Source organism: Opisthocomus hoazin, chromosome 12 (assembly GCF_030867145.1).
Source record: "Opisthocomus hoazin isolate bOpiHoa1 chromosome 12, bOpiHoa1.hap1, whole genome shotgun sequence".
In the NCBI taxonomy this organism is placed as follows: domain Eukaryota; kingdom Metazoa; phylum Chordata; class Aves; order Opisthocomiformes; family Opisthocomidae; genus Opisthocomus; species Opisthocomus hoazin.
Genome location: NC_134425.1, coordinates 6,330,589 through 7,469,640, shown reverse-complemented (window position 1 = coordinate 7,469,640; position 1,139,052 = coordinate 6,330,589). Strand labels below are relative to the sequence as shown.

The following is a 1,139,052-nucleotide window of genomic DNA, read 5'->3' as shown; positions in this document are numbered from 1 at the left end:
TTAGAAAATTGAAAATCATTATGTTCTGGGCTTTAAGCATAATGTGCTTTTTTCCTGTTCTTTCTGAACAAATCCTAGTCTTCTGTCATAATCCTGCTCATGTGACATACTCTTGCAGTCAGCTGAACAAAATAATGATTTAATTTGCATCTGTATTATTTCTCCTCCTGCATCTTTTACGTTAATGCAAGACTTCTGTAAATGTGCAGAGGCAGCTCGGCAGGTTTGGCCCACTTTTAATTTGTGCCCCAGTGTGGAAATCCTTCTGTCCTGTACATATTGTTGTGTTTACTGCTTTTGTTACTGAGGCTTATCTCTGTGGGTTTATATCGGTCCCCTGATCACAGACTTACGCTTTCCTTCAAGAAAGTGTGACTAAAATGTTTTTCACTCAAAAAAAATCTGGGACTATTTCTGTCTCTCTGCCCATTTCTTCCTGTATCTGTTTCCCAAATTTTTTATTTGTCAGCGAATTGCATAATAAAGAAAAAGAACATTTAGTAACTGGATTGTTGTGACTTCTTCTGTCTCATCTGATGCTTTGTGCTTTTTTGGGGACTGGTGCTACAGTCCCTCCCTTCCCGGGCTGCCCTTGTTCCCACAGTGGGAGAGCACCAAGGAGGAAGGTGGTGGGACCTTCTCCAGGGAAAAGGGGCAGGAGGGCAGCCGGTGCCTTGCTTTGGACAGGACATGATCCCAAATGGCCCAGACAGATGGTGAGCCAGAAGGAATGGCGGTGCTGTGGGATGCAGAGCTGGCGGCATGTTGGGTGGCAACGGAATTTTAGCTACCTTTAGGGTAGAGGGAACTTGCTGCCAGTCAGCTTATCTCCGTCTCTATCTTGTATGGACTTGCTTGTTTTTCTCTTAACACCCAATTTAGGCGTAACTTAGATGGGCTGGAATTTTGCCTTCAGGCACATTACGTATTCTACAATGAAAACTCCTCTCCGTAGCCAGATAGCTGTTTTGCATAGCAATCTTCATAACAATCTTTAATTGTTGCTTTGTTATTTGGCTGTGGTTATAAAATATAATTTTTTTTCCTCCCTTTCGTTTTCTTCAGAGGAATATTATCTTGCACGTTGCAGACCTATTAAATTGGGCATCCACATGGAAGACGTGATTTTTTTTTTTTTTTTTTTTTTTTTACTTTTATCTCCCAGGAAATTTGTGTTCTAAATAGTCATTTTACATCTCTTTGCCTAACTACAAAGATGTTTTAGCAAGTGTCAAATAATTGCGGTATCAAAGATTGTTATTGTTTTGTTCCTACAGGGATCTTTGTTTTAAAGATAATTCTGTTTAACGCGTTACTGAATTATGTGTCACTTAATGGGCTGTAGTATTGGAGGTAAATTTCTTCTGCTAATGGCTTGCATTGCAAATTCCCCAAACTGTGAGGCTGGGAGAACAGCAGAATAAATTGTGGGTGTCTGTGGCCAGCACGCCCTTGTGGATGTTAATGCCGATGCTAGCTTGTGCTTTCAAGGACCAATGTCTAGGTGCTACGCTCCCTCACTTACTATAAAGGCTGAACTAATACGAAGGTATTTTAGTGGTGGGAAAAGAGGATACTTGGTTTTAGCAGCAGAAACTGATGTATTAAAAAACCCAAATTAACCACCATGATTTGACTCTATTTTCAGAGACAATATTTCTAAAAAAAAAGCATATGGCATGAAAGAAGACACCCGACAAATTGAAGAAATTGGCTGTAGTGCTAAAAAAGGGCTAATAAATAATACTATAAGATGTCACTTAATGCCCCACACTAATCAGATGTGTATATACTAAAAACATAAACATGTATAGTTTAAAATGGGTTGTATGCTGCAGAAATCATGATTAAAGAGTAGGTTTTATACACATGCCTCTGAAATGCAGGTCATGACCAAGAAGTAAATGCTGTCGGATGCTTTTTACCAGGCAGATCCCTGGCTTGTGTCCTGGGGCTCCCACTCTCCTACTCTGCATTTATTACTCTGGCTGACATCTGTTCTTGCTTCATGTGAACAATTGATCTTCAGATATGTAGCTTTCATGAGGCAAAAAGTGATTATAAAGTCATGCAGTTTTATAACTCCTTTTATTCTGGATCTATTTGCTCTCTTCATGGGGCCCATGATGACAGCCATATCTAATGCATGCTTCTAGCATTGCAAGCTGTGGGATAGAAGTAAGATACCAGGTGTTTTTGTGGTTATGCCACTGGCTGGCCGTGGCGGAAAGCCATGGTGGGGAAGTTTTGTTGGCTACCTGCTGAAGGACCATCTCTGCATTTCAAGAGGTCTTCACGTGTGGGACTGTCCATGCGGCTGGAGGTAAGGAAAAGGGCTGTGAAAGCTTAGTGTGTTCAAATGAGAGCTCTGACACTGAGTTTTGGGTTGGATAAAACCAGTGGTGTAGAAGAATGGGGAGTTCAGTCTTACTGAAGGTTGTGGAATCATGTGGGGACAGGGATTAATCCTAAAACTGCTTTTAAGCTCTGTAGAAGGTTGGGCAGACCCTCCTGCATCGGGCCGTTTTATGCTGGCTCTCTTGGTAATGTTTATGCAACTCTGTTTCTCAAGCCAAAGCTACCACTATAGCATCAAATACATGTCGTGATCTTAAAGCCCATTTTTCACTAATAGAGGCCAAAACAGCGGTGGGGACAAAGGGAATAGTCACTTTTTCTAATTTAATGAGCACTTAGGAGATACACACGAATATTAGAGAATCTCCAGATTTTGCCCGTTTGAGTCCCTGCTATCCTGAGAAGCAAGGGAATAAATTCCTTGTTCCTATGAGTGTATGCCCTGGTGTGTATGAGGGTTTTTTTGTTGTTTATAGTTGCATAAGAAAAGTTGTTATCATTTTGTATGTGTTGTTTTCATCACGATGATGCTTTCAGGGAACATTCAGATCTTGGTGATGCCCAAACACATTGGTTTTGCTGTGAACTAACCAGTCTGGGCACAGCATCGCACACATACAACTAAAATGGTTCACATCTCATTTGCCTGAATCACAGTGCACGTATTTACAGCGTATGTAATGTCTATATTTACAGAATATTTACAGCATAGTTGGGACGAATATGTGATTGGTCATTTTTCCTAAAGAGACTGCCTCTGGGATCCTTGCTGGGACAAAATGTTGCCTGGTTTAGCCTTTTTTTGGCTGTGTTTCAGAAGCCAGCTGGATTCCCAAAATGATGCAACACCCAAGTGTATCATGCATCATAGAGTTGTCACATTTCTAGGAACGCTCAGAGAAAATCCCTTTGAAATGAAATTCATGCAGGCAGGTTTTAAGGGCAAAACATTCAAACAGAAGATCTTGGCTCTTGCAAGGAAATTACCAGCAGAGTTAGGTGTTTTAAAATTTAAATTGCAGTAGAGTAAGGTGGGGTTTTTTTGTTTCTTAAAAGTGTTAGGATACATAAACAGAAAGTATCGCCCCTGCCAGGAAACACCCAGCGCATCAGATCCAGAGACGCCTGAGGTGCAGTCGCTCCTGCTGAAACTTGTCAGCTGCCGTGGTGCTCCCTGCCGCGCAGACTCCGTCACAGGCAGTATTTTAATAGCCGCTGCTTTCGTCACCCCAGCTGAAGGTTAGAGCTGTTGCTGTCTGATTACAGATGCATTGTGGCAACCTTGAGGCAGTGGGCTTTTACCATAGTAAGAGAGGTAATTGCTTTTATTTTTAAAGCATGACCAAATCATAAATCAAGAATCACTGGCATTTCATGAAAGGAGGCAAGTTTTAAATCTCTTTAATAGGATAAATGGGTTTTAAGCATGTTGTATAGGTCACTGTAACCTAATTAATCTGGCTTCAACAACCTATGTGAACGTAATTACGGTTATTTAAACAGTCTCCACAAGTTTAATGCCTGGAATATGTAGGTTAAACAATCCAAGTTTATATGCCTGTTCATCTTGTTGCATTCAGCTTTAGAAAGAGCACTTTCAACAAGCTTTTTCAACTTTCCAACAAGCTGTACAGTAATCCTGTGAGCTAAAAATTTGGATCTTGCCAACTGCCGTGAGTGAGAAAAGTGATGATGACTCCATGGTCAAGGCACAGCGCTCTCAGCCTAGTGGAGCCAGCTCAGCCTTTTCTACTACTCTGATAGATAAGGACAGCTCTGGAAGGTGCAGAGTGGGTAGCTCTTTCTACAGAGCCTTCCAGAAGTGACCTCTTCATTACACTGTTTTTCTTTGAAGGGTTTCACATTTCAGCCATGTTTCCTCCCAGCTGGATTTGGGACCTTCTCCTTATGGCATAAAAGGACGTGTTTCAAACTTCAAAATAAAAGCTGAAAGATGAAGCAAAGATCAAGTGGGATGAGAATGAAAGATTGAAAGACAACAAACAAACAGTGATTGGTATAAATGGCAGACAGTGAAGGAGGTGGAGGAAGTTAGGAAGCACAGTCATGCTCAGGAAATGGGTTTGAGCGGGTTCAGCTCTGTTGGCATGTCACGCTCACATCATATTAACCTACCCGCTGTCTTCCATATCTCCTCCACCACCCCCTTCAACACCTGACATTAAAAAGTCCTATTTAAGAGACTGTGAACTGTGATAAAATTACCTACTTCGAAGCCCTACTCGTGTTACTTAGTTTTATAGCATCCCATCCCACGAAACACGTGGATGGGTGACCTGCTCTGACGTGGGGGGTTGCAGCAAGGACAGGGGTGGATGCTCCAAGCTTGACCTGCTCTCAGTGGCTGTGGTGGTAATGGGAGAACCTCATCTCTTATTTTTGCATCCCTAGGAGTGAGGAGATGTTGGCAGTGGGACAACGCACATCAGCGCTCCCACGCTAAGCCTGCACAAGTCACACAGTGCTTACTTCTTTAGGGGAAAGAATAGCACACTGTAGTTTCATAATGGAAAAAAAAGAGTATTGCCCTTTAGCCATAGTAATTTCCATAGCAGCAATCTGTGAGAGCGGGCATCACTGTCTGTCCCGGGTTTCCTGTGGGCACGCGCTGTCAGCAAACAAGTGCTGACACCGACCCAGCAGTGTGTGTGGAAATCTCTGATGCGTGTATGACACAGCGAACAAAGCAAACAAGATGAAGAAGATGATGTGCGTTGAGAGTGGCCCGAGGGTGATTTATTCCCCTGCCATGTAGGTGAATCCTACCTTTGCAGAAAAAGGGTTGGAAATCACTGTTATGGCTTCTGCGTATCTCGGGAAGCATCTTAATGCCTTTAATTTCTCAAACAAACTCAATTCGCTGAAGGACAAAATCCTAAAGGGCTAATTTAATGGAAAAGATGAACGGGGGAAAACAGAGCAAACATCATACAATTATTGTGTTTTAATGTATATACAGCAATGTAATCATATTGCATGCTTGGCATAGATGAATAAGGGAATATGAGGCTTAAAACCTTTGCATTTTTGAAAATGTTGTATCATGAGGAATTGTGTTAAAAGTTCATGTTGGGAGTTGGCTGTTTCATAGTCTCATTTGAGATTTGAGTTACATGTTCACGCAATAATATAGTGTTATTTTAATCCCTTCACCCCAAATGTTGCCACTATGATGGTAAACATGTTGCCTTAGATGTTAGACTGGGAAAGCACTGTTCTTACAAGAAAAAAAAAAAGAACAACCATAAAAACATCCCCCAAAAGGCACCCGAACTCACCAGCAGTGACCCGAGAACATGACTTTGGGCCATGCCATTGCTCCCTCCTCATTTTGCAAGTGTTATCAAGGATAGGAGAAGACTAATAGTAATAATAAAAAAGAATAGATGCTAAAACCAAGAAGATAAATGATTCTGCTCAGGCTACTGGTTTAACATATGGTGTAGAGAAGCAAATGGGAGGTGGTGACAAACCCACGCGGGCTGTAATGGATAGCTGTGTCCAAGGGGTAGCGGCGCAGCAGCCCAACTCTGGTGGTGTCAGCTGAATTTGAGCGTCAGGCAGCAAAGGGTGCCTGAGCATGAACTAGGGCAATGTGATGGATATGACACATACCAGTTAGAGCTTAAAGCTGAAATCCAGCAAACTGGCTTTACGCAATGGAGATGAAGGTTGCTCCTGGTCTGGGAGAGGTTGTGTCCTCGCCGGTGCTGAGGTGCAGTGGGGAGTGCTGTATCGAGGGGCAGGGGGCTGCCCGAGGTGGATTTTTTTGGTTTTATTTCCGTGGTTGGTTGGTTTGAAGTCTCTTGAAAGCCTTGCTGAGCATCAGAGATTTCCTCTGTGGGAAAGGGACCCTAAAGTTATCTGAGACTTCTAATCGCAACGTGCGGTGCCTGCACCCTGCTGTCTGTCTTTAGGGGATTACCGACTTAAGAGATGAGTCTTTATGAGGAAAAGATTATGGGGATGTTTTCTGACTGTGTGAGCTGGGAGGCAGCTCTTGTGACCTTTTGTGTATCTTACTGCAATAAAAATACCCAGTGTCTGCAGAAAATATTCAGTCCCAACCATTTTGAGGGAATTGGCTTAGAAGTGCCAGATGCCTCTGGAAAAATTCATCTTCCATGTAAATATTTGCACAACCTTCTGGTATCCACTGAAAGTATGCATTGCTTTTGGTTTTCACTTCTTACTCCCTAGTGCTTGATCACCTCAGGACGACACCCTGTTCTGGCAGTGTGTGTCTCCAGGCAAGCAGGGAAAACAGGGCTCGAGAAATAAGGTTTGCCTGTGGTTGTCCCTCTATTGAGGTCTGATGGTCTCGTATTCTTGGGGTCACACATGCCACCATGGAAACCGGTTCCCCAGAGCCTTGGCTTGTTCTTGGTTTGGGCTGATCCTGAGAAGCCCTTGCTCCTTTGCTGTTTGGCGTGCAGCACTACATCTAGCATAAGTAGTGTTGCTGTGGCTGACATGAAGGGACAGCCACTGTGAGACTGGCCCTGGCTCTGCTACAGCTTGTGGCAGCTGTGAGGTGCCTGGCAGGGTCCAGCCTGAACATGTGATATACCTGCGCAGGCATTTTTCTTTCCAGAGTGACATTACTGCTGTTTGCTCGAGCAGGACAACACTTGCACATGGGAGCTATGATACAGCTGCCTCCGTCTGACAGCTCCCGAGTGTATTTATCTCGAGGAGCAGAGTCACTGGGAGCACAGATAAATGTTGGCTCTCCTGCACAGAACGGACAGTTCGATGATGTCCGTCAGCACATCACTGGCCTGCGTGCCGCTTGGCAGGAACGCTGCCTGGGCACCAGCAACGCCTGCGGGGTCCCTGGGCATCTGGAGCAGGACGGCCAAGGGCAGCACCCAGTGCGTGCCGCTGTTGCGGGAGCCCCCGGAGATAGAGCAAATACTGCCATGCAGAAATGAGAGCTCGTCAGGCTTGGTTTCTTTAACCTTTTGAAGTCCTGTTGTAACCTGAGTTGTTCCTAGTCCTTAAGGTATGTTTCTACATGTAACAAATTTGTGGTGCAGTAATTAAGTTTTCAATACTGAAGCATTTAAGTGTCTTAATTTTTACGCTAATGAACTGGGATTTCCCATGGGTTGCCACACAAGCTGTTTCAGCATCACAGACATCTCCCCATGCCAAATATCACTGGTATCTTTTGGGAAGCAATAGTGACAGCAGTTTGTTTCTCCTGTGACATCTCCATGCCATGGAGCTCTTTGCTCTCCGCTTGTGTCAAGGGTGACTTTGACAATCCTATTCCCTTTAGGCAGTGGAGCTGGTTACTAACTTTTCCTATAAGCCGCTTTCTAACCACTTCTAACCTAAACCAGCCAAAGCTCCTCTTTCTCCCCAATCTGATTTATTCAGAGACTGCAGTATGACCTGGGACCAGCGGTAAAAGAGAACAGTAGGTGTTGCTGGGGCACAACCCATCTCTTGCATGTGCTGTATGGAGGAATGTTGCTGGCACCTCTGTGCTGGTGCTCACAGGGACCTGGGGTAGGACCTTGCTGGCAACATTCACGGGTAAAAATCCCTCTTCCGCAAACATGCTGCTGCCTGCTCGGCTGCAACCACTCCGATTACTCTGTTTAGACAGCAATCAGGGCCAGCATATTAGCTAGACAATTTACTACACTTTGCTAAACATTTACAGCATATTTACACCTGAATTTTGGCAACAAATCCTCTTGCATACAGAGATGCTTTGGGTTATCAGGAAAGATGCAACATGCTGAAAAAAAAAAACTCCAAGGATCCCTAAAAGTCACGCTAGTTTTACCCAACATAAACATCTCCTCTGCAGTTGAGCAATGGTCTCTTTAACTCCAATAATCTAACTGTAAGATTTATCGGGGAGACAAGCAGATGATTTAGCTGTTTTTCTGTTGTAGTGGTAGAAGAAGGGGAAAAATGGGCTGGAATGGAGGTAACCACCTGGAGACTATGAAGACAAGCAGGGATTTCCATGGCTGAGCTGCACCTGGGGACACCGGTGTTTTGGGGATGTGTGACCTCGAGGTGTGGTGCCAAGAAAGACAGGCAAAATGGTTCCCATCTCCAAATGACAGAGGTGAAAATGATGAGAAGCAAGGGAACTCGTCCTGGTGTGCTGCAAGGAGCTGCCAGGAGGGAGCTAATGAGGCATCCCAGATGCCATGTGCAGTAAATTCAGAGTTAGCTGCAGGACATCTCCCATCAAACCTAACGCTGCCTATCCAAGGTGCCCGGAGATGGCCTTGGCTCCAGGAGGACAACCCACATGGGCTGGGGATTACCTAAGGCTTAACTTGGTAATCCTGAACGGCACCCAGCCCCCAGACCAGACTAGTTCTTACTGGTGCAATGATCTTACAGCTCTGGAGAGCAGACGGAGGTGTCTGTCTTGGCAGCTTCAGGGTCATGCATTTTGTTGAGAGATTTTGCTATTTTTATAAAAGCAGGATTGTTGCCCTCATACACATTTTTGGGACTGGACATGTGTCCAGTTGCTGATAGTTGCAGACCTGCAGCAGGTAATTCTCACTGTCTGCATGGATCTATAGGTAGCCATTTGCAATGAGCAAGGCTGGACTTGCAAGTCAAGACATTGCAAGTCTTTTCTTTAAAAAGAAAAAACTCCATGAATGTAAACCTAGTGATAGAAACAGCAGGAGCCAATCTGAATGACCCACAGAGGTGGTTTGCAATCAGGTGGGCAGTGCACACTGTCCCAACTTACAGCTTTAATTAGTTTGAACAGAAATTATCTCTGCAAATTTTCTTTCTGGGCTAAGGAAAGACACAAGCACCGACCATTCAGCCTCCTTGCAGTCACACAACCTCCCCTCCTTTAGCTAAACTTACTGAGCTGAGGCATCTGATATTCTCATCCTGAGTAAATGCTTACTGCCAGAAATACTTTGAATGGGATTCACATGATGTTCTGATTAAAATCTGGATCCTTGCAAACAGCAAAAGCCAAGGGGAAAAAAATACATGGTTTGAATTTGCAAACGAAATCATATTTCATGCACAATTCAGAAGAAATTGTGAAATCTTCCCAGGCATGACAACCACTGCAGTTTCACACACACAAAGCTGGCTGTCCAGAGTCTTACTGGGGCTCCCCATTTGTTCATTCTAAGCAAAAAGCATTTTAAATAGAGGAAGCCAAACCTCAACACCAGCAGCCTCTTGTCTTGTGGTCATCTAATGTTCACCTGAGAAACACAAAATGTTCAAAGCCCGTCAACCCCTCGGCAGGACTTCATTCTTTGTTCACCTCTGAATAGCTAACATAGGTATGACTTAAATAAAACTAAACCAAAACATGAAGAAATGAGAAAAACTGCCTCAGCTTACTGACACGAAGGTTAAACTGGAGAGAGGTCTTTCCTCCTTCTCAACTACTCCTTTCCTGACAGTGGTTTATTTCTTTGTGCCCAGTATACGCCTCGAGCTGTGTCTGGGTAGATGCCCCCATCAGACAGCATTAATTAAAGTGCGTCTTTCTCTCTGGAGACCTTACAGCCCTCTCTTAACTTCATCTAGGCAGATTTAATTTTTCACCTTGAAACTTCATTTGCTGCTTCTTTATCTAGGTGACTGGCTGGCCGTGCTTCTTAATTAGATGACTGACTTATTCTTTCAACTCTTCTCTAGTTTTTATCAATTCTGCAGAAATTCAGAGATATATGAATGACAGCCTCTTAATGTTCCATGATTTCGCAGCAGATGCCACCGAGGGTTTGTATGGTGATGGAGTTTATGCAGCCGGAAGGGCAAGTTGTTCTGCAGTTAAGCAGGAGATGCTATAGTTGTGTCGCAGTCTGCCATCTGTCAGGAAAATACAGCTGAAAAGGCAGAATGGGTGGAATTTACAGCATGACTGCATCCTTGCACTGCCTGGTGTCCTCTTTGTCCTGCAGAAATACTGCTCAGCTTCAACGAGATAAAGTTGTGTTGGCCAAAAGTGATGGATGTCTGTGAAGATGGGTCATATGGTGGTCAGTGATGGACAGTTGCCTGTATGTGTGCTAATAAACGATATGGGCTCTTCCTGAGGTTACTCCCCAGATGGCAGTGGGTGAGGCTCAGCCTTTCTGTGTCTGGATGTACGTGATGCTGTTGTAGGTCAAAGGTTGCAAAGGGAAGGGAGGATTGAAGATAGCACCAAGACAATCTCATCAGACACAGTAATTCCCATAAAGCCAGCCTGGCTGCTAGTTTGTGGAAGTGTCTTGGATTTCAGAGCAAAGTAAGCTTTGCTTTACCTCATACAGAGACCCTCAGCTGGATCAGGAGAGTGAATTAGGTGTAAATTTTGGGTGCCAATAGACACTGCCGAAACACTTACTTAGAAAAACCAGAAATACAAAAGCTTCTAGATGTCCTGGCAGAGCTAGGCTACGTCCCCTATCCTGCCTGTGAGCTTCAGAAACGCGAATAGCAGCTCCAGTGTCTCCACTACAAGGTGCTGAGAGTGAGGTTTATTTTCTTTCTGGGCCTTTGAATCTGAGGCAGCTGAAGGGATGATCTGACCATGCCACAGACATTAAGGCTTCGTAGTGTGCACTATTTGCACCAGGGCACACCAGGCTCTTTCTACCTGGTCTTCTAAAGAGGTCTTCTAATTAAATTAAAGATCCAGTTAATTTGAAGGTGTGTACATGCCAAAATTTTGAAATACGTTAATGTGACTTGAGAACATGCAGTTCGGCTCTTCAGAGCGGCAAATGCCCAGTTCCTGCCCATGAGTCCCTCAGGGTGCTGATCTGCATCGCCAGGCACACGATTGCTGCTAAAAGCTTGGCTATATGAGATGTAGCTGAGCTCACACAATACATGACCTGGGACTGGGTGCACTTCTTCAAAGTCCCATGCTAATGTCTCTACCACCAGACTGTTCTCACCTCCAGCACAGCAATAACACTGTTCTTTTAGCAGTTAGGCTTGCCTGCATTTTCAAGCATGAAGCCAGAAGAAAGCTGGATAATGCAGTTGATTTAAACGGAGCGGTTCACTTAAGAAACCCTCTGCTAATTCCTGCTGTTCTCCAAGCTGCTAAAAATTTTTAAAAGACAATAATTTATGGCATTGTTGGCAAGTAAAATAGCACAATTAATTGCATTTTACATTCTTTTAAATAATTGATAAGAGGCAGCATTTGCCTCAGAATGCATTTATTGTTCTAGTGGGACGTATCAGACATCTCCGTGTAGGAACATATATGCCATTTCCTTCTTGCTTTTCCTGGATCTGTAGAAAGTGAAGCCGGCTTGGCAAAAAGGGGGTAAGAAAACAAAGTTATCCTCAGCTGCACAATTTATTCTGCTCAGGGCTGTTACAGCTTTTGCCAGCTGGGAATCGAATTTACCACTCTGGGAAGGCATGAGAAGTTCCTCGTGCTCCTGCAAACCACGACATGAGCTCCAGGAAAGGAGATGGCACCTTCTTAAGGGAGCGCGCTTGCCTTCCCCATCCCTTGGTGTTCTTCAGACAATAGCGTTGCCTGCTTTTGGCCATGTGGACTGCAGCTCCAGCAGAAAGCAGCTGGAGAAGAGGGCTGTGACCTATTATTTCCTCTGTTTGCACTCTTTCTTACCTCCAGCTGTACAGCTGTTTGTATAAAATGCGAGCATTCCCACCTCAGAAGGACACGGATGCTTACAGAGAGCAAGCACAAACACATTTTGCTGCTGGGCTCGGGATCCCTGCGAGGTAGGGGAACTGCTGACAGTCTTTGGGACTGGGTTTGTACAAGGGTGCACTCAGCCAAGTGTCTCTCTGGTACACACCAGTGCTGCGTTTATACCAGACATGAACAAGTCACTTAAATTCTGTCACTTTTTGTAATTTTCTATAAATCCATAGATGCTTAAGCTTACTACAGATCACTAAGTAATGTAATGTATCCTGCTGGCAGTGGCATTCATCAGTTCCTTTTTGTTGAGCCAAATGATTTATGCGTGACTAAAACACATCCACAGCTCCTGACGTGAAGATGTCACGAGATGGAGCCTACTCTGCTGCACTCCGCAGCCCGAGCTGTCCCCAGCCTCTGTCCCCCTGTCCCCAGCCTTCGCCTCCGGGTACAGCACCCGGGCACTGCCTGTGTTCTGTACAGCCAGCCCCAGCAGCGATGTGCAGGGAAAAGGAAAATACTGTTTCACCTGGACATGGCTGCCCCAGTAAATCTGTCTATGGGATGTAAGTGGAAATCTGATGACGTGCTTTAATTATTCAGCTAATTGTGAGATGAGTTAATTTTTGTGTCAAGCTGTGCGAACTAGTCAATGGGTTTCGAATCATCCAAGCCCAGTACCAGTCTGTTTGACATGCCTCTGATAGCCTTTTCTTTTTCATTTTTCCTCTACACTATCAAAGAGGTTAATACTATTTATTCTTTCCAGAAAGAAAAAACAATATCAAGTGTTCTAAAAGCTGTGACCTGAAGGCTTTCATTGTGTTGTGCAGTCAAGGGCAAGGTTTGTATTCAGAATTGTGGAGCGGTAGATGACAATGTGGATCAACATTATAAAACATTTATAAAAATCGCTCAGCTGAAGGAAAAAAAAAACCACACCAAAAACCCAGAAACTAAATATTTGCTGGTAAATGCAGTCAAAAAGGTATAAAGAGATGGTTGTATTCAGAGTTGTAAAGACCAAATTACCTTCCCAGCAAAAGGGCTGCTGAGTGAGGTTTCCATCCCACCAGCAGCTGCTTCCTGCTGACATTGGTGGCTTTTCTGTGAAATCACGGGGCAATCATGCCTTGTTGACCTCAGGAGTGTCTGAGAGAACAAGCGGAGAATCTCGAGTCGGTCAGGGCACACTGGCATGGCGGCAGAGCATCACCCACCGGCAGGAGCTCCAGGGTGTCTCTAGGACAGGAAATCTGAATTTTATTTATTTTTATTTTTAGTTTGTCCTTGCAAATAGTGCCCCTCCGCTGCTCTGACTCTGGCTGTTGAAACATGCTCACTCCCACACAATAGCTTGGACTTGCACAAAGCGCGTGAGCAGGTCCTCAGGCTGGGATGGAGGCAGTTGTTGTCGTCGCCCGGCGCTGAGGAGCTGGGTGCTGCCAAATCTCCCTTTCCCGGCTGCGAAGGGCCACGCGAAGTGGGCGCACTGCAGCAGCGCAGATGGGCTGAGCTGCAGAAGGGAGCAGAGCACTGTCCCAGATTTTCCCTCCCATGCCTTAGCTTCTGAGGCTAATGAAGCTTTGAGGGATAATGTGAATTGCTGCGTAAATTGATATCCTTTGCTAATTGCATCAGCATTTTGCTTTGATGAAAGCCTAGTGTAATGTGCCAAGAAACTAATAACATACAACATCAATTGCTACTTTACAAAAAACGAAAGTTGATGATTGATTGAACGTCCGATGATTCATGGAGCTGCGAGTCAGCTCACCAGGAGCTGTTTTTTAAAGGTTCATTGGAAGACTATTTCAACATTGTAAAGGACCATCCCTTAAAAAAAACCCCAAACATTGTCAGAACATCATTCAGGCTACTAAGATGAAGGTCACCTTGTTCTGCTTGCTGAGACGAGACTCATCACCACTCACGAGTTGCTTCAACCCTCTCTAGCTTTTTCCCCTCCTTGACTGCCAGTCGTCTTACCCCAGTTGCAGAAAATCAGGTGGCCAGAAACACTGTTGAAGGTCTTCAGAGCCAAATCACTCACAGGCCAAGGCTGCTGTGGACGCCTCGCAAGCATTTCCATGGCCAAACTGGATTGAGGCAGATCATCTCATTTTAACTCGGGGTCTGACAGAAGGGAAAGCCCTGGTGTTCTTGTCCAGGGCTGCCAAGCACCTCTGTGTCAGATGGTTGATAGTAAATAAATTGTTATTACCCGGCAGTTGGTTGGAAATGGAAACTCATTCACTCACGTTTTCTAAGGACAGAGGAAAGCCCTGCAAAACGGTGCCATTCACAGGGAGCCAGGGGCCACATCCTGCACGGCCGCGACTGTTCCTGCCAGCTGCAGCAGCCTCCCTTGCTGCTCGCTGCCAGCTTGTTACACCTATTTTGGACACGTTTACACTTTTATCTTGACCTTGTTGCAACCTCCTGTTACTGCTGTGTTGTTGACAAACACATTTCATATCTACAACTTCTGTGCTTCAGCGAGACCCCTCTCCATCACCGGCTACATGAACCAGAAATGTTTGCACAGGCAGCGGGGTCATGCAGAGTTGCAATGGAGACATGGAAGCTGAGAGCTGGTTTTGCTTCCTCACCGAGGGAAAGCCCGACAAAAATTCAATGCCCTTATTTTCTTAGGCGTAATTTGTTACGAAACCTTTTCATGATGTCTGTGAGGAAATGGTTCATTCTCCGTCAGTGCGAGAGTCAGAGTGGGTGCTGGCTCCGCTGGCAGCGCAGGAACAAAAACAAACACCCCGACAGATGCTGCAAATGCGTAACTCCCTGTTAACCACAGCCAAAATCGCTGCTGCCTCATGTAAATATTTAGCGATGCTGATGAAGCATGAGAAAGTTTGAACGAGTGAAGAGTAGAAATGAGCCCAAAGGTGGAGCACCGTGGGACCGCGCTTCGGGGACGTATACACACCCACCTGCCTGCTGGTGCCAAAGGTTCAAATACATGTGAGTGCTCTAGAAAAATGCACTCCAGGTGCATAAAAGCATTGCTTGTGTTTGAACGAAGCAAGAACTGAAGAACGCCACTGAAACCACACAGGGAACAACAGAGGGTTGTCCACCACGTTTCCTCACCCTTCAGCTCCTGGCTCCGCTGGTTCACCTGCATGACTTTTATTGCCATGTATGCTTGCTTTCTTCCTCACCAGTACCAAGCATGTTACTGGAAAGCCTTATTGCACAATATATAAATGTCTACAGGAAAATACATTGCTAAACAGATTTCTGAGAACCAACAATTTCAAGGCAATCCAATTTATTTCTAAGAGGGAGCTGCAGTATGTGTTGATCTGTTTTTATCTTCACAGGACTTGACTCCATGCCTGTGACATTCCTTTAAACCAGTAGAGGAAATACAAGCTAAAAAAATCTGCAACAAGGTGAATGTATGAAAACAGAAAGACTGTTTACAAAGAGCAGCACATAATGGTCCGAGCACTGCAGTGATTTAGAGGTAAGGAAGTGTCCAGTTCTGTTGCACATCACGAAGGAGGGGGTGCATTGAGGGGGAGAAAAGACCCCAGAGGAAAAACAACAAAAATAATTCAAGCTTTCTAAATAAAAAGTCCCTTATTAGAAACTGTGGCTAGAACAGGGTTTGTTTAAATCACAAGGGAGACAGCTGAGGAGGGATACCAAACTTTTTTGTCTGAGGAGGGATACCAGACTTTTTTTGTCTGCGATGACTGGCGGTGAGTGGTGAGCCGACGGGGAGCGGGAGGGAGATGGTGTGGCAGCAGCTGGCGCTGATGGGGTGGGGAGTATAGGACTGAGACAGCTCACCGGCTGCTGGTGCCAAACCTGGGATCTGGCATTGCAGTGCAAAGGATTCCTTTCATTCTCCTGCACAGTGAGAATCTGCCCTCGTGCAGGAGGTGCGACTCCAGCAGCTCTTGCTGTTCCTTCATGTCCTGGGACTCTCATGACCTCAGATCTGAATCTCTGAATACCACCTGAGGTAAACTTCTGGATGTTTTGTCCAGGTGCTCAGGCCATAATTCTGTGGGAAGAAGTCAGCTCTCACTTGCATGAAGTATGAGATGATTAAAGGAAGTGTATTTGAAGTTTCTGTGATCCTGGGCAGTAGTGTCTAAAGCACATGGAGAATCCCCTTTCAGTCCCGACATGAAGAACCTTCACTTGCTTAACCTGATTTCACCTGTCACGTTAATTTCGTTAAATGAGTGCAAGTCGCAGTGTATTGAAAGATGAGGAACAACTCACCAAAACTGATGTAAGTGTGTCTCTATAGGGGTTTCCCTATTTAACTAAACACTTTTAACTCCTGCTTTTATCTGAAGTTGTGCAACTTTTACATGCAAGAGACGTGGATCATCTAAGCAATTTTAAAAAATTTACTCTAAAACCTTACAAATGAAAAAAAATCATAGAAGTCAGCAGAAAAGACATATGCGAGTGATCCAGGATATTATTTTCACTATCCATTGGTTTAGTCGTTGGGTTTCTCTGTCCCTGTCAGCCCTGCAAGCTGGGGCACTGTAGCTGCACAAGGGCAGTACGAGGGAGCTGAAATCTGGTCTTCAGCTTCTGTTTTCCTCTATGTGTCTGAAAAATAACGGCTTTCTTGCTCTTTAAAACAGCATGATGAAAGCAGTGGCTTTGCATGCACTTGCCCGATCAGAATTTGGTCCAGCTGGGGGGATGATACTGATGTAAGTACAGAACATTTAGGTATCGTTTATTGACACAGCACAGGTGACTCCGTGCCACAGGGGTGCAATTCCCAAATGCGTGGATCCCAGCCCTTTTTTCCCCACAGCTAATTATACAACTCAGTAATTTTATGTGGGTTTTTTTAACATCCAGCCCAAAGGAGGTATGTATGTATGGATGATAATTGGTAACAGTATTATTCATAACTCTTCTACTGCTTCCTCCATCTTTGTCCTGGTTTCAGCTGGGATAGAGTTAATGTTCACGAGAAGCTGGTTGGGCTGACCCAAAGCAGCCAATCAGATGGGATATTCTATACCATGTGACATCATGCTCAGTACTTAAGTGGGGAGCTGACTGAAGGAGGGGATTTTGCTACTCAGGAGCAAGATGAGCATCACCTGGTGAGAATACTGCATGGTGTATATGCTTTTATCAGTATTATTGATTGTTGGTTTTTTTTCCTTTGCCATTCTGTTAAACTGTTCTCATCCCAGCCCTCGAGTTTTTGCCTTTTTTCCTTCTGATTCTCCTCCCCGTGCCACCGGGGAGGGGGAAGGAGTGAGAGAGTAACTGCGTGGTTCTTTGTTGCGAGTTGAGGCAAAACCACAACAGTCTTCTAGTTTATGCCTCAATGCCTGATGTTGCCCATTATGCAGAGATCAGTGTATCAAAATGAGGTAGATTTATAGTGAAGACAATTTTGCTTCTGAGTTTAAAAAAAAGTGAGATATTTTCACTGCGTTAATCAAAGGAATTCAAAGGGAGTTTAAATTTTTAAATTTTCTTTGGCTATGGAGAAGATGAAAAGTGTTTGACCTTTAGTAAACCAATTGAATTTATATGGTGGCTCTGTAGATAAATAAAATGTCCACCCAGACAGAATATTTATTACTTAGGTACTATTTGCTGAATCACAAATAGGACCATCAAAAGCAACAGCAAGAAAGTATCATAAAATATATCAGGGCATCCTAAGTGTTGGGCTTAATGCAAATAGACAAGTTAAATAAGTGATATTAAACTAACAAGCTGAGAAATAGCAAGATGCCATTGCTCCATTGCATTATTCACAGCAGTGCTAGGTCTGCTACACCAGCTACCTTCCCATCACCCGTCACTAACTTTGGCACTTGCTTTTGGGGGGCCAAACTGGTAAACCAGCTGGGGCTCTTGTGGGAAGTTAGGCCCCCAAATGCTTTTATCCTCTACCTGGCACTGAGATGCTAGGCTTTTGACTGGGTGATTTAGAGAAGGAATTACTCATCTGTGGCCATCACAGTTGTATTTTTCTGAAGTGTTGGTTGTGAATCAGAGTTCATAGCAGATTGCTGAGGTGACCAGCTCCTGGGGCTTCTGGTGATGCTGGCAGCGTCATTGCTTGAGGCAGAGGTTACCTCAACAGGAGCCACTCACCTGATGGTGTGATCAACATATAGTGGGCATCCATCACCTCTTGTTAGAGATAAGGAATAAAATCGCTGTTTTATTCCCACTTCTTAAGAAACCATGGCCCTGGAAGGCACATCTGCCTGGTCAAAGAAAGAGACAAATCTCCATATCCAAATCGGGGGATTTTGAGGAACATCTGATTTCTGAGCAGAGACCTTGTGACTCTGTTTCTGTGAGGGGTTTTCGCGGGTGGGAGCTGTGCCTCTGGGTGGGCAGGCATAGGGTATAGGACCACCTTCCCCACCTGTCAGGTGGTTCTTCTATATGTTGAGCAGGGTGGTGTTGGAAGAAAGAAAAGAGAGGATTATGGGAAATGAGGCATGGAAGATAGACATGCACTTCTTTTTGACTTTCTAAAGGAAGCGAGATCTGGCCAGTCCCACTGGGTGTTACAGACATTTTACTACCAGAGAGAGCAGAAGATATTTTGTCATAAAAGGTAATCTGAATTTTAAATTAATTTCTTAATCCTAAAAGTGGGATACTTACTTCCTAAGGAAAACTGAAACAAGAGACAACCTACACCAACTTCATAACCAGTAACAGGCTACAAAGTGACAAAGTTACAGATATACATGCATGAAAAAAATTAAAATAGGCAACCTTTGCTCTTTTTATATTTGTGCAAGTAGTAGTGATAAAATGCATACTCTGTTTCATCTTCTTTTCTGCAGAAATTACACAAGCTGCAATTAATTCCAAGGGTAGCAGTACTGCTGGAAGAAGTGATCATAAACCAAACCTAAGACTAATAATCCGGGTAGTAATATTTCTAAGCTGAGATAATTTTGGACTTGTCATCTTTGGCTGAAGTTCTGAGCCAGGCATGTTTTCTTTTGTATTAAATGTATTAGTTGTCATGAAGCAAAAATGAAAATAACCATGGACTGAAGTTCAAAAGCTGTCTTCAGGCAGAGCTGTAAACTCTGTTTTGTTTGACTTTTCTTGGAAGACAGCAGACTTCAGATTGAAATAATATGTCTGTAGGACACCCAGAAAAATCCTTTAAGCAAACACAGGCATCTCCAGTGGTTATTGTGGTGGGATGTATACCTTTAGCTCTGAAAGGAGAAATGGGATGTAACCAGGGCAGATGGGGGGATGGACACTTTCATTCCTGCTAAGGGTTGACTACGGAAATCCTGAAGGAAATGTATTCAGAAAGGGACCCCTATTTACAGTAATTTGTGCCATTCAGGTCTTATCCAAAGCCAAACAGTCTCACAGGGATCTGCTGAATTACTGCACAATTTAGGAAATAAGTTACTGACCTCAATTCCTTTTGAAGGACTTCTATGTTGCCGGGGTTTCAGGTAAGTGAGGGGGATGAACTTGCTCGAACATCTTCTTGAACCCAAAGAAGCAGAACAACAGGACAAGGATGGTCTGATTAAAGACATGAGCTGGACTGGAGACTTCAACAGCCAAAGAGGAAAAGCCAGGCGTTAGGGCTAGTGCTTGGTATAGGCCTGGGGTAGGACTATGAAAATATCTGTGGTAAAAAACCCAGCAGTTGGAGACCAAGAATTCTAAGAAAAAGCAAAGAATTCTGCTCAATTCAGTATCTAAATATATTAAAAGCCAGACCCTAAGTTCATCTTCTAATGGAAAGACACAGAAACTAGCACCAGTTCTTTAGAGAGAGAGAGAGAGAGAGAGAGAATCACCAAAAGCAAAGATCGAGGTCAACAAGGCATGGTGATGGCGTGGGCTGTGCCACTGCCATGGGAGGCTTCAGCACGTACCTGGTAGGAGTTGCACATACAACTTGCTTTGTGCATCACGTGTTTCAGCATTTATCTAGGGAGGTTTCCTGCATTTTGTGCTGACACAGGTGTAGAAGTTGGGACATGGTGACCTGGCTCCAGCGCTCACCAAGCCTGCAGTGGACTGTCAAAATCCCACCTCTGCCCGGGGCTGTGTTTACTTGACTTTGTGTCTGTGAGGTGAGAGATAAAGTGGAACCTCGTGGGATGGTTACAGGTTAATAATTAACCACTGAAGGTTAATGAAAATAAATGTGTCAGCAGCCCTGGTCAGCGAAGCCCTTTGCTTTCCTACGGTTTCACATGTTTTGGAGACAGGTGTTCCCAGAAATGGCTTTGCTGATTTGTTTGCATGGGGACCGATTTGGTTGATCTCATCCCCAAATCCTTCCTTGTCCTTGTTACGGCCCAGGTGATGCTGCTTTCTGTTAGCTGCTTCTCTCTGGCGGGATTACCAAGTGTCAGGGGGCTAGTTTTAAAGCTAGCAAGGCTGGAAAATTGAATAGGTGTCTGATAAATGCATTAGCAAAAGTAAGTTTTACCCTGATGCCTAGCTGGAGAAACTTGATCATTAAAATATCGAACTATCCTCCTGCCATCAAGAGACAAAAATTGTATCCATGCATGCAGGTGCTCTGTCTAAATCCCCTCCGAGATGGCATGCACAAAAGCAGGAGTCTGGGTCACTTTTCCCCCTTGTCTAAGCTCTGTGCTCGTTGTAATAGGTGAATATTTTTTTTGATTAATGATTAATTCTATTCCTGTGCTCTTACTGTCCCGGTTGGGTACCACCTAGAGAGCCAATACGGTCGCGGTGACATCTAGTGGCTGCTGGGAATTCGCAGGGATGTTGGAGCTGAGAACACCTTGTGTCCTGACGTTTGAGCAGGCTGTGTACCAAGCAGAGATGGAAGTACTGAGCCTCTCAAGACCAACAGATGCACACAACCTGAACTGAGAGACCTCTCCATCTTGCTCAAGGACAGTATTGCTGGAGTTTCTTTCAATAGCGCAGTTGTCTAAGCAGCCCCATCATGCTCCCCGGCTGTCCCCATATTCCTGGTCATACCCAGCACCTGGGATGCTTTGTAGAGACCAAAAATAGGCAACGTCACCAAAGCAGCCTTTTATGCCCCAAATCCTGCTTTCCTTTAGGACAGCTTCCCGTGTCCCATCGTCAGCGATGCACTCACCAGCACCCACAGGCTGGCTACTTGCTGAAACGTAACACAGCAAGATTAGTTTGCAGATGTCTAATGAGAGACATTTTATGTCAACTACAGAAATATTTTGAAAAGCCAATTGCAAGGAAAGTAATATGGTGTTACATGTTAATTAGCAAATACAAAAAGAAATATTCTGTGAAGCTGGAAGGTTTGCTGCCAGGTGCTAGAATACAGACTGATTTCATGCCAAGTAGAACTGGTACTTCGACAAGAAACATTGATGTGATTTGAGTTTAAACACCTAGGTTGTGCAGCCTGCAAGAACGGGCTATCTCTATATATCAGAGGTACGTAGAGAAGTATGGCTGAGGAAATGTTTGGAAAAAACAAAGGCAGAAAGGAAGCAACATCTGCGTATTGGAGGGCTCTTGGCAGCTGTTTCCCCCAGGGTGGGCTTGGGGAAGGGTTACCCGGGCTGGAAGGCTGAGCACAGATGCCAGGTTGGTCTTTTCCTATTGCTCTCCGCTATGTGCCTTGAATGCGGGATTTTTGTGGCTACGAACGAGTGAAATTCTGTTTGGGTTCTGCTCAAATAAATCAGCAATAATTTCAGAGTGACTAATCTGGGGACAAGGCTGGCACGCGTGGCAGTGATGGTGTGCTCTCCTTACTTCAGCATGCAGCCACAACCTTTCATTAATGGGGCACTGCCTCACCCAGCCAGTATTTCTTAGATTAAAAGATAGAATAAGCACACACACACAAAAGAGCCAGCATCAATTAAATGTGGTAAAATAAACAGATATCAGAGGTGTGTCCACAGGCAGGCCGTTCCTCCCCATGCACCATCATTCTCTGCAGTCACGCATCTCCACGTGCTCCTGTGGTGACCTAGCACGCTTGGCTGCAGGTCGCTGGCAGCTGGGCAGCAGCTTGCATGCATCCTGCACTCACAATTTGCTGGGGCAGTTTGGAAGTGAGAACTTTTGGGAAATTACATGGGAAACTGAGGCTTGTGGTGATGTGGTTGGCAGGTTTCACCATGGCCAGTCAATGCAACGCGTGGTCCTGTGAGTAATGTGGGTGGCCCATTATGTATAATTCATAAGGAAATGAGTTGCATTTATAATGTGTGGCAGGGATGGCACCTCTCAACAGCAACTTGTCTCCTTCCTCTGCTGCAAAGCATGTGCAGACTGAGACCGCTGGAGGTGAGCGGCATGCCCCTCCGCACCGAGTGTGAGCCCACTCTGTGCAAAACTCTTTGAGAAGTGAGATGCTCTGTTTATGGGGAGTAGCGTTTCATGCAGGGCTGCTTGCATAAAGTGCTAGTCAGAGTGAATTAAGGAGGCAAGGTCTGACCATGAATAAAGGTTTTAAGACTGGGGACTCACTTTCATTTATAAGCACCTAATGTTATTTTTGCATTTAAGTCCAATTTTCAAAATAGAGTTGAGAGCAAGGAAAGCAGCAGTTCCCTGAAAGCCCTAACCTGAGGGCTTGTCTGCATGAGGAACTTCACCAGGATTTCTCCTGTAGTCAAAGTATAAGTGAATTAAAATAAATCCAATTATGGGCACATTTTCTCCGACAGAGCGCATCCACACAGGCTCGCCATCTGCTTTAACTAATCTGTGCTACGAATTGATAGCCCTGGATTGTTCAAGCTAGTCTTCTGGGGTGTTTCTGGATAAACAAACATTAAATCCTTTTAAAAATATGATTTACGGTAATTTTTGTGTAAGGGTGTTCAACATAACTTCAGTCTCGTTTTGAACAGTTTACCATGTAATATTAATCTGTTTTTCAACCAATGAAATGAAATGTGTGCTAACTCTTCATATGTAATCCCTCACTTTGGATTGACAGTGGTTTAGGTTGGCTTTTGTTGAAAGGGTTCATGACTGAGTAGAATTACGTTGAAAGAAGTCAATGACCTGGAGACAGATTCTATATATAAGGAGTTGCCCGTGTTTAAATGGGGCTTAAAGTTGTCACACCTGTCATTGAACTGTTTCAACACTTTTTATGCATGCACCGTCAGGCTCCTACGTAATTTATAACCCTTCAAAACAAATAAGAAAATTCATACAATTCCTTAAGAAGAGTTTGCTGTATATATGAAAATAGATCCAGGATGTCTTTTTCATTAGTTAGTCGCTTCAGTCCTTTGGTTTCTCTGTCTCTCCTTACCTTTTTTACCAGTTATCTTGATGAAAGACTTTTCAGTTCTGTTCCTGGCCTGACCATGAGCGTCCATCATGGAGCCTCGAGCTTGACAAGTGGGTGCATGCAAAGCTGGGGTGCCGCACCCAAAACACCCCAAACCTGCTTCTCCTGCCCCAGGCAAAGCACCAGTGGCTCTATATCAGCTTTAACCCAGGACTAATGGGTCTCCAATTACCAACAAGATACTTCTGTTTACTGGCCACTAATCTAACAGAGACGTGGTTGTACTAACAAGGTTCCCAGACATTTTTTAGGATTAGCAGCGTAGCCCTAACATTTGTCTAAATTTTAAAAAGTCCGTTTATCTTCTGATTTGTGTGTTGCTGCTGCTCATTAGGCAAAATGTGTTGTGTCCTGTTGGGTGAGATGTGGAGGAGAGTTTCTATAGAGAAGACTGTGTCGCTTCAGCTAATCAACAGAGCTCAAAGGAAATTTAGGACTTTCTAGGCCATGGCTGGCACAGAAGATGAAAGGTGTTTGACCTCATGGGAACCAAGAAAGCTCCTCTGGTGGCTTCACAGAGAATGACAATGCTTGTCCAGAAAGATTATTGCTCATTTAGGCTCTTTTCAATGAACCCTGAACAGGAAGACTCGTCAAAAGAGATGGTGTTGATACCAGTAAGTAAGGTATTAGAGCTGCCGAGACGTTAGGATTAATAGAGGCGGACAGGCCATATAATTTGGGTAGCAAGCCAGAAGGTGCCTTTCATTTGTGGCATTACCCCCTGCCTAGACAGCCCACATCTTACTATGGCTTGCAGCAGCGGCAGGCACCCGTGAGCCTTTAAAAACCTGCTGCTGCCAGACTAGACCACTACAAAGACAGTGTGGACTAGCTCAAAGGGAAATACACTGCTGCAGACATTGCAATTAGCTTCTACCCAGCGCACATCACCCCAGCATCCCTCGTGGCTGCCTGTAACCTCTTCACAGCAGACCTTATTTTCCGCAGCTGCGAAGGTCCCTTGGACGTGGCCAGGCTGTGCCATCCATCCCTCGCCACCACAGGGACTTGGAGACAGCCGTGGCCCTCGGTCCTTTCTCCTTGCTCACCAAAAGATGCCAGCAAAGAGCTTCAGTTCCTCGGACTCAGCTGCCAGCGCTGCATTGGGAGCCTCCGCGCTGCACAGCCGATAACTGATTTTTCTTGAAAGACCTGCTTTCGGCATATTCCCCAGCGGGACCCGGTGTACAGAGTGAAGACATATTCTGCTGATCTGGATAATGTCGTCAGACAGAGACAAATGATTTTTAAGCAGGCATTTCCACTAATTTCAGTGGTGAATTTTTTCCAATTAAAAAACAATTAAATCTCATGTGTGCCTCTGCGGGAGTGTGGTCTATAATATTTAAATTGTCATATCCCAAAGGCAGAGTCCAATGGAGAAATCAACAGTTCAGGAAACAGGGAGTGTGGATTCGAGTTGGCCTTGAAGAAACATATTCTGTAAAATCTCTTAAGCCAAGTAAAACAGGCAAGACGATTCTGCAGAAATTTCTGGAGTCCTAAAACCTGTGTGATTAACCGAAGTCACAGTAGGAGTGGGGTGATCAGTCTAGAAGTAAGGAGATGGGAGCGCTCAGACGACAGTGAAGGAATTAGGGCCGTATGTTTGGGAGAGAAGTTGGGGCATTATTAAAGAACAACAACAAAATTTTAAGGGCATTTGGTCATCTAAAGCTACAGGGAAATCTACAGTCAAGCGGTGAGCTAATAGGTGTGCCAGCCCTGTCAACCGCACACAGCCCAGGGCAGGTCGTGCCTGCAGACACACGTTTTGCTGCATGCATGCACCAGAGGGATTTAATAACTCAGCATAAAAATAACAGGATTTTCATGTGTCGAGCAGAAACCTGTGTGTGCGGCTGTGGGTGATATGTGTATGCACACACGTGTGAGTGTCTGGCTCTGAAGTCGCATGGTTTTGCATTATTCACACCACCACAGCCGAATAACTGCCCACAAAAGCTCAGCCAAAGCCCGCAGCGAGGCTGGCTCTCCCTTCCTGTCCCAGGAAACCCTCTATCAAGACAGCAGCTGGGTATTTTTCTGATCACTAATAAATTCTTCAAAAGGATTTTAAAGCGAGCTCACTCCAGCCCAGGAATCACGTTGGTTCAGTAGGGCTGGAGACAGAGTAAAATTACAGTGACATCTAGTGATCATAAATATTTCACAAAGGTGCTACCAGTGAAAAAATCAAACATTTATTGTTAGACAGCATTTTAAACACATAACACACAAAAATCAGATCATTAACCGAGGCCAGGGAATGAGGTATGTTACAAATGAGGGTAGATTATGTGAATTAAAGTGCTGCAGGGAGGATACAGAGCAAAGTGCTGGCACCGGGGAAGAGCTGTGGGTGGGTTTCCGCGGGGATCTTTGCTAGCTCTGTATTTCTCATTGTTTCAGCAGAGTTTGCTGATGGTACTAAATTGCAGCACATTCATATAAAGGAAACTCGACATCTTGCAGACTGGGAATCGAACTAATAAAATGGTGTGCAGCTTGAAAAAGTACGTGCTAATCCCCAGGGACAGGAGAAACAAAATGAACCCTCTTCTATGCTAGGAATATGCGGTGCTTACAGCATCTCTGCCTCAGTGCCGGACCAGAACTGAAGGAAAAAACAAATAAAGAGAGAACACCAATTGGGCATCAGTGCTAGAATTCACGTTTGCATCTGGAATCAAAGCAGGATTTGAGTTTGCATTCGGCAGCGGTAGGAACTCACTGGTTTTGTGACATTTAGATTGAGTATTTTCTACACCAGGTTACTGATTGAGTAATGACATAGGTTTTTTTAAAAAAGGATTTTTCTTCTAGTTTTGAATACCTGATGGGCAGTCTGACCACAGTCATGCCCACTTGGTCAGACTGGGCTTAAATTCTGCTGTACTGCTGAAGTAATCTGCCGTAGCTGAAGCCTTAGGTATGACCAAATGGTAAGTTACTGAGCAAATGATGAAGAGAAAGCCTTTCTCTGATGAGGATGGGGCAAGGCATAGCCTATTCACGTCTTTGCTGTGCAAAATGATGAAAACCAAGTCAGCTGGGTTAGCTGGAGTAACAGCAGAGATAACTGATGTAGTTGGTGAATTGATTTTGCGATTTTAAACTGGGCATCTTTGTGGCCATATAAATATGCAGTCAAATTTTCTTATGATGAAACATTCAGGAGCTGCTTCGATAAAAGTTGAGAAGGAAGCTCCCAGCCAATTTCCGAGCCCTTCCCTTGAGTCTTTTGCAGCCAGGCAGGTTTAGTCTCTCAATTATTAGCTGAAAGCAGAATATACATTCACACTGTCTGATTTCCGATGCCGCTGGAGAATACGCCTCAGATACACGCATAAGGGAGAGGCAGATTCAGGCACACTGGATGCTCTGGCTGCCTCTGACAGTTGTGAGCAATAACAACAGAACGGGAGTTCATTCAAAACGGTAGCCCAAATTAACTACTGGGTTTCTATGATTGGGTAAGTCATTTTCTAAAAGGAAGAGCTGTGCAGTGGGACTTCAGGTGCTGTATTTCAGTAAAGCTTTCCCTACAACACTATTTGGAAAATCACAAGGTACGCTGGCATAGACAGGAATTAGAAGAATAACTGCGAAGTGGGTAAGGACCTGGCAAAAGACAGCTGAGAGAGGACCAGCAATTGCTTCTGGTGAGGTTGCTTAGTGCTTTCACAGGTGGTAGAGGGGACGGGGTTTGCTCACTGAAGGGTTTACAGACCTGCTCACCCTGCCTTCCCTGCAGGGCTGGGGAGGACCTGGTGCCTCTCATGGAAGTTGGAAATCTGGACAAAAAGGGCATTCAGCTGCTTTGCATGCCCAGCCATCCGCTGAGTCCTGCCATGCCTCAGAAATTTCCCAAAGGGTTTGCACAGCTCTGATATTTTGGCAGAAAGCTCTCCAGAGTTGAAGGCACTTTCCCCCATCACCTGCCTGGGTTTGGAGTCCCAGCCTCCAGCCCCAGTGGCAACACCATATTTGTCAATGTTATATTTGTCTCCGTTTACCCTGGCCTCGGGGGATGGCGAGCTGTGTCAGGCAGGAGCTGCGATGAAACGCGAGCCGCAGCACCCAGCGTGAGGCAGGCTCTGAGCACCACTGCCGAGAAAGCAATTAAAAATAATGTTACTGTGAATTGACAAATTTAGCACTGGGTTTGGTCTCAGTGGGACTTCATGGTGTGTGGCTGAACTGTAGGCTTTTCTCCATGCTAGGTCTATTTGTTTTAAATAGGGGACCAGCAGAGATGTGCCTCCAGCTGCTTAAAAATCAGGTGGTTACTTTTCAAGGACTATTTCACCAGAATTTCATACCATAGCTCCTATTAAATAAAGGTTTGGAAAGGTGGATGACAATCTTCCAGCAGGACGGCATCCTCAGCCTCCGCCTGAGAGGAAACAGTGGCCTGGATATAGCATAAATTTGCAATGGTGGGATGAGGAAAAGAAAGTACCATCGCTATTGCATGGAAGTTATCTGCATTTTACCTTATGGGATGAAAATGCACAGAGTCGATGTCACTTTAACCAGGTTGATCATCCCACAGCAAAGACCATTCACCAGTTCAGATGATTAAGGATGAAACTGGTCCTTGTTGGGCAAAAAAAATAAACGTCGTGGGTCCCAGCCCTGGAGCAGCTTGGTAGGGTGGAGACAGTTTTTGGGAAAGGGCTGCTCCTTGGCACAGCTTCATTCTGGAAGACAATTTGATGTGGTAGCTTGAAATTTTTTTTAACGAGATTCACTCAGTTCCCAGCTGAGCAATGCAGAGTGGATGTGGTTTTAGATCCCACCAGCTATGACAATTTACCTTGTCAACCGTGCATTTCTTTCCCCACTCTGCTCTCCAGAGTACAACTCCCTGCACTGACCGTACCTAAAATCTGCTTCCCAGCTTTCAGTCCCTCCTAAACCCCTGGAGAGCCGCGTTCCTTCTTCCATCCCTCCTCAGGTACGGCAGCGCGCAGGGTGGCAGCCAGCAAAACCATGGGCAATTCCTCCCAGCTCCATTTGCTCCCCTCCTGCTCCAGGTGTGAATGTTTTGTCTCCTGTTCCATGTACCTATACGTGGTGCACATTACTCTGTGCTGTATATACCAGCTGTGGGTGCATGGGGAGGCAGAAAAACCATGTGCCCACAAGTTGCTGCAGTGCCACTCAGAAGACACACCAGTGTCCCCGACGAGTGAGTAGCAGGGAGGAAAGCCAAGAGCTCCAGAACCTGGGTTGCCACTGTAACCCTCACTCTACAGACTTTACTGGGAAAAACCCTTCACTCTGTAATCACCCAGCTCCATGGACATGCCTGAGACTGATAATGTTTGTGGTGGGTTTATTTATTGCCAAGAACCAATGATGAGCCCCGCACAACCATCTTCTTGCTTCTGAATCTTCCCACAACTTCCAGACTCTCCTCAACACAAAAAACCCCAATAAATGTAAGTTGGGGGGAGCACTTTGAACGCAGCTCATCTCTCCTTTCTTTTCCCCAGTTGCACTCTTGATTCAGGAATGGAGTGGAGGGAACACATTGTCATCGAAAAACATACTATTTCTGTGATGCATGTTAGTGCATTGTAATGAATATGTCTTTTCCGAAGGCACAGTTGTTTTTTTTCCCCCTTTGCTGTCACTGTAACTCTCCATTTCCTACTCTTCACCAAGATAAAAGGTTTCCCTCCCACCTACCTCCAAAGAAAAATCCCAAACTGAGTAATGGGAATGACAGAACTCATGTAATTGTTCATGCTTTGCATGTTTCCAGGCTGACTGCCTGAATTAGGACTGATCCAAATTCCCACTGAAGTAAATGAGAGCCTTTTCACTGAAACAGCAGCTTGCTTTTGGAGGAGGTCTTTGGAGGAGCAGGCTCAAAGCCAGGCAAGGACGAGTAGCATTGCTCCATCGCTTCGGTGGAATAAGGATGATTTAACCCTCCTGAGGATGGGTCTTGGTAGTTTCACTGCTCGTAAATGGTGACTGCTGCTGCGTTTAGGCAGGTGTACAAAGTTTTTTTTTTCTGAGCCAATATATGTGTGTATATATAAATATATAAATTCTCCAGTAATGTAAATTAGATTTCTATATGGAGAACATATGAATTATAAAGCCAAGATATTTTCCATTTAGGAAAATTAAGGAATATTTCCCTTTGAGATATTCTTTCTGTTGCTTCATATCCCAGTCTCAGAAATATTGCAAGTGCTTCATTAGTACCTCTCTGCTGTCCCAAATGTGAGCTCACCAAAGGAATTTCAAAGGGCTGAGTGAACTTTCATTTTCCACCCCTGTATTCGTACACCTCTACAACCCTCCTTTAGTCAGTGCACCTGTTGATTAGCTGGGAATAATTTCCTCTTAAAATATCTTGCAACAATATTTTTTTTGCTTATGGTACACAGGTTTGAGTACCCAGGCATTAACGTGCCTGATAATGATAGAGACTGTTGAATTGTGAATCCTCTTTGTGCAGGCAGGTCACACCTAAATGGGTGGAATTACATGTGCCCAGGTCACAGGCTATTTGATGTATTTGTTTAGCAGCTGTACAGAATTTTTGCAGATGCTCAGCTAATTAATTTTAACGGGATGTCTTATGTTGACTTTTGGAGTAGACCAACATAACACCTTGATTTTAAAATGAGGCCTTTCTGTCCCCACACAGGAAAATGCATTGCCCTGCAATTACCCAGCAGCTACCAATAATGGTTGAAATGTGGTGAAATTTAAGAGAATTATAAACCAGTCTTCAGCAACTGAGTATTTCCCCATATGCCATCACCTGTTTTGTTTGCAGGCTCTGCTGTGGGTGCCCATTTTGCCCTGCTGCACCTCTGTAACAGCACTTCAGCCCCCAATTTTTCCAAATTTCTAAATCTTCCCATTTGGAAAATGTCCAAAGTAGGCTTTTGACAGCATGATGGACAGCTCTCATTAGAAAGTGTGAAATGAAACTGTCTCAGGGCCCAGCCAGCAATGCTGATGCCCCATTACATATTACACTGTCGTACTTCCCTTCGGCAATGACAGCGTAGCATGATGGCAATTATTAACTGGTTAATCGTGGAAGCGTTTATCTGCATAAAAAGCCAGTAGAACGGAATATATCCAATTTCTAGATAGGACATTGAAATGAAGGGAGAAAGATTAACGTCCTGAGTCTCCAAAGGTGCTCTGGGTGCATATTACATACCGATTTGGGAAGCCCGGGAATATTTTTACGGCAGCGTGTGCAAGGGCCAGATGCAGAGAGAAGGAGGGAGGGAGGTCGTGCACTTCTTGCAAAGTTAAGCTGCAGCAGTAAAATCTCAGGCCCAAGTGAATGCTGAGTGTCTGAGCTCCCTGGGAGCCTGTGGAGAGGCAGTCCCTATCTCCCCGATGATTCTGGGAGGGACCCGAAGCCCTGTGCCCCACGGCGAGACGGACCCGCTCTGCCAAGCGTTGCAGGCAGCAGTGTTGCTGCGTGATAACGCCGTGGTTTGAACTTTCAGGAAGGGGGGAAAAAAACCCTCACCGTTCACTGACATTCATGGTGGGGGTGAATCACGCAGCCACCTCCTGCTCTCCAGGAAGGTGCCTTGACCCGGGGGCAGCCCTATGGCTGCCGGGGGGTGGCTGCAGACTGGGTCGGACAGGAGCTGCTGGGTCTGCCACCGGGCCCTGGGGAGGAGGGTTGGCTTCTGATCCTGTGTCTGCTGAGCCAAATTTCTCGTCTGAAATCATTTACATGTGACCCCGCTGGTGCTGTCTCTGCTGCAGTCTGGTAAGGAGCATTTTGGGCAGTGCCTGTGAGACCTGGGGAGGGGGGGAATCAGATGTGGAAGAAGGGAGTGGAAACTGCAGCTGCCTCTTGCAGATGTGTGTTGCTCCAAACACCCAGTGTGGAAAGGGCTGAGGTCTGCTGACCTTTGCCACGAGCTCCCTTCCCTGCCTAGGACGGAGGGACATCTCTCCTCGCCCACCCGCACACGCTGGCCCCATGGTGCTGCCTTATCAGCATGTCTGCGTGCTGCATAAGAAGAATGTGTCCAAGAATGGCAGAGTGAGTTTTGGTTTATTTTGCTTCCAGGATCAGTACTGGCACACCCCAGACCCTGAAGGAGACGGGTGCTAACTGCTGATCAGATCGCCCTGAACTGGACCCTTCAGCAGGAAAACCCAGAGCAGTCTGTGGCCATGGGCACTGTGGACATACCAGGTGAGCAACAGGAAAAGTATGTGAGCCCAGGTAGGACAGCATCTCTCTCATGAAAGAGCTAGTAGGGATGGGGCAAAGCTGTCCGAAGAGCTGCTTACAAAATCTGAGTTATCTAAACTGCCTGGTAAAAAGTTTACTGGCCGCAGCAGCCCTGAGCAAGGCAGGCAATGCAGGATCAGGTACAGAAAGCTCCCAGGCTGTTGTCTGTTCCTCCAGCCCCTTCTCCAGCTACCAGGATAAGCAGCATTTGTGCACAAACACCATCTCGCTCTCCTTGTCTTCTTCATCCACCACTCCTCATCTCCAGATGCCAGCAAACCCACTGCTACTGTGGCTTGTGGCCTCCCCAGCCACTTGCCAGCCCTCGCAGACCCAGCTACCAGCCCTTGGAAGTCAGGCATGTGCGGAGGACCCATCACGACTCCCTGCTCTGCAGTCTGCAAGACTTTCTTCTCAACATTTTCATAGTCTGACAGTGCTGTTGGCATCTCTCAGAGAGGTGGCCCATGAGATGGAGACAGTAACAGCGCGCTGAGGGTGTGATTATTGCTTGTGAAATGGAGGACAACTTCTCCTTTCTAATATGCACACTGGTGCATCGCACTGGGGTGGCAGAAGCAGGTATAGAGTGTCCCCATGGTACTGTGACCACACTTCAACAAGGATCCCAGATGGACATGTCCCACTACAGCTGTCACAATTCATGGGATAATAACAGCCAGATGTATGGGCGTGTTTTTCATCAAAGCACTTACTTAAAATATTTTTTTGCTTCAAAACCTCTATGAGATAAAGCTATTCATGTAGAAAAGCTGATTGTTCCCCTTGTAATGGAATTTAACTGAATTACCAACACTTACATGTAAGAGATTTATGCTGAAACCCTCAGGACTGGAGGGCCCTACAGACCAAAGTGGTCTCCTTGGTCTGCATTAACACCCTAGGTGTTGGCTTGTGTGAAAAGCCTCATATTGGCAGGATAAAGATAAGCAGAGGAGATAATTTTTGACACTCACCAGGCCTCAGAAAGATTCCTCAGATAGTGGAAACACTCAAATTGCGATTTGGTCTCTTCCTCACTGAGAAAAAGCCAAGCAGAGTCCAGCACAGCTACTCCCTTCTGTAACCCCACGTGCAGAAGTTACTGCGTAGTCTCAGGCTCATCCTTTGGCCGGTGGGGTGGACGCCACCAAAACTACACGGGATGGATGCTGCGGATAAAATCGGAAAGATATGTAGCCACAGCTACTTGATATCTATTACTTAAGGAAGGCAATGAATATAAAGCATGAAAGAGTTCTGCCATTATGCATATGTTTATAGGCCGTGAATATTATTTACCACTCTTGTATTAGAGCAGCCTATGTTTATTAAAATCCCTTTGGAAATGATGGGCTAGAGCCAGCCACTCTGCTCGGGGTGTGCAGCGCTTCCTTTTCCAGTGACTCAGACCTCAGCAGGAGGGGAGAATCTAACCTTGTGTAAGAAATTAAGATTTTATACTAATGCCGTTTAAAATACCTCGATTGTTTTATTACTTTAAAAGTCTCTCTTCTCTCCCCCCCACCAAAACCAGACAGTTAAGTAGAATACCATATAGTTTGTATATTAAGCATCCAGTTAATCATAGAATCATAGAATGGTTTGGGTTGGAAGGGACCTTAAAGATCATCTGTTTCCAACCCCCCTGCCATGAGCAGGGACATCTTCCACCAGCCCAGGTTGTTCAGAGCTCCATCCAACCTGGCCTTGAACGCTGCCAGGGAGGGGGCATCCACAGCTGCTCTGGGCAACCCGTTCCAGTGTTTCACCACCCTCATGGTAAAGAATTTCTTCCTAATATCTAATCTAAATCTGCCCTCTTTTAGTTTAGAGCCGTTTCCCCTTGTCCTATCACTACACCCCCTTGTGAAAAGCCCCTCTCCATCCTTCCTGTCGGCCCCTTCAGGTACTGGAAGGCTGCTTTAAGGTCACCCTGGATCCTTCTATTTGCTTCCTATGTTGGGGACCCCACAGCTGGACGCAGTACACCAGGTGGGGTCTCACGAGAGTGGAGTAAAGGGGCAGAATCACCTCCCTCACCCTGCTGGCCACGCTGCTCTTGATGTAGCCCAGGGTACGGTTGGCTTTCTGGGCTGCAAGCGCACATTGCCAGCTCATGTTGAGCTTCTCATCCACCAGTACCCCCAAGCCCTTCTCCTCAGGGCTGCTCTCAAGCCACTCAACACAACACAACACAACATAACATAACATAACACATAATTGATATGAGATATGATATGGTATTCTGTGATAAACTTTGCTTCGTTATCGTAGCCCATCATAGAGGTCATTACAGTTTCTTGTTTAACAATGAGAAGACACTTGACTATTACCCAAAGCAGGGCACCCTACGCTGTTATTTCCCCAAGCAAATAATGCAGCATATAATACTCTGTTAAAGCGGGGAGGGAGGGACATTTGATGCAGTCTCTCAGGAGAGTTACGATGAGAGAAGGATTTCAGTAATAAATTAAATGCTGTTGGCAGTTTATAAATAAATAAAATCAAGTGCAATTACGTTGCGGGCCTTCTGGAAAAAGCTCAGTCAGCTTCAGCTCCTGCTGCATTACAGCGTCCAGGTGGACAGCAATATCCCTTCCAGGGATATTCCTGTTTGCACCTTAACCCTGCAGAAGCTCTCCCCGCAATCCAGCCGGCCCGAGCTGGACTTTGCCCTTTGCTGGTTTTGAGGACGAGTGCAGGCACATGGTGGCCACATTTCCCAGCAGCCGTGATTGCGGTTTATTGCCCCACCAAGCCTGAAATTAGCCCCAGTGATCTGGCACAGAGCTCAAATGCAAACAAGACTCTGGGAAGGCTCCTGGGTAAAGATCAGCCTTTCCTTACCTGTAGCACTCATGGAGTGAGCTTTGCCCACTGATGGCCTTGGGCACCCCTGGGGAGGATCAGAACTTGTGGCTTTGATGGCTTGAGGAGCAAAACGTGCAGGATGGGAAGAAAAAGCAGAGTGATGCAGGAATAACAGCATGGGATGTAGTCAGTTGGGATGAGAATTTGAAAGACACAGGAAGAAAATGCTCCGTACCAGAGCTACGTTATAGGGAGAGCAGCTGAAAAGAGCTGAGTACCAAAGTCCCAGGAGAAATGGGGTTTGCTCCTACTTGGTTGGAAAACACTTGTGTCTTAACGGGACCTCAAAGTTAGCTGGAACAGATCCCCAACCACTTCACATGTTTGCCCGAGGGAGCATGGCAAGTGTCCACTTCCGGCACCATCTATGGTCCCAAATGACTCCAGGCAAGGAGCATGGCCGGGTCTGCTCGCACATCACACTGCGATGGGTCCACAGGCTTCTTATCAGGATGGTTCCCACCAGGACTGAGGGTCTGCCTGCTCAGCTTTTGGCTTCTGCTTGTCAAAATGAAGGGCTCTTAGCCTGTGGGAAGAGAAAGGATTATTCCATATACAGCAAGATCCACACAGGAATATGAACTTTCTCTCTGTACCGAATTGGATCTGCCCAGAGGAGCCTGATGAGGGCAGGTAATCCATTCCCTACAGCACCTTTTGGCTTGGGCATTGGTTCTTGCTTGCGGGGTCTAACCCCAGCCACTGATGGGATGATTAAGAGCCAAATTTTGATATGGGAGTAGAGCTGTGTAATGAGTCACCACAGACATCTCTGTTTGGTCTCATTTATTATCTCTGCTAATTATTCCAATAAATCAGTGTTTGAATGAAACTTGCTGTTGATACTAAATAGGAAGGACTGGAACTACTTTTGGGGCACTAACAGGGAAGAATCCAGCTGTATATATGAGAGAATTAATAAGACTTCGCTGGGCAAAATGCAAGCAAAATCTGCAGATACAAAAGTGGTATGAAATGCACTGAAAGGATTGAGCTCTCCATGTGTTAGCACTCCATAGCCGTCCTTTGCCAACAGCATCTCCACCACCATGGCATCCTCAGGTGCCACTTGTGGGCAAAGACAACACATTGCTGTCCCAGTGTTTTCTTACATTCTGCGAAATATAATGTAATGAAAAAAATGCACATAAATCAGAGAGAGCAAATTAAGCAAAGGCAGTGCTGAAGTTCTTGTGCATGCTGATTGGGGCACAGGCAGTTGCAGGTGCAAATTACAGTGCCAAAATCTTGCTGCTCTTCAGCAATAGTGCAAAAACATTCTCAGACTGAATGCAGGCAAGATTTCTTCCCTACGTTTCCAAACAACCTAATACCTAGGGGGAAAAAAACCATTACCTAAGTGCATTCAGCCAGCTATTGAAACAGAAAAATACCCTTTTCGTCACAGCCCAAGCTAGTCCCTGCAAAAGCACGAAAGGAGTGAAAATGCGAAGCAGCCTCTGCTCTAACAATAATCAGGTTTTGCATGCGTGTTGAGTCGGGGCTGTTGGTTTTGCTTGCTCACTACAGCTCTCGTGCTCCACCCTTCTGCTTTTTTCTTCTTTTTTTTTTTTCAGCTTTTGCAATCTGATAGAGGCGGGTGAAAGCAAGTTGAGGGAAAAGACATTCCCTTGAAGAGGAGGAGGAGAACAGTCCTCGAGCCCTGTCTGCGCTAGGTAAAGGACAGCCAGCCACACCACTTGCTTTAGCCTAAAACCACCCCCCCCAACTCTGGAGATACACTGGCAATTGAACTGATTTTCCAGGTAAGCTTTTTTTTTCCACCCTGAATCTTGGTAGCTGAGAGCTCCCTAACCAGGAAGTTGAATCTGTTTGAAGACAAAACACAGCAGAAAATGGTGTAATGGCAGAGCGGGGAAGGCTCAGCCGCTTGCAGAGGCCCCCGTGTGCGATGCTGTAATAGATACGCTGGTTTATTTACTCAGTTATCAGCCTCAAGCAGATCGGGCATTCGTGCCATCTGACTTATTTCAGATACCACTGTTGAAAGGGCCTTATAAACACCCACAAGAGATGGACAGACAGATAGAAAAAACCCCACACCAATGCTTTCCCTTTAAGTAAAACTTAACTATACATGTTAAGCCTGCGGTGGCAAAGTGAAAGAAAGGAAAAAGGAAAGGGGAAAAAGCTCATTACTGGTGATGTTGGTTTTAAGTTCACGCGGCAAGAGCTAAGTTTCTGCCAGTCTTCAACAATGAATAGGGCTGTAGTTTCAGGGCTTTGGGGAAAGGGTTGGGAACAAGCCAAAAGCTGAACAAAGCGAATGCCCCGAATAATAACCTGATGCTCTTCACCCAGTGGTGGATCATTCAGGCCTGCTTGTTGGATGTCAGTGACGTGGTGGTGGCCACGATACAATAGTTACAGATTTCTGTAACGCTTCTATCCAAAATGTGGGAAGCCAAACTGGGGACACCCTCTGCTTCTGGCACATGGAAATTTTTCATTTTTGTTGCTTTGTTTATATACTCAAAGCATCTTTCCAAAATTGCCATACAATTTGGGGTGTGCCATTTTTCCTTAGACTGAGAATTTAATCCTGTTGGAATAGTTGGACTTTTTCTTATGATTTTTACTTAAGAATTGTGCACAGGAAATTGAGAACATTTTGGGACCTCTCGGGTCAGAAATCTCAACAACATTGCTCCGTACTCAGAGACGTCTGAAATTTGGCAGTGCCTGGGGATGAATAAAAATATTTGGCTACATCAAAAATCCCTTTCTCGTTTCCTTCCCGCCAAGGGCTGGGAGGGCTCGAGCCAGTTTCCACCCCCGTGCTCGTGAGACACAGCCTCTCGCTGAGCCCTTCTGCTGTGGCTGGGACAGGGAGGGCGATGCCTGCTCCCCTACCCACGGGCAGCCACCCACTGCTGGGGAGACTCTGAGTGGAAAGAGCAAATGCCTCCCAAAAATGATGACAGAAAACGGGAGGCCCCCTGAAAACTTGTAGTTTTGGCCCAAACTTTGGTTTCCTCCTGCTGCTGGTGCAGGGCTGTGATTAGCAGAGCCAGGAAACTGAGCTGTGCCATGGGGAATTGGGTCACGGCAGGTGCAGCAAAAAACCAAAAAACCTCCCACAGATTTTTCTGCCCTAAAAAACCTGTGCTCCAGGTCACATCTGCTACCAACAGCATGGAGCGCAGGAGCAGGTGAGACCAGCTCGCACCAGGCTGCCTAAAAAAATTCAGGAAATACTGCAGCAGGGCAGATTTATTTCAGATTTGGTTGCAGAGGAGGCTCTGGATTGCTCTGCAAGAGTGGGAGGGTTTGTTTTCTGCTTCGCTGAGTCAAACCATGAGTAAAGCAGTTCAGATCTGGAGAGTCTCAGTTCCTATAATTTCTAGCAGGGAAACAGTGCTGCAACTGCTTTTGTTCCTTCCTACAGAGATTTGTAGCTTTGCTGGGCAGGAACTCTCTGCTGAAATGTGCTTAGCACAGCTGGAGCTTCTTGTCACAGCTGTAAAAGAAACAATTAAAAATAACATTTGTGCTCATCAGCAGTGTCCCATTGGCTTCCCTCAGCACTAATACTCACACTCAGCTGCCTTGGAGAGGGCCATTAGTCAAATCCCGCTCCTCTTCCAAGCAGGCTGCCCATACTGATGAGCACCCCATTATAAGAGATGGGGAAGATCCTTACGTCACTTCTGACACAACCTGCTATTTTTATTTTTTTTTACCCTTCTTGCAGAGGCAGTATGGACATCAAGGAGTATTTTGCCAGAATTTCTTACCGGGGCTCCTATGACAAGCCAGACCTGGCTACCTTGACGGATGTATTCCAGCACCACATCCGAGCGGTCCCTTTTGAAAACCTCAGCATCCACTGTGGGGAAAGCATTGAGCTGGACCTGGAAGCGACTTACAACAAGATAGTAACGAAGAAACGTGGGGGCTGGTGCATGGAAAACAACTACCTTTTATCTTGGGTCCTGAAAACCCTCGGCTACGACGTCACCCTTCTGGGATCAAAAGTTTATGTCCCGGAGTACGACGCGTATGCAGATGAAATCGATCATCTGCTGCTAAAAGTGGTGCTTGACAACAAATCCTACATCGTGGATGGCGGGTTTGGGATGGTCTACCAGATATGGCAGCCGATGGAGCTGATTTCGGGGACAGACCAGCCACAGACTCCTGGGGTCTTCCGCTTCCTGGAGGAGAACGGGGTCTGGTACCTCGAGAAGGTGAAAAGGAAGCAGTGGGTTCCCAACCAAAGCATCTCCACTTCCCATAACGTGGAAAAAGAAGTTTGCCGCCGGGTTTTTCTCTTTACCCTTCAGCCACGAGACATCGAGGAGTTCAGAGGCTGCAATGCCCACCTGCAGACAGCGCCGGACTCGCTGTTCGTGACAAAGTCTATGTGCAGCCTGCAGACTGCCGATGGTGTCCGGGCTCTCGTGGGGTGGAAACTCACCGAGATAAAGTACAATTACAAGGATAATACAGATCTGGTGGAAATCAGAATCATTGCAGATGAAGAAATGGAGAAAACATTGAAAGAGAAATTCAATATAACACTAGACAAGAAATTTGTACCCATCAATATAAGCAGGTTGTCTCTGTTTTAACTCACTGCCTGAATTATAATTCAATTCAGCGGCATTACATGCAATCCTTCCCCTTATTTCTGACAAGCATCTAAAGGTTAAGCTTTCTCTTTTCATCTACACCAGTGTAAAGCAGAACATATTAGCATGAATCTGGAAAAGAAATTGATTTTCACAACTGCTCCTGCATCTCTCTTTGGTTTGGGTACAAATAATTTCTTCCTAGCTCAGTCAAACCACTCCCCTTGTGTTTGTGCTTAGCTGGAAGCAGACTCTGCCCATTCCCTAGTCCTTTCATCTCTTAAAAGCTTTTCCAGATACACCCAGAGTAACAGGGCAGAGCGATGGAGCTGTACGTCACTTTCTTTATTACTTTATGCTGCCACCTGGGGAAAATCATACCCACTTCTTAAATGAATACCATATTATTTTGGGAATTTAATAGCCAGAAAAACAAAGACATCCAGTGCCAAGTTTGCTACAGTTAAGCCCGAAGCTTGTCCCTTTTCCTCTTGCATTCAGAACACTCTCTCACCTGGCAGTTGGATAGTCCCAAGCTTGTGCCGCACTGTGCAAATACTTAGGGACGGGCTTTTTATAGCCTAAAATTGGTGATGAGAAATATTAACGGACAATTCTGTCATTTCAGACTTTACATAACTCCTGTGCTCTCACTGACCTAACCAAACAGCAGTATTTCTCTGAACTGAAAGCACCGCCCGTGCATTTTGTTTTTTCCCAGCCAGCAGCAGACTGCTGGGAATACACGCTCCTCTCCTAAGACTCTACTCTGAGTGTTATTGCACATTACTTGCCGTGGCTGAACTCAAGCACACGCGCAGAGCTGTTTTTCTGAAACATACCTGTTCTACTGAGGATGTGTTTGCAATGATACTAATTATATTGATATAAGGAGAAACGATGAATCTTAATCAGACACCTAAAGGCTAAGGTTTTTAGTATGAGAAATTACTCAAATGTAATCACTTTGCCCTTTGAGATGATGCCTGATGTTCCTTTATGTACAAATCATGGAAGCATTACAACTATGCACTTATAATTAAGAAATCATGTACGTGAATTACAATTAAATAAAAAAGAAATCAAGGCTTGTAAAGTTCAGCTGGTTTTTTTTTCCTCAAATTACAACTTGTATTCCCAAAGTAAAAAAAAAATCATTAATCACTGCAGTTGTCCTGATTATTTGTATGGACTAATATTTCGCAGCTAAGGCTTTTAAAAATACAATAACTCACTGACCCTTTTTTATTTGTTATGTAATATGTGCAGCTTTCTGTAACTAGCAATTTACAGTTAATAAAAGCTGCTGCTGTTCTGCACCTTCCAAATGTATTTCATAGAGACACAGAGAGTTCCCCTAATCCCCGTCTTCCCAGAGTTGAACGCAGCCACAGGTGCTTGGCTGCATGTGTGCAATAGTCCCTTATAGCACATGAGGCTCCCCCATCCTATGGGGAAACAAAACGCCAGTGACTGACCGTGTAGTGGATTGAAGACAAAAAAGTGGCTTCTTATAGAGTCGACCAGCAGCTTGCAACACAGATGGTCAGAAGAAACTGTCCCAGGATCTGGCTTGTTTGCAAGCTGTATCCTTCTTTGGTTCCCACGTTAGTGGAAGAGCTAAAGGAGCTAAACGTGATGCATTTATCCTTGTAGCAGCCTGGCAGCTGGGGCAGAGCATCGCGTGGGGTGTAAAAGTCCAGCCAGGTCTCGCAGCAGTGTGGGGCAGGTGGAGGTCCACACAGAGCCCAGAAGCTCCACCATCTGTGGGAACAGGCATGGGAAACACCTACAAAGGGCTGCGCCCTTTGTCTCCCCGTGCCTGTGTGTTTCTCGTGCTTTGGGCTGTTTCGCAGGCTCAGGGGAAAGAGCAGGGTGTTATGTCCATTGCCCTAGAGATTCAGCATGTGAAGGGCAAACAATAGCAGGAAAATCCGCTTGCCTTTTGGCTCACTCGAGCGTGTGCTCCAGCCCCGGCTCCGGCTGCTGCCCGCCCCGTGGCACAGCTCAGTGCTTCTGGCCCTCCTGCTCAGCCCACCCATGGAAGCAGATTTTATTGCTGAGCAATCAAAATGAATGAAACTCTCTGTTGGAAGGGGGGAAAAAAAAGAGGCTCTTCATCTCAGATTGCACTAGTTTGCTTTCTTCCTTATCACTGACTTTGGAGGCAAAATCCTTACAGACATAGCAGGGAGCACAGTGCTGTCCGGGAGAAGCATCCTTGCTGCCGAAGGACAGGTCTTCTCTTTGAACCCAAGGGTATTTAGACAGCTAAATGACTTGGCAAATCCAACCTTGTTGCTTTGGGGGTCTGTTATCAGTCACAAAGAATAGCTCAGTGTGGTGTGATATTGGTGGGAGTTGCCATCCCCCACCAATAAACCAGTGACTTCTTGGCCTGGGTTGCTCTCTCTCTATCGTAAGTCCAGTTCTGGGCTCCCTAGTTCAACAAAGATGAGGAGCTACTGGAGAGAGTCCAGCAGAGGGCTATGAGGATGATGAGGGGACTGGAGCATCTCTCCTACAAGGAGAGGCTGAGGGAGCTGGGCTTGTTTATCCTGGAGAAGAGAAGGCTGAGAGGGGACCTAATAAATGCTTATAAATACCTGAAGGGTGGGTGTCAGGAGGATGGGGCCAGACTCTTTTCAGTGGTGCCCAGTGACAGGACAAGGGGCAATGGGCACAAACTGAAGCAGAGGAAGTTCCGTCTGAACATGAGGAAGAACTTCTTCCCTCTGAGGGTGACAGAGCCCTGGAACAGGCTGCCCAGGGAGGTTGTGGAGTCTCCTTCTCTGGAGATATTCAAGACCTGCCTGGACAAGGTCCTGTGCAGCCTGCTGTAGGTGACCCTGCTTCGGCGGGGGGGTTGGACTAGATGGCCCACAGAGGTCCCTTCCAACCCCGAAAATTCTGTGATTCTGTGATTCCTACAGGGATCCAGGCCACATAAGTGTCGGCAATGTAAAATCTGTATCAAAATGGATGCTATTGATTTGCTGCTTCAGCATGGGTGCAGCCACCAAGGTGCCCCAGAGACTGAAGCAGCTGGGTGACCTGCGGGGTTGAGGACAGGGTTATAAACACTTACTAAAGTTGCTTGCGTTACCCATACTGTATTTCTCCCTTGCATTCCTGGAGGGCTTCAGTTCTCAATCAGTAACGCAGGAGGTTAAAATCCATGCATTATTGTAAGCAATCTGGGGACTCGATCATTTTCAGGCTCTCCGTACAGCACCTAACACAATGACTTGAATGACAGGGCTTTCTACGCATACGTCAATACAAATAAACCAGTAAAACAATCAGAATATAAAACATTATAAGAGAAGAAACTCTCTCCCCTCTTTTCCGGTCCTGCTGGAGGGTTACGCCGCCCCTGCCAGGCAGCAAAGGCAGCCTGTACCTTTAAGAGCAGCAGTTCCCTGTACAAGCTTCCTGGGAACTTTGGAGCAAACCAGGGCGGAAGGCTGAGCTCGCTGGCGGAGAGGTAAGTGCCGAGTGTCTGATCTTTAACTTCATCCCGCGGCTGCGGGTCAGGCTGTTCGGAAAAGCCCCCCCGATGGGCCTGCACACCATGCGCTTAGCCCTGTGGGCATATTAGAAAAGTATAAATGACAGCGACCCCGGGACCGACAGCACGCGTTGCGTTGCAAGGGCGTTGTCCAAGTGCAAAGATCAAGTGCTGGAGACTTAAACTAACCCCTTCATGCTGAGTCAGAGTGCGCGAAAGACCCACCTACTAACTCATGGTGTAGATGAACACCAAACAAATGGTATAGGCATGTGCCAGAGGATCCAACCTTGGATGCCTCTCATGAATTTTAGCAGAGAAGAACTGTTCCTAATATTCAGCCTAATTATGGAAGGACGCAGTGATCCCCAGGGATGCTTGCAGACCGGCAGAACAACGTCTGAATCTCGCCACTCATCGAACTGGTCCTGCAAACGTGCAGGAATGCTGAACGGAGCCTGGCTGCTGCAGGAGAACAAGTAAACAAGGCTGAGATCTGGGCTGAGGCTTAAGATATTTGGCAACCTTGTTTTGGAACCCTATCTGTTCCTGGGCGAGGGCGTGCTCGCTGCTCCAGCCCTGTCGCTAGCGTGGTGGGAACCATTGTGCCAAGATGAAAAGCTGCCTCCGGGAAGGCAAGAGGGTAAAAGCTGGTTTACATGAATGCAACCTGTCTGTGTTGCCCAACGCCCATGATTTTGTACTGCGGCTTCACTGTACTTAAGCCTCTTTAAGTATTCGTTGAGATCAGAGTTCATTTTGTCAGCCAGCATGAGGCTGTCGCTACTATAGAGACTTCCAGCTGACGAGGCCGGAGAAGGGCCAGCTGGGGAAACTGAGGCACGGGCTGTGAACTTCCCAAAATGTTTTCCCGAAGGCTCATTGCCAGCACCCCACGGCTGCTGAGAGGGCGGCTCTTGAGGTTACTCATGGCTGGAAGAGGGAGGCTGCTTACATACTGCACCCTTGCCGGGGCGATGGGGCCACCCAGACCCAGGAGACAGGTTATGGGGAGGGCAGCAGGTCTTCTGCCGCTGGCTCAGAGCAGGAACTGATCGGTTGCTGCTTGAAAGCAAATTTGGAACATATCAGACCCACCAGGCTAACGGACTCTCTTGGTCCACTTCTGGTCACAGAGGTTCAGCTGGACACCATCACAGGGAAAAGACGTTTTTATCTGGCCACACAGAATGGCTAAAAGTGGGAATAGAAGGAAAAATGAGGCAGAGGACATGAATGGCTGAAAGTGGGAACAGAAGGAAAAATGAGGCAGAGGACCACAGGATGAGCTTGCCAGTGTATACATGTGCTGTCTGTTGGGGAGGCAATGGCTTTCTGCAGCCAGCGTTTCCAAGGAGATGCTGCCAGAGATGAGTGCCCTTGTCCTAAAAAAGGGATGGTAAAAAACATAAAATGCAGTATCAAAGAGACATTACTGCTTTTTTACGTAGCCTCTTTGGGTCCTTTTGAAATGAAAATGTTTATTTCGTATTCCCTTATTGGGATAGTCCTCTATCTTGTTACATTGTCCTGTGGTTTTGCATCAGCCAGTCTGAATGCTGGTACCAGTGCAGATCAGGAGCAATACAACTAAGTCAAGTGAGTTGTGCTACTGGCATCAAAACTGCGGTTGAAGTCTAGAGATTAGGTCATCTGGCGTGCTCATCTGCTGGGGCAGGGGTATTTCCACCTACGAATTTGAAGCGGGATTTTTAAAAGCTCCCAGCACTCGCTTGAGCACTGGCACAGACATTGGGTCAAACGGCTGGTCGCTCCTCGGGGAGCAGTTGGACCAAAGCTGAGAATAGTGGCTGGAAGGTAACCTCTCCCATCTCATCTACATAAAATGATTTTTGGAAAAATCCTCCCAGGGAATGAGCGACCAATTTCAAGGAACAAGAAATCCTCAGACCTTTTGGAAATTAATACAGTACTTAGCAGATTGTGAATCGTTCTGCAAAACAAATATCCTTGCATGGAAAAAAGCCAAATTAAATCTAAATTAAAGGCAGAAGAAATCCTTGCAGATACCAGATGAGTCAGTGGATTAGAAGTGTTATGGGGAACCTTTTGCATCTTGGCCATGCAGCCAGTACCAATGACAGTCTCTTTCTGCGAGTGAAAGCAAAGGGGATCAGAGACATGAAGACACAAAATATATCCAATAATCTGAGCTGAAACTAAGGCCTTTCGTTTGTAAAAAATGGTAAAAGAAACCAAACGCCACTGAATATGCCTTGAATGTATTCTTAGTAATTATCAATTCCTCTGACCCTTAGGTTAGAAAAATTAGTAGTTCCTTTCTTTCAACAGCCAGGGTCAAAGCTGTGTCTGAACTCCACAGGGAAACTAAAGAGATTAAGTAAACAACAATCTGCTTCACATGGATGCTTGTCTAAAGTGGTGACACACTGAGATGTTAATCCCAGTTAGCTAAAGCCATGAATGTAAAACCTTCCAGTTAAATTACCTCTGGGATAAAAAAAGAATTGCTTACTTGTTATGGTAAAAGAAACAGGAAGAAATTGCTGTGACTTTTATGCTGGTATGGTCTAGCAGCTTTTCTGCAAACCTGTTGTTTGTCAGTTTTATGAATTTTTTGTCACCTGGGACCCTCATCTGGGGCCAGAGACTCTGTTGTGCCATGTGCGGTGTCTTCCCATAGGAAAGACATCCACCTGGGTTGAAAGCAACATCTGAGAGAGAGAAAGCGTTATTGTCACCTGCTCCTATCCCCATCTCTTTTTTAAGAAATACAGATGACACAGGCAGGTCTAGCCTGCATTCATCTCTTATCAAGGGCACAGGTGTCTTTGAAATCCTCAATAAAACAGCTTAGGGTACATTTGCAGGCTGGTTAACCTGTGCTACAGGAGTGAACCCCTTGAGAGCCACACAATAGTAACTGGCTGTTTTTCTGCTCACACAGGCAAAATGAACATTCAAGAGTATTTTGCAAGAATTTCTTACAACGAGTCTCATAAGGATGCAGACTTACAAACCTTAATAGTCATCTTCCAGCATCACATCCGGGCAATTCCTTTTGAAAACCTTAGCATGCATTGCAGTGAGACCATCGAACTGGATTTACCATCTATTTATAATAAAATTGTGAGAAAGAAACGTGGTGGATGGTGCCTGGAAAGCAACCACCTTTTATTTTGGGCCTTGCAAGAATTAGGGTATGATGTCTATATTCTTGGAGGAAATAGTTATGACCCAGCAGAGAGGGCATACACTACTGAGATAAATCACATCCTGCTGAAGGTGGTGATCAAGGGAAATTCCTACATAGCAGATGCTGGTTTTGGTGGTGTCTATCAGATGTGGCAGCCATTGATGTTGATTTCTGGGAAAGATCAACCCCAGATGCCCGGTATCTTCCGCTTCACGGAAGACAATGGCACCTGGTACTTCGAGAAAGTCAAAAGGAAGCATTATGTTCCCGAGCAAAGTGTCCCTTTCGCTGATACTCCAGAACTGGGGAATATCAGAAAAATATATGCATTCACACTCGAGCCACGACATATAAATGACTTTCAGGAGCTAAACACATACCTGCAAGTGTCTCCAGATAACATACTTCACAAGAAGTCAATCTGCAGTCTCCAGACCACTGAAGGACTTTATGCCTTAGTTGGATGGACCTTCTCCGAGGTAAAGTATAACCACATGGAGGACATGGACCTGCTGCAGATAACAACTCTTACAGATGAAGAGGTTGAGAAGACACTGAAAGACAAATTCAGTATAGTATTGGAGAACAAACTCGTACCTGTAAACGTTCGTGGCTTGCCACCTAATTTAGTGGATACGATCTAATTCTAACGCTGTGCTGGATGGATCTTTAAATATCAATATAAGAAGTTCTAAAATTAACATTAATTTCATTAATCTGATTCTAAATTTGGGCAAGTCAGCCGAACACAAAGCTTGGTAAATTCAAGTACATTGCTAATTAACTGCATATATCGATTGCATATTTTTTCTTAAGCTTCTCCTTCTTTAGAAACCGAGACATCTTACTACATCTAATTTGCTCATATGGAAATTGCGTTTTGACTCCATAACATTTTGTTTCACCTCTCTGGATCTAATTTTATTTCAGATATATTTTGTGGCAAAGGAGACCAAAAGCATACAGAAGGAGAAGCTGCGTTACCATTTTACACAAAAGACCTCTAACCTTTCTTGGTATTATTTCCAATTTTCTTCTCAGCAGAATTTTACAAATTATTCACTTCCTTTAACAGTCTGAAGTAGAAAGCTGAGCTGAATTTGGCTTTCAAAGACTTTATAATAAAAAGAAAGGTTAAGACTTTCTCAAAACAAGCCACTATTCGGTGCTGATTAGCTCATGATGAAATAAGTTGAAAGATTTGAGTCCTATTCCCTTACCAGAAATTGACTTGAAGTAAGCTGTTTATGCAAGGGCACTTAAATAACCCCAAAAAGCTCTCTAATTTTGCGTGTCCAGTTTTTCTGAGTCTGATTTTTCTGTGTCTCTGAAATTGAAACAAAGTCAATAGAAGCTGAGACGGATTCGACGGTTCTTAAAAATCTTTTTTTGTATCAAAAATGGAAACAATCCAAGTTAGATTTACCTTTGCAAACTATACTAAATTTTTGGGACCAAACCTTCCTGCGATGTCAAGCGGGCTTGACAGTAATATAGATAAAACTCTTCATCTTTATGACAAGCTGTATTCAGCACAAAAGCTACCTTAAATAAGTAATACTACAGATGTGAAAGAAAACATTGGGAAGTTAGGACACCCACTGGTGTGGTTTCACAGCATGCTGTAAGTAACAAAATCCTTTTACCTTTATGATACCTGTGGCAGGTCCTGTACAGGATGTGTCATGAAAGAGGGCAACAGAAGAACATCGGTCCTCAGCCAAGGAAAAGACTTTTGACACTTGTGTTAGTCCACCACAGACTCACAGGGCACCTGATGTGCCTAAAACTCGGGTGCTTTCCCAGATGCAGACCGATGTGCTCTTTGCCTTCCCAAAAGGGACCTCCAACTTTCCACCTCCATCAAATGAAGAGGAGACATGCTTGACAGGGAGCGAATTAAACAAACAGCCTTGCAACACTTTGAAGACACAGAGGCCAAGTTTTAGAGAGGAAATGCATTACTTTGCGCAAATAAGTATTTGTCATGGTATTCGTTAGGTGTCGCAGCTCCAAAATAACGACCCGCTGCAGTGGAAGCCCTGAACAGATCGAAAAAGTTCCTTTGTGGGCAAAGAAGGGTCATTTTGTGCATCCGCAGAGCCTGGGAAAACGCAGCCTGCAATACCTTGGCACATCTGTGCACCCACAAGGAAGCAGATGACTATCCTCCACCACAAAGTGCTGGCTTGCAAAATAAGAATAATTTAATGAAAACAAGTTATGGAGCCATTTGCAGCTGTCTGCTGTAATTATTTTACATGGAAAACAAGTTCAGTCTGGTCTTAACCAGAGGAAGACATAAACATCTACTAATAGAGAAGAAACAAAGTTTAATTTGCTCATGGATCAGTGAAGTCCAGAAACGTGCATTCATTTTGCGTGGACTCTGCCCTTTCTCAGCATTTAAGCTTCAGGATTGAGGGCCAGTGGAGCCTAGAGAGGAAGCCAGCCCTCGCAATTTGTATCCGCTCCTGGCTTTACTGACCGCTGTCCCAGTAATAAACAACCCAGAAGCTGAATATATCAATAAACAAATAAGGCTATTTTAAGAGGTAAGTTTGTTTTCTTAAAAAATCTCCCCCAAACCCCAAACAACAAACCTGGTTTATTTATGATGGTAAAGGTCATGGGCAATAACATAAGCAGTATTCTCTTTATGAAAAATGCTATAAAAATGTGTGGATGTAGAGCTAAAATGTCACCTGCTAAACATGGGCTCTTAAAGAGGGCAAAACAACGATACTGCAATTTCAGTTCTGCTGTCTTTCTGCTCCTCAGAAGGAGATTCACTTGACTGTGAGAGATGCTTTTGTTTAGATACAATGGTAGATATGAATTTAGAAATATAGCCTCTTGTTGCAAGCTATTCTTTTAGATTTTTAACTTTATTTTAAAATATTGCAAAGGCAGAGGAAGAAAAAAAGCAATCTAATAATCAATAGATTCTGCCGTATTGGAATAAAATTACAGTCCTTTAAAAACAACTTAAAAAAATGAAATTACAAACTGTGGTTTGCGCACCCCAAAAAGCCCACGTGCTGGCATATTAGGATAAAAGTAGACAGATAATGTATTATAACAATGGAATTGCAGATAGTGAGTATAGGCCTGGTAGGGAATATTTCTGTATGAGCACCTTCCTTTGCACCTTTAGATACAGTTCTTCTGCTGATGTTTTTCTCTGCATAAATCATAGCTACATTTGTGGGACTACCTTTTCGGTATCTAGCTTTTCATCTGATCTGCTCACAATTCAAAAGAATGGTAGCTTTCATCTTCTACAGTCAAGATCTAAAGCTGATCAATCATATTACAGAGCTGCAGAGAGATTACAAATAATATGAACTCGAGAACCAGCTTTATGCTGGTGTGAGCTATTTAGCATTCACAATTTGAGCGGGTAGGATCGGATAGACTTGGATTCTGCAAATCAAAAGAGAAAACTGCCCTAAGTCTTATGTTCTAGTTAACAAATATTACATTGAGAATATCCTCCAACAATACATTTAAATCTCAGTGGAAGCTAAATCCCTTTCTGCAGAAGATAACATGCGATTTTTGATGGGGCTCTTCCTTCGCTTGGGACAGCTGCTTCTATACCATGCATATGCACATCACGAACCTGTCACTGAAAATCATCTTGAGAAACTCTAGTTTGCAGTAAACATTCAATGGTTCACTGCTGAATTTATCTGAATACAATCGGCTTCCTGAGTCGCTAATATTGTCTAAACCTCAGCTTACTGTATGCACGAAAGATTTCTAAGTAGCTTTGTGGGTTGTCAAGAAGCTAAATATTTGCAGTTACTCTAGACTGCTGGAACGCTTAGTGCTTTCTTTGAAAAGGTTCAAGCCTTCAGAACATCCTGTGCCCAGCCCCTTAGCCAAGCAGAGAATCTACACTATATTTTACATACGGTACCTACCAGGTACCTACAGACTGTCCAGCTCACAATGGTCGCCAGCAGACTGTGATGGGCCACTGCCGAAGCTGGATGACTGTGCGTGACTTTCCATGGTATTAGAAGGCAGAAAATTCCTCATCCATCAATCTTGCTGATGAGGAGTCCTCCGAGGCAGGCCAGGAGGTGGGCACTGCTGGAGGCAGGACAGAGCACTGTACGAAGCTTCAGTAATTCTCAGTTGTGCCTCCTCTGAAAGGAATAAAGTGAGTTTTGAGAAAGGCCGGGACTAGAGAGATGTAAAGCAGCCCCTGTCCATTTTCAGGGCACCCTGCGAGACAAGGGGCACAGCAGGGAACAGAGATGTGCTCTTTGTCTTTTAGGTCACTCGCCTCCATTCAGATTCATTATTCCAACACCAAAATCAGTTTTTGCAACAGTCAGAGCAGATAAGAGACTCAGTGGTCTGCGACTCTTGCAAAGGTCAGAGGTTTTCTTCAGTTACAATTATCTGGATAAAACTTGACACTTTACAAAATGTGCAGGGAGTATCATTTTATCTTTTTGCAAGTGGTGGAAGAACAACGTCTACCGAACGAGCAATTCATTTACTGTCACAAAGATCAGTGGCAGGCTCATGAAAAGAACGTGTGAATCTTGGCTCAACTTACCCTCCCTCCAACTGGCAGACAACACTGCTTCCCCACCGACACTCCTTTGGCTGAACAGTGGATTTAGAGCGGTTTTCATGAATGCTCCCTAGCGTGCTCTTACATTTTGTCTTAACCCTGCTGTTACAATGCAAATACAGCAAATCCCCGTTTTGTAGCCATCGCAGAGCAGGCTGAAATTGCATCAGCTGTTTGCTATAGGGACGACTCTAAGAGAAAAAGCAAACCCTCACGTGCAGTGCTCTCCTCTCCTCTGGGAACTGTTTGCCGTGAATACTTGTTACCTTTAAAAACCGCCCTGACGAGGTTCAGTAGATTAAAGCATCTTTGCTGGCAGCAGCCTGGGCAGTTTTTCACAGCATCGTAAATCATTGATGTAAAGCAACAAAACCAAAATGCAATTCCTTCCTTTACAGGTGACATGAACCTTGAAGAGTATTTTGCAAGAACTGGCTATAAAGGTTCCCTTGAAAAACAAGACCTGGAAACCTTAACCAGTATATTCCAGCACCACATCCGTGCTGTTCCCTTTGAAAACCTCAGCATCCACTGTGGCGAGAAAATTACTTTGGAGTTGGAGCACGTTTATAACAAAATCGTGCGGAGGAAGCGGGGTGGCTGGTGCATGGAAAACAACCAGCTGTTGGGCTGGGTCCTGAAACGCCTGGGGTACGATGCCAGCTTCCTGGGAGCATATGTGTTCAATCCACATCAAAATGCATATGCCACCACCATGACACATCTCCTTGTAAAGGTCATTATTGATGGCAATGCCTACATTGTCGATGGAGGCTTTGGTGTATCCTATCAGATGTGGCAACCAATGGAGCTTGTGTCGGGGAAAGACCAGCCCCAGGCTCCCGGCATCTTTCGCTTCACAGAAAAAAACGCCATCTGGTACCTTGAGAAAATGAGACGAAAACAATATATCCCAAATCAAAATTTCTCTAATTCTGATCTTCTGGAGAAAAAAGAGTGTCGGAAAGTTTATATGTTCAGCCTTGAGCCACAGACCATGGAAGATTTCAGTTCCCAATGCACATACCTTCAGACCTCTCCAGATTCCCTCTTCATAAAGAAGTCCATCTGCACCCTCCAGACCAGTGATGGCTTTCGTGCGCTAATTGGGTGGACCCTCACAGAGACCACATACAACTACAAGGAAAATATGGATCTGGTGGAATTTGTAACTCTTGAAGATGAAGACGTGGAAAAAACCCTCAAAGAGAAATTCAACATAACCCTAGATAGAAAACTTGTCCCAATTAACATCAAAGGATTTTACACAATCTAGATGACCAGAAAAACCTACAATAATGCTATGTATGTACAGTACTTTCCACTGTCTGCACAACCACGACTGCAAGATTATGGGATTCTTGTGTAGGTGATTGAAGGAAAAATACATTAATACCAGATTAAAGTGAATTTCACTCTGGAAAAACTCAGGAATTTAAGACTCTTCCATCAGCTAGATAGAATTATTTGCTGTGAGATGACTGCAGTTCAGTTTTTGGCACAAATGGGGGATCTGATTTGAATCTGGTTATAAACTTGGGTAATAAAAATGTCCAGGGAATTTTGGAGTGTCTACAGCACATAAATTGGAGTATGGATTATTACTTGTGGTACGCTGCAAACACATTTTCTATGGTTATTATAGAGAGAAAAGTAATCTGTGAGCATTTGGACAATGAAGTATACATTTAAAACTTAATTCTTCCGTAAGATCTAACCACTCCCAGCTCACCTCATTTCTCTACCTTTAATATGAGCAAAACAATGTCACCTTTGAAAGGAGCATTAGGAGGCACAGTTCTTTCACTGTCGTCTTTAGACAAAACATAGTACAAAATGAAGATTATCATCACATGCATCCCTTTTGTCATTGCTGCAGTAAACTGCCCAAAGTAATTTTTGGTACGTACCTTTTTTCTGGTGATGTAAATTGTATGTATTGCAGCATTACTGTGGCTGGTGGGCTCTAAGGAGATACCTAGAAGCGTTGCTTCTGATGAGTAATCAACCTATAAAGGGTGAATGGTGCTTAAACATCACAACTGGCTTAGATGTACTTCTATCCCAAAAGGGGTGGCATTTTTGTATTTTTGGTCCTGCAAGTTATTTGTATAACAAAAGAACAATAAAGCTAACCCCACTATACCCTTCATTTTGCCCTTTTTGTGTATAGCAAATAGGGGAGTCCATACGGCAATCCTGAACCAGTGCCAGCCAGCATATGAGTTTTAGTGTCACAAGTGACTTCGTAATCTGTATCAAAATGAAAAAAATCAAGGAGCCAACTAAATCTAAAGGAATCCCTTCCTTGAGAATTATTTCACAATCACATTTCCCCATTTTTTTAATATGTTGATTCCTCCCACTGAGAGTGTATCTTTTTGCTCAAAAACATCATCTGATCGTAAATCTCACAAATGCTGTAAGTGTATACCTGAAAATAAATAAAGGAGAATAAAAACATAAAGGGTCGCTGTACATACAGCCTCCCTCCCCCCTCAAGTGCATGACTCCTGCACACAGCATTTGCAAAGTAAGTGAGGTCTGTTCAATCACGCCATCGATCTGCTGGCCCACCCTCCTCACCACAAAACTTCTTAAACCAGACAGGCCAATATCAAACAAAATCTACAGCAGTGCAGAAGATGGCAAGTTCCTACAGGTTCCTGGAAAAAGATCTCGTAGGCTGGGGAAGACGATGGTTACTGAAGAGGAGGCCCAGCAGTCCCCTCCTCCGCTGGGCTCAGCACTGGCTGTGGTGTGTGGTGGCCTGGGTGCACGTGTACTTGCATGGGGACAAGGAACCGAGGGCCAAGCAGGCAGCGACAGGGGACACTGAAAGATCTTACTGAGGTGGGAAAACAGTTTTTCTATGAACAAAGGAACTAAGGACTTTGCTCTCTAATTTATGTTCATACTACTCTCTCATACTAATGTCTCGTTAAGGGTTTTTCTCCTTTCTAAATGACTGATCAAACCGAGGCGTTCCCTGAGACCCCAAGAAACATTACAAGCTTCAGAACACTCACCACCTCCATTCTAGCTGACAGAAATTCCCCTCTGCATTCACCCAGGTCACCAAACCATGTTTCTCTATGCAATGAACTGGTTGTTTTCTGGCACTGCTGCCTCGTCTTGAGGACAACCACTAACAGACTGGTTATTTTGCCTCCATACTTCTCTAGAGATGTTCGTGCTGTTGCTCCCAGGTAATTGCTCAGGTTATGGTGTGCAAAGGTTTCTTGGGCAGAAGTCTATGGACTCATACTGGCGTTTTTAACTGTGCCTGCAGTGATGGGACTCAACCCAGATACCCCTTCTACTATTCAGTTCTCACTAAAGACCTACAGGGCTGCCAGTGACCGAAGCTTCAACCCTCTCCCTGGCTCCATCTGTTGATAACCACTCTCTAAGTGGGATTTCTCCTCTCTGTCACAATTATAACCAGGTCCTCACTGTGCAACATCAGATCACACGAAGACACGTCAACACGTACAGCTGAAGAAGTTTCACAGTTGAACTAAAGCTCCCCAAAAGCTGATGAAAGCAGGTTATTGAAGTGTGAATGCCAGACTCAAGAAATCTCAAAGGTCTGAGATGAGAATGGTGTAAAAACAAACAAACCAGAAGCCTCACGCTGGGGTTCCATTAGCAAGGCATTATTGTAGAAGGCAGATACTTTCACAGACTCAAAGAAACAACCAAGCCCTTAAAGCGTCAGCTCTCAGAGAAACTTGCATTCATGTGCAGAAGGGAAATATGGGATGTCTGACATCCTTCACCACTCTGCTTTATTATAAACACTCTCTCAGAAAGCTTTAATGAGAGCCTATGCTATTGTGCCATTTTATTTGTTGACTGTTGTTGAAATGAAGCAGATCAAATGCTTAGAACCTCCCACCCAGGACCTGTCCAAGTCCAAATACAATTTAAAAGTATGGTATCCCAATCAGCAGAAAGCTGAGACAATTTCTTTCTAAGCCTGAATGCTGGATTAAGTCCCAGAATCCCAGCCCAGCTGCCCATTACACACACACACGCAGTGCCCAATGGCAACGACAACCATCCGCGACTGAAGAACTGTCTAATGGAATGTCTTATTAGAAAACAAGACATGCAACAGAATAAACACAGTTCAAACGTGGCACCACTGAATATCCTCCCCCCTCCCCAAAGAATCAAAGTTTAATCAGCTCATACATTACTAAAGGGAGGATACAGGATGGCTCGCTTAGTTGGGACTCTGGTCCTGGACTTTTTAAGATCTAACACTCTGCAGAGTAAAAGTAACAAAATGAGAAACATCAGCAACAAAGATGAAGTTGTTCAGTACTTCCATGTTTCCAACATCAGCAGTTATTACAGAAATAAACACTGTCAGCCTGTCAAAGGGAGGGACAAAGCTTCACCCAACAGGAGACATGCTTAAACTTAACACTGTGAGCTGTCAGCGAGCACGAACTACAATGCACACTCTGCTTTGTTCGCTTTAATAGGTACCTTGGAGTAACAGGCACAAACGCTTCTGGTGTCTGATAACTCTTCACCCATTAAATTTTGTGGGTAGCCATCTTCTGTAACAAAAATGCTTACTACTTACCCAACCTGCTTTTGTTCTCAGAGAAGAAATGCTTTTCATTTAGAAACATGACCACATGGGAAAGTTGTTCAGCTCTGGAAGTTGTGCATGAAAATGCATCTGCATTTGAGACTGTGTCAGCGCCAAGAAAGCCTGAATTAATGTAAGTTTGCATTATGAATATTTCACTGCTACACTTACATCTCTGTCAAGAGTAGTCCAAGCACAGATTTTATATAGCAGAATGTTTCTACCCTGGCTAGAAAGCTAAAGCCAAACTTAAAATAAATACATATATATATGTATTTATAAGGTTGGAAATATAGATGGGTATTTCAGAAGATCCCGTCATAAAATGCCTGCTTCTAACTTTGGGCATTTAAAGTACTTTTTAAAAGTCATGTAGGGTTGATGTTTTTGGTTTGTCTTGCTCGTAACAGTGCAGTATGAATGGTGCTTTTAAAGGTGCATTTTACAAACTCCCAATGAGTAACGGTTGTGCCTAAAATTAGTAGTTGGTCTTATTGTAGCATTTCAGTAGCTCACCTAGCCACCAGCTAAATGCAAACAGCAGAGCACCCAGATTTGAAGACAATAAACCAAAAATCTATAATTTCTTCAGTTGGTGTTGGGCATGTTTAGGAAACGGAAGAACCACTCTCCTCCCCTTCCCTCCCCTCCCCCCCCTCTAAATTAAAAAATCCTGGATTTTCTAGCAAGCTGTTGAGAGTCCACTCCTGCTCTTACCCATGCTCCATGCCGCTCACATTTCCAGCCATCCCTCAGGAAACGACATGAAATTAAGGACCAACATATGGCAGAACACCCTTTAGCTGTGCAAAATTACCCCTCATTGGACCAAACAGAACTCTGCAATGCATGAGAGCTCTCTGCATAAAGCCTTGGCAAAGAAAGACTTCACACAGTGTTCATCTGAGCCACTAATCGTTATCAACGTTACCCGAAAGCTCCTTTAAATGACATCACTGGAACCTTCTTCAATTCACCATCTCTCAGGGTGTGCAATCACTGTGACATCTCCTGGTTGCTGGTGGTTCACTAGAACACACTTTCCCCCTCAACCATCCAGCACAGCTATGCAGAAATTCTCTCTCCATTGAAGAAATGTGTTCAGAGAGAGGGAAATCATTTTCCTACTAAGCAGCAAGAAAGAATAATGGGATATACTCTGAGTTTTTCTTGTGATGACCAACAATAAATCATTTCTTAGCTCAGGACACATCTTCCATAGGAAGAAAAATGTCTTGCCATCATTAACTTCTTTTCAGCTAGCAATAATATATTATCAGGTTTTAAGTAATTGTACCAGTAGCATTTAATTAGCCCTGAAAAACTATCTCAGATCATGAATCACAGACTTTCCACGTGTATGAGGTCCCCTTACTAGGTTAAAAGTGTATTTCTCTTTCCATGTGTGATCCATCTTGAATATCTAATGAAGTGCTCTTGACATATGGAGTATAGTTCGTACATCACATGCAAAATACAGCAGACACACAGTCTCTTTTTTATATAATTGAGTTGCATGTCTTGCTTCACTGAGTTAAAAAAAAAAAAAAAGCCTTTTGTGTCCATGACGGAATGGCCACTACTTGCTTCAGTTTAACAAAATCCTCTTTCTCTGGAGAGTCAGCATTAAGGATGAGTAACTCAGACATCTAGCTGGGGAAATGAAGTAATAGAAAGAAATATTTCTTGTTGAAAGCCAGGATACAGAGAACTGCTATGATTTTAGACAAGACCACAGTGACATTTTTCCATAGGCCCAGAGCACTGCCTGACCAAAGAGCATGATGTTTCCGTCCTAACATTACTTCTCTGAAGTAACTGCGTCAATGCACACTAAGCAGAAAAAGTCAGTGCAGTCAACTAATATTTGGGGGCATCTGTGGCCAGTGCAAAACAGGATCACTTCTTATACCAGATTGTATTAAGCATAATTTTTTTTACATTAAATTAGCTAAACCACAATCATTAACCACAAAAAAATCAGGTTTTATTCAGCTTTCAAATACGTTTCTGAAACCGTTATTATGCTTTTACGACAAGACCTAGATAATTATAAGATGGATTTTTTTGCTGAAAAAGAGACAAGATTAGCAAACTTGGAAGACAGAAATTAATACTCACAATCTGCTCAAGTGTCAAACTGTAAACATGGCCCAATATTAGTCTTGCTCTGTAAAAACCCCTCTATTTTTAAATAGGCTTTATAAAAAATAAAATTCAACAAAATGGACTTTATCTCTCTGTTCTTTTCCCATCTTATTTTTAGCACAGTAAAAAAAAAAAGATACATGTTTCTGCTGACTGGGTGTTTTCAATTTGAAGACAGCAAACGCTTCCATTTTCGTAACAAAAAAAGCAGTGAAAGCTGAACTGCCTCACTGGATTGGACAAAGCTCGTCTTTACTCCAAATACTTCTTTCAGATGTTATCATAAATTGTAAATAATGTTGCTCTGAATTGCGTGTGACACTCAATCTAGTTATGCACAACATTTAAAAAGGCTGATGGGATTAGTGCCCCACACATTAAAAGCTGCTGAGAGAGGAAAGGATGTATGACATCCACTATATATACCTCCACTTTGAAAAATGTTTGTCATGTGGATGGTAGAAATTTCGATGAGAACAGACACAGATTTACAAATCTATGCTTCACATGAAATATCAGAAACTCCAAACAATCTCCAGTTCGTGGTAGGCATTTGGTAGGTAACATTTTGGTAGGTAACATTTCTATTAGCTCCAGTTGTGCAGCTGACATTAATCCTGCGGTTTTAAGAACTTTTTCTTAGCTTTTTTGCTAGGTCTTGTGTTACTATTCCCATCTTCATCTTCATCCTGGAGTACACGCTGGTCTCTTTTTCTCAAGAATTTCTTCCCTACTGTTCCCACTAATGTTTCATATCTGTAAAGATAATAAAAAGTTTACAGCTTTTACTAAAACCAGAGAAAACTTCAATGGCGCAAATCATAAATCTAATCAACAATTTCAGTGGCGTAAAAAAGCCGGTCATCAGAAGCTGAAGAAACACAAGTACTATATGATCACTTATTAGGTTACTATTCATTCTGATAGTTTGGGTTTGTTAGCAAACTGGAACACGGAGGGAATTAGCACGGAATACCTGGATACCAAAGGGCAGAAAACCCCTACAAGACATGTTACCCCCAAAAGTGATGGGGCTTCCACTGAACACACACCAGAATTCCTGGAAAATCAGTTCTGCAAAGTACCATATTCTGTTGGGGTTCTTTTTGGTTTTTTTTTTTTGTTTGCTTTTTGGGTTTATTTTCCCCACACATAATGAAGGAACATATCATACTCCCAGCTAATATTGATTGTGTCATAAAATATAAATCACCTTCTGGCCATTTCTTCATCTGATACATCAGCCTCCATTTTATCATCCACTTCAATTTCTTCTTGCTTGCACCTAGAGTTCATTTGGATCATTAACTTCTGAAAATGAAGTAAGAGATATCTTAAACATGTAACCCTGACATAATGACAACTATGCTGAAATTCACTGGTAGGAGAAATGCATAAAAGGTAAGAATCAAATTTAGTAATTATTTGCTGTTCCCTGGTCAGGCTAGAGCATACTGTTATGAAAACTCATGAAGAAAAGGCAACATGCCTGCTTGTTGCTAAGCTGAGCTTTAAGTTTGCCTTTGGGAAAAGACGCAACACAGAGACAAGAGTTTTCAGTGAATTGTACTATTCAAACAGCCCCAAGGACATGCCAGACATGTTCAGGAGACCAAAGAATTAGATCATTAATTTTTCACTGTGATGTTAGCACATAGTCCTTGAAACGGTTTTGTTAAGAAGGAAAAATATCTGCAAGGATTTACAATAAACTACTAGTAAAAACCACAAAGCAATAATATGCTAAGTCACAGTGACAGCAAGTTCAAAATAACTAAAAGAATCCCCTAGTAAATCACCTTGCATAGCCTTTTGCATACCTCTTAGTCTTCACACCTTCATCCTCTTGCTTCAGTTCAGTGGTAGAATTTTTATTACTGTCTCAGTGTAGTTGTATCAGCACGAATCATGCCAGAAAGAAATGACTCTTGCCCAGAATTTTTACTTTGGAACTTTAAGCCCTTACTTACACAAGTAAGTACTGAATAAATAGAGTTGAATGTTTGTAAGATTGGACTCTTAAATTAAATGGCAGGAGGAAAAGTGAGCTATTGTTTTGGTGAGCAGCATGTGGACAGTTTCCTCACTTCAGGGAAGAAAAATCTCCAGGAGTCATGCAATTAGTGACCATCAACACAAGGAGATAAAAAGCTTCTATTTGCCAGATGTTGCACTGATCAATATTTGGGTTTGAATCAGGGATTTCCTATACATGTGAGGATTTATGGAAAGTGCTGCAAAGGCCAGACCGCATGCAGTGTGAACACTCAAATCCCCATCCCCAACGGCTTCAATCCTAATGCAAGACCACCTCAAAACAGAATATTTAAACAGTACCTCAATTTCTGGATTGAATCCTTTGAAGGACATTCTGCCATAAAGTAGATCCTCACACAGCTTAAAGCTCCTCTCTTCTATTATAAAGCTCCTGCATGAAACCCCAAACCCAGCATTTGTCAAACAGTGTGCTTTAAAATAATCAAATTAAACAAATGCAAAAAGCATTTGCTGTCTTCCCCCTGCACAAATAAACAAAACCACAATGTATTTTAAACCATCAGCTACTTTCTGAAGCTTAATTGCTCTGATAAATCTTTCAGTACAAGAAGCTTGGAGTGCAAAGGCATACTTTCTGCCAGTAAAGCTGTGCCAGTTCCACAAGCAAAATTAACTCTCCTGACAAAAAGCACTCTTTGCTGGTATGATTCCACCTACATTAATGCTTTTGCCAGAATAAAAATACCACATAAATATCACTCTCCAGGTGGCATTACTATACCAGCAAAAGCTTCTAATTAATTTTTCATTGTGATGTTAGACCTGGCATTAGTTGAGTCTGTCAGGATATAAAACACTGTGTAATTCTCTGTTCAGCAGAGAAAGATTTCCCCTTTCTCCCTCGTTTTTTCCTCTTTTAATGAGCATGGAGCGAGAAAAGAAACATGACCCTGAGGTGTTCATAATACATGCGTTAGATAAAAGTACTTCCGTGAATTGTTCCATCGTTCTTTTCCTCACACGCATATGCACCTCTTCCCTCATCCTCTTCATCTCCCATGTAAAACAAACGCCTACAATCATAGGAAGTTAGGCTGAAGAGATCAAACTCATTCTCCTACCTCACGGCAGGATCAGTTAAACAGGTACCATGAACAGCAGAGGTCTACCTAACCTGTCCGCAAAAGATTTCCAATGATGAAGAATCCAGTGTCTCCTTAGGCAATCTATTCCAGTGCTTCAATAGACCCATTGTTAGAAAAATTCTCCCAACATCCAGCTTGAACCTTCCTTGCTGCAACTGAAGCTCAAATACCTTTTTGTCATATCCACCAACAGTCATGGAAAATAGTTTATCAATGACCTTATTCAACTACAGTTAATTCCCTGGATCCCAGCTTTTAAAAAATTATGCAAGTTCTCCCTCAATGGAATTTCTGTCCTCCTTTGAAAGGACAAAAATCAAGCAATTTTAAAAGTAGTTCTCCTGCTATTTAAAGCACCTTTCTAAATAGCAGGAATGGACATTTTCTTCCCTATTAGCTAAGCCTTCCTTTACTTTTGCCCTTATCTATCCTATTTCAGAAACAGCATTTGGTGTGAGCTGGACTCAAGAAGACAGAACTGTCCTGAATGGACCTAACCGTGTGACTGGAGCTGAATTTACCAACACAAGGTTTCAAACTTCTTTTTTCAAACGAAGGAAAAAAGCAGCATGAATGAATTGGTCCCTGCCTGGAAGAAACTAATTACATGCATCTAGAAGAAACTGTGAGTGAAAGAAAACAACACACACAAGAAATGAAAGTAGGTCAAACTGCACTAGGCAACCTTGAGAATGTCCCTGAAATAAATAAGCAAGCTGTAATGCCAGCCTGTCACTATTTTTGCTTCTGTTAATTAGTTATTAATAATACTTCTTTTACAGGAAAAAAAAAAAGTATATTCTATTCCCAACCCATTATAAGAAGCATGAAAGGGTACAAGCTTACTCTTTCTCCTTTAGATCCGGTAAATCAAGATACCAGTGTTCGTCATTAATTATCTTCTTTTCTTCCTCTTCCAGTTCTTTCTTACTTTGTGAATCCAAACCCCTTTGCATGAACTAAAAAGAAAGACACATAAACACACAGTTTCAGTTTTTGGCATCATTCATATGTGCTGAACATGCAATGAGTATATGATGACAATTATCCGTTACATAATACTTAACAGTAGATAACGTAGATGCTTTTTGTGATTTTTCTATGGGTTTGGGCTAAGTTTAGGCAAAGAGGCAATGGAAAAGTAAACAACTGCTGATCACAACCATCTACTGGAAGTCAACAGTCAGACACATCTGTACTTCATCCAAAGAAACAGACCTTTCCTGATTAGTTTTGATGGATCTGAGTTGTTGCAACTCTGCAACTTTGCTTTTCTAATGTTTCAGCAAAGGCCAGAGAGAACCTCATGGTGTTGAAATTATTGCTGCATATCAGAAACCAACATCACCCACACATCAGCACTGGAGCTCAGACCTAGAGCTAGGTCATACCAGCTTGACCATTTTTTGAAACTTCTATACTTTCAACCATCTTCTTTTCTCAGATTTCATTTAATGAACTGGCTTGTGTTTGTAGCTCTGAAGGCTGGAACCTGCTTTTGGAAGTGGAAAAAAGTAACTGAGGCTATGAAAAGCAGACTTTTGTATCCCACTGTGCTAGAAGAAGATGTTACCAGCTCTAACTTCTCATCGATGACCAACCAAAGTACCAGTCAAGCAGTATGCATAAGCACCTGTTAACTCCCTGCAGGAACAGTCTGCCAAGTTAGCTGAAACCAATTAATTTAGTTCAGGGTCAGACTGCTAATTTTGCCTAATCCAAAGACATTCCTGTAAATGGCTTCCTCGGTGACCACCTTTCGCAGAGGATGGGAACCGACAGATAGGAACAGTAACCTCTCTCACAGCTGGGAGTAACAGAGGACATCTTTCATGCCCTACGACAAACTGCTGGAAGCACAAAACTACAGCCCAGATACATGTGAAACATCCCTTTTCCTCCCATGTGTCTCAAGTCAGGTGCCTGAACCGAGATTAAACTACACTTTAAGTATAAACAGTGTTAACCTATTTCACCGAACATGCTGGATAAACCGCAACTGTTCACAATTTTACAGTAATAATCCTTTTATTCTCTCATCCCTAGGAGCTGGGACCTCCCTTACGGACTACAGAAAGTGTTTGAATAACTGTATCTGTCGGAGGCGTACATTTACACCAATGTAATTCCCAGCTAGAGGCAAGTCTACCACTACAGTTACTCCTGTATGAAAACTGCTTTATGGCTATCAAAGCATACCTGTATGTGCAACACTGCAGAGGGATTTTATACCGACTAGTTTTACCCCTCATTTAACGCAGCACCATTTTTGTGTTTAGATAAGCATGCAGGCTGACAGGTGATGTGCCAGTGGTGCACATCTGTCTCTTGAACACTAGCACAGACTTGGACACTGTTTAGGTCCCAGTGAAAAGGGGCTTGGTTGGGAATAGTGCCCAAGAAGGCATCACAAAGCACTTCCTTCCCACAAAAATCCTGCATTGCTGAGCTTATTTAAAATATACAGGTAATATATATCCATAATATATGTATTCTATACAACCCCCTACCACCTTTTCAGTCTTTACAAAATGCCCAAGCGAAACAAAGGAAACCCTGAAGTAAAAGCCAATATGGTGCTAGTGTCTCATTTTCCATTTATATTTCTATTTGTATCCATTTGTACAAGATCTTTAATGAAAGAAAAAATTGACTTTTGTTATCCGAGTCGATCCAAAATATGTCAAAGCTTTCCAATTAAAATTACAGTATCTTCTTGAGGAAAATAAGGGAATCTATCATGTGGAAAACCATATTGCTCAAGGAAATTGGTTAGCCAGTCAGAAATCTCAACAGGAAAAATTCTGCTACAAGCACCCAATTAAATAATAATTTCACATTACATTTTAAAGATTATGTTCCCAAAGCTTACTACATGAATAACTAGATAAAAAAATATGTGATCACATTTATCTAAATGTAAATACACATGGATGAATTAAAAATAAACCCCTTGTGGTAGACACAGAGTATTTAAGTCAGTAAACTGAGTGGTTATTTTGATCAGTTTCCCCAAGCAATGGGACCTGGATCACATGCTACAAGATCTAAAAGCATGAGCCATCCTTCAACATCAAGAGTGGTCCCGTACTTGGCGCAAAGGGTCTTCACAATGCTACCACTGACTGTGCGTCACCTTTGGGTGCCATTTTACCCATCCGTTGAATCGTGATAATACATCTTATCAGTACCTCTGGAAGCAGCTGCTAAAGGATTAATTAAAGCATTTGTAAACAAGAAGATCTGCAGAAGGAAAGTGCTAAACACAAGATCTGTGTATGACCTTTTCAGAAACTACTCATCTCTTCAAACCTGGTTACTACTGCCCGGACTGTAAACCTGTAAATGTCATGGCAGCACATTCACAGGCTGGGTCTCCACAGCCTTCCAAGGAAGAAAATCTAAAAACTGGCTTTTGAAATCTCCAAGGGGTTAATAAACTGGCAAAAAACAGGAGCAGAAATTTCACTTTAAAAGAGAGTATTACATTAAAATAAGAGAAAATAATGATGCTGCAATTCAGGTTATGGGAGTCTTACTCTGTCATACACTGTTGCCTAACGAAACTCAACATCCACTCCCTTCTGAGAGCAATGCAAGACGCGTTCCATTCCCTCTGTGCATGAGTTTTAGTCTCTCATTAGCAGCATCTGTTAATTGGCGTAAATATTCCACCATCCTCCTGTAGCAGAGTACACTTTATGTGAAAGATTGAACTGAAGTCAGCTGAACTCCTTTCAGCCAGTGTTTGAAATATAGTCCCATATAAATATATGGGGGAAAAATAGTTAAATAAAACACCACAAGCAAGAAGCCACAGGGGCCCTGTCATACTCAGTTATAAAAAATTTAATGGATATTAACATTAAAAAAAAAAAAAGGCAACTCAACTTTTACTGGTTGTTTTCCAGCAATAAAGAACCATCAATCACAGGACAATGTACTCTACTGAAACAGGTGTTGTAGTACACTAGGTGAAGCAGAATCCATTAGCCAGTAAGTGGAGACTAATTACACATCGGACTTAGAGATGAGATTCACAGTTCCAAGGGTAAAGGGCATGTCACGATGCTACTAACAGCCCCGGCACTTCTGGGTTGGGAAAGGCGGTTAATGCTGCCATTCGGGTTGGGTATTTCTATCAGCCACCAGTGTAAACAGCCAAAAAAATAGACACAAGAAAAGAAAAAAAAAAAGGACTTTTTTTTTTTTTCCAAGATTAAGAGCCTCCCCCCAAGTAAGGCCAGCAACATTAATATTTTAATTTCAACGTGTGTGTGCGGTGGGGGAAGAAGCCTTGTCACTTTTCCTCAGGGTAGGCAACCCGACTGCAGGGAAACCAGGCGGAGCGAAAAGGCTCCCGAATGGCGCCCAGAAATTGGCTCTCTCGCTGCAATCGTGAAGCTGCTGTCCGAGATCGAACCCTCCGGCACCCCACAGTCTGTGACCCCTCGAGACCCCTCGCCGGCCCTCCGGCAGCTCGGTGTTCGGCGACAGCTCGCCGAGACCGTCTCTTGCCGGCCAGCCCGGGAGGGAGAAGCCCAGCAAGCTGCAGGCCGGAGCGCAAGGGCCCGCCAAGCTGAGGAGCTGCGCAGCCTGGGTTCGGGCAGCAGGAGACAGCCATGGCCGCGGGTCACACCGGGGCTGGCCAGCACGGAGAAGTGCCCCGGGGCAGGGAAGGGCCTCCCGGAGGGCCGGGTAGGCGGGAGAACCCCCCACCTCCCGCCTCACGGAAGAGCTCGGCCCCTCACGGCACACGCCCCAGCTGCCGGCCCCAGCCTCCCGCCCCCGGCGCCGCCTCACGGGCAGCCCCCCGGCAGCAGCCGGGCGCGGCCGCCCGCTCCTCCCCCCACGGCGGACCGGGCCTCAGGCCTCCCCCCGCTTCCCTGCGCCGCTCCCGGGGCCCCCCCCGGCTCACCTTCATGCGCAGCAGGTTCTTGGACAGCTTCGTCTTCACCTCCTCGGCCATGGCGGCCGGCGCTGCCCGCAGGCCGCACTCGATCCCCGCGCTCGCGTAGCGGCGCGGCCGCGCACGCCGGAGGAGGAGCGGGGGGAGGCGGCGGCGCGGCTCCACCCCCTCCGCGTCCGGGGCGCGGCCGCAGGGCCAGGCCCCTGCCCGCAGCGCGGGGGAGTGGCGGGGCGAGTGGGGGCCAGGGGTGCGAAAGCAGCGTTAAAAAAGCGTGGGGAGCGGGTCAGGCGGGGTGAGGGGGTCGGGTGGGAAATGAATTGGATGGGGAACCTGAGATTTCTTATCAGCGCTGTGCGTTCTGTGGTGCTGCCGGCTTACGGTTCCTTCCATAGTTTTCTGATGCTTCAAAGAGGCAAGGAAAGCGAGTATAAAATCCATCTTACATTGGCATTTGGAGACTGCCGGACTTGTTTAGCTTTCATTTTTTAAAATGAGCACTGACTTTTACTTGCAAAAAAAAAAAAAAAATCACAAAATGGTCAAATGTGATTAAAACTGGAAAGCTCATAAATTCAAAGATATTACGAAAAGCCTCAAAGCTTTGTTAGTCCTGAATCATGCTCTTTGAATTCAATCTTGGCAGGGCTGTCTGTGGGCTGCCAGGCTGGGCCCGGGCAGCCGAGGAGCAAATCCTGGTAGGAAATTGTCAACCGACTCCTAATCACCAGCAGGTACCACAATTTCTGTATATATCCTCATAAATCAGGTTTCTGATGCCTGTTTTGACATTCGGCGCATAAACCAGGCGATAAAGTAATAAGAGTGAGGGCTCAGTGTTCAAAGCTGTAATGAGCTGGTGCTCTCTGAAAGACAATCTAGTGAGAAACGTTCCCCTATATGCAAGATGTAGGTCAAAGCTTGAAGAACTCTGTAGAGATTTATGCTCTGATAGAGTCCACAAAAACATATAATGAAGGGCAAAACCTGATTGCAGTGGGGAAGGAGGAGGAAGAATTTTCCACATCCAGGCATCCTTATTACACAGTTAAGCACAGTGGGTTAAAATGGCCACAAATGTGAATGAAAACACAGAGCTGCAACTGCTTCAAGGCAAAGTCGTAACACCGACTGGAAGTATTTAATTTTCTTATAGGCAAGGCACCTTCATTTCCAGGCTCCATAAATGAGTCGAAACTGCTCTGAGATTCAAGGCCCCAGCAAGAAAGTCTCGCTGAGAGTGTGGGAGCCGTCCTGCTTCGTTTGGCCCCGTCGTGTGTAGCTCCTTCTCTGTTCCCTTTCTCATTAACAGCTATCAACCCTTCCCAACAAAAGAAAGCTAGAAAGAAATTTGCAGTTTTATGAATACAAATATGCATCAAAGAATTAATGTGTTTGAATCTTAGGGAACAAACCGATAGGGGAAAGCCGTTAATTAATATAATGGCACAGGACAGCCATAATCTCACCATTTTTAGTGTTATTTTCTATTTGCTGTGCATTCTAATAATGTGTGTGCTTTTTGTTGGTAATTGCGAATCAGAGCCCTGCGTTTAATTGCATGGCCTTCAATGTCACTCAGGGCTTTTTCTGAGCAGTTTTGGTTAATTCACAGTCCAGGAACGTACTTCAAATGATTCCTTCTAAATACATTACTGCGCGCCCCTCAGCACTGCTCCGGCCACGCAGCTAGGGCAGTGCCTGGCTTTGCTCGGTGCCCTTTGTGAGAGCTGTTCCCGTGCCCCCATCCTGCCTGCGGAGCACCCCGGCTCATCGATCCCTGCAGCCCCCTACTTCAGCAGCCTCTGCCTGCAGCCTGCTCTGGATGCAGCCGCTGCACCCACCAGCTGCCCGATGCCTCTGATGTGAAGGAGTGTGACACCACCAACTCTTTAATCTTTGGGAGCGGAGTCGAATAATTTACGCCACGCAACGTCTAACTGGGAGGGGGACAGTGCGAGGGGTTTTTAACTCATCTAAACACGAGGATTATTCCCAGTGCTCCCTGCTGAGGGAGAGCTGGGCATCCCCAGCCGCCGCCCCGTTGCACCCTGTGTCTTGGTGCCGCGCCGCGGGCTCGCACAGAGATGCTGCCACTGTTTGTATTGCATGTTGGCACGTCAGGTAACAACCTGCCTCGATATGGGCAGGGAGAAGTGATTTGCAGTAAAGGCACTACAGGCTGTGTGATGCTTATTTAGAAAAGTGGAGATTGTAAAAAGGCTGCCACAGAATTTGATCTATTTTGGCAGTAAAAAAGTCCAAAGGAAATTTTTGGATTGCATCTCCCATCGCTTGAATGGGATGGGGAGGTTATAGATAACAATCAGCTGTCTCGTGGACCGGATTATACTGTCTGGTAAGTCTGAAGACACTCCATTGATTATAGGAGGAGTTTTCATGATTTATTGGTAGTGATGGAGGTAGCTCAGAGAAGAATCCAGCCCTGTAAATATGCCTGCTTGTGAGGCGGAGCGCGGGTGAGGAGATGAGGTAGGAGAGATGTTCCATTTAGAGAAGAATCAAGGGTCATTGTAAATGACAATTAGACACCTCTCCCACAGCTCTGACAGCGGTACAGCAGCTCTGCTTTCGACCTGGAAATCCATTTCTTTTTCAAAACAAAAATGCTCAGGGAAATAAGTCAGGGGAAAGGAGCTCCATCTCATCAAAGACTGTACATTAAACAAACAGATAAAAGATTTTTCTTCCTAGGAAATGCGGTCCCTTCTCCCTCTAGTAATTACAGAAGTCAAATCAAAGTTGTCATTAACATTATTTAAGAAGTAATCTCTCTTGGAGCAACACAAGTGACAGCTGTGAACTAATTTCACGCCAATGGGATCTAATTTGAGGGAACTCATGGGTTACATTTCCCATAACCTTTTATTTATTCATATTCTCACAGTGTTGTGATCTGAGCATGAAACGGGTATCTCAAACCTTATAGCAACCTATCAGTTGACCTGATTTTTTATGAGCTGTCTTTGAATACTGTAGCAGCTTTTTCCATCTCTCGAAATACTTGAAGCCTTTTTTTTCCCCCTCCAAATATAAAAATTCTTATGGTATGACAGGTGAGTCACTAATTTGTGTCAAACTCCTCCACTGTGTTTTAAGTAAGGATATTATGTGTTTTTCTCTATGAATGAGGGGAAGAAAATGAGAAGTAGAGCTGGCGGAGGTCTGTTTGCAAACCTGAAAGGAAGGTGTGAAGTGCTGTGCAGGACTGGGTAGGATCAGAAAAGCAGTTTTGTACCCTGTGCTCCTTACAGAAACAGTGTGAAATTCTCCAAGTGGTGAAGAGGCGCGGTTTTGAAGTGGAGGACTCGGTTTTTATCTCTCTTGCTCCCACCAAGCTCTGAGCCGCTAATGCATGCAGCATATTGACAACTGCTAAGGTCCTAGGTGACCGGGGATTTGTTACAATATTCATTACCCTTTGATGCATGCATGTATAACCCGCCGGCCCGCGCGCGCTGCTCAGCCCGCTTTGTACCTAATCCGTGGAGGATATGGGTTAGCTAGAGCTCTCGGCTTCAGCGTGCGGCGTGTCAGCTCCGGCTGCACCGACTCATCCTCTTAGCTTTTGAAGTCCCCTTTCCTGGTGTTGGCACTGGTTTAGGTGGCAGCTGCCGTGTGCAGAGTGTTTTAAATCCCTGCCCCGTGTTCCTCAGTTGACCCCAAGGTTTCCCGTGGCTGGGGAACGATACAGAAAGAATGAAGCAGAAGCCTAACTCCTATATTTTGGGTAACATGGATCCATAAGCACCGTTCATGTTGCTGATGCTTTCCTTTTAATAGCCTTATGTGGTTCACAATTTATGCAGCGTGAAAAGGTGCACCTTAAAAATGTGCTTGTAGCAAAATAGAGTTACAAAATCTCCAGAAGAACCGAGACGTGTCTTTGTCTGGAGGAAGTGCCTGTTGTCAGTCTGGGAGAAGACAATTCATTCGGAGTGCTCCTGGCTGTCCCAGTGGCAGGCTGACCTTTATGTGAATAAATACAATAATTCCTTTTTGATTACAGAAAGAAGCAGCTTCATAATGGTAGCTCCCTATCTTCTGCCGTCACCTAACGTGGCGGGGGGAACACACACCAGTCTGTCATTCTGCTGGCATGCGGATAAGCCTAAAAATTTGATCCTGTGTTGGGATGTTTTGATATATCCCAGTGCCAGGAGTCAGAACAAAGAGAATGACTGAGGAACGGTGTGGAGCATCCTCTGCTTTGGTTTCCCTTAAAAACCAAGAGGCTTTTAACTTTGTGGGTTTGATGGAATCACAATTAAAAGAGAAAAGGAAAATAATCACCTTCCATTTGTTAACTATAAAAATGCAATCCAGCAGTGCTGCTGGTGCTTCGCTGTTTCCCAGGTCAATAAACGGCTCCCCTGACTTTAATAAACATTGATGCTGCAGGCTTGTTCTACAGTGATTGAACCTTTTTATAGTTTCAACCACTCACATTGCATGAAAGCTTGAAGATATTTTTTTCCTTTTTTTTTTTCCCCTCTTTCAGGAGGGTTGGTTCTGATTGATTAAATTGTCATTTTCTGAGTTAGTTGCTGAATTATAACTTGGTACTTTTAACTGTGTGATTTGTTTAAAGAGACAGCTTTTTGATATAGCAAACCAGCTGAGAATTTTTAAGCAGTAAAAGGAAATTTTGCTCACTTTGTTCTCAGCCTTTCATCACTGCCTGATGAAAATGCTCCTGAAAACAATGTAGAGGCTATGATATGAAAAGAAGGTATTTAGATTCACGCTCACTTCTTTATTCCATCATGGAGCTGATCTGTGCAGTATTATATTGCTTTCCATTAGTAGTTGGACACCTCATTGTTGTTAACATGTTTATCTTTCCAAGGAGCAGGGAAGGGAGGGGGAATTAGAGACGTGAATGTGAGTGCTGCCCAGGGTGATATTAAGAGTAAATGGCAGAACTGTACTTTGGACCGACGGATTTACCCCTTAATACACACAATGGATTTCTTTGCACCAAAATGATGGGCTCTGAACGCACCTAAGTCAAATAACTTCAAGGTTTTCACCTAAATCCAGACTGAGCCTGGTTCAAAGGCACAAAGACCTTGTAATTCTTTAGAAACTGTGAAAATCACATCCATGTGATGAATTCATTTTTTTATTTAACCGGCTGCCACATTCCTTCTCTGTGGATAGCAGCATGGCTTCAAGGCCTGATGCTTTTTCTTTCTTTCTTTCTTTCTCTCCCCCCAACTTAAATCTGTATTCGAGACAGTAAAGTTGAAGTGAATGAGACTCACATAACAACCATGTGTGTTCAGAATGTGTTTGGAAAGAAAGGCCAACAAAACTGTCTGGTAGCACATAACAGGGTGTCTTTTGCTTTTGATTTACAGCACCCGCAGGGGAAATGGGATAACCTAATGGTCTGAATATGGGAGATCTTACGCCTGTTCACTGCAGTGTTACCCTGGCTGGACTCTGAAACAGTGCTTAGTAGTGGAAGTCTCAGGGTATCAATATGAAATACTGAAGTCCAGTTATGCTTCTGCTTGTACACTTTCCCCTCTCTGGCCATTTCAGCTTCTGCTCTGAAATAATAACTTATGACAGTGCAAAGCTGAATTTCAGCAGTGAATTATATCGCTGGCCTCTAAATTTAATTGCATGATTCTGCAACTAACCCACTATCCATCTTCGTCCCTCAAATTCTTTTTATGCCTGTTTTCCTCTGTTTCTATACGATTCACTCAAAACCTTAAAAAAGTGAAAAATATGTGCCTAGGAAGAGGGTGAATTGTGAAACAAACGTTTAAACTTCTTACCCGCCACCAGTTCCTGAAGGTCTTTCACGAAAAAGATGGGGGTAGAGTTCACCAACACTGGGGGTCAGGATAAAGGGCTGCAGGCTCTGGCTGTTTTCCTGCAGTGCTGCAAGTGCTGGTTAGCCGAAGAAGGGGTCAGAAGGACCCTTTGCAGGTACCGGTTTAGATGTGGTCCAGCCGGCCAGGTGCTTTACGGGATGTCCGTTTCCCCCACGTAGAGCCAAACCAAAGGTGACTGCTGGAAACGGAGCCGGGGTAGATGACAGATTAGAGCTCTGATTCAGCATGGCAAATGTGGTTTTCCTAACACCTTTGTTTTAATCAGCTGAAGATTTCACAGCAAGGTGTTGATGCGTGAGAAAACTTTTAATGACAACAGCAATAAGTAAGGTATTCTGCAATTATTAGTAAACACAATATGAGAAGATTTTTAGGAGAGTTGCTCATGTTCATTTCAAAATCATCTTGCTGCCATTTTATAGGGTGGGAAATAAGCTGTAACATGAAAAAGAGTAAAATGTTCATTAAGGCCATAATGATTTATATCATAACATTGTAAGGTAGCATGCTTTACCTCAGTACAGTTCCTCAACGAATGTTTTTCTAATTTCCATAAGTAATTGACCTCTCATTAGCAACTCATTAGAAAAATTGAGGTGATGTGACAAACGCAAACCCACTGCGACAGAAACTCTGCATGTGAATAAATTTTTGAAAACTCTAATAGATTCAAAATAAAGGTCCACAAGAACTTAGCTTTCTCTGACTGAAAAAGAAAAATGTTACATTTACACCTCTAAAGTGAAACACTTTAAATATATCCTGCTGCACACTCAACAGTCCTTAAATCTGTACTTCGACTCATGGCTGATTTTCAAACACAGTGAATATTCACATTTTCTTCTTGCAAGTAACTGCATAGGAAAAGGAATTAGCCAAATAATATGTGGGAATGACTATAGACACCGTAGTTGGAAAAACTGAGTACAGATTTTGGAATGTGGACGAAGTATGGCTTAATTTTTGAACGAACTAAACATCGACTGACACATCTCAGTGACTCCAGCCTAGATGTGGCTATTTACAAAAAAAGACATAATGCTGAATTCTTTGTCCACGAGCAGTTGCTTCAGGAGGGAGGAGTCTGCGTTGTCCTTTTTATAGCCGCTGTTAACCGACACATGAATGTTAACAAACTGAAAGAATAGATTTTGCACGTATTGAAGTGTTATCTTTAATAAACTTATATGTCTGTCTTTTTAGGGATCAATAAATCAATTCTGAGCTAGTTCTTCACCACATCAATATTGTGAAAAATGAGGCTGATATTTAACGTAAAGTTTTATGAGTCCTTGATGCTCCTGAACAAACCCAGGAAAAGGAAAACATTTCTTTTTTAATATTTTCCTTAAAGTTCCGAAGCCTACCTGAAACTTATTTGATAGTAACTGGATTTATGTGTTCCAAGTTAGCATTTCATTACAAAGCTACATGAGGATGAGAAAGGAATAAAATCTGTCTGAAAGTCTTGTACAACAGAGAAGAGATGAACTGATGAACCTCCCTGACCCTTTGTAGTACCAGCTAAGAAACTGCAGGGTCTAAAAGGAGAACAGAAGCGATGAAGTAACAACGTCAAACAATGGGAAAAGCTGCTGGCTTAGGGCTGCCCTGGGAAAAAGGCCAGGGAGAATCTCACTTTTCCTCGTTTGGGAAGTGTATCTGTTATCTGGTTGCTCTTCGTACAAGTTGAGGGTTTTTTTCCTTTCCTTCCTGAATTCTCCTGCAATGGGCCATTGCGTAGCCCTAGTTTCAATACAGGTGACTGTCTTTTTGCTTTGCCAGCTAAACTGTGGAAGAAAGAAAGCACAGAAGTGATCGTGAGGAATTTCCTGTTGTGGAAGAAAAATGTATTATTAAAAGCTCACCCAGTAAAATCAGACTGCTTAGCTTTCCATGACATTTCCAAGGAAAAGATTGAAGAGAAAAAGAGAGAGCAGGTAAACAGTGACGTTTCATGGTCTGTGGATTGCGTCATGCCACGAGACTGGACCGAGTGACTAGTTCTGTGACATTGCTCCTGTCATTTTTTCTGCATGATTGCAGAAACCATGGTTGCATGGGTAAACCCTGATGGTTTCAGTCCAAATTTAGAGTACAATCTGCTCTCTAATGGCTTTTAACACCAGAGAGCACTGCTTCCTAGAGCCGGGACTGAGCTGAGCTGCAGGGCTAGTTACGAAACGAAACACAGTACAAAACCAGAAAGCTGAGACTATGTTACCCAAACATCTTTTATATTCAACATCTCCTCTAGGATTTAAGGACTTCTATGGAAACTAAGCTTTTTAAAGTCCTGGACAACCATTAGATTGGTGTAAATAATCATAATTGAGTTTATTACCAAATCTCTCTGCATAATGCTATATGCTCTTCATTAGAGCCCACCCTTTCCCACACAGTTACACGCTCCTACTCTGCAATACCGGGATGACTCACTGGCAGAATTTCTTTAGGATTTAGGAATACATTTGGATTTCAGCCAGTTATGGAAAATATACCTACTTCCTCTTATACCCACGCACATACTCAATATATTTCTTTGCATATGGGATCTGAATCAGTAATACTAAAAGACTGAAGTTGAAGGAAGAAAAAAATGCATCTATAACCATGTTCCTTGAGAAGGGTTCTTTTAAAAATCATTTATTCAGTCATTTTGTGAGAGCGAAAGACCTGCTACATTGCAAGGTGCAAATAGCACACCCCAAAAGAGATATTTCTCTTTACATAGGTTGACTTTAAAGAAGTCATAGTGCCAAGCATAAAATTATTAATTTAACTGAAGTAATTAAGAACACTTCCCTTCCTTCCCTCAAAATGGAAGGAATAAGCTCACCAGTAGCAAATGTGTATTTTTGCAAGACTTTGGGGGTATGCCTGTACTGCCCTTAGGTTACCCTAACACTGGCTATGTCTTGCTGCTTTATGCTGAAACTGCTAACGGGAAACTCAGAGTGTTATGATTATGGGTCCAAACACAATTTCCAAACCTGCAATATCATATCAGTATCCCACGGGCCTAGCAGAACTGTAGATATTCAGGAACCCACCAAAATAGCTAGGAAGGGCGAGGTTAATGACACCGACAAAAGAAAACAGCTAGGTTTTTGTTGCAGCATGCTTTTAGTTGTTTTATGCAAAACGGTTTAATATCACCTTAATCCCAGTTTGCCATGTGAAAAATGACCCTGTCAATTTGATACAGAAGTAGAATATTGAGAAGTGGAACATTTTGTCTAATAGGGAAGAGCTGACAAAGACAGACTGAATAATGTTTAAATGGATAAAACTGACTTGATTGTGAATTCCAAACAAAATTAAAAATATTGCACTAAGATTTATAGAGTTTGTTTTCTGACTTTTTTTTCTGTCTATGTGTGCTGGGCTGTGTTTGTGTCATCAATATTTCAGCTTAGCAGCAGCATTATTTTCTTTATTGATAAAAGCCAAAGGCTAAATATTGCAAGACATTTGGCAATGCCAATATAAATGGGAACTCTCAGTTGCATGCAGTCCAGTTATTGATGTTTTTATTAGCAATCCTTATAAGGGCACATTCTATCTTCCTTCTCACTGCCATAATGTGGAAATAAGGGAAATGGTAAAATGCCTGTTGCACTTAGCTAACTATAACACAGTTTTGACTGAACTCATCTCTGTCCTGCAACTAGCCACGAGCACCATGGAAATGAATGTGGGCACTGTGGCAGGGTGTCTCAGCAATGGGGCTTTCTGCAGCTTTGCTCATCGATGCTTCTTCTCCTGCCCTGGCTATGGGAACGGAGCAGACTCATCTTCACTGAAGCAGCCTCAGTGAACAAAATTTGATGTAGGAGCTACCATCCCTTATTTCTCCTGCTGCTTAAAATAGCTCTCCAGTTCTCCAAGTGCGTGAACCACAACCCCGCCGAGTTCCTGCAATATGTATTATCATATCTGTTCAGGGCAGGGCTTGTGCATGAGGACACTTCAGGGAAATTCTTTGAGAAAATTATTTTCTTTGAATTTTCAGTAGCCACTATCAAAAGTCTGAACTTTTATCGGTGTTATCTTTTATCCCACTCTGCTTTATAAACAAACATGACACTCTATTCTACAAAGTGATTTCTTTGTGAGTTATGGAACCACAGAAAAGCATATAAAACCCACAAACCTTATTATTTTTGGATTCTTGAAACTTAAAATTGATTTAAACCAAGTTCAGCCAGCAATATTTCCTCCCCGTCTAAGAAACTATATCCTGGGTTTCAGACTAAAGTAAATTTTTATAGGCACATTGTAATTATAAACCCTTGAGAAACGGATTTTGTAACAGGGACACTGGCACAAAGCTTCACTGTAGTTACTCTGCTGAGCACTGATGCGAAGAGGCTGAAAATCCATTCTCTCAAGAAGGAGCTTATTAAAAGACTGCAGTAGCTTTAATGACATTTCTTGTGACATCAAAATTATTTCATTTGGAATCACAGAGCATCTCTACTTCTGCATTTGTGAAGGTCCAAGGAGAAAATACCACTGCAACCTCACAGCTATGAGGAGTGACTGAGGGAAGCAATCCAGAGAGAGATATCTGCGCTGGTACTCCCATCCTCTCATGATGGAAGATGTAAATTAATCTGTTTAATTAGAGCAGCATACAATAATCATCACCAGGAAGGCAGCAGAAATGTTTGGAAATACCTTACAGTTTTTGCAAACGGTCTGGGTTCAGCTTTTCCTCCTAAATCGATAAAGAATAGCTGAAATGTCGGTGATAACCAAACTCATCAAAGGATGAGGAGGTTTGGTTCACATCAGATCTGTTTGGTGACTTATGTTCTTCTTCAGTTCTGAAGAGATTCTGGATTGATTTTCTTGCAATATTTCAAGCCAAATGGGTATTTTCAAGGAATATACATTTCTGGTTGGACTGATCTTTGTGCTATTTATCTCATGTCATTTGTAGAGATGAATTCAAATTAAGTGATGGCAAGGTGCTTGGCCCAGATATATCGCACCCTAAGAGATTCAGTCCTGCTCACTTGATCACACTGAAATTACACTTCTCAGCTGTACAGGTATGCAGATACTTTACAAAGACGGGTAAACAGCTTTATCCTCGTTTTAGAGCTGTTCAAAGACAACAGTTAGCCCCAAAGCACGTACTAGCTCAGAGGCAGAGGTCCAGACTGCAGCCTTCCTGCACTGTAATTTGTAGCCTCATCCTACATCCACTGAAGCCAAGAGCAAAATTTTCACCTACATCAAAGCAGAATATCCAGCCTCTGGCAGCAAGTTTGCTTGGCTTTCTTCTGATCTCCCTGGGTATGCTCACAGGAGGAAGAGGCTAAAATCTTCCATGGTTTCAAATGAGATGCGCAAGACAACAAGTGGTGGCAACAGCATCCAGGAAAGGGAGGAGAGTTTGGTAAAGCAGACAGACTGTTGCAGGCAGTTGGATGTGAAATAGCACAGTTTGTATTACAGCCTTTGATTTTTTAGGGAGTTTTGGCACTGGTTATTTAATCAGTCAGACAATAGAGTGGGAAATGGAAATCAACAGAAAACCCAACCTCTCCCGCAGGGCACATGGGCAGCCAAAAATAGCTGCACGAATTGAATAGTGGGGCTGGGCAAGTTTTCCAAAGTTTTTCAGAATCTCTGAGGAATTCTTGGCCCATATTCTAAAAGAAAAAGCATGTTGGTCTCCCTTTCTCTGAGCCAGTTCACTCATACATGCAGAGCTAACACGGGCACCTGGGGCTGAAACCAGCTCCTTCTGAAGTCAGTGGCAAAGCTCCTACTGGCTTCAGTGGAGGCAGGATTTGTCCCTTTGTGAGACGATCATATTTATATTCAATACCCTGCAACTTAAAGTGAGGATTAGCAGAATTAAACTCTCCTAATTTGTATATCTCAGACTGCCAAACCACAATTAACTTTTGTGCATTTGAATTAACAGGGAAAATTATTAACCACCGTTTCCCCATGCAATTATAATTTTACACTTCTGGAAAATTTCTGCTAAATACAAAAAGTAGCTCACACCCCTCTGAACATATTCCTCTTAATATCATTTAGTTATTAGAGTAGGAAACAATTTTTCACCCCGTTGCTTCCATATGCAAGTGATGCTTGCCCAGCACCACTGCTGTGCTGTGTACTGTACCGATTCACTTTGCTTTGGCCTAAGGCTGCACAGACCATGCAGGTCACTTTTCACAGGGGCACAGGGGTCAAAGCTTTAAATTCACCCAAGAATAACACCTGTGTGCATAGCCCTTGGCAAATATTACAGCCAGGTGCTATTTTGTGCTGGTTTTAACCATGCAACATACAGGATCAAAATTCCCCCCTTTCCTTCTCCTGGGCAAAGCAAAGGAGGACACTCCGGTCTTCCCTGGGCACAGAGCTACAGGTTGGTACAGCAGGATAAAGGCAGTGTAAAGCAACTGAAGGTTTCTGCCTTATTTTCTGCTTTTCTCTTGCGTGTGCTGGCCAGACTTGGCCCTTGCATAGGGCTAGCGAGGGTCCAGTCGGTGCCAAAAGCTCACAGAGCATCCGCTTTCCCACGACAGTTTTCCTTGCACGGTAGCACACCCTCTCCACCATATGAAAAGTGACAGCCATTTTTTCTTAAGACTTCGGGTTCATGGGAAAAGTACAATCTGAAGCCTGTTTGTTTTTTTTTTTAATGGGGGCTGGGGAGAGATATGTAAGAACAGATAGCTTTTGATTTCTGTGTCAACCTTTTATAATAAAAACATTTGTAACAACATAATTAAACTGTTGAACAAAAGTTCTTTTCTAGAAGAATAATCTTTAACTGGTGCAAAATGCCTCACTGGGATTTTGTCAGGTTTTAATTTCAGTTTGAATAAATAGTGTGAGACACCAGGCTGGGGAAGATAAAGGTGAATTTCATCTGCTTCCAGCTTGTCATAATGGAAATAATAACTACTTTAGCCAAAAACAAGTTTCCAATTAGTTTCTCTAAAATAATATTATCCCCTTTTTTAATAGATACTGCAGCTCATTTTAGAACCTAATTTTGATAATATATAAACATTTCTAAAACAGCTATTCCCACTGAAAGAATGACAAGTACAGACTTTGGCAGCACATGTTGGGAGCCTGCCTGTACTGAAAAGCAGTCTTTGCTTTTCTTGAACTGAATCTTAAACAACAAAAAATAGAAAAATCAATTTAAAATCTTCTTTAGGATGAAGACATCTTTCCTGAAAGACTTTATTTAAATGGCCAGATAATGATCATTAAACAAGACATTCTGAAGTTATAAAATGCATTACTTCTGGAAAACAGATAGGCTATTTTTTATTTTTATTTTAAGAAAAATTAGTGTGCTTTATGGGGGGCTTCAAGACACAGGAAAAGTGAAATAATGCTGTCTCTTAAATGCAGCTAAAATTGTCTGATTTATAGCTCACATTAAACTCAGAAACCAATGCTAATGTGGTTCAGAAAAAAATAGTCTCAAGACTTTTTAAATGTATTTGAAAGGATCCTTTGAAGGGATGCAAGAGGACTATATTCTGTTCAGCCCCACCCAATGATCTCTTCTATGACAACTGTTGACTAATCTGACTATACAGTATACAAAAAATGGACTTTTACTGTCTAAGAAGATGCCTTTTTACATGAGAAGAAAAAGCCAAGCTCTGGTATCCTATGCAACATACTATACTCACTGCAATAATGTCCATGCAATGGCACAATTTGTTCCAGGTCTGATCCAGCACTCCTTCCAAGCCCCTCCAGGGCCTCCAGCTCATAGGTTAGCTGGTCAGATGTGTCCCTGCAAAGGCCAAGTCAGGGCTGAACATAGCTCCAATACTTGTCCTGAATCCTTCCTGACTTCCCATACCTCACAACTCCTAACCTCCACACTACAACTTGCCAAGACAAGTTTTTAAAGGCCCTGAAAAGAGGAGCAGTTTGGTCAAAAGCACCGCAGGTGTGAGGCACACCAAGGGCTTTCAGCTGCTTAAAGCAATGGGGCCTGAGGCACATGCCATGGCATTAGATATTGAAGTGAGCCTAGCATCATAGTACAGCATTACTTTGTTAGCTGTTCTGACTAACGCGAAGCCAGTGTGGTTGTTTCTGCCCCCACAGTAGTCTATAATGGCAACAGCACTTGTGGTGTCACAAGCATGGCTTGAGCTCTGACCCTGTGTGGAGGAAGCTGAGATGTGTAGCCCTGTTGCTTTATCCATTGCTGTGTAAGCAAAAAAAAAAAAAAAAATTACACAGAATTTCAAAGACTCAGTGCAACAAGACAGCAAGAATTAAAACAGAGGTGTTAAATGCTCCATGTTTAATTTAAAACTGAGATTTCATAATGTATAAATCTCTCATCATCACACATGTGTGCATGCAAAACTATGGGGGAACAGGTCTTCTGGGAGACACTGACAGTTCCAGTGATGTTTTCTAAATGTTGACATTCTACAGTGTACTCTAGCTGTACTGAAGGAGCTACATGTAGATAATAATGGAAAATTATCTCATGATGAAAGACTGGACAGTAGCCAGTATCTATTTTTTATGAATGTGGATCACGTTGGCTGTCATACTGGCTTGGATGTGAGGTCCTTCTAATGCAGTATGTTGTCTCTGCCAGCAGCCAACATGAAATACTGCAGATGAAAGGGTAAAAGTCAGGCAGGAAGCAATTGTAAAATAATTCACCCTTTGCACTAGGTCTCATCCTTCTTTTTTTTGGTAAATTCTTGCTACCTGAGTTTTATATGAGTAAATGATTACAGCAAGTAAACTTCAAGCTTATGGTTTGGCATGGTGTTAACAAACATGATGTTAACAAGAGACCCTTTCAACTTCTGTGATGATACAAAAAAAATCTGCCATAAACTGCTGCAAAAGAGCTGCTTTGCAACAACCAGGCTGGCGTTGGCCTATAAAGCCATTCAAACCAGTCTGAAGTAAAACATTTGCAAATATCACGTGCTATTTGCAGGTGCAGAACTCCAGAAAAAACCTCACCACCACACAAATTACAGTAGATAATTAGACCAGCTCAGGTAGCTTTTCATGAATAAAGAAGAAAACAGCAGCAAAGCAGGGCAGAAGTTGGAAGCAGCAATTGCTCTTTGTATAACGTGCCAAGTGTACCAGTTAACCTAGAGCAGAAACCACATTTGCACTTGCTTCATCTTCTGTTGTAAGAGGAAAAGATGTCGCATGTGTCATTTGCAGAAGTGTGGTTTTACACAAATGAAAGTACTGCACTAATTTGGCCAACCTAAGCATGGTAATTTTTGCAATAAAGAAGAAAAGGTGGAGCAGACCATACTTACAGTGCATAGGATTTTGTGAAGCCTCCTCAGCGTACCCCGTCATTCATGGTTAAGCCAGACCTTGACCTTGTTGTAGCTGTTTTGATTTTTACTACCTGGGTAAGTGGACATTATAGGGGAATAATGTAATGCAGTTAGCAGAAGCTGATGGAAAGCGGCCTTGCAAGGCACATGCAGGAGGACTGTAGGGAGGCTTTTGACACCTAATCAGCTCTTTAATCACAGACCTGAACGCCTTCCCTGGAAGTACAATGGGAACAAACTCAGCAAGAGCAGCAGCATTCTGCAGATGAGATTAGCTCATAGGTGTGCTATGTTGAAGCCTCACCATCCCCAGAAGAAAAAGAAGGGACTTTTTACAGACCTGTGTGTTGCTCAGTGGAAGGTAAAAGGAATCTTTTATTCCAGAGCTGGAATATGAAGTTTATATTCCATGAAAACTGTCTCATGAAACCGTGCATTAAATGGGTTCTTAGAAATGTGCAGCCCAATAAATAAACCAGTAATTGTACCCACACGATAAGGAAATGAGCCAGTGACAGTACAAAAAAATAAAGGGATGACAGGGAAGCTTTATCACACATATGCTGAGGGTCATCCCCACTTCGGGCAGGGAAGGGGGCCTGTCACTTTGTCAAGCTTGCGAGTAGAAATCATTGCCTGGAGATACAGTAAAACTTGCACTTGATGAAATGGAAACTTAAAACCAGCATAAACAGAACCACTCAAAAATAATGAAATGAAGATTTAAAAGGCTTTATCACATTCCAGGTTCAGCGTCAGCAGCTGAATTTACGTACTGCAGAAAAGTAGATGCAGAGGTGGAAACTAAGAAAATGCTGTTAGAGACGGGAGTGCAGAGCCAAAGGAGTCCCAGGAGAGTGATAGCAAATTCAGAGATGCTGAATGTTTCAGAGTAATCCTTGAGGACTTCGTGTTTCTCTCAGTCCCTTCCATGCAGAAAGAAAAGAGTTAATAAATATTGTTAGTGCCTGGGGAATTGTTCACAGGGGATCTTTTTGGAAGAGTAATCTTCATATTTAGACGTATTTTCTCATTATGGGTAATAGAATGATGAACTGAGAAATGATCTCAGCCACTTATGATTCTAAAAGCCCCCAGCCTGAATAATCTATGCTGATTTAGAGATAATAGCATCAAAGACATAACTCATTCAGCACAATGTCCATTTACTTACTCTGAAGATTTTTACTATCCTGCACCTATTTTATAGAAGCTTATAAAAAGTTGATAATGATATAAAAAGAATAACATAATAATAATAAAAAAAAGACAAGTCTGCAGTGAGAACTACCCTGTCCAGGACTGTATCACAGACATACCAAACCTGCTGCTAATGAAGTGCAATACAAATGCTAAGACAGAAAAAATGGAGCACGCTCTCGTTCTGCACTTATTAACGTAAAACTGACAGAGAGGATGGTTTTGTGTGCAAGACACTGCAGCAGCACTTAGAAGGTGAGAGTTGCAAACTCCCTGTGCCAACGAGAGGGCTTGCTGCTTCTCTGCTGGGTTTCTCTTTGGTAAAGAAGCGATGTTAAGCCTTGATTTCACTGCTGCACCTGCTTAGACTCTACGCTTCTGGAGGCAGGAGTCATCTTTTATCACATCTCTGTGCAGGGTCCAGAAGAACTGCATCTCTGCTGTGGACTACTTTCTCCCATGACACACATGCTAGCATACTAGCAGAGGCAGCTGTCCCTAATTGCTCAGGATCACAGCCAACAGTTTCCCCATTTTGCTTCCAAGTCCTCATGACCGTAACATCTTATTTTCAGCAAGAGTGTTTTCCGACCCAAGGGACAACAAACGTCAGGCTGACCTGAGAAGCACTCTTTTCCTACATTTCCCTTGGGCTCTCTCTTCTTCAAAAGGTGATGATGAGCTCTTTCAAATGCCAGTTAGATGATCATAAATAATCTTTACTTTTTTTCATGTCATAGAGATTGTGCGTCCATGTGTCCCATTGGTTTTGAATCACAGAAAGTTTTGGAATGTTTTAAGCAGTTTTTGTATCTCCTGAGATGATCACTGCAAGGGTTACTCATACACTGTGTCATCCTGGGTGACTTGGGACTGGGCATATGGACAATGCAGTCAACACTTGCGGCACTGCAGTAACCAGGGACAGATGTTTGACAACTGTTAGGCTTATGAAAGGAGGGACATAATGAAAGAAGACTGTGATTTAACCTTGCCTCTTTGCATTTTTGGGATAGAGCTGATGATGCAGCTGAGCCAGTACAATGCTTGTTGCCTCTCAAAAGGGACAGTCCTCATCCCTTCTCTCCTCCACTTCCAAATGCATATTCCCAGTGGAAATACTAAATTACGACATCATGCTTGAGAAATGTTGGTCTCCCTTCTAACGGATTATTTCAATGTGGATTTTTTGGCATATTTCTTTCCTCTAACCAGCTCTTCTGTCTCATCAACACAGCTTTCCCCTCACAGATCAGAGTTGAAGAGCAGGCTGGTGGTGCGATCTCTCTACAAGCAGCTGTTGATCTCCCCCTCACTTAATACCTTGAGGTTTTGCATTCTTCCACTTAATATTTTTCCTGTGCTGTTTCCTCCTGTGCTGAGGCCTTCTGCAGTTAGATTCCTGTTTGATTATGTAATAAACCCATGAATTATTAAGAGTATATAAAATATTGACAAGCTGTTCTCTGAGATAGAACAGCTTTAAAGTATTGATTATGAATCCAGAGAATTATAATTAGTTTCTATGTAAGAGATAATTAAGTTATTATTGTTTCTCTTACTTCTAATACGATGACGGATAGAAAGTATTTATACCAAACTCTATGAAATCTTATTAAAATTAAGGCAACAGGTTTATGAGCACTCAAGATAATGGGAAAATAAAGCTTGATGGGGAAGTGTTCACATTTTCAAAGAGCTCAGCTGGCAACGTCCCCTCGTTGTGGAAAGAAATAATTTCAGGTTTGCTCTGAGGAAACTCCTGGGCACAGAGATGTGATTGACTTCAGCAGTCAGAATGTCGTTTCAGTTTGATTTTACCAGAAACCTGACTGACATCACTGTGCTTTGTGTACTTGAGCACATTTTGAACCTAGGGGCTGACTTCAGTCAGATTTGGCTGGGGGGGACAGTCTTAGAGTTATTTAGTTTCTACAGGTTTTATACAAGCTTGCTGGAAAAGCCATTGCAGTGTTAGTTTAGCTCTCATCAAGCATCAGACAATTCATTCCAGAGCTCAATTTCAAGACAGCATGACACTGGTAACTCGTTTTCATGAGTTCTGCTGCTCCAAAGTGATTTGTGCATCCTTAAAGTTAGATGTTTTTCCCATGAGGCCATGCCTTGTGAAAACCAAATTTTATTCATTGGAACTTACCATACGAGCAGAGTGTTTCCCAGGCAGAACTGGGCAGCAGGGACTCATCCTGCCTGACTTGGTCTGTCTTCCAGTGCTCTACCGCGGAGCCCTTTGCTATACTCCCTCCACAGTAAACAGGGGAGGGTTTTCTTTCTAAGGTATAACACATCTGAGCAACTTCGGGAAGAGACAAATCGCTGTAGGCATTTACAATTAGGCAAGGTGAATCCCATCCTTTGAGTGCGGTGTTGCAGTGGAGCTAATATAAATGTCAGGTAGGAGAAGAAACAGGCTCTGACGGAGGAATGTCAGGCGCTCAGCTGATCCAGCTCTGCTCACCTGCCTGTGGCTACTCTCTCTGCCCTCTCCTCTGCTGTTTGTAAGGAAAGAACAAGCTCCAACTGACATGTAGTAGGCCAAATCCAAGAACTGGATGAGAACAAATACAACAGTTCCTGGGACATACTGTCTTTAGTGAGGATCTTCTGTTGCTTTTTAAATATGTTACCTATTCCTGGAAAGTCCACTCTCAGGCTGGTTCATGGTTGGCCACCAAGAGAAAACAGGGTAGAAAGAGAATTCAGGAAGATGACTCCTCCACCCCTGTGCACCAGGGCAGGATCAGTGATGCCGAAAACCTTCCTCATTAGAGCGCTTGTTCCTGAGACCCTCAGAGATGGAGGTTCCCCGATCTTCCGTAAATCATGAATTTGATGAGTTTTCCTTATGATTACATTTCCTAATGTATAACCTTTTATAGCCAGGAACCTGAAGCAAAGAGGAATTAAGGATAAGTTGAATTCACAGGGTGAATTAGTGCTACAATTTATCTTATGAGGAAGCACGAAGGGTTGTGTAACATACCGGTGTACCTGCTGCTTCACTTGAGACAACACTTGAAAATTCTGGACCTTTTGTACAGTTTCAGTTGCTTTTCATCATTGGAGGTCATGAGCTAGTTGGCATTTCTATATTCTTGCATAACATAGTTGGACCATTCCCGTCACCCAAGAAGGCCTGAAGGCAGAGCTGAAGCCACTTCCTTCAAAGCGCAGCTTTTTCTCCAGAAACAAGAGAGACATCTCAGGAGAGCAACAGGCAGGCAGCGCTGCCCTGACCCTGGCATGGCGCTGGGTGCAGAGACTGGAACTGGGGCTTGGTTTGCTGAACAGCCACTTTCCAACACCCTCACCCACCAGCCCTTCCAGCTCCCTCCAGCAGCTGCCTGACCTTCTCCACTGCTGGGCTGGCTGGAACTCTGAACTGTGCCCAAAGAGCTACTTTTAACAGCTCATCATCTCCAAGCCTTTCCCCGTGGCATCTCATGGGGGGAAATTGCCGTATTAGACTTCTGTGGTCCGGAAAGAGATGCACTACCAAAGCAATGTGAGTGACAAACCCATAGTATACCCCAACAAACCATTCAATCACGGTGTCCATGGACATCCTATGGTGGAAATTTAATCCGAAGAAATTCTGTATTAAAGAAACTGTGAACAGAAGCGCATAAGGGATACATTTGCAGGTCTCAAGAGCTTCTTCAGCAACTCAGAAAATACATGAGTTCTGTGAGGGAACATGCTATTACACCAAGTTTGTAAGAACAAACTCTTAAATCCCACCCTCTAGGCCAAATCCATTCTAAATCTCTGAAAAGTAACCGCTAATGGCAAACAAGCCTCGGATCCAGGTCTTGCTAATGTAAGAGGAGTCTGGGGGAATGGCTGAGCTGCGCACACGATGAACGTCTGCTGTATTGTGAAATGAAGTTGAAAGTGCAGCTATCTGTCAGGAAAGCGGATGCGACGGCGCTCTGTCAGCCGTTAATAGGCATGTGTGGCTGCTTTCATTATTTAACATTTGTTTGAAAGTACCTCTCTCTTTTGCTTTCGTGAGGAGATATGAGCATCCTCACAGAGGGCACTGGTCCTGTGCAATCACTGTCTGCCTACAAAACAGTTTAGATTAAAATGTCTCCCCACCCCCGCCAACAAAATAGGACACCTAATTGAAAGCCAAGCTACGAGTGCTTCTCCATCCCCTCCCTCCCCAGCACTACATCTTCATCGCATCTTTTGTCGGCTCTACATCAGATGTGCCTTTCTTTCTTGCTCTGAATAAAAACAATCCCTGCTTCCCCACAGTGAGCATGAAAACCTCTTCACAGAGCATGAGCACTAAATGAGAGCCATGCTCACTCTGTGTGCTTTGGAAGGCAGGAATATTTCAAGGGACTGAATTAATCCCTCACATTTTCAAAGTGCATGGCACAGGTTTGAACTTCAGCTCTCACGGCAGTTAAAGCAAGGGAGAGGAGATGGGGTCCCCCGGGTTTAACTCCCACCGAGCCCTGGTGCGATGCACAGCACAGCTCGGCTCTGCCGTGCCCGGTGCCGCGGGCAGGGGCTGGCAGACAGCCATCCTGCGGGATCTGCCCCCCAGCTATCGCTTTGGGGAAAGTGTTTTTCCCGGTCCCCCAAGTGGAAACATCCGAGCTGTTGTGAGAAAGGGTTAGAGGGCTAAAAAAAACACAACCCTGTGCAATGTGATGTTTTGGGAGTACACACCGCCTCTTGCTCCTCCAAAATGTGTCGCGTGGGCAAAGACCGCAGCTGTGCTTGGTTGAAAATTGCCTCTCGGTGCTCTTGCGTTTGAGCCAGCGGCGTTTATGGGCTCAAAGGACCGAAGAGGGAGGGTCTGCTGTGGCTCTGGGAGAGCGGCGGCCAAGAGATAGAGACATGACTGCGAAGAGCAGCTGTGTCCCGGCTTTGCCAGGCAGTAGGTGCCCTTGCGGAGGACGGGAGCGAGCTGGAAAGCCACCGGTTCTGCGGAGTGGGGCTTGCCAGGCTGCCTCTTACACAGACGCTGTTTGCAGGTGTGCCAGCCTGGCTCCCACCCTCCCGGCCATGAGCGGAGCCAGCATTCCTCACCCGCAGCTCGGTGCCATCTGGGTCTGCGTGACGACCGGTCTTGTGCCCAGCTCGAACACGCAGCCCCAAGGAGAACTGCTGTTTAGGGTTTCTCCTTGGCTTTGCTTTCTCCAGCAACTTTATCTTACATGATATTCCCTGCCCCTTCTTTCACAGCAGAGAAATGTCAAACCTCTGGCCATGTAATTAGAATGAGAAATTCCAGCTCCCCACTCCCAAACAGGTTGAGGGTAATGAATCTATTGAAAATCAATGCCACCTATCAGCAGCAAAATTGTTGTTGCAGGAAGAAAGTCACTCACAGCTGCTCGGTTTGATGAGTCCCTCTTCCCTGGCCATTCACCTGCGGGGCTCAGCCTCTCATGAAGGGGTAACAGTTTTATCTGAAATGCAGGTGAGAGCACAAAGTGATGGTTCAGAGAAGGTTACCTTGAAAAAGAGAGGGAGAACCTTCTCCTCCAAAGACAAAGAGGGAGTTTTTGATCCAAAGCAGACTTCTCCCTGGGCTGTCACAACAAGCTGCTTCTAACCGAGGTTGCCCTCGCGGAGTGCAATGTCTCTTGATAGCAAAAAGGCAGAGATGCGCTGCTTCAGAACAGCTGTTGTTTGAAGGCAACAAGTCACTACGTGTCTTGCTGCATTTTTCCCAGTTTGGATACAAGAACAGTATCTTCTGCCTCTATAGGCAGAGGACACATGAATAGAAAACCCTACACCCCACAGTGCTGCACGATACACTTGACATCATTGTGTCTCTCATACTGTTTGCAATTGTCTGTCTGGGTGTTAATGATGAAGATGGGATCAGCAAACATACACATTAGTAGTACTTTCGGAAGGTTACAATGTGCAAGTAAGGGGGTACACGTACTCTCTTTCACTTCAGAATTGAAATTCCAGTATGCCACTCGCACTTTGGACCAGAAAAAATATTGTCCCTGTTGTGGAGGGGGTGGACATTTGTGATGGGCTGATTTTTATTAATTACTTACCTTGTAGAGCTTCACCATATCTAAATTCTTCAAAAAAATCCCACCTGTACTCATCATTAAAGCAGGATTCAACAGCAACAGTTGCGCACCTGTTTTTTACCATGCAGTCTTTTTCCTCTCTTCTTTTCAAATGCTTGACACAACTGGGCAGAGTCGACTTTCCATTTTCTCCATGTGTGACATTGCTCAGTGGCAGCTGCTAAAAGAAAAGCCCCATCATAATCAGTGTGTTTTGCCTGTAGCATAAGGCATTTCAGAAACATTGAAAAGCTGAAAGGAAATAGAAGATAAGTTGGAAATCATGAGCTGAAATGTGCATTTCCATTTTACAGATTAAATTAGAAAAATATATTATCGTGAATTTAAAACAGTGTCATCAGGCAGCTTGACAGCTCATCTGGGCTCATGCTGGGCTTTTATTGAGGGAACTTGGGCTAGCGTCCAGCCTTAGGATCCTCATATCTCTGATATTCAAAGGCTGGATCAAGCTTTGGGGCAGTGCTGCTTGGTGGGGAGCAGAGGAGGTTGCTGCTGGAGAAACCTGCTGACTGCAACACTTTGTAAACTCTGTGACAGACCAGCATTACCCTGTTAAAGTGCTGCCAACCCATCAAGAGCGAGGAGATGGAACATAATGGTGAAAAATTTGCACAGTGGAAAAACTCAGATCAAATAAAACAGTCCCACTGAGAATATAATGGGCAGGTAGGTGTAAACAAGCAACCTTTTCCTGGTCATCAGGAGCACTTCAGTCCCATTGCATAAGCGACATGGCTGCAGCATCATAGCTTTAGATGGCATTCGGACAATCCCCAAGTGACAGCGTACAAGAAGACATGTGGAGGGTATCTTAGATATCTCAGTAGATGTATCCTCAGAGTTAAACCAGGGATCAAACCCAAGACTCCCTGGGGAACACACTCATCCCCACAGCAGGTTTGGACCTCTCTCTGTGATATGTGGCTCCTAGCTTGGTTCCTTTGGTGGCCCCATGGAAGGCAGGGACTATCAAAGCACCTTTGCAGAAAACATAATAAAATTTGGGAAACCTTTTGTGTTCCCTCGTGCTAGTGGTAAAGATTGAGGAGTGAAGCTATTTCTTCTTGTCACTGTAGGCTATTCCACTTCCCATGCTATGTCAGGAATTCGTCTGTGAATTATCTTTTCAACGTTTTCCCCCTTTTGATGATTTTCTCCACGTAGACAACCGAATAGGTGAAGATACTGCTGTATGATACCAAGCTCAACCCTGCTTTGTGAGAAGGAAGGAAACAATGTACACAGACATCTCTTTCATGAGCCAGATGAGGGACACGTCTTCATTTCATCATCGCTAAAATGTGAAAAAAGGTCTGGCCTTGACTGACAGGGCATCTCATCTATGCATAGCTGTTTCGCTGGAGCTTTCCAAATGCCCAGTGTTCATGTGGAGAGCTGAAAGTCCTCAGGAAAAGTGCACTTATACATTGATGAAAAAATCAAGCTTCAAGGCTGTGCAAAGAAGGAAGACTGCCGCTTCAAAGGCCGTTGAAGCACCAGATTGAGAGGTTAGAAACACAATTAATATACCATGGCTCAACAGGTTGCTACTGTGCACCAGCAAAAAGAGCTGGTCCAACCATACTCTTTGGCTACTGGAAGTGTAAGGTAAAATATGTAAGCTTAAACTTCTTCATTTCTCGGAGTCTTTTCCTCCGAGTAGAGAATTAGCACATGCAGGATATGAAAATAACTGCTAGAAGTTAAGCCAGACCAAAGAAGTGTTACTCGGGGAAGATGCTGCTTCACAGCTTTCTTGGAATGAGACAGATGCTGCTCAAGATGGTTTAATGAAGAGAAAAAAAGAGGGGAGATGTCAGCAGGCCGTGCATATGGAATAGGGTTAGTTGTCCTGAGAAAAATCAAAAATAGGTAGCTTATTGTGCCAAATTTTCCTGTCTTCTGTTGTAAATGATCTCAATATCTAGCTAGGAAACCACTGTGAAGACACAGAAACCAGGGGAGCAAAGCAGCACAAAATTATAAACAAGGTCACTGAGTGAAGGCCATACTGAAGATCCGAACCTCTGACTACTGGTAGGGACCGGAGCCTGGTTGGAGAACAGCCAGGACTCAGACGTTATTTCTTTCTTCAAACACAGCTGAAGGAAATCCTTTCTCCTTTAGTAGTATGACTTTTGGCACTGTGTCCACAGTGCAAAACAGTGAGAGAGATGTTGTCCCTGTCCCAGCAGGACTGCAGGAATGGTGGTACACAGGGCCAGCATTCTTGGGGATGGTGACATGTCATGGAGGGATCTTGGCATCTGCAAGTTGCACAGTGCTGAAACAGGTACCAATGCTGAAGTGAGGTGTCTGTGTGCAGGATGTGGGCTCAGATAGCAGCTCCTGGATAATAAATTGAGATTCAGCTCTCACAGAAGAAGCAAGTGAGAGTGTAAGATTCATATATCATGTGAAAAAAGAGACGCTTCTGCCTGAATGGCAATCTGCAGTGCTAGAAGGTCATTGCCACAGCCAGAGAGGGAGACATATTCCTACGGATTTATCCTTTGAGAGTTCATTCTACGTTTTTTTTATGGAGCTCACCAAAAACAGTTTCAAGGTTTTCTATGATGATAGTTGCAAAAAAAATTGTCATGACATATTAGCACAAACAGATGAATTTTGGCTTTTCACAACCATTTGGAAAAGTCACCGAAGGTATTTCCTTCTCAATAAAAGCCATGGAAAGTCTGGCAAGCGTTCAGTCAGTAGCAAGACCCACAAAAAGTAATCCCTAGGGAGAAGACCAAGCTTGCCAGTCCTTCAGTCAAGAGCCTGTGTTGACTGGCTCCATCACTAAACATGATGACAGACTGCTGGGGGTCATGAGTTTACATCTGGAAAACAGTGCCAATTCTTGCCCGTTGTACTCTGTCTGGGAAACATGCTTTTGGGCACAGCTGAAAACAAGATGACGAGGGAGGAGGAGTTTACATGAACTTTCCTCCTGTGTCAGAATAAAGACACAGTTTGCATTAATATGTGCTGATCTCTGCATGTCTCCATTATATGGTTGTATACGTCTGTAATTATTTCTGATATAAATGAATGAAGGGACATTTATTTCAGAATTGCATATTGCTTGCCATCAAGACGAGCTTGGCTGGAACCACCCACAGAGCCCAGAAATGAAGCATTTTCTGCTGTCAGCTGTCTCCTAAGTAAAACCAAAACAATGTCTTTGGACATACTGATCCAAGCTGGGGCTCTGTCCTTCAAAAGAGAAAAGATTAAAGCAGTGGATTTGCTATAGGCTTGATTTTACCAATTTTATTCCTCTAGAATGAGGAAGCCAGTCCTTGTGGTCCTCCCTGATGGGCTGCCGAGCGAGGCAGCACAAGGAAAGTGAGCAGAGCTGGCGCCAGCTCAGTACTGTAGATAACCAAGAGTACAGCACAGTCCTTGCAAGGAGCTCACACAGCCTAATTACAGATTTCATCTGATTGATTTTTTCTCTGTCCATTTTGTATTTTTACAGTAAGGCTTTTAATATTATAAAGCCTGCTGGCTCTTCCACTTTCCCATTTCAGATGCATCCTGGGCTCCGTTCAAAATTATGATACAATCCCCAAACCTTGAACATAAGCCAGGCTCTCTCTGTCCCAAACTGGCAGGCTGCATGGGAAGCAATGAACATATTTTTCACAGTTATGCATCTTGCATCTGACTCAGGTTGTTGTTATTATGCAGTAAGTGTTTCAGTCTGAACGTTAAAGAAAAGGAAAAAATGTTCAGGTCCTAAGGGGGGAATAAAATCCACTAATCCAACGTAGGCTTTATTTGCTTGTTGACTACCAACTAGTGCTGAGAATGGCGCGACTCCCAGAGCTTCAAACAAGATTAGAGAGTAGGAAATAGGACATTTATTTCAACTCAGATTCTTATTTAAGTCTTCATTCTAGCTACACAGCTAGGTATTTGGACATCTGGTGAAAACTCTTGGCCGTACACAAGCTCTGAAAATGTTGTTCATCTTTAAAATCAATATTGCATTTAGGAAATTGCTCACCTATCTGTGTGTTTGTGACTGCTAATTCATCCATATGCCATTTCAGGAGTCATTAACTAGGTAGGAAAAGGCATTACTTTCTCTTTATCACTCTTGGACAACTTACACGACCCCTATATTCCTTGATGTGTAAAATACATTATTACTATTTACTAGTGTCAACTGGAAGGTTTAAAAAAATTTGGTGATTGCTGTAACTGGGACCCAAGTGCTGGGTAAAAAGTACTTGAACGCACCTGACATTATATGAGAGTATGCTGGTCATCAACAAGTTCCACTGTAGTCCCTCTGACCTCCAGAGACCAGTTGTCCCACCCATAATCAATGCTCTGAATCTCGTACTGCTAAAATACTAAGCTGAATCTTGCTTTGCTTAAGAATCGGAAGGCTTGAAATAGAGATTGTGGAAGTCAAACAATGGGGCAGTTGCTGTAATTTCCTAAAGCTGCTGTATTTGGTTTGCCTTCAACTCAGCCAAGTGTCTTGGCAAACCTTTAATTTGAAATCTGTAGAGGCTGAGCATTGCACCCTGCTAGGCCTGTCAACAGATGGAGGAATTACTAGAGACAAAATGTATATCTTTATGCTACTTTTTTTTTTTCATTATTATACTAATCATGCATTGAAATTATTAGTAACCTCAGAGACTGACAGATTGATTTGCAGCAGAGAGTGACCTTGGAAAAGCCTGGGATTTACAGACACAGGTGGTAGGGGTTTTCCCAGCATGGGCTGAATTTTGTTGCAGGAAACTTAAAAGCTGATGATAAACAAGGAAATCAGGATTGTATCCCAGAGAGCAGAGAGTCTGGAAAATATGATAGTGTTTGGATTGCAAATATTTGTTGTGCATATTTGTTGTGCCCATGTGATGAAGCCTGTCATTATCCTTGTGATGCTCTGACACTGAGCCCTCCAAGCCTGGACCACTGTGGCAGCCCTTCTCGCTCACACTATTGCACTTAGTGCTTCAAGGAGATCCTGAATACACCAGGTTCAAGGTATGGCAAAGCCAGAGGAAAGAAAACCCTTAAATTCAGTCTCCTTGCCTCCAGCGTGCATATACTGCCCAAATGAACTGTAACTTAAAGAAATCCATGCATTTTCTCTTTACTTGGCTTGCTAACCTTTTCTTCGATAGTCACTAATCTTGGAGCTAAACAAGTCACTGTGGGAGTGAGCTGGTATTATTTCTCCCCCCCAGATAATGCTGTTTTATGCAGGTGCTCACACATTGCTGGACCATCCAGCGATGGCACGAGCTGAGGTTCACAGGTAAGCTGTCAGGATTGCAAGATAACTTACATCCCACAGCAAACTTCTCTGGCTTCCCTCTCACATGGCACATTGCACCCATCCTCCCCAAAAGGCCATCTCTCTTTACAAGCAAAGCTCTTTAACAGGAGGCACATCCCAGAGAACTATTTGCTCCAGTTGCCCTCAGTGCTGATACTGTTTTATTTTTAAAAAACTTTCCCAAATAGTCTGTGGACTACAAAAAAACCCATATAAGCACAGGTGAACCTTAATATAAAACATAGATGTGAAATGAAATTCAATCACGCAGAAAGCACCAATGACTTATTATAGATGAATAGGATGGGAAGTACATTTTGTCTAATCCCCAGGCATTTTAAAATAACTGTTCAGCATCTTCTCACCTGAAATGTATCATCTTATTGATTTTGAGCTGACTTCTGCAGATTGACTTCATCTCCCTATTTGGTTGTCATGCTTTGGAGTCCTCAACTGCCCAGAAAATGGTGCCACTGCCATTCTTGAAGATCTTTTTAGTGTAACTGGTTTAAGGTGAACTAGAACAATAGCCCGGAATGAGAACAGCTGAATAATAGTGCCAGCCAGCTGGGAATAATGAGTGTACAGCTACAGTTGAGCTCTTCTGCTATGGGATGGAAAATCTGTGTCTTTCTGAGGATTAACCAGCTACACAACCAGGAGAACATATTTTCATCTGGAACAGGATTTTGTCGATTTTCATGGTGCAACATGGTCAAACACGAAAGAAATGTCAGGTCAGTTATTACAACGATTTATCTGCCAGCTAAATTGTTCCTCCTCAGGCCTTCTGGCAACATTCAAGGCTACCTAAGATATCTTTTAGACTGCCCTCAGATTTTCTTTTATTGGGTATATAATTCTTTGCAATGAAGAACAAGTCCCACCAGGGCAAAACACCGGGGCAGGGGGAAGAAAAAAAAAAAAGAAGTAAAACTGTGTAGATATCAGAGAGCATCTCTCTCTTTCAGGAACGGAATTGCATTTCAGGGTTGATTCACTGAATCATGAACTTGGGCTGAAAGGGCTCCTTGTCTGTGCACTTAGCAAGTCTGTTCGTGTGTGCATGGGGGAGGGAAGGCTGGCTGCGTGGTTTCCCTGTGCGAGTTTATGTTTAATATAATCTTCAGTCCTGACAAATTTATGCAGAGTGAGAACATTTCAAACATAGCAAACTCAAATGCTATCCAAATACCTCGCTGTTCGACAAACATCATGGACAGAGTTCAAATATATCTTGGAGAAACATAGAAGTCTGAGCATCACAGATACCTGGGGTCCCTGGTGCATGCCTGCACCGGCGTGGGAAGCTTTGGGGCAGGGCTTGTTCTGTGACTGACTGGGGTGCCCAAGTACCACGAAAATGTTGAAGAGCAGCATGCAAAAGCTCACGCTCCTTCCAGCACCCGCCCTTCGCTGAGGCACTTGCTGAGGTGCCTGTGTGAGAGCGTTCTCAGCAAAAGGCCAGATTTCCTTTTCTGCCTGAAAGGTGCACATTGACCACAGATGAGTGCTCACCTGGAAACATCCAGAGCAGGATTTAACACTCAAAAAGCTAGGTCATGGCAAGGTCTCTACAAAATATGGTGTGTCTGGGATTAGAATTGATATTCCAGCCTTATGGGCCAAAGATGCCAGGGGTTCAGATTTGTGACTCCAATATGCTGCAAATACTTGGGCATAAAGACACAAGAAGTGGCAGTTCAGATTTGTAAACAAGTGCTGACAGCTCCCCCACATTGTTTTTTTTAGATTTCTTTTTTTCTAGTTAGGCAGAAAAATATCTGAAAATCTTTACAATTTTTCCTCCACTCGGTAAATAATTTCTGAATTTCCAGGGGGGGCATTACAAACTGCGAGTACGTGGGCTGGAGGGAGGACACTTCTCAGTGTAGCTGATTGGAAGGGTTTCAAAGCTGAATGAAGGGCTCAACGTCCAGCTACTATGGTTTGGGCTGTTTTTAGTTATTTCTTCTACTCTTATTCTAGAAGTCCTGATACCAGTGGAAATTCACATCTCCCCATCCAGCACAAGGATGCCTTCCACGTGCTGCCATGCTATTGCAGTCACCTATTTCTGTGGTGCGCGCTCGTGACCTGCACACAGGGTGCGGATGGAGCCTTTTGCTCTGAGCACAGCCCCATGTCAGCCCTCAGCCACCCTCCTGGTCACCGAGTTGGTGGGTGAAGGGAAGAAAGATGGGTTCAGCAGCCCGTTAGGACAGACCAGGTCTCGGGGTGACCACGAGGGTGAGCTGATTTTGGCTGACCTGGCCATTCCTTCTCATCTGTAAGCTCTCAGCAAATGCCTTCACAATAGAGGACGAGGCAGAAAGGATCCTAGCGCTTGGCGAAACGAAGCAGGTGAGTCTAAGAGCTTCAGCGGCAAAATCTCAAGCACAGATTCCCCAATTCTAGCTTGCCCGATACTTCCTTTCATCTCTGTTGAAAACGAGCCAGCGCTGCCCAGCAGCTCCTGTAGCTCAGCGAAACGAGCAGAACAGCATGCCAGTAATTCTGACATAACAAGAATGACACGTTAATCTCACAGCTGGGCATAACGAGCGATGGCCAAAATGCTGTGCAGACAAAAATCAAAGGAGCGTTGTGCCATTTATAGGTCGCGCCGTTCAAGGCAACCCAGGGTACCAGTCCCCCAAAGGGGATCGGTGGTTTTGAACACAACATGGTTCGTGTGATGCAGAGATAAAAACCGGAGCATTTCTTTAGTCTAAATTGTAGCTTTGGTTTTTGAAAATTAATCACAGCAGGTTAGAGGGCCCAACACATTTTTAGAAAGATAAAAAAGCATGGTAATCTTTCTAAAAAAAAAAAGCAAATAGCGTGTGGTAACAGTAACACTGCCAGCATTACGTCTAATGTGGAACAACAGGGGCTCTGCTAAGCAGGCATCACTTCACCTTAAGTATTAAGCTAATTCCCCTGTACCATCAGGAGACAGCTTCCCTGTCAATCACGTCTGGGTGCATGACAGCTTATGGCTTAACTGCTCCTATCTTGTATCATTTAACCAGATAGTATCTGTTTTGACATTCATGACTGAGATACTTGGCTTGTAATTGGGAATGAGTACAACAGAGCAGAACAGAGTGATTTCCTTCCCCCAGGACGGTTGTTAGGGTGACATGGCACTCTGGTGCTTAACTCACTGCATGACAGAAACCCTCCTAGTAACACTCCAGAATAGGGCAAGAGAGGACTCATGCATGACTGTAAACTCCTTGGAAAAAAGGGACATGCCCTGAAGGTACACAAGCAAGGCAATACTGACCGGGGTGCCAGCGGCCTCATCCATGCTCATTTGTTGGGCTCTGTGTCAGCAGGATCCAGAAGTTTGCACGGCCCTTGCACAAAGCCGGGAAGCACACGGCTGCTGTGGGGCAGGCAGGGTGCCCTGCTGCCGAGATAAAGCCCTAAGCATCAGCACACTGCAGGCCTGAGCTGCATCCTCTGCTTGCACAGTGTGTATTGGATTTACAATATTTAGGAGAATTTCCAGATTATGAAAGTATTTTACTATCTGCGTTGGTTGTTATTTGACCTCCTCCATTTACTTAATGGAGGATAACATGCAGAAACCATGATGAAGTCTGCCGCAGTGGTTTCTGCTTTCATCTGAAGAGGAAAAGTGGCTGGTGTCCGAACAATGTGAGCCAACACTGCCTGGTTTCACACCAACCAGACCTCTGGATTTTTCCGTAATTCAAATAAGCCATCACATAAACCTGATGTTGAATACTTGATTATCACTTAGATCAGAACCAAGATGGAGAAAGAGAGGATTTTACACTTGCATGTCAGAACAACACTATTATTCTTCCTGAATATGTATAATGTGAGAAAACTGATAAAGCTATTGACAGCACAAACCAGAAAGTATTATGAGACCAGAGGAGGAGCTTGAGTTCCTTGAGCTGTCTGATGTAACCATTACTGTCAGGTGAGCATCCTGGTTAGTACAGGTATCTCATTCTAATTGCATGGATCAGGCCGCTTTGTCTTTTCAATAATCTATAGAGCTGTACCTGGCATTAATCTTATTAATGGAACTATTACACTGCTTACAAATTAATTTCCAGCACGAGATTATCCACTGGATGTGTTTGTGTGCAGAGGCATTTCTTTCCTCTGAACTGTAAGAATGAGAATCCCCCTAAAGATCTCCAGATTTGAAGATTGGGTTTTGAATGTAGATTTTGAATGTCCAGACACTAGAATTGTAGTCTTTAATTTCTGTTCTTTAATACAGTGCAGCTGCTCATATCTCTACTCACAAGCCTGCAAGATGAATAACAAAACAGGCATTAGGATATATACTTACTCAGCAACATGCTCACAGCTTAGCCTTGCTGACAGCAGTGGTCTTGGCTGGGATGCACAAGGGCACACAGCTACAGCTACACAGCTACAGAGCTGCCACCAGCTGAGTATTCACCCCTAAACAAAAAAACAATTCATCCTTCCCTCCCTGGAGATAATCTGCCCAGTGAATGGGAGACCCCTCTCACCCAGGGAGAGACAAATAAAGTCGTATAACCCAACAGCTGAAAGAAAGTCCCCTCTCAAAAAACGCCATTTCGAGTGCTAGACCTTAATATAAGCAGTTGTATTTTTGTCTGACTCACATTGATGGAGCATGAAAGTTAAACACCTAATCATTTAGATTTCTATTAGAAACACAAGGAAAAATTGAAGTGACAATAATATAATAGTGCTAAGTTTCAGCCACTGTTGCCACCGATGTCTGAAGCTTGGAGCTGTCAGAAAGTCTAATAAAATGAAATTGAAGTGACAAAAAGAAACAATTCCTTGTTTAAAGCTTTAATTTCTGCACACCTCCTTGGCTGTAGCTGCTGCATGTCAAAATGAGCGGAGATGGGAAATACACCGTCCCAGCAGTGCTGAGACCCTTGCTCTTGGGGCAACTCCTGCCTCTGCTTGAGCGAAAGATGTTGAGCCTGGCTGCAGTACAACCCTCAGAGCTAACCCATATGTCTCCATGCCACGAAGCGGAGGTGGACACAGCCTGAGTAAGTGAAGGCACTTAATTTCAGCCTGAAAGTCACCGTGCGTTTAGGACATGTATTGATTTCCGTACTGTGTGAGTACTTTATGAGTGATTTCTTATGTAAGTGTCAGGTAACAGACATGAATGGAGACCTAATTAAAGTGTATACAAAGTACACGCACTAAATCTCTTTGGCAATGTCAGCCTGCTTTAGAGCAGCCCAGGAGAGCAAACAAGATGGCATAAATGAAAGAGAAAGAAATACTAATAGTCTGCGATGTTCCCAGAACAGCAGCTTAGCTTGTGAGACACTAACGTGAAGCAGCTGGGGATAACAAAGGAGAAAAAGTGCTATTCCTGGGACATGTTCCACAGCCCTAAAACACCAAACAATAATAATTTGTCTCTTAACTTCAACAACAGCCCTGTGATTCTCCCCTAAGTCGTAGCCATTGTTCCATCCATCACTGTTTTAAATTAATGCTGTCTCTCCATCTGTGATTCATCCCAGCAGATTTTTATACCTGCAAGAATATCGCAGAGAGAATGCAGAAAATACTAGGGAAGTGAAAAAACAATTATTATTTTAGTGTTAGAGATCTGTCAGTATTAGGACGATGAGCTATTGTTTGTTTTCTGACACTCCCCAGCAAAGCCGTTGCTACGATCCTTCGAGAAGGAGAGGACCCTGCTTGCCGTGAGCTGGGTGAGACTCCAGGATCCTCACATTCAGCTTTTGGATGGGTTGAAAGGCTCACGACTACAATGAATTAACAGCTTTATGGCAACATTTTCAAAAGGAGAATGATTTTGGATGTGTCTATCAGGATGGATGAAAACAGATACAAGTCTTCTTTGCCTTCAGTCCCTGCTACTTGGAAATTCTGGTGTGGAAGTTACACACAGCTGCTTTCTGCTTTTGGGAAATACCACGGCCAAGGTAATAAATACTAGTGGAAATAAATACCACAGTGTATTGGCTTGGGCATAGCACTGCACTAACTTATCTCTACAGCTTTTTGGACTGGAGCCGGCTTCTCTTTCTGCACAAAGGAGCTCAGGTCCAGGTCAAGGTATTAAACACCTGACTGCCCCAAATGACTATCCAGAGCTGAATTACAGCGGGGTTTGGGTTGCTGGTTTCCTTAGCTTCTCCTGAAAATGGGACTCGAGAGTTCTTCAAAATGGTACCACTTCTCTCTTATGAAAGACTGGTCCAGAATCTGCACCGTATTCCCTCTAAACTCCTGCAGTGGTCCTTGGACAAGGAGAAAGCTATTCCCAACCTTTTATCTTTGCTGTGTGGCCTGGGACCTATTTAAATTTTGCTCATACATTCTCTTCATTAAGTCTGCATTGGGTTGAAAGTCTTCTCTTTTAACCTCTGGGTTTCCTTACATTTTGCCTGTGCCCCTCCTGGATAATGTGATGGAGCGGTGCATGCTTAGAAAATCTGCTCATTTGCAAAGCCAGTCATTAATAAGAAGCAAGATGGCTTTACCACAGGGATGCCAGCATTACTTGGCTGACAGTGTCCCTTACGATCCTGGAGAGATTTTAATGGATCGAACAGGTTGATGTTGTCATTTTCAATTTGCCGAACCATCTGACAGTGTTCCCAACAATTAGCACGTACAAAATATGGAAATATGTTACCTTTTACATTAAAAAAAGAATATGGGAAGCTGCCTGGTCTCTGGACTTGTATAACAACTTGTTATTCCGAAGTGCTTGCGTTGATTTTAAATAGAATTCAGTACAGCAGAGTCGCCCTAACCTTGGGATAAATTTAGCTGTCACCTGAGTCAGTGGAGGGGTTTGGGATCATTAAAAGCCGATCAGGAATTACCACGTGCCTCCTGCGGTCGGGGCTGCAGGATGCGGTGGTTGCGCTTGTGCAGCCCAGTGGTGGGCAGCGCTGGCAGACACGAGAGGACAGGGGCCTGGAGGCATCACTGCCGAGACCCCCGTGCGCAGTGCCCATCACTTCATCTCCTCCACCTCTGCGCCTCCCAGCCCACTGTTACACAGCAAAGCATGGGAGGGAGCAAAGTGATTCCCCAAGGTCACACAGAGGGACTGACCCAAGCGCTGGTCACCTTGTCCCAGGCTGAGAGAGAAGAGGAAAATCAGGATGAATTAACACTCATGAATCAGGAGGTGCTGCAAGAGAGGTCGTTCACCCTGGCTTGCTGGGATGAAAAGATTGCTTTTGTTTCTGGAGTGGACATGAGACCATGAAATGCAGCTGTCGGCTGAGGAGAGACTGAAAGGAACACCTCATGTCAAAAACCTGAAGGCAGCAGACATTATTTTTTAATGCTATGGCAGCTGCAGTCATTTTAGACCCTCTACGTCTTATATTAAAAAGAAATACGTCTTCAGGCTCCTGACAGTGGGGCTGTTGCTCGCACTGCCTGTGACAGGGGGTGACCTTCTCTGAGAGTGGGGTGGGTTGAGGAGGCATCTGAGCTCTCGAACAAGCCTAGGGGTTTGCGTTGAATTTCTAGTGGAAAGGGGCTGGAGAATGCACTTATAAGAGGCAAGGTTCAGCCTCAGGCTTTTCCTTCCCGACCCTCAGTGAGCACCTTGCGCAGCCGTGTCTTGGGATGCATCTGTAATTTTGGGCACAGCCTCTGCTTCCACCCTGCTTTTTTCTTTGCCACACCAGCTGAGGAGGAGAAGGGATTTGGGGAGCGACAGGGACTCATTCAGAGTGTGTGTGGCTTTTGTGGGAGCTACAGACAGAAGTCTTGCTTCAAATAAAGCAGCCAGGTCGTGCTGGGTGACGTGTCCCCACCTAGGATGAGGGCAGGAGCAAGGCCTCCTCTCGCAATACCCTGTCATCAGGGATTTGACCCCTATTTTTCACTGTCTAACAACAGATGATGAATAATGGCTCAGGTTTTGCTACCTGTGGTAAGGCAGGTCCTGTAACCTGGGAGGTCGAAGCTGTGCTTGGCAGGCTGCATCCGTCTCGGTGCTGAAAGCGGCACTCAGAAACCACTAGCCAAATAAATACCTCTTCTCCCAGCTCTGCACAGCCAGCCTGGCTTGCAACCAGGAGAGGGGGGCAGAAAGGGCAGAGGGGATCCCCAAAACTGGTACCTGACCTCCGTGGGCGGATTCAGAGATGCTCTGGTGGCTGCAGCTTTCCACGCTTCAGATTTCGGTGTTTTTAACCTCTGGGGACTCCTCCAGGGCTGTGGTGCAACCACCCATTCCTCATAGGAAAGATTAGCCTAGCCAGGAGGGCTGCGCGGCGGCAGCCAAATGTTTGAGCCTTCGAGCATCAGCCTCGTGTGCACGTAGGAAATAAACATCTCCTCCTGAAGCATCCAGACCCTGAGCCAGAAGTGTAGGAAGCTTTTTGTTTCTTTGCGGGTTTTCATGCTGCTTTTCCTAGAGACAGTTTTGAAAAAGACTGTCAGAATATCTTCAACAAAATACCAAAGAAACACACTAGGAACTGTGAAAGCTCAGATTTGAATATAAATATGAACTGACAAGCAGCTTCGTGTGGTACCATTAAACTTCACAGTTAGACTTTTTTTTGAAAACCAAATTACCGTGTAAAAATATGCCTGTAATGTTAAACTTGAGATGAAAACTGCTTATTTTTGTGTTTAGTGTGGTAACTAGCAGAAGGAAAAGTTTCTGTGATTTAATGTTTAATAGAGTTTTGATTTATTTTTACACTTATAGTAGCTTAATTGTGAATAATATTTGTGATGGCTCAAACGCATGGGGGTTCGACAGTTGAGGAAAACCAGGGTGATTTTCAGATTATTTTATACTCGGAGGTTTCATGAAGGCGCACTGGGGGGCAGCTGTCGGTCCGCAGGCAGCTGAGCTGACCGCGGGGCATCCCGAGCCCCAGGTCAGCCGCCGCCGCTGCTGCACAAATACCCCTGCGTTTAGGTGAGGAGAGGACCTCGGGGGTTTTCCCGGGCAGGCCGGCGTCGGCGGGAGCGGTGACCGCTGGATGTCACTGTTCAGTCACACAAAGCCCCCGGGCCGTGCCCCGAGCGCTGCTCCCCCCGCAGGGGCTGCCCCGGCTCGGGGACCGGGAGCCGGCCCCGCTGCTGCTCGTCCTGCCTCGCTGTTTTAGGAGTTCTGCAAAGTGCCAAGCGCTGAGGCGAAGCTGTGCAAAGGCGGGGTGAAATTTAGGACAGCAGGAAAACAAAGCCAGATTTTGGCTTCATCCTTTCTTTCAGACGAATCTCCGTACCCAAATCACGGTAGCGGAGCAACGCCCAGGACGCAGGGCGTGCTTGGATGTACAAGGTGTGGGGATTTGGAGGCGACTTGATTTTGCTGCTGTTAATGCCGCGGGAGTGAAAAAGAAAAGCGCCCTAATTCATTGGCACAAACAAAAGGGCTTAACACCACATTGGAGAGAAGAATCCTGCTGCGCCCTGGGTGCACCCCTCGGGACTGTTCTTCCCCAGCGCACGGATATGCGGATAAGTCCCTTCCACGCTTTACACACACACTCGATGTTAAGCAGATGTTTCAGTAGTGTTCTCCTAAAGGAGGACAGAAATGCCTTTCTCCAGGTGTCTGCTACTTCCCTGCGTTCACAGCTTTGACAACAGGTCTGTTTTCTGTGCAAACATTGGACAGTGTGCACTTCTCTGTATTTTTGATGCCAAAGCCGTGGAAAACAGGCTGATATTATCAAAGCCTCACTCAGGAGCAGGCCTGCTTGCTGGCCATTTTTACTAGAAAGTGGCCTGTTTTTCCTTAATATGCCATCACAGAAATCTCCTTTGAAAGAAGACCGGTTCTTGAATTCACAATGGGCTGTGACAAACTGTGAATTTCAAACGGTTTCACATTTCATTGCAAGAATTTCTCGCTTCTATTCACATGAGCAAGTCAGTGTAGATGTTTGCTCCAGCCCCTTTACAACTCCACATCTGCACTGGGGGACGCCTCCTGTGCCATTCCCACTGTTGCCGACCCAGGGAAGCTCTCTGGATGAGAGGGGCTTTCCTGCCAGTAACCGAGTTCAGCTTCCAACCCATCACATCTTGCTCGAAAAATCCCCTGCCTGGTGATACCTTGACGGCTGAGAGTTGGTGTGCCCTGACCCCATTGTGGCTGTCCATCAAGGTCAATCACCCATGCCTTGTAGTGTTTTCCTCTTGCTTAATGCCCCACAAGGATATTCAGAGGTGATTTAGAGTTGTAGGAGCTGTGATTGGAGCCACGGAAAGGCCATGGGTTTCTCTTACCTGTGGATAACATCTTTGTGGCAGCTTCCTTTCGTTGGTAATACAGGGGGGTAATGCCTCACTGTGGACCATAGATGCCACCTCAAAAAAACATACAATAATTCAGTCCTTTTGGGACCAGACTCATGAGTGCTCAGTCTTTTATGATGGTCACTGTTTCTTTTTCTTTTCACCCCCCCCTAACACCAGTTTCCCATGACCTTGTCTGCGGCATGAAAGCTCAGGAGCAGAGATGGTACCAAGCACTCATCCTGACACAACAGCTTTGCCGAGGCTGCAGAATCCCTTGTAAAAAAGTCCATTCCTCCCAAAGCACAAGGTGTTGGTAGATAAACCTTTTCCTGGGACTTACTTACCCCGTCCTTTGAACTGTGAGTCCAAATTTGCTTCACTTATTCCCTTCGTTTCATGGAGATCTGTTTGCCCTGATTGGTGTCAGCTGTAATAAAACATTGCTGTGCTTCAACCAAAGGAGAACTTAGCAAGGTGTTTGAGGCTAACCAAAGTGTTTCATTCTCCCCAACGGCTGTCAGCTAAAGTAATGACAAAATAGATCTCCAGAAAGGAGAATATACTCTCAAGCCCTGAAATATGCTTTGAGTGAATGTATAAAAACACAAGGTATGAGGAGGGCTTAGATCACAGCTCATCTCGCTGTCATCTCACCAATTTCTTTTATTGCCAAACCTCCTTCCCACTGCCTTGGCTCTGCTCCCCCTTTGCCTCTGATCTCTGACATTGCCATGAATAGTTCAGTCCATCATGCCGAGTAAAAAAAATAAAACCATTTCATGCTACTCAGATACTGAAAGCAGCGGAGTTAATAACGTACTGAGAAATGGCTCATTTTAAGTGTAGGGTGGGAGTATCTGATCCAGTACGTTTTCCAGATTTGTGTGAGAAACTGGGGAGACATCAGCTGCAGTAATTGTTTCTGACTTGATCTGAATTTTACTCCATTAAACCAAACTGAATGTGAGATGAACCGGGGAGTGAGTGAAGTTAATTGCACTGGCTGGGCTGCCTTGAAAACCAGGACGAAGTGGGAAAGCAGGGCAGTTTGCTTGGGAGATGTCAGGCAGGGAGCAGGCAAAGCCCCATGCTCCATGGGTTGGAGGAGCGGGCAGTCAGTCCAGGAGAGCTGAGTGGAAGGAGCGGTTTCCTGCTGAAAGAGCAGGCGTATGTGGTAAGCAAGGGTGTCAAAGCTTCCCAACAGGTGAAGAGGAGATGGAGAACAGAAACAGCGCTGTGTTTGTGAATGACTGGAAGCTGCACTGTGATGAGAAAGGAGAAGATGTAGGTAGTTGTGGTCACTAGCAGGAGATATTCAAGGGGAAGTCTGGGTCCCACCATACGGAGAAAGCAATGGAAGAACGGAAAAGCACCATCAATGGGAACCAGGCACAGAAGAAAAGGTACTCAGAATAGCCTAGCGATGGTGAAACATAAGCAAATCAAACTGCGACAGTGCAGAAACACAAGAGTAGGAGAGATCAGAGCAATCATCCAGTCCAGTTTGCCACCACTGCAGATGATAGTGAGCTCTGTGTTTGATTCAGAGGAGTCCACACAAAATGTACCCTGTATCTCCAGCTGAGTTTCCCCTTACCGTGTAACACATGCGTACTTGCAGAGAAAGATGAAAAGACACGACTGTAAAGTACCACAGAAAGAGCAGGAAGGATCACTTGTCTGGATGCTAAGACCATGCAACGTCAGAAAGAGATTGCATGGTTTCCTTAAGGAGCAGGCAAGAAAATAAACCAGAACAAAATCCTGCCACCCTGGTCTGGGGGGAAGCTTTCCTATTGGCTCCAAATCTTGCACTCAGCTTGCTCCTGAGTGCCCAAAGACACACCACCCAGGGACCAGCTCACCCATCCCCTGTGCTGAATGAAAACACTAAGAAAGATAAAGAGATCCTTCAAGGGAGGGTTTTGTAGACTGATATAATTCAAAGGGGCTACAGAGCTGACTCTGGGGTGCCAAGATGCAAGTTACTGAGATTGTTAGAAACATTCAGCATAGGAATAACATTGTGAAAGACAACCTAATAGTAGTAATTTTTATGAAGATTGCAGATTAACACTGGAGAGGAAATCAGATGCGGGAGCCCGCATAGATGGAGACTATTCAGAGGTCGTGCTGCTGCTGTAAAGGCTTGCGGAGGGACCTGCTGCCAGATAGGTTTGTGCGTATACCCCTGGGGAGGGGGGGGGAAGAGCTCTGGATCCTTTAAGCACTCGAATGCTTTCAGCCATATAATGTTTGGATTAGGATCCACTTGAAGGTGCAGCGTGCACACTTGCTGCGTTCAAAACCGTCAGAGCTTTGCTGGTGCTTATTATCAGGTAAGAAGGAAAGAGGGAATGTCCTTATCGCTCAATCAGTTATGCACAGGTAGAAAATAAGAGGAGATTCTGCATGGGGAAATGAAAATTATTATTACCTGGACAAAATCTTTCCTCCCAAAATTATAGTAATGGGGATGAGGTATGTAGGGCTGCCAGCAGAAGGAAAGCTGACCTTAATTTTGCATTAGGAGGTGGCAGGGGGGCAGCATACGGAAAACATGACACCCCGGGGTCGGGTGTTAAGGATCCCTCCTGGCACGATGCTGTGCCACCTGCGAGGCTGCCGGCACTTGGTCCTGCTCGTTAGCAGCACATGGACTGGAGGGAGCTCCCAGCAGCACTGCTGCGCTGCACTGATTAGGGGGCAGGAGAGATTGATTTATGATGAATGAAGAAATAGGTAAGATTAAAGCGTGGCTAAATGGCAAAGAAGGGGGAAGAGTCTAGAAGTATTTGAAGGTTGTTAACGGAGTGAAGGGATAAATTAAGGCGGAACAAGGAGTTTCAGCTAAGAGCAATAGGATGAAATTAAAACAATATTCAGACTTTATATACATGGGCTTACCTAAATAAGGAGGCAGCCCAGAACAGCTGCTCCTCATTTTCTTCGCAGAGGCTACCTTGTGCTGCACAAAGACTGCTCAGAGCACTCTGGATGTGATGCTAGCCGCTTGAAATAAGAGGCATTTCTACAGAACAGACAGTGCCCTTCACACTCACTTCAGCTCATTCGTCACTAGCCTCCCCGTGTAGACAACAAGTATTTATCAGCATAGCTTTCTTTTTTTAGTAGTGAGATTTAAGCCTGTGAAATAATCCCCTCATTGGACATGCAGAAGGAGTCACAATACTTGGCAAATGTGAAAACAAGTCAGACGACAGAGAAAGGGTTTAAGCAAGAGATCCTAAGGAAGGTCGGCTCCTGGGGTGGCAGCCCCAGATTTACCACCCTGGAGCAGACCATCCTCCAAAGCAGCCCCGCGCCCACACACGTGTGGGCACTGCCTACACAACTGCCCACCAGGCTGGGCAGCTGCCCCAGCCGAATTTCGTGGCATTTCCCCCAGAGTTCTTCCACCCCAGTGAGGTCTTCCCATGAGAGGGCAGTATACTTTTACAGGAGTCGCAGAGAACAATCTTCTTATGAATACATGGACTTAACTCCAACTCATCCATCTTAATAGGACTTATATAATTTTCCTTGATGGTTCTGATTTTCTATCCCATTAATAATAAAAAAGCTCCTTTGCTTATATATAATGCAATTCAACAGTAAGTCTCAAAGGAGGATCAAGATCACTTTGGCTTTCCATCAATTTGATACTGATGTCTCTCCAGTTAAATAACTCCAGTACGAGAACAGTGAAAGGGACTGGAGATTCATCCCGGCTCACACAACTTTGAACCTGAATTTCTCTGAAGACAATCTGAATCTTCTGAACGACGTTGGTAGACTTTACGTCACCTCCCAAATGGTGTATCAGGGAGATTAAAGCCTCTGTTTTCACCTGATGTAAATCAGTTTGCCACACTGACTTCGGTGGAGTGAGACTGATCTTGACTACCTGAGAACTGGGGCCAGAAGACACCACATGAAGGGTCTGTGATCATTTTTCTGATGCACAGGTTTCAAACTGGTGTCTGGAAAAGGGCTTGTTAGTCAGCGTTTGCTGAATGGAATACTTCATGACAGCGCTAATTAAAATAAATGAAACTTGACTTTTCAAGATGACGGGTTTTTATAGCAAAGTACAGTAGTTTGGAAACATCTTTAATTTAATTGCAAAATACTTTCTCTGGTTATTTACTTAAAATTGTCTCCCATTGCAGAGCTGCACCAGTATTTCTGGATGCACACCCTTGATTTCAACATTTTACATTACATTATCAAGTTAATCTACCCAAATCATTAACCCCCAGCAGGAAAGATTTTTAATTATGCAGATTCACCAAGTGTTTTTCAAGAACTGTTTTATTTCTGAGTTCAACCATAACATACTGTGGGGAGAGGGAGGGCACTGTCCTACACTTGATTTCATGAACCAGCATCTTGTAAGAGGCCTCTGAACATGCGGCAAGTTTCAGTAAATATATCTTAACCACAACAGAAAACAGCTAATGCACTGGAGAATCCCTGCCCTCCTGGAAATGAGTACTGGTGGGCGCTTCAGCAAGCAGGAAGGTAATTTAGACCAAACTGAGACATTTTTTCCCTCTAACATAAGTCAGTTTTATTTCAGTGTATCTCAGATCTCATTACATCTCAGGATGTGGTATCTGAATCAGGATAAAGCTAACAAAAAAGTGGTCATGAGCTTATAGTCATGGTTAGTCCTGCTTTTAAGTAGGTTAGAAATCACATCAAAGTTGAAAACAACGTCAAGTCCCATTTCTTAACATCACGGGGAAACCAAAGCTTTGGGAAGAGGATGGAGGGAGGACACTGCACATTAGCTTTTAATAATTAACACTATTAATAGGTGTTGGCTTGAGCCCATATCCTGCGCCTTACCTTTCTCGTATGAACCCCCATGATGGGCATGTGTCTTGGTTTAACCTGGCAGCCAGCAGCTAAGCACCAGACAGCCGCTCGCTCATCTCCAGCAGGATGGGGAGGAGTAATGGACAAACTCATGGATTGAGATAAAGACAGTCTAATAAGACAGCACAGGAAATACTACTACTACTGAGTATGGAAACAAGCTATACAGGATACAATTTTTCTTACCACCCAATAACCGATTGCACAGCCAGTCCCTGAGCAGCAATCGTGGAACCTGCGGGTTTCCTGGAGCTCACAAATTTTGCGGATTTCACCAAACTTGCAAATTTCGTAGAACTCGCCAAACTCATGGAAAAAAGACCGAACTCCTGGAAAAATTCGAACTCCTGGGAGGTGGAAAAAAAGAAAAGTTGAACACTCGGAAAAGAGAATTCCTGCCCTGCTGGTCAAATCCATTTGTAAACTGAGCCTGATGCCTACGGTATGGAATATCTCCGTTGGTCAGTTTGGGCCACCTGCCTGGCTGTGCTCCCACCCAGCTCCTGTACACCTGCTCATTAGCTGCACGTGGAAAACTAGAAAAAGTCCTTGATTTCTCAGCAATGACTAAAAACTTCGGTGTTATCAATGTTCTTCTTGTACTAAATCCAAAACACCACAGCTACTGGGAGGAAAATTAACTCTATCCCAGCTGAAACCAGGACAGCATGGCAGGGTGGGGAGCCTTGCTCGGGGTGTCAACAGGGACTCAGCTGCTCTCTGCCGGGTTGGAGTGATGCTGGGAAAGGCTGCTCACTGGAGGACAAAAACATCGATGTCATAAGTGCTGGAAGAATCAGTGAGTCACAACAAGCAGAACTCCATTAAATTGTGCTGATTTACTCATCCAAATCACTATCAAAAGCTGAGCAGCAGTGAGAGGAAAGAATTTCACAAAAGTGTGGTGCTCTCTCTGTTAATGTCATTGGTGGGGTCAGGAGCAAGGATTCGTACCATCAAATGTACATACACAAGATAATAAATGATGACAATAATCCTACAGGAAGGGAAACATTCAAAATGCCAGCGCTTGTCCTCCAAAAAAGATGACACCATATTCTTCTGACTTGTGCAGCCAAGCCCCAAACACAAAGCAGAAATAAAGCGCTTCAGAGAGCTGAGTGCATTTTAATTGAGTCTGGGAGACATGTTCTGTTCCTGGAGGTTCGGAATGATGAAGACATCAAAGCATGACTGGGAGGAGCGAAGGATTTTGTGGGCAACTGGCTTTACAACTTTGAGAGTGCCAGAGTACTGAAGTGGTTCCCTCTATGGGAGATCATTGTGCGGCAGTCCCAGCTGGCAGGCGTCTTCGCATTTTATGCAGTGTAATACGTCACGGAGGCTTATGCAAACACTCCTCTAGTTTTCTGGTACCTGCCTTACCGTGTCTCTCCCGCTTCTGTCCTTGCAAAGAGGCACTCCTTGGGAAGGGACACGAGGAAGGACTGAACACCTGATAGTTCAGAACTGAATTAACAAGTCTGACTCTTTTTTCAGGTACATACGGCCAGTACAATATGGATCACCAGTTACGCCCTGGATGCAGAGAGTCCGCACAAAACCAACGATTGGGCACTTTCCCTCTGAAACAGCTTGGGTGCTCTGTATTCTGTAGTGTTCCAGATCCATAAAACCCCAAGTTTTTAAAAAGTTTATAGAAGAACTGCAGGTCAGTTGCTACAGTTCATATTTCTACATTGAAGTACTGGGTGCAGTCATCAGTAGGAACCACATAGTGGCTTTACAGGTGTTTGGAAGCCTCTTCACTGGCTACTTTTATCAAGGAATGTTCAAGTTTTATTTTCTTTATTCTTGCACCTGAAGCCTATGAAATCTCTAATCTGTTAGCCTGTGTGATGTTTCAGCCAGTGTTTCGCATTGCTGTATCAAAGTTAGTAACAGCATCTCTATCTACTGCTACAGACATCATTATTTATTTGCTCTGTGCTGCACTCGGAAGTCCCAGGTGCAATCAGAGTTATTGCCGAGTCTGTACCTAATTTAAACGTCAGTCTAATATCAGACAAGCCACTGTACTGCCAGTATAAATATGTGCTTTCTGATCATGGGAATGGACTTGGACCAGCAGCCCTTCAACACATTTCTTTCTGGGTTCACATCTTTCTTGCATTTCAAATTGTCCAGGATCTTACCAAAGACAAATCTGACACCACTGAGAAGAAACATGCTGACTCTGTCCTCTTTGCTTTCGTTACCTGCCTGTTGCTATTTCCAGAGCTGTGGATGCTGGCTACCGCCAGCAGACATAAGACTGTTGAACACAGGAATGAAAGAAGGGGGAGAGAAGAACAAAACACAACTATTTCTTTGCAGGACCCACTAAGTGCAATGGCCAAGGACATGTTGTCTCTGCTGGGTTGTGGCAGAGATGTGCTGAAGCATCCATGAGCTTTCCTCCTGGAAGATCTCTGGAGACAGCATAGTCTGGCCATGGCAGTATGTTATCTCATGTCTGCATATGGGAAGAAAACATCTAATTTAGAGAACACAAAAAAATGTGATGTATGTAGTGGTACAAGGCAACTTTCCCTGATAGTTTGGCCTGACCCTCCTGCGGGCCTTCAGGGAGATCGGTGGATGTTTTCAGGAGCTGTTGGGTGTGTGAGTTTTACAATGGGGTCAGCAGGAATGGAGGGGGATCAAGACCGCAGGAAACAAGCAGTTGCTTGAATGTACTTTGTGTATTGCTTGACGTAAATGAGGTAAAGAGTGTGGATCTAGCAGGAAAAAAAAAAAAAGAAAAAAACCTTGAAGCCATTATCTTTTCGAACTGGCATAAATCAGGAATATCTTGGAAATCAGCAGCCCAGATCTTCAGCTATTACCAACCTTCCTGGGGTTTAAATGAAGCCGAAAGAGCTCTGCCAGTTTACAGGAGCTGAGGATACGGCCTGATGGAATTACACAAGCATGAATATGCTGTAAGCCAAAAGAGAATTAGACCCATTATTTTCAAAAAAGCAAAGCTTGATTAAGGATGTTCAGTATAGGTTTAGAAAAAAGAGCACTGTCACGCCTCACTAACTTCGCTGTTCTGTTGAAACATGACTACCAGGGAGATATTATACTGCACTGGGATTTTCTAAAAAACCAATCAAGGAAGTGCGGTTTCGGCAAGTGAGGGGAACAGCACTTTTGTCAGTGCTAATTGCAGGCGTTAATAGGAGCCCTAGCACAGCTAACTGTCTGGTACTCTGCGGAAGTTGGAAGCACAAGTGCACTTCACTTTATGGGTGCAGACATACAGAGATAATTTCACTTGCAGAATGGAGAGGCAGGATCTGAACTCGAGAGGAGACGTGCTGATCACTCCCGACATGATCAGTCACAAGTTCAAGAGCAGCAATGATGGAGGGGGAAGTTTGGAAGGCAGTTCTTAAGATTTAAACATAATTAATGTGATGCCTTCAAGGCTTGGTTCTAACAATTTTGAAATATTGGATAAAACACGAAGCCTAAGTTCTCAGCAGAGGCGCATCAGCAGATGTTTAACAGCAAATCCGAATGTTGGCATTGCAAATTGGACATGTATTGGGAAAAAGGTTGGGTCTGGCCACATAAAAAACTACATTAAGAACTATAGAAGATGGCAGCCAGCTGAGACTTGGGTGTGGACCTGCCAGCAGCCACCACCACCACGTACATGCAGAGACTCTTACAGGAGAGTCACGGGGATGGGCTGGAGCAGATGAAGGTTCACTGTTAGCGCTTATGTTGCTATCAGAGAGGAGGTACCAAACATGTCCTGCACCAGCCCTTTAATTCAAAAGCCTTTGAGGTATTTTCTTAGTTGTACCCCACATCAGAGAGCTTGACAGATCAACTTTACACCATCCAAAGTACTGTTGTCTTATCAAAGATATTTTGCCAGTCGAAGCTGATTTCTTTTTTTGGGAGGGGTGGGATGGGGGGGTCTTTTTGTCTTTTGTTTCAGTGACAGTTCCCACACTAAATATCGGACAAATGAGACTGATGTAGAATTTGACCACTGACATTAGCAGGACCTCTATTTCAATTTCCTTTTTTTCAGCAGTATAATGCAAACAGATCAAACAGTCTTTTAGATATGGTATTTTCTGTTACTTACCACATCTCCTCTTATTCTTGTTCCTATCAAATAATCTTGAATATTGAAAGATTCTCCTACGATAGAAAAGTTTATCAGAGGCCAATGCCTCATTGCACCCTTGCATCCACCTTCCCCTCTGCTGACGCAGCTCCTCCGGGTGCTGCGTGCTCTGTCTCTCTTCATCATTTCTAGATATAGAAAACACAGTCAGAATATCACAGATCCCCGTCTCGGGGAAGTCAGGCACTGCAGCTGCCAGGGATTTCAGCTAACACCACGGAGCTCCTGAAAAGTCAAGTGTCTTCAGGAGGGGCAGATATCTTCTGCCATCCCTACTGCAATGCACCCATATTTTTCCCTTCTATTCAGATTAACTGTCTCTGTCCCTCTGTACAACTTGTTCGCTAGAGAGAAAGCCAGGGCTTAAAGGTGTTTATTCCTCCCACTCTTTCAAAGGAGGGGGAAAAAAAGGCTTAATATAGCCTGAGAAACAAAGACAACAGCATGGGTAAGTAAGAAAGCACAGGTGTAATTTCTGGGCACAGTAAGAAGTCTTTTAAAAGCTCTTAAATGAGTAGTGTGTACATGTTTACCACTACTGCAGCTGACATATAACCACAGGAGCACTGCACTACAGGGATAAAATGAGAACTTGTGGAGGGCTATTGAACACCAGGAATTTTCACAGTGAGGCAGAACAAAATTATTTAGCACAAGGGGGTTCTCTAATTTTGGTACACTGGGAGAATAAAGCAGTGCCTTTGTCCAGGAATAATATCTGCTAACCAATGGCTAAACTCATCTGCCGCCTTTCTCAGATGTGACCTGGAATATGAAGGCTAGCATTTGTCACTTGGGCTGTTCAAGAAAATATGCAGAGATATACACCCAAGACTTACTAAAGGCCTTTTTTGGTTCTATTTTGTTTGCATTGCCTACCTCACTTCTCTTAATTGTCCCAGGGCTTACACTTTGGCATAGATTTAAAAATGTAAACAGATTTTCAAGGCTAGCTTTGAGCCTCAGGGAGTCTCCAGTATTATAAACAACTGAGCTGGTGAAACACTTGAAACATTTGCTGTGAGAGCAGATGAAAACCCTCCTGAGACGCAAGCAGCTTCGGCCGTGATAGCAAGGCCATCGTGCCTTGCAGCTGGGTTTCACTGCGCTCCCTTGTAAAATGGGGTCATGCAAAGACTTTGCAGCCAAGCACAGATTGCGTGGTGGACAAAGCCCCCGTTGCTCATCCAAGTGGTCCAGATGGCTAAAAGTTGCGGACGCACCATGTGTGTTTTGGAGTGGGTTAGGAGTTTTGCCTGATGCCTTGTAGGGCTTCACCCTGAGGCTGCTGCCAGTGGTACTGCTGATTTGAAAGGCCGCAGCAAGGTGATCCAATTTTTATGGCTGAAATTACACTATCTACAGCCATTAGGTACCTTTTTCTCCTCATTAAATTTTGATAATTTTCTCGGATAAAATATGGCTTTGGAAGATTGCTGTTCCAGGTTCCAGCATTTGCCTTGCTCCTGAGGCTAAGGTTTTAAAGGTGCAATCCTGAAAATTACTCCCCGAGTAAGGATTTTTATGCAAATAGTCCTGCTAACTTTACACAAGAAAGAGTTTGCTGGATCACGCCATTATCCCTAGGCTTACAATGGAAACACAACTGACCTTTAGCTGTAACGAGCACCAGTAAAAAAATAAGTGTGACAAAATTGCCTGGATCTTTGCAAGCTGATACAAGCTGTGTGGTGTACTGGTAAGGGACAGATCTCTGAACAGGCTGAAGGAGTTAAGTCATTTCATGGTGTTAGATAACAGCTAATTGACAGCAGATATAATGCATGTTGATAACCAAATGTAATTCGGCAGTGAAGAATGAAAGAGCCCAAATATCTGCTAAACCAAGCTGTATAGGAGTTATTATAGGAATGTTCCCAAAGCTTTTGCAGCTGCAGGGGAAAGGAAAAAAAAAATATGGAAGAAGAAAACGCGACACTGCGATGTAATACAAAAGAAAGAGGAATCAAAACAGATGGTGCAGTTGGTATGGAAGGCGCCAGTGTGATTGCACCTAAAGTGTGGCACGTTGAGTGCTGCGATCGCTGTGCAATGTAAATATGCAGCAGGCTATGAGAAATGCAGCTGAGCACAAGTGTTATCATAGAATTGTAGAATCATTTAGGTTGGAGGAGACCTTCAAGATCATGGAGTCCAGCCATTAACCTAACACTGTCAATTCCACCACTAAACCACGTCCCTAAGCTCCACATCTATATGTCTTTTAAATACCTCCAGGGATAGTGCCTGTTAGGACACTATGCTTACGAGATGATAGGCAGGATGAACTACCTGGAGTGAACTTGTGTATGAAAACAGGGCAGAAAGAGCTCTGATATTATATCAAATTAAATCCAGCTATCCAGAGGTGAAGGGCAGTGAGCCAAATGCCCTGCAGCAGGTGGGCAGGTTACCAGCACTGAAGGAAAATGTGCAATCTATAGGTGGGTTGTCAGACCAACGGGTCTTAGCCCATACCTCGGCATTGTTTACCTCTTAGTACTTTTCCTCCCCTTTTGGTCCAAGGAGGCTGTGAAAAAGGCTCAGGATAGCTCAACCCGTAGCACTGACCAAACGGCGTCCCTGAGCCCAGCTAGCCACGGCTCCCTCTCCCCTTGGCTAACCAAGCATTAGCATTATTAATGCAAGCACTCTGCAGCTAAAAGAAAAACAGGTCAGCAGCATCACCGCCACTCCACATTTCCCTTTGCTTCATTTCCACTCCATTTCTCCTCCTGCTTGTGCTGGCCCTTGGATTTGCTCCATCATTCACCGAGTGTGTCTTCTTCATTTTTCTTGCACTGCTCTCGCTCTGCCTTCCCTTCATCTCCTCTTTGTCCTTTGCCACCCCATTATACAAGTGGCTTTTTTTCTTCATTTCCTTGCTTTTACCTTTTTCCCCTGTCTTCTTTCTTTCCTTCCACTCTTTGCTGGTATTTTTGATGCCTTCCCCTTGCTTCTCTTTTTATTGCCCAGCTGCATTGTCTATTGTATTATGTGCCATTATCTCCAAATATGTTTTGATATATTTTCCCCCTTTTTCCAGTCCAGTGTTTTGTTCCCTTTAAGGCACCAGAAAGCGCCAAAGGTTAGAGAGGGAAACTGAAAAGCGTTCCAGTAGTTTTCCATCAGCCTGTGTATAAAGCACTTCTTTTTCCACTTGATGAGAAAGCAGTAATCAGTTTCCCCCTGCATCAAGCTCTTTTACACAAAGAGGTTGCTGCAAAAAGAAACCAAATAGATTTCTAACTGGCCTCCCCCTTATCTCTGCCTTGGAGCCCAGTGAACCCTCAGCCTTTTCGTTTGCTGCGGCTGCTGCTGCCACGTGAAGCAGACACAAGGTCGAGGGGGATGAGCAGCGTCACGGCTCGTTGGTGAGGGTGCCCAGCTGATCATGGCTTGGGTACTGTGATTTGTTTCCCACCTGGAAAATGTAAAGCCTTGGTGTGATAGCAGGGAAAGGAGATCTCTAACTTTGCAACACCTGAAGTGGTGGCAAAATGGACGGTGAAGGAGGAAATGCTTCAGTACTAAAATTAAGCTTTGATCTTCAGACTAAACATCACCCTGTCCCTTAGGTACCCGCCCTACTGCCTGTGACCATGGGGGTCCAAAAATGGCAATATGTGTGCAGAGACTGGGTCCACTTCAAGGTGGTATGGACTGAAATGGAGTTTTCAATCTGTTACATACAACGTGCTCCCCTCCTCAGCGTTGCCTTTACCAGAAGAAATCAGAGCACCATCCGAAGACCACTTGCCACTCATAACACGCATGCTATCAGCTCCCTTATCCTTCTGCATCAGCAGCCACGGACCCAGCAGACCCCTTCCCTGCACTACAGAGCCCCTACTCTGGTGAGGCTGGGTCTGTCAGAGCCCACCAGCTTTGCCCCAGACCAGCATGTCCCACAGGTGAGGGGCCAGGACTGGAGACTGCCCTGGAATGGGTCTTCCTAGCCCCTATAATACATGGACCAGAGCCCCAGGACTGAGGAGTCACATGATTCCCCTGCCCCACAAGCCATCCCATGCGACGAGGAGGTGTGTGGGCTGCAGTGGCCTTCAGCATTTCTGCAAGTTTAGCAGGAGATGAAACAAAATACAATTCTGAAATTACACCTAATAAGAGGAAGGGAAAATGAGAACATACAGCCAGAAGGTGAAAGCCCCATTATGAAAAATTTGGTTCCCTGTTTTTCTTTAAAATATAATTTCAGTCAAATGGATCTTATTTGCACAGTTGCATTTGTCATTCTGTCTTTTTTCTGCAACCACACAATACTTTTATCTCTGATGAGGAAATATTATAACTGCTTTTGTCTCATTCTCTACCTTTGCTACGGTTCTCTGCTTTCTTCCCCATCACAAAAAAAAAAAAAAAAAGAATATGAGTCCCTCATCTAAGGCACAGTACCAGAGGTTTAACGTTGACAGTGTGCTTTGTCACTTTGGCTCTGGAAAAGGCTTACAAAAGCTTTATTAACAGGCTCATTAGCACGGCCTGATTTACTTCTGCAGACTTTACTCTTTTACTAGTTTGCAGGAGCATCAGCATCAGTTGCAGGGCTAATGAATTCACTCAGATTTGCATGCTAATGAAGCTCCCATGACTCTCTGTGCTCTCTACTTCAAATCGATCTTTGCTGTTGCTTGAGGAATATTAATAGAAATAAAAGTAAAGGGGAGCACCAGCCATTTCAGTTGGACTTGCTGTAATCCAAGGCTGCAGTGCAATTCATATTTCATACATTACAGTGTTTCAAATCTAATTTCTTTCATGCCTTATTGACTCTAACTGTACAGAAGACATCACCTTTAGGAAATTCCTAGTATAGCAGTTGGCCAGAGACTCAAGGGACTACTTACCTAAAATCGTACTTGAGCTCTCAATAAATAGCTCAGTCACCCAGAAGTGCTTCCATGCAGCAATGTAGTTCCAGGTATTTTTCCCCAAACATATGAATTTCATTTCCCTTTGACAGAAAAAGAAAACCTTTTAACTTCAGTTGCCTATGCTGCTTGTGCACAAACACAAAACTGGGGTGAGGAACCTCCCCTTAGCTAGACCTTAACCTGAGCCGGGGTGAGGGACCCGATCCAGGGGTGCTCTCTGGCTCTGCAGGGGGGCTGCAGCTGTGCAGGGAGCAGAGACTTCTCCAGGGATGTGACAACAGGCTACCCTGCTTGAAGAAACCATGGACCCAGTACCAAGCTTACTCCTCAGCTTCTGGAAACCATCAGGAGCCGTCTCCCCTGAGCTATCAATTCCTTGCAGTGCTGCTGCCAATACAGAAGTTAATACATTTATATCATCTTGGAGCACAATGATTGCCATTTCATAGGCTGAAAAGTCAATTCGTGCCTGAATGCCTTTTTAATGGGGACTGCTTTGTTTTGGGCTGTTGTAAGAAAAGCAAAAAGAATTTGGACATGCAAGTAAGGATTCAGAGCCTCAAATCCTCTGCTTTGGTAGCTCTGTAAGTTACCTACCTCATAGGATCAAACTAACAGACCCAACAAAAACAAACAGATATGTGATGCACCTCTGTTAATTGGAGATGTTACTCTTTCAGCCCCTGTTTAATTTTAGTAATGATGAATGCTGGTAGATGACTGAAGCCCTAGAAAGAAATCCCATTGTGCAATCTTGTTTTTACAAGAATATTTTTGGCTTCTGAAAATGCTCTTAACACATCCAAATTAATGGAAAAGAGAATTCTTCACTGAGCAGTCTCCTGTGCCTGCTCTTCTTAATTTGATACAATAGCACAGCATACATTGAGATTAAAATGCTCTTTTGGATGCTCAATTGCAAAAAATCATTCAGCAAAAGACAGGGCACCATTTTCATGATATGTCTTGCAAGTGAGGGTAAATCAAACAGCTCCATTTTGTTTGCTGCAAAAATAGCACAATCCCTACATACTTTTTGTTTTTTCTTTTTTTTTTCCCCCAAACAGAAGTAAAGAAAATTAAATAAAATGAAAAGCAAGCTGTGGACTAATTATCCTTTTCTAAATGACTTCATATTGTAAAATAGCCTATTGAATGCATAATGAACATCATTACCACCAACTGCTTGCAAGTGGAGGAAAGCAGAGCGGTCATCCCATCATTATCAGCACTTGTTTCATGAGTGATGCAGAGTGCCAAGGTGAAACGGATGCTTCATGCCCCAGCCGCTGAAAAAGCAAGCCAAGCTGACAGCCTCAAACTTCAATTTATGTTCAGTAGCACCTCGCCCTGCCTGCAACTCCAATCCCTGGCTGTCCTCTAACGAGCTTTGAGGGCCTCGGATGGTGGTTGCAGCATAGACACGCATTTTGGGGACTGGCAGCTCTTCCACCAGCTTCCCAGCTGGAAACAAAGGGCTGGGCTGTATCTTCTGCTCTGGGAGGTTTGAAGGGGCAATGTGCGTTAGGGCACTCACCAGGGTGGAGGTAAGCATTCCCACCCATGACCCGTTGAGCATTTTTTAGTATTTATAGCAGCATTCCATGCAAAGTGGAATGATTTCCCGGGAGAGGCTGGAGGAGCCCAGCTGAAAGCTGTTTTCTCTGCCCAAGCCCCAAACCGGGCATCTCCTACAGGTTGTGAGGGACCATCCCCACTTTCAGTGAGACCCCCCGCTCCTCAACACACACGCTGCTGCCCTGACCTCACTGCCAGCCTGGGGGATGCTGCAGACAGAATTCCCATTTCCCCTCCCTTCCCATTTTTCCAGCCAAATGTAAATGAATGCCAAGCACAAAGCACTTTCACAGTGATGAAAATACTCAGAGACATTAAAATACTCCTCCTAAGTTAGGAATGTTCCTAAATTGTAGACGCTGGATAGTTTCCCTGCTTTCAAATATTCGTAAGTGCCAGTTGCACTGCCATGGTAGGTGCTGTGCAACAGAGGCACATGGCCATGATAGACGGACACTCCTGTTCTCTTCCTTCCAGTCTCACCCTCGATTGAGCAAATCTGTTTTATGCTCTGAGGCTAAGAGGTCATTTGTAACAGTTTGGCCTGGATCACCCTCAATGAAAACATCCAATCAAGCCCTAATTGTGACAAATTATATTAGTCTGTATTTGTGCAACTTGCATTGCAGCAACTTAATACAGGCTTTGCTTAGGTCGTGGAAACTAGGCAAGGCTACAGCGGTCCCTTCCACACACGGGGAGGTGTGTGTAGGAGACCTGAGCTTCCTCGCTGGCTCCATCCTGCTCCACCTCCCTGGCTTAACCATGAGCATCCTCTCGTCCCAAAGCACTTATGTACTGTCACCCAGTAGTGCCTAAGGTTTTAAATAAATTAAGCAGGTTAATCCCACTCTGTGTTCAATACTGGCTCAAAGTCCTGAGAAGAAAGAACATCTGGCCTATGATACAAAAAAATGTTAAAATGAGGTGCAAGAAAGAGGGACGTGATGAGATTGCATATTGTTGCCCCACTATTCCCTGTCCCTATGAGGAAGGTTCACTGAACCTTCAAATGCTTCTCTCTAGCCCAAGAAGTGACAGTGAAACTAAGGAAAAAAAAAGGAAAGATATCCTAAAATTAATTTTCCTACATGACATATTTTAAAGGGCACTGTCAATTGGCTTTATAATTACATTTCTAAATCACTGGAAGATTACACTGAAGGGTGAACTTTACAAAACCTGAATGTTTGCATTTTTTTAAAATTGGAAACCTTTTTTGGGATTTAAATACAATCCTTTGGTGCTGTAACCCCATGTAACAGCAACAGGAAGGAAACGGCTACAATATGCTACCCTTGTTCCTGCTCATTTGTACCTCTGATTTCCCACTGAGGCCGCTAAACCTCGTGGGATTCAACAGCTCCTTCTCCAGGGATGAGCAGCATGGTTAATCGCAAATGTGCAGGTCTCCCCAAAATTGACACTGCCCTCATTCCTCAGCATCGTGAGAAAAGGCTTGAAGTGTTAATGTTTGAGGCAAGAGGTTTATTTTGCTATCCGGCTTTTGAGCCTCCCAGATATCCCCACTTCATGCCTTCAGGCTTTTCCGTGCAATGAGGAAAGCGCCAAGTATCTTAACTGAATGCTGAGCTTCTCACCTTATCAAATTGCTCCAGGTTTGAGAGAGAAACTGGGTGTCAAGAGACTCAACAGAGTTATCTCCAGGTCTGCTGCCTTTGGGGAAAAATTTGTTCTGGAAACATTGAAATGAGCCAAAGGGATGAGATCCTGCAGGGGTGGGCGCCCTCCCAGTGCCCCCAGCCCAAATTCCACCTTGTTTCCCACGCCCTGTGAAAATGCAGCAAACCTTGGCTGAATTTGTGCCCTAGCTGTTCAGGGGACACTCAGGAACTGCATCTGGGTTAAACAGAAATGTGATTTAAAAATGCCCTGGCTAAACCACATTAAATTTTAACATCACTGCTCTACGCTGAATTCAGGCTGCTTTCACTTGAGCTCCCTTCACTGCAAGATGAATTCCGGTTTAACCAGTTAGCTTTTCCATGTGAGCGAACTCCCTGCCTAGTCTTAACAAGGCAGAAAAACAAAAGCACAAAGCAGCTTGACTTCGTAGTGGTCAGGCTTGCCAAACGCACATAGGAAATGACGGATCTCCCTGTGCTCATCCACTACAAGAATCTATATTAGGTTTTTCAAAGTCTTACAAGCACAATAAGCTAATGCAGTCTCCCAGCGCAGGTAAGACTTATTTCTCTCTTTCTCTAATATATATGGAGCCAGATTCTCTGCTTGTATAATCCATTGGCTTACATGGATTTACACCAGGTATTGACATGTGATCTATGACTGGTCTTGGTCTTTTGGCTCTAGTTTGAGTGAAAGAATAAAGTTCAGAAGACAATTAATAGAGAAAAACTCGCTTTATGTGTATTGAACAGAGCAAAATTGTAGTCTGGTCTCAGGTAGTCATCTAAATGAATAACCTTGAGAAAACCAATTACTTACATAGGGGAAAGCTATTGGCAGAGGTGTGACTATGCTCCTGCCGCATCAGACCAAAAAGCCAATATTTATGTATACAATAGATATCTGGTTACTGAAACAGTATTGCCATTCACCGATTATAATTGAAAAAATAACAATCAAAATTCAAGATAATCCTTCAGGTAATGAAAAGCTGCATCAGTAGCACATGCTCGTAAGGAGCCGTGCCTTTGCTGGCCGGCTCCCGAAGCAGGCAGGTAACACAAAGCTCTGGCTGCTGGAGATGGGAGATGACAGTGTGATGACTGACAAGGTAGGTTACCCTAAAGGAGTATGAGGTAATAACTTGGAAAATTTAGGGAGAAAAAAAAATAGCAGCCCTCCACTTACGACAAAGCACCTCACATAAACTCTGCAAATATATATGTGTGTACAGCACATTTAGATGAACTTTTAGGTTACATTGAAAATGTAGGTTTCATGGCTCTGAACAGACAAAGAGCATCAAATGATTTTGCTTCCAATATGAGCACGTTGGTGATTTCAACAGCGTTTGGTCTACTGAAACAAGATACGGCCTGGAATAACAAGCAGCAGTTCAAAGATTTATCTAAATATGTTAGGCAGTTCCCCTGCCCTTTGCCTTGCAATATGTACACACCACAATTGAGACTATACCCTGTAAATTACTACCCTCCATGGGTTCTCGTGTTAAATTATTTCAAATAAGCAAGGCCAAATGCTCTCAACTTAGCCAGAGATAATCAACTAATGTAAAGCAATTTCCAACAGTTATATTTTTCTGCTTCGGGCTCTTAAAAAAAACCAAACAACACACAGAAAATTGGGGTGGAAAGAAATAAGAAATGTCATCTATTGCTTGCTGGTGCTGGACCAGCTATCGCATGTGTTCCTAAACATTAAAGTTAGCAGTGCTGGATACTGAGCCCAAGTCATCCTCTCGGATTCAACGGCAGCAAGATGAGGCTCAAAGCCCCCCTGTACTTGACATCGCTATGGAGACTGTGTGGATGAGATCTTTCTCATTAGTCGGGCGATCCATCTCCTAGTATGAAGCCGCAGGAATTAGTTTCACTTCCAGGGCTTTTTAATTACGCTCAAATATAAGTGCACCAGTCAGACAAAGGAGCTGCATTACCTCCGAAATTTCAGATCGTGACAATCTTTCCTTAAGGCATTATGTTTGCTGTTTGCATTGACTTTCAATTTACAGTAGCCATTTCTTGTTGTAGCATAACAACAAATTTCACTGTATATTCAGAAACTCAGTGCAATAGAGATGAAATTTCATAATTTACATAATCAGGCTCTGAGCTGAAAGTTCTGATTTTAGACATATTCCCAAAATAGAAGGGGGTTTTCTTTTTGCTTGTGTTTTGTAAGATATGACCCATCATTTTTTAAATAATTGTGTAATTCTGCCTTGCTATTGCCAGTATGTCCCATTATCAGTCAAACTAATAGGCCTGGAGAATGAAACCCCCAAAAGAAATCCTCCAAATTAGGGAAATAAATACAGTTAATGATGATAATTAAGTCACTGGGGATAATTGAGAGATTATCCAATTACTATCTATAATTCTTTGGCTTGCAAATAAGAGTGTGTAGAGCTACACCGTTCTAATAATAATAATTATTATCATTAAAAAAAGTAGTGGAAAAAAAGCACAATAAGCCCCCAACACAGGAATTATTAGATTTCTTCACGACTGGAGGTATTTTGCCAGTGTAATTGCCTAATTTGATGTTTTTCTAGTCTGGAATATTTTTTTAGGCAGCTGTTGCAACACCAGGCTCTTGAGGAGCTGGAGGTGTTCTAAGTCAAGACTGAATTCTGTGCCGCAGGTCCTGAGGAAACCCTGCTGTCCCCTGGACCCAGACTAAGATGGGTACAAGCGCCCCTAGCAAAGGTCTTAGAGTAACTACAGGTGGACTAAAAAATAAGAGTTATGCTCTGAATTCTGAGAATAAATTTAGGACAGAAGCACTGTAGAAAAAGACCCCAAATCCCCTTGAATCCCCCATCAACTTCAATGGCACTCTTCTGCAGTTAATTTTGCAGACATTCACTGCCATGCAGCCACATTGTCACTGTGCTAAGGAGAGGTGATTGACTTCCCCTGACCAGGACAGGTCCCAAATATTTCTCAGTCTGAGACAGCCTGTATCATGGTGGCTAGAGTTTTCTAATTTAGCAAGTGGGTTAGGGACATGAGCCAAATCCTAGGAAGACACAGCAATGCGTTGGGTAAGTTTATACATTCAGGGATAGGCACCATTTTTGGGGAAGTCTCTATGATTTGGTTCTCACTTTTGTTATAAGTATTTGTAGGGTCCTGTTTGGCACAGGTGATTTATGGAGATCTAAATATGGCCCCAAGCAAGTCAATTAAGGATGTGTTTAATTATAACATGTGCAGAGTTCCTTTGGATCTCATCCATGGAAATCAATGGCAAAGCTGCTGATGGTTTGATTGGCTTCGGATCAGAGCCAGCAATTTTGATTGTAGAGATCAAATGCTTAAAATTAAGCATATGACTAATGCTTCAGTGGATAAGGGAATTAATTAAAGGAAGTGGGGTGCTTGTTATAAGATTTCCATTAACTTTCATGCAGATCTTTTTCCTGAACACAAACAGTATATTCATTGCCCTTGACGGCATCTAGGTAACTTGGAAAAAAAAGAAGAGTGTTGATAGAACCAGAATCTTCTAATGAAACTTTTGTAAAGAGTATATGATTCTGTACAGGAAATTAAATCCTTGACAGACCTCATGCCAAGACCTCATACAAAAAAGCTAAGTACCAGAAAGCTGCTCCAATCCTTTTTATGCCAAAAGCTCTTCAGGACAATCTGGGATTGACAGAGCTGGAAGGTGGTGACCTTCACAAGCAAATCAAAAGGATCAGAAATGATGTAACAGAGTGCAACCCCTTCTCCACATATCTTTTCTCATCTTTGAGTAACTGCTGGAAGTAAAGCATCCCTCAGAAGATCAGCTCCTCCTTAACACAGGCCTCTACAAAAGCATCCCTGTTCCCATCCCTATTCAGCCCTACCAGCCCAGTAAAACTCCATTTCAGGCTCAAGGTTCCCTATGCACTCAGAAAAAAATCACTGAAATCAGGTGGTGACAGGGTTAAACACGCTGTGCTGAGGCCCAGAAGCTGCTGTAGGAAGAGATGGCTCCTAGAGAAGGTCTCAGCCTACCCAGCTAGCACAGGCTTTGGTGGGTTGCACTTCATACCAGTATGTTTTTATTCCTTCACCACAAAGGGAGCCCTGGGCAGCCAGCTCAGCTCTAGAGAAACTCCACTCCTAATGGTCCCCAGATACCAGTCTGGAGCCGTGGAAGGGGAGCTGCCTTTGGCCAGCAGAGCTGGTGTGCGTGTCCGGATGCATGCAGATGGCTGTAACGTCAGAGCAGCATATTAAGCCACAAAATGTTTCTGTAAATATTGTTTCACACTTGGGTGAGCAAAGCATGCTTTTATCTGAGAGACAGCGCAGGGTGTAAATTACATTTTAATTGAGAAATTGCAAATGCCAGCTTTTTCTTTTTGTTTTTTTTTTTTTGTTTTTATTTCGTTGCTAAAAAGGCCTGATTGTTAGTGGGAATAGCTCTGAGTGAAGCTCCCTGCAATGAGCCTACTCTTATTTTCACAGACTTTCCCTCCCTCCTTCTGGCTTTGCTTGCCTGGATTCTCCTCCTCCTTCCTAATAAAGATGTCTCCAGGCCTGTGAGCATTCCCAAGCCTTGCTCGCTCACAGCTTGGCAGTCTTCCCCTGCAACATCTGCCGACTGAGAGCGGGTGCTCTGGCTCTCCCTTTGCCCTGCTGCCCCTTCCCTCCTCGCCATTAGGCAAGAGCAAGTGAGGCTGACAGTCTGCTGAGACCCAGCCTTGTCGCCCGGGGGTGGAAATCAGAAAAAAAGGCTCTGTTGAGAGCCTTGGCATGAAGTGTTGTTTGCTGTGCAATCTGTGAGCATGATTTCCCCCTCCCCAGAGAAGCTGGCAGTGTTGCATCCATCGAGGGGCTCACAGGAACATCTCTCAGGTTCGACACCCGGCTGCTGCCATCCATTTGGGCCATGATGTGGTGCAGATGTTCTTTCTCTCCCATCTTAAAATACCATTCCTGGAAAGCTGCAGTTGCACCTGGGTGAACAAGGAACGTCTTAAGACTTTGTGCGTCCTCGCAGGTGTTTGTATTACCCTCATTTCTTGCGTGTCACCACTGTACCCCAAAGGACCACCATTCATCTAAGACGTGTCAGAGTATGAGATCCTGTGGGATCTCTCTTTTCAATGCCGATGGAAAAGGCAAATAATTTGTATCCCAAGCAGAAAGCATCCTGATTTGTAGAGTCTTAGTGTTATGGGTTTGCATGGCAAGGTTTTGGTAGCTGGGGGGGCTATAGAGGTGGCTTCTGTGAGAAGCTGCGAGAAGCTTCCCCCATGTCTGATAAAACCAGTGCCTGTCGGCTCTAAGGCAGACCCGCCACTGGCCAAGGCGGAGTGTCAGAGACAATGTGTGATGAACTGACCATAACCCCCATTCCCTGTCCCCCTGCGCCGCTCAGGGGGAGGAGGGAGAGAAACAGGAGTGAAGCTGAGCGCAGGAAGAAGGGAGGGGTAGGGGGAAGGTGTTTTAAGATCTGGTTTTGTTTCTCACTATCCTCCTCTGATTTGATTGGTGATGAATTAAATTCCTTTTTCTCCCTAAGTTCAGTCTGTTTTGTCCATGACAGTAATTGGTGACTGATCTCTCCCTGTCCTTGTCTTGACCCTCGAGCCTTTCATCATATTTCCTCTCCCCTGTCCAGCTGAGGAGGGGGAGCGATAGAGCGTTTTGGTGGGCATCTGGCATTTATCCAGGCCAAACCAAAACGCTTAGACATCACTGTTTGCTGGGAAGCTTACCTTTAGGAAGGGGAGCTGAATACAAGCTCATTCCTCAAGGTAGTCAATGAGCCGGCAAGCACAGGAGTTGGACGTGGTCAGACAGGAGGTGAGGGCAGGAAAGGGAGAGGAGGATGGAGCCAGCTGTACTAAATCACTGTTTCTCGTGGGCAGTTTTTGCTGGCAGGGCTCCGAGAGAGGCCAGGCTGGAGGTGCAGAGCTGTGCTCCCCGCTGGGAGATGCAATGGGAGCATGAAGCGCTTCCAGCTGGGAGCTCAAAACTGCAATTGCAAATTGCACCCTCGTTGCTCAGGGGGGTGAGTCAAGCCCATTAGCCAGCTAATCCTCACAACAGGCTTTTGTGAGGCTACTATTTTGTTCTGGGGAAATGTATGATCTACTGATTACACAGTGTCCCAACATGCCAAATATATGCTTGAAACCAGTAAACAATAAATATTTAATTAGCCGGTCATTTTGACAATAACAACAGGCAACAATTAAACTGGCTTTTCATTTCCCGTTCATTTAGTTGTCAGTCTTGTATAGTTACAGTTAAAAGCCCGCTCCTGCCTTGACCGCAACATTTATTAAGATTGTGAAGAGAATATTTGGGTTTGATCTGAGCTTTTGATCTATGTCTCTGATTTCTCCTGCCGTTGCGCAAATTGTGGGCATGACTCAAATAACCATTAATATAATGTGGGTTGAATATGAAACTTGGAATCTTATTCTTTTTAGTCTAACAGTGCCAACCAAGATTTCAGAGCAGTCAGTCTTGGCAATACAGTTATGATTCAGCCTGAAACTGATGATCTAGTCCATTCCCATCAGGACTTTGCTCACCTTACCTGTCTGGGTATGCTCTACTTTTCCGCCTTGAGCCCTTCGTCCATCCTTACCCCTCTGTTGTATCCCTCTTTACTCTTCCACTTCTGCTTGTCCACAGCTCTCTGCTGAATCCCAAAGACACTTGCCAATAGGATGTCAGATTTCTAAATGGAAAACAGAAAAAGAAAATAATTTTCAAGCACCCAGTTGAATTTCCATGCCACCTATGTTTGCATCTACAGCCTCTATACAGAATCATAGAATCACAGAATACTTTAGGTTGGAAGGCACCTTTAAAGGCCCTCTGGTCGACCCCTCCTGCAATGTGCATGGCAGTCTACCACTAGATCAGAGCCCCGTCCAACCTGACCTTGAATGTTTCCAGGGATGGGGCATCTACCACCTCTCTGGGCAATTCATCTCAATATCCCAATTCATCTCTTCATTCTTTGTCTTTGTGTGGATCACTAGGCTTTGCAGGTGGACTGTCTTCTTTCCAGGTTTACTGGAGAAGCCTAGGGCTGGAAACCAAACTATTCTTACATATCAAACCTACCTCCTCCCACGTTAAACACCTAGCTCCAGAGCGGACGCTTAGTGGTGTGGGAGCAGGATTAGGTGGGACCCTCTCCCACTGCAGATGAAGCCCCTCCTGCCACTGACAATGATGCATCTAACTCTTACAAATTCATCAGGGCTTCTCTTACACAGCAGTCAGCCAGGGTGCGCAGGTATGGTAAGGAAAGAAATTGGGATTTCGGCCTGTTGCATTCAGAGCACCAGACTGTAAATGAGGAGACTTGGTTGTAATCACAGTTCTCCTGCTGAATGGCTGTCTGACTGCAGACAAGTCATTTCACATCTGCTTCCCTTTCCATCCTTTTCTGTCTTGTCTGTATGAATGCGAGATCTTTACAGCACATTAATGTCTCCCTGATGTACCGAAATGGCATTTAACACTGTGCAGCCGTGACACTGTTTGAGGCGTGGAAGTGCTATTGCAATGGATCACATATACACTAGACATGCGATCACTTATAAAAATTGCCCTTTTTTACGTATTTCCCTTTCACTACCACGATGCCACATCCTGCTGAAAGTTTGCATATAATGGCAAACTTTTAATTCAACAGAGTTGCCAAGTCTTGTTAGATTTCAGTGAATGTCAGAGTTGGTTCCAATTTAATCTTGCCTTTGATGAGAAATGAAAATGGAGCCCTGAGTACCCCGTACAATAGAGGTAACGTCCAGCCAAGCAAATAGAATTAATTGTAGAAGTCAGCTTTGAATCAAGTCTGCTGTGTTTAGACCTACTAATCAGATATCATTTACAGAGTCACGAGGAGCTGATAAAAAACATGTACACAGTTTTAAATGTCCCATTGTAATGCATTGTAAACCTTAATTTAGAACACGACAGCTTAAAAGCTTTATGGATTTGATTGATGATATACCCTCTATATTGATGACTGAACCCAGTATACTGTTATTTCTGCTTTGTCTTGCTAACGACAAAGTTCAGAATGATAATATATTTTATAAAAAGCTTTACTATTACGCAGTTGCAAAAGTAACATTAAATAATGATAACAGGCCTGAGCCGCAACTTCACATAAACAGTTCTGGAGACGACAGTTTTACATACCGCAGGCGCAGAGGCCACTGGCAGCACTCGGATAATGCTCCAGCTCTCCAAAATGTTAGCATGAGAACTTCCCACAAAGCAAAGGGTGAAAGAAGGGCAAATTTTGGAAGCTGAGTGGTTCAAACCCTCCTGCTCCAGCAGTGCTGGCAGGGAGCTCGTCGGTTCGTGGCTCTCCAGCCGGGCTGGCAGAGGCCACATCCCAGGAGACCAAACTGCCCACGGGGCACCTCCAAAAACCCTGCTAGAAATGCAGACTCGTCTCCCTGTGAAGAATTCCAGTTCTACAGGGGGCAGAGCAAACCCAGCAGTTTGCTTGAATAATGCAGCATTAGTGCTTCATTTTCCTGCATACTTGAGGGCACCCAAACTGCTTTGAGATCATCTCAAGAAAGGCTATCTAAAACAGGAAATCTTTGGTTTCTAGCAACAAACTCTGTCCGACTCTCACAAATATATGAAATATGCACAAGGAAGAACAGGGACCTCGCAGATTTGAAAGGTAACTGCTTTCCCAGCTCCATGAACTCATGGGTTTCACTCCCACAGTGGTGAAGAGCAGGTAGGGCAGTCATCTTCACAGATCTGAGCAGAATCACATTTGTGTTGCCACATGATTCAGGGGTGCACAAATCCTCATGCCTCTGTTGCACCGAATCGTCAAATGCAGCCTCATCAGACAGATCACCAATGAAAAATTTAAAAGTTGTACTGATGGGCAGCCTCTCCAGTGAAAAGCAGAGTGGCAGCTAATCATAATTATTTCAATCAGAAATAATTATGGCAGGAGAAAAAATTCACGCTGAGAAATAACCAGGTTAAACAAGAAGTTGCAATGGAGCACTGACAGCAAAAAGCATTTTTACATTTAAAAACCTGTGTAATTTATTCAAGCAGAGCTGAATGGTGAATTGCAAATTTGGAAATGACACTAGTTTACAGTTTTTATAAATTAATATTATGATCCCACAAGGCAATATAGTTCAAAAGTCGACAACGATTCTGGAAATACTGTTCAAAGACTTAAATTAAACAAAAAAAAGCATCTACAGTCAAAAAGACTTGTTCTAAGCTTTACGTGAAATACTGTCCAACAATAAAATATTGTGTGCAGCTTCCTGAACAGCCAACAATTTTAAATTCTATCTTCAGTCTTACATTTACAGTAGATCAAATTTATGCCTATCACGTTATCACCAGCAAATACAATATGTAGCAAAAATACATTATGTCAACAGCAGCTCAAATAGTTAGGCAGCCTCAAAAGTGGGACTTTCCAAATCTACCCCTTGAGTAAGGGGTAAGAATTAACTGGCTATCTTTAAAGACTATGTAATTAATATTTACATGTCTTTACTTTTAAAATGTAAGCAAGCATCTACGTTCAAATTTACCTTAGAAAACCCATAATTACAATACATGCATGTGTGAAGGGACTAGTTGGTAGCCTCACTGTCTGGGCACAATTTTAGAACTCAGATTTTATGATCTCATGAACTTCCATATCATAGCACAGATTCTCTGCTTGAAATGAAATCAAAAGTATTCAGAACTGTAAAATTATGCAGTTTCATGGAACTAATAACAAGATTGAGAGTTGAAAGGAATCTACATTTCCTATTTCATATACACACAAAGAAATGGAGATTTTTTTTCAATAGATATACATGTATACATGTATGTATAAAGAGCTGGAAGGCTACCAATACCAAAAACGTATTTGCGTGCAAGGATGTAGAAGGCTTCCATTGCACGGAAACAGGGCTGATGGAGACCTTGCTCTTCCCTAGAAAATAGAAGATTTGGGGTTCAGGCATTGGGGAGCTAAAATCTTACCTCTTTCATACAGGAGGGGTGCTGTATTATAGAAAAGCATATATAAATGTGGTGAAGGGAAGCAAGAACAGATGCTGGGGTGGGTTTGAACCCAAAAGGGGAGGCTCTGAGGAATTTTATAGAGTTGAGTCTCAGTAGAGAAATGCCAAGTTTCTGGCTTCTGATGTGGGTTCGGTGTTGGATAAGCAATGACTATTCCCAGGACCTTTAAGGTTAAAAATTACCCCCAGGACTTCTTGTAGGGTCTTCAAGATCTAAAGTGTGGATTGAAGCAGCTAAGACCTACTTTAGGCACCAAAGTCATTTTATGCCTGGAGAATATATTTCAGAAGTGTGATTGTTATCATTACTGTGCTAAAAACGTGCCAGGCAGTTCATGAAACAGAAGAGATGCCTCCTGTCCTGACAAGCTTACAATCAAAGGTGCCAATCTTGCAATTTTGTGTACACAGGCAGACCGCGATGGGAATACAGCAGTGCCTTCGGAGGGTGCAGTGGGCTGTGAGAGCCCGGAAAAATGTGAAATCCGAGTGTAGGGATAAAACTGTAGGGATGGGAAAGGCACAGCAGGACCCCTGTATGGAAATAAGCTCCCTACAGATACTGCTCCAAGTCAGAAAAAATGATCATAATAGTCTCTTCTTGTATTAAAATCTATGAATTTGGGAGAGAGGAAAGATGAGGGAGATAAGAATTTATGATTCAGGCTTTTGATTTTACGCAGGCATGCAGACTGCAGGAAAGCTGTACTGCTGCTTTGTAACTCTCCCTCAAATGGACACTAAATATTTCACTCCCAGTCGTTTGTTGTTATTTTCCATCTTAAGAGAAATGCTATTACCACCTTTTGCATAAATGTCCCTTACTGAGCCATGCAATTTGGGGAAGATTATTTTTTTCTTACTCCTCTCTGGCTTTTTCATTTATGAATCCTGACAGTTTTGGGTTTTGCTCCATTCCCCCAAGTGTCCCTTCAGTTTGTGTGCATCTGCTGTCGCAGGACACACCACACTGAGAAAAATGATCATTAGAAAGTGTTTTTTTCCCCCCTTTCCTTGTGGAGAATAGAAAGTCATTTTTCAGGTAGCAGCTGACAGATCTGTAGGCACCTCCGGATCGCTCCATTTTGCTAGATTCAATGAACCACTTGACAAAAGTTAATTAGAGTGTTGCTGTCTGGGATGGGAAGGCCCACTGAGAGATGGTGGAAGCATCCTGTTTCTCACAGCAGTTCAGCCAGAAAGCTACCTACCATGACTTTTATTATTAATAAACACACCATACAATAATTATACCTTTTACAAGCAACATGGATTTGAATCCCATGTTGTTAAGCCTCCTGCATCGTTCTGAAAACAAGTTGCACCATGCTCCAAATGCTCAGCCAGGAGGTGTTGTATACATAAAATTATATCGGTGTCAATAATAACACCAGCAATAAATAGAGATGCAAGTCCACTGCAAAAAGTCCCTCATGCTGGGACAACCTAGTGTGCTCTTACATGCACAGCTTCGTAACACGTCAGTTGTTTAATTTGGTAAGCAAAGAGGACTGTGAGGAGAAGCGGGACTGGTTCACCATCTCACACGTTTTGTGTTTTTTCTGATATTTACACTTTTCCTATCCACTGTGCCAACAGGCCTATGAGTCGACAGATCAGAAGAACAGGAAAATAAACTTTGGCCTAAAAATCTTAACAAAACCAGTACATAAACAACTCAGAACTGCCCAAATAAATAAAACCTAATTCTGGTATATGTTAGGTGGTCATTTTCTCTGGGGAGTTGGTCTCAGGTAATGGGAGACAGGTCCATCTTCCAGGCTGGCCCAGTGTGTCATTAAACAAAGCAAAAACAATCCTGACACCAAGTTCCTGGTAAACAATTTATGTAGATGCATCTTACTAAGTATGCTTAGTAATTCACTTCGATGAGGAACTGCAGGTTGGATTACAGTGTCTACTGATGACAGATTAGTTTTCATTAGTATCGCTGCTCTGACTTTACTAAAGCTCCAGGTTTCTGCCCAGACCTTTAACAGACGGTCGCTAGAAGATCTGATTTCTCCCACACTGCAGAAACCTATTTGCAACTCCAACATGCCACCAAAGGCTTGATCAGGAGTTGCAGTCTCAGGGGTTTGCCATGCACGGGGGAAGGAGGAGGTATAGCTGCACAGTTGCAATGTCATCAGTGCAAATGATCTTCACCCTTATTCTGCCCTGGTTCCAGCTCTCTGTTTCTTGACCATGAAAGAGGTGTCCATGCTTCAACATGTATTTTTAAAAAACGCCAGGGAAGCCTGTCTTATTATCATCTTGCACAGGTAAAATCTAGTCCCTTCACTGATCCTTTTCTTTCGGAGGAATAGTATTTAGCTCCACAAGCTTGGAGTCCTCTTAGCTGTAGAGTTCAACGGGAACAGAAATAGGGCCTCAGTCCAGAGGAGAATATTTTGCAGAGGCAGCTAAAATTAGGATCTGGCCCTGGGAGTGCGTTTGCAGACATCTGGATATGATGCACAGCAGCAATACTTCTGTGGATCAGCAGCATAATTGCAATAAATAATTCAAGCAGCAGCAAATGATGCTAAAACTGAGCCCTCCAGCCCTGTGAAACAGCTGATTGCACTCTCGCCTGCAGAGAGGATGCCTGCCATGGCAGGTCACTGGGGCTGGGGAGAGCAGCAGGTCCCCATGGGTCTGACAGTGATCGAATGGGGCTGCAGATGGACAGCCAGTCCCTCTGACAGCCTGGCTTTAGCCCATAAATATGTGACTGTAGTCTTTGGGTCCCACATGGACTCTTCAGTTCCCTTAAAACCCATGATTTTCCCCAAACTGAGGAACATCTAGAAATTCAGAGGTGCTCCTGCACTACCTCTACCGCCAGCCCCTTCCTGTTAAGGCCCCTAAAATACCACCAGTCCTAACTCCTAGCAGCACTCCAGGCCAGTGAAGATGAACTGTGAGATCAGAAAATGTTTAACATAACTTAGCAGAATGGAAGGTTGTTTGTCCCCTTTTGTTTGTTTTTCTGTTCCTCCCAACAGTTTCTGACTCTCTTCCACTGATGCTTCATGGCAAACATCACCTTGCAGGTGCCTATAACCAGCTCTCAGGTACCTTCTGACATTTTACACAATTCAGCATTTGATACTATGCATTACTATGTGAAAACACAGAACTATTCTGTAAACCAGCAGCGAGGGTGCTACACTGGCTATCAGCAGGTTTCAAGTTTTGACACTATTAGTTGTGTGACCTTGGCAAATCACCTCCCCTTTCCCTTCCTGCTAGATCTGTCTCATTTATAGAAGACTTCAGGGCATGAATGGCCCATGACCAGTATCTGTGGTGTGGAGCCCAGATCTCAGGAGGGGCTGTTAGGTCCGATGGTGACACAAGTGACAGAAAGGGTAATTACACTCGGAGAGGATTGGAAAGAGTAAGGTGGCTTCACTGGCTTCACGGCCTCGCAGAATTGCACCATATGCGATTAAGAGGTGAATTTATGTAGTGAATTAAGCCTTATGTTCAGTTCTATCGCGCACAGCCTGGGTGGATGTTTTGAAATAGCCACCTTCCAGAATCCAGGGTGAAGCCAGATAGGAATTTTCCCTTATGCCCATTACTCTTTTCTTAGGCAATCAAGACCTTGGCCAGGAAAATATGCAATAACTCACACATACAAGGTATAAATACAGAGGGAGTGGAAAGCAGAATTTCTCTCTGTACAGGTGACACTCTGCTATACATCACAAACCCCGACACTTCAGCACCTCTGGTCTAGCAGTGGAACTCGGCTTTGTGTCTGATTATAAAATAAGTCTGAACACAGTGCTGTGAGGAGGAGATTCCTTCCTCTGAGAATGCAAGACCTTCGAGTCATGTAAGTGGAGTGGTAACATCTCTTGTTTGCTTAGAATTCAAACAAGCAGGCAGTTCTTTATTTAATTTATTTAATCAACTAAGAAAAAGAAAAAAAAGAAGATATAAGCAGGTGGAGATGGCACTACCAGAATAAACATACAATAAAGATCCTCTGACCTCCCCCCACCCAACACAGCCACCTTCCATTGAGGGGGGCTTAGAAAAAATGAGGTCTTGGGGTCCCCCCCTTTTCCATCTCCTTACCAGTGGCAGAGCAGAACACGCCTTTGTAACAAAGTGTGAGCTGAATCCACCATCCCAGACTCTGGCCTTTTGAAACGATTAACAGATTAGCATAAAATCGTTTGTCCCACTGATGCATTACAATCTTAGTTTCATACTAGTCTGTAATAGTAGTTTGTTCCTTGGAGCACTCAAAATTCTGACTCATATTTGAATTACAGTTTTGCAAAGACTCCTGATACATATAATGGGCAAAACCAAATCTGTCTCCTTGCTCCCTTGCCTCACAACCTAAATGATTAAAAATCTATATACAAAATGCGGCAGGTGAAGCACAGTTGCAGTGAAGTGTAATTATATCCAGAATAATGAATATATGCAAAAGATTCCTTCTTGATCCAGTGCCTACATTTTATGAATCTCTGAGTCATGCTGGCCTCACTTTCTTCAGAGCGTATTTTTTTTTCAGTTATTACTATTGCTGTTAGGCAACATAACTGTAGAAACAAGGTTAGGTTTTACTTTGCATCCCGTTATCATCAGTGACATCATCAGCTAGTCTGCTCTTGGCAACAACCTACTTGAAGCAGCAGAAGGAACACTAGATGTTCTCAGATTTTGAGTTGAAATTGTTACGATTTGCTCTTGGAAATACCATATGTGCCTTGTAAAAGAATATATTTCCATCCACAAACCATTGAGAGACACTAGAAATGGGAGCTCATAGAGTTTGTAGAATACCTTCTCCATGCCTTGAAGAGGAAAGCAGCAGAGACAGCTCGAAAGACCAGAAATTGGGATTAAATTGAAATTTTTTTCCCCATCTAGAAAAAAATACTGCAGTACAAATGTGTGAAACATTTGATAAATTGTTACTGGTCCTAACCTTTCTCCTCAAACTTTTTGCTCATTCCACTAACTGCGATCTTCTCCTGAAGCGCTACCCCTGTTATGACACTTCCTCCACAAAAACATAGAGGGGACATAGTGGCAATTTCAGCAAAGGAATCACAGAGAAGCAGCGGACAGGAATATTACTGATCAATGGCAGAAAAGATTAAAGGTAGTAACATCCTTATGGCACTCTGTCGAGCAATGAGTGAAGAAGATGAAAGGGATTATCAAGTGCAAAGAAAGAGCTGTTGGCTATTAAGCTGACAAAAAAAAATCCTGTGGGAAATAGGAACAAAACTCTTAGCAAAAGATAAGAATCAGATTTTCTTGTTTCACAAAAGTGAAGATGTTGGAGGGACAGGTATCAGAAACCGTAGTCTTCTAACAGTGCTTTAAGGGCAGGAAGCTAGTCCTTGAAAAGCGAAGAGAAAGAGATGTAAATCATGGAGGAGACGTCACAGGGAATGGACAGAAGATGTTCTGCAGACACTGGACCACAAAGGCCTCCGTGAGGTGCACAGTTCAGGTCCAGCAAAGGAGAAGGAGAACAACCATGATGCAGACAGGTTTTAATGCTGAAATCGTATTTTATGCATTTAGACCTGATCTGGCTAAAAAAGGGCTTAACAACACCTACCTAAATTTAAGGTCTTTTTGCTGAAGAGGATTTAGCAGGTTTAAAGTTCAACATATTGTAAGTGTTTTTGTGGATAACTTGAAGCAGGAAGAAAGGATGAGCTGGATTATGAATCTTCTTATACCCTTTTACAGCGTTTATAATTGACTCTAAGTCTATTTTTTTTCCTACTGGGAAGCAGTCTTGCTCTAATCTGCTAATTAATAAATGGCTCCATAAATCACGAGATCTTTTGTCCATGAAGAAACTTACACATAGTGTCAGAAATATTACACTCTAAAATTGGTCGTAGACAACCAACCATTTTTTCTTCCTTTTTCACTTTTTTTTTTTTTTTAATTTATACTTGATTTGAAACTGTTAAATGACTAAATTAGTCAAAGAAATTATCCAGTGAGGGCTGGATATAGTGCCAGTTAAAATCTGTGTGAAAACTGTCATGGGCACCAAAGGGCTTTGGTGATCCAAAGTCCCAAGAATGGTTCAGATGCCGGGACGATGCAGTAGCACAGTGGTGTCCATTGCAGACTCCGTCCCTAAGGGCAGGTGGACTGGGAGGACATTATCACAGCACACACTTGTGTGGTGCTGCTTGGGCTGCATGCCCACCAGAAATCCAAGAAAAAACAATCCTTAGATGAAAATCCAAGACTTGCAGTAGGGTTTTGCTGCACCCTATCACAGGCAGTCCATTTTACACATTATCCCCAAAGCATTGACAAGGGCTGTCCCACATGACATGTCTCTGGTCATTGCTTCATTCACATGTGTTTCTAGGGAAGAACCTGGTCCAACGCACAGAGCGGTGGAGAAGAGCGCAGGAGATGTGGGCTTTGCCCCTTGCCTTCTTTTTCTCCTTGGAGTTTTCATCTCTTGCTCAGTTAAAGTGAAAGGTCTCTCAGACATGGGTCATCATTGATGGCTGCACTTGATCTTAGAGGTCTTTTCCAATCTTATTGATTCTATGATCCCTTACTCTGTGCTCAGATTACTGGAACATGAAATAAAAGAGCAATAAAGACTTGCTGTGGAGCAGCAGTGGCTGACAGGGACCTGGACTTTGTTATTCAGTAGCCAGAATTTCCTCTTGTCACCCCCTCAAGTCTGCTCCCTTCCTCCAGAACAACATTTAAAATAAACATTTGCCATTCTGTGTTTCCTAGTATTCGACACACATAAATAAACACCTTCCACTGTCCTCTCAAGAGGGAATCGAGGATCCTTATCTTCATTTTCTGAGTGGGGATGTGAAAGCAAAGACAGACAGGGCAAGACTTTTCTGCTAAAAACATGCATCCCACATTTATCTAGGCAATAGCTGTGATTTGACAGCTCAGGAGTGCATCAGTGCATGTAAAGCAGTCCAGCACTTAGCTGGCATGGAGACTAACCTGCTCGTGGCCACAAGATGTGGGGAAGAACAGCATGATGCAAAGCTTGGTGCTCTGAACCAGCTGAAAAGACTCATAACTGGAGTAAGACCGTGAGACCAACAGGAAAGAGCAACTTCTTGGAGATGTGCTACAGGAGCTCACATCTGGAGGGCTCTTGGCTTCATCTGGTGATGGCCACTGCCAGAGCAGATTCAATGGACCCCTGAGCTGTTCCTTATGTTTTACCATCCACAAAAAGAGGAATCTTTATTATGAACTGTTCAGACTGGATACTCTCTCACAGCTGTGTCTGAGAGCTGCAGCCAGCTCTGACTCCTGGGGAAGGGTGGTCACAGTACCTATGGAGATGGCAGGGTACACAAAGCAAAGCAAAAAAAACCATTTTTGTTGTGTAAAGCAAAAAATCTCTCTGGAAAGTTGCTATATTGAGAAAATGATAGCACTGCATTGAAGATAGCCCCTAAATGTCAGCAGAGTGTCAATCATTCTCTTTATTTACACTGCTAAAAGACATAACCTCCTATATACACGTTGATTAAAAAAAAAGGATGTATGCAACTATTTTTGAGTTCTTAATTATTCCAGAAATTTTTCAAAAACAGCTCATCTACTGGATAAAACCTGTTTCCTAGCTGCAAGCGTAGGTGTGAAAAAGGAAGAATTCCCATAATCAAAGTAATCTACAGCTTTGAAGACTACCATTTCCTGCACCAGATAATTTCTAACTGTGTCTCCTCACTGATAGTGGTAATAGTTTAGGAAAGTGAAGGAGTTCCTAATGCAGGATGTAAGGTATTCGTTAAAGACCAGGTAAAAGAACATTAATTTACCTTTTAAAATGTATCAGGAGACAAATAAGGCAATGAATGCATTAGTATGCACGCATTGCCTCTGCTGGATCATGTCAGACAAGCTCAGCTATGCCTCTTAAAGCTTGCACTGCAAAACACTGCTTAATAGTCCTAACATTTTAATAATAATAATGATGATAGTAATAATATTTACCGATAGGCAAAGGCAGGATGTGACTTACTGTAAGCAGAATTCTTGGGTTTTCTCTCTAGCTTGCACACAGACTCACACTGCCTGGAAAACAAAGAACTAAGAATAAAGCACTTAACTCCTTTTGCCTACTATGGCCAGCAGCAAAACAGGTAAACCAACTGCAACCTGCCGAAAAAGACTAAAAACAGCCCAGGGAGTCTTAACAAGTCAGTCTTGCAAATACCCTGCATGAACCAGGAATGCAGCAGAGAAGAGATGAAAAATAAAAAGGAAACAAACTCTTTTGTACAGGGTATACAAGAAGTGAATAAACTCCCTTCTGCTCCAAATAAAAATGAGTACACTTCCTACCATTTGTATTTTACTGCAGTCCTCCCTCCAGTTGAAATTCCTGTTGGGACACCCTTCCCTTGTCACTCAATGACCCATAGGCAGTGAGAAATCACCACTTCAAATGCTGAATTATGCTCTGTTTTGGGGTCTTCAAACAAGGGGTGAGATCTTCCTTCATATGTTGGCTCAATGCAGCATTAGTGCAAAAGATAAAACAATACTTCAGTGCTCTTTGATCTGGGTATTGTCATGTGAGAAGCTATGTCCTGTGTCAGAAAAGCTGCTGTGGGAAGGGCTGGGTACTAATTACCTGAAGATACTTTAAAGTCAAGTTGCCTGCTGAGATTAAGCAAGGAAATGCAACAATATCTGCATATATTTATTCTGAAAAGGATAATCAGGAGATGCAAGGAGTTTCAGAAGCGTGATCCTAGTCCACTGAGCCGAAGCATGCAGAATATGAGTTTCCAAACAAGCTACTTCAAAGGCAAAATTCTGGAGATCAGAATGTAAAGACATCAGTGTGAACCGGACAATATTGGGGAACCAGGCTCTAACAGCTAATTAATTAAGTGCATTTCTTCACAATATTTCCAGTATAGCAGCTCACGACGACACAGGGTAGCCCGCTGCAAGTCAGAGGATGGAGTCATTCCTGTGGCTGGCTGCTCTCAAGCCTCTCCCCAGTCTGGCAGCTACTCTTACACATCGTTAAGAGCCAAGCTCCCCACGGGGAGCACCACCAATCTCATCAACATGGGTAGCAGCCCTCTCGCTTTGCATCACCGAAGTCTTGAATATTCCCACACAGCCACTATCTGAAACACCGCAGCTTTTTAAGGCAGCTCTGGGATTTGCATGACCCAAATAATACATCCATAGAGGATCAAATCAAGGAGATTCCTGATGTTCAGGGCAGCCTGTAAGCCAGGTGAAAGCACGGTCCGGTCCATTCAGCACTGGTTCATCAAGGATTCGTCATAAATGGTTGCGGGGTGCTCTGAGGGAGCCCTACACATATGAGTTTTAATTGAAAAGGGATTGCAGAGGATATAAACCAACATAAATGTCAGGGCACTGTTGCTTCCCCTAAAGGTCAGAACAAGCATACTGAAACTGTGCCTGAAAATGATACCTCTGACAGTGCTGTTCCAGCCATCAGCGGTTATGCAGCAATGCTCATCTATTCCATCCTGGAAACTGGCAGGGAAGGATGGGAAAACAGCCTCACTGAGAACAGCATCAGAGGGCTGGGGACTGGAGAGACCGTTTTGGATACAGCTGCAATAAAAGAGTGTTCAGATGCCTTCCAAAGGCACAGCCCAAGTTATTACAATAACATTAATTTCCCATTAGGGCTTGCCAGAATCAGAGAGGAAGATTTTGATTTTTAAAAAGAGTCAAAGGAAAGCATAAGTGAAAAAAATATATTCAGTCCTTTTAAAGTCTGACCTAAAAAACCTTGCAGTGTAAAATATGCACTAAAATATTTATGTCAGGTTTCTATGGTTATATGTGTGTACGCAGATGATATAGAGCAAACTCAACCGTGCTCCTATTGGCCTTACACACCATGAAACTCCAAGAGCTCTTCCCAGTGGAAGGGTAAAGCCTGCCTGCAGTCAGCAGAGACGGCTGCGTTAGCTGTGCCGAGGAGCCGAATGGGACAGCACAGCTACCAGGTCATCGCCCCCTGCCTCGGCACCATTTTGCTAGCATGGAGAAGAGAACCCAGGGCACCTCTTCTGCTTTCCAGCAGACTCTGGGGATGCTGAGAGGCTCTAGCACAGGCTGCCTGAGGCGTTGCACACCAGCACCTCTCGGGGTGGGGTGGTTCTGTGCCTTCCATTCCCCTACAACAGCCCGGGCTTCCAGAGGCACGTGCTAATGTTACGAACCTGGTGATATGGGCTTAACTCCACAACAGATGTACGGGTTACTGGTCGAGCGTTAACTCCTCTCCTCTGGGTCCTGATGAAAATAGTCCCACGGACCTCCATGAGCAGCCCCTTATTCCCGCGTGCAAAGGGCCTTGTGCACAGCGTGTCAACCAGAACAGTCGGTGTGACAAGGATGGATCTATTGGGTGCAACTGCAACAGAGGCAAGAAAGTTTCTTTGCTTTATACCAGGAGAATATACCAGTCGTCCCCCCACCCCATCCCAGAGAAAGGATTCAAATCTCCAGAAAAACAACAAATGCTTAGTTCTACATGGAAACAAAGGGCCAGACTCAGACCTCATCCATGCAAAAAAAAGCCGGAGTAAAGCCTCAGCGTTAATGAGTTGATTCACATTTCAAGCAGCGTAACGGAGCTGAGCCACTATATGAGTGTGCCTCTTGGTTTCTAAGGAGCCGGCTGTTATTTATGCAGTCTATTTACAAGTTCTCTTGGCTCTTTACGCAGAGGAAACATTTTATAGTGTAAACTCCCGCTCTCCCCCCCCCCCCCCCCCCATATACACACAGGCATGCACTACGAATGGAGAATGTAGGACAAAGATGTCTACAGGAACCACACATAGGTATGTTTTAAAGAAAGAAGATGTTTCAGGTTGTCAGGATGAGATTGTCATAGCACATAAATTATTGTTATCTGCGCATTTCTCCCTCCTAAGAGGATTGTGCTAATTAAACAAGAAGAGATTATCAAACTTTGTCTACAGCTGATAAAATCCAACTACAAATTAAAATGCATGTTAAAGCTAATCCATCACAAACGGAAAAATTAAGCTAGTGCATTTGTAATGTTTTTAGCATCCTTTGTCCTTCAGACAGTGTCCAAATAGTAGAATTTTGTTGAGTTTAATGTTTCACACTTTCATAGAGATTTAGAATTGTACATTCCATACAGTTTCTAAAAATCTCATCTTCTTTGCATGTTTAAGATTATGTCAGTAATTTCCATTCCCTTTTACAAATGGTATTGTAAAAGAGAGGGGGAAATGTAAGCAAGCTGGATTAAAATAAACACTTGCCTCCTTCCAGTGCCAATAAGTTTTGAAAAGTTTCCTCTTGTTGTTACATACCTCTTGATGATTCACAGCAGCAGAAATGCCAAAATGCCACCAGAGAAAGGCTTTTCCTTTTTTATTAGCGGAACAAACAAGAACAAGAAGTTCTAGAAATTCAGAGGGAGACACTTACTCCTTGTGTCCCAGCCCTGCTTGAATGTATGTGCCTGAGTCATTTTAGCCATGACTAACCAAATCAAAATGGTAAGGGAGTGGGTCCCAAGTGGCACACCCAAACACAAACACTGCTGAAGTAAGAATTTAGAGCTTGGGGGTGCTAAACCAAAGCACTCAGTCTTCAGATATCCGCCTGACACTTGGTAAGTAAAGGGCAGTTTTCTTCTGGCATAAGTCTGCTGCAGTCCAAAACGGTGCTGGGTTTGAGTGTGACAGTCACTAAAGGGTGAAGAAACAGATCTGAGTAGAAAAGATAACTGAGAGGCCATGTAATCTGGAAGAAAAATCACAGCTATCAGCCACAGGCCCTGAGGTCTGTTCCTCGGTCTGCTGCCTGCTTGCCTCGTAACCCTGGGACAGCTCACATCACCTTTTTCCTTCTAATTCTTTTTTCATTCTCATCACTTGACATTTCCGACCCCTTTTGAGCAGGGTCTTTGTTTCACCAGCGTTTGGTGATACTGAATACTAATCTTGGTAGTGACCTTTAGGTTCTATGATGATTCAAATAATAATAGTGCAGTGAAGAAAAAATAAAATATATGTGGTGTCTTTCAACATAACAATCTCGTACCTTTTAAAGTAACTGTTTAAATGGCTTACTCATTGCTGAAGTATTTATTATGTTAGTTTTTGTTCTGGCAGTCACAATTATGAATAGCAGAGGCTTGTCCTCCTTGCAAAATTTGAGTTTGAGAGGAAAAGGAGGACATGGGTGAAATTATTTTGCCCACAAGTCACCATCTTCATTTGCCAGATGACATTTAAGCACTGCTTTTATATTTGCCTACCTCTCATCTCCTTGACTGAACACATATGCTGTGATCACATCCTCGCCAGCAGGTGAGAAACCAGCCTGAGAAACCTGCCTTCAATCTGCAGCTCAGCTCCTGGAGTCCCCTCACCTCTACCTCCAAGACCTCGGACCCTCCTGTGGCTTCTCAAAAGCACCAGCAAATCCATGCATCTAACAAACCTGCCTAGGCCCTGAGAGCTCGGGCTTAGTTTATGCTGCTTTTACATAAAAACCTTTATAAACCACCACTGTTCATCCTGTGTCATGGGGAATTATCCAGTTAGCTGTACAAAGGAAGCCAACCTCTCCACGCTGGTTGTGTTCTCACCTGGACCCCATGGTGACCCAGCATGGCCAAGATACAGGTTAGCCCTAGCTGCTAGCTGCCTTCTCTCAAAAGCTCATGCCTTCAGGTCAGTTGATTTGTTAAGACCTGCTCCAGCTTCTCATGTCATGTCCCTCCAGGCAGAAATTAAGATCCTTCTCTACATGGAAAAGAATAGTTGCAGATCTCTGGCTTTTCTCCAGTTTAAAGTAGAGTTAATTTCTCATAGTTCTAGGAATCAGAATGACATATTCCACATGTCCCTGCAATTGCTATGACCTTGCACTATGATTTGTGCTGGAGTAATGTCCATTTAGACTACAAAACACAAGGGTAGTATTTATTTAACTGATTATGCTGCATTCTTGTCTTATGAATCACTCTCCACAGATGGTACTTATGCCACGTCCTACTTTCTCATTTGACAAACGATTGCTCTAAGACTCTCTTACACAGGCTTTCGCACAAATATAACTGCATTGAACGCAACGGATTTATTTTTTATTTATATTTGTGTCAACAAAGTTGGACACAGGGCCTGTAAAAGTAAAAAAGTGCCCCAAATACCTGTAGAATTCAATATGGAACATTCATTATTTATAAAATGATTGTTTCTGTTGTAGAACGTTATTGATATTGTTATTTTGTGAGCTTTCCACATGTACAACTGGTACATACAACTGTACGTAGTCAATACAGCTTGAGATTAATAAGACTGGTAGAAGGTTTTTCAATCAATATATTCTCTCCAAAGAATATGCAACAGTGTGTATGGGGGAATTGATTCTGTTTTCACAGAGGTGTAAATAAAAAACAATTCTTAGAAGTGAAAGGAATTGTAGAAGCAGGAAACAAGAAGGCCATATGTGATGTAAACATTAATATACATTTTAAATACAACTTTGTGGCACTTTGGAGACCATTTCAGGGATTACAGTAATTTTATATCCAGTAAAAAGCTTTCAAATATAGAGCCACAAATTACTTCTCGTGGGGAAAAAAAGAAAAAAATATTTTTTTTCCCACTGAAAGGGTTTGTCAACTTATTCTTGCAAACCCTTACTCTCTTACAGAGCATCTTCTTACATGGATAGTACTGTCAGAAGCAGAAATCAGTGAGAACGAGCTGTGTAAAGACTATTTGCATGAAAACCAGCCTACAATGTTCAAGCAATAATTTCTTACTGCAGAAGCCTTTCCATTGTCTAAGGGAAAAATGGAGGCGCAACTGCCCTGTGACCCCGGGGAGAGATGAGAAAGGCTTTGGACCTACCGTAGGTTGCCCTTGCAGGTTTGGTATGATGAAAGGAATGCGAAATGTCTGTAAAGACCTGAAATTTACTACCTTCCTTTACTTTTTTTTTCCCTGGTGATTTCCTTTACTCATTCTGCTCTGATTACAGTTCATGGCTTCAGGACTGGTTCTTTGACTGAAGCAAGACCTCCTAACTAGCCCCCATATAGATGAGTTCCTCTGCACCAGCATGGCTGGGGGGAGAAGCAAGCCTAGGCACCACCCGTGAGGCACTTCTTAAAATTAATACATGCACATCACTACCACTCACCTCTTCTGTCTAATCCATCCAAGGAGTATGTTTCCAGCCCATGGAACAAGTAAGGATTTAAACCCCGTATCTGTGAAATGAATTAAAGGATGTCATGGATCCCTGCAGCCACACTGTTTTGGGCAGCTCTTGCAAGCTAATTGGTTTGGGTTTAGATAGCTTTGGAAAAGGAGTCTGTTAAACAAAACAGAAAGTATTGCACGAAATGGGCTGAGCAATTGAGTTGATCATACTTGTCCTTCGATGGAGAATTAGCCATGCTGGGGGAGGTGGCATCTCTGGAGGAGCTGTTAGAAACATGTCCTGGACACTGAAAAGAATCGACAACCTGGTGGCATTTTATACTAAATATTTTTGGTGTCTTGGCCAAACTACAATTTGAGTAATTATATCCTGCCCACCTCTGCTGCTGTTATACTTTCAATCAGATGTAATATTCTTCATATCCTGTCCAAAACAACTGTGTGCTCTAAAAATAGCTATTTCATTTTTTCACAGAAGGGACTTTTTCAACTGTGGCTTAGGGCTTCTTGCAGTCGTAAAAAATAAATAAATAGGACTTCTGGATAGAAATATTCTATGCAGGCTGTATTCTCTTTTCACATCAACTGTAGTACCTGATCTTCATGCATTAACCCCAGACCTTATTAGTTATTTTCTACCAAGTGCCCAGAAATGCAGAATCACTCAGGACCTTTCCTACTTGGCACTGTGTGAATCCAGAGTGACAGTCCCACCTGGGAAGAGTTTGCAGCCTGAATACCTAAGACAGTCCACATAAAACATAAGCCTAGCAAAAGCAAAGAGATTTGGCCAAGGTCATCCATGTCTCTGTGGCAGCCTGGGGACCTCGCCTGCTGTTCAGATTCCTGCAGCTTTTGAACAAAGTCTCTGTTCAGGGTCTCTGTTCAGTTACCTTTCCCCCTCGATTGGTTTATGTCTTTATAAGTTGAATTTGGTTTTGCCTGTTAATGATTTTTAATGACCTCTCACCTTCCTCAAACAAAAGCATGGAGTCACTGAAGTCTGTTTGTCACTTATTGGATATATTTTTAAAGTATGCTTTACTTGACCCGATGCACAGAGTGGCTGCTTTAATAGCATTGCTGTTTAAATCAGGATCGCTCTGAGACTTGTCCTGGTGCCTGTCTGGAACAAGCCCCTTTGCTAGGAATTAAGGCTGCAGCTAGTTTAGCAACAAACCGACAGGCCTTGGAATTCCCTCTGGAGGCAGGATGCCACCTGGAATCTGCATTGCTCCTCACTGCAAGGGTGCCCAGTGGGATGGACCAGGGAGGGAGACCAAGACCCTGCCCAAAGCTGCTTCAGCACAGGAAGACAAACATCGCAAACCAGAGGCAAAATGCCCCAGGGCTCCCAAAGATGATTTGATACAGAGCTTGGCCAGCATTCAAGTTGGGATCGGCTATGGCAATAAAGCATAAGCTTCACTTTTAGGCCTGAAAGTAGTTTTTTAAACTTTATTATTTTTGTTATTATATTTCAGTGGAAACAGCCAAATGGTTGAATTCAAATATATGCTAATATCTTGCTGAATCAGAACCTGTAAAAACAAAGGAGAGAAACCTGAAGGACAGTCGGGATTAGTAATTTAACTCTGAACTAACTCCAGTTAGCAAATGGGAGAGCACAGCTTGTGTAACCCACAGCTCCAGATGGGAACACTAATGGGTTGGAGGGAAGGTATTACAGGCTTGAGGACCTGGCCCAAAAACTGTCCCAAGACAATTTTTTGATACATCTCAAAAACCTACAGACCATCCCTAGGCAAGCAGAATTGCCACTCAAAACCTACCGGCTGCAGCACAGCTGTGGACCAGTCCTAACTCTGCGATAACCATGCTACAATGACTGGTGTTCCAAATAAATTGTCATCTCCTTTCTCCAGTCTGTATTACCATTTCTGTGCATGAAAAGTAAATGGATGTTTCATTTCATCTGCTACTTGTGGAAGTGAAGTGCTCTTGTACATGCCATAATCCCAGTCTGAGGAGTAATGGTAAAGTACAACTTGCATTCTTAAGCTTGGTCTATATTTGAGTTTTTGCTAGCCCAGCTCTGACACATAGGAGCATGAAGTTAATTAAAAAAAAAAAAATCACACCCTCTAACTGATGTAACAGCAATGTGCAAAATCCTCGTATATCTTTTGCCAAAATCTCTTGGAAATCTGGTTTAATTTATCAGTAAAGAATGTTTTTTTTTTTTCTCTGTGCAATCTATTTCTTGCGATGGAAGATTGCTAGGTTGGCACTGACTCCGTCAATATGGCTGTGAAGACAAACTTAAATTCTGAAGTAGTCAGCAGCTCTTAGAGTTTTTGGACCCAACGTCTGCCAAATGCCGGACTGGTTTTCACCTCCATTCAGCCTACAAAGGCCAGTGCCACACAACAACGGCTGCCACTGAAGTGAGGTGGGGACACAGCATTTCAGCAGCGCTAACACCTGCATTTTCTTGCTGAAGAGACAAAAGTGGAAGCAGAAGCATCAGCTTTTGTTAGACCGGCAGCTAGAGTGGGAAGAAATGGATCCTGTATGGACACACACCCTTTGATGGTTTTTGTTTACTCACAAGCTACTTAGCAGTTGGCTGACTGTTGTGCTGATGGGCATTACAGAAGGCCATGAACCATACTGCTAGCTTTGCTGCTATTGCTTTCCCAAAATCCCAACTTGCCTTCCCTAGCTGCATCCCCAGTGCAGAACCCATCGTGACAGTTTGCACCATCAGTACATGCACCCCTGAATGCAACCTGAGCTAAGCACACGTGGAGGTGCTGTAGCCTATCGGGCTGTCTGTGCCTTCGGAAAAATTCAAGTTACTCTACCTGGGTTGTGCTGAGAGAAGCATCACGTCACCCTCCATGTCACTGTCCCTGGGGCAGCCCCGTGCCAGTGCCTGGCACAACTGCTGGGGACTGCTGGAATAAAAATTGAGTCAGAAAATAATGCAAATGGAAAAAATAGCATGGTCACCGGACAGGATGACATTCCCATATTTTTTCTCCAGAAAGTCCAGTTTCTTTAACACCATATATGATCTGTAAGCAGAACGGAGCTGCTCACTGCTGCCTGACTCCAGCTGCAGAGGCTTTGGCTGAGCACGGAGGTTCATTGAGGACACATTCATCCGCACTTGCAGCGGAAAGGGCTTTCCAAAGTACACAGTCAATTCACTAGTGCCCCACTGTGCTGCCAAAGTTTGAGCTTTCTGGGTAAAACTTCTAAAACTATCCTTCTCTTGAATATTAAGCTCAGAGCATGGGTATTGCTTTTGGCAATTTGTTTGCTGTGCTACAGCTGGAAGAATACTACCAAGAACAGTTTTCCCACGGTCTGCTGTTCCAATTCTCTTTACATATAACACAACAGTAACAATATAACACTCTAAAGCAAGTGAGAGGAAAACATTGAAGTTCTGCAGCTCTTTTCTTAACTGATCCCATTGTGCTTAGATATTTAATTTCACTTGGTACCGCATGTGAGACAACTTTTCTTAGAGAGGATCATAACAGCCACAATCGCTACCAAGAAGCAGAGGGGTCAGGATGCAATGAAAGGTCCTTCTGGCTGTACGTTACAGATAGAAGATAAGCGTTGAAACTAGGGAGTAGGGTTTGCCTCGAGTTCGTGTTTCAGGCTGGACTATACCACATGGGCATCAGTGCCTGAGAGTCTCAGATGCGGAAACAGTAATTGTAACTGGGACAACATAGGAAAAGCTGGAAGAATCTGACCTTATTTTAAAAAACCTGCAACCCTCCAAGGCCACACAATTTGAATCTCAGATACAATCTGTCATATCCAACAGAAGTTCTCTATGATGGATAAATCTGTGTGGGTGGATGGGTTACAGTTATCCTTCCTTATAAGAAGAGAAGCAAAACACTTTTAGTCATGTATTTATTGCTGCTATGATCAAAAGAAACAGCACAGACCATGGATCTGGTCTACCCTTGCAGCATAACCATCCCCAGTGTCCATCTGCTTCCACCCACTGCAGACACTTCTTCCCAAAGCTGTTCCCTACAGTGCATCAATGGGGTTGCACCAGGGCGAGTGATACATGCAGAAATAAGGCTGGAGGGGGCAAGAATTGGTGCTTGCCTCCAGCTCCTACAGAAGAAGAAACAGAAAAAACTCTGTTCCTTTCCATAATTTCATTTAACTAAAGTTCAGTTGTCTAAAGGGGAAATCTCCTGCTCTTCTTTCCTCTGCACCAATTATCTTAATAAATAAGTTCTCTGGCACAGGTTCATAAAAATAAGTAAATAAAACAATTTCTTTGGTGAGCAGATAAAATCACAGTCAAAGTAAAGAAACAACAAGAGAACCACCCAAGAGCAACACAAACATTATCAGGGAGAAAATGATCAAACAAGGTTCCCAAGGGATTTTAAATGCCATGTTCTGCTTTGAATGCACACGTTTCACCAATAAAATGCTAACACACTCTTTTTTACAACTTGAAGAAGCCAAAGGTCTAGTTAAATCTCTACTTTAATAGGAAATTTAAAGATAAAGACCTACTCCTATTAAATACCCACATAAATACACACAGATGCATGCACACACTGAATACTCTCCAGCTGTCCTAGACTTTTCCATTATTTTTAGGATAACAAAACGCCTATTGAAGACTTGGCTTATAACTAGATTCTGATGAATTTTGGCCCCCTCACCAGCAAAATTGTGACTTAAAGTCAGACAAATGTGTCTCTGCAAATAGTTTCTAGCTTTTTACGTGTAAAAAGAGTTGAGCTTATTTGAACTGTCATCTTTCACAATGCATTTTATTTAAAGAGGCTTTTAAGTTCTTGAGAAATTTTCCTTGTGGATAGGGGAAGAATTCTTTTGTATTATTTTTTTGAGCTGAAATGAATTTTTTTTAAATCTTTCTATTCACCGCACAAGGCAAATATAATTTTTGCTTGGCTTATTTAAGAATAGACAACTGCCAGAAAATCAATAAGAAATCAGCTTTTGTTTTATTAATGACATGCATCATCTTTAAGATGGCTTCTGATCTAGATATATCAGATAGATATTATTAGATACTAGGTATTCCTCTCTGCCAAGTTTCCTTTCTACCCTTTCCCTCCAGCATGTAGATAAAGAAACTAGCTTTTCCCACTGCTCTGATGAATTATTCCCCTGTCCTACCCAATCTGTGGTCACATACAGGATGGTACCAGTAAGGATATTAATTACAGGTGTCAGAGTTGTTATTATTAGTGGTGTTTGCCGTGGACTGCGATGCACAACATACAATTACCTTCAAGAGGAAGAACACAAAGGCAGAACTCAAACTCTATAACATCCAGGGTTCAGTGTAGTCAACAATAAAATTGAATTTTCCACTTTGGGAAACCATCCTAGCACTGCCTTATTTACTGGAAAAGTTCTGGGTGGTGATGTCACCAGCCTCAGAAGTGTCACAGATATTGATGTCATCACCTCACTGAGGAAGGTATTCTGGGATATTGCCTAAGAAGCAGGAAGGACGAGGGTTGGTAGAAGGGGCTAGAAAGACAGTATAAACTCCAGCTAGTTAGGATCTATTTTCTGTACTAAAGACTTTCAAACCTGAAGCACCATGCACCGTGGACTGATTTTCTACACCTTGCCCAATACAGGATAGAGCAAAGCCATGACCTTCTCAGGAGTATCTTCTTTTACCCTGGCTTTGGCCAGCCACTAAAACCAGCAACATTGCTCCTTGTTATGTCTTTCTGCTCCTTTTTACTTCAGGCCATTCATTTCAGCCCCAAAAAAATCAAAGCAATCGTAACTTGCCTTGGCTCCAGCTCTGCCAGGCTGTGCAAGTGAGCCAAGGAGGCTCACGAAGACTTTCTTGGTAAGAAAGGTATCCCCTCCCCTGCTGCCTGGCATTTCCTTGCAGAGAGAACTGCAGAGCTGAAGGCAGAGGGAGCCTTTGCTACAATGATGAATTAAGGTTGAGAGGTTTCCTTTTTTTGGTGCTGTCAAAAATGAAATGACCACTGGTCTGTCCTGGTCTTGCAAATTGGTGTGCACCGCATCAAGCAGTGGGGTAACCTCTGGCATCTGCACACTTGGCTCAGCACAGCTTAAAACATTGCAAGGGCAAGGGATACTTTGCAGTGATGAGCTTTTATAGCAGCTGGATAGAAGAAGAAATCTTATAATTACTGAGAAACCCTCAGCCCTGATGAGGTTAAAACATATGTGCAGGTTGGAGAGGTTCTATTTAACTTCATGCATGTGGGAAGGGCATGGACATCCAGTCCTGACATTTGTGTATTAAATGTGTTGTGCATTAAATGATTGCATTTGTTCCTGTTTATCCACAACTGGTCCAGTGTGGGCACAGGGGGTGCCCTGCTTTGAGTATTCATTCAACAAAAATGGCTTATTTAAACCAAAGAATTTTGTATGAGCGTTGCTGGAGGTTCAAAGGTGTGAGCCCAAAGCTGAACACATGGAAAAGATAGGAAATATGCTGCCTCCACCACTGACAGCCAGCAGGTCCAGCTGAGCTGTGGGATGACAAGCGGTGGAGACAAGGCCAGGTAATCCCTGCCTAGAGGCTGCTATGGGAGCCATCACTCATCCTCACCTTCGATCCACAAGCTACTTTTTTGCAGCATCTGAAGTGGTGTGGAAAGAAGTGCAGAAGAAACTCTACATGCTAGTTCACGGTGCTGCTGATGGCGAGGTAACACCCCATGCTGCACCAGCTGCTCAGCTTCAGATCCCAGCACACACTCACGTGTCTGCTTTTTTGTTTATGTTAAGGGTATAACCAATGCAGCACACACCCATTCCAGATTCCTCCCAATTTCCAATGCATTAAGCACCTGTGATGTCTTGAAGTATACTTTAAAAGAGACACATTGCAGGGACATTGGTGGCACACTCCTATGTGTATTTTAAAACTAAACTAAGTGCTTGGAATAATTTTTTCCCACAGCAACATACTTGGTCAGTTGATAATCCATGAGCATGCATCAAACATAGCAATCATTCAAAAATAATAAAACCCCAAACCAACCCTATCTGAAAAAGAAAAAAGCTTTAAAAAAATCTTTTCTATGATACTTATTAAAAATGAAAGGGTGTTTCTAATTATATCTACCTTTATACCTTTTTGAAGCTCAAAAATAAGAAAACCAGCCAAAGCCTAAATAAATAGAACAACTCCTGTTTTCAGATGAGTGAAAACCTGCATAATCTCCAAAATTAATTTTGATCACTCTTTTTGGTGGCAAAACGTATATTCTCCATGGAGTTAGTCTTCTCCCAATTTTTCAGGTGAAAATGCAAGTCAAAATAAGAAAAAAGAAACCCAAAATCAGTTATCAAATTTTTTGCACTTCTCTAACAAGGACCAGTCTTACCTGATGAAATACCTACAAAGCGTAACTGTAAATTTTGTTGTGTACCACACACGCTTGGTCGATTGAGTAACAGCTATGAGCTCTTAAAAATCAATCTGTATTTATCACTTAACCTAACCATTCTGAACAAAAAGCGGGACACATTTTCTAAACATGTTACGATCTGGGATGTGTGTGTGTGTGTGTCAGTGTGTGTATGCCGGAGAACATTTTGACCACAAACGGAGCTGATTATCGATATAATTATGCTGCAATCACACTAGAGGAGAGTATCCAGTAAATCTAATCCAACTGTCCGCCCACTTGCAGCGAAGAGACTAAAACCTGTCAAACCAGAGAAGAAGGAGCAGGTGGCCTCATTTGCAAAAAAAGGCTGTTCCTCGCACCGCCGAGTGCCGTACATCAATACTCACATGCACGCACATTTATTAAATACAGAATATCACTGCTTTGTGTGCAGCACATTAAATATGCTTCTGGTGCATGCACCAACATAAAATCTGACACACAGGTCTCTTAATACACCGAACAAATAACCTGGGACTTAAGAAGAGCTCCTATAAGTTTTCACCTTTTTAGTTTTTTTAATTGCTGTTGACAGCACTGGGCAGCCTTCTGTGGCAGCTCTGCCCAGTCCGTGTCTTTTCGACTGCAGCAGGCCCATCAGCGGCTTGGAGCAGGCTCCCATTATGCTGGCATGGCACAGCTTCTCTTTCCATGATGGGAAATAACTCCTGCTTTTGGGCACTGCTCTCTAGTCAGGGATCACACATACTGGATCTCAAGAAATCGCTGGTGTCCCACCCGAGTGGTAATTGCTGCTTCTCTGGATTTCTGGAAATTTTGAATACTGACAGCAGAAGTTTCCTTCATCCTCTCTGATCTTTTGACATGGTGGGCATCGGCGGCCAGGGCATAAGCAGAAAGAAATACCAGACTTTGAGCAAGGTGTTAAGGAGAAAAGTTAGAGGATGTATTTTTGTGCAGTGCTGTGGCTCGTTCTATAGACAGATCTGGAAGATCACTGTGTGGTCTAACCGTGGTTTGCTATTTATTCATGGCCGTAGTACAGCCAACATCCAAGGAAAGACCAAAAGACCAGCTGCTGTCACAAAACAGATGGCACTAAGAAACCCCAAATCACATGAAAGTTACCCTCAGTGCAGCCCTTACACTGGAAGGAAAAGGCATATAGGGCGTATGTCAATCACCCTGTTTTGGCAGCCAGTGGCAACAGTTACTGGAAAACACTGCCATGAATTGGGATGCAAGCAGCCGTGTTCACCCGCTCACACAAGACTGATCTCCAAGCTGTGGATATTGTAATGACCAGACTATGAATCTTCAAACTCAAGGTTAATTCCCATTATCAGTAATGGATGGGAAAAGTTGAAAATTCATCAAAACTACAAACAGGAGGAAAACTCCCCTGAAAGCAAATGTCTCAAGAAAGTACTAAATGCAGGTATGACAAATGCCGTGGGCTCTTAAGATTCAAGTACGCTCTCTTTCCACAGTTACCCAAAGGAAAAGATGAAAATAGCTGAGATGTGTTAGAAGCGAGGTTATGGCAGTTGCCCTCTAACAGGAGTTTCTAAAAGGCTTCAGTCTCAGGGAAGCCTCTATCGCATAATATCTAAAGGAAGAAAACTTAATAGGATTTAACAGTACAGAAGATACAAGACTGCCTGGGATAGGCAGGAATTGCAGTTATGAGCCCAAGTACTAAATAATAAGACAGAAAGGTGATCTGCGAAGTTGTTGACTCCTTGTTTTTATAGTTGCAGACAATCTTGTCTTATGATTTCTTTCACAAGCATAAAACAGCTCTGTTCATGTCTTGGCACTGAGGTTGTAATCCCAGAGATCGATAGAAACATGACAAATCCAGTATGCATGTATATCCCTTCTGCCCAGGGCTAAAAAACCACTTTTCCTCTGAAGGTGGAAAACTCCAGCAAAAAAGTCCTATAAAGAGGTTTAAAGACCCACCTGAAGGGGAAGGCAGACATTTGCCATGACAATGATTCGGTTTCAATTATTTTATGTGATTTCAGTGGACACAAATTGATTTAAGAGAGAGACAATTTGCAAAGTATTCTTGGTTAGTAGCAGTGTATGCTTTACAATTTAATCTGTAAACTGCTTCTCGTAATATCCTGTAATGGTTTTCTGCTCTCAGTAGCATAGCGGGCAGTTGCCCATGTAAATCCCGCACAAGATAGGTGACCCATTTATGACCCAGCACATACAGTAGATGAGAGAGATCCTGCTTCGCTCATAAAACCAATCATTCTCCCCTAATAGTCTACAATTCACGGCTATCATAAAAACACCCTAACCATATTTAGCAGGCAGGGGTACGGTTCTGAGCTTGAAGGTTAAAGACCTGCACATGTCTGTCCCTATGGCTGGACTGATAACAGGAGTCAGTAATTCACAGCAAACTGCCGCCAAATGGCACTGAAAAATAAGAAGGCCTAACACAAGAGCAAAGGACCTTCCTGGAAGTTGCAGAGTTATGTGCCACTGGCTTGTACAGCATTGTGGGACGCTGATAAACTTCGCAGCCAATACACCCAGCAGTACCAGTGGGAACATTTTCTTTCCACAATAGCCACTGAAGTCTTTAACACAGCATACAGTGTTTTCAGCCAACTCCATGTCTTACCACCGTACTCTCCAAGGCAAACCATACTGATGACATCTTCCTTATCGTCAATAAAAGTGATGTACAGCAGACTGCGGAGTTATTCAACAAACAATTTCCAAAGATCACCTTTACTACAGCGTATAAAACAGATCTAGGACTCTCTTTCCAGGATGTCAAAATTTTATGAAGCGTCAACTCTACACTTGCAGCTACCTGGTATGAAAAGAACAGCGCTTCGGGTAGATATACAATGTTTTGCTTGCCTCAGCACATTCCCATGACGGCGCAAAAAGGTTGCCTGTGATGAGGCTCATTATTAAAAGCACCACAGAGGTAATACAAGAGATGGAAAACCATTTTCACAATGCACCTAAAAGGAGCTGAGCAGATGTTGCTGTCTACCTCTTCATCTTGCCTGAGCCTGAAGATCACTCTCTGTGTGAATGGCCCCACCAAACACCACGAACACAGATAAACTCTGTTATGCACTTTTTCCTAATTAATGTTGTTAAAACCAAAAAGATGGCCCTAGGAATTGATTATGTAAATCCCAGAGATGGGTAGAAGTTTTTTTCCAACAAAACTGAGCATCACGGAATGATTATTTCTTGCATCCGTCAAAATATTTAAAAAGGTGTCTTGCCACAACCCCAGCAGCAGCAAGGGCAAGCTTGGAGCTACACACAGACTGTTAAAGGCATTTCTGACTCAAGGACTGAGTCTCTGCTTGAGGATGCAATGTTTGTTTCTAATTGTAGAGATTAGTCATGAAGAGCCAAAAGACAGAGCAGAAACACATTTGTTACTTTGCTGATCCAAAGAAGAAACATTTTTCCCACCTCAGTATTTCATACCCATCTTCGCTTTTTCCTGTCAGCACCTCCTCTCCCATAGCTATGTTTTCAAATCCAGGGACATCACCATTATTCAGGAATAGGCCCTCTAGCAAAGATGAAATGAAAGTAAAATAACCAGCGCAGCACCGACCAAGCACGTTAAATCCTACTCTACCTGGAACAAGCAACCGCCTCCAGGTGATTTCTGCATCCTGCAATTTGCATCTTATATGGAAGCAGTAAATATAAGAAAGTTAGTGCAAAAGAGTCAATATTGGATTAAAAAATAGGGTACCATAACAGTTATCTTCTACATTTCAGAGTGCAGGTAGTAGAATATACTGCATGGAAGAAAAGGTAAATGGATTTGCATTTAAGTTTCATCACTTTTAAGGTCCCCAGTATCCAAGCTTCCTTTTAAAAGAGCCCTAGTGGACAATAAACTCTTTTGGAAAATGTACAGCAAAGCAGCAGTGCCTGATAAACAGACATAAAATTAGACTGCTGTAAAGTTTCAGCTGTTCAATTCCTTTGAAACAGGCAGCTGGCAGCAAGACATTTGAAAAGACAGAAGAACAAGTAACTTCTAATGGATAAATATATATCTTTTCCATACCATATGTATTTTAAACATACTTAAATGCACACACTCACACACGTGTACTAATAGGATAAATTTACAGGGCAAACAGAAGTGAACAGTCACCAATATAGATACTGAGCTAGCATTAAGCATTTAAAATAATTACAGCTTTTAAACCACGGAAACAAGAATTTTAAAAGGATATTTTTGGTATATTTTCCTCTAAAGTGAAAACTTCTCAGCCATTTCCACTTGAGTGAAATCAGAATTTCACCAGTGCCATTATTTTATAAAAGCAAAAGTATTCTGCTCAGGATTTGCGACAAAAGTGTCTCCAAATTAACCCCCCAGAAATGGCCAAAAAAAGTGATTTCTGCTAATATCTCAGTACAAAATTAGACTTTTAATTCTTTATTAATAAATGGATGTTTTTCCTGACACTGCTTTCACAGGGAGCCCTGGCAAGGCATTCTCCTTTGCAGACTGACAATACTGACTCGCAGGAGGGGAGAGCTGGCAGCTGTCCCCTCTCTCTGCACACTCTGTTTCTTACACACAAATAGACTTCCAGGTCTAAGTCCCCACTAAACTTCACTCATTTGAGAGGGAAAAAATTGGATGTATGGCTCTTCACAATGAATTTCGCAGTAAGATACTTGCACAGAAATCAAAGGCTATTAATTCTCCAGGAAATCCAGTTTCCCGTTGTGAGCATCTCATTCAGCAGACTAAACTGACCCGGCTTTATGCAATAGTCCTCAACCAGCAAATCACTAAAAAATGAAAAAAAAAACACTACCAAAAAATAAACTGAAATCATTTACTTATTTGCATAAACCCCCCCAGCATTCACCATGAGAAACCAAGAACCCACTATACGCAATAGGTCTTCAGCCTTGCCTTCCTTTTCCTCCCTGCAGCCCTGGTGCATCGCTCCAGAGCCCTGGGAGGTCCATGCAACCTGGACCACCGCAGCTTGCATCACCGAGATGACTGGGAGCTGCAGGATGGAAGAGTTTTTGGATGGTCCCCAGGAGCCCATCTCCTCCAGAACTTCCTGCAGAAGCAGGGGAAGGGTTTTTTTGTTTGCAGTTTGTTACTCTGCTCTGATGCATTCCACTTGCCTTTTGGATTTTATGTATTTATTTTCATAAGTGTTTGCAGCACCTCTCTACTTTGCAGCAACCTGCCTTATGTGCCAGGCAGAAATATCAAGATGTTCTCAGGTACTGCATGTGTCAGTCCTTATCCTGCATCTGGGTGCAAGCCCATCCTAGATCAACCAAAATAGAGAAACTTTTCTAAAATTAAAAAAAACATCATCTATATTTGGCTTGAAGGCACAGCCAGAGAGTTTTGTGTTTCTCTTGGCACCTGGACATATACAATCAGAAAAAATCCTACTTTCTCACAGATATGGTTTCTTCTCTGAAACACTAAATGCCTTTTTATCAGATGTATGCCATAAAGGTACAAGTCCTTGAGGTCTTTCCTCATTTACAGCATGTATTCAGCTCTCATTTTTGTATTTGTGCAATAAAATTAAACAGAAAATAGATTTTTGCACCTTTAATATCAACAGGTATATATTCAGAAGGATGGGATGGCACTAATCAACATATGCTGCTGTCCCACTGCAGCTCTACAGGGCAGGAGCTGTTATTCTGGTGCTTTGATTAGCCAGCCCTGCTCTGATGCCTCCCATTTCATGGAGCTGCTGTAAGGCCAGAAAGGACCTCAGAGGCTTTGAGCAATGGTGATAACTGATCCTGAGTAGAGGAGGTACAATACAATATTGAAATTCCATACTGAATTTCCTCATTCTAAGATATGTGCTTCAGTAGCCTTTAGTGGTAGGACAAGCCTTGAGGCATGAACTTGATACACACAAGAACACAAAATATCTGCAACTAATGTTACCAGCAAGAATCACAAGTATAAACCCATCCAAATCAAACCAAGAAACGCTCCACATGGGTTCTTAACCTTTTTCCATTGATTAGTATTTGAAAAAATATTCCCCTTCTAGTGTCCAATAACTTATGCCTTTGTATTATCACAAACTACAGTTCAGAAGAATGAAACACTGAGGGGACCACGTTGCTCTGAAGGAGATCAATGCCTCTGGTGGTTCCGATGATGACATGAGAGACCAGGCAGCACCATGGTGGGTGGGAGAGGACTTCCCACGCATGACTCACAGTACCCTGAAGAAGACACTTTAGGACATTTCAGGTAGACCTGGGAGTTAGCCAAGACTCCAGATGCTCTTTTGCAGGTTTTGAAATGCAGGGCAGCATTGCTGCTTCCTACAAGAAATCTGCAATACTCTGTCTGTTCCTCGGGTGCTGCTGTAATTACTACTGCTCTCTTAATTGTGTTATGCAAATAGGCTGAGAGGGAAGGAGGGAGAGGAGGCAGACAGAAAAACTGAGGAGTAAAGGGTCATACTTCTGGATGGTTACAACTTCACTCCCTGAATAAAATTCCCGGAATTCTCATTTGTTTCTTATCAAAAGGCTTAAAAAGAAAAATTTTTCTTTTAATAAAAATAAATGAAGAAAAATGGATCTCTTGTTTCCAACAGATACAATGGAGATCACCTTGTAGTCTGGCAGCAGAATTGATATGATTTGCATTACCGTGGATGACTAAATGGAGTGTTAAATTATCTCAAAAAAAAAGAAAAAGATGTACATTGATATTCATGACATCAACAAGGTTAGAAAGGAAAAAAAAAAAAGAAAAGATAGTGAGCCTTTACATGTATTTTTGTGCTATACAAGCATTAATCTTACATTCCATGGGCACTACACTACTCCGAAAGGCATCTTCTGCTTTTGCATTACACCTCTAGGAAATGATTTGCAATTATATACAGTGCCGAAATGTGATGCCGCAGCAATCAGCGTCAGCTACAAAAACATTAATTACTTCTGATAAATTCATTCTCTGGGTGCATTCTGAACACACAGAAAAAGTTTAGCAAGCTGTAAATTTGATTTTGGAATAAATAGATTGCATTTTAAAGGTTGGTGGCAGAAAAGGGGTAGAGGAGGACATTGGGGTATTGCCTCTTGTACATCAGCACTGGGATCACTCAAAAATAATTTTTGAGCCCTATGTAAATAGTTCTATGATTTTAAAATATTTCACTGACTGTTCATATAGATTCCACCATCATTCATGTGTTTATCTATGTATATATGTACATACATGGAATATTGCAAGAACATATATTGGAGTTCTGCTTTGACCACACAGCACATGAGACAAGATACATGCAATTCCATGAGCATAAATCCATATTTGGTGCCCATATGGGTATTATTTGCTGGGGTTGGCCCTAGCCACTTAAAAAAACTTAGGGTGAGCTTAATTGGAAAGAAATGATTATTACCTCTAACTAGTGTTGCCCGACCTCTTCTTTCAGCTTCTGGGACTTTATTTCAAGCCTTGTGGTCGTTGAAGGTTTTTTATAAGGTCATTGCTCTTGAAGTCATGGGATTAGAGGTTCATCATGCCAGTTTATGATTTTTGCGACTGCATAGAAACGCATGATTTTTGATAGTTCATGGAAAACTTTAGAATTTCATGAATTTTACATGTTATAATTTTAAAATCTACTCTATATTAGGTTTAACTAGTTTCCAAATGCTTTGGACTTATAATAAAGTGTAACTTTTGCACATACAAGTCAGTGCTAAACAGTCCTCAAAGACTGCAAATAACAGAAATCTATTGTGGTATTTAGACACTAATTCTTCCCAAAAGAAGCATGTATCGCGAAAGTACTGTACCAAAAGGCTTGTAAAATCATTGTGCATTTGTCATTGACCATCTAGACAGACGCATGGTGGTGACGCAGCATTGACACTGTAGCTTTGGACCTCTGTGGCCCAGACGTGGTAGGGATTTCACCCGGAGCATATAAATCCCTCCCTGCCCGAGCAGCACAAAGCAGTCCCTGTGTCAAGTATCTCCATGGCCTGTGCTTTGCCCCTGCACTCTCTTTCATGGTTTGTGAATGATTTTTCCCCAGTTGCAATTTTCATGTTTTGCTATCAGTCTTCCATTTTGTCAGCTTTCTGGCAATAGCATACATCTGACAATATTTGACCTTTTTTCCTCTCCAGCGTCCAATAATGAAAAAAATTAGGAAAAACCATTGGAAATAGGAAAGGATATCAGCATTTGCTTAACATCACAGAAAGATGATAGGTAGTGTTGAATGAAACTCTGAAGTGTCACAAACCATTAGGTAAACAACATTGTCTACTTCTTTTTAATCTGTTTTGAAAGACCTAAGGCAAATGAATTTTTTTTCATTTTTATTTATTTATTTTTGAAGTGGAATCAAAATCTTTGACTGCTTGAGCATGGCGATACTGAATCTTATAGTCAGACTCCCTCTTCCTCATCCTCAAACTTGCTGCATCTTCACTGAAATACATCAAGACCATTAAATCTGTTGCTCACCTCACTGTCAAGACATTTACTTATAAAAGCCAATTGAAAAATGCTTTTTTAATTCAGAATATCAGTGAAAAGATTGATTTCACCTCTTTATCCTCCAATATTTTTGTATAGCTTTTTATGATGATATTTTATGTAGATACTACATTTAGATTTGCAGATACACATTTATGAATAAAATATTTTTCAGATGAGACCATAGATTAAGGTTAACAAATGCAGTAGCGATTTTTTCATGTGTAGTAACACTGTGATCTTTTTTGCGTTGCAAATTTCACTATATTTGGGTTGGGGTGAGAATACGAAATATGAAACATCAAATAAGGATAAATAATAAACCAAAAGTAGATATCTGAAGAACAAGACATCTGAAATTCCCCTTAACTTGGATTTCACAATTTTCAGTGTCTCAATATCATACCACCCTAGTTTGGTTCTTAATGAAACCCAGGAATTTACCGTCTGATGTCCTCAGATAGCCTCTATGTGATGAGCTTGGTGGCAGCAACATCCGACATAGTTTTGCACCATTCATCTCATGTCAGGAGGAGCATCATTTTCTGCTGAGCCCTTTCATACTGATGGGCACTAATGACAATCAGCCCTGAAAAGTTTTCAGCAGTGTGGTGTGGTTTGCAGTGAAATGTGAAATGGTGTATTTAACAATGTGTCCATTAGCAGACCCCAGATGAAAGCTAAATTAAACATCTGCATTCAGATTCTCCTAAACAGTGTTTCCAGCTGTACTGACAAATCATACCTAGTCATTTTCCATGAAGCATATCATCTCTTTAGAGGAAATCTGTCAGAGAGACATCAGTACAATATTCTCCACCCATGAACAATAACACAGAGCTACCATCTGAGTGCTTTTTGTAGACTTGGGGATCTCTTTGCCCATTTCTGTCCCCAAATGCCACCACTTCATAAAAGAAACTGAGCCTCTGATATCTTCTTAAACCTGTATCACGGCAGAATAACAGCAGGGATTTAGAGAAGTGTAAACACTCAGAAAGATGCAAGAAAACATGAAATTATTGCCTTGTGTCTGGGATGAGAAATGTTTGTTGTCAGGCAATGAAAATACATTTAACTCTTGTTCACAAACATGTATACAATTAATTTGTATGCAATAACTAAGATCAGAAAAGAAAGAGTCCACCTAGAATCACAGAATGTTATAGGTTGAAAGGGACCTGTAGAGGTCACCTAGCCCAGCACCCCTGCAGTGAGCAGGGACATTTTCAATAGACCTGGTTGCTCAGAGCCCTGTCCAACTTGACCTTGAATGTTTCTGGGGATGGGGCCTCCACTACCTCTCTGGGCAATCTGTGCCAGTGTTTCACCACCCTCACTGTAAAAAAAGTCTTTGTTATATCTAGTCTAAACCTATCCTCACTTAGTTTAAAACCATTACTCCTTGTCCTGTCACAACAAGCCTTGCTAAAAAGATTGTCCCCATCTTTCCTACAGGCCCCCTGTAAGTACTGAGAGGCCACAACTGGGTCTCCTGGCAGCCTTCTCTTCTCCAGGTTGAACAGCCCCAGCTATCTCAGCCTGTCCTTGTAGCAGAGGTGCTCCAGTCCTCAGGTCATTTTTGTGTCCCTTCTCCTCCACTTGGACACTGCTTTATTATAATCATGTGCTGTGTTAACTGTATTTTAAACCTAGCACTCCTTTTTGAAGACTAGTCCTCAGCTGACCTTCATCTTGGAAAACGACTTTTAATTTCAACCTTTATTTCACTTAGTTGTTTTTCACTCCAGATGTCGTCCCCCCCCTTAGACCTTTCTGATCCTTTTTTAGCATAGCAGTTTTTGGTGCTACCCACAGATAACCGATGCTTAAGCAATTATCTAGCCAAACATCCGTGCAGCCAACATGTAGTCAATTATTTTAATATTGTCTTTTAAATGAATCACTCTAATCATTCTGGCTGCCTACCTCTGAGGCCAAATTAACTTGTCAGCGTCTTTTGTGTTTTATGGGTCAATTTTAGAAAGGTCTCAGCAATGGCCCAAAGCTACTCCCATTGAAATCAATGGCAAAACTCCCAGGATCCTCACTGGAAGCAGGTTTTGGCAAGTACACAGCATTTATGAAAATTCCGGCCTTCAGAACAAAACGTCCTCAATATTTTAATGGTGGCCTCCTCTGTGGCATTAAAGAGATATCCACCTGTGACATTTACCCATAGAGCACTAAACTGGGGGGGCCTTTTCAGTGCTCCAGGTCTGCACGGCAACATTAGACTCATTTTGCTTTCCACAACTGCCTGAAGTCATTATCACTTCCTAAATCCATTTTCCTCCCCCAACTGATTATCTAGCTCTTAGATTATATCTTTTGCAGTTGTTTTAACTGCATATTATAACCTGAATTTTACTATGTTGGCCAGGCTTTTCCCTCCTCCCCCCCTTTTATTTTTCCCCTCTATTTATTCTTTTTTTCCAAAGTGATGCAACCCTTCATGACTTCGAAAAACCTTGCATTAATCTGCTGTTTACTCCATCTTTCAGCTCATTAAATAAAACGAGGCTTAACACCAATCCCCAAAGCACCCCTAATGACTATTTCTCTCCAAATTGATACACGACTGTTTGTCCTTCAGCCAGTATGGACTCCATGTGATCACTCTCACAGCCAGCTTCCTTTCCAAGAAGGATTTTGTGAGGCTCTGGAGTTGGCCGGTTATAAAATGTAGACGGATTGTAAGTATTGCCTTTCCTCTAATGACCAGTTTTGTAATTTTAATAAAGAGGCAATCAAGTTAGCAATAGTTTGGAAAACCTCCTGTCTGAGAGATCCAGATTTCAACCTTGGGTGCACAACGCTGGAAGAACAGATCTACACACAGAAAGCAAAGTGTTCATTTCAGCCACCTATTATAAATTTTGTAGCAGCAGTTAGGATCCCCCAAACTGGAATATTGTGCTATGTGCTAGGACCAAGAAGGGAGATCTTGCCCAATGGTAATTTTAATAAATTACTTAAAAGTCTGAGTTAAATACAGGGCTACACTAACTAAAGGCAAGATCAGAGTTTATCTATAAAGGAAAAAGAACTTGGAATACTTATCACAATATTACTTAACACAGAAACTCGTATTAAGAAGCAGTGCTTTTTTACATGGGACAGCAAATTCAGATTATGGACTGAAGTCAAAACAGAAACACTGTTCTTGAGCAAATCCTCAGCTGTGGACGTTCCAAATTTTGATTTTATTTTTTTTCCTGATGCAGCTTCTGACTTTAAGATCACTCTAGAAACGGATCAATTTAAATGAAAAAGTGCTCAGCACAGAAGAACTGTCCGCACAGAATGTTACTGCAGAATATTACCAGGTCAGCTGGTACCTCTGGACTCAGTATCATGAGTTATTTTGTAGTCACCCTACCAGGTAGTCAAGCCGAAAGGCAACAAAAATTAGAAATTCAGCCTCTGAATTTGAGAACTGTAAAAGCTATCCGAAACATGAGAGTTTAGGTCTCTTACCTTTTATATGGGTTTCAAGGTACTTACAGATTTTATCATCTCAATATTTCTTACATTACTTTGTCGAGGACTGAAGGTTCAGGATTACCGGTTATTGTTATCTACTTGTTCGAAACGTTACCACCTCATTTTTTCTCACATTTCCCCACTCTTCATGAACTAAAATAATAGCCACGGTGGGCAAGTCAGCCTTTAGGGAGCTTTCAGAATGGCTGCCACGCTGCATGCATGCTGCTCTGTGCAAATGGGAGAAGCGGTGTCCAGTGGCACCCTCACCACCTCCCACCGTTACTGATGGGACCATCCGAGGTGGCAAACACTGCTCAAGGTATCCCCACACCCTATGCCATGGTCATCTCTGTTACAGAGCAAGGAGCTGCACCTCGCGGTTCTCTACCAGCTCTTTGCTGTGGTTAAAGCTCTGGAATATCTGGATACGGATCTGGCTCTCACCCGATTCACACTTTCAGGATGGTTTCTTGGTTTTCCTGATAAAAGACTACCATTCATAATCAGTGGGCAATTGCACTCATCTCCTTGTGGATATCCGAGCCAGGAGATCTCCCTCCTACCCCAAAGAGCACAGTATCCCCTGGTTTCCAGTTTCTCCATAGTGGCTCCATGAATATCTCACCCTCACAGTGCCATAAATACTAGGAAACCTATGGGGCTGTGTTGCAAAATGCAGCTGACAACATTTAAATCAATGTGTTGAGCAAGCCGGAAGCAGCTTGCCTTCACCAAAGAGCTGGAACAGCCAGGAAGCAAAGAGTAGAAATAGCCCATTGATTAAAAATAAATAGATAACATTTCCCATCATTTTTAATTTTCATTATATTTAATACAGATACGGTAATCATCCATTTAATTTCTTTTTCTTTACAAAAAAGAACACTGCCTACCACCACATACAGAGAGAAAAGGCAGGCAATTTATTCTTTAACATATTTTTCCTGAACTGACCATGACCTCACTAGGTGTATATTTCTCTCCACTTGACATTATCACAGAGTGAAAGAGTGGTTTTACCTTGCACATAAGACTTAAAAAGAGTAAGTCATTGATCTTGGTTTTCATTTCTGCCACAAAGGAATGCACAGGCATTTTTTCTTCCACAAATGTGGATCTGGGTAAAAGCCAGCTTTACTTCCGTGGTAATATACCCTACCAGTGTGTGTGTGACTGACAACTGATGCTCTTGCCTATGAAATAGGAGAGCAGTGGCATTTGTCATGGCATGCCTTTGACATTTTCCACAGCAAGGGGCAGATAATATCAAACTCTTGCTCATCCATTCAACTTCCTGGGGAGAAACAGACTTCAAAAAATAAACCCAAGGAAAAATAGACTGCTAGACACTTGTCCGAAATGCTGCAAGAAAAAAACAAGTGTTTATAAATGTATCAAACTGCAGGAAGAGAGTTTATCTTTGATTTGCCCTTGTCGGTTCTTGTCTGCAATTACACACCACCCTCTGCTAGGGCAAGTCTCGGCCCCAGGGTCCTGGTGGAACAACAGGAGAATCAGGTTTAGTCCTCCAACAGACAGCCCCAACAAAATGTCCACACTGAGCATGAGATACAGTATTTGAAAGCTTTAATATGTCACTTACTGGCAATGAAACGAAGCATCAGCAAGAGCAAGGCTGAACACCCCATGTGGTCCATCTGTTACTAACTCCCCATGCACCAAATCCCCTGGGCAACCGGCAGAGCCACAGGCTTCACTGTACCTTTTTTAAGCATCCCCAAATCTGCAGGGTAGCCCACGATTGCAAACTGTGCTACAGACAGCCTCTGCTGGGGGAAATATCTTGAAATAGTACTGAAGTTTAATTCCTAAAAATGCATCAATTCCCGACAAGGCTGATCTTTCAGCCTGTGTAATACCCCGTACTTAGGACGTCCAGGTGGACAAGCAGCATTTTGTGTTCAAAGTTTGCAATGTCTGCCCGTTTAACTAAGCAGAGGCTGGATTGCAAATTCATCCTGGAGCTGCAGCTCCTGCGGCTGAGGGAAGCGAGCCAAAGGCCGGGGATGCCAGCGGCAGCGCTTGGCGTGCCTTGGGTCAGGCCCACCGACACAGCAGGATCTGTCCGGGTCTCTCTTGATCATTCAAATCATCAGTATTTCTTTCTTTTCCAAAAACATGACACTTGAAAGCAATTATATAGCACCAACGAGCAATAGAGAAGTCTTTCACAGCTAAGGCACCATTATTTTTATTAAATCTCCTACAGTTCATTTTCTAATAAAGCATGTTTTACTCTGGGTTGTTTCAGTGAATTTGTATGCTTACTTCACAATTCACAACAGTTGCAACCTGAAGCCATAATTCAGCCATATAAAATGATATTAAGATGATAAATCCAGAGTCTCTTAATCTTTGCCCTAACCCTCTGAGAGTTCAGGATGTATTTTTTTATTCTCTCATTACGATCGCCTCCTCTTTTCATTTAGTGCATTTAGTCTCTAGGCGGCAGACCCATAAAGGTTTATACCCACGCTAACCTTCACATGCTGGAAGCGGTTTCACTGAAGTCTACAGTGTGCAAATCCAAACATGTGTAGCCTTAGTTTGTAAACTCTTTGCAACAGAAATTAATGTCCTGTGTATTTGGGCACTGTGTTGTATATATAGCTATTGACATCTATAAGCATGTAAAATCATTAAACTGTAAAAATATAATTACAAAATAGTAACAATCCCACATAATCTGCATGTATGGTGCAAGTCCAAATATAGAATATACATGCATAATTTAGATGCAGTTTCTAAAGTAGAGAATCCAAGATCTAAACAGGTATCTAACAGAAGAGATAGCTGTCTGGAAAAGGGAGAAGCAGAAGATGACCCCGAGCTGAACCTCAATGACCTCCCATCGATCAACATAAATATTAGAAGATCCAATGCCAGAATTTCTGCATAACAAGCACACCAAAATGTCACAATAACAGGAAAATAATAAAGTGCTAACCTATGGTAAATCAAATTAAGCCTTCACCACTTGAATGTTTTTGAATGAATGTGTGTTTTGCAAGTAGTTACTTTACTTAGCATTACAAATTTAAGTTAGAGTATGTTGCATATACGCACATCCATATTTCATGAACCTATATGTAGCTTCATGGTATTATCATATAAGTGGTATAGATTCCTTTTCTGGCTATAAAGGCAGAGTGTTTTCATTTTAATGATCCTTAATGCTATGCAGAGTACAGGAATTCACAAGATCATCAGAACTTGTACCTAAGAAATTTCCTCACTGTATTTTTTTTCCCCTCACTGGATGTTCTGTGTGGTTTTGCCTTTATTTTTCACGTGGGGCCATATTCCCCAGCTACACTCCGATACAGGCCAGCTCTGTGGCAGCTTTGTACCACTGACAGATCATGAACTGTAGGGAGGTGGGTTGTCATGGGGCAGAGCTCTGGGTTTCGACTAGTTTCGAGCTGGTGGTCTTCAGATAGTCAGTATTGTGTGATTTACCCATATCTGGTTTTCAGATGTCTGAGTTTTCTATGAGAGAATAAAAGGAACCTTGATAGAATGTAAATGGGATGTTTTCATATGGTAATACATTACTTGGCTTGGACTGAGCATACAGTGGCATGAAGTGCATTTGAGACATAAAAGAAAACAAAAGTCCTTGCACTGAATAATTTATAGCCTAAAAAACAGATCCCTACATTCTCTCCAAGGGGATAAAAAAAAACCCACTTGGGAATATATCCTAAGATATATTTGTAAGAATGATTTTCAGGACATTATGTCTCATAACACTAACATCTAGGAAACTCTTCAGCTCCCACCACATTGTCTGGGTGTAGGGCAATGCCACTCCTGGTGCTCACCTTGTGACATCCCTGCAGCAGAGACTGTGTGGGTTGAATGGTGTAGGGGGAAAACGTACAGCTTACTTTAAAACACTGTTGAAACTTAGAAAGTGTTGTACGTGGAAGCCAATTCGGAAGGTTTTGGGCTTTCCTCTCTGTATCTTCCCAGTGGGAAATGGGTCAGAGCCAGAGACCCTGAAACATACCACACATCAGGTCACACTTATTACTCAGTATGGATGCTTAAAATGCTCCTAAAAGGAAAAAACTCACCTAAACCAACCAAACCACTCATTTGCCTTTGTTTCCAGGTCCTCTAAATCAATGCAGCATTTGGCTCTTGTACTGCAGTCTCTTGGATGCAAACCTGTCCGCATCCACTTTCCTGAAGTAATTTGCTTCATGCTGGGCATTTGTTTTGCTCAAACGTGAAAAGCAGTTTTGCTTGGAGCCTTTACCATGCTACTACTTTATGTGTGGCATTGCTGGGCCAAACTGCCTACAGCGGGGTGGCTGCTGCTGCAAGGCTCGCACAACTTCTGGGCATTGCCATGGCTTCACATCCCACTTCCATACACGTGTTCAGTAGAGTCTGTCTCTGTGTTAAAATGATAAGACCAGGGAAGAATTTGGCCACAATATCTAGAGCACTGTGTATAACGTGCATGGAAAAGAAACCCAGCTCAGCAGAGCATGCATTATTAGCTAATGGGGTATTACATTCCATCTATTTGCCTTTATCATCTTTTAAAAAAAAAAACATGATTATGCTAGATGCATAGTTCGGGTGAGATTTACAGGAATGCTCAACCTAATGGCTCCCTGAAAGCAAAATCCCTACCTGCAAGATTTCATCGGTACACAAAAATAAGGATTGCTGAAGAAGACAAGCTGTTGAAAGGATGCCCTCTTTATTACCAGTATGTTGAACATGTGCTGTCAGTGTTTTATATGTGACTATATTGGTTTAAACAAACAAGAGTCTGCTGCAGAGCAAAAAAGCTGATGGAAAGAATGATTTAGGATGAACCATCCTTCAGCAACCACTTAAGGGCTGTTAGGAGACAAGGCCTGGGTAATTGGATGGCAGACTCCACCTCGAGCCCCCGCCGCGGCAGAACAAGCTCTGGCCAAGCTCACAGCCAGGGAACTCAGAAAGACCAAAAAAAAAAAAAATTCAGCAAGGCTTAACAGGAGACAGGTGGCCCTGGTATTAGATGAGTTGGATCTGAACCCAAGTGACTTATCAAAGACAGAAAGAAGGTTTTAGGCGAGACAGATGCATACAGACTGTGGGTTGTTTTAGAAGCACTTTCTAAGCTTTTTCTTGCTGCAAAATATAGAGGGTGCCTCTGTGTAAGTGCTTTATTGCAGATCAGCAGTGCAGCGTTGGACTACACCTCTCGATCACCCCCACTGATTTGGTTCACATCACAGAGCAGGCTCCAAGGATGTAAACGTTAGGATGAAACGACCCTGGAAGATGTGCTCCAGAGGCATGCAGTGTACTCCCAGCACTAATAGACATGCAGTCAACAGGGCTGGATTAGAGCTATCCAGGAGCAATGCCCTTTGAAATTACTACTGTGTGGATGGTGGGTCCACAGCAGCAACTGCTTTACTCTGTAAGTCTGCTCCATTTAGGCTGCACTATTTCCTGGTGTAACCAAGCCATGCTGATGTTACAAGAGTCCATCTGCTAGTCACAGATGCCCCCAAAGGGGACTTCTGAGGGGAAGCAACTCACTTGCCTCGTCCCCAGTTAGACATGGCATAAAACCGGTGCATTTAGAATAATATAGCCCCCTTTCTAGTCTTCATCAGAAGTGAATGATCAGAGGATACAAGTGTCACCTCTTTAATCCTCTTAGGTATAGTTTACTCAACAACAGGATTACCCCTGCTTACCTCCTTTGGAAGCAACTCACTCCCACAAAAACCAGCTCTATTCAACACAAGAGCAACAGTGATGGAAACCATGGGATGGGCTTGACTGTAGCTTTCTAGGAGGGCTACTGAGAGGCTGCTTTGAAACCCAGGAAGGATCTCTTCAGCAACCTAAAGTTATGTGTCTCCACTGTGACAGTTACTAGGATTTCACAATGAGAGTAACCTTCTGATATAAACAAGCACATTGTTTGGTCAACAGTGAAATTGTTTGGTGGAAAGCAACCAACTCCGATAAACGAATTCTGCCAACTCTGCCTGCCCTGTAGCACAGAAGCCAAAAAAGGTTATCTAGTGCGAGGAATGAACTCTAAAGGCGAAAATAATAAAATAGAACTATGTATCTCTTGCGAGCATAAGAATTGTAAAACGGAGGTACTCATAAATAACTAAAAATTGTCTTCATGCACTTTCTGGTAAGTCTACACCAAGCTCTTACTTATTAGATTTAATTAATAATAATGCTGCATTAACTGATCTTACTATCCAGGGGTGTACCTCTAAAACAGAAGTAAAAATTCTGTTAAATACATTGCAGGACATTTGTCTTGAATAAAGACACCTTAATTAAGCAGCCATTCTTTATAAATAAACCAGAGCCAAACATGTAGCATTACAGATGTAAAAACGATGAAGTAAATCCAAAACTCCCCTCTGGATCCAAGAAGACACTCAGCAATACCAACAATGCCCCGATTTAAATAAACAGAAATAAAAAAAAAAAAGAGAGAATTTTCCAGTGGCCAATACAGTAATTTTTCATCTCTATTCATTTTCATCTTCCCTTTATTCTCCTAAGAGCCGAGTCCTATGGCACTTGGCATTGAAACAGGAATTGCAGATCTCATGAAGCACCATGAGTTGACTCCATCCCTCCTTGGCCTAAGGGCAGGAACCCAGCGCCCACCTCCAGGGACACCTTTCACAGCCTGTTACAGTCACCTGAACCCAAAGCTGCAATGAACATGCGGCCTGATCTGTTGCAAAACTTCCCTAAAGCTGATCTGTTGCAAAACTTCCCTAAAGCCAGCAGACATCATAAAGAGGAACAAATATCAAATGAGAAAACCGCTCAACACACGCACACGCGCGCGCGTGCACACACACACACACACACACACCCCCCCACACACACACCCCCACACCCCCCCCACCCCCCCCCCCCCCCCCAAGTTTAACCACGTCACCAGGAAGGTAATATTTGAAGTTTACAGAAAGCAAATTCAAGTAAGCTCTTAGTCAATCAGAAGTGACTGAAAACTGCTTTGGTCCAAGTACGTGTTCAAAAAGGTCACGGCTGGTATAATTATCCTTGCTAGACTTAGCATGCATTCAGCTGTACCCTTTAGACTGCCAAGAGCTGAAGTACACTCAGAATGCCTAAGTAACTATATATACTTTATATAAAAAAATAATAGCATAATTTAATGATACTTCAAGTTAGTGTGCAGGGAATCATTTCTTTGGGAAAGCAGTTAGAAGATTTGCCAAAACTAAACTGTCTTTCCCCCACAGAAGTTCCTGTCTGCAGACACAATCCCAGTCGGAAATATAAACAAGAATTCACATTGAAAGTGATCAGGTGTGAATGACGATATGATGGAAAGGGAATAAGAAAATAAAGCCTCCAAAGTGTTAATTCTATCTCAAAGGGAGAGTAAAATCAATAAATGTTACTTCTAAAAAACCCGTAGTATCCAGCAGCAAAGGTATCTAATATAAAATGAATGAGCAAAAATACTGTGTTGTAAGAATGGTAATTTCAGAGTAGTTTTGCTACGGTTATGGGAATGGGTTCCTTTTATTTATTGTCATCACCACGGCAGTCTTTACCTATTTCTTTGCAAATAGTAAGTGTTACAATAGCCTCCCCCAGCTACATCCTGTGCTAAGGACAGACAGCCCCAGAAAACTGCAGTGACACAACAGTGCACAACTCTAAAGGCAAAATGATAAAGATTTTAATGGCAACCTCCAGTACTCCTAAAACAGGCGGTAATGAACTAGGAATCTATAGGGGTAGAGATTACTTTGGACAGAGTAAAAGGCAAGGGGAGAGGTCAGTCTGAAATGTCAGAAATATTAGCTGCAGAGAAATATAGTAAGTGAATCAATGAGAACAGAGCTACTGGGTAAAAGGATCAAATGGCTAATAAAAGGGATACACTACTGACCTCCAACATAGGAAGGAGTTGATAATGAGATAAGTAAAGCTTATGAAGATAATAAGGGTGTAATTACGGTCGAGTTCAAACTACTAAGTGTATATTAGGAAACCCCCGAGATATATATAGACATAAAATTCTGGATAGCCAGTAGTAAATGATTACCTTTTAGTCCAAAGTGTAAGAGGCTCAAATGATACAAAAAATATAGCCGGATTTGAGTTTAACCTATAACCCAGCAGTGGAACTACATAAAGCATTTTACACTTCGTTTTTAAGAAACACAGAGATTATGCAGAAATCCACTGCAATTTCTGTCACCATCTGGCCACACTGAGACGGGGACCGTGAATGTACAGAGACGTAATGGGAGACAGGCTTTGCCTGAGGAACATGTACTCCAGAGATCCAAACTTGCTAAGGAAAGGAAGCATAGGATGGGGTGAGTTTCTTGCCCAGTTCTTGTCCCAGGACCTGTGAGCTAACTCGTAATTGATATTTACTCTACGGCAACAGCATATACGGGGCTGGATGCTATAAAATCACCCCTAAGCTTCCTGCAAGCAACTTCTCTGCATTCCCACAGCCCTATGTTTTGTTTCCCAATTTTTAATTGAATCTTTTGAAGTATGAATCAAGGGTTACCATCCACTGCTGAAGATGCCAAATCAGACAGATTAGCCAACAGTGCATGACAAATCTCACATTTATTGGAAAAGCACAAGTAAGCTTCAAGGGTCACATTTTTAGAGGACTTCATCTCAGGCTCCCACATCAATCCTGCAATCAACTGACACTGCGAATAGTAGGATTTGATTTCTTATCATCTAATTTGTGGGTGCAAACAGCAGCCTTGCTCTGAGAAACTCTGAGCACTTACAGTTTCCATTGACTTCATTTATACTTGCGATTTGTGCTTACAAATCAGGGAGATGCTTGATCTTTAAGTTCTATAATTTCCTCCTGCAATTGGTTGTACTCACAAAATTGCACCTGCAGTTGATTGCTGGAACAGATTTAAAGGCTGGTTCTGAAGATGCAGTCTATTATTTCAGAAAAGCTAACTTTCAAGGGATGTTGGAAGAAAGAGAAGAAACAGCCCACATAAAAATGGAAGTCATGTTTTAGCTAAAACGACAGGTACATGATTGAATAAAATGGAAGTGACAGACAACACAAGGTCTTAATAGATACAGTATATACTTCTACCTGGAAAATACAAACAAACATAGCCTAGAGAAACAGTTTTCTGAAGAGCTGTCAATCAGAAAGTGGCAATAAAACAAAAGTAAAATAAATACAAGCAGATCTCAAATATTTACAACTAAACTCTATTTCTCATAGCCAGAGCATAAACAACTGTGTATTATATCAAACATGTGCCGCTGTGCATGCAAGTGAGGAACTTTGATGGACAAATGACTACATAATTGCATAAGCTGTAATTGTGTCATTTGCGTGCAGTCTCCAATATTCCATGATCAAATTAAATGTGTCACCAAGTGCATGATTCTGCATTTATGCCACTAAAAATATCCATCCTTCCATTGTTTGGTGGGGCTATAAAACAGTGGGACACATGTAACTCCAAGATTAAGCAGGATTTTTTTGCAAAGGACTTCTTAGGTCACAAAAAATACAGAAAAAGTAAAAGAAAGAGTTGGTAGTAAGATGACTTAACAAATGTAACGTCATTTATTAATACAGTACAAGTGTGTGCTGTGAAAGGGACAGCTGGGAACACGGGGCAGTGAATTATTTAAGTGAAGTGTATTTTAGGACCATGAAAACCGCAGCTGAAAAAAAAGGCTATTAGGCCACTTTGTCCACACTCTGCCTCTAACCCCACAAAGCCGCTTAGTCCTGAGCCAGATCATTCATTTTTAATGCTTTATTCACTGTTCTTAAGTGTTCCAAATGAGGGAGCTTTTCCCACTCTGGGAGACAATTCTACTCTCCAGAAAATAAAAAAAAGAAAAAAAAAAAAAAGAAAATTTCGCACAGAAGGAACTTAAACCAAATGCCTTCTCCAGCCAGCATCCCATGGCTGCTCTTCTGTTCCTGCTGAAATGTCACACTGCAGACATGCCTTCAAAGGGGCACAGTAAGGAACTACAACAAGCCTTATACCCAAGAAAAGTCCTTCAGCTTGCCTTTCATGTAAATTATTTTTCCAGGTAGCAGCAAGATGAGAAATAAAAGCTTGACGGGAAAAAAACTACAGGGAAGGTGAACTCCAACTTAATATGAAAGATGGAGACAGAAATGACACACAGAAAACCAGTATTAATTCTCTCAAACCTCGATATCAGATGTGCCTTGTTTCCAACTCAAAAGCGTCTTTGCCTGCCTCATCTGCAGACTCCACTTTGAGTTGGAAGCTCACATTGCTTTCTTCTCCCATTTGCTCACTTTTCACACTCACTCACAAATAGCAAAGGAATTTTAAGTCAAATTAGGCTCCCAAATGATGGATTCACCATTTTTATTGGACTCCTACAAATTTACCTCATTTGAGCTCGTGGGTGAGAGAAAGAGAGAGCATGCGTGCTAGAGCTGAAGTCCAGTTCTTACCCTGTACTCATGCCTGGATTCCATCAATGATTGAGCAACAAGAAGGGAAAACACATTTTGTTGCCGAGATAGATGTACAGAGCCCAGAGTGCAAATAGAGGTTGACCTTTTACCAAGAGTTTAACTTTTCAGAGGAAAATTGTGCCTGAAATAACAATATGAAGGAGAAAAAAAAAATTTACCATGCAGTGGACTTTTGGGTCAGTAAAAAAGAATTGGCTGGACTTCTATAGCCTATGCCACGTGGCAAGTCAGAGAAGTTGATCTGATGGTCCATTTGGTTTTAGAAATCTAATGAATAGCTTTGGCCCAGATTTTGTCCTTGAGCACAAGGCCCTGCTATGTTTCCCCACTGAGGTCCTCTCTCATGGGGAACTTGTCATCTCCCCATTCAGATGTGTGCGGGACAAATTTTGCATGCTGGGTCCCAATTAGATTTGGTTAGGAAACTGAGTATTCCTGGGGGCAGGAGGGGGGGCGATCCATGAAAAAATACTAAACAAATATCAACATTATCCCAGAACATTTTTATGTTTGTGATTTCAAGCATTGAGTAATTAAAGGTAGCTGGAAGAACTCAGATGAAAACTGTGGTTTTATTTTATTTGTTAAATTAGCTCCAATGCTGAGGTAGCTCATCAAATAACACCAGGGAGACGAGCACGGCCAAGGCATTTCTGGGCCTTCATGCCGTTAGCACAGCTTGGCCTGCTTAGTTCAAGAGGGAAGCGAGGCAGGGAGCAGAGCTCTTGACCCTGTAAGTGCCTAGCCCTGAGGTTGAGAGTGAGATGGGTTCTTAATCACCGGGTTGCAAGCAGCTGGGCTCAAAGTTAGAAATCAGGCTGAGCAGCCTTTTATTTTACCATATCAATTAAAAGAACCCAAACAACAAAACAGGGATGTGGATTATTCATGAGACTTAAAAATGCTGTTCTTTGCATCTCTTCATGGGTACGAAAGGAGAAACAAGATCCTTAGCCTTTACTTGTCTCCATATTTTGCCTTGCACTTTTGAACACTGCACAGTAAACCCCCAGGGCTGAATTTTCTTTGCTCTGCATGATGGATCATCAGACATATAATTCCCATTATTGTTAATGGCAGTTGTGTGTCAAATTACTACACGTGGCATTTAGATGCTAGTCCTCTGAGCTACCTATTTTCCTCTTGCAGTACAAGCACATAGAAAAATACACCAGGATATTGCTACTTTTGGAGGTTGTTAGCTGTGAAAGTTTGTGAAATAAAAAATTTGCTGAAAGTTGTCATTACCTTAACACCAAAAAACTACACGCAATTTTCACTTTTTACTGCAGAGCTACCAGTACTTTATACTGCAATGAGGTCCAGAAAATGCCAGGAAACAAAATTTAACGTTGATCCACAGGTCACTATCAATGATAATTCTGGGGAACTGTGTTAGAGGTTAACACTGGTATACGAGACATAAAATGCTATTGAGAACGACTCTGGATTTTTTTTTTTTGTATTCTAGTAATATCTTCCAAAGAAACAGCCTCACCTGGAAACTGCTGAGTAAATGAAACTGCAAGAGTCACAGAAAGGGCAATCACTTGCCATTGCCTTTGACGTGGTGGAATCAAAGGCACTTTCTTGAGTACCATAAGCAGCGCAGGAGGACTGCTCCTCTCCTCCAGCACCGTAAGGCAGCAGCATGTCCTGCTGTTGTCCCAAAATCAGGGTTCTTTTGCCCGGTATGCAAAAAAAGATCCACTGCGGTGGGACGCTGCAGGCCCAGCCCCACTGCCGCAGCGAGCATGCCCCAGGTGCGAGGCATGAGCAGCAGATGAGGTTTGTTATCAGGTTTTTTGATTACGTGCTTTTGTCTGCTTTGAGAGGAGTACGAGAATGTTGCTGTCAAACCCTTGAGGCCTATTTTCCTCCCTTCTTCTTCTACACTGTACAGTGTTTTCGCACTCTGCCTGTGCAATTTCAGTCGACTTACTGATGTACAAAGGAAAATTTAAACAAATGTACATCTGCTTATAGCTACACTCTGCATTTTGTTTAAAGCATAAGTAGGCATCTGTACGGGGAATAGACAGGTTGCTGCTCTAAGCTATGAAATATTCATAAAAACACCAGTGTGATGCCTCACCTTTGCTCCTTCAAATAGACAATGCTTTGACCACCTCCCCAGAGCCAAGTTCCAGTGTCAGAGAGGACAGTCAGTAGCTTATTGTGTCGTTAATGTACGTTTATGCCATCTCTTTTAGCTCTCTCCCATTAAAGAGACTGATGCCGATACATCTGAAAATCCCTCACTTGAAATGAAGCTGGGGGATGTCTTTCCCCGTTTGTAGCTCAGTTGTAAGATGAGCTGAATGGAGATTCACAGGGAAAAGGTTCTGCGGCTCTTCTGCAGGAATCTTATTTAAAAGGCTTCAGAATAGGAATTCTTCAGCATGTAATTTATCTTCGTGCAGAAGGAAGGACGATACCCCACTGCCACTGATTCTCTCCTCTTGGTCTGCAGAAAGACAGTGGTTTAGGCAATATCCATTTCTAAACTCATCACTTCCCTCACTGGAGTTTGACTGAGAATCGTACCTGAAGAAGCTGGGCAAACTACGCCCCTGCAGCCCCCAAATCAGAAACCTTATGGCCTCTTCCCTCTTAAATGGAAAAGAAACAGGTCATTTTCTTCCAGAACACACAAATAAAACCTTTGCAGAATCTGTCTATCTGCGGGTCCCAAGTCAGCTCCTGCTACTACCAACCCAAATTCCTGTTCGCAAGGACTACATCAGATGCAAATCCTCTCCCACCTGGTTGCACAGCTAGAAATTACAGGTAGTAGGAATCCAGGCCAAACTCCAGCCAGCGCTTGAGATCTGTACCTTGTCAAACACACAGGTCTTCAAAGATCTCCCTGAAGCAATAAATAGTGAGATACAGAGCCTCTGGAGGCTGTAGATCACACCAGCTTCTCAAGAGGATGGTTGAACTCATTGTTCACTGTCCAAAAGTCCTTGGGAGTTTATGGTCCTATCTTAAAATCTAAATATTTTCATTTGAAGAGATATTTCATGATGGATAATATAAATTAGTTTAAAGTAACTTTTTGTCAGCTAGAATTCATGATATAGATAAATTTTAGCAAAGCCTTTTTAAGTGCAACTATGAATTAACATTTTCATAGTTTCCCCTGGAACCTAGGGGAAATAAAGGTCTACTAGTGATTATTTTCCTACTTTTCATTGTCCCAGGTGGACTTTTTTATTATTTTGATGATCCAGAGTAGAATACATCTGATTTATCTGGATGACATGTTAATGGCCACTAAACTGAGACCATTTTTCTTTCTTATTTTACAAAATAGATGTTCCAAATTCTGTCAACTCTTGTTTTAGCAACAGACCGAAAATATCCTTTTAAAAGCTTTTTCATATTTAAGGAATTTTGAATTTGAAGAAGAAAAGAGCAAAAAGACTTCTGTTTGGCCTAAAAATGCCTTTCCCATGACACCGTCAAGTCTCTTTTGCTCTCTGGTGCTTCACACAGTTTTTCTTGGGTCATATTTTTCATAAAAATGTCCAATATCAAACATTAGCAAAGCAGTACTCAAATTATTGGCCACTGTTAATCTCCCCTATTTCAGATGAGTCACTTTTGACTTTTATTAGGAGGCGGGAAAATCTCTTTCATCTAATTCCTAGCATCTTCATTCATGCATGACATCTTGTCTCCATTCTCCTCCTCTGCAGTATGTGTGAAACAAGATGTCTCAAAGTCTAATTCTAGAATTTAAGTACTGAGCTGAAAAAATTGCTGAAGTTTCTCATATATTTTTGTAGCACAGGCTAGAATTATTAATAGCCATAAAATACAGGGCCTTTTGCCCACAGCAGCTCTGCAGGTGGAGATACAGTGAACTTTACAAGAAATCAGCTTCCGACTATTCTATTTGAAGTGCTAGAGAAGAATAAGAGGTCTAATCCTTCAAGGACATACATAACTTAAGCCTTGTGCCTGCCAGCAGACCTCCACAGGACAAGCTAGTATGACAGATTTAATTGTATGCCTGGGATGTTGCAGAATCAAGGCCTAGACTCCAGTGGTTGATAGATGATCTAAATTGTGAGAGTTCATGGAACTGTCTAAATAGCTCTTCCCAAATGCAGCCTGACTTCTGCCTTGTAAGATGATAATGGCAGTGTCAGTTAGCATTCATGTGTCTGCAAAAGAGAATTGGAAAGGAAAAGGAACACAGGGCTAAGCAGAAAAAAACCTCACTGTATTTGAAGAGGCTGAGGATACATTTCCCTACCAGGACTGGATGCCTCGATATTTCTGACTGCCCAGGTCAAGCTGAGACACCTGCCTGGGCAAGTCCTTGCAGTTTCCAGGAAGAAAGGGCAGTGCTTAAGGTCAGACCAGAAGTGCTCTGGAAGTATAACACTGTAGATCAGTTCCATTAACTGCTCACTAAAGCTGGCTGAGGATTTTTGATGGAGCATCATTCTGTTCAGAAACATTAGCATGCCAGAAAAGAAAACACCTTTTACATCAAATTCATCAAAATATTTGTTGGGGAAGATTTCCAGCCTCCAAGATGAAGTATCTTAAGAGAGAAAGAGGTAAACAGCTAATTGAACATCTCACCTGAAAAGCAGGAAATACATGCTCCTATGATCTTGGAAACCGAAAGCCATTATCCCACATCCCTGAGGCATTTCCCTGCCACTGCCCTGGAGCAGAACTTCTCCAGGCTCTCTGTTGGGACTGCTCCATGTGGAGAGGCAGCTGGGTGAGCACACGGTAGCTCAGCCCAAGTCTGGATTCAACTCTGATCTCCCACATCCTGGATGAGTGCCTACCATCACAGAAATGCTCCTACACTTCTATTCTTTCAGCTCTTATTTTGGGGAAAAACTCAAGAATATGCTTCCGCTAATGAATTCAGTCCATAAACCATTGATGGACCAGAGAGATTATGTCTCACCACATCCACTGCATATACAGCTATTACCTTAACACCTACTCTTGAACTTATGCTCAACAACTCCTGCAGAGGCCATTTCTCCTCTGCAGAGGTCTGCCCGCTCTATTCAAATTCTGATCTTCTCAAAGGAGTTTCCCCTTGCTGCCTGAACAGGGTGTCACCCGGCTCTGAATGCCCTACAGCCTCAGCAGTCGCTGCTGAATCTACTGTGCAGTGCAACCTACACCTGCGCTCAAGCCATTCGTCCGGCAAGCGATTATTTCAAAAGCATCTCTTATTGCAGACAAGGTAAACCAGAATAAGGTAAAAAATATCCCATCCTCATTTTTGCTTTAAATAGTATTTTTTGGAGGAAGAGGGACATGCTAAGAGGCTAGCTTAGTTGTGCAGCTGAAAAACAAGCAATTCCTTTTTGTGTGTTTAATTGATTTCAGTGAAGCCACACATCAGAAACTAATCTGGCTTCACTTTCCCTCTCACACACATGGTCTTACTTTGAAAATTTGTCTACGTTCTGGAAAACCTCTGCAGTTTTGGTAAACCCCCAATTGTTCTCCTGAGGGAAGTTTCTGTTAAATGATGTATCTTTATTCACCTCAGTTAGAGTTTCTAAGAATAGGATTAATTAGTTTTAGACATCTCACTACCAAAAAGGTTAAGTTCTTCTTCATTAGAAACGACCTCGTCTTGTCTCCAATCTCACACTGCTATCATCTGTAACGATCCACCAGAGAGGCATCAGTCGTACCATGACTGAAAAGGCTGTTGGATGACTTGTTTATAACCAAAGGTTTAATTCATTAAATAACAGAGAAAACAACTTTTTAATGCGAGTTATGTTACTGCTTTGCAGACTGAGTGCTTGTCTCATTGCTGCTGTCACATTTGGGGCTAATTTAATGAATAATTAAATAATTCAGCTTTTAACTAAATTAATCGTTTAGTTAATTCATTAATAATAATCCATTGCACTTCTATGGTGCCTTCCAGGCTAAGATATCAAAGTGTTCCGTGAGCATTACGGGGAAGTTCACCATTCTTCCTCCCGCATATAGCCTGCATAAATGGGTTTTATATGATAAACTACATTAGTCAGCTTCAAAGCGAGGAGGAATCCAGCTCTGATTACACGGGTAGGGGCAAAGACTGGCTCAGACAACCAGTCTGCCATTTTCAGCAAATGCAGACTTTCCATTCCAAAACCCTTTTCCCTTGTTAAAGCAGCATGCATGATGGGAGGCAGGATGGGATAACACTGGGACACGTTGTCATGCAGGCTTTGTTCCTTGCTCTACTGAAGACTTTTTGGGTGCTCCACCGTCGCCAAATGCCTTAGCTGTCCACCAACACAACAAGGCGGGTGCAAACAGCTCCTCAATTCAAGAAAAACACTCTTCAGGCTGTGAAATTTTTGCACACCATGGTAAAGCAACCAAGCTGCAAATACCAGCTCAAATTGATTAACCATCTTCCCCATGATCCCAGGGTTCTGCATTTCATCCCCTTGCACCAGGGAAAAATGTTGCAAGGATCTGCTAAACTCAGACAGCAGTTTGGTGGGAGAAGCTGGCACAAAACCAACACTTCTAGTCCTTTGTGTGCCCAGGCGATCCATGCTCAACTCTGAGCCAGGTATTGACACTTCCCTCTTTCAAACCAAGCTCTACCTAGGGACCGTTAAATTTTCAAGTCATTACTAATAATTTCCTCATCAATACTCCATTGTTCCTCTTATTTTTCTCTCATTTGTACCCGAATAGCCTGTGAAGGTGGTTTCCATACATTTAATATCATCTTCCCATTTATAATAATTTTACTCTCTCAATTTGGTTCAAAGAGGTGCTATTTTTAAGACAGTATGGAAATTAATTTTTTCGTACATATTGAAAGAGGCTGATTACGTAGAACGTTGTGGCCTGTTGTGCAGGACCACAATTATGAATCACTTTGGTCTCATTTTTATTTATTTTTTAGGCTTAAGCAATGCCAAAATTGTTAATGACACTCCACAGCGGCTATCTATCTAAAGGAAAAAAAATTCAGTATTCAGGGAGAGTAAACTGACAAAAAGCCAAATGGATTTAACTGTGTAATTCTGAAGGAGAGAGAAGCAGAACAGCCTAAAAGAGCTATTATGTTCTTAAGTGAAGACGTGGTGATGCAGTATTTAATGAGAAGAGTGGAGGCTGGGCTGATATGAAAAGGGGGAGGTAATATGATGCCCCAGAAGGCCTCGTGAGAGATGCAAAGAAGCAGCAGCCTGTTCCCACCTTCCCAAGCAAAGTGATGGTGAAGTACACAATTCAAGATCTCTAAGGGGATGGTGTCGCAGAGCAAATGCAATGAAGCCCTTTTCACACCTCCTTGGGAAGACAGCAAAGACGGAAAATTGCCTCTGAGAAGTGGGCAGTGGCAGTGCTTTTTGACAGCCATAGAGCTTATGAAGAGCAGAGTAAAACACTTCTGACACTGCGAAGGCTAACCCTGAGAGCATTCAAAAAGCCCAGAGGATTTCAGTGATTGAAATTTGTGTATGCATACTAAAAATACTCACTCATCTGGGGATGCTTGAGGGGGGATGGAAGTGTTGTACAAGAAGTGCAGAAATAAGTAAATACCCCTGAGTGCCCTGAGCATCAGCATGATTAAGGAGAAAACAGAGCAGAGATAGGTTATGCTAATCCAGTGCGAACCATTACGTACTGCTTCAGGACTGGTAAAATCTGAAAGTGCTAAATGCACGCTGGAGACAGAAGCCTTTTGCCTCACATCACACAATCCCCATGTTCAACACTAGACCCACATGGGGAGCCACCCCTAGACGGTTTTTTCAAGGAAATCTCACGGGAAGGTCAGGAACGGTGCAAGTCTTTGAGAGTCTTGCAAAAAGTTGAAATGGTACCGCTCCTGATTGCAAGGAAAGTGCAGGAAGGATAGGGTGATCTACAACTACTAGCTAAGGAAATACTGACGAAGAACATTGGCTTGTCTCTTTAAAGGCAAGCATCTACTTAATGCAAGGCTGCTGCTACCCTGAAATTTAAGCATTTGCTTAAGTACTTTGCTGGACAGGAATGTTATTATCATCAGGCTTACAGCTGAGCATATGTTGAAGTGCTTTTGCTGAACAGAAGCAGGGCTTATGGAAAACTTCAACCGTAGCAAGCATCCAGTCTCATTATACAGGAGCCACAACACATCAGCCCAGGTGTTTCTTTAAGCTAAAACTGTCAGTCATAAGAGTTCTATACAAACAGCTAGATTTTACAAAATGATGATTATACAGGGGCACTCACTGCATGCTGGGCCCAAGTAAGAAGTGGGCAAGTCCATTGCTGGTATAAGTTTCCATAGGCCAAGGAGGCCAGTGGTCGTATGACAATTTGTAGCAGATAAAGATCTATTTCCTAGACATTCATTTAGTATTCTCACCATACTGTTGTATTTTTGCTGACTGTTGCAAGTATAGATAATATTTACTAATTTGACAGCTAATGCTCTTCACCTAGCTTCAGTCAGTGGATGGCTCCTTCCCCAATAATAATTGTAGGAGAATCAGAAACACAGTTAGGAGAAAAGGAAGTTAAAAGACCCTTTTTGAAGACATGCCACTATACTGTCTTGCCCAAAAGATGAGTTTGTCCTTAACTAGGCCCAGGGATAGAAAAGGCTACTGTGGCATATTAGCATGCTTTTATCACTGCACTCAGAGTAACAAATAATTAACAAAGCGAACCTCATGGAGGTCTGGCTGATCCTGTGAAACACCTCTTGTTAGTTGTCTCCAACAACCGTCATGAGGGCCTGTCAAATTTTTGCTAATGTGCATGTTAATGGATTTTTAGTAGCACCATTTGCTGCTTCAAAGATCATGTGTGTTGTCTACTTAACCTTGAAAAGCCCACTGGCTAAAAGTATTTAGGAATATGAGGTGCTTTTCTGCCTAATTTATTCTCTAAGTATCAAATGGAAGATGTGTCATTTGGAAATGCAATTTAGCAGGACAGCTAGTGTGACAGTCCAGCACAGGACTTTTCTAACAATTGTTTACTTATCAGCCATCTTATTTATTGACCACTCCATCCAGAAATTAAAAAGATATAAATACAATTCTTTATTTTGAAATATTTTAAGGTTTTATATTACTGTAATAACTTTGAAACTCAGAGTTTAAAAGGCAAGTGAATGCACAAGCTAGTTTAGCTAATCAAATAATTATTTTCACACTAACATTATTTGGAAAAAAATCCCTAGTCATGGAAGCCAAATCAAAATATGAAGTGAGGCTTGTATTTGCACTACATACACTTTAGTATACATCACTTATTAAACTACTAATCAACTAATGTTTGTTAAGCTCTTTGAAGATTAAAAGCAGTCAGAGTGCTCAATGCTGTTCTTCTCACCATAGTCTATTCTAATTTTCAATGTTTTAGTGTACAAAATACATTTTGCTCAGATCTAGAGGATGCTTAAAATTAGCTTGTTTATGCATTTTGAGGATGCAGTTAATTTATGTAGGTTAATGATTCCTGTGGCATACTCAGGATGCTGCCTGGTGAATAAATAAGAGTTTGCATGCTGACTCGCATCAAGTAAATTGAGACTTCAGGATTCTGTTAGTTCTCAGCAACAGTAAAAATCTCAGATGAAATCGTGCTCGTGGGGAAAAAAACCCACAGAAAACCTCCCTTGGTTGCAGGAGCACCAGAATTGCCCCCTTTTCAAGTTCTTTACAACATCTGTGCGTTTCTCAAAGGAATCAGAGTTGGCAAATCAAAGCTCTCAGACATGGAAGCCCCCGACCAGCAAGGTGAGCATCAGGACCTCCCAATGTCCACATCTCCTGTCCCGCTCCGACAGGATTAATCAGACTCAATACTTGTGTCCTGAAGGTGGCCCAGAGAATGCTTCCACCCACCCCAACCACAGAGAATTACTTGGATGAGACAATATGAATAGGGGAGATGCACAGGACTCAATTCTCTAACTTCTGTGAAGGAGGGGAAAAAAATCAATCATGATTAAAGAAAGAGAATGCCCTCCTCCCCAAAGGTTACGAACAAGTGAGAAACTCCTTGAAAAAGTGGTAAAAATATATTAGTAAGGACAACGAATTGCTTCAATTCCCTTTGATGGAGAAGAATCAATGCTTAAGTAGATTTGCCAAGATCAACACAAACATTTCCATTTGTTTATGCACAAAGGTGAAATAACACACTCAAGTTTAGAACATGTAAATAAGCATCCTTAACTTAGAGCTTGGTAAAATCATGACCGCCTGGGTCAGGAAGGACAAGCGGCCACTCGGCTGCTGAAAGCAGGGTAGCAGCTGCCCTTTGCCCAGGCTAGCTCATAACCTGCTGTATTGGGAGCTTTCTCTGGAGACCTGGAGTGGAACTTCTCCAAGGCTGAGGAAGATACAAAAGTGGGTTTTTCACTTCCTTCCTAGTACTCCAATATTTAGATTACTACTAGCTGGGGTAAATCCATTGTGTTGGTTGAATTGGTAAGTTTGTTAGTAAATTCGCAACTATGCTTGTGCTAAAAAAATAACACATTTTCTGTATCGAGAAACTTTGGTTTTACAACAGACCCCCTGCCCCCAGTTCAGATGCCAATGGATATTAGTGAGGAAAGGTTGGTGAGGAGACATCTCTTTAATTAGACCATTATTTTGATAACTCAGATTCCCGACAGAGTGGTTGATCTTTCACATGCATCGTGTTTCTCCTCAAGAATGTCCCACATAAAATACTACCTTCTCTAGCCCTACATTTCCACGCTTCCACAATATTTCCCTAAGCTTCAGCCATGCATGACATGCTGACAAACTTGATTAAAAGTACAATTCTTATCCAGTATGCATTCTACATAGCTTAAAATTAAATCTGATTTTTCCTTCACTTTTTTGTAGCAACTGAAAGCTCTGATTTTCTCACTTTTTTTCTACCTTGGTTAACTGAAAGATAAACTTTTGTTAACACAAATGCACGTGCATCTGTATGTCCATATCTTTAAAAGGCATGTTCCTGGCAACAGGGAAGACATTACCAGGTTGTACGAAGGATGTATACAGCATTTAGAAAAGTTTTAACCAGCTCACACAAAAAAACAAAGAGGATAAATAATCCTTTAAAGCCATGTTTGGAAGAGACTGTGGATACAATTAACCTCTGAAATTCTATGCTTCTTGGCTTGCCTAATTCAGCACTTCCCAGAGACCATTTGTCTCAACAGGAGAGCATAAATACTGCATAGGCCTGACTATATCAGTGCAACTCTAACTGAACAGTGTCCCTAGAGCCACTTAAGGGTTAATCCTTTGCATCTCACGAAAGGTAATGGATTTTGATTAAAGAGAGAACATTAGCAGCTTGCAAGCCTAAAGCAGATGCACGCATCCCTGCTCTATATTTAATTTAAAATCAGCACCCTCAAAGAAGAACATAAGCCATTTATACCACCAGCAACTAATCCTAAAAATGTAACACAACTGACCTCAGTGAAATGGAAATTACGACCGTGGCTTAGCTGTAATAATTATTTGCATAAGGTTTTAGTGGCAAGTGCTTTTAGAGAACAGTGCATGGATTCCTAATGACAACTTCTGGGAGAAGAACTCGGTGCACTTTTTCCAGTGTGTTTTGAGATGATGGACCCTCCTGGACAGCCAGAAGTTTGCCTGCATGCCTGGACCAAGCAGGCAGGCAGCCATCCCAGTTTTCCCTGGGCAAAGCCGGTAGTGGAGCCACAAACCTTTTGCTGTCAGCTTTGTCTACTGCCTTGCATTAGCCTTGGATCTAAGGCCAGTTCAAACTGCAACAAAATTAGTCTTTACTCACAAGCTGGTTGGTGGGAATGGGATTCTTCATCTTCCCTACCCAGTGGCTACCCACATCACAGGAGAGAAATTCAGGTTATTCCCGTCTGACAGCCAGCTCCCAGCACAACCCAGAGCCCTCCTGCACAACTGGTGGTGACTCATAGCTACAGGAGATCAACCAAAGAGGAATGAGATGTGTCAGGACCACCTTGGTGGAACATGGCTGGTTTTAGACAGAGACACAAGCAAGTTTGCACAGCTTTTAACACCAGGACACCCCTGGGGGAATTCCTGCATATAAAAAGCTCAATTAAATCTGATATCAACTTGTATTGCACTGACCTGAAAAACAAAAGTGGATTGTCTCCATGTAGACAAAGAGAATTTTCATCGACAGCTCATCTGGCCCTTTCATTGAAGTTCTTCCAAAGTTCAGACAAACTGTTGAAGGTCATCCATTCATAATAGCTTGAGGAGGAAAAAACCCAACCCCAAAACCCAATCCCAGACTATGTTCAGAACAAAAGCCAACTACAAGAGAAGAAAATAAAGCAGACATGAAATATGTGGTCTGCAAGAAAAGGCCACCCTTGTTTTAGATTTTAATTATGAAAATTTTTCTCTTCTGACAAGTGAAATGAATTTATTCACTCATGCATGGTGTGAAAGTTGAATTGTCTGCAAATTAAATCAAAATATAAAATGAGAACTACAAATGGGGCTTTCACTGCTACCAACAAGGGAGTCATCCTTTAGAGGTGACATTTCACAGCAGTCCCTGAGAAATGCGATTGTTCATGGCATTAAGTAAATTATGGTCCCTGAACAGTGTGGGAATAATTGAAAATGTTTGCTGTTTTTAAGTAAATGTTATAAATCCCTGAAGGCTGTTTGAGTCTTGAAGCAGAAGAGAATAAAGTGTTTCAAGCAGGAAAGTATATGGCTAAAACGCCTGATGGTTTGGCTGACAAACTTAAAACTTCACCCTAAATATCAGCTGGTAGTAGTTTTCCCTTTTCTGCTAACAGGCTCAGTTTTAGAGAGCCTGCCTTCTCTCCCTCCTCTCCAGCCAACACTCCCACGTGAAATGGCAATACTTAACTAGATGTGCCTTTCGCAGAAACAAAAATGTCAGTGCATAAGCCCAAATGTAACGCAAATAAAGGCCACGCACCATGTAATGCCACTCGTGTCAAAGAGGCAGAAAATGATTCCCTGATTGCTGCCCGCTGGCCTCCGGTGCTCCTCCGTCACTCCAGGACCGAGGGCTGCGTTAGGTTTCCTGATGCTTTGTTTGTAAAGAGCTTACACCTTTGGCAATGGGATTCTGCTGAAGCCCCGAGGCAGCTTCCTCTGTTTGTGCATAACCTGCCACATTTCACAGTTAAACAGTATCTTCTGGTATTCCTCTTGAAATGCTTTTTCACCCTCATTATACTATATCTGCGATTTCTTCTAACTCCCTGATTATTGTGAATAAAAAAAAAAGCTTTTACATTTTTGTTGAAAATACATAAGATTGTTGCTTAGAGTACACTTGTCATTTTGTCTTATCACAACAGTCTAAGACTCCAGCCCCAGCACAGATAGATTTAATACATCCAGACTGTGACACATTCTTTCAGAAAGAAGTCTCTAACACATCCACCCAGCACTTTTCCTGACACAGCCCCACATTAACCAAGCTGGCTAGTACACTTCTACCACATTCCACAATCATATATTTAACTAACCATTCTTAGAAACCCTGGCTGCTATTCCCTGGTGCCAAACACAGGTGTGCTCCAGCTAACGTGCTTGTTTCCTCTGTACGTGCAATGCGCTTTTGGACTTTTTCCAAGCAGCAGCAACAGAAGAAGGAGAATTAACTCACTTGGCTCACCACCATCCATGACCCCACCTGCATGGAGCAGCTGCAAGACACGGCATTAGCTCCTGACAACTGGATTACTCACAGCAAGAAGACAATTCTATTACTCAGAGGAAGGAACAAAATATGTCACCGAAAGGTTTAAGGACCATGGAGCAAACATATAAACATTGTTTAGGCACCTATTTATGCATATATGAGCCTAGTGGGATTCACAAAAGCACCTGTATAAGTTAGTCACCTAATTTGTACTAGTCGTAAAAGTATTCAGAGCCTAATTGCTTAAGTGTTTTTGAAACTCCCAGTAGACATCACAAGACCTTTGTAAATCTGCTCCCCTGTGCAACCAGATTTTTATGGACACGGCCTGTAAACACCACTGTACAAATACCTATTCATGCAGCCCCACAATTTTGATCAGTTTTTTAAGGAATATTTGTATTGTTAGAGGTTTATGTGGTCCTTGCCACATGTGGGTTCAGACGAGTCGAGTCACAAATTCGTTACTAATCTGCATGTAGAACTTGGCGGTGTGTTGTACCATTGCATGCACAGTTATGGCTTAAATACAGCTTTGCCAGAACAGAAATATTGCTCCATCTTTCAGCTACAGATATGGAGGCTTTCACTAAGACAGTGTGACTGCTCCCAGTGTACTTCTATTTGAGTTTTGATTTAAAAAGCAGGCTTTCCTCTTCACTGGTTACAGCTTTTTATCCCTTACGTGAACTAAATCCCTTTACAAACAACATATATCTTGTACGCAACACACTGAAAAAAAGAATCTCTGCTTTTTCGTCGCAAAGATTTGTGTGGATAGCCTGACTCCATTAATTTCAACTGGATTGACTCTGCACCATCTGTTTTCTGTGCAGCTGCTTTATTGTAGGGAGAGAGGAAGACAAAAAGCACCCTTCTAAGCTCTACTGATGACATCCAGAAATAAGACTATAATTGGTGGAAAACCTTCTGAAATCTGCTGTAATCATAACAGTCAAAGGGATTACATTGTCATCTAATAGAAGAGATGCATATTAGCTTCTTTTTCAAGAGGGTTTGAAACCTACCTACCCTTTGCAAACCCTCATCTCTTGGAAATAAAATAAAATAAGCCCACCAGTGTAAGAAGCAATTAAATTTATATAAACTTGTGTTTCTCACTGTTTTGCAGCGTATAGGAGACAGATACTAATCCACCAAACAGTGATTACAGTGCATGTAACAGGAAGGTGGTATGCTAACATATGCCCACTGCATACAGTCGTTAGAAGGGCAGTACATTAATTTTAGAATAACACAATCCTGGTTTTGAGTAATCTTAATCTCCAGTCTTATACCAATGATCTTAATGATGTGTCTGCACAGAAGCAAAACAGACATAGTCCAGTGCAACCATTTAGAGAAGGGAATATACCTCCCCGTTTCAAGCAGATGGATCATTTCCAAACAGGAGCCAGGAAAACAATCCCCCAAAGCAGCCAAGCTGTTGCACAACTGCAGTGCAAAAGACTGTTCAACTCATTACATGTGATACGTCACTACCAAGCGACATACACTTCATTCCGGTTTATTATTTGTGCCATCGTGTTAAATCTGTGCCACACTCCTCCTGTTAAGCATACTTAGCACTGATAATAATAGTCCCTATTTCAGGACTATCCTCAGCATCACTCATTTCATGATCTAAACCCCACTGCACCTTCATCTTCATACTGCCAGTACCTTCAGTCGCATTTGTAAATGTGTTCTTGGTCCCAGAAACAATGTATTTGTGCTAGAAATTTTTGTGATAAGAGCACTGCCTTTGCAGGATTAACCGATGTTACCCATGTATTTATGACTTGGGTAACTTGTTTTCCCCAGCTTTAATAAATAATGAAGCCCGGATGGTTTTGCGATTGTGTTCTCGCCCTCCCGGAGCCGCGATGTGAGTTGGAACAGAGCACTGATGCCAGCCGGAGGCAGAAGCTCATTCCTCCACCAAAGTTAATTCTCAGCAGAATGCAACAACCACATAATGCAGACGGCTGCTATAAATACAGCGGCAGCCTGCTAAGGAGCAGTATGGGAGACGCAGGCTGTGGTTCAGCATCTCCCACCATACGGAGTGTCTCTTTGGAGGCTGCCGTCTCCTCCGTGATACCAAGCACCCTCTGCTCCTGCATACGTCAAGTTCTGCCTAAAAGGCACGCTGGGGCCCTTAAGTGAAGCGAAGCTTGACATATAGATAATACCTTAATAAACCAGACAGCAACAATTAACTAAGGACGCACCCCTCCCATACAAGACTGCGTGCAGCAAAGTTGTGGATGAATTTTATTGTTGTTAGGGAGCAATGATTACAATCTTTACCAAACACACATTCTGAGGGAAGCAATCTTTTTCTTCTGAGTAGGACGGTCATTGTGACTTACATCAACAGATCGATAGAGAGGTGGGAAACATCCTCTGAGAACCTACATGTTCACAAAGACGCTTTCCAAAGGTTTTTCAGTTTTACACTTATGTTTTTTGTGCTTATTGTCTACACAACTTTGTGGTCGATAATCTTACACTGGTGATGGTCTAACAACCATCCTGCTCCCCCAAGACAGTCATCTGTGTGGCACTGTTGGAGCTCTTTAAACAATTTTGTTTGAATTTCAGCCGTAGAGATTGTTGACAAAAACCTGAAACTCTTTTCTGAAACTTTGTCCCCAAGGTGCGTGAAGTCCTGCCTGACCCTGTCACGCTCATTCAGCACAAAGCCTCCCTCCCCTCTGCAGACTTCAGCAGCAAACGATTAGCAGAACAGAATACACCTCTGCCGACACAGCCCTGCTACCTTCTATGTCAGACTTTCACAGGTTTCAGTGCATTTATCTCAACTTTCATCAGGAACAGTGAAGCCTTTTCGGCTGAATGGAAGCACACAGAGAATTAAAGCAGGTTGTAGCAGAGCGAAGAATTCAATCCGAGTCTGCTGAGCCTCTCACTTGCACCGTCCCCAGCAAACACCCACTGCAGCAAAGCGGCATGGCCCCTGAACACAGCCTACCTGGGCATTACTGCAATCCAGACAGACTTCAGCTGCTGTCTTGGAAGAAGGGAATTTTTACTTCCCCGTGTTCATTCACACAGCCATTTTATATTTAATTCTAATCTATCTGTATCAAAAACAGCACAAGTTTGGGGAATGGGGCTTCAGCTCTGAGTACTTTAAAATGCTTCTACTGTAGATATTTACATGTTGTACATGGCAGAGTAATACTATATTTACCTCAAACATTAAAAACCTGAAGTGTTTCAGATATTTAAATATGTGCCTTAAAGCAAACACTGTAAACACCTTGTAAAAGCAAAATTCCCAAGTGCTGGCAAATAAACAAGCTGCAGGGACAAAACAAAGAAAATACAAAAAAGAATCATTGCAAGATAGCAGCAAAAGAATAAAACACAGCTGAAAATGCACAGTGGAAATTTGGGGGCCTCTTTTAATGGGTCGTGTCTTCCTAGCCTGCTTACCACAGCCGACCAAATATGATTCTTAATTTCACAAGTATAAATCCAGAGAAACTTTATCAAAAGCCTGAGCTCACTAAACCACATCTGAGCGCCAGCGTAACTGCTCTTCCCATCTATCTCCTCTTTTTTTCTGGTTACATATAGCACAGGCATTGATAGTTCAGGCTCAAGCTTTCAAAACCTTTGGGACTGCATTACTCCAGAAGGAATATAAAATTAAAGCAGCAGCATGAGGAATACGAGGGCTATGTACTTAATTGCAGAAAATGGACCAAACCACAGTCATTGCCATCAAGAAAGAAGAAAAGCCAAACCCCTGCACCACCCCCCGTCCCAGCACCCCTGCGTGGCCATCGTTACCTCTGAACAGTTTTGCCAGCATCAGACTGGGCATTACAAATTTTGCTCTGATCGATGGATGTAACTAATTGGAGAGACAAATTCTGCATGTCCTGCCCCAGACTGAGGAAGGAAAACCACTTCCTTGTGAGAGCAGCAGTGCACGGCAACGGAAGCTGCAAGAATGGGAGGTGCTCAGAGCCAAGGAGGGGCTGAGGCACAGCTGTGGACACTGGTGGGGGTACAGGTGGGGACACAGTTGAGGACACTGCGGAGAGTAACCACATGGCCTGCAGCAATCACACACCTGCAGAGCCTTTTGCTAAGTGTCAGATCTGATCCAGCCCCAGCGGCACCAGAACTGGCTGCAGTGGGAGAAACCTGGAGGATAGGTCCCACTTTTGGAGGATGCAGTGGGCAGAGAGGAGGTGGGTTTACAAACCTCTCTCGTCTCCATGCTGGATCCTTTTGAAAATTTTGCTCCAACAGTTGAGGATCTTTTGGTGACTGCAACATGGTCAGGGGCAGGCAGAGACCTTGAAAACTGTGGCCACTGAGGGAGCACCTCACAGCTTATAAATGTGTATTATTGGCATTGAATGCAAATGAAAATATGTGCATGTGCATATATACATGTATTTATACACATAAATATATATATACATGCATCATATGCTAATGTATGCTAATAATTTCTTATATTTGCCCTAAATTTTTGACTCGACAGAGCAGCCAAGCAGAGGGAAATAATCACGTAGGCCTATGCTGTGTATACCCACATGCTGACAGTTTGCAAAACACCATTTTAAGTCAGGGAAAAATATTTGTTGCAACATGGATAGGAACACCACCACAGAGGTGTTCTCCCAGGGTTACAAGGCTCCTCTGTGTTACGCAATATGGCAGCATTTACGTTGAATTTCCTAACTCCTGGAAGTTGCTGCAGGAGAGAGGTTTCCATCTGGAATTGTCAGTGTCTGTTTTATGCAGAACTGACTTGATCCAAAACGTTTGCTTAATATGTACAGCTTTGGGGGCCCTACTGTGCATATTAAAAAGCTAGCTTTATTATTACAGTAGCAATAAAAGCAATGAAGAGACTTCACAAGCAAGAAGAAACACATAAAGACTGGGTGCATCTGGACTTTGAATAATGTATGAAATCCAAATTTTTTAAGGCTTACTTGTAAGATAGATGCAGTCACCAAAAGCGACTGGAATTGTCTGATCACTCTGGCTCATTGATCTTCAAGGGTTTTAGTGCAAATACTCTGGTCCAAGATACAGCCTTTCTCCATCAAACCTCCTCTGAAAGAGTCAATATTTAGATGAATTTCAAGCTACAGTAAGAATATCACAGGCTACTCAGGCAGCTCTAAATCTCTCTACATAGCTTTCAGGGAGTGAAACACAAGCAAAAGTGAGAAGCCACTTTTCGGTCATGCAGCTAAGGACCAAACCGGTGACGGTCTCCCCCTCCTCCAGGCTGCCAGACTCCTGTTCCTGCCTCGTATGTCACTCCTTATTTCAGCTGATTTTACAGGAAATGCTGAAATATTCTCAGATTGAGACATCTCACCCTCTTCCCCACCTTGAATTCCAAATGCTGGTGGGGGAGGAAGACGAATCCCTGGTTTCCAGCAGGGCGCTCCAGCTCCAGGCTGTTGCATGGAAAGGGGCGATGCTGCCTGTCATCCCCTGGTTGCTTTTCTGGGGGCAGCAGGGCTCCTTTCTTTTCCCATTTGGCTGTGGGTAGCTCTGGCAATCCTGGAGTAGACCAAGGCAGATGCAGCTTGGAGCTGGGGCTCCAGAAAAAACAGTAGCTTTCCCCTCCTTACCAGCTACGCTGGTGTGACCACTATGTTGGGGTTTAAAACCAAATCCTCTCCCACTGTTGATAAATGGATGCACCTCTACATCAGTGGTGAAAGGGTAGATTAAAACATGGGTATAGCAAGAGGTAAACAGCTGAAATTCAGTGCTTCGGGTCTTCCCTGCAGCTCCCTTTGCACCTTACATGAAGGGTATGATCTGTGCTGTGGGCTTACCCTTTTCACAGGGCATTGGCAAACCTTTCAAATCCTGAGCCTTTCCATACTGCTGAAGCCTCTGTGTCAGCTTTTTGGATCTGTGACTCTAGAATTTGCTCACCACAATGCCTGGAGGGTACAAGAGCAGTTTTTCTGGCACAGATACTAAGAGGCTGCCTAACTTGCATTTGCTGATACAACTCCTATGCTGCGAATTGCATGTTTACTAGGATTAGTCATCCATTCATATTCATTCCTTGGCCTTTCATAAGCGATATTCTAAATGTTTAGATCCACATCTAAAAATGAAAAATAGTAATTAATGGAAAAAAAAAATCTGTACAACTCTTATTTGTGGTGGCAAAAGAATATAGATTATAAATTTACTTTAGAATCAAGTATTTAATGTGGAGGAACTTCACAATCCCTAAATGCCAAAATGAACCTCTTCATCCTCTAACCTGTGCTGTTGGATGAATACAAAGAACCAAGTGATTGCCTCAGTAATGGGCAATCAAGGCATGATCAGGCAGTAAAAACAAACCAGCAATGGACTTTAAACAGTTGGTCATAAATATAAAAATCAGAGCCCCATGGATCACCGGGGATGTAAATGGCATTGATGCACTGGAGGGTTTTAACTCCTAAAAGTTTCTGCTTCTAATAAGAGAGTCAAGGGAGTGTAGTAAAGCACTGTGTATGGTGGACAATACCACTTCACTTACTTTTTCCAGATCACCTGGGTGAAAACAGTCATCAATTATCTTGCCCTCCCTGTTACCGGCTGGAAGCTGCACATCTGAGGTGGCATCTGATGCCTATCTGGCAGATACACGTGTTAATCTGTGTGCTCCATGGCTCTGATACCGAGCTCCTCCCAGACATCAGGAGAAACATCTGTGAAAAGGTTTGTTTGCAGTTCCAGCTCCTGAGCCAAAGCTGTGATGGTGCTCCAGCTGGTGATGGGAGGTGACTGTTGAGAGACAGAGTAGTGGGAGGGCAGCCCATGACCAACATGATGCTGTGGGGCTGGTGGGATAAAGAGAGATGTTAGTGGGGTGTGCAGAGGAGGACTCACTCAGCAGGGTGTGATTTCTGGGGGCTTTCTCGGTGCTATACATGCTTACATGGTATTTCTAATCATCCATGTGGTGCTCCAAGCAGGCACGGGACAGCCAGAGAGGGACTGATGCTGGCACTGCAGTGAGCAGCACCTGGGCTCTTGGGGAGCAAGGGGTGAAGAGGTGCAGAAGTGGTGAGATTGCTTTATAAATTATTGCCTATGTTCAGCTGACACTTTTTGAGCTTTAAAAGAGGCATAAACACTACTCATGGGTTTAAACTGTAAATACTTAAAAAAAATATCCTTGAAAAACAAAGACAATGCCAAGAACAAAACTTCCCTCACTTCATTTATATTTTACAATAGTTCAGCTTGTCAGTAGGATGTAATTTGTAATCCCTGCTCAGAAGATGCTCAGAACTGCCACAAAGCTGCCAAAAGACAGCCACTTTTGTTTTATTTTGTCCTTGCTGGTCTCTAACATTAGAATGGGCCAACAATAAACTATATTTAATGTAAAGCATTAAAAGTAAAGTTCTCCCCAGGCTGAAACCCAGTGCATGGACTTTCAGGTCTTCATGATCATGTTATAGATCAACTGTGAATTAGAACTCTGTCAAAACATAGGATAAAATGGCTCTTCTGGTTGCTGCTACTGTTATATATTGTATAATACCCCATGACTAGTTTCAGAATTGAATTTCCTGCATTGCTAACAAGTGTGTTTCCCATTTGAGAATGGTGCCTATTAACAAGATACTTTTATATAAGAGCTCACTCAAACAGCTGCCCAGTGCTGAGTTTTCTGTTGTTCAGTTTAATAGATTTACAGATTTTACGTTCATTAGATCATCGTAGCTGATTGCCTCTGTATTATACCTCTTAGCGTCACTTTACAGAATAGCTTCTTTGTAGTTGTGCAGTTGTGAATGCTCTCTAAATTTTATGTCCATTGCATTTACAAAAAAAAAAGAAATAAAAAATATAATTGGCTAGAAGTTCAAAAGAAAATGTCAGGGGAACATCACAGTTTATACGTTGCGAAGTGTTAAGACCCAAGTACTGTGGGAACACTAGATGTGTGATAAGTTGCCACGTGTCTGGACGTACACATTTAGGAGACGTGTTTCCTTCTAGCCACTGGTTGCTTATGCTTTGGCTGAAAATACCTGGGGCCAAATTTCCATTAAAAATTTTCAAAAATCCAAGAGAAAACTTTGAGGAAAACTGCATTTTGACATGGGAGTAGTGTTTATTTTAATAACTACTGCTATCTCCTCTCTACATCAAAGGTTACATTTTGCAAGATGGGTGCTTGACTTCTACCTGAAAAATACGCATATGCAGATAAGTACAAATAGATTTAATTACCCAGCTGCAAATATTCTCCATTCACAAGCCAAAATGCTGAGCAAAATGCAGGTGGCCAGATTTGGCTCAGGAACTGCATATGAAAACACTAGTCCAGCATATCGCTGTCTACCTGGGTCTTGTACTTCTCCCTTCACTGTTTCTCGACATGTTGTGATGTGCTTCAGAAGGCAGGACATCCAGGATGCCGAAATTAAACCCTAGGGAAGGAAGACAACTTTTTTATATGTTTGCTCTCTGTGAGACTGAGTGCATAACCTCAGCTCACGTTAGTGAGTACTCAGTCAGTGAGTACTTCCACTGGTATCAAAAGAGAAATCATCAAAGCTGCTCATAGCATGGACATGACAAACTGAAATACAGTAGTAATTTTTAGTATTTTGGAGCATTTTACTCAGATTTCTTGCATGTGAATATTTACAACTTGCATATGGATATCAAAGACCACGCATATATATTTGCTCACGCAGACAGAGAGGCAAATTAAGCTCCCATCTTTGACAACTGCCCCTTTAGTCTAATAAAATTCTTCCAGATCACAGGTGCACCTTACTGAAGTTAGGTAGGGAAGACTGAGATGTCTGAGTACTGGGCTTGCAGTAAAGTAATCCTCTACTACTTGATGTTTTGAGCTCAAAAATTCATCAAATTTAGTTCAGTATCTTTTCATGGCAGAAGAAAACACAGTTCAATAATTGTCATACTCTGGAGACAGTGAGGAGCAGAATCCCATATCACCACATCCTTTCTCACATTCCTGTTTTCTGCTGCAGTGGTGCACTGGTCAGAATAAAATAAAATAGGACAAGTGAAGATTTTGGTGGGAAAGTAATCAGACCTTTTGTTTTTTCCCGTCAGAATATGTCCATTTGCCAAAATGAACCAGGTTTCCTATGAATGCGTGGGAATTTGGTTCCTTTCTGCCAGATTTTGGCTGACTGCTGAGGTGTAGGCTTGCCCAGTCTGGTAACGTGGGAGCAGCTCCCTATCTGCAGAAAGCCCTGTCCAGGCATCCCAGCTCACGTGGCAGCCTGGAGGCCGCATCTCCAGAAGGATACCTGTACCACAGGCCTGAAGGACCCTGATATTTCTAGCCTCCAAATCCTGGGTGCCTTGACTCAGGGCAGGGTTGTCAGACTTCAAGGTCCACCCCTTTTCTGTCAGCCAAGATTCCTTCCTACAGCCGGGCAGCTGGCTGCTCCCCATTGCACCAGACCATCAAGCTGACATAGTTTGATTTCTCCGAATTAATTTCTCCAGGATTTTCCTTCTGATAGGAATTCTTATATGCTCATTGGTTTTGTTCTGATTTTGAACTATCAGAATGGCCAGAGGAAGGGCTTTTCCAAGCTTATATCATCTCTGCCTTTGATTTCTAAAAGAACTTGTTCATGTCTCTTCACATTTAGCTTAATCAGTCTTTTGTTTTGTTGTATTCTCATTGTCTGCTTTTTCCCATTGCGTCCAGCTTCTGATTATCATTTAAATTAAGCTCAAACCTCTATTCCAAACACAAAGACTTTTCTTGCCCTCTACACTGCTCTGCTTTCCCTCCACCCCCTTCCTTCCATTTCCAGCTCTTCTTTTGTTTCTTTAGCTGCAAAATAGGAGCCTCGGAAATCAGTCTGCAGCTGAAATTCAGTTCTTTTGGATGTGTCTCCTCTTCTGATCCGGAGACTCTTGGATCCCCTACTTTCCTCTTTCTCCTGGTGTCAAATCTCCAAACTTTCTTGTAAGCATTTCTTTCTTCTGGTGGGAAAGAAAAGAAAGTCAAGCAAAGGAACATACTCTCGAACAGGTCATTCTGCTAGAAGAAACTGATGGCAAGAATAAAAATAAATCACATAGCTCTGACACTTACTCATTTTAAAGGGACTGATGGGAGACAAGTATAAAAAAACAAAAGCTCAAAAGCAGATTTGAACAAGAGGGCAAGCAGCATAGATCTAAAAACCTAATAAAGTCTCAGCCAAAACAATTTTAGAGAGGAGAGAGTTCCAGTGGAAGGGAGCATATGCTTGACTCAGCCTGATTAGAAGAAATAAATAGAGGTGCAGTCATCCTGTGGAAGGAAAACTTCCTGAGTCAGCGTACACAGACCAACTCAGGGGTGAGACTATGATAGAGAAGTAGAAGACTCTCAGTAACCTTGTATATGCTGTGTGCTTAATTTGGGCATTCTTGCTTCAAAAAACAGAAACCACGAAAATAGACAGAATCCAGGGAAAAGACAAAAAAAGGAAAAAATATAAAAATAGATGGAGCTTCAGTAAAAGGAGGTATTCGAGATTTGTTAATTTTTACAACAGGAAAAGAAAAACAACAGGAGGTTATCTTCTTGAATAAAAGATGCTACAATGTAGGCCAGTCAGATGATCCTATTCACCATTTCTCATAACATGTTGATACTGAAAATAATGAAAAATAATACGATCCTTAGTATAAAGTGTAACTAATCTATGTAACATATTCTACCCAGATTTAAGGGGAAAGGTACGTTGGTATGAACCTGAACCCTTACCAGGAGTTGCATGCACACATCAATTTCAGTTTTACAAAATGAGCACTCTGGTAAGTGCTCAGGGTTTTTTTTTTTTCTTGTTTGCAAACAAGACCTGGATGACTGTTAAGATGTTAATGAATTGCATATTAAAACAACAAATTAGCCCAGAGAGAGGGTTACTAAAATACAACCCCTTCCAGTGCATGCTCAATACACTACCAAAACCAGAGTTTAAAATAGGCACATCTCCAGGAACTGAAACAATGTTCATTGAGGCTGAAAGAAAGATTTCCATTGACTTAATGGATATTGGATCAGGCCTTCAGGAGGAAACATAATGATCACATTTAATGCTGAGCACCAACCCTCAAGCAAGTACCAAGTGCAGGAGAACACTCCATTCAGGTAAGCCTGCCAAGTTCAGCGTGCCTCGGCGCACCCGCTTCTCTGGGATCCCAAAGTGCTTACCAGAGCTGTACTTTTTTACTGCATTTAAGTCCTTCAGAAGCCATCAAGCCCTAGGACAAGCTGATATTATTTCACTGTAAAAAGGAGTAAAAGATGAGTGAGTGGTTTTGCAGGGGGCTTTTTTTGTGCACATGAACAATGGCTTGAGGACATCCAGCAATGGCTCTATAACAGAGTAAAACTACTTTTTTGCTGCTGTGAATGTTTTAGGCTTCCCTGCTGTATGCTTAGAACATCCCTGATTTCTGACTTAAATCCATCTAAAACAGAATTCATTGATGTGAGCCTCAGTTTACACTGATGTAAAGTTAATACAAGCAGAAGGGCAGATTATTCCTCACTAACTGGATGAGAGCAGCAGAGAATGATGAGTTCCACACCAGTTCTCTCTCAGGTCTTACAGAGTAGACCTGCATAGTTTAGATGTGTCTCTAGAAACTATAAATCATGTAGATGAACAATTATAAATGGTACACATGTCTCTGTCTTTCTAGAGTATTGTGTTGCGATTTTTTCTCGATTTTTCCTGTGGTTTAGTTAAAATTTTATTTTTGGTAGCATATAACTTTTTACATGTATATGTATACATGATATTTAAACAAGTAATGAAAAGTCATTCAAATTAGAAACCACCCAAAAAGAAATCTATAAAGAGTGTATCTTGAGTATACAATTGGATAAACAAAGTATCTAAAAACTGTAGGAGACTCATCTGCAGCTAAAGCACCACCTAAAGATGTAATTCTCTATTCTTTTTAAAGTCGGCTTCAGCTAGCCCTTAAAGTTCCTATAAAGCACAATTCACAATTCAGGGTTCTGCTGAGATGTTAAATTATACTTTCAAAATATTTAAGATTCATTTCCTACTAAGTGCCAAACTACATTTCAGGAAAAAAGATGTAAATTCATAGTGAGAATTTAGTTAATGTATTCTGTGAAAGAACAGCGGAGTGCCACATTTCTTTTATAGTGACACATTAACCTCCTCATATCAGTATGTTGAAAGGAAAAAAAGCCCTTCACTCAAGAAGACCAAAAAGCTTTTTTTTTCCCCATTACTGTTTGTTTGCATTTTTAAAATTCCTTTAAAGAAAAAAGCTTAATGCATCCACAGGAGGGGGACTAGATAATTTCCATCCCAGACTTCTGAGGGAACTGGCAAAACAAACCTCAGGTCCGGCAATAAACTGCTCAAACCTGTATGAGACCCGTGTGACTAGAGAACAGCATATAAAACATCACAGGGGCAACAACAGGCATTTTTATTTAACCCCAGATGGCAAACCATTGGTCGTTCAGTCAAGTATGGCGTGCAGAGTGATTTGGGATGCCACGAGGGAGAAAGAACTGCTATGCTTAAAAAATATATGTATTTGTCACAGCATACCAAAAGGGTTCTCCATTACTGGTACAGCCTCTGCGTGAAGTTCAGAGTTAATCATGGTGGAAAAAAACATTCTGATGAGTGGAAAACAGAAAATGCAACTAAGATTTACCAAAAATTGCTCATGCCAAACTATCCCGCTATTTTGTTTGAAAACAAATCCCCAAAAGCAACAGATTAAGTAAGGAGAGGAAAAGCAGCTGATCTTCTTTATCTCAGTGTCTTTAAAGCAGCCGGTGGTGCTCTGGTCTTCTGGATGCTGGAGAAAGAGGGGAGCTTTGAAGTGGCACTGAATTGCCTGACTAAAGGCAGTCATGAGCGGAGGTGGGAGACTAGAAATCGTGCCTGCCATGGGTCCTGCTGAATTTTCCCGTTAATGATACAGACACAAGGAGAATCGTGTGGATTGTATTCGCTAAAGACACGTGTTGCGAAGGGCTGCCAACACAATACAGTGAGAGGGCTGGAGGACACTGGGGCTGAAGGAGATGGATAGAAAGAAATTCAACCTTCTGCAAGGGCACATACACGGAAATTAATAAAATCTTGAGCTAATAGCTAGAGGCTGCTGTTTTAAGTGTTTCATCCAAAGGCTTTCCTTGTGCAAGATGAGAGCTGGGTAACGACAGCACATTCACAGTGCCTGAGGATGTCATGTCTGGCTCCTCTCCACCACCTTCTCCCCCTCACCCCATAGATTCTCTCCTCTCATGTGGCCTGAAATAAATTTTCTTCATGATCACAGCACATTTTCCTCTTAGCTTTAGACCTGCTGTATCCCTCCTTACATGACAGAGGTGAGAGAAGCATATAGCTACATGTCCTTACAAGCAGCTAAGGCTCCTGACTTTGCAGGTCACTGAAGAAGGGATGGCAATGCTCGTTTCTATTTGCCACCCCTCGCCTTGTTTCTCTTCTCCATTTCTGGCCCTACAAATTTTTGCTGTACTCTTACTCCAAAAGTAGAAAGGGAAAGTGGCCCCTGAGGTTAATGTATACCCTCCTGGAAAGGGAAAGATGTGGTTTTGCTTCTTCAAACCTAAGGAGGAACTCAGACACAGGTTTCCAGCTTCCCAGGCATGTGTTTTAGTGACTAAGCTGCTACAAAATGTGGCTGCAGTTACTGCCTCCACTTCCCGCTCCGTCTGGCTTCTGACCCTGGCATCAACAGCAAGCAGAAATCTTTTACTCGGAGCGACAAATTAATTCTGCAAAGGGGTTATGGGCTCTGAATCCCATTTTCAAAGCGTCTCCTACCTCATGGATGTGGGTCAATGCTAAACCCAGGATATATGGGTGATTTCAAATACACCCCTCTCTTTAGTATTTCCTAAGGCAGGCTTAAGTGTTCCTTGCTTTACTCACTGCCTGCTTTGAATCTCATTCTGAGGCACTTAATCCTCTCCATTCCCCCCAGAGGGAATTCAGGCATCTCGCTCAGCTCTTCAAACTCTGCTCCTGGAACAAGGCCTGCAACCGCCAGGCATTGCTCCACTCGGAAATGCTGATTTCTATTTATGAAGCCGAATTTTGGGTTCTAACGGCAGCAATCATCCAAGGGGCCATGTACCAACCACTTGCATGACAGAGATCATCCATTGCCTCAGAACCTCGTATTCAGCTCTCGATGCAAAACTGTGGGATAAGTACTTTTCTCTGTCCTGTGGGAAGCTTCTCATCAAACCATTTAACCTAAGAGAGGTTCCTAAAAGGACCGACATCCTTAGAGACCGAGGAAGAACAGCAGAGTTTATCTGCACTAGGAACAGCTTTTGCAGCCCTGAAATGATGTCGATTTTTTTCCCCCGAGGAGAATTTCAACTCTAAATACTGTATAAGCAAGGGATCCCTTGTAAATAAAGTCAAGGAGTGAGTGGTGGTTCTGCAGATGTCTGAGAGAGAACTGTCCCTAAACAGGAAAAAATTATTCCCCTTCAGATCATTTGGATTTCTGAATTCAGGCAGTCAAACCACAGCAACATGAAATGCAGCTCGACAAGGCAGCAGTCTTAGCAGTACTTAAACCAGTTCCTTTCCCACAGGAAGGCAAGCATATAATTTTCAAAGAGTAAAATTTCAACAGGAATCCCATCATCAGCCTTGGAGAGGAGTCTTAGATGAGCCCACAGCATCACCCTATTCAGTTGAAATGCTGTTTACTGTACATGGGTCAGTATAGCCTGAAGTCCACGTTTTCCATGTCTGAGACCTGGTAGCAAGGCTACCAAGTCCTCTTGCCTGCTCCCCCATCTTCCTCATAGTAGGTCTCAGGACAAAGTAGGGAACTGAATGGCAGCCAAGCCAAGCAGATGATAGTCATATAATATAACTAATGATCTGTATCACTACTGTTCTTTTAAAGTCAGCATAAAGTACCCAGCCACAATAAACAACTATTGCATTTGCCCTTTGTCAGCTTCAGTCATTCCCACACTTGTTGTGTCTCATGGGCATCTGCCATCCTCCCCTACCCAGGGAACGATGCCTAAACTGAGCAGCTTCAGACTCAGGAGTGTGTCACATTTTCATAAGAAAGACACAAAAACTCATCAAGCTCTGAAATCTTCTAGCTGTTCATGATAATAGATACTAGAAACAGACTAAATCAGATCTGCTTAGCATCATGCATGGGAGTGTAAAAAGTCAAATCTAGGTGGCTGGGGGTGCTTGGATTCTCACCACTTTCACTCCTGGTAATGAAGCCTTCCTATTCACATCCCTTTAACTGGGGTTTTTCAAAGATTTTATTTTTTTAATTACTATATTTTCTTCTGGTATCTTCCACCTGTCATAAAAGTTTAACTGCTTAAACATTTCCAGAGTTGCTATGCAATGAGTACCCGGATTCATGTGGCACCGGTGCTCCGTCAAGATAGAAGAGAGGGCATTGCCCTTCCCTGGTGCTCCCTTCCCATGGTACTGGCTTTGGGTCACAGCTACACACCAGTGGTTTTCTGGCAGCACACTTGATTGTGTCTGTCATCTCATGAGCCCTAAGAATCATCCCACTTTCATGGCTTCTGAATGTTTTATCATTAGTTCTTCACTTTCCACAACATCCCATTGTCCCTTAGTTAAATGGGCCAAGCGTAAGTGCCAAGAACCCAGCTGGGTGAATAGAGCAGGACTGAGATTGAATGGAGAAAATCCTGGGAGCTATTGATCCAGCTGATTTCCCAACATATCTCACCATGCAGCCCAGCCTCTTAACACCACCCAGGAACACACAGCCTGACTCTGACGGCCACTGAAATTCAGCACTGAAGATCTGAAAGGGTTTGTTTAAATGAATTTTCCTTGGCATTTTCTTCTCAAGTTATAAAAAGCCTCTCTCTTGCTTCAGTAGTTATAATGCATGCATTCTCTTGGACCTACAAAATCATTCTCTCTTGTTTGTATGCCAAACAAATTTATCTCTAGCTTTCATCTACTTCAAAAAGGGGGTTTTGTTTGCTGCTGTTCTGTCTGCTGTACATACCAACACTGTAAAGGCTTATCAAGTGTTAACTGTGTTTATCTTTAAATTTTGCAGTTGTTTTCAGATACATTGTGATGTGTTTTTCTCATGTGCAGTTATATTTCATTAAGAGAATGTTATGGCGTTTATAATCTTTGAGTGCAAGTTTTAAGATAGATGTATGCGAATATCTGTCACATTTAATTATCTCCTCCATCAAATTCAGTAAGTGGCCTATTAAGAGCGAAACGACTGGTTCATATACTCATTAGAAAAGGGAGATTTCATGGTACAACAAAGAGAAAACTATTTTTTTATTTCTGATTCTACAAGAAAGAAAGAAGAAATCACAATGCTTAAAGAGGAATGTTTAATCTCTTGTATGAGATAAAACAATCCAGAATATTTGCTTTGTGCTATTGATATGAGTTATAGATGCTTTGATCACTGGTTCAAATCCAGCTCTGTATGTGGAGAGTGAAAGTTCTTACAATTAAATAGCTAATTGGTGGCCTATATAAATAGTTTAGTTTTCAATGGGTAGGCCACAAAAATCCACTTGGGTTCACGCCTCACTACACAAACCAAGCATGATTTTACACTATGATTACTTATTGGAAATGGCTGAACTCTGTGACAAGGCACCAAAGTAATTTTTCCTTTTGCACTACAGTCAAGGACAGCATTATATTCCCTATCTGGATTTGACCTTCAGCAGCTGAGAAAGCTAGCTGGCTCTCTCTTCACTAAGAAGTTATTCTGTGATGGATATCCTTGCATCAGAAACATAGCTCGCTCTTGCTGCAGAGGCACAGTGTCACCGGTCAGGTTGCCATTGATCCTGACATCTCTGCAGCTCACAGATGCTGAACCTTCCTGCCCATGCTGAGCTGCCCAGTGGTGGCCATCCCTGAAGTCCACATCAGTGGCTGTGTGGCAGTGTTGCCTTCCCTCCTCCGCCTCTCCTTGCAGTGCCATCCCTCTGGTTGCCACATTGCCTGCCTCCACTCTAATTTAAAGTTTGTACAGTATTATAGCTCAGTGGCTGGGTCGTTTTTCCTTCTTGCACTTGCTCTGCCTCACCTCAGAATCTGTCCACGCAATATGAAAAAAGAGGAGATAATGTCCTGGTTCATTTTATAGAAGCCATAACTGAAGTTATTAGTATTTGCTATTCCAGGTAATCTCCAGCTCACAGCTTCTCATGACTGACCCCAAAGAAGAACAGTTAGTTTACCACTTTATTATTTCTATAATCTGATACTTTTCCAGGATGCCAAGTTGTTCTATCGTTTTCCTACACTATGCTTCCTCTTCTGCTTTCCTTCCCTCTCTCACACTTCTGGGAACACCCTGGGTTCCTGCAAACTCTTCTCTTGCCCCTGCCAATAGGGATTCAGCTGAAGGACAGCTAGGGACCAGCGGGCCATGGAGATGGCTTGAGAAGAGAGGCATGGTGAGATATGCAGTTCTTTGGTTTGTGGGGGCAAATTAGCCATTTTTAGATTTATTTATTGCAATGATGCCCCTCCCTCCTACCTGTTTCTTTACTTTTAAGACCTCTGAAAGTTTAGTTATAAAACTTCCACTGTGGTCTGTCTGGTACCCAAAACCCCCAAATATTCCTTTTTTTCAGGAATGGTTTCGTGCACGACATGGTGATACCTTCCCATCGTTTATCCCCATGCTGTGAGCTTGTCACAAAAACACAGCTAAAGCTGGCCATTTGCACCCATATCCTTCTTTTGTACTCCAGTTTTCTTCTCTTCCTCCTGATCTCCATGGCCCAGTAATCCCCATCTGTCCTTCTGTTCAGTTCCTTGGCATCATAGTGCAGGTATTTCTGCAGGCAAATAAACTCACTTTACAATTTAGGCATTTAGGTAAAGTGAATCAAGAAGCAGTTCTGCTGCTGAAACCAGTGAATACTATTTTTCATCATCAACAACAGTAAAGTGTGTTTTCAAGTACTAGATTTGCTGCTGTGCTTCGGAGTATTGGATTTATAACCTTAGAAAATCAGGATCTGAGGATGTACATATATTATCTACAAAGAGCATAGCTATCTTTAGTAATAGGGAGATTTCTCTGTGGATAGCTCATCGTGTGAGACTAATAAAGGTCTCATATAACAAAGCTATGCAAGGCTTTAAAGCCAGATTTCAATACCAGTCCTAATTTATATTTCACATTTAAATAAATAGCCAGATTTTCTGAAGTGGTAACGAAAAAGTTTGCCTCTTTTGGGCTCGTGAGCCAAGTTCAGAAGTGAGAATATGAAAGATATGCACATTGCCTGGGATGGAGAACTTGCTTGTGGCAGCAGCCTCAGGGGCTGCAACATGCAAGAACACCCCAGCTTCTTCCCATTTCCCTTTGCTGCTCCTGTGTATACAAAAACTCCAATGCTTTGTTGGTGCACAAAAAAAAGTAGATTCAAAGGTTTTAAGAAATCTGTTCCACTGTCTCCTCTATCATTTTTATGAAAAAGTAATTGCAAGCTGTCTGCTGTCGTTATTTTTTTCTAAATACAATTCTAGCTGTTTAAAAGAAATAAGACATAATGGTTTGTACAGAAAATCTACCTGCTGCTTACTCTGATAAAACAATACCTATGTGCTTGCAGGTGTTCCACAATCTGCTTGGAAAATCTGTAAAACAAGCACCACGTGCTATATTGAGCTAATAAGAGAGGAAGAGACTGCTACATTCTTTCATTTCTTTATTGTTTGATCATTTGATTGTTTTGCAAGCCTTACACCATATGTTGCTAATTGACATACAAAGGATGTGTGCTCTGTTGTCCTCATTAATTTGTAGAAACTAAATATTTTGTCTTCCACTTAAACTCGCTAAGATCCAGTCTGAAAAAACTCTATAATTAGGTTCATACTGTTTGTCAAGTGCAGCAAGGGTGTCCTGGCTCTGTCAGCTGGTGAGGAGGAGGAGAAGGAAGAGAAGAATGAAACTGTGTGAATGAAATCTGCAGGCAAAAGAGATATTGGCATGAGCAATTACATTTTGCAGTGTCCCTCAGCTAACAGTGTGTTGGGAAAGGGAAAATCAAATAAACTGTTAATATACCTTCCTGTAATGAAGATGTTGCTGAAAACTGATGAGCCCGGCTCACAGGAATGCAAAGGACTGGAGCTCTCAGGAGTGCTGGGACACGCAGCCTGTGATGGCTTCTCACCTTCTGGCCTTGCTTTTGTACTAGAAGGACCTCACACAGCCTCCCCTCAACCAGCCCAGCACTTCTTTCTTGTACACGTTATTTCTGGTAACTGTCGTGGATGGTGCTGACCCCTCCTGATGTACCACAGAGCACAGACCGTGAAACAGGCACAGCCCCAACATCTCAGTCGCTTCAGAAGATTAATTAGAGCGAGGTTAAACAGACATGGTGCCTACCCCACTTTGTCTAATTTTACACAATCCTAACTGCAGAGGGGAGGCTGGCATGCACAGCAACGTGATAGAGCCTCAGGAAGCTCCTCTCTTTCTTCCCTTAAATCAAGATGATTTAATGGCTAGTTTAAAAGACCGCAGCTCTGGACTGCCAAACTGTTACCGAAGCTCCACTTTTGCCCTCAGCACTATGACTTTATGCCACACATCTCTGGAAAGCTTGAATTCATCCTCCATAAGAAATTCAATATCACTATTATGTTACAAGGCCTCATTAACATGAGTAAAATCCTCTCATGAAAGGCACCATAGAGCGACAGAATTTTATCTTTTCCCTTTCTTGCAGTGATTACTTTTCCATTCCTGTCATTCAGTGGAATGAACTTCATATTTATTTAGAACCTGAAAATTCAGATTTACTATGCAGAAAACTCTGCAGAATCGGCAGCCTGCTATTTTTCTAGGTGTTCAAGTGAATGCATGGAGGCACTCCACCATCTTCTCCAGTACAAATTCTGGATAGTGTCCAACGTCCTTGTAAATTATTGTAATCTTTTTGTGTTTTAAGAGCAGGAACAAATCAGTGGTCTGAGAAAAAGGGAGAAGTTGACCGCCTAGCTCACTGACTATATATATCCAGAAAAAGAACTGAACACAGCAAAGTAATAACAGAAGTTGATCAATCTTATATGCTGTGGCACTCACAGATGTATCCTCCCAGAGATTAATTTTTTGTCACAAGTCCAAACCACTAAATCACATAGAATAGCCATAGTTCATACCGCTGATTATAAGAAGCAGGAGTCTCTGGAAGTTATGTAAATACCTCATAAAAAAATGATTATTTTCTGTCTCTAGGTTTGCCTTCCAGGTAGAAATAGAATATTGCCTCTAAACTTTACCAAGGAACAGATGGGTCTCTAATCCAGATCAGCTTTCCTTCCAATAGCAGCAATGCTCTTCATTACTGAAATACTGAACATTTGCCTGAAACTCATGGATTACTAACCAGTGCTCTGCTCATGAAAGGGCTTTGTCAGTAGATCTCCAAGAAATGTAGATCTCCAAGAAATAACACAAAAAAAAAAACAAATAATGGCCCTGAAAAGCCACCCAGCCATATTTTTTTTGGTAGTAGCGTGAGAGTACAGTTTGAGAGCTTACTTACTACTCTAAAATCAGCTCAGGTTTGTGACAGCTAAAGGACTCTTAGTCAGCAGCAATAATATATATACAAACAAGAGCAATAGCAACTGTTGTAGTTGGCACTTTTGCAGAAGTTTCAGCTGTGGCTCCGCAGCACGACTGACACGTCTCTCAGATATGCTTGCCCTGGTAGAGAAGGCAAAGGCTGATTTTGCTTTGCATTGCCTAGAGCTGGATACATATGGCATGCTGAAGGAGGAAAGCCTGTGGCCAGGTATCCTAGACCACAGTGGTTGTGCTGATGCAGCATAACTGAAGGCAGTGCTGAGGCTACCACAAGCTATGCTGCATCATCATTAACCAACACAAAAATCAGAGAAAAGGTGCAGGTTCTCTGAGTTCTCCTAGATGTTCGTTATCCAAAAAAATCTTTTGGCTTCAAAAATGACTGAAGTCTTTGCAATGAAATACGGCAAACGATCCTTTGAGATAGATGGCTTTATACCTGCTTCAGAAAGGACTGTGCAGAAGCACACTTTGCTCCTGTGCCAAAGCTTGTGGAGATTAATGGAGAAACTCCAACTGGAATAAGAAAAGTAGGTGTCACTTAATGAGGAACACCTTTTCCTCATTATATGATCTTTCCATTAGCCCATTCTAAATCTGTAAATTGCTAAATCAGGTTTTTATCAATTCACGTAATGACTGTAGCTCCTCTGTCATTAGACATACCAGGTCAGTTCTCAGACACTCTCAGATGATGAAGAAAACAGAATTTGGTCTGTTGCAACAATGTGCTGCCTCTTTGGATGTCATCCCCACCTGTATTTTAACATTGATGTTTTGTTTCATGAGAGCTTCTCTGACTTTCTTTCCCATTCTCTGTATAAACACCAGTTTACTTTCTTTGGAGTAGTGTACAGTAGAACATACAAAATTTACTGGTTTCTGAACAGGAAAGAAACTTGCTTCTCAGTACTAGCAGTGCAGTCCACAAGGAAACCTTACTAGATGTGTCATTGGGTGGGCAGTTTTTTGTCTCTCAAGATGTGTATTCATTTAAAAGTTGTGCATTTAAAAAAAATTAATATAATTCCCTTCTCCCTCTTTATAAATATCCCTGAAGTCAAAAGGTTACATTATCCCCCATGTTTTGAAATTTGATTTTGAAATGAGTGGGACATTTGATTTGAAGTTCAAATTGAAAGCAAAGTCTTGAAACTACTCAAAAGCCTGGCAATATTTCAGCCTGAGCCATGATGTTTTACGGGCCTCATTCATCCATGGACATTTTGTGCTGGACAATCCATTAAGATTTTTGCTGTTCTGTTCTCCTCATAAAAACATCAGGGCTCTCTCCTTCTGTCTATCTTAAAAAAAAAGAAAAAAAAAAAATCCAATTCCTCCAGTTAAGTCATTCTTTGGCACTGGGAACACAGGAAGTAATTTCTCACTGCCAGCTGGAAAACCATAAAGTTTGACTAGGTCAGGCCCTTAACGCCTCTTCAGCATCACCAATCACATTACCACCATTATAGCAGTACTATATATAGGAAGAGGAACGGAAAGATGGTGCTAACGTAGTCTTTCTCTCCTGACAAGTGGCTTTAGACAACTTTGCTTTCAGCTCTTAGAGCTGAAGGCAAGAACACACCTTTTTGTCCCTATACAGTTAAGAAATACCTAGTAAGAAGAACTTGGGAGAAAAAAATACTATGTTGAAGTCCTAATATCAAATGTTGTTCACTGAAGTTACAGTGTCAGGTAAATAAACGAGCTGTACGGTCTGCAGCATAAACAAACAAAGTTAAAAAGTTGCAAGAAGAAACATTTTGACTTGTAGGGTCCATTTCAGATCCAGTAATTTCTGTAGTTCCCTCTCTAGTAACTCAGATCCCACCAGCTGAGACTGACAGTCCGTGTTTTACACACCACAGATTTTAAATATCAAAATGACAGTTTCTCACATGTTGTTGTCCATCAGTAGGAACCATGATTGCTGTTTGGAGAAGATGTGATTGCCAACCTGTGGCTGGCGTGATTGCTCTTTGCAATCTGCTGTTCCTGAATGCTTTTTGTGGGGACAGTGTGGAGGAGTAAGTGGCTGGGCTAGAGTGCACTTCCCATATTAATGTTTTTTTCCTGGTTTCTCACTGCAGTTCTTGTGCAATTACACTCTGTGTGCATTTTGATCTATCGGTGTCTTTGAAATATTTTAATATCCATTTTATACCCACTGACTAATCTGATATGTGTTAAGGCCCTGTAAGTTTTCCGTAAGTAAACAGGGAGAATAGAGAGACTCTATTAATATTCCCTTTGAGATAAGGGTTACTGCGTGTGACCAGTGGCCAAGATATTTTTCCTGCAATGTTTAGCTTTTTGGAGAAACAGAAGGAAAAAATCTTTTTGTACTTGATGAGAAAAGTGGTTTTAAAAGAGAATTCACACAGCAGCTCTGATTTAAGACAGCTGCACAAAGCTTTGTTGGTTCCACTGTGCACAGAGCTATTTGTTTCCAAACATTGTCTTGTATATTGAGTATATACGCAAACCTTGTTCCACCCTCCAACATAACTATATATCTACAGTGAAAAGCATGGCTGTAATTGCTGGAAGAACACAGGAGTTATTGGCTCTTTAGTCTGCCTAGTCCAGAGGAAAAAAATCCTAGGGAAAATTCTTCTAAACCTTATTAGTGACAGTTGATATATGACCTATATCACAGTAATTTTTACTTGATATGAATAAAATCAATTTTGTTTCTCTGTAGTGTAACTATCCACTTTCACATTATTTGCATATCTAATCTGGTTTTGGATTGAATATAGCTTTTGTCCGCAATGATATTTCATTTTGGTTAGTGTCGCTATGGATCATCCTGTGTTTTCTTTCATTTTTTATCAGCTTGCCTTTCAGATCAATTGATTGTGACTTCATTAAGTGAGAGGGTAAATATTAGTAACAGATGTTTTTTTTCCTGTCCCACTGAATTGTCTCTCTTTGTCCCTTCCATGGGGTTGCTCTTGTTTCCAGATTAAATGGCCTATTATTTTTCTGTCTCCCTTTAAATGGAAGCCTCTACAGACTGCTAATCACTTTTATTGCCTATATCTGCACACTGTGTCTTCTCTGAGATAGGGTGGTTGAGTTCATAAAATTTTGCAGAGGAGAGCAGGAAAGGATGTTGTTGAACTGACATTAATGAAGAATCTCATAGGCCAATGGTTCCAATTCAAGCTACAATGTCACAGCTGAAACAATGTCAGCACCCATTTCACAACCTATTACAGAAGAAAAACCACACAACAACAGAAGCTCATAACCCTTTGGATGTTGCCCTGAGACCCATTTGCACATACAGGTTCTGCAGGATATTGGATGTTCTCATCTCACTGAGCAGAAATCATTTGGTGTTTGCAGGGAGGGTTGGACTTCTGGAAGTTTGAGCCCTTTTCTGCTGCTGTAAAAAGAACTTGAAGAGAAGGTCCAGAGTCTTGGGTAAATGCCAGGTAAATAGAAGGGAAAAAGCAGAAGGAAATAAAAAACTTGCTTCATCCAAGAAGCGGATCTGAGCCCATGCCAGAAAAGGCATAGAATCATAGATTCATAGAGTCATAGAAAGTTTTGGGTCGGAAGGGACCCCTAGAGGTCATCTAGTCCAACCCCCCGCAGCAAGCAGGGACACCGCTAACTAGATCAGGTTGCTCAGAGCCCTGTCCAACCTGGTCTGGAATGTTTCCAGGGATGGGGCCTCCACTACCTCTCTGGGCAACCCGTTCCAGTGTTTCACCACCCTCATTGTAAAGAATTTCTTCCTTATATCCAGCCTAAACCTACCCTGTTTTAGTTTAAAATCATTACCCCTCATCCTGGCACTGCTGTCTCTACTAAAAAGATTGTCCCCATCTTTCCTATAGGCTCCCTTTAAGTACTGAAAGGCTGCAATCAGGTCTCCCCACAGCCTTCTCTTCTCCAGGCTGAACAAGCCCAACTCTCTCAGCCTGCCCTCATAGGAGAGGTGCTCCAGCCCCTCGGATCATTTTTGTAGCCCTCCTTTGGACCCGCTCCAACAGTTCCATGTCCTTCTTGTGCTGAGGGCTCCAGAGCTGAACGCAGTACTCCAGGGGAGGTCTCACCAGAGCAGAGGAGAGGGGCAGAATCACTTCTCTCGACCTGCTGGCCACGCTTCTCTTGATGCAGCCCAGGACACGGTTGGCCCTCTGGGCTGCCAGCGCACATTGTGGGCTCATGTCCAGCCTTTTGTCTATCAGTACCCCCAAGTCCCTCTCAGCAGGGCTGCTCTCGATCCTTTCATCCCCCAGCCTGTATTGATACCGGGGATTACCCGACCCAGGTGTAGGACCTTGCACTTGGCCTTGTCATGTCAATACAAGCATGTCAATACACACGTATGGAAAGGAATGTATGCTATGTTTCATAGCAATTTAGAGTAACAATTTATTAGATGTTTTGTTTTACCACTGAAAAATAATAGATATGCAAACAGCAAAGACCTTCCTCCTTCAAGAGAGTGACAAAGATTCTTAATTGCATTGAACTTATGATACTTTTTGTCCATTTGGTGGCAGATCACTTGTCCAAGAAGCTAACAAGCGGGGCTGTAATGCCACCAGTTGCTTTTCAGTGCACATTCACATATTGATTAATGTCCATCTTGATTTATTTTCAGAGGGCATAGGCAATGTCCTATAACACACACTTGCACTAAGTAACTGTTGATTTGTTTTGGACATATGATCAAAACCATTCAGAAGCTTCAAAGCAATTTATCTTGCATTTCTAAGCTTTTTTTCCTCTCATTTTGTCCTTGGGGGGAAAAAAGGCAGCAAAGGCATGCAAATGCAATCACGCTAGCCTCAGATGATGAATGTTTAAACTTTGATAGGTTGCAGCTTTTTTCTCCTTTATGTTGATGTATATTTGTTGCCACGGGTATGTGTGGGCAATGTGTAGGTGGCTTTATTAATGATTTGCAGCTCATCAAAAAGTTTATCTGTTTGAAGCCAACAATGATTATCGTGCTTGTCCATGTGATATTTACACCTATGTCTTATGTTGTACACTAATTAAACCGATGTAAGAGTGAATAGGTTGCCACTGTAAAAGTTAATGGCCCACTGCTTTAGAACTCCAGACATTTTTAGGGTCATATTTATAGTATTAATTTTGAATGTCAGGCTGGTTGAACTCTGCAGAGTACATTCTTCAGGGATATGCATCTTAGCTGTGAACTTACTGTTAGAATACTTCACCTCTTGTCTATTTAGAAAATCCACGACATAAAGAAGGGTAAGTTAGGACAGAGTTAATTCTTGATATGATCCCTATAACTCTGGCATTCTGAATTGAAATCAGTATATGTACAAAGTTAGTGCTGTAATTAAATTTCTTTAGATTTAAAACTCAACTTTTTCATGGGGAGTTAAAGAACACTCCTGTTTTGTTTTACTGATCATCAGGGTAAATTGCTTGAGATACTAAGGCTTGAAGGCCAAGATCCTCAATAGGATATTGAGACCTAAAAAGGACTCTGGTGGAATTAAGGTATTTGGGTTCAAGACTGCAGGTCCCCATCCTCCTACCTCTCTCCTTAGGTGCACTAGTATAGATGCACAGGAGGAGAGGACAGAGGGCTGTATGTCCCCCTCAGCATTACCCCATGAGTGTGACCTAGAGTTGCTCTGGCTCTGCAATCCGCCTCCTCATAAAGAGTCTCGAGTTGGTCATGCCCATGGCACGGTCTCTTGGGGGCTTGGAGTGCAGTTCAGGACCCCACCATCACGTCTAGGATGACAGGAAATATTGTTGCCTTAGTAGAGAGCTGCACGTAGGCTAACCTGCTCTTATTACTGGCAGCCTCTGACCTAACACAAAGCTGTGTGGATTGCTGAAGGTCCCCAAAAGCTGGCTTTTGTGTTAGCATTGCAATACCTATATCCTTTTGTCTCTCTTGAGCTTAGTTAACTGGTATTTAGACCCTCACTGAAGAAACTTTCTGTTGACACTGATTGTCTCACTGGCTATTAGCCTGTCTCTAACCTTTGAGTTTATTGGAAAAATTAGTGAGACAAAGGTAGCAAGGCAATTTTGGGCGTCATCTGACAGGTTCTGATTTCCATCATCTCTTCTGGGCAGAGCTGGTGTAACACAGTAAGCAGAGGTAAGGAGCCCATGCTGATTCAATTGTTATGACTATCTGTACTGCCCTCAAAGGTTTGAAGTAGCTTGCAGATCAGAAAGAAAGATGAGCTCGCAACCAGCCCAGTCCAAAGGCTTCTGAAGTCAAGAGAAATCTTTTTATTGAATTCAGTGAGTTGTGGATCAGGGCCATTAAGAGACCTTTGACAAGTGGGCATACAGAGACCTTAGGGAATTTTTTTTCCCCACCATGTATTAAATAGAGATGAAAGTGGGGAACTAAACGCAGAATCATCTCACCAGTATAGCACATGCTGTATTTCTACCGAAAGAAAATAGGTATATATTCTGTTGGCCCCATAAACTAAATCCCGCAGCTATTTCCCTTGCACTCGGTAGTACCCTACTGTACTTTGTAGTTGAATTCTCAGAAAGAAAATATTGTAATTGCAATTAATCAATCGTGCTGTGTTGTAATTAAATGCCTATATCAAAGAGGAAGAAATTAAAACTGGATCCCTTAAAACAACTGTTCAGTGATATAATTACAGCAGACCCTATGAGCAAATTAGCTTCTGTCTATGTGAGATCTGACAAACTAATAAACACCTTGCTGTGTAAATTGAGACCAGGTATATTTTCAGAGTCTTAATCACTGAAGCTTACAAAAGACTGAAATGGCAAATAGGTTTGTTTTTTCTCCTTTGTGAAACATTCATTCAGTGTTAGTCTTACTTCTTCATATATCCTTGGCTAGCTTTCTCCATAAGTCTTCCTAATATTACCTGTTCTTTCTTTTAGCCATCAGGGTATTTGCCCCCAGAAGGAAATGTCCAGTTTACTTATTCACTGCTTCTTGGTGAGCAGAATTCATCAATATAAAATATAGCACTTGGCAATGGTAGGGGTTATGAACCTCTTGACTTGTATCGCTGCTGTTTAGAAAAAAAACACACTCAAATCTCTGTGAATGCATCAAAAATTTTGTTGATGATTAGCAATATGCACAAAGCAAAGAATGTTCTACAGGTAACCCTACTTTTTTTACTAATATAATTTCAAAGTTCTTAATACATGTGAATTATCCTACTACAGGAAAAAAGTCAATAAAACATTGGAAAGTATTTATGTTAGGAAGTGAATGCAAAAAGAAAAAAATCAGAGTTCAACAGATTGTTTTAATCTACTGTCACAAGTGACATAAGGCTAACTAATGAGAAGATACTGTATTTGTGTGGAAATGTGCAGTAAATATGACAGTGCATCATAAGAAATGTTCTGATACAATTCACTTAAAGCTTCTTCAAATTAATATACTACTTGTTGAAAATGTGTAGGAGCTGTTAAGTTTATTTTAAGGAAATAGATTTGCTTTAAGGAAGGAACAGTCACTGTGACAGACATTAAAACACTTGAGTGAATTAAGGAACATTATATGGAATGCATAGCAAATAAAGGCATGATATCCCTGGAAGGGTTTTACAGTTTGAGAAATCTTTAACGAGCCATTTGAACTGCACAGGAGAACAGCTCTCATAGCATTTGGAACATGACTGCAAAGAAGATATTAATCTGTAGATGTTATCCGATCGTATTCCAGATTAAAATATGACAAAATCTTCAGCAGGTAACCAAGAAGATTAACCTGTCAAGGAGGTACACCTTAATGAGATTATCCCAAAGTGAGACTTTTCACAAAGGGGAGAGATTATTAAGAGGGAGAAATGGCGCTAAAAGGGATTTTTAGTGAGAGCTGTTTTTCATGTGTGCGTGTGTGTGCACATGGGTGCATGTGTTATTCCTTCAGTATGACAGCTAGGGTTGAAATGCAGAGAGGGAAAACAGATCTGTGTGTCAGGACGTACAAAGATGAAGCTCTGAGAACACTTCACTTTTTAAAGTTCCTTACAAAGCCCACTATTCACACTCCCCATGACCCCAAGCTCTACCATCTCTGTATTAAGCAAAATATATCTTACAACTCCAGAGAGCATTTCTGAGAAATAATCAGCTCTGCGCTTTTGTGACTAGCTGCAGAGGCTATAGGTCACTAGACTACAATTACCCCTCATACTTGACTACTTTTCCAGGTTTATAGGGACTAAATCATGCATTTAATGCATTCTTTATATACATTGATGTAGCTATATAGCTGTATCTATACACGTGTCTATTCTTATATAGGGGTGATTGGTAAGCCTGTCCACTTGCCTATTTATATATCAGAATACGTATGTCATTTGTGATTTGTATGTATTGCACATGCAGATTTTGTTTAGATCTTGCATACTTCTGTCCAGGTGTTTATCTTGTATTATTTTATAGAGTTTTTCACATTGCTATCGGATTCAACAGACTAGCTCCTATCCTGCCTCCCCTCTTGTTCCAGGCAGGAACAACTACACCTAGTTAGTTGCATTTTAATAGTTGTCATTAAAAAGTTATCAATCACTAAATTCAAACCAAATGTTGCCTTCTGTGTTATGGTCTAGCACCATATCAGTTTATAAATAAAGGGCGATGAACTGATTAGGGAAGCGCATTTTCCTAGTGCGTCAGGACATTTTGTCATCTTGACTCATCGCTTTCTAAGGATCAGCTTATAACACAGATTGCTCGGCTTCCCTGACGTCCGTGTGCTGCGTAGCTGTTCAAATGTTTATTGCTGAAACAGCATGAAGGTGCTAGAGAAAGACCGCAAGTTTTAACAACCAGGGCATGTCAAGGAAGTTACATCAAGGATTAATCAGACTTCTTTGCTGATTTGCTGCACTCTAATGAAGCAATATAGTACTGAGTTAACTTTGAAGTTGGAATGATTACCACTCTGTATCTGCCCTCTTGTTCCTGACCATCATTTGTAGTCTCAAGGCTGAAGTCTATAATTCACATGCTGCAGTCTTGGGCTGTCGGGGGAGTCCTGACTGCTCATAGATGGCAGTGCTTCCGCAGACACTTCTGCAAAGCTAGATCTGGAGCAAATCCAGGAGAGTTTAATTGATTCTCTCTTTTCGAAAGATTACCACATATCTTTGTTCCAGTTTCCCCCTGTGAAAACTCTGTTTCTGGTGGAAGAAGCTCAGAAGGCCAGATCTGATAGTACCAAAGAATAAAGATGCTCTATCTTAATTATATGGACACCAAAAAGGCCTGTCAATCTCAAGAGCTACCTGAGATATCTGATGAGCTCGTGAGATATCAGGCCCTTCTGGTTCAGATCTCTTCGGCAGCATGGGAAGGTCAACCTGCTGTGGTATTTTGACAAATGTGCTGCTAGTGCATTGATGAAATTCCTCTCAAATTATCTTTAAAATACTCCATTTGAAAGTCTGCTTAGCTTTGGAGCATGGTTTGTGCCATGTCTTTCTTTCTTTCATTTGATCCATCACAGCACTGTGTATCCTTCCTTTTCCTCTTGCTCTGAAAACAAAGGACAGCAAACCTCTCCCTAAATATTTGGTATACCTGTTCTGGATTATTTTTTGCTTTCTCTAGTAATGAGGTGCAGTGATATTCTTACCATTTGCTGTCTCCAGGTGGAATTAAGGGCTGCCTCACATGACAACCATGGGGAGGTGCAGCTGAACTCTGTGCGCACGGCAATTCTCACCCCGTGGTCCTGTAAGGGATGTGTGTGACATTGGTGAGTACGCTTGCAAATTAGCAGACAGAGGTGAAGCAGATGATACAAATTATGCAAATTTAAAAGCTATACCATACAAAAGGTTAATCTACAAAGTCAGTGTACCAGGTAAGTGGGGAAAACTCTATTCATTTGGCTCCAGAAAAGGCTGCTGAGTGACAAGAAATAAATCACAGGTAGTGTTTCAAAAGGGTAAGTGAGGCAATAGGATTGGTCCCATCAAGGATGATTTAGGGACTACTTTTTACATTACATATGTAAACTTGGCAGCAGGTGTATTTTGAAAAGAGAATAAATGTATTGGTATCAGAGAAGAAGGGCAACAAATGTGGTGGAACAAAGCCAACAAATTAAAAATAATTTGATAAAATTAATTAGGCTTACGTGCAAGGAAATGCATGATACACTTTCCAATAGGGAAGTATAAGGTAATGCAGCAGGGGACAGAAAATAATTATAAGGCTATACTCTTAGGAGACATTGATCATGGTCAGGGCTTAAAGATGATTGTAGATGATGTAGTAAAATACTGTGTTATTTATAAGAGTAGAGAAAGTTAAGCAATAATTTCAAGAGCATATTGACTGAAATATATGAAATGTAAAAGGTGAAAAGGAAAGTAGGTTGATGCTATTTATTAGTATTGATTTGCATTATAGTAGCAACTTTATATACCAGCCAAGTTCAGGATCTCATTCTGCTAGGCTCTGTTTCAACACACAGTAAGAGACATTTTATAATCTAAATAGACAAGAGAAATAAAAAGATAGAAAAGAATTATAATCCCAAATGACAGACTGAGAACTGAGGCAGAGAGATGGTAAAGCTTGAGCTGTTTGGAAAATGTGACCTTTTAATTAAAAACACAGCTGAAAATGAAAAATATTTAAATTTTGTCACAATTCTCATGGGAAATTTTGAGTTGCAGCTAAAAACCTCAGTGTTTTGGGTAACAACAAAAACCAATGAAAACATTCCTGCATGTCTTTTCCTTTACCACCCTCCCAAGAAAAGCTTTTTCAAAGGAAGCAGAAGCATGAATTCATTAATATGCACATCAGTTCTCTAGAAACCTAGCTTCCAATTTAGAGAATCACTAATTTGAAATAAAATTTTCAACCATCTTATATTAAGTTATTTGGTGTCTACTCAACAGTAGGTGCGTGGAGTACTTGGACACAACTCTTCCCCACGCTACTATAACCACAAGTAAATCCTTCTTAGAGACAGGGAAGAAGCTGCTTTAAGAATAGAGGACTTCTCTACTACAGGAGGTAGAGAGCTGTTATGGATTTTCTTTGCCCTAGTTACTATTTTGTAAAGCCCTGTGCACATCTAAGTTCATGGTGGCTTACTCCACGTTTAATAGTGGAAGAAGTCATCTGCTACTCAGAGTGCCCTTAAAACGTCTATGTGAGGAGGAGCTATAAATTAAAACCTTGCTTTACTGTGTGCTAGTTTCTTGGGCTAGACAAGCCCACAGAACATTACAGTTATTTTAGCATTATGGGGAAATAAGATAGACACCATTAACATTTTATGAGCAATTTTGGTCCTTGAAATATAAGACACTCAGCAGAGATTGAACTGGTAGTGCTGTAGCAACAACAAAAAAACAAGGGTTCAAAGCTTTGTGGAACGTGAGTCAAAAGGAAAGATTATCTAGTCACGGGGGATTATCATAGAGAATAGGTAGATAAACTCTTGACAAAGGTGACAGATTCATGCCAATAAGTTATCTGTGCTACTAAATAATTCAAGAGAAAGAGGGCAGGGATTGAAGCTCAAGGAAATGCTCATGTGAAAGTAGTTTCAGAACAGTCTCATACAAAACTTTAGCTGCCTAAAGTCATCAGAAGAACTGAGAGTTAGAAAATGATGCTATACAAAGGAAAAAGAGTGACCAAATTATTTACTTAATAGCTTTTCATGAGTGTAAGAAACAATTTTAAAACAGCTAGCGATTTCCTCAAGAATCCACTCACAAATTTTATATGAGGAAAGTAACTCATGTCACGGCACTGGGTATTTCAGGCAGAGCCTGTCCATGATTTCTGCCCTATTGTGTCTTAGGTATTAATTATTTCATTGCATCCCAGTGCAGTGACTTTTTCCTTCTTGCAAGCTCTTCATCAATGAGAAAATATTGCAGGAAGTATTTTGCTTCTCTTTTTCAGATACAGCACTCTATTCTGGAAAAAATCCATCAAAGGGATATTATTTTTATGAGGGGAAGCAAAATCAGTGGAACTGTTGGCTGAATTATTCTTTTGCTTTTCAATGATATTTTAGTAACATCTATCAGTGTCCGTCAAATGCTAATAATACTTTAGAGGAAACAACTTTAAATTGCAGCTACCCTTCAATAAACTTTTGACTTTCAGTGAATGGCTTATAAGCCTGAGAAACTCAGTGCGTGATATGTTTCTATCTCCACACTGAAACCCTCATTTTTAAGGGTTTAGGACATGATAAGAAAACTACACCTAGAATAAATTGATCTCTGCTTCTTCACTCTTTTACCCAACATTTAAAATTCTGTTCTTTAAAAAACATCTAGCAAAAATGATTTACAATTTGAAGACTGCAAAACCAAAATAAGCTGGAACATATATTAATTGAAGACCCTATTTTGAATTGTAACAGGCTGAATTCCTAAGCAATCCTCTCCCCACGCAAACAGCATTTTCCTTAACTCCCAACCTAGTTATTAGGTGCAGATAGTGGGATATAAAGAAAGAATGTCTGAAAAGCAGGTCTGAATTGATGAGAATTATAATAAAACATTAAGAACTGCTCCAGAGTTAAATGATTACAGAAATATAAAGGGTTACATTAGCACTCACTGCAAGACGCAGTAGATGTTAACACCTTCCATGAATCACCCGAACAAGGCATTGACATGCCTGTGCACATTGGAGGGCACTGTGCAGCCCATGCAGCAGAACGGCTACATGTCGATGCAGGAGCTTATTAGACTTCTCCACATAAGCATCTTACCAAGCACAGCTTTCTGTCCTGATGTTCAAAGCAGTGATACCTGTGAGGATGTTTCTCCTTCCAATCATAGGCACAGTTAGGATTTCCAAGGACATCAATTTGCTACTTGAAAATGACAGAAAATACAATGAGGTTCACAAGTGGAGGGAACAAAACTTTCTTGGGAATTGTACCCTGTGTCTGTTTAAATATTTAAGTAGGTAAAGATGGAAACTGATTCAGGAGGGGATTTTCAAAAGACTTCTCACAGTAAGAAGATAAAAATGGCAGCAGAAAGAACCACTGCAGCACTGCTAGGCCTGTCTTGTACTCTGTGTGTGAGGAGCAGTGTTCTGCTGGCTGTGATTCTGTGATTCCAACATCCCAGTGCTCTGGGTGCTAACGTGACACTGTGAATGTGTCTTGGGGGAGTCAGGCAATACGAGGGGCTGGTGCTTTGTATTCACAAGTACTTGCTGTACTTTCTCCTAAAATTTTACCATTTGTTAAAGTGAACTGTATAATGCTTATTCTCCCGTTGCATGCATTCCCTACAGTAAGATGTGGGAAATTCTGCAAATCATCTATGTGTCAGACCTCACTCTCAGCTTAACAAATAAATAATACATATTTACACCTACATAGTTATTCCCCTGTGTATTTAGCAATGGAACATGAGGGACAGGAGCACATATGGGACCAGAAAAGAGTGGTAACCAGAATATATTCCTCTGCTTGTGCCGATTGTTTTGATGCAATAAATCATCCCGAATGGCTCACTGTATTCAAAATTATGTTTCATAGATCCCAGACAAGAAGTCAAGAGCTCACCAGAGGATGACACTACGAAACAAAACCAAAGTTCTGTCTCCTTGAAGAAACCTCCATCTGCACAAGCATTTTCTGTCTGTCTTTCTCTGAAAAAGAGGGAACTTGCACAGCCCAAAAGATTTGGATGGTTCAAACCCTTAGAGGATGTAATGATGTGAAAAGCTTCTTTCACACATACACACACATCCACCAGTTGTACAGAGCATGCTAAACCACAGTCAGTCTCTGGAATTTGTATTTCAGCTGGCAAACAACATGGAAGAACCTATGTTGCCCAAGAAATGGAAAAATCAGCAGGAGAGGCCAATCACAAGTGGACCATTATAAGTTCCATAGTTTGCTACAGCCAATTTGTGAAACAGCTTGTTTATTTTTATCATTATATCATTAACTTGGCTACAGCTGATAAGCACAACAAGGATTATTAGTTCTTATTTATTTTGATTTGGAAAGATGTTTGGCATTCAGTCAATAGTTTCCTATGCCATGCTCTAGACACTTCCAATTTATATCCTCATTAAAAAAATACACATACATATATAGTAGGAGAGCGGATTGTTCACTCTTCACGAATAAATAAAAATGGTGCATGTTATGTTATAGCAAAAGTCTCAGCTCCTGCAGGCTGCAGATCATTGCAATACTAAGACATATATAATAAATCAAAAAGACAATAATTTATTCCTAACCACAGAAGACAGCTCAAAATGGTTTCTTTACAGTTTTGAGACATACCTAAATGGAAAATCTTCTGCAGCAAGATTATCCCTTCTTACGTATCCTTCAACAAGACTGAATACCGAAAAAAAGCATCTGAAGAGACTGTTTCTAGCCAAGGTAAAATCATCTGGTGTTGTCAGTGAAGAATTCAAGCCACAGCACCAAACTGACATCTAAGTTGACTTGAATGGAGAAAGAAAAATCTTTTGGGATCCATGTGCAGCAGAAAAATGCATTAAGGGTATCATTCGGACCCATGAGACATACAATGACCCTGTAATTACTGGCTTCACTCTCCAGTGACTTCTCATAAGCTCCAGGACTGCTACTTAAATTTCCAAGCTTTCTCCTTTGGCTTCAGCTCTGCAGAAATTTTATTGTGCTCAAGTATTCCAGATTTTTGCTAGAAAAAGATAAACACAGCTGCAGTCACAGCAAGTTGAACCTTTTTCTTCAATATTTCTCCCGCAACTCTTTTTTAAATTATAACCAACCACATAACTATGCAAAGAAGCTCCTTGGCTTTTTCATGCTTCTCCTGCACTCTACAGAAAACCTTTCAGCCTTTCCTGTTTCAGGAGATAGACTGTTACCCAAGCATCAACTTATTGTCTAGATGTTGTCTCTAATCACATGCAGCCTCCATTCATAGCAGAAAACTGGGATTTGGGTGCAATGTTTACAAAATTAAACTGATAGATTGAGCTAGGCCAGCTGTGAAATAAATGAAACTAGAGAATTTGGAAGATCTATTAAACCCATTAAGGATATCTTTCCTGGTGATGCTCAGAAGGAAATAGTTCTGTAATTATTTCACCAGTATTTATGATTGCGTCATTGTCTCCCAGAGACCCCACAAATGTATTCCCAGATCTGCCCCTTCCACCCAGAGGCTGCAGATTCATCTACAAGAAACAATCTTCAGCTCAAATGAGATACAATGAAAGCATAAACATGATCCCATTCATTTGAATTGTGTAGGTGCAGAATGCTTGGTTATTAAATACTAGCCAAGTATGTTTTTCTTGGAGCTTGGGTCGATTTTTGAGTATTTTGTTAAATGCTGGAATCTGCTAGAATAGGGATGGAAAATCACACAGTATTTAACTAAAAATAAACTCCCCAAATCCTTTAAGAACCTTCTCCTTTGCTGTTACCACTTCATGTAGTACAAAAATTGCACACATATGGAGGTGACTGGCTCTTTAACTTAAAACAATTTCTTGCTGAATCCTGCTCCTTTTCACAAATATGTATATTCTTATTTTTCCCTTTTTTTTTTTTTGTAATGGATCCTGTCTTTGGGAATTGGGGGCAACAGTAAGATTATTGGGAGTCACCAGATGGTGCTATTGTACATTGTCTGTCTGGTTCTGTTCATCTGGATATCAAGGGAATCTCCTCTCAAGAAATGCAAAGCATCAGCTGTGGTACAGTTCCTACCAGTTACTAGTAAAGCTTGTCCCTTGCCTGAACTTCCCTGATGAAGAATTATGTTCATAGGTATGAAATCCATAAGCCCTTTTAGTTTCTGTGTAAAAGGAAACAACATATTCTGTGAAACCAGGTCATCTGCATCACCCTCACGAGTAATGGTCAATGCTATGAATTGACCATTTATGCCACAGTTATGAACTGCCTAAAGCAAATTCAGAAAGTAAGAAAGAACTTCTGTAGAAGACATAACTGTAGACAAACAGCACCTGATCAAGTTCTCTGGTGGCGAATATTTTTGCCTGCTAGCCCAGGATGGAGATAAAGATGCGATGTTTAGATGCTTTATAATAGTTGGATAGTTCTGTCAACTGAAGCAGCTGCGTACATATTGTAAAAGGCCTGAAAAATGTATCAGGCTAAGTGTATTTTCATGCTGCTTGTTTTGTAACAGAGAGTAAGGAATGAGGCAACCTGTCGTCTCTGACAGCATCTTACTTGCTGACTAAGGTTAATGTATTTCTTGGCGTGTAAGCAATGGTTTGGGATAAATTCCCTACAAACTGGAATAGCAAGGAGCTAAGCTTGACCGAACTCACTGCTGCTAAAAGCCATGAAACCACATGAACTCAGGCAAAGCTCGTGTTCAGCAGTGGGTGTTTGAAGCAGCAATATCTCACCAGGCTTTTGCACAACCACAGAACTGTAAAATAAGAGGTATGCCAAGAAACAAAATCTGGCATAAATATGTGATAGCATTGATTTAGTTAATCAATGCCCTCAGGATGTATTAGTGCTCTGCCTCCTTACTCCTCCGTAGTTAATCAATAGGAACGCAGTTTCCAGTTAGGGCAAGTGTCACCAGCAGGCACAGTTGGACCTCTAGGGCTTTTTCCTCAGTGTACAACTCAGTTTTGTCTATTCTTGTTATGAGGTTTACAGTCTGCATGTGTTTTGCATAAAAGCAGCAGCAGGCAGGCAGAAACCATTTGCTTTCTGCTGCAGGTTTGGATGAAGCTGGAGAGGGCTGGCTGGAGGAGGTGGTCGTTCCAAACACTGTCACATCAGCTCACACAGGGTTGGCAGCTTACTCCAATGCTCCACTGGAAAATTGACTCCCCAAACCCCAGCATTTCAAATCTGTCCAATACACCAGCAATATTAGGTGAGAACTGAACGCTGTGGTTTAAATATTATGCATTTTCCTGCTTCTGTTTTTGCGTCATCATCCAAGTAATGACACTGTGCAGAAGAGTTCACAGTGAGGCAGAGTTTGTAGGGAGAAATTACACTTTTTTTTTTTTTAAACTGGTTGGAAAAACAGGCTCTAAGGAGCCTGAGTTCAGTTCTGCCTTCACTGCTGCCTTGGTCAGTGAACAGCTTTCACTCTTCCACTTCATGTCAAAGCTACAAAACACCTGGATCAACTCCCAGGTTAGCTGGGTGCATACCTCCACAAAGACAACATCTGTCTAAAGTTGCTCTAAAGTTACTGATCAACAAATGCCCCTCTACTCACTGCTGTTTATTAAGCAGAAAATATTACTAGTACTTACTTTTTCTGTATTACTGATCCAATATACTGTCATGGTAGAATAGGGCTTCTAATTTATGTGCTGACATCTTTTGAATAAAGTATAAAGCTGAAACGTTATCTGCAGCTATTCTTTGCAACTCTTTTTAAACGTTGAAACAGTATTCTGCCTACATTGGAATTCTGTTTCGTTATTTTCTTCCTTCCTAACTTGGTCTATGACTATACCTATCTCTTCTCACTTTCTAGGCATAAAAGCTGGTTTTCAGGAAGTTCTTCAACAGCTATTGCTTTCTACTTTAAGGCTGATGGCACCCTGACAACATTGTAACTAGGTGCTCTGAAAGGGTGTCAGATAAGGACGTTTCCCAAAGAGGATACAATCCGATTGTTTACTTCAGAGACCAGCTTCTAGCACTTCTTGGTAAGCTTACTTAATTGGTAAACCCCATTAGATCTCGACATAAGTAGATGTCCTGAAGATAGTTTCTGCTGAGTTTAGTAGCTACTTTTGCATCTGTTTTGACTGTTTTGACTTGGATCTAATCATAAGTAAATTTTATTTCTTATTATTGGAGCTTGATTGTATATGATTATCTGTTAAGACACTTGGCATGTTTAGTAACATTTGATTGCTATTACTTTATATCTCTGGCTTTCAGGGTTCAATAGACTGAAAGAGTTAATTACCTTAATTGCTTCCATTGAACTGCCTTTTTTATCCCAGATGCACCTCCTACCCACTGGCTAGCAAACTCATCTGTGTCCCTTCATTTCAGTCTATCTCACTTAACTCCTTAAATTGTGGTCTCAAAGCAGGGAAATCAGGGAAGCACTGATTCTAATAGCTGAGTCAGCCTTCCCACAATCTCTCTTCCAAAAATAAAGCAGTATTTTAGTTTGTACATTCTGGTCTGGAGTTTTATTTTAATCCCTCTTTACTTAAAGGGAAGAAATACAAACAAGATATAAAAAGATGCAAAAAGCTTGAAAAAACAGTTTCTCCTTTGCCATGGCACAAAATCTTAGTGTCTCTCCTGAGTAGGCTGAGTTTCAGGCATGGAGCCAGTACCATAAGCTATATGTTTTATTATGAAATGTCCTTCTTGTAGCACCCTGCAAGTGCTGGGCTCCCAGGAAGGGTGGGACAGGTTAGACAAACAGCTCACTCCCTTTGCTCCCACAGTAGTTCAGGCCTCAGGAAGAGACCCAGGGACTGTCCCCATGCTGTGCCACCCACCCAGGCCATTTCAGGACACTTACTCAAGACACCTTCACCTGGGCTTTCTAATAAGAGCTCTTGTTGCCTTGATGCTATTGAATCTTTCTAAGACCAGCTGAAACATGGAAAACTGGCACCGCTCAGCATCTTAATACCTTTGCAGCATCCCCAAACTGTGATGCATAGAAGCTGCTTTCCCTAGGGCTGAAGCTGGACAGTCTGGCTACACAGGATGTGGTACATGGGTTTTAGGAGCTCATGTTGGCCATTTTTTGGAACCAGACATTAATCACTGACAGGAGTCTCTGAGAAAATGGTTTTGGTTTCACCAGATTTAAGCTGCTGTCAGAAAAATATTTGCTTTATTCTCCAAATGAGGAAAAATGTCCTTCTTAGAAAATACCTCTATTTCTATAGAATATTTCTAGTACTGCAGAATAATTCTTATTTCTTGGGGTTTTTTTCCTTACTAAGATGTGTTCAGTACCTAACACAAGAACAGCTGTACTGGCTCCATCCATCTCACCTGCATTACCTGGGCTAATGGCATCCTGACAGGATCCTGATAGGAAGCCATGTTGGCTTTCCGTTGGCAAGGCACAGTCCCTGCCTTGCAGCTGCACAGAGCCTTTCACTTCCTCCCCGCGCACCAAGCTGCCCGTGTTGGCTGCACTGATGGGAGGGGACAAAAGCAGCCTTTCCACTGATTAAAAAAAAAAGGAAAGGAGCAAAATGTTGACCACCAGCAGAGTAAGTATTGTCAGCCTATCCACCTCCTGCTCTTCCATGGGGAGGACTGCTGCCTGCAAGAGCTGGTCCTGCCTTCTCATATGTGATGACATCCTCTGACCCCACCATCAGTGCTGTACAGGTACCACTACATCAATATCCCCACCAGTTCATTTCCTTTCACTGTGCCCCCTCACCTTCTTAGGCATTATTTAAAGATTTTCAGGAATGCATTTACACTTGCGTCTCAGAGGAGATCAACAGCAACAGTGGCCATAAACAGATGCCTCAGAAAGTGCAGGAACAAGCCACTCTCATGTGATCATTCCCTGGTGTGCTTTTCCAGCTTCCAACTATTTGCAGCTCAGGGGATTTCCTGATCTGATGTTGTTAACTGCAGCACAAGGAAAAAAGGTATTGTGGAGCTGACTGTGGCTTCTTTGATCTACTGGCTTGTCTGTGCTGGGTTCAGCTTAAAGTAGAACATGCCCAAAGCTGCTCTAATATACGCCAGTTGATTGCAGCTCCCAGGAGACCGATGAGCTGCTGATACTGGCTGTATGGCATGCATGGGAATATGCAGCGCTAGTTTTTATCAGGCATGGCCAGAAGGATTTCTTAGATTTACCAAAATCCTATTCTGATATAAAGTATAGGAAAAAATAGGGAATTAAATACCCGGATGTGGGTCATTCTCGCGGCATTCCATTCCTCCAAGTTAAGTGCTTTCTTCCTGCATCAACGAAAGCACATTTCCAACCCACGCTCTATCCCACAAGCAGCTGACAAAGGACCTCAGTACAAGAGCTATGTGATGCTTCAGAGCCCCAGAATGACCCACTGCAATCTGTTTTTACCTCCTCTGAGAGGCCCACTCAGCAAAAAGTAGGTAATTTTATGGTCACAACCTGACCAAGGCAAGACAGTATGAGAATATTTTGTTCTAGTGCTAGACGATTCAATTCCATCAATTCAAAAGAAATTATTTGTTTCACTTTGAGGCTGAGTCTAGTAAAACACCCTAGACTACCTCTTTCTTGGACTACTGCATGCATTAAAAACTAAGCCCAAGAGAGATATTACAGCCAAGCATGACGCAAGGTAACCTTCTAATATCCCAAGGGAGAAAGCAAAAGGAACAGATTTTTTCCGTATATTTACAAAGGCTTAATGAATTTTACATAAGAAAGATACAAAATTGAAGACAAATAAGGAAATACAAAGAGATCTCAAGATACAGGATGAACCAAGAATTCATGCATAATATACAATATTTCAAAGGCATGTAAAGAAGCAGTGTAAGAATCAGATGGTTTTGGTGTATACAGAGTAGTTTGTTTGAGAGGTATTTGCCCTTAAGGAGCTGAAATCTGAAGACGCATCAGGCACAATGCACCTTCTGGATGCAGAAGGGCAGAAAGCACCCTGTGGTTTAGGTTGAGTTCGGTACAGACACAAATTTTTGAGGATCATTTCAATACGCTTACTAATAATTGTCTCCAGAAATACTTGCATAGAATCATAGAATCATTGTTACAACAGAATATTCAGCTAATTTAAAGGTAATTAATGACCTGTTAAAACAGAACCTAGCTGGTTTGAGGTGCTCTTTGAGATGCCACTAGCTTAGGCCTAAAGTAATTGCATAGTAGTATAGAGCTAGTTTTTATCCAATGTGATCATCAGGCCTATCTGGGTAGATTAAAGTACCAGGTTATTTTCAAGCTAAACAAAATAGCTTTCTTGTTATTTAAAGAACATTCAGTTTTCAAATGTTAATTTATTTCCCCTGCATCACAAGGACTGTTTTTAAGTCATGTCTAGATCTGCAGAGACAAATTTCCTCTAAGGCTACATAATATCAGACAGCTTTATCACAAATGGTTTGATAGGTATAGAAAATTCCATGAGAAAGGGAAATCCAGAAAATTTCCCAATGTAATTCCTACTTATCAAAACTGATAAAACTTATCATTGAAGAGAATATCATTATTTTGACTTGGCATATCTGCCAATGATAAGGAGATGTATCCTAAAATCAATTTTTGAAGCCAAAGGTGTAAGACTAATCACTTTATTTCCATGCTTAACAGGTGCTTATACCACAGAGAAAATACTAAATAGCGTATGACACCCTTGAGAAGCATGTAAGATATTTATCTGCCTAAAAGCCATGACAGTTGCATAGAGAAAAGGTTGTGAATATAAATGGGGAAGAAAGAGTTTAAGGATGGAGAATGAAATCTTGATGCAGCTGAAGTCTATGGCATTTTGGATTCAGCAGGACAGGATATGCCTTAGCTCACTCTAAGCTTACCCCAGTTACAGAGCTCAGACTGCCCAGTCTGTTCTTCCAGGTCAGGTTGTAAATGTGTCTTTTCATTTTACAGTGGAGGTTTTGTTCTGGCCTCTTTTCCTACAGCCCTGTCTTCCTGCTGGAGCAGCTGTTAAGACACAACCTCCCAGTATCTGACCCTATTTTTAACCCAAGACATTTTGGTTGCTTCCATGCGCAGGGCAGATAGAACTGTGTTTCTGATGGAGGGGCTTTGCAACCATGTCTTTATGATAACGGTATGTGAAAGACAGAGCCGCACTGGCCAGCGCAAACACAGCAGCTGAAAGGAACACGAAACAGAGCTGTGCACCACTCTCAACACATACAGTGGCTACGCCCAAAGTCAGAAGGTTTTAACATCTCTGGGCCTCTGTCTGCTGAAGTCCTATGCACAGAGATATTCAAAGACTGATACATTCTCCCTTCCTCTCTCAACTATTTTATTCCCTCTAAAGTATACTTCTGTATCTGCTGTTCCTCTCTGAAAAGATGAAAGATTAAGCTGGCTTCTGGCTGGAAAAGAATGGTGAATTGTGCTACCCGTAAGTAAGCTGTATATTCATGGTAGAATATTTTAAATGACCTTATATCATAAGAAGGGATTTTTGAAAAAATCCGTAACTGTGGGAATTAAGAGCATATCTCTTACATTTGAATTTCCTACCTGATATTTGGTTGGGCTTTAGAAATTGTCACACAATAAAGCCATTAAAATTCTGTGGTTAATTTACTCCTACAGTATTAACTTTCCCATAACTCATGGTGAATATCTTGAGTTTGGATATGTCTTAGAAGAACCTCTGACAGTGATAACTTGCTTTTTCTCCCATTTCCTGTGGAAATGTTATTTTTTAAATGTATAAAAGAGTAACTTTTCTAATAAACTTGCACAGTGAATTTTTAAATAAGGACTTTGAATTTGTATAGTTGCTACCAAAATAGGGAATGATAAGTTCTTTTGTGCATTTATTTGATTAATTATTCTGATTTTTATTTCTGTGCAGAATTCAGTATAACAGAGCCTTGGAAAATACAGATCCCATTGCCAAAACAAATTTTCTCACTCCTAGATCCATTCACTTGCTAGACAATAGGTGAGGTCAGAAGGGAAACAAGTAGTCATTCCCTCAACATGGGCAAACCACTAATGAGCTACCATGCCTCAGGGAGCTGTAATTGCTTCCAGAACACCTGTATTTAGGCCAGATACAATCATGTATGTGGGAAGAGAGGAAAGGAGTAGTGGTGTTAAAACGAGGAGGGAGAAGCACATGTGGGGAATGGAAACAGACAGCCCAGCCACTGAAGACTTTTTAAATTAAACTGTGTTTTGGATTTGGTTTTGTACAATAACAGAGGAAGCTCCCAGGTCCCCCAGGAAGGCCGATGGGTTCTTTCAATAGACAGAAGGGCCAGTGCCTAAGGCGTTTAGCAAGCAGTCCGATTTTTAGCTCTGTGTTTCATCACCTTTATGATCTTAATCAGGTCCCTTTGCATCCTGTGCTCAGTTTTCTTTCTTTTGTAATGTTGCAGGGATATTTTGGTGTATCCCTAACCTTTGGGGAGGACAAATATGCTAATGGGTGTGAGGTAACTTTGTGTTACTGATAAGTGGGTAAATAGAGGGTCAGAATTCAACCACCTGCCAATGGGTATGGGTGTAGGATTGCAAGTGATTGAATTGCTGCAGATTACCACTGAACCAAAGTGCCTCAGAGCTTCACTGTGAGGGCAAGCTCACCATGCAAGCTCAATTACTTACTATGATTCAGCTGAAAGACACAAGTTCATAACAGATGTGGGAAAATACCTGCCATTGCTTCAGAAAATGGAGTTAGATGCTGGAGGCCAGCTAAGGAGCAGGAGTTCCTTCCACACAGGGGCCCACCCGGAGAAGAGGTTAGAAACAAACTTGTTTCCATGAAGCAGATGCTGTGGAGCACCCCACCCACGACATTCCTAAAGCTCTTCTCACTTCTTCCCCAGTTTAGTTCAGATGAAGGGTGAATTAAGGAACAGCTTGCTCCCGGTCCAAGTAAAGATTAGAAGATTAGATGTACAGAACTGCAAATTGTTACTCTAGAATGCTTTACAATAGCTCAGTTTTAGAAGTTGAACACATGTTTTGTTTATGCTTAAAAGGCTCAGGGATGCAAAATGAACAAGTAATCGGGTGTTTTGCTTTAAGAATTGAAGAAATGGCTCCCATGGTCATGATAAACAGGGATTATTATTATTATTATTTGGAGAGAAAAGGGTGTGATAGTCTCTCAAGTGTTTTTCTAAAATGTAAGATTCCTGTTTGACTCACCAACTGTTTTGTTCTCTTCTGACAATGAAACACACCCTATTTCTTTTCACTGAAGTATCAGTTTGTTCTAGTTGCCTGTGACTTGCCTGTTAGCAAGTAAGAAAACAAACCCCATTTATTATCCTAGAGCTTGGGCTGGGATGTAGGAAAACAGTAGACAAAGCATTCAGCAGTTCCATAGGTTTTAGAGAAAGCTGCACTAATGCCAAACTTTCTGTTGCCAATAAGCCCCTAGCGTAAGAAATACTGGTAGAAGCTTGAGGTATTATGGAGGTACTGGGTTGGGTACATAATGAAAAGCTGTGGGCTCACTTTCAAACTGCAAAACTCTTCTTTTGGTGTTTTTCTGAATCTTTCTTAAAGAAACTTCAGCTGCACTAAGACTGAGAATCCCTACCCAAACCTATTTTGGCAGAACTGCCAAGCAGAAAACCACAGTGCTTGGAAACACATTACTTAACTCTTCACTAAATCAACTCTATTGCAGTCTTCCAAATCTCCATCCTCCAGAATAAAACATTATTGCAGCCAGTTGCTTCATTTCTTCCTGCTGGAGAGCCTCAAGGCAGGAAGACGGGATTTCACTCCTGCTACGGGTTCCAGATCTAGCCAGGTACATTTACTACAACTTCTTTTCCTCAGGAAGTGGTGGTGGCTCTGGAGGCATAGCGGGAGGGTGATGTGCCAAACCTGATGGACACAGCAGGTAAGGCTCACTTTCTTCTGTTCTCTGGCCATTCTTGGAGTGAACACGGTAGGATTTCAGAAAGTCCTAACCAGCACATTTTTTTCCTAATAACAAGGGCAGTATCAAATACACTGCAACTAAACTTCCTATTTGGATTAGTTTGCTTGACTGAATTTCTGTTCCACCGCTTGGTCCATCTGCCCTAAAAGAAATTCAACTATACCTGTCCTTTAGGGGCAGATGCTGATCTGATGAAGATTGAGTTGTCTTAGACTGTATTATGCTCCCATATTGCAGATGTGCTCTTTTTGTCCTTTCTGTCCTAGAGACATGCCACTCAAGCTTACACGCCTCCAGTTGCTGCCCAGTACTAAAACCATTTTGCAGGCTTGAAGGAGTCAGAAAGTGCAGTGTGGTGTAGCAGTCAAGAGCATATAGATTGCCAGTACTATGGCAGGGGAAATTAGTCCCTCTCTCTTGCATCCAAGTTTCTTATGTGACTCCCTTTAATATGAAATTAAACTTCCCTTGTTCTGATAGATTCATAGCAGCTAATCCTCAGCTTTTACGAAATAGACAGGGCAAATCTTCTGAAGGTCAAAAGGCATTTCTGGCAGCATACAGTCACTCCTTCGTCTGCTAATGAGTCTATCTCTCACAACACCTTATGCATTGCAGGCAATTAATACTGTTCATATTAGCCTCAGCTCAGCATTGGCCTCTACTGCCAGAGTATGTCACGGAGAGTGAGCTGAGGTGTCAAGCTGCTCAAGATTTTAGCAGTGAAGACGATGGCATCTTGCATCTAAAGACTGCAGGGTGTGTTACATCCATCAGTTAATGTAGGCTTGGCTATAGAAGAGGTCTCAGCAGGATCTTTGTTCACAAATCAAGAGCCCTCTCAGTCATTGCCTAAATTTACCACACATTTTACATCAGCTGGCAACAGGTCAGAGAAGCACGGCTTGCCCTAAAGCGCAGGCCTGAACCATGGAGCCTCTCCTCTGACTGTGCCCTAAACCTGAGGCTGTCATTGCTGTCACTGTCATTCCATGGCCTCACAACTTCATGTTTCATTTGTGCAGCAAAATTTCTTCAATTCAATTCTACGGCTTCTCCGTAACCAGGAGCCTTGCCTCCAGGCCTGCTCCTCAGAGATGGTTGAGAGAGTTTGAACCTCCTCACCCAAGGCTGAGAAGGACTGAGGAACCAGCTCTTAATTTCTAATTAATAACCTACCAGCTTTTCATTAATAATCTAATTAGCAGAGGAGACTCTGCTCCTGACCCCAGGAGATATAGTCCCGCTAGGAGCACACCTGCAAGGGGCCAGACCCTTGTCCTGGGCCTCAAGGGCTGATCTGCAGCAGCTGCCCACCTCCCGCTGCTGGAGGCCCCAGTTAACCCCAGCTAACCCCCCTCAGCATCCAGGGCCATTGCCTGCTGGATTTTACCTCACCTGTGGAATGCCAAAAAGACCCTTTTCCAAAGTTGGCTAGACCCTGCGCAGGTGACCGCTGGGGAAGGATGTGGCTGCCTTGCCCCGGTGTGCCATGCTGGGCCTGGGCTGGGCAGCCGCCTGTGAAGGGTTCACCCCTGGGAGCTGCTAATTTTCCTGCCAGGAGTGGTTAATTGTCCTGCCAGGAGTGATTAATTACCCCTCCAGAGGAGCAATAGGAGCAGCTGTGAGGAGGGGGCTAAGGCAGTAGGGTGAGGCTGTGTGGGACTGGAGGTAAAACTTCAATGAATTATTTTTTTGTTCAAACAATGCTTTTATTTTGTTGTTTATGAAGGGTAGTTGCTGTTGCTGGGGCTAAAGGGCTGTGGTGTGCAGTTGCCTTTGGCTGTGAGGGACTGGAGGGCTGGGTGGGGCCCATCAGGGGGGCAGGCCCTGGCCCCTCTGGGGCAAGGAGGGAAGCCCTGGCGGCGGGGCCAAGCTTCACTCCCTGTGGCTGGGGGGGCACAGGGAAGATCTCAGATTCCTCTTTCTTTCTCTGCCTGCTTGGTGGGGTGGTGGGGAGGCCCCTTGGCCATGCTGTGTCTTGTTCAGGAATGAACTGCTTGTATTGGCTCAAATCTTGTGTTACTGCAAGCCTTATCTTGGAGTGAATCATGTACCCTGTGACCTGACTTTTTTTCTAATGAGTCCCTTTGTTGTGGAACAGGATGCAGATATGCCTTTGTTTCTTTTAGCCCCCCCCTTACTTCTGGTTGGTCTGGTAACTCGCTCAGCTCTTTGGTCCATGCTTGTGGGCTTTAAGAGACTGTCCAAATCCCAGTGTGCCCATTATGAGGTCTATGTGTGCTGTGGTGCAGCTGGTGCTGCTGTCTGCAGGCTATGCTCTGTGAAAACCCCACAGCCTTGTTTATCAGCCTCTGAGGCTCTTCTCTTGAGGCTGGGATTTAGACTTGGTGGAAAGCTGGGACCCTGAAGGAGTAATGGGATATGGTTACTCACTTATTTTTGATAATAAAGAGCCCTATGATTTTTTTTTTTACCCTGTTAAGCTGGCTTTCTGCCTGAAAAAAGGATGAAAAAGAAAGCAACCTAATTGCTTTTTTATGTATGTGGTGAACCTTTTACAGTTATATAGAGCATTATAGTTGCTACTGGTGGTTCCTGCTGGGTGTGGTTTGTATTTGGATGTATCTTGAGTATTAGTTTATACTCATGTGTGATGAAAGTACTGGAGCAGAGCTGTTGCTGCATATGAAGGCTTAGACTTGGATGGACAGTGTTTTCTCTCAATTTTGGTCCAGTATGTAAGTAAAGGAAGACATGAGCTGTGAGCAGTGGACTAGCAGTTGTTAGGGAAGCTATCAAGCAACATTATTCACAGCAGGAAGCTCCCGCTGATGCTGAGGAACTCAAAGTGGTTGGCAGCTCCTTTGAATGTCTATCCCTTTGTCTGCCTGCCTGCCTTCCCCCTCCCCATGTTGCTGCTGATCTCCACCAGTGCAGCAGCCACCCGTGGTGGAGCAGAGCAGAAAGTGGTGGCAGCTAGCTCTGCTAGATGAGCAAGTGAGGGGAAAAACATCGGTTGTGAAAGCTGAGGAGACTTCTGACCCTACTGAAAATGGGGTAAGGGTACTGCTAAGTAATCCTGGTGACTGCAAGAAAACAAGTCAAAAAAGGACTGGACTGTTGAGATGATTGGGAGTGGCAAGAGAGGTGGAGCTGGAAGTGCAGACAGGGGAATTCATTTGTAATCTTTGGTCCATCTGCCTGGTGTTACTCGCTGGATTGCAACATAACCAATCCAGAGAAAGCAGGCTCCTGAAACATCAGGTCACCTCTTCCAAACGGGAAAAGTTTCCGTAACTGAAGGGCATGCATCTTTGAAACTTCGTCCTAGATTCAAGTTCATTGAATCAAAAGCCAGTTCTGCCATTACCTGAGCAGTTAATAAAATCTATTGCCTTATGATGGATTTTTTCTGCAGGCTAGAATTGATCTGTCTTCATTGTGATTTGTGAGATTGAGGGGAAAACACAAAATATAATCTGTATTTCTGCTGCACTGAAAAATTTCACGGTGTTCTTCTTCTAAGGCTTGGAAGTAACTAAAACTGCAGTGGTCATTTTTTTGATTTATTGAAAATAAAACATACCTTATTAACATTTTAATAAAGAGAATGTCTGCAGCAGTGCTCAGAGTTGCTCTTATTTCTCTTTGTGCAATTCCATTCTCTGAAAGGGAAAATACTGTTGAGATCTGTAAGGCATGATTTGTTAGCCTGAAACTAAACACACAAATACACCAAACCAAAAAGCTTTCTAAAGGTGCTGTGTTTGTGAGAGGTGCTTGCCCGCTGTGTGTGATGCAAAATGGGGATGCTTTGTGAAGAAATCATCCTTGTAAAGCCATTGGTTCTGGTCATCAGACTCTATCCAATGCTTTAGTGATGATGCTGCTGATCTATTTGGGAAGTTGGCTGGCTCTCAAGGCAGAGTCTCTTCTCAAAGGCTGTTTCACAGTGAAAATATGCTCAGTGCAGCCGAGTGCATGAATGAAAAAGCCTCTGGTACCTTCTAGTCTGGCAAAATGCAGCACAAAACTCAACTTACTCTGTCCTTTCTGCTGTCCCAGGTAAGAAATGTGTGTTTTTTGCTTTGTTTTCTTTCATCTTCCTTCTCTTGTACATTTGGATTTGAAAGTATTTGTAATTCAGGTCTGATTTCTGAGTAATTATAGATTGCTTGAACTACTGTTGAAAGATGCAAGATCTCTGATATCAGCCAGTTGCTAGGAACGTAGTTCCTTGATTTACAATTACAACAAATTTGCTCTGTGATATATAGCATTTTTTTGTTTCCCTTCAGGAAGGGGGGGGGGGGGGGGGGGGAATCTTTCAAATGTCTCGGTAGCAGCTGCAGCAGCAATATTTTCTGTCATATCAAATGGTGCAACTTTGATTTGCCTCTTGCTTTTGCCGGGTAGTAGGCTTATAGGCAGCTCACATTATTTATTGCTTTTTTTTAAGAAAAAGGGGGGGGGATATGAAGGAAAAATAAAATCAGACCTTGCAAAAGGTTCCCTTCCCCGTACTCTCTTGATAGATGTGTAATACTCCGGTAGTGACTTGCTGTGTAGCCTTTCTCTTATTAAGCGTAATAGATCCCCCTCTGCCAGAGAGCAGAGGAAAAAACAGCCAGCCTTAAAAACACAGCGCTGCTAAAGCGCTGCTGCTGCTGTCTGTCAGAGCCCAGGGGCTCGCTGAGCTCCGACTGCTCAGTGCCTGCTGGCTGCTCTCCTCTCGCTGCTGTTACAGGGCTCACTTTTTGGAAGCTCTGAGGAGGTTACAAAATCCTTTGTTGTTGTCCAGCTTAAATGCCTCCTTCCTTCGTCTTGAGCTCCGTAAACCCTTGCATTTGGGGACAGTGGCACTGGCATCCTGTGCACTGAGTAGAGAAAAAAGTTAATTTCTTTTTGACTTGCGATCGGGTGGTTTTGTTAACCCTTAGGGGGTTGGTAGGTTTTAGGGTGTCAAACTAATGCTTGGGACACTGAGCCTGTGCACACGCTCGTGTTTGTGTAACTGCAATTTCCAGCAGGCATTTGGTCTGCTTTTTCAAAATAGGGTGATAAGGAGACACATCGTGAGGGATCACTGTTGGGAGAGCTTTATTGCTGCGAGGAGACGCATCAAGAATGTGTAAGTGGGAAGCAGTGAGGTGAACTGAACGCATATATGCTGTGAATCAAGGCTAGGATATTTGGATCCTGGCTTGCCCTGATAAGGAGTAAAAGCAATAACGTGGGTGGCTGAAGTTATGGAATAGGAGTGTGAGCAAGCACATAGGCATTTGGGTGGGTTCAGGATAACAGTCCTGCTTCAGGGAGTGTACCAAACGAAAGTAGCTGCCTTGGGCCATAGGTATAGTGCCTGAATGCGCCAGTGAAGGATGAGTTTGCGGAGCCAGAGCAGAATGTGCTGGAGATATACAGCATTTCTTGCAGGGCCTCCCCAGCAGCTCGGGCTGAGCCACTGCGGGCTGCGTAGGAGTGCTGGCCAGTTTGCCAACTCTGCTGAGACCACCTGCAGCCCCTTGGGCAAGCTGCCGCTCCTGGGGAGCGCTGAAGGACTCTCCGGAGGGCTGGGGGTGCCGAAAGGGGAGGGGAAGTTCTCAAACTGGGCTCAGATCCAGCCCGGGCAGGCAGCTGGGCTGGTGGAGCTGCCAGTGGGAGGCAAGGCTAAGGGGAGAGGGCACAGACAGTGTAGAGGTAACCTGTGGATATAGTGAGGTGATGCTCCCTTCCCTTGGGCTTGAGACCTACCATCTGGACTGCAATATGCTTGGCTTTCTCTGTTTTCAGTCCTTTTTTGAGCATCTTCTTTAGCACACCACTGAATTAATCAGCTTGAGTTTGGATTTTCTTTAGTGATTGCTTGTAGCAAAAGCAGTATGTATATGACAGAGGACAGACTTCTAAGACCTATTAGAACCACATAGCTGGTGTTTTTTTAACTTCAGTAACTACTTAAAACCTGACAAGGTGCGGAACACCTCATTCAGAAAACAACTGTGCACTTTATTGATAACTCTCAGCAATACTTCAGAGTTTCTTCTCTTGCTGGGCTGAGAGGAGTTTGAGTGTACTGCAGGGCTGAGCTTGTGGTGCTTTAGCATTGCTTTGTATTAAGTGCTTAAACTGCAGACCGCCTTCTTTATTAGCACATATAGCTTTATTTGGCAACGTCTACCTGGTAATTTGACACGTGTCCAAGTTTACTTGGACATAGATCATGTCTAAGAGTTAATGAATTGGGGAATGAATTGGACTATAATAAGGAAGTGTAAATAGATCTATCTCCAGGTATAAGGTGGTTGAGTATTGGCGGGTTAAAGCATGAGCTGAAGGTGACAGCATGCTAGAGAAGGGACAGGGAATTACTGAAATGCTGTTTGGCTTTTCTCTGACACACCACATGCACAACTTTCATGTGACAGGAAAAGTAAACAGAAGAATGTGAGAAACAACATATTAAACAAATGCAGCCATCTGGCTGTGTAGTGGTTGTAACACATTTTGGGATTTTTTTTCATGAGTTTTCTTTTTTCTCCCTTAACAGTATCAATAATGTCTCTTATAATACAGTGCTAGTGGAACCTGCAAAGCTCAATTTTGATAAAATGATTTCTAAGCAACAGCAATCTAGTAACACAATACTTCCTGTGGAAGTAGAAATAGGAATAACTTCATTTCAGAGTGAAGATAGTGGAGTTTACAGTGTAGAAAAAAGTTTGAGGAAATTCTTATATTTGTAAGAACATGAACTGAAAATGGTTTATTTTCAATTAAAAGCTCATTTCTAAAATAGTAACTTTGTTTTTGTGTTTTCTTGGTCTTCATATAAATTAACAGCATTTGTTAAATATAAACAAATTTTGCCAAATTTTGTTAAATATAAACAAATTTTGTTTATATTTAACAAATTTGTTAAATATAAACAAATATAAACAAAATTGCCTTTTGAAGCATTAAAATAATCAGTATGTGGAGTTACTTTTTCAGTCCATTAAGTATATTTGTAAAAGTTGTGGTAAACAGCTGGGGGACAAATACTTTTGTTTTCTTTTGCGAACATTTAGTCTATACTACTGCCAACTGTTTGTCCTGTTTTTACCAAGAGGAAGACTGAGCCTTAGCTGGGATAGCCGATGAAGATAAGTTTCAAGTAATTCTTTAATTCAGGATAACCTTTAAAACTACAAAGCACATCTATACTTCACAGCTTTATTGCTCTGAAGGTGACAATAAAAAACAAGTGTACTTTGGTAGCTTGTGCAGTTCACTATATGTAGTGTACAGTAAGCAGTAAATACACACAGATTTTTAAATATATCAAATCAGAATTTTTTATATTTTTCCCAAAGGCTATTTTCTAAGGCCTATATACAAAACATTTGTTTTAAAACAAAAGTCCTTCATAGGTTTGCTTTTGTGTGTTATGCATTTCATGCAGACAGGTGAATCAACATAAAATTTACAAGTGAAGCTTACAAGATGAGGAAAAAAAAAATTTAATAGCTTTAACAATAACTGTGATCTTTGGCTGGATTGCAACTAAGTCAGTTGGGGGAAAAAAAAATAGATTTCACAAGCTTGTCGTACAGCGAATAGAGAAAATTTGTCCTAAAACTCTTTCCCAAATGCAGAGCCCACACTGCTGCATTCTTAAGCTTTTATTTTTTCAAATTTCTCCAGAAGAGGGCTCCATGCACAGCTTGAAAGTCAGCACCCAGGTATTAAGAGAAATTTATCAGCTTCAGGAAAAATAAAAATCTTGCTCGCACATAGTCTGTTGATACAACATTAGAGATTATGTTCAAATACTGACCAAGCATTTCCCTGTTGTATCTTGTTGCTGTAGGTCTTATTTTAAGACTGGTTGTTACTTGAGAATTCTAGAGAAATAGTCCTGTACCTCTTGTGCTATATCTGAGTTGTAAAAGTGCTTTAAAAAAAGTTAGAGAAATTCAATTGCTAATTATTATGTATAATTATTTGTACTGATGAGCATTTTGTGAGCAGGTAGACACTTACTCCTGACAGTTTCAGGCCATTGTTTTATGTTATGTAGTCAAGAAGATCTTCCACTTGTGTATCTCATTCAAAAGATGGTGTCTTCCAAAACACAGAGCCATTCCAGCAGTCATGCTGAGCTATTTGTTAAATGTTGCCCTGGGGGGAAGGTTGGCCCCTGGTGCATTAGTATAGCTTTAGACAACAGCTCTAACCTTTTAAATATATTCTTACACAGGACCTGACCAGACTCCTTATGGCTAAGCAAGGAGGATTTGTTAGAATAGATGAGTGGAAACTGGTCATGAAAATGCTGCTAGAGTTGTGGCATTACAATTAAACCCACTTTGTTGTGTACCACTTGAGGCTCTATCTTTCAATTTAAGATGCAGCTCAGGCAACATATTGGGATGTGGTTTCTGTTTCTGATGATCAAAAATTGAAAAAGATTATTCTAGCACATGTAATATTTTTGTGCAGTGATCCATTGGGGGTTATTGACTTCACTTTTAGTGACTTGTCAGCTAGGAAATGAGTATTTGTAAAACCTATCTCGATAGACCTGTGCCACAGCAGCTATTAGAACTATGTAGATAGCAACAGCGGTGCCTGATCAAGATGATGTGAAGTTCTGCCTTTCACTTTCTTCCTGTTTGTTATGTAAGTGGGTTCTTCCCATTCAATTAATTTGTGAGGCAGGCTAGATAACAGAGCTATTAGTGTTACACTCTTCCTGCATTGCTGCTGGAGTCAAATCTCTTATCTTCAGCTACTGGGTTGTACCCATGTGCTGTGTGCCAGGATTTTGGTCTCGGGTTTCAGAGTTCCCTTGCCAGCATAAGCCTCTTGGGAGGAGGGGGGCTTCATTTGGGACTTGTAGCAGAAATGTGAGGTTAAAGGGGCTCTTTAATTGTTTCATAGAAGGAATTTCTTCATTCAGTCTTTGACAGCTACAAGCATCAAATTCACGTTTTTGTGTATCACTAGTATTCTAACCAGCAAAGCTTCATCTGTGCAGGCAAAAAGACAAATCTGCTATGTCTGCTGGGGAGGAAAGACAGAATCAGAGGGATTTATCATCCTTAGGAGACTAAGTGGGCTATAACTCTTCCCAGTTAACTCTGGATGATATTAGTGGGTTCTTGATCATGGCCATATGGTTGCACTGTGCCCTGCCCTAATCACTAGATCTATGGGACCAGCCCAGATGGGAGACTGTGTTTTTCTGTCACTTCATGTGTCCTGCAGCTAGCACAATGTTAGCGTATACAAATCAGTAGGATATTAAATACCAAAGAGGAATAAAAAGTAAGACTTGCTTTATTAACCACTGTTTCATTAATCAAAGGTCTTGGAAATTTGCCCCAGCTTTTTTTTTCTTTAGTATTGTGATGTGGACTGTATTATCTGTCAAATGCAAGAATCTAATTCTTTGAAAGTCTTACTGTTTTGTATGAAGAGAACTCATTCCATTACTAACTTATCCAATATTCTACTGTTTTGCACCATTAATTTTCTTGGCTAAAGAAAAAAGGAACAATTTAAGATTTGGTTTGATGGAGCTGGTTAAAATGGTTCTAAGAACAGACTAAAATAAATAGGAGCTATTAAGAGCCGGGTGGAATGAATCTTTTCAGCACATGGCAGTTTGTCAGTATCTCTAACCACTTGGAAAAGCTGATTAAGGTATTTAAATAACTTCTGATATCTATGACTGTCCATGTATGGATGTCTAATTTGTTATCTTTATGGGCCTTGTTTTGGGGATCTGAACATCCACCTTCAGGCTTTGATGTGTCTCAAAATCGGGCACCCATATGCAGCTCTCTGGAATGAATAATTTTTTATTGCTTAAGGTTCCTCAGACTCCATTTGATAAAGGTTCTACTCCCAAAACTGTAATTTAAAGAAAAAAAAAACCAAACACCTTAACAATAGCTATTTCTTTTAGTCTAAACTCTTTTGTTCTCTTGCTGTGAACAACTGATGTTTAATTTCTTACTGGTAATGGCAATGTATGTATTTCTAAAAGCTAATATGTAATTCCCAAGGACTTTTGCAGTCTGTTACATAATGAAGAGCAAATAATTCTTCTGTGTATGAAGGCTGTGTTAATAGGAGAGCAGACAGAAAGTGGGTTTCTAAAAGTTTGAAGTTTTTGGCAAATGAGTAATCATGGCAGATGGACATTGTGGTGGTTGTGTGTAACAAGGACTCAAAATGCTGAAAACTGCGGGTTCTAGGCCATTGAGCTGTCACAGCACTGTTAACATGGCTGTATGCAAAGAAATAAGTATACATACTGCTTGAGTTTAGGATATAAGAGCCACTTACTTTCAAATATCTATACCTGTAAGCTTTTCTCAGCTATTACTGTTTGTGTGCTGAAGACTACTGCTGAAGGTTGCCCCCTTTTCCTCCCCTGAGCTCTGTTAAGTGTGAGTGCTCCGTGTCTGCTCCAGGGCAAATTTGGCAATCTTGGCTGGAAACACAGCTGAGGAATACTGATTCTATACATTAATGGCTGTCTGCTGCGTGGACAGTAACACATCTGTGGCAGAGGTATAAGAGGATGAATAACTTCTTATACTGCTTCAAATCAATCCATAAAACTGTTAGCACATGGAGTTTTGTTTGAGTTGCTATGGAGCAAAAAAAGCGTGTTACAACATACTTATCACACTGATAATCGGCTCATCTACTTTATAGACACTTAAGCTATTTCTTTTCATTGTCTTGGCATAACTTTGAATTGCAAGAAGGGCTTCTGTGCACACTGTCTTTGAAGAAGAGTTTGAGTCAAACAGGGGACTTTGAACCCAGAAGAGTAAAATAAAAGCTGACAGCTGTCCATGGAGTCATTGTATAAAGACAGAAATTCTAAGCTACTGTAAATTCACCTGGATCCACTGTGCATCTGTCCCAGGGTGCATGAGTTGGGAGTATGTTCCATAGTTTGTGTAGACACCACACAAGGATGGAGGCAGCAGAATATCATGTAAAGTTGCCCCTTCCCCAGCCTATTATAGTTTTCTTGATGTAAGATGGTCTTTGAAGTGTGTCTGTTACATCTTGTCTTTGAGCCAACTGCTGGTAACTTCTTGGGAACAGTGTTCCCAAGATCATGCATTTTCCCATAGACAAACTCGATGGCTTTGAGCTCCCCTACTGCCACATCAGGTGTATTTATACATTTCTCTAGGGACAGCCCTCTGCCTTCCCTGAGGAACCACGTTTTATCAGACAACAAACATCTGTATCAAAATGTGAGAGCTGAACACAGCACTACTCTACAGTTGACAAAGCAGGAAATCCAGAGCATCTGGTACTTTGCTCTCTAAGTGAAAGGAGATGGAATTAACCATTAGAATCGGATGGGCATTTCCCTTGCCATTAAACCCATTGTTTCAGAGCTCTGTCAGAGGAAGCTGAGCAACTCCAACTGTGCTATGAAGCAGTAATGTTTATCTCAGCTGCAGGTTTGAGTTGTTCAGTGAAGTTGAATAACTGGCCAAATTAAAAGGTGTTCAGTTTGACCTTCTGCCAAGATAAGATAACCGGTCTTGCAAATGGCAGGAAGTCATGGCTATTATCTACCATCCTTATTCAGGTGAAATGCAAAATAAAAAACCTGTGGGTAAAGATAAATGAGAATTAAATTAAAATAGTACAATACATAAAAATCAGTTTTGATTTCTGGGCATTTGTATTAACCTGCTACCTGAAGGTTGTATTGTGCATCAGGCTAAGTGGTTTTGTTCTTTTCTAAAATGTCTTTTGTTTTCATAATCCATAATGTGATTGAACTAAATGGACTCTGAACTCTATAAATCCTGATTTATGAGTATTGATAATCCTATTAATTTACTGATATACAGCTCTGACCTGAACACTGAAGTAGTTAGGCCCATATTTGATCACCCTTCCTTAATATGTGGCAATATCGTTCCAGGAGACATTATTCTGTGGGACAAAGATGTAAGGATGGTAATTAAAGCCTAGCAGTAATGGGAAGTACACTTTTTTTGCACCCACTTTCTGTTTAGAAATGGATAAGGATCTTACATTTGCTTCTGGTTTTGGAATCATTATTTTCTTCTAATGCTTTTAATTAAAGAGCTTATTTTAAAATTATCAAGAAGAATACAGTTTCCAGTTTTAAACATCATCAATAGCTTTCCTTTAATTGTTGGATCTACTCAATTTAGTTATCATTGCAGAAGTGTGGCATTCTATGCAGTGAGGATATTGATTATTGCAATCTGACATGACTGCAGCTCTTTAGATGATAATTTCAGGTACAATTCCAGGAAATAAGGTAAGGATACTGGGAATACATCATGAAACTCTTGTGGAGATGACTTCTGGCCCTGTACATTTCTCAGCTTTAGTTTTCTGAGTTTGCAATAGCAAAACACTGTTGCTCACACTAATACAGCAGCAGGTCTCCAGTGGACATGGATTGATTGCACTGCCCTGCTTTATATTACCTGTGTGAAGGATGGTTAATACAGATGCCATGTGCATTTCTGCTGTGTACATGTTGGGAGGCTTACATGGCTTCTATTACTATTATATCTGAGCACCCAGCAAATGGTAATGAATTTATCCTTGCTTCCCTAAAATAAATGCTGAGTTACGACAGGAATGTTATTCCGAAATGGGAGACAGCCCTCAACATCTGCCCGTTTCAATGGCTTTAGTTCTATTATCTTAGCTGAGTAATGATGTAGGCTGCTGTCACTTTTGCTGCTGGTGTTGATTCAGTAGTGACAGTTCATTGTACTATAGAAAGATTAATTCTGATTGGAGGGAGCCCAGAATAAATTCAGTCTTTAGGCCAGTCAGAAGCTGTTGCGTGTAGTACTATTTTAATAATGCTGCTCAACTCCTAAGAATATAATTATTTATGATTTGCCAAAGAACTGGTTATTGCTAGACATCTAATATTTTGCATATAGAGGAAACTAAGAAGAGAAAATGTTTAGCTAATCATAACTGTACAGAGTTCTGCTAGGCATGAGGAAAATGGAGTGTACTTGCTTGTAACTGGTGTTTTTGTGATGGCTGCTGGCAAACTCATCAGCTGTAGCACAGGAGGAAGAAGAGACTGGCAGTGCTATATATACTTACAGTATTTGAGACCAAAACATTTGGGGTGGGAGACAGGGGCAGATAATGTACAACTAACTATGTTTCCAGTGCTTGGGTAGGGGAGAGGTGCTGGATGTTTCCACCGCAATGCGAGACGTGGTCTCAATAGCAGAATATTTTCCCCACCATCTGTTCGCTGAAAAAGGTTCCCATCTTCCTCTCTTTACTCAGATTGGAGGAGGCAGAGCTACCAAAAGCTTGGGCTCCTCTGGTAGAGTTGAGCTGCTTGGCCATGGCTATTCCACTCTTAGGTCTAGCTTCTCTAAGTGTGATATTGCTGTCCTGAATTGTCATTGTTAGTGAGATGCACCTAAACGTTTGAATTCCTGGGGGCACAATGACACATAGATGGCCCGTTGTTACAAGCCAGAAACATGAGACTTCGTAGATTTGCATGGGCTATTGAAAGCTAATCGCTGACTTTGTGGAACAGCTGCCTCTTCCTGTATGATTACATACCTCTGAAATGAGGATTCAATCTTCTTACGCTTGCTTCCCAAGAATACAATTTTCAAAGCTTTTTCTTCTTTCATGAGTCAAAGGCACACAAGTGCAGAGCCCGCTTCTTGCAGTGTGTGGGAACTAAACATTGATTATGGGTGGCTGAAGGAATTTGGCTAAAATAGAAACAGACTTGGTTGTCTGCCATAACTCATGTCAAATCTGAACAAAATAATTTTTCCAACTTACTCTTGACTTCTGATTTCTGTATGCTCTGTGTTTGTGGAGGCTAGCTGGGATATGAAGGAAAAAAAAGCAATCATGCACAGCACAAGTGGTTCTCCCTGCCTTACCTCCAGGTTGACTGGAAGCATCCGCGTTCCTGTAATTTCCATGTTCAAATTACTTTTCACTGTTCCACTTTATCTGCTCAAAAAAATTCTGATAGTATGAGTACTGTCAGATTTTCTATTCCAACTTTCTTCCAGAACTTCTAGGGTTGGCGGAAAGGATGAATACTTTTTACTGCTGTGTTTTAACTTCTCTCAGATGGGCTTCAACAGGCCCTTTTGAAAAGTCCATCCCTGTTCTTGCTGCTTACAGATATTTTTCTTTTGGTGATAGATGAGAAGATGATGGGGATTTTCCTGCAGCAAGAGGAAAACCAGACACACCTAAGGAGACTCATTTCTTTAGCATTTTACATAGGTCCTGGTGATTTTCACTGGGTAATCTGCAGGTTGGCTAGAGTTAGTGCAGTGTTAAACTGTAACGTTTAGCTAATGTGGTAGGCAACTATAAGCTCTGTACTGTTAGTATTTGTGTGTCTGGCTTAAATCTTGTGCATTTCTAGGTATGTGCATATTACCATATTCCTTTCTCCCTCAGTCCCCTAAGGTAGTCTAGTTCTATCCGCACATGTGGAAAAAAGAATTAATTTTGCTGGCCCATTAATGGTTTTAAGTTGGTGATTTCTTAGAGCCAGAAGTGCTGGGACAGTTTTTTAGTAATACCCATACTGACATAGCTGCTGAATTTCTTGTCCCTCTCCTTGACTGACTGAGGAATACAAGAAAGAAGATCAAACTTTAACACACAAAAATGGAAGGGAAAACAAAACCAAGGAAAAAACAAAATGGTATTTGGTGCCCTGTTGTAACTCTTTGCAGCTGTTAGGTAAAAGGCTGCTTTTCAAATCCTTTGCGATACAGGAATGGAGCGCAGCATCTGGTCTGATTCTGTTTGATTTTTGCATCTTCATTTACACGCAGTCTTACCTAATAGTTTAAGCTGACACCCATAGCCAGAGCTCTTGCTCTTATCTGGATCCGAAGTTGTTGGCATCAGGAAACAGCAGTACGTTACTGTCCTATGCACATTTGTATGTGTATCAGCATGCTGGTGTACAAGAGGCAGGAAAGCTAATCCTTTGTAAAACTCTGTATCTCTTTCCAGCATTCATTAGCTGCAAAGCCACAGGACTCTCATCTCTTCTACACTTCATGTTTTGGTGGGACTTTTTCATTATCATTTGCTGTATGTCTTAATGGGCGATATTTATCTCTGTCTACTGCTTTAAATTTGTGTTCACGATCATTAAATCCATTCTACTGATGCTTTGGGAAACTTGTTGCTGCACAGATGAAATAAAACTTAGGAGATACCTTCCCCTAATTGACTAGTTGGCTGGGGAAGGAATGGGAAAGGACAGAACAGGAGACAAACTGGGTATAAGGTGTCAGGCCAAACCAGTCTTTGTTGCAGGAGAGCATGTTGGAGTTTCATTTGAAACTCTTTGCATGTTACTTCTTTAACTGCTTGAAACAATTTTATGTACATCAGAAATGTCGTTTCCCACACGACCTCTGTGTAACACAGGCATGCGTTTTAACCGCACACTGGAAGTTGCAGTGGAAGTGAGTATGTCCCAGAAAAAATGGAAAAGTACGAAAGGGCTGGAGAACCTGGCAGGGGAAGGACAAGTCTGTCATGGCTTTCCAGCAATAAATATGAAGCAAGCCAGATACCAGGAAAAGCTAGGCAGTATCTTGCTGAAATGAGTATTATGGGGCAGCTGTTACGAGAGATAAATGCTCCAATGCTTTGTCAGATACTGTGTGATTTTGCTCCCCATACCACTTTTGCAAATACATTTTCACAAACTTACACAGTTTCTCTTACTTCCTGATATTTCTTAGAGGCTAGCTGAAGAGCAAAGATTAGAGGATCTGACTTCAGGCATATTTGCAAATTAGCTTTTAGTTTTCTGCAGGTTCTTCTGTGCTGAAAAAGGAAACGACCCTCCCCTGACAAATGAGTATACAATTAATGTACAATAGATCTACTTCCGACGCTGTGTTTCTGGTGTGTTTGCACAACTCATGATTCATCTGGCAGTGCTTGAGTTTAAGCACTGATAAAAAGAACACAGCAGAGTGCAAATACATTTGACCTTTCAAAACATTGAAAAGAAAACAAAAATAGAAAAGTAGTTACTTTGCAGTTTTTCTTTGTACATGTGTAATGACTACAAGCAAACTCGTAATCTTATTTCTGCCTTGGGAGCCTAGGTAGCACAGGCTGCTGTTTTATACCTGCTGTTCCCAGGACAGTGTGTGTGACTCGTCCTGACACTGGAGTAGAGGTTCAAGTCATCTTTGATTCCTCCAGTTGAGGGATTGGCCTGGAGTTCAAGTCTGCTGCATCCCAAAATCCTTACTGTTTATAAGCTGTGCTTGTATATTTGGCATGCTGGTCTTGGTTCACTTGACTGATGGGCAGGAGTCTGTATTTCAAGTATGAAGAATCAGTAGTGCCAGTACAGAAGTAGGGCTTAGGTACCTGTGGAATGTTTCTGCCAAAATCCTGAGCAAGATACAGCCTTGGTTAGCTTGGATGCAGCCACCTCTTAATACTGCTGTGAGCAACTTCAAAAAGCAAGTAATTCTGTGGGTGCTATATGGTGTGAATACTGCTGTTCAGTTAGCACTGCAGTGGGCTTGCTGCGGGGCTCAGCCTTGCCCTGAGTTAACCCCTCCTGGAAGGCCTGGAGTTTTTGCATAGCAACGTGGCTGAGTCAGGGACATGCCAGGCCTGTTACACTGCCACTCCCCATGTCATGAGCGTTCCTGGGGAATACGTGTGGTTCTGAACATGGCTCCAAATGGGATGGGAACTGAAGATCCTCCCTCCTTTTGCTCGTAAAACTGTTGTTGATTTGGGAGCCTTTAAAAGCAGAGAAGTTCACACTGTGCTGCAAGAGATGTACACAGTGTGCAGAATTTTGTGCCAAACTCTGGGGGTAGGGGTAGGGTTTGAATGAAGTGATCGGAGTAAATTTTTTTCATTTGAGCCCCTTTAGGGAAGGAAGGGAAGGCTATGCAGCACCTGGGGTAGGGCTCTGATCCAGTGTTGCTACTACTATTGTTGGTATTTCTAAAACCTCTTTCCAAATTCCAGTGCACCAGTTGCATGTTCTTGGATCTGAAGCTTCTTGACCGTAAAAAATAGCCCCTCCTTCATTTATTGGTACTGCCCCACTGCCTGCAATATGCTGGTCAAGTCCAGTGCAGCAGGGAGAAACATTTTTCCCTTCTCATCCCACTGTCTTATTTCTTGGTTCACTGTGTAGTTGCCTTCTGTGGCTGTGCTTACATGAATTTCATTAATAGCAAATCTTGTGCAATCCGCTTAAATAATAATCAGTGTGTCTCTTAATTTGCCTTTCTTCCATACATTTGTTGTGAATCGGTAGGCAGCTGTAAACAAATCTCTCTGGTTTTGTTTGGTGCTGTTGGCAAGGCTTCTTGCTGCAGGACTGGGAAGTGTGTAATACTCGTGGAGTCTAAAAAGGGAGGGAGGCTGGAAAGTGTGACTGCAGTTTAATAGGCAGAGAGCATCCTTTGGGAAAGGGATTCCTTGGTATTCTGTCTTATTTAGTAACTCTTTGCTGTAAAATCTGTAATTAGTCCCTGGATAAGAAGCACTAGTGCATCAAAATTGCCATCTATCCTGGACAAGGTTTTAACTGTTCCCTTCAAAGCTATGCTCCTTTTTGCTTAGTCTACTTCTGGCCCAAGGCACCTTACTTATGTAACAGCCTAGCTTTGGTTGGACAAAAGTAGGGCAGGGAGCTTTCTTAAGAAATAGCTGCGGCTTTGAGTATCCTTAGGTGGAAGAGAGTTTCAAGCTTTGGCCTTCTCCTTGCCCAGCAAACTTTGTGGACTTTGATAATCTTTTTATATATATTTTAGCCTCTCTCTTCAGTCTGTGCTGCTTCATTAAGAACCTGAACGGTAAAGCAGCGCCTTTTCCCACCAGCCGCGTGGATAAGGCTGACCCTTGGCTTGAATACAAATTTGGTGTCAACCTTGTCTCTTTACCAAATACAGAGTAAATCTCGCTGACAGGGTTTCCAGGCAGCTGCAGCTGGGGGGATGTAGGCAGTGAATGTGTCTGAATGACAGAAGCAATTTCTGATCTCTGTACTTAGCGCTGAAGCACATGAACCAACAGGCCCAGGGAGAAGAGGGTTGTTTCTTGCTTTGTTCCTTGCCCAGTTTCCGTGTGGACACCCTCCCTTGAGTTATGGCTTCACTTGCAGTGTTTAGCCAGCATGTCTGGGGGTCAGAGCCCACCCCGGCACCAGGGTATGGCTGTTGGCCCTGGTAGGGATAACCGTGCTCACAGCACTTGAAGCTTTGCTTCTCTCTTAACAGCCTCATCTTTCTTGAGCATCTTGATTTCAAGTGTCTGTTGAAGCACTGTAAACAGATTTCCTTGGGTTCTGCAGCACTACATGCTGTGTTGCAATACATTTTGTCTACTTTAAAGCTGTTAGTGATTCATTAATCTACAGTTCCAAAAAAACAATTCCAAAGGGATCACTCATCTCCCTAGAGCAGTGAAGATATTTTCAGGCTGGCTACACAGTGCTATGGCAATGTTTTTGAGACTTGCCTGGTTCAAATCATGTGGCAGTGATACTGCCAAAGGCTGCCAATTCAATGGAGGATTGCACACAGATTCCATGGGTGGGAACTTACAATATTATTAGACAAAGCTAATAATAGTTCCTCTTGACTTCTGAAATGTCAGAACAATCTTGTGAGTAACTACTCTTTGGAAAGCATTAACCTTTTGTTTGCCACCAAGAGTAGTCCCTGACATGTTCAATGCTGCATTATGCTTGTAATACATGAAGGAAGTATATTGGAAACCAGGAGTCTTAGTATATCTGTCTGAATTGACTGGTGTCAGGATCTGAGTTGCAGCATCAGTCTGGGGACCCATGACTGTCCTGGGGGTGTACAATGACTAGACAGATAAGCTTCTGCTATCCAGAGATTCCTAAGATCTAACGAGCATGCTTCTGCCTCATTTTCCCCATCTGCAGAGGGCTTTGAAACCTAATACTGAGAAATCTCTAGCATACTATTTAAAAGTATGCTAACATAAAGAAGCAACTCTGTAGTTTGAGAGGGGTCAGTAACTGTCTGACAGACTGTCCTGGAGTCAGGTGTCCAGGGTTTCTGGAGTTTCTGAGTAAATCTCCCAGATCGATTTCTCTAGAGATGGGTCTTCTGGCAGGTAACAATAAACTCTGCTTTGCAGAGACCTTCAAAAGTTTTCAATTGCTTTATGAACCAAGTGAAACCAAAAGTAAAAAAATCTCTAAATGCTCTGTAGAACTAAGTTAATAGTCTTTCTTAGACTAGCCATTTATTTCTTCTTGCTGTCTGGTGCATCCAGCAAGGTACCAGCAGTATGTCTCCAGCTGCAAGATTTACTGTAAGATTTTTATGGCCTGCTGGAGGCCAGTCAGTAAGGGATTTTGATATGTTGGCTCCAGTGGCAGAAACTGATAAATGAAAATACTACAAAAACGAGTTCATAGTCAAAAAATGTTAACATCTAGGAACAGTGAGAAATTTAGCCATGAGCTTGTGTGTGCTTTTGAGGATAGAACTGAAAGCATATCTCTAAGGCAGATGAGCTGAGTTTCAAGAGAAACTGGACACTTGTCTCTTCTAGTGATTTGATTAAAACTGGGGCTCTTGCTTCTTGTGAATAGAGCTGCATGGGAACTGCATGAAGCCAAGCCCTTGGAAAGCAATGCAAATACAGGGGAAAGACAGATGACCTATATTCAGAGTGCCTCTTCTCAGTTGCCTTTTACAGCTATTTGTTGTAGATAAGAAGACCTGGTGGATGTGTCTTTCAAGGCAGAATTGCATCACTGGGGACTATGAATAACCTTACAGAATGAAGGGACTGCACTTTCTTTATGGCACTGTATCTCTAATTTTTATTTTCCTGACTTCTCTGAGAAGTTAGATGATAGTATCATTTAAGAGCAGGGAAAACTAAAGTACAAACCAAGAAAGTAGCTCGTGCAAATTCCCGTAGGAAGTCAGACGAGTAGGATGCAGTCGCAGCTCAGAAGTCCCAAATCGCCCATCAGAATACATTGTCTCTGGTGCTGAGAACCCAGAGCAACATGCCTTGTTGGGGAGAATCTTGAAAAGAGTCCTGTGCTCTTTCTGTTTGTTAGAACTAAAACTTTAATTTCAGTAACTAGTTTGTATCTTTATTAAAAAAATCCATCCCTCCATTTCTGCAGTGCCCCTAGCTGCCAGCATTTAATCCTTGTCTTAAGGGTACAGTACAGTCATCTTGTGACAATGAAGATGTATTTTTAGTCCACTTGCGGAATTGCGGTTAACAGAACGACCTCACCCAAAAGGGAAGCTTGACTGTTGTCATTTTGTTCTTTTTCAGTAATCCAAAATACATCATTGACATCAATGCTGTACTAAAAGTAAAATAAGATGGAGATCGATGGATTTTTTTTTTTTTTTAAGAATATTTTCCTTTTTCACATCTTGAGTTTCTTTTTTCTTCAGGAGTACTCTGTCATTTTTTTCTGCTTGGCAACTTAAGTTAAAACTTGCTTGTGAGCATTTAAAGCAAGTTGTGTGCTTACAAACCTGAGAATAAAAGCAGAAAAGACTTTTGTTTTAACAATTTTTTTTTTTATTGCTCCTATATTTTCTGTCCCCTCTTCCCTCTAAATTTTGATCATGCAATACTGCAAAACAGATTTTATGTGGAGATCCATGTGAGTTCTGGCAGATTGACAACAGAGTCTTCTCTTGGCTCCTCTTCACCATTGCTGGATAAACCCCGACTGGTACAGGCTCACAGAAGTAATCGGGCTGTCCTTTATTTCAAGTTCATCCTGCTTAGTTATCTTGATAGGCCTTAATGTGCAAAGGCATTCAGGGAATTATGAAATAAAATTGTAGGTATTCTTAGAGCTGCAATGTCAAATAACTCAGTAGCACATGAGAATTGCTGGATCCATGTTTCTGTCATGCTTTAAATTTGTTGAAAGAATTGGGTTCCTATTCTCTCCATGTGCTGTCTGCAGTTAGCTGAGATCAAAGAAAAGAGTGGAGGTGGTCTGCTAGGAATGCGTCTCTCCTTCTGCATGAAAGAACAAATTACTACAGTTTTCTCCTTCACTGGAATAATGTGTTCATCTCCTTACTTCTGAGCTCAGTCTACAATTCTTTTAGTAAAATATTGGTGTGAACACTAAATTATTCTCAGACAGCTCAAACTGCCGCTTAAGTCACTTGTTCCCGCTGTTTGCAGTCCTGCTCTGAGATGGTCTGAGGGATGAAACAGTGAGCAGTGTTACCAGCCCAAAATTGTCCACACAACCACTTTGATGTTCTCCTTTCTATGTGCGGTATCCTGTGCAGCCCAGAAATATCATATAACAAGCTTTAATGTCCTCAGTGAAATATTAGCTAGAAGTCTTAAATCGAATAGTTTGCAGCTGACTACTGCAAATGGATTTTTTTTTTTTTTTTTTTTTTTTGGTTCTAGCACGATTCAAACTAGAGGCTTAACCCAATAGGTAAGAATTAGTTATTTGGATAATATTTTATCAGACTCCTGCATGTGGAACAGTTGGTAAGAAACAAAGTAATATTTGCCAATAAAATTGATACAACTTCAATATGAATTTGCATTTATGGCAGCCATGAGTGTATATTAGTTCAATACCGGCCCCTTTATCTTATACTTCTATGTTTTAGGCGGCATGCAGCGTTTGATTTGCAAGACATTACAAATCAAGCATTTCTTTTCACACTTTGTCATCATTTTGGCGTTATACTTGAGAGCAATGGTTGTGATTTTGTTTCTAAAAATTCGAGATGTCTATCTGTCAAGTATCAGTAACAGTTAAGCATTATGTTTATATTCTATGTTTAAAGTTTACAGTATTAATAGAATATATAAATCAGATTTATTTTTTTTTCCCTGACGAGTGCTTACAATTAAATTAAGGTAGGATTTTGTAAACAAAACTATGATTTGAAAGAGGATAAACTTCCCTGAGCTTTTAGGGAACAGGCATATGTCTGAACATCCTTGCTGTTGTCATAACTCTAATCATTGTAAGCTGTAAGCCCATTCAAAATATTATCTAAGCACTGACAACATCCTCAGTATTAGTACAATGCATTAAAAAAAAAAAAATCTGTTGTGCAATATCTGCTTTCAAGGACAAACCACCTAATTAGCTGACCTGCCTGAAACACACACTACTGTGTTTCTGTTTATTAAGGCACAACAAATTGTAGAGTTCAAATTTGGTTTTTTGGAATCTGGAAGATCTGGGGAAAGAAGTGCTATTTCATGGTAGAGAGGGAGGATGAAATGTGAAGGCATCAGGTACCCCAATCGAGAGTGCTACGTGTATGCATGTAGAGGTGTGTGTATATATATGCATGTGAAAATGTGTATGAATGTATATAGGATCATATACAGAACGTAGGTCAGGCAAAAGCAAGGATAGGATCTGTGGGTCTTGTCGTGCTATAATGGCTTTTTTACTCCCAAAGGTAATAGTTTGTAATTCATTATTCTCTTAACTTACATTCATACCTTATGATTGAAGGTTTTGAACTCAAAAAAAAAAAGGGGGGGGGGTTTAATTGGGACTTCATGTTCCTCTAAAATGAGTCTGGTATTAATGTAAAATCCAGTCAGAACAGTCATAACTCCTCCTCTTATGTTTTGAACCTGTGTGTATTTTGAACACAGTCAAACTTGCATAACAGCTGTGAAAGCAGGTGCTCAAATACACTGTTTTGAAGAACAAGGGTTGAGTGTCCTTATGTCTTCAAAGTAACCTAGTCCAGCTGCCTAGTAGACTTGTGGGTTTATGCTTGCGACATTAATAAAATGAAAGCAGGAATAAAGAAACAGCAGCCGTGAACCAGAAACGTGCATGGAGTAGTTTGAAGGACTGGCCTATCAGAAGTACAAATAGACTCGCCAGGTTTGATAGCCTTTCACAGGTCTGGTTGTCCTAAACAAGACTCTTTAGGACAATGTGGATTCTTTCCTTCCTGTACAGTTTTAGCAGCCTGGATCTGATATTTTTAAACTGTAAGTTCTCCCTGCCTAAAAATGCAGCCTTAGAAGGATTAGGTATTTGGACAAGCATAACTCACATGAATTATAGCCAAAAGGGTTTGGGCCTGTGTAAGGCACAGGACTTGTCACTTTAAGATTCTGGAAATAGTTATTCCCAGGACAATACTAATGTGACGTTTAAAAAAAGCCTGAAAGTGAAGTGTTAAAATATGTGCAGGCCTTAGAGATGCACCAGGTATAACTATATGCAGAGCAGCTTAGAGCAGAGTAGAAAATGGGGTTTTTATTTTCCCCTGTGGTGTGATGTCATAGCAGAGAATTGTGTATAAAGGGGGAAATGGAATGTGTTTCTTTTTTTCTCTTTCTTTTAAATACAGTGACATGTCCTAATTTAGACCTAATTTTCATTCCTGTAACATTACTTGTAATAATGTCTAAAGTCCTCAGAATTAATTTGACTGGAAAAATTCCAGAAGGACTTTCAATTTTTCTCATTAAAAACATTATAGATGTCTTAATTAGGCACTGTTATTAATGGTAATATTACTCAATTTAGAACTACACACTTAAGATGTGGTTACCTCCAGCGTGATTAGTCAGAGAAGCTCTGCTACGCAAGGATGCACACTAGAATTTTGAACAGTTAATATTTAGAGCCGGATGCTCAGCTGTGTAAATTGTGTGGCTACTGCGACCTCAGTGGAGCTAGACTAGTATACATTAACTGAGGGTTTGATATCGAAAGTTATAAATAATCGTTTCTGGCTGATCTCCCTCACTGTTTCTCCTTGTCTGGTGGTTGCTCATTTTCTCTATGTTATGTACTTATGGCAGAATAAGTTTATGAAGTAATTCGTCTGCATTCTTGTCTTCAGTATAAGCTGTTTAACTACTGAAATTAAGCTGGAGTCACTCTGCACTTGTATTCCCCCCCCCCATGTTATCCCAGGGGGATTTCACTGACGTGAGTGAACTTGCTCTTGATTTAGAACACAGTTCAAGGACCTTTTCACAGTGCCTTCGACTCTAATGGGCTCCGTTACAAGCCTGAAGTAGTGCTAATTTGCTTTACTGGGTGAGGACCTTCTGCTGCTATATGTGAGAGTAGAGTTAGGTGGAATATTTTATTTGCTTGCCTAGACGCAGATTTATACAAACTTTTAAAGTACTCTGTGGACCAGTTAATGTGTGTATTTTCCTGTTAGAAGATTGAAAGGAGCTATTTAGGTTTACTATATTTGTGCCTGGCTTCATTAGTACATAAGAATCCACGACAGTGTTCAGTTCTATAATTACTGGCTGTCACTCCTGTTTGATGTTACTTGTGTTTATTGTGATTGTGGATAGGAAAGGCTGTTAGCTACATACATACGCGTGCTGCTCTGTGACTTTAATTGGGGAGCTTGTACAAAATAAAGCCTGTACTTTGATTATCATCATGGTATAAGACTTCGTTTCTAAAAAAAAAAACCCCAAAAAACACTACCCCTCTCCAAGCCCCCAAAACTCCCACAACAAATGTTCGAGCTTTTAACGTTATTTGAAAAGTGAGGTGTCTAAATGAAATTGAATGTAACAACATATTTTTGCATGTTCTGTTGCTCAGTAGAATCATAGAAAGTTTTGGGTCGGAAGGGACCCCTAGAGGTCATCTAGTCCAACCCCCCGCAGCAAGCAGGGACACAGCTAACTAGATCAGGTTGCTCAGAGCCCTGTCCAACCTGGTCTGGAATGTTTCCAGGGATGGGGCCTCCACCACCTCTCTGGGCAACCCGTTCCAGTGTTTCACCACCCTCATTGTAAAGAATTTCTTCCTTATATCCAGCCTAAACCTGCCCTGTTTTAGTTTAAAACCATTACCCCTCATCCTGTCACTGCTGTCTCTGCTAAAAAGATTGTCCCCCTCTTTCCTATAGGCTCCCTTTAAGTACTGAAAGGCTGCAATCAGGTCTCCCCACAGCCTTCTCTTCTCCAGGCTGAACAAGCCCAACTCTCTCAGCCTGTCCTCATAGGAGAGGTGCTCCAGCCCTCGGATCATTTTTGTAGCCCTCCTTTGGACCCGCTCCAACAGTTCCATGTCCTTCTTGTGCTGAGGGCTCCAGAGCTGAACGCAGTACTCCAGGGGAGGTCTCACCAGAGCAGAGGAGAGGGGCAGAATCACCTCTCTCGACCTGCTGGCCACGTTTCTCTTGATGCAGCCCAGGACACGGTTGGCCCTCTGGGCTGCCAGCACACATTGTGGGCTCATGTCCAGCCTTTTGTCTATCAGTACCCCCAAGTCCCTCTCAGCAGGGCTGCTCTCGATCCTTTCATCCCCCAGCCTGTATTGATACCGGGGATTACCCTGACCCAGGTGTAGGACCTTGTACTTGGCCTTGTTGAACCTCATGAGGTTCACACAGACCCACCTCTCCAGCTTGTCCAGGTCCCTTTGGATGGCATCCCGTTCTTCTGGTGCATCAGTAATCCCAGTGTTTGGATTCCAAGTGTTTTTGCTGTGTAAAATGTCTCCTTAGCTGTGTAGAGGCTCATTTGCGTGGCAGAAAAAGATGATCCTTACGTGAACTGTGTGAAACCCAGACTGTGCCATCTTACAGGTGGTTGAACCATGAAATGGATGGTCATCATGCGTTCAGGTTAAGATGGACAGACGTTCATGAGACTGTTAAAACAAAAGGCATCTGGATATGTAATTGGTATATGGGATAGTACTGAAATCTCAAAATGGTACAGACATTTGCATCTGTTCACTGATGTATATAATGACAAGTTATTTGGGGTAGTAGGGTGTGAAGCTTAAAAGGAGCTTAATGGCTTTTGCTTTAATAAATCATTTGACTACAGCAGTGTCATCTTTTATTAGCTTGTAATTTTGTAAAAGTTAAAATTGAGCATAATGTTGCATATAATTCTAGAACATCTGGTAGCAATATCTAGTAGCAGCTGTTTAGTACCTGAAATATAAACAAAACATGATTTTATCCATAGTTGTCATAGTGAATTTTGCTGGAAGTACTAGTTTTGGAGTAGGTGAAAATAGGTCTGCCCAGAAGAAAGAATGAGTTGAAAACAAGATATTGCTCACAACTTGAGAAAATGGAATACAGGATTGCGTAAAGTCTGGACAAGAAATAGTAGTGTGGCTTATTAATAAATTTTTTTTATTTCTACTGAAATAAAAAGAAAAAACACAACTACTTTAGAAGCAATCCTGAAATGAATTATAGCCCTTAAATACACTGTGCTTTGGTACTGAAGTGCTTCCTATTAACACAATTTTAACAGATCATAAACTTGTAATATTGTTTTTTTCATTCCCTAGTCCTATAGGGGAAATCATCCAGTGCTTTGACCGTGCTGATATACACATAATTGTTGTCCTTTGAGTACTAGAAGGAAAACCCCCCCACAGACAAGCTGAAAACAGTGTAAAAATGAGGTGACATCAGTGTTTTTTCCCCTTCTGTAGTTCACTAGCTGCTTTTACTATCTTGTTCTGACTTGAGAGTCAAAGGAAATGTGTAGGCTGCATTGTCACATGGACCCACCGGAGAGCAGGCAGAGAAAATGTGCCTTTGGGCTGCTATAGTTTGTATTGCAAGCTGCGATACCCCCCAGACGCCCATTCTTAAGTGTCATGTTTTGGGTTTTCTCTTTCTGTTCCAGGGTATCAGATGTATTTGTTCGGTGAGGGTGAGAAGATGATGTAGCATTGGTTGCACCTGCTGAGGCTCCCTGTGGCATGGGGAATTTTGCTTTTTTTTGTCATAGGTATTGCCTGTCCAGTGCCTTTTTTGACACCCCTAGCAATAGGAACATGGTCTGTGGTAGAACGGAATACGCACAATCAAGTAGCTGTTCATGAGGCATGTCTCTAAACTGTTCCTTTTAAATCTTGTCACTGTGAGAAGCAGAGATATTAACCAAATAGCCCGACTTTAGTGTTGCTTGTAGCAGATTCTGGTCTTTCTGGAGTCAATGGTGGGACGTACACAGAAGCTGATTAAGATCTCAGAATATTGCAGGGCACCAAAAAATGTACATGTGGCGCTAGCATTTTCTCCTTATCTTTTGGTGCCCCTTTCCTGATTCCTCTGGGGTGTGAATTCTATTTAGGGCATGAATATTCTAGCAATCCATTTATCCAGTCATGTTTAAACTGCCTGTACAGAATAATACCGCTTCAAGGACAGAATAATGTTGATATTTGACACATGAATAGATTTTCTAACTGTATTTATGATAAGGATCCCTGATGAGGGCAAATGGTTAACTGTGGTACTGGCTGTCTGTTTTTCCTTTTCACTTCCTAGTAAGGACACAAGAGGACTCTTTAAGAACATGAGCACAATGAAGTTTATTTCTGTCTGGGGCATTGGTTTTCTTTTGATGTTTGTTTATTTCCAGCAGTGATTAAAAGTTACCCTTCCGGCATCTAGATCTATGCCTACCGTGAGTCTGAATATATTTGTTGCAGAACAAGTAGATCTGTGGCTGTGTAGGCACAACTTTTAATTCATTCTAGGCACATTTAACTAGAAAAATTCCTTATTATTTTCTGATACAGTGAAGTGACATTTTTAATGGATGATTCAGGAGCTTTACCTACAAGTTGATTTTGAAAACATTATGCAGTATGGATATTCAAGTGCAAACAATCTATAGTCATAGCATCATGCTGAAAGATGCTAAATATCAGTAATTTTATATTATAATTCATTAGGGATGACATTCTGGCTCCCAGTGGGATAATTGTAAAGCTCCCTTGGCTTTGGTAATGTCAGCATTTCACCATAAGCGTTACTTAGAAAATGAAATGATGATACTTCAATTCTTGCTTAATCTAATTAATCTTCATCTAATTAATTGCATAATATTGTATGTCATCTTATTCTAAAGGCTTGGAAGTGCACCACAAACTGTGACCTAAATCCTGCAGTTCTTAACTCATCTATGAAATACCAGTTCTTGCATGTGCATACATAGGGTATTTTTATTCATTTCTAAGTGCTTCTGGGATCTGGGCTTGATTGCATGTACAGTGAATTCCTGTGCAATTAAACCTTAGCTGCTGTTGTCTGGAATATGCTGCTCTTTCAAATGGCAGAGGTGACAAATCATTACCAGATTACAGCTACTGCAGCTTGAATAGGAGAGTTTTCAGTCTGTATTAACAAATTAAGTCCTTCCCCTGGGAAAGAGGAAAGTGTGGATTTGAGTCATCTTTGGATGGAGAGGATGAAACGGAGTGTGAGTAAATGCTGTTGGCAGTAGATAAGAAAAAAAAAAAGAGGATACAAAACCATTACCTTGTCATCTTCCTCTGTCACTTGGAAGACTGATCCCCTGAATGAGGAGGAGTAGGTTGTAATGAAAGGACAAAATTAAGTCTTTCAAATAGGACCTTCGTCCTGCAGCTCTTGAGGTCACGTTAGCTGTTCTCATACATGCTTAAGACTGATCTAGCACTAGCCAATTGTCCTGCTGTTTTCTGTCTCTATACTTTTAAATTGCCTTCCTCTGCATGTGGAATGCCTGTTAGGAATGGTTTTTGCCCTATGTTAATTCCCAAGTGTGCCAGGATACTGTTAACAGGAGCTAGCTGGGATAGTTCAAGAGCTTTTGCATAACATCAGCTGCCTCTAAGCATTTGCACGCTGTGCAGACTTCTGATTTCCTCTTGTTTGTGCTGAGTCTTCTGGACTGCAGCTGTGCCTGACGCTCCCTGTGCAGGGAATAGAGACCATGGACATCTCTGGGGATCCTGGATTCTGAGGTTGTGAATCTGAAAGTTAATGGGACTCTGACCTTTTCAGTTCCTTGTATCCAACAAGCCCATAAAAGGCAACAGTTGCTTCACGTTAAGTTATTTAATCTGAAACCTGCAAAAGAAGCTGGTTAAGATGGGAAAGATTTGTTTTGTGTAGAGCATGCGTGCCAAGTATCATCGTGTCAAGAACCTTCTTATGGCTGCTTTTCTAATCTCTTTTAGCCAAAGCAAGCAAAGTTCTGCCAGTAAGTTTTAAATTCACTTCGTTCAGGAGAGCTTTGGTGAAGGTTCCACAGTACTTCTCTGTTAGAGAGAGGGAGGGATGTTTTGGGAGATCTCAAAAGTCAGCTGGAGGAGGCCCTGAGCAATGTGGTCTGACTTTGAAGCTTTGAGCAGGAGGTTGGACTGGTCTAATGCCAGCCTCAAGTATTCTGTGACTCTGTGGTGATATTGTTACTTATAATACTCTTCTTGCAAAATGCTCTCCTCTTGGACATATTTATCTTAGAGTGAAATTGGCTTCTGGTCTTATTGTACCTTTTAAAAATGGGAAGAATAGAACCTAGATATTGCAAGGGAAATGACACCCTGGTACGACTGCAAACTGAAAGTAGGTTTCTGATATCTGATAAACAGGAGGAAAAACTGCTAATACTGTCAGCTTTGCTGCTTACGTCTTACATTTTGTTATCAAAAAGCCAGAATGAATTACAGGGAATGAATCAACTGCAACTTCAATAACTTCCCAAGTGCTGTTGGTAGCTTGTGTCATGACATAGTAGCCACTTTCAGTTGAATTTGTCTTTCTGTTCCTAAGCAAGCTAATACAGGCTTTCCATTTTGCTGCATCTGTGCTCCAGTGAGTGGGTTGGTACCAAGGAGGACATTCTGCTGTGCTGATACTTGTCATGATATTTATTTTCTGAAAGAAAAGAGTAAGTTCTTCCAGTTTTTAAGTGTAACAGGGAAGGGGACCTCTTTGATCTCATTGCTGAACAAATTCTCTACTTCCTGAAGTTGGTTGTAGCAAGTGAGTCAGGCTTGGATTGTTCCTGTGTGTGTTCTGAAGAGGTTCAATGGCTTTAAGTAAATATTTTAAAGTTAGTAAGTCAGGTGTGGATATTTTTAGAGTTCCAATATTTGGTGTCTTCTTTCTTGCATTGCAGCAGAATCTAGAGATTCCGTATCAGAGACCCAGTATATTGCTTATCTTTATAAAACAGTTCTTGTATTGTTGATTGAGAGAAAAAGGTAAGATATTGATGGGGAGAATATAATGCAAGTTCTGTTATGAGTGTAATGCAACCTTTTCAGCTTCTTTGCAGTCCTTGATAGCAGTCTGTTGCTGCAAGCGTAAGTGAATTTTGAAGAGATTTTGATTGAATAACATAGTGACTTTGTACACTTTTATTTTCAGATATTTTTAGGATAGGCAGCATCAGTCCTCATTGGATTCGGGTGCTTTCACAGCCCTTTACAACCTCTGCTCCTATTTATTGAAATGTCAGCTATCTCTTTACCAATGATGTGAACTTTTTCCCCTGCTGCTGCTCTGACCCGGAAGGAGCTATCTGCAAACACTTGCAAAACTGCTTTATAGTCCTCATTCAACTGCTGTTTAAAATTCTCCACTGTTGTAAAGCATCAGTAACTGCTTTGTGGAGTCATTCACAAGTAACACTAATCAGTACTATCTTACACCCCTCTGCAACCGACACGTTCTTCGGAGGTGCGAGCTGTCTCATAATGAACATACTCAATCCGAAACATCCAGTCCAAGGCAAGAAGGGTTTATGTCCTTTTAAATATGCAAGTTCTTGTTTGTGTCTTTTTTATGCAAGCAGTTGCTGACTTTCAGACCTGCTTCCTCCAAGGATTTGTTTTGTCAGTGCAAGGTCTTCGCCTCACGGGAGCAAGGAGTGGGGAGAGTGTGGTGACTCATTTGCACAGCCAGAGGATTGACTGTCCCTGCACATATTAAGGGATGAATCATGCTCCACAAAAGCAATTAAAAATGCCTACTAAATGCCTGGCTACCTTCTTAGTCTATCCAACCCTTTGTTCCTCCTCTGGACTGCTGACCCTGTTACACCTGGCCAAGCTTCAGCGTCAGCTTTTTGTACTGTTGGAGACCTCTGTCTTTCTAGTTTTTCTGGATCTAGCTGATCTAATCTCAAAAGCTGTTTTTCAGATTTGGAAAAGCCCTGCAGCTATATGCACTACACAGATTATTAAGGAAAGCCTTCCCCTTTCTCTACAGACAGAGTGTGTTGGATCACCTACACACCAGCAACAAATAACATGCTGTAATCTATCTAGGGGCTGTAGTGATGGACTTGTTAGAAATGCCCTCGCTAATGTATAGAAGGGAAAACAAGAAAGTTAACACTCAGCAGAGGAGAATTTCTCTACTTGTTAGCCCTGAGGGCCCTAATAGTTGCTCTGAAAAGCCCTGTGAGCTCCTAACACTTGACACGAAGAAGGGTCCTTCTTCTATTGGCAGATTCTCCAGAATGAGGCATCGTGCAAGCTCCTGTGAAGAACATGATCTTGAGGCCAGCCTCAAGCAGTACACCAGGGCAGCTGTGGGTTGCTGAGCCAGGGTGGGGCCCGCCTGGACAAGGTCTTGTGCAGCCTGCTGTAGGTGACCCTGCTTTGGCAGGAGGGTTGGACCATTTGACCCACAGAGGTCCCTTCCAACCCCGACCATCCTGTGATTCCTGTGATCCTGTTATCTGTTGGATCCTAGGCATCTGTTGGATGCCCTGGGGCATGTGATTTTTGCTTCCGCACTTGTGTGTGGACAAGCCCTGACCCAGGGAACCCTACCACTATTATGTATAAATAACAAATATTAATGCAAATCCCACAGAGCCTGTTGAGGCATTAGGTCAATCTGAGCAAGCTTAGTATGAAACATTCATCATATTGACTTTGCACCTGAATCTCTTGAACATGCTCATGATGCTTCTTGTGTTAATTCACAGGCAGATTTGCTGATGGTGTTTCCTGTTTTGCTGTCTTCTGGCAGTTACCAGTTAATGAATAACAGGCAGCTTTGAGAGCGAGATACGAGAAGGAGATGTATTCATACTGTCCAGATTTAAGAGACTAAGCTAGATACCTAGGCTTTTGTAACTGAACCTTTAGTAAGCAAATGAAAGCATCTAAATTAGGAGCCTACTTCTTTCTTCTGACAGCGTTGTGAAGCTGCGTGTCTAATTTTGACAAGATCGGTAGTGTGAATAATCTAAGCTACAGTCTCACTTATCTTTGAAGACCCTATGAACATGAAAAGGGTAGACTGAGCTGTGGAGACAGACATCTGAACTCCTTCCTTGGGGGCTTTAAAATGTCCCCCCCTGCAAGCAAGTTGTGAAAGGGGTTTGCTCTCTAGCACAGGACTGAAGAGACTGGTTATGCTGGGTGAGAACGTTCCTAGAAACTCTCTATACTCTTTGTTTTGTTACTTTTTTGAGAGAACTAGGCAAATACCTTGTTGTAATGATTAGAAAAATGTCTTGTGTCTTTTCATGATTTCACTGTGTATACTTCTCCAACATTCTCTTGTTGGACCTTATGCCATTGCTTATAGCTGCAGATAAACAGGCTTTTGATGTAATATTTTAAATCTGATGTAAAAATGGTGTGTGAAGTTTTTTTTGCCATTTGCATGTTATGTTGTGGCACTTAAAGGCAGGACCTTTTATTCTGTTGTATGACATGGGATGCATCTCTAGCCGATATACAGGAGGTCAGACAGCTTTAGTGCTGTCAGCCTCCATTAGCCTGTAACTTAAATGAATACAGGCCAAGTGGAGACGTCGTATAAATAACTCTCAAGTGGCAAAATGACAGAATTCCACAGCTTGTCTGCTGCAAGCTGCAGTTATTCGTTAATAATTAAATCGAGATATTTTATTCAGAAGCAACAATATGCTTTGTGAACAAGAGAGATAACTGCTGTTTATTCTTTGCTACACAGTTTTTCTTGCAAATCAAAAGTTTGTGTCTTTAAGGATGATAATTCCATGGGAACTCCTATGAAATCTTTAGAGTGTTCAGATGGTTCTTACTGGGAAAGAACTGCTGAAACAGACACGTGAAATAAAAGCAATGGGTGAGTTTGAAGAGGTCTGAATTTGTGGCAGCAGCCTAATTGCCATGTTTGTCTTGGGTTATCAGCTTAGACTTTTTTTCATCAGCACCATGATCAGGCAGCTTCTAGTTCTTAGGTGAGTTGCTGTATCTTTACAGAAAGCCGTTAAGTAAAATGTGATCACTACCATCCTTAGTGCAGTTATGTGTCCAACATCCTTTCCTCAGTGAAAGAAGTGGCAACAATACGGTTTAGGACCTGGCTTACAGAAGGGTCTTGTTTTCTCAGAATAATCTTAATTTAGACTAATTGAATTTTGATATTTTACTGTTAGTCCAAAAAGCCGTTTCCATCTTAAGTCTTTATTGGTCTGTGTTCCTCTAGTGAGGAGTCTGTTAAAGCAGTAGAAAGAAAACTAGTGTTAGAACCTGGAAAATAATGGGCTGGGTCAAAGTCACAGGATCCTGGGGATGGTGAGTGTTGGCAGATGCTGTAGGGAGCTTTATCAGATGCAAACCTGTATCACAGGGTGTATGCAAAAGGAGGGAAAACAAAGCATTTAAGGAACAGTGCAATATATCATAATACTCGGTTGTGACAGGTACTGTATTTCTCTTGTGAGAGTGCTAAGAGTCCTAATTTGATTCAATATACATGAATGAATGTGACCACTTAGCATTTGGCTTGTGACCTACACCTTGTTTTCTCTGTGTTAAGTGAGTGGTTTTAGGTGTGTGTGTTTTTTTTTTTTTTCTAAAAGATGAAGGTTTACTATGTGACTGCTTTGGTCCAGTGTGAATGCAACAGCTTTTGCCCATTTAACGCAGTAGTTAGGCAAGCATCGTAGGCTGCAATGCAGTTTGTTCTTATAGAGGATAACAGCAATGTATTTGGGCATGTGTGCAATAATGGTGACACACAGCCAGAAACAGAACCTGTAGCTAAGCAAACACTAAAATTGCCAAGTAAAAAAGGTGGTTCCAGTCATCCCATGCTTGCTCCAGTCACTTCATGCTTTTGAAAACAGCTGAATATGCCATGCGTGCATGATCTGCAGAAACAAATTGGACTGGACTGCAGACTTCAGCAGTAGTGATGGCGTCTTCTCTAGAGCACAGCCAACTGCTAGATGAAAAAGATCAGTTATTATGCAATCTGTAGACTGATTTATTTTATTGAGCCTTTTGACCTGCCAGCATTGCAGAATGCTCTATCTGTCACCTATCGCCCACAGGCTTTAGCTCACCTGACTCTTCAAGTATTCAGGGTGTTGCAATCTTTGGACAGTCTCCTCTTGATTACTTGCTTAGAAGAGGTTCTTGAGGAAGAGTGCTTCTCAAAACTTGTCCCACTATAAAGTGCATCCTCTTTCCTTTGGTAATTCCTAGTGCCAAGCTAGAGGTACATTTGGACAAAAGTTGACCAAATGCTCAGGAACTGGTGTGAAAGAGATGACAACATAAGAAAGAGGAGTAGGGAGAGGAGAGCATGTATGCAATAAGAACATTATTGATATTTGTGAAAGGAAATACTATACAGTAAAAAGGGGCTAATGCAAGAATAAATACAGTTTGAGGCATCTCTCAGTCAAGGGTTTCTTCCAATGCTTCCTTACAATACAGGGATTAATACTGTGCAGCTGACCTCTTCCATATCTACTTAGTTTGCTAGCTTCACGTTGCAGAGGGAAGAGCCCTCTCTGCTTTCACACCACCCACTTACTGCAGCAGAATTGGTGACTGCTGTCCCCTAGGACAAGCTCTGGGCATCTGAGGTGCAGGTGAATTGTTGTGCTGATCACAGGGCGTAACCTCGTCACAGCACAGCCTCAAATCTGTGCCTCTGCGTGTGGCTTGCCTAGCTCTAGTGGTAACAGTATGGCATCTATTGACAAACCGCATGCTTTGCAAATCCTTTTACAGGCTTGCTTCTGATGCTCACACCAGGAATACTCGGCTCTGCTGCGCTCTCACCAGCAAGAACTTTAATAGGCTTTTTTCCCCTGTCTAACTGCTCATTTGATAATTTATCTCAACGGTTTCTTGGCATCTTTACTCAGTATTTGTTCATATGCCAAATCAACTAATACTTGCTCAAACTTGGCTTTTGACCTTGCTGCCACAAATTCAGCATCTATGAATGATAATCGAATGCTGGGTACCAGGTGTGAATGTTAGTGAATGCTACAGTGAGTCTGTGGCAGCCAAGCTGGTGTAATTTTGCTTGTCATGGATGGAAAAGTAAGGGGGCATGGCAGCTAGGGAGGATGGGTTGCTGTTTTCTGTTTCACTTGCTTGGCTGAGATGGAGCAAAATGTTGCCGATATAAGCATCATCTGGTTAAAAATTGAAGTCTGAGTTAAAAAACCAAATACAGGCGGTGTTCCTTGTTATTAGAGTTTTGAGATGTTTTCTTCAAAAGCTTTAAAGGGAAATAGGATTCTTGTACTTGCTTTTAATTAGCAATTTCATTAAGTTGTTTTAGAAGTTGATATAGCCTGGTATAGGTTTTGCCCTAGGAGTTGGGGGTGACTGCCTCTGGTGTTTGCTTGCAGGCTTTGTTACCTCATATTCCACATCTCAAGATGTAGAAAATGGTACTGAGATCTCTTGTAAATCACATTAAGCTCTAGCAATACACTATTGAAGCTCTATGTAAGAGCTAGCTGTTACTGTTTTATAACCTTAACTGTAAAGACAAAACATCTGGGATGTTTCTGTTTACTAGGTTGGGTGACAGTGTAATAGTTGCTCTCGAATTAGTTAACTATTTACAGTGTTTTATAGTAAAGGGCTTCTACAAATGCAGCTACATGGAAACATCCAGTTATGACAGGTCTAAAGAAAAAAAACTACAAATCCATTAGCTTCAGGGCTTGGGTATGATAGAGGAGTGGCAGTTATGCCAGCCTTCCACAATTCCAAATTGCTTCCACTCTAGGCTGGGTATGTCCATAGGAGGCTTATTTCTGAAGGAATTTGAGTATCTGTTCTTATTCCTGGGTTTTACATGGAGTGTTACACATGAATGATTAATTTCAAGATAGGTTCTAACAGATGTGACCAGCTGGAATCAGCATAGTGCAAGATTAGTCCTGATTTTTGCCACTTTATTTTATAACATCTGTCACTGTAACAAGTTTACTTTCTGTTTCTTCATTGTATCTGTGCATGACACTGATTACTCGCTGCATGTTCACTGCAATTTTGTCCTCTGAAAAATGTTTCTTTATATCTAAGAATTCTTTTAATGAGAGAAAGGGAGTCTGCAGGATAGAGGAAGATCAGTAGTCCTTCTGAGACTAACATGACTGTTGAAAGCGTTGACAAGAAGCAGTCTTTGATCTAGTTATCTGAGAAGTTTTCTTCAGTCCTGAGCATCTTAGTCTGTCTTGTCTGTGCCTGATTCAAGCAGTTTGTAGTCCATCCCATTATCTAGAATTACTCCTTTAATAACTTCATACTTTATAGAAACTGTAATTCATTTCTTCTTAAAACTTTACGTACTTATTGCTGAACTTTTCTATAGCTTGGAAAGATGTCTGTCAGGTTTTGTTAACTTTTAGTCTTAAATCTGTGTAATTCATTTGAAGACACTGTTAGATTTCTTCTTGCTGTAATCATCTGTAGTTTTAAGTTGTAAATCTTCCTCTAGGAATCTGTCAGTATAAGTGTGCTGTGTTAAATCTGGAAATGTAAAATTTGAAGCCTGTAGGGAGAAGAGAACAGCAAGAGACATTGAGCGCCTCCACCTTTGCAGTGAGCCTCCAGGAGCCAACTCTCAGTGGTGACATAGGGCATGGAATATGGGAGGACCTGAAACATTCTCTTTTAATCTTAGTGGCCTGCTCTGGGAAGGTCAGGACTTTGCTCTTTGACTCCCTATATCCTCATAATGAAATGCTGGGCAAATTGATCCTTCCCTGTCATGGGCATACTTGTGTTGGTAAGGGAAAGGTGGGAGTAACACTGGGAGACTGTTGTCTTCCTTGCTGCTTGTAGTAGCTCTAATGCTAGTCCCAGCAGTTCATGGTAGTTTGTACTACCTGATCAGGAAAGTTTTGACTGTCTGTTTGTGTAATAAGAAGTACAAATTTAGATGAGAAAGTGAAGAAATTGATCTGGATCTGATGTTTCATGTAGGAAGAGTGTGTAAAGCCAGACAGGAGTGTACATTACTGTCCCTAAATCCTGATCCTCTCACATAGGCAGCTTCAGGTGATGATGTTAAAAAATCAGTGAAAATAGGGAGAGACATATGGGTAGTATCATTCCTCTAGTCTTCATGATGCTACAGCTACTGTTTAAAAAAAAAATAAAATAATCAAACCAAACAGCAGCAACAAAAACCCTGATGCAGGTTATCTGGGAGGTGTTTGAATTTTGTGTTCCTGTTTTAATATTGCTTTTCTTATTTTGAAGCAGATGGGGGGAAGCTCTCTGTATATTCACAAGAGGTTCCCAGAATCCAGTATAAGTTTCACAAATATCTTACTAGTAGTAGGTAGCAGTATGCTAGTATTTGCCCAGTGTATTAAAAGGAGATGGTCAGAATGTGCTTGACAGCAAGTAATGAAAATATATGGAACATGCCAAAAGATTATCTGACAAATAATGAAGATGCTAAACATGAGCCAAGTAAAGAAGCTCTCTGACAAAGAGAATTCTTTACCAAACAGTCCATAAGAGACCTTACAAACAGAAAAATGTAATTCCCTTGCTCTGTGCAAGCAGATGGGAGAGGCAGCTGGGGAGTTCTGAAATAGCCATTCAAGGAGAAGAATTCTAGGATTTTAGATCTGTCCTAATTGGATAAGTGAAGTGTTTAGGGAATATTGGACCACGTTCTTTCACTGTGTAAGTTGCTGGCTCCACTGATGCTAGAGGGACATGCTAATTTTTATGTGAGATGAGGTAAAATGGATAGTTTGTGGTATTGGGAAATCTTTTGATTAAGGCTGCCCAATTTTAGCTGCTCTAAGAATTCAGTAGAACCTGTAAAGAGTAAGCGTAAAGCAAATGACCCTGATGTCCTAAAAAAAAAAAAAATTCAGGATGATGAAATTGGAAACCTATAATACGTTCTCATTGAAAGACAATCAAAAGTTGAAAGCTGTCTCTGCTGCTTTCTCTTCTTTTTCTATTCTAATTGTCTGTTTTCGGAGAGGGTAAGTCTGGTTTTACCCTTTTTCCTTTCCTTGCGTACTCTCTTGATACCATTATTTCCATCTTGCACTGCTATATGCAGTTCATCTGGCTGCATACTGAAAAAAAGGCTTCCCGTTCTTTGGCAGGAAGATGAAACTTCTGCCACTACAAAATGCAAGTATCACTGCTATATCTGAATTCGAGCACCAGCGTAACTGAAGTGAAAAAGCACCATTGGTATAAAATAACAAGAAGTTCTTCAGTTGCAATTTACTCGGACTATTGAATGGAATTAAAGTAATAGTTTCCTTCTTTCTCCGCAGAAGTTGTTTGTCAGCTATGTAGTGCTTTTGTATTTCCTTATACAACTGAGGCAAGATGAGATAGTCATGTGGCAATTTGAAAATAAGATACTTTAACATCTTTAAAGAGTTCAGCAATACTATGAAATGAAGTTTTTCAGAATCGACAGGAAACATTCAGCTTCTTCCACAGCAGGGACTGACAGACCATGTCAAACCTTGCTCTGACAGTTTCTGACTCAAAGCAATGGATTCACTCAGATTACACACAGTGTGAGTCAATTTGGTTTAGAGATTATAAAAAGACTAAATGAATCAGTTATAGTCTTTCTGTTGTCTTTAGTGTTGTATGCATAATATTCTGTGTATGGTGGTTATATTTGCACTAGGTAGTTATGAAAAACTTGAGGTTACACTGGACCAAACAAACTGTGACATTTCTATTTTTTCTGCAATACCATAAATCATCAAACATGGTAAATTAAGATCTATTTTTATTTAAATAATGTTTCAAAAGGAAAACTTGTCATATGACAACTTTGAAATAACTGAAAGTACTAGAGATGATTTGGAAAGGCTTTTCTGCTCATTTGAATAAAGCCCATCTTCCTCATGGAAGAAAACTTTAATAAAGCAAGCTTGATTTAGCCAAGTATAACTCCTGGGTAATAACACTTCGAACTTTTGAAGTGGCATGATTTGTATCTTTTAATAGGTTGAGTAATTCATTTGTTTGTGTATATACACAAAAGCTACCAGAATTAGTCTTTTTAATATTTGTTTACAACTGAAGTGGCCACTGGTTCCTTGACTGCTGTGTCTGATGATTGCAATTCAAATATTTTATCTAACTCCTTTTAAAACATGACAGACTTCACAACTTTCGAGCAGCAGCGTTTCAGCTATGACTAAGCCTTATGGATGCCATTCTGAAGCTCCAGAAAAATGAAGTAGAGTTGGAATAATTGAATGCTGAGTGGGCTTCAAGATGAGCAGAAGAACAGGATTGCTGGGCCATGAGAGTACAAACCATACAGCCATACGTCATGCTTTATAGTAGTCTATGCAAAGAAAAGTTTGAGAGATTTATTATGCAAATATAATGTCATAAGCATTGACACTTCAAAGGCCTGTGCATGCATTTACCATATAATTGCCTGAAGATACAGGCTGTTTTGGATGTTGAGCCTTTATTTGCATTTGGAGGATTAGCAGACTGTTTATTTTACTACCCTTAGCCTTTAAGTGCACTTAAGCTGTTTTTCCAACAGAGCTGAATTTATTCAGTGCGAACTTCTTGATTGACACAGTAAGAAGAGCATATCAACAAAAGTGTACAGGACCTTGCAGTAAACAGCCGGTTTCATTGGTGACCTTGTAAAGTGTAATGGGAATCAGTGGATTTGAATTTAAAAATATAGATTGTAACCAGTATTAGAGACTTCACAAGGAAAAAAATGTACATAGATTAAGATTAGAGCTGACAGAATAACAGTTTTTCCTGTTAACTTTATCATATCTTAAAAATATTCAGTGCACATAATTTATTTTCATTTTCATTATCCTTTCAGCTTAGGTGGCAGGCCAAGTTTCCAGGGAAGTTAATGGAAATCTCTGTATTGACTTTAGACAAATTTAGATCAGTCTCTAAATGGCAAAGAATGAGCCCCAAATATTTATGCATATTTATGAACTGAATGAAAATTTGTTAATGAAATGTTCATACACGATTCATTCCAGGCTGGCTGTAGCATTCATCTAAAAAAGCCCATAAATGCATTTCTTCTAGTGTTCTTTTAAATACTGACCGAAGAAGTCAATGGGATTTTGGTGGAATGAGACATTTGGGATTTGGTCAGTATTCACGTACTTAAATCTCTAATATTTATTGCTAGGTATTGATGCTTACGTGGTGAGTAGGAACTTCATGCGTGGAAGAAAGATATGTCACTTCAGCTTGATCAAAGCCATTCTCTGTTTCCAGTGTCATAAACCTTGACCAGCCCTGACTTTGTCCCTCAACAGGAACTCAAGGATGTCCTTATTGCTTCCAGCCTGCCAATATTTCCTGTGGAGCTTAAGTGAAAAGGAGGTACTCAATTCTGTCAGTTTAACAACAGATTGGTTTATTTACACTAATTCATTCTCATATGCTAGAGCTTGAAGCATGTGGCAGCTGGTAGGAAAGCTAAATCCTTGTGCTCTAGGAGGCCAGATCTTCCAGGTGAGCAGCTGCTGTCAGGCTATATCAGTCATTGTTGCCAAAATGCCTTGACAGTGCCCTCTTGACTGTCTTTTTCAGAAACAAAAATTGGATGAGATAAGATAAATGGATCCTTTCTGTGGAAAGACTAATGTGCTTTAGTCCATGCAAGTACAGTTCCTTTCTGTGATACTTAGTCTGGTGACAATGGATTAGGAATTTTTCCCCTTCATCTAACATGGAAACAAATGAGCTTTTTCCCTTCTTGTCCTTCTAGAGTTACTCACTGAACACTTATTCAAACTACTTGTAGTTGCATCTTTCTGCTTTTCCGACTTTCAGGCTCTGTTTTGAATTGCCCTTTGGCATTAGGACTTGATTCCACCATCCCCTCTCATTTCATAGTGAACACTGCAAAAATGAATGTAACCTTATTTCAGCAGATGAGAAAGCATCTTCACGCAATACCTAATTGGGGCTGACTGGGATGGAGGAGGTCACTTTTCAGCCTTGCTATTGCCTCAGGTAGATTACGTCCAAATTATCAGTACCTAGCTGTGGGATTCACTACAGCATTAGCAAATTACTTTTAAAAATAGAGATAAGCAATTGCTCTCAGACACTGTAGCTTAGTTCCCTCTGTGCACGTATTTCATCATACCTGGACCACATACTAACGCTATGCTAATTCAGGTGCTGTTTAAAAGCCGGGAAACACGATCTGTGCGATTTGGCTAAGGATTAGCCTGCTGTGGTAAGGTTAAGAGTTAGAGCCATTTTGGCTTTTTAGTAGGTCACTCCCCTGAGGGACGGTGACTTAATTTCTCTTTTTTCAATATGAATTTTTATTATATCAACTTAGTTAATTGGTTGTACATGATTCTTTATCCTAGAGACTTCTCTCTGCCAAGCTTCAATTAAATGTATTCTTGCTAAAATTGATAGTGTTCCTTAATATTGACCTGAAGGAAAAGCCCCTTGGATTCAGCTTGAGAGACAGAACAGGTCTGTTTGAACTGCCGTTACTGAAATATGGCCAAAACTGTTCCATTCATAACCTCTTCTGATAATGCTTGTATGTGAGCATTGGTGGCACTACCAGTTTGTACTTGTAGTTCTGTGCTTTCAGCATAAGGATCGGCAGGGCAGATGATTTCTCTTATAGCTGTTGAGCTAATCTAATGGGTTCTAGATAGAAGCAGCAGCTGCTTGCTTATGCATCGAATCTGTATTTTTACCTGTCATTAAGTGTGCAGTGAAGAACACTATTTTGGAAAGGCTGGTGATGTGTAGTTGCTCGTGCCTTTGGTAGACCCTGAACACCTCACACCAGATGTATGTTGCCTGACAGGAGCAGATGTTATGTTTGTATTTAAACTGAAGGTGTTGCAAGTGCAGCAGACTTGAGAAATGGAAAAAGTATCCCTGTCTCTCAAACAAGTCTCTTATTATCCTGAGGTCAAGAAGGAAAGAGCTCATGAGAAGAATGACAGGTTTTATAACTTGATATCTTCCCATGTGCTGTTGCACTGGGCAGATTGTCCCAACACAGAAAGCAAGCTGTTTCTTTGAGCCTAGGAAGCTATGTGCCTGTAGGAATTGTGTTTTATGCACCCAGAATACTGGCCTTTTGCCCATTAGCAGGTACAGTCTTTGGGAAATCCCACTGAGATACTGCATTAAGATGTGGTGCAAAGCCAGAGGGAATATGCCAAAAGGGGTAAACCTAAAGCTGTTTCTATTATGGTTAGAGTGTAGCTAGTGCATGTGAAGTTTTCCTTTCTAGCACTGGGAAATGAACCTTGTGTAGGGTTTCTCTTCAAAGCATGAATATCTCACTTGAACTGAAATACCAGAGTCTAGTGCAACAGCTGTATCAGCAAATTCTAAAGGGGATTCACCTCTCTAGAAGATGATGCAACACCCCAATCGCCACTCCCAAGGGCTGTATGCAAAAACTGCTTTCATATTTTCAGCTAGCTAGGAATTGCTTTTGATCTGGCTGTTGTTACCATCTATGCTCTGGGCACTTTAATAAAGTGTATATTCAGCAGTTGTTATACTATGACCAACAGTACATGGAGCAAAATGTTTGTCACTTTGGCAGTCTACTGAATCCCTTACAAACAGAGGCACAGTCATCCTCAGAAGGTTATCCATGCCGTTACAACAGGCAAAGTGGGACACTGGGGCACGTTCTGTGAAATGATTAATAGGTATATGACTAGCACTGTATTATTTATTATGACATCTACATTGTCTCGCCTGAAAATTGCCTTTTGCTGATGTAGAAGGGCAATGTTTTCCCCATGTAGTTTATAGCCATTATAAACAACTTTTACCAGCATCTCTGCTATCACATCCTGTCTCTCACCTTCTCTTCATCTCTGTTTCTAATAAGTGATGTGAAGCTGCTGCTGCGATGCCTTGGTATGGACTAACTTGCAAAATCCCAGGGCTCTGCAGTGAAAGTATAGATCTTCTGCTGAGTCATCAGTAATGACAGATACTGGAGTTTTACAGACACACAGTCACTTTTACTGACTTATTCTCATTTGAATTTGCTGAGTTTTATTTGTTCTGGACACTATTATTCAAGGTGCTAATATTTCTTGAGTGTGAAGGGAAATAAGAGCAAGAGCAGCTCTCCAGGCTTAGCCTTATTAAAAATAACAAAGGTGGACTTCAGAGAAATATATAGCTTTGACCTGCCTGTGCCTGTACTCAGTTTAGAGCAATTGGGAATTTTACATGCTTATAGTACTCTGTAACTTAAAAAGTAATGCAGTTTGTGCACCAATGTGGTGCTTTTGAAAATCAAAAAAAACATCAGTCCTTGCTTTTTGGAGCATGAATAGATCGGAAGTGTTTAGATGCCTCTCAAAACGGATAATATAGTGATATTTTTTCTCTTTGGCTAACTTTTCATTGATTCTCATGTTTGTGGTTACCCAGCCTATTTCAAAGCTTGTCAAACAGTTGAGCAGGAAGAAAGTGTTTGAGACGTTACATGCTGACATGAAATTTCTGTTTGCACCCCCCTTTTGTTCTCATTATCTGCTTTCGTTCAGCAGATGCCTTGAGTTGAGACAGGCTTTGAGTTTTCTCACTGTCTCTGCCTCAAGTTTTATTTCTTTTCTATACTTCACAGGGTCTACTTGCTTGCCAGAGTCAGGGGATGACTTGTACTAGTGCTGATGGGAGTTGGAATGTGTAAATTCAATTAGTGCTAATGGGAGTTAGTCCTATGAATTTTCTATGCGTCAGTACTCTTTTAGACCCCTATGCATTGTGGCTCCCCTTTAGCTAGATTTCCTAATTTCCCTTTTCATGGTGCGTGCTCTTTGTACTCCTTCAGCAGTTAAGCAAAAATCTCAAGTTTACTATGACTGGAAAAGCACATTCTGACAATGGAAAACTTACTTTGTTAAATTTATTTGATCACTTGAAGCTAGATGTCTGCACCTTGATCATATGTGAACTATGTGGTATATGGCACAAAATGCTCTAAGGTTTTGGGCAAAGTACAGGAATGTGATAAGTTTTACATGACAGTAAACTCGCCTAGGATTGCAGCTGGCTAAAAACTATAACTACCTGGAATGTGTTCTTTACCCTATGATTCCAGAAAATTTCTTATCAGTTTCATTCTTTTCAGTTAAAAATGGTCAAACTGAATTTTATTTTAAAAGAATTTGTGTAATATTCTGTGTCATATGTTCTTAGCATAGATGCTGTTTTGTCTATTCTTGTTTTGGCAACACTTTCTACGGTATGTCTTAATGCCAAATCAAGGCTCAATTTTTGAGTTTCCTTTTACAATACAGGTAACCATGTTCATTCTGAAAAACTTTTTATACGCTATTGTACAAATCAGTCTGTGGGGTACAGACAAATCTTGTTTTATAAAGCTGCAAAAATTGATGGCCATTGCTGCTCTGAGTTAAAAGATGCATCACTGAGTACAAATTAATTCTGAAGTGAATTCTCACCTTTAATGAAAAGAATGAACAAATATATCTCTTCCAAACTGTTTGTCTCTGGTTTGGATGGTTTCTCTGCAGTCCTTCCTGCGTAAGGCCCAACCCCCCAGCCTCAGGACCCTTATTCTGAAGTAGGCAATTGCCTGTAATATTAGAGGACTGGTAGTGACAAAAGGACTACACAAATGGGTGGCTCTGGCTCTGCCCCTATTTTGTCTGAGCGAGGGAAGAGAACAGGGTTTCTGAGCTCTCTGAAGAGCCCTATCTGTTTTCTGCAGAGCTGCTGGTGGCTCTCACAGCTACTGCCCTAGAGAGGCAGGCAGGGACATGGGCAGTGTTGCCTCATCTGTAGGGACTGGTCTCTTCCTCCTTCTGTCCTTCTTTTCCCCTGCGTGGAGCAGGTTTGCAACTGCAGCTGCAGAACTCTTCTCCAAGCTTATAATTCCAGGTAGGTGGTTACTCTGTCTTTGGGATGCCAAGATTCAACCTACTCTGCTCAGAAACTTTGAAGCATCTCTATGTCAAATAGAGGAAAAAATTATGAACACTTCATTCCCACTTTGCCCCTGGTTCTATGGAAATAGTGTTTGCTTTGCAGGTTAGCTGAGTTGCCTTAGGTTTGGGTGGTGAGAATGAGAGGGGGGGGAAAATACTTGCTGAAATGGGCTGATTTGGACTTTTATACTGAAGAACAGTCAAAACGTAATATGGCTTTTCCAGACAGGAAGCTGAGGCTTCTTCACTTAAATTAGAAGAATCTGAAATACCCAAAGGGTATTGGAAATGTGGAGACTGTGGACAACAGGTCCTCTCTTCTTTCTGTGCGAACACAGTAGCACCATTGCATAATTGTAAGGCATAGTTCTAACCTGGTATTCTAGTGGAATTTACTCCATGTCCTTCTCTGCCCAAAATACTGTATCTCTGCAGAGTACTGAAATAAAAGGATAATGCAAACTACGATAAAGCAAATCACTCTCACCAAATGGATGTCATCTACCTGGATTTTTGTAAAGCCTTTGACATGGTCCCCCACGACATCCTTCTCTCCAAATTGGAGAGCCATGGATTTGATGGGGAGACCGTTCGGTGGATAAGGAATTGGTTGGATGGTCGCAGCCAAAGGGTAGTGGTCAACGGCTCAATGTCCAGATGGAGACCAGTGATGAGTGGAGTCCCTCAGGAGTCCATACCGTGACCGGTGCTGTTCAATATATTTATCAATGACATGGACAGCGACATCGAGTGTACCCTCAGCAAGTTTGCAGATGACACCAAGCTGAGTGGTACGGTTGAGACACCAGAAAGACGGGATGTCATCCAGAGGGATCTGGACAAGCTGGAGAGGTGGGTCTGTGTGAACCTCATGAGGTTCAACAAGGCCAAGTGCAAGGTCCTACAGCTGGGTCAGGGTAATCCCCGGTATCAATACAGGCTGGGGGATGAAAGGATCGAGAGCAGCCCTGCTGAGAGGGACTTGGGGGTACTGATAGACAAAAGGCTGGACATGAGCCCGCAATGTGCGCTGGCAGCCCAGAGGGCCAACCGTGTCCTGGGCTGCATCAAGAGAAGCATGGCCAGCAGGTCGAGAGAGGTGATTCTGCCCCTCTCCTCTGCTCTGGTGAGACCTCCCCTGGAGTACTGCGTTCAGCTCTGGAGCCCTCAGCACAAGAAGGACATGGAACTGTTGGAGCGGGTCCAAAGGAGGGCTACAAAAATGATCCGAGGGGCTGGAGCACCTCTCCTATGAGGGCAGGCTGAGAGAGTTGGGCTTGTTCAGCCTGGAGAAGAGAAGGCTGTGGGGAGACCTGATTGCAGCCTTTCAGTACTTAAAGGGAGCCTATAGGAAAGATGGGGACAATCTTTTTAGTAGAGACAGCAGTGCCAGGATGAGGGGTAATGATTTTAAACTAAAACAGGGTAGGTTTAGGCTGGATATAAGGAAGAAATTCTTTACAATGAGGGTTGTGAAACACTGGAACGGGTTGCCCAGAGAGGTGGTGGAGGCCCCATCCCTGGAAACATTCCAGACCAGGTTGGACAGGGCTCTGAGCAACCTGATCTAGTTAGCGGTGTCCCTGCTTGCTCCGGGGGGTTGGACTAGATGACCTCTAGGGGTCCCTTCCACCCAAAACTTTCTATGATTCTATGAAATAGAAGAGCAAAGATTGCTTGCGTCATAGATGATGAACATGGGACTGTTACACTCTTTTCCTGTTCAGGTACATACTCGGTTAAGTCAATAAGTCTCTGATTCTTGTGGCAATGAAAACCAGTCTAGCAACTCTTGTTTTCCTCTTCAAACTTTTCCATAACCTCCTGAATGGACATTCTTCTCTGCTCCAGTGTTATATTCATCCATTTGTCTTGCTTTTCCAGAAGATACTACGGATATAAGACAACTACAAAGTTAGAGTAAAGCTGGAAAATAGTAGAATATAGGTGAATGACAATTCACTGGGGCATGCTTTCAACAGATAGTGTTCCTTGGATCATTCAGACTGGCCATCTGAAATTAAAGGGCTGTCTTACAATATCTGTACTGTAACAAAATAGAAGTAATAATTTTAATAGACAATTAGAAAAAACCTTAACTGACCACTGGCATTTCAAGGTAAGATTCCAACTTTGGGAAGGTCGTAGGTCCTTTGGTAACTGAAATACTTGTCTGGGGAGAGGGAAATTGAGTCTTCTAAATGGCATTCTGAATTCAGCTTGACTTCGGTTGTGTTGTATTCTGTAACACCATTGACTAGTGTTGTATTGCCTGAATTTATCTCTTATAATTTCTGTAGATATTTATCCTATACAATCTTAATGTATCATGCAGGCTTGATATAGCAATAAACAGAGCTGACAGTACAACGTATTTTGTAAAACCATAAATATTTTTATCTGCATAGGAATGGGAACATAGTTATATCTAAGACAGCAATTCTATTTGCTAAACAAAAGTGATGGCAGGTTTATCAGAGCCCTGATCTTCAATTTCTGTGTTCGTGATGCGTGTTTAACCTTAAGGCTTAAATAAAACTAGTATATTTTAAGATCATCTTATAATGGCTAGCAGTGGGAAGCGTAACTTCTCACAAGATTCTGCCAAAGCACTTGATCATAAATTAGAAAGCGCAGGTCAAAATACTTTTAACATGGGTTTTCATGAGAAATAATTTTCTCATGAAAATGTTTGAGATTTTAATGGTTTTCCTTTAGCACACTGTTATGACCCCAAGTTCTTCTAAAGCTTTTTGTACTTGTTTTTAAACAATCAATATAGGCACTCTTGAATAGCCAGTAGGAAAAGAAAACTAGCAGAGCTTTAACTGATCTGCTCTAACCATTGATTTGTTGGCTGCCTGGTAGAGTGCCTATCTGTACCTGCCTAAGATGTACAGCTAAGGAATGGTTTTCTAACAAAACCTTAATCAGATCAGCATATTTCCACAGAAAGCATGAGTTTTAACAGCTGTAACTCTTTCAAAAGGAAATTAAAACCTTCTGGCAGTTCTAATTGCATATTATATCATAGACATGAGTGGTTGCTCAAATGGGTATAATGTGGATGGAGCATCCCTACGACCTTGCCTGTGAGTTGATTCAAAATGTGTACTCCAAAACACTTCTCCCTGAATTTAGATGCCATAGAAAAATGCTAATATTTCTTGGTTCACTGAGGAACTGGAGCCAAACTTGGTCCATCACTTTTCATGTTGTAAGCCAATCATTAAGTGTCAGTAGAAACACTGATATTCTTTTATTCCAGATACCTAGCTAATTATTGGCTGTAGAAAGATTTAAGTGCAAGAAATAGAAGTTTAATTCTTGTACCCCAGTTAAGTGTGTTAACCCTTAGACTGTCAGGTTCTCTATAGATTTCAGTGTTTTACTGTGTTATACTGAATGTGAATACATGTAAATATTATGCCGACAAATGACAGAATGAAGCATTAAAATATCTTGTGGAAACGGATTAAAAGCAACATAAAATGTATCCCTATACTTAGGGTCCAGTTAATATCAGTGTGATGGCATTAACACATAATACCTACTATTAATTCAATTTCAATTTTATCCTACCGCTCTTCCTTGAAGACAGGAACAGAGTGACTGCCTGTAGTGAAAAAACAAGTAGAGAATCTGTTTGACTAGTTCAGCTTCTGTCTTTTGTTAATATCAGCTTCAAATAGAGACTATAGCTCCAGGATTCATTCAGCCATTACAAAATCTAGGTCCTGATTCAAAGGACATTGAAATTAGTATTGTGTTTAAACTGGTTTTGTTGAAGCTTTCAGCTCTGTGGAGAGCGACCTGGGTGTCCTGGTGGACAACAGGTTGACCATGAGCCAGCAGTGTGCCCTGGCCGCCAAGAAAGCTAATGGGATCCTGGGATGCATTAGGAGGAGTGTGGCCAGCAGGTCAAGGGAGGTTCTCCTCCCCTTCTACGCTGCCCTAATGAGGCCCCATCTGGAGTACTGTGTCCAGTTCTGGGCTCCCCAGCTCAAGAAAGATGAGGAGCTACTGGAGAGAGGCCAGCGGAGGGCTATGAGGATGATGAGAGGACTGGAGTATCTCTCCTACAAGGAGAGGCTGAGGGAGCTGGGCTTGTTCAGCCTGAAGAAGAGAAGGCTGCGAGGGGACCTAATAAATGTTTATAAATGTCTTCAGGGTGGGTGTCAGGAGAATGGGGCCAGACTCTTTTCAGTGGTGCCCAGCGACAGGACAAGGGGCAATGGGCACAAACTGAAGCAGAGGAAGTTCTGCCTGAACATGAGGAAGAACTTCTTCACTCTGAGGGTGACAGAGCACTGGAACAGGCTACCCAGGGAGGTTGTGGAGTCTCCTTCTCTGGAGATATTCAAGACCTGCCTGGACAAGGTCCTGTGCAGCCTGCTGTAGGTGACCCTGCTTCGGCAGGGGGAGTTGGACTAGATGACCCACAGAGGTCCCTTCCAACCCCTACCATTCAGTGTGTGTGAGTCCAGGTTGTATATGACATCTCATTGTCACAAAGCTTCAGGTGAAGGCTGAGTCTGCGCAACAGAAATTCTGATATTTCTAGACAAGGACTTTTTTTGCCATGTGGCTCCTTAATCTGGTTCTCTGCCATGGCCATTATGTGGGAGAGAAATTTGTGACTTATTCCCTTTTTCCTGTGAACCGAACTGCAGTAGAGTCCTGAAGAGTGAGGGGAAGCTTGTTGAAGTTGTGATTCCCTTTTCATGCATGTTCTGAAGTTATAGGTAGTATTTTGACATAGATTGCATCTAACTTAAAAAAACATGAGCAGGAATAAATAAATAGTGTGGCGTCAGTGGTGAACAATCTTAAACAAGAAACTAAAGTATCTTTCCGTGTTTCTTGGTTTATACTTTATGAAACTTTGATTAATATGTCTTTGTAATATCTGAGCAAATTCTCTGCATTTTACAGAAGGGTGATAGCGGCTGTGGAAACCAAAGCAATTGGGTTTTCTTCTGCAGGAGTTGGTTTAGTTGCCCTTCAAACCTGGTGTGTCAAAAGGCACAATGCCCCTCACAAATCTTAGAAGAATCTCCTTGATTTGCAGTGAGGAAATCCTGGCAGTGAATTGTGTACGTGGTTTGAATGAATTGGGGTGGTAGTGTCCTGAAAGTGTGATCTTCATCTATTCCTTTCTAGGGATCCATGAAGGGGATCACAATCAGAATGCTTCCTTTGGTCTCCTGAATATGTGCTTGAGGGAATATGACAGCTGATCGTGGCCCTCTGATGTAATCTCTTCTATGTGCCAGCACTTTCGAAGGCTTTTTGTCATATCTCTTGTAATAAGATGGCTATGAACATTTCAGAACATGAGTGAGAGGTAGTAAAATGGGACAAAAAGGAATATTAGGCTCTATATAGATTATAATTAAAATCCTGGAGAGCAATAGCTGTGAAGCAAGTAAAGAAACAAACTATAAAAGCAAGCAAACAAAAAGCCTCCACTTGATCCTAGAAAGCACAAAGGCAGGCTGCTTCATTTGCAAGGCTTTCTATTTCAGGTCACCTTACTGTTGAGACAGCTTTCAGTTTAAGATAACAAACAAAAAGCCCTAAAGAATTATTTCCCCATTGTGAGGGAGAGACAAACCTTCCGTGCAGATGCTTGGCACCTTTGAGCTCTGTCCCATACTGAGCAGTTCTGCAGTTCTATACCTCGCTGCTATTTTATGATACTTCCAAGGGATTAACTTGACAGGGTGAAAAACAGCAAGATGTATATTTGAACAGAGATTAAAAATACAACACAGAACATTCTATTCTCCTGTCAACAATTTCAAGGTGAAAAGCCCCAAAACATACCAAGTAATAAAAAACACTTTGCAGAGGTTAGCATAATGTAACCAAAAAAAAAAAAAGAGAAGGAAGAAGAGCGAAACGTCTTTGGTATGCTTCAAGCATTAGAGCACTTAGCCACGGTTTGAAAATCAATAGGGCAGAACTTTCTTTTCATTATATATTAGTATTGTGTGAGCAGAAAACATAGTAACTACTCGGATCACGTGAGTGGTGCATATACATATTTTTCCACTTTGTCAAGGTGAGTACAGTTAAAATTTCACTTCATCAGTCTGCATATGGTTAAAACTCTCAGGTCAATGATGAGATTTATGAATGTTTTTCTACAGCAGCCCAGTAAAGCATAGACGGGCTTATTGCATCTTTCTGTTGTCCAAGCAACCAGCTGAAACACTTTCTAATATGCACTTGTGGGAGACTAATGGTGAGGCATTAGAGATGTGTGTGTAAAGGAGTTGCTGAGAACAATTGCAAAGAGATGAACTTCTGAAGTTAAATGACCCCGAGAGTTCTGTATTTTCATCTTGGTGTGAAGTTGCTGTCTTGTCTAGATTTTTTTATAAAGCTCACCAGCTGACTGAGGATGCTTGAAAACTCATTGGGATCTGTTTTCCTTTAGAATTGTGTTGTGCTGCAAGCTTAAAGTAGATTAGCGCATGCTATTAAATTTGTATGCTTCTCTCCTTTTCAGATGTGCCTTTTACGCTTATTATATAAAGTGAAGCTTTATGCCTTCTATTATTCATTATCAACAACACAAACAAGATAAATATTTTCAGTAGAAGTGAGAAACTTGACTTTTTAAAAAAGGTATAAATTCATGCTTTAGTGCAGATATTCAGAAGTAATTTAGTAATAAGAACACACTGATAAGAATATTATCTGTGACGTTATTGAAAGCTTATATTGCAAATATTTCTTTTTTTATATTCTCTTAACAGCAGTTACCATTGCTGTGATGGCTAAGTGGATCACATCTGTAATTTAAATTGTGCAATTTCATATCACTAATTGTGGCTGGTCAAATTACACTTCAAGACCTTGCTTACAACTGTCTGCAGCACTGCTGATACAAAAACTCTTGAAAGTAAATCATTATCAATTAACTGTCTGATGTATGTTTGTGAATACACACTAAGATGATTCTGTGTAGGAACAAAGTTCATGGGCTTGACAGGTGCATTAAGGCTATAACTTCTTTGCTAAGGCTACACAGCAGAAAACAACCTTATTGCTATTCACATTGGAGCTGTGAAACTAAGAATTCATCACATAGGTAAGTAGATGACTTGTGCTACTGAAATTAGTTTAAAGCTATGCTGTTGTGTATGGGTATTTGGAAATCATAATAAAACTAGCGACCAGAAAATGAGACTTTCCATACAGCATTTTATGGTAAACTTGAGCAAAAGACTGAGGGCAACGTTGCAGAAAACATGCATTACTGGTCTTCCTGTGCAACTGTGTAGGCCTATAGTAAAGCTCCTAAATGCTTCTGTTGTAGAGGAGTTAGGCTGATAATAAATACAAGATGTAGGCTAATGCAGAATGACCACTTAAATGACATCCTTTAGTATGTTGCTTCTTAATTTCTTGTAGACTATCACAAAGCTCTTCCATTCAGATGTTGGATAATATAGTGTTATATTAGCTACCTGTGACTGCTTGTGCTGTAGGAGTCATAGCTTAGCTTATCTTTCGCCTGTTTGTGAGTCAAAGCCATCTTTTTGTGCTCAGAGTGATTTAAGAACTGATTAATTAATGTTTGCAATGCACTTGAATATTATCAAAGGGAAGGTGCCACAGAAGAAACAATTTAATTTTTATTCTTGACTGTTCCATAGCTTCTAAGATATTATTGTGATGGAGCTTTGATGCTGTTTGTTTTAAGCACAACACTTCAGATGTCATCCTGCATGCATACTACTAATACCTACCCACTGGTTTCATGCAGTTCTTCCCCTTGCAAATGAGAGATTCATCTGTGCTCTGTTTTCACTGTTCCTGTGAACAGTGACAACATCGAACACCTAATGATAATGCTGATTTGATTTCTCTGTTTTTTTTCTATTCCTGCAAACAGCCAAGCAGTTCAGTCGACAAGTTTATTCTAGTCGTGCCCTCAAGGAGTTTTCAGAGTAGAATGAACCGTTGCAGTTGGGGACACCCATGGTGTGTCCATAGATCTGAATGGTGATTTCTGTCTTGAATCTTGTGACTGAAATACAGCTTATCTTTAAATCAATATTCAATGTCTTTCTAAAGACTGCACTGATGGTCTAGCCACTATATATCTTGGAAAGCTGGGGAGTGACTGACTTAAATTGTGACCCTGTTTCCAGTCAGGCGTTTCTAGTTTGAAATTCTGGTCTGTAGATCTTGTTAAGATTACAGATTAAGGGCTTGCACCCAAGCATAGTGTAGTTCAAGAGAGTATTTCTATTGAGTTTGACAGGCATAAAATCAGACTTGTTCAGGACATGACAAATCACACTTGTAAATCTTCGTAGATCTGTATCAATCATTCCTTAATGTCTCCTCATTATTTCAGTTGTCAAAACTTGAAGTTTTTCAGTTTCAACCCTCTTCTCTTGGGTTTTGTCTTGATATAAAACATATGTAAATTTATTAAATCCATGTCTTTTTTCTATTTAAGGTAGTGGAAATAAAGACAGAGGGAAACTGAGTGATGTGCTACACAGTATGTAGTGTCAGGAGGAAAGATCCCTGTAAACTCTCGTTTTCTGAATGTTGTACTTTTGTTTGCAAATATAATAAATTCGCAATATGGTAGATCTCAGCTCTTCATATTTGTGGGATAAAAGATACATGTACACTGAAGAATGATTTATCTTAAAGACTAAAAGCTGTAGATGATCTGTAAGTGCCACTAATGCATTTGAAAAGCCACCGTTGTACTGATTACATCCAAAGAAGATTTTTGTTACTCTTCAGTGATATCTGTTACCTGTTTGAGGCTGTCGTGTGAAAGTATACAAGCATGCCAGGCAGACTTATGGCAGGTTCTGCTTTGTAGGTGGAAGTGAATGCAAGCAACTTATAAATGTTAATGCACCACCTAAAAGTAAACTGTTGTTATGATGGGCTAAGTGCATACACACCTTAAACTTCCTGGCATGCACAGTCCGAAGTGCTGTTCCCACACGTTTGCAGTTACTCTTTCTGAGTATGTTAAGCCAAAATTCTTGTCTAGAACTAACAGGCACTCCTCAATTTCATGGACTAATATCCTCTTTTATTACCCCTCTTCACCTCTTCCAAATTCAGACCTGCTATTTCATTACTAAATCATTTCCTCTTCCCTCTCTAGCTCTTGAAATATCAAGATACGAAGCCTAGCAGCAAAGCATTAGCATAAGCCTGGCTTTTGCGAGGGCTCCACCTCATTCTGTCCCTTCTCACTTTCTCTGGATTTCTGGATGTTATCTATTCAGTTTGGGCTATTTTTGTAATGTCGAAAGTTCTACATTTTAACAGGACATGAAGTAGAAACAGTAGATAAAGTGGATTGTATACATGCTAATGCCACTGGTGGTTATGTGGCAAATTATGTTGTTGTTACAGTCCTTGATAATTGCATTCCATTTGTGGTACTGTCCAATCAATCTGTGTGAGCAAGGGTTAAAGTCCTCAAAGTAAAAATACATCACAAATGCATGTCAGTCATCTGGCAGCCTGTTAGTGCTCATCTGATGTACATGTTTAACTTCTTAAGACTGCTGCTGCCCTTAACATTTGGATTTTGTCCCAAAGAAACAGCAAGTGTGTTATTCACTATAAATGCCCAAAAGTTCTGCAGAGACAACTCATGCTGAAGTGAAACGATTGCTTTGCTAGAGTGGCACTTAGACCTCTTAGTAGGAAAGCACTGGCAACCTTCACACTGGCTAGGAGTGTTCGAACAAGAATACAGAGTTATACATTCATTCCACAATGCTGTTCAGTTATGTAAGCCTTTCTGAGAATAGAAGAAAAGCGGTCAGTTCTCTTGCTTCCAAAATAATAAGGATGGAGCTGGTTAAGATCTTGGTTTCTCTGTGTGAAGTATTTTAGACTACTTTTAGCCTGGCTTGGAATGAAAATAAATCCATCTATTAATATGTATCTTAAACTAATTATAGGAGATTTGGAGGCTTTGTGAAATGCTTCTACTCATGTTATAGTTAACTTCTTAGTTATTTTTTTTTTCCCATTCATTGTTGAACATTAATGCATTGAGACATTGAAATGGTTGAGACACTGATTAATTCATGCAGAAATGAATAAAAAAAAGTAAAAGGGAGTACTCCCTCCCAACTCCCGGTTGACAAAGGTCTTTTAAAACTTTTTGTGTAAATTTTCTTAGTGATACTTCCAGAAAAAAAATCACTGACAAAATAAGTGTGTTTTCTTCTTAAAGTCAGGAAGACCTCAACAATATTGATGAAACTGATAGAAGTTCAATCACTGTTTGGCTCACAAGAGAATGTACCTTAGATCTTGAACTCAAATATTTTAACCTTTTATAGCTACCACATTTCTAAGCTTCTGGCTAAATGAAGGGCAAAAGTTAGTTCTAGCAAAATATTTGAAACAAAGTGTCTTTCAAAAGATGAAGCACTAACAGGCCCTAGCTGTAGCGAAATGGCTGCTCAGAATTTGTGATGTGCTGGAGGGATAAGCAGCTGTTGTACGGAATGTGTGCAGCCTGGCAGACTCCAGCATGAGTTCCAGTCCTTTGGCATATTTGTGCTGAGGGACGTTGTCAGGGGTTTGGCTGTGGCTCTCATGCCCCATTGGAGAGCCCAAGAGACCCATTTATGACAGAGAGCTGCTCAGCTTCTGTAAGTGTTGCTGGGGGCGGGGGGGGTGTTGCTATGTGGGACTGCTGCTGTTGGGTGATATTATCACTGGATCAAGCTCTGGTTTAGTTTCCGAGGTTGCCATGGACTGAGCACTTGATGTCAAGTGTGACAATTTAGGATGTGCAGAAACTCCTGAGACCTGGACTGTTGTGGCTTATTTCCTAGTTTACTACAGCAACTAATTCCTAATGATTTATTGTAGTGAGCTGAGCTCAAATGATTATTTTAAATTTTAACTCTGTCTTTAAGTCGTATTTTTAACAAGGCAAGTATGGAATCAGTTGTGCTTTGCTTAGCTACTTGTTAATAACCCTAGATACCTCTGCCTTAAGCCTAATTTTCTCATTTCAAATATACAACCCCACTTAACCTCAAGCTCTTTTCACAGTATATATGTCAAGTTCACAGCTGGTGTAAATTGATATAGCTGTCCCACTGATACTGTAGCCATGTTTATTTACAACAGCTTTTCATTCTGACTCACAATTTCTAATATTGCAGAATAGAGTTGAAATAAGAAAAAATGCAACTTTAACAGGGATTTTCCTAGGTAATTATGTTTTTAAATAAATTTTTAAGAACTTAAAACATCTGAGGGAAAGGTGTGGAAGGCTCCTGGTTTTAAGAATATTTACAAGAGGATGGAGTGGAATTTTGGAGGTTTGTTTTGGTGGGGAGAGGAGGTAGCTACTTGAACTTTTCATTGCTCAACACATAAAAGTATGTCTAGCACATAGTCTCTACCTCTTCAGAAATGCAAAACTAATTACTTCTTAATTTGCATATCAAAGCAAATTACAACCTAATGAAACATTTGCCTGCCAAACATTTCTTTATCTTAATGAACAGAATAAGAATACCTATTACATCCTGATTAAAATGTCTTTGTACTTGTCCAACAGGTTACACTCTGTATATATAAAAATATTGTTTCACTGTCTCACTGACAATGGGAACAAATCAGATTGTAATTTACAGCATAACTTTTTATTGCTTGTATCTATAGGTGTAAGAACTGATTGGGGGGAGAATTCTTTGGATTTACACTGGTAGCAGAAAAGAGAAACAGTTTAATTCTGAACAGATATTAATTACACTACTTGAGTTCTATACAACAACACAATATTGCCTAGAATCTGAGAAACTTGGTGCTTTTAATTCATATATGACTACATGCATATTCCATGATGGTTTTTTCCCAACAAAATTCAGCTCGTGAAACTCTCCTCAGTGAAACTTGACAGAATTCAGACATAAAGCAAACTAATAATAAAAGCTAAGCCTTTAGGGAAAAATTTCTTTAACCTATGTTACAATTAATTTATGTAATACATGAATGTTACTATAACCTTACCTACGAATACAGTGCCATAAATCTGTTTTACTGTGAGCACGTGTTTTGTAGGAAATACGTTTTGTTTTGTTTTTTACATCATTAAAAAGTCTACATACTGTAGCTGTTTTAGGTTATTTGCACTACTCTTCAGTAATTAACCAAAAGCTAAAATAAATTTGCTGAACGGGTTTGTTCTTAATACAAATATTAAATCATTTTCCCTGAATGTAATTGTACCTGAATGGATGCAACTGTAACATGAACCATAAAAGGAGATAAAGCAGTAACATAATGTACAATTTCCTACTGCATAATGGTAACTCTGAATAACACATGCTCCAGGAAGAAAAGTAATTTAAAATATATTACAACAAGTGTCATATTTTAAAATGGAAACTATCTATCATAGGTTGAAAGAAAGTGTTGGTGAACTACAACAATTTTAAGGAATGTACTTAAAAATTCTTTTAGGAGTACATTAAAAATAAGTTCATCGACTTTATTTCAGGGTATTGTAATAAACTGTGACAGTTACACATGGTGGGGAGGTGACTTGCATGTAAAGCTAACAACTGCAAACTTGGTGGACAATACCCTGTGCAGTTGTGCAGAATAATCAAAAGTGGTTGCTCTACTATACAGGGTTGGGATACGACTAGTGCGTTTATAAATCATGTTGGAAAAATGTCTCATATTTAATTTAGATTTTTATTCCTGTGGGTGCCGGATTGGTAGCAGCACAGTAAGTTTTAAAAGTGAAAGCCAAAGTGTGGAAAGTGGTAGTAGGAAACTTATATGTACCTAGGCTTTGTAGTGGTTTTCTAAAAATAGAAATCAGAAAGTACACTTACTAAATCCTTTATCACTCATAGATAATTCAAAAATATGTATGTATATTTTATGACTCTAAATGAAGACCTCCTGAATAGTAGAACAACACTTTTATAGTGCTTTTTTTATATAAAGTTGTGAGATATCACAGAGGAAGGGTGGCGGGCATCTAGCGGACATTACCTTGGACTGATGCACATCACCAGAGGAAATGAGTGTTTTGGAGCTCTGCAGAGTGCACTGGGGGTATATCTCACTGTGGAAGCATTGAAACTCAAGGAAATAAAGGGTCTGTCCACATCTAAATGTTGTTTCTCAACTGAAGGGCCCTTTAGTTTCCTACTGCAATTTTTTTGGAATAGTTGAAAATTTGCAGAGATCTCTGCACCTTATGGGAGAGAGTATTGCAGACAGGTGTAGTAGCATCCTGGAGTTTACAGGAGCTTTAGGTCTGTGGTACAATTGAGGTACTTTGGATTTGGGTTAGATTATCGAAGAAGAACTGCGTTTGGTACTGCTGGATTCTTCTCCTTGTTCATAAGTGCTAGTTTGTTGTCTTCGCTTTATCTATAGATGTGCTTGAATATAAAAATGTGGGAAACTTTGTATTGGATGCCTCGCCTTCACAGTAGTAGGCTGCAATATGCAAGTGCTGTTTTCGGTGAGCTCAGTTTGACTGTTTTATCAAGAACCCTTGCTCCTTCACTCCTTGTCTGCACGGATATCTAGAATGTAGCCTATAATTTTGAATGAAGATTTGTGTATTTAGAAAGAAACAGTCTTGAGCCAAAGCTTAAGAAACACACTTTTGATACATGAGTCTACATGAGTCCATTCAAACACTTGGAAGAAAGGGGGCAAAGAGTTTTGAAATGTGCGCTACTAGTCAAGCACCCCCCCCCCCCCCCCCATTTGCTTCTCTTTGTTTAGCTTCTAGAGCTTGCTATGTAAGTAAATGTTTAAATATTTTGTGAGATGGGTTGGGTTGGGGTTGGTGGTGATGGTGATCATCTGCCTTTGCTAAACTAAGATACTGTCTTGTCAGCACAAAATTGCTAAATAGGCAGTGGCAAGGTTGGCTGAAGGCAGGACATTAGAAGGCCTATGATTACGATGGCTTCTGCAAGCCATAAAATCAAGGGATGTTTGGAGTAACTGACAGTCATGAAACTTAAAAATGGGATTATGTGGAAGTTGGGGCAGGGGGCAAAGGTAAAAATAATGTAGCAATTCCTGCTTTTGTAGTGTAACAAAAAACATTTATAAAAACAGTGTGAAGTGCTACAGAACTGTATGCTCTTGTCCAGAGAAGAAAGTTTAAGGTGATATAATTTCACCTTAAACTATCAGCAATATTTTGCCTGAAAGAGTGCAGGCTGTAATATCTCAGTGGGATGTGAAATATATCTTTAATCTCCAATCCCTGAGAAGAGGAAAGTTGAAACCTACTGTCCCCCAGTTTGTGGCTTAAAAACAAAACTCCAGGGTCATGCTTTTAGGTAAATGCAGGCTTTTTCTTCTTGAAAGACAGAAGGTGATGAAAGAATTTTGTCTAAGGGTTTTTACCCCTGCCACAAAGAGTTTACCGAGCTTCCTGGAACTGCAGATAACCAAAGTCTTTTTATTCAAAAAGATGGAGAATGTAGCTATAACCTTCAGAGATACAGACCCAGCCTTATCGTGGGCTGAAATTTGCTGTGTCCCTGCTAGATCTTGGCTATACCGAACAGTACAGAAAGTTATTTGTTCTGATGGTTACTAGCAACATTAATAAAATACATCAGTGTACCATGACTCAATAGGAAAAAAAACTTGCATTTAAAGCAAGGCTAAACAAAACCTGAGAAATGCAAGAGAGGAAGAAACCGCAGTTTAGATTAGATTATTTCAAGTGTATGGAATCTTGACTGATGTTTTTTCCTGTGGGAAGTTTTGAGTAAGAAACACTTCTTGTTTAGAACTGAATACTGTGTCTTTGCCTGAGTACCCCACATTTTTTTGGCAGATGACTGCCAGAGCCTGAAACTTTGTTCTTCAACTACCTGTGTGTAACGTATAACGAATAAAGATAGGATTATGTCTCACATGAGAATTAAACTATATGGCTTTATAAAATGATTATTTTAAAAATTCATATACTATGTAACATCTTTATACTGAAATGTGTCAGTGTTTATTAATTGCAACTATAGGGTTTTTACCCTAACAAATCTGACTAATTCTCACCTGCAACCTGCTGAAAGCCTTATTTGTATACTCTGTTCTGAGGTATATGTGTGACTTAGTCTTGGATGACTTATAATAAATAACAAAACTTCTGTTTGCTACCTGCAGTTCCTGGGGGGGAACCTCCAAACCTAACTCTTTTACTTGCGTGACTGTTTGAAGGTTGGTTCCTAGCTGTTGACATGAGAAATGATCACTGGAGTATATTTGGTAATCTAGTTTGGAATACTGATGAAGAGTTGTTTATGACTCTTTCCTTTCCTTATTCCTTCACAACTGATAACTGACTAATTAGCAAACATAGTAATTTTTTGACGTTTCAGTTGTTTAGTCAATGAAATGGTTTATTTTCATTGTGAAGACCAGGCCATATGCCTGATTTTTTTGTTTTCTTAATCCCTTCTGGCCAATTCTGTTCAGCTGTGCAGGAAACCTTTTTGAATTCCAATATTTCCTATTCCAGGTGCAGTATATCTGAGAGCTAAGTTTGCTAGACAAAGCGAATCCTGATATTATGCTTCTTAACAGGTAGTCTTTAAGGCTGCTTTACTTCATTGAGTCTGCACGTTACTGGAACAGCCTGAAAGTGCTAAGCCTAAAACTCTTCTTATCCTTCTCTTGAGTTGCAAACTTCTTTGCTGAAGTAGGAGATCCAGCTCTGCTTGTTTAGTCTTCAGCATAATTGAGATCCTCCAAACCAGATAATTTTAATTAACTATATTAGCTTCACTTCTGTGGTATTCCTGGGTGCCCCTTCACTGCTTTTACCTCTAGTATTTGTTTCACTTGGAGACCAGTGGATGAAATTTCATAGAACTCCAAAGGAATGAACATACCTGTTTTCATTATCAATGAATATTCAGCACCCAGAGTGGCTGCAAGTGATATGTGGTAGAAGTTTACCTCTATGTGCTTTGACAGGTGACTTGCTTTGAAGTTCTAGCCGTGTTGTATTACTCTGTTTTCAAGTACTGAACCATGCTTACATAAGGTTGGGAGAAGCTTCTTGAGTACCAAATTCAGGATACATCTACTGTTTCAAGTGTCAGCAAAAATGGCCTCAAGTACTGTGACTGATTAGGAAGGACTGAAAACCAGTGAAAAGTGCTTTGTTTACCAAATGAGTCTTTTTCTGCTTATATTTGCATGCACATAACTGTAAAATGTCATAATTCAAGTGGCAATTAAGACAACATGTGCAAGTTGGGTGATTCTGCATGCAGCTGGCCAGTTGTGCATGCACAATTACCCAAATTACAGATGCAATCACAGTTATTCCGTGCACAAATAAGGCATATAAATGTGCCTCAGCAGTGTAATAATTCTCTGTTTTGCATCACAGGATGGTTTCTGGATAAAGCCGTTATAAACCTGAGGTGGTGGGTCTTTTGTCATGGTCAGGAAGTTACTTGGTAGCGAGGATGTCATTTAAAGTTGATTTGTCTTGTGGGTTTTTGAACAGACGGAGATAGTTATAGATCAGAACTTTCCTTTTACAGGGCAATGTGTTTTTTATCTGTTATCTTCACATGCAGTAATCAATTTTATTTAAATATTAATGGTAAAGTTGGGATGTGTATTAAACAGTTATTTACTGAACTAATCTTTAACCTATTCTATGCTGATTCTGAATAGTTATGTGTGTTATTTTCTTTGCCTTCTGTTATTACGAAAAGCCATACTCTAAATGCAAGCATCTTGTATGTCTTGTTGAATTGTTACCTCAAAGTATCTGAGTAGTTGCATTAAGCTTGACAGGAAGACAGAAGCTGAACAAGGTTCTGGAACAGGGCTTTGACAACAGCTACAAGGTTAGAAAAAATGTAAATTTTTAATGCTTTTTTATGTATTTCAGAGACAGGACAGATAGTTGTAATCATTTTGACTACCATTTCACAAGTCAACATAGCACTTCTATTTTTCCATACCTGTCTTAGAAATATAAGATAAACATATACCCAAATATTCCAAGCCAGTAATAAAAATATAAGAAGGCTGGGAAAGGGTCTTTAGGAAGTGAGATACTTTCTATAGCTGCGTGCAAAGAGATCTCAGGGAAGCTGGTGATTCTCCGAGACAAAAAGGTGGCCAGAAGGAGCTTTATAGAACTAGTGTTTGTAGTAAGAAATATAGCTAAAAAGCACTGTCAGAAAGTACCTGCTATAGAAGCAGTTGCTCTTGTTTGTTCTTCCAACAAAGAATAATTGGGTTGAGCTTTGTAGTACTGGAAGGTATGTTTCCTTCTGGTAGTGAACTGGCCACAATTCAGCAATTTTCAGTTATGCAGATATGAAATTTATATTCAACTTTAATGGAGCTAGATAATTTGTAACATTACAGAAACAATGGAAAAATATATAGATCCATGACATATACAACTTTGTGTGAATGAAAGAACCATCTTTCTCTTCCATCAAAATGCAATTTACTGATTGAAATGTTTCACATGGATAAGTAAAACACAAAATAATGAATGAGGCTTTAAATTATCCCATCTAAGCAGGCTGATCTTGAAAAAAACCATCTTTGTTGATGCAGAATGGCTGCAGGCATGCTATTGATAGGTTTGGTGAGGAGATGGGAGTAGCTGCATTGCAAGGGATTAACTATGAGATGATAATTTAACTGTGGGTCTAGGGATGGGTGACATGATACCTTAATGCCCCAAGACTCGTACCAGTGCTAGTGGAAAGGGGGGGGAAAAACTAATAGGGATTTACTCTTTGGGGCAAGCCTTCTCAGAATAAATGAATCTCTGATGGGGAAGCACATCCCAACTCACAGATGCACAACTTTAGAAATTATCAGCTTGAGCATCTCAGCTAAAATTAATTAGCTAAAATAATCATTGCTGTGTGCACTAACAAAGTCCCCTCTGACTATCTGGAAAGGATCACATTGCTAATGAAGAGAGAATGCCTTGCAGTTTGTAGTCAGTAGAGCGTGCCTTCGTGAGCTGTTCTGGAGTGCTAAATGTAATCTCAAATATCTGGGACAGAGGCAAAATGTCACTCAAGGACACAGTACACACTTTGCTGGACACATTTATATATGGGTCATCTGAACGTTCAGGAAAAAGAAATCAAGCCGACTGAAGACTTATTTCTTCTTGCAGTTATTACAATTGATACACATTTGGAGAAATTCTCCTTCAGCTCTACCTCAGATGTCAGTCTTGATTCTTCTTCTGTGCCTGGACACAATCTAACACAGAGTTGCTACTTCAAACCATTTATAATCCAAATCATCCTGACTGACCTGAATAGTAGCTTTATGTTTAAAATAAATGAATAAAAAAAAATTTCTGTGTGGGAGACTGAGGGGATGGTAAGATGGTATATCTAGGCTTCAGGCTATCGAAATAACTACAGAGACACTGGCCTTCAACTCTCCCTCCTTTCAAATTTCTTTTTCTCTAGCACTCCAGCTGCACACATCATCCTTTTTTTGCAAGCATTCAACTCCCTGTTACCCAGAGACCCTTTTATTATTCTGACATTTGAAAGTACTTTGTCCAAAGCCAGGCTTATTTGCATAAACAAAGACAGGACAACAAATAGCTTTTGGGGAAAAAGTCCTCATGAGAAAGTGAGGAAGATGAACTCTGATTAGCTGTAAGTCCAAACAGTGGAAAACAGTGGAATGAGCATCAATTAAAAAAAAAAATCAGATATCTGAAGAGATTAATTTATCCATCGGAAGGCTGATTTGAACCCATCAGCCTGAAGTGCAGAAGGATACTTCCTATCCCAACCATAATTACTTGAGCGAGCTTTGGAGGGCTCAGTAGAGTTAAATTGATTGCCTCTAAATGTAATCTACTGTTCATAAAAGGGAAATTGCTCTTTCTCCTTTTTGGCACCAGATTTTAACCTTGTTTTGCCTAAAATATGATTCCTTAATGCATGCCTTTTTTAAGTAGTTGGGCTAAACCACGAAGGCTAAAAAGGTATTATCAGTGGTAAATGGGATTATAAAAGGTTCTTTAATAGACTCTAAATGACACTTTTTAACAGCCCCAGAATGATTCCAGCTCAGGGTTTTGGGGCTGGGACTGTGCAGCTCTTCCTCCTGACTCTCCTGCAGGGATGCCATGCCCTGGTCTGTAAGCCTCTTCAGTAACTCTGCTGTCCCTGAAGATGACAGAACCTGCTCGTCCTTCTTTCATCTACTCAGTTAATCTCTTCCAGGCTTACTGAAATGCAGGCAGTGGCCTGGATCCTAGTAAAACAGTTCACCTGGCTCTACCTCTTCCACAAATGGAAATGGCTGATATGAAGGGGATGTAGTGTGACTGATAAAGCAAGAAGTCTGACTTGTACAATACTGGTATGTCCACGGTAGACCTTTTCAATTAATTTGTCAGGTTAAACAGCAAGCAGAGATGTTCTCTCCTCTTTATGGTTTATTACTGTAACACAGGTGGTGTTTCAGCTAACAGCAGGTTCCTCTAAGCCCAGCATACTGTTCTTTCTTCCTTAGTAGGTTATTTACTTTACAGCAACTCAAATGTGATCTAAAAAGTAATATGACTTTTCTCAAACTAGAACTTTTTGGCAATTTCACTGAGCTGAGCAATTCTCTCAGTGGAATAGTCGTTTTAAAAAAGCCACTTGTAGCATAATGGCTTGCAAAATTATCACATCTCTAGCAATACATTTGCCATTGACTAACGCTAACAGGGCTTCATGCACGCCATTTTGTCACTCTTCCACATTAAATGTTAATGGTTACTGCGTAGCTGTGAACTTGTCCATGCTCTGCCATGTCTTCAGTTCTATGCAGTGGCTGATAATTCTGTGAGTTGCTGGGTGTGTACTCCTGGGCAAGTTGTTATGGTGGCAGGATGTTAGCTGTTTTCCTCTTACTCATCTATAGTTAATATTTCTATGTTAAAAATGATGATGAATGATAATCAAAATCCTGAAACTCTCCCCAAAGTGTGTATCACTGTAGGAAATATGAAAGGAGTATTTGGTCTATGAAAGCAATTAGGAAAAAAGTAATTTTTTATAAATAACTAAATAACTAATAGTGGAAGAAGGTTTGAGGTTAGTTTGAGCTGTGAGCACGGAATCATTGACAGCTGCATCAGCTGCAGGTCTCGTTTCTGTTCTGGTGGCATGTATTTCAGTGTTCTTGAGAGTAAGCAGTTGTGCAGCAGAAGCTGCCTGCTGGGCTGGCACCCACTGCCTGTCAGGAGCTGAGTTCAGGCTGAATGGCCTGAAACTGTAACGCTCAAATGGAATGAGATGATCTTTCAGAAAACAGCTTTCAGCGTAAATGATGGAAAACACAAAAGGAATTAAATTTATTAGTTATGCATAGGTAATAGTTCCAGTACCCTGGTGATTTCTATTTTTTTAGTGTCATGGTAGCATGGGGGAGGGCTATAAAGAAAGAAATGGAGTTGAATGGCAAGGCTTGATTTTTAGTCTTGTTGGACTAAATGCAATGATATCTGAAAGCTAACCTGTGAGTGGCCCGGTTAATACTTGAAGGGAGGTGACTGCCTGTTAACTGCAGATGAATGCCTTGAAGTACCAAATAAATGTCTGATACATGCAACAAACTGAATGAATTATGGTTGAGCCTCTCCCCTGTGGCATGCGCAGTCACCTGGTGCTGCCCTGCAGTTGTGCTCCCAGAGGGTGCCTTGCTTCATCCTGCTCCGTGCTTCTCAGTATTTGGGATTCCTCCCTATGGATGTTTGGGCACCTGAGTTGGGTGGGAGCTGTTGTGCACCCCAGGAGACCTGGTAAAGGCACTGAGGAGACCAGGACTGCAGGACATATCACAGTGCATTCCTACTATGTACTGTATGTATGTGTAGCCCAGGCAATAAATTGGCCTTCTATTTGTTGCTAAATCTATGGTGCAGAGTCTAGTTGGGGGCCTGTAGCTAGTGGTGTTCCCCAGGGGGTCTGTACTTGGCCCAGTCTTGTTCAACTTATTGGTCAGTGACCTGGATGGAGGGACAGAGTGTACCATCAGCAAGTTTGCTGATGACACAAAGCTGAGAGGAGTGGCTGACACACCAGACAGCTGTGCTGCCATTCAGCAAGACCTGCACGGGCTGCAGTTCCATCTGAACACGACAAAACTTCTTGACTTTGAGGGTGACAGAGCCCTGGAACAGGCTGCACAGGGAGGCTGTGGAGTCTCCTCCTCTGGAGATATTCCAGACCTGCGTGGATGAGGTGCTGTGCAGCCTGCTGTAGGTGACCCTGATGTGGCAGGGGGATTGGACTGGATGATTCCCAGAAGTTCCTTCCAATCCTTACTATTATGTGATAACTATCATGGGAAAGGGATAGCACAAGTTTATGGGGAGTTGCTTTCTAGTGTTTGAAGCAGCACATTTAATAAGCAGGAGTGAGGACCTGATGCTCTGAATTAATCAGAGGCTAACATCAATCTCCTTGTGTGAGTGTAGAAAAGAAAGGTTCCCTCTAGATGCCAAAAAACAAATAATGTTAGTGAAACTATTATGTTTCTGTAGTTTTAACTAACTGTTACAAACATAATTTCAAAGATAATTTCAGATGGTTTATTGGATTTGCTTCTGAAGCAAAGTGTGTCATTGCAAGAACAGAACAAAAATCCCCAACAATGTTATAGCTACTTTAATTGCTTCTTAACATGCGGTGTTACCAAAAGTAGAAACATGATTAAAAAGAACCTGTTTCATTCTCAACAGTATTTTTTTCATTAGTGTTATAATGTTCACTTGAGTGATTTGATTCTTGTATTCAGACAAAAAAATGTAACTGGCTGTTGATATAATCTTGTTAGGATTCAAGCGACCTGTCATTTCACAACAAACATGTGGGTGTTTTTCCTGGTTTAGCTGGCTCCTGAAGTGACCTTGGATTCATTTAGTGTTTGAAATTATCTCGAGGTCTACAAATTGGAGTGTTGCCAGCTAGAAGAACCAAAAATACTTTGGTTGAAATTCCTATACAATATTAATTGTGTTAATAGAATGCAAATTAGATGATGCAAAATAGACACACAGATGGTTTCTTTTTACCTGTGCCATTGAGTTAGGAAATTGAATATGAAAGGATAATTTAACATGCTCTTTAGGCTGCTCCAGCTCTGAAAATAACTTGGGCAATGTCTGAGCTGTCACAGGTGTTTGGGCACTGACAGAGTTAATGACCAATATAGATCTGTGAAGAAGTTGCAGGTGCAATATAGCTGTGTCCTTATTTTATTATGAGCTTATTTAAATTGCAGCTCTTCTGTTTATTTTTTCCAATATGAAATTACTTAAGCCTTCTGAACTTTTATAGACTTGCAAAGGAGATATGTGGAAGGGGAACAGCTCTCTGTTGTGATCCTGTGGTTCTTCTGTTCCTTGTCTGTTTTCTCTCTCAGGTCTTTAGACTCCTGAGGGCAAGGAGCATGTCTCCTTGGATGTTTTTTTTTCTGCTAAAAAGAAAAGAGCACTGATGTCTGGTGGCATAGAGGCATTACGACCAAACGTAGTTGAGCGAATGTCTACGCTGCAGGAACAAACTCTGCATCTAATTTTACCTTTGCTTGCACACTTTGGTTGCTTGGGGAGAGTTTGGAGGCAGAGTTTAACCCTTTATGATCATCTGTATAAAGAGAAGTATAGGCTGTATTTTTGCTTGGTGTTTTTATGGCCTTGAAGGAAGGCCTTTTTCTTGACTAGCTACAAATATTAATTTTTTTTGGTGTTTAATTAACTGGAGAGATTCCAAAGGGTTTATGTTACTTCTTATTCCTCATATAGCTTCAAAGGTATTCCAGTAACCTTTTTAATATCTCATAATTTGTTTAAGAATGTAATTAGACTTTTATATAGCTGATCTCATTTTTTTCTACTAATAATTATTGAAATGCAATATGTGTGTATTCCATACTAAGTATCAGTATCCTGATATACATATACTTGTGTATAACTGTATTGCTTTGATTTCTTTCATCACTTCTGCAGTACAGCTACTAATAAGTTAATTATTCATCAAAGTTAATCTCTGAGACTATACACACTTACACACATTGTGTGCCCTGCCGCATTGGTTAGGAGTTTACTTTTTGCTTATAGAAACTGATTAAGTTGCCTTACCAGTAAATATGTGCCTTCAATCTTATCAGATCAATACTTCTAACTGTAGAGTGATCTATTTTGTTTTAATTCAGAATCTAAGGAAAAGCTTTGATTTTATTTTTCATAACGAGAGGAGAATACTAGTTTCCAAAAGAAGTCTAAAATGGGCAAAACCCCTTATCACTGTGTAACTTTTTTTCGTGGATCAGTCAGGTAAATAGGAAAAAGGCCAGACTCTGTCCTGCAAATCCTATGTGGTACTGTGTAAGAACAGGTGTGCTGGTCAAAGTGTGACCACAAGACTGTATATGCAGGTTCAATTACTCAAGTTATGTGCCTTTGTAGTCTGGAAATGCGTGGTATCACTTTATTTAGGGGAGAGTCATATAGATCTTGCAGTTCAAACCAGAAAGGTGCCGTGCATGCCTTGGTTTGAAAACTGTATTGTCTTTCATTCATGGACTCACCTATTCCTTTTTTCTTTTCTCAACCACGTAGCATTCCTGCTTGTAACTAGGAAATCAATTGAATGGGAAGGTAGCAACAGGAAAAAAAAATTAATGGATTTTTTGCTTTTTGTTAAAGAATTTGTTAGCTGGAATTTGGGAAGGCAACATGGGACCAGCCAATAAATAAAATACCATGACGTTCTCAACTTTATGCTTGTGGCTCATAAGCAGCTCTTCATCTTGCTGTGCTGTCCACCCAGTGGCAATTTACTTAGTGAAGAGATTTCCGTGCTTCTTAATTCTACCTTTAGGTCTACAAGAAAATTCAATTTTCATATGTTTCTTGTTAGCTTTGTGCTATGTGACATCTTTGACAGTCTTTTTCTTTCCTTTTTGTACTGAGAATTTGATTTGGTAGAAGGTGGTCTTTTTCTGAAGCAAAAGAAATGAAGGCTCTTGAGGTTTTTTAAAATAATTACTTAATTACGCTGTGGGTGTGTCCTCATCTTTCTGTGAGACCCCATCATGCTACATGTGACGCTAAGCAATGAGAACACCTCCTTAGAGGGTTTTCCAGGTTAACTGTTCATAGCCAGCTGATTGGGAGTTTTCTCATGGGGTGTTTGCAGAGACCGTTGATAGGGATCTCCACTGATTTTGTTGCTGTGGTATGGATACCGGCATTTTGGAGCTGGGGTCCACTTTTAATACATTAATAGAAACCCTCTTAGAATTTCTTTGGACAGAACCACCCCATGATCCTCAATATGCCCTTTTTCTAATAAAAACAAACCACCCACCCCCCACCCCCCACCCCCCCCAGCCTTGCTTCTGCTCCCAAAAGGTAGAGCTGTGCTACAAGCTCCCTATGGCAGACAGTCTCGTGTGACTATTTTGGATTTGAATTAGAGTGAATGCAAGAGTATAAAGAACTGGGTATTTTATGCAAAAGCATAAGTAACTCTGGATCCCTATGGAAGGTGGAGCACTTAGACAAAGTAATGAGAATGTTTCAATAAAAGTACTCTCTTCTCCTTTGAAACCAGTCTGCAATAAGGAGGATGGGTTCCACTATTAATGTTGGCTGCATTGTCTCCTATTGCAACTTCAGCATTATTTAAATTCAGTGTGGAAGGGTTTTCATTTACTGTTTGAGTGCCAAAACACAAATCAAGTGGTTAGACAAGTCTGGAGAAAAGCGCATCCAATTCTAGAGACAAATAAGGATGCTGTGGATGCTGAGCAGTGCTGTGTAGGCACTTTGTTATGATGTCTTCTGACATCACTTCTGTGTTGCCGTTTATGTGCCAGGCTGCATGTTAAGGCAGATAAAACAATTTGTTCATATCAAAGTAGCTTGTCTCCGTCCTTCAGTGGTGCTAACAGTGAAATGTTCGGTTTTCAATTCGGTGGAATTATGCCCAGATACAGAATTACTTGAAACTGGTTTTTTTAATGAACTCTTCAGCAATCAGTAGTGCAAGTGAAATGTCCTGTTCCTTATGCTCTGGAGAAGCAGAAAGATTAAATGGGCAGAGCCTCTTCCCAAACAGGAACTAATTCTGTGTCTTCTAACATTTTTCCTTTGCACGTTATCTATTTACATCTCTTCTTTTAGGCAGGATGCTTGTGACAGGAAAAAGGTTGTAGCTGATGGGCAGCTGTACATAAATATTTTCCTGTTCTCCTGGGACTGAACTTCTTGCGGTCCTTTAGACTTCTTTTTGCCTTCTGCCTCTTCAACACCCTGTCATGCTTTGGCCCCTTCCCGACACAGTGGGAACAAGCTGTGAGGGAGGTTAGCCGCTGCTGCTGGCGGCTCCGCTGCCCGCTGGTGTGATAGTCGTGAGATAGAAGCACGATGAAGCTCACGGGGACTAGGAGCGTGTCAGCTGCCATCGTGTTAGTGCTGGTGCCCCAGTGCGCATGCTGAGCCGTCGCCTGTGCCTGCCCTGAACCTACCCGGATCTGGAGAAATCTGGAGCAAGAAAGTATTTGAGTTCTCCCCATCTGCTCTGCTGCTTTCTTCCCCTTCTCCCAGTTCAGATGTTCATTTTAGATTCGTCAGGGCTATCTCTTCCTATGTTAAATGGGACATCACCAAATGGAAACCTCCCGGTGAGGTCTGAACAGCAGCAGTTCATTTCTATACATTGTGAAGGAATAAACAAGAACCTGTCTTGAATCAACCTTTTACCAAGTCTGATCAATTCTTAGTTCAAATGATACTCACCAAGTGCAATTTTAATTCAGTTTTACATGCGTGACTTATTTCCATAGTTTCTGCTACTGTGTGGCATGAAGTTGTTTTTGTTTTATGTTGATCTTCAACATTGATCTGATAATCAGAGCAACAAAACTCTGTATACTTTCAGCATATGACTCAGGAGTAAGGAAGTTTAAAGTCCTATGTCACAGTGTAACTGAGTGCAGTCACTGCCTATCGTGAGTGTTTTGAGAGCAATGGTGTCTTTTAGCCTCTGCATATACCAAAAGTCTGCATTGTTTATTTTAGGCAAGACTCCATCCTTTTGAAATGAGTCACTGGCATTTCTGCCCAGCCCCAGCATACTGGCAGAATTAGTTGCATTGTCTTGAATGGTAGGGGAAACATTTTCAAATTTTAAAGGATAAATGGTTATGTGCAGCAGTAATCAGTTGTTGCAAACATTATTCTAAATCAGACTGATTAATGATTACATTATGATGGGTTCTATTTGGACACAAATCTGGATGTTATGATTTTGGCAGCTGAGCAAAGACCATGTGTTTGACTGCTTGGTTTGGTTCAGAAATCAATGTTGTCTTTTGATCTGCTCCTGTGAAGATCTGACTTTGCTTTCTAACTGCCTGAACCGGTGCAGAAGATGCAAAGCAATCTTATTACTTTATACGGTCCAGACATGAGAATGGATCAAACACGAGGTTTTTATATACTTCCATGTATAGGAAAGCAGGTCCATTTACACGTACTGAGAGTTATGCAGGGGGTTGTTAGTCTTAGAGATGCTTTTGCTATTTTACCTGAATATTCTTCTCTTGAATGGACTTATCCAAACACTGGTCAAAAATAGTTGTAATAATATGCATTTATATGCAGCATGGATGTTGTAGGGTGGCTAAATAATTTTCCACACTCATGCAATTCAGGTTGAGTGCACCTGAGGGCTGGGAAGGTGATGAAGCAAAAATGAAATGCATAACAACGTTCATCTGAACATCTTTACTACTAAGCAAGAAAGTTCTTTGGGGTCAGGAGACAGAATGATGTGTGTTTATAAATCCAGCAGAATGAAGTGAAGGTGTTCTGAGTCTGTTGGGTTGATCTTCTATTAAAAATTTTTTTATTTTTACCTTTTGGTGTTTCTCTGCTCCAAAGCTGGTGTCATAGATAAAAATAAATATTGATAAAAATAATAAATGAAAATAAATAAAAACTATGCTTTTTCTAAGTCAGTCTGTTCAATTACCTTCTGCATTACAGCTTACTAACTTTAACTGCTAGATACTTGTCCAGATCTCACGTTGCCCTTTCTTATCTTTTCCCTTTTATTGACCAGATGAATGAGAACAGATGGGCATCCAAATATGAGAAACTACAGCTTATTGTTGGCATATGAGAGATATAAAGTCAGATTAATGAAAGTTTGAAGCCATAAATTCAGTGACTTCTGCAGAGCCTTTCCAGCTGGGAAATTACACTTGTCTGTGTTAGAAATGCTAGCACTTGTTACTTAAGCCTAGCACCCACCAGTATTGTCCTGAGGCACAGAAGTCTTTGGTGTGGACTGTTGTAGTACCTCCTAGTTAGGCAAGCCTAAAGTTTGCAGGGTAGTATGTGCAAGAAACACAGTCTCTGAGCATTTGTGTTCGGTGGGGTCCCCTCTCCCAGTTCTGGCTGTGTGATTTCATGTGATCTCAGGATGTTCTGGAACAGCAGATGTGTGTAATTCACCAAGATTCACCTGTGCAAATAAATAAGCACTGCATGTTCCTCACCTGTGGGGAGTGAGCCTGCTCTGTAACCAGATGGAGCAAAGTGCTGCATGGAGAATAACGAAAACCTTCCCTGTCTCTCTTCATTGACTCTTGGGATTCCTTCTTTTTAAAATCTTCTGGGAGCACAGGCAAGAGCCACTGGCACACCTGGCTAAGAGGACGGCAGAGTGCAGGTGGCCCCTTGGATCCTGCCAGCTCTGCATGTGCGTCAACAGCGAGTGTGCTCATTCAAACAGAGCTGCTTCCTGGGTTTCTGATGCCAGGAAGAACATTCAGTGACAGAAGAGGCTCCACATGCCAACCTTTGTCATGTTGTTTACTGCTTTTTAATCACCAGTAATTTAGTAAATTCTAAAACATCCACAACTGGTGGACACATTTTCAGTTTGATTAAAAACAGCACGTAGGGAAAAAAATTTCAAGCAGGCTCTTGCAGTAAATGGCTTTCTGCTTTAGTTATGAAATGAGCTACTTTTATAATTCTTATAAGGAAACAACTTAGTAATATAGCAGTCAAGATTCTGGAAGTGTCATTGTTTTATTTGGGATAGATCAGTAGCCAAGCCCTCTTAACCCCACTTGGGTGGAAGCTGTTGGCCAAAGTGTTCAAGTAGATTCTTGCACTAAATCTTAACTGGTAAAATGCATCAAGGAAGTGTGAGTATGTTTTGCCAAACCTGTATGTGTGACAATTGTAGGCTGGAAAAAAAAATCTGATGAAAATAACATGTGAAAACAAAAGTGCAGAACTCTGTAGCTAGGTGATTTTGTTAATCTTCTGGTTCTGTACTTTTCTGTGATATGTAGTAACAGTCTTGATTTTGGATATATCTGGAGGTATTAGTTGCTTCAGCTTTGAGTCTTAGTAACAATGAAATTCTGGAGAATTTTAGTAAATCTTGAAAACAGTGTTCAATGCGCAGCTCTAGAATAAGATTAATATGTAAAGGAGAGTAATACACCTGATGTCCAGAGCAGGCATTCACAACACCAGTGGAGGCAGGAGTAGGGTAAATCACTTCGAGTAAGTACCAGATTAATTGTACTTTGAATTCCAATAGTAGATACTGTCTTTATGTGGTAAATAACTTATCCTTAATTTCACATTCAGTTCTAGACTTTGGGTAGTAAGGAAACCTCCCATTGCCTGTGGATTGACTTAAAGTTTTGATCTTACTAGAGAACATTTGATTGTGGACTGATTTGCTATGCATCTCTTGCATTTGGATGGTGTCTGAGGAATGTGGGCAACTGTAAATTACCTCTTTCTCTACCAAAATAGACTCGCATATTCCATGCACTTATGCGCTAGTGTTTAATGAACACTTTCACTCCATTGGCTATTCCAGCAGTGACTTTATCTTGACTATGTTGTTATTAGAAATAAAGCATTTAAGAAGCCAGCTGAGTTTCATTATGACTGTTTTCAGTAAATAAGGAAGGATTAAAAATATATACCTTAAAAGCAGTTGAAGACAGGTTTGTGGCTGTAATAGGAACTGAGGAATCGGATTTCCCTGCAGTAAAAAGTGGCTTTTTTATCAACTACAGGAGCAGTTGGATCAGAAAGATAACCAGATTCTCATAAATGATCCTTCTTTGAGTGCTCCATTACGTACATCTCTTCTTGTTTTAGAATTTGACTACGTATGTCTGTCTGACCTAGTTCTCCTGGCTATTTTAATAGTGAAGAAGATTAGGTATTTTTTGGAGTGTAGTTAATCTTTACCTGCTGTACTGTCCTAAAATAGGTCTGAATAGTCATATTAAAGAAACATCTCTCTGTGGATCAGAAGACTAACAATGGATGAATCACATTCTTGGATGCGAATTTGTGGACAACTGATGGATAATGAAATATCAAACAGATGCTTGACACTAGTTCAATACTGAAATTCAGCACAAACAAAGATAAAGTGCTAGAAAACACCGATACTTTACAGGAAATATCCACAGCATTTCATATTGGATCTCTTCAGAGTTTTACCACAATGGTTTATCTGTACAGTTGCATCATTTGACCACCATGCAACCTGATCTCTATTTGAGAAACACAGCTTGAATATCAAAATTACACCAAACCCAAGACCTTTCTGAAGAAGTTCAGGCTGTATTTCCATGAAAATCTTTGTTTTTGAAAAGAGCAGATTATTATTTCTGTAGAGAATTAGAAGTAGGATGCTTATCAATCAGAGATGAGAAATTTTCACTAGCAGTTTTTTTTCAGGAAACAAACTCTCCCTTCAGCCCCTCCTTGAAGGAGAAAAAAAAAAAAGTAAATAAAAGTCTGGGTCATTTGTTTTAACAAGTGACTGCTGACTATGCTTATCTCATTACAGTTCTTTCTCAATATAGTTTATTCTTCTTTAGATGTATTGCAGCTAGGTTAAACTCTCTAATAAACCATTCAGCTGTGTAAGAAAGCACAGCTGTTAATCCAGAAATTTCCAGTAATTAATCAGGATTGTTTCTGTTACATAAATGTGACTGTAAGGTGTATCCAGCTCAATGAATCAAAGTGACCTGTGCAAACATTCTTCAGCATCTGGAAGTGTGGGCAAATATATAAATATAACTTCCACTCACCTTGTACACATGGGCACTTTCACCTTCAAAAGCAATGTCTAAAAGGACTTTTTAAACATTTCTCTGAGAAAATTAGATGGTATGTGTTTGAAACAATCTATCCCTTAATGTAAGTTATGCCTACCTGCATTAGCAAATGTATTTCTTTTTTTTTTCTCTTTCTATTTTTTAAAAAGTATACCATTATCTACTACACTAGGGAGTAAAAATAAGTTGTGTAAAAGGAAATCATGGTTAAAATCAGAACTTAACAATTAGCTTTCACTTTGGGGGGGGGGAAATTATTGAGGACAATGCAAAATACACTTTAGTGAACAAAATAAGGAGAGACTTATGTAAAATACAGTCATTTTAGAAAACCTTATATACAGTGAGTAATAATCAGTTCTCCATAATATTAACCAGAAGGAGCACTTAAATTTTTTGACATCCCTAATCATGGAGCCTGGGGAGCACTACAGAACATTTGCATTAAATTACTCCTCATTTTCCCAGCCCTGTCTGCTTCTTCCATAGGTTTTGCTGCCAGTGTTCATGAATTTGGCAGAAGCCTACAGATTTTGTAGCTAACATTGTTGTCTCCTGCCAGGAATATCAGAGTAAGGTGCATTATATGCTGCATGACAATTAAGGGTTGAGGGAAATCATGCAGATTTTTAGACGTGGCACCCAGGTGTCATCGTTTGTATGAAACTAGTGAAATGGTGTCAGAGAAGATACTCGCATTTATCACTTCTGAGGTCCTGTGTATTTTTATTAAAAGTTCAGGTGAACTTTTGCAGGAAGCAGGTGAGCCTACAATTGCCACCACTGCAGTGGCAGGACAGCTGGAGCAGTTCTCCTGCCTTCATAAGATGTGTGTGATTGCATCTGTGTTGTGCTGCTTTTCATCTAATTACACAATTCCCTGTGTACCGCAACGAAGGCTGGGTGATGTGTGCTACCACTTGCTATTGTTGCCTTGTATTAACTTCCCAGGTGCTGTTGTTTGGGATCCCACCTTAAGAGTGGTGAGCAGACTTCTTCAGAAGTGTTTGTTCTTGGCCTAATTCTGCTTTCATTTAATGCTTTGCTGATACAACAAAAGTTGTGCCAGTTTAGCTATATCAGCAGAACATCTCTCTCCTGGGGCAGATATAGCCCTGTAGGATTAAACTCCACCTGTGCATGCTAGCATTGCCTATTAAAAACAGGCTGATCTGCATCTAGTTTTTTTTTACCCATGTAGCCACATTGAGTGGAAATCAACGTAGTCAGTGTTGAACACCCTTGTTAATTTTGGGGAATAAGCTATAGTCATATTAACGTGTTGAAATGATGGGAGGATTTATCAGCATGCCTCATTTACAGTTAATTCTAAAAGCCCCGGTGTCTTCAGAGGAATAGGGTGGCTGCTTTTGAAAATCGGAAGTAAATATGCCTGAGAACTGTGTAGCGAACATGAAAAGCAATTCAGGTACTGGTGGTGCATGCATTTTAGAAAGCGTCTGTGAGGCTTGTAACCAAGGTTTATTTTGCTGGCCATCATGCTACAAGCTGAGGAACCTTCCACTGCTAATTGAATTAACAGAGATAATGCATGTTTCTCTTCAGGGTTACTATTAGAGATGACACCCCTAGGAGACAGTCAAGTTTGGAGCATCTGGGTGGGGATTTCTGAGATCAAATGCAACAAAATTTCAATTAAGTGGATTGGGTTAGTACTAGCTAGGCAGCAGAACTCATATTCTGAGGGAAAGGAAAGCACCTCAAGAAACCCATGTCCTGAATTTTTCCCAGTAAAAATTACTATGGAAAGTAAATCCCAAAATAAACAAAGATCCTCTGGAATCATTTAAATTCTGTATTTTCTCAGTACTGAAATACTGTATTTTAGTTTAAAATATTAAGTACTTTGGCATTATGCAGGTCAAAACACAATTAATTTATTTTCACATGCCTGAAATCAGGTCTAAACAGAAATACATGCTTTTAAAATGTTTTATTCTTAGTAAAACTGCCCTTTCTGATAATGAGCTACTATGTGAAAATAAACTGGTCAGCATTATTTCAGCAAGGATTATCCCATTTGTGTATTACTGGCTCTCTTTCAAGCAGATGCTCTTACCAGACCCTAGATTTCTATTTTCTGATCTGCAATGTGGGTAAAACGTAGGTTTTTGGCATGCATATGCTCATGCATGCTGTGTAAGAAGAGATAATAAATATTATCCACTATGGGCACTGTTTGTTACTTCCTCTGTTGGTATAGCTATATGATAAACTTAACGTAGTATAGGATAATTGTTGTAGTATGCTGCATGATGAAATTATCATGTGGACTACTTTTGAGTTATTGTGGGCCGTTACCTGAAGCCCCACACCATGGAAAGCCCCTCTGGGCTGAGCTGGGGAAGTTTCATCTTCCAGTGAGTGGGAAGATGATGTTAATATTTCAGCAGTTGCTGGGGATTTCACTACTCTGTGACACTGGCTTTGCTCCATGTTCAGGCTTTCCATCACATGAGGACTCTGATATAATACTTTTACATCCCTTGCTGAAATTAAGTCCCTAAGTAGTCTTATTTCAATTAGAAGAAACATCTCATCCTTGGCACACAGCTCAAGTCATTGAACTAGAAAGAGAAATTACTGAGGAAAAATATTTGGTGTTTATTATGTAGTAGTTTGGACCTGGCTGATCACTGTGTTTCTCCTTGTCTTTAGAATCTGTCATCTTAAGAACTGTAGAATTCTAAGAAGATTTATAATTTCTTCTTTGGAAAAGTTCCCGGTGATAGTATCACTATAATATTAAAAAGGATCCAAAGTAGTCTCAGAAGCCACGAGCCTTACATGTCACACAGTACTTCAGTCTCTTGAAGAGCCCCCTATGTTGCAGTTTGGGGTGAGGGAAATTAAAAATGCAATCTGAAACTTGGGTTTGCAGCTGTAATACTCTAGTGATTTGTCATGGAGTTCGCAAAGCAACAGGACTTCTAAGTATACCTTCTTTTGCTATATTTTTCTCATTTATCACAGCCCTTCAACGAGTTGCTCTTTAGTGCTACCCAATTCCCACCTAGCTATTATGTCTCCTTATTATGATCATGAATCCGAAGTACGGAAGAAATGCTTTTGGATGGGATTCTCTTTTGAAACACTGCTGGGGAAGCTGCCTCGGGAGTGAAGTTACCAGTCTGATAAATTTTTTTCATCCACCTTTCCTAGCTTCTTTCACTAAAGACACAGGTAGCGCAGTAGGATTGCTGCAGTGCCCAATATGTGGGACTGAAATCTCTGCTAGCAAAGTTAGCTCTTGCCTTTGACAGGTGGCTTTTGTTTGCCATGTAGGTAGACTTTATATTAAAATAGGCTTATGAAAGTGAGCTAGGAAACTCTTGCAAGTGGGCAACAGGAGGAGAAGCTGTGGATTAGTGAACAAGCCTGGCTGAAGTATCTTGGTAGCAAGTTTAGTAGCATGGAAAGGGGTGGATCTTTTGGATGGCTGCTATTTAACGTGTGTGCTCGCTTTGTTTCAGCTTGGCAGATTGTGATCTCTGCTAGTGGATACACTGGTAGGTATGCTTTAAGTGAAAAAGAAAGCTTTGGGCAACCAAATATATTCCTAACGTGATTGTTGTGTTTATCCAGGGAACATTTGAAGACAGTGAAGAAATGAAGGAAGTTATCATCAAGTTACATTGATATAAAACATTTTCATAACAGGGAGTGTTTAAAGGAGTTAGCAGTAAGGTATGGTGGGTGAGAAGAAAAAAATTTAGATCCTAAGTAAAGAAGGTATCTATTCCCTTTTTTTTTTTTTTTTTTTAAGCCTTCTAAATAGAAAAGTCCTATAACTTTGTTCTTTATAGAAGTGAAAAATATTGCCTGTGGAGCTGCTGGTGTTTCGTTAATCAATTGAGTACAGTACCTTGTTTCAAAGACTGTTCTTGCAAATGATTTTTCTCTACTTCTGTCAGCCTGTCCTCACACTTGGGGGAACCTTACTGAGCCATGTCATTTGAAAGTCAGAAAAACTGTAAGTGTGGATTGTTGATGTTTTTTAATGCTGAATATAGTAGTAGATATAGTAGCAAACACATCTCTGGCATCATTGCTTTATTCCATAAATGCTGTAGTTCATTTTTGTTTAGCCTACTAACATGCTGCTAGTGAATGGAAATAAGTAGACTCTTTCTCTTAAATCCAGTTTTTAAGACTATGTAAAGAAACTGAGAAGGTGTGGGACAGAAGAGATCTTAAGGGACTCTTAAGGAGGAAATTGTTGAATGTGAATGTGCTGGCACTGGGAATAATACTCAGGGTTCTTATCTGTGCCCTGGAAACTAGTGATTGATCTGAGGGGAGACTTCCATTAGTTTTACTAGACTTTGGATCAAGTCAGATATGGTTGATGTTGCTTTGGCATAAGTGCTCTGAAAAAGAGGATAATTTCAAGGACTTATGTGGCCTGGATCATCGGTGTGCCTAAGCATCATCAGTGTGCAAATATATTCTAGCTATAAAAAAGATCACTTAGGTCATCTAATTCTCATACCTTGTAGCATTCCTGTCTTTTGTAAAATTGTACCAACAACATTAAAACCTTGTTCCATGATGACAGAGATATTTTGAAGCGTCTGTTGTTGATTTAGGGAATAGGTAAGTAAAATGGAACAGCAAAGAGGAAAAGGAAGGACACAAACCGATGTCATTCAATGAAGTTTTCAAAGTCTCAGAGGAAGAACATGATAGTACAACTTTTTGTTTTGCTGTAGGCCCTGACTTGCTGGGATGAAACGTATACTAGCAAGAAATATTTTCTACAGGAAATGAATGTTCACATGAATATAAAAAATTAATGACTATATTAAATAATATTTTCAGTATGTCATCTATAACTCATTTTAAGATATTCTGCCTTTGTTTATTTTTCCGTTGTCAGATCTTACAATATTTTACCCTTTTATATCCATTTAGTCTTTATTTTTTTCTCTATGTAGAAGGTATCATGAAAACCCTCACTTCGATTTTGCTGCAGTGTAAAATTGAATCGCCTATATTGTGTATATACTGTTATCCCCTAACAAACACTATGATAGATGTCAAGATACTTATTACTCTTGCTTCATGATCTTATAAATCTGATCTTTTTTTATTATGAGGAAAAATTTCATTGTTTGTCTGATCCAAAACCCATTATAGCTTCTGGACAGATTCCCATTGATTTCCATAAATTTTGGAACAGTCCTTAGGAGCTTTCAGTTTAAAAAGCAGCTTGTGACAGTGTAGAAAAAGGAAGATCCTAGGGACCTTGGCAGCTTTCTCCCCATATTCCCTCAGGGTGTCTCTCCCTGTCTAGAGTCAAGTCACAGCCTCCTTTGCTGCTCTGCCATCCAGAAGTACTTCCCTATAGCTCTCTGCCTCATTGGTTCTCCATCTGTTTTAATCTGAACATCTTACTGGTGACCTGTGTTCACATCTGGTGTAAATATGCTACTATTCAAAGTGGTTTTACTCTGTCAGTTACTATTTCACGGAATGATTTATTAGAACAGGAGCTGTGTGCTCTGTGCTGTAGAAAAGGGAGAAGATCTAGAAATGGCCTCAAGGATTTCTTATGTCTTGCTTGACTGAGATTGGGAAACGTGAGGCTATGTGCTGCCAAGAGACATAACTGGTAATCTGTCTCCCCAAATTATGGAATAAATAAAGGAGATGGGGATCAGGCTGGTAGAGAAGCAGCTGTTATCCACATTTCCTCAAGGTTGTGAAGGACCTGAGCCAAACCTCACGGATGTCAGTCAGAATTCTGCCGGCCACTCTGAAAGACATCTGATAACACAAAGGAGTCTGCTGGAAACTTTACCCACTTTTCTAAGAGTGCAGTGCCTTAAGTACAAGGCAATCCTTCTAGCCTTTTGCAGTTAGGAAAACAATATGCTTTGTATAGATGGAGCACCACTTTGCTGTCTAATAACAATTTATATTCGAAGGTTGTACAGATTTTTCTCTTACTTCGACACTAGATTAACACAGGAAGGAATTGCAAGAGAATAGATGTTCGAAAAGGAATTTGAATACAGACTAAGCAGTTAATTTGCTCACATTAGTTAGTATGTTTAACAAAGGAGGATGCAGTCTGCAGTCAAGTCTCTGGAAGAACATCTGGATTTCAGTTTAGCATCACTGCACAGCTTTGCATTTTTACCTGCTTTGCTTTTGTGCTATAGCCTTTTTTCCCAAAATATGAGGCAAAGAAAATAGCATATGGATGAGAAGTAGACATACATAGCCATTCAGATATGCTATTACATGAATTGGTAGAGAAGAAAAAGATGCATCATTATGCTTTGATAACAAGCAAATCAGAAGCAATTACTTTTTTCTTTCAGAGAAAAGGGGATCACTTACAGTACTTCAAAATAAGAAGTTTTTTCTAATGGCCTAGAGAATAATAATCTGTCTGTATATAAGTTGAGACTACCATTTCTTTCCATCTCCCTGAGTGTGAGCCATTCGTGGTGTATGAATGCATCGCTGCACTTAAGAAATAGATTGCTGCTGTTGAATTGGATAAACTGCAGTGATGCCCCTTCTTCAATATCATTGACTCCTGATCCAGTTAGATCAGATTTTGATCTTTATAACACATCCTCTGTTCTGAAGGAGGGAATGAGTAGAACAGGTTGTTTTCCACAAGATTTTGGCAGCTAGAAAATGCGTTTGTGAGGCTGTTATGTAGTGATTGCTCATATGTCTGAGTAATTGTATGTATAATGAAATTCTGCGTTGTCGCACTCAGTAACTGTGTTACCCATACAGCAAGTGTCTTCGCTCACAGCTACTCTGGACAAAGCACAAAGTGCTTGGTATGGGTGGTAGACTTGTTCTGGGACAGTACTTATTCTCCAACCTGTGTGTGAATACAGGAGTCTTAGCTGTGGAAAATTACTGAGCGCCTGTAGCCTCTCTTAAGAGATGATTGCAAATGCGTGGCATTTCTGTGGAGGGGCCTGTTAGATACATTACACATTATAAGGAAAGCTTTTCATTTCCTAGAAGCTGCTTATGGTTAAAAAAAGCCTACTATCTAGATAAATAGTGCTTATACATCATAAATCCTAGGTAGTGGGAAGAAAACCTGTTGCTATTGGACAAAAACAGCGTGTCAAATAATGTAAATCAATATTAAGAAGCAAAGACAAATGTAGATGTCAATCCATTAAAAGCTTTTCTACACGTAGACTTAAACACCCTTGTTCTTTTACTATTCTTCCTGTATGCCTTAATTTGCATTTATTTGCTGTTTTCCAGTGGGATTAAAAAAAAACTTCAAAAATGGATGAAAAAGTACATTATGCTGATTATAAACATGTTATTAATGAAATAAACCCAGGTTAGCCAATGTTAATACATGCAACAGGAAAAGCAAATGCCCCGTTTGTTAGTAGGGGTTTTTGTGCACTTTTACTTAGCCATTCTGCAACCTGGCAGGCAACTGAGATGTCTGTCGTCTTCTCGGGCTGCTGCCGAAAGTTAGTAGAGCCTCTTTCCAGGTCCTCTCTTCAGCTGGCTGTAATACTCCTTCAGGCTTGGCCACTCCAGCAACTTGTGTTTCTCGGTGCCCCGGTGTTTCTGCAGCTGTGCTGGGTCTCCAGCCAGTGTCAGTACAGCTTGTCTGTGACGCTGCAATTTGAGGTTTGGGTCCTGGAAGTACAAACAGTCTACAACTTTCTTCAAGCCTTGATTCATTGAATCAATCTATTTTATCTTTTAAACGGTCTCTCGGTAGTTCAGGACTAACTGAAGTTTACCACCTTGTTCAGGACAATTGCCCTCTTTCTGCTGCTGTTACAACAGATCTGTGGAAGGATAGCATTACACTGGTTGCCACTATGCCTGTCAGAACTACAGGAATCGCCGACAGCGAAGCTGTAAGCCCTGTGCTAAGAGGAAACTAATGATGGAAAAATTATTCATAATACCTGTCTTTTGGTGTCAGTCCTATAGCAGTTGCTGTCTGCAAGGCACAATGGAACATCTGGAAGCAAGAGCCCTTCTATTCAGGTAGCTGAAATTGCATTAGCTGCTCTCACATAAAGAACAGGATTAGAATGACAGACCTCCCCACTGAAATACTTGCTTTTGAATAAACTTGTCAAATGCAACAAGGAGTGTCATGGCAAAACTTTCCTGCCTCTGCTGTGAGGAGAGCTCCTGTTTATATTGTGACAAGAGGGCTGTGTTTAATTGAGTTACATTTTGGTGCCGTCTGCTGTAGGTAGATACAATGAAAGGGGAGAAAGGGCAAGTTCAATTCATTGTTATCAAGCTTCCTTTCTTCTGGCAGCAGGTAACAGCAAAATAATTACTGCATGTCTAAAACAGGTGTGTTGTAGAAAGAATTCATAGGGGAAGCAAGAAACTGCTGCAGTAGCTTCACATTAATTTATGCTCAAGATAGATTCACCAGTCTTTATAGCACAACAGGGGACCCTAAATATAATGGGGAATACAAACTAAGGAGGATAATAGAGAAGGAAGGCATCCTGCAACACCTTCAGAGTTCATGCGTTATTCCTGCTTGCCAGAATCCACTTTGAGCATTCACTTAAGCGTAATGAAAGCGTTACTCACAATATAGCTTTGTAGAAACTAGGTCAGGTAAATCGGAGATGCTATTGTAGCTGTACTCTTCATCTGTAGATCTAAAGTTCAAATCAAAGATTTTTAAAAGACTAGTTTTTGCTAGTAGCCATTGCAAAGCTATCATTTGATTCGGTACATTGAAACTACGTAAAAGTGACAAGCCTGGTTTTCAGTACTTTTGAAAGTTATACATAGGCAGCTTGGTTGATACTTGAACCGTTTTGAAACATGGTTCTGATTTGAAAATGTCTGCCTTTACTCCTTAATGTTACCATTTCTTCTCCCAACATTTATTTTGTTTTGTTTTAGATTTTGTTGCAGGAAAAAAATACTGGTTTCACAACCTTGGCTGGGGGTCGGAAAAGTGTCTGCACAGCTGGCCACTGCTTGACTGTGTCTCCCCCACTTGGAAAGGTGTAGTTTGGTCACTAGAAACAAATCTGTTGCATTCGTGCAGTTTCCCTTGGAGGCTAAAGTGTCATCCTCCTGCCTACCAGAGCTGTTCAGCCTCTGTGTTGGGATGCATCACGAACGTCTTGTATTGTTGCTTGCGCCAGCGTGGTATGTCTATAGAATACTATGGTGAATTAAAAAAGTGTTAATTGCTGTTGTAATGGCATACTGAAAGGATTTTAAACAATGACAAAAGAAAGAACTTAGTGGTTCAGTGAGCCGGGGAATTTGAACCATACAGGGTAAAACAAAATATTTTACCCGAAAATTCTTTCTGATATCTTCTAAAGAATTTTACCTCTTTCCTCCTTTATTTAGAAATCAGACACAGAATATATTTTAGATTGTTCTCTAGTTGATACACTTCAGTTTTGAAAGATTAGTAAACAGGAACCCTTTCTTTTATGCTGGCTTAATGGTGATTTGTGTTTTTGAGGCATGTGGCCACTAAGGCTACAGATCAGGTGTCTTGTTCGTGGACCCAATTCTCCTGCATGGCTGAATGGCAGAAGCATGCCCAGGGTTGTTATTCAGATGGAGACCCTATCGCACAGGGCAAGAGAGACAAAATTACTGGCTTCTGGACCATATGGCAGCAGTTGAAGTAGGAGCTAACGTGAATGAAATCATACAATATGGTTCTTAAACCAAAAATGAAACACTCTGTTTGGGAGTCTTTTAACTGCCCATTTTTTTCAAAAATGGTAAAATAAATGATTCAACGCTTCCAAAATGCTTTTTTCCCCACTCACTTCTAAATTTTAAAAAATGTCTGTTAGGTTTTTTACAGTTCCAGTGTACGTCTCTAAAACACTAATATTGCCTAGAGGAGGGGGGGGGGGATCAAATTTCAATTATTTTTATAGAATATTTTATCTCATGTATGCATAACAGATGAAAAATGTCATTAATATCAACAGAAGTGGGTAGTTTTATTTAATTTCTGCTTTGTGAAGTCTTATTCATCTCCATGCTTGGCTTTGCAGGGGGAGGGGGGGGAACCAGTTTAGCAAAGATGAAATTACAACCAGAAATTATATTAGTCTCAGATGGTCTTCTGCTCTCCTGTCACAGTTCTGGGACAGGGAGAACGGCAGGGTCTCACAGTGCTGGGATAGGGACCTACCTTAAAGATATCGACTTTGTTGTTTATTCCCTTTTCACAAGCAGAAAGATGGATGTCAATTATTGACTAGACATTTTCTCCCTGACAAAATTTTCTCTTAATATCTTAATTGAAGACAGGCCTTTTAACAAACTGATTTCTTGCTTCAGTTATCCTTCAACTTAGTTAGATATGGGTGTCTGCTAACTCAAATAATAATTTCTAGCTCTTCAAGTCTTAATGTGTTACTGCATTAAGCTTTAAAAGGAGTCACTATGGTTGTGGAGGTAAAGGTTATAAAGTGTATTAGTCTTGTCATAGTCTGTCAACTGTAGCGCAATTTCCAGAGGAAACAAGTTAAATATGGTTATGTATGTATTTGTATGAAATCCTCTCTGAAGCTACTCACTATAAGGACACAGCCACCTGTCTTTTTATAGCTGGCAAGTGAACACTACTTAGTGAAATGGATGCTCTTGTCTTTGTCATAGATGTGAAGGGAATTCATGCACATGTGCCCCTCTCAACTGTCCAACAGCCCTGGCAGCCTCTGGGATGTAGGAGAAGGGAGCAGAAATGAATGCCAAGAAAGACAGAAATGAAATCTATGACACAGAAGCTAGCTAATGACAAGAAGTAAATTGCCAAGTCAAAAGGCATGGAGCTTAAATAAAAGTAAGTGGGATGGTATTTTGGCTCTGTCACAGATGAGACTTTCATGAGGGGCTGGGATTTTGCCCTTGTAGGTTGGCAGGAGAATTCTCCATCCTCTAAGCTGACTAGACCAAGCAATGAAAAAAGAGCAATTATTCCTTCATTCTTGCTCTCCTTTAACAGTTTTTGATAAGCATGGAAACAATATGAAACTATGTTAGTGAAACAAATTACATGCCAGAAAACACTGTGTTATATTGGATGCAAAAGCATGTAGTCTAAGATGTTGTCTATGAGCTATTTGGGGGTGCTGAATATAGAACCGTCGTGCAGACAACACTTGTGTAACATCTTTTGTGAGCTTTCAGAGCGAGCATGAGATATTTGTCCTTCCCCAACTCTCACTTCTCCTTCAAGTCCTCTCCACTGTGGCATGCCTTCCCCCTTGGACTAATCGATTTTCTCAGAGTTCTTCTGGTTCTTTAGCAGTTGAGTAAAAAAATATCCCCACAATCCTGCAAGTGACTGATCTCATTACATGGGAATACATTATAGCAGCAACCTCTTGCTTTTAAGGAACTTTTCTTCTAGTAGATACCTATTGCCAAATCTACTGTGCTTATTTTTCTGGATTTCAGTTATTTTTTTTAAATAAGAGTAGGAAAATGAGTGGTTTCCCTGACACAGATCAAACACTCTCTTGTTCTTTGTTGGCTCCATATGTTAATTGTTCCTGTTGTTACTTTGTTTTTATTTCTGTGACCAATATATACAATAAGGGATTGTAATTTTATTGTTGGCAGAAGTGAGCATAACTGTCTCATTTGCATTATGGCTTTGTTTTTCCAAATTTCTTGTCTCTTACAATGTAGATCAGTACTTTAAATTAGGATTTTTAAATTATGTCCTGTGTGGATTTGAAACGTAGTATCACGTTGAGTGTAAACCTATTGCAAGAGTTTTATTCTTCAATTTTGTATATTAATATTGATTTTATGTTAGTTACTAATGAAACATTTGCTGTTGTCAGGCACTAATGAATGCAAAAGGGAAAAGGTAACATTGTAATATCCATGAACTTACTGTAATGACTCTCCTAGCTGAAAAGTTGCATTTCATCAAGTATAAAAGGAAATTCTTCTGGAAACTGTGGATGGTATGCTTGGTTTACTTGTTGCTTCTTCAGTAATAAATGAAGAACCTTCTGTTAGTGCTGGAAATTGCAGAACTAAAGGTTGGGCTTTGTTATAATTTTCAGGAGTGCTGAAAAGATTATGAAGTCTGGATGTTTGCCTCGAATATCTCTGTATAAATACACCTATTTAGTCTAATTAGAAAACAAAATCCAATTTGGAGATTCAAATTTTTAAATCCTGCATTTTGTAGCTGTTTCAATACCTACAATATATAAGAAAGTTAGTGGCATATTACAGATATAGCAAATAGGTTTTAAAATTGAGAATTCGTCTAAACTATATCTTTTTTGTAACAGCTCAGGTAACAACCTGTGATTTAACATGCCATTTAAAAAAATTTTTTTTGGACAGCAGTGGAGAACTTGACTATTAGCACAGTTTATTGCTTCAGCAGAATCTGTGTAAAATACCTCAGAAGTGGAAAGAACAGATATTTGATTGATACTTGGTTTTTTATAAGTCATTGCGTTAGAGATTCCTTCACCGAATAAATTTGTGGTCTTGCTCTATATTGTTGTTTATCTGTATTTCATAGTGTAACTTAGAAATAATTTTTTGGTAAAAAAATAGCAGTATCTTGCATTAAACCCCTGACACTTCTTCCTATTAGATTCTAGTCTGTTGACTCTCAGTATTTTCACACTGCAGAGAAACAGATTTAAAGGAGGAAATATCTAAAACTGATCTCAGAAAAGGAGACTTGTTATGAGACTGCTGTTGTTATTTTTTAACTGATACACAGGGAGAGGGTGTAACCAGAAAATAAGAAGCTGAAGCAGGCCTCGTGTTTTAGAAACTTTGATGCTTTTGCCATAATCTTATTTCTTGTACGCTCAAAATCGTTACTGATGGTGCCTCAAAAAAGCAATATTTGTCAGCATTTATACAGTACTGCTTACTCAAGACTTCAGATCTCTTCAAAACACTGAAGTAAATCAAAGGGCCTCCCTGCTATGTATGTTAATTGTATTGTTTTCATTTACAGATGGGGGAACATAGGGAGGTTAAGTGGTGTGCCCGTAGTGTGCGGTCTGAGGTTGTCTCTTGCCTTGGAATACAGTGGAGGAAAGGAAATCCTTATCACAGTGATTGGGAACACTGGCACTAACCAACAGATCTAGGATTGCAGCCTGGAGCCTGCTTACACCTTTTCCACCAAAATGGCCGTACGAAATAAGTAAAATACAGGTGAAAACATTCATGAGTTAAAACGAGGCACCAAATGACCCAGTTTGCTGTGCCTTCTGGTTTGCTTTTTGGCTCAGTTTCTAATCTTGTTTCTTGCAAGAGAAACTCCTACTGTGAATAGCTGCTTGTTAATAATGGAGTATTACTTTACTGATTAATATTTGTTGGACAGTTAGTCTAATCATGGTTTCCCACAGATTCTTTAATTACTATAATATGAGGTTTCACTTAAGCAAAATATTTCAGATGAGTTTAGCAATGCTTTGCAACTTAATTTTGTACGTGGAGCACAGCAGCTGACTACTGGGAGAGAGGAAAACACAGTCCTTCCTGAACCCAGGACACGTGTTTTGGAATGATAAGATATGTTAGTGTTTTTGTTTCTGAATGTAAAGATGTAATACCGAGGATTTACAGAAGCTGGGAACTCTGAAACCTCAGCCTGGGGAATAGCTGCAGTGAACATGATTAACAGGATAAAGGGGAGCTCTGTGTAGTGCAATTGAGGATGTCGGTGTTTACTTACTAATTGAAATTGGAGAGACAGAATTAAAAGCCTATGATTAGTAAGACATGCCAGTGTCTTTAAGGACTAGCTGCTGTCTTCACAAATGAATGTGCAGAGGAACACTGGGTTGTTTTTCTTGGTGAGAAATTATCCTATTTCTTCTGCGTCCCTTGTGTTAAAAAGTAAAAGAGTGAAATATGAAGATGAGCCTTTTGAAGAGATTAGTCACTAATTTTTTCTTTCCAGGATGTCATATTTTAAAACACAGTTTAGATAGTGCTCATATTTGTTGAATATCTCAGTGGAAAGTACAAAAATACTTGCATTGGATTTTTGTTTGGTAGTAGATGTAAGCGTATTGGCAGAGTGTTAAGGAAAGGATACCAGGTAAGAATAAAGTAGAGGATTCACTAATGATGTGCCCTGTCAGCAGTATTTCTCAGTTTTCAATTTGTAGAAAATGGAAATCTGCAGTGGTATTTTCAAATGTCACATAATTTTCCCTTATTTTGTATGGAAATGCTTAAGAACAAAGGATGTTCTTGACTGTTGAGAACAATAAGCAATTTAAACAATTTTTTAACAATTAAGCAAATTAAAAAAAAAACAAACACCACAGGTTTCTGTGTATCAGTCCTGTTAAATCAGCAATGATGTGTCTGATGTCCAAGCTGAATTCCTACTTGATATACTTCATATTTACAGTAAACTTGAACCCAGAAACTGTTCAGCACACAGTATCTATGCTACAGAGGACTTGAATGCTTGCTTGACATGACGTTTGATAAGTCAAATACTGTGGGCATAAATTCTTCTCATTTTTTACAGAGTTGGAAAACTTCTAGACTTTCTTCTCCTCCTTTGAAATTATTTATTTCAATTTACCAAAGTAGAAGTATGTAGCTTCTGAAATGCTCATGCCTCATAGTATGTAGTAAGACATGGGAGTCTGATTATGGAAAAAGGGTATCTTGCAATATTTAAAAAAAGAAAAATTAGGTTTCTGATTTTGCATAATGCTGATGTATTTTGAAGTGTAATGCTTTATGCTTTCACCCTTGCAAACTGATTCTTATTTAGGAGATGAAAGATTGTGTAAAATATAAAATTCTTGTTGAACTTAAACTGCCTGATAATGTACTATGGTCTCCCAGAACTGAGTCCCAAACATGAAGCATTGATTAAAAAAAGCATTTAAATAATTTAAAATTGTTCAGTGCTGAACATGATCAGAACCCCAATCATTTTCGAATAAAAGTACCTATGAAAAATTGAAGCAGCTGAATAATTTTAAATTGCTTTATACTGTGCAAGCACAGAACCCCAATCACTTCCAGGCTGAAGCACTTCAATCTTTTTTTTTTTTTTTTAAGTGCTCCAGTGAATTTAAATTGCTATGTACAAGGAGAAGAGCCTTTTAAATTACTGGATACTGGAGTTTTTTTCTTTACGATTTCTTATTTTTATGTACAACTCAGCTTTATCTAGCCAAGATGAACCAAAAAAATCTGATTGTATAAATTTTCATAAAATTAAATTAACCTATTACAAATAGTAATGCTAGGACATTCCATGGTCAAATGCACATATCCTGGTGCAAGAATTCTTAGTACTTCCATTATAAAGTGTAGCTCAGACAAAATAAAAATAAAATATAACCCTATGAAGAAAATAGCTTAAACACTAGAATTCTTCTTTAGCCTGTCTCTGTGATAAAAAATAGACCTCTTCACATCCCCCAAATCTGAGTTATTTTAGACCTGTTCACCTGGTCAGTCTAGGCAGATGCAAAAGCATGTCCTTGCATGCTTCCTCTCCAGGAATTTTAAACAAAGATGTGACTCTGAACTCTCTGAACTGCCTAGTGATAATATTCATGTTTAGATATAGTTTGCAAAAGCAACATCCAAGGCAGAGATTCACATTTTTCACAACTATTCATGTGATTTATGTTTATTGCTTGTGTCTGTTGCCTGTTGAATCTAATGTGGAACAGATGATAGACTTGGTAAATACTGATAACTAGAGAGCTAAAAAATGTGCTGAAAGTGCTGATGGCAATGTGAAGTGGGGAGGATACAATAACTTTGAGTTTCCTAATAACTACAGAAATCTAACTTGATTTTAAACCATGGATTTCAAAAGCAAATTTTAGTTTGCTAACGGACGGAGTTTATGGGATACAACCATATGTATATTCTTATGTCTCAGCTGTCCCTTCATGCAAGGAAAAAATAGAAATAATAATTTTCTCATGGAGACAGATAACCTTGTCACTATTGTTTCTACAACCAGCCCTGAAATATTTAACAAACAACATGCAATATTTCCCAGCAGCATCATTCCTTGAAGGCTGAAAGAAAGTTCTACTGTAAAGAAATAAGAAATAGGCATTTGATAGGCATTCTCCAGTGCTCGTGAGATCTCATTCTCAATGTGTCAGGATTTTCTTTGACTCCCTAATAGATGTGGGGTCAATAGCTGTATCTTTTACATAAAAGATTTCGTTCTGCTTTTAAATGTCAAGCAATTATAAGAGAGAGGGTTATAGACCAAGGTCTTGGTTTCATATTATTTATGTTCTAATTAATTTACCAGACCGCCTCCCCCTCCCCCCCTTTGCTACTAAGTGTTGATCTTTAATAGTTATCATGTTCCTAGCATTAATGGGTTTTATTTCTTTGGAAAGGTCGTTCTTGATGTAATGTCACTGTTAACACAAGGGAGCCTGTAAGCTTTAGAGATTTTGCTTTATTGTGATGTGCTCAAAAAATGTTCAGCTACTTGCTGTCTTTCCCCTGGGGTATGCTTCTCTAAACTCAGAATGCTTTAGTACACGTTCTTTTAAATTTTTGACTGTGTTCTTGCAATTCATTAAAAGTGTTCCTCAAGTAGCAGCTGGCACTGCCAAAAAGACCTGGGTCTGTCTTTTTGTTTTTTAAGCCTTTTCTATTGATTTCTTGATGATTAGAGGAGATTGAGAATTACTGCCTACTGTAAATAAATGCACAAGCTCTTGACTGGTAAAATGAGCAGTGATACAACAACTTGTGTCATACCAGCTAAGTGAATTAAAAAAAAAATCTGTTGTAACTATCCTGCTAATAAGAAGCTATGGTTAATGCTCTTTAGTAAAAGAAGGTAAAATCACTTGAAAACCAGCACTGAACAAGAAAATACAAAAGTGTGTAAATAGTTTTAATAAGCAGTTTTGGAATTGAATTCTAGGCTGAAATGTTAAACTAAACTATAAATCCTCTGCATCTATCAAACAGTCCCTCTTAAAGCTATTTAAAGATATACATACATTTAAACATATATGTGTAATATAGGAATATGCGTGCAGTACGTATATCTTTCTCTGTTTCATTCAAATGTCTGTCTTCCCCCATTGTAGTTATTTCAAAGTTGGTCAGTTTGTCTTTCTATTAAAACTCCAAATCTCTTGCAGTGGTTGATCAGCCGTCAAGGTTAACTGGGGATAGTGGTGCTTTTTGACAGGCATGCATGGGGAGGGGGGAAGGAGCACAAAAGTCCTTTAATTAATTTACTGTGGTGTAATTGTATAGTTCACCTTAATAGTTTGATCCTTGAAGATCTATAGAAGTGTTTCCCTGAGGAAGGCTGACCAGGCGGATAACAGCTAATCTACTTCCATTCTCTTTCCCAGAGTTTCTGTTCTGTGGGTTGAGAAAGGTAAAAATGGTAATATGTCTAAGTGGGGTGTACCGTCAGGACAGCCTACTGCAGTTCTGATGACCTCAGTCTCTACATCTGATGAAGGCCTAAATTACCCCCACCTCTTTTTTTGAGTGGCAGACTCTATTCAATACACAGAGTTTTAAGGCTTTCCTCTCTCCTGTGGGCAAAAGTTAGCACGCAGGCAGGCAGCTTCTGGTTTGTATTGTGTGTCGTACTTTGCCAATTTCTAAGCTTAGTTCCCTCTCCTATAGGCATATATTAGGTGCATGATGTAACAATATTTTGTCCTCTTAGCTGAAAGGAGATTTCTTAGACTTCTTTTACATCCTGAATTTATTTATGTCCCTAAACTTTTCCAACTGGAACAAAAACTGGCTTACATCTCTATTGCCTGGAACTGACAAATAGGACAAGCAGAAGTAGTACTGTATGCCACCATGTATCACTTACATGGTTTTTGGTCTGGCTTTCTGAGATTGTATAAGCCTTATTCTTTTACTACTTAACCATGTTTTACCTGATTTCATCTTATAACACTTGAAACCACTGGGCAGTTTCAGTTATAGTTGGTAGGCTGAGCTGCGACTGTCAAGTTCATAGGAGTTTCATGAAAATGGGAAGCCGATGAGAAGACAGAGAATATATTGACGTTCCCACTGAAAGAAAGATTGAGGTGATTAACATGCCCTGTCCTTACTGAAAAAGGATCCACCAATGAGCTTGGTTTTTTAAACAAAAATCAATAGGAAGCCTGTCTTCAGAACTATTTATTTTAATACTATCATACCAGTAGTGCTCAGTACGATTTGTGGTAAAGAAAAAATAACCATGTGATGTGCAGATAACTTTGTGCAACAAAAATTGCCTATAGTTTCTTCTACAGAATATATTGTTCTCTTCCTGCTGAAGTCAAATAAAAGCATGTCAAAATTGTTAGACAGGTTTGCATTGGGCTTCTTGCCTTGTAGCAATTTCTCAACTTTTATTGTCTTTGGATGTTAGGCTTGGCTTTGGTGGGTTTTTTTTGTTTGTTTTTTTTTATCCCCACAGTACCCTTGCTGGAATCAAGGGATTTAGTTGAAGATATTCATTTTTTAAAATCTTATGTTCATGACTGTGTAGGAGAAGGTCAGAAAATGTTCAACAAATGTTTTCTTGAAGTTGAAAAACATACACTTTCGCTTTTCCTTATACTCTCATGAGTTCTGGAGGTTGGCTCCTGTTTTTGTAATGTTTCAAGGTGATAGCCCTGTGCATGTGTTTAATACTCAAAACCATGCTGTTCTATAAAAGATTGCTTTTAGCGAGCTCATTTTCGGTTTTGGCTCAGCAGCACAAAAGACAGATGTTCAATGTTACACTAAGTTCAGTTTTGTGGTGCAGTAATAATTGCTTTGTCCTATAACTTGGTGCAGCATAAAGAAAACGATGGATGGAAGGTTGCACCTTTTTTGATAATGATCACAGTGTTGGGAAATTAAACATATATCATATTCCTTACAGTTTCCAGCCATCCTATCCAAAAACCACTATCTGCTGTAAGAAATATGAATTTAATTTTTTCTCTAATGGCTTTTGCCACATCAGTGTCTTCCTGTGTGGAATAATGACTTTGCCCCATGCAACTGCTCGTGAAGAGTTACAAATATGTTTAAACAATTCTGAATTTATTTCCTTTCTTTAAAAACAGAGATCCATATTTTCATTCATCTAAGTATTTCATGAAGTCATTACTGCTGGAAAATAGGATCAACCTGTTTAGTTCATTTAGGTTATAAATAACTAAAACGTTTGGTATAAGCAGATCTTTGAAGAGGTTATTGTTGTAATGCAGTTTAGGTTTCAGGAATTCCATAGCTTGCAGCATAACCATATCAGAAGTCTGACTTTCAATGTTTCTTCTTTATGCCTCTTTCCCTGGTACAGGAGTGCTATTGAATGGCTCATTTGCATTATTCTGTGCCCTGTAAAATGAATTTATGATGCAGCTTCTCTAAACAGGCTAACCAGTTGAAATCTCATTCCAGTGGTGTATGGGTTTCTGCAAAATGTGATTGCTTTTTTTAATAACACCTAAAAAATAAACAAAAAAATAACCATGGAGTCCAACCTGTCCTTTTGTCTGAGGGCTCTTGTTTGTTAAATGGTGTTATTAATCATGATGGGATGGTAATTTACTTGTTAAATAGTTGAGTAATTTAAAATATGTATTACTTTGAGCACAAGTAACACATTTTGGCCTGTTATTAATCGTTAAAATCCTTAATGAACCAGGATAATAGTTATTGCCTGGATTACAAAAATCTGAACAATGTTTCAGATATGTCTATGTAGGTGAAACAGTAAGTTGATCCTGCACTCCAAGCCATCTTGAGTCTGGAAGCCATCGTCTGTCGGCAAATCCGGAGTCTCAGCTAATAAGCTCTCTTGAGAGGGGAGGTTAAGCCTAGGCTCTGCGCTGTAAGATGTCTGCCACTCGCGAGCGGAGTTGGTTCCAAACTGATCAGAAAGGGCATAGATAGATTTAGCAATGCATGAGGGTTTGCGTCTGTGTTTGTATTTCATAAAGATTAATCCTGACTCTGTTTGCAAAAGCTGCTTAACACTGTTCTAGCTAAATGGAGGCAATATCTTTGTTGATGTCAAATTTTTGAGCTCTTTGTGTTAGTTAATTTTAGAATGATTGTGATCCATCAGTATGACAACTTTAAAAAGGAAAAGTGGACTCTTAAGAAGCATTAGGCAACATATTTCGGGCTTAAGGAAATATTAATATCACTTAACTAGCTCTCAAACACTTATCTGGAATTCTTTGTGTATTTCGCATGTGTGCAAACTTAAGCAGGCACCATGAAAGGTTACTGAGATGATCAAAGGAATGTGTCCTTATAGGAGGAGATCGAAAGCTTGGTTTGTCTAGCCAAACAATATAAGAGTTAGAGAGGTGAAAGCTTAAGACTTTCATGAGGATAAATGGCTGTAAATTGACCCATGAACAAATTTATTCTGGAAGCTACAAAATGACCATCAGAATTAAGGGTCCAGAATTCTGGAATGCAGGAAGAATTTTGTGATCAGGAACAAGGGATCCGGCCAGGAGACTGTATGTTGTGCCTGCTTGTGGCAGCAGAGGCGGCTGCTTCCAGGCCTGTGTAAGGCTTTTCTGGGTTCCCAAGTCAGGGGAACTCTAAGCTAGCTCAAGTTCTGATGCATGGAAGATGCGTTAGTAAAGTTTATTAAATAACTTGATTTTAGGGTGCAGTTTCACAGCAGCCTAACTAGATTAAAGGCAGACTCTGATAGTCTCATATCCGACCATGTTTTTCCAGACACACTCTTCTGTGGGCACTAGCTTTTGCAGAGCTACCAGGTGACTTGATTCGGAGAGCAGATGTGACTGGAAGAAGAGCAGAAAAAGCGAGTGGCTTCCAGGCAGGTTAGCGCCTGGAGCTTCATACAGGAGTGCCATGGAAGTGCTCGCATACTTTCTAGTACACTTCTCATATTATCCTTCCTCACCGTAAGCAGTGTGGATTCTGGAGTTGCTTTGGGCTCTGAACAGACCCTGGGGTTGTACCTTAATTAACTGATAGTGCATCTTCGAGAGATCTTGAAATTCAGAAGGAAAGTAGCTGGCTGTTCAGACACTAGTGCTGACAAATTGCTTCTTGATTAACTTACCAAGATTTCCAGTGTCATGGAAGATGCACACTTTTTACTGAATATATGATAAAATTCTTACAATAAACATACATTCACAAGGAAAGTGCTCATAAAAAGAAAGTTCCTGCGCTAGATAGTCTCACAAAAGAGTTTGTCGTATTTTTTTCCAGTTAATGGATGCCTACCACAGTCACACCGCTTAGTGACAGGAGAATGGAATTCATTTGAGCCAATAAAGTCATTCTGATTTGCATTTTCATAGCCCACCCTTCACTACTCCACGTGTGACTTTCACTTTTAGGACAGAGCTATGTGGTAAATGGGTACATAGGCCTTTTAAAAGAATATTTATCATCCTTGAAGAATCTTGGTGCTGAATCTTAATAGCATTTCTTACAAAAATGACTTGAATTCACTATCAGATTTAGAGGTAGAGCTGTAGAGATTGTGAATACTCTTTTTCTGAACCTCTTTCCTGATAAAAAGAAAAGAGGTTAAAGCCTAAAACAGTGAAAACTTACCCTGCAAAATGAAAATATGGAATAAAAAAATTCCCCAAATCATAGTGCTCTAAAAATCAAATTAATGGAAAAGAACTGTGTGTTTTATCTAATTTAGTCGCTTTCATAGATAAATAATTCAACATACCTTTATGCAATGTTAAAATTCCTTTGTTAATTGTGATAATCAAAGGATAAGTTATTCAGGCTTTAGAGGGGTTTTTTTCTGTTCCAATTGATGTTAAAAAAATGCAGCAGACAAGGAGAACTTCATGTCCAGTCTGTATGTGATTTGATGAAGCAATTGCCTTAGGACCTGCTGACACTCTAATTGGAGTCTGCATAATACAGAATCAGAACCTTACTTAAAACAGTGCTTTCTTCATTCTGTTTAAGTATCCCCCTGTTAATTTCATTTAAATAACTCCCTCATTGAAATCTTGAGGAAAAAACCTAAAATCAATGAATAGTTCTTGGTGACTTCAGTTAAGGCAGGATTTCATCATCTCTCTGCATATCATTGTGACTGTGTGCTGCTTATTACTGGTTTTTCTTTGATGGCTTCCTCCTTTACCCGTTTTTTTGTGAGTCTAGTGTTGCAGCACCTGAAGATAGAAAGGATTTTAAGACTCAAAGATCTGGATCTGCATGATAAAAATATTTTGTCGTGCAATTTAATTCAGCGTTGGCAGTTCTCATTATTCTGATTACTTTTTTTACTCTCAGTTCTTAGCTTTTAGGATCACTGTATTTTATATGAAAATCTGAAGTTTTCATATGCAAAAAGCAAATTTCTTGTTCTCATGCTTCGAGAGAAAAGCTCGGAAGCATAAATTTTCAATACTTACTACCAAGCAAATGGGTTGAAGGAGTAGGAAAGAAAACTCCAAAACCATACTTCCGAAGTAACCCCACCATAACTCCAAACAAAAAAAAACCCCAACCAAAAACCTAATTTCTCAGGAAGTGCCTCATAATGTTTGAACTTTTAGGACTATTACTCTTATTAAAAATCACTGTGAACTTTATTTTAGCTCTTCTTTTGTGGGGTTTTATGTTGGTTTGTTTGTGTTTCAAATTGCTCTCCTGAAATAGAAGGTAGAATGTGGTCCTACAGCATACTGCCCTAAGAAATGAGATTTGTTTGCATTTATTGTGTGTAAAACTCGTGTCTGGGCAGATGGTTTTCATAGGTGTCTACATTTACATCTTTATTTAAATAGAGCCTTGTGTAAGGATGGATTTCACACCATAAGAATGTGTGTGAAATGCGATTAATATTCTGAAGCTTGCATTTTTGTAATAGAAAGCTGATCTCGTACAGGTAGGGTTAACAAAGATATGAAAGTGTTTACACTACAAAGTGAGAAAATTAATTTCCAGAGTGAGGATGTGGTCAATCAAAACTGAATGGAATTATTCGTGCACTGAAACTGGGCGGGTCAAAACGGACATAAAGATTTCAAAATTCTGTGGAAGGTGATTTCGGAGACTAATTTTCAGCCTCCAACAGAGGAGGTAGAAGAGCCCTGTTTTGTGAAACATGGTAATACCCAAAGGCACTTGAACATCAGGGACTTCATTAATTTCTTCTGCAGTATGGTGTAAAATTGCCATCTTCTTTTGCTTTCCAATCCATGTTCTATGTGAGCAGCTTTCAGTGCAAATGTTGAGGTCAGTCAAGTTCACCAGCATGTGTGTGCTGTTTTATTAACTAAAAAAAAAGGCATTTCATAGGCTTGATACCTCATCAGAAGTATAGTTCTAGCCCAGTGACCAACCTTGCACAGGAGTTATCTGAACTAGTGACATTTCCTTATAGTGACTGGTAATAAATTCAGAAAGACAAATTGTCAGGGTATTAAAAATGAATTTTCACTCTGTACATTTCTGAAAAGTAGTAGGTCGTGAAAAACTTTGATTCTGATTGTCAGCAAACACAGGATCCATAGGTCTGACTAGTCATGACTCCCTGGTTTGCTTTTCAGATTTCTATCCCTTGAGACTAATGAGCAAGTTATGTTTGCTGCATAAATGTCATATTCTTTGAAGAACGTGGCTTTTCTCTTAGTGGTGGGTGAAGGAGCGTTTTGTACTAATTGCCCAGTACTTACTTGACTAGATACATGAACAATATTTATGTATTCTGAATTCTACATGTATGACATTTAAATATTAATTTTTGGTGTATTCAGCTGAGGTCTTTCTTTAGACAGCTATCAACCTATAAACCCTTTTATTATATCCAAAAATGTGAAATCTACATAGTGTTTAAATTCAGAATGTATTCTGCGTTGAACAATACTCTCTTTGCCTTCAACACAAATCTGCTTGGCAGGGATTTTTAAAGACTTTTTCCCCAAAGTGAAGTACCTCAACAGAAATTATTTTAGAGAGATAGATACTTAGTTCAACACAAGAAATTTCTTCATGAGAAAAATAAAAGAATAATTGCACTTTTAAAAGATAACTAATTAAAAACTCTAGATGTGGTGACAGATTTAACATCTTGTCTGACATTTGAGAAGAAGAAAGTGCCTGGAACTGGACAGGTAGAATAAAATGTTCCATTTCATAGCAAGGCCAAGCCTGAGTCTTGTAATTAATTTCCAAGGGAGTAAAGGTTACTTTCTATTTGCTACATCCATATTATGTGAGACTTCTGTACCAGTCTTACAGAAGTTAACTCATGACCTATTTAGATTGCCCAGATTTCAAAGTCAATTTATGCCATCACAAATCTGATAAAGTAGGCATATTCCCTTCTCTAAGTACTGATATATAGGATGTCCAAACCAGTGTTTTATTTATAGCTCAGTAAGACAAGAGTTTCAACTTTCAGATGCTAGTAGCTGGGAGATCAGAACAAGATTGTGTTTTGCTTGCTGTGTTAATCCTTTAGTGTAAGAGATTTTTATAGTTAAATTTCAACATACGCTGCTTGGGCTATTTTTCTGGTATGGACTTGTTATATAACTTTGCTTCAGCTGATGCTTGCATCTTGAGATGGGAAGAATTTTCCCTCTGCTATGATCACATTTTTATGCATATTCAGTCAGTAACACCATGAGTCAGAAAGGTACTTGAAAAATGCACCTGTGCACACAGAAAATATGTGCAGAAAAAGGAATGTCTGTCTTTCTGTGCAAGTGACCATCTAAATGCAGATCACCCTTTTTTCTTATAATCAGTAATCAAGCTCTATGGATGATTTTGAGGGCAGGCTCTGAGTATGTCAGTTCATGTTTGCGGATGACTCATGCTGGAAGACCGAAGGGGACGTGTCCAACTCTCAACCCCTGTCAAGTCCAGAATCTCCAATAAAATCAAGATATCAATGTCAATACTTGAATAAGGGATTAGGTATTGTGTTTTTAAGCCTTGGTAAGATAGGCAGCAGTTGTGTGGATACATAGAAGTGAATAATACTCCAGTGTATTGCATCTTGCTTGGTGTAGTACTTTAAGTCGTTCTCTGTGTTCTCGGTTAATCCTTCAAAAGGACATACATAGAGCAGATCAGGATGGAAGGCAAAGGTGTCCATCTGCTGCATTTGACTACCACCATCTTAATTGTCATGAAATACCCTGGCTGTTTCTCGCAGTCTGCTAGCGCTTCCAGCCAAGCTTTTATAGCAAATGTCAGTGACATGAAACAAATGATCCAGCAGTTGGTTTCAGTGAGAATTAATGCAGACCAGCTGCGGTATTGCTGCCTTTGGTTTTTATAAATGGGATCACATAGAAGCAATAGCGTGAAGTGCATGAAGGGAGAGAGCAGGTAACTTACTGCTGTGATTTAGTGAATGGACTATGAGTGGTGGTTAAGAGGGAAACATGCAGGTTTTATAATTTTGCAGGCCGTCTCTCTAGGGTTGGGCTAAGCATACCTGGATGATAACATGGTAGAGGTAGAACTGAAAAATGTGTGAGATGCTGCTGTTGGGTTGGGAGAAGTGAGAGTGCAGTTGAGCTGGTGAAGGAGATAAGAGCCTTCGTCATCCACCTGTGTGGTACAGGGGAGAAATTATCCTTGCTTTACAGTGGAAAAGCTTTATGTGCAAGGCTCTAATCATATGTTGAAGATGTCTTGAGTAGTAGACCCATTTGTGCAGGGCCACTTGAATTTTAGAGTGAATGTTGTTCTGAACCATTGTGTTTGCTTGAGCATTTTCTTCTTGGTCACTACATGTGTGCTCTCTGCTGGGTTCTCCTTCTGCTGCCCAACAGGCAGCTGATTGGCCATAATAGCTGTGAGATCAGAGTACTTTGTACACCAGCTGAAAGTCAGGCTTTGAAAAACACCTTTGGAGGTTCTGAAACAGAAAGTACTTTTGAAAATGCAATTGCACATATATAGGTTGAATACAGATTTGGCTTTTCCTACTCTTGAGCTTGCCTCCTTTTGCCTCTGTCTTTAACCTTTTAAACTTTTCAGTAATTTTTATCTTGATGGCTTTTTGTTGGACATTCTTACCCCCATGCTCTCATTTAAAAGCTGCCAAGAAAAATAGGCCCTCAGGTTGTTGTCTCTATTCAGGGAAAGAACACAAACCTTCAGAGACTCTGATTAGCATGGTACTTATTTCCAACCAATTCTACTTTGCTTTTAAGCTTCCTCCTTTGCTAAGGTGTTCCTGTGGTGACAGGAACCTTTGGTGGCCACGTACTAACAGCGAAACAAACTATTTGACTTTAACCTTCAGATCCACCTCCACTATGATGCACACCTTTAATTTTCAGTCTTCATTTCATGTAAACAAGCTTTTGATTAGGAAAACGGACAAACTGTGGCTCAGAGGAGGAAAAAAAGGCAACAGCTTATATTTGTTAGGAAAGTAGTTTTTTTTATAAAGGAAACTTCTGTCATGAAACTTCACCCTTGAATAAACAATTCCTTCTCTAACTTGGTGATCAACTTTCTGAAACTAGGTTTGTAGATCCTAGTTTATAAATTATTTAAATCAACTTATAAGAGCTTAATTTAAGCATATATTTAAGCCTAGCTGTATTCACCTGTGTTTTTAGGAGCAAGGTTACATCTATTTTTTTGCAAAGACCAGTAACATCCTTTACTAATAACCTGGAGTGAACTTAACCTTAAAAGCTACTGTTTTGTAGTTTTCATACCAGTCCCTATATATAAAAGCAAAAACCTTACACAAAAAAACATTTAGCAAGATTTGAAGGGGAAGCATGATATGATGGATATTTTGTTTTATGAGCATGGAGCCTAGTGTTTTGTTTTATGACCACTGAGCCTAACCCAGAAGCCAACATGATGGATGAATGAGTGGATGGTAAAAATCCATTTCCTTTTCTTTTTTTTTCCTCAGGTTCTGCTGCTTGCATGTGCAGAAGATTTAGAATGTATCCCTGGATTCCAGCAAAAGGTTTTTTATATTGAACAGCCATTTGAATTCACAGAGGACCAGCCAGTTCTGAACCGTATGTTATTTTCATATATTACTATTGTACAAAAATCAGAATTGCTTATGTGTTCTTATAACTCCTGACATTAATCAGAAAGCTTTTTTTTGTACATATGATTTTTAATATTGCCATGACTCTGTCTGGGTTCCCCTGCATTAATCCTATATCTCTACAGACTTTACTCTGTTCCATGTATTAGAGATGGAAAAATACTGTATAAAATCATTTAGGACAACATGAATACTGTGAAAACTGAGAATCACCCACTCTTTTTAAAAAGTAAATTTACTCTGATTTTTTTTTTTTTGTAGTCTTTCCTATAATCTTAGAAATCAGGGCTTGCCTATCAGCACTTCCTGTTAATTCATCTCTGCAACTCAGATTTAGAAGCTTCCATCTTCGAAGTTTCATTCAAAGTTGGTGAAAGTCCAAGCTTTTACACAAAATTCAGAGCAGTCTGGATGAAACTTCTGATCAAGCACGGATAGCAAAAGTGTTACTACATCTGTCATACCACTGGGATATTCCATAATACTTCCAATGACCAGGTGTCACACTGTAAAGTCCAATCTGGCACTGTATGCTCAAAGCATTAAGCTGCAGGAGACTTAACACCAGGACCGAAAGACAGTTAATTAATTCAAATACTTCAGTGAGCGAGTGAGAAAATGCTACAACTTGTTCCTTCAGTTTTGTGGCTTTGGGTCTTCAAGACTGTCAAACTATGGTAGTACCTCATCCAACAGTCAATTATTTTGATGACTTATGAAAATGGCTGCACATACTATCTTAACTTCCAGACACATCAGCATTTTTACATGTGATACATATTACTAATAGCTCCTTTGCCACGCTTGGTTGCTTGCTGTTGAACCAGGAATTCTTCTCGGTCTGTGTCATGAGACAGTAGTGCTTGGCATCTACATGCAATATATAGATGCTACAATGTGATACATAGTGATAGTTTTGTGAAACCAAGAAATGCAAAGCAATATTATGCATTGAATGCACACATCTCCCATCTCAGTTTCCTCCAGCTATTACTACTACACACTGATATATTTTCACTGTTGTGCATGTTAGGATGAAGATATATAATCTGTGCGCGCTCACTTTAAAATAGCATTAACTTTTCAAAACGAAATGTCAGAACTGGCTGAATGGCAGAACTCAGAGGGTTGTCATCAGCGGCGCTGAGTCTAGTTGGAGGCTGGTAACAAGTGGTGTCCCCCAGGGGTCAGTACTGGGCCCAGCCTTGTTTAACTTCTTCATCAACGACCTGGATGAAGAGTTAGAATGTACCCTCAGCAAGTTTGCTGATGACACCAAACTGGGAGGTGTGGTAGATACACCAGAAGGCTGTGGTGCCATTCAGCGTGACCTGGATAGGCTGGAAAGCTGGGCAGAGAGGAACCTGATGAGGTTCAACAAAGCCAAATGCAGGGTCCTGCACCTGGGGAGGAACAACCTCATGCACCAGTACAGGCTTGGGGTGGACCTGCTGGAGAGCAGCTCTGTGGAGAGAGACCTGGGCGTCCTGGTGGACGACAGGTTAACCATGAGCCAGCAATGTGCCCTGGCTGCCAAGAAAGCCAATGGGATCCTGGGGTGCATCAAGAAGAGTGTGGCCAGCAGGATGAGGGAGGTTCTCCTTCCCCTCTACACTGCCCTAGTGAGGCCTCATCTAGAGTACTGTGTCCAGTTCTGGGCTCCCCAGTTCAAGAAAGATGAAGAGCTACTGGAGAGAGTCCAGCGGAGGGCTACGAGGATGATGAGGGGACTGGAGCATCTCCCCTACGAGGAGAGGTTGAGGGAACTGGGCTTGTTCAGCCTGAAGAAGAGAAGGCTGCGAGGGGACCTTATAAATGCTTACAAATATCTGAAGGGTGGGTGTCAGGAGGATGGGGCCAAGCTCTTTTCAGTGGTGCCCAGCAACAGGACAAGGGGCAATGGGCACAAACTGAGGCACAGGAAGTTCCATCTGAACATGAGGAAGAACTTCTTCCCTCAGAGGGTGACGGAGCACTGGAACAGGCTGCTCAGGGAGGTTGTGGAGTCTCCTTCTCTGGAGATATTCAAGACCCGCCTGGACAAGGTCCTGTGCAGCCTGCTGTAGGTGACTCTGCTTCGGCAGGGGGTTGGACTAGATGACCCACAGAGGTCCCTTCCAACCCCTACGATTCTGTGATTCTGTGAATTAGTTGCCAGAGTCTGTTGAAATGACTCTTAAGTTATTCAGCCTTTAACAGGTGCTAAAATAAAGGTGTAGGATAACATTTTTAATCTAAGAATTTTGATAAGTTACTTAGGCTGAGTTGCATTTTCAGAGGAAATTTAGATCATAAGTAGTAATGCTATTCACAGAGACGTAAGATTATTATTCAGTTTAAAAGCAAGATTTCAATCTTCTAATTTCTTTAGGCAATTTTGTTTTCTTTTAAATTTTTATTTTAAGGATGTCCTGAGTTCAGCTGGGATAGAGTTAATGTTCACAAGAAGCTGGTTGGGCTGACCCAAAGCAGCCAATCAGATGGGATATTCTATACCATGTGACATCATGCTCAGTACTTAAGTGGGGACCTGACTGAAGGAGGGGATTTTGCTACTCAGGAGCAAGATGAGCATCAGCTGGTGAGAACACTGCATGGTGTATATGCTTTTATCAGTATTATTGATTGTTGTTTTTTTTTCCTTTGCTATTCTGTTAAACTGTTCTCATCCCAGCGCTCGAGTTTTTGCCTTTTTTCCTTCTGATTCTCCTCCCCATGCCACCAGGGAGGGGGAAGGAGTGAGAGAGTAACTGCGTGGATCTTTGTTGCAAGTTGAGGCAAAACCACAGCAAAGGAGTTGATGAACACATCATTCCTATGTGGTTAAGTTGTGTCCAGTTCTGGGCTCCCCAGTTCAAGAAAGATGAGGAGCTACTGGAGAGAGTCCAGTGGAGGGCTACGAGGATGCTGAGGGGACTGGAGCATCTGTCCTATGAGGAAAGGCTGAGGGAGCTGGGCTTGTTCAGCCTGGAGAAGGCTGAGAGGGGACCTTATAAATGCTTATAAATATCTTCAGGGTGGGTGTCAAGAGGATGGGGCCAGACTCTTTTCAGTGGTGCCCAGTGACAGAACAAGGGGCAATGGGCACAAACTGAAGCAGAGGAAGTTCCGTCTGAACACGAGGAAGAACTTCTTCCCTCTGAGGGTGACGGAGCACTGGAACAGGCTGCCCAGGGAGGTTGTGGAGTCTCCTTCTCTGGAGATATTCAAGACCTGCCTGGACAAGGTCCTGTGCAGCCTGCTGTAGGTGACCCTGCTTCGGCAGGAGGGTTGGACTAGATGACCCACAGAGGTCCCTTCCGACCCCTAACATTCTGTGATTCTGTTAACAGTAGAAATTCATAGAATATAGCAAGTATAATAGATTTAAGAAGCATGTAAAGTTGAAGACCTATGTAAAGAAAAGCAATATTAACAAGTTAGTGTTACACTGAATAAAAATAACCTTTGCTGTATTCTTTGGCTGCTTCTGAACTTTGAGGCTGTAGCATTTCTGGCCACGCTTGCTGATTTGTGCTTGTCCTCCCAAATACCTAAAGGATGAGCTGGTTAAGTTGACGGGGCTGCTCTGTGGGGACCCAGCAAATTGCACTGGTGTGAAACTAGCACAATAATTAAGGTGTCATCATTAGTACAAGGAGGAGGGAAGAGCAGAAGGAGATTTAGAAATGTCTGGAAACAATCTTCAGAATTAAATTATTTTAATAAGCAGACGCTAAATTGGCCTAATACGTAATGTTCGACAAAGGCAGACTGTCGATGGATGATTCTAGTTAATTCAGTCACTTGTAAACAGTATGTCCTTCATGCAGCAGCATTAAAGCTCTGCAGTTTCTTCATTTGAACTGTCAACAGAATTGATATTTTTAATTGTCTGTTTGAATACACTTTGCATGCTCTTGCATCTTTTTTATACCCATTACCCAAGAGCGGTGTAATTTAGCAGTTTCATTGCAATGTGAGGCTTACCAGGGCTATGTAAATTAATAGAACGAATATGCAAACCAGGCCTATAGCAGTGATTGCTTTTGTAGTCCTCGATAAGCCAAGGAGCTCCTTAATTATTTTCTGAAGTATAATAAAACAGTCTATTTCTTTTTTTCATTTTCAATTTAAACAAGGACCTACTGTACATTTCATTGCTAGTATCCCCCTTGTAATTAAATATAGGTTATGTCTGGGTCTTATGTATTTATTACTTCTATATACAGCAATGTTAATTATATCTTACATTTACTGATGGGAAGAAAGAAGAGAAGTCTAAACTGAGGGTACAGAATTTTTATCTTATTCTGATTTGTACCAGCTCTTATCAAAGCCTACTTATAAGTTGGCCAGAACAATTACATCACTCCAGTTGTGTATGCATATGCTTCTTCCCATTAGTTTCACTGGGATTCTCTTGTTATTTCTTAGCTTGTATCTCATAGTGCTCAGGCTGAACTGCGCTTCTTTTTTTATTTACCATTACATCTCACTTAACAGCAACTTCCAGACCTGGGCCATTTTCTTTTCCTAATTCTGGCATTTATTTTTCCTAATTTTGACTTTTTCTCATCAGACCCAGTTATCTCCTTATAACTTATCTTTTCTATGACCACAAACAAAAGCAGGCATTGCTCTCCCACTTGTGGCCTGCCCTGTTCTTCTCTCTGAGTGCAGTTTCCTTAAACCAGATGTTCACTTGATACAGTGGGAGAGGATGCATAGGGTCACTTTCTGGAAATACTATAGGGTCTGTCCACGTAAGGACTGTTTTAACAAGCAATGGCATCTCTGGATTTTTCTTCCTGAGAGCTTTTTTTATTTTAGACCTAAGACCATCTTCTGCAGTCAAATAGAGAAGATCATAAAGATGGCGAAGTTCTTGATAAGGTGATAACTGACAGCATTTAATTACAGGTTGTACACCTTTCTGAAACATTGATGGCCATGAAATGCTTCCCCATCAGCAAGCTTGTCTTTGGCAAGGCTGACAGGTCACTGGTAGTAACAATGCTCTGTCATGCTAAGCTGATAGAAAGTTCCTAATCAGACTCATCAAAAGTGGAAATGTAATTGTGTTACATTAATCATGTTTATACTTAACATACATGAGTCTTGACTTTTGGGGGTATCTTTAATTGACAATGAATCAAATAACGCACTTGAAAAATTGAGGCAATTAACATAAAGGCGTTAGGTGATGTGTTGTGCATACTAAATTGGGGAATACATTGCCAGTAATTTAAATGTCAAAACAACAGAAGTTTTGACCCTTACTTGAAAAGCTTTAATTTTCATGTTAATTAATGGCTGACCTCTTCTGTCTCTTACGTGATAGATTTCATGTTTCAAAGCTTGGGCTGCTTCAAGATCAGGGCTTTGTCTGTCCGCATTTGGGTACTTTTTTATTCTGTGTATTGTAACAAAGGCTTTTCTATTCAACCATGTTGAAAATCTTTGTTTACTCATATGATGGGAAATATATTAATCTGCTTATCATTAATGCTTAAAGGCAGTTCTTCTGTTGTCTGGCAAAGCTGTAGCCTCCAACAAGATTTCTTTTGTTCAAACTGAATGTTTATGGAAAGATCGGAGAAGACCATTCCTACTATTTACAGTATCACATGTGTACATGGATCACAGCACTGATCAAGCTCACATCAAAACATTTGCTGTTGTTTCTCAGATGATGCCATGTGAGATTTGTGATTTATCACATCTACTCTTCCCGCTGATTACCATGCCATTGCCTCTTTCTGTGACTGTTTCATGCTATCGGTATTACTGCTGTTACTCTCTTGTTTACTCTGATCCATACAGTGTGTGTGATCTCACACACTTGATTCATCTCCTCCTGCTTCACTTTTTCTGCAGCTTGTGTAGAGCCAGTGTGACACCCTGATTCAATAAACTGTAATGTGCCAAACTCTCTACGGAATTTTAACCTGAGGTTTATACGACGATGTTAACTCTTAATGCTGAATATTACAGGTTTTGGGTAATTGGTACAGGTGGTAGTTGTAACTTCCAAAGGAAAATGCTGAAGGTAAGGTAAGATTTTTTAACTTATTAATTTCTTGCAGGGAAGACTTTCTAGACTTCTGGGTAATAGCTAGATAACTATGGATTTTTTACCTGTTGAAGTGTACATATCTGTAGTGAATCCTTGCTGAAACATAGTTGTGGGTATTCAAAAAAAAAAATCTTTAACACATTTTAAATTCTTAAAATCATTTTTCATTTCACATAAATCATTTGCTATGTTAAGAAATGTGCTTCTTTAGAAAATGTTGAAAAATGACTTGGTTTCTGTGTTCAGCATGCAGTAGCAGGTTCTACAGAAATGTCTGTCAACTCTTCTACCCAGACAGCTGAATACTTTTTATGCTCTAAAATACTTCTTAGTGTGCACATACCCATGTATAGAATTTGAATACCAGAGCTTCAGTTTTGACACTTGGATACATGATGAAGACTGGGTGTCTGGGACTGTATTTCTGTCTGTGTGGCTTATTAGAATTTCAAGCCAGACAGCAGGGATATCTCTTAATCACCCTGTTCCCCTGTACACGACTGTAGGTAACCCAAGTCATGTTACCAAAATTCCAGGAATATCTGGGGTTTGCAAAAGGATTGCAAAACTATGGAAGTACTTTTTGTAGTGGGAGATTTGGAACTTCACAGTATGCTTATGGAGGCAAAGTGAAGAATCTTCAAAGGGAAGATCCTTTTGCACTTAAATACCTAAGGCATTGCTTTTTAATTGAAGTTTGATGCCTAACTCTTACACAGAGGGACTAAGTTGTCTGCGTATGTGTTGCAAATACGTATTGTGACTAAGTAATATAGAATGTCTCAGATGTGTCTCTGAGTAGATGTATGCAGATTGATGTTGTAACATAACAGAATATAATATCAACTTTTAAACTGCTTTCACACATGATTAAAGCAAAATAAAACAGGAAAAAAAGGTTGTTGAGTGCCAGGTGGTCAGACAGTTGCCTTCCAAACAGTGCATGTCAGCTTATTAACAGGACTTCAGGGGAAATGAATTTAAAATAGACTGTTTGATTTTTATGCATATCCATTTAATTAAACTAGCATTTGAAAAAGTAAGACATTAGACTGCAAAATGGGAAAGAATTATTTGGTCTCTGAAAAACATCTTCAGGGCAAGTCAAAAATCTCTCAAGGATGTAGTCAACTCTTGTAAAGTAACGGAGAGAAAGCAATATGTGTTGGTGAAACCTGCTCTTGACATTAAAATTCCAAGGTGGGAGAAATGAAAATCTAAACTGGAAAGTGTTGTGTCTATTTTGTTAGGAAAAGCCATGCAACTGCAGTTTGGGAGAAAAAAAAAATGGGGGAGGATCTTTGTAGTGGCTGTGAATGCTCTATTAACTGATTGGTCTGGATTTAGGAAGGTAGAAGTAGCACATGACTTGATTTGAGACTTGGCTTATTTCTGTAGACTTTCCAAGAGCCATGATGTTTTGTAGATAATAGTTTTTTAAAATACATGTAGGCTTTGGCTGGCTGAAATGCGCTAGCTGTTCTTTTAACAGTCTAAATCAATGACCAACTTCTGAGAGTTAGCAGGATGGGTCTCTTGCTTAGTGCAGTGCAAATCCTTCATTAATAATGTTGCCAAGTGCTTCAGTGGAAGACTTCTCTGTTTGTTTCCAGTTGGCAATTCCAGAACAAAAACCAGATGAAATAAGCTATTACTCCCTAACTGATTAACAGTGCAGGGCAAGAGGTAGCCTCGTTCTCTGCAGGGGCATAAACATGTTGGAAGGCCAAAATCTGTCTTAGGAAAATGTAGGTAGCTTAGCATCCAACAAACTCAGAAAGCAAAAGGTCTGACGCTAATTGCTTATGGCTGACAAAATTTAACAGGGTCATCTTCATGAGGTAATGAGGGGTAGGGGCATATGACTTCTGGTTACTGTTTAGAGCTGGGGTCATGCTGAAGAGGCTACAACATCAGCCCAGCTTTGTCAGGCAGAAGTTGTTGTTCGTCTCTGACAAACAGAGGCAACACAAATTACTACATGCCGAGACGTTAATGCATTTCTGTAGTACATCACTTTGTATTTTCACAGACCGCATTTCTGGCAGAACTTTCAATTTGAGGGTCTTGGGAAAGCACCATTCAAAAGAAGCATGGCTAGCTAACCTTTTCTATTATGTTTCAAAGTACATTGTGGACATTTAGCAAGAATTAATGGGAGTATGCGAGGTTAAATCTTCCTTTAAACATAGAATCTCATTTATGTTAATGATATCTTAAAGCATGCTGGTATTCTTGAAAATAATTGTAGATGTAGTTCACAATTAATTCTTAGCGTTCAGGATTTCTCTCTGCTAATCCAAATCAAATTTTAACTTTTGTAATGTAACTATGCTCATGCTTCAACTCACAGTTTTTCTTTCCCTGTGCTTATGTAAAACAGTCTTTCCTGGACAGAGCAGTCTGCCTGTATGCATCAGCTACTGTCTGCTCTAATGGGCACATCTTTTTACATGGCTTTCTCGTGGCATGTTATCTCTCTCTCTCTCTTTGCGAATAAGTAACACTGGCAGTAAACCCATGAAGTCTGTCAGAAATTTATTAGATTGAGTGCTTTTTTGCTAGCTGGAGGCTAGGGTTTCTGATTTTTGTCTTATGTCTCTGTTCAGCTTATCTATCTGAACTCTTTCGTCTAGAGAAGGGAGAGAAAAAGTAACTTTTTATGGATTGATTCTGAAAACCCTGGTCATTTTGGAATGACTTTGTGCATATTTGTATGCCTTGTACCTACCGCTGCTTCTCGGGCAGCCAAGTGAAGCTGTAGATCGTGGAGCAAGTGCATGTCATGTTCTGTGATGTGAATATTAACCAAAGGGTTTGTGTTGTGTTTTTTTAATCCCTGAAAAGATATCAAACCTGGTGAGTGGTAGGATTTGCTGAAATAAGAAATGGGCTAAAGAAAGTCTGCCTGAAAGGGATTATCTTTTAAAAAAATCTGAAATTCCTTTACCAAAGAATTCTTTTTAAACAAAGTGAAAATAAAATTGGGAGCTCTGGGAAGGCTTAAAAGACGATTCCTATAAGGATTCTGGGATGTTGCTTTTTAGATGGGAGCTCCACTGAATACTGGCTTTGGTTTGTTTTCTTAAAAAAAAATAAAAATCAGTGCAGCTTTCTCTCGGCTGTGAAAAAACTGAAACAGAACTCAGGGGCCTTTAGAGAAGGCAGCAAAACAAAGCCAATACTGGAGCGGCTTACAGGTAGAAGATGGCAAAACAGAAATTTGACACTGGCATTGTAGCCAGCATTAGTGTATCTCTGACACTTGTGAAACACATGCTAGCAAGTACCACAACTTAAATGCAGGGTAGACTGAAGTAAATGATAATCTAATTGGGACCATTCTGCAGCCAAGGATTCAGGTTTGTTTTACTGAAGGGTGAACTGCAAATCTCTTTTGTCCCTTATCAACAGTAGTGTGAACATTTTGGCCAGACCTAGGTTTGAGTATGGACTGAGTTGTCCTGTCTTGCAATTTTTTTGCTAAAATACTGAAAAGCAGGTTTTAGAAAATGGGTGTATTTTTTCTTTCAATTTTATTTGTTACACTATAGTTATATTATCTACTAACCCTACTGATAAGAAATAGTTTGTGTAAATGCATTCAGGCACATGGGTTTTGTTTAGCTTCTTTTGTGTGTCAGTGAACCAGTGGCAACAGAAAATGTGCTCTGGTAGGCTAGAAAACCAAATTGCCTGGTTACAAGTAGGGCTCCTGCAGACTTTATTTAGCTGGAATTTTAATTACAGTGCCAACTCTCAACTCCTAGAATGAAACAGTAGGGAGACCACTATAATTTGAACTTTATAAAAGATTAACACCAATTTATGCAAAAATATAACTTCAACTTTAAAGAATAAATACAGTGGAAGGCAGAATTCAAGGAATTATGAAAATTGTGCATATAATTTTTGTATTTTTGGAAAAAAACCATAAGAATACACAAGTGTGGACACCGAAGAGTTGTTGGTGTGTTTGTTTCCCTGTATCCATCTTCTGGTCATTATACAAAAACACTGCACAATTGAGAGAAGAATCTTTTCATGACTGTATAGTACCTGGGGACAGCAGTCCTTCTGCGAGGGTTAGAATTAAGGATACTATACAAACAATACGGGAAAAGTTGATGTACAAAAACCAGAGCCTGTTGCTCTCACCAGAAGAGTCAATTCAGGAAACCGTGTGTGCCCACTTGCTCCCTCTGAGTCTCTTCTTGTGACTCTTCTGTCTCCTCTCTCTCGCGCTGTTCCCCGGAGGAGGAACTATTCACGACAGTCGGCTGTTGTGAATTGCACCCGGGGCCAAGTGCTCCTTTTTCCTGCCAGGAGTCTCAAAAGAATGAGGGGGGGCTGAAGAGAAGGAATGGAGCAGGACTCCATATGACCAAGTTGTATGGAAATGTCAATGCGACAGCACTGTTGGAAGATGAAATGGGCAACAGTACTGGCTCCCAGCTCTATACAGCACCATAAATGCTCACAAATACGAATGTTTTTTTGGTTAATTCTGGCTAAAATAGTCCTCGAGTCGTGATGTGGAAGCTTACAGTATTTTGTAGTTCTGTCATCATGAAAAGATGGTTAAGATTGTGCTCCAGGTCTTCCATTGTCTTTATCTAATCAGTTTTACCCTTTTTTCATGAAACTGAATTGAAGCTGTAAAAGTAAGGATACTTTAAACAAATTGCATTTTATGTCGCTATAACAAAAATAAAATTTGAAGGTGTTTGAATGCCAAGGTTATAAGTTGCTTTTATGTGACCTAAAACTTCTTGTCTTCATTGCCTGTGTTACCTTGATTGTGCTCACAGGTGAAGCATGAAATGTCCAAGTCTATTGTTCTTTAATTGTATTCCTAATGTTATGTTTCACAACATTATATTATGAATATCTGTTGTTAGTAAGATGGACCTGTTTTCTGTGACTCATAACGCTATATGCCAGCTACACCGGGGAAGAGAAAGAAAGGGTATGTATCTGTTTCTGGGAATGGAATGTTTTGGGACTCAAACTTCCACCAGCCTAATGGGTCACAGGCCTATCTAAGGTTAAAAGTTGTCTTGAAGAGCTGTCACACGTGGAGTGGTGTGTCTGTATTGCTGTGGGGAGCAGCACAATTCCAACAATTGCTCTGTTTGTATTCAAGGAGGGCTTCATCTGCTGTCTTGGTGCTTGAGGAAGGAGGACGTGAGGTATTTGCAGCAGATTGGTTCTCTCTTTTGGCGTGCAGTGCTCAGCTGCATCCCTATTGACCAAAGAGTTTCCCTAGACCTGAAGGCCAAGCAGGCCTGACAGAAGCATAAGGGAATTTCTTCTGTATGAGTTTGTGTTCAAACATGATGATATGGAGGGTAGGAAAGCAGCTGTTAAGTGTTGTGATCGAGGAGCTTCCCAGGGATTCAGTGTGGCTGAAAAGAAGGCTCTGGACTTGGTTGCCTAAGGATCTGTGTTTGGTTGTTTAGTTACTATTGCTCTGGGTTTTGTATTTTTTTTGGTGACTTCATTTGGTTTTAATCTTGGCTCTTCTAGACAGAAGTGGTATTTAGCCTGACTTGTATTTGTGGAGAAACAAGTCAAGTGTGACACAGAAAATTGGACATAGTGATTTTTACAATATTTTTCTAGAGAAATGAAAGCACTATTGCAGAAGTTATACAGTGTAATTTGCAACCAAAGAGCTCGCTTCATTTAAATTTTTAAGAGTTAGGTTTGTGACACAGGAAACAGTCTAAAATTATCTTTAATAATGGAGCCAATCAGTTCACTCTTCTGATTAATGAGAAAAATGCAATGTTCCAAATGTTCTGTAAGATTTGGTGTTTCTTCTGAGAAATGTCAGATCTTATGTAGGTAGGCAGAAGCTTTTGGCGTAATAGAATAGAAGCTTCTATCGACTGTAAATCAAAATAAGAAACTTTATTAAAAATAATATTATTACTTCAGGCACTTTACTTTTATTCTTTGAGACACTGTCCTTAATAGCTTCTCCAGTAAAGTCAGAAGAAACTGAAACGTAGAAGCTTTAACACTTACATAATAAATCTATTAATCTTAATGCTTCTGGAAATATTAGGCATTGACTACTTACTACTGTTTTTATAAGACAGCATCATTTCCCAGAATTGTATGATACTAACTACACTTAGCGCTGGTAATTAATTGACATGAAATTACTTGCACGATGAATGAGTGCTGGACACACTTGACTTAACCCTTTCTGGCACCGTAGCTGTGCTTTAGATCCTGATTTAGCAGTGTATTTAAGCAGCACCTTAATTTAAGTTCCCTACATGCTCTGTATAGAAATTTTACTTCAGTGTACACTATGCCTAAATTCTGTTAGATTCAGCACAAGTATTTGCTTATGCAAAATGTTTGCCCATTGGGAAAGGCTTAGCGATGGCAGAGCCATAAGGTGATGGTTGGCTATGCAGCCATGCAAAAGAAGAGGCACACAAGTTTCCTAGCACGCGTATCTTCTGTGCTGAAACAAATGAGTTGGAGTGATTGTGCTCAGAACCATAAATACAGCAAGAAGTTGACTTCCATGGATGACTGCTGTTTCTGCTGAAATTTGGTTTTCTTGTGTTATCTCTGCCATAACTCTGATTATTCCTAGCTGCAAGTGGTACTGGATTTTTGGTAACTGAGGAAACAAATCTAGACTGGTCTTTTGTAAGTTATCTCTCAATGACATCTTAAATGTAATGGAGCTCTGTATGGGGATGAGCACTGAAAACAGACAGAGAAGGCTGGTGCTGCAGGCAGGTGAGAGCTTTGGGCCATTGGGCTGCTGGCAGGCAGTGGGGAACGAACAGCAGCTGCCTTGGGCTGGGGGGACCAACCCTTGATAGAAGAGCTGGCACTGCCCCCATCAGAACTGACAGATTTAAAGGTTCAGTAAAGATAGAAATGGTCACTAAGTAAGATCAAAGGCCAGGCTTAATGTAAGTGGTTTGGAAATGTTAAGTTACAGGTAAAGGTCATAAAACTGTTCTCTGTCTAGCTTTACTATTTATACTTTATACTAAGGCCAGGTCTATTAATACAGTCTTCCTCCTGGAGCTGGGTGCTTAGAAAACCCAGTAGCAGCTCCTGCTTTCACTTTGTCCACTGGGAAAGTGTCTGCATGAGTTTAATACAGTACTGCCAGTGTAGTAATGGAGGGAGAGCCAGTTTCACTCGAGATAAAATCTTAAGTGCTCATTTCCATCAAGACCACAGAAATAGAATAGCACCCACAAAGATCAGTTAAAGAGCCAGTTTGTACCAAAAGCACGTGAGAAGGTACCCGGGCACTGCACGCTTTGCACGGCCCACGCACAGCAGCCTGCTGGAGTGGGTTGAGGCGAGATGCACCGAGCTAGCTGCAGAGGGGGCTGGGCTGGGTGCCTGGGTAGTGCTGTGCAGGACCGAGAATGGCACCTCCTGCCTTTGTGAGCTGTTAAAAAAAACAAACAAAAAAACCCCCACCAAAACACCAAACCAAAACAAAAATAAAACAAGCCCAAAATTCAGCCAAACCAGCACCAAAACAAAACAAAAGAAAACCCAAGAAAACCTGAATTAGAGCCCTCAAAGCAAGCTTCAGGCAAATACTAGACAGTCAACCTCTGCTTCTCTTCTTGCTGTCCTCTCACCTCTCTGTGACAGTCTTCGAGATCTTGTGCCACATGTTTTCTCCTCTAGGCTTTCCTGAGGAGCAGAGTTTTTGCTTGAATCTATGTGTGTCCTATACCCATGAGAGTGAAATCCTTTAACTATGCACATATGCCCCTGCTTTACCCTTCTGTCGCGTCTTCCTTCTGTTGAAACTGTTATACTTTAAATCAATTAATTATGTGTGGATTTAATGAGTGACTCCATAGCCTGGTAGTTTGCCCATTTCCACACGAGCGAAGGAGGTTGTTTTGCTCCTTGCTCACCTGAATGCTTATACTTTTTTTTTTTTAATATTAAAACCATGAGAATCATTATTGATTTCAAAAGAAATATTTTTATAGGTATTTTAATAAGTATTCAGGGAGCTGGAACTGGAACCTGCTTGTGATGTGTGCAGGAGGATATGTGGACATAATGACTTCAAAGTATGTAGAAACATTTAAACATCAGTTTCGGCAGGAAGCAGAGGAAAAAGTGCCTTGCTTTCTGGATTTTCAAGCCATATGCTAGAGTATTGTTCCTGTAATTTGCTTTTTTCTTTTTGTCTGCAATGGTTAATTGGCTACAACTGAAATGGCTCCAACAAAAGGGACTGCCACAGCTTACTGTGTAGGAGAGTCCTCTAAAAAGTAGAGGGGACAGTACAGGCTCCGTTGGCTTTGAGCAAGCAGAGCAGCTGGACTGGAGCCTTCCAGATCCTGGTGAAATACTGGAGCTACTGGGTACATGAAGAACGTCACAGCTCTTCCTCTCCACCTTATACCTTTGTAATTCTGGTGCCTTACTAATTTTTCCTACGTTTATTAGAAATTCAGCCTTCTTTTGTCAAGAGAAATGCTTTCTGTTGCATTAAATATTTTTTTTTTTTCATTTTGGCAAGAAAATGATTTTTCTTTTGAATTTGATTCTGGTGGAACCCTTTCCCTCAACATTTTTGCTTGGCAGCTGAACCGAAAATAAATTATTTGCAGAGCTCTAGTTGTATCAGTAAATTGATTTCCGTAGAACACAAGACTACTTTTCCTCTCTCGAATGCTCTAAAGTGATCATTATTAATGATAAATGACAACAGAAATTTTGTAGAGAAATTAATAACTTAGATGTATCTGTGAAATGAGAAAAGCAACGTGGATGCCCTTGAAGGATCCTGAACATCTCTTCCTTTGTGTATCATCTGCTCCTTGTTCATTAAGTGATTATAGGAAAGCCGTACTCGGATTCATTTGCCATCTGGCTTACTCTGTTAAGAGCAGTGTTATCAAAAGGAATGGAGATTATGTAGCAATGTTACCTGGGCCTGCTGTGTTGCATGCCAGCAGAAACCAAGAGTGGCTGGTATTTCATTTGTTTTTTCGTAACAAAGCTTAGGACCTCAACTTGAAGTGATAATGGTTGATTTCCATGAGATCAGTGGATTTAGCAAGCATGTGCTTCCTCAGCTGTATTTATTTCAGAGGCTTCAGATGGGAAAACAATGGAGAAATCTTCCCTTGAAAGAAGGGAATGAAACAAGGATGAACAAATTATCTTCAAAAAGATTTTTTGAATAACAGTATCTCATTTAATTCTAATAAATTAACCTGATCTTAAAGCTCCTTTTCTGCTGTGCTGAAACTGGCAATGGCATTTGCCAGTTCTTCTACTGTCAAAACTGAACTCTGCGAAGTCTGACGTTCAGTAATGAATGCAAATACACTGTTCTGTGTACTTCTCTACGAATTTTGTGCTAAAAAATCTAATTAGAAGGATTACAGGAAGTGAAACAAAATGAGGGAAAAGGTGTATTAATTTTTTTCTCCCTGAAGAAAGATGGAAATGTAATTGACTGTTTTGGTCTGAAGCTTCCAATGTTTTGGTAGAAAACTGGTACACTCGTGAAATTTTACAGGAGTTATAAAAAGTACTGAACACTGATCTGTGAATGCTATTTGTAGCTGACTTCATGGAGTTCTGTTTTTACCTTTGGAAAGTAAAATCAATTTCAGATTAACTTGGACAGGGAGATGTTGAGGTGTGTGAGTCAGCACTTAGATATTTCTGCCAGCCTGTTGGGAAGACAAAGAATTGTGATGGATGTTATCAAGAACAGTACTAGCCTGAAAGTAAAGTTGGCAGACTAAGTTAAGAAACACTTTCTTGTCTTGTCCTGGCATGCTTCATGAAAAACTAAATTTTCAGTTAGCATCAGTGTACAAAACCAAAATTTATCTTAGGCTGTAGGACTTTTTTGCCCCCTACCCCTGTTTTGCAAAATAATGCTGTTAGTGCTTTTCCTGTGTTAGAGGTTCCATTTTGAAATCTGGAACAGGTTTTTCATGGTCTGGAATGGTGTGTTTGCTGTAAGCATGATTGAAGCAATGATGGATTTTATTCTGTCCATGATCTTTGAGCTATGTTTCTTTCTAGTATACTGAATTATGTGTTGATTCTTTTCTTACGGTAGCTTCATTGCAGAATTCCAGAAGGAAAATAGGCTTTTAGATGTCAACCGAAAACTCTTTACAGTTTTGAACATAGTATTGCATAGAATTCTGAGGACCAAATCATACATCACTTGATTTCAATAAAACAACTCTCATTGACTTTACTGAGAGCTGGCTGAGACTTGGTTTGAACTATTGCCGTGTCATTGAAAGTATAATAAGCATTTTGATTCAATTTTCAATCTCTTTCGTGTCTTCTATTTTAGCTCCACTATGCATGCAGTCCTGCTACATCTAGTAATAAATAGGGTGCTGCAACCCCTGACTGCAGCTTTCAGGGGGACACTTGTAAACTTGACTTTAAAAATTAATATAGTTACACTTTTTTCATTGTAAGTGTTGCTAATGGAGATATTGCAGATGCTGTGTGTTACAGAGGAGGAATAGGGAGATGGGTTTGTGGCTCTGGTTGCATGGCTCCTTTGGCTGAAGTTCCAGAGGTTAACAGCTCTGCTGCATGCATAGGTGTCCAATCACTGATTTTTAGTGGCTGCTGTTACAGAAAGTAAGAGTGGCATTTAAGGGAGACAAAGCACCTCATTAAAGTTAATGCTTTTCATTTGCTTCAAATCATCTGTAATCCATGTGGACCTGTCAGAATTTATACCTTGCTTGGTCACAGTAATAAGTCTAAAACTGTCATGTAATCTGTGTTGATGCTTGTGCACAAGAGAAATTACACACACTGCTTACTAAGGTTGGTGTCATGGTATTTATCTCTCATTGCTTAGAAGGTTACCCTCAGCTTAATTGGTGTGTCTTATTGTCTGTATTGCTAGGAAAAAAAGGATTAAATATCAGGAGAGAAAGACAAGAGAGGTTTTTGCTTCATAAGTTAAATAAAAATCAATTTCTGTTGGTTTCTAAACATGATGGATGTGGCTAGATTTTTCAGTCTTCTCTGCCGCCCCCAAGGTCTTGAGCCTCCTGAGGATAATCTTAATGGGATAAAGTGGCCTTTGAAAGGCAATTAGCAAGATTCCTATGAACTGGTCCATGCATGTGCTGTGCTCAAAGCCCTCCTGATTAACGCTCATCTTAATTCTATTTCTTGGGATTTATTTACTCATTTCACGTATAATGTATTTAGTTCCTTCAACCCTGCTCTGTGATTTGAAAACCTATTGCTGCGTTTCAACTTCATGCACAGCTGCACTTCTACCCATTGCTCTTGCGAGCAGACAGCAGCCTGGATGCAGGCTGGTCACCCCTGCACCTCTGCTAGCTGGGAGCGGGGGGATGAGTCCCAACAGTCCAGCACTTTTTTTCACTAATGCAGGCGAACTAATGAGCTTGCTTGCTTCAGTTTTGGGGTAGTTTGAGGTAGGTTTCTTAAGTAGGCATATAATTTTTTTCAGCATAGAGGAGAGAGAGTTATATAGCATTCTTTATGTGTATCTGAAGATACTTTTAACTGGATTCCCTAGTAATTAAAATACCAAATTCATGAGTTGGTATTGGATTTTCTTAAGAATATAATGCAGCAGCCACATATGGGCTATACAGCCATTAAACGTGAGCTTAGATGACAATCAATATAACGTCCATGCAGTACCAGTAATTGTAATAATGCTTATGAAAAATGAGATCAGCAGGGGAGACACTGGGCTTTTTAGGAAGAAATTCAGCACCTTGCGTCAGTGCTTGATTTTATTCTGGAGGATTCAGGTTTTCTGGGAGGCATACAAATCCCGCTGTAACTTAAAGCTCAGTGGAAAGCTGTTCTTTCTTAATATATGCCTTAAGTGTTATATTCCTGAAAACATTTTTTCCTGACATTTCCTACTAAAGAAATTCCAGGACTTATCACTCCTTACCCAGTTGCCATCCGTGGCCGCATTTTGAGAACTCCAGGAAAAGCCATGTTCATGTGTCTTTCAGCAGATACTGTTAAGATATATTTAATTAATATTGCTCCTTTAGTACTGTAGCTTCTCGGTTCAAGAAGACTCTCCCTCCAAGAGGCTTTTGAACCCTCTTCATGTGCTTGAACACCTGCTGTGAGCTTCACTTCTTTCTTTTATGTTTATTTCAGTCTTCAGAAATTAGTACAGCGGGGAGAGCGAGGTCCCTGCCACCCACCTGCTTCCTCAAGCTCAAATGCTCCAAGCACCAGCCCACCTACAGACCAGAAACAAGCAAACAAACAGATCTGACCAGAAGGTTTCAGCAAACAGCATGCCCCTCTTGTTCTAAAATTAAATGAGGTGCAGAACCTATCTCAAAACAGCCTGTATGGGGGGAATAGAGAGGGGAGGTCTGTAATTGAAATTGCATCCTGTTTACACCACGTACAGAAGCATCCTGTAGCTGGTAAATAATTTGAACTGCTAGAAGTAATACGACCTCTGAGGCAGGGAATATCTTCCTACATCTGTTTTCGGTTTGTGAGAATCTTAGTAGATCACTGCTGGAAATAAAGGGAGATCAGTACATTTTCCAGTCTTTATAGTACTTCACAAAATGTTGAAAATATTAAAATAATTCAATATGTTCTTGAAAGATAAACATAAACAGGGCATTCGAGGCTTGAGAGCTTTGAATTGGGTTGTTTCACAGGGTTGTCTGGGGGCACTTGGTCCTGTGCACAGGCTGTTGCTGCCAAGCTGGGAACCTAATGCTGAAGGGACCTTTACAGCCGGATGGTCGCTTTGAGCCCATCAGACTGAAATGGTTATGGGTAAGATCTGAACTGGATGGAGTCACTGTCAGCACCTGTGGTCTTATTCCTTTATAGGCTCCCTCAAGATCTTTGCAGTGTTTTTCACCTGGACTTCTTTTTATTTAGCTGGCTTCTCTACGTGTTGATCTTCAGCTGTCAGCTAATTTGTGGGCAGCATTCATGCAGCACAGTGTGCACGTTGTGAGGATAGGAGACAGGAATTCACAAAGTCTTGCCCGTGTTGCTCATTAGTGCACTACGGATACATCTATAGCAGTCAATTGAACGTGCCTGGGACTGCTCAATGGCACTAGCACTAGTTGGCACTGAACTGCCTGCATCCTTACCACTACATTCTCTTACTCTCAAAACCAGGGTGTCTGCATGCAAGCTGTCAGTTGTGCACGATGCTTGACCCGTGCATACTCTCAAACTGGGTCTGAGAATACAGGCAATTAGGCTGCAGCAGGGAAGCACAAACAGAAGGAGCTGTACTAAGTGGCATTCTGAGTTTGGGCATAGCTTTTGACAGCATTTGCCAGAAGTAGTGTTTTTCTATTGAGGATTCAATATGGAGGGAAAACTTAAGAGCAGGGAGAGCTGGAAAAAAATGCATAGGACTGTTGGAAATGCATGTGATTATGAAGTTAAGACCCTAGAAAAATCACTGCTTTTCCCCAGCCCTGCTTATTCCACAACGTGCATAAGTTCTTCCAGTTAAGTCACTGAGACTTCCAGCAAACTTATGCAAGCACTTGTGAGGAAAACATATGCTTGTGTGGAATGCTGACTGGAAACTTAGCTAATGATCTATTCAGCTCTGGGTGCCATACACAGATCATGAAATACTGACTTCCAATAATTAAGTGTTTTGTAGTTTGGGGTTTATAAGTTTTTTTTTTTTTTTGCTTCTTTTTGTTCTTTTTTAATCCTACTCAGGCATATTGACAAACATGGCTTTCTGCTCTACTCTTGGAGAACGTTGCAGCTGCAAAGGTTCCTTGAGTTATGCCAATCATTTGCAGATGTTTGTCTGAAAGCAAAAATTAAATCTGCTTTCTTGATGGTAATAAATTATAGTAAAATGTTAGATACACTCTTATCTCTAAAAAATGTGTGCTGTGGTCACAATGCATCAAACACTGCTCATGTAATGATGACCTTTTAAAAGAAAACACATTATGCTGTAGCTGTCTTCATATTATGACTGTGGAATGCTGGTATACAAAAGTCAAGCTATTAAACAGTGAGAGAAATGGAGTGAAAATAATGTGTTTTGCTTTTGTCTGATATTGCTGTTCCAATAGGTACATTCTTCTCTTTTTTCCCATATTGACTCACGCTCTTCTTGAAATCTTAAAACAGAAGGCGATCAAAGACAAGGTAACATTTTGAAAAGTCAAATCCTACTGAGTTTTGATGAGTTGGATCAAAATCCCAGTGACTAAAAGCTATTGTTCAATACCAAAATGAGCAGAACTGCAGAGGAAGATAAGCAGGATCCTTGTCCAAACTCCTCATGGTCAGAGCATTAGGAAATGAGGAACAAACATCAGTTTAGAGACCAGGTGCTTGCTAAGAACGAAGGAGACTTCTGTTTATTCCCCAGCAACCACATATTTTATGTGGGTAATTCATTTGAGCCAAGGTCCTCAAAAGGTGTTAAAGTACTTTTGATGGTCTGTGCCTAGGTGTTCATCTCTGTTCGTCATGTACATGTAGAATCAGAAGTCTTTCTTTGTATGTTATGTGATTGATTAAACTCACATTTGCAGGTTAATTTGGGTGCTGTGATGGGAAGGCTAAAGAGAAATATTAAATGCCTGCAGGTGCTTAGTAGATTCCAGCCACGTTCCAGATACTTGCTGGAGAAGTAGGACTTAATTTCTAGGGCCATTGTTCTGATGCCTTTCCTACCAGTTTATTCACTTGGAAAATATTTGTCTTTTTTTATCTCTACAGAATAAAAGAAGAAACTTCTTCGTGTTTTGCTGTCTCCTATGAGGGTGGGTGCAGATAAACAGACCTAATCTAAAACCTCTGTGAGCTTTAAGAAGCTATATTTAAAAAGCTAGGCTACCTGGCATGGCAATGACATAACTGAACTATTTTAATGTACTTTGGGGGAAGGGAGGAAGAGTATAGATTTGAGTTTTGATCTGACTGCTTCTGCAAACATAAATTTGAGGTTTGATCCCAGTGAATCTCAGTGCCCGATCAGACTCTGTGTGGTGATTACAATGAGGAGCAGAATATGATTTTGCACTTGTGGAGGCTGACGGTAATGTCCCAGGCAAGGAGGTGGCCTTGCTGGCTGGGAGCAGCACGTCTTTCACTGCTGCACCGTTTCCAAGGTGGCTCTGAGACAGAGCAGGTAATGCAAGATTGTGTTTGTGTTTGCAAAGAGAGTTAAATAAACACCTCTTGCTGTTATAATTTTCCTGGTTTTCCTACTGTATAAACAACTTGCTGGCAGCCTGTCAATCAGCTTCTACTTTGATGCTACTAGTTACATGAAGAATGACTAAAAACAAACTAAAAAAGTTTCAAGGCTGATATCAGATAAGTCAAAAAGGTTCTAAAATGTGTTTATCTCCTTGCAAGATACAGGTTTTTTTGAGAGCCTTTCAACCTGGAGGATCAAAGACAGCATTTTGTTTTGCAAAGTGTACCCATCAGTGCATACTGTGTTTAATTGCCATTCTTATTGGCTAACAAAACTCACCAGACTCTGCAGAGGATAACATTAATTTATGAGTAATGGACAATATTGTATGAAATACATTGCTGAATAGAACTCATTCAGTGTTTGAAGACTTAGGCCAAAGTCACGCTTAGGATGTTATTTGTTCCACCTTTCTGACACGCTAATTAACAGCAGTGCTTTGCTGCCGTAGTCAGTGGGAGATGCTGAATTGGCTCCTTTGAGAATGGGTCCCCTTTCTTGGGCTGCTCCCTTACAAAGGCTCCCAGGCTCTCTTCCAGCTCAGCCTGCCTAGAGGAGACTGAATTCAAAGCAACTCTGTTCTCCAGAGCCCTTTTCAAATTAACAGCTCTGAAACCTCCCAAGTCTCCTGAGCGAGCTCCTAGTCTTAAAATACAGGTTGATCTTCTTGGTATCATTTACATCTCATTGGCCTGGTAGTTCTATGGACTCCCTGGTAGCTGGTAGTGAAACCAAATTTACCAATTTTATTATCAATGACTCATGTTGAAGCTATTGCTTGTGTGCCTGGCAGTTGATGTGAGCGTGTTTGGTAATGCCAGCAAATGCCAGGCCTGTCTGACAGGTTTCTAATGGAGGATCAACAATATTCATGCTCCTAACAGTCAGAGCTACTGCAGATGTGCAAGGCGGTTGATATCTGCCTGGCAAGACTATTGTGCATGTGAGCAGCCTTATTGAAGAACTGGTTAACTTGACTTGCCTGGGCTATAGCGTGTGCACAACAGGTCCCTACCTGTGTAATGAATACGTTTAAATGCTTGTAGCAATCTTTTTAAACTGATCTGTATTTGCAAGGTTAAGGCTACTCAATTTGAATTACCTACAGTATGGAACCAATATAATGAACACAGTTAAACACTGTGTAATTCTTGGTCTGTCAATAAGATGAATATGCTGACAAAAACTAGTTGTTTAGTAATTACAAATGGAGAAAGCTTAAGTGTTCTTTCTCCTTTCACAAGTCTGTTCTGCAGTTCTCAAAAGTCAATGTTTTCCTGGAGTATTCTCCATCATTACTTTGTATACATTTGGCAGTATCGGTCTCTAAGCTAGTGTTTAATTTGTAATCCTTGTAAATGAAAGTCATCTATTCTGTGGATGTCTGCAATATTTGTACTTGTGCATTCTTCATTAATTCAGTGTGTACAACTGTCTTCTGATAACTTTCAGAAATCTTAATACAAGATAAACTGCTATTGCTGTTTTAACTGTATCGTATCAAAAAGTCTATTTAGTATGCATTTGCAAATTGATTAGTGAAACAGTCAGTATTTTTTTAATCTCCATTTGAAGCTTAGAAGAACTAAATCAGGTTTTGAAATGTCCATTTGTTTTATGACTCTACTAGATATTTGCCCCCTCTAGTAATGTTGGGCATCTGTGAATGCCAAGCTACAGGCTCAAGGTGAACAAAACTGAAGCCAATTATTTTGTAAGACTTTTCTGTCTTAATTTGGCACTGTATTTCAAAATACACAGAAAATAACTACTGACATCATTGGAAGTCATGGAACATTAAAAAATTTCAAAGTTTCCAAGGAAGTTTTTATCAATTTTTCTTTTGTTTTGAAGAAAGAGTCATCGTTACATCAGGCTAAAGCTGAGTTCTGTTCTAAAGCCTGATGCTGAGAGTGCTGGCCATCTTGAGGGAGAAATATTAGACTTAGGGGAAGCTCATAGATGTGTTTTTAGTCCAGATGGGTTTTTTGTCAATACTGTCTCTTGAGCACCTATTTATTTGTTTAATCATTTATCCTCATTAAAAATACTCAGCTGGTTAAAGAAGCTGTTACTGTGTATTAGGAAAGTTTATTTTTATGTATACTGTAAAAGTTTCAAGAATTACTTTCCTCTTCTAGAAGAGTGAATTACTTTCCTCTGTCTTCCTCATGTACTGGGATGTTGATCTCACTTATGAGAATCCTGAATTGTACATTTCTAAATTTCAGATCACGATACCTGACCCACCCTTCCCCACCCTCCTGGAGTTTGTGAATCGTATTGGTTGTAAAAAAAAACCCAAACCAACAAACTAACAACACCCCCCAAAACCCCAAACCAAACATCATAATTTAAAATTTTGTTGGCAAACAATTCAGTAAAGTGTTCCTAAACTATTTATGATTATAGCTTGTAATTATTGAAGTTAATGTACCTTAATGGACTTAATATAGGTGGAAAAATAAGTGTAGGTGCTTAAGCATTTGTGTTCAACTTACTAGTTTTCTTAACTTTTCACATCTGAGACATTTCTTCTCAGTAGTTGTCTGTATTTTCATTGAGTTTGCATTTTATTTTACCTTAAAAAAACAAACCCCAACTCAAACAGAAAAACAGGTATTTTTACACGCAGCAGAAATAAAACCGCCTATTTTCATTCTGTGAAAAAATATCTTTTGCAGTGTACAATTCAACTAGTGTAGGAGGACAGCTGAAATTCAGTAACACAGTATTATTCATTGTTAAGAAATGTTTATATTTGGGTGAAACCTGGCTTTGATTTGGCAGGGATCTGGTGGGATTATTTGTTTAAATAAAGGAAATAGTATATAGTGTGTGTTTGTGGCTTTCTTTATTGGGCAGTGTGGATACAGCTTTCTAGAGGCTTCAGTACATTATAAGATCCAGGCTCGGTTAAACCCACTTATTTTCTTTTTATGTGGCATCATGTCATGTGTGCCCCAAAAGTGTGGGTCGTTACATTCTTCACTTTCAATGAAGTATGGTTCTAAAATGCTAGAAAATTCTGTGTATTAAATGAAGAGTAAATTCTTCCAGTATAGGTGCAAAATGCCAAAGGTAAGTTTAAATGAAAACTCAGTTTCCCTTGTAAAACTGTTCTGTAATTGCATAGTTGCATCCTATTTGTCAGGCAAACTTTCTTAGTTATGTTTTATTTTGAGAGCTCAGCAAAATTAGTGTCTATGAAATTAATTTATATCTTAGATGCCTTTTAGAAGGTTGTAGAAAAAATTGTTGCCCTCATGTGGCTGTGAAATCTTTCTAAATAATTGTGCTAAATGGTTTTAAAAAGCTTCGGGATAGAGAAGACTGAGCATAAGGATAAAGGTCATATATAATTTCTCCTCTGCAATTGAAGTGAGGCAGTTTGACATTGCACAGTCAACTGAAAGGCATCTTTTGCAATGGAGTAGTTGGAGGGTGAGTAACATTGTTTTGACTGCTTATTCCAAGTCATACTTCGAATGGTAGTTTGTCTAGAGAGGAGGTCTCTCCCTCCTTCTTTTGATTTACCTGGGGACTGGCGTAGAAGCTAATAAACAGAAACACTGCAATGCGTACTAATTGAGAGGCATAGTATATCTATGAAATGGCTTTTGGAACTTGCTGAATGACTTGCTCCTGATTGGACCGGTAAGACATCTACTGCTCTCATACAGTTAGCTTTCTTGACATGTCATTTGTTTACTTGTAGTTTTTCCAGCACGTGTTGAGAGATTTGTTGTGATGAGGGCTTTAGACTTTCACCTGGCTTACTGAGAAAGCAGGTGTGTGCATACTAGTGGAGCAACCTGTGTGGGACTCCACCAGGAGAACAGACAATGCAAGACTAGAAAAGCACTGAGGACTCAGGTTGAAATGGGGTACTGCTTTTGCTCATTTTCTTGATGAATCTTTCTGTGTTAGAAACATGGAGCCTTCTGCCCGCACAGTATGTCAAGCATAGTGGCAGAAATTAGTCCAGCACAATCCACTGCCAAGGAGGGATGGGTGGAACATGAAAGTAAAACAACATCTGGAAGCAAACCAAAAAAGATACGTGCTGATTTGCAGATCTTTGAGGTTATTGGATTGCAAGACAACTGTCAAACTGCAAAAACAGTGGAACTACTGTTAGATCATGCACTCATCTAGACCTGGAAAGAGGGTGATGCAAATAACATGCTCTCTCCCTTTGTCTCTGATGTGAAAGAAGGGAAGTCAAAGAAATAATATTCCCTGGAATATCTCAAATCATTACAATAGATAACAGATTCTGGGGTATTGTCACAGCAATTTGGGGAACAGATAAAACCAGCGATGACTAATTATTACAGAGGAGCTCTGCAGGACCAGTCTAAAGAGAAACAAATGTGACAGAGACATGGGAATCCAGGCATCACAGCACTGGAGAAATTGAAATGCCCAGTGCTGGGTGACCTTGTCAGGGGTCAGAATCCTGCTTTGCCATAGAAGGAAGAAAAGTAGCTGTAGCATGCAGTAGTTGAAAGAGGCATCTGGAGGAGGAGGATGGTAAATGTTTTGTCGTATCCCAAACACTCAAGTGACCATGTATCACAAAAGGATGCTGAAGTTCCAGCTGTCCTATCTGCAACCAGACCACTGGTGCAAATGTGGATCTGCTGCCAGCTGGCCTCTGGGCTGCTGTTGCACAGGGAGCCCAGCAGCACTTGCATGCAGAATTATTAGACTTGAGAAATGCGATCTCTTAGGAATGCATGGCAAAATTATTCCAAGGCCAGTGCATAGATAAAGCATATTTATTAAAAAAGGCCAAGTGATTCTCCAGGGTAAGCAAACTTGGAAAGCTTCTGAGACTTAAATGGGAAATGTCCTATATTTCAGAGTGACAGAGAGGAGTAGTCAGCTTTCTGGAGCAGAGTTCAGCCTGCGATGGTACATGAAGAGTCTGGAGGGTTGTTAGACAGTAAGTGGTGCATACAGACCTTAAAAAGATATGTATTCATAAAATATTTAAGGAGGGGGGGGAGCAGACAATGGATCTGGAGATACTGTAAAACTGAGAACCAGGCTCATAACTTTTAGATTGGTGTATCTGTTTTAACAGCGATTTCTACCTTGTTGGTTTTATCCTTAATCATTGTTTCTAGCGTGTACTTAAGGCAATTACATTCACGGGTTTACTTTTTTATTTTTGAAAAGGGTTTGAATATACACTGTGCATATTAAACAGTCACCAGAGTGCATTTTTGTCAAAACAGATGATTAACAACATAGTACAGCATGTTTTTAGCTCACTTGTGTTGGATTAGGAGCCTAATACCTTTTCTCCTTATGTTTATTTTAAGATTCATTCTTTAATCCCATTTTCATGGAGCTAAAGATTTTCTTTTTTGCAGCTTTTTCTGTTTTCTTTGCCTGTCATCTTTACTGGATATTTGAACCACATGTTTAATATTTCTGCTTAGACTGACTCTCACTAGTTCAAAGCAGAGCTACATATTTCAAATTGATCAAGGTTTCTGAAGCAATTATAGCAACTGCTTTTGGAAGACACAGTTGCAGTTTCCGTTTTGATATTATATGAAAGTGTAAATTTCTTCAAAGCTGCAAATATAAACCAGTAAAAGGCAGCTGGTAATTATTCTCTAATAAACATAGTAGGAAGTACATGAAAAACCTTATGGGACGTATATATTGCCTGCAGAGTGATTAATAAAAATCTCAGTACACTTAAAAGAAAACTCAGCCTGAAAAGAGATTTGTATTTATGTATTTGAGTCCATTCCAAATTAACCTGTCTGTTGTGATCAAATTTACTATTTGTTTACTAACTCTCCTTTGCTCGTTATCTTTCAACAGACTATTGCACTTTGGGGGAAAACTGTTATTCTTTATCAACTCTTAATTTCATTTATAAAATACCTGAAGCTTAAAATATCTGCTTTTTCTCAGTCCCCCAAAATTAATTTGTGGTGTCTTAATTCTCTCTTTATTTTAGTTTGTTTAGCTTGTAAGCATTTGACCATAGTTAAAACTTAATTAATCTCTGCAATAACCAAACTATTCACAAACAGCTGGGCAAAATTCTGTCCTCATGAATGATTTGTACAGCGTTATGCGTCTTAGTTTTTCTGGTACATTATTATCTTTTATGTGTATATTTTGCTAAATCAAAGGTGTTCCTTGAAAGATGCAAGCAGAAGAGACAAAAGCATAACAGCTGGAATCCTTGAGAAAGAGCAGAGAAACTATTTATTGTAGAAGAGCCATATTCGTGTTGCACTCGGGCTACAAGTGGTTTGCTTTTTGAAAAGCTAAGGCCTGGTTCAAAAGAGAACGTTAAGCCGAAGCTCTGGACCCTGAGGGGGAGAAAAGGAGAAGGGAGCTTGCGAGCTAAGTAGTTTTGTTCAGGGATAGTAAAAAACCAACCAAAACAAAACCTCCAAAACTTGACAAGCGTGCAAGGTTACAATGCCAAAGCAGCTTGTGTACCGTGGTTAGTAGTCTTGTAAGCCATAGATGGAGGTAATTGGATTAGGAGCGATGCCTTCCAAATGCAGGAAAAGACTGAGTGAAAGGAGGAAAAACATAAACTCAAACTTATGTGGATTTTAGCTTTCTATTTGGAGGGAAGAGTGATAACTTTGCTTTGAAGAATTTTTCTGTGATGTCTATGAGCGTATGCGCTCATGACTTTCTGAATGGAACATTATTGCAAATCCTCAAATCAGTCGGTCTTGTTACTGCCCAAGTACCAAACTCTGGAGTACTTGCTTAAAAAGAGCAAAAACTGTTAAAAATGCAGTTTCAGTTTCATCAGAGGCTGAATGTGAAGTTGTGGTTTTGTCATTAAAAGTGTGTCATGGTGGCTTTGTCATTTAAATCCAACCCCTTCATCTTGCAGCTTGTCATAGTTTCACATTAATGCTCGCTTATTGATCAGCCCCACTGTCTGGGGTAGGCTACCTCACCAGAGACTGTCTGTGTTGTATCCTTCTGGAAGACATTACATCACAGTCACTAAAACTGTGATAAATTGTGAGAGGTTATATGTTTTGGAAGGCTGCTAAATGTCTTCTAGGTGAGACAGGAGCTTCCCAGGTGCTGCTAGTCCTTTCTCTGCTTAATTTCTGCACCTGAAAGCATAGTTAGGCTTTAGCCATTGGTACTGGGGAAATAGTAAACAAATAAAATAAGTGTACAGATGTTTAGATTTGTCCCACCTATCTCTAGCACTTAGTTGAGATACCAGAGTGAGATGTGTCAGGACTCTTGTAAGGGATTGTGTTATCAATGGAGAGAAAACGGGTACTGTCAGAGTGATTTTAACCTTCCTGAGATCCACGTAGTCATCATCTCTGGAGGGGCAGGTCCATCCACTGACTGCGGAGGGACCTTAAGGTGACTCAGCCCCTGTTGCAGGTGTTTTATAAGCCTGAATTAAGTGGACGAAGTCTATGTTTCTGTGCATTTACTCTGGTTGTTTACTTGAGTCTTATTAGGAGACTGGATTCGCCTGGGTGTTTTGAGATGCTGTGCATCAGTTTCTTATAGGTATGAACCCAGTAATCCCCTGCTGACTGCACCACTCGCTTGTGGATGCTTTCTTCTTGGCAAAAGAGACAGTTAAGGTTATTAAACACAGCTGGTAGAGCTAGATATAAACCAGTGTCTGCTAGTGTACTGTAAATCATGCTGCCCCCAAGACAGTAAAAATTGCATGCCATGGCCTACACCCAGCAAGCTTCCGTTGTTTTCCTTTTTTAATGCAAACTATCCCATTATGAAATACACTGTAGTTTATCATGTACTGATGCTCTTGCACCATGCCAAGTATGCTGGCATGAAATCAATGCAATAGGCACACCACAACCTTTATTACTCTGGTTTCTGTAGTTGTTCTGTGAACTAGATAACCAGTTGAAAATTGCAGCACACTCTGTTTAGGTTTTGTGATTTGATGTTTACAAGTAACTAGCATTTTAAAATAAACTGATAAAGAGCCTGCTCCCTGCTGATACAGTAGTCACATTTGTTATTGCATTGTGTGTTAGGTGGGGGAGAGTGTTCTGTTACTAATGGTTTAAGTCATGACTAATGCTATGTGCCAACAACAGAGATACAGATTCAAATTTAAATAAACTACCCAGGCAGTGTTTTACAGGATGTGTTTCTTGTTGGCAATTTGTTGTTCCTGACAGCTTAGGAACCTCAGGCCATTGTTACGCCAGCCACTGGGATTAGAACACATACAGGCTGAGCTTATAAATGTTTCAAAACTGCTATGATGAAACAGCAGAATTTTAAAATGAGGGATTCTTTTTTAAATGTAGTCAGGTATTCTTTTGGAAGTGGTTAATGTGAAAGAAGCCAGACTTGATAGAGTTTGATTTCATTTTTGATGCCGCGTCAGTGTTAATAATTCAGTATCCCGAATTCTAACGATAGATGCTGGGACAAAGTGAGTTTTGGTGTAATGAGGCAAAACATTATGCTACCAAGCCAGGTTTCTGTGTTAAATTTGAAACACTTTATTAATCCTTGTAAACAAACCTGGTATCTCCTTTAGTGGCGAGCGCTTTTGACCACTTTCTGGTCACAAAAGCTGTGACTGTTGTCAGTTCAGAAGAGGTCTGAAAAGGTATGTGGATGTTTAAATCAGAGCTTACAGAAATACTTGCTTTTACATACAAATGTTCTAATTTTATGTTCTATGTGAAAGCGTATTATAATAATTGATATAGTTGGAAGAAATGGATAAGCTCCTGGCTTCACAAGCTAGTCTTCAGCTCTGAAGCAGAGGGAGTAATGTTCCTGCTCAAGCAGATCTAGGAACAGTTGTTTTCAGTTCAGTTTAGCTTTGTTACCCTTGTAAAGAGCTGACTAGTCACAGAAGTTTATTCATCTCTTGTACCATCTGTATTTATTCCACCCCCGTGACCTACATTATGATTTGGTGTGGCACATGGTAATACACAGAAATAGGCTAAAGCTTTGCATGCTGCAGGCAATGTGAAGATAAATATAAAGGCAGCTCCTGATTCAACTGTTTACAGCCACCAGGTAATGTGTTTTTCTTATGCTGCTCCCTACAATCTATCAACTTCTCTTAGCCACTAGAAAAGAGAAAGCGAAGGCAAACCTGGGAAGCTACAGGAGGAAAAGCTTTTCATGCTATAAGACGCTTCTACTTCAGGTCCGTAAAGCAGAAGATTCTGTGGGAATAATCTGAGATAGACGTGCTTACAAGGACTCTTTACGATATTGTTTAATTATTGAGGGTTTTCTTCTTGAATGCGCTACAGAAGCATTCAGTATTTCATGTTGGACTTTATCTAATGATGAGAAAGCATGTTTTGAACTTTAGAATGCTGGGTTCTGTCAGTCTGGTATTTTTATTTTATGTTGAATTAGAGCAATTCTTTATAACAAGATTAGCATATGGAATGTGGCTTTTGGAGATGTACTCCACTGGGGCCTTCACTTTTGCACACCAGTGCTTCAGAAGTTCCCCTGACAGCTTCTCACAAACTCTGCTCTGAAGTATACCCTGTTTCCTTATCTTCCGCTGGTAACGCTTTGTAAGTGTCTGTCTGCAGACACATTCAATTCCAGATCTCCAAATTAAAAACCGTTCCAAAGAAATATGTGATAGACCAGTGCTTTTTGTCTCCTGTATCAGTTCCTGAAGTGAGATTAGGTAAAAGGTGGTTTTATACAAAATGGGGTCTCCATTTTTATCTCTGCATTTGTCTAAAACATCAAAGTGAAATTTATCAGACGCGAATGCCTTGTGGTAGCATAACAAACAGTTTATCGGTCTGGTTATGGTTTCATTAAATCCTTTGATACTCCTGATGCTGCTGCTTATGTTAATACCTAATATCATTGATACAAAGTTTTTTCCCTTTAGGAGTCAAATGTGTATTAGACTTGGTGTTTCAGAATAATAACATGGCGTGTATTTGTTTCATGATTATAGCTTTTGTTTACCCACGTGTTTTAAATCATATAATTATAGAATTAATAGTCCAAAGTGTTGTGGAACTAATACATTCTTAATGTGACTATTGCAAAATACCACAGACTTGTGAGATTTACCATCCTGTTCCAATCCTTTTTTTATAGAGAAGCTGTACATTCCAGTTGGTATAAAAAAAAACTTGCCTGATCTTGTTCAGATGGTATAAATGAAACATATTGGGATGCAGACTCTACCAGTATTTGTGAAGTTACGCTCTTATGTTAATTTGCCCTAGCAAATCATTCAGAATCATTATTTTTTTTAATAATTATTGAAAATGTTTATTGTCATTGCTACAGAAATACTCTTTGGAGGCTATCTGTCTCAAAAGAATTGATTAGAATGCTTTCTTAAAAAGCGTTTTACTTTTTATTCAGTATTGTAATTTCTGCCCATACAAAGGTCCAGGACAGAATTAGTCACTGCTTTAATTATTGTTTCCTTTTTATAGTGATGAGTTCATTTCACACACACCCCTCCCCTTGCCCCCTTCTGAACCCCTACGAAAACGTGTGTTTTGTAAGGCATATCCCTAGCTGTTCCAAAGTGGTGACATTGCACTGACTTCTAACAACTGGGGTGCTTGTCCTCTCGTTTTAGAGGTCTTGGATAATTCTTACACAGGCTTTCATTAGTAATAGTGCTTCTAAGACTTAATCTTGTTACCCTGCAAAAAAATGGCACAAGTCCAGTTAAATTCTGTAAAGCCAAGAATAAGGTGACAGCACAGAATTGGGTAACAAGAATCCGCTGGTTCTTTGTGTCACATTTCCCTTAATGCGATGTCTTGCACACGGTCATCTCTGAAAAGAGGCATGAAAAAAGTGCAAGTTACTGTTCTCGTAGTTACTGCTTCAAATTTGGTCTGTCCCCACACTTGTTTGGAAGATCACCAAACACAAAGGGCTTACCTGTGTCAGTGTTAAGACTCCAGTAGAAGTTTCTCACTGTAGCTTGGCAGGAATTCTAAGCTTGCTGACCGTGGGCCCCATCCCGCACGGCTGAGTGTTTGGGCAGCCCCGGGAAGCCAGAGGGAAGAGCTGGCCTCTTGGAGAGAGCATTTCGATAAGCGCCGAGTTCTGAATGAACTTCCTATAAACCCAGCTTGTGAGGCATCTGTTCTTAGCTTTGGTTGAGTGTGAAAGGTTTAGCTCTTCCTAAGCCAGAATTAACCACTAGAAATCTCTGTTGTGGGATGGAGTAGGTGTTTTTAAATGAAGGCATGAACAAAAAGCAAATTCCGCACCGTGAAACAAGTGCCCCAGCTATGTGTAGTTCTGCGGCCTTCAGTCTTCTGACCCCTGGAAACTTGTATGTAAATATCTGTGGTGCTGAAATTGTTGTGATTACCTAACCATGATTTAATTCGTTACTATCATTAGAGCAGAGGATATTATGCTTATTAGATCTCACAGAAGCACTGACAGTCCTCACCTTTTTTCCCAGTACAATTCAGAGTGGTGAGCCTGTTAAAATATTACTCTTACCTTAGCATGCAGTATCTAACTCCTGCTGCAGCAGAAGATACCTTTCTGTGTAGCTTTTAGTGGTGAATGGAGGATTGCGGTACAACACTGCAGACTAATGCTCTTTTGAACGTGTGATTTTGAAAGCCTCGTTCTTTTGTGAATTTTTTTATCTGGAAGCAAAGTCTTGGTCATTCGATTACATGGCCTAACAATAATAATATAAGTTAAAGCTGAAGTTAGCTTAGCTTCCACGTGGAGCTGCCTGAAATGCTTACTGTTTTTGTGTCTTAAAGCAGAGTTATGTTTTTTGTGCATGCTGAGCCCTAGCTGGAATAGTCACATTAATTAATTTCTCATAACAGAGAAGTAGATTAGTCAATAAACATATTTTGTGGGTAATTAAACTGTGAAATGAAGTTGAGGGACTTAATAATCCCTAGATATAGGACTATTTGTGAATATATTGCAAATCATTGTGTGTGTTTCCTACTGGATGACAAAAAAAGGGAGTAAAAATAGTGGGGGAAAAGCTTGTTTTCTGTTACTCTGGAGCACTTGCTTCTTGCTTAGTTGTTCTGCTGCTAAGAATTGGGTTGGTGTCTAAAGGCCTTTATACTTCAGAATAGAAAATAATCCCCCCCCAAAAAAAACAACCAACAACAAAAAAAAACACCCAGAAAAAACCCCCACACGGAAGCCCAAAACTTTCTCGCATCTAGAAAGGGAAATAGAAAAGTTTCTCTGAATTTCTTGAACATGTTTTCTTAATACTCTGGGGTTATTCCTGGCAGACATAGCTTAACCTTCAAACCTGGACAGCAAAAGTAACGTTATCTGTGTGTAGACTGTAGAGTTAACCAGATAAGAATTTGAGGTGTTTAAACAAATCCAACAGACAGAAGGCTGAGAAAAATCTGTTTCACCAAAGCTGTTTTCCATACATTTCAAACTGCTTGTATTAAAAGCTCTGCTATGATACCTACGTTTAATGCAATATTCAGGAAGAAGGCATAATCTGTAACAGATTACAAAAAGAAAAAGACAAAACCAACAGAGCAGCTTTATGGTAATTTATTTTCCTGCAGGCAATACCTTACTGTTTAGATGCGATTCTGAGAAAATTTACGAATTTATGTAAGGAAAAAACTGTATTTTACCCCATCATTAGGCTCTCCTCTGAGTATGCCTTATTATAACTTTGGCAGCACAGCAGGATTTATAATATTGAATACATTGTGTCAGTTCCCTTGTTTGCAGGAGGATAAAATTCCATTATTCAGAGCTTTGCTTCAAATCCTTCTATTGTCCTGCAATTAAACACAGTCCCTTTTTAGTTCTAAACCTCATACTTCAGGAAAATAAGGTTTCAAGATGAAGTATATAGGGTTTATGTATTGCAGGTAATATAATGAGCTCATACTATGAAACGCACCAAGCCTATGAGAATAGCACGTAGCTGAGGAGTCAAGTTTGGGCACATTTTCAGTTCATTTGGGCTCTTTATTCTTTGCCTTGGCTGAAGACTGTGTTCAGGTTGCAGAAAACATGCTGACTGTCTGGAATGGAAGGATTTTTTTTTCTTTCTATGTTTAATCATCGCACTAAAAATGTGACATGAGCTGGATTTTATGATGTAAATAAGTGTTAGTGAGGTGAATTATGCCAGTGTACTCAACCTATTTACTTGGGCCTTGGGGAAATATAGGGCTAATTTTGAGGGGATACAGAGGATTTACAGATCTTACTGTTTTCTATTTTTCTGTTTTCCTTATTGAGGGCTCAAATAAACATGGTATATGCCTGTAGGGCTTTTGAGTACAGTCGTGTGTCCCAGGAGGCCTGCAAGGCTTTGGGCACTGTATGGACGAGGTATGGGATTAGTATTTGTATTGTTTTAAATTGGGATTAATCACCTCAAAGGCAAAATCTGTATATTCACTGAGGTTTGTTAGACTCTGTGGTGTTCCCCCCCCCCCTTTTAGTTTTTTTTTTTGTCATCAAGTTAAGCAAGAGGATGAATCTCAAACAGGAATGGTCCATGTCTCACCCGGAGCTGGAACTTTTGGTTTTCCTTGTTCTCAGTCACTCAAACTCAACTCAAACTGAAAATTCACAGTTACTTTTTTGTTCTATTTGAAAATTATTGTCTTTGGACAATGGGCAGTCTACATGGGTGATGTTTTCTTGTCCATGTGGAATTTGCAATCTTAGTAGTTTGGGGTTTTTTTAAGTGGACCTATGACTTGGCCCTGTGACGTCCAGAACACTAAATTTCTGTAAAATTTGAGGAATTTGAATTTTTGTAAATATATTTTTTAAACACAACCCCCACCGCCCCCTGATCTCCAGGAGCTCTTTGATCATACTTTATTTCTTCTTACGATTTGAAAATAAAGAAGCTTTGAAATATTTCAGAAATTAGGAAAAGTGTAAATGTTCCATCTGGCAAGTTCTTTGCCTAACGCAAGACCCAGAACTCAGGCCTGAGGCCCATCTGTTGCCATATATAGCTAAAAACAAGCTTGGAAATACGTAGATATTCACAGCACCATAATGAAGTTTTGGAGTGCAATAGGAAAACAGCAGTTTTCTGTGTTGTGATTCTAGTGTTCTTTATTGTATTAGCATTGCTCATATTAAGTTCATATAATCTCTTTCTATTGTAGTAACATAAAATATATACCTTAGATATTGTATCAAGTGATATGAATGAACACTGGAAAACTTACTTCACACTATTTAATATTGCCATGACTTCAAAACTTAAATTCCACTCATAGTTTAAAGATACGAAGAAATGTGTTGATTTTCTTGAAGAAGGCTATTTGGTGAACTCTTTTTATTGCTGCTTCTCTTCCACTAATGTTCTTGCTGCGAGGCAATTTGCACAAATGGAGGGTTTACAGATTGCTGGTACAGTAATAAAACAGATGTTTGTATAGATTTCAAAAGCTCCCATAATCAGACCTTCTCCATACTAGATCCCTAATGTTCCAGCTCTACTGTGTTGGAGTTTGCACTCATATACAGCCAAAACTCCACTGCAGTTCCACGCTTCCAGCCTAAAGCTTTCTAACAAGTGAAGTCTGTTGTTAACTTAGGTTAGTACATTATTTATAACTGGAGCATCAGTTAAGATAAAGACTCCACTATGCTGTGCTCTGCCTTGAAGAGTTTTCAGCCTAATTACAAAGTCAAGTGGTTTTTGCAAACAACGAAAAAGCCATAGGGCAGCTCTGTGCACGGCTCCGTCCGTTCGGAGTCAGTTATTTGTTAGCCACTGCCGAGATCTCCCCTGCATTCTCTGTGCACAAACTTCTGCTAATCAAAGAGGAATAGATTTGTTTCTGCAAGGAATGAGATGAGGGTGCCACCCCCCTTTTTTCCCATTACTGCTGTTGATTGTTCTGTGAAAAACCATAAATAATTCCTTTCTCTTTCTGAAAGCTGCCCTTTTCATGTGTTTCTACAGAGTTACCAGATCCCACCTTTTGTTTTCTCTTAACTGTTCTTGATATGTTTGGTGCTCTCAATCATTACCTCAGATCAATATTTCTAGCTCCCTGATTATTTGTGTTTCTCTTCAGTGACTTGTCAATAGTTTTGTGCAGGAGAGTGCAATATTCCAGATGCCATCGCATCAGAGCTATAAAAAGCATGATTGCTGTCTTCCTGCGTCAAGAGTGCGATACTGCTGTAACTATTGCCTAAATACGTGTAATCTCTCCCTTTGTCATGTCATGACGTGCGCTTTGCCCCTGTGTTGGTTGAATTTGGGACACTGTTCCCTGTGCCCCTCAACACAGTGAGCAGCAGTATTACAAGAGCATTCTATTGGTATTTATTGTTCAACATTAGAAGCAATGCCTAAGCAGGATTTTTCATAAAACAAATTCTGCTTGGAATAATGGAAGAAATGCCCTTTGTCTTCAGAGGTTTTTTCAGTCAAGCCCTTACTGTGACATTTCAGATACTATTGTCAAGTAATTGCTTTGTAAGTTGTTGTCTTTCTCTTGGTAACAATTGCTCTTTCATCTTGGATTAAGATTCATATTTTGAGTCTTACACGTTAAACTTTCAAAACTGATGTATACAGAAGTTACATTTATTTTTTTACTTTTATTTGTGTTATTGACTATAACATAGAAAATAAATTTACACTTTATCCTTGGGGAAGAAGTATTTCTAGATAAAACAAATCATTATTTCAGGGCTCTTCGAAGATCAAAGGCATGGAATACTTTGAGGAAGAATGAAGACAATTTTTTTTTAATCAAAATGCAGATTTTATTTTGAAATACTGGAGAGAGAAAAAGAATTTCTAAAAGTCATCTTAGGATACATCATCAAGAGAAAGTTCATTAGTGACCTCCACACATAGGACTGGTATTATTTTTACTTGTGTCAAATGTTCATTTGATATAGCATCCACTCATATTTGCTAGTCTTTCTTGAAATCATTTGGTAGCCAAATGTAGTGATCCTGAAGAATGCAGGATTTAAATTAAAGCAGTATGTAATGATGACCTAGGTAATATTGTTTATTCTTGTGAATAGATGATGAAATCCAATAGAATATTGCCACGTAAGGAGGGTTTGTAACTGAATAAGTGAAACTGAGTAATACCTCCAATGTGGAATCGTCACTTGCCAGAAGCACTACTTTTTAAATGAGAGAAAACATGATATTGTTTGGAAAGTCAACTAATGATGATAGTATGCGCAACAAGCTGAACTAAGCATCATTTACCTCTATTTTCATAAATTAGTGTCTGTAATAGATCAGGACAATAAAATTGGAAGGCCACATCCTTGGTTTGGAATGGGTGCTTAATCCATCATTCAATTAATCCAAATAACCGAGCTAATGAGTATTCCTTTTTAGATTCTATTAGGACCCATGCATTTAATGTTAAATATGTGCTCGAGTGCTTCACTTGATGTTAAATGCGTGGATAGATCTTTGACTTCAAAAGGATTATTAGTGTACCTACGTGGTACATGGGTTTAAGCATTCTATTAAATTGGGCAAATAATGCTTGATAGCCTCTTAGAGGATCAGGTCCAAGTCTAGCACTTCACTTGTTAAATGTCATTTCTGTAAGCAGCACATGATGCTTCGGTGAGCCCGAGACGTATCCCTCATTGCTTTCTGGGCAGGTTTCTATTCTGAAAAGGTTTGAGTTGCACTGGTAGAGCTAGTTCACTTTATGCTGGAGGATAATTTGGTTAAACTGCTTTGTTCTCATTCTTCCTGGCTCCATTTATGAGGAATTTTCTAATGAAAAAGAGGGGGGTTTTGTTTTCTAATTAATTTAAATGAGTATTTTACGATTATACTGGTGACATATACAGAAAGAGATGCAATAGTTTAGCTTTTACTTGCAGGATTCTCAGGGAGTAAGAAGGTACTGAACAAATCTGCTATTATGAGGTGACCATCCTCTGACAGAGGAAATCGCCTTTTTACTTCAGGGTGACATGCTCCTTTCCCTGGGTTTTTTTATTTGTTTGGTGGTTGTTTTTTTATTTTTTTTTAAATGATGCAAATTTGATGGTAGGTTTAAAACTGCATAGCCTTTTCCTAAGGGAAGGATACTATCACTTGTGGCTTTTTCCTATGTCTCCTCATCAACAGCACCTCCAAACCAGGTGGCTTTCAGTCCATTTGCTCGGCTCTGGAAGTTGAGTTGTGTCATATGTAGCACAGAAGGAATGAGGAAAGGGCTTCTAGCTACCAGCGCCATTTGTAACATCACCCTCATGGAAAGAGCACTTCTTGGATGGAATTTGTTGTGGTGCTATAATTGTTGTTCTCAATAAATACAGTAATTTTAGAGTGACTAAGGAGTTATGTGTGCATCAAATACACTAGGAATGCCCAGGGGATAATTATCTTAAATTGCGTTATCCTTTATTTAGCTAGATGAATGGCAAGGGATCATGGTTTTAGTGGGCAGGCTAAAGTACAAGAGTCTCATTTTCACTTCACTGTGTATGCATTTCTGTTTCTGGGGCCTCTGTTCAGACAGTCAGTACTTATTATTTACATGACAATAGTGTGTAGTCTTTGCTTGGGTCTTTCTACTCCATTTATGTTCCAAATAAAAGTAGAAGCAGATTTGATCCCTTCCCAGATTAATTTCAAGTCCAAGCCCCCACTCACCAATTGCTGGGACTATTTGTCAATATGATTTAAATGACGTCTGCGGGTAAATCTCTTGTTAAAGTAGTCTAGATGCTGGGTACAGCAAAGTTGTAGTGATAGACTGACAAAATCAAATAAAATAACAAAAGCATGAATCCTGTTAATTGCTTTTTTTCCTTTTGATTTTTATCTCTCTCTCTCTCTGATTCAGAAGCTCAGAAAATCTGTTATCTCAATAGAGATCTGAATCATCTTTTTGAAAAGGAATATAAAAAATGCAGGGATATGTTACCATTGAATAATTTTAATATAACTTTATACTGACCAGTTATTTTTAATAACTGAGATACAAGATTATGTAGTGCTGATAACCTTGTTCAAGGGTGAAATGTAACATTAAAATAAGAAACAGATGTGAAATATCCCAATGGTGAATCAATAATCAATCAGTAACACTCCCTAATTAAGTGCCAATCAATTCTAATCATTGTATGATGTACTGTAAAACCGTTTAGCCTAGAAAAGATTCTGATATCGCTTTCTACCTGTGACTTGTAATGTCACAGAATGCATTTAAAAATATCTTTTAAAAGCTGCTTGGACAGTTGTGAGACTTTCCTGGAGAAGTAGAAAATGAATTATAATATTTTCTAATATAATTAATTAATTATATTATGAATTATAATATTTTCTAATATAATTAATTTTCTATTTTTATTTTCTCTGTATCTTAGCTTTAATATGCAGAGTCTTCTGATTTAAAGATAATTATGATACAAGCCTTTACTACGAGCATTGGCATGATTTTAAAGACACCACCATGTTTTTCACCTTGATTGAAATTGGTTGTTTCTGCTGCTGCCTTCACTCTGAAGCAAACGTGAGGCCTTGGCAAGAAGCCTACCCTGTATGCTCTCTTACAACCGACTTAAATTCCATTAAACTATGAAATCAGAACACTTAGGTAGCTTAGTAGCAGATATTTAGTTCCAATGAGATTCGTGTCCTCACTGTACCAGTAAACTTGCAACTGGGCTTGTGCTTTACCACCTGTCTTTTGAGATGCCCTGAACTTCTATGAGTGGCTAAAGACGTGTGTGTCTGTTGTACTCCTCCTGCAGTGTAAAAAAGACGGCTATCGCTGAAGGCCATAAAAACAGGTGAGCTTGACTACTAGAATTGTGCAAGGAATTAGATTCTTGATTAGAGATTCAAGGTTTTGTCTTGATCAGTCCATCAAAGTCTCTTTCACCACCCATGTTCCAAGACCATGGTACACATCTGTTCAGTTTATCAAACTCTACTAAGAAATAATGTTCATTGTTGTTGCAGTGAAGTGGTAGGGATTTATGGAGAGTTTAAATGCTGAGCAGAGAAAATAAGTATCCAGCTATTATAAATGAGATGTCAGTGAAGACTTAATGAAATATTGTTGGAGGGATGGGGGGGAAGAACTGCAATGAACTGTGGAACATGATGCTAGGAAATTTTTGTGAAAGTTCTTCTTAAAGTGCTTTTTCACATGAGAGATTTCTTACCAAAATTCAGTCAAATCAACCAACATTATTGTTACAGTTCTTGAGCCATTTAACTCCTATTTTAAATTTTGCCTGGGGAGGGCACATTCTCTTGTTACATTGATAGACCTCTTGGAAAATAGGATAAAAATATTTTAAAGTGGAAATGTCAGGTTTGGGTTAGTCTTAAACTTCATGTTTTCTTCACAATTCCGTTTTAAAATCAGATGTATATTGATAATATCACTTTTGCCTTTGTTTTAAATAAGTGCTAAGTTAAAGGAAAGAGATTTGTTTCTTGAGTTCTGCTTGCCTTTCATGATTTGATGAGATTTATATTTCTCATTTATAATTAGGAATTTACGTCTTTCATTACATTGTGAGATCAACAAATGTTTCTGCTTTTACTGCTTAATGTCTTGCTCTGGAGGAAACTCAAAAATCACATATCCATAGAGGACCCCTATGATCACTTAATTTTACCCTCAGTATTTGTGGATCAGATGATTTCCCTGAACTTGTTCTTATTTGACCCTGAGCATTGCTGTTAGGAGAGAAAAGAAAAAAAGTAAATCAAAAATTACCAGTATTGCAGAATTGAGAAGCAATTCAATTTCAACCCCTGTACATAGTATCTTACCCTATTTTATCGTCTAAAGCAAAGCGGAGCGTCCATCATACTCCCTGTATTGCTTGCTTTACAGCTTGTGATCGAGTTAACCTGTAAACGTTCCTTTGGCAAACTCCATAAGCTAAACTGATTGCTCTTCTGGAGCCTGTCACTTTAGGCAGGCATTGCATCCTTTAGTCATTCTTTTGCTCCTCGCCAACTACTTCATTTTATCAATATCTTCCTGGCAGCTAAAATGGTCATACAAGCATGAAGCTAAAGTGGAGCCTGTGAGGGACAGAACCTCTTCCGAATGAACTGAATATAACAGGAAAATATCCATTGCAGGATTTAACTACAATGTGTGACACTTAGTGTAGTCACAGCCTCCATAGTTTGTCATTTCCACTATTCTCCTTCAATGTATATTTTCTTTTGCATTGAGACCAAACAAGCAGCTAAGTAACATGCATATATTCTGATAATAAACATTTTTGTTACTAAAGGAGATGTAAACTAAGCCTAGTTTATTCTGCTTCAGTTAAATTCGGTTAAAGGTGCTCGAGTCATATTTTTTAATCACTGCAGTAGCTGCAGATAAAGTTGAAAATAGGAAACTGAACATATATTCCTCTGCTGTTCTGATCACAAACAGACCTGTAAAATCATGTCACATAAAATCAACATGTAAGCAAGCAACCACAGTGACAGCTTTATGTAAAGTTTTTTGAAAAGGCAACTTTCATTGGTTGTTAATTTAGCTTAGAAGCAAGTTCTCTTCTACAGTGATGGTTTACCTGCTGACATCTGAATAATGCAATCTCAGAACTTGTTTCTGTTCTACATCATACTTCTGTAGCACATGCAAATGATTTCCATCAGCTTTTAAAAGCCAAATTTCAGCTGAAGTAAATCAGGCTATGTCTATTACAATCAGTGTTGTTCTGATTTACATCAGCTGGCCCTAAATATAGCAGACATGCTGTAGCCTTTTATTTCCAAGCAGAACTCCCCTGTTGAATTAAATGGAGGATTCTACTAAAAAAAAAAGTCAATGGCACAGCAGACCTCACTGACATTATTTTAAAACACAAATGATTTTTAGGTCTAAATCTATAGACTAAAATAGATTTCCTTTGCATTTTTTCCCACATACTCATAGTATTAGCGATGCTGTATTTACGTAAATGTGTCAGAGTACAACTCCAACTCCATTTGCAGGAGTTAAGCTTGAAGTTTTGTAGCTTGTTTTTGTTGCTTTTTGGTTGCTTAAGAGAAGGACGTGGTAAAAGCACAGTTATGATAGAATCATTAAAAGTTTTTCTAGATGTGCTGCAATAAATCACGTATATTCAAATATGATAGAGACAGTGATGTTTAGGCTAGATTCTTTTCAGTTATACTTAGCGAACAGTAGAGTAGGTACCTACATACAGAATCACAGAATGGTCCGGGTTGGAAGGGACCTCTGTGAGTCATCTAGTCCAACCCCCCTGCTGAAGCAGGGTCACCTACAGTAGGCTGTAGAGGACCTTGTCCTGGCGGGTCTTGAATGTCTCCAGAGAAGGAGACTCCACAACCTCCCTGGGCAGCCTGTTCCAGGGCTCCGTCACCCTCAGAGGGAAGAAGTTCTTCCTCGTGTTCAGACGGAACTTCCTCTGCTTCAGTTTGTGCCCATTGCCCCTTGTCCTGTCGCTGGGCACCACTGAAAAGAGCTTGGCCCCATCCTCCTGACACCCACCCTTCAGATACTTGTAAATATATATTAGGTCCCCTCGCAGCCACTGCACTTATTTTGAAAATTCAAAATTCATGTAGGTGTGATGTAGTCTGTGTCAGACAGAAGATAAATTATCCTTTGCAAAATTATTTTATTTAAAATGTATACTAAGAAACAAATTGTTTTTTCTTAATTGGCCTTAAATATTGCATTCAGTGATATCACCACTGATACAATCTTAGCCTTTTAGAGGTGATCACCATGTTAAAAAAAAAATTTTAGAAAATGTCTGTTGACGTAGTTCTTCGCATGTAGAACTCTTGGAGTCCACTGAATTTACAGCTGACAACCTGCTCCAGGTATAGAATTTATGACCTAGATGAAAGAAGGCAGCTAGTGATGGTCATCTTTCACATCCATTGGTCTGATTAGGTTAACCTAAAATAAACAGGATCAACTAGTATTATATGCAATTTATTAAGAGAAAACAGGTAGGATTTCATCTTTTGAGAGCAGTTCTGAGATCCTGTGTAAACTTTCTCATATGCTGATAAGGTGAATTAAGTTTAACTTACACTGGTCTATTGAGGTGTATATTCTGAAGGATTATCCAGACTTCTCAATGGGAGTTTCTTGTACTTAATATTGTGCAGAAACACACAGATTTAAAGAATTTGATAGAGAGAAGACCTTGGTTCTCAGAGTTGGATGTTTAGCTGAGGTCCAGGAGGACTGAATTTCTTCCTGGTCAAATACAGTTTCCGCTTGAATGTACTTGAGGCTTGCATCAAACTTCTGAGGACTTCTGAAGAAATAGTCAGGTATTTGGGAACATGAGCAGTTTAATTTCTCCTTAAAAATGTGTATTTCTCTAGAGAGCTAGATCAGCTGTTTGTTACATTTACTGCAAATTCTAGGTGATTTTTGACTTTGATTCGTTGAGCTTCTCACGCTGTGCACATTGTGATAAATGAAAACTTCCATTTTCAAAGGCTGCGGAGCAGAGTTGCACACAAAACCTGCCAGTTTTTCACTTTCAGTCAGGTTACACTTACATGAAAGATAATATATTACATGTTGATGTCATAAATTCTCTTGCATTCTGATAATTCATTCCTTTTGAATTGACAACAAATTATATTTAAGAGCAGAAAAATAACCAGTGTCTTTTTGTAATTGTAGGCCAATTAGGAAACTTTTAAACAGATAATCCAGTCTACGAATCTGTCTTTTCCCGATTGAAACATGAACCCTACAATAGTTTTAAATTACAAACCAGGCATTTTTTAAAAAAAGTTTTTTTTTTTTTTTGTTTTGTTTTTTTTTTTGCTAGTATTATACAATCAAAACCAGTGACAGAAAATCACTCGGAATAGTCACAACTTGTACATGACATTAAGGCTAATTTAATTTCCACTCCCTGCGAAGTGGTATATTTCCAGTATCATAACAAAATCAGGAAAAGATGTCATGTTTTGCACACTTATTCTAGTTTCTAAAATACTTAAAATTACTTTTATACAGTGATAATATTTCATTGGTTTATGTATCTTAAAAAATTAATGTTCATGTACTTACCATTTTGCTAGTATCCTATTAGTTGTAGACAATACTGCAATATCCATTAACTATATCTCACACATATTTCAATGCAAACACAAAATTCCAGACGATGTAGTTGCCATTTGCTGTTCCCAGTTCCACTTACCTAATGCATTGTCTGTATCCTAGAACACTTTCTGGAGTTAAGTGGTATGAGGGAAGCGCAGCACAATGGAAATTACAGGTTGCTGTAATTTAAAGATAATCAGTGATGAATGAATTTTAAAAGTTTATCATTTGGCTCATAACAGCAGGAGAGAAAACTTTAAAAGGAGTTGAGAAAAGGAAACTTTTAAAAAACATTTGTGGTGGGGAGGAAGAATGCCTAGAGCATGAGAGAAGAAAAGTGGTACAGGATGATAGCAGCTCCAGGTGTAGGGATACAAGGCTTCAGAACAGACATTTCTGGAAGAGGTCGGGGAGATATAGCAGGAGGCTGTCATAAGAAAGGTAGAAAAGAACAGAGGCTGCGTCCATGGGATGAGATTTATATCCACTACACTATGTAGAGGCACAAGAAAAATCTGCATGAATCCTGAATTTGATGAGGCAAGAATATCATCACATTATGTCCAAAGGCACTTTGGAGCTCAAAGACTACTGTGAGTTTTCTCTTCTTCTGGCTCTTCTGTTGTCTGGACAGTCTTTGCTAGAGCACAAAAAACAATTAGGAGAATGGGTTCAATCAGACGAGACAATAGACCAGGGTGTGATTTTTTTTTTTTTTTTAATTTTTGATTTTTTCCCCCACTTCAGAATAAACCAGAACAATAAATTGTGCTAAATAATATCAAAGTATTATCCTCCCTCTATACAGAATGTTCTGCTATTATGCTTACATTACTACTTAGGGGAGAGAGGGAAAAAAACTAGTGACACAAAACTGGAGATACACGAACTAACAGTTTTGTGAGGTTTTCCATATTTGAGATGTATTTTAACATCTGCCAAATAGCAGACAGTGATTGAGAGCACCTTGTGAGCTGGTGTTTGCTTTGCTACTCACTACTTCTCAGAATCACAAATTAACAGTTCCTAGATGAGGGAGCTCTCTTGGGAAATTCAGCTGGGACAATTTGATGGAAAAGGTACAAGTGCTGGTTGAGGCTCCATTTACTAGAGGTGAATGTCAGAAAACTTTGCTTTATTTTCAGAATGTAGTACTTACTATGGTCTCAAACAAGGCTGTTCTGAGGTGTATTGGCAGGAAATCAGTTTGAATACAGCCTCACTTGTAACACATACAAGGTCTATACCGCTCTCTTTAAGCCTCGTATGGAATGCTGTGGGAGCTTCCAAGCCTTATGTTTGTATCACACAACTGCCCAGTGTTAAAAAGCAGCTCAATAGCTGGCTCTTATGGCTGCTACAAAATGTGGTCTTAGCAGCACTGACATCTACATTGTGTTCAGTATCCTCCTGTGTGTCTTTGACTGTATATGTATTTTCATTCTGCTTTAATCATGGAGCCTTAGAGAGGAATTGTTAGTCTAATCAGCTCTCTATACTTGTATAGTCTGATTAATGCCTACCAGGGCAGGTTGTTTGTGTTATAGTAAAGACCTTCATGCTCTGGTCTCAGATGTGGTGGTTTTAGTGTTCCCTGGCTAGTGATAAAAGGGCCAACTGCTGCACAGCTGTGTTAACCATTGTTCCTCATTAATGCTGCTTCAACTTGCTGTGATGGAGTCGCAGCAAGCTGCTGTTGTGTCTGGGTCTTCCTTCAGGGTTGCAGGAAGGTCTGGAAGCTGTGGAGAGGCTGTGTTAGGCATAGGTTATGGATGCTGAAGATACAATTTTATCATAGGCAACAATTTTCATAATACGTTCTTGGTTTGATTGCAGTAATGTGTTCCTTTTGTGCGTCTTCTGGTGTTGTAACCACTTCTGCATGTAATTTGTACAACCAGGTGTTTGTTTTCTTCTGCGTTTATGCAGATCAGGGGAAGTCCTGTTTGGATGCACAAAGCATTAAGGAAATTAAAGTTCTGGACGAAATTGAGAACTCAACAAACTAGTCAGTAGAGGTGAAATCTAGCACTCTGCTTCACGCTGGCTGTTGGAAGGCGTTTGGTGAAAGCAGTAGTCATTCCACTTGTCCCATCCGTAGGTGTCCTCTACCCCCAGCTCCCATTACCCCTGTGGAGGTCCAAAGAACACAGCCCTGCAGTACCCCGCTCCCAGCCTGTGGGTCGTCCTGCACCCTGCTACCTTTGCCAAGGATCTTTCTGACTCTGAATAACACGAGTCCCCAAAGAATGGCAGTGAGAGCAAAGTAAGAGCTGCTTCTTTGGAATGCTCTCGATAAAAGGTTAGCAAGGATATTAAACAGTTACCTTGGAAGCTATGCCTGATACATAGCTCTTTTTGCAGGAAGGTACAGGTAAAGGCCATGGTAACATCAAAGTATGACCAGAAAAAGAGTAAAGCCTTTGAAGCTTTTACATTGTTTTCACTTTCTTTGTTTCAAACCTGTATGGTTAAATGGTACAGCTGCTATGTAAAATTTATGGGAAAAGCAGAATGTCAGGAATCACTGAATCCATGCTAATAGGCTGCTCTTACAGTTGACAGTGGCTTCCTTAACACTTGCATCACTGTGCAGATCAGGTGTTCGTCAGGCTTTGAAGCAAGAGGTAGGAATGTTTCCTGATGTATAACATATCTTTTGTCATTTGATTCCTAACCTAACTGTGGATGTAAAATAATTACTGAGAAAGCTATTAATCTAGGCTGTTTTATACTATGTCCATTATTTAGGACCTTATAGGCTTGAACAGGGCAGAGAACATGCTTAAGGGACCTTTGTAAATCATTTTGTCATCAACTTGGAGGGTGGGTCTGTGCAGAATTTCTTGTACTTATGTTTTGCCTTCAGTTATAAAAGGTCCTCAAGTATCTGGTAAATGTATAAGCAATTACCAGGATTTCAAAGATTAACTGCCTCGATGCACTGTCTTGTAGAAGAAAAGCTTTGCCTCAGCAAGTGGTGTCATTCAGGCATATCCTGGTTTAAATATCTTTAAAACGTTGAGCTAGCTGTATTTTGTCTAGTACAAATGTGAAAGGCTTTAAAGGCTGGCCACTGGAGCAATCTCATTTTAATAGAATACCTTTAATTCTCTTTCTGCTTGGCACTGCCTATTTTAGGATTGCAGCCCTGGGAACTGTACTTAGCAAGATACCGAATGGGGTAATGGCTGCATTCAAATAATACCATATCAATTCCAGCAATTTTATTATTTTGAGCTACAGGGTGGGATTTTTTTGGGGTTCTAAAGCATTTCAAGTCATTCACGTGTTAACTTTTGCAGGTATTCTCCTGATTTGCGGACTAGGTTGCAGCACTGATGCCTGAATGTAGCTGTACTACCTGCGTAACTATTCCTGTGGAATCTAGTCCTGTACTTCTAAATCCTGATTATTGGAGATCTCTTGTCAGAAGACAGCAGATACTACAATTATGCCTAATTTCAGCTGAAGCTGTTGGTTTTCTATATGAAAGAGGGAGAGTTAAATCAGTCTTTTTCTTTTAAATTACTTGCATTGTTGTCTTCTAAATTGGTTCTACTCCAGAGATTTTATAGATCTGAGTGGCATGTGCTTACACTTTCTGTGCCAGATTCTAAGGGATTATAATGAGTTTTTTTGGGATAGTTGTTCTGGAATCCAAAATGAAAGATGAAATGAAAGTACCTGAAAACTTTGTCCTACTCTTTGCTACTAGACAGTGCCAAGACCACCATCACAATACTATATGCAACTCCTTAAACCCCTAATTGTTCTGTTCCTTAACACGAAGATTTACTGTAAAAGGTGCTTTTTTCCCTTCTGGATGCTCGTATGGTTTCTAAATCTGCTTCTAATTTATTTATGTTAAAGTTGTTCTTGAAATGAAAAAAAAAAAAACCCCACCAAACAATAAAAAGCGAAGTATTTTGAAGGGAAATCTACCTTGGAATGAAATTGAGTTGTTTTGCATTAACTTAAAGGTTTCTTAAATAAGAAGTAAAAGTTGAGAAGGTATGACTTCATGGACAGATATACCCTTGTATCCGTTCTTTAGACTGAGCTAAAGAAATAAGATTTCTTGTTACTGTAAACCTTGTGGCTGATCATACAAGCAGACCAGTCTTTTTTATTAGTACAGAGATTCTTGCACTGAGAAAATGACTAATTATATTGAGATGTAAAAAAATTATACGGCTTGAAAAAAGAAGTCTGGGCAGATAGGGTCAATTTTGCTTGATAAAATGAAGCATTCATGGAGAGAAACACTGATGGAAATCACAGGGAGGTTTTTTTGTTGGTTTTTGTGTTTGTGGGGGTTTTTGTTTTTAATCTCGTGTAAGTATAAAGACCTTAATGTAATGGATAATGCTAGGTAGGAAGCTGGAGAGGGTATAGCTCCTCCCGCTGTTCTCTTGCTGTTGCTTCTCTGTCTCCAGGCTGGATCAACAACACCCACCATATCCTTGCTTTCAGTCTTTTTGTTAAGATGGTTCAACAGCGTGTCCAACGGACTTAAACAAAACCCCTCTCACTTCTATTTCGAATCACTTTACATATTTACTGTGAATGAAGAGGGCTTTGGTAGAAGGCAGCAGAATTACAAGCTAATATAAGTAACGGTGGGGTGGGAGGAAGCTTTTAAATGTGTGTCTTTCTGCCTGTTTCACAAAAGTATGTCCCAAATTGTGCGTGAGAGTGAATAACTTGATCAAAGCTCACAATTGGATTTTCAGAGACAAAACCATGACTGTTGTGCTTTTAGCCTCACATTACAGTACCTTCAAGATGCACGATTAGAGAGACTCTAACCTCTTCTGGTTCAACTCTAGGAAATATTGACTCGGGTATGGTTTGCACTTGCCAAATTTTTGGGAGGACTTGCTGAAGTATACAATAGCCTTACACTAATTGCTCAGTAGCTTTTTAACTAGCTGTTGATAAAAAATTCATTTCATCCTGTGTATGTAACTGATGAAGGCACTGGACCTTGAAAAGTCTTTGGTCTGTGTGTGCAGGTACAACTGGGTAGTTGTGTGCAGAAGTGAATGTGCCAGGAACTGGAAAATGAAAGCAGTTAAACTGTGTAATGCTGCAGTTGATTGAAGTTTTGATTTCCTCCTGCATGCACACGCTGATGACTGTAGTAAAGGGATATGCTGCTGTTAGTGAATCTAATGTGGACCCTGAGAAAAACGCCAATGGGAAGAGTCCAGCTGATGAAATGGGACAGAAACAGGACAGAAACAGGCCATGATATGTTTATAGTTCTCTTTCAAAGATGTCACCAAGGCAAGTGTTTTCTAAAACTAATAAGCAGCTTTTCCCTACTCAAAGTGCACAAAACACTACATATATGATCTTCCTCACTACCCCCTCCCTTCATTTGGCAGCATCTTCTAGTAAATACACTTAAAACTTAAGTATCTACAGCAAAAATATTAATGCTAATGAAGGGACCTGGTAGTAGTTACATGCTTATTTATAGCGAGTTTGTACTACTTTTGCAGAATAATGTTGATGTTTTATGCTCTCTGGTAGCAATATATTTTATGGAATAGTTGCTTGGGGCAAAATGAAATTAACTGTTCAGATATATGACTTTTTTTCTTGCTGTACTTCATAATGCATCGCCTTGCATTCTTTCCCATCACGAATTCCTAAAAAACAGAGTTGTTCATCCTCCAACATTATAAAAGTTGGATGGAGAGATTTATGTTCCTAACTGGATCATTTTGTAGGCTAGAGGACGAGAGGAGCTGAGAATCTTAACCTTCATGTCCTTGATGTTAAGAGAAGGGTTTGCCTTACAAAAGACAGGAGGATTTGACCCTAAGGTTATTTCTCAAAGTGTACAAGTGTTTGTTTCCTAGTCTTTCTCCTGATAGCTACTATTACTTTAAAAATACCCTGCTATTTTGGAGTCTATAAAAAAATGTCCCAAAAGGCCCCTTTTCTGCAAATTGTGTCAAATGAAGCTAGCAGGGAAACAGAAGTTCTCAGACCCCTCTGTTCCCTCAGTATGGTAGCTATTCACCCAAATACATGCAAATAAGGGCCAGAGGCAACCCCTCAATATGTGGGGACAACCTCGAAACCATGGCCATCAGTTTTAAAGCAGGATTTGAAGATTTTTTTGGCTGCATTTCTGAAGTGGCTGAACTAACGAAACAGCACGATGGCGCAGGATGTAGTGACAGCTAGAGGACCCCACCTGCTGTCATCTCTGGCCCACTCCTCTCTTTGTGGACGCGCTGCAGTGCTATGAGATCATGCCAAAAACAGTTTAGGGCCCATAGCTGGCTCTTGGTACTGAGGAGGTTTTGTGAGTGCTCAACCCTGATACTACAATTCATTATGAGATTCTGGTCTTATTCCTTTGACTTTGTCTCTGTTTTCATAATCCTTAAGTTTTCTCTCTTCTCCCTCTGTTCTGCCTAAAGTGACTCACAAAGTTCTGTTCTCCTGTGTATTTAAACCATTATTCACGGTGTATGAGGAACACAAGGAAAGTTATAAAGTCTTTTTGCATTGAATTTATTGTTCAGCTGTGATAATACTTCAAGGGAAATGTGGCCTTGGTGTTACTGAGGAATTTCACATATGTGTGACCTTGATAGTAGCAGAATCAGTGGAATGATGCTATAACACATATAATATGTTGTTAACACAAAAAATGTCTAGTTTCTGAGCTTGTACTTTTTTCTTAGTTTCTGATTATCTCAACATGTAGTATTCAGTGCTGTATGAAACTTTGTGCCCTGTGCCTCACTGGATAAGAATTATACTGCAAAAATCTTTATTTTCCATTCATTGGTATTTGCCAAGGCATCCCTCCCTTTTACACAAAATTTTCCATCAGAATAAAACCAAACAAGGCAGATAGCAGTTACTGAGGCAGCCTTTGGCAGCCCTCCTTTCATGTCTGGGAGGGCTGGAGGAGCGGAGGAGCCTGTGAATTCATTTTCAATGATTCCTTGAAGGATGGTCAGTGGACAAGCTTGCTGAGCGGGCTGATCCATTTTTGTATGTTGGAGTGCAGCTGTCTCAGTCCCATTGGAGGTATTTTGATGGGAGCTTTCCTTTTCTCCCCTGCTTTGCAAGGACTGCCTCTTTCTGGAAGAACGATGCTGTGGACAGGTGACTTGCTGACTATACAGAGCATTGGGGGTGTTTTGCTGAATGCTCCATGACAAATAAATCTCTTACACTTTTCAGCACAGTTATTGAGATACTTAGCTCTATTCCATGTATGGCAAGCTTTTTTTGAATTTTGCTGTAATAATGCATATACTTCTGTTGCTGAGACCAAAATCCTGTTCTTTTTGGGGAGTATTTTCTGCAGCCACCAACCATGGTTCTTTAGTCAGCTTAGTAGGCATCAGAAATGCTTAAAAAAGCAAGCATTAGCTGATAAAGCCTAAACTATCAGTGAAGAACAGTCAGCAAGGAAAGAAAATTGTTAAATAAAGATGGACTATAATGTGCTGCTCACAGCAGTGTAGAAAGGAGACATTATTAAATGCAAGTTCAAGTTAACAACACTGTGTTGAAAGCAGCTGTCAGATTTATAGAAAATCTAGTCATGAAGCCATCATTTACACTTTCTTAATGCATAACTTACAGGAAAAGCTCACAATGGAAGAACACAATAACTAATTGAGAGCTCAGAGGTTGGGATTTTTTGTTTTGCTTCAGTTTTGCAGAATCTGTGATAAAAGTCCGTAAGTGTTTGCTTTTTCTTTTGTGATCCAAGATAGAAAGGAACACAAGATATTTGTTTCTTTAGTTATCACTAGTTGGGTGGATTTGTAGGAATCTTTTTACTGGGTCCTTAATATCCAAATTGGGTCTGTTTCCTAGGTTTAATGACATCTGATCAATTGTTGAAAGTGTTACATAAATGTAGTGAGCTGGTGAATTTTTAACTCTCGAGATTAACACTTATCTTAAATATCTTTTACCCTTATTGGAAGTCCTAGCTGCTTGCATGCAACACTACCATTAAACTAGAGAAAAGGAGGGCGCTTTTTGTTAAAAACAAAGGCACAGGTTTTCAGAACTTCACATGCTCCTGAGAGCATGGAGTTCTCCAAAGTACACAAGTAATTATGGTAAATAAATACACAGATGATCTATTAGGTATGCAAACATACATCTGTACCTGTGACTGAGTGCATGCATAGCTGCTCAAGTATTACTTAAATATATTGGGACTTTACACAAGATCTTATCAGCTGGCTCAAGTTTCTGCAGTGAGTGCCAGAGGAAGCATGGAGGGCATATGTGTTTTGTAAAAGTGTTCAGACTGGGGAAAGATTGCTTTCACTTTTTTGCAATTGGTAATCAGAGCACAGAAGGTGACTCGTATTTCTGCATTCAAACAGTGGTCGCTGGGTTAGAGTCATGGAGAAGGTAGACAAGAACTGTGTCACTGCCAGTCTTTCTGACCACAGATTCACGGGAGCATCACAAACTGTTCACTCAAAATTATTTAAATATTTAATAAGCATAGGGAAAAGTTTCAAGTGGAGCCTATAATGTTAGTATTTATTATCAAGGAGATATTTGCAGGAATGCTCCATATTTGGCATCATCTCTAAAATCATCGGCAAAATTATGTGACATCACGTATCTGTGTAGTGGCAGAACAGAGTAACTAGCGTACGCTAACTTTAAAAAAATGTACATCTGAATGTTTATGCAGAAGAGATTTCAAAGTGATTCAAACACAGGAAAATGGACAAGTGTTTCAGAAACTTCTTGTGATTATTGATATTAATAATTGTTTAAGTGGTTTACGTGTTAAAAAGAAGTGTGCTTAATGCTTCACCAATGGGAGTTCCACCTACAATTTCCAACAAACTTTTATAAAAGCATCGTTCAAAATCATTACCTTTTAATATTGACAAGGTCTTTTCAAAAAGACTGCTCGGCTAAGTAAAGTGAGCAGAATCCAACTGGAGAAGCACACAGCAATAGCATATTCTTTAACTGTTCTCCATAAATGCAGATCCTGATGTCATGCAAAGCCTTGCTGCAGTTCTGGTTTTATAAAAATTTTTCATCTTTAAATCAAAAAGATTTTATTAAGCAAACACCAAATGAAATGGAGTTCCTTCATGTGAAGGAAGTGTTTGTGTAGTTGTAAGAACCTGTTAATGGGAAAAATATGCCTACTGGAGGTAGGACTGCAACTGCTTTGATAGCAGCCTCTTGTCTTGAATGAGCAAGCTGCGATAATGAGGGAGACCTCCCAGTTTCACTAATTCACTGGGTTAATCTGAGAGACATTTCACTTCTGATGCCGTAACCTGGGTCCCCAGAACTAGTGAATGGTACCGAAAATCTACAATGAGATCGCTTTGCTGTAGTCTTTGCATGAAATATTAGGTGTTAAACCTGGATCTAACATCTTGGCAGATGTTCTCAGGAACGTGGGTACAGTCCCTGGGATCTTACTTTTGCAAATTCCGGCAATACTCCCTGTAAGATTGCAGAAAATGTAATGCATAATTTAGAAACAGTAGATTAGGTCCTATTAAACCAAATGGGTGAAACTGCAAACCCAGATATGATAAACTCTGGTTTTGAGTTTCCCCAGTTTTATTGCTAATGCCTTTAGGATCGCAGGAAATACTCAAAAGGACACAGCTGCAGTGCCCCTCATTGCTTTTTAGGGAATCCAGTAGTTGTACTATTCAGTGAATAAATTTGTTAATGGCCAGAAGAATGTAAGTCTATACATCAGCATTAGCAAAATAACTACTGATTTTCTTTAGCAAAGAGGTCAACCTAAGTTGTGTTATGAAGTTAGCTTTTATAATGTTGTTAGTGCTGTTATGGATATCAGATTTAAAGGCTAAGAAACTGCTTTGTTGCGTGACATTCATTTTTGTCACTTCTGCACACATCAGTGCTTATTCTTCATATTTCACCCTGTTGTAGCCTTGCAGTGCTCTAAGAGCCCATAATACAAACTGAACCTCATCTTGAAAAAATCTTTGTCTAATAGAAATTTGCACATTTTGTAAAAACAAACAAACACCCCAAACCAACAACAAACTATTTTATTTTAGATTGGGACAAAAATTCAAAGCTGTGAAATTATAATGGAAAACTGTTGAAGTAGAAACATTACTGTAATCATAGTAAAATATTTAATAGTTTTAATGACAACATAATTTGTTTGCATATTTACCAGATTATGAATAAAGTCAGTATTGGGTAAGTTTATGAAAGCTATATGGAAGATCCCAAAGAGCTTGTTGAAATGGAGTGGAGACTGAAATGAAGCTGTGCAATCAAAAAATAGGGAAAATAACCACTCTTTTATTCTGAATTTTCAAAGTAAACATAATATGATTGTGTAAAGTGTTTGTAGCCTGATACTGAAAGAAAACAAATTTCTTGGATTTTATTTTAGTTTTTTTTCAGTTATATTACGGAGCTTCAGATAAGGCAGATAAGGAAGCACTGCCTTATTAGTTTTACAGAAACATGAATATTGCCTTTACCCTGTTGAGTCCAAATGTAAGATCTAAATGTGTTGATGCAGGAATATTAATTCATTTAGTGAAAAAAGTATTATTTTCTATTACCTTGCTAGATTCTTTATTTCTGATGGAAATAATTTGTTTTCCCCAATAAGTGTCAGGAGTCAGCGGCATATTTGCAATGGAGTCTATTCTAGGACTAAAATGAACAGTGCTCTCAAATAAGCAATAGTTGAGAGATGTGAGAAAAACAAATCCTTTTAACGCCATTCAGAGCAGGGCCTGACTAATCAGTGTGTTGTTCGTGGCTCCTTGCTGTTTGGAGGACAGAATAGTATAATTTAGTGAAATATTTGCACTACAATGCTTGCAAATTTGGGGAAATGGAATTTGGATTAAGCTAGGATTATTTTTGATCTTATCCCTCTCTGCTTTTTCTTTTTTTGGTGAATGTGAGCAGTGATGATGTATGTGCATAAAGAAAATGGCTTATTTTCTTTGAAGCGTCAATAACATTGTCAGGCATTTGTCTAAGTAAACACACAGCAGAAAGATTAAGTCAGGGTGAAGCTGAATGCATGAGATACAAATTAATTTTAGCATTGTTTATAATCTGTACACTATACAAAACATGGAATGCTTAGCACAGGGGAAAAGTACCGAGGTATGAAAAAATGTCAAAATGAGGCATGAGGAATTAGTTCTTATGTAACGAGTTTTGGAAAGAAGCCCTGGTTTGAATCAGTAAAATCATTAGCTAGCAAAGACATTTATTTACACTGGGGTGATGCGGTCTAATTTTGAAGGAATGGCATTTCCACTGCTTCAAAAAGCTCTGAAGAATCTGCATGACGTTGTGGCCTGGGGAGAAATGTGGTCCACTCTGTGTGTGTCTTGCGCCTGGTGCTGAAAACCTATCTGTTTTCTCCAGCCCCTCCGGGCATTGCCAATATGTCATTGTGAAAATGAAGAAAGGTGAGCAGGATAAATATTTCTGTGAAGAGTGGTATGTTGGTACAGTTACATATCAATTCAACAGAACATTTTCTAGTTACGACCTAACCAAAACCTTCTGAGACCAATGCAAGAACCCCTTTGACATTAGGGATCTGAGCTCAAGTCTGTTAATCAGTTCTGTCAGTGGGTACAAAACAACTTGCAGCAGGCAAGAATTAGTATCCTCTTCACGTGAGGAAGTAAAAGCAGGAATAGCCAGGTTACCAGATACAGCCAAACAAAGAGCCATATGTCCCGAGTCTCCCCTCTAAAGCAAACAAATAAACAAAAAGGCCAGGTTGTGTTTATGACGGCAAAGAAGAGGTTTCCTAGGAAGGATGTGGAGATGAACTTCAGACTCTATTTTAAAAAAATTCTTATATTGTTGTGTGATTAAATGACACAATAATTTTCTGTTTTATTGAATAACTAGTTAACGTTGTATTAAACTTCAGCACATGTTGTATGGCTAATATCCAAGTCAGGTTTGTACATAGGATGGTGACAGCTATTTTGATATAGCTCATTAAAAAGAAAATCTGTATAAAAAATGCAATGTAGGGGTCTACTTTTATTTTGATGTTTGCAGCATTTATTTAAAAACACAAAGCAAAAAATAATTTACAAAAATAGAGGAGAAAAGTTAAATTACTTCTTCATGGAGGCATCCTCCTATATTTATAGTTTGGTAAACATAACATTAATCAGCTGGAAAATGTTCAGCAAAATATAAAACCATTACGGGCTCCAGTTCAGAGAAATATACGTAGCAAAATATATCTAGCTTCTGTACTTCAAAAGGCAGTGCAAAGCTGCAGAACCTGTGGGAAAATCAATTTTCTGCGGCAGCAGTGGCTTGCACAAAATGTTGCAGTGTACCATCTAGATTTTTTTTTTTAACTGATTTACTTCTCCTCTATCTAGTATCCAGTCTGCAAATGCATTCAGATTGATCCTTCAAATACTGTTGAAATACTTGTTTGAAAATAAAAAAGAAAAGCTTGGTGCTGCGGAAAAAAAGTTGCATGAAATGCACATTTATTCCTCCATTTTACCTTCATACATTACAGCTCAAGCCTGCTTTCCACTAAAAATCAGGACATAGTGGTCTGAGAATCTCCACCTACTGCAAATGGTCCCAGTAAGATGGCTCACTGGATAATTCTCTGAGCGGTATACCATATTCCTGGGTGTGTTTTTGAAGAGAGATGACTAATTCCCCAGCTCAGTATCGTGTATGCTGTTCTTTACCAAAAGGTAATTATCAGACAGCTGCGATTTGATCAAATCTTCATTGAAGTCAACAGATAACCTGCCTACGCCCATTTATTCTGCTGAAAGGAGTGATAAAATGTGTCCCCAATACAGTTTTTATGGGTCCCTGTTCTGTGGCAGGATGATTTTTTAAGAATGATCCCTAGAGAATAAGCATGCTGTATTCCCTTCTTTGATGTGCTGCCCAGGGACTTCAAAGAAAAACATACAAAATACATCCTCTTATAAAATGCTTTGTTTATAAATCCCAGTTACAGTTACTAACATAATTTTAGGTTGACTTTTTAATTACATTAGATTTAATTTTAGATTATATTAGTATTTCTTTGACTGGTTTTCTGTCTGTACCATTGTAAATGTGCATTTCTTATGTAAACTTCACTCCTGAAATAAGCATTCTGAATATAGTACGTAATCTGTCCTTATTTTACATGACGATGCTTTCTTATTTAGATCTTTTCAATTGAGTGCCTTCTCCATCACTGCTGGAGCTGACTGTTTGGCGGAAAGAGGAATGTATTACAGTAAGCGGTGTGGCTTTACTGGCTTGCAAACATTGTTCAACCTTGTGAGGCAAGATCAGGCTCTCTAATGTAAAATGCATTACAGCTAACACCTGAAGATTGAATTATAATCTTTCTCTTCCAAGACATATCTTCTGAAAAAGGGATGGGAAAAAGTAAACTGTTGAAAGTTTGAAAGAATGGCGAATTACCATTTTTCAATTTGCGGTATTTTCTGTAGCCCTGTTTTTTTTCTGCCTGACCCCCCTTCTGATCTGTGTTTAACTGCATGGTGGTCAGGTCATTTGACTGCCGACATGTACAAGACACACTAGGTAAAAAACAGTGTTTCAAAATGAAAGGTACAAAGGTGTGTTCACGGGTAGCTTTAGAGATTTTGAGATGAAAATATGATGATCTTCAATAATGCTAACATTGAGGTGAAAAAAATTTGACTTCCGCTCTTCCGCTTGAGTTTGAAGCAGGTGCAGTGAAACACTCGGGAGAAAACCCAGAAACAAAACACGATAAGGGAGCTGAAGAAAAAGAACCCCTAGGACTCATATCAGGGGAACTCTGTTTTTGATTTGGTAGTGAACTGTCTCTATGTCCTTCAGTTTCACCACCTTTTCTGGCAGAGGAGATTTGTAGGGGCAGCAGTGAGGGGCTCCCCATCGTGCCCATGCATGAGCTCCAGGCGCTGGGGAATAGGCACTTCTGGCTGGGAGTGGCCTGGTGGGATGCCAGGATGCTCCAGCAAAAGTGATTAACACCTCCATGTGGCAGAGTAATCCCTCCTGGGTGGAGAGAAGCAACTGGTGAGCCAAGGTCCAAACCTGCTGTTCAGAAGGACTGTTGCTTGCCATCCCCTTACCCCTCCTTTGGACTCTTGGGATGTGGGCTGTTGTGTCACCCCCTTCAGCGCTGGGTAAGCAGTTTAAAACCAGTTTGAGCAACAACCAGCTGGGATTGTTAGCAAAAGCTAAACGTGCTGGCACAGGCAGCACCTTTACAAATAGTAGAAAACACAGAGGCGGTTATTGTCAAAGAACTCTTCTGTCTGTCTTCTGAATTTTGGTGATGGTTTTGGCACTGACAATAACTGAAATAATGCCACTGAAACGTCCATTGAAGCAAGATATAGCTGTGTCTACACTAGAGCTTTTTTCAGTATGGAAATGTCAGAAAACATTATATTCAGAGCACAAATTGCAAGTATAGACCTGACAAAGTAAATTTTGAACTGTGTACTCAAGTGTAATGCTTGAAATACATTCCAAATTGGCAAGTTGCAGCCAATCATGGAACAGAACCAGTGCTCCAAAAAACTGACGGAGCCAATGTTGAAATCTGAATAATTGCAACTACATTTTCATAGTAATTTAAATGGAAGAAGCATTGGCAGAAGTTCATGAATAATTTACATGTGAGAATTTAGCAATCTGTGGTGAATAGAAAAATAAATGGCAAATCCAATAAATAAATGATTATTCTGAATTATTTGCTCTGCTCTGATGTTTGCTAAGAAGTGTCTTTTTGGGGGTTTTCTTAAAATGCTGCATTTGAACTCCTGCTTCTCAGGTAAATGCTGTCTTGATGGAATAGCAGAGATGTACATGTCTGCAAAGGGAATAAAACCCAGCAAACCACAAACAAAACAATACAAATCTGTACCGTAGGTTGTTCTATGAGGGGTAAATATAAAAAGAGCTTATTTGCTACACAGCAGCTGCAACTGCAAAATCTGTAGCCTTAATGAGAAGTGTTAGTTGAGATATATATATACTGATGAGGAATATACTGCAGCAATTTTTAATTAATTACTTATAAAATTTTAAGATTTATGGAGGAGGTAACATCCAGAGAAATCTCTAATTCCCTTTATGCCTTTGGGAATGTGATACTATTTTAATAAGCAAGAAGTTCGTTTACACAGCACCAGTATTTGTTTCAATGTAGAATGGATGTCAAGTCCATGTAAAAAAGTAATAGAGGAATTGTTTGTCTGGTTTGCCTGACACAGTACTTCAAATGAGATAAAGAACGCTAAATAGTTTTACTGGTTGGACGGTGGTGTTTTTTTTTAATGGGGCACTGAGGTTTTTGTATTTTTTTGTAAATATATTTTATTTCATTATTTATTTAAAGTTACTGGAATTCCGTATCTGTTGTAACTCTTTAAGTAGTATCACATATTTATTTGTTGGGGTAACACCTCATAATGCACCTTATGGACCTGTGAGAACAGTTGATTTTTGGCCCAGAAATTATTTTGGATTTGAAAATCTAGGTTCTCTTTTTTTATGTGTTTCCCCCCCCTTGTTTATATCAAAAATAAAAATCTTCTTAATATTAAGAGATTATTTTGTTTGACCTGGAATGATAAACTGTGTTTGGAACAGCTGCTGGAGGCAGAAGTTAAAAAAAAAACAACAAAAAAACAACAACAAAAAAAAACCCCAACCAAAAAACAAACCAAAAATACCAAGACAGATTGCTTTTACCAAAAATGCAGTGCTAGTGTTACCTTTCTCTGGGAGCTCAGCAATAGGAGCACTCATTTTGGATGCAGTTTTTCTGCCACATAGAATCAAATGCTCTCACTATTAACGAAATCTCTGCCTGTCCTATAGCCTAGGAATTAAAGAATTCACTCCCAGTAGCACTTTCCTTTTGAATACATGAATTCCTTTTCCATTTGTTTCTTAACAATAAGGTTGTATTAAGTTATGGAATCTAATCACCAGTTATTGATTTTTTTCTACTGATGTTATTCTGTCTTGTATCATTTATACTAACAACGGTTGTCTGCCTGTTAAGAGGCTGGACCACATTGTATAAATAATGCCTAGCTGGGAATGGGAATAGAGCTATGGCATCTGAAGCTTCTCATTCATTTTATTCCATTCCTGATAACAATTAAATACACTAGGTTAAGTTTCCAAATATTAGTGTCTAATTATTGTCCATATTCAACATTTTGGATGCTCGTGTTGGTACTATTAGGTAAGGATATTTAAAATTCAGTTCTAAATACCAATTTGAGCATTCCTATCTAATATTTTCAACACTTTATGTGCTTGCCCTGGAGATTAACTTTCTCAGGATCTGTGGCTGTGCCTGATTTCTGTAGGTCATAGTATGCATTTCGAACAAATGAATTTTCAACGCTAGTAGCCAAAACCCATTTCAGTACAAATAAAAAGCTGACGGTTTCTGTACAAGGAGACAATGAAATAAATTAACATGCTTCTGCCTACGAAAAGCTTTGCCGTTTCTGAGAGTGACAATCTTTGTAACACGGTCTGTTGTCAAATGGTGCTTTCAGGTGGTAGTGAACTTTCTGAGCCTATTTCAGAAGTGCCGATCAACTACCCTTGCTGTTCCGGATTCCTTCCCAAGCACGTGTTGATGTTTGTGTCAAAATGCCTGCTGTTCTGGGGCGCGTGCACCTTCACACAGTGAGCTGAATCGAACCCATTGTGTATGAGTAGTGCCCTGCAGACCTATGGCCGATTGGCCGGTCCCTGCAGTGGAGGGGGCCAGCCTGAGTTCTTGCACTGGCTCTGGAACTGACTGGTGGTGTGGCCTCAAATGAGCCATTTATAGTTACAGAACCTGGAGCTCCCAATATGTTGAGGTGAAAGATGGTTTGTTTTCCACAACTGTAAAGGAAGGTATTCTAGATGCTTCAAAAGAAAAAGAGAGAGAAATGCAGTGTCTTCTTCTAGAACAACAAGTGAATGCAATAGTAAAATAATGTTTGCTTCTCTGGTGTTTTGGAAAGCTGGAGGAAAGTAGAATTAGGAAACAACTCTGGAAAAGTAACTAAGTTGAGCAGAATAATATATTGTGAGCTATATTGTATAGGAGCCTTCTATGGAAAGATAGTATCAGCAGAAGAGCAGATGGAATGCAGGTATGAAAGTTGTAAATCACTGAGAGAAACACTTCCCTGAACTGGCATGTTCATCCTTGGTGCTTGTTCAGTCACATGCTCTCGAGGTGCGAGCCATGCGGACTAGTCTAGGGACTGAGTATGCAAACAGTATAAAGGGTTGGTCTGCAAAGACAGGCAAAGATGTGGGTGAATGTAAAGAGTCTATATTTTATTTCTTGCTTACTTGTTGTGATTGGCTGGGTGACCAAATTTCAATAAGCCAGAGCTACTGGGCTCTGATTTACTCTGCAAGGAAATGTTCTCATATGTTGGGATTGGTTTGCATCTAAGGTAAGTGTTCTGTGTGTAGGAAATGGATAGCAGGACTGTGATGTTTATGCCAGTTCAGATCCAGCTCTCTGTCTGTAATTTATTCTTCTGTGTGAGCTTCTATGGTGAAGAATGTATTCATTCTAGACTTGTCTCTGGCAGAACTTCAAAACATGAGTGGGCATCTGTCAGGGTTGTAATGAAATCCGGTTTTGTTTAGCTTTCAGCTTTGCAAGGAAATTTTAATGAAGAGGTTTTCAAAACAAAGGTCTTGGAGGTGATGATTAAGAATTTGGTTTCCTAAAACAATATGAGATGAGGCACTTTAAAGTATGATAGTAACACTGCACCTATATCACTCTACAGTGAAATACAACAGCAGGCATTGCCTATACAATAATATGTCTCATCAGTTTCAAGACAGCAGGAGTTTATACTAATAGAGTATTTATGCAGAACAGTGAGGGGAGAGAGAAGGGGAGGGAGGAAATGAAAGTTGTCTAGCAGGCTGAATACACAAAGCCTTTGGTACTTGAAAAACTAATTTTATTTTTAGTTAATATTCATTGATGCAAGTTCTAGTCTATTGTTAAATGGTTCTAGTGAATAATTACATCCATTACTTTGAAATGTTTAAGACAAGTGTGGAGTTGTAAAAACCAATCCTTTATACTGGAATCATCACCAAAGTTGCATGGTGGAAACCATGTTGACACTACAGTTTGATCATACTCTCGGAGTCTGCAGGGCTCTTGGTGTGTTCTCGGAACTGATTCTGTGCAATAATGTATTTACGTGCATTATGCAACCAGTCTCGTTTTCCTGGGAGCTGTAAGAAAGCGTATGGCATTTCTCTATTCTCATTTCCTCAGAATCTGTCAGCTTTTGAATGTGACCCATCTGTTGATGAGTGAATGGCAACTGTTTATTCCAGAATAAAGCATGTGCTGAAATGCAAACATACAGCCTACAGAAGCACTGAGCTAAGTTTAATTAGCTGTAGAGTTCATTTAAACTTCAGACTACCAAGTTAACTCACTAGTCAGTGGAGTTCATAACCTATTTCTTGCTAGATGCTTGCTAGACAGGGGAGCTGATAATATTACATTTGTTGCTAGGTGATGAATTCCTATAACCTTTCTGGTCCTAAATCTATAAATGTCTTATATGCACTCTTTGATATAGCATAATTCTTCATTTACACCTCAATTCCTGGATAGAACTACTACAAAGTTGCTAAGCAGCTGTATGTATAAATATATAACATTGTGTCACTTGAAAACTTCTGGCAAATCGTATTTACCAAACAAATTCTCAGTTTGTCGTGGCTGTAGCCATTAGCAAAGTGCAACACAAATGAGGTACATCAGCGTACAGAAGGATGGTGCTTTATTTGTCACAAGAGACGAATGCTTTGGAAGGGGATATGAGCTGGGAAAACGCACAGATTTAGTAGCGGTGGGGAGTGTTTAATGGATTTATAACCAGAAGCAAAGTAAATATTGACTGATTTTTATCTTACCTCTTTAAACTTCATAAGCATTGTAATCATTGGTTATTCTAATGTGAAAGAAGAGAGACAGTTACTCACACAGGTATGCTAAAGTTTCTGCATTCTCATACTGTGAAGTCAGGTGATAGTGTAGGAAATCTATATCAGTAATCCTCAGCGCAGTCATCAGAGCATTTGTAATTAATGGTACCTATACCAACTCTAAGGAAAGAGAAGATGAGAAATCACGCTTTTTCCATCTATTTGACTTGGAAAAATGAAAGTAAATGTTGGATTTCAAAAAATAAATGAAATGAGTAGATATAGATCTGCCACTGAATGACCAGTAAATTTTGTTGCGTTGGCAACTGTGATGGTACATGGAATTCACGTGGGTTTAGGAGTAACTGTAATTTATTAGATCTAAAAGAGAACTTGGTAATAATATTTTAGATACATGTTGATTACCAAGTCAGTATTGTAATTCCTGTGTGGTAAGCCAGCATCTTGTCTAAACTGTCTCCAGTGTGAATACCACATGAAAATAAATGGCACTAATGAGAAATATAAGAAATAATATAAAATTATATTACTTTTAAATAAACTTTATTTGGTAGAGATGTTCTGTTTTCATTTTTGTGTAATGCTTTTTTTCTACCAACAGTCCCCATTGTGGGTGTTCATATCTGGGATGTTGGCTCAGGTAGCTTTTCGTTGCACCCTTGAGTTGAATATAAGGAAAAATTCACTTTATTGGTCACAGCTTTCTGCAGAAACTGTCAGTTTAGCCTGATCTTTTTTACTGAAACTGACTAAAAAGCTGGGAATCAAGCACTGTGATCTCAGCCTTAGCTTGTGGTTCCATTGATGCAAACTGCAGGCTGGTAGCTTTACGTCCACAACTCTAAATGGAAGTGGATGTCCACCTTTGGAAACAGCAAGCAGCCAAATGGCCCTGCCAACCACAGTGTATCTTGGAAATGTAGATTGTGTTCAGCAGTTGACACAACTTTTCGTTGTCGTTTACTTCATATACAATGCTACCTGTTTAAATGTGAGCACGTGTAGCAATGCCACCCGTTTAAGTAGCAAAAGTGAATAGCAGCGTCACCTGGCTTGTCAAATAATCGCTGTTGGGCTGTACATGTTACCTGGTTTCATTGTTTCTTAGTTATTAAGAAGAGGCAGAAACTTCAGTAGCCCTATGTTCTTTCCTTGGTTTATCTACGTAAACAAATTTAAAGTTGCCTACAAATGATCCTGACTGACAGAATATACTTTCCCTCAGGTCAGTTCTTTTATGGAAGATGCCAAAGCCTGTCTTTCTTTAAAGTATGAGAGCCTATGTTTTTGATGTGAATAGAAACTGCTCTGGGAATGACTGTGTAGAGCAAGATTACATGGTGCAATTTTAATTACATTGTTCTCAGCAGTGCTACTTGTCTGATCTTAGTGTGAGAGTCTAAATTCAAACCAAGGTTATTTAGCTCTGTAACTGTTAGTCAACTGCTGATATTGTTTGAAAGCTATGACAATAAGTTGAGCAAGTTTAAAATCCAGCAGAGTTTCAGGAGGTTGATCCTCGGTCTCAGAAGTTTTGCACTTTAGCAGGCTGCAATTAATTGGTTGATTTTCCATGGTTTATTGAATGATCTCTGTGTTGGAATTGGCTTGATACTTGAGTAAAACAAAAGCTTAACTACCAAATAAAGTTGCAAATTTAAATGCAATTTAGTTTTTTTTTGAAGGCATTCTGAAAAACTATTCATAACTGTGTCCAAGGGCTATACTTTAATAACTCAGTTTTTAGACTGAAGACTCAAAAAGAGTGTAAGTCTTTCATTTGTGCCTTTATTGGATATATCTGGAAAAATCACCTTTCTACTGGTGACTATTAAAAAAGGTTGAGGGAACTCACTTGAGAGAGCTTGGTAAAAAGCACTTAAATTGTTGTCTCTCTGTCAGGTTCATTGATGGAGAAGATGAGAAGGCAAAAGATTTCCCTTGGAAACAGGGGAAACTTTGTTTCTGTTTTTCACTGGGAAAGTTGAACAATCCACTAAAATGGCTTGAGCAGATTTTCAGGCATGACATTACTCATTCAGCAGCTGGGAAAATAGGCCAGCAACCTACAGTATCCATTTTGAAAGGAAAATATTACACAGTGGATTTATTACTCACTCTTATTTCCTTTTATGTATTGTAAATGATGTGTCATTCTCTATTTCTGAAACAAACTCCTACTGCTGAGTGCTATTTGGAAATTAGTTGCACATGGCACAAGCTGAAAGTTTTATTCCTGGGGATGCCTTTTAACAAAACATTATTGTACATCAAGAAAGACTTTTATAATGATTATGATTCCAGAAGAGCAGCTGTCCATGTATTTGGGTTTTTTAACGTTTCCTAGCATGTACTGACCAATAGTTTTGCTTGTTATCAGAGTGTTGAGGTTAAGAAGCAGTCTATGCAACTCACTGTTGAATTACAGGTTAGCTGTAATTTCGCGCAGAAGGTGACACCAATACCCAGGATTGAGAAGATGGAGGCAATAAAGCCTCTGCACAGTATCTGTGGGTAATGTGTAAAAAGCACTGTGGGTTGCTAGCCTACTTAATGAAAAGCTCCTGCACTTTGACTTGTCTCAATGTATTGCTAGAGCAAGAGAGCTATATCAAGCAATATTTTTTTCTCCCATGTCTGAAAAAAGCAAGTGTATAAAGTGTGAGTCATTGCTGTGGCTTTTGTATAGGACAAAAGATTTTTTTTTTTTTTTTTTAGAATAGTAATTTCTTCTTCTATCCTCAAATCACGAAGTTATTTGTTCTTCCCACTGAAGGAGTGGACAAAGCATCCATTCCTCCAGTGAGACCTGATATTTAATTTCTGTCATTTGCTAAGCTTTCTTACTAATGGCCCAAACTTCAGGCAAGCGTAAATGTGTACATAATTTAGTGAATCTTCTGTTCATCTAACAGTATATCATCATTTCAATTAAATTAACTTCAGACTCATACAAAACTGGTCCTAGCTGAGTGTTGACAGAATCTTATGCCATTGAAAAAAAGAAAAAAAAAATTTAAAAAAAGAAAAGGAAGTTATGACAGATCACATTAAGAAATGACAGATCACTGTAATTATAACAAACCGACCTTGAAGACAAATAGTTTTAATTGTGAACTTGAGGGGAAAAATCCCCATGACCTGCAGCTAATTGTCTAGTTAATTGAAAACCCTTACTAAATAAATTTGTGGCTTTGGAGACATTTTAAAAACATATTGGCGTAAATAAGGTACTTTCTGTGTGGGTTACACTGTAGTTATTTTCTGTGAGTGATTGCTTGTTGTTACTTTTTGGCATCTGCTGGCAGCAATTTATTTACATAGTTAAATCTCCTGGGACACTGTTTCTTCTGCTGAATACAACCTCAACTGATTAGTTTTCAGTAAATTACATATATCAAGAAATTTGGGTTGGGTAGCACTTAGGGCGACTGGTCAAAGATCAGATGTGTGCTTGTGCAGAATCCAAGAAAATTCATGGCCAGTAGTATACTGCCTCTTGATGCTTTATTCAGCCAGCATTCAAAGGACATAATCTGTTATATCCCCGTGGGAATTCTTGCACAAACTCAGACTTCTGTCCCATCTTTCTCCACTATAGGATACAATTAATTTCATACCGACAAACTTACAGCAATTTGCAGAGTCACAACTTATTGAATACATTTGAATGTCTTTGTTTCTGTTTGCTTGTCTCGGACTCAGCCAGTGAAGATTTTGTAAGAATCTAAAGTTAATTTCATCTTATGTTCTCCTGGGGTTCTTAGCAAAATGTTATTTAAATCTGCAAAGATGGAATAATATCGAACATTTGCATTGCAATGGGAAACACTTTCATTGAAACTAACAAAATTTAAAAGAGGCTTTTCTGCGTATTGCTTCTGGGTTTGGGGTCATTTGGACTGTTCAGAATCAATGCAGTGTTAATAATGAAATGTCATATTCCCCCAGAGGTGTGACAGTTCCTTTGAGACTGTAGCTCCACAAACATAGTATCAGTCTAAGTGTCCTCTGCATTTACAAAGAGACAACGGCTCCATTTAAACTGAACTGTGTTGTGCTCAGAAGATCAATGACTGTGATGTAACATGTAAAGTTTTGACTTCTATGTTTTTCATCAGACACACTTACTGACCTCATATTTTTGTTGAAATAGTAATTTTTCTCTAGGGCTTAGAGCAGAAGCTATAGTATTACTGTGCCTTATAATGCAGCCGCTGACCCAGGAGATCGGTCAATAAGGTGTCTACATTGTAATGGATAAGCCAAGATAAATTCCAGCTGAGAACAGCTCATTACAACTCATTTCACTTGATTAGATTTTTGCCCTAAATGAGACAACAGACAGCAAAAGGATGTGTGAAGCTATCCTGTAATGTGAGCCAGTGAAGTCTGCTGGGGAGGGGAGGAGGGAATGCCTTCGGTTTTGATTGTAGTGTTTGTATTTTCCTGTAATTTCAAGCAGCCAGACACAGCTGATGGAGCCCTGTTGGTAGAATAAAGTTGCTGAAGAACATGAGCTGCCATTGAGGGATCTTTCTTTCCAGAAGAAAGGAAAGAGGGAGGATGGTGGGAAAAGGCAAAGAGAAGCAGCGACCTGTCTGTGCTGAAAAAGGCAGGAATCCTTGAGTTTGGTGCCGATGGAGCTGTTTTGCTCATGTAGAACTCCATGATCTGTGAAAATAATCACTGAAATCCCAGACAGTAACCCCAGCACTGCAGGGCTAATACATTTTTTCTTCAGTGCTGGGATGATAGGAGTTGTGTGATGCTTCTGGTTTAGGGCAGGGTTGTTCAGCTTTAGCTCAGAGTACCTGATGCCATACTCCAGCCAAGTGGTGTTGTGACGTGCTAGGAGAAGAGAGGCCGAGAGCTTGGCGAGGTGTGAAAAGATGCCAAAGTATGGTGTTGGGTGTAGCAGAAAGTGAGGAGGGAGACAGAGCAAAGCATCGCTAATGAGGGTCTTCAGTGGGGAGAGGGTCACTCATTCTGGAATCACACATCAGACTCATTACACAAAGGCAGAGGGATCCTTCAGCCTCGTGTCACTCATGGCTCAGGTGAGCTGCACTACACAATTTCAAATTGCTAGCAGTTTTTCCAGCTCTGCTGGGACTATTGGTGGTAGCCAGGTAATGCAGTAGAGGGACAAATGTCATTCTTCCAATGAAAATGTTGCACTTTTATTGGCTGCAGCTGGTTTCTGGGTGAAATCCCTTGTCTGTCTTGATCTATGGGAAGCTTATCTCCTGTCCGTGATATATTCTTGCTACGCATTTTGACAGCACAGAAAAACCTGTGACTATTAATAGGTACCGCATATACTGTGGAAAGGATATTCTCTGAAGGGCAGATACATACACCCTGGTGCCCGCTGGATGGACTGTTGGCCTAATTTTTGTATCTTAGCAGGGCTATGCACAAATCTGGTCATCACACACAAATTGCTTGGGGATGTTTGCCAGTTTAGGTAATCAGTTTGTTTTTGTAAACATTATAAATGTGTGCAAGGATACAGTCTATTGTTTAGTACTTGTTCTCCCAAAGAAGTTGAATATAGATGTGTATTTGTATTAAAAAATTCGTTATATTTTGATGAACATGGTACTGTTGCTCATGTTTGCTCCGGTTTTGACTATCTGGATGCTAAATAACTCATCATTGTAATTTATTTCAGGGACACACAAAGAAATTATGTAGATACAAGAGAGTCATAAACATGCAGTGGGAGATAATAACCTGCCATTGCTGTTGGATTTAAAAAAAATAATCATTCTGTAGCAATTCTGCAGAGCTAGAATTTAGCATTAAACTGTTTAAAAAACCTTTAAAAAACAATTTCATGAAATTCATTGTGTTAATTTTCTTAAATGTTCAGTAAGATTTTTCTTGTGTAAAGAAATATTTTGGTCATACTTTAAGCCTCAAATCCATTATTTCTAGAGCACTTGTACATACGAAATCATGATAACCTCATATCTTAAGGAACAACCTGTCTGACTTCACTGTTGACAGTGTCCTCTCTGGTCTTTAGTCTGCCCCCAAAAGTGTCATGGGGCAGCATGGTTCTCTTTCTATTCTTTTTCCTTCTGCTGTTCAGATATTCTTGCAGAAAAACAGCAGAAATAAACACACTATGGGCTCCCTGCCAGAACCCATGTTCCAGAGATGGTTTTGAAAGCAACTCAAAGGAAGGGAGAGAAGCTGTTTCTTCTAGTTGACAATATTGTTGGCTTGAGAAACAGGATTTCTTTTGTTTCTCAGCTGCCTTTGTCATTAGTTGTTGTAGCAGTGTCCTCTGTTGTTCTTGGATGGATTTAGGTTGTCCGGATGTGTTGGTTCCAGGTAGATTTCATCCTCTCCACATTGACAGGATAATTCACCTCTTGAAGTCTCATAATGCTTTGCATTTCTGTTAGTTTGTGTTGGGCTGCTGTGTGACACCCTGTACCAGAGTCAGGCACTCAACAGTGTGGTGAGTGCTGTCACGTGGTGGCCCGTTACCATCTCCTTAGTTACTTGCCTGCTGTTTTCAGTTAGTGTCAATGTTTGTTGCTAACGAGAGAATTTTTATATACACAGAACCCTCAAAAGTGTCTCTGTTTTCTTCAACCATCACTTTTCTCTCTTTGTAGTTAATGAAGCTCAGCTTAGCCAGTTTCTGTCTAACTTCTGTATTTTGGTAATATCGTTGAGCAGGCAGGACTTTTTAGCAGAACTGAGGGATCCCTGCTGGGCTGGAAAGTTAAGATGCCTTTGTGCAGCTGTAATGTACTTTTACATCTCTAGACCTCTCCCAGGTACAGATTCCAACTTGTAGTTTCAATATGATCTAAAGTTACCTGTTAAAAAGGAGAAGAAAAATTACACAGGATAATTTTCTCTTCATGCTGTAGGTCCCACTGATCTGAATTGGGGCTAGGTTGTATTTACAGAAAAGATACTAACATTCGTTGATAGAGTAATTAAGTCTGTGTGTGTGTTTTGTATTTTCAATGCGGAATTTCCTCATTGAGGAGCCATTTTGTTGCTAGATAACATAAAAATATGAATACCCATACATAGAGAATAGATACAGAGAGAAAATCATGGATTCTGTATTTCTGTTCAAAACAAATTAAACTTCAGAGGATTAAATTTGGAAAAAAATTACTTTTGAAGAGGAATATATCAGCCTAATATGTTTTTGAATATAAGAAATCTGTTTCATCTTGTTTTCTTTTTCTGTAGTTTACAACAAATCCAACTGCTAACCTTTCAATGTTTTAAAATGGTATTCTTTGAAACATCTGTGGTTCATTATCATAAATATCACAGTTATGCAGAAACCTCACATATGTGGCATATCATAACAGTGAGAATGGGATGCACTGAAATGATGAGTCCCAGGAACTTGAGATTTCTTGCTGAGATATATAAAGGGTAGTATTTCCAATCACAACTTCAGTTTCCCGTCGTTACAGTAATGGACTTGGGATTTTGCACAAGAATCTTTTTTCCAGCAGGTCCTTTGATGATAGTAAGCTCGAAGTCAGCGATTAAAGCCTTGGGATGCATGCAGGTATTACTAATAATGAATATTGCTTGGTGGACAAAAATATTCTGTACAATTGACATGTGAATGAGCTTTCTTACAGAAAGGAGTAAAAGTCTAATATAGGAGGCTGAGAAATGAACAGAGGGCGATGAGTGACATGCATGTTGTTTTTCATTGGGAGATGCTTGGCAGTATTTTAATTTTGCTTGCATGGAGTTTTGGAGCCTGTCTCATACCATATGGCATATTAAGCACAATAAAGATGTTCATTTGGCAGCTGGAGGATGACTAGGAACATGAAAAGAGTCATATATGCATCAATAAATTAAGAACTCCACCTTCATGTAAATAAATATTAGATCATTGCTTTAGTTGCCCGTTGAGTTCTTGACAGTGAGACACAATCACTTGTCATGTCTGGTGTAGCATTACCAAAATTTTAGTAGCAGACTGCCAAACGGTTTGGTCTCTTCTTTCTGTGAACCTTAGCAGACTCCTTAGAGCATGCACTGACATAGATTTTGGTAACTACTTTTATTTTTTTGGTATCTGGGGATTGTTTAAATACTGGTCTGAAAATATGTTATTGGAAGATCTCTTTGTAACAGGAGGTTTTATTTCTGAAAAGAGACATTCACTTTTGATCATAGAAAGCTTCTCAGTGGAACAGTCCGAGTTGTTTTCTGTTTTCTTGTATGTGCTTGTTCATCTTGTGTTCAGACATTCTCAGTCCCATGCCCAAATTTCCTTCAGTCTTGGGAGAGAGTTCAGTGTCCAGGGCTCAGCTAGGTGAATAAGCTGTGTAGGTAAGGGACAGTGGTTAGTTCACTACAGTTTTGTAGGTTTTCTTTTTGTGAATGAACCTCACGTATATAGACCTAATGTAAACCTGAAAGGACAGGGAAATTAATTGAATCTAGGACTCTTACATGTGGAAAAGACTTAAAGGTGTCATTTAGTCCATCCTTTCAGTTTGAAGCAGAATCAGGTACTGAGATTGGTCTGGAGTGATTTTGGATTAAGCTGGTATTTTACTAAACCTTGTGTTAAAACCCTGCAACAGTAGGTATTCAGCGTGTCCTCGGCATCTTCTTTTAATGATTAGCTGGAAAGCTTCCTGTCATACCCATCTGAACCTTCCCACAAAACCCTGTCTAACTTCTTGTTATGCTGGTTGGTACTTGGAGGACATGAGGAGTAATTTATTAATCACTCTTTATAGCCTTTGTGTAGAGACTTGTACACAGGCTTTGTGTACACAGCAAGTTTTCTTACTGTGGCCTTTCAATACTTAAAGAGGGTCTATAAGAAAGATGGAGACAGACTTTTTAGTAGAACCTCTTACAGTAGGACAAGGGGTAATAGTTTTAAACTAAAAGAGGGTAGATTTAGACTAGATGTGAGGAAGAAATTTTTTGTGGTGAAACACTGGCACAGGTTGCCCAGAGAGGTGGTCAATGCACCATCACTGGAAACATTCAAGATCAGATTGGATGGGACTCTGAGCAACCTGATCTCATTGAAGATGCCCCTGTTCACTGCAGAGGCAGGGTTGGAGCAGATGACCTTTAAAGGTCCCTTCTAACTCAAACTATTTTATGATTCTATTAGTCTTCATCAGAGAATAAGAACTAAAAAATCCTGTTTGCCCTATATATTCAATGGGCTATGCTATTTTAGAGCATCAGCAATGTGTAGCTTGGTTTGAGAGATGTAATGCCACAGGTGGGAATTCTGAGTAAGTTGCTGAAGCTTGAATTCCTTGGATGTCTCCTGAGTGTCTGGCAGCGCAGCAGCGTGGTCAGTGCCAGGGCCAGCTCCTTAGGCTGTGTAGCTGCTACTGGAGCCTGGTACAGGCAGCTCAAGAACTGTAAATGTTGGGTATCTGCATTGGCTTTTTGCCAGGAAGCAAGTGTTCCTGGTGAGGGGCATCGTGAGAATGACTGGGAATGCAATGCAATCTCATGCAACATTCCCTGGTCATCCCAGCCCAGGAGGCATCACTGATAAAGTTCACATTTGCCCCTAACTTCAGGCTAGTGATTTTATCTAAGGCTGCATTTCTCTTCAACTCTCTTAACAAATGGCTTCAGCTTTGTGTCTGTTGGCGCTTGGTCCAAATAATCTTCCGTGTTCTCTATCCATATGATCACTTCATCTCCTTCCACCCACTTCTAATTTCTTTCCTACATATCAGTACTTCTCAGAGCCTTTTCATTTTCTTTCCCTCTCCTTGCTATTAACCTCGTCAAATACTCTTGTTTCTGTGGTAGAATTGGGAATTGAAAGCGCCAGTGCTTTTGGATGAGATATGGTAAGAAAACAGTTTCCCACTTTCAAACAACTCTGCTTCTGCCCTGCTTGGAAGAAGTTGCAGTGTTTCATAAAGCAAGCTCAATGGATGAGCAAGATATGAAAGATCTAAAAGTGTCAAATTCATAACTCCAAGGGAATACAGAATATAGATTCAAGAACTTCTGATTCCATGTGTCGAATCTGCACGTGGTCTTTGAATTTCTGCAGTGCACACAGATGGGAGCAATGCAGGGATCTCAAGGTTTGTGAGTGCTGAGCAGCAAGGTGGAAGAAGTGTACTCCCACCCGGTGTCACTCCTCTTTTTGAAGCCCAACGCAGCGTGGCCTTTCCTCGAACGTGACCTCTTGTGTTTGCCTGGGTGTTGCTATAGCTCTGAGCTATGACATTTGTTTTTACGAGATTTCTTAATCATAGTTTTGTTAGGCTTTTAATTTTTTTTTTACATTTACTCCTGACATAATTAATTTCCCAGTGAATTATGCCAAATTTTTCCAGTCATAAGCTATTAACAAAACAGTAGATCACAGCAGGTTTTGACTGAGAAGCACATATTTATTCAGTGTAACAAAGTACTTTCCTACCCTGTTTCATTGTGGGGTTTTTGGTGGGTTTTTTTTTTAATTTTAGGGAGGAAAAGAATAAGTTAAAAGAGAATCTACTCGTACTTTGTCAAGGCTGCAGTCTATGCGGTGATTAGTATAGAGAATTTCAACTTCCCACACTTGTGGTGAAAGGGAAATTTTGGGTTTTTTTTGTGGGTTGATAGCTTTAGGAGAGTTTGTTAAAACGCCTGTCATATCACCAACATAAATTGCAACGAATGGTTTTACGCCTGGGAGGCCTTGCTAACAGAGATCCCTCCATCAAAATGCTACCGCAAGCACAAGGCCCTTTCTGCGAGCAGTTCCTGGCCAGAGAGCGCAACGTGGACACCAGCACAGCCTGAGCACCGTGTTTTAAACCGCTACTGCTCCCAAATTCCGTGTTCCCCACTCCCACCCCCCTTCGACTGCAGAGCAAGGCTTTGCAAGCAGGGGTCTGCGACATGACAGACCGAGATAGGTTTGTCTGGAGGGATCGGCGTATCCGAGGGGAAAGAGCTTTTTGTTTCTTTTCTATTTATAATTCCTCTTGCTTTCAGCAAAATTCAATGAAATGGCAAATGGACTGATGAAATTCTGGTTTGTTATCCCACTGTGAATCCAAGGATAGTTCTTTTGCCCTCAAGCAAAGCAGAGGAAATGAGAGCAGCTTTTAGTTAAAAATATGTAAGCAAGACTAAAACTTCTGCAGAAGTCGATCCTTTAGGTGCTGGGACAGTTTTTATGCAAGGGACTGTGGTGGCTGTAGAGTCTGAACTCTCCTCAGTAGGAGACTCCACGGGATCACAATTTTGTTCTTTTAAAACCCCAGCTCAGGCTCCAACGCCTTTATCGATGTGCAGGGTGTGGGCGCTGGCAGCGGGGGCTGCGGGGCCTCTGTGAGAAGGGCGCTGCCTCCTGCTGGGCAGGGGCGGTTCCACAGCAGCCCCGCCTCAGGGCACAGCTGAGCGTGTTTATGAAGGGGCAAAGCACTGCCTGGGAGTGAGGGGAGAAGTGTGAGGGAGCAGTGTGAGCCCCAGGGGCGGAGGAGGAGGAAGGGCTGCAGGCGCTCGAGCAGGGGCTCCGTGTGGCTCCTGCAGACCCCACACAGGAGCAGGCGGGTGTGGCCTGAAGGAAGCTGCAGCCCGTGGAGGGGTCTCCTGTGGAGCAGGGGAAAAGCGTCAGGAGGGAGGAGCCGTTCGGTCCTGCCCATAGCCCCCATTCCCTGTCCCTCAATGCCGCTCAGGGAGAAGAGGCTGAGGAGTTGGGGATGAAGGAGTGAAGCTGAGTCTGGGGAAAGGGTGGGGTGGGGGGGTGAGGAGGGACAGTGTGGTTTTAATTTTATCTTTCTCTCACTGTCCAAATCTACTTTAATTAGCAATAAATTAATTTTCCCCAAGTCAAGTCCGTTTGGCCCACGAAAGTAGTTGGTAAGGGATCTCACTGTCTTTATCTTGAGCTTTTCCATCTGATTTTCTCCCCTCATCCTGCTGAGGAGGGGGAGTGAGAGAGCGGCTGGGTGGGTGCCTGGATGCAGCCCCAAATCAACCGACCAATGTTGATATGGCAAATAGCGTCATATGTCTCATATTCTGTGCCTTATTCTGAATTTTGGACACTTGAGATTTTTTGCTCTTGGTTTACTTTTTAATTTAACTTTTCTCATCAATATTTGGTATAAAATGAAGTTGTAGTCAAATTTTGTAGCCAGCAATGTTTCTTATTCCCTGTGGTGTTTCTGCTGTGGGATTCAATCCCAGTGAATGCCCAGAAAGGAAGGATCTCCTTGAGGTCCTTTGGCAACCCGGTCTTCAAGTTGGTATGTCTGGAAATAGATGCAAAATTTACTAGAGATGATTTTTGTGTAACTTCCCAGGAGTGTTGTTAGGCCATCCAGTATGAGATTCTGTCTGTGTTTTAAGGCCAGTCATATTACGTAGTCAGGAAAAGCTTAGGTATCGCTGAGGCTGTGGGAGAATCTGGCATTATTTTTTTTCTTTAGAAAAGATGACCCAATACAAGTCTATACAGTGAATTTAAACAATTATGCAAAGTGCTTCATTTTCAGTAAAACTCAATTGTCTTTGATCTTCTGTAGCCTGTATTCCTGTTTGTATCCTTTTCTGAAAATGTAATGCAGTTTTTAAAGTTCCAATAGAAATGAAATTTAAAATCAAAATAGCAAGAGCATAAAGAAAAGTGAAAAGTCTACAGTAGTGGTAACTCAAGGAGCAGGTAGGTAATACAGAATACATTGTCTGGAAAAAAATCCCTTCACATGCAAATATATTGTTCAGAGATGTCAAAATCTGAGAAGTTTACCTGGCAATTACAAGTTTGTGGTGAAGACCTCTTCATCATGCAGCTGTATTTTGTGCAAAGTGAATCTACTGGACTCAGTTACTTGAGGCAGAGTCTCAAACTTTTGTACTTTAGAGAGATTTTTCTCTTTATGCCAGCCTTCCTACATATTTTAAATCTTTCGTGTAAAGTGAAACAGTATTATCGACAGCTGCTATTTAATTAAAAGTTCTCATAATTCTTAGCTGTACTGATAGTGGGGCTCATGTACGATATCACAATCCTGGTAGTTAGTAAAAAATGTTACAGTTTGTTTTTTCCATTATGTAACACACTTGCAGTAGATGATGAGGTTGAGTATTCTATAAACAACCAATTTCAAGCATAAGGATTTGCTGGATATCTGAAACCACTTTGCCAGTAGGAGAGCCTTTAGAGATCCTGGGTTACGATGAGGAGGATAACAAGATCTCTACTGCTACTGCTGAATTTGCAGAACTCGATGTGCATCTTGTGCATTTGATTTGCGTGATCACAAAATGTCCGTGTACAAAGTGTTCAGTGTATCTCCTACCTCCCCAATTACTATGGTCAAAATCTTTTCTTCCTTCTGAAATTTTATACCCATAAGATTGGTCTATGAATTATAGTTACACAATTATAAAGCTTCTTTGAAAGTTTTTCGCCTTAGACTGGGAAACATTTCATTCCTAGATCTGCACACAATAACGTAAATATGTTTGCAGTCTATGTTCCAAAGTGGATACTTCTAATTGTGTTTTTTCTTTTTTCTTTTTTCTCCCTCCCCAGTGGAATTTGATGACTGCAAGGGCAATAACAAATTGAACTTTGAAGTTTCTAACCCAGACTTTAAGGTGGAACACGACGGGTCTTTAGTTGCGCTAAAGAATATCTCGGAAGCTGGCAGAGCCTTGTTTATCCATGCGCGGTCTGAGCATGCTGAGGATATGGCAGAAATATTGATTGTTGGAGCAAATGAAAAACATGGCGCATTAAAGGTAAGATAAATTCAAAGGACTAGAAAAAAGTGCCAACGAGATGCTGCTAGATATTTACATGTGCCATCTAGGACTGTAAGCAGTTTTAATCTGGTAGCAGAGAGATCAAAATCGTTTTCAATTCAGATATTGCCGTAACATTTTAGTACTTTGTTAAAATACAATTTTTCCAGGTTTTAAAAGATGTATTACATCAAGTGTAACTGCTAAACATTCATAAAGAATTGATTCAAATGAAAGAACCCAAGTGTCAAAATTGGCTGGTTCTTCTGGTGTACATTATGCTGCGTAACCACAGTTTGGCCATAGCTGAAAATGGAAAATGATAGTCTAAATGTGTAATTTAGAATTTACAGAACCTTTATATTTACTCCAAGTCTAAGAACATGGGAATGAATTCTATGTTGTGGAATTCAAATTTTCATATAGGTTTGCTTCTCTGATATTGTTATGTGTTATACTATAGAAACATCTGCACACAAATAGCAACAAGTATTTGCACCCTGTCTCTATGCACTACTGATTTTTGTTCCACTCTGTCTACTAAAAGAATGCCATATCTTTTCCTTTCCATGTCTGGATTTCAGTGTAATACTAACTTCATACTATGGGGAAAAAGCACTTCACAAATTGATTGAATTGTTTGCTTCACACCCATGAAAGTAACAAAAGGAAATGTGAGATAGCCTTCACTTCTGTGTCATGGCATTTAGGAGAGAGGCAGGCAAGACAGTTGCTTACTAGACAATTAAGCCTGGTACTTTTACAGACCTGTAATTTCAAGGGAGTATAAAGAAGCCATAATAAAAATGACTGATCTATTGTATTGTTTTGGTATTCGGCTGCCAGCATTCTCATTATATTTCCAACAATAGGTTAGTATAACTTAAGTCCTACATTAAAAAAAAAAAAATAGCTTTAGGGGAAAGGTTGAACAAACTTCTGAAAGTCCATGGCTGTAGAAAGGTTTTGGTCTGCACTTTAAGCTGCACGTGATGTGGATATAGATTGCCAGCAGGAGAGAAAGTACCAGAATGGGTAACTGCAGAGAGCTGATGAGAATATTTACATGGATTTTAGTTTTATTTAAATACACTGTTTTTTCACAAAGTTACATTTTAACAAGGTGATACCTGAGAGTGTCTCTTACATGGTGAAGACGTGGATTTAGGACTACACACTGCCAAATGCATAGTAGGTAAAGTACACTTGCAGGAGCTGGTCACTTGGCTGTCCTGTGTCTCAAACTAGCAAGGCATGCTCCTTCAGGTGAATTCACAAGAACGTCCAAATGATTTTATTTTCACTCCAGGTTTTGAAATCTTAGGAGCAGTTTCAAAATGAGGATTCTCATTCTGGAGTTAGAAGTTACTGAAACCACAGAGAGGAGTTTGAGACATCTCTGACAGGAGGTCTGGAGTTAAACTTCAGGGAACTGGTTTACGTGTGAATGTCTGACTCTGAGAATCATATTCTGGAATTTTACTCTGATTTTCTTTGAGAAGCAGCTCTTCAATATCTTTGCGGGGGAGATATTCTATCATAGTTACAATCTAGGGGAAGTCTTGCCTCATGAGTAGGAATTAACAGATGTCTATTTGCGCTGACTGACATAGTTTTGTCAGTGACCTTTCCTCTGTATGTCTTATTTGGTTCTGCGTAGTCTCCCCTCAAGATATTCCAGCAATATTAATTAACGCCTAGTGTTGAAATCTATCACCAGATTACATTCAAAAGCCAAGTCTAATTTGGCCCCACTCCTGGATTCTGTTCCAACCATTTTGTGTTGCTTCAGAGAGAGAAAACCAGTCTAAATCTGGCATATCCTGCCACTTGCCAGTCTTCCCTCAGAGATTATTTCTCAAAGCAATATCACAGCATCATCTCTACCTACATACATCACTTCTTTATGGATTTTGATATTCAGGTCATAACTAGAAGATTATCCTTTTAGCATGGCGCTTCTTGGTGTCTGCAGTGCCACTGAGAGTTACATGATGCATTGATGTGTCCTGGGAAATCCATCTAGTGAGGATCATCCTCTTCTTCAAGGGACTATAAAGATCTTTGGGGCTGGCTGTCCTACTCTGGCCTCAGCCAGCGCTCTGTAGTGGTTAAATCAATGTTTTTTACCAACCATTTCAGCTATTGTTTCCCTATTTTAGACATAACACAGACAGTCTTGTCTTTCTGTTTGTCATGCTTGATAAAGATTACAGCATCCTATCTAAAGTGATTTTATGATAAATTTGAACTTAATCCTGTACTTTTACAGTCTGAATGTGTCAGCATGGAAGCAGCAGAACTGCTCCATCTGTTTATGTAAAGAGTCTTGGCTAAGAAATGCTCAGATGGAACTTTAGTAATTCAGCATAATTCTGTGGGGTTAAGATGAGCACATGCTAGAGCACTGCTTAGCATTCAGTACTTAGCGTGCAGTACCTTGTTTAATTAGGGGATAAGTAGTTCTTAAGTATTTCCCCACTGCCAGCAACTGCTGTTTCTTTTCTGAAAGCATGTAACCTACATCTGTGAAATCCCATTGTTAATGTTTCTAATTGCAGATTCCCAACATGTTTGGAAATGACTGACAGCAATGGTCTTTAATGTGCTGACTAGCAGTCTGAGCCTGGGAAGAGGTAGCATAATTCTTAAAACTTTGTGGTTGATACCAACCGTACTCTAAACTAATATTGAAAATATTTAGAGGTGCAATCTGGAGCAGAAAAGCTTTTGGTATTCTTGTGGTGGAGAGTTGTGGTTCTTACCCACTGAAGATGTGGGAAGATTCCAGCTGGCATCACTGATCAGTCCTGTGTGATGTACTTGAACTAACTTCATGGCCAGAGTATAATCAGTGGCTGCTAGAATACCACTTGCTATCTAACTCTGCCTTTTGAGTCTGAAGGGTATGTTTTCCTACTCTTCTGCTAGACGCATATTAGATGTGCAGATCCTCAGCTTGCTATCAAAGGGTGGCCATGACTACAGTCTGAGAAGGTAGATGGTTCCTCAACATCATCAGCCAACTTGGCTGGTACACTCTGATCCCAGAATCTTTTGCAGGGTCTAGTGACAGAGGAGCAGATACAGCACTGCTGCTTTTCCAGATGTCTGGACAGTTTTGCAAAACACCCATGAATGTCTCTACTTACAGATCTGCATACGTGCTATTGAGAGCAAAAATCTGTACATCAGATTACAGTTAGATTGCTTTCCATAACCTGCTGCTGGTGCCCATTTCTTCCTGTGATTTTGGCCACATATATTGGTTTCTGTCTTGACAGAGGGGCATCTTCACAAAAAAGCTACTTGCAGTTTTAAGAGGCCTGTGGAATATGAGTACACAGAAGAGTTGCTATGGGCTGGTGGAAGACGTAACATTACAGTGTGTCATCTACTTAATAGTTAGGTGTGTGTACACACGTATACCTGCGGGCAGTCAGAGTGCCCAGTGAAAGAAGTGACGTTCACTTGCCTTCTCCGTGGGGCAGTGCTGGTGAGGCATGCACATCTGTGCTCGTGCTCTGCTTTGCCCGATGCTCACTTAATACCCTTTCACACAGTCAGGACTTCAGTGCTTGGTGATGTTAAAAAAAATACTTGGAAATGTTTTGATTTACTCAGGATTCCCAAAATGAACTTTGTGTTTATTCTCAATATTTCACAGAATTGCTAAGGTTTAGATCCCTGCTGGAAACGTAAATCACTTGCAAACCCTAGTGGGAACAAACTTACCGAGCGAATGAGTGGCAATAATTATTTGTTTTAACTTATTTCTTATTCAATGCTTTGTCCCTGCTTTGTTTTATGGAAATAGTAGGACAGCTGAAAACTGGAAATTTCATTGCATCTAAGCATTTGACCAGACTTTCGTGGTTTTATTTATTTATTTAAGGAGCCTGGTTTTGTAGAAGACAGAAAGTATAGCCAGTCCTCTGTAAAGTCTCATAACAGATTGTGAGTTTCAAAATGCAGCAAGCTGGGAATTGAACTGTGTCCTCCAAGGCTAAATAAAATGATTGTCTGCTAGTCTTCCTCCCCCTCTGTAATCTAATGCTGGTTTTAATGAATATACCCTCAGAACACTGGGAGCTAAAAGAAAAACCTTGGGAAACAATCTTTCTCTGCCTTTTTTTGTGTGTTGGTAAAATGCAGTGCTTTTTTTATTTTTCCTGCAGCAAAGGATGTTATTTAGGACTTTTATTTGTTACAGCATCACAGACGCAGGGTGAGGGTGGGGGAGAGTGAGATATCAAGAGTCTGGCACCAAAGCAGATAAGAGGGCAGGCAGATATTCAGAAATTCTAGGCTGGTAGTAACTTCACTGTATGGTGCTCAGCAGTCTTCCATACAGAAGGATGAAATGATTAAATAGAAACTGTCAGACCCTCAGGACACTTTTCAGGCACTAGATGGAAAAGGAAAAAGAAAGAAAAGAAGAGATAAGAGGGTGGAGCGCACCCTGAGACAGCGTGTTGTAGACAAAGAAAGCGTAAAATCATCTCCGGTGGTAGCTCAGGTTGAAGGAAATGAAGTTGCTCTAGTCCTGCTACTCTGTCCAGTCCACTTTGTAGCACCTAGAGGCTAGTCAGATATGCTGCTTCTACTTTTCCGTTTGTCAAACCATTACTTTTCCCAGCATCAATACCCCACTATGTTTATTATAGCGGGGACCGGAGAGGCAGCCTGGCTGCAGACTTCCCTAGCCGCCTTGCAGACCTGAATTCTGTTTCTTACGAAGTCACTGCCTGAATGTATATATTTCTGCAAGCTGCTTTATGCCTCTGCCTCAGTTTCCTGAAGTATCAAATAGAAATAATGAAACTAAGCTCCTTGGATTTAAATGTTAGCATTTCTTGTTTGTGTCTTGTTCTCTGCTTTATCCCTGCAGTATAGAGATTGCAAATTTTATTGATATGAGATAAAAAGTGCCTAGAGCCTTAAATCCTACATGTATGGCTTTCTGCCTTAGAACAGATGATAAAGGATCAATAATCTCATGAATCTGGATTCTCTCACAGAAAAAATACTCATGCAAGGAAGTGAATAGTTGAGTTTAGTCATCTGGCAGTTCAATAATTCATTTGGAAAATAAGATAAAGAATCAGCCTCTCTGATATAGCAAGCATTTCCATTAATGTATATTAGCATTTTTTCAGTTTAGAGTTCCAAATAGCCTGAAAATGACTCTGCAAAATTATGAAGATGGACTTTCATGAGATATTGACAAACAGGTGAGACGAGTTTCTTACTATTAGATTTCGCATATAGCAGTTGCTGCAGAAAGTAATGCACTGCATAAATAAAATACCACATTTTGCATTTAATTTTAAGACACAAAATAGAGTAAGTCACGGGGGTACTTCAATATCTATGATACACTTGTTAGTTGTTATACAGATCAAAACAGTATATAGAATACCATTTCTTTTGGAAAAGCTGTAAGGTATTTTGCCTTTAGATATGAAGGTGTCCAGGCACATACAGATGGATTTTCTTAAAGAGTAAACAAAAGAAAATTCATCTTCTCACTTTGTGTTCAGTTTGGCAGAAAGCTTAACCTAGTAACGTTCTCGTACTAGCCATTAAATGATTAACTTGTTATTACTTTTTTCCTTTTGTTCATTACCACACTGCAAACACCTGTTGACTTGGAATTCATGCATAAAAAGCTGAGGTATAAGAGATTTTAGAATTTATTACCTGTGTGTTGATGGTATTTGGATAAATTACTTTTTTCTGCTTAAAGTATCAGTGAAAGGATGCAAATTTTTTTTTTTAAAGTCTGCAATGCTGCACTGCAGGTTTCACAGAATCCATCTTAATTAATGTCAGTGAAAGCAAGAGTTTGTTCTCATCAATGGGTCATTCTATAGTATCATTTAGCTGCCTTTTTGGCTATATTTTTATGAAATTCTCTGTGTTCCTCACTTGCTGTTGGGGAAACAACAAAGAGCTCCTTTTATATAAGAAATCTCAACCTTTGAAATAAGCTATTTTCCGTAGAAATTCCAGTCACTTACTTTCCCTTTTTATCCTTCAGCCTGATCCAGAACCTGCTGAAATAATCAGATTCCAGCATATGTTAGATCAAACCCTCGAAGCAGGAGTTTTATCTGACCGTGCCGTATGGATGTGACTCCTGTACCTCTTTGCCGTACTGTTACTGAGGGACCCTGCAAGTCCCATGGCAGGGCACAACGGTTATGATTTTTCATATATAGCCATGCTCCCCCTTTTACTTAGTTCTGGAGCAGAGCCTCGTCTCTGTTGATAGGCTTGTGCTTTCCCTCAGGCCTGGACTGAATTTATCTTTGCAACTTAACTCTGCAGATTCCCGCCACGGAAGAAATGCAGGTTTCATCACTGGCTTTGGAGTTTGCTCTGACAAAGATCCATTTATCTGAGAGTTGTTATGCTGCCAAGAGATGTGGCAGTTGCTATAGCAACAATTACATATTGTGTTCAATACCAGAGTAAATACTATAAAGAACATGAGCCACTGGTGGTTTTCATTAGTTTAATGCTCCGATTTTGGGCAAAGTATGTCTTGTAAGTTTATTCACTGTATGCATAAATGCTTAGATCAAATGTGTGGTCTAGGTTTCCATTTCTCTCAGTGCGCAACTTCAGCATGTAAATGAGAAGTACTTGGTTATTTAAGGAGAGAAAAATGGCCTTATAGACTGGAAACATGAATGATTGACTGTGAAACAAGAAGGTGTTAGCTTGTGTGAATGTTCAGTGCTTTTCTCTATGAGTAATCTACATTCAGATTTTATGTGAACTAGGGATATATTTATCCAGGAAAAGGGACTTTGCGCTTTTCAGTAACAAGCAGAGCTAAGACAAGTATAGAGTATGTTTAACAGTGACTCAAAGGTGAAATGAGATGATTTTTGAAACAAATGTAAACCTTGTTAATTATTCCAAATTATTAACAGACTACTGAAAAGTGATAGGCAAAAATATTCTAAATGAATGCATTTTATAAAAAACATTTAGACTCATAATTCCTTTCAGCCCTGAACTGCATTTAAACTTCTCAATTAGTTCTCCCTGCAGTAACAGGTATCATCCACAGGACATTTTTGCTATTGCTTGATGTGCTTCTGGTGTAAACTTAAGGTTTTTGTGGAAGCTCAGGACCAAAAGCAATTCTGGAATGCAACTAATTTTATTCTATTTTCTTTTAAAACACGCTTAGGTCTTATCCTTCATCCGTAAGACTTAATGGCAAAGCTCCCATAAATTTCAGTGAGAGATATCACTCAAAGATTGCTGAAATCTTCTATCTGAACTAAAATTCACCCTGGCACAGAGTGCTGAGAAAATACCTATTTACCTCTTGCCCCTAAAACATTTTTATGAGAGTTTGAATGGTAGATGAGTTGTGTGGAGACATTTTGAATTGACTTAGCTGCTTTTTATGATCTAGGATGCTAGCTGTCCTTTATCCATGAAAAAAAAATCCACTGTGTTTTGTGAAAGAGTGATAAGTCCTCATGCATTGATGTACAAATTTTTTTTTCCTGTTGTTGTTGTTCTGAGTCCAGCCTGAAAGTCTTCTGATAATACAGAGATAATTGTGCAAATCCTATGTGTTAATCTCTAGAGACTGATGGAGTTGTCTGGAAATTTGTGCCAGAGGTGTGGGGAACATTTAAAGGAACCATTTGGAAAAGGTTTAAATTTAAAATTCATTGTAGTAAATGCAGATATAAGTGGGAAAGCAACAGGCTAAGTGTGATTTAGTAGAACATTAAGCCAGATCATAAAGGATAAGTAGATGTCTCATAGGATATGTAATATCTTTCATTTATAAAGTGGCTTTCATCCTGTAAGATCCTTGAAGTGTAACTAGTAAGTACGAGGAGAAATAAGATGTGTCTGCATGTCTATACACATACATCTGTAAAAAGAGGTATTTGCATATATATCTTTGTTGTTGATGCTTATAATACTTTTTCACATCAGGATAGCGTACTTTTTAAATGAGGGGTTTAGGAAAAGGACATGGTGATTTCTATCTGATATAAATTTGCCATGACATTCTTCATGTCCTCAAATCCATAATGAACAACAGATATTACAGAAACCAGAAGAACCTGTGAAATTTCTGGTACAGAAGAGAAATTACCCATTTCTTCCACAGTTCTCTCATTCAGCATGCAGGAGTGATGCAGTCAATCTATGACATCTACTTCAGTTTCACCAGTGATACTTCAGATTTATTAACGTACAGAGACAATTCCAATAAGAGATCAAACGAAGTTGTGTTCAAAACTAAACTCAAGGTTCTTTTTTGTGTCAGAGATGAAAAATATTGCTGGTGTTTTCCCACTATAAGCTTTTCCATCAGCTTCCAGAAACAAGGTGGATTTGAGAGCGAGCCATAATAGGAGAAATGATTCACATGAAAAGATGATTTCCTGAGTAAGGGTTTAGTCATTTCTCTCCATCAAAGACATCAATAATCATCCCTAATGATTGCCCCTATAGTTCCATGCTGGTTTTCACAAACCCGAAGGAACATTTATTATGGTTATTACAGTAACACCTATCTCAGCACACATCTTAAGCATTTAATGGAGCATCACAGGATAAAAATCTACGTTTGTCCTCCCCCAAGAATTGATTCTGCCACAGCAAGGACAGATGGCTCCTTCTGGACCTAAAATTCCTTGTCTGTTGATCATCACAATTTTGTTGCTTTCAAGAGTGTTCTTTTGCATCTTATTTTACAGCTGGTTTTCTTCAGTACCTAGGATAACTTTGCAAGTTGAAGAAATATTCAGCATAAGAATGATAAAGTTAAAGCTTAATGTAATTGGGTAACTCCATAATAAGCAACTCTGCTAAAGTTTACTGTCATTTTGGAGTTCAAACTGAATGACCTTTGCGTTAAGCAGTGGATCCATCTTAGAAAAAATAGTTTTACTAGTTGTTTATGTATCTCCCCCCCCCTCCCCCCTTACTGAGAGGGTTCCTAGGGATAGTGATTGCACGGGAAGAGAGGGGTGGGGGCAGCAGGTTGATGTGAGCTGGCCAGTAGTCCTGCTATGTGCAGTAATTGGCTGCTGATAATGCGTTTGGTACCATTAAAATTCCGGAGTGCTCTTCATTACTAGGGAGAAGAGATTCTTGTTTAAGGTAACTGGCAAACAGATGTACTAGCAGGAAAGGAGACTGGATCTTGTCTCTAGTTGCTTAACAGCCTCACTATGACTGTAGTTTAGTGCATAGCAGTAAACAAGAAGTTTCCTGGTGAATAGGAATAGATTTGTTAAAATATTTTTAGTAATAGTTCTGGTAACTGATTTGATTCAAGTTCTAGCAACACAAAATCCTCTAGTCAGCAACTGTTCAAACTACTGTGAACAGATACACGTGAATTTACCTGCAAGTCAGCAGACACCCTTGTGGTTGATGATGTTCAATACTTGTTCAACCATTTGGCATAGGTTTGAACTCAGCAGGAAATTATCTTGAAATCATTTTGTCTGTCATTTCTATCTCTAGAATTACCTTGTGGTTTTGAGATAAATGAATCATGGATTTAGCATCTGCAGCTTTTTAAGATAAGGAATAGACTATAATCCTTTTCAAATGAGAGCTGGATCTAGCTCTTGGTGTACTGGCCTTCTTGTAGACTAAATTGTATAATCTTAGTACAATACTGTAGCTTCTATTGCTTAAGAGGATCCTTTTTTGCATCATCAATCAGAAATGCGTTAAATACTTTAAATAAAGTGCATTTTTGTCTATAATAATAACTAATCACACTGGAGAGCTACTGAATATTTTATGTGGCCAAGTACTCTGTTCTACAGTTAATATCAAGGCAGTATGGATGAACTGTTGGGGGGGGTGTTTTTGTTTGTGGTTTGGTTTTGGTGGTTTTTTTTTTTTTTTAATGGTCTCTGTCAAACATGTTATGACACGACCTGTGTATTCACAAAGGGAAATTCAGAGTCGTCTTTTTGGTGTGTGAGTGTGAACTTTCTCTTCAGATTACTTGTCTACCATATGAGTATAAATGACAAGATTTTCTGGAGCTTTAAGGATTTTACTAATAAGAAAAGAACACAGAGTTAAACACTTTCATATCTTCCTGATACCCAACATCTTTTCAGAGTTACTAGAACAATTGTGCAAAAGATATACATCAGATGAAACTTTATACACTTTGCAGACTTGATAATCTACAAGCTATTACAAAATAAAAAAAAAAATCCAATTTCTTTAATTCTACTACATCCCATTTGATGCTGTATGTTAACATGACAAAAGTTTGTGGGTTTTTTTTTTCTCTTTGGATTTTTTTTTTACACTATTGAACACTACTGTGCTTTATAAAGATTTATCATCTAATCACCTGGAAGAAAGGTGACAATACAAAAATATGGAAGACTGTACCAAATTTTCATTCTCAGATACCAACATAGAACTTTTTTGTCTAGGATTTCAAGCGTATGATCCTGTGAAGTACTGGACTATCCCAGGAGATACTGAGAACTTTATACATGCACTGACATTAGTACATGTTAGTATCACCTGAGCTTTTTGACCTTCCAAAAAAGAAATGCTAGTAAGAAATCTCTTCGTGTTTGTACTACTAATAGTTTAAAAGGCTATATCAAAATGCAGAAGGTTTCCTTCAAGCACAGCAATGTGGTGATAAAATATCACGTCAACCCCTGTGAAATAGGGCACTTGAGTGCTCTCATGAGGCATATGATTTTGATTTGGGTGTTGTTGAACTCACTAACAAAAATTCCAATAAATTCAAAATTCCTGATTGGCTGACAAATACTACACTTTGCAGTTTCGTCTCTGCGTAGGAAGAATATTCTCATACCTGTGACATTTTTCTTTTCCCTGTAGATGAAATAAAACGTCTGCCACTTCTGTTTGATAGGAAATTCATGACTGCTGAAAGACTATGTCGGTAGACAGAACCCCTCATGGGACTAGGTGTACTCTGTCATTGTGCTCCAGTGTGGCAGCATCTAGCAACAAGAATATTCAGACTAGGTCTTCTGTTCTCGTTGCTGGTTTTGCTGCAAACTATAAACTCATACCTTAGGTTAAGGTGATTATTACAGTAGTATTCTGTATTTGATTTGGCCTGCATTAATCCTACCAGCCTTTTGCAGCAGATTTGGCTGCTAGAAATAAAAACACTTAGACCGAATTTAGGAAATGAGAATTTCATTATTTGTTTTGGTACTGGCTCAGTCAACAGACATCAATTATAGACTCATTTATTTACTGTATAAAATGTGTATAATATAATTGTATAAAAAAACTGAACCTCTGTGCTGAGAGGCTTATTGGAACGTGTATTAAATTTCTAGCTATGTCCAGAGAAACCTTGTTGGTATATTAGTGTGGGATATCGTGCAAGAGGGACTTTTTTCAATGCATACATTGTAGTGTTGTGTTGAGAAACATAGGAACATGTATAGGTTGAGCTTTTTTATTAAAAAAAGGGGAACAGTATGTGACAATTTTTCAGCAAAGTCCTGTTACTTCATTAAAATCATAATCTTAAAATTGATACAATTGGCTGTTCTATGCACTGTTTCAATAATGCCAGCAATTTGATACTGTGCAGTTTTTACTTGTTTGCCCCTCTTGTTTTTCGGCAGAGGTAAATTGTTTCAGTAGCAGGGCAAGGGAAAAACTGTCAACTCTTCTGTGTGATTAGCCTAATACGATGCAAACTTCTACCCATTTCCTGTCCTTTTTCCTTATTCTGTTGCCATATGTGTTCGTGAAGGAGGAAGATTTCTCCGATTTATGTCAAAAGAATATGGATAGCTTAAACTATGTGTCCTTAAACACTAGTGTAGCTGTGCAGGGCAATTTAAGTAACTTTCTGACTTTATCAGCAGACAACTTTTATTTTCTCTGTGCTGCTGTTTTGTGTTGTCCTTATGTGATTTGCTCTCTTCCCCCCAATCCCAACAACCATCCTTTTGAAGCGGATATGTTCATTAAAGTCAGAAAAGTCTGTCACAGTTCATGTTGACTCTCAAATCGGGAATTAAGATGGAGGTAAGGGGAAGGGATGCTAAAACTTCAGTTTAGAAATCAAAAGTCAAAGTTGGAGAAGATTTGGCTCTGAATTTGGCTATAACATCTATAACACTTAAACTCATTGCTGGCAGCGTATGTGTATGTGCAAGGTAAGGCTTGAAGCTTTAAGTTACGGGCATGATTATTCATGAAACCGTGTAATTAGTCTGTCATAGGAAAACATAGAAAGCATTACACCAAATGCAATCCCCATTAAGTCAACAGGAGTTGTTCCACTGGCTTTAATGAGCTTTGAATCTACTCATAAATCTGCTGTGAGGAGTGTCCAAATCAAAATTTATTTGAGGGTGACCTTGATGTTAGTTGGTAATGCTTCTGTGTTGTATAATTGCCAAGAAAACTGAATGTATTAGTGGGACTATTGTGTGGTATAGTCCTTTCTGTTGGATACTATTAGCATCAAGTTGACATATATAATAATAACAATTGTGCAGATTGTTAGTGGGCAGTCACAGTATGCCAGTTATATTTTGTGTCTATGAAATAGGAGGGGTTAAAAAAAATTATTGAGTTATTTTAAATGTGATTTGTGTCTTCAGCTGAATCCCTGCAAAATTAATGCCTTTTGATCAAGTAGCTCTTTAGAGGTTCTCAGAAGTTTCACACTTATTTAGTGACTTTTTATCTCAGAGTTTGTGTATTGACTATAATACTTTAAAATTATATCTCAAATTTGTAAATACCGTAAGGCAAATTCTGTTCATTCCTATGATGTTTAATAAATTTAACATCTGCCAGAAAAGTTCAATCATCTGTATTCCAAATGGAAGTGTTTCCTGCTTCCACATGTATTATTTAAGTCAATTAGAGGAAAAACATAGGAAATATTTTCAAAGTATAAAAGAGAAAACTTTGCTTGAATATTTGTCTGCTAAACAGAAATGTAGCTGATTTACTTGAGGGACTTAATTACTGTATCTTCTAGTGGTACAAGAACATAGGATAGTTAGAGGGTTAGGGGGGGAGAAATTATTTTGGTTTTGTTTAATGGCTTTCCTAATTCCTTGTCACTGCTGGTAATTATTGTGTCTTTTCTTTTAGTTGGTGCTCAGTGCATTAGGCTGTATTTAGGATCATTTTATTAATTGAAAATGTGTTTTGGAACAATTGTGAATTAGATAAGTGACTTGATTAAGACTCAGTCTTTAAAACTGTAAAATGAGAAAATGAGGTGAGGGAAATTAATCTTGACTCTAGACAATAGGAAGATAAGACTCCGGTTTCCAGTGTAAGGGTATGTGTTTAGGAGAACGAAGGGAGAGAGTAAAAACATTCTTCATTTGCATTATATCGCCTTCATTTTACTGTAGTAGTATAGAAGCACTGACAAAGAATTGTGGCTTTTGAGACCTTGTTCATACATGTAGTAAAAGATAGTGTCTGCCTAAACAGCTTCCAGACAAAACAGAAGCTGGACAAAAGGAAAAAGTGTTATAATACTGTCAGTCTTCACTTGTATACCTCTCTGCCTCAGTTTTCTGTATATAAAATGGAGATACTCCATAAATGTATTACAGGTAAGGTGTTCCGATACAGGGTAATAGGGATATTTTACTTTTTGCTAGCAGAGACCTAGCAATTCTGCAATTAAGGCTACTATGCTTGGTTGTTTGATTTAACTCTATTCCATGCCATCTACTTGGTGGGCTACGTCTGAGCTCAACCTCAGGGGGCACATGCAGTGGTGTCTTGGAGGTCTTCATGCGGCCTGCAGTTTACCAGGTAGAGCTGGCTGACTGAGGCTGTTTCTCTCTAGGAAGGTAATAAGCAATTCAGCATATAATAGGATATACAAACAGATCTTTGCCTTATGCCCATCTCCAAGAAATTACCTCTGGCCTTTGACACCCCATTATTATCATTTCACATGTCCATGAAGACTGATTTGTAGTCCCTTCTGATAATAGTGTGATTTACAGGTATGAAATGTATTTTCCAAAAATGTGCCTGTGGACTTGTGGTGTAATGCTGAGTTACGTGGAAGCCCTTTTAGCAGATCTCTCTCTAGATATATATGGATGTGCTACACAGCTTTTGTGCCAACTCATGAGCATGGATTATATATTCTTAAATGCTTCTCCCATTTATTAAGCTTAGTGTCATTTTTAAAAATACCTGAAAATGGAAATAGGGTTTAGAAGCTTTTCTTTTAACATGCTGTAACTTTTATCATGGGACAAAAACTAGCTTAATTCACTGTAGTAATTCCCTTATTAAAAAAAGACATAGTAAGCATGTTTTTTCACCAGAAAGTTTCTTTTTAATTCTCGGTATTTCATATCTGACACTGTGCTAAATGAGAACATGACTTAGCAGTTGATATTGATTTACACGTCTTTTTTTCATTTCTCTTTCCCATTCAAAAGGAATCAGTGCTGACAAGTTAATGAACTCCAGCTACAAATACATAGATAAGCCAAGGAATAGGTTTTGTACCTGCCTTGTTCTAATTATGAAAAGTTCTTCTTAGGTGACTGTTTCACGTTCACTACAGGGAGACTGGAATGCTCTGTTTTTGTAGCAACTGTCAACAAAGCAGACTATCTGAAGAAGTGACATAATAGGGGGCTATTTATAGAAACATTTTAGCAAGTCTAAATTCATTTATCCCAATGTATTTAAGTTTTAGTATTTACATGTAGAATAAAATTACTTAAAATGAAAATATACTGAGCCCTAGTGCTCTACATTTAGTCAGCATTCATAAAACTATACTGCATTATAGCTTCTATTTTGAAATTAACTTCTTGTTAATTTCTTCTACGTTAATAACTTTGGACAGTAGTAGTGGAGATCAGGACTGTAGAACTAACTCTCAGCAGATTTTTCACTAAACCTGTTTGTCTTTTGCCCCTGATATACTGTCAGCGAATACATCTGATATCTAAGAAGTTTTTCCTTTGTGTTTTGGATGTTTTTTTCATATATATTACTTCAATGTTTTTTTGCTGTTTAAAACGAGTGAAATGGTGAATCTGATGCAATTGATCTATTGGCTGGTATCTTCTGCTGCTGGGAGTTATGATCTTGTCAAATTTGGTTCAGCATCAGAAAATGCTGAAAATTCTAGGAACTGTTTCTTAGTCTTATGGGTAGGTTTTTTGTCCATACAACTTGAATCTGCTTCCAGAAAGAAGGAACTGCAAAACAGGGCAAAATTGAGCTCTGTATTAACCGATGGCGATCTGTAGTGCGTGCAGCCCTGAAGTATTTGCTGTGCTTGTAGAGAGTGAAGGGGCCATGGTATTCTTCTGTGGTGTAGAATTACTAGAATTTAATTCTCCACCACCTGGGAATTTTCTGCTAGGCACTTTTTGCGTTACCAGCAGTGATACAGGTAGTTAATCTGATCAGGGAATTTGGCCACCAAAGTCACTTGTGGACTTTTGAAATTAAAGGCTTGCTTTCCAAATGTTTGCACAGGTTACAAGACTGTGCAGAAATGGAGTGACAGAAGAAAGGGAAGCTGTATATATCAGCTCACTTGGGAAGTAAATTTCTGTGGTGACCTTAAAAAGCAGGGAACAGTATGTTTCATACTTCCCATCATAACTTTTCAGAAGAACAGGGTGGAGATGGTTGTGGCATGCTGTCCTGAATTCCATATGCATGCCTTGCCAGGCGTTGCTCTGGCAATGAGAATAAACTGTTGCCTCTGAGGAATACACTAGTGGTATTTGGCCAACCAGACACGTGGCATAAACAAAAATTTAAAACTGCAGTTTTGAAGTTATGCCTGCACAGTATTAGAAGCCTGCTCTGCTTCCCCATCGTGCTGATGATGCTGACAGGCAAAGTCAAGGTGCACTGGTTTATTGACTTTAGAGGGAGCTCTGATTTTTCAGGAGGAAGGAGCTGGATATGTAGCAGAAGAAAATATCTTTTTCTCCCACTCACTCCAAAACAAGCAGAACTCAAAACACAACTAAGAAGCACCAGCAGCAATAGTATTATTTATTGAGGATGCCAGGATGAGAGGTTGAAAAGATTTCTTTTCAAAATTTTTTCACCCAATTACTATCCCAGTCTTGTAACTGGACATGCATGAGGATAAGTTTCATGCAGGATTCAGTTCTTTGTCATTTTAGTACTGTTCATATTTTCCTAACTTGAGAAAAATGTGAAACAACAAAGAGATTGATCTTTATTTGAAGACTAAAGTTTCAAAAGCTTAAGGTTTGAACTTTATTTAAATCTTTTAAAGAGGTCTGAAAAGCTATTATGTAATCATATCTTTCATTTCAGCTATAGTTGGAAACAATACTATCAACACAGCATAGAAATATTGGTTTTATCATGTTTCTCTTTGTATTGCAAGAGTAAATATCTCTCAGGACTTCTAACCTAAATTTACAGGCTCAAAAAGTTTGCCATGATACAAGATAAGCTTCAGACAAGCCTATAAAAACTGCTATTTGTTTCATGCAAATGCAGACCTCATGTTTTTGAGGTGTAGCTGTATCTGACGTGAGCAGGGAGCTTACTTAGTCTTTATTTCTAAATGTAATGCTAGTTTCAGTGTATTTCTTGTATTTTCTTTGAAAGTTTAAATGTATTTGTGGTGTAAGAACACAGAACTAATCTATATCCCTTCATTATTAAATACAAATATTGAAGGGATTGTGAATCAGAGAAAAAGGGGGGGAGGGAGGAGAAGACCTGTCTGAGAGTGATCTGGTTGTAATCCCTGTATCTGTGCAGTAAATAAAGTAGTCTGAAACTGCAGACTTCAACTGAAGTCTCACGTGAACCTTGTGCCTGAAGAGGGACTTGGCTCCCTGAGATGTTGGTGAGGTGTCACTGAAATGCCTGTCTACTGGTTCTGCTTCATTACCCAGATGTTCAGATCAGGAGCTTTAATCTGGGCTCTTCCATGTACTTAACTGCTGTAAAGACTCTTAATAGCATTGATAAACTGTGTTTTCATGCTGCCCTCTGGACATCTTGCTTTAGAAGTACATGCCAGATTTTTGAGGTCTGCATTAGTGGCTCTTCACACTGGTTTTGCAGAGTCAGCTGCAGGAGGGTGACTTTGGATACTTCACCTGCCAGGGAATGCATGTAACATCAAGGAGATGGAAATAAATTAAAACATTGTTACTAGAAGTAAAAAAAGAGTCACAGGAAGGAATCCTGTTAGTACAAATTTTCTAGGAGAGTGTCATAGTTTAACTCAGCAGCCAGCAACTAAGCACTAGACAGCCGCTTGCTCACCCTTCCCCTTCCCCCCCGCAGTGGGATGGAGAGGAGAAATGGCCAAAAGGGGAAACTTGTGGGTTGAGATAAAACTAGTTTAATAAGGCAACAAAGGAAATACTAATAATAGTAATGATAATAACGAACATACAAAACAAACTATACAATACAATTTTTCTCACCACCCAATGACTGATTCACAGTCAGTCCCTGAGCAGCAATCACAGAACCCTGAAATCACGAATTTCGCTAAATTCCCCAAAAAGTTCAAGCTCCTGGACAAAAGACAATTCAAACACCCAGAAACAAGAAAAAAAGATAGGGTCCTGCCCCCAGCCAACCCCCATCCATAAACTGAGCATGATGCCTACGGTATGGAATATTTCCAGTGGCTTGGGCTAGCTGTCTGGCTTTACTTCCACACACACACCCACCCCCACCCCCCCAGCTCCTGCACGTCTGCTCATTAGCTGAATATGAGAAACCGGAAAAAGTCCGTGATTTCATAGCAACAACTGGCAACATCAGCGTTATCTACCCAAAACACAGCAGCTACTGAGAGGAAAATTAACTCTATCCCAGCTGAAACCTGGACGAACTGGGAAGACAGGTAAGGGACAGAGGAGATGTGGAGAATAGTAATGAGGTAAAAGTTGTGACAGACAGAAGTGGTCATGAACACTGAAATGAAAAAAAAAAAAGTTTGGGGGGGAATGAGGTAGATAAGAAATCAGAGCTTAGAAAAAAATAAAGGAAAAGAATGTTGAAGCAGAAAAAGAAAGCTCTATCTATTCTTACAGGTTTTCTCAAATTGTTCATGCCCCCTCCCTCTGTTTTAGTTTCTCTTTGCAGCCTGTAGCATGAGCGTCATAAAACTTTGCTAAGATTATAATGCAATACCTTGGCACCAATCTCTCTTGTTTATGTGTCCATTAGTTCAAAGCCACAGACAGGCAATTTATTGGGTATGAAAAATGTCACCTATGGCACCCTCATTTGCATCTGAAAATTGATTTTTGTCACACTGGGATTTTAGGACAACCTTTTTTGGCAGCCAACATTGCCACAAAGCATAATAAATATAATTATGTGACCACAAAAGCAGGTAAGGTTCACTGTAAATTTGAAGTCTCTACAGAATTGTAGTTGGCAGGGCATTATTGATGAGATTGTGAAAGTGTTACCTGTGGTAATCCTTCTTGATGATTTAATATTGACACCTAAACTTAGAACATAACTTGTGATTGCTAGCTAAGTGTATAACAACATAATGGTACTTGATTATGTTTGGTCAAATGTTCCAGCATGACAGTAGAATATTAGAAATGTCAGTTGAACAATTGATAAACTATTAATTAAGATTTTTAAAGTGAGAATTACCGAGCTGTGGATTTTTTTTTTTAAGAAAGACCTATGAAACACCTTTTGAAGATTAGTTAAAACATATTGTCACCTACATAGCATTTTTGTAAGTGCTAAGTTAATTGATTTTCCACTGGCTGATGTATTTGGCTCTTTGAGTCTCCCAGTTTTTGTCTCTTCACTGGTGAGATGGTTAATGTACATGGGAAGATGTCATTGTCCATTGTGATACTGAAAAATCCTATTAATTATCAGTGTTAAGTTGCTCGAACACTTTTATTAGTTATTTAGGCAAAACAATTCCCCAGGGTGAGTTATATAACAAATTCCTCTAAAGCGGAATCACCCATAAATGGATTATGCAAACTTGTTTCCTTTCTTGTAGATAAATTGTTTTTACAACAGTGTTCATCATGAGTAAGTTCTTTGCCCACTGTAGTACTTAATCAGCACAGAATAATCTACAGCTTCAGTTTCAATGGTAAAAAGACACCATTTTTTAATATGAATGCAGCTTTTAATCTTGGCTCAGGATGTTTGTTCTTTTTTCTTTTTTTGCCTTATTTAAAAGGTAGGCTAAGGATGGCAATTTATAAGCTCATATTCCTTAAACCAAGTTTCTGTATGCAGCTATGAAGGGAGCAGCGAACTATTGAAAATAGGTGTGCATGATCCCAGATGCATGTTAGAGAAAGTAGGGAGAAAAAAAACAGTGATTCTTTGGTGTTTAAGAAATGTGTAAGTTTTTATACAAACACTGAAAGTATGCAGTGGAGAAATTTGGGTTTATTTAAGGCTTTTTCTTTTCCTAAAATCAAAATTTATACCTTTGTTTTCTAATCAAATTCATATTCAGTGTTTTAATACTGCATTCATAACACTTTAGCATTTGACTGAATATTGAGAAATGCTCAGTGTGACACTACTTCTGGCTGGTTTTGTGGGATGCCTTTACTAGGATTTGTGAGATAGGCCGTTAAACTGTAAGCAAGGACTGTGCACGCATATTTTACATTCACTCAATGCTGTTTCTGCTAGCAGAAGGATTTGATCTTAATCATGGGTTAGTCACAGTCCACCCAAAACTAAGCTGGTTTAAATCACGGGTGGCACAAGTATTTTGCACTGATGTCAGGTTTCAACTGCTAGGCACACTTGCTGTTATTTGGCAACCACTGTCATTAGTCAGGCCAGCAGAGCTGCTGGCTTGAAAAGGAGTACCAGGAAAGTTAGTCAGAGGCTTTACCTAATTAGTAGTGGGATGAGATATACCTCTGTTGACTACCACAAGTGTCACTAAAAATCAGACCTGATACATTTATACTCCAGTGTGGCATTACAATTCAGCAAAGACTCAAATATGTTTTCTTCTTTGAAGATGTTTTTACTGTCCATCAGTCCTTGCAGCCTGGGTTTAAATATTTGCTGGAAAAAAAATTACTGTTGTTTTCTAAGTTTCTCTCTATTGTTTTAGCAGTAAAAAAAAACCCTTCAGAGATTGTTTGCTTTGGTCTTCATGACTTTGGCTACATTTCGAATGTAGACTTCACAGTCTGTAGAAGTAGCTTGGATCACAGTCTGAGAGTGTGCTCAGTAACATAGTTTTACCATATTTGGTTCTCTCCAAATGAAAGCAGCAGTCTTTGTTAGTAAAATTCTATATTTAGTTTTGAACCAATGACTTTGCTTTTATAAATTATTGCATCCAATAGAGAAGAAGAAAAATCACTACTATCAGTGATAGGCGAATACAAACGGTTCTTTTACAAAGTTAAAGGAAGGAAAAAGGTGTGAATTTCAAAGTTTCTCATACTGATAGCATGAACAGAAAAAAAGATTATACTGTATTTCTGTATAATTTACAATGAAATACGAGTGAATGCTTTTTTTAACCTTATCGATTGAGACCTGGCTGTTACTGTCAATATGAACAAGACTACTTGCTTCACTTTCTTTGCTTGATCAAAACTCTGAAAAAAGAAAATAATAAATCACTTGCATCTCTATGATTTTTTTTTTTTCTCTAACCAAACTACGTATGCTTTAACTATGAAAGTACTAATCCCTGGTAAGTACTAATCGATAGAAGAGAAACTCATAATTCTTTGTAGGTGACTAGTGAAGTGAATTGTTGCTCAGGTTCCATTTCATTCTGTAGCAAGACTACTCCAAACTTTTATCCTATTCTTTATCATCTTCATGTTTCTGTGAATGATCTTTTCAGCCAAATAAGCTCCCTAGGCCACGGTTTCCACCGATTCCGTGCAATTTCTTTTTTTTTTTTTAATGCTTTTGTGTGTTTGTTTTTGCAATTTATGCCACTAGTTTTCCAAGTGGCATAGGCATTATTTCCCCTGCCAAGTCATTCAGATCATAGAGATAACCTTTTTGTTTTAATCTTGTGCTGTAAATGTAATAAATCAAATCCTTGCTAAAAGCAAGTCTGGAATTTTATATCATGAAATTTGCATTTCATGCTCTGTTGCTTATTCACAGAAGCCATCCAATCTGAAAAGAAAAATAATACCACATGACTTGTGTAACTAATACGGACAAATGTTTCTAAGCAACTGCCTGAGCAATCTGAAGATCAAAAATTACTCATCTGAGAAACTTGCATATAATGGTAGATAATGTATTTGTTCACAGATTTCAAGGTCTGTTAATGGACAGTTTATAAACTGAAACAAGGCCCAAAATGTATCATATTACGAATGCTGCAATTTATTAATCTGTCTCTGTTAGGTAAGTTCAGCAAAATAAAGTTATTTTAAGCTAAGAAACTGATACTGTGCTTTACTTCCCTCTGAAAAGGCCAGGCAATAGCAACCAGAACCTTAAGCACTAAGCTGATAGTTTGATGTTGTTGCAGTGCTACATTCAGATACCAAAGAGAATGGTGCAAAGAAAGTTTAATAATATGGAGTAGAATTAATTTTCTTACATTCCCTGGAAATTCTGCACTTCATAGAAGCAACATGCTGTTCATAATGTTATACACAATGGGTCTTTGGTCACATTTTGAAGCAGAACATTTGTACTTGGCATATGCAACGAGAACTGAAGAATTCATCTCACGAATTCATAATGCCATTTAAATACAGCCCAGTCGAGATTCTTCTGGGGCTAGCTGCATGATGGATAATTATGAGGAGTAGAGAGATTTTGCTGATTTAGCTCAAGCTGTGAGACCTCAAGTTTTTAATTCTAGAATTCTCCTGTTTAAATTCCAATGTGTCAGTAAAGGCAGCAGACATCACAGGTCTGACTTTAATGACTTCGGTGACTTTGGGAGCAAGACAGTGCATACGGATAAAAATAAAACTCATCTGACAGAACTGAACAAATATGAAATACGAATAAAAAAATAAAGTGGAAACTAAGAATGGATAATATTCTGTTTTGGTCAGAGCTCGGGTTTCTGAATGCATTTGAATGCATCACTTTTTTCAGAAAGACACTGAAATAGAAGTCAAGAGACCCAAGTAGAGTTTTTACATCTGTGGGGTGTAAGTGCTAAAATAATGTGATTCATTGGAAAGTCTCTGGAAGCAATTAGTAGAACAACACTGAATCTGTATCTTCACTATCTCCTGTGAACGCTTTGACTGTTGGACTATCTGTCCCCACTCAGTCACTCCATTGTAGTCAATAAGGAGCTATGGAGTGCTCCAACCTTGCTCTGATAGTTTTGACTACTATTTCTTTGTAGTAATTTTGGCTGCTGCTTCCCACTGACTGGAAATTCAGAGTAGGTAGCCCATGGCAAATGCTACAAAAAAAAGGCAGTAGGACTAGCAGTGGAGTTGCCGAACATGACATGCAGACTGGGAGTAAGGTTGGATCTGTCTTTTCTTGGCCAGGAAACTTCAATAAAACCTGTTTACTTGGTGTTTCCGTCAGTGGTGACTGTTCTCATGCCATGGAGACACTCAGTTAAAAGTCAAGAGGTGTGAAGTAGGGAATATAAATATTTCTATGCTACTACGGCTGCAGGTTGTTAGGGCAAAATGCTCAGATCCAAGCACATAAATTTTAATGATATACAGTATTGAACTATCAATGTCACATTTCATGTATTGTAAAGCTGTACTCAGCTTTAATTTCAGCAGTTATAATCCAGAAAAAAAACCCTTCAAACCACTGTAAACTATAACTCCTGCCATCTTAGCTCTTTTTCCTAAAGTGTGTGGCAGTTAATATTTTTAGCAGCTTGATGTTAGATCTCATGAATTGTTGATCCATTATAACAATGAATTTGCTCATGATTCCAGACAGGTACACTCTTTGAATTTCCTGAATTAGACTGATCGCCAGCATGTGAGGAAGGAGAAGTGTGAGAATCCACTGAGATCTCCAAGCCTATGTCTGGGTCTCCATCTTGCATGTTTCACTTTTTTTTTTTGGAAATGTTCTGCAAAAAAGCTGAACCCCAAAATAGATATGGCAAAACCAAAATAACGTTGCTACTTCTAACTAGTTTATTTTACAAGTTCTATGGAAGGTGAATCTAGAAGTAAAATTTGAGTGAATGACTGTGTGGTTTTTTTTTTTTTTTTAAGTGTCTTGGTAGTCATATTTTTTAAAAAGTTGTTTTATTGTGTGTGAATTTTTAGATGCCTCTCATCTAAGTCAGAACTTCCCCTGCATACCCCCTCTACCCCCCTGCCACTGGGATGGGGAGGGTAAATGGGCAAAAGAGGAAACTTGTGGGCTTCAGATAAAGTTAGCTTAATAGGGCAACAAAGGAAATACTAATACTACTGAAAATAGTAATGATAATAACAACGATAATAATGAATATGCAAAACAAACTATGTACAATACCATATTTTTCACCACCCGATGCCTGATCTGCAGCCAGTCCCCAAGCAGAGATGATGGACACCCTGGATTTTTGCAAATTTCACAAAATTCCTGGAAAAGTTGAAACTCCCAGAAAACTGAAAAGCTGCTAGCCTCCTGCCCCCTGGCCAACCCCCATTTATAAACTGAGCCTGACACCTATGGCATGGAATGTTTCCAGTGGTCAGCTTGGGCCAGCTGCCGGGCTGTGCTCCTTCCCAGCTCCTGCACACCGGCTCATTAGCTGAATACGAGAAACTGGAAAAGGTTCTTGGTTTCATAGCAACAACTGAAAACTTCAGTGATGTCAACAGTCTTCTCATACTAAACCCAAAACACAGCAGCTACTGAGAGGAAAATTAATGCTATCCCAGCTGAAACCGGGATACACAGGATGTGTTCAGGTCTTGTACTCTTATCTTTGACAAATGCAGCCAAAGTCCGGTATGAGCTTCGGTACCACTCACATAGTAATAAGAAGCTGTGCACAAGACGCTACAACGCTGTCTCTTTATTTGTATCACAGAATAGAATTAAGCTTCTGGTATCAGGCAGTTACTGTCTGTTAATTTGTTTGTATTAAAGAGTAAAAATACAGCCCAAGTTGTGAAGTGGATTAATACACCATGATTTCAGCTCTTTGGACTCAGTTAATGCCTGTTAATTAATTTGTTCTGAGTAGCTGAACCAAGCAGTGAAGTGGATTAATGCACTAACATTTCAGCTCTTTCGACCAAATTTCAAAGCTTTCGACCAAATTTCTAGCTTGGTGAATGAGGAGTTTTGTCATAGCCTAGATCAAAGTGGGCATTTTGTCTTCATCACAGACTACCACTTCATTTGTCAGTCTGGCAGCTCCTGTATAGGAAAGCACAAGAATGCCAGCTCTGTAGAGTACTGTGTATGTATAGTCAAGTCCAACAACATATCCAGATTTTTTTGCTGTGCAGATCTATGATCTAAACATAATGCATTCCAGCTTTGCAGTCTTTTGTAATATATTATTTTTGCTAGGAGTCAATACAGCCCTAGTCTAATGGAAGGGAGGAAGGAAGTGGTGCAGGTGCATGACTGCAACATTACATTACATGCAAGGGTATAGCAGTACTAATGGAAAGAAAAGTATTGAAACTCCCTCACAGTTAAACTGTTCTTGATTACTGCAACAAGAAACCGACTTCTGAGACTGTTAATAAAAGGGGTCTTATTTTTCAGCATGAGGTAACTGGCAATTTTTTTGCAATACCCAGGTCTCCTATATGTAATCTGTGTTATGCAAAGAGTATGATTCAACTGGGTGTTCCCAACTGACTGCATGTGCACAGCTGAGGCTGCCAAAACATACAGGGTAGAGTTGCAGGACACACAGTCAGTGTCTGCAGTGTGATTTCCTCCCCTCCTCCCCCCCCCCCCCCAGGTTTTGTGAAATCTCAGGCCAAAGGCTAAATTCTTCATTCTTCATTTCCCCTCCCTGATAATTTTATGGGGAAATAAGGAATGCATTCCTTATTCCTAAATGAGGAATATGGGAAAATAAGATGTGTTCCTGGACAGTCCAGGTTAGTAATAGATTGTGAGAGAAGGAAGAGATAATGTTTAATATGTATGTCCAACATGACATGAATTAATTCCCATTTTAAGTGAAAAAAAATGCTTTTATTTAAAGTAAGAAATGGTGATCTGTGAGCTTTGGAACCCATGGATCTGCTGGTAGCTTAACAAGGGGCTTTTCTTTCTGCTGTCCTGCTTCTTGAGTTGCTGCTTACACCATGCACACTGAGTTTAAAATTCCACTGTTGTGATTGGACAGAATTTACACGTTCCTTGAATTGGCTTGGGTGGCTGTGCATTGGGAAAATGGGAGGGGAGGCAAGAAAAGGGTCTTGGATGTGTTATGGGGATATTTCTCCAACACTGGACTGATTTATGGCATACACAAAATCTGTTTGCTGCAGTACTTCATGCATGTCATGTCAGCCTCCAATAAGAAAGTCAGGGATTAAAGTATGGCATTATGAGGAATTGCTGTTACTTTTCTTGTCTTGCATGAGTTGAAGGACCTGTACTGGAAATGTTCCCAAATCTGCCAGGATTTCAGAAATTTTGACACTGGCTGTGCTTTTGGTGACGGAATGGAACTGGTTATCTGATAAAGATAGGTGAAATAGGGAAGCTTTGGGGTTGCAATGCCAAGATCGATGTTGCTCAAAAAAAAGCCTAAGAATAGGAAAAAAAAAAATTATTTCTGGAAACAAAAAATGCAAATTTGAGATGACTTCAGCTTGGCTAGATTTGTGTAGATTTGTGTCTTCAGTGTTCGAGAGAAATAAATTCAAAATGAATGTTAAGGAATGAATGTTTTCAAAGAAAAACAAGATTAGGAGAATTAAACTCAGACCTGGAGCAAGAGAAAGAGAGATATTATTTGGGAGTACAGGAGGTGCACAGGAAGAACAAGAGGGTTGAGCAGAGTTCAGAAACAAATCACAAGGTAAATAATGTCTGGAATTAGATGAGGATTTTTTTGTTGAGGGAGTGGAGATGATGAACATATTGAGGGATAACAAGGAATATGATGCAACAGAACTTTAAAAAAATTGGTGGTGAGCAGGACTGAGAAGATTTTAATTGTAATCATAGCTTAGAGCCTTGCAGAGGGTAGGAAGAAGTGTGTTTTATACGTCTATTCAGACAGGGGACTGGGACTGTAGCCACTAGATCTGTAAAACAGTACACATGATTTTAACATATAGTATTATTGCTTTAGGGTGTCATGAAATTGCTTTTGTGCAGCACTGTTATAATGCAGTGAATTCCACAACACTTGAGCAATACAGAACATAAGTATAAAAAGCTTTCTTCCATATACTTATAGCTGGCTGCCCTGCAGCAGGACAGAAAGCTGGTTTTCCAAGGTAGAACAACTTCTGCTATGAATAAGGTTTATTTTATGTAAGAAATAAATCTTCTTTATTAGAAATTGTCCTTATATCACAGAAGTGAAACATGGAACAGCTTGTTCACGGCTGCTTGTGTTATTCCAAATTTGGAGTTGTCAGTTGTCTGCTACTTATCCACAGATTTTGTGGCTTTATTATGTCACTATCCCACAAAAAATGTTCATCTTTGACTCATTTATCATGCCCTAGTATTGAGATGTGTTTTCTATGCGTTCTTTCTCCTTCTCACTCTAGAAATTGGGGTGTTTTCAATGTGTGTGAAGCTTGCTAGGGGTTAAAGGGAAGCTCTCACGTTTTGAGTTCCTCCAGTATAAGTGAAGAAAGGAATCCACTCAGTAGGAATGTTAAGAGTAAGAAGTTAAGGCTTTGTGTGCATGCTGTGCAATGAAGTTTCTGTGTGTCTTTGGTTAAGTCTCAAAAGGATCAGACTTGTGAAAGGTTTTAATTGCTCCGGAATTCCCCTATCCATCTAGTACTAATTTCAGTAGCAGTTTGGTATCTAACCCAATGGAAGAGGCTTTCATTAAAAGAAAAATAAAGCCAGATCCCCCTGTTTTCAAGGTAAATTTTTATTACAGGACACTTTTCTTAAGGCTTGTATGTCTTGGCAATTGCATCAGCAAGTGCTTTTCTTATTTATGTTACATTTACTTAAGGTGCTAAAGGTTTTGGGACATCTTTTACGAATTTTGATTTTTTTCTGGTATGCAGTAAAAGCAGTTTGCTTTTTTTTGCTTTACAACTGGTGTAAGCACTATAGAGATGAGGAGAAGGGTATTTTTTATGGTGATAAATGGTATGTTTTTAGTGTATCCTGGTGAACACAGATGCATAAGGTCAGCCTTTGTCTTTTTCCTTAAGCCCATATTTGCAATGCTGTTTACAGATGCAGTCAGAGCATATTCGGTTGTTTGTGTATAAGGATACCTCATTATATTTAATGACCAGTGTGGAACCAATACGAGAGTTCCTGAAAGAGGGGTGATTCACCTATGGTTCAAAATGAAAATAACGCGCACTAAATAATGACAAGAGAAGTCTGAAATGTTAATTTAAAAATAGAAAAGACACTTGGTTGTCATTTCTGTGTTATCCTCAGAACAGGTAACTCCCGTGGTTAATGTGTACGAAAAGAAAGTTAATGACATTTAGTCCATTATCATCTTAGAAAAAACATTTCCCTGATACAGAATAAGGTAACTGTGAAGATAAATGAAACTTATATGTGAATAGAAAAAGGACTTTTCCATGACAAAAGATACGGTAGAGGTTCAGGGCAATAATGGAATGTATCATTTCACAAAGCCAAAGTTCAGATTTGTCTCCATGATAGCTGACATTTTGTCACATATGCATTACAAAAATACTTTAGAAAAAATTAACATTAAAATAATTATGATTTACACACAACCAAATGATTTGAACAAGAATAAAATTTTTCCTTGTTCTTGACTCCTCTAAAGATAAAAGGAACCTCCATCCTATAAAAATAAATATAGCACAGCTAGCTGAATGGCACAGTAGCAAAGCTGTAGTCTGAGATTACCAAGTGAAGTTAATGCATATATTGGTTAGGCGGTGTAAAGATCTGCCTCTCTGTTTATCTAACAAATATAATGGTAGAAATATCCAGTGTAATTAAATCAAGTTCCACCAGCAATTTCCATTACCCAGATGTTGTATCTGACCATGCTTCACAAGCCTGGAAGCTTATGTGCTCTGACATACCTGACTCCCCTTAGCATGCTAGATTTTAGCTGGAGTTGTTCTTCTAAGGTATACAATGTGACTTTTAGGGTGACGTTTACAGAAATTGAGGACAGACTACTTCTGAGCAGATGTTTGTGTGTGTCAGTTAAACTATGACAGTGTGTATGGCATCGACCTTTACAATTTTTAATTTTATTCATTGAGTTAATTATTTGTTTAGACAGCTGTTCTTAAACTTACAAGTAAAGTTCCAGCACAGTTCTTAGATTTTCAGTATTATTAATAACATGAGAAAATCTTTTTCTGTTTTGGCATATGTTTTAGAAATCATTAACCAGTAATACTGCTGATAACAATAATATTCCAGTGATAGAAATAACATACATAAAGCAACAAAGTATTACAGCACAATTGTGAAATTTCAGCTAAGAAATGTGTAAATATTACTGCTTCTTGAGTTGATCTGCAAGCAGTTTTAGTTTTTTCAGTCTTACGTAGTGATGTTATTTTGGAGAAAGACTGATGTACTGCTGAATACCAGATCCCATTTGCTGTTTCAGAGGAATTTTGCTTGCAACAAGTATCCAATTAATAATGTTTATTTTTTGTACTTGGAACTGACCTCATTTTATACCATCAAGCTTTCTATATAAAACCAACTAAATGGCAAGAAACTCAACCACTTTTCTGGCCACCACAGTGGGTTACAGAGTGCCATTGCAGTGAAGTTTCCAAACCTTATTGTGACAAATCGATAGAAGTATTCAGCCACCTTATTCCCAAGACAAGTTCTTATGAAATTTTCTTTGCCAAGAGTAATGGTGCCTGCTACTGGATAGTGACTAGGCCATTCATTCAAATACTCAAGTACTGCAATACACCCAAGAATCCCTGGTAAGGAGAAAGAAAACCAAAACAGAGTGGAGAGTTCTCAAGGGATCTTGGGAAATTGTAACTTGTGTAGCATCATAGTTCAGGCAGACTGGCATCTTTCAATAAAAGCCTAACCTAAAGGCTGAAAAATGAGAGGCTGTGTTTGTTGCTCGCTTAAGGTGAATAGGGAATCAAGCTTTGTTGACAGTGAATCGACATATCAGGTACTGAACTATTGCTGTACCAATTCTGTGTCTAGAAAGGGAATTTAATGAAGTAAAGAAAAAGGGTGTAAAAGCTGGCTGTGAAATGGTGGACAGTGAAATGATAGTTGGATTCTGATCAGGTGATCCACTGTCCATGAAAAACAGCTGCTGAAAGATAGTAATCACAGATGTAATATTGCAGTTAAATTCTAAAAATTAGAGCCTGGTAGAATTTCTTTCCTACCACTGTTGGTTTTAAAAAACATTCAGTCAGAAAAACAGACCTTTTATTTTTGGTGCACTTTTATTAGGAATGAATATATTTATTATAAAATGTGGATTTTTTAAAATTTTGCTTGTGGATATATGTTTCTGGACACACACCTTCGGTTTCTATTTGTTGTATGAAGCAGCAGGCGTGGGAGAAGCAGATGATAATCATTGGCTCTCTAGGTGCTGGTTGAATACCACCCCTCTGGGACATGCCGTTCTAGGCTCTCCAGACTCCTGACACTTAAATACTTGTCGGAGCCATGGCTGTTACAAAGACATGGTAGGTACTATAGTCTTTGATCATCTTTGATCACAAAGGTGATGGAAAACTCCTTTGTGGGTTTCACTTGTGTCAAGAGGCATAAGAAGACTCCTGTTATAATGCTAGCCTGATATTGTAAGAAAATTTGAAGCAAAATTACAAACTATATCTGGATTAATTTCATATCCCTTGTGAGTTGCTTCTTCAAGAAATTAAATACGTGAATTCAGTAAAAATCACTATGTATGAAACATATTTACTCAGGAACAAGAATCTTTTCGATGTTTTGACTGTTGAATTGGGTGCGAAGTGCACATATAATTTCAGATTCCTTGGCTTCTGTCTTATTATACTGATGGAGGATCAAACCATCAGTTGCAGATGCTTGATACTAAGCAAAATGTTCTTTCTTTTTCTCTGTTTTTAGAAATGGGGAAATCGTTATGATAACCACAAACAGAACTGAATTATTAAACAAGTTGGTGAAGTACTCTTGACCTTTTCTTCCTTTCTGTTTACCTGCATTCCATAGTGATTCTTTTGGCCACTCATTTAATCACTCCTGTTGCTGTTAGACACCAGGGGCTGATGAGAAAGAGAAAAAAAAACGTCATGAAGAAATCAGTATTTAAAAACCAGCAGTGAGATATGAAGAATAAACAGTGTGAAACATACTCAGAGAAGTGTTTGCATTTCTGTGCTCAATCTGCTGAAACTTTCTCCTCCACACAACAGACTAATTGTGTTTAAGTACAAACAATTGAATAATACTAGTTTTCCGTTTTTTTTGTTCCAAAGTCCTGCTCAGAAATCTGGACTTGAAGACCGTAAGTCTTCCCACCCTTCTGCTTTCCTTTAGAACTTTGCTTCTTTGTATTAATGTGTGCAGTGTTGACTCACTGAATATAATTTAGATTCTTCTTTCATTTTCGGAACTTCTGGGAAAGTTTAAGGATGACTGGTGATGAGAAAATGATGAATTAATTGCTTATAGGTCTGACTACCAAAACTGGGGGATCTGGATATTGAACAATCTGAAAATTCCTTTTACTCCTCAAACTAGCATAGACAGAAGCATGAAACATTCAAGGCCAGGTTGGACGGGGCTCTGAGCAACCTGATCTAGTTGAAAATGTCCCTGCTCATTGCAGGGGGGTTGGACTATAGATGACCTTTAAAGGTCCCTTCCAACTCAAACCATTCTGTGATTTATGATAGAAGGAGATGTAAATCTGAATAAATGTCTTGCTCATTTCCCAAGAGCACGCATCTGGGAGTTCTTCCTTTCATTTTCGTCAGCTGAAGGGCAACTGTGAAGGTAGAGCATGAATGAAAACTGTGATCAGTTGAGCAGTGCTGCTGCTGAGCTAAAGATCTGGTATTCCCTGTTAGAAATACTGGTAGTCACTTTTACTCTCCTTAGAAATGTCACAGGCACATGCCATCCAAACTGTCTGCTGTGTTTACAGTGTAAGTGATTTTAAAAGCTTACTGCTCTGTTCATTTGCCATTGGACAGAATTCAGCTCTTTCCTTTTTATTTGACACTTCAAATGTTTTTATCTTGAACTTTCTCATGAATTTTTATTAGGAAAAAATCTTTTGGGAGAGAATTGAAAGACAAAACTAGGGACCCAAGTGGCCTGCAGACTGAAAGATTAGAGAGAAGTGGCAGAGCCTTTGGGAGCGATGGGAACTCTGTATCAGGGTGAGCCTCAAAAAATTATGAAAATTGGCAAAATTGTGAGAAGGGATTCTCTGCATGGTTCCCACTGCTCTCTGACTTTATCACATCTAAAGCTGACTATTGGAGACTTGAGTTTCCCTTGCTGCTGCTGTTGTCAAATTTGAAAAGTGACGCTAAAGCTAGTAGAGGTAGAGCAGTGTTTTGGTGGTGATAGACTCGTTAGGTGGGAGGCATTGCTACAGATGGCAGCAGGAGCAGCCTGTGGAGTTCTTCACTGATGAATGTCCAGAACGTGCCACCAAGCAAACTCGTTCAGCTTTGCAGTTTTATAAAATCACAGCAGGATGGAGCTCTCCTTAAGTAATAAAGTAGCAGCTATTAAAACAACAACGTGGATTCCAGAACTGACTGAGAAGCTTAGGTTTCTGGAGTTTCTGCATTAGAGCAGAGAAAGGTGTTATCTGTAGGATGTAGCTACCTTATTGGGATTACACGTTTAAATCAACCTATGATTTCTTTTGTAAAACTGTCATGACAACCTGAATGAATAATAGTGATCTGTATCTTTTTCAGTTTCACAATTCCCAACACAGTAAGAATTTTTTGTGGTTTGTTTTTTTGGGGTGTTTCTGTTGTTCTTTTTTGAAAAAGAGGTCTGGATGAAAGGGAGAGCTTTGAGAGACGGGGAGAGGCTGTTTTTGACCTTGGTAGTTACTGTGCTTAGGGAAGACAGTTACAGAGACTGTAGTAGGAAGCAAAAGGAAGAGGGTGGTGTCTGGGAAACAGCAGATCGTGCAGAGAGAGCACTGAGAGGATCAGAGAACAGAGGGGAGGGAAGGCAGAGGTGTGGCGGGAAGTTTTCTATGGGCCAGAGGCCTCTGTGAAGAGTTTGCTGTAGCTCATAAAGTGCTGAAATGCCTGAAGCTTGGCTAGTGCTCGATACTCCAGAAAATGCGGCAGGAAAGTGAAGACTTGTGTATAAAACTCTTCTTAGTTTTGTTCTTTCTGATATAGTAGCAAGAAGTTTTTTCAACGAGGGGGGAAAAAATAACAAACCACAACCCCCCCCCAGTAGCTGATATTCTAAGTTACACCTGAGTTTTGGTGTCCATTTTTAATTTGAACTTACAAGCTTTTGGTGTTTATTGAGAGTTCATTAGCTTCGGACAGTCGCAACAAATTCACCTATAAGCTCAGTTTGATTAAAAGCCTGGACTGAGAAGTGACTGAGTATAGGTGCGACTTGAGATGTGAGAAATTATGTGAGATATTTAACGTGTGGCATTTTACAGGTGTCCTGCAAGTATTTGAGGTAAGCCAGACCTAGTTGAGGGTTTACGATTTAAGCAGTTTTCTGTTAGGATAGTAGAGGCACTTGCTTAGGTTGGAAACTATTCTGCAGCAACACAAAATGAATACAGCCTGTCTACTGCTGCTATAAGAAGTGCAGTGACCTGACGGATCTAAATAATTTGATATGTTATCACTGATTGCTGGAAAACATATAATAAAAAACCTAGAATCTGGTAGTTCATGTTAGTTTTGCCTAAAAATGCAGGGAATGGAAATAACAACTGAATATTAATTTGAAAGTCTTGGTAATTGGTCTTTTTCTTTTTTAGGACATCTTTAAGATAGAAGGCAACCTTGGAATTCCAAGACAAAAAAGGGCTATTTTGGCAACTCCAATATTAATTCCTGAAAATCAAAGACCACCATTCCCCAGATCTGTTGGCAAGGTAGGTCAACAAAGAACTGGATCGAGTTTCAATATTAAGTAATTGATCTGTTTCTCTTATCATTTTGTAATGCCTATCATGTTGATAGTAATATCCCAGAAAAAAATAAGAAACATAACACTGAGCGGAGAGGATTGTTCTTCTCGCTACTGTGTGGACAGATGAAAATGGCTTTGTATTCATGGTAGACTTTAACAGCATACATCCTGGTAGAAAGCACTAATCAGATGTATGTTTTCATGCAGCTGCTGTCTTCAGTAGAGGTTTCTGCCTACCTATGTATCTGTGTGTTAGACTGGGGTGGAAATCTAGGCCAGCAACATTATGAAGAATATCCTACTGCATAGTGTGGATTATCTGGTTTCTATTCTCCAGACCTAGAAGGAATTCATAAAGCATTACCTGTAAAAATGTCTTTTGTTCATTCCTTAGTTAATTTCTAGTGTCCAAAGACAAAATAAGTCTTTGCAGGTGTTTTCAGTTTTATTTTTTGTTGTTTGCAAAGGTCTGACAAAGAAATGGAAATTTTTCTCCTGTCTACAGGCAACCAGGTTGACAAGAATTCTAACAGCCACTTTTCCAGAACTTCAGATATACGGCTTTCATATACAAAATCATTAAAACTAAAATACAAATAGTTGTTCAAATGGCCATCTAGGCATCAGAAGTTGTAATTACATTAATATATTTTCCACGTTGGCAGTCTTGAAACAGGGACTCCTATGCATCGCTCTGACTTTAGTAGGTGTGTTAATGACATGATGGCCTATACAGCTGTAAAGTCTGTTCCTGATTCCCACTGATATGATCGCTAGACCTAAATGCACAGCTCGAGGGTAGAATTTTACTCTACGATTGATGTGTCATTTAGCCAGCTGGCACCTAATCAGTTACTTATAATTAGGAAAGGTTGTTTTCCAATCAGTAAAAAGAAAGAATAATCTATGATGATTTAATTTTCTCCCCTTTCTCCATCAATAATTTATACTGGTCTCATAAATTTCCTTAAGCTTTTTTATCTTTCCAAAGTATTTTTTTAATATGTCCTGAACCCATTGTGAAACTTCTCCTGTCACGTTTCAGTGTTTGGGAGTTAATGACCAATAACTAAAGCAAATATTGTTGGTTAATACATTAGTAATAAATAGTTAATTTTTAAGACTTCTGTTGTGCAGTTTTAAAGCAGCAAGAATTAAAAAGGTTACTTATATACAGATCTATATTCTTGCTTTTCTGTGTTATTGATTTATTTCTTCCTGATCCCTGCCACCCCTACTGCTCGTGAACACTGAATTTTTAGATCTGAGGCAGTCTGAGTTGCTTTCTATAAGTGCTTTCATAAAGTATTTTTATTGGGAGTTTAGGATGCTAGTCCTGGTAACTGAGGTTGCTTAAGCAGAGTGAGATGAATTGGGTCCTATCTGTACTTAAATGTTGTCCTGGCATCTTGTCATCTTGATTTGTTATTGTTCCTGGAGTACTAGTCAGGGATCACAAGTGCATTACATGATCCACAAACACAAAAGTGTAAAAACATCTGGAAGGCTGTTTTTCCAAAGCCCTAAGATACTTATCTTCAACTAATATTTAAATAAGAACTGCAAATGATCAGCACCTTGAAATACTTTCAGCCGTCTTTGGTTTTAAGTCTTCAAATTCATTTTTTTTGCATACTTCTAATTTAGGTGTCTAGACATGAGGATTTTAACTATAGTCTATTGCAAGTAGTAACACAGCGTGTGTCTGGCAAGACAGAAATTTTAGATGTATTTAAAATCACAGAATAAAATATTCTAGGTCAACTGCACAAATTTGCAACTGAATGCTTAAGAGAGCATAAATAAAAGAGTTTGGAGCCTCAGACATACTGATGGTAGGGAAGAGTATATTGCTTGCTAATTGAAAAATTTAGTTGAAGTCAATGCTGAAAATAAAATCAATCATTTTAGGTCTTTTTGACGTGTCACAAATCTGCATAAGATAGGCAATGAAGTCTTCAGAAATAGAATAGTCTGTACTAATCTAGAGAGCCTTAGATACCCAATTCATGTACTTGTTTCAGATTCTGCATGAGCTGTAGATAAGGTTGATCATCTGTCTAACTTTAGATGTTTATTGTCGACTATATGTAGCTTCATGAATATACAAAACTTCATTTAGTTGCACGCTTCTGCGAGGCATGAGAAACAAATTTATTTCCTCTTCCGCATTATTTTGGGGCTTATCTTCAGAAGCCTCAACAAGGCACTACATGCACTGATGAATTACAGCTTCTGATGTGTATGAATTTCTGTTAAACTTTGCCATCTCTGGTCTGTTGTAATCACTGTGAAGGGACATTGCAGATGTATTATGTAGCTGTGATTTCTATAGTCTTTGGGGAAAGAGAGAAAACATACAGAGAATGGGTAATTTGCATGTTATAGTAGAATTTAAAAAATAGAAGGAAGAAGAAAAGAAAGTAGATGCTGGATCAAACTTTCATCACATAATTGCCAGCAGTCAGGGCTGAGGACTTGTGTAGGTCTGTTGTGATGGGAGCAGCAGAGTTTGTCTCGGGCTGCAGAGGCTCACAAGGAGTCACCCTGTCTGCCCAGCACTGTGAGCAATGTCCTGAGCTCCTCTGTAACAACCTCTCCCTGTTCTATGTCTCTATGAGGTTGCACAGTGGGGCAGTTTATATTTTATTCAGATGTAGCAATAAAATAATTTAAGAAAAGGAATTCCAGTACAATAATGTGTGTGTGTATGTGAATAGCTGCATATTTTCCTGTCTGAAAAATAATTCCAGCTTTTGTTTTGCTTTCATCTTTGTTACTGCAGTGTTACATTTTCTGCTCATCAGGAATGTAAAGCTTTCCTGACTGAATTAACTGTCAGACAGTGATAATTTCAGATATGACTAGTTCTGTTTGATACTGCCATGCGGTACAGTTTGAATGTCCAGTTGCATCCTCTGTGTGTTTTTTTTCCCTTTCTTTCATCGGCTTTAGCAAATTACCAGTGTGGTTTATTCATCTGTCCTGATTGCCTCTTGCTTTCCAGCCTGTGCTATCTTGCCTGGAAATGCACAAGGTTGTTTGGAAGCAATTGCAGCAGCCACCAGCAATTGAGCTGCTTATTAGCACTTCGTTGGGAGTGGGGCAGAAGTGCAAAAATAGGAGAGCAAGGAGAGAACAATTAATTACCTTTTATTTCACAATTTGGAAACAATAGCATGAAGAATAAAACACAGGGAATTTAGAGGACTTTATTCATTAAGGTTTATTAATACAAATCAGGAAGGAGATATTGCACTGGACAAGTGAAAAAAATTGGTTGGTTTTAATTAATTACAAAAATTCAAGTAGTATTTAGCTTAATAAGGAAATTCATGTGTAGAGGATTTTCTCTGTGGTGTTACTGACTTTCCAGCATACCCACTTAGGAATGAGATTATTGCCTTGCCATTTGCATACCCTTCATTAAGGTATCCCTTAATTAAATAACTATCATAGGCATGCTGTTTTTCTAGGTAGAAGAATCTCACCTTTTAGCAGAACTTAAGCTTTTGCATATTATCCTTCATTCCTGAGGGAAAACAGTAAGATTAAAATATTTTCATACAGTCTTGGTAATATGGGCCTTTGTGACCAGATGGCCCAGGCTACAACTGTTGACTGTTATTAATGTGTTTTGCTTAGCTCTTGCTGATATAGCACAGGGATATGATATTCAATTTTTAGTCTCTCTCCATATGTTACTTTTCCAGTTTATTTGTCCACATCAAGTCAAATGAATTACAAAACAGTGGGATGCAGGATTAGCTTGTAATTATTGTGATAGGTTATTCGTCACCACGGTATGGAAAAGTTTCCTCAGACTAACTTAAGAGTGGTGGTTCTATGCATCTATTTGATGACGATCCAGACACACTTTAACTTCAGTAATGAACTGCACGATCATAATTTCTGAAGTTTAATCCTTATACTAATGCAGAACCCAAAGTGCAGGAAGGTAGTTGTGGAGATGGTCAACAAGTTCCAGTAAATATTGGCATGACTTTGTATGCTCAATGAAGGCCAGAAGACAGAGAGGGGTACACAGGAGACTTTGTGGGAACGTAGTACTGAAAGACGAAAAAGCAAAACCTTACTTTTTGCCAGTGAAAGAATTTTTTTCTTTGTTACTTGGCTGTTTTGTCCTTTTGGAAGGATGGAGTGTTTGTTCAGATATTTTGCATCAGTGTATATATCAGTGTATATATACTTCCTGCCTTTGATCTGGGCTGATGGACAGTTAGCTGCCAAATGACAATTAGTTGGCAGGACTGACCTAAACAAAAGCTCAAGAGAAAAAGTAGTGCAGGCTAGCAAACAGTATAGAAATCTTTTAAGATCTATGAGGAGGTGTTTCTTACCTCCTCTGAGCTGTGAATTTAAGGTAAAGAGAAAACACAGCTTGTCTGTAAATGCAGCGATAGGAAAAAAAAAGCACTGAAGAGGGGAGGAAACTGAAGATAACTGCATGGAAAAGCTGCTGGAAGCTTATTATTTTTGAGTGGCTATCTGACTGAGGCTATTTATGTATGATAAATTATATGCTTCACAGTAGAGAAGCATTAAGTACTAAAGATGCGCTGGAAAAATTCCAAACTTCAGGCAAAAGTTTGAAAAAAAGGTGATAGAAGTGTCAGGAGAGACGATCATGATCCACCAAGCTTTGAAGACAACCTAGAGAGGATGATTGTAGATTACAGGAGGATATGTGAAAGAAAACAGAAGAACAAGAACAACAGTTAAAATAAAAGCCGAATTAAGAAGTGCATTTGTTCTACTGGAAAATCAGGCAGAAAATGAGGGGATGGGGAGAGAAGGTCTAAAGAGAAGAGGAGGAGGGAAAGGACCTGGCTAGGAAGAGTGTGCAAGTCTGGAAGATAACAGTGTGTGGACAGAAATGATGTGCAGAGCAGAGGAGTTGTACCTAAAAGCCTTTCCAACACCGAGAGAGATCTGTGTGACTCCTTGCCAGCTTCGTGGTTGGTAAAGGTCTTAATCTTAGTTCTGGGTCTGAATCTTCATGTCAGTTACTAAAAATCATACAGAAGCAAGAGACTGTATTTCTTACTATGGCACTAGAAGTGGGTCTGAGGTCAACAGGCTAAATCAAATAGATTTTTTTAAAAACGTATTTTTTAATATCCATTTGATTGTTTTCAAATCATCACCACATCAGATGTAATGATCAGGCTGTTGCAAGAGTATGCTCAGAAAAGGAGAGGTGGTCATCAGCAAGAATTCTGACTTGTCCAGACACAAGAATATTTCAGTGACAGCTGAAAAGGTCATGCCATCAGGGAGATGTTGGAATGATTGGCTCCTGGGAAACATTGCAGGGTGCAGACCTTTTTCAGAGAGTAGATGGAATCACTCAAGTACAAGGAATTCTGGTTTCTTACATCAAGGTCTGATGGCATGTAAGGCGAACACTCAGCTAAAGTATGTGGAAGTATATCTGTCAATCTATGCAGGCAAAGACACATCCATAAATGAGGAGATATAAACATGCAGCAAACTAAGAGTGGTAGAAAGATGTACAGAAAAGACGGGGAGAGGGGAGCATAGGGTGTAATTGATGAATAGCACCTAGGCAATAAAGACAATCTTAATAAATAAGACACGTTCCAATCCAGCAAGAGCAAAGGTTGGGATTAGAGGATTGTCAAGTTATGGTAATAATACAGTAAGATTGGGCAGAAATATGTATGAGCTCAATTTGTTCAGCCTAGCACAGTAAGTGTTTTTTGTAAATCTAGAGTGAGTGTAATGATTTAAGAGAAAGGAATACACTCGTGTAATAAGTAACGGATATAAATTTTGCTGGAAGATTAGAAGAAAAGTTTCTAGTCCCCAGAGGAGAGGAATTAATTTTCAACAGAAGTACAGAGGAGGGAATACAAAGTTTAATAAATATATGATCACAGTTGCATAATACAGCTGCTTCTGAGCCTGAAAGAACAGACACTGAGAGGTTTCCTGCTAGTCCAGTGTTCCTGAACATGTATAATATCCTGCTGAGTTGGACCTGAATGGACCATTTGAGATATTAGAGTTTAACACCTGATCATATTCATAGCTTGCATGAAGGAATGGCACACTTCTGACCTTTGTGGAAAAATACCAACCTACCTCAGCAATGAATGTAATGAAATGAACAGCACTCCATTAAATTAAAGAGCTTTTGATGCAAGTACATGAATTATTAAACTACAGTATATTAACTTTCATTAAATGATATGTATTTGATGTCCTAACAAACTATTAAGTGAAAACAGCACTTCAGATTTATCTCTTTTTCTGAAAGGTCTCTCTTCAAACTTCCCTTTTTTAAAAAATATTCGTAGTCACATAAACAATTCCAACAGAATACATTTGTTCTCTTTAAGCTAACAGAATTTTAACAGAAAGCCTTGTTAAAATACTTCAGTTCAGTTAAGATCTTTCAGAAGGATCACACTTGAGCAGCACGTGCCTCAGAAAACTTGAAAATAGTAAGAATTTACTGTTATTTTTCAGTGTTTGGTGTCATTAATACAAGTAAAAGAATTGTAAAACATTTAAGAAATACTTTCTAATCTAGTTCCTAAGGTTACAATTTTGTTGGAGATAAACGGGTTCTATGGCAACAATGGAATTAAATTTTCTGTCCAATATTGAAATATCCAGTACCTAATTTCCTGCTTCATAATAAATCATGCTAGTGACCATAAGGAGAGCACCAAACAGAACAGATTGTGTGCTGAAACTGTTCAGCGAAGTACACTACAGTTTAACTGTCACACTGTTTGTGTTAACTTGGATCTCAGATGTTGATAACTTAAACTGTGTTGTAAGTCAACATAGAGGGAAAAAAGTCTCTCCCTGCCAGTAAATTACCTATGTAAAGTAGCAAAGATGAAATAAAACCCTGGAAGCTAATTTTTCATTGACACACACTAATTGAATTTTAGACTCCAGTTTAAGGAAAATATTTGGATTACTTATAGGTGCAACAGCTATTTCATCTAATGATGCCCGATGTTAGACATCTTCCCATAATGTTTTTTTTTTTTTTTTTTAAGTGGTTAATTATAATAATCTTTGTAAAAACAAACCCAAAGACTCTCCCTAATACTCCAGGTCTGTTCCTGCTTCCTCGACCCAAAAGACCCCCCAGGCTCATGTTTTAAGAATCACATGCAGGGTGTGATTCTTACCATAGTCTTACTGAGCTGCAATGAATGGAGAGTGATGCAGAATAATAGTTATTAAATTGCCATTCCCTAACTTGATTCTGCATGGTTTTCATGAAACTATACTTATTTTTTAACTTTCACCTTTGCAATCTTCCAAGAGAATTCTATATACTGAGTTGACTAATGGAAATTTTTTTGTTATCCACTTTGACTTTTCTCTGTCTCTTCAGTTGTTTGAAATAACCACTCAATCTGTCCAGCTTGAAAAAGCTATTTTCTTATTGAATGTATACTTTTGAGTAAGACCTTCATCTCTGCATTCTTACTAGGGCCAAATTTTAACCTTAACAAAATGTAGGGCCTAATTCTGTAATCTCAGATTGGTAAAACAGGATATTTGGATCCAGGATTTCTGTTTGTTTGGTATATTTAATTTGTAAAGTTTCTTCCTTCAAATCTGCTTACAGTAACACTTTCTTTTTAGTAGAATGACAAATGCAACAGGCTTACCCAGCATTACTGAGCAGTGTGCTGTGTGAATATATTACTAGCAGGAAGATGAGATCTGCAAAATACAGAAGTCAGTGCAGAGAACATGAGCATAGAGCTTCCTTTATATCAATTAAGAGATTTGTTTGATAGCTGTGAATTGATTCATACTGCTTTGGATGTGCTCTGTTTGTTATCTGAATACTGTACCTTCTTCATCCAGTCATTTTCCTGTTTCATCCCAAATTATTCCTTTGGTTTCTTCTTACGCAAAGTCAGTTGTTAGCAAGTGTGTAGTGTAATATAAAGCAGTATCCAAATGAGTGACATTTTAGGAAGAAAAATAACTTATCCCTACTGGCTTACAAACTAAATACTGTCATACTGTCAACCTTGGTGCTTCTATTAATGAGAGACTTTAATAAAGGCATTTTGCGGGCTGGACTGGCGACAGATTTGATATTACTAGCTGTGGCTTGTTAAAGTGGTATTAAGAAAAAATGGTTCACAGAGTATTTCCAGAAGGAGAAATTATATGTATTATATATGGCTCATCTGTAAGGTGGAGTAAATAGCTGTCACTTAGGGAACAATAGTATATATGGCTTGTCTGTGAGGTGGAGTAAATAGCTGTCACTTGGGGAACAATAGTAATTTTCTTCCTTCTGACTAACTGCTAGATCTCTTCAATGATTAGTAACTAATTTTAGCCTTTTTGTGTTTTGCTCTTGGTTTTATCATATGTGGATGATTCTTCTTTTGAGCTTTTTCTCTTGCATTTTAGAGTCATGTAAGGTAACATATCAATAGGGTAGGTATGATGCTAGTGTCTATAATGGCAGCTGTGTTTGAATTCAAGAAGTATTTTTTTCTTCTCCTTTCCAACACATCTGTTGCTCTTTCTTGGCTGCCCTCTAAATACAACTTTTTTTTTTTTTTACCTTTCTGGTTAATCCCCTTTACCACCTAGTTTGCAAGTTCAAGCAGGGCCATCTAGAGCCACTTGCCCAGGACTGTGTTCAGATGGCTTTTCAGTATCCGCAAGGTGGGAGACTCCACAACTTCTCTAGGCAACCTGTTCCAGTGCTCAGTTACTCTCACACTAAAAAAGGGTTTCCTGATGTTCAGATGGAACCATCTATGTTTCAGTTTATGTCCATTGCTTCTTGTTGTATCACTGGGCACCACTGAAAACATCCTGATTTGGTGGTCTTGTCACCCTCCCTTCGGGCATTTATATACATTCATGAGATCCACCCTGAGCCTTCTCTTCTCTAGGCTAAACAATCCCAGCTCTCTTAGCCTTTCCTCACAGAAGAGATGCTCCAGTCCCTTAATCATCTTGTGGCCCTTCACTGGACTACAGAATGTCTATGCCTCGCTTATGCTGAAGAGCTCAGAACTGGATACAGTACTCCAGATGTGGCCTCATCAGAGCTGAGTAAAGTGGAAGGATCACCACTCTTGACCTGCTGGCAATACTTTGCCTAATGGAGCCCAGGGTACTATTAGCCTTCTTTACAGCAAAGGCAGGTTGCTGGCTCATGTTCAATTTTGTGTCCACCAGGACCACTGGGTCCTTTTCTGCAAAGCTGCCTTCCAGCTGCGTGGTCCAGAGTGTATATTAGTGCATGAGGTTATTCCTTTCCAGGTGCAGGTCTTTGTAGTTCCCCTTGTTGAAATTCATGAGGCTCCATAGAGCCCATTTCTCCAGCCTGTCGAGGTTCCTCTGGCAGTATGACCCTCTGGTGTATCAGCCACTCCTCCCAGTTTTGTGTGATCAGTAAACTTGCTGAGGGTACGCTCTGCCTCATCATCCAGATCATTAATGAAGATGTTAAACAGGACTGGACCTAATATCGATGCCAAGGGTACACTGCTAGTTACTGACCTCCTACCAGATTTTGTGCTTCTGATCACCAACCTCTGGGTCAACCTATTCAGCCAGTTTTCAATCTGCTTCACTGTCTGCTCATCCAGTCCATACATTAATAGCTTCTCCATGAGGATCTTATGGGACAGTGTCAAGGGCCTTACTGAAGTCCAGGTAGACAATATCCACTGGTCTCCCATTATCTACCAGGCCAGTCATTTCATCGTGCATATTTTATCAAGTTTGTCAGTCATGACTTTCCCTTTATAGTCATTAATATAATAATCAAAGATTATTATTATTAATGTAATAAATATTATTGAATGTGGCCTTGCAATGACATCTGCCAGCTTCCTCAGCACTTGTGGGTGCATCCCATTAGGTCGCATGGACTTATGTATGTCCAGCTTGCTTAAGTATTCCCTGACCTGATCCTTTTCTACCACGGGTTGATCTTGCTTGCTCTGGATTTTTCCCTCTGGGATTCCTGAAAGGCAATCTCGCTAGTAAACACTGAGGCAAAGACATTCAGTACCTCAGACTTTTCCATGTCCTGTGTAACCTGGTCCCTCAAAGCATTCAGCAACGGGTCCACATTTTCCCTAGTCTTCTTTTTGTCACCTGTGTACTTATGGAAGCCCTTCCTCTTGTCTTTGAGATCCCTAGCTAGATTCAGTTCCATTAGGGCTTTAGTTTTCCTTCCTTCATCCCTGGATCCTTGGGCAATGTTTCTGTAGTTCTCTCGAACTACCCATCCTTGCTTACACCCTCTGTATGCTTCCTTTTTTTGTTTGAGTTTGGCCAGGAGCTCCTTGTTCATCCGTGCAAGCCTGCTGGCATTTTTATCGGACTTCTTGTTTAGTGGGATGGAGTGCTCTTCAGCTTGGAGGGGATGATCCTTCAATATTAACCAGCTTTCTTGGGCCTGTCTTCCCTTGGGACTCAAGCATATCTGTGAAGTGGCAAAAATCTGCTCTCCCTAAGTCCAGGGTGTAATGAGCTTACATTTTACTCTCCTCCCTCCCCTCAGGATTCTGAACTCCACCATCTCATGGTCAGTGCAGCCAAGGCTGCCATTGACCTTCATATTCCCAACAAGTCCCTCATTGTTGGCAAGTTTGAGGTCCAGCAGAGCATCTCTTCCTCACTGGCTCCTCTGTCACTTGGAGGAGAAAGATATCATCAATGCACTCCAGGAACCTCCTGGATTGTTGTTTTGTCCTTTCAGCAGGTATTGGGATGGTTGAAGTCTCCTGTGAGGACCAGCACCTGTGAATCTGAGGCTGCTCCTACAGGTCTGTAGGCCTCCTCCACTTGACAAAATTGCTTTGATATCTTTGCACTTTTTTGTGTATAATGAGGACATCTTTTTGTCTTACCTTATTTGAAGATGAGCTGATGTCTTTTATCAGAATTAATAGGTCTTTTTGAAGTAAATATTGCTTTACAGTATTGACCTTTTTTCAGGGTCAAATATATCAAAATATGAATTAGTTCATTGTAATCAATGATCCATTGTTGAACTAAAATTTTCAGTTACAGAAATCTTCAATTCCCTTTTGTTTATCTTTCAAAAAGAACCTTCTAGTTTGACCCAGTCTACTTCCTTTAAAATTGCTCAAAAAGAGAAAAATCACTTTCTGACACTGAAACATTGCTTAAGCTAAGGCAAATGAAAATTCAGAAAACGGGAAAGCAGGTTAATGCAAAAGTACAGTGTTCTGTGATTAGATTAGCAAGAGCATTGATTTTAGGTTTAGCCATTGTATTCTTCAAATTTTCTGAGGCTGTTTATGAAGTCATGTGAATTATTGGAATTCATATATTTGAAATTTAAATAAAAGAGTGATGCCCTCCATACTGTATTTATATGCCCATAAGTACTCAGAGATCCGTAACAATAAATAAGTACAGGCTTATATACGCATATCCAGACTTTCATGTGCTCTCTTCTTGGTCAATGCTATTGACTTTGTATGTGCATTTTCTCCCATTTTCATCTGTAAGATGCTGCTGTGAGTACATACTGGTTCTATTGGAAAGTCTCTCAATTTCATCTGCTTTCATGTCAACAAGTATCTGTTGCATTGTTGCTCTTCTGTATCTTATTTCCCTGGCATGCTACTGTCTGTTCCATATTTCTGAAGAACAGGTGAATAACATGGAATAAATATTTATACAAATTCTATCTAAGAACAGAAATGACTGGTAAAACTTTTGCACAATTTTGCCAACACATTGTTTTAATAATTTTATTTAGCTTGAGGTGCGGTGTAAGCTGAGCTGTAGCAGTCTTTATAAGCTTGTCCTCATCACTCAGAACTTCCATGGAGTGGCAGTCTGTCTGTTAAGCACATACTAAAGCATTTTTCTGCACAGCACTGCACAATGAGGTCTGACCTTAAGCACATTGAAGCTAACAGAAATTCTCCCATCAAAATGGGAAAGGATTTTTGATCGGGCCAACCATCTTCCCCCCATCATTGTAGGGGGGGAAAAAAGGATGCTTGAAGGAAGAATGTAGTAAGCTGATCATGTACGTTTCAGGTTATACTTTATTTCACTCTGTTTATAGTGAAAATTATTAAAGTGCATTTGGAAAACAGGGTTTTCCTCAAGGTTCAAATTCATCTGTTTTTTCAATATCGTAAGTATTTTTTCACTGCTTCAGAAGTTTCTCTTTTCATTTCTACAATGCATGGATGAAACTATTAAACTTACATTTTCAATTGAGCTTGCTGGAGATGAGAATGGATTTTGATAATAGAAATCTGTACAATGAAGTCCAGAAATTGAAAGTAGTAGTGATCCCTATAATCCAATAGCATGTGTCTTAATGTATTTTTACTTATTGGAATTGTTAAAAAAATGAGGAAGTGTGAATGTAGCTGAGTGTGGCTACAACTTGAATTCAGGGGCTATGTTAATTTAACAGAAATTCATGTTCAAACCTGATTTACAACATATTACACGTATTTTCATGAGCGATTGAAGTGATGAAGGCTGGTTTCTACAAATATTAGTTTCCTGCAACAAACCCAGGTCCTCTTGTCTGTGAAAACACCCCAAACATGAAGACCCTAAATCATCGCACAGTGCCCTCAGCACCACTGGTGTAATTTTCTACTTTCTGGCGTTTCAAACTGGGATAACAGAGAGCACATCCTGGAGCTACAGCTAACCTGACTGGGCAATGAATGTACATGTGCAGAATGGAAACTCTTCCTGTCTGTCTCTGCAGGTGCTAGTAGGTCTTTTTGCTTTACATGGCTGTAATTTTCATGGAACTTTTAGGAACTTTGTATCTTGGATTTTTTTTTTTTTTTTGGTGAAATTTGGTTGAAATTAGGCAGTAGGCTTAAAATGGATCAGACAGCATGATCACTTAAATGTGATTATTTTTCAGGAGACCAGACTAAAGAAGCAGATGTTTAGCATAATAGCCTTTCTTCAACAGATTCTTTTCTACTTGACAAATAGGCCCTTGAACATTACTGAAGAAACTGTTGTTCCTTGTAGGGTTGAAATAATGGTTATATCAGGCATATTCAAAGAGCAATATCTGCAATGGGGAATTCACTACTTATATAAGGGAATAACTATAAGGACCTATATGAATTTTATCACCAATAAAAATTAATGAACAATACAGAGCATGCTGAAATTGTGTAAATAGAAAAACATAATAAATCAACTTCATCCATTATTACTGTGCTGTTGGGCTTTCTAATCTGAATTTGCTAAGGGTCACTGGAACATGAAAATTAATTTGAATTAATTTCTATTATGTGGATTAATTTTTTTGAAAGTCATATAGTACCATTAGTGAATTTTATTAATTTATTTTCTTGTGAGAATCTTAGAGTAATTATTATTTAATAAATTATCTCCTTTGAAATAAAAAACCTGCTGTCACAATGCAGTCAGTAATGCTTTGGAAAAAAAAAGTATCATTATCTGTTAATGAGAAATCTTAAAAAACAACCATATTGTTTCCTTTAGGGGATGACTGATGAAGGGTACTCTTTGTAAGCAGTAGAAAATTGTTTGTATTTTTTTTCCAAGATTCCACAAAGACTGCTGATTTCAAACTCTTCAGATAAAAAGATACAGATGTAGTTCACAAGCACCTGCTATGAGCTGAGAACATGCTAGTCGCTGAACGTATCCTCCAGTTCTTTTTCTCATTTACAAGAAAATACGCTTTGACCACTTATTGTTACGTTGAAAACTTTCCCATCCTGAACAGCCTTTTAATTCTGGGAACAAATTAAGCACATGTTCACTGATCATAACTTAAGTGTACGCATATATATATATATATAAAATCTATAGCAGATGAAGACAGGTATGATGTCTTCCAGTGCAATATTTACTTCTAGCAGATGAAAGAGAGAAAAATAATTTTTTCTTCTCATGCTTTTCAAAAGGACAGTCTTCTAAAATTCTTATGAGACTGTCAGAGTTAATTATATTTTTAGAATTAGGCTGAAATTTTCCCCTCAGCTTTTTAAATCAAGGACTAGCAAAATAGAGATAGGTTGCTGCTTTTTGTCCTTCATTCTCTCAAGGAGGGACTCCCTGCTGCTTGTGTAATGAACTATGTGGACCCTTCTGCAGTAGCTTTCAAAGTAAGAAATTATTGTGTTGAAGAGAGAGGGAAATTATCTCATTGCAAGTGATTTAATAGCAGGGCCTGCCATTGGTTTCAGTCATGAATATACTGTATGGAGATTTTGTTTTTTTTTTAAATCTGTGTGACAAGCAAATAGCTGACAAACAGTTAACAAATTGTTTTACTTCCAGTAGAGGTTCAGAAAAACTGCAAGAGCGTTCTTCAAAATCCCCAATCTCCTTTAAAAAGCGAAAATCCTGTTGAAATGCAAAACCAAACTATAAACTACCAGTAAAAGTTTTTCAAGTATTTTAGAAACTAGTGTGTTCCCTGCAAGGGAGGCTGTGTCAGACTTGCAGATGACAAGTCTGAAGGGATGAGTCTGAAGGAGCATCTCAAGGTGAAGCGTCAGAAGAAATGGATGCAGAGCAAACCAGAAAAATTAATATTATGGAATAGCAAAAACCAGACTTGAAGAGAGCTTAAACAGGGAATTGCTGAACTCCTAACTGTGGTATGTAACTACTCACAAACATTGGCTTCACTTGCAGCAGAATATGGGTTGTCATAGACTGCCCACCCTTTTTAAAAAGGACCCTAGAAAGCCTTGAAATGTATTATGAGCTATAGCCCACTGAATCCCACTCCCACACTAGGTGAGTCAGTCAAACCCAAGCTATAACAGTCACTGGAATAGATAAAATTTTGGATGATTGTCAAGTGGATAGTCAACGTGGCTCTTCCTTCAAGTCATATCTCATAAATGTATTAAGATTTATGGAGGAGTCCAAGGTGTAGATAGATCCAATCAATAAACTGTACTGGTATTTCTCTCCTAAGAGATAATGTCTTCTTTTGGCTAAAAAAGATTGAAACGTGTGTGGAAATAGATTTTCATAGGGAAGGTTTTACCAATAGATATTTTCAAGAATCTGTACAGTGTTTTGTGATGTTTAACATAGTAAAAAATTATCTGAGAAAGGAGACAGTGAGGTGACAGAGTCTGCAGATCATCCAAAATGATTCAAGAGAATGATGAGTAATGAAAAGATTAGTGTGGCAGAAGGATTTAGCAGTACTGAATGACTGAGTTTGTTGATACCTGCAGATTAATCAGTTATTAAATTCAGGAGCAGTTCTAGAACCATTGTAGATTGGTCACTGAAAAAGTCAGTGCAATCCTTTAACAGTTACCAGATGTCAAACAGAAAGTTGAATTTTGTCTTCTTGTCATGCCATCTTAAAAAGGATGCAGTAGACTTAGAGAAGCCTCAGAGAAGGGCAGTCTAGATACTCAGAGGTAAGAATCTGAGATCTTAAACAGAACACGGCTTGTCAGATTGGAAAAGGAACAACTAAGGATGGATATGATAGTACTCTAGAAAATTATGGGTTGAATGGCAGAAGCACAGGGGACAATTATCCACTCTTTTTCCTACTGAAGAACTAAGGAACTTTCTTTGACTACCAGGTGGCGGACTGAAAGAAAAAGAAATATTTTTGTCGAGCATTGTGATACTCTACATATTGTCCCAAGATGTAGAAGCCAGAAGTAAAGAGTATGCTTGCTGGTATTATGCCTGATGGTTTGGGCTCTGATACTGGTACAGGATGGTATCGGTCATTATTACAGATAGAATATAGAGGCATATGTGTCCTGGGGCTGACCCATGATGTTCCTTGTGTAAGTTGCTGTGCGTGGTTCATCTTTAAGTTGCATGTTATTTTTACTGCTCTTTGGAAAGATAAACTGAAAAAATCTCAGGATGGCTGCACAAATACTTCCTTTGCACTTTTGTATTCCCACAAACCAGCACATTTTTAAGCTTTTGTTCTTTTAAATACAATTTATATTATGCAAACATGTCTGGAAAGCAGAGAGAAAGGGTGAGGGATGTCTGACTCATTACTTGTATTCAAATATTTCTTTATTATTTGTAGAGTCATTCCACATTTCAAAAGCATGTAAGCAACATTAGAAATAAAACTGTTTCTGAAAGCAGTGAGATTTAAGTTACTAAGGCCTACGTTTTCCAGGGGAATTTAGGTGCCTCATTTCCTTCAGCATGATGGTGTGTAATCGACAGTTAGAAAATGGAGTTAAACAGTTATTTTTTCTGACATTTATGATCATTTGGATGCCTCCAGCTCTCCTGTAAAGTAAAAGGAAATACTATAATGTCTGATTATTGAAAAAGGTAGAAAAATACAGTGGTCAATAGGAGCCACTCAGTCTTGCACAGAGTATAACTCCCTGAGTTAGGCCGCCAGAAGTCTCTGAAGAATTTCTGGATGCTCTTGAATAGTATGTAGTTCCTAGAGTTGCTCAGAAAGAAGTCCCTTGTCTTTAGTGTGACTTCTTTTGGAGATAAATGCTAATATTTATTTTATATATATATACTTCTTTGTTCCTGTTGCTCAAGGAAGTGAGAGGAAAGGAGGTGCTGTGTGTTATGAGTGAGAAGACCAATACCTAGATTTCACTAAAATATAGTGCTGTGATAGGTAACGGAATTTAAGCATACAGAATGACTGACATCCACTAAATACCATTGTACACTAGCAATATTTTTTGTTAGTGTATAGTAGACAGACAAGTTGTCCTATAAAATGCTTATGGTTGGTTTGTTTTGGAGTGAAATATCAAAACTGTAAAAAGACAATAGTGCAATAGAATGACAGATCGCTCCCCAGACCTGTGGATGCAATGGGAATATATCCCCAGTCCTAACTGTATAAATTGAAGGTTTTGTAGGTTTAAATTTTTGAACATAGTGTTATGTTTAAATTGTTGTACTGCTCTGTAAATTTAGTTTAAGGCTGATATACTATGTTGTCAACTGAACATTTCTAAGATATGTCAAAGTGATAGATCTATAGAGTAGTCCTAATTGACGGAAGATCTATTTTTTTGCCTGTTGATTTCTTTGGCTGGAATTGAAATGAATGATTTGTATTTGAAAAGACTTGACTGTTCTTTCTAAATATCAATTTCAAAACTGTCTCTGCTCTTCATATTAGCTGGTAATCCTGGGACTGCTTTAAGATGTTTCTGTATTCTAGATGCAATAACTGTAGTCATAGAAACATACATAATAAGGCGATTTTCATTATTAATAAAATTATTAGACCTTGTTAAATTATTTTTCTAACTCCATGATATGTTGTTGACTAATTTCCAAAAAATAAGTAGTTACTAATACCATTAAATATTTTTTTATTTTTATTTGAGAATTGTGATCATATGCCTGCAGCCTCAATTTTCATAAAAATTAAACAACAAAGTCTGATGCTGGGGAAACTAACTGGCTTCATTAGTCTAAAGGTTTGTTTTACCTCATGACTTATCACTACAGTTTCAGATCTGCATTTCCCTTCAATTAGAAGAGAAAAACACATCTATTTTAAGCATATTGCTGAATTCTTTGTGAAGACAGGTGCAGTCTTGTGCCTTCATCATTATACGTATCAGCATATTATTTAGAAGATCTCCAAATGTTTTTATTCTATTTTTGTATGAGGCTCTCTAATATTCTAGAGAAGTCCAGTCCTTTTTGCCTGAAAGTGCAATATGAATGTTACTATATCAATATACAGTAAGATTAAAACAGGTGCACTATTGTAAGTAATATGCTTTGTATTTGTTATCATTAGATGTTTTGGTCATTCTGTAACTGCAGTTATATAAAGGGAGACAGCAATTAATTACATAAGTAGTAGTGGTTAACCCTTTCATTGTTTCAAAGTCCTGTAACTAGAGTAATAATGAACCTATACAAGGTGATTGTGCTATTTGTTAAAACTGAGTTGAAGAAATATCTATGAAAACTAGATAGGTTTTGTATTTACACCTATGAAATTGAAGCCAAGTAAGGCCATATGTGATTATAGATTATCACTTAATGAAGTCAGTATCAGTACTAAATGGTTGGTATGAAGTGGAAAGAGCAGTGAAATTAAATTACGTTTTCCTTTTAGGTGTGGATTCTCTTTTCTCTGTGTTAGCAGTGAGCCAGTGCCTTGTTATGGCTGTAAATCCAAGGCTTCAGTATTTGGCTATGTTTTGAACAAGGTATAAAACCAAGACCCAGAATAGTTTGGCTACTTACAGTGATTGCACAGTATAACTGAATCCCCTCTCTGCACAGTACAGGTGGAGCAGGCCTTGTTTAAATATTTATATTTTGCCACTTTAAAATGGCACTGGAGACCTACATTTCTATTTGATATCTATTTTAATTCCATCATTATAGGATGGATTACATCTTTGTTGAGCATATATAGCATAGAACCCTGATATCAATGAATTAAGGGAACCACCAAAACCCCAGATTTCTCAGAGCAGACCATCTTCCAGACTCCAACATCAGCTTCGCGTTTCTGACCAATGGGCAGCAGAAAGCCACGTGTGCAGATCGGAGCCACTCAAAGGCTTCTCTGGCATCCGCATGACTCCTGGTGTGAATCCGTCTCCAAGGCCCCATTGTGCGAGGCGCTACTAGAGCACAGCTCAATGCAGCTTCTTCTGCGACCCTGCTTCGGCAGGAGGATTGGACTAGATGACCCACAGAGGTCCCTTCCAAACCCCTACCATTCTGTGATTCTGTTGGGTCCTGATCTGTCTCTTTGAGTAGCAGTGCCAGGTTATATCAGATTCATCCCTACTAAACAGGTTTGAACAGCTTTTTTTAAGACAGGTTTACAATCACTTTAGCTTGTTCTGGTGGATGCAACAGAACCTCTTTTGACACCTTAGCTCTTCTAGAAGCCAGACGTTGCTACAAGAAAGTGAATTTCTTTCTAACATTTAGAGTACTTTATACAATATCCTAGGTGTTTTTTTTTACCTGTGCTTGAAGTATTTTGCTTCTTGAATGTCTTTATTCTTTTGTTCTTCCATCTCAAAGAAAGTGTTAAACTGATTTTTTTCCACACTAATAGCTACAGTTACATTCTGCAAGATATAAAATGCATAGCCATTATCTTCCAAACTTATGTATGTAACAGTTTGATAATTTAATAGTTTAAACTTTCACAAAATCTTACCATTACCTTTACATTGTATTTTTTGACATTGAAGAATGTTATGGTAAGCAATTGTACGTGAATGGAAATAATCTGTTTTTTCAGAGTTAGAAAAGATCATGCTGGTACAGGTAGGGGAAAAAATGTTGTATTTAGTCATAAGTGGATTAGAAAGTTTGGATATGTTTTGTTTGTTTCTTTTGGAAAAAATTGACGTTTTAATTGTATAATAATGATAATTAAGATTTACGTATTGATAATTGATAAATTCACAGGCTTGTACTAGCTAGGAAATATATAAAATGTACTGTTGCCTTAAGGAAAAAAAAGATTCAGTCTTCTTTCTATTGCCTAGTTTTTTCTTGGCTTCTGGCAACCATTATAGGACCTTGTGTGTAATTTATGGGCAAAAGCAAACTTTTTGTTATAGGACATTGTGTGTAATTTACCCTCTGGTTATTTCCTCTAAAAAGTAAATTAGTAAATTTCATTCAACTTCAGGAATAGATTTTCTGTTCTTTGTATTATATGGGTTTTTGAATGCTAAAATTTTAATTGTTAATAGCTGGTGATGGGAGCCTGAAAATATAATTGTTACATTAATGGATTGTGATAAGGAATATTTTTTTTTTCTGCAGGCTTATATGTCATGAAATATTGGTTTTTTAGAAGGCGTATTTGTTGTGAAAATACATAACCTATATATTGATGGACTAGGTTTCACAGAAAATTGAAAAGCTCAGTTGTATATAAGATAAAAACAGAGATAAGTGACCAAGAAAAATGTTTTTGAAGCTCAGTCTTTCTTTTTATCTTTTTTTTTCCTCTTTAATGGTGATGTGCATGACAAGAGTAGTGCTGTTAGGTAGCTAGTAAAATTATTTTCTAAAAAGAATACAGTATCGATAGTATATTACTGAGTTCAATCTGGAGCCTTCCTATAAAGGTCATCTTAAACTTTGTGAATGTTTCATATTTAGACAGAGCATTTGCAGTTTAAGCCCATCTCTAATAATTATTGATTAAAACATCCAGAGGTTACCATGTGTAATCTGTAAGGAAAGGAAGCTATTACTCAAGCTTTTACTAAATCATGAGTTTGTAGATTTAATTTTTTTGTGTAGGGTCTTTTTGAAAAAGTAGGCAATGCTGATTGTGAGAATTAGAGCTCCGTATTGTTATATAGTAGTTTTATTTGTTGTATAGTGGAAGTTGAGGGAAAGATCTTTATTTATCAATGCACTTTGTAAATGGGAAAATATTTTGAAGAATCTGTCATCCGACTTCAAGGCATTTTTTGCTAGTGATGGTCAAAACCATACCGATTTAGCTGAATTCTTGCATAAGGTCTCTTAATCAAAGAGATTACATAAACTTTAAATACAATGTAATTAATCACTGAACAAAGTTAACACTTTGCTTCTGTGGATTATTTGTTATTTATTCTTAAGAAATTATCAATAAATGGTCTTTATCACCTGACAATCATCTGTAGAGCTAGAAGCAAGCAGTTGTGCAGTTCTGTCCAATAGCCTTGAAATCACCTCAATGTTTTAGATGATTTGGAAACGTTATAATGTATGGAGTTCTTTTTCTAAATAAGTCATTAGATTAAATCAGGTTAATGTTTGTTTGCAAGTAGAGAAAATCAGTGGCAACTGGGATACATAAGATCATACTTGAGAAGTACTGTCAGTGTGATAGATCTCACTATGATAAAAGGTTAATAGCATTTGTATTTTCTGTTACAAATTTGGGCTTTTTCCACAGGGTAAAACCTCAGGTAACCTCAGGTATATGTTATTACTGTTTTGTGCTTTACTTCCTTAGTAAAGCTTTTCTTCCAGTGGCATTGCAAGTTTTGATAGGCAATTTGGTTTAGCGCAGTGAACTGAAGTAGCGATTCATAGCAGTAGCTGCAAATGATGAGCATGTGTTTGACATGTTACCTGCGAGCCTTTAGGTGTCTGTTATTGCTCTTGCTGACTAACGTAGACTGAAGTGAAACTGCTGAAAGCACATTAATGTTTACATGCACATACATTAAACTGTATCTTGGTATATAGATCCTAATTTTTGTACACCCATGCATATGTTTATGTGGACATATTTATAAAACTATCTGTGTCAATAGAAGAAAAGACAAAAACAAAGACACCCTCACTTGATTGAAGACAAATTTTGGCTGAGTCAGAAAATGTAGAGTTATGCGTAGTTAAATGTTATGGCTCAGTTTCTAGGATTTTGAGGAAGGAAATTATAAAATTTGAATGAATTATCACACTAACCTAGAGTGACTCTTTTCTGCACAAATTAAGTTTGGGTAATTGGTGTTGTTGCAAAATTGAATTAAATAGTTTTGCAAATTTAAGGTTAGGTATATTGAGGCATCTTGATGCAACTAAACATGAACAACATTTTAATGTCTATGATTATTTTTGACAGAGCCCTTATAAAACTACAAACAGGTGAAGGCCTCCAGTGTATACATGGAGATACGTTCTTTGTGAGCATCAGTAAAAGGAACTATATTGATTTCATGATAGCTACTAGCAATTTGTGAGATGCTTGAATCTGTTTGTGGGTGTTTAGAAATTTAGCTGTAGGTTTTAAAAGTACACTCCAAAGATCTTCTGTATTTTTGTGAAGTACCTTGGAAAGAACAGATGTTCCATTTTCTAGGTCTCCACATACACCTTAAATTATTGCATGTTTAGCAAGTTGTGTCTTGAGGTACAGCATACTTGTATTGAAAACTGTGAGGCAGAAATAAAACTGCCATGGAAAGAATGTCAAAACCTCCAGTGAAAATGTTAGGATCACCGATTCACTCTTCAATTTTCCTGCCTACTTGAATAATGATTCTGCTTTACGAACTCATAACTGGCTTTACACAAACCAAGCAAAAGTCAGTCTAGCAGACACTTCATTTGTGGTTTTTAAAAATGTACATCTCTCTTCAATGTTAGTAGGAATAGTTTCTGTACTAATATAATAGCTTAAAGTAATATTTTTATGACTACCTTATTTTAGGTTTTTAAAAAGTCATAAATTATTTATTTAGTCATAATAGACTGCTTTTGTTTCAAATTAGAAGTGGTCAAATTTATCAAAATGTAGTTATAACTTTCTTTTGAGTATATAATGTTATCACTAGCTACTGCCACGTTGTCTTTGTGTCAGATCTCCAAACACAGCCTAAGCGCTGAAGGCCTGAATGAATAGAAGTTATGGGAGATTTTCTATTGACTTTAATAGACTTGGAGTTGAGGATGGTCACAGTGTGTCCTGTAATGTAGACTTGAAACTATTTGCTGAAACTAACTTTAAAATGTGCTGCAGTATAGATAAAGGAAAAGTGAGAGGGGGGAAAATAACCTTAAAGAGTGTTCCATGGGTATTTGATTTTTGAATTCTGATATTCCTTTCATAGGTTTAGGACTTACTGTTTTCTTGTACGTCGGTAAATGCAACAAAAATAGCTCCTGTTATGTCTGATTTTTAAAACGTATTTTCTAACCATTGACAAAATTACTTAAGAGATGTTTGAAAGAACTGAGTGGTGTGTACTAATGGTTTTGTGTCCTATGATAGCTCAAAATTCTCAGTGAGGTAATGGAAAGTTCAGAACTGAAGAATTTGAATGGGATGTTTGACTCAGATATAAAAGAGTTCAGGCTTATAAGTAGTGCTTCTTTTTCACTGTTATTTCAGACGTAATTTTTTCAATTTCATGCAATCTTATTAACATTTTGGTTTCCATCTTAAAAGATTTGGGAATGTCATTTGTGCACAGCTGTGGTGGTAGGACAGGTTTCCCAGGCTTCAGTTGCCTTGCTGGCTTCCTGTTAGGCAGCTTTTCACAATGTAGCAAAGCATAGCTATTTCGTTTTTTTTTTTTTTTTTTTTTTTTAACTTATTAAAGAGCCTTATACTTCCTCTTCTGTTAAATTCAAGAGTTCCTCTTAGTCCAGGTTTGTCAAATACAGGTCTTATCCTGGAAGGTTGTTTCAGGTATTGCAATTAACTGAAAATGTAACTGTGTAGCTTTGTAGTAGCACAGTGAATGAACGTTAAATTTAGATAACTTTTTAATTCTGACTTCTTGAAGACAGTAGTAATATACCTGGAAGACAATAATTGGCATGCTGGACAACAGTGTACCATATGTATTGTTTAAGCTTAATTATTCCATTACTCCAGAGATCTTCCAGCCCTTAAAAGTTTAAATCCAAGTTTTAAGTTCTGCATTTTGACAATGACTAGTTTGGAGATAGTGTGTTCTTTTCAGCCAATTTCATCTTGATTGATTCCATAATTCCCCAGCATGACTCCATGAAGCTATATACATATGAGACTGTATTGCAATTATATAGTCATCTGAAAGCTTCTTAAGAGACTAAAGTAACTCTGTCACTAATTGCAACTCTGTCAAGATGTTTGTGCATTAGAACATGTACTTTGGCAAAATACGTTTCTGACTCTAGCAAAAATCAAGCATTCAGTAAGGTTAAAGCTGACCTCTTTAAAGTGGGAAAGTGAATCCAAGTTAGTGGTAGCTTTTTAACTGTGGCATAGTTATATTTATGAAATGTACTGTGGATTTTGAACTGTGTCTTTGGGGAAAATGGGGGGAAAAAAAGGAAGAAGAGAAAAAAGCAAACTACTAATTGACAATGTCATAATAGGAGACTGAAGGCATGTTTCACCATGCCTTGTTGGTGACACTATCACTGACAAAATGAAATTATTTCAGAACCCCAAGTCTGGATCAACTTGGAATCTGAAGCTTTTATAAAGGGAAGCAAAGTCACTTACGGAATTTCTAACAAAACCACTTTTAATTAACGCTGTTACTATTAAAAATAGGCTAATCAAGGAATGGTGGTGTTAAAATGCCTATCAGCTCCATACCGAAATTAACAACTAAAGAAAGCTAGTATGTCCTTCGGAAACAGAGGAGAGCAGGAAGGGTGAATTTAGAGAAAAGTGGTGCAAATGTTGCCTGGGGCTGCCTGAGCCTTGGTGAGCAAGGTAACTGCTACGCTGTTGTGAAAACTTGCACTTTCTGTTTTTTCAGTGAATATAATGTGTGTGGAGATCCCAGATGCCTAGAAGTGTTCCCTGCCTCAGTAATCATGTCTGTGGCACTCTGTTCAATAAACTGAGTAACACCTCACTCAGCAAAGAAATACCAATTTGAGACTAGCAGTCGTTAAGAGATTTGAAATGCTCTCTAGTGGTAGTAATTTCACCAACCATGTGGATTTTTTTTCACCTCTAGCTAATGAGCATTCAGTCTATTAGAGCTGCAGAAACAAAGGCAATGTAGCACAATTGGTAGTATCTGTGAAAGGTGAAAAAGGAAAAAAGATGGAGGGAATTAACAACAGCAAAAAAGTGGGAAAAGAATGTAAATACAACAGAACAAAGTGTGGTGCCAAAAAGATTTCTGAGAATTAAGTAATTTTGTATACGTTTACGTACCCATCCAGTGATCTAGGAGGAAAGCAGTCCAGGTCTGTGGTAGTAGTTGTGGGCTTGGATCTGGACAGTTGCCTCTCCTCAGAGACAGGTGGGACAAGGCTTGGGGTCAAGCCTTGGAGTAGGGCTTGGCGTTCAGTCGTCATGAGTCGCACTTGAGATGTGCTGACAATGTAGGCTTCCTCCTCGCTTCCCACAGATTAAAGACAGTGTGATTTATCTTAAATCCTTCATTTGATACTAAATCAGGCTGAAAAGTATACTAAAAGTGAGTAGGATTGTTGTATAATTACACACCTTTTAAGCTGTCATTGTAGATGGGTCAGGATAGAGCCGAATAGCATTTTTGTGTTATAAATGTGGAGGACAAATCTGACAAAGCTTCTCTTTGCCACCCTTGAATTCATTCTAATTCACCCTTGTTCGAGTTATGTATTCCTTGTATCCGAGTTTCCAATAAATTGTATTTTGTCTATTTTTTCAACAATAAATTAGAATAAGATTGAAAGTAGAGTAATGTTGCCTTTGTTGGCGTGGCGACCTGGTTCAGGAACGGCACGGCGACCTACCCCCCGGCCGCTCGGGCCATCAGCTCGCAGACACCAATGTGGTGGACAGCAAATGGCGTTTATTGACGGGTAGCACAGTATTATATAGCTTAGGTTTACAGCATCACTTCCGTCTGCTTACACCATGGGCTAAACGCTACTGGTTATCAGGAGAGGAGGGGGGGGCCTACCTTTCCGTACAGCACGACATCTTCCGACCGCCAGGCCCTAACTATCCACAGAGTAACAGTAATTATACCTTTTTTTCCTAAGGCTATTGCAGTTACATTCATGTAGGTAAAGTTGTTGATGTCGTTTGTGATGACATTATTAACTTTAAGGGCAAATATCAGAAAACACAAATTATATTTAGCATTCATGACTCTAAGTTAAATTTCTTCCTATCATTTCTGATAAGTTGTAACTGTCTTGAGTTTACCTCTGATGACTGATCATTTAAGGTGAAAAGTGAGGTGGATCCATTGTTAAAAACTGAAATGAGTTTAGAGAATGAAAATTAAAATCCTTTGTTTACTGCGTAAAGTATCATAGAGCATTGATACTAAGAGAAGTATTAAGTGCTTCATGATATTAAAACATTTAAAGTTTTAAATATCCGAGATAGCTGTCAAATATAGCTGCCACCTGTCCTTGACAGAAGCACCAACATCTGCTGAGATGCAGACCTGTGATGTCTAGATAAGTTTCTATACGCAGAAAAATATTTATCTTCGTACAGTGACCTTCCATGCACAAGACACAAGCCATGGACTTGTTTCCTAGGGAACTAGTGACTGAGGAAAGTCTAAAATTAGATCGGTGGGTTGTTTGCTACAAACGGGAATTGGGTGCTAAGTAGGTTCTTAAAGTATCTAGAAGTATTACATTGACTTCATGTAATGGGATCAATTTTTTAAAATGCCCTTCATCATGATAATTCTTTTTTAGTATCTTCAATCAAATTTTTTAAATACTTTTGATAGGGTACTTATTCCTCTAGGTTCATTTTAACAGCAAAATATTTTTAAAAGTCAAGAATCAGTGGGTTACTAGTTAAAGCAAAAATAGAATCAGACACAATCTTCAAATAATTTTATTCAAATTAAACTGGATCTTAATTTTTCAAGAATGGTTTTAGGTGAATCATTCTCACTAGCTCCATTTTTCTCACTTTATCACTCCTGTTCAGATCCTCAGGTTGGCTCTGCAACTTTAGTGTCTTATTCTGCAACTCCAATTACTTCACCTGGCTGGAAGTTCCCATGTAATCCAGATCTTGATTTCTTTCTTTGCTGCATGTATGGATCTAAAGATAGCAATTGTATCTAAGTCCCATGGGCAGTAATTGTAGCTGCAGGGAGAGGAAGGAAGCAACTAGGTTTTTTACGTTCCCTAGATAACCCAGGGCAGACTTCTCTAGACCTCATCAGCAGATTATTTTAGCCTGGGCACAGTGCAGCTGGGATGCTGCTATGTTGCTTCTGGTCAGGTGCTAGATCAGAGTGCCTTCTTACCCACTCTTGGATGATGCAAAAGTGGCCTGGAGCAATAAATTAAGACTTTGATCTTCTTTGGAATAAATAGTACTGTGAAATACCTGGAAAAAAGGTACTGTAAATTGACTCTATTCTCCTCATCTCCCACTTCTTGTAGACTTAGATACATATGTGGTGATTACACATTATGTATTCTGTGCTATGTCTTGAATTTCTGCAATTAGTAATCATTAGATGTTGTTTCTCCTCTTCTGCCTTTTTATATCAATGAGAAGTTTGCAATAAAGCACCTCTATAAATCCAAATAATCCTTTTTTTTTTTTTTAAGGGCATCTTTTGAGTTGTTCTTCATTTAATACTTTCAATCACCATCAGATTTTTCGTAACAACTAACCATATCTTTTGAGCTACTCCATCTGTCTGTCACTCAAAAGACAGTTGTCCTCAAATTCCTTCAGCTAACAGGGTTTGTTGCAAGTTATTAACTTAAGCAGCAATTAAATTATGGTGATTAAATGGCTGCTGAAAGGCCAAATCAGCCACTGAATTATCTAGGCCTTCTGTGAAAAGTAATACTTCAAGGTCATTTTCCTTGGAGATTACAAAAAAACATACAAATTCTGTGGGGTCAGTAGGGGGAAATTGTTGTGTACTGAACCCAGAGCTTGCAGATAGATATCTGAATTTGACTGTTGCCTAGGAAAGGGGGAAGTGAAAATTATTTGTGATGAATCTTCTTGCTCTTTATAAATTAAGAGAAAAAGGCAGTTGAAGGATTACCTGCTACAAAAGATAATGCACATCTTGATGTGTTCATTGAATTACTTCACTCTATGAGCAAATACTGTTAGCTATTTATACTGGTTAAATCCTCAAATTTGGTGCAGTTGTAGATGAAGCCTGCCTGCGCCAGTGCTGTAACTGATTTTTCAAGGGAAGCATTGCATCTGTGTACAACTACATTAATGAACTTCAAACTGAAGGGGTGCACAGGGTTTCCACATGCAGAAATTAATTTTGTTTCATTTGGACACCTCTACATCCTGCTACAAAGTTGATCTGAATTTTGTAAATGTTCACGCGTAATTATGATAAAAAGCCTTTGTGCTGAGAAGATATTTTTTGGTTGAATATCAAGTATCCTATTTGTGTTGATTATTCTAAAAAGTCCTCAAAAAATGAGTGCTGGTGGTGAAACAACTTCACCGGTTTTTAATAGATTGTGTTATTTTCAACCATAAAGATATTTTGTTGAAATATTTATCTATGCAATTTATTAACCTTGGCTAACTTCAGATTTAGAATTGGTTTTATTATAGTTACTAAAACATTGTTTTTGCACTGGGGTAATGAAATAGTAGTTGGTATAGTAACGCCTGTAGGAATCAGAGCCCCAGTCCAACAAAATACTTCAATATACGATCTGCATTTCAAGCTATACAAGTTCTATTTCCTTCATGTACCTAAAGTTCTGAATATGATACCTGATAAGAGTGTTCATGCAGTTTTGTCTGGATAGCTTCAGGCAACAAACACTTGTACCACTTGCAGCCTGCAATCTGCCTTGCAAACATGCATCAGACATGTGCTAAAACTATGTGCTTTAATTCTCACAATGTTGTTCCTAAATTTGACACTTCCTGAAATGTTTTCTGTGACAAAGCTCATAGTTAAGATGCTAAAGGATCTTTTTGATACTCTTGAGAGTATTGATGTATGATTTTTTATTTTCATAATTAATTTAATTTCAATTCCTGATTTTTTTTAATACAATGTTACATCTCTGATGGTATAGAATTTTCCACGTTCAAAGTATTAGTGCACCTAGTACCTAATGCTACAAAAATTTTATACAGCTATTAAAAAGGCTTCAGTTTAGATATGCACTATTGTAGTAATACACATCTTCCTGTTTGAGGAACTTTTTTCTGCAATTTATAAGAGTCTTAAGAGAACCAATGCAAATGAATGCAAAAAAGAAGTAATGGCTAGTCCTGTAATAGTAGTTTTGCCCTGTGGCCACTGAGTTTCTAATGTGTACATTAAAGTGCAAAATTCAGACACTTTCGAGTCATGTGTTTTGCCCAGTTAAAACTAAGTCTTGGGGATCTGAGACAGAAAATAGATTTTTAAAGTTTAAAACAACTGAATTACGGCTTGCTTTGCTGAGTTAAATCAAGTCTGTTTTCTACATATCCTTTCTCTGGTAAATATATATATATATGTGTATTCTTACTGGGACTGTCAAGAGTATCAAGCAAAATATTTGTAGCTGGTGACACAGAAGCAATATCTGCTGTATGTATACCTACAAAATGTAGTTTTCCCTAGCTTTGGTTCCACTAGAAACCAAACACTTCACCTTGATTTTGACTGTGTTCCTTTACCTCAGCTGTCATAGGAGGTTGGGTCAGTGTTGTATATTCCTGTTGCTGGTCACATTTCCCCTTTCATTCTGTGCCTGTGTTTTTTGGAGTGCTGTTCCAGTGCAAGCACAAATATTAGAATTTGAGTGATGGATTGACTGGCTGTTTTAAACTTTGCAGTGAGAGCGCGTGGTCTAGAAGATCTATACAGCTTTGAAAATCTTTCCTCATACATAGATGGGAGATTGAAAACTGATCTGGAAATGTTTTGAAGTTTAGGACTGTGATATTGCCTGCATTACTGTATTGCATAATCATCTTGCTGAAAGTTTGTTCTGTTGTTTACTTGAATTTTGAAAATATTGTTCATACTTGTCAATATTAACTTAGCTTGTGTTTTGGATAACATACTGAATGGGTATTTGCCCAGCTGTATTTTAGTTGATTAATTATATTTTAACTTTGGTCATCATGCAAGGAAGTTGTAATGAAGCTAACAGCAAGGCTTACTATGTTTGTGAACAAGAAAAAAATGTTACCTAAAATATATACTGTCATATATAGTGTGTTGGTTTCATCCCTAATTATCATGAGCAAAGGACATAGTCACTTAGAGAAGCTTTATAATTTCTATTACCATTACTTCCGTGAATATATCACCTGGATGTTCCTCGCTGTCACCTGTATATTGAATGAATTCTGAAGGAAGTCCTAGTCAGAGAGAAAGCAAAGGTCAGATTTGGTCTTGTCTCCCTTTTCAAAGAGCGGAATTTGGTTCTCATGTTTAACTAGTTAATCTAGTATTTAATTAATGAAGATAGACGTATTGAGAATCAATAGATTTAATAAATTATTAAACTCAGCAAATTATATAAATTGCTTTCTAAACACAGTTTTTATGTGTTTACCTTACAGTAATGAAGCAGTTTCTGTTGGTTAGTGCTTTTGAATAACGATCGGAATATTTTACGTGTGTTTTGGTTGAAAGATTATTTGAGTCAGTGCAGAGCAGGTGGAGCCCTCTGAGTGTAAAGAGTGATTTTCAGTATGGCAGGACAGGAAGTGTCTGTTTAAATATTTATATGATAGCTAATCAAAGGGCCAGAACCATTGTTTTGCTCTTGTGGAACATAGTGGTTAAAAGAAAAAATAGTTCACCTTCAATATTCCACAGATAAATGTGCTTCCTAGGAGGCTAGGGGAGGGGGGAAACACCAAAAACAAACACCACACCCCCCACCCCCCCCCCATATGAGACACACGTGAGAGACAGTCTAATGCACGGAAATGAAAAGTACTGGGGTATGCACTGAATATTCCTGTCTGAGGGTGGGATGTGTTTGCTAATTAAACAGTGAAGCTAATGTGATGCATCTGTAATTCGGATGGTGTCAGGAACTAAGGAATTATGGAAGTGGTTGAGGCAAATGCTTCTTAAAGAATGAAACTTGTAAACTAGGTTGGTGCTGCTAAGGACAGATTTGCTGGGGTTGCAGAACTGTAATGTCTCTCTCTGAGGGTAGGGTGGTTTTTTATACTTCTATTTCTCTTCTCTTGAGAACACTCTGATTTACTTCTGTGATAAACCTGTAACAACAGGGGGATCACATTGCTGAAATGAGTTTAGCTGGAAGGGATACATAATGTCAGCTGAAAAATAGCACTTGGTAAATATGTTTTGGCCATGGTTCAGCAAAAAAGCAGATCCTGTCAGCGAAGTAACATTCTGTTTTCTTGAAAGTGTCTTTTAGTTGAGCACAATCGTACACTCTGCCTTTTTGGAAAAAAAAAAAAAAAAAAGGAAAATAAAATACTGTTTTGTCTTTGGTGCTAGACATGTGGTCCTGACAAGGCTAGTATGGATCACTTCAGTTTTCAATACGTTTATGCTCTGATGTACCCTTGACATGGGAAAGTGTTACCAGGGTGGGGAAGTGAGTCATGTCAGAGCCTACATCTAATGCTGCCCTATGGGTCCTGGGTGAGGAAATACCTTTGCAGAGTGGGTATTATTGTGGGATGCTCAGCTGGCATCTATTCTGTTTATGTCATCTGCCCAGCAATATTAAGGCCCTTCTGAATTGTCAGATCAGAGCAAGGGAAAATGAAATAGGTACAAATTGGGAAGCCTGAGAAAGTATGTCTGCCTTATCCATATTCCTTATCTATATTCTCAGTAGATGGGTGCTTGGGTCTGTGCTACCTTTACTGGACCATTTCCGAAGAAGGAAGAGTCTTTATACGCAACACACAGCCACTGTCATATGGTGCAGACGTTTCTGGTATTAGAACCTGCACTGAAGTTCTAAAGCCGCGAATAAATTATGGAAATAAGTGTTTCTGTCTGGACTTCAGGTAGTAGTAAATGTGGGAAAGTCACTTACATATTTTAGAAACGTAAAAATTACACCCCAAAGTAAACTTTACATCAGAAACAATCTGGCCTTGTTTTTTCTCAGCCAGTAAATTGGGAAAGCATTGTTGTGTAAATACATTGTAAGCTAGGAGATTTTTGTATGAACCGTGCTGCGTTTATGATAGAATTCAGAATGGCAGCCTTGCCAGAGGAGATGCCAGACAATCCTCCTGTTCTTTCTTCCTTGCTCTTGCTGAAGCACCAAACCATATGGCAAATTAAGCCTGATTTTTATTAAACTTTTCATTGTACTGAGCTTGGTGTGATCTGGGAAGTGCACTTTTTTTGAACTATGCAGCCATTATATAAGCATCTTAATTAGGAGATGTTAATGTTCTTCCTTGCATTCCTGGGAGTATGTAGCTCCCTCTTGTGGCTAATTAAACATTTTAAAGAATCGTACTTCTGAAAATTACTTTTGTGCATTTGTCATTGCTCTTGAACAAATGATGCAGTTGTGCATGGAGCATCTCTAACCTGGGCTTCTTATTACTATGTCAAGCCTAAGTTGCTGTGCAATGACGAGATGCATAGATGGGGTTGGAGAGAAGGGTCTGCACATAGTCACACCGTGAATGTGACTGCTTCCTGAAGCTTTAAAAAGCTGAATGGACACATCCAGTCATTTAGAAAAAAATCTCTGTTTGGTAACTCTGTTGGTCCTATACATTTTATGCTGAAGAATGGTTTACAGCTAAAGTGGGGATGAGATACGGGATGTGTTTTAGCTCCAAGGAGTACAAATCTTTCAGGTACCCCATTGGTATGTCTTGCCATCAAACTCAAGGTTAAGAACTTTGCTGGATTTGGAGTTGCAATGAAATTTTCCCTCCAGTCAGCTTTGCAGGGACCCTTACTACTATTATTATTGTTGCACTTCTGTCTTTCTATCTAGTGTGGAGAAAGATCTGTATATGACTATCTGGATTTTTTCTGATAAATTCACTCGCACAGCTCATGATTTGTTTTCCTTGCTTTCTGTGGCTTGTTACAGCTTGAGCATTGTGCCTATACTACATCTTAAATTTGTCGTGTTTAGATAATCTTTGATGGCTATGGTGGAAACGGCTGTTGTACAGACACCTGTGAATTAGATTTTTGTGCTGGCCTGTGGCTGACTTCAGGCCTTTCAAACCACTGTTCTTATATTGGATGGGAAGGTGCACTTGTCTTGCAATAAGTCTCAGAAATCAGGGCAGAAGATGATCAATTCATCTTCTCCCTAGAAAAGTGAACAATACTCATGACATTGCAAAATCGTAAGCATAGCTTTATGTTAACAAAAACACAGAATTTTAGGCTTGATGTAAAAAATACCAGAGATTGGTCAAAAAATGAGTTGAAAAGCAGAGAACTTTTCAGTAGGAACCATTAAGTTTCAGTTTCATCACAAAACCTGAAGTTACAAAGTTACTTTGCCCTTCTATCACCTGCAGTGTTGTCTGCCTCTGTGTTTTGGTATGACATACTCAAAAATACATGAGATGAAAACTTTATCCATTAGTGTTTCTGACATGGAAGGAGGAAGAAAAAAAAAAAAGGTGAAACAGGTTTTTACTTTGAAATTTCTCCCTTTCCCAAAGGGTTTGAGAATTGAAACTTTATCTCTGAAAATGCTGATTTCCTGTTTCATAACTTGTGGCAATTTTTTCTCAATTAAAATAAAGAGTAATGATAATGGAGTTTAGTCAAAAACTCACTGCCCAGTAATCTGCAAACCAGTGTTGCAGAACCCACAGCAACAGGGCAACAAACATGCATTTCCTCGGGGACGTTATTAAACACCCTGCATATTTATTATCTCAAAATGGGAGCAGGTCCAGATTTCCAAGGCCGCTTTTTCTCTTCCTCTTCCTGAGGTATAATTCAGACCAGCATATAAATATTTGACTTAAAGTTTCTGCGGAAATATTAACCATATAAAATTGCTAGAAACAAAAGAACATGAAACAGCAGAGGGAAGGAATTGCTTGGCAAGACTGTCGGCCGTAAAGGGCAAGATTAATTTATAATCTTTCTAGTTTCTAGTATACAAATACAAATTTGCAAACCATGTAGCTTATAATAAACATGATGTAGCTCTGCAAGTTTATGTCACTAATGTGAGACAGCCTTGAAATTGGATTTTTAGGGATTTCTTTCATATGGTGAAATAAGGTAGTGGTAGTAACAAGGAGTTTCCATACAAAGATGTGTGTGTATATCTAAATATACATACGAATTTGGAAAGTGGAGGAATTCCAGCTGTGTGACCAAGCAGAGTTCTGGCCAGCATACCCAGATATTTTAATGAGAAGTTTTTTTCCTTGGTTTAAAATCATGGGAAAGGAGGAGTGTAAAAGGGAATGGGGGGAAAATTACTGTCCTGAAAGTAGTTTATTTTGTAATGACTTTACAATGGCTAATAAAAGGGACTGACTAATCAGAAAATGATGTGTGATGGCTATCTCATATTGTAAAGGGTTGTTGTGAAATAAGTATGCTTTATGTCACTTATTGGAATATGTCTTTTTTCCTTTTTTTTTTTTTGTAAGCCTGTAGCTGTTTTATCAGTTTAACTGAAAAAAGAAATAGAATTAAATAAAATGTCAAATTCTGACATAGAGCGAATAGAGTAGCAATGGAATAATAGAAACTTTAAGTAGTGAAATAGAAGACAGTATAGATAAGATAGGAACTGGCAAAGGACATGAACAGGTTTTCTGGGGTTTAGCACAGGAATTGCACAGTGTTTTCTGAATGATTGAAACCATATTTTATAGTTATACATTTTATATTACCATGAAACATATTTTATAGATTATCAGTAGGGAATATACCTCGACATTAGGTAGAAGATCAAAATGACTTTAGTGGTTTTAGAATGATTTTAAAAGTTTTTATGATATGGCCTGTAACTTGTTGTTTTCTGCCATGCAGGTAATCAGCAGTGAAGGGACAGAGGGAGCAAAGTTTCGACTCTCTGGTAGGGGAGTAGATCAAGACCCAAAAGGAATTTTTAGAATCAATGAGATCAGTGGGGATGTCTCTGTGACCCGAGCCCTTGATAGAGAAGCAATTGCCAATTATGAGGTGAGTACTTACAGCAGCAGGATCTCTGCCTCTATGTTGATAATATGTATTTTTTTTAAGTGTATTTGCGTTTGAAAAGGCTGCAGTTGTTGAAGACTAAATTGCGGCTACTGTCCTATAAAATTTCCAGAAGCGTTTGTCCTTTGCAAACGGTAGATGTGTTTATTTTTACATGCAAAACTCTGCTCTGCTTTCTGCATGTAATTTCTGTCATTTATCTTTAGAAGAAATACTGTCTGAACATCATGTATGCATTTGATTTGTGAATACAAAATTATGTTTGGACAAAAGGAGATCTTTCGGGGAAGTTGCCACTAAGGTACTAAATGGTTATACTTTTTCTTTCTTATTGTCAAGCTGTCAATGGAACATACTATTCAACTCCATTTTTACTAATGGATATTTTCTAATGGAGATGAAGATGATTCTCTTAAGATGAAAATGTTAGCAGATACATCTCAGTCAGATGTATATCTCCTACAAAAATTTTACTAAAGCTTCCTTTTCTTGTCCATAAATGCTATGTTTCTTCCCGTCGAAATTCCAACACATTATTTCTGATATCTGCAAAATAACTGCACCACAATGTCCTGAAATATATGGTGTAAGTAGAGGATCTGTCAGTTCATGTTTTGGATCTAGCTCTTGAAATGTGCAGTCAGATAAATTGTATCTGGCCACTTTGATGAGCAGCAGAATTCAAAATGCTAAATGGTTAGTGGCACCTTTGCACGTTCCCACTTCTGCGATGGCACGGGGGACTGACCTCCATATCCTCAAGCAGCAGGGAGCACGCGGCATTGCAGCCCAGGTGGGGCACAGGCTCTGGTGACAGTTCTGACTGCCAGCGCTGACGTCTTTGTTGTCTTCTGCTGTGTAGTAATCAATACTTGTACTTCCAGTGCTGTTTTTCTCCTCCTCTGGAAGAGTTTGCCAGTTAGATGGCTAGTCATACTTGCTCAAACAGCACTGCTAAAATTTACCATATGTTAGTTTTCAACACTTAAACATCTATTTCTCATCTGAGTCTACACCGAAATGTATGTTAACCACTCGCATAGGATTTATGGTAGTTACTGATGTCCTTCTTAAAGGGAAAACATTGCTGTTTCTCTTTTTAACACTGTTCCTTGTCTTCATTTACCAGCTGTTTCTTATTTTATCAGTGGCTTTCCACCTTAATGTGTTCAGTATAAACCTCGAGTATTTTTTTACTGGAAGATCATAGTAGTCTTTTCAACCTAACGCATCAAACCACAAATGGCCCTCCTATCTGATCTGGCAAAGCACGCACTTAAATTAAGACACAAACATTTCCCTAGAGGAGCCTTTTTGAAGCAATGCAAGTTATATACAAATAGTGCAGTGTAGTAGTTTATCCAGAGCAATATGAATATATATCCTAATAGGCTGTAGTGCTTTCTAACCTGTTATATAGCACTCTGCTCAGCATGCTCACTGGCATCCTGTTGTGCAAAATGTAGTTGAAAAGTTCTGTAGGAGAACCCTCAGCTTGATTAGTCTGTCTTTGAATCCAGCCCATTTTTTTCCAATAAAGATGTATCATGGTGTCAGGAAGGCAGCAGGATTTTCTCCCTGATTTCCTCGATACACTGAAAAATGAATTACCTGAGAGATCCTTATATTTCTCTCAAAAGTGTTTTGGTTTGAGGTCCCTCCTGCCCAGTATTGATGTTGTGAAAGAAAGTTCAAAGCAAAGGACGAACAAGGAAAGAGTAAATCGCCACGAAAAAATACAAGTTCTTTGTGAGCCATCATACTAGCAAGTATAAAATCATTGGTGAGGCAAGGATGAAAAGATGAAAACTATTTGAATCCTTCCTGCTACACAGAGGGCTGCTGTGTATGACCACTGATTTATTTCCTATGCTTAATACATATATATACTCAAGGGATGAGAATTTAAAAAAATGTCAATAGGGCACAAAATAGAACTTTGGTGATCACAGTATTTCATAGACCTTTGCAGATTTTACCATCTGCGTAGCTAAGATTATTTAATCTATTATAAAAATTTGTTATTGTTTCTTTCATTGAATATTTGAAATTCTGGTTTTTGCACCCCTCTTTCTCCTGGAGGAATGCTGAAAAACCTGTAGGGGTTTTTCTGTATATTCATTACAAGAGAAACACAATTAAATTGGAGGAACACTGAATTCTACTTAGACAATGATTGATCGTCTCAGTTAATCCTCTCTATCTACTGTTTTACTAAATATAAAATATTTAAAAACAAAGATTAAAAATATTTTAAAATAGATTGAAAAAATCTGACTGAGGGTCGGGGCCTGCCAGTCCATTTGATGCAGCCCGTTCGCGTGGCAGTTGTCTTTTCGAATGAATATAGATTTTGTTAGCAAAACCAACTCAAGTTGGCAAGAGGAATGTAAGGCAGCGACATTAATGACAATCCCCTGAAACAGAATTATTTATCTGTTTGACTTACCACTTTGTTTTTTATGAAATCAGTTTAAATGTTCAAAATTCGTCAAGTATGTGAAATTCCACCAAAATGTTAATGTCGAGGTGATGAATTGCCATGGTAGCTCTGACCTCATCACCTGCATGTTTGAAAATGTGATGATTTCTATTGAGAAAATGGAAATGTGCTGGAGGAGGCTGGGTGAGACAGTGAAAATCCAAAAGCCACTACACTGAAATTAGCCATTTGTAATTATTTTTGTTTTTCTTAAGCGTGTGGAACTATGCTAAAGAAATCATGTTTGCTAATTGATAAAGGTAGACGCCTCTGGTATGTTTGTACCAGTAACTTTATGGGGTGCGTCCTTAAAGGTCAGAGAATGTCAGCTTCAGTTTTAAGGGAAAGTTGTTTATGAGGAGTAAGAGGATGTAAGGATATTATTATGCCCAGCAAAGACAGTTTTAGAAAAGTGTGTAATAATTCATTTTTTCTTCTAAAGCGGTTTGATAAAGAGCATCCTGATAGAAATTCTCTGGGTCAGAGGAAACCAGTAGATTTACATGGTGTGGTTTTATTTTGGGGCTTGGCAGAACCTGTTGATGAAACTACTAAACGATGCTCTGAAGGAAGGGTCTTAAGAAGAATATGGGCATATTAATTTGTTTCTGGATTAGTGAGATAAGCAGGTAGCCTAGAGCCCCTATTTAGTGGGAGCAAAAGGTGTTCAGTTGTACGAATATGCTCTCAAACATAATTTCTTTGGTTTTCTCTCAAGATTTGAATAAATAAGACTAGTTAGAAATTTCAGACAATGCAAAAACATTTATTTATTTATTTAGTATTGAAAAGTGCAGATGTATAAAAACGGGTGAAGGAACTTAAGGGAGACTTCAGATAGGTTTTTCTAGTCCAAATCAGAGAGGTACACACCATCCAAATATTGCCGATAATTACGCAATTCTGAGTTCACTTCAGATCCATAGTCTTTCCTCATTCCAGCAGAGCAGAAATATTAGTGACTTATCAGTTGCATCTTTTAGCAAAAAAATCAAGTGCTTTGAAAAAGAGCTGCAACAACAGAACTAAAGGATTCCAATGAAGTTGGAAGTCTAGTTGTGCTAAGTGTTTGATAAAAGACTAGTGAAACGGGAAAAAAAGGTTCATATAGAGGACCAGTGAAGACTGGCTAAAAACAGTGGCTAGGGGGTAATCTGTTAATTAAAAGCATTGATTTCATTTTCAAAGCCTCACATTTACACAGATAATGTATTCATAGGCAGAATGCTTTCATGCAGGTAAAAGCAGGAAGAGTTGTCTATATTGATTACCATGACCAAGATGACAAAAGTTGCGAAGTTAAAGAGCAGTGTTTTGTTCTTTACCCAAAATTAGATAGGCCTATAAGAAATGGGAAAGTTATTCCATTAATGGTTTACAGTTAATGCATGAGATTCTGGTTAGGCATTCCTTGGGTGCAGGACAAATCCTGAAGTTGTATAAACTTGTTTCCCGACACTTATCACTGCGTGTAATGCCTGCAACAGTGAAATCCAGTTCTGTAACCTCTTAAGCATCAGTAGCAAAGTGCCAACCAGTCAATGGGGGGCTTTTAATTGGGTCTGAAGATTTTAAAGGATATTGCCATCGTTGATGGGCTTTTTCGTAACTGCTTCCCATGTATAAATAGGTGTGGAAGAGAAATAATCAGAAAGCGATCCTGTGCAAGCATGAAATGAAGAAGCTTGATAAAACTATTCAGCGACAGTGTGCAAATTAGAGCTGTGGCCAAATTTACCTAGGCAATTTGAACTGTTAATGAAGAGTTAGTTTTAATTATTTTTGAAGTTAAGAGCTTTATTTGCTTTAGAAAATACTTAACAAGCAGAGGTGTGAAATCAGCTTTCAGCTTTTTTAATAACGGCAGATCACACTTCCGTTAAAGGATGCCTTGCAACTGGTAGTGACAGATTGAGATATTTAGAAAATTTATGTTAACAGGACTGAAAAGCAAATTAGGAGTATTCGCTTTATGTAGTATTGTTTCTATATGTTGGATAACAAGTAGAAGAAGAAAAGGCTAAAGAATTCAGACGAATCAATAGCAAACAAATCTCTAGTGTGAACTGCTTCACTTCAGGTTACAGGAGGCTGTTGTTTCTGTGACTGAGCCAAATCTTTAGGGTGATGCTGCAGTCCTAATGGACTCTATTTCTGTGTTTAATATGGAACAAATAATGGAAATGCGTCACAATCATGGGGAAAACTAGCTTGGTCAGGTGCCAACGAGTATTTTGTGAGGAAGGTTTTTTAAGTACTCAAATGCATTTTTGCAGATACCGAAAGTATTAAAGTAGCAAAAAAACTAGAAGGGAAGAGCTGTAATTTATCCTGTACAGAAGAATGAATTTATCTTCTGTGTAAGTCCATTTTAGTGCAGCCACATCCCTTTCAGAATGATTTATCATACCCTGATACTGAATCTCTCCAGTATGCAATGTGGAGATATGTAGGCAGCACACAGCAGCATGCCTGTTTTTGAGAATGAAAACCACAAATTTGCTTCAAAATTCAAGACTGGTCTAAACTGTATTTTAATCTTGGTTATCTGCACTGGCAGAATTGTCTGAAGTGTAAGTGATGGGCTCTGTCTTGAGCTGAAACCAGCTGATGGGGAATGTCAGACTCCAGTCATTTTCCACGAATATCCTGAAAAAAAGAAGGCACTCAGCCTTCCATGGGAGGAGGGGTTTGGTCTTGTAGAGATGTAAATTTCTATAAAATGTGCTTGATTTAACTAAAACATTAGTAATACAAGGAGAAAACCTATTAAAGTACTGGTGCTCCTAAACTGTGTCTGTTACATCAAAAAAGCTTGAAATAATGGCAGAGTACAAACTTTCTGGGAGGAGTCTTGACTGTTTAGCAAGGAGAAAAGAAATAAAATTTCACTGGGAAAAGAAAAGAGAGTTCTTGTGCAGCTATTGGATAGGATTATTAATAAGCTAGAAATTTATTTATATAAATAAGATGTAGTTAGATCAACTGACATACAGCTGAAAATTCTGGCAGTGAGAAAGATCTCTAGCTTGCATTACACATATGTAGAGAGTGCATGAGATATTTTGTATGTTATTTTCTTTATGCATTTACACATATATTCATTAATGTGTTCATATGTTGGGGCACCAGGTAAATTCAGAGAAGACTGTTTTGAATTAATTTCATATTTTGACTATAGAGAGAGAAATGAACACTGACTGAGAAAGTGCCATTAGGTTGTTGCCTGGCAGCATTACTAGAAATCTAACTTTCCCTACATGGACTTTTCAGTAAGCAAGCTACTGCTGGTGCCTATGTAAAAGAGGAAAACTCATGACTGTGAATGCTAAAAATAATTAATTGCTATGGGTAGGATCTCAAAAAAACCCCATGGGTAACCTCTGAAAAAAGCATTGAATTCCCTCTGTTATGGCTGCACATGAAGGAACTACAGCCTGCTCTGTGTCCTGAGGTAGGCATAATAATCTCCTAATGTAGCACAGGGACTTACATTTCAACAGTTGCACTCTGGTTTATATAATAGTCACAGACTGTAATTTCTATAAACCTATGTTAGTACAGCATCAGGCTTAGCATCAGAAATTGGTCAGTTCACAGCTGGAACTCGGTTATACTGCTATTATTCCAGTACAGGCATTTTCATATAGGAAGAGGAAATCAACTCCACTTTTATATTAGAATCCCTTCCACTTCAACAAGTCTTGAAGATGCAGAATGTAGGAAGTCGGTAACATTACTCTGTCATAACAGTCCTTTCTGAAACTTTCACTGCAGTCAAAAGTTTTGGAGCAGTGAGGTTTCCCTACCATTGATGGTGTGTTAGGCTGATGTCGTGTGCATGTGGCCATGAGAGTTCTGTTACTGATAGAGAGTTCCACCAGTTATACAAATCTTATCCCTCAGCAACCCCTTTATTCCAGTGCAACTTCTCAGCGTGGCCTGGCTGAGATGCCTTGTGTGGATTTGAGGTGCTGGATATGAGGTTCTGTATGTCGCTTTGTCTCATTAACGAGCGACCGATGGTTTCTACAATCTCCAATAAAGCATTCTGTCCATAAAATGGCATTATGCTGCAAAGGACTCTATGAATCTTACAGAAACTTGTTCTTTGTTCTGACAATACCGGCTTGGTACTGAACTTTATTTCTGATACGGTTGTTCGAGGCATAACACTACTTGTATGGGGAAAGGGTGAAGTAAATGAAAGTGTCAACCTAAAGAACCCCACTGTTTATCTAAAAACTAGAAGTGATGGATTAGTCAAAAAATTGTTACTTCCTGTTCTTCTGCAACAACTTGATTTAGACATAGAAGGCACTTTTTTTTTTTTAGGATGCCATAAATTGGAGAAAAACATGTTTGTTGAAAGATAATTAGAATTTCTTTTTTTTTTCCCCACTGAAATTATGAAATGGCAAGGTTAAGTAGTAACAGATATTTCATCAAACCAGGAAGCAGAAATGCAACAACAGGAACAAACCCAGCAGAAGCAAAGGCCTAAATTCTTTGATGAGATCTGTGTGGGCAGACTCCTGAATTCATAGGGAGCTTTTTGGCATTGAATGTTCACCGAGGTCAAAAACAAGGTGGTCACCATAACTGTGTGCATAAATCAGGTATCTGAGCATATAAATTTTACAGAGTCACATTTCTTAAAAATAAGATTTAAATACTAGCTTGCTCAGCTGGGATATAAATGGGATTTGCAGCTACTGGAAATATCTCTCTTTCTCCCTAGGTTGGCTTATGGGATAAAAACAAAACCTGACAGGAAGTGAAGTTAAAATTATGTTATTTTTATGTGTATTCTTCCATTTTATCTTGGGGGAACAAGATATCTATTTTATATAAACTCACTAATTTACCATATCTTGTTCATTTTTACTCTAAATAGTCTATTCAATACATACTGTAGATCTTAATGTTATGAGATATCAGCAGGGTACTGGGATTATTTTCAGAAGCCACTAGCATCCTCGTATCATTTATGTGGAAAGCATACAAAAGTCAACAGTTAGTCTTGTTGGAGGGCATATCCTTAGATCGAACTGATTGCATGACTTTGACATTCCTGCTGCTCGACGGCACTGTCATGTCATTTGTAGGAGGAACAGAGTGAAGTTTCATTAAAGGGAAAAATCAGCAAAGGTTTGTTTGTAACCTGTAACTGTCAAAACAAGGTAGTTGGCATGGATTTCCATGTTAAAAATAACCCAAACGCCAGGCAAAATTAGTATTTTCTCATAGAAGAGTGGGAAGTGGAAATGCACAGCAGTAAGAGATAAAGAAAAAATGGATTTTACTGAGACAATAACAAATGACACAAAATTTGGTTTTGTGGTTGTTTTGTTTGTTTATTTTTTATAATTATTATTTTCTAATAGAAGACCATTCCTGGAAAGAATAGTGATGTGTTCAAGTAAAACAAGAGGAGACTAATAACATTTTTGTCATATTATGTTAATAGTATGTAAAACTACTTTTGCTATTACATATTAATTGTACTTTAAGGCATTTAAATGCCATCATGACACTTCTTCACTCTTCAGCATGATCAGTTTGTTATTTCTTTTCCATGTCTATTTGTATTGTAACAACCCTCAAAATATCTTGCTGAAGGCTCACTGTTCTGGCTGCAGCATAAATACTTAGGTAGCCACTTTGCACTTTCCCCAGACCCTACATTTTTCTACACAGAAAGGAAGGAGTCTTGCCTTGCAAACATTCATAATTGTTTCCAGCCTTCTGCAGTGATGGACATGACGGCAGCTTCGCAGAGACTGCTGATGTGTTACGCTTCTCTAGCAAGGCCATGTCAGGTCTGAATGGAGGGGAGGGATAGACTAGGTGAGTTCCTACAGTTTAGGTCTGTACTACCCATTACTTTTTGTATCCTAGTTCTGTACAATTTGTCACATTTTTTGTCTCCTGTGTACTCAGATGTGCCTGATTATGCTTATGTGTGCAATAGTGAAGCATAGAAGTTCACAACAAAGAAGGGAACTTTTTTTTTGTTGGTTGCTGTGAGTCAAAGAACTTGGTTAGGAATTCTTTTCCTGCTCAACGTCTTTTCTGGAACCCATTTTGATACATTGGCATTCTGCAAACTAACCGTACATTAGGTAGAAACTGTTAATCCCGTCTTTATGACAGCTGACAAGGGTCCTATTTCATCTCTTATTAGGTACATATTTTTTGTTTGGATTGTTTTTTTTCTGGAAAAAATGCACAAATTCTGAGCTTCTTGATCCTTTGTTAATCATGGAAAAATGTTGCAGTGTGTATTTTGAAACAGAGTACCTTTCCTGTGGCTCCAGTCAAAGCCTTGAAGGTCTGGCCTTATTTGTTATTTTGCAACACTACTTTAAGCTTTTCCCAGTCCATTAGTGACATTCAGAATATAATAGACAATTTTTGAATGTTGGTTACTCAGATCTCTATCTCTCTTGTTCATCCCAAAAAAGAAAGAAGTCTGTCGTATTTAGGTATTTGGTCAAAATTCAGAATCTTAATGTTCTAGTTACTGGAAAGACCTTGATTTCTATGGCTATTTCTTCATCTTGCAAACGTGGATCCATAACAATCTAAAGCTTCTTTTTTTAGATGAGATCTGAGGTACGGTCTGTAACAGCTACTTTTTATTCTTTTTTTTTTTTTTTTTTTTTTTTAAGAACTAAGGCAATGAATTCATTATATTTTTTTGTCAGTAATTTCCTGTCTTCAGCTGGGGGACCTGCTGTCTCCTTTCTGACCTCTTGTTCTTTATGTACCTGAAGAAAATCATATTACCTACCTTATCCTATCCTGCAATCTTCTTTTCATTTTCCACCTTCTCACATCTTTTTTTCCCCTGCACTTTTAGCTTCATTCCATAACCTTTCTACTCCCCCTGTCTTTCTTGATGTTTTACGTCATTCACTTACACTTTTCTTACACTCTGCATTTCCTTCTTCAGACATACTGACCTGTTTTGTGCTCTTTAGAAATAGCGTTGCTAGGGATATGCATAACCATCATCTGAGCATACATTTGTTTTATTATTGTAGAGAACTTTTCCACTGTCTCCGCAAAAGCTGTACTGCTTTATGCATTCCAATCTGCCGTGTTCATAAGTAAATCCCTTTAGAAACCTGTGATCTAGAAACCCTTAACTTCGGATTACTCAGAACACGCGCCTACTTTTTCTTCAGTTTTGGTGAAACAGTCTAGGTAGTTAATACGTCATGCTATGAAATTTTGGTGGGAAAATGAGTTTTGTTTCCATTTTAATGATTTTTAGACTGAATCTCTCTTCTGTCAAATTATACATATTAATTTAAGAAACACTTTGGCTGGAATTTCCTAGCATTTAGTTTATTAAATATAATTCTAATTGCGGACTGCTCATAAGTGGTCATCCTTAAAAAGGGAGTTGTGTAATAGAACACCTGATATAATAATTGGTTCTGTGACTTCAGAACTTTGTTTTTAATACTTAATCTCTGTAAAATTACTGTAGAATAATGGGCTTTAATTTTAAAGCTGTATATGCATATGTTTTCAGCAAAGGCACTGAACAGGTTTGAATTTTCATGCAGAGATAAGTTTTAATTAATGTGGAGTGGTATAGTATTTTTGCAAAATGTGTGAAAAGAATTTGTATAAAATTAAGAAATAACCATGCTTCAATGATTCAGTTTGTGGATTCTGGGTTCCATTGTGTGTGTTCCGCTAACATCATTAGAAGGAATTAGGCTACAACAAATCTCATCATTTAAGTATCACGAGCCAGTTGAATGTGCAGTTAAGTTATCTTCAAAATCCAGCCTTTCTGTGTCTACTATTTCTTGCACTGAGTTTTTAGGACTCCTAATATGATGCAGTTGTTTCATGGGGCCCCTACGATGGCATGTTCATGGTTATGTTTTTTCCATGTCTGTAAGAGACTTTGAGGAAAAATGGCAAAATGGATGATGAAATCTCCATTATTCAAATGATACAAAAATTAGTCCCCTGAAAAATGAATTTTTTTTTTTTTTTTTTTTAAAGATGATTGGAGTCCAGGATTGACTTGCTTGTGTCATCTTCAAAGCTTTTTGACTACTATATTTTAAGTCTGCTGTAGGATTCATCCATTTCTCAGGCCCACAGATGAGGTGGGTGATAGTAAAATTTTATATTTTGATCTATGGAAGTGAAATTAGAAACGCTTGTGGCTCATCTCACCCAACCTGAAATATATCAGCTAGCTCTCTGTTACCACATTGATGGCAATTAGCTATTCTTGGGTGGAGTGCCATGGGTGTAGCTAGCAGCATAATTTGGCCCCGCAGCTTGACTGATGCTGCACAAACATGAATAGAATCCATTTTCCTCTTGCATCACAGGTGAACTTTGTAGTGTTTACAAGAAAAAAAAATGTAAGAAAATGCATGTTTTATGAATATAGTTCTGACTGATAACATTTGCTAATCAAACAATAAGAGACTAATTCATATACCAATCCACTTAAAAATACAGCTGCCCTTCAGTCTGTTGCATATATGTGTGCGTGCAGGTTGCTTTTCTGCTACACTTCACTTAAATACCTATAAATATGTCCAAAAGTATGTGTCAGTGCATAAACACAAAGGTTTGATATCATAAACCTTAGCATATCCAAACAGATCTATGTACAACTACTTTGTCTGTTCCACTCAAATCTCGCTTCTGTTGCAGTCAAATGGAAATCCTGTTTCCATGCTTGGCAGCATGGAATTTCTAGTGTACTATCATTATTTCTTCAAGTATTTCTCAGTTATTTGTGGAGACTTCAGCCGTGCTGAACCTTAGGCATCCTGCTCTCACCATCTGAAATGTTACCTGTCCCAAGAATTTAAAATATGTCAGAGACTCAAAACTTGCAGGAGAGTTTGAGTGATGCATTGAGTTCCTTTTAATCTGGCTTCTGGGCTTTCTTGAGTTCTTTTTGGCAGTTGTATATTTATCTCTTTAAAGTGAAAATATGATGGGACTCGATAGGTGGAACTTCAAGAAAACCACTAACTGTAATGAAACTCATAAAAAATGTAAGAGTTGGCAGCACTACACATTGCAAGCAGAGCTGTGGGAATCTCTGTTTTTCCCTTTATTAGTCTTTCATGGTGAAAACATTCATGGAAACAGGTGATTTGTCTGTGGTCACATTTTTCCTTCTGTAGATCTTTCTCAATGTGTAGTACCAAATGAGTGAAAGAAATGTAGGGGACTACAGTTAAAAATATTTAGAGAGTATCATGTGATGAAACTTCTAATATGGAAATTTTACTTGACATCATTTTGTTTAACATGTAAATGATACAAGTCTTTTCTGTATTTGTACTGATTTACTCAGGTCATTACTAATTCTTAATTACACATATTACTTAAAATTAAGCTATATTTATGTGAATGTCTTGTTTTATTTTCTAGTAGCTCATTAACAAGAGATCTGACTTTAGTTTAAGATTCCTCAACAGATAATTTGTTTATATAAGTTTATATAAAACACCATATGTTTAGACTCACATGATGGATCTTGTTTTGAGGGGCTTTGTAATTTTTCTTTAGGGGATAGAACAGGTGTCAGTAGCTACTGGCAAAACTCATTGTGCAAGTGTGTGACTAAAAGTTTAAGGACAGATACGTTAACTGTAATCCTGATGCTTTTGACGTTACCCCATAAGCACATTTTTTCTCTGAGAGCATTTCTATGATATTCGGTACATTTAGTCTAAGCGTGTTAGGCTGCTGGCAGCAGGAGCAGAGGCTGATAAATGTTCTGCTTCGATCTCTCCTAAGTCCAACACTAAAATGTAGAGGATCATAAAACTGTCCCGTTGGGATTGAAGGCTTCTGAGTGGGAAAGCACATGGGTAAAATATTGGAGAAGGTTGTATGGAGCCAGAAAACCTCTATCTGAAAAAGTTATATGCATGAGAGGCTTGGAGAAATAATAATTATAATTTCTTCCAGTTGTTGTCTTTAACATGTGTCATATAGTGTACCCTTCTATGTGATTGTATTTGCAGTTTAAATTTGCAAAATGGAGATAGTTCATTTTTTCAGAATTCTTGCTGAACTCTGCTCTGACATTCTTCTTTGTATTTATTTTACATAATGATAATTCAGATGTCTGAATGCAATGCATTGAAAATACCTATTATGTATTTAAGGTTCTGTTGTTATACATATTTCTTAAATATATTGTGTATGGATAAACACAGGTGATATGAATACAGATTACAGTTTTTATTTGTGGATGGGAATAAGTAAAGCAATGTACTGCTATTATATTCCTGTTAGCTTCAGAAGATTTAATTGAGTCAAATAACAGGATTATGATTTACTAAGAAATTACTAAGAGGGAAGAAAATCATGACAGTTTCAAACTACCAATTTTTCTTGTTATCTAAACCAATTTTTAAGAAACTTTCCTTTTTTCCTTGCTACTAGGGAAACCTAGTGGAGAGGACAAAAAAAGGAATAAAGAAAGTGTTCTAAAAAACAACATACATTCCCTAAATGCTATGCAACTTTACTGTATTTTAAATTTTCTCTCTAAAGAGGAAAGAAAACATTTGATATGGAAGAATACCCTACTGGCTAGCCATTTTATATGAGCTTCTGATTTCCCAGTGATCAGTGAGACAATTATCCCCCACTGTATACAGAGAGAGTGAGTTTCATTCAACAGTCTTGGGATTCATGGGTCTGAAGGCTATATTCCCAGCTACTGGAGTTTTTTCTCAGAGGGCTACAATCTTTGTCTCAGTCAGAAATTTAGATTTTCCAATAGAGACTTGGAGAGAAAAAAGGCCTAAAGTCTTTCTAAGTTGAAATATTGGGAGATGAAAATTTGTGCTGTGTTTGCTATGCTCTGCAGGGTGTATCTAATGACACTGACCTTATTGAATCCTGGATCTGCTGTACATGAAACCAGTAAATTAAGGCACAATCTACTATGTTTATGGGCTTTAAGAGCCAGCAAACTGATTCTCCAAACATGTAATTTGCTTGTCGTTCAGCTTTGCGGAACACAGATGTGGCAGTACAGAAGCATGAAATAGTAATTGCGTTTGTAACCTTTAATATATTAACAATACATCAGTTTGAAAAACACTGCATTTTGTCAGGTTTTAAACTGCAACATTAACATTCACTATTAATTTTAAGATACTATGTCATCTAATGATACCGATACTCAGTTCCTGTTAAACCTGTTTGCAATATATTTGTTAAAGAAAATGTTTAAAGGAATTGAGGTGTTTGAGGACATGCATTTGATTTCACTCAGTTTCTTTATTGGTAGCTTTGATCAATGCTGTGCTTACTACCTCATGCTTTGAACTTGTAGATGCAAGTCTATGAATAATTTCCCATGTCAATTCTTGGCTGATCTACCCAGGCTGAAATATAAAAAGCAAATTGTCTCCTAAATTCTAGTGAGTAGGATTAGTGAATTGATTAGTTGAATTCTGCATTAAAACTGCAATTAAAGGGAAAATTGTATCTCTTAGAAAGGCTTCGAGTTATTTCCCCAAAGTATAGCAGTCAGATTACAAGTTTTTGACAAAGGTTTGTACTGTGAATGAAAACTGTTTTCAATAACATTCTTTTTCTGTTTGTAAATCAAACTATTAGAATAGTAGCAATTAGTAAGCAAAAAAGATGTGATATATTTTTTGCATTTTTTTGGCTTACAGAGGAAATTCCATTGATATTTTGAAAATACTGAAGATGCGATTCAGTGAAAATAATTACAAATAAATGCAATCAGTAGCATATAATGATTTTTTTTTCCAGTAGATTCTGCTTGAAGTATTTCAAATGACAGTGTGGGTGTTGTATATTCAATTGCAATTAGTATTTACAGTGTATTGATATATGCCTTGCTGTAGCAGTCTCAGGGCATACTTCAGGCATATGCATTTACATTTGAGACTTAACCAGAACCTTCCCCAATGATAGAAATAAAGCCAAGAATTTTATCATTATGTTTGTTCCTAGTATTGGCAGTATTCTGCTGCCTTGTTATGAGGTTTCCCCCTTTTTCCTTCCTTATGTTTTGTTCTGGACTTTGTTAGAATATTCTTTAATCTCTTTCTGAACATATTTCTGTCACTTATTCTGTCATCATTATTTATCCATTTCAGTCTGCATGTGTGATTGTCCGACGTTGTTGGAAATGTCTACAGAACCTGACCTTTTGATCTCAGCAGTTCTGCAAAATATGCACATTTTAATCACCTTACCCTGCAGGTATTGAGAGAGCATTCTAATCCCCAAAGAAGTAGTTTTAGTGATTTAGTAGATGCTACCCCTCATATAGCATCGGTAGTGACTCACGACTGCACCTGTGTTGAAGGATCCTTTGCTACTGCTGATATCCTCCTTTGGATCGTATGAGAAGCTAATGTGCTGATATTAGCTACTCAAATTTAATTTTGCTATTCAGGACTATAAATTATGGTATTTTATGACAAATGTAAAAGGTATGATTTGAACCAATTATGCATTCTGCTCCAAATACCAAAACTTTTGAAAAGCATATAATTATGGTAAGTCATATCCACCAGGTCAATTTGCTTTTATCTTTTTAGAAAGAACAGTAGGACATACGTATGAAGCTTATAAACACCACTGTAAGCTAGACATATTAAAGCTGCTTATTAGCGAGAATGTTTTCCTTTTCATAACACAAAACTTGTCATATGCAAATATCATGCAGAATTTACCAGCTTCTGCACAGGCTATGTGCTTTATGCTAAACAGGAAAGAAATGGAGGAATGAGGATGATAGGAAAGGAAGCTAGAGATTCTTTACAAACGGGAGCTGAAATGTATCATCTTCAAAATACAAAAACCCCAAAGCACTTAGTATTTAAGTAACTCTACTGCTCATTGATTTCACTTAATGTTAGATTTTTAGATACTAAGAATCTCTTAAAGCAAGATTTAGCTCTTTAAAAGATGGGGTAGATTATCTACTGATTTTCTGTATTTTATATGACTTTGTGTAATTTGTTTTTCTACAGCTTTTTTAGGGTTAAATATGCAGGGAAGTAAATGCTCATTTTTTCCCTTGTGAAGCCAGTGTTTCAGTTTCACTTGTCTATTGTGTTGCATTTGGTTGTAACTTTTTTCTGCAGTTGTTAGGGAATTCAGAGGATTTAAATAACCATTTTCTTAAAGGTATTAGGATCAGTTTTCTTTCTTTATCTATACCAACTGTCACCTTAATCTCACGGATTTCCTGTTTGAAGTTGGATACTAGTGCACTTACTAGCAGTAAATGCTGACTTATTCTACGACTAACGCCAAGTGGTTAAGCTCATGCACGCATTGCTCAACAGTGGTGAGCTTGGCGATGAAGTGATAGGTGTTGTCATCTTATTGTCTGTCTTTGGGGTAGCATAATTGCATCAACAGTCTGATACTGAACTAAGCCTAATCGTTGTCTAACTGCATTCCATTGAGAGTGTAATATACTGAGCCAAAACTTAATAACCTCAGTAGAACTGTTCACAAGACAGGGTTGAACTTCTAATATGAAAAATGACAGAAAAAATAGTTCATTCAAACTAAACTCTGCTAACAAGCAATGATTTATTGTGTTAAATTAGGAATAGACATGATGCATCATTCTATATATGTTATGGTACTTTTTGCTGTATAATAATTTTCATTGTTGACTAGCCGGTGAATAGAAAAGTGAGTGTAAGATTTGGGATGTAAAAAATGGTAGGTCAGAATTTTTAAGAGCTTTTCTATATGGGAATGATTACAGAATTACAGTGCAGTAAAGGATTTGGCTAGTTGCATTTGAAATCTCTGTAGCTCTGACAAGCACAGTTGTTCAGGAAATGAAGTTCTGGTGTTATGTGTCGGATACGTGCAACACATGAGGTGCCAGGTCCAATTAACTGTCTGATGGTGGTAAATCCATTATCCTTGGGAAGAGAGTCCACCATCAGGAGACATTAATTCAATGTGACATCAACTAGGGTGTTTATATACAGCTAATTGCAATGTCAGACATTCTGCTCTAATTGAGTTTAATTGTGGCAAAATTGGAGTTAATTAAAAGTTAATGGTATAGAGCACATCATGTTGTTATAAACTATGGGTACATGTTTCATATCCATATTATTGTTATTTAAATGGTGCTTTCAATTACTATGTCTCATATTGGCACTTTGGAAATACGCTGTAATTGTTTTCATATCCCTGAAAGTTTCTGTTTTGAGTAGAAATGTAGAAATGTGTTTATTTTTAAAAAGCTTGAGAAAGTTTAGGTTCATTCATTATATCGTTATATCACCATGTAAATGTCACGTGTGATGTTTCCAACTAGTTTGCTAAGCAAAGGGTTGACTTTACAAGAGCGATAGTAAAATAGGAGAAGAAAATTCTAGGTCATCTTAAGAGAAGCATACCCTTATTAGGCATGGTGTTGTTGGGCTGATAGTTGGACTTGATGATCTTAGAGGTCTTTTCCAACTTATGATTCTGTAGTTCTACGATTCTATGATTTTTGACATTGTTGATCATACTTTGATAAGGATATCTGAATTTCCTCCTCTTTCTGAATCCATGCTTTTCTAATTGTTTCTTGTCTCTGGCTGTTCTATCAGCATCTCTTCAGATGAATCTCCTTTCTGTGGGATTTTCCCTGGGCTGTCTTCACCTTCTTATGCTTCTGTACCCCTTGTCTGCTCCTGTAGTTTCCAATTATATGTACAATGACAGCTCCACCTCTATCCTGACCTCTCTCTTAATGAAGTTTTATATATCAAAACCTTTCTGTTTGGCATGTCCTCCTGGATGTCTCACTGCTGATTCAGAAATAATCATTGCATCTTCCTGCTTTTCTGTCAATACAGGCAACCCAACGATTTTCCTGCCAGCCAACCCAATAACCTGTCATCTTTTCTGCTTACTCCACGTACGCTTGCCATGTCCAAACCTTTCAGATCTTCCTCCATTAAAACTACAAACTTACTTGCTCCTTGCATACTACCTCCCTCATCCAAGTCCTAGTCTTCTCAGTCTTAACATCTCTTCCAGCTTTTGTGCAGCACAAATACCTTGTACCTCCTGTTCCTTGCAAATGAAGCTGCCATTAACTGTATGACCAGATACTTGTACCATGCTACCACAGTGTTCTACCCACAGTAGAAATACCACAGTATTTCTTCCCATTGGATTAAATTCAACTATTCCTGTGTTGAAACTTTCAGCAATTTGGTCTTTCCCAGCTTTTGCTCTCCCCTTGTTCAGCACTTAGGTATCTTCAGACCTTACAAGTAGATTATTTATTGCTTAGCTTTTCTTCTCAGTTGAGCACTTCCTTTGAAAGCTCACCAGAGCTGCTCCTTACGTCCTGGCTTACACTAGCATTGTGCCCTAACTGTGTGAGTGGTGTGAGGTGCAAAACAACCTTGCTGCTTCTATAACAGTTGCAGAAGATAAAAATGTATGTTAGAGTCCACTGGTCTAAGTCCTGTCTTATAATACTTTTGTCAATGTTTATTAAGATGATTTCTCGAATTAAATGCTTAGGTTTTTTTCAGAGGAAAACTTATGTAAAATGACTTAATACAGATGTGTGTCATATTGCTTTTAAAATCTTTTTGGAAGATATTAGAAATTACCAATGTGTTTCTTGAGGAAGCCCAGAGAAGTTTTGTTTTTTTTTTTTCAAAGAAGCCGGATGTAAATTTTGTTATTTGGAGGAATGATAATATAAATTTTGAGCTTTCCCACCTTATATGTGGGATCAATACAAACATTTTATCCTGTTAGATAACAAAGGCTATTTCAGGATTGTTTCAGGGACAAGCATTGTGACTTTATAATTCTAGCACTGTCAAAGGGACATTACAGGGAGCTTCAGCTAAGTCAGAGAGCCACTTGCTCATGAGTTATCCTTACTGCAGAAAGGAAGGGGTCAGTCTGGTACCAGATGGTCATCAAAAAACAATTGTTTGGACTCTCCACCGCCTCTGCTGCTGAACTTCTGTTTTTCAAATTCTAGTTTTGTTCTTTATTGCTAAGTGCATTTTTATAGAACGTGAAACACTTGGGAACTTCTCATGTCATACAGTCAGCTTCCAATTCCATTAATTTTGCTGTGTTTTTCTATCTCTTGCACTCAGTTTTTCATTCATACTGTATTTTAATACAAGACCTTTAAAACTGATTGACTACAGGAGGTACTGTGGTGTGACACCTGAACTCAGGTCCCTCCTAAATCTAGTTTTGTGATTACTTACTAGCAGCCATGACATTATTTTCTTCTTCCTGATCATGCCTAAGCTCTCTCTGACATTAACCGGAATGATGTGTGTCTAGGGAAATGTGAATGGTGTTGACCTCAGGCTGAGCAGTTGATGTTAGTTAACACGTCAGGAGGCACATATATGTGACTGAGTACCTTTTGAAAGTGAAATATTTCTCATTATTATGTTTGGAAATTAGTCTAAACTTCACCTTATCCATACAGTCTGTTACAGAGTTTCCAAAGTTTTGGCATTTGACTGACATGAAATGTAACAACTCCCTTATTTTACCTTTTGATCCAGAATGCATTTAAATCTCATCAAGAACTAGTTTGAAATTTAGCATCCACACTTTGACAAACATATGGAGCCATGAACGTGTATTTATGGTTAAAACATAGTATCTTTGCATTCAGTGGGAAAGCAGTGAGTTACTTTGTCAAGCAATAAAGTGACAAGTTGTCTGGCTTTGTCGTTAAAGGAGTTTATAGCTTTAGATAAAAGAAAGGTCTGACTTATATTACGTGAATACTAAAAATATATTCTTTCACCTTAAAAAGCATAAGGAACTTTGCATTAAAGATAATAAAAATTGTCCTGTCCCAGAAGTTTTCCAGATGGTCTTTTTCTACAATATGATGAAGTGGTTGCATGTATATGGGAGTATAAATGGTCTGGTTAGAATTTTCTTTGTCTGTGCATGTATTTTTTTCCTTCACATGGCTTGTTTAGAACAGTCCAAATACAATGAATGCAATGATGTGAAATGCTCATTTCCAAGAACTACATTTCCGTGTACAAATCAGGCATTTTGATATGACCAGGTTAATGCAAGACAGGTAAATGTTATTCTAAATACATAGATGCACAAATAATTGTGTATTTGAAAAGGCTTCTTATGCTGAAGGAAGTGGTACAGTAAAATTACTACTTTTCATCAATTTTATGTAGGCTGACACTTTCTTCCATTACCTTTGTCTATTGTGGGCCAGCAGTTTCCTCAATCCTTTATTCTGTGAAGCTAAACAACCTGAAGAAGGCAGAATGTTTCATTAACAGATAGCATAATCACTTAAAACAATTATGTTGTAAGAAAATTTGGCGTTGCAGCTGCCTAACGGAATTTTGTCTTCTGCAATATTTTTCATTAATCTTTTTGCTGAAGTAAACTGTTTTCCCTGTGGAAAATAATTAGCATGGCATCAGGAATTTAAAGTTTCAGAAAATGCCAGTGAGATATACTACTGTTTTTGTAGACACTAACACACAGCAGGGCAATAATCTAATATAAGCAACAACCCCCCCCCCCCCCCGTGATAACAAATATGCTTGCAGATTTCCCTAAAGCTGAGGGGCCCTTTTGTTGTATGATTTTGCTTAACATAAAAACTGACCCAAAGAGGTGAGTAACGACCAAAGATGGAAAAGCTGTCATAGTTCAAAAGGTGCGATAAGGTGGTGGTTCTTTGAGTACTAAAACTGGACATGGTGTGGGGGGAGTAGATTTGTATTCAAATCTTTTTGTTTAATTTATCACAACCACCAGATCTGGGCTTGGGTTTTTTTTTTTTTTTTCTTCTTTATTTGAAGAGAGATATTTTACTGGGTCATAGGTGCATCTAATAAAAGATAGCTTTTGTCCTTGTCAGGCTCCAAGTATTTTCTGTATGCTCGATTTAAAGAAAAAGTAGGGCAGTTTTACTTCAGATCTCTGGATGATGCTAGATCCAACATGTGGGGTAACGAAACAACTGACTTTCTCTGTAGAGTGAGTTGATGTCTATATGGTAATAGGTACACTTTTAAAAGCCTCATTTGAAGGTGGGCCAGTATGAATCCATGTGCATTAGGCTTTGATTAAAACCCATTTTAATTGTACTCTGTGACTTTCCATGTATTTAAAATTGTGCTTTGGGTGTGTGTAGAGTGACTAACTTCCATAGACCCCCACCACGTAAGCCATCTCTTGGGAATAATACAGGCATTCTTCTGGATTGTAAACTCATCTGAGGGGACAGCCAGTGAAAATGGTGCCTTTTTTGCAATGCTTCTTGTGAACAATTAAAGTGCATATGGGTGGATTAGGACCAGTATATATGAGTAGCCAAGCAGCAGTAGAAACAAATCAGCTGCTATGGAAGAGAAGAAATGGAGCTTTCTGCTAAATATATGTAAACATCTCTAACATCGGCAAAAAAACCTCAGTTATAAGAAGTCCACTTCTGATTTCTTAGAATATATGGATGTTTAAGACAACTTTTAAGTTAAAGACCAATAAATAATTAAAGTTGAAATACTTTGTGATTGTTGTGGGTTTGAGGGATTGTATTTTGGGAATTTAAATAAGGAGATCAGTAGTTAGAAAAGAAGCACCTAAGAAAACATAAATTTCTGTTAGTGGCAGTAAAATTAATGCAGCAAATATCCTGTTAGGAGCAGCAGTGGTAGAATCCAGTAGAGACAACTGAAATGAAAATCTTGTGGTCATGTTACAAAGCTTGTGAGAGACCTAAGGAAAGCGGTATTGATAGCTGAAGAATTCTGATGATGCTTTAAAATCTGCAGATTTGATATTATACTGAGATTGATTATACTGTGCAACTTAGCATCCAGTCGTGTGGGGAGGAATTAATCATTAATGCTTTTGTTTATATACATGATGGGGAGAAAAAATACCTAAGGTATTACAGGCACAAAAGACTGATCCAATTTTATGCCAAAGTAGGACAGTTACAGTATAGTGTATGTTCTAGCATTTCTTTTTCTACTCTAAAATTTAGTTCAGCTTTGACTTAAATGATGTAATGAATCATTATAGAAAATGCATGTCTTTAACAAGCTATTTCCAGGAAAAAAGTCAATAAATCTGGCTAGGAAGACAGGCATGTGCAGAGTTTTTGAGTGAAAATAGAAGATATCTTATTAGATAAAGGAAAGCGCTGCTTTTTCATTCATTACCACATTGTAGAACATTACCATGACTTACTACAACACTGTATAGATGGAAGTAGCTGTCAAAAAGATGGCATAGTGGACCACCAAAAAAGCAGAACATGCCATGAAATCTACCGTGCTGCTTTTATTAATGAGAAAGTGGAAACACTTGGTAACAGCTGAAGTGGAATTCTGCTATTCAAAATTTGCTGTATTAACAGCTATTCTTTTTTATCTTTCTTCCCTCACCCTCAGAAATACTTGATCAAGTATTTTTCATTTTTTATGGTTATAAAACAATACTATAATATTTTTGTAGAAAAATTTTTATGAGTGTAATTCTCTTGGGCTTTTGCAGTGAAATAGATATGACCATGCTCCTCATTACTGTGTTTTCCAGAATATTCATTTATTGCATTTCCCGGCTTCAAATTCTGCCCAAGTGTGATTGTTACCAGAATAGTTTCTTGTGAGGAGGAAACAAGAATGAAAGCAGATGGGATATTAAATATACTTAGCTGCTATGGGCTCAGACAAACTTTAAAAAGTTTCATAAATTAAATCCCTAGCTCTTTGATGTTAAGATTAAACCAGGTGGTTTACAACAGGCTTGAAGTAATATCCAAGCTGCCAATAAATCCCGTATGGGAAGATCTTCAGTGAACTTCAAGAGAATGAGCCAATTTCTTGGCTCATATCTGATGAAGCAGTGTGGTATAAGTAGCAGTTCCTCAGAATTTCCCATGTTTTGCCATCTGCTTCCGCCAAGCAGTAAAAGTTTCCCTTTTGCCACAGTCTGGAACTCCATGAAGTCCTGATGCTTTTCAGCTCCCCTAGCTCCACCTTCCTTTCTCCGAAACTTTAACACAAGAAGTTTGACGTGTTTAAGTTAGACTTTGGTTTGGTTTTGTTTCTGTGTTGTAGTAACTTGTTTTTTTAATTGGGTAGAAAGGCAATGAATTCTCTTATGGATCATTTATGTCTCAGATTGTGAGAGAGACTAATAGTCTCAGTAATGCAGAGTGGCTCCTGCTGTGACAGCTAACCATCAGGATCCTGTGGCTTGGGAAATAGTCTTTTTGCTCTTGTTTTTCTGCTTTTTGTGTTCACATTTACTTGTAGTGTCAGCCACAGCAAAGGCTTGCAATCTTGTGTATTATTATTCACTCAGAAGAAATATACAGCAGAAAGAAAAAAAAAAAAGTCATTTTGAAATTGATTTGGATTGTTCTTTTTTTGTCCAACCCATTCCAAGTCCTTTATAAGCATATTTAGTAATACAAATGTTAAAACTTGAGCTGAACTTAGCCGCTGTATTTGTCTGTAGTCTCAAAGGAGAAGCAATAAAGGACAGATGAAAGATTTTTTTGAACTATACGGTGTGTTGGTTTTGCATTGTTATGTCAAACCTGGCAACAACGTAATTTATGGGTTTGGTGAGATGCACTTTAAAATAAAGCTTCCCTTTAGAAGTTGTTTTTAGCATAGAAAGACTTCAATGAAGTAAAAGAGTGTGTTTGCATTGTTTTGCATTTATCTGGAGAACAGTGTTTGTCCTTCCTTCTATAATTACCAGAAGAACGTTATAATTGTCAATTCTTAGACACTTCTGCCACTTGGATTCTTCTGCCACTAGCAAAAAATCTTTGCAGCAGTCTCTCACTATGCAGATCACTGGAGTCAACCCAGGTGACAGCAACATTATTTCCCAGTGCTGACAAGTTTAAAATATTACTGTCATCTGCTTTTATTCTATGTGTTGGAAATTATTAAAAAAATGAAATACTTTCTGGGATCAAAGAGTCTTAGTTTTGGTCCAAACAGGCTAAGAAAAAATGGTCCTTAGACAGTCTTGAAGTAGGAATAGGCAGTAACTTATATAAATAGTCTTTCCACTTGTTGGTTAAATATTTACAAAACCAGAAAAACCCACTCCCCTACCCCGCCAAATAAAATCCAAACCCCTAAACCTACAGCTTTTCTTAGGGGCCAGGTTTTCACCCTTGGGAAATTAAATTTTAACGTCATTGATAGATTGAAGTGCATTTACCCCCTGAAAGTAGGAGGCAATTTCTGTAGTTGTTTTCTGAGTGTCCTGACCAAGAACGACCAACAGCTTTACCAATGAATTAATAGCACAACATTAATAGAATGTGTCAAAGGAAATTGAACTGGGACATTTGCCCCACATGCTGCAGAACTAATCTATTGCTGATAATTGATGTCACCTTAACAGTATTGTCTGCAGAACATCAGATATTCTTTGAAGAGGCGATATTCTTTGGTCAAAGATGTATTCATGGCTTCTTAAGGGCAAGTTTAAATGAGACCCCAAACTTTCAAAATTCTTTGTGTATCACTGAAAAGTGATCTTGTTCAGAAAATTTACACAGGTTGTTGATTTCAGAATGGAGTTCATCCTGACTGATGTATTGGAGCCAAGGGTCAAAGGGCTCTGAAGGTCTATTTCAGCTCCTTCTTCCAAACTTAAAAAAAAGAATCCCTTTTTTTGTATCTTAAAGCAAACTAAGTAATTTCCTTAATAATTTCTTTTCATTACCTTTCATAGAATTGAAATTCAGTTTTGATTTTCATTTCCAGTGAAAAAAACAAATTTCAGAATTCCCAAATCTTCTACAGAAGACAGTTACTATCTCTGCACTCTTTTGTTTTTATCACCTACATCTAGTGCAACTGCATATTTATGTTTTATCTTTATGGCAGAATGTCATGATGGCCAGTCTTATACTAAGGTTTGTTCTGCCTGCAGCATATAGGAGATTGGGGACTGGAGTCCCAACATTTCAGCTGTTGAAATCCCAGGTTATAACTTTGTAGCTTGTAAGAACGTAGACTTTGACAGTAATCAGCTTATTCTTTCAGCTTGGGAATTTTTTTTTTTATTTATTGTGTTCTTGTTTTGTAAGTCCTGGTGAGCTCTCTTTCTGTCTTAATGTATAAAATCTTTTTCATCTTGAAAATAAACCATACTGTGATGTGAAATCGCTTATTTACTGTGTGTACTGAGCTACATCTCAGCTAGTCTTATCCTTTGTACTGTTGCTAACAGTTTTAAGCTCATTAAGTAACCTCATTAACATGCTGAGCCTTTGTTGAAGCTGCATACTAGATATCTTTTATTGGAAGAGAATTTGGTTCAAATGTAAATAATGAATGATTAAAGAAACTTGGACACATTTTAGGAAGGGTAGTTATACCTTAGGAAAAGGGAATCAAAGTTTAAAGTGTGGACTAAGTTATTGGCATGAGATAACTGTGTATCCTTACAAAATGGATAGAGATAGGTAGTTGAGCCAAGTGATTTATAGTATTCCTCTGAGCTTGTAAGCTTCTTCATGACCACAGTTTAAAATGCGTATTTTAGAATTCATATATTTTTATGTATGACGGGCTGTAGAGGGATGAAAATTTATTCTGTGGTTATGATAAACTATAAGGCTATATGTTTTATGTTCTTAGTTCTGATTTTACTTTCTTATTACATTTTTGGCAAGCAACCTCATCTTTTTGTCTTTGGTATCACACCTCTGTGTTGGGAATGATCTTGAGGGTGGAACAGTTTGAATGAGCTGTTCGCACGGCAGGAAGTCAATTCCAGTGGTGTTAGAAACCACGTAGATAGGTAGGTGGACAGCAGAGTCATAAAAAAATATGAAGAACAGAATTATTCCTGTAAAGTGCAAAATTGTCCCAAGAAGTACTATCAATTTCCTTACTTTTTTTTCTTTATCCCTTAAGTCATTGTGTCCAGACTTCTTTAGGGAAGGCCATGGGGCAGGGTTGTTATTAATCCTCTTTTCTCTATATTCACTCCGTGCTTAGAATCCTTTCAGTTACACTGCTGTTGCCTCAGTACCATGTCATCATCTTCCTTGAAGTTTGTACCTGTTCTGTTAAATCACAGAAGGCTTTGTCACTGAAAGAGAGAATCGGATCCAAAGAGGGCAGCTTGGAGTAAGCAATGATATGAATTAAAAACTTAATTCTAACATGCCCAAAAGTTGATGAAATATCAACTTTATGATTTGTCCTATCTAATCATGAAAACCATGGGCCAACACTTAAGAACATTTCACTTTATTTACTTATTTATTTAAAGTAATTTTAAGTTCCCTGAAAAGAATCTGCAGTTTTAAAACTATAAACTTTTCATCCCTTCTCAGTAAGTGTTATCTGTACCAAAAAAAACCCTCCAGTGAGCCAATGTTTTGTTGTTGTGGTTATTACCCGTAAGAGGTTTTGTTTTGAGGTTTTCCAACATCTTACAAGCCAGAGTGATTTAGAAGACTTCATATATCTCTTTATATTATTTCTTACTATATTGAGAAGTGGCTAGAATTGTATACATATGTATGTATACATTTGTATGGTGAAGAAATTGATAGTTCTAGTCACATGATGTATTATTAATGGGTGAAGCAGGAGAATTAGATGAAGAAATATATACTAGTGTGTGTATGTGAAGAGAAGGGACACTAAAGGAGAGTTAGGCCAACAGACAGTATAGATTCTTCGTGTTCCAACTCAACATAACTATTTCTGCAGTCAATTTTTGTTTAACTTAAATATTTAAAATAAAGTTTTAACCTTGAAACAGATACTGCTTGTCTAACAGCACCAAATTTTGTAATCTAGTTCAGCGATTTTTATTCTTTGAGTTATTTTTGTGGTTCTAGATGGAATCATTTGAAGTTGATGATGCTTTCATGACATGAGTGACTCCACTCTAGTTATCAGCAACTACTTGAGAGAGCATCAATGTCATGTTCAAGATTGTTGACAATATTAGTAGCATTTACTTATCAACTGCTTCCCCAGAAATGCCAATTTATGTCTTATCTAGGGGTTGAGGGAAAACTCGGACAAGATCATGAGTTAGTATTTGGATATTTTAAGAAACTGGTATCCAAAATATACATTTTCTATGGACAATGGTATTTTCATTTATTTTCAGGAGTGTGATTTTGAAATTCAAATACTTTATTTCAAAGTAGACATTTCAAGTGAAGTATTTCTTTGAAATTTATTTTTAAAGCATAAAATTCTATTTTGTTTTAGAGGAATAGTTTCACTTGAAATTTTGTCTATCTGAAAAATATGCAGACTGTATTTACAGGATCTAGACTCAGTTCTGCTACTAGGACTCTATTCACATTGTAATATTTTTTTAAGTTTTGAACAGAAAACAACCTGGGATTTTTCTGTGGGTTCTGCTTTTTCACTTTGTGTAATCTTATTTCACTAAACAAAGATTTGTACAACAATGATCAAATTTTGAAATAACAAATCTTTCAGGTTTTAGTCAGTGGCATCAACTAAGCTGAAAGCATTTAAACTCTTTGCCTTTTTGTTTCAGTGATTTTTACTTCATTGTCTTTTGAACAGTTATTTTGTTGATGATCACCTTTACATCCTTGCATTAAAAAATTTAAATATACATACATATATATTTTGTATGAACACATGTATGTTTTAGAATGGAAATCTGTGAGATTTTATTAAGCAGGAATTTGCAGAATATTTTTTGTGGCCTGGTATCACATCAGCAATGAATTGGATATACAACACAACTTAAAATGAAACCACTTCATATGACAGGGTGATGTTAGGTATTCCTAAATTAAATCTGAATTCTTTTCATAGCCACTTTTATTTCACATCTTATTTCACATTCTAAAACTGCTCTAAAGGGTCATTGATGCAAGACAGAATCAGAACCAGAGTTTCAGGAGAAAAGAGTGAGGGAAGTCTATCAGAGAGTTGCATGTATTTAGTTGTTTAAATCAGAAACATTCATGGGCACTGTATAAGATAACATCTTCTGTGATCCTCTTATTTCAAATAATGAGAGTTTGAACAAATTAATACTCTGAAGAATGATAATGGTAGCAGAAATTTGAGTCAGAATTTGCTGATGTAAGCAAATTTTAACAGAAATAAACACATTTTTGATTGATGCAAAGAGTCATTCTGTTTCTGATTTAAACAACTAAATACATGCAACTCTTTGATAGACCTTATTGCACTGTTACTGTATGATATGAAACAGCCTTCCTATGAACTGAAAATTGATTTCAGTATGTTGGGTACACAACTACTGCAGTAACACTGAACAGAATAGGATCTTGCAGTTGTCAGATCTTCTGAATTACCAAAATCATCACTAGCTCATGTGAGGGTGGTAGTTGAGCCCTAATTAATTAAAGAGGTAATATGCTGAATAACTTTCCATCGGAAGAGGCGTCTTATAAATGCTAATACCTTAGAACCAACCATGATATGGTAAATTATGATTGTTGGACTCCTACCTTTTGTTATAACTAAGGGACAAGAGATTTGATTATCTATAAGACGAATTCTCTTGCAAAAAAAAAAAAAGTAGAGGGATTCAATGGAACTGAGAAGGTGGTAGTCTTATTTTTCAGTTGTATTTCAATGAGTGGTAATTTAATCCATTGTTAAAATGAGATTAATCTTATGTGTCTTTTTGAGATTAATTTAACCCTTCCTAATGGGTTTATTTTATGGCTACTATTAATGTGCTGGCAAAAACTAATCGTATTAAAGCAGGAAATGCAAAATAGTCTTGAAATCTAAGATTCAAGAGGGTCAAGAGAAGCACTTTAAGTTGTTAGGAATTTATTTATTTATTTATTTATTTATTTATACCTAGGAGAAAATAATGTATTTCAAAAAACCATGCTTTTTCTCCTATGGTCGTCTGGAGTTAAGCGTACTTTATTTACTGATAAAGGTTAAAGGGGTCTGCTTGAGTGGAGAGGAAGGTGTGAATGTAGCATTGAAATTCTTCGTGTTTAGGAGCAACAGAGTGGTCCTGTTGAAGTAATTTTCTTCAGTGAGAAGGGCATCAGACACATAAGTCTGCTCCAGAGCAGTAGCACATCTTATTGCTATCACATATAGACACAGAGATGAGATATATGTGTGTATATCACAAAGGATTCTGAGTTTCAGTTTCCAGCTTAATGTGAATAAACATCCTTTATAATAGAGACTGAATCTAATTGGCTCAATAAACTTTTTAGCTTTCTTAGCATACTGACAACAGCTCAACAGGCATTTCACATTTTTAAATGCATTAATCAGGTAGCATGGTTGGCCATATTATGAAACACTGAAAGAAACAATGCATACCACTCGGCCTGTTTCCATAGCTGTCAATCTGGCAACATACTCATTTCACAAAGAAAAGCAGCACCTTTTCATAATATGTATTTCAAATATAAGTGAGTACTGTTTCTTAGCAACTGGAGCTCAGTAGCTGGTGATCCTGAGATGAGCCATTGAATAGGGGTGAAACATGCTCCTGTGCTTGTGAACCATAGTGCTTCAATTAGCAGGTAGCTCACAGAGGAAACAAAGGTATTCTGATCTCGGATTTCTCTCAATAATTGTTGTTACTTTTACTAGGAGAGTAAAGGAGCACTCATCTGACCCCAGCAAAATACTGGTCTTCACTAGGAAAAACATACTCTTTTCCCTCTTAGTGAATAGAATAAATCAACTTGAATTGCACACAAAACCGTATGTGGAATAAGTGTGACCTGACTATAAAACAGATGTTTTTTTGAATAGAACCTCAAGAAGTAATTACTACAGCTTGTTTTAGAGAGACCTACTTCTTTCAATCTGAAGAGAAAATGCGTGCATGTGTCAGATTGTAACAATAGCTGTGAGTGCTACTGATACTGAAGAACTGTAAAGTTAGTCAAACACTTTCTGACAAGTGGCATTTTCATGGACTCCTGATTTTACTCTGCGACTAGTAAAGCAAAGGCAGTGTGGAGAAAAAGACACTGGAAGAGATAAATTAGCCCAGTCTTACAGCTCTCCCCGTGTAAAAATTTCCATCCTGGCTCCAGCTTTTATGACCTTTGTGCATTCTGAAGTGTTCCTTACTGCTTGAATATACGCTTTTGAAATCAGTGGCATTCATCGAAGATCAGACTATACCAAGACTATGTAAAGAACTTTAGGAAACGAAGTCGTATAAAGTGTACTTCCAAATGAATTTTCTATAGAACAGAAGGATATATGAATTGATGTGAAATGGCTGTTTAGGTTAATTGACTTTTGCAGGTCCAAATGGCAATGGCAGGGTTGGTAAAAATCTACAGTTCTTACCTTGAGAACCCCGTCTGGTTCCATTGGCTACTTGTTCCTGTGGCAAGACTATAAAACAAATTCAGCATATTATAGACGTATTTCCTGTGTTTTCAGTGGAATTTAGATTAGCAAATAGCACAGCAAAATAATACAAAATGAACAAAGGAGACTTTCCTTGGCTTCTGTTGTCTTTGAATTATATTCTGAATGTGTCATTCATAGCTGAGCGACAAGAACCCATAGATAATCTGTGTTAAGAGATATGAATGTGGTCCTTCATCTTGAGTTTCAGTTCCTCAATTCATGTCAAAATCTTAAAAATACAGAAAAATAGCTTTTGACTGGAAAATTGCTTCACTTCTTTCAAGTCAGCTGAAAGGGAGAAGTTATCAGAAGCAGTGAGTTACTATTTTACTGTCCAATTACTTGTAACTATTTGGAGAGACCTTTAGCTTTGCTTAAGCTTAGTTTGCAGAACACACATATATGCCTTAAATATTTCTCTTGTTCGTTGTAAATACTATCTAATGATTTTTGTAAATAATCACTCTTCACTAATCAGATAATAATACTTGATGTGGTGGTTAATACTAGATAACAGAATCCATTTGTAATTAAATAACCTTAGTGAAGTGAGAGCACTAGACAATCAAAGGAGTCAACTATCAAGTGTTAACAAGTAGTGCGTTAGACATTATAGTTATTACAGTAGTAATTATCATTCGGTGATACATTTATGGTGTTAAAAGTATATTCACCAAAGGCATTCTGTATTGAAAAGTCACAGAATTTATGCAGGCAGTAAATATCTGTTTCGTAGAAGTCCTTATTTTCTGCTCTTCTGCTCTATCTATGAAAGTTGAATTGAATGTTACCTCTGATATATTTTATTGCAAGATGCAAAGTGCTGCGTAATCTGTGTTTTGTTTATTAGTGCAAAACCTGTAATTATGAGGGGCAGTGCCATGAAATATTAAGAGACTTTCCATCTGTTTGTGCAAAGATGCTAGGTGTGGCTGTAGTCAAGGCTGATTGCTCTAGAGTGGGACTGAAGTTTTTATATTTACATTCCATATGTTACAAGCAAAATGTGGCAAACTGAGTGTTTTCAGATTACGTACACAAGGTGAAATCCTGGCTTTAATGCAGCCCAAGCCAGATTTGTTACTGCTATTGGTGAGTACAATTGTCAGTTTGATGTCTTAGCTATTCTTTTTGCTTAATTTTGAAAAGACTTCTGATATTGGCATTTTAGCTACCATTATCACTTTTAACAAGTTCTCTGCTTTTGCAAAAATCCAGCAGTTCACAGCAATAGAGCAGAAATCCACAAAGACAGACAGCGGGGAAAATAGCAGAGGTGTCTAGCACAAAGACTGCAGGAAGGGTCATAGTCCTTGGCCACAGCAGTCAGAAAGCGTTGAACAATAGTGTGGGGGTTTTTTCTTCAAATGTAACATGAATAAAAACAACACATTTTTATTAATGAAAAAGAAGATGATCTGACTTTGCGTTTACCTGTGTTTTAACACCTCTCTGCCAAAGGGAAAGGAAAGTACAGAAGGAGTGAGAACACCATCAGAATGATCAAAAGTCTTAGAAAAGGAATTGAAAGGGGTCTCGTACGTGACGATCTATGCTATTACAGTTCATTGCATAAACTGATCCAGCTTCATCTTTAATCTGATTTTTGTACACTCCAAATCCTATTGAAAAACTCATCCAGACTCTCATTGCTCTGATTGGAAATTTCCCTCTATATCTGTCCTAAATGTACTTGTGTTTAATTATTTATTCTTGTGCTGCTATCATCCTACGCCTTTAATTTTTTTTTTCCCTTCTTTCCTGATGTCTGGCCGCTGGTGGATTTGCAGCTACACTTACAGTAATTTTTCTAGGTGAAGTAATCCTTAGATTTTGAGCATTGTGCTAGCTTTGACTTTCTGAGGCCGTGGTAGAGTGATGCTACTTGCAAGTTCTCTTCAGCTCTTTCAATATCAGATTACCTAGAAGACTGTCTCTCATATGTGGATAGTTCACTTTTGGCTAACTTGCCTTTAGTACTTCCTTTGTGGATGATGAAATACCTGAGTAAGTATCTGTCAAGATCTGGGAAAACCCATCCATAAGATTTACAAAGAATTTGCTTGATAGTGTTAAGACTTTAGTATTCATTCTTCCCAGTTTAGGTCAAGGCACAATGTCCAGGCAGGACAGCATAAATTGTTTCTGAGAGATTACTGCAAAATTAGGAACAGAGATTGTATTTTAATTTGAAATAGTAACATTGTGATGTCTTCCTTGCAGTCACAATCTTTAAATCTAGATTTCGAGCTTGTTGGAGCAGGGCCTGTCTCTAACCATGTAGTTTAGTTTGTATGCTGCTCAGCCCAGTAAGTGTCCCGATTTACTCCCACTATTAGCATTGTAGAAATAATAAGCAGCAATAAGGTGAAATAATGTGAAAATAGAGAGCATAGATTTTAGTCAGCAGTCTTTAGAAATGTTGTCTTTCACATTTTTAAATTCTGTGCTGACAGTTTACTGAAGGAATGAGGGCAATTTACATTTTAAAGCTTAGTTTACAAAATTGACTTGGCTCATTAGAAAGTCATGATTGGGTTTTTACAAATCTGTGCCTTCTCCCTGTTTATTCTATCCTTTGACCTATTCATGTTTAATCTCTGCATATATGCATAGCATTCCCATCTTCCAATAAAAGCAAAATCTGCTCTTAAACTCTTCATTACACAGCTATCTCAAAACAGCCTTATTTTGGAACCTGTGGAAGAGATATCACTGATTTTTAGACTTCTTTGTCAATGTCCATTACCAAGCAACCTACAGGATTGCAACAGACACATCAAATTTATACCCACTGCATTTTCGAAAAACATAATTGAGAATTCCATTTAATTTAGGTATATTCCATGCTGACCTTTACATTTTCCTGAACTTCCATTCTCATCAAAGATTTACACGGTGGTATTACCTGCTTTTCCTCTTTTTTTTTTTTTTTTTTTTTTTTTTTTTTTGTCAGGTAATGGCTGTTCAGAATGAAAAAGCGTTCAATTATTATTTTCTTCTTCTGGACAATTTGAAAAACAGGAAAGAAAAATGAACATTAAAAGCTTGAATTCTGACTTCCACACAGATAAAGCTCAATATTCAGATTCTTCTGTGGGCTGCTTTCATTCTGGCTCATACAGGGAGGCATAAGTTGAGCCCTCTCTACATAATGGCCTATTTTCAATTGGAGTTTCATCTTCATGTAGGACAAACAATTTTATGTATGAGGTTTCCTACATATCTGCTGTTCAGAAAGGATGCAAACATTTCATACCACAAGCATGTCTTCTAGTAAGAGTAAGCGAGGTCAGCAATAGGCATCATCCAGAACTGAATCTGAGTATGATGGTACATCTGGTGACAAGCTGCATGAGACTGAAGTGCACAGTTTGCAGAGTGGCCAGACAGGCGAGACTGTGAAGGTTTTCTGAGGGTGCCTTTTCAGTAGCTTTTAGTTTAGATCACGAAGGAGCTTTTGAAATTAATCCTCCAGTTGTCCCCTCTTACTGTGTTTTCCTTAAGATTGTGCAGTAGGCTTGGAGATCATGATCTGGACTCCTTTAGAATGAAAACAAACTGAAGTCATGCTGGGGGGCTCACCTTTCATACTCAAGCTCATCACCAGAGGGGAGCTGGTGCGGGTGTCAGGTCCTCATCACTGACTTTCAGCTCCGTGGATCTCCTGTTGGCCCATCCTGCTCTTTGTTCTGCTGGTGCTTGGATACTAACAGAACGTATCACACCACTGTGAATAATTATTTGTTCTCTTATTGAAGTTACATACTAGTTTGCAAACATAGATTCCTTTCGTATTATTAAAGGGTTCCATAAAATGCAGTACAATCACTTCAGGACTGCAAAACTGTGTAAAGTTTTTCTACAATTATGCGAGAACTTCTAAGATGATGACCACCCATGCAGTAATTCAGATTTTTAAAGTGTTAAATAGGACATTCATCTGTTACCAGCCTGTTTTCAAGAGAAAGGTTTTGCTTCTGGTATTAAAAGGTTCGTACTTTATCCAAACCAGAAATTAGACACTTTATTGCTGTTTACTTTCTTTGTGTGTGTGTATGTGAATAATTTTGTTGTTCTCCCTGATAAGAAGACAAGAAAGTTGCTTGGGCATATGCGTTTCCTGTCAAATATACAAGATAAGTGATCATCAGAAAATAGGCCACAACAGAGTATAAAAAAAATGAACAAACAGCGAAATGTGGTTTTTTTATTACTCATAGAAACCTTGCAATGTATGAAAGTGATTTCCCTGAAAGTCCAAGAGTCCTTTCCTTCCACTTGCCAATTCTTCATTTCTTTGTTACAGACATTGATCTAGAGTTACTTAGGTGAAGATACTGGGTGGAAGTTAGGGACTGAGGAGTTATAAAGTAAAGCTTTAAGAATGTATTTGGTTGGACAGTTTGGTTAGTTTCTCCACTTGCTGTTGCAAACAGTAAGTAGCAGTTGGGATTCTCCAGCTATTAATAACACTTTCAGCAATAGAATCATTGCTGATTACAATGTAGTTTGCCAATCTTGTAATAAGGGTGGCAACGTGTAATACATGGCCCAGGTCATCTCTGATCTTTGCTACTGTATCATAAACTGGGAGGAGAATACACTGCAACAGGGTGGAAAACTTGTTTTCTCTGCACAGAGTTCTTTGATGCTAGCAAGTCTTCAGAATCATTATAGATTCAGACTCTCAAATTAAAAACGAATGTTCAGCTGGCAAAAATCAATGCATAATGTCATTGAATTCTAGGAATCACAAGCAGTAAGATAGATAATTTTATTACTAATTTTACAGTCTGCTGTGAGTCCTCTGACTTTTGATATCTGCATGCAGGTTCCATATGCTTTCTTCTTGAAGGGTCATTCCTTGTGTACACTAACATTAGTGATCTTCATCAAAAATCATAGCATTTAAAAAATTACAAAGCTAAAAATTTGAAACTTGGTTACTTTTATTAATTATGAGTGAAGAAGTAGGCATTAGTTTTTATAGTAAATTCCTACTGCACTGTTAAATAGAAAGATGGTATTGTAGTACCTGAGCTGCTAATACGGGGTGTGGGCTGTATTAAGCTTGAAGTGGTTCCATACAATGCTCAATTGTTTAAGTATCGTGCATTTCAACAACACTTAAAACTTGTACTACCGTGATTGACACTAATGATTCTGAAGGAGACATATATTCTGTCAAGTGGGTAGTTTTTTTAAAATTGCTTGAATGCCTGTTTACGTGGCAAACTATAACAGCGGGGGAGACGTTGTGACGATATAGCCAATGAATAAGATGGTTACCATTTTTTTAAGTATCTGAAATACATGCCAACAAAATCTGGTATGATGGCTGTGAGGAAATGGATATTCACATATCAGTAAAATTCTGTAAAGGCATAGTCATGTTTTTGGTGTAGCTGCCTTTAGTTTTTAATCATTAAATTATTAGTAGCTTGAATATTCCAGTAGGATAAGCTTCAGTAAACAGGGGATCATAGTATTATTTCTTATATCGTCTAGAATGCATTTATAGAAGATAATTCTTTCATTTGATGAACAGTTACTTCCTAACAATTGTTGGCCTGATCTGAATGCATGTGGAACTTGTGGCAGTTTAAGCAAGGTAGCATTAGTTAATACGGTCGCTAGCAGTTTGGTCTTATATCTGTTACTCCACTTCGGAGCTGGATTAATCTATATGACAGATAGTTGTCATTAGTGGGGAGTAAGTCACATGTGGAGTGGTATGAGGAATTAGTGTAGTCTATATATTTTCTGATGTCCCCTACATAGAATTCCTGTTCCTAATCCACAGTAGTTTTCCATGGTAGAAAACACAAGCACCAAGAGATGGGTTCCCACAGCATTCGGTCCCCCACCCCCATCCAGAGGGCTGAATTCAGTCACCCAGGGCAGTCCCCTACCCTCAGCAGTCCCCAGACTTTCCTTTTTCCTAAAGGCCCCCCAGGCGTGTTGTGGACCCACTGATTGTGATCATTGTATGGCAGCCTGTTCTGCATGGTTAATTTTTGCCAGGAGTCTACATAGTAAAATCTCTGGTGCTAGTAAGGGCTTTATACCCTCTAGAGCTGGTAGGATTTTTCATTGCTGCTAGAAGTTATCAGTAGAAGTCTGCTGCCAGCATGAAGTAAAAGACAGCTGAGTCTGTAAGAGGTTGTAGGATAATGCAGAAATACTGGCCTGACCTGCTTTCTTAGTATAGCTTCCCTGGGTTTATAGCATAAGGGTCTACTCTTTCTGAAGTTAGCTTTTAGAAGGTCTCTTCATTCTTTGGACACAAAAGGAAGAGTAGAAGGGGGGTGGAGAGGAGGACCTCAGCTTTTACTTTGTTCTTTCTTGACTACTCTGCTTTGAAGTACAGACCGTGGGATTTCTGTTCCACCTCAAACCTGTGCTAACCTTAATGAGAACCATGCGCATTCATCAGTAAATGCCTGTGCCCTTTTGGAGTGTTTATACAGGGAGCTGCATTTTACCTGGGTGTTATGAAGTGCAGATGATCACACACAAGGGCACAACTGGTTCTTTACACAGTTCGTATCTCTCTTCTCCTTGCTGTTAAATGGTCCCATTATTTAGTTAATGAATGGAATAAGGGAGGAGAGTTTACCCACGGCCCTTACTAGTACTTTGGATTAAGATTTTGTATACCTCTTTCTCAGACTTAAGGTGCTGGCTCTGCTCAGCCTATGAAGCATTAGAAAACCAGAGTTAAAAAGATTACGACTTCTAGCATCTGATACTGGTTGAAATTTTTCAGTTTCTGAATGGTAATCTTGTGTTTAATATTCTTGGTGAATTAAATCTCCCTGAATATCAGAAACCTTTAATCTGTATATACAATAATAAGAAGCACTGCTGTTGAAGTGCTGAATGCTTTGTTCACACATTTTTAAGTTTCAGGGATCTGTGCTGAGAATACCAGAATGTCTTGGAGAAGATTATTTAGATCATAGGCTTTATTGACTGGTGAAATAGTGTTTATCTTCATAATAAGAAAATGCATGAGCTTTAAAGCAGAATAAAGAAAAACACTGAAAAGAAGTCTTCTTCCACTCCAGTCTCATTTGTTGAAAGAAAATGCATATTAATTAAAAATTTAGACACTTCATTTCTGTTGCAAGGCTCCTTGCAAAAGACAAATTATTTTGTACATCTAGTATGTGTTAGAACTGACAGATGAGATTAATATGCTTCTTAAATTACCATTACCAAGGGTCAATTAATAAGTGAACTAACCTTGTGAAAGTCATTCTGAAAGACTAGTTACGGATCTGTAATAGTCCCTGTCAAATTACGTAGAATTGAGAAAATGAGAAAGCTGTCAAATAAATATGATACCTACTAATTACATTCTGTATAAGGTAAATGAGCTTTTGTGGTTGTTGGTGGAAGGAACAAGAAATAAGTCTAAGAAATGTTACCAATAATTATACACAGATTAGGAATAAAATTGGCTTGAGGGAACACGTATGTACAGAAACCTGTCTTGTTAAGAGAAAAGTGAAATTTCTTGGAAGTCACAGAATAGGTGATGTGAAGGTTAAATAATATTTAGAGAGATATTTCTTAGGCTATTGTATCGGTTATCACTTGGTAAATGGAGTATTGCCGTATTTTTTTCATTCTTTGATTACGATACACTTTTTAGTTCGCCTCTTGATCTTTAGATGTTAATTTATACAAATAAAGATTTCATTATGACAAGAAAGAAAACGGCCATATCTGCTGTGTGACTTGACAAAAATGCATACTGATATTAGATTTCTCTCTGTAGGAAGGACTTTAAAAGTACTTAGCTCCATTCCTGCAGGCTGGCCAAGTGTCATATTATTTGTGAATTTTATTTCTTGGGATCAGGTTACAAAACTATGGTAGATATAAAAGCAAGATCACAGAAAAACACTTTGCTTTCTTCCAGAAAATACTGGAGATTTAAGACACATCCAGCAACAAAATCACCCATAAAACCGTTTTTGGGTAAAAATTGGGCCTTCACAGTTGTTGGCAACTGCAAAGAGGTTTTGCACTATAGGTTTCAGTGTGAGCCCGTTTCTAGGTTACTGTGTTGTGTCTGTTAAGTTATCTAACTACATTTATTACTTACTAAATATATTATTATACAAATGTGAAAGACTATGAAAAAAGCCTAAACTACCTTTATGACGGGAATCTTGAAAAATAGTCACACACTTACTTATACAGCAAACCACCAGGTTTGTTGTGAGGGCAGTAGTGGCTGTTCATGCATCTGGTTTCTAGTAGTCCGAGTTTAAGAAATTTGGTATTGATATGAGTATTTATAGACTAAAATAGTAGTCATGCTGTTGGATAGCGTAATCATACTGCCATAGGCTACCATGAAGCTTTGAGCTGGATATTGCTTATTCCAGCCCTATAAATGTTTATAAGGGACGTCAAGTCAGAGCGTACCGTAAATGCCATGTGACTGAAGTGATCAGTCAGCACGGCTCTTCAACACTGTATTCAAAATCTAAAGGCTGAAATACATTCAATTACAGGGTTTGATGGATAATTTTAAAAGATAATCGTGGTTCTGAAAAGGAACCTGCTCAGAGAAAAGGCAAAAAGATTAAAAAAAAAAAAAAGTTTCCACATATCTATTCAGTTCTGCTCTCTCTGATCTTCTGCTAGGTAAAGCTGAAAAATAAACTTACTGTCACTTTTTTTGTCTGTTGTTTCATTAGTAATGGAACATTTTTTTAACAATGAAAATCCTGTCTAGATCAAGATATTTTTGGTGAGCAACTTCATTTTAGTTAAACTCTTACACGATATAATTTACCTGCTGTCAAATACACTTGAAGTGACATAGTTCGGTGCTAGCATATTCCAGAACATGTCAGGATTTGATGAGCTATGAATATTGTGTTTGGTAGCATGCATTTTTATAAGATTTTTCCGAACATCTACTAAACAGACAGTGCATCCTTCTCTGAATGTGCTTTGTTTCTGCAGGAAAATGTTGCTGTTGTACAATTTTGGTTCCTTGCTGAAGAGGCAATCCACAGACGTGCTTATTTTTTTGACTTTTAGTTAGAAAAATGAAGGTCTGATTACTTAAAATATGTTTCTGTCAGGCATGTTTTCTGCGGTTAAAACTTCCACTTTCTTTGAATTATTTAGTATGAAGCTAATTTATCTCCTGATAAAGAGTAATTCTTTTTAAGTGGTGTCTGTAGTAAAATTAGGGCAGGTGACTAAACTCAGTCCACTCATATCTCTTTCTCAGCTGTCTCCATTAAGTGGTGTGTGTAAGCTATTTGTAGAAGAACATAGAGTGCCATCTATTGAACTGTTATGTGATCCTGCAGCCCTGGTTTTGAAAGAAGGTGAGAGACAACCAGATTTGTAAAACATTTAACATACAGAAGAATTAAGAGCCTACTAGAGCCTTTAGTATGTTTCCTTTTGTTTTCTTTTTCTGCTTTGACATAAAGTGAAACAAACACAGAGCCTCTAAAATAATTATTCTTGGCCTACATTATGTTTGAGAAAATATTTGGAGATCTTTCCACTTTCGCAAGTAGACCTAATAATTTTAAGTGGGTTTTGTGCAGCTGATTCTGTGTTTGTTGTGAAGGGGTTTCTCCCAAACAATAAATTTAGCTCTATGGTATCAGTTCACGCAACATTGGTTTTTTTTTCATTTCTATCTTCAGTATCTGTGTTCCCTGAACAATTTTTATACAGCAAGTGATCATATTACAGCAATCTATTGTTTGTTACTTCCATATTTCTTAAGATACTGCGCTATTACAGTTATGGTTGCTATACAGTTTTAGGTGGTTTTCATTATTCAGTTGCCATAGAATTTACTTGGTGTCATAGTAACAAACCTTTACTTGTGTAAGATACCTCAATTACAAATAGAATAGTTTTAGCCTCTTTTATAGACTTTGTGTGGTTGATGGATTGCTGCGCATTTGAGCTTAAAAATCAAACTCTTGGTATTGACTGGACCGAGTTTCTGTATGTGTTTTGCGTTGAGCTAGCAAGTTACTTAATAGTGATGGATTTATAAATAGGGTACTCCGAATAAAAGAAATTATCTTATATTTGAACCTGCAATATATTGATGAGAAGTAACCTTGCCAAGTCAAAGGAGAAGAACGCTTTTTGGTGATGTAGCAGAACTGAGTGAAGAAGAACTTTTATGCAATTTGCAACTAATTGTTATTTTACTGAACAGTAAAGTTCTATCATTACGTGTGCTGTGTATATCAACTTGAAAACTAGGAGACAGGAACAATGGAATGGAGACAGGACTAGACCTAGTCACAGCCAGCACCAGAATTTGATGAAGAATAAATAAGAGGTGCAGTCTTGTTTTTCTCATTTTAGACAGGAATTTGTGCAATAGGATATTATTTGTATTCACTGGGACAACTAGAAATTATGTTGGGAACAATGGTGATGTTTCAAACTATAAGTAAATGCATTTCATGAAAAGCATACTGTATTGTTAAAATCCCTCCCTATTTTTTAAGAAAAAGTTTTAATATACACAGTCCTATTATTATTAGAAAAGATCTGTACTGCGATGTGAAGTCCCTTAATTGACATAACTAGGCTCAAGGGGAGTATAACAGTGTAAAATACTTTAGGATGGATTTCTATTACTCTGTGAGTGCAATGTCACTTTGGAACTAAATACACAAAGGTTGAATAGTCCAACCTATGCAAAAAGTCGCTCTGATGCTTCGGAGCATAAACTTCAGGGGTTCTGTCCAAAGATTTCCTGTTCTCAGGAATTTAAGGTTTAAAAAAACCTGCTATGCCTCAGTAGATTTTAACAGGTTAAAATGATGCGAGATTTCTCTCGCTTTGCGTGTTTGTTTCTACTGTATGTTTAATTTTCCAGTATTATCATGGTAAACCTGTTTGTTTGAAATTAGTTGCCTTTATTTAATTGCTATTAGTTTGTAATAGGGCATACTTTTACTTCTGTTATGACTTTAATTCATTCCTGGTGTTCTGTTAGTGATTATTTCTGTGGGTACAAAGATACTTTTCTTATTTTTTTCGGTTATAGCTTTGCAGTAGGAGAAGCAAACCTTACTGCAACAACTTGCTGTGATGAGTTCTGGAAGTTGTATTCCTTTTATGATCATTTATTTTGCAGGTACATGAAGAAGAGTCTTGCTGATTGTAGTAATTCAAAAAGGCATTTTTCATTTGCAATTTTTCGTGCAAATGGCATTTAATGAATTTTGTGACTGACTATATCCAGGCTTTCTTTTTACTGCAATAACTTTCACTTTCCAATTCTCCTTTGGAGAATTTACTTATTTGCCATATAAGTAAAGTTCTCTTTTTCTATGCGTTTTTTTTCCCAGTCAGAGTCACTTTTTCAAACAGTGAAAAAGTAGAGATCGACAACATAAAATTTTCCTTGCAAAAAATATTTTAGTTGTATTTTTGGACTCAAAAATCATTTCTGTTAAGATTTCTAAATTATCAAAGGATTTGAAAAGGGTAAAAAAAAAGACAGAAGATGACATTTACATTGTGAGTCTTGGAATTCAGGAAATTGCTCGCATGGGGTTGTTACCATTTGAGTTTAGGAGAAGCATGAGAGTCAGAAAAAGAGAGATATACTTTATTTGCAGAAACAAAATAGGCATAGAAACATTGCACGGATCAAGTCCTTAAAGACAGTGAAAAATCAGTAAGTCAGAAGTCTGTATGTTTGGTTCGAGATCCACCTTTATGAAAATGCAGCACAGGAATTGCTGCTGTTGTATGTTGTAAAACATCAAGTGAGAGTTCAGAACTAAGGGAAAGTGGTGATGGAACATATAGTTCACTGAGGAGATGCCTTTACTGATATGCTCAATGTGGTAATTTAGAGTTGACTGAGATCTCAAAAAAGAAAAAAAAAAAAAAAAAAAGTCCAGAACTGCTAATTATACCTTAAGATGAATAGTTTTAACAAGAATTGCTGTCTTCAGAGCTGAAGACCTGTGAAATATTTCAGAAGGTTTCTGGGCTACATGTAACCAATAAAAACAAAAGAACATGAAATAAATTCTGTGTTTTGATGTGTCACTATGTAGCAGACCCTTGTCGATCCTTTGGGAGCTACATTAGAACTGTTTGACTACTCAGAAGAGACTATTACTGTGTTAATTTAGCTAATTTGAGGCTCATTGACTAAATCTTTCTTTATTGACAATTAATGTAGAGAGGTGGTCCAATATATTAAGAGTTACAAACATTAGTTTTAGAGAGACAAAAAAAGTAATTAGGAACAATATTTTATTTCAGATCAGGCTGCCCTTGGCATATCTCTCCATTAGATACACGTCTGCAAACTATTTTTCCACTTGAATGATGGAAATCATTTGGATATTTCCTTCTTTCTATGTATGAAATATATACCTTGCCATTATTGGCAAAGTAGGAAAAAATAACTACGCTGTTACACTGAAACAGAGAAGCTGCTAAATGTTTGTAATCTGGGATGTGCTAATCTGTTTAGATGTTGTTATCAGGAAGATCAGTTTATGAAAGTATCTGCAATAGACGTCCTCTTGGAAAAAACAACCGGGCATAATGTGAAATTCAATAAAGCTGACTGTAGACAAAATCAGCAAAACCTCATTTAGTTCAGAATAACAGGGAAAGATAAGCCGTGCTTTGTTACCTTCAGTGCTCGTATATCATTGTAACTGCTAAGGCCAGGCGAAGAATGCAGGAGGGAAATGAAAGCAAAATGCTAACTGTGAATACTTCTGTGATAGATTTAGCCAATCAGATGTCAAAATTCAACCTTCATAATCTAACAGAGTTTACAACCTCTTATGATGATTTTGAGGAAGATTGATAAACTCACTTTTACCGATAAATATAAGCAAGTATACGGTAGGTAGCGAATCACGTAGATGGCATTTCCAGCACCCAACCCTTTCATCATCAACAGTGAAATACGTTATTTTTGGCTTAGCAAACAGAGTCAATGAAGCATAAAATGTTTACTACAGAAGAATGTGTTGGGGAAGGAGAGGTGTGCCCGATGGAAGGTAGTTCAGCTCTGTGGTCAAACAGGCAGCTTCCAGTCGGTAATGCAGGTGCAGTGAGTATGTGAGAGGCTGTCAGAGATTGAGAAGGAGGGTAGAATTAGATTCAGCAGCAGAATAAAAATAAAGAAATAAATTGGAAAGTGTCTGCATAGGTACAGAAAGAGAACACTAAACGGTCATCATCATGGTGTGCTCTGTGCTGAAAAAAGCGGATGACGGATGTTTTCTACCATAACACAACGCTTCACAGCAAATACTCTCAGCAATGGGGTTTTTGGAGCTCTGCAGTTTGAATGGGTTTCATAACACACGGCCCTTATGGTTTGCAGTACAGTCATCTAAATCCTGTAAAGAAGATATAAAGAAAAGTAGATGAGATTTATTTGTCTGACTTCTACAGACTAATCTTTAAAAAGGTGAAATTTAAAAAGACGATAGAATTGTATGTTATGAGGGTGTGGCAAATTCGGTGTATAAAATATGCAGATATTGTTTCAAATTTTGAAGAGGAGAGCTATTTATTTACAGAATAAGCAAATCTCTGAGAAAGGGAAAGAGCACTAGGAAAACCTCACTCTCAAACTATTTATTTTTTGTCTTCATGGACACTTAGATCCCAAGCATTCTTACTGCCTTCTTGGATGGAGCTTTGAAGGACTGCTGGCTGCAGCTCATAGCTCGAAAACTTACAGTGTAAAGGGGATGAGCTGTCATCCCAGGAATGCTGACAGAGCCAGGAACTTGGGCAGCAAGGCAGCAGTATGCTGCATGCCCTCCAGTCCAGCTTGTAAAGTCCTCTGTACAAGTGCTCTTGTAATTCCTTGTTTTGTTGCTCTAAAATAGAGAAACCTGCTTCGTTACATCTGTACTAGACTGGTATAAGCTTGAGTGACCCTTGACTTCTAAGACCTTTTCCTACTCATTTGTAGGAACAGATATGTTAAGCAATAATAATAAAGGAAAATATGTACGTGTGTGATATATATACCTGACATTTACACTGACCTTTATTTCTTATGCCTAAATAAGTCAGTTTTCTTGTCACCGATGCGTTTTACATCTTGGATTTTTGTTGTTGGTCAGATTAGTTATGGGCTCTCTCTGACCTTGTTGGTTCTTGAATCCTTCTGCAAGATGAAATTTGTTAAACTCTTGCCACTTCCTACATGCTGTTTGGAGTTATTTTCAAGCAGTAAGAGTGGTGAGCATTGCTTGAATACTGCTTGGAGCTATTTAAAAGTGCAAAGCCATTTTTCATCTTTTCTTATGTAAGTGTCTTTGTTGTTTTTGTAGTGCAGCATAGAGCCTAAAAATTCTGGCACAGCTTATTTTTTAATCCTTTATTTCAGTCTTACTTCCTCGCTTTTTGATTTTCTTTAATTTAATATTTCTGTGGTGATTAGACTTGATTGCTTTGGTGAATCCTGGTATCCTCTCTTTCCCCCACTCCTCCTCTCTTTTTGAGGGGCTCAACATGTGTTCTCTTCTGATATGGGAAGATTTTAATTAGTATTTGTATGATCATCCGTAATACTTTTGGTCTGTGTGAAGTATACATGGCTTCATTTGAAGAGCTGTATTGCTCCACAGATTTCAGCGGATATCCTTTACTTCTCGCTTGTCCTCTGAGGTCATTTTTGGAGTGAGCATTCGAATTTAAAAACTCATAGATAATATTTAACAGGAAGTATGCTTCAGAAGTAAGTTTAATTCTTTTTTTGTAGTTACATGAGACACCCTTAGAAATACGCAGCTTTCTGTTGTGAGGATGCAGAAAATGATTTTCAGTTGTGATTTTGTGTCTCTACAGCCGTAGAATAGTGCTTAATGGGGGGAAAAATGAGACACTGAGAGGACAATCAGGTTTTCAAAGCTCTTTCAAAGGTGTTTTGATTTTAATAGGATATATTACCCAGTCTTGTAAGGCACTTTGAAAAATCACACTGTGCGCATGTTGGTAGCTTAATAACCTTCGTAAATCTAATTTTACATCACTTGCTCAGCAAGACATAGAATTTAGTTATCAGTCTTGTGTTCGGAGATCAAAAAACCCAGATTCAGGCGTGATTTAAATTTTGTCTGGTGTACGGCTTCGATGAATTCATTTCATCTCTCTTTCTTCTTCCATCTTTTTCCTATCTAATTTATGTAATTAATTTTCTTTTGAAACACTCTGCTAGATTACGTCAGTTGGTTCCATCAGTTGTATCATAATTAATCAGGATGGTTACGATCAGTTTGAATACCTCATACCTCCTTTATGTCCACCTCTAAAATGGGGGTGGAGATTTTGAGCCTTTTTGAAAGTTCTTACGTTGCTTGTGTTTCAGTAGTCCACAGATGTGGCAGGGTTTGCACATGCACCCAGAGCCCATGGGGAAGCTCTGCCTGGAGGGCAGGACCTTGAAGCCGCTACTGTTACTCACCCTGCCATAGCCTGCTGTGGGCAGTGTGGGTGAGGTTTCCTGCACAACAGTCTCTTCCATGCTCTGCCCCAAATTCCTTAGTTCACCATGACTTTTGCATAACTAACCAGTTAAACCCAGTTTTCTCCTGTGCAACCTGGCTGTTCAGAGTGTAGTGTCTCTAGACAGTGACATTTATCAGAGGGGACTGGATTTTACGAGGGGTGGGTCTAGGGCAGAAGATGGACTGAAGTTTTGAAAAATTGCTAGTTACTAGTGTTTGATCTTATATTGGAACTAAGTATTCTGTGAGTATCAGAAGGAATCTGACATGTGCAAAGAATTACTTCTTACAAATGTTTACATATTAAAAATATGATATCTTAAAATAATAGTTACAAAAACTCACAAGAGTAAATCTTGTCTGCTCCAAATTGACACAAGTAGCTGAAAATACCATTTACTGCTCAATGACCAGCTTTGCTTTTAATGTTTAAAAACTATCCTCAAAAATAAGTGATAAAACATGTGACATTAAGATATCCATTTTGTGGGTTTGTTTTTCTGTTGACACAGAAGAGAGCTTCTACAAAATCCCAAATTTTTAATTTTATTTTTTAATGAGCTGAAAATCTCAAAATATTATTTGAAATTTGGTTTAATGTTGTCCTGCAAAAAAGATAGAGTTCATTATGGTATAAGCTTTCTATGAGTATGTATTTAATGTATTCTTTGCTCTGAAGTTTATGCCATCGTTCTCTCTGTTTTTTTTCCTGCTCATGATCTTGTTCACAGGAAAGCGACCATTTTATACTCAGAGCAGAGAAAAATTTTCCGGACTTAAGTTCTATAAGAAAACAGTGCCTTTTTAGCAATATTGTAATTCAGAGATGCACATCTGTGGAAGAAAATACATTTACTGTGACTCTAATATCATTACAGTGTATATATTGAATTAGATAGTGAATTCATAATTGCTTGGTTTAGTGCTATGGAGGAATGTAACATATTAAAATAAAAAAATACTAAATGTATAGTATTTTAGCTTCATTTTGCAGCAATAAGTGTATTTCACTGATGGCATCTTCTAGGCATATTCTGTAAAGTGAATTAAAAATCAAGAGGCGTGCTGATGCTAGAAGACAGACTGTGATAATGGCCAGTACAGGATAAAGAACCTGGAAAACTTCAAGTACTGTTATCACTAGTTTAATCATTCAGGATTTGTTTCTGTACTCACACTGAGGGAGATTCTTCCCCCAAGATGTAGTGGCTTTTCTGGATTGCCAGTGGCAGGTTTTTCAGAGATGGACGATTTCTGATGTTGTCTGAAGCCGACAGGAGGTGCAGGTGCAATGTGCTTTTGGACGTTGGCCTTTACTGAATGTAAACTGGCAGTTTACATGGTAATAGTGGTTTTGCACTTCCACTTCAAGGGAAGGATGAAGAGTAGATTTTCACCATAGAAAGACTTCCTGCACAAAAATTAATGTGGAAAATATACAGAAAGTTTTTATTTAATTAGGGCAACTTTCTTGACTTGGGCTGTTATTTTAAAGAAAAAATGTTTGAAATAACATGGGAATCGTATGATCAATAGCCATATATAAACACTTCTGTTGACAAGTTCAAATGCAACTTTAGCTTTGAAAAGGTAAAGGTTCTTTCTAGTAAGAAGTGTATAAATTATGAAAATGCAGTTGGTACTTCTGTTTCTCCTCCTCTGTCCCTTCTTTCTCTCAAAAAGAAAGAAAAGAGTTGTTAGACTTGACAGGTCTGTTTAGGAATGATCTCATGGCAGCTGCAGCTGGGAAGTACGCTGTTGCAGAGACCAGTCAGAATTGCATTAGATGGGCACGAGACAGCTCCTGCGCCCAGTGTGCTACCAGACAGCCTCCTGGTAGACCATGGGACAGCAGTCAGGTCAGTTCTGTAGAGCATTGCTGAATTTGATTCAGCTTAGACACGGTCTTCTAGGAAAGGTTAACTATATTCATCATCATTTCCTCTTTCCTCGTTATCTTTGTTATTTTGATCTTATGGCTTATCTCTCCACTCCTTGACCCACTCCCATTCCCAAAATAACCCAGGTTTTGCTGTCCAATTACAGCTTTCAACGTAAGTTACAGCACAATTAATTTCAATAAACATGTTTCATCTTGCTCTTCTATTGATTAATATTGACTATTTTCAAGCATCAGACCAGTCACTCAGTTTGTTTTGCTCTTATTTCCCCAATGAAGAGTTCTATGTCACTGTGAGTGTATAAATTAAATGCCCCTTTCTTGCTAATCTAGTAGGGTGGGTAAATATACATTCATACTGTCGCTGTTTTGGTGGGGGGGGTTTTGCTTAATTAGACTTAAGTTTCAGGAAATTTAAAAAAGTTAAATTGTGTAAAGAGTACCAGTTAAATATTTATTCCTTGATACTTGCTCAGAAGAATTTGCTATATTACACTTCATGAACGAGAATATTATGAGGTTGACACTGACCTTTCAGTCTGCTTATGTGACTAACGATTAAAAAAATTAAGACCACTAACTTAAAAACTAGTGAAAAAGAATGTCTTTGTTTATAACATTGAATTCCTCTTCCTTTTCACAAAACTTCTATTAATGTGTCTACAAAGCCTTGCATCTGATGTGATCAAAGAAGATGAAGTTACTCTTACCTAATGAAGAATTCATCCTTTGTCGTTCTTTCAGGAGATAGAAGTCTAGTTTTTTTTGAAATTTTTGTTGAATTAACATACACAGTTAGGAGGGAGTTGTGCTAAGAAAATAGGGACTGCAAAATAACTGCCAGGTAATTCTAGGATTGTAAGATAGGTCAGTGCAATTCTTTATTTTAGTGAGATCTTTGCTAAAGCTCTTTGGTCTTTCACCTGATTTGGAGGTGCAGAACAGTTATAGTTTGACAGGTCATTGCAAAGTATGTGCTGCTATCTGGGAGAATACTACTAAAAGCTAGCTTAGGGAGTGTCCTACTCACGCAAGGCTGATTTTTTAATTTAGCTTTCCCTTTTTCATTTGGATTTCAGTGGTTCAGACTTGCTGAGTAGAATTGAATAACACTGCAACCATAGAAATCATCTGATATTGTAAGACCTAATGTATTAAAGTCATACATTGTATATGCAGAAAGACCCCTACACTTGTTCTGAAAGAAAATAGGTTTTTTGTATATTGGTTTTGATCTTTAATCTTCTTTTGTTAACTGACGTTAAAAAAAATGGTAAAGAGAATGAAATTATTTGAATGATTTGTTTGGAATCTTTGCCCACTCTTGATTCCTACAGAACTGCTTTCTTCAGTTTGTAGACCGTATAGTTACAGTCTATATATTGCCCAACTTACCATGGTTTACAGATCAAAATTTAAGCATTTACAGAAGGTTCAGTTGCTACTTTAATTAGTTTTCTTAGTGAAAGCTATAGAGTCCTGAAATTCTTTAAAGGCTTTATAAAGATTAATGTTTTGAAATTAAATCTGTGTTTTCGGTGATAGGAACTTCAGTGTTTTGGTGTAATGTGTATTTACATTATATATATATGTATGCTAGGACTAGCCATTCATACTACAGTAACAGTATGAAACTTTCTGGTTATTTTAACCAACCATATTTTGCTTATTTTAACTAGAAGTGTTGCCTAAAAATTCCCTGATTTTTCATAAGCTCATAGCAAGACCAGATTACTGTGTTGTGCTTTTTCCATGAATTACATCACTTTTCAAATGATTTCTTGCTGAAGAAAGGCATGAGAGAACTAGAAATTGAAGATTGATATAAAAATAAAATTTTTCTAGTGTCCAAGAAGAGAAATAGGATAGGGTTTAGGAACACTTGAAGTGAGGACTTCCTTGTGATAAGCTGATGATTACAAAGATCTGGTAGGAATTAATAACAATCTGCATTTCTAAATATAATGGCTTTTCAGATGTTGCATAGATCCTTGTTAGGAGAAGAATGAGCCAGAAGACCTAAAGCAGTTTTATAGTACGTAAAATATTTTTCAGCGTAGGATAAAATAAAGTCTACATTCAGGAAACACTCTACTGCTCTACATTTTCTTGCAGTAGTGTTTTTCTGACAAAACACATTAGAGATAAAACATGCCTAATAAAGACAGACACCTATCTTAAAATAAAAGCCAAGACACTGCTTCTTCACCTCTAGTCTTTCTGAGTATGAGATGTGCAGAAGAATACAATGATACCTATAATCACCAAGGTAGTGCTTTAGGCTCTCAGAATGCCATGTACTGAACATTAACCGAAAAGAGATGTTTGGTGTCTTCATATGGCAACAATCCTTTCAGACTGGAGCTGCTTATATCTCAATTGTGAAGGTATTGCAAAATAGCACATTAATAAAAGATTACGTGACTATTGATAGATAAGAAACCAATAAAATTAGAGTAATAAGTTGCCTATTTTTTGAGGAATTGGAATCTATTTTAAAGTGGATACATTAGCAAGATAAAGCCTCTGCAACATGCTCATAGGACTACTTAGAATGGCTAATTAATCCCTTCCAACCTAGGCTCTAACTCTGAATGTGAGGCTAAATTCTCCCATTGCAGGTAATGGTAACATTTTTTGCCATCATCTCTACAACCTTGCTGAGGAAATCGATACCCCATCATCATGCAGTTAGAGATAAAATTACGCATACCTATTAGAAACAGTGTGTTTTGGTTTTATATCCGCTCCCTCCATCTCTTCTTGTGCCATATAAAAATTAGCTAATGTTTTATTCATATTCTTAAAACAGGAAAACTTAATTGTAATTAGTTTCTGTGTGTCTGAATTATTGTCTTCTCTGAGTTGTTTTAGGTAATTGCATCAATTTTTTACTAAAATCTTTCACTGTAAAGAGAATTTCTTTACTACTTTACATGACCCAGAGTTGACCAAATGTTTTTTGCTTACCAGGAAATTGCCTACGTGAAAGATCCGTAAGTCCATCTGCTTTCTTTACTGTCAATTCACATTTAGGAATTGATGATAAAGAAACCCGACAAGTATTCTCAATAACAATTCTAATCAAACTAGGAAGAAATAAAGCTAGTAGTGGTCCGTGTCTTATAGATACCTCAAAATAACTGAGATTGGGCCAGGTAGCGGTATAGCAGTTTTCTGTAATGGTACAGTGCTCCTTTCAGACGTTTGAGCGTGCCCTAATTCCAGGATGACGCCCCGTTCCTCTGTCTTAGTCACATTTTACTCATCTGCTTTTCCTGCCCTGGTGGGTTGCAGCAATGGGATGAAAAGCTCACGGGTCGAGATGAAGACAAAGCACCTGTGCAGCGTTTCGCTCATTCTTACACGTGGTTTCCCAGCCGCTGGGACTGCCAGGGACCAGCATGGGGCAGACCTGACCTCGGCCCCTGTGGCCCTCGCTGCCGACACCCAGATACGGACACCTGATTCTTCTTGTGCGCTCGTGACCACAGGGACCTTGTGCACACACAGAACCCACTGGTTTTTGTTTTGGTTTTTTTGCTGGGTGAAGCTGGGTACAAGGAACATGTAGAACAACCATCTGTTGAAACAACTGGAAGATTTCTGTGCGAAACATGCTTATCCACAGCAAATGGGAAATTAAAATTAGAAGACAGTTAATGACTAAAGAGCCTGTATTAGACTTTCAAGATAATTAAGTGCTAAAAGATATTCCAGGCTTGCTTATGAAAAACTTTAAATTTGTGATGTAATTTTGTGTGGGCCATTGGCTGGCTGGCTACAAAGTGAAAATAGGCATTTATATGCAGAGAAGGAAGGTGGCTTTCCAGAAGCATTTGACCAAAAGCAATAAATAAATGGAAACAACTGTTCTGTGAAGAGAAACCTTTGAAATTACTTTAAGTAATGGTAAGAATGAGACTGGTTATCTTTTCCTATAAATGTTGTTGCTGACTGCAGAGTGGAAAGGAATCAAGACTGTATAAAATAAAGCAGAGTGCCTAAAACAGGTTTGCACAGCTTTGAACAAGCTTACTAACTTTCCGATAAAAACCTTATATTTGGGGTATCGAGAAAGGTCCTCACTTCAGATATGGTGAGGGAAATTGGATGGGAAGTCAAGAAGTCCCTTTTGAGAAGGCAGAGTATTGAATAAGAGTTTGTCTAGACAAACAGGCTAAAATCTATTACTGCCTGCAGTTTTCAGTTCTATATTGCTTTTCTCTGTTTTATCGGTATGCTTAATTGTATCAGTGTTTCTCAGCTATATTAGAAGCAATATGCAAAGTCTGCTTTGTATCCTATCATAGAGACCTGTGTTGTGAGGTGTAACAGTTCTTGTAAACCCTTGATTATCCTTTGTAGTTTGTATGTGTACTTTTGTCAAAAATGAATATGGGATTTAGCCTCAAGTGTTCCTGAAAATATGATTTATTGGATTATGATGAACATAACTCATCATTATGGACATCATTCCACAACTTTTAAGTTGGAACATTAAAAGCGTAGTCAGTCTTCTCAGGTTTTCAATTAATAAATACCTACAGAGCTCTGTAGATTTTTTTTTTCCTTTTGATCGATTTGCCCAGACCTGTCTCTATTCTTACCACTTTTCCTTAGAGTTATGTTGTTATCATCAGGTAGGAACTTGGATACTTTCTGAACGTTCAATTACAATCTCTTGCTATCAAAAGAATGAATGCTGTATCTTTCATACGTCAGTCAAGTTTTACATTAAAAGCAGACAGGCTTTCCCATCTTTCCTCTTTATTGAAAGACTGAAATCTCACTCTTCTGATAGTTAGGCACAATCTAATTTTCCACCTGGTTTTATTTACAGCCTGTTCAAAGTAATTTGTATTTTGTGCCAATATTGTCTTCCACTTGAATGCTGCTTTCTCTTGCAAGTGTTGTTTTTTTTTAAGTAACAATATACTTTTGTTGCTGTTTTGTTGCTTCTTTGCTTTGTTTTTTTGTTTTGTGGATGGTGGGGCTTTATGGATATTTTTTGTGGGTTGTTTTTGGTCAGTAAGATATAAGGCAGTTTCTTTCACAAACTGGTCATGTAAAGATAGGTTGTCATAATTTTGGTGCTGAGGGCTTTTATTTTGAAAACATTTTAAAAGAGTGATTTTTAAAAGGAGCTGGTGAGTTAACCAATAACGCTTAGGACAAGCTTGGAAATTATTGTACAAAGATTAATAAAATGAAGTCCTCTGTCATCTTAATAAGAAGCAGCAGAGATCATATAACCGTTCCCACAGACCTGTCATGCCAACTTTTTTGGCTGGTTAGTCTCAGACGCAGTGGACTTGGCAATGATAAAGTAAATCTGTTTCAGTCATTAATAACAATATCCTGTTCTCTTCCTTAATCTATGTAAATGGGGGGGGGGGGGGGAGTACCTTAGTGTTAAATCGGCCTTTGTGTTAGATGACTTACAATTTTGATAAAGCAGCTGGAGTAGTTTTTTAAATTTAGCAAAGCCTTTGTTCTTTCCAGTGAGCAGTACAGTCGCTTAATACTGAGAGATAGATTAAGAGCAAATTATCTTGAATTTGAAAATGAATTTTCTGGAATTTCACAGAGAAATATTGCTATTCTTTCATTTCTCAAAGCAATTAACATAGTTTTGATGAGTCAACATTTACTAAGATAAATCTTTTTGTCAGCAGTTTCCAACTGTATCTAAAACTGTATCTAGCTTTAATGTAGTTCAGTAATAAGACTGCATTTTCCTCCCTAGTCCTTATCACATCGTATACAATCCGAAGATTACTACATTGACTCTAGAGTGCAGAGCTAAACAAGCCCTGGAAATCGAAGCGGCGTGTGCCCCCACAAAGCTCCAGCTGTGCCGATGCAGCATGACTCGGGTGTCTTTATGTCCGAGTTTGCTTTTAAGCTGTTAAGCTATATACCTAGTAAAAAATAAGGCTTGGTAAAGTCTTGCAAGAACAATTGCTGGAGAAGTGAGGATAAGCAGTGCGTAGATGTTAAAATGGACTGTGACACTGTTTACAAATAGTGTATGTGAGTAGATGGTTTACTCATAACAAATACTCCTACTCACACCCAGCACACTGAACTATAAAAGTGGAAAGTATTTATAATAACAACATAATACAGAGAGATGTGATAATAAGCCATCCATTTTAATAAGGAATTAGAATTCTGACCTAATTCTTTCCCAGTAGGATTTATCACTAGCTTATAAATAACTTACAGGTATAAGACATGGCAGTGAAGAATAAATTGACAGAATAAACAAAATGCTCAGAGACTTCCAGCCCCTGCTGCTACCACTTTCTTAGGGAAAGACTGGAAGAGGGTGATGTTAACGTCAGTGCTCAGGTTCATTTTCTGGCTGGCTAAACTCCGTTAAAGAATTGAGTCTGGGGATGGGTAGGGTATGTGAAAATGATAACTGTGTCTCTAGTAAGTTTATAGCTGTGTTTTACTGACATCTTGGTGAGGAGAGAGAACTGCAGTTACAACATGCAGGTGCAATTTAAATTGACCTTTTCTATTACCTAAGAAGTTTTGGCACGGTCTGTCTTAATGACCGATTAAGGTTTGGTAACTCATTGTTACTTTCCATTGCGAGTGGATTAGAGGTTTGAGATATAAGGTATGATCTATCTTTCCAGTTTTTGAAAGTAAAGGAAGTCTAAACAAATCTTCGGCTGCATATGTCAACTTTATGTTCAACAGGTGCTTTCACACATTGGGATGTGAGCGTGTGTGTGTATATATACGTTACTGTTTGTGTAAGACTGCATATGTTGTTCTGTCCTACCATACCTTATCAGAAAAGCTGGAGAACTGTCAGAATTATCGAACAAAATACTTCGTGTGATCATCATCATCACTGAGTAAATGTATTTAATGTCTAAAGCATTCTTGCTTTTTTTTCAGAAAAAAAAAGTTTTTAACTGAGCATTAGGAGATATGTCAATTATACTGTAATAGTTTTATATGTGTCCACTCTAAATGTGCTTTAAAAATGTAAAGAAACAAACTCTAATCAAATCTTCACATGATTACTATCAAATTTACAGGGAGGTCTTTTCTTTTTTTACTCTAGTCATCTCATTCTTCAAGGAACCAGGGCATTTAGAAGCTGACAAGGGGTATCTTGATTTGAATCTACACCGGTCTTTCTCTTTTGCTTAGATATAAAATATACCCTGAGCTTAGTCCAAAAGAATGGGATGCAAGTGGTGTCCTTGGCAGGGTCTGGTTACAACAGCACTGGCTATTTTTTAATTTGTGCTCACTGTGATAGTGAACTAATGAATTTCCTCCTCTCTCTTTATCCATACAGCTTGAAGTTGAGGTCACAGATATAAGTGGAAAAACCATCGATGGTCCAGTCCGCCTAGATATTTCTGTTATTGATCAAAATGATAATAGGCCTATGTTCAGAGAAGGACCCTATGTTGGTCATGTCATGGAGGGATCCCCTACAGGTAAGTCCATGCCAATCATATCTCTGTAAACAATACCTGAACAAATTCTGTATTGATAAATGCATTATTATCATATTGTATAACTTTTTTTGCTGATTTTATGGCTCACGGAATCTTTCCTGTGTATAAAGAGATGGGAGCAGCCTTTTAGGACAGCAGGTAATGATTTTTTGAAAAACAGTCAGGTCTCTGCAGTTAAAAAATATAAACTAAAGTAAAATAACATAGTTTGGAACGAAAACTTCAATTTAGGTTTACACTTTTTTATTCATATCTGGAATCAATGAAGACAACCCCTAGGATGTTATTACAATTCAGACCAAGTAAAATGTATAGTTTTTGTTCAGAGTGGGAATTCTGCCTATTTCTCTGCAAGGTTAGCTACTGGAAGGGTCATTTTTACTTGTTTATATAGCATGAGGCTAGGTAAATAATAGGAACAAGTGGAAATTATGAATATGCTGTATTGCAGGGCAGATTGAAATACTGAACAATGTTACTGATGTACATGCGGATATAACAGTTGCAACAAAATGAAAACACACTTTGAGAATTAAAGTTAGTAATGAAAATGTTCTGATTAAATTCACTGTTGATTTTGTCTGATAATGAAATTCTATAAGAATAAGATAATGTTCCAAATTTCAGTTTGGCTAAACTCTTCCTGCAGGTAAAGGCTGAATTAGTTTTCTTCAACTGTTGTTCTCAGCTGTTATGCAATTTTGTTGTGAGTTATTAAACAGCTGTTGCATTCCACTCAAGAGTATCTCCACTGCATTCGTCAGCGGTAATTGTATGATCAAATTCTGTTATGGAGTTAACCTGGATCTTGGTGAAAGAAATCTAAAACAGTAGAAGTTCCTGTTAATATCAGTGGAGTGCCAGGGATTTAATTGAGATCAGAGTTGGGGGTTATAGATATGTACGTCTTTCTACACATTGTTGAACACAAGGCCTTATCCTCCTTATACAGTTGAAGCTGTGAGTATAGACATAAGGTTTTGGCTGTATAGGCGTACTGAAATATTTTGAAATGAAAGCTGGCATCAACTACATTATTTTTATGAATATTTAGTATTAATTGAAGCTTAATGTGGTGTTATGTGCTTTGTTTACTCTGACAAGGACAGACAGCACCTCTTACTTCCTTGTATTACATATTGATAGGACTAGAAGTTATTCTTTGTCTTTATATTATTATTTACGTAATTTCTAGGAATTGTGTAACCTTTTTAGCGAGTTTCGTGTTTTCACATATAGTTGCCGTTGTTTGAAAAGCTGTAGGTATGAAATGCGTTACGAGCTGTTCCGTCATCAGATTAGTAAGAGTTTTCAGGTAAATGTTTGTTTACCTTACTTGTGACAGGCACATAATGAACCAACTGGTGATCTTTTCATTCAAACAAGAAACGTGTTTCATATTTGTGAGTATGACTGCAAGTGGAACACTAACTCTTTTGTGCTGTAGGTCTCTAGTACTTTCTTCATTTATTTCAAATATTGATCACTTATTCAGAATTCAGAAGTGACTTCTATACTGTCCCATTTCCTATTCCCCCTGTGTTATAACAAGAGTTTCATAATTAACTGAAAATATATTGCTAACTAATGTCAGAGATTCCTTTGCACAATCACTCTATAGTCTGTAGCAGAGTGTGGCTATCTAATTGGATTAAGGGACCAACTTTATTACATTTTCATTTAAACTACAGCATCTTCTTGTAGATAGACATTCCTAGACCACCGAGTGGGATGGTGTAGTTTTATTACATTCACAGCCCCTAAATCCAGTATTTCGGTAGAAGAAAGTGGTGCCAAACAGCTCAGACTCTGCAGTGTTTAAGCTTTAATCCTGCTGGTAGTATATTAGCTGCAAATTTCTGCAAGTTTTTCAGTGGTCTCATCTTTCTCTATCAAAGCAGAAGTTTACACCTTTTATGTACCACATGCCCTTCCGAAACAATATGTAATGTTTAGCTTTGTTAATTCTAGGCTGTAGGACACTATTTAACTGTTATCTGCTATATGTTCTTTCTTTACTCAAACTCTACAGCAAGTTTCTTTTCTCTGCCAAAGATTACTCTTTTTTTTTTTAACTGGCAGTGCCCTGGTTTTGCTCATCTATAAACTATCATTGCTTTTCCTTTTTTTCACTCCTTGTATTGAAATTTATACTGCTGATTCAGTAGACCTGTTTCTCAATCCAACTTCCAGTGAATTCTTCTGTAATTGTTTTCATATATTTTCTATTTCTGCGCTTTGGTACTTATCCGTGTAGTATCTGGCATTTTGATTGTCTTACCTGTTAGTCAAAGTTTGAATAATTTTTCTCAACTTCATCTTTTTCCTATCGTCTCTTTCTTTTCCCCAGATATTAATTCCATTAAACTTCATAACCTCATTTTCTGGTGTCAAGAACGCCAATACTTGAAAAATTATTTTGTGCAAAAGTGAACCTGTAGAATCAGTGTTAGCTAGAATCTGCCATAGTTCTGTATGCAGATGGCATCAGTCAACCAAAATTTCATGTTGTTTGCATCTGTTTTCCATAGTTCTTCAAGTTTTATAGCATGTATCTTAAAATTATTCATCGGGTTCTGCTGTCTGGCTGCTCCCAATCAATAGTTGCACTGCGCAGCCTGATAGCAATCTTTGTGTGCATGTGTTTGCATGTATGATTCTTGATTCTTTCTTATTGTATTAAAATTGTGTTGTTATGTTTCTTTTTTGAAGTTCCAAAAGAAAGGCATGCGTTATATGCATCATCATTATTTCCTATCACAGCCACCCTCATCCTCATTCAAACTCTGAATCAAAACCCTTCACTGAAACAGTCTTTTGCTGAAAAATAAGAAAATACTCATATAGGTACCTTGGATCTGTCTTCGTGATCACTGGGTCAAAGTGTAAATGTCCATGGATTCCAATAATTCAATAATGACAGGTGTACAATTATGTAGAAGAACATACTGGACAGTGAAAATTGCCTAAAGCATTTTGAGGTCTTGTTAAGGGATTCGGATGATCTTGCTTTAAGTTATCCATTGCTAGGTTCCTGTGAGTTTTCCTGTGGGGCCATAATTGTAGCAGTCTCAAACCCAATGGAATTTTCTAGTGGTTTCCCACTTATGTATTGACTATAAAATTGCATTTACACATTGTCTATTATTCATTAGAAATATCAGAAATTTACCAATAAATCTTGGAGAAAGTTAGCATCACAAATTTAAATATCTAAATCTTAATATTCAAGTGAATGTTTATATAGGACTTTATGTTGCTGTAAGACACGTGTTCTGGCTTTTCATTGTTTTCCAAAAAGACTTTTTGCCTAAATGATTTGAAGGTTTTGTTTCTTATGTAGGTAAGGACACAAAACTTACATGATTACAGTGAAATGTTGTGCCAAGCCACTCTTTAAGGACCCTCCTTTCTCTGCCATTGGATATAGTTGCAAGTAGGAGAAAATAAGAGACATCAATAATGTGTAATTTTTGTATTTACTTAATATGTCTATGTATAATTAAAGAATCTTTTGTGCATAGTGCCAGTGAGGATGTGTTTTGGTGGTGTTTTGATACATTTTCTGTGCTACTGAGGCCATTCACCTTTTTTCTGTGCGATTTCTAAACTCACAGTAAACACCACTGGTTATTTGGGCGTCTATGATTTATGTGTCATCACTTTACTAGAGAAACAAATACCGGGGGCATAATTATTGAGAATATAAACTTGTATATGCATTACATAAATAAATATTCATTTGAATTTCAAGCTAGGGTTTGTTACAGCTTATAATTAATGATAAAAATATGTGAATAGTAGGTGATATAGTAATGTATTTCTTCCCTGATATATCTTTCCTGGAAAGGTTTCATGATACAGTTAGATAGAGTTAATTAGACATTTTCATAGAAAATTATCATATTCCTGGAAGTCAAATTCTAGCAGAAGTGCACTCAAATGTATGCTTAAAGTGACCATAGAAGTTTTCAGATTTCTGTTAGGAGGTCTTTTCCTGGACAAACTGCAGACTTGCAGGCTGTTTATTTTTAAAAAAAAAAAGGCAATAGAGAAATAGTTTGCATTTTCTTTATTTATATAGTCTCTAATTTCTGTAAGAGACTCAAGTCAGCATATATATACCGGGAAAATAATAGCTGAGCCTGAATCAGTGACACCTGCAGCACGTTTTCTACTGACTGTGATGGGTTTTGTGTTAACTGTACTGTTGATTGCTCACATGTTTGTTTTCTAAGTTATGACCCAGTTTATTTCCTATAGATCTCTGATCTGTCTGGCTGCCAACTCCAGTGTTTAGGATCTTTATCCTACAGCACGCTTACCTCAGTACTTTAAAGAGAGTGACTGTAATCTTCTACCAGTTACGGAAGAAAGGGCAGGTGGCTCAAGAGGAGTACAGGGGTCTTGTTAGGTCATGCAGAGAGGAAATTAGAAAGGCAAAAGCCCAGCTAGAGCTCAGGCTGGCCACTGTTGTAGGGGACAACAAAAAATGTTTTTACAAATACATCATTAACAAAAAGAGGGCCAATGAGAGTCTCCATCCCTTATTGGATGCAAGGGAGGATATTGCCAACAAGGCTGAGGAGAAGGCTGAGGTAGTTAATGCCTGCTTTGCCTCAGTCTTTAACAGTCAGACTGGTTATTCCTAGGGTAGTCAGCCCCTAGTACTGGAAGATAGGGAAGGAAAGCGAAATAAACCTCTTTTAATCCAGGAGGAAGCAGTTAACAACCTGCTATGCCACCTGGACACTTACAAATCTGTGGGGCTGAATGGGATCCACCCAAGAGTGCTGAGAAAATTGGTGAAGGAGCTAGCCAAGCCACTCTCCATCATCTATCAACAGTCCTGGCAAACAGGGGAGGTACCAGATGACTGGAGGATAGCCAGTGTAACACCCATCTACAAGAAGGGTTGGAAGGAGGATCCTAGGAACTACAGGCCTGCCAGCCTGACCTTGGTGCCAGGCAAGATTGTGGAGTGATTCATCTTGAGTACGCTCACCAGGCATGTGAAGGACAACCAGGGGATCAGGCCCAGCCAGCATGGGTTCATGAAGGCAGGTCCAGCTTGACCAACCTAATCTTCTATGACTAGGTGACTTGCCTAATGGATGAGGGAAAGGCTGTGGATGTTGTCTACCTGGACTGCAGTAAGGCCTTTGACACTGTTCCCCTCAGCATCCTCCTGGAGAAACTATCCGCCTATGGTTTGGCTAGGTGTACTCTTCGCTGGATAAAAAATTCGCCAAATGGCCAAGCGTAGAGAGTGGTGGTGAATGGAGTTAAATCCAGCTGGCAGCCGGTCATGAGTGGTGTCCCCCAGGGCTCAGTTTTGGGTCCGATCTTGTTTAATGTCTTGATCAATGATCTGGATGAGGGGATTGAGTGCTCCCTCAGTAAGTTTGCAGATGATACCAAGCTGGGCGGGAGTGTTGATCTGCTTGAGGGTAGGAAGGCTCTGCAGAGGGACCTGGACAGACTGGATCGATGGGCCGAGGCCAACTGTATGAGGTTCAGGAAGGCCAAGTGCCAGGTCCTGCACTTTGGTCACAACAACCCCATGCAACGTTACACGCTTGGGGAACAGTGGCTGGAAAACTGCTCAGTGGAAAAGGATCTTAGGGTGTATTCATTGACAGCCAGCTGAACATGAGCCAGCAGTGTGCCCAGGAGACCAAGAAGACCAACGGCATCCTGGCTTGTATCAGGAATGGCGTGACCAGCAGGAGCAGGGAGGTGATCATGCCCCTGTACTCAGCACTGGTGAGGCTGCACCTCGAGTACTGTGTTCAGTTTTGGAGCTCTCACTACAAGAAGGACATTGAGGTTCTGGAGTGCGTCTGGAGAAGGGCAACGAGGCTGGTAAGGGGTCCAGAGAACAAGTCTTCAGAGGAGCGGCTGAAGGAGCTGGGGCTGTTTAGTCTGGAGAAGAGGAGGCTGAGGGAGGACCTTCTTGCTCTCTACAACTACCTGAAAGGAGGTTGTAGTGAGGCAGGTGTTGGTCTCTTCTCCCAGGTAACTAGCGATAAGACGAGAGGCAATGGTCTCAAGTTGTGTCAGGGGAGGTTTAGATTGGACGTTAGGAAAACTTTCTTCAGCGAAAGGGTTATCAAGCATTGGAACAGGCTGCCCAGGGAGGTGGTGGAGGCACCATCCCTGGAGGTGTTCAAAGAAACATGTAGACATGGCACTTTGCGACATGGTTTAGTAGGGCATGGTGGTGTTGGGTTGATAGTTGGACTCCGTGAACTTAGAGGTCTTTTCCAACCTATGATTCTATGATTCCGATGGATTACATAGGCAGACAGAAATGTTTTGATGCCTCACTCTGTAAAGGTTGGAAAGTGAAGGCTGGTTAAATGAATTTGGCAGCCATCTCATTTCACTTGCTGGAGACATTTAACAGAAATTATTTTAAACACATTTGACATTATGTTATTTGTAACAATATGCTGCAAGCCCGGTGGGGTAAAATCTTAACTGCAGTGGTTGGGAGAATTGCTCAAGAATTGCATGTAAAAAAGTAACTGTTTTTCCATGATGCACAATAGCCTGAATACATCTCATTCCAGTCAAGGAGCCCCAGACCAGGACTGATAGATGTCTGTAAATAATTGCTAGAACTTAACGGACATTTGAAGACATTTAGAGAGAAAACAGAAGGCATTAAGAAAAGTAGCCTAGAGGGTTGTTCAGTATCATAAAGTAATAATTTGTAAAAATGGATAAAGCATGAGGAAGGGTCTGTAACACTAAGTATTATTGAAAGCTATGCATTGTATAATAGTGCATGGCTGTGATTTAGGGAAGTGAAAACTGTTTCTAAAGACGGCAGCTTCTTATCAAGAACAACATGCCACTACAGGGTTTTTTTATACTTAACCTAACAACGAGAAGGTTAGCACATGAATGGATATAAATGAGATTGGATATGATAGATGAAGATCAAAAGATACCAGGAAAGGTAAACTATGGGCAGGCTGGCCTAGCAAAGTGGCAAGGATATATAAGGCATCTTTGTCTGATATGCACTTGCTGTTAACTTTGATACGTTTCAAATATTGTGGTAGCATTTACTGGACTGTGTTTTTTTTGTTCTCTGTAATCACTGCTGGATTACACAATAAGAAGGTTGCCAACGCTATACATAAATAAATAAAATTGCATTGAATTTAGTGAACTTTCCAGACCTACTTCTTCCTTTTGATCTATAAATCCAATAACATGGAGGAAATTACAAGGGTGCTTTAAAGAGTATTCTTTTAACCAAAAGATTAAAATTAAAAATAAAATTAAAAATAATTTTCATAAAGAGTGATTAGAATAGAATAGTAAAGGATATAGATTCTTTTTATCTAGGTAAATGTACCATCTGACATTTCTTGGTGGCTTCTGATTCTGCCTGTGTCAGTGTTAAGATGATACTTCTTCAATATTTTTTGTCACAGAAGTTACTACATTCTGCGTAGCATGAAAGCCAAAATGGTGTCAACATCAACACCCCTTTAGAGCAAGCAGAAAGCATCAGTCAGTGGTCCAGGTCTGAAGTAGGATGTGGATTTGCATATTTTTATTGTGCTGAATTTTACTCAAAGTATGATTGGGAGATTGATAAAGTTTTTGAGAGTTCCACAAAGAAAATGTGCAGTTGGTTTAGTAGAATGCAACAGTGATGTCAAACTATTTCACCAAGCAAAACGCTTCCTAAGCAAAGTAGTTTGGGGTAAATACTTGAAAAACAATTTGAGTGTAGATAGAGTTCATGACCATAATGAGAATAAAATATGGAATGTTTGAATAAGAATTGCAGCAAAAAGTAATCGAAGCAGAGAGGTACATTTTGATGGGTCTCAAAGTGTACTTTTAAGTAAAGGCATATGCTTGAAATACTGCTGATACTAATGATGGTCTTAAACAATCAAAAAGACTTCAAGGCAGTAACAGAAATGGTTTTCTGCTTACAGCATACAAGGAGGACCAAATACTTATGAATGCTTTTTGACATTTTTTGTAATAAGAGAATTAAGATGAACTCTTTGGGGTATTCAGATTAAAGAAAATTAATATTACCACTGGGTTTACCATGGAAAAAAAGAAAGATTTAAGTTTTTTATGGTAGAAGCTTGCATATATGCGTTGTAGAAATGCTTTGTAAGATACTGGAATATTGATGCATTTCAATACTAGAAAGCAAAATACTGCACTTGTGAATTTTAATTATAGGAGTCTCACCACATCATAAATTAAATCCTTAATAGCCTGCCCGCTAGACCATGTCTTGGTCCCAACTGGGTGGGCATGATCTGCTAACCCTGAGGAATGAATTTCTCCCATCTTGTATTTATTACACTGTTGTGATCCAAATAATTTTTTTTTCTCCCAAGCTAAGCAAAAGAAGCTTTCCATCTCGATTTTTTTGTTCTTTTTGTTTACAAACAACCCCCCCCCCCAACATAAAGATATGGTTTAGCTTTATATCCTGTTTGTAAACCAAGAGCTCTGACTAAAAGAATCATTGAAAATTTAAGTGCTCATTACAGTCTCTCTTATGGATGGTGCTTTAGCAGTTTTTGAAGACCTGTCAATTCATTTTCAGTTTCTGCCTGTTCACTGCTAAAGGTATATAATGAGTGAGATCATTATTTCATACTAAAATATTCATAACTTTTTAAAAATCAGCAGTAGAAAACCTAGAAGATCTGAGCTGCAAAGCTGAAAATTCTCAGTAAATCCACATCAACTGTCTCAAAATTAAATGTTTGAACCTGAGCTTTTTTGATTTGGAGCAATATCTCTTGCAGCAATGCTTTGATTTTAGAGGAGGTTTGAAATGTCAAATGTAACAGATTTAATTATGAAACTTATTGCTATGAGCTGTTGTGGAAAACAAAAGTATAAATTGGTTCAAGGAATTTGATACATCCAGGGAGAAAAATTCATAAGCAACTTGGTCATTCAGTGTAAGAGTACTTAGACTGTGGCCTAGGAAACCTCTGAGTTAAAGGAAGCAAAAGAATATAGAAAAGTCTATCTTTGGAAAAGCAAGCCTTTTTTCACATACCTTTTCCCTAGTCCTCTATGGCTGGAGATGGTATGTCAAGCTTTGGGTATAACCCAGCACAGCAGTTTTTATGTTCTTTTATGTACCGATGTGTGTAGTTTTATGCATACTTTAGAAATTGTTGATGGCAAACTTTCAGCAATCTTTGCTTAGGATTGATCATCTACATTTCAGCAAAAATGTACCCTCTGCCTGGAAGTTTTTTGTATTCTAGCCTGTAAATGTAACGGATGTGAACTAGGTAGAAACATCTGTAATGTCAATTTTTAAGTTTTCAGACAGAAGCCAAGGAGAAGCCACTTGGCTAATTATGCACAGCTGCTTTGTATATGCCAGTAGGAATTTGTTCTCAGAACTACAGGGGATAAAATATAGCTGTGTATGAATATGGGTATGGTATGTATGCATATATGTATATTTTTATATGTGTATATACTAGAGAAATGTAATATATACACAAATACTTATCTGATCCTTTCATAGGGCCTAGGGACCCTGGTATGTTCTAGTTCCTGTGTATCTACGTGATGAACATAAAAGAAATGTGTTTATTGATAATGTATTGTCGTATGGCTGACAGAGGTGTACATCCAGTCTAATCTGCATGTTTTTTGGAAGAAGTTGAGAGGAATAACCCATTAAACTATTATCCAGTAATTAACAGCTGCCCAGCCATGCAAGCATGGTTACATCAGAACATTTTGAGCAAATTAAAATAATCTCATGTGTAGCAATTAGCAGTTCACTCAAACTGAGTATGTGATATGAGCGTCTAGAAGCAGGAGTGTGCAGTTTTCTCCAGGGTTCAATTATTCTTGATTTTCAGCAGAAGCAGGTTAGACTCACAAAAGGCTCCAGATCAGCCTAGGTGCACAGGTCAGAATTACTGGCCTGACTGTGAGGACTAGAAATGATGAGCCACCCTGTTCTTCAGCCCCAAACAGAAAATTCCCTTTGACTTACTTCTTTTTACTGCACTTCTTTTTGCTTGCTCACTGTCGTCCTGCTAAAATGAGCTTTCATCTGCTTTTCTGTAGTTACACACAATGATGTACCAAAAATGAGTCGTATGGCCGGATCAGCATTAATGCCTGATGTTAAAGGTTATAAAGCATTGTGGTCTCCTACCTTGGACATTTCATGTAGTAAAGCATTCATACTTCCACCCACAAAACAATGTAAGCAATGATGGGTTGCTCTGTTGGCTCTTTTGATATTATAGCCCAGGTTCATTAAATAAAAATAAGCATGTTTCTTAATTAAAGAACAAATGAATTTTTTAAAAATGTGGAGTCCTTGCTGGGTACTGAAAAACAAGGTTTTAAGTGAGTTTGTGTAATTCAGTGTGTAATTCTTTGCAAAGAGAAATTTATGCATTAATGAATTTACCAGTGGCTTTTGCACCTGTTTTATGTATATACTTCTGTCCTCTCAGAAGGATGAGCTTTAAAAGTTCAATCAGTTTGAACACATGAGACAACCTCATCCATACAGTCAACTAATTGAAAGCTACTGTAGTGCCAGGAAAATGTTCTCTGAAAAAATGCATTGCTGTATGGCATACTGCAGAGGTGGACGATGCCGCAGCCCTGCTGACAGGCTTTATTGGTGGTATAAAACCTTAGTTTGTGTCGATACACTGCTAAATCACCATTTCTGGATATTGCCTTCCCATCACCTATTTGCAGGCCAGCAGCCCTGCAGGCTGTATAGTGAGCTGTGCTTTAAGTCAGTGGACTGTCACCATCCATACCGCTATATTTCATTCAAGCCCTTTAAAGTGCATGAAAAGGATGATAAATCCTCATAACTTGCAATCGTGTGTCGTAAATTTATGATATGATTTGGAGACTGATGGCAGTAGATACAGTAGTTGAAGCCCTACACCACCCTGCTTGTCCTCTCACTCAACTGGACATAAATCCTGGAGTTGAGTTACCAGGTATTATAACAATGGGACATAATTTCCTTTGACACTAATGCTATGGTGTGGCCACTACTCCAAGTGCTAAACAGAAAAAAGCCTATAAATTGTCAGTGCAAGCAGGATTTGTTTGTCTTAGTATGCAATGCCAGGAGCAGTCAATAGACAGATCCATACTACCTTTAGTGTGAAAGAGATACGTAGCTGAATAAAACACTCATCATTGCAGAATGGCAGGATTATTTACTCCCTTGCAAGTTAATTTGATTATTTTTCCTGACATTATTTGAAAGATATTATGAGATAGATAATATCTTTTTAAAAAATGAGAAATGAGAGTTTATTTTTAAACTGTGAGTTCATGTTTTTCTTTGCTTTTTTTCTCCCATTCCTACCTTTATTTCATGCCCTCACAGTCTTTCTTTTCCCACCATTAAATATAGCGCTTGGGGTTTAAATTGCAATCTGTAGTCTCATGAAGTCTGAGGATGGTTGTACATTACATTTGGAAGACTGAAAGCAATTGCAATAGGAAAGGAAACCTTAGTGAGAATGACCAAACAGTGAAAAGTAACCAGAAGAAATAATGATAGGTAATCTATTTTTTTATAGTATGATAAAGTTTTTTTTTCATTATAGAAATATTCAAATAGTCCACTTAGCTCACATCTGTTGAGCAAAACCAGAAAACGTAACTCCTTGATTTCTTCATTCAGGTTACATCTTTTAAGTACAGAAAACGTCTACCTTTGCATGCAGCTATTCATTTGCACACAGAGTTGCACTAAGTGCAAGCATACTTCTGTTTCTAGCAGCTTTCCAGGGCTGTCCACCAAAAATAGAAGGGAAATTTCATTCATTTTTAGAAATCAGGTCCTGTTAGTGAGCACCCCTAACATGCTTGAAAGTAATATATATATATATATATATATATGTAAATTTTTTTAATGGCAGTTTGTACCCCAAGAATTTTCTGGTTAAGTTGAAAAGCTTGTTATTGGGTTTCTTGCTGGAGATGGGGGGAGTTGCTGTCAGCTGGTATACAAGATATCCAAATGACTGAGTTAGAATCACACGTAAGAAATGTGATAGGTTGCAGGTGAAATCTCACAGTGGTGCAGATTTCTTACTTCTCATCTATCTTCTGCTATTGTATGTTGGAAACTACCAGCAGAAAAATCTTTTAAATGTGGATCTGAGAAATTATTAACAGATACATATTCAGTACAGTGATTTTTGGAATACAAATGCAGCTCATCTGTATTCTGATTCAAGCACACAGCAGTAAAAGGTGGTTATCATTATTGCAATTGTTATCAGAAGGATATCCTACAATTTTTACGTGGTTCTAAGTTAGACAGTTTTATAAAACTGTAAACTTAGAAGAGGAAAACAAACAAACAAAAATAACAACAACAACAAAACCCCTTTAAGGATCACTTACAAGTCCAGAACTTGTGTTTTAATTCCCTTTGCTGTTTTAAGAAGCACTGTAATTTCTCCAAGGCTTGATACATGATGACCGCTGTGTTGGCCAAAACACAGAGGATTGCTCTGAAGGTGTCTCTTCACTAAAAAACTGAATTATATTCACTTGAAGTAGCTGAGAACCAGTTGGATAGGAGGGACGCATTCTAATTCTGAATACATTCACCAGTGGTTTACACATGTTTTTCAGGAATACTTATTCTTAAAAAAAAAAAGAGAAAAATGTGCAAAAGATAGTGTTGTAGAATTTAGAAACCATTCATTTGTAGTAACTGCTGCTGCAAAGGGGATTCTGTTGGACATCAAATATATGTATTAAACATATGCCAGAAATGAAACATTTGAAGCCACGGCATATATATATATATACACTTGTGTCTGTTTTCTGATTATGAATGACTGGGATAAAAGACAATGAAGGTCTACCTGAAAACTACTATGAGAGTTTGGCTCTGTTTTTCAAGTACAGTAAAAGTGAAATTGTCCTTGAAGAAAATTGCATTGATGAATCTGAATTAATTCAACTTCAAAGTAATTTCAAAGCAATTGATGAGAGAAAGTCAAAGTGGAACAGTTTTCTGTGGTTGACTTTTAACACTATGAATTGTTTTGTCTGATTTTCTGTATGTAAAAATTCTGGAGAAATTCACCTAATCTTTCAAAATGTTTCAGTGGTAACAGAAGTGCAACAGAACTACATATTTTTGTACCATAATAGTTCTAATAAGGTTTCTTCACATTTTTCTGCTAAAAGTGTTTGTTTTGATGCTTATTATCTTTATGTCTCTAAACCACTGTAGGTCAAATTACATTGTAAGAAATGTGAGAGTTAGGGAGTAGTTAATGTAGTCTTCTAATGTATTAACTTCCCTGACAACGCTGTGATATAACTGTTCCTTCCTTAAGTATTCCAGCTCTTGTTTTGGGTGACCTGCTGCCACGATTGTGTCTGAATCTGATTCCAGAATTGTTGATGCCTTCCCTAATATTGACCAAAATTATAAGTGCCTTTATTACCTGGAATTATGTATCCCATCGTAGTAAATAAGTCAGAAGACAATGTATGATATACATTGATGCGTAATTGTTGCTACAATATTGTCTCACTTCTCAGTTTTTCAAATAACCAGCCATGTCAGTACATCAAGGTTTAGCATCTGCTTTCCAAATAACCTTCAGCAGTAGCTACCAGCTCCCTTTTAGTTCAGAACACTAAGGCAACTTCCAAATTCTTTTCAGCAGTGACTGTGTGTAGCCAATAAGAGTAAAAAAAATTCACAACTGATAATCTCACTTTTCTCATGTAGCTGATGAAATATTTGAAATGCAGGTGTTTCCCTATAACTTAACTTTCAGGGCTGTTTATCAAATAAAGCCTTTATGATTATTATCATCATCATCTTAATCTGGTGTCAGTACAAATGAATGGCCTGCCTTCTTTTATAGGTGAATACCTGAGAACAAAAAACAGGGAGCCAGGTTCTTGTGTTTTCTGACAGGAACAAGAATATTCTTTTCCTTTACTTGCAGTGTGTACATTCTCCATTTAGAAAACAGGAATGCGGCCATTCAGGGATGACATGATTTCTCTCTGTTCCTGGCCTGAGAGAATTCGAAGCATCTCAGTTCTCACAGTATTAGTGTATGCATCTCTGACTTTCATCAAGCTGAAACATCGAGGTCTTGGGACTCTATTTTATTGTAGTTCAAGTTTGAAAAAAATTCCTTTGACTGTATTGGGTTACAGTAGCTGTACTTCCCCTTGTTTTCCAGCAAAGTAGACAAAAATGAATGGAAAATATTTTCTTGATGGTTTTCCAGTGAAAAGGAAAACAAAAAATTAAGGGATATTACAATTTTCAGATAGAAAGTCAATGACTTCAGTTTCAGGTTTTAAGTTTTGTACGACAAATCAACACTATGAAGATAAAATAAATTTTGATTCAAAACTAAAAGTAGAAAATAATTTGGTTAAAACATTTTAACTGATTTTTCCACAATCTTTACTTATTATACTTAGACATTACCTGTACTTTTAAAATGTATAGTACAATGCTTGTGCTAAGAATTATATTGCTGAACATAATGTGTTTCTTGGACAGTTCTGTCCGAGCTCCAAATCTGCTCTTTAACAGTATGCTTATACAGAATATTCTATTCTGAAATTTAGTGTTGGTAAAATACAATCTTAAGAGTAGTAGAAGTATTTAATAATTGTTTTAAGAAAATGAATGTTATAAAAAATGCAGTTGTGAATAAAATAAGCTTCTGTAGCACTATTTGCCATGCAAATATTATGACAGTGCATGTAGTACCACAAAGAAATGAGATGGATATTACTGGGTGAAATTTATCAGCGTCCTCTGCAGAATCTCTAAGAGGAAAGCAGCATATGATGTTTACTTTGAAAGTAAAGAGCACATTCTACTTTTAATATTTTTTCATTTTAATCATCAAAAGCATTGTTAGGAACCCTGGCAGGGAAATTTATTTTTAATATGGTTTTGAAATTGAGAGACACTCCTTAAGATGAGGCTACTTTAATTAAAGAAATAATTTGTGGTACACTACTAGGGTTTGTCCATGGGGTCATATGATTACATCAGTTCAATTAATTTGCATTATGTATTTCCTTCCAGCCTACTCGAGGGTGTAATTTTATGAAGTACACGGGCAAACAGTATTTCTTGGCATTGCAGCTTTAGGCTTTAGAAGGGCAGATTAAACTTGGTCTCGCAGAGGGAGGCAAGACATATGTTTTTCCCAGACTGGAGGGGGAACCTCCAACCCAGAAAAGCCCAACTCTGCAAACTCAGCTGCTCAAACCTTTTTTACTTTTCTCAGATGAAGATATGTTATTTTGATCTGTTGCTCCAAGCTGTGGTATCTCATCTGTAGTGACATACAGCTTCTTTGGGCTTTGGAAACATTGTCAATGTCTCAATATGTTTTTACAATCTTAGTTCCATGATGCTTGATTAAAAAATTCTGTTGACAATAAACCTCTTTTACCATTGGCAATTATAAATACAGTACCATTATTTACAACAGTTTTTAATTTTTAAAGAGGTAGTTATTTAAAAGTTTTTCATCAGTCATTTCTTACCATCAATCCTGTGCTCCTGTGGTGTATATCTGAGAAGTCTAGGAGGCATCTAAAACACGTTAAAGGGAATGTTAATGAAAGATCTCTTTGTGTTTTCCTGTTGAATGACAATTCTTTGTGTTGACTGAGATGGGCATATTGTGAATCAATGGGTGCAGGAATGTCAATGAAATTCTTGCAGGCTTGTTATTGCTAAAACGCAATGTACAACAAATGCAAGTCTTTGGAGATGAAATTTGCAACCATTACTATTTAGCATAGCAAAAATCATTCTTGTAACATCACCACACCTTTGATTCACAATATGGAGATAATGCAGGTCTGGATCTGTTGATAGAACATACATGAACTTCAGAAGGGCATCAGTATCTCAACTGGATTCCGTGCAGGACTTTTCTTTCAAAATTTAATTCCCTACCTTAATTTTCTTTTATGTTACGTTGCATGAACCATTAATTAATGTCATTGATCTTCTAGTTTGAATTCGTTTGCACCTGCAGCACCTTTGCTGGGAAGCTTCATAGCTAAGTAGTTCTACCCAAAGCGCGCTCAGTAAATTCTCTGATTCAGCACCTAGGTAGCATTTTTTGCTCTTCAATAAGTTCTCCTCTGGGGTAGAGCACCAATTATAAAAATGCAATCACAGCAGTTGTATGATATTAAAATAAAACTTATGCAGTAGCATATAATAGCAAATCAAACTATTAAACAATATAGAGTTCCTTTCTATATGCAAGAATAGGTTCTTACTCCCCCAGGCTATAGAAGTGCTACAGTTAGAAGAATTGTAAATGTGCGCACGATTGGGCTGGTTTTGAGCAAGCCCTGGAATGAAGCCAGAGTGCATGTAAGATGAGGAAGCATCATACTGATCTGTTTCGATTGAACTTGCTTTGGATTCTTCCACTAAGATACATCAGTTGATTGCTTTAAGCCAGAAAAATGGTATCTGAGTACATGGTTCTACATTACACTCAGATATAAGAATGCTAGTACTAGCAGCAACCGAATACAAGTAGTTGAAGGTTTTTATCTGACAAATTCTGCATTGGTTGTATCAATAAGTTTGAAGACTGCTCAGACAAATCCTACAAATACCCTAAAACCACTATCAGAATTTCTGGTAATTCAGACATTGAATGAACAGTCATATAAACCAAAAAATATAACACTAAAAGAATGCAATTGCATTAAAGGAGGTGTACTGAGATTCTGAAACTACTATGGTGTAGCTATGAATAAATGGATTTTGTACTGCCTATCATCAGTGTTGTGTAGAAGCAACCTATGCAATGTTAGTAAAACAAATGTTAGTTTAGTAAGCAATGTTTATGATATTTAACAAAGATACAATGGGCGGTACTGTTCTTGTTATGTCAACCCTTTGTACAGATGGGAAAAGCAAAGTGGTCCTCAAATTCAGTTGACCAGAACTTGGCATAGCATCTCAGTTCCAAACTGGAGCAGAGAAGGGGCCATAGCTGTGGAAAATAAAAGCAGTAGAGGCACATCAGCAATTTTTAACAGACAGTGTAATGGATCATGAAATTGCACACATTACTGTTTGGACACACTTGCAAGAGTTGGTTTGCAAACTTCTTATTTTTTAATTTAAAGATTTTTGCCTTCTTGATTTTAAGCTGAACTCTATCATAGTTTCTGTTAACAAAAACCTACAGTACTCAAAATAATTATAAGACAAAAAGATAGACATGCCTCTTGGGCTTGTTGTAATCTTGCTTATTTGACAATTTAATTTTGGGAGGTTACACTTTCAGCAGGCTTGGTATATGCTGCAGGCTTACTAAACGAGAACCAAAGAATTGAAAGTCTGATTGTATTTTCTTAGCCAGGGAAAAAAGTTAATAGTGTAGCTTTTCCTTTCCAATTTCATATTTTGAAGGTTTGCCTTTGCTAGTTAAGATAATATAGTTTATCCATCCTTTGGGCTCTTATTTTCTCCTTGCTACAGCTGTATCCAAGAAGGTTGAAATTATCAGCTTCAGGCTTCATTGCTATTGAATAAAGTTTTAATTCATTTCTCTTTTTTATCTCTTTTCTTTTATTTTCTTCAAATTGAAGAATCCTTTTGGAAGCAAGCAAGCAAATCTTTTACTTTACCCCTCTTCCTGGTCTCTAGATTACTATTTGTCTGCCAGTTCCTTTACAAGTAGTTACTCTTAACTGGAAAGGGTAGGGGAAGGATATCAAAATCCAACATGTTTTCCTCAATCACTATACAGATTAAAACAGCAGTTACAGTATTATTAGCACAGACTTCAAACCACTGTGAACAGGTAAGTCCAGGCTATGCTCAGAAAAGCCCCCGCACAGTGGCATGTGGAGCTGTGGGTTCTACCACCTCCTGCCGTGCACTGAAATCTGGGAACTGTTTGTCAAGGAACCTTTGTTCTGTATGGTTTGCTGCTGAATGTAGAGATATCTTTCCTGAATGAAACTAAATCAAATTTTCATTCCCACCATGGCTTTGTATTAAATACACTGTTGCATAAAAAGTGTTGTTATATTTTCTTGTGACTGATACGTGCTTGTATCAATTTGGCCTGTCCCAAGGGTTTTAAGCAATCTGTGCTAGAGTAGAAGAAAAGTATCTTCCTTAACTCCTTAACTTATGTATTTTAACATTTTCATAACTATGTCTGTGAGAATGGGTAGTGGTGATGTTGCTTAAATACTACTAAATTTGTTTGGACTGCAGCAGCCAAAGAATTGGAAAACATAAAAAAGCATCAATTGAGAGAAACCAAATAAGGTAAAAGTTTCTTTATTCTTGTACTGGATTTCAATGCTTAAATTATATTTTCTCTTGCAAATCTGGTATACCTTAGCTGTAGGCTAGTCACTGACGTGGTGCAGGAATTACAACCTGTTGAATGCTAAGTAGATGGTGTGGAGTAATATTAATGAGAGTCTGTAAAGCAGTCTCCTAATTACTGCTAGCCAAAGGGAAAAAACAAGGGTATTTCATGGTTTGCTACTCTGCCTAGGGATACCAAATTTATATATGGCCTAAAACTGCTGATCAGAGCTAATCTCTATGATCATTATAGCTTGAAGAAAGGTTTAATATTCAGGATTTTCTGAAGTGTTTTCTAAACAAAAATAGGTTTCATGAAAGTGGGCCATTGGCAAGCCAGGAGTGTGTGCTGCTGCCAAGAATTTTAATGGCTTGGTGCTAAGAAGCGACGCCTTGTGCTCCAGTGAAACTTTTTGCAGTTTTGTTTAGTTATTTGCTCAGCTTATTTTGTCTTCCAGACTTTTTCCCCAGATCTGTCTGACAGGTCTTCCGTGTACAAGAGATAGTGGAACATGGCTGCTTGGATAGAGTCTTGGCAGCAGACGTTGTTGTTGTGATTGCCATTGGATGTCCTTAAAGTCTCCTCTCCTTGACAGGTTTCCTAGTGGGGTATGTCAACTTGCAGTTGACACTGTTGTCTTTGTTTTTATTAGTGCATGGAAGGATGGGGTACAAAGTTGTCTGGGGGTGGAGAATCCTCGTTTCTTCTCACTTTTGCTTTAAAGGTGTGCAAATTAATTACCACCTTTTGTGTTTCATTCTTTATGATCCTTGGCCAAAGACAACTATAAGCGGAAGGTAATGTGCCAGCTGAGAATTGTGCTTGCTTTCCAACTCTGCGTGCTGTATCCCCAAAATTCTAATTTACGTCAAATTTGTAAGAGAAGTAGAACTAGTCTTTTTACTTCTAAATTACTTCAGGGCAAATGGCAGGATTTAGTCTGTGGATCCATTTAGAATTCATCTATAGATGCATTTACGGATCCCCTGCAGACTTGGTACAACTTCTGCCATTTAGCTGGCATTTCCTCTTTTTCAGTAGCTAAAAAAATTAAGATCTTTCTCAAGGATATGATAGCTTTTATAGGGCAAAGGTGGAAATATTTTTAAGAAATCAGGCACCTGGTCAAAAATTTTTGCCAGTTGAAAATCTGCTTGAGGAAAGAAGAATGGAAAAAATTGTTATGTGATTTTTGTGGATATTTTTTTCCTGGGTGCAATAAAAAGCAAAAACTGAAAAAAATAAATACTCCCCTCAGCTGTCCACTCACTACAGCTGAGGAAACGCTGTTACTAAAATGCTTGTAATGACTGGTAGCTGTGAGGATGAGTTGACGGGGCCTCTTATGGTTGTTGTGTTTGTACTGTTCCAAGCAAACTTTGTTTTGTGGCTTCTTTCTGATCTCTGTGTAACATTTTTTCTTCCCTGGGCTGTAGCAAACCTGGCATGCCTTACGCCTACCAGAGCAGCAAGTTGCCTCATCTCTCTGATGCTGCTTTGCTTCCATCATGGTCCTTGTTGAGGAATAGTCACAAAGTGCTTCTGAGCTGTAAGGGCACAGGCTTCAACGCATATAAGTCAGGAATTGGAACAATTTTGCCTTACAGAGCTGTTGATCTCTTTTGCATCGCATATGCTGTGTGTTTTCGTATGTGTTCAACTGCAGAACCCAGAAGATATATATTTTAACTTTAGTTTTGTTTAATTTATTTTTTAAAGAGTAAAAATTCAGGCTGTTTTTTGAATATGTGTAAGGAATTTTGTCAAGTGAGCATCTTGGATATATTAAGCGGCTTTGAAAGTCTCAGCTTTGATGTGAATTGTAACTTAGTAATGTCCGTGATTTGGTAAGTTTTTTATTGCCCATAAACTGCAAAGCAGTGCATATTTCTGTGTCTTGGTAGATGGCACTTTTTGAAATGTATTCTTACTCATGTATGCACATATGTGGCTTCTTTTGTTGCAAAGCACCATCGGGAATGGGTCCCCTGAAAGCTGATCCGAGGTACTGGTTCCTAATTTTTCTGAAGTATGTTGAGCACCTATAGCTTTGTATTTTTACTTCTAAGCCTATCACTTGAGCTTTTCAGACCAATCTGGGAGACCACTGGTATAGGATACAGAAGTTGTTACTCCTAGTCTTTATTTTTTCAGTTAGTTTTCAAGAACAAAAATTCTTGCTTGCTAATTAATTTTTGTGCATGGTTAGAAATGACTGCCACAGTTGGCAACTGCAAGTTGCTATGGAGATATTTTCTGTAGGCTTTAAAGGGAAAATGATGATGTTTAGATGTACTCGTCTTGTACCTGGAGTGTGGTATATGTTTACGTCTTAATTCATAAATGCTCACTGTGTGGTTAAGATTTAAAATTTATTAAAGTTAAATAAAATGGCTTATATTCCAAATTTTGAAGATTCCTTTCAGAGTTGGACAAATAACTCTGCATTATCTGTGTCAGTTTTTAAAATTATTATGAAGCATGAAATTTACCTCTTTATAGGTCACACAAATTAATTTACTATTTGGAGTGTTAACAGAGATGGTTGACAAAAAGAGCAGGTTTAATAGAAAGCAGGTAGGGAAATTTCGCCCCAGTAGAGTTTGGAGCATATTTTCTGTTAATGAGAAAATATTGACTACTTTATATGTACATTATTTAGTGAAGTACTATGTGTTTGAGAACAAGCACTTGCTAGTGTAGGTTGGAAAACCACTTAGGGAGGAGTTTGCAAGTGAGGTCAAGCTGTGAAGTGTCATTTGGAATGGAGAACTGTAAAGGATGGTTTAGTCCATATGGAGTCACAGAATAATGAAGGATAAAGGACCTCTGGAGGCTGTCTGGTCCAGCCCCTTCCTCAAAGCAGGGCCAACTTTATAGTTAGACCATTGTAAAGACTGTCATACAAAACTACTTCAGGACATAAAAACAGTTTAAACCAGATTCCTTGAACAATTTCTAAAAGGCAGACTGGATTTTAGGTAGAATACGGCTTATTTAGATGGAATAAAGGCCACATAAATGCTAGAAGGATCTTTACTACTGTTATTCAAATTCTGAATGAATGTTTGATTTGACCATATTCATGGGCTCCTTTGCTCATATAAGTTAATATTAACAGTTTGCTTCAGTTAATAAAGTTGGGAGGCAGATGCTTTTCACTGATGAAATCTGTCCTTCTGCTACAGGTCAGCAAAGAGCTTCTCCTAGAGCAGTTTCCTTCTGAAAGAATAGATGAGCTCTGTAGTTTTTACTTTGTGGTGAGATGAAGCAACCATAACCTTCTCCTTATGTTTTAAGATTACTGTTGTTCAGATGTTGTTCATTATTTCCGATTTAGTCGTCTTGGAAATTCAGTGCACTGACTGGAAGCACAAATGTTGCCAAAATTTATGATAAAATAGAGAGCTGCAAGTTAATCCATATTTTTCTTATAAGTTTAGCTCTACAAGAAAGAGAATCAAAGAGCGTCAGAATAAAAGCTTTTTGTATTTCTAAATTGCAGAAAAAATCTTAAAAATACAACCTTAGTTTGCTCAAAAGACTAAAGAATTAAATTGATTTTAATACTCCTGTTTATTAATTCATTTTAATCTCCTACATTGGAGGTCAGACTCTGGATATACAAAGGTAAATGTGTAAGTAACGCTGTCTGATGATTTCACACACTAGGCAAATCATAAAGCTGACAGTGTGTAAGGCTCAGTCGTGAAATTTCTTGGGTATATTCTTTATGTTCATTAGGGAAATGCAAGCAAACCAAAAGTGTGAAACTTTTTAAATGCTGCAGTTTCTCTTGATGCCTAAGAGTTCACATCACATGCAACAGTTTGGCAGGGTGGTCAGCTGTCTTTGAAGCAAAGGTTCGCATAGGAACAGAACAGCTGCCTTGGGGCCAGGCTAGGAATGGAAAATGCCAGTAAGATGAGTGAAGCTAGTGAGATTGACACTAAAATGTCATTTTCTTTTTTGACACCCATGCACATATGCTGATTTTTTTTGAAAATTCTGTATTGCAAAACTGAAATAAGTTAGTGTGCTATGTTGACATCAAATACAGTTTTCTGTTATTCATAACTTGATGAATCCAGCAGTGAAAAAGACATATTTAACACTGTAGTCTTCAAGAGAATGCTTCCATGTTAAACTCGGGCTTTACTATTCCTGTTTTTGTCTAAAAAATCAGTGCTCAGTATGGGGGGAGAGGGAAAGAAGTTTCATTGTTTCTCTGCTACAAATCATGTTACCCTATGGACAGGAGTCATAAACCCTTGAGGTTAATAAACCAAAATACATTTGGGAGAGCTCCAATGAAGAATAGTCCCAAATCTTTTCACAATAAAAATAAAGGTCTATAGAAAAGGTATCGTTGAGGGATACCTAAGTAGTTCTCGAAGAACGTTCTGAGTTTTAAAAAGTTCATGTTCTATTTTCTTTTATTAATAAATAATATCAACCCCTCCAAGAATCTCTCTAGTGTTATGCAATAAGTAACTAGCTGCAATATTAGAATTAATGAAATGCATAACTTTCAGAATTCCTTAATCCTAAAATGCTAAAGGGTACATGAATATTTACATTATATAAATTGTTAGTTAAATGCTGAATAATGTTGAATCTAGTATTATCTTTATGGCTTTTAATATATAGAGCATGTGGAATTTTGCAAAAAGACACAGGGAATTCATAATTCCCTTTAATTATTGCAGAAAGACGTAATACTTATTCGGTGCTATTATATGAGTTACTAATGCTTTTTGCTTTTTTAAAATAATCGCCAAAACCCAAATGGTCGTGTTGGTAAACACTGTTTTTATAATAGAAGCAATATTGAGATTAAAAGGGTGTTTGGAGAAGTATGGGTTTTGTTTTTATTTAAAAATTTCTTTCACTCCAAGGTGAAATACTGCTTCTGGTGAATACACTGGTGGCTTTGCCGTCAGACTCAATATTCGAAAGTTCAGTCTTAAAAATGTTGAAAAAATTGCATCAAACTTCCAAGTATAGTCAATATCCACCAAAAAAAAAAAAAAAACAGGCAAGAATTTAAATTATGGAGGGTCCTGGGTCATGCGTCAACATACCTCTGCAACTATCTTCAAAATAAGACATAGAGAAGTGGGAAGATTTGTCTAACAAATGCAGTGTGTGTTATAGCTCAGTCCTCTACTTCCCTCTAGAGTCGGTGGGAAGAAATAGGTGTCTTTAAAGGGTGATTAATCCTCTCGTGAGGTAGCGTGACCCGTGAAAACTATGTTAAATGTCTGGTCATCAATAAACTAAATGTCACCCTAGATAACTAAATGTCTTTAAGCTGGATGTCATCAGGGTGAAAGCAGGCAACTCCTTGAGTCAAATCAACGTCTGTTGTGAAATTGGTTTTCACTCTGTAGATGTCTGTCATACATATGTTTAGTAAGGGCAAACGTTTGGTTGGTTATGCAGGCTTTTAAATAATGTGCTACTACGTCAGAGATACCTAATTCTAGTGATGATCATGATGTGCTACAGAAGTAAATTGAAACAAAGAAATGGAAATGAAAAGTTCAAATTCTCTCTATTTGCTCTTGACTCATCTTTGGTTTGCTCATTTATTTGCTGGTTTCACTGTTATTACTGGAAGCTGTGATGAGTCATGATGTACTATGTCTACGCAGCAGGGGCTCTCAAATTTGCAGTTTTGGCATACTGAAACTGCACAATTTTTTATCAAATTTGAGGACTGATTTTAATTTAAACTGGGAAAAAAAAGAAAAATATTTTTCCTTCCTATTTTGAATGACAGGTTTGGGTTTAGAACATTAAATCTATAAAATGTTTTTTTAAATTTAAAAGGGGAAAAAGTCAGTGTTGGTTCAACAGCAAGAAACACTTCTATTCACCTGTGAATTTCTTTTAATTCTTTCACTTCATTAAGATAATTAATCTTATAATTTTGAATACTACTTTTTTGTTTCACTAATAAAAAAACATTCTATAGTTGCATGCACTTACCGGTCGAAGTCTTACTTTAAGCAGATTAGATTTGGTTTTTATTTGACCTTTTTTCACTTACTCTAAGCTTGTGTATGCTTTCATTTGAAGTGTGTTTTTAACAGATATTCTTCTTTTACTTTCAGTACAAAACTGTGTTAAAAGGCATGAATGTTCATACCATAAAAAAATCACCCAATTTTGCAATGAAAAGCTAAAAGTCAAAATGAAGTTTTGATTTCTATAAAAATACCTTTATATAAGTATCCCAGTATGTCAAATGCACTACATCTAAATTGGTTAGTTTACTCCTATTTTTGATACAGTTTTTGACATTATACCCACCTGTTACACACGGCAAAAGAAGGTGAAAGAAAATTAAAAGAAATGGTAAATAGTAAGAAAATAAGCAGATGAGCATGTAGCTTCTATCTTTCTGATCTTGGTGTTGTAATCTTCAATACGTATGTCTTTAGTAGAAATTACTAACATTTTTTGAGAACAGGTCTGGAGTTTCTTCCTGTAAGATAATCACCTGTGTTACTTCTGTTTTATACACCGTGAAATTAGAAAGGTTAGAGTTTGTTTGGTTTCTTCTGCATGTATTAATTAATCTCACAAAGTATTTCTGAACTAGGTGTTGAAGATTTCTGTTATCCCAGTTCAAAAGAAAAGCTAGGAAATGCCACAATGAAGGCTGGTTGTTCTGCGTTAGCTGTCTTCATTTTGTGTACGCAATACTTCATTCCTTTTCTGTTTATATAGTTGCAAACTGTGTCCTGTAGGACGCATCTCATTTATTGCAAAAGGCAGGTGATGTGAAGAGAGAGAGGACATAAGTGAATAAACCAGGGACTGAGATGAGAGTAGAGAGTAGATTGAAAAAAACAAAAACAGACCCCCCAAAAACAACAAAAAACCTTTTCCTTTACTGCTTAGCATTAGTTAAGTTTACTGCTTAGCATTAACAGCTATCACCCTGCTAAAGCTGGTGGCACACATTATTCATTTGCTTTAAGTTAAGCACACAGTGCTTGTTTTTACAAACTTTTTTCTATGTTATTTGCTACAGATGACTTCATAGCAGACTAGAAATGTAACTTAGGTACTAACTCAAGTTGTTTTCTCTATCTGCCAATGTAATTCTCTACAGGTGGCACAATAAAAACAATAAGAACAGAGTTGGTAGCATAATTTATTTATATTGAGTAACAGGCTTCTCTTTGTGTACTAGGTTATTTGGGACTTCTATGGACAAGAAGACAAAATATTCCATAAAATTAGCTGTCCCCATTTCTACCAACCAGAAGGCTCAAGTAACTCTTAACATGATACCTATTTGTTCATTCATTTTTGCCCAGAACAGTAACCCAATAGAATACTAAAAGCAATGCAATATAATAATTTCTTAGCTCACAGTGTAATATTTAGGTCCAGGGCTCTCCAAACAGTTTCCATTTTGTATAACTCTGAAGAGATAAGTAAAGATCTAAAGCCTGGGGGAGCGGAGGTGGCCGAAGAAGAAATCAGAGTATGGATTTGTTGGATACTGGATATTTGGGAAAGATTTGGACATGTCGTAGGAATTGGAAAGTGGGCAGAGATAAAGTAACATGGGTTTGCGCATGCTCCGTGTTGGTGTCCTGTCTTAGAATAAAGATAATTATGTTTTGGATGTTGGTGGCTAGCTAGCTTAAATTCAGAAGGTCTTTGATGACTTTGCACTATCATTGCCAGTGTGATAAAAATTTATGATGAGAATTGGTAATCTGAGGGCAGTTTGGCACTGTTTCTGGATCTGTCACTTCTTGAAAAGTTATGTTGCTGATGCTGTCCTTTACACTCATATAAAATTCAAACCAGATTGTTTGAATTTTATATGAGTGTAAAAGCTCATATAAAGCTCTCTGACTTAATAGTTGTGACTTAATCCACTCTGTGTGTCCTCTTAAATTTGCTTTCTAAAGGCTCTTCTCTTTCAGATGCTACAGAAGACTAGGTTTGGAGTAGAGGAGGGTAGCTGTGGTTGGATAGGCTATTAAATGAAAAAAGCAGAGAAGATGTAGGGGATGGAAGAAATATCTGATCTTGTGGATAGGAGACACGAGTTTGCCCTGGTGAAGCCTTGTTCTCTCTCTGTTCAGCCCTGCTGCAGCAGAGTCCTCTGATGATACTTGGCCAGGGAAGATAAGATGAAAGGGCTCTCCAGAAGGGCATCCTCGTCTGGATTCTCCAGAGAGAAGGACTATCAGGTCCAAGAGACTTAAAAAGAAACAGATTTTTTTTCTTGTTACTTTGCAGCTCTGCTAGTTTTGGAGGCAATCTTGATAGTCTTTAATGCTAATCCAGCACTGAATAATGGGAGATGAATAAAAAGAAACTTAAAGGTCATTTCTTCCATGAAGAGCCCTCGCTATGAGTATTTCTGTGAGATTACAATTTGTGTCCCAAAATGGAATTTTAAACATAGCTTTGTAATACTTGCAGGATTTGATACTCTGATTGTTATTTTAAGTGCATTTATTATGGTGCTAACAAAAGTTGATAGGTGAAAACTGTATGGTCTAATGAGCATAGATTATTTTTTTCCCCTCACCTTTCAAGAGAAAGTGCATGGTTGTTCTTGTTGTGTTCTGTGTTGTCCCAGGTGTTGTCACAACTGTTGTTCTGTCCCACCTGGAAGCAGCTGTGTAGTCTTCCCGACTTTCTTGCGCACTGGGCTGTGACAGTTTGTACCAGTTGGGAAGGTGGAACTTTATGCAAGTTTTCTTTGATGAGATTGCTCAGCTTTCAGTTAGTGAATTTAACTGCAGAAAATTACAAATCTTCCTACAAGTCCATTATGTGAAGTTTTTTTTTTGTTGTTGTTGATACTGCTGTAATTTTTTATCTCTGAGTCACAATCAAGGGCCATGGAGTAAAAGTAAATTTAAACACACAAATTTCTTTCATTAACATGTACATCAGAATCAAAAGCAATGATGATTGTTAAATAGCCATCAGCCATCAAACTCATGTTGCTTCTCCTGAAAGAAAAAAACATTATGGTTTATCAGTTGTTTTTTTTGTTTAAAAAGAGTGTGAGTAATGATGTAATTATTTACCAGTCTTGCTGATCTCAGTTGATCCAGATGACCTTAGTGACAATTTTTACCACAGGCTAATTTGAGTGTCAAGTAAAAGGAAGAAGGCTACTATATGTCTCCATACAGTAGCATACGATATTAATCATATCTTGTGAGTGCTTACCTTTCTCAGAAATAATTGCAAATATTTTTACATTTTGCATAAAGAGAAAAGGCCAATATAATCTTAAAATCCACAAGTCCCGGAATTAATCTGTTTCATAGCCGATCTTCCCTGCAGACAGTTAGCTTGGCAAAACAAGTCAGCAAATCTGCATCTGTAGTTGGTTCAACCCAAAGTTAAAATGCATGATAGAATGAATATTTGAACTTAATTATACTTTACACCTTGGAATTAATATTGCAGGTGTCTATTAAAAAAGAAACCTGGTCCTTCATTTAGACCATAAACTTTGTCTATTAAGAATACTGGAACATAAGCATAATCTAATCTATTTCCTCAGCTGCCTCCCTAAACATTAAAGTGACATAAAATGCCCAATGATCTGGAACTCCTTTTCCTTGAGATCTCTGTTAACAAGACTTTCAGCTGTGTCATTGGAGAAGAGTAGCTATTGGGAGCTCTCCTTTATGGAGTGGAACTATCAGATGGTTGATTTTAATTGAGTATTTCTTGTTTCTTGGCTTTTTATATGCTAACTCATCCTGGAATTATTTTTAAAATCAAAATACTGGGGGCCCAAATTCACTATGGCATGGAGAAAGCTCTTGTTAAAGACTGAATTCAAACCTGATGCCAACCCCTGATTGGGAGTGTCAATCTGCTCGAGGGTAGGAAAGCTCTGCAGAGGGATCTGGACAGACTGGATCGATGGGCCAAGGTCAGTCATATGAGGTTCAACAAGGCCAAGTACTGGGTCCTGCCCTTGGGTCACAACAACCCCATGCAACACTACAGGCTTGGGAGAGGAGTGGCTGGAAAGCTGCCCAGCGGAAAAGGACCTTGCGGTATTCGTTGACAGCTGGCTGAACATGAGCCAGCAGTGTGCCCAGGAGACCAAGAAGACCAACGGCATCCTGGCTTGCATCAGGAATGGTGTGGCCAGCAGGAGCAGGGAGGTGATCGTGCCCCTGTACTCAGCACTGGTGAGGCTGCACCTCGAGTACTGTGTTCAGTTTTGGAGCCCTCACTACAAGAAGGACATTGAGGTCCTGGAGTGCATCTGGAGAAGGGCAACGAGGCTGGTAAGGGGTCTAGAGAACAAGTCTTCTGAGAAGTGGCTCAAGGAGCTGGGGCTGTTTAGTCTGGAGAAGAGGAGGCTGAGGGAGGACCTTCTTGCTCTCTACAACTACCTGAAAGGAGGTTGTAGTGAGGCAGGTGTTGGTCTCTTCTCCCAGGTAACTAGTGATAGGACGAGAGGCAATGGCCTCAAGTTGTGTCAGGGGAGGTTTAGATTGGACGTTAGGAAAACTTTCTTCAGCGAAAGGGTTATCAAGCATTGGAACAGGCTGCCCAGGGAGGTGGTGGAGGCACCGTCCCTGGAGGTGTTCAAAAAACAGGTAGACATGGCACTTTGCGACATGGTTTAGTAGGGCATGGTGGTGTTGGGTTGACGGTTGGACTTCATGATCTCAGAAGTCTTTTTTGAACCTAAATAGTTTTATGATTCTATGTTTCTAAGTATCAGTGGGGACTGATTTGACCCATTAATGTGAAGAAGAAGAGCGCCAGGTACTGAGAAAACCAAATTCAGGCTTCCTCTTAGGACTTCCTAAGTGATATTTGTTTGTTTGTTTTTGTAGCTTAACTGTTGACTTGAACAGAAGCTGGATTAAGCTAACAAGCCAGTTTTATGTTTTTATTGAACAAGAGTGTACTTTGAAAAACTACATTGCAGCAGCCAATCTGTAAAACATTGAGAGTTTTGAAGTAATATTTAATTGAATTTTTAGGAGCTAGGAAAAAAATTACTTTATCACTCTCTGTCCTCTTTTTACAACACTTTTATGGAAATGGTACCTTTTATAATCACACAGGCTCAGTACATGAACTTGAGGACTTCTACAAAAGGAATTTTTCTCATTGCTTTCTCATTGCTTTGATGTGCTAATTTCTGTTAAGAATAGCTTAGGAATAATTAAAGCATCATGTGCAATAGACCTCTAGAGAGGCTGGGAGACACCTACTAATGATATTCAAGAACTACTGAAGGTGACATCATTCTGGTATATTAAATGTACTGAAAAGATCTAGTGTTAAAACTTTATATGTTTTTTAATGCCTCACTTAAACTGTAAGTGAGAATGAAAAAGAATAGCAAAAAAGAGGACATCTATACATTTATGGTTATGGGATTCCTCTATACAAGCATGCCCTTTTCTTAATTCCTGTGTTTCATTAACCCTTTTTTCTTGATGGTAGCTAGTGAATAGCAGACAACTAAAGCTTTCTATAAGCTTTTAGCATTTTTTTTTTCTTTTTTACATATATATATGTAATCTAGTATGTTATCTCTTTTTATTTTCTGCAGAGTATCTTGAATGCCGAATACAGTTATGAATCTAATATAGACTTTGAGTTGTTAAGATGTTTCATAAAGTAGAAGAAATGCTCTCCCTTCTGGATTGCTGACATAGCACTATACACTGCCAGTGGAGTTCAGTAGATTGCTCCTACGATGGTACATGATCGCCATGCTCATAGGAATTGACCCAGCCTTGCTAGTTTGTTTTGGGTTTCAACCCCCTCCTTGGAAAGTATGTGTTCAAAAGGAAATGCTAGTCGTTTCCCAATTCTCTTTCTTACAACATTTTCATCTTAGTGAAGAAGCTTAAAAGGTTCATTATTTTTCTTGTTTTTCCTTAATTCTGAATGTTTTAGGGTTACATTCCAACTGTATAACTGACAAAGGAAATATCTTGCCAGATGTATACCACAGATGCCCTACTTCACTTGCAAATGACCATCCTTTTTAAAAAAAATAAATTGTTGCACAGTTTGTAGCTAATGGAAGCCCAAAAAGATACTGAGTTGTCTATTGCAGAAGTGTACTGCTTCTTTTATCAAAAGGAATAGATTTACAGGAGAAAAAAATTGCAGTAACCCTTGAAAATTCACAGCTTTTGTGTCATTCCTTGCTGTCTGTTATTACATGAAAAAGGGCACTGTGGTAAATGAGAGTCAATATGCAATTAAATAAAAGTTAAAAAGATACATACCAAGCTAAGTGTATAACAAAGACAACTATTTATTGAAGAGTAAGGGAAAAAAAATGGAAAAGGACTAAGATGAGAAACTATTAAATGACAGAAAATACTGACTGGTGGTTCCCTGCAAACACATTAATTGAGAAGCAGTTCAAACAATGAGGCAATTGCCAGATGCTACAGTAGAGAACTTACAGAAAATGTATGATCATAACAAGTTTTTTTTTTCCAAAGCAAGATCACTCACTTATTCTATGGCTACAGTGTCACAAGTGCCTGGAAGCCACAGGATCACATTATCTTTGTTAGAGCTATTAGAGTGCTTCAAGTCCATGCTTTGAGTCCACATTGTCTCCAGCACTGGGATGGACCCGTTATTTTGCCATTTTTCATGGAAACAAGAGCTGGAGTTGGAATGTTCTCTCAGTTCAGCTCGGAGCAGCAGGTGTTACAAGCCCTCTTTCCTCCAGCAGACTCACCATGGAGTACCTTCCACATTTCTCCAGCAGAGGAACAGTCTGTATTTTTTCTGATACAGAAATATCCCTGTATTGCCAATTTATAAGAGGAGTTACCATTTCTGACAGGGAGAGCGCATAGGTGCTATTTGAAGGAAACCTAGCTCCTAAAATATTTTGCCTTCATTTCTGTAGGATCGGAAGGAAATATTCTTTGTTCAGTGTTAGTAGCAGGTAGAAACAGTGACTCATTGTGCAGTTCTCTATCACAGCTTTGTACTGCACTTTTCTTCCAAGACTTAGTAAATCGAGATACAACCACAGCCACTACGTCCGGCATCTAATGTGCCATTTTTGCACTAAATTAGCAGTTATCTGAAGGACAGAGAAATTCAGAAGCAGTGGGGTGTAATAATTTCTTAATTACTTAATATTTAAGCATGAAATTGTAGGTTGAACTTGGAACTACAGTAGGAAAATAAAGACAAATCACAAAATCAGAATCATCTAAACTCATGAGAAACACCTTTAATTACAAGCAATGTCAGAGCTTTCTACAGCTTTCCAGATTCAAGGATACTGTTTCAGGATGTATGCTTATTTTGAAAACTGCATTTCATCCATGGTGCTCAAATTTTGGAGCATGTTTTATTTTTAACAGTGTAATCATAATTTTCCACGGTCTGCTTAGGATGCATGATTTGAAATGCTGAAATTACTGCTAAACTATTTCAGTTTTACTGTAACAGCATTCTTTCCAAGTCATGCATTTAACGTGCCTTAAATTAGCATGGTCAAATAATGAAAGTATTTTAATAGATCTTTCTCTGTTTACATTCTGTGTGAGTTTAGCAAGAGAAAAAAACACATCCAGAATAACACTGGTGTTTCAGCTCTCATTTGAAGTCAACAGGTTAAATCTTGCACCTGTGGATTTTGGTGGTCCTTTGTGTGGTCTAAGCTATGTTTTCCCCAGATTTCATTAATCTGTTGATCACAAGATAGCTGTGATTGACTTAGCAAACATTTTGGACAATCACAGAATCACAGAATGGTAGGGTTTGGAAGGGACCTCTGTGGGTCATCTAGCCCAACCCTCCTGCCGGAGCAGGGTCACCTACAGTAGGTTGTAGAGGACCTTGTCCAGGCGGGTCTTGAATATCTCCAGAGAAGGAGACTCCACAACCTCCCTGGGCAGCCTGTTCCAGTGCTCCGTCACCCTCTGAGGGAAGAAATTCTTCCTCATATTCAGACGGAACTTCCTGTGCTTCAGTTTGTGCTCATTGCCCCTTGTCCTGTCACTGGGCGCCACTGAAAAGAGCTTGGCCCCATCCTCCTGACACCCACCCTTCAGATATTTGTAAGCATTTATAAGGTCCCCTCACAGCCTTCTCTTCTTCAGGCTGAACAAGCCCAGCTCCCTCAGCCTCTCCTCATAGCAGAGATGTTCCAGTCCCCTCACCATCCTCGCCTGTCTCTTGAAGCAACAACCTTGTCTAAACAACATGTCTTTGGGGAGTTGGCTGCGCAGTATAATCATCGGAAAGACATCTAGAAGAGATGGCAAGCTTGCATATCGCTTATAATTTAATCAAGCTCACAGCAGCTTGCCATGTCCAAACTGGTTAAAACTTCACTGAAATGTTTGTAGCGGCTGTGGTGTTGAAACTGGTTAGGCTTTGTTGTACGTGCTTATGGACTCCGGCTTTCCGTTTATGAATTGCTTTTAGTTTTCTTCGTCAGGGAGACCTGCCATACTCTGATTCATTTTTATTTATAATATTCAAAACTTGATGCTAATGAAGTCCTAAAAAACAACTAAAGTAATATGAAGTGAGTATAGTAATAAAATATGGATGATATGCAAATGTCTGTACTGTTTTCTGGGATGCATCTCTTACTGATTTTAGGGAATCTTCTGCCTTTATCTTGGTTGGGTAAGATTACTGGGCAGGGATGTGAGCCCCTCACATAGAATAGGAGCTATTTTACTGTGTGAGCTTAGCAGAAACCCTTCATGCAGTGTGCTTCCAGTAGAGGTACAACTCACCTTTGGGAGCAGAAATTTCAAGAATAAAACCACATTTAACTCATATTATAAAGAGTAATTGCAGACATCTGCTAGTGACAGTGCCCTTCTCCAGTTACTAAGAATGGGAGTCAAAAACTTTCAGCGATCACAGTGAATGATTGTGGAAAGATTAAGTCTTTCTGGACTTCAAGATGCATCTGTAGCTTTATATAATATATAATGTATGCAAAAATAAATTTTAAGAGCAGAATGACTTTATATAAAAAGGAGTCACTGCTTTTTTGTCTCCCTTGTATTAAGGTTGTTAGCTTCTGGTTCTTTTTTTCACCCAGAATACCATTTGCCAAAGTTTCAATCTCACCTTCATTATTTGAATAAAGACCAAGCGTAGCTTCATTTCTTTACTTCAGTATTCCTGCAGAACCCAGTGCTGGCTGGTTTTTGTAAAAGTTTTGTAACCTGTCTCGAGCTGTGCTTTCTTTTTACCTGTACTGGAGGTTTGTGTGGCTTTTGGCATATCACTTTCATGACTTGCTGTACAGATATTATTTTGGTTTTGGCACAGTTTCTGCTACGTTTCTAAGTAGTTGTGATATGTCAAATCAGTAAGACAGACACAGCTGAAGAACACTGCAGGGCAGGAAGACGCATTTTAATTCCATTTAGAAGATCTAGCTGTGGGCCCCACCTTCATTAAGACACAGGTTCTTTAACAAATCAGCCCTTTGGTGCTGTACATGCAGATTTCATTAAGGAGCAGTCCGATTTCTAAGTTTAAATTTTGGTCACAATTTCATGGGCTTTGTCCTTAGGTTGTGGTGGGCAGGGGTGGCTGTCCTTTTTTTTTGTTCTGCTGTTTGTTTTGGTTTGGGTTTTTTCTGAATTGAAACTACACTTCAAGCTGCCAGACTGCTAGTGGAGTTTATTGCCTGTTTCTTTCAGGATTTGTAAACAAAGTTCACTGATATCTAAATTATCAGCAAAATCTAAAGCCTTGTCCTCCTGTTGAGTGACATCTTTTCATTGCTTTTGCCAGTGAGGAGGCTTTACCATCTCAAATCCCAACAATTTATTTTCCTGCAGTTCACTTATTTTGCCCAGAAGGCTCAGGTCCTGCAAGGGCCTGACGTGCATCCATTTTATTCTGTGGAAGGAAAGGAGCTCAGCTTTTTGCAGTGAGGTTGCCTTGCACCTCACAAGATTGACTTCATTGTTAAGTGAGAGAGAAATAGAGGTGATGTAGTGAGCGCTTAGAGGGAATCAGGGCGGTTGGTCTAGGCGTGGGGATCAAATTAAGTGAGGGCAGGTGGTGTGAAGGTCAGGCTTATGTGGCATTGTGGATGGTGGAAACCTGACTCAGAACAGAATTATTACAATACTAATGTCGCTGAATTCCAGCTGAATAAAAAATTAGTTACTATCTGCTCTTGAGGACTACACATTTCATCCTCAAAAGAGGTTTTATGGCAGCAGATGAACTAAACTACAAAAGGGACTCTTGTTCTCCTTGTCTGTAACAGGAGTATGGGTTATTATATTAGTTTGTGAGTTTAACTTCTCCATGGCTACAATTTGATTAGATTAATTCAGTCGTTACTAAGCTGGGATGTAGCCACTGTGCAAAACTAGAGACATGGATCTCAGACAAAGGGTTCATATCCAGATCTTCCTCTGGCATTTCAAGATGACTGTTAAGTTTATGTCGAGTTTAGGTCAGATGCTTTGCCAAGAGACATTCCTTCTTGATATTTTCCTGTGATCTTTAATCATTTTTACAGTATTTATCATAAGAGTTAAGACCTCTGCTTCTGTAGTTCTCCAAGAGCAGAACTTTGTGGGTGTGTGTTTGGGGACTGATACTGTATTCTTTAGGTCCCTCTCGGATTCAGCAGCTGTTATCCAGTGCAATACAGAATCAGCACTGGTATATGGAGTTAATTGGATAAAATCATTGTATGACACTGATGTTTCACTTTCTGCTTTCCTGGGACTTGCTTAGTGTCCCTTTAACAACAATTTTAAAACTGGATAAACTGTTTCAGGCTACATGTGGTGGCTGCTTCTAGTCCTTGGGGAAAAAAGTATTTCTCTCTTATTGGGCATATTTTTTTTATTTTTAACAATATAATTTTAGGTTGATATTTTGACAGCTGAGTTGCAGAAAGAATGAATAAATTACAGCCATTCACACCTGCCATTTAGTAAATTTCTTTTTTAATGACATATAGCTAATTGATACGCCAATAAAATGAACGATTACATGCATGCGATGCATTCAAGGATAAATTCTCTGTCACATTTAGCCAGCTGACAATCACATGGATTATATGTAGAGTGATAGAGAACTGTCATTTTGAGAATAACGTGCTAATCGCTGGTGACAGAATGCCATGGATGATGGTGACAAATGGGAAATTTTGACTATGTGTTGACCAATTGATAACTGTTTTAAAGAGGACATAGGAGAGCCTGTTACAGTACAGTGAAAGGCTGCAAGAAGGCCATGAGAACTGTTACTGGTTTGAGCTAGCTAACTATTCACATCGTAACTAGCAGCCTTGAGAACTCCAAGATAGATTTCACAACTAATACTTGCAGCCTTTAAGAGGAAAATACAGATAGTACATAGTGGGAAGAAAAAGGCTTTTTCTCCATTCCTTACTATGCTAGGACAAATGAAACATCGTTTCCCGATGTTGTGATCTTCTGCAACAACCAGTAAACCAAAAGAATTAAGATCATTCCCAAATGTAGATTGTGTCTAGCAAAGTAAATTCTGCAATCAATTAAAAATTCAGCTATATCCCGGATAAACTTGCAGTCATATGAAATACTGAGACAGCTGCCACAAAATGTTTACTCTCATAAAAGAAACATGAAACTGTATGTTCCAACTTTAGTCAATGTGTAAGAGTATGCAAACTGTTAAGAATAAGGCGTGAAGTCAACATGTTCCCATTACTAGCTTTTCTGTACAAATTTCTAACTGGAATCTCCTAGCAGCGGCAAGATTTTCTACACGTCATTACAAGGTTAGCTTTCAGTGCATTTGCATGAAGTTTTGGCGGTTAAGAAGTTTTAATAGGTGAATTTTTTGTTATGCAGTTATAACTTGTTTGTCAAGGATTTTATTATGAGAAAATTATTTTTCTCATTACTTTATATTTTAAAAAGCTTTTTCAGCATCTCTGTAGTTCTTTGGTAAATATGTAAAGTGGGAAGATACTCACCTCAATTCTAAATAATTGGGATTTTATATTGTAATTCCATTTGTTTCTGCAAATATTTTAAAAATATGATTCACTGGGGATGAATTTCTACTAACCTGTTTTTTATTATCTCATTTTATACTACACCTTTTTTAATATAACACCTGCTGTGCTATTAGTCATTCCAATAACTCTCTCTCATTTTTCCCTATTGGCTTCTCAAGCTGCGTTAGTACAAAAAGATTTTCCATTCTGTGGGTTCTTTTTCTGATAGTTGGGGATAATCATGGGGGATTTGTTCCCAGGAGGAGAGCACCAGAAGCAAAGCATTCACTATGGAGTTTTAAAGATAACAGATCAACTTGAGTGACAGTTTTCCAGTGGTGGACCCTAATTAAAGCTGAAAAAGGATACGGACTTGCTCTCAGTGTTGTGTTCACATAGCTGTTTTTGATCGGGTAAGAGACACAAAGCACAAGAGGTGAACAGGCGCAAACTAAGTTTTGAAAAGAGATCTTGAGACTCCCCTTATGTGTTTTACACATTGGTATGGTAATTGTTCATTACTTTTCTGATTAGAAATAGGTATTCTGTAGGAAGCTGGCTAAAATCGTATATGAAAGAGTGGCTCATAATCCTGGAATATTTGATTTTACCTTTGATTTTGGAAGCTTTGATGAGTATGGCCCCCAACTTCCCCCACATTATCTGACTGCTCTTTCAGCCAAACTAAATCTGCCAAAAAAGGTGCTATCCCACCTTTGGAGACTTCTAATTTTGAACAGGTGATGTGCTGTGAGCACTTTAATGGTGACTTAATGATTAAATGCTCCTTTTCATGTACTTATTGGTAGTGCTATTTCAAACCACCACTTACTGACATCTAAGGTATAGTCCTGAGCATCTCAATATTTCATAAAGAATGCAGCATCTAGCTGGATTACATAACTGGACATATCTTTTGTGTTTTTTCTTATTTAAGAAAAGGTATTCGTAAGAAAATTGTATTTTTATTGAAGTGCAAATGGGAAAATGAAGCTCAAATCCAACTATGTTGTTTTCAATTAAAATTCATCATTACCTTGATCTCTCAAGTCTCCAGCTGATCAGTAAATCTTTTTGATACCTTTGTGCTTTCTTTTGGCTTGCTGATGAGTTCCGATGCTCTTAACATATGCTCGTTAATTGCTGTTATTTCTCCTGCTTTAGCTAAAGAAGTGGAGATGAGACTGTGATCTTTGAAATATGTGTGCATTTATTTTATTTTATTTTATAGTGGTCTTGGTTCTTTTGGTAAAGTAAGTGTTAGAGTTATCTCATATATAAGCTATCTGTACTTTCAATGTGTTCATTACAAAGAGCATTTAGGTCTACTGAAGTTGTATTTCTGAATCGGGTCTCGTGTAGTCGGGTTTTATTCGGAACAACCTCAGAATAAAATGTGACATTAAAGGAAAACATATTCCAAATTGTTTTTATCTTTAATACTTTTCTAACAAAAGCCTCATTCATATTAACACACCATCCTAAGAATCTCATTTGATGTCAGTGAAAGTTCTTCCTGTAAAGTCTTACTGTAAAGAACTAGTCCCCCTGACCACCTTTAGAACTGGGCATGTTTTCAAAAGCAGCGGAGCTGGGAGACCCAATACAAGTGCTTTAGAGAGTTTGCCTTTCTAAGGGAAGGTTTCAGTACAGTGTGAAAATCCAGCTCTCTGAATGATTTCAGATGGGCCAACCTGCAAGTCAAAGTACCTTTACTTCCTCCTTCAGATTTCTTACTATTTCGTTAGAACAAATCTTTGAAATAAATAATTCCACCAATTATACTGGATACTATGTACTTTTTTGTCATAGTATTCAAAGGGTAGATCTGTAGTTATTTTTAGTTTATTTACCTTTAAAGTTGACTATTGACAGTTATTTAAAAAATCATTTAGTTGGGTCTACACATTGGTTTACAGCCCACCATCTACATTGTCCTCATATGTGTTGCCCATATTTACAAATAGGGAACCGTAACAGTTATGAAAAAGAGTCTACTCTTTTTTTTGAGGTCACTCTGGATGTTTAGCGGAATTGCAAATATCCCCTTGTTCGCATTTCAATGCTATATTTAGCTCAAGACTATCCTTTTTACTTTTGTTCTGTCTTTATCTGTCAGATAAGAGCTGCTCTGATCACACTCACTGTGAAGACAACTTCATAGAAATGTACCTTTATGGAAGAAAAATACTGTCCAAATATATTTAATTCTTGTGTTATCTGTTTTTAAGATTGAAATCCTTAGTTTCTTTATCTTCTTCCTTTAGGCAGTCAACACATTGGTGTAATAAATATTCTATAGCTTTTAATGCTAATCATTGTTGATTCATGGTAGATATGAGCAAGCTGTAAAAGGATATCCCTGATGATAATAAACAAAAAGTATTAAAAAGCACTGTAAACAAATAGATACTTAAGCAGCTGCTTTTCAATGCTCCACTAAAGCTATTCTAAATTAAGATGTGCTTATATGTTTTGCCAAGTTTACACTGTATCCAAAGAAGCTAGCTTTTATGAATCCTCGTGAGAAATATGATGAGATTATTTTACATGGATGAACCCAGTAAGTCCAGCCCTCATTCTGTATCTATCTGATTTCTGTGATAGATCAAAAGCAGAATTTGGGACAGTTCAGTAAATTGATAACTTATTTGGCATTTCACTTTTGTGATGGAATTTCTTTTGGTTTTATGTGTGTTTTAGCTAACTCATTTAAAATTACCTGTCTTTCATCTGAGGTCTTTTGCCAGGGTAGTAAATGCAGGAGTGCCCTGCTCTGACTTTAATACTGATGCTGTAGCTGTTGATCATATCACCTGAATATTTGGCTCTTATTTTGTACTGATCAAAGTTATACATAAAATATAGACTGCTCTAAAAGAGTATAAGCTTACTGCAAGAAAAATTCACTTTCTACTTTTTTGTGTCTATTTTTCACCTTGCTAATGGAATACTTTAATGAAAAAGAGTAGGGACCATCCATGTGCTCTAGACATCAAATGGCTAACAAAGAGGAATTCTTCCCATGCAGAATTATAGATGGAGGGCTTCGATTATCACTTCTTAAATCTTTACACATAGTGCTCTGGAGCTTGATTCTTAGTCTTTCTTTACTTTTATTGTAATTCTTTTGAAAACAGTGGAGCTGGACTAGTCCAAGGCTGTGAGAATATGTAACTACATTTTGTCTGTTGATGTTGATATTCAGTGTTCTCTAGGGTCCCTGTTTTCTGAATTTAGAGGAATTTAAAAGATACCATTGTAACATTTTTAATCATAGACAGTCCTCTTGATGGAACTTTTTTTTTGGCTATGCTTATTACAGACTGTTTTCAAAGAAATGCTGTTGATTGACAGTCTGTATTCTTTTTGACAGTGTGATTTTACTTTCAAGCACAGTTTATTATATGGCATTGAAATTATAGCGCTTTTATTTTTTAGAAATTAACTTCTTGTTGTGTACTTTCAAGTTTGTATAGTTTCTTTATCATATAAGATACTGAGGGCAAAATACTAACTTTTTATATTAGAGGTACACTGAAATGCCCTCTAGCTGTGCTAGCAAGTCCTAGAAAGAACCCAAGGCAAAGTAAGTGACATTTAAATGGAAACAAAACTTCTGTTTACAGTCTACCTCATGCTGAGTCATCTTTGAGTTGTTGCTGGACTACCTGCATCAGGGATATGTATCATAGGTGACTCTGCCTTCCTCACTGGGAATTTGTGAATATTTAATTACAAATGCGTGACACAGAGAATGCAATACCCCAATGCCACTGCTTCGTATGGACCCAGCTAGATCTTGCTGATCTTGGTGGAAATAGTTCCATAGGTTTTGGTTAGAGTTGAATCAAAATATGAAGGAAATGGCCTCCCTGCTGGGAAGAGCTGAAGTCTTTGAAGTACAGTGACTGACTGTCTTTGCTTAAATGTTGGTGTTTATATCAGTGTTGTATCATCTAAAGGATTATTTTTGTAAGAGGTAAGCACACTTTCAGATCTGTTTTAGTGTATTTCCCCATAATAAGCTTCTGAGAGCAGATGAATGTGTATCAATGGAAATGTGTTTGGCCCTAAGAGAGAAACAAGTGTCTGGCACTTCAGTGCGAAGTTAGCAAGCTGCATGAGTATTAAAGACGTGGTTTTTGCTGGTTTAGACGGAAGCCAAGAAGGAGATTGTCTACTCATGAGAATAGCTCGTTTGCAACGGGATGTATGCAGTGCCTCTGAAAAGTAATGCCTTCCTATTTCTCTCTATTTCCTATCCCTCTTTGCTTTTTCTTCCTTACTTTATTGATCTGATGTGCTTTTGCCCAAACTGATGCCTGAGGTTATAGATCAGCCCTTTAAAAAAATCTCCTTGATGAATGTGGAAGCTGGGAATAGCCTTTACAGCAAGTATTTGGTGAATTTGTCTACTTACAATGTGTGCAAAAAATGTAGAGATAGAATTTGAGTGTGGTCTCTAAAACATCTCATTACACCATGGGAGTGAATTGGTTTAAAGCAGCCAGTACAAGACCTGCTCACCTGATGCTGGACAACTCAGACAGCAAGGCAGAACAGTTGCCATTATACCTGGAATTTAACATTTCAAAGCTTAATATACTAAATATTGATTGCAGAACAGTGTATTAATTAGAGAAACCTCTGATGTTTTCTCAGTACTAGAAGATTCTTAAAATACTTCCTTTTTTTTCAGACAGGATTAAGTTAGACATTTCCAAAATATTATTTAGCAGGAAAGATAAATTAAAAAAAAATTAAAAATCTTTAGTGCAGCTCAAGTGCTAATAGCACATTAGTATGTAATTTTTCTGCTGTTTTCCCTTAAATTATGGCTATTTTATGCATGTTCTAGAAGAAGCCATTGCACCTGCCAGAGATCCATTTTTATTACCAGGCTGACTGCAGAGCTAGCTTTACACTGACTTGAAATATCTTTTTGCCTTGAACCAGCCTTTTCATAAATTTATTGATTCATTCACAAGTGAGGATTAGTGTGAGTCATCAGCTTATCTCGCTAATGAATATTTAGTTGTATTTAACCTCTTGATGCCACAGAGGGTGCCTAGGTTGTGAGTGGTTTATGCACAGACTTTCATATTGTTGCTCCATCTTTGCCAGAGAAGAGTATTTTGCCAGTGAACTGTTCTTAGTTTATTGCCACAGGCAATTTCTTCCTTCAAAATAGTACATAAATAAAATATTTGTTCATGCTTCTCTCTGAGTGAAACATACAGAGGAAAATGTTTACTCACTTATGCCGAAAGTGGTATCTGTTGCAAAGAGTAAATCCTCATTTTCATATTTAATGAAGCCATAATCAATGGTAATAGATGAAGATTGCATTAAAGAGATCTTAATGTTCCTCTCAAGGGAAGTAATTTTACTGGAAACAAGCTAGTTAATCAGCCTCAGAAAAACTATATGTGTTTTATTTTAAAGGGAGGTTTTCCAAGGACAAAGTAGAAAGCATAACAAAAACATTAGTCAATTTTCATCTTCAGACGTTTATCGCATATGGTATTATGTAGATTTCCTCTCTGAAACACACAGTACCAGTCATCGTCTTTAAGTTTACAAATGAAAAAGACTGACATTAGTAAAATATTTATTTCTGTGCTATACACTGTATGATTTTCATGCAGATGCAGTTAAATTTCCCAGTTAAACAAGTCTTGGTAAAAGAGATAAACAGGAAGACTACAAAGACCTGTAGCTAGTCAAATATTTCTCTCAGCTTGTGTTCTATATTTACATCAAAATTTATCTTCAGAGGATTTATTCACAGAATCTCCATAGAGGTCTATGCAATATGATGCTCCTGTGTGTAGGAAAATCTTCACTGCATAAGGGAAATGAAGATCGACAATTTGGCATGGTCTGGTAGTTGGCAGAGCATTAGCTGGTCACTTCATGCCACTGCATGACTGGAGCACTCATTCTGAGAGAAATCTGCCTGGATCATAAGCTGGATAGGAAGAGCTGCAGTCAAATGCACTTTTTTCTCTCTGTATTTGGGCTGCCAGTCCCATCTTCCATGTGGCACAAGCATGCAATTATTTAATGTGAACCAGAAACATTCAGAAATTATTTTACTATTGAGATTCCACCATATGACTGAATGACCACGGATGATACAGGGTGCCTGGCTTACAGTTGAAGGACAGGACAGATTTGGCTGAAGACTTCAGTATAAAACCCTGTTGTGCAGTAGTAGTCTGTGGCTGTGGTGGTCTAAGAGTGTGAGTAGCATATGTTTGTAAGGAAAGATAATATTTCTTTTATTTGTCTAACAGAATTGGAAGCAGAGGTCTACCTTTGGGGCACCAAGCCCTTTTGAAAGGTACCACTGAAGTAAGAGATATGTGCTCAAAAGCTTTTCTGTTTTCTTAGAGTTATATTATTTAGTCAACTAAAAGCAATACTACTTTTCTGCAAAGAAAGTTGGTTTATTCGCTTTGGAATTCAATGGGAATTTCCACTCCTACACATGCCGTAGAGGACCTCTTAAGGTAGAGGAGTTGCTTGGTGTCGGGTTCAGAGTTGTTCAGTGAGTTAAACAGCCAAAGACTCCTCTCTGGAAAGGCTATCACCAATACTATTAGTATAAGGAATATTTTAATGGTATAAGCAGGCAACCAGAGTTTGTGGAATGCCACAAGAGCAGTCGGTGGGAGACCTGGCTACATGGAGGTTGCTTTTGATAAGCTTTGCTTGTTGCTTTGACTGGACAAATGCGAAGACACATTGCATCTTCAACTTCTCCCTCATTCTGGGAAGACCTTTAGTATTAGTTTGATATAGCTGAGAATCAAGTCCTTTTGTGCATTTGAAATAAAAGCTGAATCAGCCTTTTTAGTTGATATGTTCAGAATGAGCCTCATTTCTTATACATGTTGCTTGAAGCAGTTTGTATTATATAGACATAAGGAAAGTAGATTGTTTTACAGTTATGTAATTAAAATGCAGCTGAAAATCATTGATCTAAAAAAGAACAGTACAAAGAAAAAGAAACATTGCTTATGGTTTCAAGCAGAAGTTGAGAAGAAAGCACAGTCCATAGTGTGCTGTGGGACTGTCACATTTGTAGTGAGTTTCAGACGATTTATAAATGTACTACTTGTTAGTTGCTGCTGCATGCTGTAGAGGGGTTGACGGAAGGAGAGGAAAACCTGGACTTAATGCCAGCAAAAGTGTATATTGGACATGTCTTTAAAAGGAAGTGTTAATGTTCCAACATGTGTAACCTGGAGAGAACAAAAAAGTAACAGCATAATGACATAGACTTGAACTTGATGATCTAATTTGTTTTCTGACGCTCTCATTTCTATGATTCATTTTAAGAAGTCTTTTCAAGCTTGTGTAGTTGTGAAATAAATAGAACAAATTGAAAATATGGAAACTAAAGAAGTGATGACCTGCTCATCAGGTTAATATTACTGCTGTCAGAAGTAGTATCATTTATTTAACAATTCTTCGACATTAATATGAATGCATGTGTAATAAAATGTAGTCTGTTTTTCAAAGAATTTGATCCTGTGTTGGCACCTCTCCTAAGCAACCCCTCCATTCAGAGAAAGACTAATACATAGCAGGAGAAGTGTCACTATCCTAGAAGTATTTATGTGGAAGGTACTTGGGAACCAGCTTGCTTGCTAATGAGGATTGCAGTTTAGGACCATAAAATTCCATGGTTACTTAATATTTGAAGAAGGTTGAAACCTGCCAAAGCAATACCCCTTCAGTATATCCAAGGGCAGGAAAGATGATGACAGTTTTATTTTATGTTGGTTTTGTGCTGATGTATTTCAAGAGGTCTGTATTTCCTTCTAAAACCTCTGGCCTACCCTCTCTGCGTAGATTGTATGTAGCAAAATAAACATTTTTCATTTTATGTAACTCTCCAGCAGTACAGTAAGAGACCGCTAACCAGTTGCGCAGTACGTTAAATTGCAGTGATTCATAAAGCAGCATGACTCTGCACGCCCATTGAATTGATCACCATCAACAGCTTTTCATTCACTCCTTTTTTATGTGATGAAACAGCCTCTGAAAATTATGCAAGGATAAATAATTTTTGATTTCAGAATCAACAATAATACATTTCCTAGATTGTCTTTTTAAGTTTCGCGGCTCGTATTTCCACTTAGTTTCATCTAAATAATAGAAATAAATAAATAAAATAAAAGTAATATATATGCTCTAAAATAGAGCATATTTCTGTAGTACCCTCTGACTCTAACATTGGAGGGCTTGGGTATGAGAGCTCTTCTTGCTGCTAGCTTAGCACTAACTGTACTTGCTTTACCCACAGCCTTCCTTTAAGGGCAATGCTGCGGCTGTTAGAATACTGAATCTGAAAGACATCTCCGCATCAGCAGCTTTTCTTGTGATATTGCCATCACGAGGATTCTTGATGGACTCAGACATCACTTGCTTCTACCGTATCTCTAGGGCCATTCAAATAAACCTTTTCTGCATAATTCCCTCTATTGTCAGTGAGTAAATAATGTCTAAAATAGATGAGGGAAGGATAATGGTTATATCTTAAGTTGTCTTCTAGGTGTGATGCTGTGCCCCCTTATGAATTGCCCAAACCTGAACGTCACAATACTGTGCAAGAGTCTACTCCTGGACCCAGATGGGTAGTAGTTGTTGTTAGCAGCACAAGTTCATGAAGTAGTTGCTAGGGTCATGTTTCAAATACACTGCTGCTCAGGATGAAAGTAATTGGCTGCCTTTGTCTTTTCTTTGATTTCTGTTCAAAGTCCTTTTGTCTCTTCCATTAAGGACAGGAAGCATGGAGATAGCAAGCGAGTCACTTTCAGAGTTTCAGCCAGTCTAAACAACATTTTAAGGCTATTAGTGGTAACTAGAAGTATCACCCTCTCATGAAAACTCTCACTTGCTCTATTACAAAAGCATAAATCTGTAACTGATTATATGGATTCTGTTTAAGGGAAGGAATTAAATAGTTTTATCTTACGGCAGGATGCCAGGGATATTTGTATTGCAAGTCTTCATTTGGTGGTTTAAAAAAGTGTTTCATTACTGAGTGTAGAACTTTTTATATTGCTGTAGGGAATTCACTGATCAGGAAAACATTCCAAAATATCATAAAGGGAAATTAGACTTGTAGGAGATTATGCAAATTAAGCTGTTTTCTTACAGAGGGAGAGGGATCTTTAAATCCTGTTTTGTTTAGGATTTGTATGTTTGCCTACATGAAAAAAATCAGGGAAATCAGATTTTTTTAATCTGTTTTTAAATTCTAGTGCTGGTTAGTATTCTGTAATTACTTCTCTTTTACTATATTTAGGAGTTGAAACATTAAATGGAAATTTTACTTAAGATACTTTGTAAGGTGCCTCTGAACATAAAACTCAGTATTTAACATTTAGTAAATAAGGCTGTTTGCCTTAAATATTTGTCTATTTTTTAAATATCCTAGTTGACTGAATAAACATTGTAAATAATCGATATAACCAGTTTTGTGCAGTAGAGTTGCAAAAATGTAGCCTTTTTGAATAACAGTTATATTTATTGTAATATCACATTTCAGTTTCCAGAGATTATAATGAAAGTATTTTCAGAACAGGAGCAGAAATGATGTTTTGTTCCTCCTGTGTAGTGATTGTGGTGTATTTCTCAATATATAAATTTTCGTTAATTCTAATTGCTTTTGATGCATTTATTAAAACATGAACAATATGAATACTCTGTCTCCACTGATTACTTTTTAAAAGCATACGTATTTTTAATTACCAATCGTTGGCTGATAAGGTAAGAGATCTGGTTAAGTCTGTATCAGAAGGAACAAAAAAAAAACAACAACAAAAAACCTGTTTGGAATCGATATTCAGCAGCGTAGTTGCAGACTGTGTGTGCCATGCGTGATATCACTACTCCTACCTGTCCAGAGTGCTGTTGGCATGTGTCAAAAGAGTGTGAAAGGAGAGCTTGCAGTGTTACTTCCAAATTCTGTAACTGCTTTTTCCATCACTGGACAGTTATATTTTCTGTTCTTGACTATAGCGTACCCCTGCACTTGCCCTTGTTGAAATTCATCAGGTTCCTCTCCGCCCAACACTCCAGCCTCTGCAGGCTTCGCTGCATGGCAGCACAGCCATCCAGTGTATCAGCCACCCCTCTTGGTTTTGGGTCATCAGCAAACTTGCTGAGGGTACACTCTGTCCCTTCATCCAGGTCACTGACGAAGTTGAACGAGTCTGGGCCCTGGGGAACCCTACTAGCTACAGGTCTCCAACCAGACTCTGCACCGCTGATGACAGCCCTTTGAGCTCTGCCCTTCAGCCAGTTCTCAATCCACCTCACTGCCCACTTGTCTAGCCTGAGCTTTCCTGTGAGGATGTTATGGGAGATGGTGTCAAAAGCCTTGCTGAAGTCAAGGTAGACAGCATCCACTGCTCTCCCCTCGTCTACCCAGCCAGTCATGCTATCGTAGATGACTATCGGATTGGTCAAGTGTGATTTGACCTTGGCGAATCCATGTTGACTACTCCTGATAACCTTCTTTTCCTTCACTTGCTTAGAGAATGAGAACCTGAATTTGAAACTCATTTGCACTGATACAAACTAAAAGTACCTTCGTTAAAATATATTTATTCTTTTCCTATATCTATATATCTATTGTGTGTATGTTATACCAGGTATATGTGTGTGCATATAAAATATATAAAATTAGCTACATTGCATATTTAAATAGCACTATTCAAAATGAAATAATGTCAAAGAAAAACACACAGGCAGTTATAATTGTACATATATTAAAATATGTCTCTTTGCTTCAGAGCAGTACATTTAAATAGATTCCAGTTTCAAGTATGCATGTACTGTCAGTTCTTGAAGTGTTCATTTGCTTTTATGAGCCTGTAATGCTCCTGTACTATTATTCATAGTGCCATTCCAGTATCGAGAAGTCAAAACTTGCAAGAAATTACCACGTATCCAGTATCGCAGTGTCTCCACATGCAGTAACTAGGACAGAAGATAAAATGAAAGTGCTTTATAAAGTTTGCCTGGAAAATTGAAAGTCATCATTTATGCTCTGTTTCTATATAAATGCCGTATAAATGGTTAACCAGTTTTGAATAAATCTTTCATAAATGTTTAATTGAGGGTCACTGGGTTGATTTTAATTATGGCTTATAAACATCTGTAGCATGCCTAATTTATAATCTAATTTGTAGATATGTGCATAGATCTCACTGCTTTAGAAATGCACACAGCTAGAGAATGAAAAATTTTCTTAACTACTTTTTGCTAATTACTTTCCAACTGCTATACACTGATGCCACTTTGTAGCGCTTCTATTCAAATCCTGATGAAGCGATGCCTTCATGATGACTTACAAGGAACAGCTCAGAGGCATTGTTATCCAGTGCCCAGACCTTGGCATATTGGTGAACAAAGCATTAGTTTAAAAAGAAGATTTTTCAAACAAACTGTAGGAGTACATTCAGTTACATTGAATTATTCATGGTATAACTTTTTTCCTGTACACAGGAATGTTATTGTTTTGAAGCAGCAGGAAGTGTCTCTGTGTGGAGCTCAAGTAGCATACACAGTAGATTCCATAACCGATAGGCCAACAGAACATTTATCAATTTGTTTTCTACATATAAAAGTGATAAAACCGCTCTGAAATTAGTGGAACTTGGGTTTTCTGCAAGTGGGGTGCAGCTGAATGATATGAACTACTGCTAGGAGTGCTAAATTGGAGTTAAAACTTCAGCGGTGCTTTTCTGCAGCTTCTGCTTCCTTTTAATTTTGCAAAAGAATTAACTGATTTATGGACAAAGTCTAAGCAGAGAATGGCAGTGCTTTTATTTAAAGAACCAGGTGGGAATGTTGCTTCTAGCAAAAGTATCGTATTTTCCACCAGCAAGTTCCCAGCCAAGGCTGGGATGAGGGGAGAGAGTTTTGGCTCGGACTATGTTTTCAGACACCAGGGTGAACCTATTCTGGTCGGATACAGGCAGCTTAGTTATTCAGCTAACAACTGCTTTGTGTTATGTTTGTATGCAAAACATCAGTGTAAATGGTAGAAATGCTCTAGCATTATCTCTTGCCATCAAAATAACCATTTTGTAATTGGCATTTTTCATGAACAAAAGCAACTTTTTTCATGAGCTGAAAGTCTGAAGGACACTTAACAATTCTGGAGAAAGTCGGAACTGAGTGCAGGGAAGTCAGCCTACAGGGCAGCTCCATAGGACCCATTTCTGGGAGCCTCCTCTGTGACTGGAGCAAGTTTATAAACTCCCATTTTATTTGTTGTTGTGCTTGATTCCAGCAAATCAAATATTGGTTAGTAGAATGCAATATTTCGTGGTGTAGGAAACTGGGAGAATGGCATGCTATGAAGGCAGTAATGTAATGTGCAAGTTGGTTTCTTTTTAAATGCAAAAACTGTATGCAATGTTAGAGGAGATTTTTCATTCTGGGATTTTTATAACAAGAGATCTGAATGCATCAAGAAGTTTTCAGTGAAACTTAGTCTCAAACAATGATCACTGGAAGGACAGAAAATACCCCTGATATTCATTAGAGAGAAATAAGTGTTTCTCTACAAAGTCTTAATATGTATTATTAAATACAGTCTGTTGGGGCAAGTATTTATATGTATTTTAGTATAGATGGAGTTTTATTAACCAGGGAAAGTCTGAAGAATTCAGAAAATATACACAGAAGAAATAATGTACCTCATATATTTGGAGCTTAATTTCTTTGAGAACATTACACTCTTAGCACCATGCAAAAACCTGGGGTATTAGCACCTGCAGTTCTGTGCTTTTGACAGCATAACAAATTTCTTGTCAGTTGTGTAGTTTTAAAAATCAATGCTTGCGTGAGTATACATGACTGTTTATTTTTTAAACTTTATCGGTATTCTGTGTCATTACAGTGTAACTGGGAAACTGTAAATTATGCTGCCTTTTATTTGCTATAGCAGATTATCCATTTGGTTTAATTCTTAGTTGCACTGTGTCAGCAGATACATTCAGTGTAAAGAAGATCATTATCAGATCTGGTTGTTATAGGCATAGAAATTACAATATGCGTAACAGAATGCTGCTGGGATTAGTATCAATGGGTTATTTCATAAGTGGCATGCAAGTGAATGAAGTTACAAATTGTCCTCTCTTTAAAGTAGTACTCTTGAATGAAAAGCTAAGGGAATTCCCTGAACAAAAGAGTTTTCAGCTATCTAATGCATGTTTCTGGTAATGTAAGAAAAATACAGAATAACTTCATCTGACATGGGTACATTTCATTGGAATACCTATCTCCTCTTAGACTTTCAAGATCTGTCATGAATGTATGCTTTAAGCTACAATTTTTCAGATTTTACTTCTAATCCATAGGTACAAGTCATCGTGACTCACAACTGTCATAGTTATTTTGCTGTAGATAGACATAGAATTATTATTATTTACGGATATCAAAGTTGATAAGTTTTGGGGGTTGTTTTGTTTTCTTAGCAGGTGTTAAGTTTGGGGGGTTTTCGGAAGTTACTGGTCTTGTGAAAAATCAAGGAATTTACAATATACCTGTAGTAGGGATTCTGTGATCCCCTTCCTTTGAGTTTATATAAATATCATGTGTAATAATACACTGATGATCTCATCCAATTGTGAAGTGTATGGCAGAGTCAGGGAGAGATATTAGCAGACATCTGAGAGACAAAAAATGTGACTCAGTACTGACCTTGACTTCTTTGACTAGCAGGGAGATTTACAGCTCGCATCCATAGAAAGTAGGATTTCATGTAAGCTAGTGGAAAAACAAATGAATAAATCACAGAAGCACAAGGGGTATGAAGTAAAATATTTCTTACCTGATTTTTCTAACTGAAGTTTTGCATGAAAGAAACCCACTCAAACTCTTAAAGATTGTATCCTGAAGGTTGGTATCTTTTGAAATTGCCATTCTTCCATATACTTTGCACCAAGGCTTCACTCAAAATTATAAAAGAGCTGAGGCAGAGGGGAAGATTTATGCATGTATTTAAGAAATTGTGCTTACAGTTTGCCTTTAAACTTGTTGGTATATTGCTATGGATGTTTTCAGCACTGGAATTTGTGAGGGTGAAAGTCAATATGGAACCCAAGGCAGGGCCACAGAAGATGGGTGGAATGGACATTCACCTGCTATGGCTCCATTCAATGCATGCTTTACCCAGGCCAGACCCACCTTCTCCTCAAGAGACAGTATTTCATTGAAGTCCTGAATTTGAAATGTATAAAGGAAATTAAAAGCTCAGCTGTTATTCTTTCTATGCCTGATACATGCCATCATGCCGTTGAATACAATAGGATGGAACTACTAGTATGTATTTGGTGTCCTTGCCTACAAAAGTTGTCCTAACTGAAATCAGATGTTTTTTTGGGGACAGAAAATAATCTTTGTGCAAGAACGCATACAGAAGTGACTGAACCAGTTTGCCATATAACATTATGCCAATTTCTGGTGGCCTTCAGCCCAGAAAGCAGTCTAGAAGTCTGCTTCCTACAGTTTAGGACTCAGACAGGTATCTATAGCACCACAGTATGGGAAAACAGAAATAAAGTAGTCAAAATGCATACCCAAAGACATATACGGCTTCATCCACTTGCACTCCAAGCTGCTCCACACTTGAGCCATCTCCACACCAAAGACTCATTGCCAGACTGGTATGAAGTTGTCTGTAAGATCAGTAGCTCGGCTTCAAAACCAGGGAGCAATGAAAGTCATAGCAGAAGGAGAGCTTATCAGCACTCTTCAGACATGCTTTATGGCTCCTGGACTCTATTTAGATCACTGCCAGCCAGCTTGGAATCTGAAGGAACAAACCTAGTTTTGTCCTAAGCTAGCCAAGACATGATGGAGAGACAGTAAGGAAAAAGGGCTCAGTGACTTAGGAGGTTTTAGTAGTTGAAATCAATTCACTGCAAGCCATGTGACCCACTTGAATTTTAAGTGTGTTCAAGTTGAGGGCTGTGTAAAAGTACTTGGTGGAAAGGTAGAAGTGTGTTGCAATTTAAAATCTGTTTCTGCGTCTTCCTTCTTGACACAACATAACACTGATTTATGCTTGTTTGCTTTGGGCCTAAGAAAGAATATGTGCATATATATAGATATACTTGAACAAGGGTCTGACTTAATGACACTGTATTTGCACACAGCTCTGCAAATCTTTATGATCTTGAAGTATCCAATTGCCAACAGTGATATATTGTGGGCTGTTCTGTGCTTAATTATTAATTTTGCATTAAGGAGTTCGGTAGTCAATATTTAGATGCTTTATGACATACAGAGCCTTTTCCATACCCATATTTTCTCTGCAGGGACATAATGTAGCCCTTTCAATAGTAAATCAATTACACACAAAGTTAAAATAACTTGATTTGTTGTTTAAGGTCCTTTCCTAACAAGATGCATCAATTCTAAGGGAGTAAGAACAGTGATATCATGGCCTGCTATTAATCCGTGCAGACCTCCACTTTTCAAGGGTCAAGTGTGAGTGCAAACTGTGAAGCTGTCCAGCATAGAGCTGGGGCAGACCTCTAATGTGCTTCCTAGAGCATGTTTTCCTTTCAACTGAAAGTAGTCATGAAGTGGGAAAGAGGAAGTACTTTAAAGTGTGTGATACTAGAACAAAAGTAAAGAGACTCGTTTTATTCTAACCCTGTCTTCCACATCTGTAATGATGGGCAGAATTAGTAGGAGTGGTATCCCCTACTTAAAGCACTTGAGAGTTTGATAAATTTTCTGAGTTAGCTTTCCTCCAGAATTAATCACTTCTAAAGATGTTTATTCTCACTTTTCTTAAATCTATAGCTTGGAATGGGATGAACTGCATCCAAAATTGCCAATCCCTCTTCAGTGATTATTAAGAAACTTAAAAGACTACATATTTGAGCCTACAGTGGTTGTAACTGAGTGAAATTAATCACACTGTCTAACCCCAAACTTGCTGAACCTAGTGACTTATTTAATGGCTTCATTCGGGAAAGAATATCAAGGTCTCTACTGAAAACATATACCACACACTCCAAACTGTATTCATGTTACATGGATAAAGTTTTTGAAACCTGTGATTTATAAGATAGTTTAAAAGACCTGCTTTAAAATTATAGAGCATACTTTTTCAGTATCAGAATAATTTATTAAATTCAGCTATCAGTAGCTTTAAAAAATAATTTAACCAAAAAGAGGATTTTGAGTAGGGCTACAAAGATTTCTATATGCAGATATTTCAGTCTCAAGGTGGGGAAATGGCTGAAAAGCATTCCATCTACTATTATTCCAGAATGCTGTTAGGGAATGAGTTGTTGCTGTGGGCTTGATTTAAAGGCTGGCCAGTTCAAAGTGTAGATTTCTAGAATAACTGATTGTGTTTATCCTTCCTCACTGTGGACTCTTTACTGTGGGAAGCTGTTGAACTTGGTTCAGAAGAAAGTATGAGGGAAGAACGAATCCTTTATCAGGGAAAGGATATCTTTCCGAGACATGCCTTATGATCTTCTGTAAGGATTTGTTCAGTAGTAAGTTTGAGAACTTACAACTAAATATTTCACTTCTGTTTGTAGTTTAGCAGGAATTAATGCATCTTTGATATGTTTTATCTAAAAAAGTGCAATGGACTCAGTGTAATTCTCTGGATGAAGAACAGGGAATAGTTGTCTAATTCATTCATTGGGTCTAGTAGTGAAGAAATTCTTTATGAAATATTGTCTGAATAGGATGAATTTTAATAACTTAAACAGAGCAGACACTGATAGACCAACCAAATAATTTATCCAGTAGTTTTCCCTCCCACAGATGGAAAGAAAAACTAAACTCACCTAAAAACATCCTGTATTAAGACAGAAACACTTATCCTTCAAATAAAAACTTTCAGATGTTTAATAGATCAAATGGCTAGGACTTGACTATGAAATCAATACAAAGATAAAATGATACGTTAGAATAAGCGTGCACACAGCTTCCTACAGATGTAGCTAGAAACTATGTAAGATTTACCTCCTCGTTAATGAGGTCTGATTCTTCTTTCTTTCACACTACTATGATATTGAAGCACCCTTGGCTTATATGGATTAATTTTGGATTGACGTAGATGATGTAGATGATAAGAATCACAGAATCATGGATAACAAGGGTATTTCAATTACATCCCCACTTTGTAATATGAGATTAATGCACAAGTTCACATTAGTTAAAGAGGCAAAGAATAAAGATGAGGACTTCTAAAGTGCAGTTACTGATGAAGTGTATGTTGGTGTACTGTCTTTATCCTATATCCATGTGAAAATATTGATACTTGTGTAAGCTGCTGGTAGCAAGAAGGAGAAGGGTCTAATATAGAAGAGGCACAAAAAAGGCATGGATCATTCTTTTGCTTTTCTCTTTCATTTCACATACTGAAGTGAGGAATTAGGAAAGTAAAAAGGGAATAAAGGCGATGTAATGCTGTGTATACCTAATACAGACCGTCAAGGTCATTTCTGTATTCCATAGCCTCACCTAATATGAATCTGGCCCACTGTCTCAAAAAGCATTTCCAATCAGGGAAGATTGACCTTGCACTGAGACATCTTATTAAAATGTAATATTATTACCTTTTAATCGGGAAGGATGCCAGTGTACCTTACTTGGACATATTAAAATAGACTAAAGTAGTTTCTGTAAAGTAATGATGTGTTTTTGATTAAAGCCCACTGCAACAGGGGAATATAATTGCTGCCTGTTTTATAAGATATTTTTAAGAAGCCAGTCAATTCCATTACAAAAGTAGGTAATTTAGAGGATGAGATCTTCCATCGATGAAGTGTGGCCCTGATCAAAACACTGTTGAAATCTGTGAAAAGATTACCTTCCTAGAAAAATCTTTCCATTTTGTTGTTCTTGATCAAGTCCTAATGCAGAGTATGCACACAGTAGTTAGCTTGGATTTCTTATTACCCATTCCACACAGAATGTATTTTTACAGTGTTTTAAAAAACCAGACACTTACTGTCAATACATTACATTGCTTTTTTTTTTTTTAATAATTTGTTGTTAGAATGAAAGGAAAAATATTCTTCCCATTTCCATTTCATTCTCAAAGTATTATTAGATTTTAATATACTACTGGTTTAAAGCCTGCATTTGGCATTGATCTCTTTCATTTCCATGAATTTTATTTAACTAGTTTCACTTTTGCCTTACTACAGACAGTCCTAGCTTAGAAATAAAATATGACTAACAAACATCTCTATGTTGGAGTGTTATTGGCATGGGATTTCTCCGTACAAACAAACAAACAAACCCCCAAAAAACCCAGCAGTGCGAAGTGTTCCCTTGATTCTTTCTCAGCTAAGGTATGCCCTCACAGTCCAGGGTCTCCAGTAGTCTGTATTGTTGGGCCTATTAAAACACATTGCTGCTTCCTCTACCAGTGCACCCAAGCTTCCTTTCCAAAGGACACTGGTGCTGTGCAAGCGTTGTGGGCTACAATATAGCTAGGATATTTAGCAGGCTCCAAGAGCTGGTAAATGCTGCTAGGTTTCCAAATTCAGAGGCTTTCATGGCTTGGTGGATAGTTGAATGAGAACTAGATTCCCAGTGATTAGCTATGTTTTGTTTAATAAGGGCTAAGAGAAGAGTAGATACTTGTTCTTGTTGCCGTTCCTGTAAATATTCAGAATACTAACTCTTCTTGACAGGGCTGGAGGGACACAAGGTGAAAGTGGCTTTGAAGTGAAAGACAGTCAGTTCTCTCCCAGAAGTTCAGAATGCTAATAATTGAAATTCCTTTTTTACTAGTCTGAGTGAAGTGCCTGAAACATCTATTTTCTTTTCTTCATTTATCTTGATTAAGAATGCCTCCCTGCTTAGAGGATAGGAGAAACTGGATATTAACTTCTTTTCTGGGGAGAAAGTTAAATGATTAATCTAATTTTGTCTGGTTTATTTTCTGTCTTGAGGTTTAGAAGAAGCTTTCTATTGCATTCAAAAGGTAATTTCTCATGGGTATTTCTGGATATGAAATTTACATCAGGCTTTATATATTTGTATTTCTTTAAAAATTGCTGTCTATTAGCAATTTGCACTTCTCTGGCCAGAACTATAGCACCCAGATAAACAGGGAAGAGTAGAAGAATGGGAAACTGTTAAAGAAAAGGTAGAGAAAAGCCAAAAGAAAACATTTGGATTATAAACCAGAGATAAGTGCAGATTATATATTTTTAGTAAGCCCTCTGCGTGGCTGTTCTTGACTATAAAGTTTGCATCTGCATTGAAACAGCTTGTATACGCCTGAAATCAAATTTGAATGATTGCAGGCAATTCCAATTTTACATAGGAATTGGGAAAACAGCATGGTGAATCACATGAGTTGTAAGCATCTCTGACAAAATGTTTCGGCTGTCAGACAGTTCAGATCGAAGAGCTGAGTGAATGAGCAAGTCACTCGGGGCAAGAGATGTTGAGTCTCAGACTCCTAACCTCTGATAGTTTTATAAAAGGTGAGGAAAGATCTTAGCATCCTCCATCTCCACTGGCACAGTGATGGTCTAGAGTTTAGCTGGCTATTTTAGGCACTGCCCCATCTCCACTTAGGATTTGAGCTAGCTTTATGGCAGGTGTTTGCCAAATGCCCTTGTCATGGTGATAAGTTACATAGGGATCGTGGAAATGTCTCCATTTGAGGTTTTCAGAAGAGAAGCCAGTATTCTTCTCTGTCTTTTCAAGGATGGTCCTGCATTGCTTTTAGGGGAGTGAATTTAACGATGTTTTAATGTCTCATTTAGTCTTTATTTCCTGTGATTTTTCTGATTGACTTCCAGTGCTAGCCAACCTCCAGAGAGAATGTGAATTCTCTGTGTTTTCAGAGTGTGCCTAGGGCTCCTTATATGTTGAATAGCTATTCTTTCACACATAAATCACTGTTCTGTCATATTTGCCTGCTGTGAGATGTTCAGTGCATATCATCATTTACATTAAACCATTTACTTCAAGAGAATGTGTTATATTGCTTTATGAATTATGTTATTTGACATATGAGATTAAGTTATGAATTGGCAGTTAGAGTATTAGAACAGTGAGATTTTTTATAGCTTATGGTCATGATCCAAGAAGTAATTCATGCCTTTTCTTAATAGACTTCACTGGTCAAAAGGGAAGCAGACATGAGAGTGTGATATTTTTACTATGGATCCAGAACTTAGGCAGAATCCCAGCTAGGAAAAAGTCTTTTGTGATTTGCTTAAACCTGCAACCTGTTCGTATCTGGAGGAAGGACATCGTTTTTTCATCTGCAGCTCTATTTTTCTAAGTCCTCTTTCACTGAATTTGTAATTCCTCATCCATCTGAAGAGGCTGTAAGTCAACAAATGTGATGCCTTCCCCATGTCTGAGCAAGGAAGGCTTGTTTCCTGAAGGGGATGATGTTGAGTTTTGAATGAATGATGTTGAGTAGAACTGGGGGAACTGTTTAGGGTAAGATGGAGTTGTAGTACGTATAATTTGGTGAGGAGCTCCTAACAGCAGCAGACCAGTCACTGTCCCTCTCCTCTCCTGTTTCCTATGTTCTTGTCATCTGGAGGCTTAAATTCACATTTAAGAAAGGATAAACTTGGTTCAGGAGCCCTTCACAGCACTTTCTTTCTCAGGAACCCTGTGTGTTAAAATATTAAACCCTTTTATTTTTTAAATGTGGAAAGTTGATATTTTTAAAAGTTGAGGATTTTGACATGTACTCTGAAACAGAGGAGAACATTTCCACCAATCAGTCTTGTTCCTCTTACATAAAAGCCTTTAATAGCTATGTCACCACATATCAAAGTTTCAGTTATTACTCCTATACCTGTATATGTTCAGATGAGGGGGATGCTTAATAAGTAGTACACTTGGCATAGAAAAAAAACAACCAATTTCTTTCCCTTGATGGACTGACTGCTTAGGAATAATTTTTACTTTTGAATTTAAATATAGGTACATGATGAAAAGAGAATGGTACATAAATATAAGAAACCATATTAATATGTTAACTTTTAGCATGTGTTTCTACCTGTCTGCCTGGCAGTCAGTCCCTCAAAACTTTTGAAATTGTCACTCTGTTTCCACTAATTTTCACATAGGGATAAAGTTGTCTGAAGGAGTACATTAAGTTCATAGAAGTCTTGTGAAAATACAAGAGGAGGAAAGGATCCTGTTAATGGTCTTGCTAAGTGAATGACTGACTGACTTTAGCTCCTCTCAGAGATGGTCTTATCCATCCAGGAGAGGAATCTTTAGACAATACTGGACAGAAAATGAAACTTCATTGATTTTACTTCTCATGGAACTGTCTATTTCATGCTATCTGTAGTCGATCAGACAAATGCAAAATCTACATGCAATTTTTTTTGTGAGGGGTGACTGCAAACTGTCTAAAATGTAAGTTGTCCCAATCAAGAATCACAAGTTTCATGTTCTGTACAAAATAAGATCTGTGATGGGGATCTCAGTATTATGAATGGATAAATAGTGCTCTTTTTATTTGCTTCAGAATTTCTTGTATCTGCACACAGTAGAGCATAAACTTCAGTATACATATGCTGCCCCAAAACCTCATACCCTGGTATGTACTGATAATATATGCATGATTTGGGAATCCTTGGTGGGGCTAAGAATTTTCAGTGTTTTCACCCAGCGATTTTACCCTAAAGAAAGAAACGTTCATAGCACTAGAGACAAAGTACAACATACCAAAGTAGCATCCATGTCACATAACTTCAACTAATCCAAATTAATTTACTGTTTCATATATCAGTGTCTCACCTGGAGCAGCAGATACCTGAAAGCTCTTAATGTTGTTTTCAGTCATGTGAGACTCTACCCTACGGTATGGCTAGGGACAGTACTATATATAACTCATTCTCAAAAAAATCACAGCCGGGAATAATTTATTCTACCAAAACAGCTGTGTTAGTCATGAGAAAAAAACTTAAATACTAGTATTGCTAAAGGTTGACCTGTCCATACATCTTTACTGTTTTGTCATAATGTTCAGCTAGGAATGTCCCGTTATTTCTTACTCAATTTATATGCTTTTTGACTGCACTAACCTTCTACAGAAAGTAGCAATTCTTAACAGTTCTTCATGTCTACTTAACATTACTGAAGTTTTTTTTGTGCATCAGCAGAATTTTGTTTATTACTCATTCCACAACTGATAGTTCACCACCGCATCTCTCCAACTGCTGACTGCAACATGTTGGCATGCCCAGTGTACTGATCAGTGATGCCATCTAAACTGTAATTTAAAAAGTATACACATATCCTGAATTTGCCAGACATCTAAATAGACCATGTGAAAAAGTCCTGCAGGGTGGATAATTATTGCCCTATAAAAATATAAGATATGCTAAAAACCTGAACTCAATGAGTCTTACTAAATGTCTTCTCTGTTGAGCAGGACTTCAAGTTTTTAATAACATGCATAACTTAATAGCTGTAGTTGCATTTAAATGCACTTGATTGGAGCCATTATAGACCTTTATTCTTATATTTGTTTTACTTCCCTGGGGCTTGTTGTCTTTAAAGTACAAAATTACAGTCAAACATGTAATTAGTTATGATGAGTACAGTAGTCAGGAGGCTATTCTCCTTTGCTCCTTTTTCTGAAAGTTGGTGTCTTTTTTCTCCTGTAGCAATAGGTGTAAGGTACTCTAGAGGTAGGGTGACCCTCTCAATCACTTTCTTTTTTCATCCTGTTTTTCATTCTTTGTTCTCTTTCTTGTGTTAAAATAGCTTTACTTTTTGAAAGTATACCGTTGTGCAACTGATTATTGTCAGTGTATGGAGGTACATCTGAACTTTTCAAGAAGATGGAAATAAAACTCAGAAATTCCGTCAGTTACATTAATTAGGAAAGTAGACCCTTACCATTGTGTAGGACATGTACAAAATATTTAACATAATGAACATACACCAGAGACTCACAAGAAGAGTGAAAATACCATAAGAAAAGTCAAGTATGTGGTTTTTGAACACTGTAGCTCTCATAAAGTTAAAATTGTTCAGTCCTTAGACTGGATAATGTTTTAACATTAGTATTCAAATTCAGAGTCTTCTTTTAAGGCTGTAGGCATAAGATACTTGTTCATATTTAATGTGAGGCTAGAAATAGGCCTCACTTCCACTACATTCCAGTCCTTTTTGTAAACCTGGCAGCTGCATATAGTAAATAAATAAATAAATAAATGAAAGGGATAAAGGGATAGTAGTAATCTCATCTATCAGCTGAACTGATCCCAATCTCTTGATGTCTTGACAGAAAAAAGACACTCCCCCCCCCCCCCCAAAAAAAAAAAAAAGGGAAATAGAAATGTTATGAAGAGGTAAATAACAAAATGCCAAAGAGCTTTTTCCCAAGAAACCATCTGCTCCAGTTATCACAAAATTGTGCAAGCATTGTGTTTTACTTCTTAAAGCCTAAGGGGAGGTTTTTTTGCTAATATTTCTAAGCCAATTTACAGGCCAAATGGACAATCAACAGATTGATAGCTGCAGCCTCTGAAGCAATGACTTTGCTAGTGGGGTACGTGGCTGATCAATGAGGAACCTGGGAGGTGCAAGTACAGGTTTTGAGTCGTCATAACTGCCCAGAAGGTGTGAAAAATAAACTATGAATATTGAAATACACCAAGGCATAACAATACCTCTACTGAGAGAGACTGCCTCAATGAGTATCTGCACATCATCGGCAGAACTGTAAAGCTGCTGATTTTGCAGACATTTCTTCCTCAGCTTGATAAGTTAATAGATATTGTTTAACATGGTAATGTAGCAAGCTGTTGTTTTGTGGTTTGAAAGCCAGCTGCATTTGATTGATGCCAGGAATGGAAGTATTTATGAAATGACACTGAATTAGAAATAGTCAGTTTATGGATCTGGGGAAATGAATCTTTTATGAAGAATAAAACTTTATGATGAAGGAGTAATACTAAGGAAGCGTGCATCTTGAATTAAACTCCTTCGGATCGGATGTGTGCTGTAGAGGTTTTTAAAATAAAAATTTGTGTTACTATATTTTTAGGAAAGAGATCTCTGTAAACATCATCTTTTGTGATAGTCCAATCCCAAATGTATGGTCATGTGTGTTCTCTCTGTGAGCACCTCAGCTAGGACAGGAAAATTCTTCCCTGGAATCATAGCTATCAGACTTCTGCAAAAGGTCCTTGGAACGTATTTTAGCTGCTGGTTTAAAGCTGTTGTGATTTTTGAGGCATCAGCCACAAATACTAACCAATTCTATCTTTCTGTGTATGTGGGGTTTGTTTGGTTTGTTTTAATGATATAGAATGTGGGGTAGGTGCCCCTGTGCTTTGAAATGAATGGACAGCATTGAACTCTGGTTGGTTTGCAAACCTGCTTGTGAGCCCAAGCCCGTAAAGGATATGTTTCTGAGGACAAGCCATTCTCAGCAGGGCTGCAAAAGCCTAGCATCAACTTTCCACTCAGTGCAAGGGCTTCATTTTTGTTTTCAGCCGTAGTATTCAGCAGCTCCTCTGGTTGTTGTAGCTACGTGAGCATATAGTGATGTTTAAAGAGGTGTAGACTTCTGCGTGGATGTTCATGAACAGAAAACAGGTACAACTTTATATAGACTGTACTAATGCATAATGACATCTAAAGACAACCCCCAATTTTATGTGCATTTTTACATCTGTTAGATGAGTTTGTGAGAATAGAATAACTTTTACTTAAATATAAATGCCACTTTGATGGTAGCTAGAAACCAGTATCTCAAAACTTTTGACAGAAGCAACATAGAAAAAAATGAATCTAACTCTCTACAGCTTTCCTCCTGGAGCTAGCATGTCTATGCGAAGTGAATGTAAAATTTTGTTCTTCTGAGTTGCTGGAATGTCTTTTCTGTATGCACCAAAGGAATGATTGCACAGAACAAGATAATGTCCAGTGAGTTGAAAGGTTAAGGAAGTGCAGCTGACAAATCAGAATCAGCTTTAGCCATTGTATTAAGCCAATTTTGTGCCAGAGTAACTAGAGATTTGGGAATTTACATCAGGCCTTAAAATCTGCATGTGCCTTCCACAGTCTTATAATCAGAAATATTTCAGTAGAGCTGTCTAGGACAACTGTATAAATAGGATTTCTACCTGCGTATAAGTTTTAATTAGTTTCTAAATCTCTGCTAACCATCATCTCATCTAATTGATTAATAATGGTAGAAATAGTGTATTCATCTAAATATTGGAGTGTAGAATCTCATTGAATTGCATTTTTCAGGGTAGACTTGCGTACAGAAACCAATGCAATTTCACTTGAACTTGGCCACTCTTTAAGATCCCTCTCAGATTTGCCTTAATTCTTATTTATTTCATTGAATTCTAGTGACTTAGGAGATCTTCATGAAACATATTATCAAATATGAACACAATCTTCTCAAAATGTGATAAATGTCTAAAAAATAGTAGTGTGTTGTGAAAAGAGGGTGAATCTTCATTTTTCAAAACAGAAGGCTGCTCTTTTTTCTTTCTTCTTCTGAAGTCTCAAACAAAGTAGGTGAAAATATCAGGGCTAGGATCATCTTGTAATATTGGAAAACATGGCATGGTATTCAATGGTAAGCTGCTTTTTGAGCTGTCTGACCTTTAATCACTGGTGAATAAAACCAACATGCTGTCAGATCTCTGTTATTTTTCTCAAGGGGGTAACTCTGCCTGAAGTAGCGATGAAGCAAAACCTTTGAGAGCTTATACTCAAGGTCACTACGACAAGAGGCAATACTTTGTACTCTGGGAAGCAAAGCAAAAGAGAAAAAGAAGAGACATATCTGAACAAGCCAGTCGTGTTTATTTAACAGTGAACCAGGCAGTTGTTATGTCAGCCTATAAATGAAGCTGGGTTTGCTTTTACTTTTACCACAGTATTTAATTTTTATTTTTTTTTTAAGTGATGTGTGCTTCAAGACCTTCAGAAAGAATATAAACTCACTGTTTATCATTGTATGTGAATGATATATATTTCTGTTCTGCAGGCCCTTCCGGTGTAATATTTTAGGCCTTCTCTGTACCAGAAGGTTTTAATCATTTGATGTTATTTTGCCAGGAAAGGCTAGGTATTTTAAAACAATACTTGCCCACAGAAAGTCTATAGAGGAAAGAAAGGATTAACCACCACATAAGAATGAATCTCTAACAAAGAATTACAATTAACTTTGACATTGAGGTTTGCACATTAGATAATATGGTTTCAGTGCTAAGCTACTAAAATGTAAATTACAGTTGATGGAATTTGATAAATTATTTTAGTTCGGATTTTTGGGCAAAAGAATGGATACCTTCCTAGATTCCTTATCTTGTGTAAAGTTTTCTAATACCTTTTACGTTAATTTGTTACTTAACTTTGACCATTGAAACAAGTTTGTTGATTTGATCGTGACGTTATTTGCTAGGATTTTATTCTTTCTTCAGGTCAGTATTACCAGAAATACTTCAGTATTTTTGTGATGATTTACTATGTTAGATTTTTTAAAAAATAATGCTTACATTTACACTTATAAATGAAATTATTAAGAAATTATAATGGTCTACAGGTGAATATCTCATGGTTCAGCTCAGGTGTCTAATCCCTTCCATTCTTTGATTCTCAACGTACTATACAAAGCAAATAAAGAATACTGTGACAGAATTTTGTAGGCTATGTCAGCCGCTGGTATGCCTTTCTAAGGGAGAGGAAAAGACTTGATCCCATGATGCAGGAGTATGTGTTCCACTAGCTAAGTAGACAGTTGGCAGCACTCAGTCCTCCCTGTATTAAATGTGATGTAGCAGAAGAGTGAGTTTTTTCTTCCGTACATCATTTAGGAATCTGTGCAGTCAAGAGCATTTACTGTATTGCACTCTATAGCGGAACTGTATGTGAGAGGATTTTCATGTTAAACAAAACCTTTATCACTCGAAGGATAGCCTGGCAATAGAGGTGAGGGTTTTTTATTGAGGCTGATACAACAAGCCCATAAATTTGTAGAAATTGAAATTAGAGTACTGTAGGCTTTAATCGTTACAAAATTTCTTACTGAAATTATTCTTACATTATTATTTCTTACAGAAATTATTATTTCCAATTCTGAAACTATGCAAGACTTTAAAGTAAAAATAGAGACATTTCTCTTATGTCAGCATTGTCATCTTCAGCATAAATATCCTGTAGACTTTCTACCTGTAAAATTTAAAGTGCAAAAGATTTATCTGTAGTTCATTTAGTGAAATGCAATTAATATGGATGGCAACAAGTATGGGGAACTTATGTTAAAGTCACATCTGCTGCAAACTAGAAACACTAGTCTTTTGTTGTTGGTTCAGTAGCAAGTAAAAGTAATACAAATAAAAGTACAGACTAAGTATCAGGTGGAACTACTTAGTGTTCTTGATGAGGTAATTATGTGTTGTACCCACCTGGTTCTCATGTGTGAAGGCAGCATAATTTTACCTGGTTTTGCCAACCGCATTCTGTTGTTTGTCCACCTTTTCCTTAGGAACGACAGTGATGCGTATGACAGCATTTGATGCTGATGATGCTAGCACAGACAATGCTCTTCTGCGGTATAACATCCTCAAGCAGACCCCTACCAAACCATCTCCAAATATGTTCTATATTGACCCAGAAAAAGGAGATATTGTTACAGTGGTGTCACCTGTGCTGTTGGATCGTGAGGTAAGTGAACGTTTTCCTATTGCCAGTCTGACATTTCAATATTTGTGCCTATAATCTTCTGTGATGTTTAAAGAGGTTCAGAGTATTGTAGGGGTGGGGATTCAGATGTTCAGCTTTGAAGGAGTCTTCTAAGAGTTTTGTTTATTTCTCATTTGAGTGTAAGAATTTATGTGCTCTGATCAATATTTATAAATTCGGTAGTTCATAATTTCTGGACAAGACATTTAGTGTTGGATGGTGAGAACAAAGTTCTCAGGAATAAGTGGAATTCAACTTAGAGTTACCAATCGACAGTTTGGAAGTAAAAAAAAAAAACCAAAACAAAAGGCAAGCCCAATTGTGCATATAGCTTGCTATGAGATTGTTACAGTTTGGTGCTTTAAATCCTTTACTAGAATTTTCTTTTTAATGAGTGGACTAGGCAAAAAATGAAAATATAAAAAAGGTAAAGGCACAGGTAGCCTGCGTATGATTTTAAGGTAAATTACCATAGTGACAAAATCTGTGTTTATTATAGATTATTGACATTATGAGAGCATGAATTGATAGCAAAGAAAGCTTAGGTATGATCATTTCATGTTCAGAAGGTAATAAAGTAGAGCCAATCTGTTAAGACAAAGGTTTAGTTACCAGAATAAATGAGATCTGGGCACCAATACAATGATGACGGAAACAGTTACTCCATAAACCGCCATTTCCTTCAATTACATAGCCTTGTATACTGATGTTTATGTGCTGATTTACTGAACTTGCCTTCTAAGTTGGTTAGATTCAGGACTGTCAAATGTTCTCAATATTCAGCACGTTAGTTCTCATTTTAACCAGATGAAAATGCCCATGCCACTTCCCATTTTAGGTGAGTAGTTTTTCTGCAGGCTTTTCAAACAGCAGACATTTAATGGGTAAGCCAGACACATAGTGCAGTAAAACTAAGGTCTGGGCCTGTATATCTGTCTTTTAAGTTTAGAGAGATGCCAATTCTTTCATACTTGTGTGGCTGGCCACAGAATCATGCCCAAGTTAAGATTTATGTAATCACTACTTTTTTGCCTCAAGTTTCCCTTCTAAATTCATTGTTTCAGTTCAGAGGCTTTATACAGTTTTCTAAAGCCAGTTGAGGTATTTTTATTCCTAATAGATAACCATTCCTCAGATTAAACCAATTTACTCAAAATTAGAAAATCGATGGAAGGGAATGAACATGCCTGCTTTTCCTAGTATCTTCCAAAGGTCACTGGTGATTCATGAAATAATGATGCTGTCTCCATACAAGAAGTCTGGCTTTAATCGAACGGATATTACAGCTGGGTAGTATATCCTAAAAGCAAGATCTGTATTCCTCATGATTTTTAATAATAGTTGATTCAATACCTTTACTTTGAAGGTGACATGGCAAGCTGCAGTCTTGTTGAAACTGCAAAGTAATTTTTGTTGTTGCTGCAAATGCTGTACGGTTTACGAGCCAAAATGCAGGGCTGTGTAAAATTTTAACTCTAAAAACAAGCATTATCTGCAGTTAAACTGCAGTCTAAAATTGTCTTGTCAGGTGAAAGGCTTGGGAAAAAGTATGTTTTCCATTTCTTCACAAGATGCTGTGTGTTGTGCTCTCTGTCATCTTTGTGGGGTCAGCCTCTTCTCCCTCCTGCTTCTGTATGTCTTGTGTAGGAACCGGTAGTTTAGATCTGTGGAGTGAGGCATTCGTGGTCAAAGATGTATAGCTTCTATTTTTAACCGTAATAGCACCTTTTAGGGACAAGCAGCCTAATTATCCTATTCTGAACAATTCTGGGTACTAACATATTCTTTGTACTATATAAATAACTCTTAAGTATTTCTGTGTCTCTCATGAAAATGAATTATTGTAAAAGAATTGTCTGCCTCAGGAGTAACACCTGGAGGGGGAAATATCTGTCTACCTACTGCTTGGGGAATAAGGTATCTGCATATCACCAGGCTTGAAGAAGTGACTTTCAGGATGCTGGAAAGGTGGTGGGCAGAAGGGAGTACTCTTTGCCACTCCTCTGTAGGACATCAGCTGATACTAGTGCATTACTGGTGTTGTATTCTCTCTGGTGAACCTTTGTAGATCTTAAATGTTTTGGCTACTTATCACAATCTTCTATGAAGTGCACTGTAGAAAACACAAGACAAAGAAACAATCTTTCCCTTGAAAGCCTTGCTCATAGTTGTGTAACGTCAGAGGACAAAAATTCTAGATAGAAGCATTGAATGATGGTTGCACAACGACCACATGAAACAGTATTTGTGAACAAGAGAGAGGAATGCTTTTGCCTGCTCATTTCTTACCCTTTCATTGGCATCTCAGTGGAGAATGTGTTATAGTAGACATACGTAGGGAACAGCAAGTTTTTTCACAATGTTTTCTATTGCTTGGAAAAGAGAATGGCAATTCAGCTGATCCTTATTGATGACTGGGCTTTGAGTCAGCAGTATTTGCAGGTAACTGGGTGTAGCTCATGAAGGTACACACAGTATTTATACGGAGACAGGGGAGAAGGTGCATTTCTGCTGGAGAATTCCACAGCTCCAGAAACTGCAAAAATTGGTCCTGATGAGTCTGATTATTCATGACTTCCAATTCAAACCAGCAGCTTCTCCTAGATTTTACTTAAACTCTAAACTGGGTCAATTGTCTGTGATTGTTCTGTCTTTTACTAGCTCTATATATTTTCTATTTGAATCTGAAAAATTAGTAACAGTCAGAAGTGGATTACACTTAGTTGTTCCTTGTAGGTGTACTGTTTAAAGTTGTATTAGCCCTAGATATCAATTAAGAAACTGAACTAAAGTAAAAATTTCTCTAGGATGGACATGGAGAAGAGATGAAACAATTTCTCATTAGTGATATGTATGTGTACCAGAGGTTGATATGAACTAGTTTAAAGCATGTTAAAACACTGATTAAAATTACTCATATTTTTCATCTCTTTTACTAAGTTTTACCACTGCTTGGATCTTGATGCTTTTGGGGAAACATTCCATTTCATTTAAGACAAATTAATGGAACATAAATTGTTTGGGGGTTTGTTTTGGTTTCGGTCTCTTTTTTTTAAATTTTTTAATTTTAATTTTAAGTATCATTTATTTCATGTTTGTGCGTCATAGGGGACAGGAGACTAGGGATATAGCCCAGTGGAAGATACTGAGATGTACAAAGCATCTAGCAGGTTTTGCATATACTAAGAGGTCCATATTATTTTTCCATGCTTCAGCAGTTTCAGAAAAGTTACTATTGTATAGCCTCAGACATTCTTGTTTCAGTGCGAAGACTCAAAATACAGGTATTTACCGTAAAGTAAAATAAAGTTTGGCCATTGTACAGAGCTCAGTTTTTATTTCCAATTGAATGTATGTGGAAGATTCTTAGCATGCAGAAGTAAACACCTAGGCTAATAATTTTAAGAAGATCAAAGTCAAATCAAACATTTTTTTTCTGGTAATACTTTAGAATTAGAAGTAAATTCTAAGTAGATACTTTTAAAATAAAATTTAAAAGAAAGGAAAAAAGAAATAATTAACTTGTGTGCCTCTCATTCTCCTAGCTACAGTGAATCAGCTCAAAATGAAGACAGTTTTGTTAAATTCCTAAAAGCCTTCAAAATTTCCTCTTCTACAACTGGCATTTATTAGGTCTCTTGCTAAATTGAGAGTATGGAGATGGGAATGCTCCCTGGTGTGTTAAGTGACCTCTCCTTCAAAGGCTACTCCAGATCTTTTCTGTGCAAAAGGCAGCATAAGGAATATGTAATGTGAAAAGCATCACTCTCTCTTTATGGTTGTTTTCTTTCTTGCACTATCTAGAAACAGAAAGGTCATCTTAGGTCTTTTCTTTGAGTTGCCTGTCTGCTTGCAGATCCCCAGCCTAGCTATTTTATTTTTTTAACTTCAGTAGTAATTGAATGGCTGTTTGATTTAGCATGGCTGGGTGGCAGTGTGTGATTTGGAGCTACTTCCATAGTGTAATATCACCTACAAAAACATGAAGCAAAAGAGTCATTCTCTCCAGTGTTCAGAAAAAGTGTATGTAGGCATCCCACAGATTACATCCAGCAAGCTGCTGAATGCTCTTGATTTCTATTGACATCTGCTGAGGGAAGCAGAGTGCCTTATGCCTCCAAGGAAAGACTTAGTACCGTGCAGGGTTTGTATTTTTATACCCACGTATTTTTATTTATAAGTTTTTCAGATTCAAAATTGTTTCCAAAAGTGCATGATCCTCAGGGTTTGCAGCAAAACTCAGGTAATTTCTCACAGACCATCCATTTTCATTTTTGGGAGGCAGGTAAGGACGTATTTTTGAAGATTAATGTGGTTTTTCTCTTGTAGGAGTTAGGCATCCTTGAATGTGTCAGCAATAAAGATTGAAGAGTGTTAGGGGGCAAATTATACCTCCAGATATCCGTTGGAGAATACATTTTGATTCATAAATACAGAGGAGAAGGATGCCCTCCATCAAAGTGTATAGTGTAAATGACCTGAGATAGAGTAGAAGGCGGGGGAGTTGGGGAGAAGAGGAGAAAAAGAGGAAAGAAACCTTGAGGAAATGTCCTGAATTTTGTGTTTCAGGATGGAGTGTCCACTTCAAAATGACACTTCTCTGCAGTGAAAGAAAAATAATGCTTCTCATGTGCATAGGAGGAGAAAATGCTTGTACTCTTGTAGAATCAACTCTTAAATTTCCTTTATGGATCAGTAATCAGTTTTTCTGTTTACCCACAATGCTGTTTTGCCAGTGTTACAGACCCCTCTGCTCTGCAGGAAAGTAGCCGTATGAGTTGTATAAATTTTACATGACTAAAGTACTATAAGAAAGCTGCCACCACAGTTGCTTAAGTGAAATATTTACTTCTCCGTTGAGGAGTAATATGCTTTTGATAGGAACTGCTGTGCTTAATTTGAATTAAAGTTAACAAATAGTTTGACATACCTGCTACATGCTGGAGTATACGCTGTCACATGTTTTTAGGCACCTCAAGGAAATCAATTCAAATATTCTGTGATTCTGAGAAACCCTGGGCTAGTTTAAGCGAAATGTATCTTCTCCGGTGAGGCTGACACTCAGTGTGCCTGTGCAAGCCATGTCACCATTTCAGTAAGCAAGGGTTATATACTGTAATCATTTGAACCAAATTTGGTGCATCAATCTACCATTATTTGAATCATATATACCTTTCCCTCGCTTTATTACTTGGAAACATGGAGCTGAAAGCCTTATGCCATAAACGATGTGAAACCTGGAGTTATATTAGCCCATCCTGCTCATGTTTGTGTGGACCGCTTGTAATAACATAATAGCTGGCTGAGCCTGACGCTTAACTGGATGGCTCTAAGCTTTAAACAACAACTGTAGCAAAAAGCAGCGTCTAACAACTAGCAAATACCCATTCCTGTCCGTACACTGATGAATGACTGTACAGTGGCTAGCAATTTTTCAAATCAACAGCAGCCCACCGATACATATTCACCAATATGCTGCTCACATGAAGGAATGAATACTTGCATAAACGTTCTTTACAGTATGCAACCAGTTACGCTGTGATAAGTAAATCACAGCGTTCTTGTTGACAGGGCTTAGGTTCTCTGAAGGGGTAGCTGTAGGAAATAGAAAAAGCTTGTCCACTTCTGCAGGTGGACACTACCCTCTTCATCCATATTTTCCATTTTGGAGATATGTGTCTTAGGCAGTCAATATACTTATTACTTACTCAATCTAAATGCAAATGCTGAACCAACAGTGCACTCTCATTTTTAATGAAAAGATATTAATCTTTTCAGCAAATACATTTTACATTTGATCTTCATATTAACCTCTAAAATATTCATATTTACAGTGATTATGGGAAAATGTATACCTTGGAGCATATCAGCTCTGAGTTGGAATAATTGTGTTATTTTGTTGTCTTCTCTGTCAGAATTCCCACTTGCACACCTTTAACTTGTTTTGCAATATAGTAAATTCCATAGCTGGACCTCAATTTCTATGATTTGTTTTTTTTTAGTGACAGATATGGCAATATCTCATATTTCTTTTCTGCTTAAAATACAAGATAAACAAGGCATTTGTCCTTTTGCCTTGATTAATGCATTCCTAATGCTGTGGTTTCTGGTGCCCGTAAATGTAAGGAACAGTGCATCTTTGGTCAGTGAAAAGTGGTTGGTCTTCGGTCTCTTTTCAGAGATAATTTCATAGTCCATTACATCTCAAATATTAGAAAAGTAGGAAAATAGGGAGAAGAGAGCTTCCAGTTATAATGCTAGCTTATGAACAAATGGACAGAGAGATGGAAAGTGCTTGTTAGTGAGATGTAAACTCATATTTAAACTTAAGTTTATGATGAACTTTCCAGCATTTGGTCTTAAATATCTGCAGTGACAATCTCATTTTACTGGCTGTAGCAGTAATTCTTAGTTTGATTCCTATTATAATTTTTATGAGAAAGCTCATTAGCCCTTTCTTAAATCTTGAAAGAGGCTGTGCAAAAGAGGTAAATAAAAGTAAAAATGATACGTCAAAATATGAGTAGTATCATTAAGGTTAGGAATAGTAAAGACTCCCATTGCCAGAACATTAGAAAAGTTGTTTATTTAAAAAAAGAAGTCTGATCTGCGTAAAGCTGTAGCAGCAGAATTTCTGCAAATCGTTCATTACATTGTTATTAGCTGTTTCTACTTTCATTTAATTCAACACATAGTCTGATAGTCAGATTTTGTTTTAAGAAAAGAATATTACCTGACAATAATAGGGACCAGATTTTCTTTAATATAAAAATCTTTGAGGGATGAACATATCGCACCAGGAACCTCACAGGCAGCCATTTCGGCACAATGTTACTGACTCTTTCTGGGCAGTGAATATAATATCAAGATCACAAATCAGATAAATCACTGAATGGCTTTTCTTCAAAACAATAAGCACAATGTGTAAGAATCCTACCTCTGGAAAAAATAAAACCATGGGTAAACAAACACATTTGGTTTCTTTGTAAATGAAAGGCTCGCTGAACAAGCTACTGCTTGTACTCTGTCTCTTGCATTTACCTTTCCCACTCTGAACTGAGCATGACTAGCTGCAAAACCCTACTGACCGGTGGAGCTCCCTTCACGTTCTTGCCTTGGTTCCTCTGTGTGGGTGGTTGAGGCCACAACAGGTTTTCCTGTGTGGTTCTAAGCTCTGGTTTGTTGACAACAACTTTGTAGGCAGAAACCTCTAGTCCTTACAGACTCCAGATTATCATCCTGCCAGATCCTCTGGTCGACATCCATGTGCAGGTCCTCCTTTAAAATTTCATCCAATATAAACTGAGATAATCACTAAGTGTACTTCTTAAGTTTTTTAAACTGTAGATTGCAGGTGGGATAAATAATAACTACTTAACAGGCAAAGCTTCTTCAAGGACATGTTTCCCTCCTCTCTTCTCTCTTCTCTGTAGATGAACCACATAAAATCCCAAGCCAACTGTCCTGGTTTCAGCTGGAGTTAATTTTCTTCCCAGTAGCTGCTGTGTCTTGGATTTAGTATGAGAAGAATGTTGATAATACACTGATGTTTTTAGGTGTTGCTAAGAAATCAAGGATTTTTTTCAGCTTCCCATGTGCAGCTAATGAACAGGTGAGCAGGAGCTGAGGGGAGCACAGCCTGGCAGCTGGCCCAAGCTGGCCAATGGGAATATTCCATGCCATAGGTGTCAGGCTGTTTATAAATGGGGGTTGTCTGGTGGGCAGGAATTCCCCTTTTCGTGAGTTTGGTGATATCTGCAAGCTCTGCAAAAACCGTGAGTTGCATGAGTTCTGTGAAATCCGCAATCGCTGCTCGGGTACTGGCTGTGCAATCAGTCTTTGGGTAGTGACAAATTTTGTATTGTGTATAGCTTGTTTTGCATATTCTTTATTATTATTATTATTATTATTTGCTTTTTTGTCTTATTAAACTGTCTTTGTCTTGATCCACAAGTTTTACTTTATGTCTGCTCTCCTCTCCATCCCACTGTGGGGCAAGTGAGCAGCTGCATGGTCCTAGTTGCTGGCTGCCAGGTTAAACCACGACAACATTCTCAAAGGAATCTTGTTCTACTTGCTTTCTCTGTGTTTCGCTCTGATACTGAGGGAATAAGAAAGAGTATTCTCAGCTCTTCATGAGGACTTGGATCAATTTCTTAGATAGGGTACCGACTCTTCCTTCTTCTAGTATGTTCTCCACCATAGTATGAAAATCAGGTGATTCTCAACTATTGCTGACTCCAAGCATCATTTTAAAATATATACTCCTATAATAGCCTACTTTCTGGAAAGCTCCATTTTTTTCCACAAGAAGAGGTGAATATGATTTTTCAAACTTGCAGTTCTCTGTAGCTGCACTGAGAACTATTTGTATTCTCCCTCTCAAGTTTTGGCTTAGGAGTTTTGGTATCATTAGCACCTGTGGCAGTTTGCTGATCCTTCAGACATGTCACTCATCTAAACATCATGAGTTTCTCTGACATTGATGTATTACAGAGAGATTTAAAAAATATCATCTTCAAGACACTTCCTAAGAGTGACACAAAGCATGATAGCAGCTGCCCGTATACTTTTAATACAGGCTGATAACTGAAATGTTATCTTTTTTGGCTAGAGTATCTTTATTTAAAAATTTAAAAGGAATGTTTGCTCTATGGATGTTCAGCTGTTAAAATCCCACTGTGGCAAATGACTATCTAAGAGGGGAAAAGAAGCGGTGTACTTCGAGCAAAAAAACTTTAAGTGGCAGATTTTGCAGAGTGAGGTGGTTAATTACTAAATGCTGGCACATACTCTGCTAGTATGAAGGGTCTGATGGTCACTAAAGTTCAGTTACAGTGGAAGACAGTAAAACAAATTCCAAATTGGAGACATACCATGCATTTTGTAGATGTCTGCGGCAATGGTTTTAGTTCAGGAGAGAGGGGACTGGAAGGGCCAAAAGGTGAGAAGAATTCTCGCTGCCCATGTTTTGCAATCCTTTCACAGGGCCAAGGAGTATGACTACAAGAGGGAGAAGTAAGTCTCTGTTGATTAATCGCAACACATCCTCTTTTCCTTGCAAATATCCCTAGTTTCCAAACAGGTTTTGCTGTGTGGTTAAGATGAAATCCTCCTTTTTACAGAAGTCGTAAGGATGTATTACAGTTAATGCTTGAAAAAAACTTTTTGAGTTTTCTATCTTAAAATTTGATTTTTACATCAAGTATTAGTATTTTCAGAATGCTCAGTACTTAAAAGAGCAAAAAGCAAAACATCTGGAAGTAATCAGTTTACAATTAGCATGACTCGAGTAGAATTAGTGCTGAAAACTAAATGGATTTATTTCGAAGTCACTATAGGAATAATTGCTTAGCTTTATTGGAGTTGCAGCTCAGAGTACTTGGGACTCCACAAGAGTTACCCCAAACATGCTTCAGGAGACAGTTTTGTGTGCTTTGGTATGAAAATCAATCGCTATTCCTTCTTTTCTCAAACTACAATAAAGCTTTGGAAACTGAGCGATTAACAACGCTACCTTTAGTCAAGAGCAGTATCAAATACATACTTACATACTTGTGACTGTAGTGGACACCTAACCCTAATATTGTTGGAAATTCACCAAACATCTGCATCTATATGCTGTGTTAACACCTTTGCAAGGGAATTACCCAGTGCCAGAAATTAGGATTACACACCAGTCACGTTCCAAGAGAAAACAAAGAAAAGAAAACCCTTAGATTCATGTTTAACACCAAAAAGGAAAAAAGACTCTAGCTATAAAACTGTGGTTTGGGTCCAGATTCCTTAACCCTTTTTTTTTTTTTTTTTTAACATAAAAAGTATTGTCAAGTACGTATCTGGTTATTTTTAGTGTTCCGTTACTATAATTCACATTTCCCAGTGCCGTTGTTGTAGGATACTATCAATGAGAAAATTCTTTCTCTCCAAATTCTGCCTAATTGTACCTATCCTTTGTGGTGGCATATCTAATTACAATGACATGAATTAAAATGGGGAGGAGGGGGGTGTTCCAACTTTTCCTCTCAGTGTAATTGTATTATTTTGGCTTCTGTGAAACATTAGGTAAAGTTTCTCTATTTAGTTGTGTCAACATCCCATAGCCCTCAGTCTGTACTATTGAGTTATATAAAACTCTATTCAAGGTTTAAAAAAAAACCAAACCTTCTTAGACTTTGTGAATAACATTAGTTTTTAGTTTTCTGCTTGTGAGTAAATCAGTTAAAAGCTAATCTGTGAAGGCAGAATGTGAATAATGTTGATATATTTGACTGAATTACATATTTTAGTTCTTGGAACAGATAAACACAGGTAAATACACAGAAATATGCTGAAGAAACATTCCTTTGAAGAGACCTGGACATATATAAATTGTTGAATTAACCATGTATAAGTACAAAAAGTAATGTTAATCAAATTCTCTTCTGCTTCTCTTTTGGACTGGAGAATTCACTAGAGTTTCACTTGTAATACATTCATGTAACTTTTTGCCTATTTGTTTTTTATTTTTATATATTAAGCAAAGCGCAAAAATTGAAATCTTAGTTAAAACATACCTGGAACATCCCAGAGAGATTAGTGACAGCCTTTGAATCTGGTTTTAGTTGTAGATGCTGGACATTACATCCATATTAAGTATAGATTAATGTTTCAGAAACTTAAAATTTAAAATGTAAATGAAGTCATTCAACCATGTAGTTCATTACTGTAGAATTAAGGTAGTTCAATTTACCACAGAACAGCTAACCTTTTCTTTATATACGTTGTATACATTTTTGTTACGGCTACGAAAGTTCCCTAAATGATGGATTTTTCTTTGCTGAATTCTCTGTCAATGATGAAAATGCTGCCATTTATGCATATAATTCAGTTTTGCTGATTACTTCTTACAGCTTGCTTTTGACATCTTTAATTTGAACTGTCTTGTGTCATGGATTTTTTTTATTTTAAGGCAAACTCAATTTCCTTGAGAGGAAATCCATAAAGCATCATTCTCCCTGCAGAACAAGTATAAGCTCACTCCTTCGAGACCATATATAAGTCACTCTTAAGGGAAGATATTACTCACTCAAAAAAGTGATTTGTAAACACTTCAAGTTTGTGCCATATTATACTACCATCTTCAAAAAGATACCTCCATCTAAAAAGTTAATTCTGCCTTGTAGGTTGATGGTACCATGAAGCAGTATTTATGAATGTTGTCTTTGCTTTTTTGACATACAACATATGATGACTTCAGATCACGTTGCCTGACTAGGGAACATAACTCATAGGGAACTAGCTCATTTAATGATTTTTAAAATACTGGACCACAACCTGCCCTAGATGAGATGTTATTTCTAACATATTAATTGAATATCCTTGCAACCTTAATTTTTCTTTCTAGTATTTATACTAGGATGTTGCCTTGCATAAGGTTGAAAATACACTTGGATGAGCCAGGCAACATACGTGCTGCAGATGAAATGCATGGTAGTGCTGACAGGGGAGGAGAGTTACAGTCTTTGAAATGGGGGATAATTCAACTGACAATCATGAAAATAGTTCAGCTTGAAGGGACTGCGACAGAAAAAAGGCCCTAGAACCTGGCTTTTGCTTCTGCAGTGAAGAGGGGGGGAAGTAAATCTTTTTCCAAATGTATTTCAATTTAATAAGCATCTGTCATGTATATTTAAAACTGCTGTTTCAGGATTGTAATTATATCATCTGAAAATAAGCCTTCCTCAAAAGAGAATTGAAGTGACAGGCTGAAGAAAATGAAACATGACGTTGCTCATTCTCCTTTCATCCTAGAGCTAAAATTTAAATTAATTTTCTTCTTCATGTCAGAAAGTATCTTAATTGGAAATTATTTTTGATTGCAGTTTTCAGAGAGGAATGGGATTCTTCCCATTGTGTGTTTACAGAAGTTGTTCAGTGTCTCTAATATTTTACTAAATTAATCATTTGCAGATATTTTAAATAGTTCACGGCTGTACTGGTAGTTCTAAAGAAGGTTAAATAATTAAAAAAACAGAGATAGACATAAAGATTTGTACCTTTTTTCTTGTTCCTCAGCACCTGTGCATACAGCCATGTTACGTTTGTTGCTATAGTTACCTGCTTGTTGGGAGAAATGAATATTTGGTATTAGCAGTAACTAGACTGTAAAAATTAGACATACTGCTTCAGTTCAATTTATGTTTATCACATTTTTTTACAGCTGAATTTCCTTTAAAAAATTGAGGGAGTTATGGAGCCATATTCTTACGGGAGGTACGAGTCTCTATAGCCCTCTAAGTTCATTCAAACTCATTCCATAGTCCTCTGATGAACTAAAAGATCCCAAATAAATTTTCTTCCAATATAATATCATTTTCAGCTTTCAGGTCTCCTATAATAGGTGTTTCTCCCATTAATATCTTAATAAAATATCACAGAGGACAATGGTAGTCATGCCATCACTGATGATGGCTTTCTGTGCTGAAAGAGTGTGATCCAGACTACAAGGGATCAGCTATAGGTGCTTGGCATAATAGCTCACTCCTGAATTATTTCTGGTTTGGCATAATGACTTTTTGACACCTGATTCAGCCGTCCCCAGACAGTGAAGCACCAGAAGGTACAGGAATGCAGCTCTAAGCAGCTATCCAGGTTAACAGTTCAGTGGAAGCTGCACATTGGAAAGGAAAAAGGTCTGCATAGCAATAAAAAGAATACGTGAGTTTATTAGAAAAATTGTGAGATTGAAGCAGTTGCTACTTTGACGTTTACCTGCATTTACCTTGGCTTTGGCGCTGTACTACGTGCATGAAAATCTTTGGCAGAAAGAGTAACTTAAGGACAAATGTTGCTTGGAGACATGTTTTCATGCAATGCTATCTCACCCATGAGAGGTGACAGAAATCCTGTTGACTGCATTATCTTTCATTACCCTAATTTCTGTTGTCTTAGATATTTCTGAGTTGTCTCTGTGTACTTTCGTTAAAGTATCCTTCATACTAAAATACATAACTTGCAGAAGAGACAAACTGAAGGGAGATCAGTTTCCCTAGAGGATTTCTGCCTTTTAAATGAACCACGAGCGATAGACGCTAAGTGCTGAAATGAGAGAGTTGTTCAGGGGAATTTGTCAAAAGTGTACCTCTAGTGTCTGGAAGCCCACAGATTTCCACTAATGTCATTAAGTGTTTGAGAATACAAGAGAAAGAGAGTAAAATCTGTGCAGACAGTAATAAAGGGCTGATTTAGCCTTTCTGGAGGTAACTGCAAAGTTGTCTCCATGATTCTTGCAGCAGACTTTGCAGCAGGTCCAAGGCAGCAGTGCAGCTGCACAGGGGAATTGGAGGTAGCAGAGCTTTTAGCTGGACTCTTGACTTTCCACCATAGCCTAATTATAATATTAAGGCATCATGTTCCTGCCTTAAAGGAAAAATAATCACCAGGTTTTGTACACTGTCATCGCTCCACTTTTGAAGGTAGCACTTTCAGATAACAATTGGTAAACGCATTGCTTTTCACAGTGTGGCTAAAGAGATGGTTGTGAGAGGTTCAGAGAAGCAAGCAGTGTGGTTCAGTTAGAAAATTCTGGCACTTCAGAATAGATTGGTTTTTCAAGCCTGTTTTCTCTATGAGAACTGAAAAGGTTTAAGTCCAATCAGAAAGTTTTATTGCTAGAAATTATTCCTTCTTTCAAGCATGTGTAACGCCTGGAAGCTTCTTTAGAGATCTAGTATAGAGATTGCATTTAACAGTGCTGCACTAAAATTTTGAATGCCCCCCCAAAACAAACAAATGAGAAAAAAAGCTGAACAAAGCTTCAAGAGTTACACTCCGTTTCACCCAGCAGCAGAACAGCAGATAAGGCTGGCAAAACACTTTTACCTCGCTGGGTAACAGTTGTAATGTGTCTCAGATTGTACTGCTGCTCGGAATTCTCTGTACACAGCTCTGGCTCTGTAAAATGCATTGATTTCCTCATGAGTAGAGAATCACACAGCTGAAGGCACTTTCCACCTTGTAAAAAATGTCCTCAGCACTATGTCATCACCAACAATATGGCCCTTCTTCCTCCAGAGAATAAGGAATTTGTTTCTTACATAGTAGAAAAATCCACTAGCAGTAGACTTAAGCCTGCAGTGGATTTTCCGTCTTGCCTAATTTGTTCAGTGGGTGAGTTTTTCCTAAGAACTCTCTTCAGGTAACAAGAATTCTTTAAAATTCACTTCTTTGGGTGCACTGGAAGTAGGGAGGACTCAAAATTTCTTGGCTAATGGGGATCCTTGAACTAGTAATTGTGAACTGCTTAAGTACATGTAGATTTGCAGACATGTAAATCTATATGTTTACATATATGTAGATGTACATTTTTCTTGTTTTTGCATTGAGAATTCTTTGAAAGACATTTTATAACTGACTTGCCTTTAATTGGAAAATGGGACACAATCTCATCTGATTGTGTTGTGGCTGTCGTATCTGAGCATGAAAGGCCAATCATGTCACATGGAAAGGTACAGGTACAATTAAATTGAGCTTTTACTAAAGCAGCTACAAAAATGGAGGCTCAGAACTTGATTTTGGGGGAGGGATGTCATCTTTGAAAAACAAAATCAGGACTTAACGCTGTGTAAATGAGCAGAATTTCTTTTTGGCTGTAAAGCAGGAAGGAGCAGAATAATGAGTACTGGGGTTCAGAAAGTTTTAATAGAAACTTCTGTCTTGTTAGGCTTTTTCCTCGAGCATCAATGTATCAGCTTGGTTTTTTTTTTCCCTGTAGTTCATATATCATATTTAGTTTATCAGCCTCCATATGAGGCAAAGAGGATTTGATTACATGATCTGACATGTCAGTGTTATTTTGGGGAGGCAGAGGGGTTTGATGATTTGATCTTAGTAACTAGGTACGTTACTCCTACCTGAAGAGATGGGATTTAAATTGAACTGAGGATATTAGTTTCCACTAGATAAAGCAAGATATGTTTTTCTTTTCTCATCCCTGAAATGATAGAAGGAGGTACGTCATTTTTCTTTCATGAAGATGGAAGACAGAAAACTGACACAGATTTTGGAATATAAATTAAGAATTTAGATGACATTTTGAGGAAGTGGATAAGCAGAAGATGCCTTGTGCTTTAGTTGGAGCAAAGCCTGTCTTTTCCAATCCTGTCCACGGAAGATAAATTATATAGTATAATTCAGACTATTACTGATAAGTGTAATGGAACAAACAGAATATTCTAAGTTTCAATAAATAGTAGTGAGAAAGGTAACTTTCTAAACACTTTCCTATTTTCTGTGCAGCCCATCTCAGAAAATAGTAGACAGTATCTTTAAAATAAATCATACAATGCACTGTGGAAAACATGCTAGAATATTTTATATAATTTTAAACATATTTTTCACTCAGTTATAAATATTGGAGAAAACTGGGAAAGTGTGTTACAGCATTTTGCATATAAATATATTTCTTATTCATGTATGGGCATAACAGTAAACACTCAAACTTATGATAACTGATTTAAGGCTTGTAGGCAAAAAAGCTGTTGCAAATAGAAGGCAAAAGCTAAGAAATGAGTAGTTCCTCTTGTAAGAATTCTGTGAGAAAGTAGTGAGTGGAGAAGAAAATGAGTAGCAAATACAAGTCATTTAAGAATTTTTGAAGTGATTCACAGTACATAATTTAGGCTTTTGAGCAAGATGTGCTCCTGTGTACTCAGTGAGGAAAGGGCAATTTGGATCTTAGACATGTTTAACAGTGCATTACAAATGCCTATTTCTCTCCACTGATGGCGGGGCAGACATTAGATGGTATAAACCCTCTCCTCATAGACTGGAGGGGTAGATGACTGCTCTCATCAACTACTGCAAAAAAGCAGCATGGGAAAAGTTGGGGGGTGGGGGAAGACCCCAGCAGAAATTCTGTTTCGTGTGATCATTTCTTCTCCCTGGAATACTGCTGTGTGGCTTTTCTACTATCATGCAAACATCTGGAGAAGTACAATTATGTGTATTCAAAATCTCAGTCACATGAATTCAGTTGAAAATAATTCCAGGACTTTCTTCTTCCTTTTGGCTTTTAGCTCAGGGTGCAGCTGAAACATTGAAGAGCACAAAGGTTTTATTTCAGTGGTACACAGATTCTATTACCTAATAGCAATCTCTGTCATAGCAGAAAAAAGTAGCAACATCCTTACCAGATAAAAGACAATGCTTCATCTCCGGAGAGCCTCAACCAGTCGCATAATTCATGGCTTTGTTTTTTGTCTACTTGTAAAAGATTCATGAACACTTCTGCTACTGTCTGCATCCATCTGGTTCTTCAGTAACATGAATTAAGAAGAGCACATCTAGTTGCTGTTCCACTTTGTTGTTGTTGTTGAATACTCTTCTCAAGTTGCTAGGTTGGGACCTAGCTAATGCAGAACCATCCATTTTTGTATTTCTTTTCCAAAATTCTACAGTAAATTGCATGCTGATGTTGGCAAAGACTGACCAAGAAAAGCACAACTAAGATTTATCTCTTTGTTCAATAGTTTCCTGCAGTAAAGAAAACCTCAAATGTCCTGTCTACACATCTACCTTTTCCTGGGTAATTCATCTCTGGAAACAATCTTTCATGTGTATAATTGTCTCCTTGGGAGGACCAGACACTCCTGTGCTGGTGGCACACTGATTTATTCCTCTGCTAATCCTTGTGTGTTTGGCAACAGAGTGTTGTGGTAGCTGGTACATTAGAAATTTATGTCTTGAAATAATAACTGGATGGATTATGACAGAACAAAAAAGATTGGCTTTGAACTATTTATCTTAAAGCTATTTTCTCATCTGCTTCTATTTATTTTCCTTTTTCTTCTAAAGTTCTAGTCTGATAAATAATATATTTTCAGTGGCTCTCACCTCTGAAGAATATCTGTTTTTCAATGAACAACATATATTTAGGAAAATACTACATTTTTTAAAACTTTTCAACATCAGTGAGGTTAAAGAAAAAATATAAAGGAACCAAGAAGAGTTAGAGATATATTACTGCAGTAATAAAACATAGGTCAACTTACCACTCTGGAATACATCACGGCAAAACCATGGGAAAAACAGTCAGAAGAGAAATGGGAATAGGGAAATTTGTAGAAAACAATGAAGCATTAAAAAATAATCTTTTGAGTTAGAATTTTGGATAATTCACTTGGGTGTATTGTATTTATGAGTAATGGAATGAAACTGGATAAAGAAAAATATCCAGGAATATTTTCTATCTAATATTAAGCTATGAAATTACCTTCTAAATAAATGTTTGCAGGTATACTTTGAAGTAGAATGGAAAAAGAATCAACAGCTTCCTTGTGTATACTTTAACAAAAAAAGCCATTCATGAACAATGTACCAGTCAGAAAAAATAATTTTCCGGTTTCAAAATCTTTCATTTCCTACATTTAGAGGTGTTTCTTAAAGGAGTCTTTTGAAGTAAATGGACAATTTTTACAGTGAGGCATTAAAAATACTTACTTCTGAATCTTCATGCGTAACTTTGTGGTCAAGGTTTCAAAAACATTGAACAAGTAATCAAAAAGGAATATATACTTTTAGGGACTTTATTTTAATAAGTCCTTTAAGAAATGTACAGTATAAATCAGTCAGTGGATAACAGTGTTCATCACATGCGTGGGGAATATCAGTGAATGTAATGGAAAAGTAAACAGGTAAACAGCATCCGTGCTATTTCTGAAGAACCCTGATGACTTCTCTGAAGAACGGTTCATTTCTGAATATCCAGATGTTCATATAATAAGGTGCTATTTAAAGTTAGCACAAACTTCCCTCTATCTTGCTGGATAGCATCAGACTTTTGAAGTCTTTTAAAAGATATAAATTGAGTGCTTCAGAAAAAAATGCAAATCAACACATATAAGCATGGCAGAAGAATAGAAACAAGAAAGGGTTTAAAATGTTATTTTATCCACATTGTTTTATATGTTGTGAGTCATCCAAGCTTCTTCTCTACTGTAGAAAATCGCTGCAGAAATTGCTCCAGGCAGTTAGCTCGGAAATCATGTTTCCAGATTTGTTCATAGACCTACTACACTTGTTCACATCTGCTCACTCTAAATGGATACTAACAAACACTTCAGTTTTAGCCCCAGACTTTGAACTTAATCAAAGTGCAATTTTTTCTGAAATCGAAGCGTAGTTTTTCATATAAATATTTGTGAGGCTTGTATTAAGCAAATCTTTCTGTACCTCCTTTTGTTACCAGCAAACCACCTCCCAGTATGGTGAAAAAGGTAATGGTGGTATTATTGGAAAGTAAAGATCTGGTAAGGCTGGGTCCAGGAATCAGTATTTGCCCAAGTTGCGTAAACAAAATCAGCAGGTAAATATTATTTCAAGCTTCTAAAAATACGCAGGATATAAGGAGGGATTCAGTGGAAACAGAAACCTTTTTAGCAAGTGCTTAGCTGCATGCTGACCCTATTCATTGCTGGAGAGCATATTGCTGAATGTTGAGGGTAATTTCTTTGTCCTCAAAGAGGTTCTAGTTCCAAGGCACCCTGCAAAGATTTGCACTGACATTCACAGTTTAAGCTTCAAGAGAAAATAGCCCTGGTGGGAAGTCTCTGATGGTTTTATTGGGGGGAGATATCTTCATTTTTTGTCTTAAATATGTACTTAATTTATTTAATAACCTTGAATATTCCTTTGGTTATAGTTGTTTTGAGAGTGGGCTGGTAGTTTGATCACCACAGCGGGCATGCGCAAGCCTGACAGTGAGCCAAAGACACATTGCTCCAGAAGCAGCACAGAATCTCTGGCCAATTCAAAGCCCTTGCCTAACGGTCATTTTTCCTACCCTAGCGCCAATGGGGTTAACCCAGTCAAAGTGAAACTTGATGGATATAGTGAATATCTACCTCAGCTGGGTGACACCATTTTGCATAGGATGATGAACATGAGACTGGAGGCAAATTTTCCAATCCAGATGGGTAAAATTAAATGTTTTCCTCTGTATTTAATCATCTAGATAAATGGGGTCAGAGTTTCAAAGTACTGACTTTGTCAAGAGGTGGGACGGCTCAACACCTTTGAAATTAGACTCTTTTCCACATAACTGGTGAAGGAAAGATGCAAGAACCTCACTTTAGGCAACCAGAATGTCAGATTCAATTGCATTGACATAATCTTAGCTATCTCATGAAAAAGAAATGGCAACAGAGTGATCATATCAATATTCCAGGTATCAGCAGAGGGGAAGTAATATATTTAAATTATAATTTACATGAAAATGTTCCTGAAAGGCATGCATTACAAATACAAAGGATATGAAGGATATCAAATGAGTTAATAGAAGGAGGAAGAGAGTGATACATTTTATTACATCCCCTTTAATCACAGGAAAATCCATTTTCAGCTAATCAGCTTTTGATATGCAGAATGATAGATTCTTGCAAGTTCAAATAGGTGTTTCATCTGCAGATGCCCTACTCCATAGCCTGTAGTTCACCTGGCCTGTTCCTTTTACACACATGTGAGCAGATACGGAAATAATAGAAAATATCTGAAAAATGTTTACCTAGGAAAAAACATACTGAACACTTAGATCACAGGCTTAAAGACAACTTTCATGAGCAAAGTGTGCTTATTTTACTACCAACTGAAGTCTTTTGAATCTTTGCTTCATCAACAAAATGGAAATTTGTTAAGCAGCGCATAGTTTTAAATCAAATGGATCCAAGCCTCAGCAGATCACAACCTTCCTTTTCATTACTATTTCTTTGTATACACTTTCTTTGTAAACAACATGTATGGAGGCCACAACTATATTATGTTACAGCCTTAAACACACAGATATGACTGCCCTTGACCTGCGTCCCCTTATAGAGATCCCACCTCTATGTTCATTAAGGTGTAATAATGTTCCTTATTACACCTTAATGAACGATTGTGTATCCTCACTTACTGTGAAGAGCTATCAGAGTGGATGAAGAGTTGTTCTTGTATGGAAGATAGTAATGTCTTTTTTTGTGGAACATATATAAAAGGACTGTTCTCCACAGGGAAAGTCTTATTTTGGACTGAGGTCTTGCTCTGTGAAACTTAGATTGAGATGTAATTTGGCTGTCAAAATGAGTATATTTTCTTCCCAGACTTGGGGTTTACATTATTCCTAGACTTGAGCCACTGTGGTTGTATGATGTTAAATTAAAACACAGTATGCGTAATGATGGTGATCCCTATTATTTCACAATATGCGCAGATTTGAGATCATATTTTATATAATTACACATTTGTATTATGTTTTTTTTATGCTGTATGTATTCTGCTCATCATACTTGCTGCTCAAGTTTGAAAAGCCCCATTATTTATGAAAGGAATAATTGTGATTGTTGTAGAAGTGGTTTTGAATGTTGCAAATACTGGAAATCAGGTGTGCTAATGCAGTTGTTACAGAAGAGTATTCCTTCAAATTTACTAAATTCATAGGATTAAGTTAATATGTGAAACACATCAGAGTAGTTTAAGGTAAAAGAAGAAAATGTATTCAACATAACTAACCCTTAAGCCAATTACAGTTGCGTAATCCAAAGACGTATTTGTCTGGCTGCACAGGGCTGTACAAGCCCTGACTCAAGATGACGGTAGTTATGCAAACAAATGCATAGTGTAGGATAGGTGTTATTACAGTATGAAATACACATATGTACCTCAAATTTTAGTCATATTGCAGATTTGTGAAACAAGACTGAAACAAAGGAGTGAGATGTGTAAATATTGGACAATGTAGTCCAAATAATTCTTACACAGAATAAAGACCTCATTATATAAAAAATACATGTAGTTTTCCAGGACATTAGTGAAGAAAAAGCTGGTGTGTTGTTATCCCCACACAGGTAATACAAGAGAAGAATTTAGTAACAAGAAAAGAGCTTGAAGTTTTGCAGAAGTTCGAGTTTTGAGCATACCTAGTTGAAGATGGTGGCAGAGCCTGTTCTTACACTCCTGACCAAGGTGCAAAACACAAAATGCTTGTCATGGGTAAAATTTTGCCCCATTTATACTAAATAATTAAAACATTTCAAAAAAACATTTTTCTCTCTCTGGTGAAGACAAGGCTTAGGTTACAGCTTTTCAGAGGGATAAGGATGTTGACATTCAGCAGAGCTTATTTGCATTAAATTTATAGTAGACTTGTAATCAGTTGGGCCATTTGCTGACTCGGAGCCCCAGGCGCAGGCAGCATGATGCTGCACGAGTGCAGGTGATGGGATTTCCGTGCAGGTGATCTCTGAAGTTAATGGGTCTTGGGCAGAGGAAAGCAGAAGCAGATTCTAGGTGTTAGTCTGTGGCTCTTGGCATTCACAACCAGGGCACGGGTAGGCAGATTCTTATATGGAATGGTTTTCTCATTGAAATGTCCTATGGATTCATATTTGCCACTGTACTTCTTTTACAATTTACGGTACGTCTTTCATTTCAGAAATGAATATTCCACCCCATGGAAACTGCTGCTTTTCTTATATCGTTCTGTTAATTAGGGTGTCAGAAATGCTCATTTCCTGAACTGAAATGTTGGAAAGCAGTACCCATTTCATGAAAATAGTTAGCTACTATTTTTAATCCCTTCCTTTTGCCATCTGAGACTGTAAGCTGTATTTAAAAAAAAAAAAATACCAACAGAGGCAAGCTGAGAAGAAATGCTTTACAAGCTTGTGAATTCTCATGAGGCTTTTCATATAAACCTCCTTCTTAGAGAATGTTAGATGGGTATGCCTATGAAGGGATTTTATTTAACTACATTAAAAGAGAGAATTCTTGATCTGTCCCAGATACTTTTTAGCTTCTGTAAACTTTTCTGTATGGCCTGATTTTAACTGGGCCATTTGATTTCTTGTTAACTTTGGTTTGTACAAAAAACAAAGCACAGGAGACAAAATCATTTTTAGAAGTCATTTTAAGCGTGGGAAGTTTTGCTAAAGAGTGAAGCATCATTAATTTTATCAGGCCACATAAACAGAAGGAAAAAATAAGTCTAAATAACAACATGGTCAAAATCTTGGGTATCTATAGTTATTAGCAGAGCTTTATGGGGTGTAAGAATTGATATTCCCTGGTGACTCCTAAAACTATTTTTATTATTGACAAATATATCTAATTGCTTGCCTTTTAGCAAAAAAAAAAGTTGGTTTTGTTTCCCTAGAGCTAAGCACTATAGATGTTGAAAATTATATTCTGTCCTCAGAACTTTTAAATGTTGTAGCTGAAAGTGATACCTGAGCCTCTGTTTGAACCTTCATTCATCTATGACCTTTGATGGAGTAAAAGAGCATTTGGGAGAGCTAACATCACTTTCTTGTAGCTGTATTGGGCTCTACGGTGCTAAGAAGAGGAAAAGAACCCTCATATTAGCGTGGAGCTTATGTTAGGCAAACGTTGTAGACCTGTTGAATAAGAAGAATCTGTACCCATTTTCAGCACAGAAATGTGCTGAGGATTTTTCTAGATGACCGACACTGAATATAATCAGTCATGTGCTTAAGGACTGCCAAATGATTGTCCTTCATTAAAACTGCGATATGAACTAACCGTTTGTGAAGCTGAGTGTGGCGGCACAGTTGAATGCCCATGCCTGCATATGCGTGGCCATTGCTAACTTGCTCCATCTAGGGGACACTTTACATAATTCATGTTTTCACATACACTTTAAGCCTTTTAAGTATTTTAACACCATTTAAATTGGATTTACACTAGTGCAATGAAACAAAAATCTAGCCTGCGAACAGCAAAAATCTACTTTATTCATGCAACAATATGATCATGGCACTTGTTTTACTTGCTGGTACTTCTTTTACCTAGCAGTATTTAGTAAATGTATAAAACCGATTTATTATTTCAGGGTCTGACTTCCAATGTTACTTCAACATAACCTTGATTTAAGCTGCTCAGTAAAATATTTACAAAAAATATGTTTGGCCCATGTAGAGGCTTTTATGCACTGCATCTTTAATCTGTTGTTGAATTAATCCAGACTTGTAAAAGTCTTAATGCAAGAATGAAATTTGAGATATTTTACACTGTATGAAAATAAGTTAAAGATAGATTTTATGCTAAACATAGTGTTTTGACTCTCTCATATGGTAGTCTAGAAATAGTTTTAATGTCTTTGAAACAATTTGCATGATCTAGAACCACAAATGCTAGTAATAAGACGCTGCTTACCTCTTCTGTATGACCATTCTCTGTGCTGACCCTACATTATAGAGGTATTTCAAGTGAAAGACAGAGTCAGTCATTAGCTGTGAAGCACACATTTCTTCACATCAGACACTGTTAATTTTCTTTAAGTTGATGCCTGGTCCTGAATTGGAACATTTGACTTTCATCCAGATATGTTATTTCTTATTCATTGGTACTGATTTTTAATGTATTAAAAATGTAAAAATACTTTAATTGAACTAAAGTTGTGCATATTCTTTTCATCAGTAATACTTGTGTCATGAGGAGTATATTTTAAGGCTATTTAGTTGCAACAGGCAAAATTTTATGCAAAATTAAAATAACTGTCACATTATTAGAGACAACCATGCCAAAACATTTGATTTGTGAAGTAGCTCATTCCTAGAAGTAAGCTCAACAAAAAGCATAGCTTCATTCTGCTGTTCGTTCTAGAACTGAAGGATAGAGGTTAATGATCAGGAAAGTAGAGCAAGTAATAACAGAAATAAGTTTGGGCTAAGTTCGTGAGCTGAAATATGAGAAATAACACACTTGCAGGTATTTAACCACTAATGGGGGCAGGAAGCACGGGAAGGAAAAAAAAAAATCCTCTAAACAGGGATTCCACAGCAGTATAAACTCTGGATGGTTGAGAATGATAATGCTAAAAAATACAGCATTCAGATACACTTTCTGGTATGAGGTCTCAGTGATGTTCCTGATCCAGTTGATTCTTTCCCCTGAAAGCCATAGGGTGCTTCCATTGGTGGCGGCTCAAATCATGTTGGTATCCAAAGGAGGGCACATCCTGTGCTGTGCTGGTAGGTTTGGTGCTTTCTGAGTGTCCCTGGGTCACCCAGGGATGCCAGCCGGTAAGGTTGTCTTGCATTGGTAACTGAACTGACGGGCATGTGGCAGCTGAAACGCAATCTAAATTTACACAGGTTAAAAATGCATGTTGAAACCAGATTTGGATCTGATTGAGAAAGGAAATCTAACTTTTTGATTACTGTGAGGGAGTCAGGACAGTGACACTTTCATCAACTTCCAGTGCTCTGCAATAGCACTTAATTCAAAATAGTCCCTGTTGTTTAGACCCTCTCTGGGGACTTACCCAACCTTGTTAGCCTTGTGAATGTACAGGCATTCTCCCCGCTGCTCCAGCCGTGACCTCCTCTGACCTCCTCGGTGCCTTCGCCCTGCATTTGCATGGCCCGGAGTCATGCTTTGCCCTGCCCTCACCCGCACCAAGTTTTGAACTTTGCTACCTGTCTCTGTTTGAATGAGTGAGCTACTTGCAAGCTTGGCATTTTCCTTTAACCTTCTCTCGGATTCGCTTATGGCCAGATCTCTGTGTGTGCTCTCTGTGCAACGCTCTCTGTTAGACACTGAAAATAGAACTTGTACGGTCTTGCAATGAAAACAGCAAATTACTCTTATTACTCATTTCCAGTCCTTTGGCTCCAGCAATCCATTAGGAAAGAAATAACCACTAAAACTTAACAGAAAAGGACAAAAAGAGCAGCTATGCTGAAATCGCAACTACCTTTCAACATTGATGACTCTCTGCTTCCAAATTATTCTTCTGTTTGTGGCCCCTCTCATTCAAGATTTCCCAGGTACTTGTCCCATAGTAAGAATACCTTACAGTGCCTCTGAGAGCAAAAGCAGTTATTACACCAGTTTCCTCGACAGGGAAGATGAAGGATGAAGCACAGAAATACTGAAGCTCTAGGCCAAAATCAGCTAGGAAATTTGGACTCACAAATTTACTTAAATCACTATTAAAATAAAATAAAAATATACAAGTAAAACTGAACATAACTATGCTTACATAGTTTTTTAAATTAGACCCTGTGAGTGTTCATTTTCTCTTTTTAAATGCCTTCCAGATGTTTTGTGATTAATATGGAAAGAAATTAGTGATTTCTTGCATTATTTTGTAGTTTTACATTTTAGCTTTGTACTCAGGCAATGCAATAAGTCAACAGCAATGAAGAGCTCTATACTTTGGAGTGTATTTTCCATTTGACAGTAGAAATTGCACCTGAAAATTGACAGTAAAAATTGCATCTGCGAAACTTAGGCCACCATTTTGAAAATGAGTTTCCATAACTAGAAAATGGGCTTGAAAACTCACATGAGAAAGCATTTTGTGCAATTTTAGACAGCTCCTGTTTTAGCTGGGTTAGAAATCCCATACAGATAGTTCCTTGTGCAGTAGGCATCAACAGTTGTGGTTGCTTTAGATGGGAGTTAGGAGGGGTAATAGATATTAAACTTAATCTTCTGTATCACTGATACAGACGTAGATTAAGTTGTCTGCTTAAACAGATGATGGTGTTGCTGTAAAAGGCAAGTAATCAGTTTCAATGTGTGTGGTACAAGGCATTTGATTCTAGGCATAGCTACATATTTTATAGACTTTATTTAGAAATCAAAAGTGAAGAGTCCGAGTACATGTCTGTATGTCTCAAATATTTATTTGTCATCCCAACTACTGCTTAGTTGAAACATTTGGAGCTTCTCTATCTCATCCCACGAGGTGTCCCATAAAAGAGTTTTGCCTATGGGTATCAATATCTATATGCAACACAGCTGTTAGAATCAGCAGCATGATAGACTCGGCTTTTATGAACATAATGAAATGGAATTTTTAAATGCGGTAAAAGCAGACATAAGACAGCACATCAAACGGAATAGAGTCCGTCTGTGTTCTCCCTTTCAGGAGTGCTGTACACTTCTGGCACTTTCAAAAATAAGAACTGCTCAGGAGATTCTGCATCCTACTTTCAGCATGCTGAAACAAGGGCTGCTCTGCCATGCACAAATCAAATCAGGCTGAATTGCATATTAATCAGAGCCCCTTTAGCAATGCTTGCCACTCAGCAGCGAGACTGTAACACTTTCATCCTTGCACAGAATGTGCTGTCATAATTGGTTTGTGTTAGGTGTTAGAAACATCTTGTGACTGAATGACCTGTAACTAATAAGAAGCAATGCTCAAATGAAATGAAGGTCCTTGTCTTCCAAGCACTATACAAATGGGTTCCATCTGGCAGCATAGTGACTTAATGTGTGATTTATGTTGGACTCTTATGTGTTATAGCGTGTGAGATTTTAAAAGTCTCATCAGAATGCAGGAATTCCTACTACAGTTTTTAAGCTTTTAAATCCTACTGGAAGCTGTAAAGTTAGAAGTTTAATATGGGAAAGAAGAAGAATTTTTAGGTTAGAAATTTTAAGGAAAGTTTAATGAGACTAGGACAGAGCACACTTTTCCTGTCCTGTTTAGTTTTCAACGATTATCTGAATCAGCATAAGGATGAAGCAGACACTATTAAAAAATGAAAGCCACCAGTGACATGGTTAAAACATTCGTCTGGAAAGCTCTCTCTGTGCCTTCCATAGAAGGACTCGAACCTCAGTCTATTTTTAATGAGACTGTGTTGGTGTTGAAAATTTTTCTTGAGACGTATTTTATTGAAACTGGTGCTTTCCAATTAAAAATGAAGGTCTTGAAAGATCACTGTTTTCTGATTAAAAGTCTGTTTAATAATAAGCCTACAAACTGGTTATAGTGAGAAAAAAGATTGTGTCTTACACTTTGGAGGTCCTGGGAGTTTCCTACAGTAAAAATGGAGAAATGTTGCTTGAAATGATGGAATACTTCTTGCCATCACGTGTTCAGAGTAAATGTGATCAGCACATGAAGTTGTACCTGAAAAGAATTCTGAAAGATCACTGGTGGTTTCACGACTGCTGATCAGCTTTAACACACTGCTTTTCACCCTGACACAGACTTTTTTTCTCTTTTCGCTAGTTCTTAGTTCCTGTTCCAGCACTCTTAAGGTTCTTCATAGTAACCCCTTGGGACAGGAGGTATTTCTGCTGCATTTGCTCATTCTGGAGTGGGAACAGTATGATTTGTTAATGCGGTAGGTTGGCACCTGAAAGGGGTGCGGTCTGAGCCAGGGAACATGGGGTGGAGAACTGCTGCTGCGGGAGGAGAGCAGTGACAGGAGGGTTTTCCTTTCTCTAGGGAGAGCAGCAAAGTGTGCTCATTTGGGAACAGAGGTATCAGGAGCACAGGCATAAGAGAAAGGCAGCAAGCTGAGAGCCTTTCATGCAGGAAACAACAGGAGGCACCCAAAAAGTGCAGGGAGCACATATTCAGCCAAGCCTCAGTGATTACGGAGAAAAAGAGAATTCCTAGGAGGTCTGTGTGAGTTTGTTATAGATTGAGAAGGCAGTGAATGTTGCTGGAGGGAAAACAAAATTGATCCCCACCAAGACTGTACAGTGCTCAGGGGGAGAACTTTTGCTTTTTAAAAATCCGTTTCACCCACCAAAGCTGAATTTTCTTTTTTAAAAATGAAAATCCTCTAACTACCCAGCCACCACACATCTGAAACCTTACTTTAGCTACTACAGTTAGTATTCTAATATGATACAGATGATGATTTTGACTCTACTTTGATGCCTGAGTGACTTGGGAGCCTGTCACATCCTTGGGTGAAAACAGTGTGCAAAGAGCACCTGCTTCTCTGAACTATGTCCATCCCTTATCCAAAGTCATTTTGATGGATTCAGTTTGCTTTCCCGATTAGGTTCCTGGATTTTGTTTGGTTATTTTCCCTTTCAGGGTCCAGTAGAAACTCTCTCTGAAATGGCATACTTTTCCTCTTCTTTTTTTTTTTTGTTTCCCACCCAGAAGGTCTTGGTATTTTAATTCTATCCTTAGAAGAGGGTGGAGGAACTGGGACTAGGATTTTGAAAGAAATATTGAAACAGTCTTATATTCTTATCCAGTCTCCATCCCTGACCTATAAAATGTAAAGTCCCGTATTTGTTAATTTTTTTTCCCCTGCTCACCGTCTGCCTCCCTTTTCTCTTTAGTCTTGTAGATTAAAAGACTGATTTTGTAACTGCCTGATGAAGATATAGCATACTATTGACCTGTAATATTGCTGCTATCCTGTCTACAACTGAGACAGTTCTTTACACGTCCTCCTATGTCTTTACTGAGAAATGGTTGACTTGACCTTGGCGGTGTATGCGGGGGAATAGTTTTGATTACCTAAAAGACCCATGCAGCTTTTCTTGTATTGCACTGTATAGCATTTCAGGCAAAAAATGTTCTAGCACGTTTGTGGTAAGATTTTACACAGAAAATAATAAATAAGAGCAATGTAAGATTTAATTCATCTCAGTGTTGTGCACTATTCACAATTATTAAGCTAAGAAACCTTTCCAGACACACTACTGCAGGGAGTTTAGCTGCTCCATCCTTGCCAGCTGTGCTGTATTCAAATGCATGTTTCTGAAGGGCCCAAAAACAGCAGCAGGGCTTTGTTAGTCCAGCTAATGTATCTAGCTGAGCAGTAGGAGATACCTTCAGAAGGCACTCTTTTAACTGATGACTAGCAAAGGCAAATCATGGTGTCCAGTCTCAAGCTCCATGATGGCTGAGAGGCATAGCTAAATGGTGCTTTTATAGCAGTTCTTATTGCCATGTCTTAACTGGACCTTGTCATAGGTCATTCATCCACATTTGGAACTGTTTTACTGTTACTACTACTGGTGTATGGGAATCTCAGTCTTGGACCAGGACCCCAACATATCACATAACTGTATTTGTACAGTTTAAAAACTCCTTAGTCCTTCCTTTAAGAAATTGTGATAAGCATGGAGGAAAAGCAGAGCCAGTGGGAAATACAGATACAGGTGAAGCCCTGGACTCTCAGCATGATGGAGAATAGTGGTAGCATCCTGGAAGACCAGCTGTTAGGGAGGCTGAAGAGGATGATGAAAGAGGATGATGAAACACCTTCCCAGGTACACTGAGTATTGCCTCATATGGCCAGGGGCTGCACAGGAGAAAGCATAAGAGCCTGCTCTCCATACTAAATGAGAGTTAATAAATTTGATTAAAATAGTAAGATACCCTGATACAGAAGAAGCTTCTGCTTGAAGCTAGAGTTATCTTGTATTGCCTAGTTTCCCAGCTTAGCTTAATCAAATATGTTCAGTCTTGTGCCAAACAGAGAATTCTAGTCTGTCCTTTGGATACTGAGATCCTCATTTCAGACTCAGAAGGTTCTGTGTGAGATGTTATACTCCCAACATTTTTTGCAGGATTGCTTTATGGATATAAAACTGTGTTGTCCTGAATGCATTTTGTCATGTATGTCATCTGGTAGTAATTGGTACTCTTCTACTTTTTTGCTACTTTGAAACCCATGCTTTCTTCTTTCTTCTGTAACAACCACCTCTTGCTGGCAGGTGATTAGTCATGTCATAGGGATGCCCCTGAAGCTTTGAAGTTATTCTTGAAGAGGGGCTGTAACTAACAGCACTACTTTTTGAAAACCGAGAAAAATAGCATAATGTCATTCTCATCCCCTGGAGGACTGTTTTTATAATAGATTTCCACTCACCCACCTGCCTTCTGTGCATAGCAGGGGATATACTTTGTATGATTTGAAGTGATAATTAGAAATGATGATTGGTGGCCACAGGTGGGACTGCAGATCCAAAGCAATAAATGTGTCTCAACAGAGTGACACATGACCTTGTCATAAGACAGTTTAATACTAGAATTTCTTGGAATTAAACCTGGGAGTTCCTAATCAAAGAGCGTAGAAGTAAAATAGTAGAGTATTTATAATTTACTGCTTGCAAATGATAGAATCATAAGTGCATACAGAAATATTCCAAAACAACATTAATATTACTGTGAGCATATAAATAAATTTTAGGTGATGCTTTTTTTTTAGGTTTGTGCTATAAAATGTCTTTTAGGAAGTGGTCATTATTAGTATGATAGGTATTTGAAGAGATCCACTTTAAGTAGAGGATCTTGTTTTGGGAACATGTTGCTTTTTATTTGGGGACATAGCTATTTCTTGATATCCCATGGAGAAAATTCCTTTTACCGTGTAATGGGCAAAGCCCACTGAGATGTAATGCAGGCAGTCTCAAGCGTGCATCCAGGCTTTTGCAGCAGTAGTCTTGTGCAGAGCTTACTTAAATCTATTTGGACGATCCTGTGATACCTTTCTGCCTTTAATAGTGGAGAATATTATCCCAAGGTGTAACAAATGTAATTCAGATGGTTTGAATACTGTCTTGACTGGAATTTAATTTTGCTTTCCAAATTAGCATGTTTCATTACTGTCCTTTTCCCAGTGATAAACAAGATAATTCATTTTGGGTATTTCTGCACCACAGAAACATAAAAATTTGTCAACTGTAAATTGCTCTAGGTGTCATTAAAATTCTCCCTAAATAACCTAATACTTTCCACATATTTTTTTCGGAGACACTTGCAGCTATTTTTAAACCACCTGCTGTGTCTATACATATTCAGACCATAATGGGGAGGCACTGCTGAGCAATTCAATAGAAAACCATTTAAATGAAGAGGGACAGAAGAGTAAGTGATAGAAAGTTCAGCAAGTTAATGCACTAGTTTTAAGTCTCTGTCCCCTCTGTGATCTCCCACACACACTCTTTTCTGCATGTCAAGCTTCAGATGTGGCTTGTGTTCTACTAAAATAATTTATGTGTAATTGCCTTCCAGTCATAAAGAATTTTCTCTGTTAGGAAGCCTGTACCTTGTAGCACCGAGGGAAAGCGTATTGTTTGTCTTTAGGGAGATGTTCGCGACGATGTGCAGAATGGCTGCTTGCAAGCACAGAATTAGAGCAGCTAAACTGCATGGAAGATTGCACAGTGTTTGTTTTACGCTTTTGGTAAGAACTCTTGTATGTTTGCACAAGTGCTCAAACCCCTCTAATGTCTGCTTTATGTTTTTTTTTTTTTACTCATTTTAAAGAAAGTTCAGCAGCTCTTTGCACTTAGTCCTAAGTCTTGTTCTTAAAAGAGAACTCTTAGAAAACAAGGGATTAGCTTTTTTCTTATCAACCTCTGACTAACTGCAGGAGAAACCAGAAAGGGAGAAGAGGTACTTCTTTCTTCGACCAGTCTTCTCTTCCTGGAGGTGTTACAGTTTCTCACAAGTTCGGGATGCCCTGTGTATATATGGGCATTCACATCAGTCAGTCTTCTAACCCTCATAGCAGCCAGTTTTTCCATCCATACTTTATACTAAAGAGATGATTTTTTTTTCCCCTGTTTAAGTAGCAGAGTGATAATAGAGAAATAAAAAATGGAGGCTAGTCTGACCATAGTAGACTGGTAGGTTGGAGAAATATCAACTTACTCCTTCTTTTTTTCACTCATTTCTTAGTTCACACATGGTTTTATTTTTTTGAAGTGTATTGCAGCAGATGACTTTTACCAACAAGAAATTCTGAATCCATGATGCAATAAAGTAGTAACTGACAGTCCCTGACGTTAGATACTGCCCAGCACAGCTGCAGCAGGTTCGGGGAGCCACTAAGACATCGGGAATATTAAGTTGTGCTCCCTAATTGAGTCACAGATACACAGCAGGAGCAGGGGCAGAGTGGGAATTGTGTTGGATAAATGATCTAAAGTAACCTGGAATTGACTTCTGCTGGGTAGTAAGTCAGGACAGCCTGAGATAAGGTTGCATTACCCAGTAGCCTTGGGAGATGAAATCCTAGCCTGTGGTTGTATGTGGGTTTTGAGAAGCTATTAGCAGTGCTACTTTTATTTTTTTTTGAGTACACTTTTGTCCACTTAAAATCAACTTGTTCAGTCACCTTTTGTAAAGCCTCACTAGGCCAAAACATTTAGAAGGGTAAGAGAGAGAAAAGAAAAAAAAAAAGGAGTTGAATTTCTGCAAGTTGACAATTGTATTCAAGTCAACTAGCCAATTTAGGAGGAACACAGAGCAGTGGAGGCTCAGCTGCAGCATCATGCAGCTTGGAGCTAGCAACCAGCAAGTTAATACTGGGACTGGCAACAGTGTGGCTACATCAGCGTGTGGGTGAAATGCCACTAATTAGCTCTGCTGACAGGCTGGGCTGATTTGATCCAACAGAAGGCTGTATTAATTGCCTTAGTCCTTAGGGGACACCAACCAACATCTTGTCCTCTGCTGCCCTGATGCCACATAACAGCATGCTCTGGGATCACTTTTTGTGCTGGGCTCTGTTGCTGTTAGATGTGCCTGGGGGTGTTTTGGTGGATTGGACTCACTGGTAGGTCTCAGGGCAGAAGAGTGGTTCTTTCCAAAAATAGCAACAGTGTCAGTAGAGACAGGAAAGATATTCAGGCTAGGGTCAATAATCAGTGTCAGGATTTGCTGTGAAGGCTGTGTAAGCAAATGCAGTTTAGTGGTGGTTTGATGTCCAGTTCTTCTGCAAAGTGCTTAGAAATGAGATAATGTATAAAAAAAAAAAAAATCATCATTTTGTAGTGGTGCAAAAGGTGCTGCTGTGGAAACCACTGGCTGTACTGTGCTGTCAACCAAGTACTGATGTTACTGAAACCGAACCTGTCTCTCTTCACCTTAAAGTTAATGATAAATATGGAATAATCTGATGAGTGCAGGTTTAAGACTTGTGCTTGCAGAGTGAGGAGTGCGTAGTTATATATAACATTAAGGAATCCCTCACAGCACAGATTGTGAAATGTTTAATTTATTTTTCACAGAACTTGAACTAAGTGATAGACCAAGTGACCTAAATGAGGCAGGTGTTACATTTACTTAAGATTAACTCTTAATAAGAGGTTTATCATATTTAAACAGTCTTTCATCATTAGGTCAGTGATAGATAGTTTGCGCTGCTGGTGATTGAATTTTCATCATTCTCGGTTTTGTTTTTTAGATGGCCATACTGTTTATTGTGCCCTTTTTAAAGATTAATAAATTAGGAGAAAGTAAATCAGAGGAGTTTGTTTTCAGAGCAGACAGTGACAGATACTGCAGAGTTCAGGTAGAAGGCGAGAAAGTAGGGAAAGGAGGTGGCAGTGTTTTCAAATTCAGATGGACAAATATGAAAGGGAATACTATTTTTAAAGAATAAAGGACTTAAGTTTGATATTTTCAGTTATAATTCAGTCTGTTTTGTGAATCTCTTTAACTCTTAATACTTGACTTTTATACAAATGTGGGGTTTTTTTCCTCGCAAGAAGAAAACAGAGTGCCTTTACTCATTATGTAATGATGGCTGACAGAATGAAAGCCTAAGAACTTTAAAAAAAGTACAATCCAAAGCACTCAGCTTTGCATGACCTGGGGAACGTCAGCTGGCGTGTCATAGAACTCAGGGTAGACAAACTTTTCAATCAGTTCCAGTCTCAAAGATTGTTAATGTATCTGGAACTGCCCATTCATTTATTGCCAGTGCCAAAGTGTGGTATCACTTGTCAAAAAGACTGTTATTAGTCTAAGCCAAATAGCCCCTCATTACTCAAGTGATTCCTAAAAGAGGAATGAAAAGGAAATAATAAAAAAAAAAAAAGTGTCTACTGCACTTCAGTGGCAATGGACAGCTCTGCCCAGAGGCATGCAGGTTAGCTGTACAGGCAGTCCATGAGAGAGGCAATCTGGTTTGGTTTATTTACTTCACTGTGTTAAAATTGTAAAGTTACAGACATGTATCAAGAGATTTTCAATCTTAACATCTGTATGTTATGCCAGTCTTCCTTGCTGAATCCTACCTGTGTTACCCGTATTGTAATTCTGTGTTTCCGAGTACAGCATTCAACAGCGGTTGAAAAGGTGCCCATATCTGGAATTTCCTCCTCCTTTTTGTTTGTAGTCTCAAGTTAATATCTGAGCTGCATATTCACTAAAGTAAATACATTACAGTAGCTTAAAAAGCTCTTTTCCTCCTTATCCTCCTATTCCCAAATACAAACCTAGGCTGCCAATATCCATGCCATCCATGCCTAATCTCTGTGGAGGGTAAAGGACTGAATGTCTTTGCTAAATAAAAAGCTGTTTTGTATTAGGAATCAGAAGCTATTCCAAGATGCATAGATTTGCAATTATAGCTTTGTCCTGGGAGTGAGAGTACTAGAATCATCTGCTGACACAAATTTGCTCTGTGACCTGGGGAAACATTTAAATACTTTGTGCTTCATTTTTCTCCTGCTGCTACATAAATTTTTCAGTGTTGCCTCTCACACCAATTGATTTGTGTTTTCTGTTTAATCTGGCAATAAGAAATTCTAGCCTTTTAGCTACATAGTATGACTGAATGACTTTGCAATTGATACATCAGATGCTGGCCTCGTATTTTTGGGATTTTTAAATTAATTTCTATCTTGTCATGACATGTCTGTTGCTTTAGAATAAGTTGAAACAGTTGGAAAATATTGTTCCACTACTAATTTATATTCTGAGTGTTACTTAATGTCAGAATTAGTGGCATGCAGTTGTCCTGATGCGGATGAATCAAAGTTTGCAGTGTCAAGTCCAATTCTGCTTCTATTTCAGATGATAATAAATCACCCGCTGAGCTCGGCTATGCACGCAGGGGCCTATACTTTATGTTGTTGCAGCTTGTTTAAATTTCTAATGAAGCCACAGAATAATGTATGCTCATATTATGGTCTCATTATACAATGTAAAATGTCTGTAGGAGAAGACATCCCTAGTCAATCATCAGTTTGAAAAGTTTTCTCTTTTGCTGACAAATACTCCATCACTTTGATACCTTACAGTCAGGTTTTTACATTCACTTCATGTCCTCGGTGTCTACAAAACAGCACAGAAAAATAAGCTGGTGTCCAATGCCATTATAGTGTACGCTGTTAGAGCCCATATGGTGTTAGTTTCTCAAAAATAAATCAGATTGGGAACTGTTGGATACATACATGGCCTTTTTCAGTCCCTCTTGGAGGAAATGTTACACAAAAATATTTTAGAAGAGCAGTAATGCATTGCTTTAGAAGAATTATATAAAGCAAATGAAGCTGGGATTGATTAATATGCACAACGTTAATAAAACTTAAATTTTAATTATTGTTTAATAAACTACCTGTTATATTTTAATAGCTAATTTAAACTCAAAATTAGAGTCCTTGGAGCAAGTTTCTAGACCAAGAAGTTGTATGTTCTGCATAGTCAGCGCATTTGTGCTAGTGCTTTAATGTATGTATTGGGTAAACCTGACTGTCGCCTCTACTGCACTTTTGTATGCACTGTATAGACAAGTTTCTTATAAACAAATTTTTCATCTTTTGGGAAGCAGAATCCTTACCTACAGCTCTAGAAAATCAAGTGGAAGTTCAATACCTCAAGAGGGTTGTGTTAACTTTTATCAATTCTTAAAGCTTCCCCTGAACACACAAGGGTCATCCAGGGAGTTGGAAGGCAAAAATGCTTTTAAAACACTATGCTCTTTCACAAAATGAAAACAAGCTGTCCTTTTCAGTGGCAAATAAAACAATATTCTCTTCAAAATATCAAAGCTATTTATTATCTAGGCAGTATTTTCAAGCTTCTCTGGTCTGATGCGTACAAGGCCACTTGTTATCTTTGAGGTGATATGCACCTACAACCGTGGATACCCTGTCTTGTATGATAGGTTAATCTGCTGGAATCTACATTTACAGATTGTGCCAGATTCAGGTGATCTTATTTTTACTTGAATCTCAGTGTTTCGTGTTTCCTTTTGATTTGGGAAAACCTTCAGAAACAACTACCAAATAGGAAAAAAGTTAAAGGACTTAGGTGAAATAAGCAGCTTGTTTTCATGTCATCTTTGAACTGAAGTGCTAGGATTTTTCACTATTATACATTTCACCAGGAGTTTGCAAAAGAATCTTTAGTTGTTAAACCTCTTGCTAGAACAGATTAAAAAAGAACTGCTGGAAAAGAAGAAAATAAGAACAAAAAGCATATTCCTCCAGATGAGAAGGCAAAGTTGCTGTCCAGCTGGGATAGCTTTGTTTTCTGATCTGTGTTTCTACAGGGTCATTTCAAAAGTCAGTGGTTTGTTGTATGGTACTAGAACAACAGAAGACTAAGACAGGGGAAATATTCTATATGATACAAAATTTATCTGCATTTCAGGAGCTGTCAAAGTGAAAAATGAAACCACAAGTGTGGCCTTTAAAAATATTAATTTATTTTAAAGATCAAATGTAAAAGTGCTGGGAAAGAAGTAATCTTATTGTCAGGAAGAAGCAAGCAAGACTACACCCCTATCGCTCCTAGATCTCTGATGGCGTTTTCTTGCCACCTTTAAATCTAAAAAAGGATTTAATCATCAGTTGCCACAATAAATCCTTGAAGCATTTTTGCTGTATTATGAATGAGGCAGTCATCAAGTGTACTAACCAGGGTTTAAGGTATTATATTTCCAATGGACTTATTTGTCAGTTTTACTGAACGATGCGGATTCAGTTCAGTGTTGACCTATAGCAGTATTTCTGAATTACAGCCATGTCTTGTTGACAGATGAAAGCACTAACCGTTAGGATGTAAAAAAAGCAATTGATGAATATTTGGCTAATAGACTGTCAATATCCAGCTATATCTAATGTACAGTTTTCACATGCATTCATTAAAAGCCTACATTTAACTATTTAGTTAAGCATAATTTAAGGTTTTTAGGGATTGTTCTGCCTGTTTGAAACTTGATTCCACGTAGCAAACTGATCAGCTGATGAATCTATGATCTTTATTCACAATAAAATAATACCATAAATGAATATTTCTGTACTGTTTTAAATGATATCTTGATACTTTTTTTGTCAAAATACTTTGCAGATGTTTCTCAAAAATTATGCATCTTAATTTCCTGTATTGGGGGTTTAGGCTTGGCTTTATTACCTTATCTACATAGTACAAATGAAGAAAGAAATCCTCCACTACCGTAGAAAGACTGAAGGATGTAACAAAACAGATGTACAAGTTTGCTGCCACAGTGGACTAGTTTTTAAAGAGTTAATTTGCCATGGCTGTCATAAATAAACCCCAGTGCTTGAATTGGATATGAACAGCTTGTTGCCAAGTGCCTGCTCTTGTCCTCACAGAGAGTAGTCTGAATTTTGGATCTGTTGGTGCCATTGGAGCTGCTGTTCCTGCTTCCTAAAGGACCAGCAGCTCCTGAAGATGGGGAGAGGAGGGCTGGCTCCTCCTCGGGTGCGGTGCAATGTCATTGCTTCCCATCGGGCTGTGCAAGATCATACCAGCTGAGATTCTGAAACAAAATTCTTGCTACTTGAAGCCTATTGTATCTTCTGCCCTTGCAGAGCAAGGATGTTTAAAACACTGTAATGAGCCAACTATGTCAGGATGTGGACTTCTCACATGGTTTTTGCTCAGTGTCAGTCCAGCATCAGGGCTGGTTACTGCCCAGAATCTGCTCTAGTTTCATTTCACTTAGTGATGGTGGATTCTTCCTATCTATATGAAAGCCTTCCCTGTTTTCAAGTCTACAGGTGACTGATTAGTTCTGAATAAAGGTCTTGCAGGCCATGAGAGAGGTATGTGCATTGCTCTTAAGAGATCCCTCTTTTCTCTTTTTGAGAGCTTCAAACACTGCTGACTTTGTTTAACACACTTCTTTGTGACTAGTAGGGGAGTTTATTCTTTCACCTTCTTAATTTTGAATGGGAAGCCGTGGTATCTAAGACTATAACTGTTTGTAATCCTTTTATAGGTGGATGAGATGCATCTTTACACTGATTTTTATTGGAACAAGGTAAAGGTAGTGCCTAGAAAAATTGAGGATAGGAATAAAAATTACTGTGTGTATCACTTGGAGGCCTGAGTAGGTGGTAGAAACATTTTTGGTAACAAAACAGTGTATGTGACAGGTTTCCAGAGTGAATTGTACCATATTTTTGTCTTTAAAATTTCCTTCCTATTTTAAAGGATTAGAGCTTCAGTTTTATTGATCTTGGAGGATAAGACAAAACCATCACTGTCCTGGCTTTTGCCTGTGTTTTTAAGAAAGCAAAACTCACCATGCCTGTAAGATGACTCTAACCGGTTAATGAAATTTCCTCATTTCAAATATGTGACTGTACTGAACTTAAGAATATATATATATAGATAAAGAAGCCTTTTGCAATGAGTTTGTGATACCATTTGGAAACTTTAGTGCAATATGACGTTGGGACCCACTGCACTATTTTTGACTTGGAGTTGCAAATGTGAGCACAGCAGTAATGATTTTCTATAGTTTGGGGGTTTTTTTCCACCAGGTCTTTGTCTGCACATCTAACAGACACAAGATAGCATTTTACCTTATCATTGGCACAGCTGCATGTGGCAGAGAGGTGACTGCCTTGCTTCACAGCTTGTCATCAGTCAACAGAGTGCAGAACTTGGTGCAATTTGCTACTGGGGTAAAACAGTAGCAAAAAGTGGGAAATTGTTATACTGCTACCAGCCTTAGCCAAAAGGAAAGTGTAACTATGTCGCTCTGGCGGTGATTGGCATATATAGCATATATAGCTATACAAAATGTAGAAGGTTAGATGCTCCTCCTCGCCACAGATGATCTAGTCCTCCTGCTTTCTGAGGATCCTGTGAATATCATAGGAAGAAATCGATCAGACATTGTTTCAAGTGTCTCCAAATCAAGGCTTGCCATTTTGTTTTGCCTTTTTGTCATTCACAATCTATGCTAACTGCCAAAAAGATTAAAGCTAAATTTTCAACATAGTAGCCCTGAGACACAGTTTTTGTTCCATTAATATTTTTTCTGAGGTTACTCTTTAACTGGTGTGTATTGAATTTTCTAATTATTAGTGCCTTCAAATTTGCCAACACAAACTGCTGGATGGAAGTTAACCTAATCATAAATCAATAATTCTAGTAGTAAAACATATATTAGAATTCTTCTATTACACGTGAAATACATGTAATATGCCACTCAGTATCATACTTCTTGAAATAGAGACTATGACAATGAGTCTCTTTTTTGTTTTTTCCAGTCATTTGGTGGGGTTTTTTCTCTTTTTTTAATCTCACCTCCAGAACATACCTCTAGTTTCTCTTATTAGGCTGCCACCTAGTAATGGAAGTGAATGAAAAGCTGTTGGGTAGATAAAGAAGTAAACCGATAGTGAAGAGCACTTACAGTACACCCACTGTAAACCAAGAGAAATAGAGCCTTTAGTTTGTCTTTTGCATTCATAAATACACCTGCCATTTCTTTCTGAGGTTTAATTTTCCTTGCAGCTTGTTTTAATACTTCAACCAACTGGAAGTTCAATATAAGAGAGCATTGTAATGAATATTTCCCATCGTTTTATTTCCTGGCACCATAACCAATGAGGCAAATAATCCATGGCCATTAAGTTTTCTGTACAAAGAATTGGAAGGCATGCAGAGCTTATAATAGCATGAATAACAGAGATCTTTCCTTAGGCCTTCAAAGGTTGACACACACACACAATACTTTTCAGGTATGTGTGATGATCTATGTAATATTAGAATATTTTTATTACTGCTTCAGAAAATAGTCATCTGTCACTTGGTCGTTGAGCAATTCAGGGCAAGAGGCTTAAGAATTTCAATTTTATATTTCTTTTTTTTTTTTCTTCCCCTAGTACAGTGAAGCTCAGGCATTGTTCTCCTGGTAAAAACAACAGATCAAAAAAAAAATCTTCTGTCCTTTTGAACACTTACATGTTAAACTTTACGTGATCATCAGAAAGCCCTGTCACATCAAATAAAATACAGCAATTAAATGGTAGAAATAAACTACTTCCTAGAGGTTTAGAGGATTTAAAGTTAGTATCAGGAAAATAGGCATATGAATGTTAATTCCTTAGAAGATTTAATAAGCAAGGATATACCTAAACCAAACTAGCTGTGCAAATACCCCCAAAGCGTATTGCTTTTAAAATTCTGAGGCGAATATTCCAATTAGAGTCACTCAGTAACAAGTAGTCAGCAACTGACCTGACCTGAAACCCTGCCGTTCCTGCTACCTCCTAAAGCAATTAAACTTTTGATTTTACTGAAAAACTCAGTAAAGATTATAGTATTCAAAAAAGAAAACCACTGAGTCACAGAAACCATGACCAGCAGAAACTAGGAGGACGCATGCTGTTTTTTTTACCATAATGTTCTGTTTGTGGGGAGCACAAACCTCCAGACTGCAGACTTTCAGCCAGACAGGCAAGGTAGTCATTAAGTGAGGCAAGGGAGTAACACGAGGGATGTGTACATCAGCCGTCTCAAGCAACGAAATTGCACAAGTCATAAAAATAGGAAGGGAGTCTTAATCTTTTTCATTTATAACTGAGAGAGAGGAAGTGGTTAGAGTTGCAGACTAGAATTGGAACCCTCTCAATCTACTTCTATGTCTACGAGTGATTCTCAGCATGACCTCGGTCATGTCGTTTATCATTGTTTCAATTAACCTGTCTATGGGATGTTGCTGTATCCCGTTAATGGATGTTTGTGGTGGACATCAGCATCATAATATAGAGACATATTTCATTACTTCTGGTTATTATTTTGCATGCTAAATAGATGGCTATGCACAGTACGAGTAGAGTATTGCTCTGTCATAGGTCTTAATAGTATGTTGTTTAATAACTGAATCCTTACTTTACTGCAAGGCTTGGATAAAGAAGCCCTGTTAAAAAAGGTGCTTGTAAGGAAGAAACCCTTACTCTTCTTGAAGCTGCTTAACCAATACTGGTTATTTCCCAAACAGTTCATTGATGTGAACGTATACAACTGCCTACATGGGAGTTAATGAAGTATGGTTCACTGAGAGTGTGAATTTCTTTATGGGCTTTCTCATGTTTCTTTTTAGGCTGTATTGAAGAGATCTCGTTTTATAATAATGAGCAAATTGCATTTCCTGCTAACTTGTCTACGTGGGGAAATGAGTGAATGGAAGAGCAGCTAGTGAATTTACAAGGTGCTGGATACCTTACACTGGTAGCCTATGTGCAGTTCCTACAATAGTGTGTACGCGAGAAGGTAGAAGTAGGCGCCTGCTGGGTTTAGCTTCCCAAGTGGAACTGAAGCCATCCTGGCCGAGTCCTCACTGTACATCGCAATAGTTTCCCTTGAAGAGACCCAGAGCAAAATCTTCGGTCCGGGGAAATCAATGGAGTCCAAAGTCATTCTTCTCTGATGCCCTCTTGTAGATTCTCCTTCACAAAAATTTTTTTTAAGCAAATAAACTAACCTATCCCAAGCCATGCTCCCCTTGCACTATATGCATTTTAGTATGTCTCCAGACTAGACTCAGCTGGCACGGTCTTCAGGCAGCAGTGCGAGTGAGTTCCTATGGCACTGTTCTTATGGTCCCCATCCTGTGGCACCGGGGTTGTGTAAACTGCTGACTTTACTGTTTGTTAAGGAAAGATTTTCTTTTTCTTGAGCTTAATAGCTGAGTTCATTGCATTTCTAAGTCCCAAGGAAGTGTAACACATCCGTCCCGGGACACACTGTGCTCCTGGACACATTAGACCTTACAGATAGTTTTTAACTTGTTGCATGTATCATTATTAGTTGAGAATCATGCATTTCATTCAGCATTTCCTCGTCGAGCCTGGAGAACTGCAGACAGTTTCATTCCCAAGGAGAGATAACCTTGCTCGATTTTGTCTCTCATTGTGACATCCCTCCTGACGGGAAGCACAGCTGAATGTGCGAGTTTCTCATTCAGTGCCTTTGAAATATTTTTGAAACAGGGATAGATGCAGAGAAGGCAAGGCTCGGGAAACGAGAGAATACTGGAAAATAAATTAATTCTGCCTTGATAATCTGTTGCCAGCCTTTGAATTCCCAGAGAGAGAAACACGGATGCTGATTTTTTTGATTCTGGTTTACTTTCATTTGGGTACTGCAGTTCTGCTTTAATAAGTTAACACATGTCTACTATAAATTTTATGTTACATTTTTACCAGTACTTGCATTCCTGCTTTGATAAACAGGATCTTATCAGGCTTAAGATACAGAACATTTGACAAAGGCAGTAATTTTAGAAGTCTTTTCTCCATCTGTTTATTAAGCTAATTGTTTTACTTGTAGCCTCCCTTCCCATCAGTTCTGTTTATTGTAATGTTAACTCAGCATTTTCCACCTCTGGAAATCTGTTTAGCTTAGTGACCTAGACAGGCTTTTAAGGCAGCAGAAAATTCAATTCTATTTTGCACTTTTCTTGTGAAATTGATATTTCTCTGTTCCTTTTCTTTCTCTCTCAGTAAAGTTTATGCAAATAATATTAGAATTTATAATGAGACTAATATTTATTAATCTCAGTTCAAATAGTGGATTTGTATTAAATCGTAGTTTCAAACACTTGCTTTGAGAGAGAGAGAAAGGGTATTGCTTTTAATACTTTCATTACTGTGCTACTCCTGTTAAGCTTGAATTGTCATTATGATTACACACCTTAATTTTCAGTATTCAAAATTAATTATATTTAAATCCCATTAGATTTACAGTTGCCATGCCCACTTCAATTTCCTTTTTACAAATATGTTTTGAAGTAGTTCCAGGACGTGAACCTGATCCTGTAACTATGACTCATTTGTTGGTTTCAGTAGGAGATTTGTGCATATAAATTAATTATGTGAATAAGAGTTTCTTAGATTCAGGAAAGGTTGCAGGGCATTCCAAAATGGCACATCATCTCTGACCTGCAGGAATGGCAGGAATTATATCTTGATCTGATTGAGGTCAGTATCAAACATACTGTTGGTCCAGCAGCTGTTGAAGGACGTCCTTAAATATGAATTGCGGGTTTCATACATTCCCCTGGTATATGTTCCAGACACAGAAAACACTGATCAGTAGAGAATTGAAAAGGTGCCTCAGTCATTTATTTGGCATAATTGCAAATCTTTATGAGACGTCAGACAGTAATACAAAATTACATTTATCTACATGTCTAAGGTGCACTGCACTGAAAGGATTTTGACCGAGTTTGTTTCATGTTATTAAAAGCTCTTGCCTTGCTTGTGGGCAAACTTGCTTGTCAAAACCTTTGGACTACTGCCAGAATTTATCTGTTCTATAGTTCTGTATCTGTCTTCTGACATATGAGCTATGCTAAAATGCCACGCTGGGAAGTACAGGGATCTGTTTGATCCCTGCAGACACCCGTGCTACTTGGATCAGACCTCCAGCCACACAGGAATAAGCAGGCACTGCACACACAGCTCTCCAGAACAGATGGATGGGGATTTGGCAGAGCTGAGACAACCAAAATGAACAGTTTAAGAGTGTGCCATAGACACATGGAGCACAATATGCTGCTGGATGAGTAGCAAACTACTAATCTTTCACCTTCATAGCATGAAATGAGGGGAGCAGGACAGGATTGCGATTTTGAAAACTATGCTTGTGATACAGTTCTTCCCATGGTAGTGTTTCTCAGATCCACACATACAGCTACAGCTTAGCGCTTTCTAGCTTTGAAAAGTTCTTTTAATAATGTTATGGATGTCTCTTCCCAGTTCTTCAAGGCAGTAAAGTATCATTTTACAGAATCACAGAATGTTCGAGGTTGGAAGGGACCTCTGTGGGTCATCTGGTCCAACCCCCCTGCCGAAGAAGGGTCACCTACAGCAGGCTGCACAGGACCTTGTCCAGGCAGGAATTTCCTCCCATTCCTTTTCCTGCTAGCAGTGCCTTCCATACCACTCTCTCTTTTGTTGACTTTATTGCTTTTAGTCTACAAGAACTGCCTGGAAATGGGATTTCAAGTCTGCAAAACTCTTAACAGATTTGCTCCATCGTAGTTTCTTGACCTCTGCTCACCCCAAATCCACTTGTATCCTACCTCGTCTATTCACCTCCCCTCTGTCTCTCCGTGATGGTAGATGTTATTCACTTCATTGCAGTTTGTCCTTCATTAATAGAAAACAGTGGGTTTCTCTCAGTCGTGAACTCTTATCTTTGTTTCTCTCTTAATTCTGCAAATTAGCAATGATGTTTTTTCTTTACAGTGTGTTTTGGGAATTCTCCTGAAGGAAAGTTGTATATAAAACCACTTTGTACACTAACAGGCCTCCAGAAATTTCTGACATTGAGTGGCATGAATGAAGGATATTTTGGTACAATGCTTAGTACAAAATACACTGTATAGTCTTAGTTCACTATAACTTTATTTGTACCGGTTCTATACATTTTACTAAGTTACTTTATATGTGATATAAAACAGTTACAACAAAGGAACTTTATAAAATGTTAACTAATGTCTCATTAAAGCAGAGCACGTAAGATTTTTTTAACACCTTTGCTAGTTCAATGTCCTGATTAAAGTGATCAAAAGATTAAAATGAAGGCTGCATCACTGAGTGTTTCTACCTGAGGAGATGTACAGTCTGCCACCCATAAGAATGTGTCACCCAGACCCCTTGAAGCTGAAGAGAACTTTCCCATTAACTTTGCCTATCTCTTGGTGAGGACAATCATTAGCCTCCCTCATCAGTCCCATCTCAGACCTCCTGGCAGAGTATTTCCTTGAACAAGAGAACTGGAATAACAGGTCCTCAGGAAGCTGACATAAATATTTTATGGTGATACTTCAGTGGGGAAAGCAAAGAAAAAAAAAAGCCAAATATTTACTTTTGAGAATGCTGTTACTTCAAGCAACTTTTTTAACAAATACAATGGCATTGCAATCAATAAAAATATAATTTAATTCCTATAAAGCAAAATTTATTTCACCGAGACAAAGTCTTGTGCAAGATTTTGGGCCAGAAGTCTACGCTGCTAAACATTTAAAAGAACATACAGCTGCTGGGTTGTAGAAAAGGGAAGTCAAGTTTATACCTCCGTATTATTTCTTATTATTTGAGAAATGTGTTCTGTATTTTATGTCAAGTATCTACCAGGGTTCTGATGATTATGGCTTTTTGTGAGATTTTCTGTTTATCCAAAGAGCCATGCATTTATTGAATCTTCCAGAATTCTTGAAAGGAAAATTCTTCTGCATGCATGATCTCCCTACACTTACTTTTTTATGCTGATTTTCCATTGGTTTTCCTCTAGGTCACCACATTAAATTCGTACTATCAGTAGATTGTATCTTGGTATGGCTCACAAAACAAATGAAGTAGAAATCTATTCTTTCTTTTATAGTGCATATGAAAAGCTTTTGAAGATTCATTTACAGAAAGAAGCTGTGTACAGTTCTAGTGCACAGACTTAAACTTATAAAAGGAACAACCTGCAGCAGGTTAACATCACTTACTGTTCACCAAAAACAACTGTACTACAGCGCAAAATCTGCACAAGGCAGTGACAGGCGAAGTCTGAAAGTGAGAATAACCTAGAAATCTTGATTTTATTGCAAGAAAACGAAGCCTGATTGTAGGGTGGTAGGGGAGAGCTGTTTTGTTGGTGAATGCTCTTAGAAGATATAAGTAGGGTTATGAAAGTTTAGCAAAAATTGAACTTATTAACCAAAGCAGAAAGTATAGGAATTCCAAATAAGGCATTTAATTATTTTTTATCATGAGAGGAAGCTGATAAAAAGATACATAGGATTAAGTAAGAAAAGAATGAAATTAACTGGAGAAATTTTAAATGGAAAATTTCATTGTTACGTCTTTCATCAGAAAGTAAATCCTATGGAGAGGTTGATTTTTCATCCCATAGTGTGATAAGCTTTTTGGTAAAACAGCAATAGTGTAATTGAAATCCATTTTACATCGTTTTCCCTGGATTATTAAGAATTAGATCAATTTATATTCTGCAGGTATAACCCAATGAGAGTATAAATGCAGCCACTAGAATTGTTTTCATCCATGAGCAAAGCTAGTATCGTTTACTGATACGTTACACTCTCAGCAGGGTCCTTTATTGCAAAAGCTACCTGGAATTATTACTGGCAATGGAGCACTAAACTCTAAAATAAGATTTGCATAAAAAAATAAAATTATAATAGTGATTAAAAGTAACATTTGATTATTATTTTGTTTAGAATACCACATTTAAATGGTAAATGGTTCAAGTGGACATGGAGGATTTTTCTTCCCCTCCAACTCTAACTTAAAATGCACCTATTTAACTAGAATATTATGTTCCTGGTAATATGCCTGAAATAATAGACAGTGATTCCATAAATATTTAACAATATAAATATCAGGCAAAGGTTGTACATCTGGAATCATAGAATATGCTTTTTGCATAAGGGTACTAATTTTAGAAATAACCTCTGTCTGCCTAGGCCTGCCGATGTATAGTTGTCATAGCAAGTCAGTAATTGAGTTTTCTGGGCATTTTGACCACTGGTACAAATTTGCAAAGCAGATTACACAGCAGAAACACAATTTCCATCCTGACCTTTATAACATTGCTTTCTGTTGTGAGAATTGGAATGTTTATGGAGGGAAATATAATCTAAGTTCACCTAATTTGTGAGCATGTGATTTCTGATGTTAACCCAGTAAGCTTCATTTTGATGCATTTGCTAACAGATTATGTGAAGACTTGGCATTAGGGAGGTATTGTAAAACTTACTATCTTTTATTACCTAGGCAGAGAATATTGGTTTAGATGATTATAAACTGAAACTCAAGGAAAACTTTCATTTTCGGCTGCTGTGCAAAGGTCCTCAAGAAACCTGTTTCACAGTGATCAGTCACAGACCTCAGCAAACAAATGGCCTGGTTCACATTCTTCCGTACAGACTGGGCACAGGAATAAAGTTAAGCTTTTGTAGATCTAGAGATGCTGTTTGGGGGTAAGGCTGAAGAATCTACTAGAAAAGCCTCTGCATCAGCTACTGTCAGATGGTTTATTACATGGTTCGTCCTTGTCTTGCAACGGCCATGCTTGTGCAACTTCAGATGATCTGTCTGTTTTTGTCCCTGCTGTTGTCTCCTTGCCTGGTCTGGGGTAAGAGGTTGCTGTCACTGGTTAGGTATTGTTGATTTCACGGCTCTCTAGTCTATTGTGGATTGTAAGGATATTTCTGCAGTAACAGATAGTGTAGACCAGTAAAAGAAGATCTGCTGATAAAAGAGTTCATGCTGAGGACCTGACATCCATACTATATACTGCGATATTTCACTTCAGACGGCTGTAGTCTGGTACCCCAGACTGAATCACAGTGATGGATGGAAAGAATTCAGTGACGGCCAAGGCACATTCTCCAGTTGAATTTCAGCTGAAAGAAATCCAGTTGCCACACTCTGTGATGCCAACTGGAGTGTAGTAAGTGTAAGTGATGGGGAAGTTCACTTCAAAAGGTCTTTCCTGATAAATGCTGAAGCAGCAGTATACACAAACCCTGCATGGGCATGTGGTCAAGCATCTTTCTCTGGGATTGCCATTGTCAGTTGGACGCATTTAAATGAACTTCACAAGCCTGAATATCCATCTAGGACTTGATGTTTGATGAAAAGGTGAAGAAAGGCACTGTATGGGTCTGTGATGTCTTGGAATGGTGAGATGGATTAATACAAGTGTTGCATTGGCATCCAGGCAGATCTCGGTGTTATAAACTTGATTAATCTAAATTTGGCTTTTGTGAGATGATATATGACTTTTTTGTAGATAGTGAAATAATAAGCATTAGGTTTCACGTGGTTTCCCGCAATGCATTCCTTGCAAAATGTGTGCTAGTCAGTGTGGTCCCTGAGTACAGAGACCCATAATATCCAGGATTTAAGCTACATTATCGCTTGGTTCAGAGCTGATTTTGTGAGGAAAGAGAGCTGTTGGGAATAAACTTAGACTGAACTGCTCCAAGTTTTACTTCTTCCTTGTTCAGACCCACTGCCTGGCACCTTAAGAAGATAGAATTCCAGCCTTTTTCTTTTTTTCATTCCCTGCTTTGAAGATGTCTTTTCTGGAACACACTTTCAGGGAAGGCACTAATTACCTTTTGGAACTGTTTAGTGTCCTCCTCCAAAGCCTTCAGGAAGCACTTCAGGGATTCGTCAACCTGATTCAGACTCAAGGAGGAGCAAATTCAAGCACTGATAAGCATGCTTGACAGAGCTTTGGTTTCTTTGCTCCGTGAAGGATTCCCTTGTTTCAGGGCTGTGGGTATAATGAGTGTTTATCAATGAGATCACTGATAACTGATGTTGGCTGCTGTCCACAAAATTTAGGAAAGCAATTTGTTTCCAGTAAACAGAGGGGAGTGCTGACCAGCTGCATGTTACTGCTGTTGTATGAAATATTTATACCGTGGATCCATCCCGCTCCCCAATGGGTTGAATGCATAGAATGTCTCATTAGCTTCCAGAGTCTGTGTTGCACAGACACTGTCTTGCAATTACTGATGGACAAGATTTCCCTAATTCTAATGTGCTTATACCTGCAACAAGGCAAGAAGTATTACCTTTATTCTACTGTTTTGAAGAATTAAGGGTCTTTTGTTCAAAGTGTATATTTTCAGACCTTTGGCTCTCATGCCCTTGATGCCATTTGGAAGGCAGCCTCTTGCACTTAGCTTGCTTTGTTTTAAATGCAAACCTATGGGAATCTGCCAGTTTTACGAGACACAGGCATCTTATGTTGTGGCATGAAAGCATATATGCATGTTCATTCATAAACATGGTAAGTTATAGCTTAATAATGTGTAAATAAACTTGGGTAGCCGATGTAAACTCAGTGGAGCTGTGCTGATTTATGCTAGGTTGGGGATCTTTTCAGGCTTGAATACTTTGGGGCTTGCTCGTGATTTGTTTTCTCTCTTGAAGATACAGCAAAACGCCTTCACTCACCTCTGTGTACTGATCCTTATTATGTCAACTTTTGCCCTTCATATAGTTAGGGAATTCTCTTGGCAGAGGTATTTTAATATAGAGATATTTGAAAAGCTGTCTCTGCTGATAACAATGGTAGGTTACTATGCTGGAGAAACTTATCTCTCTTTTTATGTTTTTGGATTTAAATAAACTCATTTCTACCTATGTCAGGGACTAAGAATGATTTGATAATTTGCAACTAATAATTTATTGCAACAACTTTGCCCTTCTTTCTCTTCACAAATAGTCTGCAAACAGCTTGTACGACTCTAAAATGCTAATGGCTGAAAATTATTTGAACATTTTTTCAGCAAATATCATCTGGTCTGCAGATTATTTGAATTGCAAATTGTGACTGTTAAAATGAAATATATAATTAACACTGCAGATAAAGCTGATTGGGTATTACAGGAGAACAGTTTTTATGGAAATATATTGATTTGTCAGAATGGATGATTGTTACAGAAACATAGTGATTTGAAAAAAAAAGCTTTGTTGTAATAAATATCTGTAATCCAGAAGGGAGTTCGTAGCTGTCAGGGCACTCACGATACCTTGAGGTTTAGTACTTTCTGAAGCAGTCAAGACAACCAGGCTGAATGTCCTGCTCAGACAGGAGAACTGAACCTGCCCTGCCCTCATTCAGCAGGGTGTGCTGGTGCAGACACAAATTTGTTTTGAGACAAAGCTCTTTTGATATGCGCTATTCAAACTGTTACCTTGGTAAAAGTAATTAAGCATAAATTGGCAGAATGTATAGTATTTTCTGTATTCCCTTACAAGTGTATTAATCAGGACTGAGGAGAATGGCAGTTCCTACACCCGTCACTCAGACCATTAACATTTCTGACCATATGTTGTGATTTTAATGAAGAACTCCTTGGAAGGTTTTGTTTATTAGCATTGTTACAGTGTTCAGTATGTTAAGGCTTCAAATGTGTTAAGCATCAGGGCAACCCACTCCATCAACAGTTTTTATCTGAGTGCAGTTTATTAATACGAATAACATATAGTGGTTTCTATCCAGCATTGAGAATTGGAATATAAACATTGGCAGGTATATAGTCATTGAGGAACAGATGTAAGCACATGGTTACAGCAATGTTTTGGTCCTATGTTAAAGGACCAGGCTAGCAGAATGCTAGGCACTCCATATAAAAGAATGGTTGTGGGTTCGTTTTGGTGCAAGCACTGTGAAAGGGGAGATGCTAGCATGAGGAATATGCAGCACGTGGGGACGTGTTAGGGCAGCATGCCACTTGGTGAAAAGTCAGAGCTGTGGAGAATGATGGGCAATGGAAAGGATGTTCCAAACTGGGCAGGCTTCATGGCAAATTAGGTTTGTGTGTAGCAACTCCAAAAGAAGCTTGCAGCTGCCTTAGCCTCCAAACCCAGCTCCCTCTGAACTGCATGCTTCACCTCCTGAAAGGTGGCAGGAGGGTAGGCAAACCCCAGCGAGCTTTGACGTAGTGAGTTGGACTACCGTACAACCCAGAGCATGGAGGAACTTGGATCTAGCAAGCATGATTATACGTGTTCTTTAAACTCAGGACAATCTCTGGAAGGTCATACTAGTAATAACAGTCTTAGTGACATGTAAGCACAAAGGGAATGTTTGCGTGTATCAGGGCCTATAGTTGCATATAGACGATAATGTAGCTCTCTTTTCTTTGTTCAGACCTAGTACTGGGGAGTAGACACTCACTACGGCTATTGTCTGCTGTTGACAGATGGTTTAGGTGGGATGAGTGGAGTAGTTGTATTCCTGACACCTCTGAGTATCTAGTAATAATAATAGAGTGATTAAATGGTCTAAAATCAGCAAGAGAAGTTACATAATAATTGACGCTTTCACACTGGAATGAAAGGTTTCTGCAATACTGTTTAATTATGAGGAGCAACTGATTTTTTTTTTCCTGAAAAAAAAAAATGAAATTACATGCATTAGTCCAGAAGCAAAGCTGAAACATAGCTTGTGTTTAAAAAAACAAAAAGTATGATTTAATGACATTTGAGAACAAGTATTTTCCTTGGGACATTGTGATTCTTCTTCTCCATTGCTATTTAACTTTATTATAGTACTCTATACTTCTAGCATAGTGGACATAGAAAATGTTCCCCAAACCACGCGCATCTAGTGAGTAGCTGTTGCAGATCAACATGCCACTCTGTTCCAAGCAAATTAAAGTCAGGGAAATATCTTTGGCTGGTAAAAATCAGTGTAGGGGTACTAACTTCAATGCTGTTATACCTTTTGTGATAGTTAAGGACTTTGTTTAGAATACTGAATATTTGTTCTCTTCCCAGGGTTTATTTTTGGTAGTAGCCTAACTAACAGTAATAATTTAAATGGAAATGGAAATATCTTGGAATAAACAGAGCTTTAATCACTGTTCTGTCTTAGAAATTGGTGATCTCTACCGAAGGAGAAATTCCTTATTAATAACATTATCAATGTAAGGATGCTCCCTTAACTGAAATTAACATCTGCACAAATACTGTCATGCTTGTATATAAGAGTTGAGATGCACGTGTTTGTACACTGAGTGGGCAGTAAACAAATAGCTTTTCTCTGCAGATTTCTAGTACTTCTCGAAGAAAAGCTTGTCACCTGATCATGGTTTGCAGCCTTCTCCAAAATGATACAAATTCAAAGGCAACTCTAAATCCAAATTTGCTTCTCAGTCAGAACTGATAATTTTACAGAAAGTATTAGAAACATGCATCTACAGTTCCTGTATTTCCATGTAAAATGTAGTAAATGTATCCATGTATATCAGGCCTAAAGTTATGTCAGCATTATGAATTGAAGTCTTGATCCTATACATCCTATATATTAAACAGTTACAGATTTCCTCTTGATGGGAAACAAATATCTCTGGCCAGGAAAGCTGTTTGTATCAAGCGCTTTGGAGCAATTTCTTTCCTTTTTTTAACAGCAACTGCTAAAAGAAAATTTAGTCTTCCTTTTGCTTCCACATATACCGATGAACCGATATGTGTCCTGTGGGTAGTAAATAGATATTGATTTTCATATTAACGAAAGTACATTATTACAGTGATTAAACAGTAGACCTTCCTTTGTGATATAAAAAATCGGGAATTGGTGAGCTAAAGAGGATTTACGTTACAAACTTGCTTTGGGTTTTGTATTTGTCAAACTGTAACTGAAGCTCTGAATGCAAAGCTTCTGTGTATATTGCCCTTTTTATCCAGCAGCAATTAGCACTTAAAATAAAAGCTGATATTATAATTATAAAAGCATTATGTCTGTTAGAGCTGTTAATAGTCACATTGCTTCATTTTTTTCTACATTTGTCAGAAGCCTGACAGCATACTCTGGAACGATGTTAGATTGAATGTTGAGATTGTTACTCAACAAGAACTTTGATTATGTCTTAATAGGACATATTCAGTGCATACTATATGCAATTATAATCTTAAATGAACACAAGCATTTATTTTGCATGAACTGAAATTATTTAAATCCCGACAATTTTTATTTCTGGTTAGTATTATATTATAAAGGCATTAGTAACAACTATGATATGATAACACACTGCTGATATAGTATTATGCATGAGTGAGTAATTTACAAACGGAATTATAAATAGTAACTTTGAGACATTGTTGCATTGTTACAGAAAATACTAATATCCACAAAAGAGTAGAAAAACTCCCTATTGGTAATAAGCATTAAGATAGTCTGAAAGGATACTTAAAATCCTTGCAGGAGTTTTGAACATTCTGTACGGTGTTTGTTTTGATCTTAGCAACTGAGTACTTTACATGAATTTGGGAATTTCCATTCTCCTGAGTTTTTTTTGGCTGAAGCACTGAAACACCAAATGAAGGCTTGGCCCTTTTCTGGACACACTGTTCATAGGTGTCTTACAATGACTGGAGAGCAGTGGACAAAGACCTAACTAAAGGCACTCATGGGGGACACCCACCCAGGAGGAAACACTGCAGAGATGGTTTCTGACGTCCTCTTGTTTTCCAGATTTTGGTGCCTGTCTGCAGCTTTTAGCTGGGTGCTGATGTGAGGCAGGGATTCACAGCCTGAAATCCTTAGCAGGCTCCTAAAATTCACTATAAGAGAAACTACAATATACACAAAGTTGAGTAGCACACTGATGATGTGAATAAATGCAAAAGGGAAAAATTACCTTTGCCAAAATGATTCTTTGTCAACCCCCTTACATATAGTTTAAATAGTGGTACTAAAAACAGTGTTGTGAAGATCTGTGAGAAAATACGTTGAACTCCTCTTTAAACATCTTTGAATTACAGATTAAATAAAAGACTAAAATAGCCTAAAATTCTGAACCCAGTCCATCTTCACGTGTTACAAAGAACATTAAACCTTGGTACAAATTCTTCTTAGTTTAGCTTCAGCGTCACAAATGGACTTCCAAATACCCCATAGTGTGTCCTTCCAGAAAATGTATTATCTCCTGAAAATAACTAGATATTTATATTGAAAAAACAGAGAGTATTATTTTAGGAAATAGGCTACATTATATCTGACTGACTCTGACAGTGACCAGGATTTCAATTTTCAGCCAGAATGAACTGCTTTTAATACATGTGCGATCTATATGCCAACTTAATAGGTTAGATTTAGTCATAACTGCTTCAGGTGTCAATGGCAAAAAATAGTCATTGTTACAAGAGTATTCTCATGCGCTTCTTTCTGGTGGATCTGCATTACTTATTCTGCTTTTCTTTAGATTCAAATAAATACTAACTGATATTTTTGAACTTCAGAAGTTAAGGAAAACTAGATTTTTTCCTGCCTCCTTCCACAACCAAAGGTAAAGTCACTAGGGCCATCAAATCTAGATAAACAATTAATTATTCACTGGTAGGATATGCTTCTTTTATACAGTGTCAGAATATGATTTCTGTTCCTTACTTTGGTGCTACTTTTTGTGATCTTTATCAAGTCATTAAGATGTTCAGCCAGCTTTAGTCATGCACCGAGATACATACACTAGGGAGCACCTAGCTCCTGAAACCATCAGTGCAGACAAATACAGAAATGGCTTCTGCCCTTTCCTCTATGGCACTGATTGTCCAAAAAGTAGACACTTCATTTAAATGTCTAAAGATAGATGGAAGAAAATCAGGCCTCAGTGAAAACGTCAGCTTCCTGAGTGATTGCACTTCCTTACCAGATAAATAAACAAGGGGAGATATATTGGTCACACATCTAAAACACATCCGAAGTGTGTGTTTTGGACATCCGAAGTTCCAGAGAGGGGGTCCATTGTTCTAGCCATACCAAGGCTCTGAGAGTCCATATACACAACTGGAAATTCAGCACTTGGACATGTTTGAAAATACCAGTGGTCACCTACGGGTCCTAAACCTTTCTTGTAATCATACAAGTAGTTCCACTTGTCTCCATCTTACATTTTGAGTCCTACTGTAATGAAGATGTTGCCAATTCCAGCTGAATTTAAATGGCACAGGAGTTGCTTACAGCCTGCAAGCGATAGCCGGTACCAAGACTTGGACTGCTACTGCTGGAGGTGTGAAATACTAGTCATGGCTTGCTTCTTTTAAGTCACTGATAGGTTTTGATTGTATCTGTAGGAAATATTAAAAGATGACAACACAGCAGAAAACCATCATTCTCTGGTTTCATTCAGCGCTACCTAAAAGTAACCCTTGGTATGCTCCACCTGTGTGTATCTGCACGGAACTGTTTAATTCCCTCTATTGTGATTAGATCCTGCTGGCTTCGTCAAGAATCTGGAATCTGAAAAAGTGCCTTTCTGGCTTCTCGTTGTTTACGAGTGCTGAGCCAGTTGTGTTAAGGTGGCAGGGGAGTCAAATCTGATCAGAATGCAAACAATGGGGGGAATGGCAGTGGGCGGACTTTCAAAGAAAAGCACTTAAGACACAGCTCACCTCCTTGGCGAGCCAAACAATTTACCAGTGTCACCCCTGCCGTGGCTAAATGACTAGAGTGAAAATTTATGGGGAAAGGAATGGTTCTCCTGCTGTAAAAAGACAAACCCTCTCGACAGTGTTACACTCCACAAAGTCACAGTTGATAAATAATAAGCCACACAAACAGCAACTTAATGTTCATTTATTAAAATAATTGTGGAGGGTTGTTACATATTTATATTGCTAGCATCTCACTATCGGAATGGCATTAATTGGATTGTTTTTGCAAGAGTGTGTTTCAGGAGGTAGATTGCTGCTTTGAGAAGCAGGAGGCCTGGATTGAGGGACAGGCAATGTCATGGTGGGGCAACAGTCTGTGGGGTCCCAGAAAGCTACCAACAGTGGGTGCTGCATTTGTCCCTAACCAGCAGAGCTTAGCGGGGATGGAGAAGGTGAAGGAAGGCTCCTTTTCTCCTCTGCTGCCCCCCTCCAGCAGCACACGTTTCTCACAAGATGGGAGCAAGCACAGGGAGGGGCTGTGCTGGGGGAAAAGGCCTGAGCCCTGTGAAGAGGGAAAGGACCAAGGAGTCACTGAGACAGCTTGCACTGCAGCCCCAGCCCTGGGGAATGGCCCCGGCACAGACCCTGGCCCTCTGCGCTGTCACCAGCTGGGGAGTGGGCTTCGTAAGAGCACGGGGGCCCATGCTCCATCCACAGATCCCCACTCCCAGGTCCCAGGATTTACCAGTCATAAATCACACAGATCCAAATAATTGCTACTAGTGCCTGAATTAAGTGGGCTTGAAGTATGAGAAATGCTAAAAAGTCCTTTACATGCAATCTCGTAAAGACAGCATCTGATAGGAACATGCCTCTGCTCTTGGGTTTGGATCTGTTGGGAGTTGCTTTCTCTAACAAAGCAAATATTTGGTGACAGAACTAGAAAGTGCTGCATAGCAGGGAAGGTGTGAAGTATTCATAATGATATGAAATAGTACTCAGAATTCAATGTTTTTCACATTCTGTTGCAAGCTTAAACATTAGACTCCTGTCAGAAATTTCTGCTGCAGTATACGCAATTTCTAGCATAAATGTGCTTGCTTTCAATAAAAAAAAGGGGCAGTTTTCAAAGTAAAAAAAGGCCAATTTATGAGTAAAAGTGGGCCTCTTTCTGGGCAAAGAGGCTTATAAACATGAAGTGATAAATGGCTTTGCAAGTTTTCCATACAATAACAACAACTTCCTAATCAAAACAATGAAAAAGTTGCAACTAGGAGAGGGGAGAGAAGCTCCATGCAGATTTTAATACACGAACAACATTTTAGAAAATAAATATATAAGCTCTATAAATTTGTTCCACTCTGTAATCTGAATTTGTGTTGGAGACATGTCAGTAATATTTCTTTGCATATATTTATTTAATGTTATAAATCAAAATCCTGTTCTGGGTTTGCTGCCTTCTGAGATTAATTTCATGCAATAATGTTGTAAGACTTAAGGAAATGTATTTCTTAGGATCCCCTAAGTGGCAGAGACATCTGATTTTCTAGTAGTCCATATGTTTTTAGAGCTAAATATATCTTCTGGCTTGACTCATTGATTTTACATGCAAATATGTTGCTTCAAATTGCTGATCTGATGAGCAACTGGTAAGGTTGCTTGTCTCATGACCTAAAAATGCTTCAAGATCCAAGTACTAGGGAATTGGGATCTCCTTCTTGTGCATGCTCCAAGAAAGGTGGTGTGATGTACACAGGAAAATGCATAATGCAAAACGCTCTATTTAGTGAATGCTTTCAAATTACTTAGCTGCAGAGAAGATTGTGTGGCCTGAGAGGTTGCTTTGCTAAGCTAGAGATGAGAAATAAGTCTTTTAAAATTTTAAACTGCGAGATACAGGCTGGAGGATGAATGGACTGAGAGCAGCCCTGTGGAGAAGGATTATGGGGGTACTGGTGGATGAAAAACAGGACATGAGCCATCAATGTGCACTCACAGTCCAGAAAGCCGAACGTATCCTGGGCTGCATCCCCAGCAGCGTGGGCAGCAGGGCAAGGGAGGGGATTCTGCCCCTCTGCTCTGCTCTAGTGAGAGCCCACCAGGAGTCCTGCGTCTGGCTCTGGAGCCCTTTAAAGGTCCCTTCCAATCCAGACTATTCTGTGTTCTCTGCTATGGGATTGGGATCAGCCCTACTTCAGCTTCCTTGATTCTGCTCTGTAAGGCGGTGTGCAGGTGGTAGACAAAGATCACTGTGTTGCTATATGGAGTTTCACACCCCTTGTCTCCCTGCATGTTAGTTGTTTGGAAAGTGTTAGATGAAGGACATGGAATGAGTGATGCCAAAGACACGTAGCCTTGGTTCTTGTAAACACAGTTGGCTGTTAGAGCTGGTATGGGGCTAAAAAAGCCCTCTAGCAGCAGTGCCCTACCCACCTGTTCAGGCATCATTATGTTGCTTTGCCCCTGAGATCCAGACTTATATTTCCAGGAAGGTTTGACAAAACATTCCAGAGCACACATGATATTCTTACCATATAGTTTTAAAGGTGACTGCAGCACTTTCCCATCTGTGTCCTCCATTGATGATGCAGCACATATGGTCCTTGGGCAGATGGTTTCATATAAGGCAGCCATACAAATGAAGAAAATATTAATTTTAATTACGTGCCCAGTCTTGTCTCCGGTGAAATCCATGTCAAAATTTTCTGTGAGTTCCATGGGAGCAGGTTCTGATGCTGATAATAGCTCCCTTAGATGGGATGTATTACTACCCCATTGTCCAGCTTGCAAGCAGATGTGCTTTCATGCTGGTGCAAGATCAATAACTTAGAAATGCTTTAACATTCCTATTGCAGAGCAGTGGCCACAAAATTTTTTTCAGAGTTATGGCTGTCTTTCGGGGAGGGGAATTAAGGATGGGTTTTGTGATGGACCTCTGCTGTCTGGTTCTACAATAGGTAGACAGTCAGATTAGTAACCATGACGTAGGAATCGGCTATTATAGATGTAAATCGTTAATGTTATGCACATTTGCTCTGTACAATAACTGGCAGTTGCAGCCAATTTGAGAAACTGCTTTCTTGCTGCTTACAGTGAAGCAAACTTAGATTACTATTCTAAATGCTAATACACAGAGTGAATGTTATTTAACAAAATAAAATGAATTTATATATAGATTGTGACATTAGTATTTAATTATGTACCCGTCATAATACTGATGAAACAAGCGGCTAAATATTGGTGCACTGAAGTGAGCGCATACTCTTAAAGAGCAGGTATATTTTAATTTCTTTCCTCATTCCTAATCTCCTTAAATAAAAGGATAGATTACTGATATTCTTCTGTATTCCTTCGTACCGTATTCCAAATAAGGTTTCCATTGTAGCAACTGAAGCTCATAGAAAGCTGTGGTGTTTGAGTAAAACACAGTGATAACAGATCCATTACTATGCTTTGTTTTATCAGGCCAAATTAAATTTTAGATTTTTTTTTTATTTCTTCTTTTAAGGCCAATGAAACTAGTATACAGTACGTTGTAGGAATTTTTTTTTTAACCTTTCCTTTTCTGTTATTTTTTCAGACTATGGAAACCCCAAAATACGAGCTAGTTATAGAAGCTAAGGATATGGGAGGTCTTGATGTGGGACTAACGGGTACAGCAACAGCCACTATTCTTATTGATGACAAAAATGACCATCCACCAGAGTTTACCAAGAAGGAGGTAAGAATTTGCCATCTGTGTTCTACAAAATGCTTCATGAAATTGTAATTAGCGTATTTCTAAATATAAAAATGTTCCTTAATGGAAGAAAATACTTAAAGACATCTTTTTAGCTCAATGTAACAGACTTTCCTGAAGCTGGTCTTTTCTTCTTTTACGTTAACAAATTTCTATGCATCATTTCCAAAGCAAAATGCAACTACAAGGTAAAAATTTATCTCGAGTGATATCATTCAGAGGTTGGTTAGCAGGATGAAAACCTGTAAAATAAGTTTTCTAGTGGTAACTTTCTCCTTTTGCTCCTATGGAGGAAAATAGACAATTCCCTCCTGCCTAAGTTCTAGCTTAGGGCTTTTGGTGCTCCAAAACATAGATGAAAGCCACACATTTTGTCCCAGCATCAGTACTTCACCCGTGAGACAGCTAGTGTTGAGAGGTCTGTAATGAAAGCTCTAGTCCTAAAAGCTGTAAATTTAACCTGCAGGTGGAATTTGCAAGGAAAGTTTTTTTCCCTGCAAGTTGAATTCCACTGAAGAATGATGAAAAGTCTGAAAAAAAACCCCAAACCAAAACAAAAGATATTCACTGCCTTCAGGAGGGTGCAATAGTGCTACAGCAACGTTTCTGGTTTCAGGCAAAACATCTACCAAATTTTCTGCCCTTCTTGCACAGCTCCCTTCCCTACATTTATTATTGGTCTGATTTATTTTTTTCTCCCCCTCTGGTATCTGCAGAGAATTAGAGAGTGTCAAAAGTTTTACCTAATAACAGCTGGTTTGGATTTTGTTGTAAAAGTTTCCTGAGGCTTTGCAGATTTTAAGGAATATTCCCAAAAGATGAGAAGCATGAGGGATGCTGATTTTAAGGCAATTTTAGAACAAGAAAAGGAAAGCATGTTGCTATAAAAGTCTTGGGTTTCTCCTTAGGGTATGTTTTTACTTTTTTTAAATTTTCTTTTCTGGCCTAATTTTAACGATTTGACAACAGATTATTTTGAAGCAAATTACTGCAATTTTACTTGAATAATTATTTATTTTATAAATACAAACTGGATAACCAGATTTTAAGAGGGTTGAGACGGTTTTTAAAAAACAGGAAAAAGAAATAAGAAAGAATGACAATTTTGCCAATGGGAATATTGTTTTTTACTAATCAGTGACAATAGCTATAATTACTTCCGTAAAATGCTTTGGCAAGAGCATTTCTGTCACCTAAAAAGTACCATGCAGAGTCTGATCCAAACCTTTCAAGTACATAGGTGACAATTAGGTGACTTTGATCAAACTACCAATTCCCTTAAAACTACCCTTTAGGTCAGGCTTTTAATGGTCTGAAAGCTATTTCCTGACAATCAATAGTTAAAATATGTTTAAAATATTGCGTTATTTTATCCCTGTGGGATATTACAATGTAAGAGGACAACTCGATGTGTTTAGAAATAGGAAGTAATTGTATTAATAGAGATAGCTATTCGTGTCATCCAGACTCCTAACTACTTGAATTTCAAAACTTTGAGATTTCTTTTTCTGAAGAAATCTTTTTATAATTATATTTCCTGTTTGACTTAATAGTTTTTTCTGGTAGTTTGGGCAAGCATGTTAAAAACTTTTGTGCCTGCTTATCCCCAAATGTACTGTTAGTGTCTATTTCTGTGGAAATTTGGAAATGTACTCTATACCCTTGAAAGTCTGGTGGTTTCAGAACAGAAATAAAATAACAAGTGTGAAGGGACAGCATTACGTAGCTTTCTTTGAAAAGTCCAGTCTTAAATGTTTTTTCTTGCACTTTATATGAAATATAAGTTTTCCTATAAAGACATCTCTTTTTTTTTTCAGTACATTGTGACATGATTTTGAACCTTTCACTCTTTAGATGTGTAAATGACCTCAGAAATCTTCCCTCTGCCTTGCTAAGTGATATTCTTATTCCATGAATAAGGCAAGAAAATTCAGTCTTTAGACGTTCGGAGTCAGTACCCTTTAGAAACATATGCTTTGTTTAAAATAACTAGTGTAAGAGGGGGGAGAGCGTCTGTTAATAGAGCTAATGCCACTTCATTTGGCTTAACACTTCAAGTACTTAATTATTGTATTTTAATACCAGTTGCATGTCACATGCTGCAATACTATTGGTTTGAAGAAGACTTGAAAGAAAAGACCTATTCTACAAGATAACTTTTGAAGTAGACAGCTCAGATTCAGTAAATCTGAAGGTTTGATTTCAGAGTGCATCTTCTTTCATTTACTTCGAGACTGGCTGCTTTATGATTGGCTTCTTATGGTATTGACATGCTTTCCTAGCTATATTCCTTCTCTTTAAAGATACTTTCCCTCAATGCCTTTTTCCCTTGTGTTAAACAGATGCTTATTTACTGGCCTGTGTTCTCATCTGATAGTATAGTTTTTACCTAAAAGAGTTCTGCATTTATTTGTCATATGCTGTTGCTGTAGCTCGATTAAGCCAAATTTTCAATGCGTTCTCTTCATCTGTAAAGACAGGGGCCAAATTAATTTTTTTTGGTCTGACACAGTGAAAGCCAATGATGTTACGAGAGCTGGGTTGGTTCAGAAGCTTGGACAATGTATAAGTACGACGCTGGGTACCCCAGACTATGCCCTAAATGGTGTTTTGTAGAATGTAGAAAGCACTGTTGTATATATCAATTCAGATATCTATGATTTCAATAATACTAATGCCAAGACAGAAGTTTAATGGTTTTTTCATCGCTTTCTCCAAAGTTGAAAATTTCTATATTTCTATATATTTCTATTTCCAAGAAGTCTTATATGTGTTAACAGATATTTCTTTGAGTCCTCAGTGCAAGGCAATCTCAGCCATGTGTGAGCATGTCTCTGTCCATTGAAGATGAGTTTTATCTTTTGACACCTGATGAATCTCTTCCTCTTCTTTTCTCCTGAAAAAAATTTGTGGATCTACCCCTAAACAATCACACACTTCTGTGTACTTCTACTTACTATATTTATTCCTTGGAAGTCAGGTCCTTACACAGCTATTAAAAATGCTCATTAGTGGGCTTTATCTGATGTTTTCAGACAGGTCTAAATGCTCCTTTGTTGCTACACGCAGTTTTGCAGTAGCCTCTGCTGAGTTTATGTAGATTTTGCTGGAGGAGAAGGTATTTGTCTCGTGAACCTGTTCTTCCATCTGCTATTTTTTCCCCCTGCCTACCACACCTGTGCTATTCTGATGCAGTTGTGGCCTTCATACTTAGGGAAAAATTCATTGATGGTGCGTGAGGGCATAATTACAGAAAAAGCTGAGCAAACCTGGCTGTCAATCCAGCATGGCACTTCCATTAACTTCAGAGGAATAGTTAAAGCCCTTGAGATTATGTGTCAAGTACTTTGATGGGTTAATGTATGAGGCACTGCTTTGTGGGAATCAGCCCAGTTAATTATTTTGTTACTGCACCATCACTCTACACACCTCCAAAATGTCGGCCTTGTTCTATTTCACATATATACTTACCCTTACTGTTCGTAATAGGCTCTGAGCAGTGCAAAAATCCATTCAGGCATGAAAACAGTACCCTGTTCCCTCCAGGGATTTGAATTATTTCATCTGTAAAGCCTAAAAGAGCAATGTTTTAAGAGCTCCTCCAAAAATCCCTGGTGAGGTAACAAGGCCTACCTTCCAAAAGGTCACAATGGCCAGGATATTGTGCCAGATTTATATTATAGAGAATGAAAATAAAGACACTTGTAAAGTTAGTGACCTCTTTTTAAGGAAGTTTTTAAAATTTACAACACTATTTTTATGATAAGAAAGAGTTTTTAAATTAATTTTGTGAATTATTACTGAATACAACATGTATTTTGTATCAAGAAGAGCAATTTTGCATTTCCTTGCCAGCAAGTTAAGGGCTTCGGCTCAACCTTTGTTCAGCAGCAAGGGATGACTTATGTGAAACTAAGAAATAAAGCATGGCAAGGAGCAGGAATTGATAATTCTGGAAAATCTGATACCTGGTTTGTGTGTTGCAGGATATGCAAACTGTGTGGGAGTGAATTCGATTGAGTGAATGCTAATTTTATACCTAACATATTAAGAAAAATGAGAATTATTTTCTTGTATCAGTTTAACAACCAGTGACAGACCACTGCAGTGTTGTATGCCTGCAAAACAGTGATTTTAGACTACAGTTAATGTCACTGTGGTTGAAGTGTGATGAAAAACTAGCAATGTGGCCTCTGCTAGAAGCCACAAGCTCGCAAATACTTCTCTTGAATCTGTTCCTGTAGGCATGGCTCTGCCCAGATCTTCCCTAAGACCGAGTGGAGGAAAAACATAGTTTTAACATGACAACAATATGGATTTCACCCCTTCATGTCTATTCTTCCCCCTTCAAAAAAATAGTACAACGAATCGTATTTCTGGTCTTATACCATTGCTGAATGCAGAGTATATGCAGTCCACCTAATTCTCACATCTGTCCTTCACCACAGATTTGGGACAGCAGCGCATCCGTAGTCATACACTGAAAAGTAGTGGGATTAGTCAGAGTGCTGTCACTTGCTCATAAGAAAGAGAGACTTAAGTTGGCCGAGGAACAGTCTCATTCTTGGGACAGTTCTTTGTGCCACTTCGATCTTCACCTTCAACTTCATCCATTTCTGGGACAGAGTAATGTATAATAGAAATAATTCTGTCACATCAGGAGAGTAAGATTTGGAAAAATTTTTTTTCGTATTTTAGATCTTAGAACTGAATTTTCTGGTTAAATAAAGAACCTTTCCTCCTGTGAACAGAATAAAATTTGTGTAATTTGACAAAACATCACCACAGTGAAATTTGAGATATACTAGTGCTAAGAGTCTTAAGTGAAAAATATGATTTGCGCACATTTTGAATACCTACTGATAAATGGTTTATAAAAGAATAATAAATGACTAATGTGTGCTTTAATAAATGATTCATTTATTCCTATAGAGACCTGTGAGTGGATAGGTTGCTTGTCACCATGATTTATGATGACTTCCAGCACCGTATTCTGGTTCAGTTGTGCTACCCACTGGGGTAAAACAGCCCCTGGAGTACAATATGTATCTCCGTCTGCTCATGGTTCAAAGAGGATATGAGAGCACCATCTGGACAGATGTATTATTCAGGTCAGGCTTTTGAGAAACATGCTTGTAGCTTTGAAACTCCCTATCTTTGATTCCTGGTTTTGGCTAAATCACATTGAGCACCAAATACTGAGGTAAAAGCACTTTTAAGGTTCATCCTGGCTCTCTTTTCCATACTTCTTCTACAAAAGTTTCTCCTAGATGAGATATTGTTATTTTCCATGCTAGACATACTTTACCCACACAGACCAGATCTGTTCATTCAGTTTGCACTTTTAAAAATAACAATGAACCTCACCTCCCCTGCTTCTGTGATCTGAAAGTCAACCCTGGTCCTTCTTATCTTGTCTTACAGGGACAGTGTTGCCCTTTGGGACTCCTACTTAATCTTACTCCTTTCTCTGTGGGTCTTGCTAGCGAGCTGAACCCTACCTTTGGACACTAACAATTCTGTTAATGGTAGATAATTCCCCTGCACCTCTGCAACTCCCTCCTCTAGACCCTTACATCTGATTTGGAGAAATCACTAGTGAGGACCATAGCTGTGTACAAAATGGAGCAGAAGAGTGCTGTCCTTTGACTAGCACACAGTTCACGAGCGTGGCCAGGGTACCAGCCCTCTTTCACTTTCCTGCTGGGAGGGAAGTCAGTGTGTAAACCAGACTGAGCAGAGACAAAGACCAGCAGGAGCTGCCAGCGTGGCTCAGCAAGATGGTGGGAACAAGCGGAGTTGGCTTTTTCCCATTTCACGTACCATTCTCACATGCTGGGTGTTGGAAGGCCAGACGACTCAGCTGAGGTACTTGAGCAGCAGTAAGAAGATCTGAAAAGATAAGAAGCTGTTGCCAGGATAACAGTTAAGAAATAGAGCTGTACTGTGGCCTAAATCTTATGTGAACCAGTCTTAAATTCTAGCAGCCTGTTCAAATTGGAGCAAACTGTCTCCAGTACTGCTTTGCCATGAGAAATATCATTGTGGAATGGATAAAATCATTTTAGCAAAACCACATGAACAAAATACATGTTGGAATTTCCATTTAGCTCCTGTTTTTGGACTGTGAGGCAATTTACATGCAGAGAAAGCAAAATTCATGCAGAAACTCGGCAGAGCAGGAAAAAGCCTCAACAGCTGTTAGTAAATGTTGGCATAAAGAACAGCTTCATGATGGCTGGGGATCATCTGAGATGAGCTCTTTGCCCATATTTATTTTTTCTAGAGCTGTAAATACAGCTAGCAAGGCTCCTGAAGCCTATCTTACCCTTCAGAAACCCCCTACACTAGATAAATATTTGCACTGACCTTTTCACTTGGCTTTACTTCCTTCATACTCTTGTAAGCAGTTCACTAATATGCTTGACATATCTGAAGGTCCAGGTGCCCAAAAGCCTCCTTGAAAACAAATGAAAGATGTTACCTGGTATATTTTTTGCATGTGAAAGGCAGAATTCAAAGAGAATTTATCTGGTCATGGAAAACAGAGGAAATGCGATCAAAGCAGCATTGCTATTTCTGTGTCATCCTTGTAAGATATCTGTCTCACCTGTTCTTAAAACATCCAAAGATCAAAATGCTTCTCAGTCTGTTCCTGAACAAATCTTAACAATGAAAATTTCTGCATAACCTGATCTGAATTGCCTTTGCTAGAACTTAAAATCATTATATCTTCTGTTATCCTCATAGATATGGAGCACAAATTTTGCCTTTAATATCCATTTTATTCTTGTTTAGTCAGGAGCATGCATGAAGACAACTTTGCAATTCAGGATATATTGTCTTTTTCTTAAAATAAAGAAATTACTCCTGTGTTAAACCTGCGATACTTTTTTCACACAAATATTAACCTATATGTTTTGGTGAAAACAGAAGAGATCAAGTTGTCCCATAACTGACTCATGTTCTTTCATGTTTAAGCTGAGGCAAAGATGTAGCTGTATATGTATATATGTTTCTACTAGAGTCCATTAGCAAAATATCTATTCATTTAATTTAGAGAGTATCTATTAGTCAAAAGGAGAGCTACTTGTTAAATCCATGCGAAAGGAAACCAGCATCCAAATAATGATAAATATTTTGTTTTCTAAATGAAGACTGTGAGCATTCTGTTCTCACTGCAAAAATAACACAATATTTGAAATTTGAAGTAAAGTTCTGTTAACTGTACCATTTCTTCATGGTTAATAGTTGGTCACTACTCTCAGCTGTGCCCAAATCCAGGGCATTCAGAATTTTCTGAGTTGTCATGAGCTGCAGAATAGATTTTCAAGATCACAGAAGTGGTTTAGGAATCGAAGTATCTAAATAAAATAGGCATTTAGACCTCTTTTCTTTTTTCTGAAAAAATTTTACATGTCAGATAAAGAAGAGCTTATTGGAATTTAAAAATAGGTGTAAAGACATCTAATTCCCACTGGAGTTTAAAAAGCTGCTTTTAGGAGCATAGATTGCTTTGAATCTCAGTGCAATTTGGATCCCAAATATCTCTGTGTCTTCTAAACCTAATCACTTTCAAATAACTTGGATGCCTGTGATCACGAAAACTTTGTTAATATTTCTGAGTTGTGTTGTGGTGGCACCACACGAAGGACATCTGGAAGACTTATTTAAACAATCTGGCTATCTGGATAATTAAATTACCATTTTGTTATTTTTTTCTTCTTCTTCAATATTGTGTGTCAGTTCTTATCAGAATTAGGTGGTTTGAGGTTTCTTGTGATGAGAAATACTCAGCACCACTCAGGATTGAATTGCCAATGACCTTAAAAACAAATACTCTGCTGTAGCATTAACAGTAAGAAGGGAATAATTTTAGAGAGAGAAGGAAAAACAAATACGCTCATTCTGTGCGTTGACGGAGGACTGTTCAGCAAAACACAGGGTTTGGAAGACTGGTGTTTCCTGTACTCATCCAGATTCATACTGTGTGCATAATAATTTGTATTCATGTGGCTTTCAGCAAGCTATCTGCATAACCAGTGTAAGCACTTTGTTCAAGAACTTTTGCAAAATATGTTTAACACTGAGTCCATCCACTTATCGCATAATTAGAGCTGGATACACTGCATAGCAGTAGGCAGCAGACTTCTACATTTATCTTTGCTTGTGAGAGGTGAGTTCATTGCTTTGTTTCTCTCCACCAAGGTCACGAAATACATGAAGTTGTCTATTTAATCTCCAGATAAACACATTTCAGTAGTACATAAAACAATGAGTGCCTGCTTTACAATCTGAAAGCCACTGAGAAACACTTGTGTAAGTACAGGAAAGGTTCTATGAATAGAAGTGATCATTCAAACAGTGGGGTCGAACACACAGGCACTTCACTGCTTCTCCAGAACTGATTTTTTCCAAGCGTTCTTGCTCTCCAAGTCAGCTGACATAGTAAACTTGTATTTTTGCCAGTCCTTTTCTCTTTTCTCATTTTCTGTGTTGCTTTCTTGACCTTTGTTTAGTTTCCTTGATTTGTTATGATCAGATAATCTGAGCAGTCCTGATGCAAACTTCTGTGTGAGTCCTTGCCTTTTGTAACCCTTTGGCTATGCTTGGAAGGTCAGCAGCAACCCGGTGGTAATAACAGCAATTCTCAATGCAGCTGGTAAATTCTCACCACAAAACCATTCGAATGCTGACTATCCTCTGAAGACTTCTTCCATCTGCTTCTGCTAACAGCAAATATCCAAACACTGTGAACAACAAAAAAGCCATAAACCCACAATTTATTGCTCTCTTCTGCAAGAAGTGAAGGTTAATATGCTTCCTCAATGTGGTCTATGAAGTGTGAACTTCACCATAGATACTAAGGTCTGAATTACAAAGCAAACAGTGATGCTAAAACTTTTGATTACATTGAGCACAAATATGTTTGGGTAAGTAACCGGATAGTAGAAATTAAAGAGGAAGGAAAGCTCAAATAAAGGCTCTTGAGAGAAGCACAAGCTAAACAAAGATAATGTAATGTCTTCAGACCTAGTCTTGGACCACTTATTCAGGGAAGATGTATAAACATAGTTATTAGCAGTCATTGCTAGGAATGGCTATGTGATTTTCCAGTTAAACTTTTTCTCTTCAGCTGGAATTTTGCTGCTGCCTTCAACTCAAAGTAGGAGTGCTTTCTAGAGATCTCCGTTTCAATGTAAACTTTAAAATTTGAGTCTTTTGCATGAGAAATTTTTTTTCCTCTGAAGGTGCTGCTGGAGCACTCCATGGAAATTCCCTTTAAATTTGCTCTTCTCCATGAATGTTTTATAGCATGTTGTCACTGTCCAAGGAGTTCCACCTTCAACACTTGAGTGCAGACAGGTGACATTGAGACTTCAAAGAAACTTCACACAATTATTTTCAGATCAAGATATGAAAGAAAGTGTCAATCTTTTATCAAATTAACTTTTGGGTTCTGTGGTGGGAGACCTTGTTTGCCTATGTAACATCTCAATGACTGAAATCCTAAGTTCTGTATGGAAACGCTGTGGTTTCCGTACATGGTATTCATTGCAGAGTGGCTCCTAAATCATCAGTACCTCGTTCAGCCTAGACAATGAGTAAATTGGTGGGCAGGTAGTGGTGCAGAGATGACCAGGTATTACCTTCGTGGTGCAGGCAGAAAAAATCTTCTGTGGCTTAAACAGTTTTTATGTACATCAGATTATAGTTACTCGAATGTGGAATCTTAACAGAAATACCGAGAACTGTAAATCTCCTTGTCAGACACAGCACAGCTGATTTGCGGAGTAATAAATAGAGGAATTGTTAGATGTGTAGCAAAATATCACTCTAATCCCATGAGTTAAGAAACCCACGCTGTTAATATGCCTCTAGCATCTGTAGGAGTTCTATTTTAAAAGTAGGATTAAACAAGATAACACACTATAGATCTTAACATATTCAATTTACACCAGACAAAACCCTATTTAATAGCAATTACACAATATGTGCAAGCTGGAATCATAGACTCAGTTTATATGAGCAGAAGAGATTTATAAAGCTGAAGTATATTCATACAAAAATAATAGTTATACGACTGCTTAGGTCATTCCACTAGAGTGGAATGAGGTTTGTGATCAGTTTATCAATTTCTTCACTGACAAGTTGAGATTTTAGGATTTTTGTCAGCAACACTAAAACTGATTTGGCTACTACAAAATTTGCTAACCATCTGTGCATACGAATCAAAATGTCAGGATTATTTAGACAAAGTATCTTTTTTCCTTCTGCTCTGAAACATTAAAATAGTGAACTGATAAAAATCAACATTCTAAAAGGAGCTGTACATTTATTCAAGTAAAATTGTTAGTAAGTGCCTATGAAAGAGACTCATTTGGAAAGCAATAAAATTCTATAGGGCTGATCATCTCTTGAACTTACTGGAATGAAAACAGTGTTGATACATCTAAGAAAAAAACAGATTAGGGGATTCATACAGAACTCTTTTCAGTTAGAGTCTCTGTTGAGGCAAATAGTTCAGGAGTGTAATTTATTCATATCCTTGTACTTTCTGCTTTGGCTTATTTCCAGGACTTGCTTGCCTTAGAGTCCCAGATGCTTATTTGCTTAAAGGGTAGCCCTTTCTCTAGCCGGCTGTCTAGCAGTCACTTAATATTTATTTGTTTTTACAAATGTTTCTCCCTGTGTTCCCAGTCCATATGTCGCAAGAAAAAGTATAATCCCAACACTACGCAGACTATTGATGTTATCCTCACTTTCCCATTCTAGACTTTGACCCCATTATGAAAAATCCCTGAATCCCAGTTGGTTACCTGACCCTACATTTCCCTCCAACACTATTGCTCTGTGGCCAGTCCTTCTGAATTTGTGTTCTGACTCCTATTCTCCTCTTCCACTTCGCTTGATGTAGCTTTTTTAGAGATGTTTTTGTTCTCTTGCCTGCATATTGTGGAAGATTTCTTCCAGCAACATACTTGTCTAGTCTTCTTGATATTTAATTTTCCCAGTGCAGAAATTTATTGTTGTCTTTTTGCATTATCCTTCAAAATCCCTTCTGCCTGCTTCATATTATTCTCTTTCTTTAAAAACAAAACAAAACTCCCTAAGCCAACCAAACAAACAGAAAACTCTTTCTTTTTTTGGTCTTTCTTCTTTTCAAGCCTACTATTTAGTCAGTAGCCTGTAAGGACCCTTCTCTAAATTTTAATAATTAACTTTAATTTTTCCTTCTCTCTAAACTCAAGTCTGTCATTTGACTCTCAGACCCTGAGCATCTAGCATCTGTTGAATGCCTCTCTGCTCCTGCTTCCAGATCTACCAAGACTAATTTCAGTGATATATCCATTAATTCCTTTTCACTGAGTGTGATGTCCCCTTTCTCTCTGTTCTTATTTTTGCCACTTTGCCCACTGTCTTTTTCTGTGGAAAAGTCTTCTTCTAGTATTTCATGAAAAGCTATGTTTCTGATTTTTGTCATCTCATGATCCTTTTTCTGTCCCCGTGGTTTTGCTACTTTAGTATTATTTCTGGAAGATCTTCCTTTTTCCATTCCTTGATACTGTCCCCCAGTGAACTCTTCTGTGTCCCGTTACTGGCTGCTTTGCTTGGGAACCACCTTTCTGTTTTCATGATTTCAGCTGCCTCTTTGCTAATGACTCGCAGAAGTCCATGTGCAGTCTTTGCCTGCCTTCTGTGAATCGAGTACCATTACTGTCTGCTTCTACACATCATCTCATTTTTTTCTTTTATGCTTTATTTCCTCCTCTTCAGCTCATTTATTTTTAGCGCCTTCAGTCACTGAGGCCAGCAGTGCCCATACGTTACATAGTACTGTCAGATGTTCTTAGATCCAGGATTTGTCTTCATTTAGAAGACTGATGGTAAGGAGAGAGCTGCCGTCCACAATGAGTTTAAAGGGTTGAAAGCAATCTTTTTGCTCAAAAAAAGTTTGAAAAATTTAAGGAGTTATGTGAGAAACTTTCGAAAGATACAGAAGAAAAATCAATCCTGCTAAATTAGCTTAAATCTAAACCAACAGTTGTCTTTTGCTGAAATAATATCAAGGAAAAAGATTTATCTGTAGTATTGATATTCTTAGCTGCCTGTATCCAAGCTATGGCTCCCATCCAAACAGCCATGGAGATGTGAATGCAGGATTGGACTATAATATAAATCTGGATTTTATACACACACATATCTATATATACACTGAAACACAAGCCCACAGATGTTTACCTACCTAAACTGAGGACCAGATGTTTTATTGTCCTAAAGTTGCTTTTTCTAATATGGATTAAAACCTGAAACTAAATTTGGTTTAGTTTTACTTGTCTACTTGAAAATAACACAACTAGCATTTGAAAACAGAGAACACTGTACCTGATTAATTGATTCAGTTTTGAACTGTGCTGGGCAAAAAGTGTATGTTTGGCAACAAATGAAGGGCATGCTTTCTAAGTTAGCAGCTCTGACCTTTTCAAGTTTTCCATCTTAAATAATAATTGAAGCCATGAGTAAATAAGTTCAGCTATGCCTGCAGATGTTGAACTCTTTTAATGTCCTTTCACTCTAACATAGCCACTGCCCAATATTAATGGCAGAAACAGTTTTATCAGGCCCCATGCTGGGGCTGACTGGCAGTCTCTAGGAACTGTTTTCTTTCCTCTAGGCAGATGATTAAAATGCAGTTCCAATCAATAAATCTGTACGGTTTCTGTCAATGGTAAGTGTTCGCCTAGGGGTCTTCTGTGTCCCAGAGGTATTTCTTTTCTTCGATTCTTCTTTATTCATGAGAGAACCAGATTACAATAAATCTTGTTTACCTAGACTGCCCATTGAGATTGTTTTGGACTGCCTGCTGGAACTGGAGTGAGCAGTACAGAGCCCACGAACACACTCGCATCCTATAGCGAGTATATCCTGGTAGCTATAGGTATATATGTTAGCAGTAAGGTACCTCTGTTAGCAGTGTTGGGTTCCAGCATAGCCTCTGTGAAGTCTTTGCTTTAGGAAGATTAAATGTGAAAGCATGCACTCTTGACTCATTTGGCATGTTGGTGGGAAACAGTGTAGGGTGGATTACAAAAAGAGGCCTCAGATTCTGACATCTGATTTCAGCTGAACTTCAGCACTTTTCAAGGGTTGCCTGCTTTTCCTGTGCTTGAATGAGGATTAACTCAATTGATCAATGAGGCAATATGTGAGCAACTAGTCAGTTTTAGATTCTCTTTACTGTAGTGGCAATTGCTTTAATGCAATCGATAAAAAAGGGAATTTTAATAATATTACTAATTGTTCTTTTAAAGGAAACACGACAGCTGTTATTGAACTCTTAATTTATTATTTCCAGTGGTGATCAGTTTGGAAAATCAAACCATAAGCTTTTAAAATGTGACACCCCTTGCAGTCTCACTTTTTTATTTCTTAAATTTGTATGTTGTCTTAGTAAATAATGGTACAATAGCAACAATGAAGCAGTTGTATTCAGCTCATAAATTTCTACATTTCTCATTTTTGTCTTATGGGAGATGCAAGAGAAAGGTAATATTGCTGCCAGAATTCAGCAGAAGGTAGTACAAGTTTCCATGTCCATAGCCAAGAAAAGCATCTGGTTTGTTTCTTTAAAAGACTGCTTTCAAATGGAAGCAATAGACTGTAGCTGCCTATAAACGCAAACACTAGGCACTAGTCAGCAGAAATAACAGCATTCAGCTACATATTGCACATCTGAATTATTTATTCAGAAATAATAAGCATGGTTTGTCAACACTTACACAGAGGGTTATCTGTGTTACATAGTAAAGCTATTGTAATGTCTTTCCTGGACTCATTTGTAAGTATTCAGGAAGCACCTTATTCACTTTTAAATGCCCGGAGTCCAGACTATAGGTTGAAGCTCACTTATGCCATAAATTTATTTTTCTTAAATTCATAAAGTATGGTCAGGATTACAAATGTCAATGCTACTATTATGCAATCATAATTTAAAAATACCAGCATTCTCAAAGGTCTCCAGCAGTGTGTCATTTCCCTGCTTTATTAAAATGAATGAACAGATGTACAATTTATTTCTGCTGAACTATCGTCTAAATTCATAAGCTATTTCTCATGTGTCTAAAATCTGTGTTGGTTTCCCATTTTCTTTGCCTTAGAAAAAAAAAATTACACTCTCACATTTATCACTCTGGGGATATAAACGAGAAGTATACTCTCCACTTCATTCACTTTAGACTAATATCCTCAATACAGTTTAAATCCCATCTCTTCAAGGCTATTCAGCAAAACCTAGGTACTGGAACACCTGGGATCTGATTGGAAAACTCCCTTGCCATCTACATCAAAGATTGGCAGGTGGACTCAGAGGACACTATCTGTTCTCTCTGACGGAATGAGGTGGCACACAGCTGCATTTAATCTTTTCAGTTGGCATTTATGATGCTAGTGGAGGCTATGCAATTTCTTAGCGACAAGTTGGGAAAAAAGAAGGAAGCAACAAGTAATGACTGGTAAGTGGGAGAGGTGAGAAGGTTGGGTGTAATTGTGAAATTTGCAGGTAAGGAGCACACGTCAGCTGGCCCCAACCACTCATGACGATGTGTTTTATTTGTCTTGTGGCAGCCTAGGAGCATGGCAGGTGCTCCCTGGAAGTGATAAACCAGTGAAACAAGACAATGCAGAGATTAGATGGAATAAAATTATGGAGGCTTTAAAGCGCATGAAGCAGACACGTTGCCATGGAAAAAAATGAGTATTAAAATCCCAGACAGTGTGCTCTCAGCCTGTTGCCATTCTTATTTGTTGGCAAGGTTTGTGGGCAGTGTAAGGGTAATGTTTTGCACTAATTCTGTGTGAGGAACAAGTGGATAATATGCCCTAGGGGTTCTGGCAGCATTTCTTCTGTAAACCTTATTTCTAAGTGTCTATACTGTAAGCAAGCCATAAAAATTTTTGATGGTTTGAAGCTGACAACAGAATTCTCAGGCTCAGACTGTGGGTTTTTAGGGTTTTTCTTCTCTGATAAAAATCACTTTGGCAAAGACAGTAGAGGAACAGAATGTGAATCAATCTGCTTTCTGCATTTTGTAGCTGCTCTGGAATTTAAATCCAGGCCTTTAAATAGCTCTTTGCCAGACAATTCAGGAAAATGATAAAGTAGTGGTTGAGATTTGTAAAAAATTATTTTCTTCAGAAACCTTCTCTGTAGTGGCAGGAGCTGTTTGTCCCTTTGGGACTGCTAGGAAAGAGTTGTTAATTCACTAGTAAGAATGGAGGAGTTGTAACTGGAGCAGGTATTTTTTTAATAGTGGCCACGTTGCAGGCAGTCTCAAAACAATTATGGTTGGGTATCTAGTTCTGCCATTCTTGTTCCCTTTTAATCCTTCCCCAAGCTGAGATCATAATTGTTTTCCTCTCACCTTTTCTTACATTTTGTTGCCAAAAGGGAATATGACCAGCTAGGAAAGCGAAAGCCAGAGGCATAATTTTCATCTTTTACCTCAGTAGGGAGGGCAAATGTGATTTTGCCGTTACACCCTGTATCTCTAGCTGTCAGCACAAAATCCACTGTAATGAAGAGCCTTGTATGATGAGAAGTTTGAGACTGGAATCTCAGTTAGGGAACTCCTTCCTATCACTTGTTTTTGGGCAGAAGAAAATAATTTTTTTGGTAATCCAGTGAGCTTCATGGAAGTTAATGAGCACCACGGACCTTAAAAATGTTAGAAAACTATGCTAATGTGCTTAGTTCCCCTTTCTGTTCTGTACAAACTTTTGGATTTGGGCTTATCATGAAATCTGCAGGGTAATGGTTCTCAAGATATCCTCCAGTCCCAATTATGTTTGTATAATTTCCAGTATTTGTGTATTTTTCCTTCAAGAGCTTTATCTGCAAAGTACAGTGTCTGTGATCTTCAAAGAATCTACTGCAGTTCTTTAGCTATCCTGCTAGTAGCAAGTTTTGCTTCATCTCTGATGAGAATTTCCCTTGCCTCTACTGAAGCCGATCACTTCTTGACCTTGTCCACTATGAAGGTGACACATAGACAATCCTTTTCTCCACAGTAGCCCTGTGTGCATCTGCTATGCAGATTTGTTCAAGACTATCGGCTTTAGACATCTGCCTCACCACTTGCTCTTTGCATTCCATACTGTGGGCAAGAATCAGGTGCTATAATACAGCTGGGGCTCCCTGGTGCTGAGCAGATGGAAAACTTCCTGCTTCTGTCTTGCACATGGTACTACTTCTTACACATCTCGACACGGCTTTGCTCTTTTCACAACATTAAGTTACCTTTATTGTCCATGATTCTTCTCCAGTAGCAAAGTAAGTGACAAAACTAACATGTGCTATATGTGGTTTCTTCTTCTTTCATCCTCACCGCAGGAGTAGAAGAGTGTATATATTTGGAGAATTTTGATGTAATCGGTTTTTGCTGCTGTTTGTTTTCTTCTATACCTGTGAGTTTGTGTTTAATATGGAGAATCTGATGGTATCTTTTGGGTGTTTTCTTTTTATTTGTTTTAGGTTTTGTTATAGAACAGGCTGAGGATATTTGATACACTAATGAGGGTCTATAAGCACTGGGTAGGAAGCTCTATTACCCATTTAGGCACACTGTGATCTTCTCCACATCTCTCTGCTAATACACCTAATTTCTGACCTGCAATTATCCTGCAGTTCCTGTTTTGGGTTTCTCTCAAGGTAAGGGAGACAGACAGCTGTGTCAGACTTCATACCATGGGCAAATGTACACAGGGGCTTAGGAGGAGATTCATCAATTCCAGAGTTAGTTCAGAGTGAGTTTCATTAAGAGAATGTTTTATAACCATATAGCATTTTTCATTCTGAAGAACCCCAAAGGAACATACAGAAAATGGATCTTCTCTGTGGGCATGCAGAAGATTAAATTGCAGCCTTCTGCTGCTTTCAGGTAAAATGGAGGTGTAAGACTTCGTTTCCTTTATTAAAGCATCCTACTCGGGAAAGCTGCTTTAATTTCTAAAGAAGCACTGCAAATAATAGCTAAACCTGATGTTGTATTGTTACACTCAAAATCTTGTTGATGGGCAAAGGAGGAGCCCGCCTTTTATATAAAGCCAAGAATTTGTTGTTAGTAAAATTGAAAACTAATTCAAGTCCATCCCATTCCAAGAATCATTTTTAATCCAGACTGAATTACTGCAGAAAGAAATAGTTCTTGTATTCAGAAAAAATTTCAATAATGATAATATGACAGTTATAAAATTATCGTATGCATCCTTCGTTGCTTCTGTCCCTTTTTGTGGTGTTATTCCCACCATTTCTTGGTTCCTCTGGGTCACAAAGTGGGTGGTTTCATTCCAGTGTTTGTGGTAGGGGTGTTAGGGCAAGTTGTCAGCACCTGGAGTGCTTTGCCAGGACAACCGTGATGCTCATGTTGATCATTTATTCTTCCCCCCTTTGGGATGATTCAGGGTCATTTTTATGTATTCACTAACGTGCTTTTACATGTTGCTCTTTCTTTATTGGTCTAAAGCTCCATGTTACAACCAAAATTAATGTATATATAATGTCTTTTACATTTGTTAGATACTTTTTCTTTGTTGCCCCTAAAATCAGTTCTGTCCAGCTCCAGGTCTGCATTTCTTTAACTATAAACATTGGTGCGTTCTTTATAGCCATGGGGTTTCCAGTGTCGAGTCTGTGCTTCAGGTCTTGCTATCCTGTGACTGTACTTCTCTGTACTTCAGCCCGTGTCACCTCTTCTCAAGGCCTTTTTCATCATACAAGGCCTGTATTTCTCTGTACTACATCACTGCGCGAGAGTTATGAGACTTTGGTAGTATCGTACAAGACAACAGAGTAAAAATAAATTAGCCAAATATTATTACAGTAAAACCAAGTAAAACAAAGCTGTAGGCAGGTCAAGGAAAGTTCAGGCAGAGCAAGCCTAACAAACCTCTGTCCTGAGGTTTTAGGCCTTGCAAACTCAAAACATGGCCTGTCACTAGCAGTGGCAACACCATGTTACAGAGCTATAGAGCTGTCATTCTTCTGTACTATTCTGTGCTTTCTAGGCTGCAGTAAGCACTTAACAATTGGGACAGCACTTGGGTCCCATACCTAGCAGAAAGAAGTGTCATGGCTTGTGCAGACTTGGTGCAGCTGTGGCCCCATGTCTTGATTTTTGTGGGAGTGAGTGATGTGCACTGATTCATTTTGAAGAGTAATGGAAGCTCTCTATCATCATTAGTGTACTGAAACTGTGATAACCAACCCATCTCTGGGTCAGAAGGCAGAGTCAGTGGTGATGGCAGTAGCCTCAGGAGTCACACAGCATAGCTGTGTGTCAGCAGACTCGGGATTGTTATACCAGATGCAAAACTAACTAGCAGGAGTCAAACTGAGCTGCTGGGCATTTGTATTCCTGTGAGAAGTGCCTTGAGGCTTTCAGGGTGTAGTAAGAGGTCCTTTTTTATATCTAATCCCAGACATAGTACTTGCTGCTTCAGGTGCCAGAAGTACAGTGCCGGTACCTTTAATGAGCTCCCCCAAACGCCACACACAAGGGTGCTGGGCTGTCTGAATGTAGGACTGTGGCGTATCACAAGGGATCAAAGTCTCTTTGCTTATAAGACAAATGAAGTGATACTCAGCTAAACAGTATTAAAAATCTACTAAAAGTAAAAGAAGAGTTAAAATCTAGCAGTGGCCAGACTGACAAATGGTTAGAACCAAGAGGACTTTTCTGAGCCACCACTAGAATGTGTAAACAGGAAAACCACAAATGAACTATGAAAGTCTGTGTGTCTGTGAGAAAGGTTATTATACAGGTTAATACAGGCAGCTCTTCCTCCTCTGGTCTTCGTTTTCCCCTCCAAGCTCAGTGCCACTGACTTCCTGAGTGAAAATATCAAAAGTAATTGAAGTTGCAAACCCCAGCAGAATATTCAATTAGAAATTAAGCAAAAACGCTCATCAGTTGGAGCACAGAAATCCTGGGCAAATTTTCTAATGCAGTATTACAGCAATTGGAATAATTTTTTTCCCCAACTGCTTCACTAACTGAATTGATTGAATTAAATGTGTTCTGTGGTGCTAGCTAACCTCTGACCCCAGTTACTCAGGATAATCAGGGGGGTAATCAGCCTGCAGTGGTCTGAGCTCCAGAGGAACGAGAATACTTTAAGGTTCAGGGAACCTATGCTGGCATTAATCAGATGTCATCAGGGTTTGATTATAAATCCTAAAGACTACCGAATTGATACAACATGGTTTAATTCACTAAAAATTAGGTATCTATGTATTAATCACCAAGCTGAAGATCTGAAAGTGATTGCTTTTCTGGTAAGTGAAGTCAGGTCTCAACACTTTGAAATGTCCCATAGTAATAAATATAACGATCAGCATCAGCACAAAAATAGCATTAGCCAGATTAAAAAAGATTTTGTTCTAACCTCGAATAGAATTTTTTCCTCTTGTTGGGGTTTACAGCTCCATTGAAATTGTTCCTCATGTTTCTACTCTAATTATGAGCTTACTCAGAAGCAAGAAATAGTAGATGTTTCAAGCTACCTGCAAGCGCAGCATTTTTCTCCCTTCCAAGGGGATAAAGGGTGGCTGCTTACAGTGTATCATACTGCTGTGTATAGAAATAAAGTGATATTTATTGTCCCTTAAAATGATTTCCCCTAGAAATGGCAAATTCAGCTGACAAATCTGTATCTAGAAATGTGTGTTAGGATCCAATTAATTGCTAGTGTACTTGCTTTCCTTGGGAAGAGTTCAGTGTGGCAATTTTATTGCAGATGGATTAGCAAGTTATGTAGAGATTCACTACAGAAGAAGGGGAAGCAGCCTTAAGAGAGAGGAACAGCACAGTTGCTTAATAAACTGATTTTCTTCATATATGTGCTGATTTAATGAGCATTCAACACTGTTAAAAAACTTTTTTGATATAAACCGATGATAATACCAAATACTTATTTATCTTATTGGTGTCACCTATAATTTCTGGGTATTGCCTTTATTTACTTTAGAAATTTGGTCTGGTTGGAATTGGAGGACTGCTGCTGCTGCTCAAGGATTTCCAAGCATACCACAGTATTAGCTGTGACCAGGCTGAAGGAATTGTGTGAATTCTGGACATCCCAGCAAGAGTCAGCTCTTAGTGATTACTTACTGCATACGTGCTTTGGACTTTCTGTTCTTACCCCGAGTGATCATGGAGTACATCTGTGCTTCTCACCTACCATCAATAGTGATGGTCTTCACAGGCACAATAACCGTGATGTGCCACTGGGACAGGCCGCATTTGCTGTTGATGTTCAGGCAATCTCTGTACTCCGTACAAGCTAGGTCTGACAGGCTTGGTTCACTGTATATAGACTTCATGGTGTGCATGCACGCCTTTCTGTCCAAAGCACAAGTGTAGTGCCTTGGCCTGCCTTGACCTCCCTCTTAATTCTTGGTGCTCAGACACGTAAACTAGGAGTACTGCCATCAAACTTCTAGTCATTCACATTTTCTAAACAGTTTAGAGAGAATTCAGTATCAGGATATACAAAAATCCTTAGTTCGTTATTCATCCTCATTAATAAAAAAGGACCAAATGGATACTTATTTACAGCAAAACACATCCAGCTGAGGCTACAACCGTGTTTGTGTTCAGGAAGCGATCTGTACATGGTTAGGAAAACATAAATTACAGGTGAGAAAATGAAAGGGCCCTGAATGGTCCCTCTGCGACATTCTAGACAGGAAATAGACACATAGTGGGCGCTTAACAAAAGGAACATTTCATTTTCCTTTATTACAAATACTTTTCTTTCAAGGAAAGATGAAATGACCATTGGAAAAAGGATCTGGGCAATGGGAGATAGAGACCTTGGGTATCCTTAAAGCAGAAAGCAATAAATCCATTTAGCATACCTTTGCTTTTTTCCTGAACTTTTCCACATCTGTGCAATGCCAAACCCTGCATCTATTGCTCCATCCTTCAGTCACAGTTCAGCACTGTATGTCTCAATATATGCTTAAATCTCATGCGTTTGCAAAGCAGGCCACCCCCACTGCAAGCGAACTCCTCTCAAACTGCCTTTTGAAACCTCCCATCACAGTGCTATATGGGGAGGCTTGGATCACTCCATAGTCATTAGTCAAATAAGTTTCATTCATTTATATTATTCTTTCTTCTTGACCTTGCGAGAATATTTTTTCTGTGCTGATAGGGTTGGAGACCCCAGAAGCTTGTTGTTCTCTGTCATCATATTGAGACCACTGTGCTTACCTCCATGTTGAAGATGAGATAAAGATTTTGCTATGGGATGAAAGCAGAAAAGGAAAGAGACCGTTAATCACAGAAGTTTACCTATGTCTATGATCTCTAAATGATTCTTCTTGTACCATAGCTTTTTGACATAGCAGTAATACTTATGTTCAATGAATATTGTGCGAACTGGATGTAGGCTAGATAATTTGAGGAAAAAAGAATGTATATCCAGTAGAAGAAACTGCGTGCATTGGACTTCATCCCTTTGTTGGCAGACTTGAAAGACTTACTGTGTTCGGATAGATTGAAAAATGAAGGATTCAATGCATATTCTCCTTTCCCCACCCAGTTTTCCACAGAAAACAAAATACTGGCTAGAGATTTAATTTTAAAAATTCAGACAAATTCTGCATCACTGCAGATAATACTGCCTGTAAACTTCCATCTGTACCTCCTGCCTCAACTGGAAGAGTGTGAAACCCTGTGGAGTTCTTTTCTGCTTCCAAAAAAGAGTTTTCAAACTGGGCTAACTTCAGACAGCTCTCAGCTGGAGGGGCTTGTAAATCTAGGGCATCTCATCCTCTTCGCTTGGCACAACCTAAAATGGCAGAAGTTTGGGGAATTGATGAAATTCGTTGTTAAAATATTCTGGAGATACAAGTTGCTTTGAATGCTTCAAATGGTGCTGCTAGGCACTGCTCACCAAAGACCAAGTGAAGAAGCTTAACCACTGTCAAAACATCTGTTGTTGGCAGCATGGGTTGTGACCAGCTGTAAACCGGCACAGTGAATAACTGTCTTCTTTGGAAGCAATGTCCTCTCAGGGCAGAAAAAGCAAGATTTGTCATTGGATACTTATGCTTCTTTTTATCAAAGACCCCAAAGATTGTGACATTAAGAAAGTCTCCTTTACAATGTAATTTCCACCGCTCTGCAAATAAATGGTGGCTTCTTAACCTTGGAAGAGTACGGTTCAGTCTTGTAGTATTAAGGTGCCAAAATAGTGTTTTCACAGTGTTCTGAGAAGTGTGTAAAGGATTTGAAAAGCTCCACGTTACTCTGTGATCTCGTTGGACAGTGCAATCTTATTTGGAATACTGCTAAATTGTGACTCAGTTCCATCTACTATTCAATAATCAAATTGTATTTAACCTACATTTTAAACCTATTCTCGAACTAGCTGGGTTCCAAAACATTGTGACTGTCGCTACGGAGTTGGTGTCTATATAGAAGAGCTTCATAGACTGATTTATTATTTCCTGATTTATACACAGTTGAGAGGTAATTGTCATCATAATTTTAAAGAACAAATAACCATTGAAGCTGTTTGCCAAAGAATTTAATACTGTGCTTATCACTTAGGTTCTTTAGATCTAGAATTGTTGCTTTTTGAGAAAATTGTGCTTAACTGGAAGTTGTCAATATTGATGCTGGGTCACTGGAGATGACTATTCAAAATGTGTCTAGCCAAATATTTAAAACAGCCAACAGCCTTACAGAATTCACTTAAATCAGACTATGTGCATTCAGAAAACTGTGAATGTGTTTTCTGTTTGGTGTTCATGTAAGGCAGGAGAAACACACAGAAAAATCACTCCCAGAACAGGTTACACCATTTTAGGTAACAATTTCCCGAGTATTTGAGTATCATTTTAAAGGGGTTTTTATTTTTTCTTTTTCCCTATCAAGATGTGTATAAACCCTTGTTTGTCAGAGTGGTTTTCGTGGCATTTTATTTTTTCATCAAGTCTGTGCACAGGCACAACTCATGTCAGTTCTAAGGGCATGTTTGGTAAAGTGTTCAGGAATATCTTATTCATTCCTAAGCCCTCAGATAATGGAATAGGAGAGTAACAGATATGTGTTAAAAAATAAGAATGTAATAAGTCATGAAATCAGGATTTTTCAGAACATTAATTCATAACTGTAATGGTAATAGTTGCATAGATGAACAAGATCCCTCTAGAATTTTGTCTAGGAAATTTTTGTTCTTTGACCTACTTAGAATGAAGCAATTTTATTTTTTTTTTAAACTTCTTCCATTAGTTTACTTTTGTGTAGCACTAAAATACATTTTCCATACATGCATGAAAAGAAATACTGGAAGTTATCTTCCTAAAGAGAAGTGCAAAATGCCCTTCTCTACTTCCTAACTGTAACCATGACAATAATTTAAATATCATTAGTAGCTTTCATCTGCTGAATCTCTTGTCCCTGCCCAGCTCGCTCCCCATCAGTAAGTACAGAGGCCACATTGCGTTTATTCATTCCTTCATTCCTCTACATCTCCTAGACTTTCTAGCAGATCAACTGGTCTCTGCGTATGCATGTTAAAGTCAGTGTCATCAAAACAGTCTTTCTGTTGTGATAAAATTCCCCTTTCCTCTACCACTTTTGATATTCAGAGAGAAGTGAGTTCATCTGTCCTGCTGTTAAGGAGCCTAAATGGTACAGACAGCAACCACAAAAATTAAAGAGAGCATCTTTTCTGAACTCATTCCATGTCCAGACAAGCCTCAGAAATGTAACTTAGTCTGGAAACCAGTAGGAGGAATTTGTTGCTTACAGTTCTGACCCATGGAGCAAATGCATCCCACCTGTAACTGGGGCCAGCATGTGAAGCAGCCTTAGTGTCAGAGGAGAGTTTGCATAAATTCCTTTTAAAACGAGTAGGTGGCTTCCATGCTTTTCTCTATCAGCAAGGCAGTATCAGTAAGCTCAACCATGTATCTTCACATGTTCAGCGTCAGAAAAGTTGGTTTGGTTATGGAAAAGTCTCTGCTAAAAATGAAAGAGGAGCATTTACCAAGGCCTTCTTCCCTTCCCTCATGCCCATCATTAGCGTGAGAACTGTGTGGATTGATGGGGGGAAAAGCCTGTAAAACCTTTGTGCTCCTAAAATGCAGTAGATGAAAAAGAAAGAAAAAATCTGGCTAAGTCTATTCTATTTAAAATTAATTCCATTTAAAGAAGACATCCAGCATCTTAAAAAGTAGATAGGCTTAATACTGCTTTTGATGGGAAGTGCACTGAGGAAGAAATAATACGTAGCTGGGTTGGCTGAATACAGCGCAAGTGGTCTCATAAATGTGAAAAGCACATATATCCCTGCTCCCTAGGCAACGCTGATGCTGTAACAGGTGAATAGGTGTAGTTTGCTCTTTCAGGCTTGGTTGGATCATCATTTTCTATGATGCTGCTGTTTTAAACATAAGGTTTGTTCTACTTGAGGGGAAAGAAGTTTTGATAGATAAGAAAGTAACATCATTGTTTCTTTGAATTTTTCTCAAAAGTCTAGTAAATCTTATACTGACCTTTCACTGTCCTCTGCCCACCTGGAGAAAGAGCATTCGGTTTTCTATGATATGACCATCATTCTAGAAGTGTCCATTGTATTTGTGAGTACTTGATTTATTCTAGAAATAATCAAATGCACCTTGCATTGATAGGTGAAAAAGGGAAAATAAGAATGGTTTCTTTCTAAATTATTTATATATTCTGAAAAAGAGAGATGTTTTTTTTTCTTCTGAATCTTCAGACAACTGTACTACACTTGGTGTGTACCCTGGAGGTAACGATCTTTGAAGCAGGCATTCAACATGTGATTAATACATGTTAGAATTATTTCTTTGCCTGCACTCAGAGAGGCCATGAGCTGGCCTGACAAAGAGTCAAAGACTAGTGTAAACAAAAGCCTTCAAAATGATTCAGAAAAAGTGGCTATTTTCAAGTATCCTTTACCATCACTTATATACAGTCCCTGAATGGCTTTTTAGTCTTCTGCAAGCACATAAATGAGAGGATATGAATACAACATCAGCTCTGAATGGGGTTTCAGCACTGCTGAGGGAAAGCAGCAGAAAGGAAAGTTCTTTAAATTCATTTGTGACTTGTGTGAGGATCATACTCTGTAGATCTTCCAATGTTTTCTAAGATTTATGAAGTCCGCAAGAGGGATAGAAGGACTCTTCGCATTGCCACTCCAGCAACTTTACAGGCAATTCTTGCAGCTGCCAGCAGGTCATCCATCCATCCATCCATCCATCCATCCATCCATCCATCCATCCATCCATCCATCCATCCATCCATCCATCCATCCATCTCTCTTATTTTTGCATTCTGTCCCTGCCCTGCTCAATCATGAATCTTAATACCTAAAGAGTTTTTAAAGTGATCCCACTGAATCCCAGAGAGAGCTTGGTTTCATTACAGTGGGAAACTGCTCACAAGGGGCTTGTATCTGGAGCGTGGGGAATCAGCCGGATTAATACTTTCTTGTTTGTTTGTTTATTGCATTACTAGTACTTCTTAGCAATACTTTTCCAAGCAGACTGATGAGCAGCAAAACAAGATAGTCATGTTGAAACCTGCCCTTTTTTTTTGGTCTTTCATGATTAATGTCAGTAATATTAAGCATCTTTATGTTTTTCAATAAAAAGGCACAAATTGATAGAGCCTGCAGAAATTGCAGCCGTGTTGTAGAGAGCAGAATTTAATCTTTGGCCTTCAATTTAGCTCATTAATCTTTTGCATTTGTTGCTGCTATTGCAGGCTGCAGCATATAGTGGACAAAAATATTCATACAGTCTTTCATTATTGATCAGTACTTTTATTTTGTAAAGTAACTGGCGTGTGCCTTGAAAGATGACAAGGCTTTTACGGTACATAGCCTGTGAAATTCATTCAAAAGTAAAAAGTGAAAATGGATACAAAATGATTATGGTCAATTTCATATATTCAGAAAGATTTTTTCTAAGCTACAATTGAATTTTTTCTGTAATTTCACTAGGGAGATGGAAGAATATTATGTACTTAGAAAAAATATAGAATAAGCTGAAAGAAACACTTTAAGAAATAATATAGTGCCTATGAGCCAGCATTATGGCAGTAAGACAATGACAACTGCCAAGGACTGTTTAGGTGACTCAAAGCTTTAATTTGTGTTTTGCATCTATTTAACACTGTCAAATCCTTGTCATACTATGATAATGCTTTATATTTACACAATGTCTTTCATCCAAATGGCTTCCAGAGTGCTTCATATGTTGCTTTGTGTACAGCTTACATCAACACAATCCATTACGTTAATATAGCTATCTCTATGGTGAAATACAGCAGCTATTTGTGTCCATATAGTAAAGGCTATGCACTGTTTTAAGAGAAAAAATAGCTTCAAAAATCTGTAGAACAGATTAAGGAGAATGTAATACCAAGTTACAATTTGCCCTGACCACAAAATTGGCAATTAAATTGCTCATGTGGAGAGCTCAGTATAAACTGAAGTTCGTCAGGCCCTGTTTTTCAGCCTGCCATGGGGTCCTGATAGCAGAGCAGCACATTTGGTCATTGTGCTGAGATATAAGGTGGCTGAAGAATCATCAGTATCTCTTTGTTTGATGCACAAATGTTATGCTAAATATTTCCACCTAGTATTTCACTTGCCTAATTTGTGATGTCTGATGAACTTCGAGTGCCAGACTACTTGGTTTATTGTTAGCTGTCAAGCTGGGCTTTGTGTCCCAGGAAATTCCACTAGAAATGTCCATCATTGACATTTATGAGATTCTCTTTCCTGGTTGCTTGAGAATGCAAGCATGTGATCACTGAAAATCCATTTGTCCTTGGAGATATTCCAGAGCTATGTTTTCTTAACAAAGAAAGATTTGCCATTCAGATGCATATATACTGAATGACAGCGTGCAAAGTAAAAGATACAGACAAAGAGCAAGCAGCTTACAAGAGATTGTATAGCGTGTCTTCATATTTTCAAGAAAGTAGATGGACAGAATATGGTTGCAAAAGCAGTGGACTTCAGTGGAGGAGGACAAACACAATAATACAATTTCCCTGGGGAATTTCTAATAGAGACATGTGAATTAATACATCCCATTATTTCTCATCTTTCATCATATATAGATGGGGAAACAAACACAAGATAGTAGCACAGTATACTTTCAACTGGAATGTTGTCCTGATAAATGCAAACTGACACGCAGTTTTAATTTGTTTGTTCTTGACTGGGAATCACAGCATGCAGAATCTTAATGAGCCATAGGGTAGCGATCACCAACCCCAGACACGTTTTATCTTGCATTGTGTTTGCTGCTTGTGGCAGGCCTTTAATTTGGGTATATTGGTACCCCACTCTGAGACAGTTTTTCAGTGGCTTTGTAAAGGTATTAAGGTTATTACTGCATGCTCATGCTGTTGCTGGACAGTAGACATTGAAGTGATTCTGATGCAGCTGAGTGAATTTGTTCCTCTGTGCTCTGAGAAGCCAGTAAATAAAACCTCACTTACCACAGAAGCTTTAAATAAGGCTGTTCGATAAGAATCCTGTTTTCACAGAGGTTAGGTACCATTTCCAGTTTTGTTTGGGGCTGACTTGGGGTTAATGTCAGGATTCTCAGTTGATAACATTTTGGAAAGTGATCCTTCCATCTGTCTGCCCCATGGCAGAAATCTGGCAAGATCGGTTTTTCTTGAGACCCTCTGGAGCCATTTTGCTGTTTGGTGAGAGCTGTCACTGTAGTGTCCAACCAGTTCGCCTCAGAGCTCAGCGTAGAGGAGGATTTGGCTCAGTATTGTATTATATCCTGGCTCCACCAGGGAACAGCTACTGAAATTAGCTGTTGGTTCAGTTTGTTTCCCCACTTGACTTCTCCCTTTAGCTAGCCTTTGATACAGGCCTAGTTGTTCTTAGTAGATGCCTGCCTTCTTGAATTTCCTATACTCGGTAAGAGAAAATTCCTGCCAGCTTAGAATCAGAATTTTTCATTTTATCTTCTCAAGCTCTGCCCATAGTTTGGAGCAGGTTTCCAAGATACAGAGGAGGAGGAGTACAATTTGACTGCGGAACTGAAATGTCTCTGTTGCTCAGAGCTGTTCTGGGTGCTGTTACATAGGCTGTGTTCTAACACAGTTGTTTTGAAAGTAACTCATCTCCTTGCAATCCCTTTACTGACTCCTTTGTTGTAAAAAATACAAACTGCTTGTCTTCACTCTCAGAGACCTCCATTCCTAGTGGAACCATGTGGGTGATCTCTCAAAAGAATGGCCAGTGGTCAATATCTGCTTCCCATCAGCCTGTCATGACAGCAAACATTGCTCACTCATTACCTTTTCAAGCCTATTTGTGCTTCCTCACAAGCTACGCTCACACTCAAGGAGGAACTCTTCATCTACATGCATCACTATTTCCTTCATGTCTTTCAGTTCCCCATTAAAAGTCTCATTTGTCTACAAAAATCTGATGATTAATGGTAGACTGCTGGCCACTGTTGACTCGTTTCCTTCTAAGTTGCTGTCAGTCTGTTGTCTGTCTTTCTGTATTTTTTCATAAGTTTTAGGTGCAGAAAAAGGGAAATCAGGTCTTTTTTTTTTCATATGTTTGTGAAACTCAAAATATGACAGAATGACTGGAATTTCTAGGCTGTATGCATGAAAAATACGGTAAATGACAATATGGCGTATCAGTCCACAGAGCAAGTTAACTTTACGTATTCAAATGCTCAGTTGTAGTAAATGAACAGAACTGCTTCCAGTTCTGAAATGCAACTCTAGCCCAGGGTGTTTGCCTTCTAAGTTATTTTTTTTAACAGAAATCCAGATGATAGCAGTTTAAATAAAGTACTGAACTCATCTATTTTACTCTTAATTCATAGTGGCACTTAGGGGATGTGCAGATATTTAAAAAGAGTAAAATCAATTAACTTGTGATCCAATTATTTGCATTAGCCACTATGGGGTTTTATTTTGGAGCACTGGATAGACTCTCCCATTTCAGCACTGTGCTTTGAGTATGTGAACTTATCATTTTGAAATAATGAACCTGTGGTTATATTTTCTCTGTTCACAAAAGTAAGTCCTATTTTTGTCCTTTCATAATTTTTAAATTCCCTTCTTTACTTTTGTTTTTGAAAGGGACTCATTATGAATATAACAGATTTTTCTAAATACTAGGAAGTTGTTCTTTATATAAAGGTGACTGAACAGGCAGAAGAGTTCACCTTCTAGATAATATACATTATACTTTTCTGGGCCTCTCTATTTCATAACAGATATTTGCCTTTTGCAATTACAAACCTGTGATTTACTACACTTTTCATGTTAGAAATTTAGAGGAGACCCATGTGACAGCTTTTGTGATTTGATCATTCTACTTTTTCATTGATCTTGAACAGATTTTAGTCTAATGTTCCAGACAGCTTCAAACACCCTCTGTATTTATATGATCGTTTCTAAAATGCCAAGAATGCTAGGGGTGAGTGTACCACTGTGCTTGGATTTATTTGGCTTGGCACAGCTTTTGCCTGTAGACGTTGTCATTTCCTTGATCTGCAGGTGTCAGAAGCTCTGCAGTTTTATGCCCCCAGCAAGTCTACGTGCCCTTTCTGCACTACTGACTCACTGCAATTGGAGCTACCGAGAGCCCTTCCTAAATAAGAAGAAAATAGGAATGCAGAAGAAAGCCAACCCCAGCTGAGATATCCTTGAATCAGATAACCTTAACTGACATTCAATATTTTTTGAACTAGCTGGCACATCATGGCAACCTTTTTCATCGTAGTCTGGCACTGGTGGAGTAAGCAGAATAAATTTGTCTCACTGGCTTCACAATTATGTATCTAAATAACATAGCCAAATCTTTAAATATTTTACCCTAACAGGTCTTACTGATCTAAGGTGATCCAGGGAGTGTTGAACACCTAATTGAATCATACTAGTGGATTAAGGATAAGATTTTTCAGAAGGATCAATATGAATTAGGAGCAGATGCCCAGTCAAAGTTAAGGGTTAGATTCTATAGGATTAGGTTCCTTGAGATCTAGTCACCTTTTTACGTAGCTACGTAGGAGCTGTTTGGTACACTTGTTGGGAAAAATTCTGACCCTTATGGTTCTGATGACTCATTTTATACATGGTCAAGCTGAGACTATATGAAATAATACAAAAATATCAATCAGGCTAACAGTTTATTTTCAATTAGAGTAAGAGGTGTCCAAGTGTGCTTTCCGGTGACAGCATTTTGCTGAGCAGGAAGGAATACAGTCTTGCTATCACTCCTCTATTATTTCCAAGATTCTTAATAGAGCATTTCTTTTCATTTGTTTCAAAGGAAGCAAAAATATTGTTATATTGTCATTTAGAGTTAATTAAACTGCAAATGAGCTTAATGATCTGTCTGAAACAAAGCTCAATCACAACCTGTTACATATTAACTATCAAAATCAAAACAATCTTTAAATTCTTTGTTAAATATACCAAAGAAGATAGAATAGCCAATTGTTAATGTCATCCTTTTATAAAATCAGTTTTGAGGATGGAAAGCTTGAACTGAATGCATACACTCAAATTATGCAGCCAAGCTGAGGAAGGGTTTGGAAACACAAGTCAAATCTATTGGAAGGAATTAAACAAAAAGATAACTGAACACATGAAAAGACACAGCTGTCTCCTCTGTGTTTTACTATGAGGAAATCATTTTACCCACTATTTGTCCAGATTGTGAAATTTATATATTAATAAAATACCATTTTCTGGATTCAGTATTCTCACAAAATCTTCTGTAGTGTTATGACTTCATGTGATCTGTGAGTCAGAGCAAAAGACATTTAGTTGATTCAGGTCTAGAAGGCACCTGGGTGAATTTTGCCCTTGAGTGATACATTGTCACTGACAATGTAGCTTTTAAGCAGCGCACGTAGGGCAAAGCCTGTTTGTGTCATTAAAATTTGTAATTTTGGGCTTTTGAAGGCTTAATCCCTAGAAATGCTAAGATTTCCTAATGATCTGTAATGGTACTGCTGACATTCAGCACTTCTCAGGATTAAGTATGTTATCATTCTGGTTTATCCACCTATAAAGCAGGTATTATCTTATCACTCTTATATACAGTGCTTTTAGCGTGTCAGCCTCAAGTACTTGAAAGGTGGGGAGTATTATTAAGCTTGACCCTTACAAGCTTTTCCAATCGTTGGCTTAATATTTTTCCTACATAAATAAGGATGAAGTTATACAGTGTCTGGATAGTAAACTAGAATTTTCGCATAGGGCTTGGCTAGCTGAACAGTACAGCAGTGCAACAAACTTCACAAGGTCATAAAAAATTCTTCCACTGAAAAAACAAAGTAACACTGATTTTTAATCATGCAGACAAAGTGGTAGCAGGAGGTCCAATTATTTCTGAGTCTCTTAGAGCAACCCCTCCAAAAAAACGGTATGGGACCACTTCTTGTGAAAAATGTTTTATGTATTGATAACGGTATAGTGAAATAGTAGTATGGGTGGGATAATGAAAATAAATCTGAAATGCAAAACTGTAAATAATAGTACATTTGAGGGCAAGAATGGCCTATATGTCAGCTTCCTTTTCTGCTTAGCTAGGAGTATAGTTCCCTTTCTGATAGCATATCCACGTATGCAACACTCTATATATTTCCAGGATTCACTTTTCCAGTAATAGGAGATTATCTGTCCTCTTGTGGTCAGATTCTTCCAAAGCTTGATTCCTTTTGCATTGCTGCTTGTCTGCCATCTGTTAAATGGAGAGCAGCTGTGATGTGCTACCTTATATTTCATGAGTGAGAATGTATTATTCAGAGACTATAACATCCAGTTTCAGTCAAGGATTATATCTTTCTCCTCTTGTGGTAAATAATTAATGTTGGCTTGGGTATTTCATATGTGTGTGTATGATCATTAATTGAAAATAGTAACAATTTCCTCTATGTTTTTTTTTTCTAGTTTCAAGCCACAGTAAAGGAGGGAGTCACAGGTGTAATAGTAAACTTAACTGTTGGTGACCAAGATGACCCAGCAACCGGAGCATGGAGAGCTGTCTACACTATTATTAATGGAAATCCAGGGCAGAGTTTTGAAATCCATACCAATCCCCAGACTAACGAGGGAATGCTCTCTGTTGTCAAAGTAAGAACAATTTGCTGGTTTACTGTATTATTACTGTAAGGTCCACCCACTGGATTTACTGCATAAGAGAAGGCACAGCAAGGATAAGTTACTCAAAAACATGTAGTTGGCTACCAGCCCTTGTCCAGACAACGTGTATAACCCCTTCTTCTGTCACAGTAACCTTACTACTTTAGTCATAAGGACTTGCCAGTTGCTATCTATGTTGCCATCGTGCTTAAGTAACAGTTTTGCAGTGAGCATAACTTTTAATAGCGAGACTTTACAACAAGGTTTTGTTTGTGACTGAGGGTACAATTAGAATTCAAGGGCAAAATTTTGCTCTCGGAGAACGCAGGTGCAAATACCAGGGAAGTAAGGGACATGGCTTCAGACAGAACTGGAGAGCTGTCTTTTGTCCCACATTTTGAAAATGTAATGAAAAAAATTATTGTCTGTCTTTGTATAAAGATAATCCTATATCTCGCACTTTAAAAAAGAACAAAAATAGCCCTGGTTGCTGCCTGTACCAGAATTTTCTCTGACTTCATAAGAGGCTTTTCAATTCTTACACAAATGGCGTGTGTTTCCATGGTGGTGCTTTTGATTTCAAGGTAGGATTTGAGAAAATAGCCTTATGTTACTTATCATAAGTAGCCACTAAGTACGACCGATTTATCTGCTAAATGCATATTATAAATAACCATGTATATATGAGAATTAAATTATATGTATGAGGTATGGCAAAAAGTATATGCTCTTGGTTAGAAGGACAGCTCCATCTTTCATCAGGTCCATTGAGTTCATTATCTTGAAGGTACTTTATAACTACACATATGTCTAATGCTAAACTCTGACCAAGTAGCAGATGCGATGAATGCTGTTGCCTCTTCTGGCTAATTCTATCTCCTGAGAGTTTGCAGTGGGGTACAAGGAAAAACTGTTAAGTACTGTCTTTGCACCTTGCACTCTGATTTGATGATATGTTTTACAGCCTTTAGACTATGAGATTTCGGCGTTTCACACACTGCTGATCAAAGTAGAAAATGAAGACCCGCTGATCCCAGACATAGCCTATGGCCCCAGTTCTACAGCAACAGTTCAGATCACTGTTGAGGATGTGAATGAAGGCCCAGTTTTCCACCCAAACCCAATGACAGTGACAAAACAAGAAAACATCCCTATTGGTAGTGTCGTGTTAACGGTAAATGCCACTGATCCAGATACTTTGCAACATCAGACTATCAGGTGAGTGCAGTACCCTCTAATTTTCATCCATCAGAAAGTGAGTATGTCTTTTGTGCCTGAGAATTTGCCTGCCAGTGCAGAATTAATTTAAAGTTGTTTGGGCTCTACATAATAAGAAGTGGCGTTTTTTTTTTTCCCCTGCAATGAAGAGATTCAGTATGATGAAAACAAAGAACTGCATTAGATGGGGCAGTACTTTTCCAGGCTATGAGATTACTGCTGTAGAACAGTCGAGTGCCATGAGCAATAGACATAGGTTTCAATAGTGTTTCAAAATTACTTTTAACCTGCTTGTTTATTCCTTTTCCTTCCTGAGAGCCAGAGAAAATGTGTATAGAAGTAATTTATCTGTTTTACATATGATTTAAGTCAAGTTATGATAATTTATAATGTCCCTCAGTGAAATAATGACCGTCCATCCGCGTTCAAGGGCTGAGAAAAATTTTCTGAGTGAAACGCTGAAGCTACAGTAACCTGACTTGGCCTTACCCAGATAGATGAAAGTAAATCATCATTTCTGTGCTATGATAATATAATCCCACACATGTGCCAAATTGCAAGGAGCAAACCTAGGTATTAAGTGGTGCAATCATCTTATATTTTGATCCACCTGGTCTGGCCTTTTGTTTTTAGGTTTGCTGAAAAATGAAAGATCAACCGCTTTCTTCTGTAGTACTAAATTGACTTTCCAGAAAGCTTTTCTCAGCATTTGAGAATTGCAGGTTAGGCACTACAATTAAAATCTACATCTGTGTTTAATTCTTCATTCTTACTTGTGAGTCTAATTTCCCCTTGATAGCAATGTATAGAAATGGGCAAAAATGTCTTTGTGAGAATGACTTCAAAGCTTTTCCTGAACAACGTGCACTGCCAATCTATACCGTAGACATAGATTTCTCTGCTATCAGAGGGTTATTTAGCAGTGATTGTGCACTCCTTAAAGAAGGTTTGACATATGTACTCTTCTACAAAAAAAGAAATCTACTGGTCTTGAAGATGTTCTCTGTCAGTAACAAATGTTGGTAACCATGCCATTGCAAAGGACTGCACTGACAGCTGTGGATTCAAATGATGAGAAGGTGAATTTAAGCGGGTGAGTGTGCTCATCTCTAAGGAAGGAGGAAAAATGCAAGGCAGATAATTAAAAGTTTCAGTTCTCTGCATCACCTCAAAAATACCTAGTTAATGGAGTATAAATATTTCCGTTTTTCTCTAGCAAAAATCCCTTTGAGTTCTGCCATTGAGATGTGAGTTTATCTAAAGGATGAATCTCAGCATGTGTCTTTCGCGTTGTTTTATAATTGTATTTGTTTATAGAATGAGTTTTTATTCTTAATTTTACTTTTTGTTCCACAACTCCCATATTTCATTTACTGTGGTCACACAAATTGTTGTCTATGGATGGAAAACCTGTGGAATTACTATTGCTTGTCAGATACAGCAATATGACCCTCTGCAGCTTTACTCAGAACCTGTCTTGTGTAGGGAAAAGACATTTATTCCCTTTGGGATTGGGACTAAGTTTAAGAAACATAGTTATTTGAGTTCTCCATAACTTTATGTATTTTCATGGGGGATAAGAAAAGTTGAATTAATTAATGTAAGAGTCGATTCTGTGATGCTAAAAGAGAAAAGCCAAGAAAATATAAGGATTTGGTTGTCAAAACCGGCAATCCAGAAACTATCTGAATTTTTCCCCTTGACCTACTGATTTTGCTGAGTTTCTCCTCGCTACGTTGACACTGAAATTATAGACCATATCCATGAAAACTCTTAAGTTAGCTTTAATATTATGTGTAACCAGTGAAGTAACATAAATACTTTTTGCAGTCCATCACAACTCACAGCTGGCTGCAAAGAACTCTCAAATCTTTACTATAACTTGCTCATAATCTAAACAGAGTTTTCCCAGAAGTTTTACCATATTTGCATGGCCAAAACTTGAAAGGTTTTTAGCCAAAAGCAAGATTTTTCTTTTCTTACCCTGCATGTGCAGAAAAGAAGAGCAGAAATAAGCTAGACTGGGTTGGGAATGAAGCATGATGATAGATAGAAACTATGTAAAAGGACGTGGTTGTATAAAAAGAAAATAATGCAAATGTAATGGAAATTGGGAAATGGTGGAATGATTCAGGAAAGGCTAATTTGACTACCTGTATGTCCTTTTGCTAAAATAACAGGAAAGCATAAAATAGCATTTTTAAAAGAAGCTTTTAACACTGACAGGTATTATTGAAACACATAGCTACTAGCAATCAAAAAGGAAGACTGTAGTATATGATAACAGTGTCCGCAATTAAGGAGAGTATAAAATTGGATGGATAAAGGCCAAAGCTAGTCTGGGTCTGGCCGAAATGTTTTCTCGTAAGTTCCTACAGGCAGGTGTGTGTTTAGGGTTTGGGCCTAGGTCCAGGACTTTTATAGAGACTGCATACCTAACTGCGTGGTTCTCAGACTATGCTGCTATAAAGTATATCGTCGGAGTCCTTACTATGATTATACTGGTAAAATAAAGGCCAAGCAGGCTCAATACATACATTTAAATGAGGTAGTACACTAAATATCAATGACCACCAGCAAGCAATGTTTTCTGTGTGCAAGAAGCAATGAATACCAGATTTGTATTGGGTGTGCTGTGTGAACAACGTACATCACCCCCAACAAAGTATATATCTGTTAAAAATGTGCAGACGGATACAAACAAAAGAACAACAGAGAACCGGTAATGTTGCTTTTTTTTTATTTTCAGCCTATAACAACTGAGAGATGTCTAACTGCAGGGATATTTTTAGTTAGTTTTCTGTATAAAACTTGTAGGAGAGGCTGATGCTTGTTTGTAATCAGGAAATTTGGTTACTCCACTAGATATAACATCATAAATGCATTTTAAGAACCATGAATAGTGTATAGAAACCAGTTGTACCGTTGTCCACATCTAGATTGGATTTATTCTTTGAACATTGAGTATCTGAATCACATTCAAATTACTTACCTCTTTGAAAAACGTGCCTTTCTTTGTAAAAATTCCTAAAGACAGTTGTACTTTTGGAACAATTTTCTTTCTTATTTTTCAGCTTGAAGTGTTTTTGCAGACTGAGAAAGAATTTAATTTAAAAGCTCAAACAAGCTGGTAAAAATGTATTACACTGAAAAAAATGACTCCGAATATTTGTAAGACTCAGAAGCACGTACCTTGAGCTCTAGCTATTTGTCTGCACATGATTAGCAGTGAACTTTCATCGTGTCAGCTCTTCTCTGCTCTACTGACGTTAACATTTCAAAGAAACTCAAGGTAGAGGTAGAAACATCATCCTGAAAAGAAGAACCACATACTTATATTGACCAGCTAAATAATGTAGGCATCAAGTTTAATCTTGTTCTGAATTATATCTGTTCAAAACGAGGTTGACACTGACTTTTACTACTACACCCAGATCTATGATTTCCTGTGAGAAGTCTGCAATGGGTATAGTGAGCTTTGGACTGTGGATGTTGTAGCAAGGAAGAAGCAGGTGGAAGCAGTTATTTTTCCTGAACACATACCTTTGGGCGGAAAATAATGTTTGTTCCTCTGTGATCACTCCCAGAAAGAAGAGGAACCTGCTCAGGCTGGATCACATTTCTTAGATTCATTAACCTATTTTTTTTTTTAAGTATTTAATTCCCTCTATGGTTTCCAATTTTTTAGAATTAAAAAATGAAAGAAATCCACCAGGCCCCATTTTAATTATAACCCAACAATTTATTAATAGAACAGTAATGAAGTTTCTGAAGTTTGATTTCTTAATCAGGGATCATTGTTATTTTTGTGCCAGATTTAGGAGTTTAATTTTGGGTGCTTCTTCCCAACCTCTGAAATTTTAATCAGAAGTTTCAAGTGTACATGTCAATGAGAAGTTAAAGGCCAAATTTAATAACATTTTCTACCTTGGGAAATTAAAAGAAGAACCTCACTCTCTGAAATCCATTATTAACACTAGATCTTAATTAAACACAGTTAAGATCCTCAATATTTGTCTGTGTGAGGAGATTGGTTTCAGTATTTTTCTTTTTTTTGGATTCAACAAGTCCAGGATGTTCAATAGTTACACTCTTAACTACGTGTAAATAAGTTGTTTACTGCAGTGTATTAGTAATTTTTAATTAAAGCAGTGTTGTTCTCTGGTTTCATGGCTTATTATGGCAATATATTTTTATTGCCTACTGTGGTCTTGGATTTTAAATTATTTATGTAAATATAGTATTGTGGTATTTATTCTCAGTAAGCAAAGTGACTCAATGTTTCAGAAGTATCTTCACAAGGAAAGTTTATTATAGCTGTAAAGTATATCTAATTCATTAAGTAGAATTAAAATGCAGTATCTGAAGCTGGAGAACTTAGAAACAGAACCCAAACTGCAAGGAGTTTCATGGGAATATGAAAGACTGCCAAAAATATCTGAAGCAGTATATGTAAATAAGATAGGTATTTATGTGTGTGTAATTTTTTTATCTGCCCCTGAATCCAGCTGAGCCCACGTAGTATGAGTGGCTTCTGGAAGCACAGGTGCATTGTCTTATTGGTGAAGTCTCAGGTGTAGACATTTGAAAGCCAATTTTTTGCTTGGAAGTTGACATCCTTTTATTTGATTCTGGTCTCCTTATATTGTTACATCATTAATTTAGTGGAATTGCACAAATATGAAACCACTCAATCTCCATTTGTTTGAGATTAACCATTTCAGATTAGAATAGCCTGTGATGGATCCAGCTTTCCAGCTGCCTGTTCACCCGCAGCCTGGACATTCGACTGCTACGGCACTGCCATTGGGCGGGCTGTGTGTTTGATAGCTCTGCTAGTTTGGAAACAGGAGCAAAGTCACATTAATTATTGTCATCATTTCCAAATAACAGCTGCTGGAGTATCTGAAAGTTGGATAGACCATTTCTCTTTACATAAAGCGCATTCTTCCGTACTGCAAACTAAGTGTATATATTAATGAGGCTTCATCCTTGAACATCATACCATGGGGATAATAAGGCTGAACCTAACAGACACTGAAATAAAAGTGATCGTGTTTGTTTATTTGCTATTTCACCAAGAGCCAAAAAGCCTTTTTCACATCTCTTGCCAGGATTTTTTCAGAGATCCTGAACCCCCTCGGAACAAGCATGAGGCTTCCAATCACATTCCTTGCAAACACTAAAGGGATCAATTTTGCATACTTTGTTCCACATCAAGCCTTTTTAAAGCACTTTTGTTGTAGGGGGAGGTCAATAAACTTGCTTTTTGGGATACACCACAATCATTTACAGAAGCGCTATATAATGAGAGCGATAGAAAGTCTTAAAGAGTGAATGCTTATGAAGTAACACACTTAGTCATTGTTAAATATGTCTCCTAGAGTCTGAAGGACTTGTCTTTGATTCCTAACAACAGGGGATTTGTTTTTCTTGTGCAGACAGAAGAATAGTTCTGTTGTTGTAAATGAATGGCTGAGCCATGCTCTCAGCATGCAGCGCCAGAGTTTTTCACTGCAAGTTACACCCAAGAGCATCTTAAGTTGGCTCTGCAGTTTTATTTATGGCTGCCTGAACCCAGCCACTGGGAATTCGTAGCACATCTGTAGATCTGAAGTTGCTGTATATTGGACAGTGCACATTGTTTTTCTCTGCCTTTCTCAAGTTAGAAGGAAAGCCAGGTAGAGAGGGAATCTGCTCAAAGCAAAAAGTTTTTCCTCTTCTGTCTTTTCTGCAAAATTCTGAAACACAGAACCACTAAATTTAGAGAGCTGCATGTATCAAGGTATCCAGCAAGCAATGCTGGAAAAGAAAAGATTTAAACACTTCTGCAAGAAAGAACTGGGTCAATTCCCTCATGGTATCACCTGTAACTGCAGGTACTCACTCATAAACTGTTAGCTCAGCAGTGTTCTACACAAAAGTCTTTTTACTGGAGCTGTTTCTTGAATATGTTAATACTATCTGTGTAGGTAATCAATGTGATGTATATGTTACTATCGTAATATTAGTATCTGAAGGGAAAAAATAATGAAAAAATGCATTGTCTTTTTTTTTTTATCATTGTTTGACCAAACTGACTTCCACTTTTTGTTTACTGAACAAAGTAAACAAACCCCTCTTTCCCTGTGCAGCAAACTCTTTAGGTCTACAGCAGGATGCGAAAGAAGGAAAATTGTTTCTGGAGTGGTACTGTACCTCCTTTATTCTCCTCTCACACCTGTGACCACACTGATGTAACTCTGGAAGGGCAGTAATGGCTCAAGAGTAAAATCAGGCTCCATTTTTCCTGTTCAGAAGATGATTTGTAGCTGGCCAACCCTGTGCAGATGTATCACTGAGTCTGAATTAATGTGGAGGAAGCAACTGGTAAAAAAAAAAAGACAAAGTCTCTGGTGGGAACTACTGAGATGATGAGATGAGACTGAAGAGAATAAATGACAGGAGTAAAATCCCAGTGCCAAGAGAATTAAAACAGCTGCCAAATCTGGAAGCCAGGTCTTATAAAAGTTGTGGACAGCATCTAACGCTGACCATTCAGGAAAGCCACTTTCAACTCTGTCAGCTTCACTATCAGAGCTGTACTGTTACAGGACCTTCTTTTCCGCAGAGTAGTGAATAGACGCCTATAGTCTGCTTCCCAAAGTTTTGTTACGGAGTCCCTTTACTACTGACAGGTGTTCCCTGGCTTGCTTAATTTACAACCAGCCTGTCAAACCTCCCTTTTAGCACCTTGGAGACTCCTAAGAAGTCCTTGCTTTCTCAGTTGCTTCTAGTATTTCTCATCGTGTCAAACACCTCTAAGTCTACCCAGTTGTTTCTTTTTGTCCTCTTCTTACTGATATTGTCTGTATTGGGGGAGATGTTAGGCTCTTCTCTCCATGTCTGCTTTTGTATATCTTAATTTTTAGTGCTTAAGGACAATCCCATCTAGCCAGCTGGTGCTCAGCCTGGTATGCTGGCTTTTTTTGCCTTGCAGGAGATGGGGGAACCCCCATGCTTACTTTGTCTAATCTATGCTAACATCTTGTCTTACTGTTTGGTTCTTCTTAGCAGTTGCCAGGTTTTGGGGGACAGATCAAGGTACGTAAACAGGTTGCTATAGCAGCTGTTTTTACCTTACCTGCTCCTAGTACAAAAGGAGGCAGAGCAGAGAGCAAATTTTCACCCAGACTGAATGAGGCGGTTTTCCTGAAGAACAGTGTCCCTTTCGTAAGTAAAAAAGATAAATCTCTCTTGTTTTGATTAGTCCCTGAAATAGCAGAAGGGTCTCAATTAAATTATTAAAGATTACCTAAAGCAAGGGTCCAAGGAATTCTCAACCCAGTGATTCAGTTTTGCAGGGAACCCAGTTACCTGAAGCCAGACTTTGTCATTTCTGACAGTACTTTTCAGAAGATCATACGCCTAAAATTTTCCATCTGCTCTACTCTGTTGGCATAAATTGTACTTAATATGTTGATATTAAAGCCATAGATGATAAGATTGAGAATCTGTGTTTCCATGTAATCAAATAAGCCATAGAAACAAATTTTAACTTCCCTTGATATTACCTTAAGAATCCCCAATCCTTGATTAATAAGGAAGAATGTAACATTTAAGGGGAGTTTAATTAGACCCTCTGTCTTTATCCTGCATAACAATATTATGCCACATTATGATTTCAACCATGTCAGTACTCAGAATGAATGGCTGTGAACTTTGAAATTATAGGGCACATTTATCTTGTCACTGACTAAACAATATTGCAGATCTTCTTGAGAAATATAACAATAGGATATATCAGTCACAAGTTATGTTTGCAGTGGAAGTTGGATCTTGACAATAACTCACTTTGTCATTACTGTTCTCTTCTAGTTTCAGAAAAGGCAGGATTTTGCCTCTGGAAGAGAAGTAAAGAGTATCTTGATTATAATGAGTTGGCAATCAAGTTTGAGGATGCTGTGTGAGGAGACAAGTTGACAGGGAAGGGGGTGGTATGAATTTCTGTTAATATTTTAAAGCCATTGAATTCTTGAGCCCTACTCAGCTAAGTTAGATCATGCATGCACGTCTGTGTGTAGTTACAACTTTCAGCGGTGCTTTGACAGAAATTTATTTGGACTGGTAATATGCAAGATTGTCGCTCCACTGACCAGTGTTATTTCATATGAAGGCAAAAGCTGGAAAACCAAGTACTCAAAAGTTTTCCAGGAAGACTGGTAATGCATCTAGGCCAGAATCCTGTCATCAAATGGAAGTATGTAATTAAGCCGTTCTTGTTCTGCTTGTGGGGTTCAGCACTTCTGTCTCTAAAGCCGGTGTAGATCTCAGATGACACCGGAGAAGGTGCTGTTTGCCATTCATGTCCTGATAGGAAAAAGGGAAACATTGTCATTCTTTCATAGCTTTTTGCCCTGCTGTGACAGTATGAGGTGCTAATGTTATGGCTATATTTCATTAATTTGCCATCTCCAGAATAAGCCATGGACACACTCAATTCGGTGGCAAAATTTCCCCTGAATCTGGGTGTAAGATTTTATCCCAGAGCAGAAGTTTTGCCAAATAGGCAGAACTTCTGATGTGTGTTTACAGCCACTGCTCAGCCGCAAGACATCCCTAAGCTGTGCATTTCAAGGAATAAAGAACCCCAGCTTCTTTCAGCCCAACAGACGGTTATACTTGGAGTGGAATTTAAGTTCAGTGAAGAAATTGTCAGAAGGTTTAAGCGCTCATTTTTACTAAATGGAGCTCTGCAATGTTACTGTAATAGGAAAAAAGTCTCATAGAGGTGAATTGGAATTTTTCTATTAACTTCGTAGTAAGGATGCCAATTTCTGTAAAATAGTCTCTGAGTAAGAGTGAAATTATGCCCTTTGTTAAGCGGCAGTAAGCCTGCAGATTCATTCTTGGTTCAAATGTGAATTGCTAGGGACTGACTTCTTCCTAAATTTATGACCATTATGCTCTAGGTAAATATGCCTACAGAGACATGCATGCCTATTCTACTTACAGCTAGATAATTATTATCCATGTGATCCCTTGGGGCGGCTCCGTTGGGTAGTCCTTAGCACAGCATCGCGTTGCAGATACTATCGTGTCTCACCTAGATTTCATTGAATAGTCCAAAACCTAGAGAATTTTTACACATTTTCTTATTTTAATGGGCCTGCTGGAATAATGTTTCCTCTTTTTCCTTTCAAATGGGCGATTTCCAGTAGAATTCTACCTGCCTGAGGCCCAGCCTCTCTGGAGATTCAGCCTTGGATCATTGGTTGTCTTCTATACATAAAAACAAACGCAGCTACAAAGTTTATCTGGTAATGCTTCCGGGCTAAGCCAAGAAATTTTTGTATTAATAGGGTACCAGGTTTTCAGGTTCAAAATGGAGCACTCAAAAGCTGCTTGGGCTGTGGAAGCTTCTAAATTATTAACTAGTGTTTAAAACACATTTTAGTAGAGAAAGAGAACAACACTGTCTCAGTTTGCAAATCTCCATGTCAAACGTGTTACGTTAGTTTGACTCATGGAAATTGTCACAGAGTTCAGGTTTTTAAGTATAAGGAAAAAAAGAAGAAAAAGCCCATAATAGCTCTAATTGTTGTATAGCTGTGACCCTTGAATGAGTCCTGCCTTGTGCACTTAGGTAAGTTTTTTCATTTCAGGAAAAAAATAGCAGATACTTTCAGTTTTAAAGGTGTTGAGGCTTCCATTTTTTGTCTGTCAAATTGAAACTTTAAAATGCATCCCACGGTGATACTATGACATGCATTGAAGGCGGCTGGTGAAACATTCGGATCCCTGATGGCAACGGAAAAGTGCATGAGAAGCTTAACTCTTGGGCATCTGATCCAGGATTAAATACCATAGAGTAACTAAGACATGATAGTTAATAGGAAGCTTAGGAAAGGATTAAATACCTTCAATTTACAGAGCACTATGTATTGTGTGCACTGAATGCAATAGATATCAAGCAGAAAATAAAACATTATATATGATCAAATAGTGGAAGTCTGTTAATAAAGCATTTGCCTCATTGGCACCTCACTGCAGTCAAACAAGGCGTAGGTAGAAAGTTTATCAGCCGCTGTCAGTGTGGCAGATTAAGGTTAAACAAACAACTGTAATTCTTACGTTTCCTGTCTTTTCAGTACTTAATCCCATAACTTCTAATGAAAGCTCTTTTTGTGTCATAAATGAATGCTTATGTGGAGCTTTTTCCTCTAACGTCTTCACGTTTTCCATCACTGGCCAGCAAATTTCTTAAACGACACACATTTGTCATATTGCTCAATGTACATCTGAAAGGGACTTGGCTATTATGGTGATGAACATGATATAAAAATTGTGCTGTGTAGGGTAGATGTGTTGTAGGCAGTATATCAGAGCAAGCATTCAGATGCACACAGGATGCTTACCCTAATGAAAAAGATACTTTCTAACCTCCAAACAAATATTACTGAGAAGTGTTCAGCACAATTCATCTTTTAACAAACAAAGGATAATGTTCCCTGTAAAGAAAATCCTTTAATTTTCTATTTCTTTAAAAAACACAGGGTTTTGTCATAGGTCATATATTATATGTTGAAATATATATAAAAGGGCTGTTTTCTCAATCCCGCTATACCTTGTGACATTCTTTTCAGAATATCTAGCAGAATCTAACTTCTGTCGGTATTCTTGATTAATATTTACATGTACAGGGCCAAATTTGTTTTGCAGTAACATCAGTTCGACAAGCGCTGTTACAACGAATATCCCCTGAGTGAATATAACGGAGTGTGGAATCTGACTTCTAATGTTTTTGTTCAGCAAGTGAAAAGTAGCATTTCATTTTTCTAACATCCCTTGAAGGCAGAGGCAGGAAGGGGGGGCTGTCCCACTGGGAAATTCTGAGCGGCAACTTATAACAAATGTTAACAGCCTAGACTTGATGACACTAAAACCAAAACAACCAAGACACGGTTATACACAATCTTGAAAAGTGATAAGGGCCAGACAGGTAAGCGGGAAGTCCATGAGTTTTAAAGTGCATTTGGACAGCTTGAATGCCTGAGAATCTGATTCACAGAGATCTGAAAAGGTAAATCACACTTCCCTTTGCATTTGTCATGGTCATTAAAGATAGCGAGTTAGGCAAACAAAAGAAACTGGCCAGAAATAAAGGAAAAGATGTGACATGGTATCACACACTGCTCTAACATCTAGGGCAGCAAGTGGCTGCATGGTTTTTGTATAGTTCAGTGTACTCAGTCAAATAAACCTGAGATAGGAGGTTGTCTATTATCACAAAAAGAATGAAAGGGAATTAATTAAGTTTCTTCTGTAAGAACTGCACCCATGAAGTACATAGCGTATTCAAAATCAGCTGAAAAAAATGAAAACTTAATTTATGTTGTTAGCCAAGAATAATGTGCCTTTTCCTTCATATTATTGGATTGGATGGTAGTGTGCATTCTTCTTGAAGATTATTTACTCACATTATCGCACATGCAACTGAATTTTTCACCTGCCCTTTCCTTCTTTGTTATTGAATGCCACAGGGTTGGAAAGTATTTTTACTCGGTGGGTATTAATTCCTCTGGGCTACAGAAGTATGTAAAACCATCAAGACAATCTATTTTCCTACTACGAATACAGTTATTTTTAAACAAAGCTAAACTAAAGGACTAAAAGGAAAGACATCTTAATTGCTGTAATAATAATACCAGAGGGACATATTTTATGAAATTAGTTGAGTTCTATTTCTATGGAAACAAATTTATTAATTTATTGGCCCTTCACTGATTTATAAAACCTCATGAGAATTTCCAGTTTTTCCAAATAAAGTCAGACCATTAATCAAACATTAGACAGCCTTGCATATATTTCTCACATAAGCATTGACATGAAATTAGCATTATTATTGACATGTATTGTAATACACAACTGAAAGCCTAATCTGAAGCTGAGCAATTGTAAGGATATATTTTTTTACAAGGACCTCAATGTAGCGTAAGTTTTTACCTAAGTGCCTCTATAATTTTCCAAAAATAGTGCCTACACAGAGTAATTCTTTCATACCTGTGTGAATAACTCATAGAATTTCCTTGAGAAATCCTTCTTGGACAAATGTATTTCCATCAGCTTGTGTGTGTATAAAATATATTTCATGAAGAAATGCTAGGAATTTAGAGGATATATAGGAAAATGTAGGGTACTAATAAAAAGTTAATAAAAGTCTACCTCTTTTCTGATTTCCTGCTCTTGCACTGACCTTTAGAGAATTCAACCTTCACAACAGATGCTTAGTAGATTAAATAGGGAACAAGGAGTTAACTAACTCCTAGCTAACTCATCGGTTTGTACCCAGCTGTGACCAAAATCATTCTGATTGGTTTCTGTTTCATTCTCTACTATTTTGACCGGGTTTGGAACTCGACGTATCTCCTCCCTACAGGCAGCATTCAGGAAGTCAGGAGAAGCCTTCCATGCCCCATCTCTTCCTCCCAGGGCACGTACCAATAGGAATCTGAATTTCCAGCACACTGCTGTGTTTATGTCAAGCTCCGTTGGATGGCAGGAGAGGCTGAGGGGTGACGCTGCAGGCTGTTGTGGGTTCACACGGCTCTGCCTCTTGAGCAAATCGTCACCAAGAAATGTCAGTTATAAATTCAGTTGTTACTGTGAACTGGTAACGTGAAATATACTTCTGGGGATCAGCTCTACATTCAGCAAAGACTACAAATAATGGCTTAGGCAGTGTTCTAACGTGGTAAAAAAAAACAAAAAAAAAACCAAAACAAAAAAAAACACCAAGATTGAAGCTCCCAGGATCAGTGTTTTCCTTTTACTCCAGTGAATTCTGGATTCCAACATGGATCTTTGCCATTCCAGATTATGCCTGTTGAATGTGTGAAAACACACTCTTATAATGATAGGATGAGCAACCAATATCTCACCAAAATGCGTTTCTGGAGAGGGAAACCTGCACCAGCTGCGTATTTTATACTAGCTGTCACGTTTAAGCAGAGCTGGGGGCACAGTGTTGTGCGCGTAGTGAGGAAAGCAGAGGGGACGAGCAGGAATGGGGCTGTTTTTCTTGCCAGGCTCCTAGCTGCAACCTGCCAAGAAACTCAGAGGCTTTTCTAAGTCAGCAGAACATTATTGCTCTCCTATCATTTTTTGTGTTACGGCGCTCGCCTTAGAAATAGCTGAATCTTAGAAATAAGTCCTGTACAAGTTCAGCCAACTCAGGAGTGTCCCAGCTCTGTCAGCACAGGAAACTACTTTGATTACTTTTCTGGCAGTATCAGCTTCTTCGCAGATTTTCTTTCTGAATTGCTACTTCTTGCACGGTCAATTTATTGCATGTTAAATTTTGTACTTTCTTATGCTATTCCCTTTTTTCTTTGTCTTTTGTTGCAAAGCTAAGAAAAACCTAGTGAAAATACGTATGCTGGTTCACCACAGTAAATATATTTTATTGATCTAGCCAGGGGAGCCCTATTTTTTTTTTCTTGTTGAAAAATCTCATGGAATTAGGACCCAGGTCTCAAGTAACTTTGACGTATTTGGCCTTTATAATGAATTTTTTGTTTCATGGAGTTAGAAATAAGAAAATTGCCACATGATTGATGAGATATCTTTTCAGTGAATGACTGGGTCTGTCTTTTACTGTAGTTACGTGTTATTCACAGCAGATACAGCACGTTCCTCTTTAAGGGATGAATATTTCCCACTTTATCTGAGACAGACTCAGCCTCTGTTCTTCATTGCGTGAAACCTTTCACTTTACCTTTTCTGACCCTGACTGATCAGACTTTTCCTTTGTGGCATCTCTTTTACTTTAACGATTGTTGTCCAGTTATTTCAAGGTTGAGGTTTGTGAGTCGGGAACTTGTTCTCTAACAAAATGTCTATCTTGTTAGTATTTGTGCTTTTTGTGGCTGTGATCCAGATTTCTGTGGTAGAATAGAATAGATTTCACTGAGCTGCTACATTTTCAAGGTCTCATTAACTTTTAAGTAACTGTCCATTCAGCAAGGTTTACAATCTTTTTTAACTGTTAACAATTCATAAGTTTCCTCTATTTGGAATTGCACTCTTTTGGCTAATACCTACTTCCTTACTTCTGTGGTAGTTCATCTTCCCCCCCTCCCCTTTTTTCCCCCACCAGGTACTAATAAAAAAAAAAAAAAGCTATAGTTCATAAATACTGGGCACATTTGTCCCTAGTAAAAGTTGCAGTCTTTAGGAAAACACTGACAAAAGCATCGTCATTCACCTTGAGGATCATAATTTAATCTTCTGCTAGAGGTAATGAGTTTCTTTACTAGTGAGCATAACAAAAATACTATAAATAATAACATATAATTATGATATAATAATTTATATGATAAATCAAAGTAACATTTCAGTTTTAATTTGTAAGAAATTAATAGTTTCAGTGCTCTTTCCTGGAATTTTCTCTAGTACTGAATAGGTAAAATTTATCACATGTAGTAAGGAGTAAGATAGAGGAAAGTCATGCTATTAATGATTCGGAATGCCTTGAGGATAGCCAGAAGCTGTGGTCCCAGAGATCCCACGTGTGTACGCTCAGATTCAGACACCATTCTTTCCATTTGTGAACATTCTTCACTTCCCAGTGAATATCCGTAATTAACGGGAAAAGCTGTGCATGTTTAGTATCAAAGAAAGTCACTCTGCTAAATCTGCAGGAACCAATTCAAAACATGTCCTCCCTGGTGTTTCTTGCTCCTCGGGCGACAGGGAGAATGGCCAATGATAGTTCTAGACTTTGTTTCTCATTATTTTCAGAGTGATAAGGAGTTTTTCCCCACCGCTGGGATAACCCGATGTCTTCTAGATTTATACTGGACTGTAATTTTTTAAAAAGTTTTGATGAGAAAAAGGCAACAAGAGGGAAACAGAAGAGGCAAGTGAGTGTGAAAGAAGCGGACAGAGCAGTGGACAGGGGCTGCCTGCTGCAGTAACCTCTGCTTTGAAAGGCATCAATATTGCGAAGGCCTGAGATTGGCAGAGGACATAAACTGTGCTAAAATGATTATTCAGCATATTCACCAATTCGTTACACTTCCCTTTTGGAAATTAATTTGCAGAAACATTAATTCCCTTCCTTGCTTATGAAATGAGTCCCAAAGTTAATAGATGTTAATTGGGGTCAGGGTTGGATCTTGTGAATGTTTTGGTATCACACGGGCTCTGCAGCCCTGCGCTGGAGTCGGGACTCGCGGCTCACCTGCCCTGCCTTTGTGGGGAGTGCTTCCAGGCCAGGGTGTTTCTTTGTGACTTTAGTGTTAGCCAGGGCCAACCCGAGAATTTATGGCAGCTGGGAGAAGTAATCCCTTGCTGGGACCAGCCAGTTCCTGGCAGTAGGGCCCGCAGTCCAACAGGAGCTGTACTGATCCAGATAGGGTGAGGCTTCGCAGAAGAGAGCCACTTCTCGCCTCTTTTCTGCCCATCCCTTAGAAAAAAAATAACTCGCGCTGAATCTGTAGATATGTGCTAATTCATGGCTGTGTTCAAGAGTGACATTTTAGTAGTGAATCTGACGGGCTCTTATAAAAAATTTCCTATCTTTTCAAAAGCTACCGGGACCCCCGCTTGAGAGGGCAAGCAGCAAATGGATTTGCAGTGGGAGAAGCTGCTTTTGCTGGAAGCACAGTTGCAAAGAACTGGCATGTGCAGAAACTTGATAGAGTTTTACTGCCGAAACCTTCTCTAGGTAGTTTATAAAAGAACCTCCAGCTCATCTCACGTTGATTAGCTTCTGAGGCACAATTGCTACAAAGAAAAAACTTATACTGATTTGCATGTGTCGACAATTATTCTAACAGTAACAACCTGATTAGACTAGTATGTTAGTCCCAGATATGGTGTATTATTCCCTGGCTTTAGGAATATTTCAGATAGTTATAGCCTCTGGGTTCATTTAACCATAGCTCTAATCACTTCTGATTAAAAAATACAAAAATGAGTTTGTGGATTTTTTTTGTTACAACTCCGCTTCTAGGGGTTTTTTTGCCTTGAAGGAAAAAGTCTTGAAAATTAGGTCTTGGTGTAGAGAAATGTTTGAAAGACTGTACAAGAATAACAAAAAATATTTTCCGTTTCATAACATTTTATTTAACTGCCTCATTATTATCATTTTAGTATTTTCATTTGATTAATTGCTGTAGGTTTTGTGTTGTTTGTTTTTATTCTTACTGTTCTAGTTGCAATGACTCTCCTGTTACTTTCTTCATGTTTACCAAGGGTTTTACTCCTATTGTTTCTCCACACAAATAACTAATTAGTCAACCATTTTCTCATCTGATATTTCACAGTGGCAGGGGACTAGAAACTGAATTTCATCTAATTTTTCATTCTGTTTTGATCATATCATTGTAGATGGAGAATTGCAATGAAAGCCAACCTGCTAAATCATTGACGTGGCAAGGAAAATAAGCTGAAACGATGAATCTTTTTGCTCAGATGGTGAGGTGGGGTGCATAATTTAGAAAGTGCCCTGCAGATGGAAACAGAAGCCAATACTGTCTGTAATGCGGCCGCAGCCCTGCAAACTGTTCCCTCGGGGCACAGGAATGGCTTCCACTGTGACAATCTACGAGATTAGAGCCCCAGCCTGGAAAACGCGTGGTCACTAGTGTCTGAGCAAGGAGCTCATTGCCTGCGAAGTCTGATGCAGAATAGCACCAAGGTTTCTTTATCTAACGCTGACTTTAATTTCCACTGTGCTTGCTCTGATGCAGTGAGGAGCAGGAGACAATATTGAGCATATATCGATCTGTCATTGTCAGTAAGGAAGAGCGGCAGAAGCTCTCACGTTTCACCTTTTATGCTGTCCCGTACGCTCCAATTTGCCTGTACCGGCAGTACTTCATTTTCACCTGAATGAGGCAAAACCCGTTGCTGTTAGAGGTCTGCTGCTGAATTCTGTCTGCTGGGCCTGCATTTGGCTCTGGGTGAAGCCAAGAGAAAATTCCACAAATGGAGATAGCTCAGTATTATATTCTCCTGCCACTTAAATAAAACAATATTTACAATGCAGCCCTGTTAACCACAAAAAAAGATTGAAGTATGCAAGTTTTTAGTTCTATTTGTTTGTTTGGTTTGGTTTTGAGGAAAATCATTCCTGCCAAGATTTGTCGCTTATAGAAAATATACTCTGGGGGGAGGAGGATTTACTTTTTATTATTTGTAACTCAAATCTTTTCAAAATTATAGTTTTAAATTGGAATTTTACTTTTGCAAATTGGAAATAGAACATTACAGTGTTTCTGAGTGTAATAGCATATTGGTATAGACCAAGTAGTGTCTAGAGCTTACATTTTATTATTTTATCTGCCTTTTTAATATGTTGTATCCAAAAAAGTACACTTTCAATTATTAAAAAAAAAAGAACCTAATAGCTGAAATATTTCTGAAAAATCTGTTTTACGTTTCAGCAGACTTTTGTGTGACTTACTGATATGACAGGTACTAGCCAGGGAAGGCTGTAGCAGAGATACAAGCTGTCCTCCAAAGCATTGAGCAGACTCCTTTTCTTGCCGTATATATCTATATATTACCAATAAACTGAAAGAAGAAGGCTCATATGGAGGCTTGTGCTAGGGAATATTCTGTGTTTATACAGCACAGAGGAGTTTTAGTAAAAATTGCTGAGCTTCTGCAGTGGTATGTTCAGCCCTGCTGTACAGCAGCATTCCTGCTCTAGTTCTTTGTAAAATACACATTTCTTTAGAACAAGCCAAAATGAGTGTTTCTTGAGACTGAATCAATGGAAAACTGATATTAATAAAAAATGTCTGACCAAAATATGAATTTGTATAAACCTTAAGCCTTAAAAAGCAACGTATATCAGTCTTGTGCAGCACCGCTCAATTTAGTAGTGTGTATATCCTGTCCACCATGCAACCTAACAGATTTGTGTGCACTTGGCAGGGGATTATTACGTTATGTCATGTGCCAGGTTGGCACTGAAGCCAGAGTAGTATGGTGCCTATTCAGATAAGGTTAGAGTAAAGTATGTGCGTGCTTATGTTTATATGTAAACCCCTAGAAACTTGAGAGACGCTTCAGGATCACCCAGGAAAAACAACTGCTGCAGTGAGTTGCTACCGAGGTTGTCAGGCCCGACCCGCAGAGCTAAGCTATGCATGAATGCGCAGCTGATGAATTCGCTCCAGAGTCTGTCCAGTTTATCAAAGAGAAACATGAATTTTCAGTGACGAAAAATGCACAGAGTGACTTGTGGCACTGCTTTGCTGGGGATTTTAATTTATTTTTTTAAATTGTACTGTAAGTTGACATTTGCAGCCTGTGAAAGTACGGACAGTCTGCAAGCCCATAAACCTGTTCCATGAAGCTGAAAAATGGCTATTGCATAAATCCTCTATCTTAATTTTAAAAATGCATCTGACTTGATACCTTTCTATACAATGTTGCCATAAAATGTGACTTATTTCAGGTTTTAGATTTTGTTGATGATATGCTTATTGTGATTAAGAATAGTGTATTTCAGTTAAATTTGCCTTGTATATTTTAAATTTTTTTATTTTAAAGAATCTAGCCAAAGTAATTTGGGCATGTCCAAATCTCTGCAGGAGAGCACTGCAGAGATATTTTACAGCTTACTGCACATTTAATGAATAGCCACAGCTTTAGTAACAGCTATTCCACCCAAATTCAAAACCATGCATTTTTTATGGTTATAAATTTAGTGGGAAAAGACAGCTAACTATGCTTAGTTTGCCATATGTAGTGTGTAAGTCAAATATGGGTAATGGAAAGTACAAATGGATGACAGTTTGGATTTCCTTTCTGACTTTTTACAGCATCTTTTGAAGATTGTTGGGGCTTCTTAACTCAGTGTTAATAGAGCCTCTTTACAAAGGATATGTGTACATCAAGGTTTTGGCCGGATGCAGTTAGGTTTAAGATTCAAAACAGGCCTTAAAAACTGTCAGTGATCATTTTGTGGAATCACAACATTAGACATGTAGAAGACCATTTCTGAAAGCCTCAAGGGTCGGTGATCACCTTGTACATTTATACAATTGACCAGAAAAGATCTGATAAAGCCCTTTAATGGGCTATCAGTACCGTTGCCTTTATAAGTTCGCTTATAACCTATATAACCTGGCTTGTAGCTTTTGAAATGAATAAATGCTTATATTTTGTCTAAGTAACATTCTGTGATGAAGCACTTAGGCTTCTGGTTTTCCTGTGATATGAAATCCTCTGGTTGCTTTTTAGTCTTTACCTGCAATGGAAATGCTTTTTTAGGTTGTGTTCGCAGCACGGTGGATAGATACCTGGGCTGGCTTTTAATTAGCTAGCACTAGTAACAGGTTGTTATTGATGGCACTGAGCTTAATGCAGGATTTTTTTCAGTTGATTCATGTTACAGGAGTGAAAAGAAAAATGCTACAGCTGAGGAACCAATTCAGCTGGCTGGCTTGGTAGGGCTTATATCATCTTATGGGTGTCCTATATATTGGATGACAAACTTACTGCCATTGTTCAACAGGGATCTTCTTCATCTCCATTATGATTACGTCTGTTTGCCAAAGCTGCCAAACTGTGATTCTGGACCCTCAAATGCTGAATGTATACCTGAACTGCCTGGTAGCCAAGCCTCCTGTCTGCCAACCACAGACCTATTGCAGACAGCACCCTGAGCAGTCAGTATGCCTATAAATAGAGTGGCGTGGCCCAATGCATTCCTGCAGGAAGCCCAATGCCCACATGGTGCAGAGCAGCATGGTGAACACCATGTGGAATAGGGGATTTAACACGTGTCAGGGCAGCATTGCATATCCGCTTGCCAACAGCAGCATGGATTGTGTATGTATGAAAACCAGTATCGATTTTGCCCCTCTCTGCTAACACGCAGCCATTTACCTGTTGACGTGCTTTTGTTACTTCAGGCAGTGTTATTTGAATTGCAGATGATTTATGGAAAAAAGGCTTATCTTGGAATCATTACTCAGTTATGCCTGCATAACAGAACACCCTAAGTAACAGCAGAATTATGCAGAAATTGTTATGACCTTGTGCCTGTAATAGTAATTCTATAGTTCTGGCAATGCTGCCACGCTGACTGCATGCATTCATTTAAAAGGAGTTGCAAAAGAAGGCACAAAACGGTTAGTGGAGACCAATGCCAACAGCACCAGAAATAAGTGGTTGGCATTGGCTTTTTGTTGGACTACAGACCATCCCTGAGTGTTGAAAAAGATATGAAACAGCGTAATGCTCACGCACAGGCTCGGATCCAAGCATTTCCAAATTGAACCACAAACTACCAGCCTCTGAGTCTACCTCGTACAGAAGGATGTGAAGACATCCTGTCATACGGATCAGTAGAAATTGTGGAGCTCTTCAAAGGTCATAAAGAAAGAAAAATGTATTTGGGTATCCGAATGGGAAAGCACATGAGGAAGTAGTACTGAAAAGAAATATGAAATACCTTCTGAATAACAAATTTTCCACAGAACTGCTAGCTGGTAGTATGCTTTAAGCTAATGTGGTAAGGTAAATACGAGTCTTACTGGCAATCTCTCTATTTCATTGCCAGAATTTGTTCTCAATGTGGGGAATACAGTTATCCCTAATAATGTCTCCTTTCTATTGTTAGGATGTGCTTTATCATGCTAAACACAAGGGCCGTGGATCATGTGTTCCTAACCTGTACAAGATAGTGTTCAGGGGCTGCAGCAGCAGATTTTAGGCAGTAGCTTTATATCTGGATATAAAACGGAAAGAAAAACTGTATATTGACTTGCACCTTGATTAATACATTTAATTCGTTGACACTGTTTTTCAGTATCTGAAAAAAGTGAAAACCCACAACTGCTCCAAAGACATTCTTCTGATAGCTTTACTAACACAAACATTTTAAAATAAGAAAACAAGTCTGGAAGTTGCATACAAAATATCTTTACAAAATCAAATGTTGATATAGTTAGAGAATATAAGATGTTATAATATGTTAGAGAATTGCTATTACTGTTTTAATTCTGCGTGGGTTAGTAATTAGAGATCCTGCTGTGCAAGACTGTGAATATACACACATGAAATGTAAGCTGCTCTCCCAAAGCTTATAACCTGAAACAATGTGGGAGCTGAAATATCTTTGTTATCAAATAGTCAAATAGCAGAAAAATTGCAGTGTGTCATCGTTAACGAATCTGCAGTATCTTTCAGCTGGAGAATTGCTGTGTTGCAATAAGTTTTCCTCTCTGCTCTGTCTGGTGCCATATGCTGCCATAATTAGTGCAGGCAAAAGGTAGTGATAGCACCATGGAAAAGATGGCGCATGATGGGAAGCAGGTTGGTCTCTAAAGCTCTCCATTAAGTCATCTGTACACAAAGCGTGTGAAGCACAATGCAGTTTTAATCCAGATTTCTAATGTTACACTTACATTTTGGGAAAAACTTCTGTCTCTCTCTTAGAACTACCACTGTGTACATAAATGTGTATATTTATGCTGTGATTACTACACTGATCTCTCCCAGTCGCTCTTGATTTTTGAGATGGATTTGATATAATGAGATGAAATTCATATTGGCTGGATTTAAAGATTACACAATGCCTGTATTTAGAGATTTTTTTCATTCAGAGGCAAAAGGGTGTTCTCATGCTGAGTTCTTAGGCACAGACAATACAAAGTTACCTTCCCCACTGATCGTTTTACTTGAAGTTCATGAAGAGCTCATAGAAAAATTTCAGAGACTGCCATTGTATGGCGGTAAGTCGCAGCAGGTGCGAGACAGATATGGTAACTTCAATATGTTACCTAATTGTAGGTGAACTGCGATGGATTCAGAAATTTGGATAATGTGGATTCTTTTCATTCAAAATACAAATGTGTGTCTATACTTCTTAGGAGAAATACTGGGTCTATTAAACTGATACTTTTTCCCTTATGTCAGTGGGACCAGGATCCATAAAAACAGCAAATATAATTTGGAAATCTGATGTATGAATAAGCTGTGTTATATTTCTGATACTGACTCCTGCCAGTCAGATTGAAACACTATGAAAATGGTTACTATCAATATTTTCACACTTTCAATTTCACCCAAGACCAGTAAGTATACACACACACATATATATATATGTATCACAGAGAATATGAATACTCACTCGTCTGGGTTTAACCCTATTTTAAATGTAGTTTAAAAAAATAAAGGAGATGAGCAATTATACAATATGAAAATGCCAGTAAATATCTTTCTGCATCTATAGAAACCTATTCAAATTATTATTATGTTCTATCTGTCATGGTACTTTCAATGTCTCTTGTTGCTGTATGTTAGCAGTGATTTACAGATGTTATCCTTTTAACAGCTTTTTAAGGCAGAAATACATCCTCACCATTTTAAAGCTGAGGAGCTGGGGGCATGGCATGAACTAAAAGGCTTCCCGAATCCCATTGTGTCAGAGCTGGGAATCAAAGTCCAGTTCACCAAGTCCTGATTCAGCCAGACCAGCCTTGCTCACTAGTCCGCCAGTATCAACTAGCTCCCTGCAGCCTCTCGCCCTTTTACACAGCACCGTGGCAAGGTGTAACTACAGAATCAGACAGATATTTCACGGGGCAAATGCCCCTGTACCACTTCTTTTCTGTTGCATCTTTCTGGTCATGCAGTCTATGTGCAACGTGACTTGAGCAGTCTCCAGATGTGCACGGCTGAAAACCACCACCCTGACAAGCCTATCTAAATTGCTCACCTTAACTCCTGTCAATGCCATGCTTCAAACTGGCACAGATGTGTCATTCAGCACAGATTTGGCATGGCTTCATTTCGTCTTCCTTCTCTTTCTGTTAAAGCATCAAAGCCAAGACCGCTTGACTCCACATGGGAAAAGTCTGGCAGCTACCAAGCTCTGGAAGCCCTTGCCAAGAGCAGCGTCGGACTCTGTGCCTAGAGGCCTGGGCAGCTCTCCTATGACACCCGAGGCTATTGTGCTGGCAGCTGTGAAATTCTTTTTGTGGTTAGTGCAAGGCTGTGGCTCTGATTAGATTTCTGGGTCCATGTTATCACCACTGTTCTGTGTAGCGACCCTCTGTGCTAATCAAGCTGACAGCCACTGGCACCATGCACGTCTGCTACCAACCCCAGGAGGTGTTCTCTCAATTATTTTACTGAGTTACAAGAAGGGGAAGATGCTATTTATAAATTTTAAATTATTTCCATGTATTTACTACTTCATTTTAGGTCTGCACCAAGTAGGCCAAGTGCATGCTTTGATTTGTGCTCTCTTGTTCTGCATCTATAGCCTCTCTGCGTCTGTAGGTCTGTATTTAAGGTGTACACTTAAATTTTGCAGCAGATTTCCAGTCTGAGAGAATTGGTTTTTTCTAATTCCTTTGCAATACCTGGCTTATAGATAGTGCAAGGACATGACCCTAGTGCAAGGAGGTCACAATCAAAATAGGTTACACCCACTTGTCCGTGCCTTGTTGTCAGATAAGCCCTTGGGAAATGTAAGAGGTTGACATGGTTTAAAATTTAAAAAACCCAACGAAATAAATGAACTCCACAAAGCAGCACTAACTTTCACTACTGCAATGTAGAATAAATCCAAAATAAACAGTAATTGGCACACCAGAGAACATAGATCTGTATACATCCATACAGAGGTATCAATGTGCTTATGATTTTCAAAACTGTGTAGATAAATGCAGACACATCAGTTCATGTTTAACCACCTAAAAAATGGTCTGGTTTTCAAAATTGCTGTGCATTCAGCAGGTCCGACTATAGTCAAAAGTAGGAAGTGAAGCTTTCCATTCTGTACTTCTATTTTTTTATAGTGCTTTTCTTAATGACTCTATTCTAAACTTTGCTAGCAGAGCCCTCAAAAAAATGAAAAAAGAACAATCATCTTAACCGTACTGCAAGAAGTAAAAAATACGGTGGGAAAGACAAAGTACTGCTTTTACAATATCCTGTGCCAAATCACAGGTTATACAATCCAGATTTTTATTTGCACAGCCAACAGTGCTTTGTAGAGCAATCAGGGAAGATAATACAATCCATTTTAAATTCTCATTATGTTAGAAGTGTTGAATCTTCTTAAATTGTTTCAGGGTTAATTGAGAATTTGCAGTTTTACAATAGACTAGGAATTGTTTAGGCTGCCCTTGTTTCATATTTTTGTGCATACCTTTGTTGAAAAGTTATAAAAACAACAATAAAAAAAAATCAAAGTAGTAAAATGAAATAATGATCTGCATTGTTACTATTCTAGTAACTCATTTTTATAGGAGATAAAGCTCGGGTATTGATTAATGTTTAAATGGTTATTAAGTGGACGAACAGTGTTGATTGATGGAATGTCTCACTGTGCACTAGGGTTTGCCTTTGATTCTTTTCCACTTATTTCCTAAGGATAATTTCTGCTCCTGGGGAAGCCAGTGGTGAAACTCTGAGTGACTTTCGTGAGAGCATGAATAAGCCAAGTGTTTTCAATATTTGTCTCTTTTTCTCATAAATTCCAGAAGATTCTGGTTTCCAAATTTGTCCTTTGATTTATTTTAACATAGTAATAGTGAAAATAATAATAGCTCATAAAAATGTGGATATTTTCACATATTGAACTTTTGATGCTGAAACTGGCTGCCGGAACACCTGTGTGTTCCTGTGTGCCATGGAAAAGTCCATCAGGTTCAGCAGCCCTCAGGAGGTTGAGTTTTTCAAGCCTGAAGCAGAGTCCTGGCAAAGGACAGCAGTCGTGCGGACGGCGTTGTCAGTTCACACCTCTGAAATTAGCTATGTTCATCTTCTGCAGGATAATATCAATTCCTCTGGAGGTACACCAAGGAAATTTTGAGGCAACTGATGAATTTTTTGGTGAGAGGTATTTCTCTGATGAATTAAGAGAAGGCTTTCTGCTAAAAGTGATTTTGTTTTTCAAAGACAAAACTCAGTATTTTTCCTTTGGACTCTCATTCTTTTGAAATGAGAGTACTTTATCGATCTGTGAAATATAATGTCAATCTCTACAATAGTTTGTTTAAATGGACCTGCAGGTCACATGGGAAATTCATAGGGATTCTGAAGCCCTGTGCTTTCTAAGGCATAAATTCAAGTCTTGCTCTGCCTCCAGCTAATCCAGTTATAATGGTGCCTGTTCTGTGGGCTGCAAAAATATGTCTATCCTCTATTTCTCAGTACCTGTATGTGCACTGCCTCATTTATGCGTGAGGAAACCAATTTGCCCACAACTTTTCCCTTTTTAACAATTACGTTTTCTTCCTGCTGAGTAATATGATGTCCATGCCCAAAATTTATTATTCAAAGGCTATTATAAATTGAATCTGTCCCAATCCTGACTTATATGGGAGGAAAAAAACCATCTTTGTTTAATGACACCTTCCCATGGCATTACTTCAAATGTTGGAGAGGAAGTTCCCGCGATGAGGGTTGGGAGAGATCCATCCTTCAGTTCATTCAATAGTCTTTTACAGTGCTGTCTTAATGACGGAATTTAAGCTTGAGCCATGCACTGAGTCATTTGCTTTTGTTTTTCTTTCACTTTTGGGCAGTGATCAGACCTCCTGCTCAAACACAGTAAATTCTGCTGCACGAATAAAGAATGATGCTAACGGCCATCTCAGATATCTGACAGCTCAGAGCTGTGGCTCTGCCTAGCTTTTCTGAGATCCCAGCAAAAATCAGAAGTTCTCAAACTCTGCCTGATCAAAATAACTGGACAGTGAGAAAGCACAAGTTGTATGGGACTGAGAGGTCTGAAACAAGGACTTGGGGGGTCGGAGGCAGCTGGATAGCACAGCCGCACCTCGCCCCCTCGTTGTTAGCTATGATAGTGGACATGCCTTAACAGTCTGCTAGAGGGATCTAGCAACTAATCACAACTTATTTTTCTGCTTTCCAGAGGGCACAAGAGATCAAAGTGAACCTCTGAAATAAGCATTCAATAAAACCATGTCTGTCTTTGTTGTTCTGCAATTTATTCTTTCCTTTTCTAGCAACAGCCCTATTATTTCATTTTACTTACTTTTTTTTTACCCCTCTAACAATCTGTTATTTTTTGATTATTCCCTCAGGAAATAGTTGCAATGATAAATTATTTTTGGCAGCATTACCACATAGGACACCTTTCAGATGAATGCCACTATGAGGCACTGGCTAGGCACATACTCATTAAACAATAACAGGTTTCTTGTCAATTACTTATTTAAACTGTCTATAGAATATTGTATGGCTGTTTATGACCTATAACAATTCCCTACGAAAAAGATTAACACATTATTATACTAAGTATTGATTATATGATTGGAGTTTTGGTTTAAAATATTAACACATTTCATTGGAGAGGGAAATGGTACCAGTTAATTCAGCTGTGAGTTATTACATTACTTAATATATTTAAATGAGTATAGAATTAGGCCCTAACATGAACATTCCTATGTTTATTACTTCAGTCAAGTAGGGCCGTTCTTAATGCATAAACTCCACAATCTCCTTAAATATTTCCTAAATAGGTCTAAATATTCGTGCCATTTTATGCCAAGAAAGCACAATAGTGAATTTTGCATTGAGGGATCTTGACAGACAGTATTTTTGAATCCTTAGTTAGATCACATGTGTGTGGTTGAACTGTTCCAAGATTCTGAGCCTCTATTTGAAATTATTAGAAGCAGGAAACTATGGATCACAGACTGTAGAACAAATGTATGCAAACTAGGTGTGCATATAACCAGCTCCTGTTAGACCTAATGAATCCATAGTCTAACTCTCTTTTTTGCTACCGTATCGCACAATTTATTACATTTCCAGCTCCACGCAAAATAACTAATGGTAAGAAAAAAAAAGAAAAACAGCCAGAAAATAAATAAAAAGTAGAACTCCTAATCCAACCAGGATTTTGATGCTGGAAAAAGGACGACTGTGAGAGGATTCATGAAGTCTGCAAATAGCAGTGTTGTTGCAGGGGTCCACGGAAAATGTTCAGGTACTCCGGCTGTGTAACACAGCAGCAGGAAACAGGTCCTACAGAATGTTTTAAATACTGATTTCTGTACTAAGCTTTGGGATGTACATATCCAAAGACATTTCCTCAAACCTCTCTCTATATCTCGATCTGACAGGTGAGCTTAACAATAATGAACTATGTCACACAGAAGGCACAAAGTTTAAATTGTATTTTTTAAGTAAGAAGAGATACACCCTATGAAAGCCCATGAGTGCAGAGGCATATTCTTTTGTAATAATGTCAATTGTTTTATGTCTAGATATATAATTTGTTACAACTGTTATATTTTTATTTAGGTATTCGGTTTACAAGGACCCAGCAGGCTGGCTAGAAATTAACCCTACCAATGGTACCATTGGCACCATGGCTGTCCTGGACCGGGAATCTCCTTATGTCCAGAATAACATATACACAGCTCTCTTTCTGGCAATAGACAGTGGTGAGTAAATATTATGGATCATATTCATTAAAGTATATGACATTTTTCCTGCTTGAAATTTTCTGTTCAGAAAGGTGCATGTGTAAAATGAAGGATGTGCTTCAGCACTTTGCTAGGTGGGCACCTAAGGGTGTTAGAGATCATTGTGACAAACACAAAATAGAGGAATTAACTTAGAACTCCCATCTTAGAACAGCTTTGATATAAAGTTATGTCTCACACATTTATTCCTACACTGTAATCTTAATGCTAGATGCAAATAGTCTATGAACATTCTTGGAAAGTTATAAATCATCTTTATCAGAGTTAATTTCTTCATAATATTTGAGCAGTTAGTAAGCCTAAGGCAGCTAAATACCAATAACAACTCATCCCTGATATGCTGAATTGTATTCTATTCGATAAAATGACAATAAAAAGATAAGTAAAAACCCTTGTTAAAATGCAATATTTTTTACATATTGTGTGGATTAAAGTTCCGTCTGTCAAATATAATCAAAATTAAACTGTCTAGTGAAAATTCAGTGAGTGACTTCGGAGCAGAGAAAGAGAAAATCCTGAATGTTCCAAATCTCCAGAGCTAAAGGCACAAAATAAATAAAAGATTTGTCTGTAATATAACAGCTAATATGCTAATGCTTTTGCACAGCTGCAGCTGGTTTAGTCCTGGTGATGAATTGTAAAATGTTCTTTTTAGGAGGGTAATTCTACATTTTTGTAACCACATGACTCAGGGAACATTTTCAAGGCCTGACAGGAAAAAGAAAATATCGCCTTAACTATAAACCAAAAAAAATTCTGCTGAGATGATGATTTAGTTATATATTCACATACATGTTTTTCTTAGGAAATTTCCATGGAAAAATGTAGTGCTAAACTTATTTCCATCTTTTACTTGTTATTCGATAAAGATTTTTTTAAATTAATCTTAAAATCTGGTACGCTGGGAAATGTCATCATACAATGAAAGTAAAAAAGTCAGGATACTATTATTGAGGGTTTATCAAGAGCACAAAGTTGCATGTGTTTTAAAGGTGGAGTCAAATATCCTCAGAGAGAATAGATGGAACAAGAAGCTGAATATTTCCACCTGTGGAAACCAGTCTGAATGAAAGCGGATTTGAGAGTACACCTTTATGTTGCGCTTAGGGCAGTACACGCATTGCTCAACTATTCTAAGCCAAAAACCTCACTGGTAGGTGACCCCTCTTAATTTTTTTCCATTCTGGAAAAACAAGAGAAGGGAAAGGTGTCCATGCACTGAACAGCAGAGCAAGAGAAGATATTTAACATGGGTTAGAGCAAAGGAATCCTGTTCAGATGGGGTACTGAGTCAGCATCGAATTCAAGAGGCTGTTATTGTGTTTATTTGTAATTCTGCAGTACTGTTAGCACGGGACCTAATCTACTCCAACATTATTGACTTCTTTAAATGAAGTAATTAGAAAACACATGTGTGCATTTAGTACTGTCATGCTAAGGTGTTAATAATGATCATTCAGGACTATGGTACTACTTCACTGTATGTAGCTCAGCCTCATGTGGAAGTGGCAATAAATAGCAAAACTTAAATAGCTGATATTCACCTTTTGGTCTGTAGCACCCCTGGATTAATTACCAAACAGCTTGTGAACCACATTAAGCTTAGAGGCAGGTTGGTGACTGGAAGAATTATCTGCTGGTCTGTATAAACATGTAAGAGTGGAATTTGTAGGTGCTGAGAGGAGCAGGAGCTCCTCTGGAGCCCCACCTCAACCTCAGCCACAAACAGGTACCTGCCCTGGTCACAGCTGGCCAGGCGAGCAGTGCCGGGGCCGGCTGGGGAGCACAGCTGTGCCTCGGGCAGCAGGCGACAGGACAGAGCAGCGTCGGTCCACACAAGTCCACCCGCGGCTGGAGTGCTCCCATACGGGGAGGGAGCAGCGCTGGCTGTGGCAGAGGTGCTGCCAGGCTGAAGGCTCAGTCTGGACCCCATGGCTAAAGCTGTACAATCAATTTCAGCAGGTAGGTCTGGAGGTCTGCCTCGTCCCCTGCAGTTATGACTGGGACTGACAATATCCCTAGAGGGTGTTCCCCACCTTTTTTCCAGGCCACTGATAACGCTAGGTAGCAAAGCCATGAAACCCACTTCATTTTTCTAGCCATCACAGCTAATGTCCTTCTTGAAAAAGGGTATTACCTCAGATGACAAGCCAAATTGTGCTAGAATAATATGAAATGAATACAGAATTCTGTCAGGACTTTAAAAGAAGCTGATGTTAACTTAAAAATAATAAAAAAAACCCCAGATTGAACATAACTGTATGCATTCCCATAAGAACAGCATTGTCCATGAACTGCAAATCTCTTTCTTCAGGTTAGTAAGTAATAATCTAATACCAGTGAATATGGTTAGGACTTCTATGTGAGAGGGCAGCCAAAGGCAGGGTTAAGGATTGCCAAATGAGATAGGGCGTTAAATTGAAAATTCAGAGGCATTTGCAGTAGAGCAAATCATTTTCTTGGGCTAACAGACTTGGGGCAAAAAGGGAGGAGAGAGAAAAATAAAAAAATGCCACACTTAATCAGAGATACTTTTTTCAAAAGCATGCAATGTAGGTTATTATTTGCCTTGGCCTATACTGTCTCTAAGTCAAATCTGAGGTGTGTTGGCTCATGCACGGAGGAAGTCTGAGCTGCCACAGAATTTCCTTTTCTTAACTGGGGAATACGAAAGATCTCAGGTAATGTCCACTGCACGGTACAGTGGTGTGAACTGGTACCCAGCACAACTCCAAGCCTAAGGCAGAGCACCTCAGTCGAGGCACTGGCAAGGCTTCCTAGACAAACCAGCTCCGTGAGAGGCCTGCCCGTCCGTGTGGCCACGTCAGCAGCACCTAGTCCATCTCCCCGCACGCTCAGCCTCTGACCGCACTAGCAGGAGTTTCAGCAGGGTTAACATTGTTGATTGTCAGTACAAAGGATTGCAAACATGACACTTACTGTGCAAGGGTGTCTGTGAGAGGTTCTGAAATCAAACAAAACCTTGGACCTTAGACTTTGCTCAAGGACCTTAGTCATACACTAAAACAGTAAATAAACATATTATTTTCTATTAGTATTCATAGCATATAGAGTTTATATAATTACAGAAAAAAATGCTGTTGTCCCATCGTATTGCATGGTGATGTCTTTTTAAAATGACCATATGTGCGTGTGCTGTCTTGGGTGAAGAGTGGAGACAGTTGAAAACAAAACTCACTTTCATAGCCTTTCGCTGATGCTAGTACAGAATCTGTCACTGGATTCAGCAGGCACTGACTTCTTGTTATTACGCTTCAGTGCAAAGGGACAAGTGCCAGGGCATTTTTCTTATTTGTAAAATGTTGAAGATTTCTGTCAGAAGTAAAACCAGAAGCTTCATGCTTCGTAGTTCTTAATATAAATCCATCACGTCTTTATCTTTTTTCAGTAAATCACAAAACTGTTCTTTACCGGTAAGACAGTAACCATGAATGGACCATAGAAAATGGAGTCATTCCACTGCAAGAAATAATTTAGCTGCTTATGATATTCTTTTTTAACTTTATTATATTATTTTTCAGCATTACCAAATTAACTGCAGAGAAAGGTAGATAAGTATGAATTTTGTTGTTTCTGATCACAGTTCCTGTACCTTCCCAAACACAACTGAAACAGTGTGTAAGAGCAAATTTCATGGACACAGTGTTAATTCTGTAGGTAATAATGTTTGACATTTTATTGGGGGAAATTTCACTTTAAAAAGGACTTTTTGGAATGAATATCCTAATTTTCTCTGTACTTTTGATTTCAGTAAAGGTCAAGGTGGTGTCTTTAGAATTTGAAAACTCTTTTTATTAAAGACTTGTGTGGACACAGAGTCTCTGGTCTATTAGAGAAGAAATTAAATACTGGTAGGAAATATCATGCAGCAGAGTTAACACATTAAAGTGTCATGAACTGTGTTTAATCTGAGAATGCACTCGTAATGGGGCAGTCAGGTTTATGCAAACTTGGAAAACATCAGAGGTTTCGTTCAATTAACCAAAGTGCCATTAACGGTGATTTGCCTGAATTTAGCATTCTAATCACTAAAACCAATGCAGTATCATAAGCATGTAGTGCAATTATTTGGAACATATCTGTAAAACACACATATGTTAAATGCAGACAAGATATCATTTGAGTTTGAGAAATCTGCCTGGAACAGACCTCCAGAACAGGAGATTGGCTGTGTGACCATGTTGTAGTGTCATCCTACAGATTCCGTCATACACTGGAGTATTTGGGATGACTGTTGTAAAGCAGATTACCTGTATGTTTTTCTAGAATGTTAGTCATGCTAAAAACTCTCCAGGAATGGTCTTTTTTTCCCCTGCATTCTGAGAGTTTGAGTCACAATTTAGAAAAAGTAAAAGTGGATAAAAACATAAAAATATCTGGAAAATGTGTGAAATCTAAAAAAAACTGAAATTGGTTTCTCCCTTCCCTTTAAGAAGGAGGGATAATAAAATATATCCAGATTTACCTTAACTATGCGATAACCACTGATGTTATCATGGAGGGACATGATACCCTAGATAATGTCCCCATGGTGTAACTTTTTCTGTCTCTTCAGAAGAAAAACTTTGGTTACTTTTGTTTGCTTGATACATGGAAAAACCCACCTATGCTGTTGAAGTATGTTAGCTGCTGGTGACAAGTGATGAAACACTAATACCCAGTCTTGCTGAGCTGGTTAAATGCAGTTATCAGCTTCACTTTTCTCCTGCCTCCCCAGAGGAGAACCACCCACACGAAGGCAGGGAGCAATGTTCTCCCACCCAGCCGGATACTCTCACCTGGTGCAAGTGTGCCACCTTCCTCCTCTGCTGTGTTCGTCACCAGGGATCTGCTGCAACAAAAATTGGGAACATAGGGACCTCTGCTGCATTAAGGATGGAGAAGGAGAAGTGTCATTAAAAATGTGGCATCTCTTCCAGGTTTTAAAGATGCTCAGAGAAGGAGTTAAGGGTTCAAATTTTTAACTGATGGGGCTTTAAATGCACTAAATTGCAGTAAACTCTGGTAATACAGCAATGCTTCATGTTTTTTCTTTTCTGAAAGTGGTTTGCTCCCTACTTGACATCACCATCCACAGTGTTTGGTGTTAATAAGCATTTGCACGGTAGCCACCCACGATCGCAGGCAGGAAATCCAACGGGAGGGCTGAGCTGCGGGAGAGCAGCTTCGGGAGCAGTGACCTCTACTTAATGGAGAATACCTATTCGTGCAAAGCTAAGGTTAAGAGATATGGAGGAATGTAAAAAGGTCTCTCTATGTTGGTGTGATTTCAGAGTTTTCCTTGAGCCATGCTGGCCAGTTTAAAAAAAAACAAAACAACTTCTATGCCTGTTGCTGGTTGTGTATGTATAAATTAGCTAGCTGAGTGGCACTATTTCGATTTCCCTGCTGCATATGTGAAGCAAAATGAGGAAGAAGTGAGTCAGGGTCTAGTTTTCACTTTTTTCTCTGTTTCCAAGGACCAGCTGAACTACACCCAAGCAATTCTGAATCTCATTTATTGTGCAAGTCTCGATACTCCTAGTCATTAAAAAGAAAAATATCAGTCTGTGCTATGTGTAATGAACAGTAACCGACAACATCTAGAAAAAACTGGAGTAACAGAGATGTGTAACAATTTGCAATTAGAACTTTTCCTTACATGTATCCAACCTGTCTTCTTGCTTCATGATGTACATAATTAAATTACTACAGATTGATTCCACCTAAAACATGCTATTTTTGAAGAAATCAGGCAATTAGTTGCCATGGCAACTCAATTAAGCCAGTTTTATACCCCTTATCTTAATTGCTGTATTAATTGAGAAGAGAAAATAAATTGAATACTCATCCTTTTCTTGCCATTTTAAATTTCAGTAAAATATGAAATGCACACAAAATATTGTTTTAATTTGTCATCACAGACTCACGAGTAGAAAAAGAAATTAGAATGCTGAAAACAGTATTTAAGATGGATGGCGTATGTCAGTAGCAATTTGATGTGCTGAAAGAGCTGTGCTCTTTTGAAATGTAATTACTCAAAAATAGGATCTGCATATATTATTTGAGTGAATGAATGAAAGATTGTAACTTTTAAAGACTATTTATTCTATAAATTTTGAAAAGTATCTGTATGCCAATGCATGTAGAAAGTGTGTAGGAAATTTCAACTCGTGGGAAATTTGGGAGCTCTGTTATACAAAGTGTCAGCATGTGGCATTTACGAGACCAGTTTTCAAGTATGGCAGATTCTGAGCAGCACACCCAAATTTTGACATCTTCCCACACTACTGGTTCCATTTACTTTGGGTGAACCATTAACAGACTTCAGCTTGAACAGAAAATGTAATGGAATATGCCTGTCCGAATGGGGTTTATGCCTGCAGTGAGGGTACCTGCTGCCAAATCCCCACGTATGCACACATTTTCTGATTAGAAACACAGCATATGGAGGGGAAAAAAAGAACCATGAGGGAGGAGACAGAAATTTGTGGTTAGGTTTTCGTAGCAGTATCATTAGAAAGCATGAAGCTTTATTTCTTACAGCCCATATTTGAAGTATAGTAATTTAAAGAGAGAACATGTTACTTGGCCTAACGGTGTACTGCAGAGTCTGGCTACAGAGCTTCCTCCAAACAGCTCGGGAACTTCTACAAAGGTCTTTTCATTTTTTACTCTCGTCCTTTCTCAATGTATTTTCTTTTAGGCAAATATGAAGCTGAAAATAGAGAAATAGGTGAAAAATCCATATCCAAGGAGAGATCCTAGGCAGTCCTACATTTTACAGTTAGTTAGGTGGGAGTAAAATGAAGGAAATTCTGTAGGCATCATGGCAGTTCCAAATTGACCTCAATATGAATGCGATTCAAATACAGTTTACAGAAGTTTTTAGAGATATGGCTTTATTCATGGTGGTTCAGAGGAAAGGTAATAGTGCCACAAACTAGAAAAGGTACATTCTCAAAGGCCTTTTTTCCTGCTCAAATATGAAGAAAAATTGTTCTTACTGTAATTGCTCACGCATGTGTAACTTTGTTAGCCAGCAAAACAGTAGAAGCAGGAAAAAAAGTTAGAATTGAGCTTTCTGGGTTACATAAGTGATAATGCAAGTGGAATAAAAACTGCTGCTAAATGGTAAATAATAAATATTCTTGTAAAATTTAGAATAAATGAATTTTCACTCTGTCGGCTTGAGAGGGAATCTGTATGGCAATGGATACCCTATTGCATGCTCTAGGAATTAAATGGCCTTGTAATTTCTGCATCATGGCATAGAAGGGCATAGATAATATGTACTAATTTGATGATGCTGGAAGCTTAATTTAAGAAGAAATTAGTACGGAAGGCTTTTTACCGTTCATAATGAGCATGTGAAAAGGGGCAGCTCATGCTCCATTCTTCCTAAAAACTGTTCTGCCTTCCAGCAATACTGGGGCTGCGATCTGTGCGACAGCTGGATTCTCTAGAATGGTTGATTTTTCTTCTTTGGAAATTTGATAAATATTGCCAGAATCCAAGGTCTCTGATGTTCTTAAAAAAAAAAAAAAGTACAAATTACATTCCTTTTTTTCATATTTGTTTCTTATTAGATTTTGTTATGTAAAGGTATTTACATAAATACTCCTTCACTGTAAGATACAAACCATAAGAGTTCTAAAAAGAGAAAGTTCCCTATGTTTAGCTCTTTATACCATTAAGTGAACTTTTTCAATTGAAGTGAAAACATGCAGTCTCATTGTCTCCCAATCTTGACACTTTTGATTTGTGCATCTGGCATTTTTCTTGTTATCAATGGCTTGATTATCAATGCTTTATATTCCTTAGACATACCACTAAGCAAATTATATTATTTACAAGTAAACTGAATTTTTTCTGATTTATTGAAAGCCCATTTTCACACAGCATGTACTTTTTTGTGTCTGATAATCTGTTCTCCGTTGTGCAACTTGTTCTGTTTTAGATCAAGTCAAGTTTGGTGTCAAACTGAAAAAAAAAGGATCATACTAGAAGGGAAAATATTTCTTGAGAATTTCCCTGTTGGTTTTCATGAATTAAATGAAATTTTATTTACCTGAACAAATATTATATGCAATTTGTTTAGTTTGTAATATCCTTTGAATCTTAAAATCAAAATCTTTTTAATGCCCAATTCTAAAAAAAACAAAATACAAAAAATACAACTCAGTTATTCCAAAAAGGGATTTAAAAATTTCAGAACTTGGAAAGCTCAAGGTAGGAAAGACATCAGTTTAATTCTTTGATTTTGGGTGGTCTGTTTACCACATAATATGATTTTATGTTTCAAGGAGCAATGTTCAAGCAATTGTTTTACTTGGATATGTTCTTAAGAACCTTTTCATTGCTTTAAGAGTATGCAGCTTTATTTTCTAGGATAATCTAAACTCACTGTAATCTCAAATGTCCAAACCTGTTCATTTTCTAAGTTCTTAATATGTTTTTGAATGCCTGGAAAAAGGAATCAGGGTCGTTTAAGCTAATCTTGAGATTTGCTGCAAGTTAGAAAGAGATAGCTGGAGGAGAAGGATTAAATCTTCAAGACTTTTTTTCTCTTTGAGACGCATTTACACAACTCTTCCATCTTGAAAATGTTCTACCAGTTCAGAACAATGTTTCTGACCAGCTTCTGTAAGTACACACTGGCAATTTAGTGTAGATGGATGGCTATCTGTAAGTACCCCTATGCTCAGCTCTAGTCCTAGAAGAGAATATATTGTCTAAACAGGATATCTGTTATGATTCCAAAAAAAAAGTGCCTAATGTGTTTCTCCCACTGTTGCTGTTGTTGATAGAGCCCATTTTGTGGAAAAAAACATTTTGTGAGTGTGAAAATGGCAGGCTGATATTGCCCAGATACCAGTGCAGCGAGTGTTATGTTCCCCAAGGCTTCCTTAGCATTCAGTGAAAAAAATGTATGAACTCAAAATGCTCCTTGAAATTCACACTTCGAGTTGAAAGATATAAGAACAACTTTTATATTAATAATTTGAGGCTATATGGTTATTAACATCTGTATTGACTATTTTAAAGCTTTTGTAGATATGCCTGTATAAGATGTGGTGAGATATTGAGATGTGACTCTGGACTTGCTCATGCAGTGTGGATCCTTCTATCATTCTTTCATGATGTTAACAGCAGGATAACAAGATAGAAGTGCAGATGTGTTTACATCATGCAAAAAAATAGGATGCTTTGTAGGCAACTCTGAGTCACATTATGAGTTTTCCTTTGGATAATCCCAAAAATTAAGTCCTCAGCTTTCACTGACTTTTTGAGGGTGTTTGACTTCTTATTGTGTGAGACATATCAGAAAATCTTACCTGCTGTGTGGCAATTCCTAACTCTGTATTTTTGCTGTCTTTTCAAATAAATGAATGCTGTTGGTATTTGAATCTACACTGACTAGGAATATCTTAATTCAGTTTTAAAGCAGTCCAGATACTGTCTTTCATTTCATGGCGCACAACTCAGCCGTATTAAAAATCTGTACACAACAGGGTCACATTTCTGTAGAAAAACTGGAAAATGGAACATGAAATGGCTTTTCATGTCCCTAAAAATGTTATGCTCAGATTAAATGCATCATCAGCCATTCAGCCATACAATTGCTTGTTAGACGTGACATTTTATGCAAGTCTTGATACTTAAGAGAAATGTCATTTTAGTCTGTGGCCATCATTGTGCATAATTGGTATCTTTGAAGAAGCTAACCTGATTGGCAATCTCATTTGAGCAGTTAGATGTGTAAATGATATGATTGTTCCTAAGGGATTTTTTTTGGACCAAAACTGAACGCCAGTTTTCAAATGTCTTGTCCATGTGTTTCTACAGAGGGCTTATAATTTAAGACTTTACAGTAATAATTCTAATATGATTTTGCATGGCTTTTCATTAAAATTCAATCATATAGACGTATATGAAGTATCTTTTGAAACGATTTTTTTCAGCTAAAGTTAGCAATATGGTTGTTTATGCTGGTAGCACTAAAATCCAATTTAACATCTACATCTTCTGGTAACAGTCCTTGCATTACAGATTCTGGTTCCCAGACAATAGACTTCATCATACTCTATGGCACTCTGACTCATGAGATACAACCACTTTTGTTAGCCTAATTTGCACTTGTTGCACCTTACAACAGCAGTCGCTATTGCCTGACTGAAGGCTGCTATTAGAAGCTTTGTATGCAGTCTAATGCCAGGATAGGAAGACATTACCAGTCCTGGTCCAGTTCAGGGAAGTGTATCGTACATTTCCAACTGCAGCATGTTTGAAGATGAATCTGTTCTTTTTAAGTGTTGCTGATCGAAGTTCCAGTCCCACAGACCCTAACTCACTTGAAAGATCTTACGTGCAGTTCAGTCTCGTTGGAGATTATTCGTTAAGGTTCTCAGTCTTGCCCTAAGTTATTAAAATGAGAATTCAATACCAAGCTTTCACTTTCTTCCAGTATGAAATTAGCCATCCTTCAGTCTCTGTTTTAGTAGCTTTTACGCATGAGTAATGCTGTTTCATTCGTATGTTTGTCATAGAATATTCGCAGCTATGCCACCTGTGGGAGCCTTAGCAGGAATTTGAAATTATCTCTATCCCAAATGGCTCTAAAGGCACCTAAAAGTAAAAGCTGCTCCCAAGGGTTGTTGGACAGAGCCCTTTTTGTCTTGGTTTACGCATTAATTCTGCTTTCAGATGCAAGCTTTTACAATACAGATTAAAAGAAGTTTTATTTCAGAATTAAAATATGCTACAGAAACATTTCCTTTCAAAACCAAAGCTGTCTGGAGATCATGGAATTTTTGAATTATTTCAAAGGCATAATACCGTCAGATTTATGAAAGTCCCAATGGATATGGTGTGACCATTTTTTCTTCATTCATTTTCTGTTGTATTTTTTATGACATGCGTGTTAACAAGCTTCAGTTTATGACCTTGACATTTGCGTATTTCTCTTTTGGAGGTCTTCATAAATCACCAAAAGATTTTGTTTAAATCATTATAAATAAACCAACCAGAGAATAAGTCATTGAAAAGGACAGAAGCAATTTCCTTTCTCTCTATTTGTGCATAATAGTTGACTGGCCTGTAAGCCGTAGAAAGACAGTGAAACATTAGCATGGCAGAGAAAATGCAGCCATATCTACGTATGACAAAATAACAGTACATTCATAATGCTGTTGGCTTCTTAATTTCAAAAGGCAGATTTTAATATTACTGACTTCAGAGAAAGATAAGAAGGGCAGTGCATAAGACATTATCAGTCCAGTCTGGAAATAATGCATTCAAAATTAAAGACAGCAGTTTAATTAAGTGCATGAAAGGCTGGCTTTTATGATCGTATTTCAAATACTCAAATGTCTTTTCATCCATTCTGCTGTATGACTTTACTTAATAATATATCAAGAACAAAAAATGTATTGGAGTCTTTCTGCAAATTCAATTAGTCCAATAAAAAGTGAAAAATAATTTCTTTTTCATTAAAAAGAACTCAACCCTAACCCTTCTGATGACAAAGTGCAAGGGGTGGGGGGGGGGAGTTAAAGAACGATGAAAATTCTGCCTTTATAATGCATTTATGTGTGTGTGAAGCAGATGAAGTGTCACCATTAGTAACATTTGTTATTGAAAGGACTAATTACATTCTGCTACGGTTAGTAGTTTATCAGATCCAGACCACAGCGTATTTACTTCTCCCTTAGGATGCACTCACAGTGCAGCAATAATTCCATAGTTTGTTGGGCTGCTATAGGCAGGGTAATTATGCTAAAGTGCACCTCTTTCAGTGCTAAACTTATAACTACCCTGACACATTGCACTAGTGCTTTACAGGTTAAGTGCAACCGACTAAGGGTTTATAGCTAAGAGAAGTGCAGAGATCATAGCACTTCTGTGCTAAACCAGAAAAACGAGTAACACAAACCACCCAGAAGTGCAACATTTCAAAAGAGAAATTATTAAGTACGGTACACAATGAAGGAAGCAATGTGCATTTAGAAAACTTTGAGATGGGTTAAAATGGGATGGCAAAGGGATCTGGAATAAGATACTGAGCTTCAGACTGAAAGCAGTAGTTACTGGCTCAACCACGGCACACATCTGTAGTGACTGAAAGTTATTACCACTCGTCAGATCCTCTGTGACCTCTGTCAAATGAGGTGCTGGTCTCCGTCCGGCTCCCAGTGGGCAGACATCCCCGCTGCAAACACTTCCAGCACCACGGCCGCTCTGTCACTCACAGCCTCGGCACGAAGCCGTGCGGCGGTACCACGGTGAATAAACAACATCCTCACCTCTGCAGCTGGTTCTTTCAGGTCAGGGCTGAGGCAGGCTGACAAATAATCTGAGAAAGCTTGAAACTCCACTGCTAACACAGGGTGGCTCTGGGTAAATAAAAGATTTCATTTTCCAGAGTTGCATGTTGACAGGTTTCACTTCTGCTGACATAACTAAATGTGGCCCCAAGGGGTGCTGGGGAATGATCTGGTCCTGTTCTGTTTGTGGCACCCACCATACAAATGATTCTGCTCTGCTGTCATTTTTCCTCCTACCTGTCTTGTTATTGATTCTTTTAATACCATGCTGTCTATCTAGGGGATGTTTCCTGCTATGTTTCTCTCAGTATGTATTTATGAACAGATTCTTTTCCAGATATCTGTTCATGTCCTAATCTCATTTTAGCTTCAAAATATTCCTCTCCCAGAGGTTTCCTTAGAATAATTACCCATGCTGTATAGACAGGCTGCATTCTGAAATGCACCAATAAATTTATAATAGTGACTCATCAGTTTTTTTATAGCAATAATTTTCATATAACAGAGGTAAGAATGATAAAAATTATTTCCCTTTGCAGGCATGCAGGTACAAATAAGAGCAAGTGTTTATGAAAGTATGGTTTAATAAACATACATTTGTTTTTTTCATATAGGTAACCCTCCCGCTACAGGTACAGGAACTTTACACATCACCTTGGAGGATGTCAATGACAATGTCCCGTCCCTTTATCCTACACTGGCTAAAGTTTGTGACGATGCAAAAGATCTCAGGGTAGTGGTACTAGGAGCATCAGACAAAGACCTTCATCCCAACACAGATCCATTCAAATTTGAACTGAGTAAGCAATCTGGCCCAGAAAAATTGTGGAGGATCACCAAGCTTAACAGTAAGTCTGTTACTTCTTTTCTTATGCATTTAGTCCTCCCACCTCTACACCCCAGTACACTCACCCTGAGCCTGCCTGCTGTGTCAATTCAGGAGCAGTTGTGCATGGAAGTCTTGCAGGCTGGACCCATCGCTGCTGCTTTGCACTGTGCTGGTTGTGATCAGAGCAGCTGCCTGGTGGGACAACAGTCTGTCTGCATTTTCTCTGAAATCTGAACTTTTTTTATCTTCTTATTATGTTGACCAAACTTTTCTCTTCTAGCTTTGCATTAAAGAAAGGCTACTAATGACTTACAGTTTTGTAAAGATTACCATATTTCAAGGCATGGAATTTGTTTCCCTGGAATCTGTTTCCCTGAGATGCACAAGGTTTTGCTATAGGACAGCATGAAACTTGCATGGGCTTTAGCAACATACTTGAAAAACTTCCTGATTTAAAGTATTTGAACTCTTCACAAATAAAATATCAAATGCACTGGGACCATACGTTACTGGCAAGAGGATTAAAGCACACGATGTGCAATTGCAGAAGATTTGTGTGGCAAATTCTGGGCACAAAGTACTATATTTCCTTTTAATGTAGATTATTTCTATTTGTTTTCTAGCTGTATTGTTTATCTCTGTCATGATCAAGTCTTTCTGCAGTTCATTTCATACTCTTCTTAGAAATAACTAAAGAAGGATGAGAACTCTGTACCTGCCTGCAGGTTGTCATGGACAAAGTGAAGGAGTATTTTTCTTCACAGTTCTCCAAAGATCAAACCACCACTCTGTTAAACCCCCTGACAGAGTCAGCACACTCACCTGGGTACCAGCAGCTGTTGTGACCCACTGCTGCTCAGGTGGAGCAGGTCATCAGAAGATGGCACTACTTCCCTTCACCGCCTTCTCGGTCAAACTGAGGAAGCAGTTAAGCAGCTTTGCGTATGCTTCCTTACAAGAAGGGGGTTTTTTTCCATTGGCAATTAGAAATATTGTTCCATCTTGTGTTGCTTTTAAAAGCCTTGCTTCTGGTGGGGTTTGGAATCTGTTTGCAATTAGCTCTCAGCCCATGAAAGAATTTCAGTAACTGCTTCTTCTTACCTCCAATTCAATTCTTTAATCATTTCCTTAGAGTGTTCTCATTTTCTTCTTGATTTCTATGAGTAATTGTGGCATGTCTGATGTTGTTTGCAGATTCCTCTTCCCTTCCAAACAACCACTACTTGGCTGATTCTCACCTTATCCTTTCCAGATACTCATGCCCAGGTAACCCTGCTTCAAAACCTAAAAAAGGCCAATTACAACATCCCAATCTCAGTGACAGATTCTGGAAAACCACCTCTGACTAACAACACAGAACTGAAATTACAAGTGTGTTCCTGCAAGAAATCCAAAATGGACTGCAGTGCAACTGATGCCCTTCATATCAGCGTGACCCTTATCATTCTTTCACTCTTCAGTTTATTTTGTAAGTGTTTTCCTGAACTGTAAGTAATGAAGTATTATTTAGCTGCTGATTTGTATGCTGCATAAGAAAACCTTCCAAGGGAGAAAAGAAATTCATACACTGATATCATAACACAGTAAGTTTGGTGTTTTTTTTTCCTGAGGAAGTAGCTGTAAGGAAGAGAGAGGGGAGGGTTTTTTCATAGTCAAAAAATAGTAACGAATGCCTGGTTGTCAAATTAAGAAACAGAAGCAATAATTTTAAGAAGAATCAAAGAGAATTAGAGCTAGCATATGATAAACTAAGAAATACCAGCTGTAGTAGCAGATTTGTGAGACGCTTGCTTTCATCTCTCCCCACTTGAATTCAATTCAAAAACAGAAACAGGAGATTAAAGGTGTTCTTGTAACAATAGCTGTTCTGGGTTACCATGAAAATGAGTTCTGTCTGCTTCAATCTATTCCTCTGTATAAAGTGTGCAAGCAACTGGAACATGAGGAACTTATTGAAGATTCTGTGCTTAGAGACACCCAGCATTGATAATCAAATTGCAAGTCTGGGTTGGAGGGCAGAGAGAACTGACATGTAAAGAAAGCTTCTGCTGCTTCTGAGAAAGCATTCTAAGAGAGACTTAAAATATTCCTGATTTTAAATGGAAGGTGTAAACCAAAAATCCCATAATAGCTGAAGAGTAGGAATTCAAAGCCATGGAATCCCAACGTCTAACCTGGATGTGTCCCTGCCTTGTCCTGGGACAGCTTCCAGCAAATTTTTTGATGCGGTATTATTCCGAGCTCCTTATCTGTTAAAAAGGAATAGCTGTATTCTATAACTATGATAGTAGATCTGTTATTTAAAGGACTATTACTGTCATCTTATGTTGGTAAAATACGTTGTATGGTGAATTAATACCCGAGCCATGGTGAAAGGCGTTCCATTATTGATGAGATAAAATCTACCATGAGGCAGAGATAGAGGTCAAGGCAGAGGTAGTTTACACATCTAAGGCTTGGTGTATGCTTGATTACACATTTTGTCATTTTATTTCTTATAGTATATTACTTTTATCCCAAAAGGTTAGCATGAAGGTCATTGTGAGAGAATTAGAGCTAGCTAATGTTTGTGATGCTGTCTGAAGATGAAAAAGCCTATATAAATGCTAAGTGCAAATTTGCGTTCTTTATTTGAATTGGTAATATCTGACGTATCTCCATTGGCTTTGGTTCAGTTGTTCTGGGTTTACTCTGCTGGAACCAAATGCAGACTTCAGCTGTTAGAAGTAATATGGTAAAAATATTCGACAGTACCTGACACTGTTGCATCAGTGATATAAATATGCAGCCCGTTGATTCAAATACATCCTTGTTACCACTTCATAAATGTTGCTGGCATTATGCTAGGTGTGACTTTCACCACTGGAATGACTTTCTTAGCTGACATGATTTGCACTTGAACTTTATTTACATTAATGCATTTGCTCAGAATACAATGAGGGAGAGAAAAGCTTTTTGAAAGTAATCATGTTGCTTTTTTCGAGCCCTCAAAGAAGTCTGATCATTTTCCTTACATTAAATTATAAAAAGCAGTTCTACGTATTGGAAAGCTCTTCTTGAGTTGCTCTTCTTCACTATAGATCTTCTCCAGCTCTACTGTGGGCAGAATATAGGCCCCTGGCATCTGAAAGGTGCGTGGTGCTCTGAATGACAGAGGGATTCCCTCTCCCACTGTAAAAGAATAAATAGCACTGAATAACTCTGTGGAGAGGGACCTGGGTGTGCTGGTGGACGACAGGTTGACCATGAGCCAGCAGTGTGCCCTGGCTGCCAAGAAGGCCAATGGGATCCTGGGATGCATTAAGAGGAATGTGGCCAGCAGGTCAAGGGAGGTTCTCCTTCCCCTCTACTCTGCCCTAGTGAGGCCTCATCTGGAGTACTGCATCCAGTTCTGGGCTCCCTAGTTCAAGAAAGATGAGGAGCTACTGGAGAGAGTCCAGCGGAGGGCTACGAAGATGATGAGGGGACTGGAGCATCTGTCCTATGAGGAAAGGCTGAGGGAGCTGGGCTTGTTTAGCCTGAAGAAGAGATGGCTGCGAGGGGACCTAATAAATGCTTATAAATATCTGAAGTGTGGGTGTCAGGAGGATGGGGCCAAGCTCTTTTCAGTGGTGCCCAGCAACAGGACAAGGGGCAATGGGCACAAACTGAAGCAGAGGAAGTTCCATCTGAACATGAGGAAGAACTTCTTCCCTCTGAGGGTGACGGAGCACTGGAACAGGTTGCCCAGGGAGGCTGTAGAGTCTCCTTCTCTGGAGATATTCAAGACCCGCCTGGACAAGGTCCTGTGCAGCCTGCTGTAGGTGACCCTGCTTCGGCAGGGGGGGTTGGACTAGATGACCCACAGAGGTCCCTTCCAACCCCGAACATTCTGTGATTCTGTGATTTTACACAGTGAAATAATACAGACGTGCCTAGGGCCTTTCTGCAACCTGACGTTAGTTCAGAGTACTGTAACAAGTATGGAGAGAACTGCAATTTTAAACAAAAAGTGGAGTAAGATTATGCACATAATCTGCCATCAGTAGGATGTTCTGGTCTGTTATCTGAGCAATAAAACCAAACCAAAGAGAAACAGTGGGTGAATTGAAGGGAAGGGGAAGGAAAGATCTCCCTCTTGGGGCAGAGGCTGTGTTATACATGGTGGTTGTGGGTGAGAGCATGAATTCCACAAATAGACTTCAGCGTAGAGAGACCTAAGCCTCAACACAGGGCTACATTTTTTTGTCAAAGTTTGCTACTATGCAGTTGTGTGGTTTGGGTTCACCCAGTCACACAGAGTGAGGCTGGTGTTCCATGGCTGGTACAACTACCTAATCATGCTTGTGCAAAGCCAGCAAGCATAACAACTTTCATAACCATTTTCCTCAGGTGTAAATGACTAAATGGAGACGCAAAAGAATGAGGCTGGGAGCCAGTTAAAATAACATCATTCTGTATCTGAACGTCTCTAAAATGTGGTGGTGTGATTGCACTCCCAAATCATTTTCACACATAAGTTTTTTTATAACTGTGATTAGTTCCATTGCAATGTTTTGTATAGTCCAAATATTTATCAGAGTAATCAAAGATTACGATGCAATAAAAATAAAGAGAACTTTAGTGCTTATTGAACAGATGAAATATCCCATTTCTAGTGGCAAGTTATGGGTTTAATTTTTGCAAAAACCTTTACATGGCTTACTTTGTTCCCAGTGTTTATGTTTTATGAGGCTCTTGTTCCTAGGAGGTAAATCCTTCAGTCAAATGGACTTTGTTACTCATGCCAAAGTATTTCTTTTTGTCTTTGACATCTGGTGTGAGGATAGATAGCCCTATGAAAGAGCTGTTCACGGTAAAAATGCCCTGCATGAATCTCCTCCCTGTACAAAAATCTTGGTATTATCATTTAAATGGTGCAATTACGATCTGTGCTTGGAATATGTGCCTCCTTTGTAAATCACGGAAGAAGTCATATGTGGTAGATTTCTGAAGTATCTGAGCATAGAACTGAAGAGCCTGATTAAAACTGTAATGCATGCAAAAAGCAGCAGCATCGCCTGCTCTGTAGCCACCCTACTGTGCTCCATATATTGAGGGCTAATGGGATATAGACTGCAGAGCTGCCCAGAGGCCCTTGGAAAGGTAGATATACTTGGGACAAGAAAAATTTAGGAGTCCTTGTCAGCCAGAAATAGAAAATATAAGATGCCAAAGTATATGGGCAGTTTGCTTGGTATCCACAACAAAACAGTAAGGTGTTTGGTGGAATTAAAAGATGGTGAATACAGAGTTGATTGAAAAAAAGGAGCATCTTTGTGTAATTTGTACTTAACCTAACTTATTACCACTAGGAATTGCTGAAGTCAAGCTGAGAAGATGTATAATGGACAGGTAGAAGACTTTCCAATGTTATAATGGTTAATGCTAACAAATATTGGAAAGAATATTAAGTCTTATCTGTCATTAATGCAGACACCATCTTTAAGATGAGACCTAGTGTAGTGGCATCTTGTCCTCTGTCAGCTTTTCCTAACCACTACTGGAGACAAGATAGGACCAAAATGTTCAGCTACAGTTTAGAATTTAGTAATTCAGACTGAGGAAAAAGAACAGCTCAAAAAATAGATCTGAGTTCCTATTCAGGGAGAAGGACTACAGAAATTAGTTACTTGAGGAAGAGAAGAAGTGGGAGAAAGGTAAAGCATGTTATGCAGCATGCCTGGTGCCGGGTCTGAGATTGTCCATGCTGGCCCTTACTGCTCTAAATTCTCGGTCATCTCATGCTTTCTACTGACACAGCTAAAATAGCTCTGTTCAGAATTAATGTAGCCGAAGTGATGCATTCAACAACACTAGAAATCTAAACAAGTTCCCTCTGGAAGGCTCCTGAACGTTTTTACTAAGAAAGTATCCACAACATTCTGTAAGGATGAGGGGTGGAGGGAGAGGGAAAAAAGGTGCCCCTTATTGCAACCTATAAATTGGTAGTTGATATTTCATTTAGGTATCTGTTGAACAACACCTAAAAGGGAGAATCAGTACCTAAAAGGGAGAATAGCTGTCCTTGAAAATTTTTCTCAAGGATCATCAATTTCACAGCAAATCGTTATAAATATATGTTTAAAAAGCATTTAACAGCAATCTCTTCTCAGGATACATTGAGGCCAGTAAAGCTGTTCTTTTTGTCCACTGGCAATGACATGGCAGAGTAAGTTTCCATAAGCAATTTGGTCAGAACAAGCCAAATCAAAGGCATACATCAAATAACTTTTAGGAATTAAGTTACATATGGGTGACTGAGAAAATAAAACAAGCTATAAAAAAAAAAAAGTTAAAGATCGAGATAAAAACAAATTTGTGTATATTATTATAATGAAGCTGGCAACAAAAACTGCCCCAGGCCCTATGGGAGACTGAGAAAGAACTACTCTAGCTGGTAGAACTAGGCTTTCTATAAATTCCAAATTATTTATATTATTATTATTTAAAGGAGTATTTGAATTCTGGACTTCTGATTTGACAATAATTATTTCACTTAATTACATAATCATAAAATTATAATTGTATTTAATTTTTCCCTTTATATTCTACCAACATAAAAGATTAAGTTACATTCAAATGTGTTGAGTCAAGGGACTAAAAGAAATACCAAAGGCACAATGGTCATGTCCTGAACAAGCAGAATTTAGGGCAATTCCTTTAGCAGCTCAGTCACACTAACAATAATATTTTACTTAAATTTCATTGTTAGAAAAAAGACTAGTGTTTAAACATTTCATGTTGAAAAAAAAAGTGGTGTCTTGCTTGACTGTCTGTCAAACATTGATAAGAAACTCTTTTTTGTGAACTTGGCCAGTGGACTACAAAGTTGTAAGTTCACTTGGGCTTAAATAAATAAAGTATTCCATTATTATGAACAGAAAGTAAGGTGAGAGACTGGGGGGGAAATACTGCTGTGAAGAAATTAAATAAGCTGGAGGTCTCCACGTTGAAATTGATTTGTTAAACTGAGGGTGAAAGGCCCCAAGGGGAGTTGGAAAACAGTCTTGCACAGATGTCTCTATTGCGATTGCAAAGAAGCCCTAGAGATACCCTTAAATTTAACTTCCTATGAATTTCCCCTAACTTTTCCTGTTTTAATGCCTGCTGTCCCCCACCATAATGTTTTTCTGATTTGAGGAATGCAGCTACAGGGTCAATAGACAAAATGTGGGGTTTTTGGGTTTTTTTTTTCTTGAAAATTATGTATTTGGTATTTAACCATCACAAAAATTCAAATTATATTAAAAACTGGTGGATTTGAATTTACCTGAACATAGGCAGCCAGAGTTTAAACTGCAGTGTTATTTTTCACCTAGTTCATTTTTCAAAGCAACAGAAGCATCTGTATCTCTTGTATATCTGATGTTATTTGTGCAGGAACATCAAAAGAGGCAATGCATTCTAGAATGGCATAAGACTAAGACATCATAGCAGGTTTCAAATGGAAAAGACCTTTAAGGTCATTGCTCTTTCCATTACAAGTGCAGATTTGTTACCTGCAAATTCACAGTTTTCAGCCTTTATTGTGAGTTACTTGACTTAGTTTTAGACAATCAGGTAGCATAGTTTTTTCAGGGCTCAACTATTATTTAGCTTTTACAGTAGGATTTTTGTTTTTCCCAAGAAAACAAAGCCTTTAAGTTCATCCCTGTCCTGCAGAGTTCCAAAGAGGAAGCTTCAGAGGAACCATGCCCAACAGATGAATTTGTTAAAAACAATACTTTTTTTTTTTACCTTTTAGGTTGTCTGAGCATATTTTAATCTTCTATAGCAATTATGTGCTTTTCAGAGCAGTAGCGTTTCATTTTAAAAAAAAAAAATCAGTTTAATTACCAAGACTAGGAAATTTTGCAAGATAAATTTTCACATTTCTGGGAAGTAAAATATCCCTATATTGGCTAGAATTTCTGAAACTACCAAGATGGGGAGAGTTTTGCTGTGAGAGGTGATTTGTTGGGAGGTTTTTTTGCACTATTCTAATTTAAGTTACAGGCTTGCATTAGAGCATACACTATGTTTGTATTTAAAGTAGCAGCTAAATGGTGCTACGGAAGTAACTGGAAATTACTGACATTTAGTGAGTTCCAGTGAGATAAATCTCACTTCCTAAAACCAGCAACCACAGCAGCAATATCCATGATTAATACTTATCATCTTTGTTACAGTTTCTTGTGTCCATATTAATATTATTATTGTTACTGCTGAATTATCAGTGAGTATAGATGCTTTCTCAAATGGGTGTAGGAGAAAAATGCCGTTGTTATCTGTGTCCTTAAAAATTTTGGTTGATTAGACTCTAGTAAGGAAAGGATGGTTTGGGAGTTAAGGGACTGCATTCAAATTGAGACCGTCTTGGTTTGAATCTCACTGTTAACACAGGCCTCTCTGTCCAGTCTTCTGCTTTCTCTGCAGGTGTACTCAGTCCTGCAATTTGTTGTGCAGTTGGCTTTGGGAGCCCACCTAAAGTTAATGGGGCTTGAAATGGCACAGAAGTCCATATGTGTGTACGTAATTGGAGACGGGGTGTTTATACACCTAGTCACGCAGACATGACAAATAGAAATACCCTCAAATTGTACATAAGCATATTTAAAACGTACTTAATGACATTACATTTTATTGAGTCAATTAGGTGGGAAATGGCATTTATGCGCATTTTAAACCTTCCAAACATGTTCCAGAAGTATAGACATGAGAAAATACAACAGTTTAGAAGATGCGTGCTTGGAATGCAAAAGAGAAAAATGTTACTAGCAAATACAGCTCCTTCCCTAAGAGCTGTAATATTGTTCCTGATGGTCATTCTGTAGACATGAAATGAACGTTTAAAGAGATTGGTTTGATAGACCATTCAGTGGTGTGAATTCAATGAACATTTTATGTTTTCATTTTCTCAACAGTTCTCAACAGTAAATGTTGATGTAGAATATTTTGTATTTCTTTTCTGAACAACCTCTTAAAGTCACATAAATATAACTTCAGATAGTTATCATCTGAATTCTTCTGGAGCGGACTACACTGAAAACTAGAACTGAATAAATGACCAGTTCAAATATGTTTTCTGTCATTAATGGCCACTATATACCATGGGATTTTTGTTTCTTTTTACTATCTCAGTCTTTGATATTTCTCCACTCCATAACATCCAAACCCTTCAAAATGTGCTCCCCATGCAGACAGCTTGCTCTTCAGCTTTAAATGTGATATTGAAGATGAATGCGGGAGATTTGTTGCACCTAAAAGTTAGATGACGTTGCTTTTGCTTCTCTACCAGACAGCTGATACTTACAAAGTCCTTTAAATACCAGTGATGTTTGGAGTATTTCAGACTATATCTTACAACCTTACTTCACCCATATACTTAATTTGTACTTGTCGCTGGTTAGTACTTATGTAAGCTGTCATGCTTACAAATTCCTCTTGAAAAATTTTGAAGTAGTCAGGTTGATGTCAACCTAGCCAATCCTGGCAATTTTCTAATTTGATTTCTCCTTTTCCATGGCTTTTAAGCATAATATTTTCCTCTCATTTTTATTCTTAGTTAATAAGAGGTTTTTCAAATTATTCTTTTAGTATTTCAAACTGAGGTTTAGTGTCTACCTACAGATCTGAATGTGGCTGGACTACTCGTGTTCATGTTCTGCATATTAAAAACTGATAGTAAACTAAGCTGTACTGCTGTGGAAGGTGAGATCTGACTGCTAAAGCAGTTATACATTGCTTTAGAAGGCCAGCTAGATGTTACATTTGATGCATTTCATTTTCATCACAAATATGAAAGATTAGGAGACTTGTTCAATGCTACTATTTCAAAACTGTACTTATTCATCTCACTTGCTCAGTATGTTCAACTGTTCAGCTAAATTTATCAGATTAGAGCATGAGAAAATATACTTCTGGACTGCAGGCAGTCACCTCTGCAATTGTTTGGTTTTGAAAAAAAAAAGGAAAAGAAAGACAGTATTTATTTCCTCTTGGTCAAATGAAGGTGATATCACTTTGGGAAAGTATCCAGCTAAAATTCATGTCAATTAAAAAAAAATAATCTAGGACATCTTAGCTGCTTTACCCTAGAAACCACCATTCCCCAGTAAGATACTCCATATCCCTAGCGAACAGGAATTTTATTAGAAGAGGCCTTATTAGATAAACATAGCACTGCACTGGCCTGGGCAGTACCTGTTTCTGAATTTCTAGGCAAACATAGCTAGTCTTGTAGTTGATCTGAGGAACTTTTCTCTCAGATGGTGCCTCTTATGTGCACATAGCTTTGCACTTCACAAGACCAGCGCATTAGATGGTGAGTGTATGTGGGTACCTGACAAGGAAGAGGTAAAGCAAGGATTCAGCAGTGAGCAAGGCCCTTGCCAGAAGTCAGAAGAGTAAGAGGACTTTGTTGTAAATCAGCACTGGTTCACATCTGCCAGTATAGTCTTCTAATAAATAAGCTAGCAGTGTGAGAGACACTCCTGGAATGATCATCTGCTGGTGCCGAACAGATACTTTTGGAAAATGACTTCAGCCTGAGCAGCTCACTCCCCTGTGCAAGCTGATGAGTTTAGACTGGCATCTTTCTCCACTGTGTTGCCACTTTGGGCCAACTGCATGGCCCTTGCTGGCATTTTAGCTCCTGAAGTTAAATATTGACATTGATATACGAGAGCCTACTGTAGCTTGGAGTAGAATTATGAGACACTCATTTCACAAGCACAGTACTAATACATGCTGTGTTTTTCCTGTCATTAAGAACTTTGAAATCATTTCCTCACATAAATGGGAAACAAATCATATGTGATGTTATAAGCTGCAAATTTTCAGGATAAACTCATTTACTTCCCTCTTCCTTATAAACTTTCCCACAACGTATTACCATTCTGTGAGCTCACTAATTTGATCTAGTCAGAAGCATACCTACTACTATTCCTGATACTAAAATCACATTTCTTAATTGCAGGAATAAGGACACATGGTATCTGTCTGAGGATAGCTGTTTCAGTCTTTCAAATTCAGTGAGATTTGGGGTGAAAAGATTCCCTTCTTTTTTTGAACACACAATACCAGGGTAGTCAAAAACCAGTGACCACTAGATTTTGGCACTTGCATCAAAGTCCAGACAGTGCTTTGGACCACTGATGAGATCACAGAAGAGCACAGCAAGTAAATTATTATTTTACATGAAAGTACAAAATATTAGAATTTAAAGGCATGTGGTGCGAACACAGTGACACTTTCAGTGATGAAAACTACTCAGGACAAATCAACCACGGATGTTCACAAAACCCATGAATGTTTTTCTAAGTTCTACCTGAAGGCTAAACTAATAACTGTGTATCTAATTAATGTCCTTTTATAGATGGTAAATCCAAGAAAGAAGTACCTGGATGTTGATTAGCTGCCTAATGAGAAACATGGTTCTGATCTCTTCTACCATTTTTGCATTACCTCTTTAACATTACTGAGGTTTTGATAAAGTCCACAATGTGATGTAGACTTTTAATTATGCAAAGATTAATGTGATATTCCTGATGAGAGGGTAATTGAAAGAAATCTGAAAGAAATGGAGCATGCCTGAGTTGAACTCCAAATTCCAGCTGTGTTAACTAACTCTCTTCTCTTTGTTAAATGGGAAGTAGAGGATGAATGTATCTTGGGTAAAGTTCATTCCTGTACAGAGGGCCAGCACGAAACTTAAATACCTTTAATTTTTCTGAGGTTTTAACTGTAATGTAGGAAACATAGTCCATGTGGTGGGGGGCGAGTTTGGTTTCATAAGAAACACATCTTTCAAAGGCTTTGAATTACTCAGATTAGACCTGTTTCTTTAAAATAAGCAGAGAATTGAGTCGCTAATATGTAAATATGTTCAGAGAAAGCCAGAGCTACAACAGGGAACACTAGAGCGCCTGGGAAATGCCAAAGCATTTTCTGAGATCAGAAGTCATTTCACAAACAAGATTGTTTCTTGGCTGATTAGAAGGATTCTACTGGAATATGAGCTCTTGGCAATCTGAAACATAGTGAATAAGGTTACGTGCTACCAGTTGCCTTTTTCCTAGGATGGGGCATTACGAAATCTTCATCTGAAAGAATTATGTGCATTTTTTCTCCATTTTCTTCTGTCATGTGGATTAGCATAAGGAATAAACCTTAAATTAGCCCACTGTGAAACAAACGGGTAGCTATAGTCATTGAAGCAGTCAACATATTATCAACACTTAGTCTCTGTCAGGTAGCTTGCTCCATTTCCGAACCAATTCAGTGTCCAAAACCCCACGACTAAGTGACAATTCAGGTTTGTCCTGTGGAGTTTGCCACCAACATCAACAACTCTTTTGACCTTCCAAATACAGTTATCATCAATACACTTCAGTGAGAGTAGAAAGAGCAATTTGTTCCATTGAAGTTTCAACATCATGAATCTCCATACCCTAAACTGCATTCTTAGACCTGCATTCCTATAGCATTATTACACTCCATACTGTTAGTACTTTAGATCCAGATAAACACGTACAATGTTTGTCAGCTGTCTTGACCAGCAAAAGCAAACATCATCTAAAGTACTAATGCCAACAGACACCATCTTTTTATAACGAGCTGTGCTTTCTTATCTGAGACTCATTAACCATAATAGTAATAATTCAGACAGCAAGCACTGGTGACGGAGCACTGGAGCAGGCTGCCCAGGGAGGTTGTGGAGTCTCCTTCTCTGGAGATATTCAAGACACGCCTGGACAAGGTCCTGTGCAGCCTGCTGTGGGCGACCCTGCTTTGGCAGGGGGGTTGGACTAGATGACCCACAGAGGTCCCTTCCAACCTCTACCATTCTGTGGTTCTGTGAAGCACATAAAAATAACCCTGCCTATTTCACTGTTATCTCACCTTTTGATGATTATGTTAAAAGGAATTTGGCTGAATGTATCTCTCGAGTGTCAAAGAGGTAGAGCAGAGGAGAACTGTGAGATAAAAATCATGATGATCACATCAGAGACTTCAGTGAGAGTGATTTCTGGAGAAAAATATTGTGTATAGCTATGCCGGCTTTATGGGGCATTCCCCAGATACCTTAAGGGGAAGGTGGGGGGTGACCACGTAAGAACAATGATGCACACACCGCCTTTGTGGCTTTCATGCCTGCAGCCGTATGCAGCAAATTACTTCCTGTAGGTAGACAGAAATCACATTTAAAACAACACATGGTATGTAATAATTCTGGAGTGCTGAGACCAGCTGTAGAGACAGCCTTGTTCTTAACAGCCAATACAAACAAAATAAAATAATTACTAGGCATAATGATCATTAATGTACAGATCTAAACCTGCCAGACACAGGCTTACCAGGGCACTAAGTTCCTGAAAGAGATAGTTAGGCATAGATCAGCAAATGTGCTCCCTGCACACATTATTTGCACATTTTATGCTCACAGTATTCCTTAAATACTAATATCTTTTATGTGCTTGTGCCAGCTACAAACTATAATCGTGCATGATATAAAGCCATAAGAGTAGGTCCAAAAAGAAAAAACAAACCCCATCAACACAACCCCATTGAAGTCTGTGGATAAACAGTAGAAGTCAGGAGTCTTTAGGTTAGCTATTTAGTGATGGGACACACAGAAGAAGTAGACCCTAATAACTGTCAGTGTGTGTGTATTTCTGGAACTTTCACTTGGTCCTTCTTTATGGGGAGAATAAGGAGGGGGGGGAAGCAACCAAGAAAACTACAATTTATATACACAAAAGAGTAATAAACAGTGGACATCCCGCTGGGAGAACAGAGAGATTTTAAATATGGACCAGATGCTTATCAGATCCCCGCAGAATTTATAATAGAGTCGTTCTGTTGCTTTCAGTAGATCTGCTTACATTCATCATTGAGTTTTCTGCATGATACTTGGATTGTTCTTGATTTCTGTAGATTTTGTATTAAGGAGTTACTGGAAACAATGCTTGTGCAATAACACCTTATATGACTATATCGGAATATTTTTAGAAAATAAATTTGTAACTGATAAACTTTGATATTAACCACAGAAACTAAAAGTTAGACTAACCTCTGTACCAGACACAAGCAGTTTTCCATCAACTAGGTGTGCAATAGAAAGAATGAAAACAGATTTGATCTCAAATATTCTTACTGGAACTACCAAAGATTATTATCTACTGAAATTTTACAGCCCATAAATTTTAATGTTGAATCTGATTTTAAAAGCCAAAAACTAGTCCTTCGGCAATCCAGCTGCACAAAAGGCTCAAGTCATCATTAATGAGCAGAGGGGTACACACTGTCCTTCCAAACAACATTTGGATTAAGGTAATTCTTTTAACACAGCTTCAATTAAGACTGGTGAAAGGGCTGAGCTGAATTCGTAGTAGCCTTGGCACCCTTTGCCAATGCCAAGGCTTTTGTAGATGCGTCAGCAGAAGGAGATGTTAAGGAGACAGCATTTTATGGATGCTTGCAGGGAGCTTCTCCTATCACATGGGAAAACCTAGGAAAAAGCCCAAAGAGGTTTCTTGGAAAACATGTCAGTGAAAGCTGCCATCATGGGCTATGAATGAGAGGAGAAACAGGTCATGTAGGTGAATCCAGGAAAACATGTGCGGTAAGGAAGAGGCCATGAAGCTGCCATCATGGGCTATGAATGAGAGGAGAAACAGGTCATGTAGGTGAATCCAGGAAAACATGTGCGGTAAGGAAGAGGCCATGAAGGAGTCAGAGCAGCAGAGGTTTGGTCAAGGTGACAGACTAGGAAAATGCTGTGTACAGCAGAAGACTGGCAGGATACGAGCACAGTAGCTTGAATTTGTCAAGGGATGTTGCAAAACTGCTAAGTGAGGAGAGTCTGGGCAGGAGATTTGGCTGTTTGAATGGCTAGAAAAAGCCCTTCGGGATGATGCATGAAAAAGAATCTTCTAGATTAAGACATGACCTAAATATACAGACCTAGCAAGGAGATTCCATAGCAAAACCCTTCTCCAGTTTGTTTCTGGTTTTAGGCTTCAATAAGAGGCAGGATGAAAGTGTTGTCCTGAGCAATCAAAGGAAGAACTAGAAGGGAGTGCTTTAGGGGAAAGATTTAAGAGCTCGGTTTTAGCTGTGCAGATCTGTCAGCTAAACATCGACAAGGTATCGGAGCTAGAGGTCGACATTTTAGTCTAAATGGAAAAGCAGGTAGAGAGTAAGAGCTCTGAACTGTCAGCACTGATTGCTGAATGAGTATGAATGGTGTCACAGAGAAGGGGAAGAAATTGAAGTTGGGGAAAAAAGGTTTCCCCAGAAAACCAGAATGGAGGGAATGAGGCAGAAGGACATGCTAGAAAAGTGATTAGGGAAATCATAGCAAAATGGCAGGAGAAGTCACAGGAGCCAAGAGAAACACCAGATTTCCAGGCATGTGATTAAATGCATCGAAGGCAGCTGATAGGTCAGAGCAGATGAAGTTGAGAAGCAAGTTCAGTAGAAAGAAAGCCTAGGGAGGGACTGCAGAGCTTTGAGACAAAAGGGAGAAGAGATGGGGTGGTGCTTGTAGAAGCTGATGGGGTAAGAAGGAGAATCAGAAGCATGCTTATACTGTGAGAGAGAGAAGCTAACCTTCAACAGATAAAACACTAGCACAGGAAAAAATACATTCATAATGAAAGCTGAACTAACTAGTTTTAACATATAGTTTACTCAGAAAAAGTAAGGTATATGCTAAGGTAGTAACATTCATTATATCTGTCAATATCATGTAAAATATACAAGCTTTTCTTCAGGTCTGCATGTAAATCCACATATACTGCCCTTTATTTACAAGCTGTTGGTGAAGCAGTCACTAGCTGCTTGAATTTGTGTGATATTTATAAATTTTTTGGTGACAGATTCCTCTAGTGAAGTTTCAGCCTATACATTGTACAGAAAGTCAGTGCTACAGATGCTGTTCATCCATAACATGCAAGTGCCAGTCCTTAGCAGGAGGATCTCCAGGGATCTCCCAAAGATTCAGAGTAGCTTTGCCAACTCAAAAGGCATTGTTCCCTTTGAATCAGGATTGAACAAATGCCCTTTAATGATACTAAGCTTCACTGCGATCTGGAAATGCTATTTTTCAGATGGTCGGCGAGAACAGAGTCCTGAACTCTTACTTTTCACTACCTCAGGAGATCAAATTTTTTATGAGAATTTCATTAATTTCACAAATTTCCTGTATGTAAGCCTGAATCCTAATTTTGTGGCTAGACCTTTCCTTTAAACAGCATGCTGAAATTCCACGTGCCAAGCAATTCCAGATTTCATCTTATTTGGAAATCTCAGTGATACTTCTCACTTCAGTGAGTTCCATCCATCATTCCCTCTATAGATTCTTACGCTTGCTTAATTTGCTTTGCCTACCTTTATTTAACAGAACTAAGGTCGTGCTGTGGGGGAAAGGATAGTCCGTTGCATGCTACCCAAGTGCCTGCCTTGCTGCATAGCCCAGCTGGACAGACCCCTAGCTGGAAGAATCTAATATTGCAGTCAATTCAAATAATACCAAGATAATAAAGAGAAACAAACAGATAAAGTAAAATAGCCTTGTCAATAACTATATTAAACTTGATTTGCCCAAAAAGAAAAGCAGATCATTAAAAATGAGTAAAGAGTACAAGCCAACATCTGATAATGACCATTATGTTACCGTTTACGCTGCACATTTCTGTGGTTGTGACAAAACTATTGCTATTGCATCATTTAAATGTACAAATGCAATATATATTAGCCAAACGTTTCCTGAGTGTTTGTGAGTTTTGATGTGTATGCTTGACTTGCATTTTTGTGTTTTGATACAGCAGTTGTCTCCTCCCAGGGTGGAGAGCGTGAATCCTTCAAGGCACTGTTGGGGTTTAGCGCTGGTCGGCAGCTGAGCACCACTCAGCTACTCACTTGCTCACTCCCCAGTGGGATGGGGAAGAGAATCAGAAGGGGAAAAATGAGAAAACTCGTGGGCTGGGATAAAGACAGTTTAACAGGCAAAGCAAACATTGCACGCACAAGCAAAGCGAAATAAAGTATTCATTCACTGCTTCCCATCGGCAGCTTAGCCATCTCCAGGAAAGCAGGACTCCATCACACGTAACAGTTACTTGGCAAGATAAACGCCACCACTCCAAACATCCGCCCGCTTCCTCCTGCTCTCCCCCAGCTCTTATTACTGAGCATGGCACCGTGTGCCGTGGGCCAGCCCGCTGGCTGGCCAGGCGGCGAGAGACGCGAGGGCTGGGGCACGCTGTAAGCACTCCACAGCAGTCGCTGGAACATGAGGCTGCTGTCAGCGCGGGTTTGGTCACAGATCCAAAACACAGCACCATATGAGCTGCTATGCAGGAAGTTAACTCCATCCCAGCCAAAACGAGTACAACCAGTAAACTAGCACTGTAGGGTCAAAAATTGTACTTATTTGAGAGGAGCCAGATCAAACTTAGATATGTGTTTTGCTAATATTATTCGTACTGAGATTTATAACAAAGATGAATATTTGCAATTTGCTAATATCCAAGCAAAACTGGAGGAAAGTGACCCATTGCCTACATCTAATGTTATCTTTGCTCCTGATCTCTGTTTTTCAGAACTTATTTTCTACCTTTATATTATCAGAGTACTCATCTAGAATGGGTAAAATTATTCAAGTTGTGCCAGCTTCACTTTACTTAAAAAAAAAAAGTTAGTCCACATAAGATTTATATTTCTGTAGCAACATTAGTATGATATGCCAGCTCTTTTATTCCCTGAGATATACGCAAACTGTAAGGCACTATAATCGTGTCATTTTAAAAAAGATATTGTTTGTTGCCTCTTCGCTTGTCAGTGTGTGTGCACGCAAGTGAGTGACTCGCTGGCATTTTAGTTGTACCCTTGCATTAACATAAATGATCAAGGTATCAAATGGGGAGAATCAGGTCCTGGCTCGAGATTTACACTCAGACCTCTGCACTACATTCCCTGAATTGCACTACCAAGGTCTCTAACTGCCCCAGGTGACATTTTGGGGTTTCCTCTTCGAGATCTCTGTCTTCACAAATAATTGCTTCTGAACCTGGATAATTTGTCTTTAATTACTGAAAAATGTGCATGCACTCAACCAGTAATCTGAAAAGCCAAAAAGTTAAAAGATACTGTGATCTGTGTAGTAATAATCACACGCATTTCCCGTCATCTAGGTCTGTAAGAACTCCCGACATTTGAAGCTGTCCTACCGAGTTGCCATGGCAACAAGAAAAAAGAAAACGTCAGATCTGAAGATTGCAGTTTACAGTTACTGTTCTTCACTACTAGGCCTCAGTTGCTCCAGATTCAGTTTAATTTGCAACCTCTCCTAATCTGTCTGACTGTACATTGGTGTTTGACGGCCTCTACCCTGACTTCCGTTTATTAATGGATTCCTCTTGCAAGACGCAAGGTTTATGCGAATTTTCTCTGAATGTTAAAAGACCATGACATCTAAACTGGACCTTGGGGGAGCAGAAAACAGATTGACTCCATTTTTTTCTATCTGTAGACTTGTTGCTATTCAACTGTTCAGAAAATATTTTGTCTGTGGGTTAGTATTTGTATATGTATGAGTGTATGTATATATATATATTTATATAGAGAGAAGAGTTATACGACAGGTTTAGCTTTTATAACATATTCATCTGAAGTGTGCAAGGGACAAAGCAGAATAATACAGCCACAGATGAATTGTAACTATTCTACCATGGCTAAACCTAGTGTATTAGCTGTTTATAGTGTGGCCAGGAGGAGAGAGCCTATCGCAGTCGTACCGTGACAACAGCCACTTTGTTGACACCAAATAAAGCAGGCCCAGGGCTCTGCAGTGTCACTTCTTGTACCTCAGGTTCAGCAAACAAGAAATGCAAGTCACCTGGCTTGTTTCTGATCTGAACCGCTTTTCGTACGCCCCAAACGGAATTCACGATCCGGCAGGAGCACAGCGCTTTGCTCCCGGTGTCAGTGGGAGCGGCGTGGGGAGGCTCTGCAAAGCTCTGCTTTGGGAGAAAGCGGGAAGCAGCCAGCTGCGACCGGCACTGGACGGGTCACGATTTACCGTGATGGGAGTGCTGGGCCTGCTATTAAAGGGGCTTAAGTCAGCTGCCTTTGTGTTCCTGCAGATAATTATTTGCCAGGGCAGTTTACAAAATTTATGCCTTTCATCAGCTCTGCAGACTCAGTTAAGTAGGTAGCTGTCTGCATACGAGAAGCTGATTAGAACAGCAAAAGCAAAGTATTTCTCAGAAGCACTGGTCTCTCTCTCAGCCTCTATGCAGCTGTTGTTACATATACAAGTGCAAGGAGGAAAACAGATGCCCTATTCTATAAATATATTCACACACACTTATATATAGTTTTGAATATATATATACATACATACACACGTACGCACAGTTTCCAGTTAAGAGTAACAAGAGCATTTTTTTGTGTGTGTAAACTTACCACACTTGTTTGCAGAGATGGGAAAAAAGGGTGTTCGTTATATATGAATATGAATCCTTTTTTATTCTGTGAGCATGTAAGGTTAAAAAAACCCTGTTAACTGTATCAAGATATGATCATCTTGTTAATAAACTGTAAATGATCCATCAAAGCTCACACCAAATTTTTATAAAATTAACACAAAAAGTATACTAGTGACAGACTGTGGCTTTTATTAGAGCTTGCCGGTAACTAGGGTAAGGTAAGTGTCTTAGAATATTTTAATAAACTTGCTTATTTAAAGTTTAAACAAGAAAGCTTCCTTATGCAATAGAATCTTGCAGCTGCATTCTTTAGTTAGCCTTTTTACAGTACTTATGAGTCATACTGTATGTTGTCTTTACTACAGTGAGAGTATGAGCATATTTTCCACACCACGTATATGTTTCAATAGTAAAGCTTTTTGGAAGCATTATAAAGTCCAAACATACATTAAGTTTTCCATAATGCTACACTAAATATTAAATGTGTGTTGGTGGTTAAAATTGCTGTACAATAGCTTTTCTCTGACTTCCTGTATTGTACCAAATATGAAACAGGTCTTTTTTTGTTTTAATCAAAAGGAGTAATAACTGCGACAGAGGAAAAATTTGTGTTGTGAACTTTCCTGGTATTGTAGATAAGATACAAGCTGCCTTCTAACAGGAACCTATTTTTCTTTTCCATCTTAACTCCTGCAGTCCCGACCAAGTAAAATCTCACACTGACCTTGTTTCTCTTGCAGCACGCTCCGGGTGTTTCAGTTACCGGAGTGGTACTCTGAGGTTAGTGGGAATTTCTGTTGAGCAAGGGCTTCAGGAGTGGGCTGTTAGCAAGGAATGTTAGGGCAGATTTCAGCGGGAAAGTGCCTGATCTCAAACATTAACATGGGTACGCTTCCAGTTCTCTTTCTCTGCCCATGCCTTGTAATAACCATATACTGCTGCTTTATCATCAACAATCGTGTCTTTTAAAAAAAAATTAATTTTCAGGCACATTTTTCAAAAAGAAAATATCAACAAATGCATAGCACCACTGGAATTTCAACATGCGTATTTAACAAATGCATCCAAATACACCCAAAGATAAACTGCACCCTGTGCTTTGATCTACAAAACCTCTATCTTGAATAAAAGAAATTATAATATCCTCCCCCACAAGTACTCTTTTTCTACTCACTTTCTGCCTCTCTCTATCCAGCAAACCCCACCTCTGGACAGACACCCGTTGACATTAGTGTCAGTTCTATCAAGCACCAGATAAAGCTACCCTTTTCCCATTTAAACCAAGGCTCACATAGCATCTGGTAGAATGTTCCATGGGCATCCAACATGAGGAAACAAAAAATCTCTTCTGCCTGGAAGTATGCTAATAATGGGAAGACTCTTTCTGCCACTTTGTGTCCGAGGACAAGAGATCTTTCTTCCTGGATAATACTGCAACATTTAGACATGTAGAGAGGTCAGTATCGCAGCTGAAACTCTGAAGCAAGATGCATCAAAGCCTTCATTCACCATTACCACTTTATTTCTGCAGCTAGATTAAAGCCTCTCAGCCTTTATGTGTGCATCTAGGCTTCAGACAGAGCTAATCACCAGACTACCTAAACATGCAAAGAGACGATGAAGCTGCCATGTTAATGTTTCTCCCTCTCTACCTGGGAACAAACCCCATTTAACAAGAGATTGTGGCACTTCCTGTAGTGTTATACAAGTGAGGAACCGTATTAGAATCTGAGTTTTCCTACCTGAATATGATTGTTGGCTCCAGCTGAAAAACTGATGCACATTTCCTGAAACAAAGGAGCAACAATAATTTATTATTTTTTCCACAATATCATGAAAAGGTAGAGCGTTACAAAACTGGTTGTCATTTTTTCATAGTTAATTACGTGTAACATTTGTTCAGCCAAGCTTGCTGTTTTTATAACATAGCACTTATTTCTACCCAGCTATTTTGGTCACTACAACACTTATTTCAGTCTATGTTTGTAGGCATACAATGCTGTCTAGAGTCCGAAAAGCACTAAACTTGTTGATTTTCATTTTGTAACATGCATAAAAATTCTTGTGCAAAAATCATTTCACTTGAAAAGAGTATCTGTGGTTAAAACACAAATTGGGTATAGCAGTTAATAACTGAGAGGAGTTTATTAGCAAGACGAAGGTCTCATTTGGACTGTACTTGCTAATTGAACCCTTGTCTGTACACCTCGTGTGATTTTACAATATGCCTTTTTGCATTTATTAATGTGCATTTTGTTCAGTAACTGTAGGTGTGAAAATGAAAACAAAGGAAACGAGCTGAATTTCCTGCTGGGTATCGAGGAAAATTGGTAGGGGTGGAACACTGGCTAAGACACTTTCTAAGCCCTGTTCTCATCATGTTTACACTGGTGTAAATCAAAGAGCAACTCTGTTACTGGAATTATTTAAGATTCAGTTAATCATATTTAGATGAAGTTCTTCATCTAAACCTCCCCACATATTGCTTTTACTCGTCTGCTGTGAACAGTAAAGCAACAGTATTTGTCACAAGATCAATGAGTGCTTCTGTATTATCAAGTCTGTCTTTTGTGACATACAGAGAAAGGTATAGCTTAGCTGCCTCCCACAGATGACTCCATTTCTTCACCGACCGCTTTCACCTGTCTCCAAGGCACTCCATGTAATTTGGTTTAGCCTGTATTTGAAATGGCTGTGGGCTCTAATCAAATAATTCACCCTGATCTCTTGCATATTTATTTAAGTTAGGTACCACTATAATACAATCCTAATTTGTAAATTATGGATTTACAATCAGTTTGTAGGGCCCTAGCAACAGGACAGACATACGTTATATTAACAACTTCTACATCATTGGTCTCTCCTTTGAAAAGACCTCCTGTCTGAAATACTGACAAAGCTGCCAATACGCTCAGCCACTTGAAACAGAGCAGAATTTTGTACACAAATAATTTTACATCATTGGTTGTCTAAAGGCTAAGTTTCTTTCTGAATGGGTTTAGTAATGTCTTATTTAATTTAAAAAAACCCACAAGATAAATTATATTAAAGTCACATCAGCTTGAGAACACTAAGTCTAAGGCAAAACTCTGATCCTGTCTTCTCTTTATTGCATCTCTAGAAACTCTGTTATTGGAGAGATACACTGCCTAATGCTCACAGAAAGATAACTAAAATAGTAATTCTTTTTTTTCAATTAACTATAATCTTTCAAATTAACATGCAAAGTACGTTAGTAATTATCATGATAACTGTATAGCAGACTATTTTACTATGTAAAACACATAACCCATTGATGACATTGTTCTCTTGCCTCACATCAAGATACACTAGCTGATTTATATTTGTCCAGATGAGATGGATACACTCATACACTCTCAGTGGAAAGTTACGAGTTGCACAATTGCTATGTGTGTGTATATATGTAGATATATAGAGATATACACATACATATATAAATATATATATAAAATATATGCAGATGGAGGGAGACTAATACAACATAGGGTCTTGGAATAAGCAGTTTAATTCCATGAATTATGGACGAATACATGAGTTAAGGGACAGCACGAGTTATGTATGCCAAAGCAGTCTGATTTAAAGAAAAGAAAAAAGGCAAAATACCACAAGCTAATAACCAGGTTTATCCACCTCTAACGCTGCATTTATTCTACCTTTAGCTGTCTCCTCTTAACGCAGTTATACCATGTGACGATATGCATAATTGTTAACTGACTCATTTTTAGTTGTCTACGGATCAGCAGGGTCACCAGTAGTGGAAAGGGAAGGGTTTATAGCCAGAATCCTGCATTACTGTGCTTTCAGTGGGACAGCTATTGGGGAAAGTTCCATTCACCCTTTGAACATTACACTCCTCCTCTGCATCAGCCAGCAGCTGTATTCGATAGCTTGGGGTTAAAACGACTGTGGTCTAAAGCCAGACTCTGTGTACGCAGACTCATACACACCCTGCCTGGGGCTATAGAGTAGGAGCAGGTCTTATGGACTGCGGTGGTGAATTCTGTACAAACTGTGTTGTTACTCCCATGTCAGGCAGAACACTCCTGTAAAATCATATTTGCCCCATAACAAACTCTGTCTCTAAGTTACCGCCAAGATAATTTTTCATTATTTTCTTTCTTTTTTTAATGTTCAAGCAAGGAGGAAAATATTTTGTTTGAATTTAAAGATACTTAATTCAGCTATTTTTCCAGTCAACTGTTCCTTTGGGCCCTAGTTGCTGAATTGCTTGCTGTTCCTGAGGTGTAAATAAACATTTTGATTTATGACGTGGTTGCAAAGAAACTTGTAATTTATTTGTGAAATGCTGAAATAAAGGATGTATGGGCTTTTACATTTTGTCTGGGCGTAGACCTTCCTGATGCAATACAGCAGGAATAGAGGACTACAAAATGACCATGAGACTGCCAAAGGGCTGGAATAGCCTGTGCAAAATACAAGAAACTCCCACAGTGTTCTAAGTAAAGAGAAATAAGCTGCAGCCTTCATCATCACCCTGCTGTGATTACAGAATGAGAATCCGGAGGCGAGAGAGGCAAGTAAGGTTTGAGCATGCAAGCAGTAGGAGATTATTCAGCATCCTATTCAGCATCCACTCGGGCAGCAGCAATGATCTGCCTTCTCAAGCCCCACTTCCATCACAGAGAGGTGCACTGAGCCAAAGCCGGGTCAGCCGTCCCTCAGCTGGACTGTGGTGTGCAGGAGCTTTAATGGCTTTTTGTTGCGCTTCCTTTCTGCTTCACCTGGCCACCTTCCCCACCCAGCACCATCAGTTCAGCTTACACACAACAGACAGCCACAAAAAGTGAAAACAGTAAGTTTTTTAAGAAAAAAGTAAACAACGCAGAAACAGGCTTAACAGCTGTCAGTCAGCAAGGACCATCGTGGTGTGCTACAGAACTGCATTTCTGCCACTGCTGTCATGGCCGATTACAAGATGGCTTTTAACAGCTTGTACTGTCATAGTCTGTAGTCATGTCTGGTGCACTCCCTCCCTGTGCTTAACTCCTCCCTAAGATGTGTATGCAGACATGGTCTGCTTATTGCCCTGATTCAAAAAAAATCTTACTCCAAAATTTAGAGCCCTTAGTGCCTTCATGCCCAAACTGCTCTGGGCCAGGTTGCCCCAAAAAGCTTGCACTGCTTTAATGGCCTTCTGTACCAGGAACTGCAGACTTCACTGACAAGGCTTACCACTTTAGCAGGCTGCCTTCCCAATAGTTGGACTCAAGGTTTGTAAGATACTATTTTCTTTCTTCACTGAGCTCTCATAAGCTGTTGTTATGAGGGGAAAGGAAGTGGGGTGTGCTTTCCTGTGCTGTCAGCTGCTCCCAGACATTGCAGAAGGGCCCAGTAGGTGAAATAAATAAATAAATAACAATTGTGGCCCGGAATCCAGGGCAGAATAGAAGGCTAGCTAGAACAAAAATCCTACAGAAAATTTGGACTATAGCACTATGGCATTATTGCCTCCTTACCAGGGAATTCTTGTCCAGCTAGAGCCTGTTGGCTTTCTGAAATTCCCACAAGTTGTTTTTTAGATCTTCTAGGAAGTTATCTAAAGTGACAAAGACACATAAAGATAGAATTTCCCTGAAAATAGCCTTTTACTACAGCTGAAAACAGAGGAAGCTGGGGGAGGGAGGGCAGCGCTTGAAGGAAACACATGAGTAGAAGCCACAGCAGCTTGCTTTCACGGAGATCCACCTCCAGCTTTTGCCTATTGCTAATGCTTTATCAGCCTTTGAATCTAAAGGGGATTTCTTATTGTGGTCCCTGATAAGTAGAGAATGAAAGCGCGTGCATGAAACTTGTGGTGTAATTGAGCAAAATGTCATTACCTGAAAGCCACAGCAAAAAAATGTCACCTCTTTGGTCTCAGTTGAGATCGTTGTCCTAAAATAACGCAGTGCCTTGCACCTTAAAACAGGTGTTTGAAGCAGTACAAAGTTAAATCATAACCAAGGAAGTGTTAACAGAGACAGAACACGCTGAATAGTTTTTAGCTGGGTGGAAGTTTTCTGTTGCCCTTTCAACCTTCTGTCTCATCTAACACCACAGTTCTGGGTTGCAGTCTACTGTTACTCGGTAACTTTGCAGAGTTCAATCCGGTTACATTTTTTCTCCAGCAATAGTAAATCAGAACAGTCCCTTCTGGCTTCAGTACAACCTTCTTACCTGCAGAAACAAAGCAAGGGTCATTGTTCCTGCTGTAAAACTACCAGGAGGCTCTTCCTCGACTGCCACGCCTCTGGCCGGACTCTGCTCATCCACCTCTCAGTGCTTGATGACCTTCGCTGCTCCTGTGGTTACAGCAGCAAGTAAGCTACTGTAGTCCAGTACACTTCAACATGGTATGGCAATATATTTTATTATTTATGAGTCATTTTGCAACTTACTGTTTCCACATGCAATTATGGGATACTCGCCATCATTGCTGTGGCTGGATGTTCTTTTTACAACTAACTGTCCAAAACATGAAAAGCAAAAGTGTTTACACTACTTGTTTACTGCAAGGCATGCTGAAAATTCAGAAAGTAAGATATGCTGTATCTTGGACATTATAATTAATGAATTGCTTGCAGTGTTTTGCAATACAGTTACAATACTGGAGTAATTGATTTTGGAAGGGGGATGTTCATAAACAGCTTTTTACATGGTATATTTAAAGAAAAACAAAAAAAATGAAAACAAAACTCTCAGTGTTGTCTTTTCAAACTGACGACATATTTTGTGCAGAAGAATAATCAAACGTAAGTATATAACGCTCATGGACTGGATTAAATCTTCATGTCACTAACAGGTTTTCAAAGTTTCACCTTTTATAAGCGTGTCCATTGTTGTTTATACCTGTTATCTTGCTTCATGCTAGCAGCCGCTTTCGATCAAATTTTATGCTGGGCTAATCTTGCCATTCCAGTTATTTTGCCAACTTCACCTTCGCTGTGACTGATCTTCCAGGGACAGTGGTAAGATAATGAGCGTGGCCCACACTTGGAAATGACAGGAAATCGAATAGTGCCTCTTTGTACACAAATAAATAAATAAATAATCACATCAGCTGTATCTCATTCTTTGTGCACTTTGATCAGCTGCAGTGATGTAACAGTGCTGTAAAACACCTTCCAAGAAGTGCTAAAACAGGGATTATAACCTGCCTTGGGATTACAGCATGTATTATTGACTTGACTAGTACCAAGGGAGTTAACCTTTGGTGGGATTTGAACACCTACTTCCCACTAACATCACTAAAAAGCCAAAAGCCTAAGCGATACAACGTGGGTTGTCTTTTTTCCCCAACAATGAATAAAATAATTATATAACTATAAATTATTTCTTTTTTTAAGTTATCTTGAGCAAATTACACGGAAATGTTTCCTGCATCACCAAGGTAACTTAACTGTCATCTTTCATATTGAGCAAAACCAGCAAAACCTCTAGAGAACAGGTGCCCCAATTAACAGATACTCAGCCTTTCATATATTGGATTGCTGAAAAGAAAAAGAACGAAATCAAGGATATTTAATGCATATGGGGATCATAGAGAATGTCCACAGATAAAGCAAAGTAGAAACAATATAATATAGTAATTAGAATAACCCTCGTTATGAGACAATAAGTCTAAAGGAAAGATTTAGACTTTTTGGTGCAATAAAATTTGCACGTGCAAGCTGTGACTGTCAGCTACATCATGCAAGAACTAGACCAGTGCTGGGAAGCCCAGTCATGGTGCCTGGCAAGATTTGCCACTGCTACTAATGGCAAAAGCTACATTAATCCATATGAAAATGTCTCGCTCTTGGATCCTGCACAGAGAAGTCAAAACAACAATAGCTCTAGAAAGAAATCCTTCGAGCTGGGCAAAAAACCCTATATATGCTCAGCCCTGCCAAGTTAGTGCAGCTGCTCGCCATCACCCTGGCAGAGCTGGCTGCAGGATTTTGACCTACGTGCTCCCATCAAGCTGTGTTCTCCTGTGTCTTTACTCCCACCAGACCACAGAGCACCCTCTTCTCGCTCTGTTTCAGTGACAGGGCAGGACTGCAACACAAAGACAGAAATATATGAACAGCCAAAGGGCACGGTTCAAAACCATCCTGCCATAGAGCAAGTTGGAGGCTTGCCTTCCTGGCAAGCGCAGCCACCTCAGCACGATGACCAAAGAGCCGGGGTGCAGAGACACCTCAAGCCAATACCTCGGGCAGGCAGCGGCCTGAGAGCCAGACCCTCCCCAGAGAAGGGACCACCGCCCAGCCACCAGACCCAGGGCTGGGAGGTCAGGCAACCCTGGGGTAGTGCAGCAGCTGAGCAACTGTCAGACTCTGCCCCAGACTCTGCCGCCAAACATCACAGCTTTAACTGGTCCTGATGGGTGCGTCAGGCCCCACAGACTGCTGGCTGCCAGTCAGTATTTGCAGAGGATGAACAGACATACCACCCCCCCCACATCCCCCGCGCCCACCCCCCCCAGCAAACGAAACAACAGTGTTAAGTGGAAGCAGTTTTGTCTGGTTGTTTTTTTCCCCTTTCTTCCTCACTCGATTAAGACAGTTCTCATCATCTGGTTTCTGTGCCATGGACATCCAGTCATCATTCTTTCACTGATGCTCTATCTTGGCACCTTATTAAAGAGCTATCAGGGCTTACTCTTTTATCAGTTCTGTGATAAACTTACTTTTAATTGTAGTTGGCTGTCGTCATTTGCACAACTTGTGGGCTGCAGTACTTTCTTGCACTCTTAATTTCTGTTGCTTGGCACTGTGTACTTTGTTCTTCAGCAAATGAGCACTGAGTACCTGAAGCTAATGAAAATGTGTGCTGCATACAACTCTGTCTTCTGGGGCGGAGTGGATGCAGTCCAAGGCTTGCTTTCTTCACTTAGTTCTTTCTTCAGTTTTAAACAAAAGTCCTCTTGCTACTGCAGCTCTTCTTTGTCTCTTGTCCTGCTTAGACTAAATAAGAGAAGTAGGCAGTATGTGCATTTAAACGACATTATTTAGTGAAGGTATAACTCACTATTATAAAGCTAGATACACGGATGTAATAGATGTATTGTTAAAATCAAAGTATTAAAATGTATATATATATATATAAAAGCAACTAAGGTGATGAGTTTCATTATCACACACACACAAAATAATAGGCTATTTTTTTAATTGGTTATTAAACAGTGAATACTCATTAAAAGCTCAATTCATTGTGGGAAAATAGTATGATGCAATTAATCTGTACTACAGACTAATTAATATGGGAATTGGGGCAATTCAAATACCTTTAAAGAGTTGGAAGTGGGGACAGTAGGCAGCACGGACTTGTGCCTGTCATTTTCATTAGCCCAGGATGTGGATTTTCTCCTACTTTAGAATTTTGCTGGGAGTTCTGGGTTTTGGTTTTATTTTCAAAGGAAATCTGGGGGGAAAATATTTTCTAATGTGAGTCTTCACAAAGTCTGGAAAAATGCTTTTTTAAAAAGGGAACAGATTCACATATTACTTACCCCCATTAACACAGTCAACTCTCACTTTGTTTCTGTACAGACCCACTGTTGGCGCTCTCCATCCTTCCTTTACACAAATAAATTGGAAACACCCTAAGACTTCATAATATAAAATTCTCAGCCTGCTTACCTCCTCAGTCATGCAGTATCTTTTCCCTATGGGAGATCCCTGTTAGCTTGTTCTTACCGAAGGCCTCTGTGTCAAGAACCGTTCTTACAAGTTGCCCAATTTCTTGTGAGTCAGAAGACATTTACCTGTTATAAACGAGAATTTTATGAAAAGTATTTTGCTGCCTTTATCATAACTGAGGTGAAAGAAAGATGCCAAATCTCTCAGGAAACACCACTAAAGGAGCCTGCTAGCTTTTTTTTTTAATTATTCTTTTTTAAGCACTCAATCCTAAAGTTAACCTGTTTCAAAGCAGGATGGCATGAGTCAAGACTGTGAAAACTTGCCACTAGCTTTTGATAGTGCTGGCATCACACAAACAGTTAAGTACCAGAGGGCCCTGTTCCAGAGATTTGCTAAAAATCATTGTTTACACCCAAACCCAGGACGGGCTTCAGACTAAAAGCCAAACTAAAGTTCAATGATGCTGTTGGTGTTTATGCGCTGTTTCCTTAGAAGTCTATGCCTTGTACACTTTGGTGGGAACTTCAGAAGCCAGCCTACTTAGATTTGTGCCCTTTGGAGGTCAGTCTTTCATTAAGTAATACCGCTTCACTGTCGTCTATTCCAACCAGAAGTAAAGCATAGGTCTAAGATGTTCTTAGCGTCAGATGCTTGACTGACCTAAGATTTTGGAAGTCCCATTGACTGACTTGCTACTGCTTTACACTTTGTATACATTTATACAACTGGTGTATGTATGTACACCAAAGCATAAGACTATAAATCAGATCAGCTTTCATTCACGAGTATTTGCCTCTCAATTTGTAGAGTTGCAAATTACTCTGCAGGATGGCACACACTGATCTGACTGTTGGATCATCGTGTTACATTGCTGTGTTACAAAGCAAAACCCATTTACAGATAGTCATTCATTCGAGAGACATGTCACTGGCCTAACATAATGGGCTTCTTTCAAGCCCTCCCTTGTATTTAATTCCGTTATTTCTCTGTTAATAAATAAATAAAATCCCTATAGTTTTATAGCAGTAAGAGATGAAAGAACTCTTTTCATGTCAACATTTTGTAGTGCTGACGGAGTCTGGCAACAGTCGAATCCTGGCTCGGACTTCTGTTCTGTTTTCCTTATTAGCATTTTGCTTGGCTGTCCCTGCCAAAGTCTCCTGGACATTTCTGAACTCTGTGAATTGTTGCAAATATTGCAACACCCAAGTGTGAAATGAACTGCATGGAAACTCCTGGGAACCTGTTAATAGTGTATTAACAATAACCTCAAGTTCACAGGAAACAACAGGCACCTGTTCAATGGGGAACATGTTCTTAAATTGACACTCAATTATCACTGCATATTTTAGCATCATTTTTGCACCTTATCTAAGGCCTTCCATGAGCCTTGAAATCCTGTTTACAAATTTAAAAGCAATCTCCACAAACCAAGACAAAAATGAGAACATGAAGAACTGAAGTGTAGAAATAGCTTAGCATTTTAAAAAGATTCTAGAAAAACCTCTGTTATTTGTTGCAGTTCTGGTTTACTTGAATGTGAATTGAGATGGCAATTTATATAAGCCAGCTTCATCTTAATAATTAACTCTATGATATATAATCACATAAGAAAGATTTGCTTATTAAAAAAAAAATTAAGCTGAACAAAGAAAATGGTAAATAGTACTCCAGAATACCTTTCTTGTAAGAGTGGAATACCTTAAACATTCAATAATTAGAGTCAACATTTTTAAACTGGGAAGCTAAAACTTAATGTCTAAAAGTATTTTAAGTGTGTTACATGCTTCAAATCACTACCTGCATTGTAAATAAATTTTTATTATCAATAGGGTACTATAAAATTAAAAGACATCTATATTCGTTTAGTGGCCCAGGAATGATCTGCAGCCCTAAAAAAACCCCAGCTCTTACTCACATATACCACATGTGAGCTCTGAAGAAACTTATCTTCTGGGCTGCATTCATGCAGAAAATCTCTCTCTCCCACTCTAGAGAAGTTTTGTGCACTCACCGGGAGCTGAGGCAAGGTCTGTGATCCGACCGCTTTTATGCACACCTTCACAACATCTGTGCAGCCCCTGCAGCCAACCTGCAAGGCAGCCTGCTCTCCCTGTACGAAGCCATCCCAGAAGGCATTCCTGAACAGAAGGAGGAATTAGGCTGAAATACAGTGGCCTCTCCAGCCTGCTGCCGTATGGACAGGCCGAAGTCCATCAACAAGTGATTCACAGGAGACCAGTGGTGTACTGCAACTGAGGACGAGTCTAGATAGCAAACTGTTCATTAGCAGCAGAGTAAATCAATCAGCCAGAGAGTAGTTCACTCGTTGTAGTGTGTACATGTCACTTGTGCAAGTCTTACCTACCTACAGATTAGATTTTTCCTTCCTGTCCACTTGACAGCTTTGTCACCCACACTCAGATGGCTTTTTCAGACCTCATTTATATTTTTTATAATTCCTCCAGCCTGATCCAAACTGTCTCTGAATAATGGTTAACGATTAATATCATATTAACCATGGTCTTACTCCTGAATATGTAACTACTTTGACAGTAGGATGGTGTATTTCCATTTTATGATAATACTAGATAAATTTAACTTCTGAATTGAATCTAGAAGCTTCAAGACTGACATGCCTTTCTAGTCACAAACAGCTATACTTAATCTTAAATCCTATCCTTCACATCCTTCAGGACTAGGACACAAAATTATTTCAAGTAATGAGCATTCTTAAGGATGGGCAGGTGAGAGGTAATTTGCCACCACATGATTGAGTGAATAATATTAAATACTTGGTAGCTGAATTACTCTCTTGTATACTACATAGAATAATCTGTGTCTGAAAATATTTTCCACTTATAGAGATTGCTCAAATAACAACTGAGAGGTATGCACACACACACCATATATAAATGTATATACACCATACACTGTATACGTATAGTTTATGTAAAATTAAGCTTCTGAGAAACAAGCAGAAAAGCCAGATAATGTATCCAGGTAAACTGCCTCATAAACAGGCAGGTTAAATAATAAATATACATTATTCTTTATCGTGGCCCAAAATATTATTAAAAATAACATGAAGCTATTACTCAGGATGTTTTCTCCTATTCCAGTGAAAAAACTATACCATTGTGTTCACAATGCAAGAATGCTGAAACTGCACTTAGATAAAGTCTTTTTTCCATCCCAGCCAGGAGCAGTTTTTAGCAGGGAGCTGTTACAGCTATCAGACGTTAGGATAATCTAGAAGAGCTCTCCTCTGCTGATGTTAGGCCTTAGGCATGGCAGCTACATGTGCAGGCATACGTGTTCACATGGGGGAGAGAAGAAATTTTTTTTCCTTTGCTTCTGAGGGAGGCTTTTTAATAAAATACTGCTTCATATCTGTCAGCTTCCACTTACCCACACACCAGAGTGAATATTGGCAGATACCACGTTCTGTATAACACAATAAGAAAATCTGGCAGACACACATAACAAACCAGGAACAGTTTCAAGGACATGATTTACATCTTGTAAGAGATGTAAGGGACTGCATTTGGGAATGCAATTACACCCACAAGATGACATCTTTCCTTCTGTAATGACTATCAATGTGTTATTTGAAACCTAAAGGCTGAAAATATATGGCTTGATCTCTAGAGTTATGTTCATAAAGGACTACTATTCTGCTGGGCATAGGAAAGACCTAGAAACACAGACAGCAGTAGACCGCACATTTTTCCTGATACATTTCTCCGATTTTTCTTCTCCTAATCTTCTTGGACTTCCTCCTCTCACCCAACAAACCATGTTCTGATAATCCTTTCCTGTTTTTTGTTAGCATTTCGGAGCCATGTTCTCTCCTCAGTCTGCATTCAGGCAAGTCACACTGACACCAACATCAGATTTATGAGGGGAAAACGTGTTCGCTTTACTACTAATTACCATTATTTGCCATTGTTTCCTGTGTTAAATAACTTGTATTATCATCCCTGCCTTGCTGTATGCTTGATCTCTTACCTCCATTACTCAACCTCTGTTAACTTCTATCTCCACCTCATTTCTGCGTTATGTCTTTGATGGGCCAAGCGATTATTTTTCAACCAACGGTCCAATTTACACATAAAATAAAATATCCACCAAATCATTCATGATTGCCTTAATTTCAAATAGCTTAATCTGTCACTTCTGGATGGTGTTTTCTAATGGAGCATCTCATTTTCTCCTTTCTTCTCACTTTTTTGCAGTCATGCCAGTTGTAATCTAACAATGAATGAGACAGATTGATTAAATGTTATACATGAAACTGTCCCAACTGGAAAAACATTTAATGGTGGTTAAATATTATACTGTTGTATATACTACCCGAAAAATAAGCATGACTAACACAGCAGTCAGAGACCTTTGAAAACGTATTTCTGGGCAGAATTGTACAGGTTTACTGACATATATTTTGTCATGCCAGCTCTAATTAAGCCTGTCTAATTACTCCTCGTACAAGGGTTTCACGTTGAGCCTATAAATTCTTGAGGACATTATCTGCTGTAGGTATGTAAACCTCCTGCAGAATAGTAGGCAAGAAAGGTCTGCAGGGAAAGTTAATGCGTTTTATTAGACCATATGACATAACTGGGAAAACAGACAAATTTTGGAGTCATAGGACCTTTGCTAAATACCAGTGAAGAATGATTTTACTGTATGTCCAAAAGAATGTCCATTTTTTTTCTTACTCACCTGTCTCAGTTGATCAGATAAAAGTATTATAAATCTTTCCTGTCTCATATCCCTCTATCTTTGAAACCATTGCTACATCTAAAGCATATCCAACAAAGAAAAGTAGCTATCTGATGAACAGACTTCTCTTTAGGTGGGTCTGTTTGCGGAAGACTAGAAAGGAACTAAAGGAAATTAAACAGCTTCTACTCCCATATCACTTTGCCCTGGGAAATCTTCAGTTCTTTTCTGCAGAATGGAAGAAAATGGTCTCCCCAAAAATTGCCATAAATTGGTGATGAGGGCACACTGATGTGAAATGCTAGAAATTAGGTGCTAGATGCTTTTATACTCCCAGGGAAAGAAAGAAATGCAGTGTTTATTTTCTTAATTTGAAGGACACTGGCCTTCGTCCACTGAGTATCTTTTATACTGTTTGATCTGCAGGTAGGCTCTGAGGACAACTGCAATTCAGCTCTTGCTCAGCCTTGCCAAGAAGGAAGGCCTTCCAGGCGTGTCTTAAAAAAACCAAAACAACAAAAAACTGTCAGTGCTTGAGGAATTTTAACCTAGAAATAGGTGGCAGCTATAGATTGCAGCAGTTGAGAAGTATCTCTCTTTACTGCAAGTCTGGACTTAGGTATATAATTGTCATGAAAATATGACATAACTTTCCGTGGCTCTGCACAAGATTGTGGAGGATTGTCCTCTATAGAACTCTGTTTTTAAGTGAAAGCAGTACTGAGTTTGAGGTACAAATTATCAAGAATAAACTTATTGTCTTTTACTTGCTATTGTTCACAGTAATGCTGCCACCATGCTTCACTGTGCACCTCACCAAGTGTAGAATTCTGATTTGCATGTATTTGATCAATTGAAGTGGTCAAAGCAGGGTTAAAAATGCAGTACTTAATGTAAGAAACATGGGGATCAGTGCCAGGGTCCAAAATAAATTCCACTTTGCAAATTCTCCTGCTAATTTAAATTGGGGAAGAAGGCCATATAATCCTATTCTCGGGGGCTCAATTGGGAACAAGATTGGGCTGCAGGTAGAATTTAATTACCACACAGCTTTAAATGGTTATTGCTTGAAAGGCTGGTGCCAGAATCACAGTTAGGTTCCTACTTTACACTAAAAAGAAAAAAAAACACAAAAAAACACAAAAAACCAACACGAAAAAACCCAGAACACAAAAAAACCCTACCAAAACCCACACACAAAGGACTACAGTATGTCTGTGAAGTGCATACATTTAGTAGCAAAAGGCTTTTATTGTGCATAGTTACTATAATTTGGTCTGTATCATTACTTGAATGTAGCCATTGTAGCTGTTTTGCTGTGGCCTTGGCTTTTCTAATTTAAATATCTTTCTTGGAACTTTAATTTGTTGAGGAAAAATAGAATATTTGAAAAATACACAGTATTCTGATCAAACTGATAACAAAGCCAAAGCTTTCCAAGTTCTGATCATATTCAGCATTTGTATTCTTTTGTTTTAAGTGTAAAAACATAAACAAATAATTCCATAACATAAAGCTTGATGAAAGCGGCAATTAAAAAGGAATCGATCTGATACATCCTGTTCTTCACATTACCACGCTCTGTAAAACGTAAATCTCTACCTTCATTGCTAAATCTTTCATTTCCCATCTTGATTAAGCAAATATTGAAAACAATAATCATTTTTCACTGAAGTGAGCCTTTAATATGGAGTAGAAAGAGTGCACTATGGATATTACATTTTCCACAGAAGACTGGCTTTCACATTAGTATTTGCTATTAGCGTATTTCATGTCACTCCATCACACTGTCTTTCACTCAAATCCTACATTTGTTGGAGCAGATGGAAAGTTAGTTTAAATTAATTGAAAGCATGCTGTGCACAGCTTGTGGTGTACCAAGAACACGCAAAGAAGAAAGGAAGATACATCAATTTCCTTTCTAAGGTATCTATAACTGTGAGAAGAGATCTCTTAAGAACCCATCAAGATATTATGCTTCTTTTTTTCTTTTACTTTTTTTTTTTTTTTTTTTTGAGAAAGCTATATTGCTTTGATTTTAACAAGAGGATGAGGTAGTGAAAGTGGCTGGATACAGATCATTTGCAAAAATAATTCTGCCTGGGATGGAGCATAATAAAATAACACAGAAAAAGCTAATACTTATTGTTTTGTTTCTGTAGTCTTATCTACAGTTCTTAGAAAAGTTGACAAGTTTGAAGGCTAATTACCTCCACACCTATTTTAGTTAATACTACTTCCTTTATCTGGATCCTTAGCTTTTCTTCTGTCATCACTGAAAATCCAGTTGTCTTTTCTGTTCTCTGAACCAACAGTCAAATATGTTATTAATGCCTGCATCATTTGTTTACCTGAAACTGGGATGGGCAAACTCATCTGCTTCTTTAGGGTGATCAGTACGTGGCCATTCTTCTGTACCTTTACAGTTAAAACCAGCTTCAAAACTATCACAACATAAATAATTTAATGAACAGCGGCTTTTTGACCAGGCGATAAAGTTTTAATAATTTGTTAATTGGGGCCTCTTTTTAATTTTTTTTTTAACAAAATATTCCAATTATTTGTCTCATAGTGGTGTAAAAAAGTGAGGGTGGCAGGGAGCAGGTGTTGGGAGGGGAAATGTTTCTAAGATGGATGGCATCCTTTTGGTTTGTATGCTGTGTTCTGCTACAAAGGCTGCAGTGGGGCAGATGGGAGGAAGGCTTTGTGTTTATATCTCTGGCCCAGACCAAGGTGAGATCCTCTGGCACAAACAGGAGTTGTTACTACTTGTAAAGCAATTGAAAGAGCAGAAATCAATAACGAAAATCAGATTCTAGAGTACAAGGTGGGAAAATCAGACAGAAAACAAGAAACCTGCAACACAAGTCTGTTGATCTTGGTAGGGAGCAGATGCAAAGTCAAGCTTTAGAAGTGATGGAAAGAAGAAAGCACCTTGTCCCAGAGAAACTTGAAACAGAACTTGCTGCAAACAAGAAAGGCACTGAAATTTCTTGGACTGAGAAAGACCTCAAGGGTCCTGCATGAAGACAGCAGGAAGTTGAGAAGTCTGTCATTTTAACCAGTCTTGCTAAGCTTTCTCTGTTTAAAATGTTGCTCTGTTCTGGTTTGCATTCAGATAAAAGCTGGCTTTGAGTTTTAGATCACTTTTGCTAACCTTGGCGTCTCTTTCTTACACATCTCATCTCTTCTGTATCTCAACACCAGCCACAGTTTGTTTTTCTTCTCCAAAAAGGTCAATAGGGAAAAAACTGGGGGGAAAACATTTTGGTTTAAAAAGAGTCAAAAATTTGTCTAGAAAAGTTCAAAGAACCCAGAAACATCCCACATTTTTTCCCAAATTAGTAAGGTTATTTTACATTTATCTTTGGGGAAAGGATATTTTATATTAAGGCATCTTTCCTCTCCCCATTCTGACTGTAAATATTGAACCTGAGTCTTTGGGGGCCTTATTTCTGCTAGTCACAGAACACATTTGACAGTCTCTACTCCTTGCAGATCAAATACAACCCTAGCAACTGCAAATGAAAAAGATAAAATAACAGACCTTCCCTCTTTCCAGAGACATTGCAGCTAAGCCTATCTTCCTTTTTTTGTGATCTGATGACATCACTTATCCTCCACAAATGTTTACTCCTTGTGTTAGATATCCCTGATATTCAATAGTACTTTTGCAAGACTTTACCTTTTTTTTGCCTCATGTACTTTGTTTCTTCCACTAATATCTCTATACCTCCTTACAAGAGAGAAGCATCTGAGACTTTTATTGAAATTCTTTGCTTGTTACTTCTATCCACTTTCAGTTTTGTCCTTTAAACCATGGTACCTGCAGAATTTTCTTTTCACTTGTTTTCTACATTGTACAGATTCTTTACGACCACCTGAGCCAGCATTTCTTCCTCTGTTCTTAAAGGCCTTACCCAACCTGTATCACGTCTTTCCTTCTCCTGTTTAATTCACAGCAAGATTATGCTTCTCCCTGCATGCCAAACTCCTTGATCCATAAGCAAGTTGCACAAGCATAATGCAAGGGAAAATTGGGCTCTGAGATCATAACTTCTCTGGAGCACACGACAGGAGTCTTCGTTCATATTAACAAAGCTTTTTGGAAATTCAGAGGATTGTAAGTTAATCATTGATTAAGAATTTATGATACCAACAGGACAGAAATGAAAACTGGAGAATGACAATCTCAAAGCAGATGTATGCCTGTCAAATATGTAAATGTTTTACCCATCTTCCTCTGTTGGGGCACTGCTTAACACCATGCTGAGTTGCCTTTCTAGATCATAACCCCTACAACATTCATGAATAATTAGATAGTCATAACGAAACAAGGAATGAGTGAGAATTAACTTCCCACCTCCTAGTGTCACTTAAAGATTAATTTGCCTAAAAACTAATTAGCTGACATACCACAAGCATAGAACCCCAAATGAAATGAAATTCAAAAAAAAAAAAAAAAAACCAAGAAACAGCCTTGAAACAGAATTTTCCATCTCTGTATCTATAAACAAGCAAGCTTCATGCTTCTGGAAAAAGCTAATAGATTAAATCCCCAAAGTATATTTTTTCTAAAGAGTAAATGAAACCATGATGTAGTTGGGTTGAAATCCTTCAGCTCTTTTACTGACATCTGCAGGAAAAGTAAATGTCATTACATGAGACTTCCTTCTGAAAATGAAAGTATAATCTAGTTTTAAGATTACTGGGGTTTAGATAGCTGTGGACATGTGGAGCCATTTCACTGAGTTTGCCACTTAACGTCAGCCAGAGCTTAATAGCAGCCAAGTCATTAGTTAGTACTAGTCCTTAAGAAGAGTAAGTGAAGGCAGCAGCTGTACCACAGAATCAGTAACATAGTTAGCACCTTAGTTTGGAGGTGATTGTTTCCCCATCGGGGGGGGGGGGGGGGGGGGGGGGAGGTAGAGACTTAGGAAAGTTCCCTGCACAGAAGGATTTATTCCTAAGGCTATGAACCCGTGCTCGGCACAAATGCCAAATTTGCTGAAAGTTGAAAAAGAGGATGAGTAGAATCCAAAACACTAATAAGAATAAGAGTTTTATGACTGGCTGAGTTTTTTATAGTTACTGGAGGGTAAGCCAAGACTAACAATTAGAGATAGACTCTAGTTAAGTGATGGGGAATGATTCTGACATTTCTCAAATCTCACCCAAGATACTCAGAGATTAGCTGAAATTTAAGAAACTGCTTCCCAATATAGGAACCACTTCAAGGAAGCAAAGCAAACACAGGCCTTTTTCAAGCTCAGGGATATGCAAAACACTTCAAGATTTCAATTTTTTTTCAATAAAATCTTCCATTTCAGCCTCATAAATTTATACAAAACACTCCAAAGTAGGCTGTATAAAAATATTGTGGTGATGTTAAGTATAAACTGGGAATAATTTTTTTTTATTTTTTAAAACAGAGGAAGAGTGAAATACATTTTCATACTAAGATTCTGAATATAAATCCATCTTGTCACATCTTTTTATATGAAAACCTCTGTATGATCACTCCTGTATTGATTGACTCTAGTAACTAACGTCAACCATCCACAAAAAAGGAAATTCAGTCTTTCCTCAAACAGTTCAAAAAGCTAGTAAATCTAGAGCTTCCCTATGCACAAGGTTTGTCTTACAGTTAAAAAAATTTATTTTACTTCTAATTTCTCTGTGTTTAATTAGCAGTTAGTTCCTGTTATCTCTTTTCTTAGCAAAAGCAACTTTTTGTACTTTTCCCCCACTAAATTATTTCTGCATGAGAAGTGATTTTGTTGTCAGTCATCTTTACATGCTACTTATCACCTTTATTTCTCTCCAGTCCTCAAAAATCATTTTTAGATCCTCTTTTTTCCTGCTGTCTCTAAACTTGTGATAAACCTAAACAAGCAATAAGGACACCAGAACTAAACTGGGTTCTTTGGTATTAATCTCAGCAGTGCTGAATTCCATAGAGAATCCAGCTCCATTGAAGGCAGAATTCCCCAATTTCAGCTTTACAACAAGAATACGCAGCTATGAAACGGTGATTTTCTTGTGGTCAAGCGCAACCAAGCCTCCAAATTCAATAAAACTGAGAGTATGCGACCACAACAAAAGAGAGGATGGGGAAGAGAGAACCAGCTTTGTATAAGCAATTTAGATGTTTGCCATTGATTTTATTTTTCTCTGGAGCTATTAGAAGAACACATAATATCTTTAGGTGCCTCTTGGTGAAATATTAACAGCTGGAAACACAGGCAGTGAACCGCCATCTTGCAGCCAGTTGGCACTTGACAGTTCACCAGTGGTCCGTGGAGTGAAATTTTGGAACCTCTATTCTGTACAATTGCCGTTATATATTAACACTATAGTCATATGAGGTCTTTTCAGAAGAGAAGAGACTGTCTGATGCAATTCAACATCACAACTACAGTAAAGTGAATGAGGAAAATCTATAAGTGCTGCTGCCTTATCCAAAGAGATCAGAGATTTCAAGTCCTGTCAAATTTTGCTGTTGCCAGGGTAACAGGTTTGCATTTCTAATTGTCCCCGAGAGCCTAGGCGGTCGTATAATACGCAGTCATCTTCCACTGTCTCCCTAAATCATCTCATTCTGGATACACGCAACTGGAATTCTTACTATATTTGGCAGGAAGTCCCACTGATTTCACAGATGGGACTTCCTGCCAAATATAGTAAGAATTCTCATGTCAAATATCCCTGAGTAAAGTTAAGAACAAATGTTCAATTAAATTGTGCATCAAGTCCTTCTCTTTTGATATCAGCCCTGCACAAATGATTTGCCTTTCTGTTTATTAAAAAAATGCCAGAAGTTTTAGCATGCATCCCCTGTGTAGGGGAGGCTCAAATGTTATGAGCTTTGTCTGCACATTATGTTAATTGAATCTGTCTTATCTTTATGAAGTACACCATACACGTGCAAAGATAGGTGCAATTAGCAATTTTAAATTTGCTTTTTTAAAAAAAAGGAAAAGAACAACATAAAGGAGGAAAGACTGCTGTGAAACTGCCACTAATGAAACCATGGTGAGACTACTAGAATGGGAAGATACCAGGAAAATATATTTAACTACTTCTTTGAAGGCAGTTACCTTCCTGTTTTTGCTCGAGAAATTTACAGCAACTTGCTATCAATGAGGCTGTTACATCCGAACAAGCTTGACAAAATCATGAGCAGAGATACACTTCTCCCTTTTCACAGATAAATTTCTTTTCTCTCTTTTTTTTTTCTTTTTTTTAAATTATTTTTTCCTCAAAGATAAATTCAGATAATGTAAAACATTACCAGAGAACTGAACTCTGGAAAGGGAGTGTGTTGTCTTGCAAGTTCAATGCCACTCAGCTCAGCCTGTACCTAAGCATGAAAGAGATCTGGCTGAACAGTCAGCCCACAGCTGTCCCTTGCCAGGACACCAAAGCCTCAGATGACCACATCATCACTGATGGCAAAATGGCATAATGAAAAGATAAAGAAAAGACTTACCATAAAAACAGGAATGTTACAGACTACTCCTCAATATCATTGAATTTCTACAAACGTAATCCATTCTTGAGGACTTTAACAAATATTCTTCACAGACGTTCTGTCTCTCTTTGAGCCTCTCACATTGATCTTCCTGTAAACAGATAGCTGAATGTTACAAAGATCATCATAAACAAAGGGCCATATTCTGAAAAAAAGTGGCCTCTTGTCCATTTTGTGTTTTGTTTCTGTCAGCTTTAAAATTTACAAATAATAAAAAGGGAATGGCTATCAAAGCAATAGGCACTTCAGCTTGTTCGTATAAACTAAATTTCATCTTCAAGCTGAACAGTAAAGAGTACAAAACACGAGATTATATGAATCACCTTTAGCCATTTGGGGAGGAAAAATGACAACAGGTGATTGAGCAGCCAGTCAAAATAGCTTGAAACTGGAGCACCAGATGCCTGTAACAGCTCACTCGTAAAGGACCTGCAAATCAAAACTTCCCAGCAAAGAATAGTAACTAATAGTTTGAATATTTGAAGTATCTAACCAGACTGAAGGCTGTCTCCACATCTGCCCCCTGTAACTGACTTATGTATTCAACATTACTCTAGTTTCATTATTGAATAGTTTATTTTTTCTTAAAAAAAATCTCAAAAAAATCATGCACAGAGGGAGGGGGAAGGGAACTAAAACTATTTAATACATTATTCATCAGAAATTATTCCAACAGCTTTGTATCCAGCCTAGTAGCATCTTTACTTCAGGCAGAGATAATCTTCACCAAGTCTTTCCAAATTAGGTGTGATACAACACCTTCTCTGATATTGTCGATACAGTCCTGTACAGCACTTGCAAAGGAAAATGGTGCAGTGCTACACAAGGTACTATACAAAAATCCAACATAAGGAAACAAGGCTAGAGCACCTATCTTCCAGGAACAGAGACTAATTTTGGGGGGAATTAGCTCAGGCCATTGCTGTCAGGGTGCACTGCTGCTGAGTTACATCAGTAAAATAATTCATTTTTTAATGGCTGGAGACCTATGCTGTAATTCTGCACTAAAGTCTACACTAAAATTTATTAAGGACTTTTCAGCGTGTTGGAGCTATACATCTAGACTAGATCTAATCTTCATTAACTCTTAGGAGGTATAGCTGCAGTAAAGCACTGACGCTAAACCCTCAAAGCACTGGGTAGACTCACTACGTGTGTTCAGTTACCTTGCCCAGGGTTCTGATCCTGACATATGTTGGTGCCTAACTACAGACAATTGAGGAGAGACCTCAGATGCTCAGTGGACATACTCAGGCCTTTCAGGGACAAGATCTATCCCAGATGTGTCAGAAGACAGCTCACAGTTACAAATGAACATTTGGAAAAAGTAAAAAAAGCAACCATCAAAAAACCAAACCCAAAATAAAACCTGTCTTTACTGAGGTGCTCAGAAAAGCCTCATAAACCCTAACTACTTCTAGGTGAAATTCTACAAGCCTAGTAAAAAGAGATGGAACATGTTTGCAGTACCAGGAGACATTAAAGATGGACTCAGGAAGACCCTTCTAGTTGTTATATTCAAAGACTTGCCACAGGCAAAAAGGAAAAGCACTTCATACAAGGATGCAAGAATTTATTGCTACTCCAATTAAAATCCAGAAAGAGACAGGACTAGCCTAGTTAAAATGTCACCTGCACAACAAAACAAGTTGTTTAATTAAAGGAGAAAGAACTAATAATGCAATTAAAACTCTAATTATATAGAGTGTGCTACCTAATTATCTGTCCCTGTTCTTTGAGGTTTCTTCCCCTCAGAGTCACCAGCCATGGTTTCCTGGTGCTGCTAGCCATGCAAGGTTGGGGAAGAATTTGGGGTTGAGGTGTGGTGTTAGCAACCCATGCTCTTGCCAGGAGATCAGTGCTGATGGTGCTGCTTTGGGGTTGGTTTATGGCAATTTAGATTTTGTTGCCCACCAACATTTTTCGCTCCTGATGATCGGCAATTTACTACAATTTTTTGCTGACTGGAGGCTCTTTGCTAGGCTTTTGCCATGTATGTATCACTCAGCAGTACCAGATATGCTGTAGGTAGGCATTAGATCACAAAATTCAATGAAACAAGTCCAAATAATTGCGAGGATGAAGGTTAGTGAACATGACCCATCACTAAGCAATAATTCATTTTTTCTGCTAGACATTAGCTACCCAACTGCTCTGCAGCTAATGCAAGCAAATTAGTCGTGAACATTCCTTGGGCTAAAATGAAGCGATGTGGCATACAGTCTGTCGCTACCAGTGATAGCACTGTATAGAATAAGCTACAAGGATACAGAGCACAGCGCTACCAGCCTCTTTGGTTCATTTTGTCTGTCTCTCTCTCTCTCAGACTACAGGGCCTAGCATCACCCTTCCCTGGCAGTCCTGTACGTGGGTTTGGCCTCAGCAACAGGTCTGCAAAAGACTGAAAGTCAGGGGTGTCTGTGACTACAGTCTCCAACAAATCCAGCGTGCAGACTGCAAACAGCCTAACCCACCTAATTTCATGTATAGTCTATTATTCTAGGTATGCTAATGACAGAACAGTCTTTCCAATTTTAATAATGTCATTTTGACATTCTTAGCTGACTCAGATAGAGGAAGCCTGAGGATAACTTTATCGCAAAGTAGCAGATGGCCATTAATGATGGGGATCAGACTCTGGGTTCAGGGTGAATAAAACGTGGTATTTCCTAGCAGTGATTAATGAGGTAAAATGCGTCTAATTTGGAGATGCTGCAAACAGAGTGGCTAAAATTCTAGCCTGACAGAGGGTAAGCACCACTGCAAGCAGTCTGGTCTCTACTTCCAAAATTCTGTAAGGCCTTAAAAAAGGACCAACCTTTGTATCTGGAGTGACCAAGAGAAATGTTTACTTATTTCTATATTTAGCCACATAACTTGCTATACATGGATACATGGATAGTATCCCCTGCAGTTACACAGTTTACACATGTTGATGCATGCATTAGTCTGTTTTGATTTCTTGAAGGATGTATAATTACAGGCAGAAATGGTATTTTCAGCATTTACCTCCAGCATTTAAACACTTAAGCCAGAGAATCTCACAACTTGCTCAACGTGCTAGCACTGTTTTCCAGTGAATGTGGATAATCAACAGAGAGGTGTTGTTAGAAGCTTTTCTATGCCCCTGTTCCCATTCAGAAAAGTATCTGAGAGATGTTCAGCCCATCTCAACTTCAGAAGACTAAAAACCGAGAATTGAATCTAAGCTAATAATCTAGCCTTCCTTTGCAGTCAGTGTGAGTCACTTCATCTAGTTAATTTTAGGATAGGACAAACTGCCCTTTGGAGTGGCCAATTTCTTACTGTCACTATATTAGACTAGCTGCCCAGCTTATTGATGGCTATAGCAAAATTATTTCCAGAAGAAATACATCCTACCAGTGCAAAATGCTAGATCATTGCTCTCTGCATCCTTTACCATCTGCTGCAACATGGAAAATCTCTTCAGCGTTGAAGTCTCTCCCCAAAGTATACAGACAATGTACCATCTAACCTCTTGTGTTAACGTTGGCAACCAAATGCTATACCCCTTAGTGATACTAGTCAGAATATTATCTGCCTAGCTGGGAATCACAAGAGAACCAGACCCCAGTTCTGCTGCTGTAAATAACGGCTGCCCCACCACTCAGCCAGTGGGAGGGTAGAAGGGCAGGAAATATGAAGAGTACACAATTACACACCAGGTACCAAAATATTCATAGCTAGGCTACAATTCAAGGGATGAAACAAACCAACATCAATGCTGTAAAACTAGACTGAAAAACACCTGAAATATTTGTAGCTCTTAAATTCCTTGAATATGTTGAGACGCCTCATGCCAGTTACCTCACCTAATGGCATCTGTCCAATAATACGCTTGTCATCACACCTCCTCACTGTTTTGTTTGTCTGCTTCATTAAAAAAAAAAAAATAAATCACTGAATTTTACTACCCTTTTGTCAAAGAGTAGCCCAATGTCTTGTTTTTGGACAAGGTTGTCAGACAGAGAACGCTTTTCAAAAGACAGATTTTTCAGAATAGTGCTCTGGGGTAAAGGAAAGCTCCTCTGGTTTCTCCCAAAAGCAGCAAAGGGTTAGCTCACGTTTCTGCAGGGCTGACACCGGAGTTTGTCGTAGCCCACTGAATAAGCTTGCTGGGCCCTGCACGAACAGCAATTTAGATAAACCACACTGATAGCTCACATGTGGAAAACTCTGCCCCCCTCCATGTTTCTTTTCATTATATCACTGTGCACAATTTTGATGGGAAAACATCCTCTTTCCATTTTTAAGCATTTATGCATATTGACAGATGTACGTTTTTTAAAAAAATAACAGCTACGGTCTGCGCGTACTTTCTAGAAAACTTCAAGACAAAAATTGTCTGTCCCTCTCTCTGTCTGGCTTTCAAACTGGTGATGCCCAGAAAAACACCCCGTCTGCTTCAAAGCCTTGGTTAGTGTCTCAGCACCAGTGCCTGCAGCTGGTGACGCAGTAGCGTTTCAGAACTTGCCATTATTTTGCTCTTAGAGGGTTCCAAAGCTGAGGAACTGATGTCTTCAGTTTATTTATGTTTTTCTGACATGAATACAGCTTTTGCTCCTCTTAATGTAATATGATGCAACTGTTAAGTACATTTTAAAACCTAGCAATGTTTCTTTGCAGTTTGTCTCTTGCAGAAGCAGTATTTTCTGTATGTTTATTGCAATTTCTTTATAGGATACTTGTTATGCATGACTGATTAATAAGCCCCAAGCTATACTCAACCTGCTACCCACAGTAAATTGTTCTTTCTGTTGTCTGTGTCATTTTCTTTAAAATATCAAGCTGTTGTATAATTAAAGAGTCCCTTGAAGATCTTGTTTCAATAAACAATCATTTCTTCCACTGTGTGAAGTTCTTGTGCTAATAAACAATTTAACAGCGTACATTATTTTTCTGGTCTCCAGAACTAACCTTTAATGGAAGACCCGCTAAGGCAAAACTTGAAATGTGATGCTGACTGGATGTACAGATTCAAAACTTCAGCGTGTGTTCTGTAGCTCAGTACTAGATCTGTTCTTTATCTGCATATTGTGTGAGTTATAGAAGATTAATTGCTCACAGTAATGTTTAGACGCTTTTATATGTCACCCAGAAGATGGCTGAAGAGTTACTTATCTCCAACAGCTTTATCCTTAATTACCTTTCTCTCTGATAATTCCAAATTTGGGATTCAATGCACAGTGAAAATCTCCTGTATTAATTAGAGATTGTAACTTTGTTATACATGTGTTTTCTACAATAAATGGCTTTTCCTTGAATACTGAATGTTTTGTGAAAATGGCAACATCTTTGATAGTTTTGCAATGTTTCCAGAAACTTTGTCCAGATTTTTAATATTGTCAAATATCATACAGTGACACCAGGGCTTATGCATGAGTATATGTATATATTTTCAGTCACTGATAACTTTGACTATAATTTCATTCTTCTGGGGAAAAAAAGGGGGAGTTAAGGTGTTTTTTTTCATTTTTAGTGCAATTTAATAAAAGTGCTTGCTTAAAGTGATAAAAGATAACAAAAATCTGTGCAAAATTAGGACATCACATCATTTCAGATCCTACAACACTATCTATGAAACAGGTTTTTAATCACTGGTTTAATGAGGTATACTTTGGCAGCAAGTTTAAATCTCTGAAAATTTGATGATAATAGTTCTTAGCTTTGGGTGTGCTTGAATACCAGGATGCCTTATTTTTCTTTTCCGATGCTACTTTCAGTACAACTTTAGACAAATTCTTTAGCTGATGTAAGATGTCATAGTTCTGAAACACTGGATGTATAGCATTTTATGTTAGATATGAACTTTCCCCAAAGACATAATTTTTTTCCACATTTAAGCTTTCTCTAAGAAAACTATATTGGCTATTACAGTCCTCACATCAGTATTTTTTCAGATTACTTTGGATACTTCCCTGTCTTCACTTATAAATGCCATACACTTTCTACGTTCTACTAGTAACTATACTCTGTTATAAAATTCTGCACTTGCTACATTTTCATTTTCTTCTGTTACATTAAGTTACCTACAAATCTCTGGCCTACTTCAATATAAATATACATGTGACACATTGTTGAGTTCCATGTGTGTGCTTTTCAGACTCAAAGAGATAGAGAACTACGTTTATATTACTCAGTGTTAAAAAAATATCCTTCAAACACCACAGAGGAACGGTCCATCACCTACAAAATTATTTTGTTCATTTCATCCTCCTGTGCCTTCAGAACTCTGATTTTTATAGTGGCGTGTTGGATTTTCATTTGTCCAGCATCCTTCAGTTTGGTACAGTTAGATGGACGGGTGGTTTTTTTTAAACTGTTGATTCCACTTCAGAGATGCCTTTTAGCAATCCCCATGGAGCACCCTCATAGCGAGATTCACTGCTTTAGAGAATCCTGCCACCACTGGTTCAAGTTCCTAACAAAGTAAAACGTTCTCACAAACAGCCAGAAGGCTTTCTGCAATGTCTTTGAGATGAGAATTAAGAGGGTGATGAGAATTATCTTACCATAAGCCCCAGGATAATGTTGCCTAGTGACACAGGTACTGAGCAGAGCATAACCATGTAAAAGGGCAGACCACGTCTTGATGCTGGCAAATCCTCCCTCTGCTCCGGATTTTGGTTACTTCATTTTATTCTCCCCTCATTCCAAACTCATTACACAGATACGCTGATAAACGTGCATCTCATTTCCTTAAAGGCTTATCCACTTGGTTCTCTGGCCTTTTGCATGATAACTTCCTTTTGTTGATAATAGAGCAGCCTTTCCTCAAATTCCCTAGTCTATAACCAGCACCTGAAAGCACATGCAATACTATAACATGCTCATCCCTGATCTTCCGGTATATATTTTAGCAGCTGTTAAACACATCCAATAGGATAATGGATTTTTGTTTTTTCCCCTCTCAGGAGTTACATAATGATATTCCTTACCTTCAAGGACATCCAATTTTCACTGTATTTCTGTGTTATGCAATACTTTCATCTTTTCTTTTTTTGTGAACAAGATCACATTAGAATTTTTATCCATTTTCTGTCTCCACCCAGGAGACACTATAGCACTTCCCTCCAAGGGTATGAGTTCCTCCAGCTACATGAACTTCTTTGGCCCTACCCTATTATTTAATAACCAGAGCTCATTCCTTCAGTTATTTTTATCTTTAAGGCCATACTCTCATAATTTATACCTGTGCCCATACTGTGACATTCTGCCATCAATCCTTTATCTTCTCCTTTTTGATTTGCAGGCTGGTTCCCTGCCTTGTTTTTCACTGGAGGGATTTAGCAGAGTTAGACATGTACAAAGAAGGGCACCTAGTAGAGAGGAATGGATCATGTTCTGCACTGAGAATGGTTAAATAAGGTAGAGCTCTCCAGTTTAGTAATAAAGGACGGGCGACAGGAGTACACAAAAATGCAGATGGTTCAGGCAAGTTGAATGGACAACACGATGGCTCTTTCTGAGACCCTAAAAAGCAGAGGGAACTCAAGCAAACACACTGCTCAGGCCACAAACGTCGCCCTGCCCGGACAGTGGGCCCTCACCCCTGGGGAAGGGCCACTCATTGCACGGTTGTGCAGGCAGAGCACAGCTTGGACAAGACATCGTTTTCCTCTGATTGAGCCCAGCAGTGCCTCCAGCCTCTCCCTTTTTTCTGACCAGGTAACATGCTTCCACCTTTGCATTTTTTTGCTTTACAGCCCCTCTCTCCTAGAAAGGAACAGCCCTTCTCGGAAACCTGAGCACAAATCCCCAATGGGAGGCTGCTAGCTGAGGCTTCTTTTCTGTGACTTGTGACCTGCGTTCAACTCTGCCTGGTGCCCTACTCCATCCACCAGATAACTTATTCCTAAACACATAGACTTTTGGCATGACATCTTTCCTTCCTGCGCTCATCTCAGATTAGCCACTTTTCCTACAAACTCACCATAACAACTCCTGATCTTTCAGTGGGGTTCATCCCTGCCAGCCACAAAAGGGCATGTTCTTAGCGTGATAAAAATGTCTCTGCAAATAAGCCAGAAGCATCGTGTGAATGCAAGAGCAGAGTTCAGGCAATACAGCTCTCCAAAGCTGTTTTTGAACATCTCTTGTTAGAAGATGTATGATGCATACTTCAAAAGTAAATCTCAGAGGGTACTCTTAGACGGTCCTCTAGAATACTTACAGTAAAACCATATGTGATGTCATTAAGTAGAAGAAGAAAAACACTGGGTATAACTAAATTAACCCCTTCTGTATTCAAACAACAATCAATAGGAGACCACAGATGAGAGAAGTGGATAATTTATACACATTACTTTCCTCTTCCAAAATCCTTTTGAAGGTCACTCCCTCTTTTTTAATAGGGATTTTTTAAGATATACACCATATTCCCCCTAAACCACAGTGAGCAAGTGACCTTCAACTGATAAATGCAGTCTACTGTTAAGTTAAAAAAGGAGAACAGCAAAGGTCTTAGAATTCTTAGCAACTATTAAAATAAAAAGTTATATTTTGGAAGAATTAGGCTGTCTGTCTACTGCACCTACATGAAACAGCTTGGAAAACAAAAAGCAACTATTTACTTCACCTTGTCTAGAAAATGGGTGATTAAACAAAAAAGCAAAATCAAAACAAAACCCATCCAAATCAGCAGTTTGGCGTTCTTAGTGGAAGAACAAAGCAGAATTTCAGTGGTGAATTCACTAGAATATATTTGGATTACAAATATACCAGTTACAGAATAATTTTCTTCCTCTGAAGCAGAGCGCACCGAATCACTTATCACAAAGTGTTATATTACATAAGAGATGAGGACTTCAAAACCTAGCTTTTTCTGGGCTCTGGTCTGGTGCCGAGTACATTGGCAGCCATCTTCCAGCCAGAATATTAGAGGAGATTTGTAACACCATACTGCCAAAGAAGGGTTGTACCACTTGTCCAGTGCTAAGCTGTGATGAGTTTTTCTTTCAGCAACGAAACTACAATTCAGGAACACTGGGATCTCATGCACAGTCACTGCCATGAGCTACAGCCAGTATCCCAAGTAAAATCTATTTCTACACAAGTAGAAGGCTTAGCACTATCATAAGCAACTATCAATTTTGGTGAATGTATATGCATACATATTTAATTATTTATAAAATACACACGTATGCAACATATCTTGATGTCCTGGCAGAAGAAAACACCAATGTTTGTATTTTTTAGCAACTTCATGCAGTAAAGCATTATTTTTCTGTTTAAGACAAAAAAGGGGGAGAGATAGTAAGACTTTAAGCTAAAAATGACCTAAAAACAAGTTGGTGTTTAAAATCAAGAGATCCACCTCTTATTACTCTTTGGCACTTCAGGTCTGTTTTTTTTTTATTTTCTTTCTCACCCCTCCCTTTTATTTTTCACCTTTGGCCTCAGTTCCTTTGTTCTCTTTTAATTATAATCCTGCTAAGCCTGGACATCTCTGTCTACTCTGCTCTAGTCATTCTTTGAATACTAACTAGGACAAGAGAGCAAGCAGTTTCTTCTGTGTGCTCTCAAATGTTAATATCAGAGAAGTGCTGAATCAAATGCCAGTCATGCCACAGCAGTAATTCTAAGCCAAAATGGTATGATTAACTCTGTTCCCATAAGCAGACTTGCTTTCAAAGAAGAGGGGAGACCCTAGAAGAAGGGTGAATATCATACCTAACTTCACAGAGGTGAAAAGGAAGATACAGACAACTGGAGATGAGCTATCTTAACTTCAGTGCCCAGAAAAATATTAGAACTAATTATAAGACAATTAATTTGTCAGTGCCTGGGGAATAAATAAGTGACAAGAAATGGCTGACATTATTCACGAATCTATCCTGCCAAACTTGTCTGGTTTCCATCTCTGGCAAGGTAACTTATCTAATGGATAGAGCAGTAGATGTCATACATCTTAAATTTAGTAAAGCTTCTGATCAATAATTCCTACACGGCAGCATAGATTATTGAAGCTGTTGTTGAAGGGTTTATGCTGCAGATACTGCTTGATGAGCAGGCAGACATGCCGCTGTCTGGCATCCAGGTGCTGCCTTCACCAGACTAATCTTCATCAGGTGCCCACAAGTAGAGCTCCTCAGGGAGGGGTGCTCCAGGGGAACATATAGAGCACTGAACTCTTCTGGTGGGCCATGGACATCCCACGTGCATTTTCCCATCCAGTATTCAGTTACTGTAAGGAGAGAGGACATTAGCTGAATAAACCTACTCCAAGAGCAGACGTATATGAAGTGGGCTGTAGAGGGCTTGTCTGTGCATAAACTGAAAAAATGATGCAAAGTCAGACAGGTAACTAATAAGCACTTTGGAAAAACAGGTTATCAGTGAGCTAATAAAATAGAGAAATACTCCAAAGTTTATCAAATTTGTTAAAATTACAAATGCAAATGGCTTCATTTTGGAAGGAAAATTCAAACACACAAATACAACTTGAGGAGAAGTTGAGTAGGCAGGAGAAATTCAGGAAAGGATGACAAAGGGGGGGCCACAAACAGAACAAATTCATACTGTGCTGTAATTTTCATTTCTCAGGTCAATGCTCTGACAGGATCTGGAACCATACTCTTCTCCTATCTACCCCTAGTCCTCCAGCCCAGGATCACAAATTTTACTTATGGATCATTTACCAATGGAAATGCTAATTGCTAGCTGCCAGGATTCAACCACAGATGAAAGTAATTTTGAGAATTTGGAGTTTTGGGCTTTGTTTCCTGCACAAGCAATAACAAGGAATTTGGCACCTTAGCCCTCAATTGCTCCTATTAAGTGAATCAATTCTCCTATAATCCCAGTAAAAAAGGGTTTTCACTTCTGCAATCATTGGAACATCTATTATGAAGGCTCTGGGGGAGTTGATTCAAAATTAGTAAATAGATTAATTAGTTTGCTTAGTTAGGTATACCACGTTGAATATTATGCCATAAGTATCTCCTCAGTACTCTACCATAAGACTTCCTATTGTTGATATATAGTGGATTATAAACACTTGAGGCAGGACCCATGTCATGATCCTGTGTTGCTATGTCTGTCACTGCGAAACACTGTCCACTACTAGCACATTAAGTTGCTACTCCAATACAAACAATAAAAAACTACAATAATTTGTCTACCATAATGCTCTCAGCTGTTAGAGAGAAGAGCTGATACAACACCACAAGAAACTAAATGAGGCATTTTTGTAATCACCTTGCTTCTATAACTCTTGTAGATTAAGCTCAATACTGTCATATTTAATTCCCAACACTGAAAGGAAAAACTAAAATCCCAAATATTGCTGTCATTGTAGCAAAACAACTCAATCAATCAATCTTATTAAAGTTCTCCAAACTATTCCTGAAGTTAAACTGAGTAGGGCTGTTGTGCTGAGAGAGGAATTTGACCCACAGCACAGTATGATGCCAGCATACTTACGCATTCATTTCCAGAGTACAGCAGGTTTTGTGATTTGTAAGCTTTTTATTCCCCATAAAGACGCAACTTAATGTGCCTCTGTAATGCTTTTCACTTAACTTATACTGAGATAGCTCGGAGTGTATCTGAAATGTTACATAATCATTTCCAAGTTCTTATTCTATTCCCCACTCCTGGCATTTAGCAAATGGTATTTTTGTTCATGTAAGTCACATTCTTCCCAACTGCAGAGTCTTTTCACAAAAATCAAATTAATCTTTTACAAAAATCAGACTCTTAGTATGAATATGCCCAATTTCATTGAATTTTTCTTATAGCTTTACACTCATAGGGTAAGTCAGTGAAATATAACTGAAATGTCAAATGAAATATATGGCAAAGTGATTAGGAAGAAACTTTTAGCATTTGTTACAGATTAATATGTTAATTACAGCACATATTGTGGAAAAAGATTAAGTATCACCAAAGTAAATTTATTTTTAACCAGCTTTATTCCTCACACTTCATAAATTAACTAGCAGAATACATTATGGCAAAGAATTCAGACACTAAGATTACTAGAAATTATGCAAAACTCCAAAGCATACAAGGTTGCAATACAGATAACGTCTTTGCTTTAAAATAAGCACTTCATCAAAGAGAATTATGCTTCCTCTGAAATACCTATTTCCATAGACTACTTGCAGGTAGCTCTAAAATAGCTTACCACAATGACAATGCCAGAACTGATCAATTTTAAACTCTATTTTTGTCATGTAACATATTAAGAAAAACAAAATGTTGATTCTAAGAATAACAATGCAAACACTCATCTGACATTAAAAAAATGCTGAGAGAAATAGCTGCACTTGTAAAAATAACAAAATACTACAAAGTAATGTAACACTGAATCTTTAAACAGAACAGAACATGCCATGAGATGTTGATGGCTGCAAGAACTTCTCATTCGTTCTTGAATTTAGACCTATATGCAAGCTGAAAAAACTTCAAAAACAGAGTCTAAAACAATAGCCATAATGAAGACTTTGGGAGGTTTGCCATGGATTTCAGAAAAAAGTAGGGGTTTGATAAAGTTATATGATATATTTTGAGAAAGTTACATGGATTCAATGGCCACTAAAGGCAGCAGAAGTCTTTCCTTTCATTTCAGTGGGTTTGGATATAGCCTTATGCAGAACAAGGGGTGGGAACCATCTGGAGCCCAAAGTCTGACCGTTTTCAAAAGCATGGCTTTTGAATATCTCTGTGTAGCTTGTCTACCGCATCATAAAAACACAGTCTTCATGCTGACATGCTCCTTGCGATAAACCAGTAGAGATATGGGAAATACAACCATTGTGTAATTTGCATTAAAAATAATGTTGTATGGTGTTTGGTTAACTCATGTTCGGGGCAACTTCCCAAATATTTTGACACCTTGAGCATAACAAATAATTTCCTCCTGGTATAAAGCATTATTTTTATAATAAGGGAAAGAAAGTGATATGCTGAATTACAGGTCCACCTATCAAGAATAATCCTATGTTGATTAAGATGTATAAGCATTCAGGTTAACAAAATAATATCTAATTCCAAGCTCATTAATCCCACGATTTGTAATTACTCTAGTAAAGAACAATGCCCCTATCATTCTGAGGGTTTAGAAGATTATTTGTAAGCTTTCTATGGAGAGGCCCCTCATTAGATTTCCTGTAAAAGATGAATTCTACTGTATTTTGGGGACCAATATGTAAGAAAAACTTACAGGTTTGAGATCTGGAAGCATACCAAGATGATGAGACCAGACAAGAATATAATTCTACTACTATCTGGGCGTCTGTACCCTAGCAAAATGCCAGAGCAATCACAATCAGTAATCTGAGTTCAAAGATACTACTAAGCCATCCCCCTCTCTCACTAAGGCCTTCCATATGTGTAGAGGGCATATTGTCACTAATTTTGTTAATTCTGTTTACTGTTTGTTAGAACTCCACGCTGAATCAGGATCCCTTTGCTTTTTGTGCTGTTTTAGCACATTTAACAAGACATCATCAGTTTTAACAAAACAGAAGAATTTTTCCCCATTTTACAAAACAAGGAGAACAGAAAGCCCAAGGGAAATTCTGCCTCACCTTGGCTGTTCCTGTGAAAGATGCAGAAAGAGATAGACATTGGTGATAAGTTAATGTTATTGTGATTGCAATTCAAGAGGTGCAATCACAATTTGTTGAAGCATTGTTAGGCTATCATGAAAGAGAGATGACATTGGGTCTAACATTCCTTAAATTAACAGGAAAGAGTCTCAAAAACTTCAAAATACTTTGATTCAGGCTCACACAAGTCCTGCCGATGGCAGTCCCTTTGGTACATCGTCTTCCTAGTGCTTTGTTTCTCTTCAAATAGCCCATTTGTAACATGCTAGTTTCACAAATGATCTATATCCTCACTGGATCTCTGCAAGGCTCACAATCAAATTTGTTCTTGGCCGCTTCAGCTGCAGCCTCTGGAGTTTCAAATTGCTGAATAACTCTCAACATATCTGGAAAACCATCAAAGATCAATCCCCTTAGCTTATTGCAAGCGTATCAGGAGTTATTCATTCCTAAAGTCTATAAGCTTAATGGTTTTCTCAGACATGCAGCTAGTCTCTACTGTGCCTGTAGGAATTGAGACGTATGTTGGTCGTTCTCTACAGTTGGCCCTTTCATAAGCGTTATGAGAAAATTCAAGTCACTATGTGTGGAATGTGAGGCCAGGCAGGTGGTTAAGCAGTAGGACTTCCAAATGCAGTTGGAAGAGAAACTGCTATATCATAATCAAAACATATTTTCAGCTTTCATTTCTGAGTCATGTGTTTAAGGAGCCTCTGACTGATTCTCCCTTTCATTGAAAGCAGGCAAAACCAACCAACAACTTTCACATGTTTCTTATATCCTCATAGATTTTTTTAATTGAAATGTAAGTCCCAAAGCACTTCATGAGTTTATTGAATGTTGTATTAGTTTAATTTACTGAAGGATTTTTTGCAACTGTCTTACCCATTTACCCCATTTTAAGCATGTGCAGATTATCAGATAACAGCTCAATTACACTAAACTATTGTTCACATTAAATATTTCATTATATTAAGAAGGTAAAAAGCTACTTGGCATGTACTAGCAAACACAACATGCTTCACTGAAACATCTTTTCAGACTAAACTGTGACTCTCAGACACTTCAGCCGGCTAAAGTCAATGGGAAAAACTCAAATCAACTCCAATGGCCTTTGGACAAAACTCTAAATTAGGTGACATATCTTTAAGATTACTTCTCTAAAGGAAGGTTGTTACAGAAGGGATTCATATTAATCTGGTAACCTTTGTCTTTGCCTAGTTTCGTATACCCAAAGCTCTATAGACGCACCCAAAATTCAAAGCAGAACTCATAAAAACTGAAGAGTTTTGCCCTGCTTCCTTCCTTGGGTGTTGTTTGAAACTCAGCACCACTTTGTAGGCTTTAATGAACCTTTTGCTTCAAAGGCACACTCAGGCTGACTCATACATTACGTGCTTCAGCTGGAATACCTCAGAGCTATTCTTGACAATAAGTGAAGTCCATTTTCCTCCAGAAAAGTGGGAAAGTGGTAGGGAGTACAATTTAAATTGTGGTAGATTTTTTTATTCTCTCAGAGTTAAACTCTGTCATCTTCATTCACACTGAACAGTGGCTTAATTTGAACTTAGCCAAGTGATTCAACTGGGAAGCATATGCAAGTAAAATATTATTCTATACAATTACTGTATTGCAGCAAGGTCAGGAAACCTCATCATAAACAGCTTCCCAGTACACTAATTCCAGTCCTAGAGAGATTTAAAAAAAGATGATAGCTGAACAAAGAGAATAGAGGTATTCATATAGCCATCGCACAACACACAACCTCATTCCACTCCTCTTCCCTGCCAAATTAAGCTTGCCCATGTGACAACAATTCAATCAGACACCATGTAGTGATCTCACAGCTGAGTCAGAGCAACAACAGACAGTGCTGTTCAGCATGATGGGTAGCCGTCTCGGCACACTGGATGCCGACTTTCTGTCGAGACAGGGAGGAAATCTGTCCTTGTGAGCATTATTTTTTCAGTGCTGCCTCGCTCCTGGTTGGGCTATGAGGCTGGATTATATTTAATCACCTGCCTACACCTTGGACCCTCATTCTGCACTCTCACTTAATCTGATATGGTTTAGTCAGCTGTCTTGTTTTAAGATACTTCACTAAATCAGTGCAAAAATGCTGTGTAGCCTATTACACTGTCATGAAGTGCCATACAGCACCTATGAAACAGCTACATCTTCTTCACTGATTATCCCACATAACTTAGCTTTTTCAGGGGATGTAAGATACAAGGAAATACAGTAACCCACCTCACTGTAGCTTCATTTAATTTCTCAATGAAACAAAGCTGCACCCCAGCCTTTTACTTTTCAGATACTCTTATTCAACCCAGCACAAACCATAGTAGTGTAGAAGCAGAGATACACTGGCTAATGAGTCCACTCCTGACAGAAGAAAAAAAAAAAAGAAAAAGAAAAAAAATCTTTGTTTTGATAAAACAAATATTACTATCTCAATCAAATATTCTGCCAAATCTGACATAAAATATACATAAATCCTTCACCCAGCATCACGCAGCAAATCTGACTGGTTCTTAGGAAAAACAAAAGAAAATTCACTAGTCTGGAGAAAAGACCCTTCTTCACCTGCCACTACTACCAGTGCAGTGCTTTCTCTCACACTATTTGTTCTCTTTACCAGGTGACTAGCGTTACCAGCTAGTTTGCAGCAATAGATTTAAGATCCACGATTCAACTGTTTCACTGGATTGCTAAAAATTAATTATTAGAATTACCATGTAAATTAAATATATCAGAACAGAAGATTACCAGTAAAATGAAAGAGAAACTGTAACATACTGTACTTAACTAAATGGAATAAGGTCTGAATAGCTGTTGCTGTATTTCTCTTGGCCTTAACTTCCAGGTCATCGTCAATAGAAATTGTCCATTAAAGATAAGGAAGCTATCAGCATGGACAAAATTAGCAGGATTTTTCTCCCAAATGACAGGCTGATTAAAAAGCTTTCCCTTGAGGGACAGCGGTGTAGAATTTTACCTACCTACCAGCAGACCTATGCATGGGCATAACTAGTTAGTGGGTTGATATAATTGAACATGGTGATATGCTAGTTATGAAGAAGCCTCTCTTCTGTACAAACAGAACAAAACCTACAAAGGACTTCTTCATTCATCATGACTAGAGCCTTCCCTTGACTAAAATCTTACGCAGGCACATATCTGTTCTTGTTCATAGATCTGGAACGATTCAAGTGCCTCTGAGGTTACAGACATATGTGGCAGCTTGGGGAGCTGTCCCCAAGGTAACAGCTTCAGTAAACCTCTGTGGCTGAATACAGTTGTTTAATGTACTGCCAGTCCAAAATTATTACACAATCATTGCAGATTTTCCTTAGCCTCTCATGATCCATGAGCATACCTGAAGGCAGGTAATTAAGAATCTAAATTAGAATTTTTATTTCTGGCAGTTAATTTCAGTCCAAGTTGATAGAGAACGTGTTGAAGAGCTAAATATTACAAAAAAAGTAGACAGTCCTTGTGAGCGAGCCAGCAGAAAATCCCTAACTGAATTTTTGAAGATGGCATTGTTATAACTTCTAGAGAAAAGAGAATAGTATATCAAAATTCTTGTACCCAAAATACATTCAAATACTGATAGAAAAGCATTAATGTGGAATCCTCCTACTTTAGTCATTCTTTTTAACCCAGAAATGGCATTTTGTCTTTGAATCCTGACTATTCCCACTGACTTAATCAGTGGGTCTTGTGGGAAACAAAGGATGAAGCTGTAGCCAAGGACCCTTCAGATTTTCAAAGAATAAAACCAGAAGAAATAGAATTGAACATTTTAAAGCTAAAGATGCTTGACAGTCTTACAGTTTTTTCTTTACAAAAAGAAACTAAAAACTTTAAACTGATAACAACCAAGGAGAGCTTCAAAATTACACTCCTTGCTGCAGTTCAGCTGGCATCAGAACAACAACAGGACACGGGGAACTGGCCTCCAATGTCTACAGCTGAAAGAAAGAAGAACATTGACTTGGTTGCAGTCAAACCTAGGTGTGACCATGCAAGCAGTTCCTTTCTGGAGTAAGGATCAATACAACAGAAAGATGAAAGTAACCATAATACATGGCTTTTGACAAAAATTAGGAGTTTGTCCACCAAGTGCTTTCTTCAGAATTTACTCACATAGCTCCTGTACTGTTTTTATGGTCTGACATCCATTATGTTTTCAGGTTTTGAGTCTGAAAATGCATTTTCCAGCCTACTGTGCAAAAGCTGCCTCTAGAATCAGGTCCCTAACACACAAGGCCAGAGAAAGTCCCAAATGCAAAACCATCACAATTTCTTATTTACACATAATTAACTTCTTTTTCAGATCTAGGCTTGTCTGGAGTTTCTCCACATGTAATATAATCTGTAACTGCTGATGAATTGGGGGGTTTTTAGCAGCAAAATGTTTGTACTTTAGCATAAAGTTTTTAATGTTAATAGATCCTGGTAATTTTTTTTTCATAATTTCTTTTCAAATCATCGAAGAAAGCAAGCTATTTGAAAGTTTTTTGGGATGTCGGCATCCCAAACACCCCATTTACATGCATTTGTTTTAAAAGAACACTCTCACCACCTGTGGATCTGCAACTCAGATCCTGTGGATCTTTCAGAAACGAGTAACAAAGGTCTGTAAATAGTGTGGCCAAATCTGGGTAAATTTTTCAGTTTTACACCGTAACACCAAAATTCCCAGGGGAGTTTGGTTATCAACTTCAGAGAGAGCAGCATGTGGCATTCAGGTAGGTCTTACTCCCAAGTTGTACAGCAGAAGACCAGGACTTACTGTGATAACCTTACAGCCATAAAATACATTGTCACATGCATGATGGGCTAGATACAAAATAAAGATAATACAGTCATCAGAACTGTTTCATAAAGCATAGAGATGCAGTATGAAAGACAGTAAAGACAACTCACCATTTTCCTTTTTTCTTAAGTATCTAACTTCTCTAAGCTGGGAAGCCTAATAACAAACCGAAGTGATGAAAGAACTATTTTGGAAATCAGTGAACAGAAAAGCTTTGAAAAATAAATGCTACTTTCAAATGTTTACAATTTATTTGGAGAATACTCTCTCCCTCCCACTGTCCTGAGAATCTGTGCATGTCCAACTCCCACAGACAAATACTGCACAAGGTTCAGAATCTTTGTGATGAGATAAGGATATTATTGTGTATTCTTTTAAAAGCGTGTTCCTTTCTAACACTTAGACATCTGCTACCTTGTCAATTCTTCTATGTGCTACCAGGGAACAGAGTGGTGGCAAATAGCAAAAAGGTAGGATCAACACAAAAAAAGTCAGCTGCACAAGACTAGGAATCTTGTGACAATGACCAGAGTCAAGGAAAGAAATGGAGAGCAATTAAATTAACACCACATATTTGTATTACAATATTTCATAAGAATGCTAGCCAGGATCTGTGTTTTTTTCCACCTAAAATTACAGAGATAGCAGGAAGAGATCACGCTCTCTGTTCTGGTCTGCATGAGATATACAACTGGTCCAGAAAGACGAAAAGTCTTGCAACCAGAAGGAAGAGTGGGCATTTTATTGCTGTTACTGAGATCTAAAAAGCAATGGCTATTCCTTCTTTCTACATACTTTTCTATCATCTCTTCCCAGCTGGAATCAGAAAATGAAGGGCCACGATCCTCAGAGCCCAACCACTTCTGTCCATTTTAGTTCTTTCTAACGTGCTACTCATCTTTATCACTGAGGCCTTTCCGGAGGCACATCTGGCCCAAAGCAGGTAGTAGCAAAAATCTCATAAGAGAGCTGGGAGCTTCTTAGAAGTTTTCCAGCTCAGTCTAGCAGATGCAAGAGTTTTCGATAATCATCAAAACAGTTGGGTGGTTTCTGAAGCTTATCTGAGCCAAACAGAACCTCAGGCCCTTCTGAGGTTTGTCCTGCATTGGTATGAATAGGCTTCAGACAGTCATTCTATATTATTTTGAATATGATTTTCTTTGTTGTGCTCAGAGCAGTACCCTACGGAGTAAGGAGACTGCACTTCTGTGCCATATCACCCATGCTCACATTTGCTTTTTCAGCTTCTGCTGTTTGATCCTCTGCAATGGATTCTATACAGATACAAAAATTAGACATGACACTGGGGAATATATTCAAATGAAACAAAGGCTACTAGAGAAATTATTAAAAGACTACCAGGGATGGGATTTCTCTGCTAAAAGCTAAATAATGTTAATTTCCTAGAAACTGGTCCAACCTTTATACTCGGTGGCTCAGCACTGCAGGCAGCACATCTGTTTGCTGCATGAAGGTCCTGGGTTTGGGAAGGACTTGGCACTTTTCCTTGCGTGGTCAGCAGGGTGTCTAGAAACTGATGTTTCGCTTGATGTGGCAAACTACAGGGTTCCAGGAATAATGATGTCAGAAACATTATCCAGAGAGCAAACAAATAAATTTATCCCTTCTTCCCCCTTGTGACAAAGTCTAACTTGCAAAATTTAGAGTAGCTCTTTCATGATTTATAGATTTTAGGCTGGTATTTTATCAGGGAATAAGATATATGAGTGTGTGTACAGCTGTGTTTCTTCCATGAAAGAGCTTTTATGTCTGTCCATCAAGTTTCAATCAAATTTGATGGGGGAAAGGTCTCAAAGATACAAAATTCCTGCAAGCTTTCTGAAAAGAGCTAGCATATAGAGAACAAAGCGGTTATATAGGTTATCTGCTGAGAAAAAGGCTTCATTGTGAGCCAGACCTGTATTGGACACTAGGTCATCCTCTCAAGGTTTCTCTCAATTCCAATAAGAGGGAAACTTTGACAGTACCTTTTAAAGCACCCCAAGAATTTGCTCCGAGTGAGCTCTGATGTCTGACCAGGGGATGGCCACAATGAAACCATTAAAAAAAGAAAAAAAAAAAAAAAACACACCCCAAAAGTTTTCTAGATCAACGAACCATAGGCCCAAATTCATGCAAAAGCAGCCTTCATTAACTCCTCTGCCCAGAGGGATACCTGCTAAGGTTATTCGAACCAAACTTTTGCAAACAGCTGTTTCAGCAATGAAGTGTGAAATGCTGGCTCTCAGCATCTACCAGCACATCACTTCCCAGAGTTTCTCTTTCTCTCTTCTGGTCTGTTTACTGAAAACAGCATTAAAGTGACTGCTCCAACAGATTGACAAGTGGATGAATTCCCACTTCTCAAATGGATGGTATCTTGGACAAAGTTTTGATTTTATGAAACTTCGTTAGACACATGAAAGCCACCAATCACTCATAAGCTCTCTTAGACACTTAGATGCTGCCCAGTGAAGTTCTGATTAATCTTTCATTATGCCAGTTCTGTCATACAGCTATACTAGCATAACTAGTTGTTGCTTATAGCCCTGGATTTTGGGCCTTCTGGCTCTGTGTTGTAGTTTACACTATAGGGATAGGTGAGGCTGATAGGATTCAGCCTAACTGGTAACCTTGCCCTCTTCTTACTTTGTCTCTCTCCTGTTCTCCTGCTAGAACCTAGTCCTCTTTATTCCCTGCCTTGCACAAAACAGCCTATTAGCCACACTAAGGAAATATTTGATATTTCTTGGAGCAAGCCACTCTGTGCCACATAGCCAGAAAGCAGCAGGGCAGCATCAGACCTGCTGATTTTACCTAGCAAGCAAAAAAAATGCTTTTTTGCCTTTTGCCAAAACCACTTATTTGGCATGCTTATCGTCATTCTTAAATCTGCCTTTCTGAAGGAGTAATTGGAATACAGCCTTAGAGTCTGAGAAGCAAAGCACAGACCCATGCAAAGGCTGGCAGGCTATTTTGAAATCACTCTGAGCAGGGCAGACCAGCTACCTTTAACACAGAAACCTCAATCAACTAGGTTTCTCTTGAAATTGAGCCAAATAATAACACAGTGACACAGCAGCCTCTCCTCAGTTTTTATCAATGCCAAAATAAATGAAAGAAAGAAATTATGTAATGGTGAATAAAAATTAATTTTTTTTAATCAGTGTGCTCTATTAATGTAGGAGGCTGGAGCTAACGTTCAGAGGGCAAAGCTACAATGCCTTGTGCCTCTTCAGTGAATGCAGTTGGAAGAATATATATATCAGCGAAAATGCGTTCCCAGTCTGGAGCATGGGTAGATCCTGCTCTCTCTGCTCAGCAGAATGGCTGCTAACACTTGGATAGAAGCCCTGATCGGCTAAAGGAATCTAACTGTTGCAGTCGCTGACCCTCACTCACTTAAGAGATGGCACAAAATCCAGCCCTCGCTCCATCCAAGGTCTGTCCTCCTCCAGCTGAAAGATGGGTTCTCAATGTAAAACAGAGGGTGTGTGCATCTCAAAAAAGAAAAGAAAATTTCTGTCATTGCAAGAGCCCAGAAGGCTGAAAAGCAGAAAGCTAGATGAAGCTCAGACAGCACCCAATCAGCATCCCTATTGCTATCCACCACCCCATTACAGAGCTATGTTGGATCACATAGAAGAATTGGAGATTGAAAGCTTGAGATGGGATGTGAGGGGAAAGGGACTGAGTAACAGTTTCCTTGAGAAGTCTGACTGTATAGGTATATAAAGCATAATATACATACTGTCATCACTGGCATCTTCCGTTGATAAGTTTTTACAAGGACAGCGACGATCGTATTTGTAAAAGGCACAGGACTTGTCAACTGTCAGTGTAGTAAGCGCTACTGTTCTTCCTCATACCAGGTATCAAGCAGCCAGCAGGCAACTATTTGACTGTGGTCACTATTTGCATGAGAAGTGTATGAAATGGAGGCCAGGATGTAACAGGCTTTTCGGTTCACTATCCATTCCCAAAGCCCAGCCAATGAAAAACAATTTTATTTTACACTACCCTGACATCCAGTTCTCTAGCATGGCACATGCATTACTCTGGCAAGAAGCTGATAGGGAATTTGTACACTGGTGCATGAAATGAAAATTAAACAAGGTTGAAATTCATCCAGCAAAACAGGAGTCAACTCAAGGGCTCATTTGATACATGTGAAGATGGATTTGGTGCCTTGACTCACAAAGAAACACAGACCACATATAAATAAAAGTTGCATAAGTAAGTTTATGTCTGTCAACCTGAAAGTATCACCATCGCTAGATTCTCCACCTCTTCGAAGTGAACAGATGGTTCACTTTGACTATAACCTACCTGGAGCAGTGGCTGTTGTGTTAAAAGCTTGTGTAACACTAGCTGCTATGAAGCACACCATTGATTTCAAAGGTAGTAAGTTTGGGTACTTTTACAAGACAGCTAAAGCACAACCATACTCAGCATCTCTTTGGTGATAATTTTTATTGTCAATGAGAACACTAGAATTAGAGATCTACATGAGTAGATGAAAGGAAATTGTAAAGTCTTGGTGGAAGCTTTTGAAACCCCGCAACCCAGCTGCTGGCTGTACAGGTGTTGTGGTTTAACCCAGCAGCCAAGCACTAGACAGCCATTCGCTCAGCCTTCCACTTCTCCCCCAGCAGCATGGGGAGGAGAATGGACAAAAGGGGAAATTCATGGGTTGAGATAAAGACAGTTTAATAAGACAACAAAGGAAATACTAACACTACTACTACTGATATTAATGAAACTGCAAAACAAACTATATAAAATACAATTTTCTCACTGCCTGGTGACTGATTGACAGGCAGTCCCCTGAGCAGTAATCACAGAACCCAGAACTCACGGATTTTGTGAATTTTGCAAAACCCCTGAAAAGGTACGAACTCCTGGACAAGGGAGGATTCGAACTCACAGAAACAAGAAAGAAAGATTCCTGCCCCCCGGGCAACCCCTGTTCATAAACTGAGCATGATGCCTATGGTATGGAATATTTCCAGTGGCCAGCTTGGGCCAGCTGCCTAGCTGTGCTCCCTCCCAGATCTTGAACACTGGCTGGTTAGCTGAATATGAGAAACTGGAAAAAGTCCTTGATGGCATAGCAACAACTACAAACATTAGTGTTATCATCATTCTCCTTGTACTAAATCCAAAACACAGCAGCTACTGAGAAGAAAATAAACTCTATCTCAGCCGAAACCAGGACACCAGGGGACAAACATTGCTCTTCAGAACTGCAATGCAGTATAGAGGCACTGAAGGAAAGCTCAAGTAGTGCTCCTAGCAATAATTAACATCAGGTGCTATATACAAATGGAGATTGCAGAAGGTTTGTTGGCATGAAAGACAAGTTCATTCCAGCCTGACAATCATTTATCTGTTGCACTTTTTAAATCCCATCACTTTGATTTTCATAAATGTTTAAGTGTGCTATGACTTTTCACTTCTAATTAAATTGTTGTTTGTGGCCACCTGAACAGTCAGGGTTATCAAAAGTGGTTTTTGAAAGGATCATGTTCAGAAATAAAATTACAAAAAGTTTTGGAGACTGATAGGCTTTACCACCTCTGTGCCATCACCCCACAGAAATTTATTCATCTTCCTGTCTTATCCTAGCTCCTGAAATACATGAAGCACAGCCTAGAATTGCATTTTAGCAGCAGGTTGGAGTAATAGATGCTACAAGGAATAGTGACATTTCTGGTGCGTGATGTGCTGTGCACCATGGGGAGCTGAAATCTTACTTTCTATGCCTTATGGTTAGCCATAAATTCCTGATTTTATGTGCTGATGTAAAAACCTGTTTAACAAATCTATTGGAGTAGACTGCCTGGATCAATATTATGACAGGCACAGAGAACCCCTTGGCATTCCTATGAGAAAATATCTGAACATCTTGATTCAAAGATATATATTAATTTAATATGTTCATGAGAACACATGTTAGAACGAAGAAATTTCTGTTTCCATCTGCAGTGACTCAGTAATTGTTGTAGCCATACAGAAGCTGAACTTCATCTTCAAAAGGGCATATACTCTTTCTATCACAGCTGCCCTGAACGTAGTTTGTGGGCAGCTAGTGACATGTAACAACACTCTCCTCAAACTCATAGTGTTCTATATAGTTAATGTTATTTTTCATGTTTGTGTTGCCAGATGACAGTATATTTTTAAGAGTGGAATTCATCACTGTTCTTGGATGCTCAGAAAGACAAGGAGGAAACATAGATGAAATACATTGATAGTTTTGAGAGATGACTAAGCAAGAATAATCCTGAATCATAATTAAGTAGTGCACTGGAATTTTACCATCAAATGTACAAAGAAATACTATGAAAATAATTTCATTATGGTGAATTTAAATGTATGCATCACTGCATGCACCAGAGCGGCTCTTAGACGCAAAGGCTAAAGGCCCTTAGATAAGGCAAACATGAAGAATGGACACGCAATGACAGCTGCATGTACTGAATATGTATATTATTGTATTACTTGGTGGGGGATATTATTAAAATGTAGTTAGCTACAGCCCAAGTATTCAGACCTCATTCCATAAATTTTACAATTGTTTTGCATGCACAAAGTTTAACTGACAGTTGATAATCTAAAGCACTCAAGGATATTGCAGAAGCCATCAGCTTTGAGACTTTCAGAGGAAATACTCACACTATTAATTATTAATCACTCAACAGCCAGCCCACAGAAACATGTAGCTTACATAAGAAGAACAAAAACTACTCAAACTAGCTCAATATTACAATGATTGTAGAAAAGTGACAGGAGTTGCAGAACAGTCCCAAATGTATGCAGAGCGTCTGTGAATTAAATACATACGCCTTTTTGCAGTTGCTACAATGAAAACAGATATGATCTTTATCTGAGTGCTCAACATTTCTCAGCTTAAAGAAATCTTGAAAGCCCTGGTTTTATGGTGGATTTTGCTCTCAGAAAAGAGGCTTGGAGAGAACTTTCATCTTCATTGCAAATCCCACAAGGACATGACCTTGCCGTTTATAAAGCCACAGAGCACATTAGAATGAGAACTACCGTTCCTGTGGAAGGGGCTATGAACATGTAAGAGAACAAGCTTCGCAAAGCTTAAAGTGCATGAGGTAAGAGTATTTCCTCAGAATAAATCATCTTGACCAAAAGCAATGCAAAGTTATGAGTCGTGACTTTTCTCAACCATATGAAAGTCAGGTAGGTTTTTCTGCCTGAGAGAGCATGCACATTATTCAAACAACTTTCAGATGTATTGCATTTACTGCCAGGAGATTATCCATCTAAGCAAGCAGTTCCTTGTTTCAGATGTCATTTTGTTCAGCACATAAAACATTAAGTGAGACCAAGACTCAACATAGAAATTAATGTACGTTCCAGAGATAATCGTGTGCTGAGCTTGCAATGAAATCTGTTCCTAATAGAGAATATCGGTATTGTCAATAAAACAAAATACTCTCTCCAATACCCCTTTAACCATTCTCTCCAATGCCAGCCAAGCTTGTCCTTTGCCTGACAAGAATTAAAGTCTTAAATTAATTGTCACAACATTAAATCAACTTTTTTCCCCAATTACACTGTTACTTGAACTATTAGAGTTCTGATGAACTGGAAAACTGCACGATGGAAGCCCAAAATCTCCCAACTGCAGGTTCTCAAACACTCCAACAGGAGAGAAAAAAAAAAGAAAGACATAAAACAACAATATATTGCAGTAATAGTGCATTTCAGTTGGGAAGCTTTCAGGCAGCAGATCTTTTTCACAAACAAGGATAGACACCTACAATACACCAATTTCTCTCCCGCTGTGCTGTCTTCAGTTATAGGAGACGAATCCACATGTGCAACTTGCTTAAACATATTTGTCAATCTACCAAGCAGAATAGCCAACTTCTGTTGCTTTTATTTTGTGCTAATGTATTCCCACTTCCTTCGCAAAGCAATTTATTCAGCATGAAAAATTTGTAATAATATAGAGTATGTGTTCTGTGCTACATAAGCCTTTCTGTATGTAATTAATATTTTATTAAATTTTAACATTAAATTACTTTTCTTATGAAATAAAATATTGTATTTTCCAGTTCATGGATGCAAATCTACATATAAATAATGTAAGCGATGTTAAAATATCGACAGATATCGGTTTACTGCAAAATAAATTACTTACCTCCCTAGAGAACATTTAATCTCAATTATTGCTCATTGAAAGTGCACACCACTAACAAGCAAGCCAAGAACAATCTCATTTCCAAACAGCCAAACTTCTGATATGCTAGGAATGGAGGAAGCGGTGCAAAATCTGACTGGTACATTGGTGGAGCGTCTCACATCCTCGAATCTAAGAAAATGTTCTGACACTGTAGCTTTATGGCCAGCTGGCCAACCAAGTTTGAGCGCAACACCAGCCAAAGCACAGACGAGGTCTCCTGGTAGAATAGGTGCTGTCATCAGCTTTTCCAGTGCTCCACAGTTTATCATTGAAACCATGAGACAATGTAATGCTTCAGGGTTGCAGTGGATTGGATGTACCTTGACAGTATCCGATAGTGTTGGTTGCTTTATTCTACATGTTCAATGGGACAGAAAAAGAGAGCATTGCCTGTCACCAAAAGAGAAAATTAGTACCAACTCAGAGCAAGTGCCAGGTCTATAATGACCATACACAGCTGTTACTAGAGTAAACTTGAGGAAAATATGATAAAGGCTGAACAATCAGCCATCCCCCATTGGGTGAAAATACTCAGAGTAGCTGGTTGAGTGGAAACGTGTAAAATGAATGAATTGTGCATGGACCCCAGATGAATGAGAACATCTGTGATGATGATGATGATGCTGGCATTGAGAACTACTTGCATATTCATGCCATCATTATCACTCCTGCTTCTGTTCAGCTCCTTATTGCACAGAAGAGCTACAACTCTCATATCTACAGTCAACAGCTCTGATATCATTGGGATATCCAGTTAACAGCATCATCCTCAGTTTTGGTCAGAGCAAAACAAATTACAACACAAGCAGGCAACATACTTATCATCTACAAAACCTCTTGGTGGCCATCTTAGCCACCATTTCTAATCATCTTTCACTCACTCTACCGTAGAAAACACTGGCCTTTAGAAGCTTCACAAGCTGTTACTAGCTACGTTTCTCCAAGGGTAAATGTGTTTACATATCGGTGCAGTGCATTGTACAAGATCATTTTTACTCATATTCAAGGCTCCTCTATGCTTCCAGAGTAGTGTTTAAGGTGTCTATGCATAAACAAATCAAACTCTTGATCTTTGCAGTTGTAGCAACTGGACTGAACCATGTGTAAGTATCTAGATAAGAATAAACACTTTCAGCACTACACAAGGTCAGGCCCCTTGACTATGAGCTCCAGGGGATAGGCGTCTTGTACTAACGGCCCTTTAAGCCTACGCCACAACGAAGTGCAATCAATTAGAAAAAGTATAATAAACCACTGTGTGATATGGAAAGATAGTAGATCAAGAAAACCGTTGCAGAGCTTGCCTGGAAATAGACTTGTCATCTCTCGTATTCTTATTATACATGTAACTATTGCTTCCCCAATGTTTCTTGCCTTCCACTGCTTATTAATACTCATGCAAGCTGTTTAGACCAGTGTTATTCATGTGATATAAATAACAGAATGAACACCATTTCCACCATCTGTGTCTGCTATCATTTGCACTTTCTACTGTAAGCTGACATATAATAATGAAGGTGGGAAGAGTTTCTGTCTTAACCAGGTAAAAAAAAAAAAATACCAGCTTTTGTATGACACATATATCCCACAGGTATTCCCAGCCATTTCCACCCTGTGCTGTCTCTGACCAACATCATAGTTAACTGCTGCATCTTTCACACACTCCTATGCTCTGAAAATTATATTAGGGACTTTTGACCAGCAAGCTCAGTGCTGCAACAGTTACTGCGCCTCCTAAGTTGACCTTTATTTGCACTGGCCATAACATTTTGACATATGTAACACAAAGAGGCAGCCAGGGGGACGTGCTAAAACTGGAAATGAAGTTAAGAATTAAACATAACCTTTTAGTAAGTAAATAATCTATGCAAAACCAGAGGTATGATCCTCCCTGGCTGATACAGAAAAGTGGGTTGCTAAACAAAGTCTGTAATGGAGAACAGAAAGAAAATTGACTAACTTTTATTAAACAAACTTCTTCCCCCAGAACTCAAGAAACAAAAACATGCACTGTGCAATTCTTTGTTTCTTTAAAACAAATCTGTGAGAATGTATAGTCAGTGCATATATGAAAAAGTGCATATAAAATGGGATTTGTTACACTGGGGTATAAACTGGAGTATAAACAGAATCATATCAACTAGTTAGTACAGACATTAATGGAACTTTAAGCTGATTTATATGCTTTAGGCTTCTCTGTGTTTGACATCGCTTTTGAAAGCCAGATCAACCCTGATCAAAAGTGTAGCTTTACCAGCCTTTCTCTGGAGCGTCCTTTCTGTAATGCCTCAGGCAGACTGAGAGTAGCTGAGCAGCCGCATACCAACACCACTGTCCGTCAGGCTAACCAAGGCTGCCACTTCATTTCCTTTTCCCACCATTTGTCCATACTGATGTGTTGTTTCTGCTCCTACACACAGGCTACAAGTTTTTGAGGCCAGAGATCTTTGCACACGCACCCCATCCACCCCACACACTGCATGAGTGAGGTTGCTAGCACACTCTCTAAACAAGTAAGTATATTGTAGTGCTAGTATCTTAAAGAGCACTGATTTTTAAAGCTTCATTTAAACACGGTACTACCTTACAGTAATGCCTGCAATAGAACCTGTACCTTGTTAAAACATACCTTAAAATAATTCCCTGGATATTTTAGATCCATTACTAATATTGTGAATTTCTGAATACCAATGCTTTTGCTGTCTACAAAAGCAGTTCTGTAGTATTTGTTTACATCTGGGTTTCTGGAGAAAGATTTTCCATATTCTTACCTAAAGGCTGTTCTTTTATTATTTGCCACCAGGAACTTAGTTAATGAAACTGTTATATACCTAAACACAGAAGACATTCAGCCTCAAAACGGTAAAGCTGCAGTGCACAAGGAGCAGCACTGAGGGACCCCATCCTACGCTGACTCTCAGCTTTATCAGTAACCATGCTGTACAGCTGACTTTTGCCAGGCGCTATATCATAATTCATAGGATCTATTACTATCCAGGAAAAAATTCGCATTATGTCAGCTGCAGGCAGACTTGACAAATTGGAGACTCCAAAGCTTTTTTCTCCCCACTTCTTCATCCCCTTGCTTCTGTAGCTTTATGTAGAGAGCGCTCCAAGCTGCCCTCACTGGCATGAGCAAACAATATTGTCCAGGGGCCATGCCACTAGCTGGCACAGTCTGCGCTGATCCTTGGGCCGGGTACCATTCTCTTAAGGTACTTTTTCATGTCAGTGGGTTATATATGGGGCATAGCTTAGCAAACAGTAGATTGTGTTGGGATTCAAGATAAGCAGACTCTATACCCAACACAACCATCTCTCTCCAAGTGGCTTTGGGCAAGTCACTCAGCTGCTTAACATTTCCCCTTGAATAACAAGGCTGGGGGCAGATCTGCTTCACAAGAGATCTACTGATGAAAAAATGCTAAGAATTAGTTGGTTTAGCACCAAATTCTAATGTCTGTATTCTATTGGACTAATGTCACCTGCGCATGGAATGCACAGATGGGAGAAAGGAATAAGCAGCAAGGTAACAACATTCAATGCCTGATCAAACTAAGATGCTCCTAATTTGTTTCAATACATCTCTCAAGCCACAGCTTGTCAGGGTCACCTGAATAATCCTGGTATAATGCCGATCCATATTTCTACCTAAAAAATTGAAAATCTTTAGCACACAATTAATATAGCTGGCACTGACACAGCACATCCATCTGCCCTCTTGCACCAGGTGAGGTTTAATAACCAATATGCCTGATGGGCTCAAATAATTTAGAGCTCATATTTGTTCTCGGGAGTGGCTCTTGCTGGCTAAAGGTTTCACCACTTCCTCATAAATTTAAGGACTGAAAGTGCAGGGGAGGGAGGGGGTGCACAGAGGAAGAGGTTTGAGAAATTCTGTGTATGTGGGTGACAGTTTATAAAGACTGCTTTTCACAAGGAGAAGTTGCTTTTGTGCAGTCGTTCTGAAGTATTAAATTTTGATAACTCTTTAATCACTGCAGTTTAATGAGATAGAGGCAGCAGGTGAAGGGGGAATCCATCATGTCAGTTCAAGTACCTGGCTCTATTTCTGCTGTGAACATTTAACATGACATAGTAGTCCGAAGCTCTCCTTTTGCAGCTGCAACTTAGAAAAGGGATTTTGTAGTCTTCCAAGAAGGTATGATTTCCCTAAAGAAACATTTTTATGCAATCAAAAATCATCCTTCACTTCCCAAGCAAAAAAATCCTGCTATTCAAAAAAGTGCAAACAAACTGCCTGTATTTAAACATGAGTTTTTTAATTTTAAAATTAGCCAAGACAGATTATTTTATCCTGTGGAAGTTTTTGTTGCAAGTGTCACTGCAAACTTTTGTTTGATGCAGTGCTTAGTTTTTAATTCACACTTAATAAAATTTAGCTAATAAAATCAAATTCCCAAGTGATACTTGTGGTCTCTCAGGTATTATTCTTTTTATTATGAAGTTCTTATATTTTATCCCACAGAATCTCCAAACATATAAATAATCAAATTGCTTCCTGCAGATGAAAAAGAGGTGGATGAGTAGCCAGAATTCATAGATCCCATGATCCAATCTTCAACCACAGGCACAGACTTACTCATGTTGGTGAAGCACATTGCTCAAAAATTTGAGGCATTAAGGCCCGCAGTGAGGAGGGGAATAACAAGACCCCTCATTTTACAATAGCTAGGAGAAATTACCTGGGCTGTTTCAGCAGATATACTTGCATAAGCCAGAAGTGCTAGCACATTCCTAGTGTAACCACAGTGATAGTTGCTGCTTTCCTTTACAGAAGGATATTGCTTGGTTGTTTCTGTTCACATTGAAGTTCAACAAGCTTATGCCATGTGGAAAGCTGCCTGTCAAGACAATATTGGAACAGCTGTAGCTTGTATGTTTCCCCAATACCAATTTTCTTCTTGGGGACTGTGGTTCTGGACACAGTCTTTGGTACTGAGAAAGTGTGTTCTTTGAGATCATGTCTACATAGACAAAAATCTTAAGCCAGTTCTCACCATCCACCCCTTGTGTCAGTGCCTCAATTCTTCATTTATTAATTTGATATTAGATTGTCCTAAAAGTCAATTGCTATGATCCAAGATACAGAAAAAGTATCATAAATTTTTTAAAATTGAATAATTGCCTTCCCTTTGTCCTGTCGGATAGGATGTTGGCAGTCTGTCAACCATAAATCACAACATGACCAGATCTTCCCACCACTTAAGGAAATATAATTAAATTTAAGGTTTCACAGTTTTCACTGTCTAATAATTCTTAACCTGCTCCTTTACTAATGACCGTTGAAAAGCTGGCATATATTTACAAGAACAGGGAGACAAATATTGCAACAGCTGAACTATGATTTTAGGACCACTGCTATTGAAGTGGTCCTATTATGAAGCCAGATTAGTTTCTAAAGTACTGTTCTGATGTGTCGATCAAAAAAAAAAAAAAAAAACAAACATCACTCTGAAGCAACTAAATGGTCATTGCCTTTTAACACCTCTCTAACTGCTTACATCCTCTGCCACAGCAGAGATGGTCGGTACCAGTTCTAACATGCATAATCCAGAGTGAATTCAACCAATTATTCTTTCTCCTTTACCGAGTTCCTGCGGGAATAGGTGCAAAGCGCTTTACATCTCTCAGTGTTTGATACTGCAGAGGGAAAGCAGTCACAAGGAGACCCAGACTGCACACCACCTGGCTTAAGTACAGAACAGCTGGGATGGGAGACTTTCCCCTTAAAATCCTCAGCCCTACATCTGGTAGATAGACCCTATATTTTAACAAACATGGTTTTCAAGACCAATGCCTAAGCCAATTGTTACCTTAAGTGACAACGTCAGTGTAAACATTGCCCCTTCTCTGACATAGCAGTCTCATTTGTTGCCATCTACTACATCTTCTGCACTGGGCTGCTATTTCTTCCTTTCTCCTTCCTGAGCCTTATTACAAATCTTAAGTTTCCAAAAAAGATATCCCTTTCAGAATCAGGTTCTACAGAAAAAAAATTGGAGAAATGGCACACCAATTTCTTTTTACATCTTGAAAAATATGAGAATCTAATTGCATGTTTTCCCTTTCTTCTTCCCCAGCTCGCTCGCTCACTCTCCTTCCAACTGCCTATTAACCCCCAGTATCGTATGTGACTAATTAGTTGGGCGGATACATTTTAGCTTAAGAAGTCATTAGAAGTGTATTTTTAATCATCTGACCATCAGCCTTCCCTCACTTGGAAAAAACTTTTTGATTTCTCAGGGGCAAAGCCTTTTTATTGTTTTATCTCAACCATTCAAAAGAAGACACCCCTTCATTTAAAGTCACATTTGCAAAGCCACTTTAAGTGCAGAAATGATCACCCTTTTCTTGTCTTTTATCTGTATCATTTATCTTTTTTTTCTCTTTTGACACAAGCAGAAAAATTCAGCTTCCTTCCCTTTATATGCAAAACTTTGCAAACAATATCTCTAAAACTAATTAGAAGTCAGGCTTGTCATTTTCAATCCACTAAGAGAGAAAGAAAGCAAGCAAGCAACACCACAGAGTAATGATGCCTATTTTAACACTGATGACTTTTTTTGGAGAGAGGTTGAAGTGCCATTTAGAATACATATGCTCGCTTGCCTTTATTTTGCACAGAATTGGTTTTAAAATGGATAAAGCCTCTTGGGTTCTCAGAAAAGAATGATTCTATTTCTTCCCCCCTTCTCACACATAGCAGTCAGTTCAGTATTGTTTTCCTGTGAAGTAAGTTCTGCTTAACAACAACAATTCTTTCTGTCTTGCCCTCTCTTAAGGTCACCCTTCTCCTCCTTTTATGTATTTCCCAAAATTATTGGTCCCTCACACAATCTTTCACCTTTATGCCCCTTCACAAATTGGTCCCAGGCTTTCCAAAAACCTCTCCAGCTCCCACTTCAAAGATTCAAATCAACAGAAAGGTACTGAGACAGGATATAACTTTATTCAGCTTTCCACCATTGTGAATTATGGCAGAAATAGAAGCACCTCTAATTTCCTTCTCCCCTACGTAAACTCCAGTCTTCATCAGTACCTGAATTCACACCTGTATTTTGGTCATTCCCCGCCATCTTACTCCAAAGACTTTCAAGAGAATCTGTAAGGCAGCACCGTTTTCAAAATGAACTATAACCCTCCCTACGAGCTGGCTGTCTCCGAGGGATGACTGCAGTCAAAAACAATCACCAGAGAGAAATAAGAATGTCACCTTGGGTTCAGATCCTTTATTCTCTAATGGTTTTATGGAAGATGACTCTATCCTAGATAACATTAAGTACTAAACTTCTCCAAAGACCATGGTGTCTTGATGGCAGTGCTGCATGGACACCAACACAGCACCTACCAGGAGTCATATGTGTAGGCTATGAAGACTAGAGGATCTTGCCTTGTTTAAAACACCTGTACAAATGAGGTGATGACATTTCCTTCCAACTTCTACTTTCCCTCATTTTGTTTGCTTAGAGATATCAGGTTTTAAATTTCTTGGCTTCTGGTTCTTATCAGAAGTATACATGTGCTGTTGATAGCTTTTAGTAAAAGTTATTATTAGGCAACTTCTTACTTTTATCTCTTATCACTTTCCACTTCAGAAACCCTTATCACTCCTTTCACTAAGTGTATGATAATTGGAGCTTTGCAATTACAGGTACAACACACACAGATTTAATGGACCAATTTGACAAGCTAAAAGAATTCTAGTTCCCTTATCTATTTAGCATTTTAATAATGCTTCTTCCTAATTGGTCTGTAGTTATAGTTACCAAAGTAACTGTCAATGACTATAACCATAAATAAAGCAGATCTGTCAAAGCTAGCCTGATCTTACAGTGGATCAGGATATTTTCCAAGGAAAAAGTAAGTACACTACAAGGTTTCAGCCAGAGCCAAATGTCTCCCAAGGTTTGAGAATAAGAGTTGGATTAATAAGCAACCCTCAAGAAAGACCAGTGAAAAAAACCAGACGCCTATTTCCAGGGCCTTTCAAGTAGTAGTTAGAACAGAAAAGTACTGCAAATACTGAGTTACAGTGATGCACTAAACCAAGACCACTTCTGTGAGCATCCTCCTGCTAGACTGCGCTTCCTAGGTTGGTTACTATACGTGCAAGCTGTATTACAGAGCCTGTAGGACACATATCACTCTTTTGGGCATGAGGGAGTATGCCAACCTGAACACCTCCGTCAGCTGCTGCTCCCTTTCTACTCCAACGTACATGGCAACTGAACATCCGTTTGCGTACTGCACAGACATGTCCACCTTATAATGACTGAATACAGGGGAAGAAATTTATACCCTGTTAAGTCTTCTGCTGCCCAACCTGGAGACATAGGATCTTTACAGAATGTATAACAGACTCTGACTTATTCCAAATGAAAATGCATAAAGTATTAAAATACGGGTTAAGTAGCTGTGATTTTTCATGTGCTGCACCAAACAGTTCTGTCCTAAGCAACACTGAAAATACTTGAAAGAAGTCCATTTTCTATATGTGTCCTTTCACATGCACATTTGTGCCCAAAGCTCCATGCCAAGGTTTAAATCTCTATGTAACAAGCTGTCGTGACAGCCTAGGAAATATCATTTTGTTTTGTGATAGAGGTAGCTGTTGGCCCCACAAAAGGCTTCCCAAAGATTAGAAAGGTAACATAAGATACAATGGGAAAAGAAACCACAAGAAAACATTAAGTTTTCATCCTCCCTTTTGAAGTTTGACCTTACGGTAAAAAAAGAAAAGTATTTCCTTCTTGGTATATAAGAAACATTTGTTCTCTTGTCTAAACCTACAATCAATTAAAAACAAACACAGGAAATTTTTTTCCTTTCACAGGATACTTGTGTTCTCAGAGGGGATGAATCAGTAGAATTAGGCTGTAAAATACTAGTAAAATCCTCAAACTCAGGACAGGTGAACAAATGATTGGTTCTTTCCATATATATAGTTGGTGTGTTTCATTTTTTATATTTCTACTTTTTATGCCTGTGAAAATGTCTACTTCAAGAAAGGAAAAACAATGCAATGAACAGAAGTTAACAACCAAAGAGAAATAAAGAATATAGGAGATAGCAAACTTAACAATATAGGTACATGTGCATGTCTCCTTAATCAGTCTCTGGAAGCCTGATTTAATAAACCAGGGACTGACAGGCAGTGTTTCTGCTTCTGTGGGGGCAGACTAGCAATTAGCTCTAATTGGTTCGAGTCCCAGTCCCAGGACAAAACCACCAGTTCCTGAGTCAATACTAAGCGGAAGAACATGTTTCCTTGGAGTGGACAGTGTCTCAGGTAAGGCAAGTGATGGTACACCTCACAAACTTGCTGGAATAAAAGTGTTCTTCACAAAGCTCATGTGCTGGCATGAAAGCAGAACCATGGTTTTCACTAACAATGCAGAATCCAGATGCCAGAGCCACAGATTTATTTGACCAACACTTGCCACTCAAGGGCAGCCAGACGTGTGCTTATCCCGACCAGGTACTTTTCCTCCCTTGCTCCATGCTTAGGTTCATTTCTCTGAAGTGAATGCTGTAAGAGGATCATGCATCTCACAGATAAACCTTTATCCTTCTTCCTGTGCTTCATCCTTTGCAAATTACCCAATTCTAATCACAACCTTACTGAATACATTCAATTATACACAATTATTTGGATATTACTTATGTGAATAATTTCCAAACTATTTCAATTGCAAATGCTACAGGATATGTAACTCGTTCTGTAGCACAGGCAACGAACTTTATCCAGACCCACCACAAACTTCAATATCGTTTATTACTCCTTCTGCTCTACTGTCAAATGCAATACCCAAATCAGAAACAGAATCACCTCATTCAAACCCAGCACTTCATCTCAAGTCCTGACCGTACAACCCTGCCATCCTGCAGCCAAATCACTGAGAAGGAAAATTTGATAATTCAATCTAAAAAAATGTCATCTTCCTCATACAAACAAAACTTTCCTATTTGCATACACATTATCAAAAATATCCCCCTCTATCACTATTAAAAGTGGAGACAGTTAATTTTTATCATTTTTTCCTCAGTATTTTCAGAAAAATGGTCACCTTGATATGGGGGGGGGAGGGGAGGGGTACAACACACAGAGCCATGCTAAAATAAAGAAAATCGGGATGTTTGAAACAGAGCTTTAAAAAGTAAAGTCCTGGATATACACCTAAACCACGCAAAACTAAACAAGTAAATCAATGCATGCCAGCCGCCTAAATTTGTAATTCTCAAGCAATAAAAATCTCTCTTCAACTTTAATGAAAATTTGCTTGCATAAGGCTTGTGGGATCATGCATGGAAGAGTATAATTAAGGCCTACTGAGAATCTATACAGTGATTGAATTCCTAACTAAATATTCAATCACCCATTTGTCCCTCTGCTGCAGAAACTCTTCTCCTCATTGAAATCTTTTTCCATCTAGGATTGCAGGACTTGGAAAAGTCTTTGATTTTGCATACGGATATCAAACTTTCTTCTCATTAAAGCTTTAGACTGCAGTAAAGACACAGAAATTCCCTGTGAAGCTGCATATTATTTTATGCATGTGCATGTATTCAGAGTAGGAAAGAGGGAGTGAAGTTTCATACAAGCTCAGAAGATGAAGAAAGACCAGATCATCTATACTAACTTCCAACGAGGCTCAGAGGTCTCAAAAATACTTCCTCATCCTTCCTCAGAGGACAAATGTCGCTGTGAAGCCTGAAGAAAAAACAGAAGGGGAAACCAACAGTGATCTTTAAATACATAAGAGCTAGGGAGGGAAGCATTCTATCCTTGCCTATGACAAAGTGATTTAAACTGAAAAAAGGAGAAATCACATTAGGTACTCAGACCAAGTAATCTACTGAAACTGTCTGCCTCTGGAAGCTGTCAAGTCAGATAGATCTTGAAAGTATACTTGACCCTGATGGGGAAAGAGTATGGACAGGATGACTTCTTGAGATCTAGGTCGAGGTCTACATTTACATAGGGGTATCCTAATTTCCCTTTTCCTCACAGTTGTCTCAGGTCTGATAGGCACTGGGTTTGTATCCAATTTGTACAATTCTCCAGAAATGTTCCCCTACGATCAGGGGGAAGGTTCTTGCATCTCCTAATGAAGACCAAACAACCTTTCTTACACTTCCACTAGCCTCCAAACTCACAGCATTCGGTTCCATACTCACATGATTCAGTTTGAAATACAGATTGATTTTGTTTTCCAGTTGTTAAAATTGCATTAAAAAAATATATTGCAGGAGCTGTGATTCAAAAGAATAAAAATTTTAAAGAGTGTCAAAATAAAGCTCTTCTCAATTTTTCAGAAGTGTTCTCAACCTTTTTCCTATCAAGACTGACACTTTTACAGACTCAGCATTAACTTATGATTTATTTTGGATGACCTACCTATGCAGCCTAAATACACAAATAAACCACAACACAATTTCTCCCATAAAAAAGGCTGCAATAGTCTTTATTCAAACATTCTTTCTTTTCACCTTTTCAAACTCGCACAAGCATTGTTGCTAGTCTGTTAGAATGGTTTCCTGTTTGAGGTTAACCCAGTCCTGCTAGTGTAACCTTTTTGGTTTGGTATCAAAACTCATACTGTACTGAACATGTTCTTAGGCCATGACCATACACATGTACAAACCCTGGAAATATGGCTCTTTCTCAAGTAGCCTTGCTCTGTTTCCTTTTTCTCTAATTGTTAGCATTCTGGTTGGCAGCTACAGTCCACGATACCTGTAGCCCAAGGGCTGGCTGGTGCTGAGAGATAGCTAGCCTCTACCTTCTGGCTGGTGTTCTGCTTGCACCCTAGCCCTGTGCCTGCACCAGTGTCACACAACATCCTGGCAAGTCAAGGTAGAAAGCCTACGTAGCCATTGATCATTTTAGCTGCTACTTTTTGTTGCTATTTTTGGGTCAGTGTTCAGACAGATCATTTCCATTATTTGAGTGCAACCACACAGCCAGTAATGGCACAAGGAAGGAGGTAGTTTTTCTCACCCTTGTACTTGTCTAACAGTTTCTGTTTGCCTCTATACACCCTGAGAGGAAAACCAAGAAAAGATGCTTAAATTTAACTTCTGAACACGGTGCGGATGAATTGTTTTATACTGGTGCTTTCAAATGGAGCTAAAAGCAATGAAGTACTTGAAACGGTGAAATTCACCATCTCTCTATAAGAAACGTAAGAGATTTCATACTGCAAAGAACATCATTACCTTCTAATGTTACAGATATTTAAGGAACACAAGTTTAAGGATAGTATGAAAAGGAAAAACCTTTCTGTTTATATTGCATGCATACATTATTTGCATTTCTCTATAGCTTAGGGCCAGTTAGAGTCCATACAGACACAAAAGAAAAAGATGGCCCATACCAAGAACCTAACGTATGAAAAAACAGGTTACTTCAGACAGATAAGGGAACAGAAATAAACAGCAAGCCAGTACTAAATCCATATCACATGCCAAGGGTCTGTCTCAGCAGCAGCAGCTAACCACTCAGGAGTTTTGAAGGCATTGTAACAAAATAGAGTTTTAGATGAGAAATTTGTTTTAAAAGAGAAATTTGAAAGAGAACCAAGATGTGGCTTTGCTGTGAGCACAGCAATCTTTTCCCAAGGATGAGGGAGAGGAGGGAGAAGTGTAAAGTTGTTTGCTCATAATATTTAACAGCTGGGATATAGGGGCTGGCATCTGAGGCTGATCAGATATGGGAGCTGACTTTTGATACGAACCTTGAGATAAAGGTTAAGGCAAAGAGAGGCTGCAAATAGCTCTAAAAATGAACCTAGAGATTTGATCTGATGTGATAAAGAAAGAGGCAAAGAAGGAATGTAAAGAGAGCAGTGACATGGTTCAAGGGACAGATAAGGAAAAAGATCTTTACAAAGGAATGGATTCAAGCATTAGCACCAAGCAAAATGAAAGGGACGGTGCTGCAGCTTATACACAAACCTTCTTGAGCATGCTAGCTGCAAGCATGGTTAGGAAAGGCTGTTGTGTCCTGGTTTCAGCTGGGATGGAGTTAATTTTCTTCTCAGTAGCTGCTGTGTTTGGATTTAGCACGAGAAGAATGTTGATAATGCTGATGTATTCAATTGTTGCTAAGAAATCAAGGACTTCTTCCAGTTTCTCATATTCAGCTAATGAGCCAGTGTGCAGGAGCTGGGGGAAGCAGAGGAAGGCAGGTGGGCCAGGCTGGCCAGTAGAAATATTCCATACTGTAGCTGTCACAGTTTATAAATGGGAGTTGGCCAGTGGGGCAGGAACATCTCTTTCTCTTTTCCATGAGTTCAAATCCTCCCTTGTCCAGCAGTTCGGTCTTTTGGGGGAGTTTTGCAAAATTTGCACATTCTGAAATTTCTGGGTTCTGCAATTGCTGCTCAGGGACTGGCTGTGAATTGGTCATCCAGTGGTGAGAAAAACTGTATTGTGTATAGGGGGTTTTGCACACTAATTATTATCATTATAACAAGTAGTAGTATTATTAGTATTTCCTTTGTTGCCTTATTAAGCTGTCCAACTTTTCACCTTTTCTCCATTTCTCCTCCCCACAACACTGGAAGGGAAGGGGAGAGGTGAGCAAGCAGCTGTCTTGTGCTTAGTTGCTGGCTACCGGGTTAAACCACGTCAGCTGTATAGTCCAGAGGCATTATAGAGAAAGAATCTGGGCATTCAAGCTAAGTATAAGAATTTAGGAAAAATATGAAAAAAAGCTGTAAAACATTCATTTTTGCAACCAGCACCATAAGGTTCTCTTACAACCTACAGCCTCTTTCTCTCCCTTTTCTATGAAGTTGTAGTTAAATCTGATCCACCAAGTCATGGTTAAATCTGAATCTGGAACTATTGCCTTGGGATGGGGTATTATGTTCACATGAAGAAAATTTCTTAAATAATTTTTTTTTTCATTTCAGTTTGAAGAATAACTATGCATGCATACAGCACAAGTGAGGCACAAAAAACTCCAGGGAAAGGAGAACATGATGTCATGGGTTAACTCGGCAGCGGCAACTAAGCACTAGACAGCCTCTTGCTCACCCCTCCCCTTCCCCTACAACAGGCTAGGAAGAAGAAATGGACAAAAGATAAAACTTGTGGGTTGAGATAAAGACAGTTTAAAAAGGCAAAGGAAATACTACTACTTAACAATAATAATAATAATAATGAATATGCAAAACAAACTATATACAATTTTCCACTGCCTGATGACCAATTGCGTAGCCAGTCCCTGAGCAGTGATCGCAGAACCCGTAACTCACAGATTTCATGAATTTTGCAAAACTCCTGAAAAAGACCACACTCCCCCAAAAAGCTCGAACCCCCAGGAAAAAGAGGGTAAAAAAAAAAAAAAAAGATAATTCTGCACCCCAGGGCCTACCCCCACTTATAAACAGAGCGTGATAACTATGGTATGGAATATTTATATTGACCAGCTTGGACCAGCTGCCTGGCTGTGCCTCCCCCCCCCCCCAGCTCCAGCACACCAGCTCATTAGCTGAGTATGAGAAACTGAAGAAAGTCCTTGATTTCTTAGCAACAACTAAAAACATCAGTGTGTTACCAACATTCTTCTCATACTAAATCCAAAAATTCACTCTATCCCATGTGAAACCAGGACACACAAGCAAACAAAAATAGCTTTTGCTGTTTAATGAATATTTCTTTACTGCATCATCAAGGAAGAAAGAAGATGGTAGCTATGTTTTCATTCATCTCCAAAGGAAATTCCTATTTGAAAAAGAGAAATTCCTTATTAGGTGTTGAAAAGGTGGTAAGCAATGTTCCAACACACAAAATAGTAGCACATGAGCACCAGAGAGAAGAGAGGACATTTTATTAACACAATTCAGACAACCCAGCCAAGTCGCCTTCTGGGCACCTGGCCACTGACGGCACAGCAAGGGCAACACTGTGTGCTTCCTGGGCTTTAGCTTTCCAACAACTCCACACTCCTTCTCACAGCTGCAAAAGAAACAGCAGCTGCAAGGCATATCAAGGATTATGCCAACATTGAAATGCTGCATCACCCTTCAGCAGAATAAAGCGAGGAGAAGAAAGCAGCAACTTACAGATATTGCTGTATGCAGTACTTCGGGTACTACCATGTCCCCCTGCAGTCACTAATTATTTCCCTGGTGAGAATGCAAAGAGGGTTTTTCAGGGGAAGTGTTAAAGCCAGTAGTGTGATTTACCCACATGAAGTGATGTATAGCAAATATATATGCTTAGAATAAAGACAGACTTTCTCCAATGACCACGTCTCCAAGGACTGTCATAGCCTTAACCCACATCATCTTTGTCATGCAAGAAGCGGTGTTTGTAAAACAAGCACCAACAAAATAGACAAAGCACTCCAGGGCCTCTGCTGCAGTTGGCATCTCAATGAAGCCAAAACCAAAGCACAAACCAGTGCATAAAAAAAAAAAAAAATGCTAGAATTCTGATCAAAAAAAGGATAGAAATATTCATATATTTCAAGGCCCCAGAAAAAACATATTCTCCATATCATCTGCTAAAATGCTGGTTATACAAATCCATACTTAAAGGAACACTACGTAACTTTTCACAATTGTTTTCAGACGTGGTAGTGTTTAAAAGAAGTTTCAAAAGCCTGTTAAGGACTCCAAAATTAATTTTTCCTCAATGCTAGAATTTCCTTTTGAAAATGGATTTGCTCTTTTTCTCCCCATGATATAAAAATCAAAAGTTTTAAGTTCTATTTAAACTTCAAAGACAGTTTCTTGAAAATTAAAAAAAAAATATGAACATTAAAATGGAAATGAAAAATTTTTTTAAAAGCAAAAACACTGCATTTGAAAGTCCTGCAAAAAAACACTTATTGTTTATTGAAATTCCTAATTATTTTTTCTAAATGATATGTTTAAAATGAGTGTATACTTAACAGGAATGCCTAATGTAAAAAAAAAAAGCTGTTGGCTTCATTAGACTGAAATTCATAGAGCTTAATTTTTATGATATTCAAATATCAGTGTCAGCATTGCGGCCAAGACAAGATTTTCTAAAAAAGCTAATCTACGATTTATGCAGCCAAAAAAGAACAAAAATTTAGAAACTCCAGATGTTTTCACAGACACTGTGTTCAAAGTGTCCTTTCTGTGTTTATATATTCTGAAAATTGGGCAACTTTAGTTCTCAAATAGGAGATGAGACCTTTTGACAACACAGCCTGAAGGAGATTTCTGCTGTAACATCACTGAGGTGAAGAGACACATGAAGGAGGAATTTGACCATGCTATGTATAGGAAATATTGCCATCAGCTTTATCGCAAAGAAACAGAACTATCGCTATTTTCATTGCATTTCCTTAAGGAAATAATTCATACCTTCAGTTTGAAAGCTACAGCCAATCAAAATATGAAAGTTAACAGCTCTTCACAAAGAAATGCATTAGCTTTACGTACCAACACTCTATCATGACATCTAGCATAATAAACTGTATTTAAAAATAAAAAGATGCCAAACAGGTCAGGCCAAAGCCTTGCTTGCTCTGTTTCTGTAGGAAGAGTAGAACTAAACTAATCCGAAAGGCTAACCAACACAGTAGCAAGATACAGATATTGCAGTCTATACTTGGTAATGCCAGTGCTGAACTGTATTAATCTCCAGAATAAACAGCATGACCAGAAGCAGATCTGAAATAGAAGAGCAACTACATATGAACACCAGTAAATCCACTGCTGAAGACAAGATGTGGCAGCTGTCTCCTAAGTAGGGAGATTCTGTGGCAGCTCATCTTCACCAGAAGAAAACAGGAGAAAGCAAGGTCAGAACAAAGGCTTATCTCTGCTTTCTTCCTCTTCGGTTCTACACAAAGGAAACAAAATGATGCAACTCAGAGGATTTTAATATCAGACCAGAGCAAAGGCCAGTATGGTCCTTGCTGCAATCTATCAAGCAGGTCCATGTGTAAGCACTGTTGACATCCATCAAGCAAGCTGATGGTCTGTTGAGGAGTAGACGTTCAATATTAAATGTCTACTCAAAGTCAAAAATACAACTTGCTATATTTCCCCCCCCACCAACCTTTTTATATCATTAGGACATTAAAAAAAGTTGTTAGATGTGAAAAAAAAACATCACTGCAAAAAGCAACTCTCTGTAAAGTAATTTAATTGCACATTACTTAAACGGGCAAGAGGAGGAAAAACAATTTGTGGACAGGTCTCTTGCCTTTTACTGTACTATTTTTATTCCAGAGCCACACAAATCTCAAATAGCTTCAGCAGAAAAATTTGGCATAAACATGACATTATAACTAAGTGCAACAAAGCATAGTCTAGATACCAGGCCAGAACACTTTCTGCAGCATACGCTCAGCATCTGTTGACCAGGCTGCAATGTTTCCTTGATGCACAGTACGAGTTCTTTTCTCCACTCTTCTGGCCTGTTCCTGGTAACAGCACCCATCCTTCCAGTGACCCTTTTGCGTTCCTTTGCGTTGGCAAGGATGATGGCAGTGTTAACCTTTTACAAGAAGTAAAGGAATTGTCTCGCTAAGAACTGGCTTAGCTGTTTTCACATCCTTCTGCCGTTTCTTCATGATTTAAGGCATGGTTCGTGCTGTGAGGGTTGAAGAGCCCATGCACATGCTACTATTTTCAGCTGCACCATTCTACTTGCTCAAATCTTCCTTTAACGTGAAGTGAAATTTGAAGACTATGTTTAAGTAAATGTGTGGCATGCCTGACAAGGCCCGACAGAATTTTGAAAAGGCTTGCAAAACACCATAGTTTTTTCTAGAAGGGACTTATTTTTTCTTTATATTGTTATTTTCAGAAGGCCAAGGTCTCATAGGAAGCCTCTACATATTTTGAGCACTACTGAAAATGAAAGAGACAAAAAAATCCAAATGCTTGTTACCTTGAAATACAGCAGGAAATGTAATTAAAGACTTTTGAACTGGCATTTCTGATTCTGTTGCTGTAGCAGGCCATCTTGCCAAAATTGTGAAAGCAAGACTCCCTAGAGAGAGTCTCTGAACTGCATTTCAGACCACTTTATCAAACATTTCATCATAATCATCAATAGACTTCTGTTTAAACTCAGTATTTAGTAATTAAATGTTACACATTAAGGGCTGAATATTCAAAAAGATCTGTTTCAGACTATTTGTGCACGTACAACTTTCTACATGCACTTTTCACTTCCCGTTCGTTGCACTGAGTACATGGAATGGCTTGTATAGATTCACATTTGAATATTAAGACTGAGATGAAGCATTGCAGGAGACGAGTTTTCAGCCCTCTTTCTGCACATGCGAAAGCCCATTGATGTTTCAAGACAAGAAACCAAGACAAGAAATACCAAGGAGACGATGTTTCAGCCCTCTTTCTGCACATGCGAAAGCCCATTGATGTTAAGCCCATTGAAGGGTTAAGGCAACGGTTTAGGCAAAGGGAAAACACTGGCAATGCAAAAACTTGAGTAAAAAGACATGGAGGGAGGACATAGTGAGGAAAAACGAGAAAATAAAGATCAGCATCACTGCCAAGTCTGGCAAAGTGCAATTCCCACATCGCCACTGACTTGAGCACCTAAGTTTATATGGCAAATATAAATTTGCAAAATTACAAATCAGTTCATGTAATGTGGAACCTGACATTTATGTGCACAAAAATCATCATGCACACCTACAGAGAATCCACTTCCAGACTTCACATTGGGCTTTTACTAGCAAACTTTTATGTTATTACAGAAAAGACTGAAATGTGATTTACATTATCTTCCTTTGGGGGTATGACACTGACACAGAATAAGTGACTTCTTTTTCAGACAGTACTAGATTCAGAATGGATAAAAGACTGAGGAAACTACTGCACCATACAACCAGGCTTTGTAAAGAATGAAGCTTAGATGTTACTGATACCAAGAAGTATGTATGTCATGAGGTCTTGTGCCTATGTGCATCTATCTCTCACTCTCAGATACCTATACACTATCACAATAGAAGCTGTGTAAGTACTTCACAACCTTTACTAGTGCTAACTTCACACCTCTGTCAACTCTCTATTATGCAGGTCAGTAAGGGAGGGAAGGGTTAAGGCAACGGTTTAGGCAAAGGGAAAACACTGGCAATGCAAAAACTTGAGTAAAAAGACATGGAGGGAGGACACAGTGAGGAAAAACGAGAAAATAAAGATCAGCATCACTGCCAAGTCTGGCAAAGTGCAATTCCCACATCGCCACTGACTTGAGCACCTAAGTTTATATGGCAAATAACACACTGTGCATAGGAGGCTGTGTTACTTCCCAAGGAAAAATGGCTTTTAAAGCGTCAGCATTGGTGTTTCTGTATCCAACCTCTGCAGTTAATCCACCACCTGACATCCAAGAGATTATGCTGCACTCAGTTTACAAAGAAAGGTCTCAAGTGCAGTGCACTGGGGAATCTGTCCAACGTCACACAGAAGGTCTGTAGCAAAATAGGAATGGAATCCAATAGTCCAGAGCCTTAGGCTGCTCCACTGCACAGCCACAGCTATTGCTCCTTAAAACACTGAATTTTCTTCACTGATCTTAAGACCATAGGAGGAACTTATTCTTCCCTCTACCCATACACACCTCTAGAGCCTTCAGACAACTTCAGCATCACGCACTTCACTTCTTCTGGAGCTTTAACACATCCTTTAGAAATTCATCCATTCTGAAAGTTGTCTGACTATCTACTTCCTGCCGCAGTCACCAGATCTCATCATATATTTTCCAGCAAAGATTAACAAATTGTCTACTGTCAGATGACTCCCCCAGATGTCTCCTCATACATGAAAGACTGAATATTAGAACTATGTCACAGAGTCATTCACAGACCTTTTTTCTGAACCTTTAATTTTTCCATGCAGTTAATTCTTGAAAAGCAGTACCACTTACTATAATCTAAGTCTACTCTTCAGCTGTTTAACAATGTCTTAGTTATTGACAGGAGTAAGACATGTTTTTGTAAAGCTTTACATTGCAAAATTGAGTGCAGACTTCTCAAATAGCCAGAACATGTTTATATGCTGGTGCCAATTAGTATTTAACGCATGTCACCTGCACAACGCAGTATGATTTTTTCAGTGGTGACTTCTACTACAGTGAGACAGGTTGCGATTAGTAGATCTGTACAGTTTTTACTAAACATCTATTACCTATGGATGCAAGAAATGTTCCTACTGGAATCTAATGAAATGTGTGTGGACAGTATCACTACACAGAGCAGGCATTATGTGGCTTTTCGATGGGTCATGACCAAACAGGTGTCTTCACATGGCAAATTCTTATTTGTACTACTTTTTGGCTTTCATAGTTCAATGTTTTCTCCTTCTCTGGAGATATTCAAGACCTGCCTGGACAAGGTCATGTGCGGCCTGCTATAGATGACCTTGCTTTGGCAGGAGAATTGGACTAGATGACCCACAGATGTCCCTTCCAACACCTAACATTCTGTGATGTTTATTAAGAAAAACTGCCTGCAATTTTTTTTTCTTGGTGGAAACATACTAATGTAAGTTGCTTTCATTTTGGCTTAGTATTGAGTTTTGAGAGTTTAAAACAAAACAACGACAAAAAAAATCAAAACAAAAAAATTTTAAAAAACCCAAAACATATGCTTGTTTCATTTTCTTTTCTGCCTATCGTTCTCTGAAATAAGCACCTACTGCTGCTAACAAATAAATTGGATCAGAAATGCAAAGTGCTTGGAGTTCTCTCCTCCCAAAGAATTTGTGACAAGTAAACAATATATCACAAAAGGCTGTTGACAGCAAATGAAACAGTACCATGATTTGACATAGTAGAATTAATCACAGGGAATAGCAAACAAAATTTTACAAAGAGGGAGCTAGATCTTTTAACACTGAAAACCCCAATTCTTAAGTCAATAGGAATTACTGGCAGCCATTTTTATGCAGGTATTCCATGTGATAACAAAAGACAGTTTATGATCATGGTAAAAGAGCCACTGAGTGATCAGTAAAAAGCCATCAGTCCTCAATTCATCTCAATTCCTTTCCAACTCTTTCCTCCCCTTTCTGTGTCTTCTGCCAGCTACTCCTCCCATAACCAGCGTGAACATTTCCATCCTAAAGAAGTATGCTTTGTCACACTTTAGCTCATCGCGTTGGTTTCCTGTGTAATCAATATTTCATTAACCCTGGAATATGGAAGCTGAACACAGAGAGCCCAGACATTATCAACTGAACACAAATTCCCAGGAACTTTAAGCAGACCATAAGTTCATGTCTATTAAACTCCTAGACTACATGCAAAACTCATCATGGTCAGAGCCGAACTTCCCTAAGTAAAACTTTGGTAGGTTCTGAAGTGCACATTAAGAACAACAGCTCTGCATTCATCTTTTCTCCAAACTAGCACAAAAAAACAGCAAAAGATCAAGCAAATCCTCAAAGCTTGTATGAGACACAAACTTATAAAGACACATTGGCAAAATCAGCTAACTGAACGGTCAGTGATCACATGAAAAAAATGCATAATCTTATACTTCATCTAAAAGATATTTCAATGTTCAGGTAAAAAATAGTTCTGAGCAGTCCATTAGCATTTGTTTGGAACTCATATAGACTAAATTATGTCAATAGTACCTTTGGGTTTAGCAGTCTAGGAACACAGTAGCTCCTTAGGTCTTAACTGATGTCTGGTGACAAACTTGACATTTTCTGGTAAGTAAGGCTTTGCAAATTTAAGAAGCCTCAAAAATGAAATCAAGGCTTTATTAAGAGCCATTCATGAGTTTTTTTAGTATTAGACGAGGAAGTATATACATTTCATACGTTTTTCTGGTAATTCCACATCTAGACCAGTTCATCAGGCACTATTCCAGTTATGAAGGCTTACTAATAGTGCTGAGTCCCCATGAGCTATCGTACATCAAAATAAATAGAAGAGCAGTTTAATTTCTAATAGTAAAATTTTTAATGCAACCAACCAGTTGAGCTCTCCCAATCCATTTCTTCCCCAAAATCCGTAATTTGTGTGTTTTATGTGACATAAAATGATAACTACACATCCATAGCTGATAGATTGGCCACTTTTTTTTTTAAATGACTGTAACAGTATTACAGGCATGCAAATAATTTAAAGTGACTTTCTCAAGGCTAGCACAGTGTTCAAATATGCTTCAGTGTGTCAACCACCTGCCAAAACTTTAGCTGAATCAAGCAGTTCCAGATCATTGGAACTGTAATTATTATAAGCATAAGTGGCTTTTGGAACAGCAGTGAGCTCTACATGACAGTGTTGGCAAGCACTCCACAGGCAAATGAATTAAACTCCACTCGCTGATTCCGATTACTAGATCATTCACCATTTCCTGATCATTTGGTTTCGCAGGAAATTAGTGTCAGTGCTGAATGTTTCCAACATGATAGAAGGTGTTGGGATTTTTTTTTAAAAAAGCCAAAAAGTCAACTTATTCAAAGCATGTAGAGGCATAGAATTTTTCTCCTTTTATGCCCACGTGATAATGAGGAACTAAGTTGGTGCATTTAAAGGAGCTATATTTAGTCATGATGAAATAAGCAATTTTTATTACGTATTCATTGCCTATTACAAACGCAAAGTAGGACACATTAGTTGAAAACACCTTTGCTAGTTATGGTCCCCTCTCCATTAACACCGTTCACAGTGTGTGACAAGAAAGCAACTGTAACATAAACAGTTCATTTTTCGCCTCCCCACTGTGACTGAATCTTTACTCTAACATCAGGTGTTTTCAGGCCATGATGGTATGTTGGGTCATGACTTTTCTTGCCTGCTAAATGAGAGGCAATTCCCAACACTTCAGCAAGATGGAAGACAATTTTCAAAGGACCCAAGGATGAAGATGATTTAGAATTATTTTTCCTGATTCATTTTTAACAATTATTTGCAATTTAATTTGAGATAGCGTTAGAAATGATAGACATATACTACCCAATATATTCATATATTAGGTATCCATATCAATATATTTCAACTTGAGATGTTATTACAGTAAGAGATTTGTGTTCAGATTTTTAGTTAGTTTTAGAGGCCATAACTTCATTCAATAAGGACCACTACAAAAGTCTGTGTAAAATGAAAAATAAGTAGATCAAGTTCAAGATAAGTCCATGAAATTAGACTGTCTTCTTCCATTGCAATTAGCCAGTCAACACAATAGAATCAGAGTATATCTCAAGTTGGAAGGGACCCACTAAGGATCAGCGAGTCCAACTCCCAGCTTCTCATAGGACCAATTCATGCTGAAATTTAAATCCTATGTTTCTCTTGACAAGTAAAGAATATTACTCTTACACAGTACTATTAGTGCTCTATATTGACAGTGGTCGCACAGCTAAAATAGAAATTATAAATCTTATTGGAGTTCTGCTTCATTGCTAAATTAAAATGCTGCACACCAAGTATTGTGTTGCTCTGGGTTTATTCTTCAGAAAACTAGTAAACAATTTTTCCTCTCCCCTGGAATTCTGCTGCTATCACAAAACTCTCAGTAACATTCAGTTCTCAGACTGTTATATACAGTGAAGGTCATTAACTAGATGAAATCAAGTCTATTCTTAAAATAGCTCTGTACTGCAAATTAAGTGTTAAAAATAACGCCTTTTATTGCTCAAGCAGCATTCCACCACAATAAGAGAGCTGCAAAGCCAGGTTTTAAGTAGTTCCTCATTCTGGGTACCCAGTTTTAAAGCATGAACATGTTACAGGGCAGACACTAAAATTACAAAATATTTTCTTTTATATCACAGTATGATTAAATAATCAGACCAAATGCTCAGCATACCCCAGGAGACTCAAACCCTACATGCTGTGTAGTAACAAATGATGCAATTCCACATTCAGGCTTACAGAAAAAGCAATGCAGTATTTTATAATCCATGTGCAGAACAGACTCAAAGAAAAAGCAAATGAACAGCAGAATTAGGAAGCTGTCAAGTTGTTCTTCCAGCTGACGCAAGGAGCTGGCATTCAGACCAACTAGCAGAGCATATCTGTAGGTTACAGACTATATGCCAATCCCTGAATTTCTCTTTGCTAAACTTCCATCCTTTTTTCCTTTCTCTTTTGTATGTTTTATTTTCTTTTTAGTATATTATCTAACAGCATGCGAACTCCATGCTGAGGATCCAGCTATCAGCAAACTACTATTACGGAAAATGCACATACACCCTCTTATTTACAGCCTCAGATGTCAAGGGGCTTTCCTTCTTATAGGAAAGCTCCAGTTGCTTGGTATGCATTTGAAAATAATTATTTTTCTTTGTAAGCCACAAGGATCATTACACTTTAAAGGGTGCCACTGAGAAGTAGGACAGTCATTGGAAAAATGCCAAGCTATGTCTACATAGCAGAAGTAAGACACACACCCAGGAAACTAGTTTAGGTACAGATAAGTCATTTTTACCTGAGTGGCAGAGGTACACTGGTCTATAGCTCAGTGTATCAACAAATCCCAAGGATGTCAGCAGAAACTGGCCAGAGAAGCAGTGAATGTTTCCCAAGCTATCTAACTTTGCTTGCTCAGTTGCAAGCCACAAAGGCACAATGGCCCAGCCTCTGCTTGAGAGTGTTTTTCTGGGCTACCTTTCCAAAAGCCACACTGCTATGAAACACTGCTTTTGTTGCTCAGCAGGCTAGAAGACAGATAGTTGTGCCTCCTATGCAATCACTTCTCTGACTGCAGTACAGATACCCCTTTAGTCATTCCCAAGGGTTCTTCAACCAGTTCTGAAGTAGAACAGCAGTGAGAAAAATCTCAGTCCAGTTTTGAAGCAGAGAGGATGGCACAAGCCACATTTCATCTGCACAAACATGCTTTATTCATGCATCTTTCATTCTGTGCTTTGTGTCTTCTGCGACAAAATAGTCTGACATCCGGCAAGAGATAGCTGGGTACAGTTTCACTGCACTATAATTAAGTTCCACCATGTTAATCCCCCAGGAAAGCAGCAATTATCTCCAACCAGACAGGTGTTAAATGCTGCCTTCCAAGAGGTTATCCAATCCTCTCTTATCCCCTTCTGCCCTAGCTGTACAATGGACAACAGGAAATAGAATATGCCACTATCTCAACAGGTAAAGAAGAGTCATTAGCTCTTGATCTCATGACAGGGATTCCGAGTAAAGCAAGGATGAGACAGCTTCATACCAGCTCAGTCCCTTACTTGCAGCCAGGTGAAAAAGACATATTTTCCATGGAAAGCTTTTGAAGTGTTTCATTTTTCAAGATTTCTGTTATTTTCCTTGCCCTTTGTTTCTCCTCCCATGTACCAAATTGAAAAAGGGGAAAAGAGGCTGGAACGAATCCGCATATACAAAAGAAGGAAGAAGTTGCAGAAAAATAATTTGTTTCTGTTTCTAAGTGATGGGTCTTCCCCTGTATAGCTGCTTAGAAGGTTCATACAACCCAGGAACTAACTTCCATGACCAGCAAGTTGTTGATGCTTTGGGAAACTGGCTAAGAAAATGGGTCGAATCATCCTTCCTCCCACAGCATCCAAAAGTTTTACCAATTAGTGTTTTGAGTGTCAGTTAGCTGGAGTTTCTTACCAAAGCCAGGACCACTTCAAATTAATATTTTAAATAGAATTTAACTCAAGTGCTAGATTTTTTCTTTTTTTTCCAAAAAAAAAAAAAAAATCTGAAGAACACAAGTTCGTTCTTTTTCTCTGTCCTCATCTTCTGTGCAGTACCAGTATGTTCAGTCTCATACAAGAACTCCTCAGTCATCCATCAAACTAGGAGTCTGAAAAGCCTTTCTATGTGCAATCTGTCATACAGAAATCTATTAAATTATCAAATGCACTCTCAGAGTATTGTTATCAATGCTGCCTGCAATTGGAGAGAGATTTGAAATATTGTTTCCTGTCCTCCCCTTCCCACAGTTGACCTTAAGCAAACATCTCTACAGCAGAGTTTGTAGAGTCCTGAAAATGAGCAACCAACTAAAACCCCACCTCTGATCGTACTTGCTCTATGTCCTATTGCACACCTGTGCCCTAGGGCATGACCAGTTAGTACTGCAATTCAAAAGAAGAATTTCCTTGCATGCTGTTTGACCTCATCATTTTTCAGGACCAGACTATACATACATTAGCCTGCATTACTGATTGCACAGGAATCCACACAAAAATTCAGCTACTGTTTAATGCAAGAGCAACATCATGTTGGTTATAAACATTGTATAGAAGATCGATCAATAGTAAAACCAAATGAGAAAACAGTCTTGAAAAAACAGGCTTAACTTCAAGTAGTAAGAGACCCAAAATGTCTTGTTAGCCATCACATTATTTTTGTAGAAAAGCAGTCCATGCATATGGGAATCTGTGTGGAAATACCAGTTCTTTTCCACAAATTTATTTTGGGGACTTTTAAGACTATAACCTATGGTAACACAAAAATAAGACAGACTTTCAGTGCAGGTGTCTTAGAAGTAACTTTCTGTTGATATTCTCAGGTCTTTTCCTTTTCTTTGATTTTTTTTTTTTTCTTTCAGATTACTCCTAAAAGCTTTTTTTTTTTTTTCAGAATACAGTTTGTATTGTCAGGCACCAAAAGTTCTGTTTTTCTAGCGTGGAAAGTTGTAATGTGATGTTACAATACTAGCAATGCAGAAACATTCATATTAAAAGACTATGTTCTGTTAATTCACTGTTCAACAAAATGCCTGTGTCTTCCTTTACCATTCAGCTTCTTAAGGCACATATGAAAGAATTGCTTCTCCAGCTGTCATTATAGATTTTCAAACTACAGGTCCTGTCCTTAATTAAAGACTCTTACCTCCCTTCTTTCCACATCAGTCTGACTCAGATGCTTTCGCTCATCTCCCTGTCTCTTTTTTCCAGAGCCCAAACTTCCTATCAAGCAAGATCTTAAAGGAATTTCAAGAAGAATTTATCTTGAAATGGCTTTGGTCCATTGTAGTTACCAATGTCAAAAAAGGAACAAGGTGAAAAAACAAAATTAATCTCAATTAATAGATAGTTCCTGATTTCCCTTTTGTCTGCCACACAGTGCCAGCAAGACTATGAGAGATATCCATCCTCCAGAGCACAGCAGAATTTCCTACCAGCATGACTATGAATCATAGTCCCTTGCGGCCAAGTCTCTTAACAGAGTAGCTGTTAGTCAATCCCTAGCACTCAAGAATGATAAAGGAAAGGATTAAGGTAGTAATCTGAATCTGAGCATGTGTCAGAAATAGCCCTTGATGTTAAAAAAGGCTTCATGAGAAAGAAGATATCAAAATGAATATTTGAGTGCTGCCGTACCGCCACCTGTCATTAGAGCAAGAAAAAAGTTATTATCAGAGCAATGATATGGTTCCAAGAAATGTGCATTTGTAATACTTTTTTATGACGTTGATGTTGACTTCACCTACTCTGTACAGCAGCTTAAGCTAGGGAGCAAGAATACTCATTCTGCCAATTTACTGCTCTCTAGCTCAGGCACAACAATATCCTATCGCTACCAAACTGCTCCTTTAATGCTCAGGAAGCCTGCAGCAATCTAGCAGGGGAAAAAAAAAAAAAAAAAAAAAAAAAAGGCAAATATATAGGGAGAGGAGAGACAGTACAGACCTAATCAGTTACAAACAACATTAACAGCTCCTTTGGTGGACTGATGCTAAACCCACATCTCAATTAATTAGCATCCCTCCAAGAAGTCCGCCAGTGAGGAATTCCCCCCCCCTCCAGAAAACCTACAAGAGCCAACATTGCTTTCTGCTGTACAGCCATTAGACTGCTCATCTATCACAGGGCCTCATGCACAGCTACAGGGGTCTCAAGACGTTCTCTTATCTTCACCCTGCCCTCCCACAGAGCAAGGCAGTTCTCCATCCTCCCCACTCTTGCTACTTCACTTTTACAGTCCAGAAAGGCTCTGACATAAAGGAACCAATTCATAAAGATCCTTACCAACCCTAGCTACTACGTCCCCTTGACTGAAAACAGGGGACAAGAAACAACAGTTCTCTACCTGTGTCCTTCATGGGCAGCACATGCAGCCTCCAAGCCACTAGTGATACTGCTGATGTGTTGCACCAGCTGTGATCTTGACAGAGCAGGAAAGTCAATAAGGGGCAGACAATGCAGAGGCAGGTCCAGAATGTCTTTCCTGCCAAACCCAGAGGGCTATCTCACTGGACTTTATGGCTCCTCTGGCACTCTCAAGATTAAGTTATCTTACCCACCATCTGGACCTGTCAAAAATAGCACAGGTTATGCAACAGCATTTGTTCCAAACATTAAAAATTACCATCTGAGGGGAAGTCAGAGAACAGAAGACAGACAGGAGTACTGGTGGATCTACTTTCTTTCACTTACACATACTAAACTGAAGTCATTGGGGTTTATAGGGAAGAAAGAATGACACAGAATCACAGAATGTTAGGGGTTGGAAGGGACCTCTGTGGGTCATCTAGTCCAACGCCCCTGCTGAAGTAGGGTTGCCTACAGCAGGCTGTAAAGGACCTTGTCCAGGCGTGTCTTGAATATCTCCAGAGAAGGAGAATCCACAACCTCCCTGGGCAGCCTGTTCCAGTGCTCCGTCACCCTCAGAGTGAAGAAGTTCTTCCTCAAAGAGCAAAGGAAAGATAGTTCGGGTTTATGACTTGAGAAAGAAAAAAATGTATTCTTTCTGTTCAAAACCCATGTCTCTTCTTTCCCTTTAAGGAAGCAGCTGTTGATGGGCCAGGTGCATAATCACAAGCTATGTCTCCTGCAATTCCTACTCACTTTGCACAGCCCCTGCCTGCAGACTGTAACAGGATTTTGTGCGTAAGCAAGATGCAATGTAAAACTGTCAAGTACTCTACAGTTCTCCCTCTGTGTGACATTTCCCCATGTGATGTATATGAAATATGTAAAATAAGAGCATAAGAATTGTATTTGTACCCAGTTATGTTTAGTAATAACAGCTTTTCTACTAGCTCAGCATCACAATTTCCTTACCTACCTTACATCCTCTTCTAGTGTTTATCTGCAATTCATATGCTTTCCCAGCCACATCTTCCCTGGGGATGTGCATTCAATCATAAGTATGTGTTTACTCCTTTTTGACCAGGACCTATTTTTTGAATTTGTTGTCCTGCTCATCTCTGCTTTGCTTCCTGGTGGCAGGTAAAGTAATTTTATGTCCCTTACCTACTCAAAGTTTTTCCTCCTTTTTATGAAGCCAGTTCTTGTAAAATTAAAGTGCATTTCCTACAATGAAAACAGAGCATTGAATTATCACCAATTTCAACCCCCTCACCCCTGCTGCCTGGACCTTCTGTCACCATGAGCACAGCATTAAGAAGGATACTGAAGTATTCCTTTTCTACCTGCAGCTTTCATCTTTTAGTGATCTGGAATAAATAAATAACAGTTTTCATGAGAAAAATATGAGCACATAGAGCTTGGAGTGGGGGAAAGGAGTGAATCAAGGGAGTATAGCTGACCTTTAAGATAAGACCTGTGGCCTCCAAGGCATCAACATGAGTGCATAATCATACTAAATTCTCAGATGCTCAACAAAAGATAGTGCATAGTACATAAGACTCCATGAACACCCGAACTGTTTCATCTAGCGAGTGTGACTGGACAACGCCAAGAGACTTGGAAAATCTCTTTGGTGAAACAGCAGACTAAAGAAAGGAAAAACATATACCAGAAGAAGGTTTTAATTCACAGTAAAACTGTAAAATTGTGCAATTCCTCATGTTTTCTTAAAATTCAGGAATTTCAGGTAACTACAAAGATGACTCAGTATATAGCTTTCTATGAAGACTAAAAAAATTAAAACTAGTGGAAAGTCGACTATTACCTGATATTTTCACCGAAACATATGAAGCCATTCATACTCATTAGACTTTCAGAAACACTTCAGCGTTGGTCAGATTGTTTTCCAAAATTTTCCTTACAGCCATAGCAGCAAGAGATTTACTGTCATTTATAACAACAAACCAGAACTCTAAGAATAACTCTCAAGAGACATCAGTGTGTTTTTTCAAGTGAAACTGAATCAGTGGCCAAATAGTGGTTTAGGCTAAACTCCTTTTAAACACAGATTCTTTCTCTGCTTCCCTCACTCAATTCTTATGACTCATTTTAGGATACACTGCAAAGCCACAGCTTTGGGTTTCCACATTTACCAGCCTGGTGTGTCGCTTGCCAAATCTGTCATTGCCATCACTGTGACTAAGCCTTTGATAAGAGCCTTTGACATTTATCTTCAGCTGCTCTAGGACACATAATTAAATACATAGACTGGAGGTTTTTTTAGTTCATTACTTAATGCTGGAGAGTACTGATGCTATAAGCAAGAAAGACATTTCTGTGGGTAGCTGGAAGACAATCAATACAAATTTGTAGAGGGTGGTCATAGAAAAAGACTGCTATGGACACTTACAAAGCCAATGGACATCCTGCCATGTCCAGCTATAACCCTTTCCTTCAGATCCTCTGCCGTTTATGAATTTGAGGCATGCTGCTTCCCTCACGCTCCCTTCCTGCATAGCTTCGTCTGCATTAACTATTCTGTCACCTCCACAAATTACCTATTGCCTCTCAATTGCCCAGGAACAAGTGTCTTCTATGCTTTTTTCCAATACAATGACAAAAAAATAAAAATTTCAGAGGCTTAATTTTTATGCAAGTAACACAAAACCAGCTTATCAGCATGCTTATTACTCTAGGGATTTTTTTTCTCCAAGACAGCAACTACCCCTACAGCAAGGCAATGCACTCTTTTTTTCCTTGCCAGAGGCTTCTGTGACCTGAGCTAGCACTTCATACATGTTTTGCTAATGCTTGTACTGAAACTCACTATCCAACCCAATAACATCCAAATTTTGCTGTTCCTGTTCCCATTGAAGTAAGAAACCCAAGTGGTTAGGTACAAACAATTTTGGTTGGACTGCTTGTGGGGAAACATATACAGACTGCAACATAATGACAAAAATGGACAGCAATGTGGAGAGTGAAGAGACCACAAACAATTCAGAAAAAGCCTCTGGCTATTCAGGAAGAGCAAATAGCATCTGAATAATGGGACAGCGTATACTTTTCTCTCTCATTTTATGGATTAGTGACACTGTTAGAGTGTTTAATCTCTCCCCTGCTCTAAAGGGCTGCGCCGCTAAGGAAAGATAGCTCAGCGCAAGATGCCACTGCTGCTCAGCAAGACAAAATCAGGCACACATCACCTTTGATCTTGTCAGCGGCTCCTCGCTTTTCCTTCACCACAGAAAGCAGGGGCAGAGGAACACTTACCCATCAATGATATATGCAGTGACATGCCACCATGCACATTAACTGGCATCAGCACACATTTGGTTTTATACATTTGGATTTAGTACATCGTTTTTCTTGAGCTTGCCACGTAGAGTTTAAATAAGCGTACTGCTCAAGGTTAACCACTGATTGCTTCTCAAGAGGTACATCTTTGTTAGATGTTCTGGAGCATAGGAAATACTATCCGCAGCTAGTGTTTCAGTAACAGAACTTAATTTTTAAGTGGCACCATTAAAATAACATCACACTAAACAATATCAGCTTCTCCTTTTGACAGAAGCACATGTAATTTTATTACCAAAAGTAGCCTACAGTCTGCTTAGGAGGAAAAAGCTCACAGGCCTTTGATCATACCTTGACCCATTTTTTCCGTAATTTCAGTATGAGTATATTACGAATGGCTGGTATTAAACTATTTTAAGGAAAATCAGTTCAGGGGAGGGTGTCATGAAGACAACAGTGAAGAGTGAGAAGAACAATTAAACCTCAAGAATGCTGTCAGTGATAAACTGGCTTGTGGCATATCCCTGACTCAGTATTACATCAGCCTCTGCTGCTTCTCTCTTAGGAGGACTGAATCCTAAGAAATCCAGCTTCTTCAACAAAAACAGAAAAGGCATTCATCAAAAACTAAAAGTATAAAGATCTACTTACAATTTATCGTCAAATATCATATTAGAAATAACAACGTCCTTAGATTACTAATTTCAATCTACAAATATTGGATGAGATATTGTGTTACAAAATATTTGGCTAGAACTGACTTTTGAATCTAACATTCCTTTTGTTCTGCCCGTGACAAAGGTATATCACTTGTACTCTGGACATTTTTCAAATCATTACTGGAAATCAAAGGAGAATTGGGACACAGTTTGTGTTCTGACTTATATAGTATTTAATGACTCACTAATCAAACATTAAACCTAATGAGGTAACCAGTTCAGAATAATGCTTGATAAAAATGCATGCTGCAGCATCAAAGCATTCGGGAAGTACAGGCAGAAGGACAAAGCAGCCACTTCAGACTAAGCAGGAATATTCAACTCTATTAACTTTCATAATGGACTCTTGCTTTTAGCTTCCTTCGTTCTAGGGTTCGAAATAAGGTTGATCACAGCAGCTCAGTTCCATTTCCATCCTAGACCATGGAAGGGACTCACAGTCATCTTATGCAAGCAGCTGTGCTTGATAGTCCAGGATTGCTGGTCAAGCAGGGAAATTTGGAGAAACATCTTCCAGATAATCCAGTAGTCTCAGACCACTTTTATCAGTGTCAGACACTAGACCTAAGACTAAGGTGAGGAGCCCTACAGATTTCTAAAACAATAAATGCCTACTTTCAACGATTTGCTTCCTGCAAAATTGGTCTAAAGTAGTAGTGAATACAGATCTTTTCAGAAACTTTGGCGTGTATTCTGCAAGTACGCACTCCTATGCAAGATCAAGGAGAAACCATAGAAATAAGGCATTAAGCTTAAGCAATGACTTATTCAAGGATGGGTAGAAGGAACATGATGCTTTGTGTGTGCTATGTGCACAGCATATTAAGAAGGATTTTCAACACTGGTATTCCTATTACAGACTTCTATGATGAGAACATTTCAAAAATCCCATACTGTGGATGAGATCCTGTCCTCAGCAAAAGGAAAGCTTTGCATTTGTCCTCAACTGATCAAGGATTGCATGATGTCTGCTTATAATAGTGAAATCCTGCTTTAAGTCAATTCTAATTTCTTTGTCTGACCTTTAGAGCTTTTAACATCCTATATTAGAATATCTTTGAAGTGCAGTTGAAGAATTAATTTTACTACAACTGACTTTACTGGATGCATTGAATCAAGATCATCCCTACAGTTCTGCAGTATTTGGAGCTGCAATGAGTATCAACCATTTAATTCAATAATATTTGGAAACAAACAGCTATTCAGAGTGACCATGGGCAAACTACGGTCACTCGGTATTTGACAGAAGCACGTGAACCTATACAGTGAAGTCCATTATTTGAACTACAGAGAAATTACTACGTCATTCAATGGACAGTAATGTACATTAAATGCAGGTACTAAGATCTGCCAAGAACAAATACATATATAGATATATATGTGCATGTGTGTGCATATACACACACAGATATTTATGTAGGTGCTGTTCTCTCTCTAGTAATCCTTTAACAGTAATATCTTGAACAGGAAATACAGGTAGTAAAGAAGTCTGAAACAGGATAAGAAAAAGCCTTCATATATTCCCAGATGTCATTTTAATGACAGCTGATATATTACAATTGTATGCACTTTTTAACTGCAAGTAAAATAGCCATTACACTTGTAAAATTTTACGTGCAATGTTATTGGAGAGAAAACGGCTTTGACAATATATATTTGAAAAATTGTTGCTCTTATTCACAATTCATGAATGCAGCCTTTCTGCAATATATCAAATCTATAGCCAGGCTTCCATCGCATTAACTTTTAGGCAACAGCTAAACTGATAGTATGTGGTTTATAGAACAGAAAACCAAAAAAATACCCAGGGCAGAAAGGAGAGGAGATTATTTTGTCTGGTGGTAGAAAAAGGGATTCAATTAAAAATTTTCTAGCTTTTTTCTTGAAGTCCTGAGATCTAAGGATATAGTGACTAGCCTGAACACAGTTATTGTCACAAGCGCTAAATCCAGAGAATGTTAATGCATGAACTGCAAAGGATGAAAAATGTAACTGCCTGATTCCCATTTTGTTCTGCTGTTATTGCTCTCTACCTGGTCCAAAAAAAAAAATTTCACAGGTATTTAATAGGGAATAATAATCAGGTAATAGAAACCCCCACACAGATATACTATGGTAATGCAACAAACTTCAAATGCAAGAAGTCCCTCTGCAAAAGGGTTGATTAGATAATCGTCAATTGCATGATGTTTTTAAAGGCAAAATTCAGGCTGAGAGTTGGAAAACAGAGGTACTGTTAAATAATTTTAGACCCTCCAAATCATTATCATGTGAGAGTAAAGGGGACTAATAATGGACTTGTTTACAGGTTTATTTCTGTCTTACTGCTTGAAATCTAGCCCATGTTGATTCTTTTTTTTGTCTGTTCAGTAGTAAACATGAAATGAGTTTGGTAGTTGGGACCTCTGCTCCTGAGCGAATAGGCTCCTCTGAATTACAGGAAGACTAGAGTCAAGGCTTATCTGTCCCAAGAAGCCGTTACAGCAAATAGAGTTATCTAATCTTTCAGTATATGGTACACTCTTTAGTTTTCATCTTACATTGGCAAACCATCAGAGAAGGCAGTTGAGGAGGCAGGCAGAACAATAGGGTTTACCGCTTGCTGTGTTAAAGAGGGATTCCAAAGTACCCTCCACTCACAAAACAGAGCTCCCATAAAGACAAAATGGTGGATAACTCCAGCTTGATCCCTTCCGACATACTTCAACATCCATGACACTATTGAGAAAGTACAGCTAGGTAATAAAAGTGAGACAAAATTTGAAGTATTTTCCCTCTTTTATTCAAAGTGTCATTCTGCTATTTGACTGTACAGCTTACATCATTTGGCTTCTATATTAAAATTCCCTGGTTTTCATATTACCTACACATAGTTAAACAGGGAATTTTATGCTAGACATTAAAAAGAAATGGAATGCATTATCTCATTCCCTTGTCCATTAGGGTAACCACCTTATCTTTTTACTGTGATATTGCATCTGTAACTCAAAAAGAGTACTGTGAACCTGGATACCTCCAGCATCTACCCAAACCATACCTCTGTTTGCACGTATATATGTACACACAAAATGCACGTGGAGGATTTGGAAGTAGTGCTTCCCATTTTAGTGATCATTTAATGTATATTTCCTCAGTAAACATAACATCAAGCATAGCCTGTAAGTGTCAAAACATCACAGAAAGAGCTGGAGCATTTGAATAGAAATACTGACCTCAGGTCTGGAGGAAAGGGATATTCAGATCTGTGACCTTGGTTTAAATGTATATCTACACTATCATAGAATCATAGAATGTTCTGGGTTGGAAGGGACATTTAAAGGTCATCTAGCCCAACCCCCCTGCAGTGAGCAGGGACATCTTTAACCAGACCAGGTTGCTCAGAGCCCTGTCCAACCTGGTCTGGAATGTTTCCAGGGATGGGACATCAACCACCTCTCTGGCGAGCCTGTGCCAGTGTTTCACCAACCTCATTGTAAAAAATTTCTTCCTTATATCCAGTCTAAATCTACTCTCCCTTAGTTTAAAACCATTACTCCTTGTCCTGTCACAACAGACCTTGCTAAAAAGATTGTCCCCATCTTTCCTATAGGAAATTACTGAAAGGCAGCAATAAGTTGTCCCCAGAGCCTCCTCTTCTCCAGGCTGTACAACCTCAACTACCCACCGATTGCTTTATTTAGAAAGCTCACCGGAATTTTCCCTATATATCCAAAACATAATTCTCACATGTACTGAAGACTTCTGCTGGCCATCATATGTGTTCATGACAACAGCACTGTGAGGGGAGGCTAAAGGAGAAATTAAGTTTAACGACACTCATATTGACAGATTTACATGTACTGTTAACTCTAATTACACACAAGAAAAGGTGCACATATACCCAAACACACATTCTCTTATCACTAGCAGTTGTTTTCCCACTTTCAAAAGCAAGCAAAACAAATTCTGACTAGCCTAAATCAAAGTAGGTAGTGGCAGTAACTCTTTAAAAACAACAGGGAAAAAAGTTTCAAAATATATGCTCCATAAATAAAACATACAAGTGGAAGCTGAAAGTGCAGTATTGATCCCAGTTGTAAGTTGAGATGTAGAGAACTGCAGAGTTGGCACTCACAGTCTTCTGAATTGACAATAAATCCCCAGTTTGCCAGTATCCAAATTACTATTCTGCACCTCTCCAGTAGTAGGGAAGTCATTAATTAGGTTGGCTTCCTTACTCAGGAAGTAAAGGTAGAATTATCCCAGAATGCCCTATGGCCTGCTCTTTATTTACAACTTGTGTGGGACCTTCTCAAAACTGATGGGTAAAAATCATCTCTCAGTAAATGCAACGTGGTAATGTAAAATAGAGCCAAAGAAAGAGAAAGGTAAAATGGTCCCAAAGATTTGTGGTGCAATTGATTACCAATACTGAAAAACTGAACACTGCAAAGCGATGTGGTGAGGGCTTTTGAAATGTACAATCAATTTTAGATTGTTTTCCATGGTAGTCAAGAGTAGTTATTCAAATGTTGCACCAAGGGAACAGAGTTATAGATATTTTCCTGTGTATTTTCTAGTAAGTTTTCCTGTAAGGGGATTGCAAGGAAGCCTGTCTATCTTTTGAATTCAGCTGGGAGAGGGGCAGGTCTAACATTAGATCTGTTCAATATTCTTGAAAAGAGTGGATTGGCTAATGAACACATGATGTAGTGATAAGAGTGCCAACTTTTACTTTTTTTCCCCGGGGAAGAATTTTTCTTAATTTCTATGCTAAATACATACTTATTTCCACTCTGTTACTGCATCACAGTGAAAGAACCACCATAGGTAACTCTGTCTTGCATTTATAGTTTGCTACCTCCTTTGAAACCATTCTTAGATACAGAAGGAGCTGACTTGTAGGACATGTTTTGCAGTTCTAGCATTCTGAAAGTAAAGAAATCAACATACAGAAGAAGACTTTATAATCCTACTTGGTATAAAACAAAGTTTTACATCTTTTCATGGCAGAATTTATTTTGATGCAACCTCATTTTTGACATGTTCCTGATGCTCCAGCAAAACACCTACAGGTAAGTAGGCAGATGAAGGAACCTAAACTGGGAAAAAACTAGACATATAGAACAGCTCACTAGTTAGACTGCTAGATTTGCATTGTAAACTCTGGCATAGCTGACACCTCCCACAATAATGTTTATTTCCATTCTGTCAAAATTTTCACTGAGTCCCAGTAAAACATCACCTACCCCTCATGATAGAGAGGTAGCTCTTGAAGGTAGTCACCCCCAAAACAAATTTGCTATCCCTCTAATCAGATATTTGACACAACTATCGTACAAGTCAAGGTCTGATGAAAATGCAAGCCCTATTATTTTCTGATATGATACAATGTTGCAGGGAAGGAAGTATCCACTTTCTTGGAGGTAAATTAGCTGCAGGTTGGATCCAAACATTACCACAAAGATGACAGACACCAGAAAACACATCAGCTTGCCTTAATCCAATGCTGATATTCTTGTATAGAAAGCAAATTCAGACTTCAGAATATCACAGAATAGTAGGGGTTGGAAGGGACCTCTGTGGGTCATCTAGTCCAACCCCCCTGCCGAAGCAGGGTCACCTACAGCAGGCTGCACAGGACCTTGTCCAGGCGGGTCTTGAATATCTCCAGAGAAGGAGACTCCACAACCTCCCTGGGCAGCCTGTTCCAGTGCTCCGTCACTCTCAGAGGGAAGAAGTTCTTCCTCATGTTCAGACGGAACTTTCTTTAGCCCAAGCCCTAGTGAAAGAATGAAACATCCATTATACAGATTCTTGATACTCTATGGGATTACAGAAATTTCTTAAGCACTGCAGTCAATATTAACAGCTCACTGGTGGGTAGCCTTTGCATATAAAGTCTTAATTCAAGATCTAAAGTTTTGGAGTTTGGTTGTTGGTTTTTTTTTTGTTTGTTTGTTTTTTTTGGGGGGGGGGGGGGGTTGGAGGGTTGTGGGGTTTTTTACTGTTGTATTATTACAGTTACTTGTTAACCAGCCCAAGCTGTCTATTCGAAGATGAAGGTCAAAGCATCTTGGATTACACTTTAAAAAAAAAAGTTTAATATTAAACACATCTAATTTTATTTTTAGACAAGCTTCAACTTTAAAGGTCTTGTAGAAGGTCAGAGTCAGAATCATGGTGAATCTTTTCTTAAAGCAATGATGCTGACCACTCCTTCAGGGTCATCAAAGGTTAAGGACTTAAATATGAATCAGCATGTTCTTCTCCATGTCCATTATATTTGCCTCTTTTCCATTCACCTCTCTACCACTCCTTGTTACTCTTTATTAGAGAAAATAAATCATAATTTAAATGCATTTCTCCAAGGCTTCAGACCATTTTTGGGGAGAGATGTGAGCAGAAGCAGGAAAGTGAAGGTGGGAGAAACAGCAACTCGTGGTCACATTCTAAGATGTGCAGCAGAAGGGCTAGAAGTACATAAAAATCTATACAACTTGCTTTACAGAATTTGGAAAAAACCAAAAAAATATTATACTACATTCATAAAATTAATAGGGGTTAAATGGGTTGGACTGCAAATAGTCTATAAACTGTCTAACAAACTTGATGGGACAGGCAGCCTTAAAAAAAAGCAAAACCAAAAAAATCTCCTTAACCAATTCTGTTCAACACATCATCAAAGAATATTATGGGGCTAATGCAAAGCCAGCCGAAACCACCATAAATCTTTTGTCAAACTCAATGACTTCATGTCAGGCTTTATTTGATAAATGTACAGAATAAATAAGGTGAGTGCTTCTCCAGGGCATCATAGGAACAGAAACACAGAATGTTCGGGATTGGAAGGGACCTCTGTGGGTCATCTAGTCCAACCCCCCCTGCCGAAGCTGGGTCACCTACAGCAGGCTGCACAGGACCTTGTCCAGGCGGGTCTTGAATATCTCCAGAGAAGGAGACTCCACAACCTCCCCGGGCAGCCTGTTCCAGGGCTCCGACACCCTCAGAGGGAAGAAGTTCTTCCTCATGTTCAGATGGAACTTCCTCTGCTTCAGTTTGTACCCATTGCCCCTTGTCCTGTTGCTGGGCACCACTGAAAAGAGTTTGGCCCCGTCCTCTTGACACCCATCCTTAAGATATTTATAAACTCTATTTGGCTAACACACCAATTAAAAATAGCACCAGTCAGCTGGGTCGAAGTAAGTGATTGTCTGGTTAGCTTGTACAAGTGCAGTATGTAACACAAGGAGAGGAAATAAGGTCAATTTGAGAAATATTTTAAAGGAGTTGGGAAAAAAAGCTGAAAGATTTAAAGAAATAAAGTACTGCGTTCTACTGATTTCCTAAAACAGTACCACTCAGTCCTTACCAGTCATGGTATTTTTATAAAAGCCTAAGAATAAGTCATATGTGAAAAACTTAATGAAGAAGCCCTTACCTGAAAGTCTGTGTTCTTGCTGAAAGTCAATAATTTAATTCACCTGCAGGACATAAAGCTTATCTTGACCACAAATATTAGTTTTCTTCCAAAGACCTGGCCCATAGGATCCAGTACAAACAGGAGCATCACAAAGCTTGGGCTTTTACAAATCAAGATGAAAGCCTACTTAACAGCTGAAGCTTCTTAGTATAGACCACCACCTTTACTCTGCTCTGGGCAAAACCAGTAGCAAACCAATGCAAGTCTCTCTACCTATCACAGTGCTTGCAATACAGCACATGAAGAGAGAGAAATTTCTAGGAGTACAGTTCTAACCCATACAGAACTTTATGTTTCAAAAGCAGCAATTTTTATTTAATCCAACAAATAATTTGTAGTCAGTAAAGATGAAGAAGGTACTACTGAAATGCACTGCTTTGGACTAGCCAGAACTTTCAACACTGGCTTCAGTTCCTGCCTCAGGCAAAGTCTTTTCTCATGAACCAAAATGTAGTACCCTCCTCCAAACATTAACAGCCAACAGAAGAAAACCTTTTCTCTGGACTAAATTGTCGCTTGCTTAAGAGACGTTTAAATCATTGCACAGGTTTTATATTAAACAAAAAGATTTATCATTACAGAGAGGAAAATCAACTAAGACAGCAAATAACAGTGACTAAAGCATGAAAGAAACAGAAACCCCATTCAGGGGAGCCATTTATCAAATGTCATATTTTGTTATTATTTTAAAGTCTTGGAAAAGCCACCAGCCTCTTATTTAGTAAAGTGACAAATTCCTTTGATTTAGCGACAACCAGACAGATCAGGTCATTGCCTGGCTCAGATTTCCTTGCATGACAATCTTTAAGCATTGATTAGTAATGCCAAGTTGAAACAGTCACACTTGATGTATTCAACATCTCTATCTCCTTGTGTTAGATGTGTTAGCACAATAGTTTCTGAATAGATATTATTTCACAACTTAGAAAGTATTTTCTAAGTTGATAATAGTGACTTTAATCCACACACTTATTCCAGAAGCTTTTTGATCTTGTCAAATCATGCACTGAGTCAGAAAAGTACTCATGCAGGAGATCACAAGGGAAAACACTACACTGCTGCTATGCTAGGATTCCAGAGCCTGCTTAAGCAATAAATGCAAATGAAAACTGAAAAATTCTCCTTTTTTACTGCTTAAGTCAAATTTAATAACTTTATTCCATCTTTTCCTCATAGAAATATTCTACAAATGTAACTAATAAAGATATCCAACTTCAGCACAGTTTTAGGACCTGCAGGACATTCACAGTTTTGCTGCAGTTGTGGAGGCAGATTCTTAACCAGGATAAGCAAGGTGAGCTCTAGTGATCAATGGAAGTGTGTCCATTCACGTCACTTTACAAACTCTGCCCTGGAGATTGACATTACGTACCAGGGCAGCTCTCATTCCCAACTTCTCAATCACTCAGTGATTGGAAAAATAAAAGAATAAAGTTTACAGGAATAGAAAGCAAATAAAAATTAGAACTTAACATTTAAATACGCATACTGAGGAAATTTCTGTAAGAAGCTTCAGTTCTCCCATGTTTACACGGAGAGAAGCAGCTTAACTTTCTAATACTTTGTTCAGGCATGCCAAAATGCATAAGTGCTAATGGAAAATAAATACAGATAATCCTGCTGCAGACCATTAATAGAATAATGAGATGTCATTAACATGTTAAAAAACATTAAGCTACTAACATAGTTTGAGAATGACTGGCATGTGGAAGAAAAATACCTATATATTATTTGCTCATTTCATTAAATTGTTTAGAGAAATCTTAAACCTTTAATCCAAATATTCAGTCTCTAGCTCATGAATTATCCATAAGTACCTTTATCTTCTGTACTACCAAGTAAAAAAAAGTTCAGAAGAAGCTGAGGAAAATAAGGAAAAAAAATGCAGACAGTTAAAGAGATAATCAGTATTTTGCTCCTCACTCCCCACTTCAGCTTTCTGATTTCAACTACAGACCTAGCAATATGTAAAAGTGGCAAATCAGCATCTCACCTCTAATGGAGGGCTAGGTAAGAAATCAATACCCCAAACACCTGCTTTTTCACCTGAGACCTCCAGTAGCAGGAAAAAGAAGTGTTGAGTCCAAGAACAGCACAGACACTTCTTAGGAACAGTGTGTCTTTATGAGAAGAATTGCTAGCTAAGCATTTATTTCTAGATTTGTAGCACTTCCATCCTACTACAACACTCCTAACCTCATAGCATATACGCAGCCTCTTAACTACACCAGAGGCATTACCCTCCAGAAAATACTAATAGATTTCAGGTGACTGATCCAGGTGTTTTCCCTTTTCCATTAGGGGAAAACACTTCTTAAGAGGTCTTGATTGATGCCCTTACACACATAGGCTGTGCTGAAAATCCTTATGATAGTATTGAAACCATGCCTCAGCTGAGCTGTTGCATGTGGGTTGTAATCCATGCGGAAAAAGAATATTTTAGACAAAATAATCCTCTTGTTTTCCTTAGGGGAGGCCTACATTTGTTTTCGATGTACATATGAAATAGCTAAATGCAAAACACTTCTGAGTAAAACCATCCTGATGGACTCAGAATAAGAATGATCTTAAGAAGGCAGTTAGAGTGTAATTAATATCAATAGAAAAAAAGCATGGAGGAAACTAGTTATATGAGACACATGCACTCATTACATTAGCATTTCCTTTTTCATAAATACAGAACTTAGCAGTTTTGCATCATTAAGTTATGCTTTCTTGAACATACCCATGAGCTCTGATGTGTTGACTCAACACATCAGAGACCTTGCCTGAAGATCTTGCCGTGCTTTAGGGACTGCAGCAGAGATGCAGTATGGAATAGCTCCCCACACTTAGAGCGAGAAATGATCCTAGCCTGAGTTTGTAGGCTGTCTCCAGGGAAGTGGGATTTTTCTATCCCAGATACTGCTTAAATGAAAGAAACCATTTCTACGCACCTCACTAGATTCTCAGCTGGTTGAAGTCTGCACAGCTGCTTTCATTGTACTGTAATGACTACAGTTTACCACCACCTGAGCTCTTGCTTAGGGTCTGCAGTTGAGGGACCTATTTAATCTGGTTGGGGGATGATGTTGTTTCAGGGAATGAAGGGCCTGAGAACAATGAAGGGCCTGAGAACAATTTTTAAAGTCTAGGTATCTGCAAAAACTCTTTTAAGAGACCTGTTCTATTTTTACTCCTATTAGGACCTGAAATGAATGAACTGAAAAGGAGACTTGCATGAAAGTTAGCTACAGTAAATATTTATTCCTAGAAACTTCCTCTGCCTTTATTAGAGATCCTGCCCATTCAAATAAAAATGCCACTGAAATTTGCTTATTGTTAGCTCCAAGCCCTTTGGGTTCTGTGCAGTGTACCTGCATGGCACAACTCAGAATTCACAGTCTAAACAATAGTGAGAAAATACTTTTTCTAAGGCAATTCTGCTGGAGCAGTCAGTGGATGCATTTGCACAAAGTAAACTAACCTTCATCTGCGCAACCCTCAACAGAGCCATTCCTTTCTCTGCTCTGTGTTCTTGGTTTCCCCCTTTTCCTGGCAGTAGCACTCATAAAACCACCACAACAGATCAGGGTTGGTTTTCAGCTAGATGACTTCGTCACATAGATGTGCAAGATGTAGCGGGTAGAAGAGGTGCACCAGGAACTCTTAATGGGACTGTGTCTGCTGACACTCTGCCTGCTGAGTTTTAGACTGGCTTCAGCCTATAGCATTGACTGTGCTCTCTGTTTGCCTATCCCAAATTCTGTGCTGCTGCAGCCCAGCAGGCAGAACACCCTCTTTTCTGTGGTTTCCCTATCAATGTAACAAGCAGATGGTTTTCTCCCTCAGGAATCACCCTTGCGCTTCAGTGAAGCAGATGCTCAGGAGGACCTCACTGTCTTCAGGACAGATTTCCTTTCCATTTTCATTATTCTTCCATGTCTCTGGGAGTGTAGTGTAGGAAGTGTTTAAGTAAATAACTAAACCATGGTAGGGGGTGGAACAAGTGACATTTCTGGCTCCTCTTTGCTGTCATCTGTCAAGACTTAGGTTGCAGAGAATTAGAAAGCTTGAAGTAATAGTGGTTCAAGTGTCCATGTAAGAAGTCCTCACTGTGACTGGCTCACTGTCAATTTATAACCTGGAGCATGAAGTATTTTAAATCCTCTGTAATTTTTCAACTGCAAGGGATTTGGGGATCTTATCAGTGAAGAAATAATATTGTTAAGCTTTCTCTCTTCCAAGTGTTTCAGGCTTCATAGTACATCTGTGAGCTCCTTGTGTTAGTTGGGTTTGTCTAATATTTTAACACTTCAAAAGTTGCAGAATAGAAGTTGTAAAGTTTGTGTGCTGCCAGCACTAGGCATCTCCAAGTCACCCGGGTTACATCTGGATGTACAGACAGTTATGCATAAACATTCATACTATGTGACGTTAATTAGCTTTATTAAAGGATAACAACAGTGCTTAGCCAGAATATCTAATAAAGGAAACTCTCTGTTGCGCAGTAGTATATTCCAAGCAGTGGCCTTGCTGCCCTTCCATTCTGGCCTGTCACATCTAATATTCCAGCTCCAATAATGGCCTCCAATTCATGACTCAGAGGTGGAAAGTCTCTTCACCTTGGCCTTGCATTGAGGCAACAGTTGCTCACCACTGTAATCCACTGTACTCACAGGTTCCCTGCTTAAACTATGCTACATGAAATGTTATCTTTTTTGCTATAAAGACGTTCTTCTAGAATAACCCAATCCTCTATTTAAATCCAACCAGTCACAGGGGATTTTCTGTGCCAGCGAGTTCCCTCAACCAGCTACATACTGTTTGTAAAGTACAGACAGACCACAGACTTTCCTCCCTTGACTGCCTTAGTGTAAACTCGTAATATGACTAAACATTTCAGCTAGAAAGCAAGCTACGATGAGCTGTAGTGTGACACAAGTCATGCAAGTTAGATTAATTGCTGTGAAACGCTACATATTATTTTTGCAGGGAGTCTTTAATGTCTCCAAGCTAACTGCACTGACAAAAAGGATTACTGCACAGTAACTTATAGTCATGTTTACCACATCACCACCTGACCATGTGAATAATAACCTGTGTAGCTGCTATAACCATTCTAGTACAGCTGCAAATACATTTTGCTACAGCTCTTTAACTAAAATAACATGCATATCTGTGTGGCTTGAGAAATGCAGCATTCAAAACCTAACCTAAGAAATCAAACCAGTAGCCCCAAACAGATGAGAATTAAATGCAAAGCGCATCTTCTCAGCCAGGAAAAAGGTTATTATTAAATGTTTTCATATATATGTATTATTTTTTTTAATCTAGGAATGGGTTCAAAGTATTAATCAAGCTATATTCTGGCTCATCTCCCAGCATTGCTCACTGCAGTAAATTTACTCTGTATACATGTGCAGAGAAAACACAAAAGGTCTTGGCATTTGAAAGACTGATAAAATTTAATTTGTAAGTTTGTCTGATAAACACTTCAAACGTATCAAAATGTAGGAAAAAGTATTAAGCTTGACAAACAATATGGTTAAGGCACAGTAAATGAAACTCTCCCACACGAATCTAGTCTGCCTGCTCACCAGAGATGGCATATTCCAGAAAATTCAGGTCTGACCCAGAGCACACAATGGCATTGGGAAGGCTCCAATTCCTTTTTATAGGCTGGGGAGCCAATTTTCAGGCAGCAGACTAAGAAGCTGTTCAAATTATCCTCCTGTACTAGAATCCTTGTTTCTTTTATTGTTACTGCTTTATTCAAAGGAAAAGCACGGGGAGAGATGTAACTGTCTTTTAAAATGCGGTTTCAAACAAGTGAGTAGCAGTTGTTGCTGCTGTGTTGGTATTAAATGCGGTAATAAATTGGGGGTGAATTGATTTGATTTGACATTCATGATATCTAAGGGAAATGAAAATAAAGTCTGCAGGAAATGTGTCAATTCCTCATACAAATCAAAATAGAGTGATTGTTTCTGTAACAATAATATAGTTTGCCATAAACATTTCTATTGGGAAAACATTATTGCACTATGATCACTGCAGAAAATAACATTAGAAAATATACATATAGCAGTAGAAATTAATTTTATGAACTACGGAGTTAAAGATATGGAAATGGTACCTGGGAGGAGGGGTGGGATTTGTGTGTGTGCAAACACAGTACGTGAAGCTGTGTGCATACATATATTCCAGGTTAAAAAACAAAACAAAACCCAAAATATTAAAAAAACCCAACAGATTTCTGTATGGAATCAGAAGTGAAACAGAGGAACAGAGAAAAATAAGATATTAAAAAAATGCAATTTTTAAGGTGTTCCTTCTTCATCTGTTTTTTTACAGAATAAAGAGAATTAACTTTTCTCATCATTGGTGATTTAGGCTTCCAGACATTTTCCCTGGTTTGTTCTGCATGTCTGTATAATGTGAAACCTAATGAAATGTATTACAAAGAGAAAAAATAAACGAAATTGTTCAGGCCCTATAGTTATGGCATAATTCTGTCAGCCTTCATTTCTTCCAGGAGCAAAAGCTAGAAAATATTTTTATACTGCATATCACACACTGATCAGCAAAGCCTTCTGGTCTGTAAAGTATTTTTTTGCTTGTTTTGGAAATATGCAGGTATTTTATGCAGAAAACAAATTATTTCCCCACATTTATTAATTATTATGAAGAAATGGGATGCTACACAGACCTACACAAGGCACCAGTATTCTGAATGGAAAAATGGATCAGCTCACAACAATGCCCAGAAATGTGAAGAATCATCCCTATAGTCTGGAATACCCATGAAGCAGAGGATGGATTGGACAGGATACTGTAAGAACAACTAAAGTCTGCCCCCAGAAAATATCATTAGGGTTTTCTGCATGACCTATCTGTAACATAATAATGTTCTTTGAAAATAAGTGTTTTCAAGAGAAGAACAAGGAAATTCAGACACACTCAGGGGTAGTAGTTAGAAAGATGTGGTCTTCTGGGGATCTCCTGGTGTTTGGGCAAAAAGCCGTAACGAATACAGATGAGAAAGCAAAAATGCATCTTACATTGAAGATAGACACGAGTCTTGTTTACTTTGTAAAAAGTAATTGATGCACCAGCAAACAAACCAGCTGTCCTAAAACGTACAAAGTCCTTTCCAAAGAAAAACAGAAAACCATCAGTATTCCAATCTAGAATAATAATCCTTTTTAACTCAAATATTTCAGCCAGACCTTCTAAACAAAACACACCTGGATATAATAAAACTAAGTGGGACTGCAAAATATTCCCATTTATGGGACATATCCAGCACATCACAGCTTAGAACAACCTATAAATCAATATGTCTTAAGAAACCAGGAGTTCCTCTGTAGCACAGTGGTACAAAGCTTAGTGTACTAGATGGCTCAGCTCTCTCTAAATCACTCCTCCATTTTCTTAACTTGCAAGTTGAACTCTATATTTGGATATGTCATTAGGGGTAGAACAGATTCACATCATGGTATTAATGGTCAAAGTTTATACATGGCAAACAGTTTTCATGTGGATTTCAAAAAAGGCAGATAACTGGCTCACAAATCTTCCAAGAGTAAAAAAAATCAGGCAACACTTGCTGCTAAAAGAAAGGATTCCCTTTGTGGAAATATATGAACCACCATATCTTCAGTATATCGTATTTCATATTTTACCCCCCCTTTTTAGTTTTCCAAGTAAATTTTTGCATGTGTCATGTTCTTTTCTCTTTCCCATGGCACATAATTGTCATTCTTCTCACTGCACATTTTGTAATTAGCCCCATAGCACATGCATTGCTTAATGTGGAATATAACTAGCAGCTCCAGAGATCTGAGATATTTGGGTCCAACATGCTTGAGAGGTGTTCACTGGTGCTTAAATTGAAGGCAAGAGGCTTGCTGCATCTCTAGGCAAGATATCCACTTCAGGATGTCTTGACAAAGTTCCCATCCCCTTTCAGTGAGCATAACTCCCAAAGTCTTCTCTTAAACGGGATTTTGTAACGGGTCAGTAAGGAAAAATAGGATTGTTTTATGATATACTCTGATTACTGAAACCAATTAAAAATAATATGTACCACTTAATCCACCCTTCCAAAAAAAAAAAAAAAACCCAAAACAAAAACAGTGAGTTATGCATCAAGAAAAATATGAAAATAATAAACAACAGTCTGTTGGATGTTCTTTTGTTGCTCTGATGTGACATAAGGCACAGGAAACGTCTTCTTGAAAATCAAGAGAAACTTTCCCAATCAAGTACAAATCTATCTGTCAATATATAATCTGGTCACACAGTCAAAAGTGCTAATACAATTCTAGCTGAACTGACACAAAATATGCCCTTAATGTACTAGAAGTATTTTAGAAGGACAACTGTTTATTATTCAGCCTGGACTGAGAGCACTACAAAACATGAATTTAATGTTCTTTCTTTTTTCTTAACAAATATTTATGTACATTCAGCCTTTCATGTACCAATCAGGTAAATTTCATGGTGCAGACCCAGGTGGTTTATTGTCTAATTGCTGTATTTTTCCTACCACTGAAATAGATGATACTTATCAGATTAGATCCTTTACTTTCACAATGTGTCCATGACAGGTTCTTTTGCTGCAGGAAACATCAAACAATTTCTAAGCGCTTCATCTAATTATCATCATGTCATTGGCCAGTTTAGTCATGGAGAAAAGCATGATTCTAAATTGAAAGTTGCCTTTGATATTTTTGCTGCTTCAAGAATGTTGTTCATACTCAAATGAGTAAAAAATCATCAATCCTGTTTTACTGGGCATCTCAGCAGGATTCAACCACGCTGAGACACACAATTATCCTTACCCTTCCCTTCATAAACCTCTCAGCAGGTGTTGTTGAGAACCGAGCAGCTCACAACATACTTGCTCTGCCCCTGCAATTCCTCTGCTCACCCACAAATATGTAGCTGGTGCAAACGGCAGTAGCTTCACAGAAGCCCGTGAATCCATGACAACTTGGGCCAGATGAGAAGTTTCATTTCTGTGTTTTAGTAGTGCCTAGCTGGTAACCATTACAGCTATAGGATCCACTAAAGCATTACATAAGTTGCATTTACAGAAGAGGAGACAAAAAGACATGAGAAGCCTGTAACGCCCCAGAGCACCAGATGTGGCTGTATCTGCTGACAGTAACCCACCTCACACACCCCCGTCCTACCGATCAGAAACAGGGTTTAGAGATTGGTGTAACCGCCCTTGCATAATGACAGAACCAAACCAACCCTGCATTGTACACCCAGGACTGCTCTACCAAAGTCTGAGTAAACTTTACATTTCCTCTCTAAAGGGAAAGCAAGAGAATCGGAGGTTTCTAACGCCGTTGAAAGTCAGCCACAGTGCATTCCTAAGACTTCCTGGGTTTCAGAGCCTTGCCCTGCTAAACTGCTGTCCTGTAACCTTGTTTAAATACAGATCTCCCTCCTGCTTCCAAATTTACTTTTTAATAATATCACTTAATAACTCAGTTCATCTCTCCTCCAAAAAATTTACTTCTGCAGACATTTATTTTATTGTTAAAGCAATTTACATTACAGCATTTCAGGCTCAAAAAGTCACTTTTTCTTTTCTGAGGAAGAAAAAGCCATTATTAGGCTGAGATAAAAAATTCACCCAAAAGAAGAAATAAACAAAAGTGTACCTGTTGCCTCATTTTAACTTGAAAACAATCAATTCCATTGCATAAATACTTCTTTAAAAATAGAAAGCTTTCCCAAATTATGACCTTCTGCTGACTCTCTCTTAGCTATTTCATAGCTGACTTACAGCCTTGAGAAAAAAAAAAACTCATTACAGAAAAATTGGTATAGCCTCAATTCCAGCAGCACAATCAGTTACTCCAGCTATTATTGTGACTAATAATCAAAGTATTGTGAACAAATAGGGGCAAAAGATGGGTGCTGAGAAATGTAAAGAAAACTGTGTACATAAATATCCATTACTATCAGTGGATGACAAAAATAAAATAAAAAAGGTATCTAATGGGAGACAGATTTCTATTTTAAAGGCCATTATTAATCCCATTTTAGTTCAGATGGACAAATATTGATTAATGCTTATGGCTAACACAGTTACATAGGTAACTTCAACAGCAGTGGCTCTTACGAAACACAGGGGAGAAGAAACCATTAGTGCTATCTTGGGTTGGTCATTTGAGAATTTCCTTTCCTTCTTTTCCTTTGAAATGCAACAGAAAATAATGTACGGCTGTGAAGGATTCTCAGTGACAAATGTTACATTTAGAGCTGTCATAAGCATATGCTTTCCAATATCACTCTCCAGTGTGTGCGAAATCTCCTGAAGGCCTCCTTTGTATGCTTTAGGTACCGGAGAGTGTTGACCTAGGATGAGAATATTCTGCCTTGAATCTTTTCACATTTCCAGACATCAAGATATACAGCCAGATGGGGTCAAAGAGTTGAGGCTATAAAGAAAAATACTGATCTTTTAATCATCTTATAGTGCCTAGAAAATGAACGTATCCACAAATAGTGGAATGTTTAAAAGCTGCCTAGTAACTTGCTATCAAATTTAAAATTCTGTCTACTGGATGCCATGCATACATGTTCATTACTTTCCAACAATTCCTATATTCTATATATATATATATATATATATATGCAAAGACGTCAGGTATATTAGTACATTGTGTTTTCATTACTATGACATCAACCAACAAGCAGTAAACTGTCAACTCCTCTTCCAGAAAACAAACCATACACCCACAGAAGGAGATTGGGTAGTCCTCCTCCTTATAGCAGTTTTTCCAGGATGCTGACTTTCAGTGTTACTTGATAATCAGTAGCTTCATCTGAGTTCTGAAAGCTCAACTCTTATGAAAATGGGACAAACTAAAAGAGCATCCTCTTGATTTCAAAAGGCTTGTTGTAACCACAAAAGATGTATGGGTTCTACTTAAGGTCTTTGTAAGGATATCAAGATACAGTGCTGCTGTTTGTTGTAAAGGCACTATGCCTTCTTGATAAAGACCTCAGAAGCAATGAAGAGGTCAAGTTCAATATTTCACAGAATTGTGGTGCAAGTGAAACCCGATTGCCTGAATCACTCCACACTGGTACTTCATTTTGGAGCCTCTGGGCTTTTGCCTATTTCAATTTTAGAAACAGATCACACTTCACAGTATTAGGTGGAAAGTATTAAGAGAAATTCTGCAGTTGGGTACAAACTGGCAAAAAGACATTCAACAACAATTAATTTTTGGCAATTTTTCTTGAATAAACCTCAACTATTCCACTCTGAATGTTACAAAAATAATACATGCTTAGTGACTATATCTGCCATAAAATACACTTTATTTTTCAATTCAAAATTATTTTTCAATTAGAAATGTCCATTAGTTAAGATTTTTATAATTACTTAAAGGTACCCTAATTCATAGCAGATAAACTACGATTACAAATTATACTTTCTCAGTTTACCAAGAAAATGTCAAATTTCCTTTGACAACAGGGCTCTTATAGAAGGCAGCCAAATTAATTTATTGTTCTACTTTTGCAATACCAAACCATACATTTAGAAATTCATTGTTTGCATATTTAAAATTGATTCAGATTTTTCTTTCAAAAAAATAGCAAAAAGTCTGGGAAGAAATATATCTTTCTTCAGATTTAAAGAAATTTTGCACATAAGAACAATATTTGAAAAAGAAAGACTTATGAGTTTCATATGCACTGGAATTCAGATCCAAAACGTGTTTAAGTAAATGGCTAATTCTAAAGGATAAAAGGGGCTATGAAACTTACTCTTTATTACAACTTTGCTCTCCAGTTGCCTTGTGTCTTACACCAGTGAATACAGACTTTCACTGGCTTCTTATTTCTTCGCAAATGCTGAAAATTCCCACAGCATTGGTTCAGGATTGTCAGTGCATGAAGTACAGAAGCTCTGGTATTTCAAAATTTGGTAAAAACAAAATCTAAATTGTACGGATACATTTATATCCTGTTCCCTTGCTCTCACTGTCCTCTCTGTGCAATATTGCTGTGATTTCATTCCATTTCTGAAAACTGAAAAACCCAGCCTAAATAAAGGGAAAAGCATGAACCCTGAAGAGAGAACACCTGTGGTCTTTGTTTGTAAGCCGAACCATCACCAGAGAGGTGGGGAAGCATTTCTCTGCAGTACAGTCCCAAACAATGCAGCTTTCCTCAGTTTCCAGATAACACATGCTATCACAAGATAATCTCATCTGATGCTCTCCATTTCTTCCACAGTTTTTCTTTTCTCTTATAGGTCTCTGCTTTGCTAGCATTTAATAGCATCAGGTTCAGAAACATTACTCATATGGAGAGAAATCCTGGCTTTTGCTTAGCCTTCTCTGAGTAAGAAAAAAGTACTGACCCCCTGTCTCTGACCTGCTGATAACAGTGTTGGAAGAAAAACACAGCTAGAGCTCCAGAGGACTGCTGGCCTTTGGCACATTGCACGCTCCAGTCAAGGCACAGCCAGGTCTGTACATGTCTGTGTTCTCACCATGCAGATTTTTCAGCAAACAATCCAGTTCCGTTGAAAGCAGACTAAATCCTGCCTCTTTTTTTCTACTGAAATACCACTCACATCACTGCTCTTCCAAAATAACTGTCAGTGTCAGTCACTATATACAGGCAGGATGAAAAGCATACTGCAGAATCAATAATAACAGGATCCATGTCAAGTCACAAATTAAAAGCCTCTTACCTCAGAAAAATCAAGGACCTACTCTCTCACACTCCTTCTTTCAACTCAGCCAAAGGGAATAATTCAAGGCCCAGGTGTGCAACACTAGGGAAACAAAAGGAAAGGAAATATGCTTGTTATATGAAGCAGGTGCTGAATATTGTCATAACTGAGGCCAAGTTAATAACATTCTAATGAGCAGTAATAAAGAGTCAAAAGCAATAAAAAAGGAGAAAATAATCTCTAGAGTAGTCATGCTGTACTTAATACCCAGAGAGCAAAGGGCATTAATGAATGGGGGAGGAGGAGGGGTGAGGCAGAGGGAAAGTTGTGAGCAAAGACTATGTGATCTCAGTGCAATTTTTCACTGGAAAAAGAGGGAAAACTGACACTTGCAAAAAGACTATAAACTCAAATTTTTGATAAAGTAGTGAATTTCCTAATACCAGCATACATCTTTGTGATTGCAAAAGCCTCTGGTGTTAGCTGGCATAAACAAACACAATTCAATATTCACTGTTTGTCTCCTTTGATGTTTTGTTCACAACCAAATAACTTACAGAACCTGAGCCCAAACAAGCGTAAATGCACATCTTCACAACTGTGTGTCTGAAATACCGCCTGACAACAAACAGTGAAGCTGAGCAAGGTATGGATGCAGAGGCTTCATAGTGTTACTATCTGCGTACAATATGAAGTAGGGATTATTTGGGTAAAACATCTTTTATATTAATTAGTTTTTATTCAAAGTAAAAGCAAGTTACTTCTGTCTGTATGCAGGTTTTTAAAGGGAAAATAAATAAAATAGGAAAGGAAGGCATTATTTGCTTAAGTTGTCCAAGTGCTATTCTGAATTGTACTTACAACTCAAAACTACATGCATTCTCACAAAGGATTATGGTGTTTCAGGATTTAAAAATATAGAGAATCTCAATGTATCTCAGACTTAAACTTTTTTATAAACCTGAAGACTTTCAAAGGCTTCCCCACTTGAGAAATGTTTGTGTTTCTTGATGAAAATATATACAGAGGGTTCTGAATAGAATTTTCCAGTGCTGCCCTTTGCCTGGTGATGACACACAGGCTGGGCCAGCTACACGTCATTTGTGTTTCCGTGCCTCACGTACTTGCTCTGTCTCTCTGTTCTATCACAGGCACGTTATGGTCTATATGCCTGTAATTTTGGATGGAAACCCAAACTGTGGTGCACAATATATTCACCTAGAACACAAACACCAAAACACAAGTTTATCCAAAAAAACCTCCAATTTATAAATGCAGTGTGCTTAGAAACTACATTGTAAAGAATGGTCTCTGGACTTTGGTGACAGGTTTTAATCTGACATTGCTATAGTCCACAAGGTAAATTCTGTGGCTTGTCTCCCTTTTATGCACTTCATGAACAAAAGTTCAATTTATCATTAAAGCAAATGCAAATGTAACCTGTCCACACAGGTCCCCTGTGGGGTCACAGAATTATCTACTCCTGTGGAGTGGGCAGTCATTTTCAAAGAGAGCTTTATCCAAAGGCTATGGAAATCACTGGTGGTATTTCACAGATTTGAGCTGGTTTTGGATCATGACCTATAAGAAAATATGTCTATTCTAAAAGTGGAAGGGAGGGAGGAGCAGAGAGGCTGTTGTCTGCCTTTGTTCATTTTGTAACTCTCATATTTATACTGCCGTGAACAAATATTCTGACATCTCAAGCTGGCAGTGAAAAAGAACCATTTCCCCCTGTAAATAAAAACTGGTCCTTCTTTCTTGCTGCAGGAAATTAATTTGATTTGTATGTTGTCTGCACAATTTGAACAGTGTTAAAAAACCACAGCAGACTGCTTCACTGAACCCAGCATCCATATACCACCTGTTATAAAAGTTATATACTTTTGCAGTAATTAACGTACTTAATATTTAGTATGTATATGTTTCAAACCTTCCTTTCAACTCTGATTTCTTCAGAAATTCCTCCGTGTATTTCTGGTAATAACAACAAAGAAACTACTGCACTGATTTAATGCTCTGACTCCTGGCTACCATATAATATAATAAGACAGCTTTCTTTCTATGCAATTTTAGAATTTTTCATATCAACTGCCTGCAAAAATCTCTAGGCTTTCTCCAGTCAGAGTTTTGAGGTCTTGAATATCTGTCTTTCTCAGAAACTTCAGGGAGAAGTGAAAGTGCCCAAAACTTCTGGAAATCAAGATAGTGTATTTATCTTTGACTTTTCAGACTAATTCATTAGGTAAGCAACTGGAACCAGACCCTGCACCTAAACACATCCCTATCCGTGTACAGAGCCAGCAGTGCAATAGGAGCCTGATCTGCCGCTACTTGACCTGTCAGTGCACCAACTCTGAAGCCCCGGTTGCATGTCCGATGTTGATTTCCCCATGGAAATGCCTAAATCCCATATGCTATACGAGTTGAAGGGGCAGTTTCAAATCCTTGTTCCCACTCCTGTTTCCTTACTACGTGATTTTAGCTGAAAGGATCTGAAAAGAAACCTAAATAAGGATTCTAAGTTCAGTCAACAACTGTTTGGACAGAGAAAGCATGAAATTGCATGCACAATTTTCTTAATGCTTAGGTCTTAGCCTCTACTCTGCTCAGTGAACTTTACTCTTACGATTCAAAGTGTCATTATATTGCCATTATCACTAAAGCGGAATAATTTTTCATAACTGAAGAATGATTTAGGAACTAAATATCTTGACATAGTGTCATATTTTATCCTAACACCTTCTAAAGATGCAAATGTACTCCATATACTCATTTTCCAAAAAACTAGACAAACAATGACAGCACAAATATTTAAACAGAAATGAACTCACTGGAAAAAGCATTAAAATACGGTGAAGGTAAATGTACTTGTTTTTAAACCCAATGTTTTTGTAAGATAAATTCAACATTGGACAGGCTCTTTAAAAATCAATTTGCACTTGCTTCCTCTATAAAGATTTATCCCAGAGAAAAAAAAAAAACCATTAGTATTAAAGTGCTTAAAAACTTGGCAGACTATCTCCAAAGGCATCAATTTCTAGTGCTAATTACCACTAATTATTCACTCAGCAGTTGTAAGTTGCATTCAGTCCCTGAGGGTGAAAGAAAGATTAGTCTCTCTCCAGTGTAGCATGTTTCGTATATTTGTTTCAAGAGATTTTTACATTCAGACATCAAAATAGCATGGACTTACAGATTTGCAGAACTTTCCTGTCTGTTACTATGAGCAGGACAAGATTTCCTTGTGTAGTATGAAGAGTCTACACTGTTCCCTAACATCCGGCAAGAGGGGTTTTATCCATCCTGTCTCTCTGCTGTGTGGTAAAGATTGGACTCCACACATTTTTTCAGTGTTTAAGTGGATTTAATTTAGCAGTTTTCTAAGTGCTCAGCCTTGAAGGTCTAGTGTCCAACTGGCTGTTAAACAACTATGCATAACTGACCCAGGGCTTATTGTTCATGACCACAGTTACCAGAGAAGCCATCACATCCTAGATCTTCAGTGCTTAGATTTGGACTCCTATCAGACCCCTGACATCCCTTGAAACTCACTCCTTCAAGCACTATGAGCAGCTAATAGACTTGGACACAGGTACTTCTCTGCAACACCTGGAGATGTTTCAGCTCTTTTTCCCCAAAGTGAGACAAGATGAAAACTGGAAAAGAAAAACTTTTTGGGGAATTAAATGTTTATTGGAATGTTTATTTAGAAAGAGCAAATGATTTCATTTTTGTAATTTCAACCCAGACCAATCAAATTAGCGTTCCCTAATTTAAAAGTTTGTCTTTCTGATACAAAATTAAATTTAAACGGACATTTTATTTCCTCCCCTTAAAAAAAATAGTGATAGCAAGTGGATCTCTGTGTTCTAGGAAAAAAGTGGGTCTTTTAAATGTCTGAATTTCCCAGTTTGCCTATTTAAATACCTTTCATAGCCCTGTATTTTTTTACATAGCCAAACAAGCACTAGCAAAAAGAAAAAGAAAAAAAAAAGATTCACTTTTCCTGATGCAAGAAGGAAATAAAATGGGGCTGACTAGAAAAGCTGCTGAGAAGAATATTAATGCAGCATGACACCCCCTCTGCCCAAGAAAAAAGATAGATGTATGTGAGAGGGAGAAACAATAAAGGGTCAGTAATAAAAGAAATATATCACTTGTAGAATCGACTAGGCTTTACTTGAGATTCATACTCTATTCTAACTGTAGTAATTTGTGACTCCTGGAGACAGACTGCCTATTAGACGTGATATTTTTGCAGGTCACCACCCAGGAATAAAATACATGAAATGTGTGAGCTAACTTGTTCTTCTCTTGTGTTATTTTAAATAATGCTCTTTGTACCAGAATGTTTTGTTTAATGCCATTAAGTATCAGTCAAGAGATGACAAAAGCAGACAGAAGGGCTTAAGTGACTTGCCCCAAAATTACACAGCGAGTCAGCAAGAGAATTTGCCAGATTCCTTAAGTGTCCTAATTTCTGTCAGCCTAGCACATCAGAGCTTCTAGGTGTCCCTACAACTTCCTGGGATCTACAGATCTGTGCAGTCTTACCTTGCATACCACAGAACACACTAGTCTTCGTCTCTGAGGCACTCAAGAGGGTTGTGCACTTTCCAAAATCTTGGGCTTAAGTTTCACTAATTGATCCAGCACTGCCCATCATAGGTAGTATGGCAAGCACAGGGTGATACTGCACTATAAAGTCTGAAGACGCTAATAGTAGCTTGGCATCAGTTTCATTATCCAAGGAATGGTCAGGACTATGCTTGGAGATCTCCAGGCTTCAAGCAGCAAAGAGTACTTTGCAAGAACTCTTACACAGCTCTTCAGGGCCAAGGTTGTGACTTCCTGATATAATGAACCAAAGCCTCAGCTGATATAAATTGCCAGAGTACCAGTGACTGCCTTCAAGCTGTGCTGATTTACAACTGCAGAAATTAGATCTACTGGATACAGTGAAAGTATTTGCAGAGTGTGGAACCCTTTGATGTGACTAAAGGCACATTTGATATCTGAGTATTAACTTCTGGTAAGCTCAGACTGAGGTGGAGTAAGCTTAAGTCTTCTTAGAACTTCTAGAGGTCAAACTTTTGGCTCTCAAGCACAGTAGGCAAATGTCCTCTAAGTTTGTCAGAACATCATTTTAAAGCTTGAATTCACTGCTTATTCATAGGTCTCAGTAGTCATATAGTGTGACTTTAATAAGAAAATGAATAAATAAAATGAGGGTGAAAGAGCAGGGAAATTTCACAATTTCCAGTAAATGATAAAATTTAATTCTTCTATATAATTCGTATCATCATGCAGAAATCACATGGCTGCATGAAACCATTGCCTGCATGTGGGATTTGTGAAGGAGGAGTTTAAAGGTTCTGAAACCTTAAGTTTAATGCAATTTAGGCTTCATTTTTTTGTTTCCTTTTATTTGTCTTCCGTTCTTTACCTCTCAGTTGTTTGACCAAATATTTAAGCATAATCCTTGTTTTGCTCTTTCCCCTGGCTCAGAAGGAAGTATGTCTTGCCTTGTTAAAGAGTAATTAGGATGTTCTATTAATCATCTCATTAATAGAAAAGGACCATAAGTTACTCTTGAGGGTTTTGAAAGTCCTTACTGAAAGAAGGAAAGGTGGAATAATAATCCCCTATGGATATAATTTTTTTTCTGCATTCTGTGAGACTATTATTTAATTAAAGAACCCAGTACTTTTGTTTCTGGCCAAAGCGAATAAATTGAGGTGATGAAATTCATTAAATTCGAAGTATTGCACTAGCTGACCTGACAGATCCACTCTTGAAAACTGAAAGTAGAAATCTGCTAAAAACAGAAATCAGTCACAGGAAGTTGTTCATCTATTGTGTTTGCAGCTTCACTTAGCAACACTTTATTTTTCTATAGGACCTTAATTTGTTTTCTTTGAAAGCTAGATTTCTTCCCATTTTGCCTGTCCAACAAATACAGCGTGCAGGGAGTTAATTATTTTAAAAGAATAATTTTTTTAAAATAGCTGTTTCTTACACAATCTTCTCTCCCACTGTATTGAGCCATTTAAAGGATTTCATAAAGGACCAAACTTATAAAAGTAGTGAAATTGCATGCAACCCCCGAGGACCTAGACGACAAAGATACAATTTAGCTTGGTGTTTAGGGCTATGGGGATTTTCTCCAAAAAGAGCAGAACTGTAGAACATAATTTGAAAGCACCATAACAAATGCAATTTAGCTGATCCTGACATGAAGTGCAATTACACAAAGCTTCTCGAGGACCCAGTTAAAATCTACCTTAATTTCTTACAGGAGTTGTGGGAGATCATATATTTGGGCTCTACAGATTCCTGGCTATTTCTATCCTAGAGGGTTAAGAATGGGTTCATGAAAAGACTTAAGCATAGGAAACTGTGACCTGCAGCGATTCAGCTTTGTGGCAGCCTATTAGTCTGGCTGCAGCTTCATCGTAAAGTGCGTGCACTGTTTTAGTCCATGTGTTGCATGCAAACAATATGGATGTCAGATAAGTCTGGACTTGAAAATTGTCCAGAATTGGCCTATTTGAAACAAATAATGTTGATACACACACAGATGGATGTAATGATGGTTTTTATGGCAGCTGAGAAAACAACCATGTGTATTCTACTTGCATGTTAATTTTTACCAAAAAAACTACTATTGTAAATGTCTAAATTCCCTCAAAATAGGCATTCTGCTTATTCTTTTGAAACTTTTTCTAGGTGGTCAAATATTTAATGAAGCATGCAAGGGTACTTAAAAAGAAGATGAGAAATAAAAGGCACTGAATTCGTGCTTTTGCATGAAATCCAGAATAAGTTTACAGAAATAATTTTATTAATCTGGATCCGTGTAAAAAAGATCAATTCATCCAAAGGAAACAGGTCCCATTCTCAGATCCTACTGAAATGGATTGAAAGACATAAACTGACTTTACCAGGCTTTGAGGTTTGTCCCTAGATCCACAAATCATCTACAGGTACGAAACAGTTAGGTGGCAAAATCAAAAGTGGAACCCCCAAAAACTGTTTCATGGTCCATTGTGCTAATCAGTAGGTAGCATGGTTTCTTATCAACAACAGCTGACTTTTGGGAGCATTTCTACTCAAATTTGCATAAAGAGATAGGTTTACATTTTCAGTGAGCACAGTTCATGTTCTATACCCAGCAGTAATAATCAGAGTCACCAGAAATATCTTCTCAAGGTATCCCTAGAATGAGCAATACAAGGGAGATCTACTTATCGTCCACATAGTCCTTTTCTCTTGGAAACTCCTAATGACCAGTGATAGCTGATTAAAGATTTTTTAGCTTCTATTGCACTTACAGATGGAAATGAAACTGCAGTTCCTTCAGAACACCTGTGTTTATACTGAATCTTCAAAGAGGTGTCAGAACAACTACTATCATGCATTTTATGGAATTAAACTCCTCTGTGAGACTCATAAAACTTCAGCAGTGGCCTGAGTTTGGGGAAAAAAATAAAAGAGAAATCAAAACCAGAACAGGTTTCATCCACCCCGAGACAGCAGGGAAATACTAAACCTTAAGTGAGGTATGCATTTCAAGAGATAGCCTAAATGCCAGTACGAGCAGCATTTCATCTGGGATAGATGATGTACCCTAACATGTGAGAAAAAGTGTTAGTAAGGGCCATTAAAAGGTAAAAAGTCATCTGTAAAATATCTTTTAGTAAAGCTGACTCCAAATCATTCTCCTCCCCTTTCCTTCTTCATTTTTATTACATTTTCTGAACAAATAGCAACAAATGGCTTATGCTAGCTCTGTGGTAAGTGTAAGACATTAACCATTTTTTTCCTTGCCTGTACAATATTTCACGGGCATATATATTGGCAGGAAAACAGTACATCCCCAGGGAGAAAAGCATGTTCATAAAGATTACAGTAAAGAAGACATCAAACATGAATCCAAGGTAAACATGTCTTTATTCGTTATAGGGTCTTGCTCATGCCATCAGGCTTAAAGACGATGCCATTTGCCATCGCTAATCTCCTGCTCATTGGAGATCAGGCAGCTGCTGGTGCTGGCAGCAAACATATGAGAATGAGAATTGGCTACTTGGCTTATCTGAGTTCATCCATATTAATACCTTGTTTCCACAGAGCAAAATTTAGGTGCTTCTTGAAAATGCCCTTGATGTCATCACCTCCTAAACTTTGCCAGGTAGTTCGCTCCAAACATTTATTACTTTCAGACAGAAAAGATGCTCCCTCGTGTCTTTATTTCAATTTAAATTCCATTTGTGCTCTTTTGTCAAATTTTCTGCATTGAGTTACGAATAATGCTGACATTAGCTCTGCCATTATAGAGTTTGAGCTCTTTAATTAGATTGCCTTATTCAACTTTTTTTCTGAGGTTAAGGTTTTAAACTAGTCCTCATAACTCACTCTTTTAAGGCTGAAGGCAACAGTGTCAATGCTTTACTCTCATGTTCCTCTTTTTTCAAGTGTTGTAATGTTCTTTCCAATGCAATGACTAGAACTAACTGCTTTGATTGAGGGCTGCCCACCCATTGTGCAACGACAGTCATGCACACTCAGAAATTCCAACATGATTCAGCCAAGTATTTGATTTGCTCTTTTATTTGTCTCACTTTGGATATGCATACTACAATACATCCTCATTTCTGCATGGTTAAAAGCCAGCTCTGATCTCAGGACATCCTTTTCTAATGCTCTCACAACCCACAATGCTTTTACATCACGCAGAATTTGAACTCTTGAGTTTGTTTTGTTCCTTTCACTTTCCCCTTCACTTCTGTCTCTCCTATACGTAAACAGCCACCTTAAAAATCCTCACCTAATTTGCAAGGAAAGAGAAGTGCCAGGAACAGGAACTATCACAGTGTTCCTGGGTCTTTTAAATTAGTCAGAACTAGCTGCAGTTTGAGAAGTGCCAACAAAGATTTTCCTCATGTACATATCATCAAGTACCCTTAAGGAGTTTTGTGAAGGACCCAACTACAAGTTCACCTTTAAAATATGCAAGTACTATTGCTGCTATCTGGCAGAGAAACTGGGGCTAAGTATTGAAGTACTAAGGGCTAAGAAAAAAAGAGTAATACCTGAAAGGGCAGCTCTCCATATCTGCGTTCTCAGCTTTACCCACTTGAAAATAGTGCATCTGTGAAAATAAAAGTCTCCTTTGCTGTATCTGCTGTCTCAATACCAAGTATGTATTTGTTGTTGCCATTTCTTCTGTCTTTTCTCTTGGATGTGAATTTTTGAAGCTCATAGAACAAATCATTCCTGTCATAGGAAACTTTCTCAAGGACACCTTAAGATGTAGACAGTAAGACACATTCATGTCTCAGTGTGCTGGAGTAATGCATGAAAATCTCTTTTTACGGAGGATATAAGAAAGTCATTTAGCTAGTCTGTCCATAAGCTCTGGTAGACAAGACATTCCTCTACGCTATTAACCCCCTAGTGGTTTATATCTTGATAAGTGATGCTAAGACAAGATAATATCCAGCCTGTAAAAGATTTGATGATAATGATTCTAAATGGTGGATATGAAGAATGAACTCCTTAGGCTATTTTCTAAGTTTCAAAAAGATTTGGGAGGGGGAGAGGGGAACGGATAAACTATACTATGCATTGTTTTTTATAATATCAAAATCACTGAAGAGATATGGATTCAGTATGTAGGAAAGATGCTATACCAAAAATCAAATTGCAGTATATTGTCTATTTCAAAGTAACTTCTGAAGCGGAAATTAATTTTCCATTTCTATTAAGAGGATCCCTGACGGTTTGAGAGAAGGGAAAAAAAACAGTGTAAAATTATATGCTAAATCCTTCCAAAGGGTCATTAACAATAATGATAAGGGACAAGCTACAGTTCTTTGGCAGAACCAAGGCAGCTGAAAGTGTGGCATCACCCCTTCAATGGCTGCTGCCTCCAGGATGAATGTTCAAAGTGGTGACACAAACCAGAACCAGCATGTGCAGTCCCTTTGGCAGCTTGAAAAGCCAGGTGGAAAAGCAGAGCCTATCTGTGTCCAGCAACCTCAATATGTAAATCCATTTGTATTCATTATAACCTAATCCTGCTTCTTACCTGCCAGGACACATGGCAGGACAGGAAACAACTCCATCAAGGAGGAACAAAAACCAGGATGTGATTTCTCTCTAGGGAAAGAGATGATGGGCTAAATTACCTTTTTGTGACGGGGAATGAAACTGTAGTAACATCTTCAGAATAGTACCCACTTGCAAAACAGCAGAATTTGGCCCTTCACATATAAATAGAGCCAAATAATCAGCTGTTACCTGTTTTCAAAGCAAGCTATAGGAGACATTTATCTGGAGGAACATTCTGATGAATAATTATGAAAAGACTAAATGGAGACAGCCTGAGTGGTAACAGTGGTATTAAATAGGTAAATTGCTGTGGAGGAGCTGGGTGTCTAGCTGCCCTCAGCATCCAAGAAATCCTGTCCCTGTGTTGATTAGTTTGGACAGAAGTACATGGGTCTGCTCCTTCCAGTGCATCCTGGAATGCATGTAAAAGAAGAGGACAACACTTTTAATGTGAGAGTGTGTATCCCAGTTTCACGTTCTCACCAAGCTTGAGAGGGATGTATCTTGTGATATTTAGCCAGGATTTATATACCTTTTTAAGAACAAAATAGGAAGTAGGCATGGAATTGAAATTGCAGCCATAAGAAAATAAATTTATGCTGTGGTTGCATGATGGAGGAAAGGAAAGCAAGTGCAGCTCCCCATCAGTGCAGGGAAGGTGAGATGCCTCAGAATATGTGGAAGGATAGACAGAAACCATCCCCACACAGTACCTTTTTTTCCAGCTACTCCTAAGCAAGGCCACTTCTCAAGCTGTGCTGTGTCACCTTTTCTGGAGCTTTACTAGAAAAGTAGATTCTTCCTTCCCTTCCAAGTAAACTGCATCTCAAAATATTGGTGGCCACTCAGCCGAATTTCAATTGCTGTGTGGGAAGTCCTCTAAACCCCATCATTTCCTTTTGATTGTGTAACATGTGCACTGTTGATTTGACATTGAACATTGCTTGCAGTAGACTGTGTAATGGTTTCATACATCTGCTCACAGCAACTGCTTACACTGTGTGTAATTTTCTTTTAAAGGGTTTGTGGTTGGGCCTTGGAAAAGGCAGCGTTCTATTTTACTTTGTGATGGCTACTGCACACAGCGTAGGAAGACCACGGAATCTTCTTTGAGAGGAAACCATAATGCCCAGGGAAATAACCTACAGCAGTACAGGATGATGTGGGCAGGGAAAGAGAGAGACAGCCAGCAGGGACCCTGCAGTGTATGCAGAAGGAGATGTTTGAGAAAAGGAGAGACGAGACTCAAAACAAGCTTTAGATGCAGTGGAAAGAAGAAAAATTCACAAGGTATGAAAGAAAAGTGTATTGAGATTGTGCAAACCTGAAAAGAGCAGCTGCTGCAAAGTCGCAAGGTATGTATGTAGCAGGATGAGTTGTTAACATTGCTACTCTGTCTTCACTTATAAATGTTCTCTATTTTTAAAAGCTCGTGATTCTACGCTCTCTTCTAATCAGACCTAGCTCTAGAATTTGTAAAGCCCTTTTGGCGTTCTTGGTACACTTGCTTGAAGGGCAAGAGGCAAAGAGATCCAAGGCAGAGCCCATCCCCTCACGACAAGTCATGAAATAAAATTCTAAGAATTGTCTCAAAAGGTACAACTGATTTACTACCAGCAAGATCTTCCTTCATGTGACAAGCTCCATGGAAAAATACATGCAAATCTGTCAGAGCTGCCTTGCCCCAGAAGGTACACCTCTCTACCCTCAGCCCTGGTCAGGTGCCATGCGAACCCCAGCCTGGTGACATTCTGGAGCCTTCTGTCTGTCTCAAATTAGCACAGCACAGGTAGCTCATTCACAGCTTCTCTAATCAATCAGTTATGCACATAGTCCTTGGGTATCCAGGCACATCATATTTGAAAGTATAATTGCCGCAGCAAGACAACACAAACTAGAAACATTAACAAATCTTATTTTTCACATCCCCCTTCCAGTCGAGAATCTGAATAATTTAGTATGGGTTGGCAGCTCTTGATTACATTTTTGCACCTTTTTAAATTGTCTAAATGAAATTTTAAGTATTTCAAGCAGCAAGCGAAAATGACACATCTTTGTGTTCTGCTTGCGTAGGAAAGAATACTGAAAGTGCCAGTTTTTAGCAGCCACAAGTCAGATTCTCCAGCATTATTCTGCTAGGACAGTGAAATTCCTGACATTGCTCCTGCATACAAGGAGGAAGACTACTGATGTGAGTGAGGATTGTAGGGCTCAGTCAACACAAAAAGAGAGTACTAATAATTTAAAAATCATGACAAGTTGGCTGTGTGTCAGTTTACTTGGTTGCTAGGCATAACAACAGCATGCAGTGTAATGAAGGACGAATTTCATGGAAAGACAGGATTCAGTTTGCAGGACCATCTATATGTTATGGGTTATTCAGACCTGAGTCTATCTAGGGGATTGAGGAAAGTGTAATTCCTGTAACTGGCATAGCCTTAAAAAGGTGCATGCAGAATGTCATGCAATAGGAGAAACTGCTGCTATCTTTCACCAGCAAGCTGCATCCAAACTTGTTAGTTGATCATTTGGACAGGAAGTTTATTAGCAAGGGGGCCTTGTCTTCTTTCTCTGCAAAGTGATGTGGGAGTAGATGGTATTATATAAATGAAATCTTTATAATTACTGTTTATAAAAGTTTAGACTGTGTATAAACTAGGCAGATATCTTGGGGATACTCAGCTTGGCTGGAAAGCTCATAAAAAGATTTTTAAATTGTAGCTTTCTACCTTAACACCAAGAAGCAGATTTCTTTGTGGTATTTCTACTTTTAGAAAACACATTACTGAAAAGTTAATCTGCCATCTTTTTTTAAAAACTTTTTTTTCCTGTATAGGAGACCCGTTCAATAGGATGAAAAAAGTGCTCACTTTCAGTGTGCAGGTGAATTTCATCTTTCAGCTTCAAAACCCAGGGAATACAGAGAAGGTTGCAAGTGCTAAGCAGCTCCCAAAAATAGGTCCATTGCCCTTCACAGAAGGAGGAAATAGAGGATTATAAGGGAGTGAATACTTGCAAGATGTCTGAGCAGTTATAAACCTGTTCTTCTAGATTCATCTCACATTCCAGGAAGAGTCCGGTTTGTATTTGATCTTCTTCACCAGGTCATACATCCACACTACACAGTCTTGGGTATTTCTGTAATCTAAAATGCCCTTCTACTTAAAAGGGAAATGCATAATGTTAGAAATGGAACTGTCCAACTAGAAATAAATCATCTGTATGTGACAGACACAGAGCAAATGAGAAAAATATTCTCTTCTACTCATTATGTCTAAATTTTACAGTTTTTAAATGAATTAATGAAAATGGAGTGAAGAACCACTTAAGGCTACTAAAGGAACTTGAGGAATACCTAGCATACCTACCCTTTGTCCTTGCTATTACCTATTGATGAACAATGGGAGAATTTTGAATACAGGCTGAAAAAATCCCTCAGCATCTTCTGTAAATCACATCGAATTGATGCCTCCTACAACTGCAACATGAAACTAAATTGTGGATAGAAGAAAGCCTGGATAATTTCTGATAGCAAAAGAACGATACTGGCAATATGCTCCAGGACATGCATAAGATGCTACTGAAAAATAAATGCTAGAATTGGGACATAACTAAAAAAGTACAAAGAAACTTGTAAGGACTGGCTTTCATCTCATTTTACTGAGGTCCCTACACTTCACACAAGGAATTAATACCTGGTGTCAATATGGCCTTGCAAATTGCAGCTTCTTTATAATTTGCCCTCTTAGAGCACATTTCACTGAATGGTTTCAAGGACCGTTACTGAAATGAGACTGCATAGCTATGCCCATGCTGTAAGGCAGTTAAGAATTTCTTTCTAAAAGATGACTTTTCCTTTTTTCTCGTTATTCTAACTAATTTTTGGGCTCCTTTTAGAAAAGGGAGAATGTGTTTTATTAATAAGAAAGTGAAAGTATTCAACAAAAAGTAGTATATTTTATTAACATGCTTTTTTAAAAAAAAAGAAAAAGTAATTGCCAAAGAAATCCCAATAACCTCCAAAGGAAACAACCAAAAAAAGTTATATGAGAGAACCTTTTCAAACAGCCCAGAGAGTTATACCCATTTAGCACTACGTAAGGTCCTTCAAAATACAGATTACACACAAGATGTTAACCCTGGAAATCTAATTTAGTTATTACCTTTTTCTTATATAGAACAAATGAAAAGAAATACAGAGAAGCACAGAAGAAATGAATCCATCAGAAGCTGAAGCATGTCAGCATGAAGCACTGACATTTCAACTCAATTTTGCAAATAAAAAGAATGTTTAGAGAAGGAAAGGATTTAGGAGTGAGCAATGAAGGAAAAGAGGCATTCGTTACAAACACCATCATGCAATGCCAGATCTGGTTAAGTACAGTATGTCACTCTCTCTATAGTTAGGTGTTATTCAGTTTAAATTGAGCTGAGTTATGACAGCCACGAGTGGAATTTTTTATACAGTGCCACAGAAATATAATCAGCCTCCAGAAAACACTCATCTACCTACAGAGCAGCACAGCAGACTGATGCATGCAGAGGCTGGGCAAGGCCATGATGATCTACAGAACCACACTTCACACAGTTCCTGGAGCACACCTAACACATCTTATTGAATCTTAGCAGAATTTGGTGGACAAAGTTGTTCATTGACTCTGAATTTCAAAATTAACTTTTTTTTTTTTCCCAAAGCACAATCATTGCAGCCTAATGAACTATCGTCAGAGTTCCTGGACCAAAGCATTTTATAATTCCTCAACTCAAAACACACTAAAGTGGAAGATTTGATGCAAGTACCTTGGCACCATGAAGGCCCACATGCTGAGATCCTGTTGCTTGCTCCCATTCCTGCTGTGCACATGGTAGTTACGTCTACCACAGACTCTGGGTTTTGAAACTAGACCTTGCAGCTTGATTCATAAAGCACTGACATGTCAGAAAGATGGGACAGAGATCACATTAGGCTGATGAAGTTGTAATTGCAATGGCTGTGTCCCTCTCCTCCTAAATATGTAAATTGTAGAGAGTTGCTGCACGCAGAATATGATTACAAACTAGAGAGGAAAACTGAGCCTGACTGGATGACGCTTACCCACTACAAGAAAAAAAAGCAATGGCTGGTAAAAGTGATGGTCCTGTGCGTTTCATTTGCTTGGCTTTGGCAGAGTGTTCCTGTATGCATTGCCTTTTGTGTGCAGTCCATTTTCTGAGATGTGTTGCAGAATGACATCGTTATGAATATAGGTATTATTGCTGCTGAATTTCAGGTGATTCATTCCCACAAAACAGTGAGTATCATTAAACCCACTTTCAAAGTATTCCACAACTCCTCAGAGACTGGCACATCATATAGACCTTCTTCATAGGGCCCCTCTAGGTGCTACTCTGGCATCCCCTCTGTGACAGATATTGCTGCAAACAGCAGCTGCTTTTCCTCTCTCTGTATCATCTTAGGATGAGAAAATGTGAAAGCTATGAATCAGTCTGCTATCATGAATCCAGGGATAATGAAACAAGGAATAATTAAGGTGCCAGAAGTACCATTTGGCACATATAAATTATAAGTAATTTTTTAACACTGGTTTTCCCAGCTCCATAAAACTTCTATTCTTCCCCAGTGAAATTAGGCCAGTATCGCAGCACAGAAACTATGGAACAAGTTCTCAAAACAATTATACTCTACTCATGTTTCTGTTATGACTTGGTAAAAGCAAGGTTTCTGATGGAAGAATGAAGCTGCTTACATGTGTTTACAGACGGCTGTCTATTTGAGTGACAGACATATGTGCTGGAGCAGTGTTAAGTGCTGTCACTTTGGTTTATGGAGCAGTTGCTTTGGAACAATTTCATTTTAAGGCTAAATAAATGAGACCAAACCAAAACTAAGTGAGGCAATTAGAAAGTAAACATTGTTCTCCTTTCAACTCTAGACCAATATTAAAGCTTGAAAAAATTGTCACATAGTCCAAGGTATAAAGCAGACTTTAATAACAAGATCATATTCAAGTTCAGGAAGAAATGCAGTCTGTCATCAGGGGGACTGTGAGTATTTGCTTATCAACTCACTTAAATTAGATGGCTATTGCACCTGGCAAGTCCATCTTCTGCCACATCTTGTGACCTGAAGGGCAACCATCCAATACGGGGCATTTTTTGACCTAGTAGTGCAAATCCTACAGGCGATGGAGGCAATATGATGTATGAAATGAGTGTATGTCCAGAAATACGAAAAAATACTGTGCCAGGAAATACATAAAATATATGAATATTTTTGTTTGCATAGGGGGGCTGTAATCTTTTGTCTTTTTGCCAGTGAAAAGTGAGTCACAACTGTCCTCAAATCCAGAAAAGGACCTGCAACTTTTAATGTTTTGCAGAGAGAATATACAGGAACAAAAGCAATTAGGTGTCACTGCGAGATTCTTTTCCTCTTATTAAATGTATCCAGGGAAAACCACGAAAAGAACTCCATGCTTTTCAGAGGAGATTTTTTTTCTCCACCCCAAACTGTTTTGCTCCTGTAGCTTGTCCTTTAAATTCCCAGTGCCCATCTGACTTCAGCTCAAACAGTACCTTTATACTGAAGTTAGCATATCCTAAACGTCTTTCTAAACCAAATATTGTGGAATTTTACAAGCAGGAAGAAAGTCTGAGAGACAGAAGGGTTCTTTTCAGCAAAACAAATTCTTTTGTTTGCATTTTAGTTGGTCAGGAAAAAGAAAGAAAACAAAACCCACAAGTGCAAGGAGAGTTCAGCAGGTGACTGTCTTTCTACCTGTATTCTATTTTTATAAGCTTTTTATGCTGCAGTGAAAGAAAGATGGAAGTGCCTTCTAGTCATAAGGATTATTAAATACTTTCCATGAGCATGTTCAATAGAGTCTGTCAGGGAATCAAAGATCAGAAAGAATGGATATCTTTCAAGAGTTCGATGTGAACAGGCTTAGGAGATACCTAGACTACTCACAAAAACCACTGAAAAATTTTGGAAATGTGTAAAAGCACAAATGTCAAGCTAGTATCCAGGAATACTAATTGAAATGGCTCAGCAAAGGCTTGTTCATTTATCAAGAAAAATCTGAAAACTAATTCATCTGATAAAGAATTAAAAAGGACTGTGAGTCACCATGGTTCTGTGGAAGAAAGTTTTTGCCGGCCTAACCTAATTTCATATCCTGGTAAAATTAAAAGTGCAATTTATGCAGGTAAAACGCTTCAATTCCTATAAATATAATGTTAGAGTATTGTAATGTACACTATTCTGTTCAAGTTTAGTATTGTACCGTCTTAAGATAAACATTATGTGGACTAATAACCAGCCAAATGGCAGATTTTTCAAACCTGTTTTCAAGGAAGGTTGTCATGGAAAAACGGAATTTTAGTGCATCACTGCTTACTAGAATTCAATCTTTTCATCAGTGATCCAGAATTAAATATAAAATCACTATTGAGAAAATTGATGGTTGCTGTAGCTATCGCTTGAGGGAAAAATTGGTAAGAAACCTGAACACAACTGCTTGGTAAATTGGGGGAATTCGAGCAGAGGACATTTATACACAGTCATACACAACTGGACATAGCTAAACACAAGAAATGCTGGCCATGTCTACCACACAAAGGATTTATAGCCTTGAAAGAAATTACTCTGAAAAAGTTTGCTGCTCAGAGTAGATGTGGAACTGAATGGATGAGTTTCCAAGATGATGCTGTACCAGAAAGAACTAATGAAATCTTTATATAAACAGAGGCAATGTGAGTAGAAACAGAAATGTGATTTTTATCTCCTCACCGAATGCTCAAGAGTCTGATAGAGAAATTCTTGCATTCAAATAGATGCTTTACAATAAGGTGCTTAAAACCTCACTCCATTTAGCTTATCATAAAGAGGAAAAAAGTTGTCTTGAGGACGAAGCAGAAGATAAAAATGCCACGTCCTGTAGTTTTTTAATCTGGTGGAGTAAAAGACAGGAAGATAAGACAATGGAATTGAGGCCTAAAAAATTAAAATAATTTTTTTCATATTCAGTATTGATGGGTCTTTACAGAAGGTGTTTTAGTAAAGTACTCCTCAGCAAAAGCAGCATGGGAGAAATCCATGATCTTTCATACTAGAGATGGAAAATTTAGACCAGTATAGGCCAGGTGCAGTCATAGGTCAGATCTGACCTACAGGGTACTTCCATCCAGCCAACCATCTTTTTTCCAAATGTTGCAAACAAAGGTTCCTTTAGGTAGTGGACACTGCTCTAGCAATGAAAAACTCTTCAGTTATACCCAAGTATTTTGGATGCCTCTTCTGCTTCCATAGATTAGTTAAGAGGAAGAAGGGCAGTGACCCTACAGTGGGATTGACACGTGTGTTCTCGATACTACACTGCATCCTCTGCTAATGATCTGCAAGTGAGTCAAAACCAGGCAACTTATCTTTTCCTCTTGACTTCTTGTGGTATGCGAGTGTCCAAGGCTCTGTTAACTTCCATATACTTTTAAAATATCTGTAATGTCTGTACTTGAAAGTGGAGTATGTAACAAGTTTGATGGTTTAGTGCCATCATACCATATTGTTCCAACAACAAACTTCTCAGCCAAAGAAAACCCCTATCTTGACATAAACATCCAATGCTGTATCTTTTTCTTCACTTTTAGACCCTATACAAAGTCTTCTGCAACCTTCTCCTCTCAGAAAACTCTTGTTTTCCTATTAAATACTATCTTGTCTACTATAGTAAGCTAGTTTCCACTCCATCTGCTGCATCAAATGTTAACTGCTCTCAGATGCTCTCTTTTTGGCTGAGTGGCCAGGCTAAAGTTTGGAGATACAAGAATCCCTTTCCCTGCAAAGGCTATTCAACTTACTCTTAGACACTTGAGTCCAAGAGGAGCCTATCATAGGTCTCCTTCATTTCTTTCAGCTTGCTTCCTTCAAAAGGGAAAAAACACAATAGCTTTTCTCCACTCACAGTTGATCTGCTTTTCTATTTGTGTTAACGAATAGGAGAAGCAGCACATCCAAAAATGAGATCAGGTCTGAATGACATTTATCTTTACCCTTTGGGTGAAAAGTGGAGTATTTAAAAATCGATTTATGTATGCTTTTTATAGAAATTTAAGAAAATGTGTAGGTTTGCTTGCAGATTGGTGTGACTAATCCACTCACCTGAGTCTGACTTTACCTTGCAGCTTGGAATAAAGACACTAGATTCTGTGTTGCATTTGGCATCAGTTTATATTGTGGTCCTAACCAACACAGTGATTCTTTTAAAAGACTTGAGTATTTAAGGGGAATACTGTCTATTGACAAGGAGATGGGCCTTTGTGAATTAGGGCCATTGGATGAACAGATGTGAATACACTGATCCTAGATACCACTGCACAAAAACAGAAAGAAAATGTGTTCAGCAATTCTACTGGAAAGGAATACTTGCTGTAAGAAGTACAGTCTATTTTATAAGGCTGAAAATTTAATTCCAGAGTGCTAACATCCTGATAATGAGGTCAGTGGAAAGGTTGAAGGTGCATGAGCACTGCAGTGTATAGGACTGCTTTGTATTGCATCCAGTACAACGGAGAATGTTGGAAGACTGTTTTCTTATTGAATGGCATCACAGGAAGGAAACGCATTTCATATCTACAGCATTTTAACCCATTTTAGAAATCATCTTTTCCCCCTTACGTAACTACTGTATTAACTTATTTCCAAAAACAATTGTTGCAGTGCATTTGGATTGGAGCCACAGTGCTGTGCCACAGAGCAGATGAATAGGACTTCAGTGCTGTTAGGTCTTGTGTGGGTGCTACCAAGCATGACTGCATGCATAAGGGAGGCCTTTATTTTGAGGACTGCTTTGGGAACTGAGGACGATCAATTTAGATCAAAATATCTCCTACTGAAAACAACTTATGAAGAAACATGATCCTCAGCTGTTGCTGAGAAAAACAAGCTGCAGCACAGGAGGTGGTGAGTAAAGTAAGTTGTGTTTGAAATTCCCTGAACTTTGGCTGGTTTGAAGTCTGCCAGCACCACGCTGGCTGCATGCTTCCCAGAGTTGATCTGGGCAACTGGCCTGAAGGAGAGGTTTGACCACACACCATTCCTCTGAACCACAGTCCTACTTCGTTAAGCCAGAGTTGGTGTTGAAAGTGAAGTGGCAAACATTCACTGCAGTATGTCCCTAGAGTAAGCCCTTTCTGAGTCAGATTCCCCTCCCATCATATTCAAACTAATCTGTTGAGGAGGAGGGTGAAAATGAGCTATTTTACACCAAACACACAACTCAAATTGGTTGCAACACTAAGGAATCGGATCTAAGGAGTCAGCTTGGTTTCTTATTAGCAATGTCTCGGCATATTATCACATGTATTCAGCACCCTGGCACTGAGAAAATCTCTCCAGAAAGGATTCATCCTTTTTCTACTAATGGAGAGAGACTGAAAGAAATAAAAAAAGAGAGAATGACTGAGAAAAAGAAAACAAGATAGAGTGAAAGAGAATGTCTTGGTACAGTAAATTCAAGCTACATTTATGAGTTGTTTCACCTTTTCCTTTCTCCTGGATTGTACATGAACAGCTCATAAATTTCTGACATTATTTCAGTGCCAATAAATTTACTTGAACAGTTATTGGCTGCATGCTCATTTACAAATATTCACTATTAAGAATATAAATTGTTTCAGCTGCATACATAGAATTTGTTGTATATTTGTGTTTCCCCAAATTTAACATTTAGATCAAAGTTTCTGGAATGAACACTGACAGTTACAAATGTGCCTTCTGTCAAAATTACTCTTAGGTTGGCTATTTTGATAATATTGCTCGGTGGAAGATTCACAAGAAATGAAATCTAAAAAGGACTGAACTCAATTTTGGTGAAAGTTGTTTCTCGAACAGAAATCAGTATCCAAGAGGGATGGTGAAAGTGCAAAATGAAAAGTATTCTACCAGTCTTCAGTCCAGTACACAGAATAATCAGGCATCAAAATCATGCTATTTGTTTAGTGTTCTTGATCCAAACCCCAGAACACGCACTGAAAGGGTATATATTTTGCAATGTAGCTGCACTTCACTAACAAACTCTAATTAACACCCTGAAATGCATTTACTAGGAAGAGACAGTCATTCTCTGCTCATCACATTTCATACATGGCTATATTTCCTCTGGGAGGAGGAAATGCTGCCCTGGAGTCTGTGGATATTTACCACTTTTTTTTTCACCTAGGCACTGGAAAAACACGATTCCCTCTTGTGCTTACAGGGAGAATTACTACAGGCTGCTCAGCACAAGTCCAAGCTCTTTCTCCTATTCACCTTTTTGCAGCAAGTGCTTCTAATGTTTCAAAATCCTCTAGAAGGTTACGAACAGAAAAGGGGTACTTAATTACCCAGTCATTCAACAGATGATTCAGTTTAGAATCTTTAAGTCCTGATCGTCCTCACTCCAGTGGCTGCTATTAAAAAGTCAATGATGTCATGGTTACTGCAAAGGTGTACTTACAACTAAGGCTGGTGCCTGACTTACAACCTATGAGGACTTTTATTAGAATAACATGGGCCACTTGTGTGCTAGAAATTGTGTGAATATTTCTTTTTCTCCCTGAATCAAAGCTTAAGAATGCCACAGTTCTTCCCCTTGCATTAAATAGTAAATCACTGTATTTTATAATCCATCATAAATGTAAGCTACCAACCAAAACCATTTCTCATTCCAGTCACTGTCTCTCCTACAAGCTAATACTAGATCTATGTATCCATGCAGTAATCAGTTCATTCTGTTTGAATTCACTTCCCAAGTAGAAAAACTATGAAAATATCTTTTCCAGTTTTAATCTTCATTGCAGTCCAATAAATAGAAATAAGTAATGTATCAGAAAAGTGAGAATATTCTAAGCAGCACTTCAGCCTTTTAATATCTATTTTTGGTATCTCGGTTCATACACGACAGGTGATTAAGAAAAAGGAGAATTAATAGAACATGTATAATTTATTTGTATGTGGGTAATATATGCATGAACTTACATTAGGACTCTCATCTAAGAAGCCATAATGTAAAGACCATATAAAATATATGTAAAAGAATGAACTTATGTCTTTAGTGAAAGTACAGTGAAATACTGTACGGATTATAAATGGACTAGAACTAGAAAATAAGCTCCTGTTGAGTTTGATTGCTGAAGTCATTCCAATTATGCAGGGAGCTTGTCATGTCTCCAAAGAATCAAAGTAGAATATTTCTGGCTACTAGTAACCTGTTCATTATGGTCTCTCAGGTGAACATTCTCTCACAAAAAGTGAATGAGGCATCACTGAGAACCGTAACAAAGGTAATGTGGAGGCTACTCCTGAGAAGTGGGTAATACATTTTTATTTTACCTTTTGGGGCACAGCTGTCAGCCCTACTGGTAGCCAAACATCCAGAAACTACAATTAAAATGAAGGCTGATGTTCCCACAGTGCATCTGCCATTGTTGAGGTTGCAAATTTAGATGAGCTGGAATTTAGATGGCATTGGATTGCATCCATGACAGGGACTGATTAGTGAGAGAAGGAGATCCAAGATTCAGGCTGATAACAAAATAAGTTTCACATTTCCTATTCTTGTTATTTTTCTGCCTTTCAGTGAACAAAAATAATAGGAAAAGTCCCAGAGACACAGCTGGGTTCCAAGTAACTGTGTTCCTTAGCAATTCACAAAGAGATGAATCGCTGGCTTCTCTGAATGGTGGACAAGTAATTATTTTACGGGTCCTGTTGATACAGTTATTTGTTAAAGGGTGCACAACACAAACAGCATACAGACAAATTGTTTAGAGAGACATAACCATATTTCTGGAATATTCTTGAGATGCCTATAAAAGCCAAAGAAAAAAAGGAGGAAACAAAAGAAATTACTTCATAAAGCCAGACTCTTACGAAGCTAGTCAAAAAGCCCTTGAAGGGGACATTAGGGTGGTGAAACACTGGCACAGGTTGCCCACAGAGGTGGTAGATGCCCCATCCCTGGAAACATTCATGGTCAGTCTGGACGGGGCTCTGAGCAACCTGATCTAGTTGAAGATGTCCCTTCTCATTGCGGGGGGGGGGGGGGGGAGGGTTGCACTAGATGACTTTTAAAGGTCCCTTCCAACCCAAACTATTCTATGATTCTGTGATCTAAGAGACCTGAACATCTCAGGCCTAGAGAAAAGGGAGAACACAATCATATGCACCATATAAAGAGGCATTATAGAAAGACCTTGAACATTGTGCAGAGGGGTGGTTCTCTCCTCTCAAAAGGAATATATTAGAAGTGGAAAAAATTCACAAAATGGAAACTAGGCTGTGCAATAACTCTCCATAAAGGCAATAATAGAGTAAATTGGGACTATTCAACATAGGAAAAGAATAATTTGGTGGGATATCATAGAAGTGTATAAAATTCTGAAAGGATGGAGAGGGAGTAACTGTTTACTAACTGTTCACTATCTCATTCATGCAAGAGCAGGGGCATCAAGTGAAGTAAGTAGGGGAGCATGTTCAAAACTACTGAAAGGAGGTAATTCCTATCACTACAGGCAGCAGATCTGGGAAACTCTTTGCAAAAGAATGCTACTGATGCCAGAAACTTACATGGACTCAAGCAGAAACTGGACACATATTTCAAAGAGAAATCAACTTCATATTAAGGATTAACAACCATATTCAGCTCTTACGTACAGCCATACTGTCAACAATGAGACTAAGTAGATAATGGATTGATTGATTTATTTACTCTGCAAAATGCACTATAACATACAGCTCTAGGCAGTGGAGACTGAGTAAATTCTGACACTAGGAAACTGCTAGCAAGGTATTTCACTCAAGCAGGCTGAACAGGCAGGATTATGTGTTAACACAGGGACTGCACCACAAGGATGTGTCAACAGTGCTTTTTCAAGACCTTAGCTACCATATCTATATGGTGCTATGCCCTATGGCACAAAAATATCACACAGGCTACGACTCATTGCATTGTATGAGCAGTACAAAAGTAAGATAATTATGAATTCTAGTTTTATTTTTTAGCTAATTACAGTGTCCATGGTTGTGACTTGTGGGCAGATGTTTAACTTCACCTACATAAGCCTGCAAAACCGTGTGCATGGGGTGAGTTTTGTCAGTTAATTAACAGCCAGATTGAGACCCCAGTGACGATCTTGATGCCTCACAACCATCTCAAGGACCTTGGGCATCTTAACCTGACCATGCTTCTTGAGGCTAACCTTGTAACAACAGTGCAAGATTTGTTATTAAATGTTAGGCAAAAGCACATTAATTTAGTCAGTGCTTTAAAACACTGTTTGCTTTGTGCAAATGGGGATGCCACCCAGGGCTCCAAGCAATTCTGGGAGCTCCTATTGCTTGAAACGTTGACCTAATATAACCATCTTTTATATGAACTTAATTAGAAGTCTACTAATTAGACAGCTTCTTTGTAAAGTAAACATGCATGGTTTACTTTATGAGGTTTAGGGAAAAATTAAAAACAAGTTTATTTTTTAAATGAAATGCAAAAAACAGAGCAATGGAGATGGCAACTTGTCATGTACATGATGTGTCATGATTTGCTCTGCACAACTGTTTCTCTGAAGGTTAGGAGGTTTGAATCTTTGGACATGGTAGATAATTTGAGTTGAATCGCACTCCAGAACGTATTTTTTATTAGGAGAAGCTGCAGTAACATATTTTGAGTAGCCATTCAATTAGTAGCCAGTACATGAACTCCAATTACTCATTCAGTACTCAGGGAGTATATTCCCAATGTAAACTTTTAGACCAAGAGTGAGTAAAGCTTTCCAATAGTCTAAGCTTCCCTGAATGACTTCAATTAATTTGGGGCTCTGTAAAATTGGTGTGAGTCTGCAAAGCAAATTTGCACCCACACCCCTCAATTTAATTCCTTTCCCAAGAGGCAGCTGTATTTTCCCCCTTCTTCTGCACCCTTATCCACTTCTCACAGAAAGATGTTATAGCAAAGGGAAGTTTCTACTATTGAATTTCCCTTTAGGCTGGAAAATATTATGTTAGCAGAGGTGGTTCATGTACAATGCATTAATATAGTACATGTTCCTAAATACTTCTTTTCGTACTAAAGGTTTTCTCTATATATAGTGTTCCCCTCTTATCCCCCAAGTCTGTCTTTAGTTGCTTATTTAATCTCAGCTATTTTCATTCCACCTGGTGCAAGTAACATTAAAACTTCTTTTTAAGGGATGGGTTTAAAGCACCATTGGACTCTAATGAGGCAGAAGCACATGCTTAACTGCTTTGTTGAATTGGGGCCAAGAAAATAAAGTAACTTTCTCGCATGTCTCCATAAGCCAATTGAGTTTGGGCCTTTGTTCATCGTAGGTTAACACTGGGTTGAGAATAGCTCAAGGCATCCTCAGTGGGAAGGCTCTGCTTAGGGAACTGCTGTCTTGAAGGGAGTGAACAGTCACTCTGAAAATCCCTTTCTGAGTCATTTTCTCAATGACTATTCAACTCCCTCTGCTTTCAAGGTCTGATAGAAGATCGGCAGCTAAGCCTTAAGATCCACATTTTCTGTTATTAATTGTTGGATATTACTTTAACTGGGCACTTTGTAAATTGGCTGAACAAGGAAAAGATATTTCCAGCAACAGCCATTTGCAGCTACAATGCTTTATCTGCTAGATTTTGTATCACTATACTGAGAAGTTGTACTAGCAAAACAATCTTGAGTGTGCCTGTGTTACAGCCTGCAGAACAGTGTACAGACAGAAGCTAGCTGTAAACAAGTTACAAGATGCCGAAAGGAGAATAGCGATGGCAATAGAGTGCTCACAGTAGGTTAGTTTATGCCTTTCCTCAGATGCACAAACCAACCAGTTCTGTGATGCACACAGGTATCTCACTAAAAGAGAATTCAAGATTAAAAAGTTGTGATATATGTGTAGCAAATTTAAGTGGTAGTACTTATAACCACAATAAATATACTATTAATTGTTCAGTCTGCTCAACTGGAATGCAAATTAGTGCTGCAAACCATGGAAATTTTAAGTAATGTAAACCAAATCCAATTGATTTAATGTAATTTGGAGTGGCAGGAATAGGAAGGGAGGAGAGAAACAAGAAAAATATGTATTTGATGAACACTGTTGCAGTAACATACTGAGATCAGTTCAAGGTAAATTCCAGGGAGCCATAGACACTGAAAAAAAAATGTATTTTATATTCCTCATTAAGTAATTACTATGCTTTACCACTTAGAAAACTCCACTGAAATACAGACAAGAATCTTTCTGTGACTAACCTGCATCCAAATTGCTTTATGCAAATAAGCCTGGTAAAAGTAGATTCATTCAGTGCATCCAAATCCAAACTGCTAGATCCAGAACTAGGCTTATCTTGTGCAAAATTAGATCATCGTCTCCAATAGATGAAGGAATCTACAATGGCAAACACTTTTCAGAACAAATGACATCCTTTTCAAATTGGCTTCATTAGCCTTTCCAGCAAAGAAGTAAAATGCAATTTAATTTCTTAAAGGGACTTCTCTCAACTGTAAAATTCACAGGACCTAGCTTATGGAACAATGTTTTCTTCTGAGTTCTGATTAAAACAGTATAAACTTAATAATCCATAAGGCTATGAACAACCTTTGTATTCTGTACAGAAAGCTTTTCAGTTAGCCAGAGTGAGCATTTGGGTTTAGATACTTCCAGTCCATTAAACTAATTGAATAAGTGAGAATTCATTCTTCCAGAATAACCAGTTGCTCCAGGAAGTGATGCTGACAATTAAGTAAGTGACACTCTTTCTTCTGCAGCATAACCAGCAAGTGTCCCAGTAAGGAGCTCTGTCGAGCTATACATATCTTCTTAGAACAAATCATTAAATGGAGGCTCAGGCAACTTCACAGAAGTACCATGTTTGCCCCAGTTCTTTAATCACTTCCCAAATGCATGAGCCCTATGAACTTCTCTCTGACTAAAGAAGGACGTAAGTCTGCATATTTCAATATTATTGGGCAAGGATGACAGATGGGCTGCCATCCATCTGCCCACATAGCAATGGCTGATGCTGTTTATCTGCAAGTGCTTCTCATTTCAAGAAAGGCAGCTGAAAATATTTAAACCAGGGATATGAGAAAGCTAAAGTGATTTAGCTGGATGAGCTTGAATTTAACGGGATTACTTCTTATATTTATTAGAAAGCTATAATGTGATTCTGCTCTCTTTTTTCCCTAGAAAGGTCATCATGGTAACAGCAGAATTATCTGCATCCTCTAGAATTCCTGCAGCAATATTATTGCACAGACTCATAGCGGTGTGGCATATTTAACTGGTTTCACCACCCATCATATATAACTGTCTACTACACACTCAAGCCTCTGGAAGATTTCAAAAGGCTGAACTACATTTTTTCAGCTCCTTGCAAATTAAGAGCACACAGAGTTCAAGCAAATCCTAAAACCAGCTACCACACACAAAAGAAGTCTAGATGAAGAAGAAATATCTGAGACAAGAGTGATTAAAAATATAATGGAAATAAAACTGCTGCAATTTCCACTTTTCCCCCCACAGAGAAGGAGGCGCATTTCAAAGCACAGTATTACAATTATCATTAGTAGAGCTGAACTGCTGTAGCATTGCTTCCTGATGAGAGATCACCAGTCAAAGATGTCTACCTATATAAAAAAAAAATTTATTTGGTAACACAAATCCTGTATGACAGACAAATGGGCAGTCACAAGTCATGATACATTCAAGAACTATCAGTTGACACTGGAGAAGGAAGACCATGCAGTACGTGGGTAACTGGCAGAACCTGAGAGAGGGAGTCAGTGACTTTTACCAAAAATAGCCACTATCTTTCTGAGTAATCCAAAGAAAAAATGTTTTTGTTCTGTGCAGGAGAGAGAAAGATGCTTTGTATTGAACAGAAGCATACAGTTCTGAATATCAGAGTACCTTTTCACACAGCATATGTGAGATGGATTGATTAGTTTCCTCTTACTCTATGGGTAACATCCACAATTTCTTTTTGCAGGCTTGTCATGGATCAGTAATGGTGAAGGCTGGGCACTGGCAGGGTTGGCAACACCATCTGGTTAACACCATTCAACCTCTTTAAATGCCTCCTTTGCATCCTGCCCTTTGAACCAGATTTTCTGAATATTGCTGCGCTTTTTCAAGTACAACTTTTGGTAACTGTTGTTCTCAGTAAGACTACTGTGGTTATAAAACCAGACAGAAAAAAGATATAAAGCCTGGCCTTCTGGTTACTCAGTGACTTAGGTTTTAGGGGAGTTATGCTGAGCTCAAACTTTGCAATACTTTAGGAACCTGTTGGATGGAGCACACTTAATAGATACCACTGTTTGTTAGACTAGATTCCATGAAATACCACAATAAACCCAATTCAAAGCTGGCAGCACAGCTTTCCTTTCTGGTTCTGGGCAACCAAACAAGTTGTTTGAGCATGAGTTTTGAAAGGCATGAGTTCCCCAAAACAAAGCTCAGACCCTTGTCATCTCCTTCAACACATGTGAAACGCAGCTACGCTAGCTCTTTTACAACCTGACTGGCGCAGTAGTAACTTAATTTGGCTGATTCTATAATTAAGAAAATACTTAGACTTGTCAGCAACAATGCAGACAGTGTGTTCTAAGTCTAATCTCCATGACAAGCAAGATAGCAATCTTCAGGCTTCTGAGAATGATACATTAATATAATTGTTTATGCTCTGGTGTAATTTTTCTTCTCAATTTTCTTTTCTTTTCCCCTCTTCCTGTCTTCTCTTCCATTTTTTTCACTATCAAGACAAAACTGCATTAGAAATAGCTCTTATCATTTTAATAGCCTTTAAATTAGGCTGGCACAGCCTTAAATAAAGAGATATTTTGTGGGAGAAAAAAAGAAAATAGAGAAACTGTTTGTAAAACATAACTCTTGTGCCTAAAGGGACATATCATTTTCATATTTTAAATCTGAATGCATTTTAGTTATTTTGTGTTTTTGCAGCAATCAGTACACATTATGAGAATAGGGTAGTATAATTATGGAAATTAAGTACAGATTTCAGTTGAATGAACTCATCAGATGGAATTACAGCCTTTCTAGATTGGTCGTCTGGCTTTATGTCAGATGATTTGCATAAAACATTTAGCTTAATGAGAAGTAAACAACAAGACTGCAGAATGTATTAACCCAAGGGGGTCTGAGCTGACATGTAAGAAATATTAAGGTTGTAGCTTTTTTTATTTTAAAGACAAAAAGGAAGCCTTGAAAGCAGATTAGGGACATAAAGGTAATTCTGGCTTGGATCATAATTCTTCATGAGTGGTGTTTTTCACCACCTACAGTCATGCACTGTAAAGTAATTTTTCAGGTTTATTTACTTTCAGTTGCCTGTAAGCAAAATCTGACATAATCTAGTTACCCTGTCAGATAGTGTTCACAGCTGCAAACATGTCTTTGTGTTCAGTAGTTCAATATTTTTCTGGTCAGTGGTCTGGAACTTGCTCAAATTACGTTCTGGGATATCTGTTCATTTATCCATAATCTCTGGAGGGTCTAATCTTCATTGGGAAGTACAAAACCAAACCATACTTTTGCATCTTTAATCAATAAACTCAGAAATGCTACCATCCTAAAAGCATATTGATAGCAAGTCTACTTAATGCATAGAATATTAAAGGGCTCTTTCTTTCTGTTCCCATGGCAGCACCTATTTCTGAGAGGGGATTCTCCAGGAGACCTAAGCAAAGTACACGAGAGGTGCTTTGAAATCACTATTCTTCCTATTAAGATTTTCAGGCTCTGCCTGTGGGCTGCCTTCTAGCCTGGTACATCTTGGCATTTCCACAATACTATTAATTCTGTGCTTCACTCCATTGCAGATCACCTCTTGACGTGTCTCCCTCTTAGGCTAGAATTTGAATGTGACCATTTACCATAACCAAGTGTTGTACTTCCACTAAGGATGCCTTGTTCTCTGTCTACAGCACTGTAGACTGTGAAGTAGAAAGACTGTAGAAGGAAGCAGAATTCCTCCCCTAATATTTAAGAGACTTAGGACTTAATTAAGCCTTCAGCACTGTACCTCCAACAAGAGTAAGAATGTAGACAGATGATCACAAGAGACCAAGTTAGTGCATCTTAAGACATAACCACTCATTAGCTGAAAATTACCACCCTCAGCAGATGGGCAGTATTGCTTGTGAATTGGATTGCTTCTGATGATCTTGCCATACCTGTAAAGCCTTTTCAAACTCCTGTCCCTCTGATTGCAAATAAGGTGCTTGATGACTTGAAAGAAATGTCCCCAATCAAGAATGTAGCATTCACCATCCTCACACAGGGAAAAATAAAAGTCTGCAGAGACAAATTAAGCCTTGTTGCTCTATCTTTCACTTAACCCACACATGAAAGTTTCAGGGAGCAAGCCAGATCAGCCAGTAAAGTGATATTTAGAAATTCACTGGCAAGTATTTCGATTAACACAGTTCTGACAGAGGAATGAAATAAACTGCAGTGTTTAGACAGGATCCTGATGGAGCAAATTTTAACTTTTTTTGTATTCTCCAAAGAAAATCACCATATGAGGTTGTCTGAGTAGAAGCATATGAATAATCTTTCATCTAGAAGGCAAGGCTTCTATTACCCTTGCCCAGGAAGAAACAGTACTAGGAGAGATTGCCTTTCCCCAGTTCATGATTGCTAGTGACAACATACAGAGAAGCAAGTTACCAATTCATTGAGATGAAGAACAGCATGCCACATGTTGTGCTTAGATTTCAAAATAAAAAATCATATGGCAGTAGGAAATGGAAAAAGCCACTCTGCTTTTGCTGCCACACGTGTTCTTTCTACTGCTGAGCTCTACTTAATGAAAAATTGGTCCAGGCTCGAAGAAGCAGAGCGAGAGATTAGAAAGAAATGGTGGTGTGGAAAACTACTGACCCTTGTGTCTAGTTGAATACAGAAGCAGCATAGGTAGGGGGTTCCTTAAAAAAGCATGTCTGAATCTATGAGCTTATGACTGGCTGCACTTAGGGAAACAAAGTGAAATGAGAAAACTTCAGTGTGCTAGATGAATGTGCAGATCTGAGGAGAAAAGATGAGCTATAGCAAATTAGAGGCTGACGGTTCAGTGGCCACACAGCCAGCATGAGGAGAACAGGATTGCTGCTCATTTCAGAAACACGTTATATAAAAAGCCTTTGGGACCTGTCCTGTAGCAATTCAAATCAGTGGGAATTTTGCTTGCTATATAGCTGATTTGGTGCTCCATTTTGAGGTCAGACCGTGTGCTGTCACCATGAACACCCTGGAGACTCTCTCATCCTTCTAGCTGGTCTGGTGAATAGCACCCAGACAGAAATCAGCATCAAACCTGCAATGGTCTCTTTAGAGAATACTGAAGAACTCCCTAACTGTTCACTTTTTAAAAAGGGGCCCAGTTTTGCCCTCAGATTTTTTCCTCTCAGATTCAGGGCCATCCCACCTGCCTCAGACACTCCAGAATGCTCCTGCTCACAATGAGCAATTGCCACCTTCTGTCCTATGGGGAATTTCCTATCAAGAAAATGATTCCCCTACACAGTCTCAATATGGAAAGCACTTCAGGATGGTTGAAGAAGGCTACAGGACACTCTGGAATGGTATATTTTAAAGATGTGAAGAAAGCCATTGTCCTTCCTCTGTTACCAGAGATAATGAAAATTATGTGCATTTCATACAGCTAGAGTAAATCAGCAGCAAAGCCCTGCCTCTTTTTATTTGTAATTCAAGTGACTGATTGTTTCTTTCTTTGTCTTGGTTTATGCTCTGCTATAAACCTGTACGCGACCCTCAGCTCAATCATCAACTAAATAAAGTGATACTTTCTGGTTAATAAACACATTCTACACGTTAATCACAAAATGCTTTCCAAAGGTAAATGAGCATTCAAGACATGGAGAAAAACTATATCCAATTATTGAAGACTATAAAATGAGGCTGAATCAGAATATAGGTACGTAAGTACAAAGTATACTCATGATCCCTCTTCCTGTCCTTTAGGACCTTCCTTCCCAGAGGTAATACAGCTTTTACTCAAAATTTCCTTGAGTACTTAAAAATTATATTCCATAGCATATGGTGCAGAATCATCTTTTTTTAAACAGGAATGGATTTCTTGCTCCTAGTTCAGGCTGAACAACTTACACACATGATTACAAACACAGCATTCAGCAAAATTATTGACTTGGTGAAACCTGGCAACAAGACAGCCTCTGCCTTGCAGAGAGGGTAATGATACCGCTCATCACCTGATTGGTAGCAGCTTATCTCTTTGAGATACATTATGTCCCAACTCTTTACCTATACTTTGGGAAAAATAAAATAATACAGTCTTGCGTGAAGGATTTTCAGCCCCTGTCCTAGGAACAGCTCCCACTTGCAACTGAGCATGATCAGATGCAGAAATTAGATGTCCATCAATGGTCCCTTTTATAGCACTTGTGTGGTCTCCCCTAACCATTTCTCTAGGAGATTTAGTCCAATGAGTTTTCCAGGAACAGCTGTATCATGGGGACTGGGAAAGGATCTGGAAGAGGAGATTTCAGCAGAGGAAAGACTGTCACAAAATGAATACTACCCTCCAACTGTCCTCTTAAAGTTGGCCCTTGTGCAGAGAGGAATTCAAGATTCATTAGATCAGAAATGGGACCAGTAGAGAACATAGTCTGGTTTGCAGTATTCAGCTAAAATTGTTTGGGGAGGTAATTTAAAGATTGTGAACAATGCTCAAGTTGTTTACTGCATGTGGCCCCAAGTCATTTGTCCCATAAATCAGTGTTAGAGCTCCTGATGCCTCTACTAGTGCTTTATCTATCTGTGTTCCATAGACCACTCCTTTATTAGTTACAACCTTTTATCAATTCTGCAGCAAACAAAGTTGTAGAGCAGAGGAAAATTCCCTGCTCTTTTTGGAACCAAGAAAGCAATAAGGAAGTTACAAACTTTCAGAACTATGGGCAGGAAAACTGTAACAAAACCTGAATCCCTCCAGATCGTTCCTTCCCAGCCTGCTCAGGGTCACCAGGACTTCTTACACCTGTCACCTTTCTCATGAGGGAGCTGAGACTTCTCACTCTCCATGAGAGATCTGCTCACAGTGCTGGCAGAAAACACTATGACCTCCTATCTTTACAGCTGCAAAACAGAATGGTGTTACAGGGGACATGATTGCTTTATGTTTGGAACTTTCAGTGACAACAAAGTTGATATTGTGAGGGGTGTTTTCATACCATGCCCCCTGTTCAAAGTATATACAGTCAATTAATGTAATGCTTTGAGCTTCTTCACAGAAATATTTGCTGTTCACTCCAGAACTTCCCCCATTTTAGATTATGCCTCTTGTGACATAAACTGCCACACCACTCAGAAAAAAAACATGTCTTGCAATCACAATTTCTTGTTTGATGCCGTCTGAGGGTGCAGAAATAACTGTGAGTGGAACTGCAAGTGTTAGTTGTGTTTGAACAGCTGTTAAAATGTATGAAAATAATATTAAGGTTTGAATAGGCATTGCCACTCGCACACATCAAGCAAATGTGGCATTTCTGAATGACATCTTTACACCCAAGAGGAAGAAGAAGGAAACACCCTTTTGCACGTAACTTCTTCCTCAACGCTTTCTTCCCCTGGGTGTTTTAACTACAGAGCAGCTCAGCCACAGGGACTGCTTCTGACTTGCCACCTTTGCATGATGTGACTACATCATCCCTAAAGGCAACCACTGTGCTGCAGTTTACACATCACAATGGGAAGTGACAGGGATTGGGAATCTGGGCCCAGTCTGTTTTAAAAGGTGACATTTGGGGCTCTTTCCTATAACTGAAACTATGCTGAATTTTTTATTTTCTCCTTGTATAAATCCTTCTTGCCCACACATTTCTGTTTCTCTCCTTATTTATTTATTTATTTGGAGGTGGGGTGCGAGGTGTGCTAAAAGCATACACATTTGAGCAGAGAGTGTGTGGTGTGGGTGTACTTCTGAATTAACTCCTGTTTGAGGTTTCTTAACAATTTGATGAGGTTTGTAAAAATGTTGAAAAAGACCTGTTGATTGCATCTGTTTGTAATTACTAGTTGTGGAATGTGAATATGCAGTATGTATTTATTGAATTATGCTCTGAATGTGAATAGTATACTGCTGCTTCTTAATTGCCTACTCCGATAGGTGTCTGACAACGGGGCTTTTCATCTCATCCCAATTCTTCAGGAAAAAATGAATACATTTTCTTTTTCTTTTTTTTTTTTTTTTGCCTGACAGTATGCTGACATTTTGTCAGCTAGAGCACATATTTTAGGAAATATTACTTCAATACCAGCATTGCTTAGTAAAGTTTAAGGGAGGTGGGGAAAGAACCAGCAATAACAGAGATAAAATTACTCAAAAGCAACATTATGAATAATTTTAGTGCTTCATGAAGCACCCATGGAGGCACTGAGATGCACTGAGACTTTCTGAGAACTTACAGGAATTTTGCACTTATTTCTCACATGTTTTTCTTTGATTTGTTTCCTCCAAAACAAGGTCAAATTTTCTGCCAATGTTAAGTGACCAAGCTTCACTGAAACCTCTGGAAATTCACTAGCTTATGCCAGAAGCATATGTCATCTATAAAATTTCTATAGAAAGAGCAAACTCAAGCAAAATGTGTCTATATGAAGGTTCCTCACCCATGTCACAAAAGAAATTTTATAGTGATCATACTCATTTATCCATCTATGCACACAAACACTGCTCACAAGTCTTAAAGTGGCAAAATTCTTCTTCATCTTATGGCATACCCTTGGTCTCATTCCATAATACATGTCTTAAACATAGATAAAGATTTATTTATTATACCTGCAGTCATTCACAGTAGTCTAAAAGGAGCTTCAGCAAAGGGCACCTTAAGACATGGTTTAGAGATATTGACAAAGCTCCTGATTTAATGCATTGCCACATTCCATGTGACTGTAGCAGTTTTATACCTTTGACAATAAAGGAGACATGCAGCCTAATTGAATTCTATTTAGAAGGACTGTAGAACAAGCCAGATACAGTGGAAATTCTGTATTTTATAGTAGTATTGTAGAAATTTTTTAACAGTAGCTGAAACTCATTTCCACACTTCTGACTTAACAAATGAAAACACAGCCAGGGCTCCCAAGTATAATTAAATTGGTATTCATCATTCAGCAATAAGGAGTACCATAACAATGTGAAAATATGTCTCTTGCATGGAGTCTTAGCCCTTCTGTTTCAATTTCCTGAAGGCCAAGATGTTTGAAAGAAGATAAGCAAACTTCCCTCCAGAAATGGGAAATAAGAATGTATTTCTGCAAAAGACAGGACAATTAGTAGCATAGCAATGAAAATACTGAAGTGTTTACAAATCCGTCAGAGGCATGCTGTGAGTTATGGGGGGTGGGCACTCTGCATACAGATAAAATCCTTTTCATTTGAGGAGTTAATCCATATCCTGCTGAAATACATGCAAAGAACTTAGTTCTGGGTACATGGATTTGATAATGTCCCATGTGATCTATTCTCACCTTTGTCACCCAAACTATAGGACCACAGGGCCACAATAATCATTACAATATTTCCATATCATATGTGCAAAAGTTGAAGTTACAAACATCTCTGTGGGCCAGGAGCACAACACTCACTTCCCTCACACCTTTAAATCACTGCAATAACCACAGAACTGGCCTTGCAAAAGAACTGTTGCACGTAACTAAACCCTAGCAGGCTTAGAGCCCAGAAACCAACACAGCTAACAAGGGGGTTGACTTGTTTTTACAATCACTGTCCTCCCTAAAAGGAAAAAAAAATCCTATTGCATTTCTTTGAGTGGAACTCTCTCACTGCAGGCAAGAGTTCTTACTCAATGGCTCCATATTGCTGCAGTTTCTTGAGCCCTGTCTCTAGAGTTTAGTAATGCTGAAGACAGTGTTAATAAATGCTGGGTGTGCAGCATTGTTATCTGCACTGCACCAAGTTTGCATCCATTAGCAAAGCAGAAGTTTTAATCATTTATGTAAATGTATGATGTAGCACTTTATGGCATATTAGTGAAGTATTGATTGCTGTTTGAGACTTGTGTTTATGCATTCTGTGCTAATGAAATTTGTACCAAAGACTAAATTGGACAGTGATGTCAATATACATGCATATAAACAAAGGTTATTTTGCAATGGTTCAGTCTCCACAATTATTTTAAGTAGTTTTCCGGGAATAAAAGCAGTAAGCAGTAAGCTAGTTAAACTATCCTCTAATGACCAATGAAAACAATCCAGATTTTCTGGTTTAAATGCTTGCTTCACAACATGCGCATCAGCCAAGCAGCCTTTCCCAAATCTTTTGAATTGTCAAAGTGTTTTGGCTCAAAACGAATGCACAAAGAGTGGCTCCTGAGACACAGGCAAAGGCATCTGTTGTGCAGCATGTTGCATCTAAAAGCCACCTGTGTGTTCATAGATAATGCGAGGCATTCACATGTCAGAATGGATCCTTAGTGGGATTTTCTGAAGTTACATCTAAACAAATTTCTTCTGCCAAGTACATTTGATGGGGTTTCCAACCAAACAAGAACATGATTTTTCTGAGTCCCTATTAACTCGACTGCCTCAATGTGTGTGTTTCACCTGCCTATCTGCTTTGATTTGCATCATTGTTATTTTTTCCCCTCTTGCTTAGCCAGGCTTTCTTATTTTGCTGACTCCCTTGCTGTGGCACAACTTTTACTTTCCAGTTCTCTCACGCTCACCTCTGAACTGGACCAGAATTCAGGTGGAGGGGATTCTCGGCTGAATCTGCTTTCACAGTCTGCCTTGGCTCTTCACTGTTGCTCAGAAGCCAACAGTAAGACTAAAATAGCCAATATTTTGACACGGCAGCTGAAATATGGTCGTCTTTCACCAGAAACATTATTAGGAGAATTACAAGAATAAGATTTCTAAAAATCTGGCTTTCAGAGCTGAATTGAGTAACTACCCTTATGTTTCCAAAAAAATAACAACAGCAGTAAAAAAGTCCAAGATTCTTGGGGTGGGGCAGGGAGCGGGAATTATAAAGTAGTGCTGAGGGGAACAGGTTCACTGCCCGTTGAAATAGTTTCAAATTTTGAAAACATTTATTCTTGGATACAACAAAAGGGAGGTAAGGCAGGTTGTTTTGGTATGTGAATATGTTTATGAATTAAGCACAGATGAATAAAGCTTTGTGTTCTGTCAACATGGTGACCTCCTGCCCTCACAATCAGAAGAATCCTGACTGATGGATGAAGCAGGCAAAAGTGTGCCCTGATAACTGCTTTGTTTCATTTTGTGACTAGGCTACTACACTAATGAAAATCTTCCTTGGATTCAAGACATTCTTCCTGTTAAAACTAGCAAATATAATCCCATGAAAAGTTTTTGTTTTAACAGCACCACATTTTTGCCACAGCAAAATTCCAATAGGTCTGCTGACTAGCTAGAAAGAAGAAAATTTTTACTATGAGAGTGGTAAAATACTGGCACAGGTTGCCCAAGGAGGTGGTAGATGACCCATCCATGGAAACATTTGAAATCAGGTTGGACAGGGCTCTGAGCAACCTGATCTAGTTGAAGATGTCCCTGCTCTTTGCAGAGGGGTTGGACCTGATGACCTGTAAAAGTCCCTTCCAACCCAAACTATTCTATGATTCTAAGAATATATGGGTAACAATGCTATCAGAGACAAGAAAATGAATGACAATAGAGGAAGTCTGGACTACTTTGCAATTTAAGTTCTGTATCCTTTCTAAAAAGGACTTCAAGACCTTGTTCAAAGGTTTTTGCATTCAATAAACAGACCACAATAGTTTAATGAACTTTGAATCATATTCTTGGTGCCAATGTTGGACTACAAACATTAAAGACTGAAATCCTATTTCCTTGCTAACGAGGTACAGCCTTGTGACAAAGCTCATCCATTCTGCCAGCCAGCAGCCCCAGTTCAGTGTAAAGGGCAATTTCCAAACAGAGCTATTTGGTTTCTGGGCTGACACTATTAACAATGATGCCAATGGCAATAGCACTTTTCATACAGCGGACACCTGTATGCTTGGAATAGGATAGAGAACATCAGCTCATTTCATTTTGGCTTGCAAAGGGCTGCAGGTGGCAAAGCTACTTGCTTACTTTACAGCACAGAATGGACTTCAGGTATGAAGGAAAAGGCCCTGTTATTTCACAGCCCCCTTCTGTCCCTTCCGTATATGCTCACTTACAATTTAGTAAGACTGACGTAAAATGAAATATGTTCCTCAGCAAAAAAAAAATCCACAGTGACTTTATATAATTCTGTAAATATTCTCAGGCCACAGAAATCAGAGCACTGCATTGTGTGGCATGACTACTGTTTGTCACAGCACAGTTATCAAGGGCACCGCACTAAATTTAACAGAGCCATCATTAGAGAAGCAGGAATGCTCCATAGTGAAGTCAAACACTATGAGTATGGACAGGGTCTGAGTTATGGTTCAGACTCCTGCGTGAGTCCACAAAGGTCAGTTAAAAGCTTTCCTGTGATGGATTTGTGTGGTGATCAGGTTGTGTTATACTTCTTTTAAAAATAACTCAGGTTAAGTGCGGGGAGTGGGAGGGAATGGATGTAGCTGGATTCTGATGGCTAGCTGAGAATGCTTTGGGGGTTTCAAGGATGGTAGGCAGGAGATTTGCAGCACAGCTGAGAACCTGTGGCTCATGATAAGAATGTGAAGAGCAGATAATCAGACCCCAGAGAAAAAGGAAAAACATTTCTGGAGCCATAGGAGACTGGGTTTGCTGCAACACAGAAACTCATTGAATGAACCAAAACTAAGCTTGGAGGCAAGAACCTATCTTGGACACAGTGCACAAAGGAGGCATCCTATTTTCCCTTCATTTTTGAAAAGGAAACAAACTAGGTTTAACTACATATGAGTTTGAGAAAACAGTAATCTGTGAAGCACTTTCAGATCTTCAGAAAAGAAAAGCAAGTCCTAGGGAGGAAGATAAAACAGCAAATTGAGTGGTAGGAATAAAAAAATGACACAACATCACCATACAGTTATTTTCTATGAATGGTCTCAGACAATATTCAAAACATGGTAAGTGAAAATCAAAATGCTTTTCTCAGCCCAGGTCATTTCCCCATGCTTAATCTCACCCAACATTTTTGCAGCCACAACCAAATAGGCCTTTTAGTTTATGATGCACAGAGCAGAACAAGACAAGCAGACTAAATGTAACAGAAACTCATTTTTGTCAATAAAGGAAGAAACTACAAATGTCAAGACTTCCACTAGGACAGACACAGCTCTGCCTGTCAACAATTACCTAACCTTGTCTATGAAGCCCCCATGGTCCAAGAACATTTACTCTCCACTGTAATGTGCAGGCAGCCATAAATGGAAGAAAAAGGTTTTGGAGAGGTCTGTGGGAAAGCAACACAAAGCAAAAAGAAGAGACAGAGAAAAATCAGTATATTCCATCTTAGCTCTGGTGAGCATAGTGGCAGCTATAAAGAAAGGCTCAAGGATGCAAAGTGACAGTGGCAGACGCAGAAATCAAGCATATGCTGAGGGAATCATCACAACAGTGTCACTCAGCAAAGACACAGATGTCTGCCTCTACAAGAGCACTGTGAAGCAGAATGCAAAGCCCCTGCCAGCCATAAACCAACAACTTTATGCAGCGCCCTTGCAAAGCCCAGGACAAAATCTTGCCTCTGAATTGGGATTCTGAAGTGCAGATGCCACTCTGCAGACAAGATAATGCACCTGCACTGAACTGCAGCCAATTTCTCAGATTAAGAGTTCTTCCTCCTTGATTTGCATATGCCAAATAATATGCCCTTTTTTTGCCAGAAAGCTGCATTTCTTCAAAATATCTAAATTTTTAAATAGGAGGCACAATTTTTCTTTTCATTGCTGTCAGATAATGAAGCCAAATTTTCCTGGAAATATACGCTTAATCAATAGAAAAATAAATAATTTTCTATAGAAGTGGATATGAAATATGAAAAAATCATTATTTTTATCCCTATTATTATGTAATCTTAATTAATTATATTTTTTAAATTACTTTTCTCCTGCTTTATAAAATGCAGAACTCTACTGTTTATCTTGTTATATCTAAATTAGCAGCATCCCCAAGCAGGTGTTACATTTGGAAGACAACATATTGTAAGCAATTAGAGAATTGTATGTAAATACATAATTTGTTTGAGGAATAGAAAACTCTTTGGTGTGATTAAGTATCATTGAAAAATTTTGTGTTAAAAAAGGTAAACAACTTCCAAACTGGATGATGCAGAATTGGAAAACGTGTTTCTCTGAAGGATCAGCTGAAGGAGCACGTTGTGTGTCTCTGTGATCAGCTGATGAACTTCAGGTCTGAATATGCTGTCTTCTTTCAAAATCTTCGTTCCCAAGAGACTTTGCTCTTTGAGGAACTGATGAACTAGAACATGATTACTTCTCCACTAGCTGCTCTTTAATAAGAGTATGTATTTGTGGCACACACACACATGCTCTTGGGATACTCTCACTGGTTTGGGATGAAGAAGGCTGTGACAGGAAGCGTGAGCAGACAGGGAATGCACAAGGAAAGGTAGACAGGTATGTTTTCATTTTTGGCTGAAAGAGATGTTAAAACTGAGCCCATGTAGATATATATTTTCCAGTAGATTTCACCTAGAGTTTTATCCTCTCACAGGATTAAAAACAGTCTCTACTTCATAATACCCAGAAGGGGAAGTGAGCCATAGCCTTTCAGACAGTTGCAAACACATAATACACACCCGTGGACTTATGTCTTGGCCTATAAACCCAGTGTAAATCTCTGCAGGAAATTTGTGAAAGACCTTGGAAAACTCCTGCACTGCACAGCACTCCTGCGAGAGTGTAAGTGGAATTATCCTTATTTTACTACTGGATAAACCACTATGAAAGATAAAAAAGGAGCAAGGATTGTCTCTGCCTAATTTTGGGTGTCCACTGCTTTCCAAGTGGAGGAAAACACCCACCCTGATGGATCTCCCCTGTTGAATGAACACATTTTCACATGAAGCACAATGAAAGAGGAGTGGTTTTTATTCCTAGCTCTGCCAGCAAGTATCATAACTTCACAGGCTCTGTGGAGACTTGTCACTTGAATCAGATCCTTGAGGCTCCAAATGGCTGAAATCACTTCTCAAGAATTCTACACTAAACAAGTAGTAAAAGCAGAATTTTTTTTTCCACCCCAGTGTTTATTGGCATGGTCTATTAGGCACGCTGGTGTACTAGTAGCAATCTTCTTAATAGCAGAACTAGAGACTTCCGTCCGGGCTGAGGTTTCCCTCTCTCTCAAGTCAGAAATCTGTTATCCTAGCGATTGCTACAGCTAGCAATAGTGACCACAACATAACCATAGCAGCAGAATGTAGCTTTGCATTAAAGGACTGCCTACTCAACCAATACAGCCTGCTTAACGTAAGAGAAAATTCTCCAAATCAATTTTATTTCTTTTCAGGCCATATGAAATACATCAAATTTCCCCTCTGTTTACCTGTCATATACAGATTGCCTCTTTCATAGGACAAGGAAGAGCTGAAGTCTAAGTGAAGTTTTCGTAGTGGAAAAACATGAGATATAATGTTAGATCCATTTTAAATACGACATTTCAGGATTGAAAGTTAAATACTTGGGGTTTTTTCCTTTCAGTCTATGAGACAGAGTAATTCAGTTGAGGTTGTTGTATACTAGTGCAGCTGAAGTGCCTTTAGTACCTGACCTCATTCATTTGAGCTTAGCTTAGGTGTCTCTACTGTACTGCACTTTGCAATGCAAATATATCCTGATTTGATCACATCAAAGCTGTTCTGCAAAGATATTCACTGACCCCACTAACAACAGGAACTGCACTTCCTTGCTAAGGGCAAAAATAAAGCCATGAGTATTTCTTTGGCCACCTCACAAGGAAATAAAAGTAATGCTGCAGTAATTTAGGAGCAAATTGGTAAACTTCTAAAAGTCTCAGACTTTCACACCTTCTCCGTACCAACCGCCACATCAGGCTTGTTTCTGCAACTAAGCTACAGCAGTGCTTTGAAGAGTATGTAGTGATGTCATGTCAGTATTTGTACTTGTCATGCAAACAGGCACTGGTAACTATGTCATATGCACGTATGTCAAGAAGTGGGGGAGATGCAGTTCTGAAGAACTGGCAACTCTGAACCTTGGCTGAAAAAGCTACTCCCTCCTTTTACTCTAGAGCCTTGATTTTGCCCTGCCTTCACAGATTACAGTGTTGTACATGATGAATAGCATATAGCAAATTAATATTTAAGAATTCAGCACCGAGAGGTAATTACTCAGCTAGCACAGGCTCATATTATTGATGCTTAGCTCCTTAAGAGGTTTTTTTTGGAGTGCCTATAAACTAAATTAAGACATTTAAAACATTATAGTATTACACATCATTAGCTTTCCTGATCTGCATATTTTAGCAATTGTTTATGTTATATAGCATGAAGAGCTGTTTCTTGCAAGTTATTTCTGAGAAAAGCTTGGACTCGATTATCTGTTTGTGAATGTCTGATAAGAGAGAAAGTATCTTCCACGTTGCTGCAACAGGTTGCAGATAAATGCAAAAAGTACCTCCTTCGTGTCCCGTAAAGATGTATACTGAAGCGTAAATCTCCAAAACTCTGGTTTTCCCATGACCACAGTGACCAAGTCCATCTCTCTCCGACTCTTTAGAAAACATCAGAGAAACTCTGTGGGATCCATTACATACACCAAATTACAGAACACGTTCCTGAAAGAGGGGCCTGTTAGCCTTAGCTTTAGTCAATGACTGATCTGTCAGATTGCACCATCTGAGGGGGTCCAGAGTTAATCTTGCTAGGACAGGAATGGAAGGAACCCGTTACCATACTTCAGTTGATACAGAAAGCTGTACCTCTCAGCTTAGTAGTACAGTCTAGCATAAGACATCAGACTTGTTTTCCATCTGATTTTTAGAGACAAAAAAGTATGGATAAGAGTTTAAGGATGCCAGGAAGCAAGAATGGAGTCTTGCTAGACTAGAAGTATCTACAACACATTCAATAGTATGCGTTGAACACGAGGACATGGGAATGAGCGTCACAGTTAAACATCATTGCTTCTCTAGCATAAAGAAAATTTTCGTAATGACAATACACATCTAGTTGGAAATTTTCATGTTAAAGTTAGTAATTATTGTGTCTTGTCATTCTGTTGTGCACTTCTGACTTGTTTATAACCCTCCTTTATATATTGGAAGGCTGGAATTCCCTCCACATTCTCCGCTCCAGGCTAAACAAACCCAGTTCTCCCACCCTCTGTTTATATGTCATATGCTCCATCTCCGTTCTGAATTATAGGCTACTCAAAATAGATTTGGTGACTCAGTTAATAAAGGTGTTTTGGGAACCTACTTTATTTGCATGCATGGCTGCTTGTGTGTAATGCAACAGATATATCAGTAGTTTAAAATCAGAATGCTGTAATGGCTCCAAAAACATCAGAGGCCAAAGTGGAGAAAGAGTGTCACATAAAGACATTCAGTAATATAGAATTTACAAGTTTATCAAATACATAGGAGAAATCCATGAAGAACTTGCACTATACAAGAGATTTGTATCATTTTTTTCAGAAGGCCACTGATAACTAGAAAAATGTTTGCATTTCTCTGCACATACCATTCTATGTTGAACCAAAAACACAGAGACGCTGGTCGTAGTTAGCTGAATGAGAGAATTAAGATCCTGAGGGCCTTATGTGGAGTAGTCTTGGGTTAGAGCCAGGTAGAGCTGGAATCACATTTGGATTGATGCCACAGGGCAAGAGGACTGCACAAAAATAATTATACCAACAATATTTTGCACTGTTAAGCAACAAAGACATGATTTTGAGTGCATAATATCTATTCATTTGTAATTGATCCAAATGGGATCTCATTCTTCATGAAAAGGGCTTGGAGAAGGGCCTGACAAATTGTCAGCTTCGTGCTGTACCTACATATGTTCCACAGCATACAGGGGTATAATCTTAAATTAATGTATTTTATAACTCGAGCAAAACTCATCTAGTTCTGTGGTGTAGAACTGAATGGCTGCACTTGGCAGGCATCTGTAGGCATTTAAGACCTCTCTTTATAGGCAAAATAACAAGACTCATCAATCCCATATTGTGCTCTTTGACAAAAACAAAACAACAAAAATTCTGAAATTGGAAATACCATTTGTGAAGTAACCTGGCATTAAACAAAAGGCTTTAATTGTCCTTGTTAAATTTTATCTGAATAGATATGCAACCAATAATTCCACAGAACCGTCTAGATCAGCTATTAGTCCTCACTCAGCCTATCAGCTTACGAAGTGCTGGTTTATTCTGTGTTCAGGGTTTGAACTGTGAAAGTTTCTGTTGTCATGGTAGTTTCATAATTACGTGTTATGATCTGAGGGGAAACTAGTAATAATAAAAAAGACACCTACGCTTGGCACTGGTGCCCAAACGAAAAGGCGAAGATCTGTACATCCGTTTTGCGTTCAAGACAGTGCAGGTTTGCGGGGAGAGGTGGGGGAGTTGCAGGAGGCTCCGGTGGGTCACAGAGCCAGCTACCACAAAGCACTGCAGTGGGGTCCTCTTCCTCACCTCACCCACCTGCTCCCAGCCTCCTCGGGAGCAGCCCCTCAGCATTCACATCGCCTCTCCTCTGCTGTCCTGCCTGGTGCTGCAATGTGCAGGTGAATGCTGAATCTCTGTTCTTAGTCGCCACCTATCTAGTACAGGAAAAAGTAAGCCATCTCTGTGTTCAGGCTGGGTTTACACAGGAATAAGGTTCTCTGTCTTCTGTGAGCCAGTATTTTACTTAGGTATATGTCCTGCCGCTGGCCACACTCAGTTAAGTTTAAGAAAAAAGAAGCCAAAGTAGGAGAAATTTGTTGTGTTGCAAGACTGTTGCTTGATTCTACAGGGAAACAGAAAAATTTATCTTGCTTTTACAATGTACTAAAGCTTCTTTTATGATGGTTTGATTCAACAGTGCTGAGAATTCTTCCTTCTTTGTTACAAGAAATACTGAGTAATCTCAGCTCCTACTGAGGTGGGGGGGTTTCCTTATTCTTCCTTTTTTTCTATTTTTTTTTCTTGGGTTTCTCCTCTTTTTCTTTTTGAAAGCTGTTTGACTACCCAGACAAATGCTTTGTCTTAACAAATGCTTTGTCTGGGTACCACATGCTACTTTTTCCCCAGCAACTATTACATTTCCTGTAGTAAATTTAAATGAGGTCTTAGATTAAAGGAGTTATGATCAGCCACTATTTAAAAGATAGCCAGAGTTACATTTGCATCTATCTTAATCAAGGTGTTTGGTAAGTGAAACAGCACTCCTAAAATGAAGGTGATTGATTGCTTTTCATGTCTTGCAAAATTACTTGGATAGACAGTAACTTAACAAAGGCTCTTTAATCTGCTTTGATAATATTTTTAAATTTATATTTGAGCTTACTATTGCATTCGTGTTCCCGTGCAACAAGCCATCATCCTATGGAGAGGAATTGTTGAAGAGGTCAAATGATGCTGCAGTGAATCAGTGTAAACATGCAATTATTAATGTTGCAGAAAGACTCTGCTCTTCAGATAACAGAGCAAAGAGCAAAACTGTAATTTAAACACAGCCAGTTCCACACAGCTCATCAAATTTTAATTTTGTTAAATATTATATAATATGCATATAAATATAATTATTATAGTTAGCATTGTATGTTATTCTAAATAATTTTATGGAATCCAGCTGGACAAAGTCCTTTTCTGTGCTCAGCCTAAACTCTTGTAGACTGTAAGGGCAGCTGTGCCAGAATAAGGGCACAGAAAGAACTGCAGGGTTTGGATCAATACGAAAAGAAAAAATGTGGAAGTTTCTATAGATACAACACAAATAACCATGTTCACTAGGAACCTGCTCTCTGGACCCCACACCTATCATAAGGACTTTGTGGGAGTGCACAAATCCAAAAGCCAAACTGGCATGAACCCGAAGACTGAACCAATAATCCTGATTTATAGCTCAAATGGCAGGTAGATCAAAATAAAGGAAAACACACAATCAATGAGAAGTTAATAAGTTGCTCTTTTTTTGAAGGTGCATTTTCAAAAATGTGTCGACAGTGCATTAGAATTGTACATACAAGTCACCTGGCAGCTACTGATTGTCCACTGCAGGCAGCCATCAGCTAGGTCTGTTTAATTTGCTTGGCTACTTTTGAATTGGACCCTATAGAGTTGGCAGATAAGCAGTATTTGTCTTATCAAACCTACATATGTGATGTTCTGCTTGAGTGTAGGCAGTACAGCCCTGCTATCAAATGTGGTCATGTGTCTTTGCCTCTGAGCATCCATGAGAGTGTAGCAAATGGGTTGAAACCATGGACAACTAGGATGAAATCTAAATTGCAGGAGTGAAGCAAGGTTTTCTATGATGGGAGCTTGTGATGTGAGAATTGGTAGGTGTGTTCTCACAGCATTTGGGAAGGGCAGTTTACATTGCTGAGTAGAGCTGACTATCAAATTTAAAGAAATAGTAACTATAGGTTACTGTCATTCCTCCCCTTCACTGAAGCAATGTGTCCCCCCATCTTTTTTTCCTTCTTAAGCTTGTTCCTCCCACAGATGATGTAGTTAGAGGAAAGCTGTCAAACTATCTTTCTAAAAGAAAAATTGTTTCTTTTCACCAAATCATTTCATCTTCAAAAATGCATCCTTACTTTCACCTCATGGAAGACATTTCTTAGAACCGATTTACAACCATTAAAAAAGTACATTGTCCTTTTTTCCTTCCCTTAAATCCTGAAATCACGATGAGTTTGTAATTAACCAGTTTGTAGGGGATTTGTGAAACTATTATGCTGTACTATAAGGACATACACTTTATCAAAGCTTGAGCATAGTCTAATTAATAGAGATCGCACACAGCCCACTAATTAACTCAACATGGTAATCAAACATCCAGAAATACTGCTTAACTAACCCCTGGTGTACCCAAGGGCAACGCATTCACTGAAGATGTGGTATGTTGTATCGCTACATGTAATACAACAGTGCTGCCTTTGAGGGTGGAGGACTGGGGTTTAATTTGACAGAAACCATACAACAGCAAAGAATGTATTTTTTACGTGAATTTAAGTGCCCATTAAAAATACTGAATTAGCCTTAACAGAAAGTTGAGGATCACCATCCTCATTAAATCACAGCTACATATCTTAGTCCCTGTCCTGTGCTGCCCATACTGACCTAGACAGATATCAAATGCTGAGAAATTTTCCAACTGCAAATCCCCTTATTTATTTGGTCCAGTGTGAGCACCTAAACATAGTTATCTCCTTGCTTTAGCTGCTCAAGGATACAACTGCACAAAGATTTCCTGGGCAGCAATCCCCACCTACTCATCTTCTTGCTCTAATTATTCCCCACCATCTCACAATCCTCTCTGTCATGCCCTTGCAGCAGGGAGCAGGACATTTCCCCAGTGATTCATGTCACAGTTCCACAAACAGCTGGCACTACTAAATGGGCAGCATGGAATGAGAAACCATAGGTAGAGAGACAGGGCTGTTCAAGCCAGCACTTAACATTTTTTCTGTTGGAGCGTAAACGTTAGTCACCTGTTCAGAATACCTCTAATGACATGTAGTAACACAGATATTTCTAGAAGTTGTTGGCCCACATATCTCAGGAACTTATGATGGGATGATCATCTTTGGAGAGGCCTAATTCAATCTCTGTAGAGACAACCTATATTTTTAAATTAGACCATATTTACCTTGTACATGGGAAAATTAAATGGTATCAATTCCCACTTGAGTACATAAACGTGACTCAACAGTGGCCGCCTAGTAATCAACAGTATCTATTACAATCTTCAGAGAAATTACAAAAAGAATCCAATCTATGTTAATATTTAGGTCATCAGTTTATTGCCAAGTCCCTTGAATCTCCTTTGTCCCCTTGGCAGATTGCTGTTTCAGTAGTGCTATATTTGGGTGAATCATAACTTAAAGAAAACCATCTCATTCTTTTTTTATAGGATCCCTTACACTCAGATCAAGGTCACCAGAAAGACAGAACAAAACAAAAATAACTGAGCTAAGGAAAAAATTAATTCTAAAGCAGATTCCCCTGCTCTGATTCAATGTACTTATATTACTAAGTAAATCAAACCCTAATAAAGTATTGTCCTCTGACATGAAGTCACCATGCTATAACTCTGCTTCTAATCATTTGTGGTGCTAGGAGACAGTGAATGCTATCATTGCAGGCTGTGATCTCATTCAGACTCATGGAATTTTTATACCAGAAGGGAATACTACGTTTATCTATTTGACTTCTAGTATCATCCAGGGCAAAATATGTCACTTGGTAACTCCTGTATCCTGATCATACTTTGTTGTAGGAGTTAGAACAGATTTTTAGAAAGATAATAAAATGAAATAATTAAAACTCTCCTATAGCTCTCCACAAATCATCGCAATGCTTGGTCACTTCCTGTGTGAAATTTTAGCACCTGAAGTCTGACCTGAATTTCTGCTGGCTCCAGTTGTCTGCCACAGGGTCTCATGCTGCTTTCTGTTGCTAAGTTACTGCATTTTGGCTCAAAGTCAACATAGGTCAGTACTGTTCCACTGACATATAGGGCAAGGTATTCAATTTGAATAAGTTGCTACAGTTTAAGCAACATTAACTGCATCTTACCCTGACTTTGCTTGTTAAATTAAGGAAATATGTGCTGTGCCTCATACAAGCTGTTCCCCCACATAGGCTCTGATACAAGTACATCAAAACTTTCATTTCAAGCAGATTAATGCATTGAATACCTTGAGCTTTCCACACCAGATTCTTGTATGTGTATTCTGAACCTGTTCAGAAAGGTAGTGGTGGGTTGACCTTTGGCTGCACCCAGGTGCCCACCCAGCTGCTCTCTTACTCCCTCACCTCAACAGGGCAGGGGGAGGAAATAAGATGAAAAAGCTCGCAGGTGAAGATAAAGATGGGGAGATCCCTTACCAACTACTGCCACAGGCAAAGCAGATTTGACTTGGGGAAGATTAATTTGTTGCCAATTAATATAGATTTAGACAGTGAGAAAAAGATAAAATCAGAACCACGCTGTCCCTCCTCACCTCTCCCCTCCCCCCCCTTTCCCCAGACTCAGCTTCACTCCTTCACCCCCAACTCCTCTGCCTCTTCTCCCCAAGCAGCACTGAGGGACAGGGAATGGGGGCTATGGGCAGGACGGAACGGCTCCTCCCTCCGGCTCCTCCCTCCTCACGCTTTTCCCCTGCTCCACAGGAGACCCCTCCACGGGCTGCAGCTTCCTTCAGGTCACACCCACCTGCTCCTGTGTGGGGTCTGCAGGAGCCACACGGAGCCCCTGCTCGGGTACCTACAGCCCTTCCACCACACAACCCCAAGATGCTGCTGAAATCAGCCCTTTGCCCCAGTGTCACCAGCGGACCTTCGCTGGAGTTCCTGTGCCGAACCCGCAGCGAGACCCCAGAGGAACTGGAAACTCCAACTTCCCCCGAGCACCAATTCCTGATTTAGAGCTCCCTCCTGCAAGCTATCGTCGAGACAGTTTGGGAGCCATTTAATATGTACAACACCGATTTTGTATAGCGATAATTGTTTTTAATCAGAATGTTGTGCAGTACTAAGTCAAACACATTACAGAAGTCTAAATATATTATGTCAACACAGCTACTTTAAATTAAGCAGAGCTAGGCCCAACTCAAGAGCTCCACGGAAAACCAAAATTCATTAGGAAGTAATGTTGACTTAGTAGTAACTATCTCGCCCCAGAAGAGCCGTTTTCCTGATAATGTTTCTTCGGATGGATCTACTGGGAGGGAAAGAGGTTAAGGGACTGTGGCCCCTCTATTCACTAAGAGATGTGGGGTTCAGCCTTTCTGATTTGGTAGAGGAGATAGCAGCTTTTTAGGTGCATCATAGCTGCATTCTGTCCTGGCGATGCTACCACTGTTATCTTTTCAATAGCATAGGTAACGGACATCGTCCTGGTTGCCTGCAGTAATTCAACACCAAGGCACCTTCTCTAAGTGTAACCCTGCTGTTGGGGGAGAGGGACAGTCTTGAAAGATGTCGAGCATTGATTTAGTAGATATATTGGTTTTTTAAAAATGGTTCTTAGAAACATTCTGTATAGGCAACAACGGACTCATTTGTCAAAGGTGCTGATCAAATGGAGGTAGTGCCAGAGCAGCAGAGTTTACACAAGTTCAGAAGAAAGGGTCACCAAGCTACCGTCTCTGCTGTTCCCCTGCCATGGAACAGAGGTCACTGCTTATCCATTCCTGTGCCGCTTCTTTGAAATGAATTTAAACTGCATATTAAAAGTTGCAGACACTGTTCAGCATGCAGAAAACAGCCACGGGATAATGAAAAGGGGACACAGCACGAGTAAACAGGCTCCTGTCTCCAGCCATTCCCTCTTCACAAGACCACTTTTGTGGTCTCATCAGGTAAAAAGGGAGGAAAAGAAAAGAAAACCATTTGCTTCAGCTGGCAGGGGGGAATCAGGAACAAATTGTCCTTAAGCACCACTCTAAGTGAATTAAAGTAACTAACTAACCTTAATGATCGCTTTGGAAGAGACAGAATCCTTCAGTATTTTCCTGCGCCTTTAATTCTAGATGGAGGAACAAACAACACCTGCTTTTCCTCAGTTTCAACCTGTTCACTCTGTATTTAGACCACAACTCCAACAATGCTGTATTTTAGCCCCTGCATGAGTCTGAACCATGCATAGTCAGTCTGTCACAAGCTATTCATATTAAAGATACCATTTTAATTCCTAAGCATTTTAAGAGCTTTATATTTTCCTCTTTACAAAACCAATGCAAACACTCCCCCAGCAAAATATATAGCGTCTTTTTCAACAAAATAGAGTAAATATGGAAATTTTCAGACCATATAAATAATGGAAATGAACAAACAAAGGAAACATGAAAAAAATGGCAGCTTAAAAGCAATTTCCAGATATTATCATTATGTTATGCATTCATAAAATAAAACTTCTCTTAGGTTGTGAAGCCTGAGCATAATCATATAGATGCCTACAAGAAGTAGACCTACTAGAATGGAAAATTGTGTAGCTTGGCTCTAGAACAGAATTTTCACCTGTCATTACCAGTAATCTACCAGACCCAGCACCTCAAGGGGCAAGAGCTCTCCCTAGCCTTCCTCATCCGTCCTGCATAGAACCTGATGATCCAAAAAGCCTAATGCAGCAATAAATTCCATGGCGTCCTTCACATAATTCTCTCTTCTTCACATGCCGCATGCCCATGCTGCCATCACCCCTAGCATGGCAGCATCGGGCATCAAAGGACAAGAATATACTTTAGCAAAACGTGCACGCACTGAGAAACAATCAGTGACTGCCGCATAAAGCTAACCACATTACAGAAATGAACTTCCTTGAAGCCCAAGAGCATGTCTCCTTGCACAGTAATTTGCAACAAAACCATTCAACAACACTATGGTTATGGTACATTTTCATTGAACTAACTATATTTTTTCAGGAACAAAGCAGACACTCCGAACAGTATGGAAGGAGCTGACCCTCAGTCGCCTTTGCCTGTGCAGAGAGAGTCTGAATGAATGGGAGATGCGAGAGTGTGTACCCAGCAGAGCTGTTCTCCCAGACCACTCCTGGGCTTGGTTTTAACAAGCCAGCAGGCCCCTACTCGCTGCACCACAGCCAGCCTGTCACAGGAAGGACCATGGTTCATCAGGCAGGGAGTGCCAGCAGCCCAGCTTCCTTCTGTGGTCTCCTGCACAGAGCTGTGAAATCCTGGGCACAAACCATGTTTTCCTCTGTATAAGGCCTTCCAGATCCATAAGCGAAAGAGGAGACGAGATTTACCTGTTGTGTGGCAACTGTTCCGCATGCAAAGTGCAGGCTTTAGCTGGAACAGTTAAAGGCGACTCACTGTCACGTTCTCCCCATCTTCTGCACTCTTTTATAGTCTCTCTCTCTCATAGGCTCATGTTTTTGGACACAACCCAAGGTCCACCCTGTGTGTTGAGGTTTGTGCTATTTTGAACAGTGAAGCAGAACCACCCACCACCACCCTGGCTAAAATTCAGATTAATTAGGACCCCTCCAGTCTCTGCTTTCTGATGATTAAAGGCTAGAGAGAGCCTGTAGAGATGACACCTGTCAGCATGAGTTATCGAAATGCATTAACCACACATTTAGTGGGGGTTGGTTTGTTTTTTAACTAAAGGAATAATTCTGTTTAATTCAAGCAGTTTTAAGTACCATCAGCATACTTCTTCAGCATAAGAAGTTATTACAAAGCTATAACCCGTTTTGAAAAGGGAAGACAGCAAGGCCAAATTAAACTGGCAGATTCGGAAATTTAAATTCAGTGGCAGTTCAGGTTATACACTACACTTAGGTAAAAAAAACCCTAATTCTATTTTAAAGGCTCATTTTCCACAAATGGCTGAGCTGTTTAAGTTAAAGTGAATAAATACCTAATGAGCCATTAAAGTCTATAAGACTGTATGGCCTCCAGGCACTGGTACCTGGATTCAGCCAATTATAGTTCCATAAGATAAGATGAAGACATCAGGTTGTTATTGGAATATATAAAGGTTGAAGACACTGTTAATAAGTCACTACAGGATGTGATAAAATTGTTTAAACTGTTTAAAAACTCTCAGTATGTTTTGCTAGACACATTTTTACTGCTAGGTTTTTTTCCCCGTAAAGTCTAATCCTTTCTTTGCACAGCCTTGAGAACTATGCTCTGCAATATTGCATTAATACCAAAAGGTGATTTGTTTCTACATTTCCGTGTTTTAGCACGGACTCGGGAGGTTATGAAATATTAATGGTGGCAATCCCTCAACCATGGCATAGAGAGAATAGAAAGGAAAAGAAAGAAATTAAGAAAATACCAATTTTTTAAAAAAAAACCAAAGCAACCATCCAAGAGAAGAGTCATAAATACTGAAAGCTATATTTGCCTTCAAGTAATACCAATCTTCTGGAAATTATTCACACATAGCTCCTATATATTTATTCTTACATTTTTCCAAGCTGAAGAACTCACCCTATTCATAATTAGAATTTTCTTGTGCTGAATCTGTTTATTAATCTTTAATTATTTTCCCCCACAGAGCTAAGCAGACACAATTTGACTATACAATCCACAAACATAATGAGAAATATGTGAAAAATCACCCCTAACACAGAGTCACCGGTCCTGCAAAGATTTGTGGATATGCATAATTTTCATCCCACTGGTTTTAAGTTTTCCAGGGGGAACTTGAATTTGTCCTCTCACTGATTCACCCCTAAGGCATGTACTGTTCAAGTACCTCTGAAACAACTTATTTGTCTACTTTTAAACCCTTCATTAACACTAAGTCCACCAAAAGTCAGGCCTGTCTAGACTTTTGACTTTCAGATTGACCATAATGTTTTGGCACTTTCTATACTCTCTCTGACCCTGCTTCTCTGTATCCATCTGTTTTCTCTTGGCTTTACCTGGAAGACTTTTGGGGCAGAGACTGTCTTATTTATTGTGTGTCTGTACAGCACTTAGTGCAATAGCATCCTGATCTCTCTCCAGGGTTCCCTGCTATTACCCAGCTTCACTAACTGATATTAAAGCAGGGCGTCAGGGGGGCCATTAATGGGACAATTCACAGAGCCCAAGGTTAAGCATATGAATAAATACCTACAAAATAAGAGGCTGCCTGATGGAGGCTGAAACATTTCATTTGTTAAAGTCACAAAGCCTTTTAACGTGAGAAAAATATCTCAGTACAATTTTCTTTATGACTTGCTCTCCTATGACTTAAGTATCAGTTATTTAAAAAAATGTGATTCTGTCCTAAGAACTACCATACAAAAGCCATAGATCATAGTATATTTTTACAAGCATATTATAAAACTCCCAGACTGATCAAGGTTTCTGACAGGCACATTTACACATTTTCATTCCCCCTGCTTTCTCACATAAATGTGCTGAAGGTTAAAAGCACACAGCATCACTAGCACAGCTTTATTTCCCAGCAGCCTAACTTGCATAAAGACTTACGTTCCTGCCCTGAACAAGGCAGCATCTTGCCTTATCCCCTCTTGTGCCCTGATCAGAGCTTCGAGCCAGCGCTCCTCAGTTATCACCTATGACTAATTCGGTGTCCCACTGTCACAGTTCTATTCTGTTTTGGCTCAAAGTCACCAAAGGGGAATAATCTTTCAACTAACTTATACGATCAGATCCTCAGCTTGAGTAAGCGATCATAATTCAAGTGACATCAACAGAAATAAAGCACATTATGTCATTTTAGGGGCCAGCCTGTGGATCCTCAGGACAAACTAGCACAGTTGTTGCACCAAATCATGTAAATCTGTCCCAGTGTTTCAGCATGAAATCTTCATTTCCGATGCATGAGGTCCTCATCAGTTCTGCAAAAGGTGCCTAACCCCAAATTTACTTAACCTTGTAAAATCTGGATTGCCATAGTACAATGGAAATTTCAGGTCCCTGTGAGAATGTTTTACTGTTCAGAGCTGCATCTTGCCAACAAATATATGTGTATTGATGCCACAAGTGGGAATTTAACGAAGCACTTCAGTAAGCAGGCATCTCTTCATGGCTGTGCAAATGAAGGGCTTGATAACACCTCCTTGAAAAATACAGTACCAACATTCATCCTAGACAATGGCTTCATTGATTTCAATTTCCTGATTTTATACCTACCCCTCTCATTAATATCTTGTGACCAAGTCCCTGACTTCACAGTGGTTTTCTTTCTGTCACTGGAGTCGTTCCCTTAATGGCAACTCACCAGCCTGGAATTTGTTATAGACCCACAAAAAAGGAAGGGGAAAGAAGACATAGTTAAAGTTACACAACATAGCAAATGAGGAATCCGACAGTGCGAAAAATGTATTCTAAAGCACAGCAATCATATTTCAGACAATAAAGAGAGACTGAAAGTTGGAGCGTTTGACTACCTCCAAATCACTTTTGCATGAGCTCTGCCTTCTTGTGTGTTAAAGATTGCTCATAGCTGCAAATTAAATATTTTGGGTATTATAGACAATGGATACCCAACATCCTAATGGAACTTGGAGTTGTGACTATGTAATGCAATCTCCTTTTTATTAAGGGAGATTATTTTCTTCTTTCTTGATTTTATTTCCTGGTTATTTCTTTGCTTTTTATTTACCATTGCTATTGTGTATTATAAGCATACTGTTAGCTACAGGCCAAGAACATCATTTAAAACCTGTTTTGAACAACTGTGTGCTTGTTGGCCGATGACATATTACTTTGTAAGTCCCAAAATACATTAAATATGTATAGGTGAAAAGAAAAAAGTGTAGCTTGGGTTTAGAAGTGAATACTGGTGGGATGTGTACGTTTTTAAAGATTATTACAAATATTTTTTGTAATTTAAAGGATAGAAAACCCATAGGCTGGATGCAAGGGTAAGTAAGTTTTTATTATTATTATTTTTAAGAGGGTCCATTCTTTCCTTAGAACAAGTGGAATAATGTAAGGGGCATTTAATAAGAATACAGTAAAATGCATATTTAATTTTCCCCAAGATAAGACAGACAGTCTTTTTCTGGTTTGCAGCTATGAGAAGAAATTTAGAAATTAAAAGACTGCAAATATACTAGTAATCTCATATAGTGTAAACTACAGTTGCACTACAATTTACCACCACCAGAAGACTGTAATGTGAGAACTACCTGGAAAGCCAGACTGAGCTGGCTAGGCAAAACTGTCCCATCTGGAATAGAAGTCAAAGGAAAAAAATTACGATCTATACTAAAGGCTATGCTGAAGATGAAGACCTCAAACTCTGCTGCTCATACAATTGCCCTGTTTTGTTAGGGATCTGCTTGGCTGAGGCACTGGAATATTGTCAGTTTTGAAACAATGTACTAGGGCCCTAACAAGTCACCTAGATCTAGAATACCAGAGCAAAACTCCTTTGTATTTTTTCAGTCTCCTGCTCTAGTAGCCAAATCCATACTTCAATGATGCTGCTTCACTTTCAGAATAACAACAATGTTTTGAAGTCATGTAGCAGCTTTCATTTCAGGATCTCAGTGTACCATCAAACAGCATTCATGTAAGTAAGAACAGAATGCTACCTGGTTTGCACAGGAGCCAAAAGAGATTAAATTATTTCTGAAAAACCACTCCGCAAATATTAGCCAGCAAAAATTGAAGAAACAAACACGCCCATGCCAACCTGTGCATGTAAGCCAAAGAACTCAGCAGTTACCATTCCCATGCTTATGCTCCTAAGATGACATTTCACTGCTTAATATGCCCATGAAAAGCGAGCTCCCATTTTCTGGATGAAATGCCCAAGGAGTAATTATGCATTTAGATTCTGTAATTCTGTGATTCTGTAAAACTGAACCTTTAGGTACATCATTGGAAGAAAGGTCTTCAATTATTTGCAGCATGATCAAGAATGTTTGTCCTCAAATTCATTACCTCTGTTGAGCAAGCAGCTGAATATTTTCAAAAACCCAAAGGAGTAGAAAAGAAAATTATAACATATATTCTCTTCAAATCTAAAAAGATACTGAAAAGACTTTTTAAACTAACATTTTAATGTGTTATTTACCTTTCTTTTCCAAGAGCTCTGAGAGACCTCTCAAAGAATAATTTATATTCCTGCAAAACCTGTTTTCTTTAACTTACGTAAAAAATCTCCTCTGTGTTTTGATGTTTACCAGACTGGGTAACAGGTAAGCCTGGACCTCCAGCAGCACGGTGGAATGGTTTGGGTGTCTAGCAGGAGACAAAGGCCAGCGAGGTGTTTCCTGGGCTACTGACACAGAGCACAGAGGATCGGTCTCACGCCCGAGTGCGACTGCAGCGGTGAGTGAGGATGAATTGCGTCCCGTGACTGCGTTACTCAGCCAGAACCAGCTCCAGAGTGCTTAGAAGGGTGGGGGACTCTGCATTGTCACTCTGTCCCTCCAGCCTCCTGTCCAGGTGGACACAGACTATTTGCACAGACCAGGTCCCAGCAAGTCTGACCCAGACAGCACAGACCTAAGATTCTCTTATCTCCGTTTTCCCACCCTTAATTAATGAGACTCCTCGCTTGTCAAAACAAGTTGGACCTACTGACCAAAAAGTGAAGACTAGGTTATTATTCATACCATATACACTTACAAATATCTCTTCTCCTAATTAATGAACTAATGAAGAAAACAAGGTCACAAAAATGTAACCAAGGAAATTTTTTTGTCCTTGGATTTGCTAAATTTGCTCAGATATGACAGAGGAATCTGCCCATCCAGCATTTTTTCCAAATCTGTTTTAAGCAGAACCATCTCACAATGACAGAAAATAATATAATCATTTAACTTAGCACCCATCAAGTGCAATCCACTTAGAGCTGTGCAATGTTTCAGAAGCTTTAAATAGACTGAACATTCCTTCTTTGTGAATTATACATGACAACCATCTTACAAAAAAGTAAATTGAGACATGCAGGAATTACGACTAAGACGACCCTGATTTCTGTGGCTCAGCTGGTCTGCTTTTTGGGGACACCACGAAAATACCTCATTTCTTACACCAGTTTAAGTTGCAGCCTCTGACTGATTTTGCTTTACAGCCTGTTTATGAAGCTGGACATGTACAGCTGGTTATTGGTGATGGCTCAAAAAATAATGGGAACTGCTGAAGTTAATCCAGGAAGGAAGTAGGAGACTTCAGACCTGAATCTTAGTTTCCACATCTAACTACAAAACTGATCTAGCTCCTAAAATAATATTACAAAAAGGTTTGGAAGGCCCTCTGAACTTAAAATAAAATAGATAAACCAAGGAGAAAAATGAATGCACTTAAATTTAATATGGCAACCATAAATAAAACAATAGACAATTTGTTACATACTATGGATTCTGAAGGAAAGCATTACATCCATTATTTCTTATTATTGCTCCAGGAAAAAAATTCAGAGTGAAGGCAAGAAATGTAGTTAGCAATGATTTTTCACTCATGAACCTTTCTCTGGGGATGAGTTATAAAGGAAAAAAATGTTGCCTGTAAGAAGAGAGAAAGCAAGGATTATCTGTGTTTATGTATTTAGCAAGACACTTGCACCCACACTTACACCTCTATAGGAAAATCATTAAACAGCACTTTTACACTTTTTAAAATTTTGTCCTAACATATGAAAGAATCGTTTAGCCAAGAAGTAGTAAATTAGTGTAAGTATTATGGCTAAAACTGCCGCAGACAACAAAAGAGTATCCAGTATGAGGTAAACTCATTCCAGAGTTAGGCTAAACTCGTGTCATGTGGGAGCCAGGTGTTCAGATCTGCGTTAATTACTGGAGTGACTGCGCGTGCTCCGTGTGTGACTCTCTCTTCCCAAGAGTTTACTGTTCCGATGCACAGTTTCAGTAAAATATCCACATAAACTTCTTCTGTGTTGCTTGTATCTTATCTGAGGAAAGCTGAACACCAAGGCTCACTAAATATCTGCTGGCGCAGAGAGAACCAGTAACACTGACACAGATTATCTGTACAAAAATCTGTATGGAATAGGCTGAGGTCTCAAAGCAAAGCAAGCAGATGGGAAGAGAGATCGCAATGAAGACGTGTGCCATAATAAGAATATCAGAAGTTTTCAAACACAGAGTGGTAGGGGAGGGATTCCAATTAGAAAAGGTTACAAAGTGTTGATTTTAAAAGTAGTTCAGAAATATCAGAGTGAGAAGTCAAGAATGATGACAGCATTCGGGGCGATACTAGGCATTAGATCAAAGGTAATATTACATGAAGCAAAGCATCAAACATCATACAAAACAGTAGGTATTGAAATGCAAATAATAAGTAAATAGAGGACAGGCTAGTGGAAATACAGAAAAGAAAGAAGAACATGTGGAGTGAGCACACTACGCAGAGAGTGGAATAACTGGAAACTCAACAGAAGCCAGTGCAAAATGAGATTGCTATTTAATAAGTTTGCACCAGCTGTTCAGTGGAGGACGGAGGGATTCTGTTTGTTATTTTAGAAGCTCAATTGCCAAACCAAACCTTAGAATCTTTGGATATGTTTGTCTACTGCAAACAAGGATAATAGTAAATCTTTCACAGAGGCATTGAGATGAAGCAAAAATGTATTTTCTACCTCTGAAGGTAGCTTAAAAAGGCATGGATTAGAAGCCTTAGTACCTACCAGTCTAGAACCCTCCCAGTGTGCAGTAGCTTGGTGCTACACTAGGGTGACCAGTATCAGCATACGTCCAGGTTCTACAAAGGATGTGACACACAAACTTGAGCTCTCGGCCCAGTGGTGCTGACCAAGGAGACCTAGCAGGGCCCTGGGTAAGGCACTCATCCAGACTCACGGACTCTGGCTTCATTGCTTGCCCCGTCTGATCGTCTCCCCTTCACAGAGGGAAGGGAACAGCAAACATGGATGGCCTGTGTTGTAACTGGTGGGATGTGAGCTTGCTCTGATCTGAAACCATTTAAACTCATGGGTTCAGACTGGTACCCAAGTTAGCTCATCAGCAAAGCTTATGAGCCTCAACCAACCATTTCATTAATGTGCCCGCACAGTTTCCAAAAAGGAGCTAGCTCACATCTGCCCAGCTTGGAGCACAGACAATGTAGGCTGGATTTGTCTGATATAATTTGATATAATGTTGATACAACCTGTAGTCCTAATTCATCAGAGTACATCAGTAATAAAGTCAAAGAAATGGGACCACTCGTAGGCTTAAGACTCAGCACACGCTTATGTAGCTTGTTGCACTGAAGCTGATAAAATGAAGACTCTGAAAGATCCCTTGGCAGTGTGTTTAGTCTCACCTAGATCTCTTTCAGGGGTTTGTTTGGGAAATATCTGGTGTTGAATTATTGATCATATAAATAAACAGAGACGGAGAGAGCTGACATACTTCCAAAGCGAAAACAAAGAACAGAAAGGAAGGAAATGGTGAAGTATACAAAAGCTGAGGTATGAAGCACAGACATTACCTATATCAAAGGATATTCATGTTATTCTATGACAGAATAACAACATTATGCCTTCTGGCTCATGCTAATACTCTGGTTAAAACCCTTAAGTAGATTAGAAAGAATAACAGATGCTACTGGATGGAGAAAACCTGCAAACAGGTAGTGTGTGTGTTTTATTATATATAGCTACCAACAAAGTACTGTCATGGTACAGAAATAAGTGGAGAAGCAGACTTACTTGGATTCTTGAGGAGAAAGTCAGTAAGAAAAATGAAGGTTTGGAATTTTAAGCTTTACATGTTCCCTTCTGATGATTTCCACACTCAGCTGCTCCCTGTCCCTTTGGACAAATTTCAAGATAAATTCCTTCTTTCATAAAACAGTAACCCCATGCCACTTATGGAAGGATTGCAAAACCCATCCTCATGCTGCTTTATTTCATATCTTCATGTGTTTTTTACACTTATTGAGTTATACCCTAGCCAGAGTAAGCTGGAAAAGTCCCACTGAATCAAAAAGGTAGTGCTAATTCCTCTAAAGGTTCCTCTGATTTTCACTCTATGGATGGTATTTTTACAAACTAAACAGATTATATTCTTCCACGCTTTTCTATTCATAAGAAATGCTTCAAAATACAACTGAGATCACTCCTATAATATTCTGCAATAAACATACAAAACCTGAACATGTATTCATGTCCTCTCCAGAATCTTAGAGATATGGATGGGTTTACCATAAAGCATTAAATGTTTTTTTTGTTAGCATTCAAAAGATATGTTTTGTTGGTGCCTCCAGACATTTTTCATTTTCCACTTCAAGCAGTATTTATCAGACCTCAGGCTTCTCTAATTGGATTGTTTGCCTATTCTAAATGCATAGCAACATTCTGCTCCGAGAACAATACATCCAGACAAAACAACACCTTGTTTAAAAATACATAAGCACATTTCTTGTTTGAGCACAGAAAAAATAACATTTCAAATTCCTCAAGAAAAACTTCAAGGACATCAGAACATGCAGGGCAGTCTGATACTGACCCAGCAGAAGTAAGACTTGTGAGAACTTTCCCTTTAATTCAGTTTTCTCCTACAATCACCTTTTGCTTACTCTCCTTTGTTGATAGCTTTATTCTTATTTTGAAATGTTCCTACAACATTTTGCTATATCCTGAAGTTTCTGGTCTCTCCAAGCAGCAAAAAATCACCTGAAGCCCAAGGCAGCAAACACAACTGCAGACACACAAACCACAGTCTCATTATTCAGAGGGGTTCATACTTCCCATAAAACTGAATAAATGTAGTCCATAATTTTCCAGAAGATGACACTGCATTATTATTACATAGAAAATATTTACTGGCTGAAGTATTGTATAAAACAATTACTAAAGCTAGGTGTAAGAGCAGCAATGCAGTATTTTATGGTGCACAGCAAAAAAATGCATGTATGAGAGAACCGTAAAGGCTACCACAGAGACTGCAAATCTATAACAATCTATACAAATCTTTTGAGAATTTCAACTAAGGCAACCTCTTTGAGATTTGGGGTAGAACCATGGGGAACTGCAATGAAAAGGTGAATATCAGTGTGAATCAAGAATAAATGGCAATATCTGAACATGGAGGCACCACGAGGAGCACGCAGCAGGTCTCAGAACAGCCTGTGTTCATGGCACTCAGATTAGCAGCCCATCAGGGCTCCAAAAGGGTTAAAAAAGGGTTCATTCAAAACCTGCACATGGTCACCAGTCTAAGAAGAGCCCAGGAGACATGAGGGGGACTTGACAGCTGGTACCTCCATACACATTTAAAATAACAATAATATAATTTTTTTTTTAATGTTGTTGTTATTACTATCTCATTTTTAATTATTCATCTGCTCCTGTATTCTGGCATGGGTATTTGCTATAGTGTTGATACAATGTTGCAACACTATTTCTTACAGAAATTATGAAAGATGATCTGGATCAAGACTTTAATCCTATTACTGATTACTACTGTTATCTGATTTATTTGGATTAGTTATTCTGCCGATTTTCCCCTCAAAACCTCTTGATGCCTCTTATTCCTAGAACATGTGTGGCTACTCTAGGATAGTCTGTCACTCACAGAACAAGCTTATGAAATTTTCTTGCTGTGTACAGGCATACCCTAGTGATAAAAGGTAAATATGATTTTTCCTTTCTTTTTTCCCCTTAAAAAGGGCAATTCCCTGGAAGTTTGCAGTAATACGCCATAGTTTAATTTGAAGAGCTCAGCTGAGACTGTAATCTAAGTGTCAGTCACTTGACTGACAGCATGTGAAGAAGCGTGATTTTTTTTCTTCCTCACCCCAATGAAATTCTGATAACAAATTTGTGCTGATGATGCTAGGCACTGGCAGTCCTTAAAAACAAAACATTTTGAGGACAAATGCTGACTTCTCCTATAAAGCTAACAGAATCTAAACTGGAGATATATCCCCGTAAACCCCAGTAACTTCACAGGCCATTGTAACTTTGTGCAATCATTAGCATGGAGCTGGCATTAATGGCATTACTCACCAGTTAACAAAAGTACAAAACTCTTCTCGTGGATTATCTGGAAAGAAGATATCTCTTTAAACTGTTCATTCCCCCCCCCCCCCCCCCTTTTTTTTTAAGACTATCTGTTAGAATTCTGTATTTTTGAGAACTGGGATTTACGAAAGACATTTAAGAAGTATCTGCCTAAAAAGCATGGCTCTGGCACTGAAGCAGAGTTGTGGAAAATGGCCCTTTGGGAGTGGCTCCTGAGGACCTTTGGACCATACTTGTTCAACGTACCGGCTGCTCAGCCTGTGAGATGATGCTGGCATCTAGAAATCAAGCCTAACTTTTTTTGCATCTGTTCAGACAGGCCCAAAAGTAAACAGACGTGTACGTGTGAGTACCTAAGCTGTGTACTGGAAATTCCTCACTGTGTGAGGAGCTGGATTATTACAGACTTCAGAAACCCAAGTTGTAAATCAGCTGGAGGAGAGTAGCATGGGCTCAGGGCCAAACAGCAGTCACCAGCAAGAATCAGTCAGGCAAGGCAAGCTTTAATTTGACTCCACCTACGTGATGTTCAGCGTAATTTCACAAGGGTCCTCGCAGACACAGACTACCTCCCTTGCTCTATGTGAAGTCAGGATTTGATCCATGGGGTCAGGGTTTTCAAAGGATAATAATAAGGGCTTGTTCACGCAACCGGTTCCTGTTCCAGCCGTGCTGGCTAAAGGGGTTGCTGTCTGAACCCCCCAGCTGCATGCTGGTACCCTCCTGGGGGAGGTTGGGACCCCTTCTGACATACCATCTGGGGAATGTTTTTCTCACAATGAACTGGTTTGGCTCAAATAGTTTAAATGCCAGCAAGGTCTTCAGAGCCCTGAAATATGTTGGTGAATATTCCTGGCAGCCATTGAGCTAGAAGGTCTTTGGGGGAAGTGATGAGGAGTAAAGTGGGTGGATAGCATGTCCAGCAAAGAGACTGGGCAGGCAAGATGTTAGGGAATATGGCATCCAGCTCCCATGAAATTTCCTTAAGATTTGAAGTGATATTTTTAGGCCTAGGTGAAACTGTCAATTTGACATGACATTCCAGTGTTTCCATTTTCAGTTTTACTGCTCATATCTATGATCCTGAGAGTGTGCGAGAAGCAGCACATAAATAGGAATACTAGGAATTAATCACTCTGTTAAAATAAGTGCATAAAATCCAGGCCCCTTTGAAATTAATATCAAAGCAGTTTCACCAAGGTCAGGACTTCACTTACTGGATGTACTCTGGCATATAGCCAGTGGCAGTAGATCAGTGTCACGGTAGTTACAGATGACTGCACTGGCAGTGATGGAACACAGGCAATTTCTATTTTTCAGTTTCCTTATCCCCATTAACACACGCATGTGCCTTTCTGCGTCATTTTTGCTTTAGCAGCCTCAGTTAATTTCCTGTTAACACAGATCTTTTCCAGTCATCCTCAGCAGACATTTCATTTTTTTTTTCCTTGGAGGTGGAGGGAAGACAGAGCAACAAGCAGTGATGGAGAGAGATTAAGAATAGCAGAGTAACAAAGCACAGGAATAAATACCGAAGCTACCTTGTATTAAGAACCTGATCAGAAGTAATGGACTAAAATGTACAGTACAGAAACATTCAAATAGCAGAGGTGTTTGTAAACTCTTGGATACACTTGTCAGGTAATTCTCTACTGTGTTGTGCTTGTAGATGTATCCTCATAACTACTGCAGAACAATGGTCTTTGCATATGCCATGACTATGTTTTGAACGTATTTTTCAGACATATGCCATTCAGTGGTGGTTGTTAAATGCTCCATCCATAAACCATTACGCTCTTCTATATTGAGGTTTCACTGCAACAGGCAGCTGTTTGACAGATAATAAACTCCTGGGGACAGCAGCAAATCAAATTAAATATATCTCCACAGAGCTATCACAGGGGGTTGGCATGGCTTGATAGGCTGCATCAAGAGCAATAAGCACACAAAGGAAGAGCAAACCTGAGATAAATCAAGATAGACCAAATGAGCAAGCAGACAGACAAATCACTATCGGCTCCATGAAAGTCATTAGGAGTTTCGATGTTGATTTCAATAGAACCAGTATTTCAGCTGTCTATCTGTGGGCAGGAAGATTTTAATCCTATAGAAGTCAGAGAGATTATCTAATTATTGTTCTTTTCTCACTCACTTTTATGTGCTTGGTTATGGGAAATTATACTCACTGATATGCCAATAAATAAGCCCACCAAGGAAAAAAAAACACATGGAACACACTAATAGTTAAGACTAGGTTCATTCTCTTTCTAATGTTTATTTTCCTCATATAAATCTGTAATCATCCTAGAGTTTAGTAGGGGCTAAGGAAGAAAATGGCTTGATTACCTCAAGGAACAGACCCAGACATGTATTAATCTCAAACATTGAGTTATTCTCATTAAGAACTTGTCTACATAAAAAGACAATATGAGTGTTTTCTTTCCTCCTACTTTTCTATTATGTATGCATCAAAGCTTATCAAATACATACTGGTAGTATATACACTCTCTACATCAGGGAGGGAGGAGATGCAGCAAGAGAAGTGCCAGCATAGCAAATAAATTCCTGTTAATAAATCCCATTACATTAACAATGGCCTAAGCATAGAAGCATGCACTTCAGGGAAGCACAAAGTGCTCACCCGATATCTTAGTTCAACATACTTTATATCAAAACCCTGCTCTTTCAATACTCCCTTTCTCAGCACTTGTTTCAGCCTGAACATACTCAAATCCTCAGAATCATTTCCTTCTGGAAAAGACATGACAGATCTGTGTAGAAGTGAGAACAATCTTTTTCTGTTTTAAAAGCGTTCACTCCTACACCATTCATTCTGCTAATGCTCTTTCTCGCCTAACATTTCACAGGCTCCTGATCAAACTGTGTAACTGGGGTCTACAACAACAGCCTCTTTCATTTTTACAATTTTTCTGAGGCATCTTGTCTTAATCAGATACATAATGAAAAACAGAGAAATACACCTATGCCGCTCCGACTCACACAATTATTTCTTCTAATCAAATATAACCTTTTCACGGACCTGCCAAGCACCCCTCCACAGGCTGACTGGGAAACAGCGGGATGGAAACAGTGGACAGATGTCCCTAATTAGGCTACCCCTTTATTATTTTTAAAATACCATACATTTTTTTGCCTGTGTCCAAGCTAAATTAGCCCATTCAACTTGAAAGTTCCTGTGCAACTCTTACACCACTGTAACTGTTTGTTAGTAAAAATTTTCAGCAAGGAGAAAAGCCCTAGATATTTCTTTCAGAACAAAGTTATGAGGAACAGGTATCGTTTTGCTCAAGTGTATATTACTGCTATTTCACAGAGCTGCTTCAGCACCTTCCCCAATCCCACCCCCCAGTGCTCTGGTGATGAAACTGGGAGATCACGTTGTTCCTGTGAAAGACAGACATATCTGTTCTCATTTTAAGCCTCTGAAAATCTTTGCTTGCACAGGCTCAGGGGAAAAATAATCAGACAGATAAATTCTCTGAGGCATTTAGCTGTACCCAGCATGCTCCATTGCTTGGGATTGCAGCATCTGAGCAAGAACTTCCGCTGCAGCTGTGTCCCCGGCACCCAGCACAGGGTGCAGCACTGGGCACTTCAACTGGATGCCAGCAAACTGTCTCCTACAGTGTCAGTTCTGCTGCTGGTCACCAAAAAAAAAAAGGGGAGCCTTCCCAGAGCAAAGCAGGAAGGAGAGCAATGCTTTAAGGGAGTCAAGGAGCAGCTGAGAAGCAGAGATCTGATGTCCACCCACAGACCTGAGTTTTCCCAGGGCCTCTTCCCATATCTCTCTAATATTCTGAAGAATCCAGGCTTTCGGAGGCACAGGAGGGAGTTTTTTCCCCCATTGTTTTTGAGTCTCAAGCAAGAGACAGCTGAGTTCCAATTCATAAAGCCATCGAGCACTGTAGACTACAGTCAACAAGCAGAACGTCCACTGTGCTACGAAAGTACTAGCTAGAATGGAGTTGCAGTCATCTCGTGTTGGGGTCTCCGAATTAGTGGGATACTTCTGTCAGGCACGGCCCCGTAGCAGTTACCCTGCTTCTGCTGCAGCAGAGCAAACAACCCCGTCAAGCACCGCCGTGACACACATCTCATGACAAAATCTGCAACTGTCATGTGAAAGAAAGGCTTGAGTAGTGTGCCATAAATAAAGCATAGAGCTTCAGATTTTGAGTACAAGATCAAAGATCTATGGTGTAATATGTATTTCAAACACAGAACTATCTGAAATTTTGTTAGAACTCAAAAGACGGTTATTCAAAATCCAATTAAAACTTGATCCTTTCCCTAAAGCCATCCTCTTAACTTTAACATAACTCATTATGAGACCTTTACTTGCAGTAAGTATATGAACTTTGAAGGCCATCTTGTCAGGATAATATTCTTTGAAAAAAACCACACAACAATATTTATTTAAAAAATTTAAGCAAACATATCTTAAATATTTAAATTGCATTTTAAATACCGTTCTGGAACATAAAGTCTCTCTGAGCATAATCTTAGACACAGACTGTAGTGACTTGATTATTTTTTCACTATTTAAAGTTCTTGCATCATTTCCTTTTTTTGTAATTAAGCAGAAACAACCTAGATCATTTTCATTCTCATTCCTTCCCTTTCTCCACTACTCCCCCCAAGACTCCCACATTCCAAATCCGGTTAAGATTCAGTAAATTATTTCAGCCTTGTCCCCAGTAATTGGGTTCATGAGTTGTCTGGTTTAAAAATCACATTTGGGGGAGGACTTCACGTATCTGTTTCAGCAAATTAGTTACCGTAATTTTCCTTTGTACTTCCCATTCTTTCAATAAAAAGTGTCTATCAGTGTGAACAACTGTAGTAAAAATTGCTTTTTTGATTGCCATTTCTTACAGAAGCAGAATATATTTTATTTCCTCACAATCCTACCAACCCAATGCCTGCCTAGTTTACCCCTTTCAGCTACTAGCTGCAGGTGCTGCCTTTCAGAGATTACAATTATTAATTCTACCCAAAATTATGAGATGATATAAAGGAAGAGATGGATATAGAGAAATATTATACATAATACAAAAATGCAATATGACTTTCTTCTGTTTTTCAATAGGTGAGCTAGTGCACTGAGCTAATGCATCCTGCAGGCAGTTACTGCATCTCCAGAAATAGCCACATGAAGAATGCATGCAACTCCTTTAAAAAAAAAATAAAAATTTGTACTTGCATGTGTTCATTATAGCCTTGGCAGCAGATAGATCTTGAGTTTGCATTTGTCACCGTGACAAAACAAAAAATACAACCCAAATCACACCCTTTTTAAGACAGCAAATCTCCCATTGACTTCAACAATGGTAGCATCTAAACAAGATGAGCAGATCCCAGCAGTTCGCAAACCAAACTAAAAGGGAACTTCCGAGCTTCACCCTAAGCAGTCTGCATAGACAGCAAGCATCTGGGGTTGATACCAGACTTTAACACTTGTTGATAACAAGAGAAAAGTTGGCTAAAATGCCCAAAGCTGTTCTTCCAGCCCTGCACCACTGAGGGAATTAAGAGAACCTCAGAAAACTAGCCCTAGCTCTTTCCAGAGTAGTAGCTAACGAGTAGGCTGGTATCGAACCCAAAGAAGCCAATGAACCGTGACAACTTCAGCAGGGTTTGACATTTGTTGTGTGAACTACCCTCTACTGCAAGGCTTATCAGGTGGGTAATGGTTCCAGGCATTGCCAGAACAAGCCACTGTTGAAAACAGTGACTGGAAGACAGAACCCGACATTAAGCTGTCCTCGGGCTTTCAGCTACAATCCGAGTATAAGGTTTAATAACTTATCCAGCATGTCAGATTACATATTGCTGTATCTCATCATTCTTCAAGTACTTATCAGTGCTGGTACAGATTTATTTTAAGAGGAATGAGTATGCATTCATTTATTAGATATAATGTGGCAACAAGTGATTTTTTTTCTGAACAGTTCTGGGTATCCTCGATAAAAACAAAAAAAACACCTTAACTCTGACTATGAAGTGCCATGCATGTAACCCACTTACATTATGCTTAGCTCCCTAACTATAAGCATCTAGCTGGGATGTGACACATCAAGGCGATACAGCTTGCCTTAGTACCCCATGTACCATGCAGCTATGCCTTGATGGAAGATTTATGGCAGCTTCATGTGGAAAAATATCAATCAACAGTCACTTGAGTAAGTGCAGGAACACATCTGAACAGGCTTACGACACAGGACTTCCCTCTAGGTCCATTTACGAGTCCTCTTTTGAAGACAGGTACTAAATGGTGACAAACATCCACACCACATCCCAGAGGTTAGCACACTTGCTTAAGAAACGTTTGGGGCTTTCACCTCTGAGTGATACTAACATGGCCTTTTTCATCCACCTGATCTTTGCTGTGTTTGGAAATGAGTATCCTTGGGATATCTGCTGTTCTATTAGATTTGTTGAAAAATTAAAATGTTTTTGGAAGCAGTAAAAAAAATAATAAACGTGGTTGATTATTCACTATTTTCTAAAGAAAACAATGCTAAAAATGTGTGAACTGCTTCTGGCATGCTGACCATAACCCTGACCTTTCCTGTCCTAAGGGATTTTCCTTATCAAGAGGCTGAAGAATCAGAGTAGTGCTACCTTACTCTATCCGGTTTAATAAACCTTTCTACTCATTTCCACAAGACCACAGGAGGCATGTTTTTATGACAGTCAATAACTAAACTACAGTGACATACATAGCAAGTTTGTCTGATTCAAGAAGCACTTCGTTCTTTTAACAGGACTTGGTGACTGCTCAGCATCTGCAAATAAACTGAATATCCTCCATTCAAGCAGTATTTCGGCCTCTCATTACCCATCCAGGGCACATGTTAGAACAGAGGTCGCACTCAACTCCATACAACTTGTACAAAGAGAGGCCCTACATCTGTGACAAGAAAAACATTGCAAGTTGATCATAAAACAAGCATAAGTGACAAAGTAAAATAATTTCTATTGATTTGCTTTCAAAAGCGGGATGCAGCCATGAAACTGTGATGCTTTGATACGCTGCACCTCAGAGCACAGCAGCTACCATGGCTTACTGAGAAGTGAGCCTCTGCAACCAGCCACCGCTTTCTCCTTCTAGACACATGGTAACAGAAGGTGTCCTGAAAAAGTCAGTGACGCAGGCTGAAGGGCCAGGGTTGTTGGCAAAGCCTACTGGCAAAACCTGTGCTTTTAACTAGGCAATCACATTACTTCATTGTGGAGCGGTTTCTAGCAGGAGTTGCTGTCAGGTGTGTTTCTATGAGGAACGAATGGTACTAACTTACAAATATTTTGTTTGCTACCAACTGCACTGAGTAGCGCAACCAAGAAAATAAATGACGGTAGAAAACAAAGCAGCCCCTGACCTGAACACTGTACGCCTCCTCCCAATGCTCTAAGGGCTGAAATAAACTCTTGACTTAAAAGTCCCACAGGCTACAGTCCTATATAACAGTCCAGATACTTCACATTTTGTACTGCTGTGTACAGTGTTACATCATGACCTCGAGTGTCACATTCTGTTCAGCAGTACTGGTTAAAAACCTGCACTCAAAACCACTGTCCCCTACCCAGAAACCTGCATGTCACCCTGGTTGAATACTAGAATAAAATCAGAACTGCTGAAAAGTAGCTGTAAGCCAGTAGTAGACAGCTGTAGCTTTACCAAACAATTCTCAGTCTTTACTATGCCTCATTTTAGAACCTAACAATGGAAGAAGTGATAGATTTTAAGCTTTTGCCCTTTTATTAATGCCAGTTCTCCATCCATAACACATACCTTTGGGTATTATTCTACAGCTATCAACACCACTGCTTCTAACAGCTTAAGCCTCGATAACTATTGGGATACTTTCACTAATGTAAGAGTCACTGAACAGTTGACTCCCAAGAGGTAGGTTTAAGCAGCCTCTAATATTCAGGATGGTAAGGGGAAGGGCTGCAACATGGATCTGAAGTACACGAGTTGTGCCAGCTTCTGCTGTGATGTACCATGGCAGCTTTCACACAGGACAGTTCAGAGCTCGCAATGCAGTGTGGCCAGCTTTGTAACATGACCTGCACATGGCTACAAGACTTCTCTATTGCTAGCAATAAAACAATATTTATTATGAAATGAAATCACCTGAGAAGCCGTTCAGAAAAACGGGAAGGTATTGACTGGCTTTTTATCCAAAGAACAATCCGCAGAAGGGAAAATTTACTCATTGTTTTAGCCTTGGCACTTCAAAGTGAAACCCAGCACAGATTTACATGCCCTAAATTAATCTTAAAATACATTGCTTGAAACACATTACTGTAGTAGAAGGAAGCAATGACTTTAAGAACTTCTAGTATTTCAGTTTCCTTAAAGGACAGGCAGTTACCTCTTCTTTAACATTACATGCATGCTCTTCAGAAATGGCATAACAATTTTTACATGCTAAGAGGGAGAAAATGAAACTGGACTTCTTTCTGAGTTGCGAAGACTCACTTCAACAGAATAAGATCCCTCTCTAGCGACATAGTTATTGTCCTTGTAAGTAGTACAGATGGTGAATTTTTTTTCTCTTCAGCATCAGTCATGCTAAAATTCCTCTTTAGTAGCAAGTTGGAAAATCCAAAAACTGCTAGACAGTTAAGAGTCAATGACCAATGAAAGAAAAATAACAGCACTTAACAGCTGATGGCTTTTATGAGCAGACTGTCCCACATTCATCTTCAAATGATCCTTTTGCACTGACATTTGTACAGTGATTCTGATTCAGAACCCCCTGCAGCAATCTTTGGCCTCATATTGCTAACTTATCGATAACAGATGAAGTGACCTCAGAAAGCAAAAAAAAAACCCAATAACCAAAACCGTAACAACTGCTGAAAAGAAAGTAACTCTGCAGGTGCTAGGGTTCTGATGGAGAGCAGATGTCATATAACAAATGTACCCATCCATAATAGCTCCAGTAAGATGCTGCTACATCCTTGCCTGTAATCTGCTTCTCAGCCCCACATCTCAAACATCTTACAACAGCATCTTTGAAAAGGAGTAAATTGACTGCTAATGCAGGAGTGGCTGGTAACTCAATGTCTAGAGAAATGTGGCATACGCGTGAGGTGAGCTAGAGGGGTAGACCTGTTCATGACATGCCAGCGAAACTACATTGGTTAGCAGCTGAGCAATCAGTCCTGGAAACACAGCGTACAGGTTTGGATTTGAAAGAAACTCCCATGGCTACTTTGACATGCTCAAATGCCAATAGCTATATTCCTGACTTCAAGATTGGTAGGATGAAAAAAAATACACCTACTTCCCTTAAGCTGAGGGCAGATCTATGTATCTGTAGTGTCTGTATTAGATATAACAAGCCAGAGGGAAATAACGGAAGTGTTAACAAAGTGTTAGCGGCTTTGCTTTTTCTTCCTTATAAGCTACTATTACTTCATGTCACCAAACCAATTCTCATACATTTGTCTGGGGCTCCACATGGAAAAAACTCATTATCCTTTGAGTCCAGCCGTTAAGAATGTAAGATTATTTTGTACTTCCATCTGCAATAAAGCATCAGCTCTTTTTGAACTATGGCCAAGTAGATGCACGTTTAATTGCCCTCATAGCTCCTCCTGTTTCAAAATAATAACATCTTTCAAAATCACTGCATTTTCAGAACTCTTTCATTTAACTATGTGACCCAGTTTCCTCAAAGTTAAAGAGCTTAACATAATGGAGAGAGGGTTCTCTTTCTCTATTCCAGCCAAGAACGGCTTGTACATATTTATAGAAGCAGCTAAATTTCACCCTGAAATCTGAATGCTAAAGGAGTTCAGAATGCTTAGAAAACCGAACAGGAGAATGAAGCCACCTTCTGACCACTGTTAAAAACATAAGTAGTGTGTCCTGTAGTAATTTGTATGGTGCAAATTTCTGGATCAATACAGTCATGTGCACATGTTCACCCTAAGGGTCTGTAAAAAAACCTAACAAAACTCACATGCTATATAAAAAAACAAAAAGCAATGTGTGAATAGTTTGTTCAGTCTCATATTCTGATACAGCTCTGATATTCTAAACTGTAGATAGCTACTTTTCAGTAAGCTTTTCACACAGGATGCTAAATATATATATACACACATAACACTGTGACCTCCATAGTGTTCATGTTCCAGGTATAAAACTTGCACAACAAACTTCAGATAGAACTTTAACAAAAATATCATGCCTCAAAAATGTGGGTTTTGGATTAGAAGTGGCATCCAGGTTCTTTACGTAATAATGCCATGCCAGGAGAAGACATGTCTTAATTAATCCAAAATATTATATGCATTTGACTCCAATCGTCCAGCTGCCTTCAACCCCCATCTCTTTTCCAGCCTGAAGTCTCCTCTGGACATGCAATTGTTCAATACCTGTGATCAACTTTCAGCATTTCTGAGGGTAAACCATAGAATTTAATTTTAAAACCTTCCACAGGAAGTACTATAAAGGCTATACATGCATGTGGTTATCCAGAATACTTACTGTAACTACTGATCCAAAAGCAAAAATTGACAATCACTCTGAAGTTATTTCCTCAGGTTGGTCAGGATGGTTCAAAGTCTCTCACCGAAAGTTTCCGATACTTTGAGTGTTCAATCCTTAGTCCTCAGCTCCCCAGTTGAGAATAAAGAAGGTATAATCAAACAATCTTCAGATTTCATTATGTATCTGCAGTGTTCCCTAGTGCATATTCAGCACTAGATCAAGCTATCCAGAGAAGGTGCAAAAAAAAACCCCAACCAACTTATATCTTGGCGTTTACCACATATTGTCCCGGTATATGCGCCAGAACGCCACCACCACAATTCCAGGGGAACTCAACTTTTCTTTAGTGGTTTCAGGAACTGAAAAACTGCTGGACACCTCTTGCTTGCAAGGGGATGACAGGATTTTTTTTTTCATCATATCTGATCAAAATCTGTAAACTAAATTTAACCATGTATGAGAAAGCTGATGACTTTTTTGGAACTATTCTTAAAAACATAATGAAGGCAACATGGCATAGTAGAGTTGCCACTGCTAACTTGGCATCACCACCACTGATGACTAGCTGCTGTATAAAAATGTCTTTGCTCTCAAGGGAGTAACAGGCAGTGAACGTACTCTCTCCTTTAACTATCAGTGTTGCAAAATTTATCATGAACAGAAGTCAAGCTTTTCTCTGCTTGCAAGATGGGTATAATAGATTCCCATAACAGGTTACCCGCTTGGAAGATGGAATTTATTCCTAATAATGAATATGAAAAAAGTGTATACAATTATGTAATTTCATTCTAGGAGAAAGGCTAATTGGACACTTACAGCTTTCTTCACTTCTGTTTCCATAAACAAGCAGGAACACTATCACTTTCAATTCCTCTGTGTAATTATTTTCTTGAAAACAGGACTGGAATTTGAGCAGACAAGGAATACATCAGAAATTACAAAACAGCATGAAATTCTGTCAAGATCATCCTTCTGCTGCTTCTGTTATCAAGGAGCACTGTTAAGTGAAGGAAGGTACACGCTGAAATATACAAGTCATAATTCATTCAGAAAGTTTATTTTATTGGTTTACAGGTCACACCGACCTCTTTATTAAAAAAGCTCTTTATCAACTTAAAAAACTACCAGAGCTGAAGTGCAATACATATATATATATATAGTTGGAAACTTCTCAACTGATCCCTACGTACCAGTCTTATTCTCCTCTCCTATTTGAGCACTTCCTTCTTGCTCATTGTACTTTAGCAGACAAAAGTGCGAATATAATACTACATACCCTGCTGCACTGAGAGAGCCTGATTTTTCAACAATATTAATGCAAGGCTTCTCCATGCTCCAGCAAAGCAAGGATTCAGTACAATTTTTAGTGGGTTTGAAAAAGGAAAATACCAAGAGGTTTCACATGAGATTTCTGGAGGGAGAAAAAGACAGATATTACTGAAATAAAATTGTAGATTATTGTTTTGCTAATATAATTGACCAAAAATTTACCTTCATTCAGTACTTCTTTCCAGGTACTTTGGTACTGAACTATCTGTAGCACTATTATGACAAGTAAGTGCAGCTCCTTTCGAAGACACGGTTTATACAGATTTATGATCAACAGAAAAATGGTATGGCTCAAGTATTTTCCATTCAAGTTATCACTGAGTTGTAACTGATTAATAGAATTTTATTCACCGTTTAATACATACCACCAACCCATTTGCACATAACAGATGGCTAGAACTTACAGTGACTCAATCACAGCAAATCAGGTTTTGAATATATGGCAATGTAAGCAAGGCAACTGATAGCATAGATAACTTGGCATCCTGCTATGCTGAGTAAATTTGTTTTATAACGGACATTCTCCTTTAAATACAGACACTGCAAAACATTACAGCTCTTTATAGGTGAGGAACACTTGTCCTTAGTTTTCACAGTGTTTAACTAAAGCTTGCTATTTTTCTGGAACTGAGACACCAAGGAAAGCACCTGCTCTGAGGCTTTAATTTGTTTAGTCCCCAGGTATGCTGCACTATTACTGGCTGTATCCTCTAAGAAATATCGGTAGTTTACCATCATGCCACAAGAAGCAGCAATGCCCCGAGGGCTTGTGTCCGCCATCCAGTTTATCCGCCACATCACAGAGCCATTCTGAAGATGAAAATTTGCTACTGGATTAAGGGCATAACCACGATGCTTCTCTCCATACAAATACCAGGCACACAGCCTCATAAATGGTGAATGGAGCACTTGAACTAATTTTTCTGATCTCACCCACTCATTGTTATTTAAGAGTTTCTTTAGTGTTTCAGTAGTAGAGTCTCCTGTGATCTCAGAGATTTCTTGCCATTCCGGTTCTGTAAAAAGTTCATTTCTTTCCAGTTCTTTTGTTTGTGAGGAGAGGAGACCAACCAGCCATTTTGTGAATCCCGGGATAGGTGAAAGAGTAGAAAAAGCTTTTATCTGAGGAAGTTCTTTCTGCAGACAAAGGGCGAGAAAAAGAAATTCATGAGTTTTGCCATGATTGACAATGAGAAGTTTGAGTGAAAGAACAGCTGATACTCTTCACTTGGTGTCAAGGAAAGACCAGGGATTCTGAGAATTAACTGACACACATAGATGTAAAAAAAACTAAAAAAAAAAAAAAAAAAATCACCCTGCCAGTAATAGGTTAGTGACTAGAAAGCACCTGGAGAACAAAGAAAATTTTAACACTAACTGAATTACAGTCCGCACATCCAATCTATATAAAAGTATTTATGCAGTACTTGCCAACACTACATTCCAGCATATCATTTTACAAGTCTTCAAAACCTTTTAAATACCATTTATTTTTCATAAGTAACTATCTTTTTTAAAATCAAGGGCAGTTTACTATTTCAGTCTATTGTAAAATCAGGAGAGGTACAATTTCTAGATTTTAATGGAAAGTAGTATTTCCTGAAGTTTTGGAAGAGGTTCTTAATACAGGCTAGCTACTTTTCATGCTATTCCCAAACTATAAACTACATCAATGAAACAGCAAGACAAGAAATTTATACTTGCAATAAAAAATTAATCACACATTTTAATACCTGTTTTAACAAACTAAAACTTCTCCCACTAATTTATGAGTAAAAACTGTTAAAATGTAATCACGTAAAGCAAAACAAACATAAGGAAAACTGTGTGTTAGTTTTGGGGCACAGCAACATGAAGAACAGAGAACATTGTTAAACTCTCTGTCACTTGGAATTAACAAAAAACACATCAGTCAACCCTGCTGAAGGAGTAAGGGGGGCAAGGGACAGAGGGAAGATGGAGCTGAACTGAAACAACCACAGTGTTGTTTTAATTACTGTTCATATAGGAAGAAGTGGTAAGAACCAAGACATTTATCAACATTAAAGAAGCATCTTAATGTCAACAGAAAATTGTCTTTAAATGACTACAAAATGCATCTTTTCTACTTTGAGTATTACCGAGCTAACCATTAAAAAGTCATCATCGCTCAGATTCTACCGTACACTAGCAAGTGTTAATGGCACGCATGCTGCTAAGCTCTCTGCACTGCACCTGCACTGTTGCATCCTCAGGTACCGCTGTGCTCCACACAACGCTGCCAGCCGCATCCTGTTTGAGGAGGATGCAGAAGCCAGCGAGTGCGGGCCTGGCATCCCTCCGTTACAAACCAGAGCCAAGTACCATTTCTAAAAACTTCGATAACTGGAATAACATTCAACTGGTTATTTACAACATCTTCTTCCTTCCCACAGAGCTTCCCAAATAGCTTACTGCTGCTCTGCTAGCTTCCAGCACTACGATACACCAGCCAGCCCAGACCTACCACCTCTTCAGTTTTGTGACCTTCAATTGCATAAACTGAATAACCTCACTCGCTCCCCTTATCTGAAGTTCTCTGACTATTACACAGATGTGTAAGCCAAATAATTCTTCTTCTGGGACCAGACAGGAACAAGAAAGGCAGACCAAGTCACAAAGAAACACCCCATTTCATCTCCTTAGAGAACCAGATAAAGAAAAAGGTAAACTATTTTATAAAAACACTCATTTCTGTATCTTCTTGAACAAAACAACCATTTTTATAATCAGAGTGCCCAGGAGATTCTGACTGTGTCATATTCTCAACTGCTATGACTACGATGGTCAGATACTGCAATATGAGTAAATCGTTGATCTCCTTTGACTTTTTTACATCTCTACCAAAGGACATGATGATATTTTAGTTTTAAGAGTAATTCTGAAGCATAAGACTGTACCAAGATGCGTGAAATACAACTATCGGTTTCACAGTATATGCATTTCATAGAAAAAAAATATTCTTTGTAAATCTATGGCAAGAGATGTCTGTGGAAGGCAATTTCTGCTGATATTTTAGCACCTCTTGGTACAGTTTTAGAGAATGCAGCATTTATAAAACAGTTTATTAAGGTTGTGCTCTTACTGTGGACCATGGCTACAAGAGGCATGGATATAGAACACACGTTTTAATTAAAAGAATGTTTCTTGGAGTAGACACTTCAGCCTTTTTAGAAAAAGTTTCCCCCCTGCTTTTGAAAAAAGAGAGCAATGACCACAGCAAATGAAAAAAAAAAAATGGGGGCAGAAAAAGAGCAAAAATGAGAACAGAACAAAGCAATTCCATTGACTTCAAAAATCTCTCCCTTCCCAACCCTACGCTAAATACTTCCCCATGGATATAAAGACTATTTATCCACGAATCAATTCAATATAACTTTATAAAATTTGAATACAGAATAAAATACACTCACTAAATCTTCCTTTGAGAAACCCTACACGGAGGTGAATGAAAGGTGATCAGTCAAGGAGTATACCTAATCATCACATTTGGAATCCACTTCTCTTTACACGAGCAGGATCTTAATTGGTATGGTAGAGGAGAGTTACACTCAGATGCCCCCTGGTCAGCTACGCTTTGCTTGATTCAACACTAGCTCCCACCAAAGACAACACAACTGGCACAGAACCACAGATTTCCTGGAAGAGGAGGAGGGAGAAAGATGCCACAGAAGCGAATTTTTAAAAATCACAGAATCACAGAATGTTAGGGGTTGGAAGGGACCTCTGTGGGTCATCTAGTCCAACCCCCCTGCCAAAGCAGGGTCACCCAGAGCAGGCTGCACAGGACTTTGTCCAGGCGGGTCTTGAATATCTCCAGAGAAGGAGACTCCACAACCTCCCTGGGCAGCCTGTTCCAGGGCTCCGTCACCCTCAGAGTGAAGAAGTTCTTCCTCATGTTCAGACGGAACTTCCTCTGCTTCAGTTTGTGCCCGTTGCCCCTTGTCCTGTCGCCGCGCATCACTGAAAAGAGTTTGGCCCCATCCTCCTGACACCCACACTTCAGATATTTATAAGCATTTATAAGGTCCCCTCTCAGCCTTCTCTTCTTCAGGCTGAACAAGCCCAGCTCCTTCAGCCTCTCCTCGTAGGAGAGATGCTCCAGTCCCCTCACCATACTTGTAGCCCTCCGCTGGACTCTCTCCAGTAGCTCCTCATCTTTCTTGAACTGGGAAGCCCAGAACTGGACAGAGTACTCCAGATGGGGCCTCACCAGGGCAGTGTAGAGGGGAAGGAGAACCTCCCTCAACCTGCTGGCCACAGTCCTCCTAATGCACCCCAGGATCCCACTGGCTTTCTTGGCAACAAGGACACACTGCTGGCTCATGGTTAACCTGACATCCACCAGGACACCCAGGTCTCTCTCCGCAGAGCTGCTCTCCAGCAGGTCCGTCCCAAGCCTGTACTGGTGCATGGGGTTGTTCCTCCCCAGGTGCAGGACCCTGCACTTGCCCTTGTTGAATTTCATCAGGTTCCTCTCTGCACAACTCTCCAGCCTGTCCAGGTCTTGCTGAATGGCAGCTTCAAGATACTTGTTCCTGGAGAAAAAGCTGACAGCTTTCAGTTTTGTCAGGATGGTGATGAGCAGCATCACTTGCTATCTCCATTTCTCCATCGGCGCACTGAAAGCTGACCAGTGGTGACTCTACAGTGACTGGCCACAGCTTAGATACTTAGACAGTCTGCTGTCAAGTAATTTGACCTTTTGCATGTCAGTTTTTACTGTGGCTAGATGAATTTCTGCCCAGAAAGGAGGGCCACAACTCCCTTCTGAAGATTCAATGACTCAGTACCATTCTACTTGTCCACACGATAATGACAGATGACAACTCAGCAACTGTCTAGGATGCGACAGACCTGCAAATGAACCTTAAGGTACAGAAACACAAACCTGTAATAATAAAAAAAAAGTACACTTTTCATGTCAGCATACTTAAGCAGCAGCAAGCTCCCTTCCAAAAGACACTGGATATCAAAATGGGGTTTCATTCTTCCATGTATTCATGCCCTGTTGTGCTTTAAAGTTCATCTTTGGTTCACAGCACAGAGAACACAAGTGGATAAATTGGTAAAAGTTTTCAGATTAATGACCTACCAATGAGAAATCCTAGATGTGCTGCTAGAGGGAGTACAGATGTTAGTATTTTGCACTGGCGGTGAAAAAGAAGGAAAAAAGAGAAAAAGGAAAAGATTGCTGGAGACTCTTTTCCTCTAGGTAGGGATTCAAGGAATACAGGACGTGTTTCTTTTTGACCCAAAAATGGGATTATATTCCTTAAAGGTGTTCTTTTTTTCTCAACTATATTACTCATCCTATAAAAGATAGTGCCTTTGAGAACATATTGCTTAGGTCTCTTTCATGAATTCTTCACAGATGTTTGGGGTTAAAACCCGCGAAGGGAAGAAGGAAGGTAATGCTGAAATCTGAGAAGCAGAAATTCTTCTTTCAGGTGGTAAAAGAAAAAACTGATTGGACCAAGAGAAAAGGCTGCTTACCACAAAGTCAAGTCTGGAAGTGCTCTGCACTGTCTCTGCCAAGAAAGCACAGTGTTTGAAAATACTATTTTGCTACTGAACAGAGCCAACACACAGGGCTTTTCACACAGGAGCTAAGCCATGGCCATTGCTTCCACAGGGTAACAATATCAATCTCATCTCCCAGCTTGCAAAGCCAAGAGGGTTCCAATGCACCATCCACAATGACAGAAATGAGAATGAACAGTTTCTTCCCATATTTGTGTATTAATAACAACCACTGCAAAATTCTTCATTAAGTAACTGACACTTTGCTTCCTTGTGATGTTGACTTCTCTGTTTATCATTCACTTTCAGGAGTGACCTGTTCACCAAGCCCAACTCGAAATATTTATCAGGAAGTTAGTAGCTCCTACTCTACTAATACATACACCATGGGAAATTGTGCATATTTTTTACTTCTTAGGACAGATAAGACATAGGAAAGTGACCCCATTTTGAAGGTACGGTACAGACTACTACATATGTGATAAATGTTTGAGTTTAGGAGCTTATTTGAGTTGGTCATTTCTTGTAGAAAAATAAATAGATGCAGTGAAGTGTGCACATTTATGTTGTTGCTAAATTGATGTGCTAGTTTCTAAGGCTATTGGTGGAGATCCATTAATGTTTATTTTCTTGTCAGAAACCCACACACCATTAAGAAACAGCTGCTCATTTTGTTTTGGGGTTTATTTCTGGTTTTGGTCGTCTTTTAGCTTTGTTTTTTCTCATTGCAGAAGAGCACAGATTTCTCCTATTACCCGTATCTCATCTGAAACTGTCTTACACTCTGAAAGCTGTAGTCCAAGGTCACATTTTTCATCAATGAAAGCAAAGCCTGTTTTGGAAATTACGATCTCCCCAGGTCACCTAGATCAAATTAAGGTAGCAATTATCAACAGCCCAACCAGAAAGCCAAAATCTGCCACCAATTGTTAAGTATTCAATTGAGTCACACAGCAGCTATCAGTTTTCTCCCTCAAATGCCACAGGCTATAAAAAGCTAAGCAGTTTTCTCAAAGGCTTCACCACAGTTATCTGTGCCTGTCATCTGCAGACTGAATTGCTATGATGTACCTTCTGCAAAGCTACAGACCATTTAGAGTGGCTATAAACACATTCTGAATTAAATGTCTGTCTAATGAGAAATCTATCTGTCCACACATTCACCAGCACCGATCAGCTTGCTAGAAATGCATCTGCCTGCTTGTCTTCCAGCACCCAGTTTAGGGTTTGTTTGTTTACTTACTAGCTGTCTCAAATTGTTTCAGAATCCTATTCATTTCTGGGAGCAATACAAGCTTAAATTTAAGAAATACAAGAGATCATTTCTGTTGTCTGCTCCCTGCTTTATATACATTAACATAATGAAGAGACTGCACAGAATGCATAGGTAGCCTATTCTTAGATTTGTGCAGGGATAACTGGGACCACAGCGGTATAAGTGGACTAATGAATTCATCCTACTGCTTGCCCCAAAATAATCCAAATAGGAGATGCTCAGATAACAATAGAAGCCTGTTTATAAAACCCTTCTAAATTACGTGTAGTGAACCTTTGTCAAGCAACTAACAAAAAAAGAAAAATCTCTTATTTAGAGCAGCATACTTTCTCTCACGATGCCCTTTGTATGCAACACAAGCTCCCTCCCCCAGGTACTATTCTGATCTCTGTTATATCCTCCCCTTTATCCAATTATATTGCAATACCTGTGGCAAATGCCAAATCACAATGTCTAGGTAGAGATTAAAGATTCAAACTGCTAACTGTGCACATATAAAGAGATGAAACTGAGGACCCATTTCTGTGACTCAACTTCATACGTCCTCCATCTGCTTAAATTAGTCAAAGACTCAAAAAGCAGGGGCCATTAACTTCTATGCAGTGCCTCAAACTAACAGTGCTTAACATTGAGGGCTGTAATCTTCGCCAGAGCCTCCACTACTGCAGTTTTCCTAACAGTCCTAATAAAAACCCATTTGCAAGAAACACTTTCATGAGGGAACTTGACATTCTTTGAAGGTGAGAACTGCTACCCTACACACGTTCACGTTTAGCAGGTATGTGACCAGTTTAGGCAAATTACCAAGATTTCTAAAAAATTAAGCTCTATCTTAATTGTCCATTAATGAGATTCTAAGGAATCTGGTAAGTTTATAGTGTGGATACCAGCTAGCCCAGTCTTTCAGTACAGTTTTTAAAAATCTTGCCAAATAAAGGCTTCAATGGTGGAAAAAAAAGAGTGGCTATTAGCATATTTCTAACTTAGTGAAATGTCTTTTCCTGATCTAACGATACACATTCATGACAGGTCCAGTTTGGAGTTTTCCTTATGAAGAATGACAGCTGAGAATTCAGTTTTGAGGTTACAATGGCACTTACAAGTAGAAGTGTCAGAGCAGGTTAAGCTAAGGCAAAGTCAGATAAAGGATTTTTACTAGAGGATAAAAAAAGTTTTAAGAGTTTGCAGTGCCATGGGAAAATACGAATCAAATAACATTCTGCAGATCAAACAGATGTCCACAAAAGTTAACTAAAACAAATGGCAAGTTATAAAAGTATTAGCTATCAATAATTCAAATATAATGAAAAACAAAATCCTCGACCCCTTCAAATGGCCTCCTCCTCCCAAAGCATTTTATTATCAGTCAAATTAAAGAGACTCTCACCTTATGTAACCTGGAACACTTGGTGTTTTAGCAGTACTTTAAATAAAGATTTGTTTATTACAAAGCCATGCAAAGGTTATATAAAAAATCCTCTTACTATCAGAGACCTCAACTATCTATTTTTACAAAGGCTGCTGGAAGCTTGCTTAATGAGACGTAATTTCTGACCCACGATTTTTTTGCTGAGGCTATATTGTTTCAGCTGCTGTCACCCAAGTCCACTCAGCACTACTGCTACACCATTTGTCCCTTTTAAAGTAAGTGACTATAATGCTTCTCCAAAGAATTATGTCCAACCTGAGCACGGACAACCTTGGAAAGTCCTTTGCTTACAACTGACCACAAAGAAAGCACATGTGCAATTAATGCACTGAAGTAGAGCTTCCAGAATTTTGGGAGACAAGTAAAACAGGCTGCCAAGAGTATTACTCATCATGTGCCCTGCCTTTGCCCTGAACAAACTAACTTTGTAGAAATTTCACAATATAAGTATCTTGAAGCTGAAATACACAGGGCTGCTTTCCACTGAAAAGTGAAGTCCACCGAGATGACAGTTACAACATTTACAACGAAAGCTGAATGACTAGGCATTATAGAAATGCACCAAATAATCTGGTAACAACAGAATGATTTAGGGTCACTTCACAGATGTAAAATGTGTAGTGGAAGACTGTTCCTCCAGAATTCAAGACAAAAAATTCAAGAACAATACTTTGGAATGAAGAGGAAGAAAGCATGAACAAGTGGGAAGAAAGTGGGGAGAAAAGAAAAAAAATATTAACATCAAAGAGAGTGGAACAAAAACTGTTAGAGAACCACATCTCTCAGAGATAAACACTCCCGGATTACCTTTCATTTCCTTTCTAGCCATACAGTGGTACCCCAACAAGGTTTATCATCAAGAAAAAGAATGGTGCAGAGACAATACATGGAGGTTATTGTGCCTTTAATATATATATAGATAAAGAATAAATAAAAATAGACAGTTCAAGTTTTGCTACAACTACACAGTCAACTAAGTACATGTCCAATTTGTCATATAAAACCTTACTAATAACGGCACTTTTTTTATATCACCTTAAAGCAGCGTATGAAATTTAAGTAGGGAGGAAGACCTCCATCTTTGGCATTGTATGGAAAGTACTTAGCTTTCAATATTAAATCAGTTATTTAAGCTTGAGGCAATAACTTTATGATTAGAATGTATTTAAAGGCATCTTCAGCCAAAGTGTTTCCTATTCATCATGCATTTGATGGACACTGAAGAAGTGTTGGATTTTACAACATCAAAATGTACAAGTTTTGTCATAAGTGTAAGTAAGAAACACATTCTTCTGCTGGACAAGTAAAATTTGAGAACTTGCATGTAGGTTATCTAAGTACAGTATGTCTATTTTCCTTTATAACTCACTCATAACTTTTCTAGAGTTGTAAGCAATTTAGTGATGGACAAATACGTTGTCAATAGGGTTATTTTACGAGAGCAACTCAATTACCCAGAAATTATTTTTCAGATGTGAAAGTAGATAACTGCATGAATTTATTCCAATTTCCCCTCGGTCAAGATCAGACAGATGGCACTACCTAATTATACCTGGACTACTGCACTTTAGACAATTAATCTAAAAGCCATTCCGAAAGCAAGAAACAACAAAATCCATCCAAAATACCCACTAAAAATAAAATAAAATAAAAAACTTCAGGACAGCCAGCTATAATTCAGTAGTTGACTAATAGATCATTTCGTAGTAGTAGAAATCTGGTGCATCCAACTTTAAGTAATTTTTGTAAGTAGAACTGAAGCTGATCAAAGATAATCAGAGGGCTGGAGCACCTCTCCTATGAGGAAAGTCTGAGAGAGTCGGGGCTGTTCAGCCTGGAGAAGAGAAGGCTGAAGGGAGACCTTAGAGCAGCCTGCCAGTACCTGAAGGGGACCTATAGGAAAGATGGGGAAAACATTTTCAGCAGGGCTTGCTGTGATAAGACGAGGAGTAATGGCTTTAAACTAAGGTAGGGTAGATTTACACTAGATATAAGGAAGAAATTTTTTTTACAATGAGGGTGGTGAAACACTGGAACAAATTGCCCAGAGAGGTAGTGGAGGCCCCATCCCCGTAACGCCGTCTAGTGGAAGATGTCCCTGCTCACTGCAGGGGGGCTGGGCTAGGTGACCTCTAAAGGTTCCTTCCAACCCAAAGCATTCTGTGACTCTACGATTCCAAATTACAGACAGTTTTCCAGACATTGCTACTAATTCAGATGTTGGAACAATGAATATAAACACAAGTAGTGATCATTACTTTTAAGAGGCAGCTTTGTTAACAATTTAAGTAGGAAAGACTATTAAATATAATAATGTACTCAAGACAGAAATGTGAGTCTCTCTTTCACACCGCTCTGTATATAAATCAATGAATTTTCAATCCTTTCTCAAGTTGTTTGTAAGAAGGAGCTGCAAGAAGTAGTCCTAAAACTATTAACAGTAATCCCATAGCATGCAATGATATATAAATTCATAGAACTGACTTGCATAAAGTAAGTGTTTCCTGTGACTTTCAAAAGTTAAAGATGTCTTCTTTACTGTATTGCAAGAAATGCCTGGGCAAAGAAATTTTTTTTTTAATAGACATACTCAAGCCAAGCATGAAAACTACACACATAACCAGTGGCAATTCAATATAACAAACAAGAAAACAAATTAATTAATGTACAAGAAGTATTTTTGTTACTGAAACAGGTCTAAGATTTTGAAAATGGAACAGTCAGGTATATTGAAGAGATGTTGATCAGGGGGCTGGAACAGAGCCTGTTAGCATGCATTAACAATGCCCCAGCCACTCAACTGAGAGACAGCAGTGAATCATAGAATACACTACATTGCAAAATACAGCTATATGAAAACTACCTTCAACAGAAATGCACTGATTTGACTTACAAGCAACCTATGCAGATGATTAGACAAACACAAGTAATTCATGCAGTACACGTCAACTATAGAACAGTATCTACATCTGGCAGTCATTAACCAACAGCAGAAGATGTTCTTCCAACTCTTTACACATCTTCAGAGGCTGATTTGGTAAGAGGCTACAAGTGCAGGGCAAGACCTAGCAGCTCCTTGCCTTAAGCAATGATACAAAATGGAAGCTAAACCAGCAATGCAAGGGAAGCACACTGGTCAAACAGCATGTTAAGCACAGCCTGCCACACCTACCTGCAGCTCTTTTACAACCCATTTGATAAGGTAATTCCCAAGATCCACACCTTGCAGTCCCTGCTGAGTCAAACTGATTGAGTAGAAAATTGCTGTTGTAATTTTGTCTGTATCTTCTGTTTCTAAAGGCGGGACTTCTTTCACTATGGCCTAGGAAAATAAGAATAAAAAAAACATTAGTAGTAGCTACTATCATCATTATGGATGGAGGGCGACTTTCTTTTTAACTTTCACATGTGTTAACACTTTTCCCCACTGTTTTATTCATTACCCTCTGTGAGAAACAACAAAAATCTAATCAAAAAGTAGAAAGAAGAGCTCCTTATCCATTAGCAAGTGCAGGAAGTAACTGTAATGTGGTTTAAAATTTTCAGAAGTAATCATAACTGCTTTGAAGTTTTAATCTCACTTGACATCTTTTTTTATATATTTATCTTTTTTTATCCTTCCTGCACTTGAGCAAAACCCATATATTTCAACTTACATAATACAAGAGATAAACAGAATATCCCTATAATTTTTAAGTGCCAATTCTCTCACCTCTTAAAAAAATGAAACAAAACCAAGTATTCCCAAATTACAAGGAATTACAGATTTTAAAAGAAGTACATTGCAGCTTGTGCACTTTGCTGTGTACTAAATGCATCAGTGACTGTACCTGGATGCTGCTGGAGATATCACTGGTTAGTGCAACATGCAAGACTATCAACGGTTCTCCTGGGATTGCGCAGTGAGAAAAATAGTAGCATCTTCTGTATGACCCCACTCGACGCTTCATATCAACCCAGTTTCTAACAGGATGCACAGCTTCAGAACTCAATGAGAAAATAAAAAAACGTAATTTTTTTTTTTCATTTAAAAATAGGTCAGATGCCAACCCTATAAGCTCAGTACTTTTCCCATTGATGTCAGTGACAAAACTCACCAATCAAAAAAGGAGAATCAGGCTGTAAGTGGAAAAAAGTAAAATTCATCAGCAAATTGTGACAAAGCAGATTGTAAAGGCGTATTGCACACCCACTGTCTCTAGTTTTATCTGGGATATGTTTATTACATATCTGAGAATTCACTTGCACTTTCTGTTCAGTACAGGCTATCCAATTGAGATAAGTCATTGAATAAGTCTGAACACACCTCTAACGCACTAGTTTTCCAACACACAAAGTAGTCTGTTAGCACTCCTACAGCCATGTCTTCAACCAATCATTCAAAATGCACTAGACTTTCAATTTGTAATACAGTAGAATATTTTCCAAAATACCTTGAAGATTAAGTAAAATAATACTAATTAATTTATTTTGAAAATTTCGCTTGTATACGATCACTTTTCTTTGCCTCGTTAAGTCACGTACTTTCAGAATTCTTTAGAGATTTTTTTTTTTTTTAACTTTTTATATGACAAAATGCCACACAATGTAACTGATTCGGTCATCTTCAACTTCATCAATACAACTTGGAATATTTGACAGAAATTCAGAAATAAGTGTTGTAGATTTTAAGGAATGTTTATATAAAACAAGGTGATCTCTTCACATATAGTTTAGAAGTGATTCTGTGCATCTCACCAGTTCCTGCCAGCAAGGGGAGCCTCACTACATGAGAAGTAAAACATGCTCTTGAGTGCTGGGCACCCCATGCTGCCTCAGATTTAAATATTAATTCTCCACCAACACTGCTGGTGTAGACCAAGGAGAGAAGGTGGCAGTGGTGATGCAAGCAGAGCACCTGTGGGAGGAAAGCGCGTACCAGAAAGCAGTGCTGCAAGAATCTGGGTTTGTAGGACAAGTAACAGCAGCACCTCTGGGAATGAGGGAAGAGTAACGGAGAAGCTTACTCAGTTACAGAAGTCTGAAAGTTCAGTATGTGAGCTATAGGATCAAATTATGGGACAAATGATCCCCTTTACCATTTACTTAATTCAGTTTTTAGAGTGTGCTCTTTAGCGTGTTAAATGTAACTACTCCATAATTATACTTTGCCTATAGTTCAGTATTGAAAAGCCAGATCCTGAAAATTGTGGATCTGTGCAGTCACAAGCATTTCATCACCTTTTCCTCAACAAGCACTAGCAACTCTTAGCACTTACTCACTAATTTTCTGGAGTACTTCACAAGGTGATTGCCAAGTCACTCGTTCCAAGTTTAGGAATCCTGTGGAGAACCACTCTGAAAGCATGTTCTTCAGAACTCCATTCATCTCCTGCAAACAGAAGAAAGATAAACTTATCTGCTAAATAACCTAGGTAAAACATAGGAATGTGAGTAAAGATAACCTTCACTATTTAAAACTACAACACTGGCAAGTTCAAGGAAACTAATGTAACTGTTTGTGAAGAATATCTACATAATTGTGGAGCCCTGGCTGGACAAGAGGGGACATAGTTTGGTGCGTTGAGCAACCCAGGTTCCGATCCGGAAGTGAGCCTTGGGAGCGGCTGACACGGAACCCGGCTGGGAAGGCAGAGTGATGAGCTCGGGACACTGGAGCAGGGGGAACGTCACCGTTTCCTGCCACACTGTCACTTCCTTCCTGCCACGTTGTTGTTTCCTGCCACAGTACTGTTTTCACATCGAGATGCAGCTCTGCACCAATCACAATGAGTTGCAGTAGTTTTGCCTATATATGGATTGGGGGTTTAACCATTCAGATGCTGTAACAGTTTTGCTATATAAACCTTGTTTTTGCTGACTAATAAAGGTGAACGATCATACTCATATTGGGGTCACATCGTTACAACGGATGCGTAACCCATGCCAACACATAATAGTTCTGCTTTCCTCACACAGGACTAAAACAATGAAAAAGTTTAAAGACACCGTCTATAGTAAACTGCAGGCAGGGAATGGAAGATAACGCAAAACAATGTAAATGAAAAGCAGACAATAAATAGAAGTATTTGAGCAGTCTTGACAATAAGGCCAGAGTTGCACAGGTGCTCAGATTTAAATACCATGAAAAAAAACCACAGAGAAATTGATTAAAATAAGGACTTGGATTTCACTACCATTTTCTACATCCGAATCTCTTCTGAGTATTCAGCAGTTCATGCCTCAGGAAGACTATTAATACTACCTTAATAATACAAGAGAGCAATTCGCCAAATTAAATTTCCCAGTTCCTTACCATATTTTGTTAGTCATCTCTACTTTATTAAACATTTGTTCCATTGCTCTTCATGAGAAAGATACAGAAAAGCTATTTACTGCTGCACATTCCGCAAAATGATTAAATGGAACTTTCTACTTTTGACAGATCTCCAAGGCACATAACATATCTAGTGGAGGTGACTGGGACACATACAGGCATATGGAGGCATCAGTAAACTGCAGAAATGCTTCAGTTTCAACTTTAGCATGGATCTTACAACTCAGCACAGCAGCTGCATATGCCCATTCCAGGATGATAAATTAGAAAATTAGTATCTTTCAACCAGATGCAGATAAAACCATAGGCTTTACAGAATTTTTCTTCTTTATAAGTATGAAATTCTTTGAGGAAAAAACCCCAAAAGCAGCAGCATAAGACTACAGAACTCAAAAATCACAACAGATTTGGAACAGTACAATACAGAATTAAAGCCAACTGTAATATCAAATACTTTCAGAAACATTCATAGTAATAATGAATTTTATATTCACTACTAATTTCCTGCTGCCTTTATTATTAAACATTGTCTTGTCTAAAATTCTTTGAGTTTAGAAAGTATTCTTGAACTCAGCACAGCATGGAATATCCCTTAAAGAGATGCTAAAGCTTATTTTTCTTTCTTACATTTGCTTTGTATATAGAACACAGTGTGATACCAGCATCAATTTACCAACAGCCTGATCATAAACATAGGCTTACCTGAAACTAACTTAATAGCCTTTTATTTAAAAACACAAACTCTTCACCTTCTACTCAGATCTTTATTAAATAGCCAGTGCTGTACATAAATAGACAAAAAGTATGTTCCAATGTACTTTAGCTTGCTACATTTAAGCAAAACAGAAAAAAAATGTAAATCTATCCAGAAAACACTTACTACTCTAAAACATCTTTCCAAAGCTGAGATGTAGCCTCAGGACTTTCATAAAAAAGCAAACATTTTTCCCATCAAAACCTAATAAAGATGAAAGTTGCAGAGGCACTTGTCAAGAGACAGACATCAAAGAAGGTTCCTGTTGACCAAAGTAACTGCTACAAGTATTTGAAGACTGAAAAAAGGACAGTTTTATTCTTTAATTCAACATACCAGAAAAACTAAAATTTTTCAACCCTGACATGCTTGCAGCCCACTGTGATCAGATACTTCAACCTACACCAATCCACCCAAACTTACAATTAAACTAACTCCTCCCATAAAAACTCCTAGCGTAAAGTTGATGGTAACGACCGTAGTCATGGACTTTCCAAGGTAAATTCCTAACAAATCCTGGCTCTTCCATACCTGATGTGCAGAATCAAATTTTCTTTCAGTTTCCCTTTTTCCTACCTACTCCTTCTGCACTTGCTAATTTGTTACTGAAATAGGCTGTTGCCTGGCATCTATCTTTGTTTACGCAGAAATGGCTCCTACACGAACCATCTAGAAGAAAACAGCCATTCATCTGCATAGAACAATTCCATCATGCATTAAAATTTTATGCTATTTTTTTTTAGGACCATTCTCAAACTTGTAAGAAAAGAAGAGCTTACTTATTGAAGCATAAATTAACAGATACTTCATATAGTGAAAATGTCATTTGCACTGTTCCAAATACAGGGAGTATCCATGAACTATTCCACGAGGTCAACACTCTCAGGCTTTGTAAATTAGTTTTTTGTTGGTCTTTCTCAGTAGAGCTGTCTTTCAGTTAGATAATAAACAGTGCTGAAAGTCTTCTGCCAAACTGTATTCCCACCTGCACTTGTACCACAAGGCTGAACCCAGCCTGCATATGCTAGCAAAAAAAAAACTTAAATGAATATAAAACCGAAATAATACAAACATAATTTACCTTAAGTACACTTAGAGGGTAAGCAATCCCCACTGGAAAACAATGGAAGCCACATAATGCATGGCACCAGCACAAAAAGAAACCTCCAAAAACACTGCACGTACATCTGCAACAAGTGCCACTGAAGAACCGAGAGAAATGAATCATAGAATCATAGGTTGGAAAAGACCTCTAAGATCATCAAGTCCAACTGTCAACCCAACACCACCCTGCCTACTAAACCATGCCCCGAGGTGCCACATCTACACACTTTTTTGAACCCCTCCAGGGATGGTGACTCAGCCACTGCCCTGGGCAGCCTGTTCCAATGTTTGACCACTCTTTCAAATTTTTCCTAATATCCAATCTAAACCTCCTCTGACGCAACTTGAGGCCATTGCCTCTTGTCCTATTGCTAGTTACTTCGGAGAAACTTCGGAGAAGAGACAAACATCTGCCTCACTACAACCTCCTTTCAGGTAGGAAATGAAGCATCACATCAAACAAAATCTACCCTAGGAATAGACGGTCTCCGCAATTATTCACTGACGCTTTGATTAAAATGTTGCTTCCTTCTCTGTCTCAAGGTAACGCTGTCCTACAAAACAGTAGCTAGAGGGGGGGAAGCAACATAATAGATGACATTAAAATGGACCAGACTAGCTATGTCAAAACTTTGTAACCAGGATAGTTAAGAGGGACATACACAGTATGCCTTCTCCTGCCTAATACATGGATCTATTACACACTTTATAAAAAGTCTGATGATCTGGGGGGCTTACCGGACACATATGTTAAACCTGTGCAGCCTTACTACCTCAAAAGAGCAGACTATTTCTATAAAATATTACTACAAAAAATGCATAATTACTGTTGGCACAGGGCACTTCAACGCTTGATGCACTCTGACAATACATTACCCGACTACAACTACATTTAGAGTCGTTGGAATCTATACTGGCAAAACTGGTTTTGCTGATGCATCTGGGCGAGTGCATTACAGAGAACCCAGCAGGTGAAGCAAGCTGTACTGAAAGAGCCCAGAATTGGCTGCATAACAGCATCTACAAGTAAGGCTAAGTCACACAGGAACTGCAGCTCCTGGCAGCCCAACAGCAGGCACTGGCCTGCAACCTCATCAAGGCTTGCACCAGCAACAATTTCATTGGGAACAGCTGAGTTTTAGTTCAAGTACTCTCTCATACACAGATTTGTCTGTATTTTTTTTTTCAATACACCTTTCCTCTCAAACTGTAGTGTCCTAAATGCGTATACTCTTATTGTCTTGTTTATTCTGGCTTTAAAGTACCTCCCTTGCGAATCCTTGTTTCTGCACAGCTCTGAAGTTTTTAGAAAATAACCATAAACCATTTTGGTCAAATATTCCTTGGTGTAGTGAAAGTCTCCAGGTATTTCAAGATTGTTTCGCTTCCTTCTGTAAGGGCACACTGTAAGCCAGAAAAATAAGCTAGAGTTGTCAGATCTGGGGTCAAACTAACAGATTTCTATGGCTCTCTTGTCATCCATCTGCGTTTTGGAACACCATTTCAAGCTGCAGTCTAGCAGCTAGGAGGGGAAACTGCTGATGGCTGCACTCCTGCTAGTCATTATTTTGAACACACTGCTCTACATCTATTGGCAGTAACAAGGCTCAGATGGCAATGAGTGACTTGAGAGAAAGCCAGTTACACCACATGGACACTGGTAAAAGTGGAAAACATAGACATCAGCTGCATTTTGCTTCTTTGAAGCATCTACCGGTTTAGCAAGCGTGCTCCATACGATGGGACACAACGCTACCCAACTGAACTGAAGGCTACTTTTCAAGATGCAGAACACATTACAGAGCTACTTTAGGTCCAAGATAGAGCATATAAAAGCAATGCATTTGTAACCAAAGAAGAAAATGAAGCAGATGTGCTTTCAGCAATGACTCTGGAAGAAAGGAATATTGTTTATGGGGAATTACAACTCAATTCAAATAATCTGTCAGTTGTAAATAATAATGCTTTACAAAACAGGGCAGCACGCAGGCCAAAGAATTAGAATAGTTCCTGTTGGAAGGGATCTACAATGATCATCTAGTGCAACTGCAGCTGTGGGTGTTGACAAAACTTATTAGTGCAGAAAGACATAAAATACTTTATCCAAAACTGTGTTTAATTCAAGTCGCCTGAGCAGAATTCTGAGTTGTGTTTAATATCATAGTATATGCTAAGTTTCTGAAAGGCTTGACTCCAACAATGACAGTCTCAAGTTAGGTTCTCTTATTTTGTAAATTTAGTGGTAAGTAAATTCTTATTTTCATTTCAAACGCCTTTCTAGTCATAAAATTACATCTCCAAGATTTCACTAAAAAGAAAAAAAAAGCACACATTTATAATTCAGCACCTCAATTTTAAATTTGAGCAACAAGACACACTCAGAATTGTATTTAAAATTACCAGCTACACTTCAGTTTCTATTAGCTGACTATAAGAAACTGTGATTTTATTTTTTTTAGTTCTGTGTTCTTGGTACAAGACAGCAAATTACAGGCTTTTTCATCTTCACATCAGGTCCCTATTTATTGGGAAACAAATCGTAAAAGTCATGAAAACCTTAAATCATTTTTTTTTTATTAAAAAAAACTGCCTGTCTGATGACAGCACTATTTCAATTTCCTTCTCAAACTACAAAAAATAAAATACCCCTTACAATGAAAATTCTAACACTCCATGCGTGTCAAACAGATGGCTCAGTTATTGTTAGTTGCTGGTTAGATATCTGATGGGGCTACAAGAGAAGTATTCTGCCAGCCTCACCAGAGGGAAGTTTTTCCATGGCTTTGGAAGGTTTCAAGTTTTTAACCCGATATGCTTTGTTTGGGCATACTGACTTACACACCTACTCTGACATCGCCATGTGTTTAAAAGTGCCTTTGTTGATACTGAAAAACACAGCCATCAGCCAAATGAGATTCAATAGTGTGACACAAATAAAAGGGGACTGCTTTTCTGCTTTTTTATTGCTAACAGTAATTACTGCAGTGGTATTGTAGTGCTGGAAACTTCTGGCTCTTGCATTTTACACTGTTTGATGTCTTGTTCTTTAAAAAAAACAATATTTTTATCTCCCTTTTTTCTCGCCCTATTTTTTGCTGATTTAGACAATAAGCGTGCACAAGCATTTCCAAGTGACTTAATCACCTGTATATGTTATTTTACTGCAATCTATTGAACAAACACAAAATAGAAATGCTTCACCAACCATTATCTAACAGTTCAAACTGCTTCTGTGTTGATATGCTTTGAGGAAACAGGAAAATATTTTATATTTAGAACACAGCAGTGGGTAATCCTTGTTTTAATAGGTCTTTCAAAATGCAAAGCAAAAACTAAGGACTGTCTAAGAAATATTTTAGACAGTTTGGGCAAAACTGAAATCCCAGTAGGCCATATAATACATTCTGTAATTCTCCTCCAGCATCCAGAAAATCCATTTAATTTTATTTTCATGTTTACTTGTCAGTGCAGATACAAATATACAGAAGTTATAAAATTTTGTTGCACATTTGCCTTTACATATGTTAGAAATTAAACCAAATCCACAATAATGACATGGCTAAACAGGACTTTTGATAGGTAAACACGAAATACTTTTTGCATAGGAAAACTTTTAATTTCCAGTTGCTTCTCTAGCCAAGGGCTTCTTAGATCTTTAAAGCAAACTGTTTCAGTATGTATATTCTCCATATAGTCACTGTTTCACTTAAGTGAACAGATAATCTAATCTATTGATGAATCCTGATCAATGACACCACAGTTCTTTCAAGGCAGTACAACTGGGTGAAACAAATACTTCCTTCTGTGTATGTACGTAAGACATCTATCACCACAAATATCTCCCCTCCCCAAAAAGCCATGTACAGCCTACCTACAAAAATAATCTCCTTTAAAGCCTGTTGTACCATTTCCAATTCCTCTGCTAAAATTTAAAGCCATTTTCCCTGATTATTTGAAGGTCAGAGTTCAAATCTGTGAGGAAGCTTTAAGAAAAAAAATAATTCAAAGAAAAGTCCAACTTCAGGTCCTTGCTGTGTTTAAAAGTGGCTGCTATGAAGCGAAAAACACCCAAAGCAATTACAGTGGGGTTTTTTTCTAGCAGACCAATACAAGCACAACAAGATTACAGATACACTCCAACTACTGCTTAATTATGGAAGCAGGTTTATTTATAAATTAATTTGACAAAAATACTACCTTTTTCATTATCTTTTGCCATCAACTTGAACCTTCCACTGACTTTTTCTAAATCGTATGGAAAGATGAAGCGTATTTTAAAAGCAATAGTTGAATGATTTGCTACCTGAAATAACAATGATGTGAATTTTTCACCAAAGTCCATATTTCAAATCAGTAAGCAAGCAAAATATAAAAATCTCAAGAGGAAAATGTTGGCACAGAAAAAGAAGTGCTGTAGGTGAGTGGGTTCTCAGCAGTAAGAGGAAGAACAACACTCAGTAAACAGGGTTTCAGCAAATTTCAATCAGTGCATTGCAAGGGCTCACCAGAAAATCAACTTGTTCAGAAAGACACTGGAAAACATGTGTGTCCTGTGTCCTTTGGTGAAAACAAGGAACGGAACACATGAACATAAGGGTGAGAGGAAAAAATTCAAACAGCATAATGAAAAAAGAATTAGGCCTAGCTTTACTGTAATTTAACTTTTCAAACAATGTATTCTGTGCCAGTACGACTTTTTTGAAACGGTCGTCTTAACATTATCCATGCGTCTTACCATTGTTATAATTGATTCACATATTTAACAGAAAAGCGACTTCTAGGACGGATTATGAAGAAAAATTTCTCTTCATCATATGTCCTGTATGTATTTCTGGTGGACTCTTTGGGAAAAAAAGGTTGTATGGCTTCAAATATACAGTCTCCCCCTAAATTTTTGCCATCTGATTATCAAGAAACTTATGTCAAGAGTATTCATCATCTTTTATCATAGAATGGTTTGGGTTGGAAGGGACCTTAAAGACCATTTTGTTCCAACCCTTCTGCCATGGGCAGGGACCTCTTCCACTACACCAGGTTGCTCCAAGCCCCATCCAACCTGGCCTTGAACACGCCAGGGAGGGGGCAGCCACAGCTTCTCTGGGCAACCTGTTCCAGTGCCTCACCAGCCTCAGAGTAAAGAATTTCTTCCTTATATCTAAGTTAAATCTACCCTCTTTTAGTTTAAAGCCATTACCCCTTGTCGTATCACTGCATGCCCGTGTAAAAAGTCCCTCTCCAGCCTTCTTGTAGGCCCCTTCAGGTACTGGAACGCTGCTCTAAGGTCTCCCCGGAGCCTTCTTTTCTTCAGGCTGAACAGCCCCAACTCTCTCAGCCTTTCCTCATAGGAGAGGTGCTCCAGCCCTCGTATCATCCAACAGATCCAGGTCTTTCCTGTGCTGAGGGCTCCAGAGCTGGACACAGGACTCCCGGTGGGGTCTCACCAGAGCAGAATCACCTCCCTCGACCTGCTGGTCACACTGCTGGGGATGTAGCCCAGGGTACGGTTGGCCTTCTGGGCTGCGACCACACACTGATGGGTCATGCTGAGCTTCTCATCCAGCAACACTCCCAAGTCCTTCTTCTCAGGGCTGCTCTCAATACATACTCTGCCCAGACCGTATTTGTGCTTTGGATTGCCTCGACCCATGTACAGGACCTTGCACTTAGCCTTGTGGAACTTCATGAGGTTCGCACGGGCCCACCTCTCCAGCCTATCAAGGTCCCTCTGCATGGCATCCCTTCCCTCCAGCACGTCGACCACACCACACAGCTTGGTGTCTTGGCAAATCTGCTAAGGGTGCACTCAATCCCACTGTCCATGTCGCCAAAGATGTTAAAAAGCGACGGTCCCAAGAACCATAAGGAACACTACTCATCACTGGTCTCCACTTGGACATCGAGCTGTTGACCACAACTCTTTGAGTGCGATCAACCAGCTAACTCCTGTCAAATCTATGTCTCTCGCAATTTAGAGACAAGGATGTCGTGCAGGACAGTGTCAAATGCTTTGCACAAGTTCAGGTAGATCATGTCAGTTGCTCTTCCCTTAGCCACCAATGCAGTAACCCCTTCGTAGAAGGCCACCAGATCTGTCAGGCACAATTTGCTCTTAGTGAAGCCATGCTGGCTGCCACCAATCGCCTCCTTATTTTCTGTGTACCTTAGCATAGTTTCCAGGAGGATCTGCTCCATGATCTTGCCACGCACAGACGTGAGTCTGACTGGCCTGTAGTTCCCCAGGTCTTCCTTTTTTCTCTTTTTAAACACGGGGGTTATGTTTCCCCTTTTCCAGTCAGTGGGAACTTCACCAGGCACATCCACAGAAGACATTTACAATGGCATAACAACTTGTAACTGAGGATACTTATAATTTTTCTGTCTTGCTCTAGGTGAGGATTCTGCCTTCTAATAACTAAAATATAAACCAATCATTATTTGCAGCTTGTTCCTTCCCTTTGCACTATCCGTCATTTTTAGTATTTCCAATGCATCATTCAGGGTTTATGTTCAAGATCTATAGAATTCTTCCAGTAAGGTAGTCACCACACTTCACAGTTTCTTATAAGTCAACTTTTTCAAGCCAGTTTAGCTTACATTGGATCCTGGCAGCTAGGGCACTATGAGTTCTGATTTAATGGACACTCATAAAATAGTTCAGTGACTTCAGCGCTCAGAATCTTTACAAGTCTAATAATGAGACACATTTTGGCGTGCAGTGCAGCTAGGCACACATCTCACAGTACATAAAATCAGAGTAAGTTAGGCATTCCCATTTCTTCATTTACTTTAAACATCAATTCAACTTAATAGGTGATTTATGAAAGACAACTGGGGACACTGTGAAGATGTATATACTTGGGAGTAACTGGAGACAATACTGAACCAGTTTGTAGTGCATCATCTATTCTGTTAATGATTCGAGAACAGTGAAACTGACGGAAAAACAGGAAAAACAATCATCAGGTAATCTGCATCTGCTTGTTTTAAAATAGTACCTTAAGAAATTCAGGCAGACAAGAATTCATCATACGTAACAGCGACTCCTGACGTGTTAACATTCATCCCAAGTTCCAGAGCTTTTCTACAGCTTTTTTCTTGTCTTTCCTGCAGTTAGGGAAATCAGCAAAGAATCACTCTGAAATTGTCCACTACAAGATCCCACAATATACGTTGTATCACGAGAACAGTTCTCTACTCAAGCCTCAAATATTAAAAAGAAAAAAAAACCTCTAACAACCCTCCCCACCCCCAAATCTATAGCCTGGATATTCTGCCATGTAGGGGTTTTTTTTTTGTTCTTGACATTTAGCCTCAGAACAGGTAACACAGCATCTCACACATATGGCTTAAGATATCAAACTAAATACACATGCCATCACACCACTTACTCGCAAACCACTTGCACCAGCTAGTAATCTCTGCAGCTCCACTGCAGAGACTGTCAAGACTTCCTGTGTGTTGGGTGTTCCCTTGGGTGCTCAGAGTTGTTCTGATGCTTACTTGTAATAGAAGCAAATAGATTTTAACGGCCAAGCAAGATGCTTATTTCAGAAGCAAGACGTAACACCTTTCCCAGACACACTAGCAAGAACACTGGAGTAACACATAGTTCTAGGTCTTGGTTGCTACGGAAAACAGATGAGAATGACCTAAATGAAACTCCAAACTGAAAAGACACAGTATCCAGGGTAAGTTCTTACAGCCAATATAGTCACAAACAAAAAACAAAGCCAAATAATTCTAGCTGAATCTTTCCTGGCTTACGTGCTATTTATCATCAACTCTCATTTTTATAATATATGACATTTGAAAAATAAAACTGATGAACAAGTGCAAAAAGACTACAAGAACAGATATGCAGAACTAAGCCCAGTCATACGATGAACCCAAAAATTTCAAAAATATTTTGAGAAGAAGACATAACAGAATGCTTATGACAGCCCTTTTACTGAAGCTTTGATTTTGCAGACAATATTTTCCTACTTCCAAATGAATTTAGTATGTTTCTGAACATACTGTATTATTTGATGCATGTACATTCAGCTGTTTTACACGTTTCTATCCTGCTAATTTTGGAAATTCAGTCTGTTTTTATATAAGATGATCCAACTGGATGTGCAGTCTTACCAATGTTGTTGCTACTTCAGTTATGTGATGACTGTAGTTAATTGACAGCACTGACATTAAAAAAACATGCTTTTCTTGTCAAACTTCATTTGTATCTGAATATCGACAAACAAGTTACAGTCAGGTCATCTGACCAACTTGCTCTCTTTCTTCATCGCCTTCCACGAAGCCCTGCCTCGTCCTCCCATCGTCATCTGCTACACCTTTCCTTCCTCCACACCCATATCACCTCACTGCACCATGTAACCACCCGGGGTGCTCCACCTCACTTGTTTTCTACACGATACTCAACTACGTCATGACAACTCCTTTCTCCCGTTGATATTCTCCCTCATTAGCATGACACGGCTGCTATGTCACTTTTGGCCCTATATAGGACTCGGGAGTCACGTCACTACGCGTCACTCCTTCAGCGAGTTCCTGGCACAGCTTGGCAGCCCCACCATCAGCTCCACCACGTGCGTCAGTATGGCACCTCCTTCCCTGCCCCAATGCCAGCCCTTCACAGCCCAGCCTCCCGCTGCCACTGCACTTTGGAAAGTCCACTGCTTCATTCCACAGCCGCTCACTCCCTGAGCTGTGTCGGCAAAGCCACCTCGCACTGGTGCCACGGCCTGCAGGAAGGGCCTGCGGGAAGGGCCTTCGCTCCTGTCACACCACGGAGACCTCAACAGTGAACCAGGTCGACGGGACGCTCTTCAGCCCAACGCCGAGGCTCCACGAGCAGCGCCATGAGCAGGAAGCCCCAAACCACATTCCCTCCGGCCTCCCGCCGAGCCCGTTTCAGAGCCACCCACCCCCAGCCCGGCCCTCACCTTGACATGAGGCCCATCCACCGCCTTGGTCGCCAGCCCCTCCACCAGGTCGCCCCTCAGCTCCACCAGGAAGCGCAGCCCGCCCTCGAGGCGGCCCAGGTGCTGGAAGAGTCCCCGGTACCGGGGGTTGAGGTAGTAGCGGAGCCGGTCCTCGGCCTGCAGCAGGGCCCCCAGCTCCCTCTGCTGCTCCCGGGCCTGCAGCACCTTGGCGCTGAACTCCGCCACCCGGCCGTGGTCCACGCCGAAGTCGCGGGCCAAGCGGGAGAGGAGCTCGGCGCGGGGCGGCCCAGCCTGCAGGGCGCGGTAGTACCGCACGAACTCCGCGCCGCGCAGCTCCGCCGGAGGCGGCGCCTTCTCCTTGGTCTCGTAGGGCGGCAGCGGCGGAACGGAGCGACTCAGCAGCTCCTCCATGGCAGCCACAGAGGTGGTGCCGGAGCCCGCCGGGCCCCGGCATAGGCCTGCAGCCACCGAGACGCGACGCAGCCCCCGCGGCGCCGCCCAGGGCCCACGCAGGAGGGGCCGCGGCCTCAGACACCGGCCCAGGCAGCTCATTCCACGCCTCGACCCTTGCGACAGCCGCAAAACACCCTTCACCGGGGCCAGGCCGCAGCACCGCCTTCGGGGCTGCAGAGGGCGCGCTGATAGGCTGGAAGCACAGACTTGACAGCCCTCTGCGCCAATCGAAAGCGAGAAGTGTGTGGCGGGGTTGGGGTGGTGTCGGCCGCCATTTTGAGCGTGGCGCGCAGGGGAACGGGTCACTGGGCTGCCTCACGGCGGCCGCGCCTCCTCTCGGGGTGGGCGCTGCGCCCGAGGGCGTCTCCTGCGCTTCTGCGTCCCTCAGAGCTTTTCACTGGCTGAGTGCGCTTTCCCCTGGCCTTCACTGGACAACCCATTGGCCCCTGTGTCTTTCTCACCTGTTGCTCCCATTTTTCCCCTACCCAGCGCTGTTTCCCTCAGAGCCCGACTGTGCCTGAGGTGAACGTGCGCTGGGCCAGGTGTCACGGTGAGTCCATGGCCCTGGCAGAGTCCAGATGGCATCAAGAATAGCAGTGGCATTTGAAAAGGTTTGTCCCCATGGTCTCAGGACATCATCAGGTCTGGGCTCCTGGAAGCCTGCGGCTGTTAGCTCGAGGGGCTGAGCAGTGAGGGTACGGGGGTTACTTCACAGTCACAGGAAGCCCAGGCCAGGCCTGCTGGTATCTGTTTGCTTTGAACCAAGTACAGGAAAACACAACAAATTTGACTGTGTAATTTGAGGAGCCAGTCCTGAAAGTAGTGTGCCCTTTGGAACCTGTAGCGGAAAACTCCAGTCATAAGCCCAAAGTCCTCTAAAATGTGTCAGAGCTATTCATGAACGAAACTAAATGTATACCTGCTGCTCCCAGTTCAGTCTTACAAAGATGTATTTGCTTCCTTTTGACATCCTATGTGTTCTTACCTTACTATTGTTTCTTGCCCATTAAACCAAGGAAAACACATATGTCAGATCAATGTCAGTGAGATTAGAATTGAGCACCAATTGTCCTGACCTTCAGAAGCACAGTCAATTCTTGACTCTCAATGTTCGAAGAATTGAGGAGGAAATCAAGCTCTATCTACCAGTGAAGAGACAAACATAGAAACAGAGCACTATCTCATTACAAATTTCTAGGACAATATATTAGAGCTTCCCAAGGAGGGGCGGGGAGGGGGAAGCTATGTGAACAGTATAGCCCTGGGGACCTGAGGGTTGTGAGATAAGCTAAGATACCTTGAGAGGGAAAGCATGACTCAGAAGCATTACAATATATGAAAAATACTTTTTAAAAAACTTCTGAATCTCACAGGCAGTGAATTAAGTTTCTGGAATTCCCTTAACAACTTTATAACTTCATTTTCAGCAAAAGTGAAAGCCCTCAAATGTTGGCTGATTAGTCCTTCTGCTTCACCTCTAGAGGAAATGGGCTGTCAAAGAAAGCTTCTGTCTATGTCTGATTCCCAAGCTAATATTTTCAGAGTCAGAGGAATGAGTAAGTAAGAACTTTCACCAAAAAACATGATGATATTTTTATGTGTACTGTTTATAGACAGCAATGCTGCAGTTTTAAATGGGTATTCATTAGCCAAGTACAATTTTTTTGAATTTCAGAACCAAAATAAAACATTTTCTAGCAGTGCTTCATAACAAGAGGTGGACAGAGTTGTGTTTTTTTTTAATAAAGGGTAGGTAGAAAATGAAATTTTCCTTCCATATGTTTAATAATGATCTTTTATCTGTTGTATTTGTCATATATATGACTATATAATAAACTTATGTACAGCTCATGGTACAGATTTGGTTAGCATAAGCCTAAAAATTGTGGTAAAAGTCTCCATGAGTCTGGTTAGTCTTTGTGGCAGTTTTATTTAGTGCACATCAGCTTCTGAAACCATTAGGACAAAACAGCTGCTTTCAACTCGTGGGCCAGAAAACCTAGATACCCTTATGCACATACATGTCTACAGGAAGACACATCAATGTCTCATTTAGTGTCTCAAGACACTCCTGTAACCCTTGTGTAAACAAATCAAAGCATTAAGGCATTTGCAAAAATATTAGTAGAAAGTTGTATGCACCAGTTCAGTTTCTGTATGATTCAGAGATTCCTGGAAACTTCAAGAAGCCCAAGATTGAGATATTAGTACAGGGAGAGTGGGGATGGAAGATGAAGGCTTATGACTGCCCAGGAAATGGTCAGCGTTTCTCAGGATCAAGTCCAACATTTTTAGCTTTTAAAAATACTGCATGGAAATAACTTCTATTCTTTTCATTTTGACAAGCCTCTCAGACTGGCTTTGGTTACAATTCTTACAGTAACATAGTTCTCTTGCGGAACCCACAGGCCATAAAAACTAGCTGCCTGTATTGTTCATTGACAAAAAAACATTGTGGTGTTAAGTTATAAGGCTTTGTAAAGTAAGACATTTCTTTTGTAATCTTCTGTTGTTCTTTTCCCCCCCTAGGGAAAACTATTATCTGCTTCAGCTGGTCCTTGAAAAATGAAAACGTATCTCTTTCTGTCAGGACATGAGGGCACTAATAGACTTTAACGACCCTGACCAGCCTCGCCTGGGGTGTGCTCTCACACCCTCCCGCGGGCACAGGAGCCCCATTTCAGCTCAGCCCTGGGGGTTTCAGTCGCTTCCTGGGCTGTGCTGTAGGAGTGTGGGTCTCCAGTTCAGCCGTGCCTGTGCCTGTGCCTGTGCCTGTGCCTGTGCCTGTGCCTGTGCCTGTGCCTGTGCCTGTGCCTGTGCCTGTGCCTGTGCCTGGCTGTGGGTGTCTCTGATCCCAACCTGCAGATTCACGTCCTGGCCTGACTTTGGATCTGCCTTGCCACTATGGACATGCCTAGCAGTTACTGGGCTGTGTCTGATTCTGGTTTCTAGCATTGGGCCTGATCCTGGCTCACGTTCCTGGCTTGACCTTACACCATAGAGCTGTTGTTGATTTGGACTTTTGGTTGAACCTGGCTGCTACCTGGGCCTGCCCTGCTCAGCTTGCTCAGGTGTGGTGGGGCTACGTTATTGTCCTTGGCTCCCTATCCCGTAGGAAGCAGCCAGCCCTTGCTGTTCTCTGACACTTCCTACACAAATGAGACCACCGATCCAAAGGTAGATACGCAAGTCATTCAGGTCCAAGAACTTATGTTCCTTGAAATAACAAAGACCTTGCTAAACTTTGGAAATGAATTTATTATATTATTACAAAGTGAAATTTGGGTGGGGCTTTGTTAAAAACTGAATGTTATTACCAGAAAACTGGAGATTGAAAGAAACTAATTATACTTTAGTAATTGTAACTTTTGTCTCCAAGCAAAAAGAGAAGCATATAAAATATGGAAAGTCAATCTGATCTTTTTTTTTCCTCTTTGGCCTGTTCAAATGTTAAGTAAAAATAAAATACATGTCCTGGATTCTTTGCTCAATAAGTCTACTGTAATGAAGAAAGAATGATATACGCAAGATGTGAATATAGTCCTATAGCTAGGGTTTTTTGTGGGCTTGACCTTTTTTTTAGTATTTGCACTTATGTGTAAAGTGCCATATAAGTGTATGTAGGACAAGAGTCTTAAATGAGGAATAGACTGTACTACTATTAAAATTAGTAGCAGAGCTTCAATTAACTTCAAAGGAAACAAGATGGATCCATGCATTTCCAATAAAGTCTGTGTTTGTGCCTGTATAGTGTTCATCCTAAGGAGACTTGTAAGGAAACATTACTCCCCACCTATCATAAAGGTATCATGACTAAGATTTTATTCTTGTGTGTGTAAGCCTTTATTCGTGTGTATAATAATGGTATGTATACACAAATTTTCTAAGCATAGTTCTCAAACTAAAGTGTTTTTTTTTAAATACCTACTAGAAAATATTAAAAAGACCTATTTGTTTAATTCAAAAACAGCTGTTTTCAGATTGATATTAGGAAAAAGGCTGAGAGATGATAAAAGGCCCCTTTCTCTGTTTTTCTTTCAAGGTTGGTGAATTAACAGTGCTTATAGTGTCATAGCACAGTGGTAAGCTGTGTTGGAAGCTCTAAATGCGTTTTGTAATAGCTTGGAAAAGAGTTTGTAAAATTACTTTAAATGAGGCAGTATTCTGTTTTGAAGATTTTGTAAATCTCATAAGGTATTGGAAAAAGAAAATCTGCTGTAATTACTTAGTAAAAAGCAGGATCTTTTCAGCTTTTACACTAGCTCTTTAATTATTTAGACCATCCAGATAGGCAATTCTATATGGCAATTCTGAGGCTTGTTCTGTTACAACTCCCAAAGTTACCTGTTTAAAATTAGATAGCAATGTTCATTTGTCAGAGCTGTAGCCAGTGTTTAGCTGTAGTCTTAATTTTAGATAAATACAATATTGTTTTATAGAATTATCTGCCTTTAAGTGCATGAAGCTTGTATGCAGATGCTATAGAATAAATTCTGTACTCTCAGCTGAACAATTTTGTTTGAGTTCTGCTGTAAGGCCAGCTGGGTTCAATGTTTTGTTACTGATTCTTCAGATCTTCAAGTGCTTGTTTAATTTGCCTGCAGTGAGTTGTTCACTAGCTAATGAAGTACTGAACAGCATAGGGGTCTGTCTTTGAGATCAGATCATGGTCATAATTGTTTCAAGTGATTAGCCTTTCTATATTGAGTAGTTCTCTGAAATAATGGTTATGAAGGTAAGGATTTTTATTTAGGTGTCTGTAGAATCAGAAGTTTTATGACAAAACTCTGGTTTATATGTCTTACTTTTTCTACCAACTTGAAGAATGTTTATAACTGACAGTGGACTGAGTCTATTTCTCAGACTCAAATGTTTTGTCTTTTTAAAAAAGGAAAATAAATGCTTTTGGAGATTTTAAGAAATGTCTTCAAGATTTCAGCCTATACTTAAAATGAATGTGATGATAGGTTTTTTTTTTCAGTTGGGGGTCCTAAGTACACTGTTGAAAGTTGCTGATGTTCTTATGAATATTAACTTGATTTGTTGTCTGATTCTTGATTTTGCTCTTACAGGGTTTGATAGTAAATAAAAGCGGACTATAGTACATGGGTTTATATGTAAATGTACTTCACCCTTGTTACCACATATTCATTATAATTAGCATGGAGATTGGCAGCACAGGCTTCAAGCTGCTGTTTTTCTTCCTATTTATGTTCAGATCAAGAGAAACAGCAACAAAACTCTAACTCCTGTTTTAGTATGAAAAATGAAAGGTAGATGTTAGCCGAAGTTGTTGTCATCCCCCCTCCCTTACAAATAGCCCTTTCCTTTTTTCATTATTTTGTCTGTTCCTCACTTTGTGAAGTCTTAGGTGATGATTCAGTTCCTAGATAATACTTCTATTAGTATTTATCCAGTTCATTCAGTTCCTTGAGATAGATTCTTTTTAAGACTCAGATGGCACATAGAAGAAAATGAGGCCAAAGATTTAAGCAGATACTTTTAATTATGACTAGCTATAATGTAAGTTGGACAGAATCCTACAGGACAGCAAATTAAGCTAATCTTTTCTGTACAAAACTTTTATGCTTACAGCACAAATCATACAGTGCAGTAGCAATTTGTTCCATATAATAGTTTTTTTCTAAACTGATGTTTTTTATTTTTGTCCTTGATTGCTGAGCCAGATTTTTACACTTGCGTGAATTCGGAGGTCAAAGCAGTAAGTTCTTAATTGAATTACCTCCTAGACTGCAGAAATAAGGCTGGACATAAGAGTAAGAATCTATCTCCCCATTTTCCTCCTTGCAGTAAAAATTGTTAGCTTTTTAAACATAATGCAACAGAGCAAGGAGGAAGAGGAACAGGAACAGAGGTCTTCAGGAAGGGGAAGTTGTACGATTCAAATATGGAGGGAATACGAAAAGTAGTATGTATGTTATTTATCTGTTTAGTCACAGAAGTTGAATGACAATTATAATGAAATATTTGTGATTCTTCAGGGGAGGACGTACAACATTTCATCTGTCATGACAGGTCTATAGATGTTGGGCTGAACTCATTTGTGCTCTAATGTAAGGTTGTGAACAGTATAGAAAACTATGTGAACATTCTAGTTTTCATCACATGAAAGATTAGATGAATAGCGCAATATAGCCCAATGAGTCCGAGCTCTGCAGTGCTTAGGGGAATAAATGACCTGAAGGACGAACAATCCAAATTTTTTATTGAAGTAGGGGCCTGATTTCTTGTAACTGGATTATGCGTAAAGTGTTATGTTGTCCATGAGTGACCTTGGCATTTGCCTGGATGACCAGTCTCTCTCTCTGTGGTTAGAGCGTTTTTACCAGCCCCCTCCAATTCAGCTTCAGGCATTTGCTGAGTTAAAGGATTTACCAGATCATATGAGGAGCAGTTTAGGATGAAACATAGTTATTTACTGTGTAAATGTTACTTCTTTTACAGTTAGTATTTAAGTCTACAGGGATGAGTGTAGGCTGGCTGTTATAATCCTACGCATATTTATTTAGTCACTTGTATGCTAAAAACATTCAAGTTCTTCCAGAATGTAACTAAATGTGTTCAAATCTCTCCATTGACTGTAGAGATCCTGGTGTCTGTAGTCAATGTTACCCAAGCAAACTAGCTAGCATTTATTCCCCTTATGTCTTCAGATCACATGGCAGATACTTCATGTAACATTCATAATTATTATGGATAGACCACAGTCAGGGCTCACGGACAGTGGGAAGAGCTTTCCCTAAGCTCCAGAGGAGTCTATGTCAGGAAGTCAGTGAAAGTTGATGAACTTCAGCAGTACTGGACGTATGGACCCATCAGCCAGGGCCCAGTGGTCACATAAGTAATGGTTAACAAACCTTTAAATCTTTCTAGTTTAGTAGATTTATTTTCTCTGCCAAAAATGTATCTTGTTCTAGTTTATGTACTAATAAAATGCATCTTGGAGATTAAAAGTGCTTTGGTGTGCTTGCCTCCAAGAGTTGCAAGTAGTTTTATTATCAAGCTTGAGCCAATTTTTCCTCGTCACAGAAGCTCACTACAGTAGGTCAGAACAGCAGATGTTCAGTGACTTGTCCCTGGTACCTTTTTTGCTGCATAGTTGCTAGAGCAATTTTTACCTTAAGGTCTGCACTCTCTGCTTTACAGTGAACGATATTTAGGAGCAGTCAGTAACACTCTGCTGTAGGGCAAGGAGGCAGTTTTGAAACATAAGAGGAAGCCTTCATGTAAACAATGAACACATTCAATGATTAAGTAATAGCATAACCATAAGCCTGAGCAAGTATCTTACACCAGCAAACATTTGAATTTCAAATGAAACTGCTTATTGTGTTGTCATTAAAATGATGGTGAAAACCAGATACTTCTGTGTCAATCAGTTCAAGGGCTAAGGCTCAAATGTAATACACACTCAATGCGGGGAGCTCCTTCAGAATTCAGTTTTAGTTATGAAGTAGTCCTTATTCCTAGGTCTGAATTTTTAAGCCTCACTGTACACAGCTGATGCAGTTAATGTGCACCCATGAGGCTTGTGAGCAGAAACTGAAATGTAAATGTCTGTGTCCAGTTTTAGAAGGGGGAAGGAGTATTTTCTGAACTTTATACTAGCATGTATGAAAGTGCTGTTATGCCATTACTTAGAGATCTAAATGCAGCTGGAATATACTTCATAGCTTTCATTTAAACTTTTATTGATTACTGACCCCAAATAAATTACCCACAAACTGGAACATGAAAAGCTTTGCTATGCAGAGGTGTATTTAATTTAACATGGTAGTAAATATAGTTATACAAGAGGGAGAAGAATCTTAGGAAGACTTATCTGATGCTGTAGATGGTGAAGTCTCCAAAGGATAGAAAAAAATAAGTCAAGGCCACAACCCCAATTTACAGCATAACAAAATTAGAAATTGGAAGGATTTGGGGGAAATGCACCTCTTAGGAAGAAACTTTGGTTTTGTGTCTCTTGGTGTGCCGCTGTGTCCTGCCTTTGTAATTGAGTGCGGTACTGAGGATGTACAGTGTTTCTGGTCTTCCTTTTTACGGTGTATAGAGACTGGGGGTAATGGTTTTTCTGAGTTTTACACTGCAGTTATAGTGCAGGATTTTATATGTAGATGTGCACAATGACGTCCTTATAACTGATCATAAGGTTATGCTGAATGTGTACTTAATGAATTAATGGTAATACGGTGTGTTCAAAGGACTTGGGTGTGTACTATGTCGTTGCAGTGATAACTGAATAATCTTCATTCCTGCATATGTAACATTTACATTTACCTGGAATCACCTAACTTTGATGTGCATGGATCAATGTGCTCATATGGTCTGGTTATAAGTGATGAATAATATAGGAACTAGAGGCTGAACCAAAGAAATAAAATTATTTTGCATACTAATTACTATACGATTTGATGTTTTCTTCAAAACAGAAGGTTTTATCACCAGTTTAAGTTGAATTTATATGAATTAACAAAGATTAGTATAGGGGTTTTTAAAAAAATATGAACAGTAATACTTCATATAATACTAATTCAGGGCAAGAAAACACTTAAAGATTAAGTTGCAGAATAACAATTCATTGTATGATATTTTTACAGTTAATAGAATTGTACTTTTTATCTTGGAAATACTTAATAAGCAAATGTCTTCTATACAGATGGGTTGTAGAAAGAACAGCTGAATCTATTACCTACATGATACTCTGGCTGGGATCAGTGCATGGAAATTTAAGATCCTTGTTAGGAAGCGGTGTATCTCTGGATTTGCTAAATATCTTTGGAACTGGCATTCAAGGTATGTAATTATTTGTGTGAAACAAAAGAAGAAAGAAGGCTCAGTGTTGTGATTCTTTCATAGACGTTTTTTTACTGCTTGTTGGAAGTGTTTTTTTGTTTTCCTTTCTTTGACTGTGAATTCATCACCTGCAACTTGAAGTGCAATTAATTCCATGGTTACTGTGTTTTCTCATGGATGCTAAGGAAGAGATGTGTAAGAGCAGACAAATTCATGTAATGTTGTCTGGTTGGGTCATCTGTGTCACTGAACAAACACAATGTAGGTTGCAATGTCTTTTTTCTAACTCTGGGACTTGCTCTGTATACAAACTTCCTACCTTGTCTCATGTTGTGCTTTCCTTAATGAAGTATTTATTTGAAACCTGTTTCCCATTTGATTTTTTTACTTGCATCCTAACAAGACGTGACAGAGGGTAGCAGACTGGTAAAGCATGAAGACCTGTGAATAAAGAACCTGTTCCATCTTATTAAATTTTTGAAAAAATATAAAATTGAGAGAACTGTTTCGTATGCTATTAGATTATTTCTTTGCAGTTGCAGGTATTTTGATGACAGTGTTTCAGATTTAGTGTGTTTTTAATGTATCAAACGTAATTATCTTCCTATAGCTTCTTTGTCAGTCACACTTTTTAAAATGAACTAAATGTTTCTCCTTTGCTTTTTAATTATTCCACAGATTAATATATTGTAAATTGACTCATTTCTATACCTCAAATTAAGCTAGTTCTGTTTCAGCTTTTTCTCAATTACTGCTGTAATTAAGACCTATAAACCCATAGCAGAGAATAAAATAAGAAAGCTAAAAAAAATTAAAAAGGGGGGGAGCATCTCTTTGTCTTCCTTAATAATAAATTGCTTAAAACTCTTTCTGAAACAGCCACTACAAGGGAAATGATTAAGGAACCTGACAGCCTATATGTAGTTTTGAAAAGAACATAAAGTTTTCAGACAGTAGTCTCATCAGGGATCCCAGTTGCAAACAGTCTGGAGTGTACCCACTTAATTATATGAAAACCTGGCGTAGTGCTCTGGGGAAGAATTAAAAAATGCTAAACCTGCATCCTACACTGAAGTGGAATATTTAATCAAGTCAAAAGCTTCATTGCACCCTACAGCAAGCCAAGTTAAATCTAGGCTGTTAAATATTTTATTAGTGTTGATGTTCATTCTAGCCATATATCAGATCATGGTACAACAACAGAAGTATTTCTTTCACTTAGAGAATGTAGGAATATGATACGTAATTTTCCTTGACACTTATGATGGTTACTATGGAAAGTGGCCTCAAGGAGAGCTGTGCTTGAGATATGAAGTGGCCCAGGCTGAAACGTGTTAAGATGCTCTGGATGCCATACAGGAAAGAACAATTCATAAATGTGTACCGTTCCATTCTTTTTACACTGCTAGGCACCATTAAATACATCAGTATATAAAAAAAAAGGGTATTCTAGTAACTCACTGACACACAGACTATTTTTACTGAAGCCCAAGGACACATCTGAAAAATAAAAAAAATAAAAGAACACGTCCTTTTCTTCAAAGCAAGCTCATGTAAGTGAAAAATATACATTTCCTTGTATGATACTTGAGATGCCAGTTGTATTAAAATTATTTATTTTTTTAACCACTTTTAGCACTCTTTCAATGCTTTGTCAAGCGAACTTGGATTGAAAGTAAGTTTGTGCTGTAGTTTGGGTCAACACATGTCTTTATTGGCTATAAATTATTTGTTAGGTGTTCAGTGGTTTACGATGCTTGCACTGGAGGGCCACCATAAAAGCAGTTATACACCTAGTATGTCAGAAATACATTTTTCATACTTTTGAGATCTTCCAGGACATTGCTTAGGGATTAATGCATGACTGTGTGCCATAAATTTAAATGATAGCTGTCTTCTTCCTAAAATGTTTATTTCAAAATGCACTAAATTCAGGTCAAAATATTTCTAGACACTAATGATCATTACAAACCTGTCATTGTCTTTGGCAGCTTACTACAGATAAGCTTTAAATGGAAAATTAATCGCTCTTTTGTTAAAATAGAGCTTAGTTTAAGCAGCTTGCAAGAGGCTGCATGTACTGATAGTATACATAGATTTCTAGTGACTTTCACAGTTTTCATGCCATTGACCCTGAGTAAACAGAAATGCTTTAGAAATGCCAGTTAATTGAAAGTACAATTAAGCTATAGATAGCTGAAAACAATGCAAACCTAAATCCCTGTTTGGTATTTTACAGCGTTGTCTGATTCCTGTTCCCACATAAGCCCAACATTAGGTTGCGGCCAAGAATAAACACAGGACTTAGTGTTGTCTCCACAGTCATTTAATTTACTAAAACAGAGTTCAGCTTGCCTTCTGAAGAAGCAAATCAATAATGTTTTATTATCAGCCTGTCATCTGATGCCTTTTGAAACCACCTTCTTCTTCCAATGTTCTGCAATAATGAAGCCTCCAATGTTGCTCTTTTATACATGTTTGTAGCCTTTTTGAACTTAAAATGACCGCTTGTTTATTATGCTCTACAGAATAAGAGCAAATACATAGGGAGGTCAAAAAGACTAATTACCTCATCTTGGTAATTATGAATACCTCACTAAATATCCCTCTGACTTTTCTCCTTTCAGGGGTGAATTGTTCCAGCTATTGCCACCCCTGAGGCATGTCCACATGAAAAGTGTAGCTGAGTTTCTGACTCCAAAATTGTTGGAATTTGCAGTCCAAGTGATATCTAAACATAGAATCACAGAATGGTTTGGGTTGGAAAGGATCTTAAAAGCTCATCTGGTCCACCCCCCTTCAATGAGCAGGGACATCTTCAACAAGATCAGGTTACTCAGAGCCCTGTCCAACCTGGGCTTGAACACTTCCACACAGAGGGCATTACCACCTCTCTGGGCAACGTGTCCCAGTGTTTCATCACCCTCATTGTAAAAAATTTTTTCTTTATATCCAGTCTAAATCTACCCCCTTTTAGTTTAAAGCCATTACCCCTTGTCCTGTCGCAACAGGCTCTGCTAAAAGGTTTGTCCCAATCTTTGTTGTAACTCCCCTTTAAGCACTGAAAGGCCACAATCAGATCCCCCTGGACCCTTCTCTTCTGCAGGCTGAACAGCCCCATCTCTTTCAGCCTTTCCTCACAGCAGAGGTGCTCCAGCCCTCAGAGCATTGCTGTGGCCTCCTCTGGCCCCGCTCCAACAGGTCCAGGTCTGTGCAGTGCTGAGGTTTCCAGAGCTGGACGCAGGACTCCAGGTAGGGTCTCAATGTAGGTCTCGTATAGGTCTCATATAGACCTGGTATATCTCCCAGCTCTGTAACTTTGAAGTTTAGCCCCTTAATTGTGTAACTATTGGCCCTTCTGTAATTTTATATTTATTAATACCATAATTTTAAAATTCTGTTGCACTTCTAATCTTCTTTATGTTGCCTTTGACATTTAATTGACTTCTTTGGGTTTTTTTCTTGCCTACAGTTTAAACAACTGCATAAAACAAAGCAATTGTGGAGTGACAGCCCCAACATTTGTCTTAGTGTAGGCTGATTCTATCAGATATTGCATGAGTTACTGTAACTGTATTTAAGTGATATACTTTTCATATTAATTTACTCTTTCATAGCCTGAAAAATTATTTCTCTTTGTAGACAGGTTATACTGTTAAAAAGGGTATACAGTGTTTAATTACTTGTGTATGCTTCTGAATGATATTGTGTAATACATGCTTATACATAAAAGTAATGTCTTTCTGCAAGCTTTAAGTTAGATGAACAACTAAAACTTGCCTGTTGCATACTATGCATTTTGTCTCCTGTTGTGTATCTTCACTGAAAAGCAAACACCTTTTCACCCAAATCCTTTATTTAAACACAGTTAATTCTATGCATGTGACCTGCTGAAGAATATGCACAAGTTGGTGAGAAACAACCTTTTTCTGATTACGCAATCAAATATATAGGGCCTTGTCATAAGCAGGTTGTGATAAGCATAGTTAAGTTGATTTTTAATAGTAGGACAGAAATAAGCTTAGCAGTTTTGAAAGTAGATCTGTTTCTGACTACAAGTATATACTTAACCTCATGTAGGTTTCCTGTGAATTTATGGTCTGATGTCTTTGTTTATTTTGATCTCTTTTGTTTGTGATTGAATTTGTATTTTTCCCATGTTTTTTGGTTCATGCAGGCATTGGATAACTTGTCAGGTTGATGGAATTTACTCAGACATCTTTCAATGCTGTTTCACTTAGTCACTGTGTGAAGTGCAGTACTGTTTGGCTTTACTGGGGAATAAATACATATTTATTGCTATAAGCTTGAGATTTTTCTGCTACCCATAGGTAACCAGCACTGGGCTGCAGGCAAGCTAATCTCTCTGCTGATGGATAGCTGTGCTATGAAACTTTCATTTTGAAGGAAACATTCTTCTGGAATGGACATATAGATGGGGAAGGCCACTGAACTGGTGAGCAGAAACTGATGGAAATATGTTATTTTCCTGTTTCTACAGGCAGAAGGTAGCAAAAGCTTGTATAACGTGCAGAATTAATAGCTTGAATAATGTAATTCTACTGCTTTATATGTATATGTGGAGATAGTGCTTGTCTTGAATATCTTGCAATTGAAATACTAAGACCAGTAGCATTTAACTAGAGAGGGAAGAAAGGCTGCATTAAACACATCACCCAAAGGCTTTTCCCTTAAATTTAGGGCCATATTTTGACAGAATAGAGAATGCCAGCAATACACAAAGCAATCTTGGCTTTTACAAAGTAAAAGGCTTTTATGTGATGGTCCAGAATGTGGGGTTATTTTTGTACAAATCCCATAGACAAACTTGTGGAGTTCTTATGCGAGAGCTTTGCTTTTCTCATGCCTATCTTGCATTTGATCTGCCATGCTTCACTTTGTCTGCTGGGTTCATTCTGACTGGATGTTTATCTCCTAAAAATTGCTTGTTTAGCAGAAAACCTAGTGAATCTTTGATTTGATCCTTTTTATTATTGTTCTAGTCCCTTTTTTCTTAAGCACATGCATATTTAAAGAGGACCCACAGAATGCCTTAGGATTTTGTGGCTTTCCAAAAGTCTCTATTTCAACTAACTGTTGTCCACTTATAATAGCATGTCCTTTAAAAAAACAAAACAGAGAAAAAGTGAGTGAGTGCTGCTAAGGTCAATAAACTTGTAACTCAGCTCAGTGGCAGGCAGAATAGCAATCCTGAAGATGCCTTTGCTCTATTCACTTGAAACACTGTTGTCTGAGATTTTAGAATACTTTCAAGAAATATATGAAGCTGCATGGCATTTCAGCGTTGTGTTCAATTAGTCCCAAGGACTTTTACAGAAAAGATCACATTAAAGTACTTTTAAGTAAATGATATATTAATTTAGGGACTGAGGAGATCTTGCTAACTCAACCGGGAACATCGCTGTGTTAGTTTTAAGACCTTTTGATGCAATTGTTATGGTGTCTGATTATTGAGGTTCTTCACCTTACAAATGTTTTCTTTCATCTCTTTCAGTAAACTATCACAGGCATACCCCCTGACCATCTTAAGAGTGTCCTGCCATGAATATACTATCAGTATGTTAAGAGAATAGATATTAAAACGCAGTCAAAAAATTTTAATGAAGTCTTACTAAGAGAGGATTTTTAATGAAATGACACTTCCTTGATTATTGGAATTGGAATCTCTAGCACATGAGCAGTTCTTGCATGCTGAGATGTGAGAAGATAAACTCTTTGTTTCAAATTATATAATCCATGCATGTAGAATATTTGAGGTTGGTTTTCTGGTATACATTGCAACTGCTTTCTTGATTAGAAAAAAATAGCTAAGCCAGAAGATTATTACCTTAAAGTCGTGAAAAGCTGTATTCCTATAAACATCTGTGTGGGCATGGACGTTGTTCACCTGGATAAGTACTTGAAGGATAAGGCCCTGTTTTCCTTAGGAACAGTTTTTCTCTGCCCGTGCAAACAGTTGACACTTCATAATTTCACTGCTGTAGGTCATTGTGATTCTTGTGCGTTCATTTATGCAGAGGAAATAAGTTTCTGATAAGCAGTTTTGTATCTTTTATGAGCAAACACAGTGTTGGCTGAATTGGGAGTTTCCTGCAAAAGTGTCATTTTGATCTATGAATCTTCACTGTAATGAGAGGCGAGAATAAAGCCACCACAAGAAAGAAACTAATGAAAACAAAATCCAGCTGTAATAAGAGACCAGTCAGAAGAACAGTCTTTAGATAACTCTGGCTTCAAAAAGCTGACAGTTTAATTAAAATTCTTATTGGGAACACTAGGTAATATAGCTTTGCATTTAATAGGAATATTTTGCAAAACAATTGTGTGACTATATTTAAAAATACAAGTTAATTGGTTACTGGCTAGAAAAATGACTGAGATTAACAGGCATTCGTGCCATCATCCCACACTGTTTGGTGTCTTGCTATGCTACAAGTGCAATAAGGTGGTGGTCTGATTTTGCATGACCAGTCTTGCAAAATTGAGCTATTTCAATATTTTGTTAAGAATTTTGGATGCTACTGAAACAAGGCTGAAGCAATGCATACTTCTAGTTAAGTCTAGAGCATTATGTCATGAAAGGAAGAAAAAAAGGAAAAAGAGGGAATTAGTGGTTTTACTCCTATTGACACAAATCAAAGATGTGCATGTTGTCTAAAATGCTTTTAATAAAAATGGGCTGAGTTTCAGGTAGGATTCTTTTGGAATGAAATGAAAACCTTTTTGAATAAGAATATTGATAGTTTTCCTTCAGACCTCATAGACAGTTGTTTCTAAGCTTATCTTTGCAAAGTTCATGCAAAGCCTAGTGTATGTCTTGCTTATCTCTTGCATGTTGTAGTGCTTCAGAATACTGCATGACAATCATTTATTTTACAGGACTATGAGCGGGTAAGAATTAATCCAGCTTTACAGCTAGGCTGAAAGAACAGAAGCGAAGCAATTTGCTCAAGGTTATCCAGAAGATTATTGGCAGAGCTAGGATTAAAACTTACTTTTTAAATCCTAAAAGATGAGAATTTGTAACAGGGCCTGAAGGGCAGGTGGTGGTGGTAGTGGTTTGTCTTTTACGAATTTTATTGAAACACTTTCTTGTAAGATTGCTTCTGTCCACAGTAAACCATGTAGGCATATAAGAAACGTATTTTGTCTTCTCTTTTGGCTTTCCTCTTTAATTTATTGTATTTAAGATTAACCATTAGGGCCATATTCTTCAAAGCTTCCTTTCTTATACCCCTGGTAGGTAGGTACCATTGGAATTCATGTCTGCATAAATGGGAGTGCAAAAACTTGAGTGTGACTCAAAAGGCATATTTATGTATGCTTTATTTTTAACCATCATATAAATTGCTACTGTAAGAAGATTACAGTCAATGTGGAAATTTGAGGGCTTTAAGAAATGTCTGTCTATACGTCTGTTTTGATAATTTTAGTTGGCTCTCTGTCAAATATAACTTGATTCTGCTTCTAAACAAAATCTGACTAGCCCCCCAAAAAATCCAAAACCCTGAAACAGATAAATATCTCTATTAAGATGATTGTTGTTGTTGTGCTGTAGGGGTTAAATGCCAATGATTCTTTGTGTGGTTACTACAGTGTGTTGATTTCTATTTATACTGTAAAGTATGTTAAAGGATCAGGAAACTAAATGAGGGGAGAGTCTTAATTAGCATTTGTTACCCCTGTTTCACCCCTGTTTTTCTGTGCAGGCACAGAACAATCTATTGGCTGGTTCACAGTTTAAGCAGAACTCCTTCTCCAAAAAAAGCGAAACATAAAAGCCAGAGGAGTGTTGAGATGGTTGTTATGCACTTGAGCATGCCAAATATCACGCAGTCTATAGAATACTTGTATCTGTGGAAGCATTGACAAAACAATAGTACTTGAGTTATTTTGTTTTAAAATTTTATTGCACTTATTTCATGCTAAAAACATATTTTAAGGTTCTAACTTTAAAACTTTTTGTAATAAATACTTACTGAACAAACCTTTAGAATGCATTTCTTGGTATGTCCATTTAAAAACTTTTTAAAACAAATTGCTTTTCAACCTCCAGTGTTTATGTAGTTAACTGCTTCATAAGGCATTTTTGCCCTTTCTTGCAAAAAGAGCCCTGGAGCACAGAACCTTCATAATGACTCTGAAAATAAAGTTCCAGTTTTGGTATGTTGTGTTACTAAGGGAATTCTTTGGTTCTTTTCCTGTTGTGCCGTGCCACAGAATTTCCCTTCTTAGGTAAACCAGAGGCAACATAAACAGTACTAAATATCACCCAGAAATCAAATGATCAGCTAATAACGCTTGTTACTCAGAAACACCATCAGCATGAACTTTTGGACAATGTATGGCTATTTCTAGTAGTAGCCCTCTCATGAAGTGTCTTGAGATTATTATTGCATGTTGGAGCCAGAGTTCAACCCAGATGTATAAACATCTATTTTTTCATGGAAATTATAGATTACAGTTGCCTTAAGGTTATGCAAGAATTCAGGAACCAATGCTGAAAAAATAGGTATTTCTGTGCAAGTAAAGAAAGAGCTGCATGGAATGTCCGTTTGTCAATTGCTTGAATTTACTGTGATCGAGTATTTAAGACTTTCGATAAAGTGAACCTCAGAAGAAATTATTCATCTTCAGAATGATCTTTTGGTTATAATTGTGTGTATATGGAAACTCTTTTAGTTCACAAATATAAATGGATCAGCAAAGCTTGATGATGCCAATAACTTCTCGGGGATTCCACAACAACAATCTAATTAAAGGGGAGGTGATTTGAGGATTTAGCATGAGAATACTGGAATGCAGAGTAAGCTGAATCTGTTCAGTTTTTGAACAATGTGTTATAGCAAGTTGCTGGACTTGAGCGGACTGCTCATTACAGTGTATCTGGCACTGCATGCCCCTCCAGATGAGAGCTTGTCTTCTTCCTGATAACTTACTAAAACAACGACGTGAGGCATAGGCCTATTGTCTAATTGGGCAGGGATGTTGACAGAAGAGTGTTTCTGTAAATTTAAGTGGGACTTTCTAAAGGCTGTGTTCTTAAAGTACTTTATGAACCACAACAAACTGGGTGTTACACAAATCGCCAAGTCTCTCAAAAAATATTTATTGCATTTGTGACATTTAACCATGGGTGATAATGAGCATGTATTTGTTGAACTTTCAAAGTTCAAGCCCCAGTATAAATCAATCTGGGTCACATCTTGTTGTGTTGAAGCTAATGCCTCCTGCTGAGACTTACTTGCACTTAACATGGCAGAACTTTGCAACTATAGCGCTTGAACGAACTGTGCTGTAACTTTTCAACTGCCCATGATCTGTAGAAATGGTTTCATAGTAGAGGGATTGTTTCCTGAGGTCTGGAAACAAAATCAAATTGAGGAGCCAACAATAAAACTTAAATCTCAACAATTCTTTAAATGTATCAGTTGTCTGATTCCTACTTGGAAAATAAACACTTGTTAGGCTTAGAAAAATTTTGGACAAAAAGTAAGAAAATAAGTCTACTAAAACATTTAACTGCATTGAGCACTGCATCTACTGGACAGTATGCTTATGTAATGTTTACTTAATTTATGTACTCGTTTACAAGCTGCCTTTTCCCCACCTTTTTAAGAGAAACATAGCTTCTCTGTCCTCGTAAGTCTGTGACACATATTTGCAACTTTTACTGGGTTCCTCCAAAAAGTGATGGAGATCTTGACACGAGGAAAGAAGAAAAGGTGGAAAAAAGAAAAAAGGTTCTTAAATCAGGGACCTGGCAATAGCATCATGCAAACTAAATTTAACAGCTAATTTACTGGTGACAGAAATATAATCCGTATAATTTATGCATCTAATAATCTGTCATTTGTGTTTAAGGAGGAGAGCAAGGCAGCATCTAATAAAATGTAGAAGAAAAATCAGTTTGTAAGGTGAGCGACAGAAATGTTCATTACCTCAGTTCTTTCCTGTGGTGTTCCTCCCTTTGTCAGACAGGAGTCTTCAGAGTCTGATCCGTATGAAGTACAGAATTATTACTTTAAAGGACATTTTATTTTTCCCTTTCTTGTCAGTACTTTAAATTGTTCCAGTTGAAAACCAATCAAAGAAGAAACAGAAGATTCTGACTTCATCCCTGTCCAAAGAGAGCAAAGAGAAAAGAGGCCAAGAGCTATTTCAGAGATGAGACACATGTAAGTTAATTTGAAATCACCATCAATCTTTCCAGATCATGTCCAGACTATGTATTAGATACACAGAGGTGAGTAAAAGAGGTTAGTACCTTCTGCGGTCTGTGCCAGATGAGAGGAAATCCAAATGCTATGAAAGACAACTGTAAACATGTGGTACTATGATATTATCCTAAAATTAATTTGTTTTAGAGTTGCAGCTGGAAGTACAAAACAGGAGCGAAGAAGCTGTGGGACATTGGGAAATACTTGAAGCAAAAACTAAGATAGATTCTGGAGTTAAGTTCGTAGCATTTTTTTCTGTTGCTTTTGTGAATGGCGTATGATGATTAGTGATGCCAAAGTCCTAAAGAAGCCCTGGTACAGAGCAATATCCCATCTGTTGTAGCAGCACAAGCTGTCATAGACTTACTGCCCTAATCCCAGTGTAGGTCAGAGGTCTTGATAACCAAGGAATTGATTCAAGGGCATTGACTGTAGCCAAGAAGTAAGACAGCTGTAAAAGTATCTGTTGTAACTCTTATTTCGACTAACACATTTCCTGTTGCACTATGATTTGGGGTTTTTGCTCTCTGTAGGCTTTTGGAAGAGCGGGAGAAGGCAGCATGCAACAGCATTACAAAGCTGTTTTCTGTAGTTAGAGAAGAATTTTGAGACTGTTAATACCATGTCTGAGGGAAGACATGACTCCTCCAGTTAAGTGCATCTTAATAACAGTATAAAATAAGATGCTTCTCTATACATTTGGATGAAAGGCATTTTCTGAAAAATACAAATCTAGTGTAAAATCTCCTTGCTGTGATAGGCATTAGTTCCTATAAAAATGTTTTCTATTTATTACACGTTGGCATTTGGGAGTTCAGAGATATTAGTGATGCGATGAACACATTTATCCACAGGCATTTTTCTATTTGATTAAGAGATACTGTTGATTTAAAAATAGAAAAATGTTGTGTTTGCAGAATAGACAATGGAGGAAACAACCTATTACCTTTGTCTTTTTGTTTATTTATATTGCAATCCTACAATATTATTCTTTTAAAGCAAAAGGCTAGCTTCCTTGCTAATTGTATCTGTGGTGTTTATCAACAACGTATAATGAAGACAGAATATTGTCTATAAGCTATTCTTATAGAGACACGGAAACCTAGAATTGCTTAGCAGTTTTTAAATGTAATACATATAGTTAAGTACTTTTAAAATTTTAAATGCTTCAAACACTCACAGAATCATAGAATTATAGGTTGGAAAAGACCTCTAAGATCAAGTCGAACTGTCAACCCAACGCCACCATGCCACACGTTTTTTGAGCCCCTCCAGGGATGGTGACTCAGCCACTTCCCTGGGCAGCCTGTTCCAATGTCTGACCACTCATTCAGTAAAGAAATTTTTCCTAATATCCAATCTAAACCTCCCGTGATGCAACTTGAGGCTATATTTAAGCTTGAATAAGGGGTTCCAACTGTGATTGCTTTTATTTGAAATACAAGGATGAAACTGGAGACACTGTGTTTCAGCAAAATTATGGATGTATGTATTCCTTCATGCAGTTTTATTTCAGATGTTACTTTGGGGAAAGAACTTATTGCTCTAGATTTGCACAGTGCCCAGTTTTCTACCAACATAATCTGGTTTTGTGTGGGCTCTCTCTCACATATTCCTGTAAAAGCATCATTCTTGAACTGGTTTCATACTTATCTCATTGGCCATTAATCTTATATTATTATTAAATGATCATTTATTTATTGGCATGGTATTTAGGATCCTCAGTGAGGTTTGGGGCTATTCAGTTACAAAAAGAAGCAATAGCTTCTTCAGAGCTGAGAATCCAGACAGGTAGCTTGAGGAGCAGAGGGAAAAAGTCGCATGTACAGTGCAATTATCACTACTTGAAACCTTTCCAACAGAACATTTTCTCACAAGAAAACAGTTTTGCCGAAATGGAAACTTCCCACAAGTCCATACCAACTTCACTAAAATGTAGTTGTGAAAGAGAAGTCAAAGTGAGTCATTTCAATAAATGTCAAAACATTTCTGAAAGACAACTTCTAGGATTTTTCTAAGTGTGCTAATTTTTATACTATGTATTTTAAAATATAATACTGAAATAAAATTATTCTCTTGACTCAAAATGCCTAACATGTTAGATTTGTAGGAAACTATAAGTGACAAATTCAGAGGAGAACTGAGATGCAAATTGGTTTCACACTGGAAGTTTTTGGTGGCTTTGACCAGGGATAAAAACCAGAATTTCTTACACTCTCATACAGGCTCCTCAGGTGTTTGTGCTGTTCTGGGGGAAATTCACTTCTTGGATCTATGCAAGGGCAAAGATGTAAAAAAAAATAAAGTCCAGCAGGAACAGTTCAAGTGACATATCATTAAACAGAACAAGGTTGAAAAGATAAAGCCAGACATGCAGGACAACTAGAGTAAGGCTAGAGTGAAAAGATGCAAAGAGTGGCTGGAACAACCAGTGACGGGAGATAAGGAACACTTAGCAAATCCATCTGACATCAGTGTCAGAAAGCCATTGCTTTTTCTGTCTTTAGCCTTTTATCTCCATTTTGGAGGCTTTCTCGTTTCTAAACCTCAAGTCTGAACATTTTATCACGGTGTTTAATATCATGTACTTAAGTACTTAATATTTTAAAATCATTGAACCCAAAACTAATGCTAAACCATTTATTTTGATTTTTAAAGTCTCTACAAAATATCTTGTTCTTGACCTAATACAAAAAATGAGCTCATATCTTGCTGTGTCATCAGGTTAAACCTTTAAATATAGATTACCAGGTTTGTCACAATCGTTGCGAGTGAACATTTAGTATGTCTGGAGTGAATTAAGTGAATGCAACAATAAGATATTAAGCATTGTGAAGGAAAGCCAGACTAGGTGAAGTCAGAACTCCTTTGTGCCCTTTTCACATATAAGTGCCAAAGCTTCTCTGTCTGTACTTGCTGTAATCCTTGCCATTAATGCAGTGCTAATCACACCAGCAAGGGAATAGCTCTTAGGTGGCCAAGTATGTTAGGCACTGAAATGGCTCTAATGCTTTCAGGTTTACTTTACATCAGACTTTGGTTATAGATCATAGAGGAGAATGTGCATTGATACTGTTCCATCAAAATGACTTCTTCAGATTAGGCTTCCTCAGATTTGATGAAGCTAAATATAGCACAGAAAAAGCTAGTAAAAAATCCTTTTTATTTCACCTGTCTTCTTTTCTGTGAAGCTCTTTGTTTTGCCAAGTATTTTGTATACAATAAAAAAAGACAAGGAAGATCAGGTGAAGATGTCACCAATCTGCAGTCAGGTTAGTAGCCACTGTATTCATCAGTTGAATTTCCAATTCTTTAAGTTGCTAGTGTTTAGTTTGGGTAAAAAATAATGTGTATGTATTTCCCTAGTGTTCATCTGAAATGAGATCACACTGAAGTGGAATCGCTTCTGACTGGAAAAACGCACTCTGCTAATGGAAGCGATGGGGAATATGAACTGGTGTATAGAATTTTATCATTGACTTTTGATTCAGCTTAAACATGGCCACATAAAAAGAACAGTCTCTAGTTCAAGGAGAAAAGCACAGCTGAGTGAACCTCTTTAAACAAAATCATCACCAAGGGAAAAACAAGGATTTTTTTTGTTCTTTTTGTTTTCAAATAGCCAACATCAAAGTTAACTGATGGTTTGGTTTTGAGTCAAAGGATTGTCATATATCCAGAAGTATCACTTGACTCTGTTTAAGCTATCATGAGCTGTTTATTCTTCAGTTTTTAGGTTTAGTTCCTTATGCTTCTTTGAAAAAATTACATCACCAGGGAATGATGAAGTGGCCATAAATGATGGTTGGTCTGCTAGGATTCAGATCAGGAACTACTTCTGTTTGGGGCAGGGAGGAAGAATAATGTGGAAAGTCCATGTGAGTAAATCAGGAGATTTTCCAGGTGAAACTTAGCTGACCTGTCCTGGGAAAAGTGAAATTTTCTTAAGACAGATATGATTCAATCATAAAATCCTGTTTCCACTGTGAGCTTAAGTCCCATTAGGCTTTAAAATTCAAAAGGAGTGGGTATTGGAAATGCAGATACAGTTAACTTTCTTATGGAGGTTTGGAATTGGAGGGAATAAACTATCCCTTGATTTAGCATAATTTGCAATGTTCATGAGACCTTTCTCCAAAGGGGCTGGTTTTGGAGAGCAGTTGCCTCAATGTTCATAATGTTCAGGAGATTAAAAAACAAATAAAAATAATAATATCCCTGAGAGAGCTAGGGAAGTGAAGCCAAGTGAGTTATAAAAGGCTTGCCTCACGATTGCTCTAATTTTGTAGAAAGTGCTATGCCTAATACAAAAGCTGTCTTGTATTCAATTTACATAAAGTGTTTTAGTACCAGACCAAGAGAGTTGTTATTTTCTTCCCCCAGAGGATAGTAATCTCACAACAAAAGAAGATATAATGGGTAGAAGTAGTGGTACTAAGCTAACAAAAAAAAAAAAAAAAACAAAACTAAATAATCCACTTTTGTGACCTAAGCATAAAAAGAGGAGAAATAACTGTTACAGTAATTGTATGCATATGAAAAATACAGTTACCAGTCTTATGGATTTCCTTGGTTTCGAACCACTAGGAAGTCTAAGAGCCATATTGCATTGGCTGAAGTTTGTTTCCTCTGAGCAAATATTCAGAACTCTTCAAAAAGTTTATTCCTTTTACTCAAAAGTTGAGAGAGATGCTCTTTGTAATCAATACATAATGGCCCACTCTTCTTCTTTGCAGTCAGTCTCTGTGAACCTTCTTAAAGAGATTATAACCTTGCTTTCTTAGGATCATTGCTAAAAAGCAACACTAAATTGTGATTGTGCACTTCTGGTTTTTGCAAACATGTCTGAGCAATCTGACTTGCTAGGATGGGTCTTCCAAGCTAAGAATCTAAACTGTACATTAGTGCCAACCTGGGAAATGCCTCTAACTCCCCAGGTGAGACTTGGAGACTACGCAATTTCTTCATTTCTGATATGCCTCGTTAGGAAAGTATGCTGTCACAAAAGCTGTCCAGAAATCTTAAAAGTGAACATAGGTATCCCCTGCACTAGTGTGGTGTTCATGATCAATCAGCAGAAGTTTATGAAGAAATACACATTATTTTCTTTGCTGATGATTATGCTTCTTAGAACCAATGGCATCTGTGTTTAATCGTCAGAAAGGCAATAATTCATTAGCTTGTAAAACCCTGCCAGTTTACCACTATTGTTTAATTAAGTTTCTCTTGAGAAACTGTAGGACTACTAAGCAAAACCACACAATGACACGTGAATTTTCAAGAAGTAGTATGGTTTAGTGCGTCAAGACTGACTTTTCTGAATTCTGAAACAATGAGAGATAAACTTTAAGGCCAAATTATAATGCAAGTTTCTGTTCCTTGTCTAATTTAATTGGGTAAATGTGTGTAAGTTATTCTTTATTTTGTGCTTTTCATTGTATCATGTGACTGATAATTTGTGACTATGATTTTATGTGCCTATCAGTAGATTAAGACATTCTCTCCTCAGTTGTTCTTATACTTTCAGTTAACTGTGCTTTCATTTGTTTTTAGCTCATAGTATAGATTTGAGAAAGGTTACTTAACTGACTCCAAGGTAACTTGCACTTTCTGAGCAAGAGACAATTGCTAACAAATCTCAGAGCAGGTAGGAATACTTTTACTGTGTGGGGAAACACGTATGCATTGAAGTCAGTGACTTACTTGGAATGGAAGCTCTCTGTGATGACTGAGTTGGAGGCAGGCAAGCCTTTCTTCCTAACAAAATAGCCAGAAAGAGGAGAGAAACAGTTTTGAACTTCTGCTTGGCTCGATGAGGAATTTGTACTTTTCATTTAATCTGTCTAAAAGTCAAGCTATTCCTGACCTGCTTCTTAAGGAGATATAGGAGTAGTTCCTAAGGGCAGACATTCTGCAGTTGCACTGGCTGAATATCTTGCTGCCTCCCAATCTACCTCCCTGAAGCAGCCACTCCTCTTAGATTAGTGGTATAAAGTGCTCCTGATCTGGCAATAGGCCATTTTGTGGCTCTTAGGTAACTATAAGAGCCCAAGAGAGTGTAGTTGGGTGCAAGAACATCAGTGCAGTTGCAAATTCTGCATCTGCAACCTGAAATCCTAGTGTCTGAGTTGAGGAATTCAGATTTTCAGTGTAAAGCAAAGCTGCATTTATTATCTTTTAGAGCAATCTGTTTTATGGTTGTTAGGTGATAGATGACTTCAGGCAGCACAATGCATTTTCCTTTCCTGAGGTTTTCTTATGTGTGTATGTGTGTATGTGTGTATGTGTGTCTGTACTTAAAGTGAGAGTGAAATTATCTAAAGGAGTAAAAAAGGAAGCTAAGGGTTGAGTAGAGTATGGTTCTGTCTTGAAATTAAAGCGAGAGAAAGAGCAACAAAAGAAATGGTAAGTACATATTAGAATTTACATTCTGGTTTAACAGTAAAGCACCCAAATGAGGAAATCTAGTCTCACATTCTTCAGCACTCTAGGTAAACATATGCAAACTGCCATTTAAAAGACTCAGTTGTCTTTTGTTGACAATATAATCTCTTCTTTAATTGACAATCACAGTTACACTTAAAATCCCGTTAGAGTACACTTACCTCGCTTCAAATTTATCACTGTGATAAAAGCGATCAAAACAATGGCAGAGATAGTTATATTTAGTACTTTATGTCTAATTATTTCTACAGATTTAAATTGCTTTGTCTAACTAGAAGTAGCAGTGTTTTCTGGCTTGGGTTTTTTCCCCCAAACAAACCCCCATGTCCCCGTGACAGTAGATTTCTACCACTTCACTTTACAAGCAGAATCAAAACATGTTAACACAGAATCCTGAACATTTTGTAACAAAGTGAGACATCTTGGTTTTTTGATGCCTTTTCACATATTTATCATTTCTTATAAGGACAATATTCCAATGGACTTTTACTACACTGTTTGGATTAATGTTTTCTATCTAGGAAAACATAAACAGAACTATCAAAACCCTAGACCAGACTGATCCTAGGCCTGAAGCATACCAGAATTATTAGAGAGATAATTTATAATGCTGTATGGGTTTGTAGATGTCGCTTTTCAGCTCTGCTTGACAACTAGATCTAAGGGCTTAAATATATGGTAGAGAACACTGAATTTTTATTTGTTAAGGGAGAAAGGTTCAAAAGTAATCTGGACTCAAAATTAAAGCTGATGTTCTTTATCTGTTAAAGGACAGGCAAATGGAACTCTTGCACTCAAATCAGAGTGAGTATTGATCCTAATGCATAATGAAATCTAAATGCATATAAAAATAAAAGTATGTATATGTGGCTTTATTTTTTAAGTCAGACATTGTTAACGTCATTGCTTTTACATTCTTGAAAAAACTGTCCCATCAATGACAGGTAATGTTTGACAATACTGAAGAACCTATTAACTGTTCACCTTAAAAAATATTTTGCTACCTTTGTACTAATTTTGCAGTTCGGATTAGTAATTGCTTGTTTCCACTGTCCTGATTGTTAGTTTACAGATAAACGATTCACTTCCTCTATCTGCTCTGAATTGGCAAATCAAGGCTGAAAAGGTAATAATGATAAAAAAATTGCAAGGTAGCTTTAATGGCTAATGTATAGGAACAAATTTTTTTTGACTCTTATAAAGATGAAAAGATCAAGCCAAATGAATTCTTTTACTTCTGAATTTGCAGTTGCAAGTTCACTGCTTAGTGAGTAGAGGGAGATGATAGTCTTTTACGTGTTATGGTGTTTCATTAGATTCCCTATTTATTCAAATTATGCTTTTACTGTTATAGAACTGTTATGTTTATATTTACATTTTATAGTCTTATGTTTACTTAAGAGAATAACTTGAGAACATTTTACAGATGTAACAGCACTGAAAACCTGCCACAATCGAGTGAGAAAGTGCTTAGTTAGTAAATGTCATTTAATCAAAACCATTCAGACTGTTAGGGGAAAAAAACACTTTTATGGTAATCGCATTGGAATAAAGGATATGCTGCTATTTCTTGACTGGTATGCAATTGGAGAGTCAGTGTTCGTGCTTGCAGTAGCCTTAATGGGTGGGCCAATATATGCAAATGGCTAAGGCCATATCTTAGCATATCATAGTTAATAGAACTATAAAACTCTCCCATCAGCTGTGACAACAGAAAACGGACTTGGTGAAGTATTCCACCCAGTGCCTGGAGCAGCGTTTTGTTGGTACCATCCCCAGTAGGCTTCAGGGTGGAGGGGGAAAAAAAAAAAAAGTCAATAATGTACAATCCTTTTGTGAGTAAAAGCAAATACCAAAATAGGGAACACAAGACAGAAAAACCTTGTCTCCTAATATTAGATTAATCAGTTGCTTTGCAAAGAAAATAACTAAAAGATGTTTTATTTTTCTCTGGGTAGTCTGTTGCTTTCCACTTCAGAAGGCTGAACATTTTTCAGCACTAACTTAGCATGAATGCTAGCAGTCCTGCTATGGTACTTTTTACTGACCTCACAATTTCTTATTCTTCTCTAGCATTCTAAGACTTGCCTGTTCTGTTCTAGCCGTTTCAAAAAGAAACTCGAGTCATATAATCTTAGAATCATAGAATAGTTTGGGTTGGAAGGGACCGTTATACGTTATCCAGTGCAACCCCCAAGACACCACACAGATTCATGCGTCTTTAGTGTGCAGAGTTTGAACTGACTCTTCAGGCTAATGAAAGTGTTAGAGGATGCTGAGATGGCCAAGTCAAGATTACCCAAGTTAAGACGTGCTAGTTTTAAAAAGCATAGCCTTAATGCATAGGCACAAGGTAAATTACTGTATTTTTTTTACCAACATGAGGAAGTCTGTGCACTGCTGAAATCCTGCTGGGTTACAGGCCAGTGATTTGGATATAAAGCAGAAACTTGAACACAGTGTGCTTAGACTGTGTGTACTTGAGTGACTGGATCAAGGCTTACAAACTTTTTCTATCCGGGACATGCAAATCTCCAGTTTTCTTACTAAAAGAGCTTCTGAGGTCTGATGGTCTGAACCCCTCTGCATGAGAGCTTTGACAGAGATTTTAATGCTGGTTTAAGCAGGAGGAAAATGAGCTTCAGGAGCCTTACTACCTGGCTTTAGAATTATGTTTCAAATTTGTGGGAGCAATGTGTCCACAGTCATTTCAGGTCAAGCTGCTGTAATTCCACAAATGGTCTCCTCAGCTCTGTTCCTGCTGCTCAAAAGTGTCGCTTTTTAATCAGTGGGACGGTTAAAGCAATGTATCCTCTATATGGACCTTACAGTCTTAGAGCAAGACGAGTAAAGCTCATGTTGCATAATAAAATAAATATGAATTTGATAATTTTTCTTGCAAGTCTTCCATGTTCTCATTTGTAAGGAAGAGGAAATCTTGAAGTATTAATTGATATTTCTAATTAATTGACAACACTTGCAGATAAATTCCAAACTATGAATTTTGGCAAAACTACATGTTTGGAGTGTCAGACTTTTCTGTGTGATTTGTTACTGAGTTCAAAAGGTCTTTGTTTCACATTTTGGCTGGCTGATCCTTTTTAAAGAAAAGTGAAAGTTGAAAAGTGCATTTCTAAAAAGTATTTCAAACAAAATATCATTCTTGCAGCTTCAGGGCTCATAAATGTTTTCAGACAAACCAATATCTATTAGAAATATTTAAACAGACACATAAGTATAGAAAGAATTAATTTGCAATACTTTATCATAAAGGAATTTGCAAATCGCTTCCTGCATTATTCCACTACTTGTAGTTATTTGTTCTTTTTCCACTGGAGCAGACTAAAATTCTTCTTTCCAGCTATTTGCTGCTGTTATCTCTTGAAATGAATTGTGTTCCCCATACAGCACCCACGATCAATGCAAATATGCTTTGATTTTTTCACAAAGCAATTACCCATAAATACCAGAGTTCATTGCCAGGTTAGTACATATTGTACTACTGATTTAAAATTGGAGGACTTGCTTGTAAATGCTTTCTTTTTGCATTATCATTTAGTAGTTGAATGATGTGATGCTCCAGTATCAGTTTATTTCCAAACACGGTTAAATGCTTAACTTCATCATCTGAACATAAGAATCCCTTTTCCCCATTTTTCATGTATACAGCACTTCCTCTTTTGATGTGTTTTGAGTTGTGAGGTCTCTTAAAAAGGATGGGAAGTTTTCCCACTTTTTGATGAACTTGACTTAAATTCAGAGATCCTGGCAAGGATATTATAAAAATCAAATAGCACCAGGATGTATTTTGGGCTAAACTTTAAAGTCACTGCAAAAGGTGAATTGTGACTCAACTGTAATATGCCTAATCTGTATTTAAGACATACTCTCCATACTTTTGGAGGTACAGTTTTAAACAAACAAAAAACAAAATAAGGAAATGTGCACAGTGGTCTTGCTTGTCAACCTGCTGGTCTTCCACCAAGGATAAAAATATGTATTTCAAAGTACAAGTGGTTGCTATTTTCTGTTTTTCCAAAGAAATAAAGTGTTTGGGGAGATAAACTGCAGCTCACTGAACTCCAAGCACTACACTTCAGAGACATCATTCAGTGAATTGTAAGGGGAATAAGAAAACCCTTTTCTTATCTCAGTGGAGAATCTTGGGGTTTTTTAAAGTGGAAAGTTGCCCATTTCCCAAATGAGGACTTGTTTCTATCAGCCTCCAGCTTCACTGAGACAAAATAAGCTACTTTGAAGGCTGCTCTTCATGACACATTTGCTACTCACATATGTGGATCTGTTTCATAATGTTTCTCCTCCTGATATGTGCAATTTGCAATTTATATCTGGGCTGGTCTCCAGATTTCTGAATTACTTTAAATTCTTACAATGTAGATAACATTCCACCTGTACTTATTTGTTCTGGATTTCTTCCCTAGAGCAAGTTAGTATTCAGTAGGTATTCAGTCCCTAGCTGGGGTTGTTCAGTTGGGGCTGTTCAGCCTGGAGAAGAGAAGGCTCCGGGGACACCTTCTAGCAGCCTTCCGGTACCTGAAGGGGCCTCCAAGAAAGCTGGTGAGGGACTTTTGACAAGGGCATGTAGGGATAGTATTATACTAAGGATAAAAAGGGGAATCAAAATGTGAAATTTTACTTGAAATTAACCATACTATTGCTGATGTAGGTATTTTTGTAAAGCCCTACCCTTATTATAGTTAAAAGTTTTGTAATCTTGTAAATTTAAATTTAACTATAACAGGTTTAGACAAACTAAGAAACAGGATTTTGAATAGTGTGTTATTGTTTCATAAGAATGAGGTACCTGTCCAAAGTAGAACCAGAGAGTGATGAATCGTAAGAATAGCTAACGAGCTATGAAAAGCTGCTTAGACTTGCCAAAAGAAACAGGTAACCAGGGGAAAGGTAATTCTGGGAGGGGGAGATTGCAACCACCGATGACTCACAGACCACCTACCCCAATTATCTCCTGGACTCAAAAGATGAAGAAACTGAGCATGTGTACTAATTTACATGCTGGACAAAGAGACTTTAAGCAATCATAGAATAGAATAGCAATGCATATGTATTAGGAAGATGAATATGGTAATGTTAAGTGTATAAATGACTGTCAATTTGTGAATGAGGTGTGTTGTCTTGGGACAGACACACATATCTGCACAAATATTAAATAAAATACCTCTGCTCTGTGTGTATACTGGTGTGTTGCACACCGGGTAAACGAGCCCCAGGTTTTGGGACAATAGGACAAGGGGTAATGGCTTTAAACGGAAGGAGGGTAGATTTAGGTTAGATATAAGGGAAAAATTGTTTACCATGAGGTGGTGAGGCACTGGAACAGGTTGCCCAGAGAAGCTGTGGCTGTCTCGTCCCTGGAAGTATTCAAGGCCAGGTTGGATGGGGCTTTGAGTAACCTGGTGTAGTGGAAGGGGTCCCTGCCCTTGGCAGGGGGGTTGGAACGACATGATCTTTAAGATCCCTTCCAACCCAGACTGTTCTATGATTAAATTATTTTCACAGCCAAGATCAAAGGAGCAGTTTTCCTCTTTGATATTCTTTACAACTCTGAAACAATAAATAAAGAGACTGCTTCTGCCACCTTTTTTAATGAAATACAGGTTATTCTACTAAATCAATATCAAGTCTGATAGACATGAGGCAAATGAGATCCTGGAAGGTCAATATGGACCAAGTTTTGACTTAGGCATTTTTGGACATTCCACCCCACAATTACAGTAAAGAAGACAATGGGATGTTTTTATTTCTGGATCAGCATCATATTAATCACTTTTTAAAGCTCTTTACTTACAGTAAATTCCCTGACTCTTATGACAACAGCTAAAAAGTACAAGTTATTAAAGCTTTATTCTGGATTCCAGCACAGTCCGCACATGGTGCTTAACCATTTTTGTATTTATTTGGAAAGACTTTGAAATGTGACATCCTAGATCATTCCTACAGACTCATTGAGGCTAGGAAGTGGCTATTTACTCACTTTTATTTACCCCTAAACTTGTCTGTTTGGTGTTGCAGGCCTGACAGTGAACATAGCTAAAAGCTATGTTGCCCAGATAAGAAGCAAACTTGGTTTAATATTTACCCTTGACTTCTCTGCAGCAAGTAACTCCTCCAATTTTAAGGAAAAGAGTTTCTCTCCTTGATCTAACTCCAGTTACACTTTGGAGACCTTTTCTGAGGGATATATCTCCCGGGATGTAGATGTCACTTAGATTCTGATGAAAGCTTTTCCTGTGATTCAGATTTATATGAAACCTTATAATTGAGGTTTAGTCCCAAAGGCTTTAGCATTCCTAATGTTTGACGCTGAAAGTAGTTTAGCTTTCTCCTTCCTTTAGAAATACTGTTTCCTTCATATGTAGACTTTCTTTACCTCCTTCTTTCCAGATTCTGGGGCTTTATCAAGAGCAGGTTTGATTATAATGAACTGGAGAGCAAAGAACTCTGTGACTTCCATGAATGACAGAAGAAACAGGAGACAGAACTGACCCAACAAATCGAAGCCTCCTAATTCTGTGGTGGTGTCCCCACACATCTATGGAAGAAAGGCTGCTCTTTACAAGTTGGCTGGCCTAGGAGAGCTCCGAATGAGCAAATAAAAACTAGTTTACTTATTTAAGCTGCGTGCGTTTCCCTGTCTAACTGTTAAACTTTTCCAGCTTTAAGTTGGAAGAAGTTTTCTTTGTTTTGTCCCACCTCCCTTCAGGCATGATGGAATTTTCTATCTCCCCTCACCTCAACACACCCGTGCCTTATTTATGCTAACAATAATTTTTGAACTGTACTGAAGCACCACTTTATACTTATTGCCTCAAGGAATGGGAAAACCTTTCAAATTACATATTCCCTGTGGATTATCAAGCCTTATTATATCCATATTCCTACTGTCTTATACTAAGGAGCGTCATATTGCACTGTACAGATGTTTAGAGCTTCACATTGTAGTAATGATGAGATTTTTCAATTGGTTGCATAGTACTGCTCTGCCATTTTAAATCTGCTTTTTCATGCACATTTTGCATCTGTGTATGACACTCTCTTCTGCATACAGGGGAAAATGAGGAAATTAAACCTCACTGTCTGTAAGCTTCCTTCATGATTCTGCCTTCTCTTCTCATTCAAAGGTCTCAAATTTTGTTTTAGTTTAACTGTTGCATGCATGGGCATGCATGTAAATAAATCTATGGTTACTTTGTAGTCTTTTCTGAAGTAAAAAAAAAAAAAAAGTGGAACTTTCCAAAGTGAGCTTATGGATGATGGTCATATACATGAATTGTAACTTCCAAACTTAATTCTGTATTTTTTGAAATTAGGTTATTATTACTTGAAATGTTAGATCATTGTTGGAATTAGATTTGGTTGGTACGTATGGCAGAATCTCATAGCTGTTTATAAATCAGTATCAACACACCACATCCATGACAGCTCAGGCAGAATGGCCAGTCCAGCCTAAGGATCCTTGAGGATGATTGGGGTATTTTATCCTGTATGAGTTCAGGATAAAAACACTGCCTCTTCAATACTGCCACTGCCTCCTATTACTCTGGGGAGGGAGAACAAACGGTTACTTAAAGGCAGAGCAGTTTCCCAATGTAGCCTCAAGTTAGTGGCACAGGCAGACTGAAGGAACTGTAGTTGTAATATAGTGCTGAAACCAGTCAAATCTTTTCTGAAGGAAAAGTTCAATGCTAATAGGACGACCTGTGCCTAGAGTATTTTTCCTCTCTGTTTGTGTGATTATGAAAAGTTCAAAGGTAATTCACAAACTTCCATCCAAATGACTCAACATTGTTAAATGTTGAGCCACCCACTGTGATTTAGCATAATAATCAGTTTAAGAATATTCTGTATTAAAAAATGATTAAACTTTTCCTGTATTCAGCTCTCCAGAGCTTTCCAGGGCTTATACACTTATGCAAGAATAAAACTTACATAAAAAACCCCACTGTTTTATTTAAAAAAAAATTACGAATTCGTGCTATTGTACTAGTAATTGCTTTATATTTTAAGTAGGCATTTTTCTTTAGCTAACTGTTTGCTATGCACATTAAAATAAATTTCAGAGGAAAACTTTAGTGATGGTGGCATCACAGTGCTCTGAGCATTAATTTGCTGCATTACCTGAAGGAGCAATACTTATTTACAGGGCATGTTTCTCATGGAGCATTTTTCTGAGTAGTGTTTTATCATTTGCCTGGTAAGAGCAACAGCTGCAAAAGAGACACCTCAGTGCCAAATCACAGACAAGTTGTTATTAATGACATGCTACTGAATTAGATTACATCAGTTCCAGATTTCTTCATTTTTCATGAAAAGATATTGTTTGGTGGTCTGAGCGTAATCCTGGAAGTTGTGATTTTCTGCTATCCTCCAAACATTACTGTCAACAGCATTTTTGAGATTTCATTCTCTGTATTATCATAGTGACTAATACATGTTCTCTCTTCTCTAAAATTTTTTCAATACCCACTTCAGTAAGAATATTTGGGCTTTTAGAGGTGAAAAGCTCGTCAAGTTTTTGACCTGGTGTTGTATACAAAACTTTGAAAGCTGAATTTGGCAGATAGTGAAGTGTGGTGTGTGCCAGAAGTGATTGCTTTTATTTTGGGGTAGAGATTAGACAGCTCTGAAATCAAGCAGCAGAGACAAAATCTGTGATGACATTATGCTTTGTGTCACTGATAATGAAGTCTAGGAGAAATAATTATTTCATATGTTATAAGAATAATTTCCTTTGATATCAAAGTTAGCCTGGGGAATAGTTTCATTTGACAAATGTCTGTCTAGCTTTTTCCTTATCTATGATGTAAATAAAAGAATTCTCAGGAACAGCCAGGATGACTTTTGGCTTTTCCTATTCTGAGGATTTGTCTTTCTGGGTAATAGGATCATATCACATCCTTGCCAGAGGCAGTAAGGTGAAAAAACCCTCTTTTATTTAGCCCCTAGAGGTGTACTTGTCTTGTTAACGGCTCCCAGTAGGTGCCTGCAGAAAGTTTACGTTCTCTGTTATGAATTGTAGGTGGGAGGAGAAGAAATATGATGATGGTATCAAATAGAAGTTTCTGGAAAAACAGGCTCTGTTGTTCATCCCAGCCTCTGGCTGGCTGCCTGGAGATATGAAGCTTTTTTATGGTGGTAATCACCTACTTGATGAGATTATTGATCAATGGGCCTTAATGTCTTGTGTAATGAGCTTGCGAGCACTAATTGTTTCAGTAGGGGTTTTTATTTGGTATCAGGGTAGCCACTGAAACAAGTTTAGCAGTTTGTATAATTGATCTTTTCCAAGAGATCCTACTGCTGAATCGCCTAATGATAGTGTATTAAAAAACAATAATACCTTAACTCTACCAAATAAGTTTTTTTCTGCTATAGCATAATCCTGAATAAAAGAACTGTGAGTGAGATCAGTAGTAGGAAAATACCTTATTTTAAAAGTTCTTGAAACCATCTGTTGACTGACTGCCTTCCCTTCATACCTCATTCCTTCCTCTAAAAACAGAATAGTGCTCATTCATAAATCCCGTAATAGAAGTGTTTTCTGGCACAAGCGTGCATACACAATTCTGATCTAATGCCTATAAAAATCGTTTAAATATATCTACTGTCTTAGTTGTCTTTAGATGGGACCTATACAGTAGTGGTGGGTGGTTGTGTGGAGGAAAGTGGGAATGTGGAAACCCTGAGCTTTTCATTACAGTAACCCCTGTTTCTAATGATGAGGCAGATACATCCTCATACAGATGGACAAATACATGAATGCATGAGGTTTGATCTAAGATATCACAGCTTTGTCAAAATAAGTTCTGAACATGGACTAGGGCATTTTTAGTTGTCTTTTGATACGTACAATATAAATGCATTGTTTATGGGGGTGTTGTTATATGGAACAGTTTCTAATTTGCTGATTTTGTCCCACAAATGCTTTGAGCATTTTTCAGATCAGGTAGTGTAATTGCATGTCCGCTGAGTTTTGCATGAACTTAGCAATTGATTCAAAGTTAAACAAAAAAGTGATGCATGTGAAGAGAAGAAATTAAAATTTTATTAGGTTCAGCAGCATCAATTTCCACTTTATCTTTCTTTCAACCTGAATTTAAAAATGCTGCTGTTCTTGACTAATTTGATTATTTTATAACTCTCTTCAAAAATTTATATAAATTTCAGATGCTCAGCACTTTTTGCAAATGTTGACCCGTGTTGCAATTTAAATTGACCCATGACTGGTTAATTTAAATTGCAACAAGGTCAGATCTACCACCCATAATTCATATAATGAAATGCCTCATAAAATCTGAAAAATAATACACTAGAAAGTACAGAGGGAACAGGACCTTCTTCAGCTGTTGAAAAAGCAATAAAATACAACATTGTTTTTCTGCATAGAAGCAATAACAGAAACCTTTCCAGCCGAAAATCTGACTTGATTTTAAAGACCATTCAACTTGCTTTATAGTGAAGACATTTTCTGAATGTATTATATACGTAACACAGAACTGGATGGCAACCTGGATAAATAATGTGATGCCTGTTCTGATTTTTCTGTGAAATAATCTCTGCTAGGCTTGTATTTCCATATCTGAGTGCCAATGACAGTAAATAGTGATTGGGACTAAAAGCAAAATATGTTGTGGGAAAACAAAAGCTCCCAAAACTACTTTATGGTGTAGCATTTGTTCATTAATACCATTACACTTGAGTGGCTTTCAGAACATGTCAGAATCATCTTAAACTGTTGATTTGCTACCTCCAACTGAAACAGTGTTTTAAGAACAAATATGTTTTAAACCAGCTTATTTTTTTTAGGTCAAAAACTGTTCTGGAATGTTATTAAATTATGAGCTTAAGAGAGAATATTGTGAGTTTTATTAATGCATTACCTATATCAGAATGACTAAATGCCATCTCCACTTACAGCCTGGATTCATTGGGGTTCTTCTGAACTGATGCTAGTTTAATTGAGATCAGTTGAGGTTTCTGTTGCTCCCCAAGGATAATTGAAGCTAGCAGTAAGCACATTTGTTGCTATGTGATGAAATAAATTACTTTGCCCTGCAGTTGCTACAGCAAACCACAAAAACAACCAATCTACCAAATACAGGCTTGTGTGAATGATTTTATATGTATCTGTGTATGTACTAGGGTTATCTGCATGCTAGTTATCTGTATGTTTGTCTGTGGATTGGAATTACTTTTTTTTTTTTTAATGTGAAGCATAGGGAGGTACCAATAACTTTTTTGTATTTGCATAGATCTTGATCTGACAAAGTACACAAGTCCCATACTGATCAGCAAGATTTAAATGTGTGTTATGTGTGCTGTGAACTGCAGCCAGAATGTTTAGAGTTCAGTGGCAGTGGAACAGAAATCTCTTTTGTAAGCTATTAAATAGGAAATTTGTGTGGGGAAACTTCTTTCACATTTCTCCAACACTTAAAATTATTTACATTTCAAAGCAAAATGAGTTGCTCCTATTTAACTGGAATGTGATTACTTTGCTTTGCTCTACGATTGAACTGACTATCGTGTAGCTTAGGAGTCTTGGACAAAGGCTGAAACTCCAGTGGGAAATGTATAAATGACACATTGAAGTAGTGTGTCATAAAACCTATGATAGGTTTAAAAATGGATCCATGTTAAGAAAAAAAAGGTAAGAGGGCAATTGATGAAATGGCATTGCTGTGATAGCAGTCACCATACAGCAGAATAAGGAAAGCTAGTGGAAGGATTCTTTAGTTTCAGCAGAAAATACTCCCTGACTTAACATACTGATTAAAGTATATATAATTTTTACAGCTTTAAAGCTTTAGTATTAAGAAAAATCAAATGCTGCTAATATCATCTAGAACCCATATTCCAAATAGAAGATCTAATATCACCATGAAAGGAAAGTCCTCTTATAAATACCTGAGTTGCAGTAATTCCCTTTCTATACATGAATTGTGTGACATACTCTTATATGACTAGCTTCACATGTTGCTCTTGAACCTTCCCTCACCAAATTTTATATCACATGTGTTAATGACATGTAGTTGTGCTCTGCCTGTGTAAACCTTGCCCTGTAGTGGAAGAAACACAGATATCATTTGAATCCTTGGAATCACTAATTTATAGTTAGAAGAATGTATTGGAACAGCTGTGAAGTTGCCATTAACCTCCAGTTAGACCATCTGAAATAAATTTGTTGGTCTTGATTCAGTTATCTGAGGCTTGTGTCCACCCATCACCACATTTTGTACTAGCTGATGTGGTCTGCACCTAGCAGAGTCATGAACAGGCAAGCCGGCTGTAAATACTGGTGTGAACACTAGCCTCTGGCAGCTGCTTTTCTTCCTGGGCTGTAGCTGGCTTTTTTCTCTTGCAAAAACATTTAAAAAAAATGTTCTGCTTTGACCAAAATGACGTGTCTTGTCTTTTTTCAAGAAAGACAGGAATCTGAATACTCTGTAGCATGGACCCTCCATTCATATACGGAAGACAGAGGTTCCGGGTTCAATCTGGTCCAACAGGGAATTGAATTTGTCTTCTTAACTGTGGCATTATTGGATGTTTTGGCCAGATACCCATTGTGGTGCTGAAGTACTCGAGAAATAGGTATAAATTTTTGAAAAGAAAAGTCATTGATCTTCATGAATTTAAATTCTAATGGAAGAAAAGGAAAGAATGCTGGTGTTAAACTCTGGTGTTAAACCTCTGTTTAATGTGGAGTGAGAATGGACAGGCAACCCATGAGAAACCTGAGTTGCTTTCAGTGTTGTATTTGTTATCTTAAACAGAGAAATGGTTTCAGCATCTTTCCAAGACCTGAGTTCACATGAGTTAAAAAATGGTAATTTCATTTATACATGCACAATATCACATTAATCCCCAGAGCTGGCAAAAGCAAATTACAAACAATAAATCTGCTATACTCCGTGTGTTTAGTAGTTACAGTAGTATATGAATTAACCTTGAGGAGTTGAAACCATTTTGAATTCACCTTTGTTTTCCAATAAATAATCTCTCCGGACTGAAAATGTAGTTGTTTATTGTTGGAAACTTTATTTAAATGTCAAATTGGTTCCTGTAGTTCAAAGAGCAAAACAGAGCAAACTTGAATCTTGTCCAGATATTTCTCAGTAGTATCTTCTGCATCTGTGTTCATTAGACCCCTTTATTGGATCGTTTGAAGACACAAAGAAAACCATTCACCCAGCTATCCTTTCATAGGTATCAGCTTCCCAAGGTTTTGATCTGAATTTGTCTTTTAAAGCAGTGCAGATGTTCGTGCTATTTGCCAAGTTAGTAAACTCTGCACACGTGTGAAATAATTGTAGGGGACAATGCATGCTTCATGTGTGAGTGGATCAGTGTGTGAAGAAAAGGGCATGGCAAAGTGCGAGCATCTCCTAAGTCTGAGCAGGATGTCAGCAATTTAAAGCTTTTGACATAAGTAACTTGTTCTAATTCTGTCATTTTGACTTCTAGATGAATTGGAAATATATAGTCCATTGTAAATACGGCAGATACGTAATGTTAGTTTGATTATCATAGAAATATATAAATAATAAGAGAAATAGCAAAGAAAATGTGGAAGTGCTACTGAACATAAAAAAAAAAAGGTAGGCTTATAAACTGATACAAATAAACTTTCTTGTTTACGCATTGTTATATTGCATCATCCTTCACAAAGGTCACTTACAATGAGATTGTTAATCCAGTTAATGCCAGGATTTCTCTACCTAAAGCAGGCAAAGAACAGGCTATGGAATATATATATAATTGAGAAATCCTGAAGACAGGCATGACAGAACTCTTATTTGAGATTGCTTTAGTCAGTGCTAGCGATTGCCTGAGAACTGATTGTTTGGAATGGATGAGGTGCTAGAAACACTAGAAAAGGGGGAAGTACTCAGAGGGCTCAGGGAAATCACAGAATGGTAGGGGTTGGAAGGGACCTCTCGGGGTCATCTAGTCCAACCCTCCTGCCAAAGCAGGTTAAATAAAGGGGAACTCAGTCTAGCCTCTGTTCCCAGAAAAGTACTGAGAAAGTTACCAAACTATTGTGGGGAGGGGGCGAGGGGGGGGAGAGTAAGAACAAGCATTGGTTTGAAATTTGTTCCTGACAAATCTATCTAGTTTATTTCTGTGATAGAGAAAACACTTGTGGCTACAGGAAAACCAGCAGGTATCCTGTCTTGGCTTCAGCAAGATTTCTGAAGCTCTCATAAGTGACATTTTCAAATTGAAACTGGAAGAAGTGTGTCTTCTGTTGATTCAAGGATTCTGATCCTTTACTGCACCTTTTTTTCCCTTCTCCAGTAGTCTTGTGGATGGGAATCAGCATTCTAATCCACACCAGCTTTAAAACTCTCTTTCTTAGTGATGCATAAGGTACACTATTTTTCCACAGGTGTCACAAGATCTCTGTCATTGTTGAAGCAGAATCATGGGAATGTTCAGACAGAAATCTGACCACAATGGGGATATCCATCTTGGCAAAATACAAACTTCAGCAATAAAACAGTTAGTGGAAGAGGTGGAAATATGTCTGACAGGCTGAGACTGAGCTGAAACTTCAAGAACATAATCCAGGCTCTCAAGAGCACTTTAAAGGTACCTTTCACTGTTCTAGCAGTTTTAAAAGGGTTTAAGTTGTTAAGTTTTATAACTTGCTGCAACAATATGAGAGGTACATTTTTTCTTAGTTAAATCTGTGGACTTGTTCACTGATTTTTTTGGTTTTATTTTTTCTTTTGATTTGTTTTTTTTTTTTAACTGTGTACCTAGCAGCTTGTGGGTCCAGTTGAATAAGACCAGTGTTTTGTAACAGGTTTCTGAAAGCTAGGTGTTGAACTGTGACTTTAAAGCTGGGTGTGGTACAAGTGCAGTTGATAGCCTTATGTGTATTTGAGGAATCTCACCCATCTAAAGACTTGTCATCTTGTTGTGGTATTAGTGTTATCCTGCGGGAATGGGGGGACTGCAGGACAAAAGAGCTGTAAATTAACCTGTTCACGTACTGGTCACTGGGCCTGGAGAGTGGTAGGGTTTCCGCAGCGCAGAAGGACACGAAGTTGCCTATCTATGTCAGTGCTTAACCAAAATGGCAGGCAGGTTTTGCAGTCTGTGTTGACTCCGGATTTTGTCATGGCTATGCTGTTGTCAATCCACACAACCTGTTTGCAGCTTAATATATTTAAGGGTTATGAGATGAATAATACAGTGATCACTCAACTCGTTCCCTGTCAGATTTCTTTCCTTTGTGTCAGATGTCTCCATCCCCTGCTGTCTTTCATCTAGGCCTCTCTTCTCAGGCACGTGCAGCAGCAGTGAGTACTGACAGCAGGACTAGACTAAAGCTGAGGGCTTCTTCAAAGACATATTTAGCTTGGCAGCTTTATTATTCCACCCAATCTGTCTGTTCTACTCGGGCTGAAATGCCACCCCACTTCTCAGCTTTTCTTCCAGCCGTCATCTGGTCTGCCAACACCCAAACATTTGGTGCAATTCATAGGAGCGAGAGAGGGCATCACTGATGAGAGAAGCTAAGATTTTGTTACTGCTAGAGCCTCAAAACTTTAAAGTGAATGTCATGAACCTTAAGATAAATACAATTCCCCTTATTGTCTGTATTTAAAAATAGATCTAACCACCTGATTGTGAGAAACAGGGATGGCTTCCTGGGCTTTTGATGTAGACTTTAGTGCAAAGTAATTTTTTTTTGATGGACATAATTTTTATCAATAAATCATTGAATTTCTTTGACCCAGTTCTGATGCATCTTTAAAGGCATTATAAGTTCTCAGCAAGTATTTACCTCAAGCTTATGAAATCTACAATTTGTGTATATTGCAATTAAGTCTTTATACTGAGGTTAAAAGCTTATGGGGATTTTTCTGGCATATCGGTTTTCAACTAGATCCACATATGAAGAATAATTTTGTAGGAAAGACATAAGCACTGGTGGTTCTTCCCAAACTTACTTCTTTGCTAGTAATATTCACTGGTTGTATGTTTCAAACAATTTAATTTATTGTGTTTAGTCTTCTGTTTCTTGCCAGGGAATCACTCACCGATCTTTGGTCCAAGCACTGCCTGAATACTTTGAACTTTGGCTTATTATTTTACTACTTGGTGCTTTGATGCATATCTCTGAGATATGAGTATCAAAAGAGATACTGTCTTGAGAGTAGGAGAGAAACTGCCTTGAGTTGAATAATTATAGGGCTTGTTAAGGGTGTTTAGATGGAAGTGATCAAATGCTATAGTGCCTCGTGGCACTCCCTCCTGGTTGAAAAATAGTTCTTTTTGTTGGCTATTTTAATTTTAAGCTAAAAAGGTTTTAGTAATAGTAGAAAAGTAGTGTGCTGTAACTTAAAAATACAGATAGTCTGTATACATCTTCCTGTTCCCATCCAAAGGATATTATTCACAAGGGGATTTTAATTTGTGATGATATTTTGAGGCTCTTAAGTGAAGCTTATCAGCTGCTGATATCATCTGTCCTGAGGCCTCTATGGAGAACACAGGACACGTCATGGAAAAGGCCTTCTAAAATAGTATTACATCTGGCATGAGTACCACTGCTGGGCTTGGAATTAATCTTTAAAGGCACCCGAGGGGACTGGGCAAGCAGCAGCATGAACGGGGAAGCTGGAGGACTATCACTTTACAACATGATGGCCTGCTCAGAGCTGCACAACCATCAGACTTGCAGCCACTGTGTGTTACTCATCCTCACTGCCTTCCACTCTGTCAGTGTCTGTTTCCAAGGCTCACACGGAGTATTTGGCAATGTCCTCTTCTTCCTCTGTCAGCATGCTAGGAAGCAGCTCAGCTGCTTGGTTGCCTTCCAGACTAGATCATCACGGCCCTTTGCTGCAGTGGCAGCCTCAGATTTGGTGCAGCAAATAGAGCCGAGGTGATGCTGTTCTCTGCACACTTTTGGGTCATATTCAGTTAGCCCCTAAAACTTACAATTAGCTATCCTCCTCTGATTTGCTATATCTGCTGTTCACAGGCCAGTCCTTATGCTAGTCTGTTTCTGGGTGTCTGTTAAGAACTGTCATCCCTTCTAGGACTGCTGCTACAAGACTTGGGCATCACCATACAAAGCAACTGCTAGCTTCTGAGCTGCTTTCTCATCCGTCCGTTCATTCTGCAGACGGCAATAGCTCAAAATCTGACAGGCATTCACAACTTTCAGGCTAATCTTTGTGACAGCACAGTTCTCAACCAAGAATGCTTCTGCAGATCTTGAGGTTGCTGCCTTCCAGCCCTGTGAAGTGCTCTTACAGAAATGTGACGGTTTACCGCAGTGCACACACAACCATCTGAACATATGCAGCTCGGCCTCAGCCTGTTCTACCCCCAGTCATAGGTGACAATGTAATATTACATTTTTGTGACATTTTATAAAAAGATAAAGATATAGCATTACCTATTGACATCAGTGGTCTCTGCTGCTCGTGTCAGTGTCCTCTGTGTGAATGTGGAAAGCTGTGTGTGACAAGGATTTGGTTACCTAGAAACAGAATTGTAAGGGAAAACTGGCCTTTCAAGAGCTTGAGCTGAAATGTAACATCTGACATCCTGTTTCAGATTCCTGTTTGGCATGTGCTGGTGTTACTAGCCTGAGAGAGATCCACAGATCTCTTCTCCCCATTCCCAAATATTCCTGCTTGCTCAGCGACTTACATTTTTTATTATCCTTGAAGATGCAGCAATTTCCAACACAGATTTTTCCATTAAATACCATTGAAGTAATACAAAGAAGGTGAGGCAAAAGCCGGTATTTTTTCTAATCGAGGAGTGTCTAGTTCTGTTTATTAGCACCTGAATTAAAGGATTTTTGCTATTTTTTCTTAAATGCTAATTCTATTTAAGAAGGGTTTCAGCTCCTTCATATACTATGGTAAGGTGCCCCATGGAAAAATGTGTTTTCTTTCAAGTTCTAGTACAAATCAAAGAACTAGAATTATAGTACACATGTTTTTTTAGACTGATGTCTATGTTTCTTCTAGGTAAATGCATACATTTTCCTTCTAGTTTTCTCCTACTGGAGAGCTGTGTTTTCTTTTCAGGTCATTAAAGGGTACAACAGAGAGCAAGAGTACTTACTCTGCCAAAGGTGTCAGACAGACTGGCACCTACTTCTTGGTCGAATAGCACTTTCTTTTTGAAAAAGCAAAAAAAAAAAAAGGGCATCAGCTGCTGTGTGAAAGCAATCTTCCAATCTGTTGTAGCTCAGAGTTTGCTTTGTAAAGAGGAATTAAAAAAAGCTCTCATAAAAGATGCATGCTTCATTTGTGTGTTTGCTCATTGGCTTCAGTGTCTTTCTTCGCACTTTTCTTTCAACACTGCATCAGATACTTAATAGACTACAAAATATTGGATGTAATTAGGATCTGCAGCTACCAGGGTACTGATGATGGAGTTATTACAAAGTTAGTCATTCCCATTGAGGAGTGATTTGAGCTTGATACTTCTCTAATTATCTGCAGGGACTGTTTCTTGACAATTGCAGGCTTATACTCATATTGAGCGAATGATACTTGAGAGATGGAAGATGTGTTTCTAGCTTTCTGGAACACAAGAAGTCCTCTATAAGGTGTCCATTTCCATTTATTACTCTTACTGAGCTCTGTTGTTGAAGAATATAGTATCTTCTTCATCAATAACATAAAGAATCTCAAGTAACAAAGATAATCTATGTTCAACACTTCCGAGCTAGGTTCTTAATGTGAGTAAACTGAAGTCCTCCAAGGTTAGCTTGAGCTTCAGAATTCTGCCTGCATCCTGGAGTGTAGTCCACATAATACAGCTGGTTAAAATAATTAGGCATCTCTTTTTCTGTCAGTTATGCTAGGGAACTTTTTACTAGGACGAGACCCTCTTTCTTGTCTGTAATCCATGAGGCTTAAGTAATATGAGACCTTAGCAGGGAAAAGTTGGGAGAATGGGCAAAGGCAGAGAGATTAGCACTGCCTAATTTTAGTAATATATATTAGAAGCTTAGAGAAACTAATCTCCTAATATGATAAATAGAGAGCAGGACTCTGAAGTTAAGCTCACGCTCTGACATGCTGAATATAGGAACCTACCTCTCTTCCAGGGAACAGGAATCTGGACTTGGGTACTTGGGGTAGATGGTTTAGGTCTCTCCCTTCTGCCCCCTTTAAAAGACCAACTTACTTATTTGCTCGGGATTTTGAAGAAAAGAGCAGTAGCGTTGAACTGGCTGTTGAACCTACTCACTATGTAGGTTAGACTGTCATGGGATGGATGCTCATCTGTTTCTCCCCTGTAGCACTACCTGAGCACTGCATCTGCCTACTGCTGCAGCAGACCTAACGTCCCAAGGAGCACTCCTGCAGGGCTTAGTATTGCTTGGCCTATTTCATGAAGAGGTGGGCTTAGCTGTCCACAAGCAATCAAAAAATCAGTCTGAACTGCACAATGCCACACACAGTTTTCGTGGTCAGAAGACACCTGAGCAAATTCTTATCTGGTATAAGTTTCCCCTCATGCTTTTGGCATCTCTGGATCAAATTGTCTTTAGTTTAGATCTCTGCTTTGTTAGGATGCTGGTCACACAGGTAGAGGGGAAAATTTATGTTAGTAGTATGATTTTTCTTCTAGCCGTTATATATTGTAGTAAAATATAGCATATCAAACATTGTAGTATCTCAGAGAATTGCATTTTTGATATCAATATTTATAAAAATAAGGTAGCCGGATCACTTGAGATCCCATGGGTGGTATTTGTTTGTAATTTTACTTAGCTTCCTTCCTGCCATTTTTCTATTTACCTATTCTTTTGCTTGAATAGACAAGCTTGATTTTGGCTATTCGTTTCTGAAAAGAAGAATTTCTGTAGGGATTGAAATTGCATGTCTATACTGGACACTTCTTTTAAAGGAGATCAGAACAAAAGTGCAAACACCTCATCTCTCTCCCACTTTTGCCCAGCTAGCTTTGAATTTTTCCTTTAAACGTAGCATCCTTCTTGCAACCCTCAGTTCACATTTTTCAAGCTGTTGTAAAATTTCCAGCCTTTCAATAATCTTTGTATTAATTTCCTAATAGTGAAAATAAGTAATTACTCACATTTTTCAAAATGTGCTCCAAATTAAGAGGCTAGACTGCATCTTCTTGTGCTAATTATTTCAGGAGAGCTAATCTGCAATGTGTGTGACCTTTTCTGAATTTGGACCCATCTGGCATTTTCAAATGGAATTGAGTATTGATCTCCACACTGTTAATTTATTGTTTAATTAAAAAATCATAGTGCTGTGATGTGGTTTGATTGCACATCCTTTTCCACATCAACCAATTAATGTGGAGAGCCATCACAAAACTATGACTTTTTATTATTATTCTTTATAATGGAACTTCCCAGAAATGTATGTCTCTTCTCATATACTATACTAATGGTTTGGAACACATTTCATCATAAATGACCTGCAGGAACTGCTGTAGAAAGTAAATTCTCAGTTTATATTGTTTTGGTATGACCAAAGTGCTACGCTTCCTGGACTTGATTGAATGTTTCTGGAACTTGACTGTGCATCTTAGGTCACCAATACCTGGTATAAAATGTAAAGAAGTTGTTATTAAATCCAGTCATCTTAGTCAGTGGTGGGTTTACTGTACTGCCCTTGCTTGTTAGGGAGAAGAAGCTATATTTCTTGAATGAGGCAATACCATCAAACTTTGTACTGTCAAGTTCCCTTCCTATGGGTGAAAAATGTTTAAACAAGCTTGCACTGTTGCCAAACTACCTATACACTGTGTATCTCACATGTGCCTAGGCAAGAATGAGTATGGTGTGAATTCCACAGAACATTTGTTTCCCAGCTATCGTAAAAGACTCCTCTTAGAAATGAAGTCCTTACTGTTCCTGCCATGTATTTTTATGACTGAATAGTTGTTTAAACAGAGGTCTTCTTGAAGTGTAATGTCTTCTGCCTCCTCAACCATTACTTAATGCTTCATCTAGAATCTCTTGTGAATGAACATTTAAATCTAGAAATCCTGGTAGAGATGCTTTTGCCAAGGAATTCTCTTACAGTCAGATCTCTGGAATATATTAAAGTTATTCTGAAATGTTCTAGTTTGACCTTCAGCACACCTGTGTATGAAATACCAAAACCAGATACCTGTTAGGTCTGTTCAAGTAGCAAGTCTGATAATGGGAATTTAAATTATATGCTAACAACTTTAAATCAAGCATTTACTTCTAAAAGGCCGTAGAAACGATGCAGGACTGGAGTAGCAAAACTTCACTTTGGTTGGGTCACTTTTAACTTGTTTTATGTGAGAATTCCAGAAAAGATTAAAGGGAATTGTGAGGACTGCAAGACTAAAAATCTTGCTTTGCACACCGGTTACCTGGGCAGCATTTCTGCATTTCTGTGGAGATCTTAAGATGATGATTACATTGAGGTTCACAAGGTATCGTCAGGAGCCATAATGCATGGGCCAAAAATCTCAACCTCTTGAGCAGTTTAACAGAAAGGCAGATAAAATGTGTATATCCAGCCAGGCTTGGGCAAAGGGTGGGAGGGATTTTTTCCCTCTCTTCTTCCTCTTTAAAGTTTTTCATAAAAGAATCAATATTTTTCCTATACAACTCTTTTATTTTCACAGTTATGAAAGCAGTAACCCTTTTGTAGTCTCTGTTTCTTTTTCAATAGTCGGTTTTGAGGCAAAAATCAAGAATATTTAAATTATATATATCGACATTTCTGAGCAGAATGAAAAGTTGCCAATGATATCTATTTTTAATAAATCAAACTATATTTTTCTTCACCAAATAATTTTTGATAGAAATAATATGATCACATCTGGCACAAAGGCATCTAGAAATAAATCGCAGTGTTGTTAAAATTAACTTGGCCTAAACCTTCAAACAAAAATAATTTTCAGATAATAACTTTGGATTAGTTATTCAAGTAATCTTTGCTTTTCCATGTCTACTCCAAAATAAATAGCATGTCAAAACAACATATTACTAACAGATCATCCTTCAAGAAATTACAGGACCAGGAGCTCCCAAATTATGGCAGTTTTGAAATTAAGAACAAACTACATCATTTCAAGGAACATTATTAGAAAACCAGGTATTTCTCTGGTGTAGAAACAAAATCTTGGTATTCTTTGCAGATAAAGGTATGTGTAAACTTTAGCACAGTCTTTGTGTTCAACCAATCAGAATCCAATGAAAGCAATTTATCTTTGACCTGAGAAGAGCTTGCAGTTTGGTATTATTTAATATCTTAACTGTAATTGGAAATAGGAAAGGAATGTGAAATAATCCTTTTCAATTGTTTTACTCTTGGAGGTTCAACTCTTAAAAAAAGAAAAAGCCAAAAAATTTTTACTTCCAATTTTGCTAATGTTCTTTCTCCATAATTTTAAGTCCCTCATTTATGCAGAACTGGGGGACCAACACATGGAAAGGGTTAAAAACCTATTGGCAAACCAATGTTGTGATCTAAAGCCCACTGAAATGGGCAAATGGAAGTCTTTATTGACATCTCTAGCCCTTAGATCAGGCCTTTGGTTTATTATCAGCAAAAAGTTCTTAAAACTCGTTTTCAAATGCAGTTTCAAAAGGAGGTTGTCTTTTAATGCACTATAAAGGACAGAGGGTTAGAAAGCTGCAGAATGACCAGGTTGAAGTAGAAAACCAAATGCTTTCTCAGCAGGTCAAAAGAAGGTCACTTGTTTTACAGTTAGAAATAAGCCCTCAAGTGAGAGTGACAGTAAGATTTTTACTACTCCAGTTCAAGGAAAGTAATGGGTATCTGTGTAAACTGTATTCTGAAGTGCTTTCGCTACTCTCATGGCTATGACATAAATCAAAGGGAGGGGAGAAATCAGACAGGTAAGAAACAGAAGAGCAGGTTTTAAGAAAGATAGAAGGCCAGAAGCAGCAGTTGTGGATGTACCTGGAAAAGACCAGGCCCTGTGCACGGTTGGCTAGCCAGGACTTTTAGCGGATGATGGGAGGAAATTGCAAGTTCCTTGATTCCTCATGCACATGGAGAAAATAATAGAAAAGAAACCTGTGTGGGAGAGTTCCTGGTTTCCTTTCAGAAATGTTCTCCATACAAGTTGCCTGCTACCCTCGATACAGTTAGATCTGTTTTGAGCAGGGCCAATTGAAATAGCTGGTGTTAGGAGTTGCCAAATGCAGTAGCCTAACAGGGGCTCTGTGTCCCTGGGTCCAGCCAGGAGTGATGCTGAGCCTGTTTTCCCACTAGATATGCATGCAAACAACGCACATACATGTGGCTGGCCACCCCTGATCAACACGAGCAGCACCGCTGATGAGGATGAAAGACTGTTAGTGGAAAATACATACCTATGTATGATATAGATCCCTTCAGTAGCTGGTCTTAGGCAATCTATCCAGTAGCTAGCCTCTGGATCCCCTGATCTCCCCATTGCCCCATGCAGAGACAGAAACACACACAGATGTGCAAATGTGTGTAACTGGTTATTCTTAGATCACCTGTTTCTCCAGTATCCAGCCCAGACTTACGGCCACTCCAATACTTGCCTCTTAAGCCTCTTATCCCACTTGCTGGCTTATCTAGCTTGATAATCACTAGCAAACACACACAACATGCACACCCACACAGTGTGTATATACTCTAGTCTCTCCAGTTGCTGGTATCTGCAGCACGTGGACCTGTATGACCCATGGCCCCATCTTCCATGGCTGACACATAGGCTTCCATACACACACAAATTTGAGGGCCCCTCACCCAGGAAAAGAAATGTAGCTGAACAAAATACAAGAGAGTTTGCTGTGATGAGGTGCAGGGCATGGCCACACAAGTGTCCTGACCAGACAACTGCTTACATGTGACTGGTGAGAGCCTCTGCTGTTGATTCATGTGGTGAGCAACACACATGGACTATGGCCTGATCATTCTTCTCTGACAGCCCAGGGAGGAGCAGGGTCAAGGTGTTTCCTTTGCTCTGATGAGTTATTGGGGTCGTCTGCATGTCATTGTTCCTTTGCTCCTTTGTGTATGGGCAAGCTCAGCAACACAATACAAATGTCATTCAGTCATTCTACCCCTTGATCCGTCAAACTTTGCATTCTGTTTTCTGTGATCCTGCTCTGGCAGGAGCTGAGCCTGGGGTCCCAGTCCCACTTATTTTACACACAACTTCCTATTACAGTAAATGACATCATTAAGGTGGGCATCTAGATAAAGCTGTTGCAAAAAGCAGGTTAGCCTATAGTTCAAGATAAAGAATTTCACAGCAGCTTCAGGGTTGTGACACCAGGTACTTAGATACTATTGTAAATATTGTTTGATTTACTGCATGTGGACCTGAATGATGTAGATGTATCACAGTGTGCATTTAGAAAGCATTCAGATCATAAAAACTCACTTTTCGTAGCCATCTGACTATGATTAATTGTAACAATACAACTTATTAATTAAACTCGGGAAGCAGCATAATTGGAACTAGCATTCTCAATTCACTTGAATGAATTTTAGCATTTATTCTGCAGCTATTTTAATGAGATGCTGAAATCATCTGTGTATCAATCTATTCATTACCAAATGAGATGAATGCAACAATCCTAAGTATTCATGGAAATATCTTCATTAGAAAAATCATGTAATTGACCTGGAGTGTTCTCTAAATGAAGCACCTAAAATGTTACATCCTTTCTTTCATAATTGCAATTTGAGAATATTAGTTTCTCATTCTCCCTGATTATATTTAAAGTAAAAATAGCGTTCAGCATGATTTAAGCATTTTGCACAAAAGAATAAACTTTAGGAAAATGCTAGCAAAGGGGGCATTAACCTTTCCTGTTGTGTTTGTTTGATTTGTTGTTAATAGTCATTATCAAAGATTCCACTTTAGCAAGAACTGTTCTGGTTGTGGGTCTTGCCTTTGTGCTGAAGTGTGTCTGCAGCTCTGCTCATGCTACTGTAAACTGAAAGATTTATCAGCATCAAGGACACTTCATTGCCTTCCCCCCATCCCCAAATAATTCGGCTGAGAGGTAAAAATTATCTCTATTCTGAAATTTGCCAAGAAATGTCACACACTGAACCAAAGTCTATGTCAGCTATCTGTTTTTAAGAGCCCTATTTTTAAGGAAACATCTTTTTGAAAAATATGAATGGTTCACATTAAAATAGAATTGCTACTTTAGATAAAGTTATGGGTTTTGCATAGCATGTACTTGCCTCTCTTCTCCTTTTTGGTCAGTAGTGAAGTGACAGAAAGTTCCTGTAGAGGTAATGATGAGAGGCTTTTCTGGTGCTTTAAGACTGAAGCAATTCTCACAAGGTGGAATGTAGATGCAAACTGTTATGGGTTGTCTACTGATAAAGAATTTCCCAGAAATACTTGTAGGGACACTAAAGCTCTTGCAGCATGTTGTTCGCTCCTCCTTCAAGCATGTTACATCTTTCTGTAGTGTGTCCACTTCCCTCGTCCTCTTCATGTTTTTCCTCTGATATGGCAGGCTCCTTGGGGCTAAGATTTCTCTCATGAGGTTTTGTTAACATGATGTGACTTGATTCTGACTGAGTCTCATATACATTAGAACATATAGAGCAGCCAGGTATGGACTGTCTTCAGTTGCATTAAAGATGCTCCTTTTTTTACTTCTTTAATAAAATGAAGGAAGCAAATAAAAAAGCTATGCAGGAATTTGTCCTGGATTGTTATCAAGAAAATGTTGGTAACTTCAACATCGAATGTTCCTGGCTTATTTTGAGGACAAGGAGATAACCCTTAATAAATTATGGTAAAAAAACCCAACCAAACAAAAAAATAACCCCAACAACAACAAAAACAGGCAAAAAAACCCCACAAACCAACAAATTGTCTGAAGATATTTTCATCAGCGACTGCGAGCTGGTGCTAACATTCCAAGGACACCTGGTCTAACAGAGAAGAAAAGGTTGTGTGAGTGGTATATGGATTCTGTTTATTTTTACTTTGAGAAGTGAGGATAAAAGGGAATGGTATACTCTCAGTTACAGAAACATGACAAGCACTCTGTACAAAATCTGACAACTTTTAGCTAGTCTGACAGTTAAGCAACACTATCAATGTTACTGTGAGTTTCATTCATCAAAGGGTAGGTGTGGATTTGGCTAGCAAAATTTGCAGTAAAGCAGTACCACTTTAGATCTCATTTTAAGATCGCTGAATACTTCGCAAATTATAACTCTCTGGCTTCCTCCCTCCCCCGCTCCCCCCCAGTACAGTGTTATTTAATTGACTCTTCAATTAAGTATAAGGGTAGGAGTTAATGGTATGCTTGTCTCTAGAAGTCTTCAGAATTTTTATATAAGAACACAGTTTAAAACATCAATGTCTTTAAGGGTGCAGCATACAAGGAGTTAACAGAAGGAAAATCCTCATATCCTAGAGGGGGCTACATAACATGACTGCAGACAAATATATGCCCAGCTGTAATGAGTGCCTGAATATTTCTACTGTACCTGCTAGATGATTGTGATCTCTGTTTAAACAAAAGATTTATTCTTTTTGATCCATCTATTTATCCTCATTTCAATGAAAGATTCTTAGCTCATTAAATTAGAAGCTGCTCTCTAAGTGATTATTGGGACACCACAGCTTAAATTTATAACTTTAAGCAATGAGAATCCACCCCCTCAAGGAAATTGACTGAAAGGAACTTCTTAAAATACATGTTGGTGAAATATTCAATTTCTAGTACATGATTTTATACTTATTACATCATGTTATCTCTTTTATTTTGTTTTTTTAAAGAAACAAGATTTATTAATTCACTGTCTCCTCTTTGTTCCTCTAATACCTTTTGATCCTATTACCTATTTCCAATGAAGCTTGATAGAGAGATGGTGGCACCAGTGGTATTTTCTGTTAATGCTTCTGAGAAAATAGGCATTTGGGCAGGGAGAAGAAAGCCAAGCAGATGGCTTTACAGTGGAAGAGGTTGCAACGTAAGTTCAGCCATGTTATCAGACATCAATGAATCTACACAAAACAGTAAAGGTAACCTAGATTTGTAAAGTCTCATGAAGAAACAATTACTGTTGATAACAAGATAAAGAGTATTTTTATTCAGATACAACAGACATGTCTACTACTCCTATTACTTCTGTAGACTCGCCACACTATCTTGCCAACATAGGTACCTGCTATTTCACTACATTTTTAACTTATCTCTGAAGTGTTTCAGTTTCCTTAGGTTGGTCATTTTTGCCTTTCTCTGAATTTGAAGATGTCCTTGTATAAATCCTACATGAATTCAGGGGAATTTTCCTTCTGATTTTGGTGGGACAAGAGACATGATGGCAGTGAGAATTTATAGAAGTCCAACTTTGTCATGCGTCAGGCCTGTGTGGAGCCCTAGACCCCCAAGGGGAATGTTGAAAGACAAAGCAAGAGACGACTGAAGAGCAGGTCCTCTTCAGGTGGTGCAGCTCCATAGGAAAACGGAGCTGATCCAGAAGCAGGATTTAAGTTTGAATTTTCTGCCAGGTAATGAAGTCTAAGCCTTGTGAAATCAAAGTACACTTACAGAAAGTTACTGATTATCTTGATACAAATATTTTGTGGAAACTGCAAAAGGTGAAGACTTCTGGGAAAATTCCTGTTTAAAGATCTGAATTCCTTGAGGATCTTTGCACCTCAAAGCCCAGAGTGCTTGGGCTTTACAGGGTGTAAGCTATTCAAGCTGAGAAATCCAGAAGCAGTTCAGTAGCTTATTTCAGCCTGAGAAGGGGAGGAAAATTTAAGGTTCTAAAGCTGCAGTTCGGTTTGTTTGGGGTAGGTCAGTTTTTTCCCAGAAAGAGAGTCTCAGTGAGAGCAACCCAGTTGTCTTTTTCCTCCTCATGTCCAGAGGAAAGTCTGAAAAGTCTGTTACTGGTCTCATACACAGGCAGAGACCACACTGCCCACATCCTCTTGAGAAAGAAGACAGTGTTTTGTCAGCTTGCTGTCTCCAAAAGGATTTCTCTGCTAGCCACAGAGAAATGACTTTCCAAATGGTGGTTTTATCTCCACCTCACTGCCTCTCATTTTCTTTGGCTCCAGGATTCCTCCCGCATTCATTCTGCGAGGTTTTGCTGTCCCTCTCATACCATGCTCTGTTGACTTGGACAGTTTCCCCACGACAAGTACTGACCTTGCAAAAAAGCTGCAAGCTACTGATTTGACATTGTGAAATTTGTTGTGTTTAATGGGTTTTCTTGCAAGCGGGATTGTTGAAGGTTTTTTGTCTCCTGTTTTTCCTACAATGCTGCTGAGTTAAAATGCTGCTGGAGCAACATTTTCAAGCAGCAAGAAGCTTTTTATTTTCAGGGCTATAGATGGAACATTCCGAGTAGCCTTAATCACATACATAAAGGTTTTAGTATTTCTTTTGTGTGGCATTTTATGTTGTCAACTGCTGTAGTCAGAACCATTTCTGAGATTCAAGATCTATCACATGATTGGGTTGAGATGAGTAACTTAGAAAAGCAAATCTTTATGGAAGGTGTAAAGAGACCTGGAAGATAGGAAAATGGGGCATTTTATTAAATGATGCATTAATGAGGCTTTACGTTTTCAGCATAGCACCTGTTTATACTGACAGTTAGCACTAGAGTTCATGGATGTAACTTTCCATATTGAATATATAGCTTGTTCTTTCTCTTGTTACAGCCTGATTATTCTGGTGTAAATGCATCACTGCAGGTAGATTCTTTTTTATTGTAGAACAGCCATCTGTGTTTTTAAAAACTTGATGAGGCTTTGAAAAGCCAAGCAGCATCAACTACTTACAATAGCCAATTTTGATAACTTTAGAATCAGAGCATTCAAAAATAATCTTCAGCAATAAGTGAAACTAGATTGTATGGTACAGTGGGAGGCTTATGTGCTGGTTGCCTATGCATGTTCTCCCTAAGCGCGTTTTCACTCCACTTGCCAAATTTAGATATTAGATAAAAGATTTTTAAATCGTGCCCTAGGCTCCAGTTTGGTGGTCTTAATTATTTACTGTCTCCTTGCACACAGTCTTGCCTACTTAAGTAATTGCACTAACAAATTACAGTATTAAAATGTCTGTCTAAACAATTTGTAGGCACAGCCTGATATTTAGATGTCTAAAGTGCTTCTCTGAAATCCACAGTTTATTGTGCATGCAAAATTACACCTGAAAAAGAGGAGTGTTTCTGAAACATCAGGGTCATTTATGTGAATATATCCAGTGGTTGTAACCAGAGTAATTTACATAATTATAGAAAAGTACTGTGCTGGAACCCATGGTAACTTCATCTGAATCTGTGATACCTGTCAAACGGAGTAAGATGCATTATAGCCTTTGCCTCTTTAAAAATATCCATGTAAGTGATGCTTTGTCTTGATCTTGCCTCTTTCATGGGATTATTGAATGTTCTCTGTAGACATTAATTTTACACTAGGCACTGCTATTGTGAGGCACTCTTATTACTTTCACTTATATGAAACACTTGAGAAGCTAGCTTAGCTAAGAGAAATAAAGTGACTTGCCCAGAGTGCCATAGACAATCAGTGGCACAAGCCAGACAAAGAACACAGATTTTTATTTTACCTCAATTACTCCCATGGAAAAACAGGTCTTTATTCTGTGTCAGTGGACAGTATCTTCTGTATTCAGCACTGCAGAAAAGTGTCAACTATGTGTAAGATGCTCTATGAAAGTGAAGTTAAGGGTGGAGTCATTCAGCAAAATTTAGGTGGCCTCAGATTAGTGTCATCTTTTAGCTCGCTCTCTGTAAGCAGAGGAGAATATGGGCGTGCTCACAAGGTGATTATTCATGCTAAGAGAGTGTATGACTTGCTCCCTGGAGGGCCCTTGGTATGTCTTGCTGTGAGGGAGCAGAGATGACTAGCTTAGGCTCGACACCCATCTCAGATGAGTGGAGAAGATGAGCTGAATCTCACCTTAAGGAGCCATTGAAGGTCTTCTACTCTCTGCAAAGTCAGTGGTGAAAAAGGGCTCCCAGTGAGTTAATCAAGTCAGCATTTAAAGTAGAATTCAATTCCACTGAGCTTTCAAATATTGCAATCTCATGCCCAGTTCTGGCATCCTTCTGAGAAGCCTTAGAAGCCTCCTTGGATGTGTACAGTGTAGGAAAAGCAGGTATCTTAGTACACCTCATTTTTATGAGCGAGCAAGCAAGACTGTATGAATGCAGGCTCACAAGCATCTAGTAGTGTCTAAAAGATAGTGCTGGAAGTTGATGCCTTAGATGAGATTAGGAGGATGTGTATGAGCTTTTCTTGTGAGCATAAACAGGAGAATGTTTTGACGAGTCTGGGCCCGGTATGACTGAAAACCAGCAGTATGCAGCTCCACTCCTCTGCAAAGTCTGATCCCTGGCATCACTCTGTAAGGAGCATCCATCCCTGCCTACAGGAGCGGCAGTCAGAAGGTTTGCTTACCAAAGGCTGTGGGTTCAGGTTCAGACATGCAATATAGTCCACTTGAAGATAATGATCTGGAGCTAGATGGTATGAGTAACTCAGAAAAGTTAATAATAGCAGAAAAAAATGTCCTGCATTCCTACTGATAAGATATGTTCCTTCCGTGAAAGAAGCCTTTGAGTCTACCTGTATAGTGACTGCAGATGCAATATAAGGCTGAAATGTAGGCATCTTTTTGTCCATACTAAGAACAGGCCTGTTTGAAAGACCTCAATGGCAGATATTTCCAGCACACTGAAAATGAGCAGCAACACAGCTTGAAGTAACAAGAAGTTGTATTTTTTGGGAAAGGGGCAGGGGGGATAATTATAGCAGAAATTGTGGAGGTTTATTTTTAAATAGAACTATCTTGCTTCAGATCTGTGAGCAAGTGGAGGAGATAGTACAGAAAAGGGGTGGTAAAAATCTAGCAAGATCTATTTTTTTTTACTGATTTAGTATTCTTAACAGTCACAGCTGATGTTTGAAAGCATTTGTATTGAGTCTGTCACTAATGTTCGTGATGTTACATGAGATAATAGATGCAGAGGATCTGAGCAAAGTGCACCCATATGACACCCATTCTGAATGCAGAAAAATACTCCAGAAAAAGTAGAGAAAGTTTAGGCAGATGTATACAAGAAAATTCACAGATAGCTCATAAGAGATGGTAGAAGTGAGTTGGAAGAGGTGAAAATGAGAGGTATGGTTTCCAGCTTTCTAGTCAGGTTGTATGGCAGACCCTTTCTATCCTTCCACTTAGTGAGGTACAAAAGGGGCAGTATTTGTCCATCTCTGCAGGTGAGAGATACCTGTAAAAAAATCAGCAGAGAGAAAGAAAGTAAGGAGATGTTCCTGCATTTAGAGTAGAATATTTCAAATAAGGACTGTGTATGTTTAGAGTCCTTTAGGGAATGAAAGATGATGGACAGGTGATAGTGATCTGTGACTCCTTTTTCCAGCAAGCTGCTTTTGTACTTCTATACAACTTCTCCAAGGTTTTCTATCTACACAAATGGAGAAAAGACCAGTTCAGTTCCAAATTCATATACTAAGAATCTAAACTATATTGATATTATATATATACGATTTTGTTATATATATGTTTTGGGGTTTTTTTATACTGGATATTTCTGATATGGTCTATCTTTTTCAGTAGAAATACCATGTTACCTAATAAAGCTTATAGCTGTAGCAATTTGGTGTTTTGGCATCATGAGTTTGACAACAACAGGTTTAATCTGTTTCACAACAACGCTGTGAAGAAAAGAGAAAATCCGAAGAATAACCTCTGTGGTTTAAAATTCCTGAAATCATTTGGGAAGAAAGAAACTTAAAACTTTCTACTGAGGCAAGTGTTCTTGTTAAAAAGCAACAACTTGCTTTGTCCCTGAAAGTGCCCCATGCTTTCGGAGCCTGTCAGTGCTGTAAGAGCTGCAGGGCTGAATGAAAGACAATGACACCACCCAAAGCACTTAAATGTTGTCTTTCCAGGCTATTGAAGCTAACTTCTGAGAAAGATAAGAATGATCCCCAGAATTAAGTACTGAATGAAGAGCCAAGGGGCATCACTTCATTTCCCAGCCCTGACAGAGTTTTTCTCAACTGTCTCAGGCAAATCACTTAATGTCTGTGTCTATTTCCCTCTCTGTAGATTTGCAGTAGTACTTTGCAACCTTATTTGGGTGGTGGTTTGATTTCTAAAGGTCTTAACAGTAGCTGGATAAAGCATAGAATAGAGGAAAAATATTTTAATAAATGACACTTAACCACTAAGGGTCATGATGAAATATTGTGGCCTTAAGGGATTGTCTGGGGGAAGATCCACACTTTATTCTCCAAAACTTTGAAAATACACTGACAAGTTTGAAACTGAAAGGTAGAACTCAACTGAAGTCGAGCGAGCTATACCAGGAATTGATTTATTCAATTTATTTGAAAAATGAGACAGCACAGGGATCTTGAAATAATATTTGAGCTTACTGAAAGTGGGTGGTGAGACCTTCACCTGATTACCTGACAGGTGAAAAACTAAATTAGTTGGTTGATAATGATGTGAATCCATGTTGAAAGGATATATGCTTTGTGGGCAGTGTAGGATTATCTTGTGGTGAAAAAAAGCCTGTTTCAGCCTGCATGTTCTTTTACATGTCTGGAAGTCTGTGGTGTTAGTGTGAACCACTGAAGTAGAAAACACCACATGATATTCGCTTTATTTTTCTACCTTTTTCTTCTGTTTGAAGATTCCCAAATTCATACCCTTTAAGAATGCCTCTTGGGGGGCAGGGGAAAAAGCTTTTATTTCCAAATATGCCACTTCTGTTTCTACCTTTTGTCCTGGTTTCAGCTGGGATAGAGTAAATTTTCCTCCCAGTAGCTGCTATTTTGGATTTAGTAGAAGAATGTCAATAATACGCTGAAGTTTTTAGTTGTTGCTAAGAAATGAAGGACTTCTTTCAGCTTCCCATACTCAGCTAAGGAGCCGGTGTGCAGGAGCTGGGGGGAGCACAGCCAGGCAGCTGGCCCAAGCCTTTTCCATATAGCATAGACTGCATGCTCAGTTTATAAATGGGGGTTGGCTGGGGGGCAGGAACCTCTTTGCCAGAGTTCAACTCACGCTTTTCCATAAGCTCGAACTTTTCTGTGAGTTCAGGGATTTTTTTCCATGAGTTCTGCAAGTTCTGCGAAATTCATGAGTTCAGCGAAACCCGCGAGCTCTGGGAAATCCACGGGTGCCGCTTTCCTGCTTGGGGACTGGCTACGCAATTGGTGATCAGGCAGTGAGAAAAATTGTACTGCATATAGTTTGTTTTGCATATTCTTAATAATAATAATAACAATTGTAATTGTTATTGATATTATATCCTTATGTTTATATCCTATGTTTTCTTATTAAACTGTCTTTATCTCAACTCACAAATTTTACTTTTTGTCTGTTCTGCTCCCTATCCCACTGCGGGGGAAGGACCAAGTGAGCGTCTGCGTGGTCCTAGTTGCCCACTGCTGGGTTAAACCACAACACCTCCTCTCTTGAAATTTTGTCAGCATGTTTTCCTTCTCTTCTGTGGCCTCTCTGCTATTCCCACGTGTGGAGTTTCTGGGCAGAGACTGAATAGTGTGCCCAGGTTAAGCTGCAGGCAGAATACCTTTTGACAAAACTGCGTCCAGCAAACTTCACAGACAGTTTTAATAAGGCTTCTGGAACTGATAGGACTGTGAAGTTAGCCACTGTGACAGCAATTTATAAGCTGTGAATAGAACACTGTACTGATTGTATTGATTTTGAAACCTACCACCAAGGCTGCTATTCATTGACATTCTTGTTGGCAGTGTGTCATGGAAGATCCATCTATGTTAAAAGTGAGATGTATTAATAGTAGACTTGTCAGATTTGTCTGGACTGAAATCCAGACAGAGCAGGCTTCAAAGGTATCATCAAGAAGATACCCTATGTCCTGGGAAGTTTGGACTTTTGTGAGTTTATATTTACTGTAATCTGCATGCCTCATCTAAAATATTATCTATCCAGGTCTTATCTGGAGTCTGCTAAATGCAGCTAGTAGAGCAGTCATAGAGTCTAGTCATTTTCTTGGCTGTGAATATCCATTTTCTCAAGATGACAGTTGCGTAGATGCCAGGATTGTTCTTTGCCCATGGAGGGCATTGTTAAAATGTAATGGGGACAGAACATCTGGGTGGAAGTCAGCTGTAAGCATCTGGCTTGTGTTAGCACAAGTGATGGTAGCTCCATTTGGGTTTGCAAAGTAGGGCACTCTGCAAGTCTCTGGGCCCTATGGCTTAAGTACTTCCCACATCCCATCAGAAAGTGTCAGCAAAGGCACAAAAATGAAATGAATTGAAAAGCCTTGATGAAAACCTTGGGGGGCTGGCACACTCCCTCCTCCCCCTGCAATAAGGAAAGTCTTTAACTTTTTTAATTGCTTCCATTTTTTTTCTCCTTGATGGTGACATTTTCCCCCCAAGGGACTACAATGGTAGTTCATTTATCACTTTTCCTTTCCCAAGCCCATGTGACTTTGTTTTCCTTAATTTTATTTAATTGATTGTAACTAATTAACTCTCAGTTTATGGAATGGAGGTTTCTGAGCCTGCTGGTCTGGTCTTAATTTACTTTTGGTGAAGTCTTTTTCTTCCAGCCCAGGACTGAGGTACAAGGTTATTCTTCTAAAACAAAAAAATAAAGCAACCATCCAAAAACCCAAAGCTCAACACCACAAAAAAAAAAAAAGCCAAAAGAAATTAAAAGACAAGAGTTATTGACTTCCTTTTAGATTACTATAAAGAGAAACTCTGCTTTCAGCATCTCACTGAGTGACCCAGTTCTAGCAAAAGGGCAGCCTGGGCTTCATTGCATGCCCACGATAAGGCTGCCTGGAGCGGTTGCCTGTTTGGAAGCAAAGGGCTTGAAATAGGTGGCAGAGACAGTTCAGCTGAATGTGAGATTCCCTACCCTTGATGCTGCCACAGATTCAATCTCCGGCCTTGGAAGTCACTTGAAGTTTACAATCCATTAAGTCTTCTGTCTGCTTTTGATTTCACTACACCTCAGATGCAAGCACAACTAGATGTCCTGCGAATCAAGCTTTTAGGTATCTATCTACATAAACATCTATTTTCTTTTCTTTCTGGAGTGTGCATATATTGTACTGAAATCTAGGAACAAAGCACAGTAGCTTACTCCAATGCATCATCTCCACAGTACAATAGTTGTTTTGCTCTTTTAAAAGGGAAGGAAAACAGATTTCCTTGGCAGTGAAAATAATTCCATTTCAGTCTCTGTTATGTAGATCATTTTATTGATTTTCTTATGTAAAATACTTGGAGATCCTTGAGAAAAAATGCTGTTTATTGGATAGATGCATTTAAAAACAAAACACTGGCTAAATAATACTGATTCATGAGGCTCAACGATGCAGCTGCTTCCTTTCCTTGTTCGTGGGAGTAACCGCTCCTCCTCTGTGGGGAACAGTCAGAGGTGATGCTCTCTGCACACCGGAGTCCCTGGTGAGTAGCATCCCCGGAAAGATTATGTGGTGACCGAGGGAGTCGCTAGGCATGGTCTCCAGGTTTTGTTTGTTTCCCTTCCCCACACAATTTCTGACTTATTTTCCACTCTGCGTTTTAGAGGAGGACTCCAAGTAGTCCCTTGATCCTGAATAGATATTGATCAAACTGCTGGCAAAATTGTTTATTTTCGCTATTTTATGGTTTGTGTATATATACCCGCAAGGGATGAGGGGCATTTCTCTGTGGCACAGTGCTATTTCCGTTAATCTGGCTGCTTCCTTATGCCTTCTTTTCTGCCGCTTGGTGATTATTACATGGCCTTCCTCTGTGAATTAAGAACAAAATGTACAGGAATCCTTGCTGTACCGTGAAAGCCAAGAAACTTTTTTTGTCCTGAAGTTGTGCTTTACCCAAGAGCACCATCTTCTGGATGTCATCCCTTTGCATTTCTGGAGTGCTGCAGTTGAGTGAAATTCTGCTGGAAGGGGAAGATCACTATGGAGAAGTGAAAACCTGTAAGCCTCTGCCTGGTGGGGCACTCGCTGTCGTTTTCTGTTTGGCAAATACAAAAGCCCTCTCTGGACTATTTTCCCTTGCTTTTGCAGGGATGGCCTTCTGACCTGTTCATTAGTGACAAAGCTGGGGAGGCTTTTCAGAATTCCTTTCATTTCTTGGCTGGCTTTCGGTACTTCTTTGCATGGGCCTGGTACTCATTGTATTCTTGCAGTGAGTTCCCTCTCCTGTGCTCTTATTTAGTTGTCCTGGCCTTAATTTCATTCTTCTGGGCTCCCTTCTGACCATTAAAATCTGTATATCTTGACGAAATGGCAAGTCCCTCTGAAATATTCTGAACATCTGAAGAAGAAATTGTTTTAAGGACCTCATTTTGATTCAATATAAGATTATATAATTGACCTGAGATTTGGGAGAGATTTGTGGATGGAATGGATGCTGGTTCAGGTTAAGGGAAACCTTCTGAAAAGCCTGTGTTTAAAAACTGAGTGCATATAAGCACGACTGGCAAAAGAATCTGTTCTGAATCAATGCTCTCTGCTCCCTGTGTCACAGCAAACACAGGCAGAAACATAGTGAAGTCTTTAAATGTGAAAAAGGCCCAAGTAGCAATTAGGTTAAGAGAAAATTTAAATTCATTTCAGTTCATACATGCCCTCTTTTTACAGGCAGTACTTCAAACTTTTTTCTATTGATCCATTGCAATCTGAAAGATAAAGTCACAACCGTAAAAAAGTTCTATCACTTGGCTGGCATCTTGGACAGACAAGAAACAGGAATCTATCAAATACATCATGGTCATCTGCTTTCGCTAAAAAAATAATAAAAAATCATTGCAATGAAATATGCAAGATGGAGAGAAGGTCTCTCTGACCTCATTTTGCACTGTTTTGCTGTTTCATGAGTCACTTAAACCCAGGGAGATTTTACTTACTGGGAGGAACTTTGGAATTGCGAGGGTGGTTAAGCATGGAAGAGATTTCCTTGGGGGTGGTGAAGTCCTTATCCTTAGAGGCTTTCAAGAACAGATTAGAGAAACTTCTGTCAAGAATAGTTTGTGTAGCTGAGCCTGCCTTAGGCAGGAAGATAGACTGAATGACCTTTGAGGTTCTCTTCCAGCCCTGTTTTGACGATTAATCCTCAGAGGGAGTGCATATACTCTGCTACATTCCATCTGAGCTAGGATGTAAGCACGTTGGTTGATAGTGCAAAGCAAACACTCTGGCTGAACATCACTCACACATCTTGCTTCAAGTGTCTGTATTGCAGAATGGAGGAAGCTGGTTTTATTGGTCTGAATGGAAGAGCCTTAAGGGTGAGGTGGCTGAACTCCCCGGGATGCTCTCTGTCATAGTTGGATGGTGTTAACCTCTGCCAGAGGCAGGAGAAAACCTCATCTTCATATCCTGATTAATCGTGGTAGATTCTGCTAAACTTTCGCAGCTACATGTAACCTTGCTGTTTTCTTCAAAAAGATGTTCAACCCATATTCATGCCAGTAAAATCTTTATCACCCCTGTGTTACCGTTCCCAATACTGCACATTGTACTAGCAAGACTAAATCACTAAATAAGCGATAAAATGGAGAATTCCTTTTGGAAACATGTGGAGACCTCCATTGCTGCAGTTATTACTCCCTATCACTTCTGACTGACACAGCTGCGGAGATGGAGTTACAAGTGATCTTATCACATGAATCTCATTAGAAAGTGCCCACTGAAGTATTTTTAAAGTGCCTTTTCAAAGCATACTGCTTTCCATCCCGCTTCCATCTCGCTCTTACTGAAAATGCATTTACCAAAGTATCTGAATAAAGTAAATGAGAATGTAACGCAACCATCCCTTTTTTGTAGTTTCCCTTGATAAACCAGTATTTCATTAGAATGAGTCTGGAACAATAGTGCTCAAGTTTAACATGGAAAACATTGCTCAGCAGGACTCACTTTGGGTCTTACACACTGTAAATGAGGCCATATATTCAACAGGGATCTAAATGCTAAGGTTTACCAGATAGGATTTGTATTGTGCTCTGGACAGGCACTATTTATGCCTCAGTAAGAAAGTTTCTTGCAGATTAAAGTTACAGTAAGTGGTACAACCAGTCTCTGGGTCTATTTTTAAGCTGCATAATGTACTGCTCAATATCCTTTGATTATAGCAGAGATTCAGATTTTATTTGAAGAACATGTCTGTGTGTGAATGTGCTGCAAGAGTTGCAAATCTATTATTTACACCAGATACAAGGTTTTTCTTCCATTGCTTTTTTAGCCATCTTGGTCTGGTCCCTGAGTTGCAGCTCAGTAAGTGCATATGACACCAACTGATAGCTCTGTGCCGATCCTAGGTTTGTGTGAAAGCCGTGCACAGAGGTTTAAAATGGTGACATTTTGGTTTATTTTAGCAAATGTCCTTCTGAGACATTGAAGCTGCAGAGTAGAGTTTTCTGAGAAACCTCCTAATATGCCTCTGTTCAGTGCTTAGCAGCAGCTCTGTAGATCCATACCCTACTCAACATTATGTAAGTGTGAAAAAAATTGAGATAATTCAAAATTGCAACATTTGGGTCTGAAGACTGAACACCCACCAGTAGGAGTGTCTGGGCTTCGATCATTGGAATAGCAGCATCTCCGTTTCATAATAGTTGAAATGTATTCCAATTTGAAGAGACAATATTGACTGTTACTTAAATTCGTATTTGGATCCTGAACCCCCCAGGAGCCCTAGAGATATTTGAAGATAGATCTAGCCTACACCAGACTCCTGAAGTGTTTGAAAATGGAGGTTATTTTAACCCCTTTTGTTCCCTCATCTTGCAATATCTTTCCCTATCCCTATTCATTTCTCTTCAGGGTGAAAAGGATTTGGAGAAATATGGAATTACTAGCAAAATAAAGGCATAGTAAGGATTTTGTCTGAATGTAGTGTAGCCTGGAGGTGTAAGGAAATGAAGATATGACAGCAAGTAGTTTTCTGTCTTTCATTGACAAATGATCTCCTGAGGCAAAATGGCTAAGGACCATCAGTGAACTTGTGTCCTTACAGATCTGCTGTCTGTGATGGTGTAACTAAAGGCTGGAAACCTCTGAGCTCAAGAAGAGTAAACTACAGGAATGCCAAGTGTCAATGAGGGGCTATTTGCACTGATTTTTTTCCACTGTGAGCAGAACTGAAGGGAGCCTGACCTGCCTTACTGCCATATCACCTTGGTGAGTCAGCAGAGCATCTTCACACTGTAGGCTGTCCAGACAGGACCTTTCATAAGGGCTAAATTTGCATTTCTTTACAAAATGTTAATTCCATATTATTTTTGAATATGCAATTACATGGCAAGCATGCTTGTATTTCTCTTGATGAGTGTTTACAAGAGCGGCATTTGTGATGCATTTAAACCCGAGATTATTTAGTCTTCTAATTTTGGAGCTGTTTCTTTCTCTCTTCTATGCAAACCTGGTGTAACCAATTTTAACCTGGCCTCAGCTTCATCTTAGAGAATTTAAAACTAATTATGACATTGCTTTTATATAATAAGGAAATACTCTTTTCCCCTACATTATCTTTCATGCACACACATTCTTCACTGTGGGCTCCCACTAAGAGTAAGCACATTATAGATTAAACCTCCTCACAAGGTCCAAGCTCCCACCTGAAGGATGTTATATGGGAAGATACAAACGGAGTCCTCTCAAGTAAGGATTCCAGTCAGCAGACTAATAAAGTGGGCAAGTTTTTGTGTGGCTGTAATAAGTAACAAGGTTCAGTGGGCTGCAGACCTCAGCCTTTGCTGCTGCCCCTCAACAGAAATGGTTGGCAGCACTGAAGGCTGGTGAGCTCTCTGGTCATCAATAAGAAATAACAAGCCTTTGCACTCCTGAGCTGTGGCTGTGTCCACAGTGTGGGGCAGTGAGGCGAACTTGTGCATGGAAGCTGCTGTCAGGATTCACCTGACCTATTTCTGTACCACCTGATGTGCAGAAGCTGGGGATGTGGGAGAGAGGTTAAAGACTTGATGCAGAATGTCAGACCTTTCCTTTGTGTTTGTCCTTTTGCCAAAACAAATTTAGTGCTGGAGAAAGCTGTCAGCTTCTAGTGCTGGAGAAATACATCTTCTCTAGCTACATTGTTATAGGAGGATCCTCTTGCTCTTGTTTTCTCACCAGATAGGTCTCTCTCTCAAATCTTGATTTTAATGAGATTTCTTGTTCCAGAGAGACACCACAAAAAGCTATTGGTCTGAATGTCTTCACACCAGATTACATGTGAATAATTCAAGCCCATTAGCACTCATACACATCCCCACCAAGGCTGTTGCCCAGCATTTTTTCCTGTCTTCTTGTTCTTTTCTCTACCTCACTCCCTTCTTGCAAAGACACCCATCTGTACCAACTGCCTCTTCCTTTATTTTCCACAGGGAATGCTGGCTGCTGCTGTGGATATCTTGCATAACTGAACCACTAACAAGAAATAGGCTACTGCTGAACGCGCTATCTTTGAATTCTGCTTTAGGGTCAGAAGTGATTTCAGCAAGGAGGATTTCTTAGCAGTGTTGTTTGTGCCTCTTGATCGTAAACCTCACAGCAGCAGGTCAGCAGGGACCAGCTCTGGGACCTTCCATGCAGAAAGCACTGGCCTCTATCAACTAAAATAGAAATGTTGCTGGTAAAGGCCTAATGCTGGTGATAGGTCTCCTCTGTTCTGGAACAAGAATGTATAATATTGTAATCTTGAGCAGGGAAGCTCTGAACTTAAGAGCGGCTGATAATGGGAGACACATCTTTGTTTAAGGCCAATTTCTGATGAAGTAATTGGCAGATTATTGCTTTGCTCTGCCTTCATTAATTTCTTGGCAGTCTGCAGTGGTAAAAATATGCTAAAGCCTGTCCCGAGATTTCTGTGAGGACGTTTCCATTCGTGACCTATGACACCTCAATGAAGGAGAATCTTTGGCTCTGTGTCTTGTCTTTACTATCCACAGTGCACCTCACTCCATAGAAAACCCGTCTGCCCACACGTTCCTTTTTCTCATTTTTAGATTACTGTCTCAGTAGGGTGCACTCTCTTGAAACAAACCTTGCGTGGTTGTAAAGATAAAGTATGTATAGGAACATCAAAAATTGTTCGGGTGGGTCAGTTTATCACAAGAAGGTAGAGGCTTCCCATCCATCCAGCACAGGGCTAGCAGTAAGACTAGCTCTTTTGACTTTGTCAGTGACCTACTGAGTGACTTTATCTAGCAAGGACACGAATTAGCAGTAGTTTAGTCCAATGGGATTAGCTAGAGACTGCTAAATTCATGTCATGTATGCCTCTGAAAGGCCAGCACCAGCGTGTCCTTGCTGGATTGGCTATGAATGGGCATATGAAAGGTGAACTATTCTATATTCTATTACTTATCCCCTTGGGCCACACAGTCTTCCCCTGTAAAGCTGAACTTTAAGTATGATAGTTATTAAGGCTTGTCCGGGCTTGAGATTTAGCTCATATAAATTCTGACAGGAACAAATGACTCTAAATTGTGACCAAACCTTTCTTTCTCCCCATTCTCTTGCCCTTCCAGGTCTGCTGTTCGAATAGGCAACTGAATCAGAATAGCTCAGGAAGATAAACAGCTGCTTTAAAACAAAGTTGTCCAGTTCTCTTCCTAATACAAAAAATACTGCAATGTGCTGTGCTACAGTTGAAAGCAACGTGGTTGTGACAGGTACTATTGTATTTTAAAATTGTCTCTTAGAGCAGGTTACAAGCAAACGGGAGTGGAGCATATCAAGCTGCATGCAGAGCTCAGTGGAGAAGAAGACATGGTGGAATTCACTTTCCCGGCTAAAAGCTCTGTCAGATTATACAAGAAAGCGCTGATGGAAAAGCAGGTAGACCAAGACGAATCACTAATACATATTAGAAACCAGCTAGATCTGGGACTTAGGACACTAGGCATGAGGGACCCTGGGAATTATTTCTGACTATTCTATTGAAGGGCATATTGTTTCCCTACTTTGTCCCTGTTCTGCTCCACCTTTGCTTTTTTGCTATTCATGTGGCAAGCTCCAAAGAGCAGTGACTGTGGGTACTGCAAAGTTGAATTAATATAAGGTCTAACTTCAGGTCAGCTGATTGACTCAAACTCGTGTCAGAGAGCTGCGATCTGTTCTTTCAGTTTGAATGAAACTTAGCATGTTCAGAATGGCAAAGGAAAAGCAAGGGCAGGGGTAAGAGCCTGCTGCAACTGATTTCTGGAGTAGGAGGGATCACTAACACCTCAGCCCATCCCAACTCTTCTTTTGTCAGGAAGCAGCAATAGCCAGTCAGACTTTTTATGGATCCGGCACAGGCAAAGTTGGTGGGAAGCCGATGGCCATTTTGTTACTGACAGCAGTCTGCTCCTCAAGGCAACTGCTCCTCAAGGCAGCTGCCTGCTTTGTCTCTACCTAGAGCTGGGCCATGAAAATACACCGCTGTTAAAGACAGCCCACATAACACGTTTGTCAGTTCAATTAAATTAGCTTAAAAAGATCTCTTATGTTACGTAGATGCAGCTTTCTTACATATTCAAGGACTGTGTGTACAACATCTAGCCTGCCAGGGCTCTGATCTCACTGGGGATCTTGAAGCAGTATCAGGAGCTGACTAAATACAATTTTACTTAGGTTGTAACAACATGTCATTTGACTTAAGATAATGGTACTCTGCAAAGCTGCGTGAGTCTGCTATTAGGCAATGGTCCCTGTAAAAACACTCAGTGATGTTGCAGAGGAAAAGAGGATAAAACCAAGCTGTGTTGTGCCAAGTGATAAAACCTTTTGCGTATGGTTATACTACTATCCTCTGCCCTTATAATGCCTTTCACAGAAGGATCTTGAGACATTTTCCAGACGTTAGTTAATTAATCTCCATAACATCCCTGTGAATTAGGTGACTTATCTACTATTTTACAGATGGGTGAGCTGAGGCACGTAGAGGTTAAGTGTCTTTCCCGAAGTTAGACAGTGAATTAGAGGGAAATGCTTGCAGTAAAATGAAGGGCCACAATTCTGTTTAACAGCCCTGTGCTCTCACCAACACTGTAGTTACCCAAGAAAGTTACCTCCCTCTTGACACCATGTCCTCTTTAAAAGGGAAGTGGTTAAGTTCAAATATTTCTGTGGGTGTTTGCAAAACATCAGCTTGTTATTAAGTATTTTACTTGTAATGTAAATACATCACATGGATTCTTGGGTATTAAGTGAAAGATAACCACTATGTAAAATAGTGGTTTCTTATGTGAAGCCAATTAAATGCTTCGCACAGGGGAATAAAATGAGTTTAAAGACACCAACTACAGGTGTCTGTTTTGCCAAAGAAGCACTAACAACTCAAACTGAAATGTATATTTTTGAATAGCTTCCAAGTTTGTCAATATAGGCTCTCCTGTACCTTAGAGAAATTGATTTTCTGCAAATGTTTAGGCCATTTTTTTTATTACACTTTTTTTTTCATCAGAAAAAGTAACTACCGAATTGCTTCATATTTAAGGAGATATTCTGGAAGTCTGAGAATACATGTTTGATATTTGCAACTTTTGACAACCTGGGAAAAGGAGGTAGGCATTCAATACCTATCCCACATGGTATAGCCTGTCCAAACCAATATATACAACAGGAAGGGCAGCGGTCTTGTAGAGCACTGCAGTTATAGTTGCCACCTGTTTTTTGGCAAGTACCATATTTACTGGCGTAAAGCCCATTCATCTTTGAAATGCTCCAGCTGCTGCTGATCTGTTCTATTTTAATAAGGTATTTAAAAATCTCCAGCTGTTTGTGAAGAACCAGCGCAAAGGAGATGATCTATTTGACAGGCAGAACGTGAGTATAGGCCTCACAAATACTCCATTGTGACTTTGCTGATTAATATTGACACGTTGAATCTGGCAGCTCTTGCTGAAGCAATCTATTGCCAGATGGTGAAAGAATGGAGGGAGGCTGGAAGGAGAGGCAGGGGGACTTTCCACCTGCTGCTACCCAGTCAGTAGTCACAGTGCCTGGCACAGCTAGGGATGAAGAGGAGGCTGGAGGGTAGTACTGTTACATGATGGGCTGGGTGGGATGCATGTTCTGGTCCTGCATCCCACCTTTGCTGGATGACAAACCTAGGATAGGTCACTAGTTCTTCTCCCACAAGGGAAACAAGCATCCATGGCCTCATTCCAACCCGCAACAAATTGCCTTTGTTCTTCCAATTAATTTAGCCTTCTGCTTAGTGTGCAGCAAATGTATAATTAGCTCTAGAAAGACAGAAAAGTTATTTCAAAAAACTGTTTGAAATATCCCAAAGAGATATTCCAGCAGGCTTTACCCAGTGTTCCTTTATCTCCATTCCCACTTTAATTACCAATGAGCCTCCTTGTTTAATAATATTTTATGGAGCTCTTCTGTCCTTTTCTGCTGCTATTAGAAAGTTGCTGATGTGGAAAAAACATGGAAAGTGTCATGAGAAGAATGGCAGAATGAGTTCATTTTGAAAAATTACTACTCAAAACTAAAGTGGAGGCTTGTTTTTTTTTGGTCTGAAACACCAAAACACTGAGGGACAGGGATGAATTCTCAGCAGAAGAACCCTGAATCTGCCATTCTTTCCTCTTTTTGCTTGGGGAGATGGGATTAGCATGATGGATGGAACATCATCTCCACATATTCTCATATGAGAGTGGAACAGTGCAGGCATAAAAGTACAACATAAATTTGACTTTCACTGTAATCAGACATTGTGCTTATCCTGTGGTTGTCAAGATGGGATTTGAAATTCAATTGAATATAAGAAGAGATAAGTTTGTTATTTTCATCCAAAAGTGAGATAACAGTGTGATCTGTTGCTTTCATCTGTGGATTCTCTGCCTCACCGTCCCTAAAAGTCATGGGTCTTTAATATTCCAAACTGTCGCCTGAGCTGGGGGAAGGAGGAGGACAGTGGTAATGCACCCATCAATCCCACCTCACTCATGGGCCAGCCCTCGTGAACAAAAAGATTCTGCCTTGTTGAAGTGAGTTGTTTCTGATTTGTGCTGGGATAGTAAAAGAGAATAAGATTTTTGCAGAGGAACACAGAGATACCACAGATTCTTGTTTTGCTTGGAAAGAAGTTTGAAATCTATATCTATTTTTGTGGGAGAAAGTGGGACAGAAATGCTGCTTCCTATTTGGTCACCAACACAATCTCATTGCTAAGTTTCTCACCCGTTTCATTCTTCAGTCACCGAATATACAGTAAGTAAAATATCTTCTGATTGTTGTACTGCTTATGTTCAATTTTGCAGTACCTTCCCATCCTCATTATATCGCTATAATGCTGTACATGTGTGCCCATATGGTTTTATCCATAGTTGATATGCAGCCTATGTACTGGGTTGGAATACTGCTATCAGCAATGATTTACGATGTGAAGCAAAGGATACCGTTCTGTCCAGTTTTAACACCATGGGGAATTTGGTTGTAGTCTGACCTCATACTGCAACAAAAGGTCACATTCACAAAGGTGCTACTATTGAAATGTGTCTGTCTCTTTTAGACTGAGATCAGAGAACAACTTCCCTTTAGCAAAAAAGCAGCTGAAAAAAAGGGAAGCACACCATGAAGGAGACTGCCTGTGAAGACCTGAAGGGCTATGTCTTCATGTGCTTCATTATGTAACTTGTAAAGTGCCTCCCCTGAGCCTAAGCAAAATATCTTTGACATCTTTCAAGATGTCTCTTCATCCCCAGTGGATTACCAAGTGTTATACCTACACATCCAGAAATCATCCAGCACAGCCTGGAATACAATTTACTGCTGGGTTGGGAAGTAGCAGTGAAATGACCAAGGAGTTTAGGACAGGAGATGAATGATGCCATTATGCCTAATTTCAGCTTCACAGGAATTTTGGGAGGCAGGTTGTCAATACCCAATCTACAACTGGGTCATCGGGCTATCAAGCCTGGAGTTGAAACGCACCCTGCATCCTGCCATCTGTTAAGGCCTATCAGTGGCACTTACTGCCATGGTATCTGAGCATCTAATGACTACAAGGAGTAAGGATCTCAGCTGTACTTCTCATCCAGAACTTGATTCTTCCCTTAACGCTGTGCTGAAGCATGGCTTCATTACAGAGGGTAGAGTGCCATCTACTGAATCAGGCTGACAATGTGGTTTTGTACCTTCCTCAAAAATGTGAAATGATCTTGTACATTTATCGATTTATCCTGGTGCTCTCTGCTGAGTATTCATTTAAGATAGCACTTGCTGCTCCTTCAGTTCAGTCTGAGTCCTCCTATATGTTCTGTCTAGCGCTGAATACACTAACAATAAATAATGGACAATAACTTAGCGTCAGTAATACAGAATAGTCACACACGCAATTTTGAAATCACATTATTCCAAGCACTTTCCTGCATGGTTTTGTGTCGTTTCCAAGACTATTTGATAGGTTTCATAGAAAATGTCTGATCTTTATCCAAATCACATATAGTTCCCTCGGTTTTTAGGCTCTTTTGCAGTTGTATAGCTCTTGAAGTCTTAGCTGTTTGTGAACGATTATTGTATATGCCACTTACTCTAAAACTTCCCACTTATACTGACAAACACACACAGAGCATGACTGTTCTGAGGAAGGGAATATGGAATCTACTTGTTGGACCAGAATCCTACAGTAAATGGAGATTGATTCTTAAACAAACGTTGAGGTTTTCTATAGCTAATGAATTAAATGGTACTGTCCTGGGTGTTTTTAAAGGCTACACACATCTGTCGTCTAAAGGGGAAAATGGATGAGATTTGCTCTTTTCATATAACCTGGGAGGTTTCCTATCCCACAGCCTCCAGGTTTGACAAGTGTAAATGCTTTAGTGCTGCTTCACTCCTTCCCTTCAGTCACTAAATCTGTTGCTGCTCTTTGGAACAGGAAAAATCAAGGGATTGTTCTTGCTGTCATCACGAGGCTCTGACTCCAGTGTAACACCTGCAGATTCATATCTTGCTAAAGGCTGTGGAGAAAGGGAAGTTTGGCTCTGAACTTTACCAAAATTCAGGGGCTAGGCTGGGTCTGGCCTATATGTCTGCTCACTGCTGTGGTCTCTTCAGAAGCTAATCAGTTCCAGCAACTATACCTGAGAAGTGGTGAAATCTAAGCAATGGATAAAGTGGAAGATTTATGTATTTTCCATGCAAGCCAGCTTGCCTGGACTCTCAAAAACCTGGACAAATTCCACACTGAATCAAAACTTCAGCTGTAATAAGCTCCTGTAATAGAAATGGAGAACCAATCCAAAGACATCTGCTCAGAAAAAAATGTATTTCTGCTATTGAAGCTATAGAAGTATATTTCCTCTGTTAGCAAGATTTTTGCCACTCAGTTGACAATTTAGTTCTATGCATTACAGAACAGTGGGAATCTAATCAGTTAACATTACCATAAGACTAGGATTTAACAAATGGTCACTGTAACAAGTAAGATGGGCTGATGTTTAAATAACCATAGATATTTGGGTGAAGATTAGAGAATTTTTAGTCATGGATCCTAATTCCTCAGTTAAATAAAAATTCTAGTGACATTTGTGCAATAATTCTGAGGAATTAGACTGTGTGTATTTAGTTTGTGATAAAGCTTAGCCTGTAGGATCTCCTCCTGCAGAAGTACAAAAACCTTGTTTATACATTAAAAAGTTGACCTGCTTGACCTGTTCTCACTCTCTCAGGTCTGCCACCTTGGCATGCAGCATCCAAAGCCCAAATAATTATACATTGAGCATCATCCTTGAGGCTGGTCCAAGAAGATGGTCAAGGGGGAGTGCTCCAGGATCACAAAGCCTCACTGAAATTTCTATCACTGAGCATCTGTAAGAACAGTTAAACTAAATCTGTCAGGCTTCATAGCATAGTTATGCTTTGGAGCAGACTGAGAGATAGCTGACTTCTCAAGGTACTTTCTAGCTCTGTTTTCTATGATTTTTTTTTCTACGAAACATAGAAAACAGAGCTAGAAAAACCTTGGTAAGGTGTAATTGTGGTTAGCAGTTCCAATTTCCCATTTAACAGAAACAGGCAGTTTTCAAGTAGACTTGCATTGCGTGGCACATAGCCTTTCCCATCTTTAAAGAAAATTTCCAATAATTGTATGTTTGTGCTGTGCTGTGAGTTTGTGTTCACACATCACCTTGGAGTTGGAGATACTGTTCACAGTACCCTGAGGTAAAGCATATATCATCTATGTCCTTGCAGTGAGGGAGTGTGCCCTCAACCCTTTCTCCCTCTGAGAGCTGAGACTCCCTGTTTATCTCCAAATAATTTTTTTACTCAGACCCAGTTAATACATGCTAACCTTAGTGTAAACAGTTTTTCGTAGATAAATCCCCTCAGGAAAACTTTCTGCTTGATTTTTTTGGAGTTACTTAGCTGTAATCATGCAGAATTCTCTGGGTTTCAAGCCGTGTGCCTCCTGCAGAGGTGTTCTGCCTGCTAATGATAGGCACTGAAGCTGTTCATTTTGTTTAGGCAAGGGCACTTGAAGGACAACTCTCTACTTGTGCCATTCCTTCTATCTTGTACAACAAAAACGGCACAACTTTTGCAAAGTGTCACAGTCCCTTTGCTTAGTGAACCGTCCTTGGAAAATATATGTACATTGCTATCAAGAATGAGCCACTTGTTTCTGTGGTTTTTAAGAGGTTGCTATAGGGAGACATTTCCATCCTTTTCAGAGACTAGCTGTAAAACAGTAAGAAAAAGACTAACTGATCTAAAAAATTAAAGCTTTCATTCCTCAGAATGAAGATTCATTACACAAACACCAGGCAGATCTTTAAGAGTGAATTTGGAGTATGCAGTGAGAACAACTGTTCACTTAGTTCTAGGCAAAGCTGTCTCTGTCAAATTATCTGCTCCTTTTTGTAGGAAGCGGGCTTCCTTAGTAAGGCTTTTGAGACAGCCCTGTTGCAGACATAGAATAGGTTGCTGCTGTCTTTGCTGTGCCTCCACAAAGCATTGCATTGCACTTCTGCCTTCTCCATGCCAGGCAATAGCCTTGTAAATCCCAGTTTCAGTGCAAGTTCCTCTGCTACCTGAAATGGCAACTGCCTTGTGGGTAACTGGCACTGAATACTGCCTACACAGTCATTTGAAGGGGCAAAGACTTGCGTCTATGCCAACTGGTTTTTGAGACATGGATACCCATGCTTTGCACTGCTCCCATCTCCCGATGCCTTTCAACTAGTCATCTGCAATATCCCTCTCTTCTTGAAGGAATTCAGGGAGGATGCAGTCTCCCCCCTGTGCCTTGTGCAAAGGGCTCAAGTACATGCTCTAACCTTCTGCTAGACACGTGCTTAGTCTGAGATGCTTGGGAATGCATATTCCGATAGCAGACTATATTTATACACAATATGTCTTGAACAAGAAAAGGTAATGAATCAGTTTACCGGCTGTATGCATGCAATTAATAAAGCATTAATAATACAGGGATGGTAGTCCCTGTGTTAACGTTGCCTGCTGGCTAAATTCCTATAAATAAGTTTCTCCTCAAATTTCACTCATGTCTTTGCTAATGCTCGGAATACAAAATGATTTGTCCTGCAACAGTGACTCTGTCTCCTTGTTTATCTGGTGTGTTATTTCCTTTAGTATTGAATTAATGGAACTCGGGATTGTGTTAGAGGCTTCAAAACATGCAGCGTGCTCCAGTGATCCAAACCGCCTAATATCTTCTCACTACAGGGTTGTACACAGTGCAACAAAGAACAAAGAATAGAGGAAAGTTTGCAGAAACTGCAGGTGCAGATAATGCAAAGAGGAAAATGAGCAAATAGCTTCTGGCACCTTCAGGCTCAGCTATCTGGATCCTAAGACTTCTGTGGCATGGTATGTGGCGACTGCTTGCTCTCCCTGCCCAGACAGACAGGCTGTTAGTCTGTGCAACAGTGCAGTTTGAAGAGATTTAGTTGATGCCTGATAATTTTAGCATTCATGGCAGGAATGGCTGCACCTGTATACTCCCTGTAGAGCTCCACATTCACTTGTTACTGATGTTAAATAATCATTCTTTCCAGGTATAAAACATGGGGTTCCTGTGGGGAAGACCTGCAGCAAAAGCCAGTGAGGTGAGTACGTTCGGGTATTAAACATGGCTGAGAGAGATTTCAAATTCTAATCATGACTTTTCCTGAAGTATTTGTTCTGCCCTATCAGCTAATACAGCAATGGTGCATGCATTAACATCCCAAAATTGAAATAGAGATCAAGGGTATAGGATATAAATTGGTTTTACAGCATAACATTTAATAATCAAACCATGCTGGAGCAACCTCTGTGACAAAATGACTTACATTTTTGGTGCTGCTTTTTAAATGTGATTATGCATTTTAATTGTTTAACTTCAGTCTATGGAGTAGTTTCAAAGATGTTTTAAAATAACTTATGGCATGAAAAGCCTCCTGATTTTTAAATATGCCTCAGGTTAAATAAATTTGTTTTTAATTTTGTGTGATGTGTGAAATGGTGATTTTGTTCAGTGCTTTCAAGGGGGTGGAGCAGGATTTCCTAAAACACACTGGATCAATGAGGCTACAAATTTTTAAAGATGGGAGAAATTTCCATTCTGTTTGTTGTCTTGTATCACTGGAAAACTGGCAGAACGCAGTGCTCCCATGAATTGCACAGTGTTTGGAAGAACAGGACACTTCTGCTAGTCTGAGCCTTAGAAGGAAGAGCGCAGGGACATAAAGGCCCTCCAAATAAAGATGCAAAGGTGACTGGTTTGTCAGGCGGCCCAACCAAATGCAGAATCAATCACAAACCTTAGTGAATTTGCTCCCATCAACATGAGGCAGGAGCAGGTTAATCTGGAAATGCATCTCACAAGCTCAATAATGTGTGAAAGCTGAGATTTAAATCTGCACTTTGTTTTTGCTCACGACTATTCAGAGACCAGAAAATCATAATTTGTAGTGCCAATTGTCAGTATGTATAACCAAATCCTTGCTTCAAACACTAGAAAGATGAAAAAAAAAAAAGGCAGATGGTGTCATTCTGCTAAATGTTGTTTACTGTTGCCTGTTGTTTTAGAAGTGCTCAAAATGGAATTTAAACAAGAGATTTATTGTGCAAGTGACAGACCTTCCTTCAAGGGCTTCAATTTAGTACATTTCTTGCTAATGAGTGGCACTAATAATCTAACTCGTCAATCACCTTGGATCCCAAACTGTTTTCACTGCGGATGGGGGGGGGGGGGGGGGGGGGAGGCCTTAAGCATGCCTGGGGTCTCTGTGGAGCAATTAAAACTTCATGGTCATATTCACTTTCACAGTGGCTCAGTAGTAAAGTCTTAAACTGCTCTCTTGATTTTTATTTTAAAGTGATTCTGACCTGAAAGAAAAATAGTGTTAATGTGAAGACATTGTACAAAAATGAAATTACGAACATTTAAAACCAGATTGTCAAAGGTACCCCAATCATCTCCTCCACTGCCACCTGCAGCACTCAAAGAATTGAAGAGCTCTTGCTCATAGATTCTGTACTCGTTCTGAATACATTTTTTATTAAAGTGTCAGTTAAAAAGGTAAGAACTGGGGCTACTCATGAAGAAGAGCACAATTCTGTACCTTCTCATATGGCAGGATAACACCAATAATTTTGAAAAAGGACTTGCAAAGCCTTTCCAGAGCATTGAATCCTGTTCAAGGACCTGTGGTTAATTGTCTTTTAAGATGCACCCAGTTCTCAGTTGCATGGTACACTTGTCAAATTTATTAAAATGACACATCTATTTGTAGCCCTTGGATAAGAACCTGATTAAATTTTTTGCCTGACTTGTTGGAGATCCCAGTGATGTCCCTTCTAATAAACGCTGATTGCATTTGTCATTAATTTTAACATTTGCAGTCTCATTAATTTTTTAAGAAGATACGGTCTGATCTATAATATGTTTTGTGTGTCACTAACAGGAGGGTTGGATTCACTGAAATAAGTGTCAGGGTTTGGTTTGGTCCCGTTCCCCCTGCCCCCTTATCTCACATTAACATTCATTAAAAAATCACTCTCAGTTATTGGAACTAAGTATGTTTTTAAAAGGTAATAACATGACTGAGGCCCTGGACTTGTGTCTTTCAGCATGAATTTAGGCAGGCAAGCACCATGTGCATTAAAAATGTATTGCTCTGTAGAGCCAGGAAGAAATTCACACTCTTTTTCCCAAGAGATCTGGTGATGAGCCTCGAAGGGTCTTCCTTCTGGTACTTCACCAGTGAACAAAATACTTGCAGAATCAATCTGCAAAGATCAATGACACTTGCACTTTGGGGCCTTAGGTATTTAACTATTGCCGTGTTCTTTGATTTATTTTTTATTGCTTTCTAGCTGTAAAGAATACTATTTAAAGTGAACATGTTTTGAAGAGAGGATTTGGCTGAAGTTCAGCCTCTTACAGCCTGACTGAATTGGGCACCTCTTGTATGATACAAAACTTCTGTTTTATAGCAGTTGGCAAACTAAATGAATTGCTGTTCTGCTATTGAGCGTCCTCTTGGGAAGCTAATGAATGCTCCTTCATTATTCCCTCTGGGATGTGTTGCATGTCAGAGCTCAGACCGTGGTGGTCACGTCATCACACACAGTCGTCACACGTAGGGTCTTAAATGCCTGGAAACTAGCAGCTAGCCTCACGCCTCAAAATTGGTCACTTTACCCTCTGTGCGTTGATTTTCCCAAACTACTCAGTGTCTCTCCTGGGTATCATTGGCCTCCTGACTTCTCAAAGTGCACATGAAAATAAATGAACAAACAAAAACTTCCTGGAAACCTTCCTGTGTTGCTCCTAAGTAACTGATATTTCTGTGCCAGTGGATGGAGAGCAGCTGAATCCAGTGATTTCCTCCAGTGTGCTGGTGCAGGTGAAAATGCAAAAAGCTTCCCTAATATGCTTTCAAGAGAAAGGGATCTGGTCTTCAAAACCAAACATGTCTACAACAGGAATGAGTGAAACATATATTAGAGCTGTGTGGGAATCAGAAACTTTTATCCACTGGGAAATTCATATTCTTAGAGAAGGAGGAACTGGACTGAGGAGGAATGTGATCAGTAAAAACTGAGATGCCCTCCCGGTGAATTGCTTTGAGCCCGAGCAACTAGAAATGTCAGCTGGCAGAACACCAGACAGGTCTTTGTCAGTAATCCACCTGGCCTGAGCTGATGATATTCCTTCGTGCCATAGCATTTGGACACACATTTCTCCACTTGACACCTATGTATAACAGAAGGCTATGCTGCATCAAAATTTGGGATACCTGTTGCTGAAGATAAGCAGACTGTGCAGCACGTGTATTTTTTCTGATCTAAACTCTTAAGGGAATCCAGACACGAAGGAGCAGATCCTTATTTTGCAAGTACACCTGCCTGCCTACCTGTTTTGGGAGACAGACAAGTGCTAGTAGTGTCTCAAGTGTTTTTTGCAGGTCGCTTAAGAAAGATTTAAATTGAAGGCCTTGCTCAGCCATCAAACTGCTGTGAAGCCTGAAGTAATTTGTCTCATCTCTTTTGCCTCCATTTTGCTGGTAGCTTCTTGCCTGTTTTCTCCATTTTGCCTTTAACAGGATAGATTATTATGCTGTATTTTCCATGACTGTAAGGGAGCTTGCACAAAAGGGTCACAGGTCTTCCATCCAGACTTGTCATATTGACACCTGTGAATCTGAGACTTGAGAAACACTGAACTCCATCACTTCTCCAGCTGCTATTTCAAACAGGATTTGATCTCTTGAGCAAGGATTGTATATTCTACAGCTTTGTAAACTGAAGAGATTTTTACATATGTATCTAACTACCAAAGCTTCACAAATAAAAATGTGCAGGTCTGTAGCAAAATAACATAAAAGAAAACTTTCTATTACTACATGCGCATTTTTCAGAGAGACAATACCTGTTTAAACATTCTTATCTCAGAATGCTCTTATGATGTAAAGTCTCTGTTCCCATGCTCTATTTTCCTAATGACCCAATTTCATTAACTCTACATCGGAGTCAGAAAAAAATATCCCAGCGAGCATCAGGTCTTCTCAAACCACAGTAAGGCTTAAAGCGCAGGAAGGGCTTTGTGTATCCTATTAATTTTCTTAATTGTAAACAAAGCCTCAGTGTCTTGTGTAATAACCGCATTTCAAAACAGTATGAGGCTCGATAAGTCCTAACATCTGAACTTGTGCATTAAAGGTAACCAAATAATTAATCTGTGTTCCTGCTATTAGTGAGAGTGTGCCCACTAGAAGGCAGTATCTGCTAGAGAGTTATAATCTTGAAGTAAAAAGTTTCATTAAATCATTCCATGTAAATACCTCCAGAAAAACTGCAGGCTCAGGTGTAATTTCACAGAGAGGATGGACAGCGTCTCTGGCCTTGGTTACAGGTGTTTCACAGCAAAACCATACAGAATCAAAACTAATTTTTTTATAAGGCACAGCATCAAATGTGTTTACAATATGAAGGAACTAATTTTGTGAGCTTTCGAGTTTGGAGGAAGAACCAGTGCGCGAGTTCAGCACTCCCCCAGGGTTTGGAAGACAGGCAGGTTAGGTGTCTTACTGATTTCCACAGTAATTTCAGGCAAACTGATTCCCCGTGCCTCGTTCCATCTAAGGAAAGGAACCGACCATACTTTTATGAGAATGTTGAGATAATCAGTCTAGAGAAGGCCAGATAACATGAACTTGTATAAATGTTCCTGGTCTCCACTGCCAACAACAGATCACGAGAGTTGCAAGATGAAGTCTGAGTAATTTCTCCTGAGCTCCGTCCCATAGCAGCCAGCAATGCAGGCAAGGGTATGTGCCAGGCATCTGGGAGACCTAGGTTCAACTTGGGGGAAGGAGGGCCTCAAAACTAGCTCTTGCAGACAGCAAGTGTCAGAGTTTAGCGTGTGTCTCTGGCCAATAACCAGCTTCATTTAGTGCACAGACCAGATGGTGTTAGTTGAAGAGCTATCTGTGTGCAGTCTTATTTACCGTACATTGCCTTTAGGGCCGAGATTAAATGAAAAATCCTCTTAAGGATACCATAATTCTGGATCACTTATCAGTGGGCCTAAGTGTTTCAAAACATGGATTTATTATAACACTGTTCCCCTGTACTGAGAGAGTATCACTCCTGCTATAAGATAGGAATTAAGACACCAGAAGAGATGAGACAGGAGTTTCTATTTGCTGTTCCTAATGTAGACCTTTTGTGAAATAGCTTCTGTACTTAGTAGTTACATGGAGGCAGTTTGCGAACGATGGCTTTATCCTCAGGAACAGCGGAAACTGAGCTCTGAGGAGTCAGACTGGAAGAGGAGCAGGCCCTGAAGAGGATGGTGGTAATGGAAATCTGCAGTAGAAGTGATGAAGAGTGGAGGCAATGGAGAGCTTGAGGAACTCAGGAGCAGAGGGGGTTCAGCCTCCATCCTTAGCCATTCTTCCTTTTCCCCAGAAATGCAGGACCCATAGACTCTCTTTGTTCTTTATAATTCCATACCTCATGCTATGAAAAATAGCTTTGCTATCCCCTTACTTGCTGCTTGGGCTAGGACGGGAAACAATGAAGGAAGCAACAAGTTCCTCCTGGCACCCGTTGTACCAGACACCCTTCTCCCTCTTGCAGGTAGGCAGGAGGCGGGTGTGAGCAGAGACCCACGCTCAGCCACATGGGCAGAGCAGGCAGTTTTGCTGCCAGAGCATGGGTCTGCTGCGCCTGCAAACTACAGTAGGTCTGCTCAAAGGTACACCAGCTTGGAACAGCAAACTGGAAAACGCAGCACCCACCGCGCCTGCTTGTACAAGGAAATCAGAATAGGGTGCACTTAATCTGTAACTGTTCGTGAAAATAAACTGTAGGAGGTAAACACATGAATGATAAAATCCAAGTGTATGCTACCGTGATGACAGGTAGCAGAAAATTTCTCTTAAAGTAGAAAGTGCTTATATAGAGTTTAGCATATAGATAAGTACCTAAAAAATGCAAGCTGCAGTCTCAGGCAACAGTCCTGAACAGAGCACAGCACATAGGTGGATTTAAATGAATACATGAAACAGCTTTCTTCATATTCTAATCAGGAAGACAGTGCCTATTAAAAAGCTTGATCCTGTTCTTTGCAAGTCAGGCAGCCCAGTGAAAAGGACAAATATTTGTCAGATAAGGTGTCAGCCAGCATATTCAGGAAAAAAAACCAAAACACTATTATTTTGCAAAGTGTTATCAAATCCGTATGAAGTAACACTTAAGAACAGTCATCCTCTGCTGCTTTGCTTTGTCTATTAAACTAACTGCACTTCAAGAAAATGTGGCCAAAAGGGATTGTACGTTGGCTCGCATGTGCTGTTCATACGTAGTCGCTCTATCACTGGTTCTGAGTAAGAATAAAAGTTGTTTCTCAAAAATATGCAGTATTTAAAGATCTACAAGTAACACCTTCCTGTCTGAAAGGCTTGTCTTGAATTTAATTACTTTTCAAAATCAGTTAAGTGTTAAATTTATGATGGAAAACTATCCCTACTGAAAAGTAACAAGAATCTTTCCAATGACTTGCAGAATCTAGCTTCTTCTTAAAGCTGAAGTAATTGTCCAGTAAGTTATTCTGACACACTAAACTTCCGGACAGCAGGCCTGCTACGGCTGTACACAGGATAGTGCACGCCAATTCAAGAATGGCCCTTTCTCCCACAGGAAGAAGGCCAGATGAGAATTTATAGTTGTATAAACATCATACAAAATGATCCTCCACTTCAATATGCTTTCCTATGAATTTGGTCTATAGGGTAATTACCTAGTAAACCCGATTTCACAGGGCGTCAGTCATGCTCACCCTTTCATATTATACAGAACACACCTGTTTTTTAGACTACATTCTATAAGCAGCAGCTGTGCTAAAGTCTTTCTATAACTTATAACTAAATACAAACTCACATGTAATGATATACTTGTGCTAGATTTTGCTTTAATATATATGACCTGACTATTTGTTACCACATAATAGTTTATTAGAATTTTTTAAATGACATTACAAAGAGCCTAAGACTGGTATTACAAGGTATATTCATACATTTCCTATGTTCACAAAATTCCCCTATTACTATGAGCTTTTATTGCAACTTCCCCTCAATTTTGAAAAATGACCTGTCATATTGCCTTCATAATACGCAGGTGCTAATTTGGTGGCGTCTGAAGAGCAGTCATAAGTGTGGTCCACATAGAACTGCTGGCTGCCACTAGTGCTTTCTTAAATTTGTATTTCAAGCTGGAGAAGCATTGCCATGATTGTCCATAATATCCGACATGGGTCATTTTTCTTCACAAGGGACAAGGTAGAGACTCTTCTAAAGACACTTTTCATTGCCAAAATACTCTAATGTAACCCATTAAACTCCAGGCCCATAAATGTGGATATGATTATAAAAGCAAACACCTTTCTAAATCAAATAGTTTGAAGAGTTCTGGCTAGTTGTTATTCAAAGAGAGGCGTGGCTTTACAATTCTAACTGGATTCTCTCCTTTTTTGTTACGCAGTGTATCATTGCTTTGTTAGCAAACTGTTTTGTACAACGAGCCAGTGATTTAAACCAAAAGACCACATACAGACACTCCCGCAATCCCACCCCTGTTCTATCTGGTATCACTATTTTAATCATAATTATTAACAATCATAATCATAACGACACATCATCAGTTCCAAAGCAGAGTTTTAAAGTGTTAAAAAACTGAAATCTCATAGTGACATTTTTCATAGTTAATAGTTTCATATTTGTCTAAATGTAACTTATCTGAATGGCAGTGGTCGCTCAACCGTTTGCAGGCGTCTCTAATGTTAAATCTCTGTTTCTGGTTTATGTCCCAGGAACACACAGGTAAGGTAATACCAGGAGTACAAGATATGATTTTGATGTTCAGTGTCTTATGTTTCCAAAATCACCTTATTACATTTATGAGAAAACAACACATAGTCCTCAACTAGTTGAGTGACTGAGACTTAGAGCTAAGATTAATGCTGAGTTTCAATTCTTGTGCTTCACTCCACAAAATTACGTAGGACAAGATTTCTATTTGATGGGAGTCACTAGATGTTTAGCTATCAAAAATGAAACGTCTAGAAAAAGTGTAAGAAAGAGAAAAAAGTGACTTCACAAAAAAATACAGCTAGTAGTTGAGATCCGTAAGATCAGTGTTTTAATAACATAACTAATTGATCCTCATAACAAGAATTCAAAAAGTGAAATTACAGTACACAAATCAAAATATAAACTAACCTATCCCTAACTATACAATATACATTAGGAATGCAAGCTCTGTAACAATATAAAAATGCTTTTACACACAGCAGTTGCAAAAAGCTGTTCTGTAATTCCAAGGATTTGTAGAAAAACAAAAAAAGGAAGGTTTCAAGTTATTGGCAACCTGTTGGGGAAAAATAATAAAAAAATGTATTATTGAGAAGAATTAAGAGAATCATGCTTATCAGAAATTTTCATTTGCAGGGTTCAGCCTAAGGGAACTGGCACTGGGGGCAGTGGATCCCATAACAATTTGTATTTCTGTCAAAGTGTCACAAAGAATAGGTACCTTAAAAGGAAGACGTATACCTGTTTCAAATACACATGTCTATTATGCGGGCTGCACAGTATTCTAGACGTGACCTCAGAATTTGAAGCCTAAGAGAGGCTGAGACATGTCTGTCTTAGCCAGCTTAAAGAAAATAATAATAATCTAACATGATACATCTAGTAGTTCATTTACCAGTTGCCTTCCACAGATTACAAAAATCAAATTCTGTACAAACTAGAGTGAAATCTTAGTGCTCATATATTGTAATTAAGGACCACCCCCACCCCCTCCCTTGTTTATGCTCTAGCAGTTTTGGCACTCTTGCACTGCCCCCATCCTCTGAAATGCCTTTAGCAATTGTTGTAAATGCTGTGTGCGGTGCTACATGATTGCTTAAATTTATTTACATGTTTTTGTACCAGACTTTGAACTTCTGCCTGCCAAGTAAATGAAACATCTACTTCTCCAGTGTTCTTGTGTAATAAAGGGGCAGGCTAGCAATTAAGAAATTACTTACAAAGAATAGATAGCATGTCACATTTATCTTTCAATAACAAATTTCTTTTTCCAGGGAGCATCACCCTAGACTATCGCTCGCCTCATGTCTGAGTGTTGTCTTACACTGTCCGAGTCAGGAGCTGCTGCTCTGCTGTGGGACGTGCGAGCCGTGTACCCCAGCAAGCTCCTAACCCACACAGGCGGGATGCAGAGCTGACTGACAGTAATGCGTTCACCAGCCCCCCTGCACAGCAGCCAGTCTCCAGTCCTTAGGAGCTCCAGGTGAGCTGAAGTCTACAGGATGCAGCGGAAGATGGAAGAGTAGCACCGCACTCGCGCTACCTTTCCAGCTATGGAAACCGGAGCGGACACCAGTAACATGCATGAGATTATGGTCCTTTTCGGAAGGCTCAAATATGATCAGAAGAGAACAGTTCGCTTTGCTACTGATAGTTTTTCCCCATCTCCTCTCCTTCTCATGCTGCAAAGACAGCAATTATTTCAGATCTTACTAAGAGTACCAGAGTGAGTGAGTAACAAAGGATGAGTACAGCTACTGCACTTCCTCAAAACCAATGAGACATGAAGCAAATAACTCTCCTGCCAATACTGGCAAAGAAAATATCCTTGCTGCAGAGGCTAGTAGGAGCCTGCTGAGGCAAGCTTCTTAAAACTTCCTGTATTATAATGTACAGAGCTGCTCTGAATTCATGTCAGACTACCTCACGAATCAAAGGAAAAACCCCATCTACATTAAAGTCAGTAATTTCCAGTCACCCAAGGATTTGTTTCAAGGCTAGCAAGCAATTGTCTCACTTTAACTCTTGTTAGGAGCAGGGGTCTTGTTCTCGCCTTCCAATTCTTCCACTCCCGCTTGCGTCATGAGGTCTGCTATGTTCTTCTCCAGATCATCTATGCGACAGCTCATGTCATCAAGTTCGCTGGAGTTAAGGACTCTGACTACAGTCTAGCAGTAGGTGGGTTACTTGTTAGGATTTTTTTTTTTTTGTTATTGTTGTTTTGGGTTTCTTACTACAGCTTTGCACAAACGCTTACGGTCACATTATCTTCCAAATCCCGCTGGTAAATATACATAAAAATAGCCGTGCATCTCTAGCGTACAGCACCTATCTGACTTTAAAAAAGGATATTTCTTCCAATTATTTGGTCAGACATGGTTTGAAATTTGTCCTGCATTTGCTGAAGCAATGTCTGCACCTAACAGAAGAGAAAAAAGGAAGTCTGTTTTGTTTTCATTGAAGAGGTTGTTACAGTAACTTATCTCCTGGAATGAGGTGAGTACAATGCTTTCTTTCATTGCTGAGCTCAACAGTGCATTAACGCTGCAGTGTAATTCCGTATTTATGTAACATTTTTACATATATATACACACACGGGAGAACCGAGGCTCGCAGTAAACAATTTTAATACCTAAGAAAAGGGGACGCCAGCCTAGGAGGCGGCACTGGCCGAGCCCCTCAGGTAAGCGAGCGGCTTCAGTGCTGCGACGGGCGACGCGCCCGGGACCGCGCTCCGCAGCGGGAGCCGTTCGCCCTCGGACCCGGGACCCAACACCCCGCGGCCAGCAGCCCCTCCGCAGCGGGCAGGGCCGGGCGGCCCCAGCTCGGCCGCGCCGGCCCCAGGAGGCAACGCCAGGGCCCGCGGCCGCCTGCCCCTGCTGCCGAGGCCTCTCCTCGGGGAGGCCGCGGCCCGCCCGCCCCGCGCTCCCCGCTCCCCCCGAGGCGGTGGGCCCGGCCCCGGCGGCCTCACCACGGCGGTGAGGTCCTGCACAGTCTTCGGGTCGGTCTCAGCCATGGTCGGCTCGGCGGGCGCTCAGCTCACGTCTCCCTGGCAGCGGCGCTTCCGGGCCGCGCCTCGCCACTTCCGCCGCCTCTTGCAACAAGCGACGGCCCGAGGGGCATGCTGGGAAGGGCAGCGCGCGCTACCTCACGTGGCCGGGGGAGGGCGGCGGTGGAGGGGGGTTGTCTGCTCTCACCCGATCACCCCGGGCCGTCCGCTCCCTTCCGTGCCTCCCTCGGCGGGGTCCCGCTGCAGCCTCCCGGGGCGCGGGCAGCCTTCTCTCCGCCGCCGTTACGACCGCTGTTGGCAGCGGGATGTGGGAAGCGAGGAGCCGCTGGGCCTCCCACCGCCCCCCCTTCCCGCCCCGGGCGCCTGCCGCCTCGTAGGAGGCGAAGTCTTGGTATGAACGGAGCGCTGGCACAGCTGCATGGGAAGGGAGAGCGTTAAAACACCCACCCCCCCAGTAGCATTAAGCTTACATTTAGGCTTAGAATAAAAGCTTTCCTCACAGTGAGATTTAATAGTTTTGCTCACGCTCTCAGAAAATAACTTTGCAAGCTGGGGAGATTATAAATGTATTTTTCTAGGCTGAGGAAGTGGTGCCTGCAGAGGCCGCCTCCCTTTTTATGGTTTAATCTACAAGGGAGCGAGCAGTTGAGGCCGGGACGTGCACAGGCGGGTGATGGGGTCTGAGAGAGGAGGGACGGCCGGCCGGACGGAGAAGTGCTGCGCGGCGGGAGTGGATCGGTGGTGGAAGGGAATATGTTATTGTGGCAGATTGTATTCGTGAAAGAAAGTGCCAATAACAGAGTTGCACGCACTAGGTTAAAATTGTGTCTGCCGCAGATTTGTGACATGGTCTTTGAGATGCTGTAAAGCTTCGCAGGCTGGATTTTTGCAGTGGGGACGGACACACAAGAAGCATTTCCCAATTGTAAGTTTATAGGCTTTTTAGACCAAAACTAATCCTATGTAGTTTTCCTTTGTTAGGTGAGTCAATGTTTACACGAATTGGTTATTGTATACTGAGACAGGATCTAAACTAAAGTTAACAAAAACACTGAATATGAATTTCTAAGTGAAGAACATTTCCCATTAGCAGCAGATTCTCAAACACCTCATTTCGCCTGAAAGCTGATATGATGCGCTGACACGCTCTGCCTTATCGCATAACTAGTAACAAATGTGAGATGCAGGGCGGTTGCATTATTAATGTGCCTTTTGGAGCACTGCAGTAGTAATAAAAACCTACTTAATGTTAGTTTGGGGAAATTTTGTTATCTGTTTGAGAGTAAACACGGCTTCTAGTTCTGAAAAATGCCAATAAATTAACTCCTGTTTATATGTTTGATGTGTATACAAAAGGTGGTTATTTTTATGACTGCCGTTTGAATCAGATGAACCGTTGTTTTGAGAAGGTCCTTGTATCTGGTCTCTTGGTGCACATCCAAGCACAGATCTCTCAGCCATCCCCAATGCTGGTGTGAGTCTTGTGGCAGGTAGTGATGCGTACAGGGTGGGTGAACATCTAACTGTACGACATCGCGCTTGCTGCCATGGTGTCTCCCGTGTGCGGCTCAGTCCGGCAGTTGCGGCTTTCTGCAATGCGCCCAGCAGATGCAGACCCGGTGAGGAGAGGCGTACACAGGGGAGTAAAGGTCTGATATGTACGCTTATGCCTTCCCTCTCCAAGCTGAGGGTGATCTTTATTCTGTTCTGTCTTCTCCTGGTAAACTAAATTGCTGTGTCCCTTCATCTTCATAGTATTTGCTGTTCTTAGGTAGTGCAGGCAAGGAGAAAGCTCTCAGGAAGCTGCTTGACATGTCAAGCTCTTGGAGGCCATTTTTGCCTCCGCTAGCCTCATGACTGGGCTGTCAAGGCTACAGCCTGTAGCTGGATGCTTACCAGGAGAAGACACATGGTCCAAAGCCCTCTCGCTACAGCAGTCCTCTAGGTTTCAGCAGGTGACAATGCACATACCTTTACTGGTTCTCCATCATTTATCAAGGAAAAACGATGGATTGGCCTGATTCTCCAGCTTTTTTTCCTGTAGATGGTTTTGTTGCAGCGTGACCTTGAGAATGAGACATTACTGATTTGACTTCACCGCTTTGTGACCATACTGTTACCAGTTGTGGCAAGTTTAGATAAGGCACTTTACAGATTCAGCTGATGCCTCCTCTAGCTCAGACATCCCAATACCACGTTCTATCTTAGGGTACGGACAAGCCCTAGACGGTTTTGTTATATCACTTAAAATGTGTGTCCACTAAACTGGTATAACAGCCCCTGTTATGCAGGGAGTCGGACCAGACTAAGAGAATGATGGCTCAGGCCATTAAGAATTTTAATCTGCCAAATGACTGCACACTTGTTCTCAAAACTTGAGGATTCATGGCAGGATAAAACATTTTCATTATTTATTTGCTTCCTAGCATGGCATAGTCAAACAATGAATGACTTAAAATTTGCAGGGTTTTGTCTCCTTTTCGAAACTGGACTGAAAGAAAATGCTATGCAAGGAGGACTGGTAGGATTAATGATCCTCTCAGTAATGTTCAGAGATTACTAAAATGAATGGAGCTGTAGAAGGCTGATTTCTCTTGCGAGCTTTTTACTGACAAAGTCTTAATTTAAAGTCTACAGAGAAGGAGGACCTTAAAAATTTACAAAGACCCTGTTTTCTTTAAAATCAAGGGAAATTTACAAGATTCATTTAAAAGCAGTTAATGAAACTCCTTTAAAATGCAAAGATAGGTAATTCCAAAGTAGAATGATTGGAGCTCATATAGCAGTAAGTCATGGTTAGGCTTTGTGCAAAAGCAGGCACATTTTCAGTTTTCCAGAGAACTCAAAGTGAATTTGGCCTTTGTGGAAACATGATCGAGATTTCTGGTACTGGCGTCTTTGGTGACGTAGGATTAGCACTCAACACTCATCAAGTAATCACTTGAAAAAAAGGCTGTTAATTTAACAACTTTTTTTTTTTTTTTGTGCCGGTTAATGCCAAAATCACCTTAAGCAGTTAATGCTGCAGAATTAATTGTGTATTTGTTGTTAGGCCTCCTTTCCAGTAATCATAACACAGAGATTGGAAGGCATCTAATGAAATGTAAATTTAAAAAGGCAGAATAAATTTTCCCAAAGGCAGTTTTTGCCAAGACAGTAGTCTTTGCAAAAGACCCTGTTCTTACCAAAAACACTATTGCTGATTCTGTAATGACCTCGAAGAGCTGTGGTCCAAATAGCAGCTGTTCCAGAGGACCTGGTAGAATTCCAGTGCATTCTCTCAGTGGTAACAATTTAGAAAAGGTGATATTGTTATGTCTGTGTATTCTGTGAGTTAATGAATAACACCTATACTTTAACTGCTTAGACTATTGGGTCTTATTTGGGCTCCCTGATGACTTTCAGATAATTGTGGTAGTTCTGAGTATTATTCTACAATGATTGTGCTCTCAAGCTGTTGCAACTGTTATTGCCCACTCCCTCATTTGAGTATGCTGAATTTATGGATCTTAAGATACTCAGCATGTAAAATCACAGATACATTTTTTTTTATTCAAGCCAAAGACTTACGATGAAATCTTGAGAATGAAATTTTAATCTATCAATTGCAATCCGAGTTGCTTATGGCAGAAATTCTTGAGAAACTGTAAAAATACAACAAATAGAACTCATTTATTACTTCCAGAGGAATAACACTCCTTAGAGGCTGTCAAATATGCATAAGGTCAGAACATATTAAACAAAGAACTGTGCTTAGAAAACAACTGTCAAGGGAAAAGTGAAGGTTCAATATCATGACTCGTGAATATTTAACTGCATAAAGTACAAATTATGGAAATGGCAAAACCACGTCTAGAATAAATGTGGAAGTGATTTGTGTGAAAACAGAAACAGTTCACTGTGCTTTTTTTCAGATTATTCTTCAGCAACTAAACCAAATAGCTTTTGTATGAGTAGTTCTCACATGAAGTTAACTCCTGTTACAAAATGAAATTATTTTTGCAGTAGTTATTCCCCTCTGGTAATTTAACCTACTTTTGCATTTTCAGTCTTTGATTAGCTTGCTGTTACCTGCCATGAGAACTGATCAAGGAGTACTTCCCTGGGCGCTTCACATCTTTTGGACCACGTGAGGGAAGAGAAAGAGAAGCAGGGATTCATTAAGAGTAGACAGATTTCATTTTAGGAGGTCGGACCAGGGGAAGGTGAGCAAAGTAAGAGATGGAGATATGACAGGCTGGAAAGTTGGGCAGAGAGGAACCTGATGAGGTTCAACAAGGGCAAGTGCAGGGTCCTGCACCTGGGGAGGAACAACCCCATGCACCAGTACAGGCTTGGGGCGGACCTGCTGGAGTGCAGCTCTGTGGAGAAGGACCTGGGTGTCCTGGTGGATGACAGGTTGACCATGAGCCAGCAGCGTGCCCTGGCTGCCAAGAAAGCTAATGGGATCCTGGGATGCATTAGGAGGAGTGTGGCCAGTAGGTCGAGGGAGGTTCTCCTCCCCCTCTACACTGCCCTAGTGAGGCCCCATCTGGAGTACTCTGTCCAGTTCTGGGCTCCCCAGTTCAAGAAAGATGAGGAGCTACTGGAGAGAGTCCAGCAGAGGGCTACAAGTATGGTGAGGGGTCTGGAGCATCTCTCCTATGAGCAAAGGCTGAGGAAGCTGAGCTTGTTCAGCCTGAAGAAGAGAAGGCTGCGAGGGGAACTAATAAATGCTTATAAATATCTGAAGTGTGGGTGTCAGGAGGATGGGGCCAAACTCTTTTCAGTGGTGCCCAGTGACAGGACAAGGGGCAACGGACACAAACTTCAGAATGTTACTTCCTTAGCATTGCTACTAAAGCCTCTGTGACTGAGAGAAGAAAAGCTTTTGTAGTCTATACTTTCCCAAAGGGAAAAGCTTGCTGATGGTCACTGACCACAAAGCCAAAAGCCCTTTCAAAAACTCCTACTGAGGTGCTGGAAGGAGAAGGGTGCTACACTGTTCTTTTAGATTTACTGAGCTTTCAGCAGTCGAAAGCAATCAGAAACAATGCCAAAGTGTGACAATGCATGGGAATATCAATGGCCTAATAACTGCTTTGTAACTCAGGGTAACGTATGGTATTTCTTACTGGCATCTCTAGGGCCAGGAAAAGAGTTGCTATGCTCAAGGAGCAACCTGTAAGAGAACAATAAAGAGATCATAAGATCATACTTCGTTATCTTGAGTGGAAACCAGTGGTTCTGTAAGAAAAAGGACAAGCCATATGTACAAAACCAGACATTTTATTAGTAGAAAAGTCAACTAAATACAGATACTCTCATTGTCAACAGATGAGCCTTAAAAGAAACTACTGAGATATGTTTTGCTTCACATGGCTGTCTGTCCTCTGGTAGATTCAGTCTTTGGAGATGTTGATCAAAGAATCCATGATCAGTACATGTATAAAAACATACATGATCGCCGTGATCAACAGGTATACAATTCGTTTAGTAGCAGTCCATTAAACGCAGTAATTAAGCTCACCCAGAGAAGTGCATAATTGTACAAGAGAAAAAAAATGAAGTAACTTTATAAAGCTATTTGAATTTTGGTATTTTATATGTATGGACATTTTAAACTGAGCATGAGAAAGGACTGAAAGATGGGAGAGGTGAGGAAGGGCGGAGCTCACAAGGAGACTTGACTTTAAAACTGCACCTTCCAGTTCTAACTCTGCCTTGGTAGAATTCTCATGAGGCCCACTAAATCCAGAATCCCATTATTTCTGATGGGCATCTACATGGGAAAGAAAAAATGGGCTGTGGACTTGTTTCAGTTGAGTGCCAAAGAACCAGGGCGAGTTTTCCTACTGAAAAGAGAAAGTCTTTATTAGTGTGGAGTTGTCTGAGCTGCTCCTTGCCTCAATGCTACTGCGGCTCAGGCAGTATGAGGAGAAAAGAAAGGCTATTACTCTGCTAACAGATAATATTGCTGTCTCAGGCTCCTTTGGGCGGTTCTAGAAATAAGTCTCTGATACCACTCTCCTTCACTGCCAGTTTCAGGTCCATCACTGATTTGTTGCCCCTTAGCACCAAATACCAGCTGATTTTTCTGTGAAGAATCATGGAGTCCACCTTGAGTGGAAAGGAATGAGCTCTGTGGATTCCCAGTGCCTTGCAGGTAAAATGTTAATGTAGAGGTATGAATCTTTCATCGTAGCTATGTGCAGTGTGGACCATGCACCAAAATGAAATATTTTCTTCTCACATACATTGACATTTATGACCTATAGTGCCCGAAGACCTGCATTTTTAGAAACTTGAAGTCTACTTTCTCCTTCAATTATAAAGATTCCAGAGAGTGTCTCATTAAGGTTCCTGAAAAAAGCAAGCATGCCACAGATACAAGGAATAATTTTGTTGTGCTAATTAAATGTAAGTGATTGGATTTTTCAATCATATAATTAGTAGGAACATTGGCTGAAATTTTCTGTGGCAAAAGGAGATCGGCGGTGCAGAAAGAGAGAAGTTCTTAACTGAGATTCAGTTTCTTCTCCAGGTAGTGATCCCAGTGAAATGTTTTGTACCTTGCTGGGTCTAGCTGTGGTGCAGGTGGTTGTGCTTGATGTTTTTAGTACAGATGACTGCCTCTGTTAAAGTCACTGATGTGCTGCTTTCAGAGGTACTGGAGTGGCTCGTGTTATCCTCGCCTACGAGTTGTGAGGCCCCAGTGAGATATGAGACTTGTGTCCAGGATCATTGGAAGGAATCTTGCTTTGTCTTGAATTCTGCCCTTTGCTGGTGGTGTACCTTCAGAGCAGAGACAGATCAAGCTGTTTTGTAGATTCTACTGCAGGGAGAACAACTGGCTTTAACCACAAAGAGATATACTTATGCATCAGGAGACATTTCAGTGCTTTATCTGCAAACTTAGGGTTGATGTTACAGTGTTGCTGCTGAGCGCTCAAGGGTAGAGGGCGAGCTAACATCTGACCCACTTCAGTGAAAATTTGTTGGTTTTGAAGATGTAGGCAAATTGTTTGAAGACGTAGGCAAATTGTTTTGAACTTGGCTTTGAACATGCAGTCTTACTGTTCATGCTGCCAAATTAAGCAAAGGATAGTCAGTAAGTACTAAATAATGTATTAAGTTTTGCAGTAATTTTTCTGAGCTAGAGATACTGGAATTACACTTGGGCAGCAGGCTAGTTTAGTTGCAGCTTTAAATTGAGAGCATAACAAATAGAACAACTGAATGCTGTTTTTGCAGTCTTTGCATTTTGAGTCTAATCAATCAAACCAGGGAATTACTTGAAGGTTCAGAGGGGTGTAGTACAATGAAGTTATTTTATGTTTTAACTCGTAAACAGATAAGCCTGTCTTTACAGTTTCATCTTGTTAATTAGCCCCGTCTGCCAAAAAAAGAATGTGTACTAACAGTCTTAGCCTGCAAATTGCTGAGTATTGCCAGCTGTCACATGGGATTGCAGGTGCTGAGCCCCTCAGGACATTGCAGGATCGAACCATGTTTCTTCTGCAGGGCTAGGTCAATGTCACACAGAAGGTGGCAAAAACACAGCCTGCAAAACTACAGTCGTTTCTTTGGGGAAGACACTGTAGGTTATAGAGCATGCCAGACACTAATTAAATGGTGGCCAGTTTCTGATTTAAATACTAAAAGTGCTTTCAGAGGTGTTTGGGCTACAAATGAAGTGATAATATTTAATCTCAGCTGGAAAGTTTGAAGAGCAAAAAATAAATTTAATACAAGGTTATAATAGCAACCTCAGTAAAGTACACAAGTTGGTTTACTCTCGTGTAAAAATCCTGTGTGGGGTGTGGGAAGAGAAGTGTTTTGGAGGTTACAGACTGCAGTGGGGTGAGGGAGGAATTTCTACCCAGTGACTGCTGAGGCTTGAGTGCTGTAAACTATATCCGAACAATGACTGTAACTACAAAGCAAGATTATTTCACCTTTTTTTCCTGAAAAATTGTTCTCATTGTTATTGTTAGAGTTTTCTGAGAGACATCAATACTGTTATTCTCATGTCTTCTAACTCCATTCATTATATTTGTCATTCTATTAAAAGAGCTGCCCTGCTCTAATGATTGTACAATTTTGTTTGAATTACAGCTGTTATCTGTTTAATATATCTCCATGTACAACTTGTTTGTTGACGTCCTCATTTCTTTCCACAAAGATAATACAATGATTAATTTCCCAGTTTTATTTTTTTATGCACAGTAATGGAGCATTCGTGATTTTATTTGTTGGCTTCTTCTGGATGAGCAGTTAAGTTTAGGTTTGTTTTACCTTTTGAAGGTTAACAATCTACCCAGAATTAGCTGAAGATTTAAAGTATGACATTTCCTAGAACAGTTCTTACATACACTGGCATTTCTGCTGCTTCGAATAGACAAATTGTATTCCACTTCATGTGTGGAGGAGAATAGGTAATTATTCTCAATGTCTACTTCACTATGATGTTTTTTTCCCTCTGTTACTGAGCTAAAAGACATTTGGGAAGTCAATCACAAATTTACAACTAAATATCCTAGACTAAAATTAAGGACAGTCGAATTTTTTCCTTGATGAAATTTTTTTTTTGGTTGTGCCTGGATAAATGCGAAGTGCCCACCAAAACTGCTCTATCACTCCCCCTCCTCAGCTGGACAGGGGAGAGAAAATACGATGAGAGGCTCATGGGTGGAGACAAGGACAGGGAGAGATCACTCACCAATTACTGTCACAGACAAAACAGATTTAACTCAGAGAGAAGAGTTTAATTTATCACCAATCAAATCAGAGTAGGATAATAAGAAATAAAACTAAATCTTAAAACACCTTCCCCCAACCCCTCCCTGCTTCCTGGGCTTAACCTCATTCCTGTTTTTCTACCTCCTCCCCCCGAGCGGTGCAGGGGACAGGGAATGGAGGTTGTGGTCAGTTCATCACATGTCTCTGCTGCTCCTTCCTTCTCAGGGAGAGGACTCCTCACACTCTTCCCTGCTCCAACATGAGGTCCCTCTCACAGGAGAGAGTTCTGCACAAATTTCTCTGTGAGTTCTTCCCACAGGCTGAAGTTCTCCTCAAACTACCCCAGCATGGGTCCTTCCCACGGGCTACAGTCCTTCAGAAACAGACTGCTCCAGCATGGGTCCCCTATGGGGTCACAAGCCCTGACAGCAAACCTGCTCAGGTGTGGGCTCCTCTCTCCACGGGTCCACAGGTCCTGGCAGGAGCCTGCTCCAGCACAGGCTTCCCACGGGGTCACAGGCTCCTTCAAGCATACATCTGCTCCAGCATGGGGTCTTCCATGGACTGCAGGTGGATATCTGCTCCACCATGGACCTCCATGGACTGCAGGGCAACAGCCTGCCTCACCATGGTCTTTGTCACAGGCTGCAGGGGAAAAATGTCTGCTCCGGTGCCTGGAGCACCTCCTCCCCCTCCTTCTTCACTGACCTTGGTTTCTGCAGAGTTGTTTCTCTCACGTAGTCTCACTCCTCTCTCTCCACTGCAGTTTCACTGCAGGTTTTTCCCATTCTTAAACATGTTATCACAGAGGTGCTACCACCATTGCTGGCTGGCTTGGCCTTGGCCAGCAGCGGGTCCGTCTTAGAGCTGGCTTGCGTTGGCTCTAGCAGACCTGGGGAAAGCAGAAGACACCCCTATAGCCCCCCCCCACTGCCAAAACCTTACCATGCAGTCCCACAACATTCCACCCCTCACCTCTGTGAATCAAGTCACACAATCTTCACAAACACCAGACACATCAACAAAAAAGAATTCTCCACACCAAAATCAAAATAACATCATCACAACACCAAAAAGAAGTGGACAATTTACACACAATCCACCCCTCATCCCTTCACCATGATTACAACAGGAAAAAAAAAATTCCTCACAATTATTCTGCTCTCTTCACATTGCTTAGTCCATGTTTTGCCCATTACCTCTCCATTACTACCCTTATCTCAAATTCTTCGTGCCCCACATTAGGTGCCAAAAACTGTCATGGTTTGGCCTCAATTGGCAAGAAAGAACCACGCAGTTACTCTGTCACTCCTTCCCCCTCCTCAGTGGGGTGGGGAGGAGAACCAGAATGAAAAGTCAAAACTCGTGGCTTGGGATGACAACAGTGTAACAGAATAGCAAAGGGAGAAGAAAACATCAATAATACTGATAAAAAGAAAATGCAACATGCAACATATTTTAAAAAGGGAAAAAAGGAAGACCTGGGGAACTACAGGCCAGTCAGCTTCACCTCTGTGACTGGCAAGATAATGGAGCAGATCCTCCTCGAAACCATGCTAAGGCACATGGATAATAAGGAGGTGACTGGGGACAGCCAACATGGCTTCACCAAGGGCAAATCATATCTGACCAACTTGGTATCCTTCTATGATGGGGTTACAATGTTGGTGGACAAAGGACAGGCAACTGACATCGTCTACCTGGACTTGCGCAAGGCATTCGACACTGTCCCGCATGATGTCCTTGTCTCTAAATTGGAAGGACATGGATTTGACAGATGGACCACTCTTTGGATAATGAACTGGCTCGATGGACGTACACAAAGAGTTACGGTCAACAGCTCAATGTCCAGGTGGAGACAAGTGATGAGTGGTGTGCCTCAGGGGTCAGTACTGGTGGCGGTGCTGTTCAACATCATTGTCAGCGACGTGGACAGTGGAACTGAGTGTACTCTCAGCAAGTTTGCAGACGACACCAAGCTGCGTGGTGCGGTTGACACGCTGGAGGGAAGGGATGCCATTCAGAGGGACCTTGACAGGCTGGAGAGGTGGGCCTGTGTGAACCGCATGAAGTTCAACAAGGCCAAGTGCAAGGTCCTGCACGTGTGTTGAGGTAATCCCAAACACAAGTACAGACTGGGCGGAGAGTGGCTCAAGAGCAGCCCTGAGCAGAAGGACTTGGGGGTACTGGTGGATGAGAAGCTCAGCATGAGCTGGCAATGTGCGCTTGCAGCCCAGAAAGCCAACCGTATCCTGGGCTGCATCAAGAGAAGCGTGGCCAGCAGGTCGAGGGAGGTGATTCTGCCCCTTTACTCCGCTCTCGTGAGACCCCACCTGGAGTACTGCATCCAGCTCTGGAGTCCCCAACATAAGAAGGACATGGATGTGTTGGAGCGGGTCCAGAGGAGGGCCACGAAGATGATCAGAGGGCTAGAGCACCTCTCCTATGAGGACAGGCTGAGGGAGTTGGGGCTGTTCAGCCTGGAGAAGCAAAGGTTCTGGGGTGACCTTATAGCAGCCTTCCAGTACCTGAAAAGAGGGCAGATTTAGATCAGATATTAGGAAGAAATTCTTTACCATGAGGGTGGTGAGGCACTGGAACAGGTTGCCCAGAGAAGCTGTGGATGCCCCCTCCCTGGAAGTGTTCAAGGCCAGGCTGGATGGAGCTCTGAGCAACCTGGTCTAGTGGAAGATGTCCCTGCTCGTGGCAGGGGGGTTGGAACCAGATAATCTTTAAGGTCCCTTCCAACCCAAACCATTCCATGATTCTATGATTCTATAAAGTTCCCACCACCTGAAGCTCAGCTTGACCTTGAGTAGCAAATCCCCCTCTTTTATCCAGCTCCTCACTTAAATACTGAGCATAATGTCACATGGTATAGAATATCCCATCTGATTGGCTGTTTGGGTCAGCCCAACCAGCTTCTTGTGAAAATTAACTCTGAACCAAGACAGAAGGGTTTCCTTCCAATTCCAAGTCTGTAAAGCCTGGAGAAAGGTGTCGTTTGTAAATGGGCAGGGGTGCCACCTGGAAAACAAAAGGACAACCATGGAAGCCAGTAGGGAAGCCAGACCAGAAAAGGGGATAATTACATGGTTGTGCAGCCACTCTGAATAACGGGGTGATTATAAAGGCTTTGCAGAATGTGTAGATCTAGAACACTGGACACCTTGGGGCAGTGATAGCCAATTTCTGCTCTGGCTGAATCTGGTGTTAAATTCCTGTTGATTCTGGTGCAATCACAATTAGGTCAACACTGAGCTCTTTTGCAAAATCCACCCACTGAGGAAGGAATAAAACCATCATTTGTTTGTTCAGTATCATGATAGGAAAGGTTTTCTAACTGCAACATCCAGGCAAATACAGGTCTACCTTTAGCTTCCCAAATTACTCATTAGAATGACTTCTTCATTTCCTGCCCAAACTGTGCACCAGTGCTTCTTATCACAGGAAAATCTGCATTTGTCTTACCTGTTGCAGGAAGACTGTGATATTCCCCTGTTTGCCACATGAATATATCTGCTTTAGTATACACAGTTCTTTAAATGTTAGCAACCTTAAGTGTAATGCCTGTAGTTCTCTGTAATTGTCCATGTGCTAAAAGAGGTTTTGAGGATGGACAACAGAAAAAACATTCCTCCATATTCATAATCCTTTTCCTAATTTTGGGCCATGTTGTTAGCAATTCAGCATGATGCATAAGCAATAAATACTATTCTGTGCCTCAGATCTAGACAGCTGGTTCCCCGGATTTTGTGCAGAACTGTTTTACAACCTGTTTGCTTGGCATACAGCAGTTCCCTGCTAAATTATTCACTTTGTTCTGCAGCCAACAGACTAGATGCTTGTGACATGTCAAGTCAGATTCAATCACTACGTCTGATGTAAACAAACTCTCACAACTTGTCTCTTTCAGGAACAGAGCTTTTGATAATGTGATCATCTTCTCCCAGTCTGTCCATAGCACTCCCAAGGGAGGCATTAATAAAGTGAAGGCAAGAACCTTACCATTTAATGGTCGTGCACTCTCTGCCCTTAGGCCAGTTTAGATCAGGTTGGGGTGAGAAGGAGTACGAATCAGAAAATGCTCAAACAAATCCACACCAGAAACCAGTGAAGTAGAAGGGGTCTCCCCAGTAACCCTGGTGGGATTTGGGGCTCACATGAATCCATTTCAACAGACAGTGAGGCAGAAGGACACAAATCATTTCTGCACATGAGCATAATTGTTTTTTAGTAAGATATGTCTTGTTTGGGGCCAGTCATGTAGGTTCTGTAGTCTGACTTTGGATGCTTGAGCCTTCAAGCTGCTGGCACTAGACACTAACCATATCAGTTGCCTCAGTGTGGGAGACCGATTTATTTTTTCAGCTCTACAGAGAGGGGTTAGGGAATGGGGTGGAGTGTAAAAGCCAGGTGTACTCCTATTGCCCCTGCTATAGGAAGGGAAAATTGTGTGTGTCGAAAATGGCAAAATGGTACTGTAAAATTTAAACCTTGAGATTTAGACTTGCTCAAGTTGTAAATGTGCTGTGGAAGCCACATATGTAGCATTGTTCTACCAGCAAAAACTAATAGCACAAATGACATTTTTTTTTTCTAATACTAGGGAAAAAAAACCCATTTATTTTAGTCCCTTCTCTTCCCCAGGAAAAAGCTTGAAGTGTCTCGAGTAGAAAAAATACAGAAAATTGTTATCACAGACAAAGTAGAAATACTGCTAGTGAAAAACAAGTACTTCTTCAAGCACTTCATAACTGGCAATATGAAGTGATTCAAAGAAAAAAAATATCTGCTTTAATTATAGGCGATATCTCATATCAGCACAACATTCCCAGATTCTCTTTTTTGGGCCCCTTCCCTTTATCTGTCTGCAGGAGGAATGAAAACTTCTCACCATTTGAGCCTGAGCCTGACTGTGACAATCCATTTACTAGGTCAGACGATGGAGGAGGGTTTGTAGGAAAGATCGCAGTTGGCAGATCTGTTCCCCTTAAAGGCGCACCTTTAAGAACAAGAGCTGGGCTGAAAGCGTGCACCCCTTGTTGCCACGCAACAGTCAGACAGAACCCCGGGTACCAGACACAGCTCATCCATCATTTCACGATTTTTCAATATCCTTTTCAAACGTGGCTACCAGAACTTCACACAGTCCTCCAGTCTGCCTCAGCCGTGCTGTAGAATAACTTACTTACTCCTGCCTATTAGTCCCACACACATAGAGACCCTGTTAGCCTTTTATGCTACCGCACCTCATCAGTCTGTATCTTAGTTTCAGATTATTGTCAATGCTGTTCTGTCTCTGCATCATAATGCAACAAGGTCACCTCATGTGAACTGAACAGCAGATTGATCCTAACACTGGAGTTACAGGGAAAGTGGTTAACACATGGCTGTGAAAAAATGTCCACTGATCCAAATTTCTTCTGTTTCTGTTTCTAAGTAAGCGTTTCATATGGGGAGCTGTGTTCTTCACGCTGTATTCAGTGCAGCGTTATGTCTGTGACACTGTGCTAGGAATATGTTATAGGGCTATTTCCTTGCCAGATATGATGAAGACCCAGTTTTAACATCTTGATCTCTTTTTCCCTTATATCGGTAACAGGAGTGCCTAATATTGAAAAGAACTAGTTCTTTCTTTATGTTGTTATAAACTGTATAAAAATGTTCAGAGCATGTGATCAATGAGAGTTACACTTTTCTGCATGTGAGAGAACATATCTGTTCTTGGATATCAAAAAACTGCCTATTTTTAGACTGCCTTGATAGGACCTGATTATTTTCAGTTCTTGGATGCAATACATTTCCATACATTTGCTTTGATATTCCATAGTGAGTGCTTGTTTATGCAGTAAAATGCATAACAATATACAATATCAAGCTATGAAAGTGTATGCAGGACTAGTGCTATAATCTCCTGTTGCATGGATATAGTTTCGTCTAGTTCCATGCAAAAATGTGAAGTCTATGCCAAGCAGAAGGTTATTGAAAGGATCATGGAGTCATAACCCATTTGGAAGAAACAACCAGCAAGTTTAAGAAGAAATGAAATTAAACTTTAACAGCACCCTAACTACATGGCAGTAAAACTCAACTCTTATAATTCTGGTTACATTATCTTAGAAATGCTTTTACTGTATCTTAAGCTATAGAAGTCCGTTAGAAGCATAAGCTGAAAGGAACTTGAAGAGGTCATCTTTCATTTCCCTGCACTAAGGCTACATGGGCTGAAAAACTTGAAGCAATGTATTGTTTCAAAAATTTTATGTGCATGCATGACTGCCAGGGGAAGAGTTAAGGTTATATACTCTAAGTTTCTTACTTTCAGATGTCAAAATATGTAACTTGAGCAGGGTCAGTAAGGCATAGTCATATAAGTAAGAGAAAGATGGGAACTGAGAGGAGACACATTTTCAAAATAAACCGGAACAGGAAAACAATCCTAGAAACAATGGGATAAATAATTATGAATCAACACTTGTCAACATGTTATTTGTGCACATTGTGATTTCATCATTCAGCCAGCCATGAATAAAATTCCATCTAAAGCTAGTGATTATTTTCCTGCACTTTCCATAATCAAAGACTGTTGAAATTAAACTAGTGCAGAGTTAATAATGTATGCTGGTTGAATAATGGCTGGTTTAGTTATCACTTCTGTTCAGATCTGCACCAGTAGTGTCTAGGGAACACAAACAGTAGTAGACTCAGAGCACCTGTAATTATTGCTGCAAATTACTATATTGACCTTGCCAGAAAAAATGGAGCAAAAGTTCTCTTGTTAATTAATTTTCTCAAATCTTGTGTGTACAGTATGGAGGTAGGCCAGATACAGAAAAGGCAGACACTGAAGAGATGATCTTAGGGTGGTAAATGATGGATGAAGTACTGTTAGCAATTTGGGCATTTCATTTTTACATGTACTAATCTGAGTAATACCACAATTATTATGTGCCAATGTCAGAAGAATATTGTCAAAAATGTTTTAAAAATGTAAAAAAAGAGATGGCATTTAAAAAGGTCTTATTTCTTCATTACAGTCTGCAAGTGAGTGTTCTGCTCTGGTGGCAAGAAACTTGTGGAATATTCTTGTTTGAGTTGTTTGATCTTGGAATAGAGCGGTTTCCCTTATTGGCCACTGGCCTGCAGATTACAACACAGGTTTGAAAGCAGCATCTGCGGGTAATACCTGTCCTTCTGTGGGAAGCAAACTCCGCTGCTTTGGGCCTTCGCCAGCACAGCTACAAGTAAAGGAACAAAAGCTTCACAAAGCGAGAGAAGAAGGGGTCACCAGATTGTGTTGCTGACCTGCTGGTCAGTTTCTGTTCTCCTGGCAGAGTTGCATATCTATGGACTGCTGGTATGCAGGACAGTTTGCAAGATACTGTGTGGATAAACTACGAAATCAAGTTACTGAGAACATCCTGAGTATGTTTGGAAATGCCAAAGGCTCAAAGGTATCAGAAAAGATGGACTGATGAGATTTCTTTTTTTAAATTGGCATTTCTTGTAATCCCAATATCCACTGTGCTCAGTAATTTAACTTCTGGGGCTGTAGGACAATGGGGCCCTTTGGCTGGGCTATGGATGAGGTGAGTGCTGGTGGTTTGGCTGGGTCTGGGAAGGAGGAGGAAGAGGGAAAGTTCTTCTTTCATCCTTTATACCAAAGCCAATGGCAGCCATTGATTTCATCAGGAAATTACTGCTACTGTCAGGAGGAGCTCCAGGGACATTCCTTCCCAAAAACTTCTTTGCTCTAGAAGGATGAAGGAATTACTTCATTTCACAAAGTTCCTTATGTTTAATTTTCTGCTCTGCCTTCATGTATTCAGAGTGGAGAATACTGAATGACTATCCCTGCTTTTCCGTGCTGCAGTCATGCTGCCTCCTTTGCATGGCTAGGAAAGGGTAAGATCCCCAAAGCCCTGCCTGTTACTGTCTGGGGCAGGACTGAGGCAGGGAGCTGCCTGGGTGTAGTCGGCTGAACTCAGCATTATACAAGTATGCATAGAAGGTCAGTTTGACCCAATTATTTAGCTAGAATATGTAGTATAGGATTAACAGAAGTCCGAGATGTTGACAGGAGTGGCTGATACAGGAGCGTCTAACCAGGAGTAACTGTCCTTGGGAATGAAGTATATCTTGGAAGAATATGTAAGCTAACTAAGATGTTTTTGAAGTAATAGCAGAAGAATGATAAAGAGTGCCCTTAAATGAACTGTCCCCATTATAATACTGAAAATCACGCTCCCTGAGTTGGAGACCCCAGCCCAAACAGAGACCCTGATTTACTCGGCATGCGTAGTAAATTTTAGGAGTTCCGTATCTTTAGACCGAAGTGAAAAGAGAACTAACCAATCATCCTCAGGAGGGCAAGGGTAATCAGTCAGTGGGCTGCCACCACTATTGATGTAGTCTGAGATGGAGTTTGAGTTGAAAGATGAAGAGGAAATTAAGCATAACAGAGTGATAATGGAATGATCAATGCGGCTTGCTGCAGACTTTGCATGTGCGTTGAAAAGGAAGATATTTTGTCAGTGCTAGCCACAGATGTGTGAATGCGGTGATAAGTCTTATCTGAAATACAAAGCTAAATAGAAATTATTAGTATGGTAGAGTTAACATTGATGCTTTACTAACAAAGCAAGAAAAACAAGAAGGATGAGATGATGTCCCAAACTTTCAAGAAAGCATAGATAGTTCTGGTGGTTTTCATGAAACTCCTTTTTTCAGTATTTGAATCGTGGTTATGTTTTCTCTGAAACATTGAGTGTAAAGAAGGAATTGGTGAAGAAGTCATTTTCCTCTAGCAATTGAGTAGACTGGGTTGTGAACCAGAAACCTGTTGTCATAAAAACTCTTGCTTGTTATTAAAAGACTGCTTTCAGTGGCAATGAAGTCATCAGTTTGGGACAAAATTTTTCTCTTTAATGGGATATTCTGTAGAAGGAGCCTTCATTCAGTAGCAAAATCTGTGCTGAATATGATGGGCCTCAGATTCATCTAGTAGGAAGCCTTTTGGTCACCAGAGTGTTCCTGAATACTGATCTGGGGAGGGATACATTTGTGTCTCACCTTGGGAATCCCCCACAGTCAATAGGATCAGTCTCTGTAGCAGGCATGTTTGTAAAATTCTGTTTGTGTGATGCCATTTTGAATTTTTTATTATGTTGATAGTTCCCGTAAGGGAAGATAAGACTTCTGAATGTCTGATTCCTTATAGGATCTAGCATTTATTATTTATCATACATGCTTTTATTGATGGTTATTTCTAAAGAGATGTCCTCGTCCTTGTGGGTTCCAGTGCTTTTATAGAATGTCAACTTCTCAAGAAATCATTAAGGAAATCATTAGGGACCTTAATTTATTTCCCATCCTTCCATGCATGTGAGAGCTTTAGTGTCACTCCATCTAGGTTATTTTCAGCGTTCTGACTTGCTGCAAAGACTAAGGGATGGATTTCCACACCCTGGCCTTTTTTCACAGCCATTGCAGTCCTTATTCACAGCATCTGATCCACTCTCTGAAACGTTCTTGGCTACTTTCCTCAATAATATCAGATGATGAACCAGGTAATGGGAATACCTTATCCCAATCATATGCTTTAAAATATCTTGCAGGGTCAAAATTTCATTATTTTAATCTTCCATTGACCACTATATGAACTCTTTCAGTTCACTGTGGCTTTTTCTACAAAATTAGATTACCTAGTGGTGGCTTGTGTGAAGTCTTTTTTTTTTAATATCCTCAAATAGTCAATAGCTTTTTAATACAAGATTTTGTTCTAAAATTCTTTTTCCATGTAGTAAACTTTTGTTTCTTGGAATTACTATCCATTCAAATGCTGTGTCATTTACTTTTGTTTTTAATTTAATGTTAACCTCAGGTTAAACCCATTCACAGGTCAATCTCCACTTAGCTTTAAATGTGTGTAGGTACATTCTATAGACTTTTTAATTAATTGAATAGATATCCATAGTGAATCATAGCAGTTTTCTAATCCAGAATGACTGTAGCAGTCTGACCACCGCCTAAGCAATTCTCTTTATGGTCTAGATGATGGTAACCACTATTATGATTGTTGGTGCTCTGAAACTGGCATTCTGTCAAAACAGGAAGTTTTAAAGCAAACGCTAGATAATTGAATTGGTATTTCAGGAATTGTCTGAATATGAAGGACAATCACAAGTTTCAGAGATAATTTGAGTTTTTAAAACCTTGGATAAGTAGGAATTTTTCAATGTGCACTCCAAGGATTTAGGCTTCAGAGGCAAACTTAGCCTTGAGCAAGGGCTTGTCATGAAGTCTGCTTCATCAATGTCCTTCTTCAGTTCTGTTTTCAACCCACTGTGAGTAAATTTCAGTCTCCCGGTATATGGCTGCGTAGTTCTTTGAAAATTAATTGCATTCAAAATTAGTATTGTTGGGGATTTTCTTCTTTTTCCTTTACTTTTGTGAAAGGTTGTTTTTAAAGACATAAATTTTCAAACTGAATGCAACCTAAGCCAAAATTCTGGAGTGTTTTCACCAGATATCTGGATTTGGCAAAACACATTATTTTATATCTGAATTTAGATATTCATATAACAGATGTTAGACTTGAGCTTTAGAACTTTGAGTACATTTGGATCCCATTTTTTTGAAAGATAGAATCATAGAATACAATCATAGAAAGTTTTGGGTCGGAAGGGACCCCTAGAGGTCATCTAGTCCAACCCCCATGCAGCGAGCAGGGACACCACTAACTAGATCAGGTTGCTCAGAGCCCTGTCCAACCTGGTCTGGAATGTTTCCACCACCTCTCTGGGCAACCCGTTCCAGTGTTTCACCACCCTCATTGTAAAGAATTTCTTCCTTATATCCAGCCTAAACCTACCCTGTTTTAGTTTAAAACCATTACCCCTCGTCCTGTCACTGTTGTCTCTACTAAAAAGATTGTCCCCATCTTTCCTATAGGCTCCCTTTAAGTACTGGAAGGCTGCAATCAGGTCTCCCCGCAGCCTTCTCTTCTCCAGGCTGAACAAGCCCAACTCTCTCAGCCTGTCCTCATAGGAGAGGTGCTCCAGCCCTCAGATCATTTTTGTAGCCCTCCTTTGGACCCGCTCCAACAGTTCCATGTCCTTCTTGTGCTGAGGTCTCCAGAGCTGAACGCAGTACTCCAGGTGAGGTCTCATGCTTTTCCTAAACTTTTGTCTTCCTGGAAGGACATTTCAATTGAGCCAATGCCAGTGCAGAGCAAGATCTGTGGTCACGATCAGCATGATCTTCTTGATCTTGCCTGCACTAGATGATGTCTTCTGATAAGTTCTAAGTGCAGCTAGAAATGAGACTCTCTGCAGCACAGAGGCAAGATTTCACCTTCTCTCCCACAATGATCCTGCCAATGCACCCCTGCCTTGCATCAACTGAGATACTCGATCTCTTGTGTCTGTGAAGGATGTGGGCTCCATACCCTTAGTTTTTAGCATACCTTCCCCTCTTGAAGCATCGATGGTAGGTAATAAAAATCTCAGACCTGCTCTAACAATCCCCTATCTTTGAAATGAGCAAAAAATAAAGTACAGCAGGAATCACACCAGGTAGATGACATGCTGTAATTCAGCTGGGTCCTTGATGAATTAGTCTGGTGATTATGGGAAGACTACAGTGGAGTGTCTTTTTAAATCAGGTAATTTGAAATTAGCTCTTTTCCTTATCTAGTTAGTACAGTCCATTGTTCTGAATTTATGGCTCAGGTTGCTGTCTGATGTTTAAAACATAGCATTTCCCAGAGGGTCTCCTGATGAGTTTAATGTGAGACCCTTTTATTCTTGAATGCTATGATTGTAATGAGATTTGGCAGCAGAGTGGTTAAAATGAGTTTGCATTGCTAAAAAAAAGGTATTGGCAGATAATTCAGAACTTCTCAAAAGAGAAAAAAAAATTAAAAGACTAGAAGGCTGAAAGTAATCCATATTGAGAGACTACCTGCTGTCCAGAGCAAGCATGGACTCCAGCTTCTTTACACTGCGGTTCCCTTTGCTTTCTGATAATATGCCAGCTGTAACATGAATGTCTCCCAGATCAAGTGTTGCTTGACTAAAATGGGTTAGAGAAAAGAAAAGCAATGAGAACTTGCCACGTTCTACCCTGCACCCTTCCTGCCAGGAAAACAGGCAGCAGAGCTATTATCATTCAAGTAGCAATGAGATGTGTGATTTAGGTTTTTCAGGTCTCTGCCTTTTATACTCTGGTATCATTATGAAGTCATTAGAGATCCACTGAAATATCACAGTAAATTTAGATGGCTGGTGACATTAAGTGCTCTTATGGGTCTGGGTCATGATTACTGCTAAGCAGAGTCCTGTTCTAGCTGAGTGAGCATTCATTAGCTCAAACAGCTAGATTATTTTCCGTCATGGCTGTTGAATAAGGCCCGGTTTTTCTAGCAATGGGATGGATAGGAAAGTGTCCAAGAGAAGTGTATGCCTCTTGCATCTGAAGATGAATTCAGGATCAAGACTTCATTCTTTTGCTTGGGTAAATCAAAAGTGTTTGAGCTAATTCAGCCTTTCCAAATTGCACTTTTCTGCTTCTGCATGCTGACTGAGGCCAACTCCTATTTATGGACTGAAGGAGAGTTATTGCTTGTGTGCCTAGGAGAACGAAAGGAAGAGGCAGGCATCTCTGGAGCTAGACAGTGATGAGGTTATGAGGAAATTACACTCCCAACTATAAACATGCAGAATTATCACATACCATTAAGTGTTTTTCTCTCTGTTACACAGTTTACGTCCAATCTGTCATGAAAATCTTCCTCTGGAATTTAAGTGAATCTCAGCCTTTAACTTCCATCCTCTCCAGACAGGTTTTTAGCTGACAGCCAAAAATCAGGTAGCTTACAACATAAATTCGCTGTCTTGAGTTCCAAACACTGGCTTTACAAATTACACTTTCATTATGTAAAATAAAGCAATTTATATCCATTGACAGTAGATACAACACTTCAGTGCACACTGTTTGGCTTGATGTATTTGATAGCCTGAAACTAGCTGCCTTCAAAACGTACAAGTGCTTCTCTTGCTGCATGATCTTTGTGTCTATAAGCATTAGCCTACTCAACTTCTGGAATGAAGGAGGTCTGTTTTAAATTCTGAGTTTAGCGATTTTAATCTGGAATGAAATGCATGGATTAAAAAAAGTTAATTTGCTTGTCTTGCTGGTAAACCGCAGGCTTCTGTTATTATAAGACTGCTTATCAGAAATAATAAATTCATGCACTTTTTTCCTCTGAAACACTGGCAAGGTATAATTATATTATGATTTATTTTACAACCTCGAGACTAGAACCTGAAATATTTACTCAGGCAAAATTAGAAATCAAGGAGAGTAATCAATCATTCACAACTAGGGAACTGTAATTCTTTCTATGTCCATTTAGTAGACTGAGTACAGAATAACCCTGTTGTTAGGACCTCTGACAAAGGCAAAGAATAAAAGTCAGGTTTCTTCATTTCTGATGCCTTTTCTCTCAGAGCCTTATTAATGCACCTCGCCCTGAGTAACACTCCTAAACAGTGGTTCAGCCTTTCTTATACTAAGGATAAAAGGTGTCTGTGGAAATGGTGATAATTTGGGACCCCAGTTACCTAGCTAAATGGGAGCGCTGGGCAAGGCATCCTCCAGATTTACCATTTGCTTTGACTCCAAAAGCTACCGGTTCTGTAAGGTTGCGTTTGGTTTTTGGGGGAGGGATGTGTTACTGGTTTTTGCCTATGATATTTTCCTCTTCTTCAGGCCATGCTAGGTATTCTTGACAGATAGCTGTCCTACTGTGTCTTTGAAGACCCCAACCAGTCGCTTTGGCTGTAAACAGAACACAACTTTGGCTGTAAACAGAAAACATCTTATGGAATTTAATTACAAAAGTAGATTACAAATCAGCAGTGTGTTTAAGGTGAAAAACTGCCCACAGAGGAGCTGTTAATGTATGGGGAAACAAGCTGATTTGAGAAAGAACAATTAGTATGTCTGATAGACACTTTAGAATTATCCCTGTTTTCAAGCCTGAATCTTCAAGTAACTGTAAATCAGTACATAGAAAATTATTTTTTATCTCTAATTCGTGTTTAGCAAAAAGTTCATAAAAGTCTTTGGATTCTGCATTCTTTTAATTTCTAGCTGTCTCAGGAAGACTAAGAATTGTCACCATAACTCGAAGTCTTGATGTGCGTTTAGTTAACAAAACACTTTGTAACATCACTCCATGTGTCTTGACATTAATAGTCAATTTTTCACCTTCTTTGTTCAAGGGAATGGTAAACCTAGAATAATAAAATATGATGAACTCGGTGTCGACCAAAATGATTATTCAATGAAAATTGACGTAACTGAGCAGGCAGGTAATCATACCTGAATCACAGATTGAGGTCAGCTGCTGAGATGTAAGTCATCACTGTTTAATAATTTTGATAGGTGCTTAGGGTTCATTTTGTACCATGTTAAAAATGAGGCATCATTGTATCGTCTTTCTTGTCCCTTAGAAATGAACTGCACAGAGGCAATCTTATACAGCTCTTTTAAGAAATTATTAGCTGAATCTGTCAGAAGTTATTTTTATTTATTTCAGTGGAGTTATGCTGGTTTACATCATCTGAGGATATGATGGATATTTCCTTGGATCTTCCATAAATCACTACGAATACAGTATTTTGGGAATACGTACCTATGAATGTGAATAAAGATTGCTGACTGTGTGATTTTTGAGATATGTTGTGCGTGGAAGGCCCCTAGGCCCTACATACCAAATATATGCAGGTGCATTTTCGCCAAAACACCCTGGAAATTATGCTGTTCATACTTTTGATTTTGAAAGGAACATTCACTGAATTAGTATGGTGCATGTAAAATTCTGAACAGGTCTTCTGCCTTCTGATTTTCAGTCTGTTAGGAAAGTTATTTTCCAGTGGAAAAAAATCCAACTATGCCATTTTATTCAGGCTACAGGAGCTATTAATCCTCCAGAATGGCTGTTTGCAAACAGAAATGTCTGCTAAGTTCTTCCTTACGGCTTTTTTCAGCTGGCCTGCACAGAATACGGGTGTAGATGTGCTCACCCCTTACTCTTTTACAGATGCTGCTTTGGCAAGCGTCAATGCAGCAATGTCCATCAAAAATGTCACTGGAGAAATTTTTGCCAGATCTGCCTGCCAGCATGAGCTAAATCATTTCATGGTGGATCTGAGGTAGTTTGTCCTTGCCTCTCCCTCTCTGACAAAATCATTGGGGAGCCATAAAAGAGCTGATAACGAGCCGTGAGTGACTTGCAGCAGATACTAAATATTGTAACACTGATAACAGTTTTTTACTGTGAGATCTGAAACTCTAGAAACTATTCATTACTGAGGAATGGTTACTCTAATTTTAAGGGACTGGATAGAGGAATTTGTGGGAACAGAACAAACTTGTAAGTGCATGTGTGACTAATAAACTTTTGATACTAGCCCTTAGCCTGGAGTATCCTGAGTTTAAAGCTAGCCCACACTCTCACTTGTTTGTGCAGTGATGCTTAACACATGGACCTCACTGAAACAACGAATCAGTAAGAGGCCTCCCATGGGTTCACTGAACCCTAATGTGGTTCATGTTTCATGAGAGAGGTACAAGGCAACGTTAAGTCAGGTGCCATAAGTGGGATGCATAGGAGATGGAGAGCAAAGCAAAACAGAGATAAAAGGAACAAGTACTTTTAAGCTTGTTGTAATTTGCCTAATCCTGTTGAGATGAATGTTTCATGTGCTTTATTTCTGATAAGTAGTTTTAACATTTTTCTCCTGCTTATTGCCAGTATCCATGCCCTATCAATCTATGCTGAGTTTCAGTTTGAAAGGATAGACAGCTGTGTGCTGCAAGACTGACAAGAAATACTGAAATTATTTATTTCAGGAAGTTAAAATTGGTTCTGACCTTTTTGTGCATAGTCCAGCTGAAGGGGATGTACTGTGCATACCTAAGACCCCAATCTTGCTGCTGCCAATTGCTTAGCAGATCATTGCATCCATGTCAGAACTTCCTTGAAGGCGGTAAGTGCCCACTACCAACTGCTGGGTCCAGACCTTGCCACGGGAAAGGTCTGACCCCGGAGCAGATGAGCAGGAGGTTCCTAGGTCACCTTTCCAGCTGTCAGAGAGTCACTCCCACTGAGGTGCCTTTGATCCCAAGAGGAGACATGAACCAATGCATCGCTCTTAAGATAACTAATTTTAGCAGCTGCATCTGTTCAATTGTGACTGTCAGCAGAACATGACTGTAGAGGGAGCCTGGAGGAAAGTAAGAGATCACTTGCGTATGAAATGCAGATGTTTTAAAGCTTCACTCTCTGCCGGATAAATCCTCTCAGGAGCTGCAATATTTGTGCTATGGCCATTCCTGGCCAGTCTCCTGCATTTGGATGGGAAATTTCTTCCAGTGCAGGAGAATATTTAATAGAAGTATACAAGAGATCTACTTAATATGTGGCATTTTTCCCCATCATACAGCATGATAACTAAATATGTTCCACAGCTACTGAAGATATTTGGATATTTCAAAAGCTATTTTAGATCATTTTACTAATTTTCCACATAAGTTCAGTGCTAAACTCCCAGATTTTTGGTTCATAGTTGTTGAAGGTCCATTAAATACTAAAGATCTCTTTAAAATGTCCAGAGCCTAAGCCATCTTTGAAAATCTTTACTGCTGTGTAGGAGGCATATTAGTTTATCTGTTTGTGTCTTACATTACCAAGAACTGTATCTACCATTATGATCTTTTACCTGTTTATCAGAGTCCTGAATGCCGCTGATAATTCCAACAGAAGACTTGGTGAGAGGTGTTGCTGAAAATGTAATACTTACATACAAAAGAAAAACCTGATTTAGAATTGTGTTAGGAGGTTGGCTCTAAATTCACCATCTTTCTTACATAAAAAAGAAACATTATTTAATTATCATGCTAAATGAACATTTATCTGTTTCATTGTTCTCTTGAAGAATGTGAGATTGCTGCCTAGTCAAGAGCTGGGTATAACCTTTGCCATCAGCATGTCAATAGTACATAGAAACAGAATGCCAAAAGCTGAGACTTGAACATGCATCTGCTTTGGATTAGATTTACAGACCACCATGGAAACACAAGAAAAGAATAAAGAGGCATTGCTTATAACCTAGAATAATTTGATTTCAGGTTTTGCATCCAAAACTTGGGTTGTTACTCTCTTCTGAAAATCATTAAGGTTGGCAGCACTCGCAGTTGTATGGAAATGACAATGTCCTTTGTAGTAAGGGTTTTTTGGTAGAACATGATGTGTTGAACTGATCTGGTCATTCTCTTAGAAGATGGATCCTACAGCTGATAAGTCAGTGATGAGAACTTGAAATATGCTTTATGCTGTGCATTCAAGTTAAAATAAATGTTGAATTTGCAAACAGTTTTCTTTGAAATACACATAAACACTTTTCACAGCATTTTGTTTATCAGTGGTTTGCTGAATACCTCTTCAAACTTTGTAGCAATCTGATGTGTCAGGCTTTTCCAGCTGTGTCAAACTCTGGCCACCAGTACAACAAAAGAGTTGCCTGATTTATAGAAAAATTCATTAGTATTAGTGCTAGGCTGTCAAAAAAAGGAACAACACTGGTGCTTCCTGATCCCTAATGTTCTGTAATACCCAGTTGTTGGAAGATGCATTTCTCTGGGAGAGGTGGATGGGAAAGCATTGTTGTTGAGAAAAACTTTGTCTTACTGAGACAGCAAGTGGGAAGCCAGCTTTTGAGAAACTGCAAGCTGTGAATTCTTTTTCCTGAAAAAGAAAGAAAGGTTTTTGTCCTACTTCTCTGGAGATTAGCTTTTGTTTAATCTTCCAGTCTTCTGGCATACTGAATCACTGACTACTCTAATAACAACATACTAGTTAATCCTTATGAAACATGTAGTGATAATTCAGCCTAAGAAACAATTCGTGTTTTACTGCTGCCAGCTAAAAGTTGATGTTAAAATTTCTGCTGTTACAGAAAAAAAATGAAATGTGATTTTTTCTCTCCTCAGGTTTTTTTTTTCAGTGACCTCTCTAATCAGAGTATTCTCAATTATTTCAGGCATAGATGGTCAGTTCTTACTGGATAAAATTTTATATTCTATGAGAGCAGACCAAAGGTGCACCCTTCCACTTCATCAGTAAACAAGTAAGAAAAGACAACCTGTTAGTTACAGGTGGTGTTTATGCCTAAAGAGCTGATCTGGCTTCCCATAGATCAAGAATTTTAATTGTCTTGGGAAGAAAAACAGCTCTTTGATAAAAAGAAAAAAGAACTATATTTAGAAAACATCTGCAAAATGTCATTAATATTGTTTGTAGATATGAAGAAAAAAAAATTTTTTAAAAAAAGAACCTTTTGAGACAAAAAGGTCATATCAACAATTTCTGTTAAAGACATTTCAACAGTATTATGCTAGTTCAAAAGATATGTATTCCTAATATAATAATAATGTAATTTGTTTCACCAGGAGCTCCAAGATAGTTTCTGAGCTGTTAGCGGGAACTTCCATTCTGGAAAGGTACACATCAGTAATCAAGTCTATTTACTTCTTTGAGTGTGAATTCATTGTGAAGGAGAGCCAGTCCTGAGACCTCTCTGTGATTGATGCCTCTGAACTGTGAAAGGAGCTAGTATAATGTCTATGACAAATCCTGCAGCCTTTTTTAATAGGGGCAAAAAAGCTGAAAGTGAAGTTCTCAAAGTGCATAACACAGCATTCTTTTGCTGCACTATGTCCTGGGAAACTTCTTGTGTCACTTTTCCTTGCTAAGAATATTATCTTCCATGTAAAGATATATGGATAAGCGCCAGCTAAAGCTTTTCCCTTTCTCTTCTTCCTGTTGGTTACTTGCAGGACTTTACAAAGAGACATAAAGCCACAGCAAGTGAAGAAACATCTCTGTGTTAATTAATCAGGCAGGGGATGAGGGCCAGATGGGCATCGTTATAAATTGCAGGAACAGCAGCAGCTTGGGCCTCATGGAAAATTTGGGCAGCTGGGGCTGGGTGGTCAGCATGCCAGTAGCCAGAAGGAAAGGTATCTTCTTTTCTATGGAGAATTCAGGCTGGAGGAAACAAGGGGGGGGGGGGGGGGAGTTCTCCGTCAATCTTTAAAGTTAGAACTAGTTTCTCTTGCATTATTTATTGGTTGTAGGGTTTCATGTATCCCTGCTGAGTGCTGAAGGAAAACATTGCATACAGTTTCTCTACAGGGTATCTCTGCTCAGATAAGCTCAGGGGTTTAATTAATTTAGGGCTTGAATGTATTGCAGGTAGAGGAAAAGCAAGCTGAAGTCCAGTGTACTGAGATCTGCCAATATCTTTATCTTTACAGCTGACCAGAACTTATGTTCCTTCAAATCTTATTTACAACGTTTCTTCCTAGCAGGAACCCTAGGCTGAGTAATCTGCCTGATGCCACTTGGATAGTAGTTTGACTAGCTACTGTACTCTGGGGTCAAATCATGCTTTTTGGTAATGAGGTGTTTCCCTGAACTGTGTCAATCTATCTACTATAAACTAGCCCCTATGTGTACAGCTAAAGGTAAACACCAGAGGCAGTTGATTTTCTTTGAGTTGCTTCTAGTAAATGGAATAATCATACCTGACTCTGAATACTCATGCTGACTCTAAATATTCTTTTCCCTTTTTTTCTTCCCTTAACACTAGAATACATTCCTGCCCTCTGGGTAAACCTGCATAAAACTTCATGTTAATGTGCAATATTCTTGCTTTCATGCTAAGCTACCCAAGATATTTTACTGTTAATTTCACAGTTCTCAGAACATCGAGGCAATGCACCACCTGTAAAGTCTCAAGCTTAGTGAACTATACCTATAGTTAGGAATGAGTGCCATGGTCTACTGAGCTTAGAAACGTGCTCAGCGTTACATAGGTTACTGTTACTCTGCCATGCAAAGTATCTTGCAGGTTTGTTCTAGCTTTCATTGCTTCTGCTGGGGACACTGCAGACCAAGGCTCAGGTAAAAGGAGATTACAGAAGGGGATATGTGAAGACAAAAGCATGACAGAGATCACTAGGTTATTCTGGGCAGGTGGTGTAAATCTGAGTATTTAGAATACAAAAGGATGCAATTGGTAACTGAGGAAGACAACAGAGAAGCTCAGGTTGTATTTGTTAGAGTGAGCGGGAAGTCCTTTGAATCAGCTGGAAATCACTGTAGCAAGGAGCTTAGTCTGCAGAAGGAATCTGACAACTTGCAATTGAGTTGCGCAAGATACATGCTGGAAAGCGGGGGGGGGGGGGGGGGGGGGGGTGAAGTACAGCTGGTAACCATAAACCAAAGTTGACAGCCACAGTAGCATTGTGGTGATGTGTCTAATGTGTAGAAATACATAGTAATTTTTTACAGTATAATGGAAAGTAAAGTGATGAAAGTATAGATTATAAATTCCATGCTCCCAGAGCAGCTTCTAGCTCTAACAGGAGAGGACCCATCCGTCTGAGCACTGAGCTAGCTGCTCCTTTACCTTGCGAAGGTACCACTACATGGCTGTCAGATTGAAGGCGTGGGGACCTCTGGGAGGGCATCCCTGGAAGATCAAGGTTCAATGCAGGGCCTTTACAAAGTGATTTTGAGGTAGAGTCTTAACTACCAGAAAGTTTTGGAGAAGGGGAGAGACTTAATCATGCTGAATAGTATTTTTGTGACGTGGATTGTCACTGTTAATTATAAATGATGTTGTGGCTTGGAAAGCATAATTCAGAGGCAGGGTGCTCATGGTCTGCCATGGGGTTTCAAAGGCTGGAGGCACCAGTGTCAGCGTGTCTGGTTAAGTGAACTCTGATTTGGTAGTTCATGTGTTGAAGAAATGGGAGGTTCCAGAGACAAAAAGAGCTCAATCACTGGAGTATTTCCCTTTTTTCAACATAGTGTTATAATTTGTATAACAGCATTGGAAGTGTATCTTAAAGCTTCCATGTGATAATACAAAGTGTTTGTCTCAGAAGGCAGTAACAAAATAGAGAAAATGTTAAATAAGGAGGAGACCAGCACAGTGACTTAACTGTGGGGGTCCTGTTTGGCCCCTAGTCTTAGGCTCAGGTCTAGCTGGAACAGAGCTGGAACGCAGCCCCTGAAAAGTGAGCACATCATCCCTCTGTATGCTCCTCTTCCTTGATGGACTGGAAGAGTGGGAGAAAATCCTGAATACGAGTGTCTGAATACTGGCTCAACACCAAAGCGGTGTTTCTGCAGATCCAGTTACACTCATCTGGACACTTGGTGCATATGTTTATAAGATGCTTATTCAATAATTTTCTTCAGTTGGTAAAAGTACACCCAGTGACTGCGTTGTGAGCGAGGCCAATACGGTGTTACAAAGATATGCTGAAGTCCTCAGATGTGCAACTGCAGGTTGCACCTGGGGAGATGTTAGTTTAAAAACTGTCTGCCATGGCACAGCGTGTTTACTGATCCTCCTAAAACCTATGAATAAAAAAATGGATTGCCCCTGTGTAGCACAAAAAGCATGAATGGAAGGAAACAAAGAGGAAACTACCTGTGGCAACCAGTGAGCTGTGGAAACAGGAATAACTTCTTACAGGCAAACGCAGGGTTTCCTGAGGAAAAACCTCCATTCGTACTTGTTCCTCTAGACCTGCTTTGCTGCTATCTCATGAGACCCAGTCATGCAAATGCAGTTCCTTGGGACAATTCCCATACATAAATTTTGGCAGGGTTAAACTCTGTGCAGAGTCTTCAGCTTAGAAGCCGCTTGACTTACCCACCACATCTTGGAAGAGAAAAACTTCCAAAACTAATATAAGCTTGATTATTCAACAGAAAAGCAGTTAGGAGAAATGAGTGCTGTTGCTGTCTTATGTTCAGGGTGATCCAAGACGTTTTGGCTGGTTGTTCTTGCTCTCTGAATAAAATGAGAGAGTCGCATAAATATTGGCAGTCCTCAGTGCTGCTTTTTAGCCAGAGTTGAGCAAGCAAACAGCTATGACTATGCCAGCTTTTCTCTCAGATGAACGTGCCCTTAAGAAGTGGGTTCAGCACCTCCTTGCAGTTGTAATTTGAGTGTATTCGCTCCCATGCACAGGAACACAATGATTGTCTAATAGTGGTATACAGGTTGAGATATTCCCTGCTATTAGAGACCCTTTGGTGGCCCCTCTTCTCTCTGTTGGAAGCAGGACGAATCAAGAATTGCATCCCTTTTCTTCCAGTTTCCCGCCCAGAATCAGCCACGCTGGAGATCTTTGCAGGTCTTATGAAACTCCCTCCCTTTTGCAAGTGCGGATATTTGGGAGCATTCGGTGTAGCTGTTTCAGAGAGCGCATGCTCAGTGTTTTCAGAAGGATCTTCAGAAAGTATGTATAAAACTACAGCATGCACTGGTAGGAGTAGAGATAAGAGTGGAGATAGAAAGGCTTGTGTTTGTGTCTGGGTTCGCAGTTCTTGTCAACAGATAGCAGGGATCCAGTCCAACAAAACTTGTGAAGCCTGAAGTGTTGATCATGGTTGGTGTAAAAGGTTTTGACTGATTGACTTTTTTGCATTTCAGAATCACTTGATGAAGGAAGAGAATGACAGTGAACATGCTGCAGCAGTGATGAAATACATACAGGGTTATTCTCAACTTGGTAAATTGGATTAAGTCAATGGATTTGAAGAGCGATACTGATTTACACCACATATAAGGTGCTGTTCTTTTATTTTTTTCTGTGGTATCCCAAGCTGAGCCACAGAAGCAGGCAGTGTGAAACACAGTGGTCTTTTATAAAACCAGTCAGAACCTGGGTTGCTTCAATGAAATAAAGTGTAGTCAAGTATAAAATTTAACTACCTCATTGTAATATTTAGTTGCGCTTCATAGAGTTTTCAGTATACTGGGTGATTCAAACTCTTTAGACTTTCTTAAGGCCAGGGGCATTTAGCAGCTCGCAGGAGTTATCCGACAACCTGCAAAACCAGGCCTTTAATTTGCTATTATTTCAACAGTGATTGAAGACCAGCAAACCTATTATGGTGTGCTGCTGACATATTTTGCTCTTTTGGAAGATAAATTGAAACTGATTTATCTTTTGTTCTGTGTAGTGTTCCCTCCAATATTCTTGCTCTTGAAATGCGTTTCCGAGGTTTTTGGTTGTTTTTTTTAATGGCACTTGTGTCGTAACTCTGAGGAACGGACCCTTGGTTATAGTTTTATTCAGAAATGCAAAATTCTGTAGACAAAATGCGGTTGTAAATTGTTAGAACATTTCACAATCTCTGAACTAGTTATGGCATAAATCAATTTCACCTTCAATTTCCCTTAGGTATCTTTGTATCAGTATGAAATTAGTTTACTTTGTTTAAGCATGCATATTTGCACCTTAATGAGGTGATAGCATTATCTTTGTCAACTCTGGAAATGACTGTACTAAATCTTGCTGACTATGAGCACCATTCAAGGTAAGAACCTATGTCTCAGACCTGGAATTACAAGTAGAGCTGGTTTCAACCTATGCGGTTTCACCCTCTCATTCATAAAAATATCCTGTAAAAAAAAAAACACATAGTAATTGTGCTGTATGAGTCTATTTATAGACTTTGCTGAACTGTGTAACATTTTTTTTTTTCTTTAATCGTGAGTAGCTCATAGCTCTTTCGTCTGTCTGAAGCTTTGAAATTTCCTGGAGTTTGTTGTCTTTGAGCAGAGATTATTTTTATGAAATTCTCGTATAAAAGTCTCTCAGAGGTAGAACAGCTTTAATTTGGTGTGGAACTAGGCAGTTAGGAAAGCATCAGGAGAACTAGGTAAAAGTAAAACACCAGACTTATGAAAACTTACGTAATTTGGAGAAGTAGATCCTCAAGGCATAAAGTTTTGTGATTGTTACCTGCTTTGTTGTTCTGGTGAAGATATTTGAAGAACAGTGATTTGCAAGTGAAAATTTAATTACAAAATTTTAAACCGATATTAGAAGACAGTGTAAGACACTTAAAGGACAGTACAAGACCTGTTGATTGAAGGACGGAAAAGCAGTTCCTTTGTTTTCTTAGTTGGATTGCACACTTAAACAGAGAGTACTATCTTTAGTATTTGTCACATGGTGCCTTGAAGTTATGAATTTTAATAAGAAAATTCTTTAATGAGATGGCTTTTTGTATAGTAAGTGAACAATTCCTGACATAGGGTTCCAAAATGAGCAGGCAAAAACAAAAGAAGCCATGGAACTAGGAAGGTGCTTGGTCTGTGTCCTGTCTGTGTAGGAGGGGATGTGGACCTGGATGTGGAGTTAAAGGCAAATGGTGGAATGTCAGCAAATGATCGTGCTGTTTGTCTGAAATAAAGTGAAACATCATTGGATTCTCACAGAGGTGTCAGGAGGGCTTTGTTGCCTTGCAAGTTCAATATAAATTGTACCTCATCTGCTTTGACTTTGGGCAGAAGAGAAATTCTGTATCACTCCATTTGTTCTTGCTGAGAATAGTCACAGTTTTTTGATTGCTGATGAAAAGCAATCATTTTGAAGAAGTTGAGATAAAACCTGTTGACTCATAGTTAGTGTCTAACTGACTAATATTTGGCTGAATGCTAGAACTGGCAAGCAGGAAATTTTGGGAGCTATTATGACTTTATTCTATGCATGTATGGAGTTCTATGCTAATACATTAAGTCCTGAAGGATTCTTCTTAGACAAAATTGTCAGGTATGAAGCAGTAGACCTTTTAATTTAAGATTTAAAATCTTAAGTGGTGTTTCAGGATGATTAAGTTTTATTACTTGGTTATGGTACTTATTACTGATGATATAACAGACTATAACTTTCAGAAGAGAAACGCCCAATGGTTCTTCTACAGCCCTTCTCTTCTAGACATATGCTTGATTTTTTTACAACTGGTGTAATTATGGCACGAATGAAGTACGGAAATAATGAAATCCCAGCTGGATTTTTATCCCTCTTACTGAATCTACTGTAATATTCTGCTAAGGCGCTCTATAAACACTTGGGGCTGATGATCCAAGCCTGCAATTTTTTATGTGAGTTGTTTCCTTGGTACTATTCTAAATACAGATTTCTCTTACAGCGAAGCAGTCTGGGATAGATTCTTTTCCCCTCTATATGAGCTTTTCCTGGTGATCAGATACTGGCATAAGCGAACTACTGGAATGCTAAGCTTGGGGTGAAACAAGTTTTTGAGAACCAGCTTCTATCGGAAGTAAAATGGTAAAGAGAGGACAGGGGGAAGGGAAGACCTTAGCTCTTTCTCTTCATCATCTTTTCCTTGTGAGTATCATTTCAGTCACCCAGAAAAAAAAATAGAGTTACCTGAGTATTAAGTTTCATCCTAATATTGCAAATTAAGAACTGAATGTTCCTAACAAGATCTGCATGCCATACACAGCGATCTGTTTGCCCAAAATAGTTGGGGAGTTCTGCCGACCTCGGCTGAATCGAGTGCTGGTGTCCTGTAAGGAAAGAGGAGTATTCAGCTCAGTCTCTGCATTTTGCCTGCTTGGAAAATCTAGTTTAATGCCCCATGTCAGAGGTCAGCAGAGAACCCAGTGTGCACATTGAGTACCTGATATATTCACAATCGTGTCCCATTTCTTAGGGCTTTGCAAGGCACTGTGCCATGCCAAGGCCCACTTAGCTCAGCTAAGCCATTTCTACAGAAGTAAAATAGTTCACAGGAAGGAATTTAATACTTTCAGTAAAATGTGCTAGAATGTCTAGCTTTTTACCTTGCAGAAACCAGATTCCATTTAGGAAATGTGAGTATTATATCAGCCTGTTACCAGTTTTAACTGTAATGTGCGGCTAATAATTTAATACTTGTGGAAGTAAAAACTTTCTAACACTTCTTCAGAGAATGTGCTGTACTTTTCGTTTCCTTGACCTTCTAGGTTTTCATCATTATAGATTACTGCATTGTATTAAAATAATTTTCAGAACAAAAAAAGAGAAAAAGTCTTTCATAAGGAATAAAATCAGAAGGGGCATACAGAGTGTGATTTTTACCTGCAGATGTGCCTAATTGTTCAAAATAACTGCAGAATACCATTTGAGTATGTTTAAAATACAAATATTGACCAATACAAGTTTTAAATAGTTCTACAATAATTTATGCAAAGAACATGCAGCCCACTTAGTGAATTTTTTGCAATTGACTCCTAAAATAATGTGTTATTCCCTTCAATGAATTTATGTGACCTGAATAATAAACTGGTAACTTTAATTATATCATGAAAATTAGCAAGTGAATGCAAACTTCAGATTGCCAAAGACAGATGAAAAGCAAATTTCAGGAGATCTAACAGTAGGCTGAAATAAAAAAATACTGAACCTATGAAACTAATGGGAGTTCATTACTGAAATAATAATACGTCCATCTTATGTAATGCTTCTCTACCAGAGGCACTGATGAAAGTCAAACAGGAGAAGGAGCTGGAGAATAGCCGGGAGATATGAGGACTGCAGTGACAACTTGAAAGAACCTGCAGGATCCCTGAAGAAATGAGAGTTGGGTCAAAACAAAGGTCTCAGCCCCTCAGTGCTATTTCGATGTCATAGAAAATCTGCATTTAGTCCATGATCAAAACCTATTCAGTATGTTTTGGCTCCAAGTCAGACTAGTAATTGGAAAGGTTCTGTACTGCATTTTCATGTCATTCTATCACTCTGTCTGGTGTTCCTAGCTGGTTTGCAGAGCAGGGTGTCTGTCGACTTCCCCAAACAAAGCAGCATGGTGGAGAGTTTTGTGGGTTCCTTCATTATACAGCAGAGTTGTTGCTAATCAGAGTAGTGATTGGAAGCTTAAAAACAGATGTAATGCATTGGTGAGGGCTGAACAACATGGTTTCCCCTGGGTAATGGGTGCTGTTCCTCTGCTGCTTCTAGCATGTAGATTCAGGGAAAAGGCTTTGAATTAAGAGAAGCTGGATGCCAGGCACCTAAACTGCTCTTTTAATTAAGTCTGGTTATGAAATGATATGATCTTGGCAACAACAATATGTGCTAATTGTAACTGCTTGTTCTGAATTTGTTACTCAGTTGAGTTACACAGGAACTAAGTGTTCCTCTCAACATGTTTTTTTCCTTCCCTACTAACACAATGAATCATGAAGGACATTTTCTGTGAAAGCTGGTGCAGCCCAGACCCAGCTATAGGAAGAGATTGTTACAAACAGAAATACATGTTATGGTCCTGATTCTGCTGGCAGGACAAGCACTTACCTCACTGTTAAACACTAGTGATTTTTCGTTTGTTTGTTTTACCTCCATGTTTCAGCACATTTTTACATTGTGTTTTGGAAGAACTTACACTAGCTTAAATGCTTCACTGGGTCAAGGTTTAGATTGCTGTGAATTTGGAAATTTGGATGCATGTTACATCCACAACCCCACCTACCTCACAGAAGCTTTTGGACATCAAGCTGTTATAAGTACTTGGGCAGTAAAAGCTCCAGTATTTTTCCAGCTATCTACATGTTTAGAGCAATGTGGCTGGGCTAACTTTCTGTGGGACCATGTTGAACTAACTCCTGAGGTACCAAGAAAACTGTTAATTAGAAAAAACAAACCAGTTGCCCTACCTAATTGTTTGCATTTCCAAAGAGCATGTCAGTGGGGAGAAACGTCTTTTTAAAGATGTGGCTATTCTGCATCAGAACACGTGTTCTAGCAGGGATCAGTCAGCAGGGAGCAAGCACTGTCTTTGGCTTTGTCAGACCAAAGGGGCAGGAGTGGACCATGCTGGGTATTGTGGCAGTGTGCAGTTGGTTTTCCTAAGAAAAAGGAATAACTGTAAAGAGAGATAGACTCTCCCAGAGAAATGCAGGTGACATCACCGTGCATAGGACCCTGGAGGGGTCTGGGTCATAGTCCAGACTGGGGTTGGATATTGTCTGGTTTACCATTTAAGTAGTCCTGCTGTAGAGAATTGCTGGCAAAAAATAAATGCTCATTGCAAAAAAATAAGAAATCGGAAGGATCTGTGCCTAAGCCAGCAGAAATTCCACCCTTTATGTGGCAGATATAAATGCCTGTCATCTAGTGTCGAGTTGTTCCAATTGTGTTGGAACATCTCATCTATAATCTGCTACAGTTTCTCTGGTCTAAATCGTAGGGTCAATAGCAAGATAAATCCAAGAGATTAATCTGAGTCACGTGGTCCAAATTATGCCAACAACTGTGCTTTTCTGTACTTAAGCTGTGCAGCGCAGCGAGGATCGTATCTCAAAACTGAAACTCAAATGCCTGCATGAAGTTGCGTAACTCTGCAAGTGAGTGTGTGTGTATGTCCGCATGGGAGAGGGGTCACAATGCCTGGAGGTAACCCCTGGGCACCTAACTGTACCCACAGTGCAAGAATGGTGCCTGCTGAAAACTGGCACCAAACGGTCACTTCACCGAGCTTTGCTCCATCACAAGGTTATGGGGACCTTGGTAAGATTTAATGACAGCTGGAAATCTGATTAAAAATTCATTTAGGTCTTGATTAATCTCAGTACTTAAATATGCCGAACATTCACCATGTCAAAGTTCTGCGGATATCGCCAGGACTGCTTACAAGCAGAGGAGCTGTGAGCTGGCGCAGGCCCTAAACACACAGGTGTTTGCACAGACCCAGCCTTTGTGTCTTGGTATCAGTTTTCACTAACTGAACTGCATTCACAGCATCTAAAAGGTCGAATTGTAAAAGATCATCTAGACTATCCCATGCAGCAGCATTGTGGACTTCTGTGTAGTCCTATCACTTTCTTCTGGCTGTACTTGGATATCCCAAAAGGGACATCTTCCATTTGCATTAGGAAATCACTCCCGCTGCCTCTCTGGCAATCATTCACCTCATTCTTTACTATCTATACCCTTGGATACTTCTGAGCTATTAGCTCATTTTCAATAACTCTATTTTTTTATCTTTCTTCCAGAGAAGCCATCACCATTCAGTGAAAAAGATAACACCAACTCTTTTTAATGTCAATAAGCTTGGGGGTTTTTATTCCTCATTATTTTTATTCCTCATTATTATTTTAAATAAGTATATGAAAAAAGTTTGAAAACTTTTGCTGTCTAGTATGAAATGTTTACAGTTTGCAGACTGTAACTGCATTTCAAGCAAATTCTCTTGCAAACACTATGTATTTTATACAATAGCAGTGCAATTTGTTACTTATAAGTTGATCATCTGGCTACAGGCAAACTTTGAAAGCTTTCACATACAGTGCTTTTATTTTAAGCTTACTAGTGACTTTAGATACAGAATTCAGATTTGTGTCGAGGCTTCTTCTGTATGCCTGGTGGATGAGCATTGTATGAACAACACTGGTGCGTAGCCCTGAAAGAAGCCATTCGAATACTTGGCTCAAGATGTGCATTGCAAGACCCTTGGAAACTCAAAGGCAAGTAAAATAACAAGCGTATACAATTGTATTTGTGCCAACAGAAGCTGTTTTGTTTGTTACTTGTTTGATATTAGGCATTCAGCAAGATACATGACTGGCAGAAACGTAGTCTTATTAGTCATAGAGAAGAATGAATATTTATTATTGAATGAACTCTGACTTTTGACATTCTCAAAATCTCCAGCTCCATGATGATGTGTTGGAGCTAGCTGTGTTGGCTTGACTGCTTGTTACACCTATGCTGGCAGAGAAAAATAGCATTGTAACCTATGTTGTTGCTTAGCTTTGTGTATTGTGTCGACACACATGTGTGTATATTTCTATTCCTGTGCTTGGGAATGTCTTACAACCCAACTTAGTTCCCTGTGTAAATGTATTTGATTGGTGATGCTTGATCCTCCAGGATCAAGCTGTCTGTCTCGTTGAAGGTATCACTTTCACCAGAGTTATTGGCATTTTTTACTCTGGTTAGCCGAGACTGCAGTCGTTCATGTTCTTTTCTCAGCTCCGAGTAGGAATGGGAGAAAGTGTGGAATATTGATGTTGCAGGAAAAGACATGATGAGGATCCCACTGAGGATGCTGCTCAGAGCCACCATCTGGCCTGGGACACTCCGTGGTACCATATCTCCATACCCCACAGTGGTCATTGAAATGATAGCCCACCAGTAAGAAGCAGGTATGCTTGTAAATTCAAGCACCTTCCCAGATTCATTCTCGGCGAGATAGACCAAAGGAGAAAACAGAGTGACAGCCACGCATAAGAAGAGTAAAAGCAGGCCAAATTCTCGTGTGCATCTCCGAACTGTGAGGCCCAAAGTCTGCAAACCCAAGGAGTGCCGGGCAAGGCGCATTACGTACAAGATCCTCAAGGCACGTAAAACCCGTAGCACCAAACCAACCTTCTCCAAATATGTGTTGCTGCTTGGTCTGTCATCCTCCTCGTTTGAGTCATCCTCTGAGAAGATGAGGGAAACGTAATAGGGTGAAATAGCCAAGAAGTCAATGATATTTAGGGGTCCTTTGAAGAACTGACACTTGCTCCTTGCCTGAATGAATCGGAGGCAGAATTCCAGGGAAAACCAAGCCACACAGATGGTCTCTATGATGAAGATGTAATAGCACTTCTGGGAACACTCGCCCTGACACAAAACAGAAAGAGGATTAAATAAAAAAACAGTCTGTGAACCAGCATCCAAAAACACTAAGGAAGAAGCACTATGTAGCTGCTTGGGTCACTGGTATCAGAAATGAACAAATCCCAACTAGCAGGTAGTTGTATGGCAGCCATCTTTCAATGGTGTATAGACAATAATGAGCACATGAAACACTGAATGAACTTATGTATCTACTTGTTTATTTTTATTGTATTGCTTCTTCCAGTCTAAATGAATGAAATTCGTCTCTGTATAAAATCTTGGCATGCCGGCTGCAAGTCCCGAAGAAGTCCAACTTTCTGCTCTCAAACAGAAGTTAATTTAAACTTGACTGGTTTATAAGCCTTTAGAAAAAATCAGTCTCTTCAAAAGAAAGATTAATGTTTCAAAGTCTCTGTAAACCCCTGGTGCTGTTCAGTGCATGGTGCTTTCACAAATGCTTTGTACTCTGGTATAATTAAAAGTGGTTCAGAGATATTAAGTCATTTGGATCCTTAGCTCAGTTATGCTACATATAAATCTTGTTTCTTTCTCTACATGCAAATGTTTTAATCTAAAGGAAAATAAATACCCACCCAGTAGGTGAGACTTGCCTTGTAGAATCCTCTCTCAGTATTAAGGCCACATGCTACAAGCAGTATTTTCTTGGGTTTGTTATCAAAAGCATTGCTTTAGTTGAACTACTTTGGATTCACATGTTTTTGTTTTCCTGAGCTGAGCTTAAAAAATGAAACTTCTTTTGGCCTATTCCAGTAGAAGAAAGAGGCAAACATAAGTTAACCTGTAATTATTTGTGTAAGCAAGAGACTGAATTGAGCTTTGTCCTTTAGTGACGGGCAGCCACTAGGCTACACCCACCCAAGGAGCGAGCGAAGAGGTGGGCACATCAGTTACAGGGCCTGAGGTATGCGCACTGCCTCCTTCACAGGCACAGCATCTGCTGACTGTATTCCACCTGGCAGATGATAAACCAGGTCCTGCCACCATTTTTTGCCTTGCAGAAGATAAGAAATAGTAACGAAAGCAGCATGTACTGCGTAGCAGCTGAACACCTGCCCCTGAAAGGAACACGTTTTTAAATACTGGTGTCACTGCTTGCTGACACACCCTGTCCATCCTATTGATAAATACATTCCTGTACCTGTACAGAGAATTAATATGTTCTTATGAAACCTGGTCTTGTGAGTTGACTAACTGTTTTTTTTGCTTTTAAGCATTGTATATAAGTTTATTGAAGAATGCCACTGAACAGGTACTTGTATGATATTTTCATAGTGACATGCTGCTACTTACATTAAGTTCTTACATCAGTTCAAGTAAACTGGAGTCTTTCATGGACTCTGTCTGACTTTGAAGCAGCCTTGTGTGCTTTGCTGAGCACATTGTCAGAACACTGGAATATGAAGTGCACAGGGTTTGAATTTTTGGTGCAGCTGAGGAATCTCAGCTATAACTGGGAACCAGGGAAAGGGATTGACTAGTATTGCAACCCTTTTAATTTCTCAGACTATAGCTTGTCACGGCATGTTCCAGAAAACCCAAACGTAGAAGGTGGTAATTTCATTTTAGATTTTTAAGCTACTTGAAAGTTAACATTTAGCAAACAGCTCTTTCCAGCTACAACTTTGGTACATGAAGACTTAGCAAGGTTAAAGAGTCTTCTTGTATTCTTGCTGAACAAGGACTTGCATCTCTGAGATGTTCACAACTGCAGAGGATCAAGCAGAACGAGGGATGATGAAGGAGGATCTGTGCAGAGGAAGAACCTGCTTTTGGGAGAGTAGAGTGGCCATGTGTTGTCACCAACACAAGCAGGAATAACTGCAGACCCTTGTTTCGTGAAAGGCTTTTTTGTAACTGCTGCAGACTGAAGTCAGGGCTGCTGGATGCATCATTCCTGGTAGCCTGTCTCTGAAATTCAGCTATCTAGAGGAATAGTTCCTCATGCAACCTTATCCATTCTCAGCCAAATTTCATGAGCAATATTGATTAAAAACATCATGGGAAACACATACGTGTACTACTAATTAAACTTACTGTCAATATTCAGTTACCCCCTGCATTGGAATGCTATGTTGGTTTTTTAGAGTGTCCCCTGGGATAGAATTACTGCTGTTCTTGGGAGTAGCAAGTCTTTTTGTTCAGGCAGTGTTTATATTGTTGGCTATCTGAGGTTCACCAGGTAAAATGGTAATTTATCACTTACATGTATGTTTTATGCTGTGTAACCCTCAGAACAATTTAGCTCTGTAGCACAATTTGGGTTTTTTTCCTCTTTCTGCACAGGAGGCTGTCAAGATCATAATTTGTCTCTTAAAGTAAACATTGCAGAAGGTAATGGAGACTTGTTCCTGCTAGAGTTATGCGTACAGCATCAGGTTATAGCTCCATTTGAAGTCATTGCCATGGCAGTGCCTAGAGTGTATTGATCTTTGCAGAACTGCTGACTTGGCTTGATGAGATTGCTTGCAATCAGCAGTTGTGTTAGGCAGTGTTCACCTTTTCTTGAGTTGTAAATTATTTGTACAGTGCAACCTGGACTCTGCACAGACCTGCCTGTGGTCACTCTAGTGAAGGGGCCTGTGAATTACTCATTGTTCCCATCACAATTTATTTTATTTTTTGTTAACTGGGCTGAGTTTTTCAGTACATCTGTCATTTACCTTTGTACATTTACAGGTGACATTTCTCGCAGATCATCATATAGCTTTCACTGTTCCTTCCTTGGAAAATACAAGATAAGAAACTTTGTTTGCTGGAAGATTTAACCATTAAGAACTCGGGTGTCTTTTGAATTGAGTGTGAAATTTCAAGGTGTAAGCATTGTAAGGACTGGTTGGGAGATTTTTTTCTTCTCACCATCCTCAGTTGCCTCATTATTCCCCGTAGAAGGTTATATATATTTAGAGAAAGCGATTTGTGTAGTCAGCTTCATAAATGCATATTTCATTTTTCAGAAGAGCATTCTTCAAACCAAACTTTTCAGGAATGTTGTTGTGCACATTATTTTTCCTTTGTGCATAGTTATGGATGTAAAGGATAGTGAGTTCTCCCCTGTTAGCACACTTTGTCTTTTTTATGTACTTTGCAGAAGACAGTTCAGAAATGTTTACATACGGTTCAAACCACAGTCCCCTTTGCTGCAGCAAACAAAAGAATGACAGTATCACAGTCTCTGGCACTGTGACTAATGCAGAGAATTCCATACTTCATGTTTTTCAGAAGAGACAGAAAACGAAGGATGTGTTTGCTTCAGGCATGTCTACACCACGTGAAGGCATGCAGCAAAACCAGCCCTGTGTCTCTGAGGGAACTGATTTATCCATGCAGCACAGCAGTTCTGTATGGAGATGACTAACTCAACCCCTAGAAATAATGCAGCTGGGCTACCGTCTCGCAGCAGGGCCATTTCACTCCATTACATAGTGTAGATGTAGTGTGACTTAGTCAATCCATATACAACATCTGCCAGAAACTTCCAAGCCTCTTTCTCTGCCTGTCTGCTTATTTCTGACTCCAGTGTTTAGAAAGAAAATGTAAGATTCTGGCTTCATGGGATTTAATGAATCATAGAAAGTTTTGGGTCGAAGGGACCCCTAGAGGTCTCTAGTCCAACCCCCCAGCAGCAAGCAGGGACACCACTAACTAGATCAGGTTGCTCAGAGCCCTGTCCAACCTGGTCTTGAATGTTTCCAGGGATGGGGCCTCCACCACCTCTCTGGGCAACCCGTTCCAGTGTTTCACCACCCTCATTGTAAAGAATTTCTTCCTTATATCCAGCCTAAACCTACCCTGTTTTAGTTTAAAACCATTACCCCTCGTCCTGTCACTGTTGTCTCTACTAAAAAGTTTGTCCCCATCTTTCCTATAGGCTCCCCTTAAGTACTGGAAGGCTGCAATCAGGTCTCCCCACAGCCTTCTCTTCTCCAGGCTGAACAAGCCCAACTCTCTCAGCCTGTCCTCATAGGAGAGGTGCTCCAGCCCTCGAATCATTTTTGTAGCCCTCCTTTGGAGGCGCTCCAACAGTTCCATGTCCTTCTTGTGCTGAGGTCTCCAGAGCTGAACGCAGTACTCCAGGTGAGGTCTCACCAGAGCAGAGTAGAGGGGCAGAATCACCTCTCTCAACCTGCTGGCCATGCTTCTCTTGATGCATTCTTAATGAGAATGTGCTAATTGATTTAACCTTGGGGGATAAATTTAATCCAGTGAGTTTGTACGTTATTTTATTATAGAAATAATATGTATATGTAATACATGTGACACGGTCAGTCGTTTTGAAGATTCTTGATCATTTTGAACATCCTTGATGATTTTAGACCCCAGAGTGCTTTCTGTTCCACTTAAAATTGTTGTCCAAATAGCAGGCAGTATAACACACCAACTTCAAATACTACGTTCTTAACAAAATACGTATGCCTCTGTGTCAGTAGTAGATTTCAAATTTGCTGTTGTCACAGAATTCCCTTTAGATGTTAGTTACTTTCAGTGAACTGGCAAATTATGGGCCAAATAACCTGAGCCATGAAAGAGGTTTTTTTCATAAATGGCCAGTAAATATGTTCTGTGCCACAAGGGCATATATATTTCCTGCTTCTGAACAAAGCAAACACATTTGGGAAATTCTAGTGATCATTGCCTGCCAGCACAAAGCACAACAAACAACTCCCTCACTTCACCTCGCCATTAACTAGAGCAGAATTCTGAGCTTTTATTTTGAGATCTTTCAGTCAAATTTGTCACTGACTTCTTTCTCCTCCTGACTGCATTTTCATATCCAAAGGACCATGGTGTAGTAGAACCTATAAAAGCTCCAAGCTAGTATGGTGTTGACTGTGAACATGAGGGGAAGATGAGGTTTTATTTATATTATTTTAGGTGGGCTTTTTCAACAAAACCTCTCACATGTTTTACACTACTGTAGTGTCATTCCGTACTCAAACTATCATAGACTCTGACGGGAGAACAGTTTATCACAAAGCCAGTGGTGAGTGGGTATCTAACTCTTTATACTTTATTCATCCTGCAGATTTACTTTGGAACAATTCAAGAATTTATTGGGATTTATGGAACTTGTCTCTAGCTGAAATTCTACAACGTATAGTATAAATGTAATAAAATGAGTGCCTGGTATTGATCTTGCATACGAAAAGAGCATTTGGCTCAGCAATGAAGGAAACAATATTTTGTATGTAAAAAGATAATATACTGAGCCTGATGCCTGAAATATTGAGTGATTTCTTAAATTTATAAACCACCTCAAAGAAGCAAAGTGGCGGTTTCAAACTTCTGTTCCACCAGAGATAATAAGCAATTCATGCTTCATTATTGCCTTCTGCTGTGTAAGGCAGTGGCTCATTTCCTGGGTTCTCTTGTGCATTGGAATGTTTATAGTCTTACAGTAAAATTGCTCATTTTAGGATACTTCTATTAACTTCTCTTTAGATGTGAAAAAGAGCTTATAAGAAAATACAAGAACAGCAGTACTGAGTCTGGTTAGCCCAGTGCCCTATTCCAGCAGCCTGAGAACACAGATGCCCAAGGCAAATCTCAAATTGAATTATGAAGTTTGGCCATTCTTTCATCTGATGCCCCCAAGCTCTACATCAGCAGTATGTACATATGTTGCTTATACAGCCTACTTATGAGAAAAGCAAAAAAACCCTAGCCAACCCAAGCCATTTGATGATTATTTGTGAAGCCAAGTTGATAAAAGTCCTTGAACCAAGCTAGATGTCATGACCAAACCACTGTATGCAAACACTGTTGTTCCCAGGGTACATTTGTGGAAACCATCTGGCTCATCATCATAAAACAAATAAGCAATGGACAGAAAGGATCTGAAGCCTCTTCCTGGCTAGATGCAGTGATTGCTTCTGAGTAAAGGCTGATGTGGTCGTCAGTCACCCGTGCTAAACAGTCAAAACAAAGCAGGGAAGGAACTCATAAAGCAATATGCTTGACTCTTCTTGATTCAGACGGAGTCCTAGAGGAGAGTTTCCTTAAACACAGGACCTGGACCTGCTTAGCATTCTGCACTGGACAGGCAGGCTGCCAGAACGTCATCTTTCACACCAGATACGTGCCTGGCAGCGTGGCTGATGCAAGGTCACAATTCACATCTGCTAAACTTACCCTGGCATGTCCAGATTTTGTTTGGCACATTTAAGTACAGCCGGTTACTGCTCCAGTCCTTCTCTCTGATCCACACACTGTTTTGTGGACAGAGGCCAGTGTCCACTGAAGTGGCAGCAGATGGGATCAGTCTGTAGTGGGGCTATCGACCTGCCTTCTGCCTGCTTGTGCTATCCAACACTTGGTAGAGAGGCTTATTTCAGCACGACTGCACTTCTTGCAGTCTGGCCTTTTGGCCCACTCAGAGAAAAAACATTCATGCCTCTGTGTGGAGGATTTAGAAGCAAAACTCACAGGAATTTCCCTCTCTAAGCCCAAGGTTGACATTTCCTGGGCAGGGTGCTGTTTTCCAGCCTTTTACCCTTCTCAAGGTTATACACGGGCACTGCATCCTGGTCTACAGCTTCTCTCCGGAGAGTTCCCTCTGCGGAAAAAAATACCAGCTAAGGTAATAGTGAAAAAACAAGCTTTTTTCCTTGCTGTTGCCTGCCCACAAATCCAAGGCGGTGAGTGTACAGGGTGAGGCTACAAGTCTAGAGTATAGTGAGGCCAGTCAAGACCTGAGTGTAGGGAACTGAGATACCTAACCAGCTCCCGGCTGTTCTTATCCCAGTTCACAGCAGGAAACGAACAGATGCAGGGGACAAATCCCTTTTGGCTGTAAAATGATGATTCAGTTACCAAGTGTTGTGCCAATCTGTGTTGCCTGCGCACCTGGAGCTGTGGGATCCCACTGCAGTGCTGCAGGTACTGCTGAATCACTGCGACCGCATTGCCGCTATTATTTGAATAATTACACTGTGCTCTGCTGAACCAAATGATGGTTAGGGAGAACTCGAATACCCTGTGTTATGGATCACTTCAGTTCTTGGATTTGTGGCTACAGACTGATGCAATAAAATCAAAAGGTTTACAGCCTGCGGAGAAAGAGACTGTAACCTGATTTACAGAATGATGAGCTTGTTAAAGGAGTGCTGCGTATTCTGATCACAGAATGATTTCCCACTCACTTTGCTTTATGGGAAAGAAGCCTGGACTTATGAAAACAATTACTACAGCTAGTACATTTGAGGAACCTAAACTGACATTGGGATTATATTAATGTGGACATTAGAAAGAAAATAGAAGGAAACTATTATCTCTGTAACCAACACATGATTATCTCCTCTGGGGCAGAAGTGTAACTTGAATAAAATATTTCAATTAACTTTTAAGCTAGAGTCCTTATTCTGCAAACACTGAGAGAATCAGTCTGAAGAATCTGAATTTGGTTTAAACAAATTGGTGACCCCAGAGTGTTTGTGTTAGGAGGAGATGTGGAAGTATTATCTTTTTCTTGTTTTTCTAGTAAAAAATTTAACAGACTTCATTTTGTAACTATGAAGAACAATATAGTCAAATGACAAGGTATTTATCTGGGACTTAGGAGGATGACCTTCAATTTCCAGTATTGCTGCTGGTCAAATCATTTGCCCTGTTACTCTTTCTTCTCTGCTGCTTTCCTCACTGCACTGTAAGCTCTCTGGAGCAGAAACTACTTGTTATTGTACCTGTGTAGTACAGGGTGTTCAGCAGGGTCCCAAATATGGTTGAATCTGTTACAACAGAAAATATTAGTGCTAAAATGAGGTGCTGACACTGTGGGAATAAACACAACGTAAGCAGTTCATAACCCTGATGCTGCAATGAAATTAGCAATTAGATTTGCTCAGAATTTAAATATCAGATTGTGAATTTGACTGCAGCAGTAGACTGAAGAGACCTCAAAGATTTCTATAATGTTCAAAGTGCAATTTCTGAAACACATACAAGTTTGTGTGGTTGTTTATTTTCAGTACTTGTTGCATTATTGCTACAAACTTGGAGGATGCATGGATTTCAGATAGCATTTTCCGTGGAGTGCCTCCCTCAGAGGCAGTACCCATCTTCCCAAAGAAGGCATTTGTTACGTTATCATCTGTGCTGAACCCTTTGAGATGAGTCGTGAGGAAAGCAAACAGGATTTTTCCCTATAGTAGGCATTACAAACTTGATAGCAGCAAAAGGGCGAAGGAAGCATGGTTCCCGGTGAGGGACACACACGCTGGCACATTGCGTAGTGGTTGGTTGACTGCCCGGTGCAGAGCAGTGAGAGCAGCTGGGTGTCCCCTCAGGACAGCATGCAAGGCCAGGAGACTTAGTGCTGTTGGGACACAGCCAAAACTGGATGAACATAAGGCAAACTAATAATGGCTAGTTGTGCTTTCTGAATATTGGACCTTGTACTGGCAGAGCCAGCTTTTGAAAACCATGCAGAATCCATTTACTCACTGGAGGGTCCAGACTTGCTAAAGAAAATTGTTTTCTGTGTCAGCAAGGGTAAGCAGACACACAGATGGTCAGCCGTGTCTACCACCCACTGGTGCCCCTCTTTGGTTATGCAGAGCAGGGCTTAAGTAATATGAATTTCATCAATGTTGTATGTGTTAGATTTAATGCTGAAATATGCAATTCTGTTTGTAGGTGCTTGGAAAACAGTTACTTATGATGTGAGACTGTGAAATCAGAGTCTGAACATAATGGTGCAATTTCAAGGTCAAAACTTTTGACGTTACTGGACAGATATGCAAACCTCAAAAAAAGGCAGATCCCATAAAACAATGATTTCTATATATAACAAAGTCCTAGGCTTGAATATTCTGATTTCTGTTGTTTCACGACTTCTTATCTCTTTCTTCAGTTGCTATTAATTTAACTAATTCAATCCACAAAGCAAAGAAGTTAGCTGGATTCTGCTGTGCTTAGTACACCTAGTAGACTGGGAGCTTTTTGGTGCCTCAGTGAAGCATATTTTCCTACTTTAAAGTGCTGCAATACTTTCATTGCTGATCAAAATGGTTAGAAGAAATCAGAATGGTACTAGATGACTAGATAATTTAGAAGAGTGAGTGTCCACAGTAAGTGCCCTGGTAAAAACCCAGAAAAACATACTGAGCAGATGCGATAAAACCAAAGCATATCCAGCTTTATTTTGTTTCAAGTAATTTGAAGTCATATGCATATACCAATATATTTATAGATAGGCATGTACACATACGCCTTTATAGTCTTACACTTTTAAATAAGCATGACAAGTGTTTCTAAAAGTCAGGATTTCATTAATCACTTTGCAATAGAGCAAGTCGGTCTGGGACATGCAGTGATGTGTGCTTGTGTTAGAAGGTAAGTTTGAACACAGAGTTACAGTGAAATCCCCCTGCGTTTCATATGCATATATTCTGAATAGTGCCCCACTTCATTAGTAGTACTCTGCACTAGTTGTTGATATTTTTCAGCAGGAATCATTTTGCCCTGGCTGATCAGCTGGAAAATTCTTTTTTGATCAATATTTAGACCCACTTATTTAAAAGCTATAAAAATGGTAGCCAGCAGTATCTGTCAAAATCTGGCTGTCATATGCAATTTACCAAAGGTGATTACTTCTAACAGTTGGCCAAATTACACTTTGATGAAGAGTCTTATCTTTGCAGGCTGTGTGAGCAGCAGAACTAGGGTTACACTCCTCTCCTTGACACTCTTGATATGAATTATTATCTCCTCCAGTCACTCGTAAGTTCTTCGGGTTTCGCTTTAATAAGTGCACTAGAGATGCTTAATGTTAACTGCAGATTGTGGGTAGGGTTGGAGCTTTGTGTTCGAATGTCTTTGTAATTTATTTAATAGCTTGAATGCTGAGGATATACCTCTTGCAAGCATATCTTCCCTTACTGAACTGGCTAGATACAAGTCAATGTGAATTTTTATAATTAGCTTATTTAGCTGTGGCAATCTTAACCCTGATGAAACAAATATCTTGTTTGATTTTCTTTTTCTTCATAGTAAGACCAATACATTGCTTTTCCCCATAAAGTAAAATTACTCCACTTTTAAAGAAAGTATGTTTCTCGGCAGTTTCCTCTAGTGTAAAAGCCAAATAGGCTGGGTTTAGTATCATAGTAGGATATGGGTTTAGGATCATAGTATCCCTGCTTCGGCGGGGGGGTTGGACTAGATGACCCACAGAGGTCCCTTCCAACCCCTACTATTCTGTGATTCTGTGATAGAGACAACATAAGCAACATCAAACACTGAAAAGCAGAAGTCAGGGCCTCCAGAATAATGGTGTAGAATGAAAAACTCATTTAAAAATGGTTCTATATATTAGATACTGGGTTCTTTTCCTCTGTTCATGTTTTCTGTATTCTCAGTGCAACAGAGACTAAAAATTTACTCTTTTAAAAAGAATTAGATTTTCACATAATCAAACAACCCCAGGAATGAGAGCTTTAAAAAAGCCAAGAAGTTTCAAGATAAAACCATTAGATCTGACAATACTGCTTGCAGCTTACGTCGGTTGTGTTTCATTAGGTTTTCTACAATACATGAAGCAATAACAAGCTTCTCAAGGACACTTAAGAGCAAATGCAAAAATTAGTAGTAACAAGGTCTGACCACTCACTGATCACCAGAGAATAGAGGGAGAACAGAGAATAGACATTTCCTTCTCTCTCAAACCACACTTACGTACAACATCATGTAAGTGTGATTAGATGGGAGCCCTCTAACTGGGGGAAAGTTATTTGGTTGTTACTGGTGCTGAGGGACAGGGAATGGAAATGTCTGGGGTTTCTTTTTCTTCTTTTTTTCCTCCTGACCTTGATTTGCTCACCTTCCTGAAGAAAAGACTTTCCTATATCCTTTCTCCTGAGTCATTTCTCTAGAGGTTGCCAATTTTAGGGACTCATTAAAAGAAATATCTCTTCCTGAAGAAAATCCCAAGAGTGCTTCAAAGCAGTCTCCGTGTCCAAGCTCTTCTGTGGTGGTTTGATTCTGTAGTGCTCTGGTATAATGATGTTTTTCTCCTTTGAGTTAGGTGCACTAAGCATGACTCTTTCAGTTACACCTCTTGGATCCTGATTGTAACCGTATGTGGGACTGGGGCTTTCGAGGGACTTTGATGGGACTTTTGCCTTGTCTCTAGTGGGATGATCTTAATTCCTCCATTTGAGGGAAATACTGGTAGATTTTGTCACTTCAGCTGTCTTATCCTAGATGTGTGGTCTCTGATTCAGATTTGCAATTCTCTCAGGCTACCCATTCAGATCAATAATAAACAGAGTTCCTCACTGCCAAATATGCCTTTTTTTCTGTCTCTGCATACACAAGTGCCTTGATTACTACATTTTGGTGATACTATATTTGCTTTCTTACTGAAGACAGTTTGCTCTCTATCATAAAGAACAGATGCAAATATCCTAGCTAAGGATGTATTGCCATTGGAGGATGTGACATTTCAGTTGGTTTATGCCCAGATAACATAATTTGCTACTGAGTCCTCTTTCCTTAGCATCATGTGTGATAAATCCTTTTGTAAATCTGTTTCATGGTCAGACTTAAACCTGAGATCACTAGAGCTATACATTTACTGCTCTAGAGTTTTCCTGAACTTTTGGCCTCCTTCGCCTGGGGCTGTTCCCTCTGGGTTGGGATTCATGGCAGGTGCGTATGTGGTGTTACGGAACTGTGGTTTTCTTTCCTGTCTCTAATGAGGAGGTTCCTAAATGTCATTTGACATATCCTAGAGTGTGTGCATGGTATCAATTATAATAACTAGTTCTTTATTTCACTTTCAGCTGTATTCCTACCTTTAAGCTATCCCTCCCCTCCCGTTTCTGCTGCCCACAGAGATGGCTCCTTCCCTCCCCTCTGGTTGCCAGGGTGACCGGGCTTCCCTGATGCGGATGCTCTTGCGTTGGCTGCTTGCCATCCCTCTCCGAGGCTGGAGTTTTCACTTTCCCTTGGATGGTGAGGACTCCTGTTTGCTCTTCTGCCTGCCCAGGCAGCTATTCTCGCTTCAAAGCAGACCTGGTTTAGCAACTACTAAAAGGACAAATGATTTTAAGGTGCCTGCAGGGTGGGATCAGCCAAGCCTCTGAGTGAAGTGGAAGTCACCTTGCATTATTTTTCCTTTTTTTTTTGACTCTGTTCCTTCTTGAGCTGGAGTCCAGCCAGTTCTCACTCTTTTAATGTGGCTGTGATGACAACAAAAAGGACCTTAGAGTGGTACATATGCAGCAGAGGTAAAGCCTTTTTTACTTGTATTTCAGAATGGATAAATTCAATTTCCAGTGTTAGTAACATTGGAAAATGGATCGTTGCAGTTCTTGTAAGCACATTTACGCATAGAGGTTTTGCCAAGCTTTAACTCAGGAATGAATAAACCTCAGGATGGGGCATCTTTGAGTTCAGGTGTGGAATTACAGGTTGCTCAGAAACTTTACTGAAGGAATTTGACTGCTTTTTGTCACTGAGCAAACAGATATCGTGTGATCTTTATGTTCAGCCCAAAGAACCAAAATTTCAGATTCTGCATGCCTGTCCCAGGTTGCTGGTAAATGTGGCCCCATCTTGGAATCAATTTCAGAGGTCAGCCAGTGAACAATTTTGAGTTACAGATCAACGCAGAGTTGCAATTTGCCTGGGTATGACTCAGCCGCAACCAAGAAGTAGTATTTTTAGTCAGTTAAGTTCTCTGAGTAATTTGTCCAGTTCTAGCTAAAATGTTCTTTTGAGATCCCAGTAAGACAATCTGGTGTTGCAGGCTAAGAATTTAGGGATGGAAATTGAGGGAATTTTCCATCCCTAGGATTGGAAAAACTACTATTTAGTAGTTCATATTCTCTGCTTTTCCACAAGGCATGAGTATTTTGTCTCATATATTCCCCTGTGTTTTCTCTGGTATAATGTTAAGTTATTCAAATAATAAGACTTTCAGTACTCTGTTCTATGCTCCTGGGACACAATGACAAAGTGCATTAGACTGGTGCTGTAAGTGTAAATTGTGTAATGTTGCCAAATATTTGGACAAATGTGGTCCTCTCCTCTGCACTTTAAACATTCCTGCTTGTGAGCTTGTTTCAATCCAGTTTTCTAGTTTTTTAAATTAGTGATATATATGCAAATCTCTAAGTAGTAATGTCATCTGTGCTTTGTAGGAAATCCAGGAAGAGCAGCTACACTGCAGCTAGCAGATATAACCCTCAATATGCTTCCCTGTCTACCATACGGTTAATTATTTTTAAAACACACAACACATTACATCTAGCTGAGCTCTGAAACATTATGTGCTTGTTCTTTTGCATGAAAAGTATTTATAAAAGCTTTTCTGCAGTGGTTGAGAAATTAAGATAAAATGCATCGGGTTACTTCCATTAACAAAGTTAGTAGGAAGCACTTGCTAGAGCAGAGTTTGTAATATTTTTACATCTAGCTGTGAGAACGATGTTCTATATTTAAAGCACTCCCTTGGAAGAAGCATTGGAACCATGTTACAGTTTTTGCTGCCAAAAGTAATAGCTACAAAAGGCTGGAAGATCACCAGACTTATTACTGAAAGGTGTTAGTCTTCCTATGCAAAAGTAAGTTAATATTCAAGGGGTTAAACGGAACAGGGAATGATCTTAAATTTCAGCCTTCTGTGTAGTCCTTGGTCTTACTCAAAGACATCAAATATCGTGACATAACTTCATCATGACTGTGCTGCTTTGAATTACTGATTTTTGTATAGTGCTCGCCATTCTGTGCTGTAAATGTAAAAAGGGCTTCAGCATAGAATACTCTGAAGAGTGTCTTGCCTTGTAGCAGTTGTTGGGGCAGGGAGTCTATTTGACCTGAATTTCCTCAACACTTTTGGAAGGTAAGTTTGAGAATGAAGTGCAGGATTCATTAAAGAAATTAGTCGAGGTTATTTGATAAATTTGGACATTACTACATCTGAAATAACTTTGGATTGTTACTTTCCTCAGTTTCATTATTAGAATAACAAATCTTTAAAATTCTGACTTATTCACAACAATATTATAAAGAAGATCCTTCATGTGTGATACAGGGTTGATTTAGATGTACCAAATGACTGTCAATTACTTACTTGAAAAGGTTTAAATGCAGTTAGTAGTTCAGCTAGGATTTGGCATTACTCCTACAATATGTACATATATATGTGGGCAAATACAGAATTCTGTCAGCATGGAATTATGATTTTGGAAGCACAGCTTTAAGTATCAGTATCTGCAAAAATAGTTCACGTATCTCTCATCCTTTAATCTTTACACAACTATTGAAATGTAACATTATTCTGAAGGAAAAGTTAATGAATATTTTTTCCTCTTTAAAGATTTGACTTCGTTATCACAAGGGAAGACACTTGGCTATTATGAAAAGTAAAGATGTCAGAGGAAAAAATTTCTTTAGCTGATGTGTCCAAACTAGAGACTGCTTGTAAGTGAAGAGCATGTTGAAAACTCCATAATGTGAGTTTGTGAGTCTCAGTGCTAACAAGTTAATATCACTTACACTAGCAACTGCTTAAGAAGGAAGAACAATGCTGTATTAGAGAGCTGCAGTAGCTATTCTGTTTAGTAGTTGTTTCCTGTATTTTAGCTGACAAGTTGTAAAATAGAAATTTAAGCCATTGTTGCATTTTCAGTTATAGACCATTTCATTACCAGCGACAGTTTTGAGCCTCATTGCTATGGATTTTTTGTATCTTTTTTATCTTTTTAATGATGCAAACCTAGTAAGACAGACAATTTTCTTTTAATTCTGTAGGTATACCAGTTAAAAAGGATTGACTTACCCTGTCTTCTTCAGCTCTTAAGTCTGGCATTGTGCTAACACAAAGGCTTATAGCTGTGGTGGCCACAAAGAGAATGGAGAGACAAGCAAAGACTTTGCCTGGGAGTCCTGACTGGGGATTTTCTACCATATCTCTGAGTTTGTTCATAAACTGTCCAAATTTTGTTTTCTCGTCCAAGACACATGTAGCTTCTTTGCTCCTTCGGAGGTCCTCTTCTTTGCGTATCTCAGCCAACTCTTGCAATTTTTGAAATAGTTTTCGAAAGCAGCAGTTCTCCAGGTTGGATTCCTCAATCCCCCAGTATGTCAGCTCCTCCTGAAAAGACAAGGCACACATGTCTCGTAAGAGCATCAGCTTCCCTGCTGCTAGAAAGCTGACAATCATCCCAAAAGCATTGGGGTTCCTGTCAAAGAAGAACTCATGGGTGTCTTCATCGTAATCGTCACACAGCTGAATTATTTCTTCATAACTGCTGCAAAACTTAAGTTTGCTCAGTCTGGTCAGGGGAAATTCATCTAAAGTACTCCAAGGTAGCAGGTACTTGATGCCTCCAACATTTATCATGATCTCTGTCTTTAGATCAACTGCAGAGACTTGATCAGGATGATAAATCCTCCTGGCTTTTTGGTAATGGACCCCTTTGACAGAAGGGGTTTCAACGGAGACAGGAAAGAAGTGGCTCAAGGAATTACATGACGTGTAGCTAATGTTACTATAGTCTTGGTCACTGCCTCCGGAGAGAATAGGCATCTCTAAGAGTTCTCACTGGGACATCCGAAATGGCATCAGAGCAGGGTTATCTGTCAGCCAAAAGATACAGGAAGGAGGAGAAAACATAGTAGAGGTTATTGAAAGAGAAAAGGTGTTTCAGGTTACTTTCCTAAATCACAAAATTCACGAGTGCCTGATTTTTAAGTAAAAGTCACCTCTATGCTTCTTCCTGAAATCTGCAGCCTGTGAGTGCAATTTGCTTTGCAGCCTCATTGGTTGTCTGGCAACAGCCAGACACAGAGGAGAGCTAAAGCCTCATTCATAATTATCGCGAAGAGTCGGATGTCTGCAAATCCAAATGTGAACAGATCAGTCTCTTCTCCCAGCATATCTTGGTCGTCATTAGATCGTTGTATTTTCCTGTGGTTATCGTTTTGCGTTCTTGTTTCGATAAACCCTTAAACACATGCTAACTCAACTAAGCTGCTTAATAGTTTATTAGAGTGGTCAATTCCTTGCCATCAGCTGGGTGCAAAGTTCCCAATTGCTTTAACTTGAACATTCAGATTGCAATTCCTCTTCCTTTCACTGCACGCCTGTTTTGCATGCCTCTCGGGGGTATTGCAGGGATTAGCTAGTAGATGCTTGTAAAATGCCTTAAGAGGTAAAGTGCTGTATAAATGATGACTATTCTTATCAACGGTGTTTCATGTCACTCCAAATTCCTGAGAAGGTACTGGGAACGTTTGCCCACCCTGGAGAAAACTTTGTTACATGGACAGAAAGCTCGGGGGGGGGGGGGAAGTAATTGAAAGACGCCCCCCCTTCACTTCCCCCCTTCAGGAACAGACCCCTGGTTTTGTTCATAATCTCGAAAGATTCAAAGGTATTTGTTACCCCAAGTCAGTGAACTGCAAAAATTGCAAGGAAACTTCCCCGAAGTTACTTACCACCGCGCCACGGGCTGCTGCCCCGTGCCTGGCTTCCCCGCAGGTGAAGTACACATGCCGCAAACTGATCAGCTCTCCTCTGAGTTACAATCCAGCAGAAAGACCTGGGGATATTTTACAGTATTGATTACACAGAAAATCACTATAGCGCTCTGGAGATTGCAGTCTCTTTCTGCTTTCTCTGCTTCTTCCCTGGAAGGGGAAAATATTCATACGTGTTCATGTAATATATGTTGTACTAATAGGTCCTTTGCAAAGGAGACAGTATCCTAAGTGGCAGCTCCTCTTCTGGACTCCTGGGGCTTCCTGATGAAATAAGCTGAGTGAGAGCTGGTGGATCCTGCGCTCTCCCTGTCTCTCCTCTGTTTCCCTTGGGACTGTCAGTGTGGTCCTGGAAGAGGAGGGGAGAGGGAGGGGGGAAGGGCTTAGAAATAATCTCTCCAGCATCCCTCCGTCTATTCAGCAGGCATCAGGCAGCTACTGGTAAGAACACGGAGTACAAGGACAGTCTCCGACTAACGAGGTTTAATAATAAGTAAATTCTGGCAAACCTACTTAATAAAACAATTTCAATCTCTGTTAACTCCTTCCGTTGCAGTCATACCACAGTTGCTTTCTCTGGAGACACCAGTCAAATTCCTTAGGAGCATTTTCCACATCCTTCATCCCTCTTGAAACTGGGATTTGCTCTTAAATGCCCCTAGATGGAGAGGGATGTTTGTTGGGTCCATGAATGTTGGGCCTCAGCATGCCTGTGACTATTAGGAAAGTGCTTTCCTCCCATAAAAGAAAAGGTCTCTGTCTTGCAAAAAATAGGTGCTGAGCACTCTCTTTTCTGGATCTGCAGTGCTTTTCCAACAGCCAAGAACTTTTTCCTCTCTTCTTTCCAGGTGATGGGAAATGAAATATAATCCTCTTCTCACTTTTCTCATACAAGGCTGTAGGGGGGTGAGCTTGCTGTAATGCTTTTGGTTCTCTCTTAGGCTGCCTTGGTCTAAAGTTGGGATAACATGGATTTGACCCAAATTATGCTTTTTTGGCCTCAGTCAGAGAGTTCAAGAAACCTACGATCAGATCCTATTGACGAGTACCCTCTGTGGTACTCCCAAATGCAGTAAAAAATGCCTTAGCTTACATCTATACCCAGTGTGGCTGAAAGCACTGAAGCTGAATCCTATTACCAGAGGTGTGTGTGGATCTGCAGGATTTACATGTCCCACCGTGAGTATGAAGGTCGTGTGGAGAAGTGTGATGAGCTTGGATCACAGAGCTGCTTTTCTGCCATTTGCGCACTAGGTGTAAGGTGCAGGTGGTGCCCCATGCTTGCATGGTGCTACTTACCCTTGTAACGTACGTGGGACTTGCGCGCTGCTGAGCTGAAGTGCCTCAGAAGTGGATGCTGCAGCTGTTTATCAGTGCTGAGCAATGCTACGGCAAAATCTAGCCTTTGCTAATTGGACTTTCTGGTGCATCTCTCTTGGCCCATGTGGAGCCTGGAAGATTAACTTCTTATCAGGCTTCACCACTGGGGTTTTCACTCAAGTTCTAATTATGCCATCCACAGAGAAAGACCAGATAGATGCCTGAAGGCAACTGAGTTCTGGGAGCATAGCTCAAAATCACTTAAATCCTACCACCTTTGTGCAAGATGCAGTTTGTTCTGCCTATCAGTCTTTCTTATGGATTATTTTTGCAAAGAAAGAGCAAACCTATTCTAATTAACTTTTGATGGATTGTTTCACAAAAGGATAAAACTAATTAGCATTTCCTTCTTACCTTGTGAAGCCCTTGTGTGGCGTTGTTAAAGTTTATATTTCTGAAACCAGCTGACAGGAAGGTGAATAAATCCAAAACAATGTGTAAATATTGTATATAATTGAGTAATTCAAGTATTATACTTATTTATCAATAAATACATATATGCTAATGCTTAAGACTTCCAATACTAGGCACCCTAATATTTGCTTTACTGGGATCTGCAGCAGTGTCTGTAGCTGAATCAGGACCTCACTGCCAGCAAGAACCATACAGATGTCTGTCAGTCCTTAAGAGTCATCTGTCTTGGTAAATGAGACAGAGAAAGGATAGAAATATTTTTATTTTAATTTTATTAAAGGGGTATGAAGGCACGGAAGAGAGAACTACTTTATTTGGTGTCTGAGGAAGCCAGGCCCTGAACCCAGCTCTGAAGATCTTAAACATGTAACTTACCCCGAAAGCTGTCCTTCCAACCTGGCCAGTCTCTCCCTTCTGCTCTCGTGGACCCTACTACTGTGTCTGCAAAGATCCTCCTTGGTAGCAGAGTATCTAAAACTATTAATGCTGACGGCACAGGTTGCTATCTCTCCGCGGGTGGGAAAGGCATACTTCCTGGCTCAATTTGAACCTCTGCTGACTTTTTTCCCCCACCTTTTTTTTCGTTTTTCATAACTACTGCTCTAGTCTTCCTGTTAAATTCCATTTGGATTTGCCTTATTCAGTGTGACGTTCATAATCTTTATTCTCTTTTCTTGTTCTCTATTTCCCTTACAGTTTCTGGAATTGCTCTCTTCTTGCTCCTCAGCCATCTGGTCATATCAACTTCTTTTACATGCCTTAAATGCTGTTTCCATATGTTTAGTTTATTTGTTGACATGAATGATATTCCTGTCTCCTCCCTGTTGTTTCCCCTCTGATGTTGTTTTGCCATTCTACTGTAATTTGGTTTAGACTTGTCTCTTGCATCCCCTTCATACAACAAGGGCAACGTGCTATTGCTGAGAGGAAAGCTGAGCAGAAGAGGTAGTTCTTACCCAGATGGCTCCGGCGACAAAGTGATTGCACACTGTTGTACAGCTTGCTCTCAGCTGGACTAAACTTAGCCAAGCTAACCAAAGTTAAATCTTCAGTCTAGGCTGTATGGTGTTTGATGTGAAACTCTTACTGAATTCAAATTCAAACACACAGACCAGAGATCTACTAGGCTGGCTTGAAACCTTGTGGGTATGATGGTGCAGTTATCAAATCCCTGTGACATGCAGAGGACAATCTGGTAAGAGACATCCATTACACTGAGAAGATTTTTCTTAGTTCAGTAATGAAATCACTCACAGGGCTAGTATTTAGATATTGATAATAGTTAAATGCTGTAGAAAATGGGAAATCCAGTGAATGTCACTGGCTTTAATAGCCTGCTTACCTGTGATTTCATCTCCTGTGTTTTGTTCTCTGTAATTATGCCAGAATCCTGTATCAGGCAGCAGATACATACAGAGTATAGATTTACAGAAGCAAGCACCTTTTTTCACAAAGCACATAATAAAACTGTAGAATTTATTGGCTCATGATGTTGTGATAGCCAAACGTGTAAAGTATTCAGGAAAGGACTGAGAAAATTTATTATCTACGTGGTAGATCCAACATCTGGCATGGCAAGTCAGTAACCCACATATTGCTGGGACGCAGGAAGATATTTTACCACAATGTATACGCTTGCCCTCTTCTGGTTTTTCCTAGATTTTTGATAGAAGATGTAGATGGGGGCTGCAAAGAACCTGGTGTGACCCTGTGGAGATGTTCTTATGCTGAGAAACCTGAGGAGGGTGGCCTAGGCTCTACTAGTTTGGTCATGCCTTTCTGGGTTGGTCATGCACCACTTACCTGAGAGTATTGCTCTGTCAGAACAGCAAAAAACAGCTGAAGACGAAACTCTCATTATATATGTATATGCATGTATATATATTCAAGACTAATAATGTCTGTATGTAATGGGCAATCTCACAGAGAGGTAGACTGTACATTCTGAAATTGTATGGTCTTGCAGGTCTTCCAATCATTCTGCTGGGAACAGGCATGTAATTTAATAAAGGCACTGCTGTCAATCTTCCTTCCTTCCCAATCTGGCTTTTTGTAATGCTTAAATATAATACAAAAATAATTACTTTGCCTGGCATCTATAACAGAAGATGCATTTCAGGCTTTTAAAGACAGAGAGAAAACAAAAAAATAAATCAAAATAATTATTTAAGGATATATGAATGCACTGAAAAAGAGGAGAAAAAATAATAAGAAAAGAAATTTGTTTGAATAACCTCTACTGTCTTCATTCGTTGGCTTAGAAATTAGCCCAGTGCTGAATCTTCAGTTGGTGCAATTTCACCACAAAATTATTGGATGTTGTGTCTTTTCTCAATTGAGTGTACAGCCTTTTGTCTCTGAGAGGTAGTTCTTCCCTAAGCCTCAGCCAATATACAGACCTGGCCTTTCCCAGGCTCTTTATGTTTGTGACATGTGAACTCTTATGATATATAAAATAATTTTTCATTTATTTGCAAAATAACTGACATGGGATTTAAAAGAGCATTTTAACACTCAAAAATTAGTTTAAATGCTTCCATTGTGTTCACAGGTGGTTAACACTTCTGGAAGTAATTGAATTTCAATAGCCTTGTTACATGGAAATTCAACATCTTTTCAGATCCTTGTATTACTCACTGGGCATAAAGAATAGCTTAGCCTCCTTTTCTTAGCTTGATTATGACGTTACATATTGCAAGGTAAACTTGCAGGATTTATACCAACATTTTATTTAGTTCAGCAGTGTTAGCTTCATGTTTCTGTTTATTTCCTCATAATTTGTCTTTATGGAGCAATAGAAATACCCTTTCTTGCCAAATGCCTAGTTTGTATGGACAATTAAATTGACAGTAAAGGGCTAGATTCACCTCTTCGTTATTCAAGCCTTACCAAGTTGCAGCATTATTGATTCCAGTAGAATAATGCTGCAGTTGCCCAGGAATATATGGTAAATCAGGCAGTCGGTACCCTTGATTTGTTAAGCACTTTTATAATATATTGCTAGTTCATCCCAGGCCTTAGAAACTGCAGTTGTGATCCATGCTTCTGTTGTGCTATGAATTGTCTTGGAAGTCTGAGTCACATATTGTTGGCACTGTTTTATTCCTTATTTCCATCCTGGCCTTTGTAAAAGTTATTTCTCTTTTCTCTGTCGACTTTGATGAAAGACAAAAGGGGCCACTTCTCTTCTTCTTTCTTTGTCATCCCGGGTATATCACTGAATACCTCTGTGCCTTGGTTTCCTAGTCATAAATCAAATAAATGTAACTACCGTAGTCCTGTAAGGAGAACACTGTAATACTAAGACATGACAGCAAGCTCCCATTTGAGGAGAAGGACAGGAGGTATCAAAAAGTTGAGCTTCAACCAACTATGCTGGAGAACACTGTTTTTTTAGTAGGTGGGTAAGTTACTAGTAAGACTGATTATCTGAAGTTATGTAGCTCAAGAATAAAATACAGCAATGCTTTCAGTTTTCAAATAGAAAGCAGAAACAGTGTTAAAATTACATTAGCTGCTGTGATGAACTGCCAGATTAAAATGTGAATTGCTAAGCAGGTGAGGTGGGTTTGAATACTGAATGTTGTTGATTTTTTTTTCCCCCTCTGCTGTTACAATTTATTTCTCGAATCATTTAAAACGAGTGAAGGAAGGTCTGAGAATTTTTTTATAGTTGTTACTGGTGAGATTGATTACTTCATCTTGTTTTTTCTAATACCATACTGTTCAAATGGATTATCATACAAATCCAGTTCTCCATTTATGATGCATTAAGCATCAAAAAAAAGAATCATTCCAATTATATTTCTTCCCAAGTCTTGAGACCTTGTGTTAAAAAGCAATATACGTAAAAGATGTTGTTGTGCATATAGTACAACCCAGTTGTTAAAAAGTACCCTTAAGCACTTCATAATAACTTGGCTAATTCCTCATTGAGATCTGTATCTATTTTAATCAATTAATGTTAGACTCATTTAGGCTAAAATGCAAAGATGTTACGATTTGGTCATACTAGTAGGAAACTAGTAGAAAGAGACTATATGCTTGCATTACAGTCTCTGCAAACCTGTGGGAAGATCCCCATCCAGTGAGCTCTGAATAACTTTTTGCTTTTCCCTTTGAGAGGGAAGGAGAGAATTCTTCCTCCTTGTGCCTGTTCTGGGAGTTCCACCATCTGCTTTGGGGACAACTTTATTAGGCTGACACTGAACTTTTTTTAAAAGCCCACCATCAGGTGAGAAACCAAGCTTTTTGCTTGAACCGCCTCGTCGAACCCATTTTTCAATCCATCTGACAGCACCTACTCTTTGCAGGTTCATATTTTAAAAGTGAATTAAGAGCTGCAGAGCCATTTTCAAAAGTAAGCCCTTGGTTTGCACTTTCCTCCCTACCAACTCTTTCCCTGTCTGTTTGGAAATTCACATTAGCAGCCCAGGGACAGATGCCTCTCAGCATACAGGTCTGCAAGTCTTCCGCAGCTAAAAACTTCAGTACTGCAAAACCTACAGGACTGCTCAAATGCCTGTCCTGCTGTGACTGGGCAAGTATTTCCCTCTTTTCCCTGATCTCTGGCTGCTTCGACAGCCCTTCATGTAGAGAAACTTTTGGGATTGCTTTAAGGTGCAATAGAGAGCTGGCTTGCCATGCAACGGCACAAGGATTGGGAAGGCACAAGTGCCCCTTGTGAGCTTCCCCGCTGAAAGCTGACATTCTGGGCCATTACCTTTTGCAAACTGATCACTCTGTTCTCAGTCTGTATTCCCTGCCTCCTCCTAGCCTACAAAAGTCAGGAGGACTTACCAATTACAAGTGCTGAAATACTGGAGGGCAAAAATAATCAGAAAGCATTTCATTCGCTGTAATCTTAATGTTGTCAGCATGCTGGCTTGGAAAAGGTGTGACTGAGTGGCTGGGCAATGAAGGGATATGTGATTCACATTTGTAACCCAGCTTTTGTTGTAAACACTACAAAGATGCATTAATTAATGATAAAATCAAGGGAAATGTCTGGCAGGATAAATAGAGAGACAGAGATTGAGCTAGAGAGATTAGAGAAAATGGTAGGCATTAATAAAATTAGGCTGAACCTGGGGAAAGCCAGACTAACATGTCCACTATGGGGAACTAATCTAAAGGAAAACAGCCATAAAGTATAAAGAGAGATCACTATGATAAAAAGCAAGTGTCTGGAAAGCAGAAATGCTGTTTGGTTTTATAAGATGGTGGGATAGCACAAAGCAAAACATAAAATTAGTCCATTCATATACTCCATCCACCAAATTAATGAGAAGAACCTTGAAGAGATATTTAAAAAGACGATGCTATGCATCTTGGATTAAATGGAAGTTGGGCCTCCCCATGCTGCAGAGAGGTAAGCTGTGTGGGAACTCAAACACCCCCTACTCTCGATTAAGCAGTACAAACACCAGTCAGAGCATTTTCACATTCACTGCTCTCATTTGTGCTTTAAAACCTCTTGCACGGAGCTTAAATGACAGATATTCCTGTCTCTGCAACGCTTTCTTCCTAGTCCCTTTCAATAATTCATATTCATCTACACCTCATTCCTGTGCTCCTTTTCATTGCTCCTTTGATAATTAAACAACAGGACATGAAAGGTAAGTGAGATGCTGAGACGTTATCGTGGCTCAAAATACACCCGACGCTTAAGTGAGGTAACTTAATTACCACTTGGTCTCTTATTGCTTGCCTGGGAAATAACCAGGCAGTTGTGTTACATATAAATGTGTGGCAGCAAGCAAGAGGGAAGAGATAATTTGAAGGCCCATTGTGGCTGTACTATTTCTTCATGTATTGAAATCAGAGTTCCTGTAGTTCATTTTAACCATTTCAAGTGGAAAAACACAATAAACACGTCTCCATGCAACCCTTTTCTCAAGGTAAGCAGAAATGATAATCACACTTAGTTGAAGTGTTTTTACCTCCAGTAAAAATTCCTTGGTTTAGACGTGGGCTGCAGAGACTTTAAGTCCTTGGTAATTTTACATTAGTGCATACATCTTGTTCACAGACTACGCACCGCACCAATTCTGTCTCCAAGGTGTCGCTGTTTAGAACATCCCTTTTTAACAGTGTTGTAGAAGGACTTAAGTAAATGGCAGCACTTGGCATAGATCCATCTCACTTAACGAAGGAGACTAATTTGAAATGTATACATTCCAGACTGTTTATTTGGATAGCAGAAAACAAGAAACTACTTAGGGGGTGATAGAGATCTCAGAACGGCTGACTCTCTCCTGTTGCTGGGTTATGTAACTGGCCAAAACGGACTGTCTTTCAACCTTAATGACCTTAATTAGATAACTAAACTCAATGGATGAGTCCAGGCTTTCTGCGTGGGTGTCCATTTTCCTTCTAGCGATATTTAATCTTCTGAAGGGATTAGAAATACGAAAAGATTTTGATTAGAATGAAATAACTCAAACTGTCATAAGCTCGTAAAGTAATACAGGCAGCAGAAGTATCCCTAAGCTTTCTCTAGTATCACTCATGATGGGCTCCTTCAGCTCCCTGGTTCCTAATCATACATCTAATGAGTTTTCAAACCCTCCACGCTCTGATTGCTGCTGTGGTTTGTTGGTGCTGCTATTTTGTACCACTGCTGCAGTAATTGTCCTTTTCAGAGGAACTTTCACCAGCCTATTTTCGTCTCTAGAGTCATCTTGGTGTGTCAGTCCATGTTGATAGAATCAGGCAACATAGTGCATCTTTTTATTCGTTAGGTGACAGGATGGTGCGTTATTGCCCTACTGATCACATGCTACTGCAAAAGCTTGTGAAATCCATGCAGATACTTGCTCCTTTCATCTGCAAATGCATCAGCAGGTAAAAGCAGGGAGAGTACTTGAGGTGATGTGATTTAAACATGAGATTAGCAGAGGGCATCAGTTGAAAGCACAGCCCACTCTAAACAATGACTAAGGGAAAAATTGTACTGCTTTTACTCAGCACCTCCACTTCTCAACTTGAACTCAAGAGGCAGAGCTGCTACTGGTACCGACGATGCTGCTCTCCTCCAGCTTTGGGGATGCAACCCTGCTAGCAGAAAAGCAGCTAAATCATCTTCCTTTTTGTGCATTGTCAACAGAATTGGCCACTAAGTTCAGGCAGAGATTGGTGATGAACGAGAGCTAAAAGGGACCCAAGGGCACAGAGTGCATACCTGGGACTGCAAGTTCTTCGTTACCAGTAGTATGAGAAGGAAAAAACTAAAGCTGATTGGAAAAAGCAAAAGTGGTATAATGTTCTCCTGATTTTAGAATGAGACCTTAATTTTAATAGCTTTGTGAAGCTTCATATTCCAACTTATTTTGGCTGGCTGCAGGGCTTTGGAAGGACTAGTAGATTGCAGATTCACATTCTGGTAGTGCTGAGAATTATTTTACTGTTACAGAAGTGTTATTATTTTCATGTAAACTGATTTATCTCATAATTTATGTTCTGACTCAAAGGAAGAAGTTTTTCAGGGTAATGGAATACAACCACCTCTGTAACGTCTCCCTTGCTGTGTACTTTCTGTGCTTTTTTTGCTATATTATGGCTCTGTGATTTCTAGTAAAAAACAATGTTTCATTACATGAATATTGTCTAGAAATCAATGCTGGTTCTCTGGTATCTGAGACATGATTGGTTTTGCTATGATTTGGTCATTTATGGTGTTGCAGCAGAGCTTAAGAATCCAAGGAATAGACTTGAACTCCCTCTTGTTTGGTGAAAACACAGGACAAACAGATGGTTGTTGTCTTGGAAAGGTCACACTTGAAATAGATGCAACAGACTAAGCCAGGCACTGTGGGTTTGTTTGGACTTCAGGATCGTATGAAAACATTTACCATTTTCAAGGCAAAATTGTGTCTCCAGTTTGACTGAGAGAGTCATGAGTGAATTTCCATAATTGTCTTTAACTGGCCAGTTGCCTGATACATATGATCTAAGGGCCAAATCCTGTTTCAGGATTATTCTGTTCATTTCATTCATACTGGATGCTGTCCTGTTAATTGTGAGTAGAAAATGTTCATATGGACATGACAAGCAAAATCTGTCAGCACTTATTCGAGAAAAAGAAAGGCCGTATGTTTTCAGGCCAAGGCCAAAGCTAAATGTTTTAGACTACAGTAAAGTACTGCTGAGCTGTAGATCCTATGCAGAAATGTCTGTAGAGAAGAAGAGTTAGTATCATTCATATCTTCAAGTTTAAATTCACTTCAGGCAGTAAACGAGTCTTTGGCTGATATTAGCACATCTGAAGATAATGAGTCCTTTGAATTGTAGTGCCTTCCAGAATCTGTTTACAACAAGCATAATTGGCTACTGGTTATATGTTTGAACTTTGTCCTTTAATAATAAATTGCACTGATAACTCTTTGCTTTTCTACAGCTTTGTCCTGTTAGAGTTGCACTATGTATGCCTCCTAGGGTGTCTTTATAGTAAGAGCAGATTGCAGTTGTGTAGTCAGAAGTGACACACTGTAATAAAGGATCCAGTAGTATTTAAAATACCTTGCTTTAAAAAGATTTAAATTTCATTACATTTACAACTCCAATAAAAAATTATGTGCAACAGTTAGTGTTGGTTCAAGAAGTGTTTTGATTTGATGTGTCCAGTCTATGGAAGCTGGGATGAATTTGTTACAAGGGGCAAACTCTTTCTGCTTGGAGATGTATTATGGAGATACAAGCATTCCCGTATCCTTGTATTCCCATTAAATCCAAATTTTAAAAAATCAATGTTTAATTACTGATCCCAAGCATGCCCAGAATACAGGATGATGATTTACTAGTGACCCTTTTAATGTTCCTAGCATAGCAAAGTACTTGTGACCATCTCACCCAGCCCCACTGCCCTGTATGGTCCTGTATTCAAGATTGTCCTTTACCATGGCCTTCAAAGGACGATCTTGGGGGGGACGTGTGACAATATCAGCAAATGTTTTCCTTCTTTTCTCCAGATGTACTCGGCTACAGTTAAGTTTGTTTAGGCTGACTTAAAGACAAAAATAGAACCTCTCCATCATTTTGATTTTACTGAGACTTAAATCATCATTTAGTATGAACCTAGAGTCTTCAAAAATACAGTCTTCTAACTCATTTAAGATGCTGTATTCATGAGAAAGCCCCCAAAAGTGCCAGTTAGCTTATTATTAACATTTTCATGACAATACTCATAAAAAAATTTCCAAAGTAGATTTTTAATTGTATGTTTGATAATTTCTATGCAGAAACTATAACCTCCTCAGTTTCCTCACAGTTCAATACATAACTGACAGGAAAATTATTTTATTTCTGTTCCTTGTGGCATTTGTTTCAAATAAAGACAACAGGGAAAAAAAGCCAAGTTCATTTGTCGATAGATTAGCTTTGAGAGTACATGAGACTATTCTCATAGTTTCGTCTTCTTAAAGCAGTTACCTGCTGTGCTGTCTATTTGTCCTATTGGGTGGGTTCATGGAAACCGAATTTTAATCCTTCAGTGCCTTTTCAATGCCATAGCTTTCCTTTGTTACCTGAGGATAGGAAATAACATGTTTGGGCTTAACCTCATTTTTGCTTCCCGAGGCTGCTGCTCCCCCAGGCATACACCTAAATGAAGATCCGACCCTTTGTGCTGTGGTTTCCCATCTGTAGACTAGTGATTTTTTTTTTCTCTGCAGATGTAAAGTCTATGGGAGATGATCTATCTCTCAGTATGTGTATGCCAAGACCTGCGACATAAGGGGCTGCTTCTACTAGGAAGCTCTTGGAGCTCCTCAACAAAGAAATAATAAGGACATAAGTTTTGGAGGAAACTCGAATATTTATGAAAAGAGGGTGACTTAGTACCTCTGAACTTGTCCAAGGCAGCAGTACAATAAACCAACTAAAATGATATACAATGACTTCGATCCAAACAACCTAAAGCAATCAGGTATTAGGGAAGTTTCCTTGTGCTATATAGAGAAAAACGCATGATAACATTTGGTGCAGAAGCACTCACCCTGCAGTCCAACGTTATTTCATTGTGTGAGTTGCACTTTGCTTCTCCCACATCAAACTCTCTCCATAGTGGAGCAGGAAATACTGGGTTTAGACTAGTGACACCAGTATTTGGTCTGTGCACTAGTGTTCGCTGCTGAATCTTTCACTTCTCTGTGCTGGTAGGTGGTGTGCTCGTTTTGAGGAATTCATGCTGCATGAATAGATGAACTGCAGTCTGACCAGAGGTTGAGCTCTTGTGCAAACTAGCTGCAGAATGACAGTTAACATTCTTCCTTTAAGAAAGCCAGTTTCGCAGATCTTGTAAAAGGGTGAATTTTCTAGGGTCCTGGTATCTCTTCCTTGAACTTATATTTCATATTGTTCTTCCAGATCAATGTTTTGTGTTGTAATAATGCTGAATATGGAAATGATAGGGATTAAGTATATTTTATTTTTGTTCAGCCTTCTTCAGTGAATGAACTTGCAGTGCCTTTGATAGTCTGGCATTTAGAATTTAGTTTTTTAAGGGACATCAATGCTTTACTACCTATATGAGTAAGGAATAAGTTCACTCATGTATTTGAAGTTGCAGAGTCTGGAACGTGTGGCCAATGCTGGAGCTAAAATGAAGGCCAATATTCAAGGATAATGAACGATGGCTTTTTGCTTGGTTGTTTCTGGATTTTGGGTATTAATTTCTTGGTCATTTCCATCTGGGAGTATTTCAAATGGTGTTGTTTATAGCTGATTAACGTGACCTTTAATTTTCCCTATTCATTTGTCTTCTTACCTACGCAGAAATGTAGACACATGATATCTGCCAGTTTCTGACTTTGTCTGACACTGCACAGGGGAGCAAGTTATGTTGTGACTTTTTGGAATTATTTCCAGTTGTAACTTCATTTCTGCATCGGATTTTATCCCCTCAAGATCAAATCTATTGTATTCCATGGGATTACACCAGCTAAGAGAGGTCAAAGTGAGTAGGAAATCAGGCCAGGGATGTTGAAATTTATTTATTGCATTAACGCACTATAATTAAATTGTATATTTAATGTTCTTTTTAAAATTGTTCACTTGTGCAAAATAATGTTACTGCAAAACAAATGGAATCATCACATTTGTGAATGAACCTTTATCATCTGTTTTTCTGCTTTTAATGCTGTCATAGCATCTAAAGAGGATACTACTGTCAATCTTAATATTTTTCATTGCTTCATCCTTTTGCGGTTTGGTCTCACTATTGCTAATCTTATTGTTTTAAGGAAAAGTTATTTCTTACTTATCTATTATCAAAGTTATTTCTGTGTCATTTGATGTGTGACAGACACTCTGCTCTTTCAGAGGGGGAAGGTTGGGCTCCTAAAATGACCTAATCTGGTGAGTTATCCAGCAGGAACTAAGTGGGAAAGCTTCCAAAGTGTTTGGGAGGCATCAGCCACCAAGCCACACCAGCTATCCATGCTCCGGCTGTGTCAGCTTTGGATAGGTGCCTTCTCTGCAATAGCTGGCTCTCTTCTCTTTGGCAAACAAGAGGAGAAATTTGGGGTCACCTCAAACACCTGTTAAAACATCCTATGCTGTGAATTTGTCATTTTTGTTTGGAATCAGTAGAGCTGCATGACAGAGAGGTGGTTTTCTTCATTGGCCAGTCTTGGTTTTGCTCAGTTTTTGGAACTGTTCTCCTCTGACATTTGATGAAGGAAAATACCTCTCCTCCCAAAGACTGTTTATCCTTCTTTTAATGTACAGTCCTGCTGCTGTCAAATATCTTATTAATGGTTTAATCAAACAGCAGTGGTTTGATTAAGGTCTTTTCTTGAGTGATGAGCAGTGAGAGACCATCATTAAAACTAGTGGCTCAGTCATGGAAAGAATCATTCCAGGAGAGGAGGTCTAGAATTCTGTTGTCAAAGAGCCCATCTCTTCAGTGGTATCGTGTTTGTTTTGAAAGCAGCCTGCTGGGTGTTGTTTGCCTAGCATGATCTCACTCTCCTGCCTTGCCCTTGCATCCCTCCTGCCTGCTTTTGTGCCCCCTAACAATGCTGAAACCTGAGGCTTGGGCTCCCCTCACACCCTGTCAGTGCAACAGCATCGCAAGGCATTGGATCGCGGTCTCTTGGTTTGCAGAAGAGTAGCACTGGCGTTTGGCAGCAGTCACAAAATATATCCAAAGGAAACATATAAAGAAGCATTTTGTTAGGAATGAAAGTTTTTTCCCTGAATTGGCGAGGATCAGTTATTTACTGAGAGAGGAATGTGACAAATATTCATATTTATGTTATTTCAAAGGCATTTTATTTTCATGCAGTGCGTATGCAGAAGTAGCTATATAACGAACATTTCCTCACAGCCGTTTTTGTATGGATCACTTTCCTGCATGTTTTATAAGAATTATTGTTTACCTCTACTGTGTAACACTCCATAACTCTATTTTCTTAATTCTTATTACTTGTGTTGAATATATTTGTGTGTGTAAATAAATATACATATGCATACCCACTGCAGGATATAGACATGTCACAAATGACGAATGATGTATCATACCTGATTTTGAGAAATGCAGGAGGCAAAATCACTGCTCTGCTTTAAGAAATCTTTGGGCTCTCACTAGACAGGAATGGGGAATTTTCTCTCTAACGTTTCTGCAGGACTGATTCGCAAAATGCAGAAATGAATTTCTGCTTAACATTTCAGTGTTATAATGTCCTGTAAAGAGATTCAACATACTCCACAACATTTTATATTTCAGTACAATTATTTTGAGAGAATTAATGCTCTTCTGTTAACCACAGAAATCAGAGGGAAGTTATTTAAATGGCTGATGGATTATTCACACCTGCTTGTCTGGTACTAACGATCAAAAGGGTTGTACTGACTGTGGACTTGGAGTTCACAAGCAGCAGATTTCAGGCTCAGTCCTAATTTTGTCCTTTCAACTTCCATGTTGAATTAAGAGTTCAAAGTTCCTTGCAAAATTATGTCTGAGCTTGACTAGTTTGGATGTGCTAGCAGAACACCAGCCGCTGCAATTGGTGAGGCGATGGCTTATGGCTAATATTCATGTCTCATTCAGTAATTATCTTACGAAACAGGCAGATTAAGCAATCATATGGCCACACAGATGCAGAGCACTGTCATGTGGGTGACATTGGCAGATGGTGCTCATATTAAGCATTTTGTCTAAGGAAAGGTGAGGAAAGAGAGTCGTGTAACATGGCTCCTCGCTGCTTTTGCTTTCCTGTGTTAAGTATCTCTGGGGCAGAGTGTGGAAAGGTTTTGAAATTGCATGGAAAGTCCTAGTGAACGAACTGACAGTGAAAAGCTAAAGCTTGGCTTTGATAGAAATGGAAGTAAAGAGAGATTGCTGTCTAGAAATGTCATTCTTCCAGTGTGAGTTGTTTGCATGGATCTGTTATCACAGGATCTGAGTATCTCACCAGCTTTAATGCAACTAGCTTTGCAGTCTCAGGAGGGGTAAGGAACTCTTATCCCCATTTTTTCTATAGAGCATAGAGATGCAGAGGTTGCACCTTTTCTTGCCGACTGGAGTGACTTATGCTGCACTCCAGGATCCTCACCCCCTCACTATCCAGACCATGAATACTGTGTAGAACATGTTGTACCTCCTGCACATGCAGGTTTCTTTGCTCAGGAGCTGTGGTGTGAGAAGGTGTCCCCCACATTGCCAGATCTTGCTGCAGAGTGGGATCACAGTGCAGCCAGAGGGATGACCTGGGTCAAGGGATATGGAAGTGCTCCTGCAGTCTGTGCAATAGGCAGAGCCAGGGTGAGAAGGGATAATAACGATACTGAAAAGGAGACGGAGGCTGGGGGAGACGGATGGTGCATGATGGAATTACAATCCTAAAAACCTACAGTTGTTTCCATCCCCGTTTGGAGGTAGCTGCCCTCTGTAGCTACTTGAGTTCTTAAGTCTCCCAAGGAGCCCTGTGCTTTGCTTCTGCTGCTTCACCCCATGCCCAAGTCCAGCACGGACTCAGAAACGAGACGTGCTTTCCACATGTCTCTCTGCAGAGCATTTCTGTGTTCAAAACGTGCATGTGACCCATTCAGTTCAAACCCATCACAAAGTGTCAGGGTGGGAATCACCTTTTTCCCCTGTTTTTTTCTTATGTTGTTGTTTATGCTATGTGTTGAGAAACAAAGCCATGTCCAGTGGTTCCAGTTCCTGCCATCATGTTTCAGTCGGGTCTGAGCTGAACGTGTGGCTGCTTGCCACAATGAGAGTTGCTTTTCAGGATACCACTTATCCCATCAGCTTTTTCAAAGATCCGTCTGTTGTTTGGCAAAAGCTGATTTCCTGCCTACGCCCTACTGGTCAGAGCAAAATCAGTTCCAGCAGACCAAATTAAGCAAAAGAACAAAAAGCTTCGTGTAGGCATCAATAGTGTTCACTGCAGTGCAAAGAGCAGCCCTCCCTCCTCACCAAAGCTCTTTTCTCACACTGAGCGCATGGATGCTCTGGTGCGATGTTGGTCCAAACGTGAAGCACATGGCACCTCAGGGCTGTGCAGAGGAAAAAACAAATCACTATATTCGAAGTAATGGTGTCTAGATGAATATTTTACACATCTTATAATGTTGTATAAATTTTGTACTCCAAACATTTCATAAAATACATGGGTTTTAAAATTGCTGGATATTTAGATTTAAAAGCTAAGATTTAGATTTGAAAATTCCAAAACCATATATCAGGTTTGTATAAAATCCTAAAAGTGAAATGGTATCTGAAATTTCATAACTTGGGGCAATTTGCTCCCAGTGAGTTCAAAATTTAAGAACTGCATTTCTAAACCATTCTGGAAAATGGTTTGCTTTGATTAACTTCTCCCTATGATCTCTGAATTCTTGTTGCTGAGCACAGCATAATGAGTAATAGTATAGATTTTTGGTATTGCAATAAAGTGACCTGGTCTGTGGTTGCAGCTGTATCAAGGTGAATAAAACTTTGAGGATCTAAGGGTTTAAAGTACCTCTTATACCTCAGGATTATAGAAAAGAGAATGGGAGAAAGAAGTAAGGAACAAAAAATTGCATTCAAAAGCCTAATGTTGGAGTAAGGCCTGTCGAGTGCGACCTATATATTAATTCAGCATCACTCATGTGGCTGGAAATGAAAGAAATGCTCCATTTGTTTTGAGTGCTTTGGGTTTGCATTTGAAAGTAAAACTGCCATGGTTAAACTAGCCTTTTATTTCCTTGGCTTTTTTGTGTCTTTTTATTTCCAGAGTCGGATAAACTTTATTCCTTTAGTTTTAATAACATATCTGGAAGATGTTTGCTTATGTGGTTTTTATATTCAGCATACTGACATCAACATTTTTTCATGGATTTGTGGATATTTCTGGCTCACATGCTTCTGGAAAACATAAAGGCTGACCAGTAAATATCAAGTATGAGAGGCGATCTGGATGTCTCAGTTAATAAGCACAGAAGAGGTGATTTTGGACTTCATCTAGTGGTTCTTAAAAAGTGTTTCATAAAGTGTGTTCCCTGTTAAAAGGTCACTTGTCAAGACTTGACAATATCTTTCTTGGTTGAGAGAGGAGCAGTTGCCTTCATAAGCAAGTGCTCCCCTGTCTGTAACCCTGCAAGTTAGCTGAAGTCTGGTTTGAAGCCTGCTTCCTGGGACATGACAGTCACCAGTGCCCGGCTTGGAAATTGCCGTCGAGGAGCGCTTTCTGTATCTGGGTTCTCCAGTAGGGCCTGTTTTAATGCAGTGTCTCACACCTCCCTCTCCACTTTCTGTGAACAAGTTGTTGAAAAAAAGGGAAAGCAGTCTCACCTGAGGGTCTGTAGCTTTGTATTTTAAACACATCTGCCCTCTAGCCAAACCCAAATGGGACTGGCCCGTTGCCCGTTTGTGAGTTTAACTAATGCCTTCCATCCCCATGTCTGGATATTCCAAGAAAGAAAGGTGTAAGTTGTTAATAAAACACAGCAGGCCTCTGGCATGTGACTGTGTGACCCTGAGGTTTGAAGAATCAAATCTGGGTCTAAGTTTTAAATCTAACCCTTAAGCTCTGTAAAATGAGCTGACCCTGACGCTTAGTTCTCTGTGTGCCACTGTACAGTGAGAAAAGTCATTTCCTATTGTCATGCCTTTGTAATATATTCATCTCTATTTCATACGGAATGCTTTATCACCATTCAACTAAAGCTTTTATTTACCAAATACTCACCTCTGTTTGCTGAACACACATTTTTTTCTGTTTAGCTTTTTATATATGTTTTTGTATATGTTAGAACTCTCTTTTTTTTCTCTCTTTTTTTGGTGAATATAGAAGTATCCAGGCCAGCAGGGTGGAAGAATTTAAATATTTAGTATCATGAATATTTTAATATTTTCAGGATTATACTTGAGTCTGAAAAGAATGAAAAGGAACATGTACTTCTGCCCATCTCAGACTGTCATGAGCCTGGGTCTAGCAGCTACAGACTTGCTTAGCAAAATAATCACAACCTTTTAGAGATTATACTATTAGCTGAGGTTTGTTTAACTGTAAGGAGTTTTAGTCACGCAAGACTTAGTGTCTAAGATTATGTGACAATGTGTATGCCACATATGCAAATGTGTTATGTATATGTGTATTTTTCAAAGCTTAAGCCCAGTAAAGCCAATGGAAAACTTTAACTGATATCAGGACCACTGAGAAACTGGAGGTAACTTTGTGGTGCTTCGTTGATGGGTTTTCGACTAGGGCATGGTCTCACTTTGTACCTGTGTTCCAGCCATTTTTCACCTTGTTGCCCAAAATGTGTGGAAGAAGGTATTTCACTTTCCAGACCTTCCTCCCACAGCAGTTAGCAGTAGCCTAGTGCTTCACTAGGTTGAAGATACACTTTTTGGTGTGCTCCTCTTGCCCCGACCCCACCAGGGCCCTCTGTGGAGATGCTCTGAGCATGCTGTGGTCACCGCAGGCGTGAGCCAGCACCTCCAGGGCCCTGCACTGCACAGACATTATCCAGGACTGATCAAAACAAAAAACATCTTGAGAAATTTTAAAACATTCCCAGTGTTTTTTATTATGCAGTTTTTGTAGCTGTTTGCCTTTAAGACTCACGACAAATTGGTCACAGGTTTTAAATTTTAAAACGAATTCAATAACTTCTTTATTAAAAAAAGTGTCATCTTGTAGATTATCATTCTGAGGGGTAGAAGCAAGTTAATTGCTGTGCAGTCCACTAGAAAATCTCTGCTCATCTAGAGCTGTTATTCAACCCAAGCAGGACTGCAATAATGAGACACTTCAGAGGCAGGTTGTTGTTCCAAGCACGGATGTCGGTCAAGCTGCCATCCTCTGAAATGGGAGTTTCTAAGTGTTCAGAGGAGAAGCAAACTTTACTGGTGCATTTATTCTGATTTATAGTGCTCAGAGATTTGTAATGATGCTAGTAGTCTCAGGAGCAGCAGAATAGCGAGCAAGGCAGAAGTTTATTAAATAAATTACTGTTTTTCAAGTTCATCAAACTGCTATGACTGTCATATCTCTCTTACAGTAAGTGACTTAATGAAACCGGTCTGAATTCAGAGTTCTGAGCAGCACTGCAGTCCATTTATGTCGTAACTATAATACTCAGCTTTTGTAATAACTTAAGAATATGTTTTATTTCTTAGTGTCAATTTTTGTTTGAAATCGAGGGAAGAGGTTATATTTTTAACCATTATTGTCCACTTCAGATCTGTAAAGGAAAAAAGGAAAAGAGATGTGCAAGCAAGCTCTAGGTTTGTAAGCAGGGAACAAGACAACCTGTGACTGCACTGTTAGGGGCTGAACCTGCTCAGTTACAGTCTGTCTTCACAGGCACTCAGCTGTCATCAGGTTACTTGCCAGCTTCTGCTGACCCGTATTGTGTGGGGAGCTGATCTCTAGATTGGTTTTCTGTGTACCTGACACTGGCAACAGAGTGCTCGTTAAGCAAAAAGAAACTAATGCTTACCTATCTCTGTGTCTGACATGTTCTTCTGACAGTTCTCTGCTATAATTAGATACAAAAGCATTTCTTTCAATGATGAGGAATAATAAGGGTGCCCAGGCATTCATTTGCAGTTCGTATATCCACAGACAACACTCGCTGTAGTTTTTCAGTGAAGGAGTTGTGTGACTACAGCTTGCTCTAAGAAGTGTAATTACATCTGATATCTGATTATGCCACTCTCTTACCTGTCAACAGGCTTCTGCAGAGCATGATTCAGCCAACTTTTCATCTCAAATACATGGTGTTCTTGCAGCTTACTAGAGTTTAAGTACTTGCAATACAGAGAATGTGAGTCTCACAGTGTTAGTACTATTTCAAGCATCCATGCCACTCTGTCCTTAATAACTCTCTGTTCTGAAAGACCAGCTGAGAAACTTTACCTTGCTCCATTAACAGAACTGTCGCCTGTCCCTGTACCTCCATGCACACATGAGTACTGGAGAGAGTTTTACAACCAAAGCGATCTATAACATCTATTCGGAGCTGTGTAACAGGGTCAAAACCCAGATTCCATTGGCCTTGTATCAGTCCCACTAGCTTGTGGCCACCCAAAGCATTCACTGCTCTCACTGTGAGTTTGCAGTGGTTAGTTTTCTCACTGCTGTAAATATCCCATTGGATTTTGTTATGTCTCTTCACGTATTATATCAAGAGTAAATGATGAAATTGTAAAACAGAAAGAAGGAAGCAGGTGGATCAAGAGTACATCGTCTACCTCAAATTAAAAAAAAAAATTTCTTTTCCCTCCCCCCTCCTTGTCTTTCTAAAATGAGTGACATAATGGAGTAAAACAAAATACTTAGATTATAATTTCAGCCTAATAGGAGTACCTCAGAGAGAAATAACAAGGGGAATGTGATAAATTTGGAAATGCCAGCAGTCTGGCAAGTATCCAGATCATAAGCTACATGCTGGCGAAAAATACACATGCTGGGGAAAAACGTAGTTGTTTTCATTAGGATGGAGGACAGTGTGTCTGTGGAGGTTTATAAACATCGTGTGGGACTGAAAATTATTTGTGCGTTGGAATAAGTAGGAGATGAGTCTCATTGTAAAACATTTTAGTTTTAGACTGTCCCACAGACATTTGAGTATCTGTTTGCTTTTACGACAACCATTTCTGTTAAGAAACCGAGGGAGGAGGTACTTAATGCTGCACTTTACGTGAATTACTTCCTTGAGGAACACAGGAATAGTTAACACAACCCATATATCCCCTGTTCCTGGGTGAGACTCTCCTTGGGAGAAATACTGTTGCCTTTGAGCAGTCGCAGAATCATCTTTGTCTAGAGGACCTGCAGAAATCTCCCAGCTATTCTTAACACAGAGTAATAAAAAAAAGGGAGGCAAAGAATTTCTAGAGGCCACATAATCCTGATCCCAAAGCAGGCTTAACTTTTCTATCCCATTGCTAACAGATACTGGCCTAAATTGATCCCCTGGCTGTCCATTCCCCCTCTGTTGCCGTAATGGCAAATTCAGAACATCCCTTATTGATCCATTCCTGTGCTGCCATTGCTGAGCCCTCTCTAACAGCAGAAAGGCATTTGTTGTTTTTTTCCCTTGTTTTCAAACTCCCTGCTGCAATTCAAGCCTTCTCTTTCTCGCCCATCACCAGTGCATATAGAGATCTGCAGAGAAGAGCAGTCAGCAAAACCATCTCATGTGGCTTAGGGTTGTTATAACTTCTTGTAGTGTCTGGACTAAACATTGCCAGTTCTACTTTTTCCTTGTAAGTGGTGTTTTCCAGCTCTCTCATCAGCTTTATTGCTCTCCTCTTATTGCAAGAGACACGCTATCATATTCCTTACAGCCCTTATATACCAAAATAGTTCAGATTGTAAAGATGGGAACTTGTGGTGTTGTGCAGCTCCTTGCATAGCAGTCTGACTGGGGGCCCACAACAACAAGACTAGAGCTTTATCCTGCACTTTCAGAAATAATGGAAATTTTGGTACCAACTTTGGAAAGAATCAAACCCTTGAGGATGTTTGCATAGTGTCTGCAACAGTTCAGGCAAGCCAGTAATTGCTGAGTCTGCAAAGCAGGAATTGGCTTGCACAATGTATTATTGAGGTTAGGAATAATTTTTGAACATGGAATAGCTGACAGGAAAATGCCTGGATTGTAAATGACTTTTATAAAATGAACTGACCCCAGTTGTATTGAGAGTGTATGTTGTGACTGTATCTGGAAGCACTCTCAGGGGTACTCCTACTTCTCACTTTCCCAGCTCCAGAGACATTAACCTACATATTGTTGCCAAGTATCGTATATGGAAGACAACACAAAGCATCATGCATCCATTGATTATGTCAACACGACTTTAATGTGAGCACTGGAGAAAGATTTAAAGTCATCCTTTCTGGAAATAGAACAGAGGAACTTAACTTCTAAAGCTTTTCATTTAAGGTGTACAATTTTTAGAGTGAATGTGAGTTAAAACCAGCAGAAGACTTCAGAAATGATAAACCAGAGTTTCATGCAAATAATTTCTGTAGATGCCACTCTTCATCAAGGTGACTTAACACACATTTTAGTCCCATTAAGTTATTAAAGCAAATTGGACTAACATGCCAGATAGGAAAGTTAATATGGAGTTACTTTACTATGTCGCCCTGCCGCAGTGCTTTATATTATCAATGAAAAGTATTTTTGAGGAATAAGGTAAATATCATTACACCTTTGTTATTTGCAGAAAAAAAATATTGTTTCTGCATAACATTGTACTGCCTCCAGCAGCACGTAGTATGACCAGTTCACGTGTAAAATATGATACGGTTTCCCAGAGAAAGCAAATATTCACTGAGCTGAAGACAAAAGTCAAACACAAGGTGAAAGGCAGCAATAAGGAACATCAACAGTAAACACAGTTCTGCCCTGTGAAGCTGAGCCACCTCACAAGATGGGTGCTTTTACTCATACAGCTCAGCATCTTTGCAAAGATCCCAACTGACCCCTGCTATGTGGACAAAAAGATACAAATACCATGGCAGCAAGTTTTTATCTGATTCTTGTTAACTTTAGGATATGAAAATAGTCCAAATGTGTGTGCTTCTAGTAATACATCAGAGAACAGGTTATTCTTGTAATATAACTATGTTGGGAATAGAGACATTTTTATTTAATCATTTAATAAGCCAGTGCAGCCACAATTTTAGGTTTTCTGTCTGCATAGATGTTGAAAGGTTTTGAGAAAATCTGTTACTGATCAGAGATGCTAAATCACAAAGCTTAGGCAGGGCTGAATTTATTTTTCTGTCATTTTTATTTCAATAATACGAAAGTTAGGAGAACAATTGACTCTAGGCCTGTATTTAATGAGAGGTACCAAGGCACTAAAAGGTTAACAGCTGATTGCCTGTCTAAATGTTATTTCTTTATAAGTATACCTTTCTACAGCTTTTCATCTAGACATTTAGATGCTAGAAGCCCATAATATCTCTTTATGTATTTACTGTGATTCATTGCTACTTGTATCATACCACTTCTTTGTATAGAGCCAATTGGTTATTTTGTCATGGAGCAGAATGTGTCCACTCATTGCTAATGCTGATGGAAATGTCCTTCAGTATCAAATCAAAAATACGGGATTCTATCATAGTCCATCTAGACCAGTGACTTTAATCCTTCTGTTGTCTGCTGCATCATGACAGTTTTCACATCTTTCCACAATTTCATCTCCTTTTTAGGTATGAGCAGCAGCACACATGGCAACTAGAAATAACCTGACTGACTTCCAGCAAAAAGTCAGTCACCGATAAAGCTAATAAAAAGCCCAATACCTCGCTTTTCCTGCACTGCCGTTTCCATCTCACACATCAGGAGAATGTACATCCAAGGCTGTAGGACTGGCCATCTGTTCTGCTTACACAGTGCTAGTACTTGGGAGTACCGAATTACTCAAATGCTCTCATTTTTTATAGACATCTGGAACTGGTGCCCATCTATTAAAACAAAATGCAACAGCATAGAAAAAATTAAATTCTGATGTATGCCCTCCCCATGGGATCACGAGAAATTGCAGGACTAGCATTTCCTGGTATCGTCTATCTGCCTGGTGATATGATAGACATGCAGTATAGTCACTATGGTATTTTTCTGAAAGAAAATTATTGTCCCGTAGTCTGCCTCAAGGCATCTTCTCAACATTTCAAAGAAATTAAACATTATATTTAATTCTAGGGGAATTAAATATAAAGCCAGAGGGGATGGCATCGAAGTTAGTAGGTCATACTGGTTTGTTTTCTTAATGACACCATAAAGCTCATGGTGAAGTAGCAGAAGGCAATCAAGAGAATGCTGAGTGCAGAAAGTTAATAAAATCAAACTGAATGAGCTAAGTTATATATAGTCAAGTGGGTCAGGATGTAAAAGCTGTTATAATGAAAGTACTATAAATATATTTTAGCATTATAGTATTAATCGGTACAAAGGAACACCAAAGACATTCTGATGCATAAGACAGTTCTGTATTTCATGTAGATTTATCAGTGAGCCGAGGGGACTTTGGTGTGACCCAGTAGTCAGAGGAAGATTTCACGTGTGGCAGGACATGGCAATGCAGCGGGCAACTCTGCTCTGCATAAGTCGCTGGGATCAGCTGTCCCTGGGCTGGAACAGAGATGGACCTTTGCAAACATGGAAATCTCCACTCACAGAGACCAGAAGCAGATCTTTTTTGTCGAGGAGTGAAGGAGCAGGCAACTGATGTGGACTTACCACGAAACACATTCCTCAACAGTCATCAAGTCAGTGCTTTCCCTGGAAGCATGGCAGAGAGGGCCCCTGGAGTAAGGTGCTGTGGAATGCAAGTGCAAAGTCAGGATGGCAGAAGTGGGTACAGCAGCAAGATAACTAATAACCCTTCATTAATATTGCAGCTTCAGCAAACACAGTGTGTTGCAGGAGCACACGTGGACCCTCACGCAGTGAGCAATCAGCACGGTCCCTTGTCTCATCTCACTTGCTGTCACAGTTTCCTGGGGAACTGAGCATCTGCCGGGGGCACTTACTGGGCAAAATTGTTATCGCCTTGCATGTCTGTGCAGTGTTGTGTTTGCACTCTCACAAGGCATTTACGTTAGAACTCGATTTTAAAACTAATATGAACACACTAACAATATAAAGAACATTTTTTCAATACTGAAACTATTGAAAGTTGTTTGCAATTCCCTCTTCAGTGCTTGAAACAATGATCAAAATCATCTACAATTGCTTTTCTTTCTAATGTAGAATTTGTTTCAGTTTGACTGTGTAAGCAAGTAGAGCAGGGAATTTTGTTGGAGAAGTTTGGAGATCAATTCCCTTAAAATTCAGTCTTGCTGGGAAATTTCCTGCCAGCAGCTCTTGTTTAGGAACATTATTTTTCATGTACTTAAATTTAAGTGAGCAAGTCAAATGAGCCAACAGGATTTCATATGGATGGAGCAGGTGCTTAACAATAGTATTGTCCACACTTGCCATTAAATTACGAATTAAGCTTCCTAAATTATTACTGGTTTGTAAAAAAATTAAGATATTTTCTTACTTGTACCTTCTGTTTGGTTCTGAAAGGAATATTTAGACTACATTTTTAATCTTTTCATTGCAACCATGCAGTATTAGTCTTGAATTTCTTTTCTTTTTTATTTTTTAATTAGCATGGGCTAAAACTCTTACCAACTTGCTAGACCTGAAACTTAAGGAAAGTGGAGAAAGCACCAAAGAGTGGAAAATAAAATTGAAAATACTGTCTACATGGCTTAATCTTGTGCATTGTTGCTGTGAATCCTTAAAGCATATATTCTATACAAGGATGCTGCCATGAAAATGCTACTTCCAGGCCAGGCAGGTAGTTTACACCTGTTGAGCTGGTGATTTCTGACTTTTTCCTGCATTTAGCGTCAATGACTCTAGCTGAAATGTTTTCACACAACGCTACCTCCCATGGAGAGAACCTGAACACCTGGTAGTAACCTGTGAGACCTCAAGAAGTGGGATTTTATGTTTCAGAACTGACGTTTCTTCAGCTACATCGCTGTGAGGGCAAATGTGTACACGGGAGCTTGTGAACCTCAGAAACATGAAATTGCCCTTTACAAGAAGCATTGCTTGTGGCATCTGCTAAAATAGCCATATTAGTAGTTCATGTCCAGTCTTTCCTCTGGATTACCATCATTTTATTGCTTGAGGTTTAGATATTAACTGTTGTAAAGTAATACAGGCTATCTGCATCTACTGCAGGATATTATCCCTAACAGTGCAAATTTGAAGTGACTCATCACTTGCTTTACTTAAGGAGGTGCTTGTTCATATATATATTAAATGGTCTGTTGAATTTTCTGGCTTTGTTGTAGCAAAGTAGTTAAGTACAGGCTTAATGTTCATTATGTGAGTTGTTTCTTGGGCTTCGCTGCTACTACACGTGTTTAAAACTAACCATGCACTCACAAGCTTTGCTGGATCCGGGCTAAGGCTCTCAGTGCCTTTGAAGAGTGAACCCTCAGTGAGCAAGCCACAGATGGCGATTTGTGCCAGCATACATGGGTTTATCAGTTAACATCTCAGATGGCTATTTCATTTGTTACCGCTTTTGGCTGGAAAACTATCTGTTAATGTAATCAAACGCCTGCTTTCTGTCAGGCCTGAGGCATTTATTTTCATTACTGTGGTTGCTTCAGACAAACTAGAGGACGGGTGTTGGAATTAACATCTTTGGAGATCTGTATATCCATCTGGTATGTCAGTTTGGAATAAATCATTTCTCCATTGTGGAAACAGGGCCTGATGCACCCTTCAGGAGGTGTGCGAGCAGGATACTCAATAATAGTTGGGGGAGAGTTGCCTGTCTGAGGACCACCAGATTTAACTCAATTTGAAAAGATCTTAGGAGAGTGAGGAGTCTAGGAGGCACTGAAATTAAATGGAAGTTTTCACCCTGAGCCCCCTCAGTTTCTCTGGTTATAATTTTTGCTAGGTTTTCAAATTATGCTCACAGTGTGTTTGTTTCTCAAGGCTCCTGTTCCTCACAGTGCTCAGTCGGATTGCCCACCTCTGGCTCCTGGCTTCCCTCTTGCTTCCCAGCACACAACCACAGGACTCATCCCTCCTGCTTTCTTCCTGGCTGCAGCTGCAGAGATTTGAAAAACAAAAGCAGCTGGAAGGACTGGAGGTATTTCAGGGCACCTGCAGCGCAAAACAAAGGAGAAAGATAAAGAAGTTATAAAATCAAAGGAAATAGAGTAAAATGAGAAGAAGAGGAGGAAAAAAAATTACATGGGATAGAGAAAAATGAAGGGGGGCAAAAAATAACATTGGAAGCATCTGAGGGATGCAGTAACCTTCCTGCAACGTCTTTTCCAAAGGCACCGAGTAAAGTACTGCTGATCAGGGAATGAAAAACCAGACAAGGGAAACAAAACCTGATAAAGGAGCCTGATAAACCTGATAGGAGCACCTCTCCTATGAGGACAGGCTGAGAGAGTTGGGCTTGTTCAGCCTGGAGAAGAGAAGGCTGTGGGGAGACCTGATTGCAGCCTTCCAGTACTTAAAGGGAGCCTATAGGAAAGATGGGGACAATCTTTTTAGTAGAGACAACAGTGACAGGACGAGGGGTAATGGTTTTAAACTAAAACAGGGTAGGTTTAGGCTGGATATAAGGAAGAAATTCTTTACAATGAGGGTGGTGAAACACTGGAACGGGTTGCCCAGAGAGGTGGTGGAGGCCCCATCCCTGGAAACATTCAAGACCAGGTTGGACAGGGCTCTGAGCAACCTGATCTAGTTAGCGGTGTCCCTGCTCGCTGCAGGGGGGTTGGACTAGATGACCTCTAGGGATCCCTTCCCACCCAAAACTTTCCATGATTCTATGAAAATATTTGTTATTTCTTATCTGAAAATGTAATTCTGTGACATTATCCTAAATAACCCAATTTAAAAGTATTAAACAATTAGTTTGGATAGAAAGAAAAGAGATCTGCTATGTTTGCCTAAGGCTGCAAAACCTGCAGCTGTCCAAGTTCAACAAGGCAACATTACACAATAAAACACAAAAAGCAGGCAGGACATGGGGAGAAAGGTAAATGTTAACGTGAAGTCAGTGGTGGTCAGAAGAAAACATTTTCAATTGTTTTTTTTTAGGGAACGGTGTGTATTATATGCCAAGTATCTGCTGCACAGGCACTGACCTCCCTCTGCTTTCCTGGAGGGCAGCTGGAGCCCGTGATCTCTCACAGGATATTGAGGATCACACCTGCATCAGCATGTCCTAAATCCTTGCACTGAAGATTAGTTGCCTTTTTTTCCCTTTCCATCCATCCAAACACGCTGGAGGCTTTGGACAGTTGAGTGTGCTTGTCTCATTTAGAGCGGTGACTGTAAGACAGGGGCGGACAACGTGATGAATGCTGGTTTGTTTGTAAATGGGAACAGCAGAAGTATCTGCTCATCTGTTATTTCACACACTTATCTAGAGGAGAAGGAAGGTTGCACAGGTAAATCCAGTCTGTTGACCCTATTGGCTGAATGTTTTATCTGTGGGAAACTATCTCATATTTGCAAGTATCACGGACTAATGTAGTAGCCCTAGACTTGGAAAGCAGTGAACTGGGATGAGATTTGGCTTCATTAAGCTCTAGAGAGCTTTGTTACCTACTTCAGCAGGCAAAGCTTCAGAGTCTGAGGCTGAAATGCTCAGCACTGATTGGTCTGCTAAGATCAGGTTCAGTTCCCTTCTCATACACATGATTGGGAAGAGAGGCAGCTTCTCTGGCCCCTGACTTCTGTGGAGAAGGAGGTTGAATTGCACAATGTTACCATGCCTGTATTTAATCATCTGCTCAAGACAGAAGTCTTCCACAGAGTTTGGGGAACCTGTGCTAACTAACACAAGGAGTATTTCTGTGAGGTGAAATTTGAAACATATAAAACATTGTGGTCTGTGTTTCCACTGTTATTAGGAGAAAGTATATAGCAGGGAGCAGAGTCTTGACTTCATGGCTTCCTCAGCAGGGAGGGAGAGTGAGTTTGGTATCAAGATGTTGCAGCAGCTTTTCCCAGCATGGAGCGTCTGGCCTTGCCTGTGCTATGGGTGTGCTGCCTTCTGTGCCACAAGTCAGAGAGTTGTAACATATGTAAGCAGATATTATTTTGAAAAGAATCAGCCTCTGAAAAACTAGAAGGAAGAACGTCCTCCTTCCACAACTGATCCCACTTCACTACCAAAGAAACACGAAATGAGAGGTGAAATAGAGACAAAACGCATCTCTGTTGCCCCCAAAATCTTTCTACCAACTTTGCGTTTCCTTTATCTCTGACCACAAAGATGAAGGAAGTTTAGATCCGAGCTGGACACGCCAAGCACTGTGTTAGAATAGGGATCAAGCCGTTCCATGCCATAGTTCACTATGTTATTGCAATTTGTTGACATGTTCTGTGTCATTTAAGAAACCAACTGGTTTCTCTGGCAGTAAAGTCACACAGGTGTCTGGGATTTTCTGTCCTGTACTTGATTATATCTTTTGTCTACACAGTAAGAGTCCAATCTGTCTCTGGATTATGTAAATTTACTCACCAGAGAGATTTTAAGACTGAAACAACTATGTGAGAACTGTCTGCTGAAATCCTAAGGCTGTTAGGTCTGTGAAAGTGAAATGTTGTTGCGGGGTTCAGTAATACATTCTGCACAACACAGCCAATACACAAGTAGCCAAACAGCGAAGGCAAGTGACTCTTCCTTTCTCTCTTTTTCTGTCATGCTTATGTTTTATTTTGAATTCTGAGTACAGATAACAGGATTTTTTAGAACACAATTTGCTGAGGAGTTTCTCTGGGTTGTTTTTCTCTTTTATGGTGTAATGCGCATGACTACTTTTTTATGTCTATCATTGGCAAACACCACTGGAAAATGAAAACACTGTGATATGGAGTGAATGTTTGAGGCTGAACTAAAATGCTGGGGAAAATGTTTGGCCAGTCAGGGCAAAGCGTCTTCCATAACCCCAAAAGTGGTCTATGGTGCTACTTGTTGCTCTTGTCTATGAGTTTCAGTGGGTTTGGAGCCTGACTGAGAAGGTCAGGAAATATTATGCATTCTCCAAATCTGTAACGTTTATAACAGCACAGCTGGAAGCAACCAGAAAAAGCTGCTGATGGATCTCCTATAATTTGTTTTCTTTCACAGTAGAAAAATAAGCAAGAAGCATACATGAACATACCAATATCTACAGCAACTGGGGTTGCTTTTATTTACGTTTCGTAGTACGGATTCACAGTGTTCTTTCATCCCCCTCTTAGCTCAGGAAAGTCAATTAGCTTCCTCCAAATATGAGCCATATCACCATGATCCTTTGGAGGATGAAGCATAGCAAGGAGCACAGATGATCATGGGATGACTCCACAGCCAGAGCTTCTCCAAGTACACTCGTGTATTTTTGTGGGAGTATGTGGGTAGCTGTGAGTGACTGCAGGGATGGTTTGACCTGCCATGCAATGTGGCATCTTCTACTGAGCTCTCGTCTCAGTCCTGCTTTACCTCCGAGTCATTCTATGGATTTTCTTGTCCTTGGAGGTTGTTAGTAGAGGCACAGAGATGGAAAGGGCAAGACTTTGGCAACAGATGGTGGCTTCTTCATTGCATTACATCCAGGAGTTTAGTAAAGCCAAACTGGACGGTGATGCAGCAGATGTTTATGGCGATTTCTCATTTTAAATCAGATTACAGTGATGTAGTGATTCAGTCCATTAGGGATTGTCCTAAGGTAACAAAGGATATTGTATGCGATAGCTCATTCAGACAGCACCGTAACAAGTGTCGTGGCGTGGCGTCTGCTTCCAGCTCTTCCCAAGCCAGACTTGCTAAGCAGGCACTGACTGCACACACATAATGTCTTGCCACATCTTGTAATTGCTTGTTCCAGCTTTTGTTCAAGTGACATTAAATGCAAAACATGGCAAAACATTTTACTTGATTTTGCAAAATTAACCAAATATTTTTAAAAATGCATGAGTTAAAATCTCCAACTCTGCAATGCAGAGACAATCAAGGACAAAGCACACAGAGCAATCTCATTGCATTTAGTGGTGTGACTAAAATGTGGTAGCTCGTACACACATGCCAGAACTTTGAAATCACTTGCAGCCATTGAAACGTGATAATGACAGAGCCTGAACTTTCAAACAGAACCGCAAAGTTTATGAAAAAGTATCTCAAATTAATCATCTGTAGAAAGATTGAAGCACTGGTCTAGGAGGTCGAGAGATCAAAGGTCAATCTCCAGTCCTGCCAATGACTGCTGTTGTATCTTTGCACAAGTACTATGAGCTACCTGTGACGTAGTTTTAAAAATGTGGATAAAAGTGAGGGCTTTTATCTACTTAAAGAGCCAAAATGAAAAAAAAAATTGTCATTGAGACCAAATTTAATCTAGAAGAAGTAGTTAAATCGCTGAATGAATTATTTCCATCAAGCACTACTGCATTTTCAGGGTTTTATGGTTTCCTAGGAAACACATTTTGCAACCACCCGGTCTGTCTGTGTCCCCCGGCTGCTGGGTGAACCCTCTGATTGAGTTACGAAGCTTTCACAGCAACTTGGGATGGGCAGGGCACGTGTCAAACTTCTGCAGCGCTTCTCTGTGGCTGGCATCAGGAATGTGAGGTGACTGCAGGGGTACGTGGTAGGACAGAATGGGAAGGAATGGCTGAAGGAAAGACATAGTGTAAGCGTAGTCAAGAAATCACAGAAATGCTTTCTGTTTTCAGTTACAAAAGTCAAACCCAGACACATATATTTCATTAATGCTTTTGTTTGTGAAATCCCTTCGTTCTTACACTTCTGACTGTCAATCGAGTGGGTGTTTCGGAAAAGTATTTTCTTTTAGAAAGGCTGTAAAGAAAAAATCCTACTCGGTTTAGAGTAAGATTTTAGAGAGTGACAGGAAAAGCCAAAAACATTACAGTCAAAATGGGGACAGTTTTGTTTCTGTGAACTTCCAAATTCCATAAAATAAAATTGCATATCAATATTTAATATTTCTGGGTAGAAACATATGTCAACTTCATTGAACAGATAGCACAGCCAGCTGCCCTCCCTGTTCCCTGTCTTCCCCTGGATACTGCACTGGTAATACAATGCCAGGGTGTAGTAGTTCTCCCTGGCTCTTGAATTCAGTTTGACTGTTTTAATTCAGATACTGTAATACAGGTAACTGAGTCCACAGACCTATTGATTCCTAAAGAAATAGTCACCCTAAAGAAATTCTTCCCTGAAATTAATAGAATTTTTCCTTTGGTAAATGACAAAATTTTAAAATAATTTCTTGGCTTAATTTTTAATTATTTTTAAGATCATTTTCAAAATAAGGAAATGGCTGTTTTTCTAGATGGCATTAATTTTTCATTTTAATATTTTAGAGGATATCTTGAGCTCAGAAAATGTAAATGCTTCACATAGGAACAAAATGTTTTCAAATTACCGGAATGAAACTTTTCAGCTGCACAGAATCTATGACAAGAAATCTGATTTCTGTTCCTTGAAGATTTTCAAAGTGTTGATAGATTGTCCTGATGAACAACATGAAACATTTCCAAAATCTTACAGTTCTTCAGGGAACAGGAAAAATCTTCCCACTCAGTTCTTGCCGCAACGGAGGTATTTCATATTGAACTTTAAAAACATTGACAGATTTCTTCCTTCAGTCAAAGGAAGGCAGTGTGAGTTTATATGTTTCAAAGAAAATTGATATTCTGGCAGACAACATTAATGTCTATGTGTTATCTTTCAAAATGTAGTTGTCATCAGATGCAATTGTACTGTGAATCATATCCTGAAGAGTTATATAAGGTTTGGGCTAGGATTAAAATTTATGTTTTTTTCCAAGTAAAATTTGAATCCAGTGAAAAGTTAAATTTATTACCATTTGAAGTTTAATTGCAACAATTATTGAAAAATAGAAAGCCCTAAAATTAGGGGCCTGGTTATCTGAGATCAGTATATTGTATTTATAAATGGACAAATGTCAGTGTACAGTGGGTGAGTTTAGAGAACAGCTTTTCTGGCCTGAATTTAGAAAACACTCAGTTCTGATGAGAAATAAGAAAGGTCCCCTTGGTTACGTAAGAAAAAGAGGGAAGCACCTCACTGAATAATCCCAAGGGATTATACAGTCCCAGTGAAAGTCCAGTATTAGCCACCAGCCAATAGCTTCACATCTGGAATCAGGAGCCGAAAGTCAGATAGTGGGTGGCACTCATTAAAAATAGATCTGCTGAACAGTTAAGACGATTACTGGTCCTGATTTGCAGGATTAGACACAGGGAGCAGTCTGTCAGGCTATTTCTTCACTTGACTACACAAAAAGCTTCTCCAGGGCTCAGACAAAAATCATGACCAGGGAGGGGAGAGAGCAGAGTTTGGGAGGAGGAGAGGAAAGACACCTTCCCTCTGCTCATCTGACTTTGTGCTCCCTTGTGCGGCAATACTTGAAGCCGGAGCTGAGCACATAATCAGTCCTGCAGAGATTTATATGGCTTAAACACTGTAGATGTAAATTATTAACATGATCTCCCTGCCTGATGCTGTGAAATCTTTGCAGCTGGATTTATACGGAGTTTACTGAACTTGCAGAGTAGTGGGGAGTTTGCAGGTTCATTTCTTGGACAGTGAGGATGACTCGGGGGGAGAACGATCTGGGTACATTGAATAGACCAAGAGTAGTGGATGCAATTCATAGCTTCAAATGAGACGTGTCAGCAGGACTACCCAGTGTGGTAGCCAGCTGAAAAGAAATAAAAGTGTGCAATAATCTGACTGGGAAACTCTTGCTTTCCTTGTTGCTGTTTCTTCTTTATGCTTATTTGCAAAAGTGTTCTGTTTTGCAAAAAAAACATCTAGCAAATATTGCAGGTGGAGACTAGATTTCTGTTCAGGAACAGATAATTATGCACTTCTTGTGATGAAACATACAGATTGAATAACCACAGGTATTTATTTCCTAACAATCCATTTCCCTTCATTTGCTGAGACAATGATAGAAGAAACAATTTAAAATAATAAGCACATTCAGAAAAATTACGTGTGTGCTCTGTCAAGGAGGAAAAGTTTCATTGATCAAAGAAATTACTACAGGTAGTTTGCCCAGAGCTTGCTAATTTCAATAGGTACAAGGACTTTCTCATCTACCTCATGTTGTATGTGTTAACCAATGGCAAGTGAATATTGTATTGAATCATTTGAGCCCTGAGCTTTCAACTGGCTGTTAATTTAACTGTCAGACAATCAGACCCGTACCTCAGAAGTACAGATTCAGGCAGTTTGTTTGGTAATTGCTTCATCAACGGCTCCCGCTGAATTGCTACATGAATTTGTTTTACCTGGGATTGTGTCATCTATACTTACAGTTCAGACTAATCTTTCAGCTGAAGTGGGTATCAAAAATGTACTTTTCTAATTGGGTTTTTAATGCTGCGATCTGTAGCTTGAAGAAAATATTTAAAGATCCTTTTCCACCTTCATTCAGATACTCTCTCCTGACCGGTGAGTGTCGCTCGAAGCAACCTAGCCGTCAACAACAGTTGATTCCCCCATCGCAGAAGCAGGTGGGTGCGAAGGGGGTCCACAGCTCAGCAGCACCAGTAGCAAAAGAGAAGCCCACAAACCCAGTTACTGAAGCCATTACAGGCAACAGCACTTCCTAAGCCTAATGGCCACACACAGCGTGCGATTTGGAGACAATCTCACTCAGTGCTTTCCCTGTAAATAATAACAAGATACAATGGATCTGTGGGAATTAAGTTCTTAGGAGGCGGTGATGTCATCTCCGCAGATTCAGGGCACTATTCACTCACTTTTGGGAAACATTTTATAGTTATATAATGTTCCTCAATCCACATTCTGGATCAGCTTTGTTCCATCAGGCTTTCCCCATTACTCTAATAACTTCTGTCCCCAGCTTCACAAGTTTATGTGAAATATGCAAAGGGATTTGAAAAAAAAAAAAGAAAGAAAAAAAGCCAGGGAAGCCAGCATCTTCTAAACCATCATTTTTGCTCACATGGATATAAATAATAGGGGCTGTTTAACTGAGGGCAGCTTATTTTTATCTGCAGAAATATTAATGCCCTCTCTGTTATCTAATTCAGCATAATGTGGGGGGATTTAGTGGAGATTAAGAGAGAAAGTGGGAGAAGGATTTATATTCTTTTGGGCCATGCCTGTGATCCCAGGAGTTTTGGCATCACTTCCATTAGAAAAGGTGATTCCTCTCCTAGGAGTTAAAAAGAATTGGAAAAAGAGGCATGCTCTTACACTGGAGTGAAAAAGTCCTGCGGAAAAAAGAAGCAATTGTTCAAGTTTCAGACTCACTGCCCTACTGCTGGAGGGAAACATCTTTGTTCTCAGACCTGGATCCTGAGCAGAGGCCGGTGCACCGGCAGCACTTAATTTTGAACAACTCTGTTCCTCTACTTGAAACAGAAATAGGTTCTGCAGAGATTCGCTCCTTCTGGATCATACAGCCTGGCCAGACAGTGACAGAGTATGATTCCATAATATAATATTATCGAAACAGTGAAATTGTATATACAGCTCCTTAGGGTGCTGAAGGTTCTGGGAAAGAGAAAGGCTGTAATATGTACAGGCTAAGTGAATGGACTAAAGTTTATGAATATGTATCCATTTTATACAGGGAGAAACTTTATATATGGGGGACCTTTCTCAGAAGTATGTTTCTATTTGTCCTGAACAGTTTGACGGGATTTGTGGTGTATCTAAGGTTCAGCCCCCAAATTTACCATTGCAGTCAAGATTCAAGGAAGCCTGCATACCAGAGTAGCAGCATGAAATATGAGAATAACATTTCCTTAGCTGCTCATCAGTCTCGGAGCATAAAGTATCACCTTGTTTTCTGAAGGTTGCATATTTCCAGAAGCTTTTTGGAGAAGTGAGATGAGTCTTTTCGTTGCAAACTGATTCTTGATAAGTACTTCTTAAGGAGAAAAAGGCTTATACAAGGTCAACCACTATTCTGTGGGTTTAGTGAGATTTCAGCTGATGCCAATAAATTGTATGGGAGCCTGATTGTGTTAAAGAGCCTACGCAGTGATAGAAGGTTTCTATAGCATCACTGACAGTGTCTCAAGTTGTGTGTAAAATGCAAAGTCGACTTTTTTCCCCATGAATGTGACATTGCTAGGTATGCACAATTATGCTTGATGAGGATGAAAACATGATACCTTCATGGCAGAATTAAGGCACCAGGCTATTTATGACATTTGATCTTATGGTTATGGTGAATGTCATTGCTCATTTTGGTTTTAACTGAGCAAAAGCAGGTTAGAAACTCAATACTTCTTGTTCTAGGCTGTATAGTGAAACAAATAGCACCTTTCCACACCCCCATAGATATAGTGAAAGATGTCTGAAGGGCAGGAACAATCCTAAAATATGAATTTTCCCTGAGGAAGACTACCTATGCAGTCATCCTTCTGCATCCTGTGAGTGTGGACATCCGTGAGTGTCTGTCCTTCCTGGGACCGCAGCAGACTCCTGGCCATGGCCTGTTATCTCCATCATTGGTGACCAGGGATCATGAACATTAGCTATTTTGAAGCAGGTTGGGGGAAAATCCATTCAGATCACTGGGTTTTACAGCCTACTTATTTTTATTGCTTATTATTCTAAGCAAAAGTAGTAGTCCTCTGGGAAGTGGAGGAAAAAATAGTCCTGGATAAAATAATATAGCTGTAATTATGCTGTTCACTCGTTTGCATTCACAAATGGAAACTATTGTATTGTGTGAAAGTGAAGGTTGTAGCCATTCTCTGGTCAGCTTAATCCAGACAGTGATCCCATAATCCATGTTACATTTACTGGTTACAACCCTTCTAATCAGTTTGGAGTCAGCATGATTTCTTCCAAATGTTAATGAAAACCAGGGAGTACTTACTCAGGAAAGCAATTGGAATTAAAATCCAGCCATTATTCCAGCTAGTGTCTGACTTTGTTTTTATGTCATAGTATTATGTCAAGCTCAGCTTCCAGGCTTTGTGCTTTTCGGATCTGGAGTATCAGAGGAGTGTGACATGACCAAGAAAATTCTTGCTTAGGAAATCAAAGAAACAGCTTCCTATGGAATCCTCAAATATAAATAAACTTGGTTTGTTTGTATTTTCTTTCCAAGAAATATGAAAATTACGTGCCAGATTTCTGAACTTCATCGGTTTATCACCCCATTTTCCCTCTTCTTCAAATGTGTGCAACCTTCTTCTTGGGCTTATCCCATGACCGTCGTTCGTACCAGCCAGGCCACCCCACTCTACTGTTATTTGTTCCTTCCCCATTGTGCGGGCATCCCTGCCTGGGCCTGGAAGCCACTGGGTGGATTCGCACCAGAATCCCTTTTCTGGAACAACCATGCTGCAACTCCAGTGCAACATCTACTTCTGGGTGTGTATTCGTATATTTTTATTGCAGCTCAGTGTCAGAAAATAAGTGAGACAGAGTCTTCTATTCAGTTTCTAATACCTGGAGGTCCTCAGAGGCCTGACAGACTCAGTAAACCAAGTGGGAATTCAGTGTTGTGATAAATGAATATCAGGCTCAGCTAGCCCCGCTGCTAGGGCTAAGCCAGTCCATGACTTGAACTGAGCAGGCAGCAGTGTGGCATGGCATTGCAGAGTGAGTGTCACCATCTTAGCTTCTGTGGGTCCTGTCCTAAGACTAGAGACACGTTTCTGGTGTACTCACAGCTGAGATTTTCTGAGGGGTGCTCACTACCCAGGAGCACAACCTCATTTGACTCAGCTGAGGACACTGTTGGTGAGAAAAATGGTCTATGTTCATTAACCTGATGGAAGAAAAGAGGCGTTGATTTTTGCCTGATTTCCTCTTGATGTGTTTTCCATCTGAAGTCATGTTCATGGATTACTTGTGGTTAATTTGTAATCTTCTGCAAAGTACCACATGCGAAGTAATCTGATTTTCATCAAGTCTGAAACAAGAACCCTAAACCAGGCCTCCATTTCAGTAGTCTGCAGCAGGTTTCTTCAACACCGCCTTACTTTAGTCATTCCTGACTGAATTTTGTGTGGAGACGCCGAGTTTAATTGTGTTATTCCTGGCAAAGAAGGGGGAAAAAAAGCAGAGGAAAACTAGTTCTAACAATCCAATTTGTGAATTATAACTGCACACTCTAATCATGTTTCTCTTTGCCCAGATGTGGAGAATTTTAAGAGTGCCTCATTATCGACCACTAATTATGTCTAATGTGAAAGAAATGTTGGGTGAAACCTTGCCAGCGCTGAGGTTTCTGGCAAAGCTCCCACTGTCTTCAGTGGGACTCAAATTTTGCTTTTTGGGTTTTGTACTCTTCTGAAGATGATCATCATAATTATTTATTATCTGGTAGCATCTGGGATCTCCGGTTAAAGCTCAGGCCTCATAGCGCTGGGCAGGTAAAGTGGCTGTTTGGGTTTTTAGATCATTATACTCAATGTGACAAGCAGGAGAAGCTATTGAATGAAACAGCTAGGCAAAGTAGAAAGAGGTGGGGAGAGGGAGCTGACCTGGAGACTAACAAAGTTTGTTGTAACAGTGAATAGTTTATTAAAAAACATACCATAGTGTTTGCCTTTCACTGTGGGTCAAATGTTCAGAAGTGCCTGCCTATAACCAAATTATTTATTCCTGGGGCCAGCCAGCCATCTTTGAAGACAGAGTCTTTTAAGAATGCGTGTTTGGGTCTAATGAGAAGAATTATCAGTCCCAAATGAGAAGGGCTCAGTGGTTCACATAAAAGCCAGACATCCCGGGCAATCCTAGCTGGAGTTACATGTGCAGGTTTTATTCACACATATGGATGTGACGACAGGAGTGGGGGCTAACGCAAGAGCAGTCCATAATACAAGATTGAAAGAATGTGGGGTCTGGCTTGAGAGGGAGGATCTGCACAGGCATCTGTAAGAGCTGCTGCAATATACGTGAAAATCTGTTATGTTGTTGTACTCAGATCTGTGATGTTTACAGCTGTGTCCTGGCTGGATTGTAACTTTCCTAATTCCTCCTAAAACTCATTTAAATTCCTTACTGGTTTGTTTTTCTCTCCCCTGTAGCACTCCTTGATCTATGTAGTTCAATTAACAGGCAGCATGAGGGCAGTATCTACAAGAACTTGTTTATTTCTGCACTTTGTTGCAAACAGAAGTCCTTTAAATGCTCAGCTTCTAAAGCAACATATTTTCCAATGTTTTTTATTTCTCTCTCTTCTAGGCTGCTAAAACTTTGCTTTAAAACTGCAGTGTGGATTAACAAATGTGTGCCCAAAAGCCTGCCTGTTGGTATAAACTGAATTTTCCATTAGTGACAACTCACGTGATGTGTCAGGCTGGTAGGGCAGATACAGAGCATACCAAATTTCCTTTCCGGATTTTCCACTTTGCTCACGGCAGCACTGCAATGAAGATTTTTCTAGCTGTGTTTTACCTTTCTCTTTCATCAGTAGTTTTGGACTAGATACTTTCTTGTTTTACCTTTAAGGTTAATTGCAGATGAAAAAAGATATAGTTAGGTCTCTTTTAGGGCACCACAGTGTGTTTGCCGCCTTTGCTGGTTTTTTGTACGCAGGTTTCAGTGTGTCCCTATCAGCTGCTCCCCTAGTGTACGTGGAGATGAAGGTCTCAGGCAGCATCTCCTTGCTGACTGTGTAGGGTGACAAGGGAATCTGGGAGAAGCAGAGGAGAGTTAGTTTGAAGAGCTGATGTGTTAGGCTAGGGCTAATTTTAAGAATATTCTTGGAAAGTCCCCACCAGCTCCAAGGAGCTTGTAAAGAGGGTATTTCCTTGGTGATGCTCAAAGTCAAACATATCCCATCAGTAGGTTTCTCTGAGACTTAGTAAATATTTTGTTTCGTATGAGCTCTTTATGAAGTGCTTTTCCTGTATTTAGTGTACATCATGATTTTTTTCTGATTATGCTTTAAATATAATTGAGTGCTTGTTTACATGATCAGTTGAAGGAATATGTCTGCACTCAACCTGTAGTGCTTTGTATGGTTAATTAAAAACCTGTTCAATAATTCCCTTCCATTTGTACTGACTGTTTATATCTCTAAAGAAAGATTGCTTAATATGACAATGCTTGAACACTCAGCTGTGGAACATCACTGGATGATCAGTGGAAGAACAGCCCTTTCATTTCAACTGTAGTGTGACTGCTTTGTGAGGAAGGGTAATGGCTGTTGTAGAAATGTATCCCAAGTGATTTTTTTATAGTACTGAGTTAATGCAGTAGCTGTAACTGCTATAGTTATAATGCTTCTGGTTATCACTGAAATATGGATAGATGTTTCTTTTAATGTAGGGGAGGCCATGCAGTTTTCTGGGACAAAGTCCTTTGTCTTAACCAGTTCATAGATCCAGCTGATGTTAAAAGGTCTCCTAATGTCTGTGTAGTGTCTCTTATTCTCAAATGGATATTCAGTGGGAAAAATGGCAGTACATCAATATCAGGTTATACATTTAGAAGAACCACTATGCAATAAAAATAAAAAATCCCATTGCCTTTCATCTGTCCCATTTTCTTCTATAGAACATATGATTTATGTCTCTGGAGACAAATCTGAATCAGAGGTTGTCAATGGGATGTGAAAGTCAGTGGAAAGCTTTTAGCTGACATTAATCAATGCTGTAAAAGGCAGAAAAATAGATGGTGTCCCAGGTACCTCGTAATGTCTACACTAGCAAGTAGTGCAGCAAAACAGGAACCAATTTGGAGAGCTGAGTTGCAGCTATGGACCCAGATATTTCTGAGGACCCTGTCTCCACACCATGGGACTTCATGTATCAATTGCCACTTGGAAGCAGGGGTTCTCAGATAGCTCCATAATCTCAGCTTGCATATCCAGATGTTTTCACAACTCATTACATGGACAACTGTATGCAAGCAGCAAAGATTGTACGTCATCTTCCTCCTATTAAGAAGGCATCATATGCATGAACATTGCAATATCTTCATTTTAAAAACCTCTTTATTTTGACTGGGGCAGCTGCATTCTTAAAAAATGACTAGACACTCTTAAATGTCTCGGCAAATACATCTCCCAGTCTAATTCTAAAGTGTGTCTGAGCCCCCAGGCCAGTCCCCGTTTGCAGTGCTGTGCCATGCTTTCAGAAAGTGGAGGATCCTTGTATTCTGGAGCAAGGCTGTTTCTATTCTGACATTTTCTGCACAATAAAAACACTCATCCTTTCAAGTTAAATCAACAGTTGTAGCAAAATGGCTAACAGAATTGCAGTCATATTCTCAATTGCCTTTAAAAGAAGAGAAAACGCTATGACATTTGAGGATGAAACTAACAACATCACTAAAATAAATTAAATGAATGTTATCTATTTTTCTGAGTGGCTTTTCGGGTCTTTAGAATGCTTTTTGGATTATTACTGCTGAGTAGTATTAACAAAGTACCAAACATCTATTTCCCCGTCATTCATCTTTTGCAGTATTTGATAGTCCTGAAGTAATGGAAAAGTCAATTTTAACTGGAGGAAGCATCAGAAAAGATAGGATGCTATCAAATAAGAAAGTAAACAAGTTTCTGGAATTAGAAAGTGTGAGTTTGCAGCTTCCAGTACCATACTCAAACAGGTGTGATAATGCTGTGTGGGGTTACAAGAGATTTAACCATGGCTGTTAAGCTGCAAAGAACTTGTGTAAATAGATTTGATTTCCAAGCAAAATCAGACCTCACTCAAAATGAACACTTCCCTCTATATTCATCCCCAGATGGGAAATTTCTCAAGAAAGTTTGAGCACTGACTTCTGGGCCCCCACTGCAGAAGCTTAAGGTTTACACTTATACAAAACAAGCCTGGCTTGGAGTTTAAAGCCAGAATCTCAGAGCAGGTGGATTTCAGGGAATTTAAGAATTTATTCTGAACTCTGCCTAACAATCTAGGCTACTCTCAAAATAACAGAAAAATATGTGGTTTTGACTTATGAAAGGATTAAAAGCTAGAGATGACATAAATCGGGGATAATTGTTTTAAGGAAGAGTTCAGTTCTCCAGACGTGCTGTTAGTCTGTGGTGGCTGAGAGTTAAAGAATTTCGGTGATCACCTTTGACTAAAAGGGATACACAAGCCCTTGCCCTCATTCATTTGTCAGACCATGACACCATGGCGGTACTACAGCATCCACCATCCCTGGGATGGTGTAGGCCAGGTTTGTGTCTGTCTGGATGTGCCTTGCACGTGTTCAACAGCAATATGATCGGGAGCTCAAGCAAGCAAAGTCTGATGCAAAGATCCTGTCTCAGCTCGCTAATCCAAACTGCAATATTTGTTCTTGCCCCATTTTATACACGATAATGTAATCCAGCACGTTTCAGCTTTTGATGAGGTCTCAGAAGTCCCCAAATGAAGTCCCAGTGAAGGACCAATTCCAGCACTTACGATCAAGGCATAGGAGTCCCCATAAAGAGCCTGTTTGTGGAATCGCTGCATTACAATTGGCTCAGCACAATCCTTCCGTGAGGAATTACAGGACCTTATTTGCAGCATCTGTTGAAATAATTGCATCTCTCAGTGATTTTTATCCCTATATTCCTTGTTTTAAGTACATTCATTAATTAAATGGCTCAGCCATTAAATGTGGCCCTGAACTGGAATGAGCAGTACACCATACTCATTATCCTCTGAGCGTATTGCTTTGAACTCACACAAATTAAAAGGCTTTCTGTCTGCTCATCCCCTTTCTTCATGTCTTTTCTGTTTCTTTGCTTGTTCTTGTTATCGAGACGGTACTGTAAGTTGAAAGGCTGAACATTACCTGTTGAGTTGTAGGTGCAGAGAAAGCTCCAGCACACAAGAGGGCCAGAACTGCAGGGGCGTGGGCACACAAGGTGTCCAGAGGTTTGGGGTTTGGGAAATAGGTGTGGTTTTCCTGCTGGAGACAGAGGAATGGTACAGACTGGGGCAAACTGGGGAACATCGGCCTGAGGAACTGAGATATTGAATGGAGGCATCAGGCTGGGAGGCAAGAAGGGGTGGGGGGAGCATGGAATGACAGTCCTCTCTGGAAGGGGTGATACGGGGAGGGCCGGGACGGGGAGGGAGCAGGGCCCAGGTGACCTGGGCACACACAGCAGGACAGTGGGACCTGCAGATGGCACTTCTCTGGTGCCTTGTGCTGCTCCTCAAACATCTCTGCTGAAACCACTCAAGGGGAAAAGGCAGGCGAACAAAATTGAAATCACCTGCAAAGAAGCAGTAATTGAGTGATATTTTAGTGCAGTAGTTTTAATGCCTTCCCATTTCCTCCTAGGGAAATGTGTAACTAATTAAGTCTATGACATTCATTTAACTCAAACAATAAAAAGTGCTTCATGTCGTCAGAGGTATTTAGTAAACATACATTTTCCTGATGGGAGGAGGGGAGAGTTTGTAAATGAAACATGAAAATATCTGTTTATCACCCTTCTGAATTTCAGATACAGTTGTTGACACTGGTGAGAACTAGTAGCGTTGATTAGTATTAGTGTCTGCAGTAGCTGGACTTCGAGACTAGGAAATAATACTTATTTTAAGGTGAAAACTCGTATTTAGACCTAGTCAGAGGAATAAGTCTTGTACCTCCAATTCCAGAGGTTGGAGAATTGTGTGCTTACTTGCTCTGTGGCTCATTTGGCCGTGAGAAGAGACCTCAGTGTACTGCAGGACTGAGTGGGAGGACAGCTGGGATTGCCCAGTGCTGTAAGGCAATTAATCCGTTACTTATTCCTAAAGTCACATTTTACATGAGTGCTGAATACAAAATTACATAACCCCCCACCACCACCTGTAGTATGAAGTCCTGGGAGTCTCAGAATAAACAGTCTGAACTGGTAATCTGAAAATTACAGCAGAGTCTAGGATTAAGCAGGGATTGTCCCATTAAACACTCAGAACAAAAAGGTCCTGCACAGCTCTCTAAACCAGCCTCAGTTTTGGATGCCTCATCCCTCCCTACACACAC

The 1,139,052-nt window shown here is 39.4% G+C and overlaps 8 protein-coding genes and 1 long non-coding RNA gene across 11 annotated transcripts; 5 read left to right on the top strand and 4 right to left on the bottom strand.

Annotated features, from left to right (window-relative positions):
• Positions 1–15,379: 15,379 nt before the first annotated feature.
• LOC142362906 (uncharacterized) lies at positions 15,380–24,603 on the top strand. The gene is made up of 4 exons (XR_012765375.1): positions 15,380–15,512; positions 16,042–17,136; positions 18,544–18,623; positions 24,300–24,603. It is a non-coding gene; the product is annotated as an uncharacterized LOC142362906 (long non-coding RNA).
• Positions 24,604–31,443: 6,840 nt separating this feature from the next.
• LOC104339200 (arylamine N-acetyltransferase, pineal gland isozyme NAT-3) lies at positions 31,444–40,151 on the top strand. 2 transcript variants are annotated; one of them, XM_075433599.1, is made up of 3 exons: positions 31,444–31,560; positions 36,051–36,239; positions 38,189–40,151. In XM_075433599.1, the coding sequence occupies exon 3, from the start codon at positions 38,196–38,198 to the stop codon at positions 39,066–39,068; it is 873 nt and encodes a 290-aa protein (XP_075289714.1). In that variant the 5' UTR covers positions 31,444–31,560; positions 36,051–36,239; positions 38,189–38,195; the 3' UTR covers positions 39,069–40,151. The 2 variants fall into 2 exon arrangements, with proteins under 2 accessions (XP_075289714.1, XP_075289715.1); XM_075433600.1 differs by lacking the exon at positions 31,444–31,560 and having other exon boundaries at positions 35,778–36,239.
• A 2,330-nt stretch (positions 40,152–42,481) lies between these two features.
• LOC104339201 (arylamine N-acetyltransferase, liver isozyme-like) lies at positions 42,482–46,403 on the top strand. Its single transcript, XM_009945342.2, has 2 exons — positions 42,482–42,555; positions 45,509–46,403. Exon 2 carries the CDS (start codon positions 45,514–45,516, stop codon positions 46,399–46,401), a length of 888 nt encoding a protein of 295 aa, XP_009943644.2. The 5' UTR covers positions 42,482–42,555; positions 45,509–45,513; the 3' UTR covers positions 46,402–46,403.
• Positions 46,404–48,224: 1,821 nt separating this feature from the next.
• Positions 48,225–55,547, top strand: LOC104339202 (arylamine N-acetyltransferase, pineal gland isozyme NAT-10). The gene is made up of 2 exons (XM_009945343.2): positions 48,225–48,312; positions 50,750–55,547. Exon 2 carries the CDS (start codon positions 50,755–50,757, stop codon positions 51,625–51,627), a length of 873 nt encoding a protein of 290 aa, XP_009943645.1. The 5' UTR covers positions 48,225–48,312; positions 50,750–50,754; the 3' UTR covers positions 51,628–55,547.
• A 1,378-nt stretch (positions 55,548–56,925) lies between these two features.
• Positions 56,926–65,315, bottom strand: MPHOSPH6 (M-phase phosphoprotein 6). Its single transcript, XM_075434191.1, has 5 exons — positions 65,170–65,315; positions 61,098–61,210; positions 59,446–59,536; positions 58,322–58,419; positions 56,926–57,864 (listed from the first exon to the last, which is right to left on the bottom strand). Exons 1-5 carry the CDS (start codon positions 65,218–65,220, stop codon positions 57,720–57,722), a joined length of 498 nt encoding a protein of 165 aa, XP_075290306.1. The 5' UTR covers positions 65,221–65,315; the 3' UTR covers positions 56,926–57,719.
• A 172,219-nt stretch (positions 65,316–237,534) lies between these two features.
• CDH13 (cadherin 13) lies at positions 237,535–756,301 on the top strand. Of its 2 annotated transcripts, XM_009945345.2 has the most exons (14): positions 237,536–237,695; positions 335,824–335,935; positions 412,950–413,158; positions 446,262–446,378; positions 480,823–480,975; positions 535,682–535,826; positions 599,797–599,975; positions 658,246–658,386; positions 690,408–690,590; positions 691,564–691,817; positions 719,112–719,254; positions 732,237–732,470; positions 733,704–733,919; positions 750,652–756,301. In XM_009945345.2, the coding sequence occupies exons 1-14, from the start codon at positions 237,651–237,653 to the stop codon at positions 750,657–750,659; spliced, it is 2,139 nt and encodes a 712-aa protein (XP_009943647.1). In that variant the 5' UTR covers positions 237,536–237,650; the 3' UTR covers positions 750,660–756,301. The 2 variants fall into 2 exon arrangements, with proteins under 2 accessions (XP_075289982.1, XP_009943647.1); XM_075433867.1 differs by lacking the exon at positions 750,652–756,301 and having other exon boundaries at positions 237,535–237,695; positions 733,704–733,942.
• Positions 756,302–926,998: 170,697 nt separating this feature from the next.
• Positions 926,999–953,266, bottom strand: MLYCD (malonyl-CoA decarboxylase). The gene is made up of 5 exons (XM_075434059.1): positions 952,655–953,266; positions 940,797–940,909; positions 939,369–939,525; positions 938,711–938,860; positions 926,999–928,429 (listed from the first exon to the last, which is right to left on the bottom strand). The coding sequence occupies exons 1-5, from the start codon at positions 953,204–953,206 to the stop codon at positions 927,896–927,898; spliced, it is 1,506 nt and encodes a 501-aa protein (XP_075290174.1). The 5' UTR covers positions 953,207–953,266; the 3' UTR covers positions 926,999–927,895.
• An 83,537-nt stretch (positions 953,267–1,036,803) lies between these two features.
• Positions 1,036,804–1,039,610, bottom strand: HSBP1 (heat shock factor binding protein 1). The gene is made up of 4 exons (XM_075433866.1): positions 1,039,470–1,039,610; positions 1,038,851–1,038,917; positions 1,038,516–1,038,635; positions 1,036,804–1,037,054 (listed from the first exon to the last, which is right to left on the bottom strand). Exons 1-3 carry the CDS (start codon positions 1,039,512–1,039,514, stop codon positions 1,038,517–1,038,519), a joined length of 231 nt encoding a protein of 76 aa, XP_075289981.1. The 5' UTR covers positions 1,039,515–1,039,610; the 3' UTR covers positions 1,036,804–1,037,054; position 1,038,516.
• A 37,557-nt stretch (positions 1,039,611–1,077,167) lies between these two features.
• KCNG4 (potassium voltage-gated channel modifier subfamily G member 4) lies at positions 1,077,168–1,095,691 on the bottom strand. Its single transcript, XM_009945346.2, has 3 exons — positions 1,095,252–1,095,691; positions 1,093,591–1,094,390; positions 1,077,168–1,078,790 (listed from the first exon to the last, which is right to left on the bottom strand). The coding sequence occupies exons 2-3, from the start codon at positions 1,094,338–1,094,340 to the stop codon at positions 1,078,005–1,078,007; spliced, it is 1,536 nt and encodes a 511-aa protein (XP_009943648.1). The 5' UTR covers positions 1,094,341–1,094,390; positions 1,095,252–1,095,691; the 3' UTR covers positions 1,077,168–1,078,004.
• Between the last annotated feature and the right edge of the window lie 43,361 nt (positions 1,095,692–1,139,052).

Excerpts from the sequence above, each read along its gene's own strand:
- LOC104339200 (XM_075433599.1), top strand. The coding sequence starts at position 38,196 with ATGGACATCAAGGAGTATTTTGCCAGAATTTCTTACCGGGGCTCCTAT.
- LOC104339201 (XM_009945342.2), top strand. The coding sequence starts at position 45,514 with ATGAACATTCAAGAGTATTTTGCAAGAATTTCTTACAACGAGTCTCAT.
- LOC104339202 (XM_009945343.2), top strand. The coding sequence starts at position 50,755 with ATGAACCTTGAAGAGTATTTTGCAAGAACTGGCTATAAAGGTTCCCTT.
- MPHOSPH6 (XM_075434191.1), bottom strand. The coding sequence starts at position 65,220 with ATGGCCGAGGAGGTGAAGACGAAGCTGTCCAAGAACCTGCTGCGCATG. Across the intron at positions 61,211-65,169 it reads AGAACCTGCTGCGCATGAAG|TTCATGCAAAGGGGTTTGGA; the intron begins GTGAGCCGGGGG and ends CTTTCTTTTTAG. Across the intron at positions 57,865-58,321 it reads GATGAAGAAATGGCCAGAAG|ATATGAAACATTAGTGGGAA; the intron begins GTGATTTATATT and ends TTATCTTTACAG.
- CDH13 (XM_075433867.1), top strand. The coding sequence starts at position 237,651 with ATGCAGCACAAAACTCAACTTACTCTGTCCTTTCTGCTGTCCCAG. Across the intron at positions 413,159-446,261 it reads AAAAACATGGCGCATTAAAG|GACATCTTTAAGATAGAAGG; the intron begins GTAAGATAAATT and ends TTTCTTTTTTAG. Across the intron at positions 732,471-733,703 it reads GAGGATCACCAAGCTTAACA|ATACTCATGCCCAGGTAACC; the intron begins GTAAGTCTGTTA and ends TATCCTTTCCAG.
- MLYCD (XM_075434059.1), bottom strand. The coding sequence starts at position 953,206 with ATGAGCTGCCTGGGCCGGTGTCTGAGGCCGCGGCCCCTCCTGCGTGGG. Across the intron at positions 940,910-952,654 it reads TGGATGGGCCTCATGTCAAG|GAGATGAATGGAGTTCTGAA; the intron begins GTGAGGGCCGGG and ends TTCTGTTTGCAG. Across the intron at positions 928,430-938,710 it reads GGGTTGTAAAAGAGCTGCAG|AAAGAACTTCCTCAGATAAA; the intron begins GTAGGTGTGGCA and ends CTTTGTCTGCAG.
- HSBP1 (XM_075433866.1), bottom strand. The coding sequence starts at position 1,039,514 with ATGGCTGAGACCGACCCGAAGACTGTGCAGGACCTCACCGCCGTG. Across the intron at positions 1,038,918-1,039,469 it reads TGCAGGACCTCACCGCCGTG|GTGCAGACATTGCTTCAGCA; the intron begins GTGAGGCCGCCG and ends CTCTTCTGTTAG. Across the intron at positions 1,038,636-1,038,850 it reads TGACCAAATAATTGGAAGAA|TTGATGACATGAGCTGTCGC; the intron begins ATATCCTTTTTT and ends ACTCCAGCGAAC.
- KCNG4 (XM_009945346.2), bottom strand. The coding sequence starts at position 1,094,340 with ATGCCTATTCTCTCCGGAGGCAGTGACCAAGACTATAGTAACATTAGC. Across the intron at positions 1,078,791-1,093,590 it reads TAAGAGCTGAAGAAGACAGG|GGCGAGTGTTCCCAGAAGTG; the intron begins GTAAGTCAATCC and ends GTTTTGTGTCAG.